Source organism: Mastigoproctus giganteus, chromosome 5, assembly GCF_048544385.1.
Source record: "Mastigoproctus giganteus isolate SK-2022 chromosome 5, ASM4854438v1, whole genome shotgun sequence".
In the NCBI taxonomy this organism is placed as follows: domain Eukaryota; kingdom Metazoa; phylum Arthropoda; class Arachnida; order Uropygi; family Thelyphonidae; genus Mastigoproctus; species Mastigoproctus giganteus.
The window spans coordinates 217148992-218124166 of record NC_143579.1 but is presented as its reverse complement, the minus strand read 5'-3'; the positions used below and the strand labels follow the sequence as shown (position 1 = coordinate 218124166).

The following is a 975175-nucleotide window of genomic DNA, read 5'->3' as shown; positions in this document are numbered from 1 at the left end:
GCATGTGCGCGTTCAGTAACATTTCCACATTAGTTGATAGCAGAAAATTGTATTTTATATTCATAAAAGTGTTAAAGGTAGGAAGATCGTTTTTATATTAATAACAAAACTTGCTCTTAATAGTCGAACTTTAATAATTTGTATAATTTGAGAAAGAAATATTTTCCTGCAGTGATTAGAGGGGTAACAAGTAAAACGAAAACGCTAGTGAGATTTAGATTCATTCCTTTGTTTCTGGGTCACAGCCACACAATCAAAATTCATCAATAGTAATGACAGAAGATTTTATGAACACAATCGGCCTCTAAACATTGCGAATCACAAAAAAGTCTTCGAACCACAAATGATGCAAATTCGCTACTCGGTAAAATCAATCATTTTAAAATGCGATGAAACACAAAACACCGCATTTCAAGAGATACAAAGTCAGCCCAGAACTTTTTAATCACACCTGGTCAAAAGATTTATTTGCACAGAACCAGCATACTATTAAAATATAAATTATTTTTTTAACCTCAACTTATAGAGTACCACAAATGAAGCCAGGCGGATACAATTCTTAGGAACATTAAATATATATAAACTGCTAAACTTCATTTACAAATAACAAGATATTTTCCCAAATAAGAATCGTCCATGAGATTTGCTAAGGCACTTATACTTTAGTCCAATAATCCAGACTTAATCCCCTGGGACGGGCGAGCTGGAAAAGCTATATTTTCGCCTGGGACTTTGGGGACGGGGGGGAAGCCGTTATCTGCCAATCCATAAATTACATGACCATACACTGTAACCAGTGGCGTGTTATTCTAAAGGCAAAAAAAAAAAAAAAAAAAAAAAGACATCTATCCAGGGCCCCGATCAGAGAGGGGCCACAAAATCGCTGTTTCAAACACTCATTGCTGTTTTTAACTAATATTTTTAAGTGATTTTTATCGGAAATTGAACTTTCTACCTGTAAAGGTCAATGAACTTTACCGAAGATTAATTTGAAAATTAGGTTTTTTCAAAAATGGTTTTACCGATTTTGATGAAATTTTATATTTATGTCATGTCATATAATTTGTTTGTTTTGTTGTCACAATAAAATGAAATTGTTCTTTATTAGTTTTTTTTCTTTATATGGGGCCTCCAAATTCCATTTTGCCTTGGTCCTCCATGAAGGTATTATACATCAGACTAACATTTCTTAACCGCTGTATAATTTATAAAATACAATATTAAATGTGTACAAAATAAATTAAGGCTTGGGAATGAGGGTTATCAATTACCTCAATTATCATTTACGGTAGTATAAGAAATTATAATTTGCGGAAATATGGTGTAGAAAGCAAAAGAATTAGAAAAAAAAAATACGCACACACACAAGACATTTATTTACAAAATAAAACAAAATGGCACACTTTTTAATTAATTTAACACATTGAAATCAGACCGAAGCAAACTTATCCATCTTCTGGATAAGTTTGCTTCGGTCTGATTTCACTTAATTGAATAGCGAAATAGTCACCTACGATTTCTGGGTTTGAAAACTGAAAGGATCCGAACTATTTATTTCCTATTTATGAATTAACAATAAATACATGTATGTGTGTATACATACACACACTCCAAAAAAGTAATTCGCCTTTATCAGTAAAAAAAAAAATTCCTTAAGAAAAGGAATTTTTTTAATTTGATTAAATTACTGTAGTAATTTAATCAAATTAAAAAACATTTGATTAAATTACTGTAGTAATTTAATCAAATGTTCCCATTGTATTAGGCAATGGTCAGGCCACAGCTTGAGTGCTGCATATAGGTCTGGAGGCCTCTTTTAGGAAGGGTATAGAACTGCTGCAATGAGTAGAGAGAAGGGCAACGAGATTTTTTGGGGGTTGGGGGAACAAAGGGTTGAACCAAGAAAGGCTTAAATTCTGCAAATTGCAGCGTCTGGAGATGCATCTAAACACCTCAATCTGATTGAGGTGTTTAAGGCTTTGGATGGATTGAGCAAGCTCACTGCTGATGGGATTCTTTCTCTCTTGTTCAGACCGCGCGCGCACATGAGGAAGCACAAATTCAAATCGAGGAAGTACGGTTGCAGAATACATGTGCGGAAGTTTGCTTTTTAACTATTGGGCGACTGATTGCTAAAAAAAACTTCCATTTGTTGTTGTGGAAGTTGATAAGTTTAAATAAATTCAAGGAAGAACTAGACAAATTATTGGAGGGAATGTATAGGTTAAATGGGATGTGCTGGATTTTTTTTGTCTGATGCTGCATAAGCTTGATTTTTGAATCATTTGTCACTGCTAATATTCACAAAAATTAAATACAGAGACCAAAACAAGATCCAATTCATCTTTCAGGCTGTTGAAATATACAAAATTAACTTCTCATCACTTCAGCTTTTAGATCTATACTTGGTTTGTGTATTTTATTATTATTTGTGAACTAAACCTGCAGTATGCTGTGAACCAGCAGAATTTAAAATGCATGCCGATAGTATATTCCATTCCAGCTTTCTTACCATGTTTTAATCCCCTTAATGAAATTAAATCTTCCCCGGTGGGGAAGCTCTCGACAGAGGCCGGATGATAGTACAATTTCTCTGTATTACAAGAATATAATAGCCCCTCTAATCACTAAGTGTCGTCTTCTTTCTTTTCTTCACTAATGCGCTGTGGCACGGTATATGCTATTTAATGTCATTTTTGAATCGAATCTAATCCGTTGTTGCAGGGTAACCGTCACCACAAAAGGCAAGACCCATTTGGTGCAATTAAAGGCCTGACGTAGCCCAGTGGTCAGGAGCGAGAGTGCATAGCACGCGTTCCTTGAGTGGACCGAGGTTCAAGCCCGTGACTGCTAAATACGATAAATATTTGTATTGACGATTTATTGTAAACTCTACTGACTTGGTTGTCGTGCCGGAGTATAAACAGAAAAAATTTATTTAAACGATTGAAATGGCGTTGTAAGTATCGAATATAAACCGAAATTCATTATTTATATTTGTGTTGCTCTTTCAATTAAAGATGAATCCCCCTCAATGCCTTCTTTGTCTTGCCCACCAACTTGAAGGAGAAGATATAGTCCGCCTCTCAGAAGACGCTCGATGTGATTAGCATTGCTCTGGCAACGGACTAGTTCATTACATTAGTACAGTGGTTTTCAACCGGGGTACCACAACATTCTTGGGGCGCCGTGTAATTTCGATTTAAATTACTTAAAGTTATTATTATTTATTTTATTTTTACATTTATTTCATTATAAAAAGGTGTACGGTATCCATTTGTACCGTATCTTTTTAATTTTGTGCCGATCTATAATTGATCTTTATTTAGTAATTCTGTATAAAGAATAAAATTATTATGTATATATTAAAAAGCCGAAAACCACTGTGCTAGATATTTCTTTTGGCCTAGGGGTGCCGTTAAAAAAATTACTGGGACACTAAGGGCACCGTGAACCGAGAAAGTTTGGGAACCTCTGCATTAGTAGATAGTTAAAATTTTCAAGTGTACTGTATTAGGTTCCCACATACACCTCTTCAGGTTTTTTTTTTTTTTTTTTTTTTTTTGCTTTGTACCCACATTTATCTATTCTTTGCTTTTTTAAGGGATGTTTATCTAAAATTTACCATTTACCACAAATGGCCATAGAAACTAACGCGTCTTCAGAACTTGACTGCTAGAATCTAGAATTAAACTTCAAAACATATTCAAACTTACTAGTGTAACAAAGCGGTCCGATGCCAAAGCAACGCTAATTACATCGACGTCTTCTCATGAGTGGACGATTATAGTGGTTGCACGCAATGATCAACCCTAGGTTTGAGCCTATTGCTAATCTATATCAGGTTAGCAATAGGCTCAAATATCTATATCAGTACGCGTGCCATGTTAAAAAAAAAATGACGTAAAATATTATAAAACCGATTTGAAAATCCAGAAATAACAGTTACTCAATCATAGTGCATGGTGGAAGACATGGTGGGTTCCGGAACTTTGCTTTGGAGACTAAACATGGGTTCCATTACTTAAAGCCTTCAATAAGCGAAGTGGTGGTATTGCACCGGTTGATGAGTCATCTGCCATCTAGTATTACCTGGTAACACAGAGGGGTGGTATTCCTCCCTGTGCTGTGGGCCACATCTCGACTCCCTGCTTACGTTGGTTCACACCTGGATGGTTACTTCCAGTGTATTAGGTACCGTATTTCAAGATTTGCACATAGGGCTTATACCCAGAGTCACTAACAGTCCTCCCACCATACCGAAAGTGCAAGCAGAGGATTTGGCTGTCACAGACCGACCGAACTTGGCCGAAATTAGGTCCACTTGACTCAAGTGTCACCTAAATATCAGTTCCATCAGCGTTTTAGACTCCCAGGTAGCAAGCACAGCTTGGCATAATTGAGATTACGTTTGCGACAGCCTCAAGGACTAAAGTCATTGGGTACTCGCATCTAGCATTGCATGATCCTGTAATAGGTAGCTTATTCTAGGTGATGTCACTTAAAAGATCATATTTTGGATGTATAAATTTTCCGAAGCACCAAAGTGAGTCAATTTTTTTTAATATTAATTCTTTTATTACATAGCTAAGAAAGCACACAATTTAGATTTGAATTTTTAAAAAAAGTAGAATAGACTCGTTCAGATGTAAAAACTGTAAAGAATGCGTAAAGGAAATATATAACAAGGGCATATAGAAGATATACAGTACCTCCCAGTTTCCCAAAGATTATTTATTGGGAAGCGGTCAGCAAAAAAAGGGGAGTAAATGATATTTTCGAAAATATCGTGGGAAACAATCTAAAAGTTACCAATTTTTTTTTTTTTTTTTCAAGAATGGAACCACCCATAGTGGTTCGATTCTCACTCTGAGTTATTTTCAGGGAAAAAAAAAAAAAAAATCAACAAACTTCAATAGCTTAGGAAAAAAACGTATGTCGTATTCTTTCCTCATTAAAATTTTTATAAACTCTTCAAACTTAAAGATAGACATTTACTCAAATATTCATAAACTACTAATAAAAAAGTGAAAATAATCGTTGGAGCAATGCCAACGAATTGTGGGAAACCCAATCATAGCATATAGAAATCGTTTAAGTATAATTTGGCTATTGCCCAGGGCAGTGCAAAGGCATTTGGGGATACAAAAGAGGTTAATGGGCCTCGTTTATTTGTGGGAATCCTCGTGCGGAGCATCCAGTGCATCCCATTTGCTGTACCTTGCGCATCCATTGCACCCTGCTTTTGCCGTACTATATAATACGGGAAAAACAAATAATTTCCATGCAAAAAAAAAAAAAAAAAAAAAAATCAATGAAACAATCTCAAACTACCAACAATAATACAAAATTAAAAAATAGCACCGTTGGGATTCGCGGACTCACGATTTTTAGACCAGACGGAATTCTGAAAGATTTCAGGGATTAATTACACCGACCCCTTGAAAAATAAAATCCATATATCTCTTCTTCAGGGGTATTCAGCTGTAAATGAAAGAAGGCTAATCCCTGTTTGATATACTTTTTTTTTTTTTTTCAAATACATTCTCGTGGTGTTTCTTGTTAAAATAAATGTATAATTATAACATTTAGTTTTGTTTCGCTTGATTTATTAAAGGATGCAAGATTCTACTGTTTATTTTCCGTGCAAAATTCATAAATGAGGAAGTGCACGTTTAAATAAATGCATTATTATCAGAGAAAAAGTGTTCGCCTTTAAAGTATGTACACTTGTTTCCTGTTAAAACATATAAGTTTTAACGAAAAATAATTTATTAAGAAATGATTTTTCTACATTTTTAAATGAAAATTAATCCTGCTTTTGTTTTGCAGCGGATAAAGCAGTACGAAAATAGTTTCATGCTTTCTTGATTTTGTGTTGACCACGTGATATACTTAATATCACGAATACTGTACATTCAATTTTAATGTTAAATTTTTTCCTCAGAATTACAGAATTTAATAAATGCATGTAAAGTATGCTTAGTCATTTCACCATCTAAGAAGACAAAAATAACATGTATAATGCTCAAATTTTGAAATAATTATAAAACGTTACTGCTTACATGATGATGATGGGCGCAATTGAGAGGTTATAATTGATTACAGGTGGGGGCCCCAGGGCTGGATTTACATAAAAGCTAAACAAGCTACAGCTTAGGGTCTCGCTCCATCTTAAAAAATCATTTTTTTAATATTGTCACAGGTGAACCATGTTATAGCTTAGGGGGCCACAGCAAGAGGCTAATGTTTAAATCCGGCATTGATTATAGGGAATGATCCGATTACGCCTATCACTATAAGCAATTAAGCAATACTTAGCATTGTTTACATGTTCTGCTGTTTCCTCTATGTAGAGCGTACCTTCGGCGTACTACTGTTTTTCTTTTTTGCCACAATAAACAGGGGTTCGCATCTGGTGAGTATGGGCTTGGCACACTGAGGATCCTGAGCTGGATATGATCATCCTTCTCTTTCTTGGTGGTTCCCTTCTACTTTTGACTCTCTCTCAGGATAACTCAAAAATTTTTTTGGCTGGTGCAGCATAAGCCTCAGGCTTCCTTGCACCATATGGATAATAATAAACAGTAGCAAAGAAAATTAAAAAAAAAAAAAAAAAATGCATACCTCTTTACAGTAACAGGCATCTCAATTTTCCTAAACATATAAAAAAAAAACAAGATTTACTTACCAGTGAAGCTAATCAGCGATTTCTTAAATTCAGCCAAACTTTGCTGGAAATTACACCAGCTGAAAATCTAAAAAAAAAAAAAAAAAAAAGGCCAGAAACACTAAACTATTACTGTACTATATACAGTATTTCTAAGTTAATGTACCTTTGTTGAATTTCCCTCTTTATATAATCATTGGCCAATCCCATGGTCGCGTCATAAATCACCTGTTGCGTATTAAATCTGATTTGCCACTACTTTCTGTCGTACTGTCATGTGACACATGACGTCACAACACGGTTTTTGTTTAATGACTAACTGAATTTTTAATTGGGTGTTTTGGTTAAATACTGTAATGTGCCATTTTGCCTTCTTATTTTTCTTGTTGATATATATATTTGTCTTTTGCTGTACGAGGTTGTTTCAAATAATTTGGAAATCATTATAGGCGTCCAAGAACCAAAGAAAAATAAGAAAACAACGGAACAGACCTGGAAACTGTGTGTCCACCACGTGTTTCATTATTAATTCCATTGCAGTCTTTGATCCTTTGTTTTCCCGCACGCTTGTGTTCGCTCAGGATTAGATTGTCAAATTGGCAATATTATTACAACGCTGGTGTAAATTTTATTGCTAATATTTAATGTTTTTATGAGCGTTTATTTCCTGAGATTTCATGTGCTTAAGAAATGTGGTAATAGAAAAATCAATACTATTACGATTGCAGGGAATTTGAATTTAAAATTTAAATTTAATTTTTCAGAAAAAAAAAAAGTTTTTTTCTTTATCAGAAAAAAAAAAAAAAAATATATATATATATACTGTATTTGCAATTTAGAAAACCATTGATAAGGGTGCCTGTCTCTCAGCTGAACATAAACCCAGTCGGCCCACATTGTCAGTAGGACAAATTTCTCTCCGTGATCGAAATCGAACGCAAGTAATGCAAAAGAAGCTTCACAATCTTTGAGCCTTGTGGCACATCAAACTTATCAAAAATTTTGCTGCAGTCAAAATAGGTATGCAGAGACATTTTTCTTTGTTTATCATAGCCTGTGTTATCAGGCTTTTTAATGACCATATTAGGAGTCCAATTTACTTTAAATTCAGGTATCTCAGTTAATGGATAACATACTATGAATGTATGTTATATAAATTCCATTGTTTCATTTCGCATAATTCTTTCCAAAAAATTAAATGTACACTGAACTTGTGATGTTGGAAACAGCTAATAATTTCATGGGCATAGTGCTGTTGTATACAGTTATTCCCTCGATAAATGCAGAGAAATAATGCCATGCCATCACATAAGTATTACTCCTAAATATCAAAATAGGAATTTTGAATTTGATTTAGCAGCAAGGAGAGTCAGTCTCTCAAGCATCAGCAAATTTTGATTGCAAGTTGCATTCTAAGACCTATTAATAGTTTAAAAGGTCTCAAAAGTTTCTTGCATTATCATTGGGATTTGAGCTTTCCACCCTTTCCAAATGGGTGATAATTGATCAATTCACTCAGCTACAGTTCTTCTCCAGGGAAAGGTTTGAACCATTGCAGTAAATTATGCTGGTGGAAGTTCATACTAAATTTTATAGTTTTCCATTCTGAGTTGAAAGGTTGTTTGTATTAGTTTCATGTTTCCTAATTCCATCTCTACTTAAAAGAACTTCAATACGTTCCTCCCATCAACTTCCTTTCCAAGGTGTAAAACTAAAATTTTCACATTGTGCTGATTCATTGATAACTCCTTTGCCATATCAGTACCAAATTAACCCTCATTCACTTACATGGCATGTGACAAACATTTTTTATCTTTCCTGTTATTTTTCTGAATTTGAGTGAGAGACATTCTTCCATGGACCTTTCCTTACTGGTTTATTTGAAATGACAGTGTACTTTGTTTTTATTTATTACAGGGCAATGAGACATTGTTTAGTTGACATCAAATGGGCACCATGTGAAGGATGTCTATATTTTCTCTAATCTAACTAACTAGTTGGAATGCAAAAAAATTCCTCATCCAGCTACTCTTCAGAATGGGTGTATGGAAGAATAAAAGGAGTATCCCTGTCCCTATGGCACTATAATTCAGCTCATTGTACCTCATGTATACTTTTCTGAAAACTGCATTTCTCAATATGTCCTTGTATTAAAAATTGGAACTGATGGAAATGGAGTATCTATCTCTTACAAACTCTCTCTCCCTTGCCCAATACCCCATTCCCTTTACTACATACCTTTTCTATAGATATTTCCATTACTACTGTCATTCTTAATTGGCATCTATAATTCCATCATTTTCTTCCAAACCAGTGTCTTAACTAATTGAACATCTATAAACTCGCTGAACTTTTTGTATTACCTGAAAATCATAATCTACAGAAATCAAGGAATGAAATGATAATGGAAATATATAAATGGAGTGTAATGACCCATCTCTTATAAACTCTCCTTCTCTTGAATACCTTTTCTATAGCTACTTCCAACAGCACTGCTAATTTTCAATTGGCATCTGTAATTCCACCCTTTTTCTTACAATCCAATTAAAACATGCAGCTCAACTAGTGAACATGTATTCACTGTTCATCTACAAACTCCCCAAACATTTTCTCTGATTCATTTATCCCTTTTACATATATTCTCTAGAACACCAAATCTTCATGCATATTTCCTGAAAATTACAATCTACAGCAATTGGTGATCAAAATGGAAAATTGTATAAAACTGAACGCTCATTAATAATATATCAATTTTTACTAATCAAGTATGCCCATGGCATTAACAATACCCATGACGAACTGGCACAGCATTCCAGTCCCATCCAAGCCCTAATAGAAATTCAAGTCTAGTGTCAACAAGTATCTTGTTTTCACCGTTCCCCCACATTATACTTATCATTAGAATCATACTATAGATTCTAATGATAAGTATAATGAGTAATTGTGCAGAGAAATAGTGGGCCAGTAAATTAGAATCTTATATTGGGGGATTTTAACTTTCCAGATATTAACTGGAACTTGTGGATTTATTAGATGACTGTTTTCTATAGCAACATGTTTGAGGGGCAACCAGAGGGAGTAATACTCTTGATCCAATTATCAGCAGTGATTCTACATGCGTTAAGAATCTGCAGATAAAGGAACCACTAGGCGGCAGTGATCACAGTGTACTGATGCTGGATTTACTTAAAGATGTAACTACCATCAGGGGTTAGGGGAAAGGTTTTTGCTTTCATAAAGATGACTACAGTGGTCTCAGAGAGTTTTTAAATTCTGTACAGTGGGATCAAATGATGTTGTTAACAACAGTAAATTCTAAATGGAAAGCCTTTGGGGGACTTAATCGTGGAGGGTACTAGGCTTTTCATAACAACTAAGAAATACTGTTCAAGGTTTAGGCCTAAATGGATATCAGATGAATTAATGTGGCTGGTGGCAGAGAAGAAAAAAGCATGGGATGCATATAAAATATCAGGCAACACAGAAGCCTATGGCAGATATAAGCTAGTCTGTAATCAAGTCACAAAGGAGGTTAGGCAGATTACAAGAAATCATTGGCAAAAGATGAAAAGACTTCTTTACTTATATAAACTCTAAAACAAAGGGGATGAATCAGATTGGTCCACTTGATATCAACGGTTTAACTGTAGATGATCATTCTTAGATAGCTGCCAAACTAAATGAGTATTTTGCATCTACATTCACATATAAGGAGTTATTCAAGGAGAGGGCCAGATGTTTATCAAACTCTAACAGGGAGCTAAGTGATTTTGTAATATCTGAGAGCAAAGTTGAGGAGAAATTGTTGAAATTAAACATAAGGAAGGCCCTGGGGTGGATGAGATCTATCCAGTTTTATTAAAGGAGGCAGCAAAGGAAGTAAGCAAAACCCTTAGCCATAATTATGAAAGCTTCATTGAACTCAGGGCAGGTCCCATGCACTGGAGAAGTGCAAATGTCCCCAATTCACAAAGGGGATCAAAGTGTGAGATGAGTAATTGCAGACCTGTTAGTCTAACTTCTGTTCCAGGGAAAATAATGGAGCCACTGGTTAAGGGAGGGATGCAGGATCATCTAGACAAGACTGCAGTTATAGTTCAGACACAGCATGGGTTTGTTAAGGAGAAGTCTTGTCTGACAAATTTGATTGGATATTATGATGTGGTCACAAAGGAATGAATGAAAAGAATAATTTTATATCATATACTTGGATTTTAGGAAAGCTTTTGATACTGTGGCATATCCAAGACTACTGTATAAATTGGAGCAGTATGGAACTAAGGGCAATTGCTATGGATAAAAGAATGGTTGAGTGGGAGAAGGCAAAGAGTGGTTATCAATGGACACTACTCTTCATGGGCTAATGTTATTAGAGGAGTCCCCCAGGGTTCAGTGTTGGGCCCATTGTTGTTTTCGGTATTTATAAATGATATTGATGAAGGTATATTAGAGTTAATACAAAGGGTACTAGGAAAGTTTTGCAATATGACGCAATAATGAATCACAGGAAGCTGCTTGTTGCTGCATGTTGAGACATGTTCATACGTGCATAGTAGCCGCCGCGCCAAATCGATGGGCTCAGTTATTCATTAGTAGTGAGAGTGTAAAGTGCTTGCGATGGCATCGTGGTCACGAAATGAGATAAGGACAGTTTTGCGGTATAATTTCATGCGTGGTTTAACCATAGACCAGTGCTTAGAACAAATGACTCTTGCACTAGATGATGATTGTCCACATCGTACAACGATATTCAGGTGGTATAGAGAATTCCAAAGGGGAAATTTCACTCTGGAGGATTCTGAGAGGCCGGGAAGGCCACGAACGTCAGTTACGGAGGAAAACGTTACTGCTGTGAGGAAAATGCTTGACGAAAACAGGCGAGTGACCTACCAACAGATAGAGGATACTTTGGGCCTAAATGCACCAGCAATTCGTTCGATTCTGCAAGATCATTTGCACGTGAAGAAACTTTGTTCTCTCTGGGTGCCGCATCAACTGACTGAAGAGCAGATGACACGACGTGTGACTTGGTGCCGGGAGATGTTAAAAAAGTTTGATAAGGGACAATCTCGGTATGTGAACAACATCGTGACAGGTGACGAGACTTGGCTGTACTATTACGATCTGCCGACCAAGGCTCAAAACAAAGTTTGGGTCTTTGATGATGAGGACACACCCGTAATTGTCAGAAAATCCCGATCTGTAAAGAAGAAAATGATAGCTGTATTTTTCAAATCGAGTGGAATTGTGGAACGTGTCGTTTTGGACACGCAGAAGACAGTCACAGCTAAGTGGTATACTGAACAATGCCTGCCTAAAGTCATTGGATCTATGAAGAACCTGCGGCCAAAGTCAAGAATGGACACCTGGTACCTCCATCACAAAAATGCTCCAGCTTACCGCGCCAAAGCCTGCACCGAATATTTGACCACGACAGGACTGAAACTTCTCGAGCACCCCCCCTACAGTCCAGACCTTGCTCCCTGCGACTTTGCACTGTTCCCGCATGTGAAAATGAAGCTAAAAGGGAGGCGGTTTTCCAGTGGTGAGGGCCTTCTACGGGCTTGGGACAACGAGTTTGCTTTACTCCCTAGTGTAACTTGGCAGAACTGGTTTAAAGATTGGTTTCGGAGGATGGAGAGGTGTATTGAATGTAGAGGAAATTACTTTGAAAAAATTAAATAAACAAAGCTGTATTGCAAAACTTTCCTAGTACCCTTTGTATCTTATGTTTGCAGACAATGCAAAGGTTGGTAGGGTTGTTAATGACAGTAAGGGCAGTACACTACTGCAACAGGATCTAGAAAAGTTGAGCAGATGGGCTGAGAGGTGGCAACTGAAGTTTAACATTGACAAATGTAAAGTACTGTACATGGGTAGCAGTAACCCCAGAGTAACGTATCAACCGGGTTGATACGTTACTATACTCAGGGTAGTGGAAAATGAAAAGGATCTGGGGGGGGGGATAATTGTGCAATTAGATATGAAGTTTTCTGAACAGTGCATAAAGGCTGAAGAGTAGCTCATGGTGTCTTGTCAGTGATATACAAGAAATTTTTCTAGCAGGGATATGGGGTGATTGTCCCCTTGTAGAAGGCAATGGTCAGGTCACACCTTGAGTATTGTATACAGGCCTGGAGGCCTCATTTTAGGAAAGATGTAGAGCTGCTGGAATTAGTACAGAGAAGGGCAACGAGATTGGCGAGTTGAACAAAGGGTTGGTGTTACCAAGAAAGACTTAAGTTCTGCAAATTGCAGCTTCTGCAGACTAGGCACCTGTGAGGTGATCTAATTGAGGTTTACAAGGCCTTGAATGGATTGAGCAAGCTCAATGGTAATGGGATTCTTCTTGTTGCTCAGATTACTCACCTGAGAGGACAGAAATTCAAATTGAAGAAAGACAATTGTAGAATAGATGTGCAGAAATTATCCTTTAGCCAGTGGGTGGTTGATAGCTGGAACAAACTTCCATCTGTTGTAGTGGAGGTCAGCAACTTAGAATAAGTTCAAGGCAGAAGTAGCCAAACATGTGGAGTGAATGGATGGGTGAAATGGGAAGGGTGTTTTTTTTTGGCTGATGCTATATAAGCTTGCTTTCTTGCATCATATGCCTCACTAATGCCTTTCATGTTTGGAAGCACCATGAGAGAAAGAGGGAGAAGGAAGGGGGAAAAATCCTATAATAAAACCAGTGAAATAAAAAAATGCATACAGAACAAGAAGTTTAAAGCAATGTAAAGTTACATGTATGTAAACAACTTTAAGTGGTGGTAAATTATGTGTCTCAAAGTTTACACATCAACAAAAAAAAATTTTATTTTATAATAAAATAAAAACTAACAGAAAAATTGGCAAATAGCTATGTTCCTTTAGGGACATCAGTGGCAGGATTAAAAAAATTGTTAATAAATAAGTTCATATGCAACCATGGAAAATTAAGGCTAATTGAAACCTGTTAATAAAAATGAATTGTAATGGAGAAAAAAAATTGTCTTGACACTTTAAAATAAAGAGTGCCCATCAAGATTAAATATGTTTGGGGGGTGTAATAAATGCCTTCACATCTCTACCAGATGGGACCAAATAACTAGAATTTTCAAGCTAGCTGGAGCTGTGAACATCAAAACCACCAAGGAGGAAAAAATGACTGTTAAACTGCAGAAAGTTGATTTTCAAAGAAAGGAAGCCAAGAAAGGTCCCCAAATAAAGTTAGAGGAATAGAGACAATAAATAAGTTTGACAGAATGGCATGGAGATTTTAAGCCAAAGGAAATCAAAAAGAGAATATTCAGATTACAAGTCTCTGATAAAGAATATCAGAGTGGACATATGCACAAGTGCCACCATTAAAACAGGAATCCTAGAGCAAATAATTAGGACAAATGAAATGGCTGATGGTTAAGGCATCCAACCAATTGAGATTTGGTCAGAAAAAGTGGGGCTTCAGAGAATGTATAGAAGAAAATAGACATAGAAGAGATCAGAACTGATATCATGTAATTTTGAAAAACAACTTAGGAAGCTTTTCTTATTTATTTTCACAGGTGTTTAATTTGCTACTAGTTGTAGATGAAGTTGGGAGGGAGTATGTTATATGAATTGGTGAAACTTTTAATACCCAGCTCCTTAAGATAACAGGGCCTCAGCAGCCCTTCTGCATACACTATATGGACTCTCTCCCTCCAGTCACAACAGAAGGAAGAGAAATAGGGTGGGTAGCAAAATTATATATTAACTTCAGTGTGGTGTCTGTGTGTTAGGTACACAAGCAACTGAAGCCGTGAGGAGTCAGTTTATTGTCTGTAAAGGTATGCATCCTTCAGTTGATGGATTAAAAATTCAAGTTTCTGGAAGATAAAACCATGCAACCCTTGCTCAAGTTCAATCTGATTCTTGTTGAGATAGGATTTGAACCAAAGCCTTCTCCATTTTTTTTTTTTTTTTAATGAAAACCCCAAACAAGAAAGGTATCAAAACCTATAGTACTTAGTACCGTGCATGGGTTGAAGGAGAAGTATGGAGGGGGGGGGGGATGCTGGAAACTTTACTCTAGAGACTAAACATGGGTTTCACCACTTCAAACCTCCAATAAGCAAAGTGGTAGTATTTCATCGGTTGATGAAAGTCATCGACCACCTACTATACAGTGATTGTAACAAAGAGGATATGACAGCTGGGCCAGACACTTCCTAAATTATTACTCAGAGGTTTAGTTTAGTGGACTACCTAGAAGCAGCCTGTGAAACTGTTTTAAAGCTGTACCCTTGAAATGTAAGGAACATCAGATCTTATCTTGATGCTAATTGTAACACCAAAAGAAGTGACTCATGCTGCATAATACAAGAGATGGGAAAACACTGGAGACCAGAAAAGGATTTTAACATTTTCTCTATATTAACGTGGTAGCAAGTGGCATACCCATTCACAACACACATGGCAACATTGGAATTGACAGGCCCACCTATTTTTTATTATTTCTGATAGGAATTGCAATACCTATTAAATGTAATTTTTTTAAATCTTGAGAATGATGGTGCTGGATCAGCAAGGTTCCTCTCAAAAAGAACAAGTGTGCAATAAGTGATATTTGAAGATAACAATCTATGATTTTCTATACTCTTAAATAACTCAGAATTGGAGTGTAATGACCCATGTTTGTTTCTAATTAGTTATTCATAAAACTTTCCCAAGTGTGCCATCAATTTAATCTATCCATGTAATATATTAATTAGCATTAGCAAAGGCACATGATACAAGAAAGCAAGCTTATATAGCATCAGCCAAAAAAAAAAACTCCCTTATTTCACCCATCCACTCTCTCCAAATGTTTGCTAAGTTCTGCCTTGAATCTATTTAAGCTATCAACTTATACAATGATAGATGCAAGTTTGTTCCAGCAATCAACCACCTGTTGGCTAAAGACAAACTTCCGCACATCTATCCTACAACCGTCTTTCCTCAATTTAAATTTATGCCCTCTCAGACGATTATTCTGAGCAGGAGGAAGAGTTCCATCAGCATAGAGCATACTCAAACCATTCAAGGCTTTATACACCTCAATCAGATCACCTTGCAGGTGCCTACTCTCTAGACACTAATTTGTAAAACTTGAGCCTTTCTTCGTAATGACCATTGCCTTATACAAGGGGATAATCACCTCCTTATCCCCGCTAGAAAATTCTTGTACATCATTGACAAGACACCATGAGCTACTCCTGCAGACCGTCTGCACTGCTCAGAAAAATTCATATCTACCTGCACAATTAAGCCCAGGTCCTTTTCATTCTCTACCACTGTCAGTGTAGTATCACAGAAGAGTTGATACGTTATTCTGGGGTTACTGCTTCCCATATGTAGTACTTTACATTTGTCAATGTTAAACTTCATTTGCCACCTCTCAGCCCATCTGCTCAACTTTTCTAGATCCTTTTGCAGCAGCATACTATCATTAACAACCCTGCCAACCTTTGTATCATCTGCAAACTTGGACATTAAGCCTGATCAATATCATTTATAAATACAGAAAATAATGGACCCAACGCTAAACCCTGAGGGACTCCACTAATAACATTAGTCCTCGAAGAGCAGTGTCCACTGATTACCACTCTGTCTTCTCCCACTCAACCATCTCTTTATCCACAGCAGCAATTTGCACATGGAAGACTGCTGCACAAATTGGAGCAGTGTGGCATTGCAGGCAAAAGGCCTTTCTAAGATCCAAATATATGATATCAAAGTTATTCTTTGTATCCAGTTCCTTTGTGACTACATCATAGTATCCAATCAAATTGGTCAGACAAGACTTCCCCTTAACAAACCCATGCTGTGTCCGATCTATAACTGAAGTCTTGTCTAGATGATCCTGCAATGCTTCTTTAACCAGTGCCTCCATTAATTTCCCTGGAACAGAAGTTAAACTAACAGGTCTGTAATTACCTGTCTCCCTTTGATCCTCTTTGTGAAATGGGGTCACATTTGCACATCTCCAGTTCATGGGTACCTCCCCTGAGTCCAGAGAAGCTCTCATAATTATGGCTATGGATAGATCCCATCCACCCCAGGTGCCTTTCTTGTGTTTATCTTCAACAATTTCTCCTCCACTTGACTCTCAGTTATTACAAGATTATCTAGCTTACTGGCAGAGTTGAATACACCTGTGGCATTCCCCTCCCTGAATAACTCCTCATGGGTGAATGTTGATGCAAAATATTCATTTAGTTTGTTAGCTACCTGAACAGTTGAACCATCGATATCAAGTGGACCAATCTGATTCATCCCCTTCCTTCTAGAGTTTACATAAGTAAAGAACTCTTTGCTGTTTTTCTTTCATCCTTTGCTAAAGATTTCTCATAATCTGCCTTTGCCAATGACTCAAATGAGTTATTTTTGAATAATCCATATAAAAGATTCATTATTTTAAAATAATAATGAATACATTAACATCCAAACATGGAAGGCGATATTCAAAGTTTCTTGTTCTTTCATGGCATGCTAAATTAAATAATAGTATCTGATATATTTTTTTAAAACTAAAGCATAAATATGTGTGCACACTCATTTTAAATTTGCATATTGAACAGTTTTTTTTGAACTGGAAAATGGAAGAGCCCAACATTTTTTATATTTAATGCTTGACATATATATTTTTTCTTAATTTAAAAAAAAATAATTTGTTTTAATTAAATGGTCTGAAAGCATATTTTACTTCATGGAACACCAACTACAGGGTTAAATGAATTTTTTTTTTTTTTTTTTTTTTGCACCTGTTATTTTTGAGATAGTAAACCTTTTCTGTTTTAGAGAGAAAAAAATGTTATAAACAAAACTATTAGTCCTTCCACTTTCAAGTTCATAAAACTGTTACGTGCACAAAAATTCTCCTCCACTTTACTCTCAGTTATTACAATCTTGTAATAACGAGCATGTATTACTGTTTTACAAATTTCATTTTATTCTGCATAAATAACACATAACTACACCTTCCAAAACTACTGAAGTAAAACTACATATATTTAGGAAACTAAATAGAGGAACAGCCACTAATATTTAATTAACAGCTAAGGCACAAAATATTTTTCATTTGGGCCTGTAATGCCTTATGATACTGCCTCTGTGTTAAGCAAGAGTGGTGGAGATGATATCGTACCAAGTAATGGGAGTATTTTGTTAATCTTACTACAGAAATGATCCTGTGAAGTATATTCTCTTGTAGTGATAGTAGAGTAATCTACTGTCTAGAGTCACAAAAGGTCTGTGATTGTAGGCAGTAGATGACTCTCCTGTGTACAATACACCTTGACCTGGTCACATCAGCACACACCTGGTAGTTACCTCTAGCATACTAGGCATCGTATTTTTTGATCCTACACTGCATATAGGGGATATATACCAAGAGTTACTATCACTCCCACTAGAGGATTTTCCTACTGTGGAACAACCAGACTTTGCCAAAATTCAAAGCAAACACTTGACTCAAAGTGACAGTATTAGCTATTATCACTGTAAGAATGTCCACAACAAACTTCAGCCCAGATACATTTTGGATTGAACCCAGTTGCATCTGGGCTGAAATTATTCTACAACACTTATGCTCATTTCATCCACTACAGCAGGTAGATACCCCATGTTTAACACTCTAAAACAGGGGTGGGTAACCTATGGCCCACGATAGTTTTGGCCAGCCAGCCATTTCAAAATACATGTGTATATATAATAAAAGGAATATTGCAATTTTTGTTACTGGTATTATTTGAATTTTGTTACTATAATTGTATTTTTGCAATTTTATCTTGAATTAGTATTTAGTTTTAAGTACATATAAAATAAATTATATGTACGTGTATGTATAAATACTACAATAAATAAACCTGCTTATGATGATTTTTTATTATACACTATTTTAATAAAATAAAAAATCGTGGAAAGCTAAAAAAAAATTTGGCTCGTGTGACCTCGCAGATATTTTATTTGGCCAGCCAGCCATTTATAAAGGTTGCCCACCCCTGCTCTAAAAGGTATAATTTGTGCATTAAATGAAAAAAAAAAAAAAACCCGAATATCTGTTAGAAGTAGGTCAGCATGAATTTTGGTATTTTTATAGTATGCTGGAAGAATGCTGAAAAGTATGCCATGTGCTCACTTCTGTACTAACTTTCCTTTGGTTTTGACTTGGATTTTTCTTACTTGTTGAAAATTGTTGGAAGTGAGATAGTTCAAAGATATATATATATACACAGCAGATTCTCGATTTACCGGGATCAGATCAACCGAAACACTTCAAGACTCCAAATTAAAAAAAAAAAAAAAACAACCAGAAATCATAAAATTCAAGTAATAACTAGAATAGGTATAAACAGATGTTTTGCAAGTCATAAATAAACGACAAGAAGCGGCGTTATAAGTCACGATTAGGAGATTATTGTGCCTATTATCTTGCAACTCCGCTGGCTTTTCACACCCATTGCTAAAAAAAAGAGAGACCAAATGTTTTAGTGCGTCGCGTCGATTGTTGCAATCCGTTGCACTGCAAAAGGACAAATTGTTTCGTGATTTGTCAAGAATGTCAATTTTTTTTTTTAATAATAACTATTTTTTTATTTATTTTTTGTTTAGAAATCACGAAAATGGGCAAACGCAAGGTAATTAAACGAAAACTTGAAATTATTCAAAAGTTTGAAAACTGAATCCGTTAAAGCTCTAAAGAACCATTATAATGTTGGTGACCAAACCATGAGTCATTTTAAAAAATAAAGTGAAGCTATTAGGTTTAAAATCTACATTGTAAAAAATAAAGGGAAGCATTGTATTGGACACGCGAGTAGTACATGGTAAGTTTTTTTTCAGTTTTTTTTTTATCTATCGCCATACTTTTTACGTAGGTTGCTGAACATTTTTCGATACAGCAAGTCCCCAACTTAAGTAGCTTTGGACTTGCATTACGTTATTTATAATTTTTTTATATGACTGAAGATTTCAGTGAATGGGACACATTTCACTATAATAACTTAAAAACCCACAAAATTCCAGCTATTGGCATTATTGCAAATGCAGTAAGATTGAGTTTACTACCTGTTTATAATTAATTGCACTAGCAGAAAAGCCCAGAAAGTGCAAATTGTTTTATGGTAGTGACCTCAGAAATATGCTTTAGTAAAATGTGAGCTCGTGTGGAGTGATAATAGTGAGTTTTCACCTTAACCCTGTGAAATTCTTTTCAGAAAATTTCGTTTTGACCGTTATCATGGTGCTGACTAAGAGAATAAGTGACAGCGGTACTAGTAAGTCTATCAAGAAAAGGAAAGCGATCGAATTGGATCAGAAAATTAAAATAATAAGGATGTATGAAAATGGCCACCATGGTATTAACAAATATCACATGGAATTCAGATTTGTCAGTGGCAACAGTGAACACAATAAAGGAGAAAGGCAGAATACAAGAGGTGGTGAAGCAATCGGCCCCAATGAGGTCAACTATAATAACCAAGGCTACGAAATACAAATCAGTTTTACAGTACAATAACATGCATTTTTTTCTTCCTTTTATGTTTTATTTTCTTATGTGCCCCTCTGGCTACTTCACTGTCCCCAGATAAAGTTTTTAATTGAACTAATTAAAAATATATAACTATTTTTCTTCATTCTTCTGAGGATATTGTGGTTTTTGTAATTTTGGCATATCAGGGAGATAGCAGCAATATTTTTTTAGTCATTCCCAAGTTACGTAAAACTCGACTTATGTAAGAAGTCAGAGAACGTATCTCTTATGTATGTCAGGAACTTACTGTATTTTTGGATTAACTGGGAATTTTTTTTTTTACCACCTATCCTGGAAAATCTAGAGGCTACTGTATATATATACTTTGTATATATATTTATTGTTTTGTTATTATTTTTTTTTTTTTTGGATTACAAGACTGCTGTTACTGAAGATATATATATCCTATAGCATCAAAATTAAAAATAAAATTGTAACATGCACCATTTCCAATCCTTGTCTTTCGTCCCACCCCCTCACAAAAAAAAACAAACTGAATGATGTATAAAGTGTATACATCTGCTTTTGAATATATATATTTTTATGTACCTGTAGATGGTTAACAGTTAAGTGGGTTGGTTCCAGACTTTCTCCAGAAAAGGAAGTCTAGAACCACTGGAACCAACTGTAGGAAAATTGTTGGAAACAAATATTAAACAGTAATAAATAACTGTTCAATAACTGCCAAATGTTTTTGCCTTTAGTAGTAACAGTAGTAATAAAAGGATGTCAGATAATCTCATGTCAGTATTGTGGTAAGGCAGGCCTAACTTGGGTGTTCTGTTCAAGTAAGAAAATATATTGCAGCTTGAAATGCCTTCATAATACATAAAAAAAATGCTCATCATCTTCACATTTGCTATGGTTAATAATGGCTTCTCACTCCCAATCCATCTGCTGTAGTCCAGCAACATAGCTTTGTTTATTCAGTCATTTATCAAGATGGCAAGCTGTGAGCTTGAGAGGTTTTGATAGATTACATGGGTAATTAATTTTTAAGCAGTGGAGGCTGTCCCTAGCAATATTTAGCACTTTCACTAATACAGCTGAAGGGGGGGGGGGGAGGGAATTCATTTGGATTTTGGCCTTTTTCAGTTAGGGACTTGGGTTCATTGTACCCACTGCATTTCCCCCAGGGGGGGGGAGCAAGGGCTAGCTCTCGTTGTATGTCTTCATTTACAGATATTTCCATGTGCATTGTTCTTCTGAATAATGCACATGGATCAACTAGCTAATACTGCACCGCAGTTCCATTTTAAAGTGAAACTAACATTTCCATTTATTCTCAAATTTTGTTCCCTGGAATAATTTTCCTCTGTGGAAATTAACATCCTGCAGAAATCTGAATCCAATCTATATATATATATATATATATTCATGGTATTAGAGTCCAAGTTTCAACACCCTCTCTGTTTTAGATCACTAAAAATACAGGGAATCAAAATCACATATGCTGTTCACTGCACAATTTTTCTGCCATAATGTTCTGGTAATAGAAGTGGCATGCCTTCTTAGGTGCGCATCACTATGTAAATTAGCAGCTTTTCGGGAGACTTAGGTGACCCTATATAACATTGAAATAGATCAGGACTAGCTGTGGTTGTAGGATGGCGTATATTGCACTATGTACACTGTGCAATTGAATTCATTGTTATTGCTGGAAATATGCAGTACATTGGCAATTCAGGTAGTATCCTTTGTGGCAGCTTAGTCAGCATGAATTGCCACCTGCCACTCATTTGAAGGGGTCTGGGGTTGATTCCCATCAATGACTCGAGGATTTTCTAAATTATTCTACAATTGAAACTATAGTCAGCAAATCATGGGGTAGGAGGGATGAGTAAGTATAAGGTTTTTCTTGCAAGTTATTCTGTGTTTTTCATGCAAATGCATATCAGCCCATGAATATGGGTTGATATGCATTTGCATGAAGGTATTCACTAGTTGATTTGCATATCGTATGAGATGAAAAACTCAGATAATTCTTGGGGAAAAATCCCTATTCTCTGTCTGAGAATAGTAGATTACGGCTGCAACTGAAGCTTTTAAGAATTTCTCCAGTCTCTGACAGGATATGACACCAGGCCACTCGAAATGAATGGCAAGCAATATAATCTGTATGGTTATTGTCATGTCCTATTGTTAACTGGTGCTGGTGTATTGGCTGCATAAAAAGTAACAAATTCTTTATAGAAGTAATGGACATGGATCATTGAAATAGATCAATGATCAATTTCAATTCATTAAGACATAATCCTTAATGAATAATTCACTATGACCATGCTTGAAAATTAACAGCAATGTTTTGGGAAAAATCAAAAACATCATGTATAATATTAAAAACACTGCTGTAATAACAATTTATTGATCTTAATTTTGGCAAAAACAGAACAAGACATTTTTAAACAAATTAACACATATACATTATCTAAATGTTCTGGTGGATACAAATGAACACCATATGATACATCGAATATCAATCAATAACAAGTTCTTTATAGCAGTGAAGAATCTTTCTGTGATGGAAGAAATGCATTATTTTATACAAATGTATATTGTAAAAACAGCATCTGTATTAACAATAGTGTGCTTATGTAAGCTAAAACTAGTCATCTTCATTATTGCACAGAATAAGTAATCTTTGTGTTATAATACTGCAAAGTTAAAACTACAATGCTACAGACTATATTAAAAATTCCACATGTACAAAAAAGGCATTATTACACTATGTGACCTAACCTATACACTGTACATTGCATTTGATGAACCTTTCTCCCATCTGTATGATAGCCAAATGATAATGCAGGTTTAACATAAAGCACAGTAATGGAAGACTGCCTCTTAATGGCAAAAATATTAATCTCTTTCAAAAATATTGTATATTAAGTTCTTTTAAGTATAATATATTGAGAACAAAATCAGAAACAAATTATTCATATGCTGTAATTATCTATTAAGTGGAATATTCAGTTTTATTTTTTGCCATAAATCAGAACACATAATGAACAACAAAGCTAATCAAGCAGAAACTACATATATATATATTTTTTACTTAACATTTATTTCACGATGCTAGCTTTAGTTCACTGGTCAACATATGCTAAAATTGCATATTCACCATCCAATATATAACTGAATTGTATAGTCTGACTTAATTTCTTCATGATTAAGCTGTCACTTAAAAAAAATAAAGGATGCATTTTTAAAACAGAAAAAAAAAATAATAATAATTATAAATAAAATAATGTAATAAACTACAGTCTTTATAACACTGATGAATCATTAATTTCATAACCAATTACGAATTCATTTCAAGTTTTTACTCAAGAATTGGAACTTAAGATGGAATAAAGCTTTCTGCATTACACGTGATTACAGAATATACACAAATAAAAAAGCAAATTTATTATCATTATAGATAAATTGATTGTAGGTCATGCTCTCTCTATCTTGAAGATAGAGTGAAAATGCAATGAAGAATTTGGAAATAAAACTGAAATTAGAAATTTTACAGTTAAGCAAAATTTCTAATTATTATATTCTACTAATATCATTATAATGTCAAAAAACCCCAAAATAATACAAGGTTGTTGATGACTTTCATTCTTAATTTGATAAATTAAGATTTATTATGGCATTAACAGCTTAAAAATGTCTTTAAGTACAATGTTTTCTTTTATTACTAAAAACAATGAGAATATTCCATTTAGTTTAAATATTTATTTTGACCAAGAGTTGATAACTGCTAATTTTAATAAATAAAAATATAAATATTCTGCCCCGTGAATAGAATACAAACAGTGCATAAAATTACACAACATAAAAATTGACTATTTTTCAATGAAATCTTTCAGCACCATTTCATATTTAAAGAAAAAACATATCTACTCAAGGCTGTCCCATACTTCTTGTAATGGCAAGTTTTTTTTTTTTTTTAATTAATTCATTTTTTTTGGCACTATACAAATGTTAAGTTTTAGGAACCGTGAAAACAACTTTCTTCTGCAATATAAGCAAATAGAGAACAACTTTATGTACTGATATGGGGAGGGAAAAAATAAATAAAAAGCCCACTATAAAAATATATTTTAAGTGTGGGTAAAGAGAGAAAAGGAAGAAAATTATGGCACTATACAGAATTAAGGTGCAGATTTAATAATTATATTATTATATGCATGCATTATAATTAGTTTGTTTTCACAAAATACAGTTATAATTACTGCTCCACACTGGCCAACAGATTACAGGGAAAGGAGCATTTGGAGAAAGGTTCATCATTTGCTCTCAGATGCTACAAGAGATCTCTTTTGTAGCAATATTTTCACTTGTAAATATCTGTTCCTTTGAGTGATACCTAATCTGCCAACCACACAACACTTTGAGCATAAATAATAATAACTAATAAATTTACAGATAGCAGCTGCAAATACTGCCAAGTGCACAACATATAACAGAATTACAATAAAAAATTGATCTTTGGTTACTTCGAAAACCCTCTTTTCCATGACAAATGGCTGTGTCATTACCACAGTTTTATTTGCAAATAACTGCAAATGAACAGATTAAACTATATCAATCAACAATATATATATATATGATGTATATATACACAATGTGCAACAAGCTGCATGTCCTTAAAGCATTTTGTACAGAAATTTAAAGAAGTTATTTAACTATTATTCAAAAGGTTGTTTGAAATCTGACTGAATATCTAAAGTTCCTGAGTATGGTTGTCACAAAAGGTACTTATTTCACATTTAATCCTTGAAATCCATGGGTAAATAGCTGTGCTTGTTCATATACCTTTCTGCCTTCATCACCTGAAAATGTAACAAATGAAAGAATAAGCGTTTAAAGAACTTCAAAAGGCTGTTACAGTCAAATAATCATATTCAATTATAAAATACAGTGAATTAATATAATAACAGTTTGAATACTTAATGATCAATTAATTATCTGCTACAAAGAAGTGAACTGAATAAAACATGGAGGGAGCATGTCTTAATTTGTTTACACATAAAATATCTAGTTCCATATATATATAAAACAAATGCTACTGCATAATTCTAGAAAATGTAAAGCTGAAAACAGCATATTTAAAAAAATATCTAAGTGATTATAAAATTCCAAAAGATGCTCATAAATACAGTTTGCTACTGATCAGGCAAAGCTAGCTGTAAATGTGGTAGCAAAGTTACCAAGGCTGAGAGAGAAAGGCCTCAGAGGTAATGGTATACTTCTAGTTATACTAAAAAAAAGGTAATATGTGATGAATCACACTGTTAGTAATGTTAATGAGATCATCACTGGATCGATCTCTAGCAACCAAAGAAGCACTAATATTTCCCCAGTTCACAAGGAAGACCTTAAAAGTTTGCTTATGATTTTAAAGTTGGGAGGGAAGTTAATAATCAGAACCAGGCTCATTAATTCGCTCAGCAATGGCTTATTATAGCAGCACTCACCTCAAAATCCATGATTAAAATTTGAAATTCATAGGAAGTGAAATGTGAAAATAATTTAAACTATATAAAAAATGAAAAACATGCCCTGAGGAAGAAGTGCATACCTTTTCCCAGGTTGTCATCTATAAAAGAAAATCGGGAACTGGGTATGAAGAACTAAGTGTCCCAATGCAAGACTTGCGATATTGTCATCATCAGTTGATTTACGTGATGAAAGGAGGAGGAGGTAACCGATTTATAGAATCTCAACTCACATTATGCACTACTGTATTACATGCGGGGAACTTACCATGCATTAGGCACCATATTGGTGAAAGGTTTGTTGGTAGTGTAGTGTTTAAAACCTCATACAAAGTATTCTGTTGAAACAACTCTAGAGCTAAGGCTTCATATTGAGGCAGTTTGTAATTGGAATTCAAGCTGATTAAAGTTATTGCAGAATGGGTTGTGATTAAAAGATTGCGCATGCTAACTGAGTTCAGTAATAGACTGGCTGGATTTTAGACTATTATTATTAATAGAGGTATGTAATGCAAGTAAGCAAGCTTATTTAACATTATTTATTTATTATAAATAAGCTTATTTATTATAATATTCATATTTCAAAATGAGGGAACATTAATTTATTTAATATTAATGATTTTACAGGCTGACCATGAGAAATCACTCAGCAATTTCTCATGCTCATTGGTATAATTAAATTAACTTAAAGTTCATTTCCTTCCATAGTATGCATAGACTATATGACTATATGTTTATTGATATAATAGCTTTTGCCAACTGCAAACAAACAACATTGAGATTTTACAAGCTTTAAATAATGGCTTGCATTCCAAGACTATAACTGGTAAACAATTCAATAAGAGTTCACCATTCCAAAAGACTGAAAAAACAGGAATCTGTTCCATTGGGTAGGCTCAGTGTATGAAAGGTAGAGTATCCAGATCATGTTCATGTACTCTTGGAATGGCTAATAATGATGTGTAAAAAAAAAAAAAAAAAAAAAAAAAAAAAAAAAAAACATTCCTATAGATGGAAATCTTTTAAAAACTAAGGCTGAATCGTTTGTGCATCAGATGAATAGCGAAGATTAAGTCTTCAATGGATGGTTCCAGAAATTTAAGGCTCATCATGGGCTGTCTTTCAAAAAAGTGTGGCAAAAGTGCAGTTGTTGACACTGAAGCTATGAAAGAAGGAGAATCATTTAAAATATGTTTTGTTAGCACATAACCAGAATGACATCTTCAGTGTTGAAACAAACTACTTTCTTTTTTTTTTTTTAAGTTGCTATTGATAAAATGCTTACATGAGGTGAGAAATGCATTTGCAGGAAAAAAAAAAAAAAAAAAAACCCCAGCAGATTACCATTCCTGTAGTGGCAAATGTGTCTGTCACAGAAAAGTTTGTTCTTTTTATTGCTGGAAAAACCCTGAAGCCCCGATGGTTTAACGGTTTGAAGACATTGCCAACTATGCATCAAGCAAACCAAAAGGCTTGTATATCATCGAAAATCTACAAAGAATGGATTAGAGACTTAGATCACAAGATTAGTGGAGAGAATAGAAAATTCTCTGTTCGGTGATAACTGTACACCTCTTTGCCATGTGAATGGCCTGTGTACAATTACTGATGAGTAACTGCCACGTAATTTAACACCAATTCTTCAGCAACTTGATCAAGGGATAACTAGTGCTTTCAGGAAACTATCAAAGAATGCTATTAAACAAAACTGTGCTGACTTGAAAGCAAAGGACAATACAAAACTGAATTGTTGCAGTCAAAGTATGTGTGTTTCAGCATGAGATGAGGTTGATGAAAAAGTAATCAGCAACTGCTTCAAATATGCTGGATTTGTTACCTTGAATGAAGCTTACCATGCTTTTCCTCCATTAATCGCAAAGAACAGTCTGATAATAGTGAAGAAATTTGAGGATGTGCTTCATTATCTAAATTTAGCGGGAAATGTGTTTTGAAAACTACGGCGAAGTGGACGCAGTAAAATTTGTAGCGATGGAGAGGACCCTACTGTGATTGAACAAAAAGCCTTGTTGAAGGGTGCTCATCAAGGATTAGAACTTGTACATAATTTTTTTTTCTAAGTGCAGCCTAACGGCAAAAGTAAATTAACCATGTCATACATCTTCATAATTCTCTTTTAAAAATGCTCTGCCACTTGCATAGCATATTTTGACAGATTATTATAAAGTCTGAAACCAATTCTATTTCTATGGTTAGGCCTTGATACATATGTACTATTGTATATAGTAATTACAAATTAATCTTACTCCACTGTACAATAAAAAAAAAAATGTAATCCTCATTTTATTAATACTGCAATACATTTTCTGAATTATAGCATATTGTATTAGTAAAATTACATTAAACATTCAAACTTTCCTTTGTTCTTTTATTGATTTTCTGAAACAATGATATGTCCTTTTGATATAATAACCATTTTTCTCATTCCACTGGGGAGTTGCTATAAAGAGTTGACTATGATAAAAAGGTGATGCATTCCTTGGCCAAATTTTGGACTCAAAATTAATTTAAGGTTTACTTAACTACACATTAAAAACAAAAATTCATAGAAAGATTATCAATAGGAATCACGATGCATAATAAAAAGAATTAGATCAGACATTACAAAGAAACAAATTTTGTATTTAGTAACTTGACTTACCAAACCTAAACAATGCATCTTTGGCCTGACTGCGCACTTTAAGGCTGTCATCTGCATAGGAGAGATAGGCAAGTTGTTCCATATATTGAGATGCCTGAGAAGGAATCATATTTTGTTTTGTTACTTATACCTAAAAACTAATTTGGTATTTAAAACACATCTATAAGTAACACATAACCACAAAATCTACTTATCACAGAGAAATCTTGAAAGGTCGGTCCCTCCCACAAAAAAAAAAAGTCTAACTCTGTTACACTAAGGGCACACAGGTTATTCTGATAGTACAAATCAGTCATGGACTATCAGCCTTCTATTCTCTATGCTATCCCATTTCTATTAGATTTTTAATCCTCTTTTTCTTTTTTTTTTTTTCTTACCATTCTTTTCTGCTTTTAATTTTTTTTGAATCTGTCCTCTCCCATCCCTTTCATGCCTGTACTGCCAGCTTAAGTGAAATGTTTTCTGCTTCACTTACCTTTGACTAGATATTTTTTGGAGCATTCACAAGTTTTTGGAGCACTCCAAGATTTTTGGAGCATTCACAAATGAGTAAAGCACTTACACTTAGAGCTGCCCACATGCAACAACTCTTTCCCACTGGGCAGATTTGTGAAATTTCATATTTAGGTGTTTAAGAGGATATCATTAAAACTGGACTGATAGCAATTCTACAAATTATTAATTTTTTTTATCCTGAAAAAATGTAATGTCCTTCAACACAATTTCTTTTGAATCTCTCCTCTCCCATCTCTTTCAACATACCTGTATTGCCAGCTTAAGTGAAATGTTTTCTGCTTCACTTACCTTTGACTAGATATTTTTTACCAAGATTTTTGGAGCATCACACATGAGTAAAGCACTTATACATCTGTGATGCACTTAGAGCTGTGATGAACATACATGGAAGTATGATTTGGATGTTTGGGTATTATTCAACAAGAAAAAGTCAGACTGACAACAAACTTTCAGCATGTATTCTGTAGTCCCTAGGAAGGTTTAAGGGTCAATTCTAATTTTTCTGTCTGACAAGAATTTCTGTTTCAACTGTCTGTCAAACACAGATTGATTGCTTCAAGGAAGACATTCTTGCATTTATTTCTCTTCAAAAATGTTCATTCAAAGTTTTGTTTATCCTCTCACACTCAGCACTGCTATGAAGAATTGGGCATGACCTGAGATAATTCATAACAGCTACTGGTATGTTCTCACAATGAAATTTAGAAAGCTGATGCCACAAAACACCTATTCATCTTTATCTTTATGTTATTGAGAACTGCTGGAAACCTGTCCACAAAAAATTAAACGCTGCACTGTCAACTGATGAAATCTGTGCAACCACAGCATTTATAAGAACATCATTTTTCAGTAGGAACTTCTGCACCACAGTAGTGACATGCAACAGTAAAGTATACTTCCTCACAGAACAAAAAAAAACAAGACACATCTTGTTTTGCACCCTATGAACTTGGCAATAAGCCAGCCTACAAATAAGTCAGAATCATCTTTCTGATTTAGACTTGGTAATCTACTCCCAAAATGGACGTGGAAGATTTAATAATTGTAATAACAAATTTATACATCACATTCTTCAACATGAAAGAGTAATGACCAGTGCATTTATTGTAGAGCTACATTCAGATTTTACAAGATTAGCATAACATCTAAAAGGAACAAACAAAATACTTTATTCAAGCCAGAAGAGAGGAACATAATATTCACCACATACGTGAGGACAACCTGCCTATAGTTATCTGTACTCTTTGGGATTGCTTGAACAAGATGTTTGTGGTTTAGTTCTTTTCTTTGAAGAAAAAAACTTCTAAACCACATCATCTTTTTCTGATAAATTCATTTGGATCCTGAACTGGATTTGTACATAAGTGCCACTCGCTAGTAATTGCTTATTGTACTTTTCGATTTGGTAATTTTTTTTTTATAAGTGCACATGTGGCTTTTCTTGCCACAGAGCCTTTTCTTTAAATAGACTTATCAGTTTTCTCCGCTCTATTAGTGTACATTTTCTCAGAGACAGTGAAAATGTACACACATACATAAAAGCTTTTTCACTACTGTGACATGCATTAATTGTAACTGTTTCAATTTGTCTTTCTTTATAGCACTTCTTTCTAGAGTGCAGTAAGTGTGTACTAAATATTCATCCATTTTCAGACGAAGGCATTTAGTTCTCTTTTCAGCACATAAATTAATCATCTGGTTGGGGGTATTATGCTGTCCTTTCTTATCAAGTTTTAGGCCTAAAAATAGAAAGCGAGCTTACAGCACCAACAAAAAAAAAAAAAAAAAAACCTACTCATATCATCTGTCTATCCCTTCTAATAATTTAACTAATCCTCCTTTAGCCATATTTAGTGTAAAGAAGCCACAAACTTTTGCTGCACCAACCAAAAATAATAAAATAAATATAATATATCAAAAATTTTTTTTTTTTAATTTTAATATTTTAGAAATTTAAGTACAATCCCTCCCCCTTCAAATCAAGGATTTAGTTTGACTGAGTTAAATTATGAGAATACATTGAAATTCTACATTAGTGAAAAAAAGTGTTTAAGAAATATACCACCATTTCAAAAGTTTTTGCATCTTTCAAATGATGCTTTGAAATAATAATGCATTTTAATAAACATGGTTTTTGTTTATAATTTAAAGATATTCCTTTAAATCTGTAATCAGTAACTAAATAATGTCATTCAGAAACTACATTCAGTGTCAGATCTTAAAATATTTAAAGAACCATCTGAAAATTTGATGTCATTACATTATGATAATATAGAGCAAATGCTCAAACAGAAAATAGGTTAGAAGTGAAAATAAGCAGGATACAGAGCCACTGTCAAAGCTTCATATATTGAAAGACCTGCTGAACAAAGACAAGATACAAAAATTGAAATTCAATCCCAAAATAAAAAATTGACCCATAAATAAGGACAAATGAAATCTGTAATGTGATTAAATAAATAATAATAAAAAAAAAAACATTATTCAACGTAAGACCTTCCTTTTACATAAACAATGATTAAACACTGCCCTATAAAAATTAACTAAGGATTGAAATAAATTAAAATAAAACCAAACATACAAGAGATTTTCTAACTGAAATACAACACATGTTAATCAAAATTAAAAATTTTGACTGGCACATTTTATGCTTAATAAATTGAAGCTTAATTAAAAAACATTGTAAGACCACTAACCTCTACAAAATTTCCTATTAGAAAGAAGGAACTCTAAATTAAAGCCTGTAACTTATCTGCAAAAAGATCTATGTACTTCCTGCTGAACAAAGACAAGGTACAAAAAACACATTGATTGAATCACTTTTTTAATTTATTTATTTAATTAAGTTACAGATTTGATTTGTTCTTATTTGTGGGTCGGTTTTCTATTTTGGGATTGAGTTGAATTTCAAGATGTAATTTTTGTACCTTTGTGTATCTCCCAAACTCTTCCTCATACATTTCACAAATATGTGGTCTTAGTTCTAATCTCAGTGATGTCTATTTCACCTACAGTCTGCCAAACCCCACATACTTTTTTGACAGAATCCTAGTTATCAGTTGATTCAAACACTGCTCATCTCAGATGTCCAAATTATTTGCTGTACGATTCCTTTCAACTCAAAAGGTAATACTTGTGCATACGACCATTCTGATATTTCTGTCAGAGACTTGTTAATTCGTAATTTCCTCTTTTCAATCTTCTCTAGCTTAAAATCTTTCTGTCAAATTCATCTGTTGCCTCTATCGTTCTCCCAACTCCACTAATCACTTATCACTCAATCACTTCGAAACTTGACTTTCTCCAGTCCTACTTTCATAACGGTGAGGTAATTTTCCTTGGTGATTTTAAATGTTCCCAACTCCACCTGGTCGAGATGCTGAGACTTTTGCAATTACTAATGATCTCGAGCATATTGTTCATTTACCTACTGGAATACCAGACAATCCTAACCACGCAGCCAAAACGCTTGATCTTTTTCTCACAAACAACCCTTCTAAGTACATGGTCAAGGTGAGTGGTCCTTTAGGCACCTCAGATCACAACTCGGTGATGGTCTCTTCTCCAATGGAGTCTTTCCCTCATGGCCATTCTCAGCCTTGTGTGTTGTTTGGCTTTACAAGGATACAAAATGGAATTATCTGCGAGACGTCTTTTCCTTGGTCGGATTCCTGTTTAAAATCTTCTGATGTCAATGTTTGCTCATATCATGTCAGTGAAATTATTCTTGTAGGTATGAAATCCTTTATTCTACACTACACCTTAAAATCTCATCCTTTATCTGCACCTTGGTTTTCCAATAAATGTGCTAAGGCTGTTCAAGTTAAGAACACTTCATATTGTAATTGGCTTGTATCTAAATCTCCAGGTTCATTTTCTGCTTATACCTAAGCTTGCAACAATTGTAAAGCAGTCCAAACTAGATTTTGAAAAGGCTGCAAGTAGAAAACTTCCTTCTTGTCCAAATTCATTCTGTAGTTTTCTGTCAAAAGGATGTCAGAAGGATTTTGTAACAATCTTGATGCAAGTTAGCTCCAGGTCCTGATGGTTTTCTCCACTTTCTTATTCCAAAGGTGTTTTCCCATTTGCTTGGAAATTTACTCATATCCAGCCAGTTCCTAAAAAGGGTGACAAATCCCTCTCATCTAATTATCATTCCATTGCATCTACTTTTACTCTTTCTAAAGTAATGGAGAAATCACAATTAATTGCTAACTCTTAAACTATCTAGAAACCTTCCATAAGATCAATGATTGCTGTTCTGTTATGGATTCAGTCAGTGTCAATCCACTGGTGGTATTCTGGCTTATATTACCCATCTACGGACAAATTCAATGGAAATATTTGGTTAAACCCAAGCAGTTGCTCTTGACATTTCAAAGGCTTTTGATCGCATTTGGCATAAAGGTCTCTAAATAAGTTTTCATCTTATGGTTTGCTAACTGTTTTTTGTAATTGGGTATCTTCTTTTCTCCCTGACCGCTCACTGCAGGTGACAGTAGATGGCTCTCTGGTTCCAACTTCTCCACTAATGCTGGTGTTCCTCAAGGTTCAGTTCTTTCATTCATTTCCTCTTGTATATTAATGACCTTCTTCCATTGACTGGAAATCCTATCCATAGTTTTGTTGATGATAGCACACTGCAATCAGTCTACCAGTTTGAGAAACCTTGCTGTGCATAAACAGCTTCAACTTCTCAAATATCCACTGCTAATTCCTTAAATGCTGATATCCAGTGAGGTAAAGATCACTTAGTTGATTTCAATTTTTCTAAAACTCAGTCCTGTCTTATATTTTGCAAAAAAGATTCTTCTGCTCCTATGCTTATCTTTGATGACCCTGATTTCTAAGCAAGATCATATTTTTCTATTGGGCTTAAGCACATTACAAATATTGCTTCCTCTGCATCTAAAACACCGTTTTCTCTTTCGCTCTTGGAGTTACTTTTCTTCTGAATAGTTGTTCACTCTGTCAAATCGCAAATTCACCCTACCATGCTCGTCTCTAACAGAGTCTCTCCACTTGTCTCATAAAAATTCTGTTTCTACTGCATGCCTTTTCTATAGATACTTCCATGGGCACTGTTCTTCTGAATTGGTTTCTATAATTCCTGCTCTCTCCCTTCCAAAGCAGTCTGAACACATGCTGCAGCCAGTCAACATCCATTTACTGTCCAATTTCAAACTCACAGAACCAACTTTTCTTCTTCCTCATTTATTCATTCAACTTTTGATTTCTGGAAAAATCTTACTTCACATGTATTTCCTGAAAATTACAATCTACAGACATTCAAGTCTAATGTCAACAAGCATCTTCTCAACTTTCAACCTATGCACGGTACTAAGTACTACAGGTTCTAATACCTCTTGTGTTTTGGGGGGAAAAAATGTACTGGCCCTTAAATTAGACACTGCACTTTTCAAATACCATCCACAGAGAGCAAATAACTACAACTGTATGGCTGCTTATATACAAGATGGATAATATAAGACATTTATTATAACAACAAGGGAAGGAAAGTAACATCAATTTCAGAATGGGGGGGGGGGGGGGGAAGAAATTTTATGGACATAAAGGTAAAGAATGAAATGGAGAAAAAGAACAGAAATGGCGTTTCTGTTTACCTCAAATTTCTCTAATATCCCAAAACAGAAACCGAGAGAATATTTAATTAGAATATTAAAAAAAGAAATTGTGGAAAACCTGTAAAGTTTATTTTTTACTCAAGATAGCACAGTTTGTAATACTCATCCTCATAGCTGAGCTTCACCAAAACTCTGTTCATAGAAAGACCTTTGTAGCATCGAATCTCATGTAAAATTTGCCGTATCTTGATGCTATGTAAGAATATTAATTTGTGGTTCCCAACTAATCTTGTTCTTTTCTATGTCTTTTAATGATCTACTGTTTGTGTTGAGATTTCCAAACCTGCATGCAATATTTCAAATGTGAACTCTCACGTATGGAATATTCAATTCCTGAATATTTCATCAGGAAAATGTGTTTTTGCATGAATTTTACAATGGTTCCAAAGGCCAAGGATAAGTCATCAAGGATTAACACATTCATCATTTGCTAAACTGACAAAGTTTTATCAATTGGCTAGAAGAATTAATTTAAATCAGAAGTAAAAGCAAACCTGCATTACTGCTAAAGCTGCACATGATCCTTGTCTAGTAAGAGAATTTTCTGATTCCAATCCTTCTAAATAGATGGTTTGGACCTGCAATAAAGAGGAATTAAATTATAAAAATCATTACAGAAATCATCTTGCATATTTAAAATACTCATATTTAAAATATGCAAGATGATTTCTATTAAAAAAAAAAAAGATATTTTCTATAGTGCTGTCTGTTTGATGCCTTCCTTAGTTTTCAATATTAATGTATTATATATATATATTATGCCAATATTATCCCTATTGCTTTTCAAGGGGGGGGGAGAGGGAGAGAGAGAGAGAGAGAGAGAGAATAATGAAAGAATGACTGTAGTGTTTAAAGACAGCTAATTTTTGTTTTGAATATTAAAAATTAATTGCAAAATTTTAGCACCTTTTTATATATAACATACTTAATATTAGTACTGTATTCTTACCTCTTCTCTTCTAGAGCTGTTGGCGGTATCCTGCAGATATAGTTCTAAATATATATAAATAATTTTAAAAAAATAATTACTATATTTCAAGAGACAATATAAGATGAACAATTAAAAATATTGAAAATTTAATGTTAAAGGGAAAATAAATGAATTTTTTAAAATTCCTTAGAATGTAAAAATATAAGGAAGTGAGACTTATACTGCTGCTTTCAGTATTCTCATTTTAATTTAAGGAAAAAAAAAATCATACCATAAAAGACAAATGCTAAAACTTGAGTAAAATTATAAGGAATAAAGTACCTATTATGCTCACTGCATTAATCCATCAGTCCACATGTACTAACTACTCCTACTGGATAAAATTTAATGAAATTTTATATTTGGATCTTTTAGAAAGATTTGTCATGCCATTCTAACTTTCATTAAATATCAGACCAATAGAAATCTGGCAAATTTTTTTTTCTTATAAACACACCAAGCAAGTAGCATATTCTGGATTTCTGAAGGTAATAGTAATGGCAAATGATGCAAGAAAGCAAGCTTATATAGTATCGGCAAAAAAAAAAAAAAAAATACACGGTTCACCCATGTGTACCCTCCAAGAATCTGTCTAGTTCTTCTTTGAATTTATTCAACCAAACCACTTCCACAACAGATGTAAGCCTGCTCCAACAATCAACCACCCACTAGCTGAAGGCACACTTCAGCACATCTATTCTGCAACCATCCTTCAACTTGAATTTATGTCCCCCCTTAAGTGTGTAGTCTCAGCAAGTGAAAGAATGCCATTAACATTCAGCTTACTGAATTCAATCAAAGCTTTAAACACCTCAATCAGATGTCCCCGCAGGTGCCTAGTCTCGAGATGCTGCAATTTGCAGAACTAAAGCCTTTCTAGGTAAGAGCACTCTTTTGTTCCCTTTACCAGTCTGGTTGCCCTTCTCTGCACCCATTCCAGAAGATTTTGATCCTTCCTAAAATGAGGCCTAACCATGGCCATATATAAAGGGGATAATCACCCCCTTATCCCTGCTAGCAAAGTTTCTGTATATCATTGACAAAACACCATGAGCAGCTGTCCTGGCACATGTATGCACTGCTCAGAGAATTTCATGTCCTTGAGAATTACCCCCAGTCTTTTTCATTCTCCACTACCCTGAGTGTAGTACCACACATTGATAAATTATTTTGGGGTTAATGCTATCCATATGCAGTATCTTGCATTTGTCAATGTTAAACTACAACTGCCATTCGCCAGCCCACTGACCCAATTTTCATAGATCTTGTTGCAGTAGCTCAACCTTGCCAACCTTTGTATCATCTGCAAACGTGGACATTAAGCCTGATATACCTTCATCATCATTATCATTGATAAATATCGAAAACAACAATGAGCCCAGCATGGAACACTGGGAAACCCCTCTAATAACATTAGTCCACAAAGAGTTGTGCCCATTTATGACCACTTTGTCTTCTTCCACTTAACCATTCCTTTATCCCACATTGCTACAGTTTGCATCAGCCTTTTATGCAACAGCTTCAAAAGCCTTCCTGAAATCCAAGTATATGATGCCAAAGTTATTTTTTGCATCCAGTTCCTTGGCCACTGCATCATGGTGGTTAGACATATGAGATTTCCTATCAGATTAGTTAGACAAGACTGTCCCTTAACAAATCCAAGCTGTGATTACAGTATAATTGCATGCCGGTCCAGATGGTCCTACATTACTTCTAAACCAGTGATTCCTTTATTTTCCTTGGATCAGATGTTAAGCTACCTGAATCTAAGGATGTTCTCATAATTATGGCTAAGTGTTTGCTTACCTCCTTTGCTGTCTCCCTCAGTATAATTGGATCGATTCCATCCAACCAGGTGCTTTTTTTTTTTACTTTCATCTTCAACAATTTCTCCCTCACTTTCCTTTCAGTTATCACAGTCATTTAGCTCCTCATTAGAGTTTAATAAACTTCTGTATTCCCTTCCTTAAAGAATTCCTTATGTGTGAATTTAGATGCAAAATACCTATTCAATTTGTGTGCAACCTGAGCAGGATCATCGACAGTTAACCCATAGACATCAAGTAGCCCAATGTAATTCAACTACTTTCTTCTACTGCTAATATAAGCATAGAAATCTTTGCTGTTTTTCTTTGCCAGACTTCTCATAATCTGCCCTAGTTGTTTTGTTTTTGTTTGCTGTTTGGTTTTTGGGAGCATTAGCAACTAAGGCCATATTGCTTCGGCAATATGCGGTGGTCATTCCCTGACCTTTCCTTATTTAGTGGGCACTGGCTCGAACCCCAGTCTAATCAAGAAGCGTGTGCTATGCACTGCTGTTCCTGCCCATCTGGCTACGGAGGCACCATCTGCCCTAGCAAGTCTATCTTCCTTTGTGACTTGGTTACAGACTAATTTATATCTACCATAGGCTTCTTTATCACCTGATAATTTATATGCATCCCTTGTACTTTTCTTCTCTGCCATATCACAGATTATGCATTCAGCCTAAGTATTCAGGGATAATTCATTACATTTATCAGAAAGCACAGTAGCTATGATCTGTATAATCTCTACAGAACAACACTTACTATTTTTTTAAATATATGTTCCAATTTTTCAATTCCAATTCACAGTTCCAATATTTTTTAATAAACTGCATAAGCAGAACAATATAATTTTTTCAATCAAATCACCTTACAAACTAAATACATACTACTGTACTGTTAAGTATACTGTGAACTAGTATTGAATGTCTCATAAAATTAATGATTTTATACATTGCGGATGCAGAGTAACAATGACATACAATCTGAGAAATATATAAAATAGAAAGAAACTGGTGCTTGGAAATTATTAATGGAACACAATGCACAAATTTGGTGCCTGTGGTGTTATTTTTTAATTTAATTTATTTATGTATGTATAAAGTCCCATCAACCTACTTTCACTCCGTTTTTGCATGGTTACTAACATCAGAGAAATGTTCAAAAAATTATGGATTTTTGAGGTTCTACTGTATATGTAAATTAGGGGAAGTATGAATAGAGAACAGAATTTGGTTCAATGTTAAATGTGTAAGTTGTCAATCCTATGAGATAAAGCAAAGTAGGAAGAAATAAGAAAAGAGTAGTAAAAGTTAAAATGATTTATACATTTGCAATGAAAATAATTATTAGATAAATTTTATAAGTTTGGGAGTCTTTCCAACTCCAAAACTTATAAAATTGACAATAATTACACCAGTTCAAAACTAAAAAACAAGTTAGATACCCTGTTTAGAAGGCTACGAGCAAATCATGAAATAAACTTACACACCTTACAAAAGATAGGTATCATTATTAAGCTCCATAAACCTGATCACCCTTTACTCCCGATTGTTTCCTATAGCAAATCCACCTTGGCAAATTTATCTTCCTTCCTGGTCAAGATCATTTCGCCCCCTCATGAAGTTTTCCTATCACATTATCCCAGAGTGATTTACTGGCTTCCTTTGATGTGTCCCTATACTAATGTAGACCTCGATTTCACTTTGCAGGCCCTACGCAACCTTTTAACTTTGGACAATACCTTAGCGAATTGGACTTCTCTCAACATTGACAGCATTCTGGAGCTCGTTACTGTACTAATTAAAGCTAGACACTTCTATTTTCAAGATCAAGTATATGACAGATTTTCAAACTCCCTATGGGCCTAGGTATCTCAGCGCCCTTATCTGAAATATACCTCGCCACAGTCGAACATCAGACCCTTCAACCTTTTCCAGTAAATATTAAACTTTACATCCGGTATGCAGACGGCGGTCTAATAATCGGAGACCAAAACACCATTAACAATCTTTTTATCAGTTTTAATTCAGTACACTCAAGATTAAAATACACCTTAGAACTAAAGACTAATAATGCAATCAATTTTATTAATTTAACCATATATAAACAAAATAACAGGCTTAAGATGAAAATCTACAGGAAAAAAGCAAAACAGGCCAATATCTACATTTTCTCTCACATCACCCCCTTAGTGTAAAGAAATCAGTTCTTTTCAACCAAGTTTTTAATGCCTTCAAGTACTGCCAATCACAGGATGATCTATCTTTCAAGCTAAAATATCTCGCTGAAACATTTACAGCTAGAAAATATCCCATCAAACTAATCCAAGAAATTATTTCAACTGTTAAAAGTAAGATTAGTAGTTTAAGTGATTCTAAACCCAGTTATAAAAAATCCAACCCATCCAACATTCATGTTGTTCTCCCTTACCACTGCCACAAATCGCTATGTCTTATCTTAACTAACACTGATATCTCTAATTTTTTCTACCTATAATAAGTTAGGAGCCCCTTTTAATAAATATAAAGAAATCTGCATTTATGACACTAAAGACATTATAACAACATAGTTTATTTAATCAAATGTCAACCCAACTGTAAAGCATGCTACATCAGGAGCACTACTAATAAATTTGGATCATCCACCATTGCAAATACATGTGCTTACTACCACGTCCATAGTTTTCGGACACAGCAAGGAAATACTGAACTGTCTCAACATGTACACAATCATAACCACAACCACTCAGTTGATACCGCAACAACCCTCGTCAAATTATATTCAAATTATCAACTCCTTCTATACGAACCCCTCGTAATAAAATGGTATCGTCTCAACACCGATCTTGACGTCTTAAACACAAAACTTCTGGTTACCTTGTCTACCATTTGGGTACTTAAGATCTATAGCAACCCTTTCGCTCTTCTTTTTATCGCCAACTGAAGATGAACCTATTGAAAGTCCGTCATTCTCGACTATTGGCCTTAATCCTTTTTTAATTTTAATTTCAGATAATTTCAGATAACTAGAGGACTATATGGTGCACCCTTCCTCTTCTAGGCTAAGTTTTTTCAATTACTCTTTATAAACCACGCTTTCCTTACTGTGATTTTTAAACACCATTTTTAGTTTAGCTAATGATTTCTCACACTACTGTTTTATGATCCATATATCCACAACGGATTATTGAGGTGAGTGCCCTCTCTTTATTAAGCTTTGACTAAATGCATATTTCTTGGTAAGTAATTCAAGTAATTACTTTCTTTCAAATTAACTGACCCAATAAATTTTATAAGAATGGTAAATTCCAAACCTTTTCTTTTCTGACAAGTTCATAACACTATTTATAACACCAACCGATGTTATAAATAGTGTTATGTTTATTAAAATAATGTTGTAAATAAAATAAAATAAAATTCCAATAAAACTGATAAAAACTGACTGTACAATATAATATGAATTTAAACTGCAAAGAATTATTTACAATAAAACAATGTAGATGAAACACAGGATGATAAAAGCGCTAAAATACCATAGGTTTCAGAGGCATCCGCCTCCTTTTTCAACAGTGAGGCTTATCGTACAGCACATCTTTAAATATCAGCAGGCTCACGGTTCTCAGTATGTGGTTCCACAGGAGTATGGGCAATGCTCTCCCCATGTGCACTGGAACCGGAAATGGCTCGGGAGCATGCCAGGTGGAACCGCTCATCCTGTCCAAGAACCACTGCCTCGAAGAGAGGACGACTGCGGATTCCCCTGTCTCTATTAATGGTATTGCTCTCAGAGGAACAAATCCGCAAGCTCTCGAGCCACTTGCGGTCCCAAAATCTATGTGCCCGGTCGACGATAACAGCTTCGTCTGGGGAGTTTTGATGGTGCTCCTTCCTGGTGGGTTTGGAACGTCAGGTACACAAGATTATACAAGTTTGGCTAAAGGCTGCTTCCAAAGATGTATATTGGACATTGCATGCAACAGGTTGCCGATTACCTAGGTTTTACGGCCTTCCAAAAACTCATAAGGTGGGGGTTCCGCTTAGGCTGTGTCATTTATAGGCAGTCCTACACGTGCTTTGTCCAGGTTTCTAGCCAGACTGATTTCCCCTATAGTTGGAAGTTCCGATTTCACTCAGGGATAGTGGAGACTTCATGCGATTTATAAGGGATCAGGCTATAGAAGAGGGCGAGGCCATGGTATTGTTCGATGTGATATCCTTATTCACATGTATTCCTATTGACCATGGGGTCCGATGTGCATGCATGGCATTAGAGAAGGATGACACTTTAAATAATAGGACTCCGCTAAGCATGGAGGACATTTGTAGTGGGGTAGAGCTATATCTCTCACAAGCACCACTATGGTGTTTCAAAATACAATGTACGAGCAGGTTCATGGTGCTGCAATGGGTTCCCCTATTAGTGCTATCATAGCAAATTTAGCTATGGAGAAGCTTGAAGCCAGGATTTTTGATGGGTTGGCTTTCCCCATGCATGTATGGAAACGATAAGTCGACGATACGTTCACAATTATTCAGAAGGGGAGAGAAGATGAAGTGTTTAGTTTCCTTAATAGCTCCCCCCCCGTTTATTCAGTTTACCTCGGAGGCGGAAATAGAGGGTACCCTCCCTTTCCTTGACGTGTTGGTGTATAGGGAAGGCCCTAGGCTGGGCCAATATACGCATTATAATACAGCACAAACCAACCATCACAAGAATAGTGTTATCAGGGCATTGTTGGATAGGGCTTGGTCCAACTGCAGCACCTCCGAGGATAGAAAAGAAGAAATCAAACATGTCACAGCGGATCTCAGAAAATGCGGCTACCCCCAGAGGATCATAGACAAATACATCCAAGGTAAGCACGAACGAAGAGAACCATTCACACCAGTGGCCACTGCATACATTCCCTACTATCCGGGCCTAACTGAATGCATAGCTCGTGTATTGCACGATTGCCAGACATGCTGTGTGCAGCTTCCAGGGTGTAGGTTGCACACAGTTGTGTCACAAGTTAAGGACCCTGTACCAAGGGAATTTACAAGTGGGGTCGTGTATGAGATTAGATGCCCGGATTGTGGGGAATGTTATGTTGGTGAAATGAAACGGCGGTTCAAAGATCGTCTGGGGAAGCATATGAACGTGGATTATGGAAGATCTGCTGTGGCAGAACATTTTTGGGAGGAGCACCATCAAATCTCCCCAGACGAAGCTGTTATTGTCGACTGGGCACATAGATTTTGGGACCGCAAGTGGCTCGAGAGCTTGCGGATTTGTTCCTCTGAGAGCAATATCATTAATAGAGATGGGAATCCGCATTCATCCCCTCTTCGAGGCAGTGGTTCTTGGATGGGATCAGCGGTTCCACCTGGCACGCTCCCGAGCCATTTCTGGTTCCAGTGCACATGGGGAGAGTGCTGCCCAAGCTCCTGTGGAACTACGTGCTGAGAACCGTGAGCCTGCTGATATTTAAGGATGTGCTGTATGATAAGCTTCACTGTTGAAAAAGGAGGCAGATGCCTCTGAAAGCTACAGTATTTTAGCACTTTTATCATCCTGTGTTTCATCTACATTGTTTTATTGTAAATAATTCTTTGCAGTTTAAATTCATATTATATTGTACAGTCAGTTTTTATCAGTTTTATTGGAATTTTATTTTATTTACATTATTTTAATAAACATAACACTACAAAGGGTACTAGGAAAGTTTTGCAATATGACGCAACAATGAATCACAGGAAGCTGCTTGTTGCTGCATGTTGAGACATGTTCATACGTGCATAGTAGCCGCCGCGCCAAGTCGATGGGCTCAGTTATTCATTAGTAGTGAGAGTGTAAAGTGCTTGCGATGGCATTGTGGTCACGAAATGAGATAAGGACAGTTTTGCGGTATAATTTCGTGTGTGGTTTAACCATAGACCAGTGCTTAGAAGAAATGACTCTTGCACTAGATGATGATTGTCCACATCGTACAACGATATTCAGGTGGTATAGAGAATTCCAAAGGGGAAATTTCACTCTGGAGGATTCTGAGAGGCCGGGAAGGCCACGAACGTCAGTTACGGAGGAAAACGTTACTGCTGTGAGGAAAATGCTTGACGAAAACAGGCGAGTGACCTACCAACAGATAGAGGATACTTTGGGCCTAAATGCACCAGCAATTCGTTCGATTCTGCAAGATCATTTGCACGTGAAGAAACTTTGTTCTCTCTGGATGCCGCATCAATTGACTGAAGAGCAGATGACACGACGTGTGACTTGGTGCCGGGAGATGTTAAAAAAGTTTGATAATGGACAATCTTGGTATGTGAACAACATCGTGACAGGTGACGAGACTTGGCTGTACTATTACGATCTGCCGACCAAGGCTCAAAACAAAGTTTGGGTCTTTGATGATGACGACACACCCGTAATTGTCAGAAAATCCCGATCTGTAAAGAAGAAAATGATAGCTGTATTTTTCAAATCGAGTGGAATTGTGGAACGTGTCGTTTTGGACATGCAGAAGACTGTCACAGCTAAGTGGTATACTGAACAATGCCTGCCTAAAGTCATTGGATCTATGAAATTCCTGCGGCCAAAGTCAAGAATGGACACCTGGTACCTCCATCACGATAATGCTGCAGCTCACCGCGCCAAAGCCTGCACCGAATATTTGACCACGACAGGACTGAAACTTCTGGAGCACCCTCCCTACAGTCCAGACCTTGCTCCCTGCGACTTTGCACTGTTCCCGCATGTGAAAATGAAGCTAAAAGGGAGGCGGTTTTCCAGTGATGAGGACCTTCTACGGGCTTGGGACAACGAGTGTGCTTTACTCCCTGGTGAAACTTGGCAGAACTGGTTTAAAGATTGGTTTCGGAGGATGGAGAGGTGTATTGAATGTAGAGGAAATTACTTTGAAAAAAATAAATAAACAAAGCTGTATTGCAAAACTTTCCTAGTACCCTTTGTATTTATAAGATCAGTTAGTGTATTGTATAATTATTATGAATACTGTTTAATGACTGTTCTCCTAGAAATATCACAATTCAGAGAAGTCTTTTTCCTCAATTTCCTAATTATTGTCATCCTTTTATTCATCAGTCACCCTCCACGAGCACAAGTACCCACATAGCTTTTATTAGCCTCAGCATTTTTTCTAGTTGTAAAATTTAAATTTTTAGTTTTTTTTTCTTGCATTTGAAATTGTATTTTATTAATTACAATTGACAGTATTCAGTTTCAAAGTACTGGACAAAAATAAACTATAAAATCTAATAATAAGAATTGGCATTTTGTTTCTTAGATGGAGACATGGAGATTTTTAACCTCAAATATTATTTATTATATTTTACAGAGAAAATTTTGCCAATTATAGGATAAAAATAAAAAACAAAAAGAATGTTTTTGTTATTACTTAACTGTTAGAATTTACACCGTTTAGCTTTATAAATTTATTCATTGTTATAACAAATAGTTATGTAAATGAAAAATCTGTGCGATTCTAAAATTTTTCAATAATGAACAGAAATGTTTCTAGATGAGACTGTGTCTGCAATACTTAATCTGATATAGAGGAAGCAAATTATATGTATAGTGAGTGTGGACAAGACACTGTGCAATGCAGCATGCAGAGAAACAGTCATCAACAAGGGTAAAGAAATCAATGCCTCCAAAAACACTGGAAAGGTTATTTCCATGCTGTTTTTCAGTTTACAGATGAAACATAGAGATGAAACAGTGAACTTACAAAATTACTGAACTCTTAGAGTTTTTTTTGCAATATGCCACCAAAAACAAGACACCTAGATGTTTGACTTACAATGTCATTTTGCCAATTTCTAAGTATACATAGTACAACACACTATAGCAACCAACTAGAAACTGCAATGGGAAATGACTGGCCATCCTTCAGCAGCCCTGACTTGTCACCTTGCAATTTTGCTGTTTTTAGAAGAATGAAGAATGATTTGGCTGAATGTAAATTCCATATGAAAGACAAAGTGAAGAAGCCATTAAACAATTGTGCCAACAGCAACCAAAAGTCTTTTATATGTAGGGTATTAAAAATATGGTTTAGATGAGATAGGAGCCTAAATTGTGCTGGTAATTTCAAAAATAAACTACCATTTACTGGTATAAAAAATCATTTATTTGATTCACCCTCAATTTTTTTCACATAATTTTTAATTATGTAAAATTTGTCATGTGTATTGCCTTTTAATCATATAAATAACAAATTTTATGGAGACTATTACAAGTAACAGTGTTGAATATCTTTTATGGGTGATAATATTTCACCTTTTCTTTTTAAAGAACATAGCTGATGTAACATAAGTGTCAAAATGCCACTGGTCCAGAGGGCCTTGGGTCCCACTTATCCAACCATATTTGACTGGGGGGGGGGGAATCAAAGTTTTTCCACAAGTCCTGCTACTCCTAGTTACACTACTGCATGACAGTCCAACTTTGGAAGCTTATATAATGCTGTGATAAACGAACAGTCTTCAAATTTTTTTTTTTTTCTCTGTTCAAACAAATGGATAAAACAGTCTAGATACTGTCAAAATTATTCTTTGACAATCCTATAACTGCTTATGAGATTAGTTGAATATGATTTTCCTTTAACAAACTCACAATGTGTTTCTTATATAATTCCAAAATCAAAATAGCTTCTAGGATTACTTTCTTTTCATAATCTTAGTGATCCTATCCTGTTGCTTCCATTTAATATAATTGAATAAATCCTACCATCTCATATCTTATTCACGTTTCATTGCAATAACTTCTTTCCAGATCATTAATCAGAAAATTATCCAGTTCCCAATAGCTGTGATACAAACCAGTAGTACTCGACAGTAGTACTGCTGAGTCAAAAAAACATACTCAAATGCAAAAAATTTAAGCTCATCAGCTTTTTTAGGGTCTTCGGAAATATTTCTATAGCTATCCCAAATATTTCCCAATGTTTAAAAAGAAAAGGTGAAGATATTCAGATGTTGCATATCGTCATTGGCTTGTTACTTTAGAAAGAGTAGAAGTAATTGCAATGGGACAATAATTGGATGGGAGGGATTTGTCACCCTTTTTTAGGAACTGGCTGGATAAGAGCAAATTTCCAAGCAGGAGGAAAAACACCTTTGGAATAAGAAAGTGAAAAAAGGTGGCAAAGAATTCAGACAGTTCAGGAGCACAGGTTTTGAGAACAAGTGGAGAAATACCATCGGGACCTGGAGTTTTCTTAGCATTAAGATTCGTGAAAATCCTTCTGACATCCTTTTGACAGAAGACCACAGGAGGCATTGAATGGAGCGTGATGGGAATGGTGGGAGGTGTTTTACCAAGATCATTAATATATAAGTTGGAAGAAAAATGGGATGCTAGCAGGTCAGCTTTATCCTTGGCTGAAGTGACAACAGAACCATCTGGTTTGGACAGAGGTGGGAGCAGAGATGGGCAAAAGTTGCGGCCAATAGCTCTGGTCCCTTGCCAAAGCTATTTGGCAAGGGACCAGAGCTACCATGCTCAGCTACCATTAGGGCAAGAAGCAAGTTTTCTACTCTTAGCCTGTTCAAACTCTAGTTTGGACTGATTAATGACTACTTTACAATTGTTACGACCTTTGGTGTAGTTAGAAAATGAAACTGAAGAATTAGAAACAAGCCAATTACGATATGCAACATTCTTCTCTTGAACAGCCTTAGCACATTTATTGGAAAACCAAGGTTTAGATAAAGGACGAGATTTTAAAGTGAAGTGTGGGATAAAGGATTCCATTCCTGCAAGAATAATTTCACTGACACGATCTGAGCAAACGTTGACATCAGAAGTTTTGAAACAGTAATCTGACCAAGGAAAAGAAGAAAACAAATCTCGCAGATCCCAGTTTGCATTCTTTTAATGCCAAACAACACAAGGTTGGGAATAGCCATGAGATAAAGGCTCCATTGGAGAAGAGACGATCACCAAGCTGCGACTTGAAGTGCCTAAAGGACCTCTCACTTCGACCGTGTACTTAGAAGGGTTGTTTGTGAGAAAGAGATAAAGCGTGTTAGCTGTATGATTAGGATTGTCCGGTATTCTTGTAGGTAATTGAACAATCTGTACAAGGTCATTAGTAATTGCAAAAGCCTCAGCATCTCGACCAGCTGGGTCGATGTGACTAGAAAACGGAAGCCAGCTGGAGTTGTGAAAATTTAAAATCATGAAGGAAAATTACCTCACTGTTAGGAAAGTTGGACTGGAGAAAGTCAAGTTGCAAAGAGAGGAAGTCAAAGAGCTCCAAGTGATTAGTGGAGTTGGGAAAACGGTAGAAACAACAGATGAATTTTACACAATGAGGGGGAGAGATTGTAAGCCAGAGAAGATCAAAGAGAGGAGATTCCAAACTGCCAAGTCTCTGACAGGGAATATCAGAACGGACATATGCACAAGTACGACCTTTAAGGCGAAAGGAGTCATACAGCGAATAATTTGGGCATCTGAGATGAGCAGTAGTTGAATCAACCGATAACTGAGATTCTGTCAAAAAAAGTATATGGAGTTTGGCAGACTGCAAGTGGAAATGGACATCGTTAAGATTAGAACTGAGACCACGTATATTTGTGAAATGAATTAGGAAGTGTTTGGGAGGTTTAGATCTTTTCACAGATAACCTTACTCTATTAGTTTGCCAATTCATGGTATATTCACTAGTAAGAAAAAGTGGGTGGGACATGCTGTATGAAGTAATGAAATTTTTGAATATGGCGTACATATGGTAAGAATATACCCAAATCCTTGACATAACGTCCCCTAGACAATGCTCCCCGCATACACACTACTCGGACTCCCTCCAGTCACTATCTGGCAGAGTAGAAGTAGCAAGATTATACACTAGCTGATCTGGAAGCCTCCTAGAGAGTTACCAATAGGTTCGGTCCAGTGAACTAATTAGCGGCCGGCCTGCGAATACTGTTTTAGAGCTGTACCCTCGAAATGTAAAGAATATTGGATCTCGCCACGATGTTCATCATAACCTCAAAAGTTATCAATCATACTTCATGATGGAAGAGATAGGGAAGGGTTGACCGGAACTTAGCTCTAGAGACTAAACATGGGTTCCACCACTTCAAGCCTCCAATAAGCAAAGTACCGGTTGCACCGGTACTTTCCTTATTGGAGTATTGCACCGGTTGATGAGAGTCATCTGCCATCTAGAACTGTCTGGTAACATAGAGGGGCTGCATTGCTCCATGTGGTGTGGGCGCCACACCTCAACCCCTGCTTACGTTGGTTCACATCTGGGTGTTCACCCACCACGTACTTGTGCATGGAGGTTATACCCAGGATTACTAACAGTCCCACCATCGTGAAGGTGCAAGTAGAGGATCTGGCTGTCACAGACTGTCCGGACTTCGCCGAAATTGGGTCCACTTGACTTGAGTGTCACCCGAATATCAGTTCCATCAGCGTTTTAGACTCCCAGGTAGCAAGTGCAGCTTGTCTGGAATATCTGAGAGAATGTCTGTGACAACCTCAAGGACCGGAGTTCAAGTTTGTGCCTTGTCATCTTCTGTAGCAGCAATTAACATCTTGAATGTTTGCCTTAAATGCTGCTATCACACCCTGGTCAAAGGGCTGTAGTAGAGAGGTTGTGTTCGGAGGTAAAAAGATGAATTTGATATTCGGAGAGAGGTCAGAAACAGCCTGAGAATGGCTCGGTGTGTTATGAAGAATTATTAGAATTTTAAAATACAAGTTCTTGCAATAATTTTTGAAAACATCACGGTAAGCTTCAATTGAAATATCAGTGAATATTTGGCCAATCATCCAACCTTTCTCGCCAAACCTATAGTGAATACCAAGGCTGGATTTCACAATTTGTTTTAAAGCTTGTAGATTGGCAGAGTGAAATACCACTAGTGGTTTTAACTTCAAGTCTCTGCTGGCATTGGCGGCAGACATCACAGTTAAGCAATCTTTTGCAGCCTTAAATCCTGAGGCATGTGCTTCTGCCTTAGCGATATAAGTCCTTGAAGGCATGCGTTTCTAATAGAGTCCTGTTTCATCCAGATTGAAAATCTGATCCAATGTGTAGCCTTCTTCAATTATTTTCTGTGCCACAAGTGGAAATGCCTTTGCATCTTCCCCCACCGCACTTCCGGCTTCGCCAGACAGCTTAACATTGTGAAAAGAGTAGCAGTATTTGAAGCCACTAAACTAGCCACTTCTGCAGGATTTGGCGATTTCTTTTTAAGGCCTTCATAGTGCTTTCTCTCGATATTTTTTTGGTTTGGTTGCTAAATGCTGCTAAGCATATGGTTTCAATCCATATGCTTAGCAGCCTTTCCATTTCTTTAGGCCTTGTTCTAATTGACTCTGCATCACTTGAAGTTGTTCCAGCTATACTAGTAGCTTTTATTTTCGGCACATTGTCTCTGATGGTGCATGATGTGAATTCACTTAAGCCTGTTTCTCTCTCTCTCGAGATATTACGTTTTCTCATTTCTTTCAAAACGTTTTATTATTTCAAGTTTCTCTTCTATACTTAATGCTTTCCTTTTGCACTCACTGCGTGGCTTCTTGGAACAAGGATGCTTACACATGTCTGGGATGCTGTATGAATATACTTTTTATAAAGAAAAGTTAACAAACGTGGGAGAACAGTCCAAGACACACACGTGGATGAACTGAGGTAAGAGATACATGAGGTTCGTGTGCGTGATAAACACACTATTATCACCTCATACATTGAGCTCACGTGTAAACATGTCAAATGTGTGAGAGCTATATTTCCCATTTAGTTATATTGGTCGGAGACTATGTATGCTTATGTACATAGCTTAATTAATACTGTAATATATACATACTAATTGATATTTCTGTTCACTGCCTTTTTTTTTTTTTTTTTTTTGGATTGTAAAATTTAAAACAGTAAAAAAAAGATAAGCAATCAATAACGCGATGAACATGGCACACACAAAAGAGAAGATTCTGAAAATTTATGTTTTTTATATGATTGAAGAGGAAGGGGAAACATCTAACCATAATGTAAAAACCCACAGAATTCCAGCTATCAGAATTATTGCAAATGCAATAAGACAGAGTTTACTACCCATTTATAATTAGACTGCTATATTTGTAACAAGATGTTAATAGAAAAGCCCAATAAACCGAGAACTGCAAATTGTTTTTATTGTTTTATGGTAGTGACCTCCAGAAATGTGCTCCTCTGCTCACGCTATCCTACCTCGCACACATTTGACATTTTTCATTTTTTAAGCTTCATAAACTTGTATATATTGTTGTGCAGGTTGCTACGGTCAGCTTGGTGTTGGGTTTTACATTCACCTGGTGTTACTTGCAGACAAAAGCGCATTATAGTTGCATTGTTCCCTAATATATCAATTGTTTAGGAGAAAATTTGTGGTGCGAAAATGTGCATTATAGCAGAAATGACTGTAGTTTTGAACCTAATTCTTATTCACACACTTGCATGTCTTACAATCTAATCATTGCAAGGTGGGTATTTGTATCATTAGTGGGGAAAAAATTATTATGCAGCTGGCTAGTAGGCACTAAAAGTAAAATGCATTCCCCTCAGTAGTTTGAAGTTGGACAGTCCTACCTGACTGATAGGCCAACTTCACTGTATCGCTGTCATTGCAGGCAGATTGAGGACAGTCAGCATGTAATTTTTCAATGTCAATTATATGACATACCAAGGCGAAGGCTTATTAGCTGGCTAGGGGTATCCTTTCCCCATGCGATGCAGAAGCTTTTTGAAAACGAAAGTATATATATAAAGTTTTCATAATGTATCTTCAAAATGTAAATATAATTCGTAGTGCTCAGGGCACTACTTGAACCGATGGGTTCACTTTATTCCCGCATGCTTGTGGATGCTAGCATTGTGTTGCAACTGCTTGTCGTTGCTTATTTAATTGTATAATATGTACATGGTACTTTAGACTTCTAAATTGATGTATAAAAACTTTTCTGGACTTCTAAATTGACAGTTTTCTAGATTGTGGTTTAGATCAAAGCAATATGAATTCTATACACTTACAGCTAAAAGCTGGTGTAAATCTAAAAGGGTAGTAGCGACCTCCTCCACGGGGCTAGGGATGGTAAACTTCCCTGCTGTATGGTGAGTCCTTGCAGCTTGGAAGGCCAAATAGGTTGATGTAAATAGTTAAATTGAGTTGTTGAGCTTTTGCTTGGGAAACGCTTCAATGAGTGTAAATATGATGATGATGTACACATTATACCATTGTAGATATATTTAAGAAGTGATTTTTTTAAATGTTTTCATGAGAAAATGAACATGCTGATCCCAAAACAAACTTCTGTGTATCAACAATGCATAATTAAGAAGCATAAAGGATTTAATAATTAAAAGTAATTTTAAAGTTATTTTGGTACTTACCAGATGGTTTCACTAATGCATTATTTTCTTCAATTAGTAGATGACCTATAGAAAATAAAATTTCGGTGGTAGGCACTGAATTTTTCAAGGCTAATAAGGCTTGTTCAACCAGAACCCCATTCCTACTAGTTAAAGCATCCATCAGTTGAACTGTAAGAAAAAATAAAAATATAAAGAACATAGCTAAGATAAAAATTATATAACTCCATATCATAATTTGCAAATTGGGATGTCTGCTCAAACAAGATGTTTATATATTTAAGCCAATAACATTCTGTAACTGAAACTTAAATTTATGAAGTCCACTATCACTTCATATTTATGAAATCATCTCATGCTGAAATGTTATAAATGAACAGTGAAATACGAATCAAATAAACAAAACAACAAGAGCCATGATGCACTGGAGAGTTCAGTTTACATGTGGTTTTCTGAGAATAAAGTCTTTGTGAATTAGCTTCCAAAGTTTGCAGAAAGTCAGCTGGTGAGCAAACATTAAGCATATCAAAAGAGAGGTTACGCCAGAACCTTTTGATGGCTAAAGGTTCACGTAAACAATAACTTATAATTTGAAAGTAATTTAATTGCAGCCTGTGTTACTCTGACATAACTATACAAAGACAGAGGCAAAACTTAGCATTAATAGTAAGGAAAACAAATTACTATGTTGTTAAAAAGCAATAATTTAATTATCGCTAGCGTTTTCAGAAATAGTTACATATGTCCATTGTCAGAGTGATGGGAGGATATTCAGGGTTACAATCTGGCTTTATATTGTTCACCCAATCTGAGTGGCATTACAATTTCACCTGAGAAACATGCAACAAAGAATACAAAAATTCAATATAAACCAAGTATGTTTTTAGAGACAAAAAAATCACTCTGCTAGAAGGATGGGAGCAAAAGCAGGAAATGTGTTGTGAAATACAATGTGAACAGCAGTCTTGGGAAACACATAATATCCCTTTGGAGGGATAAATCACTAGCAGTTACTACAGAACAAAAAACTTGTGCTAAGGGAAGGAAAAATTATATCAAGCAAACTGTATAAATGTTCATACATTTTTAAATATTTTGTACACTTTTATTAACATGTTATTTTTATTTTATTTATTTATTTTTCTTTAAGTTTAATATCAATTTTGATTAGAATAACTTAATAATTTCATCATTATCATTATTATTGAAATGAAGATTGTAAGAACTGAAGCGGCATTATAAGTCGTGATTGACAGATTAATGTACCTATTATCCTGCAATCCCTGCTGTCTTAACACTCGCTGCAAAAAAAAAAAAAAAAAGAGAGAGAGAGAGAGAGAACAAACGTTTATTTTGTTTTACTGCGTCGGGTGGATTGTTGTGTTCTGCTGCACTGCAAAAAAGAAATTTTGTTTCGTTATTTATGTCAGGGATGTCGAAAATGTTTTTATAGTAAATATATTTTTTTTTTGTTTATAAATTGTGAAAATGGATAAATGCAAAAGAGTTGTGCTTTCAATTGAACAAAAACTTGAAATTATTCAAAAGTTTGAAAACGGTGCATCTGTTAAATCTTTAATAAACCATTATTATTTTTATTATTACTAGACATATAGTGTAAGGAAGCCTGAGGCTTATGATGCACCAGCTAAAAAAAAAAAATTTCCGAGTTACCCTGAGATAATGTTGGTGACCAAACCATTCAACATAATAAATATTATGTTGGTTTATTATGAGACATCATAAAAAATAAAGGGAAGCTATTAGATTTAGAATCAACATCATAAAAAATAAATATCGTATTATCTATTGCCATATTTTTTTACGTTGGTTGCAAACATTTTGATATTTTTGGATTAACTGGGAAATCAATTATCTGGGATTTTTTTTTAAACATCTATCTTGGAAAATCGAGTCTACTGTACTTTTAAAACTTCTTATGAATAAATGATTCTGTTCTTTAAATTCACTACTTTCCAAATATGTTCATATTTAAAAAAATAAATAAATGCTTTATTAACTATAAAAAACTTCGTACTTAAAAAAATATTCAAAACAAAAAATTTACTAAAACGTTAACATTATATTAATTTAATATATCATATTATCATAAAATATTCATAGTACCTTCTGTTGTTAGATCCTTAATAAAGGAAGTTATAGTAGAATTCTGGCTAAAGAACTGTTGAAATTGCAACACAGTTACTACACATTCTGACTCGTACCTGGTAATATCCAAGATATGACAGACTAGCATTTTTGCCACTAAAAAATAAACAAAAAATAAATAATTAAAATTAAAAGTACTTATATACTTCTTTTGTGGTAATATTCAGCAAAGAAAAATTTATTCTAGAAAAGTACGCTTTTTACCAGCGTTAATCTCTCATACTGTGAGACTATTAGATCAAAAACTATTACATCACATATTAGATCAAATTTCTCCATTTTGTTGCTGTTTATGAGAAGTGCAACAAGAGACACAAAATACCATCATCTGGGTGCCACCGCCCAGACAGCTGTTTCAAGAATTATTGTCCTCTCATTGTGGGTAGCTAAGCATTCACCAGTGTAACACTTCACAAGTGTTAATTGAGCACCAATTGAGTTCAGAAATAATTCAATTTAAATATCAGTGAAATAAAAAGGTGTAAATTTGAAGTTTTAACTCAGCTACTGCTGTGCATATGTAGAAGAAAGACCACTGGGTAGGCCCTGATGACATTATGACAGCACAATTAGGTCAGATGACTGGAAGCGGCTCAAGAGTCATTGTAACAACAAAGAAGGGTTTCAAATTGTGGCTTAAGCTAGCATGGACATTCTGCCTTTTGATCTAGTTCTCAAGGCAGGATGTTTTTTTGGTATCCATCTAGACAAAGACATTGGTGGTGTAGCAAGATCATTATGAGAGTCATGTGTTGCCACTGTGGAACTCATGTCGTGTGCTTGTATGGTGTATTTATTTGCTGTTGTGATATGTGTTGTCTGCTGATGAAAAAAGCTTAGGCTCAGAAAGCCCTAGAGCTTTTATTCGCTTATATATGCATTTGTTCCCATTTTATCACTTTTAATATAGTGATTCCTGATTTTATTTTAATGTATTTTTATAGCTTTGAAATTATACAGTTTCTTAAATGAAGTATTATATTAATATGGTCTGTTATTTTTATTATTAAATTACTGACAATGGCATCCAATGTGAAGGAGCCAGAAATACAGACTGTTGTATTATATGGGATATGACTATTGTGTTTTTAAAAGCTCTTAATACCCTAAGACAGAAGTTCCCACACTGTAATCACTTATGGTTTTATTTTGGAGGGTGTGTTGTTTGTATGAAGCAATTTTTTTATTTTAATAAAAAATGGACTGTACTAATAGTATATATCACGGGTGGCCAACGAGTCAATTGCGGCTTTAATTTTAGTTGATCACGATGGATTTTAAATATACAGTTATCCCTCAATTTGTGATGTTCAGGTATACTACCAAAATTTTATATTGTGCAGAGGGTTTCACTACCTGCATGTTATTTATTTATTTTTTTTTTAACAAAGCTTCAAAAATAGGAATGAAGAGCAGATTTTGAAAATTTATTTTTGATTTTTTTTTTGCATGATTGAAGATTTCATTGAAAGAGAAACACATTTCACCATTATAACGTAAAATACCACAGAATTCCAGCTGTAGATATTATTGTAAATGCAATAAGATTGAGTTTACTGCCCATTTATAATTAGAAAATTGTTGAAAATTAGAAAATTGCAAATTGTTTTATGGTCGTGACCTCCAAAAATAGCTTTAGAGAAATATCACAAAAGCATTCAAAACTGATTCTTATAGGGATATAACCAAATAGAGCAATAAATGATGGTGTGTTTGTCCCGTTATTTTGGAAACAACTACCTCATTTGGGAATCCTTTTCATCAATTATCCTATGTTAGCTGTTCAGACAGAATATTTTTCTGGTTTGCACAACTTAGTGTTTTAATCAGTAAGCATTGCTTTTGCTGATTTCATAACTGGACAGTACTTATATGTTAATTTAATACCTTTTGATTTAAAATGCATACTAAGAAAAAGAGTAAAACGTATCATTTTCATCAAGAGTGGGAACTAGAATACTTTATTGTAATGGCGCCTCCGTAGCCAGGTGGGAAGGAGCAGCAGTGCATAGCACACGCTTCTTGATTAGACCGGGGTTCGAGCCCATCACCACCAAATACGGAGTATGCGGAAAGGTCAAGGAATGACCACCGCATATCCCGGAGCAATATGGCCTTAGTTGCTAATGCTCCTAAAAACCAAATAACAAACAAAACAAACAAAACTTTATTGTAATGGTGAAAGAAAAATGTTGCTGTTTGATTTGCAATGCTTCCGTGGCTATACCCAAAAAAGGAAATTTAGAAAGGCACTTCAATGCACTCCATGGTAAATACCAATCGGATTTTCTGCCAAATAGTGATCTTAGAAAAAATAAATTAGAACCTAAATCTAGATTATTCGTGCAACAAAATTTCTTCATGACACCTAATTTACAATCTAAAGTAACTCTAGCATCATTTAAAGTGAGTCATCTTCTTGCAAAAAAAAAAAATGCAAATCATTTTCTGTTGGTCAATTCATCAAAGGTGCATTTTTAGAAATAACAGATTCTCTTTTTGAAAATTTTAAGAACAAAAATGAAATTAAAAGTGCCCTTCAAGATTTGCAATTATCTCGAAATACTGTGATGCAACACATCGAAAAAATGAGTAAAAATGTGAGCAAACAATTGCATGCTGATATCGCTAATTGTGTGTTCTTTTCTTTACAACTGGATGAATCTACAGACGTCAGTGACAGCTCAATTGCTCATTTTTGTTGGTATGTTTTTCGATGATTCTGCCACTAGAGAAGAACTGTTGGGTATGGTTTTGTTAAAAGAAAGAACTAGAGGTCTTAATATCTTTAACTCATTCAAACGTTTTATTGAAAAAATTAAATCTTATGTATAGCTTAGCTTAATTTTCAGCACTCACCTCATAGTAATCCGCTTAGCTGGTGGAGGGTTTTACCACATACATAGTGGTTATAGGATTCTAATACTTCATGGGGATTATGGGTTTAAATTAAGTTATGGGCTAAAAAAATTTTTTAAGAATGGAGGGTGCACCTTCCATGGTTGCCTAATTAAATTAAATTAAATGAAGAGAAAAAAGGAAAGGAAAATATAAGCTAATAAGAAAATATAGAAAATATAAGCCTTTAACTATACATTACACCTCTTCCGCACGCCTATCATTTCCACATTATCCCCAATGCATTCAGATCTGCACGATAGATTAGCTTATATTTTCCTTTCCTTTTTTCTCTTCATTTAATTTAATTTAATTAGGCAACCATGGAAGGTGCACCCTCCATTCTTAAAAAATTTTTTTAGCCCATAACTTAATTTAAACCCATAATCCCCATGAAGTATTAGAATCCTATAACCACTATGTATGTGGTAAAACCCTCCACCAGCTAAGCGGATTACTATGAGGTGAGTGCTGAAAATTAAGCTAAGCTATACATAAGATCTAGTTATTACATTACAGCACATAAAGACTTCTTAAAACAATCAAGAGTGAAAAAATTAAATTAAATTACCACTATTTAAGCTTGTATCAGTAACAACAGATGAAGCTAAAGCAATTTTAATAGATTCTAATAGATTCATAGGGGCATTTTAATAGATTCATCGCATTGTGCCAAAAGGATGATGAATTCCCAGATTTTTTGAGCTACCACTGTATCATCCACCAACAAGTGTTAGCCAGCAAAAGATTAAATACTAAAAGTGTTATGGACATCGCTTTCGAAATTGTGAATCAGAAGACAATCTCTTCAAAGGAGACTTTTCAAAATGCAACTCAATGAAAAAGAACCAGATCTGATATTACACACAGATGTGAGGTGGCTGAGTTGGATTAAGTTTCTACAGAGATTTCGAAATTTGCTGAATGAAATAAAAAAAATTTGTTGATCAAAGGGGAGATGATTATCAGCAGCTACAAGATACGGAGTGGTTGTGTGATCTGGCTTTTTTTGGCATATTTTACCAGTAAATTAAGTGATCTGAATTTGGAATTACAAGTAAAAAATAAAAATGTGGGTGACATGATTAGTAGTATTTCTGCATATAAACATCAATTTTTGGCAATGGCTAAGAATCTCAAATAAAAAAATTCGATCATTTGCAAAAATATCCTGTTTTTGAATTTAATAGTGAGAAATATGTTTCTGAAATTGAGAATGTTGTGGATGATTTTGAAACCAGAATTTTTTTTTTTTTTTTTGTTAGTTGTTGGCGCATCGGCTTCTGTGGCCATAATGCACCTCCCAAGGTTTTTGCAGTACTCTGATCCAAGCCCGAGGCGGGATTCTAACCCGCGGTCTTTGGGTTGCCAGGCAGGAAGGCACTTTACCCACCTGGCTAGCCTGGTCGGCAAACCAGAATCAGTGATTTTAAAACAATTGAAGACATTGTTCAATATATTTCTTATCCATTTATGTCCACTTAGATATGAAACAAATTGCAGGGCAAAAAAAAAAAAAAAAAAAAAAAAAAAAAAAAAACGATGCGATTTTTCATATGGAGAAAATATTACTTGAAATTATTACATTGCGAAACAATATCTTCCTAAAATCCAGATCATCAGAAAAAGAGTTTTGGAAATATGTTTGCCGAGAAAAGTACCCAAATGTAAAAAATGCAGTGAACTTTAAAATTCCTGTTTTGGTTCCACATATTTGGTGAATCAGACTTTTCGTATTTGAAATAAACAAAGACGAAGAATCACTGTGCTCTTACGGACTTGCATACAGAAGATTCTTTACGTTTGGACTTATTACAGTATATCCCACATTTTGAAAGCTTGGCAGATGACACGAAGGCACACTTTGCATAAATTAAAATATTAAATACGCATGAATTTAAAATAAGAATTCTGAATTGTATTGAATTTTAATTTATAAACAACATTTTTCAATATGTGTTGATTAACTTTTTTAATCTTGTGCAATGAAATTTTTGAGATGGTAGATCGTGGCACATTTTGAAGGAAAAAAGTAAATCACATCACAAATTAAGTTGGCCACCCATGGTATATATTAATTTATAAACGTATGCATACTCATAGTTAAATTATTTCAAAACTGTTTATTTACACTTAGCAATAGTAATAACAACAGTCATCATATAGTGCAGGAAAGCCACAGACTTTTTCTGCAATTGACCAACAAAAAAAAAAAAAAAAAAAAAGGAGAGAGAGTAGATAAGAAAATACAAATTATTTGTTTCCCTCCTCACATAGTAACTATCCAGTTGACTTTGAATTTATTCAAACTGTCAACCTCAAACAACCTGCAAAGGCAACCTGTTCCAACAATCAACGACTTGCCAGCTAAAAGAACTTATTCTGTAAGGGTGAGAAATTTATGAAATATTTTAAGGGGATACAAAATATAAAACTTTGGGAGCTTCTGCCTTAAGGGATTATCTCAGCCCTATGTGCTTGGTGGGGAGGGGAATTAATCTGTATCTTCCTCATCTTAAATTATCCAGGGGAGATGCCTAATCAACTTAATTCTTGTATCATACACTAAACTAATAAACTGATTTCTTTTGTTATAGGTAGTCACAAAATACACAATTTTCCTTGTATCTGAAAACTAAGGAACAATATCCTCTGAGCAGTTCGTACAAAGTCACATATTCATGTAACAGTGCATACATTAGCTGTCATAGCAGCCTATCTACAACTGCTAAGAAAATTAAATATCAGTCTACATATATAATTACTCCAAAGTCTTCAATATCAACCACTTTGAGTTCATTACTATCCAAGTAGTACATTAACCTAGGATGATTGCTACCCAAATACACTGTATGAGACCTTACATTTACCACTGTTATATGAACCGTCAATTTTTCCAACAATATGAATAATTTGCCTGTCTTGTTGAAGCAGCACCTAATTCTTGTTGAAAACTACCCTACTTATCTCTGCATCAACAAGAAATTGGACAAACCTGAAATAACTATATCAATGCCATTAATAAATATCAGAAAAAATGTAAAGGATCCTTAAATATCAGAAAACTGAATCTTGTAAGATCTGCTCATGACCCTAGTCCACAAGGGGCAGTGGTCATGTACAACCACTGTTTTTGTACCACTTCACCATTATCCATAGCATTTCCCTCTAATGCTGCACTGCTCCAATTTATAGAGTTGTTCAAAGTGGGAATGGATCAAATTTATTGCTAAAGTCAAAGTAAATAATGTTTTTTTATTTTTTTCCCCACCTGGTATCAAAAAATATGCAGCTTGCTGTTCACAGAGCATTCTTTGTGACTGCCATAACAATGAAGTTATTAATACTCCTCTTGTTACATTGCTGTCCTGACTGTAATTATCAGTGAAAGCCAAATCATGCAAGGAAACTAGATTTTTACTGCATCAGCCAGAAAAAAAAAAAAAAAAAAACATTCACAAAGCCTGTATCCCTTTTATCATATTCTTCCCACTGCTAGAAGTTATTAATCCAGTTGCCTATTAACAACTGAAAGAAAGTTGTGCACGCACACAATTTCAACCAAAATACTAAACAGCAGTTTAGGCTGGGTTTGTAATACTGTATAAGGCCATGATGCACAGAACCAGGGGGGGGGGAGATCAAAAAATCTGTACCATTTTAGATCACAGCAAGTAAATGATGTCATCAACTAGACATACAAATATAGATACTCTACCATGTGAGTGATGAAGGTCATGATCATTGCAACAGTACTGAATGGCTTAAGATGCACAGGAATTGGAATGAAAGTAAAAATGCAACATCACTGAAATAAGATTTGTATGTTATAAACTGAATTATGAAGCAGATAAAGGATTACCAGGATTGCCATCACACAAAGCAAATTTGCTAAAATAAAAATAAAATAACAGTCATATCCAAAGAAGACTGAAATAAACAGCTTAATTACAGAGAGCTTATGAAAATAATTTTTAAATTCATACTTGATTGAGTTTAAAACTAATGACAAATTTAACTATGTGCTGCTTGTTCTCATAAGCTTCCCAAGAAGCAAAGAATTTTGTTAGCTGTGGTCTCTCTCGGAAGAGGTGTATCCTGCAAGCCAATTACTGACATGTAACCATTTGTCAGAATGATTTTGTAAACACTTGGATTCCAGTAACTAAAATGTTCTGCAAAATCAAAATCATTCTGCAGGATTATGTTGTTTGTTATTTGGTTTTTAAGAGCATTAGCAACTAAGGCCATATTGCTCCGGTGATATGCGGCAGTCATTCCCTAACCTTTCCGCATCCTCCGTATTTGGTGGGCATGGGCTCGAACCCCGGTCTAATCAAGAAGCGTGTGCTACGCACTGCTGCTCCTGCCCACCTGGCTACGGAGGTGCCTGCAGGATTATGAAGCATTAGTCAGGACTGTATATAGCAATGGGCAGTCCCTTGTGCTGCACCTGACCCCACAACAATGATAGTAACATATCTAGATAAACTATGCAGAGTTAATACAGTTAAACTGCAATTCAGTAGTTAGTATTCCATTTGCAAAACTCTCATCAGTGATAGAGATGAAAGAGAGCAACAGCACAAAATTACACAGTGAAATATGGACATGTGGAGAAATATACTATAATTGAGCAAATCCCACTTAACATTTTCATGTATTTATTTTATTTTTTTTATTTATTATGATTTTTTTTTAATAGAAAATGGCAAGCAGCAAGTGTTTGATATCACAGCACTGTCTGCCAGTACTAGTCTGTGGTGAATGATGAGTATATACCTACTAGACTAAGCGTGGAAATCTCGCAATATTTAATAATAAAATGAACCCCACCATGCTGAGTTTTTCAAGAGGATGAATATTTGACGGATGACAGTGCTATTATCCATCTTCTCTGCCTTTTGCTGTCAATTATTTCAATCCCATGTAATTTGTGACAGCAAAATGGTCATAGTAAGGAATCTAATAACCATTAATCCTAATGGTCAGGTTCCTTTGGTCATGACCACACAACTGCACTGGTAGCTATAATGTAAAAGGAACTGTCTTTAACAATCTGTAATAAATAGAGGTTACCCAATCTGAAATTTTAAACCTCAGTCTTTCAGTGATTCCAGCAAGGCCTTCAACTGTATTGGTTTTGTAGCGTACTATTATTACATTTCAAATTGGAGATAAATGAAAATATATGAGGTTTTTTAATGCTTCTTAAGTCTTATTTGTGCATCCAGAAAATTTAATAAGCCTTGCTTTTAATGGTCGAACTTTAGATTGTAGTCAGTGACATTAGCCTCTTTGCTTTTGTGATAAGTGTCATCAATAATTGACCACAAGTTGTTTATACTGAAAATCAAATTTTAAATATAAACGTATGAATTTATCTGTAATAATTCTAAGGCCAAAGTGTAAGACAAAGAATTTATGTTTATTGATGTTTATGTCTTGATATTGATGATGGTATATCAAGCTTAATGTCCAAGTTTGCAGATGATACAAAGGTTGGCAGGGTTGTCAAGGACACTACTGACACTATGCTGCTGCAACAGGATCTGGAAAGGTTGAGCAGATGGGCTGAGAGGTGGCAAATGAAGTTTAACATTGACAAATGTAAAGTACTACACATGAGAAAAAGCAACCCCAGAGCAACGTATCAACTCTGTGGTACTACACTGACAGTGGTAGAGAATGAAAGGGACTTGGGGGTGATTGTGCAGGCAGATATGAAGTTCTCTGAGCAGTGCAGACGGGCTGCAAGAGTAGCTCATGGAGTATTGTCAATGATATACAGGAATTTTTCCAGCAGGGATAAGGAGGTGATTATTCCATTGTATAAGGCAATGGTCAGGCCACACCTAGAGTACTGTATACAGGTCTGGAGGCCTCATTTCAAGAAGGATGTAGAGCTGCTGGAACGAGTACAGAGAAGGGCAACAAGATTAGTGAATGGAACAAAGGGGTGCTCTTACGAAGAAAGGCTTAAGTTTTGCAAATTACAGTGTCTGGAGACTAGGCACCAGCGAGGTGATCTGATAGAGGTGTATAAAGCCTTGAATGGTTTAAGCATGCTCAATGCTGATGGGATTCTTCCTCTAGCTCAGAAAAATCACCTGAGAGGGCATAAATTCAAATTGAGGAAAGACAGATGTAGGATAGACGTGCGGAAATTTGCCTTTAGCCAGCGGGTGGTTGGTTGGTGGAACAGACTGCCATCCCTTGTGGTGGAGGTTGATAGCCTAAATAAGTTTAAGGCTCAGCTGGACAGGTATTTTGAACGAACAGAGGGGTGAAGTGGAAGGGGTTTTTTTTTTTTTTTTTTTTTTTTTTTGGCTGATGCTGCATAAGCTTGCTTTCTTGCATCAAATGCCTCAACTAATGCTAATGCTAATGTTTACATTGTTCTCTTTCTATAATTGTGCTAATATATGTCTTATCCATGTTCCTCCCTCACACGGCGATGCCACCCTGCAGTGTATCTTCTCAAACTGTTTAGTAAACTGAAACCTTGAAACCCTGACCATAACTGAGAACTTCCTCCCATCCAATCACTGCGATGATATCTCTGCAGGCATCTAAGGATGAACGTACACAAGTACAAACTGCAAACACTGTCAGGAGAGTATACAATCCAAAATACATCAACACTGGAAAAGTTACTACCCTTTTCCAACTTTACCCATGGAACATACTGGCTGAGCTTAACATAAATGAGGCTGCCTACTGGCTTTCGAGATGGATGGAATTCATTGCAAGGTCTGCAATGTCCAAAACTTGCATCCTTAGTCCCCACTCAAAGCCATGGTGGAATGACCTCTTGACCAAGGCCTTTAGGGAAAAACAGGCAACCCATGCCTCTTACAAGAAGTCGCCTTCACAAGAATCATACGACAAATTTTCCAAAGCAAGGATGGATTTCCAGAAGAGTAAACAATTTGCTATTGACAATTTCATAAACGGCCGGCTATCCAGGGGAAAACATGTCTGGTCCACTAGTCATACTTGCACCCTTCTATCTTTAGACGTCCAGGAATGGTGTGAGCATGTGCTGCGTTTTAAGCGAGATCACTGTGTGTCCGAAGCATATCCTTGGAACGAAGCGTTGAAAGTTTCTTCACCTTCTAGTAATACAGAAATTTCCGAAGAACAGCTAATAAAAATAATAAATTCACTACCTGACAAGTCCACCGTAGGAATTGACGCAATACCTCTTTTTAGTCTAAAAATTGCTTCTTATTTCATCAGCAAAGAGCTCACTCAACTCTACAACAAAGTACTCAAATTTGCACATGTGCCTTCAAGCTGGTTATCATACAGTCATGGCAGTTCCAAAAAAGCCTTGTGCGAAAACACCAGCTGACTTCAGGCCAATATCAATTGCCTCTCCTTTCCTGAAATGCCTCGAGAAGTGCATCTATAATGATGTAGCACTTGCAATCTTTGCGCATGGGCTAGAACATACCCATTATGCCATGACTAATAGATCTACTGTAACCTGCCTATGGTCATTATCACAGAAAATACTTCATGCCTGGAATGACAATGAAGATCTTCACACCATTTTTCTGGACATGAAATCTGCTTTTGACTCAGTCCAAATAACACCCTTTCTTGCCTTACTTGAGAGATTCTACAGGATATCCGGAAATATGCTCGAGATCCTCATTAATTTGCTATCTAGGAGAATACTTCACTTCAAAGGCGATGGCATTACAGTACTAAAAACGTCGAAGTAGGGATCCCACAAGGTGGTTTTCTGTCAGCCTTGTTATTTGCAGCAATATTCGTTCCACTAATGGATCAAATTCCAGCTTTCCTATTGTATGTTGATGATATTGCTTGTTACTTGCCATGCAAACACCACATTGGTGATTCACAAGAAAGACAAACTGCCTCTGAATCTGTAAACAGCTACCTAAATAGATTCTGTAAGTATGCTAAATTTTTTGACCTGTCAGTCAATCCAGAGAAGTCAAACTATCTCATCTTTACGCCAAGTCGAATGACTTCTACTGATACTGCATCTTCTCTACTTCCGGAATTGACAGGAAATGTTCTGACTCCCACAGACAGTGTCAAATTCCTAGGAGTAATTCTTGATGCCAATCTCACCTATAAAAAACAAATCCAAGTTCAGTATTCCAAAGCCCTGAGAGCATTCTGGGGAATGAAAATTGATCTGTGCAAAACGCACAATAAGCAAATAGTCAAGAAATACCTTGCAACTTAATTCTGTAGTGTACTCTCCTATGTTGTGGAAGTTTGGTCGGAGGCACCACCCACTAGCCTCAGGAAACTATGGGGCCTCGAATTCTGGGTGCTGAAGTGGGCCAACTTGTGGTCGCACCAGATCTACAACATCTAAATCTACTCTCTGCTGCAACCTGCAATATACGCCCATAGTCCACAGAGCCCATGTGCTAAAAATAAAATCACTCCTTCAGCTAAGCAGAATCACAGAATGTGCTCAGCTAAGCAGAATCACATCAACATCTGGAACACGGTTGGTTGGCGTTTGCCAGGTAGACACCTTGATAGTACCCCCCTCCTTGTGCTCAAGGCTCCAGCGGTTACAGAATTTCAAGAGACACTTCCCTAATGTGACTCTCAACTCGCTCAACATCGACATCGACCTGTGGACTATAGACAAGGCATATCGCGATGGCATCTTGTCCTATCTTAGTTAACTGATGTCATTTCATGTTCTGCTCAACTTGTAGTCCTTTTTCGCTGTAATCACTACTTCATTTTTACATTTTGATTATCATCTTTGCTTTGATCTATTAATTATTATTTAGTTATGATTATTTTTTTTTTTTTTTAAAAACAAAACCACTTGTATAAAATTGTAAGATTCCTCTGGCTTTCTGTGTAAGGAATCACTATTGTATAAAATTTATACAATAGTGATTCCTTATAAATTATTATTAAATGTTGTCAACTGCTTATTTGACAGACGTTAATCCATCTGCACTCTTCTATTCATGGTGATAAATAGATGAAGAAAGAATATAGTAGTAATGGGGAAGATTAATAGTGGACTATGGATAACTGGTAAAAAGTACCATTAGTCAACAAATTCCAGGTCTTGTACATTAAATGTACATCATTTCATCGCTAATGTATTTGTATGTTGAATCTTATACATTCACGATCAAATTTTTGTTCCGAATGTTTTGCACACTCTCTGTTCACCCCCCGCCACGCCCACTCCAGTTTTATTTACATTTTCTCATATCTTTAATTAAAATAAAAGATTTTCAATGGAATGAATAACCGATGTCCTTTTCAGACTCATTTTTTTGAAAAATAAAGGGAAAAAAAATTAAATATATATATATATATACACACACACAAATTCAATAGATATAGCATGAAAGGGTACCTATCACAACAGATTAAAATTCAAATTTCACTAAATTTGTGTGAAATATTTAGTAATTACTAGAAAGCTAATGTTAAGCTTCTCAAAACTTAATATATTTGCAATGAAATATTCATTAACAGGTAACTAGAAGAGATTTTAAGGTGATATTAATTTATAAAAATTAACTACTTTTGGCAGCAACAGATGGATCTTGACGGTGATCCAGGATAATCATCTGTTCTAAACGAGAGACCATTTGTTCAGCTGTCACACATAAAGGCTCACCCCCTTCAGAAAGTTGTCCCCATAGCTGCTGAAGTTCAAAGTTTTCATCTAAGAGGGAAGAGCCTTAAAGGGAATAAACAAAAATCTAGTTAAGATTTTTTTTATTTTTAATGAATGCCTTTATAATAGTTTTGTCATTTATTCTAAGTGTTCTCTTATTTATGAAAAGGAGCCACAATGCCTTTCAATTTGTTTAAAATATTAAAACCGTTTAATTATTTAACCATTGTTTAATTAATTTTTGTACATAGCAAAAAGAAAAACAGAATAAATACTTTAACTTTTAGATACTTTGTCAGGAAAAACTAGTAATCCAAACAAATTTTTATATTTTGATATTCTTGTTCAATCTAACTTTTTCATGAGCACGTATATAGATCTATGTTTTTACAAGGTCACTTCAAGTACATTTCAAATAATGCATCTGTTTTTGTATGAATTGTCTTCAGATTTGTCTGATACATGCTGCCATCTCTTATCTGTATTTCCAATAGACAGTTTTAATATATGCAGCACTTTTGGTTTACAAAAGCTGAAATTGAAGAAATTCTCAAGAATTGAGATCCAAACCTTAACAAAATTGAGTTAAATGATACATAAATAGATAGAGGATATTACTGCTTAAAAAAAAAAGTAATGAGTTTATTTTTTAACCATTTTTTAAAAAATTCTGGTCTGATTTTTTTTTTATACTTTGATGCTAGAAATAGCATCAAAATAAAAATAAACTAATATTAAAAGCATTTTTTAAAAAAATAAAACTTTCAAATTTCATTAAGAAACTAACTCCATAAAGCCTCCCCATACAGGAAAACAGACTATAGGGAGCGCACACACACACGTTCAGGAAACTCTCTCATGAAAGAGTTAATACATTAAAAATCTTTTCAATGTGCTAACACCACAAAAAAAATAAACATATGGTATATTAAGATTATGCATTCAGATTTGATAGCCTCCATAACATGTTAGTTAGAAAATTAAATTTCTTTTTTGCTACTTCATTCAAAAAAATGAAGGTGAACAATTCCCTTTCATCTTTAGGAATGTGAGCATTTGAATTCTTAAAGATGAAAGGGAGGGGCTTTCAACTGTTCAAGATGATAGCCTTCTGAAGGGTGTGATCAATCTTTCCTGAGTTTAAGAGGTTCCCAATGGTTTTCTTAACCCAGCATTCCAGGGTCTTAGTGGGGTCTGCAGCCAGTTTTTGGTACATGATGCTGCAGTAGACTGGTAAAGTAGGTCTCTTTGTTGAGAATGACACCCTTGCACTTATCAGCTTTGCTAATATGGATGATTTGATAATGCTGTGTGCATGTAGAGGTCTTTATGGTGGATTTCTGAGTCAGAAGTCCTTATAGCTCAGGAGTCCTTATAGCCAACCACCAAATATACCTAAGGAAAGGGTCAGATACAATAATGATACAGAGCCAGAGGTGGGAGACCTTGGACATATTCCAGTCCTATATAAAAAAAAAAAAAAAACCCAAAATATCAGCTTAGCCTTGTAACTGGAAGTGAACACCCTACCTTTCCTTCATGTCCTTGTGAAAAGAACTGACACCTCCTTCAGCACAGCTGTATATATACAGGAAACTAATGGACATTAAATACATAAATGTTGAAAGTATTTTATTTTCATACATTTTACTTTCAAAAGGTGAAATTTTGTAGAGCTTTGAGTTTATCAATCAAATTTATGGTGCCAAAAAGTCTTGTTCATAAGATCAAAAGTTTATAAAACTTTTGAGCTTATGAATAATGTTTGTGAACTGACAGATTACTGTATCATTTTACCAAAACACCAATACTGGAATGTAAAAAATAATTAAAAAACCAACTGGAGCAGTAAATTTTCTTACCAGCAATGTATTTCCTTCCTTCCTTATTAATGTTCACCAATTTCAGTAATGTTCCTAGAGCTGCAGCTTGTTTCCTCAGCTTATCGAGAGAAAAAATTTCTTGGCACTTGAGTGGTCCAAAAGATCCAAGGTGCTTGAGAGAGAGAGATAGAATCTAATATCAAGATTAAGCTCAAAAATAAGTCTACCAATTCTTTAGATAAAACTTCACTTTTGAGTATAGTAACAACAAACAAACTTTTATATTATTATTATCTACTCAAAATTATTTAAACAAAAACTGCCAAGAAATGGAACAATAAACAAAAGGGTTTAAACTATTTTTGGAAATCAGAGAGAATACATTTCTATAATATTTTAGTTATGTTAAGCACCTCTTTTACTCTTAATAGCATTAGTCTAATAAGGGAAATAATGCCATCAGAGTTGTTGAACAATATAAAATAATTCATTTTATGCTTAATTTATTCTAAATAATTCATTTTATGCTTCATTTATTCTAAATGATAGAGTTAAAAAAAAAAAAAACAAAAAAAACTGAATTTAAGTTATCCATAGTCAACTTACCTCAATTAACCTCTGACAGTAAGTCAAATGGGTTATTAATGCTAAGTCTAACTGTTCTGATCCTGTACTTGGGGGTTGTGGACTAGGCCCGAAACTTGGGGTGGAATGACCATCACCACCATCTAGAAGCTGCCTTGCAATTGATGCAATTCCCGAATCTGAAGTTTTTGCAGTCATATCTGGATCAATTTTTTTCTCTTCCTCTTCCATTACCCTAATGTAATAACAGTTTATAAATTTTTGATATTTTATCCATATTAAGAACAATCAACTGATACTAAAAATGACAGATAAAAAAAATTCAACTCAAGAAGGTTGAATAATCATTCATGTTAATTAAGAATTATCTTTTTTCATTAATCAATATTTTTGACAACTAAGTATATTTTTGCATCTACAGCCAAATTAAAAAGTCAGACTGATTTAATCTAAATTGTTTAACTCTATGCTTGTCTCAACTGCAGAAATAAAAAATGTATGCAAAGTGCTCCCTCATTAATCTTAAAAAAGTCGCTCAATTAAATGCAAAAGCATATGTGAAGTACTACTAAGTAAGAAAGTTTAACGAAGACTACTGTTCAATTAGTTTATTGGTAGGAAAAGAACAGTTGATACAATTAGATCTCAAATAGTCCCACTAACTAAATAAAACTGGCTGTTTTGAATTTCAATCCTCCTCCCCATTATGTCTGGGCAGAACTGCAGACATTAACTTTAATCCTAACTCACGTTTTCTCAATACCACCATGTACTTGTTAAGTAACTCCTCAGATCTTTTAATATCATTAGTACCACATGTACAACAATATTACCTTTTGTGCCCTTAAAAGATAACTGCTCTACAATCATCAACTTTAATCACTGGCAGACACATCCTATCCAATCCGCCTATGCTTTTTATACAGCATATTAAGGAAAACTTCTTGGGGGGGGGATATAATCAGGAAAGCAAAATATATGGCATCTGTCAGATATGAAGCAACTAACTAACCTCTCATAACTTGACTAAATCAAAACAAAAAATACAATATCTTCATTTAGAGAATATTAGTGGAAGGGATACATGAAAGGATTGATTTTATTTAAAAAAAAAAAAAAAAAACTACAAATACACAGCATGTTTTTCATAACATGTAGGCCATACTTTCTCTGATTCTGGATGGTTATAGCTGTTTGAATTTGAAAAATTGTATGTGGAGTTTGCAATGTTTAAAAAAAAAAAAAAAAATAATACATTAAAAATAAGCAGAAATATAATTAATAAAATGTTTATTCTTATTCATTTTTTTGTATTATTTTTTATTATGTTTTACCATTGGATACTCCATAACCATTTTTTAAAATTCAAACAGCCAGAACTGGACATGTTTCAGGTGTCAAAAAGCTAAGAAATTGTCAGTGAAATTATTCTTGTAGGAATGAAATCCTTTATCCCACATTCCACTTTAAAATCGCGTCCTTCATCTAAACCTTGGTTTTCCAATAAATGTGCTAAGGCCGTTCAGGAGAAGAATGTTGCATATCGTAATTGGCTTGCTTCCAATTCTTCAGTTTCATTTTCTGCCTACACCAAAGTTCGCAACAATTGTAAAGCAGTTATTAACCAGTCCAAACTAGATTTTGAACAGGCTAAGAGTGGAAAACTTTCTTCTTGCCCTAATGGTAGCCGAACATTCGACCAGAATGCTCGGCTGCAACTTTTGCCCATCTTTACTCGCACTCTATCAAAACTAGATGGTTCTATTGTCACTTCAGCCAAGGATAAAGCTGACCTGCTAGCATCACATTTTTCTTACAACTCACGTATTAATGATCTTGGTAAAACAACTCCCACCATTCGCATCACGCTCCATTCAATGCCTCCTGTGGTCTTCCGTCAAAAGGATGTCAGAAGAATTTTGATGCTAAGAAACCTCCAGGTCCTGATGGTATTTCTCCAACTGTTCTCAAAACTTGTGCTCCTGAACTTACTCCTGTTCTTTGCTGCCTTTTTTCACTTTCTTATTCCAAAGGTGTTTTTCTTTCTGCTTGGAAATTTGCTCATATCCAGCCAGTTCCTAAAAAGGGTGACAAATCCCTCCCATCCAATTATTGTCCCATTGAAATTACTTCTACTTGTCCTAAAGTAATGGAGAAATCAATTAACTGCCAACTCTTAAACTATCTAGAAACCTTCCGCCTGATCAACGATCACTAGTATCGATTCTGTCAGTGTCGATCCACTGGTGATATTCTGGCTTATGTTACCCATCTATGGACAAATTCAATGGAAAAATTCGGCAAAACACAAGCAGTTGCTCTTGACATCTCAAAGGCTTTCGATTGTGTTTGGTATAAAGGTCTTCTAAACAAGCTTTCATCTTATGGTTTGCCAACTGTTTTTAGTAATTGGTTATCCAGTTTTCTCTCTGACCACTCACTGAGGATGATGTTAGATGGCTCTCTGTCTTCTAACTTCTCCACTAATGCCAGTGTACCCCAAAGTTCAGTTCTTTCCCCCACTCTTTTCCTCTTGTATATTAATGACCTTCCATTGACTGGAAATCCTATCTACAGTTTTGCCGATGATAGCTCATTGCATTCCACTTTCCATTTTGAGAAATCTTGCCCTGCTCAATCAGCTTCAACTTCTTGAAAATCTGCTACAAATTCCTCAAATGCAGATCTTCAGATAATACTCCAGTGGGGCAAAGACAACTTAGTTGATTTCAATCCTTCTAAAACTCAGTCTTCTCTTATATCTCACAAAAAGGATTCTTCTGCTCCTATGCTTATCTTTGGTGACACTCCGATTTCTAGGCAAAATGATTTATCTCTTTCGGGGATTACCCTGACTTCTAATCTCTCTTGGCACAAGCACATTACAAATATTGCTTCCTCTGATTCTAAAAAACTTGGTTTTCTCTTATGCTCTTGGTGTTACTTTTCTTCCAAACAGCTGCTCACTCTGTATAAATCGCAAATCCACCCCACCATGGAATATTGTTCCCACATCTGGAGTGGTGCCCCCAAAACCTCTGTCTGGCTTCTTGATTCCATTCAAAAGAGGGCAGTTAGGTTAATTAATAATTCGTCTCTAACAGAGTCTCTCCACTCGCTGTCATTGTTTTTATTTAGTTTTTAGGAGCATTAGCAACTAAGGCCATATTGCTCCAGGGATGTGCGGTGGTCAGTCCCTGACCTTACCGCATCCTCCGTATTTGGTGGTCACGGGCTTGAACCCCGGTCTAATCAAGAAGCATATGCTACGCACTGCTGCTCCTGCCCACCTGGCTACGTAGGCACCCCAATCGCTGTCTCATAGATGTACAGTTTCTGCTGTATGCCTCTTCTACAGATATTTCCATCGGATATTACTGTCCAACTTCAAACTCATGGAACCAACTTTTCATCTTCCTCCTTTATTCATTCAACTGCCGTTTTCTGGAACAACCTTCCTTCATATGTATTTCCTGAAAATTGCAGTCTACAGAAGTTCAAGTCCAATATCAACAAATATCTTCTGTCTTCTCAGCCTCCAACCCAAGCACAGTACTAAGTACTGTGCTTGGGTTGGAGGCACTAATACCTCTCGTGTTTGGGGTATACATTTAAAAAAAAAAAAAAAAAAAGATCCTGAGGGGGGGCATAGATTTAAACTGATGAAAGATAGTTGTAGAATAGATGTGCGAAAGTTTGCCTTTAGTCAGCAGGTAGTAGTTGTTTGCTGGAACAGACTTCCATCTATTGTTGAAGTTGATAGCTTAAATGAATTTAAGGCTGAACTAGACAGACATTTGGAGTTACTGCATGGGTGTGAAATGGAAAGTTTTTTCTGGCTGATGCTCTATAAGCTTGCTTTCTTGCATCATGTTAGCATTAGCTGAGGCATATGATGCAAGAAAGCAAGCTTATATAGAATCAGTGAGAGAAAAAAAAAAAAAACCCTTCCCATTTCACCAATCCAGTGTCACTCCAAATGTTTGTCTAGTTCAGCCATCTCCCACAACAACAGATGGAAGTCTGTTCCAGCAGTCAACTACCTGTTGGCTAAGGCAAACTTCCACACATCTATTCTACAACTGTCTTTCCTCAAATTGAATTGAGGAAAGACAGTTGAATGCTCAAACCATTCAAGGCCTTATATACACCTCAATCAGATCACCTTGCAGGTGTCTAGTCTCCAGATGCTGCAACTGACAGAATTAAGCCTCTCCTGGTAAGAGAACACCTTTGTTCCTCTCACCAACCTTGTTGCCCTTCTCTGTACTCATTCTAGCAACTCTACATCCTTCCTAAAATGAGGCCTCCTGACCTGTATACAGTATACAGTACTCAAGGTGTGGGCTGACCATTGCCTTATACAAATGGATAATCACCTCCTTGTCTCTACTAACAAAATTCCTATATATCATTGACAAAACTCCATGACCTGCTCTGGTAGCCCATCTGCACTGCTCAGAGAACTTCATATCTGACTGCACAATCACACCCAGGTCTTTTTAATTCTCCACCTCCCTGAGTGTAATACCAGAGTTGGTATGTTTCTATTGGGTTACTGCTACCCCTATGCAGTACTTTGCATTTGCTTCAACTAATGCTAATCTCTCCTGCACTACTCTGATATTTTTCAGGCCACAAGATTTTTTTCATAAAAATAATTTTCTTTTTGTGGTGGGATTCAAGCTGAGGTCCGTATGCTTTATGGATAAATGCCCTAACCACTGGGCTAATAATGAGGATATTCATTTACAACACTGAAAATGTGGTATTACAATGTAATTTGAACACTATTTTTAATCAACGATTTTTAATAGTGCTTAATGAACAAAACTATTTTTAATGAACAAATTTTAATTGTGCTTAATCAATAAAATATTTGTTGTATTTTGCCCAACTGAAAATATAAAGTGTGTAATTTTTTTTTAAAGTACTCATGAATCATAAGTAAATATTTTTAATTTCACATTAGTGCTGAATCAACAAATTAAGTGCTTAATGAACAAAATATTTCCTCAACTGAAAATATAAAGCATGTGTTTTTTAAAAGTTTTCATGAATTTTAAGTAAATATTTTTTAATTTCACTAAGAAACAGATTTTAGGGTTGGTGTTCGGGCTGGTTCTGGGGGTCTGGAGGTGCGGGTTGTATGTGGGCTGCTCCTCCAGATATTTGGAATATTTTCTGCTCCCAAAAGCATGAGCTGATGATGGGTATTGGTAAGATTCCTGAAACGTCACATTAGATGTAGAGTGGTTTAGGCTTAATAAACTATGTTATTAATTTCACATGGTATATGAGTGGTATTAATTATAGTAATAATCTTAATGGAAAACAACCATGTAACAACCTTCCCTAACTATATTTCTTTCTTAAATAATTGTCCTTAAATGCAAGAGGATGAGATGTGAATGTTTACTGTTATTAAATTTATGCCTTCATATCTACACTTTTAAATTGAATAATCAATGTATTATTCAATTTAAAAGTGTAGTATATTACAAGAGTGATTACCAGAAATTTATGGTCCGACTAACAGTACATCAGCACATATTCCCATACCCAACATCATTAAGGTATTATGGATTACTGTACCTATCGCTGTGGTATATTGGTATAAAGTGAAAACCTAACGGTACAATAAATAAGAAAAATATTTTGTATTTGGGGTAGAGAGAAAGTAGAAATTTGATACTGAATGTTAAATGTAAATCATTTTATTAATGGTGCGGTGCCTATTTTAGGCAGTGCCTGTGGCAAGTGCCTCACTTGTGTATCCCTAGTGTTGGTCTTGCAATTATATTAGCATTAGTAGAGGCACACGATGCAAGAAAGCAAGCTTATGCAGCATCAGCCAAAAAAAAAAAAAAGTGCTCAGATTTCACCCCTCCATTCGTTCCAAATACCTGTCCAGCTCAGCCTTAAATTTATTTAGGCTATCAACTTCCACAACAAAGGATGGAAGTCAGCTCCACCAATCAACTATCTGCTCGCTAAAGGCAAACTTCTGCACATCTATCCTACAACTGTCTTTCCTCAATTTGAATTTATGCCCTCTCAGGTGATTATTCTGAGCAAGAGGAAGAATTCCATCAGCATTGAGCATGCTCAAACCATTCAAGGCTTTATACACCTAAATCAGATCACCTCGCAGGTGCCTAGTCTCCAACCACTGTAATCTGCAAAACTTAAGCCTTTCTTCGTAAGAGCAACCCTTTGTTCCATTCACTAATTTTGATGTCGTTCTCTGCACTCGTTCCAACAGCTCTACATCCTTCTTAAACTGAGGCCTCCAGATAATAACACTATTCAAGTACTCAAGGTGTGGCCTGACCATCGCCTTATACAAGGGGATAATCATCTCCTTATCCCTGCTAGAAAAATTCCTGTATATCATTGACAAGACACCATGAGCAATTCTTGCAGACAGTCTGCACTGCTCAGGAAACTTCATATCTGCCTGCACAATTACCCCCAGGTCCTTTTCATTCTCTACCACTGTCAGTGTAGAGAGTATAGAGAGAGTGTAGTACCACAGAGTTGATACGTTACTCTGGGGTTACTGCTTCCCATATGTAGTACTTTACATTTGTCAATGTTAAACTTCAATTTCCACCTCTCAGCCCATCTGCTAACTTTTCTAGATCCTGTTACAGCAGCATACTGTCATTAGTGTTATTAACAACTCTGCCAACCATCGTATCGTCATAAAACTTGGACACTGAGGCTGATATACCATCATCAATATCATTAATAAACACAGAAAACAACAATGGACCCAATACGGAACCCTGGGGGACTCATTTAATAATATTTGTCAACGAAGAGCAGTGTCCATTGGTTTCCACTCTCTGTCTTCTCCCACTCAACCATCCCTTTAACCATAGCAGCATTTGCCTACAATGCTGCACTGCTCCAATTTGGGCAGCAGTCTTCCATGTGCAACAGTAACAAAAGCCTTTCTAAGATCAAATATATGATATCAAAGTTATTCTCTGCATCCAGTTGTTTTGTGACCACATCATAGTATCCAATCAAACTGGTCAGACAAGACTTCCCCTTAACAAACCCATGCTGTGTACAAGCTATAACTGAAGTCTTGTCTAGATGATCCTGCAGTGCTTCTTTAACAAGTGCCGCCATTAATTTTCTTGGAGCAGAAGTTAAACTAATAGGTCTATAATTACTTGTGTCACCCTTTGATCCTCCTCTGTGAATCGGGGTCACATCTGCACATCTCCAGTCCATGGGTACCTCCCCTGAGTCCAAAGAAGCTCTCATAATTATGGCTGAGTTTGCTTACTTCCTTTGCTGCCTCCTTTAATATAACTGGACAGATCCCATCCACCCTGGGTGCCTTTTTTATGTTTATCTTCAACAATTTCTCCTCTCAGTTATTACAAAAACATCTAGCTCACTGCCAGAGTTTAATTCCCCTCTGGCATTCCTCTTCCTGAATAACTCCTCATGTGTGACTGTAGATGCAAAATACTCATTTAGTTTGTTAGCCACCTGAGCAGGATCATCAACAGCTGAACCATCAATATCCAGTGGACCAATCTGATTCATCCCTTTCCTTCTAGAGTTTACATAGGTAAAGAACTCTTTGCTGTTTTTCTTTGCATCCTTTGCTAAAGATTTCTCATAATCTGCCTTTGCCTGCCTAATCTCCTTTGTGACTTGGTTACAGACCAGCTTATATCTATCATACGCTTCCATGTCACCCATTAATTTCTATGTATCCCATGCATTTTTCTTCTCTGCCAAATATCACATTGCTTCACATGACATCCATTTAGGCCTAAACTTTGAACAATATTTCCTAGTTGGTATGTAAGGCCTAGTAGCTTCCAAGATTAATTCTTTGAATGCTTCCAATTTTGAATTTGCTGTTGGTAACATCATCAGTTGGTCCCACTGTATAGAATTTAAATACTGTCTCAAACCTCCATAGTTGCCTTCCCTTTACCCTTGATGGTAGTTACCTCTTTGAGTAAATCCCATTTCAGCACTGTGATCACTGTCACATAGTGGTTCCTTTAACTGCAGATTCTTAATGCATGAAGAATCACTACTGATAATCAGATCAAGAGTATTACTCCCTCTAGTTGTCTCCCGAACATGCTGATGTAGAAAACACTCATCCAATAAATCCACAAAAGTCATGCTAGTGTGTGAATGACCAACCCACAAATTCCAGTCAATATCCAGGAAATTAAAATCCCCCATTACAAGACTCTCTGATGTACTGGCCCACTATTTTCCTGTACAGTTTTTTATTATACTCAGAGTCATTAGGCCTATATCCACTCCTATTCTCAATTTTGATTTCCCAATGCGTATGTCACGTCAAAGACTCGAGACTGCACTGTCCAGTGATATCGACTGGCTGTACCTCTTTGGATTTTGTGTGTTTCTTAACTAATAGCATAACCCCTCCTCCCTTCCTATCCTGTCTATCATTCCTGTACACATTGTACTCCCCAAATTCCAGCTCTGCACCCCCCCCTACATCTGTGCGACACCACATCTCTGATATCCCAACAATATCAGCCTTTGATGTGTTGACCAACACCTCAAATTCATCAAATTTATTTACCAAAGTATACATGCACCTGTTCCTATTCTTAGCTACCCTAACACAACCCATTAAGAGAGGCAGCAAAGAAATTAAGTAATCACTTAGCCGTAATAATTATAAGAGCACCCTTAGATTCAGGGGAGATCCCTATGGACTGAAAATGCGAATGTATCTCCAATTCATAAAGGGTATCAAAAGGCAACGTGAGTAATTACAGACCTGTTAGCTTAATGTCTGTTCCATGGAAAATAATGGAATCACTGGTTAAAGGAGTAATGCAGGACCATCTGGACAGGCATGCAATTATACTGCAATCACAGCATGGATTTGTTAAGGCATGGTCTTGTCTAACCAATCCAATAGGTTACTACAATGCAGTGACCAAGGAACTGGATGCAAAAAAATAACTTTGACATAATGTGCTTGGATTCCGGGAAGGCTTTTGATACTGTTGCACATAAAAGACTGCTGTACAAACTGGAGGAATATGGCATTAAGGGCAAGTTACTGCTATGGATAAAGGGATGGTTAATGGAAGAAGAAAAAGGTTATTAATTGGCACTGCTCTTTGTGGCCTAATGTTATTAGCGGAGCTCCCTAGAGTTCAGTGCTAGGCCCATTGCTGTTTTCAATATTTATCAAGGATATTGATGAAGATATGAGGCTTAATGCCTAAATTTGCATTTTATACAAAGGTTGACAGGTGGTACTGCACTTTTAAACAAAGGTTGGTCCAACTGTGTGGTACTACACTCAGGGTAGTGGAGAATGAAAAAGATCTGAGGTAAATTGTGCAGTCAGACAGGATATTCTCTGAGCAGTGCAGACATGCTGCCAGGACAGCTCATGGGGTTTTGTCAATGATATACAGAAACTTTGCTAGCAGGGGATAAGGAGGTGATTATCCCTTTGTATAAGGCTATGGTTAGGCTGCACCTTGAGTACTGTATCCAGAGGCCTCGCTTTAGGCCTTGCTTTCTTGCATGTGATGCAAGAAAGCAGTGTATGAGCTTATGTAGCATCAGCAAAAAAAAAAAAAAAGTTCACTCAACCATTCCCTCCTTGAATTTATATTTAAGCTATCAACTTCCACAATGACAGATGGAAGTTTGTTCCAGCAATTAACCACCCGCTGGCTAAAGGCAAATTTCCACACATCTATTCCAAAGGTATTTCTATATCTCAAACGAGTATACAAATTTAAAAAATCTACCAGTGGATATTTATTAACAGCAATGAATTAATTTCATTAACATGAATAAATTAATGAAGAAAATAAACATTAAAAAATCTTAAGAATCTTTTTTAATAAAAGAATCTATAATTACATATTTTCTGGACTATCATCATCACCATCTATAGCACTATTCAAAAAATCAAAACAGCCAAGTGCACTTTCCACAGAAATGCTGATATTGGACCCTGTAGAGCCTCTCCTTTGCATATTTCTCTGCACAAAAAAAAAAAAAAAAAAGTATAAATACATATCTAGAAAGATTAAATTTAATTACAGAAATCTGTATATAAATTACTGATTAATTCATTAAAAACTGCTGCCTTTCTTTAAACTTCTATATTAAAACTGGTTTCTATCAGTATCAGTTTTCCAATGCAGATACATTGTTAGTTGATTTTATATAGGATGCAAATCAGTTATAATATATACATTGAAAAATAAAAAGAATAGTAAAAAAGAAAGGAAAATAAAAAGGAAGAAAATACAAAAGGATAGAAAGACAAACATTGATGGGTGCAAAGCATTTTCAATAATGTTTCCAGAATATAATACAAATTGAGAAAAATTTTAACAAGTAAAAAAAATATATATATAATATTCAATAAAAGTATTCAATAGTGTCAACCTAGTTTAACTATCGTGTAAAATCTTTCAATGGAAATGACTAAGTTCGGGATATGCTCTTAGGTGTATGCAATTTTTATAACCTTAATCTTGTTAAAGTTGTACTTGCGAGGTGTTACTGTTGCAAGAAGATGCAGAAATATTCTAACAATATTCAATCTCAAAGTTGTGTCAAACAACATCCAACTTACAGATAAAATTCAGGAAAGATATTTTATCAGCCTTCTACAGATATTACTGAAGCAGCCATGTTTGAAACTGCCAATCTCATACGTAAGTTCAATATTAATTAACATCACCATATTTCTTATGAAAAATCCATTAGGTATTTTTAGATAGGTTTATCTTTATATGTTTTAATCCAACAAAGTGTAAGATTACTGTTTCCCAGTGTGCACCTGGGAAACAGTAATCCCAAAAAAAAGTTTATTCACTTGGTGGAGTTCAACTAAACCCAGTACTGGAGGAAAGGGACTTGGGTGTTACGATACGGTCAGGTCATGAAATTCCCTGAGCATTGTAAACAGGTTGCAAGGAAGGCCCATGGTGTCCTAGCAATGATCTATCGAACTTTTGCAAGTAGAGATAGGGACGTGATAATCCCATTATATAAGGCTTTTGTTAGACCACACTTGGAATACTGTGTTCAAGTATGGAGACGGCACCTAAAGAAAGACATCGAGCTTCTTAAAAGGGTGCACAAAGACAGGTAACTCGCCTGGTGAGATCGGCAAAAGGACGTCCTTATGAAGAAAGACTTTGAATATGTGAGTTGTAGAGTTTGGAAACTAGACACCTTAGAGGAGATTTGATTGAGGTGTTTAAGGCTCTGAGAGGCATCAGTAAAATGAATGAGGACAAAATTTTCAAGATTATAAATGATGCTAGAACTAGGGGACATAAATTCAAGTTACGGGGTGGAAATGTTTAGATTGGACTGCAGGAAGATTTATTTTAGCCAGCGAGTTGTAAATTTCTGGAATAAGTTGCCTACATGGGTGGTAGAGGCTGACAGTTTGGGGAAATTCAAAGGTCATCTGGATAGTACCTTTGGGTGAGGGAAGCGCATAGGATGATAGGATTAATATTACCTTTTCTTTTATTAATTGTTATTATTATTATTTTTTTTTATCATTGTTTTATTCAGGTTTTTTTTTTGGCTGGTGCAGCATAGGCCATAGACTTTCTTGCACCATGCAACCATTACAAATACTAATACTAAAATCCGGTCACGTAGAATGTTAAAATAAGAAATTTCAAATGTTTTCAAACCTTAAAAGGAATCTGCACAAAACAGTCTGGCTCAAAACTTGAAATTATGTTTCACCATCAGCTTCTTTCCTTTTTGTTTATTACTGAAACCTATGTCAACAGACAGGCTATTTGCTATTGAAACACATGTAGACAAACTTTCATGACTAATCTGATGCAGTTTCTGAGGGCCATACTGAATCACAAATAAATTTATAAGCTAAAAAGTTTAGTGAAGGTTGCAAAAGTTAAATTTATTCAATTAAAATGTTTACACTGTTAATATTCTTCAACATAATCTGTAATCACACACAGACTTATTCCACCATGCCTGCTAATTCAGCGGGGAAATTTGATTTCCCCACTGAAAATTCCAGAAAGCTGTTAGTTATTGAGTAAACAGGAAAAATACAGAATCAAGCATGAGATGTAATAAGCCTTTTTAGTTTATTTCTGATGTAAGCAAGTGGGAATTTCCCTTGCTAAGGCTCACTTTGGAAAGTGAGCTGTCTCATTTGTTCAGTAAATTATGGCCATAATTGCCAGTGTGTCAATAAACCCACAATGGCAGTTTAATTTACTGGATTATTTAAATGTATGTAGTACAGCAAGCAAACACATGATAGCCATGCTCCCACTTGTTTACAGTGGTAATAGAAAAGAAATAGATTACAACTATTTCTTTGTACACAGAGAAAAAAAAATGAAGTCTGCACTCCTTACAACAATTTTTTTCTTTAAAACAAAATTATTATATATTTTTTCTTTGGTATGTATGTACTGCACCTACTAACAAAATATCAAGGAAATTCATCTATCAATAGCAACATTACAAGCAAACACTGGTGTCAAACAGAATATCACATTGCACAGAGGATTAAAAAAAAAAAAAAGTTCAGGGTACTCACACAGAACTTTTTAGTAAACAATATCACTGAAATACCTTTCCTGGATGTATATATGAAATCTGTGTTACAAACATTCAAAAACCGATGTCAAATTGAAATCTTCAAAATCTTACCTTGCATACAAAAGAAAAAGCATATGTGACTCAAAATGGATTGTTTCTTTCTTTTTTTTTTAATTTGTACTGTTACAAAATCCTTTTTTTATATGTATTTGACTTAATAATAAAATATTAAGGAATTTTTTTTTTTTATCATAAGCTGCATTATAAACTTCCAAAAAAACCAGTATCAAATCAAAACAAACAAAATTGAATAAATCCAATTTTAAAAAAATAATAACTATTTGCGTTATTATTAATAAAAAATTAAGCTCCATATGCATGTCCTAGCATAAAAATCCTTTGGATGACTGACTGCCCAAGGGTTAAAATTAAAATAAAACATCTCAAAAGTCAATGAAATCTATGAAGTCTTGCATGAGAATGGCTGTGATGTATATTTGGGTGTGTCGGAGGAGATTCATTTCTTTTAAAGTGTTTTTGACATCTTTCAGAGGTGTAGTGTAAAAGGAATCATTGAATCAAAAGAGATAGGACATCTTGAGAATTTGTAATAGAAAGAGGATTGGAGAAAGTAACGAAGAGGTTCAACTTGGAGGTTCACTCGGAAATTTTCTGGCCTAAGTGGTACCTTCTACTATGATAGGTTTCAGTCAAATTTGATCCAAATGAAAATTATCACAGCAGAGCCAATGTAACAAAAGAGTTTATTTTGTTCCTAATAATACCAACCGAAGATACAGTTTCAGTCAGCAAGCATGGACTTTAGTCCTGATGGTTCAGAATCTCCAGAGAACAATAGATAGCTGTTGAAACTAATATCCTAAACAAAACCCTCATCATTACAACTTGCAGAACAGATTCTTGAAGAAGCATACATCTTCTGAGTAATAACAGGGAAGTCAAAGTGGCGGGTCACCCCATAACGCCTTTACCATATTAGGTTAGAGAAGAGAAAAATTTAGGAAGGGAGATTCTTCACCTTGAATATTAAACATTAATTTAATCATAATAATACATGTTAAATTACACATTATTTCTTCTTCTCAACAAGGTTTGATAGTTAATTTATAATATGTATTTTATAATTTTGACTGAATTTAGTTTCTCAACTAATTTGTTAATACTTAAGGACACCATATTCTGTAATGTGATGTCAATCTTAATCTTGAAACCAGATAAGGCTTGGCAGTGTCTTCTCATTTCATTTCTGACAGTGGATGGCTGTATCTAGTATATAGCTCGTCTCCACATTCTCTGATGAATATAATGTTATTTTACATATACTGTTCTTTAAAAATAAGTTTTTTTTTTTTTTAAACTGTTTCTATTTCAAATCCACATCAGAAAATGTTTTAGTTTAGTTCTGTATAGTTGTCAAATGTAGTATGGCATCCCCCATCTAGTACAGTAATTTTCCAAACCAATATTGAAATGCATCAAAACTACGATGTAATATATTTTCTTTATTGTATGATATAATTAATTTAAAATTTTTGTTTACAACCAAATTGACTTTTGTCTGATGATTATTGGATCACATAGATGATCCAGAAAAATGTAGTCTCCTTTAACAACTGGATTAGCATATTACTGTACTAATAAATAGTAGAGTAATGGCAAATGATACAAGAAAGCAAGCTTACAGCATTATAACAGCCTTCTATCGAGGTAAATATCTGATGTTTCCTAGACATCAGGAGTGTCAAAAACAAACTAGATGGCCTACTTGATTTGCTTTCCTGTGCAGAGTACGACTTCATCATTCTGATTGAAACCTGGCTCAGAGATGAAATGGAAATTGCTACCTTCACCTCAAATTTTGGCTATCCCACGCTGGCTGCTAATAGAATTGGGAGACGAGGTGGCGGTGTAGCAATCTGTCAAAGGAGTTCACTCCCTTTGTCACCTCCACTTATCCTCCACTGCTTCTATGTCACCTCCACTTATCCAGGAGGTGACATAGAAGCAGTTCTTGGAATCTACAGAATTGCTGGTTTGTCGATCTCTGTGTGTGTGCCGTTTATTTCCCTCCACCGGTTTCTTGAGGATCCTTAATCTGACAGCATGGCTGTCATCATCCACAATCAATCATCAGCAAAAGCTCATCATCCTCGGAGACTTTAACCTTCCACTGCCAGCCACAAAGAAGCTCCTAGATACACTGAACATTTCGGAAATGGGCATTGGTCTTATTCATGTTCCTCCCTCACATGACGATGCCACCCTGCAGCACATCACAAACTGTTCAGTAAAGGAAACCCTGACCACAAGTGAGAACTTCCTCCCATCCAATCACGATCCAATCGCTGCTATGACATCGCTGCAGGCACCTAAGGATGAATGTACGCAAGTACAAATTCCAAACACTATCAGGAGAACATACAATCCAAAATACATCAACACTGGAAAAGTCACTACCCTTTACCAACTTTACCTGTGGAACATATTGGTTGAGCTTACAACATCAATGAGGCTGCCTACTGGCTTTCGAGATGGAGGGAATTCATTGCGAGGTCTGCACTGTCCAAAACTTGCATCCTTAGTCCCCACTCAAAGCCATGGTGGAATGACCTCCTGACTAAGGCCTTTAGGGAAAAACAGGCAGCCCATGCCTCCTACAAGAAGTCGCCTTCAGAAGACTCATATGCCAAATTTACCAAAGCAAGGATGGATTTCCAGAAGAGTAAATAATCAGCTATTGACAATTTCATGAACGGCTGGATATCCAGAGGAAAATGTGTGTGGTCCACAAGTCATACTTGCATCCCTGTGTCTTTAGATGTCCAGGAATGGTGTGAGCATGTGCTGCATTTTAAGTGAGATCACCATGTCTCCAAAGCATATCCTTGGAATGAAGTGCTTAACGTTTCTTCACCTACTAGTAATACAGAAATTTCCGAACAGCTAATAAAAATAATAAATTTACTACCTGACAAGTCCACCACAGGAATTGCCGCAATACCTCTTTTTAATCTAAAAATTGTTTCTTATTTCATCAGCAAAGAGCTCACTCATCTCTACAACAAAGTACTCAAATATGCACAGGTGCCTTCAAGCTGGTTGTCATACAGAGTCATGGAAGTTCCAAAGAAGCCACATGCGAAAACACCGACTGACTTCAGACCAATATCAATTGCCTCAAGATGCATCTATAATGATGTAGCATTTGCAATCTTTAAGCATAAGCTCAAACATACCCATTATGCCATACCTAATAGGTCTACTGTAACCTGCCTACAGTCTTTATCACAGAAAATACTTCATGCCTGGAATGACAATGAAGATCTTCACACCATTTTTCTGGACATGAAATCTGTTTTCGACTCAGTCCAAATAACACCCCTTCTTGCCTTACTTGAGAGATTCTACGGGATATCCGGAAATATGCTCGAGATCCTCAATAATCTGCTATACAGGAGAATGCTTCACTTCACAGGCAATGGCATTACAGTCTATAAAAGTGTCGAGGTAGGGATTCCACAAAGTAGTTCTCTCTCAGCCCTGTTATTTACAGCAACATTCTTTCCACTAATGGATCAAATTCCAGCATTCCTATTGTATGCTGATTATATTGTATGCTACTTGCCATTCAAACATCGTGTTAGTGACTCACAAGAAAGACAAACCTCCTCTGTATCTGTGAACGACTACCCAAATACATTCTGTAAGTATGCCAAATTTTTTGGCCTGTCAGTTAATCCAGAGAAGTCAAACTTTCTCATCTTTACACCAAGTCGGATGACTTCTGCTGATACTGCATCTTCTCTATGTCCGGAATTGGCAGGAAATGTTTTGACTCCCACAGAAAGAGTCAAATTCCTAGGAGTTGTTGTTGTTGTTGTTTGGTTTTTAGGAGCATTAGCAACTAAGGCCATATTGCTCCAGGATATGCGGTGGTCATTCCCTAACCTTTCCGCATCCTCCGTATTTGGTGGTGACGGGCTCGAACCCCGGTCTAATCAAGAAGCGTGTGCTACGCACTGCTGCTCCTTCCCACCTGGCTACGGAGGCGCTTTCCTAGGAGTAATCCTTGATGCCAACCTGTTGTAGCATTAATAAGTGTTTGCCATTTTATTTACCTAATTGTTATTTTATATTGAACTTTATAAGTAGCTATATAGTTCTAGATATGCTGGTTATTTTTATTTTTAATTTAGATAAGTTTTTGTAGATTACTACTTAATATACGTAAAACCGTTGTTTCGTTCGAATCTTGCAGCCATTGTTTTTGTATAGATTGGTAGGGAATTAAAATTTTTAATTGTGGTAACTAGGTAGCTCTAACGTAAAATTATATAGCGTAATTCGCATCCCTGCATTTAGTATTCTATTAGATAGTGTAGTTTTTTTTTTTTTTTTTTTTATGAATACCCCAAACACGAAAGGTATCAAAACCTATAGTACTTAGTACCGTGCACGGATTGAAGGAGAAGTATGGGGGGGGGGGAAGAGATGCTGGAAACTTTGCTCTAGAGACTAAACATGGGTTTCACCACTTCAAGCCTCCAATAAGCAAAGTGGTGGTATTTCACCGGTTGATAGTAGTACTGACAATTAATTATTTAAATTTATTGATCTTATTAATTTAAAATATCATGCCCCAGACTAGAGCAGAAAAGCAACGGGCACAAAGTGGCAGGAGTGTTGTGACTTGGGGGAGAACTGAGTGGGGGCAATTCTCCAACACATCACAGTCTAAAAAAATTTGCAACTTGTGAAATATTTGCCGAACTCTATGGAACGGAACATTATCTAGCCAAGGAGGATGTGTGTGTGTGTGTGTGTGTGTGTGTGTGTGTGTGTGTGTGTGTGTGTGTGTGTGTGTGTGTGTGTGTGTGTGTGTGCCCCAGGTGCAGAGTGTCTAGAAATTAGGTGTCAGCTCAGCGTTCTGATGGGCTTCTATGAGAGCTTGAGGTGTAGGGTAGATGCCCTTGAAGAAATTAATATGAGGGGCCCGTCAAGCTCTCAGCTGCACAACTCAATGCCAGAGCTCACTTCTGGGCATCACGCACCACAGCTGCAACCTCCAAGGCAGAATGCACTGGTCCCACAGGAGTTAATTATCGTCGGTGGCTCTATTGTCAGGGAGACAGGGAATATATTGTGTAAAAAGGATAGATGGAATAGGACCAGGGTATGTCTGCCAGGGACAAAAGTTGATGACGTTGTAAAGCATATATCATCTTTTAAGGGCACAAAGGGTGATATTGTTGTACACATTGGCACCAATGACATTAAGAGTAGAAGATCTGAAGATTTACTTAACAAATACACATCAATATTGCAAAAAAGTCATGATTTAGGGTTAAATTTGAAAGTGTCTGCAATTCTGCCCAGACAAGATAGGAGGGAGTACATGATGAGAGCCTTGTCAATCAATTCGGCCCTGGAGGAAATGTGCAAGGCTCAAGGGGTAAAATTTTTTTCAGCCCGGTCTGTGCTTGTTAACAGAAAAGACTGCTTCTACAGGGATGGGATACACTTAAATAGAAAGAGTGCAAGAATATTTGCTGATGCTATCGAGGCGGTGTTAAGTGGGTCGAAAAACTGCTAGCTTGGGGAGATTTACAGACTAAAAGGTTAAAAGTAGCTGCAGGCAGAGGTGAAGGTGATTCTTGCACTACTTCTATTAGAATAAGCACCGGTGTGAGCAAGGGGTGTTGGGGGGTTTCAGGGACTGATGGCAGTCATCGTGAAACAGGTGGGTATATGGGATGGGTTAGGGTAACTAATAATAAGAATAGGTACATGTATACCAATGCTAGAAGTAGAGTAAATAAATTTGATGAATTTGAAGTGTTGGTCAAGACATCAAAGGCAGATATTGTTGGGATAGCAGTGATGTGGTGTCACACAGATATAGGGAATGCAGAACTGGAATACAGTTATGTAAGTGCTGGTCTCAGCCAATGTCATTTCACGTTCTGCTCAACTTGTAGCCATTTTTGTTTTAATTACTATTTCATTTTTACATTGATTATTATTTTTGTTTTTTTATTTATTTATTATTATTTTATTTTTTCTAATAAAAAAATCACTTGTATAAACAACGTATTGTAAGATTCCTCTGGCTTTCTGTGTAAGGAATCACTATTGTATACAATTTAAGTTATTATTATTAGCCAAAAAAAAAAAAAAAAAAAAAAAAACCCTACACAGTTCTTATCCATACCTTCCAAGCATTTGTTTAGTTCTTCCTTAAATTTATTGAACCCATCCATTCCACAACAACAGATGGAAGCCTGTTCCAGCAATCAACCACCCGCTAGCTGAAGGGAAACTTCCGCAGATCTATCCTGCAACCATCCTTCCTCAACTTGAATTTATGTCCTCTTATGCTCTCAGAAAGTGGAAGAATGTCATTAACATTCAGCTTACTTATTCAAGGCTTTAAAAACCTCAATCAGATGGCCTAGTTTCGAGATGCTGCAATTTGCAAAACTGAAGGTCATTCTAGATAAGAGCACCTTTTTGTTCCCTTCATCAGTCTGGTTGCTCTTCTCTGCACCTGTTCCAGTAGATCTACATCCTTCCTAAAATGAGGCATCAAGACCTGTGTATATATATATATATATATATATATATATATATATATAAGTATGTATCACCTTTCTTCTACTACTATGGACAAGTATAGAAATGCAGTTCCTGATACATGATGAAATACCTGACCATGTATCAATATTTGCTTCAGCTAACATCAGATTCTGTATATTTGCCTTACCTGTAATCGATTTTTATCTAAATATGTATCCCCCATATCTGACAACAGCTTTACCACTTTTTATTTTATTTTACTTGTATTGTACCGTATTATTAATAATTTTACTTTACAGTTCACTCAACTCCTATTGGCTTTGTAATTCAGCCCATAATTTTCTTAATTCATCATAACCTTTAGGATATTAACATTCTTTCACCTTTTACATATCTACTATACTTCTTTTTCTACTATCCTTACCCTTCTAGTCACTGGCACTTTGTGTAATTTTCACCTCCATCTATGCATACTTTATCTAATATATATTCATACATACTTATATATACTTTTGCATCCGTTAATGTTGCTTGGCACTTTTAGGCGCATCTGTCATACCAGACTTATTAATTTTTCATTCACTGAAACTTTTATTTTAAAATTAAATTTAATATATATATATATATATATATTTGTAAAATGATAAGAGAAGTTTACCTCAATATACGTAGAACACTTCCGTATGATACTCTCCAGAAATTAAAACAAAAAAAATCGAAAAACTTACATTCAAGCAACAAATAGTTTAAACAATTAAAACTCAATTTAATGCAATTAAAAATAAGAAAATTAATTAAAAGAATTTAATGAAAAAAATTGCAAAATAATTTTTCTTCCTGAAGCTGACAACGCTTTTTTCGACCGTATGTCTTGATCACAGGAATGAAAATGAGAATGATAATTTTCATTCCTGTGATCACGACATATGGTCGAAAAGCGTTGTCAGTTTCAAGAAGGAAAATTGTTTTGTAATTTTTTTCATTAAATTGATTTTTAATTTTTAAAACTATTTGTTACTCGAATGTAAGTTTTTCAATTTTTTTGTTTTAATTTCTGGAGAGTATCATACGAAAGTGTTCTACATACTATATTGAGGTAAACTTCTCTAATTATTTTACAAATATTGATATCAACATAGAACATATTGAGCATTAATAGCTCTGGTTCATACTATCTAATATATATATATAATACGCAAGATGCTACCTAACCATATCCTTAACGACCCTGCGAACCTTTGTACAATCTGCAAAACTTAAACATTAAGCCTGATATACCTTCATCAGTATCACTGAAAAATATTTGGGGGGGGGGGGAACACAACGGGCCAACCACTGAATCCTGGGAAACTCCACTAATGTTTTTTCAGGAAGACTTTTTGATTTTGAAACTTGAAATGAAATACATCAAAAACATCATATACTTGGATTTCAGAAAGGGTATAAAACCTTCCTGAAATCTAAGTACATAATGTCAAAACTATTTTTTTCATCCGGTTCCTCGGTCACTGTATCACAGTAACCTATCAGATTGGTTAGACAAGACTGCACCATAACAAATCCATGCTATGACTGCAGTATAATTACATGCCTGTCTGGATGGTCCTGCATTACTTGTTTAACCAGTGATTCCATTATTTTTCCTGGAACAGACATTAAGCTAACAGGTCTGTAATTACTCATGCAGCCTTTTGCCCTTTATGAATTGGGGATGCATTTGCACATCTCCAGTCCACAGGAATCTCCCCTTAATCCAAGGATGATCTTATAATTATGGTTAAGGGTTTGCTTACCTCCTTTGCTGCCTCCCTTAATATAATTGGATAGATTACATCCACTCCAGGTGCATTTTTTATGTCCATGTTCAACAATTTCACCTCCACTTTTCTTTCAGTTATCACAAAGTCATTTAGCTCCCTGTTAGAGTGTGATAAACTTCTGGAAACTCTCTCCATAAACAATTCCTCATATGTGAATGTAGATACAAAATACCTATTCAATTTGTCTGAAACCTGAGCAGGGTCATCAACAGTTAATCCATAAACATCAAGTAGCCCAATGTGATTCAACCTCTTCTTTCTACTGTTAATAAAAGCATAGACATCTTCACTGTTTTTCTTTGCATTCTTTGCTAGAGACTTCTCATAATTTGCCTTAGCTTGTCTAACCTCCTTTGTGACTTTATTCGGACTAATTTATATCTACCATAGGCTTTTGTAACACCTGATAATTTATATAAATCACATGCGCTTTTCTTCTCTGCCAGATGTCTCAATAGTTCATCTGACATGCATTTAGGTCTAAGCCTTGAATAATATTTCTTCATTGGTATGAAAAGACTAGTAGCTTCTTTGATTACTTTCCCATTTATAATTTGATGTTGGTAACATCATTAGTTGGTCCTACTGCACAGAATTAAAAAAAACTGTCTGAGACCACTGCAGTCACCTTCATGAAAGCTAAAGCCTTTCCCTATATCCTTTACAGTAGTTAATGTTTTTAATTAAATTCCGCATTAGTACATTGTGATCGCTGCCACCCAGAGGTTCTTTTCCTGGCAGATTTTTAATACATGAAGAATCACTGCTGATAACCAGATCTAGAGTATTACTTCCTCTTGTTACCTCTCTAACATGCTGCTATAGAAAACAGTCATCTAAGAAATCCACATGTCTTACTAGCATGAGTGCCAACTCACAAATTCCAGTCAACATCTGGAAAGTTAAAATCCTCCCATTATGAGATATTCCGATTTGCTGGCCCACTCTATTTCTCTGTACAGCTGTTTGGCATACTCATCACATTCATTAGGCCTATAACACACTCCTACTTTCAATTTTGTTTTTCCAGTGCTTATATCACACCAAACTGACTCAACATTGCACTCTTCATCCATGTCAACTGGATGCACTGCCTTAGATTTAATATGCTTTTTAACTAAGAGCATAACCTTTCCACCTCTTCTGTCCTGTCTGTACACACTGTATTCTCCATATTCAAATTTACCATCACTTATGTCTGAAATATCCCATGTTTTTGCTATTTCCACAATGTCTGCATGCATTTGATGACTTAATCAGTACTTCAAATTCATCAAAATTGAGGGGAACAACTGCACAAAAACGAATTAAACATTTTTAACATGGATTTCTTAGTATATAATGTACTTTTCTCAACACAAAGACTGATGGTTGAGCACGATCTTAAATTTTTAAAATACAAACTACTACAAGTAATAATATCCAATACTGAGAATAAAGAAAATTCTTACTGTTAGTAAACTTTCGAGTTCCTGGGAATGTTGCTGTAAAGTTTCCAGTTCAGGATATTGTCCTTGTATATCTTCAAGAGAAGACATCAAATTATGTATAACCTCCTGAAGATTGTTACTCTCAGCATTAGATCCTTGAGAACTACCCAAGTCCATGCTACAACATTCTGAGCTTTCACCACTTCGAATTCCAGACCATCTTTGGGTATAATTAGTTTCAATTTGCTGAAGACTAGGACCTTCCTCTTCTGCATTCTGACTAGAATGAACTGCAGCTGACACTAATGATGCGTGTGTGGGTACTGCTGAATGAACGGCAGAAAGCACATTTCCTTCACATTTTTCTACAGTTACTGTTTGTCCTTCGCTACATGCTAGCAACATAGCTTCTGCATCTGGACTGGCTACTGCAGAACTTTGTGCTGATGTGCTGGCACTACTACTACCACTACTAAGACCATGACTATATTCCATATCAGGTGAATTCAAACCATGCCAATTTGGATGATGACTCTGCAAATAAAAGAGCTTCATTGAATAAAATTTTTCTTTATATTTAAAAGTGCAATATTACTAGTATTTTAATTATAATATAAAATTATAATGTAAATAATATAAAATTATTATTGTATTACCATAAAATATTATACAACCACTCCCCGACTAATGTAAGGGTTGCGTTCCGCAGAACGTTATGCAAGTCAAATTTTATGCAAGTCGGAATTTCCCTAAACAAGCATTTAGGGAAATTCTGCACTCTTAACTATGCACGCTAAATTTGATTGAAGCAAAAAAGAAATGTTTGACAAACGTGTAAATAGAATTATTCAATTTTTTTTTATCTCATGCACAGGAAAAATTACAGAAGTGTACTACAAATATTATAAAATTACAAAAAGAGAGAGGAGACAGGCATAACGTCAGGAAGTTTTACCTTTCAAGCATTGTTGCCAGAATAACTCTCCAGCTGAAAAATATGCCGCTGCAGAAATTAAGGGGTGTGGAGATTTAGAACGGGTTTTTCCCGAAACATCACAAAATTTTTCAGCAGTTGCAGAATTGTCACTGGCGACTTCACAGCATACTTTAATGTTGTGGAAACCAGTGTGATGCTTGAACCTATTAAATCACCCATTGCTTGCCACGAATTTGGCTTGGGGTTTGCCGTACTTATCGTTATCTTCATAAATACTTCTTGCTTGAATGGCCATTAGATTCAGGGGCACTTGCTTCTGAGTCTGATTTTCCATCCATATTATTAATAGCTTTTCCATCTTCGATATAGCACCTGAATGCCGTTTTGTAATCACTGTTGGGGTGGACTGGCCATAAGACTTACTGGGGAAACCCCATTGGGCCAGAGGACAATGGAGGCCCGTGAGATTTTCAGTAATACACACTGACCTCTGACACATTCCTTTTGTTTTCCCCAGTAGGAATTTTTGCCCCACTCTGCCTCTGCTTAAATACATTCATCCTTTAACATGCTCACTATCCTTTAAAATAGTATTCACTGTTGAAGCAGCAAGACCTAATTCCCATGCAAAAGATGACAAACTTTGTCCTGCTTCATATTTGTTAATCATCTTCATATTCATTTCTAAATCAATTTTATTCCATTTCCTAGCACTGCTACCACATGCACTTTCTGTTTCTAACTTTCCCTTCATCATTGTAATAAGTAGTAGTGGTGGCATGTGATGCAAGAAAGCAATTGTATGAGCTTATGCAGCATCAGCCCAAAAAAAAAAAAAAAAAAAAAAAACATCATTCCCTCCAAATGCCTGTCCAGTTCTTCCTTAAATTTATTTAACCTATCAACTTCCACAATGACAGATGGAAGTTTGTTCCAGCAATTAACCACCTGCTGGCTAAAGACAAATTTCCAAACATCTATTCTACATCTGTCTTTTTCTTAATTTGAATTTATACCCCCTTAGGTTCGTGCTCTGAACAAGTGGAAGGATCCCATCAGAATTCAGCGTGCTCAACCCATTCAAGGCCTTATACACCTCAATCAGATCACCACGCAGGTGCCTAGTCTCCAGCCACTGCAATTTGTAGAACTTAAGCCTCTCTTGGTAAGATGATCCCTTCATTCCCCTCACCAATCTTGTTGCCCTTCTCTGTACATGCTCAAGCAAATCTACATCCTTCCTAAAATGAGGCCTCCATACCTGTACACAGTACTCAAGGCGTGGCCTGACCATTGCCTTATACAGAAGGACAATCACCTCCTTTTCCCTGCTAGCAACAATTGCTATATATCATTGACAAAACTCCATGACCTGCACTGGCAGCCTGTCTGCATTGCTCAAGAAACTGCATATCTGACTGTACAATTACTCCCAGGTCTTTTTCATTTTCTATCATCACCTTAAGTGTAGTACCACACAGTTGGTACGTTTCTCTGGGGTTACTTCTACCCATATTCAGATCTTTGCATTTGTCAGGTTAAACTTCAGTTGCCACTTCTCAGCCCATCTTCCCAAATTTTCTAGATCCTGTTGCAGTAGCACACTGCCATTACTGTGATTAACAACCCTGCCAACCTTTGTATCATCTGCAAACTTCGACACTAAGCCTGATATACCTTCATCAATATCATTGATAAATATACAAAACAACAGAGGACCCAACACCGAACCCTGTGGGACTTCACTAATAACATTAGTCCACGAAGAGCAGCACCCATTAATTATCACCCTCTGTCTTCTCCCACTCACCCATCCTTTTATCCATTGTAGCAACTTACCCTTAATACCATTCTGCTCCAATTTGTACAATAGTCTTCCATGCGCAACAGTGTCAAAAGCTTTCCTGAAATCCAAATATATGATATCAAAATTATTTTTTGCATCCAGTTCCTTTGTAACCGCATCATAATAACCAATCAAATTTGTCAGACAAGGCTTTCCCTTAACAAACTCATGCTGTGTTTGAATTATTGCTGCAGTTTTGTCTAGATGATCCTGCAATGCACCTTTAACCAGTGACTCCATTATTTTACACGAAACAGAAATTAAACTAACTGGTCTGTAATTACTCGTGTCACCCTTCGATCTCCCTTTGTGAATTGGGGATACATTTACACATCTCCAGTTCATGGGGACCTCCGATGAGTCGAAGGATGCTCTCATAATTATGGCTAAGGGTTTGCTTAGTTGCTTTGCCGCCTCCTTTAATATAACTGGATAGATCCCATCTATCCCAGGTGCCTTTCTTATGTTTAACTTCAACAATTTCTCCTCCACTTTGCTCTCAGTTATTACAAAATCATAAGCACCCTGCTACAATTTGATAACCTTCTGCCATTTTCAAATCTTAATAACTCCTCATGTGTGAATGTAGATACAAAATACTCATTCAGTTTGTTTGCTATCTGAGCAGGATCATCAACAGTCAAACTATCGATATCAAGTGGACCAATCATATCAAGTAAATATGAATGAAGAGAAGATTCTGAAAATTTATTTATGTTTCTTGTATGACTGATGATTTCAGTGAAGGGGAAACACGTTTCACCATAATAACGGAAAAACCCACACAATTCTACTTATCGGGATTATCGCAAATGCAATAAGATCGAGTTTACTACCCGTTTATAATTAGATGCACTAACAAAGAAGCTCAATAAACCAGAAAATGCAAATTTCTTTATGGTAGTGATCTGCAGAAATGTGTTTTAGAACAATATTACTAAGGTATTCAAAATTGATTCTTATAACCAAAATTATGATAATGATGAAAGTGTAGTGCAATTTCCATTATAAAAATGACCTTTTAGAGAGATAAATAGCTTAGTTATATAGCGAAAATTTCAACTTCCCAGGTCTTGGAATGAATTATCAAAATAAAACATGTTATTGGGTTCACATTACGATATTTTCACGATACCTCCATTTATTTTTACGGATTCAAAATACGTTTCCACGATTATATTTAAGTTTGCACTGGCCAGCAAAAACTTACGTAAAGTCAAATTTCCGTAAGTCGAGTATCATATAAGTCGGTGAGTGCCTATATTACAAAAACATTTTATGGCAATTTTCTATGCAGAATTATATACACCACATCCTCAATAAATCACAGGCATTCAGCCCTGCATACCACATGCAGTTTTTGTGTTATATGAAAATTTCTGCATTCTATATGCTAAAGCAGTGGTTTGACCTTTTTTTTTAATAACGGCACCCTTAAGTAATTTTATGGCACCCCTGCTCAATTTTCTGCCTGTTAGGTCCGATTCTCTGTGCGTGTGTATATATATATATAAAATATTAAAAAAATATGTTATACAATAATTATTACAATAATATAGCTATAAACAAAATTACAATTCACAATACAAATTTTATATATATATATATAGGGTGATTCACTACCAGTGCGACAAACTTGCAGGAGGTGTAGGGGGCACAGAGACGAATCGGAATCACATAGCATTGCAGGGTCTGAAATGCCTTTGTCATGCGGCAGAGGATATTGAAATGGGAGGTCGCATGAACAGCGATCCCGCTGGAAGTCAGCATTTGCGAACCGGTTCCCGAGGCAGTAGGATGGACGAGTATTCAAACGTTGAACTGGCCGACATGCACCTCGCGTATGGAGCTGCGGACTGTAACGGGCGCGCCGCTCTGCACTTGTACCAGGAACGTTTCCCGCACAGGCGTGTTCCTCATCATACGATTTTCACACATGTGCACAGAAGGTTACATGAGACTGGTTGTTTCACGAGAGGTACCATGAATCGACAGCGAACGACGAGGACGCCAGACAATGAGGAGAATGTCCTACATCTTGTGGAAGGCAATCCGAGTACGAGTACTCGAGCGATAGGCCAATGATTGGGTATTTCCCAATCCACTGTATGGAGGATACTGTCAACAAACCAAATGAGTTCATACCATCTGCAATGCGTCCAATCATTGGAGCCTGCGGATTATCCACTCCAGAGGACTTTTGCTACTTGGTTTCTTCAACAGAAACGGTTCGCAAATGCTGACTTCCAGCAGGATCGCTGTTCACGCGACCTCCCGTTCAACGTCCTCTACTGCATGACGAAGGCATTTCGGACCCTGCAATGCTATGTGATTCCGATTCGTCTTTGTGCCCCCTACATATCCTGCAAGTTTGTCGCACTGGTAGTGAATCACCCTGTATATAATTTTATTCTTTATATAGAGGTACTAAATAAACATCAATTAAAGATCACCACAAAATTAAAAAGATACTATACACCTTTTTATAATGAAATAAATATATAAATTTAAAAAAAAAAATAAGTTTAAGTAACTTAAACCCAATTTACGTGGCACCCCTGGAATGTTGTTGCAGCACCCTGGTTGAAAACCATTGTGCTAAAGCATCTAATATGGCCCTCAAGCTCAATACTCAGATTTAATTTGCAACTGCTCTTTCAAAACTGCAGCAACATTGCTTGAATTTTTTGTTCAGTTCAATGTGGGATATCATCTTTCTTTGCAACATGATATGCAAAAAACAGTCAACTAAAACAGGCCATAGTGCAGTAGGGTTTATAAAAATAGCTTACAATTTACAAACACGTAACAGAATATATAAAAAACAAGTAAAACAATTTTGCAATTTACCAAATGTGGTGTACATTAGTTTCAATTTACTAAATGTGGCATACTTTAGTAGTAGACATGGTATTTTTTAGGCTTAAGCAGAATACTTTTTGCTTCATGCAGAAATGAACACGATGATGACTTTTTTGGGGATCCACTTGGCAAAATACAATTATATTCGCTGTCCATAAGAAAACTCTGGAAAGCTTCCTTTATAATTTAATATGATTAATATTTATACAACCACTTACACAAAACGATTGAAGTTTTTAAATTAATTAATTACAGTATTAGGTAATTTATATTTTCTAAATACATATATGAAGTCTACAACTTCAAAACCTTTCATTAATTCTTCACTTTCTTCTGAAATTGAAGAATTTTTTCTGTCACAGACTAGGGAGGAACAAAGAGCCAACTTCAGCAAAATGTTTACAGCACCAGCACTACCATCAAACGAAAATAGATATTCCTTTCATGTTTAAAACTGGGAGACAGTTGTATACTCTGAAACCTGTTTGATTATATTAGCAGTTCTTAGGATTCATACGTTTAAGGCATAATAACAATGCATTTACAAAATATTTTTGGGTAAGTTAATTGTTTTTCAAAATAATCTGAGGACAACTTCAGATATATTAATCCAAAGTAATTAATCTAATAACATTTTTATATATTAATCTGAAAATTTAAATTAATTTTAACTTGCCATTAAAAACTATAAATTGCTTTTATCAAAACGATAAAATTGCTATATAAAATGAGTGCTACATAGTTTGCCAGAGATATTTTCAAACACTACTGAACTGTAAATCAACAGTGTGCACACACAATAATACAGTTTATTTTTGACATTCATTTTGTGGAAATTAATGTTGTTATTTTGAAGAAAGCTGTGTAAAGTGCCATAGCAAAAGTAGTTATTTAGCTATTTTTTTTAAATAACTAATTTTAGCTATTTTCATACGATAATTAGATTTGCTCCAGCTGAAAATTATCACAGCAAAGCCCATGTAACAAGAGTTTCCCTTGTTCCTAATAGTACAAGGGAATTAAGCATACAGTTCCGGTCAATAAACATTAGTTCTGATGGTCCAGAACCTCCAGAGAACATTAGATGGATACCAAACTCAAATCTTCCACTAAAAACACACCACTACAACTTGAAGAATAGATCCCTGAAGAAACACATTTTCCAAGTAATAACATGGAAGTCAGGGTGGGGAGTACACCTCTCCCATATTTAATTTTAAAATAAAATTTAAATTCAAGTAAATAAATACCAATTAATGTTTTATGTACCAGTTTAAGAATTAAGAGTAAAAACTATGAAATGGAATAGCATAGTTCTACTGATGCCTGCAAGAGCATTGCATTTTTTTTTTTTTCTTTTTCTGTGTGCTACCATGGTGATCTATAAAGAGTCGGCTATGTGGTCCTGCCTAGTCAAGTGTTTCTGAAAATCCATTCTTTTGATTCAATTATTTACTTTCCTTTTCTATAGTATTAAACTTTTTTTTTTGCTATAATTCTTTATCAAGAAGAAATTAACAGTAGCTGAAATTTTTGTGGGGTGAAGAAAAATGGGTAAGCGACTTGTAATTCATCACTTTTCTTGGGCTCAATGAATACTAGTGCCCCAAGTGGCTGCTTCCCCTGCTTATACTTAAATATACCACACTAGTACACAGTCATACAATGGATTAATAATCAGATAGCTCTAACATTATAATAAATCCTACTAAGTTTAGAATAAAACACAAACACCTACAGATTAGATTTAAATTACAATTCTTCTGTTTATTCAACAGGACACTGAATACTGAAAATTGATTTAATGGAATTTTTGTGTATACAGCTAGGTTGCGATTGAGAGTTCAAATAATGCGATATTCGATTTAGTGCGAACTGTATAATGATACCAGGTCGAGTTTAATGTGAACCAAAATTCAGTTAATGCAAGGCTAGCGCAGCTAGCCTCGTATTAGACGATTAGCCTCGCATTAGATGCTGCTGCACTTGTTTATCTTCGCTTGTGCATGTGCTACTGCCTGTCATAATATATGTTAGTTTTCGTGATTTGCTTTAATCGTTTTAAGAAGTACCTTTAACAAAATGGACAAAAGGAAGAGTCCTTCAGATAAAAACACTACAAGCACAAAAAAGAAGAGGCTCATTATTAGATTAGAGCAAAAAATTTATGTGATTGAATGAAATGAACGTGGTCATAGCAAATCTAAAATAGGACGAGATGTCGGAATGCCTGAATCTACAGTAAGGAATATCATAAAATACACAGGGGAAATAAAAGAAAAATGTAAAGTTGCATCAGCTTTTTGTGGTTTGCATCTACAAGGAATAGAAGTATTATTATGATAGAAATGGAGTGTCTTTTAACTGTATGGATTGAAGATTGCAATCAAAAAAGCATTCCCCTTAGCAGAGCATCCATTCAGACAAAAGCTTTAAATTTAAATTTGTTTAAGAGAGTGAAAGAAAAAAAATAATGAAGTAGAAGAAATGTTTAGTGCGAATGCTGGTTGGTTTGATCAATTTAAAAATAGAGTTCAGCTGCATAATATTAAAATTACTGGTGAGGTGGCCTGTGCAGATGAGAATGCGGCATCTAAATATCCTGATGTTTTAAAAAAAATAATCGAAGATGGTAGATACACTGATCAACCAATATTTAAAGTGCATGAAACCAGTTTATTCTGGAAAAGGATGCCTTCCAGAACTTACATTTCTAAGAATGAAAAAACTCAACCTGGATTTAAAGTGTCTAAAGACCACCTAACACTTTTATTGGGAGGCAATGCTCAAGACGATTTTAAATTGAAAGTGATGCTTGTTTATCAGTCTCCAAATCCTCACGCTCTAAAAGGCTACAACTATAGATCACTTTCAGTTATTTGGCGATCAAATAAGAAAGCATGGGTGACCCAAGCTGTATTCACTGACTGGTTTTCAAGCTATTTTTATCCAGCCATTGAAAAATATTGCAAGGAAAGTAACATCGCATTTAAAGTTCTACTAATTTTGGATAATGCTCCAGGTCATCCAGCTACACTCAGTTCATTATGTGAAAATGTAAAAATCATTTTTTTGCCGCCAAACATAACAGCTTTGTTGCAGCCCATGAATCAAGGGACCATCACAACATTTAAGGCCTATTAGATAAGAAAAACATTTGAACAGGCAATTGCTAAAACTACAGGAGAGGATGCAATTTCCTTAAGAGAGTTCTGGAAAAATTATAACATCAGACATGCAATAGAAAATATTCAGCATGCTTGGTAACAAATAACTGCAAACAACATGTGTGGAGTGTGAAAGTGCATTTTCCCTCATTGTGCAAATAGTAGTGGTTTTGAAGAAACTGTTATAGAAGAAATAACAAATATTGGGAGAGAACTTGGATTTGATGAACTAGAAAATGACAATGTTCGGAAACTGTTCAATTCACACCCGGAAGAATTGACTGATGATGATCTCCTACTTTTAGATCAACAAAAGCATGCAAATTCACCGAGATGCGGATAAACACTGCATCTACCAGCATATGTACAAAGATTTAAAGAAGTTTTCATAGTGTAAGCTTACCTTTAGGAATGATATTTAGAATTTTTTTTTTTGTTTTTATTTTGCTTTCTATAATTACAGTACTATATGACTTTGTTAATAATAAATTTAAATGAAGTATATTCTTTTTATCCTTTACTGTAATGAGCTGGAACCAATTACCATATTTTACACATAATTATAATTTCAAATAGTGTGAATTCGAATAATGCGACTACTTCATGGGATTCATTAGTTGCACTAATCATTACCTAGCTGTATATATATATATATATATATTTTTATTTTATTTTTTTTGGAATTGAAGAATGTAATCAATCTTAAGGATGCTAAGTAATTTAATTTTAAATACTGTTACTGAAAGTGCCTCCTCCCAGTAAATAAGAACAAATTAATACTGAATTTTTAACCAAAACTATGCTTTTTATTAAGAGCTAGTTTAGGCTGTAGTAAACTGATTATGAGATTGTTAAAAGTTGAGGATCCAATATTTATCCAGTATTTTGAAAAGGTGGTGTGCACAACGCTGTTATTTTATGTTCCAAATTCCAGCTAGTAAAGACGTTAAGGCTTTGCTATTCCTAATGGCCTCTCAAACTTAATTTATCTACTGGAGTACTAAATAGTCAACCACACACCTAACACTTTGTCTTCTCACCAACATTTTAATGTTTGTTGTTTTTTAGGACAACTAACTCTGACTGTACTTTCTGTTCTCGAATAGAGCCTCTGTCTCATGAGGTATGATAATGCAAGAATGTAAAATGGGGTGATCTCCATGGTTTCCATTTCTCTTTTCCTTCGACCACTACTTGCATAGCCATTTTGAAAGAGCATAAGTTGAAGCACTGTCACTAGAGAGACCACGGTGTCCCCTGACAGTTGATTGCAAAAGTTAATGCAGGAAACATAGCTGTTTCAAATATTGCAATAACCTGTGTTTGAAGTGGTGTCCTTTTTATTGTGTAAATAAATATTTAAATGCATAAGGAAAGATGTGTACATACCATTCTTCCTGAAGAAAGTGATTCTGAAAGTTGTGAATCCTCCTGAATTGGAGGAGGTGGGCCTCTTCGACGGGCAAGAGGTGACCCTAGGGCTGCCAACAGTGGAGGAATGGGTTTAGAAGACGACTCATCTGGATAGACATGCAATGGGCTGGTAAAAAAAAAAAAAGTCCCATTAATGTTAAATCTTGTATGAAAAGCAAAATGTGGGTGGTAAGTAACCTTATAAACTATTAAATTTTAATTTAATAACTCAAAGCAAATTATGTTTTAAGAAATTGAGTCTATACACGTATAATTTCAAATAACAAAGAATCATGTCACAGTGTTAAACCTATGATCTTTAAGATTGTTAGGGGAAGTATCTAAAAGCTGTGGTGATCTATGCTGTGATAAACTAGTGGGATTTCAAATGGTAGCAAATAATCTAATTCAAAACAATACAATTTCAAACTACAGGAATTTATTCTTGATGCTTGAAAAAGATATTATTAGAAAAGAAGAGAAGCTGTTCTGATGAATTAAGCCTGATATGAAATCATCTTCTCAAGACTGATAAAATTAGTTTATTTTGAGGTTACCGAATTCTAATTTATGCTCTCCAGAGAGGTGTATTATTTTGAAGTGAAATAAAACCAGTTCTATTTAACTATAATCAATCTGCTGACTGCCATGAGTTTTAATTTGTTAATACAGTTCAAATCTTCAGATAATAGTTTAATCAGCTTAACTACAATCACCTTTCACTAAAAATGTTTTTGTCAATTTGAACCTGGTGCAAAAATTTATTAGCTATAATTTTTAAATTAATAAACATCATTTGACATTTTCTTGTAAATACCTCTAACTTTCCAGCTGATTTTAATTCTATTTTAATTTTGAACTTATAAAATTCATTGTTCACAGTTCAAAACTGAGTATCATTAAAAGAGGAGTAAGACTAAGTGAGGTTAAGTGGTATTGAAAGAAGAGAAATGAAAGCAGGTGGAATAACTAATATAGTATTGGTATATTAGTACACCAACAGTATATTATATTAGTATTACCAACAGTATATTATATTAGTATTACCAACAGTATAGCATATTAGTATTTTTTTTTTTTTTTTTTTTATGAAAACCCCAAACACAAGAGGTATTAGAACCTATAGTACTTGCTACCATGCATGGGTTGGAGGTTGAGAAGACAAAAGAAGATATTTGTTGACATTAGACCTGAACTCCTGTAGACTGTAATTTTCAAGAAATACGTATGAAGGAAGGTTGTTCCAGAAAATGGCAGTTCAATGAATAAACAAGGTAGATGAAAAGTTGGTTCTGTGAGTTTGAAGTTGGACAGTAAATGGATGTTGGCTGGTGGCGGGACGTGTTCGGACTGTTTTGAAAGAGAAAGCGGGAATTATAGAAGAACAGTGCCCATGGAAGGATCTGTAGAAAAGGCATGCAGCAGAACAGTACATCTATGAGACAGAGAGTGGAGAGACTCTGTTAGAGACAAGTCATCAATTAACCTAACTGCCTGCTTCTGAATCAAATCTAGAAGCCTGAGAAAGATTTTTGGGGGTACTGCACCAGATGTGTGAACAATATTCCATGGTAGGGCAGATTTGCAATTTGTACAGAGTGAAAAGCTGTTTGGAAGAAAAGTAACACCAACAGCGAAAGAGAAAACCAAGTTTTTTAGAAGCAGAGGAAGCAATATTTGTAATGTGCTCGTGCCAAGAAAGATTAGAAGTCAGGGTAATATATCCCCAAAACAGATATGTCATCTTGCCTAGAAATCGGAGTGTCACCAAAGTTAAACATAGGAGCAAGCAGAAGAATCCTTTTTGCGAGATATAAGACAGGACTGAGTTTTAGAAGGATTGAAATCAACTAAGTTGTCTTTACCCCACTGGAGAATTACTTGGAGATTGGTGTTTAAGGAATCAGCAGCAGATATTCGAGAAGTTGAAGCTGATTGAGCAGAGTGAGGTTTCTCAAACTGGAAAGTGCTATCATCAGCAAAACTATGGATAGGATTTTTTCTGGTCAATGCAAGAAGGTCATCAATATACAAAGGGAAAAGGGTGGGGGAAAGAGCTGAATCTTGGAGGACACCAGCATTAGTGTAGAAGTTAGAAGACAAAGAACCATCCACATTCACCCTCAGTGAGCGGTCACAGAAAAAACTGGATAACCAATTACAAAAAACCAGTTGGCAAACCATAAGATGGAAGCTTAGTTTAGAAGACCTTTATGCCAAACATGATTGAAAGCTTTTGAGATGTCAAGAGCAATTGCTTATGCTTCACTGGACTTTTGTATTGAATTTGTCCATAAATGGGTAACATAAGTGATTAATACTGACGGAATTCATACTGGCGATTGTTGATCAGACGGAAGGTTTCTAGATAGTTTAAGAATGGTCGGTTAATTAATTTTTCCATTACTTCTGAAAGAGTAGAAGTAATTGCGATCGGACAATAATTGGATGAGAGGGATTTGTCACCCTTTTTAGGAACTGGCTGGATATGAGCAAATTTCCAAGCAGAAAGAAAAACACCTTTGGAATAAGAAAGTGAAAAAAGGTAGCAAAGAATGGGAGTAAATTCAGGAACCCAGGTTTTGAGAATAACCAGAGAAATATCATCAGGACCTGGAGCTTTCTTAGCATCAAGGTTTGTCAAAATCCTTCTGACATCCTTTTTAAGGAAGACCACAGGAGGCATTAAATGGAGCATGCTGGGAGGGGCTTTAACAAGATCATTAATACGTAAATTGTAAGAAAAATGGGATGCTAGCCGGTCAGCTTTATCCTTGGCTGAAGTGACAATAGAACTATCTAGTTTTAGCATTAGCAGAGGCATATGATGCAAGAAAGCAAGCTTATGCAGCATCAGCCAAAAAAAAAAACAAAAAAAAAACAAAAAAAAAAAAAAAAAACACTTCCACTTCATCCCTCCGTTTGTTCAAAATACCGGTCCAGCTGAGCCTTAAATTTATTTAGGTTATCAACTTCCGTAACAAGGGATGTAAGTCTGTTCCACCAACCAACTACCCGCTGGCTCAAGGCAAATTTCCACACAGCTTTCCCACATCTGTCTTTCCTCGATTTGCATTTATGCCCTCTCAGGTGATTATTCTGAGCAAGAGGAAGAATCCCATCAGCACTGAGCATGCTCAAACCATTCAAGGTTTTATACACCTCTATCAGATCACCTCGCAGGTGCCTAGTCTCCAGACACTGTAATTTGCAAAACTTAAGCCTTTCTTCTTAAGAGCAACCCTTTGTTCCATTCACTAATCTTGTTGCCCTTCTCTGTACTCGTTCCAGCACCTCTATATCCTTCTTGAAATGAGGCCTCCAGACCTATATACAGTACTCAAGGTGTGGCCTGACCATTGCCTTATACAAGAGAATAATCACCTCCTTATTCCTGCTAGAGAAATTCCTGTATATCACTGACAAGATACCATGAGCTACTCTTGCAGCCCGTCTGCACTGCTCAGAGAACTTCATATCTGCCTGCACAATTACCCCCAGGTCCTTTTCATTCTCTACCACTGTCAGTGTAGTACCACAAAGTTGATACGTTGCTCTGGAGTTGCTGTTTCCCATATGTAGCACTTTACATTTGTCAATGTTAAACTTCATTTGCCACCTCTGAGCCCATCTGCTCAACCTATCCAGATGCTGTTGCAGCAGCATAGCGCCACTAGTGTCCTTAACAACCCTGCCAACCTTTGTATCATCTGCAAACTTGGACATTAAGCTTGATATACCTTCATCAATATTATTTATAAATACAGAAAACAATAATGGACCAAACACTGAACCCTGAGGGACTCCACTAATAACATTAGTCCACGATGAGCAGTGTCCATTGATTACTACTCTGTCTTCTCCCCCCTCAACCACCCCTTTATTCATAGGAGCAATTTGCCTCCAATGCCACACACCAATTTGTGCAGCAGTCTTCCATGTGCAACAGTATCAAAAGCCTTTCTAAGATCCAAGTATATAATATCAGTTATTCCCTGCATCCAGTTCTTTTGTGACTGCATCATAGTATCCAATCAAATTGGTCAGGCAAGACTTTCCCTTAACAAACCCATGCTGTGTCCGAGCTATAACTGAAGTCTTGTCTAGATGATCCTGCAGTGCCTCTTTAACCAGTGCCTCCATTAATTTTCCTGGAACAGAAGTTAAACTCACAAGTCTATAATTACTTGTGTCAGTCTTTAATCCTTCTTTGTGAATTGGGGTCACATTTGCACATCTCTAGTCTATGCGTACCTCCCCTGAGTCCAAGGAAGTTCTCATAATTATAGCTAAGGGTTTGCTTACTTCCTTTGCTGTCTCCTTTAATATAACTGGATAGATCCCATCCACCCCAGGTGCCTTCCTTGTTTATCTTCAACAATTTCTCCTCCACTTTATTCTCAGTTATTACAAGATTATCTAGCTTACTGCCAGAGTTGAATACACCTCTGGCATTCCCCTCGCTGAATAACTCCATGAGTGAATGTCGATGCAAAATATTCATTTAGTTTCTTAGCTACCTGAGCAGGTTCATCAACAGTTGAACCATCGATATCAAGTGGACCAATCTGATTCATCCCCTTCCTTCTACAGTTTACATAAGTAAAGAACTCTTTGCTGTTTTTATTTGCATCCTTTGCCAAAGATTTCTCGTAATCTGCCTTCGCCCGCCTAACCTCCTTTGTAACTTGGTTACAGATCAACTTATATCTATCATAGGCCTCTGTGTCATATGTTAATTTATATGTATCCCGTGCATTTTTCTTCTCTGCCATATGTCTCATTAGTTCATCTGACATCCATTTAGGCCTAACCTTGAACAATATTTCTTAGTTAGTATGTAAAGCCTAGTAGCTTCCAAGATAAGTTCTTTGAATGCTTCCCATTTTGAATTTGCTGTTGGTAACATCATCAGTTGGTCTCACTCTATAGAATTTAAATACTGTATTGTAGTTTTAAATGTTTTCAAAATGACGATGCTATCTTTACCAATCGGGTGCATAAGTTCTGGGACCGCAAGTGGCTCGAGAGTTTGCGGATCTGTTCCACAGTGAACATTAACAGAGATAGAGGAACGCGGATCCATCCCCTCTTTGAGGCTACTATCCTCAAAAGGGATGAACGGTTCCATATGACCCACTCTCGAGTCACTTCCGATTCCATAACAAAAGAGAATGGAACACGTGGGAATGAAACACGTGATGAGTACCATGAATGTGCCTGTATTTAAAGACGCACCGCAGAACAAAGAAAATACTGCTGAAGAAGAAGGCAGGAGCCTTCAAAAGCTATGGTTTTATCGCTTTTAAATTAGTATATTTTAATGTATTTTATCGTTCTTAACCTAGTATATTTTAATTGTAAAGTTAAATATAATTTATTGTAAATACAGGCAAATATAATTTATTATAAATACATAGTTATCGAGATTCCAGTTTTCGTTTTCGTTGTGTTTTATTTCTACATAAGGTTGGCGAAAAACATTTAAAACTACAATATGAATATACCCAACCTCAGAGGCCTGTTTGAAGAATTTAAATACTGTCTCAGGCCATCGTAGTCGCCTTTACAAAAGTAAAAACCCTTCCCTTTACCCCTGATGGTAGTTACCTCTTTGAGTAAATCCCACTTCAACACATTGTGATCACTGCCACCTAGTGGTTCCTTTATCTGCAGATTCTTAATGCATGAAGAATCACTACTGATAATCACATCAAGAGTATTACTCCCTCTAGTTGTCTCCCAAGCATGCTGATGTAGAAAACAATCATCCAATAAATCCACAAAAGCCTTGTTAGTGTGTGAGTGACCAACCCACAAATTCCAGTCAATATCTGGGAAATTAGAATCCCCCATTATAAGACTTTCTGATTTACTGGCCCACTCTATTTTCCTGTAGAGTCTCTTATTATATTCATCAGAGTCATTAGGCCTATAGCACACTTCTACTCTCAATTTTTATCTCCCAATGCTTATGTCACACCAAACTGACTCAACAGTGCACTGTCCAACGATGTCGACTGGCTTCACTTCCTTGGATTTTATGTGTTTCTTAACTAATAGCATAACTCCTCCTCCTCCCTTCCTATCCTGTCTATCCTTTCTGTACACATTGTACTCCCCAAATTCCAGTTCTGCATTCCTTATATCTGTGTGACACCACATCTCGGATATTCCAACAATATCCGCATTTGATGCTTTGAGCAATACCTCAAATTCATCAAATTTATTTACCAAACTCCTAGCACTGGTGTACACGCAAGTATACACGCACCTGTTCCTATTCTTAGCTACCCTAACACAACCTATGTGTTTACTTGTACCGCAATAACTCCCAGCAGTCTCTGAAATATGCTGCATCTTGTTTTCCAGGCTTCTGCTCATTCCAATAGAAGCAGTGCAAGAATCACTTTCACCTCTGCCAGTGGCTACTGTTAATCTATTAGTCCTTGTATCCCCCCAAGCTAGCAGTTTTCCAACCCACCTAATACTGCCTCGATAGCATCAGCAAATATTCTTGCACCCTTTCTTTTTAAGTGTATCCCATCCCTGTAGAAGCAGTCTCTCCTGTTAACAAGTACAGACCAGGCTGAAAAAAATTCAACTCCTTGAGCCTTGCACAATCTTTCCAGGTCGAATTGATCGACAAGGCTCTCATCATATACTCCCTCCTATTGTGCCTGGGCAGAATTGCAGAAACTTTCAAATTCAACCCTAATTCAAGGCTTTTTTTCAACAGTGACGTGTACTTGTTAAGTAATTCGGCCGGTCTCCTACTCCCACCTTTTGATGGAGGTGGGAGTAGAAAGGGGCAAAAGTTGCAACCAATAGCTTTGGCAAGAGACCAGAATGCTCAGCTACCATTAGGGCAAGAAGCAAGTTTTCTACTTAGCCTGTTCAAAATCTGGTTTGGACTGATTAATAACTGCTTTACAATTGTTGCGAGCTCTGCTCTAGGCAGAAAACGAAACTGAAAAACTGGAAACAAGCCAATTGCGATATGCAACATTCTTCTCTTGAACAGGCTTAGCACATTTATTGGAAAACCAAAGATTTAAAAAAAAAGGACGAGATTTTAAGGCAGAGTGTGGAATAAAGGATTCCATTCCTACAAGAATAATTTCACTGATACCATCTGAGCAAATGTTGACATCAGAAGTTTTGAAAATAATCCGACCAAGGAAAAGAAATCTTGCAGTTCATCCCAATTTTGCATTCTTGTAATTCTAAACAACATGAGGTTGGGAATAGCCATCAGATAAAGAGCTGGAAAAGGAATTAGAAAATGTGAATTGGAATATCGTCGGTTTGGCTGAAACAAGAAGAAGAAATGAATCACTTATAAGTTTATCAAGTGGAAATCTGCTGTACACCAATGGAAACAGTGAAAGCAGTTGAAGGTGGAGTTGGGTTTCTGGTCCATAAAGATTTTAAAAACAACATTTTGGAATTCAAAAGTACATCACCAAGGATGTCAAGACTAATACTCAAGATTTCTAAGAGGTACAAGGCTAAAGATTATAATGATTTATGCACCAACATCGAGCCATGATGATGAAGAGGTTGAAGAAATGTACACCGAAATTGAGTCTTCTAGATGAGCAGAAAACCCACTACACCATTATTATGGGGGACTTCAATGCTAAGGTTGGAAAAAGACAAAACAGCACAGAAAGGAACTATAGGAAATTTTGGAATTGGTGAAAGAAATGAAAGAGGTGAAAGACTTGTGGAATTTGCAGAATCTCAAGGACTGTCAGTAATTAACACTTTTTTCAAGAAAAGGGTGAACAGAAAGTGGACATGGAAGAGTCCAAATGGATTAACAACTAATGAAATCGACTTTATCCTCACTAACAGAAGATATATTGTGAATGATGTTATCGTCCTGAATAATTTAAATGTTGTAAGTGATCACAGAATGGTAAGATGTACACTTGATATAAATGTAGGAAAGGAAAGAACTGACTCAAGTAAATAATACAAAGGTCTTTGAGATAATTGAAGAGGAGAAAAAGCAGTATGTACTGGAACTTAAGAACAAGTTTGAGCTTCTGCAGACTGCTCAGGACAAAGATATCGACGAGGAATATTACAACTTTCTGAAAGTGGTAAAGCCCAAGAAACCTATAGGGAAAAAGAAATCCAAAGAAGAAAAAATTAGTCAAGAAACACTTGTCATGATGAACCGAAGACGACAAATGAAGAGGAAGAAAAACACTGACAGGGAGAAAATTGAGTATACTGAGTTATGCAAAGCCATTAGAAAGAGACTCAGAGAGGACATAAGAAGATTTAACACAAGAAAAGTAGAAAAAGCATTAAGGGAAAACAAAGGATTTAAATCAGCAGCCATGAGCAGTAATACAGAAAGACAAATGATACTGAAACTGAAGAATAGCGATGGTGTACTTATAAACAGCAGAGAAGGCATAATTCAAGTAGCAGAAGACTACTATAGAGAATTATACAAGGAGCAGGGGAATGATGCCAGCAGTGGGGAAGATGGATTGCAAAGTAGCAACACATACGACAAACCTAATATTGCATTGAAGATGCATTGAAGAAAATGAAGCATCAGAAAGCCCCAGGGGAAGATGAAGTTACTGTAGAGTTGTTAAAATTGGGAGGAAGAGACATAACACAAAAACTGGCAAGGCTCTTCACAAAGTGCATTCGAAAAGGTGTGATGCCTAAGCAGTGGAATAATGCATAGTTTTGCTGCATATGAAAGGAGATAAATCAGAAATTGGAAATTATAGACCAATTAGCTTGTTATCCCACATCTACAAGTTGTTCACAAGGGTCATTACTAACAGATTAGAAAGAATACTTGATGAGAATCAACTGAAAGAGCAAGCTGGCTTTAGGACAGGATTCTCAACTATGAATCACCTTCACGTAATATCACAGCTAATGGAGAAAGCAAATGAATATAAAACACCATTATGCCTGGCATTTATGGATTATGAAAAGGCATTTGACTCCATACAGCATAAGGCAATGTTTAGGGCACTGGAAAGACAAGGCAGAGATACCCCATATATTATGATTTTGAAGAAAATATACGAGAGTGCTACCGCCTTTATTAGACTAGACAAAGACAGTAGGAAATTTAAAATCAAGAAAGGAGTTCGACAAGGAGACACAATATCTCCGAAGCTGTTTATTGCTGCCCTTGAGGAAGCTTTCAGAAGATTAGACTGGTCGCAGAAAGGAGTCAATGTGAACGGAGAGTACCTAAACCATTTACGATTTGCAGATGACATTGTGGTCATAAGCCACGATCCCAAAGAATTAGAGGAAAATCTTAATCAGTTATGCACAGTTAGTAAGGATTTTGGACTAAAGATGAATATGGCTAAAACAAAAGTAATGATGAACAAGTATGCCACAGAAAGGGAAATAATGATTGAAGGAGTAGTAATTGAAAAGGTGGAGTCATATACTTATCTGGGACAAGTTATTAGCTGTAATAATGATAAATGGCTAGAAGTCAAGAGAAGAATAAATTTTGGATGGATAGCATTCAGGAAATATAGTCACATACTGAAGAAAAATATCCCAGTTTGTCTGAAATGTAAAATAATGAACCAATGTATACTCCCCACCGTGACTTATGGAAGTGAAACTTGGGCCCTCACCAAAAGAATGGAAGAGAAGCTGAGAACTACACAGCGAAGAATGGAATGAATTATATTGGGAATCAGACTGTTAGATAAGAAGAGAAACACATGGATTAGGCAGCAAACTCAGTAAAAAAGTAAAGGACATTCTTATCAAAACTAAAGAACTAAAATGGTCTTGGGAAGGACACATAGCTCGAAGACACGATGACAGATGGACTAAGAAAATAACAGAATGGTATCCATGAGGAGCTAGAAGAAAACCTGGAAGACAAAGGCAGAGATGGATAGATGAAATTCATGAGTTTGTGGGTAGTAAATGGACGGCCAGTGCTCAAAACAGAAGGAACTGGAAAGTTGCTGGAGAGGCCTTCATCCTGCAGTGGATTGAAAATGGCTGATGATGATAATCAGATAAAGGCTCCATTGGAGAAGAGACAATCACCAAGTTGTGATCTGAGGTGCCGAAAGGACCACTCGCTTCGAGCATATACTTAGAAGGGCTGTTTGTGAGAAAAAGATCAAGCATGTTAGCTGTATGGTTAGGACTGTCCAGTATTCTGGTAGGTAAATGAACAATCTGTGCGAGGTCATTAGTAATTCAAAAAGCCTCAGCATCTCGACCAGCTGGGTTGGTGTGACTAGAAAATGGAAGCCAGCTGGAGTTATGAACATTGGTCACCAAGGAAAATTACCTCACTGTTAGGAAAGTCAAGTTGCAAAGAGAGGAAGTCAAAAAGTTCCAAGTGATTAGTGGTATTGGGAGAATGGTAGAGACAAAATGAGGTAGAGAAATTTTAAGCCAGAGAAGATTGAAAAGAGGAAATTCCAAATTACCAAGTCTCTGAGAGGGAATATCAGAATGGTTATATGCACATGTACCACCTTTGAGGCAAAAAGAATCATACAGCGAATAATTTGGGCAACTGAGATGAGCAGTGGTTGAATCAACTGATAACTGAGATTCTGTCAGAAAAATTACATGGGGTTTGGCAGACTGTAATTGGAAATGGACATTGAGATTTGAACTGAGACCATGTATATTTGTGAAATGACCTAGGAAGTGTTTGTGAAATGAACTAGGAAGTATACCAATAGTATATTAAAGAACTGAAAGCAGGTGTATTGGTACACACTTGCTTTCATTTCTTTTCTTGAAATTCAGCAATTTTTTTGATGCTTTGTGTAATTAGTACTAAATGATGACTTTATTGGAATTTGTAGGTAAAGATGTGTTAAGTAACAGTCACTAGATGAAAAATCTACAGGAGAGTGAAAACAAGCCTTTGTCTTCAAGCCTTCACTGGATAAGTACTCCGTTTGTTAGTGGTTTGCATAACGTAGGACTGCAGTCTTTCAACCCAGCTCTTTGACAGGTTCAGAAATTATTAAAATGTTATAATAATTTATGTCCCTCAGTTATTTCAGACAAATGTTGGTTCCTTGTGGTTTCTTCTGAGATGGAACCCCAGGAGATGAAATTCTTCTTTATTTCATCACAAACTGTATTCTCATTGCATTATATTATTTATTTTTTGGCTTCTAGTTTGCATATTCAGCAATTTGAAAGCACATGCTGCAAAGGAGACAAGGTCATCTTAACAAGCATTTCATACTATCACAATTTCAAAAATCACTTCTTTCTATTTCATGCAGCAGTGTTATGCAAGTAGACTGTAACTACTACATACTTTTTTCCTTCACCTGCATACTTTTGATTAGATTAAAAGGGTTTCCTGCTCTCAAATGGTCCAAGTTAAGTGAAAAATTACATTCAAAACTAATTTACTGTTTTTCTTATAAACAATGTCAAAGGTAATAAAAAAAAACAAAAAAACTTAGACATGTGCAAAGGAAAAAGAATGCTGCTATACAGACTGACAATTATTATAAAGACAAACCTCACTGTGTATGTGGTAACACTTAGTGATATTTAATGGCCAATAATTAAAAACATACTATAAATAAACAGGACTAATGGGAAGATATGTATACATCTCACTTAATTTAAGATTGGCTAATACTTGGTCAATGCAAAGGGTAATGAAAGTCTCAAGTCATTTCCATAAATTGCTGATAGTTTTGCTAAGCAAATGGTATTAATTAAATTGCCAAAACTGCATCTTATTTTATTTCATTTTTTTGAGTGAAATTTAAATCTTGCAGCTCAATCAATCTGTAATATAATAAGTGGCCACTCCATACAATTTTAAAAAATATATATGAATAGTACTTACTTCCAAGTAATTATGAGGTTTAACTTTAACGATCCACTTGGATTAAGATTTATAGTCATTATCTGGGGATGTGCACTAAAGAGATCTTTGGTTTCACAATACTTGTTTCCAAGCAGGATATTTTTGCCTAACCCTCTAACTTCAACTGCCTGATATACATATATACATAAAAAAAAAAAAAAAAAAAAAAAAAGACACAAATGAATTATACACAAATGGATGATTATAAATACTACACTTCACAAACAAGGTAAAAAACTAATGTCCTATTTACTCTGACACCATATAATATTTCATTTTGAATTACACTATTACAATGCTTATAAAGTTATATAATTTACCTTCATTAAATAAGTGAAATGAATTGGAAAATTAATTTCACTTATTTTTAATTTGCAATTACCAAGGTTAACATGCTGAAACGAATTTTAGGTTATCCTTTATCCATTCAGCAAATGTAATAATTGTATGTGTGTGATGATAAAATCCACTTGCAAAAGGTACAAACACATTTGGATATTACAATGTTATGGAATTCTTTAGGCTTATTTCACCAAAGATGTCAAAGACAAGTCATGATCAATAGTGAGTGTAGAAAGAAAAACCAAAAGATGACGTCTTCTTTCAGTGCAGCATCCTACCCTGGTTCTTCTTCTTCTTCTTCTTCTTCTTCTTCTTGGTCCTTAGCTGGCAGCTGGGGGAGGCGGTTGGCCACGCAACCAGTATGTTGCTGTAGATGCCGCAGGGTTTCGGACTTGCTCTGTGATGTTCTTCCATACTTTACGATCCATGGCGTCAGTCCTGGCCTGGTTAAGGTCGAGACGTCGGCTCTTCAAGTCATTTTCCACTTTCTTGGCCCACGTTTTCCTAGGCGCGGTCCGTTGGATGCTCCATTGGGTGGGTCGTTGTCTCCAAAGGAGTGTGGATGGTATTCTGTTTGTGCCCATTCTACATACGTGGCCAAACCATCTAAGCCTTCGCTTCTGGATTTGGTCGGAAATGTTGGTTGCTGTTGGCATCTGGTGCGGATGGTATCATTAGTGATGCGGTCACGAAGTGAGATGTCCAAAATCTGTCGCAGGCATCGCATTTGGAATACCTCAAGTTTGTTTAAATCTAGCTTGAGACAAATCCATGTTTCTGATCCGTAAAGGAGAATGGGCAGGATCAAAGTCTGGAAGAGTCGGATTTTAGTCTTTGGGGAAATGTTGGTCCTCTTCCACAGACATCATTTGAGCGAGGCAAACGCAGTGGCTGCCTGTCCAATTCTGCTGTGGATTTCCATGGTGGATGCAACTTTCTTCTCCTGGACCAGCGACCCAAGGTATTTAAAGTCCTGCACTTGCTCGATCTGGACGCCTTCGAGATAGATGGTGGCTTGCGACCCATCTGTTGTCAGGGCCTTTGTCTTATCAGCATTGATCTTCAAACCGTATGGCCGGGCAATGTGGGCAATGTCGTAGAGGATGTCCGTGGCTTCAGAGTCGTTACCAGCAAAGATAGCACTATCATCGGCAAACATCAGGTCAGTCACATAGTGATCATTGTCATATTGTATGCCCCATCTGTTTCTGAATGCTTGCCTCATAATGGCGTCGACCACGATGTTGAAAAGCAACGGGGAGGCTACATCCCCTTGGCGGACTCCAGTTTGGATGGTAAATTCCTCAGATAAATCGTTCTGGACGCGCACCTGGCTGGTTAAACCATTGTATGCAGTTTGGAGGAGTGTGATGACTTTTCGAGGTACATGTTCGACCTCTAGTAGTTTCCATAAGGCAGGCCGATGGACACAGTCGAAAGCAGACTTAAAGTCAATGAAAACAATGACGGTTCGTTGTCCACACCGGATCCTCTCCTCCATCAGCTGACGGATGGCAAAGATTTGATCACAGCATCCTCGCCCGGGTCTAAATCCCGCCTGTTCTTCTCGACTGGTTTGCTCGCGATGTTTTTGCAGCTTTGACTGGATGATCTTCATAAAGACCTTTCCGATGATGGAAAGGAGGCTGATGCCACGGTAGTTCATGCAATCCCGGTTATCGCCTTTCTTGTGGATCGGTACGATAATGGCTTTCCTCCATGTTAGCGGAATTTGTTCAGTGCACCAGATGGTTTTGAGGAGTGAGTGTAGTCGGCAAAGCAGTACATCTCCCCCGGCTTTGATCGCTTCTGTGGTGACTTGGTCCACTCCTGGTGCCCTGCCATTCTTTAGGGATTGTATGGCTGCTTTCACTTCTTCTACTGTAGGCTCAACATCGACCATGGAGACTTCAGGGGGATCGATCGATAGTGCGGCTTCTGGCGGTCCCTGAGGTGGGTCGTGATTATACAATGCTTTGAAGAATTCACTCCACCGTTGCAGGCGTTCGGACGGTGATAGCACGAAGGTCCCATCAGCATTCTTGATGTTGTCACTAGTCAATTTGGTCTTTCCACTCAGACATCTGAGGGTGCGGTACTCATTCTTGGATGCCGCCACTTCAAGATCGTCTGCCACTTGGTTCCAGTATGCTTCTCTTTCCGCTGTCATCCTCTGTCGGACTTCTCGGTTTAGCTGCCGGTACCGTTCAAAGTCGACCAGCTTTGCCTGTTTCTGTTTGTTAGTGATGTTAACAGGGGCTGTAAAACAGAGCACTAAATAAATTCACATTAAGCAGAGGAGATTTATACACAGAAAATAATTTTTGGGTGGTGTGACCAACAGGCTGATCTGAAGGCACATTTTTCTATATACAATATTAAATGTAGGAGAAACATTTAAAGTTTTAAATATAACTTTAAATACATAATTATGCAATAAAATATAATTATACAGTATATGTTCCAAGAACATGCAAGAAAGCTTACCTTAAAATTACAGAACCTTATATTACACTGTATTATATTATTTACAATAACAATGTGATACTTTTGATTTTCAAATATCACTAAATGTAGTATAAATCTAGTGCTCACATGAATTCAGTCTTTTTAGAATCAGTCAATTTAGTTTTCAAGAAAACGTTTTTCTGATAGCTTTATTTTCTTCGTATTAATAACAACAACTGATTTGCTTGATCTCTTTTGAGGCTGTTTAAAAAAAAGAGAGAGAGAGAGAGAGAGAGAGAGAGAGAAAAGTTGAAACTACTTATTTGGTAAACTAGAATCAACCACTTGAACAAAAATGCATATAAACAACATGCAAACCAAAATTAAACTGAAAAGAGCATTGCTGAGCAGTGCTGCTGCATTGTGTGCAGCTAAAAGCAACTCCCTGTCATGACACAACAGTTCCTAAAGAGAAGTTTTATAACCAACACATCAATAAATAGCAGCTAATTAGAACCCCCACTCCATTTCCAATACTGCCAGGCATAGAACAGATGTGCAGAAATTTTCCTTTAGCCAGCATGCAGTTGATTGTTGGAACAAACTTCCATCTGTCATTGTGGAAGCTGATAGCTTAAATAGATTCAAGGAAGAACTGGACAAACTTTTGGAGCAAATGAATAGGGGAAATGAGAAGTTTTTTTTTTTGGCTGATGCTGTATAAGCTTGCTTTCTTGCATCATATGCTGCTACTACTACTAATGCTAGTGTATAGAGTACATACTTTTGTAATGCAAGAAATGTTGCTGCAACCATTTCAACCTTTTCCATCTATGGCATTGAATGACTATAGCACTTTATTTATAGCTGTGGACACTGGAAATTCGTGGCATTACAAACAGTTACAGAAAATTAACAGAGATGTAAATTACCTATGGACATTAAAAATAACATTTGGGACAACAATAAACAGACAGCTTTCAAAGTTTCTCCTTGCCATAAACTGCAAATACTTTGCAGCATTTCCAATTTGGCTGGCAGTTCAGCTGTTTACTTGTTAATTACAGTATTGGCTAAATGTCAATTTAAATCAAAGAACACTTGTTTGAAGGCAAGTACTGTGAAATGCAGTTGATTGAAACATTTAACTGAAGAGCATTAGTTTATTATTATTTTTATTTATTTTTTTTTTTTTTGACCGGGCCTTTCAGACACCTAAACAACCAATGCCTCAGACCAAGGCATTCAAGATGAATAACTAGTCTGGGGGAAACAAAGTGCAACTCTAGAGGAGAGTATCAAAAAATACAGAGCACTACAGCAAACAAGTGCACAGAGAGAGTGCTCTCTCTCTCTCTCTCTCTCTCTGCGCTATAACAGGGGATGACTATACTCGTCAACCACAGAATCATTTGCATATCAAGGAGAGGATACCTGCTGGAATTCTATTAATTTAATATGTAATGTGCATTAGATATGTAATACTGAGATAAAATTATATCAAAAAAGTATGGTAAATCCAATTAGACCCAAAAAGTGTATCATAATTTTTAAAAATGGGCATTCTTAATTCTTAGTTTCTTCATCTACGCTAAATACACTTCTATAGACCTAAAACATGCAAATAAAAAAGTACCTTCAAGTTTAGAAAAATAATTTGGAACATTAACATTGAAATAATGTAATTGTTTTGAGAATATATACTGTCAGCAAAAAGGTGTTGGAGGCACTAACTGAATCAACAACCAAACACGGTAATTCTTTGTTTAGGAACATAATGATCTTAAAAGATCCTGAGTACATTTAAATAACTACAGGGTCCCAGAATAAGGACCAGTGAAGTTTTATATATATAATGAAATGTTAAAGAAACAAAAAGTTAACTATTTCTGTGATTAATAACAAGTTTACAGAAAGAACAATTTTATACAAACACGCTTTTCCTAAATGAATCAGTCTTGATATAGACCAAAGGTCACATTGGTCTACAATATAAAGGTTATTGATTAGCCTTATTTCAGAGTTTGATCAGCAATGATCCAATTTCAGCAATCTATCTAGGCATGAATCTAAGGTGAAAATTAGCAAATTTTGGAGATGACCTGGGAACTCCTAATATCATGGAACTTCTGATATATTAAGCAGTCAGATAGCATTGTCTGACTGCTTAATATATATAAGAAATCAAAATTTAAAGGGAAATGAATTTTTAACCAAATAAAAGTTAAGTTGGTAATTAGTTGGACTATGGAATAAATGGGTGTACTTAGACCAATTGGCTTTTCTCTGTATAGGGTACAGATACTGCACTTTCATTCTTGTTAAAATTGATTACTATCAACAAGCAAATGATATATTTTGGTGCAATTGACATTTTTCACTTGGAAAATATCCAGGGTTTCTAACAAATCTACTTCTCAGCAACCCAGGGTGATGGTATCAAAATGTAGATGTTGTAACCGAACCAGATTTTCCCAAAATTCTTCGCATGCACCTTCAGGTCAGAATTACCTACACACAAGTTTCAACTCTCTCTCTCTCTCTCTCTCTCTCTCTCTCTCTCTCTCTGTGTGTGTGTGTGTGTGTGTGTGTGTGTGTGTGGAGAGATTTCTATTTATGAAATTTCATTGCAACATTAACAGTTTTCTACAAGTTGCTAATTTCCATTATGAGTATTATAGATTTGGCAGAATTGTATTTATCTCTGATGAGCAAGACAGCATGACAGTCTGTCATGCTGATATACAGTGGCATACACAGTAATTATAGTTCTCTGTTAGTTTATTGCATATTATAATAATAACAGTATATAAATTGTAACCAAATTATTCCAAACCCTATAAGTATGCATAGAAAATGGCCAGCAAGTGCAAATACATATATACTAGTGCAAAAATTATAGAAAGGCAATCTGTTTAGTGAAATAATTAGAAGTATCAAAAAATAATAAATAAATAACTAGATGTAGAGGGAGCATGTGACAGATGTAAGCTGGGCACTTACATTTGTCACAAACCATTATGATGACAATTCCTACAAATGCTGACAAAAATAATGTACCACAGTATGATACATAACCAAGTGCTGTTAGAATTATTCAAGGAAGAAACCAGATTATGGACAATGGAGAAACTGCTAAAAGTGTGAACTGAAAATCATATATCAAATGCCTGGATGACCATAACTTAAATCCAGAACTGGATACAGTGGAAGTCCAATAATTTAGCATCTGAGTAGGCCAGCCAGCAACATTACAGATAGAATGTTTAATAATCTGGCAGTCACTAAACTGTGGCTGTAGCAAATTACTCTCTCCCCTCCACGAATACTTTTGGTGAAAATTTTAGATAGCACTAAGAATTTTTAAAAATTCTTCCAATGCTACAACCATTTTAAAATAAACACACAGTAACCTGCAATGTTTACAGTGTGAAATTATGTTTATTGCATGAACAAAATTTTTAAACCATGAGGTTCTCTTGCAATCACTGATAACTAGTGATGTAGGAAAGGTTTGCTCCACCATGGACTATAAGGCCATTGTATTAACTAGGCAGTTTAAATTCAGATCACCACAAAAACACACAAAAGAAGACAGTCCTCCACTTCGTATCATTTTAAAAAGGCCAAATAGCATTTGCTATTTTACGATTTTAAGTTATACTTTGTATAGTTAATTAAAAAAAAAAAGTGACTGTAGCTCACAGGGTTATGTATTTTTATTATTTTTACAAAACAATATTAGAAGGCAATAAATCATAAATCAGTGAATTAACACAGAATCAGATACAGTGTACTAGGAGATAAATTAAGATTAAGCCAGTATTTGGGTCAAGGCAATTTACAAATTGCCTTGACCCAAATACTGGCTACGGTAAAGGTGATTGCATAGTGAGGACAACAATGAGGAAACTTTGTGTAACAGGAGATCAATGCAACAGTCCACTGGTGTATAGTAGTCCACTCATACTCTTTATGAGTGGACTACTATACACCAGTAGTCCACTCATACTCTTTATGGCTATTGAGGGAATCAAGCCTCATTGGGAGCACAGGGTTGCACAGTACATCATAGGCAACTCACTATTGTATGAGTAGCAGTACACAGGTAGTTTTGAATATAAATGGTGCTACAGCATTTGAACCTTTGTGTAATCTTTCTGAGGCCACAAGAAACCTCAACCAGATTACACAAAGGTTGGAATACTATAGCACCATTTATATGGAGCTCATGGGAACTCCCCAACAGCAGGTTTTATTGCAAACTCGTAGCAATCACCATCCAGCAAGAATATATAACCCAGCATTTGTATAAGTAGGACTCAAATCTGACCAACTTTACTTTGAGTAGGTTCTAGGGCTTGGCGGTGAGAACCTTCAGCCGCACTGAGCCTAGAAGTCTGGTTTGGAGATAATCCCAACCATCCTTATCAGCTTATTGGCAATATGATGCAAGGATTACAGCACCAGCACACACATGCACAATATGACCAATAACTTGTCTAAAACTTCCCCAAATTTATTTCAACTGTACCCCTGCAATGCTAGGTTGTAGTTTACTGTAATAATTGATTATGCTTTGGCTGACTGCAAATTTCCAAACATCTATTCTACAGCCATCCTTTTGCAATTTACATTTATGTCCCCTTATATGTTTCATCTAAGAAAGAGTAAATATGCCATCAGCATCCAGTTTGCCTAGCCCTTCAAATCATACACTTCAAATTAGCCACCATGCCAATTACAGAACTCCCAAACTTTCTTTGGGGGCCTCCGTAGCCAGGTGGGAAGGAGCAGCAGTGCGTAGCCCACGCTTCTTGATTAGACCGGGGTTCGAGCCCGTCACCACCAAATATGGAAAGATCAGGGAATGACCACCGCATATTCCTGGAGCAATATGGCCTTAGTTGCTAATGCTCCTAAAAAAAAAAAAAAAAACCAATAACAAACTTTCTTTGTAAGAATAATACCTTCAACTAATCTTGTTGCTTGTCTGTGCTCCAACAGATCGACTTCCTTCCTAAAATGAGGTTTCTGAATCTGTATGCCGTATTATAGTAATAGATGCCCTAACTATTGCCTTATACAATGGGCTAATCACTTCTTTGTACCCGCTGGTGAAGTTCCTGTATATCATTGACACACCTCTCCCATTAGAGTTCTTCTGGAGAGAGAGAGAGAGAGAGAGAGAGAGAGAGAGAGAGAGAGAGAGAGAGAGAGAGAGAGAGAGAGAGAGATTCATGTCAAACTGTACAATCAACCCCTAGATCTTTTTCATACTCCACTAATTTGAATTTGGTAAAACTCAAATGGTAGTTATTCTTCTGGGATTACTGGTGCACAAATGCACTACATTTCTTTCATTAATAGTTCGGATATTTTTTGCAACAAAACAATTTTATAATTACAACTGATAAACAAGATGTAAGTGGCATCACAGCACTGAAGTTAATTAAATATGGCACTAGTAGATCCCATTCAGCTAAATATTAAGATAAAGAGAGGTCTTAGCAGAGGGCACAAATGCCGATAATAAGCCTATGTTTCCAGGAACATAATCCCTCTATTTATTCAATTGTTTTAATGAAAAAAATGTTTTAATTTATCTCAATTTTTCATACTTTCTAATAAAAAAATTCCCGTCAAAAATAGAAGACTATCTGTATATTTATTTTTAGCATTAGTAGATGCATATGATGCAAGAAAGCAAGCTTATGCAGCATCAGCTGAAAAAAAAAAAAAAAAACACAACAACACTCCCATTTCATCCCTCTGTTCATTCCAAATACCTGTCCAGCTCAGCATTAAATTTATTTAGGCTGTCAACTTCCACAACAAAGAATGGAAGTCTGTTCCGCCAACCAACTACCCACTGGCTAAAGGCAAACTTCTGCACATCTATCCTACATTCATCTTTCCTCAATTTGAATTTATGCCTTCTCAGGTGATTATTCTGAGCAAGAGGAAGAATCCCACCAGCAAGCTCAAACCATTCAAGGCTTTATACACCACAATCAGATCACCTCGCAGGTGTCTAGTCTCCAGACACTGTAATTTGCAAAACTTAACCCTTTCTTCATAAGAGCAACCCTTTGTTCCATTCACTAATCTTGTTGCCCTTCTCTGTACTCGTTCCAACAGCTCTACTCCAGACCTGTATACAGTACTCAAGGTGTAGTCTGATCATTGCCTTATACAAGTGGATAATCACCTCCTTATCCCTGCTAGAAAAATTCCTGTATATCATTGACAAGACACCATGAGCTACTCTTGTAGACTGCCTGCACTGCTCAGAAAACTTCATATCTGCCTGCACAATTATCCCCAGGTCCTTTTCGTTCTCTACCACTGTCAGTGTAGTAACACAAAGTTGATATGTTACTCTGGAGTTACTGCTTCCCATATGTAGTACTGTGACGCCTCTGTAGCCAGGTGGGCAGGAGCAGCAGTGCGTAGCACACACCTCTTGATTAGACCAGTGCTCGAGCCCGTGACCACCAAATACAGAGGATGCGGAAAGGTCAGGGAATGACCACTGCATATCCCCGGAGCAATATGGCCTTAGTTGCTAATGCTCCTAAAAAACAAATAACAATAACAACATATGCAGTACTTTACATTTGTCAATGTCAGATCAACTTATATCTATCATAGGCTTCTGTGTCATATGTTAATTTATATGTATCCCATGCATTTTTCTTCTCTGCCATATATATCTCATTACTTCATCTGACATCCATTTAGGCCTAAACTTTGAACAATATTTCTTAGTTGATATGTAAAGCCTAGTAGCTTCCAAGATTAATTCTTTGAATGCTTCCAATTTTGAATTTGCTGTTGGTAACCTCATCAGTTGGTCCCACTATATAGAATTTAAATACTCTCTCAGACTGCTGTAGTTGCCTTTATAAAAGCAAAAACCCTTCCCTTTACCCATGATGGTAGTTACCCACTACCATCCCACTTCAGCACACTGTGATCACTGCCACCTAATGGTTCCTTTATCTGCTGATTCTTAATGCATGAAGAATCACTACTGATAATCAGATCAAGGGTATTACTCCATCTAGTTACCTCCCAAACATGCTGATGTAGAAAACAATCATCCAATAAATCCACAAAAGCCTTGCTAGTGTGAGAGTGACTAACCCACAAATTCCAGTCAACATCTGGGAAATTAAAATCCCCCATTATAAGACTCTCTGATTTACTGGCCCACTCTATTTCCCTCTATTTCTTATTATACTCATCAGAGTCATTAGGCCTATAACACACTCCTACTCTCAATTTTGATCTCCCAATGCTTATGTCACACCAAACAGATTCGACACTGCACTGTCCAGCGATGTCGACTGTCTTCACTTCCTTGGATTTTTTGTGTTTCTTAACTAATAGCATAACTCCTCCTCCCTTCCTATCCTGTCTGTCCTTCCTGTACACATTGTGCTCCCCAAATTCCAGTTTTACATCCCTTATATCTGTGTGACATCATGTCTCTGATATGCCAACATCATGTCTCTGATATGCCTTTGGCCTCAAATTAATCAAATTTATTTACCAAATGCCTAGCATTGGTGTACACGCAAGTATACATGCCACCTGTTCCTATTCTTAGCTAACCTAACACAACCCGTGTGTTTACTTGTACCACAATGACTCCCAGCAGTCTCTGAAATACCCTGCATCTTATTTTCCAGGCTGCTGCTCATTCCAATAGAAGCAGTGCAAGAATCACTTTCACCTCTGCCAGTGGCAACTGTTAATCTATTAGTCCTTGTATCTCCCCCAAAGCTTGCAGTTTTCCGACCCATCTAACACTGCTTCCATAGCATCAGCAAATATTCTTGCACCCTTTCTATTTAAGTGTATCCCATCCCTGTAAAAGTAGTCTCTCCTGTGAAAAAGTTTTCTCCCATATATGTGCATAACTAAACTAATATACTTTACCTTAATAAAAAGCGGTTCCCCAAGTAATGCTTTGAATAGAACCTTTTGGTTATCCCATATCTGTTTATCATTCTTGAGAATTCGACCTCTACTCTTCCACTTTTGATCACTATGTTTAAGCGTAATCTCAAATACATCCCCAGGACAGAGTCGTGCAAACCCTTGAATACCTGAACATACAAGAAAAATTATACAAAGTTATGCATTAAAGGTTAAACAATATTTCTTCTGAAGACATTTAAACAAAAAAATAAATAAAATTATCCCAACTCATAAAAACTATAAACTCTATAACATTTCATAATAAAAGATGCATTCAAAAAGTTCTGTTATTTTTATTTTGTTTAAATTTCAGTGCCTATCTATTGTGCCAAATCTGTTTGGAATTTAAGGACAAGGTTACAGATTTATAAATGCCACATTCACTATAAGTGTTATGTATCCTGTTTGATACAGGCGGTAATATTACAAATTGAAACAATTAGGGTTATGAGGAAGGTGAAGAGACTGGTTAGTACTAAGTATTAGCCACAAATGCAAGGAAGCCAGGCTTTTGCTGCACTAGTGGAGGGAGGGAGGGAGCACTACTTTTTGCATTTCCCTCTTCCCATAGCTATAAACTCAGAAGGCTTTGAATTTCTGCAAGCTGTAAGTTTCAACTACTCATGGAGGCAACTTATCACACTCCAGCCTATGATTCTACCAACAGTTTCAATTTATGTGGTTGATCTAGTGACATTTAATAGAATGAAATTTTACCTTGTTTCATTTTACTTCCCAGTCAGAACTTCATAAACATCAATCAGATCCCCTCTAAGGTATCTAGTTACCAAGCTATATAGCCCACTTATTCAAAGTCTTCTTTACATGAGAGCCCTTTTGTCTTTTGACTCTTCAGAAGACAAAATGTATTTTTTTAGATGTGGTTTCCATACCTGAACTTAATATTTTAAGTGCAGTATCAGAACTGCCTAAAACCAGTGAAATTATATAACATGCTTATCTCTACAAGCAACTGTTCAATAAATCATCAATAGAGGTCATCCTTGCCCAGCCACCTGTGGGTTGCTACACTGAGAACTTCATGCCAGACTAAATTGTAAGCTCCAAATGATTTTCCTTATCTAAAAATAATACTCTAAAAATAAGAGTAAAAAGCTACTAGAATTTTGTGCAGATGATATACACTTAGTTATAAATACAGCATTTCAGCATAAAATAGACAAGTTTACATGGAGGGAGAACAGAAATGGGAAAAGCATACGTACAGATGATATATCATTACTTATATCACTAATAACGATATAAGTTTAGGGCTAAAGCCTTAGGTTACATAAATAGTTTAACTAATGTGCAAGTTAGTGCATTTGCATAATTTCTGTACATATCCAACTACATAAGTAATAAATTGGCATCATTAACTATATCTCATATTGTGAATACCTTTACAATGAGTTGCCATGATATTGCACTACCTTGAATAAGTAACACTTCAGGAGAAGACTATTGAGGTGCCGTATGGGTGATGGTACCAGCTGAGAATAAGTAATAATAGTCTTCTCCTATAGTGAAGCATTACTTATTCGAGGTAGTGAAATATCATGGCAACTCATTGTGAAGGCATTCAGAATATGAGATATACTTAATGATGCCAATTAAGTATGTAGCCAACTACTGTATGTAGTTGGCTACGTACAGAAATGATGCAAATGCACTAACTTGTACATTAGTTATATCACTTATATAACTGTACATATACAAGTAATTATCATTATAGAAATGACTAGTTGGATCTGACTATCATGTTGTTTTGAACAAATTCAAAATTGGTAATCAGTAACAAAAATAAGGAGGTATAAAAAAGCACTAAACCAGATAAAAATCAAAAAAGCATTATAATAGAGTGGAGACTGTGTTTTGCACTGAAAATTATAGTATTCCATGGGATGACACAGATTTTTGATTTTCAGAATTAATAGCTATTTGGAGGAAAAGTAAGATCAGCACAGGAAAAAAGTTTAGCTTTTTTGGAAGGATAAGTTGTGTGTTAAGTAAGGTGCTTATATATCAAATAAGGCTAGAAGCTAGGATTAGTTCAACTAAAAAGATGCGTTCTTGTCAAAAGCCTTCAAATTGCTGAAGATAAGCACGAAGAGCAGCAGCTTTTCTTCTTCTTCTTACTGTGAATAGGATTTCCATTCAATGGGGAAATGTCATGGTATACAAGAGAAAAAGAGTAGATAAAAGAACAGATTACTTCAATTTCAGTTGAGATGAGAGAGCCATCTATCACACATAGCAAAAAGTCAGGGTGTGAAACTAGCCATCTAACTGCCAAAATTAGAAGACAGGCCATAAGACAGATGCTTAGAAAGCCTTTATGCAAAACTCAAGCAACGCTGTCTGAAATTGTTAGCATACCTTTTGAATTTTCAATGGTATTGCTTGAAACACAAGTTTCCAACATTCTGTACATATTTTACAAGATATCTTCCAGAGATAGTGAATATAGTAGAGATTTGACATGGATGGAATCCATATTGTCACATGATTAATCAGATGGGAAGTTCAAGGTAGCACAACAATTGTAAGTTAATGGATTTCTCCATGACTTCAAAAAAATTATGATAATGGTGTGCAATAATAATTGGAGGGTAAACAGCTTTACCCTTTTAGGAATTGGCAAGATATAAACAAATTTTCATGAGGAAGTTAAACCACACATGGAATAAGAGATTGTGGAAAGGTGACAAAGCTTCTTCTACAGAAGAATTCTGGAGAACAAGTTTTAAGACCAAATGAAGAAATTCCATCAGCACCTGAAGGCTCTCTATATCAAAAAATAAAAGCAGAACCAAGTGAAATGCATTTGGTATAGTAAGATATTTACCAATATCATCTTTGTAAAAATTAGCAATAAAATAAGATGGTCATAGGCCAGCTGTGTGTTTAGAGATGATGTAAGAGAACCATTCGGATGTCAAAGAAGTGGAAATAATAATGGAACAGAAATTGCAGCCAAGGACCAGATAAATAGCCTGCTATTTGGGAAGAGGCAAGATTCCACTCTCGAATGTTCAAAATTAAGTTTGGTTTTTAATAACTTGTTTATCACTAATGGTTCTAGCTCCTTGATTCTATTCAAAGCAAGGCAACAAAAGTTAATTAATCACCCCATGTTACAAACTTACTCTCTTTCCTATCACTTGTTTGTGTTGCATGCTTTTTCTACAGGTAAATATGAATTATTTACCTGTACAAATAACTTCTGTAAGTATGAATTTCAATAACTGTTTCATGGCATACACGAATGTGTGTGCACGCGCGTGCGCATGTGCACATACATACATACATACATACAAAATTTTGCTGGTAAAGTGAAAATTGTCTGACACTTCATATAACTATCAACTTGACTTTGGCTGCTCCTATTTTATCATTTTGTAAGAACCTTTAAAAAGTAACACTTTTTAAAGTGTTCCTAGAAAATGATAGAATAGGTTGATTAGCCTATTCTATTAATTTTTGGATATAGAGGATGAGATAAGTAAAGTCTTATGTCAAATGAGACCAAAGTTCAGGGTTAGCTCACGTGAACAGATATGTTTTTGTCAAATAAACCTGTGCAGTATTTAAAATAATGCACAGCATTATTTTATCAACAAGTTGGTAGTTAGCATTACAGAAAGAAACAGAAACCACTACATTCTATATTTAATGCTTCTTGATGATTAAGCTTAATTAATTCTTCATAACAAAGTGCTAATAAAATACATGTTATTAATTACTGAAGACAGCACTGGTATTGACTAGAAAACTTTATAGTTTTCTAGTTAATACCAATGTTTAATACCATAAGTTAACATTCAACTTAAGCTTTTTACCTTTAATTAATAAATTGAATGCAAGTAATATTTTTCATTACATACCTTTCATTTGAAACAAGAACGTTCCCATCATTCTCTCTAGCTCTGACTCAATAGTACATAGAGCATCCGTGCATTCTTTGTAACCTGAACGGACACTGTGTAGGGCAGATCCTCTTTCTCTACCAGGTGATAAAACATAGGCATAGGCCATTGTTCGCACCCCTGTGGAATAAGTAAATAAAAAAAATGGGATGGATGAGCATCTATCTCTGTACTGAAAGTACATTATGTAATGGTTTTAATTAAATTCTCTATTCATCTTTAGAAAAAAAAAATTATTGCAAACTGGATTGCACATTTTTAGACTATCAACAAATTTTGGGTCATATCTTATGGGCATGAAAGAATGTTTACTTTACAGATTTTGGGGTGCTAAATGAGGAAATAGTGCTTAAAATGGCTGATTGGCTCTTGTTTTCAAAAAACAGTAGTTTTTTTATACTTATACAAGGTATTTATATATATATATATATATATATGGCAGTAAGATATAGCTACAAACACGGGACATTTCACCTTTCACTTGTGTTCACCTTTGGGAGCATCCCTTTTCACCATCCAACAATAATTGGCTAACACGGTGGCACTCCATTTGCTTTTGTATTTCCATTGATGGATGCGATCACCATGTTTGTCATTGATAGCATCATAGTTTTGCAGGAAGAAATCCAGGTATAAGTGCAAGAAATGCATCTTCAATAACATGTTGCACCCCAGTTTTTCGTAAGAAGTAATGAGATCTTCCACAAGCTGCCTGTAGATTCCAGCTTTAACATTTTCTAGAAAACCAATTGAAACATTTCGAAAGGTTTTCCACACTGATTTCTCCCTATCACTAAGGACACATTCAAACTGTTCATCTTTGAAAAGCTGTGGATCTATGAAAATGCCTGCCTTAACCTTCTCTATACTAAGTCTTGGGAATTTCTCTTGCAAGTATGTGAATGCAGGACCGTTCACTTCTTGATATGGAGGAGCCAACAAATCACATCACAGATTGTTACTTCTGTATCATGCCTCTTATTAGAAAAGGAATGACAATGAAGAAAAAGTGGACAGTGACCTACTCAAATACACCATCTGCAATTCATCCTGGGCCTCACGGTGAAGTACTACCTGTTCTTGAACCACCCGACCATTTTTTGGTATACTCTGATGAAGATGAACACACTGATGAACGTTACTTGATATACACAAAGAAGTACAGTGGCCATCTACATCAAGGGATCTACCCTTTTTATTCATCCACATATTGAGTTTTGATGAACAGATAGTGTAGCATATGTGCGGAGCCCAGTTCTTGTCCTGGTCACCTACTTTACACCCAAAGTACAAGAAATCCCTGGGGGGGGACTCACATCTGGTGAGCATGGGCTTGGCCACACCCAAGGTCCTGAGCCAGATATCATCATTCTCTCTCTCTCTCTCTCTCTCTCTCTCTCTCTCTCTCTCTCTCTCTCTCTCTCTCTCTCTCTCTCTCTCTCTCTCTCTCAGGGTGACTAGGAAATTTTTTTTTAGCTGGTACAGTGTAAGCCTCAGGCTTCCTTGCACTATATGGCGATGATAATAATAATAATAATAATAATAATAATAATAATAATAATAAGTAGGCCTATTTTATGGCTTGAGTTAAGGGACGCTTTCTTGAAGCTAATGTGACTTCTCCAAATACGTAACAGAAGTCATCCGAACTATTCACACAATTACAGAGCTGAGAACAAATCACCCAGTACCTAGCCGTATTCAAAGATTACTGCAAAAGAGTTGACGCATTTCAGGCGACAAAAACTTATCACATGATGTAAAGCGAGGTGACAGTTGCCGATCACACGATAAGAGAGTGGTGGTACTGAAACTGCGGTGTTGCCATGCACTTTGCCAAGAGCCATAGTTGATAACATAGAGTAACTTGCTAATATGAGATCCCAACTGTAATTAGAAAACAAGAGCCAATTGGCAAATTTTAATGTGATTTTTGTTTCAGCAGCATCAAATTAGTCAAGATTGGGTATTTTCACTTTCATAACATTTTATGTGTTGATCAGTGTTATCAAAAAAAACTCCTTATTGGAAGAAAATGCCACCTAGTAGCTTCTATCATCCAGTATACAATTTTTGAAAGCAGTCCTGGAATTCTTCAGCTGCTATAGAATGTATAAGCTGCCACTTGGTGGCAGTGATTACTCTGACTTTACTGCTGAAATACTTAACTCTTAACTGTTATCATTTTTGGGAACAGATAAAAAAAAAATAATAAAATAAATAAATTAAAAAAAATGCAGGATAAGTGTGAATATTGCAAAACCACGAAACCATCATATTTTGCTTTGCAAGTTCCTGCCAAAAGCGCAGAGTCATGTCACAATATCCAAACATGTGTAGCCCACTGTTTAGGGTATTTTTTACACATTGCTACTTGCATTTTATACAAAATTTGCACTTATCATTCCTCACTGACAGCTGCACTGCCTGGAATAAAATCATACCAAATAATTTCTTAATAGTCATAGAACACTTCCAACGTGACTTCCTCATTCATGTCTTAATGCTATGAAAAGAGGTCAGCAAAGAAGCATGTTGACAACTGCTTCTTCATTTAGCATTTCTGAACTTTATGAATACTATGCATGCATACATGCACACAGAATTTGCTGACATATGTGAGGCACTACATGAAAGGTAAAAAAAAAAACTGCCTGGTTAGACAAAAGAAATTTTTAACATTAAGTATGACTTACATGGGATTTAGCAACATCAAGAACCACTTGATGTCATTCAATGGGGACACTTTCTTTACATTTTTTTGTATGTAAAGACTAGAATCTTGCTCCACTCCACTCCACCAGTAAGACTACAGTTCTCTGCTTTAACCAAGCTCTTGTTCAGGCTCTCAATTATTCCAAAACATTCCAAAGGTGTTCAATTAGATGGCAGCTCTAAGTAGTTTCATCACAGTGTTCTCCTCAAATTAACATGCTTTATGACTGAGCATTATCATGCGGATACAAATATGACCCCTTTCAAAGAATTGCCTCAATGCAAGTAAGGCAGAAATACACAGAATGCTACAGTAAACAACTGCAAACCATGCAAAAAAAAAAGTCCATACAATTACATTACTATAACCAAACTTCATTGCTGGGGCAATATAACTTGGGTACTGTTCTCTAGGCATATTCCACACCCAAGTACACCTATGTGATGTATGTACTAGGTAGCATGATTCATCATACCTTCCCCCACTGACACATTCTGCAGTGGCTTCACAGCCATGGTTATCCATTGAATCATGGTTTTTTTTTTTTTTATGGCTATTGGTCCCAATGCTTATCCCAATGCTGTCAACTGTCTCTCGAGTCAGCTCATTAAGGGTGCCTATGCAATTTCCTCTCACACTATCAATTTCAACTGGCAATAAGCTCCGGGATCATTAACAGTAGTCTACCTGTCTTGGGATAAATGGGTGTCACCTAGATTCCACTAACATATGATGTTTACAAAAGTTGACTTTGGATGTTACATTCTTTCTGCTATCTGGGAAAACAGATAAGACCATTATGTTGAAATCTAATATAACACGTCTTGTGAAGGGATCTAGGTTCTTTTCTCATCCTATTTGTTCCATCTACTTGGCAGAGGTGAATTAAACTCTTGCAGTGAGCTAGATGATTTTGTAATAACTGAGAGTAAAGTGGAGGAGAAATTGTTGAATATAAACATAAGAAAGGCACCTGGAGTAGATGGAATCTATCCAGTTATATTAAAGGAGGCAACAAAGGAAGTAAGAAAACCTTTAGCCATAATTATGAGAGCTTCTTTGGACTCAGGAGAGGTACCCATGGACTGGAGATGTGCAAATGTGATCCCAATTCACAAAGGAGGATCAAAGGGTAACCAAGTAATTACAGACCTGTTAGTTTAACTTCTGTTCCAGGAGACACTAGTTAAAGAAGCACTGCAGGATCATCTAGACAAGACTTCAGTTATAGTTCGGACACAGCATGGGTTTGTTAAGGGTAAGTTGTGTCTGATCAATTTGATTGGATACTATGATGTGGTCACAAAGGAACTGGATGCAGGGAATAATTTTGATATCATATATTTGGATCTTAGACAGGCTTTTATACTGTTGCACATGGAAGACTGCTGCACAAATTGGAGCAGTGTGGCATTGGAGGCAAATTGCTGCTATGGATAAAGGGATGGTTGAGTGGGAGAAGACAGAGGGTGGTAATCAATGGACACTGCTCTTCGTGGACCAATGTTATTAGTGGAATCCCCAGGTCCATTGTTGTTTTCTGTATTTATTAATGATATTGATGATGGTATATCAGGCTTAACTTCCAAGTTTGCAGATGATACGAAGGTCAGCAGAGTTGTTAATGACACCGACGACAGTACGCTGATGCAATAGGATCTAGAAAAGATGAGCAGATGGGCTGAGAGGTAGCAACTGAAGTTTAACATTGACAAATGTAAAGTACTGCATATCAGAAGCAGTAACCTCAGAATAATGTATCAACTGTGTGGTACTAAACTGATAGTGGTAGAGAATGAAAAGGACCTGGGGGTAGTGCAGCCAGATATGAAGTTTTCTGAGCAGCATAGGTGGTCTGCAAGAGTAGTTCATGGTGTCTTGTCAATGATATCCAGGAATTTTTCTAGCAGGAATAAGGAGGTGATTATCCCCTTGTACAAGGCAATGGTCAGGCCACACCTTGAGTACTGTATACAGGTCTGAAGAGCTCATTTTAAGAAGGATGTAGAGCTGCTGGAACGAGTACAGAGAAGGGCAACAAGATTAGTGAATGGAACAAAGGGTTGCTCTTATGAAGAAAGGCTTAAGTTTTCCAAATTACAGTGTCTGGAGACTAGGCACCTGTGAAGTGATCTGATTGAGGTGTATAAAGCCGTGAATGGTTTGAGCATGCTCAATGCTGATGGGATTCTTCCTCTTGCTCAGAATAATCGCCTGAGAGGGCATAAATTGAAATTGAGGAAAGGCAGTTGTAGGAAAAAATGTGTGGAAGTTTGCTTTTAGCCAGTGAGTGGTTGATTGCTGGAACAAACTTTCATCTGTCATAGAAGTTGATAGCTTAAATAGATTCAAGGTAGAACTAGACATCCATTTGAATTGATGGATGGGTGAAATGAGAAGGGTTTTTTATTTTTTTTTGGTTGATGCTATATAAGCTTGCTTTCTTGCATCATGTGCCTTTACTAATGCTACTTCGCTCTGTATCCATGTCCATGTGTCCATGTTTTTTAAGTATTAGTAGTGGAAAATGATGCAAAAAAGCAAGCTTACAGCATCAGCCAAAAAAAAAAAAAAAAAAATTTCACCAATAGTATGTCTAGTTCTTCCTTGAATTTATTCAAACTGTCCAATTCCACAATGCTGGAGGCAAACCTCTACTCATCTATTCTGCAACCATCCTTCCTCAATTTTAATTTATATCCCATAATGTGCATAGTTTGAACAAGAGCAAGAATTCACCAGCACTGAGTTTACTCAAGCCATTAAAAGATCACCTCACAGGTGCTACAATTCTATTTAACTGGTTCTACCATCTACTGTCATGTGACCTTTGTAATTAGCCACTACTTTCAGGGGCGAGTTATTCTTATAAATGTTTGAAGATATTGTGTGTGCAAATACATGTTTATATATACATATATGTTTGGAATACAGGAATATTTATCGTCCTAGTCAACTGCTTGCTTGTGATAGAGGTACATACCAAAATTTCTTGATATGATAAACAGATTTTATCAATGTGTAGATGCCAAAGCAATACTGACGTTCCAGCTTCAAGATAAACAGGGTCATCTGAACTCACAGAATGCAGGTTCACACCACAAAGCCAAACAAACACCAGATGAACTACTATAACCTAGTCTGAATAAAACAGAATTGATATAAAATCTGATGAACTGAGATATGACAGTCATGACTTTTGTTTGTTTGTTATTTGGTTTTTAGGAGCATTAGCAACTAAGGCCATGTTGCTCTGGGATATGCGGTGGTCATTCCCTGACCTTTCCGCATCCTCCGTATTTGGTGGTGATGGGCTCGAACCCCGGTCTAATCAAGAAGCGTGTGCTACGCACTGCTGCTCTTTCCCACCTGGCTACGGAGGCGCCAGTCATGACTTTTAGGGCTGGCCTGAATAGTGAAATAATCAAGCACTACTATAACCAAAGACTAGTATAAGATCTATATAGTGCTGAATAATAAATTGACCTGATACATCGTTTTAATAATTGAAGAACCAGGATGTCCCCCCCCCCCTTTTAAATATGATATTAGAGTTGAGAATTATTTATCAGATACAAAATTTAATTACTTTAACTCTTTGAAAAGAGAGAGAGAGTGAGAGAAAGAGAGAGAGAGAGAGTACAGGCAATTATAAGTTTCTGCTGAGGAACTGCTTTGCACAGAATTTGTCAGATATAAATTATTTTAAATTTTGACATTGATACTTAGAATATTCACTCACCATCTCTCATCTTCTGCTGTACATCATAATGCTCTTTTAATTCTTCAAGCTAGGAAGAGAGGGGGGAAAAAAAAAAAAAAAAAAAACACTTTGCTTTATAAAGCCACATACTACAATATAAAATTGATAAATATTTTAACCATGAACTGGATAAGTATTACAATCCATTACAAAAAGATGAAATATTGGGATATTCCAAGCAGAATTAAGTTTTTCCAGAAATTAAAAACATTTTACCTGTCAGGTTCTCTGCCACAGGCACTTTGTGGTACCGACACTGCAAATTTTAAATATCAAATAAATTAGGATTAAATTTGAAAGTGTCTGCAATTCTGCCCAGACATGGCAAGAAGGAGTATATTATGAAAGCTTTTTCAATCAATTTGGTTCTGAAGAGACTGTGCAAGGATCATGGGGTAGAATTTTTCTCGGGATGGTCTGTGATTGTTAATAGCAGAGACTGGATACACTTAAATATAATAGGTGCAAGAGTTTTTTTGACACAATCGAGGCAGTAATAGGTAGGTTGGAAAACTAGCTTTGGGGATGGAGGAAGATATACAGACTAATAGTTTAATAGTAGGTCGGCTCTGGTCATGAAAGAGAACAGTCGATGGATTTTTGGCTGCTGTAAAGGGATAAGTATTTCAATAATTTTACCATATTCTTTGTTAATTGACATACTACATTGTGTTTTACAAAGATATTAAATAGGTTTAGTAGCATTCGTTAGCTTCTTATTTTGAATTTAACTAGTGATTTTTGGAAGGTTACGATGCCCGGTGTTGATGCCAATACTGATAAACTAGCCATCATATTATAATCGATAAGAAATAACGCAACATACACATCTCAAACTGATAGCGTAAGGTATAACGTAAAACTAGCTAACGTAATACGAAGCACTGTATTAGGAATCTGTTAGCTTAGTACAGTCTTAGTTTAGTATAATCAAAAATATTTATTAATGTTGTATAAGCAACTTCCTTCCATCATTTGCTGTACTACTACTAATAAAAATAATAATACAATACAACCAGACAGTAATTGATGATTGGACAATCCAGTGTTGGTATACGTTTGTAATAATAATACAGGATCATCTTGACAGGGATACTGTTATACAGAAATTACATAACAGATTCATTATCGGAAGGTCTCATATGATCAATCTCATTGACTATTACTATTATAATTAGTAATCTCATTGACTATTACTAATTTTGATAATTTATACTTAGATTTCAGCAAAGCTTTTGAAAGCTCCATGTGAAAGACTGCTATATGTATCAGAGCAGTATGTCATTATGGGCAAGTTACCGATATGGATAAAGGAATGGTTGAGTCGAAAAAGGCAAAGTGATTATTACTGAGCACTGCACTTCTTGTACTAATGTTATTAGGAGAGTCCCTTGGGGTTTTGTGCTAGGCACAAACCATGAGCCGACCATGATCAATTCTCTCATAGTAAAGCACAATATTACAGCCAATGAATGCCAGTTAAATATGTCATATTGCAGTTAATAAAAGGCATAAGCATCCACATTCATGTGAAATTTTTCTATAAAGAGCATTATTCCCATAATACTTTTCATAGAATCCTGTTGTCTCGAAACTTTACTAGACGTGTTAGACAACATTTGTGACCGAGACCTGCTAATAGTTTGAAATATTCACAAAATGGGAGCTGTACTCTTTTGCAATAGAACAATTATTCACTGATGCATTTGTCCGACACGTTTTAGTGGCTATGAAATATCAAATAGATATAGTTAGAGACATTGACATTGTATAAAAAGCATTATGGGAATCCTGTTTGATTAGAGGGTCTCCATCACAAAAGTTGTCTGTCCAACATGTCTCGTAAAGTTTCGAGACAACAGGATTATCATAATGCTTTTTATACAATGTCAATGTCTCTAAGTATATCTATTTGATGTTTCACAGCTGCTATGTCGGACAATGCATCAGTGAGTAACTCATTGTTCTATTTCAAAAGCATACAACTCATTATGTGAACATTTCAGCCTATTACATTAGCAGGTCTCGATCACAAAAGTTCTGTCCAACATGCAAACTTTTTCTTTGATCCACATTCATGGTGAATTTTTTCTTTGATCAAGGAATAATGCCTTGTATAAAGAATATCTTGTATATTACTACAGCAACCTTCAAAGTTGCATGATCAATGCATTCTTCAAAATCTTCAAGCAAGATAAAATGTAAATATCAGAAAAACTTTTTCCATAGAAAATGGATCAATCTCCACCCACAGATATTCTGCTTCCTATTAATGTTTCGTGAACATTTTAAATCAGAATATGCTTATAGTAACAAAAAATATTTAATATGCCATATATATGTATTAAAAACAGTAATAACTGATCATTCGAAAATAACTATGCTTTCAATAAGAATGACCAGAGCACTTTAAGATCCTACTGCACATATGTGCAACAGCACCACTGCTCCAGACTATGAAAAACCTAGAGATCTCAAACTTTACATGAATCATATGGGGTACCCTTAGTATGCATTCAAAATTAACATTTCATATTACTTTTTTTATTCCATTAAAAGGGCACCATTATCTTTTTTGACAATTATAATAAAATATGAGTACATAAAATAACTGCTTTCTCTCAAATGAAACTGCTTATATAATTAAGAATAAATAACAGAAATGATAAACTCCAGTGATGTACTGATTGAAAAGTGTCCAAGGGTGCTCTCCCCGAGTATAGCCTTCGAGTATTCTCCATGATAAAAAAAAAAAAAAAAAGAAAACAGGAAAAAATATTCCTAAGAATAAAAATTAAGTGTAGATGAAAATGGGTATCTAAAAGCTCATGTAGCTCAAGAGATAACAGTACAAAATTATATATATACACGGTTGTACCTACTACACCAATTAATTAAGTATTTCATTAAGGCATAAAAAAAATTCAAGTTATATATATGCTTTAATAAAATATAATTAAATACCTTTGACAGCTGAAATTCTAATCTTTTTAAATATCTTTCTGCTGCCTTCAGTTGCTAAAAGAGAGGGAGAGAAAAAAAAATAATAAAAATAAGCATACAAATGTAGGGGAAATTAAGGATGCAGTTTACATATATGTATTATAACTATTATCAAAAAAAATTCCATTTCATACTTTTGGCTAAAAAATATGTTGTTCTGATGTAAACCAGCAAATTAAAAATATGATATGATTACAATCAATGATAGAACTAAAAATACAAGAGGTAAAATAAAAAAAAATAACAGAAAATCAGTAATTTGTTACTGCTAATTTATATTCTGATCAAAGCCAAGAAGAGTGATATTAACTGCATACAGACCCTTTTTATGGGAACATGAAAACTCAAACATGCAGCTTTATAATATTCTGAAAAAAGAATGTGTACATTCTTTAAGAATATTCATTATATTTTCTAATAGATATATTAAAAAATATATTAAATTATTAAAAATTCTGAACAGCACAAATTATATAAATCTACCAAAAAAACTAACACATGCAAGGTCCGAAGAACATATTTACCTAAAGAAGGCAACAACTAAGAAATAAAATGACTCAAAGTGCTGCTGTTTGTTATTTGGTTTTTAGGAGCATTAGCAACTAAGGCCATATTGCTCCAGGGATATGCGGTGGTCATTCCCTGACCTTTCCACATCCTCCATATTTGGTGGTCACGGGCTCGAACCCCAGTCTAATCAAGAAGCATGTGCTACGCACTACTGCTCCTGCCCACCTGGCTACGGAGGCGGCAACTCAAAGTGCAATTTCATGCAAAAACAATGGTTTTATTGACAATCATCCTGCTATTGATCATAATTCTCTCAAATTTTTAATCTCTGGCTTACAGTAAAAAGATGTGCCCTGTTTGTTAATAACAAAGCACAAAACATTTTGTTCAAAAATCCATTAAGAATAGAAAACATCATTATAATGAAATAACTAAGTGGAATATAAAGAATTTTCCTGATAATAATTAATATTACATTACAAAAACACCTATCTGTACAGCTATATTTTACATATATTACTAATAAAAAAATGGATTTTTACAGTAAAATTCAGTTCAAATCAGTTTTGATAACATCTGAATTTCTTCAGAAATTAAAATGCGTTACTATAAGCACGAAAATTCATTATACTGCAAGTTTTATATATTTTAAAACTATATTATTCTTTTGAACCTTTTGTTTTAATTGTATATATCTTTCCAAATATTCTAGGTGTTAGACAATTTAACTGAATTTTAATAAAACCCATTTTATTTAAGGGATCACTAAGCTATTTAAATCAGGGGTACACATCCTTTCTTTTGTGCTGCATTCCTAGAAGTGGCATATTTTTGTTGTGATCCAAAACCGTTATAGTTCAGTCTACTGTCATTATCTAAAGATAATGGAAATTAAAATTGCATTTAAAGACAGCCAATTAGTTAAAAAACACTAGCCAACATGATTTTTACCTCCAGAAACTTAAATGCTGTTTTTAAACAATTTTTATGTGTAGATTTCAAAATTCACCATGATAGTTTCATATCACAGTTATTAAATATAGAGGGAGTTACGTTTTATCAAATTATGCCAATTTTGCATAATCTAATGTAGGACATACTGATTTTAACAGACATAAGCTAATTCTCTTAATTTTAGCAACTGATTCTGGCCTCGATTTTCTTGGGATAAACATAATCAGACTTCTACCTGTGGTTCTTAGGTTCAAATTCCGATACAAAATTTACAGTGTGAAGAGTGCACACTTAGCATTTTTGGTGAGGATTTTTGTAGGCTGTGCCAAGGTCTTGCGAGTATTAACTGATCATAACATGTTCTCACAACTGTAAATCTATCCTCCAAACATAAATAGCCCCTTGAGAGTAGGAGGGTGTGGTCTGCAATCCTTGCAGTAGCACTAAAATAATTTCTGGCTATACCTCCCGATTCACAAATATTTTGATTCATGAAATTTTGATTCATGAAAAATTTCGTGAAGGATAGATAAAGAAGGTAACAAGATTTGCATACTTGAGAAAGTGTGTTTCCTAATTTAACACATGCCAAATTTAAGGAAGGAATTTTCGTAATAGGCCCAAATTAGGAAACTCCCAAAAGACAATGTGTTTTAAATCCAGTTAAAGGAGGTTGAACTGGCATCTAGGTGATCATTTAAGGTGGTAGTATATGGTTTCTGGGTAACATGAAAGAAGAAAACTATGAAATGTTGATGTCTAATTTACTCGCTACAAAAACATGGGCAGTCTAATGTCGCTAAAAATTTATTTTCTTCATTCTCATCTCGAATTTTTCCCCGAAAATCTGGGCGATGTGAGTGATGAACAAGAGGAGTGTTTCAGCAATATATTTCCACAATGGAAAAGCGGTACCAAGGTCGCTGGGATCCTTAATGATGGAGGATTACTGCTGGTTTCTTGTGAGGGAGAGCAAATACAAGAGAAAATCCCTTAGTAGCAAACATTTTTAAAGACAATTACAGGTATGCTAATTATATATTATTGAAATAACTATTTTGCTGAGTTATGATATTTTTTCTGAAATTAAATGAGTTATAGAGAACGCATAATATTTTTTTACACTTGTATTACAAACTTGAATTATACGTATATATCCCTTTATCTTAACATTAAAAATTGGTACATCTTTTAATGTAGATGTCATAGACTTTTTATGGTAATTTTCGGAATAAGCGTGTTTATTTCCTCCAGAATCACATATTTTCATTGCGGATGTATGACAAAAAATATTTTTTGTTGGCTAGTGCTACAGAGAAAACTAATAGAAGTTTATATATTATTAGTAACATACAGACAGATAATTTAGAACTTAATATTAAAACTCAATTTGGTGCAATACACTTTATTATTATTTATTTTTATTTTTTTTGAAATCTCAAATATATTTTTCAATCCACAGTATGCACACCACTGATTTAAATAATGGTTCTGGTAGGCATGCAGAAATTTACAGATGACACTTTTTAAAAAAATTATCAGGATTCATGCACAATATCAAAGTTTTAATTTCATTATTACAATACTTGTGATGTATTTAAAAATGGAAATCTCAAACAATTAACAATTTTTTTTTTTTCTGGTTTTTACCAGTTTAGTATGAATACTTTTTATTGACAAATCAACATTTCAAAAATCAGTATGAAATTTTAATGTTTTAAGAGCAATTTGAACATGCATATATTATGCAGAATTTCAACATGCATATTTTAAAAGCATGCCCATTAGTCAATTTCTGTGCAGTTTAATTCTGTGGAAGAAATCTGCATGTTTATTCGTTCACTCACCTTCTCTAGTTCATAGAGCCTGCCCTGGGACTAAATTGGTAAAAAAGTTGGAAGCTTATGAATAACATAGTTAAGTAAATTACATATTAAATTACTTTTCAATATCAGTAAAAATATAATAATAATACATATAGATTCTACTATTATTGCAATCTGTGTTCAGAAAAAAAAAATTATTGTAGATATTGTGAAATGTTAATTTAGTTTACTGTGAATTTTCAATAACAACAATAGCTTTCAGTATACTGAAAACATTTCACATACAGATTTTCTGCGTAATATGATTAGTTAGCTATCTGTAGCTTGAAACTTTGGCATTTACTTCAAGGAGTGCACTGCTCTGATAAAAGTTAAATAGTGACAATCAATTCCATAGTGGTATAATTTTAAGATAACAGAATGCCAAGTTTTCTATATATATCAGAATCTTAATAACTTTAATACTAAATAAATTAATACATGGAAGGAAGGAAAAATCAGTTTGCTTTTGCAATCAGATCAATTCTTATACTTTATTTTATTTTTTATCACTGCAGTATAGTTTTTAATATTTAAAATAATGCTTCCAAAATTGTTATTGTGAATGGGAATGACTTTTTTATTGCACTGGCATTAATAAATATTTTTCAATGATTATTTTTATATGGTCAAATAATAGTATCTAGTTTTTATCTTCCATTGGGAAATCCTGAAATGTATTTATTTGCAGCCCTAAAAACGGAACACATCTGATCTGCTGGCATCTGTCAGAGTTTTTTATTTATTATAAAAATTAAATTTCCAGCTTTTTTTTGTTGAACTGAAAATTCAACATTTTGAAAACTATTTTATTAATTATGATTTACACAATTTATCTCACTTTAAACCATTTGAAATTTCTCTTGCTGTATGTATTTTTTCACTTATTTTCTATTATATCCCATTCATCCAATTTCCAGAAAAATATGCAAGAGCACAAACAGTCAAATTATAGTATAACTTGGTGAAATACATTACTATAATTCATATTCTCATCCACTCTGAAAAGTGGATGGAGGGGCAAATTATGGTTGCTGTATAAACAGTGTATTATATATTCCAGCTGATGGGGGAAAAGAAACACATTCCATCAAATGGAGTTGTCAGATATATATATATATATAAAATTGTTAACCTCTTGAAACTCTAGTAAATCAAAAATACTGTATCATCATTTAGAGAAAATTGGCAGATAAAAGTATATAGGAGGATATAATTTTATTCCCAAAATTAAAAAAAAAAAAAAAACAATATAATTAAAAATAGTGGTCTATTAGATGCCTATCAATTTGACAAAGAGTTAATACTAAAATATATTCACAGCTATGAATATACTCATGTTTAAAAAATTCACTGAAAGATGCTACCCTTGTCAATGCAATTTCACAGTAATTGATTCAGCTGGGAAGTATGTAAATCCATGTTTCATTTATTTGTTCACATGCTATAGTGAAGCTATTTTATAGTGGCTTTGTATCATGCATTTTTATGTCATCATTTTCATCTTAAAACCAACTTTTATGAGACAGTAGAAACATGGAAGTGATACAACTAACAAAAACTACAAATAATATGGCAAATTAAGAAATTTATGTTTTTTAATAAATTTGTTTCATGTAAATCATGGTCATGGGAATGAAAAGCAAACTAAATTTTTAACATAAAACAAAGAGTTTGAGAGATAATTAAAATAAAAAATAAAACTGAAATCTCAGCAAACAGTTCATCTATTGCAGTATATTCAGATACATGAGAATTTATTGCATCAACAACAAAATCAGCTTAGACTAGCCAAAGCTGCAGATATATACATTGTACAGAAGAATTTTACAATAGATTTTTTTTTTTAAGTTCAAAAACAGAAGCTAATATCAACATACCACTATCAAAAAAGAAAATGCTAACATATTTTTCAGTGGTATTTTGTACGTGGCTTTTTTTTTTTTTTTTTTTCCTGTATGCTTTTTAACAGATTTCTTGAATTTTTAATATATATAAAAAATAACATACTTTCCTGAAAATTATTACAATTTTCAGCTAGGTACGCAGAACTAAGCAGCACAAAAGAACTATGAAAAATACAAGGTAGTCAAAATAACACTTGCTTGGTTTTTTTTTTTAGGAGCATTAGCAACTAAGGCCATATTGCTCCGGGGATATGCAGTGGTCATTCCCTGACCTTTCCGCATCCTCCGTATTTGGTGGGCACGGGCTCGAACCCCAGTCTAATCAAGAAGTGTATGCTACACACTGCTGCTCCTGCCCCATTCTACTCAAAGAGCGTGTGCTACTGCACTCCCGCTCCTGCCCACTCGGCTACAGAGGCTGGTATATACTGCAGTATTAAATATGCAATTTGCTGCTTATACTTAAAATGATAGAACCTGTAACATACAGGGTATGCCATAATTCAATTTGCAAAATTTTAGGGGAAAGTCTCACTTTACAGAAATTTCTAGAACAAATGTATAGAAGTGTTAAGCATAATTTTGCTGATAGCTAAAAAATATATTAGAAAACTAATTTTGCAAAAAAGGATCATTATCTGAACACATCTCATATTGTGAATCCATTTTGCAAATTAGTTTGCTAATTTTTTTTTAGCTAACAGCAAAATTATGCTTAGCACTTCCATATATTTGCTGTACAAATTTCTACAGCTTGAAGCTTTGCCCTAAAATTGCAAGTATTTACACTTAATTGTGCAATCAAAGTTAATGAGCTGTTAGCTTCAAGGGTGCCTACCTGCCAGCAATAATCTCTGGAATGAGATTGTCTCAGTTGAATACTTCTTGGGTGGTGGTGGCGGCAGCGGCACTGAACTGAGAATAACAACAGAATTCTCTACTTGGGAAGGGTAACTCATTTGAAATGCATTAGTAATGGAGCTTGTGGCGTCTGATAACAATGCCTTTTTATGAAGGTTAATTTGCTAATATATTTTTCAGCTACATATAAAATGATGTTTAAAACTTTCATACATATGTTTGCCATACCTGAAGAGCACAATGTCATTTGCTTTAGAGCAACAGTTAACAGGTTGTCTCAAATAACACTTTAAAGTATGTATAAATCATCCAGTAAGTGCTGCCATCTGTTATCTATGTTTCTAAGTAATTGTAGACACAGTTTATTACAGATGGAAGTATAAAAATAGAATCTGAAACCAGAGGAAGAGGAGTTGCACCTGCCAGCCACTGTAATCTGATTTTTGGCTCACAAAAAACAAAATTCTGTGAACTTCAGATCCAGTAGATGAAACTGAATTATGTGATACTTAATTAGATGTATAAGATAATATTACATCAAGTAACAGCAGAGATGGAGGAAACCCCTGGTGCCATTTGACACTAAATGCACTCTACATCAAGTAACAACATTTTTATATATATAAATTTTTGATTTTTTTTTTTTTTTTTCAAATTCTTTGATTCTTTTTTGTATTTGATTTTTGAAATAATTTCATTCTAATATTAGGCAACCTAATATTACATCAAAATAAGATCAAATGAATATTTAGAAACATTTATGCAGTTTCCATAGTTCCAACTGTTAGTGAATAACTTGTGCTAAAATCATCACATCTGGAAGTTGGGACCTTGGACTGGACCTCATCTTGTAATAGATCACACGGTTCACATTCAAATGCAGAACTAAGAAGTTTTCCAATATGTTGAGGTGCATGTAACCAGTTATGGTCACTTCAAAGAAAAAGAACAGTCTACACAGTGTTCTTTTAATAGCACAAACCTTTGGGCTACCATGCATATGTTCAGTGTGGATACTACATGTCCCCCAGTTATTAGGTTACGGCAATTAACCTTGTTTGGCAGGTGAAGAGTCATCAGTGCTGACAAGCCAATTTAGTTTGTTAGCATAAAAGTTACAACACAGGGATTCAACCTAAACTCATTCCAAGATTCCTCCATTGGCCTTTTCTTATGAATACAACCTGTTCCAGCAAATCAAAATTGTCACTTGTAAATGGATTTCCTTGTTGGTTCTTTTAACCTTGTTTTGTATAAAACTTTAAAAAGGACATTGAAATATTAAACAGACTTTGCTGAATGAATTTCTTCACACTGCAATGTGCAACTTCATTTTCTAACATCCATGAACTGTTATTTCCATTGTAAGTAGTAAGTGCAATGCCACAGCGATGACCACAGGGACTAGCTTTGAAATGATAGTAAAACTTTAAATGTTCACTATGTTGCCATTATTTGTTCATTAAAAAAAAAAAAAAAACTGTCCAGAATTATGCTACATGCTATATATCATCACTTTCTAAGCTAACCATACTGCATAGTCGTGCAAAGATACAAACACTCTTTATGGGACACATTTGATATTGACTGGAACTTGTGGCTTAGTCACTCACAGACTGGCAAGATTTTTGTGGATTTACTGGATGACTTTTCTACAACAGCGTGTTAGAGAGACAACAAGAGGGAGTAATACTCTTGATCTAATTATCAGCAGTAATTATTCATGCATTAAAAATCTGCAGATAAAAGAAACAACCAGGTGGCAGTGATCACAGTGTATTGATTTGGAATTTACTTAAAGATGTAACTTACCACCAAGGGAAGGGCTTTTGCTTTTGTAAGGGTGACTACAGTGGGACCAACTGACAATGTTGACATTAGCAAATTCTAAATGGCATTCAAGGAATTAATCATAAAGCTACTATGTTTTTCATACCATCTAGGAAATACACTTCAAAGATTAGGCCTAAATGGATATCAGATGAACTGATGAGACTCATGGCAGTGGAGAAAAATGAATGGATGCACATAAATTATCAGGATCTAGAAAAGTTAGCCAGATGGACTGAGAAATTACAATTAAAGTTTAATATTGACAAATGCAATCCACTGCACATGAGTAGCAGTAACCCCAGAGTAACATACCAATTATGTGATAATACACTCGGGGTAGTGGAAAACGAAAAAGATCTAGAGGTAATTATGCAGTCAGATATGAAGTTCTCTGAGCAATGCAGACACTTCCAGGATATCTTGTGGGGTTTTGTCAATGATACACAGGAATTTTGCTAGCAGGGATAAGGAGGTGATTATTCTATGGTATAAGCAATGGTCGGGATACATTTCGGATACAGCATACAGGTCTGAAGGCCTCATTTTAGCAAGGACATAGAACTGCTGGAACAAGCACAGAGAAGGGCAACACGATTGGTGAGGGGAAAAAAGGGTGCTGTTACCAAGAAAAGTCTTGCTCAGACAAAACACGAGGGGGCACAAATTAAAATTGAGGAAGGTTGATTGCAGAATAGATATGCAGAAGTTTGCCTTTAGCCAGCCAGTGGTTGATTGCTGGAACAAGCTTCCATCTGTTGTTGTGGAGGTTGATAGCTTAAATAAATTCAAGGGAGAACTAGACAAACTATTTGAGGGAATGAATAAGTGAAATGGGAGGCAACTTTTTCTTTTGGCTGATACTGTATAAACTTGCTTTCTTACATCATTTGCCACTACTAATGCTAATTTCCAAAATATAACCACTAAGAATTGCCCCTTTGTTCATAAAGCTGAATATTTATATGCATGCCTACCGCTTCCTTTTGAATTACCAAACTTAATAACATTATAAAAGGTAAATCAAAAGTAGCTTAACAAAACTGGTGCCATGTAACCTTTTGTGCTTACACAGAAAAAACACTGTACTGGAAGAATATTAGTAGAGGCTAAAAGTTGCAGTGGAAGTAACAGTTCATTTTGATAAAACTTCCAGCAGCAATGTAGCACACACATACCAATATTAATCAACTCCTTTTCAGATGAAGTAACGCAATTTTTATTGCAGTAATAGCAATATCAATCACTTCAAGTCATTCATTCACATCAGTTGTGTGTGTGTGGTCTTTTATGTCTGGTCCTTAATGAAACTCTGAAAAAAGTACAATGGTGTTATGACTAGTGAGCAAAGCTAAATACAGATCCATACAGAATTGGACCTGCATGCTTTACCCGTCAAACCTGAAAAAGTGAAGATCCAAATAAACTTGAACATTCTTATTGACATGGGATCAGATGATTTTGCAGCTTGTCTCATTACACGGGACTGGTGAGAGCACTTTCTGTGAAGGTAATACATCTTTCTGCAACTTGCAGCAAAAAAATACATTAACTTTGTGACTGTTTCAGACATTCAAAAGTCATGCTTTTTTTACTCCCTTACACTTTCAACATTATGTGTGACAGGCCTGACATGTCATGTGCACTTTTTGCTAAACTAAAGTCTGCAAAGGATTTTTTCTGATTTGAAAGACCATGTTTACAAAAAATTGGAATATTGAGAAGAATTAGTATCATGCCATCATCAACTGCCTTTTTTTAAAAAGGCACAGCTGGCTATGAAAAATGCTTAACACATTTTTTAAATTAACACAATTAAAAGATAAATGTCCTCAACGTGAAACTATAAAAAATTGGGTTGCCAGCTTCAATACAGATGGCACCTCTGTAGCCAGGTGGGAAGGAGCAGCAGTGCGTAGCACACGCTTCTTGATTAGACCGGGGTTGGAGCCCGTCACCACCAAATACGGAGGATGCGGAAAGGTCAGGGAATGACCACCGCATATCCCGGAGCAATATGGCCTTAGTTGCTAATGCTCCTAAAAACCAAATAACTAACTAACTAACTCAATACAGATAAATTTGAACCTGAAGATAATCCAAGGCAATTTCAGTCAGTATAGCCCAGAAAACACCAATAGGTTCATAAAATGATTCTTCCGAAGAACAGAATGACAATCAAGGAAATAAAAAACTTTGTTGATATCCCACAGGAAACAAATTTTCCACAAGCAATGAAGTTATCACAATTATAAAAAGGCACAGTTTGTGATACACACTTTGAACTTCTATTACAGTGGCCTAAGTTTCTTAGACGATTGATGTAAAGAGGTGCAAATATGTTGAATGAAAACAGATTTGTCTTTCTGATAGCTCTTCTTTACATGACAAACTAAAATCTTTAAACCCTGCCCATGTAAATGCCATCAAGCTAACTTTGTGCGGGGATATACAGAGGCGGATTTAACGGAGGGCGCACACCCTGGGCCCTGACTTCTGAAGGGCCCACGCAAAACCCCAACAAATTAGTTGAACATATTAGTTCAAAACTTTGTGATTATTATTATGCTATTATTAATTATATTATATATATATTATATTCAAATTTTATTGGAAATAAAACTTTAATAGTACATAATATTTTTTATTTATTTAAAAAAATGGTTAACATGTATTTTTATTTTCCCTGTCTCTCTCCTTTTTTTAAGGGGCCCAATATTTTCTTCTGCGCCCAGGGCTTCAACCGACCTTAATCCACTCCTGGGGATATAGTATTGTTTTTACTAGCAAGTGTATAACTGTTCAAGGAAGTTATCTGTATAGCATCTTAAAAACAAATTCCTGTTTTCAATTTTATATAGTGAATCATGTCCAGTTTTATTTTCTGTCTTTTGAATACTTGTATTATAGCTATTCCAAGTGAAGAAACAAAACCAAAAATTAAGTTTAATGATATGTATTCATTATCTATTTATAAAATGAAAAATAACAAGCATTAAATCAAAGTCAATTTTAATGTCATATCATCCTTATAGCAATTCAATGCTATGAGCACTCTACCTTCCACTGCATGGAAAAGGCAAGGGTTTTATTATTATTACTTCTCACTATTTCCTACTGGATTAATCACTCCTTAATGGGACTACATCACTAGAGTAAGCATCTTTAGTGTTAGTGTTGATAATATGGAGAGGGTTAGTCATTCAAAGCTCCCCCTCCTCTATATTTCACACTAACTTTCACTTAAACCACCCTGTTCATTCAGGCGGGGCTATGCTTTCCAAAGGTAATTTTGTGTGCCATATATATTGTTTGTATTGAAAATCTGAGGGATCATTGGGTAGGATGAAATTGTGCAACCAAGCTGACAACACACACACACTTAACCAGCAATATAAAATTTATCTTGGTAAAGGGAGAAGATAATAGAATTGCATTGTTTCCATAAGTAAGTATAATCTTGGCAGTTCAATATAATATACAGTTGTGGCCCCCATATCTGCTGATTCGGTTACCAATGGTTAACCACAGAAAAAAAAACCCAAAAAACTTAACACGTACTACTCGTGTATCCAATACGATGCTTCCCTTTATTTTTTACGATGTTGATTTTAAATTGAATAGCTTCTCTTTATTTTTTACAATGTCGCGTATGGTTTGGTCGCCATACGCGACATAATGATTCTTTAGAAATTTAATGGATGCACTGTTTTCAAACACTTGAATAATTTCAAGTTTTTGTTTAATTTGAAAACGCAACTCTTGCGTTTGCCCATCATTTTTGTGATTTCTAAACACAAAAAAAAAAAAAAAAAATTCAGACATCTCTGACATAAATAACGAAACAAAGTTGGTCCTTTTGTGGTGCAACAGAACACAACAATCGACACGACGCACTGAATCAAACTAAACATTTGGTCGCTTTTTTGTTTTGAGCAGTAGGTATGAAGACAGCGGGGGTTGCAAGATAATAGGTATGCTAATCTCCCAATGACGATGGTTCTTATCGCTTATTGATGACTTGCAAAATATCTGTTTGTACCCATTCTAGTTATTACTTGAATTTTATGATTTCTAGTTGATATTTTTAATTTGGAGCCTTGAAGTGTTCTGGTTAATCCAATCCCGGTAAATCCAGAGTCTGCTGTAACTGTAATATTTATTATTACCTTATTTAATGTTGGCAATGTCTTACTGTGTGTTTAATTTATCAATTAAACTTTATTATATGTATGCATGTACAAGAAAATCACTTTATATATGGGGCCAGCAGGTGTTTGCTTATATCCATGGTTTCAGCCATCCACAGTAGGTCTTGGAACATATCCCCCGCAGATACGGGGGTCTTACTGTATATATTTTTTTTTAATCTTAATAGCTAACCAAAGATTTTTGAATGAGTCAAGAGTTTTCTGTAGATTGAAGGTGTATAATGGAAGCATCTATAAACAATTTGTTATGGCTGCCACATATGTTATTACCAACTGAAAAGTCAATTTTATAAATCAGAAGGAAAATTAATTTCTAAACATTCTGCTCTGCAGAGTTATCAAAATCAGGTGTCAAAAAATTTTCAGTAAATCTGTTTAACAACTTACCTGTGTAGAATTAATAGATATATTATCAAGTGATGACTTCAAGTTGCATATGTCATCTTGAGTAAGAGAAATGCATTCCCTACAGTCAAAGAATAGGGAATTACCAAAAACAATAAAAAAAAATAAAATAACACAGTAAAAGATATTTCAGTACTTTTACATAGACAGATATATATTAATCTATACTCATTTTTACAAGTTTTCAAACCAACTCCTCCTACATTTCTTATCCTATTTTAACAAGTGATATATCTTTCTCAATGTGCAGCTTGAAAATAATTTAAATATACAGAAACACTCCAAAAAAACATAAATAAATAATAATGGCTTGCAGACAGATTATCTAAAAAATAGATTCCACGAGAACAGAGTTCTGTGAAATTTTTAATGAGAGAAAGATGATTTTACAACCTCTGCTTAAAAAAAAAAGGGGGGGGGGGGAGGAAATAACATAGGAACCTGTCCAGAGCAGTGATTTTCAGAATGTGTTTCAAAAATGTCCATTCACTTTTTTATCACTGATTTTTTGGCTTATTTTTCATATAGCAACGATTCAATTCAAAGACGAATCTATGAGATATCAGTTAACATTGAAAAGCAACTAATTTACAAAGTAAAAAAAAAGAAAGAAAATTTTCTATTCAAATTGATGAATCCACAAGGCTCTTCTAATGGCATATATTTGTGATTTCGGTGATTATTGTAAATTGCAAGAGATGTTTGTAAAAGCTATATAAACTAACTGTACTGGAGCATTCATTTTTGCTGCTGTAAAAACATGGTTTGATGGATGAAAAACAAGTACCATTGGAAAATTTGGAATCCTGTGTCACTGATGGTGCTACCTCCATCTAAAGGAAGTATGTCCAGAAGTTCTTGCAATATACTGCATTATGCACCGACATAATCTGGTTGAAAAAAAATATTAGTCCAGTTGTTTATCAATCTCTCAGTATTGTTATTAAAACCGTCAATAAAATAATGGTCACATAGTAAATATGATCGCCTTTTCTGAAAATTTTGTGTTGATAATGAAGAACAGTATGTGAAGCTTCTTTTATATACAGAAGTCAGATGGTTTTCAAAAGGAAACTGTCTAACAAGATTTGTAAATCTTTTTAATATGATAATTAGTTTTTTTGAAAGCGAAGAAGACACAGATTTAGCAAAGGAGATCAGCAAATACAAAAACAACAATCTATATGGCTTTTTTGCTTTTTTTTTTATTTGGTAGTTGTTGGTGCATCGGCTTCTGTGGCCATATTGCACCTCCCAAGGTTTTTGCAGTACTTTGATCCAAGCCCGAGGCGGGAATCGAACCCGCGACCTTTGGGTTGCCGGGCAGGTACTTTACCCACTCGGCTAGCCCGGTCGGCCTATATGGCTTGGATTTTTTGAAAACTTAATGAAGTATCACTTCAACTGCAAGGGAAATTAATTATGGCGACAGACTGCAAACGTGTATTAAAAGCCTTCACTGAAAAATTGGAAATATTTGAAAGCAAATTAATGAAAAAATTTTATGGTATGCAAGAGTTAGTTGAAATCAATGAATCTCTCACCGAGAATGATCTTAGGAATTATTCAGATCATTTTTGTTCTTTAAAAGATGAAATGAAAAATTGATTTTCAGATTTATTTCCTTTTGAAGTGAAGCCATGGATGTTAAATCCAATTGGATACGATGCCAGGTCTGCTAGTGAAGAAATTCAAGAACTCATTGAATTAAAATGTAACAAAGAACAAATATAAATTCAAAAAAGGTGGAATGACTGAGGTTGTGGGGATCAAAAACAACTAAACTTTTATATCCAACAATGTGGTCTGAAATGGCCAAAGCACTTATTTGTTTTCCAGTCTTATATGGTGAAAGTGATTTTAGTTCAGTAAATAAAATATTAAAAGGAAAGAAACAGAATTGATATATGTTCAAGAGGAGACATTAGAATTAAAATTACTAACATCATACCAAACATTGAACTTTTAGCTAAGAAGCATCACGCTCAGGGATCCTATTGAATAAAAAGAGTAAGTATAAAGTATTTTCTTGTTTCTAATTTCATGGGTGGGAGGCAATTAGGAAAAAAAAAAAAAAAGTCTAAAAAAGTGCTTTGGGGCAATAATTAAAAAAAGGTTGAGAAACACTGGTTTAGATGGCTTCCTATCTTTATATTAAACTCTACCAGGTCTACACAGTTGATCAACACATTTTCCAACAGATGCTTATCTTGCCTCATGCATTCTATGGAGGGCTATATAGTAAAATCTGCACCAACAACAAAGAATCATAAAATGCCAAAGATTACCAACAGATATTCATACAATACATTATACTAGATATTCAAAACACTCATCAGGCCGGCAACTGCCACTTACTACCTAGCCATTTATACACAGTAATACACCAAAGATCAACTGTCACAAATCTGCTGGATACAGGTGACCCTCGCTTAACGCTAATAATTCGTTCCATAAAAACAGAGGGCTAAGTGAATCCGTGCTAAGTGAGCGCAGCATTCCCATAAGGTAACATATGTATTTGTGAGTTGCCGTCAGTGCCATAGGATATTTCATAATCAATAATAAACGGTAGTGAAAAGATGCACAGATGTCGGTCAAAATATTTAATATTCAAATATTTGTATATATAAAATATTCTGCATACATACGCATATAATTATGTGGTAACTGCTTAGGTATCAAAATTAAACTTAAAATTCCAATTAAAATCATGAATTTAATTGATGAATTTAATCATGAAAAATGAGCCGATTTTGGGGTTGAACTTTGGCCCTCTTCCAAATAAACTAAAAGGAGTATTAATTTTAAGTCCCCCGCAGTTTAATTACCACCCAAACAATAAAGTCAACCGATTCTTCGCCGCTTTGAAACCTGCCATGTTTTTTTATTCTTTCAATATGAAACTTCTTTAAGGCATTCGTTTCCACAAAAGTCCTGCTTCATCAATGTTAAAAACTTGTTGAGAAGTACAATATAATACATAATATCCCTCTTCAATAATTTTAACAAGTTCTTTTTTGAAAGTTTCGGCTCCTTCTGCACTTGAGGCTTCTCCCTAGATTTTAAATCTTTTCAACCAGCCCTTACTAGTTTTAAATGGTTCCACATTTTTTTTTTTTTTTAGGTGAGTTTTCTTCAGATCATCATATTGGCTAATCTCTTTCTGTTTTTTTTTTTTTTTTTTTATAATATTTAACTTAACTAAATTCTGCATTGGATATTATCTTCAATAAAATTAGTTAGTCTCTCCATTTCAATCCTAATAGCCGGCCTAGCCCTAGTTGCTTGCAGTGGAACAGCTATCTTTCCCGCTGCTAAAATTAATTCTTTATTTATTTTTTTTATAATTGTTCTTGCAGTTAAAGTAGCAAGTCCTAAATTATGGCACACATCATCCGCTTGTCTTTGACTGGGATCGATTCGCTTCAAAACGTCTAATTTAATTTTCAAATTCAGTCTTTTTCTTACATTTATAGTCTTAGTACTGCGCTCAGTCGTTGTTGCTTTTTCATTCTTATCAGCCATTATTAACTCTTCGAAAATGTAACTACGTTGGTTGCACTAATTATGATACAATGTTCAAGTAAACTGTCCATTTCGCACGATGTCTAATACGGTACTGAGTGATGACTAGACTTCGGATAAATGCATATAACGCAAATATTACAAGCAATATACTTGATATTTTTTTTAAATGTTGATCTTCGAACTATGTAACAAGTCGTACTGCAATTAAATTAGCGTGCAAAAAAATTTCACTGAGCGTGAGAAAAGTTTTAATGCTGTTTTGCTATTCAATTTCAAGTTATCGACTCCATCAAATGAAACGATTTCGTTAAATATGCCAAAAATGCAATCTGTAAAAGAGCGTTATAGTGATCTGTGACAGCGTTATAGTCAGATATGGGTTATAATATAAGAACAGCGTTATAGTGAATCAGCGTAAAGCGAACCGCGTTATAACAGGGGCCTGCTGTACTCCGGTTATGATAAAGACAGCTATGAATAAAACATCTCAGATAGAAAAAAACTTTCTACAAGTTCAATCAGCTCTTGACAGCATATCCACTGCAGGTGCTTGTATCCATACTTCAGAATTAACTCCAGGGGCTCATATTTGGTGAGTATGGGCTTGGCACACCCAGGGTCCTGAGCTGGATATCATTCTTCTCTCTCTCTCTCTCTCTCTCTCTCTCTCTCTCTCTCTCTCTCTCTCTCTCTCTCTCTCTCTCTCTCTCTCTCTCAGGGCAATTCGGAAATTTTTTTTTTTTTTTTGGCTGGTGCAGTATAAGCCTCAGGCTTCCTTGCACCATATAGCTAATAATAATAATTAATTCAAGCTATTTGGCATTATGAAATCCAACTCTCATATAAGAAAACTCTACCCGTGGATACCACCTTTTTTTTTAGTGAAGCTATAAAGCTAATCTCGGTGGAGGTTTGGCAATCTTTCAGGGTAGAAGGTTTCTCTCTCTCCCTCTCACCATGGTGCCAGTAATGAAAGCGAAAAATTGCACTTAATAAACTTCACTTTGAAATTAACTACTGTGTTTTGCAAAGTAGTTTATAAAGTAGTCTTGATAGCCATTTTCATGGAAATTACCTTATTAGGATGATAAAATGGAACAGTCTTGTAGTGCCAGTTAGAATAATCTCAAGTACTGCCTTTAGCACTAGTATTGTATGTTGCCTCTCTGGTCTATGGGAAAGCAGAGTTAGAATTCAGCAAGGTATGTCCACAAAGTTTTTTTTTTTTTTCTGCAAACAATTAAAGTGTGAATAGTGAGATTTAGATGTATATCCCTGTCACTTTTTGGAGGGAAAGACAAAATATAACGAGGTGCATATCAAATTTAGAGAAATAAGGATTTAGCTGGTTACTAAATCTTAAGAGAAGCTAACCCCTTCTAGACTTCTCTTAACTAAATTTTTTGAAATTCTGATTATTTTAACTTGCATGTGTGGGATGGGGTATCTATTATCACATAACTACAAATCACGATTTTTTAGTTAGAATGCATTAAAATCCTTTGCATTATTTTCAAGTTAAATACAAACTAAAATTGCACTCTTAAAACAGAAGTTTCAGTTCTTGGTAAATCATTCTTTCATCCTAACTTATTTAGTTTTACTACTAAGCTTGAAGGGCTCCTACAGACTGTCAAAAATGTCATTATAGCAGTGTTTATATATATACACTGGATTCCAGTTATTTGGGCCACCGATTAATCGGGGCAGCTGTTTATTTGGGGCAAATCTTAAAAAACAGAACCCAATTGAGAAAATAGCCAGGGTTTACTTCGCATAATTGGGACAACATGCTGTTTAATCTGGGCAGGAGACTGCAGCACTGGAGATTACCCTACAATTGTCTCCGACCGTATCACGTGGTTCAGTTGGATTTCTGGAGGTCACAACCATAAAACAATAAAAACCAATTAGCAGTCACCTGTTTATTGGGCTTTTCTGTTAGTGCAATCTATCATAAACGGATAGTAAACTCGATCTTATTGAATTTGCGATAATACCGACAGCTGGAATTTTTTTTTTTTTTTTTTCTGTGGGTTATTATGGTGAAATATGTTTACACTTCCACGAAATCTTCAATCATATATTAATTTTCAGAATCTTCTCTTCATTCCTATTTTTAAAGCTTCGTAACTTGTTACTCCATTCTCACTTGTGCTTATCATGTTACTTGCAATTTGTGGCCCTTTGTTATTGATTGCTTATATTTTTACTGTTTTAAATTTTAACCCCCACCCACAAATTTCAGTGAACAGAAATGTCAACTAGTTAGTATGTACATATAACAGTATGTATTAATTATTCTGATTATCACGTATCATTTATTTTTAATTGGTAAGGTAAAGGGTAAATTTATGCTTAATATATCTTTACTTTTATAGCCTGTGGATAATACTCCTATTTTTGCTAATTAGAATCGCTGTTTAATAGAATTAAAATTCAATTCACAAACGTAATCACAATGACTGGTGCTTACTACACATCGTATAGTGAACAGTACTTTACTATGGTGAGTTCATTCTAACGTGATTTGATTATACAGTGAACCAGTAAAGCGGGGATCCATTGTATTTTTAACTATTTACATGAAACTTTGGATAATTGGGGCAGCCGCTTAACCAGGCCAAAATGCACTAGTCCTGATATGTCCCAAATAATTGGAATCAACTGTATATATAAATATATATATTATTATTAGCCTTACGGTGCAAGGAAGCCTGAGGCTTATGCTGCCCAAGCCAAAAAAAAAAAAAAAAATTCTGAATTACTCAGAGAGAGAGCTAGAAGTATAAGTCTAATACAGTATGGACAAGGTAGTCCCTAGTGACTACCTTGTCCATACTGTATTACAATGTGCTAATTTCATTTTCATTGCTTTTTAGCCTTTTACTTTTCTTCTACTACTATGGACAAGTATAGAAACAGTTCCTGATACATGATCAGGTGTAGTCCCCCAGATGAAATACCTGATCATGTATCAATATTTATTTATTTCAGCTGACATCAGAGCAAGCATATTTGCCTTAACTATATTCGACCATTTTCTAAATATGTTTTCCCCCTATATCTGATTACAGCTATAACACTATCATTTTATTTTCATTTTAATTGCATTTTAAAAATAAAATTCAATTAAAATGAAATTATTTTTAAATGTTATTTTGATGTACTAATTTTACTTTGCAGTTCTCACACTTTCTATTGGCTTGGTAATTCAGACCATAATTTCCTTAATTCATCATAACCTTCAGGATATTAATATTCTTTCACCTTTCACAAATCTACTACACTTCTTTTTCTACTTTCCTCACCCTTCTAGTTACTGGCACTTTGTGTAGTTTTCACATCCATTTATGCATATTTTATTCAATATATTAATACAAACTTATATATACTCTTGCATCATTTAATGCTGCTTTGCGCTTTTAGGTGCATCTGTCATACCTCTTTATCATATGTAACTTTTTAAACATTACCTTTAAGGGATTACATATATATATATATATATCCAATATTTTAAATTAAATAAAATAAAACATAAGCCAGTAACATGGCAAAAACTGTAGAGCGAAAATTAACATAAAATTAACCCAAATAAACAAACGAACGAAAAGAAAGAATAGACATAAATAGTAGCCTGGAAACCCTTATATAATTTCGAGTTTTAAATCCAATTAACAAAAACTGTACACGTTTTAGGATAATGCCAATTACATATAAATTTAGCGGTATCCCCCCCCGAGAGGTACCAGTTCCGAAAGACGTGAAATATCACCAAAAGAGGGTTAAAGGCACTACCAAACGATAACAAAATCAAAATAAATTAAAATAAAATAAAATAGACTGACCATTATGCCCCATATCGACAGAGGACCACGAGGCCAATAATGGTCATGGAATCGCTGCATTTCAATCGCCATACAAATCGTCGCCATGGTGAAAAGATCGAGGTACCAATTCACCCTCCCTCCTCCGATCGATCCACCAATGCAGAGGATTTGCACGGCGGTGGTCCTTATGCAGCGAAAAATAAACTATAGAACAGACAGCACTCTAGAGCAGAGCCACACCACTGACATACTGTAAGCTGATTCAGCTTTTATAAAAGAAAAATAGATGGCGACACAAGCGTTGCTAAATTAGCATATCGACCCATTACTATTGAATTATATTAAATGTTGACAAAAGTTAAATTATAATAAAATGAATAAATAATTAATTATTTAATTAAGCATTCATTAGAGGCAGCAACTTGCAATTCCTCCATATGAAGCCGAAATATATATAAATGCAGCGATTCCATGACCATTATTGGCCTCGTGGTCCTCTGTCAATATGGGGCATAATGGTCAGTCTATTTTATTTTATTTTAATTTATTTTGATTTTGTTATCGTTTGGTAGTGCCTTTAACCCTCTTTTGGTGATATTTCACGTCTTTCGGAACTGGTACCTCTCGAGGGGGTACTGCTAAATTTATATGTAATTGGCATTATCCTAAAACTTGTACAGTTTTTGTTAATTGGATTTAAAACTCGAAATTATATAAGGGTTTCCAGGCTACTATTTATGTCTATTCTTTCTTTTCGTTCGTTTGTTTATTTGGGTTAATTTTATGTTAATTTTCGCTCTACAGTTTTTGCCATGTTACTGGCTTATGTTTTATTTTATTTAATTTAAAATATTGGATGTATTTCAGCTTCATATGGAGGAATTGCGTGTCGCTGCCTCTAATGAATGCTTAATTAATTATTTATTTATTCGCTTTATTATAAATTAATTTATGTTAATATTTAATATGATTCAATGATAGTATATATTTCGGCTTCATATGGAGGAATTGCAAGTTGCTGCCTCTAATGAATGCTTAATTAATTAATTATTTATTCATTTTATTATAATTTAACTTTTGTCAACATTTAATATAATTCAATAGTAATGGGTCGATATGCTAATTTAGCAACGCTTGTGTCGCCATCTATTTTTCTTTTATAAAAGCTGAATCAGCTTACAGTATGTCAGTGGTGTGGCTCTGCTCTAGAGTGCTGTCTGTTCTATAGTTTATTTTTCGCTGCATAAGGACCACCGCCGTGCAAATCCTCTGCATTGGTGGATCGATCGGAGGAGGGAGGGTGAATTGGTACCTCGATCTTTTCACCATGGCGACGATTTGTATGGCGATTGAAATGCAGCGATTCCATGACCATTATTGGCCTCGTGGTCCTCTGTCGATATGGGGCATAATGGTCAGTCTATTTTATTTTATTTTAATTTATTTTGATTTTGTTATCGTTTGGTAGTGCCTTTAACCCTCTTTTGGTGATATTTCACGTCTTTCGGAACTGGTACCTCTCGGGGGGGTACCACTAAATTTATATGTAATTGGCATTATCCTAAAACTTGTACAGTTTTTGTTAATTGGATTTAAAACTCGAAATTATATAAGGGTTTCCAGGCTACTATTTATGTCTATTCTTTCTTTTCGTTCGTTTGTTTATTTGGGTTAATTTTATGTTAATTTTCGCTCTACAGTTTTTGCCATGTTACTGGCTTATGTTTTATTTTATTTAAAATATTGGATGTATTTCAGCTTCATATGGAGGAATTGCGTGTTGCTGCCTCTAATGAATGCTTAATTAATTATTTATTTATTCACTTTATTATAAATTAACTTATGTTAATATTTAATATGATTCAATGATATATATATATATATATATATATAATAGGATGTAGTGACAAAACTGAACATCTAAAAAAGAACAAAAAAAATAACGAAAAAAATTAATTAATTAAACTGGATTATGGATCCGGGGCACTACTAGTTATAGCAGAAATACCCAGCAACCATAATGAAATATAGACAAATATATTTGGATCAGTGTTTTGGGTAGGGGTGCTGACCTGTCAATTGTAATTACAACGGAATAAATTAAGAATGCCTCCAAGTCAAAAGCAGATTAAATGAAATTAAATAAAATTAAGATTAACATAAAAATAATAAAAATGATACTTAATGCTGTAGATCCTAAGATTTTAACTATGTCTTCAAAGGGTCAGCAGCCAAAACCGAAGGAACCACAGCAATAAGCAAGGTCTCTGTTTCTGTTATGATGTGTACGTATGAAACATATACATATAAATACATTATTCAGCTATGATGTACAGCAGGCCCTCGTTATAGTGCAGATTGCTTTACACTAATTTGCTATAACGCTGTTCTTATATTATAACCCATATCTGACTATAGCACTGTCATAAATCACTATAATGCTCTTTTACGGATTGCATTTTTGGCATATTTAACGAAATCGTTTCATTTGATGGAGTCGACAGCTTAAAAATGAATAGCAAAACAGCACAAAACGTTTCCCACGACGAGTTTAGAAATTTTCCAACGCACAGTGAAATTTTCTCGCACACTAATTTAATTGCAGTACAGTGACTTGTTACAAAGTTCCGAGATCAACATTTTAAAAAATGATCAAGTATACTGCTTGTAATAGCGTTATATGCATTTATCCAAAGTATAGTCATCACTCAGTACAGTATTAGACATCATGCGTAACGGACAGTTTACTCAAACATTGTATCATAATTAATGCAACCAATGCAGTTATATTTTCGAAGAGTTAATAATGGCAGATAAGAATGAAAAGGCAACAATGTCTGGACGCAGTACAAAGACTATAAATGTAAGAAAAAGACTGAATTTGAAAATTATATTAGACGTTTTGAAGCGAATCGATTCCGGTCAACAACAAGTGGATGTCAACGATACCACATAATTTACGACTGGCAAGTTTAACTGTAAGACAGATTATAAAAAATAAAGAATTCATTTTAGCAGCAGGAAAGACAGCTGTTCCACTGTAAGAAACTAAGGATAGGCCGGCTATCAGGATTGAAATGGAGAGACTAATTTTATTGAAGATAATATCCAATGCAGAATTCAGTCAAGTTAAATATTATACAAAAAAAAAAAAAAAAAAAAAAGAGAGAGAGAGAGAGAGAGATTAGCCTATATGATGATCTGAAGAAAACTCACCTAAAAAGAAAAAAAAAAAAAAAAAAATTTGGAAACATTTAAAACTAGTAAGAGCTGGTTGAATAGATTTAAAATCCAAGGAGAAGCTGCAAGTGCAGATCAAGGAGCTGAAACTTTCAAAAAAGAACTTGTTAAAATTATTGAAGAGAGGTATTATGTGCTATACTTCTCAACAATTTAACATAAATGAAGCAGGACTTTTTTTGGAAACAAATGCCTAAAAGAAGTTTCATATTGAAAGAAGAAAAAAAACATGCCAGGTTTCAAAGCGGCGAAGGATCGGTTGACATTATTGTTGGGTGGTAACAGTGCTGGTTGATTTAAAATTAAAACCCCTTTTAGTTTACCAGGATGATAGCCAAAGTACAACCCAAAATTGACACATTTTTCATGATTAAATTCATCAATTAAATTAAATCAATTAAAATCAATTTAGATCAATTAAATTCATGATTTTAATTGGAATTTAAAGTTTAATTTTGATACATAAGTAGTTACCACATAATTATATACGTACATAAGGCAGAATATTTCCTGCATTAAGGATCGTTAGTAATCCTCGTTATAACCTCCATGCACAAGCACACTACGGGTGACCACCCAAGTGTGGCGCCCAACACCACATGGAAGAATGCCACCCCTCTGTGTTACCAGGCAATACTAGGTGGTAGATGACTCCCATAAACCGGTGCAATACCACCATTTTGCTTATTGGAGGTTTGAAGTGGTGGAAACCATGTTTAGTCTCCAGAGCTAAGTTCTGATCAAGTCTTCCCCATCTCTTCCATAATGCAATATGACTGATGACTTTTGAGATTATGATGAACATCACGGCGAGATCCAAACTTCCTTAAATTTCGAGGGGGGCAGCTCTAAAGCTGTGTTCACAGGCCGGCTGCTAGTTAGTACACCAGACCGAATCTATTGGTAACTCTTTAGGAGGCTTCTGGATCAGCTAGTGTATAATCTTGCTACCTCTACTCTGCCAGATAGTGACTGGAGGGAGTCCGAGTAGTGTGTATGGGGGGGGGGGCATTGTCGAGGCCATGTTATGTCAAGGATCTGGGTATATTCTTACCATGTGTAAGGCATATGCAAAAATTTCATTACCTCATACAGCATGTCCCCCCACTTTTCTTACTATTGAATACACCATGAATTGTCAAACTAATAGAGTAAGCTTATCTGCAAAAATATCAAAACCTTCCAAACACTTCCTAATTCATTTCACAAATATACGTGGTCTCAATTCTAATCTCAACGATGTCCATTTCCACTTGCAGTCTGCCAAACCCCATGTACTTTTTCTGACAGAATCTCAAAATTGCAGTTGCCCAAATTCTTCGCTGTATGATTCCTTTCGCCTCAAAGGTGGTACTTGTGCACATGTCCTTTCCAATATTATCTGTCAGAGACTTGGTAATTTGGAATCTCCTCTTTTCGATCTTCTCTGGTTTAAAATCTCTCTACCTCATTGTGTCAAATTCATCTATTGTCTCTACCGTTCTTTCAACTCCACTAATCACTTGGAGCTCTTCGACTTTCTCTCTTTGCAACTTGACTTTTTCCAGTCCAACTTTCCTAACAGTAAGGTAATTTTCCTTGGTGATTTTAATGTTCACAACTCCAGCTGGCTTCCGTTTTCTAGCCACACCGACCCAGCTGGTCGAGATGCTGAGGCTTTTGCAATTACTAATGACCTTGCACAGATTGTTCATTTACCAACAAGAATACTGGACAGTCCCAACCATACAGCCAACATGCTTGATCTTTTTCTCACAAACAATCCTAAGTACACGGTCAAGGTGAGTGGTCCATTAGAAACCTCAGATCAAAACTTGGTGACTGTCTCTTCTCCAATGGAGCCTTTATATCATGGCTTTCCCAACCTCATGGTGTTGGGCATTACAAGAATGCAAAATGGGATGACCTGAGAGATTTCTTTTCTTCTTTTCCTTAGTCGGATTACTGTTTCAAAACTTTTGATGTTAATGTTTGCTCAAATCGTGTCAGTGAAATTATTTTTGTAGGAATGGAATCCTTTATTTCACACTCCACTTTAAAATCTCGTCCTTCATCTAAACCTTGGTTTTCCAATAAATGTGCTAAGGCTGTTCAAGAGAAGAACGTTGCATATCGTAATTGGCTTGTTTCCAATTCTTCAATTTCATTTTCTGCCTACACCAAATTTTGAAACAATTGTAAAACAGTTATTAATCAGTCCAAACAAGATTTTGAACAGGGTAAGAGTAGAAAACTTGCTTCTTGCCCTAATGGTAGCCGAGCATTCTGGTCTTTTGTCAAAGCCATTGGCTGCAATTTTTGCTCATCTCTGTTCCCACCTCTTAAAAAACCAGATGGTTCTGCTGTCATTTCAGCCAAGGATAGAGCTGACCTGCTAGCATCCCATTTTTCTTACAACTCATATATTAATGATCTTGGTCTTCCGTCAAAAGGATGTCACAACGATTTTGATAAATCTTGATTCTAAGAAAACTTCAAATCCTAATAGTATTTCTCCACTTGTTCTCAAAATATGTGTTACTGAATTACTCCTGTTCTTGCTGCCTTTTTTCACTTTCTTATTCCAAAGATGTTTTTTCTTCTGTTTGGAAATTTGCTCATATCCAGCCAGTTCCTAAAAAGGGTGACAAATACCTCCCATCCAATTATCGTTCAAATTAAATTACTTATACTATTTCTAAAGTAATGGAGAAATCAATTAACCGCCAACTCTTAAACTACCTAGAAAACTTCCGTCTGATCAATAATCACCAGTATGGATTCCGTCAGTGTCGATCCACTGGTGATATTCTGGCTTATGTTACACATTTATGGACTAATTCAATGGAAAGGTTCGGTGAAACACAAGTACAGTCGGTCCTCGTATAACACGTGTTTACATTACACGAATTCGATCATACACGATTTATAAATAGGGGAACGTTATCTTATATAACACGAACCGAATTCACTTATGCACAATTCGCCTTTGTATTTACAAGAAATGGCAGTCAAATGCGAAATCACCCCAACCGAACGCAACATGATAGGAATGAAGAAGATTCTGAAAATGTATTTATGTTTTATATCAGTGAAGGGGAAACACATTTCACCATAATAACGTAAAAACTAACACAATTCCAGCTATCGGTATAATCGCAAATGCAATTAGATGGAGTTTACTACCAGTTTATAACAGATTCCACTAGCAGAAACGCAACTGGAAATTGTTTTTATTGTTTTATGGTAGTAACCCCCAGAAATGTGCTTTAGTAAAATGTGAGGTGTTAATAGCGTATCTCGGCCTTTACCGTGTTGTTTATTCAGTTGCTATACGCGCGCAGCTTTATGTGTATTAAGGGTGCCTCCTCGTTTTGTAATTGTGCTTTATTCCCTAAAAATGAGTAAAATGCTTAAAAGGTGTGAAAAGGAAGCGTCCTGGTGAAGACACTACAGATTCAGAGAGAAAAAGAAAAGCAATATCGATAAACAGAGGTGGACTGGATCAAAAATTCTTACCAGGGAAAATTTATGGTGGCCTCATACTACAATTTATGGCCAAATTCACACCGGGATTTCCCGGGTAAGGCTTATGGCCAGTCCGCCTCTGTCGATAGAGAAAAAAAAATATGAAATTGTGAAACGCTTTGAGCGAAATGAAAGACCATGTGATATTGCACGTGCTACAGACTAAATGAGGCAATGCCGAGAATTACAAAGAATGCGGAGAAAATAAAAACAACTTTCATAGCGGGAACAACTCAAAGTGTAATTAAAATCCATTAGATTAAGACACAAGAATTGGAAGAGATGGAACGGCTGTCATCTGTTTGGATAGAAAATCAAACAAAAAACAAGTTTGCTTACGATAGAAGCAAAAGCAGTAGCAATATTTTATTACGTAATAAAATACGTAAGCATTTTAGTACGACTTACGTATTATAATTTATTACGACTATTTTATTTAATATAATAAATTTTTTACGAATAAAATACGTATTTTATTCGTAAAAAATATTTTATAATATAATAAAAATAAATATTTTTTATTATTTATTGTATAATAAAAATAAAAAAATATTATATTATTTATTGTATAATAAAAATAAAATAATATTATATTATTTTTTATGACGATTAAAATTACCCGATTATTTATTGTATTTGGTAATGTTTTGGTTCCAAATGTGTGTTCAATCTTGGGTGGTCGGCACCTAACCCCACTTTTCCCATAGGGACTGTTGTTTATATTGCATGATTTTGCATTGCACGAGAGTTTCTAGGAACACAACTATCGTGCTATACGAGGACAGACTGTAGTTGCTCTTGACATCTCAAAGGCTATCAATCATGGCATAAAGGTCTTCTAAACAAGCTTCCATCTTATGGTTTGCCAACTGGTTTTTGTAATTGGTTATCCAGTTTTCTCTCTGATTGCTCACTGAGGGTGATGGTAGATGGTTCAGTTCTTTCCCCCACTCTTTTTCTCTTGTACATTAATGACTTTCTTCCACTGACTGGAAATCCTATCCAGAGTTGTCGATGATAGCACATTACATTCTATTTTTCATTTTGAGAAACTTTGTCCTGCTTCAACTTCTCGGATATTTGCTATCGATTCCTTAAATGCCGATCTCCAGATAATTCTGCAGTGGGGCAAAGACAACTCAGTTGATTTCAATCCTTCTAAAACTCAGTTGATTTCAATCCTTATAAAACTCAGTCTTGTCTTATATCTCGCAAAAAGGATTCTTCTGCTCCTATGTTTATCTTTGGTGACACTCTATATTTCTAGGCAAAATGATATATCTCTTCTGGGGATTACCCTGACTTTAATCTCTCTTGCCACAAGCACATTACAAATATTGCTCCCTCTGCATCTAAAAAACTTGGTTTTCTCTTTCGCTCTGTGTTACTTTTCTTCCAAACAGCTGTTCACTCTTTACAAATTGCAAATCCGCCCTACCATGGAATATTGTTCCCACATCTGGGGCGGTGCCCCCAGAACCTCTAGCAGGCTTCTAGATTCTATTCAGAAGAGGGCAGTTAGGTTAATTAATGACTCTTTTGTGGCCATAGTGCACCTCCCAAGGTTTTTTGCAGTACTTTGATCCAAGCCCGAGGCAGGATTCGAACTTATGCCAACCCGCGACCTTTGGGTTGGCAGGCAGGCAGGCGCTTTACCCACCCGGCTAGCCCGGTCGGCAATTAATAAATGACTCCTCTCTAATAGAGTCTCTCCACTCACTGTCTCATAGATGTACTGTTTTTGCATGCCTTTTCTACAGATACTTCCACAGGCACTGTTCTTCTGAATTGGCTTCTATAATTCTCGCTCTCTCATTCAAAACAGTCGGAACAAGTCCCCGCACCAGTCAACATCCATTTACTCTCCAACTTCAAACTCACAGAACCAACTTTTCATTTTCTTCGTTTATTCATTCAACTGCCATTTTCTGGAAAAACCATCCTTCATATGTATTTTCTGAAAATTACAGTCTACAGAAGTTCAAGTCTAATGTCAACAAATATCTTCTTTCGTCTTCTCAACCTCCAACCCAAGCACGGTACTAAGTACTATAAGTTCTAATACCTCTTGTTTGTGGTTTTCATAAAAAAAAGAGAGATATATCATTTTGCCTAGAAATCGGAGTGTCACCAAAGAGCAGCATAGGAGCAGAAGAATCCTTTTTGCGAGATATAAGACAAGACAGTTTTAGAAGGATTGAAATCAACTAAGTTGTCTTTGCCCCACTGGAGAATTACCTGGAGATCGGCATTTAAGGAATTGGTAGTGGATATTCGAGAAGTTGAAGCTGATTGAGCAGGGCAAGGTATCTCAAAATGGAAAGTAGAATGCAATGTGCTATTATCAGCAAAACTATGGATAGGATTTCCAGTCAATTGAAGAAGGTCATTAATATACAAGAGGAAAAGAGTGGGGGAAATAACTGAAACCTGGGGGACACCAGCATTAGTGGAGAAGTTAGAAGACAGAGAGCCATCTACCATCAACCTCAGTGAGCAATCAGAGAAAAATGGATAACCAATTACAAAAAACATTGGCAAACCATTAGATGGAAGCTTAGTTTAGAAGACCTTTATGCCAAACACAATCGAAAACCTTTGAGATGTCAAGAGCAACTGCTTGTGTTTCACCAAACTTTTACATTGAATTTGTCCATAAATGGTTAACATAAGCCAGAATATCAACCACTGGATCGACACTGACGGAATCCATATAGGTGATCATTGATCAGACGGAAGGTTTCTAGGTAGTTTAAGAGTTACTGGTTAATTGATTTCTCCATTACTTTAGAAATAGTAGAAGTAATTGCAATGAGGTGATAATGGGATGGGAAGGATTTGTCACCCTTTTTAGGAACTGGCTGGATATAAGCAAATTTCCAAGCAGAAATAAAAACACATTTGGAATAAGAAAGTGAAAAAAGGCAGCAAAGAACAGGAGTAAGTTCAGGAGCACAGGTTTTGAGAACATGTGAAGAAATACTATCAGACCTGGAGCTTTCTTAGCATCAAGATTCGTCAAAATCTTTGACATCCTTTTGACAGAAGACCACAGGAGGCATTGAATGGGGTGCGTTGGGAATGGTGGGAAATGTTTTGCCAAGATCATTAATACATCAGTTGTAAGAAAAATGGTATGCTAGCAGGTCAGCTCTATCCTTGGCTGAAGTGACAACAGAACTATTTGGTTTTGACAGAGGTGGGAGCAGAGATGGGCAAAAATTGCGGACAATAGCTTTGGCAAGAGACAAGAATGCTTGGCTCAATCCGAACAATCCTAATCATACAGTTGTTTGTGAGAAAAAGATCAAGCGTATTGGCTGTATCATTAGGATTGTCCGGAACCATTAGGGAAAGAAGCAAGTTTCCTGTTCAAAATCTAGTGCTTTACAATTGTTGTGAGCTTTGGTGTACGCAGAAAATGAAACTGAAGAATTGGAAACAAGCTAATTACGATATGCAACATTCTTCTCTTGAACAGCCTTAGCACATTTATTGGAAAACCAAGGTTTAGATAAAGGATGAGATTTTAAAGTTGAGTGTGGAATAAAGGATTCCATTCCTCGAAGAATAATTTCACTGACACGATCTGAGAAGTTTTGAAACAGTAATCCAACCAAAGAAAAGAACAAAATAAATCTCGCAGGTCATCCCATTTTGCATTCTTGTAATGCCAAACATGAGGATGGGAATAGCCATGAGATAAAGGCTCCATTGGAGAAGAGAATCACCAAGTTTTGATCAAAGGTTCCTAATGAACCACTCACTTCGACGTTGTACTTAGGATTGTTTGTGAGAAAAAGATCAAGCGTGTTGGCTGTATGGTTAGGATTGTCTGGTATTCTTATAGGTAAATGAACAATCTGTGTAAGGTCATTAGTAATTGCAAAAGCCTCAGTATCTCGACCAGCTGGATCGGTGCGACTAGAAAACTGAAGCCTGCTGGAGTTGTGAACATTAAAATCACCAAGGAAAATTACCTCACTGTTAGGAAAGTTGGACTGGAGAAAGTCAAGTTGCAAAGAGAGAAAGTCAAAGAGCTCCAAGTGATTAGTGGAGTTGGTTGAACGGCAGAGGCAACAGATGAATTTGACACAATGAGATAGAGTGATTTTAAACCAGAGAAGATCGAAAAAAGGAGATTCCAAATTACCAAGTCTCTGACAGGGAATATCAGAACGGACATATGCACAAGAACCACCTTTGAGGTGAAAGGAATCATACAGCGAAGAATTTGGGCAACTGAGATAAGCAGTAGTTGAATCAACCGATAACCGAGATTCTGTCAGAAAAAAGTACGTGGAGTTGGGCAGACTGCAAGTGGAAATGGACATCTCTGAGATTAGAATTGAGACCATGTACATTTGTGAAATGAAATAGGAAGTGTTTGGGAGGTTTAAATCTTTTTCCAGATAAGCTTACTCTATTAGTTTGACAATTCATGGTGTATTCAATAGTAAGAAAAGTGGGGGGACATGCTGTATGAAGTAATGAAATTTTTGGATAGGGCGTACACATGGTAAGAATATACCCAGATCCTTGACATAACATGGCCTCAACAATGTCCCCCAACATACACAGTACTCGGACTCCCTCCAGTCACTATCTGGCAGAGTAGAGGTAGCAAGATTATACACTAGCTGATCCAGAAGCCTCCTAAAGAGTTACCAATAGGTTCGGTCCAGTTTACTAACTAGCAGCCAGACTGCAAACACTGCTTTAGAGCTGTACCCTTGAAATGTAAGGAAGATTTGATATCATCATGATATTCATCATAACCTCAAAAGTCATCAATCATACTGCATGATGGAAAAGATGGGGAAGGGTTGATGTAGCTCTGGAGACTAAACACGGGTTCCACCACTTCGAGCCTCCAATAAGCAAAGTGGTGGTATTGCAACGGTTGATGGGAGTCATCTACCACCTAGAATTGCCAGATGGGCAGCATTCCTCCATGTAGTGTGGGTGACACCCCTCACCCCTGCTTACGTTGATTCACACTTGGGGTGGTCTCCTGTAGTGTGCTTGTGCATGGAGGTTATAACGAGCATTACTAACAGTCCCACCACCATGAAGCTTCAAGCAGAGAATTTGGTTGTCAGACTGTCCACAGACTTCGCCAAAATTGGGTCCACTCGATCTTAGATAAATCATAAAAACATCTCTTCTATAAACGTGCTGATAAAAAATGATCATTGGAAGTAACAGGTAGGGACTAAAGAAGCTATAGCCCACCCTACGGAGAAAATAATGTGGACTTTTTTTTTTTTTTTTGTACTGTTACATGAGATTAAAGCTTAATGATTCTATGAACACTGCTTGAACCTACCCCCTTAGAAAATCCTTGGGCTGCCACTGTAAATGATATATCAAATCTCAATTTACAAAGCACTCATATCAGCTTTATTCATGTAGGCTATTATTTGAATGCGCAAATAATAATGGATATGAATTTATTTATTTATATATATATATATATATACACACACACAGATAGTTCTTGACTTTACGAGTTAATTCGTTCCTAGCACGTGCTCGTAAAGTGGGAATTTATTTCCTATAGACATAAGGTTAAAAATAGGGGTTACTTTCTCAAAAATGAAATTAGTTAGCAAATTAGTTTATGTTTAAACAATGATTGATTTATCGAAAGAAATGAAAATGTAGCCTGTAAAATCAAGCATATTATAATAATAGAGAAATTATTTACGATTTACAAGTTAAAAAATGTTTATTATTCATCATCATCATCGACTAAATTCACACTCTTTGATCACTCATTACTGGCTCGGCACTCATTGGTTTGTTGCATAAGCTGTCATCTTCTTCAGAAATGTTTCAAGATAATCTTCTCTTTTAATTATAAATTTCATGACTGCATGCATAAGCGTTTTATTTAAGGCACACAGATTGCAACTAACACGATTTGCATGGAGTAACAAGTTTACGAAGCTAAAAAAAAAAAGAAGGAATGAAGAGAAGATTCTGGAAATTTATTGTTTTTATAGGATTGAAGATTTCAGTAAAGGGGAAACACATTTCACCATAATAACGTAAAAAAACCACACAATTCCAGCTATCGGTATTTTCGCAAATGCAAGAAGATCGAGTTTACTACCCATTTATAATTGCTTGAGGTAACAAAAAAGCCCAATAAACCGGAAAGTGCAAATTGTTTTTATTGTTTTTTTGCCGTTTAAAATTGATCAACAAAGCGTTTAAAATTGATTCTTATAACCGAACATATGATAAACGATGAGAGTGTAGTGCATTTTAATGGTTTCAACTGGTAACTAATACAATTTATAAACCATGCTCACGACCTTTTATTATGGCCTTAAGGCAGTGGTTTTCAATGGGGATGTGCAACAACATTCTTGGGGTGCCATGTAATTTGGGTTTAAGTTACTTAAAGTTATTATTTTTTTTTTTTTGAAATTTATATATTTATTTCAATATAAAGGGTACGGTACAATATACATTGTACCATATCTTTTTAATTTCGTGGTGATCTATAATTGATCTTTATTTAGTACCTCTATATAAACAATAAATTATTATATAGGTATATATTAAAAGGCCGAAAACCACTGTGTTTTACTGGGACAGTAAGGGCACTATGAACCGAGAAAGTTTGGGAACCTCTGCTTTAAGGTCACGCTTGTGACCTTAAAAATGACATTTTAGAGAAATAAATAGCTAATTAAAAACTAATAAATTAGTTTTCCAGTGAAAATTTCAACTTCCGAGATCTTGAAATGAATTACCAAAAAACAATGTATTATTGGGTTCACATCACGATATTTTAACGATACAATGGTGTCTCTGGAACTGATTAATATTGTAAATCGGGGTACACTGTATTGTATAGCTATGCATGTGGTTTGGAATTCGGTATTTATGACTGTTTAACATTAATTTTTTTTGCAATTAATGTTCATATTTTCGATTTTGTTGATACTTGGGTAAAAAAAAAAAAAACTTGTAAACCCAGGAACTCGTAAAGTGAGAATTGCCTATTAGCATTAGCATTAGTAGAGGCATTTGATGCAAGAAAGCAAGCTTATGCAGCATCAGCCAAAAAAAAAAAAAAAAAAAAAAACCGACTTCCACTTCACCCCTCTGTTCGTTCAAAATACCTGTCCAGCTGAGCCTTAAACTTATTTAGGCTATCAACCTCCACCACAAGGGATGGAAGTCTGTTCCACCAACCAACCACCCGCTGGCTAAAGGCAAATTTCCGCACGTCTATCCTACATCTGTCTTTCCTCAATTTGAATTTATGCCCTCTCAGGTGATTTTTCTGAGCTAGAGGAAGAATCCCATCAGCATTGAGCATGCTTAAACCATTCAAGGCTTTATACACCTCTATCAGATCACCTCGCTGGTGCCTAGTCTCCAGACACTAATTTGCAAAACTTAAGCCTTTCTTCGTAAGAGCACCCCTTTGTTCCATTCACTAATCTTGTTGCCCTTCTCTGTACTCGTTCCAGCAGCTCTATATCCTTCTTGAAATGAGGCCTCCAGACCTGTATACAGTACTCTAGGTGTGGCCTGACCATCGCCTTATACAATGGAATAATCACCTCCTTATCCCTGCTGGAAAAATTCCTGTATATCATTGACAATACTCCATGAGCTTCTCTTGCAGCCCGTCTGCACTGCTCAGAGAACTTCATATCTGCCTGCACAACCACCCCCAAGTCCCTTTCATTCTCTACCACTGTCAGTGTAGTACCACAGAGTTGATACGTTGCTCTGGGGTTGCTGTTTCCCCATGTGTAGTACTTTACATTTGTCAATGTTAAACTTCATTTGCCACCTCTCAGCCTATCTGCTCAACCTTTCCAGATCCTGTTGCAGCAGCATAGTGTCAGTAGTGTCCTTGACAACCCTGCCAACCTTTGTATCGTCTGCTTGATTTGATTTGGTAGTTGTTGGTGCATTGGCTTCTGTGGCCATATTGCACCTTTCAAGGTTTTTGCAGTACTTTGATCCAAGCCCGGGGCGGGAATCGAACCCGCGACCTTTGGGTTGCCGGGCAGGTACTTTACCCACTCGGCTAGCCCGGTCGGCGTATCGTCTGCAAACTTGGACATTAAGCCCGATATACCATCATATATATATATATATATGGAGCTGTACAGTTTAACATGGATACTAATTAGAAGATAGAGAGAGAGAGAGAGAGAGAGAGAGAGAGAGAGAGAGAGAGAGAGAGAGAGAGAGATACTGTTTACATATGACAGAGTTCTTATACTTCTCTTGGTTGTACTTACAAGTCTGATTCTTACAGTTTGAATTTTTTCATAATAGCTGAAATAGCTAAAGCTATTGATTTGACAGAAACATTAAACAATGTGTTTAGTGAATTCATTTGTTCATAGTGTTACTAAACCATCTAAGTATTATGCAATTTAATTAATTCAGAAAAAAAAATTTTTTTTTAGTACTTCAGTGCTTTACTAATGGCATCAAAAATGGCCTGAGCACGTTCTGGGCGAGGAACTTTAGGTGGCTTTCCACTCCATGTTGCTGAGAGGCCTTGAAGAAGATGGCGGGATGAGTTAGGACTATTAGCTTGACCAAGAACAGAACCTATAAATTTTACAGAAAAGTTAGTTAAAGATAAAAAATGTTTTTCTAAAGTTACAAGAGTTATTCAGATTTTTTTTTTTTTTGAAAATTCACAAAAATCACAATTTAATATTATGTAATAAAACTATAACATAGTATTAAAGGTTACTACCACCAGCATTCATTGATTTAAACATAAAAGTGCTTTCAGATACAGAAATAAGCAAATGAACAAAGGCCTACAATTTTCATCCTGACTCAATTTCTCTATTTTCTCCTGCAACTAGGCCTTCAGGGGCTATTATAAAAGAGGGCACATCACCTCTTTATGCTATCAGAATGTTGCATGATACTGAACTTGCAATTATTCTAAAGAGAGTCAACATCTAAATCAGAAGAAACAGCCCAAAAAACCTAAAATCAGACAATGCCATATTCAAAAGAATTTAACAGGAAGATGATGCTCAACCTATTAGCAGACACTATGATTTTTGATGTCATCAACAAGGACTGAAAAGCTAACATCAGAAGAAAGAAAATTTAAGCCTACCTCAAACAAGACAAAATCAATGCAAACACACTCATGGGATGATACTGTGCAAAAATTCGAAATCATTCCTGCAATGATAAAAACAGGTTTAGGAAAGAGATGCACTTTCAGAGTCCCTTCATACTCTTAGTGACTTAGACCTATCTGAAGGACTTGGTCACAATAAAGAAACTTTATCCAACAAGAGATGTTCTAAGAGAGCTTGCAGAATTATTGGCAAAGTTATAAGAAATTCTTGACCCCTCCCTGATAGTCACTACAGTCTATTAGTCTACCCAGGGGCGGGCAACCTTAGGCTTGCAGGCCAACTCCGGCCCACAAATGTGTGTAATCCGGCCTGTGGTCGTTTTCAAAATATATATAATAAACAGCCTGCCGAAGAATATATATATATATATATAGTGTGAAATTATATTTATTGTAATTTTTATTACATTTGCTGTTATTAAATTGCTTTTAACATTCTGATTGCACAACATCTAACAAATCATTTGAATTTGTGCCCTATATCACAACTCAAGTAAGCACTAGTGTTGCCAAATGTTACTAAGCAAACATAGCAACATTGGAAAGCAGGCATAGACTTTACATGCAGTCAGTAGCGGTTCCCAGACTTTCGGCTCTGCAGAATGTGATTACATTGCATCATGCAATCACATTCTACAAGTGTATCATGCTTTTCAATGGCAAACATCAGTGAATAATCAATGGAAAAAAGTATATAATTTGGAGATTTACCACTCTTTTATGAAGCCATTTATTGAAACCTATCGCAATGCACACATGAAAACCTAAGTTTATTAAGGTTTTAAAAAATCCTTGAAATTATAATAATTTTGATTTAATTTTTTTTATAATTGTAGTTTTAAATTTTATCTTGAATTTGTATTTTGTTTTTTCTTATTAATTAAATTAATTATATGTACGAGTATGTATAAATATTACAACAAATAACATAAAACTGTTTATGACAATTTTTTCATTATACACCATTTTAATAATCTTAAAAATAGTGGAAAGCTAAAAATACAATTTGGCCTCACAGACATTTTATATGGCCAGCCATTTAAAAAGGTTTCCCACCCCTGGTATATCCTATGTGTTTATCGAAAGTGGCAAGATGTCAGAATGGCCAAGACATGCAACGCCAGAACCTTTTTCACAGGTTCCCACAAACCCAAAGAACTTCTGCACCAAAAGCAGTATTCATAAAAGAAAGATGATTTAAAAGTGCCAAAGGTATATAGAGGCATGCAATATAGTCCAACACAGTATCTCAGAAGGTCATTATGATTCCAACAACATGGAAATACTGGATACATAACGATGTATACCACCTTCAAGCATCACTCCTTCCTTCACACAAACACCTTTAGCATTAGCATTAGTAGAGGCATATGATGCAAGAAAGCAAGCTTATTCAGCATCAGCCAAAAAAAAAAAAAACCAACCACTACTCCCATTTCACCCCTCCGTTCGTTCGAAATACCTGTCCAGCTGAGCCTTAAATTTGTTTAGGCTATCAACTTCAACAACAAGCGATGGGAGTCTATTCCACAAACCAACTGCCCGCTGGCTAAAGGCAAATTTCCGCACATCAATCCGACATCCGTCCTTCCTCCTTTAGGAAGTGGATCAAAGAAAATGCAACGATCACGGAGTGATTAATATTATTCAAAACACAACATAAAAAAATCCTCCAATTAAAAACATTCGGCCAAAAAATCCAATGCAATTCTTCCCCACCATGCATATACCTCCCTGCTAACATTTCTCTCACTTCTACCAATACAAAAAAAAAAAAAAAAAGATGGTCGCTAAGCCACCCAGACTAAAAAGATCTGCTAGGTCAGCAAAAAGACAAGGAGAAAGAACAGAATATCACACAACATGTGACCGCCAGTTGAGCAATATAATCTTGTTAGTGCAACTACGTGAAAGTCTAGTGTTAAACGGTTGAAATTAATGGGTGGACTAATGTTATTAGTGGTGTTCCCAAGGTGTCCATGTTGGGCCCATTGTTGTTTTCTGTATATATATATATCAATGATATTGATGAAGGTACATCAGGCTTAATGTCCAAATCTGTAGGTGATACAAAGGTAGGCAGGGTTGGTAATGACACTAATGACAGTATGCTACTGCAACAAATGAAATTTAACATTGACACGTGTAAAGTACTGCATATGGGTAGAGAATGAAAAAGACCAGGGGTAATTGTGCAGTCATATATGAAGTTTTCTGAGCAGTGCAGGCAGTCTGTAAGAATAGCTCATGGTGTGTTGTCAATGATATACAGGAATTTTTCTAGCAGGGATAAGGAGGCAATTATCCCCTTGCATCAGGCCACACCATGAGTACTGTATACAGGTCTGGAGCCGTCATTTTAGGAAGGATGTAGAGCTGCTCGAACAAGTACAGAGAAGGGCAATGAGATTGGTGAATGGAAACAAAGGGTTGCTCTTACAAAGAAAGACTTAAGTTCTGCAAATTGCAGTGTCTGGAGACTAGGCACCTGCAAGGTGATCTGATTGAGGTGTATAATCGTTTGAGCAAGCTCAATGCTGATGGGATTCTCCCTCTTCCCAGATTAGCCATCTGAGGAGACATAAATTCAAATTGAGGAAAGACAGTTGTAGAATAGATGTGCAGAAATTTGCCTTTAGCCAGCAGGTGGTTGATTGCTGGAATAAACTTCCATCTGTTGTAGAAATTTACAGCTTAAATAAATTCAAGGCAGAACTAGACAAACATTTGAAGTTAATGGTTGGGTGAAATGGGAAGGGTTTTTTTTTTGGCTGATGCAATATAAACTTGCTTTCTTGCATCAATTGCCTCTACTAATGTTAAGGAACAGATAGTTTGGAAAATAAACGAATTGGAAAATAACTAGAGAACTGAGAGAAATCAATTCCACTCAACTGTTAGAATAATAAGGGCAGACATTTTAGTATAAGTATTAATAGTTGAAAAGTCAGAAAGCAAGCTTATACAGTATATATCAGCCAAAAAAACCCAGCAACAATACTTTTCATATCACTTGTCCATTCCTTCTAACAGTTTGTCTAGTTCTTCCTTGAATATATCCAAACTATCCACTTCCACAACACCAGATGGAAGCTTGTTCCAACAATCAACCACCTGCTGGTTGAAGGAAAATTTCCACACATCTCTCCTACAACCATCCTTCATCACTCTCAATTTATGCTCCCTCATGTGTGTAGTCTGCACAAGAAGCAAGATGCTGCCAGCATTGAGTTTACTCAATCCATTCAAAGCCTTAAGCACCTCAGTAAGATCCCCTCACAGGTACCTAAGTCTCTAGATGCTGCAATTTGCACAATTAAAGCCTTTCCTGGTAAGAGTACTCTTTTGTTCCTCTCACTAATCTCACTGCTATTTCCATAGCTGTTCCAACAGATCCACATCCTTCCTAAAATGAGGCCTACAGACTAGTATACAGTTCTCAAGATTACATTACACAATGGGATAATCACCTCCTTATCCCTCTATGTCACTTGATAAAACCCCATGAGCTGTCCTAACAGCCAATCTGCACTGCTCAGAAAATTTCAAGGCCAACTGCATGATTACTCCAAGTCTTTTTCATTCTGAACTACCACGAGTGTGCTACCACATAATTGGTACAACACTCTGGGATTGCTGCTACTCATATGCAGTACTTTGCATTTTTGAATATTAAACTTCAATACCACTTCTCAGCTCATCTACCTAATTTACAGAGCTAAAGTAGCATAGAGCATCATACTCTGACTACTGTGATTAACCATCCTGCCAACCTTCATATCGTCTGCAAACTTAGACATTAAACCTGATATGCCTTCATCAATATGATATATAAATACAAAAATAAAAAAAAACAACAACAGGCCCAGAACTGAACCCTGGAACTCTACTATAATAGAAAACCAAAAAGAGATGTGTCCAGTGATAACCACTCTGTCTTCTTTAAGTCAACCATCCTTTTATCCGTAGAAGTAACTTGCCCCTAATACCACACTGTTCCAATTTTTTCCCCAGTTTAAGAAGGAAATATAACAGCTTCGTGTATTAGCTGTTTGATGGTGGTGGTAGGCAGAAACAGCATGTTCTTAAAGTCATTTGACTGCGTAAATTATCCAGGCAAATATGAAGTTTGCTCAGCAGTGCAGACAGGTTGTCAGTGCAGGTCATGGAGTCTTGTCAATGATATATAGGAATTTTGCTAGCAGGGACAGGGAGGTGATTATCCCATTATACAAGGCAATGGTCAGGCCACACCTAGAGTACTGTGTACAGGTCTGGAGGCCTCATTTTAGGAAGGATGTAGAGTTGCTAGAATGAGTACAAAGAAGGGCAACAAGATTGGTGAGGGGAACAAAGGGGTGCTCTTACCAAGAAATGCTTAAGTTCTGCAAATTGCAGCACCTGGAGAGTAGGCACCTGTGAGGTGATCTGATTGAGGTGTATAAGGCCTTGAATGGCTTGAGAAAGCTGAATGATATGGGATTCTTCCTCTTGCTCAGATTAAGAACCTGAGGGGGCACAGATTCAAATTGAGGAAAGACAGTTGTAGAACAGATGTGCGGAAATTTGTCTTTAGTTGGTTGATTGGTGGAACCAGACTTCCATCTTTTCTAATAAATAAATTTAAGGATAGCCTAAATAAATTTAAGGCTGAGCTGGACAGGCATTTGGAACAAATATATGGGAGGGTTTTTTTTTTTTTTTTGGCTGATGCTGCATAAGCTTGCTTTCTTGCATCATATGCCTTATTTAATTATGTTAATAACTCTTATTTGTATACCTATATTTGCAGTCTGGCAAATATATAAATTCTTCCATTTTGGTGTGCAGATTGTTTTCTGCATAGAATGACTGGATGTAGACTGCATTTTACAGGCATCCTGCAGTGTTAACTATTTTAGCTGGAAATATAGGTGGTTCATGTTCCTTCACATATAAGCTGTGTATTAGAGACATACACAAAGCTTCTATAGCAATTTGGCTAGCTTTGTGATGAACTGAATTTCGCTACTGGAGGGCATCATATGGTGGTGTCCTACAATCTGTTCAGGATCAGATAAGTGCTCTGTATATTTTCAAGAGTGTATTGGTCACTTCGCCCAATGATCTGAGAATAATATGTTTAAAATATTATTCCAGTTTTTTTTTTTTTTTTTTTCATTTTTTTTTTATTGTAAACTGATCACCTTCTAGAAGGATCACAGGTAGTTAATTCAACATATTATCCTGTAATTTACTAACATGAAAGAACAATTTTTAAAACACAGAAAAGAGATTGCAATAACAGACATAAATGGCCACTTCCTTACTTAAAGCTGCTCCACGTGATAAATTGCTGCTGTTACTGCTCCCTCCACTGCTGATGCTACTTCCATCTGTATTGCTATGACTAATTGTTGCACTTGCTGAAGCGGTTCTACGGTGAGAAAGAAGTCCGGCAAAAGACCTACTCCTAGATACACCTGAAGGATTCGTATCGGGGGATAGCTTTGACTTTGACTTCTCATAAAGGGACATAATATGATGATCTGAAAGGAACAAAAATAAAAAATATCTGAACAAGAAGAAATGAGTCCAAGTAAAAAAAAATCACTTGGTGAGAAAAAGAACAAAAATAATTTAAAAACTAGTATTCAATAGCACAAATTGAAAAACAATGGAAATATTAGATGTTTTCAATATTTATCAATGATATTGATGAAGGTATATTATCAGGCTTAATGTCTATGTTCGCAGATGATGCAATGGTTGGAAGGGTGGTTAATGACAGTCATCCGGGTGAACTACTGCAACAAGATCTAGGAAAATTGGGTGGATGGGCCAAGAATGGCAGTTGAAGTTTAACATTAACAAAAGCAAGGTACTGCACATGGGTAGCAGTAACCCCAGAGTAACTTATCAACTGTGCAGTACTACACTCAGGGTAGTAGAGAACAAAAAAATAACAGGGGGTAATTGTACAGTCAGACATGAAATTCTCTGTGCAGTGCAGACATACTGCCAGGACAGGGCAGCTCATGGGGTTTTGTCAATGATATACAGAAATTTTGCTAGCTGGGATAAGGAGGTAATTATCCCTTTGCATAAAGCCATGGTTAGGTCACATCTTGAGTACTATATACAGGTCTGGAGGCCTCATTTTAGAAAGGATGTAGATCTGCTGAAACGGGTGCAGAGAAGAGCAAACAGATTGGTGAATGGAACAAAAGGGTGCTCTAACCTAGAAAGGCTTCCGTTCTGCAATTTGCAGTGCCTCGAGACCAGGCACCCATGGGAAGATCTGATTGAGGTGTTTAAAGTGCTGAATGGATTGAGTAAGCTGAATGTTAATGGCATTCTTCCACTTTTTGAGACTACACACATGAGAGGGCATAAATTCAAATTTAGGAAAGATGGTTGCAGGATATGAGTACAGAAGTTTGCCTTCAATCAGTGGGTGGTCAATTGTTGGAACAGGCTTCCATCTGTTGTTGTAGAAGTACAGTAGTTTGGTCGAATAAATTCAAGGAAGAACTAGACAAATTCTTGGAGGGTACGGATGGGTGAACTGTGTTTTTTTTGGGTGATGCTATATAAGCTTGCTTTCTTGCATCATTTAACATTACTACTACTACCACTAACACACTGATCACTTCAAAAATTGACCTCTAATTGAAACTGAAATATAAAATTAATCATCTAGAGCTGGCTGGCTGGCTCCAAGTCCTTGGCATATGAACTGTGCTGATCATTGTGTACCTACCTGTTCATATGGTACCAGGTATGATAAAGTCCATATAAGTATGTATTAATAGATCAATTTACATGTTGGGCTGGCTTAAAAAAATGGTATCGCAGAAAATTACCACTTCAATGATGCTGCATTTTTTTTTGTGTGAAACTACTAAAAATCACTGGGGGTGTCATAAATATCCCAAGTGAACACTCTAGGGTCAAGTTGTTATTGGAAGACTTGTAACAGGTAGAATTTAGTCATTGGTGACTTAAGCAACAGTGATTGTTTTCTGGCTCAAATAATTGATCACAGTGCACCAGTTCTTTATCATGTATGATATTTCTGGAGTCTGTGTGCTCATGGACAATTTGCATATTGTGGAGCTGAAAATATCCAAAATCCATGGAACCCATAGCTTATCTGCTACAATATATTATATTTGATATAATATATCTTCCACTCAATATGTATTGAATAATGCACTAAGGCATTTTAATATGTAGTAAATTCAAGAAGAAAGCAAACAGTTTGAAAATTGCATCATTACTGTACAATCTTACTGTTAGCAAAAAAACTTAGTGCCTTTTTGCAGCTTCATGTCGATAATTCATAGTGAAAAAGCACAGTATAACAAACTTCATAAAGAATAGAGGCTAAAACATTAAAAAAAAAAAAAACCCACATACAAATATTAAAAGCAATTAAAGTACTAAAGGCAATAAAAACAAAATATATACCAAGAAGGTTTTGGAGCAATGTCCTCTTTTATCAACTTATCAACAACTTCAGGATTAAGGACCAATTTTTGATTACTGTGATCAAAACTACAGAACACACTATGAAAGTCAAAATAAAAGTTAAAAATAATGGTATAACACATATGCAAGCATTTGACTTTTATAGTTTGTTCACTAGTACTGATCTCAAAACCTAAAAATTAGTCCTTAAACTATATAAGAAACATGGGCGGGTTATTAACTGTAACATAACATACTGGAATACACTACTTGTTTGTGTATTTTCCATAATTATGTATATGATGGGAGACATTGCTTTACTTACAAGATAAAGGTATGCTCACGGGAAGTCCTGAATTGTGTGTAACAGCTAATTTATACCAATATTTCATGGAAAAAAACATTTCCAGATGAACTATAACTTTTCAGATTCATGGAAAATTTATCATTAACTGTCCACATTTTATCCAAAATTTTAGCAAACTTATATCCAAAAGAACTTATTCTTGAAAAAATTAACACATGTAACCACTGCTAATTACCTGGATTTAAAAACTGAAATTTCCACCACCTCAAGAGATATAAATGTGTATAAAAGAGTACATAAGGTGAGTATAATAAAATAATTTTCTCTAAGGAAATATCCATAGGAAAAACAAAAAGCCTAACAACAGCAAAAGAACCATTCAGATGTAAATGAGAACAAAAAGAATGAAATTTAACTACCTATGAATACAAATAAACAGGAATAACTCATGAAGAAACATTTTATTAAGTTCTTTTAAATCAGAAAACCCTACACTAGTATTTAACCTTTTTCCAACTAGAAGAATCCAAACATCAATCAGGATGCTAAAGTTAAAATATATAAAATGACAGTAAGCCCTATAATAACATATGCAGCTGAGATAAGAGATAAAACAGTAAAAATAAAACAATAAATTAAACCACAGAAATGAAAACAACTAATAAAACACCAAGAGATAAAGTTAAAAATGAGGAAATCAGATAGTGTAAAATACAACCTATTAATGAATGGATATATAACAGGGGAAAAAATGAGAAAAACAAAAATAGGATGGATAATAACAGGTGGGCAAAAATAGTAAAGAACTGGAACCTAATTAGCAAACAATCTCTGTGGACTCAGGGGAGGTACCCATAGACTGGAGACATGCAAATGTGACCCCAATTCACAAAAGAGGATCAAAGGGAGACACAGGTAATTACAGACCTGTTAGTTTAACTTCTTCCAGGGAAATTAATGGAGGCACTGGTTAAAGAAGCATTGCAGGATCATCTAGACAAGACTTCAGTTATAGCTCCGACACAGCATGGGTTTGTTAAGGGGAAGTCTTGTCTGACCAATTTGATTGGATGCTATGATTTGGTCACAAAGGAACTGGATGCAAAGAATAAATTTTGATATCATATACTTGGATTTCAGGAAAGCTTTTGATACTGTTGCACATGGAAGACTGCTGTACAAATCGGAGCAGTGTGGCATTAAGGGCAAGTTGCTGCTATGAATAAAGGGATGGTTGAGTGGAGAAGACAGAGTGGTAATCAATGGACACTTCTCTTCATGGTCTAATGTTATTAGTGGAATCCCCCAGTGTTCAGTGTTAGGTCCATTGTTTTCTGTATTTATTAATGATACTGATGAAGGTATATCAGGCTTAATGTCTAAGTTTGCAGATGATACAAAGGTTGGCAGGGTTGATACACTAATGATACACTACTGCAAAAGGATCTAGGAAAGTTGTGCAGATGGGTTAAGAGGTGGAAACTGAAGTTTAATGTTGACAAATGTAAAGTACTGCATATCGGAAGCAGTAACCTCAGAGTAACATATCAACTGTGTGGTACTAAACTGACAGTGGTAGAGAATGAAAAGGACTTGGGGATAATTGTGCAGGGAGATATAAAGTTTTCTGAGCAGTGCAGATGGTCTGCAAGAGTAGCTCATGGTGTCTTGTCAATGACATACAGGAATTTTTGTAGTAGGGATAAGGAGATGATTATCCCCTTGTATAAGGCAATGGTCAAGCCACCCCTTGAGTGCTGTATACAGGTCTGGAGGCCTCATTTTAGGAAGGATGTAGGGCTGCTGGAATGAGTAAAGAGCAGGGCAACAAGATTAGTGAATGGAACAAAGGGTTCTCTTATGAAGAAAGGCTTAAGGTTTGCAAATTACAGTGTCAGGAGACTAGGCACCTGATCTGATCTGATTGAGGTGTATAAGGCCTTGAATGGTTTGAGCAAGCTCAATGCTGATGGAATTCTTCCTCTTGCCCAGATTACGAACTTCAGGGGACAAATTCAAATTCAGGAAAGACAGTTATAGAACAGATGTGCAGAAAGTTGCCTTTAGCCAGCGGGTGGTTGATTGTTGGAACAAACTTCCATCTGTCGTAGACGTTGACAGCTTAAACAAATTCGAGGCAGAACTAGACAAACGTTTGCAGTGAATGAATGGGGAGGGTTTTTTTTTTTTTTTTTTTTTTTTTTTGACTGATGTTGTATAAGCTTGCTTTCTTGCATCATGTGCCTCTACTAATACTAATGCTAACAAAGCAGAAGAAGGTCAAGAAGATGATGGAAGAATGATCTATCCTAACCCAAAAAGAAGCATGCTTAATGGGAAAAGAAGAAGATAATAAAAAAGATACAGTCAGTTTCAGTGTACTCATATTCAAATAATACTGCACTGACCAATGAACTGTTAAAATAACCGTTAATTGGAAATTCTAAATACGTAATCAAAATATACAACATAATGGTGAGATTATGTAAAAATAAAAGCTTTAAAACTTTGTATAAAGAAAAAAATATAATAAAACTCATAGAAATCAAATAAAATGATAAACTATGGGAAGCTTTCAAGGCATTGTGCCTCTTTCCCAAACTGACTAAGGAACGCGACAACAAGTCAATATATTTTGCAGAAGATCTTACTCAAACACACAAAAATCATCTGGTGTGGTTCGTGGACAGTGAAAAAGCAAAGAACAGAAGAAAGAGGGATAAAAAAAAAGGAGAGATGTTAATCGTCAGACTCCACCAACCTAGTGCATCGTACATTAGCTATGTTATTAGTTCACCATCTCTCGTCGCACTGTAAAATGGTGGCCTCCATAATAGGATGTGTGCGAGTCCCACGACTATAGTTAATGGTGGAACCTGCCACAACTGTATGGAGGGTTTGCAACCACGAGAGATGATGAGAAACTAGCACGTAATCCAAAACTTAAACATTAAGTCGTGGGTTGTAATCAAAATGTTGTTCACTGTAAAAGTGTTCTGCAATGGCTGAGTCAGTGACATCATTGTCATGCATGCACACATGCACTTATATTTATTGGATGTTATTAGTTACTGCCATTTAGGTTTATTCCAAATTTCCTGCCCTTCGATGTGTGCAGAACTGCAAAGGTGAACTGCCCTTTTTGGCATATCCCAAACATTCTCATTTTGATTCAGACCTGGAGAATTAGGTGGCCAGATGTTGGAAATCTTAGGAAATGTTCCTCAGACCATTCAGATACAATTTTTGCATAGCAGATAGTTGCATTGTTGTCTTGAAAGAATTTATCACAATCCAGGTGAAAATGAAGCATTACATGGTAAGGCTGGTCCAATATCACAAAAGATAGCACATACCATGATACTGCCTCTAGCCACTGAGTGGTAGGTATACGACAATCCAAATGCATAGCTTCATTAAGTTCATACCACACTTTCACTTCTACCATTGTGCAAATGTGTAAACTGAGACATCAGATCTCATGATCTTTATCACCTGTTCCACAGCTCAGTCTTGGCATTGGTGGAACCACTCCATTTGAATCTTTCATTTTTTTTTTTTAGAAAGAATGAGGCATTTGTATAGGCACATGACTACTAAATATCAGATTCTTCAACTCTATAAGTTCAGTGGAAAATGGATCTTTCGTTTCCTAAACTGAATTTTTCAATAAGTTGCTGCACACTGGACCTTCTATTCTGATGTACAATTTGCTTTAAATTCATGTAGTCTTGTTCTTGGAGTAATTCCTTCTACATTTCTTCCTTTTATCTTTCACTCATCATATAGAGATGGTTACTTTCGACACACCAGTGATTTCCTTTGTTTTCTTATTTGTGGCTCCTGCTAAACATGCTCCAACAATATCACCTGTTTTCCTCATGAGCAAATCAACTAATAAGCCTAAGGAAAGCATACAGTATTTATCTGATACCAAGGATCTTATGGTCATGTGATATGACAATTTACATTTGCATATTATGCATTTAATTATTTGTTGATGTCAACTGCAAAAGGTGTCTAATTTTTTGGCCAGTGAGTGTATATAAACATATACATTAGGTGCTATTAGCTTAGTTCCATTTAATTAAATTTAGTTCAAATTTCCTGTCCCCCTTTAAAGTGCAAAATTTTGACATTATGCATGTGCACATATTTTTTATAATATATGAGGGGCATTTGAAAGGTTCACAGCCTGAGTGTGAAGGGCTTATTTGAGGAGTCCGGTAACATGTTGCTTTTCAACAGTCCCCTTTGGAGTCAATACACTTTTGCTACTGATGCTGCAATGTGTTGATTCCAGCTGCAAGAAAATTTTCTGTTGGACCTCCAGGAATGCATCCACTACAGCCATGACATCATTTTCGGTGGGGAAAATGGATTCCACCAGGTATTTTTTCAAATTAGGAAATAGGTGAAAGTCTGATGGTGCTAGTTCTGATAAATATGGGTGATGGTCCAAGATTTCAAAGCCACACTCATGCAGTGCAGCCATGGCAATGATAGACTTGTGAGCAAGTGTATTGCATTTCCCTGGTGGAGAAAGACTCCGCAAAGTTTACCCCAGCATTTGTCACTGATGTTTTCACTCAAATGCCTCACAAGGTCTGCATAATATGCCCTTGTGACTGTCTGGTCTTTCTGAAGGTAATCCATTAGCAACACTATCAAGCATCCCAAAAAAATGATGGCATCATCCTTCCAGTAGAAGGAATTCACTTGGCTTTCTTTGGAGGGGGACAACCAGAGAAGAGCCTGTGTTTCTACAGTTTTAGCCATTCCTTTGTCTCTGCCTGAAAGTGATAGATGCTCATTTCATCAATGGTCACAAACTTTACAAGGAAATTTGCTATACATGCTTGAAAATACAAATGTTCACTTGACTTGACAACTATTGTGGGTTTCTGATCTGCTGTCAACTTTGGGACATTGTGTTGACACCTTTTTCATAGCAAAAACCTCCGTTATTATGTGGTACACATGTTCAGATGAGATTACCAAGATGCTTGTAATGTACCAAATTGTCACTAATCACTTATCACCAGACAGGGCTGGATTTACACATAAGCTAAACAAGCTACAGCTTAGGGTGTCATATTACAGGGGGCCTCACTCCACCTTAAAAAAAAATTCTTTTTTAATATTGTCACAATGAACCAGTGAAGGGCCTCATACATGTTATAGCTTAGAGTCACAACAGGTTTAAAGTCGTCTGTCACCAGATCATGCACTGTCAATAATTTCTGGAGTGATGGACTTTGCAGGTGTCCCACAGCATGGGTCATCTTCTGGGATCCCCCCTCCCTCATTTAAATTCTGTCACCCACTTCTTAAGCATGGAATATGAAGGAGCATCCTCCCCAAATGTTGTAACCATATCCTCATGAATTGCCTTTGGCATTAATTCCCCCCCCCTCCATATTGGATGACTGTACGGCAACTGATTTTATCAATCTTTCCTCATTTACCACAACTGTGTTGACTTCGGGACCTGTAATTAAAAAAAAAGACCATTGAAACTGCATGAAACTTGATGGGTTAATAGTCTGAAGTGTTGTACATTTAAGTACAGAAATTTTTAACACTACCATTACCCTTTCACACCAAAGCCACTAACTTTTCAAATGCTCCTTGTATAAGTACAATATTGCTTATAATATTTACCCCTGGGGCTCACATCTGGTGAGTGTGGGCTTGGCACATCCAGGGTCCTGAGCTGGATATTATCATTCTTTTCTTTCTTGGGGATTCTCTTCTATTTCTGACTCCTCCCCCTCCCTCTCCCCCTCTCTTTCTCTCTCAGGGTAACTCAATTTTTTTTCTGGCTGGTGCAGCATAAGTTTAAGGCTTGATTGCACAATATGGCTAATAATAATAATAATAATAACAAAATAGAATTTCTTTTTATCAAAAAAAATATGTTTACAATAAATGAACTTCTCAGCTGCCCACATCAACAACAGAACTTGCACTTGGGCATCACGCAACACAGCGGCAACCCCCAAGGCAGATTGCGCTGGTCCCAAAGGAACTAGTAGTTGTTGGTGACTCTATTGTCAGGGAAACAGGGAAACATCCTTTGTAGAAAGGATAGATGGAACAGGACCAGGGTATGTCTGCCAGGGGCAAAGGTTGATGACGTTGTAGAGCAGATATCATCTTTTAAGGGCACAAAAGGTGATATAGTTGTACACGTCGGCACTAATGATATTAAGAAAAGGAGACCGGCAGAATTACTTAACAAGTACAGGTCACTGATGAAAAAAAGCCGTGAATTAGGGTTGAATTTGAAAGTGTCTGCAATTCTGCTCAGACACGATAGGAGGGAGTATATAATGATAGAGCCTTCAATTCGGCCCTGGAAAGATTGTGCAAGGCTCAAGGGGTAGAATTTTTTTCAGCCTGGACTGTACTTGTTAACAGGAGAGATTGCTTCTACAGGGATGGGATACACTTAAATAGAAAGGGTGCAAGAATATTTGCTGATGCTATCGAGGCAATGTTAGGTGGGTCGGAAAACTGATAGCTTGGGGGATACAAGGACTAATAGTTTAACAGTAGCCGTAGGCAGAGGTGAAGGTGATTCTTGCACAACTTCTTTTAGAATAAGTAGCGACCTGCAGCGAGGGGTGTTGGGGGTTTCAGGGACGGATGTCAGTCATCCGTCGTGAAACAGGTGGGTATATGGGATGTGTTAGAGTGGCTGGGAATAGGAATAGGTGCATGTATACTTGCATGTATACCAATGCTAGAAGTATAGTAAATAAATTTGATGAATTTGAAGTGTTGGTCAAGGCATCAAAGGCAGATATTGTTGGGATATCAGAGACGTGGTGTCACACAGATATAAGGAATGCCGAACTGGAATTTGGGGAGTACAATGTGTACAGAAAGGATAGACAGGATAGGAAGGGAGGAGGTGTTATGCTGTTAATAAAGAAAAATATAAAATCAAAAGAAGTGCATCCGGTTGATATAGATGAACAGTGCACTGTTGAGTCAGTTTGGTGTGACATAAGCACTGTGAAAGCAAAAGTTAGAGTAGGAGTGTGTTATAGGCCTAATGACTCGAATGAGTACAATGAACAACTGAACAGAGAAATAGAGTGGGCTAGTAAATCGGAATGTCTTATAATGGGGGATTTTAACTTCCCAGATATTGACTGGAACTTGTGGGTTGGGCACTCACAAGTCAGACTTTTGTGGATTTATTGGATGATTGTTTTCTGCAGCAGCATATTCGAGAGGCAACCAGAGAAAGTAATACTCTTGATCTGGTTATTAGCAGTGATCATTCATGTATTAGGAATTTGCAGATAAAAGAACCACTAGGTGGCAGTGATCACAGTGTACTGACGTGGGATTTACTTAAAGATTTAATTACCATCAGGGGTAAAGGAAAGGGTTTTTGCTTCCGTAAAGGCGAGTACAGTGGTCTCCGACAGTTTTTAAATTCTGTACAGTGGGATCAACTGACGATGTTACCAACAGTAAATTCTAAGTGAGAAGCATTCAAGGAATTAATCGTGGAAGCTACTAAAAGTTTCATACCTATTAAGAAATATTGTTCAAGGTTTAGGCCTAAATGGTTGTCAAATGAACTAATGAGACTCGTAACAGAGAAGAAAAATGCATGGGGTGCATACAAATTATCAAGCGACTCAGAAGCCTATGGCAGATATAAGTTAATCTGTAATCAGGTCACAAAGGAGGTTCGGCAGGCGAAGGCAGATTACGAGAAATCCTTGGCAAAAGATGCTAAGAAAAACAGCAAGGATTTCTTTACTTATATAAACTCTAAAAGGAAGGGGATGAATCTGATTGGTCCACTTCACATCGATGGTCTGCTCAGATAGCAAACAAACTGAACGAGTATTTTGCATCTACATTCACACGTGAGGAATTATTAAGGTTTGAAAATGGCAGAAGGTTATCAAATTGTAGCAAGATACTTAATGATTTTGTAATAACTGAGAGCAAAGTGGAAGAGAAATTGTTGAAGTTAAACGTAAGAAAAGCACCTGGGGTGGATGGGATCTATCCAGTTATATTAAAGGAGGCGGCAAAGCAACTAAGAAAACCCTTAGCCATAATTATGAGAGCATCCTTGGACTCAGGGGAGGTTCCCACTGACTGGAGATGTGCAAATGTATCCCCAATTCACAAAGGGGGATCGAAGGGTGACACGAGTAATTACAGACCAGTTAGTTTAACTTCTGTTCCGGGTAAAATAATGGAGTCGCTGGTTAAAGATGCATTGCAGGATCATCTAGACAAGACTGCAGCAATAATTCAAACACAGCATGGGTTTGTTAAGGGAAAGTCTTGTCTGACAAATTTGGTAGGATATTATGATGTGGCTACAAAGGAACTGGATGCAAAAAATTTTGATATCATATATTTGGATTTCAGGAAAGCTTTTGACACTGTTGCGCATGGAAGACTATTGTACAAATTGGAGCAGAATGGTATTAAGGGTAAGTTGCTACAATGGATAAAAGGATGGTTAAGTGGGAGAAGACAGAGGGTGGTAATCAATGGGTGCTGCTCTTCTTGGACTAATGTTATTAGTGGGGTCCCACAGGTTCGGTGTTAGGTCCACTGTTGTTTTGTATATTTATCAATGATATTGATGAAGGTATATCAGGCTTAATGTCGAAGTTTGCAGATGATACAAAGGTTGGCAGGGTTGTTAATGACAGTAATGGCAGTGTGCTGTTGCAACAGGATCTAGATAATTTGGGCAGATGGGCTAAGAAGTGGCAACTGAAGTTTAACCTTGACAAATGCAAAGTACTGCATATGGGTAGAAGTAACCCCAGAGAAACGTACCAACTGTGTGGTACTACACTTAAGGTGGTAGAAAATGAAAAAGACCTGGGAGTAATTGTGCAGTCAGATATGAAGTTCTCTGAGCAATGTAGACAGGCTGCCAGGGCAGGTCATGGGGTTTTGTCAATGATATATAGGAATTTTGCTAGCAGGGAAAAGGAGGTGATTATCCCTATGTATAAAGCAATGGTCAGGCCACGCCTTGAGTACTGCGTACAGGTCTGGAGGCCTCATTTTAGGAAGGATGTAGATTTACTTGAGCGTGTACAGAGAAGGGCAACAAGATTGGTGAGGGGAATGAAGGGATCCTCTTACCAAGAGAGGCTTAAGTTCTGCAAATTGCAGTCGCTGGAGACTAGGCACCTGCGCGGTGATCTGATTGAGGTATATAAGGCCTTGAATGGGTTGAGCACGCTGAATTCTGACGGGATCATTCCACTAGTTCAGATTACGAACCTAAGGGGGCATAAATTAAAATTAAGAAAAGACAGATGTAGAATAGATGTGCGGAAATTTGCCTTTAGCTAGCGGGTGGTTAATTGCTGGAACAAACTTCCATCTGTCATTGTGGAAGTTGATAGGATGAATAAATTTAAGGAGGAACTGGACAGGCATTTGGAGGGAATGGTGTGATTTTTTTTTTTTTTTTTTTTGGCTGATGCTGCATAAGCTCATACATTTGCTTTCTTGCATCACATGCCACTACTACTACTACTACTATTGTTAAGAATAAATTTCTTGACAAGTTGTAATTCTCAATAATAATAATAATGTGTGTAAAAATTTTAAAAATACACACACACATTACAATTAATCAATTATTTAATTAAACTAGCTTTAGATAATAAAGTGAAAGCAAGTAAAGTTACAAAAAAGTAAATAAATGAAAAATTACATCAGCTCCTTAATATAAGAATGCATGGATACATATACTGTATATACGTAGAATAGAAAAATCAAGGTATGTCAAGCACTATGAGAGGGGTAAAGAGAGAGAGATAAACCTAATGCATCCCAGGAGTGTAAACTAGGTATGCAAACCTCACGCTCAGTTTGCACCAAGTCCTAATACAGGAACTCCCCGACTTACGTAAGGGTTGCGTTCCGCAGAATGCTACGTAAGTTGGATTTTATGTAAGTCGGGGAATTAACCCCCTGCTTGTGCAGAATTGATTGAATCAAAAAAGAAATGTTCGACAAACGTGTAAATAGAATTATTTATTGTATTTATTCAATTTTTTATCTCATGTGCAAGAAAAATTACAAAAGTGTGCAATTTAAAAAAATTTTAAAATTATAAAATCACAAAAAAAAGAGGAGACAGGCATAACATCATTAAGTTTTACCTCTCGAGCATCGTTGCCAGAATCGACATCTTCAACTGATAAGTACGCACTCAACCTTACGAAAGAACATATTAATGGATGACTGGATGGTGGCTTTTATCATTCACCCCTCTGTTAACTTTTAAGAATTGTTTGCTGTCAGGATCCACCTTCACAAACCTCGCCATTGCCGATGAATTTCATGAAATGCCATTGCCATCTCTCTGGTGATGAAGCATCTTGGCTGCTCATTTGGTTCATCTTGAGCTTCATCAGCATTTTCTTCTTTCACTATCACCGCCTGCAAGTCAATAAGTTCGTTAGATAATTCCTTCTCTTCATTCTCTATTAACTCCTCCATATCTTTGGCATCAACCTCCAACAGAAGTAGCTCTGCAACCTTTACAATCTTATCTGTAACCTCTTCGTATGATTTGTCCTTTTAAAACCTTTCGAAGCCTTTTACATGCTGTGGGCATATTTTCTTCCATGCACCATTTAAACAATTTTAGTAATTTCTGCCCAGGCTTTATTAATGTTTAAGATGGCATGGTAAAAACTGTAAGATTTCCAAAAGTCTCTCAACATAAAATTTTTCTCATCGTCTACTACAGAAAATGCCTCAGCAAATGTTGTGCGTAAAGAGTATGCTTATATATTCGAAATAACACCCTGATCCATAGGTTGAATGAGTGAAGTAGTGTTTGGCAGTAGAAATATTATTATTACTATTATTTTCAATTTATTTCTCTGTTGAAGAGACACCCCTGGGACAGCCATTGACTAGAAGGGTGAGAGTTACATTCTAAGGTGTGAAGCGGACCCACGAGCAAAAGGTTACAAAATTCATGGGACATTCACCCTGAAAGGTCGAATACAGAATTTTGGAATACATGAGTAATTATGATTTTATAATAGAATATTTAAATTTTTGGCATCTTTGAAAACTTAGAATATTTAGAATTTTGACATCTTAGGTTGACATCTAAAATACTGAGAATATAAAGTTAAAAGGAATCAAAATTAAATGCAGTTTTTGAGCCGAGTGGCTGTACACTACAGACAATAGGATTCAGCAAAGACTTGCAATCTGTAGGTTTTTTCATTACAGAGCTTTTCCAGTTCAATTCTTAGTTGATTGAAGAGTTCTATTGTGTTTGCTGGAAAAAAGTGACTTAGGCTGTCCAGGTTTTTTAAGTTGCTTTGAAAAGAATGTCTTATTTCAGCAACCCTGGTGGCTTCTTGACAAGAGTGAAACAAGCCTCTCATGTTCAAATTGAAATCATCTAGATCCGTAGGATGTCCAGGAACATTATCTAATAGAAGCAAAATCGTGAAAGGAATGTTGTTGCCTTTACAATATTTTTCAATCTCAGGAATGAAGCAGCATTTAAACCAATTCTCAAAGAGAGATATTGTTATCCATGTTCTCTGGTTCGATCAAAAATGCACAGGTAGGGTGGCTTTATTGATGCCCTTAAATGCACAAGGATTTCCAGAATGGTAACACCAGCAGTGGTTTTAATCTGCAATCTCCTGCTGCATTAGTCCCAAGAAAGAGTGTGGCCCTATCTTCTGATGCCTTGAAACCTGGCATTGTATTTTTCTCTTTGGCAATGTATGTTCAATCCGACATTTTTTTCCAACACAGAGCAGTCTCATCAACATTAAAAATATGCTGCGTTGAATAGCCGCCTTCATCAATAATTTTTTCCAACACATCAAAAAATTTCTCTGCAGCTGCAGTCAGCACTGGTGCCTTCACCACATACTTTAACGTAGTGGAAACCAGGGTGAACCTATTAAACCACCTGTTGCTTGCCATGAACTTGGGTTGGGGTTCGCTGTACTTATCCTTAATATCTTTATAAATACTTGTTGCTTTTGCTTGAATGGTCATTAGATTCAGGGGCACTTGCTTCTGAATCTGATTTTCCATCCATCTTCGATATAGCAATTGAATGCGGTTTTGTGATCACTATTGATCTTAAGTGCGTTGATCCTTCGACATGTTCTTTTATATGTGCACTGTCCTTTAAAATAGTATTCATTGTTGAAGCAGCGAGACCTAATTCCATTGCAATAGATGACAAATTTTGTCCTGCTTCTTAATTAATCATCTTCATTTCTAAATCGATTTTGTTTCGTTTCCTGGCACTACCACCACTTGCACTTTTCGTCGGTCGCTTTCCCTTCATCATTGTAATACATAAATAGGAATGAAGAAAAGTTTCTGAAAATTTGTTTTTTATATGATTCAAGATTTCAACATTTCACCATAATAGCGTAAAAACCCACACAATTGCAGTTATCATTATTATCGCAAATGCAATAAGATCGAGTTTATTACCTGTTTACAACTAGATGCACTAACATAAAAGCCCAATAAACTGGAAAGTGCAATTTGTTTTTGTTGTTTTATGGTCGTGGCCTCCAGAAACGTGCTTCAGAAAAATATTACAAAGGCGTTCAAAATTGATTCTTATAACGATAAAAGGGCAGTGCAATTTCCATTATAAATATGACCTTTTTTGAGATAAATAGCTTAGTAATATAGCGAAATTTTAACTTCCAAGGACTTGGACGAATTACAAAAAAAAAAAAAAAAAAGTGTTATTGTGCTCACATTACGATATTTTCACGATACTTCCATTTATTCTTACAGGATGCAAAATACGTTTTTACGATTTTTTTTAAGTTTGCACCGGCCGGCAAAAACTTACGTAAAGTCGAATTTCCGTAAGTCGAGGAGTTCCTGTATTTAGAAGTTTGCATCAATAAAGGCCTGTTTTTACGCTTGTTCACATATATAGGGTTTGTTATAAACTTGTTGGGCCAAACCAAATTCCATTAAAATCGAACAAATAAAAAGTCGGCAATTATTTTGTTTCCCTACAATTTAAATACAAAAAAGAAATTCGTAGATTAAATGGAGTTTTAATGCAGTATTGTTAAGCTGTAGACAGTGTGTGTGCATACTTCGTGTGTATTGTAAAATTCTAATTTCAGTAAATAATTGATAAGGAGATAACTATATTTATCTTTTCACTTCTATTCATCAGAAAAATAAAATAAATTCAATTAATTTAAGAAAAAAATCGAAAGCGCCTGAAATGTTACGCATTACGTACATTAACTTGTTTAATAAAAAAAGTTTCGAGAATGGGTACGCAGTACCTGACAGTTGCTTTCAAGCAGTATTGGTCTGTGAAAACAGTAAAATTTTACTTTAGAACACTACTCCACTAAAACTGTCTGTATAGTTTTGAAGGCGGAGAAGGTTGCAGTCATGAATCTGGAATCAACAATTTTTGCACAAAGATTCTCTTCGTAAGGGACCTGTCAAGTCCAGCGCGTCCACAGCTGGATCTAGTAATGGTTTGTTATTTTATGGTGCAAGGGCAGCAGAGTCATAGTAATGGACATTGCATGGGTCCTTTAGAAGTTTCCAAAAAAAAAAAAGCTGAGAGAAATATTTCCCCACGAATCATGGGCAAAGCCCTAAATTTTTTTTAGAAAACTTTTTTCTTCTAAAAACGACGAGCTTTACAACGAGCCTTATAAGATATAGCAGTTTATTTTTATTATTATTATTAATACTCTCTGCAACTTAGGCACTGTCACCTATTATCTAAACATATCTTATCTAATGCATACTTGATTCCCACGGCTATCTGGTTAAAGTTCACATCCAATTTGACTGCAGACAGGAAAGCAAGGTCTGTAAACAAACTCCTTCCTAGAGCTATTATTAATGACATTTTCTCTGCTATTCGCTAGTTTTAGTTCACCGCTTTATAAATATATAAAAAAGGGAATTTCTTTCTACGTATAGAGTAGAAATTAGTCAGCAAGCACAGTCATGGTCGCGTGGAGAAAGTCAAGGATCACTGCAATGAACCGAGTTGTACTTCATTTCCGACTTGGAAAGTTTTAGGTGTGGGATATCAAGGAGGTGGGCTAAGGCAAACCTCAAGGTCATAGCATTAATAAAGGGGGAGGGGCATTATGTGTGTGATGAAAAGATGCATATTATGCATATGAAAAAATATATTTTTGGAAATCTTACCGAATTTACGCTCTTCCTCTTTTTTCTGTTTGAGGGAGTGCTGTAGCACAGATTTTCATTTAATTGCGGGTGGCACACTCACAAAACATGTAGACTGTGCTACATTTATTGGGTTTTACAGAGCTCCACAAAATACAGTGTACTCCCACTAAATGGGCATAATCGGGACTGAATATTAAGCAGCTTACTATCCGATTATTCATATGGAGTTACATTTTAAGCAGGGGTTGAATTAGAAAACCACTAAATGCATCTGTGGCGTCGTAGCCGTTTCAGTCATTTTTTCATTAAGAAATTTTCCTACAATAGCAAGGAATTACAACAAATACAAACATAATTTGGCAGTTATTAATCATATAGAACAATAATTATCAATCGGAGATAGTCTATAGATATGGTTAGAAATGCGATTCAAGTACAGGGTGAGTTAAAAGTCACTTAAACCTTATTCCGATATTCCAAAAAAAAAAAAAAAAAGATGAGAACTGGTTTGCATATCATTTACTAAATGGAAAAAACAAGGTCAAAATTTCAATCAAACTTCATTTTCAAATTAGTGTCTCTAGTAAAATTCCGTAGCAATGAATGATTTCAGATGTCTTAAGATTTAAGGTCATATCTTTTCTTAAAAAAAAAAAAAAAAAAACCTGCACAGATTAAACTGGAGGCCCCTGAAGGCTACTCAAGGGATCTGCGGCGACCTAGTAATTCGTTAGGGAATTTTCCTACAATGGCAGAAGAATATACTCGAGCACCAACTCTCCACATAGTTCGCGGATAGATCATACTCCTGTAACATTGCAAGACAGCTTTCTGAAATGACAGTGCCCTCAAAAAAGGAATGGCCAACCAGTCCTTACGAGCATATTTTCACCCTTCCCCAAACAACAATCCCAAAAGCATATAATTAACCCTCAATATATACATGTGGACACAGAATCGGCAAAAAAAAAAAAAAAAAAAAAAACTACCCCCTCCATTATCTCGTAATAATTTGTCTAATTCTTCCTTAAATTTATTCAAACCACCCACTTCCACAACACTAGATGAATGTCTGTGCCAATAATCAGATCATTCTCTGTGTGAAAGCAAATTTTCGCACATCTATCCTAACATCATCCTTTAATTTATGCACCTTTTTTGTGTCACTTGACAAAGCGCAAGTGATGCCATTAGCATTTAGTTTACTCAATTCATTTAACGCCCGAAATCAGGTCTTCTCCTCGAAGATACCTACTTCAAGCGCTGAAATTTGCAGAATTAAGTCTTTCGTATTAAGAATACCCTTTTGTATCCTTGATCTTATTCTCTGCATCAGTTCCAAATTCTTCTTAAAGTGAGGCTTCCAGACCTGTATGCAGTATTCAAGATTGTGCCTAACCATTGCCTTATACAATGGGATAATTACTTCCATATCACTGCTGGGGAAAAAAAAAAAAAAAAATCCTGTGTATTTCCTGTGAAGCGTTCTGTATTATTGAAAGAACCCCAATCAGTTGTTCTGGCAGCCTGTCTGCACTTGTAAGAGAACTTCAACAATGACAATAAATTAGCACCTGGCTTCATTTCTGCATTACAGATTCGACAGTAATGTGTTTACATTTGTTACAGGTGAAAAAATGGTTGGAAGAACGGTCCATTGCAACTCTTAGCTGGCCAGGAAACAGCCCGGACCTGAATCCTATAGAGAACTGTTCGTGGTTGGAACCACGAACTATCAGTTGATTATCTTCAGAAATTGACTTGTCTTTCTTTGAACACCAGTGTATTTCTAACTATAAAACGACTACTGTATGATTTTATATTGTTTTAACATATTTACACCGATTATACTGCTATTATCAGGATGATCATTTTCTGTAAGATGCATAACTTATAAATTAAAACACTGGTGAGTTGAAGTGAAAAACAATATTTTCCAATACCAGGGGCTCACACATCTGGCGAGTATGGGCTTGGTCCTGAGCTGGATATCACCATTCTTCTCTTTCTTGGTGATTCCTTTCTACTTCTGACTCTACTCTGGGTAATTTTGGATTTTTTTTTTTTTTTTGGCTGGTGTTGCATAAGCCTCAGCTTCTTTGCACCATATGGCTAATAATAATTTACAATATGGTACACAAACTCCTTTAATCTACGGCGTTCGTGTATTCTTTTACGGAGATTTCCATGCGCATTAGGTCTGAGCATTTACACTGAACTGTAACAAGATACTACTTCCCGGTGAGGAAAGGTGGGGCGGGGGATCAGTCTCGAGGTCACTCGCCACAGGCGTGGTATGATTAGAAAAAAATTACACGAAAATGTAATAAACAAACCAGTGATCGACGATATTCCACTGCATTGTACTTATTTTACACTATTATGAACAGTCAGTGAATGCAGGAAAGTCGCCCAAGCCCAACTCTACCCTTAGGGAAACCAATCAACAAATTAAGGTCGAAGAAACACGACAGTTAATAAAATCAAGAAAATTATAAATACTGGTTTCTGAAATCAAGGAAGTCCAAATATTTCCCAATTAAAAATTAAATTTTCTGTTTATACTCCGGCAGGACAACTAAGTCAGTAGAGTTTACAATAAATCGTCAATACAAATATTTATCGTATTTAGTAGTCACGGGCTTGAACCCCGGTCCACTCAAGGAAAGGTTGCTATCCACCCTCGCTCCTGACCACTCGGCTACGTCAGGCCTGATTCTGAATTAACAATCAGAAAGTATGAAAATTCAATCTTTCTGATTATTAAATCAGAAAGTATGAATTTAAATAAGTGCAATGCAGTTCCCCTTCTTCAGAGGACTTCTTCTTACAAAAAGGGCGACAGCGAATACAATTATACCGTTCGAATTACAGTATCAATTTCCTGCTATCTGTTCCTTATTTCCTTTTCTCCGAACTCTTCATTATATACAAAGTACAAATTACACTATGTACTTCACTATGTACCTCACAAAGTAACTATATAGCAAAATTTAAAAGATTCTGTTAGTTTTTTATGAATTTGGGTACTCCGATTACGAATGGAACCCTACTTCAGCATATCCTAGTTCTAAGAATAGCATCAGTGGTTTTCCCAGAAATAAAATGAAAGAAAAGCAAATATGCAATAATTCTAAATCGGTTTAACTGCTGGACAGAACATTATTATTAATGTTTACTATAAATACACATCAAGTTAAAAAAAAATTCACAAATTAACAAGTAGAACCCTTCTCGGACTAATAAAAAAAATATAATTTGAGCGCCTTTGACTTTTGTAGCGATGTGATCATCCCGAACCAAAAACCAGTCGCCCATCATAGCTTCGTTCCACTATCCTTTGTACCTTTTCTCCATTGACTATGTCCTGGTAGAATATCTCGCCATGCGCTTCGTGGGGGGAGATACGCCCTGGTCGTCCTCTCTTATTGTATTTGTAGAGTTTTAGAGGCATCAGCAACTTAGTCCAGATTGAACCGTATATGTGTATAAATTGCGTGTGTTCTGTGGTCGATTTGCTGTTTTGCTAAACGAAAACCAGAGTTTCCGGGAGGGGAAACCATCGCCTGAGACCCACCAACTCAGCCATGTTGTGAAAAAGATACAAAAATTCATCGGGTTATTGAATGGAACTAGAACTCGGATCTTTTCCACCCAGTGTGGGGAGGACGGTGTTATACCAACTGTGCTACCGCGAACTGGTTGTCCTCTAGCTTAGCCTAAAGCCAAATTCCTGTCACATCTAATCTGTAACCTGTTGTGATACAGTGGTAGAAATAAAGTACCCACAAAATATAGTTATAATCAATTTTTTTACATTATTGTTCACCTTTTTCCTTAAACATACGCTTGAAAAATTATCTCCTTCGCAGATTACTTCATTCATTAATTATAATTATATTATTAATAATGTTATTAAGATTATGGTATACAGTTAATCTCCAAAATGCGTTAACCATGGGAGATGAGCCTTGCAGTATACTGGATGTTATTAAGCAGAAAAAGTACAAATATCCGTATTTCTTTTATTATATATACATGTAACTTAAGCACATGCCAGTATACTAATCCCTTTACAGCTACAAACCAGGCTTTTACATTAAAATAAGTGGTTAATGAGCTAACACCGAATCATAATAATTTAGGAGTAAATATAAAATATGGATAAAGAGAACACAAACAAATTAATATGAAAACCTACACTACTTGTCCTTTCCCTATAATAATTTGTCTAATTACCAATTAAAGCACCACAACACTTCTCCAATTACTAGAAAATCCAGTTATCATTTTCAATTAGGGTTATCAATTTAAATGAGAAAACCCTGAACTGTTCGTTCGAAAGTTAGCTAACTTCGTTCAAACGAAGTTAGCTAACTTTCGACTGCGTGTCAATATGTTTTCAATTTTTCAGTGACAACAGTAATTAGGGGCAAAAAAAATCTGACTTGGAAAAAAAAAAAGTGGGAAGTATTTTCTACAAAACAAAACTCCGAAGTTAGATTATGTAACAGGTGTGCCGTTTTCGGAAAGAGAACAAATGAAGGAGAAAACCGGCCACCTGTGAAGACAACTGGTGATGCGCTGGGTACTAGATGACAGATGACTATGTGGCATGTAAATCACATAGCAGATATTATTTAAAGGAACAGCAACACAAATGCTAGCTTTATCAGAGCAGGACACTCCCCATATGCTGGAAGCAAATCCGGGGATAATTTGTGAAACAGATGTAAAATTCTGGAAGATGTTTACAATACTTGTAAACGTTTTTCAGAATTTTTTTTTACTTCACTGAACACTGAGAAATGGGAGGAAGCAGTTTGTAAAAATGATACTGTTAAATAAAATTTGTGAGAGTTTGGAAAGATTGTACATAATCTTTCCAGATTGTACTTTTTCAGAAAGACTACACTTCACACTACGTGTTCCACTTAAACTCACTATTTTCCTATTTAGTCTAGTGGCAAACAAAAATAACCATAAAAGCTGCATTCTCGGACACAATTCTAGTATTTCGTAAAATATCCTAAGTTTGTTTGTCCCAAAGTTGATGGTCCAAAGAAGGTGTTTGGGCATTACAAAAGCTTAAATTGTTTCAACTAAAAAATAGAAACGGAGAGGTTACTTGGCAAAGCGGGGTTTTTTTTTTTTTTTAAACGTTACTTCATTTCTCAAACAGTCTTACGAAGTTCTCGAAAATATATACTGTATTTATATAAACCGCTTCACACAATAAACAAAACATATATATATACAGTGGAACTTCTCTATTACGAACTTCTATTTAACGAATTTCTCTATATTACGAATTTTTTCGCAAAACATTGCACCTTGAAACGAAATTACATGTAAAATTAACCCCATATAGCGAAGTGTTAGTCTCTCTATAACGAATTTTTAAAAATATACGACCTCCTTCCCTCCGAAATTACGCATTAGCATCTGGAATTAATCATTCTTTTAGTGAATACTTGTGATCATTGACGCCCGTAGGAAGGTCTTTGTTTCATATTTGTTACAGTTATAAAACCAAATGGGTTTTCTTAAAAGTGGTCATAAACTTTACAATAAATAGGATAGATTTGTAAATTGATGTTGGCTCAGGGGAAAACGAAATTCGCTGCGGTAAGCCTTTAGCGTGCTGCGGCGGCAATACATAGAATGATGCCATAGTCGATTTTTAGTAACGAACGCCTACTGAGTGACATTCGCTTCTCACCTCAACCGTACCACGTGACCTTCCTGTCAATCATTATGTGATATGTCCGTTCTCATCTAACTGGACTCCTAGTAGATGGTTTTCATGAAAAAAAAAATTTTTTTATTTAGTTCTTTTAGAACAATTTGTCATCAATCACATAGGCTATATGCTCTTGTATTTTTTTTTTTTTTTTTGAAAAGTAACATACAGCATACATTAACCGTAAATTTTATATATGAATGAAAGTCGTATATTTCTTCAAAGTGATTGATAGGAAAAGTCACGTGATACTGTTGAATTGGCAAGCAAACGTCATTGAGTAGGCGGTACCTGTACTAACAATTCACTATATGGCCAGCGCAGCGAAGTTTGCGGTTGTATGTATCGGCAAGAGCTATAGTCCAGTGATTTTTACATTTGGGGAAAAAATGTCGAAGAGAAAATGTTTAAGTATTAATGATAAAGTAAAGATTCTTCATGATATTGACCAGGGTTTTAAGAAAAAAGATATTGCGGAGAAATATGGCATACCTGCAAGCAGCTTATCTACGATTTTAAAAAATCGAGAATCAATTTTAAATGCAATTGAAGGAGCAGCAGACAAGAAGCGAATTAAGTTGTGTATATACGAAGATGTTGATAAAGCTGTTCTAAAATGGGTGCAAATGATACGTGAAAAGAATATACCAATATCGGGTCCAATAATTAAGCAACAAGCTCTGAAATTTGCACAGTCCCTGGGACATACAGAATTTAATGCGAGCACTGGGTGGCTAGATAAATTTAAGAAGCGCCACAGAATTGTGGAAAAGGTTATTTGTGGAGAAAGTGTTAATGTAAGTGAAGAAGACTGCAACAGTTGGAGGAACAATACCTTAAAGAAGATTTTGGAAGAATATGAACCTAAGGATGTTTTTAATGCTGACGAAATGGGTTTATTCTTTAAATGTTTACCGAATAGAACTCTTGCTTTTAAAGATGATAAATGTTTTGGCGGAAAACAAAGCAAAGAAAGAATCACTGTGCTAGTTGGAGCAAATATGACAGGAAGTGAAAAATTAAGACTTTTAGTAATCGGAAAATCAAAAAACCCAAGATGTTTTAGAGGCACAAAATCTTTGGAAGTTGACTACACCTTTAATAAAAAAGCATGGATGACCAGTGATATCTTTGAAGACTGGATATTAAAACTAGACAAGCGTATAACAAAAGAAAAAAGGAAAATCGTGTTGGTAACTGACAACTGTCCAGCACATCCTGCCAGTATTTCTGCCAAACTTAAAAGTGTGAAGTTATTGTTTTTACCACCAAACGTGACGTCAAAACTCCAGCCAATGGACCAAGGCATAATTAAAAATTTTAAATTTCATTATCGAAAGAGAATAATAATGAAGATTGTCAATGCGTTATCAGAAAATAGAAACTTGGAAGTTACAATTAACCTTAGAGATTGCATCTCTGAACTGGCAAAAGTTTGGACAAACGATGTCACTGAATACACTATTCAAAATTGTTTTTCGAAAGCGGGATTTGCATTGAATGCAGAAGTCGAACATCAACTGGATGAACAAGATGAACTGCCCCTTTCACAACTGAAAAACTTTTGGAAAATATTAGAATCGTCCGGAAACATCGAAAATGAAATAACACTGGATAGTTATGTTTATGTAGATCAAGACCTGACTACAACAGAACATCCAAATGAAGATGAAATACTGCTGAACAGTGTTAGACACGACCATGATCACGAAGAAATTAACGATGACGCTGAAGACACATCAGAACAACCCGTAGAAAAGCCAACTCGTGAAGAAATGATTAACGCTTTTAAAACGGTTCGTATGGGTCTACAGTTTTGTGAAAATGTTCCTGATAATGTTTTTAATGCTCTGAACAAATGTGAGGTTTTCTTTGAGAATCAGACATTTTTTAATTGTACTGTGCAAACGAAAATTACGGATTTTTTTTAATTTGTGATACTTACTGGCGAAAATTGTGTAAGCGTAATTTAAATAAGTGTTTTTGAAATAAAATACATTAAAAATAAATGTAGATTCATTTTCATTTTCTAATTAAATAACAATTTCTAATAAAAAAGATATTCTCTGTATAACGAAATTTCTCTATAACGAATTTTTTCGCTGGATTTATAGAATTCGTTATAGGGAAGTTCGACTGTATTTATATTTAATTTAAACCAACGACTTTTATGCGCCAATTGAGAATATTTCGTTTCAGCGCACCCGCCATATTGTATTAACATAATAATGATGTCATTAATAGATTATGAAATAAAAACAAAAAATTAAAAAATGCCACTGAATGGAGTCGAGCTGAAGTTATCAAAACTAAAGCTTAAACAAATTCTTAAACAAACAAATTCTCTCAAATAAAGTTCTACTCGGCTAATCTTTCCCCTCCCCCACTATTTGTCATTAATTAATTTGATACCATGTTCAATACACGGAAAAGGCGGCGATTACTGTACCATCGAAGAGAGTGGACAAATAAAGTTGAAGAGAAAAAATAAAATAAAAAATTGAGGTGGCGTGCTAATGCGCGGATAAATGGCTATACAGTACACTGAATTGTAAAGATCAACCTTCAAAGCTTTAAGTTAACATACAATAAACGATCGCCACATGCACCCAAAAACAACTTCTATGAAGTAAAAAAATATAAATATATAATTTTCAAGTTAGTCTCTATCATCCCTTTACAAAAAATCACGACGGAGAATTATAGCTGTGTTTACTCCTTCATGAAACCATTAAAATAAACGCGATATAAGCGGGAAAGCGTTTTAAGGGAAGCACTATAAACGTTAAAAATAAATAAATAAAAAAAATTCACAGGATGGACCATGAGTACATTTCATTTCATTTGAGTGAGCTGTCATCTCAGTTGCCACCCGGATTTTCATCCATATGCAACCGATTCTCATTTAATAATCAATCTTAACCAAGTTTTAAAGAAAAACTGTTAATATTAAAGACCAAAATTGGTCAACTCAAATCAAAATAAAATACAAATTATTCGACCATTCAGCCTTGTGGTGGGGATGGGCAATCACACCACTCACCACAAGTTACCGTCCCCACCACGAGGAGGTAGGTCTCTACTACCATCCGGGCATTGCCCGACAGCGACCATATGCCAGTTTAACAAAATTCATAAAAGAACAAAAAGTTCCATAACTTTCAAACATAAACTTTAAATTTATTTCAGTGAGAGCGAGCGTCCCTAAGTCCAACCTCACTCTCAAATCCTCATATAAAGGACAATATAACAAGATGTGAAGGCCAGTCTCGGTCTCTCCACACTCGCAAAACTCCGTAAGGGTCAACCCCAAACGCAACAGCCTTGACCTCAGGCCATGCCCAGTGAGGACAGCAGCAGCCGCCAACCCAAACTGGAGCCAGGAACGTCGCTCCCTACTCACAGTATAGACCGAGGGCATAAAGGTGTACAAATGACGACCTTTCTCAGAGTTTGTCCATTGGAATTGCCATATGGTACTCAACTCATCATCGATTCGCCCCCGCTCCACTGTTATACCAGGGGAGACAGCCAACCGCCCCACCGGGCATGACCGGACGCCAAAAATCACTCTGGTAATCCCCTGCTTAAGAGCGTATCGCAATGCGAACTGTGCCACGACCAACTCAGCAGGCATCTTTCCCGCAAGGACACACAAAGCATCCGTGGACACAGTTCTACATGCCCGGGTTATACCTAAGAGAGCAAACCTCTGTGCTGAAGACAAGATTCTACGAACATGTGAGTGTTCTATATACCCTCCCCAAGCCCCAGCAGCGTAAGTCAAAATCGGGGTAAAGATGTTATCATAAAGGAGGTGGAGGGCTCCCCCTTTTATACCCCAATCAACACGTGTCACTCGCTGGAGCTTGGCATATAATCGTTTCACCTTGTCCCGAACATAGGCAGCGTGCGCTACCATAGAAAGTCGCTCTCCCAGGACAACACCCAGGTAACTAGTCTTCTTAACCACTCTAAGCGAAAGATCACCAGAACGACACAAAGGAGGGCGAGTCCCGCTGAGGCATCCCCTCAGAAGAACTGCAACAGATTTCTCTGCAGAGACCTCCAGCTTATGCCGAATTGCCCAGCTCATCAATTGGTTTAGAGAAGCAGCTGTTCGCTCCTCTAACATCCGGCGGGATTCCCCACACACCAAGATAACCAAATCACCAGCATAAGCTATGCTGGTCGTGCCTTCCACACCTTGCATTTGAAGGAACTCATCAAGAACCCAATTCCAGAGAGTCGGCCCCAGAACCGAACCCTGTGGACATCCTCTGTAAACTCTTCTCTCACACTTCATGAAAGGAGTACAGATGAGCACAGATCTCTCTCGGAGATAGTCCTCAAGAAGACGGTATAAATTTCCTGGACAGAGGGATGCCCTAGCCCTGCGCAGGATACTGCCCCACCACAAAGCATCCAACGCCCCCCTAAAGTCCATAAACAAGCCCAGGACATATCGACCAGGCTGTTCATTAACATGATTGATCAAATTATAAATGGCATCCTCCGCAGAGGAGCCTGCCTTAAAACCGTACTGACTGTTGGCCACCAGCCCCTGAGCAGCATAATGAACCATTAGCCGCCCAAGGACCAGCGGCTCCAATAACTTTCCGATAAACGACAATAGAGCTATTGGGCGATATGAACGAGGCTCATCTATGGGCTTCTCAGGACTCTTGAGAATAACCCTCAAGTTAGCCGTCTTCCATATTGCCGGAAATACTCCCTCACAAAGACATGTGTTGAAAAGGTCCAGGTACACATCAGGACTCGCCTGACATGTTTTCCTCACCACAGTAGTTTCAATATTGTCCAGTCCCGGAGCACGACCTTCTCTGGTCTGTTGTAAAGCTAACTCGAGCTCAGCGACCATGAGTACATCATCATCATATTTACACTCATTGAAGCGTTCCCCGAGCAAAAGCTCAACAACGCAAATTAACTATTTACATCGACCTATTTAGCCTTCCAAGCCGCAAGGACTCGCCTTACTGCTAGGAAGTTTACCATCCCTAGCCCCGTGGAGGCAGGTCGCTACTACCCTTATTTGCACCATATTTACAACACTTTAAGTGAGTAGAATTCTGATTTTAAGTGAGTAGAATTTCAATTTTGAGATCAAAAGGACCATGTACATAATATACAATTCAGCAACGACAAGCAGTTGCAATATAAAACTAACATCCGCAAGCATGCGGGAATAAATGAACCTAATAGTTCAAGTAGTGCCCTGAGCACTACGTATGACATTTACATTTTTAAGATACATTATGAAAACTTTATATATACTTTCATTTTCAAAGAGCTTCTGCATCTCATGAGGAGAGGATACCCCTAACTGGCCAAGCAGCCTCTGCCTTGGCACGTCATATAATTGACATTGAAAAATTACATGCTGGCTATCCTCAATCTGCCCGCAACGACAGCGATCACTGTCCGCAAGGCCCAGTTGATGAAGCCGCAACCGAAGTACGTGTCCAGTGACAACCATAGCCTGGAAAACTCCAAGCTTAGGCCACCTGAGTATCTGTTCTAAGCGTGAGATGTCAGGCATCATCTCATACGTCGCTCTGCCCTTAGAGGACGTCGTCCAACGCTCCTGCCAGAGGCGGTGGACTTCCAGCGAAATTATCTTGCTCTCAACCTTCAAGTCGGGTCTGCCGTAAACTCTTCCCGCATCGGGGCAACAACGGACACCCATCAACTCCAAAGGTAAGTTGTTCTTGGTTCGATATCGTAGGAGTTTCTCCAGAATCAGCAAGTCAACTGGCTCCGCACTTGCAAGAATCTGTAGGGCTTCTGTGGAGACAGTGCGGCAAGCTCTGGTCACACTTAACAATGCAAACCGCTGAGCAGCCATCAAGTGGCGCCTCACTAAGCATCTGTCTATGGCCTGTCCCCAGGCTCCACAGGCATAGGTAATTATAGGGACAAAGAGGCACTTGTAAAGCATGTCCAAGTTCCTTCCTTTGATACCCCAGTCAGCTCGGGTGATTCTCCTAAGCTTCCCATACAGCTTCTTAATTTTATCCCTCATGAACTTCGCATGAGGAATAAAGCTCAGTCTCTGATCCAGATTGACTCCCAGATACTTTATCACTGGCACAAAACCCAAGGAAAGCCCACCAAGGCCTACTGTGGGATGTCTATTAGGACTACAGAAAGAGTGAACGTTAAAAGCGGGAGAGTGCTATGGCAGGAGTTTACTATTGTATATCATGTTTGTAAATCGTATATATTATGTAGCCATTCTGTTTGTCAAATGAAAAACCAAGGCCGGTCCATGAGTTTAAGGGGATCAGTTACGAGGAGTTTTTTTCCTAGATTAAAGCCCCCTTCTTTGATTTCTCGTTTGTTGGTATTTCAGGCCTTTTCAGTTTGAGGATGCATTTCAACCGCTACTCCACATATTTCAAAGGACTGCAAAACACCATGAATTTAAGATTGAAAAAAAGAAAAATCTACACAAGGCTAAATCAAAAAAGCGAAGCCAATTTCTTTTTTTATTAAATCAAGAAAGGAAAATATGCAAAAAATTTAATTACTTTTTCACGTAGTATCATTGCGTCTTCAAACATTTATCATGTCCGTAAACTTCTTAATGCTGTCTAAGCCAAAACCGTTTTCGGAACCCAAGCGCACTAAGGGTAATGTATAACACTTTGAGTAAAAAATCCATAAAAAATTTCTGCTTTTCACCGAACTTTGTAGTATCCAAAATGGGAAGGGATATTGTAAATGACGGCCGCCATAGCAGAGTGGTCATGTACAAGGGTACATAAGTACACGTGCTTTGAGTGACCGGGGTTCAAAGCCCGTGACTGCTAAATACGGTGCTGTTTCTTATATTCTCTCAATCTTGTGAACTCCTCTGACCGTGTGGTCATCCCGAGGTATAAACAGAAAATGTATTTATTTAAATAATCCCCTCGCCTCCGGAGGAACACCAATGAACTAAGTAATAGTATCGTTTGAAGTTTAATATCATGCGTAAGGAGAAAATCTGTTTGCAAAATACCGCAATAAAAACCTCTAGCGTAACGAAGTATCGTGCTCAATTTTAATTTACTCACTAAAACTAGAGATAAAAAAAAAAAAAAATGGCCATGCGTGTACACGTGGATAGGACTATCTAAAGTACATCGATCATCTGGCCTTATTACCTTTACTGAAACTTGTAAATTAAACCCTACTAACAATAAAAGTATGTCACCAGGTAAAAAAAATTGTAACTGTGACATAACTAATGTCTAGACTTATTTCTATACGCTTTATTGTAGTATAAGATCAGATTGTGACCTTTAAATACAAATAACAATAGTCCTAAAAAGTAGGCTACCTTACAGGAGGTCAAGGATTTTAAGACAAAAACTATATTAGGACAAAAATGTATTTTGACATTAAGCTTTGAAAATAATCTCGCCTGATTAGTTAATGTTTGAATTATATTTAATTTTTTTTCTCTCTCTCTGGTATTTTAAATTAAGGCCAGGTGTTAATGCAGGGATTACATTAGTACACGCGTTTGAGCTGACCACGTTGCCACTAAATAAGGTATGTTCTCGTGCTATATCATTAACCATACGTGGACAACCGGGAGTATAAACAGGAAACATTTCATTTTAATACTACTGTATTTTGAAAAAAAATGAAAGACAGCACACATCTTGGTGACCCAAAATAAATTTCTTAATATCTCCGACTTAAAAAGGAAATATTTTTAATCAGAGTTTGCTAAAATAACTAACCTGGAATAATAAATAACTAAAATAACTAACAGTGTGTGTGTTATTTATTTATTTATTTTTTTCTGATTATATAATTTTAAATTTTACTGAAAATTATAATCAATTTGGGGAGAGAGAGAGGTCACATTTTGGTCAAAGGTAAACAAAAATCACAGCACACAACATTCAATTCAGCATCTCACAGCAAAACCTCATAATTAATCTTCACACACCCACCATCTACGAGTGAGTTTTATTGATCTTTGTCTAACAGTTGAGACCATTCCAGAGGAAAGAAGACCATATGCATCATTAAAAAAAATGCAATCAGCATCCTCCTTGAAGCCATCATTCAGGATAAAGTGCCACTAAATATTTAGGATTTGTCTGGAATGACCGTCTCTGTATTGAGCACTACCCTGACTCAAAGAAAAAGGCTCTTGCATCCTTATGGAAAGCAGACCAATAATTCTACTGGAGCCAATGATCCCAAACTTGTGAAAAAATACATATTTAGATGCTCTGCACCATCACTCTTTTCGCCTCTCCATCTGATCATCAGCCTCAAATATATATCTGAATGTTGAATATTGGATCCTCAGGTGTCCTACAGAATCCTACGTAAGAATACAGGGATACTGTCACGAAGTATCCTTTACTTGACTGGAAGCCATGAAGAATGAGCATGAAGTTAATTGGCATAATCATATTGTCAAAACTGGATAAGCCAAATAGATGTACCAGACCTTAGATTTTCAGAAATAGATGTGCATTGTAGGAAAACATCGTTTTCCTACAATGCACCAGAGAAAATTGACGAAAAGGGACCCACAAGGTCACTTATAAGTTTTAATCTACACAATCTCGACTGCCTAAGAACGTTCTTTACAAAAACAGATGTGATGGCAGATGGAATACAGCAATCCGAAAGTTTGAACTTTGAACTCTGCACCCCAAAACTCAGCTTTTGCTTTTCGTATTATTAACTTTCATTCTAACTTACTTAAAAAAAAAAAAAAAAAAAAGTGCTTGGTATATCTAGTATTCAAGTTATTCTGAGAAGAATTATACATGACCCTGATTTTACATTATGGCTTACTTGAAAGTGCCCACGCAGGCAACTCTACGTTACACCTTCCATCGCGAATAAAATAAACAGAATCCATTAACTCTTGCAACAACTCGTGCTTGAGGAGAGGCGACAAGTCTGACTTGAAGAGAATTTTCATCAGTGAAAACGAAAGATCTGATCCCAATTTTAAATATTGGCCAGATACTCCTACGGTGTAATGATTTTCAATAATAGATAAAATTTCACTTCAATAAATTTGGTGCATCCTCTCTCCCAGCAATAGACAAGTAAAATTTTATCATTACACTCCACATCAATGATTTACTGAAATCTTTCTATCACGTACACTTCTTTTTGAAAAGTTACATTTATATTTTCATCGATAAAACCATAAAAATGACTGACACATCACGCAATCCTTAGGCCAAAAATATTTCAATCCAAACACAATGGACAAGAAGCAACCATACTGCGCACGAGCAACTACTGGTCAAAAGAACTACTCCTTCCCAGCGCAGTGTGCCAAACTAATCATTTTTGTCTTGTTACTCTCTTGCTTGCTACTCAGAACAATATATTTTCTTGATTCTATTTGATCATCCATCAAAATGGCTTGTATTTCCTTGTAACCATTGTCATAGATATTGTTATATACGTGGAAAAAAAATCCTCCACAATCAGGACCGTACTTACTTCTCGGGGACCGAGGCGATAAGCTCTTTCGGGGCCCCCTTTATGGTAGATGACTTTCATCAACCGGTGAAATACCACCACTTTACTTACTGGAAGCTTGAAGTGGTGAAACCCATGTTTAGTCTCTAGAGCAAAGTTTCCGGCATCCCCCCCCATACTTCTCCTTCAATCCATGCACGGTACTAAGTACTATAGGTTTTGATACCTTTCGTGTTTGGGGTTTTCATAAAAAAATAAATAATAAATAAAATAAGGATACCAGTGGTTCAGAGTCCAAAAAGAAAAAACTCGCATATATAATCAGAAAAAAAATTATTTTTACCGATCTGTTTAAACACAAACGTTGCAATACAAAGATCGCTTTAAAATTCTGAGATTATATAGAGGCCATGCGAGGCCCCCTTCTATGGTGAGGCCGGAGGCCAGCACCTCATGCGTCTGTTTATAAGTACGGCCCTGTCCACAATACAAAGATGAGTAAAAGTACTATTCGTCCGTGTTCGTGTGGAGGAAGATGATGCAAACGAGATGCAATAGCTAATAATAACGGTTAAAGAGAGACACGTCATGCTGATCGATGAGTTCAGTCAGTTCATCTGCTTTCCATTCAGTCAATCGCGATTCATAAAGTACGATTAAAATTATTTTTTTAAATGTTATTTCGTCTGTTCAAGTCCATAAAACTTCTGTTTATATTTCTGAATATCATGTTTTGGGTATACCATCAGCAGAAGCTTAAGTTGTCACATATCTGAGCCAGTTGAATCCAGTATTGCTGGTGTATGTTCAGCGATGTTCCTATTCCTTATGTAATTGACTATTGCTGTCGGTCCTGAGCCACAAACTGTAAACGACCAGCTTTTCCCATATAAGGAATGCTGATCTATTTCATCTTTCGTCAAAGTATACACTGAGTGGTCACTTTATTAGGTACACTTCTTTTCATGAAATGGAACGCAGTATATGTGTTCGTACCATGCGACATAAAGCAGATGGACGGATACGTGATGTGTGCAATGCAGTGCTCGAATGGGCAAAACGAAATATTTCAGTGACTTCGAATGTAGTCGGCGCCAGACGCACCATATCAGTATCTGGGAACTGCAACCCTGAGGGAATTTTCACGTAAATTTGTGTCTCGGATGTATCGAGAGTGGTCCAATAGCAAAATTACATTCGGTTAACGGTAATCCTGTAGTCAGAAACGGTTCGTTTGATGAGAAGGCAACGAGGACTTACATTACTTGTGCAGGGTAACGGAAAGGTTACAGTCATCCAAATAACAACCCAGTACAAGAGTAATAACCAAAAATGCATTTCAGGAAAGGGTCGTACCTTGTTATGGATGAGGTATCGCTGCCGACGACGACCAAACCGGGTTCCACTTCTGTCAGCAAAAAACAAGACCGTACAGTTACAGTGGACTCAAGAACACCTACACTGAAACATTTGAAAAATGTTGCCTGGTCTGACGAATCCCGGGTTTTTGCTGTTTCACGATGATGGGAAACCCAGAATATGGCAAAATCAACAGGAGTTAATGAACCCATCCTGCCAGGTGTCAAAAATTCAGGCTGGCGGTAGCGGTGTAATGATGTGGGGGAAATATTTTCTTGTTACAAATTGGGCCCACTTGATACTCGTGGAGCAATAATTGAATGCCTAAGGTTATCTTTAAATGTTTAGGACCATTCCATCATGGTGCAATGCACCATGCGTTCTTACAACAGGATAATGTGTCATGTCACAGGGACAGAATTGTACCGAATTGATTCCAGGAATATGACAATACATTCGGTTTACTGCGGTGGATTTTCCAATAGACAGATCTCAATCGAATTGAGCACCTGTGGGAACAAGCTCTTCGAAGTAGAGATCCGAGACCATCTAATTTGCAACAGTGGAAAGCAGGCGAGTCCATATCACGACGGATCTATGCTGTTCTGAGAACTAGAGAGATCCTACTTGCCATTAGATATGGTTGGTTGTTGTTGGGTTTTAGGTGCATCGCGACTAAGGCCACGTATATTGTCTGTAAATTGCGTGTTCTGAGATTGATTTTTTTTTTACTGGACAAAAAACCATGCTTCCCCTCACCTGGGACCGACTAACTCAGCTAAGTTGTGAAAACGACCCATAAAAATTCCTCCCGTCATTGACGGGATTCGAACTCAGGTCTTTTCCACCCGGTGTGGGGAGGACGGCGATCCTACCAACTGTGCTACACACGATGGCTCGCTATTAGATAAGTGTAACTAATAGAGTGACCACTCAGTCTAGTAGTACTGTACATGGGTAATTCATTCTTGTAAATAAAACGCTTTCCACAAGGTCCCTTGTTGGCTAACTTTATGAATATCTCTCGTATACTTTAGGGCAGCGGTTTTCAAACTTTTTTTTTTTTTTGTTCCACAATTCCCTCTAAGAAGTTCCTCTAACTTCTTAGAGGGGAAAAGGTATTTCTTTGCTCTTGCAAACCTTTCCCCTTCTTTCCACTGCCAAGACAATAATAAACACTTAAGTTGTATAGCACAATTTTTGTGACAATCATAAGACCAAACTAGACAAACTTGACTGAAGAAATCCACCGCTTGAGCATTCTGCCTTTAGGAAGAAAAATGTTATCTCATGTTTTATATTATTAAAAATAGTAAGAATTATTTTTTCATTAAGTCAACGACAGATGTACATGACCTAAACTTACCTGTGCCCATGTCCATTAAAGGTACAAACAGAGCGACCAATATATGTCTCTCACGCTAACGAACATCGAATCTAACACCCTTCCAAGCGATTTGACAGTAGAGAATGTGGTAAGGAAATGAGTTTACGCACAATCTCTTTAAACACAACCGGCAACGTTGGAACGAGCACATCAAAATATGTTATGGGACAGGTTTTTAAATAAGAAGAGCAATATGTCGATAGCGCATTCATTCAACAATTCCACTGTCACACAGAAAAGCCACCCACACTAACAAGACAGCAGGATTTCGACAACTACACCTCAAGATGTTAACGGCATTTGAAAGAAGTGAAGGTGATAAAGGTTTGTGGGCTCCCGATGTTCCGCTTCGTTGATTCCCTATTGGCAAAGCGTGACGCAGTACGGAAAACCTGTTTGTCCTAATGACAGATTCAATAGACAGACGACTTTCCTGCAAGTTGCACACGAATGGTTTATAATTATAAATAGAATCCTCAACACACGCGCCGCGCCATTGACAAAATAGTCTGTTGCTATCAGTTATGAAGTTTGTGTTCTGTAACGCTCACTGGACAATTGATATTTCGAAATCGATAAAATAATCATGAAAGTAAATTGAATTAACCAAGATAAATAATTACTTTTAAAATAAATCTCATTTTTTAAATTCCACCTAGCTGTTAAACTGAGAATAACAACTACTGTACTACCATGTTCTTAAAATTAGGAATACATGCTAAACAAAAGCCGTATTTTCTAATAGTTTCTACATTGTATTTCTTGCAAGCTGAATGACAATGGATTTCATAATATCGTGGTGACGGAGCACGTTTCACCAATGGATTTAATTACACGCAAGGTTAAAATTTCAACCATTTCCGTAAATTTTTGGTGCCATTGTGGTTGAAGTCGAATTAGTACTAAGTCTCACCTGACTACCTCAGTTAAGTGGTTGTGGCCCTGAAAAGGATAAGTACAATGGTCAGCCAAACAGAAATACCGATGTTGGCTACTTCCATTTAGAAAACTGAATAACCTGACTATATAAATTACCTACAGACGTCAACTTGAATTACGCCAATATATCGACCGGTGTCACCATCTAATTATTATATTTATCATCATGAATAGAAGTTGTATCTGAGTGAGTTGAATTTTTAAGGGTGAATTTAAAAAAAAAAAAAAAAAAAAAAATTATGTTGTGATCTGGACAATTATACGGAAAACATTTTATCCCCCACCTCCATTTTCCAAAGGTGGATTACGAACATAATGTACACTTAACTTCTTGGTAAATCAAAATGTTTATACTGTTCAAAAACGTTTTGAACAGTACTCCTGGGGATAAAATATAAATCCGAGCATGACACTGACTCCTTCTGGATGAAAGAGGAAGTCACTTTACCACACACAATCAGGGGTATCACGAGCCTGTACAGGTCCTAGAGCGAACATCTTCACTAGGTTCAACTCGCCCCCAACGCTTCTCTAACGACAGCTTCCAATATCTGTCCCTCCCCTAAACGCTCAAGAACACACAACCTTCACTAACTTGGTATTTGAACCTTATTTGTTGCAAAAAGTAAATTCTGAATTTCATTATATCAGCGATGTCGAAAAAAATAAGCTGAATTAAAAATAATTTTCGCTACAAAAAAAAAAAAAAAAATTGCAAGTTCATTATTTGTTATTATATATATAAAAAAAATGGTAACAATAATTGAGTTTCTAATGGAGAACACACATGGATAATTAATATAAAGAGCTAATGATTGAGCTATAAGATGATTCTTATCAACCGGTGAAATACCACCACTTTGCTTATTGGAAGCTTGAAGTGGTGGAACCCATGTTTAGTCTCCAGAGCTAAGTTCCGGTCAACCCTTCCCCATCTCTTCCATCATGCAGTATGATGGATGACTTTTCAGGTTATGATGAACATCATGGCGAGATCCAATCTTCCTTACATTTCGAGGGCACAGCTCTAAAACGGTTATTCGCAGGCCGGCCGCTAGTTAGTACACCGAACTGAACCTATTGGTAACTCTTTAGGAGGCTTCCAGATCAGCTAGTGTATAATCTTGCTACCTCTATTTTGCCAGATAGTGACTGGAGGGAGTCCGAGTAGTGTGTATGCGGGGGACATTGTCCAGGCCACGTTATTATTATTATTAGCCATATGGTGCAAGGAAGCCCGAGGCTTATGCTGCACCAGCCAAAAAAAAAAAATTCTGAACTACCGAGAGAGAGAGAGAGAGAGAGAGAGAGAGAGAGAGAGAGAGAGAGAGAGAAGTAGAAGGGAACCACCAAGAAAGAGAAGAATGATGATATCAAGCTCAGGTCGCTGGGTGTGCCACTCAGAGCCTTGCAGACACGCACACATTCGGCCTAACTCGGGCCATTTTTTTTCAGTAGTCCTATATTTATCCAAAAGATGGTCAGGTCATGTACGTTTAATATCGTTAGTCCCTAGATTCTGTCTTTACCTCCCTTAAATTCTGACAATCTGTTGGTAACATCGTCAATTGTTGCTCCTGGCAAACACAATCTGGTTCTGGGCCACCTATCTTTATTACAATATGAAGTTGCAGGGCGTCGGTGGCAAAACTACAGGGTCCAGTCATTATTATTACCATCTACCTTGTATCCACAATATGCGCCTTTCGCAGCATGCACCGCTGCAAGGCGCCGTGGGAGGGACTCTTAAGTCCGTGGACGGTTGCTACGGGTATCTGTGACCCTGCAGTGCACCCCGGAGTTCCTGTAGGTTCCTTGCTGTAGGATCCATCCGTCTGATCAGGTGGTCCCAAAGATTTTCAATTGGGTTAAGATCCGAGGAATTCGGTGACCAAGGGAGTAAGCTTGAAGTATTCGTCGTGCTCCCCCAACCACTCGCGGACAATTCTGGCGACATGGCATGGCGCATTGTCTTGCTGATAGATACCATCGCCCCCGGGGAACACTGTCAATATGTACGGGTGTATCTGAATGGCGACAATCGATTGGTAACCATTTGCGTTCAGGGTGCCGTCCAGAGGTATCAGCGGACCCAGGCCATGCCATGAAAACATTCCCCAGACCATAACGCCACCCCCACCAGCCTGCCTTATGCCAACAATCGTGTCCGAGTGTCTATTCTCGGATGTTTCACGCCTAATACGCCACTGTCCATCCACTGGGTGGAGCAGAAACAGTGGCTCATCGGAGGAGGCCACTCGGCCGGGGTCCAGTGTCGGTATTGCTGTGCAAAATGACGGCATTGTTTGCGATGAACGGCCGTATGCATGGGTGCTGTCACCAAGCGTCTGCTTCGGATACCAATGCGCAACAGAATTCGCTGCCTGTCGTGTTGGAGACTTTTCTGGCCCCACAGTTCATTTGGACTGCCAGTTCAGCAACAGTTGCGCCGATCGGTCCTGACCAACCGTTTCAGCCGACGTTCACCTCTGTGATCAATGGCTCATGGGGCTCCACAATCGGCACGTCGGGTCGTCAAAACTGTTCCATTCATCCAGTCTTGATACACTTTCACCACTGCAGCACTTCACAAAGTCCGCTGTTTCGGAAATGCTGTAACCCCCTGGCCCGACAGCCGCTGATCATGCCTTTTTTTTTTCCCCCAGGTCTGATAGGTCGCGTGCTTTGCCCATGACAGAGGCTGTTACTGTGCTCACGGTTGCCAAACATCAAGCCTTGTATGCTTGCGGTGTGTGATTATAATATTGTGACTGGACTCTATAAATTCGTTCCCCACCAGATTGCCGATCGATCTCACGTGATCTTTAATAACCAAACCAAACCAGCCGTCGGGGAGCGACGGAGGAATATTATTTTAAATTCAATAATAATAATACCGTCCCGATCATCGTGTTAACCATCGGTATGGTGCCAAAGACCTACATAGCAACCTGGCAGCAATAGGTCTCCCAGCGAACACCTACAAGGAACTCCAGAAAGTCTCAATCCTGGACACCTGTAGGATAGTCAGAGAGTTCGCGGACACCATGTGTACTTAATAGCAATACCCGTCACGAGGTGGAACCCACCAATCAGGGAGAAATAATATAAGAGCAACAATAATAATAATAAATCGAAATTTTATTTTGTTTTTAAGCGGTTTAGTAAGATCCCCCCCCCCCCGGTTAACACCTTATGAATAAATGTGAAAGGCTATGGGAAATTTTTCATTTCGCACACATACAAATCGGAATCAACATAAGTAGTCTGGCCCGCTAGACCACAGGTTTTCAAACTAGGTTCTACGAGATTTTTAATTATGTAATATTGGTGTAAATACACCATAGTTAGCCCATAAATTTGAACTATACAAGTAGTATAGAAGGCATCGTTTTAATTGTATCTCATATTGTGGTTGCCTTCACAACGAGATAAGGTATAAGGTATGTTAGTGTCTAACGGCTCCTGGGATTTCTCCCATCTCCGCGGGTGTACATTGTATCGGGGCCAGAGATTTGAAGTGTGTGGGGGTCATGTGCTGTATATTGTGTTGTGCCCTTTGTTCCTCCGGTCTATTAGCCGCCGAGCCCCTAGTGGGACCCGACGTTACCACACCATGCCAAGGGGAGGCTGACCGGGTGTACCACTGTAGCTAGAGTACTCTGGCGGGTCCTGCCACCTACTTTCCTGGGATTTCAGTGGCTAGGACCAGATTTGAGAATGAGATGATCGCTGTTTCTTGAGCAACGGTTGTAATTTTAACAGAGCGTAGGGTTGTTCGCTGATAACTTGTTCTAGGGCCAAATAGGTCGGGCAGTAATTTTGATGTTTTTAGATTTAGACCTGTGGGGAATGCGTGTGTGTGTATATATAAATATATGTATATACACACACACGCACACACACACACACACATATATATATATATATATATATATATATATATATATATATATATATAAACTAAATAAAAAAAAAAAAAAAAGTTGTGCAAGAGAAAAGTAAGGGAGGAAGGCAGAAGACTGGAGGGTAGGAAACAGAAGAAAGGGGCCAATAGGGAAGATGGTCCCTGATGACAGTGTGGCATGCCCAGTGCCTCACCAGAGAGAGGAGTGAAAAAAAATCATTCTGTAAGAGAAAAATAGGAGGGGGGAGTAAAAGAACGGATGGCAGGAAACAGAAGCCGAAAAAAATAAAAAATAAAAAAAATAAAATAAAAAATGAGAGAGAGATATACTCCGCAAGTTCAGGGTAGGTACAGCTAGCACGGCCAGTTAGTTGGAGCCGACAACTTGCTGGAAATCCAGCAGTGTGAGTGCTGCTATGGTGGATGGGTCATGTTCAGTAAGGTCTAGTTCAGGTGCCGTCATTGGAGGAACTCCATTTGGTGAGTCTGTGTCGCATCCAGACTGAAGACTGGTCCAGTAGTCCATCAGAACGAACAGTGGGGGTGGTCAAAACCGGGAGTCCAACATTGATGGTCAAGTCCAGGGGTCGATGCTAGGCCTCTTCTTGATGAGATGTGTCACATCTGGTCGAGAGAAGTTTGTCCAGAAATCAATGATGAGGAATTTGTCAAGGTATGTGCGGACCCTGTCTTTTATTGCACTGCTGGTCAAGTCTAGTGCAAGTTGGTCCAAGGCGTTAGCATCCATGGCTCAATGATGCGTAGCAACAATTGGCAGTCATGGTTGTTATGACCTATTGATTCGGATACTAAGGTGGTGGTAGCGCTTTCTGCCTGGTAAATAAGTCCATTGCAAATTGAGTCAGAGCTCGGTAAGTTTCTTCATTCTGTAGGGTGAGGTGTTCTTGATTTTGGTAGTTGAAGCATAGTTTTGTTATTAGGATCCTCCTGAAGTCCTCGTAGATTTCACAGCTGTGGGCAAGGTGCTCCCACGTCTGATCCTCTCCACAGTGGCAGCGGGGTGAGTCTGAAATTCTGAAGTCATGTAGTTTTTTCTGGAAGGAGCCATGTCCAGTGAGGAGGTAGGTAGCATAGAGTCCTGGTGAAAACCAGACAGGTGTGAGGGGGTAGGAGGCCCTGACATCAGGGAGGAATCTTTTGGTGACAGCGCCTTTAGTTGATGCCTGCCATCTTTCTTGCCAGGTGTCTGTTAGATGTTCATTAAGTCTCTTCTTTTCAGCGTTTCTATTATTTGCTGGATCAGTGGTGAAACCTGCACAAGTAACTGCTCTTCCTTTGGCTATTTGGTAGAGCAACCCATGACGAACAATCTCCAGGTCCAGTGAGGACCTGGAGCGCATGGGTGCTGACAGTGCGACAGGCACGCGAGGACAGAAGGAGAAGAGAGCGCTGGATAGTTCCTAGGCGCGATCTGTTTACTACGGTATTGGACTTCTTGTACCAGACTCCAGAAGCATAGGTGATAACCGGGATGAAAACTGCCTTATAGAAGAGTGACAGCGTTCTCTTCTTTAAGCCCCAGTCCTTCCGGGCAACTCTTGAGACTTGGGCAGCATACTTCCTGATCTTAATCCTGAGTTGGTCTAGATGAGGAGTGAAGGAAAGGTTTTTGTCTAAGATCAAACCTAGATATTTAAGCTCTGTTTTTAGTTTTACTGTAACACCATTGACCTTGATTTGGGGTGGTCTTCTCAAATCAAGGGTGCCTTTTAGTAGGATCGAATTGGTTTTCTCTGGGGAGATCTTTAGGTTGTTATGCTCTGCCCAAGCTTGAAGGGTGGAGATGGCCTGGTTGGCAGTTGCTTCTAGTTGGGTTCTGTTGTTGGCAGAAAAGAGCATGACCAGGTCATCTGCATAGGCCTGGGTTTGTACATTGAGTTTGGTGTTCAGGAAATCATCCAGCACCAGATTCCAGAGGAGAGGCCCCAGGACAGATCCCTGAGGGCATCCCCTGAAGACTGGTCTGGAGACACTGCAGTGGGGAGCAGACACGACAACTCGCCGGTCCTGGAGATACGTCTTGATGCATCTATATAAGTTTTCTGGGACATGCGCTCTTCGGAGCCTGCCCAGGACGCTGGGCCACCAGAGGGAATCGAAGGCACCAGCAAAGTCAAAGGAGATTAGTAGAAAGTATTTGGAGTTGCAGTTGGTAGCAGCTTCAATGATTGTTTCCAGTGCATCAATCGTGGAGCGTCCTTTCCGGAAACCGTACTGCTTAGGTGAGGAGAGACCAGCGTCATTGTAGTGGGCTTCTATTCTATGGGAGATCATCCGTTCGAGAAGTTTGCTGAAGACTGGCAGCAGTGCAATGGGCCGGTAAGATTGTGGCAGATCATGTGGTTTGGTTGCATTCTTCAATTAAGTCTAAGGATTGCAGTCCTCCATTGTGTGGGGAAGAATCCTTGGTGGAGACAGTGGTTTAACAGGTTGAGTATTGTAGTGGGAATAAGTTCAATGGCCTTCTGGACGATTTCTGGATCGAGCATGTCTCTGCCCGGAGCCTTCTTGTTTCTGATTCTAGATGCAGCTAAGTTGAGCTCGGTTGTGGTGAAGGGTCTTCAATTGCAGTTGTGTGATATGTTTCATTTTCCGTGCAGAGCTGTAGCTGTTCCGGTGTGTGTGGGTCAGCAGGCTGCTGGAATGTAGCGTCTAGAATATTATTGATAGTATCTTGCCACGATCTGGTGTACAGCCCGTTCGGTAATTTTGTGGTTGATACGACCTCACCTCTGGGGAGCTTGTTAGTGGTCACTTTGTACACAATCCCCCAGGGATCGGCGTTCCCTTCAGTGCTTACCAGGGCTTCCCATGAGCGCCTTTTGCGCTGTTTTATTGTTGTGGTATACTGGTTCCTGGTCACTCGATATTGCTGCAGTAAAGCCTCTGTTTCTTCTGGAGGCCATGTTCTTCTTGCACGTTGATAGCGTTTTCGTCGGTAAATGACTTCACGTCTAAGAGTCTGGAGTTCAGGTGACCACCAGGGGACAGCACCAGGTGTGAATCTCTTCTTTTTGATAGCCTTGTTTGCAGCATTACTGACAAGCTGTGTAATTGCGCATTGATGCTGGTCTGGGCTGAGGCCGCTAGGATTGAAGCGGCTGGCTGCACTGGTCAATTCCTCCTTAAAAAGGTTCCAGTCAGCCTTATTCAGGGCATATCTTCTTTGTTGAGTTCGGTTGGTTGGTTGAGTGACTAGTGAACGGTGTAGTTGGAAGGTTAGTACCCTGTGGTCAGAGGTGGTCCAGTCCTCACGGACTGTCCAGGAAGCAAGGTGCTGAGCAATGGAGCTTGAGGCTAAGGTGATATCTATTGTAGCTTCCCACAGGGTACTGGAGAAAGTTGGCAGGCAGTTAGGTTTGTTTAGAATGACCAGGTTGCTGTTAGACAAGTAGTCCTCAAGACGTTGGCCATTTCTATTTCCTCTGTGATTTTGAGTTCGGCTGTGCCAGGCTGGGGACCTGCAGTTAACATCAGCCCCTATAATGAGTTTTGCATTTGGCATTTGTAGCTGGATGGTCTGTAGATATCGGGTGGCAGGAAGAATATCTTCCCCCGGTCAACAGTATATCGAAACTAAGTAGAATTGCCCCAGTGGTGAAATTACATGGGCGCACACAGCCCAGCTAGTACACAGATCAGTGATTTTGGTGACAGTCAGTTCGGGATTGCGAACGACGATCGCGGCCCAGGGTGTGTCACCATCAACCTGGACCACTTTAAATCTCAAGGGGTAGCCTTTTACCTCCTTGTTATGAGTGTATGGCTCCTGAAGCAGCAGCACATCTAAGTTCTCTTCGTCTGCCTTTTTGACCAGTTGTGCAGCAACAGCCTTGGCCCTCTGAGCGTTATGTTGTGCTATTTTCACGGTGTGGGTATTTAGGTTTGGTCTGTTACTCCCCATATTCTATTCTTGATTGTTGAGCACTTCTGGCTTTGAGATAAACTGGGCAACTGCTGTCACGGAGCGAATGGTTGGCTGGCACCTTTAGGGCCTTGCAATTGGCACATGTGGGAGGTTGAGACTTTTTGGGACATGTAGCGTATTCATGCCCCATTTCGGCACAGTGGCCACAGGTGGGCAGATTTTGTCTGCACACGTGTGCGTGGTGTGGCCGAAACGGCAGCACCTGAAACATTTGGGGACGGCTACATGCTCCCTAAAGCGGTGGCTGCCCCAGTTGATGTAAATTCTTGTTTGTTGGGAGAGGATCTTCCAGGCCTTGGGTGATAGCTCAAAGACCCAGTTAATGGTGTGCCCAGCTCTGGGTTTTGTTTGGAATTTAGGGATTATGTGAGAAGTTGGTTCTTCATCTGGGAGTTCCTGTTTCAAGTTTCTGTGGAAAATTTCGCTTTGCAATTCCTCTGGAAGGAGATCCTTGTCCACATCTAGTACCAGTATGCAAGGGCCCTTTTGTCTAGGGGGCTCGGCCAGGAGTCCCAGAGATGGTAATTTAGGATTCTTAACAATCAGTTCAGCATTGTGGCTGTTTCTTTAATTACTCCTGTATTTCGCGTTTTGCGAATTGACTTGATTTTAGTGTTCTTTAAGTCATCTGTCAAGGAATCCATGATGGTCTTCTTGACCTCCTCACTGGACATACGACCTTCATTGGTAAGGGGTTTAAGTACCACAAAGTTAGGTCTGGGTGATAGCGTTTTCTTCAGTGTAGTCCGTAGGTTGGCACCTGAATTGTTTGTCTGGTAGCTCAGTTCCTGAGATTCGGGAATAAAGTCCGGTGGTGACTTCCTCAGCGCATGGGCATATGTGGAGTCGCGCTGTCGCATTTGTTTTACTCCACAGTCAGTGTAGGCTTCCAATTTTGCAGTTGCCTTTTCGCTTTCCAGGTGAGTCTGGATAAGCAGCGATTCTAGCTTGTTCCATAGGGTGACGATTTCTGCCCTAAGAAATGTTGTAACTCTGTTAGTTGGCTCTTTGAGCACGTTCTCCAGTGCTACTTTGAGTTGTAGCGATTGTTGGATAACTGTCCCCTCAGGCATGCTGGGGTCAAGGGGGAGGTCAGGTTGTCTCATATCTGTGTACTCGGTTTGGGAGAGGGGGGGTTCCATGGTCCCTCTGTTTTGAGATTTTGACCTGGTTTTTCGATCAAATTTGGTACCGATTGATTTTTTGTTCTTAATGGGGGGTTCAGTTTGAGATCCCTCATGTTCTTCGTGTTGCTCTGCTATTTTAGGGTTGTCGGTCACTGGCAGGGTTGTGTTTACAGCCGATTTCCTCGATTTACCCTCCATTTTGAGCAGATACGAATTGGCGAGTTCACTGCGGATGAGCGAGTGGCGAGACAGTCTTACAGAAGGAGCTCAGAAAATGAGTGCAGATGATACCCACTGCAAGTTAGTAGGTGAATCAACTTAAGAAGTGCTACACAAGAACAGTTACCACCAATAGGATTTACGTGCTGTTGTCACGTGCTATTTGCCCTGGGATGACATCCATATGGTCATTATAATGGTATTAAGTTACACCAGTGCTTGCAATATTATTTATGTCACGAATTCTGCCGAAATCGTGGGGCCAAAATCAGCCGTTCACATCCAGTATCAGCGCCCTAATTTAAATAGCCGACTGGGCTAGGTGAGTAAAGTGCCTGCCTGGCAACCCGAAGGTCGCGGCTCAAATCCCTCCTCGGGCTTGGATCAGAGTACTGCAAAAACCTTGGGAGGTGTATTATAGCCACAGAAGCCGATGCGCCAACAACTAACTAGGGTTAACGAGGCAGTCAGCGATTCCTGAGTTAGGCCTAACAATATTACAAAGGTAATAAACTAATATCAACAGTTTACAAAATCTATTAAAATTTATAGCCAGTTAGAGAAAAACTTACTGACAATTTCTGGACAACAACTGAATTAAATAAAGCACAATGAATACATTAGGATATTAAATGAAGTGCAGCATACTAAAACATCAACCGTACTAACAACGACACTAGCGACACTCTCCTCACAACGAGATAGCGGTATTGCACTACTTAGCCGACCGGGCTAGCCGAGTGGGTAAAGTACCTGCCCGGCAACCCAAAGCTCAGGGGTTCGATTCGCGCCTTGGGCTTGGATCAAAGTACTGCAAAAAACCTTGGGAGGTGCAATATGGCCACAGAAGCCGATGCGCCAACAGCTACCAAATCAAAAAAAAAAAAAAAAAAAAACCGACCGGGCTAGCCGAGTGGGTAAAGTACCTGCCCGGCAACCCAAAGGTCGCGGGTTCGATTCCCGCCTCGGGCTAGGATCAAAGTACTGCAAAAACCTTGGGAGGTGCAATATGGCCACAGAAGCCGCGATGCGCCAACAACTACCAAATCAAAAAAAAAAAAAAATTGCACTACTTCAAATAAATAATGCTTCAGAGGATACCACCACCCAGAGGATCGTTTCGAAGCTATTGTGAATTTAATGTGGAAAAAAAAAAAAAAAAACCCATTGTACCAGATCTATTAAACCAAACAAATGAATTATAAAATCCAAACCTAAATCATGAAAAATCTTAATTCAGACGATCGTTTCAAAGCTATTTGTGAATTAAATGTGAGAAATAACCCATTAGACCAGATCTATTAAACCAAACAAATCAGTTATAAAATTCAAACCTATATCATGGAACTGTTTTGATGAGAGCCTAACAGATCTAGATTTTTATCAAGAAAACTGAATTTTGTAATAAACGAAAAAAAAAAAAACAAAAAAAAACCAGGTGCTTTTTTTTTTTTTTCTTCTTCTTTTTTCCAAATAACTAAAACCAGTATTTTAGATGAACCTCATCTCCAACCAAACTGCACAGAAGAGGTGACTCTCCCCAACTTTTCAGAAACTTATCAGACCCTAAACGCCATTTTTCCAACTGTAAAAACCTTTGCATGGAAGCAGACATTGTTTGTTTGTTTCAAGTCCCAAAGAGATCCCCTAAAGGTCCCAAACCTTTTCCGTTTTCGAAGCCTCCACACACATGATATTTTACCTCTGTAATTAAAAATATCGTGAACATTTTTTTTCTTGCCCAAGGGATGATCGAATTGCAAGTAAATTACCTCCTCCATTGTGAATTGTCTTATCCTCAAAAATCTACAAATTCTCTTCCAAACTTCCTACGCGAATCGACAGTAATAAAATAAATGGTACACTCGTTTCGAAGCTATTGGGCTTCATCATCAGTGGGCGAGCAGGTACCCTGGTAATGCAATATGCCATCACAGTTGTTGCGAAGTTATATCAACAATATGAGAGATGCCAAAGGATGTTGGTAAAAATGTAATTTGAAAATGAAATGCACAAGACATAATTCTTATGGGTTTTGGTATTTAACTATGTAATACTGGTGTAAATACACCATAGTTAACCCATAAATTTGAACTACATAAGTACTATAGAAGGCATCGTTTTAATTACATCTCATATTGTGGTTGCCTTCACAACGCGAAGGCAACCACAATATGAGATACAATTAAAACGTTTATGGGTTAACTATGGTGTAAACTTTATGGATTAACTATGGTGCACGTTCATGTGTTAACTATGGTGTATTTACACCAATATTACATAGTTAAATACCAAAACCCATAAGAATTATGCCTTGTGCATTTCATTTTCAAATGAGATTTTTAATGTAAGATTTAATAGAGATTATCGTTTGTTTGTTATTTGGTTTTTAGGAGCATTAGCAACTAAGGCCATATTGCTCCGGGATATGCGGTGGTCATTCCCTGACCTTTCCGCATCCTCGGTATTTGGTGGGCACAAACCCCGGTTTAATCAAGAAGCGTGTGCTACGCACTTCTGCTCCTGCCCACCTGGCTACGGAGGCGCCTAGAGATTATCGGCCAGCAGAAGCCAACAAGGCGTCAACCAGCTGTTCTGCCGGTGCTTCAGATTTTTAAATGCATACGGGATTTACCTAATCAGTTGATAACACAATTTAAAAAGACAATTAGCAACTTAGACAAAGTCGTGGATAACGGTATTTATTTCTAAGCTGAACATAAACCCAAGCCTCAACTCTTGAGTACTCAGTCTATTGGCAGCAGAATGTCTCCATAATCGAAATATTGGCAGCAGAATGTCTCCATAATCGAAACAGGTAATGTATACGAATTTTTATTTCAAGACAGTGTTGAAATACCCCTACAATTTCTATAGTAGAGCTCTTTCTGCATATGACGTGATGATGATTAAAACAGCAGTTGAAATATTCCAAAATCCCAAACCATGTCCAGGCCATTCTAAAACATTTCAAATTCAAGGATATGTTTTGCACCATTTTGTAACAGTTCTTTTTCATCAAAATGCCTACTTCACAGGCTGTTCGTATTATATCAATTGCAACAACTTCTGTATGTCAAGAAATTTCCTAAATTTAAAGCGTCAAAGGTCAGATATGGTGGAGCTCGCAGTGAATACCATTATCGGTTTTGATGGTCCTTATTGACATTGTATTCTTACTAAAAAAAGAAAAATAATAATAATAATGTTGTAAATTTAAATATTGTAAAATGAATTACGTTGAATTAGAAATAACAAGTTGTAACGTAATGGTAAGATTGAGAAATGTATTTTAAGAAAATTGCAGATGAAAAGTAAATGCTTTCTCACGTAGTTTCAGTGACTGCAAAATACCTGAAGTTGGGGTAAATACAATAGAACTGAAGGAATACATACACTTAACTTGGGAAAAAAGGCAAACGTAGACCGGAAATTAAGCTGACGCGATCAGTGAACACAATAGAAGCGACCGTCACCTGATCGACCCCTACCTAGTTCAGGTATGGTTCTTTTGTCGCGGAGTTGCCAAATTGGACACGGTTGATAGGGGCAAGAAAAATTGAATGAAACAATTTGCGATATATAAGCAGAATGTAAATATACATGTATATGTGCATGAAATGTGCTCTAATGTGTCCCAATACTTTTAGTAGTAAAGTTGTGTTTGCGGGAGGACAGAAAAAAGAAAGATATTAAAAATCGGAAGTCTGTCTTTGTCAGACAATTATGATTGGTAAAGTGCTACAAGCATCGTGGGCAATTCATTTAAAGTGCCATTAAGTACCACCGCCCAAGTACATGTGGCATAGTGCTTAACGTCACTTAAACTTGGCCGTTAAAACTCTAAACTTTCGATTTAACAATAAATATAAAATAACTGAAAATATAAACTACGAGAGTTCTTATGCCGCTTGGCCCAAGCCAAGTGAGATAGGCGTTACGTTCATTGCTAATCTCGCCTATCCCAGTGGACCTGGTTTCCATCCCCTCCACTGGGAGGCGGGCTCTACTATCCAGCTTTGATACGCTCGCTTCTCTTCTTTTAAACACAGCATGTATAAACTCGTTAAAATAACAAAATCTGTACTTCTCAACAAACATGGTCCATAACATACTCTGCTCACAGTTGATACGTTACTCTGGGATTATTGCTTCCCATATGCAGTTCTTTTCATTTGTCAATGTTAAAACTTCAAGGCCACCCAATAATAATTCTAGTTAATTCCAAAGATCAACATCATCGTGGGCAATGTAAAAATGGCGTCCTTTCAAAGCTCCTTCAACTCGCCAAAATCATGACAGTCACATTGTGATACACGTAAATGTAGTGTTCTCAACGCATCCTGTTGTGTGTTATCATGATGCAAGATGATTCTTTTTGTTAGTTAAGGTCGCTTGCGTGTGAATGAGATATAGACGTATCAAAACTTTAGCATGCCGTTACGAGTTCATACTACATTAATGCCTAACCCGATGGTCGGGGGTTAAAAAAAAAAAAAAAGGGAAAAAAAGCGGTTACCATAAATTTTCACGGGAAATCTGGAATCGACAGATTTTCATGGCTGGAGATTGAAGGCGCTTTCACTGCATAACGAAAACCTTAGATTAAAGTTTCTGAGTAGCAATCTTCAACATTCGTTTGTGAATTTTTTTTCCCGTTCTTTCCCTTCAGCAGTTAAAAATTAAATCACTGCGGGCTAATCTGTTTTGTATGCAACGTATATTTAAATACCATAAAAAATAAACCCGCCCCCAACACACAACCAGAGCAAACGAAACGAAACAGTCTTGTTATGAAATGGCATACCAATACATCTGTTTAAGCCAGTATCCCCCACCCAGCCGGTCACATGTAAAACTTATAACTGAACAACCCTCATATTTTCATAAACTACTTCGTTGTGGTCTGTATTTTGAGAGACTTTCAGTGAGTACTATTCTACACATCATCCCGCCTTCTTGGTACCTATTGTTTGTTTGTTATTTAGGAGTATTAGCAACTAAGGCCATATTGCTCCGGGATATGCGGTGGTCATTCCCTGACCTTTCCGCATCCTCCGTATTTGGTGGTGACGGGCTCGAACCCCGGTCTAATCAAGAAGCGTGTGCTACGCACTGCTGCTCCTTCCCACCTGGCTACGGAGGCGCCTTTGGTACCTATTAACATACAAACTAAATTGACTTATAAATTTTCAGAGGTTATTCTCTACCTATTCAACAATTTGAGTTATGCATTTTTACAGTCGTTCCAATCTTATAACTGTCCCGTACATTCAAAAGTCAGCATTCTAGAGGGTATTTTCAAGTGAACAACAAAATGGATGCCTATATACAAATCCTGGAATCAGAAGGGTTTAACAAACTACAATGAAAGAAGTACACATCAAATGACAATGATTTATTATAACAGTGATAGTCAAAGCTGTTTTATCAAGAACATTAAGCAACAATTTTATCTTCTGGTACAGCATATAGAGTTACGGAGAACGTTCCATACCACAAAGTTGTGTAACTGACCTATGCAATAATTTATCAGAAATTCTTTCTGTAATGTAAAGTTCAATTAGCTAGTGGTGGCGGCAGCTTATAATAACATAGGTGCGATTCATTCCCAAAGCAGAACTCGATTATCACATAAATGGCTGATTACGTAATCAGAACAGAACTGCTTTGCTGGGGCGTGATGCGAACTCTTCTCGGATGAAGGGTGTGTTACGCTATATGGGAAGAATTAGTGTCTTACTTCTCCCACAGGATTTTATATTGAGAGGTAAAGGTCTGCAACACTATGAGAAGAAATTTGACATTTCGAAGCATAAATTCCTTGTTAAATCGACAATGTTGGTACTTCGAAACACACTAGTGTAAATCTGTATTATATAAGCTGGTCAATGCAAAACAAAAATGTATAACAAAAATACAAATAACATAAAATTTTATATTATGTATACATATTGTAGGAATACCAATTCTTTTTTTTTTTTTTTTTTCTCAAGCTACTTAAAGTTCAAACTTTCAAGCGTTCAACTTAGGTTAATATTATTGCTAGCTAAACTGTTTTAAATCATTAAATAAAATTTTAACTAATCAAACTTATTTTGCAAAGGGCAGCATTTCAATAACTTCTTACTCGATGGCAGTGTAGTAAATAAATAAATTTTCTGTTTATAGTATCGCTACTTGTCACTCAGTGGGGAAAAGGTTTTCGGTGGTCAAACAAAGTCGGTGACTGATGAAATTTGTTAAAGACCCTTTCATTCTGGCACGCAGTGAGCCAAACTTCACAAAGGTGTAGGGTTCTCTACAGTAAATAATTATTCTTCGGTTTTTCGTCGTAAAAAACATGCAAATCAATCTGAGAACTCATCCTACTTTTGCAGAAATAGCCCACATCAACTACAAGAGGAGCATAAGATTGAGATCTGGATTGGGAGGGTGATTAGCATTAGTAGAGTCACATGATGCAAGAGAGCAAGCTTATACAGCAGCAGCAAAAAAAAAAAAAAAAAAAAAAAAACCCCATTTCACTGATCCATTCATTCCAAATGTTTGTCTAGTTCTGCCTTGAATTTATTTAAGCTATCAACTTCCACAACAACAGATGGAAGTTTGTTCCAGCAATTAACTACCCGCTGGCTAAAGTCAAACTTTCGCACATATACTCTACAACTGTCTTTCCTCGATTTGAATCTATGCCCCCCCCTCAGGTTTGTAATGTGAGCAAGAGGAAGAATCCCATCAGCATTGAGCCTGCTCAATCCATTCAAGGCCTTATACACCTCAATCAGATAGCCTCGCAGATACATAGTCTCCAGAAGATACAATTTGCAGAACTTTAAGTCTCTTTGTAAGAGCAACCCTTTGTTCCATTCACCAATCTCGTTGCCCTTCTCTGTACTTGTTCGAGCAGCTCTACATCCGTCCTAAAATGAGGCTTCCGGACCTGTACGCAGTACTCGAGGTGTGGCCTGACCACTGCCTTATACAAGGAGATAATCACCTCCTTATCCCTGCTCGCAAAATTCCTGTATATTATTGACAATACCGCATGAGCTACTCTGGCAGCCTGTCTGCACTGTTCAGAAACCTTCATATCTGACTGCATAATTACCCACAGGTCTCTTTCATTCTCCACTACCCTGAGTGTAACACCATCCGCATGCAAACTTTGCATTTGTCATGGTTAAACTTCAATTGCCACTTCTCAACCCATATACTCAACTTTTCCAGATCCTGCTGCAGCAGCATACTGTCATTAACAACCCTGCCAACCTTAGTATCATCTACAAACTTTGACATTAAGCTTGATATACCTCCGAGTTCAAGGATAAATATATATATATATATATAAAAAAAAAAAAAAAAATTGGTCCAACACCGAACCCTCAGGGACACCACTAATAACATTAGTCCACGTAGAGAAGTATCCATTGATTACCACTCTCTGCCTTCTCCCACTCAACCACCCTTTAATCCATTGTAGCAACTTTGCCTTAATGCCATACTGCTCCAGTCTTCCACGTGCAACAGTATCAAAAGCTTTCTTGAAATCAAAGTATATGATATCAAAATTATTTTTTGCATCCAGTTCAATACTATGATGTGGTTCCTTCGTAACCACATCATAGTATCCAATCAAATTAGTCAGACAAGACCTCCCCTTGACAAACCCATGCTATGTCTGGAATTACTCTTGTCACCCTTTGTCATGTTATTTGGTTTTTAGGAGCATTAGCAACTAAGGCCATATTGCTCGGGGGATATGCGGTGGTCATCCCCTGACCTTTCCTTGTCCTCCGTATTTGGTAGTCACGAGCTCGAACCCCGGTCTAATCAAGAAGCGTGTGCTACGCACTGCTGCTCCTGCCCACGTGGCTACGGAGGATCCCTTTGATCACCCTTTGATCTCCCCCCTTTGTGAATTCGAGATACATTTGCATATCTCCAGTCCGTGGGGACTTCCCCCGAGTTCAAGGATGCTCTTATAATTATGACTAAGGGTTTGCTTACTTCCTTTAATATAACTGGATAGATCCCACTACCTCAGGTGCCTTTCTTATGTTTAACTTCAATTTCTCCTCCACTTTGCTCTCAGTTATTACAAAATCATTCAACTCCTTGTTAGAATTTGATAAACATCTGGCCCTCTCCTCCGTGAATTCCTCATTGTAAATGTAGATGCAAAATACGCATTTAGTTCGGCAGCTATGTGAGAATGAACATCTACAGTCGAACCATTGATATCAAGTGGACCAATCTGATTCATCCCCTTCCTTTTAGAGTTTATTATAAGTAAAGAAGTCTTTGCTGTTTTTCTTTGCAAACTTTGCCAAAGATTTTTCATAATATGCCTTCGCTTGCCTAACCTCCTTTGTGACTTGATTACAGACTAGTTTGTATCTACCATAGGCTTCTGTGTTGCCTGAAAATTTATGTGCATCCCATGCATTTCTCTTCTCTGCCACGAGTCTCATTAGTTCATCTGACATCCATTTGGAACTAAACTTAGAGCAGTAATTCTTAGTTGGAACAAAAAGCCTAGTAGCTTCCAAAATTACTTTCTTGAATTCTTCCCATTTAGAATTTGCTGTTCGTAACATCATCAGTTAGTCCCACTGTACAGAACCTAAAAAATCTGAGGCCACTGTAGTCGCCTTTACGAAAATAAATTGTAGTTAGATCTTTAAGTAAATCTCACATCAGTACACTGTGATCACTGCCACCTAGTGGTTCCGTTATCCGTAAATTCTTAATGCATGAATAATAACTCTGATAATCAGATCAAGAGTGTTACTCCCTCTTGTTGCCGCTCTAACATGCTGCTGTAGAAAACAATCATCCAATAAATCCACAAAAGCCTTGCTAGTGTGCGATTGACCAACCACAAGTTCCAGTCTATATATGGAAAGTGAAAATCCCCCATTATAAGACACACTGATTTACTGGCCCACTATTTCTCTGTATAATTGTTCATTGTACCCATCAGTCATTAGGGTTATAACAAACTCCTACCCTCATTTTTGCCTTCCAAGTGCTTATGTCACCAAACTGACTCAACATTGCTCTGTCCATCTATGTCAACTGGACGCACTTCCTTAGATTTTATGTGTTTTTAACTAACAGCATAAACCCTCCTCTCTTCCTATTCTTTCTGTGCACACTGTACTCTCCAAATTCCAACTCTGCATCCCTTATATCTGATTGACACCACATCTCTGACATCCCAACAATATCCGCCTTGGATGTCTTTAACCAGCACCTGTTTTTACTTTTAGTTACTCTAACACAGCCCATGTATTTAGCTGTTTCATGACTCCCAGCAGTTTCTGAAATCCCTAGCAACTGGCTTTCCAGGCTGCTGCTCAGATGTATCCCGCCCGCAAATGTCCATTGTTAACTGTGGTACTTAGTCTTCCTAGCCAGGATTATTCGGAGCAACCCTTACAGCTAATTAACAGATTTAATAATAGTATATCGCCCTCCCACTTCCCTAAAAGCTACAATGAAGATACAGCACATTGATACTGCAGCGAAGTATAAAAAATAACTTATATTATTACTTTATATAATAACGTTCAAATGTTCATGAAATTGCCCAGCATTTTTTTTCTCGAGAATTTTTTTTCTAACAACTAATCTATTCCAGGGGTGAACAACCTTTTCCTACTCGCGACCCCTAAATTTAGATGGCGACCCCCGTCTATTTGTTTAGGGAACAATATGAAAAATACATTTATAGATTTTGAATAGTACTGTATTTATTATATGCATACAGTGAAGATGGTACAGTATAAGGAAAAAATAGAAGTGTCATTCACTAAACAGACTAATGCTCCGTTTATGTCGGAACAAGCGGTCTTGGCGTTTTTTTTACCCAACGTGTTGGGAAAAATTCACAAGGGTGTATGATGGAACAAGTGGGCTTGCTCTGAGGTGCGCACAAAATATAAGAAAGGGTGAAAGAATATTTGCTGATGCTATCGAGGCAGTGTTAGGCGAATATAAAAACTGCTATCTTGTAGGGGAATTGGGAGTGGAAATACACAGACTAATAGATTAATAATAGCTGCAGGTAGAGGTGAAAGTGAGTCTTGCACTGTTTGTATGCATGTGCAGCAGCCCGAAAAGTAAAGTGCCGGGGAGTTCAAGGCCTGTGAGTCATCATGAAACGTGGGCTATGTTGAGGTAACTAAAAGTAAGAACAGGTGCATGTATACTTGCATGCACACCAATGGTAGAAGCATAATAAATACATTTGATGAATTTGGAGTGCTGATCAACTCACTGCAGACACTGTTGGGATATCAGACATGTGGTGTTACTCATATGAGGGTTGCAGAATTTGAATATAGGGAGTACATTGTGGACAGAGGATGGGAGGGAGGGGTTATGCTCTTAGTTAAGAAGCACATAAAAATCTAAGACAGTGCATCCAGTGGATATGGGTGGCCAGTTCAATGTTGAGTCAGTTTGGTGTAACACCATCAGCACTAGGAAAACGAAAATGAGTGTGTTATTGACCTAATGACTTTGATGAGTGCCAGTAAATCAGAATGTCTTATAATAGAGGTTTTTAACTTTCCAGATATTGACTGGAAATTTCAGATTATTCACTCACACATTAGCAAGACTGTGGACTTATTGGATAACTGCTTTTTTTTTACAGCAGCATGTTAGACAACAAGAGAGACGATCTGATTATCATCAGCACTGATATTTCATGCATTAAGAATCTGCAGATAAAATAATCAATGATCAGTATACAGATGTGAGATTTACTTAAGGATGTAACTACCATCAAGGGTAAAGGAAGGGATTCTGCTTTTGTAAACGTGACTACAGTGGTCTCAGACAGTTTTAAAATTCTATACAGTGGGACCAACTGATGATGCTGCCACTAGCAAATTCTAAATGGGAAGCATTCAAGAAAATAATCACAGAAACTACCAGGCTTTTCATACCAACTAAGAAATAGCGTTCAGGGCTTAGACCTAAATGGATGTCAAATGAACTAATGGCTCTTCTCTTCATTTTTCTTCTCTGCCAAGATGAGACTCTTGGCAGAGAAGAAAAATGCATGAGATGCACATAAATTATCAGGCGACACAGAAACCTATGGTAGATATAAACTAGTCTCGTACAAAGGAGGTTAGGCAAGCTAAGGCAGATTATGGGAAATATTTGGAGAAGAATGCAAAAAAACAGCAGACACTTCTTTACTTGTGTAAACAATACATGTCGGCCAGCAAACCGGGCCGCAACGCAAACAGTCTTCAAAAATGAAAACAATTTTGGCTGGCACATATCGGCATGACAGACCTGGCTTGTTTTGTTGCGTGTATATTTTAATTTATAAACGCATAGCCTGCGATGTTGGCGATGGTCGGCGCATGCACTACTCGTCCAGTCTGTTGTTAACTGTCCTCGGATCCACTACGTGTTTTGTAATTTTTTTATTCATTAATTGGAATCTGACATGAGGGATATAGGGAAGTTTCGCTCCCCAGGTATAAATGGTTTCCCCCTTTTGGAAATATAAAATAAAAATGACTTTAATAAACCGGAACCTACATCGAGTATTGAGCTAACAAAGCTCACAACTGACGGAGAAATCACTTGTTTAACTTCCACTGGTACCAGATATATTCAAGAAGATGCTCACAGCTCTATTACAGACTTACCCATGCAGGACGCGGTCATCCTTCTTCGAAAAGAATTGGAAGGATACATTTTCAAAGAAGATAATGATATTACCAAGTCAGCTACAAAAATGATTCTGAGATCATGGTGCGGATTAGAGAAATTGGTAAATGCTCTACTGATAGAAAATTAAAGGCTTAAGGTTAAAGTGGATTTACAACAAGCCCGTATTTAAGAATTAAAAGAAACTGACATACATCCGTTTGCTGCCCTCTCTTTTGCATCTGTTCTTAAGAGGCCTGCTCACCTAGACCATATGTGTATGGATATGGTTTTCCCGTCTTAGGAGCAGATCGCTCTTGTCAAACAACGTGATGTTCCTCCCAAAACAACCATCCATAGAAAAAGGAACAAAATTTGCTTATAGTTAGAGCTTCTGATGCCACACAAAGCTTAACTAGCAGGGAAGTAAAATACAAAGTTATTAGTACACCGAAAAAGGACCTAAAGGAGGTAAAAGTACTTCGTATGATTAAAAACAATGGAGTTATCATTGAAATGAGCTCAAAAGATGATTTAAATTCCATTGCTTCCTTATAATCTCTCTCTCTGAGGCTGGACTAAGAGCTGGGCCGCCAAAAAGAACTAAATCCTACAATCCTAATTTTTGATATAGACAACAATTTAAGTAAAGAAGAAATTCTGGATGACATCTTTCATAAAATCTAAAAGACTACTATCACGAGTGAAGAAATAGGAAAAGAAATTAGCTTTCGTTTTAAGACAAAAGCTAGATCAAAAAAATCATCAAACTGGGTGCTGGAGGTATCTCCTCGGATTCATTCCATTGTTACCTCACTAGATCGGATTTATATCGGATGGTGAGCCCATAACGTTAAAAATTTCACTGTCGTGACAAAGTGTTTTTGCTGTCTGATGTTCGGTCACACATCAAACACAAGCAAACAGAATGTGCCTACGTGCGGGCACTGTGCTCGTCAAGGACATATATTTAATGAATATCCTCATAAAGAAGAACCACCCGTCTGCTCAAATTGCAAACGTAAAAATAAGGATCACAAGCACTCCATTCGCGATACTTCTTGCCCAGAATACTTACGAACTTTAGAAACTGTACGCACACGAACCATTCACTCCGAAATGTAAGGAATCACAAAGTGATACGTTACCAGCACCACTTCTTTTGGTATCTAAAGTACGTATACTACAGTTAAATGCTCATTGGACAAGATCGGTTGCCGATGAGGTTTGCCGTTTAGTAGATGAATTGCCTTTTGATCTGATTTGCCTACAGGAGCCATTTCATTCCCGTGGTAAAGTTATGGGGTACCACATGACCTCAGGAATAATTCAACCCAATCATAAGGAACCGAAGTCTGCAATAATTATCTTCAATAAAAACCTTGATATAGTCAGTTTCCAGTCTGTACACAATTTGCAACGTGCATTAATGTTAGTACAGCAACACTTTATATTATTTCCCTGTATTGCCCGGCATCTACAGATATTGCTCCTCATCTTCATTACTTATACGCAGCGCATCACGCTATTAACCCACAGCCTCTGCTAGTTTTAATGGATGCAAATTCTAAATCTTCTCTGTGGCACAGCAAACCCACAGATATAAGAGGACGCCTTTTAGACGACTTCGTTTTATCTCGTCAGCTGAATGTCATTAACCTTCTAGACCAGCCTTATACCTTTTCCAACTCCTTAGGACAACCAAATATAGACTGTAAGATGTAGTTTTTACAAATTAAAATAGAAATTTTTTTTTGCTAAAATAAATCCAGGTAGGGCGATGGAAAAGGAGTATTAAGTTAAAGATAGTAAGTATTAAGATTGGATATTTAGTTTAAATGTAAATAAGGTTAAAGTTTGAAGAAACACTGGATTTGGGGATGGAAAAGTTATAGACATTTATGTTAAATAGCGGCTAAATGAAAACAAGTAATTTCGAGTAATATAAAAGAGAAAACAGGGACAGCAGGACTAGATAGAGGGTGCCACTTGAGAACAGGCGTGGAAGGGTTGTGAGGGCAAGAACAACAGGACCGTGAAACGGGATTTACGAAGCGTCTCTTTTGATCTAAGCCACCGTTAGGAAATATACAGGTAATGAGTGGACGTCAGTGTTCATGTCAAAATAAAATGGCGTCAAGGTGGCTGATATTTTGGCAAGGTGGCCATATTTACCAGAGAAGCTGAACACGAAACTGGGTGTTTTGGTGGTGACCGGCAAACATGAAAAGGTCATACTGCCGGTGGGGGGGAAAAAAAAAAATCTGAAGAAAAGGGTTGGTTTGTGCGCTAGGGAGACGGCTGTGGTCTGAGGTTTTAGCAAATAGGAAGGAATGGAAAATTAATCAGAGTATGGGGATTGGTTGAGTCCTGGGAAGGCGTTCCAAACTTCAGAGAAGAAGGGTTCGAAAGGAAAGTTAAGTGTGGTTGAGAGAGTGGATTGTGGGTTTTTTTTTTTTTTTTTTTTGAGTACACGGGACAGGGTTAGATAGAAGAGCTAGTAATGTAGGTCCTTGTAAATAGCCTGAAGGAAAAGTCGCGAAGGAACTGCTCATGGATTCTAGTTCCGACCGCAGAGAATGAGGAAAGTATGTACACTTGTGAATATATCGTCTACACAAGAAGGTGCGTCATGTCAAGGGTACCCCAGAAGTGAACGCAAGCCTGTCAGCCTTGAAGGAAAGCAGAGTGCCCAAGAAATGGAAGAAAGCCTGTCTGCCAGGAAGGAAGCCTGAACGCAAGGAAATTGGAAGTAGCGGCCAATTTCGGAATTGGCCGCTACTTCCTAAGGTCTGTTTCTTTCTCGAACCTGAACTCAAGGACTCATAACTTAGCTCAAAGGAATTGAGTAATAGTCATTTTAAAAAAAGAACATTCATGTTGTATTAGGCAAGTTAGTTACTAAGGTTGAGATAATTTATGAATGTTAATGATTATGAAATAACGAGAGTGTGGTACAGGGATAAATAAAGGGAAAGTAATAGTATAAAGTAATTAGTAAAGATATTTATAGGGATAGTATTGTAAGGATATGTTAACCTATATCATTAAATTAGGCCGGGTGCCAACAAAAGATAATATACCAATGAGGTGTAAAGAGAAAAGTTTTATTAATAGAGAAACCTCATGAGTAAAGAGGGATGACTAAGATGGTAACTAGACAGTAACTAAGGTAGAATGAGTGATTTATAGTAAACATTACTGAGGTAAGAGGACATCAGTTGCAATACTTCGTGTGTATTGCAAGGTTAGAAAAAAAAATATAAAGAGTAATAAGAGTTGATATGGTTTTACTGATGTAAGTGATAAAAATTGGTGATGGAAGAGAATGATTGAGTAATCATTGATGATTCATATTAAGTAAGATACAACTGATGTTAATAATTTGTAAATTGAGAATAGCTGATGAGAGAGAGAGATAGTGTATTGTACTGTAGTATGGTTAAAATATATGGAAATCGGTATGCTTGCATGTATATATGTAGGGTTTTTTTTTTTTTTTTTTTTTTTTTTATGTAAATGCTGTATATAAATGTTCATTAAAGGTTTGTAAATTTATTGAAAAAAATGTGTCTTTAATGTTCTGCTAACACCTGCTTTACACGCCCTAGAATCTAGAATTTTCTGTGAATTGCAGTCAGATTTGCGTTTGTGGGGTGGGATTGTGACTTCAGTAGGGTTCAAATTCAAATTAATCCCCCTCACAAGACATTACATTGGTAACTAACAACCTACTCACTTATTCATAACTGGGAGGTAAACACTGATCATAGGGTCATCTCTTTCCTATTAGAAAAAAGAGCTAAAGTTTCGAGGCAACCTCCAAGAGACCTAGAGATATTCGCTTCGTAATATTTATTGGAGCAACTTTGAAAAATGAATAATCCAGGATTTTCCTTCCGATGATGTTAAAGCTATTTCTGACTATAATCCTGAAGAATTAGCACTTCTCATTCAAAATACAGTTCTGAAAGTCAGAACTGTCTTTTGATGAATTTAAAGTCACTTCAAGATCAACAAGGAAGAAAGTCTTAACCACCAAAACCACACCTTGGTGGTCACAGGAACTCACTACTAGGACGTAAAGTTCATCGAGCAAGAAACACCCTTTCAAAAAGCCCAAAGAAAAAACAATATCTTACCATCAGAACTCTCAAGACTACACCAAGAATTTAAAAATACAGAGAAACTATATGTCGAAATCATCAAAAAAAAAAAATAAATAAAAAATAAGTTGGAATCCTGGCAAAATTTGGTAAAAACTAATGGTGGCGAGGATCCATGGGGTTTAATCTACAAAATCTGCAGAAACAAAATAAATCCAGGAGATATCCTTAATACAGTTATAACAAATACTGAAGACTCTTTAAACTGGACCAATACTGTCAATAAAATACTAGCCAGGCTGTTCCCGCAGGACGATCCTATCCTTGATTCCCCTGTGCAGACTGAAATCAGAAGTTTAAATGAATCGTATTTCATCCCCACTTCAACGTTGCCTTTCTCATTGGATGAATTTAAATCTGCAGTTAATTCAATGAAAGAGGCAAATGTCTTGGACTAGATCTACTGGAATGTATTTTTCTTAAACGCTTCTATGAGCTATGACTAAATCACATGCTTTTCCTCTTTAACAAATGCTTAGAATTTAGTACCTTTCCTGTTATCTGTTAGTCAGCTTTATTGAAAATCTTACAAAAATCAGGAAAACCTCAGCACGACCCAAAATCTTACAGGCCAATTGCTCTGCTTTCCCACTTAGGAAAACTACTTGAACATTTAATGAGTCTTAGAATTAATTCACTGCTTGTGTAGGCAAACTTAAATTTATCCCTTCAATATGGATTTACACCAGGCTGGGGCTGTGAAGATGCACTGTTTCAAATGAAAAAAACTCATAGATGAATCCACATTTAAATATACTATAATTTTATTTATTGACTTCGAAGGTGCTTTCGATACACTATGGTGGGGAAGTGTCCTTCGTTGTCTTAGAGTTTCAAATTGTTATTATACCTTTTCATAAAGGACTATTTCAGTAATCGCTCTGTCTTGATACAAACTAAACACCAGTCTATACCCAGACATATTACTCGTGGCTGCCTCCAAGGATCTATTCTTGGACCCTAGTGTTGAACTTAGTCCTAAGTGATTGGCTTCTCCTCAATGATGACCTGACTAATATAAATACAATAGCTTACGCCGATGACTTATCCATTCTTGTCCACGGAAATTCCAGAAGGGATCTAGAAACTTCTGCAAATAATATTCTCTCCAGACTATCCGACTTGACCACTCGAAACAAGCTCACCGTTTCAGTGACAAAAACAAAAATTATGATCTTTAAGGGAAGACTAAATTATGGTAGGCCTCCAGTAATAAAATATCAAGGAAATTCATTTCCTCTTGTGTCCACATACAAACGCCTTGATGTTCTCCTAGATGACCGTCTAGCCTTCTCATCAAACTTACAGCATCTCTCTAAAAAGATTAAGAACTTTACATCAATGCTCTTCAGAATTTCTAGGAAAGAATGGGGATTAAAAAACAATACTATCCGTATCTTGTATCGTACCGTCTTTACCCAATTTTATCATATGCCTCCTGTATTTGGTTTCAAAGGGCCAGCCTTCTTACCGTAAAATCTCAACTGGATACTATACAAAGGTCTTTTTCTCTTGGCGCTGCTTCGAATATGTCGTACAATCTCCACACCGGCGCTACAAGCTATTGCAGGCACTTTACCCGCTGACTTTCATGTTATTTATAAAGGTCTCTGCTATTATATTAGGAAACGAATACCTATTAACCTCCTTAATATTACTGTCGATCCAACTGCTGACCCAAAGAAAGAAAAAGAGAAATGCTGGAATCTTCTAGCCAACTGTTGGCAATCCAGGTGGTCCTTGTCCACCAAAAGTATTGTAACCAAGTCGTTTATACCTGACATCTCATTTACCTCTTCCAACACTGTACAGAAATGGTTCTTCCCAAGTCTCTGCACATCATACTTAATAACAGGTCATGGATCATTGAATGCGAAGCTCTTAGTTTAATCTAACCACTACAGATTCTTGCTTATGCATCGAGGCCTGGCAACAAGTAATTTACTCTTGCCCAATTTACCAAGACCTTCGGCAACAGATCTCAACTACATCTCATCACTTTGCTCGTGGAAATGAACAAGATTTAATTACAAATAAGGAAACTCTTTAAATCTTCCAAGAATTTGCAAAAGAAATTTTTAACAGACTTTACCTACTGATTTCTCTAACGACTCGACTATTGCTGATTGCCACCCAATAACTAAGCTACATGACCACTGCTGAATTCATTATTCTTGGCAGTTTTTTTTATTTGCATGTATTTATTGTTTTTTTTAGAACTCTTATTTTTTTAATTTTATTATTTTATATATACTGTATATATATTATTATTTTTTATTTATTTATTATTATATATATAGTAATGAAATAATGTTAAAATGTAGAGTCCTTCCTGTGTGTAAAATGGGGACTAAAAAACAATACTCTTGCCCTTATATAATATCATATAATATCCCTGTTCAATGCTTTAGTAATTATAGCATTAGTAAATATAACATCGCAGTTCCACGCTTTAGTAATTTGATTCTATATATTTATATATATATATATATTTTTTTTTTTTTTTTTTTTTATCTGCTGGTACCACCGGTTTGGGTTTCCAGTGGTACAGGATTTGCTGGCATACATTGGAATTGATTTTTCCTCCAGTGGATGCGGGATTCTTACCTTGTCACTTTCGTTTGACAGTACGCGTACTGTGGTGTGGATGGATACTAGGGAGCAGCCATCCTGGTGATCGCTGCTCCCTAGTACCTAAGTGGCCAGATACAACAAAACAAGACACACACACTTCGCAGACATAGTGTAAAGTGTATTTGGGGTCAAATGGCACCAGGGGTTTCCCCCATCTCCGCGTAGTTTGCATTGTCGTGTGATACAGTACGCTGTAAAGGCCAGAGATTTAAAAGTGTATGGATATTGTAGTGTGTAATGTCATGTACCGTTGTTCTTCTGGCCATTTAGCCAACAGGCCTCTCTGCTGAGGCCTGACGTTGCCCACACTTCACCCCGTGGAGGCAGACCAGGTACACCAATATTTTAAATAAGTACTCTGGCAGGTCCTGCCACCTAGTTTCCTGAGATTTCAGTGGCTAGGAACTAAAAAATAAAAAAAATTTAAAAATGAATAGGAAAAAAAAAATTGAGAAGTGATCGCGTGGCGGTAGCGCTAGCGCTAGAATTGTGAGGCCGAAAATTGTGGGCGAATCTAATTTGGCTGTAATTAAATTTGGATGTGTGGGGCTTGCGTGCAGGTAGAGTGGGAGGGAGACTGAAGGCTGGGGGGCGACAGACAGAAGAATGGAGTCGATAGGGAGGGTGACTCCAAGATTTGGTGGGGCATGCCCCACCAAATCTTGGAGTCACCCTCCTTGGAGATCGCAAATAAGGCTAGTGTGCGGTGGAATGTAATTTCTGGGACATTGTCCCGTCTGAGGTTTCCAGAAGTCCAGTTTATTTTGTAGCCATTCATGGGTTAGGGTCCAGTTCGAGGTTATTTAGTCCAGTCAGTTTGGAATGGCATTTGCGATTTTATTTTGGTCCTTCTGCTATGAAGTCGGATCCCTGCGGGTTTGATTTGTTCTGGTGGTCCTTAGTGGTGTAAAATTGTTTTTCAGATTATGGGCAGCTTTGATGGGTACTTGCATTCTCTTCATTGTGGTGGTTGCGGCTGGGGGAAGGTCCGTCTTCTGCTGAAGAGGTCCTGAGCGAATTTTGTTAGCGCTTTGTAGCTATCTTCTTCTTCCAGGATGAGGTGTTCCTGGTTTTGCAGTGTGAATCGAATTTCAGTGATGAGCCGGCAGCGTAGATCTTCGTACAGGTGACAGTGATACATGGTGTTCCCATGTTTCTGTTTGGCCGCAGTGGCAGAGAGGAGTGTCACTGAGTCGGAAGCCTGATAGCTTGTGTCTGAATGCACTGTGTCCAGTGAGCAGGTATGCGAACAGGAGTCCTGGAGAGAGCCAGTGGGGATATTTTGGATATACTGTCTGAATTGTCGGCACGAATTTCCGGGTGATTTCACCTTTGATTGAATTTTTCCCAGCGGGTTTGCCAGGTCTGCTGGAGATGCAGTGTGAGTCGCTTCTTTTCCATTTTAGGGTCATTGGCTGTCAATCGTGTAGTTCAGCCAGGTAGACGTTTTTCCTTTGGTGAGATTGGTGGAGGATTCCGCGACGAACGATCTACATGGGGTCGCAAAAGGGGTAATCGCCAATTAAGGAATTTTAGAAAGAAATAATACCCAAACATAACTTTTATCATTTAGTTTGACATTTTAATTAAGAAAAAATGTATTATGTTTTTGTACGATTTCTTTTTAAATGTTCCTTAGTTGCTGACCCTTCCTCGCGACCCCTCAAACTTCTTCCACGATCCATTCAAACCTTTTCACTTTTTCCACAAGAGTTAATGAACTGTCCCAAAATTTTCTGCAATCAATTCTTGAATTCAAGTAATACATCAGAAATATAATCGTTGCGTTTATAAAATTGCAAATTAGTGACTAATTAAATCACTTTTTTTATAATTTCAGGACTTTATATTCAGTAACTTTCATATTAACAACTCCAAGTGTTTCCCCTGCTAAACCTTCATGATTACGCTCTTAATCGCATTCTAACGTCACTTTATATAAAGATTTTGGTATATTTTTCAAATTGAACGAAGTTTTTTTTTTTTTTTCCTCCGAACATATTCAAAATTTATTTCATGCAGTGAAACCAAATGTAGGTAAAATATAATTCTACAAGCAGAGCACAGGTTTAGTTTGTGAGAAGCACACTAGGTTTGCTACCAACAGCATCGATATCATATTGTGTAATGCAATACCCAGGAAATTCATGGGAAAGTGCCTCGACAATTTTGGTATATTTTTGGTATTAATTGATCTACCCAGCAGCAAACTTAGTTTCATATGCTGTGTACAAACTGAAGTCGTGTCCTATTTTTATATAATTGTTTTAGAATTCTCGCAGCATGACACCTTTTCAGTAAATTCAATGAGCCATATGTCAGGACTATTAATTCTTTTAAATTCACAAGATACAAAACACAAAATATGCACAATAAAGCAGGAAATTATTGCAACTTACTCGTTTCAATTTATTTTAAATCGCTGCTAATGGGTTAATGAAATGCAGTACAAAAAAAAAATTTTTTTTTTTTTTTTTTCCTGGAACAAAAATGGATGCAGAAAGCAAGCGAAATCCCCCCCCCCCGAAAAAAAAAAATGCTAAATTTACCCGATACCGACTAATTCGGCCGTAAAGTGGGGAAAAAAACAGAAGAAAAAAAGTACATAAGCTCCTAACAAGATTCGAACCAAAGACCTTTTCTACCCATTTTGGGAGGGTATATTTCTGTTAGACCTATTACATCAGCGTTAGTTGCCCTAAACCAGGAGTTTGAGTTTATTTTTGAACTCGGTCATTTTATTGACAACAATCAAAGACATTACTGAACATACAATTTAGACTAGATGTTCTTGTGTTGTTTAGTATTCTAATACATCCTTTGAAGATATTAAAAGACGTTGCCCTAGCATTGGCTTTTCCTTATTTTAAATTATTGCGCTTCCCTGAACATCCTTCCGAATATTAGAGGCCTCTCTGGCTTCTGCATCCCCATAGAAGTAACTCGATGTGCGTTCTTCTATGTATAAGCGTTATTTTGACCCATATTAACAGATAAACGTTATCTGCATTACCTCTGGCCTCCCTAACTAGCAGTGTCCTTGAATCAGACGATCCAGAGTTAAGTCTCCTCAACGGTACTGGCAAATACTCCTGCAGCACCTTTCTTAAAATGCATTGGCTCTACAAAACAGGCTACCTCTAGCCCACAAGACCTTCAGCATAAAGTTTCTCCTATCAAAGCAGCTCTACGTCTGAGTAGAGCTGCAGACACAAATACATTGTGATCTAACTCGCGACATTTCTTCGGCATGATTCTATCTTTATACAGCAAGCCAAATTCGTCTACAATTAACCATTAGTTGCATAATGGCGTTAAATTGCATGCATAATCTTCTCTTTTATCCTCCCATATTAATTGTTAATATTGATGACGTTACCTATTGATACAGTTAATATTAACTACAGGCAGTTATCTGGTGTTAGTTCGCCCATCCTTATGACAAAACATGGTTTTCCCATTTCCTTGAAAATAGTCGCCAATAAAATTGTCCTTTTGAATCACAGCAGTCCGTACTTGACCTGTCTCCATGAGTACTGAATAGGAAATGCATCACCTAGCAGATGCATCATCATCTGACGTGTACCCCCAGGTCTATTCATCATTAGAACATCAAATCCGATTTTCTTCAGTGATTCAATTTCATCTAGCAATGCACCAAGTTTTAGATCGGCAAGCTGCTTGCATATGGCACACAGAAGAGGATCATCAGCTGAACTAGGATTATCTACAACAGCGACGTTGGAATGCATGCAACAGACTGTACAAGCGATGAGCTCATGACTCACACCTGAATCGCCCAAGACTATTCCCGTCTGAGTTGCGATATCATTGGACGAAGAATTCAAAGTGGATCTTGTAATAACCATTAACTTAAAATAATACAGTAATTAAGCAGATAATAAAAATTAGTCTACTACTAACACTTAAGAATCTGAACTTTACAAGATACCAAAAAGAAAACAACTGACAAGAATTAAACTTCAGTTTTTGTCTCTCTCTGTGATTTGGGAAAAAAAAAAAACTCAATTTGAACCCATGTATTAAAAATCGAGACGTACGTACTGAAATTATTTATAGAGTTTTTAATAAAAACTCTAAAAGAAAGGTCTAAAATTTAAATGATCATTTACATTGTCTCATATCTTATCTATCGCTTACATTCTATATCTTATCTGAACTTTACACCTTTCTTTACAAATCCACGTTCTATGTACAGGATGTGGATTTATAAAAATGTAATGCTTATCCGTTTCGTGCTTGATTTATCTTGGAACATATTATACGATCAAGAGATTGGTAAAGGTCTCAAAACGTGCTGCTAAGCCTGGTAAAATGATACACAATAACAAAGTATTTTTAACCAAGATGTTATTATAACGTCTTCCACGACGATCAATGTTCACTGAAGACTGGATTACGTTATCTTAACACGTTTTTCTTATTAATCTACTGAAGTCATGATGCGACGAATCACTTTTTCTTTAACATTTCTTTCAGAACATAGGTTACCATTCGAATTTTACTTATCTTGAAACAATGCTAGAAGACCATTTTTCGTTCTCTCTTGGCTGCATGACGTAAAATACAAAATAAATGTGGAATAGTAAGAAAAAGCCTTGGGGGGGGGGGAGTTACGATTCAGTCAGACATGAAATTTTCCATGGAGTGGAAACAGGTGGACAGGAAGGCATATGGCGTGTTGTCTTTCGTATAGTCTATACGAAAGACAACACACACACAGTACAACGCGAAGGTACTAACAGTATAGAGTCTATACTATAGACCTTCGCGAGTTGGAAAAGGATGTCACTGTCCCTTTATATAAGACGATGGCGAGACCGCATTTAGAATGTTGCGTTCAGGTCTGAAGGACACACTCGAAGGACAGCCAGATACGTAAGAGACTGTAATTGAGTCCATATCAAGAACAGCTTACACGGTGGGAACCACAAAACTTGGCAACTCGACATATTGAGGAGAATCAGCAAAATGAACGAGGGTGATATTCACTCGGAGAAAAAACAGATGGCACACAATATTCTGGTTCTTCTCTGAGTGAATAGCAATCTTCTTTGGTGGGGCATTTGACTCATTCTGGTGGCCTAGTCTCCTAAGGACACTAGTCCACCAGACTGAGTCAAATGGTATAAATACAATATTCTGGTTCTTCTCCGCGTGAATACCACCCTCTTTGCTGGGGAATTTGAGGGTGAGAACCACAAAAATTGGCAACTCGATATCTTGAGGGGTCCTGAGGAGAATCAGCAAAATGAACGAGGGTGGTATTCACTCGGAGAAGAATCATAGGCACAAATACAACATTCTGGACAGTAAAAGGTTGAATCCCATGAAGTTTACTTTTGGACTGCGTATTGTACACCGGAATGAAATGTAAACTTAAAAATGTAAAATATATGTATAAAAATATGAATTGTAATGAAGAACTGCAATGAAGTTTATGCTTTATAAAGCAATGCGTTCTAGCGAAGGATGTTGCTAATAGGCAAGCTAAACTAAAAGTCACGCACTGTACATAAAAGGTATTTCTAATTCTTCTGTTTATTTTCTTTTACTGACATTTGAAAATTTTACTTTGTTGAAAGATATTTGAGAAAATGCGTGCTGGTAAATAATATGGAATTAGTACTATAGTCATACGTTCAGTACGACATTCTAACAAAAATTTGACCTTTTAAAAACAACTGAGCAGTCAGTTGCATGGGTGCATAAGTACACGTGCTTTGAGTGACCGGGGCTCAAGCCAGTAATCGCAAAATACGGTGCTGTTTCTTTCGATCGTGTGATCATCCCGGAGCAGAAACTGAAAACAAACATCAAATCCGTATGCAAGGAGGTACTTTAATCTTACGCATAGGCATTCCGGGTTAGATCAACTAGCAACTCAATAATACGATCATTTAAACCTATTGTAATGAAAAATAAAACTAACAGCTACGTGTATCAATCAATAAATCAGGACACAGAAGGAAAGGGAAAAATAAGAAAATGAAACATTTATTATGAGTTCGAGGACTGCCAAGAATTAATCTTTGCTTGCGTTTGTTCGATTTTTGTTTTGGACATTAACATTCCAAGCCACACGTTGCAAGTAGTAATCAGACTTGCTTTCACTCTCGGGAACGTCTTTGATAGCAATCTGGATAAGAAACAGCCTGGAGCAGGCAATGCAATAGTGTCTGGACTGACATAACATTTCTAACGAGAGATATATTGAAAGAAATACCCTCCCCCCCCCCGCCCCTTAAATTCTTCAGTGGATATATACAAAACAAGATCCACGGACTTCAAACATCTTCTGTTTACTTTTATGCATGTTTCATAATCAATGCGCGTATTAACGTCGGTCGGGTCTGTCCATATATATATATATATGCAGGTGACTATGCCAGCGTCCTTTTCCTAATTTGTTGACAGTCACCACCGACTTCGAATCTGCTAGCTAAGAGGCAAAATAAATTCCAAGATGTCCCCCTTTCTTCTCCAGAGTAAATTCATGATAGATCCGATCACTTCCGCAAACAAAATTACAGTATATCTATTTCCCACTTAACAGAAACCGTGGGTCGACCTCCTTCAGCTAGGCGCTTCTGCATCGTGGGAGGTGCCAAAGTGATTGTTACACACAAGTTCTCCTTTACTTCCGTCGATTTTCAACTACACAACGCCTCCAGCAGGCGTAGCAAATTTGTTTTAAGAAAATTGCTTTCGTATCGCATTTTTAAAACCCACTAGAGTCTATAAATAACGTTTACCCTTTAGAAGCAGAATGCTTTTTTATGTTATAAAGGTGTGTGTAAAGACGTGCATAACATTTCTTAAATTCCATTGTCATATCTTTTTCAGATATGAAGAGTAGGTAAAAAAAAAAAAAAGAATCACTTTTACAATACAGTAACAATAAAATTAAGATTACATATTCAATATGTGTGCTGCAATAAACTAATAAAATTTATTTCGCTGTTCACAATTCGTGATTTTCTTTTTTACTTAAGAAAAAAAAAAAAATCTTCCTGACTATCCAAAGTGGCAATGCTGGACGGAAGAATCAAGATGCTATGCCACATTTCTGAAACACGAGTTGAATATAAATTATAAGTGAGCACTGTCTTGAATGAATTAAACCAGTTCAAAACATTCAGCATGCAAATGCAAAGAATCCCAGGAATTTACTATCCCAAATCCTTTTTGTTTTGTTTAAAAATATTCATTTTCCCCCTTTACATATATCTCTAAACGCTCACACAGATTTTCTGTCTATATCCTGGGGACGGGCATATATTGGAGCAGAGGAATTTTCCCGATATGGCACTCGCCGTTGACAACATTTTGCAGGAGCATGTGGATTCGAATATTCGATGTATTGAACCCCGTATCTGCAAGCTAAGACTACACAATGCTTCAGTTAAGCCATTTTACAGGATTACATTACTTTGGATGTTCGAAGTTGTGGCGTTCCCCTTGTTCGAACCTGCACGAATGATACAAAAATAAGCCAGCCATTGCCAACGGGGCATTACTGTATGGCTGCCATAAAAATAAATAAATACTACAAATAATCCTTTATCGCTGATTTGTTACAATTGCAAGCTCATCACACGGGCGTAGTTACAATTTGCAGGCGCTCCAGACAAAAAAAAAAAAAAAAAAAAAAAATCAATACGTAGAGAACTAGAGGAAATATTCAGATAATAATTAAATACAGTACCTGCTTATACTACGGCACGACTATATAGGTCAGAAGAGTTTAACTGATTATTCCTCACTAGAATATAATCATTAACTATATCTAACAGTCGTGGGGTCGAACGATAGTAAACTCAAAGTAAACAGTTGCACCTAAAGCAACATTTACATGCGCCTAATTTCAAAAGATAATGTAAATAATGCAACAGAAGTGGGCCACCAGCTTTCACAGGCCCGGCCTAATTGCGAGCCCTACCTAGACATTAGCACTGATAAAATTAACCATATCAGTGCTGATGTGCGATCCCAATTTTATGCCTAATTAATTATTATTATCATCATTATTATTATTATTAGGAGCCAGTGATGCTACCGATGTTCGGGGGGGGGAACTGATTTATTCATAGTTATTTTTTAGATTTATAATTAGTGTAAATCTTAACGTTTGTATCCTAAAACTGGGATCGAGGGTATTTCGAATGATGCATTTTAAATACACTATCGATTATAACAGGGAAGTAGGAAATTTTGATCAGAGAAAATAACTGTCCATGTTTCGCTGCACAAAAGATGTCTTTTTTTTTTTTTTTTTTGTCACACATCGAAATGGTTCTTTTTTAATATTTGCGATTAGAAGGGGTTAAAAGCTTTATTGGCTGTGATATACAAGGCTCACGAGATTTTACCCATGCCACCTCCATATAACACCAACTACAATGACGAGCTACATAAAAATAAAATAAGAATGTCAACAAACTGACTACAGGAATTCTTCCCCAACTGCGAATTTATACACCAAAATTTTAAATTTCTATAACTGATTGCGATCCGGATGCTTTTTTTTGGGAGAAAAAAAAAATTAATGAAACATGAATGTTTCATTAATTTCATGAAACATGAAAAATGAAAAAAAAAAACTATTTTGTAAATAGGATACAAAAAAGAAACCTGAAACTATGTCCAGGTGATAGGAGATATCTTCAAGTTTTAATCAGTAGCAGTCAATGTGAGCACCTCAAATTACTCTGCAGATGCCTCACCTATAATAAGATTGCTCTCATATTCGACATACCATATCCCTGTTAAGGCGTTAAGTTCTATAATGGTTCCTGGCATAGGTGGTAAACACACCTGGTCCTTCACGTATCCCCAACTCCCCACAATCTCCTGATCTAAACGAGTTTGATCAGGAGATTGTGGGGAGCCACAAAAATTGGTCCTCCTCTTCCAATCCACTTCCCAGGAAACACAAATATGCGCGAACTTTTGTGATATAAGGAGCTCCGTCATTTTAAAAACTGAAGTCGTCATCGTTGTAACCTGCGGGTGGGCATAAGAAATTCTGTAACACGTCTAGGTAAACGATGCTTGTGACGATAGCTTCTCCAAAGAAGAAAGGACCACAATACGCACTGACATTCTCGGGGATAATAAATTCTGCCATGATTACAATTTTGCGATTATGCTGCCGTCTACCGCAGCGTGCAAATTTTCTGGTTGGTGAATAAAAACATGAAGATATCCTCTATCCCAGTGGTTTTCAACCTTTTTTTAATAACTCCTAAGTAATTTATTTTATTTTGCGGCACCCCTACTTAGTTTTCACTCACTCACTCTCTCTCTCTCTCTATATATATATATATATATATATATATATTATATGATATTTATTACAATAATAAATTATAAAAATTACATTTCATAATACAAATTATATATACAGTATATAATTTTACTGTACACCTTTTATAAGGAAATAAACATTTAAATTAAAAAATAATAACGTGATCACTTGCCCCCGGATGATACGACCGAGAATAAAGAGGGAAGAACCAAGTCTCAAGTGCCAACTGACTCAATTGGACTCTCTGGGGAGATTTTTCCCAGCAAATACTGTGAATTATTTTAATAATTTAAATATAGATGCAGAGAAACTATGTACAGACAAAATGTATAGGACAGAAATCTTTGGTAATGTGTATCGGCAAGTATAAATATAATAAGACTAATTTAATAATTTATATAATAATATTTAGCATTTAACAACCATTTGCAATTAATTAAACCAACTTAACAATTAATTCATTAACCACATATTCTGTGTTTTTGCATATCCAAATTTTGTAAATAAGTTCATGTAAACATGCTTGTAAATACTATAATGTAACCACACCCTCTAGCCACGTGCTGTCTATGGGTGTCTCGTAAGAGAAATAAACAGATATTAATAATAATAATAAGTTTATCTAACTTAAACCCAAATTATGTGGCACCCCTGGAATGTTGTTGTGGCATCCAAGTGCCGCGGCACCCCGGTTGAAGACCACTGCGACTATCTCCTCGGACGCCGTTTCCTTGCTAATTAAAAGTTAAATTACATTAACTGGAAAGGTATTTAAGTAGAATTGTTGATTTAATGTATGCACAAAAGTTACATATTGTACATCGTTGAAACCGCTGAAAATGTGTTGCTTGCTTTTCTATCTTAAGCTTTTAAATATGGTATGGTTAAGGTTAGGTTACCACAAAATAATGACAACTGCAAGTGCGGTGTTTATTAGTATTTTAAATATATTTGAACTGAAAGCATTTGGCATGTGTAAAATTTTTAGAATCTATTTGTATTTATTGTTAACATTTACAAATCATGTTTCGCAGTTTTCTTCTCTCTCTCATTTTTTTTTTTTTTTTTAAGTAACCTAACATTACAGAAGGATTTTCCATTAGTAAAATCAGCTATCAATCAAATTACAAGAAGAGCTTTGACGGCAGCAAGCAAAAGAGGCTAGTCACATTTTCTTCAGGATTATCCTAAATTCTTTAGTATTCTTAATCCATACATAGGCCTACTACGAGATTATAGACGGCAATATTTCATACACTAAATAATTAATGCCCCCCCCCCTCCCAGCGGACGGCTTCACGCCTGTGCTAACCCACACCTCACTACTACTATAACAAAGATGAATATAGTAATAATTTTTTAAAATTAAAGTAATAAAAACTAAAATTTTGGAAGAGTTCATATTGATTTTCAGACATATATAAAAATAAAACAGACCTTAATTTATGCAACAATTCTCTAAAGTTTGCAAAATTCAGACTCTAAAATACAATAAAATCCAAATTATAATCACCAAATAAACTTTAACAAATAAATATCAAAAAATACCAAATTTGTATTTGTAGAAACAGACGACCCCGTTTTACTTAAATATTCACTTAAACGACACACAACTCTGTTTCGTACAACTCTGTCTACAATCATAAATGACGTAATTGTCCCATTCCACCAAGTGCACGGTCAAGTATCGGGCGAGACTAACGGATGATAGCACTTCCGGATAGTCTGCAAAATTCTCAAAAGTACACAAGTAAATAATACTTACTTGATCGCTGGACGCAGAAATCAGACACCAGTTTGGCAAAGAAGTTACAGAAACACCGATCCCCCACTTCCCTTACTCCACTGTCCTCAAAATTTGTAGAAATTTGCATTTGTAACAGATGCAGAAGAAAAACAAGTTCTTCCTATCCAAATTCATAACAGGTCACTAACAATAAGTGCTATGTATAATACGAGAATGATATTATGTTACAACGAATGTTTACAATGACGCACATGTGGTTGTACACTGGTACCAAAGGAAGGCCACCACATAATTACAAATGCTTACATTCCGATGCCCGCACAGGCGTTCCCTGCTTTCCGTACAGAGATTATCGAGGAATAGTGAAGAGCTCGCGATAACGAGATTAGGTAAGCTTCCCACGTAACAGCAGACGACTTCAAATGTATGAGTCATCGGTAAAGATCAGGCAACGGAGCATCTACCTACAGTTACGCAGCATTATTGAATATGGTGCACAAAACATTTCCCAAATAACCGTCGTCGAGGGACACAGCCGAAGAAGAACGGGACGAGTCCTTTATGCAAAACATTGGGTGTTAACGAAGACAGAAGACGCCAATTCAAAACACATAACGCTATTTAAATCGGAATGGCAATTTCAAGTAGCGAGATAAGAGAGTGAATGCGTTAAAGATTAGATTAATTAAATCAGCAAGACTGAAAATTGCCACCACCCAATCTTGTTCATTTTAACTCATTTAATACTGATCTATTAGTGGAGTGAACCGGGACTAAATTAATTCAATCTGAAATGCCTACCGTTATTCTATAATGGATGTAAAAAAAAAAGTTCCGCCTTTCTGTTTTTGCCTAAAAACAAAGTCAGGTAATGTAAGCGTTGAATTTTTCCTTCTGCAAAGTAAATAACCAGTTAACTTTGTACAAATTAATTGCAATTAAAGGATTTTCTTTTTAATTCGATGCATGTACTTCATGCGTTTTGTAACTATGCACTACTCCCTCCTGGATTTTAATAAAAACTGAAATACAACACGATTTCACGGTTCTGTGATTAACAGGATAAAAATGGTAATAATTTATTACTTATATATTTAGTAAATTAATATTTTTTTTATTTTGTGCACAAATCCAGAATTGTCCATTTATTTTTCCAATAGGCGCTTCAGCAATATACAGTATATGCAAAAAATAAATATTGCGACATTTCTATTTTTGCCATTTCAATGAAATTTGGAATGGCTTTAAAAACTTTCTAAATTTATTCATTTTTCCCGCCTTTAAAATTAATCCAAAATATCTTCACAGGAGAAGAAATCGTTCCTCTGTTTGCACATTACCAAACATCTGCTTTGATTATCTTCAAAGATCAAGATGTGAAACTCGTCAAAGGTAATACGAATCAATAACTTGATCCATTCAAGGAGCAAGGACCCCCAAGTGACATTCTTTGTAAAGTGCTAACATGAAGCTTCGTCGACCGATATTCCTTCCTAGCAGCGATTCCAACGTCAGTAGGCGGTTAAAATATGTAAATACTGTAATCATATTTAAAAAAAAAAAAAAAAACTAGCGAAAACAAAAGACATTTTCCTGAAAATTAAAATCAACAGAAACTTGAGTCTAATGTAAACAAGTACCTTCTGTCTTCTAAACCCATGCACGATACCGAGTACTAATAAGTGTTTCTTTTATGAAAACTCCAAACCTTTCGTGTTTGGAGTTTTCATAAAAGAAAAATACAGCCTAGAATTTTTATTTATAGAGAGTAAGCTCTGATTTGGCAACAACTCTGTGGGTAAAAGACCCACTGGGTGGCAACGATCACAGTGTACTAATGTGGAATTTAATTAAAGACAAATACTGTCAAGGGTAAAGGGAAAAGGTTTTTGCTTTTGTAAGGGTGACCACAGTGGTAGTAGTAGCGCATGTGATGCAAGAAAGCTTATGTAGCATGCATCAGTAAAAAAAAAAAAAAAAAAAAAACAATTTCATACATCCATTCCCTCTAAAAGTTTGTCCAGTTCCTCCTTGAATTTATTTAAGCTATCAATTTCCACAACAACAGACGGAAATTTGTTCCAGCAATCAACTATCCGCTGGCTAACGGCAAATTTCCGCACATCTATTCTACAACTGTCTTTCCTCAATCTGAATTTATGTCCCCTCAGGTTTGTAATCTGAACAAGCGGAAGAATCCCTTCAGAATTCAGCGTGCTCAACCCATTCAAGGCCTTATACACCTCAATCAGATCACCTCGCAGGTTCCTAGTCTCCAGCCGCTGCAATTTGCAGAACTTAAGGCCTCTCCTGGTAAGAGAACCCCTTTGTTCCTCTTACCAATCTTGTTGCCCTTCTCTGTACAAGCTCAAGCAACTCTACATCCTTCCTAAAATGAAGCCTCCAGACCTGTACGCAGTACTCAAGGCGTGGACTGACCATTGCCTTATACAAAGGGATAATCACCTCCTTTTAACCCTACTAACCAAATTCCTGTATATCATTGACAATACCCCCTTGACCTGCTCTGGCTGCCTTGCTCAGAAAACTTCATATCTGACTGCACAATTACTCCCAGGTCCTTTTCATTTTCTACCGCTCTGATGTAATACCACACAGTTGGTACGTTTCTCTCGGGTTACTTCTACTCATATGCAGTACTTTGTATTTGTCAATGTTAAACTTCAGTTGCCACTTCTCAGCCCATCTTTTCTAGATCCTGTTGCAGTAGCACACTGCCATTACTGTCATTAACAACCCTGCCAACCTCTGTATCAGATAGTTTTTAAATCCTGCGCAGTGGGACCAACTGATGATGTTACCAGCAGGAAATTCAAAATGGGAAGTATTCAGAGAAGTAATCGTAGAAGCTATGGCTCTTTATACCCACTAAAAAGAAAGACTGTTTAAGGCTCGGACATAAATGGATGTCAGATGCAACTCGGACTTCACTGTGTAGGATTTATTTATTTTTTTTTTTATTTTTATTTATTTATTTTTTTTTTTTTGTTTTTGGCTGATGCTATATAAGCTTGCTTTCTTGCACCATTTGCCATTACTATTACGACTACCCCCAGTTTTGGCACATATCAAAAAGCATTGCAATTACGAAAGTTACTTGGAGGATGACAAGGTCGTCATTAGCAGCAGGTGATACAGAGCTAGCCGATCGATCTAAGGTGTTCCTACAGAATTTGCCAATATTTTGTTTTGATTAGACAAACTTCCACTTTTGAACCTGTAACTTTAAAACTTATGTAATTTTAATCCATTGGAGCGTATGACTGAATAAATAATGGAGGTAGAAAAAAAAAAAAAAAACACTGTAAATCTGCTTAATTACTGACGGCCTCTTTCTGCAATGACTTCCAAAAGGGCTACAGACCAAAGAGTGGTCTTGGTACTGCAGCACTATGAATACGGGTACAGTCAGGACAAGATGAATGTCATCCACTCATCTGGGAATATATACAGTGAACCTGTGTGTATATATATTTATTTATTTATTTTTTTGAAGGGCATTTCACTCTTCTCTATGAAGGGTTGCACTTGTGAGAAAAGAACAGGTAACCTTTACTGTGACACACAAAAGCAATTCACGGAAACGAAGTGTAGTATGAAAAACAGCTACCTGAACCTATGGCTAATTATCAGAAATGTGCCTTTGTTTTCATAAAAATAATTACATTACTATTCATGAAGCGGTACTTTTAACAAAGAAGCTTTTAAAATAATTGATTTAAACAATATAACAATTGTCATATTTAATCAATAAATTCCCTTCCTGGTGGCGTACGTTTTTTAGGAGCGTTCGACTAAAAGTTTGGAATCACAGCGTATAACAACACTTATTTTTATTTTATTTATTATTATTTTTTAAAATTAGCTATGAGAATGTAAGATTTAACATAAAAAAAAAACCGCTAAAGAGTAGTTTAAGTTTTTTTTTATTAAGTACTGAAAAATTTACAGCAAAATATATTGATAATGATTATAATCTTAGTAATTAATTGATAAGGACATAACTATATTTACTTTTCATTTCTATTAATCACAGAAACTGGAAAAAAAAATAAATAAATAATTTAAGAAAAAATCGATCGCGCATAAAATATAAAACAAACCAATTACAGTAGAATGGAAAATGACCCAAGGGTATGAAATTTATTATGAATGGAATATCAACTGCACAAATAAAAATGAAAAGATACGCATACATAAGTTAAAGATCATTTTTAAGTACTATTTCAGAATTTATATATATTTCACTCTGCCTATGGGAAACATTTTTAAACTGAGGATTTCTAATTGCTTAACATTCTGTTCATTAAACTCCTTACCAAGTTGGAAGGTGAGCCCTTTGGAGTTCCAACGTACCAGAAAAGGTCACAATTACAATAAGACAGAGCAACAATCCACTAAGTAATTCAGAACTGGAAAGTTGAACATCAGAACTTAACGACCACTTCACGTGGTCGATACTATCCAATTATGGATATCGATGAAAACAATTGTAATGTCACTTCCATGCGCTGAAAGCCTCAGACCACAGAAAATTCACTAATCGAACAAGTTAGTGCCAAATATCAGCTTAGTTCATAGTAAATCGCCAAAGTAGGTGAAATGCCATCGCTTTTGTGATATCTCATATTGTGAATGCCTCCACAACGAGTAGCCTTGATATTGCACTACCTCGAATAAGCAACGCTTCAACAATGGATTCTCGAATAGGCAACACTTCCGCTAGTGGATACTACCACCCCTGGATGGTGGTATCCGCCGAGAATAAGTAACATTAGTCTTCTCCATTCCAAAGCGCTGCTTATTAGAGATAGTGCAATATCAGGACAACTCGTTGTGAAGGCATTCACAATATGAGATACACGTATATCAAAAACGATGCACGATGCCATTTCACCTACTTCAGTGATTTACTACTAACTAAAATGATACTATGCAATAACTTGTTTGATTACCAAAAGCACCTGGTTTTGGCGCATTATAGCCTTAGTTGCTAATGCGCCAATAAAATCCAACAACCAACCAACCATTACCAAAATGTTCATATTGTTTAATATTTTTCTATATTAAAATTAAAGAATTTGTATATTTAAAAAACGTATTAAGTGGGAAAACGTCATAATAATACACTGTGTATTCTTTATCACGAACTTTTTATGCGGGACAACTTTTTACCCGAGAAAATAACACATTACAATATATAGAGTTGAAATTGGGACTTAAGAAACCAAACCTAACACACGGGAAAACTTCTTATGCGGGAATTTCTTATCTGGGTTCTATTGTAGTTAATGTACGCGCTGTGTACTTTAGTCAACCTGTTTATTTATATCTATCATATCCTCAAAAAAAAAAAAAAAATCAAGGTAGGGATAAAATAATAAATATCTGGAAAGGAAGCACAGGATTGTCAGGACATGGCCAACAGACGCCACTGTAAGGGGAAATTAACACAGCGGCAGGCACCCGCGTGGATACGATGCGTTGGGCACGATCTTGCCATACCATACCATTACTGTTTGTTTGTAAATAAGAACAAAAACTTATACAATAGACTACTCGGCACCAGAACTAGTACTGGATTGAAAAGGGCCTGTAGTCTGGTGAATCCAACTGCATAGTACACTTCCCGCCCATCCTCTTTGGGGTTCATTTACGGACAGCGTTAGGCAGAAAATATTTAGTGTAATTAGGGTTCTACTCAGATTATCACAATCCAATTCAGACAGTTCACCCATCTGTGACCTCTAGAAAAACTAGCACTTAATTTAAACTTTACTGATCGTACTCCTGTTGAAATATTGGAAATTGTAAAATCTAGTCTTCTGTATCGTCATTATGAATACCGTATATCAAAAAAAAAAAAAAAAAAAAAAAAAAAAGAATGGGTACTGTTTCTTGGCATTGTCTATACCAGGGGTGGGCAACTTTTTCCGTCAGCGGGCCGAATGAAATTTTCGTATCATGATGCAGCCCGAATGAAATTTTCGCATCATGATGCAGCCCGAATGAAATTTTCGCATCATGATGCAGCCCGAATGAAATTTTCGCATCATGATGCGGGCCGGAATAGATTGAACGATTTAATAAAAAAAATCAGAACCTAAAAAATGTTATATTACTTGAATTACCAAATTATTAATGTATTTTTAAAAAAAATATATCTGAATGTCCAATTATCATTGAAAATGCGGCATTCGGCATCAATTTTTCTTTTTTTTAATTGGCTCATTTTATGGGCTATAAATTATATTAAATTAAAAATTGTAATAATTAGAAAAGGCATAAAACATCTCGCACCAATATTATTTTTTTCAATAAGAAGTCAAACCCAAAGGAACTTCGTTCGATCGATGCTACAATAATAATTAGGAAATAACTCTTTGACGCTGCATAGAATCACTTGGTTACTGTTGTACTGGCCGCGATTCCCGATTGAACCGAATTAAGCCGAACGTTTACGGCGAGTGTAGTCAGGTATGGATTTTCTATATTTATGCATTTACCGAGGGGGCCGGATTCGACATTCGCGGGCCGGATGTGGCCCGCCCCTGGTCTATACGAAGAAATAAATGCAAAACTCACAAACAACTGGCAAAATAATAATTAAGACCACGAGGGAATAATACGTACTGTTCACCACACTCGGCTGCCTGAGAAGTTAAAACAAAGTTGTGAACGAAGAAAATAAAACAAGCTTACTCCACTGTTAGTAATATTTTCAAGAAATAAAATATCCACGGGGTAGTTATTTATTTTTTTTTTTTTTGATTTGGTAGTTGTTGGCGCATCGGCTTCTGTGGCCATATTGCACCTCCCAAGGTTTTTGCAGTACTTTGATCCAAGCCCGAGGCGGGAATCGAACCCGCGACCTTTGGGTTGCCGGGCAGGTACTTCACCCACTCGGCTAGCCCGGTCGGCCGGGGTAGTTATAAAGTATTTGATCATTTTTAAAACGTAATAACTAAAACATTAAGCCCCATACTTGTGTAATCCGTAATTGAGACTTTTTGAAGAGAAAGAAAGCGGTTACAAATCTAGCCACCAAACAGCATATGTATTCGCAGCAGCGCCTGTTTCTGCAAAACAAAATTACTATAGTAAGGAGAAATATAATAGGCGGCTCAAGATCGTTCCCATTGTGTTATATATACATACTTGTTTATACTCCGGCACGACCACCAGGTCAGTGGAGTTTACAATAAATCAATCAATTCAAATATTTATCGTATTTAGTAGTCACGGGGTTGAACTCCGGTCTACTCAAAGAGGGTATGCTATTGCACTAGCGCTCTTGACCACAGAGAAGATTGACTTGGCGCATTATAGCCTTAGATGCTAATGCGCCATAAAACCCTAAAACAAACAAACCACAGAGAAGAAAGCGAAATTGGGACCCTGAGCAGCCCGTTATTTTTCTCTCTGTTATGGCCAGCCTCTACTATGAAAAGTGTCAATTATGTCCAACTGTTCTGTGTAACTGATATTAGACAACCACCAGAAAATTTTCCAATTCTTGGCCTCCATGTTAGCCTGATAACCCTCCCTGGCAGACGGCGCATTTATAGATATAATTTTTCACTGCGTTCTCTGAAATCTCACATTCAACGCGAAGTTCATGCCATCCCGTCTGACATGCTACGATTGGTGTCAACAACAAGATTCGATTTAATCATTACTTCATTGAACAGTGGTTGTAAAGGAGGGGAGGGAAAGCTACATACAGTATTTATGCTCCAAAAGACACGTAACTTTTTTTTTTTTTTTTTTTTTTGTGTGTGGCACTGTATAAATAACGCAGTAATCTCCACATGCTGAATACCGCATTAAGGAGAAGTGAAAAAAAAAAAAATCTTTTAAATACTGTACTCTAATTAGAAGAAGTCTTAAAATACGACACAGAATTTGAGTGTGTGTGTGTGTGTAGAGAGAGAGCGTATAATTGATTTTGATGTCTAAAATATCTCAGTAATTATTACTAAATTATTCATTCTCATATAAAAACTCCAAAAATGTACACGATGAACATAATCTGGGCCTAGTAAAACACAAAAAACTAGAGATCATGGACGGGGAAGATTACATGGAAGGTGACACGGTCCCACTCCCAAAACCAGATAAACGACAAAAAACACGCGCACGAATCTGTCAGAGTCACCGAAGGTTAAAATTTTATTGCGAAGTAATAAATAAAGACCCCCAAACTAGGAATGTCTGCAGATCACTAGAAAGTGATCCACATGACGGATTAATAACATCAGTCGCATTTCATTCAGATAAAAGTTAATGAAAAATTCCAACAAAATAAAGAACTATATAACCTTACCTGACCAATGATTATGTAATCTTATATTGGGTTAATTACATTAAATGAATTCAGGCTAATTATAATATAGCGCTGTCGAACTGTAGGGTTAAAAACTGGGCCGGTCATTAGCCAAAGCCAATCACATGCTTGCCCTCTGGCATCAGGAGAATGAATGAGTTTTTTTTTTTTTTTTTTTTTGGTACCATACGAATAGAGGATGATTATTCTCACGGTGTTAAACGCAAATATCCTAACAGGCGATTTTCATTTATTAATTTGCCAAAGGAAAATATTAGTAAAGTATAAAAATATTTAATTGATAAAATTTAAAATAATAACTAAACTTGATATCCTGCGGCTCTTACTGCACCTTTGCATAAAATGGACTTCTTGTGCGAAGTTAACAGAACTCTCCATTTTCGCAAATATGAAATCTCGATTTAGATTACCCTTTTTTATTACCCTATTTTTAGGCGCGTTAACATATACAAAGGGTACTAGGAAACTTTTGCAATATGATGCAACAATGAATCACAGGAAGCTGCTTGTTGCTGCATGTTGAGACATGTTCATACGTGCATAGTAGCCGCCGCGCCAAGTCGATGGGCTCAGTTATTCATTAGTAGTGAGAGTGTAAAGTGCTTGCGATGGCATCGTGGACACGAAATGAGATAAGGACAGTTTTGCGGTATAATTTCGTGCGTGGTTTAACCGTAGACCAGTGCTTAGAAGAAATGACTCTTGCACTAGATGATGATTGTCCACATCGTACAACGACATTCAGGTGGTATAGAGAATTCCAAAGGGGAAATTTCACTCTGGAGGATTCTGAGAGGCCGGGAAGGCCACGAACGTCAGTTACGGAGGAAAACGTTACTGCTGTGAGGAAAATGCTTGACGAAAACAGGCGAGTGACCTACCAACAGATAGAGGATACTTTGGGCCTAAATGCACCAGCAATTCGTTCGATTCTGCAAGATCATTTGCACGTGAAGAAACTTTGTTCTCTCTGGGTGCCGCATCAACTGACTGAAGAGCAGATGACATGACATGTGACTTGGTGCCGGGAGATGTTAAAAAAGTTTGATAAGGGACAATCTCGGTATGTGAACAACATCGTGACAGGTGACGAGACTTGGCTGTACTATTACGATCTACCGACCAAGGCTCAAAACAAAGTTTGGGTCTTTGATGATGACGACACACCCGTAATTGTCAGAAAATCCCAATCTGTAAAGAAGAAAATGATAGCTGTATTTTTCAAATCGAGTGGAATTGTGGAACGTGTCGTTTTGGACACGCAGAAGACAGTCACAGCTAAGTGGTATACTGAACAATGCCTGCCTAAAGTCATTGAATCTATGAAGAACCTGCGGCCAAAGTCAAGAATGGACACCTGGTACCTCCATCACGAAAATGCTGCAGCTCACCGCGCCAAAGCCTGCACCGAATATTTGACCACGACAGGACTGAATCTTCTCGAGCACCCTCCCTACAGTCCAGAGCTTGCTCCCTGCGACTTTGCACTGTTCCCGCATGTGAAAATGAAGCTAAAAGGGAGGCGGTTTTCCAGTGATGAGGACCTTCTACAGGCTTGGGACAACGAGTGTGCTTTACTCCCTAGTGAAACTTGGGAGAACTGGTTTAAAGATTGGTTTCGGAGGATGGAGAGGTGTATTGAATGTAGAGGAAATTACTTTGAAAAAATTAAATAAACAAAGCTGTATTGCAAAACTTTCCTAGTACCCTTTGTATATGCACATAATACAGCTATTTTCTTCACCATGTCCGTCCGTCCGTCAGTCCGCATGTAACAATAAGACTCATAGTGGATGGATTTTCATGAAAATTTAGCTATTGGACCTTTTAAAACGATTTGTCGAGCCAATCAAATTTCATGAAATCAGACCAATAGAAATCCGGCATGCTATTCTTGTTTTATTATTTTTTTTTTTTTTTTTTTCGTCCTCATGTAATAACTCTACCTCCAGTGGATGGTTTTTCATGAAATTTTATATTTAGGCCGCTCAGAAAGTTTGGCTACTCGTTTAGACACAGGGCTGCTAATTGAATCTATCTGTTATACCAGGGGTGGGCAACCTCAACAGCCCGCGGTCGTTTTCAAAAAAAAAAAAAAAAAATATATATATATATATATATATATATATATATATATATATAATAAACGGCCTGCCGTTTATTATTTGAATTTCTGACGTAAATTTAGAAAATACTCTGCACATTGCTACCAAAAATATCGATTCGCTGATAAAAATAAACACCATCAAATCTCTCATTAAATATTGCAATTTTTATTACTGGAACTGTATTTGTATTTTGTTACTATAATTTTATCTTGAATTTGTATTTCGTTTTTCTTATTAATAAAATTAATATGTAAGTATGTATGAAAATAACATAAAATTGTTTATGACAATATTTTCATTGTATACCATTTTAATAATCCTAAAAATCGTATTAAGGTATTAAAAAAAAAAAAAAAAAAAAAAAATGGACTGCGTGTACCTCAACCTCGCAGACAGTTCACCTTTATAAATAGCGGGCCGAATACATTGTATTTGGCCCGCTATTTATAAAGGTGGCCAACCCCTGTGTTATACGATGATAGAAGAAAAATGTTTTCGTAACAACAGTGCCTTCGAGTTTTCAATATAACGGATTCACCTGGATGTAATTCGATTAAAAACGATATTAGTAACTTCGGGTGGACGCGTGGATAACGTAGTCGTTTCTAAAGTGGGCATCAGGGTATGTCTGCCAGGAGCAAAAGTTGATGACGTTGTAGGCCAGATATCATCTTGTAAGGGCACAAAAGGTGATATTGTTGTACATGTTGGCACTACTGACCTTAAGAGTAAGAGATCTGCAGATTTACTTAACAAGTACAGGTCTATGCTGGAAAAAAGTTGCGAGTTAGGGTTAAATTTTGGAAGTGTCTGCAATTCTGCCCAGACACGATAGGAGGGAGTATATGATGACAGCCTTGTCAATCGATTCGGCCCTGGAGAGATTGTGCAAGGCTCACGGGGTAGAATTTGTTTTCAGCGTGGTCTGTGCTTGCTAACAGAAGATACTGCTTCTACAGGGATGGGATACACTTAAATAGAAAGTGTACAATAATATTTGCTGATGCTATCCCGGAAGTGCTAGGTGGGTCGGAAACTGTTAGATTGGGGGAGGATTCACAGACTAAAAGATTAACGGTAGCCGCAGGCAGAGGCGAAAGTGATTCTTGCACTGCTTCTATTGTAGTGAGCAGCAGCCTAGAGAGCAAGTTGCTGGGGACTTCAAGAGCTGCTGGAAGTCATATGCAACATGGGCTGTGTTAGGGCAACTGAGAGTAAGAACAAGTGCATGTATACTTGCATGTAGTCGTTTCTAAAATGCTAGAAGCTTAGTAAATAAAATTGATGAATTTGAAGTGCTGATCAAGACATCAAAGGCAGATAGAGAGAGAGAGAGAGAGAGAGAGAGAGAGATAATCTTTAATGCCCTTCACGGCCAAAAAGCCAGAGGTTTACATTTTTACAACCTCCCGAAACTTCCGAGGCATGGTGTCACACAGATATATAAGCAGTGCAGAATTGGAATTTGGGAGTACAATGTGTACAGAAAGGACAGGGTGGGAAGGGAGGAGGGGTTATGATGTTAGTTAAGAATCACATGAAATCTAAAGAAGTGCATCCAAATGACACGGGTGGACACTGCAATGTTGAATCTGTTTGGTGTGACATAAACACTGGGAAAGGAAAAGTGAGAGTAGGAGATTGTTATAGGCCTAATGATTCTAATGAGTACAATGAGCAGTTGTGTAGAGAAATAGAACGGGCCAGTAAATCAGAAGATCTTGTAATGGAGGATTGATTTTAACTTTCCAGGTATTCAATGAAACTTGTGGGTTGGTCATTCGCACGCTAGCAAGACTTGTGGATTTATTGGAAGGTTGATTTCTACAGCAACATATTCGAGGGGTAACCAGAAGGAGTAACACCCTTGATCTGATTATCAGCAGTGATTATTTACGCATTAAGAATTTCCAGATAAAGGAACCACTAGGTGACAGTGATCAGTGTAGTGATGTGGTTTGTTTGTTTATTTGGTTTTTAGGAGCATTAGCAACTAAGGCCATACTGCTCCGGGGATATGCCGTGGTCATTCCCTGACCTTTCCGCATCCTCCGTATTTGGTGGTCACGGGCTCGAACACAGTCGTGAGATTTACTTAAAGATGTAACTACTATCAAGGGTAAAGGGAAGGGTTTTTGTTTTCGTATAGGTGACTACAGTGGTCTCAGACAGTTTTTAAATTCTATAGAGTGGAATCAACTGATGACGTTACCAATGATGAGTTATAAATGGGAAGCCTTCAGGGACTTAATCTTGGAGGCTACTAGGCTTTTCATACCAACTAAGAAATACTGTTCAAAATTCAGGTCTAAATGGATGTCGGATGAATTAATAAGCTCGTGGCAGAAAATAAAAATGCACTGGGATGCATATAAATTATCAGGCGACACAGAAGCCTATGGCAGATATAACTGTAATCAAGTCACAAAGGAGGTTAGGCAGGCAAAGGCAGATTACGAGAAATCTTTGGCAAAGGATGCAAAGAGTTCTTTATTTATGTAAATTCTAGAAGGAAGAGGATGAATCAGATTGGTCCACTTAGATGGTTCGACTATTGTTGATCCTGCTCAAGTAGTTCATAAACTGAATGCGTATTTTGCATCTATATTCACACATGAGAAGTTATTCAAGGAGGGGAATGGCAGAAGTTTATCAAACTAACAGGGAGCTAAGTGATTTTGTAATAACTAAGAGCAAAGTCGAGGAGAAATTGTTGAAGTTAAATATAAAAAGGGCACCTGGGGCAGATGGAATCTATCCAGTTATAATGAAGGAGGCAGCAAGGGAAGTAAGCAAACCATCAGCCATAATTATAATAGCATCCTTAGAGTCAGGGGAGGTCCCCATGGACCGGAGATGTGTAAATGTATTTCCAATTCACAAAGGGGGTTTTTAAAGGGTGACAGAAATAATTATAGACCTGTTAGTTTAACTTTTGTTCCGGGGAAAATAATGGAGTCACTGGTTAAATAGTTGATACAGGATCACCTAGACAAGACAGCAGTAATAGCTCAGACACAGCAAGGGTTTTTTACGGAAAGTCTTGTCTGACCAATTTGATTGGATGTGGTCACAAAGGAACTGTATGCAAAAAATAATTTTATATTATATACAGTACTTGGATTTCAGGAAAGCTTTTGATACTGTTGCACATCGAAGACTGCTGTACAAATTGGAGCGGGAGCATTGGAGGTAAACTGCTGCTATGAGAGTGGTAATCAATGGACACTGCTCTTCGTGGACTAATGTTATTAGTGGAGTCCCCCAAGGTTCGGTGCTGGGCCCATTGTTGTTTTGTGTATTTATTAATGACATCGATGAAGGTATATTAGGCTTAATGTCCAAGTTTTCAGATGATACAAAGGTTGGCAGGGTTGTTAAGGACACTAAAGACAGTATGCTACTGCAACAGGATCTAGTAAAGTTAGGCAGATAGGCTGAGAAGTGGCAACTGAAGTTTAATATTGACAAATGCAAAGTACTTCATATAGGTAGCAGTAACCCAAGAGAAACGTACCAACTGTGTGATACTACACTCAGGGAGTTGGAGAATGAAAACGACCTGGGGGGTAATTGTGCAGTCAGATATGAAGTTCTCTGAGCAGTGCAGATGGGCTGCCAGAGCAGGTCGTGGAATTTTGTCAATGATATATAGGAATTTTGCTAGCAGAGACAAGGAGGTGATTATCCCTTTGTGCAAGGCAATGGTCAGGCCACATCTTGAGTACTGTATACAGGTCTGGAGGCCTCATTTTAGGAAGGATGTTGAGTTGCTAGAACGAGTACAGAGAAGGGCAACAAGGCCGATGAAGGGAACAAAGGAAGGCTTAAGTCTGCAAGTTCCAGCATCTGGAGACTAGGTACCTGCGAGGTAATCTGATCGAGGTGTATAAGGCCTTGAATGGTTTGAACAGGCACAATGCTGACAGGATACTTCCGCTTGCTTAATCCGCAATCGGATTAAGAACCTGGGAGGGCACAGATTCAAATTGAGGAAAGACAGTTGTAGAATAGATGTGCAGAAATTTGCCTTTAGCCAGCGGGTAGTTGATTGCTGGAGCAGACTTCCATCTGTTGTTGTGGGAATTGAGAGCTTAAATAAATTTAAGGCTGAACTAAACAAACAAACAAATGGAGTGACCAGATGGGTGAAATGGGAAGTTTTTTTTTTTTCTTGGCTTATGCTGTATAAGCTTGCTTTCTTGCATCATATGCCTCAACTAATGCTAATAAGCCCAAGCTCGGCCATTTAACGTAAAACATAACGCAGAGTAGTATTATTTCCTTAAAAAAATATTTGAATCGTTTTGTTAAAAAAAAAAATACCTCACGTGACCGCCAAATACATACAGCTACAAAGGAGTTTACAAAACAGAGAATAAAAGAACGTCACTGCATTTAGCGATCACGTGAATTGAGCTACTGCCACGTCAAACGCGTGTACTCTTGTACCCTTGCGCTTATCAATCGGCTGTCAGGACGTTAATTGCGAAACTATGAACTAAATTATTAGCAAGAAGCTAAACAGTAGCATTCTAATAACCAATACCTTTATTACGAAGATAAAATTGCTAAACTTTCAGTACCCGTTTAAAATATCTTCAATGGTAACAGTCATGCCGCTAGTCAAACAGAGAATCACCATATTAGGATTGATCACCCAGTGGTGATCAATCCTAATATGGTGCATGTGGTCTTTTCGGGGCGGGGCTGTACCACCTGCATTCGCAATCTAATTTGCATGCTGCGCGGGCTGAAAAACACGGAAAAACTTACGGGGGAAACCTGTACCTTCTGCCGGAAGTCTGGCCAACTACATCCCCGACTGAAGAAGCCTTAAAGAATTTCTCCAGTCACAAACAGGACTCGAACCCTGACTCTTCCAGAATGGCTGGTGGCGATGTATCGAGCCGACAAGGTGCCAGAGGACAGTGTAGGGGTTAAGGTGGACAAACACAGTAGAGAGGAGGAGGAGGAAGAAGATAAGCCAGAAGTTTCACCGATCATTTAACATTGTCTTTACCAGAGTCGCCAATGTGGGAAAGTTTTCGAACATAGAAGTATGGGCGAAAAGCAACAGCATTTCAGAGATTTATTTTTCTACATTGCGGTACCCTATTGCAGTTCCATCCAACTCTTTGATTATGAAGGTGTGAATTAAAAATACCAAGAATAGGACTCTTTCACGTTCACAACGTGAAAAATAGACAAAATGGAACTATAGTGACAGTAATAAGTTTTTGATACGGGATATGTGGTAATCATTAGAATATCCCTCCAGTTAGTCACACTTCACACTATTCTCGAGAAGTTTCTCGATCCATCCTTATTTGGCTGTATAGAATTACTGTATTACTTCAAAGCTTTTCGGTTCGTGCTAAAACATTGAAATCTAAACGTATGGTGATTACACTGAAAACGGAAATATGGTTACAGCGATGCGTGTACAACACAAAATGTGAAAGAACGAAAATTACCAAATAAGAAAATACAGAAGCGTGGGCACACTAACTAAACAATTTCCAGCACTTCTCTAAGCACAGAAATCCTGCATTCCCAGAATTTGTAAATACCTGATAAACAAAGTCGTGGTTATCTACTTACTTGATTAGGACAATATTTATTAAAATCAAAGTAGAATCAACTTTATATAATCAAACTTCTCAACAAAACAACCAGAAGAAACGCTTTCCACATTATGAACTCCTAAAACACAGCATAAACTTTCTCCACGTACTCTGCTCAAAGTTATTTTCAAATCCAAAGTAAATGAAAAATTGCACTGCACCAAAATATTCTAGATAAACATTCCACGAACGCTTACGCCTACAAAGAGATAAAAATTTTGCCTTATCACTTTGTTACGTCACTACTTTTTTGAGGGAAACCATTACAACTCATCGTCCTATGACATAAGCAGCAGTAACTAAAACAAACAAACAAATAAATAAACACCTCCATGATGTGTTATTCCAAATAAATGATATATTAAAAAAAAAAATGCTGGCATAGGTGCAAAAACGAACATTCTTTATAACTGTAACCGTCGAAAGGCTTTCAAATAACCGAACAAAAACATCGCACACTCAGTACTGATGCTAAAAGTGTCTGTCGCCGATATCCAGATGCACGGTCACTTTTGTGTTATCGCAATCGGCCGTTCCTTCCCACCTGGTGAGCAACGGCCGAATGGTAGCAGGTTTGCGGCATACGGTCCATACCGAGTTACTTGATGGACATGTGCAACGGATGTGATCTGACGGACTTCAAAAAAGGCCCGACTGTCAAGTACCGGTTGAAGGGTGGTAGCATTAAGGAAACTGCGAATCTTGCGGGATGTTTGCAGAGTGCTGTAGTTAAGGTGTGCCAAGAGCAGACGAATAGTGGACATAGCGGCAGGATCAACGGCGGGAGCCCGTGCCTCATCAATGAGGCGTGCGAATGTCGGCTATCCCACCTTGTGCGAGCCGATAGACAAAAACAGTGAAATGGCTGACATGGACTTTTAACAGGGAACGGCCAACAGTGTTTCCAAGGGCAAGGTCCAACAAACCTCCCTCCATCAGAAACATCGTCTAAAGCAGTGGTCTCAAACTGGCGGCCCGCGGGCCGCATCCGCTCCCCCCCCCCCGAAGCAATTTTACAGGGCCCGCAAATACATTTCAATTATGTATTTGTTGTAAATACGGTGCTTATATTCACTCTCATTTTGTTAAAAAATAATTCCGGGCCCGTCAGCTGCTTTCGGATCGTGCATTCGGCCCGCATGCAATTTGAGTTTGAGACCACTGGTCTAAAGTATGGCATCTTAAGGTGCGTCCTTGGAACACTGACGACCAGAAAAAAAAAAATAATAAAAATTGCCTTTCCCAAGGAATCAAGTTTCCTGCTATGACGCATGGGGGGTTACAGCGACAAACTGCGAAGAGAAATCACACTCCGATATCCTGATTAAACAGAAACAGGCAGGTGGCGGCAGTGCTTTGATATGGGGGTGATTTTCGTGGGAACCTTTTGAAGCCCTCAATACCCCTAGTACACCCTTTCATGGTGATTGTCTTTCAGACTGACAAAGGTGTGTTCCAGCAGGATAATGCGCTCTGCAACGTTACTGGTATTGTTCGAGAGTGGTTCGTCGAACACGAAAGTGATTTTCAAGTGCTACCTTGGCTGCCGAACTCGTCGGATATGAATCCCACAGAACATCTCTGGAATTACATGGATCGACAGATCCTCCATCACGGACTATCGTATCTACGGGACGCAATCATGGCGCCATGATACAACGTACCTCTTGGAACGTTCAGGGGCCTTAGAGAATCTATTCCTCGCCGTGTGGTATAAAACTTCCATATACAGTACTTTGAAAGTGTTCACCAAAACTTCGCCACGCAACGTTCATGTGACTGGTAGTCGTGAAGTGGGACTTTTGTGTAGTAGTATCTTTAAGGGAAGAGGGGAGTAAGGAGGAAACAGGATGTTGTTGTTATTTGGTTTTTAAGAGCATTAGCAACTAAGGCCATATTGCTCCGGTGCGGTGGTCATTCCCTGACCTTTCCGCATGCTCCGTATTTGGTGGTGACGGGCTCGAACCCCGGTTCAATCAAGAAGCGTGTGCTACGCACTGCTGCTCCTTCCCACCTGGCTACGGAGGCGCCAAAGAAACAGGATGTATTACTGTGGTTAACCTATGCCCATGAAATCGGAGCTGCTGTTTCAAATTTACGCAATTTTTCTGTAGGGAGAGATCCTGTGAAATCCGAAGTCGGCCAGAAATCTTATAAGAGAAAACACGACATTCTTTTCCTGAATGTTTGCCATTTCGAACATCCAAGAAAGGTTTGGAATTTCTTGCCGCCAAAACTTTCTAAAAGATCCAAATATACAATTACAAGAAATTCCGAAAAACTAAAGTCAAGCTGTTACGTGCGGATAGATCTGGTAAGACAATAAGCATTTTAAGCTCTCTCTCTCTCTCTCTCTGGAACATCAGCGACTAAGGCCACATTGTCCGTATATGCTGTCTGTAAATTGCGTGTTCTGTGGTCCATTTTCTGTTTGCTGGACGAAAAACCCGAGTTTCCGGGAAGAAAAATATCTACGCTACTCTCGCCTGAGACCCGCTAACTCAACCACATTGTGAAAAAGGCCCATAAAAATTTCTCACGTCACCAATGGGACTCGAAACCAGGTCTTTTCCACCTGGTGTGGGGAGGACAGCAATTGTACCAACTGTGCTACCACGAGGCAGTTGCCCTCGCCTAAGGCAGATTAACTCAGACACGTCGTGTAAAAGACCCATGAAAATTCCTGCCATCATTGATGGGATTCGAACTCAGATCTTTCCCATTCGTTGTGTGGGGAGGATGATGTTTATACCAATTATTTTCTTTAAAGTGTTAATCAATCATATGCTTGGTTAATGGTCAGTTCTTATGTCAAAAATGTATTCAGGGGACATATATTTTGTATAAAAAAGTATATAACTGAGGTTAAAATGTTCGACTATAAGGGGTGTCAAAAAAAAAGTTTGAATTCTACTGCCCTAGACCACCTGAACTAATATTCCTACAAGGCATTACTACGAAAGTTGCCACAAAGAAAACAAGCGTGCCCGTTCCAATTTAAAGTGAAGCCCTCTAAATGCATTTCAAAAACCACCACATCTGCATCTTTTTGCAAGTAGTTTCCTTACAATGATTTAGAAACTTCATCATATGCGCAAGAGACCTCACACCAGAGTGCACCAATGGCACCTGAGCTTCCGTACTGAAATAAATCCGGTACGTGGTAATCCCTGTATTACAAGCTTTTCACTTAAAATAAGTAGTTTTTTCCCATAATTTTCGTCACTCGCAGAGTCTGTGTGATCACTTTTTTTTGTTTTAATTGCTAAAAATTAATTTTAGCTTTTTTACTGAATTTAAAACTCTGATATATTATGATTTGCTAACCCCGATTAAAAAAAAAAAAAACTCGGCAAGATTAGACACCTGTCGGTCGATGGAGTGGGAACATAGGTAGACGCTTTTTCTCACTTGGCATCTGTTAAACGCCAAACAATTTTAATGTATATCGAAGGAAACACAGAAAATGCTGCATAACTAGTTAGAGGATACTGGTGCGCAAAGCTATGGGCGAGGATTTGCTTTCATTTAGAAATTTTAAAAAAATAATAATAAAATTAAAAGTGGAGCCTGTCAAGCTTCATGTTAGCAAAGGAATGTTAAAAACCAATGCATGACAAAAACATTAAGGGCTTTTTTAAATCAGCTTGAAAAACTAGAATTACAAAAATTTACGGAACACATATCCCGCTGTTTACCAATGTAAACAAGACTAATATTCCATTGAGTTATACGAAAAGATGAACATTCACCATAGTGGAATACGTCAATACAGTCAAATTGAGGAAATCTAACTTGGTGAAGGCAGTTTTGTTGAAACGTCTTTTTGTAATGACGATAAATATAAAATTATATGCATAACGAACGCTGGTTTAAGCTATTTACAGCACAGTAAACACACAAAAAAAAAAAAAAATTAAAATTAAAAATCCATTTGATAATAATAAATTTGCAAACACCAATATTGAAAAAAGTCAAGTCATCCTTTTTGACAGTATCTGAACCATCAAATATGAAATGACTAAGAGGCTTTTCCTTGTGGTATTTTTATGACTAACCAACCTTATCTCACCATGTTGCGACCTGTTGAAACCTATAAATACTTTAAATATTAACGAAGGTAAAACTTTATGACTATCAAACATGTAATTAATATTCGAGAAACTTAATGAATATATAGCTGCTCTCTAAAAATTTATGACAGCTGCTTCTACTGAAGGTACAGGATGACTAAAAAATTTCTTCTGGATTTTAAGATTATATAATATACGATATACACATACAAAAAAAAAAAAAATTACCGAAATACTGTATATCATAATAAATCTCGTGGAAATGGAAGAACACGAAAGTTATATTTGATAATGCTGATCTGAAAATTAAACAAGCTTTTCGTTTGAAAAGCTTATGTTGTTACTCAAGAATATGGTCAGAATTCGGTGAAACAGCTCTACAGGAATGAAATCCTCGAGAACTGCTACCAGATAATGAATCTATGATGTCCACCTGCTCCTGGATATGACTAGACTGACTGCTTTTTTTTTTTTTTTTTTTTTACTTGCCTATTTGTATATGACAAAGACTGTTTTTGTCTCCATGCAACTGTATATTTAATCCTGTAAATTTCTTGGGTCGAGCACGCATGTATTCTTGTATATGTGTTCCTCGCACCTTAGTCTATAAATATTCACACCCTTCTGGCATAGTGCCGTCCCGGGGTAACCCAAGGTTTCTTGGGGAAATAAACTGATAATGATGATAATAATAATAATAATTATTATTATTATAACAAGTTCGTACTTGTACCGTACTACAAGTACGAACTCCAGGCAGTACTAGAGACCCCAACCCACAAGCTGTACTGGGACCGCGCCATAATAACGGATAGGTCAATCCCGCACAACAGACCGGACATAACCCTTGTGGACAAGAAGGAAAAGGCTACCTATCTGATTGACATAGCGGTACCCAACACTGGCAACCCGCAGAAAACCCACTGGGAAAAAATCAGGAAGTACAACAACCTAAGACAAGAGATCAAAGAGATGTGGCATATGCAACAGTAACGACCATCCAGATCATTGTGTCAACCACAGGTATGGTGCCAAAGACCCTACACACCAGCCTAGCAGCAAAAAGTCTCTCAGCGAACACCTACAGGAACTCCAGAAAGTCGCAATTCTGAACACCTGTAGGATAGTCAGTTCCTCGACCAACAGTAACACCAGACATAACAACAACCACCCTCTGTACTTGGTAGCAATACCCGTCACGAGGTGGAACCCCAAATCAGGGAGAAATAATATAAGGGCAGTAATAATAACAGTCCAAAAGTATTAGGGATACACCTTGGTTTCACATTGACGTCAATGCCACCGACCTCAAAAGAGCGTGTCAGTACCCCGTCGGCCACTACGACCACACTCCAATCCTTCTAAGCCAGCTTTCTACCAACGAACGATAGACTACAGCGGGTATAGCTTTCCATTCCGGCTGCAGAACCCTAACCAGACGTTCCAAATCATCGCACAGGTGTTCCATAAGGTTCATATATTATGAAACATTCTACACTAGCATCAGCGGCATGCCATATTGCATTATTCTGAGTTGAAACAACATGGATGTGTATCAAAGAAGTGCTGTATCATAGGGAGCACAGAATTGACCAAAATGTTAAGGTAGGCGTCAGCGTTCGTAGTTCCCCGCACAGCCACCAAGGTCCTAGTCCATACCATGAGAAACAGCGACGCAACATAACCCGATCTCTTCCGAATATCACTGTTGGCATAATTGCACTGCAGAAACTGACGTTGTCTAGGCATCCTTCATACCTGTCCATCTGATCATAATAGGGCGTGGCGAGAGTCGTCACACCACAGAACCGATTTCCAATTCTCTATAGACCAGCTAGGGCAGTTGTTGAACCAAAAAGGCGAGACCGCTGAACGCAATTGGTGACTTTTGGTTTATGCGCCGCGGCCCTTCCATTAAAATAGAAAATCTGGAATGCGGTAGTAGTACAAGTTTCAATCCCTGTTGACGCCTTAAACTCCTGGTTGATGGTTTTTTTTTTTTTTTTTTTCATGAATGTTTCGGAGTTTTACTACATTTCCAAGTATCCTCTGGCCACGAGGAGTGAGCTTCCTTCCAAGCTCTTCCTGTGCGTTGCTGGACAGCGGAAGTATCATTATTGTTCCATTTCATGATAACATCAGCGAGGGTCGACTGGATGTCGTAGGCGTCAGCAACTGCTGTTGTTAGGTGCATCAGGCGCTATATATATGTCTGTAAATTGCTTGTTCTGTGGTTGAATTGCTGTTTGCTAGAAGAGTGTGCGCGTTAGCACAGTGGTATCGTCACCGCCCTCCCCACACCAGGTGGAAAAGGCCCGGGTTCCAATCCCTTCGAATTTTTTCACTCCGAGGCTGAGTTAATCGGTCTCAGACGTAGATGCAAGGTTTCTCCCCCAGAAACTGGGGGTTTTAGTCGTCCAGTAACACAGACAAATTGACCATAGAACACACGAAATTTACAGACATAACAAACACAGCACAGCAGATGAATTTAATTATTCGTGTGGTCTAAAATAATAGTTTTTTTGTTTGCTAGAAGAAAAACCAGAGTTCCCAGGAAAAAAAAAATCATGCTATCTTCGTCTGAGACCATTAACTCATCCGTGTTGTGAAAAAGAATTATAAAAATTACTCGCGTCTTTGACCAGATTCGAACTCATGTCTTTTCCACTCGGTGCGAGGAGGTTGATTATGTCAGCAATTGCACGCATCGATAAGCCAGCAATATGACAACCTACAATAGCATCCCGTTTGAAATCAGTCAGCTCTGACCTACATGCCACGATGAGAACATGTATAGCCCATACGCCTTCTTTATATATCAGTGAGTCACCTGTTATCTGGTGCTCGAATGTATGGCCGAAACTGTGATTTGGAGAGTTCCTATTTTGTCAGCAGTATAATATAAAGCTTGATTTAATCAAATACTGTTTTTTATTTGTTCCTTAACTGGAAGGGGGGGGGGGGAAGCAAGCAGGCTTCTAGCTCAAACTTTTGGGTCCGAGTGTTGTGGGCAGTGGAATATCAATTGCCCATAAAGCGACCCACAGACACATGATGAACTTCGATAATTAAGTCATTAATTTTTTTTTCTGTTTATATTCCGGCACGACAACCAAGTCAGTAGAGTTTACAATAAATCGTCAATACAAATATTTATCGTATTTAGTAGTCACGGGATCGGACCCCGGTCCACTCAAGGAACGCGTGCTATGCACTCTCGCTCCTGAACGCTTGGCTACGTCAAGCCTAATTAGTTGCAGGCTGTAGAGTCAGAAACATTGACAGTAACTGATCACAGACAACTGTTGTGCAATTCGTTGAAATTTTCGTGGCATGAGTGGCTTGAATGAAAATATCAGCTAGGGATGAAGTTTTCACGAGTTGACTACGGTAAAAGAACAAGTAATAAAATGACGGAAGGTGTGGCCAATGGTTCCCCCCACCCCCAAACCTTGGTAATCATTTTCATAGATTAAATCTCTGAGGTCTTAGGAGGCACACACCCTCAGGGATTTAATCTTCCCATGCTAAATACGTCAACTGGCACTAAATTCTGCAGTGTGTGTCTGGAAAGTACGAGAGGATGCCGGGGGTTCGAGGGTCAAAGATCTCATGAATATGGTGGATGATAAGTCGGAAGCTTAGTTCAGCCAAATTGGCATGTGTTTGATGTGCTGTTTGTGCAGAAGAATTGTCCCCCAAAAACAGCATTCCTCGGGTGAACTTCCCCTGCGTTTGGTCTTCAAATTCCTCCTTCAAGTTTGTTCAAAAAGTGATGAATAATGCTTAGCAGTTATCATTTTAGCCATTTCCAGGTAGTCAATTAACAAAATCCCATTCTTGTTCCAAAAGCCATTCTTCCGTCCAAAGAAAAGTCACATAAGAAAAGTCCAAAAGTCCCACGGTGCCCCAACTCTTTTGACTGTTCTTCGGTTTATGGATCACAAAGAAACAACCATATTTCATCCATGGTTATAATTCGCGCCAAAAATCAACTACTTTGCTTAAAATGGTGAAAATAGCAGTTGAAGACAGGATACGCTGTCGCTTTTGATCAGCATTCAGGCACTCGTAAGTGACCAATTCGGCAAAAAGCTTCCGCATGTCCAAAATATCATGAATAACATATTCAGCCCTTTCTTTGGACATAACTAGAGTCTCATCTAATCCGTTTAGCAGACATTCGTCTCTCCGACAGTATCATAGCGTTGTTGTTATTGTTGAGTTTTAGGAGCATCGCCGACTAAAGCCATCTCGCTCCGTGTACATTAAATTCTGTAAATTGCGTGTTATGAGGTCGATTTTCTGTTTGTTGGCCGAAAAATTCGAGTTCGAAGAAAATACCATGCCACCCCTAGACTGAGCCCGACTAACTCAGTCACAATGTTAAAAAGACCCATAAAAATTCTTCCGGTCATCGACGCGATTCGAACTCAGGTCTTTTCCACTCAATTTGAGGACGGCGATCATGCCAACCACGAGGGCGCCGTATGAATAGCATCAATATTTTCAAGCAGTGTCAGAGAAACTAGTCTTCCTGCCCTCTGCATCCCGAGTGTAAAAAAAAAAAAAAAAAATGTAACCCAGCTTTTGATAGTTGAACAGCGTGGACGCCATGGTCTGTTTAATATAAAAAGATATTGCTCTTTCATTATCTGACAAGCATTTAGAAAAAAAAAAATATATATATATATATCGACATGTATGAATCCCTGCTGTTGATGAGATCACAAATACATCGAAGATGTACGGCGGAAAATTTCAGCGCCCACGACGGCGTCGAGCATTTCTGATCGACCGACAAGGTCACTTAATTGCTGCAGCGGGTGTGTACCTTATGGCACGAAGCTGTTAAGTTTGAAGGTTTGTGCGTGTGTGGAACCTTAATTTTTGCTCTGAACAGTTTCGCCTGTCAATCACTTTGACCTGTGTAATTTTAATGATTGGTACAGCTGCCAATTAAATCAACGTGCTAGCGCTTTCTTCACTTAAGCTATAAAAGCATCTGATTGTAATAATGATGATGTAAATTCAAAATAATTTGTTTCCTCCATCTTGAACTTTTGTCTCCGACAGTATCATAGTGTTGTATTATTGTTGGGTTTTAGGAGCATCGCCGAATCTCGCGAGTGCAGTAGCACACTCTTTGAGTGGACCGGGGTTCAGAACCCTTGACTACTAAATACGATTCACAATTTGTATTGATTGATTTATTATAAGCTCCACTGATATGGTGGTCATGCCGGTGTGTAAACAAGAACATTTTTAAATATTATATTAGGTTAATTCGCAAAAAGATTTTTTATTTTATTTTATTAATTTAAGTAGTAGAGGCATGTGATGCAAGAAAGCAAAGTTATGTAGCATCAGCCAAAAAAAAAAAAAAAAAAAAAAAAAATTTCACATTCATTCTCTCTAAAAGTTTGTCCAGTTCCTCCTTGAATTTATTTAAGCTACCAACTTTCACAACGGCAGACGGAAGTTTGTTCCAGCAATCAACTACCCGCTGGCTAGAGGCAAATTTCCGCACATCTATTCTTCAACTTTCTTTCCTCAATTTGAATTTATGCCCCCTCAGGTTCGAAATCTGAGCAAGAGGAAGAATCCCATCAGAATTGAGCCCACTCAACACATTCAAAGCATTATACACCTCAATCAGATCACCTTGCAGGTACCTAGTCTCCAGACTAGGCAATCTGCAGAACTTTCTTGGTAAGAGGACCCCTTCGTTCCCCTCACCAATCTTGTTGCCCTTCTCTGTACTCGCTGAAGCAACTCTACATCCTTCCTAAAATGAGTGTCATTGTTTAGAATTATTTACAATGATGAGAAATTATTTTTTATTAAATTATTCATTATAACACTGGATTATTCAAAATATGTGTATTCGATTTTATAAATAACAAGTGCCATGTTCTGAAATTCAGATCACAAAATAGAATCACTTGTCAAACTGATTAATACGCAATTGTTTCCACGAATAAGCTTATCAGCCGATAAAATTAGACGTTAAAGTAATCGATTGACGGACGAATCGTTGCAATGAGTGCACAGCAGAAAAGCAGGTCGACGAAAGGGTTTCCATATGTTTTTATAGTGAACTTTTGCACATGAAGCCACCCTTTGCGCTGGAGGAAGTGCGTAGAGAAGTAAACATGTGTCGTGGTAGCACGTAAATGCTACATGTGTTTTCGTTTCATTAAAATATCTTCATCCATTATTAAGAGGGTAAAAAATAGAAGGCATTACTTTTCATCAGCACAATCTCGTATAAAACGTGAGCCACTCACCAGACGTCGCCAGAGATTAAAGATAAGTCACTACAGTACAACAAATTCATTAAGCGGACCATTGTCAGAGGATTATGGACTACATTCGACTGTGGACGCCCATTAAATCCTTTAGTTGTCACGTAAGGAGTCATGAAACGCAGCCACCGAGTATTACAATGTACTAATGCAATAACATAACTGCGTGCTTATCTTCGAGTATACATCTACGGCAATTAGAGCTATCAAGGTGAAAAGAAACACTACATACCACAGTGTGGGAGTATTTCAAATCTCTACGGAAATGACAAAAGATTGCTGACCGCAAGTAACACAAATATATAGCAGTCGTAATAAGCATTTGCATAAAACAAACAAAAAGAAAATTTTTGTTGTATAATTGCTGCGCGTATTTTTCAGACAGCATGATGTTAACAGCAACCATTTCGTAAAATACGTTGCTAGGTGTCTCGTGTATAATAAACGATGAACCTTACTTTATTAATTATTACTTTTTAATTTAACTTTATTATTTAATATTGGTTATTATAAAAAAAATAATGTATGCTGTATATGCATAATTTCAGATCGCCAATTCCCGAGAGGTAAATTCATCAATAATAATAATAACATGAACCTAAGACAGGTGGTCAAAGAGATGTGGCATTATGTAACAAATAACAACCATCCCGATCATCGTGTCAACCACCGGTGTGGTGCCAAAGACCCTGCATAACAGCCTAGCGGGAATAGGACTCTTCAAGGAACTGAGAAAGTCGCAATCCTGAACACCTGTAGGATAGTCAGAGAGTTCCTCGACCTACAGTAACACCAGACATAACCACCCTGCGTACTTGGTGGAACCCCCAATCAGAGTGAATAATAATAATAATAAACACGATCCAACACATCGCTGCGGGATGCTAGGTGATCACCCAGACTGAGTACACTCGTAGACACGACCAAGTAGCCAGGATAATACATCAGAAACTAGCAAGGAAATGCCAGTTGATCAAAGAAAGTGTACCGTATTAAAAGTACGAACCTCAGGCAGTACCAGAAACCCCAACCCACAGGCTGTACTGGGACCGCGCCATTATACAGGACAAGACAATTCCGCACAACAGACCGGACATAACCCTTCGATAAGAAGGAAAAGGCTACCTACCTCATTGAAGTTGTGGTGCCCAACGCTGACAACCTCCAGAAAACTCATGAGGGAAAAATCAGAAAGCACACGAACCTAAGACAGGAGATTAAAGAGATGTGGCATACACATCTCATTGATCATCGTATCAACCACCGGTATGGTGCGAAAGACCCTACATAACAGCCTAGCAGCAATATGTATCCCAGAGGACACCTACAAGGAACTATAGAAAGTCGCAACTTGAACATCTGTAGGATAGTCAGAGTTCCTCGACCAACACTAGACATAACCAACCCGTGCACTCGGTAGCAGTACCCGTCACGGGGTGGAAACCCCATCAGGGAGAAATAGTAATAATTATTAATTATTATTAAATTTAACAGAGTGTATTAGAACACTGCTAAATCTTATGTTTCTGCATGTATGCAATACATGCAGAAACATAAGATTTTAAACATTAATTTATAAAGTTTAAAAGTAGATTATACATTAAAAAATAATACATGTACAGTGATAGTACAGTTTTATCGGAGAATCGGTCCAAGACTAGGGAAAGAATAGTGTTAATCGCTTTCATTTACTACTATATCATGGGAAAAAAAAAAAAAAAAAAAAAAAAAAATCACAAGAAACGTCGCATATAAAGAAACCATCAACCAGATAACCGGCTCCAGATAGCCCTGGGAAACACTTCTCTGTCTAAAAAAAAGATCCAACTGATGCTGGTTTATAAATGCCATAGTTCTTTTAAAGGAGTTCTTGGACAATGTGGAAAGTAATCCTGTCTAGTAGCTGCCGCCAGTGTATGAAAGTTAATACGGCACAGGAGCTCTGGCAGATAAGCTGATCCAGAGAAAGTATGGTATAGCAGCTTGAAGTTCAATTCGCCGCGCTTTCAAAGATTCCGGTTTGAAGTAGGAGCAGAGATTCAGATAGAACACAATAGAGGCTAGAAAGATAGTGGATGAATTTCATTTGCAATAATTCTATTTGCTGTATCCAAGTTTTCATGGCCAGATATGGGACCAAGGATTCCATACATGGGAGGAAACTCCAATATAGGAAGGCCAGTTGATTTAAACAGAACCGGAGAGCCTCAGAGAACTCCCCCCCCCCCATATCTGAAATGCGTTTCATTTGAATTAGGCAACTGTAAAAAGGGAATTGTTCACTAATTTCTAAATTCTCGGTAAAATATTTAGATCTGCACATCTGATTACGAAAATATACATCCATCGACGGTGGATCGCTAAACTATTCGTCTTGTAATTTCAACTGTAATTGGTCTTTAAACAGAGACCACTGGATGCTCTACTGAGTTATAAAACACAAACATTTCTTCGGCTGACAGATGTCAACAGGGGCATTCAAAATCAGGACACAAAATGTGAAACATTAAGTTGAAAAAGTCGTATTTATTCAAGTGTGTATAGGTACAAATAACATATCTATCTTAAAAGGTATATTGTTTGCACAAATCATGTCCAATTTGAACCTATTTCATGCTCTAGCAAAAATGAACTAGAAATTGACCGTAGCAATATAACAACTCAAATCAAATGTGAAAATAACTTCTTTCTCTGTGCTTTTTGTTCAACTTGAACACTAAAAGTAGGGCTATCCAACCCTCGAGTTTCTAAAAACTTTTGGTAGTGCGCAGTTAAAGCGGAAACAAACATATTACAGACGAATAAAATATGATAAAGTAACTGGATGTAGTGGTCAATGCATAAATTGCCAGAACTACTGAAAATATAGGACAGAAGGAAGAATAAGGAGTAGGAAATAAAGAGTTTGAAGCTTTAAATCTGCTCTTAAGTCGTGTAACATTAACTAGTGGCGTAACTAGGGTGAAGCAGGTGGGGCACGGGCCTTGGGCGTTAAATTTGGGGGACGCCTTTTTATGGTTAAAAAATATAAAAATTCCAAAAAAAGTTTTCATCAACCCTAGTTACGCCTCTACATGTAATCCACTTAAGTCTTCAAATTCTTTATACTTCAAATTATTAAGACATTTTAATAATATACATCAAAGCACTAGTATGTGTTTGAAAATAATGTCCTTTAAAAGGTCACCACCACTGCAAACACAATCTTCTACTCGTATTCTCACATTATCCATTGCTCTGTGTAATGTTTCTGGTGTTCTTTAAATTTCATCACGAATGTTTTGTTACAATTGCAAAGTGTCTATGGATGGTTTACAGAGACTTTCGATTTTAAGAAAATCCGTAAAAAGAAACTGCAAACAGATAAATCTGGTGATCGTGGTGGGTAATTTACGTTAGCAAAATGAGACAATGTGATTTGGAAACATTTTCTTTAAAGTATCCGTGTCTCGGTATGTGCCGTAACACAGTCCTGTTGAACCAAACATTCTGTAAGTTGACTCCTTTTTGGTGAATAAGCTCTCTTACAAATTTTGTAGCATGTTTACATATAGGACTGAAGTTATTTGTAAAATAATAAGAGAAATTTACCTCAATACAGTACGTAGAACACTTACGGAAGTGTTCTGCGTACTACATTGATGTAAACTTCTCTTATTATTTAACAAATATTGATATCAACGTAGAACGTATTGAGCATTACAGCTATGGTTCATACTATCTAGGACTGAAGTTATGTAACAATTGAACCATTAGCATTTTCACAAAACTACGGACCGATGATGCCCAAAGCATATACTCCACACCAAACGGTAACTTTTTTGGATGTGAAGCGTTCGTGAAGGTGACGGTGGATTTTCGGCTGCCCAATGTCTAAAATTTTCTTTATTTACATATCCATTCAAACGAAAGTGGGCTGAACCTCGCCACTCATGATTAAGCCTGGATCACTGTTCATCCTCTGTAGAAAATACTGCAGAAATCAAACGTGCATCCAACTCACAAACAACTGTTGAACCATTTGCTTTTTATACGGATGGAACGATATGCAATATACAGAGTACACTTCATTCAGATATATTCAATTCTCTTAACTGAAGACTAACAGATATTCGATTACTGCATTATAACGTTGCTGATTCTTTCGATGTTTTCTGGAGTACATGCTTGTTCTAAATTTGTAAATCCAATGTTATGGTTCTTTCGACCTGGAACTCTACCATTTCTTCCGATGTTGAAGTTGTGTCTAAATTCCTGTTGCGTACTCAACAACAGGGTCATCCGAATTAAAAAAAAAAAAAAAAAAAAAAAATATGTTTCCACAGCAAATGCACGATGTTTATTCGGTAACCACTCCTATTTGCTGAATGACTACTCCAGAACACAAATCGCAACTAACCACTGCAACCTCTGTGAAATGGCGCCACTTTTAAAATAGATGATTGTTGTTGTCCGACTCTGTATAATATATTTTACATTTAATAGATAAAATATAAATTTTGCAATTTAAAAAAAAAAGAAGTTAATTTCAGGGCACTTTGTATAAAATTTCCAATCCGTTACAGATTTTAACCCATGAGCAATGGTCTAATTTAGTATTCACAGGTTAATTCAGAATCACTGTACAGCATGAGTTTTATGTACATACAGAAGGGAGAACTCAAATGTAATTCATAAACATCAAGTAAAGGGACCATTACGAAGGTAGTCTTGGGCAAATCTGATGCGCAATGGTGTTACGCAGTTGCACATTTACAATAGAGGAACTGTGCCTGCTGTGTGGTATAAGGCCGACCTACTTGAATAATATGCCACACTTTTAGGGTTGCAGTAAGTTACCAGTTCCCTCCCCCATATAGTGCAAGTGATGAAGGACTTTCTTCAGAGAGGATAATTACCGAATGCAGTAGCCACAGCTCTCCTAAAATGAATCTGACCGTGTATGAGATGCTGTACGGAGAAAGATTTCGATTATCAACCATCCACCAGAAACTTGCACGATTTTCAAACTGTGCCATTTTATCTCAAATCAGGTGTGCCACCAGGACTGCTGTACACATTAACAGCATGAGATCCCCCGCTTCAACTGTTGCCTAGCCATTAGAGATAATTATGTCCTCTATTAAAGTTTACGGTATCCTCTGTTGCATACTCACTTTCAGATATATAACTTAATTTTCATATTTTGTTTAATGCACTATCATACAAAAATTTCAATTACTTATAACAATTATTTTGCTAATTATTGAGTTTCGGTCATTTATACCATTACTTTGCCTAACGGTTTATATTAAGTGCAAATGTCGAGAGATAGAATAAAAACGCAGTATAGTGGTGTTACTTCACACACATCCTGTTTTTGATAAGGATCTTACACAATTATATATGGCCTACAAGTATGCACCAAGGTACTGTCGTATGAAAAGCACAAATTGCATTCATAGTAACATATACCTGAATTAATTTTTGAAGTCTATAAAAACGAACTAGATATGTAGCCCTAGTTGTTACAATACCATCTTTCAACACCAAAAATAATTTAAGCATTTTTCTGAATTTCTTTCTTGCGAATCATGACTCGCACAAAGCAGACTGTAATATTATAAATCAGACATCTCACTAAATCAGAAAGGAAGTGACAAACAGCTGTAAACAATGGACCTCTCAAAGTATGCAATTTTGTTTTTCATTGCCATTGTTTATCTTATTCGGTACGCAAAGCAACATCATTAACATAACTAGGACTACAAGAGTGTGTTGTTCTCAGGTACAAGCCATTACCTTAATGATTTACTTCCTTCTTACTTCACTCGTCTGTTACTAAATTGGCTACCAACTATTAAAACTTTTTACTCTGTTATATTATGTTACTTGGATTTCTCATTTTGGATGAAACTTTGTCAGCACTAATAAACTTCTCATTTTGGATGAAACTTTGTCAGCACTAATAAACAACAATATTTTTATCCATATCTTTATGCAAAGCAATAATGGACTACAAACAAAAAATAATAATAAAACAATAATAATAAAATAATAATAAAAAATAATAAAAAAAATATAAGCAACAATACAGAATAGCCCAAAAGTCAAGCCTCATATGGATTTTAATAATGTAATATAAAGAATTGTCGGCCTCAAGATGGTGACACCGATTTTAATGAAACTCCCAAAATCGAAAGGTATAAGAACCTAGAGTACTTAGTACCGTGCATTGTTTAAAGGCTGAAAAGACATAAGATCCTCGTTGACATCACATTATGAAGTCCGAATCAACTCCGAGCCCTGGTGCACCTCTCTCCCACTGCACAATGACGATACGCACTTTCTGGGACAGAAAAACAGGTCAGTAATCAACCAAAATTCTATGGGACACTACTACTATCGCTTTTGAGTAGCCCTATACACAGCGATGGACACAATATGTGCCACTAAAACAGCAGAAAAAAGGAGGCTACTCCGCATTGTATCTGTAAAATAACCGTCTGTCTGTCTATTTTGCGGATGACAGACCCAAATTTTAGGGGAGGGGGAGTAGAATTCCCTCCGGGATCCAACTTATTCTGTTACCATGTTAAAAAAAAAAAAAAAAAAAAAACTCAAAAACACGATCACACTTATTCGCTCATCACGAACAGTGACTGATTGATTGTTAGTGTTCTAGAATCTAGGGCCATCAGCAACTTAGACGACGTTGCATGAGTTCTGTGGTCGATTTGCCCGTTTGCTGGACGAAATATTAGAGTTTCCAAGAGGGAAAAAACCAACTGACCAAGCATGAGACCAACTAACTCACTACATTATGAAAAAGGTCCATAAATATTCTCATGTCACTGACGGGTTTCGTAGGGTCACAGACAGTGACCGGTCATTTTTTTCTCACATAGTCCCGATGAATGTCTCTTTCCGCCGTCGAATCAAACTTCTCACCAAGATTCCGAATTTTTAAAGCCAATTTACTATAACGCGTGTTCTGGTACGCGTGAGACTTTTAACTTTGTCATGCAGAATGATTAGCTTCTTTCTCCTAATAAACCAGAAATCTTCCTTCGCATAATTAATCGAGTATGCGGAAGTACTATTAAAAATCCTGAGTTTCATTGTAGGACATATGTCTAACAACAACTAATAACAGCTGTACAGAAAACAGTTGCAATAAGCTTTCCATAAAAAGCTGGAGAAGGGGTTCTGCAGTATGCAAAAATCTGATCCAAAATAAATGAGGACTGCAGGTCTTCATGTGTTTCAAAACCACTCTGTAACTTGGGGAATGTCAGAGTTAAAACTATAAATTCTGTACCCCTCTCCCTCTGGCAAATTGTTGAACGATTCCACGTGTTCTTTAACAACCGTGCCAAACATGATGATATGGTCGTTTTTCCACCGGGTAACAATGATGTCTACCTACGTTGTTCCCATTTCCCTCTCACAGATAACGATTAAACCCAGAAGCTTTCATTATTCATGAGATATACTTTATGATGAGCTGGGTCTTTTTAATAAAAGAAAAAAGACTATCGCACAGAATGAAACACTCAACAACATATGAACTATACTTCCTGGGGACTTTATTAGGACCATCAGCTAATTAGTATGATGAAGCACGTTGGCCCAAATTACTGCTCCCAAACAATATGACCTGAACAACAAGGTGTTGAAAAGTGACATGAGAAAACTGTACCATATGTAACAAAACTGTTCTCGGAGCAATGTAGATAGAAGACTGTGCTGGCAAACATGCCCTTCCAACTTATTGCACAGATGCCCAATGGGATTGGGCTGGGCAGATGCATGAAGTCTTTGTCGTGTTCCTCAACCCACTCTTCCACACATTTGGTATAATGGATGGCTGTAATGTCAGCTTGAAAGTATTCTTCTCCACAAGGGCACTGCTGGGTGTCTGATCTACAGTGATGTCCAAATGTGCATTGATGGTGTCCTCTAGACCAGGGAACCAAGCATATACCATGAAAACACACCCACAGCATTATACCCACAGTTATCTCCAAAAACGTAGATAGACTGTGCTAGTAAACATGCCCTTCCAACTTATTGCACAGATGCCCAATGGGATTGGGCTTGGCAGATGCTTGAAGTCCTATGCTGCCAGTAAATAACAGGATGATTCCAGTATCTAGGACAAATTTTTCCATAAGTGCACTCTACCATCAGTACTGAAAACAAATTCAGACTCATCAGATATGACTTGCCTTGTCTTCTTGAATCCACCCTTTGCATCCCTGGCATCAACACATCCATATTTTTCAGCTGGTGTCTGAGATCAGTGGCTTCTTGAAAGGTCTACTTCCATAGCACATTCTTTGCAGAGTTCCTCACATAGGACGAGTACTGATACCACATGATGATCATCATCAGCCATTTTCAATCCACTGCAGGATGAAGGCCTCTCCAGCAACTTTCTAGTTCCTTCTGTTTTGAGCACTGGCCATCCATTTACTAAACACAAACTCAAGAATTTCATCTATCCATCTCCACTTTTGTCTTCCAGGTTTTCTTCTACCTCCTCTTGGGTACCATTCTGTTATTTTCTTAGTCCATCTGTCATCATGTCTTCGAGCTATGTGTCCTGCCCAAGACCATTTTAGTTCTTTAGTTTTGATAAGAATGTCCTTTACTTGAGTTTGCTGCCTAATCCATGTGTTTCTCTTATCTAACAGTCTGATTCCCAATATAATTTGTTCCATTCTTCGCTGTGTAGTTCTCAGCTTCTCTTCCATTCTTTTGGTGAGGGCCCAAGTTTCACTTCCATAAGTCATGGTGGGGAGTATACATTGGTTCATTATTTTATGTTTCAGACAAACTGGGATATTGCTCCTCACTACGTGACTATATTTCCTGAATGCTATCCATCCAAAATTTATTCTTCTTTTGACTTCCAGCCATTTATCATTATTACAGCTAATAACTTGTCCCAGATAAGTATATGACTCCACCTTTTCAATTACTGCTCCTTCAATCATTATTTCCCTTTCCGTGACATACTTGTTCATCATTACTTTTGTTTTAGCCATATTCATCTTTAGTCCAAAATCCTTACTAACTGTGCATAAATGATTAAGATTTTCCTCTAATTCTTTGGGATCATGGCTTATGACCACAATGTCATCTGCAAATCGTAAATGGTTTAGGTACTCTCCGTTCACATTGACTCCTTTCTGCGACCAGTCTAATCTTCTGAAAGCTTCCTCAAGGGCAGCAATAAACAGCTTCGGAGATATTGTGTCTCCTTGTCGAACTCCTTTCTCGATTTTAAATTTCCTACTGTCTTTGTTTGTTCGTTTGTAGGCTTTACAGTGCAAGGGCAGCAAGGCCATAATGCACCTATCAAATGGAAGAATAACATTAACATTCAGCTTACTCAATCCAGTCAAGGCTTTAGATCTACCATTGAACTTATGGAACCATGGATTGCCAATCACAGCAAAGATTTTACTACTGATAGCAGTACTGTCTTTTGTGTTGTTTGTGAGAAGAATATTCCACAGAAAAATTTTCAATTCAACCAAAACACAAAAACAACATTGCAGCCAAGAAATAAAAAAGCATTGAAAAATTGTTAGAGCAGTCACTTTTAACCAAGAGAAGGGAAAATTTATTTTTTTAAATGACCTAGCTCTCATCTTGATAGGCAGAAATATTCCTTTTTAATAAGCTCAGTAGTCCAATGTCCAAACAATTTTTGGTCAAATATCATATAAATGAAAACATTCAAGATGAACCTACCTTGAGGAAAAAATTATTTGAATGCTATTTATGATGACATTATTTGAAACTTGTTGAGATACCGGAGAAAAGTACATCTGGATGAAATCGCAGATGCTTGTGGTTGTTATCCTAGGTGGAAAATCAGAGGCAGAAAATCAAAAATCAGACGCAGAACCTTCTCATTCAGATCGGCATATTCCAATTTATAAAATAAAAATAGCAATAAAATAAGATTAATATAAGTGTAATATTTAATATATTTCATTTACATTAATTCTGTGTACAATATTTATTCATTGTAGTGCTGCAAAGCACATTGCGATAAATAAATAAATATATTGTGTGTCAAGACCCTATACACATGCATGTGTGTGCATCTGGGATGTTGACAAGGATATTAGAGACAGGTATTGGCTCCCTAATCAAGCATTCTGACAAATGCACACGTGTAGCAAATTATGTGTGTTCAAACTTTCATTTCATGTTCCAGCTCTTTTCTACTCATTATACAAATTATAACACATCAGTGTTTTATAACTGGTATACTGCATTAATCTGGCATGTTGTATTATGCTGCACCTAGCCCATGCCATCATGAGTCAACTCTAGTAGGTGTGCAAAACAGAAAAAAAAAAAAAAAAAAAAATCCAAGAGCAGCCATATGGTTTATACACTATTTGGCTTTTTCAGAATAAAGGGCAAGATATAGCTTAAAACTCTGAATTTGAAAATTTAAAATGTTATTATTTTCTGACTAGCTCGTTTCCCATGCTTGGCAACACAAACCAACAAAACCAGAAGTGGTACCAAAGCTCTATGAAAAATTAACACTGGAGCAGACATTTAGCACTTGTATTAACATGGTACCATATATTTTTTTGTAGTACTTTTCTAATTAAAAAATCATTAATGATGCAGACTGAAAGTGAGCACAACCATAATGGAGAAATACTACAATTCAAAACATAATATATTAAGCCCCCCAACTAGAGGTTTAATGAATAGTAGGCTAAAATTGTATGATCCATTACAGTGTAAACGTTGCCTCACTTTTAATTTCTCCATATCAGGATAGCTTTTATTACTGTTAATTAATGAAATATTAGCTAAAGAAAATCCAAAATTTACCTTTGCCTTGCATTTCTACATCACTAGATATTAAGAACTGAGTCAGAGTTGGAAACTTAAAAATCAAGTCATGTCTGGCTGTTGATATATTTCTGTAAATTAAAAGAGCATGTTAATCATGAAATATCAAAAAAAAAAAAAAAACACCACTAATTAAAATATTTATCTAAGAACCATGCATTGTTTATTTAACAATTTAATAGCCTTGTTTCTAGACTATGTACAAGTATAGTGCAAAAGCATCAATAATACATAGCCAAATCTGAATTAACAGAATGTTAGCAAAACGGCATCGTTTTAAGTTATATCTCATATTGTGAATACCTTCACGAGTTGCCATGATATTGCACTACTTTGAATAAGTAACGCTTCACCTGAGGAGAAGACAAATGTTACTTATTCTCAGATGGATACCACCACCCAGATGGCACCATTTCAGGGCTATTTTGTATTTGTGTGTGATAACAACTCGACTATCCACTTGTCCCTATTAGACTTAGAAAAGCAAAAAGGTAGTGGGAAAGTAATAGTAGGAGTGGAAGAGGAAAAGAAGTGGGTGGAGAAGAAGAGCCAAATAGTCTCTCATATTGTGGAGTTATACTTAACTGTCTTGCCATCGTTGCATCACTCGGGTACCTACCCGCCCACCGAAGTAGGGCCAAATAGCCCTGAAACGGTGCCGTCTGGGTGGTGATATCCATCTGAGAATAAGTAACAGTCTTTTTGGTATTGGTATTGGAGTTTAAGGGCACACGGGCAGCTAAGGCCAAAATGTGCCAGATCCTATATTATTATCCTAAAGTAATATAATGTGTTCCATTTTGGTATTAGAGGAATTCATATATACGTATTTGCTTCAGAAAGGTATAGAGTGTAGCTAGGTTAGCCCTACTGCCAATCATGTGGTTAAGAGATAACGGTTCTTGCAGTTGTGATTGAGAATGGAAAGTACTTCTGAAATGGGAATAGTGAGGACAATCTAAAAGCATATGCTTGACTGTAAGCGGTAGTGTACAATGCGTGCATCGAGGTGGGTCATCCCCCATGAGTAGAAACATATCGGTTAGGTGCGTGTGTCCTATCCTTAGTCTTGCTAGTACAACTTCTTTCTGTCTATTTTGTCTGAAGCTGGAAATCCATAACGCTGATTCTGCTTTGATTTGGGGCAACTTGTTATTACTTTGTGCCTTCCATATTTCTGTCCACTGAAACATACAGACTTTTTTAATATGCTTCAAATAGTCTCTATATGGTACTTGGTAATTTGCTGGTGTTGTACTGTTTGGTTTTTTGGCTGCCTGATCTGCTCTCTAACTGCCTAAGATACCAGAATGCCCTGCAATCCAGCAGAATTTTACTGAATAATTCCTACTTCTAGAGGGTTAAACAGCAAATGATTTGTTTTTTGATTGGTTGTGATATTGAAAATTGATTGCCCAAAGAAGACATTGCACTCAATGAATCAGTGTATATTATACTGCTAGCATTGTGGAGAGTATTAATATTCTGTAAGGCTAGTTTGATTGCATATAACTCAGCAGTATAACTGCTACATTCAACTGGTAGTGATATGGACTTTTCCTAGCTGTAAAAGACGGAAAGACAGCTGCGGCACCAACGGCAGAACCTGTTTTTGAGCCATCTATATATTTGGTAGCTTTGTATATTGTTGAGGGCATGTTCTTTATGTAGTTGTTTGATATTTTCATCTGCCAGGGAGTTCTTTCCCCATTGCTGAAAGTGGGTATCACAGTCAGGGAGATTTATAGACCAGGGTGGATTAGGAATATCGCTCTCTTGAAGTATGTTATCAAAATCAATATTCCAGGTGTGAAGAAAATCTTTTAGTCTAATGCCAGTTGGTCCATTTTCAGTCGGTTTACTGTTATAGAATGCTGTCCACTCAGGATTCAAAAGCAACGGTCGAACGGGATGGTCTGGAAGGCTTTGAATTTTAGCTGCATAATTTAGAAGCAACATTTTCCTTCGAAGGTGAAGTGGAGGTTCGTGTGCCTTTACATACAGATTCTGAACAGGGGATGTTCTAAATGCACCCAGAGCAGTGCGAAGGGCACTGTATTGGATGGTATTAAGTCTGATTAATGCACTTTTCCTAGCTGAATCATATACGATAGCACCGTAGTCTAAACGAGATCTGATAAGTAGCACGATACAAATGTAATAGAGTGTATCTATCAGCTCCCCATGTCACAGCAGAAATGGACCTAAGTATATTAAGTTTCTTTAGACAAACAGTTCGGAGGTATGTGATATGTGAAACAAAGTTCAGTTTGGTGTCCAATATTAAGCCTAAGAAATGAAGATTACTGGTGAGAGGGATCAAATGGTTTTTTAATCTGAGTTCCAGTTCTGGGTGTAGCTTACGTTTTTTGCAAAAGTGAACTGAAATTGTTTTTTGATCTGATAAACGATATCCATTCTGCATTGCCCATGTCTCCAACTTATTTATGGAGAGTTGCAGTTGTCTTTCATTGGTATGAATATTTTGTGAACGGCAAGATATAGTTAGATCATCAGCATACAAATATAGTTCTACAGTGTTTGGGACGTTGTGTGATATGGTGTTCAGTCTAAGGAAAAAAGAGTAGAGCTCAGTACTGATCCTTGTGGGATACCTTCTTCTTGAGTGTAGGACCGAGAAAGTACAGATTGATAGCGGACCTGAAAGGTTCTGTGTTGAAGAAAATTTCTAATGAATTCTGGTAAGTGCCCTCGCAATCCTATGGAATGAAGTTCTCTTAATATGCCATACCTCCAGGTAGTGTCGAAAGCCTTTTCTATATCAAGACTTACCATTACAAGATGTTCATTTCTGACGTAAGCATTGCGGATGTTAGTCTCGGCTTTCACCATTAGATCTAAAGTGGATCTATTTTGTCGGAAACCAAACTGATTGTTGTTCATCAGTGCTTTAGTTTCAAGAATCCAGGTAAGCCGTCTGTGTATCATTCTTTCTAGGATTTTACTTAAGCAGCTAGTTAGAGAAATAGGTCGGTAATTTTCTGGAAGTGAGTGATCTTTTCCTGGTTTAGGAAAGGCTAAAATGATGGAATGATGCCAGGAAGATGGATATGTACCTTCAAGAAATATCCGATTATAGAACATTAATAGTAAATTCAAGGCTGCACTGTTTATATGTTTCAGCATTACATAATATATACCATCAGGTCCAGCTGCACTGTTGGGTGAGCTATTTAATGCTGTTTGCAGTTCAAATAGTTTAAACGGTTGATTATAGGCAATATATTGGATAGTATGGAATTTTATTTTGTACCTTTCAGCCAAAGCTTTGATTTTAAGAAAAGAGTTGCCATATGCTGACGTGGCAGATGTTTGGTAGAAATTCTCTGCAAGGGTGTTAGCTACTTCTTCAGAAGAAGAAATTTCCTGTCCATTTTTGATTAAGATGGGAGAAGGAAGTGGTGGATATTTCCCATTTAATTGCCGAATCTTTTTCCAGATGAGACGACTGCCAGTATCCTTTGTAATAGTGGAGGCAAACTGTATTCATGATTCCTTTTTGGCTTTTCTTCTAATTTATCTAGCTTTTGACTTTAGCCTTTTATATTGAATTAGGTTGTTGGTAGTTGGGAACTTCCGGAACAGGTTCCAAGCTTTATTTTTTTCCTTTTTGGCATTGGTACAAGCTTCATTCCACCAGTGTTTAAGGTTTTTGTGTTTACATGTGGAGGCTTGAGGTATTGCTTCGGAGGCATTGGTCAGTATTTGCTGGTAATATGCTCTGTGACATCATCAATGGGTTGTAGTCTGATCAATTGGCTATCAAAAGAAAGACGGGTTGAAAACTTTTCCCAATCTGCTCTGGAGAATTTCCATTTTGAGCGATTATCAGGATATGATGTTTGAAGCGTTTGGAATCTGCATATTACTGGAAAGTGATCACTATTGTGTGGGTCGTTTAATATTGTCCATTCTATACTGGGATATAATATGGGGGAACAGAGAGTTAAATCAATTGCTGACATTGATCCAGTGGGAAGGTGAGTATAAGTTTTTTCACCAGTGTTCAATAATGTTAGATTCAGTTGGTCTAGTATCGTCTCGATCAAGTGTCCTCTATTGTCCATGTGGTCTGATCCCCACAATGGATGATGCGCATTGAAATCACCAAGGATACAAAAAGGTGGTGGTATTTGTCTTATAAGGTCTTCTAGTTCTTTAGACGTGCACATCTTGTTAGGTGGAAGGTACAGAGATACTAGAGTTAGAATTTGCCCAACTGATACACATACAGCAATAGCTTCTAAGTGGGTTTGGAGCGGAATGTTTCTAGAGGGTATTTTACTGTCAACTAGAATCGCTACGCCTCCACGTGTGGATAATGAGGAGTTTATCTTTTCTGTAAAATGTAAAATTTCTGATTGATGGAGTTACTTGTGGAGTTAGATTAGTTTCTTGTATGCAAACAGCTATAGGACCATATCGGGAGATTAAATCATAGATGTCATCAGTATTGCTGCGTAAACCTCTACAATTCCATTGAACAATGTTCTGCATTATCGAGGTTTGAGGAGGGAAGGCGAGTCTGTGTGTTTCTTGTGAGTGGTTTGCTTTTGACGGTCATATTTCATTTTATCTTTTTTAGGAAAATTGGGACATCCGGGATCTGTACTCTCTTCTGTGTCATCAATTTGATCTGACGAAAATCCAGTCTCCATGTCATCTTCTGCATGAAGATCAAGGACTGTTTCATCGTGTGTAACTATATTTTCAGAGTCCATTCTATTTGAATTTGTCTTTTGTATTTCAGTGACTTGTTGCCTTCGTGATTTATTTGACATTTTATCACATGATTTTATTTTAGGCGGAACTGTGATAGGGGTATTACTTATTTCATCAACTAGAACCGGTTTGGTGGCAGGTTGAGATGTTGATAGCACAGATTGGGCCCATTCTGCAATGGATGTATTGGGCGGAATTGATACCTCAGTTTGGGTTGAAACAGCTTGGCACTTTAGTGTAATGGAAGCGTACGTGGTTTTTGGGACAGTTGACTTTATTTGCTTTCTTGCTTCTTGATATGTGACCTTATTCTCGATCTTGTACTTTTGTATTCTTTTTTCAATTTTCCAGAGTTCGCATGATTTTGAGTATGCTGGATGGTCATTCTTGCAATTTGGACATTCCGGAGCCTTTGCAGTACACTCTGTTTGTGAATGGTTTTTTGACCCGCAGTTAGGACAAGTGGTTTCGCCTTTGCATGTTGTCTGGGAGTGACCAAACTTTTGGCACTTGAAACATCTTAAAGGGTTTGGAATGTATGGGCGGATACGGCAGTTTAGGTAGCCTGCTTTAACTGAGGTCGGCAAATTCGGTGTACGTGTGGGAACAAGTTTGTCATCCTTCTTTATCATAATTCTTATTGCTTGAGTTACTTTCTGTTCTAGTAATTCCATGACTATCTCCTCTTCGGTTACGTTCAACAAATCCCACTCACTTATTACTCCTTTTGAGGAGTTCAAGGTGTTATGTGGTGAGACTTTGATTGGGATTCCGCTTATAGATGACATTTTTAGTAAAAATTCTGAATGCCTTGCTTGAGTGGTCTCAATTAAAAGATCTCCTGATTGGAGCCTTTTCACCATTTTCGGTGTACCTGCTGCATTCTCCAGACATCTCTGGATGACAAAAGGAGAGAGTCTGCTTAGCGGCCGAGTCGATAAAGAATGTATAATCAGAAAAGCTGGTGGTTCTGATTTGTTACAATCCTTTTTCAGTCTTTTTGGAAGATTGGGATCGTCTTCCATTCTGCGGGTCTCAGTATGTTGAGAGCCTGTTGGCTCTAGTTGTGCACATGCGTCACAGTCCATTGTTGCTCCTTTTAGCCCTGGGAGTGAGAGCTTTTCCTGCCAGATTTCCGGCCCCGCCACGTGGAGGCAGGAGTGGTGCCACCTAGTGGCCAAGCGGTTGGAGAGGTTAGTTTGTTAGTGCAAAAATTAATAAATATACTAGGAAAAGAAAGGTAATTTTCTGGGTTCTTACTTAGGATCTGTTAAATACAGAACCACTTATAAAGAAATAAGGATGAGAAAAGCACTGGAAAGAAAATAAAACGAAATCACTGAGAAAGAGCACTATATATCACTTAGGAAAATCGCTTTGACACTATCGCTTGGCACTCGGGGCCAACATTAGTCTTCTCCTCAAGTGAAGCGTTACTTATTCGAAGTAGTGCAATATCATGGCAACTCGTGAAGGTATTCACAATGTGAGATAACTTAAAATGATGCCGTTTTGCTAACAATCTGTTAATTCAGATTTGGCTATGTATTATTGATGCTTTTGCACTATACTTATACATAGTCTAGAGTCTAGACTATGTATAAGTATTAGCTATAGCTATAGAAAAGTCTCAAGCTATAGAAAAGTCTAGACTCTAGACTTTTCTATAGCTTGAGGCTTCAGCCCTAAATGCTCATATAGTGGAGTTATACTTCATAACTGTTTTGCCATCATTGCATCACTCGGGTACCTACCCACCCACCGAACAAGGGCCAAATAACCCTGAAATGGTGCCGTCTGGGTGGTGGTATCCATCTGAGAATAAGTAACATTAGTCTTCTTCTCAGGTGAAGCGTTACTTATTCGAAGTAGTGCAATATCATGGCAACTAGTTGTGAAGGTGTTCACAATATGAGATATAACTTAAAACGATGCTGTTTTGTTAACATTCTGTTAATTCAGATCTGGCCAAACAGCATTGCTTTAAGTTATATCTCATACTGTGATACCTTCACAACGAGTTGCCATGATATTGCACTACTTCGAATAAGTAACGCTTATTCAAAGTAATAATAACGCTCATTACTGCTTTCCATATGCAGTACAGCCACTCCCCGATTAACGTAAGGGTTGCGTTCCTCAGAGCTCTACGTAAGTCAGAATTTCCCCCGTGTTTGTGCAGCACCTCAAGCTATGGAAAAGTCTAGACTTTTCCATAGCTTGAGGCTTCAGCCAGCCCTAAACGCTTTATAGCCTTGTTTCTGTAATGACTTGGGGTGCAGAAAAACAGATCCCACTTCTATACAACAAACCAAAATAATAATTAAAAAAACATATAATATATATATATATTCTTGACTGACTGTATGTCAATTTCAAGCTTTATTATATTAATTACAGATCAGGATTATAATTTATTCATATTATTAGGGTAATAATGGGAAGCAGTATACAGCAGACTATAACCTGCTATAAATAGCAGGCACACTGTGTTGAATGACCTACTTATTATAGTACATGTCTATTTAAAGATGCAGTGATACATACATGATATAATTGTTATGCCTAAGGAACTAATTTACTCAGTACATATAAGTTTACCTGTGTCACAAAATTAACATAAAACTAAAAAAATAAATCATGAACACTTGATTTTTGTTTTTTAAATGTACTTGAAAGTTAATTAGAATTTTTGTTTACTGTATTTTGCAAGAGTTGTGCATATGTGAAACCTGCCAGCTGCAGTAATAATAAATATAAAGGGCCTATTTTAAACAATAATGTATCTCAAATGGCAAACTTGAGTTGGTTAAACTTAAAAAAATATGCAGTCTATGCAACTTAGTTGTACACTTATTTTAATACCATGCAGAATAAACTGAAATATTATTTCAGATTATTCTGCATATAATAATAAACAAAAATACTTCTCCTTGAGATAGAATATTAATTAAATGTCATTAAATACTGAAAAACAAAACAGTTGATCACAGTTAATAGCTTCTACTAAATAGTAGAATTCTAATTATCTGAAATTTTCACTTTATTTTTACTCCTAATTTCACTCAATGAAATTGATGAATTTAATATTTGTGTATAAACCCCAGGGGCTCACATCTGGTGAGTATGGGCTTGGCAAACCCAGGATCCTGAGCTGGATATCATCATTCTTCTCTTTCTTGCTTTCTTGGTGATCCCTTCTACTCTACTCTTTCTAATTTTTTTTTTTTTTTTTTGCTGTTGCAGCATGGGCCTCAGGCTTCCTTGCATCATATGGCAAATAATAATAAGATCCAAACCCCTGGCTTGTAGCCATGAAGGGTGTTGTGTATGGCGTGTGCTTTATGTATACAATAAAGAGCTCTTCTATCACACGAATATAATAAAAATAACAATTTCAATAAAATTGCATTATGAATGAAGCAAAGATCAAAATCGTCATTAAATAAATCACAATTTTTTTAGCTGAATTTTTTATGCATCACATCAGCATGGTTAATGTTATATAAAATTGCATAGATACCAGGGCAGCTTTGGTTTTTTCATGGGCAAAGTTCCAGTTATTTTATGTCTTGCACTTTAAATTATTATTTGAATAATCCCTCAATTTAACTTTCTATTAACAGGAGGTTTCTCTGTACAGCATAAACTGTAATACATTCTTTGGGCATTTTAATGGCAATGCACAAAACTAGAGACAAAGCATGAACTGTGCATTGGCTACAAGTTGTTTTCATAATAATAACAATCCATTCTTAACAATCCAGGTTATCACTCTTTGACAGATTGAGGAAACTGTTTCACCATTAATTATATGAATGAAAAAAAAAAAAAAAAATTGCATGTGAAGGAATAATATAATCAGTACACCATGGAAAGCAACAGCTAGCGAAACATTTATTACCCTTGAGATCACCACCAGATAGGCCAAATCACAAGAAGAATTAAATGCAAACCAAAACTGGTGTGTTTGAAAAAAAAAAAAAAAAAAAAAAAATACAGAATCTCACATTTAAAAACTATGGCAATATTTTAAATTGCAAAAGCATGTACAGTAAATAACATGTATATCATAATTGCAAATTAATTTTCTTTGTTTTTTACCTGCGTACCTTTATACCGTAGACAGAGCATGTTTAAAACCCATTATAAAAAAAAAAAAAAAAGAAAAAAGGAAGAAAAGAAAAAAAAGCAAAGTTGCAGAAAAGCTTAATTTTATAAAATGCACAGTGAAATCATGATCAGTGTAATAGTAATATATACTTTTACTATGGTGGGCTCAAGTATGGCAAACAGCATCTAGGGTGGGTGTTCTACTGCATTCCTCTATTTCACTTCATAAAATTATTTTTTAATGTAAATGTAGAGAAAGAAATATTCAGAATTTTATTTTAAAATGAGTTTTAAACACAGCTACATCAAATAAAGATTTATTTGATAATAAAAACATCACTTTTATTAACTAAATTATAATTATATTTAGCTGAGCATGGGTTTTGTTTTATGTAAAACTGACAAGAAACAAAACACATTTTAAAAAAAACAAAAATAAAATCTAATTTTCAAGCATTGTACCCATCACAGTCAATGTCAGATCAAGTTCATAGCAATTTCGTTTTCAAATAACATCACCAAACAGCCTCTCATCTGTCACTGCAGAACAAAGGTAGATTTTAATAGTTTCAATTGTGAGAAACTTCTTTCAGCACTGGCAACTGTAGTTAATGGTAAGGTCCTTAAAATACATAGTGCTACCCATATATTCAGGAAATTATCACTCATTTGTGTCATGGATGAATTGAAGAGCTTCTCATAGTAAGCCTTTCTCAGTAGGTAGAACAAAATGGGTGATTTTTCAGCTGGTTGAAGAGACCAAATCCATTTAAGTCAGAATGATCACTACTGATGAGGATGGAGATCATTCTGATATAAAAGGAACAGACTTGTAAATCCTTGCAAGTTAAGTCTAGTGGTAGTTTCCCTTGGTTATATAAAAATCCTCATTTTATAATTATCAAGCTGCTGTTTTAACAAAACACGAAAGGTGTCCAACTGTAATGTAGAAACACTCAAATATTTTCGCTGGTTTTTGCTTTATTGATTTATCTTGCCCTCATTATCAAACATTTTTCATCTATACTTTTTTCTAGGTCCCAAAAGGAAGTCTGCATCAAGGGATTCTGCAATCTCTTTTTCAACATTAACAAAACCTTCAAACCCACTATTTCTGTACCAAGACAAATACTCCAAACAACTTTTAAGAAGAGATATTACAGTTGTGATATTTACTGTCAGATTTTGCATAATCTTACTCTCACAATATTTACTTGAAATAAAATGTCATCCCATACAGTAACAGAATTAGAAATTTGAAGTCCATTAACTAATTTGCTATGCACTGCGCTTCATACAGACTTTTTGAATTGACTCAAATACCTTCTTTTGTTTCATGAAGTACAGTTCTTAGACTGCCAGTGTGACTTTCCCATCAGACACCACTTAATATATAAGAAATATATTATGAAATTGATGAAATATGAAATGATGATTATGAAATGTGAAACTGATGTTTGCAGAACACCCAAACATTTAGCCCCTGGGGTAATCACAGGCACTCCCAATCACTTAGCCCCACTCTAAAGCTGGCCCTGCTGAGTCCATATAGAAAATTTATTTTTTCCCATAAAATGCATCACTGGCAATCACAATGCACTGCCACATCTCTTCATTAATCTTCTCCCATAGGTGAATTCAGGGTAGGGCACTAGGGCAAGTGCCCCCCCCTGTCGTTTTTTGAAGATACAGAATTAATACAGAATATACAGATTTAAATTCCCTTTAGATACAAAAAAAAATATTTTTTCATTGTTAACATAGGATTTTATCTATTTTTGCATTGTGGCTCAACTATTTTTTTGAACTGACTAGAGTTGGCAACACTGATGCTGATGTGATGTGATGTGATCACCATTCTAGTTCAAGGCATACACAGTTTGGTCGTACACAATGTTTACTTCAAAGTAATTCAGAGTTTAGCTGTGTGCCTGTGTCAGCCAGTCACATTATGTTTTAGGGTCATATTTGTTTTGTGCCTTGTTTTTATACAAAGAAAAAAAAAAAAAAAAAAAGGTGCCCCTGCAGTCATTTTTTTCTGGATCCGCCATTGATGAGAAGTATTACTGTCATTGATTTACAGTAATGTATCACAATCGCTGAGGAGGCTTCCATCCTGCAGTGGGCTGATAATGGCTGCAGTTTACTTTTTTATCACAATCTTGATTGTTGTTTTGATGGAAGTACTATCTCCTCAGATAAAGGCACCAAATCAGTGCAAAGTTGGCAAAAATGTATGATGAAAGGTTGCAGAATGAAGCGACACTAAGTTAACAGTTCAAAGTGGCATTAAAGAATTAATGGCATTACAGATGGTTTTTTTTTTTTTTTATATATATTAGAATTTTATCTCACATGACTAGCAACAATAAAGTTGGTAATGTATTTATATTTCCATTAAGCACACAGCTTTGAGTGTTTTTATTTTAAAATTGACCATAATTAGTGAAATTTTTAACCAAGATAATGTATTAGCATTAGTAAAGACACATTATGCAAGAAAGAAAGCTTATATAGTACCAGAAAAAAAAAAAAAAAAAAAAAACCTTCTCATTTCACCCATCCACTCGCTCTCCAAATGTTTTTCTAGTTCTGCCTTGAATCTATTTAAGCTATCAACTTCTACAACGACAGATGGAAGTTTGTTCCAGCATTCAATCACCAGCTGGCTAAAGGCAAATTTCCGCACATCTATCCTACAACTGTGTTTCCTCCATTTGAATTTATGCCCTCTCAGGTGATTATTCTGAGCAAGAGGAAGAATCCCATCAGCATTTGGCTTGCTCAAACCATTCAAGGCTTTACACACTTCAATCAGATCACCTCGCAGACCACCCATTCATTCCCCTGACCAATCTTGTTGCCCTTCTCTGTACTCCTCATCAAGCAACTCCTCATCCTTCCTAAATGAGGCCTCTGGACCTGTAATCATTACTCAAGGTGTGGCCTGACCATTGCCTTATTATACAAGGGGATAATCACCTTATCCCTGCTAGAAAAATTCCTGTATATCACTGACATGACACCATGAGCTACCCTTGCAGACCGTCTGCACTGCTCAGAAAATTTCATCTGCCTGCACAATTACCCCCAGGTCCTTTTCACTCTCAGTGTAGTACCACATAGTTGATGTATTACTCTGGGGGTTACTGCTTCCCATATGCAGTACAGCCACTCCCCGATTAACGTAAAGGTTGCGTTCCTCGGAGCTCTACATAAGTCAGAATTTCCCCCGTGTTTGTGCAACACTCGCATGTTTGTGCAGTGCTCACTGAATTGATTGAATCAAAAAAGAAAATGTTCAAAAACATGTAAATAGAATTATTTATTGTATTTATTCTTTTTTTTTTTTTTTTTATCTCATGCACAGGAAAAATTACAAAATCGAGCAATTTAAAAAATTTCGAAATTATAATATTACAAAAGAAGAGAGGACACAGGCATAACGTCAGTAAGTTTTACCTCTCAAGCATCATTGCCAGAATCTGTGTACTTATCAGTTGATAAGTACACTGCTGCGGAGGTTGAGGGCTGTGGAGATTTAGAAGGGATCGGCCACTCAACCTTACGAAAGAACACATTAATGAATGACTGGACAGTTGTGTTTTTCTTTTCATTGTAGATTTCTTTGTAGCAAGCAAGCATATCATTCGTCCCTCTGTTAACTTTTAAGAATCATTCACTGTCAGGATCCATCCTCTCAAACCTCACCATTCCCGATGCTTCAAGAAATGCCATTGCCATCTCTCTCTCTCTCTCTCTCTCTCTCTCTCTGGTGATAAAGCGTGTCGGCTACACATCTGATTCATCTTGAGTTTTGTCAGCATTTTCTTCTTTCATTATCACTGCCTGCAAGTCAATAAGTTCTTCGTTAGATAATTCCTTCTCTTCGTCCTATATTAACTCCTCCTCTTTGGCATCAACCTCCAACTGAAATAGCTCTGCAACATATACAATCTTATCTGTAGCCTCTTCATATGATTTGTCTTTTTTCAAACCCTTCAAAGCCTTTTACGTGCTGTGGGCATATTTTCTTGCATGCGCCATTTAAATAACTTTTAGTAATTTCACCCCAGGCCTTATGTTTAAGATGGCGTGGTAAATATTGTAAGATTTCCAAAAGTCGCTTAACGTAAGATTTTTTTCACTGTCTACTGCAGACAATGCCTGAGCAAATGTTGTGCATATATAGATGCTTTTAAATTCGAAATAACACCATGATCCATAGGTTGGATGAATGAAGTCGTGTTTGGCAGTAGAAATATGACTCTCATGTTCGAATTGAAATCATCTAGATGCATAGGATGTCCAGGAGCATTATCTAATAGAAGCAAAATCGTGAAAGGAACGTCGTTGTCTTTACAATATTTTTCAACCTCGGGAATGAAGCAGCATTTAAACCACTCCCCAAAGAGATATTAATATCCATGCTCTCTGGTTCGATCAGAAATGCACGGGTAGGGTGGCTTTATTGATGCCCTTAAATGCACGAGGATTTCCAGAATGGTACACCAGCAGTGGTTTTAATCTGCAATCTCCTGCTGCATTAGTCCCAAGCAAGAGGGTGGCCCTATCTTTTGAAGCCTTGAAACCTGGCATTGTCTTTTCCTCTTTGGCAATGTATGTTCGATCTGACATTTTTTTCCAATACAGAGCAGTCTCATCAACGTTAAAAATTTGCTGCGTTGAATAGCTGCCCTCATCAATAATTTTTTCCAAACACATCACAAAATTTCTCTGCAGCTGCAGAATCGGCACTGGTGACTTCACCACATACTTTAATGTTTTTAGAACCCAGCGAGATGCTTGAACCTATTAAACCAGCCGTTGCTTGCCATGAACGGGTGGTTTGGGCTTAGGGTTGTTTGCCGTACTTATCCTTAATATCATCATAAATACTTCTTGCTTTTGCTTGAATAGCCATTGAACTCAGGGGCACTTGCTTCTGAATCTGATTTTCCATCCATATTATTAATAGCTGTTCCATCTTCAATATAGCACCCGAACACTGTTGATCTTAAGTGTGTTGATCTTTTGACATGTTCTTTTATACACGCACTGGCCTTTAAAATAGTATACACTGTTGAAGCAGAGAGACCTAATTACCGTGCAACAGATGACAAACTTTCTCCTGATTCATACTTCTTAATCATTTTCATCTTCATTTCTAAGTAAATTTTGTTTCGTTTCCTGGCACTGCTAGCACTTGCTCTTTTCGTGGTTGCTTTCTCTTCATCATTGTAATACGTAAATAGGAATGAAGACAAGTTTCTGAAAATTTATTTTTTATATGATTGATTTCAGCGAAGGGAACACATTTCACCATAATACCGTAACGTAAAACCCCACAGAATTCCAGTTATCGGTATTATCGCAAATGCAATAAGATCGAGTTTACTACCCGTTTATAACAAAAAAGCCCAATAAACTGGAAAATGCAAATTGTTTTTATTGTTTTTTGGTCGTGACGTGCTTTAGAAAAATATCACAAAGGCATTCAAAATTGATCCATATAATGGGAACATATGATAACGATGAAAGTCTAGTCCAATTTCTGTTATAAAAATTTATCTTTTACAGAGATAAATAGCTTAGTAATATGGTGAAATTTTCAACTTCCAAGGCCTTGGAACAAATTACAAAAAAAAAAAAAAAAAAAAAAAAAAAGAAAAGTTATTGGGTTCACATTAAGATACCTCCATTTATCCCAACAGATGCAAAATATGTTGCCATCTGTTTTTTTTAGTTTGCACCAGCCGGCAAAAACTTACGTAAAGTCGAATTTGCGTAAATCAAGTGTTATGTAAGTCGGGGAGTTCCTGTACTGTACTGTACATTTGACAAAATGTTAAACTTCACTTGCCACCTCTCAGCCCATTTGCTCAACTTTTCTAGATCCTGTTGCATCAGCGTACTGTCATCAGTGTCATTAACAACCCTGCCAACATTCGTATCATCTGCAAACTTCAACATTAAGCCTGATATACCATCATCGATATCATTAATAAATACAGAAAACAAGAATGGACCCAACACGGAACCCTGGGAGACTCATTTAAAAATATTAGTCCATGAAGAGCAGTGTCCATTGATTACCACTCTCTGTCTTCTCCAACTCAACTATCCCTTTATCCATAGCAGCAATTTGCCTCCAATGCCACACTGCTCCAATTTGTATAGCAGTCTTCCATGTGCAACAGTATCGAAAGCCTTTCTAAGATCCAAATATATGATATCAGAATTATTCTTTGCATCCAGTTCCTTTGTGACCACATCATAGTATCCAATCAAATTGGTCAGACAAGACTTCCCCTTAACAAACCCATGCTGTAACTGAAGTCTTGTCTAGATGATCCTGCGGTGCTTCTTTAACCAGTGATCCATTAATTTCCCTGGAACAGAAGTTAAACTAACAGGCCTGTAATTACCTGTGTCACCCCCCTTGATTTTCCTTTGCGAATTGGAGTCACATTTGACATCTCCAGTCCATGGGTGCCTCCTCTGAGTAAGGGTTTGCTTACTTCCTCTGCTGCCTCCTTTAATATAACTGGATAGATCCCATCCACCCTAGGTACCTTTATTAAGTTTATCTTCAACAATTCTCCTCCACTTTGCTCTCAGTTATTACAAAATTATCTAGCTCACTGCCAGAGTTTAATTCACCTCTGGCATTCCCCTCCATGAATAACTCCTCATGTGTGAGTGTAGATGCAAAATACTCATTTAGTTTGTTAGCTACCTGAGCAGGATCATCAATAGTTGAACCATTGATATCAAGTGGGCCAATCTGATTCATCCCTTTCCTTCTAGCGTTTACATAAGTAAAGACCTCTTTGCTGTTTTTCTTTGCATCCTTTGCCTGCCTCTAACCTCCTTTGTGACTTGGTTTCAGACCAGCTTATATCTATCATAGGCTTCTGTGTCACCTGTTAATTTATATGTATCCCATGCATTTTTCTTCTCTGCCACATGTCTCATTAGGTCATCTGACCTCCATCAATTTAGGCTTTAACCTTGAACAATATTTCTTAGTTGGTATGAAAAGCCCAGGATTATAGGTTGGTATGAAAAGTTTCCAAGATTAATTGTTTCAATGGTTCTTATTTTGAATTTGCTGTTGGCAACGTTATCCCACTGTACAGAATTTAAATACAGTCTCAGACCACCATAGTCACCTTTACAAAAGCAAAAACCCTTCCCTTTACCCTTGATGGTAGTTACCTCTTTGAGTAAATCCCACTTCAACACACTGTGATCACTGCCATCTAGTGGTTCCTTTATCTGCAGATTCTTAATGCATGAAGAATCACTACTGATAATCAGATCAAGAGTATTATTCCCTCTAGATGCCTCCCAAACATGCTGCTGTACAAAACAATCATCCAATAAATCGACAAAAGCCTTGCTGGTGTGTGTGACCAACCCACAAATTCCAGTCAATATCTAGGAAATTAAAATTTCCCCATTATAAGACACTCTGATTTACTGGCTCACTCTATTTCTCCGTACAGCTGTTTATTATACTTATCAGCGTCATTATGCCTATAATACACGCCAATTCTCAATTTTGCTTTCCCAGTGCTTACGTCACACCAAACTGACTCCACTGTCCAACCATATTGACTGGCTGTACTTTCTTGGATTTTATGTTTCTTAACTAATAGCATAACCCATCCTCCCTCCCTTCCTATCCTGTCTATCCTTCCTGTACACATTGTATTCCCCAAATTCGATTTCTGCATTCCTTATTTCTGTGTGACACCACATCTCTGATATCCCAACAATATCTGCCTTTGATGTTTTGACCAGGACCTCAAATTCATCAAATTTATTTACCAAACTCCTAGCATTGGTGTACACGCAAGTATACATGCACCTGTTCCTATTCTTAGCTACCCTAACACAGCCCATATATTTACTTGTTCCGCATTGATTCCCAGCAGTCTCTGAAATCTCCTGCACCTTATTTTCCAGGCTGCTGCTCATTCCAATAGAAGCAGTGCAAGAATCACTTTCACCTTTGCCAGCGGCTACTGTTAATCTATTATCCCCCCTCCCAAGCCAGCAGTTTTCCGACCCATCTAACACTGCCTCGATATCATCGGCATATATTCTTGCATCCTTTCTATTTAAGTGTATCCCATCCCATCCCTGTAGAAGCAGTCTCTCCTATTAACAAGCAGAGACCAGGCAGAGTAAAATTCTGCCCCTTCAGCCTTGCCCAATCTCTCCAGGGCTGAATTGATTGACAAGGCTCTCATCATATACTCCCTGCTATCGTGTCTGGGCCGAATTGCAGCCACTTTCAAATTCAACTCTAACTCATGGCTTTTTTTCAACACTGACCTGTACTTAAGTAATTTCGCCGGTCTTCTACTCTTAATATCATTGGTGCCAATGTGTACAACAATATCACCTTTTGTGCCTTTAAAAGATATCTGCTCTACAAAGTCATGAACCTTTGCCACTGGCAGACATACCCTGGTCCTGTTCCACCTATCCATTTTGCACAATATGTTCCCGTTTCCCTGACAATAGAGTCACCGACAACAGCTAGTTCCTGTGGGACCAGCACATTCTGCCTTGGGGGTTGCTGCTGTGTTGCGTGATGTTCAAAGTGCAAGCTCTGGCATTGATGTGGGTGGCTGAGAGCTTGATGGGCCCCCTCAATTTAAATCCTTCGAGGGCATCCACCCTGTCCTTCAAGCTCTCATATATGCCCATAACAATGCTGAGTTGGTGCCTGATTTCTTCACACTTCTTATATCGCGCACACACTGAGACATTCCCCTTGGCAAAATCATGTCCCGTTCCTGACTGTTCCATAAACATCAAACAAGCAGTACATTTCAAAAGGCTGTGATTCAGAGGACAACTACCCACCCTCAGTTCTCCTTGAACCACAGCACTCCCCATTAGCTTGAGTCTTTTTTTTTTTTGCTTTGCTGCTCTGGTCTGAGTATCTTAGACTGCCAGTATGACTTTCCCATCAGGCACCACTTAATACATAAGAATTTTATTATGAAATTGATGAAATGTGAAATGATGATTATGAAATGTAAAACTAATGTTTGCAGCACACCCAATCACTTAGCCCCTGGGGTAATACCCGGCACTCCTAATCACTTAAACCACTCTAAAGCTGGCCCTGCTGAGTCCATAGAGAAATTTTTCCCCCCCATAAAATGCATCACTGGCAATCACAATGGATTGCCACTTCTCTTCATTAATCTTCTCTCATGTTATCATCATCTTAGCCTATCACAGCAATGGCTGTGTTGCAACAACAGCAATAACTCTAATCAAAATGAATATGTATGCTACTGTAATGGCATGTTCAAGTAAGTATTTTCAGAAAAATCAACACGTCATTTGAACAGATGGAAGCTGGAGAGTGCAATAAACAGTTCCCTAAGCACATTTGTTAACAGTTACTCATATTACATACACTGGATAAAAATCATAAATGAAAGCACACTTCACTGATGGCCTATAACTTGTAAGGCTGCTTTAATTTTTTTTTTTTTTATGAAAGGAGCATATCTACCAATCACCTGGAGAGAAATTGTGGCTATGCTGCCCAGTTCACAATAGGTTTACAGTTATTCATGTTTTGTGCAGTATACTGCAAAGTAGAGTAATGAAGACTGAAATGGGATGGGATGGGATGGGATGGGATGGGATGGGATGGAATGGAATGGAATGACATAGCACGGCTGTGCTCTGTGTTATATTAAACAACAGGAATAATGTTACATATATAGGAATAATGCCATTTATGGATTCAAGGCTACAAACTGTAAATTAAAATAATTTTGTGCTCTTGGAAAATTTTTCCATATATAAGAATATTTTTTTTTCCCATATATTTTTCCATAAACAGGAATAATGCCATTTATAGATTCAAGGTTACAAACTGTAAATTATAATAATTTTGTGCTCTTGGAAAATTTTTCCATATATAGGAATATATATTTTTTTCATATATTTTTCCATAAACAGGAATAATGTGACATATATAGGAATAATGCCATTTATGGATTCAAGGCTACAAACTGTAAATTACAATAATTTTGTGCTCTTGGAAAATTTTTACATTTTTAAGGAAATCCCACATCAACACAATGATCACTGCCATCTAGTGGTTCTCAACATTAGTTCAATTGTTAAGTAAATCCTCAGATCATCTACTCTTAATATCATTAGTACCAAACATATATGACAGTATCACATTTTGTACCCCTAAAAGATGATATGATGACAGAATTGGCTGGAAAATGTTGGTCTCCAATGTTCAAATTGAATATGAAGAAGAAGAAATGATGATAGCTACTATACAGCATTATCATAGGAGCAACACTATCGTCATCTTTTAAGGGTACAAAAGGTGATACTGTCATATATATATATATATATATATATGGCTGGAAAATGTTGGTCTCCAATGTTCAAATTGAATATGAAGAAGAAATGATGATAGCTACTATACAGCATTATCATAGGAGCAACACTATCGTCATCTTTTAAGGGTACAAAAGGTGATACTGTCATATATATATATATATATATATATATATATATGTTGGTACGAATGATATTATAGGAATCTGAGGATTTACTTAACAAGTGAAGGCCAACGTTTAAACCAGTAGCAGTGATCACAGCATGTTTATGTGGGATTTCCTTAAAGATGTAACTATTGTCATGGGGCAAAGGGAAGGGCTCCTGCTTTTGTAAAGGTGACTATGATGGTCTTAGACAGTTTTTAAAATCTGTTTACTTAAACAAACTAATGACATTATCAACAGTGATTTATACATGCAAAAAATTTAGAGTAGTAACTGTAGAAGCCAGTGGGCTTTTTATACCAACTAAGAAATAACATCTACTTATACTTAAGTAGATGTCTGATGAACTGATGACAATTGTGCCAGAGAAGAAAAATACATGGGATGCTTATAAATTATCAATTGACAGAGAAGAATAAAGTAGATATAAACTAGTAATCAAGTCAAAAACAGGTTAGACAAGCTAAGGCATATTACGAGAAGTCTTTGACAAAGAATGCAAAGAAAAGCAACAAAGACTTCTTTGTTGTTTCTTCAACAACTTGCTCTACTTGATATCGATGGTTAAACAGTTGATGATCCCGCTCAGGTTGCTGACAAACTGAATAGATATTTTGCATCTACATTCTCACATAAGCAACTTTTTAGGGATAGTGATGCCAGAAGTGTATCAAATTCTAAAAGGGAGCTATATGATTTTGTAATAACAGAGGAAAGTGAAAGAGAAATTGTCGCAGTGAGAAGGGCACCTATGGTGGATGGGATCTATCTAAACACATATGTGTGAGAGATATGTGCGTGTGCATGTGTTGTGCCATACAGTGTCTGTTTATGCCCCTGATGTTAATTTAGTTTTAGATAGTTATATTTAACTTTATAGAATGATTCGCCCACCGGTGAATTCCTCTTCCTCTGCTCAAGCCTGATGTGGTATCATCTTCGTAATATGAACAGGTATTTCTAATTTTTAAATATTCCTGCTCACTTTTGAATCCCTCCATTACATTGTATGCATAGCACTTTAGCCTTCATGAACCAGGCAAAAGCCCAATTACCCTAAAGGCATAAGGTGACTATGTGTCAACTTTGACCAAGTCACAAAGCATCGCATTACCAAGATCCCTATGGAGATTCTCCCTCTCTTCAATCTTTTGTGTTAAGTACACCCGTCTCAACCATTTAAACTTTCTTGTGTTCTCACAGTCATCACTGTGGAACGCAAATATAAAAGCTGCAAGCTGAATAGTGCCAGAGGGAAAAAACTAGTAGGAATTAAAGACTAACTCCTAAAAGTGAGCATTGTTTACTGCTTCCAAGTGATTTTAAGACCCGAAATCAGGCATGTCACGAAAACAGAATAACTTGCAACAATCTGTCTGTCTAGCCTGCCACGACGGGAAGGAACCAACCAACTATTCGATGTCATGTATGCAAATTTACCTTTTGTGCCCACTCGGTTAAAACAGACATCACACATCTTTTCAAACAACATCAGAGAAGGTTCGCATGTGACAAATGCCTTGGAGATGTCTCTGAAATGTGCCTCTCTCCCTGACTGAAACTAGCGTTAGCGACCAGACAATCCCTGATCCAAGTCAACATTCTCGGTCAAATACTGGTTTGCCTGAACCTTCACTCATGACCATCGCATGTGATGAAGCAGTGGGCAACGCAACATCACCTGACAGCACTGCCAATCACGTTATATGCAGCACTAACACCCCAATTTTCCATCAGATCATAACAATGATCAAAATTGTGCCTCGAACGCTAACATATTCTCCATCTCAAGCCAGTCACTAGTCACAACAGATACTTCCAAGACAAAGGTAATTCTTCAAGAATTAATGCCGAAATTACAGTGTCGACACCTCCTCTACAGCCAGACAGTGCAGATTTCGTGATCCACCTAATTTACCTATTGAGGTCCCAAATTGTGGATCTCAAGGATGAGGTCTACTCACTGAGAAACCAAAATAAGCATATCACTCATATGCTGTCGGACCTCTGTTCTTTGGTGAGCCAAAATGGCAAGCTACCATTAATACCCAAAAGGACAAAAACTACTCATCCATTAAAGCCTCCACACCCAAATCCACTCAAAACAATCACCAGGAAGATCTGCAGACACTCCGACTGAGCATGCTAGCAGTGACCGATCATGCACTCATCAGAAAGACATACTCACACTCAGTGGCTGGTGAGCAACCACAGCTGCACGCTATTGAAGAAGTATCCCAGCGAGAGAACCAACCAGGAAATAACAAAGACTCCCTACAGGCCCAAGAACTAAACAATAATTTTACTAACACCCATCATGTTCTGCCCACCTCATATGCTGGTGTGCTTACCAACAGCCCTTCTAATGATACCTACGTCCCATCTGGAGATATACAAAATTCACTCATTCCAGCAGCCAACCCAGCCTCAAATTCCTCAGGATGTCGCTGAGCTACCAATATTGATCGCCCTCCACATCATGCTGTTATTTCTAACCAGACCTCTTTATCCCGCCAAGTAACAGCCTCCAAATCTCATCTGACACTGGCCGAGAAATATATCTCCGTCTCCAGATTTGGACCTAGAACCTCTCCTGAATCTATTAGGAGAATGTTTATTAAGGAGCATAACCTCTCAGTTCAGGTTAAACGGCTTAAAAGTTGGCAAACATCCTATGCCTCTTTCCTTATGTTTTCACCAGCTGTCTACCAAAACGTTGCAGATCTGTCTCCTGGCCCCAAGGAATATATATCAGACCCTTTTCTGAGGAAAACAGACCCCATCAACAATCTCAACTAATCCAACCTCCTCAATAGCAATCAAGGCCTCAAGGAGACAAGTATAAATGCTCCACGCTCCAGGTATTGTCTCAAAATGTGCGCAGCATAAGTCGCAATTATACTAGTGGTGAACCACATCAGCATCATCAAACTGATTCCATTAGCCTGCAATCACCAGCGATAGACAGTTCGGGAATGCTCATCCCAAGATGGGCCACGAATCAACAAACTCGAAAACCTGCCTTCAATAAAAACACTAGAGGTACGTGCCTTAAAAAGATCCCCAGGAATTATGCAGCCAGAGTCTTCTACCAGAATGTTAGAAGCCTTCGCAACAAGCTGGATACCACTGACCAAATTCTCCTTGCCAATTATAACCACTGCGTCACCAAGACCTGGCTTGATAAGGACCAAGAATATTTTATATTCTGTGTTCCAGTTGGATATAAATCTGCTTTCACTTCTGGAGTTGGTCAAAGAGGAGGCGGTGTTTCCATTCTCTTTAAGAGCTCACAGGCTTCGCTTAGTCATCAAGTTTCTAGCCAAACATCAGCATATAAAGCTCTTGCTGTTACTCTCAGCTACCTCATAGATGTAGTAGTTATATATATATATATATATATATATATATATATATACCCCCAGCACTTTCTTATGAAGCCATCCATGAAATATCTAACTGGATCATCAACCAGCTTCATCCTTCAGCCTTGCACTTCGTCTGTGGAGACTTTAATCTTCCTCCTCAGCTAGCTAACCTTCAGCAAATGCTCCTATCAAACTTATCTTGCACGGGGTTACAAATGATCAACGATCTACTGACCACAGGTAACAACCAATTAGATCTCATCCTTGCTTCTTTTCCTTGCACACCTGATAACCTGCCAGAGGCTTATTTCAATTCAGCCCACAAGCCAATTGTTGTTCTTTTACACATACCCACTCCAAACTTCAATGTTGTGAATTCAACTAATACCAAAGTAATAGTAAGTCCCAGGTTTTTAAGTATTTCTAAATGTGTCGAGGCTGCCTCTGCCATACCATGAACAGTCTTAGAAAATTGTGATCTCGAAATTGCAGTGAATTTGCTTACTAGTTGGCTTAAGACTATTGCAACTTTGCAGCGTCAAAGAGAATTTACATCATGCCTTGGTCCAGAGTGTGGTGGACTCCCCATCTTAATGAGCTTCAAGTTAAAACAGCATCTGCACAAAATGTGGAAGAAGTCGCATAGTGTCCAAGAAAGGATAGCCTATTCCAGAGCTTGTGCAACATTTAATAAGCAGAAATCTCAAGCAATTAAGCATTACATGGATAGAACCCTTCGCAGCAGAAAATGCCCCTATTCTGAGTGGCCTTCTGATTTCCCCTTAAATCTTCAACCTGACCAGTGGTTTGGCTTCATATCTAGATTTCCCCCAAACACGGAACAATGTCCTGATCTTCATAAACTAGAATCAACTAGAATCCCGCCTGACACTGTCTGCAGTATCAATCTCCAGGGAGCAACTTATTGCTGCCATTAATTCTACATCAGCTTCTGCTACAGCAGGTGCAGATGGAATCCCCCAATTCATTATCAAATGTCTTAACCCATATATTTTCGATCCCCTTCTAACTATATTTAATGCTGTTTTGTCAAGCCATTTTTTCCCCCAGCAGCGGAACACCTACCTTGTGAAGCCTATTCCCAAAATTCAAACTCCTACACTTCTTAAGCATTACCGGTCAATCTCCAATGCCTCAAGTCTTCTAAAGCTCCTTGAGAAGGTACTTCTCCCAGTTCTAACTAAACTTCTTCCACATCAGCCTCCTCAAATCCATTATTTCCCTTCCGCATAGATCCACTGTGACTAATCTCTTAGCCACCACGAGCTCTATCCTCTCTGTGTTTGAATCCAAAGCAGAGCTTGCAGTCACCTATGTAGACCTTGAAGCAGCTTTCGACTCTATAAACGTTCCTGCAATGCTGAAGCTACTTTCAGACCACTATCAGATCAAGGCACTACAGTTCCTCATGTCACTCCTTCAAAATAGAAAAATCTAGCTTACTGTCCATGGGCATATATGTATATATATATATATACACGAGCGAAGTATCTCGCTCATATATATATATATATATGTCCATGGATATCAACCTTAATAAGTTCGCTTCTGACAGGAAATATGGACATCTCATCCTTGAATTGTACTTACCTGTCCCTGATTCTTCTCCTCGAAGCTCATCTTAATGATGAACTAACTACTACTGTTCAGTGCAAAGAACGGCAAGCAGGCGTGCCACAGGGTGGTGTCTTATCTGGGCTCTTGTTTACAGCACTCATCTCCCCACTTGTTGAGTCCAGGCATGATACTTTGTTATGCAGAGGATATGAAGCTCCTCACACCAATTTCTCCATGTGATGATCTTCTCGCGATAACAGCATCAATTAATAATACAATTGTGAAATTTTAAAACAATCTCAACCAGTTCGGATTAAAAATCGGAACCCAGAAAAAGCTAAATTTATGATATTCTACTTAAAGTTTGTTATTTGGTTTTTAGGAGCATTAGCAACTAAGGCCATATTGCTCCGGGAATATGCGGTGGTCATTCCCTTGACCTTTCCGCATCCTCCGTATTTGGTGGTGACGGGCTCAAACCCCGGTCTAATCAAGAAGCATGTGCTACGCACTGCTGCTCCTTCCCACCTGGCTACGGAGGCACCTTTCTACTTAAAGAAACCGCTTTCTCATATTCAGCCAATTCAGTATAATTCTCCTATTCCCATCGTCAATAAGCATACTGATATTGCGGTTGTGTTTGATCCTAAGCTCTGCTTCAGTTACCACATAGACAAGCTGCTCACCCTGGCAGCTCGACTCCGGTGGATTGACAAACAGCATTTATATTATATCAATGAAGTCACAACTACTAGAAAATACATAAAAACCACAGTATACTCTCCACTTTTATATGCTGTAGAGGTGTGGGCATTTGCTGCATTTGGCACAATCAGACCACTTTTTTCTGCTGAGTTTTGGATCTTAAAATGGGCCATAAACAAACAAACTTCCTCTGCAGCTAAGGACAACTGAAATGGCAGTTTGGTTCAAATACACAGGCTTCCCACGTTGATTAGGGTGAAACGTCTTACCACGACTATTAAAATGATGGTTGGTGAGATTTCGGCACCAATCATTCTGGGACCGGTGCTCATGGATTTTTTTTTTTTTTTTTTGGTAGTTGTTGGCGCATTGGCTTCTGTGGCCATAATGCACCTCCCAAGGTTTATGCTCATGGAAAGTCCCTCAACCTTCCCTCAGAGCGACTCCTATTCTATGCCCACATCTCAGCCGTCTCCACCTATCCGATAGGTTCTTGCCTTTTCAGCTACTTTCATGTGCCCAGTCTTTGGATGCTGACCTTAATAAGTTCACTTCTGACAGAAAATATAGACATCTCATCCTTGAATTGTACTTACCTGTCCCTGATTATTCTCCACAAAGCTCGTCTTAATGCTGCAAGCTATCAGTACCACCTGATGTGAAGATGGCATACTAACTTTTCTGTATGACAGTGAGTAATGATGAACTAACTACTTCTGTTCAGTGGAAAGAACATTGTCTATTTATATTATTATTGAATATATGAAATTATTTGTTTCTGCCAATATCTTCTTTATATATTGTAATGTAAATAACTGTATTATACTTGGAGCTTTGAGCTGTACTTTGACTCACGCATTTCCTTGTGTTTGATTATTATTATATTGAATTATTATATTTATTATTATATTGTATTATTACTGCTCTATTTATTATTATATTGTATTATTACTGTTAATACCCCTGGCCTGGTGGCCGTGAAGGGTAACATTGCAATGTATTGAATGGTATTATCATCATTATATTAAGGGAGGCAGCAAAGGAGGTAAGCAAACCCTTAGCCATAATTTAGAGTGCATCCTTAACTTTGGGGGAGGTCCTTATGGACTGGAGATGTGCAAATGTAACATAAATTCATAAAGGGGAATCAAAAGTAAGAGATCTGCACGCTTACTTAACAAGTACAGGTCAACATTTAAAAAAACCTCTCTGGTTGAGAGGCAACCAGAGAGGTTTTTTGATTTGGTTATAAGCAGTGATTATTTATGTATAAAGAATTTGCAAATAAAGGAACCACTAGATGACAGTGATCACAGTGTACTAATGCGGGATGAACTTAAAGATATAATTACCATCAGGGGTAAAGGGAAGGGGTTTTGCTTCCATAAAGGTGACTACAGTGGTGGTCTCAGACAGTTTTTAAATTCTATACAGTGGGACAAACTGATGATGTTACCCAAAGCAAATTCTACGTGGAAAGCATTCAAGGAACTAATCGTGAAAACTATTATTTTTTTTTTTATTATTATTATTAGCCATATGGTGCAAGGAAGCCTGAAGCTTATGCTGCAACAGCAAAAAAAAAAATTCCTGAGTTACTCTGAGAGAGAGAGAGAGAGAGAGAGAGAGAGAGAGAGAGAGAGAGAGAGAGAGAGAGAGAGAGAGAGAGAGAGAGATTAAAAAGTAGAAAGGAATCATAAAGAAAGAGAAGAATGATGATATCCAGCTCAGGACCCTGGGTGTGCCAAGCCCATACTCACCAGATGTGAGCCCCCGGGGTAAACTACTTACTATTGATTCCTCCACTGTTATGTCCTTAGTGAAAATCAGATAAATACATGTTGTTGTTATTGTTTTGGTTTTTAGGAGCATTAGCAACTAAGGCCATAATGCTCCAATAAATACACGTGGGACACTTGTATATTCTCTGACATGACAGATTAGATAAGTCATTTAGTTGATTCAGAATCTAATCTTAATTTTTCACTTTACCAGTCCACAATTTCCAGTCTCTAAAAAGTAAGTTAAAGTCATCTACAAGAGGGTAATTCACATTAGCTGGTCTATTAAAGTGGCCTAAAGAGATTGTTATTATAAACTTTTGTTTGGCTTGTAGCATGCTCCCACTGTAATCTTTTCATCATCACCACACAGACTCTACATCCATGTGCTTTATCAGATCCTGGATACAATCTGGTCACCTTTGGGCAGCTTTTGATAAGATCAATACCCTTCTCTCTGTTTTACTTCTCCCCTCTTTCTCCTGTTCACATACACTGTATTCACCATGATGACATTCTTGAACCCAATCTTAGTTGGTCCTACAATGTTAGCATTAGAATGGCTACTAGGCTTTCCATACTGATTAAGAAATACTGTTCAAGGTTTAGGCCTAAGGATGTCAGATGAACTAATGAGACTCATGGCAGAGAAGAAAAATGCATGGGATGCATATAAATTATCAGGTGACACAGAAGCCTATGGCAGATTACGAGAAATCTTTGGCAAAGGATGCTAAGAAAAACAGCTAGGACTTCTTTACTTATATAAACTCTAGAAGGAAGGGGTTGAATCACATCAGTCCACTTTATATCGCTGGTTCGACGGTTGATGATCCTGCTCAGATAGCTAATAATCTGAATGAGTATTTGGCATCTACAATCACATGTCAGGAGTTATTAAGGGAAGAAAAAGGCAGAAGTTTATCAAACTGTAACAGGGTGCTTAATCATTTTGTAATAACTGAGAGCAAAGTGGAAGGAAAATTGTTGAAGTTAAACATAAGAAAGGTGGCTGGTGCAGATAGAATGTATTCAGTTATATTAAAGGAGGCGGCAAAGGAACTAAGCAAACCCTTAGCCATAATTATGAGAGCATCCTAGGACTCAGGGAAATTCCCCACACACTAGAGATGTGGAAATGTATTCCCAATTCACAAATGGGAAATCTAAGGGTGACAGTAGTAATTACAGACCAGTTAGTTTAACTTCTGTTCAAGGGAAAATAATGGAGTCACTGGTTAAATAAGCACTACAGGATCATCTAGACAAGACTGCAGTTACAGTTCAGCACAGGTATAGAGTCATCTACCAAGAAAGGTGGTAGATGACTCTCAGCAACCGGTGCAATACCACCACTTTGCTTACTGGAGGCTTGAAGTTGTGGAACCCACGTTTAGTCTCCAGAGCAAAGTTACGGTCAACCCTCCCACATCTCTTCCATCATGCAGTATGACTAATGTCTTTTGAGGTTATGATGAACATTATGGCAAGATCCAAACCTCCTTAAATTTCGAGGGTGCAGCTCTAAAGCTGTGTTCACAGGCCAGCCGCTAGTTAGTACACCAGACTAAACCTATTGGTAACTCTCTAGGAGGCTTCCAGATCAACCAGTGTATAATCTTGCTGCCTCTACTCTGCCAGATAGTGACTGGAGGGAATCCGAGTAGTGTGTATATGGGGGCATTGTCGAGGCCACATTATGTCAAGGATCTGGGTATATTCTTACCATGTGTGCGCCATATCCAAAACTTCATTACTTCATACAGCATGCACTCCCACTTTTTCTTACTATTGAATACACCATGAATTGTCAAACTAATAGAGAAAACTTCTTTGCGAAGAGATCTAAACCTCCCAAAAACTTCCCTCCCACTTTTTCTTACTATGAATACACCATGAATTGTCAAACTAATAGAGCAAACTTCTCTGCGAAAAGATCTAAACCTCCCAAACACTTCCTTGTTCATTTCACAAATATACATGGTCTCAGTTCTCATCTCAATGATGTCCATTTCCACTTACAGTCTGCCAAACCACATGTACTTTTTCTGACAGAATTTCAGTTATCGGTTGATTCAACTACTGCTCATCTCAGTTGCCCAAATTATTCTCTGTACGATTCCTTTTGCCTAAAAGGTGGTACTTGAGCATATGTCTGTTCCAACATTCCCTGTCAGAGACTTGGTAATTTGGAATCTCCTCTTTTCTGTTTTTATGTTCACAACTCCAGTTGGCTTCTGTTTTTTAGTCGCACAGACCAAGCTGGTTGAGATGCTAAGACTTTTGCAATTACTAACAACCTAGCTGAGATTGTTCATTTACCTACCAGAATACCAGACAATCCTAACCATACAGCCAACACACTTATAATCTTTTTCTCACAAACAACTCTTCTAAGTATTGAAGTGAGTAGTCCTTCACAGTTGAAGTGAGTAGTGCTTTAGGCACCTCAGATCACAACTTGATTGCTTCTTCTCCAATGGAGCCTTTATCACATGGCTATTCCCAACATCGTGTGGTTTGCATTACAAGAATACTAAATGGGATGACCTGCAAGATTTCTTTTCTTTTCCTTGGTCAGATTACTGTTACAAAACTTCTGATGTAAACATCTGCTCAGGTCGTGTCAGTGAAATTATTCTTGTAGGAATGGAATCCTTTATTCCACACTCCACCTTAAAATCTCATCCTTTATCTAAACCTTTGTTTTCCAATAAATGTACTAAGACTTATTAAAAAGAGAATAATGTTGCAAGTCATAATTGGCTTGTTTCCAATTCTTCAGTTTCATTTTCTGCCTACACCACAGCTTGCAACCATTGCAAAGCAGTTACTAATCAGTCCAAACTAGATTTTGAACAGGCTAACAGTAGAAAACTTGCTTCTTGCCCTAATGGTAGCCGAGCATTCTGGTCTCTCGCCAAAGCTATTGGCTGTAACTTTTGCCCATCTTTGCTCCCACCTCTGTCAAAATCAGATGGTCCTATTGTCACTTCAGCTAAGGATAAAGCTGACCCGCTAGCATCCTATTTTCCTTCCAACTCATGTATTAATGATCTTGGTAAAACACCTCCCACTATTCCTAACACACTCCATTCAATGCCTCCTGTGATCTTCCGTCAAAAGGAAGTCAGAAGGATTTTGACAAATCTTGATGCTAAGAAAGCTCCAGGTCTGGTGGTATTTCTCCACTTGTTCTCAAAACCTGTGCTCCTGAACTTACTCCTGTTCTTTGCTGCCTTTTTTCACTTTCTTATTCCAAAGGTGTTTTTCCTTCTGCTTGGAAATTGTCTCATATCCAGCCAGTTATTAAAAAGGGTGACAAATCACTCCCATCCAATTATTGTCCCATTGCAATTACTTCTACTCTTTCTAAAGTAATGGAGAAATAAATTAATCGCCAACTCAAACTATCTAGAAACATTCCGGCTGATCAACGATCACCAGTATGGATTCCGTCAGTATCGATCCAATGATGAAATTCTGGCTTATGTTACCCATTTATGGACAAATTCAATTGAAAAGTTTGGTGATACACAAGCAGTTGCTCTTGACATCTGAAAGGCTTTCGATCATAAAAAAGAAAGGCTTAAGTTCTGCAAATTGCAATGGTTGGAGACTAGGCACCTGCGAGGTGATCTGATTACGAATGTTGAGTAAAGATAGCCGTTGAGTAAAGATAGATGTGCAGAAATTTGCCTTCAGCCAGCGAGTGGTTAATTGCTGGAACAAATTTCAATCTGTCATTGTGGAAATTGATAGCTTAAATAAATTCAAGGAGGAACTGGACAAACCTTTAGAGGGAATGATGTGTGCAATTGTTTTTTTTTTTTTTTTTTGGCTGATGCTACATAAGCTCAAATACTTGCTTTCTTCCATCACATGCCTCCATTACTACTACTAAAAGTCACAAGTTAGGATTAAATTTGAAGGTGTCTGCAATTCTGCACAAACACAATAGGAGCAAGTATATGATGAGAGCATTGTCAATCAATTCAGCCTTGGAGAGATTGTGCAAGGTTCATGGGGTAGAATTTTTCCGAGTAGTCTGTGCTTGTTAACAGGAGAAACTGTTTCTACAGGAGTGAGATACACTTAAATAGAAAGGGTGCAAGAATATTTGCTGATGCTATTGAGACAAGTGTTAGGTGAATTAGAAAACTGCTAGCTTGAGGGGATTCACAGGATAATAGATTAACAGTAGCCAAAGGAAGATGTGAAAGTGATTCTTGCACTGCTCCTATTGGAAAGAGCAGCAGCCTGGCCTGGAAAGAGAGGTGTTGGGGATTTCAAGGACTGCTGGGAGTGATCATGGAACAAGTAAATACATATGTAACTAAGAGTATAATAAATAAATTTGATGATGTTTGTTGTTGTTGTTTGTTATTTTGTTTTTAGGAGCATTAGCAACTAAGGCCATATTGCTCCGGGGATATGCGGTGGCCATTCCCTGACCTTTCCGCATCCTCTGTATTTGGTAGTCATGGGTTCGAACCCCGGTCTAATCAAGAAGCATGTGCTAAGCACTGCTGCTCCTGCCCACCTGGCTACTGAGGTGTAATAAATTTGATGAATTGGAGATGAAGGTCAAGACATCAAAGACAGATATTGTTGGGATATCAAATATCTGGCATCCCACAGATATAAGGAATGCAAAATTAGAATTTGGGGAGTAAAATGTGTACAAAAAGGATAGACAGGATAGAAAGGGAGGAGGGGTCATTCCGTTAGTTAAGAAACACGAAATCTAAAGAAGTGCATCCAGTTGACATGGGTGGAAAGTGTAGTGTTGAGTCAATTTGGTGTGACGTAAGCACCGGGAAGCAAAATCGAGAGTAAGTATGTTATAGGCCTAATTACTCTGATGAGTACAATGAACAACTGTACCAAGAAATAGTGGGTAAGGAAATCAGAATGTCCTATAATGGGAGATTTTAACTTCCCAGATATAAACTGGAAGTAGTGGATTGGTCACATGCACACTAGCAAGACTTTTGACGATTTATTGGACGATTACTTTCTACAACAGCATGTTCGAGAGGAAACCAGAGGGAGTAATACTCGATCTGATTATATCATCAGCAGTGATTATTCACGCATTAAGAGTCTGCAGATAAAAGAAACACTGGAGGCAGTTATCACAGTTTACTGGCACCTCCGTAGCCAGGTGGGCAGGAGCAGCAGTGCGTAGCACACGCTTCTTGATTAGACCGGGGTTCGAGCCCGTCACCACCAAATACAGAGGATGCGGAAAGGTCAGGGAATGACCACCACATAACTCAGGAGCAATATGGCCTTAGTTGCTAATGCTCCTAAAAACCAAATAACAAACAAACAACAGTGTACTGATGTGGGATTTACTCAAAGATGTAACTATCATCAGGGGTAAGGGGAAGGGTTTTTTGCTTTCATTAAGTTGACTATAGTGGTCTCAGACAGTTTTTAAATTCTATACAGCGGGAAGCATTCAAGGAACTAATTTTGGCAGCTACTAGGCTTTCATACCGATTAAGAAATATTGTTCATAGTTTAGGCCTAAAGGATGTCAGATGAACTAACGAGACTCGTGGCAGAGAAGAAAAATGCATGGGATGCATATGAATTATCGGGCGACACAGAAGCCTATGGCAGATATAAGCTAGTCTGCAATCAAGAGAACACAGAAGGTAGATTACGAGGAATCTTTGGCAAAGAAAAACAGCAAAAATTTCATTACTGATATAAACTCCAGAAGGAAGGGGATGAATCAGGTCGATTCACTTGATATCAATGGTTTGGCTGTTGATGATCTTACTCAGCTAGCTGACAAACTAATTGAGTATTTTGCATCTACAATCACACACGAGGAATTCTGTAGGGAAGTGGAGACCAGAAGTTTATCAAACTCTAACAAGCAGTTAAATAATTTTGTAATAACTAAGAGCAAAGGGGAAGAGAAATTGTTGAAGTTAAACATATAGGCACCTGGGATGGATGGGATCCATCCAGTTATATTAAAGGAGGCAGCAAATGAAGTCAGAAGGCCCTTAGTCATGATTATGAGGGCATCCTTAGACTCGGGGGAGGTCCCCACGGACTGGAGATGTGCAAATATAACTCGAATTCACAAAGGGGGATCAAAGCGTGACATGAGTAATTACAGACCTGTTAGTTTAAGTCCTGTTCCACAAAAATTAATGACAGCAATGCAAGATCATCTAGACAAGACTGCATCTATAGTTCAGACACAACATGGGTTTGTTAAGGGGAAGCCTTGTCTGACCAATTTGAATGGATACTATGATGTGGTCACAAAGGAACTGGATGCAAAAATAATTTTGATATCATATCCTTGGATATCAGGAAAGCTTTTGATACTGTTGCACATGGAAGACTACTGTACAAGTTGGAGAAGTATGGCATTAAAGTCAAGCTGCTGCTAAGGATAAAGGGATGGTTGAGAAGACAGAGTGGTAATAACTGGACACTGCTCTTCATGGATTAATGTTATTACTGGCATCCCCCAAGGGTCTCCATGTTGGGCCCATTGTTGTTTTCTGTATTTATAAATGATACTGATGAAGGTATATCAGGCTTAATGTCAAAGTTTGCAGATGAAACAAAGATTGGCAGGGTTGTTAATGACAGTAATGATAGTATGCTACTGAAACAGGATCTATAAAACTAGAGCAGATGGGCTGATGGGTGTCAACAAAGTGACAAACGCAAAGTGCTGCATATGGGTAAAAGTAACCCCCAAAGTAACATACCAACTGTGCGGTACTACACTCAGAGTAGTGGAGAATGAAAAAGACAGGTGAAATTGTGTATTCAGATATGCAGTTTTCTGAGCAGTGTAGACAGGCTGCAAGAGTAGCTAATGGGGTAATGTCATTGATATATAAGATTTTTGCTTACAGGGATGAGGAGGTGATTATCCCCTTGTATAAGGCAATGGTTAGGCCACACCTTGAATACTGTGTACAGGTCTGGAGGCCTTATTTTAGGAAGGATGAGGTGTTGCTTGAGCGAGTACAGAGAAGGGCAAGAAAATTAGTGAGGGGGAATGAACAGGTGGTTTTACCAAGAAAGGCTTACGTTCTGCAAATTGCAGAGCCTGAAGACTAGGCACCTGCAAGGTGATCTCATTGAGGTGTATAAGGCCTTGAATGGTTTGAGCAAGCCGAATGCTGATGAGATTCTTCCACTTGCTCAGAATCTGCACCTGATGGGGCATAAATTCAAAATGAGGAAAGACAGTTGTAGAATAGATGTGCAGAAATTTACCTTTAGACAGCAGGTGCTTAATTGCTGGAACAAATTTCGATGTGCAGTTGCAGAAGTTGGACAGCTTAAATTCAAGGTTGAACTGGAAAAACTTTTGAAGTGAATGGACTGGTGAAACAGGAACGTTTTTTTTTTTTTTACGGCTGATGTTATATAAGCTTGCTTTCTTGCATCATATGCCTCTATTAATGTTAATGTAAAAAAAGGAGACATGAGTAATTACAGACCTGTTAGTTTAACGTCTGTTCTAGGGAAAATAATAGTCACTAGTTAAAGAAGTAATGCAGGACCATCTAGACAGGAGTGAAGTTATATTCACTCACAGCATGAGCTTGTTAAGTGGATATCATATCCGACCAATTTGATTGGATACTATGATGTAGTAACAAATGAATTGGATGCAAAAATTAATTTTGATATTATACTTAAATTTCAGGAAAGCTTGTGATACTGTTGTACATAAGAGACTGCTGTACAAATTGGAGCAGAGTGGCATTAAGAAACAGATACTACTGTGGATAAAGGGATGGTTGAGTGGGAGAAGACAGAGAGTGGTTATCAATGGACACTGCTCTTTGCAGACTAATGTTACATTCTTAATCTCTAAGTGCTGAGCCCATTGTTGGTTTCTATATTTATTAATGATATTGATGAGTTATATCAGGCTTAATATCTAAGTCTGCAGATCATACAAAGATTGTCAGGGTAGTTAACAACAATAATGAAAGTATACTGCTGTAACAAGATCTTAAAAAATTAGGCAGATGGGCTAAGAAATGGCAACTGAAGTTTAACGTTGACAAATGCAAGGTACTTCATATAGGTGGCAGTAAGAAACACAGTTTCTTACTGCCACCCATATGAAGTTATACTGCAGTCACAACATGTATTTGTTAATAGGCAATCTTGTCTGACCAATCTGATTGGTCACTGTGAACTGGATGCAAAAAAATTATTTTTATCATATACTCTGATTTCACAAAAGCTTTTGATACTGTTCCACAAAAAGACTGCTGTACAAGTTGGAGCAGTGTAGCATTAAGGTCAAGTTACTTCTATGAATAAAGGGATGGTTGAGTGGGAGAAGACAAAAGTGTGGTTATCAATGGACTGCTCTTCTTGGACTATTCTGATTAGTGGAATTTCCAAAGGTTCATTGCTGGTCCAATTGTTGTTTACTATATTTATTAATGATACTGATGATGACATATCAGGCTTAATCTCTAAGTTTGTAGATGATATGATGATGGGCAGGGTGGTTAATGACAGCAATCAGGTATGCCACTACAATAAGTTCTAAAAAAATTAGGCAGATAAGAGCAGCAGTAACTTGCCACACTACTTCAATTTGCACAGCAGTCTGTACGGTGGAACATTCCAAAAGCTTTAATGTAAGGTAAGTACCTGATGTCAAAATTTTTTTTTATCATCCAGTTCCTTTATTGCTGCATCATAGTATCTGATTTGATTGGTCAGCGAAGATCTTTCCTTAACAAATCCATGCTATGATTTCTATATAAGTGCAATTCCTGTAAAGATGATCCTGCAATAGTTCTTTAATCATATTATTTTCCCTGGAACAGAAATTAAGCTTACAGGTATGCGATTACTCACATTGCCCTTTGATCCCTCTTTTTGAACAGAAAAGATATGCACATATCCAATCTATAGATACTTCCCTGAATCTAGGGATACTCTCATGATAATGACCAAAGGTTTGCTTACAGCTTTTACTGCTGCTTTTAATATAATTGGCTAGATTCTATCAGCCCCCATGTGCCTAATATACATTTACCCTCAACAATTTCTCTTCCACTTTCATTTCAGTTACCACAAAATCATTTATCTCCCAGTTATAACTTGATACTGCTTGTGGTATTCCCATTACTAAAATCTACTCATGTGAATGTACATGCAAAATATTTGTTTGTCAGCAATCTGAACAGGATTATCAATAGCTATGTCATTCATATCTAGTAGACTAATGCATTAGCAGACTGTCAAGATATCAGTATTTACCAACTTATGATATCCTCTTATCATCCACTTTAACAGTTATTTCCTTTTCATCCATTTTCAACATCATAACTTTAATTGTATCAAAATTCATTCTCATTTAGCATTAGTAGAGGCATATGATACAAGAAAGCAAACTTATACAGAATCAGCCAAAAAAAAAAAAAAAAAAGTCCTATTACACCCATCCATTTGCTCTAAAAGTTTGTCCAGTTCTTTCTGTTAAATTTATTTAGGCTATCAACTTCCACAATGACAGATGGAAGTTTGTTCCAGCAATCAACTACGTGCTGGCTAGAGGCAAATTTCCGTACATCTATTCTACAACTGTCTTTCCTCAATTTGAATTTATGTCCCCTCAGGTTCGCAATCTGAGCAAGAATCCCACCCATCAGCATTAAGCCTGCTCAAACCATTCAAGGCCTTATACACACCTCAATCAGATCACCTCACTAGTGCCGCAAATTCACAAGTTCTGCAAATTGCAGATGCTGCAATTTGCAGAACTTAAACCTTTCTTGGTAAGAGGACCCCTTCACCTTCATTCCCCTCACCAATCTTGTTGCCTTTCATTGTACTCATTCTAGCAACTACATCCTTCCTAAAATGAGGCCTCCAGGCCTGTACGAAGTACTCAAGGAATGGCCTTGAGTACTGTCTTCTTCCACTCAACCATCCTTTTATCCATTGAGCAAATTGTCCTTAATGCCGTATTGCTCCAATTTGTACAGTAGTCTTCCATGTGCAACAGTATCAAAAGCTTTCCTGAAGTCTAAATATATGATATCAAAATTATTTTTTGCATCCATATTTCATATCCTTCATAATGTAAGTCTTCCCAAAAATGCAGTAGCAATTTGCATTTATTGCTGAACTACAGCTATGAAGGTTTTAGATTAAACTGATGATGGGAAACAACTTTCCCAATGAAAACAAAAGCAGCTGATCAGGAAAAATTTAAATTTATAAATCATGAAATCTCTAAATGGTACACTTAGTACAATTTTATCCTTAAATTGAAAATTTTAAGCCCAAACATGATAAAAAAAAAGGTCACACAACAGATAGCTTAAACCTAAAATTAATTAAGATATACCTCAGTGCCTCTTAACTGAAACATCCTTTACAGTGGTGTAGCTACCATGTAAGCAAGCAAGGCAATTGCCTGAGCTATGCGTCTGAGCTATAACTGAATTCTTGTCTAGATGCTGCGTCTGAGCTATAACTGAATTCTTGTCTAGATGATCCTGCAGTGCCTCTTTAACCAGTGCCTCCATTAATTTTCCTGGAACAGAAGTTAAACTAACAGGTCTACAATTACTTGTGTCAGCCTTTGATCCTCCTTTGTGAATTGGGGTTACATTTGCACATCTCCAGTCTATGGGTACCTCCCCTGAGTCCAAAGAAGCTCTCATAATTATGGCTAGGGGTTTGCTTACTTCCTTTGCTGCCTCCTTTAATATAACTGGATAGATCCCATCCACCCCGGGTGCCTTTTTTATGTTTATCCTCAACAATCTCTCCTCCACTTTCCTCTCAGTTATTACAAAATCATCTAGCTCACTGCCAATGTCTACTTTACCTACGTCATTCTCCTTCCTGAATAACTCCTCATACGTGAATGTAGATGCAAAATACTCGTTTAGATTGTTAGCCACCTGAGCAGGATCCTCAACTGTTGAACCATCAATATCCAGAGGACTAATCTGATTCATCCCTTTTCTTCTTGAGTTTAAATAGGTAAAGAACTCTTTTCTGTTTTTCTTTGCATCCTTTGTCAAAGATTTTTCGTAGTCTGCCTTTGCCTGCCTAATCTCCTTTGTGACTTGGTTACAGACCAACTTATATCTATCATAGGCTTCCATGTCGCCCATTAATTTGTATGTATTCCATGCATTTTTCTTCTCTGCCACATGTCTCATTAGTTCATCTGACAACCATTTAGGCCTAAACCTTGAACAATATTTCTTAGTTGGTATGTAAAGCCTGGTAGCTTCCAAGATTAGTTCCTTGAATGCTTCCCATTTTGAGTTTGCTGTTGGTAACATCATCAGTTGGTCCCACTGTATAGAATTTAAATACTGTCTCAGACCATCATAGTCGCCTTTATGAAAACAAAAACCCTTCCCTTTACCTCTGATGGTAGTTACCTCCTTGAGTAAATCCCACTTCAACACACTGTGATCACTGTCACCTAGTGGTTCATTTATCTGCAGATTCTTAATGCATGAAGAATCACTACTGATAATCAGATCAAGAGTATTGCTCCCTCTTGTTGCCTCACGAACATGCTGATGTAGAAAACAATCATTCAATAAATCCACAAAGGCCTGGCTAGTGTGTGAGTGACCAACCCACAAATTCCAGTCAATATCTGGGAAATTAAAATCCCCCATTATAAGACTCTCTGATTTACTGGCCCACTCCATTTCCCTGTACAATATCTTATTATACTCATCAGAGTCATTAGGCCTATAGCACACTCCTACTCTCAATTTTGATTTCCCTATGCTTATGTCACACCAAACTGACTCGACACTGCCCTGTCCATCGATGTCGACTGGCTTCACTTCCTTGGATTTTATGCGTTTCTTAACTAATAGCATAACCCCTCCTCCCCTCCTGTCCTGTCTATCCTTTCTATACACATTGTATTCCCCAAATTCCAGTTCCGCATTCCTTATATCTGTGTGACACCACGTCTCTGATATCCCAACAATATCTGCCTTTGATGTTTTGAGCAATACCTCAAATTCATCAAATTTATTTACCAAACTCCTAGCATTGGTGTACACGCAAGTATGCATGCACCTGTTTCTATTCTTAGCTACCCTAACACAACCCATGTGTTTACTTGTACCGCAATGACTCCCAGCAGTCTCTGAAATATCCTGCATCTTGTTTTTCAGGCTTCTGCTCATTTCAATAGAAGCAGTGCAAGAATCACTTCCACCTCTGCCAGTGGTTACTGTTAATCTATTAGTCCTTGTATCCCCCCCCCAACTAGCAGTTTTCCGACCCACCTAACACTGCCTCGACAGCATCAGCAAAAATTCTTGCACCCTTTCTATTTAAGTGTATCCCATCCCTGTAGAAGCAGTCTCTCCTGTTAACAAGTACAGACCATGCTGAAAAAAATTCTTCCCCTTGAGCCTTGCACAATTCCTCCAGGGCCGAATTGATCGACAAGGCTCTCATCATATACTCCCTCCTATCGTGTCTGGGCAGTATTGCAGACACTTTCAAATTCAACCCTAATTCACAGCTTTTTTTCAACAGTGACCTGTACTTGCTAAGTAATTCTGCCAGTCTCCTACTCTTAATATCATTAGTGCCAACGTGTACAACTATATCACCTTTTGTGCCCTTAAAAGATGATATCCGCTCTACAACGTCATCAACCTTTGCCCCTGGCAGACATACCCTAGTCCTAGTCCACCTATCCTTTTTACAAAGCATGTTCCCCGTTTCCCTGACAATCGAGTCACCAACAACTACTAGTTCCTGTGGGACCAGCACATTCTGCCTAGGGGGCTGCCTCTGTGTTGCATGATGACCAAGTGCAAGCTCTGGCGTTGTTTTGGGCAGCTGAGAGCTTGATGGGCCCCTCAATTTATTTTCTTCGAGGGCATCCACCCTGTCCTTCAAGCTCTCATAAAGGCCCACAACAAGTTGATAGCTTAAATAAATTTAAGAGGAACTAGACAAACATTTTAGTGACCAGATGGGTGAAATAGGAAGTTTTTTTTTTTTTTGTTTCTTTGGCTGATGCTGTATAAGCTTGCTTTCTTGCATTGTATGCCTCAACTAATGCTAATATTGCTGATACAGCAGCATTTCTTCAATCCAAAGAAATCTTCTCCAAGTCAAATGGTGCTCTTATAATTAATCTAAATGGTTTAATGCACCCTCTCTCACCATCTCCCTGAAAATTACTGGATATATATGCCACTGACCCTAGGGCCCTATAATGACAGGCTCAAAAATTTGTTTATTAGAAAATCTGCAATTTCATACCTTGAACCATAGTCAGTTTCTTTCACATTACTATTTAGCAGTGTGTTTGTAAACTAATAGCTGTTTTTAACTCAGTTTTTATGCTGATTTAAAAAATGTTTTTTTTTTGTTTTTAGCACACAGTTTTTTTCACAAATCACTTGATAACTTACGTTGATGTCATGAGTTGTGTTATTGAATGTATTAAGTCAGGAGTAAATGCTGGAAATTTGTAAACTTAATCTACACACGTTGGCAATAATGCCTTCAGTCATTTGTTTCTTCACCTTGACAGCTCCATTCAGCAGTGTGATCCGAATTTATTTTTGAGGTTATAGTAACAAACGTGTACTGAAAAGTGAGTAAAATATCTTCAAGCAAATGTTTGAACAATCCAAACTCATTTTGTTATATTTTTAGTAGTTATGTCTCCAGCAAAGACAAGCTATTACAGAATTTGTAAAAAATGTGGGTTTTTTTTTTTTTTTTTTTTGAGTGAAACTTTTTGACCAAGATAAACAATGGGCTCCACCAAGTTTGCAAACCTGTGTTGAAGCACTGAGATTGTGGAAAAATGGTAAAAAGAAGGCTGTCATTTGCAATTCCCATGATTTGGTAGGAGCCTACAAACCACTGTGATGACTGTTACTTTTGCTTAGTTAATGTAGAGGCATACAATGCAAAGAGGAATATCAAGATACACAATTCTGCCTTACCATGGAATTGTGTATCCTAATATTCCATTACTATTAGACCAGTCTCACATGGAGATAACCTGCCGATTCTATGCCCTCCACTTATATTGGAGAATGTAGCAGCAGAGAGTGTGAAGGTGAAAATAAAGCCTACACATGCATGGAGACATTGAGTCTAGCCCTCAATTATTTTCACAGCATAAATTCAATGATTTCAGATTTAAATTTATCAAAGGAATCTGCAGAACTCCTTGTAGACTTAAGTCAAAAAATCTTCTAACACATGGGATGTTTTTCTCATGGTACAGACACAGAGAACGAAAACTAGTCCCTTACTTTTCTGAGGATGATTCTATTTTTTTTGCAGTGATAAAAATGACTTAATGAACTATTTAGGAATTAGTTACAATCCTACACAGTGGAGACTTTATTGACTCATCAAAGAGGGGTCTCAGAGGCGTGTTGCTCCACAGTGGAAATATATATGGGTCAATTCCAGTAGCATACTTAAAGATAAAAACAAAAAAAAATTTTTTTAATTAAAATAAAAAAAAAAAAAATCACGTGAGATACTTAAAGAAAGTTGACCAAAATTAACAAACTGTGAATTTGAAAGAAACATGAACAGCAACTTGGCTACACAAAAATCCATTACTTTTTGTATGAGTGGGACAGTCGGGCAAGGAATAAGCACTGAAATGTCAAGGGCTGGCCAAAGGTGGGCAGTTTGTTGCTTGGATCAAAGAACATAGTTCATAAACCATTGATAGTAGACCCAAAAACTGTCCCCCCCCCCTGGACATTAAACTGGGTTTGATGAAATAGTTTTGTCCCTTCAACTACCTTTGTACTAAATTCCCATTGATCACCCAAGAGCAGCAAAAACAAGGTATTTTTGTTGGACCTCAAATTTGCAAACTGATGGGAGGTCAAGATTTTAAGGCAACTATGAATAAACACAAAATAATAAAATAGGAATGGATTAGCTTCACGTCTGTTGTCTGAGAACTTTTTAGGGAACAATGAGAATCAAGACTACAAGAATATAGTCAAAAAGATGTTGGCAAACTTCAAGCTGGGCTGCAACATGAGTGTCAAGGTACATTTCTTACACTCCCACAAACTACTTCCCAGAAAATGTAGGAAATGTTAGTGAAGAACAGGGGGAGAAGTTTCACCAAGACATTAAAGACATGGACATGAGGTACCAGGGGAGGTGGAATGTCAACATGATAGCTAACTACTGCTGGATACTGAAGAGGGACTGTAAAGTAGAAGGATCTGCAAGAAAAATCAAACAAACAAAAATTTGTTCCATTGTAGATCAGTTTTTAAAATGAGTGGCGAATGTTTAGTGGACCTTTTATCACACTGCCCTTTTTAACAGTGTTTTCAATATGTATTTAAAAGCCTGATAAAAGTAGCATTTTGTTATAATTTCAGTGCACAAATTCTGCCAAAATTAACCAAAATTTGTGAAAAATCAAAATTTCTTTTGTGATTTTTGAAGAAACTTGAAGTGACGGAAACAAACAGAAATCATTTCTGAAATCAGCATTAGAAAATTATTCATAAACACCCTTTTCTGAGAAAACATCAGTAATTTTTTTTTCAAAATTCTGAATAGTGTAATCAACAGCTAATTCAAATCCAGAGTAGTATAATCAATTCAAACAGGTGATTGCATCAAAAGGATGTCAGAAGGATTTTGAACGATCTTGATGCTAAGAAAGCTCCAGAAAACTCCTGAAATTACTCCTATTCTGTGTTGTTTTTCACTTTCTTATTCCAAAGGTATTTTCCCTCCTGCATTGAAATTTGCTCATATTCAGCCAGTTCAAAAAGGGCGACAGATCCCTCCAATCCAATTATCATCTCATTGCACTTACCTGTACTCTTTCTAGAGTAATGGAGAAATCAATTAACTGCCAACCTCAAACTATCTAGAAACTTTCCATCTGATCATTGATTGCCAGAATGGATTCAGTCAGTGTTGATCTACTGGCGATATTCTGACTTATGTTACACATCTATGGACAAATAACAGAAAAGTTTGGTGAAACTCAAGCAGTTACTCTTGATATTTTAAAGGCTTCTGATCATGTTTGGCATAAAGGTCTTCTAAATAAGCTTCCATCTTATGATTTGTCAACTGTTTTTTGTAATTGAGTATCCAGTTTTCTCTATGACCGCTCACTGTGGGTGATTCTAGGTGGCACTCTGTCTCCTAACTTCTCCACTAATGCTGGTGTTCTCCAAGGTTCAGTTCTTTCTCCCACTCTTTTCCTCTTGTATATTAGTGACTTTCTTCTATTGACCACAAATCCTATCCATAGTTTTGCTGATGATAGCACATTGCATTGCACCTTCCGATCTGAGAAACAACTTTGCCCTGCACAAACAGCTTCAACTTCTCCAATATCCACTACCAATTCCTTATATGCTGATCTGCAGGTAATTCTCCAGTAGGGCAAAGATAAATTAGTTGATTTCAATCCTTCTAAAACTCAGTCCTGCCTTATACCTTGCAAAAAAGGATTCTTCTGCTCCTATGCTTATCTTCGATGACACTCTGATTTCTAGGCATGATCACATCTCTATTGGGGATTAGCCTGACTTCTAATCTCTCTTCGCATAAGCACATTATAAATATTGCTTCCTCTGCATCAAAAAAATAAGGTTTCCTCTTTACTTTTCTTCCAAACAGCTGTTCACTCTGTACAAATCGCAAATCCACCCTACCATGGAATATTGTTCCAGCATCTGGGACAGTGCCCCCACAACTCTCAGGCTTCTAGATTCCATTCAAAAGAGGGCATAAGTATCTTTTTTCATCTTCTCAACCTTCGGCCCATGCACAGTACTAACACTTCTCATGCTGGGGGTTTCCATTAAAAAAAAAACAAAACTGAATCTGCTATTGATTACAATATTTGAACGTTGCCCACGGAAAATTTCCTTCCATTTATATACATATACACAAAAATAAATAAATATCAAAAATAAATGGGATCATATCCTAAGTAAAACAATGTGCATATGTTTAATTGAATACTATTACAAAAGCATTAACACCACTTATCTACAGCATCAATCTAAAAATTAAGTTTATTCCTTTATTGCTCATGAAACATAAAATAAATAATAAAGTTTACACACACACACACACACACACACACACACACACACACACACACACACACACACACACACACACAGGGGAACTAATTACAAATAATCCATGATAATATGAATATGGCATAGGCCAAGAAAATACTCAATCGATATATATATATTTAACTTCCTCACCACACACACACACACACACACACAGGGGAACTAATTACAAATAATCCATGATAATATGAATATGGCATAGGCCAAGAAAATACTCAATCGATATATATATATTTAACTTCCTCACCACAAAAAACTATACCTCAACACTGTTAAGAAGGGCACGTACATACTAATACAAATCAGTATGTACATGTCTGTATAAATGGCCTCAATCCGCAATTTGTGTTTACATATGGTTTTCACAATGTCCAACTGTTGTCAACAGCAGGGGATGGTTGGTACGCATTATATTTTTGTAATATTTTATGTTATAATTGGTTATTATGTTAAAAGTTATGTCTATTAAATTATAAGAATAAAAGCAAAACATTTTTATTAGTAGTAAATAACATTAAGATTTACCCAAAGCTATTTAGGTGCACTATGGAAAATGTCAGGATGCCTTGGTTTTGAAAAATGTAATGTACCAAGCACAAAATCATAACTGATTTTTAGTAACAGCATAAAGTTAGGAATAAAAAATATATTATTAGTTCTCAGTATGTAAAAATCATGTCCTTGATTTTTACATACTGATCTTTTACAAGGATGTTACTTTTGATCTTTTACTTTTGATTTTTACAAGGATAGTGATAAAAATCACTATCCTTGTTAAATCTAAAAATTTACAGAATTAAGATCACTATCCTGTTACCCTGTAGTGGAAATAGTATGATATTCTGCTTTGTTTCGTTATTTTTTAAAATGTATTTATTCTTTTATTTTTTTGGCTGATGCAGTAAAAGCCCCATTTCCTTGCATCATCTTGCCTTACTAATTCTAATACTAAATGGCAATGAAGTTGTGACGTACGAGTTATCCATGATGCAGATTCAAGCCTATACAATAAAGCCTCACTAATTCAGACTGCTTTTTTATATGTGAATTTTATTTATACAAAATAGTAAATTTTTCCTAAGCAAGAACTTAATGATAAAATTCCAAATTGGTTTTCAGAATGGCATCATAATCCCTTTGTAAAAGTAAAACCATTCAAAAGTAAAATTTAATTGAAAAAAAAAAACATTAAAGAATTGGTGTCCAAACTTTTTAGGCTATGGGCCACAAGACAGCTCTTAACCACTATTACACATCATCTAAATAGGATTTAGTTTTTGTTATCTACATTTGAATTGAATTTTTTATTTTTTTTTTTTACATATCTTTCTTTACATTAAAATAATTTTCCTCTTAGTGATATTTATTCAGCCAATGGGAGAGTTAGTTAGTTATTTGGTTTTTAGGAGCATTAGCAACTAAGGCCATATTGCTCCGGTGATATGCGGTGGTCATTCCCTGACCTCTCCGCATACTCCGTATTTGGTGGTGACGGGCTCGAACCCCGGTCTAATCAAGAAGCGTGTGCTGCGCACTGCTGCTCCTTCCCACCTGGCTACGGAGGCGCCACCAATGGGAGATGAGTGATATGGGTTATGTAACAAATACTACGATACATAAGAGAAGCTTGCTTTACTGTTGTAAAACAAGCTTCTGTTTTGGCGTGATCATGTTAGATAAATCGTGTGCACGAGGTTTGTTTATCTAGAATGACCACGTGGTACAATTCTTGATTTCCATGTAAAATATTTATTATAAAACATCAGTGTAAATACACCATAGTTTGTTCATAAAAATGAACTACATTCGTAGTGTAAAGGCATCAATTTAATTGTATCTCATATTGTGACTACGTTCGCAACGAGTTACCATATATTGCACTACCTTGAATAAGTAATTCTTCACTAATAGAGACGTCTATTGTTACTTATTCTCTGTGGGCACCACCACCCAGACAGCACAGCACGATTTCAAGGCTTGTTGGGCTATCGTCGGTGGGTGGGCAGGTACCCGGTGTTGCAATCATGCCAACTGAGTTGTAAAGTGATTCCATAATATGAGAGATGCCAAAAGGTTTCTGTACACCTTTTGGCATCTCTCATATTGTGGAATCATTTCACAACTTGGTTGGCATGATTGCAATGCCAGGGTACCTGCCCACCCACCGACGACAAGCCAACAAGCCTTGAAACGGTGCAGTCTGGGTGATGGCACCCACAGAGAATAAGTAACAATAGACTTCTCTATTAGTGAAGAGTTACTTATTCGAGGAAGTGCAATACATAGTAACTCATTGTTGAACGTAGTCAAAATATGAGATACAATTAAATCAATGCCTTTACACTACAAATGTAATTCATTTTTATGAACAAATTATGGTGTATTTACACTGATATTTTATAGTTAATTCATGCTCATATTTATTATGCCTCGTGCATTTATATTTTTATTACAGTAATGTATTTATGTATTCTTAGCTGAGGAAGAGAGTGTCGAAAGCTTCTGTAAGTATTTTATTTTATTTTATTAAAAGAAGTGAGCGCAGCAAGCAGGGGGCAAAGCCCCCTAGTAATAATTAAATATGAAAATTCACCAATTATTACATAATACTAATAACATACCTATTTATATGGTTATAATAATATTGGTAAATTCTAAGGAAGATGCATAAAACATGAGAAGGCAATACAGAAAAAAAATCAAATATTACTAAAAACAGATATTTTCAAAAGTCAATGTAAAACTATATTTTGTGACATGTCGGTTTTAAACTCAGGGGATGCATAACATTTGAAGGCTGCCTACATGGCTGCAAGCTGGAATGAAGAAGCACTAAAACAGAGTGGAATGAACGAGGGTAGTCGAGAACAATAGTAAGTGCACAGGAGAAAACTATTAAAAGACATTCTTATTGATTTAGACAAAGATGAAGGTATCAAATCAAACCTAATCAAGAATGAAGGTGTCAAAAATGTGTCGCACAACAGTGGAAAAAAGGATATTAATTTGGGAGATGAAGTTACTATCATTTGGTAATGGAAGAAAGACCAACTACAAGGGGAAAAATCTGTAAAGCATGAAATGAAGAAAAATAAAGTAAAGAAAAAGTTAAATCATGCAAAGGCTTCTACATATGTGGAATTTAATGTTTATTTACTCTTATTAAATTTGCTAATTCCAATGAGGAATTGTCAAAAAAAATTTGTATGTCCTAAAAGAAATGAAGGGCAATGCTATGAAAGGAACTTCATATGAATGTCATGAAGGGCAATGTTATGCAATAGGGGCTTTACTGAACAAAAAAATTCCCAATTTCTTCAAAAAAGACGATTCAATTTGAGAAGGCTATCTATCTATGTATGATTAATTTGGCTATTAATGTCAATTAAAATTTGTTTAAAAAAAAAAATCATATTGTTCCTGTTTCACTTGAACTCTAATCAATTTTATTGGAATATAAACATCTTCATGTGTCTTTTTCTTTTCATCATATTTGTACTGATATTTAAATGAACATGTTGCTCAAATGTGAACAAAGCTGCTTGTTTTCATGAACTATGATTTAGAAATATTTACTCATACATAAAGTTATATTCTACAACACGGAATATCCTTCCCTTTATTATTTCAAGTTACTAAGATTTTATTGTATTATAAGAGTTATTTGGGTTTTTTTTTAGGAGAATTAGCAACTAAGGCCATATTGCTCTGGGATATGCGGTGGTCATTCCCTGGCCTTTCCGCATCCTCCGTATTTGGTGGTGACGGGTTCAAACCCCGGTCTAATCAAGAAGCGTGTGCTACGCACTGCTGCTCCTTCCCACCTGGCTACGGACGCGCCTGTATTTGGTGGTGACGGGCTCGAACCCCGGTCTAATCAAGAAGTGTGTGCTACGCACTGCTGCTCCTTCCCACCTGGCTACGGAGGTACCTCTGTATTATAAGAGCAACCAAGGTATTATTAGGATATAAAGGGCAGCTTTTTTTATATATATATATATATATATATATATATATATATATATATATATAATAGTGATTAATTTTGATGTAACAAAATTGCCAAATAAAAACTGCTGCAAACTGCAACAAATAATGTTATAGAGGTGTTAACTGCAGCATGCACACTATCAGAAGAAAAATAAAATGAAAACTACAGTGTACATCAAAATTAAACACTATTATATATAAAAAAAACATGTATATAAAAAAACCACCCTTTATAAAAAGTTAGTTTGGTGAATCTGAGGTTAAAATGAGAATGGATATTGACTAGCTGATACACATATTTGGACTGGTTTGAAAAAAAAGTTAGAAATACAGATGCCAATTGCAAAGCATCCTAAAGTGTTTCTCAGCAAGAGTATCCTTTTGTATTCCTGAATAATCTTATTGCTCTTCTCTGGATCCATTCCAACTTCCATATCCTTCCAAAAATAAGGCTTCCAGACATCTGTATGCAGTGATCATGGTGCAGCCTATCCACTGCCTTATATAACAGGATAAGCACTTGCTTGACCATGCTGGCAAAATTCCTGTATATCATTAACAGAACTCCATGAACTATTCTAGGAGTCAGTCTGCACTGCTCAAGAATTACATGTGAGACTATAGATTACCGCTGTTTCTTTTTCATTCTCCACCATCTTTGAGTGTGGTACTACACAGCCGGTATGTTATTCTGGGATTATTGCTATCCATATACAGTATACAGAAACTCCCCGACTTACGTAAGGGTTGTGTTCCATGGAATGCTAAGTGTCGGAATTTCCCCCATGCTTCTACAGCACTTGCAACTGTGCTCACCGAATTGATTGAATCAAAAAAGAAATGTTCGACGAACATGTAAATAGAATTATTTATTGTATTTATTCAATTTTTTATCTCATGTGCAGGAAAAATTACAAAAGTGTGCAATTTAAAAAATTTCAAAATTATAAAATTACAAAAAAAAAAGGAGACAGGCATAACGTTGGTAAGTTTTACCTCTCAAGCATCGTTGCCAGAATTGACATCTTCAGCTGGTAAGTACGCTGCTGTGGAGATTTAGAGGGGGTCGGCCACTCAACCTTACGAAAGAACGTATTAATGAATAACTGGACAGTGGCTTTTTTATTTTCATCGTAGAGTTCTTTGTAGCAAGCAAGCATATCATTAACCCCTCTATTAACTTTTAAGAATCGTTCGCTGTCAGGATCCATCTTCTCAAACCTCGGCATTGCTGATGCAATTTCACGAAATGCCATTGCCATCTCTCTGGTGATAAAGCATTTCGGCTACTCATTTGGCTCATCTTGAGCTTCATCAGCATTTTCTTTGCTTGCTATGCTTGGCTGCAAGTCAATAACTTCATCAGATAATTCCTTCTCTTCTTCCCATATTAACTCCTCCACGTCTTTGGCATCAACCTCCAACTGAAGTAGCTCTGCAACCTATACAATCTTATCTGTAACCTCTTCATATGATTCATCTTTTCCAAATCCTTCGAAGCCTTTTACGTGTCGTGGGCATATTTTTTTCCATGCGCCATTTAAACAACTTTTAGTAATTTCCACCAAGGCCTTATTAATGTTTAAGATGGCGTGGTAAATATTGTAAGATTTCCAAAAGTCCCTTAATGTAAAATTTTTCTCACAGTCTACTACAGACAATGCCTGAGCAAATGTTGTGTGTAAATAGTATGTTTTTAAATTTGAAATAACATCCTGATCCATAGGTTGGATGAGTGAAGTCGTGTTTGGTAGAAATAAGACTCTCACTTTTGAATTGAAATCATCTAGAGGCATAGGATGTCCAGGAGCATTATCTTATAGAAGCAAAATCTTGAAAAGAACGTCACTGTCTTTACGATATTTTTCAACCTCGGGAATGAAGCAGCATTTAAACCAATTCTCAAAGAGAGATGTTGTTATCCACGCTCTCTGGTTCGATGGGAAATACACGGGTAGGGTGGCTTTATTGATACCCTTAAATGCACGAGGATTTCCAGAATGGTACACAAGCAGTGTTTTTAATCTGTAATCTCCCGCTGCATTAGCCCCAAGCAAGACCGTGGCCCTACCTTTTGACATCTTGAAACCTGGCATTGTCTTTTCCTCTTTGGCAATGTACATTCAATCCGGCATTTTTTTCCAATACAGAGCAATCAAAGTTAAAAATTTGCTACGTTGAATAGCTGCCTTCATCAATAATTTTTTCCAACATATCACAAAATTTCTCTGCAGCTGAAGAATCAACACTAATGACTTCACCGCATACTTTTATGTTGTGGAAACCAGTGCGATGCTTGAACCTATTAAACCACCCGTTGCTTTCCACGAACTTGGATTGGTGTTCACCGTACTTATCCTTAATAACTTTATAAATACTTGTTGCTTTTGCTTGAATGGTCATTAAACTCAGGGGCACTTGCTTCTGAATCTGATTTTTATCCATATTATTAACAACTGTTCCATCTTCGATACAGCACACGAACACTGTTTTGTGATCACTGCTGATCTTTGTGCGTTGATCCCTTAACAGTGCACGTATAGCGCAATGTCCTTTAAAATAGTATTCACTGTTGAAGCAGCGAAACATAATTCCCTTACAGTAGACGACAAATTTTGTCCTGCTTCTTAATTAATCATCTTCATTTCTAAATCAATTTAGTTTCATTTCCTGGCACTACCACCACTTGCACTTTTCGTTGGTTGCTTTCCCTTCATCATTGTAATACATAAATAGGAATGAAGAGAAGTTTCTGAAAATTTGTTTTTTATATGATTGAAGATTTCAGTGAAGGGGAATACATTTCACCATAATAGCGTAAAAACCCACACAATTGCAGTTATCGGTATAATAAGATCGAGTTTACTACCCATTTATAACTAGATGCACTAACAGAAAGGCCCAATAAACTGGAAAGTGTAAATTGTTTTTGTTGTTTTATGGTCGTGACCTCCAGAAACATGTTTTAGAAAAATATCACAAAGGCGTTCAAAATTGATTCTTATAACGGGAACATATGATAACGATGAAAGGGTAGTGCAATTTCCATTATAAATACGACCTTTTAGAAAGATAAACAGCTTAGTAATATAACAAAATTTTCAACTTCCAAGGATGTGAAATGAATTACAAAAAAAAAGTGTTATTGGGTTCACATTACGATATTTTCACAATACCTCCATTTTTTCCTATGGAATGCAAAATACATTTCCATGGTTTTTTTTTACATTTGCAGTGGCCAGCAAAAACTTATGTAAAGTCAAATTTCCATAAGTCGGGGCGTTCCTGTATTGCATTTATCAACCAAAATAAGATAACGTACGTTAATTAGCAGCTTCAAGTTAGGTACACATAACCCGAAATTACAAATTTTTAAAACTGACCTAAGCAATATACAAGGGCTGGTTCAATAAAGAATGATCATAATTTTCCACGAACAACCTGCAGAATTTAAGACCAAACCATGCTACATCACAAACCAAGCTGCATCACATAGGAACTTTGCAGTTGACTCATAAACACAGTGTGTTGTCTGACGGCACCAGGGGTTTCCTATGAATCGGCTGCAAAGTAACAACATACCAAAGAATTGAGTAAAAGTGTGACCTTGGTGATCGGTCACATTTATGCCCGTTTAGTTTCACCTAGATAACAATGGACATGACATGCGAAGAACAGTATGCGCTGCTCTCAAATTTTGTTTCTCTTGAGAAAACATTAATTGAAGTGTACAAAATGTAAAAAAGGCTTATGGTGAATTTATGCTTCCACATTGCACAGCTGGCTTAGAATGTTTAGAGATGGACATAATTCAGTCACAAAAATCAGTGGTCCTGGAGCTCCAAACACTGATTTTGTAATTGTGAGAGAAGAGATGATCACCATATAACTGTAAGGCAACTGGCAGAGATGTTGAGAATATCAGAAGGAAGCATGCACAGTATTTTCCATGACCATTTTCATGTGACATGTTTGTGTGTGCAGGCTTCCAATACACCACTTGCACCTAAGCAACATCAGGTTTGCATGGAGGTTTGTCAGGAGCAGAATGGATAGTTACTGAAGATGGTGAGGCTGTGCACAAGACGATAACAGCAGATGAGATATGGCTTCATCTTTTTGACCTAGAGAGTAAGCAACAAAGCTCTGTTTGGCGTTGGTGATGATGGAAGTCTACATCATCACGAACACCAAAAAAAGCAAAAGTTGTGGCTTCTGAAGGAAAGGTTATAGTCATCTCTTTTTTTGACATTCAAAGAATAGTTTACCAGCGTGTTGCTCCAATGTCACATGACTGTTATGAGACCTTATTAGAGAATTGAAGCATTGGAGGCAAATTGCTGTTATGGATAAAGGGATGGTTGAGTTGAATGGGAGAAGACAGAGTAGTAATCAATGGACACTGCTCTTTGTGGACTAATGTTATTGGTGGAGTTCCCCAAGGTTCAATTTTTGGTTTGGTCTTTTTTTTTTTTTTTTTTTTAGGAGCATTAGCAACTAAAGCCATATTGCTCCGGGGATATGCGGTGGTCATTCCCTGACCTTTCCGCATCCTCCGCATTTGGTTGTCACAGGCTCGAACCCCAGTCTAATCAAGAAGCGTGTACTAAGCGCTGCTGCTCCTGCCCACCTGGCTACGGAGGTGCCCCAGGGTTCAGTGCTGGGTCCATTGTTGTTTTCTGTATTTTTTTTTTTTTTTTTTTTTTTTAAATTAGTTGTTGGTGCATAGGCTTCTGTGGCCATAATGCACCTCCCAAGGTTTTTGCAGTATTTTGATCCAAGCCCGAGGCGAGATTCGAACCCGCGACCTTTGGGTTGCTAGGCAGGCACTTTACCCACCCGGCTAACCCGGTCGGCCTGTATTTATTAATGATATTGACGATGGTACATCAGGCTTAATGTCTAAGTTTGCAGACGATATGAAGGTTGGCAGGGTGGTTAATGACACTAATGACAGTACACTGCTGTGACAGGATCTAGAAAATTTGAGCAGATGAGCCGAGAGGTGGCAACTGAAGTTTAACATTGACAAATGTAAAGTACTGCATATGGGATGCAGTAACTCCAGAGTAACGTAACAACCGTGGCACTACACTGACAGTGGTAGAGAATGAAAAGGACTTGGGGGTAATTGTGCAGTCAGATATGAAGTTTTCTGAGCAGTGCAGATGATCTGCAAGAGTAGCTCATGGTGTCTTGTCAATGATATACAGGAATTTTTCTAACAGGGATAAGGTAATTATCCCCTTGTATAAGGCAACGGTCAGGCCACAACTTGAGTACTGTGTACAGGTCTGGCAGCCTCATTTTAAGAAGAATGCAGAGCTGTTGGAACGAGTACAGAGAAGGGCAACAAGATTAGTAAATGGAACAAAGGGATGCTCTTACGAAGAAAGGCTGTTGTTATTTAGGAGCATTAGCAACTAAGGCCATATTGCTCTGGGAATTGCGGTGGTCATTCCCTTACCTTTCCACATCCTCCGTATTTGGTGGTGACGGGCTCGAAAACCAGTCTAATCAAGAAGTGTGTGCTATGCACTGCTACTCCTTCTCACCTGGCTATGGAGGCGCACGAAGAAAGGCTTAAGGTTTGCAAATTAGTGTCTGGAGACTACGCACCTGGAAGGTGATCTGATTGTGGTGTATAAGGCCTTGAATGGTTTGAGCATGCTCAATGCTGATAGGATTCTTCCTCTTGCTCAGAATAATTGCCTGAGAGGTCACAAATTCAAATTGAGGAAAGACAGTTGTAGGATAAATGTGTGGAAGTTTGCCTTTAGCCAGCAGGTGGTTGATTGCTGGAACAAATTTCCATCGGTCACTTTTTTTTTTTTTGGCTGATGCTATATAAGCTTGCTTTCTTGCATCATGTGCCAATACTAATGCTAACATTTGGAATGAGTGGATGGATGAAATGAGGGTTTTTTTTTTTTTTTTTTTTTCCCGGCTGATGCTGTATAAGCTTGCTTTCTTTCATCATATGCGTTTCCTAATGCTAACTGTACTGCATTCTTTGCAGGATCATATTCACCAGATACAACCACAACTGCACACAGGTGGACATATGCTGCGCCACAATATGAGACCTCACATTGCTCGTACTGTATGTTTGTTTGTTATTTGGTTTTTAGGAGCATTAGCAACTAAGGCCATATTGCTCTGGGGATATGCGGTGGTCATTCCCTGACCTTTCAACATCCTCCGTATTTGGTGGGCACGGGCTCGAACCCCGGTCTAATCAAGAAGCATGTGCTACAAACTGCTGCTCCTGCCCACTTGGCTACGGAGGCGCCTTCATCGAGTACTCTTCTTCTTCTTCTTCTTTGGTCCTTAGCTGGCAGCTGGGGGAGGCGGTTGGCCATGCAACCAGAATGCTGCTGTAGGTGCTGCAGGGTTTCGGACTTGCTCTGTGATGTTCTTCCATACCTTACGATCAATGGCGTCAGTCCTGGCCTGGTTAAGGTCGAGACGTCGGCTCTTCAAGTCATTTTCCACTTTCTTGGCCCACGTTTTCCTAGGCGCGATCCGTTGGATGCTCCATTGGGTGGGTCGTTGTCTCCAAAGGAGTCTGGATGGTATTCTGTTCGTGCCCATTCTACATACGTGGCCAAACCATCTAAGCCTTCGCTTCTGGATTTGGTTGGCAATGGTTGGTTGCTGTTGGCATCTGGCGCGGATGGTATCATTAGTGATGCGGTCGCGAAGAGAGATGCCCAAGATCTGCCGCAGGCATCGCATTTGGAATACCTCAAGTTTGTTCAAATCTAACTTGAGACAAATCCACGTTTCCGATCCGTAAAGAAGAATGGGCAGGATCAAAGTCCGGAAGAGTCGGATTTTAGTCTTTGTGGAAATGTTGGTCCTCTTCCACAGACACCATTTGAGCGAAGCGAACGCAGTGGCCGCCTGTCCAATTCTGCTGTGGATTTCCATGGTGGATGCAACTTTCTTCTCCTGGACCAAGGTATTTAAAGTCTTGCACTTGCTCGATCTGGACGCCTTCGAGATAGATGGTGGCTTGCGACCCATCTGTTTTCAGGGCCTTTGTCTTACCAGCATTGATCCTCAAACCGTATGGCCGGGCAATGTCATAGAGGATGTCCGTGGCTTCAGCGTCGTTACTGGCAAGGATAGCACTATCATCAGCAAACATCAGGTCAGTCACATAGTGATCCTTGTCATATTGTATGCCCTGTCTATTTCTGAATGCTTGCCTCATAATGGCGTCGACCACGATGTTGAAAAGCAACGGGGAGGCTACATCCCCTTGGCGGACTCCAGTTTGGATGGTAAATTCCTCAGATAAATCGTTCTGGATGCGCACCTGGCTGGTTAAACCGTTGTATGCAGTTTGGAGGAGTGTGATGACTTTTCGAGGTACATCGAGTACTCAGCCAGCATTAATGTCAGATGTATTCCTCATCCACCCTACAACCCTGACCTTGCACCACGCTGCATTTTTTTTAATTTCCAAAGTTAAAGAAGAGGTCACAACAAAAACGTTTCCAGTCATCAGAAGAAACTGTAAAGATATCAGAGGCAATTCTCAAATGCATGTCAAAAAGTGGCTTCTACCACGTTTTTGAAAAATGGCAGAAACATTGCAGTAAGTGCATTTCATCAAATGGGACTACTTTGTAAAGGAAAATCAAATACAGATGATAAATAAGGGTATGTTGTGAAAAAAAATTATGATTCTTCTTTATTGAACAGCCCTCATATTAAGGCAGTAGTTCCCAAACTTTTATTACCCAAGTCACACCGAGTTAAAATATGCTATACTCACCTAAAGAGTGATTACCACTGACATGAAGGAGTTATCCTCATGTGAAATACTTAAAGATCATTACTGACCAAATTGCCAGTGAACACAATTTCAGAGCCTTTATGTTAAAATTACACCATTTCATGGCCAACATAATAATATTAATTTTTGTGTATGAGGTGTCACTATGCACCTATATATCAACATTCTAAACCGGTGTTTCCCAATGTGGGTCCCACGCCCCAATGGGGGAAATTTGATTGTTCAGGGGGGGCAATTCAAAAATTGCTCGTCTAGAGTTTAAAACAACCGCCTACTATGACTTTAACTTGTACAAAAGAAGAATTGTTGGTAAAGTGCAAAAGAAAAATTGTTGGTTAACTTGTACAAAAGAAGAATTGTTGGTATCAGCATTTCTTAAAACAGTTCTGGAAAGAGATGACAAAGACGTGAAAGCTATGCCACTCAATAACAATACTGTTAGCGGAAGAATAGATGAAATGAGTGAAGATATTGAAATACAACTTGTTGGAAAGCTGAAAACAAGAAAATTCTCAGTGCAAATGGATGACTCAACTTTGAGAGACAGTGAAGCCGTACTGATAACTTATGTAAGATATATTGATAAAGGTAATTTTGCTGAAGAAATGTTATTCTGTAAATCATTAGAGAGCACCACTACCTCCAAAGATATATATAATAAGCTAAAAAATTACTTAGATGACAATAATATATCAATGAAAAATATAACATCTTGCACTGCAGATGGTGCTCCTAATATGATGGGCAAGAAAAATAGCTGCCTAAAATGATGAAAGATGAAAATCCAGAAATGCTTCTTGTGCATTGTGTTATTCATAGGGAAAACTTGTCTCTTCAAGCTTTTTTGTGAAGAACAAAATGAAGACCATGTGAGATTTTTACTTCACACTGAAGTAAGGTGGCTCTCGAAAGGGAACTGCTTGAAAAGATTTATGGAACTATTTGATACTATTAGTGACTTTTTAAGTGACAAACCTAAAATGAAGCATCTGTTAACAGTCGATGGTAAAGCATTTGTGAGTTATTTAGCCGATATCTTTGAAAAACTAAATATATTAAATAAACAACTTCAAGGAACAAATAAAATTCTCGTCGATGCAAAAGCAAAGACATTTGGTTTCATTACATTTATTAAATTATGTCAAAAATATATTTTTAAAAAAGTTTGAACAATTTCGTTGTCTGCAAAAATGTGAAGTGACTGATACCGCTGTATTTTGTTATTGTTGATCATCTGAAAATTCTGTCCGATGATTTAAAAGAAAGGTTTTTTGATTTAAAACAAATTGATTTTCCAACCTGGATGATGCAACCAATGTTAGTGGATTTGTCTGATGTATCAATACAGTACCAAGAAGAATTCTCAGATATGCAAAATGATGAATCAGTTAAAACTTTATTCAATATAAAAGAAGCGATGGCATGGCTTTGTGATGAAACAGAAATTAAATACCCAAATTCAACCAACTTTGCAAGAGAGCTATTGTTACTGTTTCCATCTTCATATTTAGCTGAATGTGGATTTAGTTCCATAAATGATTTGTTACTAAAGAAAAGAAATCGACTGGATATCACAATGTCTATTATATGTTTTGAAAATTTACTTCCTATTTTTTTTCTTAATTTTTCCTAATGATTTCTTCCTAAAACCTAAGTCTCGTGTCCTGAACAAGTTGTAATTAGGCTTCATTTAGGGAATAATTCAATTTTTGAATATAAAAAAATATATATATCGGTGTTTCCCAACGTTACATAGGGGGCATCAGAATTTTAGAAAGACTTAGGTGGAGCATGGTAAAAAAAAAGGTTGGGAAACACCGTTCTAAACCAACCAATGAGACATAAAACAATGTGATTCACAGCAAACCAAGCAAATGAACAATGTGGCTATTCTATGTGGAATAGGCTCCGCCAGTTAGTATACAACTTTTTTTTAAAAAAACAGTGACTTCCAAAATCACCCTGTATATGTTAATTTCCTTCACCACTACAGCAAAAAGTTATTTCCTCTACTGTATGCTATTAAAAACGTGTTAATTTTTTTCTTTAATAAGGTACAACCAACATAAGATTAAACTTTATACCACAAATTACTTTACACTAAAGATTCACCATAAGTTTTGAATCACAGTGGAAGGGGAATATTTCCTCTCCCCCCTAGAATGATATACACCAACCAGTGGTTGGTATACATCAGAAATCTCAGGCTACAAATGAACGCTGTATCTCTTTGAGATTGATGAAAATAAAATACTTATTTCCGTCAGTGATTTTCATTTCGTTTGCAGAGCAAAAACAACATTTTGTTTATTATTCAAATCCCGCCGTTTGGAGTAAAATAACCTGTGTAGTAGCATATTTTTGTTGGATTCACCAATTTCGCTGCCAGTCTATAAGTTAATAATCATAAATTTTTGCTCTGTTTTTGCTGTCAAGCTTTTTAAATGACTCAATCACGAAAAAGATACACCTAGACAACTCTGAGGTACATGTTTTTATGACGAAATTGTTTAGGCGACAACCGAAGAAATTAAAATTTACTGCCATTGACGCCTTTCAAATATGATGAAATAAAAATTAATTAAATAACTGTGTTAAATTAAACTTGTGTTAAAAACTGAATAAAAAAATAAACAGAGAAGAGCAGGGCTTCTCCCAGCTCAAAACACTTACCTGACGTAAATAATACTGTCACATAAGATGATTCATAAGTTCACCATTACTAACGGAACAGTGCACAAATTTTACAACAGCAATTTATTTCTTTATTTTTAGAACTGACTTCCTGTTTACAAATGACCCTCCACTCAGCTGCTTAGTGAAAATATAAAATACTCTCAAATTTCACATTTTATTCTTACGGACACTATGTTCAGCACCCTATACAAGCATGTAATGTATCACGCGCCATGTCCATTACCTCTGTTATTAGCAGCATAGAGCCCTCTAGTGATATTGAATGATACTAAATCGCAATGTTACAAACGTGAAAGCTAACGGTTGACTACTTTTACCCTTTTTAGCCAAACGACATATAAAAGTTAACTAAAATAATACTGTATTAACTTTAAGAATTATTAAACAAAGTTATAAATTTCTACTGCTATCAATCAAAATTATTAATGTGAACAGTCACAATACGAAATGTCTTTTTTTTATCACGGGATCGCGATTTAAAAACGCCACGAGGAATGCGTAAGGCTTAAACGCGCAATCGTTAGTCATTCCATCTTTTGCTGAACGGAAAAAAGATCCCGTTAAATCAGGGGTTGACAACCTTTTTGAGTGGAGAGCCATTTTTGATCTAATTAAAAAAAAGAGAGAACCCGAAGAGCCGCACTTCAGCTCAAGCTGGGGGGGGGAGTTTTTTAAGAAATTATTATTATTATTAGCCATATGGTGCAAGGAAGTCTAAGGCTTATGCTGCACCAGCCAAAAAAAAAAAAAAATTCCCGCATTACCCTGAAAGAGAGAGAGAGAGAAGTAGAAGGGAATCTGCAAGAAAGAGAAGAATGGGAAGGTGTTTTATTAAATAAATATATATTTTTTTTGAAATATTATTTATTAATAATATTTCAACTCATCTATCGGCATCCATTTATGTAGAATTGCAAGGACAGACTTTTGCCTCTCCAAATCCTCAATTTCAGTTTTAAGGCATTTTAGTCTTGCACTCCACATGTCCTTGATTTTTAAGTCCTCTAACTCCATTTCAAACTTTGCTTCAAGTGTACTAAAAGTTAAAGAGCCACAGTTACATGCTCAAAGAGCCGCAGGTTGCCGACCCCTGCTTTAAATGAATAAATCTTTTTGTTCTGCCATGATATCCTCATGTGTAGCGCAGTGGTTATAACACCGTCCTCCACACACCCAGTAGAAAAGGCCTATGTTCGAATCCCTTCAATGACACAAGGACCTTTTATGGGCCCTTTTTTCACTCCGTGGATGAATTAGTCAGTCTCGAGCATGAATAGCAAGGACTTTTCTCCTAGAAATTCAGGTTTGTCGTCTAACAAAACAGAAAAGCCAACCAGAGAACACGCGTAGTTTATAACATACAAGGATGGACGAGGATTAAAAAAAAAGAGAGAACCCAAAGAGCCGCACTTCAGCTCAAGCTGGGGGGGGGGAAGTTTTTTAAGAAATTATTATTATTATTAGCCATATGGTGCAAGGAAGTCTGAGGCTTATGCTGCACCAGCCAAAAATAAAAAAAAAAATTCCCGCATTACCCTGAAAGAGAGAGAGAGAGAGAAGTAGAAGGGAATCTGCAAGAAAGAGAAGAATGGGAAGGTGTTTTATTAAATAAATATATATATTTTTCGAAATATTATTTATTAATAATATTTCAACCATCTATCGGCATCCATTTATGTAGAATTGTAAGGACAGACTTTTGCCTCTCCAAATCCTCAATTTCAGTTTTAAGGCATTTTAGTCTTGCACTCCACATGTCCTTGATTTTTAAGTCCTCTAACTCCATTTCAAACTTTGCTTCAAGTGTACTAAAAGTTAAAGAGCCACAGTTACATGCTCAAAAAGCCGCAGGTTGCCGACCCCTGCTTTAAATGAATAAATCTTTTTGTTCTGCCATGATATCCTCATGTGTAGCGCAGTGGTTATAACACCGTCCTCCACACACCCAGTAGAAAAGGCCTATGTTCGAATCCCTTCAATGACACAAGGACCTTTTATGGGCCCTTTTTTCACTCCGTGGATGAATTAGTCAGTCTCGAGCATGAATAGCAAGGACTTTTCTCCTAGAAATTCAGGTTTGTCGTCTAACAAAACAGAAAAGCGAACCAGAGAACACGCGTAGTTTATAACATACAAGGATGGATGAGGTTGTTCTGGGGTATCCCTAATATGATCGTTGACAGTTGTTTTGTGATGATAGTATCTGGAAGTCGAATACCTATTCTTATGTAATCTATGCTGAAGATCGCTTACAATAAAAAAACGTTGAAATCCCTCTAAAATTTCTTGATATTTCTTGATCTTCATGGTTACACATTGATGTATAACCATGTCATGTTAATTTGCAGGCAGTATATGAAATCAACGCGTCTTTTGGGAATGTAATTATTTATCCATTGCATTTATAGAAAGTCAGAAGTAGAAGTGAATCACCAAGAAAAAAGAAGAATGATTATATTCAGCTCAGGACCCTGGGTGTGTCAAGCCTATACTCACCACATGTTAGCCCTTGGGGGTAAGTTCCTAGAAAAATTGTGAAGCTGTTTAGCGGGTAGCAATACTACTCTTACTAGCATTCCAAGTATTCTCCATAGGATTAAAGTATGGAGATTGCACTGGCCATTTCATACGAATAACGATATTTATCTTGAAAAAAGTTGTTAACCATTCAGGCACGATATAGCAGGCGTGGTCACATGGTTATTGGTTTGAGGTTGTATTCCTGTGACGGCCATAATGTTCAAATACATTCAATACGGTTTTACTAAACTTTCTCTTTGTAGCAATAAACCCTGCGCGGGTCAGTGGTATCGTCACCGTCCTCCCCAAACCGGTGGAAAAGGCCCTTCCCGTCGATGACGCGAAGAACATTAATGAGCTTTTTTCACTCCGTTGTTGAGTTAGTCGGTCTCAGGCGTAGAAAGCAAAGTTTTTCCCCTAGAAACTGTGGTTTTTCGTACAGCAAAACAGGCAAATCGACCAGAGAACACACGCAGTTTTCAGACACAATAAATATATGGGCATATTATTAATTTATCGGATGCCCCTAAAGTAATTGTTTGCAGTAATTCAAGGTATATTCAAGGTCATTGCACTAGGTCTACCTGCACCTGGTCTTCTGGTAGCAGTCCTGACTCTTGGACCTGTCTCTAAGGTCTGTGAGAAAACTGCATGGCCACAGTCTTTCTACACCTGTTTGAAATCAATAAGCCTCAAAGCATTTAATCAGTCCCTAATGAAAACATTCAGGCAGGTGATTTCATTCAGATGTTATCACGTGTAAACTCTGATATGACTGATTGGTTCTTTGGTAGCATGAAAAACGAGCTGCGTTTTATAAGAGATTTTTCTCTTTAGTTCCTTATAAAACACAGTTGTTGAACAGGATATATATGATATATATTATGAATAACCATATATGATTGACTACATTAATGTGTAACCATGTTATGTTAATTTGCAGGCAGTATATGAAATCAGCACGTAATTTGGAAATGTATTATTTATCCATTGCATTATTTATTTATTCAAAATATACATTGCTCGACAAAATTAACAGGACACGTAGAAAACGTGGTGTTACTCGTGTACCTTGTGATGAAGGGGAAAAAATTTGTATGGTGGTGTACCATCCATAGATAAAATTTAATCAAGAGACAGTGAGAAACTTCGAAAAATAAGGACATTTATAGGGGTTGTGTAAAAATAATCAAAAGGGTAACATTGCAGAAGTCGATACAGTATGCTGAAAACTATGATCACATGACACGTCAGTACGGCGTATGATCCCTCCAACGACTGAACAGTCCTGACAGCAGTGAACCATGCTCGATATAAGGATGCTATAAGAATCTGTGGCAATAAATCCCATTATTCCACCAGGACAGACTTTAGCTCACCAAGGACCGAGACGTTGGCTGCCCACACATCTTCGATCCGATTTGAGTCTAGTGATCGTGATGGCCACGGTAGTGGTTGGATATCTTCAATTTCAAGATATTCCACCACCACTTGAGCTCTATATGCAGGGGCGTCGTGCATGAAAGGAAAATCCGTGTTAGTTTTTTTCGGCTGATGCTGCTGCTGTGTAATTTGCTTCCTTGTATCATTAGCATTAGTAGAGGCATATGATGCAAAAATAAAAAAAAAAAATGCTCCCACTTCATCCCTCCGTTCGTTCCAAGTACCTGTCCAGCTCAGCCTTAAATTTATTTAGGCTATCAACTTCCACAACAAAGGATGGAAGTCTGTTCCACAAACCAACCACCCGCTGACTAAAGGCAAACTTCCGTACATCTATCCTACATCTGTATTTTCTCAATTTGAATTCATGCCCTCTCAAATGATTATTCTGAGCAAGAGGAAGAATTCCATCAGCATTGAGCATGCTCAAACCATTCAAGGCTTTATACACCTCAATCAGATCATCTCGCAGGTGCCTAGTCTCCAGACACGGTAATTTGCAAAACTTAAGCCTTTCTTCGTAAGAGCAACCCTTTGTTCCATTCACTAATCTTGTTGCTCTTTTCTGTACTCCTTCCAACAGCTCTACATCCTTCTTAAAATGAGGCCTCTAGACCTGTATACAGTACTCAAGGTGTGGCCTGACTATTGCCTTATACAAGGGGATAATCATCTTCTTGTTCCTGTTAGAAAAATTCCTGTATATCATTGACAAGACACTATGAGCTACTCTTGCAGACCGTCTGAACTGCTCAGAAAACTTCATATCTGCCTGCACAATTACACCCAGGTCCTTTTCGTTCTCTACCACTGTCAGTTTAGTACCACAGAGTTGAAGAAGAAACCCCAGAGTGATACGTCACTCTGGGATTGCTTCTTCCCATATGTAGTACTTTACGTTTGTCAATGTTAAACTTCATTTGGCACCTCTCAGCCCATCTGCTCAACTTTTCTAGACCCTGTTGCAGCAGCGTACTGTCATTAGTGTCCTTAACAACCGTGCCAACCTTCGTATCATTTTCAAAATTGGTCACTAAGCTTGATATACCATCATCAATACCATTTATGAATACAAAAAAACAACAATGGACCCAATACTGAATACTGAGGGACTCCACTAATAATATTAGTCCACGATGAGCAGTGTCCATTGATTACCACTCTCTGTCTTCTCCCACTCAACCATCCCTTTATCCATAGCAGCAATTTGCCTCCAATGCCACACTGCTCCAATTTTGCAGCAGAATTCCATATGCAACAGTATCAAAAGCCTTTCTAAGATCCAAATATATGATATCAAAGTCATTCCCTGCATCCAGTTCCTTTGTGACCATATCATAGTATCCAATCAAATTGGTCAGGCAAGACTTTCCCTTAATAAAACCATGCTGTGTCCCGAGCTATAGCTGAAATCTTGTCTAGATGATCCCGCAGTGCTTCTTTAACCAGTGCCTACATTAATTTTCCTGGAACAGAAGTTAAACTAACAGGTCTATAATTACTTGTGTTGACCTTTGTTCTCCTTTGTGAATTGGGGTCACATTTGCACATTTCCAGTTCATGGGTACCTCCCCTGAGTCCAAAGAAGCTCTCGTAATTATGGCTAAGAATTTGCTTACTTCCTTTGCTGCCTCCTTTAATATAACTGGGTAGATCCCGTCCACCCCGGGTGCCTTTTTTATATTTATCTTCAACAATTCCTCCTCCACTTTCCTCTCAGTTATTACAAAATCATCCAGCTCACTGCCAGAGTTTAACTCACCTCTAACATTCCCCTGATTGCCTGAGTCATCTGACTGAGGCGTATAAAGCCTCAATCAGATCACCTCACAGGTGCCTAGTCTAGAGAAGCTACAATTTGCAGAACTTAAGCGTTTCTTGGTAAAAGCAATCTTTTGTTCCACTCACCAGTCTCGTTTCTGTTACCTATGCTCCTTCCAGCAGCAGCTCTACATATTTTCTATAATGAGGCCTCCAGACTTGTATACAGTAATCAAGGTGTGGTCCGATCATTGCCTTATACAAGGGGACAATCACCTCCTTTTCCCTTCTAACAAAATTCTTGTATATCGTTGACAGGACACCATGAGCTACTCTTGCAGCCTGTCTGAACTACTCAGAAATCTTCAAAGCTGACTGCACAATTACACCGAGGTCCTTTTCATTTTCCACCACCCGAGTGTAGTACCACTGAGTTCATATGGGGTTACTGCTACCCATATGCAGTACTTTATATTTGTCAATGTTAAACTTCAGTTGTCACCTCTCAGCCGATCTACTCAAATTTTTCAGATCCTGTTGCAGTAACATACTATCATTATTGTCATTAACAACCCTGCAACCTTCGTATTGTCTGTAAATTTAGACATTAACTCAACATACACCTCAACTAATGCTAATGTGCCACAGTATCAAAAGCTTTCCTAAAGTTCAAGTATATGATATCAAAATTATTTTTTGCATCCAGTTCCTTTGTGACAACATCATAGTATCCAATCAAATTAGTCAGACAAGACTTCCCCTTAACAATCGCATGCTGTGTCTGAATTATAGCTGCAGTCTTGTCTAGATGACCCTGCATTGCTTCCTTAACCAGTGCCTCCATGAATTTCTGCGAAACAGATGTTAAACTAACAAGTCTGTAATTACTCATGTCACCCTTTGATCTCCCTTTCTGAAATGGGGATACATTTGCACATCTCCAGTCCATGGGGACCTCCCCTGAATCTAAGGATGCTCTCATAATTATGGCTAAGGGTTTGCTTACTTCCTATACTGCTTCCTTTAATATAACGGGAGAGATCCCATCCTCCTCAGATGCCTTTCTTATGTTCAATTTCAACAATTTCTCTTCCACTTTGCTCTCAATTATTGCCAGATCATTTAGTTCTCTGCCAGAGTTTGATAAATTTCTGGTATTCACCTTCCTGAATAACTCCTCAAGTGTGAATGTAAATGCAAATCACTCATTCAGTTTTTCAGCTACCTCATCAGGTGCATCAACAACAGAACCGTCGATATCAAGTAGACCAATCTGATTCATCCCCTCCATTTTACAGTTTACATCTGAACTACACCGTTTACCGTAGCTTCCAACACCTTTCTTTACTGAGGCCAAGCTGAATGATCTCTAGTTACTCAATCTTGCCAATCCACAAAGGGGGAGACTCTATCTCTCTTTTGTGGATTGGCAAGGTGTCGACACTTCTCCATTAAAAGGGAAGAGCACTTAGATACAACGATAATTATGAATAACCATATAGTTTGGCACACTCACAACCATTTTTTAATAATTCCTGGTAAATACCTTTAGTCTCTGGGCTTTATTCACAATAATAAGTTGAGTAGTTTCCTGTCTAATATCAATATCATTATTCTATAGTATTCAGGTTCACTAGCACAATATTCTTCCTCCCAAAAGGATTTTCTACTATAACGATCGTTGAAACGCATCTGTGCAGCTTTGCCAGTCACATTGACCAGATTAGCTTGATTTTACCATTGATTTTTCCTTTGTGCAAAAGAAATAGCTGGTTCGCTCTTTCCTCTTCGTATGAATAAAATTCCTTGTTTTCATTCTTGGCTGTCTTGCTTAGTGATTTCTCATTCTGAAACTTTGCCTGCCAAAACCATAGTTTTGTGAAAAATCCTTCTATAATGTGGTATCGTGCTGCCCTCTTTTCTTCAGCTCTTATACTTCAATTTTATCTGTCTTGAAGCTCATGATTCAGCTGAATTTTCTTTCATACTAATTAAATTGAAGCAACTCCTTAATCCACAACAATCTTCTTCCTTAAAATCAAGTCCCTTGCCCTCACGCATGACTGCTGAAATCTCTTTCGTTGTCCAATTTAGGACACTGTGGTCACTCACTGCGCTAATTTTTTTTTTTTTTTTTTTTTGTTGTTTGATCATATTTGTAATATTACTTAAATCATTGGGGCTGACCAAATCAGGTTATCCAATTGGCATTTGAGCTATTTTTTAATCAATTTAAACCTCATGTGAGGTTTAGGATTTTTTTAAATGACGTTGATGAAGGGATATAAGAGAGAATATCAAAATTTGTGGATGAGATGTAGACCGAGAGACTGGTTAAAAGAACAAGTTCAAGCAGTGCTCCATCAGTATGAGTTGAACAGGCTTAAGGGACGGGCAGATAATTGACAACTATATTTTAATGTTTGACACTTGGGAAATGACAACTGCAAAATAAATTGCACTTGGAAGGACAGAACGAAAATCTTTAGAGGAAGAAAGGGATTTGAAGTGTATAATATTGGCTGTCATAAAGTTCTTTTGCAGAAGGGAGTGCTATGGTGCCCTGTTAATGATTTATAAAACAATTGTTTGTAGAAATAGTTATAATTCCACTGTACAGGAAGTTGTGAGAATGCACTTGGAACACTGTCATGCTTTAGGCCACAACTAAAACACGATATCAAACTTCTTAAGAAAGTCCAAAGACGCTGAGTGCCTAGTTAGATTGCCAAAACGACGCCCATACGAGGAGCGACCTCGAATATGTGGGATAGAGAGCTTGGTAACCAGATACCTAGAGGAACTCGAGGTGTATAATGCTCTGGATTTGAGAAGGAACTGCATAATGGATGATCGAGCGTTGAATTTATGTTCTCACCTGGGATTGCTTAATACCATTAAATTTATTTTCACTGTCTTATGCAACACTAGAGCAGGGGAATATAAATTCAAATTACGGGAAGGGAATTATGGGCTGGATTGTAAAAGAGTTTTTGTTTAGCCAGTGTGCTGCTAATCATTGCAATAAGTTGCCATCATAGGTAGTTGTACATGCACTCCCAAAAAGTAGAAATTTTAGATTGGGTGTCCAAATGTGTAGATAAAATGCACTTTCCCGATTTGTGAATTGCCCTGTGATCGTACTGTAAATGGAAGACCATTACCTGAAAGGAAAAAAAATAATAAATAAATAAAAATAATGACGAGGCTTATATATTCAATAGGTAGCAAAGAGATTTTAATCATCATTTGGAATTATTACGTAAAGAATGAAGCATATTCCACTCAACTCTGCGTATGAGGCTTATCTTATAAAATACGCTTGCAATAAACTAACTGCGACAAGAAAAGTATATTGATAGGACCAGCTAAGATTGTCTTGGAGCATCCCATTAGAATAAACACTCTATAATGTGGTTCACCGTTCTAAAAACAAGAATAAAATAATAGTTACTGTTCTCAAGAGCAATACACTACAAAAGAACAAAATAACAGCCTAGTTTAATTTATAAAGATAGAAAAAAAATGAAAGTCAAAATGGATATCACTAATGAACCGGTATAATGTATGAATTTGTCATAAAGAAATGCCTTTCATCACGAAAAATAAGTGAGAAGGGTAAAAATAAAACCCGAAAATGTTATACGTTTAATATAGTGAATATAGCGAAAAAAGTTATGTGTGTATAGTGAATTTTAATGGGCGAATCCAGGTCCTCCATGACAGTATAGTAAAATAGAAAAAGTATGTTGCTATTTATTTGCAATGAGTTCCTTCAACTCCGGTAGGTAATTAGGCACAATTTGTGAAAAACATGACTAGTCAGTTACGAAATATTTCATAATATAATGGATGCTAAATGATATCAGTTTAAAACATGGGCAAATTTAAAGGGGGAAAAAAACTCATTTTAGAGAAAAAATTACCGTACATGGTTTGATAAAAGCTTCACTTGTTAATTTGCTACACAACGCATCGATATGGCCTACCTGATTATCCACATATGAGGTATTATAGCATTGACAAAAATTATGCAATAAAGCATGCAGCAACCACTGTATAAGCTTGCTTTATCCCCCCCCCAAAAAAAACATACCTCTACCCATTTCATTTGCCTTTTCCTTATAATAATTTATCCAATTTCTTTTAAAATTTATTCAAATACCCACTTCCATAATATTAGGTGGAATTTTATTCCACAATTATTCTCTATCTAGGCAAATATCCGTAAAGTATCGATTGTCTTCACTATGTGTGTCCATCTGCCCACATGTAATAACTCGATTCCTAATGGATGAATTTTCATAAAATTTTAAATTTGGCTCTCTTAGAAAGATTTGTGAAATTTTTCCAAATTTCACTAAACTCGGACAAATAGAAACCCCGAAAGTGTTATTTATTTTTTATTTTTTCATCCATCCTCATTTAATAACTCGATTCCCATTTGACGGATTTTCATGAAATTTTATATTTGGAAAGATTTGTGGAGCCACCCTATATTTCATTAAATCGGACCGATACAAACCAAACATTATTATTTCTTTATTTATTTCATACATATCACGTAGGCTAGATGGTTCCAATATACTAGATGGTTCCAGTCTTCTATTTCACCACATGCACATAGTGGCATGGTGTTTAGGGTAAGGCGCCACCTGTACTCTTGTGAAGTATACAGGACTCTGTAAATCCAGAAATGTGTGTATGTGTATAGTATTGTGTTGGATTCTGTTGTTTCTCTGGCTTCTTGGCCGCAGGGCCCCTAATGGGACCCTACGTTGCCCGCCACCACCATCTGGGAGATGAGCCAGGCCGACCATCATATTCTGGCTGGCCTCTGTCAGGAAGCGAAAGTGACCCTGGCAGAGGCCACACAAAAAAAAAAAAAAAAAAAAATTGTTGAAGAGGGTTCACAGGGAATAAGAGAGGAGGAGGTCAGACTGTGGGGAGAAAGAAAGTTGGACTAATAGTGAAGACAGTCCACCATGGATTTAAGCGAAGTATGGGTAAGGAAGGGGATTAAAAGTCGCAAGAGCAAGTGCCCCTGTGTATTGAACTAGCACCCAGTTCAGTGCCATTTAAAGAGGAGAAATGCTGGTTGGTGATAAGTTTTGTCTTTGCGTTTTCATGGTTGAGTGCATTTCCTCTTTTCCTCAGTGTATGGCAATTTGCACCCTTCTTCTCGCGAAGAGGTCCTGGGCGAATTGTGACAATGCTTTATAATCCTCTTCGGTTTCAAGGAGGAGAAATTCTTGTCCTCTTGGAAGATATCTCACTTTTGCAATTAGAATACATCTTAGGTCTTCATATATGGGACAGTCAAACATAAGATGGTTCCAGTCTTCTATTTCTCCACAAGTGCAATGTGGGTAGTCTGTGAGTCTGAAGCGAGCTTTGCATTGAAGGGCTCGGATTGCACAGTAGGTGTTGTCATTGATTCCCATACAACATACATAGTGTGCATAGTATTAGGGTCAGGCGCCACCTGTGGTTTCCCACATCTGGGCCATATGTACGCTGTGAAGAAATACAGTACTATTGTAAATGCCAGAAAAGTGTTATGTGTTGTATATGACATATTGCGTTAGGTTCTGTTGTGTGTCCTGGCATTTGGCTGCAGGGCCCCTGGTGGGACTCCACGTTGCCCGCACACACCACTAGGAGGTAGCCAGGCTGCCCATTACTCTCTGGCTTGTCTCCGCCAGGGTCGCCAGAGCTTCCTGGACGGTCTTGTGAAGAGGGCTTGTGCAAACTTGATAAACTCATAGTAGTAGTTTTCTTCTGTGATGAAGGAGTGTTCATTTCCTTGAGGGTTATCTTGTATACGATAAACAGGATGCGGCGGAGGTCCTCATAGTGTTGACAGGTATATACTAGATGGTTCCAGTCTTCTATTTCACCACACGCACGGTAGGGGTTGTCAATGATTCCCATGGATGTTAGTTTGTGGTTTATTGATCCGTGTCCGGTAATGAGGTAGGTGGTATGAAGACCAAGAGAGAACCAATTGGAGACTTGGGAAATAACGGCATTCACATAAGGTATAAATTCCTTGGTGATTTGGCCCTTGTCGGTAGCTGTCCATCTGTCCTGTCAAGTCTGAAGCAGTAGGATGGCATTTTGTTTCTTTTCCTGACTGATTTCATTCAGGTTATTGATGGAGTGTCCAAGGATAGTTGCTGGTATGTCCCTGGATAGACAGTAGTGGAGGCCCCCTTCGAATAACCTCCAGATCGAGCGGAAGAGCGCCCACAAGAACCTGAAGGGCTGGGTTGCTAACTGTGTAGTATGTCCTTGTAATAGTAAGAAGGATGGTGCGCTGGATGGTTCCCAGTTTACGTTTGTTGTTCTAAAGAGTTCCCCTGCCAAACCAGACCCCCAAATCCGTACGTTATGAAGGGAAGGAAGATTGATTTGTACAGAACCTTAAGGGTACGTCGATTCAATCCCCAATCACAACGACTCACCCGTGCAATGAGAGTAGTGTAGTTTCTCCCTTTCGCGTGGAGGTGTGCAAGATGCGGAGAGAAAGTGAGCTTAGGGTCAAGTACTATTCCCAGTAGTTTTAACATGGAAACTAGCTTGATGGTTTGGCCTTGTAGTTTGATAGTGGGGTTTCTAATACGCTGCAGTGATCCCTTCACAGAATAGATTGTGCCTTTTGGGGTAAGAGTCTTAGCTTGTGTAGAGCTGCCCAGTTCTGAAGGATTTGAAGTGCCTGGTTTCCTCTGGCTTCCAGAGTAGCTCTGCTGTCAGCCTCAATGGAGATGGTGACATCATCAGCAACGGCTTGTATAGCTACAGGACATAGGTCCAGTCCAAGGAGCTCATCCAGGAACATACCATACAAGGTAGCCTGAAGCAGTGGATATTGTGTTTGTTTCCCTACATTCACTGTTGTTGTAGTAGGGTTTTAGGAGCATCGGTGACTAAGGCCATATTGCTCCGTGTATATTCTCTGTAAATCTAATCCACGGTTTAAGTGCAGTGTTGCAAGGTCGATTTTTTGTTTGCTGGACGAAAAAAACCATTCTTTCCTCGCCTGAGACTAACTCAGCCACGTTGTAAAAAAGATCTATAAAAATTTTTTCCGTCATCGACGGGAGCCGAACTCTGATCTTTTTCATCCGTTGTGAAGGAGCGCAATCCTACCAACTGTGCTACCCAAGAGAGATGTGCTCACTGGAGGTATGAATGAGCATTGTAGTGAATGCACAGATGTGAACTGTTCTTGCACAGAAATGAATTATTACTATTTGCTAAACTGGCTGAAATTTAACAGCTTATATTAACTAATTCGTGAAATTTAAATTTATGCCTCCTTCTGTGAGTCACCTGAGAAAGAGTAAAGATTTTATCAGCATTTAGTTTGCTCAACGTTTTTAAGCCTCACGCACTTCAGTTAGATCACCATGCAGATGTCGAGTTCCCAGACGCTGCAATATCTAGAGCCATAGCCTTCCTGGGAATCCCCGTTCCCTTGCTCTTTTCTGCACTCTTACTAACAGATCTATGTCCTTCTTAAAAATAAGGTTTTCAAACCTGTATGTAGTGTTTGCGATGTATTCTAACCATTGCTTCATACAAAGGGATAATCACTTTTTTGTCCCTGCTGTCAAACTTTCTGTATCTAATTCATACGGTAGAACCCGACGAACTGTTTTGGTAGTCTGCCCACACTATTCAGAAAACTTAAGTCGGACTGTAGAAATACTCAACATCAGCAACCTTGATATAGACTATTTCCTATAATTTATTTCATTCACTGGAGTCTGCACCATAAAGACATCTTCTTTATGGTGTAGACTCCAGACTTCTAACAAGATTTATAAAAAAAGAAATGAATTAAAATAAAATTCAGCATGTAGCAGATCTCATGCGAATTTGCAACTCATTTGTTGGTCAATTTGCAATATGTGGATTTTGCAATCAACTTTTCAAGGAAGGTGGCGTGATACGAATGTGTGTAACTGAGTCATCATAACAAGAGAGTTACTAATGACTCATGTCTAGAATATATCGAAAGTTGTTTCAAGTTTATGGTTGGTTTACCATGGAAGAGTATGCTTGCTCTTTGTAATATCCCTATTTAAAAGATTTCAGTGCTAGTTCCCTATGGTTCATCAATTCAAATTAGATTTATTCGGTGCATATGAAGTTTCCGGTGTGTGTGTGTGTGTGTGTGTGTGCGCGCGTTACAGAGCGTAGTGATAGGAAAGCGGGCAGCTATAATGTACAGCGTGTACAATAATAGGCAATATCCTTAGTACTGTACACACTTTCGAAAATATATTTAGAACCAAGAGGGTGACGAAATTTCTGAATAAATATTTTGAATTATTCCGTTCTCTCAGTCAACGGATTGTGGAGGATGACTTTCTCCTTTGTAAATTCAATAAAAAATTAAAATTATACCATAAAATTATTTTTCCTTACTTTATTCTTTTTTATTCATTTATTTTTATTTTTTGGCCATATGTTAAAAGAATATCATACTGTCATGTTTTAACACTCAGAAACTGGAAAGTCAAAAGACAAATTGGTTCTGTTTCGGCAGCGCCAGTGTCACTTATCAGAATGAATGATTGATTATGGAATTCATTGATTTTGCACTAGCGATATGAGTACAGAATCGATTAAAAACTAAAGAGTGTATTTTATGGTGACTAATATGAATATCAATTTCCAAATAAGTAAATAAATGTATGGGCTTGGCACACCCAGAGTCCTGAACTGGATATCACCATTCTTCTCTTTCTTGGTGATTCCCTTCTACTTCTGACTCTCTCTCTCTCTCTTTCAGGTAACTCGGGTTTTTTTTTGGCTGGTGCTGCATAAGCCTCAGGCTTTTTTGCACCATATGGCTAATAATAATAATATATACGACGCAATATGGCTTCTTTTTTTTTTTTTTTTTTAAGGCGGCGTACTCGTCAGGAAATATCACTATAATTAATATCTCTACATTTTATGATCTATTATCTTAACTGCCCAAAGGAAGAAATGTAATTCAATCAAATATCATTGAGTAAACCATATCCACCCTGAATGCTTTGTCATAATTACAGCTTTTCGCACTCAAATAAGCAGAAGGCCTGACAAGTCATTTATAAAAACCGGTTTAACGCTATCTCCTCGGAGTGAACTACGAGTATATCAGCCTAAACGCACCGTGTGGGAAGTAATTTAATTATTATTATTTTTTTTTAATGTCAAAGGTTTTCTTCTGCAGCGTGAAACAGCTACTAAAATTAACAATTATTTTTATTTAGAAGGCCGTTTTTTCTTTCTTTCTTTCTGTTTTTTTTTTAATCGAATCAGTCGAGCATTTTGCAAAGTGCAGTATAACGCACGCTAGTGGGCCGGCAATTGGAAAAAAAAAGTCGATTTGAGACTGTCAATATTGCGTATATTAGTATAATTTCTAATCCACGGTTTAGTAGGCAAGCGAATTTATGTTTAAAAACGATTCCGTATTGCTTTTGTTAATACTGTCAATGACGCGAGCAATTTTAATTAATTCCAGTTAATTAATTTTAATTTTAATTAATTTTAGTTCTTTGTCTTTAACATACACATATAACCTAACAAAAAAAAAAACAAAAAAAAAAACGATTAATATTATTTTTCTTTTTTCTAAAACAGTAAAATCCCGTTACACGAACTTATAAGGGATGCATGAATCATTTTGCTTTATCGAAATTTCATTTTAATGAGTGTAGCTGATAATTATTGCAAAGTTAAATGCCGAGGAAGCTTATTGTGAGGCAATCAGAGCGCCCTCTCTGAGCGTGACTGATTCACAAACAATGCGAATTATACGAATTATAAATAAATTAATATTTATTTTATAATTTCATTGCAGTTAATATTATTCATCTACAAAAAAAAAAAAAAAAAAAAAGAAGGGGAGTCAGTCGTAAAGAGTAGCTGTGGTCTCTTTCTCTCTCTCTAAAACAGTACGTGTAATGTGTTGTTGTTATTGTTCTAAAACTGTTGTGCAAGAACTGGATTACCACAGTGATCGAAATACAGTCTATTGTCACAAACGATGTGATAGAAAACGGAAAATGGATGTACAGGAACGAGAGAAAGGCAGAATAATAATAATAATGGTTCTTCATGACTTAATATACGTTTATTTTGACAAATAATCACATATTACTTGAGTATAGAAAAAAAACTTTTATTTTTCAGAATATGCAAAATACATAAATTATTTGCTAGTCTGCAGCTGTACACTAGCAAATTATTATAAAATCCTTAGAGGAAACTAACTCTGAAGTGATTGAAAAATCATATGAAACAAATAAAGAACACCACTATTTATTAGTAGCCCAGTGCAAAAAATCTCAACAAGAAATCAAACATGACACTGCGGAAATACAACTGTGACTTGTACCTGAGTGACTTGCAATATATCTCGATCAATGAAATCGAGGTATTTAAAAGTTTTAAGAACTTTTAAATACTTTTAAGAACTTTTATATAAAAGTTTTAAGAACTTTTATATAAAAGTTTTAAGAACTTTTAAATTTATTTCGTAGTCTAGTACTTCGATTTCATTAGGAGAACACTTGTGTTTGTTATAAATAAAAACTATTTATGATGAGTATTCGGAAGCTTTTAAATAGAAAGCGACCACTTTCTGCTAGTTTTCACCAATTAGATTCCTACCACGATGGTTAAAAACAAAGAAAAAACAAACAGAAACAAAGAATGGAGAGTTTTTCAAAGTGAGCCTTTTGTATGATCTTAGTATCAGATGGCTTTTCCAACAGAGAGTTAAAAAACTGACACAAGGTATACAAATTAGCGAATAAGTCGAAGAAGAATGGACATACATTTGAGAAATATGAAAACAGGCAGCGTCTGAAAGTTTAGGCAATAAGAAACGATGCCACCGCAGGAAATCTAAGATAATGGGATGAAGAAATACGAGGGTGCGAACCACCTCGGACTCGGGAGTCAGAAAAAGGGACTTTTTCTGACTCCCTTTTTAAGTTAGTCAATATCGGCGGAGACTAAAGACTTTTCTACTAGGAACAGTTTTTTTTTAATCTATCTCTCTCGCTGAACCCATCGAAAAATAACAAACGATCACCAGATTACAGAATATTCATCAATTAGATTCCTACCACGATGGTTGAAAACAAAGAAAAAACAAACAAACTTATTATTACTAACAAGGGCTCCATTACTAAGAAGTTTATACCGGATGTCGGACAAGTTTATCCACTCTCCCTTCCCAGCCTGGTTTTCGCCCGGACTCAAAACCACCTACCTATTGACCGGACATGGCTCATTTAGAAAGAGGCTATATGACTTTGGAATCTCAGCTACTCCGCGGTGCTCCTGTGGACAGGAGGAGTCATGGGAGCACCTGGTCTATGAGTGTGACCACTACGAGGACCTCAGATGTCAACTATACACCAAGATTCACTCGCTTCTTCGAAACCAGGAGGACATCGTTCTGCAAGAGGAAGAGACCTACAAAGCCTTCACACTTTTTGCGCAAAATCTGTTCACAAGACAACGGACCCTCCCCTCCCCTTGGGGAGGTATCCCAAAAGTTCAGAAATCCATGAATAGGACAATATCAATCACGAGACAACAGCCAACCCTCAATGGCCCAGAGTAATGGTAACTCAACTCGGTCAAAGACACCACAGAAGACCAGAAGAACCTCATCTTGCCCTGTTGGGCACCTGGACTAAAGGACATCCAAGGTGGTCATATGACTCAACGTACACTGTTTCTCTCTTGAGCGGTACATTCTTTCCCCTCCTGTGGGGAGAGGGGCTTTGTCCCCCACTCCTCCCCTTCCCCAAATCTCTTCCCTCTGGTGGAGCACGGGCCTGCTCCACTGTAATCGTGGGCCATCCTCTCTATCGGCCCCTTACTTCCTTTTCTTCCCTCCAGTCTTCGTCTTCACATCCCCTTTACTGTTGACTTTCATAGCGTTTTCAGTTCTACGCGTCCAAATTTAACTACATCAAAATTTCTTGCCCGACCCATTTAGGCATATAGAAAATATTATTTCAGCGTATAGCCCCTCGCAAGCTTCTAAATTATTCTAACAAATGCTAATAACTAACCGCGAGCAGCACTTTTTTTTTTTTTTTAGGTGTCAGATGGCTTTTCCAACAGAGAGTTAAAAAAACTGATACTAGATATAGAAACTAGTGAATCAGTCGAAAAAGAATGGACACACATTTGAGAAATATTAAAACAGGCAGCGTCTGAAATTTTAGGCAATAAGAAACGATGCCACCGCAGGAAATCTAAGATAATGGAACGAAGAAATTTCAAAAATTATAGAAGACTAATGAATCCCTTTTAAGAAATACTTATGAACAAAATAAGCTAATGATAAAAGTATATATAACAGGAAAAAAGCCATAGCCAATAAAATATTGGCTATCAGAAAACAAGAGAAAATATAAGAATTAATGTGATAGATAAATTTGCTGCAGTACTTCCAGAAACGTTGGACACATAGTACGAAACAATTAGAAACACCAAAATCAAAAAATAGTTTAGAAGAAGAAATTTTCATACAAGAATTAAATGAAGTATTAACAAGTTTTAAAAACAAAAAAATCACCAGGAGAAGATGGTATCAACATAGAGTTGTTAAAATATGCTGATGTTCAGACTTACGAACCTCCTGAACCGAATATGGCACGGTAAAGCCCATCAGAATCTTGTCAGAAAGCTATATTCATTCCAATATTTAAAAAATCCAACCGCAAAGACTGTGAGAATTACAGTGGAAAAGTCTCCTTATTCTATTGTAATTTCTCAGCCACCATCAGTGCAGTGGCTGCAAAATATTTGCAAAAATAATAAAAAACAAACTAGAGAAATACTATAGTGATAAAAATGGAGAAGAACAAAATGGTTTTAGGAAAGGTAGGTCTTGTGCAAATAGATTTTTTTACTCTGAAATTGCTAATCGAAAAGCACAAGGAGTTTAACAGACAAACACACATAGCATTCATTATGAGAAATCTTTGTGTGGAGAGAAATAAAAACTTTTTTAAATACTAGCTGATGATGAAACTCCAACCAAATAACAGTTGAAATCTGTAATATATATAGACAGAACTCAATCGCAGTTAAATTGGGAACAGAAATATTGAACTGGAAACCAATAAATTGTGGCATCCGACAAGGTTACCAACTATCTCCACTACTTTTCAGCATATACATCAATGCCATTGTCAAACACTGAAGACTAACAATCCATGGAATATTACAAAATGGTAAGGACCTTGATACTTTATTATATATTGATGACCAAGTACTCCTGGCAAAAAACGAAGACGAGCTACAATACTTAATACACCACCTAAATGTTACCGCGAAAAAAAATTTAACATGGAAATATCAGCTACAAAAACAAAAATTATGGCTTTTCGATGAAAGGATCCCATCCGAAGAAAAATTTCGGATGGGATCCGAAAAAGTAAATTGTTTTAAATATCTTGGCTACAGCCTGACTTATGAAAAAGAAAACGATATTAGTAACAAATTTCAACACTATAACAGAGCACTTAGAATAGCCAATCAAGTTTTTAACCCAACAAAAATTCAGAGACATACCAGAATAAAAGTATACAAGCCACTAGCCAGACCAATACTCATACGTAAGTGAAGCCTGGACCATCAAAAACCTGATGAACTCCAAATAACTTCAGCTGAAATGAAATTTTTGAGAAAATCTTCAAGATTTACGTTGTTAGGCCACATAAAAAAACAAGGACACCCTAGCCAGACTATAGACACCCATAACTGAATATAGTCATATTTCCGTTCAGTCTTTATGGAATGATGCTTTTGATAACAAGTACTGTACAATATAAATCTAGGTCAAGACGATGATAGTCCGTTATTTTTGACATGAGCCTGCTTGGTGGCTGCACGGACTTCATCTTCTTCAAGTATTCGGAATTTCATGCTGAAACAACAAAATACTGTATTTTAATTTAATTATCATTCAAACACACGAAATAAAATAAACAACTAACAAAATAAAGTAATTTCTGTATATCGTGTAGAGTTTATATTTTTGGACGTACAGGAAGTGAGTTATTTCCAGACTTAACTAGTTTGTACAAATAAGCGCTCGATATAATCCGTGGGCAGTTCGTGGAAATTACGTCATCGAGCACGATCCGCTAAATAAACCGAAAATAGAAATAGCTTATAATTAACAGTAGCATGTCAGTTTACTTTAAGGATTTTTTTTAATGCCAGCTAGAATTATCTCTTTTTTTATCTTTTATTTATTTTTTTTAATGAAGTAACACTGGAAATTGAAAAAAAAAATCAGATGTATGGACGCTGTAACTACGTATCATACGAGTTACTGGTTGCGTTGAAAAACAAACAAAAATACAGAAGGCAAAAAAATAAAAATAAATAACTGATAAATACACAAGATGGTTGTTACTATATTCGCTATGAATATGCAAACATATACGGTTACCAAAGGAAAGAACTAGTTATTTATGACGTCAGATGTCAAGAAACATGATTGGTTCAGCTGATGTCTGATGGTTGTAAATCTTCACGTGATCTTGTATAGATTTTATTTTCACTTATCTTTTATGTTAAAATAACCAAATAAAAGATCATTATGTTAGAAAAATAAGCAGATTCATAGAGATTTCGAGGCGAAAAAGTGGTAACCTATAAGCAGAACTATAATAGCCTTTTTTTTTTTTTTTTTCTTGTCGCGTGATGTAATCACTATTCTTGCATTATAGCAGAGGTTCCCAAAAGTGTAGGGTGCACTTAGTTCTTTTTAGGGGGCATGTTGTTTTTATGAAGCACTAAATACTGACAAAACATCTCAACTAGGTATGAAGTATATTTTATTTCAATATTTAATATTAAATGTTTTGCAGCACTAATCAATTTATAAAAGTATGCATACCCTAGCTAAATTTTATGTCGGATTTGTTAATTGCACTTGTTCTGGAATGGGATCTTAAAATTATGAATTATTTTAAAGGGAGCACAAGGTTTAGAAGTTTGGGAATCTCTGCACTATAGGGAGAGTTTCCGATCAGATATTGCGGTTGTCGTCCGTTCTACCATTACATCAACAGCTTTTTAATTAAACACATACGTTACTTTGAATTGCAAGGTTTAATATGAGAAACTCTCAAATTTGTACCGGAGGTCTGTTCTGGTTGTTAAATTTAATAAATAAATAAAACAAATATCTTTGGGGACTAAATATGAAACTCTCAAATTGGTACCGGAGGTCTGTTCTGGTTGTTAAATTTAATAAATAAATAAAACAAATATCTTTAGGGACTAATAAGTTGACTCTGTTTCACGAAAGAAATGATCATATTGTAGCACACGACAGACATGACCAAGCTACTGAACCAAGAATCGCTGACCAGAGATGTATTTCGAGAAGCAAGAGCCCCGCCCCATTTTCTCCCCCACTAGAAGGCAACCAAAGAATTCCAACAATATTGGTCAACAAGCGATTATCAAAGACTCACCCTAGTAAACAGACGCTCGCAGAGAAATATGGCATCTCTGTCGCTTTGCCCAGAACCAAGATATTTGTCTCCCGGTTTGGACCCTCAACAAGCCCCGATTCCATAAAGAGAATGTTTCTTGTGGAACACAATGTCCGCATCGAAGTAAAGCAGCTTAAAACTAGGCAAACTGGCTACGCCTCATTTCTAGTAAGATGTTCACCCTCTGCCTACGAAAAAGTTCTGGATCCCGACTTTTGGCCTCCAGGCATACTTATCAGACCTTTCTCTGACGAAAAAAGGCCATCCCCTCAGCAATCCCTGCTTACTCGTCCTCTACAATAGCAATAATCTATTCCAAAAAACCTCCATCCATGCCACACAATCAGGGTCTTCTCGCAAAATGTGCGCAGCATTGTTAACAAATTGGCCCTCTGCAATCTCTCCTCCTGCTCGACGAATATGATTTCATCTGTATCCAGGAAACTTGGCTTAACCATGGAAGACAACTCACCCACTTGGCCACTCCTCACCATTACAAAAATGTTTGCAACGGCAGGGACCACAAACGTGGAGGTGGCGTCTCCATCATTTACAAAGACATCCATCACCTTGTGTGTGCACAACTCAGCGACTCCCCTGCATTTGAAGCCATTTCTGCAATTTTTACAGTCAAAGAAGTGAGAACTCAAGTTGTAGCGGTATATTTACCTCCTGACCATAATCCCGACACAAGGGATGAGCTAACTACCTGGATTATAACCCACCTCAAGCCTCACATGCTCACCTTTGTTTTAGGAGATTTCAACATGCCCTCCCCAAGACACGAAGCTGCTTTGAAGGACGTCGTACGCTCCTTCTCATCTCTAGGCCTTAGACTAACCCATACGCAACCTACAAGACGACATCAAAACCTAGACCTCTTCTTTCATAACCTTGACCATCTTACTCTCACAACGCCGATTTTTAAGTTTGCATCAGATCACCTCCCAATTTCCTTTGATAGTGAATGTCTATGTTCTCCCCGACAACTTGAACAACATGACCATAAAGAATCCCAACTCAAGATCTTCTCATTAAAATATATGCAACCTCAAATCATCCTACAAAGACTAAAAGCTACAGACTGGAAAAAAATTGCTGCTAGCCATCCTGATCAAACGCTTACCAATTTAGCAAATTTGTTAAAAGACATCGCCTGTGAAGGGGCCTCCAAATCTGTACGCCTGTCTCCCAGGACCAAGAACTGGTTTACCAGCGACGCAAAACTCGCCTTCATCATGAAACAGAAACTATACAGGAAATGGCAAAAAACACGGGATCTAGCCGACTACCAACTCAATAAAAAACATCGGGCACGCTTCCTACGCATTCGGAGGAAGGCGCAGAATGACTGGATTGCACACAGAATGAAACTTGGGAAAAGAATCTTCACCAACAAGAATCAACAGTCCCCCATGCCCACTGACACCTTCCTTGCATGGGCTAACTCGCTCGCAACTAAGCCCCTATCTGCCCCAAACCCCTTTATTCGGGTTAATCCACCAGCTAACCAGACATCACTGGATAAAATAGCCATCACAAAGGAACGCCTTACTGAGGTCATCAACAGTCTTCCCAACAAGTCTACCACTGGCCCGGATGGATTCCCTATTTTCATAGTTAAACTGTGCAGTGTATGTATCATTGATCTCTTGCTTGATGCATTCAATTCCGTCCTCGTAACAGGAGTTTACCCTGCTATCTGGAACACATATTATGTTTCTCCAGTTCCAAAAAAGTCTAACCCAAAATTGCCTAATGACTACAGACCAATTTCTGTAGGATGCACTTTTCTCAAAATCTTGGAAAAAGCCATACTTCCTGCTCTCATCCATCACATGTTCGGCCACAAACCTCCATACCTCCATAGTGTACTACCTGGACGTTCCACGATCACCAACCTCTTGGACACACTGTTCAGAATTGAAAGTACCTTAAGCAACAAAGAGCAACTGGATATTGTGTTTCTCGACATTAAGGCGGCCTTTGACAATCTGTCCACCCATGCATTATGTACCATACTGTGCAACTATTTCAAAATCTCTGGCAACATCTTAGTTCTCCTTAGGAAACTCCTTCAGTCCAGGATCCTATGGATCAGAAATCAAAACCATAATCACCACATTCTCTGCTCCAGAGGGCTCCCCCAAGGGGGCGTTCTCTCTGCCGCCCTCTTCGCCGCATCTTTAGAACCCTTCCTATCAAACCGTACTAATTTTACCACCTACGCAGATGATATTAAGTTCTTCGTCATCACAAAATGCCCCCAGTCTCTCCAGTCTATTACTGTGAGCTCCAACCGACAGCTACATGAACTGGTAAACTACCTTCATGCGATTGGGCTCTCCATTAATAAAGAGAAAACTGCACAACTCTCTATCACCAAGAAGAAAAATACCAACGATGTGGACATCAATATTGCGAATTCTCCAGTTAAAAAAGTCACCCAACATAAAGATTTGGGTATCATCTGGGACAAAGACCTCACCTTCTTGCCTCACTTTAATGCCACTCGAACGAAAACATATTCGGCTTTATGGGCAGTAAAACAAGAGATCTCCAACTTCCATAACCCGGACCTTATCATCAAATACATTCTTCGTTGTATTTTCCCAATCCCATTATATGCCTCGACTATATGGTTCTCAGCACCCTCATCATACCAAGCCAGGTTCCTCTCCCTGGAATTCTGGATCTTGAAATGGCTAAATAGGGTTGCCGGGCTAACACCTACAATCTCAAAATCTGTTCTGGTCACCAATCTTAATACGCTTCCTTGGAGGTATCACATCATCTCTAGGAACCTTCTCACCCTCTCTCAGCTTCTATCCGGAAAACTGTCACCCGATATTTGGGATATCATCGCCAGACCGTCCGACAGGAGAAGATGCCAGTCCAACACCTCCCCATACAGATCGAAGCTGCGTAGCATGTCCTCCTTGGACAACATGTTTCCACACAACTCCTTCCAAATATTTAACAGATTAGCCATAGACGCTGAGAAACTTTGCAAGGACAGAACCTACAGATCTTCCATTCTTGCAGACATGTATGCCTTAGTCATGCTCTAGGTGGACTCTCTGTGATACCGCAATACCCACGCTTCGATGTATCCGGATGCACTTTTATTTGTTGTAACTTTATGTTTTTGTACTTGTTGTAACTTTATGTTTTTGTACTTGTTGTAACTTTATGTTTTTGTACTTGTTGTAACTTTATGTTTTTGTATCTTCACCAGTGGCTGTTTAAGGCCGTATATTGTATCTGGCTCTGTATGCAATGCATATGTCCGTATTTTATGTTTTTTCTCTGTATATAACTCATGTCCTCTAGCTGCATAGCTGTAAAAGGACATTTCTTCGGAAATAAATTGATATTAATAATAATAATAAATGGATGGAGGCAGTGGGGCTGGCTATAAAGCGTCATTGAACACACACACACACACACACACACACACACACACACACACACACACACACACACACACAGTAATAACGAATAAATAAAAATAAATACCTTTTTTGTATGGAGTTTATTTATGCATGGGAATTTAGCCGAGAAATATATTTTAGACCTTTTTTGTATGTTTGCAACTATTACTGATTTATATTTATTTATTATTTTTTTAAAAATTTTGTTTATTACCGATTTCTTTTATTTATTTTGTATTTATAACCGATGTTATTAATAACTGAATGCTTTATAATGTGCCGCTTTGAAACTAGCTCTCATGTTATGTATAGCAAATAACCCAAACATGGCATAGCAGCGATTTGGAATGACGAAGACTGGTTAGATTGTACTAGAGCAAGACTGGATCTAACTTCTAGTCTCACGTGCTTTTGTTAGTTATTCACAATAAATAAGATAAGTAATTTATTTAAAAAAAAAACAACAACTATTCGTTTCTGTCATACGATAATAAACGAATAAGCTGCGGCCGATATGGGGATGCAGGAACTAGATATGGCGAGTAGTATGGCTGTAAAAGAAGAGAGATACCACGTTTTGTAGAAAGAAACGTATACACCTCATTCCGATGAACAGTGGTTTCTCACGCACATATGTCTGGCTTTCTTCCTGATCTGCACAAATTTTGACTGAACGTACATGCCTGAATAAATAATTAAGTACACGTATATATGTACCCACTCCCCACTCCTCCTTGGCACCTCTTCCCAACACACACACACACAGCCAGCCGACACCAATCCAGGATTGGTGTTGGCAATGCTGCTCATTCAGAGAACATTTCTTTGAAGTGGGCTATCATTGTGATATATACTCAATTAGAATCAAAATTATATTCAAGAAAGTCAATTAGAACAGTTTACTTTCAGTTGTTTCGCATATTGATGAAGTGCAGCCTGTATGGAACATATGTCTCCTACAGCACCTAGATTTGTTTTTCCATCTTTCAAAACCGTGACCTAAAGACATTCTTGGCAGTAGATCAAGGAAAGGTACAACTTAAATGGGGCACGTTTCTAAAGCGATCGTAACAGTAATAAAAACAGGGTACATGGTGACTAATAACCATTTCTCAGGCTCTGCTATGCCGCCATCAAAGCCAGTGACATTCGATAGTGGTCTCGTGAGTATCATTGACCTCTCAAAATGACTTTCGTGTGCGTATGTTATTAAAAAAAAAAGAAATAAAATAACGCTAATGGCATTCAGAACCAGTGCTTAATCTGCTATATATCAAGATATTGCATTTGAATTTTTTTCGTTGTGGATGATGGGCATTCGGGAGAAGAGCAGATCAACAAATATTTTTACTGAGGAGAAAGTTCACATGCGGGCTGTAAAAGGAAACAAGAATGGTTTTTTCATAAGATGTGAATGGTCTGTAACACCAAGAAAAAAAAGTTTTTATCCATTTGAGCAAGCCAACAACACACCCCTGTCAATGCAATGCTGTGTGAAATTAATACAGAAAAGAGCAGTTGCATTTTAAAAATATTTTATATACTTATTTTAACAAAAACATAATACATTTCACCTACACTCCCCTGCTAAAAGTCTTAGTTATGAACAAAATATATACGTATTCATGCTAGCCAACCTTTAGCCTTGTAATGGATGCTTCAATGCACCATGAAAGATTTTCTACTGAGTTCTGGTAGAAAGCTGGCGGTACTGTACCGCACTCCTTTATTTCTGAGCTCCGCTAACGAACAAGGCCGTTCTGGTCTTGCTTTAATTCTGCATTTCACTTAGCTGTGTTGAGTTCTGGTTGCGTGTTGCCTTACATGGATGCTATTTTCTTCAAACCACACGTTCATATTCCTTTCTTTATGAAGTGGAGTGTTGGAGAAGGTAAGGACGTTTCCATAAAATTGCGACCATGTAGAAAGACACACAGAATTACGTTAATGTAGGACTCTGCATTTGTAGTTCCATGCACTCTGACTAATGGGCCTAGTCTATACCACGGAAAACACCCCCAAGACTACGACTTCAACTTCACAGTTGGAAAAACACACCAGGCAATAAGCGTCCTCCAGGCACCCTTTATCCCCATCAGACTGGAAAAGCGTATAGCGTAAGTCGTCGCTCCACAAGACCAATGTTCATTGATGTTCAGTCCAAGTTCTGAGTTGATTGCGCCATGCCAATCGAGTGTGAATTTATTTTTGTTATTAAAGGCTTGAAGGATGCAGTTCTCTGAAAATTCATCGCATGTTGTGAAAACTCTTAATAGGGTTCCATGTGACCGCTTGAAACTCTAAATTCAGATTCTCTAGAAAACGAAGACAAGATGAGGTAACCAGCCATTTCAAGGAACGTCAGCTCCTGTCAGTCAACATTTTACGTATACCTTATCATCTCTTCGACTCGCTCTGAACTTCCGTTTCCTCAACACAATTCCCATTGTCGAGCTGGGACCGACCAGATAGAATTCACCCTTCACCAGAAACTCTGCTGCTTCTTTCCATGCACTCAGTACCTGTTTGAAAAGGCTGATCACTTTTAGAGCCCAAAATATTTGTATATTACATAGTAATAAATTTCCTGAAATCAGAGGGATGTTCCATGTCTTTTAGTCGAACAACGTACTCGTTTATCTATATAAAACATCTGGATGTGCTTACTTTTCTGAAGATGGCACATCTTACCAGAAGCTAATGATTGCCGTCGCCTATACTCATAAGTCTACGTGCAAGGATTTTTTGTAAGTTTTGAAATTCATGACGATGTGGTAATACTTTTTTCATGGATTTTATAATTTTTCCAAATGAACACAATTAATATTAATTATTTATTTTATTATTATTGAAACCGTCATTTATATAACGATTTCATTTAATGAAATAAATTTATTTTAAACTTATTTTCTAAAATAATAGAATACCTAAATATAGCTCTGTAGTATAGATACAAATTAATTGTCGAAAATCATATCCATACCATGATATTTGGGATACTCACTCTACGATATACCTGTAACATTTGAACTGCACAGTTCGCAAACGTACTCTGTATTAAAGTGGTTTATGAGTCTACAATCGCATTCTTGGCAGAGAGGCATCTCGGTGGTTTGCACAATTCTTCTGGATAATACCATTTTCCACTTCTTTTGGAATTCGACATATGATTTTTCCATTAGTGGCTGCGTGGTAAAGAAACTCCCTCTCGATTCCTGTGCGAGATTGACGCAGTTGTCCAAAGGTGCCACTACTTGAGAACGTAATTCAGGTCGACCTTCTAATTCTCCCTTTCCTGATGATTTAATGGCATCTTTGTAGCGATACACAGAATCTGCATCGAAAGCTGTGGAGATTTAGATTCAAAATTATCAGTCAGCAAAGCGCAGAATAAAAGAAACTTTGTTAGTTTTTTACCAATCTTTTATTGTAAGTTATCAAACTAGAAAATTCAGCAGTGCCTTAACTAGGATTCATGGCGCCTACGGCCAAACGTCAGAAATGGGCCCTTGCGTTTCATTAATATATTTCAGAATTATTATTTAATAATTAAATAAATAAAATTACATTACAACGTTAATTAATAAATAGAGTTTTAATTAATCACAATATTACTTTTAAAAAAATTAAAAATATAAAATAACTACTGTTAAATTTTTAGCCAAACGCCTATAACTTTTATATGAAAACTGTGGACTTTTATTATAATTAATTTAGATAATATTAGTATTGGCGTATAGTGCAAGGAAGCCGCAGACGTTTGACCTCGCTAAACTTCCTACAATTCAGTTTAAACTTCTTTCCCCGTAATTTGAATTTCTATCCCCTTTTCCTAGCCACTGAAATCCCAGGAAAGTAGGTGGCAGGACCCGCCAGAGTACTCTAGCTACAGTGGTACACCCGGTCAGCCTCCCCGTGGCATGGTGTGGTAACGTCGGGTCCCACTAGGGGCTCGGCGGCTAATAGACCGGAGGAACAAAGGGCACAACACAATACACAGCACATGACCCCCACACACTTCAAATCTCTGGCCCCGATACAATGTACACCCGCGGAGATGGGAGAAATCCCAGGAGCCGTTAGACACTAACATACCTTATACCTTATACCTTATCCCCTTTTCCTTTTTACTCTCGGAGTAAAAAAAGACCTCAGTCAGGTTTCCTTTAAGGTGCTTAGTTATCAAGCTCATAATCGAAGTCTTTCCTCACATGGATGCCCTTTTGCTGATCTCAACAGGCGTGCTTCCCATCTTCGTACCCTTTCAAAAAGTTCGGCATCTTTTTTTATTTATTTATTTATTTGCTGTACTTAGAATACTTGGGCCCAGTATTCTAAGTGAAGTCTTAAAAATTTCCTTGTACAGCGGTATTATGAGTTCTCTCTCTCTACAAGCAAATGTTCGATAAATTATCGATAGGACACCATAAGCCCTTCTTACACACTGTACCGAGAAGAACTTCATGTTTGTCGGTACTGTAGTAGCCCCCACATCCCTTTCTTTAACTATTATTATGATTATCAAGCCCTCGTCGGTAGTACAGTAGTTTTAATCACCGTCCTCCAAAACCAGGTGGAAAGACCCGAGTTCGAATCTTTTCCACGACGGAAGAAGTTATGTGGGCTTTATTATTATCATTATTATTAAACACTACTGTATAGCTGCACAGCTTTTCACAATGTAACTGAGTTAATTACAGGTACGGTATACTGATGCCTTAGTTGATTTGACGCTTATCGCACACAACACCATCTACTTTTTATTATCCAACCCTACAAAGTGCATAAGTTATTTTGGGATTGCTGTTCCCTAAGTGTAAAATCTTTCATTTTCCTGTATTAAAGCTGCCAATTCTCTGTTCGTCACTGGAGCCTATGTGATTCATCCTCAAGAAGCGCTGATCATCCTATGTGATTCATCCTCAAGAACATTTGGCGCTGATCATTACCGATCTTGATATCATCTGCAATTTTGACATCATGCCCTATTTCTCTTCATTGACATCATTTAAGAAATTCAGAAACAACAGTAGTCTCAATACCGATTCTTGGGAAGGACCCCAATTCTTACGTTAACCCAATTTAAAGAGTAATCATTAATCACAACCTTCTGCCTCCTCCTGCCCTCTAACCACTCTGTGATCCATCTAAGGACCTCCCTTTGATCCGAATCTTTCCAGGTTATAGAGTAGGCTGCAGGAATGAACCAAATGCTCTTCTAAAATTCAGATAAACAATGTCAAAATGATTTCGTACATCTTGTTCATGAGTAACTCTGTCAAAATAGCAAACCAGGTTGGTTAAACATGATTTTCCGTTTATAAAACCGTGTTCTTTTTCCTTGAGAATTCCATTTCTAATTAAATAACCTTATATTGCACTGTCGACCATTGTCTCCACGAGTTTCCCTACCATCGAAGTCATACTGAACCGTAGGCAGTCACCCACTTTCTTCTTTGAACCGTCTTTATGTATTGATAATACGCTAGCAGTTCTCCAGGCGGAAGGAATCTCTCCAGAGTCCAATGATATCCCCATAATTAATTTTAGTGGTTCAATGAACTCTCTTTCCTACTCCCTCAAAATGATTACCAGATACATGCCATCAATTACAGGAGCCTTGCTTACTTTAGGCTCGAAAGTTTCTAATAACGCATATTTTTGGATACACCATTCCGATTATCAGTATGTCGGATGTCGATCCAAAAATACTACTGATAATCATTTCGTTTTGAACATTGAAGCAATTTAGAATGAAAAGTAACTACTATATCCTATCATTTCATTAAAGAAATGCATATCATTGTATTGCCGATAAAATAGAATTTAATATTATGGAAGGGAAAAAAAGGAGAAATGGTTCCTTTAGATTTATTAAATAAATCTAATATATAATTAAATAACTCTAATATATACATATATTAAATAAATCTATATTAAACAATACATTTGATAAAGGATTTATTCAATTAACACTCTTTTTTATAGATCCCTCAATAATGTTAGTATGTAATAGATGTTTTAATTAATCCATAACTGCACCAATAAATTTATTTTGGGGAAAGCGATAAACATTGATCGCTACTGGGATCAATACGTACCTATAATTCCAGAAGTTGTGTTTGGGCTTAATTTCACAGGTTGATCGTTAAGTATGTGAAGAACAATACCTAGCTTTAGTAAAAGATGTTTCAGGGAATTTTGAACCTGAAAAATAAATGAATCGTTAGATTAAATTCTGCAAATTGAAAAGCGGAAAATTAATGTCCAAGGATAAAGTAGACATAATATTCAATCACCGAGTTCATTTTATATATCATATACTAAAATACACTCTCCAGTCAAAATACTATGACCACCTCCGTGTTTTAGCAATCGGCCGTTCTTTCCACCTGGTGGAACATGTGTTGGGTTTTGTTGTTTGTGCTGGCTTCTTGGCCGCAGGACCCCCTAATGGAATTCCACGATTCCCGCCACCACCACTGGGAGGTGAGTCAGGCTTTCCACAGTACTCTAGCTGCTCTCCATCAGGGGTCGCCTGAGCTTCTCGAAGGAGAACAAAAGAAAAATAAAAAATCTTGTGGGCTGTTCGAGGCATGCTGTAATTAAGATGTTCCAAGAGTGATTTTTTTTTCATCTTAATTACAAAAAAAAAAAAAATGTAATTAAGATGTTCCAAGAGTGTTGAGTATAGTGGATGATAGTGGAAAAAGCAGCAGTCGCAATAGTGAACAGAGCAGCAGTTGCCGGGCCAATGGCAGGCGCATCCACCTCATCGATAGTCGTTGTGAACGTTAGCTGTCTCACCTTGGGCGAGCCGATAGAGGGAAAACGGTAGAATGTCTTACCATAGACTATAACCAGGGGACGATGCTTCCAAGACCACACTCCAACGAACCCTACTCTGTATGGATTTCAGGAGCAGGTGCCCCTGTCAAGGTACCCTTGCTTACGGTTACCCATTGCCAACGACGCTTAAAGGTTTGTATCTGAACTGCGTCATTGGATCATTGACAACTAGAAAAATGTCTTTTCGTGAATCACGTTTCCTGCTATATGGACGGTGGATGGTGGGTACCGCGATAAACTGAGGAGAGGAATCACTCCGATGTCCAGGTCCAAGAGAAAGAGGCAGGTGGGGAAGAGTTTTGGTATGGGGGATGTTTTTCTGGGAATCGCTTGGAACCCTCATACCTCTAAACCACACTTTGAATGCTAAAAACTACCTATCCATTGTGGTTGATCAGGTACACTGCTCCATGGTGACTGTCTTCCCAGATGGCACAGGTGTGTTCCAGCAGAATAATGTACCCTCTCATGTTGCCGGTATTGTTTGAGAGTGGTTCTCCGAATACGAAAGTGACCTAGGCTTCCGAATTCACCTGATATAAATCCAATAGAACATCCCAGACATGTTCTATAGGATTTATCCGACAGATCCGGCGTTTGGATCTTCCACCACGCAGTATCGCAGATGTACGGGACTCAATCCTGACGACATGGTACCACACACCTCCTGCAACGTCCAGAGTCCATTCCTCTCCGTGTGGCGGCGGTACTAATCTAATGGCAATAGGAGGACATACCCACTATAAAGTAGGGAGTCAATGTTTCTACTGGACAATGTATATGAAAAGGGCAATACACTCAAGTTTATACACATATATATTACTCTTATTTGTTGATGGGAAAATCTGTTGTTTAGCCTATTATACGGTAAAACGGGATTGGAAGTTTTAGTTTTAAAAGATATACTGCACTTTACGAAAATTCCGCAACAAACAGATCATGCACCGGGGATCTACTGAGTAAACGCTATTGTCTCTCGAATTAAACCCTGCATATATTTTTTGGATTTTTTGAAAGCTTCCGAATTCACCGGATATAAATCCCATAGAACATCTGTGGGATCCCAGACATGTACGGCTGTGAAACTTAGATCTTAAGATTATCTGAAAAAATTCACTGCTGTGAAGAATCTTCTAAAATTAGCCATTGTTAATGACAAAATATGTCAAGGTAAGCATAAAAGCTTTTGTGTTTGAAGCACAAGAACCAATTTTATAAAGTGTAATAACAAATATTTGTTTTGTTACAATTTTGATCTTGATTTTGTTTTTTAATCAATGATATATAAATCAGTTTTCACCTTTTCTCAGGAATATTGAAGCATGAGTGTTTAAGTGACTTATGACTCCACGATTTACGAGTATGAACAAATTTAAGGTTAAACGAAGCTGTCCTTATCTCTAGCGTGATAAGTGCGGCACACTCACCATTGTATCTGTATCTTTACAAGCACTGCAAGTCAACAGAATTAAAACTTTTGAAACCCCAGGACGAAATGAAAACTCTGCTGAAAATTTTATTGCTTCCAATATATCTGTTTCTGTATTTGTGGATTCAAAAGTGATAGTTTTCATAGCTTCAGGAAGTTCTTTAGCACTGAACAGCATATTTCCTTGAAGAGTGTGCGTAACTGGAGAATCCAATGTATCTCCTCCATAGGTAACAAGGCCATATCGAATTTTGATAAACCCAGCAGTAAGAAACTCTCTCTCGACAAGGCGAGTTATGCTGTCGATGTCCCTAGTGATCGGTTCGTTGCAAGAACGTTTTTCAACCACATAAATGATATCTGTAGACTTCCGAGATGGTTTCAGGAGAATCTTCTTTCCATAAGTGACACTTGTTCCATCCGACAGGTGACATATTACTGCAAGAAATGGGAAATAAAATTAAATTATTACGATTACAGTCAATCATATATTAAGTTTTATGTCTGTTCTGAAGAAAATAAGATTAACATTGCCACAGTATTAGGAAATTTTGATTACAAGACCAAATTTCAAACATGTTTTTCGTTTATTTGCATTTGCTGTAGGGTTTTAGGTGCATCAGCAACTTAGGCCATATTGCGCCGCATATATAATGTCTGTAAACTGCGTGTGTTCTTTGGTCGATTTTCCAGTTTTCTGGATGAAAAACCCGACGTTTTCGGAAAAAAATCTGACCTACTCCTGCCTGAGGCCAAGTAATGCAGCCACGTTGTGAAAAAAGCCCATAAAATCGTCAGACCATCGATGGAATTCGAATTCGGGTCTTTCCCACGCAGTGTGGGTTGGACGACATTATATCAACTGTAAGTACCATTATAACCTACTCACAATTAAAGTCTTAATTTAATAATTTAACACAAATAACACGTTTTTGGTAAAATTAAATAGTTAAAATAATTACAATTCTCAAAATAGTAGTTCCAATCTAAACATATAATTGGGCAGTTTTGTTATAAATTGTTCGTGATATTTTTTTCAGTGAGAGGAATTTGCAATGTTCAAGATGCCACCCTTCTAAAATCAGAAGTAAACAGAACACAGTTTAATTCTGATAACGTTTGTCTTCCACATTTAAGTGCATCTAATGAAAAATTTCATTCCTATAATATTCATTATATTCCTATATAATATTCCTATAATATCCATTCATTACCTACAATAATACTCACAGCAGTTAGGTGGCAGAGGTACGTCCACTCCATTGTGCCTACACTGTAATGAGTAAGCGAACAGCACATCACAGACTGCTTTCTCGATATTAACTGCATGGGATTTCAAGGAAACGTGTTGGATGCACATCTTTAAATAATCATCCGGTCGAATCTATAAAATTGAAATTTGCATTTTTCAGTTAAAAAGATTTAGCTAATTAATTGCAAGAGGATCGAAATCATTTTGTATTTTCACCAAAGCAACTCAGGCCTTGAGACCTATGTGTATCGTAATCTGTTAGGTTAGGCTGGATATGTGTTAAGCTCCAAATAACTAAAAGGTGTCAGCGTATCTATCACTGCATGTATTTTTCGGTCTATTTGCTGGACAAAAAACTCGAGTTTCCGGGAGGAAAAATGCGATCTTACCTAACTTAGCCCCTTGTGAAAAAGCCTAGAAAAATTCCTCACCTCATTGACGGGATTCAAATTCAGGCTATTTCAACCTGGTGTGCGAGAACAGTGAACTTTACTACTCGCTCGGGAATCATTACCTGTAAACTGCATGTTCTAAAGCCAATTTATCCCTATATAGGATATAAAGTTCCTGGAAGGGGTTCGCATCTCCGATTAAAATGAAGTTATTCAACAAATGATTAAATTTACAGGTTTATAGCAAGTTTATAAATTAAAAAAATGACAGTTCAATGACTTCATTTGCAAACATGCTGTAATTGTTTATTTAAATTGGATGATGTTAATCGATGAGGTGTACTTAAGAATTTCAGCGATCTTAGTATAGAACTATTTATTTACCAAGATACGTTTTACAAGGTGATTTCTTATTCACCTGCAATTGAAAATAGCACAATGAATAAAAAATCATGTGGTGCGTTTTGGGAGATTACTGTATTGTATATGTGCCAACTAAGCGGGCGTTTCTCTGATAGTACTAGATGTTTCCTTAATAGACATTGCCATGTAACAATTTAAAGTGCACTATGACGTCACATCCGAGAAATCCGTCGACCAGTGAAGAAAGATTCATCAAACGCCATCACTCGTGTACAGGAGAGATCGCAATCTTGCTGTAATACTGTGTAGCTCTTTCAAAGAACAGTTTCAACGAGATTAACCCATTCTTTGTGATAAAGCGGATGACAGACCTGCACGCAAAAGTCTAGTGCTGCAATATGGATTTGTTTGATTAGTTTGTTATTATTTCAGGACTTTGGTAAGAACATTGTTAAAGTAATACAGCAACTTTTTGTTTTGGTGAGGTAAATGAGATCCAAATTCAAGTAATATAGCTGCAAGAGATTAGTTTTTACTAAATGTAAAGCAGCATCAAATACTGACCACGGTCTATTTGGAAATAGACTACATGGAAAATACTGGATTCACTTCTGATCTCCAGGCTGAAGTTAGAGGTTTTTATTAAGAGGTTGCTATCTAGTAGCAACCTCTCGGACGGAAGTTTAGAGTTTTTATTTCACAGAAAGAGATTTTTCATCCGGAAAACATACCGTACAATACATGCAATTTAGAAACCTGATATACTGACTTATGATTTATAACTTCTTTTCTATTAATTCATCATTTTAGAAAATTATGGACTTCCCTCTTCACGTAGGTAACTGTCCAGTTGGCCTCTGAATTACTTCTAACTGTCAGCCTCAATTACCTGCGGAGGCAACTTGTTCCAGTAATCAACTCTCTGTATAAAAGAAAACTTCCTACAACTTGTCTAAACCTCTTTCCCCTAATTTGAATTCATAGCCCCTAGTTCTGAAATTCTCTATAAGAGTGAAAATTTCAATTTCATTCATTTTACTAACCCCTCTAAGGTGCCTGATTGACAAGCTCTGTAGCACACATAATCGAAGTCTTTCCTCGTACATTCGCCCTTTAGCAGATCTTACCATGCGAGTTGTCATGCATGTATTCTTCCTTCCGCTGCAGTTCGCCCCCAATTAATAGATGCCACGTAGCGCCTTAACTTCCATAGTCCCCTTTTCTGAAATTAAAACCCTTGTCTTTATCTTTAACTACTGCAACATCTTTCTTAATTTTCCAACAAACCACTGCGTGATCACTACCTGCCGATGGTTCCTGTATTTTAAGCCCTCTGATATGGCTCGTGAGACTTATGAGAGATATATTGGCTTATGAATTATGAGACGTATTGACGGATGAGGTGTTATTGGGTTTCAGGAGCATCGGCTACTAAGGCCATGTTGCTGAGAGTATATTGTCTGTAAATTGTGTGTATTTGAGCTAGATTTTCTGTTTGCTGGAAGAAAATCTCGGATTTGCCGGGTGAAAAAACCATGCTACCCTAGCCTGAAACCAATTAACTCAGCGACGTTGTGAAAAAGACCCATAAAAATTCGTCCCGTTATCGATGGGATTCGAACCCAGGTTTTTCCCAGCCGGTGTGGGGAGGACGGCTATCCTACCAAATGTGCTACCCCTTGAGGGCCATGAGTAATTATTAGTATATACAATCATGATTTGTACGATTTTTTGACTCATGAGCCATTATGAGATATCCGGCTATAATTACCTCAGCGCTTACCACAAAATAACACAACCAAATCATAATGTCTAACAGTTATTTGCAGAATGCAATCAATAGATTTTATATGCTATAATAATAAAATTACCTTCATCCATTACGGAAGCATATTAATGTTGATGTCTATTTGGAAGTTCAGTATAAGTTTTTGTTTGTTTTTCTAGATTTGATACTAAATTTTATCCCAAAGTTTTGAATTTTAGAATATGACTATTATTAAATCAATATTTTTAACAATGAAATATGTTGCTATTTTTATAAGCAGCGAATACTTTTTTATATTAAGCCTGTGTATTGAAATTAATTTTATTATAATGCTCATTTTTCTTTCATTTAATTTTTCTTTTTTCCTTTCAGGAAGATCTAAAACAAAAAAAAAAAAAAAAAAAGGAATGAACTTAAAAACATTCAGTTATGCTAAGTTGCTGCACAGTACGGGATTTTGTAGTGTGCAACTGCAGTTGAAAGATAGTGAGAGCAAAAATAGTGAGAATGGAAAAGCACTTTGGAACCAAAGACGATTAATGAGCCACTTATTAATGAGTCGCTTATAATAGTCTCTTCAGCTGAAATAAAACCTTGACCTGGATCTGGACATGTTTGCAAATATAATAGCTTAAAATAAGTCAATCGAGCAAACAGAAGGAGAACGGAATAAATTAACTTGCAGTTAAAGCAGTTTTTCAGGACTTTTTGTAGAACTCCAGTTACTGGTGCCCTCCTGGGTAGTACAGTTGCTATTATCACCATCCTCCCCACACCGAGTGGAAAAGACCGGAGTTTGAATCCCATCAATGACGAGGAATTTTTATGGGTCTGTTTCACAACGTGGCTGAGTTAGTCGGTCTCAGGAGACGGTAGCATGGTTTTTTTCTCTCGGTAACTCGTCCAGCAAACATCAAATTGACCACAGAACACACGCAATTTACAGGCATGTTATATACTGCTCAATAGGACAATATGACTTAAATTGCTGATGCGCCTAAAACCTTACAAGAACAAAGTCATCTGGCACAATCATCTGTTTTCCAGAAGACCGGACCAGATAACTGGAGTTCTACGAACATTTCAATCAGCGGACTGATGACTTTCAGGACATGTGACGTCCTGAAAGTCATTAGTCTGCTGATTGAGATGTTTTAGTTTGAAATCTAGTTTTTGAGATCATCTAGTTTTAAAAGGCTGTGTAGTTTTTAAACAAACATGACTACCATTATTTATCAGGAAATAATACGAAATGGTAGATAAACGTAGCCAGAATCAGCTGAAACTCTCTGTTTGGTGCAGAATGTGCCGAACTCACGCAAATCAAATCATTAGACATCCCATCCTTCTCTAATGGTACTTGGAAATGCTTCAAAATTTGTGCTTACAATAATTCATCAACATAGAAATAACTGGAAGTTTCTGTTGGCAATATTTTTTATCGATTTACCAAAGGAACTTCTGAGGCGTCAGTGGAAAATATCAAATGATTAAAAAATGTTGCGCCAACGTAGGAGTTTGTTGAAAGTTGAAGTTCACAAATTAGAGTGGCAATGAATGGCCCTTGAGAGAAAGTAAAATAGAGGATCGCACTTGCTTGTTGTTGAGACCGATTAATTCAGTTATGTTAAGAAAAAAAGCTCTAACTATCCTCGCGTCATTGACATGATTCGAACTCAGGACTTTTCCACCCAGTATTGGTCGGACATTGATTATACCGCTCCCTACAAGGGCTTGCACTTGCTTCTCCTGAATTTTAGGCAATCTTACATTTTGTACTATAGTGGAGAGAATTTAAATTGGCGGGTCAAGGTCATTCATTAGATATTAGGTCGCTCGTTCACGCTACAATTCTACCACTTCTCACCAACGCTTGCTTACGTAAATAGTCGATCCACAAATGTGAGTGAAAGATAATACGGAATGAGAGAGAGAAAGAGACCAGCGAATGAATGACCTTCAACTGCCTCTGGAATTTTTCTCCTATACTTCCATACCTTTTATTAGACTTTCAAATGGATAAACAATGATTTCATAAGGACATGTTCCTATTCCCTTTCCTTTCACCTCAAAAAATTCTAATGATATTCATGGTCCTGCAAGTTTGTATTTTTGTAAAATAAGAATGTACAAGAACGTTAAAATCACAGTTACATAATTATCCCTTCATATTTTCAATTAAGGATCTTACGTTTGTTTAATTAAGCAGGAAGTCGCTCCATCACCCAGATGCTCATTACAACTCGTTCGTGCTTTTCCGAAGATAAGATAAAGGATCTCTGAAATCTTCGCATACTGCCAGCAGATAACCTCGGATGATGTTATTAATTATTGTAAGATGTGTTAGTTAAATTCAGTCTTCTTCGTAATTTTCATAAGAATTTAAACGGTCCTCAAATCTAAAAGTTTGGCAACCATTCTTATTAGAAAACACATGGGACTGTTAATCCTCTTATTTACAGTTATTCGGGTGATCGACGAGAGTTTTAAAACTGGTGCTATTATTACAATGACAACCTGCTGTAAGAATTAGGGGTTGTCATCATATTGATGACCTCCAATCCTTACAACTATGTGAGAGTTCACTGTTGAACCCTCAAATGGTGTAAGGATTTTCATAACTAGTTTTGTAGCCAACTTATTATGGCTTTTAAAATCTCTATTGTTTTATCTATCTAAATTATCTAAATTTTTTGTCTTCATTGTGAAAGTGAGAACATGAGTGATTGCGATTCTAATTAGATCAGACCGGCTACGCTATTTTTATATACTGTATTATAAAATTAACGCTTCAAGTAGCGAATATCATCTTATTTAGCAACTTCAAAAAAGGTTTCACTATGCAACCATTTTCGAGATTTCTAAAGGACGGCCCAATCTGTTTTCTAAAAAAAATAAACGTTTCACAAAAAAACGTTTTGTGAAAAAGCTAAGCTGGATCTATGGTGTACCAACTGAGCAAATGCAACTTGCGGAACAATACGACAGAATTTTTTAAAATTTTTTGTTGAATTGAAAAGCCAACTAGTATATGCAATGATATTTTCTCAATATGTTGAACTTTGCATATATTAGTTGGCTTTTAAATTCAGCTCAGCCATATTGCATTGAAAATTTGTATAATACATAATTGATCTTCAGTTGAGGAGTTTCATTATATTATTCATTGCAAGGTTTTGTTTTCATTAAAATCATATGACGAATTGAAATTTAATTTACTGACCTGACTGAAGCATGGTTGGAGTTCCGAAGTGCTTTCAACCAAATATTTTGAACATATTCTATACATTTTACTATCCGGAACTATATTGGTGTGTTCAGCAATATCTGTGTGGCAGTTTTGGGTTACCTCCCACTTTGGAGCAAAGCTTTCGAGAGTAGAGATAATGCGTTCTCCGTACTTCATATCGTTATTACTGTTGTAGTCATAAGTGCCTAAAAGACCAGCCATTTTGCCAAAGTACCAGCCAGAGATGGTGATTGAGCAAACATCGTATGTTAAACTGCAGTATACAGTTAAGCCATGTTTCGTATTTAAAACTAAACTTTGTTTGTAACGGAAGGCAGAGATATCATCGACGTTTATAGGAGCTTCAAGAAATCCATCTTCTGTAGAAACCTAATGAAACAGAATAAAAGAATATTGTAAATAAACTAATAACTATATATACTAAATCGGATGAGTTTCCAGTTAAAGAAATGCACACAGATATACACTGCCCTACCATTAATATCCGGACACCTGCCTTTAGACAAAAAAAAAGAGCTTCTATTGTGTCATTTAATATTTTGTGCTGAAACCTTTTGCTTTTATGGCGGCCTTCAATCTTCGCGGCATACTCTCAACCAGCTTTTTATAAATGTCAGGTGATATGTTCCCTCACTCGGCCTTTAACGCAGCCATCAATTCAACATATCAACAACAAGGAACCAACCCAACACCTGCAATGTCTATAGCCTCTTGAAACATATCGCCTGCCATCTATTCTCTTTTTTTTTTTTTTTTTTTTTTATTAGCTGGTACCCCAGTTTGGGCAGCTGTGGATACAGGATTAGCTAACACCCATTGGTATATAGCACTACCTTCAGTGGGTGCGGTTTTCGTTCTTCCTATTATAGGAAAAGACTGCTGTCTTGTGGTTCCTGGGACACAAGTAATACTTCTGATTAATTACGTGATGTGATTTGCTCTGTGAACATGATACATGTTCATCACACCTATAACATTGTAATTAACACGATTATATGTATATATCATTGTATGTATCATTATATATTGTATCATATATATATCATTGTATATATATCTATGCATGTACATAGCGGATTTGCCAGTTTCTGGCTAGGGGCCGCTTGCTGTTCTTTGTTAATAAAGAAATCAATTCGGCCTTGTTCTTTGGGCGATCTCGACGTGCAGTACCCGACGATCCAATACATCCCAAAAATGCTCGATAGGGTTCAGATCAGTATTCTGGGTTGGCCAATCCAACTTTTCCACACCCATGTCCTCAAACCACTCTGTTACGACCCGAGCAGTATGGATGGATGGCGTGTTGTCTTGCTGATACAGGCCTTCCCCGAAGTATTGCCATAATGTTGGAAGTGCGTAATTGTCCAGGTTGTCCTGGTATTGCACAGCATTCATGGTTTTTTCGATAACGACTAATGGGCCCAAGCCAAACCATGAAAGGAGCCCGATACCATGACACTGTCCCCACCAAACTTCATTCTTGGGAGGATACAATCAGGAAGGATCTGTTCCCCTGGCATTCGCCACACCCAGGAACGGCCATCAGACTGGTGGAGCGCAAACCTCGACTCGTCTGTTCATAGGACTGTTTTTCACTGCTCTACAGTCTAGGATTCGCGCTCCTAACATCATGTTAATCGCCGTTTAGCATTTGTTGAGGTAATTCTGTTGAACGTGTCATCTTGCATGCCCACTTTTGCAATTGTCTGTTCGAAGCTGCTCCCTGCTGCTCGATGAAAACACGTACAGGGCACTAACTGTGTATGCACAGGAAATCTTCGCACTGAGGCTAGCCAAAATTGCTGAAATGAGAACAACATTGGATCATGCTGCCCAAGGCCTGAATCAGACTGGCGTGGGTTAGCTCCTTCTCCAATGGAGGACACTGCCTTGACAACTTGCTAATCCTTTAAGGGTAGGAACACTGCTGGTACCATTCTGGTGCGGGACTGCTGGCACTCATCGAGTGCGGGATACTGCTGCAAACCCCTTATAGGGTAGGATCAGCCGGCACCGTTCTGGTGCGGGATTGGTGGCACGCTGGAGAACTTCTGAGTGCGGGATACAGAGTCCATTGGCCTCTGGTGATCATGCAGGGGCACCTGTCCCCTGCTACTTTAACTCCCACTCCCAGACCCCTATTTTCACCTCACAAAGAGCGGACTGCTCCTTAACTTTTCGGTCCGTCCTCCTTTCCCTCTTTCTGTTCCTTCTAACTTGTACTCCTGCTCTGTTTCCCCCCCCCCCCACTTTTTAAAATATTTATTTATTTATTATTTTTTTATTTATTATTATTTTTTTATTTATTATTTTTTAATTTATCATTATTATTTTTTATTATTATTATTTTACTATTTTTTATTATTTATTTTATTTTTTAATTTATTTTTTTATTATTATTTATTTATTTATTTATTATTATTATTTTTTACTATTTTTTATTATTTATTATTTATTTTATTATTTTTTATTTATTTATTATTATTATTTTATTATTATTTTTTATTATTTTTTTACTGTTTTTTATTATTTATTATTTATTTTATTATTTTTATTTATTTATTATTTTTTTTTTTTTCACTTGACCTTTGTCAGGAAGCTCAGGCAACCCTGGCAAAGGCCAGCCAGAATATAATGGGCAGCCTGGCTCACCTCCCAGTGGTGGTGGTGGTGGCGGGCAACGTGGGGTCCCACTAGGGGCTCTGCGGCCAAGCAGCCAGAGACACAACAACAAAACATAACACTACTCTGACAGAAACCAGACATTACACTTTTTCTGGCTTTTACAGAGATTCTGTAATTCTTCACAAAGTACCATGGTGCAGATGTGGGAAACCACAGGTGGCGCCTTTCACAAAACACTATGCCACTATGTCTGTTCGAAGCCCAGTGGGCATATTTATAACAGGTTCTGTGATGTGTTGCATGCATGGGACCTGTTTCCCCATCCATGGAGGAGTGTCCGGATATTATGTATTTTATAGATAGTACTGACTTATATGAAATAAAATACAATCAAATAGAATTAAATACTAAAATTAATATGCATTTTTATAGAATAAAACGTTCATAGACCAAAGTACATATTATCCTTTCAAGAAGCTACCGCATGGTCATGGTTCATGGAAGCAAAGTGTTTAGATGACCAAACATTTCCGTGCATTAGCGAATAGCTATTTAGTGAATGTTAATTTAATATTTTATTTCTATTATATTTTCATAACCTAACGCCTAAAATAGGATTTATTGTATACAGGGTTGTTTTGGTAAGTTTCCGGCCTGACAAGGAAAAAATCTGAATAGATGAAAATCCTTTTAGTATGTTGTTACCCAATGTCCCATAACATGTGCAAAATTTCTTTCATTTCCTGATAGTACTAATTTTTTTTACAGGTCTGAAGTGACCATAGCGATGCAAAGTGTGAGTTTTTCCAAACTTGAGAAGAGAGCCGTCATCAAGTACCTCTTCTCCAAGAAAATGGGAGCCAAAGAAATTTATGACGAATTGAAAAAAAAAAAAAACAGTGGTCAAGGAGTGCCCTTCATACAGCACAGTGAAATCGTCGGTGGCGGATTTCAGGGGGGGGGGAGAACAAGCACAGAAGAGGAGGAAAGACCAGGAAGACCCAGGACTGTAGTAACTGTGGAAATTGTCGATAGTGTCCACGATCTGATCCTTGCAGACAGGAGGACGGATCTGCAACGTGTAGCAGACACCCTGGGCATCAGTTTGGAGCGAGTGCATTACATCGTGCATGAAGAATTGTATGAGAAAACTGTCTGCCAAGTGGGTTCCCACTCTTGACAGCTGATGACAGGAGGAAAAGAAGGGACTGTGCGAAGTCACTTTTTGACCGTTTTTCAAGTAGTGCAAGCAATGTTATTCAATGAAGAGTGACAGTTGATGAAACACCATTGTACGTGTATGATCCTGAGACAAAAAAAATAAATCCATGCAATGGTGCCATGATGGATCACCACGACCCAAGAAATTTCACAGACAGAAATCTGCAGGGAAAGTGATGGGTGTGATATTTTGGGATTGTGAGGGATAATACTCAACGAATACCTGGAAAAAAAGGCACCACCGTGAATGCTGAACGTTATGTGGTCATGTTGGACAAATTGCATGTCTCTTTGAAGGAAAAGAGGGGGGGGGAGTTGTCAAAACGCATCCTTTTCCTCCAAGACAATGCTCCCTGCCACAAGGCTAGAATTGAAATGGAGAAAATTCATGACTTGCAGTATGAAATCATTGAACATCCCCCTTATGCCCTTCCCCCTCGGACTATTATCTGTTCCCCAACCTCAAAATGTGCCTCAAAGGTACTACATTTAGGGACACAAGAGACGTTATATCAGCAGTAGAGGGTGGTTTGCAGACAAAGACATCTATTACTATGGAATAGAATTGCTGCAGGAACGTTGCTCCAAGTGTATCACTCGGGAAGGGAACTATGTTGAATATAATGACATTCGTTTGCCACTGGCGCCATGTTTTCTTTCTGAGGCCGAAAACTTATCAAAACCCCCTCGTATATTGCGTATTGAATCTATGTTAGTGCTCTGTCGTGAAGTAAATGAAACGGGATAGAAGGTAATAATTCAATTTAAACCAAAGCATTTTATTTTTCTTATTTTAAATTATCTCTTAGGAAATATTTATTTATAAAACTGGTTTCTAGTTTATTCTTTCAAGGAAGTTTGTATTACTAAGAACGTTTTGTGAATCCCGTTTACCAATGCGCAAAGTTTCATTCTGCTGCAACATACCATTTTCAGTGTCGGATTTATCTCCATTGTATGACCTTCAGCGATAATGATGATGGATTTGCGGACATTTCCGCTGTCATCGTCCATTCCTGAGCGCTTAATGATGACACTAAAGTTACCATCGACAAAGTCTCGTGCAAGTAAGTAGGTACAGTCACTAACAAAGCTGTAGAAGGTCTTGTCAAAAGTCACGAAATAAGAACCGCCAACCACAAGAGCTAATTCTGTTAAATAAAAAAAAAATAAATAAATAAAACAGCTTTTAGGGATCGAGATATATAATCATGAAAAAGATTTTATCTTTCCAATGCTAAATTATGAGGCATTATAAAATTAAGGAGACTAGTTCCCCTAAAAATATTATCGCAGTAAATATCCATTTCTATATTTATGAATTATGATGTAACATTCCATTATGTGAAATGAAATAAATTCGTACAAAATAAAATGAATGTTTTATTAATAAATAATTTATATTTTTACCTTATTTAACATGTTAAACATATAAATTAATAATAAATATTTCATTATTTCTCTTTATATTTGACAAATTATTCAAACTCACCACTAAATGGAGGAATCCATTTCATATTCATAATCTTCTTAGCATTTTGAGCAGTTTCTATCCATGTGTAATGTTCATTTTCAGATTCAACTGCAAGTTTTACTCCTTCAACTAAATTAACCATTGTGTGAAATTCAATGGGAGTTGTTACCTGTATATGTCCATAGCCATTGTGTATATTAGTAGAAAGCTCTACAGATGGGAGTTGAGGCAATATATTAAAAAGGTAATCAATACCATAATGAAAAATGTCCGATATCTTCTGGAAGTTTAGTGTTTTCAATTCCTTCCACATCTGTGTAAGAGAAAAATAGAAATTTATGCTTTGCAGCAAAAAAATATTTATTAATTATATCGTAGTAAGCGACAAAATTTTGAACTGCTTAATAATGATTTTTAAAGATTGTACTGTATATTATAACCCAGGAATATCCATATATTAAAATTCTTTAATCCTGAGATAGTGATGTTGGATTTGTTTTCGTTAGATAAATGGATTAATACAATGTTGAAAAATGAATTATGGAACCTTGAAAATTGTATAGTTTTTCAGGTGGATATAAAATACAACATTATAACATCGCATGATATAATTCAAAATGTTCTTAGAAATATGTACTCAATCTCCTGCAGACGAGAGAGCATATGTCACGTATTGTTCAATATGCTTATCTGAAAAGAGCATTACCGAACAAAATAGTAAAAGTCTAACGTTAACATCTCGTAGATGTTAACGTTAACATCTCGTAGATCGACCAGATGCCTGAATTACAGCTTGACATGGCTTTTACTATTGGTTGAAAGCTATCTAGGGTAATTTTAAGTCATTGCTGAGGCAATGACTTAAAATCTCTCCACTCACCCCTGGCGTGTTGCCAGGGGTGAGTGGAGAACAAGGAAGGTAATGAAGTCACCATCATATTTAATAAATCACTCATTGACAGTTTAGCAGGATAGATAATTACATTACTATCTCGAAATTGGCCATCTCCTTAAGGATAAAATTAAATTTTAAAATTGAAATATGTGTCGCCTTTTTCTCCCGCTTCAGTGATATCAGTAGACCTAATCCATTCCATGAGAACATTCCTCACACAACTATTTCATCTTCCACAGCTTGTGCATTAGGGCCGACACATGACAATGGAGACATTGCTTCATGAGGTTGCTTGCGCATTCTGGTTCTGCAGTCTGTACAAAAGAATGGAAATTGAGATTCATGAACAAAACAGGAAAATCCTGTTTCCAATCATTTACATTCTATTTGGATCGGAGCAAGCAATATTGGAATCACTGTTTCCGATTTTTGGGCGAAACAGGGCGGTAAAAGGAGCCTTCACCCTTGCCCTCGTGGTAGCACAATTGGTAGGATCTCCGTCTCCCCACACCGGGTGGAAAAGACCTGAGTTCGAATCCCGTCGATGATGAGATGAATTTTTATGGGTCTTTTTCACAACATGGCCGAGTTAGTTTGTCTCAGGCGTGGTTATTTCTCCCGGAAACTGGGGTTTTTGGTCCAGCAAACAGAAAATCGACCACAGAACACACGCAATTTACAGACAATATACACAGAGAAACATGGCCTTATTTGCAGATACTCCTAAAACCCAACAACAACAACCTTCACCCGTATTCATTTTTCGAACAGATATGGGATTTCGTCCTAGATTGAGACTAACTCTCAGACTAGATCGAATATTCGATCTTACAGTTTTATGTAAACTCAGCTATACCTTTCTAGTAGTAGCCTTTTTCTGCTACAGCTCTTCCTTCTGCACGATCTTCCTTCTCCCCCCCCCCAAATCTTTATGCAGAATTTGACGAATCGTCTCTTTATTTATATCCAGCTCATCCGCCATGCTCCTGAGGGTCAAAGAACGATCTCTTGTCACGATTTCCCAAACTTTTACAGTTCTGTTCTCATTTCGAGAGGTTGAGTTGATGGACACTCACTTCTTGGGTCATCCTGAAGTCCGCATTTGAACCTCTTATACCATTCAAACACACTGATACGACTTAACGTTTCATTATCATAAACAGTTTTTAACATTTCTTACGTTTCTGTTGAAGATTTTCCCAGTTTAAAGCAAAATTTGATATTCTCTGTACCACCTCTGAACAATCTCTGTACCACCAACTGTTGGGCAAAGTCTGAACTCAACATACCAGTTCCGTTTATTTTCAACCTCATCGAACATGTTCGCAACAACATTTTATTACTACACCTCGTATATGTATATCCTAATACTATTGCGTGCTTCTGTAAAATACATTAGGTTTTACTTGACACTTCCTACAAAATTACTAAAAAATTAGACATATTATAAAGAAAAAAAAAAAACGAAGAAATAATTTTGGTACTTTTATAGTTTACCATATCTCTTCCACAGTTATTTAAAAAATTTACATGCAATTATTTATAGTTAGTCATACCAATATTTGTTGAAAATCATTTTCCGTGTTTATTTTTTAAACGAATATAGAGCATATATTCAGTTTATTATTATTATTAAAATTATGTTACAGCATAATTGTCGTATTGATTTTTTAAGAGAGACAGTAGAAATTTATAACTAAGGGAATTTTAGTCATGTCTGATTCATTTGCAAAAAGAAGTTTAATTTAGAAAGTAAATGAGCTCAACGTCTGAACCATTAAATTGTTCATGCTATCATTAGCAGAATATATCGAGATTAACAACCATCCGATGTAATTCTAAAAGAACTTTATTTCATTAATAAGGACAAAATGAAATTCTAAAGAAATCAATAGGAGGTCGCTGCAGACCGTCGTCTGCCTTTTCAAGCAGAGATTAATGAGAGAGAACGCTTATTTCGTGTAAGTAATATTTTATTTTTCTTTCTCATTTCCACTGAAAAATAATCTTAGAGAATTCTAAATTATGTTATTTTATAACGTGAACATGATATGATAATGCAATAACATGTAGTTATATTTTACGCCATATAATTGTTATTACTAGTATAATTCTTATTGCGATTCTGGTAAAATATTTACACTTTCTACCATTATATAAAGAACTCCATTATGCTGTATTTTAAAGGTTTGTGCAAAATATTACATAAAAGTATAAAGGATATTTATTATACGTACAAGTTTGTTATGGTAGAAAATGTACTGAATATTAATTTGATTCACTGATTAAAGTTATATTACTGACGTGTTAATATTTGTACCTTAATAAAATAACTGAAAATAATTATGTATAAGTGTGAATAATTAATTGTGTATAAGTGAAATTAAAAAAATAATAATTATTTACTATGATGAGCTCGATACATCTGATCTTGGGGGGGGGGGGGAATGGAAATACAATGGACTCTGTATGGAATTAAATGAGAAAGACAGTGCTCCTGTGCAATTTTTACCTTGTATTAATTAAGCTTCCTCAAATGAAATTCCAAAATTGTAGACTACTATTAGAAATTATTATTTTATTACCATGTTTCTATTTAAAATTTACCTGTGGTTTTATTCCGCAAATTCCTGATTTTATGTTACTTATATATCTAGTTTCCACTATTTTATTCTTCAATTCACGTGTCTTTTGGATTACTGGCATGAGATATTCCATGATTTTATCGGTTCCCCACTGATTCCATCTTTTTAAATCTTGTATGAGTTTCAACTTCCAAATATTCTTTATAAAATGTGCTGCTCTGGTAGCATACGTAGTCGGGGACTGTTGAATACCCGTTCCCTCTGGCTTTCTCCAAACAGGAATGCTATGGGACAGTGCTGCAAAAATAACACTTTCTAATAATCACAGTTATTTCTAAAAATAACACTTAATAATCACAGTTGCATAAAAAAAATAATAACTAAACAAATAGCGCCATTCAAAAGAGGCTTGTACAAAATTTTAATTATTTTTACTAAATTTCGGTAATATTGGAGATAAATCTGCGAGTAAGAAATTATGCATTCACTGGATATACAGGTTTCAAAAAAAAAAAAGAAACAAGTAAAAAAAAGAAAAAAAAAACCCACTCGATTGTGCCCTACATCGTAATTTGGTCTAACACTAATGATCTAATTACAATGATAATGAGCAGACAGTTATTTTGTGTTAGAATACATTTTGGATTTGAATGTAGGGGTGGTGCATTTTCTTTACGCGTCTCCTCAGAGTAGCACCGTATTTAATGTAGTTGTTATTCCTTTCTTCCACATAGTGCGAAAAAGGCGAACTAGCCACGCCGAAAAGGAGCAAAAGGGGTAGGATAGTGTGAAACCGTTTATAATTTTTTTTTCTTTTTCAATTAATAAAATGCTTAATTTTATTGTTTTTCGAACGGTTTAAATTTCACTTCGACAAGTTAGCTTGGCTGACAGTTTTCTCAAATAAAGGAAATAAGTCACTTTTTTGTGACTTATTTCCTTTATTTGTCATTGCTGATAAGTTGTGAAATTTATTTATTTATTTTAGTGAAGACCCGAGCCAAACTTTTTATCAGAAATAATTCTGCTGGTTATTCTGAACCCTTGTACCACTGTTTTTTTTTTTTAAATCGTACAATAAGCGGTTTCGGGCTGTGTTAGGATTACTAAATACTTGTCGACTTATAAGACGCAGAGGCGTGGAAGACGCTCCCTAATTTTGGAACGGTAAATTTAAGAAAAAAAAAAAAACTTTTGAAAAAAAATTGTTAATACAATGGGAATTTAAAATTCAATAAAAATAAAAGCCAATAAATAAAGGTATAGGATTATTACTCTTATTATTTTAGTATTATTAAACTTCAGATTCATTACTGACTTGATCACCTAATCAATACGCCTGCCATTGATTAGGACTTATTTTTAGAGATTAGGGAAGTGGAATTCACTTGTCACTCCAACAACAGTCTGTTAATTGCTGAAAAGTGTACTGATCGCGATGTAAACTATTCGTTAACTACATTTTCTCGGTTTTGCGCATGTGCTGTATTGCCACTTTCGGCTTCCAAAGACGCAGGGAGATTTTTTTAAGGTATTTATAAGGGAAAAAAAGTGCATCTTATAAGCCGACAAATACGGTACTTCAAATTCATAATTTTTTTTACTATACTTCAAACATTAAGTGTACAAGCAATTATACGAGCACCTGTTTTTAGGAGCGTTAGCGTAATTCCATAATGCGCTTGTCTTCACCATGTCCGGCCGTCTGTCTGTCGACTGCCAGTGGACAGATTTTTATGAAATTTTATAATTGGGACTTTTAGAAAGATTTCTCGACCCATCCCAAATTCATTAAAATCGGACTAATATAAATTCGGTTATTATTATAAAAACCTTTTGGGTAAAAGTACCTCTGGAATAGTGTATCTCTCGGCGTGACCAACGAATCACGAAACGAATCACGTGATTGCGTCTCCTGTCATGTAACAAGTCACAGAGAAAAGCCGCCTGACAAACAGAAGGTCACGTACCACACACCCAAACCCACTCCTTTTGCTTGGATCCGTCCAGAATTAGTGGAGTAAATTAACCTATCCTTTTTTTTCCATTACAGTAAAAAACCCACACTTTTGCTTGAATCCCGAAATCGCGTAAAAACCTAACCTTTTTGCACTAAACAAAAATGAAAGTCGATTAAAAATGTCACCCTTCCTAAAGATCATCCACTTTTTCTCCTTTATGAGATTTTTTTTTTTGATGACATCTCTCTATACATTAAAAAAAAAGTTTTCCTCCTAGTGATATTTATTCGAACCAATGGGAGGAGAGAGCGAGGCAATTACGTCACTTAAAAAAGCAATTAATTATTAACAACTGCATCCACATAACGTTCACCAACCTCGTGCTTCACTATCTAACATTTGATGTTCCATTGTAACGTTTTTATATACGTATTAGTGAATATTGTATACAGTATTTGTAAATACAGTAATTTAGTATTTTGCAAATATGTTAAATATTTCAGTTATATTTTAGTCGAGTTCTTTGGGATGCAACAATATTCCCATGCATTATGTAACCCGAAGCAAAAGGCCTTTTCCTAAGTGACCTATGTAAACGCAGGTAATTACATAGCGATTAATTCAATCAATCGCTATGTAAATCAATCGCGGCATTCAATCGCTATGTAAATAATTACATAGCGATTGAATGCCGCGCACTACAAATGCACAGGTAAATAATTACACAGATTATTTCCTGATTAGATATCGATAATAGTGTCTGGAGGCACCGGGAGTCTCCCCCAACTCCGCGTTTTTACTCTGTGTAGAAAACAATACCCTGCATAAGCCCAGAGTGTGTGTTTTGTGAAGTATTAGTGTGGGTTGTATTGTTCCTCTGGCCACTTAGCCAAAAAGGGGAAGAGAACAGTAGTTGAGGCACTCGCCTGATTTGAAAGGGGGGACAGTAAGGGGACTCCCTGGTACAGGACGCCCATCCTGGTCCAGAGGATGGGAGTTGAAAGTGGTTGGTGGGGCAAGCCACCACGCAAAAGGGGATATGGCCACCCAGGGTGGGGAAAGGACACTCAACCATCCCATGTGGTAGGAATAAAAGAACACAGGGAAAGAGATTCTTTCGTGCTTTTTGCAGCTCTGTCCCACACTGGCATGGGAGTTACCCTAATGGCCAGCGTCAGCATCCCAACACCATACTAGCTAGGAAGAGCTACAGCATCAGCATGATGTCAGCTTGTCATAGCCATCAATCTGTCCAGTGAAGAGGCTAAGATAGAACATGCAATTAACTTTCATTCACTCAACATTCACACAATTTTACTTTTTATAGTTTTTTCTTACACTTTCTATTTTCTTTTATATATTAGATATCAATCAGTGCGTTTCGACAGGTGTCTTTTACGTAGAAAAGATTTGACTTACTCCGTCATACCTCTACATATTACGTAGAAAAGCATGCGCGGGTGTTGGCGAGAAAAGCGAGCAAGGGGCGGAGTCCCCCTAGTTCTTATTATTATCCTTCCGCATGATAACTCGAGTGTCACTGGATGGATTTTCATGGAACTTTTTATTTGGACCTTTTAGAAGGATATATTGAGCAACCAAAAATTCCTTAAATGTGAACCAATAGAAATGGGGAAATTATTATTTCTTTGTCCGACGGCACAAAATAACTCAACTGAACTGAACTCCCAGTGGATGAGTTTTCGTGATATTTTATATTCAGATCTTTCAGAAAGATTAGTCGAGCCCTTCCAAATTTCATTAAAATCTGATCAGTAGAAATCTGGTAATGATTGTTTATTTTTTTCGTGCATACACTCTCACCTTAAAGTTTGGAATCACATATAATTTTTTCTTAATTTTCAAAGTTTTTATTAGAATAAGCCCCACTCGACATGTTTACCAATTTTTATTAAAATATTATCTGTTATGTATAAAAACAAAACAAAACAAAACGAATAATATTTAAGAAATCTCAATAATATTCCAGAAAGGTGACAAAGATTTACGAATGTGGTAGAATGTTTTAGATAATTCTAGAATGTGGAAGTATTGCTTCAATATTATAGAAGATTGTAGATGATTCCAGATTGTTTTGTAATAATGTAAATTGAGGAGTAGGAGTTGGAACTTATAAAATCGAACACCCGTCATTCAGGAAGAGTGTGTGGTGTAAGTTTTGTGATAAATATTGCAAGAAATAAAGAACTGAGTGTTGTAAAAAGAAGTGCTATTATAACTCTGTATTCACTGTCTACATCCACTATTAACTTCGTCTTGAACAAGCAGGATTTCGTGGTCGTGTAGTGGTCCGAAAAATCCTTATTAAAACCGGAAAATCGAAAGAAACGGTTGGTTTGGGCTAAGAGCCATCAACGTCGGACAATTCAGGAGTGGAAAAAGTAGTGTGGATGGATGGATGAATTCAAATTTGAAAATTTTGGATCCAAGCGTAGAGTTTATGTGAGACGACCAACTGAAATAAAAATGGTGTCACATTGTTTAGTGCGCCTTCAGTCAAGCACGGTGGTGGTTCCATCATGATCTGGGGTTGTTTCTGTTTTTCTGGAGTGGGTGACATCGTCAGAATTGGGGAATTTTAAGAAAAGAAGACTATAAAAATATTATTTAACATATTACAATATCATCTGGACTTACTTTGTGGAAGAAATTTTATATGTCAACAAGACAATGGCCCAAAACAGTTCTCAGCTGAGCAGCGTCTTACTTTCTAGCAACTAAATAAGAGGAGACTGTATTGCAAATTATGACGTGATCAACCCAATTGTCTGACTTAAACTCAGTAGAGCTTTTATGGAATCATCTAGACCAGGGGCGGCGAACCCATGGCACGCGGATTTCATAGCGACCCAAAAAATTTTCAAACTCCACGCAGTGATTTGTTTGAAGTCGGTGTGGTGAGATCTACCGACGCAATTGTGAAACTAAATTAAGAAAAAATTCGTATATTTCACTCATTTATTCAGAATATAAGTTATTGGTAAAGTTATGTGAGATATATTATCAACATTCAGTATAGTCTCCTTGGTTTGGTTGTCAATTACGGTTTGTACGTGGTGTGGAGATTATCCTTATTAATTCCCATAAATTCTTATAAATATTTTAATTGCTATTTGGCCTTTACAGATTGTTTAGAATATCAGCTCAACCAGCAAAAAAACAAAAACGTTCAAATGAAGAGGAGAGTGACAGAGAATTTCAAGGATCTTGGAGTGAAAGATTTGCGTTGATTAAGAAGAATAATAAACATTATGCATTTTGTGTTTTAGGCACGCGAGGGTAGTTTTTTAAAAGATTAGCCAATTTTGGCACGCATCCTTAAAAAGGTTCGCCACCCCTTAATCTAAATTATCAAGCGACTCAGAAGCCTATGGCAGATATAAGTTAATCTGTAATCAGGTCACAAAGGAGGTTCGGCAGGCGAAGGCAGATTACGAGAAATCCTTGGCAAAAGATGCTAAGGAAAACAGCAAGGATTTCTTTACTTATATAAACTCTAAAAGGAAGGGGATGAATCTGATTGGTCCACTTGACATCGATGGTTCGACTGTTGATGATCCTACTCAGATAGCAAACAAACTGAATGAGTATTTTGCACCTACATTCACACGTGAGGAATTATTAAGATTTGAAAATGGCAGAAGGTTATCAAATTGTAGCAAGATACTTAATGATTTTGTAATAACTGAGAGCAAAGTGGAAGAGAAATTGTTGAAGTTAAACGTAAGAAAAGCACCTGGGGTGGATGGGATCTATCCAGTTATATTAAAGGAGGCGGCAAAGCAACTAAGCAAACCCTTAGCCATAATTATGAGAGCATCCTTGGACTCAGGGGAGGTTCCCACGGACTGGAGATGTGCAAATGTATCCCCAATTCACAAAGGGGGATCGAAGGGTGACACGAGTAAATACAGACCAGTTAGTTTAACTTCTGTTCCGGGTAAAATAATGGAGTCACTGGTTAAAGATGCATTGCAGGATCATCTAGACAAGACTGCAGCAATAATTCAGACACAACATGTGTTTGTTAAGGGAAAATCTTGTCTGACAAATTTGATAGGATATTATGATGTGGTTACAAAGGAACTGGATGCGAAAAATAATTTTGATATCATATATTTGGATTTCAGGAAAGCTTTTGACACTGTTGCGCATGGAAGACTATTGTACAAATTGGAGCAGTGTGGTACTAAGGGTAACAATTTTTGCTACAATTTATAAAAGGATGGTTAAGTGCTAGAAGACAGAGGGTGGTAATCAATGGGTGCTGCTCTTCTTGGACTAATGTTATTAGTGGAGTCCCACAGGGTTCGGTGTTAGGTCCACTGTTGTTTTGTATATTTATCAATGATATTGATGAAGGTATATCAGGTTTAATGTCGAAGTTTGCAGATGATACAAAGGTTGGTAGGGTTGTTAATGACAGTAATGGCAGTGTGCTACTGCAACAGGATCTAGATAATTTGGGCAGATGGGCTAAGAAGTGGCAACTGAAGTTTAACCTCTACAAATGCAAAGTACTGCATATGGGTAGAAGTAACCCCAGAGAAACGTACCAACTGTGTGGTACTACACTTAAGGTGGTAGAAAATGAAAAAGACCTTGGAGTAATTGTGCAGGCAGATATGAAGTTTTCTGAGCAATGCAGACAGGCTGCCCGGGCAGGTCATGGGGTTTTGTCAATGATATATAGGAATTTTTCTAGCAGGGAAAAGGAGGTGATTATCCCTCTGTATAAGGCAATGGTCAGGCCACGGCTTGAGTACTGCGTACAGGTCTGGAGGCCTCATTTTAGGAAGGATGTAGATTTACTTGAGCGTGTACAGAGAAGGGCAACAAGATTGGTGAGGGGAATGAAGGGATCCTCTTACCAAGAGAGGCTTAAGTTCTGCAAATTGCAGTGGCTGGAGACTAGGCACCTGCGCGGTGATCTGATTGAGGTCTATAAGGCCTTGAATGGGTTCAGCACGCTGAATTCTGATGGGATCCTTCCACTTGTTCAGATTACGAACCTAAGGGGGCATAAATTCAAATTAAGAAAGGACAGATGTAGAATAGATGTGCGGAAATTTTCCTTTAGCCAGCGGGTGGTTAATTGCTGGAACAAACTTCCAAATGTCGTTGTGGAAGTTGATAGGTTGAATAAATTTAAGGAGGAACTGGACAGGCATTTAGAGGGAATGGTGTGATTTTTTTTTTTTTTTTTTTTTTTGGCTGATGCTGCATGAGCTCATACATTTGCTTTCTTGCATCACATGCCACTACTACTACTACTACTACTACTAGACCGTGAAGTCCTTCCATGTTCAAAAAAATTATGGGAATCTTTGCAGATCGATTGGAATAATGTTAGCCAAGGCACGTATAAAATTAATTGCCAGAATGCCACGCTGTGTAAGGCAGTGATAAAATCTTGTGGGCGATATTTTGATGAAAAATCAGTAGTTGTTAATATTAAACATTTTAATATTTTTTGCCGCAAATTTTTCAATGCTTAATTAAAGTACTTTGATGTTTAATTAAAGTAATGTTTAATTTTTTAAAGTACTTTGTAGTGTGTTGTTTTTTTTATATTAAACCGTACGTTATCATAGCTAATTTCAAAAAAAAAAAAAAAAGCAAAAGCTGTTGCCATACGCTGTGATTCCAAACTTTTAGGCGGAAGTGTATAACATAATTAACCATATACTGTGTATATTGTAGCTGAAGCACTGGATATCATGTTTGTTGCCGTGCGCTGGTTAGAGGAATACGCGGTGTCCGATACGCAGAAACGACGTTCTCGGTTCGCACATAAAAGTTTTTGCTTGTTTTTGTTATAAATCATGAATTTTACAATTTGCCAATATGCTTGAAATGTAATTCACTGCGTAAATTAACTAACTTGTTACTCTTAGTAAGCCTAATGCAGTCTATGAATTTGCTTATCTCGTACGGAACCCAGCGGGCCTTGTAATCTCAGCCACCTTGCTTTTCGGACTAATAGAACTGCAGGTCCCAATAGAAGCAGCGCAAGAATCGCTTTCACCTCTGCTTATGGCTGCTTTTATTCTGTGTATTTCGCCCTGATGCGCCTACAACATCATCAATCACGGGGGTCTTCCCCTCAAGCTAGCAGTTTTCCTATCTACGTACACTTCCTCGATAAGATGAGAAATATTCTTGCACTCCCTTCTATTTAAACGTATTTCATCCCTGTAAAAACAGTCTCTCCTGTTAACAAGCACAGATCACGCTGAGAAAAATTCTACCCCACGAGTCTTGAACCATCTCCCCAGTGCCGAATTGACGACAAGGCTCTCATCGTGTGTACTCCTCTTGTCGTGTCTGGGCAGAATTCAGACACTTTCAAACGTAATCCTAACTGGTGACTTTTCCTCAACGTTAATATTAAGAATAGGAGATCGAAGGATTTACTTAGCAAATACTGGTACTTGCTAAGTAAATCCTTAGATCTCCTATTCTTAATATTATTAGTACAACGCGTACAACAGTATCACCTTGTTACACCCTTAAAAGATGACAACTTCTTTCCAATATCATTAATTTCAGTACGTTTATCATTATTATTATTTACAGTAATAAATATAGACCTGACGAGACATATATTTATAATTCATTATAAACCTGTTTTATTGAATAATAGTTTTAATTAACTAATCCTACTTTGGTGAATATTACGAGAAACCTAGGCAGTTACTAACCTGAAAGATATTGTGCAGTAGCAGTGTAGGCATTATTTACGTTAGTAGATACAATCTCAATAATTGTTCTAGCGGCTTCCTTTGGTCCATGATGTTTATATGATTGCACTGCAAAGCTGCAGATACTGTTGTCACTGCACATTTTATTTTTCAGTACCTCTCTGGCCGTATCCCACGCCTTCAAATAACTTTTCTTATATTCTCGAGCATAGTGGTTGATTTGATCGCTCACACTTTTCAATAAAGGTAGAATAGCCTGCTTCCACTTTTGAATAACGCCGAGTTCCCTAAATAAATAAATAATGAAAATTAGAGAAAAAAAAAGTTGTTGAAGGAAAGAAAGCTGAATTGCAGACACACCCAAACTGTAGTTTCAATCATCCAGATTAATTTAGCGGGGACCGCTACTAACCTTTTACTTGCTTGACCGAAATTTATTATTAGAATAATCGATTAAATTATCGCTTAAGTGATGGATTAAGTTTAGCTCGGAGTGATGCCATGGCATGACATCGAGATTTTATGCACATTACGCATCCATTTATGCAACAGTTATTGGTTTGCCGCAAATAAAAGGGATTGGAATAAAAACTCGATACCCATGAAAGTCAATGAGAGAACAAAATTAAAGAAATGAAAGATGTTAAAAAATGTTACAAGTAGTAACAGTTCTGTAGAGCAGTGGTCGACAAAGTTTATGTGCATTAAAGGCAAAATGCCTTCTCAAATGAACATGAACGTCTAAAACGCAAGCAAATATAAAAAAATAAGTTTTACGATTTTTCAAAATACAAAATAATTATAATGAAATTACTTATTTGTTTCATGCTGAGATATATATATCAAAATTAGAACAAATTTTTCCCAGTTTATTAATTCTTTATATTTTTTATAAATAATTTATAAAAAATATAAAGAATTCCAGTTTAAATCCTTGATGCTGCGTAGAATTCCTCCATCTCATCCACTAGTTTATCGAAATTGGGAATATGCGAAGACATGGCTGCTGGCAAACAATAGTCTAAATGATTATCAATCATTCATATCCTGTATTTTAATTATTTTCATTGAAGAAAATATTTCACACGTGTTGGGGACAATCCCAAATGCGATTTTATTATCTCACCAATCTTTTTCAGATTTGGATAAATATTCTCGTGCACCTTCCAAAAACTTAAGTTTTTTTCAAACTTCAGAAATTAAATTGTTCTGAAGATTTAAAATTTCCTCTTCTACATCTCGAATTGAAGAAGGCTGAAAATTCATAGACGGTAACTGTTCGGTGACAGTTACTGTTAAATTCGTTATTTAAATTAATAACGAATTTGAATATTTGCGTAATTTGATCATTTGTGTCGGTAGCGCCTACTCAGTGACGAAAGTATCATACAGCGGGGTTTCCACCGTGGGGTTGTCAGACGGCTGGTGTATTATGGGTATTAAAGATCACATGGGAATCAATTGGCAGTCTGGCGCAGGGGCCCAGAATGTACAGTTTCGCCACTGCCCCTACTCGAAGGGGCAATGGCCCTTCGATGCCTCCTTCTAATATGTTTAGTTAAGAATTAAATTAGAATATTTTGTATTTACCAAATTGCGGCGTTCTTTACTCATGCGGACGCGTTGTGCCAAAATGGTGTGCCGTGTTGATGTTGGCATAGGCGATTATGCTTAATATACTTTTTGAGTAGTCTCATACTGTGATACATTTTAAGTGATGATATACTTAGATTTTGTCAAATGTCATGAATCTGTAAATTAAATTAGAGGCTATTCTGATTAAACTAATTTACTATTATAAATATGTAGGAATTTCTATATTTTGGTGAGCTTTACGTGTATACGAATAAAAGAATTCAGAGCAGAAATAGCGTATAAAGTAATCCAAGTACCATGTAGTATAATTTATACAGTTTCCTGAAGCGAGTCTTTTTCCACGTAATATGAAAGTATGACATCATACAAAACGGATATGAAGTTTAATCATAGATTCAGTCATCTTCACAGTACTGTATATTGACACAATGCACTTGTTTATATTTGCATGGTTAAATAACCGACATTTTGTGAAATCCAAAATAATTAAAAGCTGTTTTCTGTAATTTAATTCTTAACTAAAATAGGAATGATCTGGAGAGAAGAGTTGATACTATGAGGTGCGTTTACGTTTCAGCTTGTTGGATTTTTATTTTTTAAATTAATTGAAAATTTTCTTTTTTGTGATTAATCTTTTATGTTCGGCTCTTGATGATTTATTAAAAGTCCAAGGGGAAATGAGTCAAGTATTTAAAAAAAAAATTGAGTGAATATGATGTTGAGGTATGTGCAGTGAAGTGAAAAGAATTATTTTTATATACAGGGTGTCTCAAAAATAGACGGCATAACTTCAGGAATGAGTTCCTCATATGTAGACAATAAAAATATTTTATATCAACATAGTTCCGGAAATGCTTGGTTCCCGAGTTATTAACCGGAATGTCTTATCTCCCGCAGGGATTTCCTTTATCATAAGGTACTGTGTGTGGACATGTGTATATGTAAAGGGCGGCTCCTAGAACGTTTGTTCAACTCCGCCTCGTATCTCTGTGCAGAACAGTAGCACTACAAATGGGCCAGATATGTGTGTGACGTCGGTTTGTGTGTATTATGTGTGTGTGTTTTGTTGTTCTGTTCTGGCCGCTTGGCTACCCAGAAGCATCAGTCACCTGGACAGATGATTCTGGGTACTCGTCCACACCATGGGAAGGTGGGCCAGTCCGTGTAAAGCACGTACTGTCTCAAGAGAGAGACTCTGACCCACCTAATGTTGTCAGAAGGTAAGCCAGGATCCTCTGGGGGACCCATTCCAGAGGGAAAAAACTGACAGAATCTGGTGGTTTTCCATTCCGACCATGTACTCAAATCAGGAGCAAGCGGATATGCACTTTATGTACGGTTTGGCTGACGGCAATGCTTTGGAGGCTCGTAGTTTGTACCATGAAAGGTTCGCAGAACGTAATGTCCAGACAGGAAAACGTTTGAAGGTATCCATGGCCGCCTTTGTGAATATGGGACCTTTACACCTCGTGCACCTGGTTGGTGGATAGGGAGAGGTGGACCAACTGCCTGGCCTCCACGATCAGTTGATTTAAACCCACTAGATTTCTTCTTGTGGAGCCATTTAAAGCCATTGGTGTATTCGACTCCGGTAGCTAATGTGGAAACTCTCCGCAATTGAATTGTGGCAGGTTGTGAGACAATACGAAACATGCCAGGAATTTGGCATCGTCTTCGCAAGTCGATGAGACGTCGATGTGAGCCTGTATTCAGGCAGAAGGTGGACGTTTTGAGCAATTACTATAAGGTGATGTGAACAGTTAAGTGTCATAGACAGACCTTCAAAACTAGGAAACCAAGCATTTCTGGAACTATGTTGATATAAAATATTTTTATTGTCTACTTATGAGGAACTCATTCCCAAAGTTATGCCGTCTATTTTTGAGACACCCTGTATATCATATTAATTAGTAACACTATAATTATTTATTTATTTTTCACTTCTATTAAATTGATTTCAGTATACTTTAAAACGGGTCACATTCCTTTTTAAGAAGCTGATTTGTTTATTATTATTATTTAATTCTGTGATTCTTTAACTTTTTTAAATTTTGAGAATATTTATCAAAAGCACAGTAGTTAAGAATCTTATGGAAATTATTTGTTTCATTAATAAGACAAATACTAAAACAAACTGTAGTGGGACGTTGAGCTAATTGGGGGTTATTTGTCGGGATAAAAATGTGGAGTCATTTTTAAAATTGACTTCACATTTTTATGTTTAAAATTATTAATTTCCATACTTGATATTTGGTAGTCGAACTGGGACCATAACACTTTTCTTCGTAAACATTTTGTAACTCACTGGATGACGCGCCACAACGCAGAGCATTCGGGGAGATTAGAAATCGCAGGAGATTAGAAATAAAGAGGCCTTGCTTAATGTTGGCCCACTTTAAAAAACCGAACAAGAATTAAAAGCATAGCTCTTTTTGTTCATAATATTATTTAAAGTCTAGTTCCCACGAAAGAAAAAAATTTCCATCCTGCACAAAAGTTTCACGCAAAAAGAATTCCACACAGCAGCAAACACTTCCATGAAAAAATAAATTTCAGTAAAAACCAAAACGAATTGTTGTACAGTATTGCACAAACAATTACGATATTGTGCGTAGAGAACAAAACACTTCACATTTGGGATTCATCCTCGATATAGCTAAAGGAGGGTAAGCCCAGCCCTCTTACGTAAGATATATTTGCTTAATGGTTAAAATATTTTAGCACGTGCGAAATAAACTGCTATATGTACAGCTCATGAGTTGCATTGTCTTGTAGTTCGTCAGTTTATTCAGATTAATCGACGTCCCACTAGTTAATTAGTTATGAACATTCTACTTACGGTAGTTTCCTGATTGTATCCAAGGCATTATTTACCGCAAGGAGATCGGTCCTGAGTTCTTGTATCGTTGCAGAACTTTCTCGTGTTGCAGCTGACAACAGAGGCCTTGCTGCTTTCTTGTGAAAAGATGAATATGTTTGATTTATTTCATACAGTAGTTCTTTTTGCATTTCAAGAAATCCAGAATGCTCCAATATGGCGCTCAAAATACTGAAATTCATCTGAAATAAGAAAGAGAGCTGTTTGAGGAAAGTTTAAGCAAATATAAAATTGAAGTGTGAATGAAAACACATTTTCGTGGTCGGATCTGCGATTTATGATTTATTCTGGAATATTTCTCTCGTTACCAGCTTAAATCGCTTTTGATGCTCACACCAAAAACGCGTTTTTGGTGTGAGCATGAAGGGGTAGTACTGTCAGTAAATACTAACACTTCATTTGTAATAAACGATATTTAATGCTGTCGTGTGTATCTTCTACTCTGTGTTCTTAGGTCCCATTGCTTTCATCAGTCCGCCTGTCTGTCTGTCTGTCCGTCCGCCCGCATGTAACAACTCCACTCCCAGATTTACATGAAATTTTATATTTGGGCCTTTTAAAAATATTTATCGAGTCATTCAAAATTTCACTAAACTCGGACAAATGGAAATAGGGAAATTGTTATTTCTTTTTCCATACAATTTGTATTAAAAAAATAAAAATCAGAGATTAAATGTAGTTTTAATTCAGTATTGTTAGTTTTAGATAAGTGCATGTATTGTTATGTAAGACTCGTGAACGCGGTGTCTTACGTTTCTTTTCTCTCTACATATATGTAGAGAGAAAAGAGATGTAAAAAAAGATACATAGATGCTCAAAATACGGGCAGTGGCCAGCTCGTTACAATATTTTATACGGCTCTCGAAAGAATTCTGAAAATTACCACCTTAGGCCATATTCCGCCGTATATAATATGTCTGTAAATTGTTTGTGTTCTTTGATCGATTTGCTGTTTGCTGAGTTTCCGGGAGAAAAATTATGCTACCCTTGCCCTAAGCCCGACAAACTTTGTGAAAAAGGCCCATAAAATTCCTCACATCATCGACGTGATTAGAACTGAAGGCTTTTCCATCTGGTGTGGGTGGGGGGTGACAGCGATTCTCCAACTGTGTTTCCGCTAGCCCAGAGGGAAAATATGCAACTATAGCTTCACAGGCAGTTCAGTTTCAAGGCTGTTCAGATATAAGCATGCACTCCAACGTTTTCGTATAGACATGCAACACAACTGCAGGTGCTTCGAAATTATTTTTACAAGTTTAAATTGTAAAAGTCACTTTTTTTTATTATCTTATTGATATTCACAATGAAATGTAAATTTAACAAATATTTTCTTAATAAGCTTAATGCAGTTTAGTTAAGAGGTTTTTTTTTTTTTGAGGTTATTTCATAATGCGGTTCATCCTGAAATCGTTTGGCTGAAAATGTATGTACAAAAAATAAAAGTTGACTTCCAGTGTCGTGTAGTTAATGATCAGTGAGGGAATAAATATTTGTTTAGAGATCGGCAAGGAAAAGGTTTGTGCTTGATTTGCAAAGCACAGTAACTTAACCCCAAGGGCTCATATCTGGTGAGTATGGGCTTGGCACACCCAGGGTCCTGAGCTGGATATCATCATTCTTCTCTTTCTTGGTGATTCCCTTCTACTTCTGACTCTTATTCTCTCTCAGGGTAATTCAGATATTTTTTTTGGCTGGTGCAGCATAAGCCTCAGGCTCCCTTGCACCATATGGCTAATAATAAAAACTGTGTTAAAGGAGTATAACAAAAACATGCTACGCGTCTTCATTAGCTCTTACGGAGCGAACAGTAGGACCAATCCTTTACTTATATGGCCTGCAGAGTCTCACCAAATTTCAAATATGGCCCTTCATTATAAAATATTGTTCACCACTGCGCTAGATGGCCATGTGAAGCTGTCTTCTTTATACGTCGTACTTCGTAAAATTTCTTTCCCCTTCTAGAGTATAAGTACTGGTCAATTCACCATAGTGTTATTGTAAGAGGTGTTATTTCTGGGATGTATATCTAGTTTAAACCAATGGACGGATCACATTCTTTTCTCCAGTGACGAAACATATCGCAAAGTACAATGAGTGGACAGAAATCATGGGATACCTACCTAGTAACGAGTAGGCCCACCTTTCGCCCGAATAAGGGCAGTCACACGGCGAGGCGTTGAGTCCACTAGTTCACGAAAGAGTTCCACAGGTATTTCCATCCATGCTTGCTGCACCGTGTCCATAATTCTGTCGCATTCCTGGGTGGAGGATCCAAAGTTCGAACGGACCTTTTCACAGCATCCCAAAGATCAAAGATGCTTCACAGGGTTCATGTCCGATGAACGAGGAGGCCATTCCATGGTGCCAAAATCTGCGGAATGATCTTCGAACCATGTTCTAGTCAGCACGGCTCTGTGGGGAGGCGCATTGTCCTGCTGGAAGAGTCCTTTGCCCTGTGGTGCACGATGACCATGAAGGAATGCAGATAGTGTGCAGGGATGAACACGTAACCTGGATCGTTCAGAGATGCGTCTAGACGTACCAGAGGTCCCAACATGTGCCAGTTGAACACGCCCCAAACCATTACCGACCATCCACCTACCTGAACAGTTCCTTGTTGATATGACGGATACATAGCTTCGTGCAGTTTCCGCTAGATACGCACCCTCCCGTTCGCTAGAAATAACTGGAAACAGGGGTCATCGGACCAGAAGACCCATTTCCAATCATCCAAGGTTTTTGTCCAGTTGAGGCGTAGAGTCCTGTGTCGTGGTGTTAACAATGGTGGGTCGGCGGCTCCCATAACTTATTGCGGCTAATGATCGCCTGATGGTCTTGGTGGGGACGTTTCTAGCACCTCCTTCGTTGAAGTCGGCGGTGATTTGTGCCACTGTCGCTCTCTAGTTGGCTGAAACAATGCGAGACAGATGGCTACGTTTATCCACCACCTTTCTCCGCCCACGGCACTGTGTACGATGAGATGTTATTCCGGAAATGGCCTATTGCCGATACACTCTTGATACGCTCAAACGGGGATAGTGCAATTTCTGTAGCACCTCCGCGATAGAGTGACCCATGCGTCGGGCACTCACTATCATCCCTCTTTTAAAGTCGGTTAATTCACGACGCTTATCTATACTGACATCGAATTACCGTCTACGTGAATGCAGTGTACCTATATACGTGCCAAGCGGTGGGTTCATCCACTAGCGAGATGGCGCCTCCGTAGCCAGGTGGGCAGGAGCAGCAGTGCGTAGCACACACTTCTTGATTAGACCGGGGTTTGAGCCCGTGCCCGCCAAATACGGAGGATGCGGAAAGGTCAGGGAATGACCACCGCATATCCCCGGAGCAATATGGCCTTAGTTGCTAATGCTCCTAAAAACCAAATAACAAATACAAAAACAAATACTAGCGAGATTGATGCAGCGTCGCGTTGCCCAGGAACTAGGTATCCTATGAATTCTGTCCTTTTAGTGTACATCGCTGTGGGTGGCTCGAAAAGTCAGGTGGCGTCAACGACCATGATTTGTGTGGGGGAGGCTAAAATTTTTAGTTATGCTTCTGGAACTTCGCAAGCAACGTAGTAGATAGTATCACTTCTCTCTCTTTTTCTTAGTTATGACGCGTGAAAAGATGTGAATTCGATTCCATCGCCCACCGAAGTTGAAAAATACTTCTCATCAGGAGGAAAGGAACTTTTATCGTTTTTTTTTTTCACACTGTGGCCAAGTTAGTCGATCTTGGGCGAGGTTTTTTTTCCCCCATTCCTTCTTCACCAGAAAAATCTGGATTTTTCATTCCAGAAAGCAGGCAAACCAACCATGGAATACAGGAAATTTACAGATAAGACTATATATTGTCAAGGCCGTTCAAGGCCGGACTGGTAGTAACTGACTAGTTCTGACAAATGCTAAAAGACCGATCTACTGAAAGGTCCGTGGGCTGGTCTGCACGACCAGTTTTTTTTTTTTTGTTGTTGTTTAAATTAAATTAATAGTGTCAACTATTAATTTAATTTAACTAACAGTTTATGGTAAACTATTCCTCGAGTGATGAAATAAAAAAAATAAAATGCTTATTTTACAGTTTTTAATTTCTTTTTTCAGAAACTAAAATACTTAGTTTCTTAGAAATTAAAAACTAAAAAGTTTTTAATTTCTTTTTTCAGAAACTAAAAGTACAGTAATATAAAATAGTAAATACTTCTAGAAGTTTACGAAGCAAGTAAAAAAAAAAAAAGTGAGCCATAGATTGCATGCGTTCTCTTGTTGATTTGCCTGCTTTGTTGGACGAAAATCTCCAGTTTTTCCGGGGAAAACCTTGCTATCTACGCCTGAGATCGACTAACTCAGCTACAGAGTGAAAAAAGCCTATGAGAGTTCCTCGCATCATCGACGAGATTCGAACCCGGGTCTTTTCCACCTGGTGTGGGGAGGACGGTGACGATACCACTGTGGTATCTGCGCAGATATGGTCAGTGGTAATGAACCTTAGTTACTTCAGCAGGAATTCTAAAACAGTCCCAACTTATTGGCCATAACTAATCACAGCAAATTTATTAGGACTTCCTCCATTCAAAATGAAGCAGAAATGCAGGATATACGTATAAATAAGAATTATTACTCAAGGGCTGATTTAAAAAGTCAGTTAACTGTTCTTTTTGTGAAACGATATTTATTCGCAGAAGGACGTCCGTCCACTCGAGCCCACATGTGGCTACATATGACCATTCGAGTGCATACGGAATGCATGCTCTGTATGTGACTCGTCTGAAGTATACACAGAAAATTATTTTATGTATTTAAAAGAAAATAAATGAAGGTTTATTAGTTCCCTACTAGCCGACGTAATCATCACATTCAGGCACTTGTCCCATCTTCTTACGAGTGCAGTCTTACATCTATCCTAAAATTCAGACGTTTTCCATTCAACGAGGTTTCAATGTACACTTTAACTTCATTATCATCACCGAATCAGTTCACTGCTAGATGCCTTTTTCGAAGGCCCGAACAGATTAAAGTCAGAAATTGCAGGATTAGGACAGTGTGGTGAATAAATAAGCACCTCAGATCTGTAATATTATAAACTACTGTTTTGAGCAGATGGCAGTATGAAGTGGTGCATTATTGTTCGACCGAGTTTAAATTGATTGCACCAAGAATAGGCATATTTTTTAGAATTAGACCACACACAGATCCCAGATGAAGATGCATTTTTGTTTCTACTTCAGAAAATTCTACTTCATACAAAAATCAGATAATTGCTGGCACTTAATTTGTTCACATTTCAAGTAAGGCAGCCATTTTGGCATAGTCATTAAAGGTGTACGGCGTCATTTTAGCCAAAAGGATCTGTAGTCTGTTAATTGGTTATCTTTTATTTATTTATTATTATATTTTTTTGAAATTATTTCGCCTATCCATCAGAGTGTGGTTTGATGCGTGCTAATGAGTATTGGAAAATTTAAGACAAAAGTACCATTTTTGTCCTAAATTTTCAGATCCTCATTGGTAATTTAGTAATGTAATTATTATGTTAAGAAAAGGATGTTATACTGTTTTTTATAAATAATTTAAATGAAGGAAACAATGATACCAGTTATTAGATTATTTGATGCATATATTCCAGAAAAGTTAACAGATTCCTTCAACATGCAGTGCAATCAGTAAACCAATTAATTATATTTGGAATGCTGTCATCAGGCTAGATTGGGCGGGGGAAGTTGGTTAACACCCAAACATGGTTTTTAAGGATGACGTTGTAACTGTTTGCATACAACAGCTAACCTATTAGTTACTAACCAACAAATACTGTAATCTGTTTGTATACAATATATGCACTAATACTAAATAAATATATTTTTAAAGTGGCACTAGTTGATTTCTTCACTAGCAACTTGTTCACAAAAATAGCAAAACCAGAAAACATAGGCTTACAACAACGATATTTTTACAACTTACGTTTGAATTCCAGCGCACGTAGAGATCAAAGTTCCTCGGGTTACTGTGAGTTAAAATCATTGAAAAATCGGTAATTTTTTGCGCATTGTTGGTTTCAGCTGACAAAGCGACTATTCCTGGGCTGGAAAGATCCAAACAAAGACGATGATCGAATGCAGTCTTTGAGTAACCTGTGAGAAATATATTAAAATGGATTGTTGACTGAAATTGGTCCGTGCTATCTTTAAACCAAACCGTTTAGAGTTTCAATAACTACAAGTTATAATTGTTTAAATACAGCGATCTATCTGTCTCTTTCTCTCTCTCTTACAACCGTGTACAGTGTCTTTTACTATCTCTTTCTTGTATAGTGTTGAACGAATAATAAATCACACCAGTGGGTGTGGTTTGTTCATTTTTTAGACATAACTTACTTTTGCTATAATGGCCAGTTCCCAAAATACATGGTTTTGATGTATCAATTGATAATGCCATGTCTGCTCTGTTGATGTTGTTTACGAAAATGTCCACGTTCACCCTTACTTCTCCGGTCTTTTGAATGGTGTAATTTCCGGATATTTCCACAAAGATCTTCTGATTGCGAAACTGGAACAAAAACCTCAAAGATATGAACATTATTAAATCAAGCTGGACCAATTCATAATTTAATAATTAAGATAACGCACAAATAATTAAAATCACAAATTTACATGCACAAAATAAAGATGATTCTTTTCTCTGGCAGATTTTCGTTTCATCTATTCTATTATTATCAGAAATTTGTTTTCAATATTGTATATTGTTGGGGGCAATTCATCGGGAAAATGAATTTTTTTTTCTAATTAATTAGGGGCTGGCTTCACTGCATAAGTATCGTTTGGATTTTTTTTTTTTTTTTTTTTGCTGCATCTCGAAAAGCCGAAAATTTTTGTAAGGCAGAAACAGCTGTCTTCATTATGGCTGGCCAACGCCACGCCGTACCATCTGAACAGCGAATAGCATGCTTTTCTTTCCTTCTATCCATTCAGTGAGATTTACAGAGCGTGATATATTGTATAGCATACATGCAGCACCCAATTTCCGCCTTGAGAGGGAATAATTATAGCCTGAATGTCAATGAGTGGTTGACTTTGGAATAATTTCCCATCTACCCTTGTTGTGCTTGGAAGTTTATCTAAATTTAAGGAAATATTAGATAGATACTTGAAAGAAATAAGTTTGCTTTATTTTATTTTTTAAATTTAATTTAAATTTGTTTTAAATATTTTATTTATTTTAGCTAGTGCTACAGAAGCATGCTTCCTTGCATCATCTTTGGCTGGTATTACAGACTCATGCTTCCTGCATAATTTTTTGCTGATGCTACAGAAGCATGCTTCCTTGCATCATTTTTCCGACACTAACATTAATCTCCCAAGTAGCTTTGGGAGATTAATGTTAGTGATTAATGTTAGCTTACTTTAATAAAGTTCAGTCGTTTTTATTATAGTTCAATGTTTTGATTTTTGTGTAAACTGCCCACAGACATAATAAAACTTGTCTGATGAATTCACACAGCCACAGTAATGTTGTTTCTCCATACTTATCGGAAGAAAACCATTTTATGTCACTTTATATGAAGAAAAACAGAAAATAAACCACACAGCAGGGCTTAAATGCGCACGGATGAGAACTGACATGGACGAACCTGTTATGATAGTTCTCATAACAGATGAGTCAACCTCAATACTCTGTGTCTGGTTCTTTCAATAAGCGATGCTTATTTTTTATGGTGTTATAAGAATCAGTTATTACTTTTTTCTTCTTTTTTTTCTTTTATTTTTGGTGTTATAAGAATCAGCTATTACTTTTTTTTTCTTTTTTTTAACCTATGATGTTGAGTAAAGTTTGCATCCAGATTCGGAATTAACACAACCGAATTGATTTAAAAGATTATTTTTCTTTTATGTTACCAAAACCTTGTTGACCACTGTTTCACTGTTAATTTTAATAATGAGATTCATTCCTTGTTTGTGAGATACACCGGATATCAGAAAGATATTGAGCCATTGCTAATGTCTTATTTTAACTGAATCGCTCCAGTTCATCTTAAAGCTGTTATGTTGATTAAAGATGCCTTCTAGTTATATTTGTTTAGATTTTTTCTATTCATCATCCATTTTTTATTATTTGTTATCGTCCGTTTATTTCACAAATTAATTAATGATCTTTATTAATTTACTTGAATAAGTTAACGAAGCTCAACCTTAACTTCCCCTGGTTGTATTAGGGATGCATCATTTTTATTTCAATATATATATATAATTTTTTTTGTTTGAATTTTTTAATATATATACACACACACTTCGCTACCATTAATAATCGGACACCACGTTGATAGTTGGTCCTGTCTTACCCCAGTACCACGTATCAGACAACAATAAATATGCTCGTGGGCCTTCGAGGAGACGTAGTACAACTGTGAATGCAATATACTGCGATCGACTGAGTCAAGAGACTTCCAGCGCGGAATGATAATAGAGTGCCACATAAGCAGTCGGTTTGTACGTGACATATCAGTGGCCTTAAAGATTCCTACTTCGACGACTGGTGATTGTGTTCAGCAAATGGAAGCGGACTGGTGCTGAAACTGTTACGAAACGACCCGGAAATCTCTGAAGGTGATAGAAGAGCCCTGCAAAGAATCATCCGCTCGGAACGCAGGTCCACGTTGTCGCAGCACACACACACAGGCTCTCGGCGAGATGATTGGGGCACATGCCCTCACCAGTAAAGTGCGCAGGACGCTGCATAATATAGGTTATCACTGTCGGGCAGCTGTCCAAAAAGGGATCATGGCAATTCGTTGTTCCATTGTTCGGTGCATGACAATTTAGTGTACCAGACAAGTTGGTGAATGACATTTCGCTGTATGTGACAATTTGGTGAAAGACAGTTGGTGGCTACAACAGTTCGGTGTATGGCAAAGCAAGACAGAAAATGCAAATTTTTAACATGCCTTGCTGTAAACGGTGAATTTAGTGATCACGATACCGTTCTTGATATTTTATATTTTTGATGGAGTATACTATCCACCTTTGTTTTTTAATGCACATTCTGATTTTTTAGGAGATCCTATTAAAAAAAGTGCCACAGACAGGATTGGGATACAAGAGAACGTTGTTCGCACTTTACTTTCACTTCTGCAAGTTGCATTTTTTAGGAAATACGTATGGGGAGTTTTTGCAGAGACCAAAAAGTAGAGATCATTTTTGGATGCCAGCCTTGGGTAAGGCGCACCTTCCAAACGTCATTTGTAACTCGTGCTATAGTTTTTATTGAAAGAAGTCAATAGTAGGCTAGCACCGTGGATCGGTTAAGGGTAAGCTTCCCTGGAGATTGTCTTAGGATGCGGCGTGAATCCTTTTGTGCAAAACTGCAGCCATTATCAATCCACAGCAGGATGGCAGCCTCGTCAACAATTCATGTTGAGTGAAATGGACCATAATCTGCCACGCTGGTCCAGTGCGGGTTGGTAGATCGACCATATTTAGCAGTCAGGCGCTTGAACCCCGGTCTTGCACTCCCGCTCCTGACCACTCGTCTACGTAGATGGATAATTTTTTTTTCTTTTTTCTGAATTTCTGCGTTCCTTCTTTCTAAGTCATCAAAACTTCTGTCATTTTCCTAAACCTTAGGTTTAGGAAATGAATGAAAATTATAGGAAATCAGTGACGTAAACTTCATTGATTTTGTTAATTTATGATCTCTGTGTGATATACCAAATTTTGGCGCATGCACCAAATTGTCTTACTCACCGAATTTTTGTAGCCACCAATTGTCGTTCACCAATTTTTCATAGACCAAATTGTTACATATAGCGAAATGTCATTCACCAAATTGTCTCGTATACCGAACTGTCGTACAAGGAATTGACGTGAGCCCGGCCAAAACTACTAATCACCCCGACTAATGCCAGACGCTGTATCGCTTGGTGTAAAGCCCGCCGTCCTTGGACCGCAGATCAATGGAAAGCTGTGATTTGGGTGACGAGTCACGTACATTTTCTTCCAGTCTGATAGTCGTGCCTGGGTGTGGTGGATGCCCGGAGAAAGCTACCTGCCACACGATATCGTCCCGCTATTTTTCATAGTTTGGCCTGGGACCTTTGTTTGTTTGTTTTGGACAAAGCCATGAATGCTGAGGTCTGTTCAGACGTTCTGGACAATAATGCGTTACCTGCGTTGTGGCAGCACGTCGGGAAAAGCCCATACCTGTTTCAGTAGGACAACGCTCCATTGCCATACTGCTCACATTGTGATGGACTGGTTTGATCAGATGAGATGAGCATCGAAAAGTTGGACTGGTCAACCCAGAGCCCTGACATCAATCCCTCAGAGAACCTCTGGGATGAGTTGGATCGTCGGGTGCATGCGAGGAGAGACGTCACAAAAAACACAACCGAACCGGTCGCTACCTCGAAGGCCGACTGGAGGAAAATATCGGAGGACAGGGCTGGTTTTGGGCTGGTAGCCTCCTGCGTGCTAGAGATATTTGGCCGCCCCTACCAATGCGGATCGCGAGTAGATTCATAACATAACCTAACCCAACCCAACCCATTGGAGTCTACTAGTATATTTTTATGGCAGTTCCATATAGTTGACAGGGGTAAAAAAATCCATAAAAATATTTGATATATTTATTTTAATTTTATTCAGATCAAAAATGTAAAAGATATCAAACAGAAGTAACAAAATGTACCCATAAAGTTAGAACTGCAATCTTCTTGCTTTCTTATTTGCCAATTCATCAATAACATCTGATAATTCTAAAATTTCACACAATTCCTTTTCTATATCTAATAGTCCTAAATCATTAAACCTTTCTTGAGTCATTGACTTTCTTAAATATGTTTTTATAAGTTTGAGTTTCGAAAACCTCCTTTCACTTGATGCTACACTAACTGATAATGTGAGAAAAATTCTCCACGTTATACACAGATTAGGAAATGATGACATCAAGTTATTTTTTGCAATATATGTCAAGTTTTTTAATGGGTGTGCAATTCCACTGCTCAAAATTCTATACACTGTGCTGCCACTTTATTAGGTACACCCCTGCTGTGCACACAAATGGTTAGTCCCACAACGTTGCAAGTCACATGACCATAGTTTTGGATATAAATGCAGCATAACAGCCTTTCTACTATCAGTTAAGCTTACAAACCATAGCATGAATGGGGGAAAGAAGTGATCTAACGGACTTCGAACGTGTAATGATAGTAGGTGCAAGACGTGCTGGACAAAGCATCTCTGAAACGGCAGTTGTCCTGAACTTTTCACGCACCACAGTTTCAAGGGTGTATCGAGAATGGTGCAGCGAACAGAAAACGTCCTCTCAACGGCATTCCTGTGGAAGAAAATCACTTGTTGATGAGAGAGGTCAGAGGAGGATGGCTAGAATTGTGCCAGCAAACAGACGGGCCACAATGTCGCACATCACGTCAGAATACAACTTTGGTGTGCAGAACAAAATATTGCAACGGACCACTAGCCGCACTTTGTCGCGAATGGGCTACAACAGCCGACGGCCACATTGCGTACCTTTGTTATCAATGAAGAACAAGAGAGCACGCCTCCTGTGGGCCCATCAACACCAGTGCTGGACTATCGAGGATTGGAAAACAGTTGCTTGGTCTGACGAGTCGAAGTTCTTGGTGCATCATGTTGATGGAAGGCTCAGAATTTAGGGAAAACAACATGAATCCATGGACCCGTCATGTCTGACGACTACTGTGCAAGGTGGTGGGTGGGGGCAGTGTTATGGTGTGGAGAATGTTTTCTTGGCACACGTTGTGTCCATTGATACCGATAGATTCACGTCTGAATGCCACATCGTACCTAAACATCGTTGCTTACGAAGTGCATCCGTTCATGTTGAGTTTATCATCAGTCAGATGGTTACTTCTAGCAGGATAATGCGCCGGTGCACAAAGCCCGATTAACTATGGAATGGTTTCAGGAACATGACAATGACTTTTCTTTGCTGAATTGGCCCGCTCAGTCTGCGGATCTCAATCCTATTTAACTTCTTTGGAATGAGCTGGAAAGGGCTGTTCGCTGCAGGCCTACACCTCCGTCGAATCTCACATGACACACTCATGTCTGCATGACATGAGTGTGTCATGTGTGGAGTATGTGAATGGAGTATGTCTCACATGACATACTCCATTCCTGCACAACGTTTTCAGCATCTTGTTCAATCCATGCCTAGACGAATTCCAGCTGTTTAGCTGTTTAGAAAGGCTAAAGGAGGCTCAACATGCTACTAGTAGGTGTACCTAATGAAGTGGCAGCACAGTGTATGTAATCAGCTCATTGAAGAGCTGAAGGCCATCAATATCCTTAATACTTGTGCTTCCTTTATTAATTTGAAGGGAAACATCTAAATCAAAACAAGGTTTTTTAATTTCCTATTCAGTAATTTCTCCAAATTCACAAAGAAATTTAAATACATTATTACATTCATTTAGATTTTCAAACCTTTCCTGAATGGAATTTAAGGCTGTATCAAAAATTGTTAGATAAAATTGTGTTCTAAACAATGCTTTTTGATTTATGATTTGTTCATTTTCTTTTTGATTTATGATTTGTTCATTGGGATTTTCATAATCTAAATGGCGAACTTTAGTTCTACTCCTTACAACTGGAAATTCTGCCACTACATTTACTTCTGCAGCTAAAACATTTGCATCTCTAATATAATACGATAAATATTTGTATTGACGATTTATTGTAAACTCTACTGACTTGGTTGTCGTGGCGGAGTATAAACAGAAAATTTATTTTTTTTAATTTATTTATTCATTAAATGCCTCATCAGGCATTTAATGAATTTAAATGCCTGATGAGCATTTAAACTTAACAAGTTTAACAAGCTCATTCAAAACATTAAGAGATTCATTTATGTTGGATTGAGTGCACTGGAACATTTTACTTACAACATCAATTTTTGACAGAATATCGTTCCACATAACGACTGAGCAAATGAACTTGAAAGACGCAACCTGATCTAACAAATATTGAGCTGTATGTTTTGTTTTCACGTCTCTGGAATTATCATCTATTATGTCATTTAAACTTTTCAAGCCTTCACTTAATTGCAATCTGAGAGGTCGCACTGTTTTTATTCTACTCTCCCATCTTGTATCACTTACAGATTTAAGTGTTAATCTAGTGATATTGCGAATTAGTATATCCCATCTGTAAGGGGATGCAGGAAAAAACGTGTACAATTCTTGAACAATGTTAAAAAAATTAACTGTTTAAAATGTTACTTTGGCAGCATTATTTACACTAAATTCAGTGAATGAGATGCACAAGGTATAAAAAAAGCTAGGTTTTATATTCATAATTTTGTTCTGCATGCCACTATGCTTATCACGCATATTTGCCCCGTTATCATACCCTTGTCCACGCATATCTTGAGTATCTAATTCATAATCTGTTAAGAATTCACTCAGAAGATAATTGCCTAAACATTCCCCTGTAGTGTCTGATACTGGATAAAACCCAAGAAATAATTCTCGAACTGCAACATCAGAAGTGTCAATATTTACAATTCTTACTACAAATGCTATCTGTTCAGTGTGACTGGCATCTGGCGTGCAGTCGAGAATTACCGAAAAATATTTTTCTTTATTTACAAATTCCTTGATTTTTGATTTTATGCCACTTACTAAAACATATGATTTCATTTTGAAAAGCGTGTTCTGAGTAATGAGGTATATGGCTTTTAGCAGGTTGAGATTGTGTTATATTATTGACATGCTGTGAGATAACGGGGTCAAATTTCGCCAACATTTCTATAGTTTTTAAAAATTTCCATTATTTGTTTCATAAAATTTATCATTTTTACCTCTGAAAGATAAACACTGCCCTGCTAAAAACTGGACAATTGCAATGATTCTGTCAATAATGGCTGGCCATCGTCTTTTTTAATATTCAAAGTACTGTTGTTGTTCTTTGTCAATTGTACAATTCTTGCCAAGGCGGGTTTTTAATTCATACCACATTTTACAATTTTGCATATGTTCTACGCTCGTTTCATGCCGTGATAAATGAGTGGCCAAATGTCGCCAATCGGAAAACCCCTGACAATCTGTTACTTTGCTTTAAAGCAAACAACTTGGAACAAAAGCAAAACACACTATTCGATTTTGTAGAATAGATTAACCAAGTTCTTTGAACTTTTTCACCATTAGATAAAAGTCTCATAAACTGTGACGCAGAAAATGATCTTCCATTGTTATCTTTAGGAAATTTCATACTTTGAGGCGTTACAGGTCCCTTCTGAATTATGAGTTCTAATAACCGATTATTAATAATTAGTGGTCAGCTAAAAAGGATCCCATATATCATATTAGGCCATCAATTCAACACAATTATTATTTTCTAAATTATCCTCAGCACAGGTTGATTCAGGCACTGATATTTCTTGGCACAATTTCAAACGAACTTCAATCAAACTTGTCATTTGATTTTTCACCTTCCATTTTGTCCTTACTGTCTGAAATGAATTCCGAAGCGACTGATGTTGATGCTGTCGGGTCACCCTCGTCCAACTTTACGAATTTCAGCATGGATCCTCGTAATTTTTCCTTTTCCCTTATCTCTTTCATTCTTCCGCTTGCGATAAAAAGAATCAGACTGACGTTTTGTTTTCATATCTGACATACAAATATATGAACCTATAATAATTCTCTGCTTACAGGTCACAAACTATTTTTTCTCTTTTCGAATATATAAAAACTTTGTAATGACCGAAATCTGACCTAAACCTTTCTGTGCGGGTACCGAAGGTTTGCTTACACTAAATTAAAATAAATACTGTAAGCACAAAATGAAACCACGTACTGTACCTGCAAAAGCTCTAATCTCACACGACAGTTTCTTAGGTTACATTATGCACCCGTTGTCCATCCACATACTTCTCACCTCACTGCTCACTCGGTAGTAACTAATTTTTTTGCTGTGAAAATATTGAAAACGGTCGACAAGAGAATTGGTTGTTGGGTGAATATTTAAATTAATAACGTTCGTGCGCATTTCTCTCTTTATTTAAATTTCCGTCAACAATTAAAACAGTGATGTAAGTATCGCTTTAAGATTAACGGTACCGGAATAAAGACTCATTCACAATGAAAATTAAACATAACCTAAGCATAAAACCTTGTACCTATGTTATTTAATGAAACTATTCACAATGAATTACGTAAGTGTAACCTTAAACTTAATCATAAGACGTTAACATGAAAGTTTGCAAACTCCAAGCTTTTATGCTTTTGTTTACCTGGTTTAAAACAAGACACAATCATAGAGGTTATGGAAGTCTCGTTGTTGAATCCTTCTCTGGTTCAACGGATGAACCCACCATCGCCTGTGCTTGCACTTCTAAGTTTTCTGATGCAAAAAACCTAACATGTATGCTTCGGCGTTATTTATAACCATAAACTGCACAGCTATATCATCCGTCATCATGCAAACATAAATTTTTTGAAGTATGAAAGAAGAGCATATTGTGTTTCCATGTTACCAAATATCTTTACGGTCATGTTTATGTTCCCATTGAACGTTGGTATGGCTTCTTAATTTTATGGTAACGTTTGTTACGCTATTTTTATGTTTAATTTTCATTGTGAATGGGCCTTTAGAGAATACAATACAATATTATTTATTAACAATGCCGTTCGCTAGTTTATTGCCGACCACTATATTAAAATAATATTCAATTACCTTTTAATTTTATTCTTTAAAGTGCACTATCGGCCGCCCTAGGGATTTGGCCGCCTGCAAGCATGCACGCACGCACTGCACACCTACCAGAAGCGGCCCTGTCGGAGGATATTTAAAAACAGTGGTAGAGAGTATTACACGGAGACAAGAGGCTGTCTAAATGCTAAAATTTTCAGCACACGTTATTAATTAAAGGTTATTTGTAAGTATGCTAGTGTTCGGATATTAACGGTAGGGAAATGTATAAACTGTGTTGAATAAACCGATTTTATTATTATTAGTCCATGCACATAGAAGAAAATCACAAACACCTACCAAAACGTTGAGAAGTTTGTGCATTGAGTTCTTTTCCATTAGGAAGAAACTTTCTCTCCTCTCTCCGGATGGGGTGGTCCATTTCCATAACCATCCGATGGTGTTCTTTTCATTTGCCATCCCTAGATGGGTTTTTAATGTGGCATCCATTCCATGATGATCTAAAAATATATTTGTAAATAACCATACAATTTATTATAGAAATCATTAGCAATTGATTTTTTCTGAAAAATTTCTGTTAACTTGATTAAAAATGCACATAGAAAGAAAAGTTGAATCACCTATGCCTTTCGATAAAGTATTTCAGAAATGGCAGGTGCTGTCCTATTTCTAATCGATTTTCAGACATATTCCCTCCCCCCTCCGACGTTTGCAGTAGGAATGGTTTTAGGGAAAAATATCTCTACTGTACACTCACTACTGTATTACATACAGTACTACTGTACACTTAAATCGCGCAGCTGGTCAAAAATAATAAGTAAGGTTGCGGGCATAGTACTATTATCGGCATATTTTAGATTTACGAAGGATGATAAAAAATGTAAGGCGCTTTATGCCCATAACAGCATTGCATCAGACATCCATGTAAAATTTACTTATTTTCTCTGATTGCAATAAAGATATTATATTATTCTGCGGATTTTTTATTTCTTTTTGTAGCAACATTGATAATGAATGCTGTAAACAGAAACAGTGCTCAGTTTCCAGCATTCACCAATACTGATTTGGTCATCTCTCTCATAGTTTGCCTCTCATATATTGTTCACTGGCACGCGCTGGAAGGAAACGAGAGTGTGAAACGTATAGCGAAGGTGGAGAAATAAGATCCACCACTTTATTCTCGAAACCAAAAGAATCAATCATGGAAATACATGTGCTCGCCGAATCCCAACAAATTCAGGATTGCATCGGCCGGAAAGATCATAGCATCAGTGTTTTGAGACAGGGAAGGAGTAACTTTCCTGGAGAGACAGGGAAGGAGTAACTTTCCTGGAATTCACGCTACATTTTTTTTTTTTTTTTATGTAAACCCCAAACACGAGAGGTATTAGAACCTATAGTACTTAGTACCGTGCTTGGGTTGGAGGTTAAGAAAACGAAAGAAGATATTTCTTGACATTGTATTTAAAATTCTGTAGACTGTAATTTTCAGGAAATACGTATGAAGGAAGGTTGTTCCAGAAAATGGCAGTTGAATGAATAAACGAGGAAGATGAAATGTTGGTTCTGTGAGTTTGAAGTTGGACAGTAAATGGATGGTGGCTGGTAGCGGCATGTGTTCGGACTGTTTTGAAAGAGAGAGCGGGAATTATAGAAGCCAATTCAAAAGAACACTGCCCATGGAAGTATCTGTAGAAGAGGCATGCAGCAGAAACAGTATGTCTATGAGACAGCGAGTGGAGAGACTCTGTTAGAGATGAATCATTAATTAACTTAACTGCCTTCTTCTGAATGGAATCAAGAAGCCTGAGAGAGGTTTTGGGGGAACCACCCCAGATGTGGGAACAATATTCCATGGCAGGGCGGTTTTGCGATTTATACAGAGTGAGCAGCTGTTTGGAAGAAAAGTAACGCCGAGAGCGAAAGACAAAACCAAGTTGTTTAGATGTACAGGAAGCCATATTTGTAATGTGCTTGTGCCAAGCGAGATTAGAAGTCAGGGTAATCCCCAAAAGAGATATATCATTTAGCCTAGAAATCGGAGTGTCACTAAAGGTAAGCATAGGAGCAGAAGAATCCTTTTTGCGAGATATAAGGCAAGACTGAGTTTTAGAAGAGTTGAAATCAACTAAGTTGTCTTTGCCCCACTGGAGAAATACCTGAAGATCGGCATTTAAGGAATTGGTAGCAGATTTTCGAGAAGTTGAAGCTGATTGAGCTGGGCAAGGTTTCTCAAAATGAAAAGTGGAATGCAATGTGCTATCATCGGCAAAACTATGGATAGGATTTCCAGTCAGTGGAAGAAGGTCATTAATATACAAGAGGAAAAGAACTGAACTTTGGGGACACCGACATTAGTGGAGAAGTTAGAAGACAGAGAGCCATCTACCATCACCCCCAGTGAGCGATCAGAGAGAAAACTGGATAACCAATTACAAAAACCAGTTGGCAAACCATAAGATGGAAGCTTGTTTAGAAGACCTTTATGCCAAACACGATCAAAAGCCTTTGAGATGTCAAGAGCAACGACTTGTGTTTCACCGAACCTTTCCATTGAATTAATCCATAAATGGGTAACATAAGCCAGAATATCACCAGTGGATCGACACTGACGGAATCCATACTGGCGATCGTTGATCAAACGGAAGGTTTCTAGTTTAAGAGTTTGTGGTTAGTTGATTTCTCCATTCCTTTAGAAAGAGTAGAAGTAATTGCAATGGGACGATAATTGGATGGGAGGAATTTGACACCCTTTTTAGGAACTGGCGGGATATGAGCAAATTTCCAAGCAGAAGGAAAAACACCTTTGGAATAAGAAAGTGAAAAAGGTGGCAAAGAATAGGAGTAAGTTCAGGAGCACAGGCTTTGAGAACAAGTGGAGAAATACCATCGGAACCTGGAGCTTTCCTAGCATCAAGATTCATCAAAATCCTTCTGACATCCTTTTGAGGGAAGACCACAGGAGGCATTGAATGGAGCGTATTGGGAATGGTGGGAGGTGTTTTACCAAGATCATTAATACATGAGTTGGAAGAAAAATGGGATGCTAGCAGGTCAGCTTTATCCTTGGCCGAAGTGACAACAGAACCATCTGGTTTGGACAGAGGTGGGAGCAGAAATGGGCAAAAGTTGCGGCCAATAGCTTTGGCATGAGACCAGAATTCTCGGCTACAATTAGGGCAAGAAGCAAGTTTTTTACTCTTAGCCTGGTCAAACTCTAGTTTGGACTGATTAATAACTGCTTTACAATTGTTGGAAGCTTTGGTGTAGGCAGAAAATGACACCGGAGAATTAGAAACAAGCCAATTACGATATGCAACATTCTTCTCTTGAACAGCCTTAGCACATTTATTGGAAAACCAAGGCTTAGATTAAAATCTCGCCCTAAACCTTGGTTTAGGGCGAGATTTTAAAGTGGAGTGTGGGACCATTCCTGCAAGAATAATTTCACTGACACGATCTGAGCAAACGTTGACATCAGAAATTTTGAAACAGTAATCCGACCAAGGAAAAGAAGAAAAGAAATCTCACAGGTCATCCCATTTTGCATTCTTGTAATGCCAAACAACACGAGGTTGGGAATAGCTATGAGATAAAGGCTCAATTTGAGAAGAGACAATCACCAAGTTGTGATCTGAAGTGCCTAATGGACCTCTCTTCGACCATGTACTTAGAAGTATTGTTTATGAGAAAAAGATCAAGCATGTTGGCTGTATGGTAAGGATTGCCCGGTATTCTTGTAGGTAAATGAACAATCTCTGCAAGGTCATTAGTAATTGCAAAAGCCTCAGCATCTCGATCAGCTGGGTCGTTGTGACTAGAAAATGGAAGCCAGCTGGAGTTGTGAACATTGAAATCACCAAGGAAAATTACCGCACTGTTAGGAAAGTTGGACTGGAGAAAGTGAAGTTACAAAGAGAGGAAGTCAAAGAGCTCCAAGTGATTAGTGGAGTTAGGAGAACGGTAGAGACAAAAGATGAATTTGACACAATGAGGTAGAGAGATTTTAGGCCAGAGAAGATCAAAGAAAGGAGATTCCAAATTGCCAAGTCTCTGATAGGGAATATCAAAACAGACATATGCACAAGTACCACCTTTGAGGCGAAAGGAATCATACCGCGAATAATTTGGGCATCTGAGATGAGCAGTAGTTGAATCAACCGATAACTGAGATTCTGTCAGAAAAAGTACATGGGGTTTGGCAGACTGCAAGTGGAAATGGACATCGTTGAGATTAGAATTGAGACCACGTGTATTTGTGAAATGAATTAGGAAATGTTTGGGAGGTTTAGATCTTTTCGCAGATAAGCTTGCTCTATTAGTTTGACAATTCATGGTGTATTCAATAGTAAGAAAATGTGAGTGGGACAAGCTGTATGAAGTAATGAAATTTTTGGATATGGCGTACAAATGGTAAGAATATACCCAGATCCTTGACATAACGTGGCCTCGACAATGCTCCATGCATACACACTACTCGGACTCCCTCCAGTCACTATTTGGCAGAGTAGAGGTAACAAGATTATACACTAGCTGATCCGGAAGCCTCCTAGAGAGTTACCAATAGGTTCGATCCGGTGTACTAACTAGCGGACGGGCTGCGAACACCGTTTTAGAGCTGTACCCTCGAAATATAAGGAATAATGGATCTCGCCACGATGTTCATCATAACCTCAAAAGTTAACAGTCATACTGCATGATGGAAGAGATACGGGAGGGTTGACCGGAACTTAGCTCTAGAGACTAAACCTGGGTTCCACCTCTTCAAGCCTTCAATAAGCAAAGTTGTGGCATTGCACTGGTTGATGAGAGTCATCTACCACCTAGTAGCATAGAGTGGCGGCATTCCTCCATGTGGTGTGGGCGCCGCACCTCGACCCCTGCTTACGTTGGTTCACACCTGGGTGGTCACCCGCCATGTACTTGTGCATGGAGGTTATACCCAGGATTACTAACAGTCCCACCATCGTGAAGGTGCAAGCAGAGGATTTGGCTGTCACAGACCGTCCGGACTTCGCCGAAATTGGGTCCATTTGACTTGAGTGTCACTCGAATATCAGTTCCATCAGCGTTTAGACTCCCAGGTAGCAAGTACAGCTTGTATGCCATATTTGAGAGAATGTTTGTGCCAACCTCAAGGACATGGAAAGAAATTAACCTTTACGTACATCGAAACTTTATAGGGACTGCGGGAGTGTATTCTTCGAATACGACATATAGTATTCTTTGGCACGTCATCGCTCAGATCTTGTTGCATTGATTTTATGGGAAGTTTGTACCTTTCCTCGTTCTCCTCCGACTAACGCTTGTTCGCATTACTGAAGGAACACTTGCGACGTTAAAGATTTCGATAAAATGCTGAAGTAAAGAATGTAGTTCGTTTATGGTTAGATCAACAAGAGTCCGATTTTACAGAAACTTGTTTCATGTCGGTAATGCTTTAGCAGATATGGTCTTACAGAAGAAAATTGTACTGAAACTTATAGTACGCTGTATAGTTGCAAAATGCAGATTCTCATGGAAAAAAATCTGTGGTCCATGGAACCTTACTTTTTGATTACCTCGCTTATATATTGTATAGATATCTTGTTGCAGTAGCTACATACGGAGATAGGCCAGGCTGTACCTTTATAAAAGCATTGATTAATATTTTTATCCTGTGAATGTGCCCGAGCGTAGTACAGTGATTATAATCACCGGCCTCTCCACATCGGGCGGAAAAGGCCCAGTTTCCAATCCCGTTAATGACACTAGGAACTTTTACTGTGTTTTTAAACTCGTGGCTGAGTTAGTCGGTCTCAGGCGTAGATAGCAAGGTTCCCTCTTCTGGAAACTCTGGTTTTTCGTTCAGCAAAATAGGCAAATTGACCAGAGAACAAACGCAATTTATGGATATAATACACATGGGCATATAAGTTAGTTCTTAGGTGACCGTAAAATGACAGTTTTTTTTTTAATCCTATGAAACTTGTTCTTTCAAATTTGCCATACCTTTAAAACGCAAAAAAGTATGAGGAGAACTCAAAACGATCTTGTATTTGGAGGCTGATAAAGTAACGCTGAAGTAAGCTAGATGAGTATGTTGGCTCCGAACTGTTCATAAAGGTATACATCAAAACTATCTAGTGGCAGCTATATACCACCATCATCTGTTGTTGACGACAAGAAGAGACCGGAAACTTTGGGTAGCATATATAACATATATAGTATAACTGTTATCTGTTTGTACATGAATGAAATAAAAAAAGAGAGTCGATATTTTCTCATCCAAATGGAAAATAAATTTCTTTTTAAGGCAACTTTTTGAAGTTGCCTTAGATGCCTCCCGAAAGTAAACTTCATGAGTTCCATCCTTCTGTTACTCTCAAGATTTTACAATTGTAACTGGTGTTGTTTCTCCTACCAGTGAAAATATACCTCCCTCGTTCATTTTACTGATCCCTTCAGGGCCTTATATACCTCAATCAGATACCCCCCCCCCCCCCGCACCTTAAGATGTCTAGTAGTCAAGCTTTGCAGTCCGCACCTTCACGTTTTCCTCATGGAGATCGATTAGCATCTCCTCACCAATCTGGTTTCCATAACCTTTTTCCTTTCTTTCGAAGGTCTTATAAACTGTTGATATAAGATTGTAGTTTATACACATGGCGATCATGTTTTGAGTGTCTGCGAGGAAGAATGGGTCGGCGTCGAGAATTTTCAGCTAACCTCTCCGTTCGACTACCTGGCAGAAATTTCTGCAATGACATGTGAAGGACAGACACTTTTGTACCTGAATAAAACATCTTAGCGTAATTTTAGATGACAGGTTAACCTTCTCCTCTCATAATAATCACGTCGCGTCGAAGATTAAGAAGTTCACTGCAGCAATTATCCGCATTTACAAATCGGATTGGGGAATAAATAGGAAGACTGTCTTATTATATTATACAGCAGTATTCGTACCAATAACACATATGCTTCGGGAGTCTGGTTCCATAGAGCCGTTAATGTTAAACTCCGTTCCAAGCTCATCTCCATTCAACGGATTATGCTGATTGCCAGCCATGATCCGGACCTGCAGGACAATGTCCTCTGCTGCCCTGCAGGTCCTTCCTGGAGTCTTACCACTAAACCTGCATGTCATCTTCAAAGGACTATGCTATCGTCTAAAGCAGAGTTCCTGGCGAGATTCTCGGTATCTCATGCAACCTAACTGCTAACATCAGAGACGAGAAACGGAGAATCCGGAATGAACTTATAAATGTATGGCAATCACGATGGCATTCCAGTACTACTGGTCAAGTCACCCGCTCTTTTGTTCCTGCAGTTACCTTCCCTCTCAACAAGAACGTCCGCCAATGGTTTTTTCCCAGCTTAACAACATCATATACTTACTGGGTCCAGCTCCATCAGCTACAACCTATTTTAATTTGGCATGTCTGACACCAACCTCTGCTTGTGTGGTGCTGAGGAAACCTGGACGTACATTCGACATCGCTGCAACCTGTACCACGACGACAGATCTACGCTACACTACAAACTGCTGTCAGCAACTTTTCTGAAGGAAATGAAGTAGCACTGACTGAAAATTCTCAATCGTTCTCAGCTCTACAACAATTCTCCTCTGCTGTTTTCACCAAAAGAAAGCAACTCTTTCATCGTCTATCATCTCAACAACAAAGAACCAACCCAACACCTGCAATGTCTATCGATATCTCTCTAAAAAGACATACGTATACACATATACGTGGGACAGCCACATGTGGTCGACGCCTGTGGTGAGCGTTGTGCGTCTCTTTTCGTAGCGCAGCAGCGACGCAGCACAATGCACAGCTAACCCCTCGGTACAACAGAGGAACAGCAAGATCAATATCCACATGGACTTCGTGTTTAGTGTTATATGTCCTGCGGTCCCGGGGGTTACCCCTAACTCCGCGTTGTAAATTTATGCCTTAAGAGAAACTCTGTAAAGGTCAGATAGTGTGTGTTAGTATGGGTTTGTATACAGTTAGTGTAGGGTTATGTTGGTATGTTGTTCCTCTGGCTACTTAGCCTTGCAGACCGTGGAACACCGCATTCCCCCTAGTTACTGTCCGTTGCTGCGGGAAGGCGGGTCAGGTCGATAGGTTAACATTAAACTAGCAGCCAGTACCACGCAGTGCGAGTTAAGAAGAGGAATCAGTATGGCGTCAGCTAAAAAAAAAAAAAAGGAGTTTTATGTTTATACTCCGGGACGACCACACAGTTAAAGGAGTTCACAAGATGGAGAGAATACAAAAAAACAGCACCATATTTAGCAGTTACGGGTTTGAACTCCGGTCACTCAATGCACCCTCGCGCTGACCACTCGGCTAGGGATGAGCAGCATGGAGGCCTTCCCCCGTGATGCTCATCTCGATAAATTTGCGCTCCCTACCTGTAAGTCATGTACGGAGGAATTTAGATCAGCTGCACACGGATATTCTCAATACCTTAATCTTTTTATACGTACATAGATATACACATACACCTTTTTTTTTTGTCTATAACATTTATATATTTTGTTTATAGCACTTAAGCAACAATCAAGTATGAGTGAACAAACATACACTGTTTGTCACTCTTTCATAACGCACAAAGACGCTTGAATACCAAACATCACACCATTGAATATATGTACTCGCTCTCACACAAATAAACTAACAGTCCTACATGCACAGGCACTTGTCAATTTATACAGACATGTAAAGGACAGACATATTATACGAACAGAGTCGAGGCCACATTTGCAGGACAGACATATTATACGAACACAGAGTCGAGGCCACATTTGCAGGACTGACATAAATACATTCAGGACATACACACCGCGTCCTGGATATAATCTCATATTTAAAATTTTTTTTTTCTTTTCTTTTAACAGAACACAGGATACTTTTACGCATACACTTAGACACGCAAACAGACATTTACGCTTACAGTTTTACGCACAGAGACACAGGGGAACAATGTTATTCACACAATTTAAGAAGTTGATCTACCATTCGTAAATAGCTTAACACTAATTAATTCATATTTGCCTTTACTCTCTCAACCACATATACACACTCACACGGTTTTATTACATTATCACACATAGGACTTAACACGCAACAGGCGAGTGTTGGATATTTTCCCCCTGCACCAGTGGTACATGTCTAGATTGAATATCCCATTACAGGCCAGGGAACAAGAATTTTATCCACATACAATAGGCCCATAGGCGGCTATGCCTAGGGGCCCACCATGCATGGCCTGATCCATCTCTGGGGCCAGTCCAGTTACTGTGTTCACAATAGGTTTGTTAAATCCAGGTAAGCAGGTCACAGTTGTGTATTAGTCCTGTTAGGGGAAGATCGGCTTGGCATTATGTATCAGGAAGGTGGTTATTATATTTTGCAGCCGTAAATTGTTTTTAGCTAATTAGCTTATATTTACAGGAATGCTCTGTAGAGCCTCTGTATGACTCCTTAGATTCAAAGACGGCTTGTAAATACTGTACGAAGGCCTTATAGTATTTTTCATTGATGAGATGTTCATAGTTTCTGAGATATAAATACACTACGCTGCCACTTTATTCTTTATTAATGAGGAGATGTTCATAGTTTCTGAGAGATAAATACAGTGTGCTGCCACTTTATTAGGTACTTCTACCTAGTAGCGTGTTGAGCCTCCTTTAGCCTTCAAAAAAGCCTGAATTCGTCTAGGCATGGATTGAACAAGATGCTGAAAACGTTGTGCAGACATGAGTGTGTCACGCAGTCCATTGAGATTCGACGGAGGTGTAGGCCTGCAGCGAACAGCCCTTTCTAGCTCATCCCAAAGATTTCGATAGGATTGAGATTCCGTGGACTGAGCCAATTCAGCAAAGAAAAGTCATTGTCATGTTCCTGAAACCATTCCATAGTTAATCGGGCTTTGCGCACCGGCGCATTATCCTGCTAGAAGTAACCATCTGACTGATGATAAACTCAACATGAACGGATGCACTTCGTAAGCAACGATGTTTAGGTACGATATGGCATTCAGACGTGAATCTATGTGTATCAACGGACCCATCGTGTGCCAAGAAAACATTCCCCACACCATAACACTGCCCCCACCCACCACCTTGCACAGTAGTCGTCAGACATGACGGGTCATGGATCCATGTTGTTTGTACGAAATTCTGAGCCTTCCATTAACATGATGCACCAGGAACTTCGCCTCATCAGACCAAGCAACTGTTTTCCAATCCTCGATAGTCCAGTGCTGGTGTTGATGTGCCCACAGGAAGCGTACTCTCTTGTTCTCGAGCCCGTGAGCCACCAAATATGGAGGATGCGGAAAGGTCAGGGAATGACCACTGCATATCCCCGGAGCAATATGTCCTTAGTTGCTAATGCTCCTAAAAACCAAAACAACAACAACAACAACTCTCTTGTTCTTCACTGATAACAAAGGTACGCAATGTGGCCGTCGGCTGTTGTAGCCCATTCGCACACAAAGTGCGACCAGTGGTCCGTTGCGATATTTTGTTCTGCGCACCAAGGTTGTATTCTGACATGATGTGCGACATTGTGGCCCGTCTGTTTTCTTGCACAATTCTAGCCATCCTCCTCTGACCTTTTTCATCACTAAGGACAAACGGCGTAATATGCAGCAGAATAAATGGAGCACCAATACTATCACTGAAACAGCAACGATCTAGGAACCAATGAGAGTGGCTGCAGCCAGGATGTTGTCGCTCCCAGGATGAACCCACAACAGATAGAACCCACACACCTAGAAGAGGACTAAGTCCCACCAACGAGTCAGCATCGGACTGCACTTGCTGGTGGGCATTGCAAATTGCCGATATGGCGAACTGGGCGGGGCTCCCTTGCCCAGCCCACTTTCTTTCCTCATCCCTGGTGGGGTGAGGGGACGGTCTAGCTGCCCCACCACCACCCCCTCCTTTCCCTCTGGTGGGGCATGGGCATGCCTCACTGATATACCTGGGGTAACCGTTCCTTTTGAACCCATATTTCTGTCTTTTCCCCCAGCCTTCCGTCTCTCCCCCCCTACTCTACCTATATCGCCAGCGAAAAGCGAATGCCCCACACAACGAAAAATTTTAAATGCCAAACTCGACACACTTGCAACCTCTTTCGGCCTAACTAGATTCTAGCGTTTATCCCCCCCCCCTTTTTTTTCTCTCAGGAAATTAGGTGGCAGGACCTGCCAGAGTACTTATCTAAAAATACTGGTGTACCTGGTCTGCCTCCACGGGGCCAAGTGTGGGCAACGTTGGGCCTCAGTAGGGGTCCAGCGGCTAAACGGCCAGATGAACAACAGAACACAACACTACACATGTATAATATCCATACACTTTTAAATCTCTGGCCTTACCAGCGAACTGGTACACCCACAATGAAAGCAACGCGGAGATGGGGGAAACCACTGGTGCCGTTAGACATTAAATACACTTTACGCTTTTACTTTTTCTCATCAAGAAGCGATTTTCTTCCACAGGAGTACCGTTGAGAGGATGTTTTCTGTTCATTGCGCCATTCTCGATACACCCTTGAAACTGTGGTACAGTCCGATGCCATTCCCGATACACTCTTGAAACTGTGGTGCATCTCTGAAACGACAGAGATGCACCGTTTCAGAGATGCTTTGTTCAGCACGTCTTGCTGGACAAAGCCCAGCAAGACTTTGTCCTTTTCCCCATTCTTGCTACGGTTTGTACGCTTAAATGATACTAGAAAGGTTGTTCTGATGCATTTATATCCAACTGTGGTCATGTGACTTGCAATGTTGTGGGACAAACCATTTGTGTGCACAGCAGGGATATACCTAATAAAGTGGCAGCTCAGTGTATGTTCCGGTAGTTGTCATAGCAAGGACAATCATAAAGTAGATGTATCCAGTCTTCGTTTGCTCCGTAAATAGAGAGGGAATTATTGGTTAATCCCAGCTTGTGGAGTTTTGCCTGAAGGAACCGTGGCTAGTCATAAAGAAGGTCGTGTACAGGCTAGGGGAATACCAGGGTGGAAGTTTAGGATAGGCTAGTGCAACGTTATTTATACTACTTAAATCCAGTTCAGGGTATAGCAAAACTTTTATGGCAAGATGAATGATCAAGATTTCAATCTATCTGTATTTTATATAATACGTGTAATAACTCACCTGCGCGATGTATGTTGCATTCAACCGAATAATTAAAATATTTGTGACTGTTGCTCTCGAGGATCACAGTGAAGCTTAGCTTGTCATTAGGATTGCTGGAATAATCTAATGAGGTAGTTCCTTGCAAAATCACAGGATACAAACTCGGCTTTGTTTCCAGAGAGTGTGCAATTGTCACTGGCTGAAATTTGCACATGAGAAACCAATTAGAAAATGTAAATGCTAAAATAAAAATATTTAAAGAGTAATTTATATAATACGCTGTATTTGCCTGTCAGACGCGCAATCTTGTTATGAAGCTCTAATGTTGTCAGCTGTTAAATATCCTTCACTCCCCCCCAAAGAATGGATCTACATTGTTTTCTTATGATGCTATCTGATCACTCGGAATCAACAGCATGGATACTTAAAAAACCTCTACGATGCATGAATGAATAGATATTACATGCAATCATCCAATATTTATCATATTTTTCGTTAATTTCGGCAAAATTAATTCTGCAGTGTATTTGAAATGAATATGAAGCTAAGTTATAAGAACTATATCTTATGGTTATTGTAACTTAGGAAGGAAATTCACAACTGATATGTGTCCATATATGTCTTGTTGTTGTTGTTTGTGGTTTTATGGCGCAAAAGTCGCTTTCGGCTGTATTGCGCCTGTTCAAGTTCTAATATGTGTTGCCTTAGAGTTCAGGTTAGATTTGTCCCAAGAACAATTGTGTTTTTTTTTTTTTTTTTTTTTGGTAGTTGTTGGCGCGTAGGCTTCTGTGGCCATAATGCACTTCCCAAGGTTTTTTTTGCAGTATTTTGATCCAAGCCCGAGGCGGGAATCGAAACCGCGACCTTTGGGTTGACAGGCAGGCACTTTACCCACCCGGCTAGCCCGTTCGGCAACAATTGTATGATGAGCGATTAGTTTCAAATGACAAGCCACTGTATATTTATACAATACCCACAATTCAACTGTGTGTATTGTAACTGAAATCTTTATGATGCCTCATAGAATTCAAATAAAATAGAAATAATTCTCTTTTTATCTTCTTAGGCAATTGGGACCTGCATTGAGTTTTGATAACTGCTCACTCCGGCCCGATGACAGGATGTTATATACGACCCAGAAACATCGCCAAATTATAGGTACGTAAGTTTTATTGTGCAGGTGTTAAGATTTATATCGATATATACGCCTTGTTATCTATAACGATTAATTTAACATAATAAAATATACTTAAAATATAATTCGCATGATTAATTAATGTTTCTTTTCCTTTTCACTCTAACCAGATATCGTCAATTGTTTTTTTTTTTTTTTTTTGAATATTAAAAAAAAGCAAAATTATTAAAACATTTTGTAAATGTTTTTTGTGTTGGTTCTAAGATTTAGCAAGATTGGTTTTCAGCATCTACGCATTAACTGGAAATTTTATTTGAGTATAGCATTGGGATTTCTTAAAATTAATGTAACCAATTTTAAAAACCAAGCTGACTCAAAGGGCATCATTATTTTAGTTGTTAATTTGCTATCAAACAGTTAATCAGGTTAAAATGACCACAATCAGTACGATAGTAATGCAAAATACATAATTAAATAAACTGATTAACTGAAAAAGTTCGATATTTAATTTCTTATTTTAGGTAAATTAATGCTCACAAAAAACGCGATTGCAATAAAAACCGCCTGTTGATTAATGACATAAATTGAAACCTAAAAAAAAAAAAAAAGCCATAATATTAGTGGAGAGCACTATCTAAGTATAATGTACTTATCTAAGCATACATTTTTTTTTTTTTTGCTTAAATTTTCGTTTCAAAACGAAAATTACTGTGTTTTCTGAAACGAAAACTATTTTATATTTGTGTTTTCGTTTCAGACCATACTTCATATTTTCATATGAAAAATTTGAAGCGTGATTGAAGTGTACTTATAACAGTGCACTTCAGCAGCATTTTAAATAAAACTCCTCTAAGTACTTTTTACTTTGGTAAACAATTACAGGGTTTGATCAAAAAGTTCGGTGAGTGATCATACAGTATTTCTTGGAAGCTTAGTGGTCGATAAAAGGTTATAAGCGGGCCTACAACGGCAGCTTTTGAGCGTTTGCACATCAAGTTTTAATTTGTTCGCCTGGTGGCAAGCTGTCTTGGGTGAACATTTATTTTTCTTATTTTTGGCATGTACTGAAAAAGGTGAAATTTGAACAGCGTGCAAACATTAAATTTTGATCTGAATTTGGACAGTCAATCATGAAAACACATGAAATGCTTGTTACAGTGCACGGAAGCGATGCTATAACGAAAGGAAATTTCCAAGTGATTTCAAAGGTTTCGTGTGGAAAATGTTTCCTTAGAGACGAAGAAAGTAGCAGTTGCGCTCAGACAAATAGAACAGAGAACACACGCAATTTACAGACATAATATATATGGCGCAAAATGGTGTAAGTCGCTGATGCGCCTATAATAACAAAAATACAGCAACAGGCTATTTTGATTGAGAATTTGGGCTTGAGGCTAGTGAACGCCTAGTTTGTGCTATGCATTCTCAATCACAATCTAGATCAAAGCCATCATCGATTCCATTTCATTTGAGTTGTTTGAGCTGTGTTGGATGCTACATTTTTAATAAAAAGTGTCAGATGACGAGTTATTTGAAGTCATTTTCTTTCTGCCACTTGTTTGACCGACATAGCATTAACATTAGTAGTGGCATATGACGCACGAAAGCAAGCTTATACGGCATTAGCCAAAAAAAAAAAAAAAAAAAAATTCCATATTATCTATCCCTTTCTTCCATCATGTTCTGTGGTCGATTTCTGTTTTACTGGACGAAAAACTCGAGTTCGGGGACAAAAAACCATTTTACCCTCGCCTGAGACCGACTAACTCAGCCACGTTGTGAAAAAGGCAATTCCATAAAAATTCCTCACGTCATCGACAGGACTCGAACTCAGGTCTTTTCCACCCCATGTGGGGAGGACGGCCATCCTATCAACTGTTCTAATAATATTATGGCTTCAAATGAGGGTGATCACTTTAAATATTTTTTGTATAATATAAAAAAGTACAATAAAGGTTGTACTTTTTTAAAACAAATTAAATTACATCAGAGAAGGAAGATTTTTACTTTCCAATTTAATGTTTATTGCTCTCTTTTATTAGAAGTCATCCTCATTTTCCCCGTTTTTCATTTAAATGATGACTTTTTATTATACATTTATTTTCAGACTGGCTGTTTTCAGCTAAGCTCTTAGTTTTATTCGATGTTATTCTAATGTCAATCACTTTCAACCTAGTGACCTGTGCAAGCGAATGAATTAATTCTTTCAGGGTATTTCTTGAAACAGAATGAAAAGTTATCTCAGCTATTTTTTTTTTTAAGTTGTGGGCGAAGTTGCATATGACCGAGGGATTTGAGCTCCTATGTAAAGTATGGGACATACCTTAAATTTGAAAGTGTCTGCAATTCTGCCCAGACACGATAGGAGGGAGTACATGATGAGAGCCTTGTCAATCAATTCAGCCCTGGAGGGAATGTGCAAGGCTCAAGGGGTTGAATTTTTTTCAGCGTGGTCTGTGCTCGTTAACGGGAGAGACTGCTTCTACAGTGATGGGATACACTTAAATAGAAAGGGTGCAAGATTATTTGCTGATGCTATCGAGGCAGTGTTAGGTGGGTCGAAAAACTGCTAACTTGGGGGTATTAGACACAGACTAAAAGGTTAAAAGTAGCCGCAGTCAGAGGTGAAGGTGATTCTTGCACAACTTCTATTAGAACAAGTAGTGACCTGGAGCGAGGGGTGCTGGGGTTTCAGGGACTGATGGCAGTCATCGTGAAACAGGTGGGTATATGGGATGTGTTAGGGTAACTAGGAATAGGTGCATGTATACCAATACTAGAAGTATAGTAAATAAATTTGATGAATTTGAAGTGTTGATCAAGACATCAAAGGCGGATATTGTTGGGATAGCAGAGACGTGGTGTCACACAGATATAAGGAATGCCGAACTGGAATTTGGGGAGTATAATGTGTACAGAAAGGATAGACAGGCTAGGTAGGGAGGAGGTGTCATGCTGTTAAGAAAAACATAAAATCAAAAGAAGTGCATCCAGTTGATATAGATGAACTGCACTGTTGAGTCAGTTTGGTGTGACATAAGCACTGCGAAAGCAAAAATAAGAGTAGGGGTAAAAAATAAGAGTAGGTATAGGCCTAATGACTCGAATGAGTACAATGAACAATTATACAGAGAGAGTGGGCTAGTAAATCAGAATGTCTTATAATGGGGGATTTTAACTTCCCAGATATTGACTGGAACTTGTGGATTGGTCACTCACACACTAGTCAGACTTTTGTGGATTTATTGGATGACTGTTTTATGCAGCAGCATGTTCGAGAGGCAACCAGACAGAGTAATACTCTTGATCTGGTTATCAGCAGTGATCATTCGTGTATTAAGAATTTGCAGATAAAGGAACCACTAGGTGGCAGTGATCACATTGTACTAATGTGGGATTTACTTAAAGATATAATTACCATCAGGGAAGCTACTAAAAGTTTCATACCTATTAAGAAATATTGTTCAAGGTTTAGGCCTTAATGGTTATAAAATGAACTAATGAGACTCGTAACAAAGAAGAAAAATGCATGGGATGCACATAAATTATCAAGCGACTCAGAAGCCTATGGCAGATATAAGTTAATCTGTAATCAGGTCACAAAGGAGGTTAGGCAGGCAAAGGCAGATTACGAGAAATCTTTGGCAAAAGATGCTAAGAAAAACAGCAAGGATTTCTTTACTTATATAAACTCTAAAAGGAAGGGGATGAATCTGATTGGTCCACTTGACATCTATGGTTCGACTGTTGATGATCCTGCTCAGATAGCAAACAAATTGAATGAGTATTTTGCCTCTACATTCGCACATGAGGAGTTATTAAGGTTTGAAAATGGCAGAAGGTTATCAGATTGTAGCAGGGTGCTTAATGATTTTGTAATAACTGAGAGCAAAGTGGAGGAGAAATTGTTGAAGTTAAACATAAGAAAGGCACCTGGGGGTGGATGGGATCTATCCAGTTATATTAAAGGAGCCGGCAAAGCAACTAAGCAAACCCTTAGCCATAATTATGAGAGCAGAGCATCCTTGGACTCAGGGGAGGTCCACACGGACTGGAGATGTGCAAATCCCCAATTCACAAAGAGACGATCGAAGGGTGACACGAGTAATTACAGACCAGTTAGTTTAACTTCTGTTCCGGGTAAAATAATGGAGTCACTGGTTAAAGATGCATTGCAGGATCATCATCTAGACAAGACTGCAGAAATAATTCAGACACAGCATGGGTTTGTTAAGGGAAAGTCTTGTCTGACAAATTTGATAGGATATTATGATGTGGTTACAAAGGAACTGGATGCAAAAAATAATTTTGATATCATATATTTGGATTTCAGGAAAGCTTTTGACACTGTTGCGCATGGAAGACTATTGTACAAATTGGAGCAGAATGGTATTAAGTGTAAGTTGCTACAATGGATAAAAGGATGGTTAAGTGCGAGAAGACAGAGGGTGGTAATTAATGGGTGCTGCTCTTCGTGGACTAATATTATCAGTGGAGTCCCACAGGGTTCGGTGTTGGGTCCACTGTTGTTTTGTATATTTATCAATGTTATTGATGAAGGTATATCAGGCTTAGTATCGAAGTTTGCAGATGATACAAAGGTTGACAGGGTTGTTAATGGCAGTGTGTTATTGCAACAGGATCTAGAAATTTTGTGCAGATGGGCTGAGAAGTGGCAACTGAAGTTTAACATTGAAAAATGCAAAGTACTGCATATGGGTAGAAGTAACCCCAGAGAAACGTGTGGTACTACACTTAATGAGGTAGAAAATGAAAAAGATCTGGGAGTAATTGTGCAATCAGATATGAAGTTTTCTGAGCAATGCAGACAGGCTGCCAGGGCAGGTCATGGGGTGTTGTCAATGATATACAGGAATTTCGTTAGCAGGGAAAAGGAGGTGATTGTCCCTCTGTATAAGGCAATGGTCGGGCCACGCCTTGAGTACTCCGTGCAGGTCTGTAGGCCTCATTTTAGGAAGGATGTAGATTTGCTTGAGCGTGTACAGAGAAGGGCAACAAGATTGGTGAGGGGAATGAAGGGATCCTCTTACCAGGAGAGGCTTAAGTTCTGCAAATTGCAGCAGCTGGAGACTAGGCACCTGCAAGGTGATCTGATTGAGGTGTATAAGGCCTTGAATGGATTGAGCACGCTGAAATCTGATGGGATTCTTCCATTTGTTTAGATTACGAAGCCAAGGGGGTATAAATTGAAATTGAGGAAGGACAGATGTAGAATAGATGTGCGAAAATTTGCCTTTGGCCAGTGGGTGGTTAATTGCTGGAACAACCTTCCATCTGTCGTTGTGGAACTTGATGGGTTAAATAGATTTAAGGAGGAACTGGACAAATATTTAGAGGGGATTGTTTTGTAAATTTTTTTTTTTTTTTTTTGGCTGATGCTGCATAAGCTCATACGCTTGCTTTCTTGCATCACATGCCACTACTACTACATCATCAGTAATGCCCCATTCCTTACATAGGAGCTCAAAAGCATTTATTTTTATCCAGGAATTTTTGCGGTTTCCGCGCCACTCTTCCGATATACATAAATTTGGCAATGTTGACGCTTACAGTAACCTTTCAAAATTAAAGCCTTACTAAACCGCGCCACTCTTAAATAATGAAATGTCATTTTATTTTTACTGAATACTGCTATTGAAGCGATTAATGATGGAATTTATCTTGGAACGAGGAGCAGCGGTCTGCTCTTCGAAGTTAGTATTTGGCGCATTATATATTAACTTCTATTTTTATTTATTGACTTGTATTTATATTGATCACGTACCTGTTCCAGTATCGGATGGCTTACTATAATAACCGAATCGATGCTTTTCTCTCCAGAGTGATCGATAGATTTAAAGACTACTTCCAGCTCCAGTTTGTTATGTGGTCTCCTTTCAGCATCAGTCAAAAACTCTATATAGAGTTCTTTTGTCTCACCGACAACACTCTTATAACCTTTGATCTGTATCTTTCGTGACGGCAATATTATGGAAATACAAAAGTTTTCTGTTTTTACTGTTCTATCCCAGCTAAGTTCGTACCCAAACTTCGCATGAGGAGTATCGACGAGTAACTTGTTTTGGAAGATGTCTTTTTGCCGGTTGATATAATAGAGAAGGGTTCCCTCAGACTCAGGATGTCTACGAAGTAGTACTTTCAGTTCTCTACGGGTTGTGCTGTAGTAATAGCTGTCATCGTTTCGATAATAACCTTCCATGGTTATACAGCTTAGCGGGCTTGTCAATAGGCAAAATGTTATCGTTGGTTCTACTTCGTTTTCTTGGGACACCCATCTTAAATTAACTGATATTGGTGTGAATGGCCCACGAGCATTTGCTACATAGATATGATTTCTGTTAGAATCCATTTTGTAATCTACTTGGAAGGTCATTAGGAGTGAATTCAGATCATGAAGTTCCACTACAGTGGAGTAATCAATTCCTTTCCTTACTACTTGCATTTTTCCAGAGGCAATGGTCGAGGTATTCCTCAGCACACCGACGTCATACTGAATTCGGTGGCTATTTCCTGCGAAACGGATGTAGCCGCCTAATACTGGCATTGAGAGTAAGTCCAGTGTTATGTCTCCGCTGTAACTGTTAAAGTTAGGGTCTTTGATACTAATGTTCAGTGTAGCAGTAACGTCCATCTGCGTCCTGTCGTCGTATTTCACAGAAAGCTGTGCTACTTTCAATGTAGATTGTGATTCGTACTTGCCTTTTACCACCGTTGGGCGCAGAGACGGATGACTCGAGTCGAAATGATATACAGCATTCGTGATGCGGCCGGAATTGTCCCATGCCATCCTGGATGTAACTATTTGTGAATCACAGACCCCTTTGAATTCTATGGAGATATTGCCAGTGCCATAAAGGCAGGTCAGGGAAATTTCTTGGCGGTCACATGGCATTTGTGGGATTGTTATAAAAACACCAAAGTTGATACGATTGAAGGGCATTTCCGACTCGATGAGATAATTCACTTCCACTGAATGGGAATTGGCAGGTGAGGTCATTAGTTGCCCTTCCATCATGAAAGAATTAGAGGTAGAGGAATGATCGGAAATGTAATTTAGTTTTAACTTTTTGTCCTCGATCAATGGATGGGTAGATATTACGGCAACTGTTCCACCCATTTCTTGATACAAAAGTTTCGAAATATGTTTTCCAGTAATTTCTGCCCGAAATTGATTATTGTTGCTATCGTTGTATGCAATCATCGATTTCAAATATCCTCCATTTATTTCGTAAATGCCTTCGAGGGATGTAACCCCATCGTGGGCTTTAATGACGATCCCAATATCATGAGGACCTCGAAAGATGTCTTTATTAAGATTGCTATCGAGCAGAACGTGAATAAGATACAAAAGCCAAACCTCTACTGTTAACTTTAGTTTTTTCTGTTTTTGAACAGGGTGGTCGTTTTTGTTCCTAAATAAAGTCACTTTTCGTGTACGGTTGCGTTGTGCACTCCGGTCGATGTCGATTTGAATAGCATCTTTTTGAGGCTTCTCTTGCGCAAAGCGTTTAGCTTTTCTTTCATTGCCATTCTTTAGTAATGCCTGAGGTGGTCTAGTGGCCTGATCATCATAATCATGCATCATTCGAACACCAAAATAGCACACTAATTTATTTTTGTGTTTTGTGCTGCTCTGAATGTCTAGAAAATCATGATTAATGACGAAAGAAACGCTTTGGATCACCAGACCATCGTAGGCAGTCGAAGATGTTGTGGCTTCCAGGCTAACAGTGGAAGTGGTACGATTGGCAAAGTATCTGTAAACATAGTTTGTTGATGCATTTCTGCCTTTTTGCCACTGGATAAAACTGTTTCCATGAAACTCTCCTAGCGATCGCTCATCCAGTTGGTCACGATATGTAATCTCACCACCGGGATACCTTATAATCGCTCGAGTGACTACTTTCATTGGTCTTCTAATAAAGTGAAAGGTAACAGTTGCTGAGATAATTTTATCGATATCCTGAGTTATCCAGAAATCAACTTGTGCTACCATGTTCTTCGAGGTTTCCAACCTGTAGATGAGAGCAACTTGATGATTTAGGTTCATCAAAGGAATTACGATGAATATTCTATTGTCGCTTTCATAAATCCCGTGATACTCGATAAGATAGGTAATATTAACCAACGGAGATTCTTGGCGACTTAAGACAAATTCTGTCTTTATTTCTTCTATTTTTCTCTCAGTGCTTACCAAAAGGTTCCAGTCGTATTCCTGGACTTCACTTGATTGCGTTTCTGCCGAGAATTTAAATAGAGAATTGGCAACGTCGTCAAGATTTTGAACTTTTGAGGAGAAACGAAAGTTGTGACGTCTCGACTTTCGTCTTTGATAATATAGGTTCAAGTCATATTCTATGTTTTCTTTGCTGTGGTTTAAGAAACAGTGAAGACGAAAGCTCCAGAATGGTAGCATTCCACTGAAATCTGCACTAATTTTTAGTAATTTGGTCCACTTGAAGGCGCTTAGATCCCCTTCTTTAAATATCTGACCTAGCATTAATAAACAAGAATAAAACTAAGTTTTCTGTATATAAATTAATATATTTAAATAAAACTTACTTATTTCACTCAGCAAACTACGCAATGTAAATTCAATATCTAAATATAAAAAATCTATAAAGTATACATTGAGCTGGCCTTGCATTAGCAACACCCCTTCTGTAGATTATGATTGGTCTCTGACGCTGATGAAGGCTCACTTCTGAGCCTGAAAAATGAGTCAAAGATCACACGTGGGACAGCTGCGAGTCCCACATGTGAGCCAAAATGAGCCAAAGATCACATGTGGGAGAGCTACGAGTGGTCTAATTCGTTGTGAGCATGCCGTGTCTCGTCTCGTAACAGAGCAGCGACGCAGCACAGATTCAAATGCAGTTAACCACCAATACAACCTAGGGACAGCAAGACCAATATCCACATGGACTATGCGCTGGACATTAGCTCGTATATGCTATTGCAATCGACATCCGTCATGGATACTTATACGTGCTGCAAGAAGACCCAAGAAAATGCGCCTTGTATAGGCACGTCAGCATCAACACTGGACCACAAACATGTGAAAATCTGTTGTGTGGTCTGATGAATCCCTTTTCCAAATCTGTCATGCTGATGGACTTATTCGCGTTTGGAGAAAGCAACACGAGGCCACTGCACCTGAGTGAAGCGTTGGTTTTCGGTGGTGCTTTGGTTTGGTTTAGGGACTGTTTTCGTTGCATGCTCTGGATCCTCTGACGGTGTATCCAGACAACTGTGGCCTCTGTCGAAGAGAGCGTGCCATTCCACGACATCGTGTAGGTTGCTAATTGGTTCAGGAACATGACAGTGAATTCTCCGGCCTCCTATGGTCGCCCAATTCACCAATCTCAACCCAAATCGAGCATTTTTGGGACCTGCTTGAAAAAGACATTCGATTTTACAGCCGTTTACCTGACAGTGTGCTTGCATTACTGGACACATGAAATGCATGGGTAGCACTGTCACAGCAGTGCTACCCATGTAACAACACCTTGTGGAGTCCGTGCTAAGACGTGCATAGGCTGTATTACGGGGAAAAAGGCGGCGCGACGAGGTATTAGGTAGGTGTTGCTAATGCAAAGCCAACTCTGTGTATATTTTATTCATATTTACTGCTCGTGACCAGAGGTGGACTGAATCAAAAATTCTTACTGCGAAAAACTTGTAGCGGCCTCACTCGTGTTTATGGCCAAAATCACACCGGGCTCCAACCGGTTTCCCCGGTAAGCCTTATGGTGAGTTCGCCTCTGCTCGTGGCACTTATAGAGGTATACCTCTATAAGTGTCGATCTATATTTGTCGATCTTTTTCTAGATGCCATTTCTTGACAAGAGAAAAGTAATTTTGTGGAAAAAGCTGATTAAAGCCTTTTTTCCTTTTACTGAAATCATTCTAATAAATACCATTAAATCATATTTGAAGTGCCAGAGATATTTCAGATGTGATTAAATGATATTTAAAAAGCAGTACCGTCCATTATTTTCTTAAACAAACTGACATAGTACAGTTGAAATTTTAGTGATTTGAGTTTAATAATTATAAAAACTTGCAACTAGATTAATTCTGGAGTCAATAATTTAAATCGGCAAGTCTTTAGTAAAAGGGGCTGACGGCTTTTAAAGAAGGTAGAAAAAGCTCTACAGTACTGTTAGTATTATAGAGCTTCCCCTATATTATAGAGCTTTTGAAATATCCCCTGCGATAAAGTATATTTCAAAAGTATAAGGTATAAGGTATGTTAGTGTCTAACGGCTCCTGGGATTTCTCCCATCTCCGCGGATGTACATTGTATCGGGGCCAGAGATTTGAAGTGTGTGGGGGTCATGTGCTGTATATTGTGTTGTGCCCTTTGTTCCTCCGGTCTATTAGCCGCCGAGCCCCTAGTGGGACCCGACGTTACCACACAATGCCACGGGGAGGCATTTCAACAGTAGCTGGAGAAAAAAAAAAAAAAAAAAAAACACAACTCCTCCGCCTTACTGCATTCGGTTTGGATCATTCTGCTCCTACTGAAGGCCGCAGCCAAGTACAGATATTTAACGCCTAGCCTTCTATTCAACATAGAGACAAATGCCATTATCTGCCGTTGCTAATATATTTTTAAATTGTATAGCATTGCCTGATTCAGTTGTACCTTTAAAATATGGGAACCCTCATGACAGTTGTTTTGAATCTTACAGCAGTCTCATCAGAGACTACCGCCAGATGATTGTGGTTTGTTCTGGATGACTTATTTTTTTATCAGAACCGTATCGTAGGAGCTAAGTAAAACTTAGTTTTTCAGCGTTCAACTAAGGTTCAACTAAGTAAAACTTAGTTGAACCTTAGTAATAACTGCCATCGTATCTATAACCTTCCTGATTATTCAATTTGTGGGGAGGGAAGGGCAATTACCGTTGTGTTTATTTATTGCTCTTTCAGATTAGCAGATAAGTCGTCAATACATGCATTGATGTGAATGGTGCTCCAGTATTAGCGCTATTTAGATATGGTCTATGTCAAATTCTGTGTTGCAGCAGCAACACAGAATTTGACATAGACCATATGTCAAACCAGCGTGTACGCTACGACTCTTGATTGAGTTTTCGGTGCTAGATTTACCCATGTCCTATTGTCGCACTTGGCTGATAACGTCAGCTGTACTGCTCGCTATTAAAATATCCCCACATAGAAAGAATGGGCAGATTTATCTGAAATTTATATTCACTACTGCAACGTAAAGAGTAATCGATTAAGTATCAGATTGGTCGGAGCAGTAGAACTTCCAGTAGTATGCCCGTTACTGCTTTGACTGGGATTCTGAATGTTCTATAAAAATGCGTGTACATATTAGTAAGCAAATAAAATGAAGCGAATGACCAGACCATCTGTGAATATTCCCTGCCAGAGGCGGATTTAACGGCGGGCGCACCGGGCGCGCGCCCTGGGCCCCGACTTCTGAAGGGCCCACGCAAAACCCCAACAAATTAGTTGAACATATTAGTTCAAAACTTTGATTATTATTATGCTATTATTAATTATATTATACATATATTATATTCAAATTTTATTGGAAATAAAACATTAATAGTACATAATATTTATTATTTATTTAAAAAATTGGTTAACATGTATTTTTATTTTCCCTGTCTCTCTCTTTTTTTTAAGGGGCCCAATATTTTTTTCTGCGCCCGGGGCCTCAACCGACCTTAATCCGCTTCTGTTCCCTGCTTTTAACAAGCATAAGACGACGCTAAAGCGTTTAGGCCTTAAGCTATGGGAGAGTCTAGACTATGTATAAATATAGTGCAAACGCATCAGAAATACATAGCTATATCTGAATAAATCAGAATATTAGTAAAACGGCATCGTTTTAAGTTATATCTCATATTGTGAATACCTTCACAACGAGTTGCCGAAGAAGGGCCAAATAGCCCTGAAACGGTGCCGTCTGGGTGGTGGTGTCCATCTGAGAATAAGTAACATAGTCTTCTCCTTAGGTGAAGCGTTACTTATTCGAAGTAGTGCAATATCATGGCAACTCGTTGTGAAGATATTCACAATATGAGATATAACTTAAAACGATGCCGTCTTACTAATATTCTGGTTTATTCAGATATAGCAACGTATTTCTGATGCGCTTGCACTATATTTATACATAGTCTAGACTCTCCCATTGCTTGAGGCTTATGCCCTAAACGCTTTAGAGTCTAAATACATGATATACCATCAGGCATCTCTCATATTGTGGAGTTATACTCATAACTGTTTTGCCATCATTGCATCACTCGGGTACCTCCCCACGTACCTACCTACCCACCCACCCACCGAAGAAGGGCCAAATAGCCCTGAAACGACACCAGGAGGAGCCTGATTATGTCTGGAGTTTCCAAGAATAGGTAACAACAGCCTTCTTCAATGGGGAAGCGTTGCCTATTCGAGGAGTTTACTACGAGTTTTTGAGCGATGTGAGTTGAAGGAGTTACTGTCCCTCCTTTCATTCTTCTACGCCGTTTTTCTTTTCCTCTTCCACTCCTACTATTACTTTCCCTCTACTTTTTTGCTTTTCTAAGTCTAATAGGGACAAGTGGATAGTCGAGTTGTTATCCCACACATATACAAAATAGCCCTGAAATGGCACCAGGGGGAGCCTGATGATGTCCGGAGTTTTCAAGAATAGGTTTACAACAGTCTTCCCCACTGGGGAAGCGTTGCCTATTCGAGGAGTTTACTACTAGTTTTTGAGTGATGTGAGTTGAAGGAGTTACTGTCCCTTTCATTCTTCTACACCGTTTCTTTTCCTCTTCCACTCCTAGTATTACTTTCCATCTACCTTTTTGCCTTTCTAAGTCTAATAGGGACAAGTGGATAGTCGAGTTATTATCCCACAAACACAAAATAGCCCTGAAACGATGCCGTCTGGGTGGTGGTATCCATCTGAGAATAAGTAACATTAGTCTTCTCCTTAGGTGAAGCGTTACTTATTCGAAGTAGTGCAATATCGTGGCAACTCGTTGTGAAGGTATTCACAATATGAGATATAACTTAAAACGATGCCGTTTTACTAATATTCTGATTTATTCAATATAGCTATGCATTTCTGATGCGTTTGCACTATATTTATACATAGCGTAAGACGACGTTATGTATAGCTGACTGACTTTGAAAGTTGGGATCAGACCATTAAGTATAGGAGGGTACTTAGACAAGTCAACAGGGCTCTACTGGCATCGAAAGAATGTCAAAATCAGGGATCACATCTATCGCAATCCGCAAAATTTCAAACGTCATAACGCTGTTCCAACCGCAACTGTGTCGGGGACTCGCGATTAGCAAACTACTGCGAGAGGTGGAATTACATTCTTGTCATCCATTGCTTTGTTTGCCTCTAACGCCATTCTAACGTCAGCATTTTCAGTGGTGTAGAGAGAGAGAGAGAGAGAGCGCGCGCGCGCGCTTGGAGACAAGAATGGAATCGTACCTCTCTAGTGACAAATCAACTTTCCGTTTGGGATCCCATTGACGGCCGTATGCACGGTTGGAGACACGGTCGGTAATAGAAGTGTTCCAGCCTGCATCAGGGAGCAGCATACCGGACTAATACCCGGAACAGTGGTATGAGGAGCCATCAACTACAATAGTCACTCATCCTGCTCATTATTGATGGCAGGTTGACGGCAAGACATTATGTTGAAACTATTCTAAGACCATTGCGTTTGCTCTTTATATGCTCTGCCCCAAACGCTATTTTCAAGGAGTGCCCGTCCAAATACGGCTCTCATATCCTGAATAGTGCCTGCGTGATGTTATCGTGCTTCCTTAGTCTACGTTCACCGATCTGTCTCTCATCGAACACGTTTGGGATATGATGGGACGTTCACTGCCTTCCCCCTCTTTGTACCCTACCACTGTTGCTCAACTTACAACCTAAGTACAAGGAACGTTGATCACTATTCATCAAGATGAAATTCGCTACCTTTTCGATTCCCCCTCGTCCTTTGGCCGCGTCTGTTGATTTCCATGGAGGCCGTATTTCATATTTATATTCACCGCATTTTAATAAGTAAATGCTGCTGAATCATTTCATTTAATAATTTCTGTCTACATTAATTCTAACAATCCACCTGTTTTGCGCTCAAAGCATGCAATCCTTTTAGGTGAGAGAAATTTCAATAACGAGCAGTGTATGTTGTAATTTGTTCAATATGATAACATACAGTAGTTAACACTATTTTTTCCTTCAAATCTTATGAACCAATACTTACCTCTAATGTGTAAGGGATTATCATGTGGCTTATTGCTTTCTAAATCGATAGTGAATTTTTCCTTTGCTCCTTTTGTATGCATCAGAGAGCCTGTTATAATGAGAGGCTTCCCCTGCGACCAAATAATCTGTAATTTTGGTGCGAACATTTTACGATTCCCTCTGGTAGACATCTTTGTCTCAGCAACAATAGCATAATAAGTTGAATTATCCACATTAATTTTTATCTCTCCATTCATTGTACCGTCATTTATGATGTACGATCCTAAGTTAAAGACATTAACATTATGGTTAAAGATTTTTTATGATAAACAGGTTTTGCTAAACACCATAATGCTAATAACAGAATCTTTGTGGGTTAAACAAAACTTTAATAAAGATAGGTAGAATTCGTGAGCTACTTTTTTTTATAAAAATAAGAAATATACATACGAAAAATTGCACCATAATCATATAATCAGATGTATAAATTTATCATGAATAGTTGGATTACTGACTTCTTAAGATTTGGTAAATTTCATTACCAAATCTTAAGAAGACAGCAGTACTGAAAAGTTTTGGGGGAAGAGGAGGAAGAGCAGGAAACTCCTCTAAAGTGGGAAATTTTTTTTTTTTTTTTGGAATGGTGAGTAGTCCAACTACTTCGATCATTTAAGCCATAAAGCCTCATATTTATCCAGAAAAAATTAAGTACTTTCGCATTTTGAGGTGTGGCTAGAAAGTTCCACAAGAATGACTATTAAGTTAAAGTAAACTTACATTTACTTTTTCCCATTTCAAAATGCAGTACAGGGATATTTAGATATAAATGGAATTCTGAAGTCTACACAACGTGGTGTTTTAAGGGAAAAAAATCATGTTTAAGCTGATTACCTGTTTTGCTACGTTACTCATCAGCTGGATGCAGGAAATAATTTCGACATTGTTTATTTGTATTTTAGCAAAGCATTTGACTCAGTTCCTCACGAGAAGTTACTATATATGCTGTATATAGTAACTCCTCATGCGAAACATAACTCCATTATGTTTCGCATGAGTTGGAATCATGGTTAATTTTCAAAGATGCATCGCGGTGTGTTTGCAGGGTAGGAAACGAAGGGTTGTGATTAATAGTCCACTCTTCAGGATGATCTGACATTAGAGAAGACGTACCCCAAGGATCGGTTATAGCACCGCTGTTGTTTATAATTTTCATAAACGACATTAACAACAGGATACAAGGCTTGATGTCAAAACTTGCAGATGATGTGAACTTTAGAGTGGTTAATGATCAGTGCCAAGCGGCTTTCTTTTAGGATGACTTATAAGGCTTAAAGGATGGTCAGAGAAGTGGCAGTTATGTTTTTATGCAGCAAAATGCAAGGTCTTACGCTTATGGAATAGCAGTCATAAAATAACTTTTGCACTTGGTGGGGTTGAATTAGGAAAAATAGAGGAAGATAGGGATTTGAGAGTTATGAAATGGTGGAACATAAAAAGTTCTCCAAGCAGTACCTCGTGGGTAGCCCAGTTGGTATAATCACTATCCTTCTCACACTGGATGGAAAAGACCCGAGTTAGATTTCTGTCAGTGACGAGGAATTTTTATGGATCTTTTTCACAACATGGCTGAGTTTAGTCGGTCTCAGGCGAGGGTAGTGGTTTTTTCTACCAGAAACTCCTGTTTTTTGTCGACAACAGAACGCACGTAATTTAGAGACATGTTATATACTGTACAATGTGGCCTAAATTGTTGATGCGCATAAACCCTGCGACAACCAACCGTCTTCCAGCAGTGTAAACCGGTGGCAAGGAAGACCCATGTACCTATTAATGATTTATCGAACATTTTCTTGTAGAAATAGGGAGGTCATAATTCCACTGTATAAGTAAATTGTAAGACTACACTTCGAATATTATGGACTACAGAGCTTAGCAATGAGGCACCTTAGAGGTGATCTCATTGAGGTCTTTAAGGCTCTGACAGGGGACAGTAAAATGAACGAAGGCGAAATTTTCACTGTTATAAATTATTCCAGAACTAGGAGCCATAAATCCAAATTACGGGGGAGAGATTTAGATTAGACTGTAGGAAGTTCTTTTAACCAGCGAGTTGTTGATTAATGGAATAAGTTACCTCCGCTGTAGTTGAGGCTGACAACTTGGGGAAATTCAAAGATCAGCTGGACGATTACCTACCCAAGGAGGGAAACACATGAGCTGTTTATTTTCTTTTTATTATTTATTTATATATTTATTTTATTTATTTATTTATTTTATTTTTTATTCTTTATTATTGTTGTTATTTTGGACAGTGTAGCAAAAGCCTGTGGCTTCCTTGCACTATAACGATTGAATCTTTGCTGGAAATTCATCATGGCACATCGAGAATATTAAACTCGATATCAGTAAACATATTCCAGAAATACTTCCTATCGTGGAAGAAAAGACTGGCTTACTATAGAGTTGCCAAAGTCAACTACTATACTCTTGAAGGAGACAAAAGCAAATAATTGGCAATTTCAACTTTCACATGAAACTTTCTGGCCGCAATTCCCACTTGTTGCATTCTTACTTGTTTTTTTTTTTTATAGTAGAAAAGATAAAGCTAAATCTTATTATGAAAAGGATAGGATATTGATCTCTTAAACTGCGAGGCCATCACAACTCGTTTACCGTAAGTATAATGCTATCTATTAATGCCGCGCCGCCTAAGATGGCCGTGTCAGTGAATATTGTCTCATTGGCGGAAGACCAAACAGGGCAGTAAATAATAAATAAATTTTCTGTTTATACTCTGGGACGACCAAACGGTCAGAGGAATTCACAAATAGACAGAATACAAGAAACGGCACCGTATTTACCTCTGACCGTTTGGTCGTCCCGGAGTATAAACAGAAAATTTATATATTTATTTAGCATCACGGGCTTGAACCCCGGTCATTCAAGGCACGTGTACTTATGCATCCGCGCACTGGCCACTCGGCTACGGCGACAACGTTTGCGAGATGCCATCGCCAGAAGCACATTGGATATCGGTGCTGCTTTCTCACAGGATTGGATTCCAGTTACCGGCTGATGAGATATTTTCCTTCGGGGACGAAACCTTCTTCCTCCCCCCCCCTCAGATTCATTCATGTAACTTGAAACGACAAGAGATACCAAGATGTGTATGAAGAAAATTTTGACAGTCTGGTCATTACTATTCAGGAAAAACAATGTACTCATACATTTATTATATCTGCACTTTGAAAGTATTCAAAGAAATGTTAGTGTGTGGGACCACATTACTTATAGAGTAAGTAGCATTGTAGTTCTATTTGGGAAATACTTCTGATTTGTAGTGTGGCACTGAGGCAACTCGTTATGACAGATTCGCTATTTGAGGAGCTTACTGTAAGCTTCTTTTATTAAGGCTTTTCATTTTTAATGACTGGCTTTCTTGATCTTGTCTATCACTATCAAAGAGCGCATGCCGGCTTAGTATGTACCGCTCATTTAACTTTATCTACTATTATGCTGTTTTATTCAGCATAGATAAGATCCAGTTTAAAAAGATCCAGACAATTTCTGGATCTTTTTAAACACGGACATGCACAAAAGTCGTAGAACTGTATAGACTTAACTCATTTTTTTTTTCATCAGAATACTTATATAATAGGCTTTTAAAATCAAATTCTATCTTATTATTATTAAGTTAATGTGCATCTTAATACAGTATATCTGTAAGACTGACACATTACAGAGGGCTCCGACCTTTTACCGTGATATGTTTTAAGGAAGATCGTAACTCAACGTCAACAGACCTCTGCTTCTCAGCAGCACCAGTAGCAAGTTCGAATAATAGACGTTTACTATTGCTAGTAGATCCAAGAGTGTCGAAACTGAAACGATAGATAGCATCTTCGGATATCTGAAAAAACAACAAATAACACTGCTAAAAGTGCTCCGACTATAATGATTTCATAGTTATATTTCAGTGTCTAATTCGCAGTAAAGTAAAATCACAGTCATCGTGGTTATTTAACGTACACTGATTTCTCAGTTTTACAAATTTTAATTATTTATTATTTTAATTATTTAATCGTAACGAACGGTGAAGATTTATTTACCTGATCAAATAAATGAGCAAAGATATGATATCCTTTAATAGACTTATCAGTTTTTTTTATGGACATTTGGACGTCGTAAGGTCCGAACATTGGTACAAAGGGAGCCCTACCTAGAACAAGAGACTCGGAAGTTTTAAAATAACTGCAGAACTGTAACCCTATGTCCGAGAGTAAATTAATGCAGCAGTTGAAATTATTAGATGTTGTTTCGATGGGTTCTTCTTCTGCTGTTTCCACAGCTGCCATGATTTTGGATCTGAAATGGCATATGGATTATATTTGATTAATTAACAAAGAATTTCTATTTGGAAATCTTTTAATAAGAAACACAAAATTAATTTTACTGAAAAACGAGCAGGATAAAATATTCGTTAAATATTGAAAATAATCATTAAATATTCACATGAAATTAAAATAACAAAAGTGAAGGGCAATTTTATGTGTATGCCGTTAATTCACACCTTATACCAATAGTGCATGGCTGCATGGCTTGTGAATTTGGAAGGACTGCCTACTTTCTGTATAGTCAATAGGTCACCCAGTGGTGAGATATCACAGGAGAGAGGAAACTGTCCCTTTGGTGGTGGGGGATATCATTCATGACTGAAATGTGATTAATGGTTAGAACATTGAAATTCATAAGGAACGTTGTGATTCTGGTGTAAGGTCGAAAGTTTTAATTTTTTAAGTGAAGTGTCCAGCAAACTGTGACACTACAGTTCCATGCTTTGATTTTAATTCACTCTTACTACCTTATAATTGTTTCCAACGATAATTTGACAAGTTATAAGAATAGAGTTTTAAAATTTCAATTACAGGCTTACAGATTAAGCTATGACATCTCACATAAGTTTTATTATACTGCAGAGGACTTGCGGGCGTACTGTATCTAGCCAATTTAATATTAGTATTACTATTAGTAGTGGAAAATTACGCAAGGAAGCAAGCAGCATCAGCCAAAAAGAAAAAAAATCCTACCCACCTCCTCCGTTCATCCCATCCCTCCTTAATAAACCAAACCATGTAATTCTTCCTTAAATTTATTAAAACCACCCACTTCTGCTACACAATACGGAAATTTGTTCCAACAGTCAGTTACTCTCTGGATGAAAGCAATTTTCACACATCCTACAGTTATCCTTTTTCAGTTTTCATTTATGTCCGTTGTTCTAGAAAGAGTAAGGATGCAATCAGCGTTTAGTTTGCTCTTAATCACTTAAAATCAATTCACTTAAAGCCATAAATACTTTAATCAAGTCTCCTCGCAGATGCTTAACTTCCAATATTTTTTTATATTCTCGACTAATATTATTGCACTTCTCTACACGTTCCTGTAGATGCTCTGTTTTTATTAAAAAGAAGCTTCTTGACCTGTATGCAGTACTCAAGATGCGGCCTAACTATACCTTATATATTGAAATGACCACCTTCTGCTTCTGGCAGAATTCCTAAATACTATCGACAGAATCCTATGAGCTGTCCTAGCAGCTTGTATTCACTGCTTAGATCACTTTATATCGGACTGTACAAAAGAGACCCTTAGGTCTCTTTCGTTCTCCGCATTATTGAGTATGGCGGAGAGCGAAACTAACTGGAATTAGTACTGCCTATGTGCAGTACCTTGCATTTATCAATGTTAAATTTCAATTACTATTTCTCAACCTCTCTACCGAATTTTTTTAGGTTTTGTTGTAATAGTAAGCCTTGATTCCTGTCATTAACCACCCTAACAACCTTTGTATCATTTATAAACTTAAATATTGTAAACAACAATGGGCGCAGCACTGAGCCTTGGGAGGGGGGGTCCACTAATAACATTAACCAAAGAAGAGCAGTGCCCATCGTCATACCTACTCTCTTACTTTTCCTGCTCAACCATCCCTTTACCAATAGCTGTAACTTGCTCCTAATGCCACAATGCTCCAATTTGTACAGCAGAGTTTTTATGTGGAACAGTTTCAAAAGCTTGACTGAAATCTAAGTATATAATTGCCAAAATTATATTTTTTTGCATCCAATTCCTTTACTATTGTACCGTAGTAGCTAATTCAGAACGTTCAGACAAGGCTCCCTTTAATAAATCCGTGCTTGATGTCCATATAATTGTATTCCTGTTAAGCTGATCCTGTAATACTTTATCCACTGGCTCTGTTATTTTTTCTTTAACAGAATTTAAACTTAAAGGTCTGTCATCACTCACTTCGCCCTTTGATCTTCATTTGTGAATAGGAAAGACATTTGAACATCTTCATTCTGTGGACATCTCTCTGAATCCAGGGATGCTGTTATAATTATGGTTAAAAGATTGCTTACCTCTTTTAACGTGATTGGTTGAATTTCGTCAGTCGTTGGTACCTTATTTACTTTTAGCTTCGACGATTTCTCTTCCACTTTCTTCTCAATTATCACATAATTAGGCTCCTCCGTAGCCAGGTGGGAAGGAGCAGCAGTGCGTAGCACACACTTCTTGATTAGACCGGGGTTCGAGCCCGTCACCACCAAATACGGAGGATGCGGAAAGGTCAGGGAATGACCACCGCATATTCCCGGAGCAATATGGCCTTAGTTGCTAATGCTCCTAAAAAACCAAATAATAACAACAACAACAATCACATAATTGCAGTATTCTAACTTTCCAGTTATAACTTGGTATTCTTATGGTTTTCCCATCCATAAAGACTTCTTTACGTATGAATGCAGATGCAAAATATTTATTGAGTTTTTAGAAACCTGAACAGGATCATCAGTAGTAATGCCAGTCATATCCAGTGAGCCAGTGTGTTTCATCTAGAAGTTTGGTAAATAAATTTGAGGTATTGGTCAGAACATCAAAAGGCAGGTATTGTTGGAATATCAGAGACGTGGTGTCACACAGATAATAGGAATGCAGAATTGAAATTTGGGGAGTACAATGTGTACAGGAAAGATAGACATGATAGAAAGGGAGGAGTGGTTATGCTATTAGTTAAGAAACACATAAAATCTATGGAAGTGCAGCCAGTTGACATGGGTGGAAAGTGCGGTGTCAGTTTGGTGTAACATAAGCACTGGGAAAGCAAAATTGAGAGTAGGAGTGTATTATAGGCCTAATGACTCTGATGAGTATAATGAACAACTGAACAGAGAAATAGAGTGGGCCAGTAAATCAGATTGTCTTATAATGGGGGATTTTAATTTCTCAGATATTGATTGGGACTTGTGGGTTAGTCACACACCAGCAAGGCTTTTGTGGATTTATTGGATGATTGTTTTCTACAGCAGCATGTTCGGGAGGCAACTAGAGGGACTAATACTCTTGATCTGATTATCAGTAGTATTTCTTCATGAATTAAGAATCTACAGATAAAGGAACCACTAGGTAGCAGTAATCACAGTGTGCCGATGTGGGATTTACTCAAAGTGGTACCTACCATCAGAAGTAAAGGGAAGGGTTTTTGGTTTCGTAAAGGTGACTACGGAGGCCTGAGACAGTTTTTAAATTCTATACGGTGGGACCAACTGATGATGTTACCAACAGCAAATTCAAAATGGGAAGCATTCAAAGAATTAATCTTGGAAGCTACTGGACTTTTCATACCAACCAAGAAATATTGTTTAAGGTTTAGGCCTAAATGGATGGATGTCAGATGAACTAGCGAGACATGTTTTTTTTTTTTTATTATTAGTTGTTGGCGCATCGGCTTCTGGGGCCATAATGCACCTCACAAGGTTTTTGTATTTTTATTCTGATCCAAGCCCGAGGTGGGATTCGAACCCGCGACATTTGGGTTTGCCAGCCTGGTACTTTACCCACCTGGCTAGCCCGGTCGGAAGTGCATGTGGCAGAGAAGAAAAATCCATGGGATACATATAAATTAACAGGTGACACAGAAGCCTGTGGTAGATATAAGCTGGTCTGTAATCAAGTCGCAAGGGAGGTTAGGTAGGCAAAAGCAGATTACGAGGAATCTTTGGCAAAGGATGCAAAGAAAAACAGCAAAGAGTTCTTTATTTATGTCAACTCTAGAAGAAAAGGGATGAATCAGATTGGTCCACTTGATATCGATGGTTCAACTGTTGATGATCCTGCTCAGATAGTTAACAAACAGAATGATTATGTTGCATCTACATTTACACATGAGGGGGGGGGATGCCAGAGGTGTATTAAACTCTGGCAGTGAGCTAGATGATTTTGTAATAACTAAGAGGAAAGTGGAGGAGAAATTGTTGAGGATAAACATAAAAAAGGCACCTGGGGTGGATGGGATCTATCCAGTTATATTAACGGAGGCAGCAAAGGAAGTAAGCAAACGCTAGCCATAATCATGAGAACTTCCTTGGACTCCGGGGAATGTGCAAATGTGACCCAAATTCTTAAAGGAGTATCAAAGGGTGACACAAATGATTACAGATATGTTAGTTTAACTTCTGTTCCAGGGAAATTAATGGAGACACTGGTTAAAGAAGCACTGTAGGATCGTTTAGACAAAACTTCAGTTATAGTTCAGATACACCATGGGTTTGTTAAGGGGAAGTCTAGTGTGACCAATTTGATTGGATACTATGATGTGATCACAAAGAAACTGGATGCAACGAATAATTTTGATATCATATACTTGGATCTTAGGAAGGCTTTTGATTCTGTTGCACATGGAAGACTGCTGCACAAATTGGAGTAGTGTGGGGTTGGAGGCAAATTACTGTTATGGATAAAGGTATGGTTGAGTGGGAGAAGACAGAGAGTGATAATCAGTGGTCACTGCACTTCGTAGACTAATGTCATTAGTAGAGTCCCCGGGGTTCAGTGTTGGGTTCATTGTTGTTTTCTGTATTTATTAATGATATTGATGATGAAATATCAGGCTTAATGTCTAAATTTGCAGACGACACGAAGGTTGGCAAGGTTGTTAATGACAGTCGCTACTGCAACAGGATCTAGAAAAGTTGCCACCTCTCATCTACATTTACATGTGTAAATGTAGATGAGAGGTGGCAACTGAAGTTTAACATTGACAAATGTAAAGTACTGCATATGGGAAAGCAGTAACCCCAGAGTAACGTATCAACTGTGTGTTACTACACTGAAGGTGATAGAGAATGAAAAGGTCCTGAGGTAATTGTGCAGTCAGATATGAAGTTTCCTGAGCAGTGCAGACGGTCTGCAGGGGTAGCTCATGGTGTCTTGATATATAGGAATGTTTCTACCAGGGAAAAAGATGTGATTATCCCCTTGTCTAAGGCAATGGTCAGGCCACACCTTGAGTACTGTATACAGGTCTGGAGGTCACATTTTAGGAAGGATGTAGAGCTGCTGGAACGATTACAGGGAAGGGCAACAAGATTAGTGAATGGAACAAAGGGTTTCTCTTACGAAGAAAGGCTTAAGTTTTGCAAAGTATAGTATCTGGAGATTAGGCATTGTGAGGTGATCTGATTGAAGTGTATAATGGATTGAGCATGCTCAATACTGATGAGATTGTTCCTCTTGCCCAGAGTAATTGCCTGAGGGGACATAAATTCAAATTGAGAAAAGACAGTTGTAGAATAGATGTGCGGAAATTTGCCTTTAGCCAGTGGGTGGTTGATTGCTGGAACAAACTTCCATCTGTCGTTTAGAAGTTGACAGCTTAAATAAATTCAAGTCAAAACTAGACAAACGTTTGGAGCTAATGGATGGGTGAAATGGGAAGTTTTTTTTTTGGCTGGTGCTCTATAAGCTTGCTTGCGTCACATGCCTCTACTAATGCTAATCCCTTTCCTTCTTGTATTAACATAAGCAAAGAAATCTTTGCTGCTTTTTTTTTTTTTTGCGTTATTAGCGAAAGTTCTCATAATTTGACAGCTTGCCTTTCCCCCTACCTTAGTGACTTAATTTTAGACTTGTTTTTATATACTAGAGTGGATATCGCTTATTATGATCACTTCGGGAACGCAGATCAAGTGATAACGATAACCGATTGATAATAAATGACCTCATAGTGAAACAAGAACTCAGCTGTTTATCGTTTTTTTATTAATGCAGAGCGAAAATATGTACATAAAAAAATGAACATGGATAGATAGAGATCATGAAAGTCAAGCGATATAAAATACTTTAATTTGACTGTCCAAGAAAGCCATTTAAAAATGAAACTCTCTGAATGTTTCTGTAAATACGTACAAAATGCTAAAAATAAATAAAGAGAATATTAAAATCACGAATTAGAAAAGGGTTAATGGTCTATTAAATAGCCAACTCGGTAGAGATACAGATATATTACTTTTTTTCGCTGAGTAACGACAGCAAAAACCATATGAACTGTACAAAACGAAATGTCGTAGTTGAAGAACAGACGGGGTGTCACTTCCACTGCACATGCGGAAACTACGACTAGGCAAAAAAAAAAAAAAAAGAAAAAAAAAGAAAAAAAAAAGCAATAATATAAACCTAAACGCTGACTACCATAAACCACCTTTTTTTTTCTATCTATTAGTATACATCTGATCGGGACTTCACAAAAGTGATAAAATGCTCCGTGATCACAGTCAGTGGCGTGTACTGTATACGTTTTTGTATACTGATAATTTATAAACATTCCCATGCACATTTTTATTCTCTGCCACTAGTCCCTCATGGGTAACAGAGTTGGTAGATGTCCGCTCTCCCCACACCGGGTGGAAAAGGTCTGAGTTCGAGTCTCATTGATGACTTGGGGAATTTTTATGGGTCTGGCATGCAGAAAATATACCAAAGAACACGCACAATTTACTGACAGTATACACTGAGCAATATGGCCCTAGTCGCCGATGCTCCTAAAACTCTACTACAACAACAACTCTGCCACTAATCTCTAATCTTATCAATTTGTCTGACGTCCGTTTAGGTTTAAACCTTTAATAATATCTCTTAATTAGTATAAAAAGCTTAATAGCTGCAATGATTACTTCCCTGAATGCTTCTCATTTATAAATTATTAGAAGAAATGGACAGGTGATGGGGTAAGTGTGTGTTTTTTTTTTTTTTTTTTTTGTTGGCTAATGCTGTATAACATGCCTCCTTACATCATTTTCCACTACTTTCTAAACGATGATGATACCAATTTGCATTTGGTATCATCATCGTTTAGAAGCCTTTAACCCAAAACTGAATATATAAAGTTCACTGGTCAGATGCGACTGGGCTAGCATAGTGTTTAGTATAACTGTTGTTCCACATACTCTGGAAAATTCCTGGTTCAAGTCACTGGTTTGAGAAATTTTTATGGGTTTTTCACACTGTGGCCAAGTTAGTCAGTCTTGGTCCAAATGCACTGCTTTATCTCCCGGAAACTAGGATTTTTCGTCCTGAAAATCGAGAATTGATTGAATACTGACGCCTCAGTCATTAATTTACTTGATACAAAATCAAATAACGGCAACGAGAAATGGTATGTGTAATTTTAGTTGGTGTTATTATGGAATATGGCGAACCAATTTGCTGTACTGATGCCGTTCGTTTTCTGTGGGATAGATCCTTAAAGCCACTGACTGTCAACCGAGAAATGAGTGCAGTACATAAGAAACATGTATGAAGTAGAGGAATATTTACAGAGGTATTACTAAAATTTTAGGTACGATAACATCAAAAAGAGACGAACAAGAGTAACAGACGAAAATTTGTCCGGTCGTCCACGGATATCTCTAACATCAGGAAATATTGAAGGCGTTGATACGCTCATTAAAGGAGATGCTGACTAACAGTTCTTGACATTGCACCACGGGTTAATATTTCGTACAGTGTATAGTTAGTTGTTGCTTATCAAATGGCACCGGGGGTCTTCCTCAGCTCCGCGTAGTATACCCTGTGACGCAGTCAAACTCTGTAAAGATCAGAGATAGTTTAAGCTTTAGTGTAGTATTAATCTGTTGTTCCTCCGGCCATTTAGCTGCAGGACCCGGCGTTGGTCATCCTTTGTCACATGGAGGCATGCCAGGTGTATTAGGGAGTAAAGAAGTTTCTGGCTGGGATGTAGCCTGAGCTTGCCAGAGAAGGCCCCGAGAAAAAAAAGAAAAAAAAAAAAAAGCACACCTGAAACTTATTTGTTGGAAAGGGAGACTGAGATGATAGTTGAAGTATTGGAGAAAAGGCAGTAAACATAAAGGAGATGGATGATAGGAAGACTTTCCACCTAGAAGTAGGAAGTTAAGGTATATTGGGGTACCCCTGTAGAGGGAAAGACTGTCAAGATTAGAAAAAGGTTTGTGGCGGCAGAGTCCACCAGGCGTGGTGTTTGGGTGGGAAGTGGGGTGGGATATATGGGGAAGGAAGGAAATGAAGGGGAGTAAAGCCATAGGGCCAGAATGTCCTATGTGGGAGGGGAGATCGCCGTGTGAATGGACAGCACTTCTCTGTTTGAAATCCCACACCGGCCAGACCAAATGCAGCCAGTGTCAGCAGGTCGTACGCCATGCTTGATAGGAGGGGAGGCACTACCTCAGCATGGCAGGAGAGGTTTTCCTAATAGGTTTCATATAGTGTGGTATATGAAATCATGCACAACACTTGACCCTATGCGAAGGTTGCAGCGTAATGGATCCCGTATTGTCTTCAATCAACAAAGCAATTTGTTTTGTGAAGAATAAAATATCGCGCATGGTATACAGACTGGAAAACTTGTAACAGTACCAATGTGAAAGAGTGAGACTTTTAATTGCTTTCGTCATCAGAAAAGGAATCTTAGGTTTACCATTTCACACCCGAGAGAAAGAAAGCCGCAGAGCAGGGTATGGAAACATGTACACCCTCCTCCGCATAAACTAAGTTCCGAGAAGTTGTATCCATAAGGAAGGTCATGCTCACAACGTCTTGGGAAAATCACGGTGTAATACACATTGATGCACGATCACACACACCACATAAGCTGTTTCCAGCAACCGATTTTCTGAGGCTGGACGTGCTTCTGCATCCTCTATACAGCCCACCCCTCGGTCCCAGCCATTTTTGGTGTAGAGAAGAAGAACCTTGTTTGCTCAGACTGACGAGAAAGTCAAAAATACTGTACTTCACTCTGCACACACAACTTGACAGTTTCTAAGACACTGGAATTCAGAAACTCGTGTCGCGTTGAAACATGTTTGAATTGCTTTGGTGATTATGTATGGTGAAAAGTAGCAAAACGAGTGTTCTTTCATTTGCATGTAATGAAATATTACTGGGAGTTAAATCTTGTGTTACATCACTGGAAAAGACATTTCGATCATCATTTGCTTCATGCTAGATGCCGACTTGGCATATCATCGCCTTAGTCGCTCATGTACCATAAAAACCAAAACTAGTCAATCAACCAATCAATCATGTATGATGTTTTGTGGTTTTTATTTTTACTCCAAAGTAACTAAAGCTATAAAGTACAGTATTACTGTATTCGCTGGTTGGTTTCATGTTTCGCTGGACCAGGCGAATTTTGCATAAATTTTCACGCAGTGAAATATTTGACTAATTCTACAGAAAATATAGCTGTAATGCAAGTAATAAGGACACAACGTGAGAAAAGAAATTAATACTTACTTTAGGATGTAAGTATGAATATTTTCATCAAACATTTTCCAAAGTAGGTGAAATTCATGCCCTTTCTTTACTGCAAAGCTTCCTCCCAGACTAGAAAGAGAATGCAATGTTGTGACTGATTTCAGACCTGCTTCTGGTATGGAGTCGATAGTTAAGAGGGTCTCCAGTTGTACAGTAACACTATTATGGTAAAGAGAAAATATTAAGGTTAATACTGTATGAAATATATAGATATGCTTCAATAGTAATTAACTTCTGAACGATGAATAATAATTATTCTGAATAGATAATGACAAAACCTATAGATACATTTATATAGACTTTATTTAAAAACAGGTTAGATTAAGCAGCAGACATCTGTAATAAAAACTAAATTATTTACACTGGCTTGATTTCTCAAATATTACTTGTTGTGAGGCCACACCAATAACTAGTTATTTCAGTGCTACAACTGCAAATAAAGAGGGTTCTTCAGAGAAACTTGTAATGCTACTTATATGTAATGTTCTTTCTCTTCGCCCCAGAGTAACAATTCACATGTACAAGTAGAAGACGTCTGATTGTTTTTAATTAGCCCAAAGCAGCTCAGGCCTTGAGGAGCCAGCATGCAGTACACAAGTTTGTACCTTTTTTGTGTGTATGCTCAAAGGTTAGTTTTGCTGTTTGAAGACGAAAAATATCGGAGATATTCGGTTGACATTGGGAGAGGTGTAGGTGACAACGTACACGATGAAAGCCACATTGAATACACCGTGAAAACTCTAAGGTTTAATTTTCGTACAAGTGCGCAAGGCTAACATTGCTAACTGTAGAAGGGCCATTTGGGAGAAAATCATTTCAGATTTATCTGTAAAATGGCAGGAACCTTCTTTCTCTCAGTATCAAGAATTCTGAAGACATATGTTTCGTAATAAAATTGAATCAGTCATCGATGTCATGGTTAGAGCTCAGAAACTTCCTAGACGAAATGCTGCATTTTTTGGCGTCTAAATTATCGACTTATCGAAATTACTTAAATCCAGTTACATTAAATATAAGTTTATCACTATATCCGACCCCAAAAAAGTGAAAAGTGAATGGTTGATAAATGAAAAAGAGAATTTTTTCATTAAAAAATCCGCCAAAGTTTAAGTACTCTATATACTTCCCATTTGTACAACAGATTTTTAATATTCTGCTCATATATATATCTGCGATGTATGTTTCGTAATAAAATTGCGTGGATTTATTGGAGAATGTTCAGTCACTTCCCATTGCAATTTCTAGTTTTAAGTTTACCATATTGTATTGCGCTGCGTGAAATTCATATTTTGATGTGTGATCGTGCATTGTCATATAAAATAAAGATATCGTCAGTAAAACTTTCGCGTGCCTTGTTTTTGACGGGACATCTCAGATCTGAGGATTCATAATTTTGTGAGTTTACTGTTTCCTGTAAACATGAATTCTGTAGTTCAAAATATCTGTACCATGTCTTATCCACAATCACTATGCAATCCACGAAATCATTTGCTTCCATTTCATGTCGTGTTAGGTTCTGTATACACAGTCCCAGCTCACTTCGTGCAGACTCTCCTGTACTGCAATGTCATAGATGATTGTACAGACAGGCACATAATATTGAGACGCTTGATCAACTTCCGTACACCGATCTTCCTTAACGATGTTGTCTGACAAGACAACATTTTCTTCTGTGGAAACTGTGAGAGCTGTCCTGAGCGAGGGCCTTCCTTAAGAGTTTTCATTCCTTCACGCTAAAAATTTATTAATTATTTATTCCGTGTCGTGATATACAGTTGTCGCGTATACCTTTTTCTTACACTGGTGAAATTCTGTTAGAGTGACGTCCTCCGTTAAAAGAAATTGAATAACTATGGGTTGGTTAAATGTGCCTGTCACTGTGAAACAGTAGGATCTCAAAGTCGAGTACGTTCTTGTTACCCCGGCATGAGTGAGAATTTGCAGAAGTTTGGGTTCTCCTATAGAAAAATACTGTACCAAGGGAAAACTAAGTAACGCCTATAAACCATGTACACTGAGTGGACAGAAATCATGGGATACCTACCTAATAGCGGATAGGTATCGTTTTGATTTTCTCCCGGTTATTGGCAGTCGCACGGCGAGGCATTGAGTCCACTAGTTCACGAAAGCATTCCACAGGTATTTCCATCCATGCTTGCTGCATCGCTGTCCATAATTCAGTCGCATTCCTGGGTTGAGGATCCAAAGCTCGAACGGACCTTTCCACAGCATCCCAAAGATCAAAGATGCTCCACAGGGTTCATGTCCGGTGAACGAGGAGGCCATTCCATGGTGGTAAAATCTTCGGAATGCTCTTCGAACCATGTTCTAGTCACCAGGGCTCTGCGGGGAGGCGCATTGTCCGGTTGGAAGAGTCTATTGCCCTGTGGGTGAACGATGATCATGAAGGAATGCAGATAGTGTGCAGGGATGGACACGTAACCTGAACCGTTCAGAGATGCGTCTAGACGTACGAGAGGTCCCAACGTGTGCCAGTTGAACACGCCCCAAACCATTACCGACCGTCCACCTGCCTGAACAGTTCCTTGTTGACATGACGAGTGCATAGCTTCGTGCGGTTTTTGCCAGATACGCACCCTCCCATCCGTTCGAAACAGGACTCATTGGACCAAGAGACCCGTCTCCAATCATCCAAGGTCCAGTGCCGATGTTCTTTTGCCCAGTTGAGGCGTAGAGTCCTGTGTCGTGGTGTTAGCAATGGGACTCTGGTGAGTTGGTGGCTCCCATAACTTATTGCGGAACGATCGCCTGATGGTCTTGGTGGAGACGTTTCTAGCACCTCTCTCGTTGAAGTCGGCGGTGATTTGTTCCACTGTTGCTCTCCGGTTGGCTGAAACAATGCGAGACAGACATTAACGGCCAGTTTATCCACCACCTTTCTCCCTCCTCCCACAGCGCTGTCCACGACGAGATGTTATTCCGGAAATGACGTGTTCCCGATACATTCTTGATACTGTCGAACTGGGATAGTGCAATTTCTGTACCACCTCCGCGATAGAGTGACCCATGTGTCGGGCACCCACTATCATTCTTCTTTCAAAGTCGGTTAACTCACGACGTTTATCTATACTGTCATCGAATTACCGTCTACTTGAATGCAGTGATGCAGTGTACCTACCATGCGGTGGGTTTGTCCACTAGCGAGAGGGGTGACGTGTGGCGTTGCCCAGGAACTAGGTATCCCATGAATTCTGTCCTTTCAGTATACATGTGTATATAAACTTTACTTTTATAAAGGGATTGTGCATAAATCTTAAATAAAGTACAGTCAGGACGAATCCATCCTCATATATGTTGCGTAATTGGTTGTTTTTAGGGTAACTGGCAGATTATCGTCCTTGTTAATCCATAAGGTATCTTCTAGTTCATGTACAGAATTCTTATTCGTCTGAAGGAAAAGCTGATACTATGCGTCTGCCATGACGTCGACCATCACCCCTTTCCACTTCCACACACGTTTCTGACTTCCATCATTGATCCTCTAACTCATATACAATATAAATAATAATAATAATTGGTTTTGATATTGACCTTGAAAAGGATAAAAACAAATTTACTAGAAAGTTAAATCTCTTATCAGACATCAGCACTGCTCTTGCATCAGTCTTGTCCAAGCAACACTTTACTTCTTTTCCTTTGGAATACCATTGAATTTGATAAATTTGCATAATAAATCAGTTAATTCTGATAAATGCACAGCTCCATATGGTGTTGCTTAAAGTGGGTAATTTGAATAAATTTAATCAGCAATTAGACAAAATTATTACAGTGGCCGGATAGATGATGTGGAAATTTTTTTTTTTGGCTAATGCAAAAAAAAAAAAAAAGTGTATAAACTTGCTTACTTGCATCATTTGCCACTACTAATACTATAACGCCGACCAGGCTAGCCGGGTAGGTAAAGTGCCTGCCTGGCAACCCAAAGGTCGCGGGTTGGATTCCCGCCTCGGGCTGGATATCACGATGGTGCCGAACCAATTGGATATCCCGGCCACGATACACGAAGGAAGCAAGAAAAAACTGGTTCCTTCGTGTATTGATCACATCATACGAAATAAAAAAAAAAAAAAAATACTATAACGAAAAGTATAATCCGCAAAAATCACGTATTTTCAAGTCGTTTTTTTGTTTGACAAAGTCTCCTGTTCATGATTTATGAAATATTGATAGCTATAGTGTAGTATCATGATTTATGATATAAGAAGAACTCTTTATTATATACAGAAAGCACATTGCTGTATACAACTCCCTTCATGGCTACAAGCCAGGGGTTTACATAAAAGAAATCACACAACATAATAAACACACACACACAAAAAAAGAAAGCATTATGACTCCTGAAAGGTTTGAACACTAGGATGATGGATTCAAGGCAGTGATGAATAGGTCTCCGGGAGCAGGTTCTAATGTCCTCTGACGTGGTCCTGGGAAGGAAGTCGACCGAGTACTTTCTGCCTATATTCCTTGTCGACTGCGAATTTTAGAGGTCACCGTCCAAGGACTGTATGTCTTGCAGCATTTGCACCGTAGGAACCGATCAGTTAGCTTTAACCGGTTTGAAATGGCCTGTAGGATTGGATTAGCCCTAAGGCTTGGGACGGGGATCCTCCATCCGCAGTTAACCCAGAAATGTGGTACTGAAATAATGCCGGCCATCATTTGATGGCAAAGACGAGTCTTCTCTCGTGAATGATGGCAGGAAGACGTCTGATGTTGAGAGCTGCCGCCATCTGGGTGGTCCTTGGTGTAGGGGGAAGCCGAAATTTCCATATGGCCCAATTCAGTAGCCAGAATTCCCCCGCAAAAATCCGTCTAAGATCGGTCGTAGCAGTTGAAGTCCAGATTTCGGCGCCATAGAGTATGACCGGATAAACAAGTCTTAATATATCTGCACCCAACAGCCTGGTCATGGACATGCATTAGTTGTCGTTTAATCATCCACCGGAGTCGACAGAACTTTATTTGCAAGTGGTCTATGTGCGGTAGAAAGGAGAATTTTGATCAAAAATAACGCCCAGATCTGTATGTTGTTGGACGGCAGAAATCGCGCATCCTCTTAAAATGGGTTGTACTATTGTTGGGCTCCGTTTGAGAGAGAAAGTCAACTCTTTTGACTTCTCAGGATTGATTTGAAGTCCGAAACCGGAGAGGAAGGCCTCAAGATTCCGAATTTTCTGAAGGATTAAGGTATTGATGTATTCAGCAGTGTCTCCAGGGTTGATGAGAGTAAACAGTTTTATATCACCGGCAAAGGTGAGGATATCAGTTATACTGATAGCTATCAATTATAACGCTTTGCAAGTAGTCTTTATCGTATTTTAGGAGAAAATGGCTAGACTCTGGTATTTATCACATTCCTCTCTCTCGCACCTTTGAAGGGAATGTCTAGACCCCCGTGGCCATCTCTTCTTTCTCAAATCTTTAATATAATTGAAAATACTCTGGTTATTATCCCGCCTAGTTAAGAATGTCAATCTTTGTTTATATTCATATGTCCAATTCTCCTTACTCAACAATTACCACGCTCTCTTAAACTCCATATACGTTCAGTGGATTGTCACTACCCCCATCTGTAATGGATTATGTCGCATAGCTCGAAGTATAAAAAGCCAAACAGCTTCGTACGCTAGAGCAGTGGTAATTTGCATATGGTTGTGCAAGTCAAAGTGATAAAGTAGCAGTTATGGGAGTAATAAAGATATCACGGAATTGTTTCAAAAGGCCATGATTGTGGGAGCTCGTGCGTCGGGTGCTTGCATGTCGGAAACGGCACGTCTTTTCGGTTGCTCACGGCCCACTGTGGTTAAAGTGTACAAAGAATGGTGTCGAATGGAACAAAACACCTCCCGCCAACAGAAATGTAAAAGGTTACGCAAGGTGGATGTTCATGGTAAGCGAAGGTGCAGCACGTTTTACGAGCTCAACGGCAGGTTACTGTGCGACGGTTGATGTCGAAATACAATATAGGGAATGCAAGAACACTGTTCGAAATGACAATGCGCCACACAGTGAGACGTATCAGGTTCCACAGGAGAGACCCAAGAGATACCCACTCTTCACCGCTAATCATCGTCGACGGCGAATGTAAAGTGTAAAGTTTGTTTAGGTTCTCACGGCACCAGGGGTTTCCTCCCATCCACGTGTAGTTTTCATTGCGAGTGTGAGACTACTCTGTCAAGGCCAGAGGTTTAAAAGAGTGTGGGTTGTGTATATGTGTAGTGTTGTGTACCGTTGTTTTTCTCACAGTAGGGAGGGGAGACTGAAGGCAGACGTATGGGGACGATAGAGAAGGCCACCCTAGATAGTCAGTGAGGCTGGCCCATGCCGGGGAATGCTGTGGTGTCAACAACACGCTGGTTGGACTGTAGGACTGGAAACGAGTGTGCTGGTTGGATTAGTCCAAATATCTGGTGCAACACGCCGACGGACGCCTTTGTGTCTGGCGCAAGCAACACGATTCCATTCCATGGACCCATCGTGCATAATGCCAACCATCTAGACATGTGGCAGTGGTTGCTTAATATGGGGCATGTTTTAATAGTAAGAACTAGGACCCCTGGTGCGTATGGACCAATGTTTCACTGGTGTGATCTACCAGCAGCTCTTAGGATTCCATGTGCACTCTGACGCGTTGCATTTTTTTCTGGACAGACACGGAATCTTCCAAGATGATAATAATGCGCCATGTCATAGGGCCCGCACTGTACACGAGTGGTTCGAGGAACACAGTGAAGTTATCACCCATTTTGATTGGCCTCCAAATTCGCATGACCTAAATTGCATTGAACAACTGTGGGATGCTTTGGAACCGGAAGTGAGACGTATAGACGTCCTACTATCATCGATTCCGACATTTTGAAAAGCCTTGCAGGCAACATGGCTTCAGATCCCTACAGACGTCTTCAGACATCATGGATGACAGCTGACATCTAATGTCAGCTGTCATCCATGCAAACAGAGGACCAACACTTTATTAGGTAGGTGGTCACAATTCATTGATCACCGAGTATATATAAGATGATATACACATTTTTGTTTTCAAAACCAGCATCAGGGGTCGATTACCTCGGGCGGTTAGGCAGCATAGTGTTAGGGCCAAGCGCCACCTGTGGTTTCCCACATCTGCACCATATGTACGCTGTGAAGAAATACAGTACTACTGTAAATGCCAGAAAAGTGTTGTATGCTGTATATGACATATTGCGTTAGGTTCTGTTGTGTGTCCTGGCATTTGGCCGCAGGTTCCCTGGTGGGACCCCACGTTGCCCGCACACACACACACACACACACACTGCTAGGAGGTAGCCAGGCTGCCCTTTATTCTCTGGCTGGTCTCTGCCAGGGTCGTCTGAGTTTCCTGGACGAAGACCAATTAAAAAAAAATGAAGAGAAGGTCTGGGGAACAAGAGAAAGGAGATCCGAATGTGGGGAAAAGCTAAGGTGGACAGATAGAGAAGGCAGTCCACCCGAGTAAGGCGAAATAGGGGTTGGGAGGAGGAGGATCAAAAGTCAAAAGTCTGGGAGTCGGCACTCCAAGGAGTGCCAACCAAGATGATGCCAGCATAGTATCTTAGTACAGTCTTTTGTCTTAATCTTTTATCAGTTGGGAAACTACTATCCGACCTCAATTTGTGTTTGCACTTGAGGGTCGTTGTTCTGAGCAGCTTTAATTTTAGCAAGCTTTGCCCGTCTGATGGTAAAGACAGCTTGCGCGTAACTCGTTAGGGCTTTCTGTGTTGTTTCATTCTGAAGCAGGCATGTTTCCTGGTTGCGAGGGTTTCAATGGGTTTCAGTAAAAAATTTGAGCCTACAATCATCGTAAGCAGGGCACTCATACATGATGTACCCCATGACTCCTCTTCGCCACAGTGGCAGAACGGATTTCTTTCAATTCCCATTGCTGTTAATTTCTACTGAAAGGGTCCATGTCCTATGATCAGGAATGTAACTTGCAGACCAGGCGAAAACCAGGGAGGGGGCTTTGGGAAGGTTATGTCAATGGATGGGAGGAATCTTCTGGTAATTTCTCCTTTTGGCGTGGTTTCCCATGAATGCTGCCAAACGGGAAGTGTTTGAAAATACGTTTTATTTCTTATTTCAGGTCATTGGTTATCTCCAATTGAAGATTTAACAATTGCGTCGGAATTCCCTTCTTTAATCGATGGTAAAGGCCCTTTTTAATCACCTCAAGATAGAGCGGCAAGCATCCAGTGATAATCTGTAGAGGAGGGGTGCTGACAGTGCAGCATGCCCTGCAGATAGACAACAGCATGAATCTCTGTATTTAATCAAGTTTACGCTTTTTGTTTTCCAGGGTGGCTTTTGTACACTAAACTGAGGCTCCATAACAAATAATTGGGAGGAACACCGCTTTATAGATGAGAGACAAAGCTTTATGCTTCAAACCCCAGTCCGCTCTGCTGACTCTTATTATCACGGCCGCATACTTTCGGATTTTCGTGGTTGCTGCCTGGGCCAATAGCGTTTTTAGTGTGTTACCGCTACAAAAAAAAAGAAAAAAAAAATGGACTCAAAATTGTTGAGCGCCACTTGCTGTGCTAGTCCATTAAAACTTCCCCAGAACTGGTTCTGATAACAGCACAGTTTTTGCTCCATGGATTCAATGGGCCACTAATTTGTGATATTTTGACAATGCGTTTTTGTTTGACCTATCTCGTGGATGTGAACTGCCGTATTAACAACTTTCTTTTCAATTGGCCGCCGTCCTCTGCCATAAAATACAAACATGAAAAAGATTAAGGCGAAAAGCGTTACCTCAGGCTTCATTATATTTCGAAAACTACGTATATATCGTTAAGGACTCCTTTTCAATCTTTTCACACGGCTGTGATCCTTAAACTCAGCCAAGGAGTTTCTGCCGATCTGGTAATACACTATTCCTGAGTCCCAAGTAATATGTGGATTTTCTGTAAATGTTATAATAATAAAAGTATCCGTTGTTATGGCTCTTTCACAGACACATCAGCAGCATGCGATTTGCATATTTACTTGGTACAGCGCCAGTTTCATTTTACTCTGATGTCACTTTTTGGAACAATTTCTGTGACTCCTTTATATATATATGCTGTCGATACTGTGTCTTTCAAATTTAAAATTAATTTCATATTTCAAAATTAATGAACAAGCTTCATTTCCATGACAACTTCTCTGTTTGCATAAAGGCTGCATTCGGAGAATTGTCAGCCGAGGAACTGGCGCTGAGCAGTTGAACTTTGCTCTCGAGAATGCTCAATTGGTCTTGATCGATACGTATTATTTATTAAAGAATATTTACTTTGGTTTATTCGATTTAAATTACTAATATACTAAGTATTGTAATTACTAATAACTAAATACCAATGACTACATTGTTCACCTGGTTTTAAGGTATCCACCGATGTCGAAATCTTGTAACTTTTCACGCAGAATATCAAATTTGTTTTTTGTGTCCACCCGCACAGTAGCAGCTCCGTTTGTATGGAATGTGTAAGGCCGTCCTGTTACGCTGGCCGTTGTTATAGTGGATTCCAGAAATACAATATCTTGGGATACACTTGTGTTCTTTTCCCCTCCTGTCTGCATAAATAATAATTTCAAATTAAAAATACAGCACAACGTTACATAAAATATTGAGACAGACTATAGAATGCTAATAAACCTCCTTATACGATAAAAATTACAGAATAATTAGTAGATAGAGGTTTAAAGATATTTTATAGAGAATCAAGTGTTCGATGCAGATAATTTTTATTGTAGTAAATACGAGACGTTCGACCTGTGACAGTTCACAATAGGGCGAGATGAACGACCGTCCGTACTATTAAACAAGTGCATCATCATGCTAGTTCAAGATAAGGTCTCCTACCATTGTTTGGCGCATAATGGCCTTTAGCTGCTGTTGCGCCGTAAAACCACCAAAACAACAAAACAAGTTCCATTCATTTCATTTACTTTTTGTTACGGTTGCGGTTATGTGGGTGCAACTTTTCGTATAGAATTTCAAATAGACGGAGCATCCAAAACGGATTAGCGCGCAGAGATTCATTTAGTTCTTAACTGCTGAAAATCAAGAACTACAAGTAATTTATCCACTTTAAGCATATACATGAACTGCAGAACAGTGTGCTGAACTCAGCCGTGGCCGTATCATTAAAGTAAATTAGCTCTATAATCCTACTATCTGAGAACGTTTGGTGTGCACACCAAACGTTTATCAGTGTAAGAGTGTTCCTAATATTGCGCAAGGATTTTGTGAACCATCATCTTCATTGTGAACCATTATCATTATCATCTTCCCATTGTCGATCCACTGCAGGATGCAGGCCTCCTCAAGTTTCCAGAAACTACAGTCTTGTGCTTTCCGTTGCCGCTGTACGCCAGCAAATTTCATCATTTCACCTCATCTTTGTCTTTTTCTTGGGTGTTTAGAATCAAGCTGTATCCATTCCAAAATTCGTTTGGTCCATCTATTGTCAGTTGTCCTTGATACGTGACCGCCCATTTCCATTTTGAGCACTTTGTTCTTTCAGTAATGTCACAGACCTTGGTTTGTTGCTAAATCCTTGTACATGTGTTTCGCTTTCTTTTGGTTATGTTCAAAATTCGACGCCCAATACTTCTCTTTGTGATCCTCAATCTTTGGAAATCAATGTTCATGTTTCACAACTGTATGTTACGACAGGGGGAATACATTGATCAAAAACTTTTCGTTTGAGACAGAGTGGCAAGTTTGTCTTGAAGACTATATTAAGCTTTCCAAATGCATGCCATCCCAATTTTATGCGCTGTCCAATTTCCATCATGATGTTTCCATCTACTGAAATTTTTTTGTCCAAGGTAAACGTACCTTTCCACTTCTTCTAGTTCTTGTCCATCGGCCATGACAGCGGTCTGTTCTAGTTGAGCGTAGTCCTCGGGCATCCTTGGCCAGCTCATCTTGTAATGGTTCCTGTCTCCTGAAATTGCTTCCATAATGCCGGGATGTCATTGCGTGACACATTAAGCCAAAATAAGGTGCCACCTCCGCCACGGTCCGCGAGCTGTTTGTTAAAGGTCCGTCCGCGAGATTTGTATTTTACCAAAGTACCGGTCCGCGACGGATTGGAAATTAAAGAAACTGGTACTTCACCACAGACAATTTGAGAAGCACTGCTAAAATGACGATAACTTGCCATCCTGAGTATTGGAGATGTGGTTATAAAATAAATAAATAAATTTTCTGTTTATACTCCGGGGCGACCAAATGATCAGAGGAGTTCACAAGAGATAGACAGAATACAAGAAACAGCACCGTATTCAGCAGTCACGGGCTTGAACCTCGGTCACTCAAGGCACGTGTACTTATGCACCCGCGCGCCTGACCACTAGGCTACGGCAGCAAGTCCAAAAACGGGAATGAAGTAATGTGGTCGCAACCCATGTTTTTATAAGCATGAATAATTTGCATAATGTGCAGCTCTGTAATAGTATTAGATCGATTTCTATTGGATACTCTGAATTTGTATGCCAGGATGTCTATTATATCAAATATTCGCCTTCGGCTACACTGTTCACAATAAAATATTCATGAAAATTATTTTGTTCTATTAATTTTGTCGAGTGGTATATTTCTCTATTAGATAGCTGTTGTATTCTGACTAGAAATCAAAACAAATCGGAATGGAGCTTTAGATGCTTTAGATATTTTCCTTAATAATGAAACAAACAAAAACAAAAGGCTTAATAACTACCAATTTATCATTTAAATATTCTGATTGATTTAAAAGTATATATCTAAAATAAAAGCTTCTTAAATGAAACAATAAAACCCATAGTTTTAACTGTAATCATTATTTGAAGGAAACTCACATTTAGCATTTCCAGAATACTAAAATCACTTTTTTCCAATTTTTGCCAAGCAATTTCTGAATCTAAACATCTTAGGTGAATAGTTGCTTCAGGAGCGCAAGAACTATGCATATTGATCTAAACGTAAAAGATAAAAAACAAACGAAAGCATGAAACATTTCAATAGTTATGTGGTAACTTTTATTCACAATTCAAAAAAGCAATTTCGGATTTTACTGTTATGCATTAATTTCCTAGAGACACTGAACGAGTGGATTTCTACAAATGTAATATTTTTGATATATGCTACTCTTTCGCATAATCCCCTCCCGATCTTTACATTTATCAGGCAGTGACTGTATGGCAATAGCCACAAAATCATTTATATGATATTTAATTTATAAATATTTATAATTGATTTACTAAGAAGTGAGAAAGTGACTACTTTGGCCCTTTTCGACTAATTCGGAAAATATGCTTCTTGGCCAGACGGGATCGAAATTAACTTATATATAATCTTTACTGTGTACAAAAGGATGTATACTATTTACCCTTCACGGCAGGAATGCCAGGGGCTTCACATTGGCTGGTGGACAAAGGCCTTGAGGAGGGGGACCACATCGAAGTTCGGGTTCATCCCCCATGGCCAACAGTATAATAAGTTTCAGTTAAATTATTCACAATATTCATAAAAATATTATACAGTATTTTTGACATTATATACAATATTGTACAGACATCCTTTTTAAATTTATTATACTTCCACATTACTGTGCAGTTTGCCTGGTTGAGTTTAGGTTGAGTTAAGCCTTAAGTATCACAGTCATCGTGTTCATTGGCAGGGTTGAAGAGATGTAGCGTCTACCCTTCTACATGGAAATTTGGTCATATTTGTCAGTTCCTAAGAAAGGGATCACAGATCTTTGCATTACGATAACTGGAAAAATTTCCCCGTACTTCCCTTACCTCAGTTATTTCCAAATCAATCAAGACATTCACGAAGAACTAATAACTTCCATAATATGCCTTCGCTGTTAGCATAGCATCTATATTGTATTGCAGTATTGAAGGGCCCTTGGCTCGATCCATGGGAAGATCTTTTATAGGATTTTTTTTTCCCACACTGTGGAAAGAATAGAGTTAGTGCGGGGTTTGCATGATCTGTGACTACTAGAAGCTGGAGTTTTTCTTCTGTAGAATTGTGATATAGGTGTGTGCGCGCGACAGGATTAAAACTCAAGAGCAGCAGAGTGGAATCACCGTACTCCCACAGTGTGGGAGGACGGTGATTCCACTCTGCTACTCTCAAGCGTAAATGATACAGAGCCATTACACGTAGCACAATTATTATAGTAACTGTTCTCCTACACGGAAAATTTCTGAGTTTGAATCCCTTCAATGACCTGAGGAATTTTTATAGGTTTATTCATAACGTGGCTGAGTTACTCGGTTTCGGACGAGGGTTGCGTGGTTTTTAATCCCGAAAACTCACTTTTTATAAGTCAAAACTACTGAAGGATACACCCAATTACAGACGTAATATACTGTTACCTCATGGCTTTACTTGCTCTGGAGTTTAACATACACCTAACCGAACAAGTTAGTGCATAGCATCATGTTATTTGTGGTAAATCACCGAAGTAGGTGAAATGGCATCGAGTGATCACTGAATTTTGACCACCCCTATGAAAACTGAATGCGACCCGTTGACCACGTGAGGTACGAGAGTGCGCAGTTAGTCGACCTAGGTATAGCATAGATAAGGTGTCAGTGGTTCAGTAAGTAGTAAAATTCCGAGCGTGATGCGTAAAAGGAAGGATTTATCGGACTTTGATAAAGGACAAAATTATTATTATTATTAAGGGTTGCCCGTAATTAAATACATTAACCCGTATTTGTGTTAAATTGCGTATGTTCTATTGTCGATTTGCCTGTTTTGCTGGACGAAAAAACCCCAGTTACTGGGGAGAAAAACCTTGCTATCTACGCCTGAGACCGACTAACTCAGCCACGGAGTGAAAAAAAGCCCATTAAAGTTCCTCGCGTTATCGACGGGATTCGAACCCAGGCCTTTTCCACCCGGTGTGGGGAGGACGGTGACGATACCACTGTGCTACCGCGCAGACTTTGATAAAGGACATTATTATTATTATTATTATTATGATGATGATGATGATGATGATGATGATGATGATGTGAGAGAAATCTCTCACATAATTTAAGGAACCCAAAAGCAATTACTTTGCCTCACCCTAGGATACTAAATAGATTTGGAGATAGACACACAATGAATGTAATAAACAACTTGTTGGCTAGCATTGATTTCAGGCTCAGGAGAAGTTATCCCATCTCCAAATTAAAATTCCTAATACTCAATGACACAGTAGATTAGAATTGATATGCAGATAAACTACCTCTGTTTACAGTGTGGAATATACTACGTGTAGTGACTTCATAGTCTTTTCTGTAAGATAACAAATTTGTACAAAATTGTTTTGAAGGAAGAATTACAACTTGTTGTCAAGAAATTTACTTTTCTTAACAAGTTCATTTATTGTAAACGAATTCTCTTGATAAATAAAATTGTATTGTATTGTATTGTATTATTATTATTATTATTATTATTATTATTAAGGTGGCACTAGACTTCCGTCTATCTCCACCTGATAAAGTTGAATTTGTGCAAAACCTCTGCAAAATAGACCTGTATGGAAGGTCTCTTCGCCACCAGGGAGAAGCTGTCACCTGCACAGCCGCTCCCCGGTGGCGAAGAGACCCTAATGGCCGCCCATATTCACTTGGTGCTGGGCCTGGTCTTCTATTTTAAGTGCCTCATGCACAAAAATCCCGCACCAACCGGAAGTAGTACTATACCGGTGGGTGCCAGCAATCTCGCTGCCAGACTGCCCACACCTAAGAGCCAGCAAAAAAAAAATAAAATAATAATAATAAATAAATAAATAATTTGATAAAGGACAGATTGTGGCTCGATTTCCCAAACGGATGAACTGACACATTGTCAGTTCAGCCGTTTGGGAAATCGAGGTGGGATGTTCGAGAGCCGCCGTAGTTAAATTGTACCAGGACTGGCGTCAAAATGGTGAAACAACGACCCGACGGCAAAACTGCAAAGGTCAGCGAAAGGTTGATGTTAGAGGTGAGCTCCGGGTCCGACGATTCGTACAGGCGAACAGGCGCAGCACTGTTGAAGAGTTGACTACCCAATACAACATGGGCCAACCCGGAACAATATCTGGCATGAACATGTGTCGCACGCTTGCACGTATGGGCTATACCAGCAGACGACCCCTACGGCATCCTCCTCCTCTAACCAAGGTTCATCGGCGTAAAAGACTCGCCTGGTGCAAAGAGCATGCAAGTTGGACGTTAGAAGACCGGAAGCAGGTGTGCTGGTCGGATGAGTCACGTTATTTACTCCACACGTGGATGATTGTGTACGGATTTGGCGTCAACAACACGAGGCTCTTGATCCATCATGCATGGTATCAAAAGTGCAGGCCGGTGGAGGCGGTTGTATGGTGTGGGGCATGTTTCACTGGCAGGAACTTGGACCCCTGGTGTATGTGGAACAACGTATCAGTGGTCTCCGCTATCGTCAACTGCTTGCTGACTGTGTACACCCCGCTATGTTACACTTTTTCCCGAATGGCGATGGTGTCTTCCAAGATGACAATGAGCCGAGCCATCGGGCACTTGTTGTGTAGGAATGCTTTGAAGAACACGGTTCTGACTTCCAGCATATGGATTGGCCTCCGAACTCCACCAATATCAATCCCATAGAGCACTTGTGGGACGCTAAGGAAAGGCATATGAGGCGTCTGGATACACCAATCACCTCCATACCCACATTGCTGACTGCATTACACACAGCGTGGTTGGCCATACCTCCCATACGCTCCCGACATCGTGTTGAATCAATGCCACATCGGATAGCTGCTGTACTGAGGGCAAAAGGAGGATCTACGAAGTATTAGGTAGGTGGTCATAATTCAGAGATCACTCAGTGTATATTTCATACGTGAATGCCTTCACAACGAGTTGCACTACTTCGAATAAGCGGAGAAGACTAATGTTACTTATTCTCAGTGGATACTGCCATCCAGACGGCTGTTTCAACAAGTTAGTGCATGATGTTATGCACTAACTTGTTCGATTAGTGAATTTTCCGTAGTTTGAGGCTTTTAGCCCATATACCTAATTTATTTGAAGCGAACAGGTTAGGTGCATGTTACGACAAGAATTAACTTGGCGTTTATTCTAAACAACCCAGTTTTCTCTTACACCGTCTCGAAACCTTTCATCTGAATTAGCGATCGCCAGTATAAATTCCGTTGGTCGATTCATAAGGTGGTCTTAGCTTATTTTTTTCGTGTTTAGACAAATATATACTCCATACTCCTATTCTTTGGTCTAACTTCCTATTCTTGCAATTTCGTAGTTATCTCTCTCTGGTCGCTTACTGTTTGTGATAGTAGATGACATTCTGTCTTATAACTTCTCAAAACATGCTGAAATACCACAGAATTCGATTTTCACATGTTCGCTTTCTTTGTATATCAGTAACCTGCACAGCCACAAGTATTCAAATATCCACTAGTTTCTGGATTGCCTAAGTCTCGGTCATTCTCAACTGCCAGGGAGGAGATGGAAAGGAATTAATTTAACTGCAATATTTCTAAAATCCAGTCCCATCTTATTTTATGTACGCCTCTGCTGTTCCTGTACTTCGAGTCTGCGCGGGTCGCACAGTGGGTATAATTACCGTCCTTCCCACACCGGGTGGAAAAGGTCACTCTCAGGCAAGGAATGCAAGGTCTCCCTTCCTGGAAACTCGGGGGTGTTTCGTCTAGCAACACATGGAAATTGATAAGAGAGCACACGCAATTTATGGACATTACGCATGAACAGATAAGATTGTTCTCGGGTGGCCCTAATATCACAATTTTTTTGTACTTATCTTCAGCAACACCCAGATTTCGGGACGAGATAAACATCTTTCAAAAGTAAATTAGGCTTCTCTGTGATGTTCCATGTTGTTGTTGTTGCTGTAGGGTTTTAGGCCCGTCAGCAATTAGGCCATATTGTGCCATATATAATATGGCTGTAAATTATGTGTGTTCTGTGGTTGATTTGCCTGTTTTCTGGACGAAAAACCCGCGTTTCCGAAACAAAAACCGTGCTATCCTCCCCTGTGACCAACTAATTGAGCCTCTTTGTGAAAAAAGACCCATAAATTTTCTCACGATCTCGACGGGATTGAAACTGAGGTCTTTTCTGTGGGGAAGACTGCGATTCAACCAATATTACCCACGAGGGTGAGGTTTTATAATTAAAGTTTAACAAATAGATATTTATTGTATACCCAGTATAAAATGAAATATAAGTACAATTTCAGTTCAGTAGCTTTCGGAACTCGTGTCCCTTTATCAACTGATAAAATTTTAAATACGCTACAAGCAAAGTGTGGCACGTTACTCATTCGTCATTGTTGTAGCACGGACGTGTGCTGCCTTGCGCCAGTGATCATCCATCAATAAAACGGTTGTCTCCAGGATTGGATGTATACGCATGCCTTTCTGGCGATTTAATGCCTTAGGGTTGTTTATTATGTTTAGTGACTCTAGCCATAGGCGGTGGCGAAAGTGTCGCGCGTGGTCCACTATCTCAAAGTCGCGCTTGGGGTCAAGATCGTGGTTGGTAGCCCAAAAATGTTCTGCAAGCGCGGACTGGTCAGTTTCGGCAAGCCGGATTGCTCTGTCGTGTTCCGTGAGGCGATCCTGGAGACGTCTCGATGTCTCACCTACGTAGCAACTGTTACAGGCCCTACAGGTGATACGGTACACTACATTGCTGCGTAAGACAGGTGTGACAGGGGTCTTCACACTGGAGACAAGTGAACGTAGGTTCCTACCTGGTAATTGCACACATTTGATGTTGTAACTTCTCAGGATCTTCGAGATACGTCCTGACACTCCTGGATAGTACGGAATGTAGGCGGATGATATGCCGACTTGCTTCGGAGGTCTTGGGTTGGAAGTAAGTTCTTGTGCCTGTAACAAGCATCTGTTTAGTACATGGGATGGATAACCGCATCTGGTTAGGTCCGCCTTCACACGGGAGATCTCGTTACGTCTAATTGTGTCGGTGCTGGAATGGCTCCAGGCCCTGGAGAACAGGGTGCGGGCGGTGCTATTGAGATGGCTTGGAGCGTGGCCGGACCCGTAGTTGGTGAATTGACCGCACCACATGGGTTTGCGGTATACTGAGGTCTCTAGATGTGGGCCTACGCGATGCACTAGCACGTCCAGAAACGGGAGCGAACCGTCCACCTCTGATTCTACGGTAAACGTGATGAAATTGGATAGAGAGTTGAGGTATTCTAGTAGTACCGTTTCAGAACCACGTGGTATTATGGTAAAAATATCGTCGACGTATCTACACCACGTTGTAATAGGTGTAGGTGGGTTCTGGTGTATCTGCTTCTCCAGATCTTCCATGGCGATGTTAGCTACTACGGAACTGGCAGGGGCACCCATAGCAGTGCCATGTACTTGTTTGTAGAGTGAGTCTTCAAAGGTGAAGATGCTGCTAGAGAGGCATAGGTTGAGGGCGGTACAGATGTCATCAGTGGATAGTGACGTCCTGGATTGGAGGCTTAAGTCGCTCTCAAGGAGCCTTCTGGCGCAGTGCACGGCCTGTTGGACGGGAATCGAGGTGAATAAAGAAACCACGTCAAATGATGCCATGATAGAGTTATCAGGGATTGAAATGTCCTTAATGGTGTTAATGAATTCACTGCTGTTTTTAACGGTGTGAGATGTATTACCTATAAGAGGCGAGAGGAGGCTCGCGATGTGTTTGGACAGTTCATACGTTGGGGCACTGCAGCAAGACACTATAGGTCTGAGAGGAATACCCGGTTTATGGATCTTTGGTAATCCGTAGAATTGCGGTAGTTGGCAGCCAGTAGCACGCAGAAGATGGTGAGTCGTGGTCGGGATCTTCTTATCTTTAAGCCATGTGTGGACAAGTTTATTAACATTTGCTTCCAGACGTTTCAAGACTTTAACGGGAGGATCAGGTAGAGGTTCATATACGTTAGGATCGAGTAATAGGGCCAAGGCTTTCTCTCGGTAGGCTGATCGGTCCAGCACAACAGTCCGGCGCCCTTTATCCACAGGAAGTACAACGATGGAGTTGTCTTTTCTTATAGATGACAGGGCGGCACGTTGGCGGTGGTTGAGGTTTGAGCACGTTTTTCGAGTGTTGCGGAGGACTGCGGCAGTCTTGAATCGTTTCTCGTTGGCAGTTTCTTCGGGAAGGTTGGTAATACTGGCTTCTATACCCATAGCGATGATACACCAGAACCCACCTACACCTATTACAACGTGGTGTAGATACGTCGACGATATTTTTACCATAATACCACGTGGTTCTGAAACGGTACTACTAGAATACCTCAACTCTCTATCCAATTTCATCAAGTTTACCGTAGAATCAGAGGTGGACGGTTCGCTCCCGTTTCTGGACTTGCTAGTGCATCGCGTAGGCCCACATCTAGAGACCTCAGTATACCGCAAACCCATGTGGTGCGGTCAATTCACCAACTACGGGTCCGGCCACGCTCCAAGCCATCTCAATAGCACCGCCCGCACCCTGTTCTCCAGGGCCTGGAGCCATTCCAGCACCGACACAATTAGACGTAACGAGATCTCCCGTGTGAAGGCGGACCTAACCAGATGCGGTTATCCATCCCATGTACTAAACAGATGCTTGTTACAGGCACAAGAACTTACTTCCAACCCAAGACCTCCGAAGCAAGTCGGCATATCATCCGCCTACATTCCGTACTATCCAGGAGTGTCAGGACGTATCTCGAAGATCCTGAGAAGTTACAACATCAAATGTGTGCAATTACCAGGTAGGAACCTACGTTCACTTGTCTCCAGTGTGAAGACCCCTGTCACACCTGTCTTACGCAGCAATGTAGTGTACCGTATCACCTGTAGGGCCTGTAACAGTTGCTACGTAGGTGAGACATCGAGACGTCTCCAGGATCGCCTCACGGAACACGACAGAGCAATCCGGCTTGCCGAAACTGACCAGTCCGCGCTTGCAGAACATTTTTGGGCTACCAACCACGATCTTGACCCCAAGCGCGACTTTGAGATAGTGGACCACGCGCGACACTTTCGCCACCGCCTATGGCTAGAGTCACTAAACATAATAAACAACCCTAAGGCATTAAATCGCCAGAAAGGCATGCGTATACATCCAATCCTGGAGACAACCGTTTTATTGATGGATGATCACTGGCGCAAGGCAGCACACGTCCGTGCTACAACAATGACGAATGAGTAACGTGCCACACTTTGCTTGTAGCGTATTTAAAATTTTATCAGTTGATAAAGGGACACGAGTTCCGAAAGCTACTGAACTGAAATTGTACTTATATTTCATTTTATACTGGGTATACAATAAATATCTATTTGTTAAACTATGGACCCCAGTACTCCAGGCCCATTTGTCACTATAATTAAAGTTCTTTGTAGCGTTATTTACGTGGTTATTCCATCTAAAGAAATTAATTAGGGTTAATTTTCTGTAACTTTCTCTCTTCGAAGTTGCTAATTCTGAAAATCACAAAATACACCCTATAAGGAATACTGTGGTTTTAAGGTGATTCCGTTCTTTTAAAAAAATTCATACTTTTAAATAAAAAGTAAATCTTTCCTTACCTGTTGATCAAGATAATTAATCCTTGAATAGGAGCTGTTTTTTTGTTTTGATCTAATTTTGTCTGAGTGTTGATTCTCCTTCTTGCTATCAATCTTTTCACCGTATTTACTATGCGCATTTATGAATACTTCTGAAGACGAATGAGAACGAGCACCAGGATGACGAATAAATTCTTCTAAGTAATGGTCGATTCCTTTTTGAGTAAATCCGATCTGTGAAAGAAAAGTGTTAAACACAGTAAATCTTTTATTATTCAGGGTATTTAGTTCTTCGCTGGTATTCAAAATTTAAATAGGAAACACACACACACGATAGAATATTCTAGATTGAAATTTTGAAAATGGAATACGTCAATGATTCATCATGTTTTTATATTCAGGAAGGAATGCAGTTTTATATACAATAAACATACACGTATTTACTTCAAAATTAGTCAATAGTTTAATAACATATGAATGTGAAACAGAATACGAAATCTTGAAAGAAAATTAGTGAATGACACTAATACGATTATGATTAGCTCTCACCGTAATTGACATTCTACGGTTTTAAATGTTGAGAACCAGCTGGTCATTTAATAATGATATCAATAATACCCACTACTGGATATCATCATGAACTATCATACTCATTATAATCCTTATTTCTAGATATTGATTACCATTGTCTTCCACGACGGTATAGTGGTTTTAACACTTTCACTAGTTTGGAGAGGTCTGGGTTCGAATCCCGTTGACATATGAATAAATTTCTCGTCTTATTCAGTCGAGGCTGTAATTAGCCCTTCTCAGGCGGAGGGAGCAGGGTTTTTCCATGTGAGTCATTCCGGGTTTTTCAGCCCATACCACATGAACATCGGCCATGAACACACTATTCTACACACATGCGGATTTGGGTAACGCCTGAGGATCGCTGAAATAATAATAACAATAATTATTATATAATTAAAGAACCGAAAATCCCAGTTACTCTGGGATTTTCGGTTCGCACAGCATGAAAATCGGCCAGTGACCACATACCTCTACAAATACACTATACGAATATGAGTGAAATGCACCGACGCCTTTAAAATGATAATTTGCATTTGTACGGAATATTGGCCACTGTGCCTAGCCATTCTGTTTTTGTGGCAGTCGAATCTCTTTGATGTTTAAATGAAACATGTCTTTATTATGAAAATACTCTCAGAATATTTGAAGTAGCCGTGTGGTTATCGTAGAAGTAAAACAGCATTTGCGTTTGAGTTAACCACGTTTCGAGCTCACATGACTGCTAAATACGGTAATGGTTGTAGTCATTATCAAAATGATTAGTTGTAAACTCTTCTGACATTTGCGCTCGTATTGGCGTATAAACAGGATTTTTTTTTTTTTTTATCCTGTATAGTAAAGATTGTTTATTTATTTGTGCGGTGAGGAATTGCCTTTCTGGAAAATAATGATTGAGACAGAGGTCATGAGTGACAGAAGCACGAGCCTCAGGATGGTATTAACATAATTTAACAAATGAAGTGCTTTCAGTGATAATTCAGATATGAACGGCTGTCGTGGATATTAGCTCTCCGTACCATGATTTCTGCGGAAGGCACAGTATGGCATTACCCAATGGATTGTGAAGGATCCCATCCCCAGCATATCCCAGACGCGAATGCATCAGTCGTAAGCTCCCTAATAGAAACGTGGCTTACCATTCAACACGCTACTCGGCTCTTTTGTAACCACTTCAAACGCTGAATATAGTGATATAGCACTTCATACATCAAAGGGAGGAATGAATGTAGTGCACGCAGCCCAACCTGAATGATGTTTAAATCTGTTGGGATATTCAAAGAAACTTCTTTTTTGACTCAAGAAATTGTATTCCAAGGCAACTTCTTTGAAATCATTTGTGCATCCATTGATTATCTCGTGCTGCTGTTGTATAAGCATTGTTGTCAACACCTTCCTACAGTTTGATTGAACAGAATCAATCTTTTATCCACTTGAACAGTGATTTTTCATGTTCACTCACTTTGAAATAACTAAATAACCTTTGTCATTAAGATTAATAATGATAATAATAAATATTCATTTATTGCAAATACAGCAAGCCCATCATAGCACTAGGCTAGGGGCATAAATTCAGTACAAAGGAGATAAATATAAAAACAAACATGTAGCTGAATTCATGTATACATTAACAATGAATAGGAATTATAATGATCAAAATATATATATGTATATTGAAGAACACCATATTTGGCTCTTGGATGCATTTACTGGGTTGCAGGCAGTTGTTTTTATTTCTCATCATTTGATTGGAAATCTGACTCCTGTAGGCTTCAGAGTTTAGTAACCTCGTGCAATCAATGCTGTGATAATTTATGAGGTGAAGGGATGCATTGCGGAACATTCCATTTGTTTGAGTCTAGAGAGTTTGGATTTGATTTGTTTATTTCTTGAATTTTCTTTGTTGGAGGGGGGGGAGCTATTATATTGGTGAATCGTTTGGTGAATCGCTTGCAGAGGTAATTAGCTTTGCAAGAAACATGACTCCAGTCTCATCTATTTGAGACTGGAGTCATGTTTCTTTGAAATAGATGATCTATTGATCATCTATTTCAAAGGCTTTGTGATCAAGTTTTTATAAAGCTGTTGCCTGGATATTGTATGGAGAAAACGAAGTTTACTATTCAGTCATTTAAGAACCCAATACTGTAGGGCAAGGAATTTCTTGACAATAACTTGAGGAACACCAGACCAGATTTCGGAGGCATAAGACAGAATGGGAAAGATGCATCTCTGAATATGATTTATAACTTTTTTTTTTTTTTGTCTTGAATCGCTGCTGTTTCATGCTTGATGAGCTATTTTGCGTTTTGAATTTTTTAGCAACATATAAATAATGAGAATTAAAGGTATTTGTATGTACCGTCCTTCAAAGTGTGCTAAAGTCCTTGCACTGTCTTAGCCAGAAATGATTGTGACAAACACTAGCTAACAGATACACAAGAGTGTCACGTGGCACCAAATGTTAATGCACAATATATTGAAAAGCTAATTGTTTCTTATTTATATTTGAACAACATTAATAACATACTTTTGGATTTAACAGTGGACTCTTTCTTCTCGTGTAGAAAAAGGTCTGGGTTTGAATTCCGTCAATGACGCGCGAGGGACTTTTATGGGCATTTTCATGTCGTGGCTGAGTTAGTCGGTCTCAGGCAAGGACAGCAAGGTTCCCCCGGAATCCTGAGTTTTTTCGTTCAAGAAAACAGGCAAACCGATCACATGTCACACGCAATTTACACATGAGTAGATGAGTTTGTTCTCTCGAGTAGCTGTAATACGAAATATTTTATTTGTGTACTCCTATGTGGGTCAGTTTCTGCGAAGAGCATTGTACTATCCTTTCCTCCCTCCAAATCGCCACCAGTTGTTTCTACAGGTAGTTGAATGATTATGAGCTAAAAGGCAGGGTTTTATGTAAATGTGTAGATGTTATTAGCAATCACTCTGAATTATTTAATATCGTTAGCCTTTGACCTACCTCAAACAAATTAATGTTCCATCCATAAAGACTCAAGGTTAGGTTTAAAGTTGCAGATGTTGGCAGAAATGAATCTTCTGCATAAACGATATTACTTTCCACCTCAAGACCTGCATTTAATCCATCAGAATACGTTGACCACTCGATGTTTTCAGAGTATTTTCTTATGTCTCTTGGGAACTGCCTCTTTATATTAAGCTCGGAAATAATTGTGCGGAGTTGACGTTTTAGTGGTGACGAGGTTTCTTTCAGATTTTCTAAGTGGCTCCATATAAATGAGGCAACTGCATCGAAATATCTTAATTAGTTGAAATTCATTTATTAATTTAAATGCGCAGAAGAAAAGGTATTTAATAATTAATAAATGTTTAATTTAGGTAATAAATTAATAGCTAATTCAGGTTAATTCAAGAATAAAAAACAGCATCATTAGGATTTCAGCAAGTTAGTACGAGTATTTAGTTTGTGATATTTATACATTAATATTGTTTATATATACATTAATATATAAATATTAAGTAAAAATTAATATACATTAATATAGTACTATATACATTAATATGGTACATTAACGATTAAAATTTTCATTACAAAATTGTTTAAATAAAACAAAGAGAAGTTTCGACAACCGAGAAGCTTCGTAGTTTATAGGAATCGTCTTAAATATAAATAGTATTCAGAGAAGATAAATAAGTAATTTTATTAACGTTTTTACTAGACAGCAAACAGGTAACCATACGAGTAGAATACTTATTTTAGTGTAGTTAAAATGAGAACTGAACTCAGAAATGAATATTCCGAAAATTAATTTATTAAATAAATTCAGTTAATCGGTTGGAACTGAAGCAGTTTTAACGTAAAGCTGCTTCAGTTCTCACCATGGGAAGAAGTTCAGTAGATTTATTATCAGGCGATAGCTATTTGTACAAACTTTCTTCACATCGTAGCTGAGTTAATCCGTCTTAGTCGGTCAAAGGTTATATTCTTTTTAACCTTGGAAACTGTTTTTTTTTCCCCATTTCTTAAGAAAAACCGACAGAACATGGGCTCTTTATTAACTCAAAACGATCCCGAGCAATGCAACTGATCCAAGTCTCAATTATAAACTGCCGTGGCTACAGAGATATTCCCAAACTTTTCTTAGTTCCGGATCAACCAAGAGTTAAGGGACTTAATTTGACTGACCTTAATATCACAATATCATCGTATTTACAGCACTAATAATAATATTAGTGCTGTAAATACACTAATAAAATATTATTCTCCGAAACCAGTTGTTTCAAATACATGGACCGTTCGATAAATCATGGCTGCTCTATGTTATTTTTACTCTACTTACGAATAAAATTAATAGAGAGCAGCCCAAAATACACGAGAGGACAGGATATTCACTCTAACTCCATATAATTTAATAATTTTATTTTATTTTAAAAATTTGATCATTTTATTTATTTATTTTAGTTTTATAAATTAATAATCAAATTAATTTCACAATTAAAAACATTAATATAATGTAACTATAATTTCATTCGTTTAACTATTTATTAAATAAATTCATAATTTTAAATTATTAACCATAATAATTATTATTTAATTCTGTTCCCTACATCCTGAAATACAAAATAGTGCTGTATATGTTTGTTTTCTATATTCTTTATGTTGAAGCCATTTTGTTTCCTGGATTTGAAGGGAGAAAAAATGGTAACTTTAGGCTTAGATCTTATTCAAAAGATTCGAAAACATGTACAGATAAATTTAAGGTACATTTTTGGTTTCCATTTGAAAAATTGCATACATAAAATTATATACATAAAAATATATTTAATATATTAAAAATACAAAAATAAATTACATACATAAAAATTTGGAATTATTATCTAACAAAAAATAGGTATAGTCAAGTAAACCTTAAAAGCAGTTTACATACGCGTGTGTTAAGCCCCAAATCAACTAAGGCTATGGGGTTTGAGTGTACACCGATGAGCCAAAACATTATGACCAGCGAGTTGTTATGCAAATCGAAGCAACTGCAGGTGAACTACGGCGCGTGCGCGGGTCGGGACACTGTATAAAACACACCTGATACTGAGCTCTGTTAATCAGTGTTACTCTTGTTCTTCAGATGGGAAATGCGGCGGACTTAAGCGAGCTTGAGTTACATACGCGTGTGTTAAGCGCCAAATCAACTAAGGCTATGGGGTTTGAGTATACACCGATGAGCCAAAACATTATGACCAGCGAGTTATTATGAAAATCGAAGCAACTGCAGGTGAACTACGGCGCGTGCGCGGGTCGGGACACTGTATAAAACACACCTGATACTGAGCTCTGTTAATCAGTGTTACTCTTGTTCTTCAGATGGGAAATGCAGCGGACTTAAGCGAGCTTGAGTCCAGACGACTAGGTCAGAGCATATCCGAAATGGCACGGCTGATGGGATGTTCACGGTCAGCCGTGGTTAGTACCTACCGAAAGTGGTCCGAGGAGGGAAAACCCACGAACCGCCGGCGAGGTGTTGGACGACCACGACTCATCGATGCTCGAGGTGAGTGAAGGCTCTCCCGGATGATTCGTAGCACCAGAAGGGTGCCACGGACCATCCGGGAGACGGGATGGTCACAACACACAGTACATAGAACACTGCTGAAAATGGGGCTACGTAGTCGCAGACCGCTCAGAGTGCCCATGCTAACCTCGGTTTATCGGCGACAGCGCCTAAAATGGGCACGCGAGCATCGAAACTGGACCTTGAGTGATTGGAAGAAGGTCGTCTGGTCCGATGAATCACGTTTCCCGTTGCACCATGTGGACGGCCGAGTACGTGTGAGTCATTTACCTGGGGAAGGGATGGCACCTAGTTGCACTGTGGGACAAAAAGAGGCCGGTGGCGGCAGTGTCATGCTTTGAGCGATGTTCTACTTGGATACCCTGGGTCCAGTCATCCATGTGCCGGGCACTCTGACGTCTACCACCTACCTAAACATCAAACAGCGGTACACGTCATCACATACCTCAAGATCCATATACTTTTAAATCTCTGGCCTTTACAGTGAATTGTATCACACGGAGATGGGGGAGAACTCCTGGTGCCGTTTGACCGTAAACACACTTTACCTAAACATCACTGACCAATTATGCGCAAGAACTGTTCACCAGACGCAGAACCCTAAACGCAATCTATAGGTAATACTAACTAGAACCTTCTGAGCCAACACCTACGCTTTTGACAGTGACAAAACTAAACGACATAGCCACACCGAGCAGCACATACCACCTACCTGCACCTGAAAGAACAGACCTGGAAGGGCCGAAAACCTATGCTTGAATAAATCCCTGAAGAGACACAGACTAAATGACAGACTCAACCTTGCACTTTGGACGGTCTTGTACTCAAGAGTTGCATTGGATAGAGGCCTACCTGGATTGAATATTTCTCTGATCATGACTGCAGCACTGCTGCCACTTTGCCGGCTGGCAATCTGGACTGGGCACCTTGCCCTGGCCCACTTTCTTTCCCTGTCCTGGCAGGGGGGGGGGAGACGGCCTCCCCGTCTCCTCCCCTCCCCGCTTCCCCCTATTTTTCTTCTTGTGGAGCATGGGTATGCCCCACTGACATACCTGGGGTCTTCTCTTCTATTGACCCCATATTTCTGTCTTTTCCCCCCAGCCTTCAGTCTCTGTCCCCACTACTTCTAAACACCACAGCTTATGCCCCACACAACCAAAATTTAAATTCAAAATTAAACTGCTTAGCCGTGCATCACTCTTTTGGACTCCTAACAGTGACAGTGACAAAACTAAACGACATAGCCACACCGAGCACCTACCACCTACCTGCACCTGAAAGAACAAACCTGGAAGGGTCGACAACCTATGCTTGAATAAATCCCTGAAGATACACAGACGTCTTACCTAAACATCTTTCACAGCGTTTTCAGCCCTACGCGTCCAAATTTAACAACATCAAAGTTTTTTGCTCGACCCATTTAGGCATATAGAAAATATCATTTCAGCGTATAGCCCCTCGCAAGTTTCTTCTAAATTATTCTAACAAACACTAATGACAAACCGCGAGAACTTTTTTTTTTATAGTCCTAATCCACTGAAATCCTATGAAAGTAGGTGGCAGGACCCGCCAGAGTACTGTATATTACAGGTAACACCCGGCCGACCTTCCCGTGGCACGGTATGATAACGTCGGGTCCCATTAGGGGCCCGGCAGCTAACAGGCCGGATGAACAAGGCCACAACATGCTACATACCACATGACCCATATACATTTAAACTCCTTGCTTGTCGGATACAATGTACATACGCGGAGATGGGAGAAATCCCAGGAGCCGTTAGAACCAGATATACCTATACCTAAAGATCATTGCTGACCAGATACCCCCCCTTTTGTGGCAACGGTCTTCCCCTATGGCGATGCCGTCTTTCAGCAGGATAATGCTGCCACACCGCCCGGATTGTTCGAGACTGGTTCGCGGAACATGAGGATGACTTTCAGGTATTGCCCTGGCCTCCAAATTCTCCAGACATCAATCCCATCCCATCGAGCATCTGTGGTTTGTGTTGGAACAGCAACTCCTATCTGCGGCGTCTCAACCACGGACCTTACAGGAGTTAAAGGATCTGCTGGTTACGTGTTGGTACCAGATACCACAAGACACATTTAGAAATATTGTAGCGTTATGCCTCGCCGGGTACGAGCTGTTTTGGCTGCACGTGGAGGACCAACATTATATTAGGTAGGTGGTCGTAATGTTTTGGCTCATCGGTCTATGCTTGTAATTGTTCATATTCCACGGTCAGTTTGTTGGACGAAAACCCTGCGTTTCCGAGAGAAAAACCATGAAACCCTCTCATGAGTCCAAATAACTCGGCCACTTTGTGAAAAAGTCAATAAAAATTCCTCCCGCCATTAATGGGATTCGAACTGAGGTCTTTTCCATTTGGTGTGGGGTAGACGGTCACCGTATCCGATACGGTCACCGTGCTACTGGTAGGACCTAATTTATGGACACTGAGATATGGAATGTTCAATGTGCTATCATCGCAGTCCAGGAAAAAATATCCTACATAGACACTGACTCAAATACACATTACTGGCATGAAGTATTCTGAAGTGTGTTACCTTTCAGAACACTTTAATTGTTGTCTGTCACTTGTTTAGATAAGGTTTTTTTTTTTTTTTTTTTTTTTTTTTTAACGAAATTCTCCAAAAAAGAGACGTAATCGAACTTATAGTACTTAGTGTCGTGCATGGGTTAAAGGTTTAGAAGATGAAAGAAGATACTTGTTGACATTAGACTTGAATTTCTGTAGATTTTTTCAGGAAATACGTGTGAAAGAAGGTTGTTCTAGAAAACGGAAGTTGAATGAATAAATGAGGAGGAAGAAAACTTGGTTCTGTGAGTTTGAAGTTTGACAGAAGGCAACATCATATAGAGTTATATGATCGGCCCTAGAAATCAGAGTGTCATCGAAGATAAGCATAGGAGCAGAAGAATCCTTTTTTGCGAGATATAAAAGAGGACAGAGTTTAAGAAGGATTGAAATTAACTAAGTTACCTTGGTCCCACTGGAGAATTAATTACCTGGAGATCAGAATCTAAGGAATTGATAGTGGATATTCGAGAAGTTTAAGCTGTTTGTGCAGGAAAAGGTTTCTCATCCTGGAAGGTATAATGCAATGTGCTATCATCAGAAAAATTATGGATAGGTTTTTCGGGGAGAACACAAGCATTAGTGAGAAGTTGGAAGACAGAGAGCCATCTACTATCACCCGCAGTGAGCGGTCAGACCAAAATCTGGATACCTTACAAAAAACAGTTGGTAAACCATCACATGGAAACTTATTTAGAAGACCTTTATCCCAAACACGGTCATAAGCCTTTGAAATGTCAAAAGCAACTGCTTGAGTTTTACCAAATTTTTTTCATTTTTCTATTGAATTTGTCCATAGATGGGTGACATAAGCCAGAATATCACCAGTGGATCGACACCAATGGAATCCATACTGTAAATCGTTGATCAGATGGAAGGTTTCTAGATAGTTTGAGGTTGGTGATTAATTGATTTCTCCATTACTCTAGAAACAGTAGAAGTAAGTGCAATGGGATGATAATGGGATGGGAAGCATTTGTCGCAGTAGAAGTAAGTGCAATGGGATGGGAAGGATTTGTCGCCCCTTTTTAGGAACTGGCTGGATATGAGCAAATTTCCAAACAGAAGAGAAAACACCTTTGGAATAAGAAGTGAATAAAAGGCGACACAGAACAGGAGTAAGTTCAGGAGCACAGGTTTTGAGAACAAGTGAAGAAATATCATCAGTACTTGGAGCTTTCTTAGCATCAAGATTGTTCAAAATCCTTCTGACATCTTTTTGACGGAAGACCACAGGAGGCATTGAATGGAGTGTACTGAGAATGGTAAGAGGTGGTTTATCAAGAACATCAATACACGAGTTGGAAGAAAAGTAGGATCTTTGGCTGAAGTGGCATCTAGTTTTGACAGAGGTAGGAACAGAGATAGGCAAAAGTTGCGGACTATAGCTTCGGCAAGAGACCAGAATGTTCAACTACCATTTGGACAAGAAGCAAGTTTTCTGCTCTTAGCCTTTTCGAAATCTAGTTTGTACTGATTAAAGGCTACTTTACAATAATTTCTAGCTTTGGTGTAGGCTGAAAATGAATCTGGAGATTTGTATACCAGCCAATTGCGATTTGGAACATTTTTATCTTGAACAGCCTTAGCACATTTATTGGAAAACCAAGGTTTAGATAAAGGACGAGATTTTAAGGTGTAGTGTTGAATAAAGGATTTAATCCCCACAAGAATAATTTCACTGACACGATCTGAGCAAACGTTGACATCAGAAAATTTGAAACAGTAATCTAACCAATGAAAAGAAGAAAACAAATCTCGGAGATCATCCCATTTTGCATTATTGTAATGCCAAACACCACGAGGTTGAGGATGGCCACGAGAGAAAGGCTCCATTGGAAAAGCAACCATCACCAAGTTGTGATCTGAGGTGCTTAGAGGGCCACTCACCCTGAACGTGTACTTAGAAGGGTTGTTTATGAGAAAAATATGAAGCGAGTTGGCTGCGTGGTTAGGATTGTCTGGTATTCTGGTAGGTAAATGAATAATCTGGGCGAGGTCATTAGTAATTGCAAAAGCTTCAGCATCTTGACCAGCTGGGTCCGTGTGACTTGAAAACGGAAGCCAACTGGAGTTGTGAACATTAAAATCACCAAGGAAAATTTACCTCAATGTTAAGAGGTTGAACTGGAGAAAATCAAGTTTCAAAGAGAGGAAATCAAAGAGTTCCAAGTGATTAGTGGATTTGGAAGAACGATAGAGGGAACAGATACATTTTCCAAAATGTGGCAGAGAGATTTTAACCCAGAGAAAATTGAAAAGAGGAGATTCCAAATTACTAAGTTTCTGGCAGGGAATATCGGAACGGACATATGCACAAGTACCACTTTTGACAGGAATCATACAACGAATAATTCGGACAACTAAGATGAGCAGTGGTTGAATCAACCAATAACTGAGATTCTGTAACAAAAAGTACTTGGGTTTTGGAAACTGTAAGTGGAAATGGACAGCATTGAGATTAGTTGAGACCACGTCTATTTGTGAAATGAATGAGGAAGTGTTTGGGAGGTTTAGATCTTTTCGCAGATAAGTTTGTTCTTTAGTTTGACGATTCATGAGAAAGGGTGGGGAGGATATGCTGTATGAAGTAATGCAATTTTTGGATATGGTTTTAGAATCCCGTCGGAGACTCGAAGAATTCTTAAAATTCTCTTCAACCGGGAATAGTTAGCCGATCTCAGGTAGACGGTGGGGAGTTTCTTTCATAAGTTATACCAGTTTTTTAGCCGCACAACATGCAAATAGGCGCGTGAACTCCCACTTGTACAGACATAATGTAAGGGAATGTGGTTTTAGATGCTAATATGCTATTTAAATAATATTAATAACAAAAACGGCAAATTGAATATATGTTATACCTTGAATATTTCTTTCCTTCTTCAGTTGATCAGCAATAATTCGAGCAGAAATTCCGTCCAAACATGTGGCAGTGGCTAAATAAGCAGCAATTCGAACTTCATTAGCTTCATTTGTATTTAAAAAAAGTCTCAACATCGATGACGTCATCTGAAGACAAACGTAAGTTTAAATGAGAAACAAACTATTATATAGCTTACAGAGGGTGATAATCAAGTACGCTCCTTTGGAAAATGACATATACATCGGCACCTCCATTCCTCAATCATAGACGTGACTTCAGCGAGTATTGCAATATATGGGATGGATGTTGGTGTGGGCATGTTTTATGAAGCACAAATGCCTGTATTCAGTGACCGATTAATTTAACACCAACTTTAGCACTGCACGGAAATTAAAAATATGTATGAGACACTGTGATAGTTATAACTTTTATCATTTTTTCCGAAACGAACTTAACTGTGTGCATTCGAACAACACGAGCTATAAATTTATGCCATTATAGGACGAATATCGTTTTTGAGTAACCAATATTGATCAGAGATTTCCAACTCATATTTACTTTCTGATTAATTTTCCGAAGGAATTTACTTAAAAATTCCCCTCTACATTTTGTTTCTTACACATTTGGTTTATTATAAGACATGAAATTTCATGGATGTAGTATACCTTCTGCTTGCAAGGGACTCGACGGCATGCTTCAATTGCACCCACTCGGATGCGAAGTAATTTGGACATGGAACACTCCGTAAATGCCTGAGAGCTGTAGTTTGCCAGACCTATGTTACCAAAAGCCTTCAGAACTATAATAACCTGTTAAACCAAGAATTTAGTTTAGTGAGATTATATTTGATTTACTTCCGTTGACAAATTATTTGTCAATGGAAAGAATATTATTTGTAATTAATATTATCTGCATTATGGAAATGAATGTTCAGTTAATCAAATTTAATAATGTTTAATAAATTTAATGTTTAATAATACGTATATGGTATACAAGTGTGTTTGTGGACGCAGGTTTGGATACGCCTAAGGATGTGAATATTTTGAGCTCCAGCACAAAATTTTCCCGTTTTTAGGATATTCGGTTTAAATTAACCACTTGCTTCACAGTCGGCGGTTCCCATTCATCATTTTTTGGCTTTCCCAATCGTTTATGCACAATTACTTTGCCCTCGTTTTTCCATCCTTTTATTACATCGGCAACTGGTGACTTGTCCAGGTTCAAGCAAGCAAGTGTTCTTTTATGTAGGGCGGCTCCGGAAAGTGAGTTCAACTTTGCCATAGTGTTCTGTATTTTGGAAAAGTAAACTCTAAAAAAAAAAAACCTAGACACTTAAGTGCAGAAGAGACCAAGAAATCCCGCACTATCAACCAAAATCGAAGAAATGAAGTTTGACAATGTCAGCAATATCCCACCCTGTGAAGAGTGAGGCAAACACCCTCACAACATCCATACAAAGACAGAAGAAAAAAAAGAGAAAAGAATAAAACAGATGACAATAAAAAAATTCAGTTCTTCAACTTCAGAATCTGAATGTGGATGTAGCACGCATTGATGGATTGTTGATATCGTGAGGTATATCCTTTTTGAAACATCTTAAATGTCTTGCCACGACTCATTCTGCTTGTGTATCTCTGCTATTGTCTGCACACTTTAAACTTGCTCAGGCTATTGCATATGCTTCGTTTACACTGCTCACTGTATTGGTTTGGTGTCCTAATACTTTTGCTATTATTATTATCATCTGTTTATTCACCTTAGGTTCATCCCCTAAACAGCCTGTGGGCTAGGAGTGTGTACAAATATTTTTTTATATACAGCATACAATTTTCTACAAATTTTCGATATTTTAAAATAATGATATTAATTAGAAAATTATATTTACGTACTTGATAACAAAAGTACATCACCCTGACAAAAGTACATCACCAAGGGTGTCAAGACTAATACTCAAGATTTATAAGAGGTACAAGCTAAAGATTATAATGATGTATGCACCAACATCGAGCCATGATGATGAAGAGGTTGAAGAAATGTACACTGAAATTGAGAGTCTTCTAGATGAGCAGAAAACCCACTACACTATTATTATGGGGGACTTCAATGCTAAGGTTGGAAAAAGGCAAAACAGCGCAGAAAGAGGAACTATAGGAAATTTTGGAATTGGTGAGGGAAATAAAAGAGGTGAAAGACTTGTGGAATTTGCAGAATCTCAAGGAATGTCAGTAATGAACACTTTTTTCAAGAAAAGGGTGAACAGAAAGTGGACATGGAAGAGTCCAAATGGATTAACAACTAATGAAATCGACTTCATCCTCACTAACAGAAGATATATTGTGACTGATGTTACCGTCCTGAATAAGGTAAATGTTGGAAGTGATCACAGAATGGTAAGATGTACACTTGATATAGATGTAGGAAAGGAAAGGAAAAAACTGACTCGAGTAAACAATACGAAGGTCTTTGAGATAACTGAAGACGAGAAAAAGCAGTATGTACTTGAACTTAAGAACACGTTTGAGCTTCTGCAGACTGCTCAGGACCAAGATATCGAGGAGGAATATTACAACGTTTTGAAAGTGATAAAGCCCAAGAAACCTATAGGGAAACAGAAATCCAAAGAAGAAAAAATTAGTCAAGAAACACTTGTCATGATGAACCAAAGACGACAAATGAAGAGCAAGAAAAACACTGACAGGGAGAAAATTGAGTATACTGAGTTATGCAAAGCCATTAGAAAGAGACTCAGAGAGGACATAAGAAGATTTAACACAAGAAAAGTAGAACAAGCATTAAGGGAAAGCAAAGGATTTAAATCAGCAGTCATGAGCAGTAATACAGAAAGACAAATGATACTGAAACTGAAGAATAGCGATGGTGTACTTATAAACAGCAGAGAAGGCATAATTCAAATAGCAGAAGACTACTATAGAGAATTATACAAGGAGCGAGAGAATGATACCAGCAGTGGGGAAGATGGATTGCAAAGTAGCAACACATACGACATACCCGATATTCTTCCTGATGAGGTAGAACGTGCATTGAAGAAAATGAAGAATCGGAAAGCCTCGGGGGAAGATGAAGTTACTGTAGAGTTGTTAAAATTGGGAGGAAGAGAAATAACACAAAAACTGGCAAGGCTCTTCACAAAGTGCATTAGAAAAGGTGTGATGCCTAAGCAGTGGAATAATGCAATCATAGTTTTGCTGCATAAGAAAGGAGATAAATCAGAAATTGGAAATTATAGACCAATTAGCTTGTTATCCCATATCTACAAGTTGTTCACAAGGGTCATTACTAACAGATTAGAAAGAATACTTGATGAGAATCAACCGAAAGAGCAAGCTGGCTTTAGGACAGGATTCTCAACTATGGATCACCTTCACGTAATATCACAGCTAATGGAGAAAGCAAATGAATATAAAACACCATTACGCCTGGCATTTGTGGATTATGAAAAGGCATTTGACTCCATACAGCATAAGGCAATGTTTCGGGCACTGGAAAGACAAGGCATAGATACCCCATATATTATGATTTTGAAGAAAATATATGAGAGTACTACATCCTTTATTAGACTAGACAAAGACAGTAGCAAATTTAAAATCGAGAAAGGAGTTCGACAAGAAGACACAATATCTCCGAAGCTGTTTACTGCTGTGGTTATACCGGTTATACCTGCCCTTGAGGAAGCTTTCAGAAGATTAGACTGGTCGCAGAAAGGAGTCAATGTGAACGGAGAGTACCTAAACCATTTACGATTTGCAGATGACATTGTGGTCATAAGCCACGATCCCAAAGAATTAGAGGAAAATCTTAATCAGTTATGCACAGTTAGTAAGGATTTTGGACTAAAGATGAATATGGCTAAAACAAAAGTAATGATGAACAAGTATGCCACGGAAAGGGAAATAATGATTGAAGGAGCAGTAATTGAAAAGGTGGAGTCATATACTTATCTGGGACAAGTTATTAGCTATAATAATGATAAATGGCTGGAAGTCAAGAGAAGAATAAATTTTGGATGGATAGCATTCAGGAAATATAGTCACATACTGAAGAGCAATATCCCAGTTTGTCTGAAACGTAAAATAATGAACCAATGTATACTCCCCACCATGACTTATGGAAGTGAAACTTGAGCACTTACCAAAAGAATGGAAGAGAAGCTGAGAACTACACAGCGAAGAATGGAACGAATTATATTGGGAATCAGACTGTTAGATAAGAAGAGAAACACATGGATTAGGCAGCAAACTCAAGTAAAGGACATTCTTATCAAAACTAAAGAACTAAAATGGTCTTGGGTAGGACACATAGCTCGAAGACATGATGACAGATGGACTAAGAAAATAACAGAATGGTACCCAAGAGGAGCTAGAAGAAAACCTGGAAGACAAAGGCGGAGATGGATAGATGAAATTCGTGAGTTTTTGGGTAGTAAATGGATGGCCAGTGCTCAAAACAGAAGGAACTGGAAAGTTGCTGGAGAGGCCTTCATCCTGCAGTGGATTGAAAATGGCTGATGATGATGATGATGACTTGATAACAAGCAACGATTAACTTTAAAATAAAATTGATATTATTTACAGGGTGGCCCGTAATTCGTGGTACAACCGGCAAGAGACTCATTCTCCATGAAAAAATTAGTCGAAATTGCAGAATAAAAGTTTTTCATATGAGGCTTCGTTTTTGAGAAAATCGAGTACGCGTGCACTTGACTAAGACACCGTTGAGCGGATCTCAATACCGACCACTATTTATCTTCTGTTTACAGTGTCCAGTGCGTACTTTAACATAGGATATGGAAATTAAAATGAGACACGATATTTCCTTTTGGTAATTTCCTTTTATTAGTTTTAGAACTGTTTGAAATGTTGCCCATTCTGTTGGGCAATATTTCCGGATTATCTTGAAGCCTTTCCAGTGTGTTTCGAGTTTTTAACGTTTCGAACGCCAGTACAATCCTTTCCTTCAATTGTACAAGACTGATGATGTCTTCGGAATACACATTTGTTTTGATATGACTCCATAAATAAAAGTCTGAAAGTGTCAAGCGATTGTTCCGCCACGACCGATCCAACGTTCGTATCGCTCATTTAAAAAGTTCCTCACTTCTCGAGTAAAATGAGCTGGGGCACCATCATGCTAGAAAATCATAGTTCTTCTAGTATCCAGAGATATATTTTATTAATAATCCTGGTAACTCGTTGCACAAGACATGTAAGTATGATGCATCCGTTAAATTATCTGGAAGGAAATAAAGTCCCGCGATTTCGTTACCGGTTATACCAGTCCAGACGTTCACACTCCACCTTTCTTGAAAATGTGTTTCAACAATAACGTGAGGATTTTCAAGTGCCCACCAATGAGTAATTATGTACGTTGAAAATTCCGTGTCGTGTAAATTTAGACTCATCAGTCCATAAAATTCATGATAAAAATTGTGGATGCATAAGTAACCAATGACAGAAAGCCATTCGTGGAACAAAATCACGAGCTCTTAGTCCTTGCACTCTCTGGACATGAAACGGATGCATACTGTTCTCACGTAGAATGCGAATAATTGTCGACCTGCTAATATTATGCCGAGAAGAAAGGTCTCTCGTACTAAGACGAGGATTATTATTGACATCCGTCATAATTTCTTCTTCTGTATGATTAGGCAGTCGTCGACGACGTCCGCGATTTTGATGCAGAGAATGGAACGAACCACAGTCTGACAGCGTTTGTTCTACTCTTTAAATTACTCGCCTGTCTGGATGACGACGCTTGGGATCTCTCTCTCTCTCTCTCTGTAATAATTTGCTGCAACAGAAGCGTTTCCAGCACATGCTCCTAATGCAAGGCGCATGTGTGTGCATTCGTGATTACTGTACCTTGCCATATCGATGGATTGATAGAAACTGATAGTGAATACTGATAATAAGTAAGATACTAAGACTGATGATAACAAATGATGACATTTTATCATAAACACGCCAAGTTGTAACATTGTATACAAACTGAAGAGTAAATAGTGGTCGGTATCGAGATCCGGTCAACGGTAGTCAAGTGCACGCGTACTCAACTAATATCGATTTTCTCAAAAACTAAGCCTCATGAAAAAATTTTATTCCTCAATTTCGACTTATTTTTTCATGAATAATCAGCCTGTTGCCAGTAGTACCACGAATTACGGAACACCCTGTATACAGGTTATCCTACATATCATTTCTTTTGTAATTGTCGTTACAATTTGTTTAGCTTTTACAATATATTTTATATTAAATTGTTTACATACTAGACATTTCTGATATAAATAAAGCCCAGATTTTATAGTAGTTGTGGTGATTTGGTTCATAATTTGGCTTCTGTATGTTTTATTTTTGCCGAACTTATTTGGATCTATGGAGAAGGTGTTGAAGTGTTGGATCATGTTACGCGCGGGAACATTCCTTTTAAGCAATCGAAGTTAGTGAGCTTCATCCTAAGTGGAGGGTTCTGGCTTTGGTGGTTTTTATTCCCTCCTTTTGGGGGTGAGATAATATCTTCTATCGATGGGGCATTGATCTGACGGGTTAGCAGCTTAGCGAGTGTGGACAGATTTTTTTTGAGAACAGTGAATTTCCAGAGGGTCATGCCTAGATTGACTAGAATAATAGATTTCGAGATGGTGAACGGGTTCTCTCCCAGACGGTTCAACCACCGCAGAATTTAGATTCCATCGTCAGAAATCTGTTAGCTGAGAAGCAGGTGCGGAGGAGCAAATTTCATATAGAAGTATAGGAGTGAGACACCTATCAATGTACTGACAAATCAATTTGATGTTGTGACAGCCTACAAGCTCCTGGCAGATAGACCAGAATGCAGCATAGGTCGTCTTTGTCTTTAGAAAGTGTTCCTTGAAATTCAAGTATTCATCTCACGTTAGCCCTAGGTCAGTATGTGATTAAACTTTTGGAATTGTCTCACCACTAACTATAACTCGAATGTCATTCTTGAACTTCCTCTTCGTAATTTTCATGTAAGCTGACTTGGAATTGTTTAGTTGGGTCCAGCTAGCTGTAAATAATCTATTAATTGTTGAATTTGATTGGAGGTTTAATTATTAATTTCTTGAATCTGTTTGAGGTCTATGGAAATAATGAAAAAATTTAAATCATTGGCGAAGGAGCTGAAATTTGGATGTGCTGCAAGGAATGGTTCAAGCAGAACTGCAAAGAGGGTGGTTGACATCACCCCCCGAGCCACCCCCCCTCGTTCTATAGATAGTTTTCTGGTGAAAAAGTATAGCGTATTTAGTATTTTAGAATCGCTAAAATATTCACAAACAATTCTTTGCGTAGCATTATGCGAAAAATGTGTGGTATTTCGTAATATGATCTGGTTGATGTCACAAGCTTCTTTATTAGTGATTGCATCATTCAGTTATTTTGCATTTAAATTTAAATGAATTTAATTTTTTAACTTCAATAATTTCTCGACAGACAGATGAATGAATGGAGTCTTGAGGGGCCCTCACTCAACAAAAATTAAGCCTCTTTTGCAATCACTAAAAACTTATAATTTGTCTCCATTCTGTATGTATTCCATGTCCTGGTTGCCTGTTGTTGGAGGTAAATCGCTCTACAGATACAACGGCTAACCCCCTTGCTGGTAGTACACTGGTTAAGATCGCAGTCATTTTTTCACGCAATGTAGGAAGGTTCTCTCTCCATTCGAATTTCGTCAAGGTATGAGGAATTTTTATGGATTATTTTCATGCATAGACCAGCTAACGTGGCCACGCGTTAGTTGGTCTCTAGCAAGAGTTACATGGTTCTTTACCTCCCATCCTCCGGAAACTAGGAAAAAAACAGGTAAACTGATCATAGAGTACAATTTGTAGGCACAATGCATTGATGTTTCAAAGTTTAGTTGCTTTAGCGCACAAAGGAAAAGAAGCTTGGATCATTGGCAGGAGCCTTCTGCTACGAGTATTGTGAGGTCGGACCTAGGGAGCATTTCGCAGGCGAGATTAACTAGGCGTTCGATTTTTGTGGCAAGGCAGCTAAGGCCATGAGATGTCAGTGTATTTTCTGTAAATTTCGCTTATTCTATGATCAGTTTTTTGTTTAGTTTTGCTAGATGAAAAACTCGAGTTTCCAGGTGAAAAAACAGAACAGCCCTCGCCAGAAAACGATCAAGTCGATCATGTGTGAAAAAAAAAAATCTCTCATTTGGAAGGTTATCGAACGCAGACCTTTTCTACACTGTGTGGAAGAATAGCGGTTGTGACCTTTGTGCTGTTTCCTAAGGCTCAAGAAATTACAAACTTGTACCACGCTAGATTCGCTGAGATTTATAAAAACTGCATAGTGCATTAAATCGAACTTTTTTTCTCAATACATATTGTTGTAAATTGTGGATAACACCATAAAAATTTCTTGCAATTACTTTATCAGAATGCAAAACGTTTAAGGACAATTCTGGAAGAAAGTTTCACATTTATTGGAATATCTTTGTCACTTCTTTTTCATAGTATAATGTTCTGAAGAGAGAAATAATAAAAAAAAAAAAAAAAAAAATTCTGTACTTTTCATTTCATTATTTCAGGTTAAAAAGCTAGGAGATGCTCGGAATTCCATAGTTAAATTCAAAAACAAATACAGTAAATTGAATTTTAATGTAAAACAATACATATTAGAAATGCTTCTTAAACAGACGTGCATTTCACAAATGTATTGTATTCTTTCTTGTACAGGCAAAGAACCTTTAGTACAGGACTTAAGTCTATTTAGAGAATTAGTGAGGTTCTGAGGGGGGGGGAGGAATAAGGAATAATTTTCGGATATACATGAAAAAGCTTGTGTGTGTGTGTGTGTGTGGCCCGCGCCAATAGTATCAACGATTTGATAAATTATAACGCATGTGTTCTACACCTGTATATGCGTTCACATAGTACACCGATGACTTGCACTGAAACCGTTTCTACAGGGATCTTCTTGCTATAGAGATATTTTTCCTTTACCCTCATAAGCAATTAGCGTAAACGGAATTTGAAGTTATAATTTTCAGGAGAAATTCTAATTTGAATTCCGTTTAAACTAATTGCAGTATAAATAAGTATGCAATAAAGGCAATGAAGGAAAAATAATTCATGGAAAGAAAAGAACATTTTAACAATTTGAAATATGACGAGCGTGTCTCTTGTATAATAAGGATTTTTCACTTTTAATTAATATGAATAATTAATATACAAGTAACTGAAATAATTATTAAAAATAAATCCTTTATTTAGTGTATGTAGCAAAGTAGCCAAATTTTTGTGTTTATTTCCAAATATCTTACCTCGTTCTCTTCTTCCCAATTCTGTGGAGATTTACAGCTATTATATAAAGTCTTTTGGAATACAGAAATAACTTTCTTTACAGCAGTAATCTGCACACAATTTTCTGTCTCCTCGCAAAAATTGTAGATCATTGTCGAAAGTCCGAGTCCAACAAGGCTTATCATGTTTTTCACATTGAGAAGAGGCTTTAAAATTAATTTAATGCACATTAATTAAAATAAAACTGTTCTAAAAGGGGAATTAAGCATGATTATTTGATTACAAATAAGAAAAATGTTTTTATAATTATAAGAAAAAAAAAACATGCATGTAGCATCTTTTTATAATTGCAGAATAAATTCTATAAAATCCCAATCAAACAATTATTAACTACGTAATAACTTACTGTTACAACACTGCAGAATTAGTAATATCGGTTGGACTGAATTACTATAATGATGCCTATACCTGATACGTAAAAACATATTATTGTTAAAATGCAAAACCTGCTTATACGAGTTACTACCCAAAAGTTACCGGAGCTCCCCCCCCTGCAGTGGCAGCACAACTGATCCTGCGGAGTCCTGATGCTGTTAGAGAGCAATACGTATACTTTTGTGAATAGTTAGGCGCTAAATCCAGTGGTTTAGCTTTAGTACATTGCGTGCAGTTTATTGTGATTACTTGTAATGTCACCATTCGTGTAATTTATCAGTTTTAAGAAATCAGTTCGGACGTATACTAATACATAGAAAAAAGCGCCGTTTATTGTAATCAGCGCTTGGTTTAGGTTATCGCCTTTTTTCCTTAGCGCGGTTTACGCATGCGCAGTGGAAGTGATTACGTTTACGTAAACATTCCGATTTGTTCTTGAACCCCGACTCGCAGCATGTTTATTTTCTGCTGTTGTTTCTTACAGTCCGCATGGTTGTCGTGTCGTTACTCCTTGAAAGAAAGTTATGTACTGTATTTGTATTCCTACTAATCTGACTTTTTCACAGTAGAGTGAACCCTTTTCTAATTCTTGATTTTAATATTTTATGTTTGTTTTTAATGGCTTGTATGGATTTCCAGAAACATTATGACAGTTTAATTTTATTAGTGACCTTCTCGAAGAAATAGTGGACAGTATTTTATATTGCTTGATTTTAATGTTTTCTTTCTGTTCGGAACACTTTTCTTAAACTTTCTGTTCAGTCAACGTTGAACAAGCGAATTTTTGTTTCTCGAGTTATTGTTATTAATCGATTATTGTTCTCAGTTTAGCTGACCCGAAGTGATCATATTAAGTGGTATCGAACTGTAATTTTCAAATATTCAGTGTCAGTGAACTTTACGTTTCATTTTCGCGCAGTACTGAAAACTCTAGTGGCAGAATTTAGATTAACTGAATGCACTAAGCAAGGGGCAGTTGTTGGGCAGGATCAATGGAGATTTTACTCATGCATAAATAGATTATGCAGTTTCCCCCCTTTTTTTAAACACACACCTGAAGCTAATATTCTTATACATAAGTAAATGGAAGCAGCCGGTTTGTATAACCAAAATTAAGATCAGGCTTATTTGGCTGCCTTTTAAAATTGTTCTCCTACATCCATCTATGCAGTTTTCTAAACAGAATTAAAAACTTACCAATATTGTTTCAATCATTTCTTTGGTAGGATTAGGCAGAAGCGACAGCAACGAAAACCACATTTTTACCTTAGTGTCTGAGATTGTGCCACTATTTATAAAATAAACTATTTGACGAATTGCTCCATCTGTTCCCACCATAGGCAGAGCATCGAACAATGTTTCCCTGCAAGAACAAAAGCATATGGATTAAATTTTCACATTGCTAGTAGCTATTAATTTTCCCAGTATTAACATGCTAATATTCTCCCCAAATACCCAGATACTCACAATTTTCACCTGAAAACTCCCAATCCTAAATCAGCAGAATGTTTATTACTAAAAAGGTTTATCATCATCCAGAATGCTGATGCAATTCTGTTTCCTGTCTACAAGAATATTACGTCTGTACAATAATCATAATAACTATCCTTCCTCATATGAAAAGGGTTCCGAAATGAATAGTGAGAATATACCGATGTCAGCATGGTGAAGCGCACATCACTTAATGGCAAACAGCCCTCAACAATCTACGTGCGCCTTCAGTACGGCAATACAAATCCTTATAACACTCGTTCTACTCTGGAGATTAGATTTGAAATATTGTCTCACCTTCTGTACTCATTACAGTTAGTCCCTGAATCATTACATTTAGTGATTTTCGCCTTTTCTGAACACAAAAAGAAGAATTCGGAAGGTGTCACTTCTCAACGGATAACGAGATAAAGGGGGTAGTGCATGACTGGCTCCAAGACGAGCCAAATGGTATTCTCCCAAGGAACAAACTATAAATAAAAGGCTTGGGTTCGAATCCCGTCGATGACGCAGGGAACTTTAGTGGGCTTTTTTTACTCCTTATCTGAGTTAGTCGGTCTCAGGCGTAGATAGCAAGGTTCCCTCCCCCCCCCCAGAAACTGGGATTTTTTCGTCCAGCAAACAGGCAAATCGACCAGAGAACACACGCAATTTACAGACAGATAAATGTATGGGTAGATGTAATCATTTACGGGGGATTCTAATTTCATAATTTGGTTGCCCTCTGCCAGATAGAGGGGAGGGAGTCCGAGTAATGTGTATATCCACGATCAATTCCTTAAATTCTGATCTCCAGGTAATTCTCCAATGGGCAAAGATGGCTTAGTTAATTTCAGTACTTCTGCAATTCAGTCTTGTTGAATATCTCACAAAAGGATTCTTCTGCTCCAATGTATATCTTCGACGGCACTCAGATTTCTAGACATGATCACTCGTATCTCTATTAGGGATGATCTTGATTTCTAATCTCTCTTGGCATAAGAAGCATATCACAAATGTTGCTTCCTCTGCATCTAAGGCACTGGGTTTTCTCTTTCGCTCTCTCTGTTATCTTTCTTTTCAACAGCTACTCACTCTGTACAAATCTCAAATACGCTCTACCATGGAACATTGTTCCCACATCTGGGGCGGTACCCCAGGATGGGTGGTATCGTAACCATCCTTACCACACCGGCTGGAAAAGGCTCCGGTTCGAACCCGTCGATAACGCGAGGAACTTTTATGGGCTTTTTTTCACTCCGTGGCCGAGTTAGTCGTTCTCAGGCATAGATAAGGTTTTCCCGGAAAAACTAAGTTTTTCGTCCAATAAAGCAGGCAAATTGATCAGAGAACAAATGCAGTTTCGGACACAGTACATATGAGTAGTTGAAAGTAACTTTTCAGATGACCCTAATATTTTTCCACTATGTGTATCTGCGCGTGTTGCAGTGGTATCGTCACCGTCCTCCTCACACCGGGTGGAAAAGGTCCGTGTTCGAATGCCATCACTGACGAGAGGAACTTTTATGGGCCTTTTACACTTCGTGGCTGAGATAGTCGGTCTCACTCGTAGATATCAAGGTTTTTCTTTCAGAAAAATAGGCAGATCGACCATAGAACACACACAATTTACAATAATACACTATGCAGGGCAGATGAATGAATACTCGCGTGGCCTAAAATGATATTTTTTTACACACTGTGTCTCATAGACGTTCTATTAATGCTGTATGCCTTTTCTACAGATATTTCCACTAGTACTGTTCTTCTGAATTAGTTTCTATAATTCTCCCTATTTCTTCTGAACCAATCCCAATATGTGCTGGAGCCAGTCAGCATTTTTTTATTTCCAACTTTAAACTCACAGAACCACTTTTATTTGTTCCTACGTTGCTTTCAATTTTCCTTCTCACGTATTTCCTGAAAATTACAACCTACAGAAATTGAAGTCCAGTGTTAACAAGTATCTTCTTCAATCTTCTGAATCTTCAGCCTACTCACGGTACTAAGTACTATAGGTTGGAATACCTTTCATGTTTGGGATTTTTATAAAAAAAAAAAAAAAAAAAAAAACTATCTTATCTACTGTCACCAGTTTCCCTCTAAGCGGAGGTGGGGGGGGCAGGTGTTTGCTACTAAAAATTGAAAGTATTAACAATGCCAATGATTCACCGTTGCAATTCTTTTCAGGAATTACATTCTTCCACGGATTCACATAGGAAAGCTCCTTGCCAGACATTCGTAAAAATGTATACAATATGAAATTAAAATCAAAGGACACTTCATACCACGTATGTATACAAATTTTAATGTTTATTGATACTAAATATAGTTGGAAACCAAATTCTCAAATAATGGGTATGATTAGTATCCTCTGTCTACTTGCTATAATGACGATGTTTCTCAGTCCAGTCTGCGGGGATTTTGTTATAGAACTGTTAAGTTCTCTGATAAAACTAAAACAAGTTTTAGTTAGACTGCTAACTAAATTAAAATTGAACTGTTATTTAAACAATATAAACTTATAAATGATAGGTGCGTAAATTGTCTACCTGTCATTTATATGGTTATACTGTATCAAGGATGAAACTTTTTTTAAGTATTTTTATTTCAGTTGTACGTTGCCAAATTTTTTTGTTCGATGGTCATGTTCAGACCAGTTAGTTTAACTTCTGTTCCGGGTAAAATAATGGAGTCGCTGGTTAAAGATGCATTGCAGGATCATCTAGACAAGACTGCAGCGATAACTCAAACACAGCATGGGTTTGTTAAGGGAAAGTCTTGTCTGACAAATTTGATTGGTTATTATGATGTGGTCACAAAGGAACTGGATGCAAAAAATAATTTTGATATCATATACTTGGATTTCAGGAAAGCTTTTGACACTGTTGCGCATGGAAGACTACTGTACAAATTGGAGCAGAATGGTATTAAGGGTAAGTTGCTACAATGGATAAAAGGATGGTTAAGTGGGAGAAGACAGAGGGTGGTAATCAATGGGTGCTGCTCTTCGTGGACTAATGTTATTAGTGGAGTCCCACAGGGTTCGGTGTTGGGTCCACTGTTGTTTTGTGTATTTATCAATGATATTGATGAAGGTATATCAGGCTTAATGTCGAAGTTTGCAGATGACACAAAGGTTGGCAGGGTTGTTAATGACAGTAATGGCAGTGTGCTACTGCAACAGGATCTAGATAATTTGGGCAGATGGGCTAAGAAGTGGCAACTGAAGTTCAACCTTGACAAATGCAAAGTACTGCATATGGGTAGAAATAACCCCAGAGAAACGTACCAACTGTGTGGTACTACACTTAAGGTGGTAGAAAATGAAAAAGACCTGGGAGTAATTGTGCAGTCAGATATGAAGTTTTCTGAGCAGTGCAGACAGGCTGCTAGGGCGGGTCATGGGGTTTTGTCAATGATATATAGGAATTTTGCTAGCAGGGAAAAGGAGGTGATTGTCCCTCTGTATAAGGCAATGGTCAGGCCACGCCTTGAGTACTGCGTACAGGTCTGGAGGCCTCATTTTAGGAAGGATGTAGATTTGCTTGAGCGTGTACAGAGAAGAGCAACACGATTGGTGAGGGGAATGAAGGGATTCTCTTACCAAGAGAGGCTTAAGTTCTGCAAATTGCAGTGGCTGGAGACTAGGCACCTGCGCGGTGATCTGATTGAGGTCTATAAGGCCTTGAATGGGTTGAGCACGCTGAATTCTGATGGGATCCTTCCACTTGTTCAGATTACCAACCTACGGGGACATAAGTTCAAATTAAGAAAGGACAGATGTAGAATAGATGTGCGGAAATTTGCCTTTAGCCAGCGGGTGGTTAATTGCTGGAACAAACTTCCATCTGTCGTTGTAGAAGTTGATAGGTTAAATAAATTTAAGGAGGAACTGGACAGGCATTTGGAGGGAATGGTGTGATTTTTTTTTTTTTTTTTTTTTTTGGCTGATGCTGCATAAGCTCCTACACTTGCTTTCTTGCATCATGTGCCACTACTACTACTACTACTACTACTACGTCTGTTTAGAATTTTACAATCAGTTTGTGCCGAACAATTACCAGTGCCCGCGCATTACTTTAAATCCTGAATAATTCTGATTCTGTGTTAACTGCATAATGAACCGATTTTGCACCTGTAAATGTGTGACTTCAGTGACAAAATAAGTTAACTTATGTCAACTCTGTGAACTGTGCATATTTAACATTGCTCTTTTGTAAAGATTAAATAAAAGAAGAATGAGTACTGTAATAAGAATTCCTTTCTGAGGCGCACTTTTGAGGATAATGGTATTCATTTTCATATGAGGTTTCTTGTTTAGAAATTTATGGCTTGTAGGGTCGTGTTTCTACGACAAAAATAGGCTCCTGGCACTTAGAACCATTGAGTTCCTTTGAAAATGTTGGTTATAGGCAAATATTTTTTAGGCTCTTTTACTATTTGTGTTTCTTGGCAAGTGCAGATGGACCCATTAAAAATGGCGGCCCCATTCGTATGATACTTTCGAAAACATCATAAGTAGGTTGCACCGTACCTTCGCCAGAATACACCAGGACTCCTCTCCCTTCCATACGGATAAATTTGGTTATTTCATAAGCCTGCATTCTTCTTTTGACAAGCAAGCAAAATTGAAAAAAATAAAAGAGCACTAATTAAAAGAAAGGCAGATATCTTTAGGTAAATATCTAACAATGAATAGCATTGCATGCTTAGAACCTTGAAATAAGAGGTAAAACAAAGTATGATTTTTACCCGATTTTAAATATATGCTTAATTAACTAGGAATATCAGCTAAATGAATGATTAGAGATCAGAATATAAAAATGAATTCTATTTCAAAATTTTTCATATATTTGTTACTGTTAATTACAAAGGTAATTAAAAGTAGCTCACTACTTTTATCATTAAGTGAGACTACCAGAATCCTTAAAGGAATACTTACCAGATGCTAGAACAGTTATGGAAGTTTTCCATTTCAATAAGATTAAAGAGCCTTTCCAACGAAGGTAAACCACGCATGGTTATAACTAGTTGATGGAATAATGCAGCAGAATCTTGTTTTCTAGTTAGTAAACAGAGTTTTTTCAGTACATTAATAACATTGGACTCCTTGGTGTGGTGATGTTTCTTGGTAGACGGAACAAACAGAAGGTCTGCTTTCCTAAATTCTGAAATAGGAACTGAATTCCGACCAGAAAACAGCACATAGTTAATATCATTTATAATAATAACTATATTAATACAAGGTACTCTATTTTTATTTAATTTTATTTAGGTACAACATTCTGTACACAACAGCGTTTAGTGTTCAGTATATTTTATGCGGCGACCCCATTAATTCAAGATTATATTTATTTTTAATTTGCCATTTTACAGTAGTATCCATTTAAAACTTCCTTGTTATAGTTTTTGATTTAAAATAGATATTTACTATGATTTTTTCCCCTTTCTACTGTATTTTATTACTAGTTGTTGAAGATTATCGTAATCAGACGAATATTAAATCATTTGTAACAATTAAATTTTCTCTAGATAAGTGATAATATTTCCAGTTTGGTCAAAAAGATCTCTTGTAGATCTATGAAATCCAAACTGTGATTAGAGGTGGAATCTGCTTAGTAATATTTGACGCAGATTGTGATAATTTAATCATCCGTAAAATTTTCATAGTGTTTGAAGTGTACCTTACTAGGACTGTGGAAATCATGATTTACTTCTCTCGTTTCGATCTCTGGGTGCAGCAGCGGTATCTTTTGGGAGGTACTGTGTTATACAGTGAAAAGGAGGAGCACATCGCTCTTTTTTTCGTTTATTAAATAGAAATATACACAATCCTACTAAAACTCATGCGGCACTTTTAGTTACGCAAAGGAAAAAAAGTACGTATTTATTAACACCATGTCGGCCCACCTCTGGCCATAATAATTCACTGAGTGGTAGAAGACTTCCAACAAATTTTCGTAGAAAGCTAGAGTGAATTTTTGTTCCACTCCTGCTATAAAGCATCAAGCATTCTTCAATTTCACTAACGAAGAGGGCTGTTTTAGTTTTGCCTTAATTCTGCGTTCCGTTTTATCGTAAGGATGTTCGATTGAGTTTAGGTCGGAGTTCTGTGTTGGCCACACGCTTGTAATCTTCATATCTGTGTTTCGATGTTATTTTCTTCAAAGTACGCTTTCGCAGTTCTTATTTTTTGATATAGAGCATTGTCATGTTGGAAGGCTAAAAGTGTTAGAATATAGGACACACAGAATTGCCCAGTACAATAGAGAACACAACATTTATGTTACTTACACTGTGACCAGTGGACCTAGCCACCCTTTCCCCATCGAGACCATGACACTCCCTCCTCTTAGGTTAGGGCATAGTGGCATAGTGTTTTGTGGAAGGCGCCACCGGTGGTTTCCCACATCTGCACCATGGTACTTTGTGAAGAATTACAGAATCTCTGTAACAGTCAGAAAAAGTGTGGTGTCTGGTTTGTGACAGAGTAGTGCTTTGTTCTGTCTCTGGCTGCTTAGCCGCAGGGCCCCTAAGGGAACCCCACGTTGCCCGCCACCACCACTGGGAGGTGAGCCAGGCTGCCCATTATACTCTGGCTGGCCTCTGCCAGGGTTGCCTGAGCTTCCTGACGGAGACCAAATAAAAAATAATAATAATAATAAAAAAAAAAATAATAATAATAAAAAATATATATATAAATAAATTTAAAAATAAATAAATAAATAAATAATCATAATAATAAATTTAAAAATAAATAAATAATCATAATAATAAATAAAAATAAATAAATACATAAAGTAACAGATTAAAAAAAAAGAGAGGGGCATAGAAGAAGAGTGGATTGAAGGGGGAATGAATTTGGGTGGGTTGACAGGGTGGAATAAATCCACCCTAGTTTAGGCCAAGTATAGGAAAAGGTGTGGGTTTAAAAGTCACAGGGACAGGTGCCCCTGTGTAATTGCCAATGGCATAGTACCTGTAGATCCCGCACTGTGGTCAGTGCCAGCAATCCCGCACCAGATCGGTGCCAGCAGTATATCCTACCCATTTCGGGTTTGCAATGACTTTTAACTCCCGCACTCCGAGGAGTGCCAGCATCCTGCACCTTGGATGGTGCCTGCAGTAGATCCTATCCTATTAGGGTTAGCATGATCATGTCTGTGTTGTTCTGGGGGGGGGGGTGAGTTATCCCACGCCGGTCCGGTTTAGGTTATGGCAGCAGACATAGGCAGTAAGGCATCCGGGCATCGTCCATACCTAATCACGTCAGTCAGACTGAAAAAGTGTAGCCTGATTCATTGCACCACAAGACCGATTTCCATTGATCCACAGTTCTAGTTCATTGTGTCTCAAACAACGAAAAACTGACGGCGAGCATTTTTTTTTGTTTTGTTTTTATTATCAATCGCTTGCTGGCTTCAGCTCTTTCGTGAAAATTCAAGGGATGCAACTCTCAACCCTAGTCTGCGCAACAGAACACACACATAAAACACACAAACCGACGTCACACACATATCTGGCCCATTTGTAGTGATACTGTTCTTCACAAAGTTACGAGGCGGAGTTGAACAAACGTTCTAGGAGCCGCCCTTTACATATACACATGTCCACAACCCTAGTCTGCGTGTGTAGCACAGTGGTATCGTCACCGTCCTCCCCACATCGGGTGGAAAAGGCCTGGATTCGAATCCCGTCGATGATGCGAGGAACTTTAATGAGCTTTTTTCACTCCGTGACGGAGTTAGTCGGTCTCAGGTAGATAGCAAGGTTCCCCCCCCCAAGTAACTGGGGGTTTTTCGTCCAGAAAAACAGGAAAATCGACCATAGGACACGCAATTTACAGACATAATACACAATGCATGGCAGATGAATTTAAATATTCGGGTGGCCTAATATATAAATAATAATAATAAAAAAAAACCCTCGTGAGTCTACCGTGTAAAGCGAAGCGTAAGGTTGCATGCTTCTGTGCTCCCAGTTTAGTTATGTACTATGTTTTTGTATTTGCTTCACCAAACTGACCCACATTTGGCATCTACACAATCCAGGAAGTGTAAACTGTACGTCAATCCTTTCCATTTCATTACTCAAGTAACAGGTACATGCAATTTTAAGTTTTTAAATTTAATGTTAGACGGTCGATAATGTTTCTGTTGCTTGCCAGAATTCAGGAGCAATAGGCTTCCAAGGTCAAAAGTGGTAGCTCGACTCTGCTGTCGGGATAATCCAATCAATTCCCTTAGGAATTACCCCCATTTAAAATTCCCACTCCGTCCTAGTATAGATAAACCCTACAATTATCCATAGGGCTTGTAAACAATCCATTTGGCCTAACAGCATGAAGAAATCTAAATCCTCTAGCTGCCCACGAAAGGAATGTGGACAATTAAAACGTTTAAGTGACAGCCAACACGTGCCTCCTGGGTTCAGCCAACTAAATTCAGCTCCAGCGTTTCTAGGAATAACTCCCCGCTTACGACCTGCACCACTGGCGCTTTTGGATTTCCGTACAGGAAAGCCACGATAAAGAAAACACTTAGAAAAGCAAAGGATACGCGAAATAACCATAACAATACAATTATTGGACTGCCTGATTCAGGCCGCATGCCTGAACCGAGGAAGCCCGGAGCAGTAGAAGATCGTAACCCACAATCTGTTGCGATCTTTGAACCCAGTACCAAACCCCCCCCCCCAAGAATAAGTGATTTTGAGCCCCCTCTCTAGTTGGGCCCTAGGCAGATGTCTTTTTTGCCTATAGGATAACGCGCCACTAGGTACTCGAACGTCAGATCCTGTCTCTTCCCCGCCTAGTGAGACTGTACCGCAGCAACCTAAGGTGCCGATTAATAATAATAAACCTGCTCTTGAGGTTGCTAGTCCTTTAGAAGAAATGCTAAGGAATTCTGACTACTTAGAATTTATCAAAAAAATCACACAAAGAAAAACTCCAGATTCCTTATTAAGTGGTGACAGACCCTCTCAGCTAAATCGACCGAACCAGACTACACACTAGTTACCAGTTCCACAAGCAGAAATAATGCATCAGAACACAATAAGACCAAATAAAGCGACTGTCAGACGTTCAGAACTGAAATATAAAAAATCCAAACAACCCAAATCAAGCTAACTGCAGCAAACACAGCTGCAGTGAATATACAACAGCATTACTTCCGACCAACATGAACAGTAATGCAACAAATACATCTGATGGTCACCACATGCAGTTTGAAAGTAGTTCCAAGAAGACAGTTGAACCAAGAGCATGGGGGATGAAATCAGCACCTATCAGCAGTAAAGTGCTTTCCAAGCAAGGCAAGACCAGCCTTAGAAAAGAGGCCTTCTTTGCCCAAGCAGATCAGAATCGTGATACAGTTATTGACTCTAACCCTAACACACTAGGTATTAAAACCGTGCAGCGTAGAACAAGGAGGTCAAGGCCCTCCAGCATTTTTATAAGTCGACTGTGCCCTGGAACAAAGTGAAACCTGAAGCAGCTCGACATAGCCGGTACCCCCCCCCCCCATCAGGGTCCACACCAGGCATCCACCCTATGCCTCTTTCCGGATTAAGATCAAAGGTTCCAATATAGAAAGGTATCTAAACACAGCTATTTGGCCCGCAGGTCTATTGGTGATGCCATCGTTTGGTGATCATAATGAGCAACCAGCGGTACAAGCGATCTCGAAACCAGAGATGGGCAGTGTGCCTCTCTCTGCGTAGCTAGGTAGCGAACCAGACTGTCCCTTCCAACTTACGATCATGCAGATCAATGCACAACGCTCTAGATGCGTTGCTGATGAGATCAGGCTCATTGCAGCGGAAAACTTATTTGATATTATATGTATTCAGGAATCTTATGTTTCTAAGCACTTTTATGGACAATCTTCCAAATTATGGGATATCCCACGACCTCACGAATCATTCAGTGTTATGTTCGGGCTTGTGTAATCAAAATTCTACCTGTATTTTAGTCTGTGCATCAACTTTTTTATTCTACTTACTGTCACTGTATTGTCCGCCATCAGCAGATATTAATTTATCACAAAGATATCTAGAACAAGTGTTTGCTACTTTAAACCCCACGTATTTAATAATTACAATTGATTCTAATTCAAAATATTTCTTATGATTCAGCAGTGTCTTGGACAACAGAGGTAGGATTTTCGAGGAATTTTTATTCACCTACAGTTTAAATCTGCACAACTTACCCAACCAACCACATACCTTCTCAAACATCCATGGAGAATCAAACATTGATTTAACCATTTCAACGCCTGCCATTTCCTCGATGATTTCTGATTGGACCATACATACTGACTACACAGTGACCACCGAGCAATCACTTGTAAGGTATCTCTCCTTCCTCTTTCTCCTCCTCCAAAAGATCTTAGAAGATTTTTTTATCAAAACCCCAGATGGCCTTTATTTATGTCTTCAATTCACCAGTATTTTAAGGTTGACACTGGCCGCTCTTTGAACCTGTTCAATGCCTTAGAATATGCATTCTATGTACAGGCTGCCTTACTTCGTGCTACAGAACGTTCCGCTAAGAAGAAAATTAGCAAGCATACTGCAGTTCCATGGTGGATAGATGAACTTTCCACTCTGCGCAAAAAAGTACACAAAAGCACGCAAAGACTTTCAACGAAGAAGGTCCTGGCCTGAACCAGAAGCCGCTAGACTAAAAAAGATCTATAAAGGCCAGCGGAAAGAATATGTAAATACAATTAAAAAACAAAAACTTGCCTCTTGGCAATACTTAGTTCACTCCACAGGAAATTATGATCCCTGGGGTCTATTATATAAAATTAGCAAAAACAAGTTTCACTCCTATGAAGTGTACAACATTGTAGTGAACAATGATACAGAAACCACTAACTGGAATGACTCAGTTAATACTATCCTGGATCGCGTGCTTCCCCTAGATGATCTCACCACAGAAACTCCAAAAAAGTTATCTATTAGGAACAGCAACTCAGCGTACCACTCCTCATATGAAACGGATCTCTTCACTCTTCCCGAGCTAAAGCTGGCCCTAAGCAAAATAAATATCCTAAATGTCCAGGTTTATATCTTGTGGAAAATGCTGTAATTCTCAAATTTGCTTAAATCTCTCCAGAAATACTTCAATGTACAACAAATGTCTTACTGAAGGGATTTTTCCTAATCTCTGGAAGGTAGCTTTGATCAAAATTATTCACAAGCCTGACAAAAATAAATCTGATCCCAAAGCATACACGCCCCTCTCTCTTTTGGTAAACCTTGGCAAACTATTTGAAAGATTGTTAGCACCCAGAGTAGCAGATTTAATTGAAGGTCAAAACTTAATGTCTCCATTCCAATTTGACTTCAAGAAGGGAAAACCCTGTGAAGATGCCTTGGTCTCTTTAGTTAACCACATATCAGCTTCCAGGGCTAAATATGAACTGGCCATATTCATTGACTTCGAGGGAGCTTTCGATTCCCTCTGGTGGGAGAGCGCACCCATTTGTCTTACCAAAGCCAAGTGCTCTCAGAAACTGTTCCAAGTTATTAGAAGCTACTTCCAAAATAGACTCATCCAAGTAATCTCGAAACAGCAGTCTCTCTCAAGGACCATCTCAAGAGGATGCCCGCAGGGATCAGTTCTGGGACCCCCTCTCCTGGAACATGGTTTTGGACAGCTGGATCATGCAAAAACCTGACAATATCTCTGCCTACGCCGATGATTTGGTTCTAATTCCAGGTTGATCGCGTCTTCAACTAGAACAATCAGCCAATATAACTCTTTCTGAGCTAATCAAATGGTTTGGTATAAATGAATAACGAATATCTGCCTTAAAAACAAAATTGATGGTTTTTAAGGGCAAGTTAGATTACAGAAGACCTCCTAATATAAAGATAGACGGTAAGCAAATCCCTTTTGTACCTGAATTAAAACATCTGGCGTAATTTTAGATGACAGGTTAAACTTCTCCTCTCATATTAATCACCTCGCGTCGAAGATTAAGACACTGCACCGCAATTATCCGCATTTCCAAATCGGACTGGAGACTAAATAGGAAAACTCTCTTATTATGTTATACAGCAATATAAAGTAAAAAGTAAAGTGCAGCCATTATCAACCCACTGCAGGATGGAAGCCTCCTCAACAATTCATGCTGAGGGAAATGGACCATAATCTACCACGCTGGTCCAGTGCGGGTTGGCAGATCGACCGTATTCAGCAGGCAGGGGCTTGAACCCCGGTCTACTCAAAGAGCGTGTGCTACGTACCAATAACAACGTCTGGTTCCATAGAGCCGTTAATGTTAAACTCCGTTCCAAACTCATCTCCATTCAAGGATTAAGCTGCTTGCTCATGATCCAGGCCTGCAGGACAGTGTCTTATGCTGCTCTGCAGGTCCTTGTTGGAGTCTTACCACAAGACCTGCATGTCATTTTCAAAGGACTGTGCTATCGTTTAAAGTACGGAGTTCCTGGCGAGATTCTCGGCATCTCATGCAACCCAACTGCTAACATCAAAGACGAGAAACGGAGAATTTGTAATGAACTTATCAGTGTAAAGTGTGTTTAGGGTCGAACGGCACCAGGGGTTTCCCCCATCTCCGGTAGTTTACATTGTGGTGTGATACAGTTCACTGTAAAGGCCAGAGATTTAAAAGTATATGGATCTTGAGGTGTGTGATGTCGTGTACCGTTGTTCTTCTGGCCATTTAGCCGCCAGACCCCTGCTGAGGCCCGACGTTGCCCACACTTCGCCCCGTGGAGGCAGACCAGGTATCCAGTAGTCGTAGTTTACTCTGGCAGGTCCTGCCACCTAGTTTCCTGAGATTTCAGTGGCTAGGACCTAAAAAAAGAAGTTTGCGTGGGTTGATCGCTAGATTGAAAGACCGAAATGTGAGCGAACTTAATTTGGAACTATTAAATTTTGACCGTAGGGTATACGCTTTTTTTTTTTTTTTTTTTTTTGATTTGGTAGTTGTTGGCGCATCGGCTTCTGTGGCCTGTTTTGCAGTACTTTGATCCAAGCCCGAGGCGGGAATCGAACCCGCGACCTTTGGGTTGCCGGGCAGGTACTTTACCCACTCGGCTAGCCCGGTCGGCGGGTATACGCTGGCGAGCAGATAGAGAGGGAGAGGAGACTGAAGACTTGGGGGAGAAAAACAGAAGAAATGGGGTCAATAGAGAAGACGACCCCGTAAAAAGTCAGTGGGGGCATGCCGATGCCCCACCAGGAGAAAATCAGGGTTGGCGAGTAGGGAAGGAGGCAGGAGGGGCAGCCTCCTGCCTCCTCCTCTACTGCCAAGGGAGAGGGAAAGAAAGATGGGTCCAGCAAGAGCGCCGGCACCGATTGTCATTATGGCTGCCATATGCAGAAAGCTCTGCGGTCTCATTGGGCTGGTTGGAATTCAGCTGAGTAGAAAGTCACTCGTGAGGCTGTGACCCGTCCGGAGGAGGTCCATATCTGGTGTGCACTTTCGTGGGTCAGGTCCGGTTCGTGTGATCCTCTTATCATGGGTTTATTTTTATTATTATTATTTATTTTTTCTTTTTTTGCTATCATAGGATTCATTTCATGGTTGTTGCTGTTGCGGTGGTGGATGCGGGAGAGTCCGCCTTCTTGTGAAGAGGTCTTGCGCATATTGAGTGAAGGCACTATAGGTATCCTTTTCAGTTAGTATCAGATATTCCTGGTCTCGTAGCATTATTTGGGTGGTGGTTATAAATCGGCAGCGGAGATCCTCGTACAGTGGGCAGTCGTACATCAAGCGCCCCCATGTCTCGCGTAGACCGCAGTGGCATAGAGGGGGGGGGTCACTCAATCCGAATCCATAGAGTTTTCCTCTTATGGCGCCATGTGTGGCAATCACGAATGGATTTCAGTACTACTGGTCACCCGCTCTTTTCTTCCTGCAGTTACCTTCTCTCTCAACAAGAATGTTCGCCAATGGTTTTCTGCCAGCTTAACAAGATCATACATATATACTTGCCAACCGGGCTAGCCAGGTGGGTAAAGGGCCTGTCTGGCAACCCAAAGGTCGCAGGTTCGAATCCCGCCTCGGGTTTGGATCAAAGTACTGCAAAAACCTTGGGAGGTGCATTATGGCCACTACCAAAAAAAAAAAAAAAAAAAACATATATACTTAGTGGGCACGGCTTCATCAACTCCAAACTATTTCAATTTGGCTTGTCTGACACCAATCTGGGCTTGTGTCGTGCTGAGGAGACCCGGACGCACATTCTTTATCACTACAACCTGTACCACGAAGGCAAATCTACATTATAAACTGCTGTCAGCAACTTTTCTGAAGGAAATGAAGTGGCACTGACTGAAAATACTCAGTTGTTCTTGGGTCTACAACAATTCTCCTCTGCTGTTTTCACCAAAAGAAAGCAACTCTTCTCGAGTCTTATCATCATCTCAATAACAAGGAGCCAACCTACCACCTGCAATGTCTATCGATATATCTAAAAACTGATATCACCTGCCATCTCCTTTTTTTTTAGCTGGGACCCCAGTTTGGGGGGCTGTGGGTATGGGCTAGCTAGCATCCACTGGTATAGCACTACCTCCACTGGGTGTGGTTTTCGTCCTTCCTAGGACAGATAAAGACTGCTGTGTTGCAGTTCCTTCTGCCACAATTTATACTTCTGATTAGTTGCTTGATATGATTTGCTGTGTGGACATGTTACATGTTCATTACACTTATGAGATGTAATTAACATCGCTCTGACTATGTATATCATTGTATATAATTTAATATGTATTTATGTATATAGCGGGTTTGCCAGTTTCTGTCTAGGGGCTTTTTGTTGTTTAGTTAATAAAGTAAAAAAAAAAATTCTCAACTTGTCGTGGAAACACTTATAAGATTTTCCTATGGCCACTTACAGCTCCAAGCTCGGATTCTTTAGGACCTGAGGTGCTTCGGAAATGGAAGTTAGTTCCATTGTGCTTCAGAAATGGAATTTACTTCAATTTCTTCAGTACTTTACCAGTTGTCGATTTGAGGATGCCTCAGTCCCAAGCAATAGCATGCACATTTTCCTCATATCACATCCAATTATTATTCCCATCGAAACTCTCCTCGTTTCTTGTGTTCATCGTTGGGTGTACATGTTTTAAATGATTTCCACGCTTACGTCTGACCACTTTTATACGTCAAAATATTTGCATATTTTGTAGTTGCTCACAATTTCCTGAAATCAGTGGGATGTCTTATGACTTTTAGTACGATAATGTACTTTCTAAATCCCATATTTTGGTTGTATTTTATTTATCTATTGGCACACAGCCAAAAATTTTATTATTTTGCTCTCAGTACGATTTTAATAATTTAAAAGTTATAAAATAATTTATATATGTAAATGATAAATATTTTTCATTCTCATTCCATTTGTTTTATTTAATATAACCGTCACATTTTTACTAGAGTAATTAAGAATTGCAAGCACATATGCAATCATACTAAATATTTACGTCTTGATTAGTTTTATATCCCGCCTTTTTCAATCAAAAATAGCAGAAATTTTTTTATATTAAAATAATAATATAAATATTTCTATTTATTAAAAAATAGAAATATTTTTTTCTATTTCAATAACTTGCCACGTTGTTTTATGTTTTATGTAAAATTACACAAATTACATATATTTATATAATCTTTTTCGAACCTTTTATGTGTTAAATTACATTTTTCTCTGTAGATATAGATCGGCGTTTGTATTACAAAGTTTTTTTTTTTTATTTTAAATAAACTTTTATATAAATATATGTAATTTATATAATTTTACAAAGCAAAATTGATACAATATGATATTTTATTAATATATATTTTTTATAATATAGCAGCGAACACCCTGGCTTTTTAAACCGTTTTTGGGTTGAGGTTCGTACCTTAAATTGATTTAAACAACAACAACAACAACAAAAAAAAAATAATAAGAATAATTTTATCATAACTAAATAGGTTAAATCAAATAATCATCGATAATAATAATATTTCCATTATAGGAAGTTATTATCGAATAATACATCTTTTTTAATAATTTCCTATAATAATAACTTCTTCAATAATTTTCTGTATAATAACTTCATCAGTAATTTTCTAGATATTATAATATCGTCAATAACCTCTTTCAATAATTAATTCCATGAAATAAAAAAAAAAAACCCTTTTATTTACATTTATTGCTCCAGAGGGTGCTTTCGTTTCTTAATAGTGTTAGTTGAAGTTGCCCATCCACTGTGGTGATGTTATCTTGAGACATGTACAACGTAAAGCGGCCTCTCTCACTGCATGTGACTTGTTGAATTACAGAGTCTTGAATAACTTGATCGCATCGAAATTGTTCATCTGTCAGCAGCGGAAAGGTTTGTCTTGCCTGCAAGAAAATTTCTACTTTGCTACACGAGTATTAAATAACTACTGTACATTAGAATGATGTCCTTCAGTAATTCCTCTGTAATACAGGATCTCCGATTTACGTCGTTCAGAATTACGTTGTTTGATATAACGTAATTTTAATTTTAAAAATTTAAATCGTGAATATAAAAACTTTCTTTTCTTCTCTTCTTTTTTCAAGAAGTATTGTAGGGACAGAATCATAACAACAGGCCCTTGCTTGCTTTTGATAACGCGCCTGGCCATCTTGTGATGATACTTGGCCATCCTCTATTACAACGTGCAAGTCATTTTAATGTCGATAAGTATTCTTTGCTGCAACCTATGGACCAAGGGGTGATAGCTATATTCGAAGCCAATTATGTCTGGCGTGCCATGGGGCACCTGATCACCGAGACAGGCGACACGGACCAGCCATCAGTTTGAGAGTTCTGGAGAGGATGCAATATTAAGAAATCCATAGACAACATTGCGGCAACATAGGCGGAAGTCACTCGGTTACGATGAATGGTATGTGTTGAAATTTATGGGCAGAGTGCATCCACGGTGTAAGCCGAACTGCTTTGTACTCTAGAGCAGTGGTAATTTGCATCTGGCTGTCCAAAATTGAGTTAAATATTGTGGAATTGGCAAATGAAATTGCCTTCGACGATGTGGACGTAAGTAACACGGAGAAGACGCTGGAATTGTACAATGCCGAATTGACCAATTAGAATCTGGTTGAGTTGGAATAATAATGGTAAGATTTCAGGAAAAGTTCCATATTTAGGTCATCTGGTTAAAGATGAATCAAACATGGAATGGAGCTGTAAATTCAGTCGAAGATCGAGTGATCTTTTCCGCTTATGTAATACACTATATTAGGATAAGAAGAAACTAAATTTTCTCCTGACTTCTGTCCTTGGCCTTTTTAAAAAATGGATAATTTGGTATGATTAATACAATATGCAAATAATAAATATTTACGTATACAGTGTAATACATATGTGTGAAAGGAGTAGTCAGTAATCTTAAATTAAATTGAGGAGTCCAAAGATTTGATCAAGGGAACGCATCTCACATTTATAACTTATAAATATTAATGGGACACGTAAAAACATGTCCAATTTACGTTATTTTGATATACGTCGCATTTCCGAGGAACACATCCCCGATGTAAATCGGAGACCTGTACTATGTTTCCTTTTTCTTACTTACCGACCAGGAATTGTGGTATTTTTGTCCTTTTATGCTAGTGCTCATTCTTTGCCTTTGACTACAAGATTTAAGGTCTTTTATCTTCTTCATTCTTATAAACTGTTTTGTCTTTTCCACTGTCTTGTAATTTGTAGTGCAGATGCCCATGATGTCAGTCTGTGGGGATTAAAATAAATTTCGTTTCAGAGATAATTTGATTTGTCCCAATAGAGAAAATAATAATTTACCTCTGCTAAGATTAAGTGAATTTAATTTAACTTTTTTTGGATTTAGGGCACTGGGAATTCGAACATCCAAGAAAACTTTAGTTGTGCCATCTGTTGGCAGTTTCATTAAAGATTTCTTTTGTCGACTTCTAGTAATTTTTTTTGGTGGACTTGTAATATAATTTTATGAATAAGTAAAGGTTGAATCGAAATAAAAATAATAACAAGATTTTCTTCTCTATACCCTCCTCGCCAGAAGGCTTAATATGGGATTCAGCAGAACCACAGCAGAACCATAAAGCACACTAACTGTATTAAGTGCAGATTAATGTGCTAACACTTTACTAAACACCTTAAAACATACTCACGTGATGTAACAGTGTCTTCGTTCGTTTTATTTATCTCCTAGTAATAAGCAGTTATGCAAATTAAATTAAAATAAAAATTAATATAAATCGATTATTTCGTTATTATTATAAAACGATTATTTACTCTTAGCGGAGTGATTAATTAAGTGGTACTAATTAGGCGCGTTCGCAAATGAGTCTGTATTCTTCACCTCATACCTGTATGTAGGAACAGAATTCTCTCAACACTCACGTTAGAAAGATTATATGATTATATAATTACAGTATACGAATAAATGTCCCATATTAAATAAAATCAATAACGAAAATTATATTAAAATTATATAGTATTTATATAAGTATTTATTTATATAATTTTAATGTAATTTTCATAACTGATTTTATTTAATATTAAATATGGACATTTATTCGTACACTGTAATTATATAATCACATATTCTTTCTAACGTGAGTGTTGAGAGAATTTTGTTCCTTTTATAGTTTATAATAATAACATTAGTAGGACATATTGAGATTTATCGCTCTTTCGATCTTAATTAGTATTCTTCATCGTATTGGTCCGTCCCTATGTAACCATTCTTCTCCCCGTGGACACATTTTCATGAAATTTTATATTTGGATCTTTCAGAAAGGTTTGTCGAGCCATTTCAAATTTCAGTGGAATTGGACAAATAGAAATCTGGCACAGAACTTATTTTCATATATATCTCGTGTTATCTATATAGAAGGTTACCCAAATTAGACCGGTTCTTGGTTGGATCACTAAGAAATTTCACATAATTTAAAAGTTAAATGAAAGTGCAACGTGCAGCGTGTTGTACAGGCTCAACGCAGGTAACTGTGAGACAGTTTACATCGCAATACAATATTGGGAATGCAAGAACAATATTTTACAGAACTCTGTAAAAGGCTATAAATGTGTGTAATGTTATGTTCGTGCAGTGGGAAGCCTGTGTGTGTGTTGTTTAGTTGTTCTGACCAATCTGTCACCAGGAAGCGATCATCTGGGGAGCCGCCTTCCCAGTGTCCTTCTACAACACGGGGAGGCAGGCTACAACTGAGCATTTACCGTGGCCTAGCTCGACAGTCACGCACAGAATGTCTAAAGAGAGTTTGGGACCATTCAAAAGAACCCCATGCCAGCAAGCTGGCACCCAGACATATGGAGTTGCACAGCAGACGACCCAAGAGACACCCTCTTCTCGCTTCTGATCATCGTAGACAGCGAATTCTGTGATGTCAACGAGTGTTTCCCATCCTGCAGCGGACACTGGAGGATGAGAAACGATTATACTGGGCGGATGATTCCAAATACCTGGTGCAACTCGCCAACTGACAACTTTGTATGTGGCACAAGCAACGCAAGTCCACGGACCCATCGTGTTTTGGTGCCCACTATTCAGGCAGGTGGTGGTTGCTTATTATGGGGCATGTTTTGCTTGCAAGAACTAGGACCCGTAGTGTGTATGGATTAACATTTCACTGGTGAAATGTTAATCCATTTCACCAGTCTACCAGCCTCCTAAGGTCTACCAGCATCCCTTAGGAGACTATGTGCACCTTGTTATGTTGTTTGTTTTCCCGGACAGAAATGGGATATTCCAAGATGATAATACGCCGTATCATCGGGGTGCATAGTTTGAGGAACACAGTGAAGATATCACCCATCGTGACTGGGCTCAAAGTTGGCCTGACTTCATTCTAATTGAACATCTGTGGGCTGTTTTGGAATGGGAAGTGAGGCGTATGGACATGCAACAGTTATCTCTTGCGACAATGTGGAAAGCCTTGCAGTCAGCATGGCTGCAGATTTCTATGGACGTTTTCAGACATCTAGCGGAGTGAATGCGTAGGTGAATAGCAGCTATCATCCGTGCGAACGGTGACCCAACATGGTATTAGGTCGGTGTTCATAATTCAGTGATCACTGAATGTATTCTGAGATAGTTCATATACACTGATAAGCCTAAACATTATGACTAGTTACCTCATATGATGTTGGTCCACGTGCAGCCAAAACAGCTCGTATCCGGCGAGGAATTGATCCATTAACTCCTGTAAGGTCCGTAGTTGAGATGCCGCAGATCGGAGTTGCTGTTCCAACACAAACCACAGATGCTCGATGGGATTGATGTGTGGGGAACTTGGAGGCCAGGGCAATACCTGGAAGTCTTCCTCATGTTCCACGAACCAGTCTCGAACAATCCGGGAGGTGTGGCATGGTTCATTATCCTGCTTAAAGATGGCACTGCCAGAGGGGAAGACCGTTGCCATGAAAGGGTGTACCTGGTCAGCAATGATGCTTAGGTAAGGTGTAAGGTGTATTTAGTGTCAGACGGCACCAGGGGTTCCCCCTTCTCCGCGTAGTTTTCATTGTGGTGTTACCCACTAAAACTACTGGGTTGCTGGTGTGCCTCCACGGGCGTAGGTAGGGCAATGTTGGGCCACAGCCGGGTCCAGTGGCTAAATGAGTAGATGAACAACGGTACAGGATACTACACATATACAATAACAATATCCACACACAACGGTACTACACATATACAATAACAATATCCACACACTTTAAATATCTGGCATTCCCAGCGAACTGGTACACCCACAATGAAAACTACGCAGAGATGGGGGAACCCCTGGTGCCAGCATTTTCCCTAGTAGAGCTTGTAACGCCATTGTTGAAGTTGTTCGCATGCTCTTGACATGGTTAAGAGTGCCAATCTTTGTGCCTGCTCCAGATGTCAACGTTTAGGAAGGTGGTAGACATCAGAGTGCCTGGCACATGGATGACTGGACCCAGGGTATCCCAGCAAAACATTGCACAAAGCATGACACTGCCGCCACCAGCTTTTTTTTGTCTCACAGTGCATCCAGGCGCCATCACTTCCCCAGGTAAACGACGCACATGTACCCGGCCGTCTACATGGTGCAACAGGAAATGTGATTCATCAGACCAGACGACCTTCTTCCAATCACTTGAGGTCCAGTTTCGATACTCGCTTACCCATTGTTGGCGCTGGCGCTGGTGAACCGTGGTTATCATGGGCAATCGGAGCAGCCTGTGGCTATGCAGCCCCATTTTCAGCATGGTTCGATGTACTGTGTGTTGTGAAGGAAGCTGAATTCCTCACTATTCAAACCCGTACCGATACCGACATCAAACAGGAACATAAACGTGTGTGGCTACAATTCATAAACTTATGGCAAACCCGCTGGAATAACTCCACAACTGGTGCAACTACTAAACTTTTCCTTCCTGTGGTAACCTTCATCAACAAGCAACGTTCCACTTGGTTCTTCCCTAACGTCTATGCTTCCTTCCTATTAACTGGCCACGGGTCCTTCAAGAGACGCCTTCTAGAGTTCGGCCTAGTCGAGGATGCCCTCTGTACCTGCGGAGAACCTGAAGACTGGGATCACGTGATGCACTCATGCAATGTATACTTAGATCTAAGAAACCAACTACTCCTAGACCTCCACACTACATCACTTCGGCCAGAAACCAAGTTATTGGAATCTAATGATGCCTTCCGTGCACTGACCAGTTATGCCAACGAGGTCTTTCGTCGTCGCTGGCATCACCTGCAACTCCCGAACACTACTCCTGGATAACCTCCTCTAGACAGCAACTGATACCCAGCACCGGAAACTTCCAGACATGAAACTGCAAATGGCGGACAGCCCTGTACGCCGCTCCGTGATTCTCCATTGTGACGATCCTGGACTCTTTAATTTGAACTTTACCTATTCTCTTCTTCCTACCCACAGTCTTTCTCCAGGACTCCCACAACTGCACCTAGCACTCTTCCTGCTCCGTTTCGCCTGGGAGGATGCCTACGCTCTGTCATCCTCGCTATCTTGTCTGTCTTCCACTTTCCTGTCTCTTCTCCGCTCTTTCCTTGGCCCTGCCCACTCTCGCTCCTGCAAGAGTGTGGACGGCCCGTCAGATGTCTTTTACTCCCTGGTCCGGCTCCTCGTGCCAGTGGACGGATGCTGGGAGGCTCCTTCCTGGTGATCGCGCCTCCCAGTAACGAGGCCAGTCAAACAACACAAACAACACACTACTCACACATAACCCACACTGACTGGCTTTGCTATGTTAACAGAGTATTTAACGCGGATTTGTGGGAAACCACCGGAACCGCATAACAAAAAACACTATGTCCACTATGTGTGTTGTGACCATTACTCCCGTCACCAGCATTCCAATTACCGGCGAGTTGCGCCACATTAAGCCGATATTCCTGGCTTATCGTTTGATACAATTCTGTTCGCACATACCATCCGGGAGAGCCTTCGCTCACCTCGAGCAAGTCTGCGTGGGTAGCATAGTGGTATCGTCACCGTCCTCCCACACCGGGTGGAAAAGGCCCGGGTTCGAATCCCGTCGATGACGCGAGGAACTTTAGTGGGCTTTTTTCACTCCGTGGCTGAGTTAGTCGGTCTCAGGCGTAGATAGCAAGGTTTTTTACCTCAGAAACTGAGGTTTTTTCGTCCAGCAAAACGGGCAAATCGACCAGAGAACACACGCAATTTACAGACACGAATACGGGTTAATGTTTTTTCGTCCAGCAAAACAGGCAAATCGACCAGAGAACACACGCAATTTACAGACACGAATACGGGTTAATGTAATCATTTACGGGTAACCCTAATACAGTAATTTGATTTTTTTTTTCACCTCGAGCAACGATGAGTCGTGGTCGTCCAACACCTCGCCGGCGGTTTGTGGGTTTTCTCTCCTCAGACCACTTTTGGTAGGTACTAACCACGGCTGACCGCGAGCCATTTCAGATATGCTCTGAATCACAATCGATTCAGAGAATAATATTAAAGAAGAAAAACAACGAATATGGTATAAATTAATGGATTTATGGCAGACCAAATGGGAAAGTGGTGATGTTGGAGCTGTGACAAGGAAATATATTCCCCAGGTGAACTGTGCTTTGTCAAAAACCGTGGTATTTTGGTTTGCGCCTTCTATGTATACTTCTTTTTTGTTAACAGGACATGGCTCACTTAGGGTCAAATTATATGAGAGAGGATTGGAGACAGATCCTTTCTGTACATGTGGCCAACAGGAGAGTTGGATGCATATAATTTTTTTACGTTGGGAGTATGAAGACCATAGGCAGACTTTGATGGCACATATATTACTGGCTTATCGTTTGATACAGTACATTTACTTATTGCAAATCGTGACTGTTTTAATTCATTTCACGAGTTTTCAGCTGCTCTTTTTGCAAGTAGAACTGTTCTTTGAGAGGCAAATCTGGTGACTGGATTGTCTTCATGGAGTTTCACTATTGGTTTCTACCTCTGGCTAGCAGCTGGAGTGCTGGACCTGATTCATGGTGTTGGGTCTGGTGCTCTGGTTAGTTGTCTTTTGTGCTGCGATCATGAATACTCCTTTCTGGAGTCTGGTGTGCTGGACCTGATTCATTGCGTCGGGCCTGGTGCTCTAGTGGTTCTATTATCCATAGCGTATAGTTGGAGATTTGCTGGACAGTACCTTTATTAGGTTTGGAAGTTCCTGTGCATGTAGAACAGCAAATGAGGAAATATTCAGCCGAACCGTGATTTTTTGAAGTTTATAGTAGTGCCATCCAGACTATTGAATATTATTGTTGTTTTATTATTATTTTTTTCCTGCTGGCTCCCTGGTATGAGCAACCCGGGGCGTGGGATTGCTGGCACTCACTGGTATTGCATTACCTCCAGTGGGTGCGAGATTTCATGCGCGAATTGCGCAACAGTAAAATCAGACCCAGGTAATTTAAAATACTTTTCCAGGCCTGCTTTCTAAAGACTACATATTTACAAGTTTTCAAGGTAGAGTTGGGCTTATGCCTGGGAGCTACCCTGATTAAAGAACACACTTACACACACACACACGAGTGTTTAATGATATGTACAGAGCATATAATTATATGTAAATATATCTTGTATATAAATCATGTATATACTTTGATGTACATAATCTTGAGACTGCATATTGTGTGTAATTAATAAATGAATGAATGAAAAAAATGCTCTGACCCAGAGACTTGACCTCTGTAAGTGTGGCAAGATGTAATTTGATCCCGGCTGCCTTGCATGGCCGGCATTTTCACTGGCTTCATCACAAGACGTTTACGAGTGGCTAATGGGGGAAACCCTGGGGTCCGCTAATTTTAACATACGAATATATGAATGCTCTTACCCAGTCGTCTGGCCGTTACAATTTGGCCTTTGTCAAACTCGCTTAAGTCCGCTGCCTTTCCCATCTGAAGAACATGATAACACTGATTAACGGAGCTCAGTATCAGGCGTTTTTTATACCGCGTCCCAACACACGCACGCGCCTTAGTTCACCTAGAGTTGCTTCGATTTGCATAACGACTTGCTGGTCGTAATGTTTTGGCTCATCGGTGTATATATATATATATATATATATATATAATCTTTATTGTGTACAAAAGGATGTATACAATGTACACTTCACGGCAGGAATGCCATGGGCTTCACATTGGCTGGTGGACAAAGGCCTTGAGGACGGGGCCCACATCGAAGTTCGGGTTCATCCCCCAGGGCCAACAATGTAATAAGTTTAAGTTAAATTATTCACAATATATTCATAAAGATATTATGAATATATTGAGTATTTTTGACATTATATACAATATTATACAGACATCCTTTTTAAATTTATTATACTGAGATATTACTGTGCAGTTTGCCTGGTTGAGTTTAGGTCATCAAGGATCTCTCTCCGGTATTTGCGATCCTTGGCAAATTTTTAGAGGTCGCCGTTGATTGCTTGGATTGTAGCGAGCATCTGCCTGGGGAGAAAACGTTCGCTAACTGCTAGTCTATTATGGTTGACTATAAGTGTTGGAGCTGACCTCAGCCAAGGTTAAGGGATTCTCCAGCTGCACAGTTCCCATATGTTTGGCTCCGAGATTATTCCAGTGGTCATTTTTGCAGTTAGTGTGAGGCGTCTTTCCATTACAAGGTTTGGCAGTCTGGTAAAGTTCAGTGCGGTTGCCATCGCAGTTGTTCTTTGCTGGGGTGGACGATGATATTTATGTGTGATCCAACGAAGGAGTCAGTATTCGGAGGAGTACACACGCTTGATATTCGTGGGGGCTGCAGATGCCCATATTTCTGAGGCGTATAACACAGCGAAGTATACAGAGGTGTATACGTACCGCCGAGTCACATCCAGATCCTTAACTTGAAGTAGTTGTTGTTTGGTAATCCACCGCATTTTGCAGAATTTTGTTATGAGCTTGTCAATGTGGGGCTTGAAGGTCAGTTTGCAATCGAAAACTACTCCCAAGTCCGTATGTGTATTTACCACTGGAAGGAGAATGCTATCTAGAGAAGCTTGGACTTCAGTGGGTTGGTGCTTCAAAGAAAAGACAATTTGGGCTGATTTTGCAGGATTAATAAGTAGTCCAAATTTATGGAGATAGGATTCTAAGTCGTGTAGCTTTCAATTGATGTTTTCATTAATTTTTGAGATATGTTCGCCCGGGTTAATCTGGGTATGTAGCTTAATATCGTCAGCATAGTAGATTGTCTTCTCTCTCTTGAACAAATGGAATAATGACTGCAGTAAATAATGCTCCGGAGAGGACTCCGCCTTGGGAAACTCCCGCAGTGATTTTTCTTGAGATTATATCTTGATCCGCTGTAAGAACAATGATTCTGTCTGATAGCAGGGTTGCGATAAACCACAACATGCCACCTTTTATGTGGAAGTAATTTTCTAGGAGGTGAACAAGCGAGGGAATGCTGATTGTCGAAGGCAGCTTCCAGGTCGACGTACGTGACGGCAAATTCTGCTTTAGCTTCTAGTGCTCTGAGAATGGTGCTGGTAATGGATGTTAAATTGGTGACTGTGGATCTTCCGGGAAGGAATGGCATAGTGAAATTTTTGGGGGTTTTTGAGGCAAGATTTGATTGGTGATGGTTGAAAGTAATGCCTTCTCCATAAGTTTCAAGAGGATGGAAGAGCGAGAGATTGGCCTGAACTGTTTAATGAGGGATGCAGATTTTTGCATTTAGGATGTGGCCTCACATCATATCTGTTTCAGAGAGGTGGAAAGTAGTGCTGCGTTAAGACACGGTTAAAAATTGAGAGTAGTGGATCGATGATAAACGTGCTGAGACACTTGATCATGAATTGTGGCACAAGGTCAGGGCCTGCGCTTGCGGTGGGTGGCAATCCATTTATAGCAGTTATAAGCTTCTTCCTGGTGATGTTAACGGTGGTGATGTTAACGGTTTGAGGTCTTAAATATTATTTAAGACCTCAAAATTCGGCACAAGGCAGATGTTCAATTTGCCTTGTGACGAATTACAAATACAAATATACCTAAGTTTAAGTTTACTTGGTCATATATATACAGTGAAAATGACCAACCAAACTTTGACCTTCAATGTTTTTGGAACTGGCATCAGAGTGACTCAGCGTGGCCATAGCTTCTGTATTTCACTTCGCACAGTAAACATGGCAACACTCAATAATTGGATATCTGATAACTAAATATGAGGACATTTGTCTCCAAAACGTAGCCATCCGTGATCAAAAAACGTGGATGACTACTTTTTTTAGAGACATATATTTGATACTATTGAGGAAACTACCCAGATTTATGTGTCTTATAGAGATTTGACTCGTGAAAGTGAACGAGCAATGGGAACGGATACGTATAAATTACCTTTGTGAAGGATAACTTCTCTGACTTCAGGTAGTGACCAATCTTCGTTCACTTATTCATAGACGACTGCAACTCCTATCTTAAGTATTAATTCAGAAATATTGTTGAAATAAAACCATTGAACCATCTTAAGAAATACTCTGTATGAGGTGGAATCTCTCTCTGACGAATGCTTTGGAAGACTGAAATCCCTCGCCAAATCGCTAAGCTCACTATGTTTCAAAAGTTGGTGTTTAATAGAATTGTAAGAATGAAAATTGTCATCGTTGTTGCTATCGGAAGCAGATGCAGACGAACTGTCTTATGGCAGACTGAAAATTCGATACGATATGATTCTAGGCTCACGCGAGATTACTGGAATTCCAAAAGGTAACACTTTTTCTTACCTTTTCTTCACTGTTTCATCTCTTCACACGAATGCTTCAAACTTTGTGCAAACACCGTGATTTGTACAGATCCCCAAGTTTATTTCCAAAATGCGCATAATATGCTTTTCTCATGAATTCTTTAACGGTTTAACTTTTTTCTTTATAATAAATATATTCCAGATATAACAGAAAATATCTGGTCTGTTTATAACAACCCCTTGTTGTTATAGTCACAAATAAAGAAAATTGGAAAGAACACATATGCATGGAAAAACAAGTACAATACAGAACATACACATTTCAGCAGCCATTCAAACATTGATAAACATAGCAGTACGTTTTTGATGAGTTTTAGAATGATCTGAAATGGCTCACCGCTAGTTGAGAGCTTCTTTGCTAATTCCATTCCTGAATTCACGTGGCACATCCACTCCCTCTACTGTGCTCCAGTTAGAATTGAGAAAGCCAGTGATCATCGAAAACATTCTTGCGTTGCAATTATCCTAGAGAAATTTATAACCACTGGTTTTCGCCATTTAATGTAAGCATTGCAATGCTATTTCATACTGGCCCTCGTGGGTAGCACAGTTGGTATATTCGCCGTACTTCCCTTCACGCCAGGTGTAAAAGACCTGAGTTCGAATCCCGTCGATGATTCGAGGAATTTTTATGGGTCATTTTCACAACGTGGCTGAGTTAGTCGGTCTCAGGCGAGGGTAACATGGTTTTTCTCCCCGAAACTCGGGTTTTTCTCGTCTAGCAAACAGAAAATCGACCTCAGAACACATGCAATATAGACAATATACACTGAGCAACAAGGCTTTAGTTTTGCCGATGCTCCTAAAATCCAACAACAACAACAACCTGTTTCACTGAACACTAACTCATTTATGTAAAAGTAAACATGACGTTTTGTGAAAAATCTATATATGATGCTGAAAATCGGATACTATTTTCAGCATCGCCATTCAGGAATGGAGAATTAAGACAACGTAAACATAACATAACATATTATTTAAGACCACAAAATCATCACACGCCTGAAATTAAAGACGATCTGAAATATATTGCAATGCTTACATTACTACCTTTGTCATAGACTAAAGCAATTTTAGGGCTAAAAGCCTCAAACTATGAAATATTCAAACTATAATACTGTTTAGTGCAAATGCGCCATTAATGCAAAGGTGAATTTTAAGACAAATTGAAATCGCCGATTTGGTACCTACCTATCCACTGACGAGATCAAATAGCTTCGAAACGGTGCTATCTGAGTGGTGGAACTCAACTGAGAATAAGTAACAGCAGACTTCTGTAATGAAGATGTGTTACTTATCCGAAGTGTAAGAGGGCAACTCGTGAAGGATTTAACATGGAGTTACCTTCCTCTGATGATGTTTAATGCACAAAATTTAGTTTGTTTTAAAATTCCACTATGTAGGAATGTTTGTTTGTTATTTGGTTTTTAGGAGCATTAGCAACTATGTAGAAATGATGCATATGCACTAATCAATGTCATAGCCTAACCTGTTCATAATGATTGACTATTTTTGTTAAGTAATTATTTTAACTAACAAGTTGTTAATAATCAAAATTTATGATGAGTCGGTCTAATTACTTTGAACTAATGCCAACCGTTGATCTAATTTCATTATGTAACCTCTTCTTTCCTTGAATATCCTGTTATCTGGAAATTATTCTATTCCCCTTGATTTTTTATATTGTAACATAAAATTATGATAAAACTTACCTCTCTGACAAATATGTCTGTGTCAGTAGTATCTGCTGTATTCTGAATAGCACTCAAAATGGCCGATTTAGTGTTAATTGCCTGAGCACTTTCTAGGAAATGAAACCAGACTTGTAGAACGTGGCCATTCTTGAAAGTAAACCGAGTTGGGTAGGTCATCAGATCTCCATCAAAACGTAATAAATTATGTTCACTTTCGTCATTAAAGGTGCTTACGTTGAATATCTGAGGAAAATGGAAAACTTTGAATTTACTTCTGTTCAGATTTGATTGTTTGCAGTAATTTAATGTAGCTCTCACTTGATAAAATTAACGAAATGATTTCTTACCTGCATGTATATCTCTTCTCCAACCGTCGCAGTAATCATGACAATAGCACTCATCTTCACCGGTTTAGGGTTTTGGTTGGTGTTGAAAATAATGGAATTCCTGGTCTCATAATGGTACACATATCGTGTTCCAGAAGAAAATGAGATTCTGGCTGATGCTGTAAAAGCATAGAAACAATATACTATTGTAGTCCCTGACAGAGGAGTTTCATTGTAATAACTTCAAAGATGTTTTTGTGTGTTTGTGTGCGTGTGTGTTCATTTTGCAGCTGAATTAGTCGGCCTTGGGTGAGAATTTGCATGGATTTTTCGCCTGGAAACTAGAGTTTTTTCCCCTTGCAAAACAATCAGGTCATCCATAGAATACGTACGAGTTACACGTCTCATACAGCCAAATTTTTCTTGCCGATTGCCAAGAAAAATCTCTGAACAACCAACCAACCTACAAGCTAAAGCCGTTTTAGGCATGTTCGTGGATGCGTAAAGCACCTATTTACTTAGCATTAGCATTAGCATTAGTAGAGGCATTTGATGCAAGAAAGCAAGCTTATGCAGCATCAGCCAAAAAAAAAAAAAAAAAAAACCCACTTCCACTTCACCCCTCTGTTCGTTCAAAATACCTGTCCAGCTGAGCCTTAAACTTATTTAGGCTATCAACCTCCACCACAAGGGATGGAAGTCTGTTCCACCATCAACCTTCATACCCGTTCATCCATAGTTCCTTTGCAGGCACATTATTAGACCTGAAGACGGATTTTAATAGAATTTTGAAATTCGCCAAAATATCTTATATTAACATTTTCATAAACATTTTTATAACATTTTAATAAACAACTTAACTTGGCTGTCACTAGTATTATAACGACTAGAATTTACTTTTTTGAATCAGCCAGGAAAAAAATTCTATCATTCATACCCTTCCATCACCAAATTCGGCCCAATTCTGCTTTGAACTTTACCAAACTATTGTGGGGGTGGGGTTTTATATATATTTATTATATATATTTTTTTGTTTATATTATTACTATAGTATTTATTATTATTTATATTCTTAAAAATCCCCACTTTGCATCTGACTAGTTATCTCACAGAAGAATTCCGGTCCTGTGGGAGTTCCTATATTAGTGCACTCCTCCTTTGGATTTTTGCTGTGTGTTCAGAAATGACCAAACACTATTTGCATTAAGTTAGATACAATTAGTTTATTATACATAATTACAAATAAAAGATCAAGCAATTCATTACACATTATTCACTTCATATATAGGTACATGGCATGGATTACGTTCCTGGTCATTAGGCTCTCTTATCATCATCATCTTAATATTCGGCAACTAACACATTCCTACGATCAGTTTCACCTAACTCTTTCTTAAATACAATTGACATTTTTTTCTTTATTAATCATACTTATCTAGCACAATCCTACATTTTTCTTCATGGTTAACACAATTCTTCTTCTGGAATTTAATGTCCACTTTACACATTATTCTATTCTATTCTCACCCTAACACATTAAAATTACATGTTAATGAAATATACATTGGTTTATTTATTTCTTCATCCTCTCAGGTAAACTTCAGCATTTAGCGACTAATTTCTCTACTTCAGTAATATTATATAAGTAACATACAACTGTACCTGCTTTATAGGTTAACCCATCCAACATTATTAACTCCCTTCCATTAATTAATTAGCAAATAAACCATAACTATAATCAATCCTTCGTTAAACTAATTCTACAATATTTCTTTGCTTATCTATACAATACATGCACTGAGTTAACTGTATGTTTCCCTAAATCTCACTTAATATTTATCTAATCTTCCCTGCAGTCCTTTGCAATTACGTAGGGGTATATACGTTGTTTAATCACTTACTTCTGGAGATTTGAATCCTACCGCTAATACAATGTTTGGCCTGTGACTTTCAGCTCTGCATCGGGGTCCACCATTGGTTTGGAAACGCTCTTCTCCGATTCCGGACTGCTTACTTCTGCCAGGAACACTATTCGCTTTGCCGATCATATCCTTCTTTGCTGTGCCGGGTCATTCAATAGGAGTCGCTTCCCATTACTTTATTTCTTTCTGTAGGCTAGAAGACGGTCCGGTGTTCTTCCATAAGCATTATCTCGCTGTCCTCCTTCTAAAAATATCTCTCGGTGGACGCTTTCGGACTTCTAATTTCCATCTGGAGAAAGTTCCCTTTACAGTAACTTAGCTATACTTTACTAACACTATCAGAACTTAGTCAACTCACCATAACTGGTTCTACTGGTGGATTACTTCCGGGGACTGTTTCCCGAGCCTACCTCCGAAAAAAAACTTTAATCATACGTCCGAAAAAAACTTTCATCACTCCTTCTAAAATATACCTCTCCGAAAAAACTTCATCACCACTTTAACTCGCGCGCTCTTGCCTTTTTATTTCCCAAAATTTCGTAACGCCCCTCCCTTTCTCAACCAATCATTTCTATCTGACCATCATCATCTCCATTCTTATTTGCCTATTCCACATGACAGGACGGTCGAGCTCCTTCCGGTGTAGAAAGAACTTCCGTTTTCCAGAGAATTCTCGATCCTTCTAGAAATGACCAGAAATTTCTGGAGCTCGGAACCCATCCGGAAAACATCTGCGTCCATTTACTTGATTCGTCTCACCTTATTTTAAAATGACCACACCCGCTCTGTTTGCAGTAAACAAAAACGCTTACACCTGGTACCCCTATTGTAATCTCTGGAGCAGTCCGTCCCTTTTGCCATTCCATCAATTAATCCCCCACTGTTCCGTCTCGCTTTCTACACTTGCTGCTTCAGGTAGTGGGCGCTGATCGTATATTTCTTTCTAATGTTTATTTTCACGCTATATTTGCTTGTTCATTAAATTTAACCTTCTCTTAAATTAATTCCATTAGCGTGAGACCCATTATCTTAGACAATATTTGTTATTTTAAGTGTTTTCTTGTAAGGTCTGTAATATCACTCTATCTAGCATTCTTTCTTTAATTATATCGATATTTAATTTTACTTGTAAGACTGTGTCTTACACTATCAACCTCGACACTATTGCAGACAGTTCATTCCACTGATTTATAACACGCTGCTCGAAGCTAAACCTCATGGGATTGAGCCTTCTGTTACTCTCCAAAATTTTGTATGTGAATATCCCATGGTTCTTTTCTCTTTTGCCAGTGGAAACATACCTCCCTCATTCATTTTACTGATTCCCTTCAGAAATCAATAAAATTTATACAGTTCTATGTGGTCCTTCTAAGCCGTCTAGTTGCCAAGCTTTGCGATTTACACTTCCTAAGCTGTTCATATGGGCATCGATTGGCATCCCTTACCAATCTATTGTCCTTCCCTGAGCCCTTTCTAAACGTTGTGTGTCTTTCTCGTATTCCGCTTTCGGCTGTCTTACCTATCAGTAGTTTTGTTACTTATACACTTGTAATACTCATATAAATCAGTATTTCACGATAGTCTGTCACTGTCCTATTCTTTTTTTATTTAGCTCAGTTAACTCTTTAGCCTCTCTGATCGTCCACCTGGGTATCTTTCTTTTGCGAAACTTTCTTCAGCACTGGAACAAATGTGTTGGCTGCATCCTGAATAAATCCCTTAAATACTTCCCATAATGTATCAAGCAATTTTTCGTTCTCTCCAGTTAATTGAGCCCAATAACTACTTTAATAACTAAATCTTTATTTCAATAATAATGATAATGATACAATATTGCAATATTGTTACTCTCCAAAAGGGAATATTGCAATGTACCTTGGTACATTGCAATATTCCCTTCACGGCCACCAGGCCAGGGGTTAACAGTAATAATACAACATAATAATAAATAGAGAACATAAGGAAATACATATGTGGAAGTACAGCTCAAAACTCGAAGTATGGTACAGTTATTTACACTACAATATATAAAGAAGATATTGGTGGACACAAATAATTTCATATAGTAATATAACACAGACAACTTTCTTTCCGCTGAACAGAAGTAGTTAGTTCATTGTTTCTCACTGTCATACTGAAAAGTTACTATGCCATCTTCATATCAGATGATATTTTTGGTTTGCGGAATTGGATCAGGGACAGAGAAGTACAATGCAAGGATGCGACCTCTGTATTCCCTGTCACAAGCAAACTTATTAAGGTCAGCATCCAAGGACTGGGCACATGAAAGTAGCCGAAAAGGCAGGAACCTGTCGAATATGTGGAGACGGCTGAGATATAGTGTGTTCGTGTCTAACGGCACTGGGGGTTCCCCTCATCTCCGTGGAGACGGCTGAGATAGGTATAGGTATGTTCAGGATCAGATGGCTCCAGGGATTTCTCCCATATCCGCGTATGTTCTATGTATCGAGTGACAGTACACTAACATTAGCCACAAGAAACATAGACACTCACATCACAAATTGGACGGTTAGAAACGCCTGGACGACCTCGGGCCATCGTACAATAACCATCTCATTAGAATGGAACCTGACAAGAACAGCTGCCGAAAGGCACATGCTAAATAGATTTGCCCTCAGCAAGGCAAACTGGGACACCTTCCGAGAGACTCTACGCACAGCAGGCCAGCAATACCTGCACACACTGAGGGAGCAGGAATGCGGGAGCAAAAACCCGGAACGACTCCAGAAGGATTTAACAAAAATAATAACAGAAGCAGCAGAGAAAGCCATGAAGAGAAGAATCCCCATTGCAGGGGCCACGCCCTGGTGGACTCCAGAGCTCACACGAATGAGGAAATTAGTACAACACAGAAGGAAACAATTTCAGAGGGCTAGGAGGAATTGGCCGCAACAAGAAGTCACTGAACTCAGGAACCAATATAGAATCGCTAGAAATTGTTATACTGAACAGATAAAGAAAAAGAAAGTACAAGGGTCAGGAAACAGCAACCCCTAGGGGGGGTGGTATACAAAATTACCACTCACAAACTCCCGGGGGGAGGGAGTCGTGACAGCCATCAAAACAGAACAAGGAAATTTAACCATAACCTGGGAGGATCGATTGGGAACATCCCGGACAACATCCTTCAGGAGCTACCAACAACACTAACAGATGAGCAGCAGGCTATCTGCCAAGCAAACAATTGCTATAATAATGACCAAATAGAACCCCCCCTTCACCTTAGAAGAAATTCAGGATGCAGCAAGTTGTGCGAAAAATAAGAAATGCCCTGGACTGGACTTAATTGAAACGGAGATGGCAAAAGAAGCAACGGAACATATACCGGAATTACTGCTAAAACTATTCAATTGCTGCCTGGAAGCAGGTAAATTTCCACTATGTTGGAAAAAGGTAAATTTAAAACTTTTCCAAAAAAAACCAACAAGGCCACCAGAGACACCTAGTTCCTACAGACCCATAGCCCTGCTACCAACCCTCAGTAAAATATTCGAAAGGCTGCTACATACCAGAATCACAAGACATTATAATGAAGTAAATCCTAACATGACAAAGCAATACAGATTTACTCCTGACAAATCCACTATCGAAGCAATACAGAACCTCCTCTCTAGAGTCGCCCATTGTAAAAGGAAATACTTTCTCGTCATCGCAGTGGATTTCGCTGGGGCGTTCGACATCCTCTGGTGCCAAGCGTCTTGCCGAGATTCAGAGCTGCCATCCTTCCATTGAATCTTTATTATTGCATGAAGGATTACCTGTCTGATAGAGCAGTGCAAGTTACCACACCATGTAAATGCCTCAGTCGCCCAGTCCGCATGGGCCGCCCCCAGGGTTCTGTCCTAGGGCACTCCTGTGGAACTTTGTCTTAGATGACTTCTTCGCCATGGATCTGGCTAATGTGGAGGCCCAGGCCTATGCAGATGACTTGGTCTTGACCATCGAGGCGGACAGCAGATCCTCATTAGAAATGCAAGAAAATGATGCCCTGCAAAAGCTGCTAGATTGAACGAAGCTACACTTGCTCAAACTAGCACCCGACAAGACAAAATCGGTGCTGCTAAAAGGTACGCTAGACTTAAGGAGACCTCCCAAATTAAGATTGGGAACAAAACAGTTAAGCTGTGCGAACAGATTAAATACCTAGGAATAATCCTGGACAGAAAATTAAATTTCAAGCCACACCTAGAATACATTAAGCAAAAGATAAGAAGATACGCTGCCCTCGTCGCTAGAGTCACTCGCAGGGACTGGGGACTCAGACGTACTACCCTGTCTCTGTGCTAAAAAGCTCTCTTCATTCCTGCTATCACATATGGCTCCCTTGTCTTGTACGCGAAGGCGGCACTAGAAGTGAATAAACGGATCCTCGAAACCATTCAGAGGACCATCCTCCTTACCATGTCGAGAGCAACTAGAAAGACTAGCACGGCTGCCCTCCAAGTCCTGGTAGGAGTTCTGCCCCTAGATCTCGAAGCTACCCGCTGTGGTCTACTCTACCATCTTGCCGGAAACACATCGGCTACAATGTACGACCTCACTAATGACCACTACTATGAGAAGAGAAGAATCACCGACCACCTCGTCCAGATTTGGCAGAGGAGATGGAGCAACACAGAAAAAGGTGCAGTGACCAGAAGATTCCTCCTCACTGTCACCAAGCTGTACCCTAAGGCGCCAGCATGGTTTCACCCTGGTCGAAATACCACCTTCCTCCTTACAGGACACGGCCCGTTTAAAGCTAAACTTCACCAACTTGGCATCATAAATAACGCGGACTGTCCCTGTGGCAACCCGGAGTCCTGGAGACACTTAATGTTTGAGTGCGATTTGTGTGACGACCTACGACAACGCCTAATAACGGCAATCGAATATATCCCAGACAACTAAGAACCCATACTGTTAGACACCCAAGAGGACGACTACAAGGCACTCAGTCAATATACCCAGGATCTATTTTCTAGAAGGAAAACAATGATAGAAATACACCAAAGGCAACCAGACTAGAAAGAATGCAGGTCAAACAAGTAAAAAAAAAAAAAAAAAACTCACCATACCACAGAAAGACAAGACTTCAGGATGATTTGGATGGCCTACTGTCGACCCAAAACTGCACTCCCTTGTGCGGTTTTTTTTTTGGGGGGGAGGCAATTTGCTCTTCTTCTCTCCTCGCCTCCCCATATTTTCACTGTCGTGGGGCATGGGCATGCCCCACTGAAAATGGGGGGGTCACCTTCGTATCCAACCCCTCTATTCCTATTTCGTCCCCCCGTCTTCACCCTCCCACCCATCACTTTCTTTTGTCCAGCGACTGCCCCACGTCCAAATTTAAATTACATCAAATTTTGCCCGACCTTTTAGGCTCTCTAGAAATAGTTCTTTTAGCGTAAAACCTCACGCAGCGCTTTCTAAATGCAGTTTTACTTAAATCAACAGCGTTAGCTCAAACCTTTATTTTAGGTCCTAGTCACTGAAATCCCAGGAAAGTAAGTGACAGGACCTGCCAGAGTATAATTAGTCTCTTGGTACACCCCCGGCGTCTCCGTCGGTAGGTATGGGAACGCCGGGTCCCACTGGGGACCCGGCGGCCAACAGGCCGGATGAACAATGGGCACAACAAACTACATACCACATGACCCATACATTATTTTTAAACCTCTGGCATAGACAGAGTACTGTCACTAGATACATAGAACATACGCGGAGATGGGAGAAATCCCCAGAGCCGTCAGACCCTCAGTACCTATACCTATACCCTGTCTATGCCATGACCCATACATTATTTAAAAAATAATGTATCGGTCATGTGGTATGTAGTTTGTTGTGCCCATTGTTCATCCGGCCTGTTGGCCGCTGAGCCCCCCCCCTAGTGGGACCTGGCGTTATCTTACCTAGCGACGGGGACACCGACCGGGTGTACCAAGAGACTAATTATACTCTGGCAGGTCCTGCCACTTACTTTCCTGGGATTTCGGTGGCTATGACCTAAAATAAAGGTTGGAGCGATCGCGATTGATTTAGGTAATATTGCATTTAGAAAGCGCTGGGTGGGGTTTTACGCTGAAAGAACTATTTCTAGAGAGCCTAAAAGGTTGGGCAAAATTTGATGTGATTTAAATTTGGACATGTGAGGCAGTCGCTATACAAGAGAAAGTGTTGGGAGGGGAGAGTGAAGATTAGGGGGTGAAATAGGAAAAAGAGGGGTAGGATAGAAAGGTGACCCCCCATTTTCAGTGGGACATACGCATGCCTCACCAGAGTGAAAATATAGGGAGGCAAGGAGGGAAGAAGACAAAAAAAAAACTTTTCCCCCCTTCCCCAGGAAATAGGAAAAACATGTCTGCACAAGACATGTTTTTGGGTCGCCAATAGACCATATCATCTATTGTATCTCTGCTGTAGTCCAAATAGTGGTGTCACCACTGACTCAACGACAAGGTCTAGTCCTGGCAAGCCGGGGTCTGGGGTTCTGTAATTTTTATTATTGGGTCTTTGTTGTGCAGTGAATTGGAGTTTTCATCTGTTCACTTTCAGGAGTGGGAATTCTAGATTGGTGTTCAAACTGGGTATCACACAATGGGTGCTTCAGGATAGCGTCATACATTATGGTAAGTCTTATTTGTGTGTCACGTTCTTGTATTGCTATCATTGTTTTCCTTCTGGAAAATAGATCTTGGGCATATTAACTGAGTGCCTTGTTGTCCTCTTGAGTGTGTAACAGTCTGGGTTCTTGGTTGTCTGGTATACATTGGATTGCCGTTATTAGGCATAGTCGTAGGTCGTCATACAGATCGCAGTTAAACATTAAGTGTCTCCAGGACTCCGGGTTGCCACAGGGACAGTCCGCGTTATCTATGATGCCAAGTTGGTGAAGCTTAGCTTTAAACGGGCCGTGTCCTCTAAGGAGGAAGGTGGTATTCCAACCGGGGTGAAACCATGCTGACGTCTTAGGGTAAAGCGTGGTGACAGTGGAGAGGAATCTTCTAGTCACTGCACCTTTTTCTGTGTTGCTCCATCTCCTCTGCCAAACCTGGACGAGGTGATCGGTGATTCTTCTTTTCTCACACTTGCGGTTATTAGTGACGTCAGTGGTGAGGCCGATGTGTTTCTAGCAAGATGGTAGAGCAAACCGCAGCGGGTAGCCTCGACATCCCGGGGAAGAACACCTGGAGGGCAGCCGTGCCTGTCGTTCTAGTTGCTCTCGTCATGGAAAGGAGGATGGTCCTCTGAATGGTTTCGAGGACCCACCCTCACGTACCAGACAGGGGAGCCATACGTGATGGCAAAGAGGAAGAGAGCGTTGTAGTATAGAGACAGAGTAGTGCAGCTGAGTCCCCATTTCCCTGCGGGTGACTCTAGCGAAGAGGGCCACGTATCTTCTTATCTTTTGTTTAATACATTCTATGTGTGGCTTGAAATTTAATTTTCTGTCAAGGATTATTCCTAGGTATTTGACCTGTTTGCACACTTAACTATTTTGTTCTCAATCTTAATTTGTGGTGGTCTCCTTAAGTCTAGCGTACCTTTTAGTAGCACCGATTTTGTATTGTCGGGAGTTAGTTTGAGCAAATGTAGCTTCGTCCAATGTAGCAGCTTTTGCAGGGCATCATTTGCTTGCATTTCTAGGGAGGATCTGTTGTCAGCCTCTATGGTCAAGACCAAGTCATCTGCATAGGCCTGGCCCTCCACATCAGCCAGATCCATGGCGAGGAAGTCATCTAAGACAAAGTTCCACAGGAGCGGCCCCAGGACAATCCTGGGGGGGCAGACTGTGCGACTGAGGCATTTATATGGTGTGGTAACTTGCACTGCTCTATCAGCCAGGTAATCCTTCATGCAATTGTAAAGATTCAATGGAAGGTTGGCGGCTCTGAGTCTCTCCAAGACGCTCGGCCTCCAGAGGGTGTCGAACGTCCCGGCGAAATCCACTGCGATGACGAGGAAGTATTTCCTTTGACAATGTGGCTCTAGAGAGGAGGTTCTGTATTGTTTCGATAGTGGATTTGTCAGAAGTAAATCCTTATTGCTTTGTCATGTTAGGATTTACTTCATTATAATGTCTTGTGATTCTGGTATGTAGCAGCCTTTCGTATATTTTACTAAGGGTTGGTAGCAGGGTTATGGGTCTGTAGGAACTAGGTATCTCTGGTGGCCTTGTTGGTTTTTTTTGAAAAAGTTTTAAATTTACCTTTTTCCAACATAGTGGAAATTTACCTGCTTCCAGGCAGCAATCGAATAGTTTTTTCGGTATATGTTCCGTTGTTTTTTTTGCCATTTCCGGTTCGATTAAGTCCAGTCCAGGGCATTACTTGTTTTTCGTATGGCTTGCTGCATCCTGAATTTCTTCTAGGGTGAAGGGGGGGGGGTTCTATTTGGTCATTATTATAGCAATTATTTGCTTGGCAGATAGCCTGCTGCTCATCTGTTAGTGTAGTTTATAACTGTGAAGGATGTTGTGTAGGATGTTCCCAATAGACTCCTCCCAGGTTATGGTTAGGTTTCCTTGTGCTGTTTTGGTGGCTGTGAAGACTTCCGCCCCTGGGGAGTTTGTGAGTGATAATTTCGTATACTCCCCCAGGTTGCTGTTTTCTGATCCTTGTACAAGCCTCTCCTATGATTCTCTTTTGTTTTTCTTTATCTGTTCAGTATAATGATTTCTAGCGATTCTATATTGGTTCATGAGTTCAGTGACTTCTTGTTGTATCCAAGTCCTCCTAGCCTTCTGGAATTGTTTCCTTGTATGCTGTACTAATTTGCTCATTCGTGTGAGCTCTGGAGTTGAGTCCACCGTGGCGTGGCCCCTGCAGTGGGTGTTCTTCTCTTCATGGCTTTATCTGCTACTGCAGTTAATATTTTTGTTCTCCTTCTGGAGTCGTTCTGGGTTGGCACTCCCATATGACTCCTTCTTTAGTGTGTGCAGGTATTGCTGGCCTGCTGTGCATAGCCTCTCTCGGAAGGTGTCGCAGTTTGCCTTGCCGACGGCGAATCTATTTAGCGTGTGCCTGTTGCTGGTTGTTCTTGCCAGGTTCCTTTCTAATGTGAAGGTTATTTTACGATGGTCCGAGGTCGTCCAGGCGTTTCTAACCATCCAATTTGTGATGTCTGTGTCTGTGTCTGTGTTTCTTGTCGCTAATGTTATGTCGATCTCTTCTTCCCATAAGGTGTTGCAGAAGGTCGGGAGGCAGAATGGTTGGTTTTTAACAACAAATATGGAGTTGGTCAGGTGCTCCTCAAGCCTTTGGCCATTTGTTGCGCCTCTTCTTTCGGGCGTGGGACTGTGCCAGAGGGGGGGGGGGGGCTGCAGTTGACGTCTGCCACCACTAGTGTCTTGTATCCGCTTAGTGCAGTTTGAAGATTCTCCATGTATGTTATCGCTTAGTCGATTTCTGCCCCTGGCCTGCAGTATGGGAAACATGCTGCAGGGAGTGCAGAATTGTGGGATTTTTGTGACGATGATGTGGAGGTTCTTGATTATCACAGTTGCCCATGGGATTTCATCTGTGTACTGCACAATTTTGTATTTAATAGGATGTCCCTGCACTTGCTTCTGGTGTGTGTACGGTTCCAATACTCTGAGGATGTCGGCGTTTTCCTCGTTAACTTTTAGTCTGACCTGCTCCGCCACTGCCTGGGCACGCTATGCATTGAGCTGTTGGAATGTGAGAACTCTGGAGTTGAATTGTTTATGGTGTGTGGCCATAATCTATTCTCTGTTGGTAGGAACTCTTGATTTTTTGGTATGTCGCACACCCAGTATCGTGGATAGAGTGTGAGTACTCCAGTTTCAGACTCTTACAGTTTGCGCAGGTTGGTGCGTCGGTGCTCACAGCTCAGACGGGTGAGATGTGGGCACAGAGTTGGAATTGATCTGAGGGAAGGCTGTGGGACTCTTCATGAGCACAGCTCCTAGAATGATAGTGCAGAAATCTCGCCAACGACCATTTTGATAGTCGTGGTAAGACTTTTCACCCTAATCAGCATGGAAAGCCTGTGTATTTGAATCAAACTGGCCATTTCAGTTGTCCTTAGCTGCGGAGGAAGTTTGTTTGTTTATGGCCCATTTTAGGAGCCAAAACTCGGCAGAAAAAAGTGGTCTGATTGTGTTAGGGACAGCAGATGCTTATACCTCTGCAGCATATAAAAGCGGCGAGTATACTGTGGTTTTTATATATTTTATAGTAAGTGTGACTTCATTAATATAATGTAAATGCTGTTTGTCAATCCACCGGAGTCGAGCTGCCAGGGTGAGCAGCTTGTCTATGTAGTAATTGAAGCAGAGCTTAGGATGAAACACACCCCGTTATTGATGATGGGAATAGGAGAATTATACTGAATTGGCTGAATATGAGAAAGCGTTTTCTTTAAGGAAAATATCATAAATTTAGATTTTTCTGGGTTTATTTTTCATCCGAACTGGTTGAGATAGTTTTCAAATTACACGAGTGTATTTTATTAATTGACGTTGTTATCACGAGAAGATCATCATGTGGAGAAATTGGTGTGAGGAACTTCATATCCTCTGCATAACATAAAGTATCATGCCTGGACTCGATAAGTGGTGTGAACAAGAGCCCAGATAAGACACCACCCTGTGGCACGCCTGAAGAGATACTTCCCTCATATATATATATGCCCATGGACAGTAAGCCAGATTTTTCATTTTTGAAGGAGTGACGTGAGGAACTGTAGAGTGTCTCCCTTGATCTGTGATAGTGGTCTGAAAGTAGCTTCAGCATTGCAGGAACGTTTATAGAGTCGAAAGCTGCTTCAAGGTCTACATAGGTGACTGCAAGCTATGCTTGAGATTCAAATGTAGAGAGGATAGAGCTGGTAGTGGCTAAGAGGTTAGTCACAGTGGATCTATGCGGAAGGGAGTAATGGTTTTGAGGAGGCTGATGTGGACGAAGTTGTTTAGTTAGAACGGAGAGGAGTACTTTCTCAAGGAATTTTAGAAGACTTGAGGCATTGGAGATTGGCCGGTAATGCTTAAGGAGTGTAGGAGATTGAATTTTGGGTATAGGCTTGACAATGTAGATGTTCCACTGCTGGGGAAAGAAATGGCTTGACAAAACAGCATTAAAAATAGAATGGGATCCAAAATATATGGGCTAAGACATTTGGTAATGAATTAGGGGATTCCATCCGCACCTGATATAGCAGAAGCTGGTGTAGAATTAATGTCAGCAATAAGCTGTTTCTTGGGGATTGATATTGCAGACAGAGTGACAGGTGTGATTCCAGTTGTTGGTTTATGAAGATCAGGACGTTGTTCCGTGTTCAAGGCAAATTTAGATATGAAGTCAAGGCACTGGTCAGGTTCAAGATTTACGGGGAAATCAGAAGGCAGCTTTAGAGTAGGGGCATTTTCCTCTACGAAGGGTTATATCCATATACGGGTAATTCTTCGACTTTACCAGTTAATTCGTTCCTGGCGCGCGCTCGTAAAGCGAGAATTCATTTCCAATAGACATAAGGTTAAAAATAGGGGTTACATTCTCAACAATGAAATTAGTTAGCTAATTAGTTTGTTTAAACAATGATTGATTTTTCGAGAAAAATGAAAACGTATTCTGTAAAATCAAGCAAATTATAATAATAGAGAAATTATTTACGACTTACAAATATTAAAGAAAGTTTATTTTTCATCATCATCGACTAAATGCACACTCGTTCATCACTCATTATTGGCTCGGCACTCGTTGGTTTGTTGCAGAATGAGTTGTCTTCTTCAGAAATGTATCAAGAGGCATTTGTTTCCAAGATAATCTTCTCTTTGAATTATAAATTTCACGATTGCATGCATAAGCATTTTTTAACGGCACACACAAATTGCAACTAACACGACTCTCGTGGAGTAACAAGTTTACGAAGCTTAAAAAAAAGGAATGAAGAGAAGATTCTGAAAATTTATCTATGTTTTTTATACGATTGAAGATTTCAGTAAAGGGGAAACACGTTTCACCATAATAACGTAAAAAAACCATACAATTCCAGCTATCGATATTTTCGCAAATGCAAGAAGATCGAGTTTACTACCCGTTTATAATTGCTTGCACTAACAGAAAAGCCCAATAACAGGGAAAGTGCAAATTGTTTTTATTGTTTTATGGTCGTGAACTCCAGAAATGTGTTTTAGAAAAATATCACAAAGTTGTTCAAAATTGGTTCTTATAACGGAACATATAACGATGAAAGTGTAGTGCATTTTAATGATTTGAATTGGTAACTAATACAATTTACAAACCACGCTCACAACTTTTTATATGGCCATAAGGTCACGCTTGTGATCTTAAAAATGAAATTTTAGAGAGATAAATAGCTTAGTTATACAGCGAAAATTTCAACTTCCGAGATCTTGAAACGAATTACCAAAAAACAATGTATTATTTGGGTTCACATTAAGATATTTTAACGATACGATGGTATCTCTGGAACGGATTAATATCGTAAAGTGATATTACACTGTATTGCAGAGGTTCTCAAAGTGGGTGCCACGGCATCCTAAGGTGCCACTTACTTTTAATAGGAGTGCCGCGACGTCAAATTTAGCATCGGCTTACATCGTGGCCGTCGCTACAAAAGGTCGTTGAATTTCAGGCAACTGTGTAAATTAGAAGTCGTCCTGAAATAATTGCTGACCGCATCGTAGTGTTTATGTTCATACACCTACATATACGGAACAGCCGAGCCGAGCCGTCCGTCGCGTACACTGTATTTGAAACAAACAGCACCACCTTACAAAATATTTTGCATGGATTTAGGGTGCCTTCACATTAAAAAGTTTGAGAATCAACCACTGCTGTATTGTATAGCTACGCACGTTGTTCGGAATGCGGTATTTATGAATGTTTAACATTAATTTTCTGCAATTAATGTTCATATTTTCGATTTTGTTGATACTTGATTCTTGGGGGAAAAAACTCGTAAACCCGGGAACTCGTAAAGCGAAAACTGCCTGTAATGCTTAATTGCTTGAGATTTCTGCTTGTTAAATGTTGCGCGCGTTCTAGAATAAGTTATCCTGTCTTCGGCACTTTGCGACTGTTTCCACATTTTGTGCAGATATTGTTTTATTAACTTGAAGCTCATATTAAGATGGGGAGTCCACCATGCTCTGGACCGAGGCACGATGGAAATTCTCTTTGATTTTGCAAAGGTCGCAGTCGTCTTAAGCCAACTAGTAAGCAGATTCATTGCAATTTCGAGATCACAATTTTCTAAGACTGTCCACGGGATGACAGAGGCAGCCTCAACACATTTAGAAATACTCAAAAGCCTGACTAACTATTACTTTGGTACTAGTCCAATTCACAACGTTAAAGTTTGGAGCAGGTAGGTGTAAAAGAACAACAATTGGCTTGTGGTCCGAATTGAAATAAGTCTCTGGCAGATAATCAGATGTGCAAGGAAAAGAGGCAAGGATGAGATTTAGTTGGTTCTTACCTCTGGTCGGGAGATCATTGATCATTTGTAACCCTGTACAAGTTAAGTTTGATAGGAGCATTTGCTGAAGATTAACTAGCTGGGGAGGAAGATTAAAGTATCCGCAAAGGATGAAGCTGTTTGATGATCCAGTTTGATATTTCATGGATGGCTTCATGAGAAGGTGCTGAGAGTATATATATATATATATAGAATAATTACATCTATGAGGACCCTATGGTAGCTGAGAATAACAGTAAGAGCTTCGTATGCTGATGTGCTGATGTTTGGCTAGAAACTTGATGACCAAGTGAAGCCTGTGAGCTCTTAAAGAGAATGGCAACACCGCCTCCTTACCAACTTTAGAAGTAAATGCAGATTTATAGCCAGCTGAAGCAAAGGATATAAAAATTTCTTGGTCTTTTTCAAGCCAGGTCTCGGTGACACAGAGGATATCGATATCACTGGCGAGGAGAATTTGGTCAACGGTATCCAGTTTGCTGCAAAAGCTGACATTCTGGTACAAGACTTTGATTGTATAATTCCTGGGGATCATTTTAAGGCACATACCTCTAGCATTTTTGTTGAAGGCAAGCTTTCGAGTTTGTCGATTCGTGACCCATGTTGGAATGTGCATTCCCGAACTGTTTATCACTGGTGATTGGAGGCTGATGTGTGTCACCACTAGTATAATTGCAACTTATGCTGCGCACATTTTGAGAAAATACCTGGAGTGTGGAGCATTCATACTTGTCTCCTTGAAGCATTGATTGCTATCGAGGAGGGTGGATTAGTTGAGACTGTTGATGGGGTCTCTTTTCCTCAGAAAAAGGTCTGATATATATTCCTTGGGGCCAGGAGGCAGGATCTACAACCTTTTGGTGGACAGCGGGTGAACACATTATAAAGAAGGAGGAATAGCATGTTTGCCGACTTTTAAGCCGTTTAACCTGAACTGAGAGGTTATGTTCTGCAATAAGAATTCTCCTAAATAGATTACGGACATGATCTTGGTCCAAAACTGGAGGCGAAAATCTTGGCTCTGGTGGGAACTATAGAGATATTATGTTTTTTGGCCAGTATCAGATGAGATTTGGAAGCTGTTACTTGGAAGCGGGATAAGGAGGTCTGGTTACGAATAACAGCGTGATAGGTAGGATGATCAACATTTACCACTGAATTTCCTGTGCCTGCTTTAACAGTATTGTTAACAGTATAGCTCGGAAGCATCTTGAGGAATTTGAGGCGGGGGTTGGCTGTGGAAATGAGGGAATTTTGTATATCTCCAGATGTATTTTGTATATCTCCAGATGTATTTTGTATATCTCCAGATGTAGGTATCGCTAGAAGAGCTGTTGGTAAGCATACGAGGTGGGCAGAACGTGATGGGCCTTAGTTAAATACTGTTTAGTTCTTGGGCCTGTAGAGAGTCTTTGTTATTTCTTGGTCGGTTTTCTCGCTGGGACACTTCTTCAATAGGGCGCAGCCGTGGTTGATCACCAGCCGCTGAGAGTCTGAGTATGTCTTTCTGCTGAGTGCATGACCGGTCCCTGCTAACGTGCTCAGTCGGAGTGTCTACAGATCTGCCTACTAATTGTCTTGAGTGTATTTAAATGTGGGAGCCAGACTCTATAAGGCTAGGAGGTTTTACTAGATGAGTAGTTTTTGTCCGTTTAAGTATTATTGGTCCACCACCTTTCTACGCCCACAGCGCTGTCCACGATGAGATGTTATTCCGGAAATGGACTTGTTCCCGATACACCCTTGATACTGTCGAACGAGTATAGTGAAATTTCTGTACTACCTCCGCGATGGAGTCACTCACGTCGGGCACCCACTATCATCCCTCTTTCAAAGTTTATCCATATTGACATCGAATTACCGTCTATGTCAATGCAGTGTACCTGCCAAGCAGTGGGTTCGTCCACTAGCGAGAGTGACATCGTCATGTTGCCGTGGAACCAGGTATCCCATGAATTCTGTCCTTTCAGTGTACTAGAAAAAAAGGTCGCAACTCGTAGGTGAATTTTCAGTGACAGTCCCGACATCCTATAACGTGTTATGCGTACCTTTTCCAGATGAAACTATTATATAAATAAAAGTAAGATAAATTTTCCCGGCTGTTGCAAATTTTATTAAATCAAACAACTAGAAATCCAACACTTTTTTTTTTTTTTTTTTTTCTATACATATTCGCACTTTCAAACAAAAGTATGTTTCGGATGTTCTGAAAAGAAAAGTTGGACTAGCACCAAATTTTCGGTCTGCTTTTTCTGTCCCTTGGAAAGTTGGGAATATATACTGTGCGTATATATTCCAAATTCATATTGCCTGAAACATATATTCCAAATAAATTCACGTTACCTGAAATATATATTCCAAATTCTACATAGCCTACCTAGACTGTTAATATATGTTGCTTCTTTTCCATTGGTTAACTGTCACATATTTTCAGCAAGTCAGTATGATGTTAAATGCACAGATGAAAAATGTAAGCCCTATACAATACACACAGTTCTGGCAGTTTACGGTAAGTTTGTTGTAAAGGTTATTCCTGTTGCTCGGGAACATTCATCATTTTTCTGTTCCTACTACTGTATATGGTTAATTTGATAATTTTGCATTTAACATCGTACTGCTTTCATAAATAATTTGTTAATTCAGCGTGGAGTAAAACTAGTTTCCAGCGGTGATTTTGAATACAGAATTTGAAATACATCCGAGATGTTGGTAATGTAGAAATCATTCCAAGTGATCAGTATTTAAGGTTTCATCTGTGAATATACGAGTACACTATAATTATTAAATAGCACCATCTATACTTATCCGCTGTCCACATTTACCCCCATTTTGCCATTCATGAGTGACTGAAAGTCATCCTTACTTTTAAAGCAGGCACAGGAAATTCAGTGGTAAATTAATTTTTACATAGTATGACAAAATCCCTCAGATTCGCGAAAGCTTCTTTCTTTAAATATTTTTTGAAAATAGTTTTATGTATAATTTTTTGAAGTAATTTATTTCGTTTCCAGTGAGAAGGTCGAATTTAGGTGAAAATGCATTCTTAATGAGATGTATGATTGGGAGAACCCAAAGTAAAATATGATTATATATTACTATTTTTATTTATTTTTTTAAATTAAGTTTTATTAATCTTCCGAAAAAACTATTGTACTGCATGTGGAGTTCCTCTAGAATTTCAAAATTTTATGTGGAAATTTTATTTATATTTTATAGGATAGTATATTTTAATATTTCTAATTTTTTTTTAGTCGGAATTGAATAAACTAGTTTAATTGGAACTTATCATATGCGAAGTCAGTTTTACATGCCCACCATTAAATAGATAGATAAAAGTTTCATTCTTCTTAGGCACCGAGTCGAAAAGGACCATGTCTTATTATTAATGTTACTATTTGAATCGGCAAATTGTTTTTTTCCATAACTAATTCTTTTTCTGAATTTTTTGAATTAAAATTGTTGTTCTGAAATTGTATTTGTTTATACTAAAAGAAAATTAAAAATTCATATCCAATTACAACTTGAACTGAATTGCTAAGAAAAATGATGTAAAAATACCAAAGAATTTTATCAGTGTGTGTGCGCGTGAGTTAAGTATCAAGGCAGCTAAGGCCACGAAGATCAGTATGCTGTGTCTGTATTTACATGTACTGTATTCTTTGATCGGTTTACCTGTCTGCTGAACAAATAAACCCTAGTTTCCAGAAGAGAAAACCATACGATTTCCCCCCAACACCGACTAACTTCGTTAAAAAAAAAGAGAAAACTATAAAAATTCCTCCAGTCTTAATGGGATTCGATTCCAGACCTTTTCTGTGGACAGCGTGGAAGAACAGCGATCGTAACAACTGTGATATCAAAAACAGCAGTGTAGATTAAAAAACGCTAGAAAAACACATTTATATTTAATATAACCAGTAGAAAGAATGTCTTTGATTTTAATATAGTAAACTCCTTAAAATCAGATATCCTCGGGGATTGAGAGGTGTCGAATTTTAAAATTTTTCGGAATTTCGAGAGGTAAACGTCATAGTTGAGCAGTTTGGAGGAGCACATTTCATTAAATATTATGCACAAAGAACTTAACTCATTTACATTTATGACTATCTTGCCCTTTCATCACCTTTAGACTTGGCGCACAAAAGCCTTAGATGCTGATGCGCCATAAAACTAATAACCAACCAGCCCTGTCATCACGGCTATTAGGATTTAAACTGTATGGTTGGAACATAATGGTCTTAATTTTCGCAACCGAACAAACTTTACTTTGTAATGAGTTTCCGTGGTATTGCGCTGCTCATCAGATAGTTTAGCTATAGTACAGCTTTGAAAACTGATTTTTTATACCACATAGGCAGCTCACGTCAGCCTCTTTATAACTGTTTTACTTGCGTGTTGTCATTAGAGACGACTTGATAGATGAGCTACCAGTTCTTACTTTCTTATACAGACTGTCGTAGCAGTCTCATCTTTTAAATAAATGACCAATTAACCTTTTGGCGAGGCTGTCTATTTGAAAATTGTGCAATATCAGGGAAACTCGTTGCAAAAGTAACTTTGTTCTGTGAGAATTAAGACTATTGCATTGAAGTTTAAATCCTGCTGGGCACAAAAACAGATTAAAGAACAAGATAATCTTGCAAGCATAAAGAGAAAAAAAATATCACCCTTTCTTGCAGATTCTTAAAGACGAATGCGATTGTTGATGTGAGTGCCGAATTGCTTTCTCAACATTTCCCCATTGTATATACATGTGTATATATATATATATATATTTTTTTTTTTTTTTTGTAAAACGTTAAGGTTTGAAATAATTGCGGATCGTAAGTGCAAATTTTCAAGAGTTTATTGTACATTGATATCATCGCTGGTAAACAGTTGTTAATATTCAGTCTTAATACTTAGTAAAAGTTTCATTTAATATTTATGTTCAATATTTTTCGAGTATATTTTAATATTTCTAATTGTCTTTTAGGCGCATAAAGGCGCGCTCAAATATGCGTAAAGGCATATTTTTTTTCACCATGTCCATCTATCCATTCCTTCGTCCGCATGTAATAACTTGACTCCTAGATTTTTATGCACTGTTTTAGAAAGATTTGCCGTGCCGCCTCAAATTTCTCGTGGTCAAATGAAAATCTGACCAGTAGATATAAGGCAATTATTATTTCTTTGTTCGTTTGTCCGCATGTAATAACTCGACTCTCAGTAGACAGATTTTCATGGAATTTTATGTTTGGCTCTTTTAGAACAATTTTTCGAGCCTTCCCAAATTTAGTTAATATCAAACCAATAAAAATTCGAGAATAATATTTCATTTTTGTACGCATCACATGTGCTATCCATAAACCGTATATTGCACTGAAAGCACTGGATATTATGTTAGTTGCCGTGCTCTAATTGAAGGAATGAATGGGCAATAGAGTGGATGCGCCGAAACGAAATTTCTCGGCTTCCGCATAAAAGTCATTGCTCTTTTCTCGTTTTGTCCCCTCTTATAAATCATAAATTATTACTAATTGCTAATGCACCTGAAATATAACGTACTGCGTACGTGAACTAAGTTATATATATATTAGAATAATGAAATAGTTGAAAAAGGTAGTAAAAGAATTGAAAACGGTAGTGTGTGTGTGTGTGTATATATATATATATATATATATATATATATATAAATTAAAAGTACATTGTTTTTTGGTAAAGTTAGTGAAGAGCGCCACCTACCTGATATGACATTTCCTGCCAACAGGAGCACTAGCACAAGTCTCATTTCCATTCTTATGACAGAGACCTACCAGTGGTTACAGTGTATATTAAAATGAAATTAAATGGCCTCTTCTATGTCCGTTGAAATTTGATCACAGTACCTAGAAACATTGAAAGTGCTGATTCTGCACCTCGTGGGATGTTAGTTGATCGATAAGATAACAACTAGGAAATGAAGCTTACAAAAAATGATCTTCTGTTCGTGCTGAGTTTGCTTTATTTTACTTTCTATTAGTGTGCAGTGTGCAGTAGAAGACAAAGTATATTTTTAGCTGTAAGCGAGGAGATAGGAAAATTTGATAATGAAGGTCGCTGAAGGATATCTTTTTTTGGGGGGGGGAGGGGGAACACAGTGCGAGCAATGAGTCAAAACTACGATTTTCTGCGTGCTTTGATTTTTTTTCGGTGAAGGCATGCTGCAACTAAATTCATTTTCCATAGAAACTGATGGTTATTTCTTTCTTTTTTTTTTTTTAATAAATTTAAAAATTTATAGAAATAGGATGATTACTAATTGTTTTGAATTTTCTCCTAGGCAACTAAGGCCATGAGACTTCGGCGTATCTTATTTGGAAATTGTGTGTTTTGTGTTTGCGTTGCCTGTTTTGCTGGATGAAAATTTAGAAAGCTAAATATTTTAAATATGTGCTGATCATGTGTATAGCTGTTCCGGAGTATAAACAGAAAATTTATTTTAAGATATATATATACATTTTTTTCATTATGGTTACTTTTCAGTGCTGGGGCATTTTGAATTGAAAAATCAAAACAACACATGCAATGAAGTGTCAGTGTGTCGTGTCTGTAGATTGCGTGTTAAGGCCGATTGCCCTTCTTAGGGAAGAAAACCAGGTACAATAACTCTGCCTGAAACCGGCAAACTCTGGCCCACTTGAAAAGACATGAATAAATTCCCCGTCCCATCGACAGGATTCGAACTGGACATTTCCGAATAGTTGCCAAGTGACATAAGCAATATTGGCGCGAAATGGCTCATTTTAAATATATATATATATATATTTTTTTTTTTTTTCTCTTTCTTTTGCAGATATGTGCGCTAGTTGTGACTACATGCAGTATGAAGTTTGCTGATTATAATTCCAAATTGTATTTTCAATTGATGCTTTCTCCCTTTGGAAAGGAGAATCAGTACCTAATGAACATTGTTCTCATGTGGTATTATGTTAGATGATAATAATCTACTTTAGCCGAGGGATCTAGATTTTAATCAAGCATTTAAGAATTATTAAATTAAAACAGCTGCTTCCTGAGTAAATTCATTAATTTCGAGTCTAAGTTAAGTTAAATCTTCTCTGCAATTCCTTTCCTTTCGCCTGTGGCGAAACTAGAACAACACGGTGATTACTCTTGATAATGTATATCAAAAGGACAAACATTATCAAAAGTGTTCACTGTTGTGTGGCTCTACTGTTGTCTTTTTAAATCAAGAACTTTCCATAAGTGAAGCTATACTAGAAGGAGTGAAGGACACTTTCACCTTGAACCAAACTCTTGAACTGGCTTACCGCAATCAGACGTCAAGAGAAGTCAAAGTTACGTATTAAGGTCACCGAGTACTTGCTAATGTAGCTGTTCGAGCTATCCATGAGAAGTAAATCACAAGGTCTAGTATTCGCGCATGGGTAGTCTGCATGGTTTTAGTTTTAACGCGCATGGGTAGTCTGCATGGTTTTAGTTTTAACGCGCATGGGTAGTCTGCATGGTTTTAGTTTTAACGCGCTAGTTTGAAATACTGAACTTGAAGGACTACTATTCTTACATAAACATATCCTTGTAATGTGTCACACCGTATTTGAATTCACTTTCAACGTGATCTGTGTTATAATACACCATTTGTTATTCGTATGGCTACCTTCTGTTTCTTCATTTCAGTATTAGTATTTGGACTGATTGCTGCATCATTTCGAACATTGAACTGGGAAGGAGTCATGAAGGATTTCATAGAATTCCTTTGGAGTGCAAATCACGTTGAATATCTCTATGAAAATTATGTGTTATCAGAAAACAGCATTGCTGGGATGCCGTCTTCGGTTAGGTCAGGCACGTGTGTCATGTGAGAGTACAGCCAACCAGAAGTGTAAACAACCTGTTTTCCTGCCAGTTTCTATGCACGAGTATTTATGATATCAGCCAAAAGATGCGAGACGTAATTCTTTATGATTTATAAGGCAATAAATTTAAACATATTGGTATATGATTAACTTAAAAATAATACCGATAAGAGAATGTTTAAAGAAAGTACTTTATATGCTTTCCATTTCCATTTTTACATTGCCATAACCTTTCGTGCCTGATTTGAATATTTCTCTTGAAATAAGGCCTAATTATTAATTCATTCACTCCAGAACGGCTTTTTATTTACTTATTTAAAACGGAATTTATTTTAATCTGTTGAATTAATTATTTGATAACTTTTTATATTCACTTTCTCTTTACCTGATCTCTACAAAATGTCATAAAGAGTTAAATTCGATGACCGCGAGACCATTTGATACGACTACGGTAATCACTACAACGTAATAGGAACTTTTGATCGAAACCTGTCCCATGCCAGTAGCTTATTAGACAGAGATGAAGACGATTTCTTTGAATTTCACTTGTGACATCTGAATTGGAATTATCTAATTTTCAGCATCAAAGCCTGAATATTCCATGGGAATTTTAAGTGCCATAATAAAAATATCTGCAAATGGCTTGATTAATTTCTTCATCAGACCGATGAACCAGATGAACTAAAAACGATCACGGGTAGTCATACTGAGTAAAAAAATTTCCAGTCTCGATCGTTTTTTATTTAAATCGTTTAATAACGGTAAACTTTTAAGTCTAAATTTTTTTAAAATTTGTTTGAACATACAAGGTCTGATGAAAAAGTTCCTGACTGAATTTATTTCAAGAAAACACCATTTCAATAAGGCTCTATGTAGCGGTTCCCAAACTGGGCGCCGCAGGGAACTCGCAGGGGCGCCGCCGGATATTTAAAATTTTCGAGGGAAACACAGCGATACTCGACATCTGTCGGACACCCCGCGAACTATTAGCTCGAGGTAGTTCACAGTTTTAACATTATCACAGTTTCAACATTACTTATTAAGTTGTTTTGACCTAACTACTTAATAAATGTAACTGTTTGGTATTTCTTTTGGCCTAGGGGCGCCGTGAAAAAATTACTGAGACACTAAGGGCGTCGTGAACCGAGAAAGTATGCGAACCTCTGCTCTACGCCTTATTGAAATACCCGGATCTCACCTCGTGGGTTGGGCAGTTACGTCTTGATACCATTACTCTGCATGATTTGATCTTCTCTGTATGTCTGTTGCTATCATATTCTAAATTAATTTTTGTGCCCTATTAATCATAAGAGTACTGTATTCGAGGAGGATCGGGTAGTGTTTCTGTCCTATTTCTTCCCTCACTTCGACTTTTTTAGCCTCGGCTTATTTATTTCCCTCTGTTAGCGCCCACACCTACTCTCATCTTATATATATATATATATATATATATATATTATTATTATTATTATTATTTTTGTATATATTTATTCAGTCTACTATCTGTTGAGCTAGCTGTTATTCTGCCAGTATTCTTATAAATTTTGATAAATTATTACTTTTTTATTATATGTTTCTAACCAGGCCTATTGGCATTTTATTAGGTCCTACTATTACTGGCGGGTAGTAATCAGAAACAACCTTTGCTGATTATTATTTGAATGTACCGAATGGCGCTAGCACTTGATACTGTACCATTCAGTGTATCATTATATGATAATTAGCTATAATAATTTTAAAACAATATTTGTTATTTTATTATTATAATTTTTGACGCTTCACTTTTTTTATAGGACACACGTACCTTTTCTTTCAGTATTAACTAGCCTTTTGTCTACTTTTATTTATAATTTGCACAATTTTATATACATAATTCTCCTTATTCTATATTCTCTAATATCACAGTCTGATGTAATGTTTCATCGTTTGTTCGATAATATTAATCAGTTCTGTTAAGTTTAAATTTACTTTACATATTATGATTCTTCATTTATACTGCCTTTTCTTCATTTCTTGAACTATTGGTTCAACTTTGGAAGTATCTGGAAGTCTTCTTTAGGGATAGACTTTAGCTGTTACGGTGGTATTTTGATGCTTTCTCTACGATCCCAAACTTTCTCTCCTAAAAGAACCCGTTTGAAGAACAGAGCTAGATCTGGTTACCTGCTGATTTTTCTAAATTAAATTCAGCCTGATCGTTTTTGATTATTTGTAAATAATTGCCTCTATCATATTTATGGGCAAAAGTTAAGATATAGATGAGAAAAGTGCATATTTTGCAAATTAATTGATCCGAACAATGAAATTTACTATTAAAGTACATTATAATGTGATATAACAAGATTAAAAGTGCCTTTATGGTTAAAGCATATCATTTCTGAAATATGCCAATTAGCTTAGGTGTATTTGAAATTGAGTGTCCAGCAGAAGGGTAATGAATCATTCCTTTGACAGCAAAGCAGCGCCCGCGCAACGTTCTTGCATGCGGTTCAAGAGTCTTCGTGTACTGAAGGCTACTCTTCCAGGAGAGCTGTTTGTACTTCATGAAAGAGTCTGAGGGAAAGGTGACTCGAACTCGAAATTTACCTTTCTAAGGCATGTCATTCAATGGAATTTTCAACGGTCTGGAGATCTCAGAATTCCACACCATTCAGGAAATATCCTCACACTGAAGAAAGTCCTTTACCAGGTATCTTCTATGCCGGAAGACATTGCCGGCAATATGAAGGAAATGGAGACCTACTGCATTACTAGAAAGTCTGCACTGGACTCTTGAATTCAAAGAAAGTGCATCACCCCTTAAAATTGTAATTGTCGTCCGACGTAAGTGTATGGCAATATTTCTTACAGATTGCATCAGATAAGATTGACACGCGTAGGTGATGACGTAATATTGCATCAGCTGTTACTTTCAACTATATAAGCGCGCTCTGCAAGAGTTGCAGTCATTCCTTGCTTGTGTCAGGATGGCGAGAAGTGTCTTGTAATCAGTCGACAGTGAGTAGATTTTTTTCCAAACTCAAGAATACTGGTTCTGCTGATAGGAACAAAGGACCAGACGCAAACGAGTCTCTACGCAAAAGCAGGACCGTATTTTGAAGCGCTTATGCCTTAAAAACCTTAAAGCTTCTTCGTCTGAGCTGAAAAGAGAATGGAAGAACATACAGGAGTGATAGCAAGTGCAGAAACAGTCAGAAGACGCCTCTTCAAAAATGGACTTGTAGCCCGTCGTCCTAAGAAGAAACCCTTCCTCGCACAAAAATTAAAAAAGGCCCGATTAATTTTGTGTAAGGAGCATGTCAAATGTACCCCCGAGTAGTGGAAGTCAGTTATTTTCTCGGATGAGAAGAAATTCAACCTGCATGGCCCTCTGATGGGAGACAACCGATTCGCCTTAGACGTGGTGAAGAATACCATCCAGACTGTATGGTGTCTACAGTGAAATTCCCTACCAGCCAAATGATATGGGGATGCATTTCCTATCGCGGAGTAGGTCACCTACAGTTTATAAAAGGTTCCGTAAATGCCAATGGATACCCGGCTATATTGGAAGGCAAATTGCTGCCAACCATTAGAGACCATTTCAACCTGCCAAATAACTGCATCTTTCAGGACGACTCTGCTCCTTGTCATCGGGCGAAAAGTGTAAGTAGGCACTTCTGTAGTTACTTTAGCTTCATTTCTGCATTAGAGGTTCGACAGTCATGTGTTTACGTTTGTTGCAGGTAAAAAAAATGGTTGGAAGAACCGTCCATTAAAACTGTTAGCTGGCCAGGAAATAGCCCGGACCTGAATGCTGTAGAGAACTTTTGGCTTCGTATGGAATCTGCAATTGCCAGAAAGAAACTAAAGACCATTCGTGAACTTCAGGAAGCCGTAATTCGCGTTTGGAACCACGAACTATCAGTTGATTATCTTCAGAAATTAATCTTGTCAATGCCTCGACGGTGTGCTGCTGTCATAAGAGCTAGAGGTGGTTCAACTAAATATTGGTTTGCATCTCGTGAACTTTCCATTTTGTTTTCCATTTAAAATGATAAACTGAAGCAAACTGAGGGCTTCTGATAACATTTCAGCCATAATTGTCTTGTTTACCAAACTGTTTTAATAAAGGTTGCAAATGTTCATTTTGGAATATTTTGAGAGCACCTGTCAAATATTACTTAGCTTTGCCTTAACTATTAATAAATATCTTTTGTTTTTATTTCTGTTTGTGATGCTAGTCATTAATGTAACATAAAAAAGGGTTAGAAAAAGGGTTAGAAATGTGAAATTCCTAGGTGATTCACTTTCTTTGAACACCAGTGCATATATCATAGCACTTACAGTTTTTTGTCGAAGAAGTGGAGTTCCGTATATGCGTTCGCGATTATTTCTAGCCAGATCACAAAACGACTTATTTCGTAATCTTATGGTAGCCGTGAACGACACCGACTGTTTGAAAAACCCTACAGGCTTTAAATGGACTAAGGCGTTCTACTCAGGACGACGGTCTACTCAGGACTAGCCGTGCCGGATGTAGCATACAAAGCCATTAATGCAATAAGGAAGAGTAGATGGAAAAGAGCAGAAGTCTTCACCCCATCCCTCGCGAACTTTTTATAGAAATATTTATTGCAATAATAATGATACAAATGGATACATAGAAATGCCGCCCTTCATGGACACAAAGTCAGGGGTTAACAGTAATAGTACAATATGTAAGAAAAAGAAATTAAGAAATTAAACATAAAAAAAAATGCATATATGGACGAATAAAAGTAAATACAGCTGAACATTCAAAGTATAATACAATTATAAACATCACAATGTACAAAGAATATATAGGTGGAAAACTGCAACGTTGGTTGGTAAGCCATCTTCATGTCATATTGCTGGCTTGCGGCATTAAGGCGAGCTTCAAGGAGAAGGATCAGGGACAGGGAAGTACAATTTAAGGATGCGGCGTCTGTACTCCCCATCACAAGAAAACTTATGCATCCAAAGACTGGGCACATGAAAGTAACTGAAATGGAAAAAACCTATCGGATAGGTGGAGACGGCTGAGATGTGGGCACAGAGTTGGAGTCGCTCGGAGGGAAGGCCGAGGGACTCTCCAACAGCACAGGTCCCAGAATGATGGCCAAAATCTTGGCAGTCGCAGGAATCATCAGAAAGCTCAGATAAACCTTTTCAGTTCCACAACTCTGGAGGATTGACTTCATAATGGTGAAAGGGAAAATGTTTGAACGAGAAACAGTACGCACTATAGAACTGAATCATTAAGAATTGAAACTGTACGCACTATGGTATTGAATAATTGCATGCGGTGAATCATGGTGTCATCACTATGACCTGTTGATGTTGCAGGTCCCGGGTAGACTGTAGTTGTTCTGTGAGAGAGAGAGAGAGAGAGAGAGAGAGAGAGAGAGAGAGAGAGAGAGAGAGAGAGAGAGAGAGAGAGAGAGAGAGAGAATCTGTAATGCCCTTCACGGCCAAAAAGCCAGGGGTTTACATTTTTAAGCCATTAGAAGTCCGCGGAGCTTTTCAAAAAAGTTGTTCCGTTTATACGGCGATAAATGTTTATTTGTTTAAAATTTGTTAAGATTTGAAAATTGCAATTTATGTTGGAAACACAATTATGATGATTTCGTTACATAAAATATAGTAAATTGTGTAAACTGCTACTCAAAATTAAAACGTTATATAAAGAATGTAGAAAAGGTCAATGATCTATCATAGACTATTCAACAAAAACAGCTAACAAATATGCACATTTAAATAAACGCAATTCGTTTATTCCCCCTCGAATCCAATTTGGCTAACAACATCCGGGAGGGAGATATGGGATTAGGCAACTGAATACTATTTGATTTGTGGAGCAGTTTCATATCGTGAATGTTTCTTTGTTCCTCTAACAGTTAAAGCTTGATATATTTGCAAAGTTGAATATAAATATTTTCTGTGGTTATAGCATTGGTCTCCAATTTTTGAAATGTCTAATTAATTTTTTGTAGCTTCTCTAGTTGATTATTAAGAGCTGCATGATGGAAATTCAGATTTGTGAGGCAAACTTAAGCTTAGAAAGAAGAACTGCATTAGGTAATACAACAGAAAATCTGTAGTTAAAAAAATTGGAAGGTGCTTCACTTTATGAAACACCAAAGGCAAATGTAACCTTTAGAGTAGCTTCGACAACTAGACCAGAAACGAAAGTAAAGCCTAGTACACAGAATTACTTAAATACTGTATGCATTGTGAACCGTGGGGATGATAATATTGTGGGAGGAGAAGAAAATTCTTACGTATTCCATATAAAAGGGAATTGGATTGAACCTTACCAGTTTCTACTACTTGTGCAATGATTGAAACTGATAAGCTCACAAATTACACCAAATTCAGGGCCATTTCTTGTAAAAAATGAACTCTCTTATTTGTTGAAGAATGCATATTTCAAGTAGCATCTAATATTAGAAGGCATGACATTTCTTGTGAAAAGAAATCAGAAATTACTTACGCTACCAAAAAAATACCTAGACAGTTTCTTTGAATTGTTCTTTAACTATCCCAAATTCTAACAACAGACTGAGTCGAACACATATATTTTATTTGTTTTATTAGTTTTTATTACACTTTTATATTTAAATTACATATATGGTATAACTTCTCAGGTAAATTGAATACTTTGCTTCTGAGTTTCCGAGTTGTTTTCATAATATTTACGTAGCTGTGCGCCTTACCGAGTTTAAATTGTCTCGGGCCCTGCTCGCACATATTTCTAAAGATCGTTTTCTAATTAGTATTAGTGTTAATATTGGAAAAACGATGAAAGGAAGCAAGGTTAGTAGCACTAGCCAAACTATAAATAAAATGAAATTATAAAACAATTAAAGTAACCAATGTTACCTTCCATCCTTTCATTTACCTATTCTAAATATTTACCTAATCTCTCCAGAAGTTTTGATAAACTTCCAACCTTTACAAGAGTTTGAGGAACTTCATTCCAACAGTCAACTACTCTTTGACTATAGGAAAATTTTCGGACATCCAGCCTACCATCATCCTCTCTCAATTTATGTACACTTCCCCTTGTGTATTTCACGTGACTTCAGTAAACGTAAAATTTGGAAAAAGGCCCGAGTTCTAATCCTGTAAATGGGACTAGGAACTTTTACCGATTTTTTTCCCTTTTTCAGTCCGTGATTGAGTTAGTCTGTCTTAGGCGTGGATAGTAAAGTTTCTCCCCCCCACCCGAAACTCGGGATTTTCGTCCAGAAAAATAGGCAAATCGACCAGAGGACACACGCAATTTATAGAAGCAATTTACAGAGGCGGCCCTAACATGACAGTTTTTTTATGAAGGAGCCCAGATGGCAATGATGCCCACTTATCCACAAGAGCAATCTAGGCCTGATAAATTCGGGTCCTTGTGTATACACGGATAACTGATTAAGAGCAAAGACGAATATTTCTACCTGTCAGCAATGACAGTTGTCATTTAACGGAACTAATATCATCTAACGGCCTATAATGTCATCTAACGGCCTAATAGCCTTAGTTACTTTACGCTTAACGCACACACATACACCTAACCTATTCTAACCACCAGGACTGATTTTTTTTTTTTTTTTTTTTTTTGTCATCAAGTGGCAGCTCTACTCGAGTGTTTGTCGGACATTTTTGCTAATCTCTCTCTCATTATAGTGTGAAAGTGGTTTAAAAAACCACCTCAGGGGCTCACATCTGGTGAGTATGGGCTTGGCACACCCAGGGTCCTGAGCTGGATATCATTATGCTTCTCTTTCTTGCTGATTCCCTTCTACTTATCTCTCTCTTATGGTAACTCGGGAATTTTTTTTTGGCTGGTGCAGCATAAGCCTCAGACTTCCTTGCGCCATGTGGCTAAGTAGTAGTAGTAATGTCGCTTCTTCGTGTCTCGTAATTGTACTGCAAGAATAACGAACGGAGTGTGTTTCAATAATGTTGCGAACAAGAAGAAAGAATTAGTGCAATAGAACTTCATCATCCAGTTTCTACTGAAACTGAAGTAATGTTCCGCCAGGGCCGTATTCAGGGGTGGGCAGAGGGGCATATCCCCCAGTTAACAATGCGTATAAGTGTTCCTGGGTCTATCATAAAAAAAAAATATTCAAAAACCTGGTCATCATGCCCACCTTATGATAATACCTGGGTACGGTACTGTGTTCCGCAAACGTTTTTTTAAAAATTGAGTAGGTTTATGGAGCTTTATAGAAAGGTGATATCTGTGTTTTCGAGGGTGCCGAATGGTTCATTTCTAACTGCGCGTCTTCGATCACATTAAATTTCCCATCTACGAACCTCTAGACTCACTCAGGTTGGTTCACTGTGACCGTTTGACAGTCATAATGATAGCGGCATCCTTGAATTTGAACAAGCAGTCTGTTATGTTGATCCTTAGGCCGAAAATCTGAAGATGAGTAAAGAATGTCCCCCATATGGTACCAAGAAATCCTAAGCAAGGTAAGGTTGCTCAGGATTTCTTGTTGAAGAAAATCATCTGTGGAAGAAAATAATCATAACAGATGATCGCTGTGGGTCCAACACGACTCAGAAGAGAAACTAATTTTGGTAATAGAAACCCGTCTCCAAGATCGAAAAATGGAAAAGTCCAGAGTCAGAACTATGTTAATTTTTTTCCCATATTTGTTCTCCCGTTAAAAAAAATGAATCAAATTGTTGTTATAGGGTCGTATATAATACATCTGTAAATTGCGTTTGTTCTGTAGTCGATTCACTGTTTTCTGGACCGAAAATCCGAGTTTCCGGGAGAAAAAACCACACTACCCTCACTCGAGACCGACGAACTCAGCCATGTTGTGAAAAAAGACTCATGAAAATTCCTCGCGTCATTGACGGGGTTCGAACCCAAGTCTTTTTCACCCAATGTGGGGAGGACGATGATTATACCAGCTGTGCTGTCCACGAGGGCAATGAACCAAGTAATTTAAGTAAAAGTGTTGCACGTTTGAGAAAATGTGCTTTTTGTTTGTGCGACTAAAACTGGCAGAAAGTAACCCGAATTTTTAATTATGACAGTGCTCGAGCACATTTTAGCAGAAAAAAAAAATCACTGTAATTGACTGTTCTCCTAATTCATCCAACTTGATTTCTTGATATTTCTAAGAATGAAAACTTTGAAGACTTCAGTGAAGGAATCTTGTTTTGCATTAATAACTGAGATCTAGTTAGTTATGATCAAGAAGCTAAACGATCTTTAAGAAAATGAATTTCAAGATTTAAGCATGGACACAACGTTAGCAGGCGTCTTTATACTCACAGGGAGATGATTTTGAAGGCAGTTAGAAAGCAAAATTGACAAATTTTATATGAATTGGAACTCTGAAACTTTATTGGAATTTATATTGGAACTTTTTTTTTTTAATAATATGTCGGAACTTTATTGTTAGACCTCGTAGCTTGTGACTACAAGCATGCAGTTTCATTTCCAAAAGCTCTGTTAACTGTTTACTTAGTTTATGTTTTTTTTGTACAGATAGTAGTAGTAGTAGTGGCATGTGATGCAAGAAAGCAAGCGTATGAGCTTATGCAGCATCAGCCAAAAAAAAAAAAAAAAAATTACAAAACAGTTCCCTCTAAATATTTGTCCAGTTCCTCCTTAAATTTATTTAACCTACCAACACAATTTAACCTATTCCACAACGACAGATGGAAGTTTGTTCCAGCAATTAACCACCCGCTGGCTAAAGTCAAATTTCCGCATCTGTCCTTCCCCAATTTCAATTTATGTCTCCTTAGGTTCATAATCTGAACAAGTGGAAGAATCCCATCAGAATTCAGCGTGCTCAACCCATTCAAGGCCTTATACACCTCAATCAGATCACCTCGCAGGTGCCTAGTCTCCAGCTGCTGCAATTTGCAGAACTTAAGCCTCTCCTGGTAAGAGGATTCCTTCATTCCCCTCACCAATCTTGTTGCCCTTCTCTGTACACGCTCAAGCAAATCTACATCCTTCCTAAAATGAGGCCTCCAGATCTGCACGCAGTACTCAAGGCATGGCCTGACCATTGCCTTATACAGAGGGACAATCACCTCCTTTTCCCTGCTAACAAAATTTCTGTATATCATTGACAACACACCATGACCTTCCCCGGCAGCCTGTCTGCATTGCTCAGAAAACTTCATATCTGACTGCACAAACACTCCAAGGTCTTTTTCATCTTCTACCACCCTAAGTGTAGTACCACCCAGTTGGTACGTTTCTCTGGGGTTACTTCTACCCATATGCAGTACTTTGCATTTTTCAATGTTAAACTTCAGTTGCCACTTCTCAGCCCATCTGCCCAAATTTTCTAGATCCTGTTGCAGTAACACACTGCCATTACTGTCATTAACAACCCTGCCAACCTTTGTATCATCTGCAAACTTCGATACTAAGCCTGATATACCTTCATCAATATCATTGATAAATATACAAAACAACAGTGGACCCAACACCGAACCTTGTGGGACTCCACTAATAACATCAGTCCACGAAGAGCAGCACCCATTGATTACCGCCTTCTGTCTTCTCCCACTCAACCATCCTTTTATCCATTGTAGCAACTTACCCTTAATACCATTCTGCTCCAATTTGTACAGTAGTCTTCCATGCGCAACAGTGTCAAAAGCTTTCCTGAAATCCAAGTATATATCAAAATTATTTTTGGCATCCAATTCCTTTGTAACCACATCATAATAGCCAATCAAATTTGTCAGACAAGACTTTCCTTTAACAAACCCATGTTGTGCCTGAATTATTGCTGTAGTCCTCTCTAGATGATCCTGCAATGCATCTTTAACCAGTGACTCCATTATTTTACCCGGAACAGAAGTTAAACGAACTGGTCTGTAATTACTCGTGTCACCCTTCGATCCCCCTTTGTGAGTTGGGGACACATTTTCACATCTCCAGTCCGTGGGGATCTCCCCTGAGTCCAAAGATGCTCTCATAATTATGGCTAAGGGTTTGCTTACTTCCTTTGCCGCATTTGTATCATCTGCAAACTTCGATACCAAGCCTGATATACCTTCATCAATATCATTGATAAATATACAAAACAACAATATCATTGATAAATATACAAAACATCCTAGTATTTTCTTTCTTTCTTTCTGAAGAGAAAATTACCCAATGGGAATCAAGCCTAGACTGTATTCCCATCGTCAGCTGAAGTTGAAAGATACTTCCAGTCGAAAAAAGAGAAATGACCATTATTTTTTGGTATCGTTACCGGATTATTGGCCTTGCATTGGAGTAACATGACTTTTCTCCTGAAATTTGGATTATTTATCCCGCATTAATGAACAACTTATAATGACCATTGAACACCTGCAATTTATAATCGAAAAGGACTTTCACGAGAGGTGGTGGTGGCAATTTTAGAAAGTGAACTAGTTATAGTTCGTTTGCAAGACGAGGAGCTTTCGGTGCCATAGCAACTAAATTTAGCTCATTTGGTAAATGGAAAGAGAAAGAAATCCAAAGTTAAGGTGGGAAGTTCACATGGACGACCGCATCGTGAACCAAATTTAGTGACCTGTAGAGCGACTATTATTTCTCGGTAAACACAGTAAATGGAAGTAGAATACTTGAATTTCTTAATATTGTCTTTCTAAGACAAAGGTGTTAACCTGAATATTATGCGCATTTTGTACCTCGTATTACCAGGTCTGTATATCACGTATCTTGCTGGCTTAGTCACGCCTTCAGAACTCTTTTTCTCAGGGAAGCTAAACAGGTATCTTTCTCCCAACCCTCTCCCCACCTTAGCAACAGCCAAATCAATCTTGGTTGTCGCTAAAGGGAAGAGGAAGATTACATTGGATTCAATTAGATTGAATTGTTATAGGCGGTTTATTACTGGCTTTAAAATGAGTGCCGAGACACCTAAGGTCATGACGAATTTGATTACTAGTACAGTGTCCGTATATTGCCTGTATTTTATGGTATGTTTTTATTTTATGGTTTTTATGGTATGTAGAGTATGTTTGTAATCATTCCTGTGAAGATGCTGGATCAAGATGTTTTGTAAAACCACAAATTGTAAATAATGTACAGTTACGCTTCAGCGGCGGATAGGGGGAAACCCTGGAGCCCGCAGAAAATAATAAAATACTTTGAATACTTGTATTTTATGGTTTATCTACGTTGTAGCTTAGTGGCATCGCCATCGTCCTTCCCACACTGGGTGGTAAAGGCCCGGGTTCGATCAAAGTTCCTCGCGTCATTCGGTCAATGACGCGAGGAACTTTTTTATGGGCTTTTTTCACTCCTTGGATGAGTTAATCGCAGTCTCAGGTATAGATAGCATGGTACCATGCTATCCTTGCCTGAGACCGACTAACTCAGCCACGTTGTGAAAGAGACCCATAAAATCCCTCGCATCATTGATGGGATTTGAACTCAGATCTTTTCCACCCGGTGTGGGGAGGACGGTGATTATAAAAACTGTGCTACCCACAAGGGCATATAAGCCATGAAACATCCATCCTGTTCTCTAGGCCACGTGTTTTGAAAAAAAAAAAAAAAAAAAAAAAAACTCGATTGTGAAAAGGCCTAAATTCGATTCTTTTGGGACAAAGATAATCGAATTTAGGCCTTTTTCACATGGTGTGAAAGCATAGCGATCTTAGCTACTGTGTCAGTCGCAAGGGTTCAACAGGAGAAAGAGCAAGAAAGAAAGAATGAGAGGTTGATTCACATGGTAGAAAATGTGTAATAAATAAAGAAGAGGCACTATTATTATTTTTTATGACAAACTTTAATTTATTCCATAGCCTCAATAAATAATCCCTGCACTGGCTTATGGTTGAAAATCCAAATGTAGTTCGCTTACACTAAGGTACAGTTCTACAACAAAAATGGCACGTAGCTATATGAACACGCAGTACATATAATACACGTATTACATGATAAAGTGGAATTTTCAGAAATATTCGGGGTCTTCACTGGTGTAAAGCTGAAATTAAAAAAGAGAAAGCATTAGCTACAATAGATATCAATAAAAAACAGATGAATAAGAAAATTATTTTATCACCTTTATAACTGACATAAAACGGATATAAAACTCAAACTATCTTTTTGAATAGTCATCACTTTTATTCGCAAACTTAAATATTTCATTGCTTGAGAAACTTAAAGGTATTTTGCTTTCTCAAAGTTCAAAGAATACTGTGCGTTCCGAAAAATGCAGTGCAGAACACCTTCCGAATTCAATTTTAAAATGAATTTATGTATTTTATAGTATCTCTAGAATACATGATACTTTAAGTATATAAACTAATTATAACTTTTATTAAACACAGTCGCTCAAATGAAATTTGTAGAATGAGGTTTCAGTCTATTATTCATATATGTTGAAATATTTGACACCTTACTGCACTTATTTTAAAACTTTAGACCAATTTTTTGTGTCACATAAGGATTTTCCAAATATTCGGAAAGAGAAAAGTTTCTCCCCTATGGGTTGTTATTTTTATTTAATTTATCCATATAACAATTTGTGCAATTTTTTATAATAAAATGGATAAAAGTGAATAAAATAGAAATTAACACAAAAGAAGAGGATATTTGTGCACTAGAATTCTTGGAATGAAGTCTAGGTTTTTAGTCCTAAATGAATTTTTGTGGCTTTCCTTTTATGCATTACACCAACCACCTCCTTTTTTAAAAACCAGCAATAATTTGCCAACATGTTTACAATCCACCTTCTCTGATATCTTATTACCATTTCTTTTATATATTGGTTGGCTTGCTCACTCTGTTCCTTGCTGAAGAAACCAAGATTTTCCCGAAAACAAGGGAGAGGGAAAGTCCATGTGAGAGTGCTTTAACATCCTAAATTTAGAAACTTATGGAACCTATTTTCATAATTGGCATATTGTTCCCCAAGAGTCTGTGAATATTTTCGAAACAAATCCATGCTTATTCAACTGTGGCCATTCTTACTTCAAATTGCATTCCTGAAGTGAACTTTATTATTTGTTGTTTTCGTTGAAAACGGCTTCTTTGAATTTTTCATTTTATAAATTTGTAAATTAATTACAAAGATACTTAAATAAATTACCTACCATCTTTCTCTAAAGTCTCTACAAATTGTTTCATTAACCCTAACTTGATGAGAGCTGGAGATAACAGGATTTTCCACCAGTTTGTCCCACCAAACTTTCACCTTCAGTACTTTTTGAATTCTATACAAGACTGTTTCGAAAGCCCATAAAAATTTCTCTTTTTTGGAAGGGATTCAAACACCCCTTTTTCCCACAAGGTTTAGACGAACTGCGATTGTAACCGCTGCGTTTGCCATAGGAACAAGGGACATTATTTATGAGCTTCCCGAAGAACATTTGCACGTAAAATATGTGGCGTAATCACTCCTTTGGGTAATTTTGTGGAGTATCCAAAAAAATTTCCCGAATCCATTCGTCGTAATTATTTCCAGTTTTAAAACAAAATTTAATGTTCGCTCTTTGTTCGGTTACTTAACACAATGTAAATATATTTAACAACAACTCTAACACGACTGCGTGCGAACCACTTACGATACGCAAGTGAACTTGTAGAGGGGGAAGCGTTCACGTAGGTCAGCTGCCAAGTTTAGTTGCATCATGGTCCTACGTATTTTGACATGCGTGGACCCAGAAAAAAAAAAAAAGGTAAACTGCAGCCATTATCAACCCACTGCAGGATGGAAGCCTCCTCAACAATTCATGCTGAGGAAAATGGACCATAATCTGCCACTCTGGTCCTGTGCGTGGTTGGCAGATCGACCGTATTTTGCACTCAGTGGCTTGAACCCCGGTCTACTGAAAGAGCGTGTGCTACTGCACTCCCGCTTTTGACCACTCGGCTACGGAGGCCGTCCCCAGAAGGGGAACTTAATTGTCCAACTTTGTATAATTATGACCGCCAATTCGTGTAGTATACAACGATTTTTAAATAAGACGTATTATCCGATTTCGACTACGAGGTAATAATCGATAATATATTCAAGTGAAACAGTCTCTGTACTTGGGTCCATTTCAAATAACTGTAGAGTGGCACGGAAGCATTTCATATAGCAAGTCCTAGTCCTTTCAAGCAGTTAAACGTTTAGCATTTTCGCAAATTAGTTACTTCCTTCTGTCATTATATATCTGTCTGGGAGAAAAGGCTGTAGAAGATAGGGTTCAGCCTAAGAAAACGAAAGTCTGCATTTGTATCCTTAAAGTTCTTAATCCAGAACTTCTTTCCCAAACAAGAGTGACTTTAAAAAGCGATTTTGAATAATATCTGGAGGCCCAAATATTCAATGCTGTTCAATTACTCTACCCAACATGATTTTTACCTCCAGCAAATCAATGGTTGTTTCTGGTCAAGTTTTATGTATAGAATTTAAAATCAATCATAAAAATTTCCCATCACGTCTCAGGTTTAAGATGTAGATAGATAACTGGATTCTGTACAAAGATATCATTACTGTTTGAAATACAATTTTTAAACTTATTAACTTTTGATTGGTTTTGTTTATTGGGCTAAAAGTTAAGCGAGCACATCATTACTGTCCTTGCAATATTTTGATTTTGATGCACTTTTCCAGACAAGGTCAGTATTTTTATTAATTTTAGTACACCACTCAACTGTTCAATATATAGTGTATGATAAACTACGCTACAAGAATTCACCTTCTCTTCAAATTTACCAATTGCTTTTACTGTTTTAGGTTAACGCATTGTTAAAATGGAGAAGACGAAGCACAGAACTTGCGTCAATCACCCAGACAACTTCTGCTATGTTTGTGGACACTTAACCCAAAAAACTCAGAGGGAGAAAATATATAATGCCACAAAAGTTGCATATTCATTGTACTTCGGCTGCAAGATCGGTGACCAAGAAAAAAATTGGGCTCCACATATCTGTTGTATTACTTGTACAATGAACTTAAGGCTGTGGTTATATGGCAACCTGAGAGCATTACCTTTTGCCTCTGAATGGCGTTTGTTTATTGATGCGTCAAAACTAAGTTTGAAAACAGTATTGCTTCATAATGGAAATACTTTACCATCAATTCCTTTTTTCATGCTGTTGGCCTGAAAGAAACTTACGATAGTATGTCCCAGTTCTTGCTGCTATACGCTAAAATAACTATGGTTGGAATATTCGTGGTGATCTCAAAGTGATTGGACTGCTTGTTGGGCAAGGTGATTTCATTAAATACTGTTGTTTCTTGTGTTTGTGGGATAGTCGTGCAACAGCCAAACACTACGTCGTACAACGCGGATAAGAGAGATGAATATATTCCCGGCAAAAGCAATGTAAAGTATGTTCCATTGGTTGATCCACAAAAGTTTTTCTTCCCTCATTACACATCAAGCTTGGACTGATTAAGAATTTCACTAAGGCACTGGATAAAGAAAGCAGAGGATTGGCATATTTACTGAAAACGTTTCCAAATTTATCTCATGCAAAGCTGAAGGAAGGAAGTTTCATAGGGCCTCAAATAAGAAAGCTCCTAAAAGATGAAGAATTTCAAAGAAACCTGAATGATGCTGAACTGGCTGCATGGAGATCTTTCAAGGCTATGATACACGGATTCCTCGGAAAGAGAAAAGAAGAGAATTATGAGAAACTGGTGACAAACTTGCTAAAATGTTACAAGAACATGGGGTGCCGAATGTCATTGAAAATGCATTTCCTTCATTCCCATCTGGATTTCTTTCCTGAAAACTTAGCAGATGTCAGTGATGAACAAGGAGAGCGTTTCCACTAGGACGTATCTGCAATGGAAAAACGATACCAAGGTCTCTGGGACTCTGCTATGATGGGAGATTACTGTTGGTTCCTTAAACGGGAAAGCAACCTGGAGTATAAAAGGATATCATTGAATGGGAAACATGTCTAAGTTACATATATTGTGTGTAATAATCACAACCAGTATACTGATATTGTATAAAAACAAGGAATTTAAAAAATGCGTATATCTTCTGATGTAGACGTGACAGAAGTAACAGGTTGATATTTTCATAATCAGGACATTAATTTTGTTCAGAATAACCAACTTTCGTTCCAGAGGTATGACGAAAAAAATCTTGTCGGGTAGTGTAATTATTAGAGCAGTTACAGTACGCTGTGCTTCGATGAAGCACGTTATACTTGTCATAAAAAAGTTCCTAACAAAAATTATACGAAATCTGGTGTTTAAATGTGTTTTGTTTACTTATAACACACCAGTACTTTACTCACCCTTACGGGAACTTTTGGTCTTGGGGTAATGCACGGCCTGCAGATAGTTTGAGAAATACCTTCACTGTTTTCCACACACTCACATTCTTGGCATGACTGAGGCGTGATGGTTTTAATGATTCTGCGAGCCAAGATGCTCTTCCAATTTTTGTTTTCAACATATGAGTTATCCGTGATGGGCAGAGTGGTGAAGAAACTGCCATGTACCTCTTGGGCAAGGGTGATACAGACATCTTTAGGAACTGCTACTTGGGAGCGGAGATCCGGCTGACCTTCCAGATCCTTCTGGCTAATATCCTTGCTACGATAAACTGTATCTGCATCTACGGCTATTGTTTAGAAAATAGGTGATTAGTATATAAAAATAAAAATGAAATAATTAAACACATTAATAAAAGTAAATTTAAAAATCAATGGTAATACTGTATATGTATCGTTGTGACGCTGTCATGGGGGCACATTATCGGTCTCCTTGGATCAATCAAATGGGTTATAGTTTATTGATGGCTCGAAAACAGTACTGCCGAAAGGATTATGGTTATCAGAAGCATTCGAGAAGTGCGAATTTGAAAATTTTACAGCTTTATCAGTGAAAAATATAAAAGATTAACATTCTAAAAGATTAAAATATAAAAGATAAATCTCATCGTTTCTTTATGCTCTGCATAACTTGGTAATATTTAGGAATAAATTAAGTTTATGTTTAAAAAGAGTTTTCAATATAAAGTCCTGATTTAGGTGAGATATGTTATACTGCTATATAAAAAGTTGGATGACCCAAATAATTTAGCACTGTAAAAATGATCTCTGATTCGAAATTATTGAAAGTTAAAACAGAAATATGACATTAAAATATATCATTATTTAGCTTACCAAAAATTCCTTTGCTCTTTACAGCACTTCCCTTGATCTCAATGGCACGATCGTTGAGAACATGCAGCAAAATCCCTCTTTCAAGTAGCATCTGCTGAATTACTGAATAGCTCAGCTGAAAATAACAAAGGTAAGAAACTATTATACAAAAGGCATTTAAAAATTTAAATGCAAGGTTTTAATAATGTGTACATACCGGTATATGTTTAATTAATAGACGTGTTTCAAAAATATTGTCTTAAGAGAAGTCTTGTGAAGTGCAATTTCTTAAAAATCTCCTTGAAGCGGAACATATAAAAAGGAGAATACCACGTTGGAAATATAATAAATGGATCTGCATTCGGAGTGAACACTGAAGCCTCAATCCGGGTTTTATTCTTTACCGGAACATTGTATCAGTGGTTTTTCATGAAGTTCAGGAATAGTTTCCTGAACCTTAGTTTCTTAGTGTGCGTTTCCGATTTTAAGTTTAGAGACTAGTCGATTTGACGAGATTATTTCAACAGCATTCATTAATTTATTATTTCATCTGATCTCATAAAATGCTTGAAATATTAAATATATAATATAATTTGCGAGGAATATTTTAGCGAAATCCAGCATTACGATAATGATGATGATTATTTGAATTTTCATCGCTATGTGGTAAACGAAGCTCAGATATTCCGAATCAACATTATAGTCCCACAGCATTTGATTCCGAAAGGTAAATTATATTGCAAAAGTAAATTATATACAGTAAATTATATATAAAAAAAATCTCATTTTATACAGATTTTTGATTTACCAATTATTAAAATGTAATCATTTATAATTTTGATCTTTTCTATCTCAGAGTATTTTAAAAGTGATTGAAAGGTAAGCTTCCTATAAAAAGATTTTTATCTTGTTAATTTGTTAATATTCAGAAGACTGTTTTGCCAATTGTTTGATATCAAACAATTTATTTATTTATTTATTAAAACAATATATTAATGGTTTTTCTTTCGACGTGGTGTATTATCATATACCGATAAAGAACTAGAAATGATAAAAAAAAACTAAAAATAAGAATATAATCAAAATAAATAAATTTTTTTCATGCTATTGTTATTTAAAAGAGTTCTCTTTTTACTGAAAATTATGAACTACTGAAAATTATTTATTTTCAGTTATTCATCAAAGACACCAAAAGTTTTGCCTTTTTGTGGAAGTTAATATCATTTTTATAGTGAAAATTAATAGTAGGTTGTCTTATTGGGAATATTATCAAAACGGTAATTGGAATTAACTTTATTTTCTATTCTTCATCTTTGCATCAATCCTTACTAATAATATTGTTAAGATTATTAGTATCTATTGACGTAGATTATCACTAAAGCAGCAGTAATAATAATTATAATCTAAATGCAGTTTGTTCTGAAGTCCTTTGTTTAGTTCAGTGGCGTAGCTACCAGGGAACAAGAAAAAGGCGAGCAACCGTACCAGGTTCCCAATCTGAACAGGAATCCATACCCTAGGCCAAATAACAGATTCCCTACTGATAATTCATCGGCCGACCGGGCTAGCCGAGTAGGTAAAGTACCTGCCCGGCAACCCAAAGGTCGCGGGTTCGATTCCCGCCTCGGGCTTGGATCAAAGTACTGCAAAAACCTTGGGAGGTGCAATATGGCCACAGAAGCCGATGCGCCAACAACTACCAAATCAAAAAAAAAACAAAAAAAACTGATAATTCATCTTAACGGATGCACAGTTCCAAATCATACCCTGGTCTACTAGCCCGCTTATGCTAAGATTTTGATCTGAGCATAAATACTCGCATGTTTCAGTGTAGATGCCACAAGAAACGAATTTGTGGGCATTGGTATGAGTCCAGATACAAACCTGTGTTTATCTTTCCGCATCACGAAAGTTGTTTTTTTTTTTTTATTCCAAAGGACATTTTTCATGTAAATTCTATCACTTGGAAACCTGTTCCCCTTGTTGCCTTCCATAGTTTGGGCCTGGATGCCAGACATATCTTAGGGTCTGAATTTTATCACTATTATTGCATAAGGTGGGCTACTTTCTATTTCTGTTTAGCCCTGGCTGAATTGATGTGTGTTAAAATTATGATAACTAATGAAAGGTTTAAGAATACGGTATACAGAAAAGCTTAAGAATGAAATGAAGATGGTGCGTACCTCCATATGTTCTTCCTTACAGGCTGAGCAGGTCATCAGAACAATAGTCTTCGACACTCCTGCGCGGAATGGATATTCAGCAGCAAACTGCACAGCACCAAAGGTATCTACCTTTCCGTTGCGGCCATTGTCGAAGGTCATTCTCTCCGTAGCTAAAACAACGTCTGATACCTCAAAGAACAAATTGCCACGAGCAGTGTGGACATGCACCGGACTTTTCCCACCAAAACCGACTACTGCATACCGGTTTCTGTTGAAGTTGTTTCCCGTGAGTTCTCGATCGAGAAGACGAGCGATGCTGTCGATATCTTGAATGAGGGGCCGATTACAAACACGTTCTTCGACAACGAAGATGATATCTGCCGATCGTGGGACATCTTTCTCGATGACTTTCTTGTCTCCATACTCGATGTCTTCGCCACTGGGTGTCTGGCATTTCACTGGGGAAGAAGAAAATATCAAAGACATTGTGATATGAATACGATGCTAGTTCATTTTTAACTTATAAACTTAAGAATTCGTTCCTCCACATTCCCTTAATGGCATTGCTCGCTATGATTTCACACCCTGTGGCTTCATGATGAAGAATGTAGCCCCATATATTTTCTAAATTAATTTGCAAGCTCCATTCTGATATTCAGAATAAAACAACGCAATCAACAGGCAAAAGCAATTTTGAAAAGATGACGCTATATCAAAGATATTTCTATGGTAAATAATAATTACTTTTTTTTTTTCATTTTAAAGGCGGTAGTAAAGTATATATATTGCAAAATATAAATACCTCAAAGCAGTTGATATATAAATCTTAATTATTATAAAATCATTAACTTGCAAGTTAAGTCTCATGCAACCGCAAAGTAAAAAATTATGAAATTAAAGGTTTAGATGTTTTTGTACAACGTTGTTAATATAAGTTCGTTATATACAAACTCACTATAATTCAAGCTGTTCTAGAAGCTATATATTGAACCAGGTAGTTCCACACTGTGGCTGTTTGGTCTAATGACTGGCGGGTGGATATTCGGATACTCATTGTTTTTTAATGTGTTTCTTTTCTGATCTTCAATTTGAGTCATGCAAAATTTTTTGACATGGTATTTGTATTGAAAGCATTAAAACATTATATTTGTATTGAAAATAAAATTTAATTCTATTCATATTAGTAATTCGTTTTTTTTTTTTTTCACTTAAATTTTCCGAATTTAAAGATTTTTTCATATTTACATATAAAACTGTGATTATTAGGTACTATGCTTCAATTTAGCGTAGATGGAAATTTTGCTGATTCCATTTTATAATTTCGAAAACATTCTTTCGGGAACGTACAGAACACATAACGCTCACGTTATATAAATTATTTCTGTATAACTCGGTTTTTAACTAAAGCACCGTTCTTTAAGAACACGCCCGTTGCGTTTATGATTCAAGGCTTGCTATATTATTTGTCTCTTTTGGCGAAAAATACAGTGAACTTAGTGATGGCTCGTGTTTGGCATGGAGGCATGATTAGCCGTAATCCATAATAAATGTCATTATATTCCTCTATTAAATTATATAGATTTCTTTTTTTCTGGATAAATATTAGACAAAAAATGCTTTATATAAGACATTAAAAAAAAGAAAAAGTACCATTCCTATGTTTCAATGTGTGGGAGAAGGAAAGGAAAGAAGGCGTTTAATACGATCGCACTGTTTTAAGCAATAATTAAGATAACAGTATTTTTTTTCTATAGCTTGCTTGCCATTGCCTTTATAACTTTGCACAAAAATAAAAACCAGAGACCTGCATTAATTCAGTTTATTATTTATCTAATGAACTATATACACATGTAATGAGAATTAGTTTTACAGTTTCTTGTTCTTAAATCAGTTTACTTACGGCAACGAGGTGGCATAGAGAACTCCACATCGTTCTTGGAACACACAACGCCATAAGCAGCAGCAACATTGCATAGAGCTTTATCAGGATTTGATCGTCCCAGGTCTGTGGCCATATGACGCACGCACATCTTGAAGTATTCCTGTGGTTCCACCTGGCAAAAAGAAGACCCAGCAATGAAGAAATGAAAAATGCGAGTACAGTAATTTCATTGATGAGAAAATAACATAAAATTAGAGTAAGGGGAAGCCATATTTCTCTATACTTGTGAGCATTTCATGCAGTAAAGGCTAAAACATGAGTTTTAAGAATATAAATATAAGAGCCAACAAGTTCTGTTCCGTTGAAATGTAATTTATTATATGCTAATTTAGAGAGGTGAGATGGTATGTGATGCGTCAAAGCAACTAAGGCTATAAGGCGTCAGTATAGTGTGCATTCTTTGGTCGGTTTGTTTGTTTGCTGAATGAAGAATCCGAGTTTTAGTAAGTGATACCAAAAACCAAACTATTACATTAGGGTCACCCAGTAAGTTATTTCATATACCCATGTGTATTGTGTCTGTAAACTGAAGAATGCTTGATCGATTTGTCTGTTTTGCTGGACAAAAAAACCCCCAGTTTCTGGGGAAAAACAACCTCGCTATCTACTCTTAAAACTCTACCGATTCAGTCACGGAGTGAAAAAGAGTCCGTAAAAGTTCCTCATATCATCGATGGGATTCGAACTCGGGTCTTTTCCACCCGGTGTCAGGAGGACGGTGACAATTCTACTGTGCTACCGCGCAGACAGGAAGATGATACCATGAGACCGAATATCTTCCCCACGTTCGGGACGGAATTCGATCCTCAAGCGCTTTCCGCGATAACCGCTGTGCTAGCTGCGATGGTGTTTCAGAGAGGATAAAAATGGCCAAAATAATAAAGACGAGGCTTGTAAAAAGTATTGTGCAAGTAGTCATTCGATGTAATTGATAAGAGATACAAATAGAAGGGGCAAATAAAATTATTTTCTATCCCTCTCATCTGTTCTCGAGCCAAGGATCAAGAGGAGTGGAATAATGAAGTAATCGAATAAAATGCAATAAAAATACCGTATTAATGTTTTTTTTTTTTTTCCTTAGAAAATTTTTTAAGAGTGTCAGTTTGGTGAAGTGCTTGTCGCAGCTTTTCGTACGTTATTTTGGAAGCCATGGTCTGTCAGGCTCAATTTTTTTTGTATATATTTCATTTGGGAAAAGAGATGTTCACATTTATAGAACTATTAGGGACATTTGATTCCACTCCCAAATTCAGAGAAATTACAGAAAAGGAAAATAATAATAATTAAGAAAAAAAAACAAACTCTAGTCTGTATGACGCTAGCTGAGCCAAGGAAGTCTGAGATAACATTTCTAAGAAAAGTTAACATTTTGTGGCAGAATAGCAAATAAAGGTTTAACACCAATTTTTCCGACATTTTTATTGCTTGCAATATAAATGGGATTGGCGGATATATATTTCGGAAATTTTTATATTGTTAAATTCGCTTCATGTTTTTACTTTCCACCGTTAGATGTCAGCACTATAATCTTAGCTCATCGGTTCTGAAAAGAAAGTTCCATTCAAGATTTTAGAGCGATAAATTTGCTAATGCACAACCATCATAGACTGGTCCACTAAAACACCTTTCGCATTTTACCTTATAATGTGTGTATTCTAGTGGATAAAAACGTTAATCTCAATTATTTTTAGTCATAATACATATTTAGTTATGCTTCGTTTTAATGAAATGAAACAAGATATCCCCACTACCATAAGTCAGTATTTCGCAAACCGTGTGGTTCTAGGAGCTGAAGTGTGCTCAATATTCTGCTCTAGTGATTCTAAATGACTGAACAATTATTATGTAATAATTATAAAAAATTACATTTTATTTTCCAAGATCTCAATGTAGTATAAACACACTTCGTATTTCTCTATATTCTTGGTAGTTTAATTTGGACGGATACAGCTTGTAATTCTTGCTGTTCACAGCATTTTGTCAAGCTGATAACTTTGCTTTATCATACTAAATTTATTTACCATTCAAATAAAATTTTAGTACCAAGTCTAAAATAATAAAATGAGCTTAGAAATGCTACAGGTATTAGCATTAGCAAGGGCACATGATGCAAGAAAGCAAGCTTATATAGTCAGCCAAAAACACACACACACACACACACCCTTCTCATTTCGCCCATCCACTCGCTCCAAATGTTAGCCTTGAATCTATTTAAGGAATTTTTTTTTTTTTGAAAAGATTTCTTTTCCAAAGAAGAAATCTCGCATTTTCATCGGCCCTGTTAATAAATATTTTGATTCCAAAAACATCGAAAGACCTATGCAATTTCATTGTGTTATTCACCAGCAATCGTTATGCAGTACATTTTTGTCTTCGAACTCAATCATGTCGACTATAATTAGTATTGCGAATTTTATACGAAAAAATGGCCTGAACTATCGTCAGTTTAGAATTTTCTTGGAGCAAATCGAAAGCGAATATGGCGATTTGTTGTACCATACGGAGGTACAATGGTTGAGTCGCGGTAATGTGTTAAAAAGATTTTTGCAACTCAGAACCGAAATAGACATATTCATGAAAGAAAAATTAAAACCGGTCCCAGAACTAACAGGCTCTAAATGGTTATGGGAACTTACATTTTTAACAGATATTTCTGAACATTTGAATACATTAAATAAAAAACTCCAAAATCGCGATTGACTTGTATTACAATATTAAAGCATTTCAGACAAAATAAGAATTATTTAAAAATCAAATTGAAGAAAATAATTTTTCCCATTTTTTGTGTTGTGAAAGTTTATATAATAATATACCCAATTGTGATTTTTCTACCGACAATTTTGTCCGAAATCTTTAATTATTGATAATTTCGAATCATTTGTTGATTTCGAAAACAATAGAAACTTATTTACATTATTTCAGAATCCATATGATGTAAATGTTTCACAAATGGGTAAAGATCTACAATTAGAAATCATAGATCTTTAAACTAATGATAACCCGAAAATATTATTGGAAAATGAAACATTAATTAACTTTTATAAAACTTTGACAGAAAATGAATTTCCAGAATTAAAAAAATTAGCAAGAAGAATAATTTCTATTTTTGGTAGCGCTTACCTATGTGAACAAATTATATTCAAAAATGAAATACTGTATATAAAATCCAAGCACCGATCAAAAATGACAGATGAACATTTGCAAGACCTTTTAAGATTGGAAACTTCTATTAAACCTAACATTTCAATTATTGCTAAATCAAAACAACTACAAAATCTCATTGATTTGCTATTTCTGTAATATCAAATGTGATTATAATAATAAAAATTGTGATTTTTGATATTAATATGGCTTTATTTACAATAAATATCCCGTGTTTTTATTTTTTTTTATAAACACGGGATATTTTTTCTATCTTGTACACTCTGTTTGACCTGGTGAAGTCGCTAAAACTGCGTTTTTGGTTTATAGTGCTTTTAGTAGTCAAAATTGCACCGACTCCGGCCCGCCATTTGTTATGAATTTTCTATGTAGCAATCCGATGAAAAAGGTTGGGGACACCTGGTTTTAGTAAAGACATGCTACTATAGTACAGTAGAAAAGTCATGTCTTCTTTTTAAATTAATTTTACTATTTTATATTAATTTATATTATCTCCCTTAACTATGATTCATATGTGTTGTTTTAGGCCACAGATATTAAGTTAAATTATAATTTAATATGTTCCATTGCATTCCGTGTGTAATTTTATCATAGCATATTAGGCAGCTTAGATAGCACGTGGTTCAGGCTGTTTTATATAATTTGAAGAATACGTGGGATTATATTAATGGCAATTTGAATAAATTTTTTTAAAAAGTTTATACCACATAAAAATTGCTTCTTTGCATCATTTTTTAAATCTCAGTATTTATTTTACTTTATATTTGTTTCTTGATAGCCTGCTTGTCTATCAGGACACCAACAAAATGCGTGTTTGGTGCAGTGCTTTCGATTCCACCCATGATTGAAAATAAATACATAATAATATACTTGATTTAACAGTATATCTCACTTAAAATATATCGTAGCTTGAAACATATATCTCATTTAATTGCATTTTCAACCTTGTATTAGTAAACACACTACTCTACCATTAATATATGGACACCAACACATCTACAAATAATCTTTATTTGCAGGAAATCTATTTAAGTGTGCTGAAACCTTTAGCCTGTATGACAGCTTCTAGTCTCTGTGGAACGCTCCACCAGTTTTTTTTTTTTTTTTTTTTGTAAATATCCTCCGATATTTCCGTCATTCGGCATACAAAGTGGTGACCAATTCAGCTCTGTTTCTTGGGCAGTTTCTCCTCACGTTCATCGGATGGTCCAGTTCATCCTAGAGGTACTCTGTAGGATTGAGGTCAAGACTCTGGACTGACCAGTTCAACTTTTCGAAGTTCGTGTCTCAATCCAATCCATCACAACGTGAGCAGTGTGACATGCAGCGTTGCCCTGCTAATACAGGTATGGGTCCTCCCCGACGTGCTGCCACAATGTAGGTAACGCCTTGTTGTCCAGGATGTCTAAATAGAGCTCAGCATTTGGTTTTGTCCAAAACAACTATTGGCCCCAGCCCAAACTATGAAAAATATCCCCAGATCACGACGCTGCCTCTGCCAAACAGCATTGTCGGGACGATACACTCCGGCAGGTAAGTGGCGAAACTGGATAAAGTGATTAAAATCACTTTATCCAGTTTCGCCACTATGGCGTTTTTCTACGTCATGTTTATGCATGACCAGTCGTAGTCTTACTTTAAGGAATTGCACATTTCAAAATGCAAGTCGAACACAAGCCCTCAGTGAGACGACTGTGACATGTGTCAGCGTCAGTACGGTGCGCAGAACGCTGCATAATATGAGTTCCCACGATCGAACAGCCGCCATAAAATGTGCAGTTCCTTAAATGAATTGCACATTTTACGCACATTGTATGTACCCATGTCAATGTGCACATTTGCACATTGACCTGGGTACGTACATCGTAGTGATTCCGATGCTGGAATTTGTTAGTCAACACCGGGCATCCTCCATACCCAGATACGATCGTCAGATTGGTAGACCATGCACCGTGACTCCAAAGATATGCACGTTACTCCAAAGAACAGTTTTCCATTGGTCTACAGCCCAAGAACGGCTGGCCTTACACCATGCTAAGGCTTCTGGCATTATTCGGGGGTGATTAGTAGTTTGTGGCGGCTGCGCGATCGTGAGAACTCATATTACGCAGCGTTCTGCGCACCGTACTGACGTTGACACGTGTCACAGTCGTCTCAGTGAGGGCCTGTGTTCGACTTGCATTTCGAGCGGACGATTCTTTGTGGCGCTCTCTTGTCACGTTCCGTCAGCGTCGGAAGTATTTTGGGTTATTTCGTGATAGCTTAAGCACCAGTCCACTTCCATTTGCACATCAAATAAGAAATCGTCCACTTAGGGTTCTTCAGTGCCGTTGAAATGTCACGTACAGACCGATCGGTTATATGGCACCGTATCATTCCACGCTGGACATCTGTCAACTCCGGCGATCGCTGCATCTGCATTCATAATCATACCATTGTCTTCTCGAAGTCCTACGAGCATATTTATAGTTGTGTGTGACACGTGATACTTGTGTAGGATATGACCAACTATCAAAAGAAAGGTGTCCGGATATTAATGGATATCATTGTTACTTTCGAATTAAAATCACTTTATCCAGTTTCGCCAGTATGGCGTTTTTCTGCGTCATGTTTATGCATGACCTGCCGTAGTCTTACTTTAAGGAATTGCACATTCCAATGATTTAGCTGGGTACGTACATCGTAGTGAGGTGCCTCCGTAGCCAGGTGGACAGGTGCGGCAGTGCGTAGCACACGCTTTTTGATTAGACTGGGACCACCAAATACGGAGGATGCGGAAAGGTCAGGGAATGACCACCGCATATCCTCGGAGCAATATGGCTTTAGTTTCTAATGCTCCTAAAACCAAATAACAACAACAACATCGTAGTGATTCCGATGCTGGAATTTGTTAGTCAATACCTGGCAGAATAGATGGAATTCTACCGATAAAGGAGCTGTTACCAAAAAATTCGTTCCTGACGTAACTGCACCCTCACTGTTTACTTCCTACATATTAACTGGAAATGGTTCGCTCAACGTAAAACTCTACCAATTCCGACTTTTTTATACAGTCTCCTGTCGATGTGGGCTACCGGAAGATTCTCCTCACGTCCTTTTTGAATGCTCCATTTACGAGGACCTAAGATTGGCTCTTAAGGCAATAGTTCCAAACTTGTCTCCTGGATGTGAGAAGATACTCATAGCTATCAATAATTTCCAGGCCCTTCAAACCTTTTGCAATGCTGCTTTTAATCGCAGGAAGAATTTCAACCTCAATGTTAATGTAAGCAAGAAAATACTTCATAAATGAAAATACAACCTGTTGCCTCGTTTGTGGCCCTGATGACATCATGTACAAAATTTTTCTGGTTTTAAAGAACACGCAAGGTTTTAACAGATGCTGCATTTTTCTGGTTCATCCTTTATCAAGACTCTCCACAACTAAATCCTTCCTCTGCACAGTGATACCGTCATCAACCAGTGACTTCTGATACCACTCCAGATTAACACACAGAATTATATCTAGAACCTAGAACTTGTTCCTGCCTTGCTGATCTTGTTTTTGGATGACATTACTATTTCTGTTTGACAGAGTACACCTTTTCTCTTTGTGGACTACTTTGGGCAGCACTGCAAAAGACATGGATAAAGACTTTTTTTTTACTTTATGCTATTTTCTTCTTTATTTCTCCGTCTTCTGCTGTCCTGTCTGCTGGGAATGACTGTGTGTGCGTGTGTGTGTGTGTGTGCGCGCGCGCGTGCTATTGCCGGCTTGCTGGCACGGGGTTCCTTTGAATGGCTCTAAACTCGCTTTGGACATTCACTGCGTAACTGTTGAGGTTGGCCATGGTACATGCGTAGTTGTGGCCTACCTCCCCCGTGGTGTAGACGGACACTAGGCAAGCTTTCCAGGTGATCGCTTGCCTGGTGACAAAACGGCCAGAAACAACTACACACACACACACACACACACACACACACACTGCACAAACATAATATTACACACATTTATGGCTTTTTACAGTGCTCTGTAATCATCACAGTGCACAAATGTGGAGCTAAACTTTCGTTCAGGTGCCGTCCTACATAAGATACTATACATGTTTACGTCTACACATATCGTAGTGATTCCATTGTTGGTCTGCTTCTCCGTTTTATTGGAAGAACTCCAAAATTTGACCTACAGCGAAAACGTACAGTTCAGCATGATGCAAAAAATCGACCTCAAGTCAGGCTCATCTATCCTAAAAATTAGGAACTGTACCTCATTAGGGATTCAGCGCCTTGCTGACAGCCAGCGGATATCGTCGCTGCTACTCACACCGTAAGAGCAGCGGAGTACCGTGCAGAAATGCCTAGGTTTCATTCAATTCGTTACGCATGATTCTCGGAGAATTGCATCGCTGCTGGCACCCCACCGTGGTGTGGGATCACCATCTGAGCGTGGTCAATAACGCTCACATACGGACATCTACTCCTGTAACTTTCCAACCCATTTCCCTCTCTCCTTCTTCGCCTACCATTACTAGGTGGATTCTCTACTCTAATGGCCCTCCTGTACTTTATCCCCGCATTCTGACCCTCCTTGACTATATTCCCCCGTGCTCTTTTCTAATAAAAGCTTTAATTTTTTCCCACTTGGCTTCTGTCAGGAAGCTCAGGCGACTCTGTCAGAGGCTAGCCAGAGAATAATCTTTACTGACCTGGCCGCTTCTACGTTGGCTGTGGACTCCACAACAGAACAACATACCACCACCACACTGCACGACGCAAACCACACACCACTCACACTTCTGGCATCTACAGAGATTGTAATCTTCACAAGAGTACTAACGGTGCAGTTGTGGAAAACCGCCGGTGATACTTTACCCTCAACACTATGTTCACTGTGTCCTCTCGTTACTGAATTTGAGCAATACTTTCTGTCGGCAGAACTTTCTTGGGTGTTTAACACATTCGCGTTAATGGGTCTCTTGTGCGGGTTGCATGTTTTTTCTTTATCCAGTAAACACGGGTTCTTCATTCAGCAAAAGAAGCAGAACCCATAGAATACACGAAATTTACTGACAGTACACTAACTTCTCATGAACTTGTTGTCCTGGCGCAAATTGTAAACAATCCAACCCAATCACAGGCCGAGATGGTTGTTCAGATTTACTCTGCGAGTTATTGATTAAACATACGGGTAGTATGTTCCCTCGGAAACGTGTAGTGTTTTGTAGACTTTCCAGAATTTTATTAGTATTTAGATATGCTAGTTTTAAGTTAGAGTTATGTTTAAACGAGGGAAAAAAAGTCCAGCTATGTAAATAATTAATTTATAGAAATGTATGTAGATAAATTTAAATAACTGCAATAAATATTTAAAAAAATCGAAATTAAATAACTGTTTTTAATTTCGATTTTAAAAAAATCTAAATTAAAAAATTTAAAATAATTAAATATTTTAAATAAATATTTTAAAAAATTGAAATTAAATAATTAGTAATTCAGATTAATTATTAACATATCAATAAGTGGCAAATCAAATATTATTTTGCATTCAAATTAATTTAGAGGTGAGTCCTAGTTCAGTGGGAATGTACGTACTTCTGAGAAGCAGTGCTTCATGGGAGACGACCATTCCTTGAAATGGCTCTTACAGAGTTTGTAAGCTTCACTGTTTTTGTCGACTTCTACCTCACGAGCCAAGTTCTTGGAGCGGCATCCTTTATCAACTTCCCAACTACGAGCGAAATTAGCTGCATTATGAGCTATTTGTCCTTTGGGACGCTGCATGTCGTTGTCCGGTTCATAGTCATAGGTACCAAACAGGCCTGCTGTCTTTCCATAATACCAACCCGATACTGTGGTGGAGCAGACATCATGCTGAAGGTGGCACATCACAGTCACTCCATGACTATCGTCCATGACGATAGTTTCTCCTATTCTCTTCACAGACACAGGACCAAGAACGATCGGCAAGTCAACGACCTGGTCATCTAGCGTCACCTGAAAATGGAAATGGAACCAAAATATAACCAACTACAAAAATATGATATGATAGTCTTAAATTTTATAGTCTCTATTAGACGGAAATCGAAATTAAGTGTTTTGAACTGATTATGTTGATTTAATGTCAACGTGTACAGTTTTCACTATCTTCCAGTCGATATGAAAGGCCTGTTACGCACTAAGAGAAAAACTCGTAACATTACAGTATTTGTAAATGGAACTACAGTGTAATTGAATTTGGAACCATTCCCTTCTTGCATTTATTTATCGCTTTTGTAATTTATAATTATTTATTATTATTGCTGCTTAAAGATAGGATTTTAGGATTTGCAAAATAGAATTTGATATATTTTGTTTAATTTTGGGAAATTCAGAATTTTAATATTTATTAAAATCATAAGCTCAGTCACTTCGATGTATAATCGAATCTTCAGAAACACTGACTAGTAACTATGCAACGTTGTAGAACATCTTATACCTTGTCCGATTTCCTAACTCTTCTTCTTTATCAGGTACGTGATATTTCTATGTGCCATACTAGTAAATTTATGCTACAGAAACTCATAAAGAAAATTCATTTCGATGTTATGTTTTAATAAAATAAAATCTGTGCACTCACCGTTTTTTGATCCGGATTCACCTCTATAGAATGCTCTTTGGTCATGACTATGATCGATTTTTTGAAGGAATTGGCGCCTTCATTGCCTAAGTATTTGACAATTACTGTGAAGTTTCGATCAACGAAGTCTCTTGCTAAAAGATAACTACATTCGCCGGCAAAATCATAGAAAGTTTTATCAAACGTGATGAAGTGTTGGCCACCAACCAAGAGGGCATGTTCTAGGACACAAAACGATAAAATATAACTAACTCCATAATATTTGAGAATTATAATTAACTCCATAATAGTAGTCGTTAGTCGTGGATTAACCTACCTGAAGAAATAAAAGGCACGTCAGGAATCTGAGTGACCTGGCTAGCATCATCGAAGATATTCAAAAGACCAAGTTGATCATCTTCGTCATCCTCATCATCATCATTTCCATATTCTAGCATTAGAAGATCATCTACGGCTTTTCGTAGCATGGAAGTTGTAAATGGCAGACTAAATTTAATCCTCAGATCTCCTTTTTCTGGATCAACTACTATTTCTGTTGGTTCTTTGGCAGAAATTGGTCGAGAAAGGCTTTTTATAAGTGCAGGAAAATCAGACTGGTGCTCTCGAAATTCTTTTTGAATCTAAAATCGGAAAAAAATTTCTGTTTGTGTGTTTCCAGAAAAGATATTTAAACCCATTTTAATTCAAATATGAAATATGCAAGGAAACAGCGCATAAAATTAATTTATTATTTTAATCTTTTCAATGCGTTATTTTATATTAGTGCCTATTTATTATTGGCGTTGTCTTATTATCAACATACTTCCTAATGTGAAAGAGTACATTTCTTACTTACTGCTAAACGAATTTCTCTGATAAATTCAACTAGTGTTCTAACGTCATTATTTCTCAATATCTCTCTGGAGATCTCTTCCATTCTTCTAGAAAGTTTGAAGCGGTACTCTCCTGTCTTATCTGCTATCCATTCTCTAACCCTTCTGATTTCTTCTCTTAAACTCGTAACGAACTTAGAATTTAAGAGGGGCTCAAGTTGACGAGATATGCGTTCACGGATTTTTCTCAGATACTCTTCCGTTTGTTTCATACTGATGCTTCTCACATGCTGGATAAATTCTAAAATATGCAAATAACATGGTATAAGGGCAGTTAATAAGAACAATACTGTATATACAAAGGCAGTTCGAAATGACAATTTATTTTAATAAATTTAAAAAAGTGAATTAAAATTATTCTGTAAAACTTAGACGGCTTCACCTGAGACCACAGAAATCGAATTATCACGTTGCTCAACAACGGTGCAGTCCAAAAGCAGAGCCATGTATCAGCACTAAACCTACTAAACTTACTGCACTCCAGTCATGCTTAAATTTATCTTTATATGCAAGAACACATTCTAGCATGTTATTAGTGATACGCAAATTGCTTTAGCTTTTTGAATTGAATTAATTGTCATATTTCCTTGTGCAAGAAGTATGAGAATTATCTTATTTGTGAAATTATTAAATGCCAAATAATTTGAAGTTAATGTTGAGGAATGCTAGGTACTGCATATGGGTAGCAGTAATCCCAGATTAACGTGCCAAATGTGGAGCACCACACTTAGGGTATTGGGAAATGAAAAAGATCTGGAGGTAATTGTGCAGTCAGATATTCTCTGAGCAGTGCTGACAGGTTAGCTCATGTCAATGATATACTGGAATTTTTCCAGCCGGGATAAGGAGGTTATTATCCCGTTATATAAGGCAATGGTTAGGCAGCATCTTGAGTACTGCATACAGGTCTGGAGGCCTCATTTTAAGAAGGATGTGGAGCTGTTGGAATGGGTGCAGAGAAGAGCAACGAGTTTATGAGCGGGCCAAAAGGCGCTCTTTCCAAGAAAGTCTTCTCTTCTGCAAATTGCAACGTCTGAAGACTAGGCACATGCGAGGTGATCTAATTAAGGTGTTTTAAGGCTTTGAATGGATTGCGTGAGCTCATTGCTGAGGGTATTGCGTGAGCTCACTGCTTCCTCTTGCTCATGGCGCACTATGGCCATAGTTGCCGATGCGCCTAAGAAATCTCTAAATCAACCAACCAACCAATCCTCTTGCTCAGGCTACACACGAGAGGGGTCATAAATTCAAATCGAGGATAGATGGTTGCAGAATAGATGCGCAGAAATTTGTCTTCGGCCAGCGGGTAGTTAACTGATGGAATAAATTTACATCGTGTGTTGCGGAAGTGGGTGGTTACAATACATTCAAGGAAAAACTAGACAAACTATTAGAGGGGATGGACAGGTGATATGGGAAGCGGTTTTTTTTTTTTTTTTTTTTTGGATGATGCTATATAAGCTTACTTTCTTGCACTAATTCCATGGTTATTATGAAATAGTTGACTGCAGAACAAAGATTTTTTGATCATTATAAACTGGTAATAATTCTAAAGATTTATCAGAAATTAAACAAACAGCATATATTTAAATGAAAATATTAAATATACTAAATTTGCAGTTCAGGTCAAAGTTTCTTTACTTTTATGGTTTGTGCACTGCTGCCCAAAATCTGTTATCTATATGAAATGACTATAACTTTTTAAATAACAAAAACTGTACACCACACTTATTTTGTGTTTCTTGGAATTTTTATTTCATATCATTTATGAAATATCAGATCCTTTAATTGTCTGTTATCGTGATCACAAATTTTTGTTCTGGTGATGACATTCTCGATAACGACTAGAAATACTGCACCAAACAGTGGCACTATTGGAATGCATTTGTCAAGCAAAGATTAATCTGGAGTTTTCAATACCATAAAACCTGCAAATCTGCTTGTTAACGTATCCTTGCAAATGAAATGTGCATCGTCACTCACTGTTAACTTCAATTTGAAAAAGAGGCGCCTCCGTAGCCAGGTGGGTAGGAGCAGCAGTGCGTAGCACACGCTTCTTGAGCAGACCGGGGTTCGAGCCCGTGACCACCAAATACGGAGGATGCGGAAAGGTCAGGGAATGACCACCGCATATCCTGGAGCAATATGGCCTTAGTTGCTAATGCTAATAAAACCAAATAAATAATATCAATTTGAAAGATCTATCTTCGGCTACAGTATTCAAGAAAGTACGTGTAAATTCTAGTCAGTCTTCTCGATCCATTAGCTTTAATATTTGCTCTAACTGGATTTTGTTAGGGAAAATTCTTAAATTCTTCTTCAAAATTCTCTACAAAGATGATTTTCAGATATTTAATCAAAATCAGCGTTTTTCAGTCGGTGTTTCAGCATTTTTATTAGCACTTTCCTGTGCTCGCTGAAGATCTGATTGATCGTGGCCATCTACTACTTGGTTCTTCAACTCTACTTCATGAAATCGGGCAACAAGCCTGAGAGTAACTGAACGTGCTGGCTCTTCGCGAGTTGAATTGGGAACGATAAGCTTTTTGAGTCTGTACAATGGGGCAATCGTTTCTAAAGCAAAAGTCGACAACTTTTACTCCTTGCTGAACCGTGTATTTTTTCCATTGTAAATTTTTCAAAGACTACTTTATACCTGAATTTTTTTTCTTTTTTTAAACAAAGAAAAGTTAGAGTCACTTCAAATGGGTAAGGGACTTTTGGGCCATCCCGTGTATTATACTAAGATAAACTAATTATTTTCTGTTGACTTTTTAAAGTTGTACTGACTTTTGGTTGGTGCGCTTGAATTCGTTAATCACCCAAGATGCTCAGAAAAATAAAGATGTTATCAGTGCGCATATCGTATTGCATCGTCCCTTAGGGTGATCTAAGGACGCACTACCTTTCGCTTACAAGTCTTTCATCATGAAAGTTAAAAGTATAGTGACTGGAGCAATGATATTATACTCGAAGTGAGAGAGAGAGAGAGAGAGAGAGAGAGAGAGAGAGAGAGAGAGAGAGAGAGAGAGAGAGAGAGAGAGAGAGAAAGAAAGAGAGAGAGAGAGAGCATATTACATTCATATTTTAGATTTGTAGATCTTTACTAACCTTCTAAAACCTCTGAAATGGCTTTAGTTACTCTATAATAGCCATCTATGATTGCTTCTCGAAGAGCTTTTCGGAATCCTTGAATTCCATCACGTCTGAATCCCTCTCTTACGCTGTGACAGAGGCTGTCCTCAATGCAGTAGCTATCCCAGGCATCGGTCAATGATTCTTTTATCTTCGTAAGCTGTTCCTTTAGATTGTCAGAGGTAATAGAATCCAAAAAGTCTACAAATTCCTGTAATTCTCGTTCTATGATGTTGTCAATTGTTTGCAGCGCATTCGTAATGTCCTTTACGCTCCTGTAATCAAAAGAGAATAAATAATCCTATTAGTTTTAAGATAACTGTAAAGCATCATTTTACTTCGTAGTAAATCACCGAGTAAGTGTAATGGTATCGTTTTTGTTACATCTCATATTGTGAGCGCTTCAAAACGAGTTGCCTGTTATTGCACTACCTAGAATAAGCAACGCAACGCATTCCCCAGAACAGAAGACTAATGTTGCTCATTCTTGGCGGATGTCACCACCACCACCCAGACGGCGCCGTTGCGAAGCGTGTTGGCCTCTCATCGGTGGGCAGGCAGGCACTCGGTGATACAATAAGTGACAACTAAGTTATAAAGTGCAATACAGGTTTACCACTTAACTCAGTCTTGTGAAAACTGCTGTGTCAAATTATTAGGAGAAGACCCAGAAAACACATTCATGATTTGTGCTTTTTACAGGCCACCATCAGATTCAATAAACAGCTTCCTAATAGAATTAGAAAACATTATTTTGCAATAGGACGACATACAAACAGATAAGACCATACTAGTAGGAGATTTTAATATTAATTTACTAACCGATGGAACTGATAATGTGATACCCAGATACTCTGCAATCTTAAACAATTATGGATTTGAACATACCTTATTTGGAATAACTAGGCAACAAAGGATGGAGGGTAATAGAACAATCAGCTCTTGTTTGGACCACCTAATTACAAATATCAAGTTGAAGTATGCTAATTCCTACATACTATTAAATCACCTTTCAGATCACAGAACAAGTATACTAATATGTATTCAAAACAACATCCATATGAAGATATAAAATTAACAAATGCTACGAAGAAAAATTATTTATCAACAGGTAAACTGAAACAGAACATAGAAAACATGTTAATACAAGAGCAAGAATCTTACACAAACAACAAATGTAAATGTTTTTTCAAATAAGATAATGTAATGTTTTTTCAAATAAGATAATGTAATGTTTTTTCAAATAAGATAATGTAATGTTTTTTCAAATAAGAACAGTTCTCTGTTCTCTTGGTAGAGCTAATAGCACAGACGTTAGAGTCGGGAAGCTATCCTACAAATTTACTCTCATTTGAGATAATTTCTATATATAAAAAGGGACCACCTGATGACTTTTGCAATTACAGACCAATAACAATACAGTCAGTTTTAAATAAGATAATAGAAAATTATATATTTTCCCATATAAGCAAATATTTACATCAATATGGACTGTTAAACAACTCTCTATTCTCATATCAGAAGGGCAAGAACATTATTAGAGAACTTAGTAGACTCTCTAAACTTACATTTAAACAACAATAACTTCATATTGATTTTATTTATAGATTTGACCAAAGCATATGACCTAATTGATATCCCGATATTGAAACAAAAATTACTGAAATATGGAATAAGGGGAAGACTCAATCAACTCCTAGCAAATTATTTAACCAAAAGAAAAATAAGAGTAGAAGTAGAAAATACAAAGGGAAAATCTTATAATGTAAAGAGAGGAGTACCTCAGGGCTCATGCTGGGCCAATCGTGTTCAACTTCTATATAAATGACATATTCGAAGTAATCAAGAACTCCTTTATAAAAATTTATGCAGATGATATAATCTTATATACAATAGGAAAGAACCTAAAAAAATGGCGAATGATTTACAACAGGATGCAATACATTTACAAACTTGGTTGCACGATGATAAATTAGCACTCAGCTTTGAAAAAACAAAATTTTTGGTAATAAGATCTCCACATCAAACCTTATACATTCAACCCTCTATCAAATTGCACAAACATGATTGCCTACATGATCAGAATTTCAAGAATTGCAGATGTCTAATTGTGGAAGAAGTTTCAAATCATTGTTACCTTGGGTTATGGATTGACTACAGTCTAAGTTGGGCAGTGCATATAACAAACTTGTACAAAAAAAATGTGATTTTATGTGTACTTTTTCTACTACATTAAGAATAAGTTAAATCTTAGAACAAAAGTTACCTTATATTATGCATTAGTGGACTCCCAACTCAGTTATTTAGTAAATATATGGGCACGAGCAAATAAAACAGAAATAAGGGCAATAAACAACTTAATGAATAGGATTCTGAAACTTTTAACGGGGACAAACTCTTGGAATGACCTGAACAAGAGAAGGCAATTTTTGTTGAAACATAAAATACTGTATCCAGTTCAAAAACTGAAGTTAAATCTATTCTTAAAAAATCTTAACACTATTTTTGAAGAGTCGAATCTGCAAAGAAATGTCTCACAAAATTTAAGGAACCCAAAAGCAATTACTTTGCCTCACCTTAGGATACTAAATAGATTTGGAGATAGGCACACAATGAACATAATAAATAACTTGTTGGCTAGTGTTGATTTCAGGCTCAGGAGAAGTTACCCCATCTCCAAATTAAAATTCCTAATAAGAAAATTCTTGATACTCAATGACACAGTAGATTAGAATTGATATGCAGATAAACTACTACCTCTGTTTACAGTGTGGAATATACTATGTGTAGTGACTTCATAGTCTTTTCTGTAAGATAACAAATTTGTACAAAACTGTTATAAAGGAAGAATTACAACTTGTCAAGAAATTTACTTTTCTTAAAAAGTTCATTTATTGTAAACGAATTCTCTTGATAAATAAAATTGTATTGTATTGTATTATTGTTGCTCTCTTATATTATTTCTCCCTGATTGGGGGTTCCACCTCGTGACGGGTATTGCTATCAAGTACACAGGGTGGTTGTTGTTATGTCTGGTGTTACTGTTGGTCGAGAAACTTTCTGACTATCCTACAGGTGTTCAGGATTGCTACTTTCTGCAGTTCCTTGTAGGTATTCGTTGGGAAACCTATTGCTGCTAGGCTGTTATGTAGGGTCTTTGGCACCATACCTGTGGTTGACACGATGATCGGGATGGTCGTTACTGTTGCATATGCCACATCTCTCTCTGATCTCCTGTCTTAGGTTCTCGTACTTCCTGATTTTTTCCCCATGGGTTTTCTGCGGGTTGCCAGTGTTGGGTACCGCTGTCAATCAGATAGGTAGTCTTTTCTTTCTTGTGCACAAGGGTTATGTCCGGTCTGTTATGCGGGATTGTCCTATCCGTTATTATGGCGCGGTCCCAGTACATCTTGTGGGTTGGGGTCTCTAGTACTGACTGGGGTTCGTACTTGTAGTACGGTACAGTTTCTTCTATCAACTGGTATTTCCTTGCTAGCTTCTGATGTATTACCATGGCTACCTGGTCGTGTCTATGAGTGTACTCAGTCTGATCACCTTGCACCCCGCGGTGATGTGTTGGATCGTTTCTGAGGCCAGGTGGCATCGTTCGACATGTGTCATTTGATATTCCGGGCTCCTTTGCGATTTATTTTATTATTGAGCTTGATTTTACAGCTGGTTGGCTAGAAGGGTGTACATAGAATTATAATTGAAAAATACATATATACATACATTAAAAGAACAATAGATAACATTTAACAATGCGTTTGCCTGGAGTTAATATGTACAGTATACATATTTACAAGAGGGAGAAAACTTACATTTGAACTTACATTTACATATATACAGAGAATTAATTAGGTTTACATAAATTCAATCTATTAAATAACAGCCAAAGTCTAGAACTTCAGAGAATTTATGGGTCTGTCGATGGTATGTGATGGACTGGTAGATGGAGTGATTTGATCGTGCATGTCGAGATTCACTGAAGGTCGGTGCTTCGATGCAAGTCTTCCAGGATATTCTTCCTGTATTTCTTTTCATCCAATAGATCGTTGGGGTTAATTTTCAGATTGTTGAAATGTTCCATAATGTTTGCAGGGAACATATTTCTAAGGCGGACAACGTTGGTAAGAGTCGACCTATACCGTTGTTTATGTCGCTCTCTTGGGTGGGTACTTGCGGCTAAGATGATTTCTTGCACTTTGGGAAGGCGCCTCCGTAGCCAGGTGGGAAGGAGCAGCAGTGCGTAGCATACGCTTCTTGATTAGACCGGGGTTCGAGCCTGTGACCACCAAATACGGAGGATGCGGAAAGGTCAGGGAATGACCACCGCATATCCCGGAGCAATATGGCCTTAGTTGCTAATGCTCCTAAAAAACAAACAACCTGCACGTTGGGAGAATTAATCCTATTAGTTAACAGTTTGGCAAGAGTAATGAGGTTCTTTTCCAGAATTTTGATCTCCCATGGTGTCATGTTCATGTTCGCATGTAGAATAGATCTAGAGACAATGAACGGGTTCCCATGGATCCTGTTCAACCACCTCAGAACATAATATTCAATTGCCAGGTATTTCTTTACAATACTTGATGGGGCTGAAGACCATAACTCAGACGCGTATAAAGCGATGGGAGTGAGACACCTTTCAATGTATTTGCATATTAGGGACGTATTTTGACAACCAAAAAGCTCCTGCCGGATCGCCCAGGAGGCTGCATATATTTTCCTTTTTGCTTTGCACCTCAGTGCAAAGGAAAAATGGAAAAAAGGTAAAATGATGTTTGCACTAAGTTGTTCGTCTAGTAAATTTCCCTAGTCTCAGGCTTTCAGCCCTAAACTCTTTTTAGATAACTGGAAATTAAATTCGCGAAAGAAAATTCATCACCATATATAAATTGTATGCAACTAGCTTATTTATTATTAAGATTGAAATTTGTATAAGATTTTTTGATATAAGAATATAGAATATTATGTTTTTAGCTGCAATTAAATTCCTAACCTAGGTCAATTCCTCGAATCCTAATGAGAAGCATATTTCCGCAGAGTTCGAAACGTTTGCATGAACTTTGTCTAGGCTCCCTATAAGGCCGGCTTCACACGGCTCGTGGTTCGACAAGTCTGGCTCGGCCCTTTGTTGCTTAACTGTTCCAACTGCTTGCTGAGTCTGGAGCCCCGCGCCCTTTGTCTTGGCTTTTCAAGCCTAGTTGAACAGGTCTAACCAGCCTCTCGTCCTCATTTGAAAATGTACAGTCAACGTGAGCTCATCGCTACCTACCTGATATTGAGCGGTGAATATTTGAGGAAAAAGAAACTCAAACGTAAAAGACAGTGTTGGATTTGGTGCTTCAAACACCTCGTTTCTGTTTTTGTGAGGTTGATGTCTGCGGTTTCATATAGCTAGTTCTTCCGCATATAGTTCCAAAAATTCCAACTCCAATTCGTTGGACTCTTCCTATTCATGGTTAAAAACAAAGTGAAGGGCAGACTAACCTGTTGGGAAACGCAGGCGAGCTTGGACGAGCGGAACTTAGCCGAGTGCTCATTTCCTTTGACTCGTGTCACATTTACCGACAAGTGACGGAAGCACAAGCCGCGCCGAGTCTCGAGCGAGCCGTACCGTCGCCACTAATATTATTACGGTGGCGCCGTACCAAGCTTCCCCCTTACAACGGCTCGTGACTTAGCGAGTCACACGCCGTTGGAAGGGGACATTTGAACTAAGGGTTCAAACTTGCGATTGAAATATCAGACCCTGTCTGATATTTCAAAACAGGGTCCTTAAAGAGGAGACGGGGCTCCCAGAGAGTTGGAGAGTCGGTCTAGGGACTGTTAATTGTGTGAAAGGTATTAGTAAGGTATGACTGGGAAATGTTCTGGGTTCGAGCCCGTGTGCCGCATATGCTAAACCGAGAAGCGCCCATTTTTGGAGTAGGATCCTGTGAAAAGTAGAGTGCGTTATATAAGTACAGTAGTTATATCGAAATATATATTGGAGTGTATATATGTAGCCGTGAAGGGTATTGTGTACGGCATGTGCGTGTTGTATGCAATAAAGCGTTCTTCTTCTATAGTGAAAAATTGTCAACTGGAACCTGAATCATGGAATGGCAACTTCGAGAAACTAGAGCCACAGATATCTGACATGAGAAGAAACCGGCCGTAAGTGTAGAATTTCCTGTAAAACTGTAGAACGTGTGAATCCGTTCATACTTTTATCTTTATCTTACACAAACACTCTCCGCGATACCAGCTTGACTGATAATCGTAATGTCTTACGCCAAGACAAGGCGACAGTCATTTCCTCCTTCAACGCACATACAGTCTAATGATGTAAAGAGTGATGTAAAATCACTAATACGGTGTTGGACAGCCACGTGAGTCCAGTGTAGCCTGTATATTTTGTCATAGAGTTACCACTATCTTAAAGCCAGGAGGAGGAATACGACACCGTTCTTCCACAAGAAACGTTATCAATTCCTGCTTGTTCGATGGAGCTGTAAAACGCTGCCTGAGACTTCGTTCCAGAAGTTTCCATAGATTTTGTATCGGGTTTAGATCTGATGAATGAGATGGCCATAGTATGTGAAAAAGTTCATTCTAATGCTTCTCAAACTCTGAGGATTGGAGCACTGTCATTCTGAAAGACAGTTCCTTCATGAAATAAATTGTTGACTATTGGGTGCAGATGATCATTCTAGGCTGTTAAATAGCAATTGGCATCAACCTTGCCTCCTAACGGAAGAGTACGCTCAAATCTTACCACGAGAAAGCACCCCACACTATTACAGAACCGCCAGAACCTTTAAGAGTAGGAAACAAGCAATCAGAGTTGTAATCTTCCTTCGGTTGGCGCCACACGCACTCGTCCATTTGCCTCAAACAAACAAAGTGTAGGAGGATTCGTCGCTGGTTGTTGTATTAGGGTTTTAGGAGCATTAGCGGCTAAGGCCACATTTCTCCGTGTACACTGTAAATTTCGCTTGTTCTTTGATCGATTTTCTGTTTGCTGGACGGAAAACCAGAGTTTCCAGGAGAAAAACCACGCTACCCTCGCCTGAGACCGACTAAGTCAGCCACGTTGTGAAAAAGGCCCATAAAAATTCCTCACTTCATCGATGAGACTCGAACTCTAAGTCTTTTCCACTCGGTGTGGGGAGGACGGCAGTGGATTCGTCAGACCATATTATATTCTTCCACTGCCCAAGAGTGCATTTTTTGTGCTATTTGTACCATTGGACACGACGACGCGTGTTGTCAGGTGTGATGAGTGGCTTGTGAAGTGATATCCAGCTCTATGGAGTTGTCATCGTAATGTTTTTGACGAAAAACTGGCCCCTCGTTTCCTGCGTTGAAATCGTGCACAGCTGATCAGCAGTTGTACGCCAGTTTCGCTTTGCACGTAGCATTAATGCTCGAACGTCACAAATCTGTCCATGTTGCTTTTTGCAGATGATATATGCCTTTAGATTTCCATGCAGCCATGACTTTTGAAACATTTCCTCATGAAACATTAGCGACTCAGCTATTTTAGTGACCAAAGCTCCTGCCAAACGCGCTCCCAAAATCATGCCCTTTTAGAAATTGCTAGTCTTTTCTTGCCGTGGTACCAATAATTACATGCAGTTAGTCCGGCTTGCTTTTATAGAAATGATGTCATTTGCATGTATCATGCCTTCGTCAATGGCATGTAGACGCTGCTGTTTAGCATAAACCTAATGCTTTCCGCAAAACCTTGGTGTTTCAATTTTTTTCCTTTTTTTTTTTTTTTTTTTTTTTTTTTTTTTTGTCCATTATCTGTATATACATATACAGGCCTGACGTAGCCCAGTGGTCAGGAGCGAGAGTGCATAGCACGTGTTCCTTGAGTGGACCGGGGTTCAAGCCCGTGACTACTAAATACGATAAATATTTGTATTGACGATTTATTGTAAACTCTACTGACTTGGTTGTCGTGCCGGAGTATAAAAAAACAGAAATATATGTAGTTAGTTGATGATCACTTCCAATTTCTTTTACTAGTAGTATGGATGATTTCATTAAAAATAATAAAAAAAAAAGATATTAGAGTGTTGACTGTTGATTGTTTACTCGTTTAACTCTACTACCACCCCCCAAGTATAGTTGCAATAGCTAGAGTAACAACAAAATAATAATAATAAATAAATAATAAAAATTGTTTTTTTTATAAATAAATAGCACACATGTCCTGCGGCAGGCATTCACACTAATTGAGTGCCGGAAACGGGACATAGAAACTACAATAATTAACAACAATACAAAATGGATATTCTACAAAGCTTTTTAAAAAAAAAACTACTTACGGCAATGTTTCACTGATCTTTTCGATTGCCTCACGAAGTCCTTCTGTGTCCTTCCTTAATTCGTCTCCTAATTGTCTAGATTCCTGTTGAACAAATTCTTCGACCCTTTTTCCAACCTTATTATAAAATGATTGCCCAATAAGCATTCTTTTGTTCATGATTTCATTTGGAGCATCGAATTTGGTATTCTTCAGTGTATGAGGGATTTGGATGACGTGCATCTACAGAGAAAAAGAACACTGTTAAATCTTGTCTGGAAGCCTAAGGAAACACAAATATATTCTACATATTATTAACTATAGTTTATATAATATATCTTGATATAATAATGTTACTCCTGCTATTTGGCTACGGTTATGAAGGGTGCTCAATTTTAAGCAATCCAATGAGCTCCAGTTCGTAAAATTTAAAAACTTAAAAGAGCAGTTCTTGTCTACACTTGTTTAAGGATAGACTACAGAACTTAAAAACTCGGTATCAGAGATCTAAAAAGTCTTTTACAAAGCATATACTTATTTATACAAAGTAATATACATTTGTTAGTGTATCATGTCTAAGCACATTGCTGTTACAGAGTGAGGCCATGTATTTTAAAGTGAAGGAAATAAATAAATAAAATGAATAACTGACTCGACATTTGCAACTCCATATTTCCACAGTGTGCCGCAAGTACATTTCGCATTTATTAAATTAGGAACCTCCGGTTTTCCTATTATTATGTCTCACGAAGAAGCCTAAGGTAGGAATGGCCAACCATTGGCACGCGCCACTTTTGGCCTGTGGTATTTATTTATTACCACCTGATTGGTATGGTATCTGGGGGGTATGGTATCTGCAACTCCATATTTCCACAGTGTGCCGCAAGTACATTTCGCATTTATAAAATTAGGAACCTCCGGTTTTCCTATTATTATGTCTCACGAAGAAGCCTAAGGTAGGAATGGCCAACCATCGGCACGCGCCACTTTTGGTCTGTGGTATTTATTTATTACCACCTGATTGGTATGGTATCTGGGGGGTATGGTATCTGCAACTCCATATTTCCACAGTGTGCCGCAAGTACATTTCGCATTTATAAAATTAGGAACCTCCGGTTTTCCTATTATGTCTCACGAAGAAGCCTAAGGTAGGAATGGCCAACCATCGGCACGCGCCACTTTTGGTCTGTGGTATTTATTTATTACCACCTGATTGGTATGGTATCTGGGGGGTATGGTATCTGCAACTCCATATTTCCACAGTGTGCCGCAAGTACATTTCGCATTTATAAAATTAGGAACCTCCGGTTTTCCTATTATTATGTCTCACGAAGAAGCCTAAGGTAGGAATGGCCAACCATCGGCACGCGCCACTTTTGGTCTGTGGTATTTATTTATTACCACCTGATTGGTATGGTATCTGGGGGGTATGGTATCTGCAACTCCATATTTCCACAGTGTGCCGCAAGTACATTTCGCATTTATAAAATTAGGAACCTCCGGTTTTCCTATTATTATGTCTCACGAAGAAGCCTAAGGTAGGAATGGCCAACCATCGGCACGCGCCACTTTTGGTCTGTGGTATTTATTTATTACCACCTGATTGGTATGGTATCTGGGGGATTAATTCCCCTGATACCATACCAAAATAATAATGAGTAACCATGATTTAAATGGTTTCACCTATCTTTTTTTAAAAAATCAAGCCATTTATTAATTATAAATAAATTATGTTAATATGCCTTAATGTTTTATTCTCCTTTCACTTTATATGTGCCGATCGGGCTAGCCAGGTGGGTAAAGGGCCTGCGTGGCAACCCAAAGGTCGCGGGTTCGAATCCCTTTAATAATAAGTTAAATAATTTAACTTATTATTAAATTTATGTGGCAAATTTACCACATAAATTTAATAATAAGTTTAAATCATGTTTACTTATTATTAAATTTATGTGGTATCAGGGGAATTAATCTAAATAAATCAATTCTGATAAAAGGATGACAAATCTATATTTGTCATCCTTTTATCAAAATTGATTTATGAGTTCTGCTGGATTTAATCTTAAACATTTTTAAATTAATTTTGACGAGTAAATTTGAAATTAATTTGATAATTGCTTGCTTTGGTGGAAATTTAATTGTGCGATTCGTTACTACCATTGGTACATGCAGCAGCCTGGAAAGCAAGGTGTCTTGAACTTCGGCGCTGCTGTGGTTCATGGAACAAATAAACACATAGGCTGTGTTAGGGGGTAACTAAGAGCAAGGATATGTGCATGTATTCTTGCATATACACTAATTCTAGGAGCGTTGTAAATAGTAGGGTTCGCTCCTGTTTTTTCCAGATTTGTAAATAAATAAATTAGTTAAATTTAGGGAGAATCGTAATCTCTGATTAACAAGTTATTGTTAATGTAAAAATACCCGAATATCGATGGCTATAGTAGCCCAGTGGTCAAGCGCGTGGGCATACAGGCATGTGCGCGGTTGAATGACTACTAAATACGGTGATGTTTCTGTATTCGTGTATCTTGTGAACTCCTCTGATTTTATGCGGTCTCCCCGGACTATAAACAGAAAATGTATTATATTTTTGTAATTCATTCACTATTCGCAAGAAAAATTTATATATTAGTACTACGTACAATGTTAGTACCAATGTACCTTTGTTCATTACGAGTTATATTATTGTAATATAACTTGTAATATTACAAGTTATATTACTGCCTACTTGTACAAAATAGAACGGGTGTTTTTAATGAATTAATTAAACAATTAATGAATTGATAATAAATAAAGAATAAATTAAATAGTCAAATCTTTAAATTAAGGTTTACATCGCGATCATAATGTTATCTCGATACTTTGTGCAGTATTACTTTTTGTGCTTACCATGGCAATGCCGGCAGCTGCGGGGTTCCAGTGGAGGTGCAGATTGAAGAGGTATGGTTGCCACTCGGAGAGTGTTATGGATAAGTCGGTAACTTTATCTCCCGTGGAAAAGTTATCGATGGCAAATGCAAGCACTGGTCGACCAGTGGAATTAGTGCAGTAGTGATAGTGTTTCACGAGAACACCTGGAAGGAAAAAAACAAATAAAAATAAATATCTGCAAGTCAGGTTGAAACATCTCAGGAAAAAATTCATCTGCAGTTTATGCGTAAGTGTAACAGTAATTTTTTGCTAACAGAAAGAAGTCAGAATCATACCTCTCTCATTAAAGACGGACGCATCTCCACAAGTACCCTTCACGTTAGGCTTATCAACTGAAGCCTTCAATTTAGTGTCATGGCCGTTCACCTTCAGATCAGTTTCCGTTTGGTACTTTACTTTGCCGGACTCTTCGACTGTTTTTATTTTGTACAGAAGATCAATAGCTTTTCCCGGGCGACGATACTAAAAGTTAACAGAGTGCACATTAATGTTCATAGAAATTTATTAATTCATATTAGTAGTCACTAAATATTTCCAACGACTTGTAGCCGACGGCAAGTTTTTTACCTTAACTTTAAAACTTTTACGTATTAGGAGAACTTTGCTTCATTCATAATAAACCTTTACTACACTTCAAAGAATATTTAAGCATACGAGTATTTCTTTTAAAATAATACCTACCCAAAAGTTGAGGCCCTCTGGAAAACCTTCCAGCAGAGCATATCTCACCGTCTTCTTTCCGAATCTTGTCATCCATTCCCACAAGTATCCATATGTGATTCTGTTACCATCATTTCCAGAGTGAAGCTTCAGCGACATATCCAAACGTCTGTCTAAATTAAAAAAAAAAGAAAAGAAAAAGTTAAGTAAGTGCTAGTGTTGACGTATTCATAGACACACAAAAAGAAATGTCAGGCATATTCCCATACAATATGCTCGACATCTTTAACCTGTTCCGTGTCGACTGTGAACGGGTATGTTAAGATAAAATATACTGAATGACATTCAGCCTGATATTTAGATTCGGAGGGCAATGACTAGGGATGAGGCTCTAATGTCGTGTTAAAACTCTCTACAGATGTCCTTGCGAGAGCGTGGCTTGTAAGACATTACAGCATAAACTGTATTTATAGAATACAATTATATTACTAGAATAATCTTTCTGTTCATATTAATTAAATTATTATAATTATTGTTAATATTAAGTATTATAAACGGATTGCTTCTTTGCATACTTTGCCGTACCCGTCTTATGATGTATTTTATGTTACAAACGCTCTGGAATACCTGCCATCTCAGAGAGAAGTGTAGACTTCGATTTGATGTTAGCAATTAACAAAATTTCAGTTTAACAGTTCTCGATGTAAATTAAAAAGGGTGATTATAAAGGCCTTCTCCACTTTTAAAAATGTGGGCTACAGAGCTTGGCAACCAGCCACCTCAGAGGCGACCCGATTGAGATTTATAAGCATCTGAGAGGGATTAGTAAAATGAGTGAAGGTGGAATTCTCACTGTTCTAAACATTTCCAAACTAGGGATCATGAATTCAGATTACAGGGCTTGAGGTTTCGATTAGATTGTAGAGGTTTTCTTTTAGCCAGCGAGTCGTTGATTACTGGAACAAGTTGCCCTCGCAGGTAGTTGAGTACCTGTGTGAGAAGTGAAGCATATAATTTGGACTTTCTTATCTACTTGTTTTTTTTTTTTTTTTTTTTTTTTTTGGCAGTGCGGCAAAAGACTGTAGCTTCCTTGCACTATAATAACTCAGGTCAAAATACTTATTTTTCATTGCATTCATTATATGTGGGAGTGTTTTTTAAGCAATAAAATAGTTCCAAATTTGACCACTGATGGCGCGCAGTGATTAATTTAGAAAAATAATCCACAGATAAAATTTTCACCAATGTTTATTGAACATCAACATTTGACGTGCCCACCAATACTTTTAATAAGCATTCAAGATAGGGCATAGTGTTCTCTACACCGCCTTCAGAATTTCATTGGAATGTTCGCTACCACCTGATGAACTGCGTACTTCAAATATGCAAGATTTGTTATTGTTGTACTTCACAAAATCTTTGAATTCTTGTGATGCTGACTACCTCTTAAGATCACTTCTGAAATTAGGAGGTAGGTAGTCTTCTTTAAAATACCTTACAATATTTAATGCGGTTCTTCTTGACCAAGGAGGCTTTGAGACATTTTTCTGTCTTTGATACGCTCTGAGGACTGCAATAACAGTAACCATTCTTGTAATAAAGTTCCATTAAACGTGATTTATCTTTAGGCAACATTTTAAAACGAACTTGACCAAGGCGTCAGATTTCCAATCTACCCATGAGACTGATAAAGGGTAAAAAGAAGGAGTGGGCCAATTAGAAGTAATGCACAAAATGAATGGTTCTTTTAGGTAAAATGAATACATTTTACGGATTTTTTTGCTCGTTCCTTCTAATGATTATTTCCGCCTCCTCGCGAACTCAAACCTCCCTCCTAATTACTGCTGATGTATTTAAAGGTTATTATTTAGGACTTATTTAGTCCTAAAAATTATTATTTAGGTTATTATTTAGGCTGTAGAATAAGAATAAGATCATTAGAACGAAGAATAAGATCATTTTTCTCCGATTGCAGAAGGATTCCTTTTTATAACGAATTCAAAAGTTGATTATTTTTTATTGGAATGAAAAATCGACTAGCCGCCTGGTGGTTAAATATCGAACTAATTTCCTTATTGTAGTAGTAGTATAGAGGCATGTGATGCAAGAAAGCAAGCGCATGAGCTTATATAGCATCAGCCAAGAAAAAAAAAAAATTCACACAACCATTTCCTCTAATAGTTTGTCCAGTTCCTCCTTAAATTTATTTAAGCTATCAACTTCCACAACGACAGATGGAAGTTTATTCCAGCAATTAACCACCGCTGGCTAAAGTCAAATTTCTTCACATCTATTCTACAACTGTCTTTACTCAATTTGAATTTATGCCCCCCTCAGGTTCGTAATCTGAGCAAGCGGAAGAATCCCATCAGAATTCAGCGTGCTCAACCCATTCAAGGCCTTGTACACCTCACTCAGATCACCTCGCAGGTGCCTAGTCTCCAGCCGCTGCAATTTGCAGAACTTACTTTCTTGGTAAGAGAACCCCCTTCGTTCCCCTCACCAATCTTGTTGCTCTTTTCTGTACACGCTCAAGCAACTCTATATCCTTCCTAAAATGAGGGGCCTCCAGATGTGTACGCAGTACTTAAGGCGTGGCCTGACCATTACCTTATACAAAGGGATAACAGCTCCTTTTCCCTACTAGCAAAATTTCTGGCAACCTGTTTGCGTTGCTCAGAAAATTTCCTATTTGACTTCACAATTACTCCCAGATCATTTTCATTTCTACCACCCTAAGTGTAGTACCACACAGTTGGTACGTTTCTCTTCGGTTATTGCTACCCATATGCAGTACTTTGCATTTGTCAATGTTAAACTTCAGTTGCCACTTCTCAGCCCATGTGCCCAAATTTTCTAGATCCTGTTGCAGTAGCACACTGCCATTACAGTCATTAATAATCCTGCCAACCTTTGTATCATCGAAATCAATATCATTGACAAATACATAAAACAACAGTGGGCCCAGGGCCCAACACCGAACCCTGTGGGACTCCACTAATAACATTAGTCCACGAAGAGCAGCGTCCATTGATTACAAACTCTCTGTCTCCTCCCACTCAACCAACCTTTTATCCATTGTAGCAACTTACCCTTAATACCATACCGCTCCGATTTTTACAGTAATCTTCGATGCGCAACAGTGTCAAAAGCTTTCCTGAAATCCAAGTATATGATATCAAAATTATTTTTTGCATCCAGTTCCTTTCTAACCTCATCATAATATCCAATCAAATTTGTCAGACAAGACTTTCCCTGAAGAGACCCATGCTGTATCTGAATTATTGAAGTCTTGTCTAGATGATCCTGCAGTGCATCTTTAATAATTTTATAATAAAATTGTTTTTTAAAAAAACTTCCACTACAGTATACATCGATGAGCCAAAACATAATGACCTAATATAATTTTGGTCCTCCACGTGCAGCGAAAACAGCTCGTTCCGGTGAGGCATGGACGCTACAAGATTTCTAAATGTGTCTTGTGGTATCTGGTACCAACACGTAACCAGCAGATCCTTTAATTCCTGTAAAATCCTTGGTTGAGACGCCGCAGATCGGATTTGCTGTTCCAACCCAAACCACAGATGCTAGATGGGTTTGATGTCTGGGGAATTTGGAGGCCAGGGCAATACCTGGAAGCCTTCCGCATGTTCCGCGAACCAGTCTCGAAAAATCCGGGCGATGTGGCATGGTGCATTATCCTGCTGAAAGACGGCACCGCCAGAGGGGAAGACCGTTGCTATGAAAGGCTGTACCTGGTCAGCAATGATGTTTAGGTAAGTGCAAGTGTATTTAGGGTCAAGCGGCACCAGTGGTTTCCCCCATCTCCGCGTAGTTTACGTTGTGGTGTGTTACAGTATGTTGTAAATGCCAGAGATTTAAAAGTGTGTGGGTCTTGGATCGTTGAGCCGCTGGACCCCAGTTGGGGGCCCCAACGTTGCCCCACATATCCGTGGAGGCAGACCAGGAACCCAGTAGGTTATATATACTCTGGCAGGTCCTGTCACCTAGTTTCTTGAGATTTCGGTGGCTAGGGCCTTTAAAACAAAAAAACAACAACCTGGTATGGATGAGCGCTAGAAAAGACAAATGAGGTTTATGCGGTTTAATTTGGACGAAATGAAGTTTTTGCAGTTTGTGTGGGATATACGCTGGCGTATTAGGCAGAGGCGGGGGGGGAGACTGGGGGAAGAGTCGGGGGATTGAAAACTGGGGGAAAAGACAGAAGTATGGGGACAATAGAGAAGGCGGCCCCAGGATGTTCAGTGAGGCAGGCCCGTGCCCCACCAGGAGAAGGATAAGGGTTGGTGGAGAGGGAAGGAGACAGCACTGATTCCTCCCCCCCCGCCGAGGAAAAGTCTTAGTTATTTATTTATTGGTACTTTGTTGTCTTTTCTCTTGTACGGCGCCATATAATCCCTTATCCGCAGATTTTGGAACTTTTTTTTTCCCCCCACGGGATCCTTCTCCTCATGCCTTGAATAGTTTACTTGTTAATTTTGGTGGCATTCCGCTTATTACTTAGAGCTACAGAGAGCTCTGAATAGGGATACTTAAATTATAGCCACTCTGTACATGCCTCCTCTAGTATTACATAATGTCTGGTATTTGTAGCCTTGACTATGAACTGCATATAACACTGAAGAAGTGAAGGACACGTAACGTTTATGACACTGAAGAAGGGGGATCATACCTAGACATTTTTACCCTCGATATTTCAATGTACAGGTGGTATAGAATTGTGATTCAGTTCATTTCAATAAAAGTATACACTTTTATTAAAACTTAGTAATAAAAGTATGAATTTTAATTTTTTTAAAAACTTTATAATTGTAATATTTGTTTCGCCTGTCAAGGCCTTTTTATATCCAATTAAATTTAAAATACGATTCCTTACCTCCACGGAAAAGGTTGATTGCTAAGGATTTGTTCGTGTTAGCTGCATTGACTTCCCTAGCGATCAGAAGAGTGAGTTTTTCGTTGGGATCATTGGAATATTCAAATTCTCCTTTCAAGGTCAAAGGATTCGTTGATGGAACTTTAGCTTGATCACGGAGTAGTTTCAGTGTTAAATCCTTAAAAGAAAATAAAGGGGTGAGTGTTTAATAAATAACAATATCAGTTCACTTAATCTACCAGATCTAACTTTGTCTATGACAGTTTAATTTAAATGATAGGTAGAGGTAAGAAATGTTAGATTTATAATTCACCTAAACAAACAAGGTAATTTTATAATAAACATAATAATTTAATCTTTATAGGATAGCATTTTATAACTAATCGAACTAGTGACTTTTCTGCGATATCCCTAGCAAAAAGAGAGCTATACAACCTGTCTTATTAACAGCATGCCTTGCCAATGAACGAACGGCACAGCTTATTCAGAAAATAGGCTGTAACGGCAGTTACTTCGTTATTTCTATCAGAATAAATGATAAACTAACAAGATAAAGTTAAAAAGCGAAACTTCTAGATAATAGTGAAATCTCAAAAGCCTCTCAAATAGTTTCCTTCTACGCCAGTCGCTAAATCTTGTTGAAAACCTCTATGCAGATTTCAGGAAATTTGCACAAGATTTGGACAAGAAGTACAGGAAAAGTATATTTTCGCAAATCTGAGAAACGTACGCGCCATCTTTAAATAATTTTCCCAGACTAAGATTAATTTACAAAGGCTCCTGCCAAAATTTTCAACCTGCCGTCTCTGTTGGGAAACTACATAATGCTATTCTGTAGGTGTCAGACCTAAACTTTAAGAGCAAGAATTGCTTTGACGTCTAAGGGTATTCTGAAGTCTGTCTAAAAATAACAAAAGTTTAAAACTTATCTTAATATGTGACAAATGTAACTTCTCTTAATAAAGTATGCTTATAATATTACTGTCACAAGTCCAGATTAATTTAGTAAACTTATAATGTAGTGTACATGCATTTTTAACTGATCAAGCTTATTCCAGTAAATGATAAATAACTCATATCTGCACATTCTAAATTGTTCAGCTGTTGTGCTTCTCATATTTATTGAAAAAATTACGATAAAAAATATTACGAAGAATTTTTTAAAAAGCTTGATAGGCACTCTTCATTATTGAGATATAAAAGTACGAGTACTTTTAACAAATGAGTTGTCCAGATTTTTAGTAGGATTTCTATAGTAATAACCAGCATGTCGAGAGGATTCAGAAATTTTCTGAGATATTCATATTTAATAGGTTTTCATATGTGCCATTTGTTTCATTAGGTATATTAGGTAAATTTACCTTTTGGATTCCATCAAAGATACAAGAAACTTTTATGGGCTTTTTCATTCCTTGACTGGGCTAGTCAGGCTCAGGCGAGAATAGCAAGGGCTCGCCCCCCCGCGCAAGCACGGTTTTTCGTCCAGAAAAATAGGCAACCCGATCAGATGTTTGTTTGTTTGTTATTTGGTTTTTTAGGAGTATTAGCAACTAAGGCCATATTGCTCCGGCCTGATCAGAGAACACGCGCAATTTATGAATATAGTACACATGGGTAGATGAGGTTATTCTCGGGTGGCCCATATTGACAGCTGTTTTTTGTCTCTTTTTTTTTTTTTAATCATTTGGACCAAAAAGATGAAGCTTTAAATGCACTTCAATTACTTAGACCCCTGGAATGGAATTAGTCATAAGGTTAATCTTAGATTCATAATGAGTTAAAAATATTTACAAAAATTTCAATCATTCTTGCTTTGTGGCTGAGTTAGTCATTCATTCATTCGTGGCTGAGTTAATCGGTCTCAGGCGACAGTAGAATGGTTCTTTTCCCCGGGAACTTGGGGTTTTCGTCCAGCAACAGAAAATCGACCTCAGAACACACGCAATTTACAGACAGTATATACGGAGAAATATGGCTTTAGGTTCTAATGCTCCTAAAACCCTAATACTACAACAACAACATTATTTTGTTTGCTAGAAAATGCTGCTTTAGTTTTTACAAGTTAATTAAAATCTTTTAAAATAATATCGCGAGTTACATAAAATAACTACGATGAAATAAGAGGAGTTGTTATTCTGTTCAGTAATCAGGTTAATGTGGCCATATTTTCTTGCATTTTGAAATTGTAAAATTATGTATGACTTTCACAAAATGATTAGGCTAGGTGTGAGAGTTAGGCATTAGTACAACTAAGACTATAAGGCGTCAATATATTTGTGTCTGTAACTGCGTGTATCCTTCGGGTTAGTTTCTTTTGTCTAAGGTAACTAAGTATGAAGTTCGCCGTCGTGCCATCGAAACCACTGATCACACAGCTCGCTATGGGAGTTGAAGCAAGCATTACCAACCTCCCAGAAGAAACTGCTAATGAAATCCGTTTCAGAACAGCCGCCATCCTCCGTAGCACACGGCCCACCTGCTCAAACCTTAACCACCGTCAGCACGCCTCCCTTTCCTCTATAAGAAAGGACAACACCATCGTCGTACTTCCCGCTGACAAGGGACGTCGGACTGTCGTATTAGACCGGTCAACCTACCGAGAGAAAGCCCTGGCCCTCCTACTAGACCCCGGCGTATATGAACCTGTGACAGATCCGCCCATTAAGGTCTTAAAACATCTGGAGTCATGCGTCAATAAACTTGTTCATGCATGGTTTAAAGAAAAGAAAATCTCTGCTCCAACTCGGCGACTTCTTCATGCCACGGGCTGCCAACTGCCACAGTTTTATGGATTACCAAAAATCCACAAGCCAGGTGTTCCTCTCAGACCCATAGTGTCCTGCTGCAATGCACCTACATATGAACTGTCCAAGTGTATTGCACGTCTCCTCTCACCTCTTGTAGGAAATACCACGCACACCGTCAATAACAGCGACGAATTCATTCTCCTTATTAAAGAGCTCTCAATTCCTGACAACGCTACATCATTTGATGTAGTGTCGCTATTTACATCGATCCCTGTCCAACAGGTCGTACACTGCACCAAGAGGCCCCTTGAGAATGACTCAAACCTTCCAAACAGAACATCACTGTCTACTAACGACATCTGTACCGCTCTCAACCTGTGCTTGTCAAGCAGCATCTTTACCTTTGAGGATTCCGTATACCAGCAAGTAAATGGCACTGCTATGGGCGCCCCTGTTAGTTCCGTAGTAGCCAACATCGCCATGGAAGAATTGGAAGAACAGATATTCCTGAACCCACCAGTACCTATTACAACATGGTGCAGATACGTCGATGATACCTTCACCGTCATCCAACGTGGCTCTGAAACAGCATTGCTAGAATATCTCAATTCCCTGTCTGTGTTCATTCAGTTCACTCTAGAGTTAGAGGTTAACGGATCTCTCCCATTCCTGGATGTCCTAGTAAAACGCGTGGGCCCACATCTGGAAACCTCAGTATACCGTAAGCCTATGTGGCGCGGACAGTTCACAAACTACAGATCCGGCCATGCCCCCCCAGTCATCTCAACAGCACTGCCCGCACTCTATTCTCCAGAGCTTGGAGCCATTCCAGCACAGATGACGCTAGGCGCAGCGCGATTTCTCGAGTGAGGACAGACTTAATCAATTGTGGCTACCCAACGCACGTTCTAAACAAGTGCCTATTGTTCACAGTCCACCCGAGACCACCAACATAGGACAATATACATACCGCCTACGTTTCCTACTATCCAGGCGTCTCAGGCTGGATCTCGAAAATACTCAGAGAATACCGCATAAAATGCAAGCAGTTGCCTGGTAGAAGCTTTACGTTGTCTAGTTTCCAGTGTAAAGACCCCTATCACCCCTCTCTTACGCAGCAGTGTAATATACCGCATAACCTGCAAAGACTGTGACAGCTGCTACATAGGAGAGACTTCGAGACGTCTTCAAGACCGCCTTGCAGAACACGACAGAGCAATTCGCCTTGCTGAGACCGACCAGTCCTCAATCGCAGAGCACTTCTGGACTACCCACCACGACCTCAATCCCAAGCGAGACTATGAAATAATAGACCGCTCTCGGCACTTTCGTCACCGCCTCTGGTTAGAGTCACTCAATATATTGAACAATTCGAGAGCCATCAACCGCTGCAAAGGCATGAGACTACACCCCATCTTAGAGACAATCATTTTATGTCTCGGCAAGCGCTGGAGGAAAACTGCACATGTCCGTGCATCAACAATAAACGCCAGTTTAATGATTGAATAACGTGCCTTCACACGCCTCACTGCACGCATAACTGTATCCGTTAAGTTCAAATTCTGTTGAAAAAGAGATTTGTCTCGAAAGCTACAGTATCTATTTGTAATTAAAGATATTTTGTATTTATTTGTAATTAAATTGTTTTACTGGTTAACACTTAATCTTCTTTCACATAACTAAGTATCCTGACTAAAAAAAAAAGAAAAAAAAAAAAAAGTAATTTCCTGGAGAGAAAAAAAAAAAAAAAAAAAAAAACGTATTTTCTGGGAGAGAAAAAAACATGCAATTATCGTCAGAGACTGACTTTGTCTGTAAAGCAGCCACGTTATGTAAAAGGTCTATGACAATTCTTCGCGCGATTCCAGCTCAGACCTTTTCCACCTGATGTGAAGGAACTGGTTTATAACGTTGTGCTGTGCACGAGTGCGTTGATAAAAATGATCAAAGATAAAAACTATTACAGAAATTTACCTTACCTTTTCTAGTATTGGATGACTGATGATAATATCTGTTTCCGCTTTAAATTTCTCGTCTGTGTCTTGGATCTTCCTTACTCCATGTATTAATAATTTCCTGTTAGGATGTCTTTGTTCATCTGCCAGTACCTGGAGATTGAATTCTGTACGCGAATTTGGGGTAGAAAGAATGTTTCCTTTCACACTCATTATTCTTGAGGGAAGGTTGATGGTGAGGCCCGTGCTGGTTCCTTCTCCTCGAGATTCATAGAAAAAGTCGTACCCGAATTTCTCTTTTCTGTTATCGATGAGAAGTTTGCTCTTGATTTCGCCTTCGTCTTCTGTCCGTACGTAGAAGATGGTGACATCCAGACCAGCTTTGTCTTTCACAAAGAGCTTCAGTTGGCGAGTTGTCTTTGAAGAGGATCTATCCACTTCGTAGATACCCTCGGCAGTTACGCAACTCGACGGTTTGTCTGTAAAGCAGATAGTAATTTTGGGGCGAATCCCTTTGTCGGTGCTCACCAAGTTGATCGTCGCTTGCATAGGTCTCACAAATCCTCGCGCCTTAACAGTATATTCTCTCTCCCCTGGGGACTTAATCACATTGTCAATCAGAATAATGAGCAACTCGGATTCTCTGTGTCTAGATTCCAGGTTAATGTTGAATCCTCTTGAAGACCTCTCATACTGAAATTTTTCATAAAGAACATCTTCACAATCTTTTTGCAGTGCTGCTTCGTACTTGATGCTGTTTCGGTCTTTAGATGATTTTATATAGCCTCCGATAGATGGCGTGCGTGATGTGTCAATTGATGCCTGACCTTCAAACTTGCCGGGGCCAAGGTAAGTTACATCGAAGATAACGTCGAACTTTTTCTCTCTGTTCACTTCTAATAGGGACTTGAACGCAGTCTTTGTAGGGCTGAATTCGTAAGCAGTTTCGTACTTGAGCGCGCGCATGGGTTGGAAAGGTGTCCTCATAAGGTACCTCATGCTAACACCATGACCTCTGTTCTCTAAAGATGTCGTTATTTCAAACTTCTTTCCAGTACTTGGAGACACATCTAGATTAAAATTGAATGTATTGGCGTTGTACTCGCCATTTATAGATGCCTGCTCGGATTTCCAAGAAGGATGAGGAGAAGTAATTAAAATGCGTCCTCTGATGCTCCCTGTTCCGTAGTGATGAGTACGAGAGTAATCCAATTTAGCGGTATAGGTTTTTTTATGTTCTGTCTGTAGGCGTCCATCAAAGTTCAATATCCGGGCATTTGGAGTGAACTCGGACGAGTGAGTGTAAGAAAGTTCTTTTTTGTCAAGGTGATGGTAAGTAGACGACATAGTCAGCTTACCTGCGGTTTCGATACGATGTCCTACCCTCTTAAACTTTCCAGTGGCCTGGGCCCTAATCTTTTCTACATTATTGTGCTTGTAGCTTAGCAACGAATTCATCGCTCCATCATTAATATCATAATGAAAAGTTGCCAATACAGGATAATTGTGCTTCCCTTCCACTGACAGTTGAATATCGTGCGGGCCTTCAAAGAAGTTCCAAGAAATTTCACTCTTGTAATCCACTTTTACAGAGTTAGCAAAGTTAACTTTCGTATGAAGAATGCGCTTTGTTGAAAGGAACTGAAGGTCAATAGAAGTTGTTAGTTTACGGGACGGATCTCTGTCAGCATCCCATGACACATCAGCATTGATAGTGTGACGGGTAGTTTCGTGATTTCGATTTACTGTTCCAGTAATATGCCTTGGTTGACTAGTCTTGATGCGGAAATCAAACCTTGTCAAACGACTATGATCAGTTTGCTGTACGTTAACGTTTCCCTCTATAAAAGGAGTATTCAAATTAAGTTCCCCTCCTGAACGTTGAACTTTCAGGTCATAAGAATATATAATTTTCCCTTTATACGAAGTTCGTGAACTCACTTCTAGGTTCTCACTAGTCTGCAAGAACATGAATGACTTCTCAAGAACTGTGAGACCGTCTTGGTTTACTGTGCTTATCTCTAGTTGGTGGTGAATTTTAGCATCATTGATCTTTCTGGTGTAAACATAATTTACGGTACGATGCGATCCTTTCTGCCACTGAAAGAAACTTTGTCCATGAAACTCGCTAGGAGAACGTTGTTCAAACTGGTCCCTGTAAATGATTTGTCGTCCAGGATACTCTAATTTGGAGTCAACGCTCACTTTCATAGGGACAGTAGACTGAATTTGGTAATTTACTTCGGCATCGAGCAGCTGTTTATGGTTATGTTTAACGTCTGTCTTCAAAAGGTATCTAGGATTTTGTTTGAAATCCCATTCAGTGTCTAAGTTCATTGCAAAGTCGATATCTAGAGCTGGAGCAGTCAGAAGAATTTTGTTCTTTGAACTTGCTTGCTCGTTCTCCCAGTATTTACCTCCCAGTTTACTCACTTGGAAGAAATGGATGTAATGTTGTTGGTCGTGTAAATTTTCTCCGTAGCGTAAGGTCATATCATTCTCCAAATGTTCTCCTGGCTTTCTCTGTAAATCCCAACTCAGTTGAAAGTTATATTCTGGATACTGAGACATCTGGACCTCCGTAACTGAGGTAACCTTTATGAGGTGCTGTGTACTAAGATTCTGTACCTTAGAATTGAGTTTGAAGCTATGACGACTATAACCGGGCACCAAGTACTCTATAGAAGTGTCCTTTGAGAAGATTTTGCCGTGTTTTTCAGTGGTGCCACGAATTCTTGCTGTTAATATGGGCATTTTAATTCTGAGATCAGTTTGGACTTTATATTTGGAATCTCGAGTCCACTGAAGAACATCACCCTCTTTGTCTATGGTACCTAATAAAAAAATAAAAGTATAATGTTGTTTAATCTTGCCAAACGAAATTATAATATCACATATTGAATTAGCGTTATGTTGTTTAATGATAAGTTAATTTTTGGACAACACGTAATCTGGCTTTTGCGCTACAACAAATAGTAACAAAGTTCATCAGTTCTGAAGTGTTATGTTATTTCTACCAATCAGTCCTATGAGATGATATAGAGCAGTTTTCGAGAATTACGTCCTGCAGAACTGTATAAATAATATATATTTTATCCATGAGAGTGTTTTTTAGTAGTTTTTTGTTATTATTATTTATTTTAAATAGGTTAGGTTAAGTGTGCGTTAAGCGACAAAGAATCTCAAACTGAGTTGCGATCGCCTGAGGGGCAGTAATTTTTTTAAAGTTTTGCCTCAAGTTTAAATTTGATTGTTTTTATTTAATTCCAATGAAATGGTTTCATTTTATAAAGTTGTAAGATTCTATCATTGTTTTTTGATGTATAAATCGAAATTTATCTGGTACCTTATGAAAAAAGGAAGGTACCCAATGTTAAAGGTAAGTGGTTTATTTACTTCTTGTCCAGCTCTGGGGGTTGCATAGATTTATTTTATCATTTTAAGGGAACGTGGTATTGGAAAGTTTGAAAATCCCTGAACTAAGGGTTACGAACATTAATTATGTTGTGCCTCTAATTGCGTATATTCTTCGTTTGATTTGCTGTTTGTTGGACGAAGAACCCGAGTTTACGGGGGGGGGGTGAAACATATCCTCCTCTTCTGAGTTTGATTTACTCAACCATTTTGTCGAGAAAAAAAAAGAAAAGAAAAAAACATCGTGCCACTGACGAATTCGAACTCCGTTCTTTCTCCGCGGTGAGCACGATAATTATAAGCACCGTATTACTTGCCGGAGCGTTATTTACTGGAAAATCTTATTTGTATCAAGATTGATTAGAGCAAGCACGAACAAGTAATAATAATAAACGATGCACAGGTCGAGACTACATACCAAGTGGTTGGAATGATTCCCGGATATTCAGGTTACCGAACAGCGAATAGCAGACCAGAGAAGGACCATCGTCACGAAGAACCTGATAGCTCCTGCAATCTTGAAAATATCGAGCAGGACGTGAGCGACCAATTACACAGAACAAAGAAAATGGACAACATGGAATCAGAGGAGGAAGAGCAAGAAGAAATACAACCCAGTGGAAAGAGACGAGGTCACGATATCCAGAATAGATGACGAATGGAAGAAGACCCTAACAGAATTCAATGGAATGGATCCCACAAAGACCACCTGATACAGAAGTAGAGACCCAGTAGAATCCTGTGGAGAGTCACAGACCACCTCAGTTGCCAAATAATACCACATTGCCTCGACGAAAACGGTGCAACGCTGGAGGCCATTCACACAGCTGTGTACTGTGTTGCAGCCACTAGAATTAATGTAAGCGAAACGAGAGACCAGTAGCAGATGAACCGAAAAAACAAGAAATCACCAGCTTGGGAAAGAAGATTCAGCAGAAGATAATAGAAGAATTAAGAGTCAAAGTAGACCAACTGACCCAGTATCAACGGGGTAATAGTAGTAAGAAATTGATTGGAAAAGTTTGGTTTGGTTTGGATTTTATTGACGCATTAGCAACTAAGGCTATAATGCGCCAAAACCAGTTCATATATAAAAAAGTTAAGCATTCATTGACCTAATTAGTTAGGCCACCTTGTCAAGATATATAATAACATAGATATAAAAAGTATAAAAGTAAAACATCAACAAAGAAATAACAATAAAAGGTAAATTTTAAATACAAGTAAAAATGTTTACCGATTTTAAGTAGCTAAAGACAGCAGACATATGGTCATTGTCGGATAAAATCTGATTGAGTGTGTAAGGCTCAGCCAGATGACTAAAAGCGGTAAAATAGTGACGCTGAAGATCTACAAAGTCAATCCAACAGTGACAAACTTCCTAGAAGTAGCCATGGCGAAATGGAGTACCACAATCAAGGTCGAGAATATCACAACCGGGAGAGGAATCTTTCAGGGAGATACGCTGAGCCCACTGATTCTGTCTATTACTCAACCCACTGTCTACCATGCTCAACACGTTGAGAAGCGGACCCCAGGGTTTCTCCCGTTATCCACCATGCTGAACAACAGCAAGTATGGATATTAACCTCAAGGAAGCAAAAACTTGTACATCCTCTCCCACCTGATGTACATGAATGACGTCAAACTCTACGCGGTAATCGAATTGAGAAGCAACTCCAGTAACTCCAGTAATTTCCAGGTAAATTAATGGAGGCACTGGTTAAAGAAGCACTGCAGAATCATTTAGACAAGAATTCAGTTATAGCTCAGACGCAGCGTGGTTTTGTTAAGGGCAGGTCTTGCCTGACCAATTTGATTGGATACTATGATGTAGTCACAAAAGAACTGGATGCAGGGAATAACTTTGATATTATATATTTGGATCTTAGAAAGGCTTTTGATACTGTTGCACATGGAAGACTGCTGCACAAATTGGAGCAGTGTGGCATTGGAGGCAAATTGCTGCTATGGATAAAGGGATGGTTGAGTGGCAGAAGACAGAGAGTGGTAATCAATGGACACTGCTCAACGTGGACTAATATTATTAGTGGAGTTCCTCAGGGTTCAGTGTTGGGTCCGTTGTTGTTTTCGGTGTTTATGAATGATATTGATGATGGGATATCAAGTTTAATGTCCAAGTTTGCAGATGATACAAAGGTTGGCAGGGTTGTTAAGGACACTACTGACGCTATGCTGCTGCAACAGGATCTGGAAAGGTTGAACAAATGGGCTGAGAGGTGGCAAATGAAGTTTAACATTGACAAATGTAAAGTACTACATATGGGAAACAGTAACCCCAGAGCAACATATCAACTCTGCGGTACTACACTGACAGTGGTGAGGAATGAAAAGGACCTGGGGGTAATTGTGCAGGCAGATATGAAGTTCTCTGAGCAGTGCAGACGAGTTGCAAGAGTAGCTCATGGTGTCTTGTCAATGATATACAGGAATTTTTCTAGCAGGGATAAGGAGGTGATTATTCCCTTGTATAAGGCAATGGTTAGGCCACACCTAGAGTACTGTATACAGGTCTGGAGGCCTCATTTCAAGAAGGATGTAGAGCTGCTGGAACGGGTACAGAGAAGGGCAACAAGATTAGTGAATGGAACAAAGGGTTGCTCTTACGAAGAAAGGCTTAAGTTTTGCAAATTACAGAGTCTGGAGACTAGGCACCGGCGAGGTAATCTGATAGAGGTGTATAAGGCTTTGAATGGTTTGAGCATGCTTAATGCCAATGGGATTCTTCATCTAGCTCAGAATAATCAGCTCAGAGGGCATAAATTCGAATTGAGGAAGGACGGATGTCGGATAGATGTGCGGAAATTTGCCTTTGGCCAGCGGGTGGTTGGTTGGTGGAACCGACTTCCATCACTTGTTGTTGAAGTTGATAGTCTAAACAAATTTAAGGCTCAACTGGACAGGTATTTCGAGCGAACGGAGGGGTGAAATGGGAGTGGTGTGTTTTTTTTTTTTTTTTTTTTTTTGGCTGATGCTGAATAAGCTTGCTTTCTTGCATCATATGCCTCTACTAATGCTAATGCTAATGCTAACTACAGCAACTACTTCGGATCGCCGAAGAATTCAGCAGTGATATCAGGATGGAATTTGGTCTAGACAAGTGCAAAAACCTACAGATTGTATCAGGAGAAATTAGTTGGCCAAACCTACCAACTAAATACTCGTAAAGAGATGGAATCCATGAGAGGAGGGGAGACCTACAAATACCTAGGGATGGTGCAGGCTCAGAAGGATACAGGTTTAAGGACAGTCTGACCGAAAAATGCTATCAGAGACTAAAACTCTGATCAAATAAAAGCTGAACGGAGGGAACAGTTAAAGTCATAAACACCTATGCAGTCCTAGTGCTAACATACTCCTTTGGGATCATAAAAAATCACCTTTCCCATTTCACCTATCAATCCATCCCCTCCAAGAGTTTTTCCTAATTCTTCTTTAAATTTATTCAGGCTATCCACTTCCATAATATCGGACGGAAGTTTGCTCCAGTATTCAACCATCCGTTGGCTAAAGGCAGACTTCCGCACATCTATTCTGCAACCCTTCTTCTTCAATTTGAATTTGTGCTCCGTCATGTGTGTAGCCTGAGCAAGAGGAAGAATTCCATCAGCATTGAGCTTGATCAATTCATTAAAAGTCTTAAACACCTCAATCAAATCACCTCGCAGGTGACTAGTCTACAGACTCTGCGATTGCAGAACTAAAGCCTCTCTTGGTAAGGGTTAGTCACTTACACACTGGCAAGACTTCTGGGGATTTATTGGATGACTTTTTTCCATAGCACCATGTTAGGGAGGCAATAAGATGAAGCAGTACACTTGATCTGATTATCAGCAGCATTTCTTCATACGTTAAGAATATGCAGGTAAAAGAACCACAGGTTCGTAGTGTGCTGATGTGAGAATTACTTAAAGACTTGGCTACTGTCAAGAGTAAAGGGAACGGCTTTTGCTTTCGTATGGGTGACTACAGTGGTCTCAGACAGTTTTTAAATCCTATACTAATACTGAAATGCTGCGTAAAGATTAGATTTTTTTCCCAGCGCCCAAAATTAGATTCGTGTGGAAGTTTACCTTCTCACTTTAATGCTATTAATACATACCTTAATATAATTTGATCCTCTTTATTTGAGAAAGTCAGTTCTGATTTTTTTTCCTGATTAATGCGTTTACCACCATAAACCTTCTATTTGGGAAAACAGCTCTATCACATCGCCTTTTAAGGAAGTCGCTTCGCTTTGACGATCAGACTGTATTACTAGCTTAAAATCATTGTCATAGAATATATAAAGCTCTAAGTTTATAAGAATCGTTCCAAGGCGGTAGCAAAAACAATGCTGCTGAAAGTCCTCCCCTTGGTGTACTTGCCCTTGATATGAACTCTTATAGGCTTTTTTCACTCCGTGGGTGAGTTTGTCGATCTCAGGCGTGAATAGCAATCCCCCGCCCCCGAAAACTCGGATTTTTCGACCAGAAAAACAAGCAAATCGACCAGAGAACACACGGAATTTATGGACATATTACACGTGGGCAGATGAGTTCATTCTCGGGTGGCTCTAATTGACAGTTTTTTCCCCTCTCTTGATTTGACGGCAATCATTTAAAATTACGGTCAGCTGTATGAGCTTTCTAAAGTTCTCATAGCACTTCCATAGGTTGTCAAGACTGTCGTGTGCTTACTGGATATAGAAAGAACTTGTCTGTCTCTTTCCTGCTATTTAACTGCTCTTTGAATCCTAAAGCTTGTTGCCAGGAAGCTAAATATACTTGATCTAGTTGGTATAATCGTGTCCAGTACATGGCTGATATTGGTTGTAGAATCTTTTCGAAGACTATTAGCAACCCAGAAATTAAAATAGTCCTGTAATTTTTTAAGCGGCTGCTGATTTTTTGTATGAGTCTGAAGTAATAATATTTATTCCAGAAATGAGGCATATCTTCAACTCTAATCTCAAGTTAAAAATATAAGAGTAGTGGTTACACCACCTGGCACTGCTTATTTTTATTATAAAAATAGGGAACCGATCAAGCCGCGTGGTTGATTTATTAGGCAACTTGCTAATCACTCTTATTAACATTTCTCGAGTAATCTCAATATTTTCCGATAAAAATTAGTTATACCAGCGTTATAACTAATTTAGATTCAAAAATACTGAAATATAAAAGTGATAGTCAACAATCCATTACAGTATTTACAGTCGCAAAACTCATTAACCAAACTATTAACATATTTAGTTTAAATACGTACCTGATATTTCAAATGGCCCCTTTTCTGGTGTATTGGCTTGGAGATCAACTTTTATTTGCTCCTTTGGACCTAATTGATGCGTCACTGAACCTTGTAGTCGGAAAGGTTCTCGACCTGGCCACGTTACTTCCACCGTTGGAGTGTATTTTTTATGGGACGCATCGCTTTGTATTTCCATATCTGCACTAAAACTGTATTGCCGGGTTCTGTCGACCGTCAGTGCAACCTTTGCTCTTATGAGATCTGGACGCGAAATAAAATCACCTGGAAAAATGAAAAAAGAAATCGTTATTGCAGCGTTATGCGAAATACTATATTTATCAAATATCAGGTAATAACTTGCTCCAGCAGTTTAAAGCTGCCTGAGCGCAAGCAAATACTTCAAGATTAGCTTATGTTAGTGAATTGAGAGAGGGTATCACTAGCTTAAATTCATCCTTCCATTAAAAATTTCCAATAAACACAGGCCTTGTTTACATATGAGTAAGAAACTTTTTTTTTTTTTATGATTTGGTAGTTGTTGGCGCATCGGCTTCTGTGGCCATATTGCACCTCTCAAGGTTTTTGCAGTACTTTGATCCAAGCCCGAGGCAGGAATCGAACCCGCGACCTTTGGGTTGCCGGGCAGGTACTTTACCCACTCGACTAGCCCGGTCGGCGAGTAAGAAACACTGTATGAATGGTGTTTTTATGAATTCCTTAAAATGATAATAATTCTTATAAAAATAGAAGACGAGGGAAAAAAATTCTAGAATAGAATTCTAGAATATACTTACCACTAGCTTCAATCATCTTCAATGGACATTGATAATTAATCCTGAGGGCTTGTTCATCTTGCCTGTGTGTGGCAATACGCACTTCTATTAAATGTTTCCTATTAATTCTGGATCCCGGTGTGTCAAATAATAATTTATAAACCCTTTCTGGATGTGCCTAAAGGAATTGCATACATTATTGTTAGGAAGAATTAATACTTTATTAATACAGATATTTAAATATAATTAATGAGTAACTATTTTAGGCTAATAATTACTACCGACTTCTCATTCACGTTCTATAGTTTAAGAGAAATTTTGTTATTAGCAATTATTTTTACTATTGATAACGAATAATAAACCTTTAATTATGTAGTACATTGTTAACGTACTTACATACATTATACCTAGTGTATTTTAGTGTATAAACATACACTATAACTAACCATTAACTATCATTTTAATAGTTCATTAAATCAAATTACTAACGATTTATTTAATTTAACTGAAAATGAATTAACTTATTCATTAAATAATTTTATGAATCACATATATAATTACTTAATAATATGAAAATTTTCTCGCACTTTGTGCGTAATGTTTTCGCCTAACATACCCGTGGATTGTCAACTTCGATATAAAGTTCATAGCCTTGTCGGGAAAGATCAGTCTTTTTGGTAGAGATTTCAATATCTAATGGTCCATGAAGAGGAAAGAAGGGAACCTCTTTACTGATCAGTGGTCGTGGAGATTCGAACTTCATACAGAATTCAATGCCTAATGCTTTCGTAAGAGATGTAGTACAGTGATCGAGATTGTGAGTGGGACCTAATGGAACTTTTTTCTCTTCACCACGATGGTCCACATCATACAATTGGCGTCTGTAAGAAGAAGCAGAAATGTGATCATATAAATGAGTCGCAGAATACGAAATTTAATGAAACTTGGTGAATAATTTTTATATTTAATACTGTAAGAGTAAGTAATCAGTCAGATGATTTGATAAATTACTTGCCTTAATTTTTTTTTCATAATTGACAAACCTTAGAAGAAATGTTATACGTTTCAGAAATGATAAAGGTAAATCAAGAATATTTCTTACAGTTGTTCTTCTTTTAGAGAAAATTGAAGCATATTTAAAATGCACAGTCTGAAAAGTTCGTTTTATCGTATATCATTTAAATAAATATAGTTAACGAATAGATATTAGAAATATATAGTTCAGATATATGTAGGATCGAAGTTATTCACATAAAGAACGTAACTGGTAAAATTGACTTACTTAAGGGTGAAGATTTCAGTTTTATCAGTAGGTATACCAAGCCGGGCATTTACAATACTTCCATCTTTGATTTCAAGTTTACCTTCGATGTCGGAGGATGTGTGAAGCGTGGTGATTACTTTGAGACCAGGTGTGGAGTCTGATTTAATGCCTAGAAGGGCACTTAGTTCGATAATAGCACTGCAAAGATATAACGAACAAAATTATTTCTAAGAGCTCCGTTGTTTAGTTAAGCTAATTTCATAATTAATTCAGTTTAATTCGATAATTTATTGAATAAAATTAATTTAAAACATCGATTATCTCAGTTACATAATTTAATTTTTATTAAAAGTTCATTTAATACGTAATTCATCTCGAAATATTTTTACCTTGGTTGAATATGTCCATCAATATCACAGTTGCGCGGAGAAGAGAGTAGTCCTTGTATATCAAACCTGCCATCAATCTTTACTCCCACAGTGGCACTACCGTTTATATTTAACATGTAAGCTCTTCCAGTGACACTAGGTACGAGTATGGTGGTATCCAGGAACATAATACTTCTAGCAAGATCAACTTTATTGTTTCTTGCCAACTAAAACAATAAGTTAATTCAGTGTCTGGCAATAGTAAAAGAAAATTTTAAAATTAACTTTAGTAAATCTCAGTTAATAAACAGTACTCCTTACCTCATTTAAAATGTTTTGACTGTCGAAGTTTTTCCAGAAGCGAAGATCATCCCGATTACGGAATCGGAATGAGCCTAACTCATTGCCAAAAATCTTGAAATAGAGTGAACCCATAGGATTGTTAGGAGTTTTTATGTTTACCTATAAATGAAAAACAATGCGCAGTTAAATTTTATTCACGTATCAACACGTGTATATACAAAGTCACATTAAAATAAAATGTGAAAATACACGGAATATGTCGATTATAAAGACTGCCTATTTATTTTTGGGAAGATGATTGAGATTGATTGCTTCTTGACCTGTCACATGATGTGTACACAAAATAATTACTCAGTAAACTGAGAACTTGCGGGATACAAAATTTCAACTGCCGTAAGTAAATGCTATGATCTTACGATGAGTAAAATAACTTTTGGTTTCCACGAATCACTTCCGAAGCGATTCTTGGAAACTACCAATCACTTCATCGTCAAGTACAATGCGAAGCCTCATACCTGGCAATGCAGAATGTAGTGACTCGTAAACGGTGAACACTTTGAAACAAATAACATTTCTGAACGGTTATTCTGTTATAGTAGGTGTGTCTGCGCGGTAGCACAGTGGTATTGTCACCGTCCTCCCCACACCGGGTGAAAAAGGCCCGTGTTCGAATCCCGTCGATGATGTGAGGAACTTTAATGGGCCCTTTTCACTCTGTGGCTGAGTTAGTCGGTCTGAGGCGTAGATAGCAAGGTTTTTTCCCCAGAAATTGGGGTTTTTCGTCCAGCAAAACAGGCAAATCGACCAGAGAACACACGAAATTTACAGACACAAAACACATGGGTAGATGTAATCAATTACGGGTGACCCTAATAAATAATTCGTTATAGTATATGTTCAGAATGTGAGACACTGCTATGGCAGACCACCACCAAAGTGATGGTCTGCCATAGCAGGTGGATAGCGAGCAGCACCACCAAAGTGATGGTGCTGCTGCTCGCTATCCACTTTGCTACCATTCAAGATTCACGAAAAGTATAAATGCTTTCTGCATTTATACGAGTATACACCGTGAAGTATACTCGTATGTTATCGGAAAGAATTGAATATTTTGCTGTAACATACTCTGTGAGTAATAAATAAATTAACAGAAATAAAAATGTGAAAAGGAATTAGCTGAATGAGAGATCACAATGTTTGTTGATATATAACAGGCAGTGTAAATAACATTGAAAATTTTAATATTTTCAATAATTGAAAGAAAATTCAATTTTCTTACTCTTTCATCTAATAAGTCTAGTTTGGGCTGGTATTGGGCGGATCGCTTTGTTCTCACGCGGTTTGCATCTTCATCAACGTCATCGTAAACTAAATCTGATAGCGAATTTTTTGCAAGGAAGCCGTGTGGCCCGAAGATCCTTTCGAGAGTGTGCTCCAGTCCCTCAACTCTCCCGCCAATCTAGATATAAAGTAGATATATTAATTAATTTAATGTAAATTACTCTGTAAATTTAATGGATACTTAATAATTTCATTACATGCTTCGATTACTGTATTAATATATTAATTATATTGCTGGGTTAAAAGAAGATATAAATATTATTTAATCATTCTAATTAATAGCTAATATTGCTAACGTCGTAAATTTATATTTTTATATTTTATAACGTGGTAAATATATTTTGCCAACATTTTGACATTTCTACTTACCTCAAATAGATTCACCTGGGATCCAAAGAGGTCGAAACTGATATTCATAAATCCTGATCGTGGGAGGAAGGAGCCAGGAGTATAAATTACATTAGCTTCTAAATTGGTACCGGTGTTCGTGGCGTCTTTGTAGCTAGACAAATCTAAATTAGTTGAATACTTCCAGAAATCATTGGGAAACTTCTTCTTCAGTTTAAACTCCCTAACTAGTTTACGGATATGTTGCTTCATTGGCGCTTTCGTTTCCTTTATATTGCTCAAGTGAGCAAAAATAAAAGATCCAACTATAATAACAAAAATAAATAAACAAGAGTAAGACAGGTAAATAACACACAAAGAAATGGAGAACTTTTTTCATCATATATATATATATATATATACATATATACACGAAATATGATCAAAAAGTTCGCAGACTGAATTTATATCTTGAAATTTCTGCGCCGTTGTGAGTTGCGACTTGTCGCAATATGTTTTGCGACTCATCTAGATATAGTAAAATTATCAACTATCCTTTTACTGCAGCCAGTCTGAATTAGCACTCGTAGAACAGAAGGTGTTTTTTTTGTGTTTCGTCTCTCGCTTTCGCGGATGATCTGGTCTTGGTAGTGAATGCTAACACAAGAGCTGGGCTGGAAACCCGTGCAACAGAGCCCTTTCAAAGCTACAGAAGCGGGCAGCTATACATCGGCTGGTCATCTCCGGCGTGAAAACTAAATCAATATTGCTTAAAGGAACACTGCAGCTAACTAGACCACCAGTCATTAAAATAAACAATATTTCAGTTGGGCTCTATCCGGAAGTCAAGTATTTGGGAATACTTATTGATATGAAGTTCACCACTCATTTAAAATACCTGGCTGACAAGATTATGAAGTACTATGTTATGATTACCCGAATTAGTCGAGTGGACTCGGGCATCAAGCATCAGACCTTGATGTTAATTTACAAATCTATTTTCGTCCTCATCGTCTCCTATGGTGCAGCTGTCTGGTGCACCAGGGCTACACTCTTAAAATTTCAGCAAATTAAACTCCATCCAGAGAACAATGCTACCTACAGTTACCAGGGCGTGCTTACAGTTAGCACGCCTGCACTCCAGGTCCTCGCTGGGGTGCCTGCTCCTCCACTTGGAGGTCGTTCGCAGAGGTCTCTTCCAACGCTTGAAGATGGGCATTCCAACGACAATAGCTGATATTATCCTTGACCTCACAAATGATACCGGGCATGAAAAAAGAAAATGACCGAAAAACTTAAAATAGAATCTGGCAACAGAGTTAGGAAAACTCTGACAAGAGTATAATTACCAGGAAATTCATCCCATAAATTGCATTTACTAGTCTGAAATCTCCTCCCTGGTATTCACCAGGCCTACAAGCTACCTTGCTCCTTACGGGACATGATCCTTTCAAGCTCAAACTGACAAGGGGATTGAAAATGACCTTCTATGTACATGTGGAGATGAAGAAAGTTTGGACCATTTTATGAACACTTGTCCTAAATACAAAAACCCCGATTCAGGTTAATCACCGAAATACAGGAAAACCAACAGCATAATGAGCACCTCTTACTGCAGAATGAGCCTTGCTAGTTTGCCTTTACAAAGTTTGCTAAATCACACTTTGAAATTAGACGCGCCAACCGTCAAACAAACCCATAACAGACAGATGATAGGCAGGACAACTAATCCCTCCAATGATCTTCCTGTGGAATTAGTTTTACTGTCATTGGGAACAAGTGAATTTCCCAGTCCAATAGTGTTCAACCCTTCATCATCATTCCTTCCCTGCCTTCATCATCCGGAGGACGCTCTCTTTCCATCTTCCTGCCCGCTTTGACTCTCATTCTTCGACTCGCACCTTTTTTTTTTTTTTTAAATTCGACTTCGTCCAGGAAGTGCAGGCGACCCTGGCCGAATCCATCCAGAGAATAATGGGCAACCTGGCTTATCCTTACCTCCTAGTGGTGGTGGTGGTGGTGGTGGCGGCGGACAACATAGGATTCCACTAGGGGCCCAAATGCCCATCTCCACCTTGAAAACCTGCGACAGCACAAAACCTCTGTGAAACGGCCTGAAAAAAGTGTCAGGCCTCTTCGAACTAGCGAGCAGCCAACACCTGGGCAGCTGCCGCTTAATGCCCGTCGCAAGCTCGAGGAGCCAGGGCCGGGTCCATTATTCACTGTCAGTGCTCAGCGGGTGCGGGATTTTAGTGCACTGGCAGTGAATAGTGGACCCGGACCTAGCTCCTCGAGCTTGGGACGGGCATTAGGCGGCAGCTGCCCACGTGTTGGCTGCTCGCTAGTTCGAAGAGGCCTGACACACTTTTTTTCAGGCTTACACACCTACACACTTTTTGTGTAGGTGTTCAAGGTGGAGATGGGCATTTGCCTAGGTGCCATCCTGACTCAAGAACAAGTAGCCAAGTAGCCAGAGAAACAACAGAACCCAACACAATACTATACACATACAACATGCCACTCACACTTCTGTAATTTACAGAATTCTGTATAATTTGCAAGAGTACGCAGTTGTGGGAGACCACCAGTAGCACCCTACCCTAATACTATGCCACTGTGTGTTTCGTCGCATTTTAAAGATGGCTTCTTATCCTTCTTCGCCGTTTTCATTTATTCAAAAACCAGTTCGATCGCCTGTGTTCGAGATGTGATCAGGGGTGACCGACTTTTAACTATCTGCAAAGTTGCTAGTGAAATTGATATTTCTTATGAGACATTTCAGTGAAATTTAATACAAGATTTGGGAATGCGACGGTTCCAGCGAAGTTTGTGAAGTTTGTGCCTCTCATCTTTACTGATGATCACACAAAACGGCTAGTTCTCGCATGTCACAACCTTCCTTAATGTGCTAGCTCACACTTTGTTTCTTTTATCATTGACTCTGATGGATCGTGGATGTATATGACCGGAAAGAAACAAAGGCACAGTCCTCTCAATCGAATGTGAAAATCATGTTTTTAAGCTCACATGATTAGCGTTAATTATGAATTTGTCAGTGATTTTTGCTTTCCTTTAGTCATCTTTTACCTTGTTTGCCAACCTCTTTCTAATCTGTCCTGCATGGTAAAACAGTGGACCAGGAATACTACAAAACAGTTCTATGATGCTGTTTCGTAGAAATGGACAGAAAGGTATTCTTCAAGGAATTGGTGCTGGCATCATGACAATGCCTCCATCAGTATGATTCCCCATCCGTCATACTTGTCAGATTTAGCTCCCTGTGTTTTTTTATTTGTTTTCCAAGCTTAAAGTCCCCTTGAAAAGGCACGGATTTACGACAATTGAGGAAATTATTCAGAACGCGACACAGAAACTATTAATAATTCCTATTAGGAATGCCTCAACAAGTTGAAAATGATTCAAGAAGAAGCGTTGGAATCGGTGTATACAGTGTCAAGTAGTCTACTTCGAAGAAGATCCTTCCGAAAAGTCAATAAGCTTAATCATTTAATATTTATATATTAAAAAACGTAAATATTAATTCAGTCCCCGAACTTTTTGATCACATCTTGTGCACTGTTTTACAGCATGATATAGTGAAACATTTACGTAACACCATAGATAACTAGCTTGAAGGGTATTGTTAGATTTAATGATTTTTGCTTTCCTTTAGGCATCAATTACCTTGTTTGCTAGTCTCTTTTTCATAGATTTCCACGATCTTTTCGATTGTCTTCCTATCGGCCAATTTCATAATTGCTAGATACGATGCGATTCTTACTTCTGTGTTCTCGTCAGTATTAGCAAGTATTTCCAGGAACTTTGAGACCTCCTAAGATAGAAAGTATTTCTATTAATGCAGTTTATAAAAATCAGTTCTTTTTAACTATATAAGTGAGTAGGAAGAGCTATTGGTTGTAAAGAATGAACTTTAAGAAATTATTGTGCGTGTTTGCTCGCCATCATATAGTTACCTCATCTTCAGATGAAGCTCTACGGAAAGCCTCAATAGCAGATAGTCTAATGGGGATGGAGTTACTAGCGGTAGTAGCACATTCTAAGACACTGGTTAAGGCCTCTCCCATGATTCCCAGGTTACCGAAAGCCTTCAGTGCTAGGATTATCTGTAAGGAAATGAAATGAAATTTAGAAAGTGAGTCTTGGTGTAGTAGTTCCTCTAGTGAAAACAAACTTTGAATTATATATAAAAGTTAAAGGACTTTTGAGTTATAAAAAGGGAAAGAACTATTGAGTTATAAAAAGTGAAAGTACACTGATAAATGAAAACCATTCACTGTTATCGACATAATGAGAAATTTATATATTTTGTTTTCACTTTTATATCATGAAGCTATTAAAGGAGGTGAAGATTCTATATTTTAGTTTCCAGTCTTCAAATTAAATTTTTAGTAAAGCTAAACAATATCTAATTTGTCGAAAAAAATTACTTTCACTAAAGGCACCTTAAACTTAAAAGTAACTATAGCTACTTTTCTTTCTCTTCTCTTAGACGTCGTTTTAAAAATAGAGTTACAAAATCTCAATATTCTCATTATCTTCGCTCAGTAGAAGCTGAACTTACTCAGAATTGCAATTCCAGTCTTTAATGGTGCTATTTCAAACATCTATCGAGATATTCCAGAATTCCTATGTTAACTAATGATTAAAATGTTTCGATCAGCTCTCCTTGTTGCATAGCTAATCTTTGTGCGACCCATTTGTTCTCTCGAACAGCCACGTTGTATCCGCATTTAGTTTTAATTTGACACAAACAACGGCTTTGGTAGATTAGTCCTCACTATCGATAATGTCCAGTCAGCTATTTATCGTCTTAAAAATTTCACTGCCCCCTGTCCTGCTGCCCTCCCTGCTCTTTTCTTCAAGAAAAGTAGTTCTTCTTTAGCACCTATTACTATACTCAACACCGATGCTAAAATTCGACCTATTACTATACCATTACTACACTCAACAAAATTGCTAAAATTTTTGAACTCCTGCTTTTTTAAATATCTTAGTTCCTACCTTCACTATTCTGGAATAATCACAAGCATGCTTTTCTTCTCACAAAATTCACTATTTCAAATTATTTTGGAACATTCCTTGATATTTCACATTCATTTGATTCTGTTCACATCGATTGACTTCTCTTTAGGCCTGCATCTTTTGGTCTACTACCCTTTTACTGGATTTGCTTGCTTCTCTAATTAGCAATCTTTACCTGTCTGTAATAATTGAAGGTACTTCAGCAATTTGGTTTTCTGTTTCACAAGGTGTTTCTCAAGGCTCATCCTTAGGTCCGCTTTTCTTTATCGTTTACATTAATGATCTGTCTACTGTATTTCATTCTGCTTACGCTGAGTGGCAACTTTATGCAAATGATCTTAAACTTTACAAAGTTATTTATTCATCAACTGACAGTGATGAGCTCCAGTCCTATCTTGATTCTCTCACACTTTGGCTCAACAAAAATAACTTGTTTCTTAACCCGTTTAAATGGTAATTATGTCGCTTCCGCTCGAATTGTGCAATTTGGTCCTTAATCCTCAGTGATTATTATATTGTAAATTCTGTGATTGTCATCCGATCTGCTCTTCATCTCTTTTGCGATATCGATTTCATAATATTCCAGACTTCCAAATTTCTGTATTTAATGAAGCGTTCTTCCTCAACTTTTAATAATGATTAAGTTATAATTCTTCTCTACAAGCAGTTTACATTTCCTATTTTGATTATTGTGATATTATTTAGTCCCCACAACAAGAATATCTTTTTCATAGACTTGAGATACACTCATAGACTTTCTCGTTCTCGTCACAGAATTTAATTTTCATTGCTTGTCCCTTGTGCTTAACATTTATTTGCTAATCGCCTCGTTGATTATATGCTTAACCCCATATATAAGAAAATTACTTTTAACTCTCTTTCATTAATCCCAATTTTGTAAAGATTCTCTGTAATGAAGTATACTTTGTAATGCTAAAGTTTCTCACCACAGGGCTCTGCGTGCCCTGTGGGTAAGAAGAATACCGTATAAGTAAATAAATACGAGTATGCGAAAACCTTATCATAAGCTTCATGCAATGTAAGGCAAGGTATTTCCCCATTTTTAAGGGTATGTGACGTACGCTTAGAAATCTGTCACTCCAGTATTACACTTAAATTTCTAAGCATACGCTTAGAAATCTGTCACTCGAGAGCGATGTTCGAAGAATTCTGAAACTGCCACATTGCGACGATATGAGACGTTATAGAGGACGGTAGACGTGTCATGTAGCACTTGTAGAGGCAATGAGTTAACAGCATAGAAGTTGGCATTTAAACCTAGTTATTTGAACTATGCTATCGCATAGAAAGTAAAGTACGTTTCACTGTGGTGGATGCAAACGGTATTCCGAACTTTTTAAGGCAAAATTGGATTTTATGTGAAGCTGGAAAAAAGTATCCAGGAAATGCTGCAGTTTATCCAAGAATTATTGGTATCCGTCGCTAAACTATGTATAACTTTGTATAACTGGGGGGGGACGGAAACAGACCAAGGGGATCCGGACAGGTTTTTTTTTTTTTGGTAGTTGTTGGCGCATAGGCTTCTGTGGCCATAATGCACCTACCAAAGTTTTTTGCTGTACTTTGATCCAAGCCCGAGGCGGGAATCGAACCCGCGACCTTTGGGTTGCCAGGCAGGCACTTTACACACCCGGCAATCCCGGTCGGCACCGGACAGGTAGTTTAAATTGGTTGTTAAAGAGTACGGCGGGCTATTCGTTTCTCTTCCGGGGGCATGGAGGACACCCAGAATTGGTATTTTCTCTACTGATTAGTGTTTAGGTGGCGGAGCAATTTTAAGAAGACAAAATGGTTTTATTCTCAGGAAAAGTTTACAAATCAGTTTTCTTCTTTTTGATGCTAAAGGCGTCATTCTGCAGCTCGGATTGATTGAAACGTAAGCTAAGAGGATGCAAGGTTCGTAGCGATATGGATAAAGACGACCCATTTATCAATATCAATCACCTCTCATGACTGTGCATTGACTGGTAATAATAAAGTTTTAAGTGTCTTTAAAGCGCATTAATATTCAAATAATTAGCCGCATAACGGTAACTGAAAACTGTATAACCTAAAATTCGGAGTTGAGAGGGAGCTGTCTTTATCGACAGGAACAAGTATTCTCAATTTAGAGTTCCTCTGCTATATGTGGTCATTGAAACATAACACTTATGTGCTTCAGTCAGGTCATATAGAATGAAAAGTGGTGAAACAACCATACTGTCACAGAGACAGAGTACGATGATTTCAGATAGATGGCCTTTGTGTAAAATGCAAACACAAGCATGTCAAGTGCACAAGTTTTTAGCGACTACAAAATATAGTATGAAATTCGTTTTTTTTTAAAGCCGTTCCATGTTTCTACAAGTTAAAAATAAATAAATTTCGTTTTCTGAGTTGTGTATTCCCTGTTTTACTCTAATTGGATTCGACGCCATCCATATACTGTATTTTATCGCAGAAATATGCATATAAAATCTTTATTGCATGACAGATTTTATTGTTATCCTTGTACTAGAATATACGACACAATTATCCATTATTACGATTGACGTTCACTGATACTATGCATGGTTCATCGATAGTTAGTACATTCACTAAGTCAGTTAAGGCCTTCGTCAAAACAAATCCCATCGAGATAACGAACTTCCTGACTACGTGACGAATTCAGATAATAATTATTAGGTTAAGAATTCAAATAATAATTATCATGTTAAGATTTTCCAAGCGTAACTTATATGCATGTTATGTCTATAGAAGTGTGTGTTCACGGGCCTATTTATATATTGAGCTGAAAACCCAGAATGATTTATGAAGAAAACCTTACTCCCCCCCCCCCCCCCTGAGATCGGCTAGCTACAGCCTCGAATGACTGGGACTTTAAATTCCTCCATTCGCTGACGAGAATGGAATCAGAGCTTCTCCAAACGAGTAACAAGTGATGAAGACACTGTGCTATCATGTGGTACGATGAATTCACATAAAAAAAATCATATTAGGGCAAAACATGCAAGTTATGTCCGAATGTTTGACACAGGCTTATTAGTCTTCGATAGGCTTGACTTAGCAGGAGTGAGATTGCAGTAGCGCACGCTATTTGAGTAAATCGTAGTTCAAGCTTGCGTGACTGCTACATATTAACGATTACAATTGCGATCCTAGAACGGATCGGAACTGGAATAACTCCTTCCAAATCTTGTGGTGTAAACTGTGCCAGATTACTGATCATCGATACCAACCATCCACCCGCTCCAATCCCTACGGCGTTGTGTTTTTTGAGCGGCAACAACTATTATTTCGCATCTTTTGATAAAAATCCATAGTGTGATTTTGATTCAATATCTTTGCCAAATGTTTTTGAATTGTTCTTGGTCTGCTCTATGATGTTTTCATTTATGTATTTTTTTTTCATTATATTTACCTATTTATTATAATTTTATTTGTATATGCTTTTTTTTGTATAACTTATAATTTCCTATGTAACTTTTCCCAATTTTTAATCAGATGTATCATTTTCTGCCCTTTTTTGTAAAACTCCTGGCCATGTGATGAATATTATTGTTTCTACTACTTGTACAGTACTTAGCAGCAGTAAAGATTGTAAACTCCTCTGACCTGGTGGTTTACCGGAATATAAATAACTTTTTTCCTCTGGGAAATCGTATACTGTTTACTATTTTAGGAATGGAAAACAGTTATTTGACTTTCGTTGTGCGGGTAGTCCAATAGATAGATTCGAAATGAGCCAATCCTGGCTTCCACTACCAGTAAAAGATAACAAAACTCTGCTTCCACACGGCCTTACTACTCTCATGCCAATTCTACATTCGAGCTTAGACAGCATGTTACAACGCTGCCTGCCGCTCTTTTGGAGAGTTATGGTTCGATTCCCGTCGATGCTGGAGGAATTTCTAAAGTCTTCTTCAAGTCAGGTTGTAGTTAGCTGATCTCAGGCGAAGGAAGTAGGCGTTTCCCCGTGAGTTAGGTCGAGTTTTACAATCTGCACAACGTGGAAATCACCCCATGAGCACACGTCCACAGACAGATATTTCTCAGATTGTTGCATTGATGGACATTATATACCTTTCATTCTTACTTATAGATTTTGGTACAGTCGATAAAGATTATTTATTTATATACAAATATGAGCGCCCAGCTCCGGTGCTGTTAATATCATAATTTGCATTTTGATTATTCTCATACCATAGCGCTTCACAAAGTATTTTCCTGTGTATTGCACACTACTTTCAGATAAAACAGAATTATAGTCTGCAATACCTGAGCAATTCGTAATGAAAAAAGTACGACCAGTAGCGTGCCTGGGGTTTCAGGGGGAGAAAATGCTTCCCCTTCAACATTTTTGCCTTAAATGGCGCCTGTGGAAGGGTGCACAATTTCTTGAGAGGGAAATGTACCATATTACAAACAGACAGTAAAAGCGCCCGCCTATTTTGTCACCTTTGCTCCCCCTCAAGGGAAAACCTGGGTACTACACTGAGTACGACCATATGAGAACTTTTGTCTTCTTTTACTCAGTTTAACAGAAGCCATGATTAACTAAAAAAATACATTATTATCTTAATATTTTTGATATTTCCACTTAGGCGAAACTGACATAGCAAATTGACGCTTAGTATACATGGTAACCAAGTGGTTAGTGCTGCAGTACCGTAGCACAACCATTTAAAATGAGTGAGTTGAGCCCACGTGATCATTGAGTATCCTGTGTGTTATCAGACACTCAGCCTAAAACACTGATGGATCCAATATCTCTCTATTACAGAAGATTTAGGAGAAGTCCGGTTGGCCTCCCTCCCTAAAATACACTCATGCACACCTTCTCGATGGTAAGCCCTGTTACGTCACTTAGGTGGCAACGAACGTGTAGAGTGGTTCTCTTCAAGACGCCTAGTCAACGTGAACAGGAAAAGACCAAACCCTCCAGCATATGACAGCACGAGAAAACAAATGGCCCTCAGTCCCTAGCAGCTTTCACTCTCCCTCTTACGGCAGCGAGACGATCAGAGTGGAAGCAGAAGGTGCTAAGAATCTCTGGGTACGACCAGGCTGCCATGCACGGAAACTGAAGTTGGCCTGTTATAACGTAAGATCACTCATCGGTGAAGACAGGATATTAGAGCTGGAAAAGGAATTAGAAAATGTGAATTGGAATATCATCGGTTTGGCTAAAACAAGAAGAAGAAATGAATCACTTATAAGTTTATCAAGTGGAAATCTGCTGTACACCAATGGAAACAGTGAAAGGAGTGAAGGTGGAGTTGGGTTCCTGGTCCATAAAGATTTTAAAAACAACATTTTGAAATTCAAAAGTGCATCACCAAGGGTGTCAAGACTAATACTCAAGATTTCTAAGAGGTACAAGCTAAAGATTATAATGATTTATGCACCAACATCGAGCCATGATAATGAAGAGGTTGAAGAAATGTACACCGAAATTGAGAGTCTTCTAGATGAGCAGAAAACCCACTACACTATTATTATGGGGGACTTCAATGCTAAGGTTGGAAAAAGACAAAACAGCGCAGAAAGGGGAACTATAGGAAATTTTGGAATTGGTGAAAGAAATGAAAGACTTGTGGAATTTGCAGAATCTCAAGGACTGTCAGTAATGAACACTTTTTTCAAGTAAAGGGTGAACAGAAAGTGGACATGGAAGAGCCCAAATGGATTAACTACTAATGAAATCGACTTCATCCTCACTAACAGAAGATATATTGTGAATGATGTTACCGTCCTGAATAAGGTAAATGTTGGAAGTGATCACAGAATGGTAAGATGTACACTTGATATAGATGTAGGAAAGGAAAGGAAAAAACTGACTCGAGTAAATAATACAAAGGTCTTTGAGATAATAGAAGAGGAGAAAAAGCAGTATGTACTGGAACTTAAGAACAAGTTTGAGCTTCTGCAGACTGCTCAGGACAAAGATATCGACGAGGAATATCACAACATTCTGAAAGTGGTAAAGCCCAAGAAACCTATTGGGAAAAAGAAATCCAAAGAAGAAAAAAATTAGTCAAGAAACACTTGTCATGATGAACCGAAGACGACAAATGAAAAGCAAGAAAAACACTGACAGGGAGAAAATTGAGTATACTGAGTTATGCAAAGCCATTAGAAAGAGACTCAGAGAGGACATAAGAAGATTTAACACAAGAAAAGTAGAACAAGCATTAAAGGAAAACAAAGGATTTAAATCAGCAGCCATGAGCAGTAATACAGAAAGACAAATGATACTGAAACTGAAGAGTAGCGATGGTGTACTTATAAACAGCAGGGAAGGCATAATTCAAATAGCAGAAGACTGCTATAGAGAATTATACAAGGAGCAGGGGAATGATGCCAGCAGTGGGGAAGATGGATTGAAACGATATTCTTCCTGATGAGGTAGATCATGCATTGAATAAAATGAAGCATCAGAAAGCCCCGGGGGAAGATGAAGTTACTGTAGAGTTGTTAAAATTGGGAGGAAGAGACATAACACAAAAACTGGCAAGGCTGTTCACCAAGTGCATTAGAAAAGGTGTGACGCCTAAGTAGTGGAATAATGCAATCATAGTTTTGCTGCATAAGAAAGGAGATAAATCAGAAATTGGAAATTATAGACCAATTAGCTTGTTATCCCACATTTACAAGTTGTTCACAAGGGTCATTACTAACAGATTAGAAAGAATACTTGATGAGAATCAACCGAAAGAGCAAGCTGGCTTTAGGACAGGATTCTCAACTCTGGCTCACCTTCACGTAATATCACAGCTAATGGAGACTTATGGAAGTGAAACTTGGGCACTCACCAAAAGAATGGAAGAGAAGCTGAGAACTACACAGCGAAGAATGGAACGAATTATATTGGGCATCAGACTGTTAGATAAGAAGAAAAACACATGGATTAGGCAGCAAACCCAAGTAAAGGACATTCTTATCAAAACTAAAGAACTAAAATGGTCTTGGGCAGGACACATAGCTCGGAGATATGATGACAGAGGGACTAAGAAAATAACAGAATGGTACCCAAGAGGAGCTAGAAGAAAACCTGGAAGACAAAGGCGGAGATGGATAGATGAAATTCATGAGTTTGTGGGTAGTAAATGGATGGCCAGTGCTCAAAACAGAAGGAACTGGAAAGTTGCTGGAGAGGCCTTCATCCTGCAGTGGATTGAAAATGGCTGATGATGATTGAATACCACATTATAATAATATTCTTCTGAAATTGATTAATTTTAAAATCCTCTGATTGTGTTGCCGGAGCATAAAATTTTTTTGTTTGAATTCCGCTAGTCCACTGTTTATTTTAGAAAAAATACCACTCCAACATTGTTCACCTTAATTTTTCATGGGAAATAGCCTTCTTATTAACAAAAAGGAGATTAGTTAGCCAAAATTTAAAATAAACTGTAACTTATAAACACACTCCGATATTATGGACAGATACTTCTTTATGAACAGGATAGATCCTTGAATATTTTCAAAGATCCAATATATTTAGTGAATAAAGCGGCGGGTGCGCGATATCTCGCAACATAAATGTTTTTTAATTATAAATAAAAATGCTATAAATATTTTCAACGTTATTTATATAAAATCTTCGATCGGAACAGCGTGTTATGCACTGCATAATTGGATTCGACAATTGTCATTCTGGATATTTCAGTATGATTTGATTCATAAAATAATTTTAGATTCTCGGAGCCCTGATCATATTCTTGTTATTAATTAATGTTCTAAGTATTTTTGCTCGTTTAAATTTGACAAGCATATGATTCTCCTAGTTACATTGTATTATTAAATATAAAACCAGTTTACCATATGTTATTTATTAGAATATAGATCAGAGGTTTCCAATCTGTTTTATTATTATTATTATTATTATTATATATTTTTTATTAATTCGCAACACATAATTCTAATATTCCGCGAATTAGATTATCTCGACACAAATTTACCTTAATTATCCTTAGGGAATTTTGGCGACACTGTTTTTAAATCTTGCTACTTATTTTTTGTGTTGCTACGTCCTAGTTGGTAACCGCTGGTCTAGATCATGTTTAGGATGGGGTCCAAATTCCAAGGCTTTACGTACGTTTTTACTAAAACAAAGTTTGTTTTGAAATAAATATGCAACAGATTTTACCTGATCTTCTTCCTCGGGACTCGATACCCGGCATTTGTATCCAAGGAGTTTGTGAAAAGAGGAAATGATGGATTTTACAGAGCTGGAATCTCGGCAGTCTGGTTTATCTTTGCAGAAATTATGAACGAGCGAGGATACGCCAAGGAGTGCCTGTTTGGGAACCTTTTCCATCCTCACAAGAGGCTAGTGAACATTAAGAATTAATAAATAAACTTAGAACAATAATTGATTCTAGATAATTAGTTTGAAGTCAGTAAGTGAAAATAAAAAAGAAACTAAAAAAGTTTGGGTATTGAGCTTACAATCACTGCTTCAATCACTCCTTCTTCAAGACGTGGGCGAAAGGCGAGCATTGTCAACCAGATGTTAATTTTCGCTTCGTTGATTTCTTTAGCCTGGATTATGTTCACCATCTGCTGCACAGGACCAGTAGTGCCAGCCATTGGAAGAGCGTCTATGAAGATATCGCTGTGGGAATGAAAACAGCAAAAGTGGTATGGTTAGCAGCCGGAATATTAAAACTGAACGAAATTGAGCTAAACATTCGTAATTCAATAGCCTGAAATTTGTTTCCTTTTTTATTTTAATTTTTAGTTTTTTATCATTATCCCGATTTTCTTAACTGGTTTTCATAATTTAATTTTAATTAAAAAAATGTTTAGATTATGTTAAAACTTGCAATTTAAATAATGAAAATTTGTTTTAAATACGGTAGTTGATTTTATTTTCGCTCTTCTTCAACATAAGTATTAGATTTAACTAAGGTAGTTCGACAATTGCAATTAAATCTTCATTAATTATCCAATTATTAATTCATTTAATTTTCTTTATTCAGTTTTCCTTTGGTTATGTAAAATATTTTTAAACGGAAACTCACAAGGCTTTGGGGGATCTACAAGCCTTTCCTTTCTTCAAAGAATTGTAAATACGCTCGATGCTTGAAGCAGGAACGCCCCGTAATACGTGAACTAATTTACTGTACAAATGGGCAACGTCTTTCTGGATCAAGCCATCGACTTTCGGACAAATGTCACGAAGGACTGCTAACACATCGTTTTCTTTGCTTTGGTAGGTTTCCTTTTCATCATACTGGTACAAAAGGTTCTCCCTGGCTTGTCCCCGAACTGCAACAAATACACTCATTGTATTACAATCGCTAATCTAAATACAGAAAGCCAGTATTTAATAACGAGGAATTCTGAATAAGTAAATGGAATCTTACCTGGTTGCGCTCTGGAATTGCGTTTTACTTCGACTAGTTGCAGTAAAATCTCTCCCTTTGATGTTGCCACATCTCCATGTCTGGAGAAAGGCCTAAATATATTTTGTTCCTTGCATGTTACTTTCTCCACAATTGAATTCTTAATAGTCTGCTGACAGTGGTATTCCTCTTCGGCAAAGACCGGCAGGTTGCGGACACTCTGTAAATGAAAAGTAATCCTGAGATCTCTTGAATACTGACAAGTTCATTTTTGAAATAATTCTTACGAGAGAACTTGTTTTAAAAATAGGGTTCGATTCATCACTGTGGGATGAATCATTTATCATTAGCTTTGAAATACGATCTGATTCGCTTAACTATGTTTAAATAGTTGGATACTATTAAAGTTTTCACTGTATAATTCTGCCAGTGGTTGGAAAGAATTTCAGGAATAAACTGATGTGACCTTGAACAAAAATGTACCAAACATTTCTTCTGAAGTCAGTTATTTAAGCAGTCATGAGCGAACTAACTAGAGAAATCTAGCTTTCTTACCTTGCCAAGAAAGCTTTCAGATTGATTTGTTTGACCTTTTTAGAAGTTGACCAAACGCCATTGAGGGCTTTCTTCCCCTGTACTTTTACTGAAATCTGGTTTATAGTAAACGTTTCTTGTAAACAATTATTTTTCCCAAAGTTACAAAAACTATGGAAGATCTTTTCTGTGTGGTTCTTTCAGAGCTCATGTGTTGAAAATACTTTTCATAATTGAAAAGTCTGATAGCTTCAGTCTTTTTACATTAGAAATTAGTAACAAATTTGAATATCGTTTGTGAACATTTAAACAACCATTCCCCTAAATTAACGCCAGTGCCAAACACTTAACACCTATGCCAAATTAACACCAATTAATTTCTATTTTAATTCTAAACTTTATGAAAAGCAACCATCATTATATTCCTTTTTTGTGTAACCAGCCCTAATAAGTGAAAAATGCTCACCTTAAGTGGAGGGGTGTAACTTTCAGCCTGGATACGCCCAATTCCACTGTGATGATGAGTGCAAGACCTGATATCTTTAGACTTGGCGATTATTACCGAAACAGGGTCATGTTGCTCTACAAGGTACTTTGTATCACATATGCCAACAATATCTGCCTGGATAAATAAATAGAATACAAATAAGTATACACTTATAAGTTATACAGTAGGTATCACCAAATTTTGCTATTCATGAATTCTTTTGTAACGAAGTACTTGATAATAACGTATTTATCAAATACGTTATGGTAATAATGAGTATTTGATAACAAAAGATGCCTACCTCTCTCACGTATGTGTCTGTCCTCAGATTTTTCATGGTGTTTTGTAGAGCAGATAGAATAGCAGATTTAATATGCTTAGCCTCTGATGTTTCATCTTGTGCAGGGCAGATGTGATCAATGCGGCCATCGTCGAAAGAAAATGACAACACATTCTTGGTGAGGTCCGTAATGAAAGGGGAGGAAGTTTGCACCTCATTGCCATTCTGAATGCGGACTTCTGTTAACTAGAAGAGAGAAACAGAAACATTAAACTTGCAAAGTTCATCGCGTTTCAGCAGCCTAAAATATCATGTAGCATTTATCTACACACCTATGTCCATAAGTAATGCCTCTTGGGCGATAATGTTTTGTAATTGAGTTAGCATCTTGAAGTTTTGCTAGTGTAGTTATTAAAACATAAATATGCTAAAATCAAAATTTCTATGTATTATAATAAGTTATGAACAGTCAAAACTGATGCTCCTTTCCGGTCGGTGATAGAGTTCTTTTTCAAGCCAAGAGAAAACTTTGGAACTTCTTGACAAAATTGAGGAGTATGTTAACAAGACACCACTATTGATATAAGCAATGTTCGTAGATGGCTCTTAGCACATTTTAAAAGAGGGGTCACTAACATTTGTGACCACCCAAGGAACGATAGATCAAAGTCCGTGTGCATTGAAGGAAACACTAAGAGTTTTGGATTAAATAATTCGAAAAGACAGTACAGTAACTACAGATGCAAGCGGTGTGTTCAAAGAGAGAAGTGTATTAACCGTTTTAGACACATTAGATTATAGGAAAATATGCTGCAAATGGGTAGCCAAGCTGTTAACAAGAGAAATTAGATTCTTCAGGTAGGAGACCTGCCAAGACCGGTTGCAGAAGTGCAATAACTTTCAGGGAGATTAAAGGTTATTTGTTATTTGGTTTTTAGGAGCATTAGCAACTAAGGCCATATTGCTCCGGGATATGCGGTGGTCATTCCCTGACCTTTCCGCATCTTCCGTATTTGGTGGTGACGGGCTCGAACCCCGGTCTAATCAAGAAGCGTGTGCTACGCACTGCTGCTCCTTCCCACCTGGCTACGGAGGCGCCTGGAGATTAAAGGCATAGTAACAGATGATGAGACCCTTATTCTAAACCCCAATTTAAGGAATCTACATATCCATTATCTCCAGGGAAGGAAAAAACCTCTAATTACCAGATAATCGTGAAAAATGATTGTCACAGTATTCTGGACAGAGATGGCACAATTTTGGTTTTTAGAGCGAGGTCAGATTATAAATAAGGCAAGATATTGCCAAACACTTGATAAGCTTAATAGGGCTATAAAACAGGACACCTCTAACAGGGCACCAAATCACATTGTATCACGAAAATGGCAGACACAATGCTCGTATGACTCAGATGGAAACTGCAGACCCAGAGAGGAGAGATTACCCCATTGTGCATGCAGCTCTGTCATGACTCCATCTAATTTTTTTTCTATTTAGTCAATTATATAAATTTCAAGTTTGTATCTATAATCTTTACTTCAGTTGCCAAACAGGCATTACTTATGGACCAACCCTTGTACGTAAACAAAAAAAAAAAAAAAAAAAAAAAATCGCAAAAATCCATTTATGGGTTATCACGACTATGATAACCCATAAATGGATTACCATTGGTCACGCAGCTGCTCGTAAGCCAAAGCTGTCTTCGAGTAATGCACTTCACTGCCCATCCTAGTGCAGAGAACCGAGGCATAGGACAACGTTACAATAGCTGCGAAACATGATGGGGAGGGATGAATCACACTGCACATCCGGACATCACTTGGATGCACCAAGGGGTGGTGTCTGCCCATTTTCTGTTAAATTTATTCCCTCATATTCGATTCCAGAAAAATAGTACTAATAACCTGTTTAAATTAAACTGACAAATCTCAGTCACCGAATCTTTTGGATCAGGGATATTAAACGTATGGTATACAGTGAGTCATGTTCTCGATGATTCAAACCGGACCGGTTTGAATTTTATATTTATTCTAATTTTATTCTAATTTTTAAGTTTTCTTAAGGTTTCTTAAGTTTATTCTAATTTTTTAAAATTTTGATGAAATCTATAACTTATATTAATTAGTTATAGTTTATTATTTTATTCTAAATTTTATGAAGTTTTATTGAAATCAGACGAATCTTCATAAGTCTTACTTATTGGGAGATAGTGAATTTTTATTCGAGGATTGATGCGTTCATTTTTCTCAATTCCATTTTCATTGTCATTATTTCCATCATTACTTATACAGGTAGACACCTCTGTATGTTGTCCTATCTCTGTTGTCTATAAGGAGTTATAATTTTCCTTTTCTTACTAATGAACCATGATTTTAAATAACACTTCAACACGGTATTAAGGCTTGTTTATTTTTTAGAATTTGTCTAACAGTGGCTTTGAACTAATTGCACACCACTGGTCAATTTGGACTAGGCGCAAAGCGACAAAAATCTCGCATAATCACAGAGAATTCATTCATATTGACATTTTAATTGGTCGTATGATATTAAATATAATTTTTAATTTCGTATAATTCAGACTGTGATTAAGTTCTTATAATTTTTAGACGCTTTATTAGTAATTAGTCAAGTAATTATAATTTCTGTATTCATTTGCTATTAAGCCCTTGTTTAATATGTTAAAATCATTGGTTATCAATATGTTAATCAATTATAGATTTTAATATTGCTAAATCTATAATCTTTTTTTTTGCCGAAATCTTAAATACGTTTGCTAGTGTATTCTGTTATTAATTTGTGATACCTTAAGTTTATTCTATTTTTTTTTAAATTTTGATGAAATCTATAACTTATATTAATTAGTTATAGTTTATTATTTTATTCTAAATTTTATGAAGTTTTATTGAAATCAGACGAATCTTCATAAGTCTTACTTATTGGGAGATAGTGAATTTTTATTCGAGGATTGATGCGTTAATTTTTCTAAATTCCATTTTCATTGTCATTATTTCCATCATTAGGAAACATACAGGTAGACACCACTGTATGTTGTCCTATCTCTGTTGTCTATAAGGAGTTATAAGATATCAAGCCGTTACTGATCTATTATGGGGCAGAATTACCGACACAGGATATTATTTTTTCTAATGTTATTTTATGGGCTATCGTTTACCTAAATGAACTTACCTGAAGTTGCAATTCACATTTACTGGCCACTGTTATTTCCGCTCTTGCTTTGATTACAGAGGGCGAGACAGCTACCGTGTCCTTGATCGACAAGGAGTTAATTCCTTCATAACTGTATACATATTTCGAGCCAACTTCATATCGAAAATTTCCAGATTCTGAAAGAAATCAATAAAATGCCAGTTTATTAATGCATAATATGTATCCAGACAGATATACTCGTATTACTTATTTTAAAGAGTGTTCTTTTTCGCTGAAGCTTCTGGCGCTTTAATCTTCCGTTGCTTTAGCGCAAACATCAGTGTACTGTCTGTAAATTGCGATATTCTATGGTCGGTTTGCCTTCTTTGCAGAATGGAAAAGGGTTAAAAAAAAAAAAAAGAAAAAAAGCCAGTTAACTGGATGGAAAAATTTATGCGTCCTTTGTCCGACACCTACAAACATGGCCACGGTGTGAAAAAGATCCAAATATTCCTTTCGCCTTGACGGAATTCACATCTTGAAAATAAGCAACTGTTGAAGCCAATTGCATTTTGATTTTAAGCCTGTTTATTTGAATTATTTCAAATAAACAAGTACTAAATTGCAGATAGCAATTCTTCCTCGTTCAGATGCTGCGGATAATTAAGATTATGTCGATACAGTCCTCAACATGTATCGGTACTCCTTAGTCATAGGAAGTAATGGTTAATTATAGAGGTCCTGTGCTAGGTAGACATCAGTACCGGTTAAAGTAAAATGTGAAAAGCATGCACACTCAGTAATAAGGCTAAATAATTTAGCCAAAACGGTTCAGGAAATTAAAGACAATGACAACACACATTCAACGACGCTCACTATTATGAATCGTTTTGTAAATTACTATGAAAAAGAGCTTGCTTTGCAGAAAAAAGGAGAGACGACTCCATTTGGACGATTGGACAATTCACACCAGAGCAAAAAGCATTACAGGACAGGGAGATAATTATGGGGGATCTAACTGTGGCTCTAAAATCATGTAAATTACGACGCGTGACGGGACCGGATGGTTTGGGAGTTGAACTTTATAAGAAATTTTGGAACTTGTTAGCGCTTATTCTTGTGGCCGTCTTTAACAATTTTTTTCAGGAAGGGGTTGTACCCGAAGGCTTTTTAAATGCCTATACCACTTTCATTCAAAAGCATGGACAGGATTTAACGAAAATTGGTAACTGGAGACCTATAATGTTGGCTAATTGTGACTACAAAATATTTGCAAAGATTTTGACAGTTAGTTAGAAGCATACAGTGCTACGGTATACCGGGGAGGCGGATAGAATATAGTCTTTGGCTATTAAAAGATATATTAGAAAAGATATATATTAGAAAACGAAAGAGTTACAATTTAGTTGCAATCGACCTATAAAAGGCTTTTGATAGAATCGACCACGACTACCTTTTCTCTACAGTTAAAGATACGAACATAGGATCTCAGTTGTTTACAGTCCTGAGAAATCTAGCTACACGTAGTAGCACACGGCTTTTTATAAATGGAGAAATTTCTAAAAACATTAAAATTGATAGGGGAGTAAAACAAGGATGTCGCTTAGTCCATTGTTATTCACGTTAGCACTAGAACCTACTAGGAACTACTAGAACTACTAGGAAGAATAGACAGAACTGAAGCCATTCAGGGGATACCGTTGCCAAAGCCGGCTGAGCAGTGTAAATGTATAGTGTATGCGGATGATGTTACCGCCATTCTCACTACGAGTTATGCGGTGGAAGAATTTATGTCACTCGTTAGATCTTTTGGTAAGAAGTCGGAGTTAAACATAAATGAAGATAAAATTAGGATCAAATTGTTAGGGGGAATGGGTACATCGGCCTTTACCACAACGAGAAGTGGAGTCTGATAAATCGATTCAAATATTGGAAGTTCCGTTTAGAGAGAGTCTAAAAAGAGTGTTTAAAAATAAAGTTTAAAAGAGTGGGAAGTGGGACAATTTTCTTTTGAGAACAAATCCATTATTGTTAGAACCGTAATTCTTCCTATAATCTTATACACGGTGTTTATAACAGGAATCATAGCTAGGACAATGAGACGATTTTACGTTCCAACATTTCAGTTTCTATGGGGAGGAAAACGGCAAGAGATAGCGCAGAAATTTTTATTTTTACCGTGGGAAGATGGGGGAATAAGTATTCCAAAAATTAATTTGAGGTGTAGCTGTAAGAGACTGCTGGATGTGACTAATATGGTGCAATCTAACCATTTAGTAGCGGTACTGATAAAATATTTTATGGGATATAATACAGCCTGAATTAAAGGCGGCAATTATCTAGGGCCAAAAGCAGAGACAATTCCTATATGTTACAAAAAAATTCGGAATATGTGCACGCAGTTAAGGGATAAAGATATAGATCCTTTTAAGGGTGGTTTAAAACGACTCTACTGAATACTGTTTAACACGGAAAATCCAGAAAAGCCAAATTTAGGAAACCATAATGCGCAGTTGTTTTTTAAAAATATAAAAATTGGCGGAAACTACCCATCGCGTATTGACTTTTCGTGGAGGGTTGATTACGGAAACATACCAGTGAACGATATCACGTATAGATTTAGTCAGACAGGCAACAGATTATGCGAATTTTGTACCGAAATTGAAACAGTGTACCATTTATTTTATTACTGTCGATTCGCGCAGGAAGTTTGGAAGAGAATTTGTAGATTTTTGAGGATAAGACAGTTCACACTGGAGGAGGTAATTTACTTGCAAATCGATCATCCCTTGGGCAAGAAAAAAATGTTCACGATATTTTTAATTACAGAGGCAAAATATCATGTGTGGAAGCTTCGACAACGGAAAAGGTTTGGGACCTTTAGGGGATCTCTTTGGGACTTGAAACAAACAAACAATGTCTGGTTCCATGCGAAGGTTTTTACAGTTGGAAAAATGGCGTTTAGGGTCTGATAAGTTTCTGAAAAGGTGGGGGAGAGCCACCTCTTCTGTGCAGTTTGGTTGGAGATGAGGTTCATCTAAAGTACTGGTTTTAGTTATTTGAAGAAAAAAAAAAAGCACCTGGGTTTTTTTTTCGTTTATTACAAAATTCAGTTTTCTTGATAAAAATCTAGATCTCTTAGGCTCTCATCAAAACCGTTCCATGATATAGGTTTGAATTTTATAACTCATTTGTTTGGTTTAATAGATCTGGTCCAATGGGTTATTTTTCACATTAAATTCACAAATAGCTTTGAAACGATCGTCTGAATTAAGATTTTTCATGATTTAATTTTGGATTTTATAATTAATTTGTTTGCTTTAATAGATCTGGTCCAATGGGTTTGTTTTTTTTTTCACATTAAATTCACAATAGCTTCGAAACGATCGTCTGTGTGGTGGTATCCTCTGAAAATAAATAACAGTAGTCTTCTCTACTAGAGAAGCGTTATTTATTTGAAGTAGTGCAATACCGCTATCTCGTTGTGAAGGCAACCACAATATGAGATACAATTAAAACGATGCCTTCCAAGCTACTTACGTAGTTCAAATTTATGGGTTAACTATGGTGTATTTACACCGATACTATATAGCTAATTACCAAAACCCATAAGAATTGTGCCTTGTGCATTGCATTTTCAAATTATTTATATACATACTGTTTTCTTACAAGACACTCAGGTTCTGAAATTCGTGTAAGAAATTTAAAAAATTACACTGGAATTAATACGATATCACAGACTTAATGAAATAGAATGAAGAGTAATTTCTTATACGTAGATGAGTTATGCATATAATCAGTTTGATGTTTATTTATTATTTGAAGGAAACAGAACAGAAGACTAAAGTAAATAGTAAGTACGAAGAACAGGAAGTGAGAAAAAACTCGATTACGAAACCATTCCTTTTATGTTTCCTTTTATTTAGGAAACAGCGTGCGTATTGAGTTAACCGTCAGAAAATCTTTCATCACTGACCACTTAGGGAACTAGTTTAAGTCAATTAATCTTAGCTCCCCATTTTTGGTCATCAGTCGATAAGGGTTTCGCAAACAAATGTGAACTTTTGGTACTCTTTACTACTACTTTCTTCTGATAAAATTCCCATAGTTACTGAAATATTGACCCACGAACATATACCACTTAACCTTTTTTTACTTCCCAAGACACATTTCTCTGCCCATCTTTGGTTAATAAGAATCTAGTTATTCCCAAGGAACTGCATAGGAAATAAAGTCTGAAGCAGCTAAAATTTTAAACACACGAAAATGCTTCCTTTTATTATCGTTTTAAGAGCCCTTCCGCTCATAGTTATCATAACACCTTTTTCCGAGGTTGATATTTAATTCGAAACATTCATTTTATTCAAAACAACTTTATTACATTCTTTATTTCTTTCTAAGTGGCGGTAACATGTTTTTGCAGTGTTGCATAATACGTTCATAGATATGTCAACTTTTTCATTTTTCTGCAAAGTTTTCTTTACTTTTGGATTTTAGTCAATTTTATTTTCTCAAATGTGTGTATCGACTCGTGTTGACTTCAAAAACCGCCTTTTGTGGATATGCTCAAGTTCAGCGCTGAGAATATCAATCATTTTCTCAGTATATGTTTCAATTTCTCTTTTTTTTCGATAGTAGCGATTTTAGGAGGAAATTTGTTCACTTGTAAATTCTCCTATTTGCTTTAAAAATATCTTTAGAAAATCCTGCTTGCTGGACGATTGGTTTCTTTTCTATGTACGAGGGGTTTCCGAAATGTAAGGTAACACATTTTTTCTCTCGATGATGTTTAATAATATGAAGTTGAAATTACACACCAAGAAATAAGTGAACATGCACTACTTCTCCACAAAGTCTCCAGTTTTATTAATGCATTTGTCCCAACGATGGGTCAGTTTATGTTTATCAATACCAGTACTGAAGAAGTCTGTGCCCACACGCAGTAACCAACATCGCACCGCCTGATGAACTTCCTCATTCGTGGTGAAATGCTTTCCTGAAAGGTGTTTTTTCAGAGGGTCCAACAAATAGAAGTCTGAAGGCGCTAAGTTTGGGCTGTAAGGGAGGGGGGAGGTGTGACAGAGTTTCCCAACGATTACGGCGCAACCACTCACGAGTACGGCGCAACCACTCACGAGTGGTGTGGGCAGTGTGTGTGTGTGGAGTTGCGTTGCCTTGCAACAAAGTCACACTGCTAGTCGGAGTCCTGGTCGTTTGCATCGAATGTTGGCTTTCAGTTTTTCTAACGTTGCACAGTAAAGCTGTGCATTGATTATTCCTCCCTTCGGCAAGAAATCCACCAACTGAGATCGCCTTGGCGATCTCAGAACAATGTGGCCATGACTTTTCGGACACTGGGAACAGTTTTGAATTTTTTGCGCACAGGAGATTGTGGATGTTTCCAGGTCATGGAGTCTTGTTTGCTCTCCGGGGTAAAGTGATGAACCCACGTTTCGTCTGCTGTGACTATGAGAGCGAGAAAATCCTCTCCTTCGTCGCTGTATCGCAAGAGGTTCTCCAGACACATCCCCATGCGTTTTCCTTTGTCCTCCCCTGACAATTGTCGGGGCACCCTGCGGCAGCACACTTTTCGAAAGCCAAGGACATCGTGAACAGTCTACTTACTCACGTTCACTATTCGTGCAATTTCACTCACCTGTTTTCAAGAACGATGCCCTTAATGCGCGAAATGTTGTCTTCTGTCTTGCTCGATGAAGTCCTGCCCGCCTGATGTCAATCTTCAATGTCAACACGGCCCGCTTTAAATTCATTGCACCAAAAACACACCTGCTTCTTTGTCATTACCTTTTCGCCATACACAGCAATAAGTTCACGGTGCCGACCGGGCTAGCCAGGTAGGTAAAGTGCCTGCCTGGCAACCCAAAAATCGCGGGTTCGAATCCCGCCTCGGGCTTGGATCAGAGTAAAATGCAGAAACTTTGGGAGGTGCTTTATGGCCACAGAAGCCGATGCGCCAACAACTAACAAAAAAAAAAAGTTCACGGTGAATGTCACTTGGTAAAGACCCTTTTGCTTGCAAAAAGCGAATAACTTCAGGAACACCTCTTTTGGACGGTAGCCGCCATTTTGCAACTGGAATCTGCTGTGAGGCGACAGTGCACTGGCTATCTTTTTGAACGTTATTAACGGGTCTATCTGTCCACCAGGTTTCATCTCATTCCCTTTCACCATTATTAAGAAAAAAAAAAAAAAGGATATGTTACCTTACTTTTCCAACGCGGACTTCTTTTGGACACCCATCGGATCTGCATAACGGTCTCAAGAGCGGCAACACAAGTCATTGCAGGAGTTCTTCCATTGGACTTCTTAGTAGTTTATAGAGGACTATGCTACAGAATACGGAAGAGGATTCCTGCAGAAATCCTAGACATCCACCTTAACTTAGACACGAACGTGAAAAGAGAGAGGCTGCGCTGCTATAATGAGCTAGTTCATGTATGGCAGACACGATGGGACACAACCAACAAGGAACTAGTCACGAAAAACTTCATACCGGATGCTACCTAGGCAATGGCAAAATCTGTTACGAAATGGTTTACTCTCACGATGAAACCTCCTGTCTAGTCACAGGACATGGGTCCTCAATGAAAAATTGTTTCAATTTAGGCTTGCAGAGTCAGACCTCTGTTTCTGTGTTGACTCTCGAAGGAGAACTGGTCCCACATGCTCTTCGACTATGCAATATATGATGAATCCAGAGAACATCTGAGGAATAACGTCCAGGGATTCTCTCTAACTGCAGTGGAACAAATAATTCAAACGCTAAGTAATCTTACAGCACTTCAGGCCTTTGCAAAAGAAGTTTTTTCTCGGAGGAAGAGAGTGGTTTTGAAGGCGAACCCTGTTCTGCTCCAGATCAATCAAGTCTGAAGATAAAATTGGACAATAAGAAGATTCGTTTTACCAAGAAGACCTGGACAATACTAGAGTTTTAAAAGTCTGTTTAGAGTTCTTGGTAACCACAATTGTTTAAGATATGGACGAGTTGCTAGTGTAAATTTAATATGTTGCTTTTTATTTATTTATCTATTTATTTTAATTAATTTATTTATATATTTTATGTTTTTATAATATTTAATTAATTTATTTATTTTATGAAAGATGTAATGTACTCAGTTGAGAGTTGTTAGGCGAATTTGAACTTACGTTCTGGGTGCCGCCTTTATTTTTAATAAATAAAAAAAAATACCTTACTTTTAACAAACCCCTCGTATATTTTTTCTCTAAATATATTGGCTATCAGACGCTACTTCATGATAACAAAATATCGTTGCATTTTACGCGCGAGAAAATGTATCTGAATTTCATTTATGTGCTTGTGAATGGTCAGGAAAAATTACGATCTTTAAATAATGTTGGGTACCTGTTTGGCGTACGTAATTTAAACTTCAGATAAGATATAAGAGAGTTGTTTAAAAATTTACTATTAATGATTTTGAATGTAAGTTTTAAGCTTTGTATATTCCTTCTTAGGGATAATGGTTTAAGATGATACTTGTTGAGATATGTATAAGATTAATTATTGTAGTTATAAATGCTGTCCTGTCTTAACATGTATTTAATTACTCCAGTTTGTAACTCTTTCTATTTTTTTTCAAGCTGGTTATTTTGTGTTCCAACCCAGAATTTTAATTTATGTGTTTTTTTAAAAAAACAACAGTTATAAGAAAACGCGTTTCTCTCAGTCTTTAATTTGCGTAGCTCGATTTAATAGGATTTGATTTTTAGTATAATTACTGTAATTGTTTTTCCGAGGGTTTTTAAACGTCGTGATAAGACATTTCGCAGTGTGTATCTTTAAATCATTCTTATCCGCTCAAATTTTAAAAATCTGTAGGTGTTTTGAAGAATGTAACATATTATCTTAACATTCCTCCTTGTTATGACAAGAAGTAAATATCTTTGTCTTCGGCATACATTAGGACTCTAACGACCTAAGAAAAAGTCATTTTTGTGATGTTATTGACATATATTAAATAAGATGGATCTAAACGAGGATCATTGGGAAATTCCTGTTAGTGCGAAGCAACAAAAATGTCATTTTTCGGTGAAGCCAACTTTGATAATATTAGTTCTCCGACTAAGGGTCGGAGAACTACACATAGTCTAAATATGTCTATGATAATCCAAAGCTTTGCAGGTAGCATCGTTGCTCTCTCTCATGCAGAAAAACCTTGAGACCAGTTCCCTTCGCCAAGTGAAGTTGAAAAATACTTCCCTTCGGAAACGATGGGGACTTTAATGGGATCTTTCACGCTGTAGCCGAGTTTGTCGGTCTCGGGCGAAGGGTTACATTTATTTTTTCTTTTGGAAGCTCCTCCTTTCTTCATTTTTAAATCCGCGAAACAGGCAAACCTTCCATAGAATACACGGAATTGCAGACATAATATGCCCAGTCCCCTGGCCTTAATTGCTTCTGCACAATCTCAAACAAACAACTTTTTAGGATTATATACGATTGTGTGTAAATTTAAAAATGAGCCATTTTTATTGCTAAAAGTTTATTATCACAAAAGTAAATTTTGTGTCCTTGTAGCTTGACCTGAATGTCGATCAGGCAATCTGCTCATTTAAACTGCCCTAACAATTACCTTTGTTAACAGCATCACTTTCCGAAACTTCTTGCTCCTTTGGCCACATGCACTACTCCTTGTGACCAAGGGACAGACAGAAGTTCCGTAATATGATGCTGTGAACAAAGGTAATAATCGCTGTAAGAGTTTATCAACTGGTAGTTGATTCTTAATGGAAATAACTTGCGTAGGAAACAACTCTTTTAAAGACATATTTTGTAGTATTACCTATAGTTTACTTTCATTTAGCACGAATTCACTAAAAATCAGAATAACAGATTCTATTAAATGCTTTCCAGCTCATGGCGTGCAATTCATCGTCATAATTGTTAAGTCGTCAATCGTATTCAGTGAAGAGTTTTAACTGATAAATGGAACACAATAAATAAATAACTTTTAGAGATAACTCTTTATGTGCGAACACCGTATATATATGAATGAGTTATTGACATTTTTAAAGTATCAAAAATTTTTGAGGAAACCCTGTACATAAAAATAATTCATAGCAGTAATAAATGTTAATAGCGATATGTAAACAACGAGTCTGAAAACGATTCACCTTACATTCAGAATATTATAGCTTAGTCTTCCATACAAAGTACGAGAATTAGTGAGTTAAAAAGTAAAGCGAAATGCACATCTGTACAGCCAATTGCAGGAGATAGGGTTAAAATACGCAAAAAGGTAATGTAAACTAAGTTTTCAACATTAATTGCAATGTTGTTGACCATCATATTTTCCGTTAATATGTATTTTAAATGAAAAACACACAATTCTGTATTTTTGTCACTTTTTCAAAAAATATGAGCTCCATACACGTTGTTAATCAAGACCACACAACTATCTGTTTACAAGTCGTGTCTAGAGTAGGCTTGCTGATAAACTCTAATGCTATCTTCCAACCTTTCCTCCAGATATCTCATCTGGTTCACCATAACAGTTTACCAATGAGTTCATTTCTTGACCTCTGATCTAAATGATGTTTGTCCGGCGAAGCCTATATTTTTCCTAATTTAATCCCTGTTTTTCTGTTATAAAAATCAACGAATCATCAAAATAAAGCTTGAATTATCTTTAAAATTAATTCGAGAAAAATGATTCACATGCGACCTCTGAATTCATTTACAAAAATTACGAACGAAAGACCTTTTATAAACAAATCCTCGTGAAAAAATAATTGCTGTAACTTAAACTTGCATATGAAAATATTATTGAACTTTTAGGTAAAAAAAAAACTTGGAACGTTTACAATATTTTCCATTGTGCTTTGACATCCTTGTGACTGAAACATTATTATTATTATTATTTTTTTTTTTTGCACAAATTGTAGAGGAGGAATTGTTTTTTGAGATGGACTATAGCTTCAATTGAAGTGCACTTTCTAAGGATTCCTCCCTCTCGGACGGGATTGGAGCCTTTAGCACATCTCTCCAAGCGGGTGATAAGTGGCAAATCCACTATATCATCTTCTCTGCCACTAGAATTACCATATAACCTCTTTAAAGAATACATGTACTATTTTGCATAGTTTCTACTTTTGTATTCTAATTTTTAGATAGGTTGAATACTCTTTTTCATTTTTAAATCAAATTAAAGTCGTTAGCTCCCCTGAAAACGGCAAAAAAGAAGCCAACTTTTCCAATCAATGACAGCAGAACCTTTCTTAGAGTTCATAGAACCCAAATGCAAGGATGCACGTGGATATACCTGGCTAAACACTCTTCACTGGCTGAAGGACTGAATGGGGCCGACTTTATTTGGATTTGCATCCTTTTTAATATGGAGCCCCGGTGCGTTGCGCCCGTTGTACTCTTCCCCCCACCCCGAGGATTGGTCCTGAGTGGCGGATGTTATGCCACTTTGGAGAGGAGGGAAAAATAATATAAAGCCGATTATAATAAGTTTTTTACATTCCACATTTACGTTTATGTAAATACAATTATTGCAGTGCAACCTATGGGAGTATCCTCCTACCCTCCCCTAAAATCTGCTACTGTTTCCAAATTCCTAAATTTTATCGAAGGATTTTCCTAGTTCTCAGCAGAAACACGGTGAAGGCACCTTTCTTTGTTTTAATAAATGATAGATGTAAAACTTCCTGCACATTAAAAATTTTGGCAAATCGTTTTGGATCTGCTCTTTCGTCGTTTACACATGTAGTATCTCCATTATCGACGTAGTGATTATACTGTCGCAGTGGACTGGAGGGGACAATTCGATTTCATTTATCTTGACTGGATTCGCTTAACTGATAAGAGCGAACTATTCATACAAGGTTTTCTGTTTTTCACAGAAAACCTTGTATGAATAGTTCGCTTGACACTTATAGAAGAGGTACTCGTTTGTTTTGTGCTGGTATGAAATCTCCAAATGGACCTTTCATCGCTGATGTAGTGGGCACAGTACACTTCTTGGTACACTTCAAGAAGTGGTACAGACCACTTCTTGAAGAAGAAGTGGTCCAAGAAGTGGTACAGACCACTTCTTGGTACTTACACCCTTGCAGCAAGCACAGTGGTTACGATTACCATCCTCTCCACATCGTGTGGGGAAAAGGCCTGGATTCAAGTTTCATCTAGACGAAAGGATATTTTACGGATTTATGAGGTTTTTTTTCCACGCCGTACAATCTCGGACATGGACGACAAGAATTTTTAATTTTCACACAACTGCAGCTCAATTGCTTTGACAGATGTAAAGCAACTCCGTAACAACATATTCCCTTCCCCTTTTCGAAGTTTATCCCGGAAGGGTAAACAGATTTTCATTCCGCAAAGGGTAACTACCGAGTAGCAGACAGATTGAGGTCCTCTTATTTGGACACAGTGGGATTATGGCCTCCTTATCTCTACAGGATATTGTTCTATAAATCATCGTTTGGACACCATGAGGTGTCCTGGCCACTTGTTTATATTGCTTAGAAAACTTCATATCTGACCGTATCGTAACTCCCAAATCCTTTTCTTCCTCTACTATTTTGATTTCAACCCCACCAAGTCTATAAGTTATTTTGGGTTTTCTGTTCCCAAAGTGTAAGATCTAGCATCCTGCATTAAAATATGGCTGTCACTTTTCTGACCATTCTTGAAGCCTGTTCGAATCATCCTAACAGAGCCTGTATGACTCATCTCTAACAGAGTCTCTCCACTCTCTGTGTCATAGACGTTCTGTTTCTGCAGCATGCCTTTTCTACAGATACTTCCATGGGCACTGTTCTTCTGAATTGGCTTCTATAATTCCCACTCTCTCTTTCAAAGCAGTCCGAACACGTGCCGCCACCAGCCAACTATATCCAACTATATCCAAACTCACAGACCTAACTTTTCATCTTCCTCGTTTATTCATTCAACTGCCGTTTTCTGGAACAACCTTCTTTCATACCCATTTCCTGAAAATTACAGTCTACAGAAGTTCAAGTCTCATGTCAACAAATATCTCTTTCGTCTTCTCAACCCATGCACGGTACTAAGTACGATAGGTTCTAATACCTCTCGTGTTTGGAGTTTTCATTAAAAAAAAAAAATCCTGAAGAAGCGAGCTTGGCACTGATCATTAAAGATTCTCCCGATCATCACGTCGTATGCAAATTTTGACATCACGTCCTTTATCCCTTCGTCGACGTCGTTTATGAAAATCAGAAACAACAGAGGTCCAAGACCCGATCTCTTGGGGAACCCCCACTTCTGTTGTTACACCATTTGAAGAATATTCATTGATCAGAACCCTCTGCTTTCTGCCCTGCAGCAACTCTGAAATCCCTCCTAGAATTTTTCCAGTAATCCCAACATGTTCCAGTTCATGAGAGATTATACAGTAACCTCTCGTGTGGAACTGAGTTAAATGCTTTGCTAAAATTCGAATCAACTCTACCAAAATTGTTCCCTACATTGAGCTCGTGAGTAACTGTGTCAAAATAGCTTACCATGTTAAACTGATTTTCCCTTAAAAAACTATGTTGTGTATGCCTTTCATAATGCCATTTTTATGTAAATATCCCCGGATGCACTCCTATTCATTGCCTTGAAGATTTTAGATTTTCTCTATCCCTTTCCCATTATCTGTTAATCCCCCCCCCTCACCCAAGGAAAATCATATCATAAACCCTTCTTTAATTCCGAACATTTCCTATTTTCTTTACATATGTGATATCAAACTGTTAAAAGTTTTAAAGACGTTCAATGGGGTTTTAGGACTGTTTAGTATTAGTATTGCTGAAAAATGATGTAAGAAAGCAAGATTATACAGTATCAGCCTAAAACTAAAACACTAGCTTCGTTTGTCTATACGTTCTAATAATTTGACGAATACTTTGAATTTATTCAAACTACCCACTCACACAACACCAGATGGAAGTTTGTTCCGTTCCAACAATCAAATTATTCCCATTATTCCCTGATTGAAAGCAAAGTTTCGCATACCTTATCTTACAACCATTCTTTTTCAAGTTGATGTCTCTTATGTGTGTTGTCTGAGAAAAAGTAAAGATGCCATCAGCATTCACCTTACTCAATCCATTTAAAGCTTAAACACTTCAATCAGGTCTCCGCGCAGGTGCTTCGTTTTCAGAATCTACAGCTTGCAGAACTCAAGTCTTTTCGGTAAGGGAACCCTTTTGTACCTCGGACTTGTTGCTTTGTAGTTATTCATAGTTCAAGGACTACATGGAGATGACGATGACAGAAGGTACAAGGGTTATGAATAAGTGAAGAATTCAACAGAGCGAACCATGATGGTCACAACTGGCAGGGGTAGATACTTCTGTACTGTATTCATAAAGTTTAGATTCTCCGTAATGCTGTTAAGCACAGAAAATTTCGAAGCGTTTTCATTACTTTGCATCTCTGAAGTAGTTCAAAGAGAAAGGTTTCATCTCGGAGCATAGTATCATATCAAGGGACTTGCATATTGCTTGGATAATCCAATTTAAAAGTAATCCTCTTAAAAAGGTCGTCCTGCTAGGACATTTTAAGTACTCCAGTACTTTTTGTTTTGTACCCTCTATTTCTAGTTGCTTATCTGTCTGTCTGACCTCCTGCGTCTATTTTGCCTTTTGCCCTTGCTACTTATCTGTTTCCGACCTTCGATATCAAAGAATGTTTGCAAGGAGATTCTCTGATTTTACTGAAAAAAGAACATCAGTGCTTTCATTTATACAAAACTAACTTAGAAATGCCTGGATATTAATGTTTTTAATTATATTCTTATAGTGAAGTACTGATTATTAAAAGTTCACACTGAAGTAAATCAGGATTTTTTTTTGATAACTCAAAACAAGATTGGTATTGAAACTTAGAATTATCTAGTACCATGTTATGGTTGAGGGTGGGGAAGCCAGAAGGACCTTGTTAACAAGATCCTTCTGGCTTCTTTAAGGATCTTGTTGAAAAAATCCTTAAATTTCTGTATTTGTTGGTTATTGTGCACTACTGTTACCATTCTTGGATATGTTCTTGTTTATACTCCGGCACGACCACCAGGTCAGTGGAGTTTACAATAAATCAATTAATACAAATGTTAATCGTATTTAGCAGTCACGGGCTTGAACCCCGAGCCACTCAAAAAGCGTGCGCTACTGTATTTGCGCTACTGACCACTCGGCTATGCAGACATATGCTAATCCACGTGCCAACGATGCAAATATCGCATACTACAACTCGTTATTAGAGACGCGCATTTGCGCCCAGCAATACGACGAAAGCTCCTCCATTTGGTGTTTACAGCATCAGTCATCTTTCGCAATAATGCAATGTGTACGTGACTGTGTAAGCGTGACTGCAGTAGTCATGGAGAAATTCTTCAGCATCTTTCCTCCTCTATTCTTCGGATATGAGCCCTTGTGGCATTGATTTGTTCTACAAGGTGAAGGAACCGTTGACCTTTGAATGGCTGAGAGGCCAACGTTTCTGGACAGCACAAGGCATATTGGAAGTAGCAAGTCGTTTTCTCGCAGATTCATGCTTCGGATTGAATGCTACAGAAGGTAGGAGATTACTTTGAGCGAATGTCCCCCTGAAACGCTTGTAAATAAAGCTGAATTTTTAACAGTCATATATTTGTGATTTCCAGAAAATGAAGCAAGTAATAGTAATCATGGCATGTGATGCAAGAAAGCAAGCGTATGAGCTTATGTAGCATCAGCCAAAAAAAAAAAAAAAATTCACACAACCATTCCATCTAAATGTTTGTCCAGTTTCTCATTAAATTTGTTTAACCTATCAACTTCCACAACGACAGATGGAAGTTTATTACAGCAATTAACCACCTGCTGGCTAAAAGCAAATTTCCGCACATTTATTCTACAGCTGTCTTTCCTCAATTTGAATTTATGCTCCCTTAGGTTCGTAATCTGAACAAGTGGAAGAATCCAATCAGAATTCAGCGTGCACAACCCAAGGCCTTATACACCTCAATCAGATCACCTCGCAGGTGCCTAGTCTCCAGCCGCTGCTGCAATTTGCAGAACTTAAGCCTCTCTCTTGGTAAAAGGATCCCTTCATTCCCCTCACCAATCTTGTGAACAAGCTTAGGGGAAAAAAGAAACAAAGAAAGAAAATTACAGAAAGAGCGCTACCTATGGAAATGCCTGCAGAAAAGACATGTATCAGAAACTGGACTGCTTCCCTCCTGTTTGGTGTGGTAGGGGAATGGAGCCAATTTTAAAAGGGAAATCATTGGTTAACCTGATTGGCTCTCTGTCTCTAAAGCTATTTTATAGTAGCTAAAATGTAGCTATTTTAGACCGCTCTACAAATGTGGGAACTGAGTTCCATGACTTCAGTTGCAGAGGAAAGTTTGGATTCATTACGTAAAAGAAAAATAGTGAAAGAGGAAACTAAATGTTTTTGAACGCTGAGAAATTGATAGATGTGATGTATTATGACAGCTGATGACGGTTATTCCAAGTAGTTAAATCTCATTTCTCATCTGGCCCAGAAATCTGGAATCACTGAAGATAAACATATATGAAGCAAATTCTTCTCTGCTAGGAATAAGAATGATTTTAGAAGGATTTAATTGACTAAGTTACTAATCTCCCTTTACACTCTACTTAAGAATAAACTGATGATTAATATTTAAAATGCCAAACATTCAAGATTTCATTGCGCTGTGCAAGGTGTATCAAACAGGACTGTAATGTACCATTATCAGATGTGGATTGAATTTGCACTCGATGGAAAGATGTCATAAGCATCAGTAAAAATATGAAAGTAGCAAGTCACCCCTCCCCTTCTCCATCTACATGCAGTTTTCGAAGAGGAACCCAACTATACGGTGAAAAAAGCAGAAGTGGACCATGGATTAGAAATTTGATTAGAAGATCACAAATAATGAGATACTTTGATCATTTAGAAATTGTTTTATAGATGAGCAATGTAAACCAGAATATCCTCTGTATCGAGAGCGACGGAATCTATATTTTCATACATTAATTAAATGGACGGTACTTTTATAAAAACATTGAAGTAAAGGCTATAGAATGAAAATAATAAAATCACTATGGAGCAGGGATGTTAAGATCAAATTGATATTATTTTTACGAGACCTGAACTTCTTGCTCATATTTGTGTGTAGAAGTGTGTGCGATATTGAAGTTTTTTGCACATATCCGAGTAACATATTTATCATTGTGTTGTGAAGAATGAAAAACTTGAAATAGCTCATTGGGGAAAGAATTCTATTCCCTCCGCTAGAGATCGGCTTCTCTAATGTGCTTGGGAAAATACATTCGGGAAGCCAAAATCTGAGCCACAAAACAAAATCATAAAATATGAATTGAACATGAGGTCAGCAACCCACGCCCCATTCACCCCATCGTACATCTGGCCCTTTCATTAAAAGGACTCCAATTTACATACTTCTGATTAACCCATTATTTAGAGAACTACGAAATTAAAGAAGGTGTTATGAATCTTCCGTTAGGAAACAGATTTACCCTTAACAATAACCTTCAGAAAACTTATCACTTCTTCTCTAGTGTCGTAATGATCAGAGCTATCTCTTGTCAATTTACTTACAGTTAAGTGAAGCAAAACGGCTGTATCAGATTAGCCGATTTATTTGTGCATATCTACTTAAATTTCAACAAATTTCAACATTTAACGAAAATACATTTCTCAATATCCGCAGATTTTTTGTATTAAGTGTCTTTCTAATGATTAATGTTCGTATGTTTCCTCCATAGGAATTACGCACGTCTGTGTAACCCCTTAACAAGGACTTGCGGACCTGTAAATTAAAATCCAAGGCTTTTACTTATCGACAATGCTTAGAATTCTCAGTAGCATTGCGACATTGCATTCAGTGAACTAATATTTGCCTATTTTTCGACATTAAAAAAGTTCATTGTATTAAAAGCCTTATAAAATGTTGCATTAAATCCTTTTAAAGTGATATTTGTATCAGCGTGTCTTGATAACCGATGTGTGTGTGTGTGTGTGTTGAATATATTTATAGTACGTCTTATAATATAGATATTATAATGTTTTATAATATCTACTAGGGGGGGGCTTCGACCCTGCTCGTTGCACTCGCTTCTTTTGATAAAATAAAATACTTACAGAAGCTTTTGACTTTGTGTGTGTGCTCTTCCTCAGCTATGAATACGTTACTATTTCTACGATCGTAGTGTGAACGGCATCATTTCATCTGTATCTCATATTGTGCTCATCCTTCACAACGAGTTACCATATATTGCACTACCTCGAATAAGTAGCATTTAACTAATAGAGAAGCCTATTGCCACTTATTCTCGGTGGGCACACCACCCAGACGGCACCGTTTCAAAGCTAGTTGGCTTTTCATCGGTGGATGCCTTACACACTACGATCATAGTTTTTTTTAAAGAGTTGTCTGTGGTGTGTCTACACCGATATTATATAGATATAGAATCTTAAACTTTTAAAATGTTATGCTTTGCTGCATTTAGTTTATTTAAATAAATACGGATGGATTGAGCAAGATCAATGCTGATGTCATTCTTCCTCTCTTGTTCAGACCTGACAAGAGGGGGGAAACAAACTTCCATCTTGTTATTGTAAAAGTACTCACAATGTAATTATAAGTATGTACTGTTGTTAACCACGCGACATGTGTGGTTGGTTTACGTAGTCTCGGTAATGGAATGTAGAAACATGTCCGATTCATGATGTATCTGTTTTTATTGTTATCTTTTTCAAAGGGAACACCCCCTAAAAAGCCTCTGGCTTATGTGTTCTCCATCCCTTCTGCTGTTATCTCCCAAGAATTGTAACACAAAATAGGGATAAATAAATTATCAAATTATCTGTTGTTATGGAAGTTGACAGTTTAAATAAATTCAAGGAAGAACTAGACAAACTGTTGGAGGGAATGAATAGGTGAAATGAGAGCTGTCTTTTATTCCCCCCCCCCCCCTTTTTGACTGATGCTGTATAAACTTGCTTTCTTGCATCATTTGTTTTAATGTTAATAAAAAAGACAAATCATGGAAAGACGATCAAAATTACGAAAGCTGTACATGATCTTTAGAAATGTAAATCGAATTATGTATATGGCTGATTTCACGTACACAGACAGTTACGTACGTGTACTTTGTTGACTAGCTTTTGGCTGCAGACATCTCAAATGATGCTGTTGCATTAAAAAAAAAAAAAAAAAAAAAAAAAAAATACATTTTATAAGATGTTTTGTATTTTTCCCCACTAATCGTTTCTTCACAGCGAGGATAACATCCAATGCCTTGATTACTAATGCAACCCTATATCATAATATTCGTGGGGGACCTTCACCAGAGTTTCGCACCTCTGGTTTCAAAGATTCCTCAATAAAAAGACGAACACTCAAACCACTATCCGCATATCCAACAGTAATTTAAAATTTATCACTAAATAAAAATATTTATTACTAATAGTCATTAGGTGTTTAGATTTATTCGAAAAAGGCTCCTAATAAGCCCACAAGCTTCTAAATCCATTTCAGTCAGTTGCCTTCGAATTGTTCATAATAGGCTTTTGTTTTGCCACTTGCTATTCTCGATAAACCCCGGTCGATATCACAAATCATATGCGTAATCTGTTTGCAATGGTGTCCTTGGTGTAAAAGTCGTCTTTAAGTAATTAGTTGAACTTAATTACGATGCAAGTAGACTTAAAGAGATTCGTATATGTAGTATAATTTAAGATCTCTGATCAGTTAAAATTTAAGTTTGTTTGTTTGTTTGTTATTTTGGTTTTTTAGGAGCATTAGCAACTAAGGCCATATTGCTCCGGGATATGCGGTGGTCATTCCCTGACCTTTCCGCATCCTCTGTATTTGGTGGTGACGGGTTCGAACCCCGGTCTAATCAAGAAGCGTGTGCGACGCACTGCTGCTCCTTCCCACCTGGCTACAGAGGCGCCAAAATTTAAGTGCACTATGAGTTGAGTTAGGACGGATTATACCTGTTTTTCGGCTTTACCTGTTTTTCGGGATTGAAACCCTGAGTTTCCCAAGGAAAAGCCATTCTACTCTTGTATGAGGTCGGAAAACTCGACCGTGATTTAAAAAAGAAGTTAATTTCGTTAATTAATTTAAGAAATCTTTATTGCAATAATAATGATAATACAATTCGATAGATTGCAATGTTTAATAGAATTATTTCAACTTATTGTTGTTAATTATGCAGCTTGTGCGTATGTGTTTTTTTTTTTTTTTTTTTTTTTGTTAGTTGTTTGCGCATCGGCTTCTGTGGCCATAATGCACCTCTCAAGGTTTTTGCACTACTCTGATTCAAGCTCGAGGCAGGATTCGAACCCGCGACCTTTGGGTCGCCAGGAACTTTACCCACTCGGCTAGCCCGGTCGGGTGTGTGTGTGTGTGTGTGTGTGTGTGTGTGTGTGTGTGTTTGCGCGCGCGCAATTGACGTCAGTAGTTATTGGAACCTAGCTTCCTTTCCAAATAGCTGAGATAAGCTACCTTTGAACTGTCTCTTAGTGTTGCAAGTCTGCTAGATCCAAGGTCTTCCGCTGTGAAGATGATGAAGCGTGTTCTCCCTGAAGGCTAACCTTAATCGTGCGAATTTTGTACAGGTTATTGGAGTCATATTCCCATTCCTTCAGTGCCTGTGTATTCGGGTCTGTAACCGTGTGTGTGTGTGTGTGTGTTCAGGGTAGTTTGCCTGTATGTAGGAAAGGGAAAAGAAACGGATCAAAACCCAGCACCTAGCTTGACATTGGCTGATTTAAACCGAGTGAAGAAGCCGTTGTACTAATGCCCTCGTGAGTAGCACAGTTGGTAGGATCGCAGTCCTCCCTACTACTGGCTGGAAAAGACCTGAGGTCGATGACGGGATAAATTTTTATGGGTCTTTTTCACAACGTGGCTTAGATAGTCGGTCTCAGTCAAGGGCAGCATCGTGTTTTTTTATCTCCCGGAAACTCTGGTTTTTCGTCCAGCAAACAGAAAATCAACCTTAGAACACACGCAAATTGCACGGAGCAACATGGCCTCAGCTGCCGATGATCCTAACATCCAACAACAGCCGTTGTAATTTCATCTAGTTTGAGATGGGACTTAGACCCAGACCTTTCCGAAGAGGTGTCGGTGTCATCAGGGGGTCAGGCTATGTTTCATTATGATCAGGAATGTATGACTGTTGCATGTAAAAAGTAACTGACATAATTTACTTATATTTTAAAAGCTTTTGACACAATCCCGCATAAATGTCTAGTGCATATGTTGCAGAAGTATGACATTTTGAGTTGGCTTCTACAGTGGATAAAGGAATAGTTAACTAGCAGAGGACAAAGTGCGGTTATTATAAATGGACAATGTCCCAAACCCTGGCCCATTCATAACACTGATCCAAATGGACCAATGTTATGAGTGGGTGTCTGTTAGGGCTCCCCTCCTTGTTGTATCTAATTATTATTAATGATATTGATGATCATATTTCAATTTCATGCCAAAGTTTTCTGGTAAGGTTAAGGTGCCACGGCAGTTCACTGTTGGGCACAAAATCCGAAAACAACACGATTCCGCACAAAATGGCAGAATGATTAGGCACTACGGACAAACAATACATGTTCACAATAACCACAGAGTTCTGAATAGTCAGTATTATTTTATTAGTTTTCTGTTGTCAATCTTAAGTTTCGTTCCTATTATTGGCATGCTTATAGAGGTCTATTTTCATTGAATTAATTATTGAAAATGTATTTGCTGGAAACATTCCTCTAATGGTAACGAGGTTTGCAGGGATGAGGGTAAATGACAGTTAATGGAGTTCATTATCAAAATAAATAAAATGCAAAAATTACTCAAAATATATTATAAAATATTATCAAAAATATTAAAAACACATGCATTTATTCATAGCATATAATTTAAATTCTTTAAAACCTATTTGCAACAATATGATAGATTAAAATATTACATAAAATGATATATAGACATAAAAGAAATACACTGGTGTGCACCAGTCAGGTTTTCATCTGTAGCTTCTCATAAGAGTGGCCTGGATATAGGAAAAGCGTTCACCTGTTACAGTACCGCCTCAAAGTATCTGGAATTGTGTACGTACATCCAAGATAATGCCTCCCCAGACGAGAACATCTCGATCGCCATATCGATCCCTTTAGTGATGTTTTCGGGGTGATACCGTGTGCCAACCACTCGCCAGATTAGTTGACGTTCAGAATCGCTGCTGAGACTGAATCTACTCTCATCAGTAAAGAGTACCTTAAGCAAAGATTTTGTGGTTGTAACCTTTAGAAATAGTGTTGGTTCTTAAGTTTTGCACACCAGTGTACATCCTGCCAGGGTATATTCGCTTCTTAATTACATTTTACTACATTTTACTCACTTGGAAGCGAGGTCCCGTTATTTTCATACACAAATCAATTTTTTATTACTGTAATCATCCCATGTTTTGAGGATAAATTCATTTCGACCGACCATAGGTTTCTTTTTTCAAATGTTTCTTTACACTTACAAACTTGAAGTATATTGGGATGGGATGTGGTGTGTAAAACTACTGATTGTAGTGAGAATGGAAGGATTCGCGACCGTTTGTTGTTCTTGCTTTACATGAAGGTTTTTCTGCCGACACTTCGGGAGGATAAAAGGAGTCTTCTGCCACACAGTTGTGCAGAATATAATCAGGTAAAGATATATCTTTTGTCAGAGCAGTGTACTAAACCCGTCACCTAATTAATGAAAAGGTAAAACCACTGAATGAAAAAATATTTCAACCATTGTCCTGTTTCTGTGTTATGACTATAGTAATTCCTGAGGTTTTTGTTCTCCTGCCCAAGGTGGAATCGACAACATGTTCTTGTTTATACTCCGGCACGACCGCCAGGTCAGTGGAGTTTACAATAAATCAATCATAAAAATTGTTAATCGTATTTAGTAGTCAGGGGCTTGAACCCCGGTCCACCCAAAGAGCGTGTACTACTGCACTCGCGGTCCTAACCACTCGGCTACGTCAGGCCTATGCTGTTTGGTATTCTGGAAACACGCTGAATGAGCACTTCTTACTAAGAGTCATTTGGACTTCGAAAGAAGTCCAAATGAATTTTAGTAAGATTCATTTGGTTCATTCATTATTCATTCATTTGGTTCATTCATTAGTAAGATTCACTTTACTAAAATTCATTTGGACTTCGAGAGAAGTCCAAATGACCAGTAAGTTCCACACAAATTTCCTTTAATGTGATCCTTTACTGTAAGCTTCATTGAATCAATTGAAGTTTCCTTCAGTGCAAGCTTCAATTGATTTTGACTGCATGAAACGGGAGCCTACAGGCAAATAAAAACCGTTATCCGTATATGGACAGTGTACGACTTGTGAAAACATTTTGGAGAATAAGAAAACGTGCCACGTGAAAAAATCTGTTGAATTTCTTAAAATTTCCATGTTTTTCATGTACATTGTACGCTTCGGTTACAATGTACATGAAAAAACTTTTCGCCAGTCTGGTACCCAACTGATTTTATGTGCATACAGTTGAGTTAAAGAATCATTTAATTTTTTTTTACTTGCGTCATATATTGTTTTTCTTAGAAGATGAAGGCCGGAATGAACAATATCATGAGGTAAAAATGAGAGGCTTTTCTTCTCATATAGATTTTCCCGTGTTTTCGCTTAAGAACCAAACTGATTTTTTACGGTTTATTAAATTACCGGAGAGAACAGGATGGTTGTGTTCGTTTCGCATGACTATTACACGTTTTTTTTTTTAACTTAACAACAGTAACATTACATTTTCACTTTCTGTCAGTGCACCGAAAAATGAAATTTCCATTTTGTAATGTATTTGTTTCAATAAATTTGAGTTTTCTATCAGAATGCAAAATTTTCTTCTTTCTGTTTCAAACGTGTCGTCAGCTTTAACCTCCATGCTACAATTGTGATAGACTGCCGTCAACGTTCATACAAATGGGAAACAACTTAACTTTGAACATAGAAAGCATTTACTGTAATTTTCTTCGATAACTCGCACAACAATTAAAGACATTGTGATCTTTTTCTCAATGGCACACTCCAACCATTGTACGCTGGTGTGCAAAACTTAAGGACCAACACTATTTCTAAAGGTTACAACCACAAAATCTTTACTTAAGGTACTCTTTACTGACGAGAATAGATTCAAGTCTCAGCAGCGATTCTCGACGTCAGCTAATCTGGCGAGAGGTTGGCACACGGTATTACCCCACAAACATCACTGAAAGGGATCGATATGGCGATCGAGGTGTTCTCGTCTAGGGAGGCGTTATCTTGGATGAACGTACACAACTCCAGATACTGGAAGGCGGTACTGTAACCGGTGCACGCTACTGTACTGAGGTAATCCTTCCCCATGTGCGTCTGTTCCGGGGTGCCATTGGCCCCGAGTTCGTGTTTATGGATGATAACGCCACACCCCATCGCACTGCAGCTGTTGATATGCTTTTGGAAAGTGACATTGTTCGTATGGATTGGCCTACCCATTCCAATGATCTAAATCCCATCGAACACATATGGGACGCTCTGGGGAAACGCCTAGCGGCACGTCCACGCCCACCAGAAAATGTTCACCAGCTGAAGATGACGCTGACAGAGGAATGGACGATGTTACCGCAAGAACTTATCAACAACATTGTTGTAAGTATGGATAGGCGGTGCAATGCTTGCATCGACATTAGAGGTGGCCATATCTCCTACTGAGGACCACCTCTTCCCTTTGTTCCATCTTTGGCAGCGATGCATCTGAATAAAGTCCCTCTGTACCGTTTTATTTCCGTTGTTGTGTCGGCTTTGTTTCCTTCATCATTTCTGTACCTCACAAGGTTCCTTTGGTATGCTTTTCCCATATCCAGGCCACTCCTATGAGAAGCTACAGATGAAAACCTGACTGGTCCTTATATTTTGCACACCAGTGTATGATTAATTGTTATCAAAAAGAATGTATGGCCCAATCGTGTTGCGACCTTGTATTCTGCATAGTGCCCAACGTGATAACGAATTTCTAGGTATTGAAAGGATTTAGTTCCCATCGTGATATACCCAGATAGCAAGGCGGTTAACAAGGATAGCTAGGGATTATTGCTACAACCAATCAGACAAGTTATACAAGTGGTCTAAAGTGGCAATTAACTTTAATACTAGTAAATGTAAAATTTTACATCTCAGTCACAGTAATATCAATTATTGTATTATACAATAATTTTGCCAATAATATATATATATTGCGCTCCCGATCTGAGAGGTTCTTCCAACAGTTTACGAGGATCTTTCAAACTTTTTATACTTTGACTAGTAAGAAATTAAAATATGACTAAATGTTATGTGTAGTTAATGTATATCTTAGGATTACGCAGTGAAAAGTGTGGTTTTGGGTTTCCTAAAAATGCCTTTTTTTTTCAACAGCATTATTTTGAGTTGTTTTAACAAATGGAAATTTTGTAATCGCTGCTTTCCACCTCGAATAAAAGCATGGGTTCATCGGTTTGACCAGGAGATCAAACTCCCAAACAGTTTGCAAACAAGCATCATCATTTCCACCGCCAAGGAAGTTTCATGTTAGACCTGTACAGGCATTCATTCATCGCAACGTTATCTCTAGAGAAGGTCTGCCATCATCTAACTGTAAAACTGTCTCTTTATCACAGGAAAATGGCAGTAACTAAGGATATGAGGGGACAGTCTGTAAATTGCCTGTATTCTGTGGTCAATCTTCCTGTTTCCTGGCGAAACAGGGAAATTTGAGGGGGATTTCAACGCTGGAATTTTCCACCGTGTGGGGAGGACGGTGATTGAAACTGCGAACCGTCACGGTGATTGGTATCTATATACATCAGCAAAATTAATGGTATTCTATGCTGTGCGAGAGGTGGAGGGGAGCAATATATCAGTACTTTTTATATCTGTGTCGTCATTACTTTGGAGTGTTTATCCATTGAGCCACAAAAATTGTCCAACTAGAAATCATCTCTTGTAAGATGCTATACACTTTAACCCATTTTCTGTGTGAGGAGTTCATTCGGCTTTGAGGTAATACATAACTGCACCTGTTTTACTTAGAATTTAGAGAATTTACCTGTCAGACACTACCATTGTCCAAGAGATGAGGCATCGATCTATTATGCCACACAAAGTGAACCGCTCCTTTGCAGAGGGCTCCGATCCTCCATTCGTTTTATTTTGAACGTCGTGCATAATAATTTAGCGTCTAGGCCTTTTTTAAGTTCAACAATTTGGCAAATTTCACGTTTCGTTGCATTTCGAATTTTCTACAGTAGCTTTGCTGAATCGCTAGAGATAATTTAACTACCCGAAATCGCTCTGTCTCCCCCCCCCCCCCCATTTGACCAGCAAGAGCCTTAGGAAGTACAGTATGCCTGTAATTGGTTTGAAGTTTTCATGTCAAATGGCATCGATCATTTGAATTTGAATCTGTCAAGCATTTTTGACAGTTCTTCTGTCACTTCAAAAACGCCTAATATAATGCAATTTACTAATAATACCCATGAGAAATTCTAAAATAAAATTATAACAAAGATTTTACTTACCAGGGGGACAGTAAGAAGCACATTTGCTGCCGTCAAAGGGTATTGGGCCTGTTCACCAGGAAAAAAAAATCATATAAGTAGGTGTAAAAACAAATAATCTTAGAGCATTATTAATATTCGATACCTGGATGAGAACGTTTTAATTTACATGACATTTCATTAAAATGTTTTAATAATTAATATTTAGTTAACTTTTCTATATTACACGGCAGAACATCCAAATATCAACAATATAAAATACATTCCGCTTTAGTAATAATAGTAAATGGTAATAGTATATGTACCTTAACAGATTCATAATATGTTACTTATAGAAGCAATGCTCTTAGAAACAAACAGTAAATCGCACATATATGTAGTGGTGGTATATTTAAGCACCAAAGAAACTAAGATTTTGAGGCATCGCTGTATTGTGTTTTTCGGTCGGTTTGTCTGTTTGTGGATGAAAAATCTTGAATTTCCGGGAGAAAACTGTGCAGTCTTCGCTCAACTAACTCGGACATCTGGAAAAAGTCAATAAAAGTTCCTCTTGGAATGGAATTCGAATCCAGGCCTTTTCCACGCCGTGTGGAAGGATGGTAATCGTAATAAAGATTGAGAAAATGGAGTTCCAAAACTTTCTCTTTGAAAGGCATTTCAATTTCTCTAAAGTTTGGTATGCTTCGATGTTTCATTCATTGTTTATAATTAAATTATAGAGTTAAAAGTATAATGGTAGAATTGCATTTTGAATCTGTTACTTCGATTTTTTCATTCTTTCTTCTAAATTTTCGTGGAGATACGCTAGTGGTATTTCCAGCTCCATGTTTGAGGCTGAGATGAAAGAAACATGCCACACGATTCTGGATGCATTGGATTCTTGTGCGTTATACCATCAATTTTTATAAGTATCTGTCAATCAAACATCAACTCTCCTGCACCAAGCTGTATTTCGTAACATTTTGAAAAGCCTAGAGGTTTGCTGTTCTAACTAAATAATTCTGAAGGAAATTTTTGAAATACAAACGAATATACTGACTGAAATTGGACTCGTTCACTCACGAGTAGGGTTGAGTAAAAATAACAAGGGGCGCTATATTGTGTATGTAAAATTGAGCGTATCCTGTGGTTGTTTTTCCATCTGTTCTGTTGAACAAACCGCGCAATTCTTGCCTGAGAAATATTTTGAAAAAAGTATCCTTTAAAATATTTTAAATAATTGAGATGTACTGACACATTAATATAGTTTAACATTACTTTAACTAATCGTGGAATACCTTTGACTTGTTATAAGAGAGAATACTTAAATTGAAATATGTGATATTGAAACTAAATTAGAATTCGATGAATCGGTCACGTATATGCGATGTAAGAAAGCTAATGCTAGACAACGTTCTCAACTCCTAGTGCAACGAATTCAGGAAAAAAAAATCAAACGTAATACTTCCTAAACTCTTCAAAGGGAAAAAAATCCATGAAGTTACTAACCTGCTAAAGCAGCTCCCAAGGTATAGATGAACACTACTAGTATTCTCAGCTCCATGTTTGAGGCTGAGATGGCAGTTAGATGCCACGGGATTTTGCTTATGTACTAGCTGTTGACCAGGGCACAAGTCCACAATGTTGATCAGAGATTAAGACCTCTGACGGAGAAAAGGCGAAGAACGATCAGATTTTAAAACTGTTGTAGTGGAGTGGCGAATTTGTTGACCTTCTTTTCTAAGGCGATAAGATGAGTAAAAGGAGACCTGTAAACATCACTGATTGAAGAAAACCAAAAGTTATAATGTTACTTCTTGAAAATGCATGAGAGAATGTGTGAAAAGTGGATATAATATTAGCTTTCAGGAATACTAAATTTGATAATGATTATTAACTATCCGGAATTAAAAAATTTAAGGAATCACGAGATTTTATTGCCAATGCTAAGATCAAGTTATCTATAATTGTATATGTTTGAAATGTGATATAGGTTTTACTTGGAAGAAAGTTTGGAGGTTTTACTTGGAAGAAAGTTTGGAGATTTTACTTGGAATAAAACCTTGAAATTTGAACTTTTACTTGGAATAAAACCTTGAAATTTGAACTTTTACTTGGAAGAAAATGGTGGTGGTCCTTAATCCTAATCATTATAGTGAAAATTTCATTGAATTTCTTGCTCATTCATTATTTTTATTTTTGATTTTTGTTACAAGGCAACTAAGGCATTGAGGCTTCGAATAGTGTCTGTAAATTGCATATTCTGTGGTCGGTTTATTTTTTTGGGAAGAAAACTATAAAATCTTTGGCAGAGATTAACTCTTGCCAGTGTGAAGAAAGGTGGGGGAGAGAAAAGTTTCTTCTATTGAGACCGGTTTCTAACCTATGCCTTTTCCGTATGATATGGGAGAAAAGCGATCATGGTCACTGCGCGAGCTGCAAGGATAGTTAGTGTTCTAGGACATTCAAATTCAAATTATTTTATTAGAGTCACCCAGAATTTCTTTTATATATCCATTTATGTAATGTGTCTAAATTTGCTTGTGTTCTCTGGTCGATTTTGCCTGCTTTTCTGGACGAAAAAAACCCAGTTTCTGGGGGGAGGAAACCTTTCTATCTACGCCTGAGACTGAAAACTCGGCCACGGAGTGAAAAACCCCCATTAAAGTTCCTCGGGTCATCGACGGGATGCGAACGTGGGCCTTCGCCAGCTGGTGTGGAGAAGACGGTGGCGATACCACTGTGCTACCGTGCAGACTCTAGATTCTAGCGTCTAGAACATACAGTGTAAAGTAGTCGCCTGAAGTCATATTTTAATTTATGTCATATTATATAATAGCTCTAAATCGTATTTATTTTATTGTCTGCCAACTGAATTTTTTTATCTTGCTGGAAAACGAAACCTCTAATGAAAAAAATCTAATTCATGGTACCAAACGCACAATCTTCTTTAGGAATTCCGAGTTTTTTTTTTTTTTTTTTTTTTAATTTATGGCGAAATGTTTTGGCAACCTCTTTCCACATTACACTATAACATTATGTTGCTACCAGCAAACTTTGATGTAAAAAAAAGTCATATCCATATGATATTGCTAGAAAATATTAATATAATATTGATTTATTGAAAAACTATTGTATTATTTGCGTGATCGCAGTGCCCCTTTATAATAGAAATCAAACGAAACTCCAGAACCTGGATATCAGCGTCGACCCTTCCATTGTGCTTTTACGAAAGTGAAATGCTTCCCTTCCTCACATCTTCTGACTACATAAGGACTTCACCATTTCTTGAATACAGTCCGGGTGAAATTACTCACATTTTTTTGCAGCCCGACGTATTATACACTGAACTCTATTAGACCTCATACTTAGGTCTAATATGGGCCTCAGTGTATTCTGTCCGTAAACTTTATTTATTCTATGGTTTACTATTTTAAAGCCCGAATTTCTAAAGGGACTGACTCGGCTGCGATGAGAAAAAAAGAACGATCCATATAAAAATTACTTTTTTTCTTGTCAAAGCTTAACTTCTGGGAGAACACATTGGCCGCTACTGAATGGGAGTTGCTGCGCTGTAGCACAGTGGTTATAATCATCATCCTCCCCACCCAGGATGGAAAAGGCTCTGGTTCCAGTCCCGTCAATGTCGCGAGGAACTTTTATGGATTTTATTCACTCCGTGGCTGTTAGTCCTTCCCCCTCCAAAACTCAGGTATTTAGTCCAGCTAAACAGGCAAACCGACCAAGATTATCTTTTAAGGTTGATTAAGTACTGTTTTCTATTTGTTCTATTATATGTTTTGTTTTTTGATAAGAAGACAATACGGGTGGGTCCTTATACCAAAATAGGAATTTCCATGGTTGAATATAGTTTTCTCACTAAGTGATGCGATTTTAGACTGTATGAAAAACGTTTGATAAGACCTAAAATCTGATAATATTTTCTAGATACAGTATTGTATTAATATGACTTTGAAATTGCAGTTTGATACGTACGGCGATACGTACACGGAATGTTCATTGATTTTATCGGAGCGTTCGATGCTGTGTTGTGGGGTAGTGTCCTCCGCAGGGTTAGAACTGCCCTCTTTTCTGCAACCACTATATATATATATATATATATATATATATATATATATATATAGTGGTTCTTGAGAATTATTTCTCGGATCGCACGATTATTGTTAGGTTTAGATGGAAGGAGGCGGGTAGAAAGGTGGAATGTGGTTGGTCCGGGGCTCAATCCTCGGGCCTTTCATGTGGGGTATAGTATTAGATGAGTTTTTATAGCATGACATGGGGGATGTTTTGTCCATCACCTACTCTGATGACTTGGTATCGATAGTTCCTGGGGATTTCTAGAAGCAGTTGGAAGAGAGGGCCAGTTGTGCACTTGAGAAACTGTTGACTTGGAGTTCAAATCATAAACTACAAATATATACGGATAAGATGGTAATCATGTTGTTATAAGGTAGCTTGACGAGGCCACCGCTTGTCAGGTGTGGGGATGTCTCACTTAGATATTCCTCGCGTATCAGGTACTTGGGATCTGCCTGGAGGAGCGAATGTTTTTTTTACTGAACACGTAAAATTGTAAAAACAAAAGGTTAAGTTCTCTATGCAAAGCTCCGGCGTGTGGTTAGAGTGAAATGGGGGATAAAGGGTCGTTCCTTGAACATGCTATACGAATGCATTTTTAGAAGAAGAAGAAGAAGAAGAAGAAGAACTCTTTATTGCATAATCACTTAGGCCGCCGGGACTTGGTGTAAGAGGTTATCGAATGTGGTTATTAAGAAACATCTTTTATCAGCCCAGAGGTTCGCTCCTTTCGGCATAACTAAGGCTTGCCGCACTACATCCGTTGATGCACTTCAAGCTTTAGCAGGAAAGATGACTGCGGATTTAGTGGTTGCTTGCGCTGGGCTGATGTGCCCGGTGGGTGGAGGGGTGTTCCAGGACACAGTTGGCAATGGAGAAGAGAAGAATCAATGATGAACTGATAAACATATGGCAAACGAGATGACATAGCTCTGAGAAAGGCAGAGAGAGACGTATAAATTCCTGCCTTCCGTCTCTGCTGTCGACTTTAAGGTGAAGCCGTTGCTACAGTTCAATCTTAATGCCCGTTTTTTACTCATGAGACACGGCTTGTTGTTAAAAAAGAATTTCATTTTATTCTCCACATTTATGTAGATAAAGTTGTTAAATGCAGGAGAAACATAATTCGCGAAATGCTAGATGTTGAAACACATGCGCCTAGCTGCTAGGAATGCCAATCGGAGGCACAAAAAACTTGTTTCCTGTTCCGAAGGACTAAATGCCTGTCAAAATCTGATTTTATTAGATTTTCTGAAGTCATGTTCATGATAAGACCACAAAGGTTTAGAATTTAAAGTTGAAATGTTTTAAAATTAAAGTTTATATATTGTTATTTTATATGGTTGAATATACAGTATATTGAATCAATGCAAAATTCCTATTTAATTATTAGATATGGATTTTAGTGCATATGGACTTATTAGTATCGATAGTTCCTGGGGATTCCCAGAAGCAATTGGAAGAGAGGGCCAGTTGTGTACTTGAGAAACTGTTGACTTGGAGTGAAAATCATAAACTACAAATAACACAGTGGCACTTTTACGGTGGCGCGTTGAACATGACATGTCGTTGACGTATTTAAATTAGTTTAAAATGACAGATTCTAAAGGTTTCCCACATTTTAACCAAAATTAGCAGTAATTCCTTCCGTCTGCGTGTGTAACACAGTGGTATCGTCGTCGTCCTCCCCCCCCCCCCCACAACATGAAAAAAATCCTGGGTTCGAATCTCGTCGATGACCCAAGGAACTTTAATGGGCTTTTTTTACTCCTTGGCTGAATTAGTCAGGCGTAGATAGAAAGGTCCTCCCCCCCCCCCCAGAAACTGGATTTTCTTTTCATCCAGCAAAACAAGCAAATCGACCAGAAAACACGCAATTTTACAGACGTAATATATATATGGGGATATATAATAATAGTTTGAGTTGTTTTTTGTTTTTTTTTTTGAGTAATTTTATCCAGCCCTTCGAGTAGTGTTTGTTAAGACGTTTCAAAGAATCTACTAGATCGCGACGAGTGATTATGATTTTGGGAAATATTTCTGATATACACAGGAATTGTATCCTGAGGGGTGAATCAACTTGAAAAATATTGGTTTTTGTTATCTTTTAAAATTAGTAATACAGTTATTATTTATGTTAATCTGATAAAGTAAGTGAATTTAGTCTTTCTTGGCCTTCGATATTGCTGAAAAATTGCTGAAGAATCGAAGTGAGAAAAAATTCTGTCGCCATTGCTGAGTGATAAACACAAATTTTTTTTTGTGTTATTCCGTAGGAGTGTAATTTGTATTAGAAGTGTTTTTATTAAATCCATAAGTAATAAATTGATATAAATACGAACGCAATTTTTTAATGTAACTTTATAACAAAACTGTACTTGAAGGACAAAAAGTCCGAGTGAGATAAAACCATGCAACTCTCGCCCGAGGCTGACTAACTCAAGCCACATCACAAAGGCCCATAAAACGTTTTCGCGTTATATGGGAACCGGGCCTTTCACCCGGGCCTTTTCTCCCCGGTTTGGGGAGGATAGTGATTATATCCACTTGTTACCCGCGAGAGCTTAGACATAAGGCCAAATTCTGAGTTCTGCATATAGGTGTGAAAGTAGTCTCATTTTAGTAAGGATGTGGATCTGTTGTAACGAGTGCATAGAGCAGCATGAAGTGATCTGATTGAAGTGTTTAAGGCTATGATAATTTGAGTAAACTGAATGCTGATGTCATCCTTCCTTTTTCTCGGACAACACACAGAAAGGGATATAAATTTAAATTGAAAAAAAAAAAAAAAATAATAATAATAATAAATAAATAAAAAAAATAATAATAAATAAATAAATACAATAAATAAATAAATAATAAAATAAAGATGATTGCAGAGTGGATGCACGAATTTTATTGTTGGAACAAACTTCCTTCCCGTGTTGTGAAAGTGGATAGTTTAAAGTGTTAAAAAGGTTTTTTTTTTTTTTTTTTGGCTGATAAGCTTGCTTCCTTGCATCATTTTCCACTACTAATACGAATACTAACAATACTAAACTTCAGCCTTTGTGTGAAAACTTCCATTTGCAGAGAGAGAGCTATTCAATTTTTGTGGAGAGGCATTTCTTCTCTAAGAAAATATTTGACTTTTCATTATTAATTTTAAAAACAGTTAAGAGGTATGACCCCTGGCGCCGTTCAAGAGAAGCTGTCATGTGTTTATTTTGACTTGAGAATGTAATATTACACCGCCTGGCCACTGTATTAGAACTGTGGAAATTTGGGATATATGCAAAAGTTTATTTCTGCTTACATGAAAATATATGTAAATCGAAGAGGTCACATAGTATATGATGTACGAACGAAGGAAAGTGCCATAAAGTATGTGACCCATCAATTGCCGAAGTCAATTCAGTGCAAGGTTCTCGACGTTATAGTGGATTATCAAGTATGATCTTATTTTCAGGGAAAGAATGGATGCATGAGGACTGGGGAAAAGTCATGTGGTCCGATGGATTCCAATTTATGCTTTTAAGCGCCAATGGAAGAGCACTCATGAGGACATTATACGAGGCACTGGAATCTCCTGCAATGTATCGGCACCACTGGAGGGCACCGCAACGGTGTTCAGATAGGCTTTGGCATTTCGCGGTGCTCTCAAGTGAGATTAGGAGATCCAGGATATGCCATGAAAGCAGACGCTACCACCAAAGATGTGAGAAGGATAGTCAGAACAAGAAGGCTTCAAGAATCTGTCTTGACTAACCCAGTCTGAAAATGGCAGTCCCATTGAGCATCAATAATAATAATAATAATAATCTGTGTAATGAACTGGAAAAGCGTATTCATCAGCACACTCTTCTACCCACGTTGTTCCAGTAACTGAATAAATTTTTTGTTATATGAATGATCCAGTATTTCTCGTGTCACTTTTCAACACCTTTTTGACTCCACGCCACTTCGTGTCCGAGGAGCGATTCAGATTAATGGCAGCCTAACTCGCTTTCAGCTCGTAGTCCTAATAAAATGGCCAGGTAATGTATAGTATCTGTTTACTTCAGCAAATAAAAGTATGCTGAAATATCGTATCGAAACTTTATTGAAATATCGGAAGGCACGACAGAGTGTTCCCACAGTATGCTATCAAACTACAAAATACCTTTTTTGTTTGTGTTGATAAGCCCTGCTAGCTGCTAATGTGAACCTTGGTTTCCGTATTCGTTTCGAAGGCACGTGATTTATGATAATAACTATTGTATTGTATTAATTTGTCAACAGTTGCTGTTAGCTTTTACCGTACAAGTAAATAAATATTCTTGGCCACTTTTACTCCGCGTGATAAGCATGCGATAAACTAGCAACTAAAGGAATTCTCTACGTCTAGCACTATTATGCAATACGTAATTAGTAATCCCACCTATCGCAAAAGTGGGTTTACTAATAACGTGGGTACACTGTGAAAAACTATCAAGACTGTTTTGAACCGAAGTCTTTTCCACACCCTGGAACAGGGCAGCGATTATAACCACTTTGCTAAGAACGAGGAAAATCGATTAGATTTATAGTTCAGTTAGTAGTTCTTCCCCATCCACCCGTCTGTTACTAGGTGGTGGAGAAATACGGCATGCATAACTTTACATTATTATCATTCATTGATATCCGTTGCGATGCACAGTGACATTTATTCTAATTTATAATTATTATTTAATACTTTAAATTATGTTTAATATGTTATGAATTTGAACCTTCCAAGTTATTACACGGCACTACCCATTTTCCGGCTATTTTTAGCAAAATGGGCGAATCAAGGAAACCACCCGAGAATCGATAAATTTAATTCATGAGTTGGCTAATCTCGGATCGGAGATGATTTTGCTTGGAAAAAAATTTTTCCTCAGTGCATTAACAGGTTTTCAGCTTCAAGACACATCGGAAATTTGTCAGGTCATGGGATTGTCTTTTGCTATTCTTGAGCAAGACTGACTACTCATTAAAATACTTCATTTTATTTTTTATCATTTAGACTCTGGGAATCACATTGATAAGAATTTAATGTAATGGTCAATACATTGATCATTACCAGTTCTTGAAATTTTTCGAATTTTCCTGTGGTCTTACAATATAAAAAAAATAATAATTTCTATAATGCAAAGCAAAAAATACATGCTGATCCCAAAAAACTGACACCTTACCAGCACTTGGTTGCACCTGTGCCTTTTTTTTTGGGCGGGGGTGGGGAGTGATTGTGCATTGTTTTGATATTTGTTTAGTTTCAGTTCGGGATCATAGTGATGGATCCAAGTTTCATCAATGGTGACTAGCCGTGAAAAAACTCTTTCTTACATTTCCTGGCACATCGATAACATTTCAGTGCACATTGTGCTCCTTCCTTCTGATAAATGGTCAGAAGTCTAGCAGACCCATCTACAGACAATTTACTCATATGCAACTATTGATGGATGATATTGTTTATAGACCCTACAGTAATTTGGAGCTCTGCAGCTATTTCTTTGACGCTAATACGGTGATCTTCCAGGATTAATGCCTCAATTTTTGCAATACTCTCTTCTGTTATAGCAGTTGCTGGGTGTACTGCGATTTCTTTATCAAGCAGTGAGGTTCTCCCACATTGAATTGTTAATACCAATGGCCGACCGGGCTAGCCGGGTGGGTAAAGTGCCTGCCTGGCAACCCAAAGGTAAGGTGTAAGGTGTATTTAGTGTCAGACGGCACCAGGGGTTTCTCCCATCTTCGTGTTGCTTTCATTGTGGGTGTACCAGTTCACTGGGAAATGCCAGAGATTTAAAAGTGTGTGGGCTTTGTATCTGTATGATGTCGTGTACCGTTGTTCATCTGGTCGTTTAGCCGCTGGACCCCTGCTGAGGCCCAACGTTGCCCCACCTTCGCCCCGTGGAGGCAGACCAGGAACCCAGTAATTTTAGTTTCACTCTGGCAGGTCCTGCCACCTAATTTCCTGAGATTTCAGAGGCTAGGACCTAAAAAAAAAAAAAACGCGCGCGCTCTTTTATATGCACGTACGTACAGACAGATACATATATCCATCATCGTCGGTTTGATGATCGTTAGGTGAGGGGGATAATGCTTGCATAATAAAGGCCTAAAGAATGGGCGAACGGGAATTTTGACATAATTACGTTTTTGTGTGTGGGACATTCGCTAGCATAAAGATAGAGTGGGTGGGAGACGGAAGGCTGGGGGGGGGTTAAGGCAGAAATATGGGGATGATAGAGTAGGCAACCCCAGAAGTCAGTGAGGCATGTCCATGCCTCACCAGGAGAAAGTAGGGGGCGCCGGGGGGGACCGTCCCACCACCGCCGCAGGGGAGGGGGTGGAAAGGCACCAGGCAAGGGAGCCCGGTGAGCTGAAGAACAGATGTTCTTTGGTTATAATGGTAGTGGGTTGTGGGCTGCGGCCATTTGGTTTCTCCTCGTCCTCCTCCTCGTGAACAGTGCCTGTGCGTAATCCGAGAAGGCTTGATACTCCTCCTTCGTGTCTAGGAGGTGATGTTCTGGTCCCTGTGGTAAGTAGTGGATTCTGGTGAGTAAAACACCACGTAGGTCTTCATAGAGCCTGCAGTCATACATTAGGTGCTGCCAGCTCTCCAGCCCCCCGCAAGTGCAAGTTGGATCAACCTGAATCCCAAGTAGAGACAGTTTGGCATTAATTGCTCCGTGTCCAGTTAAGAGGTACGTTGCTTGTAGACCTGGGGAAAACCAGTTGGGTGAGGTTGGGTAGTTTTGTTCAATACTGGGTAGAAATTTTGTGATCTCTCCCTTTTGAGAGTTGCACCACCTTTCCTGCCATGCCTGCTGCAAGTGAGTTTGTATCCTCTTCTTTTCCACATTTCTGTTGCTGGTTAGGTCAATAGTGAACCCCAGAAAAGTCTATGGGGTGCCTTTGTCTAAGTAGTATAGTAGGCCGCGTTGTATGATTTCTAAGTCCAGCGGGAGAGTGCCTGCGAGCACTTGCAGGGCGTGGGTGCTCACCGTGCGGAAAGCGCGAGTGATGGTTAGGAGGATGGATCTGTGAATTTGGTCCGTGATACGTCTGTTTACTGCTGTTGTAGTTTTTTGAAACCATGCGCCGGATGCGTAGGTGACGATCGGAGTGAAGATAGCTTTGTAGAACAGTTTGAGGACTCGCTTTTTCAAGCCCCATTCTTTACGCTTGACCCTGGCAACCATGGCTGCGTAGCGTCTTATTTTTTTACGGAGATATTTCAAATGGTCCTGAAATGATAGGTTTTGGTCCAGTATCACGCCTAGGTATTTCAGTTGGTTGTTTCCTGTCCAATTTTTATTTGCGGAGGCCGCCTAAGATCAAGGCATCCCTTTAGTAGGATGGAGTTTGTTTTTGTGGGGGATACTTTGAGTTGATTTCGGTTTGCCCATTCTTGGAGAGTGGTCAGGGCCCGATTTGCGAGGACTTCTAACGCGGCTCTTGAGTTTGCCTGTATCGTCAGAATGAGGTCGTCCGCGAATGCCTGAGATTGTACTTCATTGAGATCGATGTTAAGAAAGGTGTCCAAGACAATATTCCACAATAGTGGGCCAAGGACCGAACCTTGAGGGCAGCCCCGATGGACATGCCTGGAGAGTGTGCCATAGGGGGCGGTGACTTTGATGTGCCTGGCAACCCAAAGGTCGCGGGTTCGATTCCCGCCTCGGGCTTGGATCAAAGTACTGCAAAAACCTTGGGAGGTGCATTATGGCCACAGAAGCCTATGCACCAACAACTACCAAAAAAAAAAAAACAAATTACCAATGTGCGACAGTTGTAACGTGAACAGTCTTCTCCATAAACAGGGACCATTTTTTCATGGATTGTTTTGGGTGTTTTCTCTCGCAGAAAGAGTATCCGAATCACTGATTTGTGTTTCACTTTATTGATAGTGACGCTTCACTTCATTCAGCGCTGAAATAAAAAAATGAATTGTCAGATCTCAAGCAAAAATTTCTGTGGTTGCTATACAGATTTCAAGTTATCAAACAAACAAACAAAAAAAAAAATCATCCTTCAATCGCAACTACTTCTGGATGAGTACAAATCTTTTTGAACCCCCTTGTATGTAAGATATACAGTATGGAAGAGAATATACAATAAATGGAAAAAGTATTATACTGTACAGTAGAGTAAAATTAAAATTAATTATTTCCCCTGCTTAACTATCGAGTTTCTTTGATAATAGACGACAAATAAATACCAGTTTTATGAACCAACACCATCCTCCGGCCAATTGCTTTTCTTTTAGGTAAATACAAATGGATGAAATTTTCTTTTCTATGCTGTTCACAAACACGACAGTCAAAAAGTTGTTCAATATTTAACTAATGTGTTACAACCTAATATCTTAAAAATACTTTATGACGTTTTCGATATACTCTAATTTTAAACCCTGCTTCAAATAATTTTAACTTTTGTAACCTAGAACTAACAGGTTCTGCTTGCTCTTTAGATAAGTTTAAATCAAGAAGAAAGTCAAATGTTCATCCCTTCTTACTTAATTAAGTGCCGTGCTTTGCAATTTACGGTTGGTGGTTCAAATCTGTTGAAGTGGATAGTCCAGCAAAATCTGCAACACAAGTATCCTGGCTATATTCATCAGTGCTTGCTTTTCCCACATTTTGGGAGTTCTGGTATCGGCAGTTCTTCATTATGTGGAACGGGCCTTGTAGATATTTTCGGATATTTGGTGCTGCGAATATGTTAGGATATTTGATTTTTAATTAATACAGCACATATGTGTTGCATTAATTAAAAATCTGACATTTTTGTTGAGGACAACAAAATTGGATAATAATTTTAATCTGGGTCCCTTCTGTGTACGATAGATCCAAGAAAAAGAGAATCACACCATCATAAGAACCGTTTCAAGTGAAATCGTGTTTTGCGGGAAGTTTTACTGTATTCATATTGTACACTACACTTCTAAACATATTAGAACACGAACACCGTTTCAAAATGGATTTTTATTTCAAAATTTCAAATAAATAAATAATTTTTATTGTACAGGTAACGTGTGTCCAATAGTGCCTAACGCGGCAAAAATGCCAGGGGTTACAAAGGTTAGTTACATACGAGGAGAGTATTAGGGACATACATTATCAAGGGCCAATCGGGCTAGCCGGGTAGGTAAAGTGCCTGCCTGGCAACCCAAAGGTCGCGGGTTCGATTCCCGCCTCGGGCTTGGATCAAAATACTGCAAAAACCTTGGGAGGTGCATTATGGCCACAGAAACCTATGCGCCAACAACTACCAAAAAAAAAAAAAAAAAAAAAAACCATTATCAAGGGACAAGGACATAAGTAATTGCATGAAGGCTACGAATTACAATCATTAAACATAGGACACCAGGAATTTATTGTTAGAGAACTAGTCACTGTCCTCAAGCTTCATGCTTTTAAAAGGTTGCATCAGTCAGAGTAGCCGCATATCATTGATACACTTTCAGGAAACATCCGGTTAGGCATCCTTGTGGGTCAAGGGTTAAGCAGGTTGCTTAACCCTTCACCTGCAAGGATGCCTTAAGAATACCGGTTGTCAAGAAAATCTGTAAAAATAATAACGATTATCTGCGATATGATTTTATTGTCGACCATGCGGTGACTGCCATCGGGCTTAAGCTCTTTAGAAATGATTACATTTGTCCACCTAGCCAAAAGTAACTAATGTTACTTTTGGCTAGGTGGACAAATGTTACTAATGTTAATTTTAATCGGCTAACATTACCCATTAGGCGAAACCGGTATCTATTAAAAACTCAAGGTACTGTTCTGACTGGTTTCAGAACTATTTGGTTCCACCATGAGACAGCAAGTAGCTCTAATAGCAAACTTATTCTGTGGCTGTCAGTCGATCTCAAGAGTGGATGGCAAGGTTCTCACCCCGGGGGGACGTAATAACTTACGGGATACATAACAATAATCGACATAATTTACATCACGCAATATATGTTGTATGGTTTTAGGAGCTCAGCAATTAGAACATATTGCGCCATATATATTATGTCTGTAAATTGCGTGTGTTCTATGGTTAATTTGCTGTTTGTTGCATCCAAGTTTCTGGGGAAAACCATACTCACCTGAGACCGACTAAGTCAGCCACGTTGTGAAAAAGACCCATAAATATTTCTCACGTTATCGACTGAGTTCAAACTCAGTTCTTTCACACTGTGGGGAAGATCGTGATTGTACCAACTGTGCAACTGAGGAGGGCGCAGTTTTCGAACATAATACACCTAGGCTTATAAATTCGGTCTTGAGTGGGGTAGCTCTAATATGACAATTTATTAGCAACAATTGTGTGGAGCGGTAATCAGATCTATGGAGCAGCCAAATGGTAGATCTGGAAAAAATTGCCGATTGGAAACGTAACTTACGTCACATGTATATTCAATCCCAATAGTTAAGCTGCGTGAGCTACGGGGCGCTAACTCAAAGCAGGTTAATGCAAAAAAAAAAAAAAAAAAGAAATTAAAAAGTGAAATAGCCTCAGTAACGCGTTATGTTTTTCAGTCGATCGTCAGAGGACGCTATTGTCTCTCCTGCGACTGTGACAGCGTTCACGCAACCTATCTTTGAGGTTGTCGCAGACATTCTCTCCTTGAGGTTGTCACAGACTCTCAGATATGCCAGACAAGCTGTACTTGCTACCTGTGAGTCTAAAACGCTGATGGAACTGATATTCGGGTAACACTCAAGTCAAGTGGACCCAATTTCGGCGAAGTCCGGACGGTCTGTGGCAGCCAAATCCTCTGCTTGCACATTCACGATTGTGGAACTGTTAGTAATCCTGGGTATAACCTCCATGCACAAGTACAGGGTGGGTGACCATCCAGGTGTGAGCCAACGTAAGCAGGGGTCGAGGTGTGGCGCCCATACCACATGGAGGAACGCCGCCCCTCTATGTTACCAGGCAGTACTAGGTGGAAGATGACTCTCATCAACCGATGCAATACCACCACTTTGCTTATTGGAGGCTTGAAGTGGTGGAACCCATGTTTAGTCTCCAGAGCTAAGTTCCGGTCAACCCTTCCCCATCTCTTACATTATGCAGTATGATTGATGACTTTTGATGTTATGATGAACATCGTGGTGAGATCCACTGTTCCTTACATTTCGAGGGTACAGCTCTAAAACGGTGTTCGCAGGCCGGCCTCTAGTTAGTATACCGGACCGAACCTATTGTTAACTCTCTAGGAGGCTTCCGGATCAGCTAGTGTATAATCTTGCTACCTCTACTCTGCCAGATAGTGACTGGAGGGAGTCCGAGTAGTGTGTATGCAGGGAGCATTGTCGAGGCCACGTATGTCAAGGATCTGGGTATATTCTTACCATGTGTACGCCATATCCAAAAATTTCCTTACTTTATACAGCATGTCCCACCCACTTTTTCTTACTGTTGAATACACCATGAATTGTCAAACTAATAGAGCAAGCTTATCTGCGAAAAGATCTAAACCTCCCAAGCACTTCCTAATTCATTTCACAAATATACGTGGTCTCAATTCTAATCTCAACGATGTCCATTTCCACTTGCAGTCTGCCAAACCCCATGTACTTTTTCTGACAGAATCTCAGTTATCGGTTGACTCAACTACTGCTCATCTCAGATGCCCAAATTATTCGCTGTATGATTCTTTTCGCCTCAAAGGTGGTACTTGTGCATATGTCCGTTCTGATATTCCCTGTCAGAGACTTGGCAATTTGGAATCTCCTCTCTTTAATCTTCTCTGGCTTAAAATCTCTCTACCTCATTGTGTCAAATTCATCTGTTGTCTCTACCGTTCTCCCAACTCTACTAATCACTTGAAGCTCTTTGACTTCCTCTCTTTGCAACTTGACTTTCTCCAGTCCTACAAGTCTATTGTCATGTGCCTGTACGAGCAGGAGTCATTTCTACAGAATTGCTATGGTGTAGAATATGAAATTATCTAAAATGTTAATTTAGATTATGGTAGTGAGGATTTTAAATATCTATTTCAGATGTTGGTTAAATGAAACAATTCATTACCTGCAAAATCAAAAAATAACCTGTTTAGAAATTGCACAGAAGCAATTAACAATAAATGATCCCATTTATTTTCGATCCGCGTATCAAGTAAATTGCACTCATTATATGATCAAAATAGAGTTTCCAGGAGAAAATCATGCAGCATTTCATGATTAACTCGTATAACCTCAAGAAAGCACTTAAAAGTTAATTCTGTTACAATGAGAAATAATTAAAACCGGCGCAACTTCGGTCAAAAGTAAAAAGTGTCATATTAGGGCCATCCAGGAATTAACTTATCTGCCCATGTGTAATTATGTCCATAAATTGCTTGTGTTCTCTGGTTGATTTGCCTGTTTCTCCGGGAGGGTGGGGAACCTTAATATCTGCTCCTTAGATAGACCTGCTAATCCACGAGTGAAAAAAGCCCATAAATGTTCCTTGCGTTCATTGACGGGATTCGAACCAGGGCTGGCCATTCCTCCCTGGAGGGCCGAAGGACGGTGAGGGAAGGGCATGAAGAAGATGCAGGAAGTCATTAAAAATTCTAATACCATGTTTGTTGTACAAGATTTTGTAAGATTCAAATCTTTCAGAAAATCATTTAACTGATTTTGTGCGACCTGTTGTGGTTCACATACATCATTAAGCTGAGAGCAGTTACTGTTGCCATGTACATTTTATTCAGAATCTGATAATCATGGTATAAACAAAGGAAAAGTAACCCTCGTGGTAGCACAGTTGGTAGGATCGCCGTCCTCACACCGGGTGGAAAAGACATGAGTTCGAGTCCCGTTGATGACCTGAGGAATTTTATGGGTTTTTTTCACAACGTGGCTGAGTTAGTCGGTCTCAGCCGAGGGTAGCATGGTTTTTTATTTCCAGAAACTCGGGTTTTTCGTCCAGCAAACAGAAAATCGACCTCAGATTACACGCAGTTTACAGGCAGTATACACGGAGCAACATGGCCTTAGTGGCCGATGCGCCTAAAACCCAACAACAATCATGGAAAAAGTATAAATAATATTTCATATCAGGTCAGAATCACCCAAAAAAAAATAACTCATCCGTCTGTGTGTATTATTCGTATATCCATAAATTGCTCGTGTTCTCTGTTTGGTTTGGTTGTTTTGATAGGATTCGCGGGAGAAAACGCGGAATTCCGGGAGGAAAAACGCCATTGTCCGAAACGACATTGTTTCGGACCAAATGTTTCCCTACATGGTGATCATTTATCCAGATGGCACTGGACTCTTTCAATAAGATAACGTCCCATGTCACAAGGCCCGTATTATGCAGGAATGGTTCTACGATCATGTCCAAGCATTTCTTGTGTTCCCCTGGCTTCCAAATTCCCCCGACATCAATTCCATCGAACATAGCGGCCCAAAACATTATTTGGTAGATCATAATGTATTTGCTCACGAATGTAACTAGCCAGGCTCCAAACAAGTGAAATTTATGCAAACATCTTAAATCTCTATGGATTGTTATGTGTCCTTAGTTTATAAACTGAGTACAGCGCTTATCGTAATCTACGTTATGAAATTTATTCATATTACTCCATGGATGGTTTATTGTAACAATGTCCAGGAATTAATGAAATAGCTACATCTGTAGCACGTCCCCGAGCAGTGGAGGCTTTTCATTGATTCATCCGAGGTCAGTGTGAAAGCCGTTTTATTCCATAATGGAAATAAATATCCATCTATGCAAGTGGCACATGCCGTTCGTATGAAGGAACCCTACGAGAACCTACAAGTTCTTTTGCAAAAAATATGCTATCAAGAATACAAATGGAATATCTGTGCCTGCCTAAAATGGTGGCTTTGTTGACTGGGTTGAAAGGTGAATACACTGAATACTGCTGCTTTTTATGCGAGTGGGACAACCGAGCGAAGGATTGCCACTACAGGGTAAAGAAAATGGCCAGACCGTTCAGAAACTACACCAGGCTAGAAAAATGTCGCACATCCTCCTTTGATAAGTCAAAAATCTGTTTGCCTACATTGCACATCAAGCTAGGTTTGAAAAAAAAATTGTGAAAGCGATGGAGAAAAAAGGAGAAGGATTTTCCTGTTTGAGGCAAAAGTTTCCTCGAATAAGTGAGGCCAACATGAAAGAGGGAACTTTTGGGGGTCCTCAAATCAAACTGCTATTCCAAGGTGAGCAATTCACTAAAAAATTAAATGCTACGGAAATAAGAGCATGAAAAGCATTCGAAAACGTTTGCCCGAATTTTTTAGGCAATGAGATTACAAAATTATAGTGAAATTGTGGATGAGCTAGTTTTAGCGTACAGAGAGTTGGGACGCAACACGTTAAAGCTTCATTTCCTACATTCCCATTTAGACTTTTTTCCTGAAAACGTGGGAGCTGTCTCTGATAAACACGTTGAAAGATTTTACCAAAATATTTCTCAAATGGAAAAAGATACCAGGGAAAATGGAGTCCAAATTTGTTGGCTGACTACTGTTGGAATCTCGTACGGGAGACACCAATGGTCGATTAGAAAAGTCAAAAAACAACTAGTGTTTTGTTATCAGATAAACATCTTTGTAAATAGAATAAGGTTAATAGACCCATGTTCAATATTTAGTATTGTATGTAACATTTTCTTAAAATATATGAAATCTTTTTTACTAGAAACTTAGTTTTTAATTTTAATCCCTTCTCCATTAATATTGATGGGTGTCACCGCAGTATGGTCACCATATTTGAATTCGGCTACAAGAATAACCTTGAATTTTAAGAGGGAGCTAAAAAAATACAGTGTAGTTACTTTTTTTCCCCTACCAGTATAATTGATAACCCTCTCTTAAATTACTCAGTCACTTTGATTACATTCTTGTAATATGAAGACCGTACTATATTAACTTATTAACAGACTTCTTAGAACTGTAATCTAATGATTACTTTATCATTGACATTTTTTTTAACCTCTTTCAGTAACATTTAACGAAATGATGGGAAAAATTGATAAGATCATTTTATATGATTACGTCCTTCGTCCTTTCGGGGTGGCCACGTTGGACACCTAAGTTGTTTACAACTAAGTTGATTTTCAAGGTTACCGCATTTTGTGTCGTCACATGGATTCGAATACGGGTTTAGGCGTTTCGCAACTTTCTGAAACTCGCAAAGAGTAACCGACCATAAAATATATGCAGTTTACAGACATAATACTGAAATTCTTGAAATTCTACTGTTGTATTCTTGGCGAGCAGACGTGCCTATTACAGCTCTTCATAGGGACATTAAAGAAGTATAGATAAAAGGGGATTAAAGCAGGATTAGTGAAGTAGAGCAGGATTTCAAAGGTAAATGGATGGCCAGTGCTCAAAACAGAAGGAACTGGAAAGTTGCTGGAGAGGCCTTCATCCTGCAGTGGATTGAAAATGGCTGATGATGATGATGAAAGTTTATTTTAATAAGTTTTTTTTTTTTTTTCCTGTAACAGTTTGGTTTGATTTTTTTTATATTGTAAGTATAATTTTTTGAAAGTTTCTTTTATTAATAATTAGTAAATTTCATAATGGTTATTATAAAATCCATCTTGAACACTTCGTCAGAGGGTACCACGACTCATACGGAAATAGCCGATGGTGATTTCCGGGTGAGTCATGATTTTATCCTTTGCAGAACCTGTGGCATGTATTCCAAGGTCGACATAGTGGTAATTCTAGCTCACGTGGAGATTCTTTTCTTTGTCACCCTTGTAAGGAGTACACCGATCTTAAGTTACAATTTGATGCATTGCCCTCAAGAATAATGTAACTGGGAGCTCGTCAGGGACTGAAGACTAGAAATCTACTAAGTGATGCACTTCCGATTCGGGTCCCAGAACAGAATAACCAAGTGCAAACTGTTCTGGTTCAGGACTTATTTCTGTTAGGAGAGTTCATTGTCAGGGAAACGGGAAATATTTTTTGTAATAAGGATAGGTGGACTAGAACCAGGTTATGTCTGCCGGAAGCAACTATTAATAATGTCACCAACAGACTGTCAGATTTTAAGGGGAGAAAATAGAATATTCAGGTGGGGACTAATGACATTAAGCATACACGACCTGACGATTTGTTAGACAAATACAGGACCATGCCGAAGAAATGTATCCCGTCTCTACAAAACAGATGAGATTCCTTCTCATCTGTTTTGTAGAGACGGGATACATTTAAACAAAGGTGGTGCAACAGTTTTCGCCAGTATTATTGAGGATACCATAAAGGTTCAGAAAAACTGCTAGTTTGGGGGGAAAGGATAATATACAAAGGGTACTAGGAAAGTTTTGCAATACAGCTTTGTTTATTTAATTTTTTCAAAGTAATTTCCTCTACATTCAATACACCTCTCCATCCTCCGAAACCAATCTTTAAACCAGTTCTGCCAAGTTTCACTAGGGCGTAAAGCACACTCGTTGTCCCAAGCCCGTAGACGGTCCTCATCACTGGAAAACCGCCTCCCTTTTAGCTTCATTTTCACATGCGGGAACAGTGCAAAGTCGCAGGGAGCAAGGTCTGGACTGTAGGGAGGGTGCTCGAGAAGTTTCAGTCCTGTCGTGGTCAAATATTCAGTGCAGGCTTTAGCGCGGTGAGCTGGAGCATTTTCGTGATGGAGGTACCAGGTGTCCATTCTTGACTTTGGCCGCAGGTTCTTCATAGATCCAATGACTTTAGGCAGGCATTGTTCAGTATACCACTTAGCTGTGACTGTCTTCTGCGTGTCCAAAACGACACGTTCCACAATTCCACTCGATTTGAAAAATACAGCTATCATTTTCTTCTTTACAGATCGGGATTTTCTGACAATTACGGGTGTGTCGTCATCATCAAAGACCCAAACTTTGTTTTGAGCCTTGGTCGGCAGATCGTAATAGTACAGCCAAGTCTCGTCACCTGTCACGATGTTGTTCACATACCGAGATTGTCCCTTATCAAACTTTTTTAACATCTCCCGGCACCAAGTCACACGTCGTGTCATCTGCTCTTCAGTCAGTTGATGCGGCACCCAGAGAGAACAAAGTTTCTTCACGTGCAAATTATCTTGCAGAATCGAACAAATTGCTGGTGCATTTAGGCCCAAAGTATCCTCTATCTGTTAGTAGGTCACTCGCCTGTTTTCGTCAAGCATTTTCCTCACAGCAGTAACGTTTTCCTCCGTAACTGACGTTCGTGGCCTTCCCGGCCTCTCCGAATCCTCCAGAGTGAAATTTCCCCTTTGGAATTCTCTATACCACCTGAATATCGTTGTACGATGTGGACAATCATCATCTAGTGCAAGATTCATTTCTTCTAAGCACTGGTCTATGGTTAAACCACGCACGAAATTATACCGCAAAACTGACCTTATCTCATTTCGTGACCACGATGCCATCGCAAGCACTTTACACTCTCACTACTAATGAATAACTGAGCCCATCGACTTGGCGCGGCGGCTACTATGCACGTATGAACATGTCTCAACATGCAGCAACAAGCAGCTTCCTGTGATTCATTGTTGCGTCAGATTGCAAAACTTTCCTAGTACCCTTTGTAGATACGAGTTTATCTGATAGTAATGGTCAAATTAACGCTTGCACATACCTCAAGAGTATTTGTTTGTTACTTAAGCCTTAATTGTTTATAAAATAATGTCAGAATTGAGGCCTGACGTAGCCGAGTGGTCAGGAGCGCGACTGCAGTAGCACACGCTCTTTGAGTGTACCGGGTTTAAGCCCGTGACTGCTAAATACGATTAATTATTATTTTTTTATTAATATCATTTTATTTTCACATCAGTGGATACCGCTGGAACAGCCTGGTTCGGCTAGAAGGGTGTACATTAATGCAAATTCCAGTTGAATACATTCATTGGAATTGCAAGAGATCAAAAGAGATTGCAAATACATAACAAGGTAAAAATCAAACAATAAAATAAATAAATAACAAACAATAAAAACACAGTGTTGAATCCAGGAAAGTCTTTGCAGGGAATTCTTTTCACATAGCGCTTATTGTTCGTGTTTATAGAGTTCTTTCACTATGTCCTGTCTATAACGCTTCGAGCTGCAGAAAGATGATCAATTCCCAGAGAGTTATACATTCCGAACGTATTTGCCGGGAACACTGACCTAAGGTATTGCACATTTTGCAGACAAGATTGTAGACTAAATGTTGAACTGCACCGGGTTCTTTGTGAGGTCCGAGAGTTTGCAGAAACATCCCAGATATCAGGCGAATCCATTTGGCCACATAGAAGTTGTGCCAAGGTGTGTAGATTCCTCTCTTTGACTATGGTTTCCCAGGGTTTCATGCCCAGGTTTGTATAGAGCACACGCCTAAAGATGGTGAAAGGGTAGCCCATCTCCCTGTTTAGCCATCTCAGGAGCCAATATTCAACCCCCAGAAATCTCTTCAGTTGAGTAGAGGAAGCTCCTGACCAGAGTACCGAAGCGTAGAGCGGTACGGATATTAAATTTCTTCGGACGTATTCCAGGAGGAACTCTCGAGGCCTAAGGCCGAACAACTCTTGCCGGATTGCCCAGTACGCCGCAAGCGTTTTTAGCTTGGCCATCTTGAGGTGGTCTTTGAAAGTAAGCCCATCATCCCACTTCAACCCCAAATCCGTGTGAGAGTGAACCTTTTTAATGGCGGTTCCATTTATTGTGAGCGTAATTTCATTAATAGTCCTCCTTTTTGTGAAAGTCACCTGATCTGCTTTTTGAGTATTCAGTTTAAGTCCTAGACGTCCTAGATAATCCTGAAGCTCGAACAGTACTATCTGATTTTCATAGACGACTGCCTCGGCTTTTGCTGGATCTTCGGATGTGACCAGCATCTTAAGATCATCAGTGTATGAAATGAAGTTTGGGTGCTTCGCAAGGAAGTGCTGCGGCAAAAAACCATGATGAAAGAACTCCCCCTTATGGGATGCCGACAGAGGTCGTAGTGGTCATCTCCAATCTGTGATCATATTTAATAAATATTTGCCTGTTGATGAGGAGTTGATGTAGGACAGCAAGAAGATTACCTTCGATTCTGAAATAATGCTTCAGAATTTTAACTAGCTGTGTTGTGCTGAGTGTGTCGAAAGCTGTTTGTATGTCTAGGAATAAGATTTCAAGTTGTTTCTTTGAGTTAAGGGCTTTCTGGATTTCCCAGCTGGTCATTAATAGATTTGAAAGCGTAGACCTCCTAGGAATAACAGTGTGAAGATGCTGTGGACGCTCATTGAAGCAGTGATCGACTAAGGTGGACTGTACCGTTTTTTCAAACACTTTTAGTAGTCCACAGGAAATAGAGATTGCTCTGCAGTCTCTGGGATCTTTTGGTTTATTAGTTACTACATTCCATATTGTTGGTGCGATACCAGTCTCGAGGATGTGGTTGAAGAGGTGATGTAACAGGTCAATCGCATAGAAACTGTATTTTGAGAATAAAGAGAGAAAATCCGTGGGGACCAACTGAAGATTTATTGGAAAGGCTGTTTATTGCTTTCAATCATTTCCCTTGATACCTTAACATGCGCAAGCTCGATCCTGGCCTTATCTATGATGGCCGCTACAGAGAGGAGCGGATGTTTTTCCTGGTCAGAGTGGAAGGTGGCCTGTGTCCACAGTTTTATCGTCTCTTCATCCATTTCCACCTGACGACTACGTGTGGAAACGATACGCTTGGAATGCCTAAGTCTTCTCTCTATATATATACGATGTACCTTTTCCCGAACACGCTTAACGTTTGTACTGATTGATTTGTTGTAAACTCCACTGATCTGGTGGTCGTTCCCGGAGTATAAACAAGAACAAGTGTCGTCAATAAAATAAGCGAATTCGAACTGCTGGTTAGGACAAGTAATGGTGACATAATGAGGCTTACAGAAACGTGGTGCCACCCGGAGATAGGGGGTGATGAGTTTCAGACGGTATGTATAATGTATTTAAGAAGGACAGGGAAGATAGAAGGGGTGATGGTGTCATGCTTCTTCTTAAAGGCAGCCTGAGCGCGATGAAAGCTTTTCCGGATTCAGATGTTTCGCATGCTAGTATAGAATCTGTATGGCGTGAGATAGTTGGAAGCAAAGGTATAATGAAAGCGGGAGTAATATACAGGCCAGGTGATTGTGAGGATTAGGATGAGAGCCTCTACATGCAATTGAAAGGGTCCAAAGATGGGTAACTCGCCTGGTGAGATCGGCAAAAGGGCGTCCATATGAGGAAAACTTCGATTATATGGGTTGCAGAGCTTGGAAACTAGGCACCTTAGAGGAGACTTGATTGAGGTGTTTAAGGCTCTGAGAGGCATAAGAAAAATGAATAAGGACAAAATGTTCACGGTTATAAATGATTCTAGAATAATGGGCCATAATTTCAAGTTACGGAGAAATTTGTTTAGACTAGATTGCAGGAAGTTTTATTTTAGCCAGCGAGTTATAAATTACTGGAATAAGTTACTTACATGGGTGGTAGAGGCTGACAGTTTGGGGAAAGGTCAGCTGGATAATTACCTAAGGGAGGAGGGAATTGCATAGGTTGTCTATTTCATTCTATGTTATTAATTATTATTATTTTCTTCTTATTATTTTTTTAATTTTCTTCTTCTTCTTCTTATTATTTTTTTTTCGTTATTTTATGTTATTATTATTATTTATTTATTTTTGGCTGGTACAGCATAAGCTTCCTTGCATTACGTGGCCATTACTAATACTAATACTAATACTGTAATATGCCGACGCATCATTTCTTTGTTATTTCAACAGTTGCAGCAAAATCCACTCCTTGATAATACTAAGGAATCTCATGGCGCATATTGCAACTTTATTCACATGGCTAAAAATTTTGCATTTAGAATTATAAGGTATTTTCAGATCAGTTATTGCTATTGTTGGGTTTTAGGAGCATCGGCAACTAAGGCCATGTTGCTCCCTGTGTTCTGTAAATTGCATATATTCTGAGGTCGATTTTCTGTTTGCTGGACGAAAAACCCGAGTTTCCTGGAAGAAAAAACCATTCTACCCTCGCCTGATACCGACTAACTCAGCCTTTGTGGAAAAGACCCATAAAAATTCCTCCGTCATCGACCGGATTCGGACTCAGGTCTTTTCCATCCGGTGTAGGGAAGACAGCGATCTTACCAACTGTGCTATCCACGAGGGCACAAATCAGGTATTCTAGCTACCTAAGTAAGTGTTGTATTATTAAAGCATAATTAAAGTTAATCATTTGCTCATTATTAATACAAATGTACACCACACGGAAACATTATCATCTTTTAAATGCGATATCCACCAACTTAAACGCCAACCTGCAGACTATTTTCCATTGAGGGTGAAGTAAGGTAAATGCAGTCAGCTTCACTACTTCTAAAGAACCTTTATTATTTCTCACAAAAAGGCATCTGTTTCCCGAGATCATCTTCAGTAATGTCATGGTTTATAGACAACGACAGATTTATTTTTAAAAACTATCCTGTAACTGTAACCTTTCTTGAAATAAATGTATCAGACCTACAACTCTCTTAGCTATAAGCAAAATGTGACCTGAAAAATTCTAAATCCGCCCTATCATAGAATAATCATTCCACACCTGGGGACAGTTCTCCCTATGTTTCTCTTAAATCCATCTCTCTGTTCAAGGAAGTCGATGGGGTAGAAAATGAACATTCTACGTTTTCTACTACTTGCTTCCCTCTATTAATCATATTTCCATGGAGTGTTCTTCAGAAAAAGTTTTAAAAACAGCCAAATACAGCAATTTCATGATGTTGTAGGGTTTTAGGAGCATCAACGACTAAGGCTATATTGCTCCGTATAATACTGTCTATAAATTGCGTGTGTTCTGTGGTCGATTTTTTGTTTGCTGGGGAAAAACCCTGCTTTCTGGGAGAAAAAACCATGCCACCCTCGCCAGAGGCCGACTAACTCAGCCACGTTGTGAAAAAGGCCCATAAAAATTCCTCATGTTGTCGATGGTACTCGAACTCGGGTCTTTTTCTTCCGGTGTGGAGAGGACTGCGATTATACCAACTGTGCTACTCACGAAGACTCAATTTCATAAGTGATGTAACAATTGTGCGCTATTGAGAAGATATAAGTAATCTTGTTTGTGTGTGATGTTTCCACGGAGCGCGTGATATCTTCTGGAAGTGCGTCTCAAATTTAAACCACGCCACTGTGACATCATTGTTTATGCAATTCAGGTTCATTCATCTACTGATTTCAACAGAACTTTGCGAGTGGGAACACACTTACCCATACCAACTACCTCATAACCCACTCATACATTGTGATAAGATGAACACCGTAAGAAAGAAATTTAAAAGACTGCTGTGAACGGTTAAGAAATAATCAGACTAGAGAACGGAGTCATCTTGATCTTTCTGTTCGTAAATAAGGTCTTAGTGTGCTGAACTTTACTGGATAAGATACCACTGAGCAACTTCAGTATATCGCTTTTTAAGCTTTTGTTTAACCAAATTCCACGATAGCCTATTTTTATTAAAAGGAATAACTATCATTGGTGACATTATTTCGTATTAACCTGATTGGAAAATAATCAACCTAAACATTTATTTGCGCAAGATTAAATTAAGACACGAATTTCTTACTAGCTTTACAATTTAGGACATGCAAGCTTCAACATATTTAAAAATAAAGTTTTGTAAACATTATCATAGATAAGAAAAGGTATACATACATAAATATCAGGTCATCCAATAGTGGAGTTTTTTAGAATTACCAAACTTGTCTTATTTATACACATATGTGTGAACATTACGTACACGCAAGAAGGTGGATGTATGAGTTTGGCGATTAATTGTGTTTAACTGGTGTACTCTGGAAAAGTAGAATAACGTTTGGTTATCGTTCTCTATGTAAACTTAAAAAAATTTAAAATTTACAGTAATTTAATCTAGCTCCACATAATTTATTTAAAATAGTCAAATGAGCTTTAATTAGGGTTAGACAGATGTCCCTAGTTTCCAGGAACAGTCTCCGCAGTTTATTTGACAACAGTAAATTTTTTTGTCACTGGAATGTCTCTGATTTTTATGATATGCCCCTGGAAAGGCGACCCACAAGAACTGCAAATCATCACATACTTGAAGCTATTCTCTTTCCAGGTCAATATTCCGGACGTTACATAACGAATTCGCTCAAAAAGGTGAACGGGGACGTAATCCCTTATCATTAATATAGCTGCATTAGTGTGACCATCAGCGTCTTACCTAAACGACAGATGTATCCTCTGTCATAGGCGCCAATTGGAGTTAAAGAAAAGACTCAGAGGAATAACTGAATTTATGATTGGTTTTAAAAATAGTAGTAGTGGTAATAGAGGCATGTGATGCAAGATGTAGCATCTGTAGACTTATGTAGCCCCAGCCAAAAAAAAACAAAAAAAAAAAAAAAAAAAACAACAATTTCACACAACCATTTCCTGTAAACGTTTGTCCAGTTGCTCTTTGAATTAATTTAAGCTATCAACTTCTACAATGACACGTGTGAGTTTGTTCCAGCAATTTACCACCCGCTGGCTAAAGGCAAATTTCCGCATATCTATTCTACAACTGTCTTTCCTCAATTTATTCCCCCTCAGGTTCGTAATCTGAGCAAGCGGAAGAATCCCATCAGAATTCAGCGTGCTCAACCCATTCAAGGCCTTATACACCTCAATCAGATCACCTCGCAGGTGCCTAGTCTTCAGCCGCTGCGATTTGCAGAACTTAAGCCTTTTTTTGGTAACAGTACACCTTCGTTCCCCTCACCAATCTTGTTGTCCTTCTCTGTACACACTCAAACAATTTATATCCTTCCTAAATGAGGCCTCCAGACCGTTACGCAGTACTCAAGGCATGGCCTGACCATTTGCCTTATACAAAGGGATAATCACCTCCTTTTCCCTGCTAGCGAAATTCCTGTATATCATTGACAATATCCCATGACCTGCTCTGGCAGCCTGTCTGCATTGCTCAGAAAACTTCATATCTGACTGCACAAACACTCCAAGGTCTTTTTCATCTTCTACCACCCTAAGTGTAGTACCACCCAGTTGGTACGTTTCTCTGGGGTTACTTCTATTCATATGCAGTGCTTTGCATTTGTCAATGTTAAACTTCAGTTTCCACTTCTCAGCCCATCTGCCCAAATTTTCTAGATCCTGTTGCAGTAGCACGCTGCCATTACTGTCATTGGCAACCCTGCCAACTTTTATATCATCTGCAAACTTCGACACTAAGCCTGATATTCCTTAATCAATATCATTGATAAATACACAAAACAACTGTGTGCCCAACAACGGACCCTGTGGGACTCCACTAATAACGTTAGTCTACGAAGAGCAGTCCATTGATTACCACTCTCTGTCTTCTCCCACTTAACCGTCCTTTTATCCATTGTAGCAATTTTGAATGCGGTACCATACCTCCAACATTAGCATTAGTTGAGGCATATGATGCAAGAAAGCAAGCTAATATCATCAGCTAATACAACATCAGCCAAAAAAAAAAAAAAAAAACCAGCCTTCTCATTTCACCCATCCGGTCACTCCAAATGTTTGTATAGTTCAGTCTTAAATTTATTTAAGCTATCAAGTTCCACAACAACAGATGGAAGTCTATTCCAGCAATCAACTACCCGCTGGCTAAAGGTAAACTTTCGCACACCTATTTTACAACTGTCTTTCCTCAATTTGAATTTACCCCTCAGGTTCTTAATCTGAGCAAGCGGAAATATCCCGTCAGCATTGAGCCTGCTCAAACCATTCAATCAGATCAGATCACCTCGATCAGATCACCTCGCAGGTGCCTAGTCTCCAGATGCTGCAACTTGCAGAACTTAAGCCTTTCTTCGTAAGCGCACCCCTTTGTTCCTCTCACCAAGTAGCCAGGTGGGAAGGAGCAGCAGTGCGTAGCACACGCTTCTTGATTAGACCGGGGTGTGAGCCCGTCACCACCAAATACGGAGGATGCTGATAGGTCCGGGAATGACGTATTCACGGAGCAATATGGCCTTATTTGCTAACGCTCCTAAAAACCAAATAACAAACAATCCTCTCACCAATATTGTTGCCCTTCTTTGTACTCGTTCTAGCATCGTTCTACATCCTTCCTAAAATGAGGCTTCCAGACCTGTATACAGTACTTAAGGTGTGGCCTGACCATTGCCTTATACAAAGGGATAATCACCTCCTTATCTCTGCTAGAAAAATTGCTATATATCATTGACAAAACTCCATGGTCTGCTGTGGCAGCCCGTCTGCACTGCTCAGAGAACTTCTTATCTGACTGCACAAGGTCTCTTTCATTCTCCGTCTCCCTGAGTGTAGTACCACACAGTTGGTATGTTTCTCTTGGGTTACTGCTACCCATATGCAGTACTTTGCGCATTCAACGTTAAACTTCAGTTGCCACTTCTCAGCGATCTGCCTAACTTTTCTAGATCCTGTTGCAATAGCATACTGTCATTAACAACCCTGCCAACCTTTGTATCATTTGCAAACTTGGATATTAAGCCTGATCTATCTTCATCGATATCATTGATAAATACACAGAACAACAATGGGCCCAGAACCGAATCCTGGGGGACTTCGGTAATAACATTAGTCCACGTAGAGCAGTGTCCATTTACTACCACTACCACTCTCTGCCCTCCCACTCAACCATCCCTTTATCCATTGCAGTAACTTGACCATTAATGCCATTCTGCTGCAATTTGTACAGCAGTATTCCATGTGCAACAGTATCAAAAGCTTTGCTGAAATCGAAGCATATGATATCAAAATTATTTTTTGCATCCAGTTCCTTTGTGACCGCATCGTAGTATCCGATCAAATTGGTCAGACAAGACTTCCCTTTCACAAACCCATGCTATGTCTGAGCTATTACTCCTGTCTTGTCTATGTGATCCTGTATTACCTCTTTAACTAGTGACTCCATTATTTTACCAGGAACAGAAGTTAGACTAACAGGCCTATAATTATTTGTATCACCCTCTGAACCTCCTTTGTGATTTGGGGATACAGTTGATATAAAGTTTCTTACCTTAATCCCACCGTCTGCAAACCCAACGGCAATTATGTCTTCAATCACAGAGAACTTGACCGCTCTTTCAACTTACTTGAAGATATTTGGATTAAACCTTAACTCTTCAAAATCTGCAATAATGATGTACTCATTGAAACAGCAACCAACAGTAATTCAACCATCGGTTTTTGGTACTCTCATCTCAGTGGTTACCTGCCATAAAGGCCTCGGTGTCTATTTTGATCCGAAGCTAAAATTTAATGTTCACACAGAATACCTCCGGAAGCGATTTAACACCCTACGCTGGAGAGCGAAGCAACACTTACTTCATCCCAACGATGCCGCAACCACTACCAGATATCTTCAAACCACTGTTTATCCGGTTATTTTATACGCTGCTGAAATTTGGGCATCTGCGTCGCCCTCTCTTCAAAAACCGGTGTTCTCGTGTGAATACTGGACCCTGAAATGGGCCACAAATAAGCATCGCCGACCCCCCCCCCTCACTTGAGAACAACTGACATGGCTGTGCAGCTGAATGTACTCAGGCTCTTCCTAAGTTAATTGACAGCAGTTTAATGACTACAGTAAAAATGTACACAGGAGTGATAAACGCCCACTGACAGAAATCCCTGATGGGATTTCTGTCAGTGGCACAAACCTCTGCGACTCTTGAGGTCAGACCCCACACTAATCCTCAAATACAACCGGTTGAAACTGTGTAATCGTTTCCTACCTGCCCAGGGCACTCCACAAAATTCAGGAACTGCTCCATCTTGAAGTTAACCTGCAGAAAATGGCTACAGACTACAAATACCGTCGCATTGTCCTCGAGTGGATCGCATCTGTTGAACTGGGATAAATTCTTCCAAACTGTGTTAAGATGTTCAGTTTTGTTTCTCTTTATATTTTCCTATTTATTATAATTTCTTTTTTTCATGTTTTAATTTTTGTGTAACTCATTTTTGTGTAATCCATAATTTCCCATGTAATTGTTATTTTTACCAATTTCATCACATGTACCATTCCTTAATGGAAAACTTTTTCTTAGTGTAAAACTTTCCATAATGTAAAACTCCTGGCCACGTCACCGTGATGAGAATTGATCTTTTTAATTTTTTTTTTTTTTTGCATTAACCTCCATTGAGTTAGCGCCCCGTAGCTCACGCAACTTAACTATTGGGATTGAATATACATGTGACGTAAGTTACATTTCCAATCGGCAATTTTTTCCCGATCTACCACTTGGCTGCTCCATACATCTGATTACCGCTCTACACAATTGTTGCTAATAAATTGTCATATTAGAGCTACCCCACTCAAGACCGAATCTATAAGCCTAGATATATTATGTTCAAAAATTGCGCCCTCCTCACAGAGCGAAAGAACTGAGTTTGAACTCAGTCGATAACGTGAGAAATATTTATGGGTCTTTTTCACAACATGGCCGTCTTAGTCGTCTCAGGTGAGAATGGTTTTCCCCAGAAACTTATACAATACAATTGCAGTATAGATTCGGGGTTTAAGGCCCCACTATTTCTTAGTAATATTAAGAATCCTTATATATGTTTGACTTTTTCTTTGAGATACTTGATATGTTGGAGAAAAGAGTCTGCAATCAAAGATTACTCTAAGGTATTTTGTGCTGGTCACGCTTTTAATGGATTGGTCATTGTACCTAACAGTGGGTGGCCTTGCCAATTTCCCCTTGAGGAGCATCTGTACTGACTTGTGTGGGGAGATTAGTAGCTTATGCTGAGTAGTCCAGTCTTGGAGGTCTGTCAAGGTTGTATTGATCTGTTGTTCTATTTGGACTCTGGAGTTTTCCCTCTACGAGCATGATAAGGTCATCTGCGTTACGCCAGGAAGGTGGTGGTTGGGTGTTCTTTTCTCAGCCGGGTTTCAAATACCATTGTCCAACACAGGGCCCCCATGATGAACCCCTGCGGGTAGCCTCTGGTAACAGGCCTATGAACTTCCAGTTGGTTAGATCTGACAAGAAGTGTTCGGTGTTTGTTGCTGTGGAGACTAGAACTGTTATCGCATCTTCTGCAGAGTGCCCTTTAGTGAACCCATACTGGTGAGGGGATGCAAGATATTTGTGGTGGTAATAGGTCAGTACTCTGTGTGCCATCAGTTTTTCAAGAATTTTGGCTAAAATTGGCAGCAGGGCAATGGGTCGATGTGAGTTTGTATCCAGTGCAGGCCTGGTAGCGGTTTTTGATCAGGATTTTGAGTAGTGTCTTCTTCCAGGTCTGAGGGAAGGTTCCCTGCTGTGTAGACATGTGTTTTAGAGATTTTCAAGAACAGAAGGAATCGCCTTCCAAGCTTGTTTGTGGATTTCTACCTCAATTCCATCAATGCCAGGGTATTTTCCAGCCTTGCTTGACATTATGGCCTCTTCAATCTCTTCTCTGGTAAAAGGATCTCCTTCAGTTGTAGCTCTGTGAGTGAGATGGGTGATTCTCATGGTTGTTTGCATTGTTGTCTCCTGGCTGGTGTCATCTTGGCGGACATTGGTATCAAGGATCCTATTCACGAACTCCCTCCAAGAGGTAGTTTCTTCATTTTGTCCATCTTGGATAGAGGAGGAAATTTCCCTAGGATGGCATTTTGTGGTTACCTGCCTGTGCACAAGACCCCAAGGGTCTGTGTTGCCACTTGTTTGTACTAGGGTATCCCATGTATGTCTCTTTTGTTTGTGTATTTCTTGATGATACAGCTGCCTCATATCTTTGTACCGCTCCAGAAGGATTGCTACATCATTTTGGCTCCTAGAGTGATCTCTTCTTGCCCTCTGATAATCTCTCCTGGCTACCCTTGTTTCCTTGGGATAGAGGTTTCAGATGCCTGTATGATTATGTTTTGCACCTCTTCAGCCTGGTAGTGCGCGGGAAGCCTTCTAAGGCATTCTGGGTCCCGTTCATTTATTATATGTTGAATCTGGGATTTAAATGTGTTCCAGGCTGCTTTTGCAATTTTTTACTTCGGCAAACTGTTTATGTCATGTCTATGGCCCAGTGTGGTTCTTTGGATTCTGGTTATGATTGCATTGTGGTCATTTGTATTCCACTGCATATTAACTCTCCATTCTCTTACTTTTCTGCTTAGGTAACTAGTGTCCATGGTGACCCATGGGAGCAACACAGGTGGGTGGATGGCCTGGTCTGTTTAGAATTTGCATATTGTGTGCCAGTATCACCTCTTCAAATAATTCGCCTTTGGGGCATGCACGTGCACTATTCCACATGGTTGAGTTTGCATTCGCATCAACTGCAATGAGGAGATCAGAGCTCCTTAGTTTATTAACAGCATATTCAAATAATTGACATATGGATCTGCAGATTGGAAGTCCTGACTACATTGTGAATAGAGGCTTATCAGATGAAACTGTCCTGTGGGATCCTCAACACATGCACAGGCCAGTTATTTTTGTTACTGTAAACTTATGATCAGTAATGGCTATTGCAGCCCAAACTCGGACAATAGCATTTCCTCCTTATTCAGTTGTAACCACTTCATACTGCATTATTCTGGTTGTAGATGGCAGCCCTTTAACAACCCCTTTGTGAGAGTAGGGCTCCTGTAAGAGTAAGATTGTTGGTTTTTCTTCCTGGATTAATTTTGCTGACTGTCACATTACTATCAGGGACTCTGACAATTAAATTGAACTATTTTTATTGTTGCTCTATTGTAATTACCTCTGTGGGTGTGGTTATTTCATAATCTGTTTTCTGTTTTAATGTTTCCACTGCTCTTATATATTCGTGACGTTCTGCCTGTAAGAATGGTTATGTTGCTTCTTTTTTTGCTTTGCAATTTGGACAGAAGGGAGGTGGTGGCTGTTCCTTATTTGGGCATTCTGTGTGTTTGTGGCCTGTGATGTGATTCCACAGTGTCCACAGGTTGAGTCCTTTTGTCTGCAGTATTTAGCAGAGTGCCCAAAGCACAGACATTTAAAGCATCTGGTAGGAACCAGATAGTCTTTAATGCTATGTGCAGTCCAACCAAGATAAACTCTGTTGTTTTGTGAGAGTAAAGGTCGCCTCATGCTGCCCGAGGTCTCTGATGTCCAGTGGCAGTCCCTTTGGCTGTAGGTTTGGTGGCAAACCTAATCTTAAGGTTTTTGTTCATCTCCTCTTCAGTGATTTCATGGTCTTCTAGATTTTTGTGTAGCAAGCCTTCAAGCAGTTCATCCTTAGTGATGTCTTTTGGCACATCATAAATAGCTAGTGTTGATCCAAGCTTTTTTGGCATAATGACTACCGTGGCCAGCACGATCATCAGACTTAAATCCGATCGAGCATGTGTGCGACGCCCTTGGATGTCGTATTTCACGCCGACAGCCAACTCCTTGGTCACTTAGTGAGCTAAGGTGTGCGCCGGTGGAAGAATGGGATTTATTGTCACAGAATCTTATAGACATCGTTATATTGAGCATAGTTCACCACTATCAGGCCTGTTTACCCGTTGGAGGGGATCATGCGCCGTAGTGATGTCATGTGATCATATTTTCGAGCATCTTGTATCGACTTCTGTAATGTGACCTCTGGTAATTCTTATACAACTCCTATAAATGTCCCTTATACCTGTTCGAAGTTTCTCGCTGTCTTCTCATTTCATCATTATTCTATGGTACACCACCATACCAAATTTGTAAGTGTGTTGTTGTTGTAATAAAAAAGGTTTTGTGAAGTAATTCATTTAAAGCAAATTATTAAGTTTGCGTTTGCATGATTTTTGGTTTTAAGTCGTGAGATTTTTTTATAGCCGAAAACTTTTTTTCCATATTATATAATTTTCTTTTACTGTTCCTCTTTACTGTTAAGGTCATTTTATACACTCATTATAAAATCGTAAACTTGAATTATCATTACTTTGATAATATTCTTGTCTCAAAGCAGATCCGATGTTAAAATAAAACTTCAACTTCTTGAAGTTATCCAACTGATTTGTCTCGATGAATCTGTTGTTGAAGGGAGAACTCACTGGAACTCACGGTTGCGAAATCGAAATTGAACCCGAAACCCTCCGAGGGCTAACAGAACATACGCAAAATATTGATGTTTATATGGCTTTTAGTTGTCGAATAATGTCCGAACATCCAAACATAGATAATCAACTTCTTGAATATCCATTACCAATTCCTTAAATGCTGTTGCCCCACTCTCCATTGGGGCAAAGACAACTTAGTTAATTTCAATCTTTCTAAAACTCAGATCTGTCTTATACTCGCAAAAAGGATTCTTCTGTTCCTATGCTTATGTTCAATAACACTTCGATTTCTAGGGGATTACCCTGATTTCTAATCTCTGTGCATCAAAAGATTTCTAATCTTTTGATGCACAGAAAGCAATATTTGGCATAAGCACATTACAAATATTGCTTTCTGTGCATCTAAAAAACTGGTTTTTCTGTTTCGCTCTCGGCGTTACTTTTCTTCCAAACAGCTGTTCACTCTGTACAAATCATAAATCCACCCTGCCATGGAATATTGTTCCCACATCTCGGTCGGTGCCCCCAAAACCGCTCTAAGGCTTCTAGATTCCACTCAAAAGAGGGCAGTTAGGTTAATTAATGACCCATCTCTAACGGAGTCTCTCCACATTGTCTCATAGACGTTTACTGTCCAACTTTAAACTCACAGAACCAACATTTCTTCTTCCTCATTTATTCATTCAACTTCTGTTTTCTGGAACATCATTCCTTCGTACGTATTTTTTGAAAATTACAATCTACAGAAGTTCAAGTTTAATGTGAACAAATATGTTCTTTCATCTTATCAAACTTCAACCCATGCACAGTACTAAGTACTGTACTATAGATTCTAATACCTCTCGTTTTTCGGGTTTTCATTAAAAAAAAAAAAGAAAAAAAAAATCCAATAGATAATTCGATACATGTATTAAAGAAAATGAATTTATATTAAATCGATTTTAATAAAATTTGAACTATTACTTATTTATTATATTAAGCGGTCCCTGCCAAAGTTTGGCAACACAAATCTTTCTAGAAGAGCCAAATTAGAATTTCATGAAAATCTGCTCAAAGTGGAAGTCGAGTTCTAGAACGACTCCCTCCGATGTATCAGTAAGTTCTTATGAAACATGTAACTTTCCCATTAATCAATATCAATGAATGAATAAGTAAATATATGAATGTTCTGAAGGACAAGCTATAGAGGGATAATTTAATATTCTAAATTTTTAATACGAATCGAGTTTCTAACTTTGAAGAGCGAACCCATCTCTTGAAGACAAATTACTGTAAAAACAGGAAGGGCAAAGATAACTGTGATAAACATCCCCGAAAACTGTCAACACCCCATTTCCTGCAAAGTCCAGTTATCCCAATTCAGTTCGTTTAGCAGAACTACATTTTTGGGCCAAAGTTCACTGATCATAAGAACAAATACTAAGATCCTCATTTTCTTCCTGTTATTTATATGTTTTGCAAAAAGCAGTCACTTTTCACAACATTGTTATTTTTTCATTTAAACCTTTTAGTTATAGCAAATGACGCGTTCGATATATGCAAATTATTTGAAGTTTACATCTTGGAGACCCTTGTTGCCTATGACACCCACTGGTTTTTATTCAAAGTTTTTATTCTGTAATTAATTCTGAAAGGAAACGATCAAGATAATTCCAAAATAAAATGTAAATTATATTATCAAAAATATTAGGGCACCATTTTATGCAAATTGCTGATTATTCAAATATTGTAGAACTCAGTGTAATAACACAAAGGTATAAATGATGCTACAGTACATGTTGTAGTGATGTAATTTATAATGGGCCTGCTACGTCGAAACAGTCTCGTCGAATTTGAATTGAAACGGTGATGAGATCCGTAGGACGGGTTTTAGCGTCCGATATCTCTAAAAGATTTCGGAATATATCGACATTCCAAAGACCTACTTGGTTCTAAAAGGGGCTCGGAATATTCAGGAAATGAGATATGTTAGTCTGTTCTTTTTGTACTCGAGACCAGACGTTTGAGTATTTAAAGTTTTGAAGGCTTAATTAAATTAAATAATGTGGATGTGTTTTCCTTTCATTGGTGGCACAAACTAGAAGACATTCATTCAAATTAAAGAAGGAAAGAACATAGAACAACGATGAAATGAGGAGACAGCAAGAAAGACTGCATGTGAGAAAAATATTCTTTGGCCAAAGGGTTATTAACTGTTGGAAGAAGTTACTACCTAATCTTGTAGAGATAGCTCATGTAAATTATGGAAGAGTTAAAATATAGGATGGAAAACCAGGTGACTTTGCTGAATAAGCCTGGTTTTCATTGCATTGATTTGCCTTTTAAAGGTAAAACTTAACCGGAAATGCCCTTTTGCTTGTAATCTTAATTTTTAAAAGTAATCTCAAAGCTCTCCGGTTGTTAAACTTTCGGAAACGGTTTTCCAAAATATAATCCATTACCGATTAACAGGTTTGAAGATACAGTATTTGTAATTATTTGTGGTTATAATCACCCGCTGGGATAGCACAGCGGCATCCGAATATCATAACTAATAGGAACTACTGTACAGTGCTTGCGTATGTTGGATAAACTTTTGACCAAAAATATTTTTGTTTTTTTATTTCTTCTGCTGGATGAAGAATTGGCTCATGCTGATGAGTCAGCTGTAGTCCCAGCGCTGACTTGGTTCACGGTTCCAAGTTATCTGATGTTTCTGCGTAACGTTTCTGTCTCGAATTACTTCAGGGTGTCGTGTCAGCTGGGGTTTCTCTGCTGGCTTGGCTCATAGGGTCCAGTCAACTTGACTGCTTCAGCTGCGTAGTTCTATGTTAAATTACAATAAAGATCCAAAAATTCTGAGACAATGGTTTATGGGCTACAAGTTCCGAATTTTTGTGTTCCTTGGGTGTTATGGTGCTTCTCCTCCATCATGATCCTATATTTAGTTCCTGCTTCTGGCTCGTTGTGCCATTAGTGCTGCCTCTGTGCTGATTTGGTGCTTTAAGAAAGATCTGTAGAGACTGCTCTTCAGGAAGCTAATAAATCTGTTCCTGTGCTTTTGAGAATCTGTTATTTAATTTGGACTTGAGACCCGATTGTGGCTTCTTCTTCTTCTTCTTTTTTTTTTTTTTTTTTTTTTTGTTAATAGTAAATCTGTAAATTGTAAATATGTATGTATGTGCTTTTGCAAATATGCGGCGGGGTTGCCATGGTTTGGCAGGGATTGTCTAGTATAATAATAATAATAATAATAAAAGTTGCTAAGTATTGGAGTTTTAGTTTATAATTATGTCCAGTTCAAGCACCATTTACAGCTAAATGCAGAGATTTGTTATAGATTAGTTATTGTTTGTTATATATTATTAAATTTGTTATACATTCCTCGACAAAATGAATAGAACACGTATAAAAAGTGGTGTACCTCGTGCAGCTTGGGATGAAGCGGGACAAAAAAATTTAGTATGGTGGTGTAACATAGAAACAACAATGAAATGAGGAGACAGCAAGAAACTTCGAAAAGGTATAAGGACATTTATAGGAATTGTATAAGAATTACCAAAAAGGTCACATTACAGAAGTCGATATTAGATTCTCGAAAATATGTTTACATGACATCATACGGCGTATGATCCCCTCCAATGGCTAAACAGGGCTGACAACGATAAACCATGCTCGATTCTGTGGCAACAAATTCCATTCTTTCACCAGCGCAGACCATAACTCACCAAGTGACTAAGAAGTTTGCTGTCAGCGTGCAATGCTATGCCCAAGGGCATGCTCGATCGGATTTGAGTCTAGTGATCGTGCTGGTCACGGCAGTCGTTGGATATCGTCAGTTTCAAGGTATTCCTCCACCACTTCTCTATGCGCAGTGGCGTTGTCGTGCATGAAAAGAAAATCTGGGCCAGCCGCACCGCTAAAAAGTCGTGAATGAGGATCTGTTCTCGGTACCTCTGCGTAGTTACGGTACCCATATCAAAAACATGAAGAGGTGTTGATCATTATTCCGCGCCACACGAGAACACCGCCTCCAGCGTAAGTGCCCCTTTCTCTGATCTTGGAGGGATGGAATCGCAATCCTGGTTGTGTCCGGATGAAATAACGTCTAGAATCTGTGGGATAAAACGGGACTTATCAGAGAACAGAAATGTACCCCCTTTTGTCAGGGTTCAAAGTCACATGTTCATGGCATCAGTTTCGACGAGCTCTGTGGTGGTTTGGGGTTAACGGGATTTAAACCACTAGCCTCCTTTCGTAGAGTCCACTTGAATTGAGCCTTCTTAACACAGTCCGGCCACAGGTGAAACGTTTTCACCTGTAGCCGGAGCAACTTCAAGAGAAGTTGATGACAGGACATTCTATGGTTCTGTCTTGCTATTAGAGCCAGATAACGGTCTGTTCTGATTGATGTAGCCGTCTGGCGACCTTTCCCTGCTTTTTAAATGATTCCTGTCCCCTGAAACTGCTTTCATAGTGCCGAGAAGACACTGCGTGACACATTAAGCCAATGCGCCACTCTGACTGCGACTTCCCGGCTTCAAGTCGTCCGACGGCCCGCCATCTCAAAGAGTCATCTAAACGACGATGACTTGCATTCTGAGTACTGGAGATGCGGCTGTCCTACTGAGCAAGCCAAAAAATGGGAACGAAGTGATGTGGTCGCAGCCCGTGTTTTTCTTGGCATAATGTGCAGTTCTGTAAGGTGGTAGATTGATTTTTATTGGATGCTCGAAATTTTCATGACAATGTACCTATTATACAGAGTGATTCACTACCAGTGGGACAAACTTGCAGGAGGTGTAGGGGGAACAAAGACGAATCGGAATCACATAGCATTGCAGGGTCCGAAATGCCTTCGTCATGCGGGAGGTCGCGTGAACAAAGAAGCAAAGAAAAAGAATAGAAACAGCAACTCGTTAGTGTAACAGAAATCATTTTAATGACAAGTAAGTTTTACATTGGCAAAAAGCCATGCTACAGAAGGTGTTCGAAAGTTCGACCAGAAGCAGTCACACAGGCTTCACAGCGCCGCCGCATGGAATCCCTAACGTTCTGGAAGATTCCTGGCGTGTCTCGAATCTCCCCGGCAGCTACAGAGATGCGAGCGACGAGGTTTTCAACTGAATCAACTGAGGTCTCGTACACCAATGTCTTCATTTGACCCCAGCAGAAGAAGTCCAGGCATGATAGGTCCAGCGATCTAGCAGGCCAAAGAACCGGACCACCACGAACTATCCAGTGCTGTCCAAATGTAACGTTTAGGTGTTGGTGGACGTCATTGGTGTAATGTGGGGGAGCCCCATCATGCTGGAACCACATTGAACGGCACAACGACTGAGGAACATGTGCTTCTTCAATAAATTCGGGGAGGACTTGCTGTAGAAAGATCAAGTATGCCCTACCGTCCAGACGAGGGGGCAGAAGGTACGGTCCAATGAGGTGGTCTCCAACAATGCCGGCCCAAACATTGACAGAGAAACGGCGTTGAGTTGCACATGTTCGCGTACCATGGGGGTTCTCCAAAGCCCACAAATGGGCGTTATGTTGATTGAAGGTTCCCTCTCTTTTGTAAAACTTGCCTCATCCGTGAACAATACGGACGCAGAAAATGCCCTGTCTGCCGCACTCTGTTGAAGAAACCAAGTAGCAAAAGTCCTCCGGAGTGGATAATCCGCAGGCTCCAATGATTGGACGTGTTGCAGATGGTATGAACTCATTTGGTTTGTTGACAGTATCCTCCATACAGTGGACTGGGAAATACCCAATCGTTGGCCTATCGCTCGAGTACTCGTACTCGGATTGCCTTCTGCAAGACGTAGGACATTCTCCTCATTGTCTGGCGTCCTCGTCGTTCGCTCTCGATTCATGGTACCTCTCGTGAAACAACCAATCTCATGTAACCTTCTGTGCACACGTGCGAAAATCGTATGATAAGGAGCACGCCTGTGTGGGAAACGTTCCTGGTACAAGCGTAGAGCGGCGCGCCCGTTACAGTCCGCAGCTCCATACGCGAGGTGCATCTTGGCCAGTTCAACGTTTGAATACTCGTCCATCCTACTGCCTCGGGAACCGGTTCGCAAATGCTGACTTCCAGCGGGATCGCTGTTCACGCGACCTCCCGTTCAACGTCCATCGCATGACGAAGGCATTTCGGACCCTGCAATGCTATGTGATTCCGATTCGTCTTTGTGACCCCTACACCTCCTGGAAGTTTGTCGCACTGGTAGTGAATCACCCTGTATACACTACTGTATTCGCCTTCGGCGACACTGTTCACAATAAAATATTCATGAAAAACACTGTTTCGTTAATTTTGTCCTGCAGTGTAATTAGTAAATTAGACGAAAATTTGTTATAGATTAATGATAGGAATAAAAATGATAATATATCGTTATCTTAGTTTAGTACTTTATATAAAGAATTTTTTTTTTTTTTTTTTGGCTGGTGCAGCATAAGCCTCAGGCTTCCTTGCATCATATGGCTAATAATAATAATTGGAAGTCGACTCTTCACTAAGCCTTTTAAGTTATTTTTGTTGTGAATTGATGACGGTTTATTTCACTGAAAACAAAAACTTGTCTTCTGTACAGAAACCTTATCAGTTATTCTTATCTCTCAATTCTTTGTTATCGTTCCTCGGTGAACAATAGATGCATTCATTATTCCATTAAGTATTTGTGTCTTTGAAAATGTCTGTGTATTTTACTCTCGTCTCCGAGTTCATGACGATTATAGGAACATCAACTTTCACTGAGTTGCTCTTTGATTTCCCTTGAACTTCACATGTTTTGCTAGCCCTGGCGATAGCACAGTGAATATAGTCACCGTCCTACCAAACGGGCCGGAAAGGCCTGATTTCCTTTTCTTTTTTCTTTTTTTCGCAACTTGGTTGAGTTAGCCAGGGTTTCATGTTTTGCCTCCCGAAAATTCGGGTCGGGTTTTTCGTGCGCGCGCGCACACACACACACACACACACACACACACACACACACACACACACACACACACACACACACACACACACACACACCTCTGTCTTATAACTGCAAAACTGAATTACATCTGAAATAAATACACTGTAATTTATGTAATATTGGCTATTGGCATTACAGTAATTTTCAGTTTATGCTGTGTACAGTCACTGCAGCTGAAGTTGCAACAGTTTTAGTGAAGCTGTTCATCATCAGCCATTTTCAATCCACTGCAGGATGAAGGCCTCTCCAGCAACTTTCCAGATCCTTCTGTTTTGTGCAATGGCCATCCATTTACTACCCACGAACTCTTGAAATTCATTTGCCTATCTCTGTTGTTGTCTTCCAGGTTTTCTTTTTGCTCCTCTTGGTACCATTGTGTTATTTTCTTAGTCCACCTGTCATCATGTCTTCGAGCTATGTGTCCTGCCCAAGTCCATTTCAGTTCTTTAGTTTTGATAAGAATGCCTTTTACTTGTGTTTTCTGCCTAATCTATGTGTTTCTCTTATCGAACAGTCAGATTCTTAATATAATTTGTTCCATTCTTGGCTGTGTAGTTTTCAACTTCTCTTCCATTCATTTGGTGAGTGCCCAAGTTTCACTTCCATAAGTCATGGTGGAGAGCAGGGCGGGCGCTAGACTGGACGTTGCCTGCCTGCAAAACTGAAATGGGTACCCCCAAACATGTGGACATGTGTTTATGTAAGGGGCGGCTCCTAGAACGTCAGTTCAACTCCGCTTCGTATCTCTGTGAAGAACAGTATCACTACAAATGGGCCAGATATGTGTGTGTGACGTCGGTTTGTGTGTATTATGTGTGTGTGTGTTCTGTTGTTATGTTCTGACCGCTTGGCTACCCAGAAGCATCAGTCACCTGGACAGATGATTCTGGGTACTCGTCCACACCACGGGAAGGTGGGCCAGTTCCAGTAGATGGGAACCTATGGTCTCAGAGTATGAGACAAAAAAAAAAAAAAAAAATTTCCCCCTTTTCTGGGGCCCACTCCAGAGGGGGGAAAAAACCCGAAAGGAAGAGAAAGAAATGAATACAAATAATTAACTAAGATAACAAAAAATAATAATAATAAAAAAAAAGATAAAAAAAAGTAAATTAAAAAGTAACCCCCAAACATACCAAACTTCATACTAACACTTCGAAACGGCGCCCACCTTGTAGTGGCGCCCGCCTGCAATGCAGGCTCTGCAGGCCCGCTTCCGCCGGCCCTGGTGTAGAGTGTACATTGGTTCATTATTTTACGTTTCAAATTGGGATATTGCTCCTCGGGATCGTAGGTTATGTAGATGTGTGACAACAAGCTATTGGTCTATAATTTCCCATTTCTGATGTATCTCCTTTCTTATGTGCAGAAAAATCACAATGTCATCTACAAATCGTAAATGGTTTAGGTACTCTCCATTCACATTCACTCCTTTCTGCGACCAGTCCAATCTTCTGAAGCTTCCTCAAGGGTAGCAGTAAACAACTTCGGAGATATTGTGTCTCATTGTCGAACGCCTTTCTCAATTTTAAATTTGCTATCTTTTTCTAGTCTAATAAAGGAGTTAGAGTATGATTTTCTTCAAAGGGATGTCTATGCCTTGTCTTTCCAGTGCCTGAAACATTGTCTTATGCTGTATGGAGTCAAATGCCTTTCCATAATCCACAAATGCCGGGCACAATGGTGTTTTATATTCATTTGCTTTATCCATTAGCTGCGATATTAGATGAAGGTGATCCATAGATGAGAATCCTGTCCTAAAGCCAGCTTGCTCTTTTGGTTGATTCTCATTAAGAATTCTTTCTAATCTGTTCGTAATGACCCTTGTGAACAATTTGTAGATGTGTGACAACAAGCTATTGGTCTATAATTTCCCATTTCTGATGTATCTCCTTTCTTATGTGCAGAAAAATTATGATTTCATTATTCCACTCCTTAGGCGTCACGCCTTTCCTAATGTATTTTGTAAAGAGCCTTGCCAGTTTCTGTGTCATTTCTCTTCTTCCCAATTTTAACGACTCTCATCTTCACCTGGGACTTTTTGATTCTTCATTTCCTTCAATGCATGTTCCATCTCATCAGAAAGGATATCTGGTATGTCGTATGTGTTGCTAATTTGTGATCTATCTTCCCCACTCCTAGCATCATTCCCTAGCTCATTATATAATTCTTTATAGTCGTCTTCCGCTCTTTGAATTATGCCTTCTCTCCTATTTATAAGTACACCATCACTATTCTTCAGTTTCAGTACCATTTGTCTTTCTGTATTACTGCTCATGACTGCTAATTTAAGTTCTCTATTTTCCCTTGCTTGTTCTACTTTTCTTGTGTTAAATCTTTTGTCTTCTCTGAGTCTCTTTCTAATGGCTTTGCATAATTCAGTATACTCAATATTGTCTTTGTCAATATTTATCTTTCTCTTCATTTGTCGTTTTCAGTTCATTTCAGTTTTCAAGTGTTTCTTGACTAATTTTTTGTTCTTTGGATTTCTTTTTACTTATAGGTTCCTTGGGCTTTATCACTTTCAGAAAGTTGTATTCCTCGTCGATGTCTTAATCCTGAAAGGTCTGCAGAAGCTCAAACTTGTTCCTAAGTTCCATTCCAGTACATACTGCTTTTTCTCCTCATCTGTTATCTCAAAGACCTTCGTATTATTTATTCGAGTCAGTTTTTTCCCTTTATTTTCTTACATCTATATTAAGTGTGCAACATTTACCTTGTTCAGGACGGTAACATCGTTCTGTTAGTGAGGATGAAGTGGATTTCATTAGTGGTTAATCCATTCGGGCTCTTCCATGTTCACTTTCTGTTCACACTTTTCTTGAAAAAAAGTGTTAATTACTGACATTCCTCTAGATTCTGAAAATTCCATACCTCGTTCATTTCTTTCACCAACTCCTAAATTTCCTATATACGCAATTTATAGACATAGTAGTGGCATAGTATTTAGGTTCAGGCGCCACCGGTGGTTTTCTACATCTGCGCTACAAGTACTCTGTGATGGAATGCAGAACTACTGCACAGCTAGAAAAGTGTAATGTCTGGTTTATGTAGTATTGTGCTTTTTTCTGTTGTTGTGTCACTGACTGCTTGGCCGCGGGGCCCCTAGTGCCCTCCACAACCACTGGGAGGTGACCCAGGCTGCCCATTATACTCTGGCTGGCCTCTGCCAGGATTGCCTGAGCTTCCTGACAGAGGTCATAAAAATAAAAAGAAATATAATAAAAAAAAAAAAAAAAAAAAGAAAAGAGAAAAAAAAATGTTGAGGCTAGAAAAAAAAAGTTTTTCTCTCTCTTTTTTTGAATAGAGCACATGGGGGAGTAAGAAGAAGAAGAAGAAGAGAAGAAGAAGAAGAAGAAGAAGAGGTCAGAATTTGGAAAACAATAGTTGGAATAGACCAATAGGGAAGGCAGTCCACTCTAAGGTAGGGGATGGAGAAGGGAGTTGAGAGTCACAGGAGCAGGTGCTCCTGTGTGAGCGCTTTGCTCCCTCTCTCTCTCTGAATATCCTGCACTCTGAGGAGTGCTAGCATGACCTATCCTTATCGGGCTAGGATTCCTCTTCACTATGGTAGCAATATGGGTTATTTTCTATTCCCATGGCTGTTAATTTGTGCTGGTTTATTTTTAATGTTTAAGATTTTAGGATACTTCTAAAATCCAATTAGGATTTTAGGAGTATCAGCGACAACTATGCTGTGCCAGCTGTTAAGAGGCAACGAAATGAACACACATTTTCATATTTGGAAGGGAGGGACCACAAAATGAAGACCAGGATTTCTAGTTTGCATTCAGTCGCTTAAAAGCCTTTACATGGGCCTACTTTCCCTTAGGGATAAGTGCTGTTTATTTAAACTCAAAGACCGAGACAACTCTTGGTGACTTGCTTCACAGCATGGGATTACAGCGTCTTGTAGCGAATAGTTTTCTCTTAGCTACATACGTAACGAAGCTTTTACCAACTCACTTGCAGTAAAGTCACATTTACTTCATTTCCTCGTAGAGATTTATTCCAAAAAATTTTTGTTTTGAGATCTGACTCTCTTATTTTGTTTTAATTTTTCCTCTTTAATTCTTCTGTAAAATTAAAACTAGTAGTAGAAAGCGTAATGGTTTCTGCAGGGAAAAAAAGTGGTAACTTCCATGAAGAACGAAGACCGTTGAAAAGACATTTCCTTTTCTCCAGATGAAAAAGGAAATTAAAAGACAGCTTTCCTCAACTCCCACACCGCTGTGGGTAACCTTAGCCTTCCTATTCAGTAGGACTGCCCACTTTGAAAGCTGGTGTTCCTCGGAGAACAGTAGCATGCAAGTTTGGCACAACTAGAGTGAGGGATTTATTTCATATTTCAACAAGTTCATAAAGAATCTCATTAATAAATACTACCTGGGAGGTCGAATACATGTCTCTTTCAAGTGATCCCCTTAACCACCGACAGGGATTAAGTTTCTGATAACACTGGGAGCGAAGTTCGGAACTATTACCAGAATATTAACCTTTGCGTGCTGGTACAGGACTTTGTCGTCCCATAAGGCATATGGAAAGTTCAAGATCACTGTTAAACTCTACTCTATACAGGAAAGTGCGTGTGTGTGTGACAAGAAAAGAAGAGACCAATCAAACTAGTTATATGAATAACTAGTCCAAGTTATTAGTATGTAAATGCATTTTCGTACACAAAAATAACGAATAAATTTCAAATTAAATTTGGTCACGGACGGTATATGGAAAAATATTTACAGCGTTTTTTATATCAAGTATAAGCTTTAAACTGTCCTTAACCTGCTCCATTTTTCCAACAAATGTTTATTTTTTTTCTATCAAACTACTCTTAAAGGAGAGGGCAGCTGAAATTTATTGCATTACAAAGTGAGTTATTTCTTTTTTAGTGTCAATGAAGATCGACTATCTAGTTAACCGACTTTTAAACATAGATTGCAAGCTGATCTGTTTGCCATAAAGCATTTCTTTAAAGTGGCTATCGTGCCTTTTTGTAAGATGAAAAGTTTTTGTTAAATTTATGATGATCGAAATGGAAAAAAGAAAAAGAAAAAATATATTTAGACAACTAAAATGTATATAATAGAGTCAATAAGATATTGCTCTCGCGGGTAGCACAGTTGGTGTAATCACCGTAATCCCCACATCAGTTGTGAAAGAACTCAGTTCGAATTTTTATGGGCGTTTTCCACAACGTGGCTGAGTTAGTTTGTCCCAAGTGAGCGTACATGGTTTTTCGGCCAACAAACAGGCAGAGCGACCACAGAACACTCGCAATTTATATACAGTATCAATAATCTATACGGTGTTGTTGTTGTAGTAGGGTTTTAGGAGCATCATCAACTAATGCCATATTGCTTCATTTATACTGTCTGTAAACTGCGTGTGTTCTGTGGTCGATTTTCTGTTTGCTGGACGAAAAACTCGAGTTTCTGGGAAAAAATATACGGCGCAATATGGTCTGTCACTGATGATCCTAAAGCCCAACGAAAATCAATAAGTATATTACTAAAATTCTATTAAAAATGAGTAGTAGCTTTGAATTTGTACCTCGCCATTCTAGGCACAATTAAACCAGACATTCAGGTTTTATTTACTTACTTATTTGAATACTTGACACGGTACATTCGAAACCTGAAAATGCGTCATAACAGAAGTTCTTGAAAAGGGAAAGCGCGAAAAATGCTGTCTGATTTTTTATCATAGAAGTAACATAAAAGTTTTCAAATGTTTAAAAGTTATCTAAATGCCCAAGATCCGCATTCTAACTTTCGAGCGTTACTTTTGACTTACTACAAAGCAACTAAGGCTACACGGCCTCAGTGTGTAGTGTAAGTAAATTGCATGTATTCAGTGGTCGATTTGCCTGTTTGTTTGATGAAAAAACTGGAGTACTGCGAAGAGAAACTGTACATTTCTCCCTGACTAAGTCGTAGTCCCTGTGAAAAAAGCCCATAATCTCCATCCTTCTAGACGACTTTGTGGGGGTGGTGTAAGTCTTAAGCGCCAAAGGCCAAAGTAACTAAATCGATCAGTGTATTGTGCCTGTAAAAATTGTGTATTCTGTGGTCGATTCGCAGTAATTACTCAAGTTTTTGGGTAAAAAAGCCACACATCTCTCGCCTCAGATCGACTAACTCAGCCACGTTGTGAAAAAGCCCATAATAATTTCTCGCTTCATTGACGGGATTTGAAACAAAGCTTTTTCCACGTGTTGTTGGGTGGATGGTGTTTATATGCACTGTGCTACACGCAAAAACCTTCCATTTGGGATGTAGATTAGTTTTTCAATTTGTAGCCATTTTATGGGAACTGGGACATAAAAGTTTTGATATTTGGCCGCAGGTGTCAAAATGCCTGGTTACACTTCTGTGTGTAGCAATAAGTATTGTAGAAGTAAGCTCTGGCTTCAAAGGGAATATATCAGCCCACATAATAAAATACATAGTTTTGTTGAGTTGCAGTTTATAAGTTAGCAATTAGTTTTCCAATGTTTGTCCCACAAGATATAGGGATAAATTAGTATTCAACCCTCTCCCTTATGCATTTGTTAAAGCTGAACCACTTATTAACCCAAGTTAATAAGTGGGTCGTCATGAGGGCGGAAGGCAGTTGTTTGTTGATGCGTCCCAGGAACACGTTGCAACGCCTTCTGGTGTGATCGTGGTTGTTATTACCTCCCCCTTGGGGAGTTCGTGAAGATTTTATAAACGGTGTCCCAGTGGTCAGCATTCCCCGTGTTAATCACAAGTCGTTCCCATGATTCTTGTTTGTTTTTCCGTATGAGAACAGTGTATGAGTTCCGTGCCTCTCTATAGAGTTCCCTGAGTGTCTCCACTTCCTGTGCGGGCCAAGTCCATCTCGATCTTTGGAAGTTTTTCCTCCTGTTTTGGACTTCTTTCCAGAGTCGTTGTAACTCACCACGGCATAGCGCCAGGTGTTGGTCGTTTTTTCTTTATTGCAGTGTTGGCAGCGTCGGTGATGATATCTGTGATTGTCCTTTGCAATTCGTCTGAGCTTCTGGCGTTTTATAGGTCCATTGTTCTTCTGTTTTTGTTAGCAGTCAGGGTCTTCTTAAATAGATCCCAGTTTGCAATATGGAGAGCTTATCGGTAGACATTCGTCCTGCTGTTGGCTTCCTGTGGAGGTTCCTATTGAGTTGGAAGGTGAGGACTCTGTGGTCTGACGAGGTCCAGGCACCCTGCACTGTCCAATCAGAAATGTTACCCGCTATATTTCGAGTGGCGAGAGAGATATCGATGGTCGCTTCCCATCTCAGATTACAAAATGTTGGCATCTGGTTTGGCCTGTTTAGTACAGCAATGGAAGCGATCGCATTGAACGCCTCCAGTCGCAGTCCATTACTGTTGCCCTGCCTGTCAGGTGTGTGGCTGTACCAGGCTGGGGATCTGCAATTAGCATCAGCTCCGATGATAATTTTTTTCCTTTTTGGAGCATGTTGGTTGCTGTAGTGATGGCTTCTCCAGACCTGCTGTACAGGGAGATTATGTAGAAGGCATCACTTGCGGTTATAACTTGAGCGCAAGCCGCCCAGGCTGTGCATAAATGGGAGACTTTTATGGCTGTTATAACCGAGTTTATTATGAGAATTGCAGCCCATAGAGTTGTTTCCTCTATCTGTATTATTTTGTATTTTAGGGGATATCCACCTGACCAGTTTGGAGTGGGTATATGGTTCCTGTAGGATGGTGATGTCAGCATTTATTTCATCAGCTTTGATCCTGATTTGGTCTGTTACGGCCCTTGCCGTTTGTATGTTGTGTTGGAAGAATTTAACAATCGTGGTGTTGTATTGCTTAGGGTGTGCTGCTATAGTCGATTCTGGACTGGTTCAAACTCTTGATATTTATGTAGATGGGACATTTGTTATCTCTTACTGAGTGCCTGCGTCGAGTTTTTGGCCTTTGCAGTTGGCGCATATTGTTTGTTCATCTTTCTTAGGGCAGTCCTTGTCGTGGTCTTTTTTTCGGCACTGTGGCCACATGTCTGGATTGTTTGGCTGCAAGTATGGGTAGTGTGGCCAAACTTGCAGCAACTATAACATTTGGAGACTACAATGTGTTCCTGAAATATGTGGCTGCTCCAGTTTACAAAGATCCTTGTTTGCTTGGCAAGGACTTGCCATGCTGCGGGGCCAAGTTCCACGACCCAGTTCTTGGAGTTTCCTGTCATGGGTTTAATCGCATATCTCGGTGTGACCAGTTCGTTCATGTTGGTATTTGGGAGGGACCTCTGAAGATTTCTGAAGTATATCTCAGAGGTCAGTTCTTATGGCGTAATGTTGCTATTCAGGTCGTAGATTTTGATAGAGGGTCCTTTTTTCTTCGGTGATTCCGCTTTCAGTCCTTTAGTTGTTATTTTGTGGTTAGTCATAATCTGGGTGGCTTCTTCAATGGTTTCTGTCTCTATGACGATTCCTGGACTCCTCGTTTTTCTAATTTTTTATTCTTGTCGATTTCAGATCATCAGTTTTTGTATAAAGTGGGTCTTTATACTTTCACTGGAGGTGGTGTCATCAGGGGTGAGTGGTCAGCACAACAATATTGGGAATTGGCAGAAGAGTTTTTCTTTTGGTAGGTTGGTTTATGGTTTGTATATTGTCGGGTACATTGGTGGAATTCCGCAGCGTTTCTGCGTTTGTGGATGCACGCTGTTGCATTTGTTTTTCCCCACATTCGATATATGCCTGGAGCTTGGCTATTGCTCTTTCACTCTCAATGTACGTTTCGGATAAGAGTGTGTCTAGCTTGTTCCAGAGGTTGACAATTTGCCCTCTGAGAGCTGTAGTTACCCTGTTGGTCTGTTCCTTGAACATCGCCTTCTCGGGAACGGTGCCCTCCGGCAGGGAGGTTCAGAGGGGCTTCCGGTTATTTTTCATCGCTGGCATCTCTCTGGCTTGGCCGGTTATCTTGGATTACTTTTGGTTCTTTCAGTTCGGTTTGCGACTGCATCTCCCGCTCCAACTTGAGCATTGTCTGCTTTCTATATTTTGTCTTGCCAGTCTGTGGGGCTCCAGTGCGGGGGTGTGCCGCTTCATTCTGATTTTCTTTGATGATGAGGTCATCGTTGGGATTCAGGTATTAGCATTAGCATTAGTACAGGCATATGATCCAAGAAAGCAAGCTTATGCAGCATCAGCCAAAAAAAAAAAAAAAAAAAAAAAAACCTTCCATTTCACCCCTCCATTCGTTTGAAATACCTGTCCAGCTGAGCCTTAAATTTACTTAGGATATATACTTCCACAAGGAATGGAAGTCTGTTCCACCAACCAACTACCTGCTGGCTAAAGGCAAATTTCTGCATATCTATCCTACATCTGTCTTTCCTCAATCTGAATTTATGCCCTCTCAGGTGATTATTCTGAGCAAGAGAAAGAATCTCATCGGCATTGAGCATGTTCAAACCATTCAAGGCTTTATACACCTCTATCAGATCACCTCGCCGGTGCCTAGTCTCCAGACAATGTAATTTGGAAAACTGAAGCCTTTCTTCGTAAGAGCAACCCTTTGTTCCATTCACTAATCTTATTGCCCTTCTCTGTACTCGTTCCAGCAGCTCTACATCCTTCTTGAAATGAGGCCTCCAGACCTATGTACAGTACTCAAGGTGCGGCCTGACCATTGCCTTATACAAGGGAATAATCACCTCCTTATTCCTGCTAGAAAAATTCCTGTATATTATTGACAACACACCATGAGCTACTCTTGCAGCCCATCTGCACTGCTCAGAGAACTTCATATCTACCTGTACAATTACCCCAGGTCCTTTTCATTCTCTACCACTATCAGTGTAGTACCACAGAGTCGATACGTTGCTCTGGGGTTGCTGTTTCCCATATGTAGCACTTTACATTTGTCAATGTTAAACTTCATTTGCCACCTCTCACCCATCTGCTCAACCTTTCCAGATCCAGTTGCAGCAGCATAGCATCAGTAGTGTCGTTAACAACCCTGCCAACCTTTGTATCAACTGCAAACTTGGACATTAAGCTTGATATATACCATCATCAATATCATTTATAAAAACAGAAAACAATAATGGACCCAACACTGAACCCTGAGGGACCCCACTAATAACATTAGTCCACGATGAGAAGTGTCCATTGATTACCACTCTCTGTCTTCTCCCCCCAACCATCCCTTTATCCATAGCAGCAATTTGCCTCCAATGCCACACTGCTCCAATTTGTGCAGCAGTCTTCCATGTGCAACACTATCAAAAGCCTTTTTAAGATCCAAATATATAATATCAAAGTTATTACCTGCATCCAGTTCTTTTGTGACTGCATCATAGTATCCAATCAAATTGGTCAGGCAAGACTTTCCCTTAAACAAACCATGCTGTGTCTGAACTATAACTGAAGTCTTGTCTAGATGATCATGCAGTGCTTCTTTAACCAGTGCCTCCATTAATTTTCCTGGAACAGAAGTTAAACTCACAGGTCTATAATTACTTGTGTCAGCCTTTGATCCTCCTTTGTGAATTGGGGTTACATTTGCACATCTCCAGTCTGTGGTTACCTCCCCTGAGTCCAAGGAAGCTCTCATAATTATGGCTAACGGATTGCTTACTTCCTTTGCTGCCTCCTTTAATATAACTGGATAGATCCCATCCACCCCAGGTGCCTTTCTTGTGTTTATCTTCAACAATTTCTCCTCCACTTTACTCTCAGTTATTACAAGATTATCTAGCTTACTGCTAGAGTTGAATACACCTCTGGCATTCCCCTCGCTGAATAACTCATGTGTGAATGTCGATGCAAAATATTCATTTAGTTTGTTAACTACCTGAGCAGGATCATCAACAGTTGAACCATCAATATCAAGTGGACCAATCTGATTCATCCCCTTCCTTCTAGAGTTTACATAAGTAAAGAACTCTTTGCTGTTTTTCTTTGCATCCTTTGCCAAAGATTTCTTGTAATCTGCCTTTGCCTGCCCAACCTCCTTTGTAACTTGGTTACAGACCAGCTTATATCTATCATAGGTTTCTGTGTCACATGTTAATTTCTATGTATCCCATTCATTTTATTCTCTGCCATATGTCTCATTAGTTCACCTGACATCCATTTAGGCCTAAACCTTGAACAGTATTTCTAAGTTTTAATGTAAAGCCTAGTAGCTTCCAAGATAAGTTCTTTGAATGCTTCCCATTTTGAATTTGCTGTTGGTAATATCATCAGTTGGTCCCACTGTATCGAATTTAATACTGTCTCAGATCGTCGTAGTCACCTTTACGAAAGCAAAAACCCTTCCCTTTATCCTTGATGGTAGTTACCTCTTTGAGTCAATCCCACTTCAGCACACTGTGATCACTGCCACCTAGTTGTTCCTTTATCTGGAGATTCTTAATGCATGAAGAATCACTACTGATAATCAGATCAAGAGTATTACTCCCTCTAGTTGCCTCCCGAACATGCTGATGTAGAAAACAATCATCCAATAAATCCATAAAAGCCTTGCTAGTGTGTGAGTGACCAACTCACAAATTCTAGTCAATATCTGGGAACTTAAAATCGTCCATTATAAGACACACTGATTTACTGGCCCACTCTATTTCTCTGTACAGTTTCTTATTATACTCATCAGAGTCATTAGGCCTATAGCACACTTCTACTCTCAATTTTGATTTCCCAATGCTTATGTCACACCAAACTGACTCGACACTGCACTGTCCAGCGATGTCGACTGGCTTCACTTCCTTGGATTTTATGTTTCTTGACTAATAGCATAACCCCTCCTCCCTTCCTATCCTTTCTGTAAACCCCAAATTCCAGTTCTGCATTCTTTATATCTGTATGACACCACGTCTCTGATATCCCAACAATATCTGCCTTTGATGTTTTAAGCAATACCTCAAATTTATTTACCAAACTCCTAGCATTGGTGTACACGAAAGTATACATGCACCTGTTCCTATTCTTAGCTACCCTAACACAACCCATGTGTTTACTTGTACCGCAATGACTCCCAGCAGTCTCTGAAATATCCTGCATCTTGTTTTCCAGGCTGCTGCTCATTCCAATAGAAGCAGTGCAAGAATCACTTTCACCTCTGCCAGTGGCTACTGTTAATCTATTAGTCCTTGTATCCCCCCAAACTAGCTGTTTTCCAACCCTCCTAACTCTGCCTCGATAGCATCAGCAAATATTCTTGCACCCTTTCTATTTAAGTGTATCCCATCCCTGTAGAAGCAGTCTCTCCTGTTAACAAGTACAGACCAGGCTGAAAAAAATTCTACCCCTTGAGCCTTGCACAATCTTTTCAGGGCCGAATTGATCGACACAGCTCTCATCATATACTTCCTCCTATTGTGTCTGGGCAGAATTGCAGACTTTCAAATTCAATCCCAATTCATGGATTTTTTTCAACAGTGACCTGTACTTGTTAAGTAATTCTGCCGGTCTCCTACTCTTAATATCATTAGTGCCAACGTGGACAACTATATCACATTTTGTGCCCTTAAAAGATGATATCCGCTCTACAACGTCATCAACCTTTGCCTCTTGCAAACATACCCTGTATTGGCCTGGGCTTTCCCTGCATGTTGAGTAAAATCCGGATTTTCGAGGTTTTCTGGATTCCATGTTGTAGAGCCTGTAGTTGGGTGGGGATTGACACCTGTTGTGTATTTCTAAGTGAAAAAAAGAGCTGAGCAGTCCGTCCGCAAACAGCCAACCGTTAAAATTCACCTAGAGGAATGGGACTAATTCCTCATGACGTGTCTAAGTGTGGCAAGAAACGATGGTGACATCTAATATGCTGTATTGCATACTGGGGGAAAGTGTGCATAACATCATGGAGAGTTTATGATGGCGGGGTGGGGGGGGGGAAACAAACATCGTCATTACCTGGCAGTTTTGCGCTTAGATCGGCAAAAAATGGGACTCTGACTTGGTCCAAGGTTACTCACAGTTTGGAAGCACTTCAGTGTGGCAACAAACAAAAAAAAAAAAAAAATCAAATTATTATTTTAGGGTTACCCGTAATTAAATATATTAACCCATATTTGTGTCTGTAAATTGCGTATGTTCTATGGTTGATTTGCCTGTTTTGCTGGACGGAAAAAACCCCAGGTACTGGTGAGAAAAACCTTGCTATCCACACCCGAGACCAACTAACTCAGCCACGGAGTGAAAAAAGCCCATTAAAGTTCCTCGCGTCATCCGAACCCAGGATTTTCCACCCGGGGTGGGGAGGACAGTGACGATACCACTGTGCTACCGCGCAGCAACAGCATTATATCGGTGCACTTCCCTATGTCCTCATGGTGGCTGTGCAGTCTCACAAACAAAGGAAACAGAGAAAAACGCTGAAATCTAGTAAATATCCCAGGAATTTCACAAAACTATGCTCACCACAATGTTCCACATGTTGGTAACTTGCTGTGTGCAGAAAACTTTAGCTGTATAGAACTAAAAATCAGGAGCACGAAATAACATGTCCACACGTAACGGCAGCCATATTGGCAATTGTCACAAAGCCAGGTAGGCGGAGGTGACATGCTGGCTTAATGTGTCACATAATGTCGTCTCAGCACCGGAAGCAGCCATCCTGGTGATTGCGGAGCTAGTAGCTAAGTGGCCAGAAACAACAAAAGACCCATACCTCACTCATATGAGGGTGTATCAAAAAGTTCGTACCCTGACCTAGATAAAACATCAGTCAGGAAGATGTCGTTTTTAATATAAGTTGTCTACATATTCAATAACTAATATGTGAATTCAGTAACTAATACGATCACATATGGGAATTTCATTCCCGTGGGTGATCGCACCCTGGAGGTGGAGCCCGGAATCTGAGGAAGGATGCTATAGTTGACAAAGTGGAGTAGTGATCAAGTTCCTGCATTTGCAGGGCAAGAAAGCTCAGGAAATTGAAATAAGAAATGAAAGCTGTGTATGGGCAGAATTGGCCATCCTATGATGCTGTAAAAAAAGTGGAAATGGGAGTTCCAGTGCAGTCATACATGTGTCTTTGATGAGCCAAGAGAAGGAAAGCCATCAACATCCACAAATAGTGAAACTGTTGCAAAGGTTGAGCAGCTGGTGTTGTGTGACAGATGAGTGGGAATTAGTTATGGGTCTGCTCACAGCATTTTACATGACCAAAACCGACCCAAACCATTATTTTTAGGCCACCCGAGTAATTAAATTCATCTGCCGTGCTGTCTTATGTTTGTTAATTGCCTGTGTTCTATGATCGATTTGTCTGTTTTGCTGGACGAAAAACCTTGCTATATATGCCCAAGACCGACTTACTCACCACGGAGTGAAAAAAGCCCATTAAAGTTCTTCGCGTCATTGACAGAATTCGAATCAAAGAGATTTAATAATAAAGATCCTGTGTGCATTGATTACCATTCATAAAGCTATGGCAAGCTTAGTCATTTTTCTACTCTGCAGCAGACAGTTGAACCAGGATAGAAGTTCATGAGATGAGAAGAGCCTATAACATTTTATATTTATCCTGAGTTACTGATTTTAAGAAGCAATAAGAAATGAACAGAAACACCCTCCCCACCATAATTATTTTCCCTTAAATCTTATGGTTTCAATAAAGCTTCAAGACTTTTATTAAATCATGCTTTGAAAATCATTTTTAATACAAAACACTATTTATCTTGGTGCATATTCTCGAATTTCACCGATTTTCTCCTTGACTTCATTTTATTGCAATGTTATACTTCTTTGTTGCCGTTCAAATTTTATTTTTGGTATTTAGAGACTAGGCATCGGTGAGGTGATCTGATAGAGGTGTATAAGGCTTTGAATGGCTTGAGCATGCTCAATGCCGATGGGATTCTTCCTCTTGCTCAGAATAATCACCTGAGAGGGCATAAATTCAAATTGAGGAAGGACGGATGTCGGATAGATGTGCGGAAATTTGCCTTTAGCCAGCGGGCAGTTGGTTTGTGGAATAGACTTCCATCACTTGTTGTTGAAGTTGATAGCCTAAACAAATTTAAGGCTCAGCTGAACAGGTATTTCGAACGAACGGAGGGGTGAAATGGGAGTAGTGGTCGTGCTTTTTTTTTTTTTTTTTTTTTTTGGCTGATGCTGAATAAGCTTGCTTTCTTGCATCATATGCCTCTACTAATGCTAATGCTATTTGTTTTTCATTAATTCTCACATTAAAGTGAAAGGAGGCTGCACTCAAATTAAAATTCAAGCCAAGCATTTCCCATTTTATGTGCAAACTTGTAAAACCTTCTAAGTATATAAACATGAAACCACAGAAAATGTGCGTCACAGCCAGACCAAAATAATATGAACTGGAAAAAAAAAAAATAAATAATGTTTCCCTGGTTGTCACAGCAAAACAAATTGAAATAAAAGGGAAACATTAAAAATAAGTGGTAAGCACAGAAGTAGGGTATAAAGAAATCAGTTTGTTAGGCTACAGCATATTTCATAACACAGCATGCAGCCTTTATAGCACAGCCATATTTTGAGTGTTATAGGATTTCATACTCAAAATAAACTATTACAGACATGAACTGAAAACTACACTTATTTAATCCCTGAATTATGACCACCCGTCCACAGTGGACTATGCTGCATAGCTCGCAGTATGAAAAACCAAACAGCTTTGTATACTAGAGCAGTGGTAATTTGCATCTGGTCATGCAAGTCAAAATGATAAAGTAGCAGTTATAGGATGTAGTAAAGATATTATGGAGTTTCAAAAGGGCATGACTGTGGGAGCTCGTGCACCAGGTACTTTCGTATTGCAAATGGCATGTCTTGTTCGCTGCTCACAGGCAACTGTGGTTAATGAGTACAAAGAATGGTGTTGACCAGATCAAACCACCTCCCACTGACAACTGTAAAGGATTACTCAAGGTGGATGTATTCGCAGTGAGCAAAGGGTGCACATGTTGTACAGGCTCAATAGCTTACTTGCATATCATGCAACAGTTGACATTACAATACAATATAGGGAATGCAAGAACAATATCTCAAATGATAATGCACTGGTACACGCAGATGTATGAAGTTCCACAGCATGTGACAAAAGAAACATCCTCTCCTCACTGCTGATCAATTTTGATGGTAAATGCTGTGGTGTCAACAATATGCTGGTTGAACACTAGAGGGCTAGAAATGAGTGTGCTGGTTGAATAGTCCAAATATTTGGTGCAACATGCCAATGGACATGACACCTTGGACCCATTGTGAATGGTGCCCACTATCCGGGCAGGTGGTGGTTGCTTAATATGCGGCACGTTGTGCTGGCAAGGACTAGGACTCCTGGAGCATATTGGCCATTGCTTCACTGGTGAGGCCCACTGGCAGCTCTTAGGAGACTGTGCACCCTGCCATGTTGCATTTGTTCCCAGATGACAATGGACTGTCATCGGGTCTGCACTGTGCACGGGGTGGTTCGAGGAACACAATGAGGATATCGCCCATCTTGACTGGCCTATAAATTGCCTGACCTTGATCCAGCTGAACACCTGTGGGATGTTTTAGAACAGGAAGTGAGGCACAGGGACACACAACTGTCATCTGTTCTGACACTTGAAAGCCTTGCAGGTAGCATAGCTGGAGATCCCAATGAATGTCTTTAGACCTCTAGTGAAGTCAATGTTAAGGCAAACAGCACACCACTTTCCTAATGGTGGCTTAACACAATATTAGGTAAGTGGTTATAATTCAGTGATCACTCAGCATATAATGATGTCACCAGATATGGTGCTCCCTGAATTGACTGAGTGAGCACATTTGTGCCATTATTATGCAGACTTATTATTATTAGCCATATGGTGCAAGAAAGCCTGAGGCTTATGCACTGGCCAAAAAAAATTTCTGAATTACCCTGAGAGAGAGAGAGAAGTAGAAGGGAATCACCAAGAAAGAGAAGAATGACGATATCCAGCTCAGGACCCTGGGGGTGCCAAGGCCATACTCACCAGATATGAGCCCCTGGGGTTCTGAAGCACTTCCTTCATTTTTAATAAAATTACAGTATTTATTTATTTATACGTTAAAACAGCAAAAAAGAAAAATAAGACATCTATTTATTAAGGGAAAATTACCTCCACTGCATTTCATTAAACAAAACTCATAGAAATTAAGTGGTAGCACCACTGAAACAGCTGTCAGAGTAGTGACACTCCTTAGAATAAACTATGACAGTGGAAAATGAGACTTTTGTATTAATATATATAAACTTCTTTGTGATAGGGCTGTTTATTTGAATGTAGTATTCAAATTATTATTATGCTCAATTTTTAATTTGAATATCACATATTTATAGCTAATGGTGGACAATTAAAACATAATTGAAACCATGTTAAAATACCTGACTTTTTCACAGAATACCAAGGATACTGAAAAGTAACAGAAAAGTTTCACTGTTCTACAGAAATTTGTATTGTTTATTAGCTTAAAACTCACTTTAACTTATATTTTTTTAAAAATAGTTGCTATTACATATTTAAAAAAAATAAAAATAAAAAATTAAACTGCTGTTGTTGTTATTTGGTTTTTAGGAGTATTAGCAACTAAGGCTATATTGCTCCGGGGATATGCGGTGGTCATTCCGACCTTTCCGCATCCTCTGTATTTGGTGGTCACGGGCTCGAACTCTGGTTTAATCAAGAAGCGTGTGCTACGCACTGCCACTCCTGCCTACAGAGGCACCAAATTAAACTGCATACTGCTATATGTTCTTGTTAAAACTCAACTACATGTAAGGTTGCATGCAACTTACAGATACCCAGTACCCATTTCAGAAGCTTTATAAAAGAATTTAAATCAGTATCTGCTTTTTTTTATTTGAAAAAATGAAATAAACTCAAGATGATCAGCAGATAGAATTACCTAGCTCTATTTTTCCAACACTCTTAATGCAAAATTCTATGAATTTTCACACTAATTTCACAGTTCAATAATGGGTTCCAAGAATGAGTCTTGTATCACTTCATGTTTATTCAGCCAAGAGAAATTCATTTCTCTTCTGCATTACTGCAAGTACAAGAATGCTTTTAATTAACTCTAATCCCTGAGCACAATACCGGCGAGGTGCCTGTATTGTGCTCAGGGATCACAAACTGCAGATATTTACTAAATTCAACCACAACCATATTATAATTTATTTATACATATACCAATGAGCCAAAACATTATGACCACCTACCTAATATGATGTTGGTCCTCCACGTGCAGCCGAAGCAGCTTGCAACAGGCGAGGCATGGATGCTACAAGATTTCTAAATGCCTTGTGCTATCTGGTACTAATGTGTAACCAGCAGATTGGAGTTGGTGTTCACGGAACATGAGGAAGATCTGGAAGTCTTCCTCATGTTCTGTGAACCAGTCTCGAACAATCCGGGTGGTGTGGCATGGCGCATTATCCTGCTGAAAGACAGCACCGCCAGAGGGAAAGACCGTCGCAATGAAAGGGTGTACCTGGTCAGCAATGATGTTTAGGTAGGTGGTAGACGTCACAGTGCCTGGCACATGGATGACTGGACCCAGGATACCCCAGCGGAACATCGCCCAAAGCATGACACTGCTGCCAGCGGCTTGTTTTCATCCCATAGTGCATCCAGGCAGCATCATTCCCCAGGTAAACGATGCACACATACCCAGTTGTCCATATAGAGTGTAACAGGAAACGTGATTCATCGGACCAGATGACCTTCTTCCAATCACTCAAGGTCCAGTTTCGATGCTCGCGTGCCCATTGTGGGCACTTGAAGCATGGGCACGCAGAGTGGCTATGCAGTCCCATTTTCAGTGGGGTTCGATGTATTGTGACACATTATTCCGTCACCAGCATTGTGACACATTACTCCCGTCACCGGCAAGTTGCCACGTACCATCCGGGAGGGCCTTTGCTTACCTTGCGCATTGATGAGCTGTGGTCATCCAACACCTTGCGAACGGTTCATGGGTTTTCCCCTCCCTGGACCATTTTCAGTAGGTACTAACCATGGCTGACTGTGAGAACCCCACCAGCCATGCCGTTTTGGATATGCTCTGACCCAGTCATCTGGCTATTGCAATTTGGCCTTTGTCAAACTTGCTTACATCCGCTGCCTTTCCCAACAAGAGTAATAGTGAATAATGGAGCTCAGTATCAGGTGTTTTTTATACCTTGTCCCGACCGCACCATATTTCAACTGCAGTTGCTTCGATTTGCATAACGACTCGTTGGTCATAATGTTTTAAGGATGAAAATGATTTATGAAAATGCAAATTTGAAATATAAAATAAAATTTTACTCTTTGTGACAAAGTTTGTACCAAGTTTACAACCTTTTTTATATTGATTTTTATGAAATACCCTTCTGGCAAACCCAGGAAATGATAGCCTGCTGCACATTAAAATTGCTTACTATCCAACCAGAAACTTAGATGCAGCTGGCTGTGTGGTGTGGTATTCTGCAGCATTATGATCTAACTAGACTCATTCGTGGAGAATGGCTATCTGTAACTGATCCAGTATGTAACAGTGCTCAGCATTCACAGTGCCACTCTGCTTAAGGAGTCAACAAAAAGCATATCCCTATGGTCCCAAAACACGGTTTTCACAGTCTTCTTTACTGACAGTGTTGCTTTAAATTTCTCTACAGGGGGAAATGATGGGTGTTTCATTGCAGATGATTTTTTCTATTCTGGTGTCACAAAATGCATCCATGTTTCATTCCTTGCAATGATGTGTAACAGGAACTACATTCCCATCCAGAGTTTTGTGATGACCATTTAGAAGTAGCACCCCTGTACCAACAATAATGTTGGTAAAGCCAATTCACAAATCTATTTCTGTTTCTATAACATAATTTCAGTTGTACACATCAACCAATTGGCAATGAATTTTCATTGGTCTGATACTTTTAACATGCAAAAATTGAATCACACTGTATACTTCTGTCTGATCATGTTTCCAATAGTCCTGTCATCTTGAAACTTTGGCATAGCAATATAACTGCAACTACTGAAACTTGTGGTTTTATGAGGAAAAAGACAAATATGCACTTCCCTAACTGGTAAAACATGCTTTTTCATAAGCTGCTGTTACCTTATTTTTTGAAAGTTAATTTTTTCCATGACGCTAATGTCAAATGATATATGATTATTGTGGATATGTAGATAATTATTCAGTTGAGAACATCAGGTAGGCTATTGCTATTATGATCAAGAAAGCTTAATTAATTTGATTGGAATAAGTTTTACATATTGACAACTGTAAAATTTAATTTAATAAAAAAGTAGTAAATTTTAAAAATATTTAATGATAGTATAACTTGTCACATAATTAGTGTTTTAGGGTTAATGTGAACTGAATTTTATAATTCATACTAACTACATAACAAAATTTGAGATATTTTTCTAAAACCATTACATGATTCTGTGAAATTTTTTTCCATATAAGATTTCTAAAAGAAATTGACAGTAAAGAACTTTTTCCCCCCATTGTGTTTTTTCCCTTTTACTATGAAATTTGGGTAATCTCCTCAGTTAACATCATCATGGAAAAAAAATAATGGATTATCCAAAAAAAGGCAGAATAAACATAAACATCAGGATTTTCAAAAACAGTTAATTTCTTTTGATTTTTAACATCTTATAAAAATTTTACAAAAATAAAAAATAGCAAACAACAAAAATTTTAAAACCATTGTTATATTTTTCTGTTATGACATCTCAAAAAATAATAAACCTTAAATGCTTTTATCTCAAATTAAATAAACATTTATTTACAATACAGTGTCAATTATCCGTACCAACATTATGGCAGGACAATTTCAGAAAAATAAAGCGTTTGATTTTTCATAATCAAATGCTATTCGTATTAAAATTATAAATGAACAGCAAAAACTATGTAACAACATATTTTGGTGCTTGTAATTAAACAAACAAGCATGGCAGTATGTATTTTATATAGAATTTCATTAGCAAAAGGTATACAAAGGTTATGCCAAACACTTGCTAAAAAAAAGCAGTGGGGGGATTATTAAAACTGAAATCTAGAGTTTAGTTAAATAATGTTTCTAATAACTTCTATTTATGCTCAGATAATTGACACTTACTGTATTATTTACTCTAGATTCCTTTTGTCTTATAATATCTATGATTCTAATTTTGCTAAAAAGAAAAGGGGAAAAAACCACTTAAAAAGTAAAGTAAGCAAAAATATGTAAAAGGATTTAATGCAAAATTATTTCAGTAAGAAAAATTACAACGAATACAATGACAAGAAATATTTCTTTTCGAAATCATAAACTGTGCAGCCATAAAAAGAAAACTACGGTACCAAAAAGACAGACAATATTACAGTATTTCTTTCACACTAGAGGTATTTTGGCATGGTAACAGTGATAATGAAAATGATCTCTTATATTCGGTTTGTTACGTTATGAATCGGAGTCATATGTCTTTACAGAAAATAAAAAATGTATTCGTGTTTGTGTGTACGTGTGTATATGTATGTGTATATATATATATATATATACACATACATATAATATCCATGTATATGTATATATATATTACATGGAACACTAAATAATTCTACAGAACAACTATGTTGCATATGATGCTTACATAACTATACAGAATGGAGAGAAAAATACTCCAATAACTCAAGCAGTCCAGTAACACTGAGCATTACACTGACAACAGCCCACTTGTTTTTAAATACAAATGCATTAACACTGATGTATATGAACATACAGCACAGCAGTTCTCCACACCACAAAATATGAAAGCTTTAGCCTTCACAACAAGGCAAACTGTTCACTGATCCACTCTGGCATTCAAAAATGGCTTAGGCTGTCGTAGGCCAGTGACCTCAATTACTGCATATTTGGAAATAAAATGTCATGTGTCATATGGAAGGCTTACACATTATCTGACCGATACACTGCGTGGTAGGCATTCCTTAAAAGGGCATATGGAAAACATGATTCTAAAAGGTCCATTGTCAAAAAAGGAGATTCCTGAACAATTAAGTCCAATAGCAGATAAACACTTTCTCTGTTCCTAGTTGCCTCCTTGTCTGTTTCTTGGCCCAACCTCAACAAACTGGAAGATGCAAGCTAAATATATAACAGGAAGAAATGTAATTAATAACCATGCCCATAACTTTCCCATCTCAAATTTACTAAATTATGATGCTTCTATTACTACTTGTATTTTTATATTAGTTATCAAGAGATAGCTCCGAGTTGCAGGGAAAGGAAAAACAGTTATCAGAAAGTTGTCAATTCTAAATAGATTAAAAATTTACCATTAGAAATTTAGAAAATTTGGCTTTATAATTATAGGAATGAATTTGTATGAAAATATTAAAAATTAGCTCTTTGTAATTTTCAATTTGCTATATTACTTTTAGCTGCACTGATAGGGCAGCATGGACCCAGTTTAGTGTTATTAATTTTAACAATTTAAAACTGTTGATATTTACAGTAGTCACTAAGAATAGAAAATTAGAACTGAATAACTTATTATATAAATATAAAAATCCATTGGTAAAAATAAGCACAAGTTGAAAGAGGAAAATAACATTATATTTATTTTCAAATTTCTTGATTATGAAACCACAACTGCTGTCGCTGCCTTAACTCAGGTAAGCAATCAGAGCCCTTTCTGCAGCAGTTACTTCACCAACGAAATAACTTTTAGGTTTTGCTTTGAATAACTAACAATCTACTCGTTTACATTGAAAATTCTATCAGTCAATTATGTTTTTTAACTGTTTCAAACAAAGCATCAACTCTAGTTCTGTTGAATCCTTTTGTTCTAGCCATACACTTATTTTGTATAGACTGGAATTGTCTTTGTGGCAATTGAAAATATATAGTCAGTCTTTTTATATAAACATATATCTCTTTTTCATCATAAATAGGTATTCTGTGAAGAGAGATTGCATGTTTTTTGTGGGACAATTATGAGATGCTGTGCAGACAGCACAGCAAATGATATAACATGCGTGTTCAAGCACCTTGTTAGAAGTAACTGGAGCTTTGTAGCCATTCCTGAGGAGATGAGACAGTGGCCGTCAGCTGTTTTTTTTATTTTGTTTACTATTCATTAGTATCTATTCTAATTATTTTGTAGGTAATTAGTTTAGCCACTTTGCTGTTATCCTTTGGATATTGCTATTAAATTAGATCCTCCCAAGCTGGGTCATGGATCATTTGAATAAATTTTCCCACATTAAGGAGGGCTAGTAGAACCATATAGTTAGTATTTTAGACGTTCCTTAATCTCATTATACGAGTGTAGGTAATTAGCATAGCCAGTTAAACTTATCCTCATCTTTGTCATCATACAGTGTTCTGGTTGGAGTTGAGCTTATTTTAGTTCGAAACTGGGTGTTCTCTGATGGTATAATAAATTTCGGTAGGTTTCAATAGCACAGTAGACTGTTGTTGTTGTTTGGTTTTTAGGAGCATTAGCAACTAAGGCCATATTGCTCCGAGTATATGTGGTAGTCATTCCCCGACCTTTGTGCATCCTCCATATTTGGTGGCTCATGGGCTCGAAAACCCCGGTCTAATCAAGAAGTGTGTGCTACGCACTGCTGCTCCTGCCCACATGGCTATGGAGGCGCCCAGTAAACTGAATAATAACTAACTAACAATGCATGCAGAGAATGTATGTGTGTGTGTGTGTGTGTGTGTGTCAAATAACACAGAAATGGCCAAATCATGGCTTGCATGCAGCTCTTTGAAACTTGAACTGCAGCCAGGGAAATACGGACTGTAAAAAAAAGAAAAAAACCACCCCAAATATCTAATTATTTTAATACCAACTGGCATTTTTCAAAAAAAATATGTGCAGTTTCTAACTATATTCGTACAAAATATATATAAACAACTATGTCTTGAGTTATGAAAATACCACAAATTCCCAGAAAAAGCTTCTTGGGAAAGACAGTTTCACATCCAAAACGTCTGTTAACCTATCTTTTTTAAACAGGCACTAAGATATGAAAATAATCATAATAACCCAAACTAGTTTTTTAACAAGATTTTTCATGTTATTTTATGACGAGTTATGATATATATATATATTGTTTGTTATTTGGTTTTTAGGAGCATTAGCAGCTAAGGCCATATTGCTCCAGGGATATACGGTGGTCATTCCCTGACCTTTCTGCATCCTCCGTATTTGGTGGTCATGGGCTCGAACCCCGGTCTAATCAAGAAGAGTGTGCTATGCACTGCTGCTCCTGCCCACCTGGCTATGGAGGCACTGATATATATAGTATATATAAAATGTAAGGAAGAGACAAGGAAAAAGGGAAAGAGAGGAAAATAAGAAGATAAGAAAATTATTATTTTTAATAATTTAAAAAATTCTTATTTTTTAAACTACTAACTACTATCTTCATTATTATTCCATCCACCTGGATCATTAATAATAACCACAAAATCATTAAAATCTTTAATTCTAATGCCAACATCTTTAGTATCGAAACTTATGACTTTACTAACTTATTTACTTCCTTGCCACATCATTTAATTATCTCTGTGCTTAATCATTTATATCTTAAATACAAGCATGTTCTACCCGTGGATGAGATTGCCTGGAATAATTATATCAACCTATGTATTCTGAACAACTACATTTATGATGGCATTAGTACCTATAGACATTAGTACCTATAGGAGTTCCCATGGGCTCACAAATTTCCAGTATAGTTTCTAACTTATTTCTTCACTACTACGAAGACCTTTATACTCATAATAATCCAAACCTTAACTTCTTTGCATTTAGATATGTTGATGACATCTTGATTTTAAATAATCATTTTGAAAATATTGCAAAATTTATATATCCTACTGAACTTACCTTAAATAAAGAAAATAATGGTAACCAACACACACAAACTTTCTCGATTTAAATATTACTTTATATAATTCCCCTCTTCACCATACCTTGGAGGTATTTGATAAAATAAGTCAATTTAATTTCAACATTATTTATTTAACAAATTGGAATTCTAATATTTCTGTTAGAGTTCATAAAAATATCATTCATACACAAACTTTACGTCTTGCATATCTTAGCAGCAATCAAGCACTTTTTGTCAAAGCTTTAAATGGCCTTTACACAAAATTATGTTTTAATGATATTCCAATTAATTTTATAAATTGTATTATTAAAAATCTTTCTAACTTCATTAAACAAAAATTCGGATTCACTATGTCTCATTTTGATTAGGGTTAACATGATAATTGTACAGTTGTATGGTTGTATATTTAAATGGTGGTATTTCCACCACTCTGAAAGTGATCACATCATATGACTTCTATTCTGAACGATGCTCATGCCTTTTCACTTTCTAAGTTACTTTCATTTTTATTTCTATTTTTATTTCCATTCTTATTTTATTATTTTTAATTATTATTAATCGGACCTTTTCCTCACTTTTAACTATAGAGGGCTTCCATTGTTTTTTCTACTAAGCAACTTCGCCGTCATCATAGCTCTCCCTGTTTGTATTCTATTTATTAATCATGTTTATTATACATTTTACTAATTGATGCTACATAATTTAAAGGTATTTAATTTTATTCTTCTTAAATTTTCTTTTTACTCTTCTTTTCACTTGTCTTTTTACTTGTTTTTTCTACATCAGACATTAACAAAAAATATATCACAGGCTAGCGGTATTAGTTTTCCTCTTCTACTAACACCTTCACAGCCAAGGCCCTCTCTAAGAGGTTGGTTACTTACGCACCTAGCTTGCCTAGTATCTTTTAAAATCTTTTCCTTCTCTTTACATCTTTCTACTCTTTTTTTTTTTCCGTCCATTGAACTATTAGTGCAATATGAGGGCAATTCGGACATTCCTTCTTTTCTTATTCTCGCTATCTTCGCCTCTCTTTTTTTACTACCTTTTCCCTCCCATACCTTGTATTACTTCCCATTTCTATGCTGCTTCCTGTTACACATTTTTTTTTTTTTTTTAACCTTAACTTAATTCAACAGTTTTACTTAAATATACACACTACGTTGGGGCTACCTTACTCATGTTTACCCCCACAATATTATTATTCTTTATTGCTACCTCCATCAACATGGGTTTGTATAGAAACACAGTGTTTTGGTACATGATCAGGTGTAGTCCCCTGATGAAATACCTGATCTATATGCCAATTTATTTTCATTTTCATTTCTTTTTAATCACTATTTTTTAATATTCATTAATTTCCACTTCCTTTCTAGCTTTTGTAAATATGATTTGGCTTGTTAATTCAGCCTGTTGATTCAGCCATTAATTCCACTTAATTTATTAGGTTCTTAACATTCTTTTTCTTTTATCTTCTTCCATTAGGCCTGGCATGTTGCTGTTAATAACTTTCCCATCTTACTACATCTCTTGTTAATTATTTCTATTTCTTACACACACACACACACACACACACACACACACACACACACACACACACACACACACACACACACACACACACACACACACACACACACTTGGTTTACCTTTATCATTGATGAGCATATTAGAGTAGTTAAAAAGAAGCTATTAACCTATTCTGAAATGGATTTATTTAAAAAGTAAATTTTTACTGCCTGTGTGGATTTTATTTATTAAAAGTGATAATAATCTAACAAACTCTGGTGTCTTATTTCTAATATGATAAGGTTGTAATTTTGTTTATTTGGACAAAATCCTCTTTTAAAGTTCACCCCCACCCACCATATTTCTATCATTACTTGATTTCTTTCTAATATGATTAAACTTCATTTTTAAAATTTTATCTATTATCATACCAACTCTTCTATAAACTACTATAAATACAAGGTGTGGCAATAAAATTCTAGACTGACGTAATAAAAACAACACAAACAACTACAAAAATGGTTTTATTTTTATTCAAAGTAATCATCAGTTGACAATGTACTTGTTACACCATTCTAAAGGTTTATGAAAAGTGTCAGTGAAGGCATTCAAAGAGATGGGTTCAATTTGGTGGGTGTGATTTTCTGTCCTCAACACCCAGAAATCTCTCTAAGGGCAGTTTTCACTTTGGGAAAAAAGAAGTCTGCTGATGCTAGATTTGGAGAGTAGGGCGGATGGTTAAGCTGCACAATGCCATGTTTCATAAGAAATAACTTCACGAGTGTGGAATGGGCAGGAGTATTGTGTAACAAGAACCAGCTGCCTTTCTCTTGAAATTGTGGCTTCACCCGTGAAATGTGCTTCAATAGTCTTTGAAGCAACTGTACATAGAATGCAGCATTGCATTCTATGTACAGTTGCTTCCACTACAGGTACAGATTCCTTGTGAATCACACTGTTTATCAAAAAACATGACCAGCATCATTTTGATTCTGTACTTCTGTAAACAAAGCTTTTTGGACCTTAGTGAAGATTTTTAAGTCCACTATATGCTCTGACACTTATTCTCTGGGTCATATCGAAACACCCAAAACTCATCTCCAGTTCAGGAAATTAGGATTGTCTTGACAAGTCTTCATAGGATGATACTCTTCATTGCTTCTGCTCATCTGTGAGACAGAAATTTTGCACATACCTTCCTTTTCCTTAAATCTTCATGCACAATTTGACAAATCATCTCCTTATTCATATCTAACTCATCAGCCATCATTCTGAAGGTCAAACGATGATCTCTTTCTACGATTTCCTGAACTTTTTGAAACTCTGTCGTCATTTCAAAAGTTCTTCTTCCATTGTGAAAATCCTGACATCTGTCTTCAAACTGCTTATATCATACAAACACACTGGTATTACCAAACATTTCATCCCAATAAACAGTTTTTAACATTTCATATGTTTCTGTCCCAATTTGAAGCAAAATTTGATATTTGTTGGTTACTCCATTGCAAAATTGCGACATGGAACTTTAATGCTACTAATGAAACTGGTTGTTACTTGCAACCTGTCAGCCTACTGGACAATTTCTGTACCACCATTTATATAACTATTCTGCCAGAAGTGATAATCTACATTTTCTTAATATAATAATTGTGACATGGAACTTTAATGCTACTAATGAAACTGGTTGTTACTTGCAACCTGTCAGCCTACTGGACAATTTCTGTACCACCATTTATTAGAGGAACTCTGAAATACAACATACCACTTCCATTTATTTTCAAACTCATCAAAAGGATCACAACATCACCAATCTGGGATCTTATTGCCACACCTTGTATGTAGTGTGTATCTAATAAAAAAATTTTTCCTTAATAACAAAAATTTGGTTTCATAATTATTATTCTTGATGATAATTAACAATGACATAATCAGATACTTTTGTATTATTTATGCAAAATCCTATATTTCTGGCACAGATTATGTTGAGCATAACTATTCTGCCAGAAGTGATAATCTACATTTTCTTAATATAATAATTCATTATATTACACTGAAGAAGTGCTTTTTATTGATCTATATATTTTTTATTTTATCAGTTTTACTTACAGCAAGAAATTCCTTCAGCCGGTCTTCTATATCTCCATGTCCGCATATAGTAAATAGTGCCCCAGCAATACCATTTATTGCTTGAGCAAGGCAATGAATATTGTTCACATGGCCTAAAATTAAAACTACATGTAAGTTAATGCACATATAGCACATTTACAAACTAAATCATATATTTTCTTTGTAACTGATATAGAAAACTAAAGGCTATAAAACAGGTTTTATTTAAAACTGATTTAAAATATTTCATGGTAGTGTTTATCAACCTTCCACTTTTTGCTCCCTCTATTTTGAGCAATCGAAAATTTGTACAGGAACTCCTCGACTTATGTAAGAGTTGTGTTCTGCGGAACGCTACGTAAGTCGGAATTTTTCCCCATGCTTGTGCAGCACTCGCAAATCTGCTCACTGATTGATTGAATCAAAAAAAAAAAAAAAAAAAAAATGTTTGACGAAAAAGTAAATAGAATTATTTATTGTATTTATTAAATTTTTTTATCTTGTGCACAGGAAAAAATTACAAAAAAGTGTGCAATTTTTAAAAATTTCAAATTTATTAAAAAAAGAGAGAGGAGACAGGCATAATGTCAGTAAGTTTTACCTCTCAAGCATATTTGCCAGAATTGACGTCTTCAGCTGATAAGTACGCCGCTGCGGAGGTTGAGGGCGTGTGGAGATTTAGAAGGGGTTGGCTGCTCAACCTTACGAAAGAACATATTAATGGATGACCAGACTGTGGCTTTTTTCTTTTCATCATAGATTTCTTTGTAGCAAGCAAGCATATCATTCGCCCCTCTGTTAACTTTTAAGAATCGTTCCTGTCAGGATCCACCTTCTCAAACCTCGCCATTGCCGATGCAATTTCGCGAAATGCCATTGCCATCTCTCTCTGGCGATGAAGCATCTCGGCTCCTCATTTGGTTCATCTTGAGCTTTGTCAGCATTTTCTTCTTTCACTTTCGCTGCCTGCAAGTCAGTAAGTTCTTCGTTAGATAATTCCTTCTCTTCTTCCTCTATTAACTCCTCCACGTCTTTGGCATCAACCTCCAACTGAAGTAGCTCTGCAACCTTTACAATCTTATCTGTAACCTCTTCATATGATTCGTATTTTTCAAATCCTTCAAAGCCTTTTACATGCTGTGGGCATATTTTCTTCCATGCACCATTTAAACAACTTTTAATAATTTCTGTACAGGCTTTATTAATATTTAAGATGGCATGGTAAATATTGTAAGATTTCCAAAAGTCTCTTAACATAAAATTTTTCTCATCATCTACAGCAGACAATGCCTGAGCAAATGTTGCGTGTAAACAGTATGCTTTTAAATTCAAAATAACACCCTGTTCCATAGGTTGGATGAATGAAGTTGTGTTTGGCGGTAGAAATATGACTCTCACATTCAAATTGAAATCATCTACATGCGTAGGATGTCCAGGAGCATTATCTAATATAAGCAAAATCTTGAAAGGCATCGTTGTCTTTACAATATTTTTCAACCTCGGGAATGAAGCAGCATTTAAACCAATCCTCAAAGAGAGATATTGTTATCCATGCTCTCTGGTTCGATCGGAAATGCATGGGTAGGATAGCTTTATTGATGCCTTTAAATGCACGAGGATTTCCAGAATGGTACACAAGCAGTCGTTTTAATCTGTAATCTCCTGCTGCATTAGCCCCAAGCAAGAGCATTGCCCTATCTTTTGACACCTTGAAACCTGGCTTGTATTTCCTCTTTGGCAATGTGTTAGATCCGGCATTTTTTTCCAATACAGAGCAGTCTCGTCAATATTAAAAATTTGCTGCTTTGAACAGTTGTCTTCATCAATAATTTTTTTGAACACATCACAAAATTTCTCTGCAGCTGTAGAATTCGCACTGGCGACTTCACCGCCTACTTTAATGTAGTGAAAACCAGTGCGATGCTTGAACCTATTAAGCCACCCGTTTCTTGCCACGAACTTGGCTTGGGGTCCGCAGTACTTATCCTTAATATCTTCATAAATACTTGTTGCTTTTGCCTGAATGGTCATTAGACTCGGATACTTGCTTCTGAATCTGATTTTCCATCCATATTATTAGCAGCTGTTCTATCTTTGATATAGCACCTGAATGCTGTTTTGTGATCACTGTTCATCTTAAGTGCTTTCAACTGTTGAAGCAGCGAGACCTAATTCCCTTGCAATAGATGACAAACTTTGTTGTTCTGCTTCGTACTTCTTAATCATTTTCATCTTAATTTCTAAATCAATTTTGTTTCGTTTCCTGGCACTACAACCACTTGCCCTTTTCGTTGGTCGCTTTCCCTTCACCATTGTAATGCGTAAATAGGAATGAAAAGAAGTTTTTGAAAATTTGTTTTTTATATGTTTGAGATTTCAGTGAAGGGGAACACATTTCTCCATAATAACATAAAAACCCACACAATTGCAGTTATTGGGATTATTGCAAATGCAAAAAGATTGAGTTTACTCCCCGTTTATAACTGATTGCACTAACAGAAAAGCCAAATAAAGCGGAAAGTGCAAATTGTTTTTGTTTTATGGTTGTGACCTCCAGAAATGAGCTTCAGAAAAATATCACAGACGTTTAAAATTGATTCTTATAACGGGAACATATGATAATGATGAAAGGTTAATGCAATTTCCATTATAAATATGACCTTTTAGAGAGATAAACAGCTTAGTAATATAGCAAAATTTTCAACATTTCAATTTTTGTAATTGGAACGAATTACAAACAATAAAACAATGTGTTATTGCGTTCACATTATGATATTTTGACGATACCTCCATTTATTCCTACGGGATGCAAAATAAGTTTGCACCAGCCGGCAAAACCTTACATAATTATTTCAATCTTACATAAAGTCGAATTTCCATAAGTCAGGGAGTTCCTGTAATCCCTTTACCTCTGTTTTCTTAATTTACTTTGTTTGAACTTGTGATGTTAATGCTTCAAATTCATGAGGGAACCCCACTGAAGTAACTTTGTGTGATTAACTATGTTTCTTTAGCACCCAGCATGCACAAATTTTTCTGCAGTGCAGGCCATGAATGATGCTGTGCACACTATCCAGCTATCTAGTGAAACATTAACTAGCCTGGACCCGACCAAGAATGACTTCTACAACCAGCTCCAACATACGCTGGATTCAATTCCGCAGACAGAAGTGATCATCCTCGCAGGGGACTTTAATGCCCATATTGGCGTGGACAGATCTGGGTGGGAAACAACAATGGGCAAGTTTGGCCATGGGAAGATCAATGACAACGGCTTACGTTTGTTGTCCTTTGCCGCATCTAACAACCTGATCATTGGAAACAGCCATTTCCAGCACCCTCAAAAACATCAACTTACATGGCGAAATCCATCTGGCAAGGACTCAGCAATCCTGGACTACATTTTGATCAATGCCAGATTTCGCTCATCACTCATGGACGTTCGTGCCATGAGGGGACCTGATTGCGGATCTGATCACTACCTCATCCGGGCTAAGGTGCAGCTCAAATTACGGCATGCAAAAAGATCATCTCGGTCAGCCAAGCTGGACTGGAGGCAGCTAATGAATGCTGCCAACAAACAGGCATATCAGATCGCCCTATCCAACCGCTTCGAGATGCTGGCTGTGCCCGAGGATATAAATGAAGAAGAAAAGCAGATCTCTGATGCCATCCTGGAATGTGCCAAGCCCCTATGTCCACCTGCCCGACGTCGAACACAACCATGGATATCAGACGAGTGCCTCGACCTCGTGGACAAACGGAAACAGGCAAAGTTGGTCGACTTTGAACGGTACCGGCAGCTAAACCGAGAAGTCCGACAAAGAATGACAGCAGAAAGAGAAGCATACTGGAACCAAGTGGCAGACGATCTTGAAGTGGCGGCATCCAAAAACGAGTACCGCACTCTCTACCGCACCCTCAGATGTCTGAGTGGAAAGACCAAATTGACTAGTGACAACATCAAGAATGCTGATGGGACCTTCGTGCGATCACCATCCGAACGCCTGCAACGGTGGAGTGAATTCTTCAAAGCTTTTATAATCACGACCCACCTCAGGGACCGCCAGCAACAGCACTCTCGATCGACCCCCCTGAGGTCTCCATGGTCGATGTTGAGCCTACAGTAGAAGAAGTGAAAGCAGCCATACAATCCCTGAAGAATGGCAGGGCACCAGGAGTGGACCAAGTCACCACAGAAGCGATCAAAGCCGGGGGAGATGTACTGCTTCGCCGACTACACTCACTCCTCAAAACCATCTGGTGCACTGAACAAATTCCGTTAACATGGAGGAAAGCCATTATCGTACCGATCCACAAGAAAGGTGATAACCGGGACTGCAAGAACTACCGTGGCATCAGCCTCCTTTCCATCATCGGAAAGGTCTTTATGAAGATCATCCAGTCAAGACTGCAAAAACATCGCGAGCAAACCAGTCGAGAAGAACAGGCAGGATTTAGACCCGGGCGAGGATGCTGTGATCAAATCTTTGCCATTCGTCAGCTGATGGAGGAGAGGATCCGGTGTGGACAGCGAACCGTCATTGTTTTCATTGACTTTAAGTCTGCTTTCGACTGTGTTCACCGGCCTGCCTTATGGAAACTACTAGAGGTTGAACATGTACCTCGAAAAGTCATCACACTCCTCCAAACTGCATACAACGGTTTAACCAGACAGGTGCGCATCCAGAACGATTTATCTGAGGAATTTACCATCCAAACTGGAGTCCGCCAAGGGGATGTAGCCTCCCCGTTGCTTTTCAACATCGTGGTCGACGCCATTATGAGGCAAGCATTCAGAAACATACAGGGCATACAATATGACAAGGATCACTATGTGACTGACCTGATGTTTGCTGATGATAGTGCTATCCTTGCCGGTAACGACGCTGAAGCCACGGACATCCTCTACGACATTGCCCGCATTGCCCGGCCATACGGTTTGAAGATCAATGCTGGTAAGACAAAGGCCCTGACAACAGATGGGTCGCAAGCCACCATCTATCTCGAAGGCGTCCTGATCGAGCAAGTGCAGGACTTTAAATACCTTGGGTCGCTGGTCCAGGAGAAGAAAGTTGCATCCACCATGGAAATCCACAGCAGAATTGGACAGGCGGCCACTGCGTTCGCCTCGCTCAAATGGTGTCTGTGGAAGAGGACCAACATTTCCACAAAGACTAAAATCCGACTCTTCCGGACTTTGATCCTGCCCATTCTTCTTTACGGATCGGAAACATGGATTTGTCTCAAGTTAGATTTGAACAAACTTGAGGTATTCCAAATGCGATGCCTGCGGCAGATCTTGGGCATCTCTCTTCGCGACCGCATCACTAATGATACCATCCGCGCCAGATGCCAACAGCAACCAACCATTGCCGACCAAATCCAGAAGCGAAGGCTCAGATGGTTTGGCCACGTATGTAGAATGGGCACGAACAGAATACCATCCACACTCCTTTGGAGACAACGACCCACCCAATGGAGCATCCAACGGACCGCGCCTAGGAAAACGTGGGCCAAGCAAGTGGAAGATGACTTGAAGAGCCGACATCTCGACCTTAACCAGGCCAGGACTGAAGCCATGGATCGTAAGGTATGGAAGAACATCACAGAGCAAGTCCGAAACCCTGCGGCACCTACAGCAGCATACTGGTTGCGTGGCCAACCGCCTCCCCCAGCTGCCAGCTAAGGACCAAAGAAGAAGAAGAAGAATAGTAATATTACTGTATACCTTATACACATGACAAACATTGTCGTCCATGGTGGATATGCTTGCACTGCTGCTTATCTTGAACAAGTGTCCTACGATTGACAAAGGCAATGGTAGGATGGTATCCCCAGAAATAACACTTAGTTTCTGTCTTTATAGAGACATTTTGTGTTTTATTAATTTATTATGGTATATTGTTCCTTCCTTCCACAATACAGTCAGTCATCATATAGCACAATAGTTGTGTTTCTAGAAACCCTTGTGCAATGCAAAATCGTGCAATATAAACAACAGGCTCTATGGGAAAAATAGGGTTAGGGGCAGAACACCCAAGATTGAACACATTTGTAACCAAACACAATAAACTATTACATAATAAAATATTGCTAATGCTTTTGCTTCTATTGTTGGCAAACTTGTTCATTGTTTGATTTTCAATCCAAACAGATGACAGCCATTCCATCTCTTCCAATTCTTTGTGTCTTGATCTAATGGATTTTAATTACAGTTTGAGTTGTTCCTGTTATGAAAGTTGCTTTTATTTTCTCTGCATTCTTTCTAATCCTCGGCGTTGCCTCATTTAGGCCTGTAGCACGTGCAATATCACATGGTCTTTCATTTCGCTCAAAGCGTTTCACATTTTTTCTCTATCGACAGAGGCGGACTGGCCATAGGCCTTACCAGGGAAACCCTGGTGGGCCGGAGGCCAGTGTGATTTTGGCCATAAACACTCTAGAAATACATGAGGCTGCTACAAATTTTCCCGGGAAAGAATTTTTGACCCAGTCCGCCTCTGTTTATCGATATTGCTTTTCTTTCTCTCTGAATCTGTAGTGTCTTCACCAGGACTCTTCCTCTTCACACCTTTTAAGAATTTTACTCATTTTTAGGGAATGAAGCACAATTACAAAATGAGGAGGCATGCTTGATACACATAAACAAAGTTGCACGTGTAGCAACTGAATAAACAACACTGTAAAGGCAGAGAAACACACTATTAACACCTCATATTTTACTAAAGCACATTTCTGGGGGTTGCTACCATAAAACAATAAAAACAATTTCCAGTTGTATTCCTGCTGGTGGAATCTGTTACAAACGGGTAGTAAACTGGATCTAATTACATTTGCGATAATACCGATAGCTGGAATTGTGTGGTTTTTATATTCTTATGATGAAATGTGTTTCCCCTTCACTGATATAAAAAACAAATACATTTTCAGAATCTTCTCTTCATTCCTATCGTGTTGCATTCAGTTGGGGTGATTCTGCGCTCGACTGCCATTTCTCATAAACACAAAGGCGAATCGTGCATAAGCGAATTCGGTTCGTGTTATATATCGTTCCCCTATTTATATATCGTGTTTGATCGAATTTGTGTAGTGTAAACACGTGTTATACGAGGACTGACTGTACATCCTTTGGGACCCTCTTAAGGGGTTCACTAATTGAGAAACCCTGGTCCATGGGGAACTATTGGACACATCTCCTGTCTAAGCTGTCAGCAGATTTTGTGAGATATCAACTAAATAAGTTTATAAATAGGGGTGTTATGTAAATGTTCTATTTCTAAGTTTTTGTTATTACCATTACCTGTGACAAATAAATCAAAGTAAAAAGCTAGTCAACATCATTCTTTCAATGATTTATACATCAAATGTAGATCTGTTACCCAAATAAAATGTTCATTATTATTTTGTTTATGAATATAAACTCTTCACTCTTTACTGAATATATAAGAACTTTGTAAAAAGAAAATTCTTTTTTTGTTTTTGTTTTTCATAATTTTATACATTTTCATGTTATGATATCGAGGGTTTAGTGTCAAACAATGTTAACTATAAAATTACATTTCTGTTTTGAGACAACTTTAATTTTACTTTGTACAAATAACAATGCATATCATGTCACAGAACTGTATCTCTCTAGTACTTTACAAGTTAGCTTGAGCTATAAGCACATTTCTAGAAAACCAAAAAAATGTCAAATGAAATTTTTTTGGTTAATTATCAAAACTTTTACTACAAAATGATTTTGTAGTTAATGCTGTTTGATACTAAACCCATGATATAGCCTATTTGCAGTTCCCATGTGTTACACTTTGCACATTTTTTCACATGGTTTAATCATAATTCATATAAAATCAATAATGAAACAAGCAACTGCAGCTAATTTATGTGTATATAAATACCGAAGTTATGCAGTGCACACTTGTGAAATTAATAACGGCACTGAAAATGAAGTCTAATCAATATAATTTTTTTGTGTTGAACTAGTGGTCTCATAATTGCATTAATTTTAATTTGTAAACATTGTTCAAGAAAATTAAACTTTCTTTGCTATGCTTTTTAAAATAAAAATGCAAGTGGCATGTTAGTTTTTATAAAGTGGGTGTGGGAAGAAGAGGGTCATGGTTCACTCTAAATTTAATATATCTCAATAAATAAAAAAATAAATAATAAAAAAAAAATAACAACAAATTAAATACATACAGGGTGTACAACAGTTAATTTACTTTTTTATTTGTATTACTTTTTAGATGAAATAATTAATCTGTATAAAAATGTTTGCATTTTATAGCTAAGGCAGAACTTAATCCTATGCGTTTCAGATATACAAGTGACAGACCAACATGGAAAATAAACAATTAAAACTAGATCAGAGAAAAATAATAACATGTGGGAGGAAAAGAGGAATCAAAAATGCCAAAAATGTTCAAGCCAACAGAGATGTCCACAGTTACCTAAAATATCAGCAAGGAAGTGGTCTCAAGAACTGTGCACAATTATTAATGAATAATATAGTTCCTGCAATATTTTTTGAATTATGAAGAGGTTGGGGGTGGAGAGTGCTTCATGCTTACATTTTATACCTGTGTAGAGTTATAAGACTAGAACAATGTCAGATTTACAGGCAAAAGTATAATGAATTAAAAATTGATATGTGTGCAACTGTATGATGAGCTGTTGAGAAATGATACTCTAATACTATTGTAGTGGGGTGAGGTAAAGTTCTGAATGGCTGAAGACTGATACATAACATAGAAAGTAGGAAAGTAAACAGATGATGAGAAAGTAGAAGGTTATGCAGAATTTTGAGCCTGAGAGAAAGAATATGGGAATGAAACAAGTATCAACCCCCAAGAATTTTACTCGAAGAAGGAGTGTGAAAACTAATGTACAATGATGTCTTGGAGTGAGAATATTAGATTATGCAATGGGTTTTAGGCCAGTTGAGGTAAGGGCCAAAGAGTCTGGCATAATTAATGAATTCTGTGGTCAAGGCATTTATAACAGATGTGTTACTGGCATCAAAGGGGTGGAAGATAGGAAAATGAACATAATAACATAATAATATAGGATGCCATGATGTACTTAAATACCATTTAAATTTTTTGGTTTCTTTGCAACCAATTACCACTGATCACAGAGAAATGTGGGTGCGATTACCCATGATCTTAAAGTGTTTTCAAATAGATTTTTCAAGAATTTTAAGCATAATTGTACTGATGGGCAACAGGGCAAAAATCTTTGGTTGCAGCAGTTGTTTAAAGATGGGGCACCACTTCAGTCCCAATAATTGCCAAATCTAGGAAAATATATAACTCAAGGTAAGAATTTGGTTAAACATGTTAGTTTGTCAGACAGGATAACTGATGGGCCAGACACAAAAGATGGAAATTTAGTCAATAAAGGGAGTTGCATAAATGGAAGGGAAAGGGGGAAGAGAAGGTGACTACCAATAATATTTATGAATTCTTTGTTGTTGTTTTGTTTATTTGGTTTTTAGGAGCATTAGCAACTAAGGCCATATTGCTCCAGGATATGCAGTGGTCATTCCCTGACCTTTCCGCATCCTCTGTATTTGGTGGTGACTGGCTTGAACCCCGGTCTAATCAAGAAGCGTGCGCTACGCACTGCTGCTCCTTCCCACCTGGCTACGAAGGCGTCTGAATTCTTTGTGATAAGACTGGCTACCTAAGAGCATCCAAACAAAATGGAGGGGGTGAGATGCCACAGCTGAGAAATGAGCTGTTGTTTGCTTTTTCCCCAAAGCAACCAAGGCTATGAAACATCAATGTATTGTACTCTGTATTTATAGGCTGGTTTTCTTGTTTTGCTTGATGAAAAACCAAGTTTCTTGTGGGTATGCAACTCTCAACCAAATTCAATTAACTTAGCCCATAAAAATTCCTTCCATCTTGATGGGATTGGAACCCAAGCTTTTTGCACATTGTGCAAAAGGAGGCAATCACAACCACTGTGCTACCCACCAGGATCAATAAGCAAATAATGTAATTAATCTAGGAAGGGAGGTCACGGTGGTTGGATATGTTAGCAGAGTCATTAATAGAAAGTATGGAAAACTCTTTGTATGCATCTTGCCTTGAGAAGCCAACAAATAAAGTAGCTGAAAAAGAGATGAAAGCCTCTTTGTGATGTCCAAGCTTCCTTCTGGCGACATTTTAACCCTGTAGAAACTTAACCATTATAATAACAAGATTAAAAAAATTAAGTCATTGTGGGACATATCAGAACTAGCTCTAAGATAAATGGATTGTGCATTCTCTCAAAGGTTACGTATCTTCTTTGATAAACAAGTAACCAGGAGACAGACTTACTTACCTCGCTATGTTAAAGAAGTGATTGCAGCTGATAAATGGAAGACTTCTAAGGAATCCTGCTGTGTTCTATCCTGTCAGAACTAGAATTATGTTGTAGCATAAGCAAAACTTTTATTTCATAATTTGTTTCAAGGCATGGTGTGAAGGTTTTTCAGGAGTTAAAATATCATGTGAACTTTAAGGGTGACTTATAGCACCCACATTAAAAACCTGTTAACTTTGGAAATATATATATATATAAAAAAGGATGGAGTTCTTTTGAAGTGCAGTGGCAGACAAAAAAACTGCATCACCTTAAAAAGAGCAACACGTAACGAAACGTATAAGACATTATTTGATTACAGTCATTTTGTTTGTCACAAAGCAAAGGTATTGTGTCAGATAATGCTTCTATTGCATCAGCCGTTTCTATAAATATGGAAAGGTATACATGCTCATTAGTATCCTGTTTTGTGGAGGTGTAAGCATGGCACCAAGAAAAAAAAATTGTAGCTGTTGCTTTGTCACAGGAAGGGCTTTCTCGCGTGCTAGCACTGATAAAATAGGCTGCCACCAGTCAACAGTATACTGAAATTAAAGCGTGAAACCGGTGATGTGAAGAGAAGACCTGGATCAGGCCGTAAGAGAGTGACTATGCCTTCCCAAGATCGATATTTGAAACAGCTATGCCCTTGTAATTGCCATGCTAGTGCTCCTGATCTAAAACTGGATTTTGAGATGGTCTCTGGTGTTGAAACAAGTGCATGAACTATCCAGATAGCTTTTGGAATTTGGTCTACATGCCTATCAGCCCAAGAAGAAACCTTTGTTAACCCAACAAATGAAGAAGCGACTTACTTTGACTAAAACGCATTTTTCATGGACAAAAGAGCAATGGGACACTGTCATCTTTTCTGACGAATCGAAATTCAACCTGCATGGCTTGGATGGGAAGTGATAGATCAGAAGATGAAAATTGGAGGCATACCATCCTGACTGTAAAGTTCCACGCCAGTCAGATGGTCTGGGGATGCATAACAAGCAAAGGGGTGGGGCGAATTAAGCTTATTAACGGAACGGTGAATGCAGAAACCTACACTGCTATCTTGGAGGAGTGCCTGAAACCCGTTATTAGGGATTACCACAAGACGTCCAAACTGCATTTTTAAACAAGACTCAGCACCTTGCCACACAGCAAAATTGGTAAGTTTTATGCTATTTAGACTTAATGATGAGTTTTTCTTCTTGTCTCACAAGGGTTAAAATATACTTACACCAATGTGTTCCCTAGTTTTTCTCCCTTACGGTGCAGTCATACCTCAGAAATGCTTGCATTACAATGTTGGACTGGCCCGGCAAGTGCAGATTTGAACCCTATTGAAAAGTGTTGGTACATAATGTCGTCTAAAATTGCTCAGAAGAAGCCAACAAGTAAGATTCAGCTGCAGGAGAGCATTGTAAGGGTGTGGTACCAGGAAATTGGGCAACAGTATATCCAGAAGTTAACTAACTCTATGCCAGATCGTGGCAAGGTTGTAATTGTAGCTTGAGGAACAACAATAAAATATTCAGGACTTATTTTGCTGATTTACAGTACATAATACTATTACGTTAACTTGTCATTTCAGTTTGTACACGTGAATGCAATAAAATGTATGTTTGGTTGTCATGATTGCCATTTGCATGATTTCTCATATTTCCATTAATTACGCATTTTACCCTTTGGGAAGATATTTATGGCAATTAGGTATATCAGGTGGAGTGTTTTTATTGGATTTCATTCACAGAGATATATATCTATATATCCCATTTAATAAAAGCATTTCAAAAATTTCTGCAACCCACAATGCAGAGCAAAACACATTCTTTGCAAAATTCATAAGTGATGCAGTTTTTTTGTCCGCCACTGTATGTAACAGAAAATTCAGAGGCTTTCTCAAACAAGAAGTCTATTTATGCTGTTTGTTTGTTATTTGTTTTTTAGGAGCATTAGCAACTAAGGCCATATTGCTCCGGGGATATGCGGTGGTCATTCCCTGACCTTTCCGCACCCTCCATATTTGGTGGTGACGGGCTCGAACCCCGGTCTAATCGAGAAGCATGTGCTACACACTGCTGCTCCTTCCCACCTGGCTATGGAGGCACCTGTCTGTTTATGCAAGGTATAAAAAATTTGTGTATCTAGCACGAATTTCTGTGCCTGTAGGGTGTACTTCGGTGATAAGTTTCATTGTAATAAATTTAAAAGGTTGTTAAATTTTCAATTATAGTAATCCTGCATACCCAAATAAAGGATGTATATATATATATTTTTTAAACTGACAGCCAATATCACAAAAGGACAGACACACTTCTAAGCAATATATGTGCAACGGATACTTTCCCTTTGGCAGAATATTTCAGCTTAAATATTATATAGGGAACTTTTTAGTGAATGAAATTTATTAAGTTTTTCATGATAAGTTTATGATTTGTGGTCTCACAATCTTAAAGCATAGATCTATATGATTTATGATTTTTGTTTGAGGTAATCTGAAAGAAAAAATGTGCTAATGTAACGTTTGCAAAGAAAACAATAAAATAACACCACAGACTACTGCCAAATAGAAAGTATCTGACAAAGCTTCCAAAGAAGGCAGATTTTGCTATATGTACACAAATTCTAATTATTAAAAGTTAGCAATTCAAGCAGTCCATGCTATGCAATTTATAATTAGCATAATTTTTCACCTTCTAGAGCAGCCTTGTAATATGAACCTTCATTCCTTGCAAGTTTAGGTAAGGAAACAGCTACAAATACCATTAGCAAACAAGCTATTTGATATTCATCTTCACCGAGCTCTGCGATATAAGAAAATTTCTTATATTTTAAGATAATTTACATTAAAAAAATGAATAAACAATCTGAATGCTTATTTATCATGCATAAAAACAATGAATGCTTATCAGCTAGAATTATCTTACTTAAATTACTTGAAAAAAGTACATTTTATTGCTCAATCAATCTAGATATTTTTATGAAATCTGTTATTTTTATCTGGGCGTAAAAAAAAATTTAAGTACTCCACGTGGGAGTAATATAATATTGAATTACAATTTTTGGATTTAGCTTTCATCATACTGGAGTCAGTGACATGCACACTCATTCTTCAAAAACTAATAATAATAATAAATAAAAAAAAACTGTGATGACAATAACAGATGAGACATCCATTTCTTTCCATGATAGTAAAATGGTGTTGTCACTCATCTGGAAAGGTACGAGTTCAAGCCCATTAGTAGCGTAGCAATTTTTAATCATAAGTAGTCTATAAGCTAACTCCAATCTATCAAGATTGGAGTTAGCTTATAGGCTACTTAGTATGAATGAGTAAGTGGATCTCTACTTCCTTGGTCTGGTGAATTATTATAATTTTTTTTTAGTCCATACAAAATGAAAATGGGCCCATAAACATACATGTACAGACAAAATACACATTGCTCATATTAGAATTAGTCACTCAACTATGAAGGAGGAAGAGTTCAGTATGACAGCAATCATATTGTTCCCCCTAGGCACAACTGCCACTGTGGGTAAATAATGAAGATGATTATAAATAACTGCTTCCAAAAGACTTCAGCAATAACAGTATTATGGTCCATTGAAATGATACTATTTACTCCAAGAGCTGAAAACAGCCAAAGCATCCAAAAAGCCAAATGTATGTAGGTTGCACTTTCATTTTGGCCAATGAAAATCACTGTAGAAGGACATGTGTGAGTAATTTAGGGTTAATGCTTACCATAATATTATTATTGCTGAAGTATTTTGGAAGCAGTTATTAAAAATCATCTTCATTATTTATCCACAATTGCAGTTGTGCTTAGGAGAAACAATTTGATTACCTTTACTTCACCAATCAATTTTTTTTATGAAGAATAGGCAAGAAATAGTTAAAAAAAAAACAAAAAAAAAAAAAAACAAAAAGAACAGGATTTTATTTTTAATTCAGTGTATTGTATAATATTCAGTATAAAATACAATACACTGTATCAAAAAACAATACACTGTGCATTTAGTGTATTGTTTTTTGATCTTATTATACAATACAGTGTATTGTATAATAAGATCAAAAAACCTCATTAGAAACAACAGCCTTGCTATCCAAGACTGTTGTTTCAAAAAAATAAAAAGAAAAAATTGGACTGTGAATGACAAAAAAAAAAAAAAAAAAATAAAAATAAATAAATAAACTTTCCCCATAGCAGAAGTGATATACATAGGATGTTTCAAAATTATGTATACAAACTTTAAAAACTTATCTTTAATGAATAAAAACAAATTTTTTTTATAACAATAAAACTTTAATTGTTCAAAATGCCCTCCATCAGCATTAATGCATCAGCGGCATCTGTCTTCAACAGATCTTCATACTGAAATGCACAAATCAGGTGAAATGTTTTCTGCTTCTTTTTGAATTTTTTAATTCCTTCATCATTCTAAAAACACTTGTATGGTTTAAACCTAGCTCTTGTGAACACAGTCTTGTTGATTTTCTTGAGGTGCACAAGATTGCATTTCTTACAGCTTCAATGTTTTCATAACTTCTTGATGTCCTCTTCCTGCCACATTCTTAGTTATTAATATTCTGAATGGTTCCATGCTCCTCAAATTTATCCCGCAAACAAGTAATTAAATGTGTGGGTGGTTTTGTTCCATATTGTGATTTCTAAGCATGCTGAACTTCATTGACATTTTCATATTTCCAAGACCATTTTATAATTGCCTTTCTTTCTTCAAAACTTAGTTGGATACTCTCCATTGTTTTAGAGGTATCTATAAAATAAAACAAAAATTAAATTATTGTAAAAAAATTGCCTATTTTTAAGCTACAAAATGAGTTTAAGAAACTTAATTGGCGCATATTGTTCATTAAATATAAAATTTTAAAGTGTATATTCATAATTTTGAAACACCCTATGTATGTATATATATATATATTGGTCGATTTTATTTAATTAAATGGTATTTATCTGTAGGGAATTAGGTGTATATGGACCAAGCTACCAAGTTAGTAAAAGTAAACTAGCTTTAGCCTGGTTGGCCTATATAACTTTATATTAATGAAATGGATATAGGCCACCCAGGCTAAAGCTAGTTTACTTTTACTAACTTGGTAGCTTGGTCCATATACACCTAATTCCCTATGAATAAATATCATTTAATTAAATAAAATCGACCAATATAATTTCACGCACGTATAATGTCTAATTTAATTGCCCTATGTACAATAGCATTAATGTTGCACAACTGACAAATACCTAATACTGTAAACTTTACCAGATATCATTATTATAATCTTTAATAAGAACACAATATATATATATATATTTACAGTTAAACTTTTTCAATTAAGAATTAATTACAAGGATCAAAAGTGCATATTACATTGGAGGAATACAATTCATACTTATGTGATTCTAATAAATATTTAAATTCATAAGCCTTCTTGTTTTTGGTGAATCAAAGAAACTGGCATGCCAACTAATGGTTCCAAGTATTTAGAAGTTTTCATTTCTATAAATGAAAACTCTAAGAAGTCCATACTCATTCAGAAAATTCACTTATGAAAGGATTAATTGCTCATTTACATTTGTATCTTTTCTTGTCACTTATTAATTAAAAATTTCACAACAAAATTAACAAATGATAAGTGTAATAGTATTGTAATTTTTTCATCATTACTGAGTTTAAAATCAGCATGGTAGCACTGTACATTTAAATATTAAATTGAACTAGTTTAGTCATTTTCTTAAATGAAAACAAAATTTGTAATTTTTAGGGTTTTGGGTCGTTCTGGTTATGGGCAGGGCTCAACAAGCACAGTTACCATGGTCTCCATGGCACAGGATATCTGGCTTGCCAAGTAACATTTTACAAGTAAGACTAGCAGCAGCGAGGTTGAATGATAATTCTCTGTTTTAAGTCACTGCAATCCATCTGGAAAATCTTGCAAGGACTGATGAAAATTTCAACAAAAGTACAATACAATGGCATTAGCATGGATGTAAAAACAACAGCATTATTTGAAGAAATGTGGTGAAAAATAAATAGCCCGACGAAATCATATCTGGCTTACGTTAGGATATCAGTAAAATTAACTGGAAAGCATTTTGAAATTAGTTTCTTATATCAAAATTGATGTCTTTTTTGAAGGACATATCACATATATATAAATCATAGCAGAAAAAACTAAATAAATATTCAAAGGTTGTTAATTATTGAAAAATTTAAAATTTAAGTGAAAACATATGTTCTTCATTTTATGTATTTTTCATAAGCCTTCTTGTTTTTGGTGAATCAAAGAAACTGGCATGCCAACTAATGGTTCCAAGTATTTAGAAGTTTTCATTTCTATAAATGAAAACTCTAAGAAGTCCATACTCATTCAGAAAATTCACTTATGAAAGGATTAATTGCTCATTTACATTTGTATCTTTTCTTGTCACTTATTAATTAAAAATTTCACAACAAAATTAACAAATGATAAGTGTAATAGTATTGTAATTTTTTCATCATTACTGAGTTTAAAATCAGCATGGTAGCACTGTACATTTAAATATTAAATTGAACTAGTTTAGTCATTTTCTTAAATGAAAACAAAATTTGTAATTTTTAGGGTTTTGGGTCGTTCTGGTTATGGGCAGGGCTCAACAAGCACAGTTACCATGGTCTCCATGGCACAGGATATCTGGCTTGCCAAGTAACATTTTACAAGTAAGACTAGCAGCAGCGAGGTTGAATGATAATTCTCTGTTTTAAGTCACTGCAATCCATCTGGAAAATCTTGCAAGGACTGATGAAAATTTCAACAAAAGTACAATACAATGGCATTAGCATGGATGTAAAAACAACAGCATTATTTGAAGAAATGTGGTGAAAAATAAATAGCCCGACGAAATCATATCTGGCTTACGTTAGGATATCAGTAAAATTAACTGGAAAGCATTTTGAAATTAGTTTCTTATATCAAAATTGATGTCTTTTTTGAAGGACATATCACATATATATAAATCATAGCAGAAAAAACTAAATAAATATTCAAAGGTTGTTAATTATTGAAAAATTTAAAATTTAAGTGAAAACATATGTTCTTCATTTTATGTATTTTTATTGCAGGCAGAATGGTTCCACATTGGAAAACAAGCCAGTAGCTTACCATTTATAATTATTATTATTTTTTTTTATTTATTTATTTTTAATGAACACACCAAACACGACCGGTACTAGAACCTATTTTATTTGGTACCGTGCAGGAGGGCTGAAGGTTGAGAAGATGAAAGAAGATACTTGTTGACATTAGACTTGAATTTCTATAGATTGTAGTTTTCAGGAAATATGTATGACGGAAGGTTGTTCCAGAAAGTTGAATGAATAAATGAGGAAGAAGAAGAAAAGTTGGTTCTGTGAGTTTGAAGTTGGATAGTAAAAGGATGTTGACTGGTTGTGTCACATGTTTGGACTGCTTTGGAAGAGAGAGCGGGAATTGTAAAAGCCAGTTCAAAAGAACAGTGCTCATGGAAGTATCTACAGAAAAGGCATGCAGCAGAAACAGAACATTTATGAGACAGAGAGCGGAGAGATTCTGTTAGAGGTGAGTCATTAATTAGCCTAAATGCTCTCTTTTGAATGGAATCAAGAAGCCTGAGAGAGGTTTTGGGGGCACCGCCCCAGATGCAGGAACAATATTCCATAGTAGGGCATATTTGCGATTTGTACAGAGCAAACAGCTGTTTGGAAGAAAAGTAACACCGATTGCAAAAGAGAAAACCCAGTTTTTTAGATGTAGAAGAAGCAATATGTAATGTGCTTATGTCAAGAGAGAGATTAGAAGTCAGGGTAATCCCCAGTAGAGATATATGATCTTGCCTAGAAATCAGTGTCATCAAAGATAAGCATAGGAGCAAAGGAATCCTTTTTGCAAGATATAAGACAACTGAGTTTTAGGAGGATTGAAATCAACTAAGTTATCTTTGTCCCATTGGAGAATTACCTGAAGATCACCGTTTAAGGAATTGGTAGTGGATATTTGAGAAGTTGAAGCTGTTTGTGCAGGGCACGATTTCTTAAACTGGAAAGTGGAATGCGATGTGCTATCATCAGAAAAACTATGGATAGGATTTCTAGTCAATGGAAGGTCATTAATATACAAGGGAAAAGAGTGGAAGAAAGAACTGAACCTTGGGGAACATCAGCATTAGTGAGAAGTTATGACAGAAAGCCATCAACCATCACCCACAGTGAGTGGTCAGAGAGAAAACTGGATACCCAATTACAAAAACAGTTGGCAAACCATAAGATGGAACCTTATTTAGAAGACCTTTATGCCAAACATGATCAAAAGCCTTTGAAATGTCAAGAGCAACTGCTTGAGTTTCACCAAACGTTTTCCATTGAATTTGTCCACAGATGAGTAACATAAGCCATAATACCACCACTCGATCAACATTGACAGAATCCACACTGGTGATCATAGATAGTTTAAGAGTTGGCTGTTAACTGATTTCTCCATTACTTCCCTTTTCAGGAATTGTCTGGAGAATTTCCAAGCAGAAAGGGAAAACACATTTGGAATAAGAAAGTGAAAAAAGGTGACACAGAACAACAAGCAGTAAGTTCAGGAGCACAGGTTTTAAGAACTAGTGAAGAAATATTATCAGGACCTAGAGCTTTCTTAGCACTGAGATTGTTTAAAATCCTTCTGACATCCTTTTGAAAGAAGACCACAGGAACCATGGAATGGAGTGTACTGGGAATTGTAGGCGGTGATTTACCAAGATCATTAAAACATGAGTTGAAAGAAAAGTAGGATGCTAGCAGGTCAGCTTTATCTTTGTCTGAGGTGGCAACAGAATCTTACTTAGAAGCTCTTTATGCCAAACACGATCAAAAGCTTTTGAAATGGCTTTGAGGTGGGAATAGAGACTGGAATGCTCGACTACCATTTGGACAAGAAGCAATTTTTCTACTCTTAACCTGTTCGAAATCTAGTTTGGAGTGATTAATAACTGCTTTACAATTGTTGCAAGCTTTGGTGTAGGCAGAAAATGAACTTGGAAATTTGGATACAAGCCAATTGTGATATGCAACACTTATCTTGAACAGCCTTAGCACATTTATTGGAAAACCAAGGTTTGAATAAAGTATGAGATTTTAAGGTGGAGTACGGAAAAAAGGATTTCATCCCTCCAAGAATAATTTCACTGACACGATCTGAGCAAACATTGTTCAGATTTGAAACAATAATCTGACCAAGGAAAAGAAGAAAAGAAATCTTGCAGATCATCCCAATTTGCATTCTTGTAATGCCAAAAAAGACAAGGTTGAGAATGGCCACAAGAGAAAGGCTCCATTGGAGAAGAGTTGTTGCTGTTGTTATTTAGTTTTTAGGAGCATTAGCAACTAAGGCCATATTGTTCCGGGGATATGCGGTGGTTATTCGCTGACCTTTCCGCATCCTCCGTATTTGGTGGTCACAGGCTCGAACCCCAGTCTAATCAAGAAGCATGAGCTATGCACTGCCACTCCTGCCCACCTGGCTACAGAGGCGCCTACTTGGAGAAGAGACCATTACCAAGTTGTGATCTGAGGTGCTTAGAAACCCCCCCCCCCCTCTCTCTCTCTCTCTCTCTCTCTCTCTCTCTCTCTCTCTCTCTCTCTCTCGCTCTCTCTCTCGCTCTCTCTCTGACCGTAAGGGCATTGGCTGCACGGTTAGGATTGTCTAGTGTTCTGGTAGGTAAATGAACACTCTGTATGAGGTCATTAGTAATTGCGAAAGCCTCAGCATTACCAGTTGGGCCTATGGACTAGAAAATGGAAACCAGCTTGAGTTGTGAATGTTAAAATTACCAAAGAAAATTACCTCACTGTTAGGAAAGTTTTACTGAAGAAAGTAAAATTTCAAAGAGAGGAATTCAAAGAGTTTCAAGTGATTAGAGAAGTTGGGAGAATGATAGAGGCAAAAGATGAATTTGAAAGAAATGTGGTAGAGAGATTTAAGCTAGAGAAGATTAAAAAGAGGAGATTCCAAATTACTAAGTCTCTGACAGGGATTATCAGAATTGATATATACACACGTACCACCTTTGAAGCAAAAGGAATCATGTGAATAATTTGGACAACCAGGATGATAACTGGAAATAAACATCGTTGGGATTGGAACTGAGATGACATATTTGCAAAAATAAGAGAAAGTGTTTCGGAGGCTTCGATCTATTCAGAGATAAGTTTGTTCTATTAATTTGACAATTCGTGATGTATTCAGTAGTAAGAAAAGGTGGGGAGGACATGCCTGTATGAAGTAAGGAAATTTTTGAATATGGTGTACACATGGCAAGAATATATAATATTGGTGTAAATACACCAGCTTACCCAAAAATTTAACTACATAAGTAGTGTAACGGCATCGTTTGATTTTATCTCATATTGTGGCTACCTTCACAACAAGATACTAGGTATTGCACTACTTTGAATAAATAACAATCCTCTAGTAGAGGAGACTACTGTTATTATTCTCAGTGGGCACCACCACCCAGATGCATTTTGGAGCTTGTTCACTCACTCATCGGTGGGTGGGCAAGTACCCTGATAACGCAGACGTGCCATCACGGTTGCGAAGTTAATTCCACAATATGAGAGAGATGCCAAATGGTGAAGATAATGATAATATTTTGAAGACTAAATGCACAAGGCATAATATGTTATAGGTGAAATTAACTATATAATATTGGTGTAAATACACCATAGTTTACCCATAAATTTAACTACATAAGTAGTGTAATGGCATCGTTTGATTTTATCTCATATTGTGGCTACCTTCATAACGAGATACCAGGTATTTAGACTGATATTATATAGTTAATTTCACCCATAACATATTATATGCCTTGTGCATTCAGTCTTCAAAATATTATCATTATCTTCACCATTTGGCATCTCATATTGTGGAATTAACTTCGCAACCGTGATGGCATGTCTGCATTATCAGGGTACCTGCCTTCCCACTGATGAGTAAGCCAACAAGCTCCGAAACGCATCTGGGTGATGGTGCCCACTGAGAATAAATAACAGTAGTCTCTACTAGAGAAGCATTATTTATTCGAAGTAGTGCAATACCTGGTATCTCGTGAAAGTAGCTACAATATGACATAAAAATCAAACAATGCAGTTACACTATTTACGTAGTTAAATTCATGGGTAAACTATGGTGTATTTATACCGATATTATATAGTTAATTTCACCCATAACATATTATGCCTTGTGCTTAGGTCTTCAAAACATTGCAAGAATCTACCCCAGCTCCTTGGCCTCGACAATGTCCCTACATACACACTACTTGGACTCCCTCCAGTCTCTATCTAGCAGAGTACAGGCAGCGAGATTACACACTAGCTGACCCAGAAGCCTCCTAGAGAATTACCAATAAGTTTGGTCCGGTGGACTATCTAGCAGCCGGCCTGCAAACACTGTTTTAGAGCTGTACCCTTGAAAGATTAGATCTGGCCAGGATCCATGACAACCTCAAAAGACACCAATACTGCGAGTGGGGGGGGGGGGTTTGCTGGACACTAAACATGGGTTCCACTGCTTCAATCCTCCACTAAGCAAAGTGGTGGTATTGCATTGGTTGACGAGAGTCATCTACCACCTAGTATTGCCTGGTAACAGAAAATTCCTCAATGTGGTGTGGGCATCACACCCCGATCCCTACTTAAGTTTGTGCAAGTATTGAAATATGGCACCTAGCATGCTGGAGGTGACCTCCAGCATGCTAGATACCATATTTCAGCACTTGCACATGGGAGTTATACCCAGTTACTAACAGTCCCACCATCATGAAGGTGCAAGCAAAAGATTTGGCTGTCACACACTGACTGCACTTTGTCGAAATTAGTTAGGTCCACTTGACTTGAATGTTACTAGAATATCAGTTCCATCAGCGTTTTAGACTTCCAGGTAGCAAGCCCAGCTGGCATATCTGAGAGAATGTCTGTAACAGCCTATAAAAACAAAATTAATCATGCAAAAGAATTTAATAGCTTTTAATTTTTATTGAGTTTAAATATGAACAGACCATCTAATATCATAGTGTGAGGCTGACTGATATTGGCTGCTTTGAGAAGTTGGCATTACGTGAATTTAATGCTAATACACATGTATAGACTGTATTTTCCTCTCATCTGGTGATTCAAGTTTACTGCGTAATGGTTGTTTTTTGTACAGCATCTCCTTAGTCCCCCCCCCACCATAGGGAAAATACTTTCTGGCAGTGGCAACCAGATAATGAACAAATTTGTCGAGAGCAGGCTATGGGCAAACATTTTATGTTTAATCTGAATCACTTTAATGCATAAATGTATTTCTACTTAATTCTTTCAAGTGCTTGCTATATAAGTTGTTGCACATCAGATTGCTAATTTTTGTGAGATAACTGAAAGTGATAGAGAAGTTTTCTATTTACCACAGACTACTAATTACTGTTGCCTAGAAAAATAATTATCACAACTTGGACCTTTCCTTTATAAAACTATATAAGTCATTTTAAAGATCATGCCTAACAGAACATTACATTCTAGGCTACTGAATAAAAGTACATACCACTTTTTTGAGACTTTAAAGCAGATACAAGAGCAGGGTCTACTTTGCATGGAAGTCCAGCGGCAGATGCCATCTCACTAACAATCTATACAAAATTTTATTTAATTATTTTCTTCAGCAGTTTAAAAATGTTACATATATGCCACAAATATGAAATCAATGTTTTTATATTAATATACAGATTAAAAAATGAAAAAAAAAATTATAAGTGGATAAAATTTAACTACATGTAATATTAATTGTAGGTACATTATTTTGTCAGAGAAGAAATTACAAAAACAGATCAAGTCTAAATCTATACAATATCTAATGCTTATCTCTGCCTTAAAATTCAGCATTTAGAAATTTTTTAGAAGGTAATTCACTAATTCAAAACCATACACCACAAATTTCATTATCCATTCTGTATATCCATTATAATTCACACTTTGACATATCCACTTGACGTTGCAATTAACTTACATGTAAAGAAACAATTCCTAACATGTTTCTTCTTCTTACTATTATTATCAAATTATTATCCTTTACCAAAGCTCCAACAGACAATTTCTTGTTTTATTTCTAATTAGCTTATCCTTTATAAAATTTCCTTATCCTTTATAAAAACAGATCAAGTCTAAATCTATACAATATCTAATGCTTATCTCTGCCTTAAAATTCAGCATTTAGAAATTTTTTAGAAAGTAATTCACTAATGGTGTCTTGACAAGACACTCATGGTGTCTTGTCAATGATATACAGGAATTTTTCTAGCAGGGATAAGGAGGTGATTATTCCCTTGTATAAGGCAATGGTTAAGCCAAATCTTGAGTACTGTATACAGGTCTGGTGGCCTCATTTCAAGAAGGATGTAGAGCTGCTGGAACGGGTACAGAGAAGGGCAACAAGATTAGTGAATGGAACAAAGGGTTGCTCTTACGAAGAAAGGCTTAAGTTTTGCAAATTACAGAGTCTGGAGACTAGGCACCGGCAAGGTGATCTGATAGAGGTGTATAAGGCTTTGAATGGTTTGAGCATGCTTAATGCCAATGGGATTCTTCATCTTGCTCAGAATAATCAGCTCAGAGGGCATAAATTCAAATTGAGGAAGGACGGATGTCGGATAGATGTGCGGAAATTTGCCTTTGGCCAGTGGGTGGTTGGTTGGTGGAACCCGACTTCCATCACTTGTTGTTGAAGTTGATAGCCTAAACAAATTTAAGGCTCAACTGGACAGGTATTTCGAGCGAACGGAGGGGTGAAATGGGAGTGGTGTGTTTTTTTTTTTTTTTTGGCTGATGCTGAATAAGCTTGCTTTCTTGCATCATATGCCTCTACTAATGCTAATGCTAAAATTTATCAGGATCTATGTGATAATCATTAGTTTGGTTTTGCAATTAATAATCATAACCAGATTTTTTTGGCTTAATAATATTAAGTTACCCTTGACTTTAATCATGAACAAAATCTAATGTGACAAGAAACATGCATTCATATAAAGTTCATATTATAACCTATGTAATAACCTATATATTCTAATGAAAACTTTAGAATATATTAGAATATTTATATTTATAGAATATTTATTTTTTTTTCTATTTTATTCCGACTTCATCTAAAAATCATTTTGTTCACTCAGAAATAATTCATATTGCTTTCTAAGGTAATTTTCTTGCCACAGTTTCTCTACTGAAAATTCAAGAAGTCTCTACTAGATGGGTGGGGTGAAAAAAAAAGCCGCAATACATTCTCCGCACGTTAACTCTTTGCCATGTGAGTTGAGTCGCCTATTGAGTCACTTATTTCAGTCATACAGCTATAATTTCCCATGGAGATACAATATACATTGAAGTAAAATAGGGTGCTTGCCCTAGAAATGAGTGTAAATGAGAGCTAGTCAGGGATCCCAGTATCTTGTGACCAATCAAATGATTCACTCTTGATAAGGGTCCCAGGACAATACGCAAGAGTATACTGCTCTAGTTGAAGATTTAACTTTACTAGGAACTACTGTTAGGGAAATGGTAATAATATTTTTTGTAATAAAGGTAGGTGGACCAGAAAGTGTTTGCTGGGATTTTAAGCGTGGGTAAAGAGAGCATTATTATTAATTTGGAGACTAATGATATTAAATGAACATGGCCCGACAATTTGTTGGATAAACATAGGACCATGCTGAAAAAATGCTGTGAGTTAGGTCAGAATGTGTACGTGTCTGCAATCCTGCCTGGACACGACAGAAGGGATTATATGCTGAAAGTCTTGTGGATTAATTCAAGCCTTGAGGGATTCTGAAAGAAAGACTTCGGGGGGAAATTTTTATCAGAATGGCCCACACTTCTACGTTGAAGAAATCAAGAATTTTTGTTTGTTGATGCAAGAGCTGATGTTGGTAAGATGTTCTAAGACTGGCAACATTTCAAATGAGAGGGAAGATAAAGCTAGGAGAAACAAGTCTAAATAACTTTGAGGGGAATGTCAGGGTAGTGGACTATGGAAGAATACTGGATAGCACAGTTGGTAGGATAGCCCGTTTCCCCACACAGTGGAAAAGATTCGAATCCCACCAATGACGTGAGGAATCTTTGAAGCTGATATAGGCTACTGTGATAGGTGGTAGGTTGGTATGTTCTTGGGTTGTGTGCTCCTGCCTTTTCTTTATTTTTAATAGTTTAACACTTCATCTCTGAGACCACTGCATGTGGAGCAACAACTGTACGTTCTTTTTATATGACCATTTACTCTGAAGTTGATTTATTGACAGCTTACAAAAGAAGCTTTTCTTATTTCTTCAGTGCTGTGTTTAGTGATTCAACTGCCATTTAAGGCTCATCCCCTTTTAGACCATATGTTGTTTAAGAAGTGTTCAAGGTCAGTATCACCCCCTCCCAAGATCAGCTGACTTGCTACACTATGTTGTAGTAGTAGTAGTGGCAAATGATGCATGGAAGCAAGCTTATATAGCATCAGCCACAAAAAAAAAAAAAAAAAACTTGCACAGTTCACCCATCTGCGACCTCCAAGAATTTGTCTATTTCTTCCATCCACTTCCACAACAGATGGAAGTCTGTTTCGACAATCAACCACTGGCTGAAGGCAAACTTCTGCACATATGTCCTGTAACCATCCTTTCTCAAATTTATGCCCCCTCATTAGTGTAGTCTGAGCAAGAGAAACGAATGCTATTAACATTTAGCTTACTCAATCCATTCAATGCTTTAAATACCTCAATTAGCTCTCCTCACAGGTGCCCAGTCTCCAGACACTGCAATTTGCAGAACTGAAGCCATTCTAGGTAAGAGCACCTATTTGTTTCCTTCACCAATCTGGCTGCCCTTCTCTACACCCATCTCAGCAGATCTACATCCTTACTAAAGTGAGACCTCCACACCTGTATACAGTACTCAAGATGCAGCCTAACCACGGCTTTGTACAAGGGGATAATTACCTCCTTATCCTTGATAGCAAAGTTTCTGTATATCAGTGATAAAACCACATGAAGTGCAGCGTGTTTGCACTTCTCAGAGAATTTCATATTTGACTGCACAAACTCCAGGTCTTTTTCCACTACCCTGAGTGTAGTACTGCACAGTTGATATTACTGTGGGATTACTACTACCCATATGCAGTACCTTTGCATTTGACAATGTTAAACTTCAGCTGCCATTTCAACCCATCGACCTAATTTTTCTAGATCTTGTTGCAGTAGCTCATCCTGATTACTGTCGCCAACCTTAATATCATCTGCAAACTTAGACATTAAGCCTGATATACCTTCATCAATATCATTAATAAATACTGAAAACAGTGGGCCAGCACTGAACTCCAGGGGCTCCACTGATAACATTAGTCCACAAAGAGCAGTTGCCCATGGATAACCACTCACTGTCTTCTTCCACTTAACCATCCCTTTATCCATAGCAGTAACTTGACCTTAATGCTACATTGCTCCAGTTTATATAGCAGTCTTTCATGTGTAACAGTAGCAAAAGCTTTCCTGAAATCCAAGTATATGATATCACAATTATTTTTTGCATCCAGTTCCTTGGTCACCGTGTCACAGTAACCTATTGATTGGTTAGACAAGACTATCCCTTAATAAATCTATGCTGTGACTGTAGTATAATTGCATTCCTGTCGAGATGGTCCTGCAATACTTCTTTAATCAGTGACTCCATTATTTTCCTTGAAACAGATGTTAAGCTAACAGGTCTGTAGTTACTCATGTCACCTTTTGATCCCCCTTTATGAATTGGGGATATGTTTGCACATCTCCAATCCATAGGGATCTCTCCTGAATCTAAGGATGCTCTCATAATTATGGCAAGGGGTTTGCTTACCTCCTTTGCTCCTTCCTTTAACATAACTGGATAGATTCCATTCACCTCAGATGCCTTTTTTAAGTTCAGCTTCAACAATTTCTCTTCCACTTTCCTTTCAGTTATCACAAATTAGCTCCCCATTAGAGTTTGATAAACTTCTGGCATCCTCTTCTCAAAATAATTCCTCCTGTGTGAATGTAGATGCAAAATACTTATTCAATTTGTCACCAACTGAACAGGGTCATCAACAGTTAACCCACTGACACCAAGTGGTCTAATTTGATTCAATTCCTTACTTCTACTGTTAATATAAGCATATAAAGTATTTGCAGCTTTTCTTTGCATATTTTGCCAGAGACTTCTCATTATCTGCCTTAGCTTGCGTAATCTCCTTTGACTTCATTGCAGACTAGCTTATATCCACCATAGGCTTCTGTATCATCTGATAATTTATATGCATCCCATGCAGTTTTCTTCTCTGCCATGTGTCTCAATAGTTTATCTGACATCCACTTAGGTCTAAACACTGAATGGTATTTCTTCGTTGGTACAAAAAAGCTTAGTAGTGTCTATGATTGTGTTTCCCCAGGATATATATTGCCTTCTCCCTGTCCCCACATTTGTTTTAGTAAAGCTGACAGACTCTGTTGAATTCCTTTAACTCCCACAGTCTCAATAAGAGTTGAAAATTGTTTTTCAGTCATCAAAAGTGGATTTCTCTAATGCTGCTTGCTCAACATGCTAAATAACCAACCTGCTCCATGTTATCATCATTCTACTCTTCCGTTTAGAACGGGTTGAGTCCCTATTTGGATATCGGACTCCACTGTTGTTAGTCTCTTGAATCTTTCATCATTTGTCGGTAGCTCTGAAAGCCTGTGTTCTCCTTTAGACATTGGGCCATCCTCTTTTGGGTCTTCCTAGTGGTCTCATATCTTCAATTCTTCCTGTCAATACTACATTAGGCAGTCTTGGTTTATTTCATCTGATTCACATGTCCAAACCACCGAAGCTGTTTTTTGTAGATTAGTTCTATTATGCTGCATTCAAAATTTAGATCTTTTCTTATTGTCACGCCCTCTGTACATGTAGAAAATGTTTAAAGGCCTCAAAAGTGGATTTCTCTAATGCTGCTTGCTCAACATGCTAAATAACCAACCATGCTCCATGTTATCATCATTCTACTCTTCCGTTTAGAACGGGTTGAGTCCCTATTTGGATATCGGACTCCACTGTTGTTAGTCTCTTGAATCTTTCATCATTTGTCGGTAGCTCTGAAAGCCTGTGTTCTCCTTTAGACATTGGGCCAGCCTCTTTTGGGTCTTCCTGGTGGTCTCATATCTTCAATTCTTCCTGTCAATACTACATTAGGCAGTCTTGGTTTATTTCATCTGATTCACATGTCCAAACCACCGAAGCTGTTTTTTGTAGATTAGTTCTATTATGCTGCATTCAAAATTTAGATCTTTTCTTATTGTCACGCCCTCTGTACATGTAGAAAATGTTTAAAGGCCTATTGTCTAAAGTGTGTAGGTCAGAAAAACTGCTTCAGTAAGATAAAAGCACGAAACTGGAATTGGCCTAACTGTGCCACAGGTTCTGATAACTCTGACGCATCAGAGATTTTGTCAAATTGTAGTGTCAAGGAATCTCGTGATGTAGCCCTTCTGAACTGCTCCCAAACAAATTTTGGCTAAAACTAATAAGGAGCCAGAGTCCTCCGAAAGCCATAAAGCTCCTGCATTAACTTTCTTTGATCTGGAAAGTTGTTTGCTTGTGCACTCGAAGCTGCTTTCATTTGAAGCTTCCCAGAAAAATATCGAGGGCAGAGTTAAAGTAATTGAAGGCTATCAATCCGCTTGGATGTGCAAATATATATTGTAGACAATTGTGAGGAGATAAAAACACAAGAAGGCAACTTGAATGAACTGAAAAATCCTTACATTTGTAGAAATACTAATGTATAATTATAAAAGCCCAGAAGAGAATATGAGTGAGATGTGTCCTCTGTCATTAAACTATGACTTAAGTGAAAACGTAATGTATTAAAAGAATTCCTACAATCCTTATTAAAAAATCTAACAAAGTCTTTACCAATCTTCAGCAATCAGAGACAAACAATAAGGGAATACGTGGGAAGTCTAAAGAAGTATTAATAAATCTCACCAATGCCACCAATGAACTACATCAACTAGCCTTTGCGGAATCATGATGTGCTGTAAACCTGTTTTTGGATAAATACAGTAAACCCCTGCTATTCGCGGTTTCGCGTATTCGCGATCGCCGATTTAATATAAAATGAAACCTAAAAAAATGTGAATTTTAAAGCGCCGTGAACATTTTCCGCCATAAAAAAACATGGGCATGGCTAAAATTATCTTTCCCGGTCAAAACAGCGCTCAGTGGGTGGGGGGAGAGGGGTGACAAAATCGCGAGCGTGAATGTTTCTCGCTAATCCTTGTTCAGTATGTGTTATGCGTTTGTCATGGAAGGTTTCGTCGTTTGCTTTTAATTTATATGCTTATAAATTGAATAAATTTATCAATTTATAAATTGATATGCTTACAAAAATGATAAATCTACCGTTTTGCAGTGTAAAACAGACTTTTTCAAGTGTGTTAACGGAAGAAAGTGACTTTATTGTGGTCAAGTTCTTTCCAACCCCTACAAAAATATGGCTATGAATAACAAGAGAAATGTGAAAATATCAAAGAAGGTGATGACATTAGCGAATAAAATTCAGTTATTAGACAAAATTTCTAATGGTGAAAGTGTCTCCTCAGTGGCAAAACATTATAAAATCAATGAGTCAACGGTACGATCAATCAAAAAATCGGAAGAAAAAATCCGCCATAGTGTCCGTGAAAACGCGCTAATTGCTTCAAAAATTTGCTCTGTAACTCGTGATGTTAAATTAGAAAAAATGGAAAAAGCTTTAAATCTGTGGATAGAAGACCGAACGCAAAATAAAATTGCGTTAAGTTCACTCATCATTCGCGAAAAGGCAAAACTCCTTTATCAACACTTTAGCGAAACTGGTGATAGCACTGGCGGGATGTTTTTTTTTTTTGCTAGCAAGCAAAGGCGCTGGTTTGAAATTTCTAATAAATATTACATTTAATATTAAATTGTTTCTTATTTTCATTTCGATGCCATATGCTTGCATTTCACTATGGCCTGACCTAGCCCAGTGGTCAGGAGCAAGAGTCCTTGAGTGGACTGGGGTTCAAGCCCGTGACTACTAAATACGATAAATATTTGTTTGATGAGTTATTGTAAACTCTACTGACTTGGTTGTCGTGCCGGAGTATAAACAGAAAATTTATTTATTTATTTATTTATTACATAGTCATATTATGAAGGTACATATAATACATACATAGACAAAATTTTAGACTAGTTTTTCTTACATATTTCATACTTTGGAACGGAACCCCTTTATTACTATGGGAGCCATAACTCAGTATTCGCGTTTTCGGTATTCGCGACATTTCTCAGGAACGTAACCCCTGCGAATAGCGGGGGTTTACTGTACTTCCAAGGCTTTGAGACTGTTGACCTCCTGTGTCAGAGTGATATGGAAGATGATGATCCACCACAGTGTCATGATCTTTCCACCATACCTCAGAGCATTATGAATGATAATTTGCAGATGCCAACAACTGACTATGTTCAGATATCTTCTTCTATTTTCAATCACCCAGAAATTAATGGAAATGCAGCAGTTAATTGCAATGTTAACATTACAGGTAACCCTCATATAACACAGTTATTAGGTTTCTATAAAATGTTGTGTTGTGCCAAAACCGTGTTATACAGGAATACAAAAAAAGTACAAAAAAGGGGGGTTACGGTGCAAAAGCTAACAAAAATACACTTAACAAAAATACACCATTCTAGATTTTGTGTATCTTCTACTCTCTTTAAAAAATCAGTAATCCAGATTTGTTTGCTTTTGCTTGATAAATCTTTGTGAATTTCATCATATGGAACTAAACATTTTTGAAGCTCCCTTTTGAACTTTGGGCTCCTTTTAATCAAGAATCCACATTCAAAAAATAAGATTCCAATTGCTTGGCTAAATTTATGCCTTCCCCTATGCTTTTTAGTATAAAATTTGGAAGTTTAGAATTTTCATCTGCGCTATCATCATCTGAATTGATTTGATTTTACCTCCGATGCCATTTGCACCAAATCCGCTATGCTGGCCTCTTCTTCTACTAGTAATTCTTGAATGTCTTCAGTAATCATATATTTTTTTATTTTTTAGGAGCATTGGTGACTCTGTGTATATTGTCTATAAATTGCGTGTGTCCTGAGGTCGATTTTCTGTTTTGCTCGACGAAAAGCCCGAGATTCCGGGAGAAAAACCATGCTACCCTCACCTGAGCCCGACTAACCTGGCCACATTGTGAAAAAGACCCATAAAAATTCCTCCCTTCATCGGTGGGATTAGAACTCAGGCCTTTTCCAGCCGGAGTCGGGAGGAGGGCAAGTCTATCAACTGTGCTATGCACGAGGGCTTCAGTAGTCATATCATCAAAACTTTCCCCTCCTACCAACCTAGCAAGTTCTACTATCGCACCAATTCCGTTTTATGCCCGTTCGATCATATTTTCTGAATGAACTTACTCTGGCCATACATTTTTCAACACACATTTAACGTTGACAGTTTTACTTCTTTCAGCGATAAAGCTATGATTCTGATACAGACCACAACTGAAAAATGTTTCCATGCCTCCATTACTTCAATAGATTCGGAATCAATTTTTTGCAAAATCCATTGTAACGATTTTCTGATGTAATGAGTTTTAAAGGTGGATATAATGCCTTTATCTGAATGAAAGAAGTTGTATTAATCCAGTACAACTGTGGCGGCAAGAACATAACTTCAAAGTTTGGATGACTTAAATCTTTTGGGTGGCCTGGTGTGCTATCCAATAGTAATAAAACTTTGAAATCTAGATTTTTCCACAAGTTCAATAGCACAGAACATAACCCAGGAATTTCCCAACAAAATAAAATACAGGGATTTCTCAATAATTTTTTTTTTTACTTGCCAGTCAACAGTGGGGATTCAAAAAGAGTGTAAATGTTGAAAAATTACATCCAACATAATAGCAGGGTTTTTCCTGCACAAAATCTCAAAAATACCCTGTTATGCGAAGATTGCCGCAATTTATCAATCGTGTTAGAGCGAAACCGTGTTGTTGAAGTACCATGTTATACGGGGTTTGCCCGTATATCAAAGCAGCAAACAGGACTGAAACAATCAGGTTAATCCAGACAACTGCAAAATACAACAAATAGGTTTCACCAAATACATAATGAACCCCAGGGTGATTGTGCATACCACGAAAGTAAAGAACACAAAGGTGTAGATGACTTGTCTGAAATAGCTCATATTAAAGTTATGTGTACAGGTGTGGAAGTGATGAGACAAAAACAGTACAAAAACATTCGGCTCGTTATTTAGGATAATTATCCACATGGAAGTAAAAGAAGATATCTAGCACAGAGCCACCACAAAGAAGAGCTCATACATGGAACTGCTGTGCAATCTACTGAAACATTTAAAATCAGTACCTGGGAAAGCTGAGGTTTTCATTACAAGGCTCCATCCACATACTAGTTTGGCATCAGTTAAGGAACTAATAGCAATATCTTTCTGATTAGCATGTGGAGTGCACATACTAGTCAGAAAGACGAATATAAGGCATTATTCTGTTATGTTGTTGTTATTTGGTTTTTAGGAGCATTAGTAACTAAGGCCATATTGCTCTGGAAATATGCGGTGGTCATTCCCTGACCTTTCCGCATACTCCGTATTTGGTGGTGACGGGCTCGAACCCCGGTCTAATCAAGAAGCGTGTGCTACGCACTGCTGCTACTTCCCACCTGGCTACGGAGGCGCCACTTATTCTGTTAATTCCATCATCTTCAGAAGATACTTAATCCCTATATTTGGCTTGAAGATGAGGCAATTTCTCCCTAGCAGATTGGATGCACTGAAGTTCTGGTGACCAAAATCACATAAATGTAGATCAAGAACCAATCACATTACTTGCTTTCTTCAGAATGTAAGGAGTATGTCATATAAACTCCAAACCCTACTATTTTATGATGAATTTTCAATCATTTGTCTAACAGAAACCCGGCTCTCATAATGAGGAGACATTGATTTGCTGAACAAATCTACAAACCACCACTTCACAGGCAATAACACAATGCAAAAAAAAAAAAAGGTGGTGGAGTGGCATTCGTCTTTAAAATGTTCAGTACAGATTTGTAGGATTGTGAAGAGTTCAACCTGTAACTTTGAGGCAACCTGTGCAAAATTTAAACTTCAAAACGCTGAGGTCGAGATATGTCTTCTCTACCCACCACTGGATCAAACCCCGATACTATGATGGAGCTCCACAGTGATAACACAGAACTTGCAACCAGCTTCTCCAATTTTCACAATGGGTGATTTTAACATGGCGATTCTGAGGCAAAAAAATGGCAAAGGCTGACCTTGATGGCATTTTCTGCACATTTAGATTAGCACAAGAGTTCTGTAATCCTACAAGGGCAAATCAGTTGTTGGACCTACTTCACCATAACTCCCTAGAACTGAAACAATAATGCCTAATTTTGCCTTTTTTTAACCATACTCGAATTACCTTCAAATGTTCAATGAAGTCTAAAAGTACCCAAACAAATGCTGTGACCTCAAGGAAAATTTTTTCCAAATATATAAATGTCAAAAAGATTTTAAACCTTCTAGGATCCTGTAACTGGGCAAAGACATCTGCAATCTCCCATTTGAGGAAGCAGAGAGCCAACTCTCTGCCAATCGTTCAAGGATTGCTAATCTAGATGCTTCTAAAGTTATCTGTGTTTCTGCCAGAACTAATCACTGGTTTTTTTCTGAGTTGGAAAGTGCCTGCCTGAAAAAGCAAAAACATTCCAAAAATGGGGAAAATAAAAAAAACGGGGGCCAACCAAGGCACATCAGTTTCAAGGAGAGAGACAATTTTCTTAAAATGAAAAGGGCTGCATGTGCACTATAAGTTAGTTTACAACTATCTCAAAGAAAGTAAGTGGATTTATTGTAAGCATGTGTGGAGAAGTGCAATATGAGTCATTCCATGTTTAATGCATGGGCTAAATCAAACTTCAAAAAGCTTGAAGACAGAGGCAGTATCTGCAATTTCAGCATAAAGAAAACAACCACACAATCCAACCGTGCAACTCTTTATGTTAAAGACTCAATAATAAAGCTACAATTGACCCAGATGGATTTCCCTGTTTCATATTGAAAGCTTGCAGTGTTTACATTATTGATATCCTTCACTACATGTTTAATGAAGTATTAAAACTGGCTCCACACCTTAATTGTGGAAATCCTGTTATGTCAAATCAGTTCCAAAATTGAAATCTCTAAAATGTCTTAAGGATTACAGACCAATCTTGATTGGGTGCTTCCTACTGAAAGTTTTCCAAAAAAAAGTGATCCATACAAGAATAGTTGATCACTGTTTTAGCCATAGACTTGCATATTTTCATAATGTCATCAGTAGAAGATCTACCATAACTAACCTGCTCCAAACCCTTTTTGAAATACAAATGGCATTTCACAGTAAAAGTCAACTGGATGTTATCATCCTCGATATAAAGGCTACCTATGATAACTGCTTGGTAAACACTTCCTACACATACTGCAGTTTCAACTGAATATTACTGGAAAGCTCCTTCAGGTCTTGGCTGGAATACTAACCAATAGGATACTACTACCGGTTTACTACACAAATGTGAGCAGTTGATTTCTAAAGTAGAAAGAGGTGTTCCACAAGGTGGAGTTTTATCCTCAATACCATTTTTAACAGCACCGGAACTGTTCTTGTTAGAAAATCCTAATTTTTTTGGTTTATGCTGATGACCTTAAGCTCCTCATTCATTCAAACACTCCTGAATCTGTACAGAAGGTCAACCTTAAGGTCCAAAAACTAATACTTTACCTAAATAGTTATCTTCATTCCACTGGACTTACTGGAGTCTAATGGAATGAATGAAACTAAATAAAGAAAAATCACAACTCATGTTCTCGAAGCATATAGAAAATTGTGTGTCCCTTTGTTGACGTGTGCAAATCCACAAGGTAATTGTGCATAAGGATCTGGGTGTAGCCTGAGACAAGAAACTTAGACTTTATTTATCACTTAAAAATAAATTTTATTCTATTCGCTGGAGTCTTAAGCAAGAATTAATAGAGATCACAAACCAGAAGTTACTAGTCCAATATCTTTTAATGCGTATAAACACCATCATCCTATATTATTATTATTAGCTACATGGTGCAAGGAAGCCTGAGGCTTATGCTATACCAGCCAAAAAAAAAAAAAAAAATTCACGAGTTACCCAGAGAGAGAGAGAGAGAGAGAGAGAGAGAGAGTGTCAAAGGTAGAGGGGAATCACCAAGAAAGAGAAGAATGATGATATGCATCGGTTATCTGGTCATCTGCATCTCCTACAGGCACCTCTGTATCCAGGTGGGCAGGAGCAGCAGTGCGTAGCACACGCTTCTTGATTAGACCAGGGTTCGAGCCCGTGACCCTCAAATACAGAGGATGCGGAAAGGTCAGGGAATGACCACCGCATATCCCTGGAGCAATATGGCCTTAGTTGCTAATGCTCCTAAAATCCAAAACGACAACAGCATCTCCTACATACCAAAAGTGTATATATGCATTGCAGTACTGGATGTTACGCTTGAACTGGTGTTGGAACAAACATATCAAAACCACGATATCAAAATCAGTCTATGCCACACTTGGCATTACACCATGGTAGTATATTGTAGTCTTGAAGAACCTAAATATATTGCAGCCAACTAATTTCCCAACAGATGAATAGATAAGGTAAAATATAGCCATTGATCCATTGCAGGATGGAAGCCTCAACAATTCATGTTGAGGGAAATGGACCATACTCTGCCACATGGTCCAGTGAAGGTTGGCAGATCGACCGTATTTCGCAGTCAGGGGCCTGAACCCTGGTCTACTCAAAGAGCATGTGCTACTGACCACAAGGCTATGGAGGCCAACAGATGGATTGTTTTGTTTGTTTTTGGTTTTTTATTGGCGCATTGGCAGCTGTGGCCATAATGCGCCAGCCAACAGATGGATAGTCCAGCAGTAAACAATATTGTCTTTTGATCCTTCAAGGGGGGAGAGAGGGGGGAATCAGTTTAGAAGCAAACTTTCAAACTTTAGATATTTAAATTTTTATTCCCAAACAACATAGTGGAATATTGTAATTCTCTACAAATTGACCCTGGGAGTTTTTGTTCCAATATAAAATATATTAGGACATTGATGCTACAGAAATGGTACAAATTTCTCCAACTCTAAATAAAATATGAGGAGCATTCAATAGAATTCAGTTAATAAAATGGTTGAATTTGAACTCCTGGATAGGACAACTAATGCTGACATATTAGGGCTAACAGAAATGTGGTACCACCTGGAAATTGGGGATAACAAGTTCCACTATGGTGTGTATAATGTATTTAGGAAAGTAGGGAAGATAGAAGAGGTGGTGGGCTCACGCTTTTTATCAAGGGCAGCTTAAGCGCAAAATGAGCCTTTACTAAGTCAGAAGTTACACCTCTGAGTAAACCACAAAGAGGAATTTCTATTCACATTCTCGACCATACAGATGAAGATCAGCACTCTGGAAAATGTTGTTTTCAGTGATGAAGCGACTTCTCTGTTAATAGACACAATTGTTGTGTACAGGGATCTGAAAATCCCTACCCAGTTCATGAACATGAGCATGATTACGATTCTCCCAAGGTAAATGTGTGGTGCACACTGTTCTTCAGTGTGCACCACACATTGGTGATTGGGCCATTTTTCTTCCATGAAAACACCGTGAACTCCAAAAATTATTTAGATATGCTTGAATTGTATGCTGCACCTCAGCTGGAAGACATGTAGCCACATTTGTATATTCTATGGCCTCCTTGTTCCCCAGATATCACACGTCCGGATTTCTTTGTATGGAGCCTGTAAAAGGACAAAATGTATGTAAAAAAAAAAAAAAAGTTAATGTCATAGAGTTAAAAGACTGGACTGAACAGGCAGTGACTTCCATTTCTCAAGAGATGCTTCAAAACATTTGGAATGAACTCGGCTACCCTCTTGACAATCTACATGCTACCAAAGGTGCCCATGTGGAGGTTTACTGAAGTGCAGTTGTGTGATAAGAAATCCTTTGAACTGCTTTATTAAGTGCAGCAAACTTTTACAATATCTATTATAATAAAACTTTAATTGAGCTTCATAATAATTCATAAGGGTGAATAATTTATAGACACCCTGTAAATCAAACTCATTCTCTTTTATCGTCTTAAATACTTGAAATATTGTTTCAGCTTTTCTCCTAATTTTGCATATACATTTTGTAGAATTGACTGCTGATTTTATTGACCTGAATATAATGGAATTCGAATTCTGATAAATTATTAATTTGAAAAGAATAGATGGCAACAGCATTGTACCTCACCACTGTTGAACTGTATTTATAACAATACAGGGTGTCCATAAATGGTAGGAACACTGTCAATAATTTATTGCACATGGAGTAAGAGATACCATTTACTTACTTATACCATGTGAAAGAGAAAACATGAAAGTTTCCCAGTTGTTATTGCCAAGGTGTGTAGTGCTATCATTCACAGCCAGTTGGCGTTACCTGTCGTACCTCTGTAGGATAGTCCAGTTACACTGTAACTGGGGTTATCCTATCTCGAAATGCTTCAGCAATGATTGATGCCTCAAGTTATGGAGGGATATGGATATATATGGAGGGGCAGTTCAGGAAGATAGTGATGACTTTATTTAGTCATCAGCCCACTTCCAAAACGTTCAGGCCTACCTTAACACCGAGCTACACAAGCGCTGGATCGGACGTGCTGGAGAAAGGGATGAAGGTTTCTTGAAATGGCTGCCGAGATCACTGGACTTAACTCTGTGTGATTGCTTCTTGTGGGGCTACATAAAGGATCATGTTTATGTACTACCTTTGCCACATGATGTCCAGGAACTAAAGCAGAGAATTGAAGCTACCACCACGGTCACACAGGATATGCTGGACAGGGTATGTCCAGAGTTCGATTACCGTGTGGACATTTGGCATGTCACACATGATTACCACATCGAATCGTTGTGATGTGATGTAAAAAAAAACTTTGACATTTTCTCTTTCACAAGGTATGTATATAACACTGATATCTGTCCTAGTCCTTGTGCAATAAATCACTGAAAGTGTTCCCACCATTTATAAACACCCTGTATATAAAAAAAACAGTTAACATTTTTTACATGATTTCATTAATTTTTAATGAAATCATGTTAGCAACCTGTGAGTGCCCAACACCAGAGACAATACTACAGCTATAATTCATGTTTTGTCAAAATAGTTACTACAAAAAAAAAAAAAAAAAAAAAACACAGCCCTTAACACTGCTTCATTAACCAACATATACAGAAGAAAGTTGTTGCAGGCGATTTCTCAGCCACTACTAGAAAAAAAATTTCAGACCAAAAGCTCTAAGTGGCATTGGATGCATCTCTTGTCAGACCATAAGCACCCCCAATTTAGAACTATTCAGTTTATAGTACATGTGACAGGCCCTAAGTATTCTAATGGAGTTATTTTAATCTGACTCTGAAATTTAAATAACTCCTTGTTGCAATTTTGAAAAAAGATGGTTGCCACTCAAATTATAATTACCACCCATGTAGAACTAATGTTTATAGTTGATTTCAAACAAAATTTAAAATATATATGGAGGGGCAGTTCTTAAGGGATATCAAAACTGGGTCGCCATTAGAAATAATGTAATAAATTTGAAATTTTCAGTGTTTTGCATTACATAGTTTAACTATGACTGAATTACGTTATACCAATAAAGTTATGAAGTCAAAAATGTTTACCTGCACACAGTAAATTTCCAAACTTAATTATAGTACTAGATCAGTACATTAATAAGAAATAGACTACATTAGTTTTGATTAGTAAATTTAAACAGGCAGCATGCACATTTACCAACAAAACAAAGACGAAACACAGCAACACAGCAACACATGTAAATGGGGAAAAAAATAGAGAAATTTATGCTGACCTGTAACCTGATATTCTCAAGCTGCAGTAGGCAGGAGAAGGAGGTGAGTGATAAAAAGAAAAGAGAAATATGGTTACTTTTTCATTATAATCCCAAAATGGCAAAAGTTTAACCCATAACCTTTTGTATGATAGAGCAATGCTTCTAAACTGCACTAACAGAATTTTTAAAAACATCTCAGCAGAATTTTAATAAACTTTAAAATATTTTCACCAAATTTAAAAATAAGAATTATTTCTAATCCTGCTTAAATTAATTAAAAATGATACATCAAAGTTAGATCTAAAAAAATTCATATAATAATAAAAAGATAAGTTTTATTTAAAATTTCTGCCAAAAAGAAAGAGAATTGATAATGTTAAAAAAAAAAAAAAACCAGCAGTATTTCAACTTATATGATTATGCACTACTGAAATTACTCTTTATAGTTTAGACAATTACATATAAATTCTAATAAAAATTAAGTGAAATGTAAAACTAGCCATTAACAAACTAGCTCCGAACTTTATAAAATAAATAAATGAGAGCTGGCTGTAGTCAGCATGCAAGGCTACAAGTAAGGAGAGTGAGGGTTCAAGTTATGTGCTAACTCAAGAAATATATGGCCCAGTGTGAATACCACCCCTTAATTTGATATGTATAAAGACAAAGGATTTTCCTGGGAAGAAATTCATCAGGAAGTTGTCAATATGCTGCAAATGCCATGACATTTCAGGTTACTGGAGCTGTGAATTTCTCAATGGTCAGTGGAATCTATCAACATCAAAAACAGAAGCAATGCACAATGTGTTGATATACTTATTCATCTTGATAAATGGTTTAATCTGTGAGAACTATCCATGATGCCACTTTTGGAATCATTCATGAAGTGCTTCAATATTGCAAGGTGTAAGTACAATGAGTGCCGAAGTATCTGAGGATGAGCACAAATCCAAGTGGCTCGAGTGATATCGCTGTACTGACCCAATAAGCTACAAGGGAAGATAATTCCCGAAAAGATTATTAGGTAATGAATCGAGTTTGACTCTGGAGTCAAGGTGAGCATCATTGGAGTAGAGGCATGCAATGTTCTCAGCAACAAAGAAGGCAAGATAACGCCGACTGCAAGCAAGTCCCAATGTGGGGACAAGTGGCTATCACCTGTTTAGCCCACTAAAAAGCATTTCACTGGTCCTTGTCTCCAATCAGCTTTTGAGGTAATGGAAGCAACAGAAGCATGTCTCCAGGAACAGGGCACACAATTTTTCCAAAATGGAATCAATAAATTGTACTAGTGGGTTCAGCGCCTCAATCTACAGGGGAAAAAAAGTAACTTTAATGTGAACTACAATCCTGTAATACGTTGGTTTTTACAGTATGTTGATAATTTTGTGAAAGATTTATGAAAGTATATTTCTGATACTCCACCATATCATCTCAAAATTAAAATATATCTGTTTTGTAAAATTCATGAGCAACACACACACACTGAATTATTCAATGTATTAAAAACAAATTCACCATAATTTCTGTTCACTTAAGGCATCAAAATGAAAAGCTATTCATAAGTATAATAACAATAATTCATTTAATTCATTAAAAGTGGTTTCTTCTTGTTTTCACTTATAATTTTTGCAGTCACAGTAATATGGATGAATAACCACCACCTGCAGTGGAAGTAAAAGCAGAGAAATAATTTATCATTTAATTATCAAGTTTGATTTTATCTGTTAGTTTCTCCTAAAAAAAAATCCCAATTTTAAAAGGAAAAAAGTTTTCAAATTTTGTGAATTATGCACATTAATATGGTTATAAAGCAACTGCCTGCCAAATATATAAATGCAAAGCTCTTGTCATAAGTACATGTATATATGAAGTTGAACTCAGTAAGGTGAACATTGATGAATAAGAATGAATAAGAATAGCTATGAATAAGAGAGAGAGCACTGTCACTGTTCTCTCTCTGCATAAAGTCTATGTAACATCTATAGATATTTTTAAAACGTTAGCCACTGGGTATCAATCAGTTTGTTTACTAGGTTATTATTTGCTACAAAATACCAAAGGAATAATATAATGCCATAAAAGGGATAGCTGGTGTTATGATACAGTTGTTTGCATAGACTGTTAAAGCAGTGAGTATCAGAATTGAACATTTTTCACTTTCACTTTGAAAGAATAAGATGAGAGAGAGAGAGATGGGTTATGTGAGTGAAAATATAGCAGCTAACTGTGGCCTAGGGATAGACAGGCCACACTCCTCTACATATCTGAGGAGAATTCAAAGGTCTCACATGCAAAAAAAAAAAAAAAAAAAAATGCTTCACCAGCATGTGGACAACAAGCAGCACAATATCCTTTTTTTTTTTTTTTTGAGTAAAAAATCTTCACTAATTAAGAACAGTTTAATAAATGATCAGGTCTATACTCACTGCTCTCAGGAAGCTGTTCAGGGTCTTAAAAAGTTGATTATCCTTGTTGCTTAGTGGAAGTCTCCTACGATGGTCTTACATTTTTGTTAAAAGGATATCAGGTGCAAATTCTTACAAAGACATTCCACAGAAGATAGTGAAGCTCCTGAATGAAAGGCTATTGTTCAATATACAATATTGGATATTTCAGCTGGATTCTGCTCCAATTCACATGGTAAAAATCCCAAAATCGATTTAGCAATGGCTCACAAACAACAGTTCTGAGTTCATTAAGGCCTCATATTGGATTTCTGAATGCCTGGATTGTTTGGATTCATTAAATTACAGACTCAGTCTGCGCTCAAGTTTATCTCTTCAATTTAACAATGTTTTAAATACAAATTGAGAATAGAAAAGTGTTTGCCTCATTTGTAAAAGTGTTAAAAAAAGTATTTTTGCCTACAAGGGAGTTTTTTGTTTGTAAAAGAAAAAGTGGCTTTAAGAATTTGTAGTCATTATCATTTATATCATTTATGACTTATGCAACATCTGGGATATAACACAATTGATAGTTCCCCCACCCCCACAGCAATACGTAGCTCATTATCAGTGCTATATGACAATATGTAGTAGCTTTGCTCTTAATGAATTTCACAAGGCTATATAATCAGGCATGGACTGTAGGGGAGACCAAGACAGAGAGCCACTACCAACTCATCTGCCAGGGGAGATCTCATTCAGTTAAGTCATACATGGCTAGTGCAGAGTACGATGGTCTGAAATCACACTGCAACAATACACCACCCATAGTGTCTCTGATGGACAGTGGGGGAGGGGAGTATCAGTCATATTTGTAACTCTGAGGTGGAGACTGTCAAAAAAAAAAATAAATAAATAAAAAAAATAATAAAAAAAAATCATCCTAACAAGTGACTGGTGGTTACACTTGCCCATACTATATGTGGAGATTTATTTTCCAAGTCAATTGATGTCCAGAACATAACATTTTATGGTTGGGAGCCTGGAATACATGGCAGTGATAAAATCATTTATAAATTTATAATTGCTTCACCTGTAATCTACTGATTACAGATGAAGCTAAACAGAATTATGAGTTTAAGAGGAATTACTGATTACATAATATATTTCTATGAATAAGTATAAGTTCATAAATTTTATTTCAGAACAAATTTTGAGTGACCAAATCAACACTTGAGACAAATAACATTTAGGAAATCTTTAGTTATTTTTTTCCAGACAGAGCAGTAGGATATGAGAGGATGATAACTTTAATGGCCAACTCAAATAAACCTTGAAGTATTATTTATAATTCGTCTAATTATTTCTAGTTCTGAGTGTTATTTATGTGGGCTTGCATAGGCAAGTGTACAGATTACAATATATTACACAAATTAAAACTATATTTTGATTTTATATGTATAAAAACTTTATACTTACCATTGAATCTCCATTTGGAACATGATGCTTAAAATCCAAGACTGAACTCAGAAGAAATGGAATTCTATCAGTAAGGACCTGTGATGAATCCAAACCAATCTTCTGTTATTATGCCTTTTACATCAAGTATTAAACAGAGTTTTGTAGGGTTGCTAATCCATTTAAGTGCATAATTAATAAAAGTTTAATGGAAATATTGCATGCATATAATAAATTCAGACTTTTATAATTTAGATCATTAATCAAACCAGTAGAAGCATGCAAAACTGTGCTTTTTCTGATAATTTTAATAATGCTTTATTTATTATTACATAAAGAATGTAGTATTATTATATAAATTACATCATTACAAGTAATTATTACATAAAGCATTATGTATTATTACATTATTATGATAACATATTATTTTATATCATGATGTAGTTTATGTGAAAATTGTAATGAATTAAAATATTTATTTTTTCACAAATCCAAAGTTTTGCAAAAACTTCTGAGGGGTAAAAGATCGTTTTTAAAGATAATAAATTATTTTCAGGAAAATAAAATAAAAACAAAATATGTTAAAAATTAATTAATTTAGTACATACTTCATCATTAGAAGTTTGATTCCCAGAAGCAAACAAATTCACAACTTTGGTGTACTTATTACTATATAGGTATAAAACAAAGCACGTTACCCAAATTTGCAAACAGCCAGAAAACAGCTTGGCTTAGATCAAATGAATTTCTTGGAATTTCAATAATCCTGAATTTTAAATAAGGTTTATCAATTGACCATATTACCTATATTAGATTATAATTTACCCTTCTGCAACCGAATAAATTCGGCACAATTTTATTCATTACCTTTATATTGTGCAAAAAGGATAGGTGGAATAGGACCATGGTATGTCTGCCAGGTGGGAAAAGTTGATGACGTTGTAGAGCAATCATCTTTTAAGGGCACAAAAGGTGATATTGTTGTACACGGCACTAATGACATTAAGAGTAGGAGATTTTAAATTGATGATTATCCATTACATCAGGAATAAATATTTTAAAGCAATCCCAATTATATAATTTTTCATAGTGACAATGTAATGGTACTCCAGTATAGGTGCATCTCAATTTTCCAGTTTTGAGATGCTAATAATCAGTTTGAGTAGTTCTTTAGAGAGAATTTGAAAGGGTTATTTAAAAAAAAAAAAAAAGTGGCAGAGACCATGACAGCATTCCACTGGAAATAAATGCTCATTATTTCATCCAAGTGTAACTTGTTCCCATTTTCTGTCAGATTCCCACAGCAAAAATGGCAGACTGCCACACTGCCCAAATGCTTTGAAGTATAAGAGAATTACAAGAAATATTTTTACTGCATGTACTAGATATTCCATGTGCTGCTTGCTTTTTAACAGTTCTCATGGAAGTGCTTTGAGGTCTTCTGAAACACCTCCATTAAAGCTGCAATCATAAAATCACAAAATATCAAACATATTATTCTATATTAAGTAGTAGATCACAATGAAAAAAAGTAACATTTATCTTAAAAAAGGCTGCTGTATAATGTCATAAACGATGACAAAAATATCTAAAAATAATTGCTTTCTTGCAGTGAACAGATAGTAGACAATGTTTAATGAAACAAAAATAACATTCTCCACATAATATATTAAGAATATGGGTAATAATGTCTATCGATTATTACCTTGTTTACTAAATGCAAACGTGGATTGTAATATCCAAATCAGAAAACCTACTCTATCACTTACCAAGCTATACCAGTCAGTGATATCAATGAAGTTAGCAATGTGTTCAAAGAGTTTCTGATTATTTATGTTTTGACATATTTTCCTTTTTTTGAGTTGATTGTTCAAATGATGGTATATTCACTGCATAATATAATACATTTTATGTAGTGCTTCAACCTTTGCAATTGTTAAAATTAGTATCACTTTTAACTTTAAAACTAATTAAAATGAGTCATTGAAGAACCGGTAGACATTTTAGGATGCCTCAAAGTTTGCTCTAAATCACACTTTCATATTTTTTTTTAAAACCAAAAATATTAAAGCTTTCAAGTCTGGTGAAGGAGATGGTGACATGAAGCTGAGCATCACCAGGCTGAAAAACTTGGACCATAACACATAGTTCACCTTTGATGAACTATGTGTTAAGGACAAATGGCGTGCATTCACAAAAAATATACAACCAGCATACCTAGGCCTAGAAAAATCTTCATCCCATTTATCTAGCTAAATTCTGGCAGTAGTTCAGCACTAACTGGTATAGCGTCCATCTTTTACTTCAACAATGCTATACAGATTAACCGATTGCATGAGTTGCTCGAGATGACTTCACTTTCTTTTCATTCCTTATTTGAATAGAGATTTTCAAGAAGTTTAATTCAGAAAGGCATTTCCTGACTTATTATCCCATCAGAATGTATTTAACTTGCTCAAGAGTGAAACTGAGTTTGCCAACTGTGTATGTGAGCTCATACAAGCTAGTTTTCCACTAGGGGCCCAGATCTGTGAAAGTGGGTTTCATGTAATTTTGAAAATTTATAAAAAACAAAAACTTTGTATACAAATACTTTTAAATATTAATTTGTTTTTATTCTAATTTGACTATCTAACATTAGAGATAGAAATTGTCAAAAATTAGATCAGCATTAAAAAAAATTGAGGATACTTTTTTTTTTTGATGCAGTAATATTTTCTATTTATGCATCACTTCAATTTCATTAACTTCTAGGTCTGAATTTCTGAGACTTTTGGCTTTTTAAGCACAAATTGAACAACAACAACAATGGCCAATATATGCAATCTCCTCTGTCAATTTTTGCAACCATTTTTACAAAACACAGATAAATGATGGGTGCACCTAATGGAAGATTTCAAAACAGTTTTTACATAAATGACCACATGTTGTGAAATTTAGTTAAAAGACTTGAAAGAACATGCACGTGTGTGTGTGTGTGTGTGTGTGTGTGTGTGTGTGTGTGTGTGTGTGTGTGTGTGTGTGTGTGTGTGTGTGTGTGTGTGTGTGTGTGTAGTAGTAGTAGTAGCATGTGATGCAAGAAAGCAAGTGTATGAGCTTATACAGCATCAGCCAAAAAAAAAAAAAAAAAAAAAAAACACCATTCCATCCAAATGCCTGTCCAGTTCCTCCTTAAATTTATTCAACCTATCAACTTCCACAACGACAGATGGAAATTTGTTCCAGCAATTAACCACCCACTGGCTAAAGGCAAATTTCAGCACATCTATTCTTCTACACCTGTCCTTTCTTAATTTGAATTTATGCCCCCTTAAGTTCGTAATCTGAACAAGTGGAAGGATCTCATCAGAATTCAGCGTGCTCAACCCATTCAAGGCCTTATACACCTCGATCAGATCACTGCGCAGGTGCCTAGTCTCCAGCCACTGCAATTTGCAGAACTTCAGCCTCTCTTGGTAAGAGGATCCCTTCATTCCCCTCACTAATCTTGTTGCCCTTCTCTGTACACGCTCAAGTAAATCTACATCCTTCCTAAAATGAGGCCTCCAGACCTGTACGCAGTATTCAAGGCTTGGCCTGACCATTGCCTTATACAGAGGGACAATCACCTTTTCCCTACTAGCAAAATTCCTATATATCATTGACAAAACCCCATGACCTGCCCTGGCAGCCTGTCTGCATTGCTCAGAAAACTTCATATCTGACTGTGTGTGTGTGTGTGTGTGTGTGTGTGTGAAAGAGATCCTGAATGGATTAAAAACAGATTGGTTTAACTCATAATTTTGCATCAAGTCTCCTTCAAAATATTTTCACAATAAGGGCAAGGGAATTTTTCCTTATTGAAAAAGTTTCTGAAACTCTTGAATTCTTTCAAAGTACTATCATGTATCTCCTATGATTTCTGCCAAATCTTTTTCCTTTGAGCTTCAATTTCATTTTTGGAAACAAAAGAAGAGATCTGGTAAGGAGTGGGAGGATACAAGTTCCACCCTGTAATAGACAGCAAGTGAGTTTATCTACCTGTGAATCTTGAAAACTATCTGAACATTTGTGCTTTGGATAAAGCATCTCCAAATTAATACTATTATCAGTAGCACTGTTATATGACTGCTCAAATTCTGAGTAGCCCCACTTTATAATTTATAAAATTCCAACTAATACTGCAAAAGTAATGCATATTTAACATTGATACTTACGTTGCTAAGTGCAGTTTGTGCAAGGGAACGGAAGCACAGGATTACTCCAACTATAGTCATCCTTTGAAGGACATTATCTACATCTAAAAATTAAATTTTAAAATATCATTTACATGTACACACAGAAATATATGTGTGCCCACACAAATGCACATGCATGCAACGACATGCCACAAAACAGCATACATATTTCTAATTAACTGAAAAAATTAATTTGTTCTAAACATAAATTTACTTATTAACTAAAACAAAGACCAAATATGACAGACAAGCAGTGCAAGAAACCACTTTTACATACAAATATAATTTGATAACACACAATACAACAATAACAAAACAAAGAAATATGTATCTGTGTGCTTTTAAACATCATATGAATATCTTATACAAAAATATGTAATGGTTGGATGAAAGAGTTATATTGCAAATAAAATGATTAATACAAAGGGAGTATTGAAAAATTTGTAGCCTCATATAGAAATAGCGACAATAAAATTGTGAACATAATTTTGCTTGGCTATTTGGTACTTTGTATAAACAAATGCAAGCAATTATGGCCTTTGTTTATACACAAATTTTTCAATGGGTTCAAAACTATTACATTCTGCTTTAGCCAGCAGTAGTAGCAGGACACTTCATAGGTGCCCTTCAAAAATAACATTCCTGCATTAATCATTAATCAATGATTAAAATTCTGAAATTTTTTCTACCTTCTTAAATAGAGTCAAACTTTTACTGTAATAATTTTTGAAGTGATTTTCTTATGGTTTTTCATACAGAAATTGGGTGTGAGAGCCTGTAAGGTGCCCTGCCACCATTTCTGCAAATATTTGGATTTTGTATGAAGAATAGCATGGTACTGGACAAGTGTCGATGCTGTGTTTGTATAGTTTCAGGTTACTTGTTTTTACCTCTCTCACTAGGTCAATACACATCTACCATCTTATCCAAGTTGTTTCTGAATGATTTATTATTGTTTTCATAGCATAAAGGTTGACAACACAAAACCTGGTATTCTCTCAATACGGCCACTACTCTGCAGGAAGCAACATACATTGTTTCAAATTTTGCAGTGGCCAAATTTCAAATAAATTTCATTATTCCCTATGATTAATTTTCCCTATGATTTCATTAAGTCTGAAATCATAGGGAAAATAAAAAATAGCAACACTAAAGGTATTTGAATAAAGGTATTTTTCACAGATCATGCTCAATGTGTCCACTACTGTTCCTAATACACAAATCCAGATGAGATACTCAGTCAGCAAGCACACAGGGAATGAAGTCAGGAGTGACGGTATGTGTCAATAATACACTGCTACAAATGTTCAATACTGAATTTTCTCCATGTAGACCAAGTGACCCCAGAGAAAAAAAAAAAAAAATCTAGTGGTGCGAGATCCAGGCTTCTTGGCTGGCCATTCCACATGCCCTTGATTATCTTATTCAATTACCAGGAAAGTGTTGGTGCAGAAACTCTCTTACTTGAATGCTGTAATGTGCAGGAGCACCATGTTGCTGGAACCCAGTCGGAAAATCTCTATCCCCATTCAAAACACTAGGGAATGCTTCCTCATTGAGCATATGTAAGTAGGCATCTGCAGTGACTTCTTGAAAAAAAAAAAAGGGCCTATGATATGGTCTTTTCACATGCCACACCATACCATTACATCAGTAGAACCTTGTTCCCTTGAAGGAGTAAATCAATGAGGGTTGTTCTGAGACTAGTAGCAAGTGTTCCATTGATTTATCTCACCATTTCTATAAAAAAATAGCCTCACCACTAAACAGAATTGTGGACAGGAAATTTGCATTTTGAGCATATTGCTCTCTAGCCCTTGGGAAAATTCCATTCATTAGTCCAGATCATCATCGCTTAATTTCTGCAAGATCTGAAGTTTATATGGATGATATTTGTGAGCTTTAAGGATGCAGTGAATGCTGCTTTTTGACACTCTTGCCTCGGAGGACAATCTTTGAAGAAACTTTTTTGGGACTTTTGAATAAATGGGTGAGGATGGCAGCGGCTGTGTCTTTGTTGGCAGCCTTTCTCAAAGGTCCACTGTATGGTTTATCCTCTATGGATCCTGTTTGCCTAAACTTTGCAACAAGTTTGCTAACACAGCTCTGTGTTAATGGCTTGCAGTATGTTAAATTAGGAGGCAAACTCCCTGACTCCGATTTCCTACAAGAATTATCTGAACTTGTACTTACTTACTCAAAGACATCTTGGGGCTGCAAATATGAAAATATATGAATTAGCTATTTTTCTCTGATTCCACACTTATGGGACAACCCAATAGTATCAAATATATTTAATATTTTTTTTAAAACTTAAAAAAGGTACAAATGATAAGTGCTGCAATCCATTCAAAAAGATGAAATACTATTATTATTCAAGAAGAATAATAACAGTATCACCTGCTTCAAATTGCAGGATCACAATCAACAACTGATGACATTTAAATAATACGCCAGAAGTTTGTCATATGATGAATAAAAAAATGCATGAATTTTTGTAATTAGGTCAAATCAGCTTTTACAACACCAAATGTGGGCTACACAAAACTACATTTGATCTGTGGAAAAATTATAAGAAAAAAAAAAAACCTTGTAAAAACATCATTTATAAGAAATAAATGTCTCACAGGTCACCATTAAAGACTTAAAAATCCACCGGACACAGAAGCTGGTGGGAGGCAGGATAGATTGTAGTTCATAAAAATCCGCAGAAGACACCCAACACTTAATTTGTGTTTTGTTCACTTGGCATTTTCAGCCTTCCATTCCTTTTTTTCCTCCTCTTCGCCACCATGGTCACGGAAGAAGCTTTACATGTATGGTACTCGCGCACAGTAACAGTCGGGTGCCTCTGTAGCCAGGTGGGCAGGAGCAGCGGTGCACAGCACACGCTTCTTGATTAGACCGGGGTTCGAGCCCATGACCACCAAAATACGGAGGGTGCAGAAAGGTCAGAGAATGACCACCACATATCCCCGGAGCAATATAGCCTTAGTTGCTAATGTTCCTAAAAATCAAATGGCGAAGATAAAGAAAGCTTGCACGAGAAGCACGCAAAAGTAAATTTCGATGAAATTTACCGGTAAAAGTACTTTGCCATGATGGCATTTGTATTGTTGCTCACTTAGTAAACATACAGTGAGTGTATGTCAGGAGTAGAAATTGAATCCCACCCAAAGTGGAGGGGGTAACTTGACCTTTTTCTTTAGAATCACTGGTGGACTAGCGGATAAATTGTTTATTAAGTAAAAAAAAAAAAAAAAAAGGCAAAGGAAGCCCACAGGAGAAGCACGGCAAACGTTGAAAAAGTTTACCGGTGAAACTACGTTACGAACATTTTTTACGACGCCAGAACTTCCAATATGACTCTGTTTGTGATTCAATTAGTTAATTCAATTAGTGATTCTAAAGAAAAAAGGCCAGGTTACTCCCCCTCCACTTCAGGAGGGTTTCAAGCTCCTGTGGGATTCAACTTCTACTCCAGACCGATAACACCCACCGTCTGTTTACCGAGCGAGCAACAATACAAATGCCGTTACGGCAAAGTACTTTTACTGGTAAATTTCATTGAACTTTTGCATGCTTCTCGTGCAGGCTTTCTTTACCTTAGCCAACCAAATAACAAACAACAAACAGTAACAGCCACAAGATTAGCAGTAATGTTTGTGATCAAACAGTGTTCAGGATCACTAAATCACCAAAAATGGTCCTTGCAGTGGATGAACAATGGATAACTTCCAAGAAAACATTGAATAATCCATGATATGGTGAGTGAAGACCAGAAATTACACTACATAACAAAAATTCTGAACATTTATATTTAACTATTTCTTGTGGAACAACAGTGGCACTATTGTTATCTGAATAACAACAGTGCCACTTGTTTTTCTCTGTTATCATATTTTGGCAGCAATTGAAGGTTTATGTTTTTGTGACATTTACACATATTACCTATCGAATGATGAATCTGGTGGACAGAATAATTCAGATTACACCTCAGAAGCCTTTTCAAGCAGTCTCACACTCCCATAATCAGCTTGGATTAACTTAGCGAGAGACTTGGGTCTAACCAAATCCAATGCAGAACTCCTGATACTTTGTTTAACATGAGAATGGAATCTACTGGATCCCAGCTTCCACAGGCATAAAAAGGTGTCACTTATGCATATTTTTAAACTTTTGCAGAATCCCTGTGCTATTGTCTTTATTTGAGTGGCCTTTATGAAGGAATTGGTATTAGCCACAATCCAGGAGAGTGGCATCATTTCATAGACAGTTCAAGTAAACGTTTGAAAACTGTGTTGCTTCAGAATGGGAACAGACATCTACTAATTCCTGTTGTGCCAGGGGATGAAATAGAAAATTTTACAAAACAGAATGCTTGTTAATAAAAATATCTATATTATTTATTTTTTCATAATCACGTAAGTACAGTCAGACCTCTATATAACAAAATCGATTATTCCCTTGAAAAAATTTGTTATAAAGAAATTTGACCCTTTCAACAATGATGGGAAAGAATTATGTCTTAAAATATTTGGTTATTTTTTTTGTTGTATACTGGATTCTACTGCACACCGTTCATAAAAATGTTCACATTTGTTTAAACTTTAAACACTCAGATATATTTTCTGTTACATTTTCTTCCCACTGAAAGCCTCGATACAAAGTTTCAAATACTGCCAATATTTGTTTGGAAGGTTTAATATCATCATTCTTCTCTTTCTTGGTAATTCCTTTCTACTTCTCTCTTTCTCTCTCTCAGGGTAGCTTCAGAATTTTTTTTGACTGGTGCAGCATAAGCCTCAGGCTTCCTTGCACCATATGGATAATAAAAATAAATAAATAAATACATCTGACTCATCGTTGATATTGTCACTAGTTCTTTAAATACGCTCCAAAATGTTAGAGTCACTCGGATATTCAGCTACTATAACATCGTTATCAATTCCTAAAAATTTGTCAGGAACAATTTCTCCACTGATCAAATCTAGCTTGGAACTCTTCCCAAGATTGCTCAATGTCTTCTAGTAGTTCATTCCTCTCATCTCTGTTAATTAGCATTTTAGCAAAACCTACTTTTGCAAAACAATTCTTAATTGTTGTTTCCACCACATCTTGACTCCACTCTTTCGCCAACTCTGATATGAATATCCACAAATCTATAACAGAATCTACACAATTTTTTTCAGTATGCACATTCGGTAGTGCATTTTCAAATTCTTGATAATGCCTTGGTCCATTGGCTGCAGTTAAGATGAATTATTCAGAAGGAAGAAAACAAGCTTCACACGTGCAAGTTTTGAAATTATCGATTGAAGGTGGGCAGGGCGGTTGTCAACAATCAAAGCAATTTTTCCATTTCTTTTGTCATCTTTCTATCGAAATTTAAAATCCACTGCTCAAAAATTTCATTTGTCATTCAAGGTTTTTTGTTGTAGTCCAACTGTAATGACTTTATTCCTTTGAAACATTGGGGTTATTTACTTTTGCCTAATACCAAAAAGTTTCAGTTTTTCATTACCAGCCATATTTTCACCAACTAAGAGTGTAATTCTCTCCTTACTATTTTTACCACCTAAACATTTATCACCTTTAAAAGTTAGTGTCTTGTTCGGCAAAAATTTAAAAAATAAAAATGTTTCATCAACGTTGAATATGTCTTTGGACTTGTAGTCCTCCATAATTTTTTTCAAAATTGTTTCTTTCCAATGGGTATAGTCTTTTTCGATTGCAACTCCACTTTCATCAGAAATAACTTTTTTGAGCAAGCCCTAACATTCTTTAAATTTGTCCAGCCAACCAGAACTGGCTTGGAATGTTTTGTGCCCCAGAAAAAATGCATACTCCATAGCCTTTTCTTTTATTAATAGTCCTGATATTGATATCGACATGTTTTGGTCTCAAATCAACTTCACCCACTTAAAAACTTGTTCATCTACATCTTCCCAAAGGCATAATTCCACTCACTTCCGACTGGGTTACGTTTCCTCAACCAGTTTGAGAACTGAAACAGGGTTTTTCAGAATGGTTGACACTACTGGCAGGGACTTCAAATTTTAAAGTGATTTCTTTTTTTTTTTTTTTTTTTAATGCTGCAATCTACACTATTAAGCACTTCCACCTTTTCACACTACACTCAAGGATTTCCTATTAAACACTGTACGGTTACTTGCACAGCAGTTAAAACAAAGCTGAAATTAGGGACCACTTGTAGCTACCATGTAAACAGAGACAAGTGAAATTTAGTGAAAGTGTGGATGACTCATTTCTACGAAACAACAGATGAATTTCCGAGATAAAGGAAAATCATTCTCTCCTAATTCTCTAATAGGATGCTTACGGTAGAAAATAGGTTGGAAAGGGCCAATGCCTGCGTCGGGAATATGCCTCATCTTTGCCAATGGCTACGGACAGCTGACCAGCGGGACTTCTTGGCACAGTAGTGTATAAGTTGTATAGATTTTACTTCTTTTTAGCCATTGCTGACCCACTGCTGAGCAAAGGCCTTTCCCAAACTTTTCCATTTTTTCTTATCCCATGCCATGGTTGGCCAGTTTCCTCCTGCAGGGTTTTACAGACACCATTAAATTGTAAAATGTTTTAGCTCTTAATTCTTGGAATTAAAAGCTAAAGGGATTAATGCTTAATCCTATTAGCTCTTAATTCGTGCTTTCTACAGCATCAGCTTTATTGCCTAAAGGCCAGAGTTGCAAACAATGCGTACCCAGATCTCTGGAAATCAGTTCGTTATATGGAAATTTTCTTTGTTAAACAGAAATTATTTTCCTAAGTAATGGCCAAGGGGAAATCAAAAATTTCGCTATATGGAAGTTTGTTAAAGAGAGGTCTGACTGAATATGATATTACCCATGTGTATGTTCATGATGAACTGAAACAGTGTTCTGGTACACTGCAGTCTATTTTAACCTGGCTCTGTTTATATTAAGAAGACTATCAAAACACAAAGCATATATTAGAGAAGATCAAGAATGACCAGTATAAATGGGATATCTGTGGGGGAACTTCAAGATGCTGGGGTTCCTTCTAGGTTTGCAAGTGGTTTTACTAAATTTCATTGTTTTCTCTGTCTCTGGGACAGTAGGAAAGTAGATCACCACTATAGGAGAAATCTCCCAGAATTGAGTTGCAGCCTGGTGCACAAAATGTAGTAAACAAACCTTTGGTTTCAAGAAACAAAGTCTTGCTTCCACCACTCCATATCAAGCTGAGACTGGTCAAACAATTTGTGGAAGCATTTGATTCTCAAGGTGACACCTTCAAGCATATACAATCTGTTTCCAAAACTATTTGATGCAAAAGTGAAAGGTCACATATTTATTATTGCCCAAGTTAAACAGATGTTACTTTACAAGAACTGGAAGACAGAATGACAGATGCTGACTGAAATGCCTGAGAGCTATTTGTAGCAAATGACTTCCTTGATAACTCTGAGTGAAAATTATAAAGATTAGTCGACAATGCCTGCGTCGGGAATATGCCTTACCTTTGCCAATGGCTGTGGACAGCGGGACTTCTTGGCACAGTAGTGTATAAGTTGTATAGATTTTACTTCTTTTTAGCCATGATGTGTTGATCAACAATTATGTAAAAATAGGATGGTAGAATGTCAATCAAGCTCCATTACTTGCACTCTCATCTGGATTTTTCCAGACCAAATCTGAGTGATGTTAGTGAAGCGCATGGGAAGAGATTCTACCAGGATGTAGAGTCAATGGAGAAAAAAGGCACCAAGGAAGGTGAGATGAAGTTTAGATGGTAAACAATATATGCTTTTTGATTTAGAATAATCACATTAACTAACTACAAAAGACAAAGATGTTCAAATATACATTTTTAAAGAAATTATTTTGATTAACCCGAGAAGGGCTTGACTTTTTTAATTTGTGATTAACTTGTTGTTTACTTGTAGAAAAGGCTAATACTCTATTCTATAAAGAAGTTAAATATTGTTAATAATTCTGATATAATATTATTGCATATTTATTTTACTTTCATTTCTGGGCAAACCATCGATGCTATGAAAAAAAAAAAAAAAAAAAAAAACCACTAAGAAATGCAGATAAACAGAAGCTTTTTGTGTTACAGTGTTATCAGTATTATCAAAGGTCTCTGTACAACAGATCCTGCAGCTTCTGATGCCTGATAAAAAACATGATGCAAAACTTCCTCAAAATTGTAGGTGCATTACATAGATCCAAAAAAAATTTTGGCAAAGATTTTGTAACAAAAGATGAGACATGGGTTGACTACTATCAGCCTAAGTCAAAGCAACAGTCCAACCAATAGAAACATCTGTGTTCATAGCTTCCAAAAAAGGCAAAACCAGTTCCACTGGCTGGAAAGGTAATGACAACAATCTTTTCAGATTCCAAAGGATGGGGACTACATTCCAATCAAACTGTAACATGCAAATACTATGCTAACCTATTATGTCAATTATGAGATGCTATCAAGTCTAAAAGAAAAGGAATGCTGAGAAAAGCTACCTTTTCACCCCAGACTATTTCATTTCACAACATCAGCAACCACAACAGCAAAAACCAATATGCATTAGTGTGGGTACAAATGGCTGCCACATCCTTTATTTACCAGATCTGGCCTCACCAGACTCCCTTTTTTCCCCCCAAACTTAAATTTCACTTGGCTCAGTCCAGCCAAGTGAAATTTAATGCTTCCACTCAGCCATGAAAGCATTTTTTCCCAGGCCTTGAAGAATAATTCTACAAAAGTTGTGGGATTTCAGCTGCATTGCAGGAACAAGTGTGTGTGTGTGTGTGTGGCTTCAAGACTATACTGAAAAATAATACACAATCATGAGTCTGCGACTTAACAGTGAGGCTGCAAACTTTTCAGTACCCTGTGTTATATAAAGATCAGTTTCCATATAATGTTTCCTTTAAAATGCTAATTAAACCTACAATGTTAATTAAATAAAAATTCTAATTCTATACCCTTCCCCCCACACAAACGAATTGCATACACGTATCAACTGGAATTATGCAAACCCTCTGGTAGCATCTATGCATTCATTCCATAAATAAACATCTCCATAATCAAAATAGACTTCTGGCTTCTATTATTAATTATACTTAATTATGTGTCCATATATCTTTGTTTTTCCATATAACATTCACAATTTTTCTTTTTGTAAAAAAAAGCAGCTGTTTAAAAACAGAACTATGCATTTACAAATAGAAAAATTCTGCATTTACAGTTCAGCATTATAGTTTATAATTCATAGTATTCAGTTCAATGTTTATAATTTCTTGCAGTTTATATACATTTTTTACTGTATTCTCACACTAAAATTTTATTCGATTTCATTTATAGTTATGTCCAATTCACTCTTTCTTAAAGAATTTAGTTATTTTGGCTTCTATAAGGTTGCCAAAAAGCTGTTCCAAATTAAACAGTTACAGGAACACTCTGAGGCATGTTTTATGAAGAGGCTCCATGTTTATATTAGGTTGATTAAGTCATTAAGTTATATATACAAGTATATACAGAGACTGCTTTGCCAAAATATACCCCCTTTTCCCAAACGAACTGCATTCATTCCATAAATTCACTCCATTAAAAACACAGCTCACAACCAATATTCCATTTCGCAATGGACAGAACATGTAATATTAGCAAAAATTAAACATTATATTAACATTAAAAGCTGAAGTTTGATAGGCTAGGGCATCTATAACAATAATAACCAGAATCATCAAGCTATTCAAAAGTTTATGAAGAATAAACTCTTGGATGATAGCCAATCACAGGGCTGATGTCTCCACTGGAATCTTGTTTTTCAATTTGGAATGGAAACAAATGGTGTTTAGCTCACAGTTAATGACTAACAAATCTACCAAATATTGATCCTTGGCATGTGGTTCAGAGTGACATGGTTGATAATGGCCCATGATGATGTTACCACAGTGACTGGATGACAGATAAATTTCAGTTTACAATATTACAATATGTTATTCCCTCAAAAATGATGGGACCTACAATGTTGTCTCTATTGTGCAGGCTATCAGAGGCCCAACAATGCTGCAGGAAACTATTATATGTATTGAATGTTTCCTCAGATGTCTAAACAAATTACAAACATATCTGCAGCAATTCATTTGCTACCCTGATTGAGATAACTGCTGCTTCCAGGATAATACACTATACACATATGATGCTCATTCAATGCTTTATTTCTACCTGCTTAATAGTAGTGGTTATCTTGGTCAGGCAGAAATAAAGCAATGAAGGATGCAGATGATCTGTTATTGTTTAAATACTGCAGGAATGTTTAGCCACAAGACCAATTTCTCACAGTGCTAATCCACTACTACACAGATCAAGACAGCAAATTTCAGGATGATTGTCACCATCTATCACAATAAATGTGCATGTTAATAACATTTCAATGATATTAGCCAGAGCAATCCCTCCCCCCGATCTCAACCCCATTAAACATCTATGGGGTGTATGAAGTAACACAGATCTGCTCATTATTAATGAATGAGCTACATGTGCATTATTGCGAGAATAGAGCAATATCATGCTGGTTATCTTCCATATACTTGCTGAAGTCACGAAGAATTCAGGCTATTAACAAAGTTATGGTGCTCTTGCCTAATACTGAGTGGAGTGATTTCTAACATTTTGGCCAAGCAGTGAATGTAAGAACATCATTAGTGAAGTTGCATGCATAACTTTAAGATTACTCTGGGGATTTTATAAAATATACAAATGATGCATTGTCTCTATTTATATACACTCCATTCTCTTGCAGTAAACTAAAGGTAATGTTAAAACAGTGTTAAACGGTAGTGCAAGCAGGCATACAGAGGTGCCAAAAACAGTATCAAAAATATAATAGTCCCCTTACTTTGGGCCATCTTCGGTCCTATATGCATGCAAAGGAAAAGATTAGACAGTAAGAAACTGCACATTATAAAAGCAAAAATAATTATCTACAAAGCAGATATAACTAGAAAATAATATATATTAATTACATGACATTTTGAAATAAGATTTTTATTTTATGATCTGTATCAAATTATAATAATAATCCATTATAATACAATTCATTATATCACAAATTGAGTAAAGTACAAATTAAGTAATTTGTAGTTTACCCAATACTCTCTACAACGAATAATGGTTTCAAGTTTCTTATATTATTTGAAATTCCGTCATAAGTTATTTAGTGTTGGAGACAGAGAGAAAGTAGGTAATGAAACTTCCTTTGGAACACCTATTTCACTTGGTGAAGTAAGCACTCCTAAGAGGACCAGCGAGGTGAGGCTTTTAAAATATCAAAAGTAGAGCAAAGTGTGAAAAATACTTCTTATGCATCATAATTACAGTGACAGTTAATGAAATTAAAACTGCTTTTGAATTTCCTGATTAATACAATCCAGTGAAAAACCATTACTTTCATTACCTGTAAAAGAAAGCACCAACAATATTCACACAATATGTTTAAAAAAATACATGCATAGTTTCGAAAGTAAAAGTACTTTTTATAGCATAAAAAAAATTATTTTCCAAATGTTTTTTCTCCATTTGGACTTACTATTTTAAAAATATTCCAAGTGCCCTGAAATGCCACCAGAAAGAAACAGCTTGTATACTTATTATTATTTTTTTGTAGAGAACATAAGAACTTTTTCTAATAGCATTTTTAAAATGATACTGTTAAGTGAGTGCATCAGTTGTCTGTAATGTGAATGGGTTATGTGGGAAATATCCTACTCATAATAAACAGTTAATTCCTTAAAAAAAAAAAAAAAAAAACCTTTCAGAACCTCCATAACTGTGTGGGGTAATTTCCAACACTTTAAAAATTTGTAATGCAGGCACAACAACAGAAATATCACTGCAGTTTGTTTTTCTGATCCAAAACTACCACGAGAGGGAAAAATAATGATTAATGTTTCCACTTAATCTTTATCACCAAAACAAATTTTTGGCAGATAGGTGAAACCATCAGCTAGCATGTTCATCATCTGACAGTTACTAACAGTGATGTGTTGAAATACTTGTGGTATGTAAGGATAAAGGACAAGAAATTCTCTCAGAACTTTTAGTTTATTTCCTTTCTCCATATTCTTACTGCAACAGTAGTAGGCCATCCCTGGCTTTCCCCCCCTTTGCATTTGGTATCAGTAATCTTTCAGTAACATTCATGAATGAATGTACCTACTTGGTGGATCTTTTTTTGTAGTCCTTTCTTCTCACTGAACAATAATCACAGATTGTGTTATGATATGCGAGTACACAAAATTCCTTTCTCAGGCTGAGATGCCAATTTCAAGAGCAAACAATTAGAATCCCAAGAAGAAGAAAATGACAACTGTCAATCAAGTGTTCACAAGTGGAAAAAGGTTGAGAACTACTGGTTGATTGATTGGTTGAATTTTTATGGTGCATCAGCAGCTTAGGTCATAATATACCAAGTTGTGAGAACTACTGTTTTAGAGGAAAATTGAAAGATCAATACAAAGAATTTCCTAATAAATTAATAATTTTTATGAAGAAAGAATAGTATAAGTCATGACAGCTTCATGATCTTCACGTGAACGGAGCAAAATTTGGCTGTGTGTCCCAATGCAAGATTATACAATTAGTATAACTTTTGCATCTGTTGAGGTGAATTAGGAGTCATAGAAAATTAGATAACATATTGATAATAACAGAATTTATTAAAAGTTTTACATACAATACGAATAAAATTACCAGATATGCTATAATAAGCATCTAAGTATGTGTTGACCACTGTGTGTTCAACCTACTGCATATTCAATTCTTTAAGTAAATGTGATGTGACATTCTGTTTGATGTAATATCAAACAAAATGGCTAATTACTATTGCACATGAGGCCGGAAACCCTAAAGAGTCAATATGTACATATGAAAGCCATATGAGCGAAGATCAAACTAGAGTTTGATTTCTGGACTGTCCTAAGAATGAAATGAAATGACATCTACAGGAAAATCAATTTCGTCTTATTGCAAATACAGTTCAAGCTATCAATAAATGTAACTAGTTATAGAAGTATGATACTAACTTTTTCCAGTCCCATTGAACTCCCATTGAAGGAGACAGTGTTCATAAAAAGAATGAAATTACTTTTATAACACTGTCTTCTTCAGCAAAAATTTCAAAATTTTGGCAACAGGGAGAACATTAATTTGTTCTTTAACATTTCATGTTTTAACTGAACTAAAAATAAGGTAATTTCCTTGCTAGCAACAAAGCTTACTATGGCCATAAGGCATAAGTAAAATTTTTTTTAAAACTGTGTATATCTTATGGACAGTTTACCTGAGTGTGTACAGGATGAAATAACTGAGTTTACAGAAGAGTGACTAAGTCAGCTACCATAAGATTTCTATTATATCAACAGGAAATGTTCACTTCAATCTGAAGAAGGGAACTGAATGGGAATGAACCTTTTCATATGCACAACATCTACATATAACTCCCAAAACAAAAGAAACATATCAATAGCAGTGCCACTGATATGAATCTTACAAATTGCCATTTTGTTGTTTTCAGGTAAAAAATGGAACTTGCACAAATTAAAATGACAGGAAGTGTAATGGCTTTCACAAAAATCAAAAGATAGTGGCAAGCTACACTCAGGAGATATGTAGTATTGGACTCCAAAACAAATTAAGAATTATAATATGAAGTTGATCATCACAAGTTAGCATTAGTAGAGGCATATGATGCAAGGAAGCAAGCTTATACAGCATCAGCCAAAAAAAAACCCCTCCCATTTCATCCTCCATTAATTCCAAATGCCTGTCTAGCTCAGCCTTAAATTTATTTAGGCTATTAGCTTCCACAACAAAATATGGAAGCCTGTTCCACCAATCAACTACCTGCTGGCTAAAGGCAAATTTCTGCACATTTATTCTACAACTATCTTTCCTCAATTTGAAACTGTGCCCCCTCAATTTGCAGAACTTAAGCCTTTCTTGGTAAGAGCACCCCTTTGTTCCCATCACCAATCTTGTTGCCCTTCTTTGTACTCATTCTAGCAACTCTACATTCTTCCTCAATTTGAAACTGTGCCCCTCAGATTCTTAGTCTGAGCAAGACGAAGAATCCCATCAGCATTCAGCTTGCTCAACCTATTCAAGGCCTTATACACCTCAATCAGATCATCTCGCAGGTGCCTACTCTCCAGGTGCTGAAATTTGCAGAACTTAAGCCTTTCTTGGTAAGAGCACTCCTTTGTTCCCCTCATCAACCTTGTTGCCCTTCTTTGTACTCGTTCTAGCAACTCTACATCCCTCCTAAAATGAGGCCTCCAGACCTGTACACCTTGCCTTGTATAACGGGATTATCACCTCCCTGTCCCTGCTAGCAAAATTCCTATGTATCATTGACAAGACTCCATGACCTGCCCTGGAAATTTCTGTCAGCAGTCCAAAAATTTATATGACAAGTTACACAAGACAGAAGAATGAACCAATTACACAGTCTATACTGTCCTGAAAAAAAAAAAAAAACTGCAGCAAAGAGCAGGAAACCTTATTTTGTCCAATAACTGTTTATGGAGGACTGAAATATGAATAATGCATGAAATTTGCTTAGAAAATTTCATGCATTATTCGTTTTTAGGAAAAGAGAATTAATGCTGATCTGTCCCATAACATTCATTGGTCAGAGAAAGTAGTGTGCATGCTGAAGGATTCATAAATTGTCACAACTCCCTTACTGGGAAGATTATGATCCAGAAGTGATAGCAGAAAATATATAATTTATGCCAAGAATCAGGTTTGTTTGGCCTGACCACAACACACTTTTAGCCTGTATTAAGGAACAATGTGAAAGTTGATTGCTATCTGCATCTTGATACATATACAATTTGTGAAAATAGGTTATTTCATAATATCTTAATATGAGCTCATGAAGCTATCATGAAGTTTAATTCTTACACAGATACCTCAGCAATAAACTTTATATCACTTTTTTTATAAATAATGTTAAATTGCTAAATATTCTTTAAAACATAATTCTCAAAGAAAAATAAAGCGGTATGATAATACCAAATTCAGAGATATATATAAAAAAATCAAAGTAGATATATGGAAGAAAACTGATAAGAGAAAATAAACTGAGCACAAAATATACAATACATGAAATCTAACATTGTATTTAATTAACATGATAAAAGAAAATTATGAATGAGAGTACATACGCTGTAACCTTCGAAAAAGTTCCCTCATTTGTTCTGGCTTATCATAATTGGATCTCAAAGCCATAAGTATGTCTTTGTTCATAACAACAAGTTTCTGTCAACACAAAAATAACATTTTAAATAAAGTACACAGCTCAAAGTGCATTTGTTATATATTAAGTTTTGTTTTTTTTTAAAAAAGTAGAATATTCTAATTCATGCTGAGAAATAGTAGGACAGAACATATCAGCAAAGCTTGACTGGCAACTGCTACACAAACAGAAAACAATATTTCATCAATGGAATCACAGACAAAAATTAATGTACTTCATTTCGTTCACATGCACACAAGAAAAACTTGATAGATGCCCAGCTTTGCAATGAATGTACTACAACAGAATGTGAGCAATTGCAAGAATTACATTAAAATCTTTACAATGCCATACTCATGCCATATTTTGATGCTTACACAATCAAAACAACATATAAATATCACTCAAAATGTTTTATTTTCACCTATGCACAAACTTTCAAATAAGCAGGTCATTCATTAATTACAGTGTGAACAATATCCATGGGAAAATTGGTACACTACTTACTTCAGAAACTGTGAGACTTTGATACTGAAGTACTTTTCATGAAACTTTATCTAATGGCTCAAATAAAGATTTAGAGAACAATATGAGGCATCAATGAGTTCAAGAATATAATTTGCGCACCAGTTAAGTATATAGAGTCCACCAAATATTGTTTCATTCAGAGTTTTCTATCTTCTCTAGAATGACTTGTTGGTATAATTTTGCACTTTCTATATACCTTTCCCACTGAAATACATTCAGCAAGACAGTCATAGAAAACTTCCCTCCTCACCATTATTTGCTCTTCGTGATTCACCGGCATTTAAGGGCTGCCATATTTTTTGTGGATTATTTGAGCATTTCCCAAGCAATGTGAGCACTAATTTGTTTGTTGAACTGTTCTTCAACAGTTAAGATTTTTCATCGAAAACAGGTAATATTGTAATGTCTGTTGTAAATGTAAAGTACAGAAGTTTTTACTCAGGGTCTCCAGATTTCTCTCAGGGATGCACTGAGCACATACTCTGCAATAAGCCTTCATCATTAAATTAGATCTAATTTAATTAGTCAATCTTTCCTTTGGCCATTCCTCTTCATTATCAGGGCTAACAGTGGGGAGAGGAAGCATTGATAATTAAAAATGTCAAGATTATCGAAAATTATTTGGATTACCTGGCTTTTTTGATTATCCGTTATCTATAAACATTTTATTGCATGCATCAGTTTTTTTTTTTTTTTTTTTTTTTAACTCTTGATAACACATACTGTTAGTATTAACTTTCCAGCAGATAAAATTAAAAATTAATTTGATTAGATTGGCATTTTGATGCCAGTGTGTTTTTGACTTTTGTTATACATTTACTACTAAATGCTAAATGGAATTCTTAAATTGAATTAGATTTTTATTGTATTGCAATTACTGACCAGCTGACACCTGTTCATGCTGGTTTGTAAGAAAGGTGAAATTACAGATGCTAATTGAGAATAGTGCTCAAAGAAATATCTGTGGAAAAGGTATGCAGCAGAAATCTGTCTGTGTGATAAAAAGTGAGTTTAGAAGAGAGAGAGAGAGAGAGAGAGAGAGAGAGAGAGAGAGAGAGAGAGAGAGAGAGAGAGAGAGAGAGAGAGAGAGAGATCATTAGTTAACCCAAATGCTCTTATTTGAGTAGCTGAGGAACTTTACAGAGGCTTGGGGGGGGGGGTTCACTTCAGATGCAGAAACATTTTTATGTAGGGTGGATCTGTACAAAGCTATCAATTATTTAGAAGAAAAGTAATATTGAAGGCAAAAGACAGATTTTTTTTTTTTTTTTTTTTTTTTATGTGCAAGAAACAACATTTCTGATATACCAAGAAAGAGTAGAAGTTTTGTCTAGAAATCTAAGCACTGTTGAAGACAGAAGTGGTAGGTGCTTTTGTTTTGCAAGAAATAAGATGACGTAGCTGAGTGGTCATGAGAAAGAGTACAGTAGCATCCACTCTTTGAGTGGACTGGGATTCAAGATTTGATTTGATTTGATTTGATTTGATTTTAGATTTTATTGGCGCATTAGCAGCTTTGACTATAATGCGCCAAGACCAGGTCATATATATAAAAAAATTTAAATATTCATTGATCTAACTAGTTAGGTCACCATGTCAAAATATATAATAACAAAGGTATAAAAGATAAATCAATAGAAAAGCACAATAAAATGTAAATTTTATATACCAGTAAAAATGTTTATTGATTTTAAAAAGCTAAAAACAGCAGACACATGGTCATTGTCAGATAAAATCAGACTGAGTGTATAAGGCTCAGCCAGATGACTAAAAACGGTAAAATGTAAATCACGTTCGTGTCTAAAATGTGGACACACGGTTAAAATGTGATGAATTGTTAAAATGGTGCCACAGTTCTCGCACATAGGACAGTGCCCTCAGCAGAAAAGCATGTGTAAGATGGCTGTGTCCTGAAGGGATTCAAGCCTGATTGCTAAATACGATTAATGTTTGTATTGATTATTTATTGTAAACTCCTCTGACCTGGTGGTTGTGCCGGAGTATAAACAAGGACATAGAACTGGGTTGCAGAAAGATTTTGGTAAAGTTTTCTTTTCCCCACTGAAGAAAAACATTTAAAGAACTGGTGATAGCAGATTTGAGAAATTGTAGTTGCTTGTGCAGAGCAAGGTTTTTTCACAGTGAAATGTAGTACATTATCTCCAGCAAAGCTATGTATGCAGTTTTTAACATACAAGAGGAAAAGAGGGAGCAAAGAAACAGAACCCTGAAGAATTCTAGCATGAATGGAAGAGTTAGACAACAGAACTCATCTATCATATACAGTCAGTAACCAGAGAGTCAGATGGTTACCGAACTGAAAAAATTGGAAGGCAGACAATAAGATGGATGCTTGCTTGTTCTTTGTCCCAAAGAAAAATTAAAAGGCTTAAAAAAGTCGAGCAACTGTTCCAGTATCTCCAAATTTATCCAGTGATTTATCCAGTAATATACAGTGATCTTAATTACATATGACATTTTATTGTAAAATTTCATTTTTTTTAACTGTACATAGTCTTTTACTTTAAACAGTGATTTTAATTACTGTACTTAATACAAAGAGTAATTTTATTTTATGCATGGATTTTAGTTAAATTACAGTTGTGGACAGTGTCTTATAGATCCTATAATGTATCATCTACTTTTCTCTCTCTCTCTCTCTCAGGGTAACTCGGGAATTTTTTATTTTTTTTTATTTTGGCTGGTGCAGCATAAGCCTCAGGCTTCCTTGCACCATATAGCTAATAATAATAATAATAATAATAATATTTGCCTGAATATAAGCTGCCCTCTCCCCAAATCAATGCTCAAGATCTGGTGTAGATGCATAGTTCTTTATTTTTACAGGTAAAACATCCAAATCAACAACTTTTGGACCAGGTAATAGTTCCCCCCCGCCCATTTATCTGCTTTCTGGACAACAAATTTCAAGCATGAACTATCAAATAAAACGTTAAAATATGATTACATACAGGTAAAAAGAAAACACTTGGAAACTTGTGCAGTGGGCAGCATGAGTGGATGATTAATTTAATGTTTATTACATGTTGTGACTATGTTGTAGACAGAAAAAAAAATTAATTCCACACAACCAAGATAATATTTCACAACTGTAATCAAACATACATTTTTCTAGCTGTTCTAAAGTGATATCAAATTGGTGTAGTTCATGCAAACATGTTGCTGTTGCAAATTACAGTAAGCTGCTTTAATTTGTAAGGGAAAGCTATACCTTAGTTAAAAGAATGTCATCTTTTTGCATGGATTTTCCCTTTAACATACATGTGCAATTTATACATAATAAACAAATATAATGATTATTTTAAAGTACAGATTGCATACACTGGGTTGTATGATCAGTAAAAAAGTAAAGTAAAGTGCAGCCATTATTAACCCACTGCAGGATGGAAGCCTCCTCAACAATTCATGCTGAGGGAAATGGACCATAATCTGCCACACTGGTCCAGTGCAGGTTGGCAGATCGACCGTATTCAGCAGTCAGGGGCTTGAACCCCAGTCTACTCAAAGAGCGTGTGCTACTGCACTCCCGCTCCTGCCCACTCGGCTACGGAGGCCTTTATGATCAGTAATCACAGAAAAATTGTTATCTTTCTCATACTGACTAAATAATTAACACATTAATTATCTGCTCACAAATGTCTACTACAATAAAACTAAAAGATTCTTAACATTTTTAAATGAGAATTATGAAAATCCAATAATGCTAATAAGAGTATCCAACTAAAAATTCCTGTTTAATACTGAAGTTCTATCTTGTATGGATACTTTGAACCCATTTAAGTCAAAATGGATGCATTTTGAGCCCATGCACCTGTCTATAAGCAGTATTACAATGCTGTAACAGGCAATAATATTCTATCAGTTGCATCACTATGTACAACAATTTTATTCTCGCCTCAGTGATGAGGTGAGAATAAAAATATTCTCCAAAGAATTTTTCATTATTAGTTGTGTATCCATTTCTTTCTTCTTCATTACATAAAAGTTTTTAACTGAAAAAAAAAAAAAAAAAAAAAAATTCCGTAATTTATGCAAACATGTAAGATAAAACACATTCTTGCATGAAGACTATTCTTTAAAAGAAATGTTTCCAAAGTAGTTCACTTTTAGGTAAAATTAATAATGTACAAAAATAAGACTCCAGCTCTATCAGGAAATGTAAAATATGGTTAAGAAAACCCATTTTTGTAAAACTGTCTTCTATTTATAATCAATGTTCTTTGTCATATATTTTCCAAAGAATATAACTAATGATAAGCTCCAGATTTAATGTGCAGATGGCTTTTCAATTTATTTTTTTTTCAGAAAATTGTGAATTTAATAATGTACACGAATTCAGCAATATATATTTCAAAGAGATGAATAGTAAAAAAAATTTAATACCTTTAATTCTGTGACTTGACTGGCAATGTGCCACATTAGACTTTCATTCAAATATTTCATGCCATATGGTCCTATGAGCTCTGCTAAGGCACATAGTTCTGAAATATATACACATATACAGATAAATATTAATACTGCACTATTTAAATAGAATATGAGATAAATAATTTTCCTTCCAATTATTGAATTAATCTAACAATATTTTGATGAAGAGGCATTTGGTAAATTCCTTAATTTATCTTGAAATATAAAATGCAATTAAGATTTTTTTTAATATAAAAACTTAGTTTTTGATGAACATTAACAGCTCACACAACCATCCCCAAAAAAAGTAATTTATGGTAAAAAAAAACCCCTCATTCTGTAAAAATTTCTGAAATCCTAAGAGAAACTGAAATTTAAATGCATCTAAACAGAAGAAACTGAATTATCAAATGTACAGGTAACCCTCGTATAACATGGTAGTTAGGTTCTATAAAATCTCGTGTAGTGAAAAACCCTGTTATACAGGACTAAGAACCAGCACAAAAGGGGGTTTACAATCCAAAGGCTAAGAAAAATATACCATTTTTTTTATAACTATCAGAAACTTAATTTTCACTAAAACTAGTAATAACTGAACAAATTTCTTACCAACTGTGATACATATATGTCAGATAATGTACGGTCATTTAATTTTCTTCCTCTTCATCGCTGCTAAGCACAATCAAACGAGAATGTTTTCTCTGTTGCAGAATATCTTTATCTTCTGCAGCATTTAGATTTTGTGTATCTTCTGTTTGCTTTTTACATGGTACGGAGCTAAGCATGTTTGAAGTTCCCTTTTGAACTTTGTGTTCCTTTCAGTCGAAGGATCTGTATTCAAAAAATAGGATTCTAATTGCTTGGCTAAGTTTGTGCCTTCCCGTATGTTTTTTAGTGTAAAATTTGAAACTTCAGAATTTTCATCTGCGCTATCATCCTCTCAATTGATTTGGTTTACCTCCGATGCCATTTCCACCAAATCTACTTTTCCAGCCTCTTTTTCTACCAGTAATTCTTGAACGTATTCAGTAGTCATACCATGAAAACCTTCCCCTCCTACGGACTTAGCAAGTTCTACTATCACACCAATTCTGTTTTCTGCCAGTTCGATCATATTTCCTGAATGAACTGACTCTGGCCATACATTTTTTCAAAATGTGTTTAATGTTGATGATTTTACTTCTTTGAGCGATAAATATGATTCCAATACAGTCCACAATTGAAAATGTTTCCATGCCTCCATCACTTCAATAGATTCTGAATCAATTTTTTCCAAAATCCATTGTAACAATTTTCTGATGTAATGAGTTTTAAAGGTAGATATAATGCCTCGATCTAATGACTGAATTAAAGAAGTTGTATTAGGTGGTAGGAACATTATTTCAACGTTCGATGACTTAAATCTTTCAGATTGCCTGGCATGTTATCCAATAGTAATAAAACTTTTGAAATCTAGATTTTTCCACTTTAAATAGTTTTCCACAACTGGCACAAAACAATTCAGAAACCATCCTTTAAATAAATCAGCAGTTACTCAAGCTTTTTTATTTGCTTTCCAATATAATGCATTTTTATTTACACCTTTCATTGCACAAGGATTAGAGGAACTATAAACCAACACAGGTTTTATCATGTAATCTCCTGCTGCGTTACTGCACATAAGTAATGGTACACGATCTTTTGATGCCTTAAAACCTGGTACAGTTTTCTCTATTTTGAAATAATTATTCTGTTGGGCATTTTTTTCTCCACCAAAGGCCTATCTCATCAGCATTGAAAACTTGATGTGGTGTGTATCCCATGTTCTTATATAATTTTTTGAAATTCCTTTGCATACTTCTTGGCAGCTTCATTATCAGCCGACACACTTTTCTCTTGAATTTTTATGTTATGTAATGAGAAGCAGTTTTTAAATTGCTCAAACTAATCTTTATTGGCCACAAACTCCAGGTTAACAGAAGATGCTCCATTTTTTTTTAAGTGGTTATAAATTTTTAGTGCCTTTTGTTTAATTACATTGCCGTCTAGTGGGATCTGTTTTTTTGCTGCTATTGTCAATCCAAATATTGAGTGTTTTTTCCATTGTCTCAATTATTGGTGCTTGAGAACAAGCTGTCATATTTGCAGAAATGAAAGATCGTGGAGCAACAGCAGTTCTAATTTTCTGTTCATTTTTCTTTATGGTCCGGATTGTTGCTTCATTTAAATTTAAACCTTCTGCAATGTATGATATCTTTCTCCTTTTTTTAAGACGATCAAAATTTGTATTGTTGATTCTAGAGAAATAAAGTTTATTTTGAGTGGTGTTTTTTACTTTCCTAAGGCATAATTTAGGGCTGGAAATTCACAACGAAGAAATTATTCCGATATGGTTCTTAAGAACAAAGTTTAGTAATACATACCCAGAAAAATTTAGAAACAATAAATAAAAACTAAAATAACCTTACAGAAATCTTAAAAGTCACGAAATTTACACTTTGAAGTCACAATTTTTTATGATTTGAACAAGCCCAAGTTCAATAGCACAGAACCTAATGAGGATTTATGGACAAAATAAAATAAGAGGATGTCCCAATATTTTTTTTTGCATAACAACTAGCAAGTCAACAGTGGGGATTCACAAAAAAAAAAATAAATAAATAAAAGTAACGAAAAATTACATCCAACATAATAGCAGGGTTTTCCTTCACAAAAGCTCAAAAATACCGCGTTATGCAAGGTTTGCCGCAATTCTCTAAGTGTGTTAGAGAAAAAACCGAGTACTGTGTTGTTTGTTATTTGGTTTTTAGGAGCATTAGCAACTAAGGCCATATTGCTCTGGGGATATGCGGTGGTCATTCCCTGACCTTTCCGCATTCTCCATATTTGGTGGTCATAGGCTCGAACCCCAGTCTAATCAAGAAGCGTGTGCTACGCACTGCCGCTCCTACCCACCTGACTACGGAGGCACCTACTGTGTTGTGCGAGAATTGCTGCAATTTATCAATCATGTTAGACCAAAACCGTGTTGTTGAAGTACCATATTATACGGGGGTTGCCTGTACTTATACATGTGTAATAGTTACAAAGAGGTCCAAACTTCTACTTCAAGGGGAAAAAATTTAAACTCTGCATTCTAGTTTAAATTCTGTGCTATGCTGACAGAGATAGTCCTCAGAGCAAGTAACATCAAATGCAAACACAGAGGTTCAGAGACTCACCAAGTAATAAAATTGATTCCCTGTAAAAGTCATTAACTATACAAACAGTGTATAGTAAATGAGTTTTTTATCCACATCTTGTTCCCCATTGAGTGATTGGTAAAACAGTGGGGTAAACTGATATGGCAAAAGGTTTCCTGCTTATAGCAGCTAGTACTATAAAAGAGTAACTAGCCTGCACAGTGCTGTTGCATATAAAATTTAAGTAGCAGAAATTTTTTTTTTTTTAATTTTAAGTGTAAATATTGTTCTTCACCGGAGGAATGGAAATAGTAACGAAATTCCAGGTACAAATAAGGTAGTAACTTTTAATGGAACATAGGTACAAATTAAGGTAAACTAAATGAACAGAATAAATTAAATCAAGTAAAATAAAATAAAATAAAATAAAGTAGCTTTCAAGTTTGAGGGACTCTTCACCAGCTTGAACATAAACATTATTAAGATACAAAGAATGCCCAGGTGTGGTTATGTAAGGCAAACAAAGTGTGACATGAGTGCAAGCAACAATTACTAGTTAGAACTAGATGCTTGTAGCTGCGAATGTAGGGTGTGTGCACATGGGGCACATGCCAACGTTTATCACATTGCAGGATAACTGCCTCCATGATTGGATGTATATGCATGCCTCTTTTGCAGTTAAAAGTATTATGGCAACCAGATATATGGAGTGATTCAAGCCATACACATTGATGGTAATTGTGCGAGTGGTCAAAAATTTCGATATAACGGCATAGGTCAAGATCATGTTGAGAAGACCAATAGTGCTCTGCAACCACGGAGTGCTTGGATTCGGCAGATCAGATGGCTCTCTCACGTTCTGAGATCTGACCATGGAGCCTACTGGAGGATTCCCCGATGTAGCAATTACTGCCCTCACAGCAGGCAATGCGATACATGGAGCCGCTGCATAACAAGGAGGGGACGGGCATTTTTATCCTCGAAGGAAGGGATCACAGTTTTTTACCGGGGAGCTGTAAGCATTTTATCTGGTGAGCCCGTAGAATCTTAGAGAGGCATTGTGAGATGCAGGGTAATAAGGTATAAAGGTGGTCGAAATCGTGTCATCATTGTATTCCCATTCTTCTGGTGAAGAACATTTATACTTACTATGGATCGTGGAGCAAGAGGCCTGTTTAATTTTTTAACTTTATTTTTTTGGCAGTCCCAATCATTAAAAGTTTATGAAGTAATGAACATTAGTAGAGATTCTATATATATATATATAATGAAACTTTTCTTGCTGACACTGGATTTGAACTATAATTTTAAGTGAGCATATATGAAGAGGAAGAATAACCTTCAATTCACCCTTGGGCTAAAGTTGAATAAAAAGTGTAAAAAAATTAAAGTAATCCAATGAGAAATGAGAAAATATAGAATTCTACACCTTTCAGCTTGCTAAAGTGATGGTCAAAATATTCAATTTAACTTCAGGGAAAATCATTTCTGAGGGTTGGCATTCAACAAATAAATGATCATTTGTTCAAATTTTTTATAATATTAAATGTTTTTGATGTATGCTAACTATTGCATCACTTTCCATGCTACACATGGAAGATGTGTAGCATGGAAAGCATTTAAAGCATGGAAGATGTGTAGCATTTAAAGACATACACAACTCACATATAAATTTTGTATATCTGGTAGTAAATAAGACAATACTACAGCTTTTTCAATGGTTATTTGAATTATTCCATGATCAAAGATGGAACTCAATTCCAAAGATCATGAGACGATTGCACCAAGAATTACATTTAGTGGAAATATTAAGAAATAAAACAAGTTAGGAATAACTTTTGAGCAATGTGCCCAACAAATTGATCTGTAATTTTCCTCTCAGAAAAAATGAATTTGGATTAGTTTTATGTGTGCATGTATTGCAATCTACCTTTTTAGGCTAGGAAAAGGCAATTGAAAAAAAAAAAAAAAAAAAAAATTCTGAAGAGTGCCAAAAATTAATATTAAAGAGATGTTTGTACATTTAAATAATCATAAAAAAATCCAAAATTAATTGTGCTGAAACTTGGTGTCTGTACAAAATAACTGTAACAAATCAAAAGTTTAACTTTTGTATATTAAAAATTTCATTAAACTTTAATAAATGCAGTTTGTTTTAAAACTTTTACAATTGGTTTGAGGTAACTATTTTCATCTAAAGCAATGGTGTCCAACCTTTTCCCGTACAGGGGCCACATTCAAAGTTAAATTTGTTTCGTGGGCTACACTGAGTGATTTGAGAAAAACTAGTGTTAATTTTCCATATGTAAAATAAATAAAAAATACAAATTCCCGACACTTTTATGTGCAATAAATCTGTCTGATTTATTTTTTAGATTTTATTAAAATACGACTTACTTTTGTTTTTTTTTTTAAAATACCTTACTTTTGCTTCTAAATGCTCACTTTAGAAAATTTACAACCTGAAAAGATCACTGCTTTTCAATATTAAGGTGAATAAATAAATATAATGATACACCTAAATTTGAAATAATCAATATATAAAAAATTGGCATCACAAAATTTGGTTGAAAATTTGTGATGCCAATTCTCAATACAGAATGAAGATGCTCATCTGTTATTGTTTCTTTTAAAATATTTATTTGATTTGATTTCAGGCGTGAAAAAATTTGCTCGCAAACATGTTGATCCGAACAAAGTAGGTATTTTCGTGGCTGCGTGGGCTGTATAAAAAATTATTCGCGGGTCTGATTTGGCCAGCGGGTCGGACACCACTGATCTAAAGGAAAAAGTTGTGACACCAACCTGAAGTATATTTTGAAAAGGACTACAAGTAGTCCTTTTCAAAATACACTTCAGGTTGGTGTCACATCTGCATTACAATACAAAACAATACACATCTCCATTACAATACAAAATCAATGATGAAGCATTGCAGTGGCAATCTGATAATTTTCGTCTACTTCATATGGCGTGATGTTCTATGGATGGTCATTGTGAATGTTCATGTGCGTACCACAAACACTGATGCAATTTTATGATTTAGGGGCTCGCTTTTTCAACAGAACAATGTCTCTTTTACAAATTTTGCAATGACCTTATTTTGCAAAAACTAGTCAAATTGCCCAGTGAGAGCCATGACATGAGCCCAGTAGATCCAGTATGAAACAAATTGGAAAGGAATATGAAAGAAAGCATATATGTGGTGTGCCAATATCACTTGCCCAATTAAAATATGGTTCTGCTTAAGAAATGGTGAAATATTTTTATTGACATCACAAATTAGTAGAAGATGACGCATGGAGGCTACATGCTATACAGCACACTAAGGGACGCTCTATAGCATATTAAAATCTAATCTATAAACTGCTGTTTTCTTTTCTCTCTGCATTACAATACTTTTTGGCAACATATTACATACAGCTACAGTTTCCAGTGAGCAAATTTTTTTAAGCATAGAATTTATAAATAAACATCATAAAAATTAAGAGGTATTAATGCCCTACCGTTGATATCAGAAAACTCTTCGGCACTGAAAGGCAGTTGACCTTCGGCTGACAAGGTTACAAAAGCTCTCTGGTTATGAGAGAATGATATGTGACCAGTACTAACTCTTCTAAGGAGAACTTCAAGATACCTAATTAATATACATGTAATAAATAAATCATCCCAATAGCATTTTTAACATTACATTTAATTAAACAGAAAATGTATATGAAAGAGCCTATATAGAAGATGCTGTTAATATTATGCAATTTTAATTATTATGCATAATTAAAATACAAAAATAAGAGTATTTAGATATATTTGTGATAATCATTTCATCAAAATAATTCCATTTTTGTTGCGAGATTTGTTAAGCGAGGGATGGTTGATACATGTTTACTCTTCCTAAAGAATGCGTTGTGAAATGAAACATATAATCACATATAATAAGACAGTTAATGAAATGTTATAATAAAAGTGAAACCACCTTAATATATCAATTAAAATTAATGTGCACTGGAAAAGTATTCACCCTTGCCACCAAAGAGATCTGATAAAAAAAATAATAATAATAATTAATCAAAATAATGTTTAAGTAAAAAACTATGTATAAATAGTGACAAATGCAAAGGCATATTATTGTGGTGATGTAATCTGTCATTGGAATTCTACTTAACAATAATTCACAGTAAAAAAAAAAAAAAAAAAAACTATCAACATAGCCTCCATTTTGTTGTTCCCTGTCCATAATCAACCCCCCAAAGGCTGGGGGGGTGATTATGGACACGTTTCAAAAGCGTCTTCTCATCAGTTTTCTGTTCAAACAAATTGGAAGCAACGTGTTAGTTGCATTCGCATTGTTCCTCCGTTAATAGTTGTAGTACAAACTTTTCAGAAACACGCCTCATATTCAAAGTTTTTACTGAAATGGAATGGCACGATCTAGAGGAGATGCAAGTTTCTTCAGTGATTGAACAAATGCTTACTCTGGTTTTTTCATACCAAAATTCACACTTGAGATGCAATTTCATTATCTGCTGAAGTTGAGGACTTCTAGATTGAAGATCACTTTTGACTCCTGATCTGCTTAGAAACAATGGTACTACTCAAATACTTGTGTATAGCCCACTGCAGTCTGCATATGCTATTTTAAGATTGAATAGTTCACTCACTTGCTCAAATGTGCACACACACAGTCAGTTCACTCCAACAATTTCATATACAAGTTGTAAAAAATGCATCGTCATTATCAGCCAACAACAGCAGACTGCCATAAGTGAGTGAAAACTGTGGAGGTAAGAACAAGACATGTCTCAACACAGTACACTTTGTCTTCATTGTTTACCACTGAATAGCTTCAGCAAACACCATACTTTTGAAACTTGTTTTTAAATTTCCTGAGAAATGCTGGGTGTGTGTGTTCAGTTATATTTAATGGAACTGAGTGACGCAGCTTAGTTTAATTTTTTTTATTTATTATGTTTACATTAATTATTCTTTTTTTTGTGCCACATAAATTGCACTTATAAGATGTCAGGAATAATCATCTTATAAGATGATTATCCTAGACAGTCAAGCAGCTCTTACAATGGGCTCCTATTCTGTTCATGAGAGTGCCCATGGGTGCTACTGAAGTGATATTGAATAAAGGGTTCAAATCAAATTGGTTGCCAATCTAAATGTTTCCTACACCATCCCTGTATATGCCCAATTGGATTCTGGTTGGGGTCAATCCATCCGGGAAACATTCTTATAAGAAAATTGTCCGCTAGTTGTACTGTGTGGATGGGGGAGGGGACTTTATCATCTATTAGAAGTAATTGAAGGCCTACTGCATTCCTAAAGTTTAACATGTGGTTCCATAAACACTTAGAAATCAACACTAAAAAAATATAATTAACATTGTGCTGCTAAAAGAACAGCAGTGTGATGAATAAATTTCAACTGTTGTCATTCATAATCATGTGCACAATATCAGATGTCATCCAGTGAGTTGGTTTGTGAACAATTTTGTAGATCTAGTTTAGACCCAGATTAGCATATGACTCAGTATGTGAACAATTTGGCAAATGTAGTTGGCATGTACACATTATATTATTGTATTACACATTTCAAATAGCAATTCCTCCATTTGGGATTAGTTCTAGGCAAAGATTAAAAGCACATTTTAACTGTCCCCATGCTTCAGTTGAGTCAAGCTTGCGACCATATGAAGAAATGTAGAGTTCAATTTAAAAATTTTTGGCTAAAACAAAAAATGTACAAGGACCTTGTCAATGAAATGTTTTTTATTGATTTTAATTGTACTTAACCTTGTTTTTAGATAAGCACACATCCCTAAACAAACTTCCATCTGTCATCGTGGAAGTTGATAACTTAAATAAATTCAAGGAATAACTGGACAAACTTTAGGAGTGAATAGATGGGTGAAATGGGATTTTTTTTTTTTTTTTTGGCTGATGCTGTATAAGCTTGTGTTTTTGCATCATATGCCTCTATCAATGCTAATAATGCCATATACCTCACACCAATCAATCTTCCCACACCTTACTTTCTCTCATGTAGATATCCATATATGCACTACATTATGCACAGGTAGAAAATTGTGGGAATTACAGAAGGCTATATCTTATGTAGCTTAGTTTATTTCAAGCAGTATTGTAGATCACTGTAATGAATTGTCTGCCACAGTGGTTAAGGTAGAAAGTTTGATAAAGTTCAAGAATTGGATAGGCAACCTTTGGTAATGGAAAGGTATGAATGACTTTTTTTTTTTTTCTTCCAGATGCAGAAAAAGTCTGCTCCTTGCATTAATTTAGCCATTATAACATTAATTCTAACTTATCTTGATTGTACAAAGAGAGAGAGAGAGAGAGAGAGAGAGAGAGAGAATTACTTCATGTTTATACCAGGACAGTCATACTACAAGAGAAGTGTTAATTTCACTAATTTTACTGCTACAGCATCTCTACACTGTGCATATTTCAACATTAATAAAATTACCAGTTGTATATTAAATAAGTTTAATCATTTTTTATTCTTCTGTTGTTGATAAAACAACTGAAGAATTAAAACGTCACAGAACAACATAAAAACATAAAATAATAAAATATGTTCTGTTTGTTTGTTATTTGGTTTTTAGGAGCATTAGCAACTAAGGCCATATTGCTCCGAGGATATGCGGTGGTCATTCCCTGACCTTTCCACATCCTCTGTATTTGGTGGTCACGGGCTTGAACCCCTGTCTAATCAAGAAGTGTGTGCTGTGCACTGCTGCTCCTGGCTACGGAGGCGCCAAAATATGTTCTAGGAGATGAAAATTTTTGCATGAGAATATATCTCTTCAGTGAAAGTCATAGAGAAATAGGTTTTGCTTAAAGAAATCTATTTAATGAATAACTTTTCAGGAATGTATTCTTTTCACTAACCAAGGGATATTTGCTACCACAGATGGGGAAAAAAAAATAATAAAAAAATAAAGAATGTGGCATCTCAGAAAATAAATATATTAATGAACTGAGAAATATATAAATGCAAAGACAATCTTTATAAATAAAAATATAAATGACTGTACCAGTTAGTGTAAAGACAGGTTACTGTCTTGTCTCCATGGCTATCCTGAGGTTGTGTTTGCTGAAGCAACACATTGTTGAAGACCCTTGTGATATCTAAATGAACTAGAGAAATTACTTCTATAGTACAATTCTCCAGATTTTAAAGCAAACATAAACTTTCTTTATTATAATACTGTTTAATAGACCCAAGTTGAGTACATAATGATCACAACCAGGAGATTGGCAGATACTTATGTACTCAACAAGAAGAAAGAAAGGTAACAATTCAAGGTAGAAATTAAAAGCTAAAATGATTAATGAAGTTTTCAGAAAGCACAATTCATAATTTTGCATTTATACATTTTCTAATAATATTTTAGGACAGAAAGCCTCAAACTATGTAAAATTTGAACTATAACATTGGTTAGTGTATTCGCATCATTATAGTATTGATTAGCGCATTTGCACCGTTATAGTAACATCTCATATTGTGAAATCCTTCACAAGTTGCCCACCTTGCACTTCAAATAAGTAACACTTCCCCATTAGAGAAGACTACTGTTTTGAAGCTTTCTGCCTTCTCATTAGTGACCAGGTAGGCACCCAGAGGTATAACGGATGACAAGCCAGTTGTGCCTTATTTACACAATATGAGAGATGCCAAAAAGTTTACTTCTTAGACTAATAATATTTTAAGACAGAAAGCCTCGAACTATGTAAAATTCAAACTGTGACATTGGTTAGTGCATTTTCATTATCACTATACAGGCAGTTCTCGCTTTACGAGTTTTTTTTATTATTTTTTTAAAGTATCAAGTAGCAACAAAATCGAAAATATGAACATTAATTGCAAAAAAATGAATGTTAAACATTCATAAATACCACATTTCAAACCATGCACGTAGGTATACAATACAGTGTACCCAGCTTTATGATATTAATCCGTTCCAGAGACACCATCATACAGTAAAAAATATCGAAATGTGAATCCAATAACACATTGTTTTTTGGTAATTTGCCTCGGAAAGTTGAAATTTTTACTATATAACTCTCTAAAAGTTTGTTTTTATAGTGCAAATCGTATTACTTACCAATTCAAATCACTAAAATGCACTACACTTTCATCATCATATGTTCTGTTATAAGAACCAATTTTGAACGCCTTTATGACATTTTTCTAAACCACATTTCTGGAGGTCACGACCATAAAACAATAAAAACAATTTGCACTTTCCGGTTTATTGGGCTTTTCTGTTACTGCAAGCAATTATAAATGGGTAGTAAACTCGATCTTATTGCATTTGCGAAAATACCGATAACTGGAATATGATGAAGAATAAACATTCTTTAATATTTGTAAGTCATAAATAATTTTATTTATTATTATAATTTGCTTGATTTTACAGGCTACGTTTTCATTTCTTTGGAAAAATCAATCATTGTTTAAACATCAACTAATTAGCTAACAAATTTCATTGTGAACATAACCCCTATTTTTAACATTATGTCTATGGGTAATAAATTCCTGCTTTACAAGCGTGCTCAAGGAACGAATTAACTTGTAAAGTTGAGAACTACTTGTATAGTTGAATTTTCAACACAAAAAAATTGAAGTTTGTATTTGGCATTGTTATTGTAACATCTCATATTGTAAAATCCTTCACAACAAGTTTCTTACTTTATAATTCAAATATGTAATGCTTTTCCATTTGAGAAGATACTCTTACTTATTTTCAGTTCAGTAGCACTCACACAGCACTGTGTGAGTGCTACTTGGCTTATCATCAGTGAGTGGATACGCAGCTAAAGGTATAAGGGGTGACAACCAGATGTTTACAATAATGATGCCAATGTACAAACTTTGCCTTGTCTAAAAAATTCAACTATGTAGTAATGATGCAAATGAACTAACCAATGTCACAGTTTGAATTTTACATTGAATTTTGAATTTTTCGACAATAAAATACTATTAGTCCAAGAAGACCTTTTGGCATCTCTCATTATGTAAATGTCACAACTGGGTTGTCATCCCTTACATTTCTGGGAGCCTATCTGCTCAATGATGAGAAGCCAAATTGCTTTGAAACTGCTGTCTGAGTGATGGTACAACTGAAAATAAGTAAAACTAGTCTTCTCTAATTTTTTTTTTTTTTTTTTTTAATGATAACACCAAACACAAGAGGTATTAGAATCTACAGTATTTAGTACCGTGCATGGGCTGAAGGTTGAGAAGATGAAAGAAGGACTTGAACTCTGTAGATTTGTAATTTCCAGGAAATAAGTGTGAAGGAAGGTTGTTCCAGAAAACGGAAGTTGAATGAATAGAAGAGGAAGAAGAAAAGTTGGTTCCATGAGTTTGAAGTTGGACAGTAAAAGGTTGTTGATTGGTTGCCTGTTTGGAATGCTTTGGAAGAGAGAGAGAGAGAGAGAGAGAGAGAGAGAGAGCGGGAATTATAGTAGCCAATTCAGCAGAACGGTTGTTGTTGTTATTTAGTTTTTAGGAGCATTAGCAACTAAGGCCATATTGCTCCGGGATATGCAGTGGTCATTCCCTGACCTTTCCGCATCCTCCGTATTTGGTGGTGACGGGCTTGAACCCCGGTCTAATCAAGAAGCGTGTGCTATGCACTGCTGCTCCTTCCCACCTGGCTACGGAGGCGCCTAGAAGAACGGTACACATGGAAGTATTTATAGAAAAGGTGTGCCACAGAAACAGAATGTCTATGTGAGAGAGAGAGAGAGAGAGAGAGAGAGAGAGAGAGAGAGAGAGAGAGAGAGATTTTGTTAGAGATTAGTTAACCTAACTGCCCTCTTTTGAATGGAAAATCTAGAAGCCTGAGAGAGGTTTTGGGGGCACTGCCCCAGATGTGGGAAAAATATTCCATGGTAGAGTAAATTCACAATTTGTACAGAGTAAATAGCTGTTTGGAAGAAAAGTAATGCTGAGAGCTAAAGAGAAAACTCACTTTTTTAGATGCAGAGGAAGCATTATTTGTAATGTGCTTATGCCAAGAAGACAGGGTAATCCCCAAAAGAGATATATCATCTTGCCTAGAAATCAAGAGTGTCATTGAAGATAAGCATAGAGAAGAATCCTTTTTGTGAGATATAAGACAGGACTGAGTTTTAGAAGGATTGAAATCAACTAAGTTATCTTTGCCCCACTGGAGAATTACCTGGAAATCAGCATTTAAAGAATTGGTAGTGGATATGCATAAAGTTAAAGCTGTTTGTGCAGGGCAAGGTTTCTCAAACTGAAAGGTGGAATGCAATGTGCTATCATCAGCAAAACTATATATAGGATTTCTTGTCAATAGAAGTTCATTAATATACAAGAGGAAAAGAGTGGGAGAAAGAACTGAACCTTGGGGAACAGAAGCAATACAGGAAAAGTTAGACAGCCATCTACCATCATCTGCAGTGAGCAGTCAGAGAGAAAACTGGATACCCAATTACAAAAAACAGTTGACAAACCATAATATGGAAGCTTATTTAGAAGACCTTTATGTCAAACACGATCAAAAGCCTTTAAAATGTCAAGAGCAACTGCTTGAGTTTCACCAGACTTTTCCACTGAATTCCATAGATGGGTAACATAAACTAGAATATCACCAGTGGATCGACACTGACGGAATCAATACTCGTGATCGTTGATCAGATGGAAGGTTTCTAGATAGTTTAAGAGTTGGTGGTTAATTGATTCCTCTATTACTTTAGAAAGATTAAAAGTAATTGCAATGGGACAATAACTGAATGGGAGGGATTTGGCACCCTTTTTACGAACTGGCTGGATATGAGAAAATTTCTTTTTTCCTTTCTTATTCCAAAACACTTTGGAATAAGAAAGGAAAAAAAGGCTACACAGAACAGAGTAAGTTCGGGAGCATAGGTCTTGAGAACAAGTGGAAAAATACCATCAGGACCTGGAGCTTTCTTAACACCAAGCTTGTTCCAAATCATTCTGGCATCCTTTTGACGGAAGACCACAGGAAGCATTGAATGGAGTGTACTGTCAATGGTGGGAGGTGGTTAATCAAGATTACCAACACACAAGTTGGGAGAAAAATAGGATGCTAGCAGGTCAGCTTTATATCTTTGGCTAAAGTGGCAATAGAATCATCTGGTTTTGACATAGGTGGGAAGAGATTAGCAAAGGTTACAGCCAACAACTTTGGCAAGAGACCAGAATGCTTGTCTACCATTTGGACAAGAAGCAAGTTTTCTACTCTTAGCCTGTTAGAAATCTAGTTTGGTGTGATTAATAACTGCTTTATAATTGTTGTGAGCTTTGGCATAGGTAGAAAATGAACCTGGAGATTTGGATACAAGCCAATTATGATATGCAGCATTCTTCTCTTGAACAGCCTTAGCACATTTATTGTAAAACCAAGGTTTAGATAATGGACAATTCTTTTATCAAGGTTATTCATCATTTGTAATGCAGAGTTTGGTGAGTAGTGAACAAATTTTGCCAGTCCATTCAGATTTGAAGTTAATTTGAGTGGGTTCCGGCAACAGGCTAATGGAACTCTAATTCTGGCAAAATCCCAGATGTTAACATGATCCAATTGTTTCACCATGGTTTGGAGAGGGAGGTGGAAAATTGTTTCCACGATCCAGGTTTTAATTTCTATCATGAATACATGCACATGGGGTTAGAGGCAGCAGATGGTATCTAGATGTTGCCAGCAAACATGATTCCAGAAAATATATCAATATTTATGTATTTTAAAAATAATCTTCATATTTTTAATTTTTACAAGATCTAACTTCGCTAGCCAGAAGCTTTTTAATATTCTTTTGCTAAGGTGCTCTATGTGGGTTTTGAAGGTGAATTTCTAGTTTAAAAAGATTCCAAGAAACTTTAATTTTAAAATAGTACAAGAATTATCAAGAGGAGGTATTGATGCTAGTGAGAAGTTGATGCATTGAGTTTTAGCTGAATTCAGTTTTGGGTTAAAGAAGGCAAGATAAGGTGGCAGAAGAAACTTTTAACGCTGTATCTTCAGACAGTACTGATGGAGATTTTCAGTTTGAGGATAAAGGCCAATTAAGGTTAAAGTTATGTGTAAAGAAAATGGTAACAGGTATGCTATCTCAAAAACAGTAGACTGACTGGAACAAACTGCCACTTTTCAGGGCAGATGGGCTGAAAAATGCCAACTGAGGTTTAACACTGGTAAATGCAAGATACAGCATTTGGGTAGCAATAATTCTAGAATAACTTACCATCTGGATAACACCAAATGTGATGGTGGAAATCTTAAGAATGTTTCTCAAACCATTCAGATACCATTTTTGCATGATGGAGAGTTGTATTGTCACCTTGAATGAATCCATCAAAATCCAGTAAAAATGAAGCACTGCAGGATCAGGCTGGTCCAATATAATAATAAAATTCTTTATTCACAAAATTTTTACAAGTACATGATTCCTGTTACAGGCATCCAGAGGAATCTAACAATCTAATTGGAGACATTAATTATATTTACATACAAGCTGATAAAACAGAAAATTGCATAGAAAACTGCAGCCAGTGAGTACAAACAACATCCATATAATACATAGAACAACAATATATTACAAATAACATTCAGAGAATATACGAATCATAGCGAATATATCGCTTCTCCAACATACGATTAGCTTAAATAGCTTTGAGTTGCCAGACATCTTTCACTTGGAGTCAGTTTTAGTTTAAATGACAGTTACAAGAATGGTGACTGCACGTGAATATGGGATTTTCTCTTTTTTTCCCTGTATGCCAAATCACTGGACCACAGATCAAAATCAATGTCAGCTGAGCTCAATGTGCTGATTATGCTGTTGGGAAGGTGCCGCTTGAAGGTTGAGAGCTTCTGCAGGTTTGAACAGAGCACTGGAGGGTTTCGGAGAACCTTCTAATGGTATGAGCAGACCCAGTTCATACCAACAAAACGTAACCCCATACTATGATACCACCTTCAGCACCTTGAGTGGCAGACACAAGACAGCCCGAATGCATGGTTTCATGAGGTTCACACTATACTTTCATCATACCATTTGTGTAGAAAAGTGTAAATTGAGACTTGTAAGACCACATAATATTTTTCCACTGTTTCAGACCAGTCTTGGCACTGGCGGCACCACTCCAGTCGATTTTTTGATTTTTTAATAGAAAGAAGTCATTTTCATACAGGCATACAACTATCAAAGCCCAGATTCTTCAACTGCTACCACATAGTCTGGTTTGAAATGTGGTCTTTCTTTGCCTGAGTTGAACTTTTTAGTCATATGCCGTGCACTGTACACTATTCTCACGTACAATTGCCTTTTAAATTCCTGTGATCTTGTTCTTGGATTACTGCCTTCCTGCTGCATTTCTTCCTTTTAGAGCTGCATTTTCCTTTCATCTTCTGTTCATTTGAGACGGTTGCTTTTGACACATCAATGGTTTCCTTTGATTTCTCAATTGTGGCTCCTGCTAAACAAGCTCCAACAATAACACTTTTCTGAAAATCAGATTTTTCTGATGGGAAAACAATTTTTCCCATGATTGGATCATATAAGAAGCCCTCGGAAAGCATGCAGATTTATCTGATATCATCATGCTTGTGATCATACCCTGTGACAACTTACATTTCCATACTGTATATTTAATTGTCTGTTTACACCAATTGCAAAGGGTTTCCAATTTTTTGGCTGGTGAGTGTTAATAAGGAAATAGGTATAAAAGTAATTGTATAGCCTAATACTGAGTTCTTTGAGTGTGCAGAAGGCTAGAGAAGCTCATGGGGGCTCTGTCAATGGCACACAGGAACTTTTCTTTTTCTAGCAGGGACAAAGAGATGATTATACCATCGTATAAAGAAATCATTCAGCCACCTCTTGACTACTGCTTAAAATGAGGTTTGGAAACCTCATTTTAGGAAGGATGTAGCTCTGTTGGAAGGGTGCAGAGAAAAGCAATAAAATTAGTTGGGGGGCACAAAAGAATATTCTTATCAAGGCTGGGTTCTGTAAATTGCAGTGTCTGTACACTATGCATCTGTATGGTGACCTAACTAAGTGTTTAAAGCTTTAAAAAGAGTCGAGTTAACTAAATTTTGATAGCATTTTTAACCTTCCTTAATTGAAAATGAATGGTTGCCAAACAGATGTCAAAAAATTTTCATCAGCCTGAGAGTAATTGATTGCAAGAATAAATTTATTCTTGCAATCCGGTGTTGTGGATGTGGGAAATTTAAATACCGGAGATTTTTAAAATGATAAATGAAATTAATGCCCGAATCATCACTCCGTCCTCTAATGGAGTGAGGTCTAATTGTGAAATGAAAAACTAGATTTTTTGTATTACCTTGTAAAGAATGCTATAAAGAAATTTGAAAGGTGGCTAAGCAGTTTTCAATCCCACAGTTTTTTTAAGTCATTTCCTAACTCCACTGCGTCAAGCTCCAGCATATTTATCTCATTCATTAACCAATCATATTGCAACATGCTGTGAAGCCTTATATGTGTTATTTATTTTGGGATCACTAGTAAGTTCAACATTTACACATTTTTACATGTATAATTTACATTAAGTTTTCCTATTTCTATTGTTTTCAAAAATGACAGTTTCTGTATTTTCAAACTCACATGGAAGGCTTTTCAATACTCCCTTTTCCCATTACTTTAAGTATTTGCCATTCATGGTTTTTAGATATTGTCAGCACCATGCCAAAACCATGAATGTGCAAATTTGGCACTTTTTACCTAAATGCATTCTTGAGGTTGTTTCTTGGTCAACTACAACCTGCCAAAGACACATATGTGCATTTCAAGGCCAAGTGGTTGAAAATGTTACATGCATTTTCACTTATCTGGGAAAAAAAAAAACTTCTCACAATGCAGATTCACAAATGTGGCACTTTCGTTAGTTTGGCATGGTAAATACTGACAGAGCATTTTGCAAAAGTACCACTTTCATGTTTATGACATGTACAGTGGGGTGGGGGGAGCACTCATGTATGCTGTTACATGTATGGTTTTGTTTGTCTCAGTTTACCAATCAGTATTACTGTTTAGTTTTCCTTTGTAATATCTCATTTTTGCGGTCAAAAGTAATAATGACTACAAGAATGCAAAAAATTCTTGCAACATGTTCTTCACTTAAAATGGAATCTGATTTAGAAGATGAAGATTGTGATCCCTTGAATGACTTTGAAGTTTCAGATGACGATAAAAATTGAGTATCCTCCAATGACAATAGTGATTCATCCCTCATGGCTTCGAAGTGCATATACTTTTTGTTATCCCCAGTTTAAAAACTGTTACAGATTTTTTGAGCCAGACCATTCAGAAATGGAGTGTCTCAATGTAGTCTAAAGTTGAGAGAAAAGCCAAGTATGTACCCGTGTATGTCCCTGAAGGACAGACCCAAATAATTATAGAGGCGCAAGATTAAAACATACACCATTCTGTGTAAATATCATGTGATGCAATGACTTTTGCGATTTTACTTTTCTTGCCAAACAACTTAAATGTGCTGTTTCATGGAGAAAAGTCTGCTGCCTTGAATTCCAAAAAAGGACAGGACAGGCATATCACAATGTTTTACAAACCAACTACAAAGATGAATTTATAACAGTAAACTTAGAGATCTAAAGGAAGATCCAGAAATGAGCAACCTAAACTTCCCAAAGTCTATAATGAGCAACTTCGTACATCTCAAGCAAAGCCTACAGATTTAATGAAAATGTGCCAAGATTTGACAATACCGAAGGCGTATCATAAATTCTATTTAAAATTAAAAGCATCAGTAGAAATAAGGGATATTACCAGCACCATATTTAAGTGAAGAATATGAAGATATTGAAAATTAATTTATACCAACTTGTATATTATTGTAATTAAACCTTATTAGTAAATTAATACGAGGAGTATACCTCAGTATTACAGCTCTGATTCATACTATGTAATTAAACCTGTATTATCAATATATTTTTCATTTATTTATATGTACATATAAATAAATCATAGAAATAAATAAATGATATGTACATTTATTAATAAAAGCTCATTTTATTAATAAATTATTTCTGACCAAGAAAAATGTGTTAAAGCTTTTTTTTTAACCTTTTCAATCAAATTTTCAAACTTCACAATGCCAAAACTGCAAAAGTACTTTTTAAGCCCCTACATAGTGGTGATCTTAAATTATCAATATGGATTAAAAACAGCATCTTTGGAAGGTACTTAAAAAACAACATTTAATTTTAAAATCGTGATTTTTCCAAAGTCCAAGAATCTTTAAATGTGTTTTTCTCAAAACTATCTTTTTGCAGATTTGTGGTTTTGGTGTTGGATTGACAATATAACAGTCTAGTACAGAGAGTCTGGACTAATAAAAGCACTAGCCAGAAGAGATAACCAATCTTTCACATCAACTGAAATTTATTTCAATGACAATTGAATATTTCTTGGTTGGAGCTTAACATGATTGTCCCAACAACACTTGTATTTCTTTTAGCATTAATGAATATTGCATGGAATGTAAGAATAACCACAGTAGGTAATGGTAAGGATAATTTTCTCAAAGGAAGAATAGGCCTTTTGTTTATTCTGGAAGAGACCTGCGAGGAAGCAATTACACCAAAGCTTAGAGAACAGGCAATTTTACATAACTGGACAATGTATAGAAAGCAGCTGATTGTAACTAGCTAGTCTATCAAAGCAGAGCATATTTAATTAGTAACGTTAAGACTTGCCAAGGGTACTTGAACAACAGATCTAAAGTTGATCTAGGACTGTTATATTTAACTGAACAGATTCCTTTTTAGGCCAATAATTTTGTTGTCAAAAAAGTTAAATGTAAGCTTAAAATCAAACCTGATGCTTTGGATTGTGAAAACAATATTGCTACAAACTACCCTTCAATTTTACTGCCAAACATTTCAACAGCATGTTGGTCCTCCTCTAGCTACTATGACACACTCCATCCTGTGCAAGATTTCCACCAACAGCTGATAGACTGTAGTTTCTATCAGTTATTTCTATCTATAACCCTCTATTCCTCCTGAAGAACGGTGACCAGTTGATTTACTGATGTGGGACACATTGGCTTGGCTCTCATCTCATGTTCTACTTCATCCCACAGGTTAAGGAATTTTGTGCAGTCATCCAAATGGCAAGCCTAAAAGATGACTGACAGAGTGGACTAATCTTGATAAACTGTGGAGCATCTCTCTCTCTCTCTCTCTCTCTCTCTCTCTCTCTCTCTCTCTCTCTCTCTCTCTCTCTCTCTCCCTCCCCCTCCCCCCCTCTCAATCTAATGCAATTTTGGCAAAAACCATCCTGAGAATGACTCGTAATGGGCCTGCCATCAGTTTAGCACCATGAATAATGATGTCACGAGTTGAACTATTTATTATTAAGAAAATATGACTTAAGAATGAAAATGTAACTCACCATAATTTTCTATACCTTGTAATACGTTCATATACGCTTTTACACTGGTCAAAAGTTCAGAGGGTTTGGCAATTTCATTATTTTCAGGATTATACATTACCATTCCAACTAAAGCTCTAGAGAGAGGGGGAAAATAAGGCAGAATTGATTGAATTACCTTCTCCATACACAGATACATATATATATATATATACATACATATATATATACATATATATACACAGGGTGTTTCAAAAGTGATGGTCAATAATTTAAAGGTGAACTGTACAGAGTTTGGATCTACCACTGACTTGTTTGTTTAGGTTAGGTTAAGCTCATTCTCTGCCTTTCCCCTTTCTCAATGCTCTGAGACGTAGCAGGCATACTAGTACTTGTCAAAGGGTAAGTCAACGTGGAAAGAGGTTACAGCAATGAAGAGTATGTGGACATGCACTTCATGTATGGTAAAGCCAACGGCACTGCACTCGAGGCTGCATGTTTGTACCAAGAAGCATTACCCAGCCGAAGGCAGCCCAACAGTTGCACATTGATCAGGGTACATCAACGCCTTAGAGAACATGAGCGCTTCGCACATGGAGTACGGGCAGGTAGGCCCAGAAGCATAACATCTGATGTTGAAAAGGTTGTTAGAAAGAATAGAACAAAATCCAGGAATTTCAACAAGGAGGGTTGTTCTGCAGGAGCGTGTACTGAGTCATAGCAGTGTTTGGCTAATTTTACATCACCAATTACTGTACCCCTACCATATCAAGTGTGTAAAAGGTCTCAGCAATACAGACTACCCTCCCAGAATGCTCCCATAGTCAATGGCGGATCTTAACAAAAATTTGTATTATCTCGAAAACAGTTCATTTGGGGCCCGATGTTCACTGTGACTTTTTTGCTTATTTTAGTTTGTACTTTTCACCTTTAAATTATTGACCATCATTTTTGAAACACCCTGTATATAAAATAACAACAAAATTTACCTATTTTTTAATCCAGGGGAATTAAACTACTCTTTTCATAGCAGTATAGTCTTAACCATACTGCTGCTTTTAGCAGCAGTATGGTTAAGACTAAAAATTAAGTTATTGAAAGTTACATCATTACAAAAAATTAACTATGTAATCATACATGTCAAAATATACGAAAATAACATACAAAGCCCTGATATATTTTCACCTAGTGTTGTACATGCATTATGAGAAGTGACCATTATACTTAGTGGCTAAACTTGAGCAGAGTTACCACTATCTTTTTTAAGTGCATGTCATTTAAATTCAATAGGACTATAATTGATAAAAATAACTTCTCTATACAGTCATACCACACTATATGATTCCATTTTATGCATGTATCTTATGTAAGTACTATTTGACTCATGTAATCCAGTCTGAATCAGTCTCACTAAGCAAATCAGAGTTTGTACCACAGACCTTACATATTATGAAACATATACTAAATATTGATAATAATTTAGTGTATCTGTTACCATTAAACATGAACTCTTTGCTTTTCATGTTAATTATCCAGAGTGACATAAAGTATTCATTCTGTTTTGCATAAAGTTCTCAGGAACCTACCTAATGCATAAAATAAGGTATATACGCTATACAGCCAGGCCTCACATAATGTGAGTTCGATTAAAGCGTTTTTCAGTTAGTTACCGCTATTTGAAAAAATTATACCACTTTTCGCTTTACATGATGCAAATTTCCAGTTAACGTAATCTTTTTTTTTTATGTGATAGTTGAAAAAGATTTGAATCACGCGTTAAGCTTACGGCGTGTCAGACGGGCAATAAACAAATGTTTGCCTACTGCCCACCTCGGTGTGTTCCATCAACCATCAGAAGAAGACGTGTTACTTGTTTGTTCCCTCCTAATAAAGTCAATGCAGACTCGCATTTAAAAATTCTAATTTTTAAATGAGCCAGATGAAAATGTTACTGCAAAGGAGATAACGGTAAAAGAACTAGATGAAATCTTTCGTATCGCAGAGAACCTCAAACAAAAGGTTTGAGGTTCTCTGCAATATTTATTTTGCCAGGGCCCAGAGAAGGCTGTTTTCGGCTATCGGAAATTGATCGATGAAAGGAGAAAGCCAACAATGTTCAAATGACTCTGTTCAAATATTTCCATAACAAATTGTTCCTTCACTGTGTATTTTATGTCAGAGGCTCCCAAACTTTCTCGGTTCATGGCGCCCTTAGTGTCTCAGTAATTTTTTTCACAGCGCACCTATACCAAAAGTTCCTAACAGTTATATTTATTAAGTAGTTAGGTCCAAACAACTTAATAAGAAATGTTGAAACTCTGAGCTACCTCAAGCTAGTAGTTCGCACGGTGTCCAACAGATGTAGAGTATCACTGTGTTTCCCTCAAAAATTTAAAATATTCCGCGGTGCACAGTTTGGGAACCACTGTTTTACGTAATAAACATTTAATTCCATAATTATTTTCATTATCTTACATGGTATACAGTTAAAAAAATTTTAAAATTCTTCATGGACATTCCTGAAGATCAAGGACCAATTATAATAATTTTTCCTATTGATTATTATATTCGATTAATGCGTTTCCGTTTTGTGTGATGTGTTCGCGGGATGAATTAATCACGTTAATTGTGGTCGGTCTGTATGTGAAAACTAACATGAGATTGATTAAAAATCAGAAGAAAACTAAATTTATTGGAAAGCCAAAGAAACATGATTATCAGAATTTTCCACTAAATTAGAAGACCTCACAGGTACACTTTTTTTTTTAATATCATGCCATTATCTTTAGGTTATAATTGTGGTCATTAATAGACATTTTTCATATATACATACACATACATAAATAAATAAGCAAGGTATGACAGACGCACCAAAACATGCAAAGGATGCAAAAGTATATATAAGTTTTAAGAATGGATGTCTGATAAAGTTAAGTTTGCACAGATGGAGGTGAAAAGTGCCAAGAAGAGTAAGAATAGTAGAAGGGTAAGAATAGTAGAAAAAAGAAGTATTGTAGGTTTGTAAAATGTGAAATAATCTTAATATCCTAAAAGTAATGATGAATTAAGACAATTATGGGCTAAATGCAAAGCCAATTAGAGGTGAGAGAACTGTAAAGTAAAATGATTAAATAAATAAAATAAAAATATAAAAAAATAGAAAGTGTTAAATCAGATATGGGTGGGCAAATTTAGTAATAGGTCAAAAACAGGGATAACAAAATGCAAAATCTGATGTCAGCTGAAGTAAATGTTGATACATGGTCAGGTATTTCATCAGGGGACTACACGATCATATATCAAGAACTGCGTTTCTATACTTGTCCATAACAGTGGAAGAGAGATGAAATAAAGCCAAAAAAAAAAAAAAAAATTAACACATTCTCTTACAGTATGGACAAGGTAGTCCCAACACAGTGTCAATGATATAAAATAAGGATGAAGCTAAAATGTTTGTTTGTTATTTGGTTTTTAGGGGCATTAGCAACTAAGGCCATACTGCTCCAGAGATATGTGGTAGTCATTCCCTGACCTTTCCACATCCTCCGTATTTGGTGGTCACGGGCTCGAACCAAGGTCTAATCAAGAAGCATGTGCTACGCACTGCTGCTCCTGCCCACCTGGCTACGGAGGCACCTCTGAAGCTAAAATAACATAAAGTGTTTTCAGAGTGGGGAAAAGGTTTTGAATATGTAGATTTTTAAGTAAACTTGGAAAAATATATTAGTGTAGGAATTTAGTAGAAATTAGAAGAATTAAAATTATTTAGAACAAGCATACGGTATGGGGCAAGGTATTAAATTGAGGATGGGAAAGGGATAAAGGGATATTTAACTACTCCTTTATCCATTTTTTTTTTTTTTTTTTTCTTTTTAGTAAAATAATCAAAAGATTAATGCTATAGAAAAAATTAATGTTATACAGTGTTATTTTTAATAACGATATGTTGAATTCATACAAGTGCCTCAAGTCTAACTAAGGATGAGGTCACTGGTCATGGCTGATTATAAGTTTGAGCATGTAATTAATCACAACAACAAAATTTCAGACCCAATGAGAACTGGTTATGTGCATTTATTGAATAAACAAAGGACAAAAAATATGTTCTATCTTGTTTCTGTTGCCAAATATTAGAATTCTAGTGTTATTATTTTTTAAGTTATAACACTGGTTGAATTACACAACTCAACAGTCCACACACTGCTACAACATAAACAATTCACAGACTGGTGTCATCAACTGTTGCAAAATATCTCACTCTAGGTTGTGCATTCTTTTAATGGATAATACTGCACTGCCCTTTTTCTTTCTTTGGAGCTCACTGGCTCAGTTAACAAACAGTTAATAGCTAAGGATAACTGAGATCCTGCTGTATATGGACAGGAAAATACATTTTATTATTAAAATGCAAAACAAACGTGATATAATTTAATTATGAAATCTGGATGTAAATTATAAATTTAAATCTGGTTTTTCTCAAATATTTATATATTTTTTATTTTTATAAGCACTAATGTCTCCTAATACACAAAGGAAATGTTAACAACTTGATGAGCAATTATAGGCCAGTGAGTTTGACTTCAATGGTAAGAAAGATCATGGTGATTTTAGCAATTAAGGATGTGATGTGGGACCATCTAAACAGGAATAGTATCCTAAATGGATCACAACATGGGTTCACGAAGGGTAAGTCTTGCCTGATCAATCTAGTTAATTATTATGATGACGCCATAAAACAACTGGATGCAAAAAAAAAAAAAAAAACACCTCTGAGATTAGGCATTCAATAAAGCTTTTGATACGGTTCCTCATGAAAAGCTATTATATAAATTCAAGCAAATTGGGATTAATGGCAAGATTTTTCATTGGATCAGGGGCTGGCTAAAAGATAGAAGACAGAGTAGTCATAAATAGGCATACTTCAGGTTTCAGTGTTGGGGGCCACTTGTGCTATTTATCTTCCTTAATGACACTGATGAGGAAGTACAGAGAAATGTCAAACTTTGATGATGATTTAAAGGTAGGAAGAGTGGTTTCCAACAGAACCAAGTAATTTTTATTAAAAATTACTTATACCGGTTGCACAAATGGTATGAAAAATAACAACTGAAGTTTAATGTTTCTAAATGTAGTTTTTGCATCTTGGGAACAGAAATTCCAGACATAACTCAAAAGCTAAGGGGAGTGGGGTGAAAAGTTGTCCAGAGCAAAAAAGACTTAAATTTTCCATGCAGTGTAACCAAGCAGGCTAGGAAGGCATGTCTAAGATATACAGACCTCTGTAAGTAAGGAAAAGGAGGTCACTGTCTCTTTATATGAAACAACAGTGCTAAATTTACATGTGTTCACATCTGGAAGCCACACCTGAAAAAAAAAAAAAAAAAAGACAGAGCTTCTAGAAAGGGTTCAAACAAGAGTACCCAGACTGGTGGGGGGGGGTGCTAATTGATGTTCATATGAAGGACAGCTTAGAAAGTGTGCAATGCAAAGCTTGACAACTTGACATTTCGTGGGAAGGGTGGTGGGCCCGAAGGTGAACAGTAAAATGAAAAAGGGAGGTATACTTTTTTTTGCTGGTACGAGAAATAAGATTGTGTTATAGATTGTTAGAATAAATTCCCTGCTAGAGTGGTCAAGGCAGAGAAGTTGGTAAATTTTAAAGCAGAGAAGGATAGTCACTTTTTTGGCAAATGCAGAAAAATCTGCTTCCTTGCATCATTTAGCCATTAATAATGCAAATATTATAAACGAAAACAAAATCATCTTCTCTGAACCTAAAAACTAAAGACCTAATAGCAATTATTTTTTCTATCTTTTCATGTTTAATTTTTAAAGTATATTATTATATGCATCTCTGAATCTCTTGGAAACACTCTGGTCTCTCTATAAATAGACCCTATTTAAAAAATAAATAAGAATAAGCATAAATATATCTAGTAAAACCATTTATCATATTAGGTCTACAACTTATTTTTATTTATTTTTTAAATTTTATTACTTATTTTTTCTATTAAAACCCAAATTTTTAAATTCAAATGGCCATATAGCTCTGTAACATCAGAATTACTTTGTAACTGCATAACTTTTTTTTTTTATTTTGGAGCATAAAATACATTTCAGAATTTTTTGCGCACCCTTTAAGTGCAGAGTTGTGTATTATTATCAAGTTATTTCAGTGCTTTCACCAAAGCACTGAAATAATTTGATAATAATATAACTTGATAATCCAGCAACCATTTATTACTTTGTTGCACAGAGCCAATGTAGACCTGTATTAACAATCAGATATGCACATAATTTTTGTTTACGTGTTTAACCAGAAGTTTTGCTTCTACCACCACTTGCTTGTTCATGTTTACCCAATAAATTATTCACTGTTTGAACATAAGTTTGCTACTAGAGTCATCATCTTGTGTGATCAATAAGTTCTGAAACAGCTGTAATGATTGTGCCTTGAGTTTTAAATGAATAGATTCACCTTTTTGATGATGCTCTTCAACTTAAAATACAGGTAACCCTCATATAACACGGTAGTTAGGTTCCTATAAAAAATCTCATGTAGTGCAAAACAGTGTTATACGGGACTAAGAACAAGGGGGTTACATTCCAAAAGCTAACAAAAATACATGTTTTTTTTTTTTTTATAACTATCGGAAATAATTTTTATTAAAAATGGTAATAACTGAATAAATGTCTTACAAACTGTGATACATATATATCAGATAATGTACGTTCATTTAATTTTTTTCCTGTTCATTGCTGCTAAGCACAATCAAGCGAGAATGTTTTCTCTGTTGCAGAATATCTTCATCTTTTGAAATTTCTTCTGCAGCATCTAGATTTCGTGTATCTTCTGCTCTCTTTAAAAAAATCAATATTCTGGGATTGTTTGCTTTTGCTTGATAGATCTTTGTAAATTGCATGGTATACAGAGCTAAGCATTTTTGAAGCTCCCTTTTGAACTTTGTGTTCCTTTTAGTCAAAGCATCTGCATTCAAAAAATAAGATTCTAATTGCTCAGCTAAGTTTGTCTTCCTGTATGCTTTTTAGTGTAAAATTTGGAACCCAGAATTTTTATTTGGTTTACCTACAATGCCATTTCCACCAAATCCGCTTTGCCAGCTTCTTTTTCTACTAGTACACTGGTGTGCAAAATTAAGGACCATTCAGGTTTTCACGTGCAGCTTCTCATAGGAGTTGCCTGGATATGAGAAAAACATACTAAAGGAACCTCGTGAGGTACAGAAATGATGAAGGAAACAACGCCGACACAACTACGAAAACAAAACTGTACAGAGGGACTTTATTCAAAAATGGCAACACAGCACTGACTACCATCTTTGGCGGTGATACAGATGCATCACTGCCAAAGATGGAACAAAGGGAAGAGGTGGTCCTCAGTAGGAGATATGGCCACCCCTAATGTCGATGCAGGCTTTGCACTGCCTGTCCATACTTAGAACAATGTTGTTAAGTTCTTGCAGTAACATCGTCCATTCCTCAGTCTGCTCACCATCTTCAGCTGGTGAACATTTTCTGGTGGGTGTGGACGTGCTGCTAGGCATCTCCCCAGAACATCCCATACATGTTCAATGGGATTTAGATCGGTGGAACGGGCAAGAAAATCCATACGAACAATGCTTTCACTTTCCAAAAGCATATCAACAGCTGAAGTGTGATGGGGTGTGGTGTTATCATCCATAAACATGAACTAGGGCCAATGGCACCTCGGAACAGACGCACATGGGAAAGGATTAGCTCAGTACACTGGTTACAGTACCGCCTTCCAGTATCTGGAGTTGTGTACATCCATACAAGATAATGCCTCCTCAGACGAGAACACCTTGACTGCCATATCGATCCCTTTCAGTGGTGTTTGCGGGGTGATACCGTGTGCCAACCTCTCTCCAGATTAGCTGATGTCGAGAATCGCTTTTACAGTACTGCCTTCCAGTATCTGGAGTTGCATAATACCTTCTCACATGAGAACACCTCGACCGCCATATCGATCCCTTTCAGTGAAGTTTATGGGGTGATACCATGTGCCAACCTCTCGCCAGATTAGCTGACGTCCAGAATCGCTGTTACAGTACTGCCTTCCAGTATCTGGAGTTGTGTATGTCCATCCAAGATAACGCCTCCTCAGATGAGAACACCTCAACCGCCATATTGATCCCTTTCAGTGATGTTTGCGGGGTAATACCGTGTGCCAACCTCTCACCAGATTAGCTGATGTCCAGAATTGCTGCTGAGACTGAATCTACTCTCATCATTAAAAAGTACCTTAAGTAAAGATTTTGTGGTTGTAACTTTTAGAAATAGTGTTGGTCCTTAAGTTTTGCACACCAGTGTAATTCTTGAACGTCTTCAGTAGTCATATCATTAAAACTTTGCCATTCCACTGACTTAGCAAGTTCTACTATTGCACTGATTCTGTTTTCTGCCGGTTCGACCATATTTCCTGAATGAACTGACTCTGGCAATATATTTTTCGAACACGCACGTCTTGAGGGAGAAATGATTCCATGCCTCCATCACTTCAATAGATTCGGAATAAATTTTTTCAAAATCTATTGTAATGATTTTCTGATGTAATGAGTTTTAAAGGTAGATGTAATGCCTTGATCTAATGGCTGAAGAAAGGAGGTTTTGTTAGGTGGTTCAACATTTTGGATGACTTAGATTCTTTTGGATAGCCTGCCGTGTTATCCAATAGTAATAAAATTTTGAAATCTAGATTTTTCTGCTTTAAATAGTTTTAAAGTTTTCTAACAGCTGGCATAAAACAATTTAGAAACCATTCTTTAAAAGAAATTGGCAGTTACCCAAATTATGCCTAAGTTCCTTAGGCATAATTTAGGGCTGGAATTTAATTCACAATAAAGAAATTATTCCAATAAGATTCTTAAGAACAAAGTTTAGTAATACATACCAGGAAAAATTTATAAATGATCAAATAAAAACCAATATAACCTTACAAAAACCTTAAAAGTCATGAACTGCAGGCTTCGGAGATCTAAATGGATAACACAATTCTTTATGGTCTCAAACAAGCACAAGTTCATTAGTACAGAACCTAACATGGGGATTCCCCAATGTTTTGTTTTTTTGCATAACAGCCAGCGAATCAACAGCAAGGATTTGCAAAAAAAAAAAGAGTGAAAATGTTGAAAAATTACATCCAACATAATAGCAGGGTTTTCTCCGCACAAAAATACCGGGTTATGCGAAGTTTGCCGCAATTCTCTAACCATGTTATACAGAGTGTTTCAAAAGTGATGGTTAAATAATTTAAAGGTGAACTGTACAGACTACAATATGCAAAAAAGCCTAGTAAACATGGGTCCTTAAGTGAATCGTTTTCGAGATATTGCACATTTCTAGTTGGTACCCGCCACTGACAAGGTGAACTGTGCAGAGTTGGGATCCACCACTGACTTGTTTGTTTAGGTTAGGTTATGCTCATTCTCTCCCTTTCCCCTCTCAATATTCTTAGATGTAGCAGGCATACTAGTACTTGTCAAAGGATAGTCAACATGGAAAGAGGTTACAGCAACGAAGAGTATGTGGACATGCACTTCATGTATGGTAAAGCCAAAAGTAGCGCACTCGAGGCTGCATGTTTGTACCAAGAAGCAGTTCCCTGCTAAAGGCAGCCCAACAGGTGCATACTGATCAGGGTACATCAACACCTTAGAGAACGTGGGTGCTTCGCACATTGAGTATGAGCAGGTAGGCCCAGAAACATAACACCTGATTTTGAGGAAAGGATGTTGGAAAGAATAGAACAGAATCAAGGAATTTTGACAAGGAGGGTTGCTCTGCAAGAGTGGCATGTACTGAGTCATAGCAGCATGTGGCGAATTTTACATCACCAATTACTGTACCCCTACCACATCCAGCGTGTACAAGGTCTCAGCATACCCTCCCAGAGTGAACTTCTGCCGGTTGATGCAACAAAAGTGTGTCCTGAACCCCCAAATTTTAAACAACATTTTGTTCACTGACGAAGCTGGGTTTACTCATGGCGGTATTTTTAATTTTCATAACTGTCATGTTTGGTCTGACAAAAATTCTAATGCAATTCACAAATCACGACGTCAGCAACGTTTTTCGTTGAATGCCTGGCCAGGACTACTAGGAGACTGTCTAATTGGACCACACTTTCTGCCAAACAGGCTAACAGGAGAGCTGTACCTTCAGTTCCAGCAGAATGTTCTTCCAGACCTCCTGCGATAATGTTCCACTTCAGCGGTGCCAGAACATGTGGTTTATGCATGATAGTGCACTGGCACATTTTGCTTGAGTTGTGACTCGGTATCTGACTAGAAGGTAAGATCAATGGTGGATAGGTAGAGATGGCCTGTAATGTGGCCTCCCAGATCACCAGACTTAAATCCTATGGATTTTTGTATCTGGAGTCATGTAAAAAGCTTGGTGTACATTTCTGACATTAAAAAAGTTGGGGAATTGCAGCGTTGGGTTGAAGAAGCCTTTCAGCAAATCAGAAATGACCCAGGAATGCCTGAGAGGATTCGCAACTCAATACAGAGAAGACTACAAAGCTGCATGGGGATGCAAGGACAGCATTTTGAACACCTTTTGTACCATCCCGTAACATGTAACATCTGTAAAATCCTGTGGTGTTGAAACCTAAAATTAAAAATGTATTATCTTATGGTTAATAAAACCACCCTTAGCAAAGGATTCACAGCTTTTTTGCTAAACTAGTGTTCCCACAGTCAGTGGTGGATCTTAACAGAAAATGTGCATTATCTCGAAAACAGTTCATTTGCAGCCCAATGTTCACTGGGACTTTTTTTTTGATTATTTTAGTTTGTACTTTTCACCTTTAAATTATTGACCATCATTTGAAACACCCTGTATAAATACTGTGTTGTGTGAGGATTGTTGCAATTTATCAATTAAGTTAGAGAGAAACTGTGTTGCAGAAGTACCATGTTATACAGGAGTTGCCTGTATTAGTAATTCAGATCAATTCAAGAGTAATGGTGTTGTCCCTAAAGTCAGCATATGCCCTGTAGAAATACTGAAGGGACCAAAGTGTCTCTAGGACAAAAACAGGAATGTAGAGATGAGATGCACATTATTATCAGATTATTTCAATGCCTATGTTGAAATATAATCCCACTAAATAAAAAAGAGAGATAAAAAAGATTAAAGATTTCTTTAATAAAATGAAGTACATTAAATGAAGTACATTTTACTTCAATTTATTAAAGAAATTTATTGTTATAACATTGATATAGTGAAACATTAAAAATACATTATCATAATGTTAAAACAATAAATAAAAGTAAATGCTCACTTTATTTTACTCACTTATTAAAACGGCTCTCTAGATGCTGTGTAAGATACTCTCGGGGAGCAAAAGTGTGTTCCCAAACATGAATTGTAGTGCTATAATTGATAGCATAGCACAATTCAGTTAAAGCCATGTGCAATTTATCCATCCTACAGAATAAAAATCAAAATTACTTCTACTGCATATTTTTATTTCTTATATCTGTTATATCATTATAGAGTAAGATAGGTATTATCCTGTCTTACTATTCTAAATATAATCTATACTTGATTATATTTCTGTGCTATTCTAATATCTGCATTATCAAGTAATACATTCTACTGATTATTTACATGACAGATAATAAATGGATAACAATATTTATTAAATTAGTAATAAATATTGTTATCCATTTAAATAAAATAAAAGTAATAATAAAATAAAAATGTAATAAAATTACATTTTTATGTAATTTTATTACATTTTAAAATGTTCTAAAATGTTCTAAATTAAATAATATAAAAACATCAAATACCCATCTTAAATGCAGTATAAAATTATGTACTAGTTACCCCAATCTATGATTTATGGGAAGAGGGAAACCATTATACTGCAATATAAATTGCAGTATAAAGGAGAGGGGAGAAATTACAATTTACAATGTGGAATTTACAAAGCCTTAAAGAAGCATTAACAACAATCACATGCACAGTATATGTCAAAAAATCGCAAAACTTGCATATTTAATCTAACTATCTAACTAAATTTAGACACAGCCACTCTCAAAGTAGTCTCAGCACTAATGCACTTTTTTCCCCACTGGTGGTACTCCTTCTGGTAATGCCAGTTCTGGGATTGGTCTTGTTAGATAGCATGGAAAAAGTCTTGATTTGCATCAATAACCTCTTGTTTGCCACTGAAATGGTAACCTCAGAAATGTTTTATTTTCAGGAAGAGAAAAAAATCACATGGTAAGTAAGAGGTCAGGCAAGCAAGAGAGATGCAATAACACAACAGTATTGTGTTGAGTGAGCTCTTGTTGCATGAGAAATGAACAGTATGAATACATAGTCACATAACTTCAAACTCCTGAATGTGTCCTTATAAACAGTGGCATTTTGGAGAATGAATTTTTGATGCAGTATACCACAATGATTAAAAAAATACTTCTAATATCACTTTCTTTTTTGACCTAACTTGCAGAAATTTTGACTGTGGCGAATGAGGCAATTTCCAAGTTGAAGACTCGTATTTTGTGGATCATAAAGAAAACACTGTCTCTTCCCTGGCAATGACAGACTCTAGGGACAATGGGTTGCTATTAGATACCTTTATGAACCAGTTACAGATTACCATAAGTCCATTCCCTTCTCAGATGTCTTAATCAAAATCAATGAAATAAAAACAAAAAACTCCATAGTACACAGAAAAGCAACACATGAGTGGGATTCTCCAATCATCTTATATCTGCTAACTCTTTTGCTGTTAGCTTTTCCAAAGGCCTCTTTGACCTGGAATTGAAAACCAAGGGATTGAGTTAATCGGATTGGAAAGGGCAGAGGCATTTTTGGGCTTTCTTCTCACTATGATTGAATTAATCAGCCTCCAGTGAAGGTTGCTTGATAAAAAGATCCAGTTTTTCTTCTATCAAATTGGGGAAAAAAAGTTATAAAAGTAAGGTTTCCTCCAAGTGGATTAAAAACTGTATTCTGCATATTTGTGTAAGGAAGCAGTGAACATATTAAAGCTGGCAAAGTTAAGAGCCTGACACCAAGGGCCCTGCACAACCACAACTCTTATGTTTGTTGCTGTTTGGTTTTTAGGAGCATTAGCAACTAAGGCCATATTGCTCTGGGGATATGCGGTGGTCATTCCCTGACCTTTCCGCATCCTCCGTATTCGGTGGTGACGGGCTCGAACCCCGGACTAATCAGGAAGCATGTGCTACGCACTGCTGCTGCTGCTCCTTCCCACCTGGCAACGGAGGCGCCAACAACTCTTATGATCTAAATCCTGAACTAAGCTCAGTACATTCTTTCCATCAGCTACCCTTGCCATTTCACCTAGAAATTCCTGCAGAGAATCACCAGAAACTTCAGTTTTGCCTCTGCACCCAATGGAACTTAACCAGCTCCAATTATTGCACTTCCATACCATCTGGTTTAGATGAAAAATAGATATGGAGCAGATTTTCAGTGTCTATTTCTCAGCCTGATCCCACTCAAAGATACCATATATCAAGTTACATGTGAATGTAAGAAAACATAAAGCCAATCATATTGAAAATTAAAAATGCACCTTCAAGAACATAGCAATCCACCATGCTAAGCAACACAGTTACTAGTGATTTGGCCTTTCATTCTATTGCAAGAGTTCCATTCTATTTCCAATTAAAAAAAAAAAACAAACCCAAAATATTAACTGAAGTATAATAACGATCATTTTCAAAATGCATCAAATTGTTTCAAGATGTATCAATTTCAAAAGCAAAACTCAGTACAGTAAACACTTACGTAGTTAATTCTTCCCGTGTCCTACGATAACTTTCTGTTCCTGGCTTGTCTGGTTCCTGTATTATTTTGTTTTTCTTGTCTCTCCTCTTTTTGTTCACAACTTGGGCAATTTGTGGGGCACAATGCTTTGGGAGTAACTAAATAATCAAAAAATCATTTCACAGGGTATCTTAAAATGTAGTTAGTTATTGGTAAAAATATTTCATGAAATAGAAAAAATAAAAATACTAAATGAAAGTATTGTCAGCCTTTATTTCAAAACAGGTTAATATCGTCAAAGGTATTCAATAAACTATACTTTAATATTCACTGATACAGAATGGCTGCTGAAAACTGAATGAAAAGACTACAAATGACCGTTAACGTATTTGTAGAATTTATAAAATACATAAGTTGTCAGTACATTTGCCAATGTTTGGTGGTTTTTTGAAAGGTTTATGAAGTTTTCTATTAAAGGCTTCATGCATGTGGAAGACCCTATCTCCTCATATTAAAGGCAAATTCATATTAATAAATGGGAAATGGTTTCACATCTATTTCCAATATTTCTTATCTCCACACCAAGCAGCTTCATTGACAAAAATTTATCCAAAGTCAGTGTTGGGAAACAACTTTGTCCCATAAAAAAATCACAAAGACTGAAAAATCTGAAAATCTGAAACTGGAAATCTGTATGTAAACACTGCACCCAATGAAAAACAACTGTATCACAGCCAACAGTATCTCAGTTTGTCACATTTATAGTTTAAGAATCAGATCATTAATAACAGTCTTTTATACAGTTCACATTTGTCTCTGTTCACATTTGTTTATGCAGTTCACATTTGTCTCTGTTTTCTATGAATACATAGTGTATAATTTTTGTTTTTCTTCCTATTTGTGTATATTACTACTGAGGAAGGCTCCAAAAGTGGCTAAAATGTACAGTTCCCTTCTGAATCAACAAATCAATGTTTCAATGTAGTAATGTGATTCAAATACAGGCATACCTCGAATAACGAATAGGATGCGTTCCATGAAATTACTTTGTTAAGCGAAACTTCGTTTTCAGAGGTAAAAATACTATGGCCAGAATAGGGATATGTTCCTACGTAAAGAAAATGAAAAGCTTTTTTTTCGAACAAAGAAAAGTTTTATTAAATAAACAGTCAACTTACATACAAAGTGAAATCACATTTTAAAATATGAGTCTAAAGTTGATTGCTTATGCTTTTTTTCTCTTTCATTTAACAATTGCCTATACGGAGTTATTGCATTTAACACTGATCGCTTAACAATAAAACTTCTTCCTAAATCAGGATCATTTTCACTAAAAAAATTTAAAACGTTTTCAATGTCATTTAAGCACCTTTTTAAATCTTTGATTGCTAACACTTTTTCAGCAGGAACTTCTTTAACTTCGTCTTCATTATCTTTGTCTTCGTTGCTAACAAGGTTTTCTAAATCTTCCACTGAAAAACCATCATCTTCTGCATTCAATAAATTTCTAAAATCCTCTTCATCGATATTTTCGAAACCTATTGATTGAGCCATCTGGATAACTTCATTTCTAATTTCTTGGATGTTATTTTCTTCTTCTAGTACAACTTCTGGCCATATTTTGCGCCAAACTCCATGTAAGCATTTCTTCGTGACTTCTTTCCAAGAACTATCAATGTTTTCAATTGCGTTTTTAATGGTGTAGTTTTTCCAAAAAGTTTTAACTGTCATTTCCTCTTTATCCTCTAGTTCAGTTAAATTGCTTAATGTTCGATGCAGATAATAAGATTTAAATGATGCTATTACTCCCTGATCCAATGGTTGAATCAGGGAAGTTGTGTTTGCTGGAAGAAACACAACTTTGACAGGAATGCATGTGTCCAACGTGTTAAGATCAGTAGGATGTCCCGGAGCATTGTCTAACAACAAAAGAGCTTTTTATTCAAAGTTGTTTTTTTGACAATACCGTTTTACTTCAGGACAAAAGTGGTTAACAAACCAATCAGTACATAACTCCTTGGTAACCCACGCTTTTCTATTTGTTTTCCATATTACAGGTAAATTCATTTTTATGTTACCTTTTAACGCCCTCGGATTTTCTGAATGGTAAACTAATAACAATTTTAATTTATAATCGCCAGAGGCATTTGATCCAAAGAGTAACGTTAAACGGTCTTTGGCTGCTTTGAACCCAGCAGCTGATTTTTCTTCAATAGAAATGAAGCTTTTTGTTGGTAGCCGTTTCCAGAACAAACCGCTTTCGACAACATTGAACACCAAATTTGGTGGAAAATTTTCACGTTCAATTATTTCCTTTAGTTTTTCTGGAAACTTCTCCTGTTAATTTTACACTATGAATCCTGGCCCGTTTTTTAAATTTCTCGAACCAACCACGAGAAGCCCCAAAGGTTTCCGTAATTTCTTCAGCTTGTTTAGATTTCAGGTGATTAAACTGGAATATTTTTTATGTTAAATGGGGCTTGAAATTGCGGACTTCGTTATATCGAAGCTTCATTATCAGAGGTAACGTTAACCGAGGTATGCCTGTATTATGTTATTCTTTATCAGGTATTTTTATTTTTATATAAAAAAAAATTAGAAATTTTAGTTATATTTTAAGTTAACAATTCTGTAGTCTTTGAATCTTTTATATGAGAGGCCAGTCTAACACTAATGCCCCCAATTTTTTCCCCCTCCTCCTGTGATATTACATACAGAATGTAATGTTGTCACATGAAAATTTAAATGCTACTGCCAATATCCTATAAATTTTGACACTGCAAGCCAGAAGACAGGACTGCAGTAGTATGTGTAAATGGAGGGTACCACTGACATACACGTGACACAGTGCTATGTTTTTTGTTTTTTTTTTAAATGAAAACCCCAAACATGAGAGGTATTAGAACATATAGTACTTAGAACCATGCATGGGTTGGAGGTTGAGAAGACGAAAGAAGGTATTTGTTGACATTAGACTTGAACTTCTGTAGACTGTAATTTTCAGGAGTTCAAGTCTAATGTCAACAAATACCTTCTTTCGTCTTCTCAACCTCCAACCCATGAACAAACCGCTGAACAAAACCCAGATCCTGTATGAAGGAAGGTTGTTCCAGAAAATGGCAGTTGAATGAATAAACAAGAAGACGAAAAGTTGGCTCTGTGAGTTTGAAGTTGGACAGTAAATGGATGTTGTCGGCATGTGTTCGGACTGTTTTGAAAGAGAGTGCGAATTATACAGGGTATGTCAAAATTATGTTTTAACGCTTATATGAAAAAAACATTGCCAAAATTATGTTAACACTTATATGGAAAAAACACTTTCCATCAAGTTTGCCACCAGTCTTCTTTCTTCTAGCATTAACCTATCTGCCACAATATCTGAAAAAAAAAATAAATAATAAATAATAATAATAAAATAAAATTCAAATGTTCATTCCATATAAGTGTAAACATAATTTTAACATACCCTGTAGAAGTCAATTCAGAAGAACAGTGCCCATGGAAGTATCTGTAGAAAAGGCATGTAGTAGAAACAGTATGTCTATGAGACAGCGAGTGGAGAGACTGGTAGAGATGAGTCACTAATTAACCTAACTGCCTTCTTCTGTTTGTTTTGGTTTTTAGGAGCATTAGCAACTAAGGCCATATTGTTCCCGGTGGTCAATCCCTGACCTTTCCGCATCCTCCATATTTGGTGGTGACGGGCTCGAACCCCGGTCTAATCAAGAAGCGTGTGCTACGCACTGCTGCTCCTTCCCACCTGGCTACGGAGGCACCTGCCTTCTTCTGAATGGAATCTGGAAGCCTGAGAGAGGTTCTGTGGCACAGCCCTAGGTGTGAGAACAATATTCCATGGTAGGGTGGATTTGCGATTTGTACAGAGTGAACAGCTGTTTGGAAGAAAAGTAAACGCCGAGAGTGAAAGAACAAACCAAGTTTTTTAGATGCAGGGGAAGCAATATTTGTAATGTGCTTGTGCCAAGAGAGATTAGAAGTCAGAGTAATCCCAAATGAGATATATCATCTTGCCTAGAAATCGAAGTGTCACTAAAGATAAGCATAGGAGCAGAAGAATCCTTTTTGTGAGATATAAGACAGGACTGAGTTTTAGAAGGATTGAAATCAACTAAGTTGTCCTGCCCCACTGGAAAATTACCTGGAGATTGGCATTTAAGGAATTGGTGGCGGATATTCGAGAAGTTGAAGCTGATTGAGCAGGGTGAGGTTTCTCAAACTGGAATGCAATGTGCTATCATCAGCAAAACTATGGATAGGATTTCCGGTCAATCGAAGAAGGTCATTAATATACAAGAGAAAAAAAGTGGGGGAAAGAACTGAACCTTGGGGGACACCGGCATTAGTGGAGAAGTTAGAAGACAGAGAGCCATCTACCATCACCCTCAGTAAGCGGTCAGAGAGAAAACTGGATAATCAATTACAAAAAACAGTTGGCAAACCATAAGATGGAAGCTTGTTTAGAAGACCTTTATGCCAAACATGATTGAAAGCCTTTGGGATGTCAAGAGCAACTGCTTGTGTTTCACTTAACTTTTCCATTGAATTTGTCCATAAATGGGTAACAAAAGCCAGAATATCACCAGTGGATCGAAACTGATGGAATCCATACTTGCGATCAAACGGAAGGTTTCTAGATAGTTTAAGAGATGGCGGTTAATTGATTTCTCCATTACTTTAGAAAGAGTAGAAGTAATTGCCATGGAACGATTATTGGATGGGAGGGATTTGTCAACCTTTTTAGGAACTGGCTGGATATGAGCAAATTTCTAAGCAGAAGGAAAAACCCCTTTGGAATAAGAAAGTGAAAAAAGGTGGCAAAGAACAGGAGTAAGTTCAGGAGCACAGGTTTTGAGAACAAGTGGAGAAATATCATCAGGATCTGGAGCTTTCTTAGTGTCAAAATCCTTCTGACATCCTTTTGATGGAAGATCATAGGAGGCATTGAATGGAGAATGTTGGGAGATGCTTTATCAAGATCATTAATACACGAGTTGGAAGAAAAATGGGATGCTAGCAGGTAATCTTTATCCTTGGCTGAAATGACAACAGAACTATCTAGTTTTGACAGAGGGGGGAGCAGAGATGGGCAAAAGTTGCAGCCAATAGCTTTGGCAAGAGACCAGAATATTTCATTAGGGCAAGAAACAAGTTTTCTACTCTTAGCCTGTTCAAAATCTAGTTTGGACTGATCAATAACTGCTTTACAATTGTTGTGAGCTTTGGTGTAGGCAGAAAATGAAACTGAAGAATTGGAAACAAACCAATTATGATGTGCAACATTCTTCTCTTCAACAGCCTTAACACATTTATTGAAAAACCAAGGTTTAGATAAAGGACAAAGATATACCTTCATATTGATGAAGGTATATCAGGCTTAATGTCGAAGTTTGCAGATGATACAAAGGTTGGCAGGGTTGTTAATGACAGTAATGGCAGTGTGCTACTGCAACAGGATCTAGATAATTTGGGCAGATGGGCTAAGAAGTGGCAACTGAAGTTTAACCTTGACAAATGCAAAGTACCAACTGTGTGGTACTACACTTAAGGTGGTAGAAAATGAAAAAGACCTGGGAGTAATTGTGCAGTCAGATATGAAGTTCTCTGAGCAATGCAGACAGGCTGCCAGGGCAGGTCATGGGGTTTTGTCAATGATATATAGGAATTTTGCTAGCAGGTTAAAGGAGGTGATTATCCCTCTGTATAAGGCAATGGTCAGGCCACGCCTTGAGTACTGCGTACAGGGCTGGAGGCCTCATTTTAGGAAGGATGTAGATTTACTTGAGCATGTACAGAGAAGGGCAACAAGATTGGTGAGGGGAATGAAGGGATCCTCTTACCAAGAGAGGGGCTTAAGTTCTGCAAATTGCAGTGGCTGGAGACTAGGCACCTGCGCGGTGATCTGATTGAGGTATATAAGGCCTTGAATGGGTTGAGCACGCTGAATTCTGATGGGATCCTTCCACTTGTTCAGATTACGAACCTCAGGGGGCATAAATTCAAATTAAGAAAAGACAGATGTAGAATAGATGTGCAGAAATTTGCCTTTAGCCAGTGGGTGGTTAATTGCTGGAACAAACTTCCATCTGTCGTTGTGGAAGTTGATAGGTTGAATAAATTTAAGGAGGAACTGGACAGGCATTTGGAGGGAATGGTGTGATTTTTTTTTGGCTGATGCTACATAAGCTCATACATTTGCTTTCTTGCATCACATGCCACTACTACTACTACAAGATTTTACAGTGAAGTGTGGAATGAAGAATTCCATTCCTACAAGAATAATTTCACTGACACTATCTGAGCAAACGTTGACATCACAAGTTTTGAAACAGTAATCCGACCAAGGAAAGGAAAAGAAATCTCGCATCTCATCCCATTTTGCATTCTCGTAATGCCAAACAACACAATGGAACATTAAAATCACAAAAGAAAATTACCTCACTACTTTCATAACAGTGAAAGGAAAAAGTCAGGTTTCATAACTGAAGAAAGTCAAGTTGCAAAGAGAGGAAGTCAAACAGTTCCAAGTGATTAGAGGAGTTGGGATAATGGTAGAGACAACAGATAAATCTGACAGAATGAGGTAGAGAGATTTTAAGCCAGAGAAGATCAAAAAGAGGAGATTGCAAATTATCAGGTCTCTGACAGGGAATATCGGAATGGACATATGCACAAGTACCACCAAAAAAGGAATCATACAGTGAATAATTGGGCAACTGAGATGAGCAGCGGTTGAGTCAACTGATAACTCAGATTCTGTCAGAAAAAGTACATGGGGTCTGGCAGACTGAAAGTGGAAATGGACATCTTTGAGATTAGAACTGAGACCATGTATATTTGTGAAATGAAATAGGAAGTGTTTGGGTGGTTTAGATTTTTTTTGCAGATAAGTTTGCTCTATTAGTCTGACAATTCATGGTGTATTCAATAGTAAGAAAAAGTAGGGAGGGACATGCTGCATGAAGTAATGAAATTTTTGGATATGGCATACACATGGTAAGAATATACCCAGATCCTTAATATAATGTGGCCTCAACAATGCCCACCACATACACACTACTTGGACGCCCCCCAGTCACTATCTGATCTAGAAGCCTCCTAGAGAGTTACTAATAGGTTTGGTCTGGAGTACTAATTAGTGGCTGGCCTGCGAACACTGTTTTAGAGCTGTACCCTTTAAATGCAAGGAAGTTTGGATCTCTTCGTGGTGTTCATCATAACTTCAAAAGACATCAATCATACTGAATGATGGAAGAGATGGGGAAGGGTTGACCGGAACTTAGCCCTGGAGACTAAACATGGATTCCACCACTTTAGGCCTTCAATAAGCAAAGTGGTGGTATTGCACCGGTTGATGAGTCATCTACCACCTAGTATTGCCTAGTAACACAGAGGAGTGGCATTCCTTTGTGTGGTGTGGGTGCCACACCTCGACACCTGCTTATGTTGGTTCACACCTGGGTGGTCATCCAGAGTGTGCTTGCGTATGGGGGTTATACCCAGGATTACTAACAGTCCCACCATCGTAACAGTCCCACCATCGTGCAAGCAGAGGATTTGGCTGTCACAGACCATCCGGACTTCACCAAAACTGAGTCCTCTTGACTTGAGCATCACCCGAATATCAGTTCCATCAGCATTTAGACTCCCAGGCAGCAAGCACAGCTTGTTTGGCATATCTGAGTGAATGTCTTTGACAACCTTAAGGACCATTGAGTTCTTGAATGCAGAACATTGCATCTAACTGAAACTCACTAATGTTTGAAGAATGTTTATGAGGAAATGACAGTCAACGCAAGCATAGTTAGGTGGTGGGGTAGATGTGTCAATGATGGGGGTAGATGTGTCAATGATGGCGGTAGAGGTTTGAAGGACATGCAAAGGTCAGGTCTCCTTACACTACAGTGATGGTTAAAAACAAGGAGTGGATAAACTGATTTATGAAGACCAACATATCAGAATCCAGGAAATATGTGCAAGAGTGGGAAAATGCTTTAATGTATTGAAAAACAGTTCTGGTCAATCTGAAATACAAAACTTTGTGTGCCAGGTGGGTTCCACAAATACTAACGCCATATCATAAGGAGCAGAGAATGCAGGCCTGTGCCAATCTCCTGGGGTGGTATGAGATTGTGGGCAACAATTTTCCTGACAGTACTGTTGTCAAGCCACTGCAAACTGTAATCAAATATATAGCATTCTATGGAATGGCAAATTTCAAAGCTCAGCCATCTGCTGGAAAAATAACGTGCTGTTTTTTTGGAACACGAGATGGGTTATCCATGTGGATTTCCTGGAATGGGCACACAAGGTTAATTTTGCTTACTATGTGGAGACACTGAAGAAAGATGAAGACATTGCAAGAGTGAGGGCCAAAGAAGAAAGGAAAATTTGTCCTTCAGCACAACAATGACAGATACCATACCACGATCCAGATAAGGATGACCATTTTAGAATCTGCTACAACCCCCCAAACAATGCTGACCCTATACCATCAAATTTTCATCTGTTTGGCCTATAAAGATGGCCTTTGTAGGAAACATTTTGCCAATGATGCAGGCTCTGGGTCAGGAGTGAAGAAAATGTATACTAAGTGATGGTGAATGTGTTGAAAATTAAATTGACGTACTTGGGTGCATTAGTTTTGGAGCATCCCTCATAAATACCAAATTCAATCAACTTACTATTATTACCACTGATAGTAATTTAACATTAACAAAATCCCATTTATATTTTTAAAAAAAAGTTATGACTTACTTTATCACTGAGCATACATTGTTCATCACATATAGTGGTAATGATATTTTTTGCTTCTTTGGACATTTCATCTAAAAAGGCATTTACCATTGTTAAACTGCGATCTCCTATGTGGATACGCTGGAAAAATATAATATATAATATTTTTAGCAGTGAATCCTGAAAATTATATCATATACAAAAATAAGTCATCATCATGATCTAAATTTATACCATACTGACCTGTATGCCCACTAAGTGTAACTTAGTGGGCATACAGGTCAGTATGGTATAAATCAGTTCTCTTAGACTATCAACCTTCCATATAAAAAATAATAATAATGAAAATATAGCAGTAAATATGAAATTTAATCATTTGCACTCCAATGTAGTGTCCAGTGTGCCCATCAACAGATTATGGAATTTGCTTTCCAGCCTGGTGCAATTATTGTCCAACCATCTATTTACATTTCACATAAACAATCTTAAAAGTTAATCCATGTTTTACAAGCACATGCAGCATATTTGTTTTTAATTCTCTTTCAGCTGGATGTTGGCAGTCAGAACATCAGCATTTCAGATTACGAAATTTATTTTCCCACTATACTGAATCAATTATTTATACTGCATATAAAGAATCTGTAAAACTAAATCTATGATTATATTTAATTGTTAACAGCAGGCAGTTTCCCCCCTCCCCTCTGTTGTCCTGAAGTTCTAATATTTCAACCAGTGCAACTGTCAACATTTTTGATTATGAAATTTGTCTTCCCGGTGTACTGTCATTTATTTATACTTCTTATAAACAATCTGAAAAATCAAATTTATAAATAAAATAAAATAAATAAATTTTCTGTTTATACTCCGGCACGACAACCAAGTCAGTAGAGTTTGCAATAAATCATCAATACAAATATTTATCATATTTAGTAGTCACAGGCTTGAACCCCGGTCCATTCAAGGAACGCATGCAATGCACTCTCGCTCCTGACCACTGGGCTACGTCAGGCCTGTATGTTCATATTCAATGATTAATGGCAGGCAGTGTTTTTTTCTCCTGTTCTTCTAAAGTCCAATGTGAAAACTGGTGCGAATGTTGCCATTCCCAATTATAAAATCTGTTTTCCCACTGTACTGCCATCTATTTATACTTCACATAAATGATATGAAAAACTAAGCTGATGTTTATATCTGATTGTTAATGGCAGGTGGCATTCTTTTTTTCACTGTAGAAGTCATAAAGTAACATACTCTGTGTTTAGTATTTAGTATAGAGTGAAGTATTTAGACATGTCATTAAGGTGTAGTAAGAGGCCTTTCTGATGGTGAAATTGGGAAACTGTTAAACCTTTCTGAAGAAATTGAGGGAAAAACAGGAAACTTACATAATATAAGATAGTTTCAGACCATTCCATGTGGTGTGACTGGGTTTAGATTTCACTAAATGAACTGAAGGAGATCGTCAATGTGGGACTAAATGAAAAAATTGATATAAAGAAATATTTGTCTGAAGAATTAAATTTTTCAAGACAGACAGAATTAAATTTTTCAAGCATGTATTATTTAGCAGGAAGAGATTTCTGCAGATATTTTAGATGTTACATCTCTGCCCGCTAACAAAAGGACAAACAAGGAATTCAAAGTGGGGCTCTGAAAGTAAAAAACATTGTCAATTATCCAGATAGACGGTTTTGTGAATATTTTCAGTGGCTACAGAACTATAGTTATGTTATGTATGTTATGTAAGCACATGCAGGCAGTAGGCACGAATATTTATGCAAGTAGTGCATTAGTAGCATGTTGGATAGCAAACAGGTCATATTGTGTCATACGAAAAGTAACTCTAACATGTTTAGCTTTTCCAATGAAGAATATCCAGATATGAATTCCATGTATAGGTTTTGCACAATGAAGAATGTCAGCTCAACAAGTGTTTATTAAGGTTTGTCAAGTTTGTTAGAAAATGGTGCATTTCGGAGTGTGATGTTGACAGCCAAAGTCCAATATGACTGTGTGGATGTAAGGAGAAAAACATGGTTAGACTGTGCAAATTGTACAATGCAATCATTTTCCAATTTGATCAGATATTTTTATAAAAATATTGCTATTTTTTTGATCCAATATTTTTATAAAAATATTGGATTGGATCAAAGTGAAAAATGTTTTTTTCACTACCAAACTCTTTCAAGCCCATCTGCATTTCAAATGCCAATAGTTCGGTAACTGGAGAATTGGATCCACACTGATATAATAGTTTTCACTCAGAATGACCTCATTACAAAGTTGTGGGACAACCTGCATATTTGTGAAGAAAATTAGAAAGTTTTGGGATGTTTTGCTCTAATAGCTGGACTATTCATGATCTGCTGACGTAATCAATGTAAGATGGTGGTGGGGAGGGGAAGAAACACACAGTATAGTGTGATAATGTTTCTAGATATTCTGAACACACTGCAAGTTATAACAACTCCTTTACACAGAAAGGCCTTGGTAGTGCCCTTTCTTACTACTACACATTACTTTCACTCTAGTCACACCTGGCAGAGCAGAGACAACAAGTCTATCAACTGATTGATCCAGAAAGTCTCCAGAAGCATTAAAAGTAAGTTTAGTATGGTATACTAAAGCTGGCTTGCAAATATGTTTTACAGTAGTATCCTCAAAATATATAGAGGTTATGATGGTGTTTAACATAACTCAAAATAACCTCTAAAGAATTACTAATATATTTTTTGAATACCACATCAGAGTGAAATGGTGAAAGCTCACAGTTTTATCCTTGAAACTAAATAAGGTTTTATCATTTCAAGTCCTTGATTAAAGGAGGGACTGAAATAGCATAACCATATTTAGACTTAACTTCCAGTATATCCACAACAGGAATGTGGCTATTCTTCTTTGAGACTTGGCTACATCTTGCCCCTGCCCATGGTAACACCTGGTTAATGCTTCTAATGTACTACATTTTTTATATCACCTTAAGGGTCTCACATATAGAGTATATATTCTGAGCACTATTGCTGTTGTGCGATCCATGTTGACACCTGGTTAATGCTTCTAAGGTACTAGTGGCACAGGAATGTGGCACTAGTACATTAGTACTTTAAAGTACTAGTACTTTAATATCTCACATGATATATTCCTAACTCAAACAATTGTACATGCTTGTCAAATATGTTCAAAAAGTTTTAATGAAACCAAATCAGTAACAAAATCCAAAATAAATAAAGACATAAAAAAACAAAAGTGAATTCATCATTTTCAAAATAAACTGCACTAATTTAAAATTTTATAGTCAGACTTTTTTCACCATGTATATTGGAACTGCCTTTATTTTGATATGCCTTTTCTATAAATTAAAATATAATAATTAAAAAAACGAAACAAATTTATTACTGATGAATTTCATTATGTCAGCATGTTGCCTGGTTATTTTTTATATTGTTAAAATAGACTGAAAGTATCCTTCAGACAAAGACTGAAATGCTTGGTATCGTGAAAAATGATAATTACATCATAGGTAAAATAGGCAAGTTTTCAAGTGAGCATTTGACAGGATGGAGATGCATGTGCTGAGGCAGGAGACAATTACTAGTGGATGTCTTAGTTAAATGCTTAGTTTTAAGCATATAAAAGGGTTCCCCTCCCTTCCAGAGTTTAGTTTTAAATGTTTACATAAGGAACTTCTAAAAGCATTTTAACTATAAAGAGGTAGCAATTTTCAGGGATACCCTTATTATATTTGGTATATTAAGTCTAAACTACTGTTACCTCAATTACATCCAGCTAAACTTGATACATCTATTTGATAAGATAACCATATGAAATAACTTGCCCTTCCAAACACAAAAAATTTTTTTTTTTTTTTTGCACTCTATCAATAGTAAATACATGAACAGTGCAACTGAAGTAGCACCACCTCTGATAGTCTCATTCAATTTTTGATTTTTTTTTTTTTTTTTTTTAGTATATTTTCATTAGATAAACAATATACTACCTTTTAAAAAAAATATCTGCTTACCTCTTCAGGACATAACTCATGTGTGCAATTCATAAAGTGGCTGCACATAAGAGGAAATGCAACAATGTACCTTGTCTGTGCTGGAAATTCCAAGCACATATGAAACTGGTCTTCAAATATTTTGCTATAGAAGCTAGAAAATACATTATTATCAATTAAGAATGACTGATATATATATATATATATATATATATATATATATATATATATATATATAACATTCAAATAATGAAATGAAGTGAAATAGGTATAGTAGTTTGGCAAAATAATAATAATATATTTAATATACAGATTATGGGTTAGTGACATTACAACAGCAAAGTGAATGACTATAATGAAATTGATAGTATAACAGAGAAAATATATTTATATGAATTAATGAAGAAAAGTAGAGCATGTCTGAAAGAAATACAAAGGTAAATTTTTTTTGATCAGTAGCTATGGCCTACACATGGTTTCTTTCTTGAGAATGGTATGTATACTCATTACTTTTTGTTTCAAATGTTTTTAATTCTCTGTTGGGTCTATGAAGATTGATATGTATGCATTTTAATATAAATAATTTTTTATTAAATTTATATTACAAAATTATCAGAGAAACAGAAAAATTCCTTATCACTGTTTTATCCTTTCAAATTAAAAGTTGACCACAGACATGTCACTTTGATTGTAGGTCTGCAACGAATTTTGTATATAATTTTAAACTTAATTTTACTTGCATGTACTCCATAGATTTACATTCGCATTTATTTCAGATATGCTCTACTCTTCTTCTTTACTAATTTGTAAACAATATATTCTCTAATATTATACTGTATAATATTAGATATAATATAATATAATATAATATTAATGTATGTGTATATACAGTAAAATCTCAATTAACCAGGCAGGTCGGGGAAATTAATTTCCTTGGATAATTCTCAAAATAATCAGGATTAAGAACAATGTATTTAATATAAAGAAACAAACTGAAAAATATTTATTTAAAAGTAAAGAAATTTGTATTTAATATAAAGAAACAAACTGAAAAATATTTATTTAAAAGTAAAGAAATTTGTTTCTTTGTATCACTGATCTTCCAATGAATGGCAGAACATAAATTATGCAACAATCATCTTGTCAGCAAGAACAATGTCGTCTTCTTGCTCTCCATATTTAAGCAGAGCCTCCACATGAGACAAATCAGTGGCATGCAAGATTTTATTTGTTGGCAACAGATTTTTTTCAGCATCCTCCAAGTCTTTATCTCTGTTTGACTCTTCTTCATTCATAATCCCACGTACTATTTCATTGTCACATAACATTTCATGGCAGATTAAACTTTTATCTAAATTAAACCACTTAAAAACTGCTGCTTCAACTAAAATTTCAAAACCTTCAGTCTGTCATAAATCATAATATGATTTATGAGAATGGTATATATATACCATTAAGTGACGAGATTAATCATAATGTATTATATCACGGGTTCCCAACTTGTGTTCTGCAGAACCTTAGGGTTCCGCAATAAAAATTAGTTTTTGAGCTCTATTAATAGTTTAAAATGTGTATGAAAAATTTATTTAAATAAAGTTTCAAAAATTATTAATATTCCATAGGGAGAAGGGGGATTGTGCACAAACTGTGAGTGGCTCGCATTTGTGGAAAATAAAATCCGGTTAGTCTAATGGTGGATGAATGAATCGAATGCTTGCATGCGATTCTCCCACCACTAGTTGAGTCATATTCCCCGATGAAATCATCTGTAGTGAGGTGGGGGTGCAGCAGTACAGCGTACGAGCAAACATATCAGTCATAAATCAGTGGTGTTTTGCACTGCAATCACATTTTGTGATGTCTTATGTACTTTTCATATAAAAATAAAGTGGCATCGTATTAGTTTATAATATTACAATTGTGTATACTCCAAATTAAAATATCATGGATCGTTATTTGAGAGGAGTTTTAAAAAAAGTGTAGCAAGCAGTTCACATGTTTCTAGTGACAAGGAGACTGGTAAAGCGGATACTGATGAAAATACAGATCAAGGCAATAGCATTACTTGTGTAGCAGATGAATCAAGGAAAAGGAAAGTGTTGTTTGTCAATACTAAAACATCACTAAGTCATAAAAAACATAAATATGACTCGAGTTATTTATTACTCGGATTCACGACCACAGGAAATCCCGATGCCCCTGATGTGTTATGTATATTATGCAATAAGATCTTATCAAACAGTTCATTAGCACCAGCTAAATTATGCAGACATTTTGAAACAAACCATTCAGAACATAAAAATAAAGATGTCAAATTTTTTGAAAGAAAACTTGAGTCTCTTGACAAAACTAAACATTTTATGTCGAAAATGTTGTCGGACAACGAAAGGGCAACAATGGCTTCCTACAAAGTAAGCTACCGTATAGGACTCGCAGGTGAAGCACATATGATTTCTGAAATGCTCATAAAACCATGCATCAAAGATGTTGTTCAATGTATGCTCGATGAGAAATCCTGTCAACAAATTGATAAAATTCCTTCCTCAAATACACTGGTGTGCAAAACTTAAGGACCAGTCAGGTTTTCACCTGTAGCTTCTCATAGGAGTGGCCTGGATATGGGAAAAGCATACCAAAGGAACCTCGTGAGGTACAGAAATGATGAAGGAAACAACACCGACACAATAACGGAAACAAAACGGTACAGAGAGAGTTTAATCAAAAATGGTGACATAGCACTGGCCTCATGGTACAGATGCATCACTGCCAAAGATGGAACATAGGGAAGAGGTGGTCCTCAGTAGATTTGGCCACCCCTAATGTCGAAGCAGCATCTGTCCATACTTAGAACAATGTTGTTGATAAGTTCTTGGGTAACATCGTCTATTCCTCTGTCAGCGCCATTTTCAGCTGATGAACATTTTCCGGTGGGTGTGGATGTGCCGCTAGGCATCTCCCCAGAGCGTCCCATATGTGTTCGATGGGATTTAGATCATTGGAATGGGTAGGCCAATCCATACGAACAATGTCCTCAATTTCCAAAAGCATATCAACAGCTGCAGTGTGATGGGGTGTGGTGTTATCATCCATAAACACAAAACTCGGGGCCAATGGCATCTCAGATCAGATAAACATGAGGAAGGATTACCTCAGTACAGTAGCATGCACCGGTTACATACCGCCTTCCAGTACCTGGAGTTGTGTACGTCCATCTAAGATAACGCCTCCCCAGACGAGAACATCTCGACCGCCATATCGATCCCTTTCAATGATGTTTGCGGGGTGATACTGTGTGCCAACCTCTTGTCAGATTAGCTGATGTCCAGAATCACTGCTAAGACTGAATCTAATCTCATCAGTAGAGTACCTTACCCCATTGCGCTGCTGTCCAGTCCTTGTGTTCGATGCGCCACTGTAAAGTGTCTCCGATGGGCAGGTGTTAAAGGGACACAGCATACTGACTGTTGGGCAAACAGTCCACCTTTGTGGAGTTGCCTGGCCAGAGTAATCTGCGATATCCTGTGTCCTGTTCAGCTGGTCTGCAATGGATCCCACTGTCTGGTGTCGGTCCCTCTTGGTCTGTAGGAGTATATAGCGGTCATCATTGGGCATTATTTTTTGCGGACGACCACCACTGGTCCTTCGAACAGCTGTACCTGTTGTTCTGAAGGCCGATCATGCACGTGAGACGATGCTATGGGTGATACCGAACTCTGCAGCCACACTCCTCGCACTGCAACCTTCCTCGAGCTTCCCCAATTATTCCACCCCAGGTAAAGTCATCCAGATTTCTACTGGCCATTTCGTTGTCTGTAGCACTGTATGAAACCAATCGACTGTCTGTAACAATCATGCTCACCATTCGGTAATTTGCACATACCTGCTGCTTTTATCTGTTTATGCGAGCCTTCTCATCATGATTCAAATTTTTGCATGTGATGTGCACCAGCTTTCTACTGAACAGCCACAGTTATGCAAATTGCCACAGGCTGTTTCGTTTGATTTTGTGGTTGTAACCTTTAGAAATAGTGTTGGTCATTAAGTTTTGCACACCACTGTAATACAGTTTCATGCAGAATTCATGATATGGCTGAGGATATTGAGCAGGAACATATTTTAAGACTTCAGTCATGTGATGAGTACTCTTTACAATTAGATGAGACAATGGACATTGCAGATCTATCAATTTTTATTAGTTTTCATTCGTTATTACTACAATAATGCTATTGAAGAAGACATGTTACTCTGTGAAAATTTACATACCAATACAACAGGAGAAGTGATATTTAAATGTATCGACGATTTTATGAAGACTCGGGGAATAAGTTGGGAGAAATGTGTCAATGTATGTAGCGATGGTGCAAAGTCAATGATAGGACCTGTGAAAGGGGCAGTAACATGAATTAAAAATGTTGCTAAAATGTGTACAAGCAGTCACAGTGTTCTTCATAGACATGCACTGGTTTCTCGAAATATCCCTTCATCTTTAAAATGTATTTTAGATGAAACAGTGAAAATTATTAACTTTGTGAAAACACGACTGTGAAAAACAAGATTGTTCCAAATTATATGTGAAGATATGGGCAGCCAACATACATCTTTGTTGGTACATACTGAAACTATATGCCTGTCATGTAGCAGAGTGTTTTTTTTTTTTTTTTTTTCTGTTTATACTCCGGCACAATAACCAAGTCAGTAGAGTTCTTGTCAGATTGTTCAAATTATGAGAAAAGCTCACCATATAATTACACAATGACAAATTTCTATTAGCAGATCGCTTTAGAAACGTTTCGTGGTTGAGTCAAATTGCTTATCTGGCAGATATATTCACAAAATTGAATGACGTTTCTCTCTCTCCCTTCAAGAAAAAAATGTAAATATTTTCAACACAAAAGATAAATTATGATCATTATTACAAAAGTTCAATACAGGCTGGCCTCGATTAATTCGTCCCGCAAGCGCATCGCGCAAAACGGAAACACGTTAATCGAATATAATAATCAATAGGAAAAATTATAATTGGTCCTTGACCTTCTGGAATGTCCATAAAGAATTTTAAAAATACCCTTTAAATAACTTTTTAACTATATACAATGTAAAAGATAATTAAAATAATTATGGAATTAAATGTTTATTGCATAAAACAACGGTTCCCAAACTGTGCGCCGCAGAATATTTTAAATTTTCGAGGGAAACACAGCGATATTCGACATCTGTCGGACACCGTGCGAACTACTAGCTCGAGGTAGTTCACAGTTTCAACATTTCTTATTAAGTTGTTTGGACCTAACTACTAAACGGAACTGTTAGGTATTTCTTTTGGTCTGGGTGTGCCTTGAAAAAATTACTGAGACACTAAGGGCGCCATGAACCGAGAAAGTTTGGGAACCTCTGACATAAAATACACAATGAAGAAATGACTGTTGCGGAAATATTTGAACAGTGTTGTTCAAATATTTCTGCAATATTGAACAACACTGTTGGTCCTTGACCTTCTGGAATGTCCATAAAGAATTTTGAAAATACCTTTTAAATAACTTTTTAACTGTATACAATGTAAAAGATAATGAAAATAATTATGGAATTAAATGTTTATTGCATAAAACAGCGGAACCCAGCCGACAACAATCTTCTCAAATACGGAGGATGCGGAAAGGTCAGGGAATGACCACCACATATCCCCGGAGCAATATGGCCTTAGTTGCTAATGCTCCTAAAAAAAAAATAAATAAATAAATAACCAAACAATCTTCTCTGGGCCCTGGCAAAATAAATATTGCAGTGAACCTCAAACCTTTTGTTTGAGGTTCTATGCGATACGAAAGATTTCATCTAATTCTTTTACTGTTATGTCCTTCGTGGTAGCATTTTCATCTGACTCATTTAAAAATTTGAATTTTTATGCAAGTGTGCATAAAAAAAAAAAAAGATCGCGTTAACTGGAAATTTGCATCGTGTAAAGTGAAAAGTGGTATAATTTTTCAAATAGGATTAACTGAAAATCGTGTTAGTCGAACTCGCGTTATGCGAGGCCTGGTTGTACTGGACCATGGCTGTTGAAAAAAATAATATGGATTCATTTCCAACTTTAAATGACTTTTTACAGGATTCAAACTGTGAAACTGATGAGGAAATTCAAAAAGAATTATTTCTCATCTAAAATTAGTAACTGTGGCATTAAATGAATATTTCCTCTACTAAAAGATGACAATAACTATTGGGTTTTCAATCCTTTCAATATTAAAGAAAAACCGGAGGAACCATCTAGTTTAGAATATGAAAATCTCATCGACCTGACATCAAATAGCTAAATAAAAGTTAAATTTAATGAAGTTTCATTAAACGAGTTTTGGTGCGACTTAAAAGAAGAATACCCAAATTTATTCAAAAAAGCAATTTGTTGTTTGTTGCCATTTAGTACGACATATTTGTGTGAAAGCAGATTTTTACTCTACACTGTGACAAAAACAAAATACAGAAGTAAGTTGGATGCCACTCCTGATATTAGAATTCAGCTGTCCACAATTAAACCAAATTTTGAAAGAATATTGAAAGAAAAGACGTTTAATCCTTCACATTAATTACCAGTTTGAATTAATAATATTTGCTTTTCCATTATTAATTTGTTTTTTTTTTTAATTTTAAATAAATTATTTTTGATTTTTTGTTTTATTATAATTAGTAAAAATTGTCAGGGTTCCAAAATTTTTTATCAAGGTGAAAAGGATTCCGCGATTAAAATAAGTTGGGAATCGCTGTATTATATTATAATACATTATTATTAGTCTCAACACTAAGAACTTCTTCATCTTTTGCAGGTACACGTAATATTTTCTGAAAAGATTTTTGTAATGTTGCACGTTTGATCGATGGCAATGATATTGAAATTTCATAAATTTCATTAAAATTTTAAATCACCCCCTGGTCCATCAGTTGTATTAATGCTGTCACATTTGGTAGCAATTCTTTTACAAAAAATATTCCCATTATATATTTTTTAAAAACATTTAAATTTAAAAATACATTATTTTTATTGGTAAGTGATTTTTTAAGACATTTAAATCAATTTTTTTTTGTCACTCATTATTCAGCAACCTGGTTAAACTGCCCCCGGATAATCTGGAGTCTACTGTATATATGCACACACAGACATTTATGACATGTCTGAGAACATGGGTAAACATGATGGGGGGGAAATTAAAAACTAGAATATGTTTTGCTTGTGTGAGCTCTGGGAAGCACATTAGTGTATTTATGTTTTCCAAGGTAATTTTATATACAAACTGATTTTAAATCTTCCAGGCCACCTACTATTAGTTGAAAAATATATTTTAAACTAATCTTCCATGTCTACTGTTAGTTGAAAAATAATTCTAATAGATGCAGCACAAAAATAGTGGGGGCACCTCCGTAGCCAGGTGGGCAGGAGCAGCAGTGCATAGCACACACTTCTTGATTAGACCGGGGTTCAAGCCCATGACCACCAAATACGGTGGATGCGGAAAGGTCAAGGAATGACCACTGAATATCCCCGGAGCAATATGGCCTTAGTTACTAATGCTCCTAAAAACCAAATAACAACAACACAAAAATAGTTTTACAAATCAAAAGGAAGGGTTCAAAAGGAAAGAAGCCAAAATATTTTAGAATTCAGATATAGAAACTGGTGAAATTAATTTAAATGATAAGTAAATAGATATATATGATATTATTGTATTAAAAAATATCTGATTTGATTTTTGGTAATAATTTCACTCTTAATGTAATCAGGTCAAAATAAGAACAAATTAATATTTTAGAGAATTTAAAGTAGAAATTTTTAATTTTTACAAATTTTTAAAAATTCCACAAAAAAAATTCACTCCAAAGAACCAGCCAGTAGTGGAAACCTCATAATATTGGGCCCACACATTTGGAAAACTCACTAATGAAAGGGTTAAGAACATCAGTAAAGCTGGAAAGGGAAAAAAAAAACTCAAAAACCATAGAACAAACAAACATTATACAAAAAAAAAGTCAATAAAACAGTACAACACTTTGAAATCATTGACAAATCCTGGAATTATGAAAAAGCAAAAAATAAATTATTTATTTTAAAAAAAGCTTATAATTAACAAAAATAACAGAAAGAAAACTAACAAGTTTCATGAGAACATTTAATAATACATAAATATTTAGACTGCTTGCTCCTTTTTCATAGTTATACTTAGAGATAATCTCATTTCATTACATTGGAATAGGGGGAATGTTCCACACATGATGCTACAGAGTAAATCTTTTGTAATGACATTTACATACATGCCTAATGCATGAAATGTAAAGACGGGCTTAGCTCCAGTATACACCAAAACATCAACTCTACAAATAAGTTAAAATTACACATTCTTGGGGGAGATGGGGGGAAGACTATTTTCAAAAATGTAAATATTTTTCATTGATATCTCAAATAAAAATTGTAATCATTTATTCCTATAATCCCTTTTAACATTATCACCAACTTTGGAGCACTCTTTTATAGGATTCCAGTTTGTTTTGTTTAATGAAGCTTAGAACATTTAGAGTATTTAATTCATAACTAGCAGAAAATGGATAAAATTACCATGTGTGGGCATAGCAAAACTAGACTGATGCCTGCACATAGCAAGTCTGAGTAATCCTACTGATGCAAAACTGAACACTTGATAATCATATGACGTGTGTTTTTTTTATGTTCCAACTTAGTTCTAAAAAATGTGTATGCAGTTTGAAGCATTTTTTTTTTGGAATAAGGTATAATTTGCACACCACTAAAAATTTCTTAAATAAAATCTGTGGCAAGCCAACTTGAAATAATATGCAATATATATTATTTCAAAAAATTCTCAGAAGAATAGTTATGTAAAAATTATGTATTAAAATATGTAAACTAACCATACATTGCATTGGGAGAATATAATTTAGAACACCAATCAACAATTTACATAAGTACAATCTAATATTTCAGAACACTAGTTCCTTCATCAGCAGTTCTACATAAAATTAAAATTTTACATCAGAATTGTAAAATTTGAATTACTTCAATCACTACTTCTGGAAAGTTGAAATTATACCCTTTCCCATAATTTAATATTTAAATTATGGTAGTATAATTTTCTTCTTAACGTAGGAAAAGGGTTAGCATCAAAGAGATATAAGTCTGTAGCATACAGAAGACATGGTGGATATTTTACAATGATGGATGCTAAAATTGACTAACAACGTAACAATTGCACATACTGTATTGATTGGGTCCCTGTTCACCAGTATGGAGATTATACTTTTTTCTGGTAGATATTTTCTCACAGGGTCTTAAGCACAGAACAACTTATAATCATTGATTTGGATTACCATGTATTAAGTAGTTTCAAGGATCTTTAGAAAGCATATTCAGTCATACTTCGTATAAACTGGCTTTCCCAAATTCAAATAAATCTGGTCCTAAGCTGAAAATAAATCAGTTCCCACTTGTAATAATAAAAAACACCCATATATTTGGAGGAGATGTGATAACATTTGGATAAGTACCACATGGTCTTCCCTACACTAATGGTCACAAAATACAACAGCAATTCAAAAATAATATTAAAAGACCTGTGAATTAGTATCACACATGAATGATTGTGAACACCAATTTTTAGATGACAGAGACATGTGCTTAGCCATCAAATCACAAAAGTCCATTTAGGATCAGGTGAGATGTTAGCAATACAAACAGAAGAACAGATATTGTTGTACATGTTGGCACTAATGACCTTAAGAGTAAGAGATCTGCAGATTTACTTAATAAGTACAGGTCAATGCTGGAAAAAAGTCACGAGTTAGGGTTAAATATGAAAGTGTCTACAATTCTGCCCAGACACGATAGGAGGGAGTATATGATAACAGCCTTGTCAATCAATTCGGCCCTGGAGAGATTGTGCAAGGCTCACAGGGTAGAATTTTTTTCGGTGTTGGTCTGTGCTTACTAACAGGAGAGACTGCTTCCACAGGGATGAGATACACTTAAATAGAAAGGGTGCAAGAATATTTGCTGATGCAATCGAGGCAGTGTTAGGTGGGTCGGAAAACTGCTAGATTGGGAGTATTCACAGACTAAAAGATTAACAGTAGAGGCAGGCAGAGGCGAAAGTGATTCTTGCATTGCTTCTATTGTAATGAGCAGCGGCCTAGAAAGCAAGTTGCTGGGGACTTCAAGAGCTGCTGGGAGTCATCAGGGAACAAGTAAATACATGGGCTGTGTTAGGGTAACTAAGAGTAAGAACAAGTGCATGTGTACTTGCATGTACACTAATGCTAGAAGTATATCAATTTTATAGTAAATAAAATTGATGAATTTGAAGTTCTGATCAAGACATCAAAGGCAGGTATTGTTGGGATATCAGAGACACTGTGTCACACAGATATAAGCAGTGCAGAATTGCAATTTGGGGAATACAATGCGTACAGAAAGGACAGACAGGGTAGGAAGGGAGGAGGTTGTTTGTTTGTTATTTGGTTTTTAGGAGCATTAGCAACTAAGGCCATATTGCTCCGGGATATGCGGTGGTCATTCCCTGACCTTTCCGCATCCTCTGTATTTGGTGGTGACAGGCTCAAACCCCGGTCTAATCAAGAAGTGTGTACTACGCACTGCTGCTCCTTCCCACCTGGCTACGGAGGTGCCAAGGGAGGAGGGGTTGTGCTGTTAGTTAAGAAACATAAATCTAAGGAAGTGCATCCAGTTGAAATGGGTGGACAGTGCAATGTTGAGTCTGTTTGGTGTGACATAAACACTGGGAAAGGGAAAATGAGAGAAGAAGTTATAGTCCTAATGACTCTGATGAGTACAATGAACAGTTGTGCAGAGAAATAGAATGGGCCAGTAAATCAGAATATCTTGTAATGTGGGATTTTAACTTTCCAGATATTGACTGGAAATTGTGGATTGGTCACTCGCATGGTAGCAAGACTTTTGTGGATTTATAGGAGGATTGTTTTCTACAGCAACATGTTGAGGGGCAACCAGAGGGAATAATACCCTTGATCTGATTATCAGCAGTGATTATTCATGCATTAAGAATTTGCAGATAAAGGAACCACTAGGTGACAGTGATCACAGTGTACTGATGAGGGATTTACTTGTTTGTTTGTTTGTTATTTGGTTTTTAGGAGCATTAGCAACTAAGGCCATATTGCTCCGGGGATATGCAGTGGTCATTCCCTGACCTTTCCGCATCCTCTGTATTTGGTGGGCACGGGCTCGAACCCTGGTCTAATAAAGAAGCGTGTGCTACGTACTGCTGCTCCTGCCCACCTGGCTACGGAGGCGCCAAGGGATTTACTTAAAGACGTAACTACCATCAAGGGTAAAGGGAAGGGTGTTTGTTTTCGTAAAGGTGACTACAGTGGTCTCAGGCAGTGGGATCAACTGATGATGTTACCAACCTGAATTCTAAATGGGAAGCCTTCAGAGACTTAATCTTGGAGGCTATTAGGCTTTTCATACCGACTAAGAAACACTGTTCAAGGTTCAGGCCTAAATGGATGTCGGAGGAATTAATGAGGCTCATGGCAGAAAAGAAAAATGCATGGGAAGCATATAAATTATCAGGTGACCCAGAAGCATGACAGCAGATATAAGCTAGTCTGTAATCAAGTCACAAAAGAGGTTAGGCAGGTGAAGGCAGATTATGAGAAATCTTTGGCAAAGGATGCAAAGAAAAACAGCAAAGAGTTCTTTACTTATGTAAACTCTAGAAGGAAGGAGATGAAGCAGATTGGTCCACTTAACATAGATGGTTTGACTATTGATGATCCTGCTCAAGTAGCTGATAAACTGAATGAGTATTTTGCATCTACATTCACACATAAGAACTTATTCAGGGAGAGGAATGCCAGAAGTTTATCAAACTCTAACAGGGTGCTAAGTGATTTTGTAATAACTGAGAGCAAAGTGGAGGAGAAATTGTTGAAGTTAAACATAAAAAAGGCACTTTGGGGCAGATGGAATCTATCCAATATAATGAAGGAGGCAGCAAGGGAAATAAGCAAACCCTTAGCTATAATTATGAGAGCATCCTTAGAGTCAGGGGAGGTCCCCATGGACTGGAGATGTGCAAATGTATCCCCAATTCACAAAAGGGGTTCAAAGGGTGACACAAATAATTATAGACCTGTTAGTTTAACTTCTGTTCTGGAGAAAAAAATGGAGTCACTGGTTAAAGAGGTAATACAGGATCACCTAGACAAGACAGCAGTAATAGTTCAGACACAGCAAGGGGAAGTCTAGTCTGACCAATCTGGATACTATGATGTGGTCAAAAAAGAACTGGATGCAAAAAATAATTTTGATATCATATACTTGGATTTCAGGACTGTTTTTGATATTGTTGCACATGGAAGATTGCTGTACAAATTGGAGCATTATGGCCTTAATGGTCAAGTTACTGCAATGGATAAAGGAATGGTTGAGTGGGAGACGAAAGAAAGTGGTAATAAATTGACACTACTCTATGTAGACTAATGTTATTAGCAGAGTCCCCGAGGGTTCGGTGCTTGGCCCATTGTTGTTTTGTGTATTTATCAATGATATCGATGAAGGTATATCAGGCTTAATGTCCAAGTTTGCAGATGATACAAAGGTTAGTGGGGTTGTTGTAACAGTAAAGACAGTATGCTACTGCAACAGGATCTAGAAAAGTTAGGCAGATGAGCTGAGAAGTGGCAACTGAAGTTTAACATTGACAAATGGAAAGTACTGCATATGGGTAGCAGTAAACCAAGAGAATAAGCAAACAAATATAAAACACCATTATGCCTGGTATTTGTGAATTATGAAAAGGCATTGACTCCATGCAGTATAAGGCAATGTTTCGGGCACTGGAAAGACAAGGAATAGATACCCCATATATTATGATTTTGAAGAAAATATATGAGAATGCTACCTCCTTTATTAGGCTAGACAAAGACAGTAGTCTTTTTCTAGTCTAATAAAGAAGACAAATCACAGTACAGTACCATTCACTATATGATATGTAGTAAGGCCCGATCATTGTGATCGCGTTTGTGAACTGATTTTAATTCTATTAAACAGCGATTCTAATTAGCGAAAATAGGAGGAATATTATCCACAGGCTATAAAAGTAAAGATATATTAAGCACAAATTTACACTTTATTACCTTACCAATTAAAAAATTAAATGATAAGTAAAAATCGGAAGAATATTTTCCACAGGTTAGCAAAATAAAAATAAATTTATGCTTATATGCTAGCTTAATTAATGCGTATTGTAATATGTACATACTAACTAGTTGATATTTCTGTTCACTGACATCTGGGATGGGGTTAAAATTTAAACTGGAAAGACAAGGCATAGGTACCCCATATATTATGATTTTGAAGAAAATATATGAGAATGCTACCTCCTTTATTAGACTAGACAAAGACAGTAGTAAATTTAAAATTGAGAAAGGAGTTTGACAAGGAGACACAATATCTCTGAAGTTGTTTACTGCTGCCCTTGAGGAAGCTTTCAGAAGATTAGATTGGTCGCAGAAAGAAGTCAATGTGAATGGAGAGTACCTAAACCACTTACGATTTGCAGATGACATTGTGGTCATAAGCCATGATCCCAAAGAATTAGAGGAAAATCTTAATCAGTTATGCAGAGTTAGTAAGGATTTTGGACTAAAGTTGAATATGGATAAAACAAAAGTAATGATGAACAAGTAGCAGTAGTGGCATGTGATGCAAGAAAACAAGTGTATGAGCTTATGCAGCATCAGCCAAAAAAAAAATAAATAAATAAAATAAATAAATAAAACACACCATTCACTCCAAATGCCGGTCCAGTTCCTCCTTAAATTTATTTAACCTGTCAACTTCCACAACGACAGATGGAAGCTTGTTCCAGCAATTAACCAACCGCTGGCTAAAGGCAAATTTCAGCACATCTATTCTACATCTGTCTTTTCTTAATTTGAATTTATGCCCCCTTAGGTTCGTAATCTAAGTATGCCACAGAAAGGAATATAATGATTGAAGGAGCAGTAATTGAAAAGGTGGAGTCATATACTTATCTGGGACAAATCATTGGCTGTAATAATGATAAATGGCTGGAAGTCAAGAGAAGAATAAATTTTGGATGGATAGCATTCAGGAAATATAGTCACATACTGAAGAGCAATATCCCAGTTTGTCTGAAATGTAAAATAATGAACCAATGTATACTCCCCACCTTGACTTATGGAAGTGAAATTTGAGCACTCATCAAAAGAATGGAAGAGAAGCTGAAAACTACACAGTGAAGAATGGAACGAATTATATTGGGAATCAGACTGTTAGATAAGAAGAGAAACACATGGATTAGGCAGCAAACTCAAGTAAAGGACATTTTTATCAAAACTAAAGAACTAAAATGGTGTTGGGCAGGACACATAGCTCGAAGACATGATGACAGATGGACTAAGAAAATAACAGAATGGTACCCAAGAGAAGCTAAGAGAAAACCTGGAAGACAACAACGGAGATGGACAGATGAAATCATGAGTTTGTGGGTAGTAAATGGATGGCCATTGCACAAAACAGAAGGGACTGGAAAGTTGCTGGAGAGGCCTCCATCCTGCAGTGGATTGAAAATGGTTTGCTGCCTAATCCATGTGTGGTATTACACTCAGGGAGGTGGAGAATGAAAAAGACCTGGGGGTAATTGTGCAGTCAGATTTGAAGTTCTCTGAGCAGTGCAGACGGGCTGCCAAAGCAGGTCATGGAGTTTTGTCAATGATATATACGAATTTTGCTAGCAGAGGCAAGGAGGTGATTATCCCTTTGTATACGGCAATGGTCAGGCCACACCTTGAGTACTGCATACAGGTATGGAGGCTTCATTTTAGAAAGGATGTAGAGTTGCTAGAATGAGTATAGGGAAGGACAACAAGATTGGTGAGAGGAACAAAGCGGTGCACTTACAAAGAGAGGCTTAAGTTCTGCAAGTTGCAACATCTGGAGACTAGGCACCTGCGAGTTGATCTTATTGAGGTGTATAAGGCCTTGAATTGGTTTGAGCAGGCTCAATGCTGACGGGATATTCCGCTTGCTCAGATTAAGAACCTGAGGGGGGGCATAGATTCAAATTGAGAAAAGACAGTTGTAGAATAGATGTGTGGAAGTTTGCTGTTAGCCAGCAGGTAGTTTACTGCTGGAACAGACTCCCATCTGTTGTTGTGGAAGTTGTTAGGTTAAACAAATTTAAGTTTGAACTAGACAAACATTTGGAGTGATTGGATGGGGGGAAATGGGAAGGTTTTTTTTTGGCTGGTGCTGGATAAGCTTGCTTTCTTGCATCATATGCCCAACTAATGCTAGTGCTAAGAATGGAATCTCAAATATATAAAATAGAAACACTGCTCCCTTCAAGATCTCCACTAGTAAGGATAGGTATTATGAGATAAGTGTAACTGAAAAACTCACTATTTCTTCTTTCTAGTCTGTTTACTATTTTACAACTTTCCTTTTCTGCGTTTGGAAATATTAAAGAGTATTTGAGGGTATTTCAGGACAGAAAACACATTCTTACTATCCTCTTTCTTCCCCCGTTTCATTTTTGTCTTCTAAAATACCTATCCAGACTCCCCAGATTTTTCTCAACTTTTATAAGAAGAGAACTTACCAGTCTGTTTCCCTCTCTGCCAATAGTATTAGCCAAAATGCAATCTTAAGTACTGGCATCCTTTACAAGAAGATGTCCAATATGAGGGTTTTAAAAGTTAATGATGAAATTCAGTTCATTAATCTCCTTAAGATATAGTATTAATCTTAGGTGCAAAAAACCTATGTTTCTGCTGAGAGTAAAAAAAAAAAAAAAATCTCTCCACCCATGTACCAACTGATATCCAGTTGCTCCTATTAAATTCCTCCCTAATCATGTGCTTCAACTACCCAAGGAGGCAACTTGGGTAGTTGCAGCACATGATCCAATGATCAACAAAGAAACTTCATAAAATTCAGTCTATAGGTTTTCCCTTCATAGGTCTCCCTTTCATTTTGTGCCACCCTTGCAGAGCCTTATAAACTTCAATCAGGTTTGAAATTATCTAGTTTCCAAGCTCTGTGGCTATGTATTTGAAGGCACTCTTTGTATGGATGCTCTTTTCCAATATTACAGAGCATGCTGCCCAACATTGGACTTTCCAGAATCTGAATGTCTTTTTACTTAAAAAAAAAAAAACTCTCCATAGCTGGTTACAGTTAAGGAGATAAGCACAGTTATTGTCTTCTATCTAATTTTGTTAATAGTGTATAATAAATTTAATCTAACCACAGTACTCAGTCATAAATTAAATACATAACTGATTTCACAATGGGATACTCAACAATTAGGGGGGTGATGCTATTCTCTTTAACTTGTATTTGGATTTAGTTATATTTTTATTTTTTTTGGGATGTGTATTTTAAATTTTTAATTTTCTCCACCTCTCAAAGCAGCCTGAATCCTCTAGCAGCATGCTGGAAAAAAAAAAAAAAAAAGCAAGCAATATCATACGCTGGCCACCAATCAGTTTTTAAAAAAAAAAAGTTTAAAATGGTGCACTTTGAAATTTTATTCTTTATTCTGATACTGACACTTGCTACAAATAGCAATATTTTAGACTAGATTTTATATAAATCAGTTAGAGATTGAATACTAGTGACATCCAAGAATAAATTTAAAAAGAAAAAAAAATTAAATAAATATAATAACATTTAATATTTTATACTTGAATGCAATTTTGGTTTCAATAAACATTTTTTATGTAAACCAAAAATAGGCTTCTGGTTTATTATAACAAAAATGAAACGATAGTAACAGCCTCAATGGAAAAAGAAGAATTTATGATAAAGTCAAACATAGGTGGATTTGCTTAGCAAGTATCGAATGACTCTTTTACAGACTAACATTCCTAATAGTCATATTATGATTATTGCAGCACGTTTTCTATATTTTTATGCAAGAAAAACACTTACCAAAAAATTGATAAGTCTGATGTTTCCACCAATATTTCATCAAGGAAATCAACCATCTTTGTATGAAATACAATAGTATTCATTATAGATGCCAAGTCCCGATGATCATGCAAATTAAGGGGGTATTTGCTAACACTACTATAAGCCTGAAAAGAAAAGTTTGAAACTTAAGACTGCCCATAAATTAAATATCATATCATTTCAGATATGAGGTGCATTCAAGTTATAAGGTCTCCAAATTTATTTCTCATAAAGTACACAGATACAGAGGTGACACTTGCCTCACTTTTCAATATAGTCTCCTAGAACTGCACATATTTTTCACACCTGTTCTTCCAAGCTGTGAAAGCAACAGCAAAGCAGCTGCTTGTTAGCTGGGAAATCTTTTGGCATGGAGAGCATTTTTCATTGTTGGGAACAACCAAAAGCTATTAGGTGCAAGGTCAGGTGGGTCATAATATGGAAGATGTGGGATAACCTCAACGTTGTTTTCTTTAAATTTTTTTTACACATTTCCAGAACAATGGGGGTGAAGCATTGTCCTGATGGAAACAAATGTGATTCATTCTGTGTGGGCATTTTTTCTGAAGTGCTGGGAGGAACTTTTTCTTCAGAACTTCTTCATATGAGTTTCCTGTCACTGTACTCTTGGATAAATTTTTTTTTAATTTATTGTACTAAGCGGTTCCAGCCAGCTTTCCTGCAACCCCCCCCCCACCACTATTTATTTACATGCTGCACAGATAATTAAAATTGCTCCATTATAACATATTGAAGTTCCACACTTCATGTACCCTCTCCATTATAGGGTATTGAAACCCTACAGTTCATCTAACATTGAAGTATCACACAACATGTGCCTGCTCCATTATAGGATATTGAAAGCCTACAGTTCATCTCATGTGAGTTTGAATCTCTGCCAAGAAAATAGCTAGTGAGAGTCCTTGCATTTCAAGTATCTAGTGCAGTGCATGGGAATGCAGGGATCATCTTATTCCAAGTTGCTCTCACACAAGAACACCATTTCATAGGTACACAATGTGTAAAGATTATTTCATCAGTATCCCATAAAATAGCAACCATTATTTTCTCTTCACTTGAAGCAACATGGAACTTTTAGGGCAGCCTTGAATCAGTGTGCTTCCATTCGGCAGACTAACATTTCATTTCTGGATTGAAGGGTTGAACGAATGTCTCAACCATTGTGACAATTCAGGAATTCACTGCAGCATCTCAGGTGACTATTGCTTCACACAAGTTTTCACAACTGTTTTCTCAAAATGTATGTCTTCTTGATGAGTGAAGAACACCATTTTAAATATTATAAACATTGTATACTGTTTAGGGTGCTGCAATCAATGTGATACTACTGCATCTTGCTGCCATCTTCTGAAAACATTCAGAACTAATTGGCAGTTAGACTAAAAGCAGTCCTGTGTGTATACTTCAATTACTTTTTTTTAAGAAATAAATTTGGAGATCTGATAACCTGAAGGCACTTTGTATAACAAACAACCAGAAATAATATAAAATAGCAAAAAAGATACATCTAAAGGTTTTTTTCTGCCACTTTGTATTTAATTTATAAAAATATGTTGAAAAACAGATCAATAATTTAGCAAAACTAGATATGATCATACTAAATTCTCAATAATTTGTTATCCATGAATGAACTGCAGGTAATAAATAATTAATTTCTCAAAGAAAATCACATTGGGCAGTTTTTGTTAAAGCAATTTAAGCAAAATTAATTCATAATCACAAATTGTAAAATATATTTCAATATTAAAAATTAACTATATATTAATTTTAGAATTATCAATCCTCTTCTTAGCTTGATAATCAGAATCTTATCTTCCTATTTACACTTTAGAGATAATCTTATCTAAAATTGGAATATCACCACAGACTGTTTTCTCATATAAAATCTTAGATTCCTCTCTTTAATACACTAGTATATCTGTTGTTCACTTGGTAGAAAATTTCCTTATGTTCACATGTTCTCTCAAAAGGACTCAATGTGTCTTTAACAAAATTTAAAGTTCTAACAATTTAGACATAAAATGAGCATTAAATCTTTGACAAAAGTGTGAGCTAGCTTTCTGAATGAACCAAATCTGACCTTCTGAATGTTTTCACGTCATGTTAAGTGTAGAAAGTAGACTTTGTTAAACATTTATTCTTACTCTGGACATAAGGACTTCACACAATATTTGATAATAAATTTTTGTTTAAAAATTAATCACTCATCTAAAATTAAAAATCACTTGATTTGGTAACCTGAAGGAGATGTTTCTTAGATGAATATTGCGGAAGGTAACTACTATAAGGTTAACTTGGCTGCTGCTTAGCCAACAGACAATTACCTAGTAGCAACAGAAGACAAAAATTTAATGTAATAAAAATTCTCAATATTTTCACTGTTATACATAAAGTGGGTTGTAAATTATGAAAACCACTCAATATACACTGGTGTGCAAAATTTAAGGACCAGTCAGGTTTTCACCTGTAGCTTCTCATAGGAGTGGCCTGGATATGGGAAAAGCATACCAAAGGAACCCCGTGAGGTACAGAAATGATGAAGGAAACAACACCGACACAACAATGGAAACAAAACGGTACAGAGGGACTTTATTCAAAAATGGCAACATAGCGCTGGCTGCCACAATACAGATGCATCACTGCCAAAGATGGAACAAAGGGAAGAGGTTGTCTTCAGTAGAAGATATGACCACTCCTAATGTTGATGCAGCATCTGTCCATACCTATAACAATGTTGTTGATAAGTTCTTGGGGTAATTTCATCCATTCCTCTGTCAATGCCATCTTCAGCTGGTGAACATTTTCTGGTGAGTGTGGACGTGCAGCTAGGCATCTCCTCAGAGAGTCCCATATGTGTTCGATGGGATTTTGATCGGTGGAATGGGCAGGCCAATCCAAACGAACAATGTCACTTTCCAAAAGCATATCAACAGCTGCAGTGCAATGGGGTGTGGCGCTATCATCCATAAACACGAACTCGGGGCCAATGGCACCTCGGAACAGACACACACATGGGGAAAGGATTACCTCAGTACAGTAGTGTGCACCGGTTACAGTACTGCCTTCCAGTATCTGAAGTTGTGTACATCCATCCAAGATACTCCCCAGACGAGAACACCATGACTGCCATATCGATCCCTTTCAGTGATGTTTGCGGGGTGATACTGTGTGCCAACCTCTCACCAGATTAGCTGACGTCCAGAATCGTTGCTAAGACTGAATCTACTCTCATCAGTAAAGAGTACTTTAAGTAAAGATTTTGTGGTTGTCTTATCTTATCTTCCTTCATGGATTAGGCGACCATCTGTTCCGATCTTGAAGAGGTCTGCCCATCTTTTCTTTGGTCTTCCTCTGTCTCTTTTTCCTTTTGCTCTATAAGTGTAAGCTAACTTAGGGAATTTATTATCTTCCATTCTTTCTACATGTTCTTTCCATCTTTGTCTATATGCTATAATTTTTTCATTAATTGAGTAAATCTTTAATTCCTTTCTAATACTTACGTTTTTTATTTTATCTAATTTTTTACTTCCTTTAACATATCTTTAAAATTTCATTTCTGCAGCTTGTATTCTATTAATGTCTCTTTGTTTCGGTATCCATGTTTCAGAAATTTTGTGGTTGTAACCTTTAGAAATAGTGTTGGTCCTTAAGTTTTGCACATCAGTGTATAAGTGAATGTTTCATGACAGTATAGAATAGCCATGTCATCACACAAATGGAAAGATCTTGGTTTGATTCCTAACTGATCAATGGAGCTTAAAAAAATTTTGTGAAGTGCTGTGAGAGTAGTTAGTCTGTGGGGTTGCTAGATTTTTCAAAGTTACTTTCATCCAGCATACAGACCTGGAACACAATTTACAAATAAGACAAGCAATACACTTGAATACAAGAAAACTGTCAACTGGGTTATACTCCTACTTTAATAACGCAATCTTGTATTAAAAAATGTTTTAACTATGCTCTACGTGGAACCACAAGGAAAACAACAAATAATAATGATAAAAAATACTAAGAACTAACCTGTAACCGAAACCAATCCAGCCTTAGTCCTCGGAAATCAAAAATTTCATTATCTTCCACTGAAATAAGAAAATATCTTATTGATGTGTAAATCATAAAACTGACAGAAGTATAAAGAAGAAAAAAAAAAAAAAAAAAAAATTGTCTTAATTGAAAATTACAGAAACATAGCTCTCGGAATAATAGAAATTGTTACTATTTTGCTAATGTTTCAGCAATAAATTAGTACCCATCAGAGAATTTTTCATAATACAGGGTGATTCCAAAGACATATAATCCATTTTATATTTTCAGTTCTATTTCAATTATTATAATAAACATTTTTTTTTTTTTTTTTATGTAAACCCCAAACATGAGAGGTATCAGAACCTATAGTACTTAGTACCGTGCTTGGGTTGGAGATTGAGAAGACGAAAGAAGGTATTTGTTGATATTGGACTTGAACTTCTGTAGACTGTAATTTTCAGGAAATATGTATGAAGGAAGGTTGTTCCAGAAAACGGTAGTTGAATGAATAAACAAGGAAGATGAAAAGTTGGTTCTGTGAGTTTGAAGTTGGACAGTAAATGGATGTTGGCTGGTGGCGGCACGTATTCGGACTGTTTTGAAAGAGAGAGCGGGAATTATAGAAGCCAATTCAGAAGAACAGTGTCCATGGATCTGTAGAAGAGGCATGCAGCAGAAACAGTACATCTATGAGACAGCAAGTGGAGAGATTCTGTTAGAGATAAATCATAAATTAACATAACTGCCCTCTTTTGAATGGAATCAAGAAGCCTGTGAGAGGTTTTGGAGGCATTGCCCCAGATATGGGAACAATTCCACGGTAGGGCAGATTTGCAATTTGTACAGAGTGAACAGCTGTTTGGAAGAAAAGTAAAGGCGAGAGCGAAAGAGAAAACCAAGTTTTTTAGATGCAGAGGCAGCAATATTTGTAATCTGCTTGTGCCAAGAGGAGCAGAAGAATCCTTTTTGTGAGATTTAAGACAAGACTGAGTTTTAGAAGGATTGAAATCAACTAAGTTGTCTTTGCCCCACTGGAGAATTACCTGAAGATCAGCATTTAAGGAATTGATAGCAGATTTTTGAGAAGTTGAAGCTGATTGAGCAGGACAAGGTTTCTCAAAATGGAAAGTGGAATGCAATGTGCTACCATCGGCAAAACTATGGATAGGATTTCCAGTCAATGGAAGAAGAGTGGGGGAAAGAACTGAACCTCGGGGGACACCGGCATTAGTGGAGAAGTTAGAAGACAGAGAGCCATCTACCATCACCCTCAGTGAGCGATCAGAGAGAAAACTGGATAACCAATTACTAAAAACAGTTGGCAAACCATAAGATGGAAGCTTGTTTAGAAGACCTTTATGCCAAACACAATGAAAGCTTTTGAGATGTCAAGAGCAACTACTTGTGTTTCGCCGAATCTTTCCGTTGAATTAGACCATAAATGGGTAACATAAGCCAGAATATCACCAGTGGATCGACACTGACGGAATCCATACTGGCGATTGTTGATCAGACGGAAGTTTCTAGGTAGTTAAGAGTTTGCAGTTAATTGATTTCTCCATTACTTTAGAAAGGGTAGAAGTAATTGCAATGGGACGATAATTGGATGGGAGGGATTTGTCACCCTTTTTAGGAACTGGCTGGATATGAGCAAATTTCGAAGCAGAAAGAAAAACACCTTTGGAATAAGAAAGTGAAAAAAGGCGGCAAAGAATAGGAGTAAGTTCAGGAGCACAGGTTTTGAGAACAAGTGGAGAAATACTATCGGGATCTGGAGCTTTCTTAGCATCGATTCGTCAAAATCCTTCTGACATCCTTTTGACGGAAGACCACAGGAGGCATTCAATGGAGTGTGTTGGGAACGGTGGGAGTTGTTTTACCAAGATCATTAATACATGAGTTGGAAGAAAAATGGGATGCTAGCAGGTCAGCTTTATGCTTGGCTGAAGTGACAACAGAACCATCTGGTTTGTACAGAGGTGGGAGCAGAGATGGGCAAAATTTGCGGCCAATAGCTCTGGCAAGAGACCAGAATGCTCGGCTACCATTAGGGCAAGAAGCAAGTTTTCTACTCTTAGCCTGTTCAAACTCTAGTTTGGACTGATTAATAACTGCTTTACAATTGTTGCGAACTTTGGTGTAGGCAGAAAATAAAACTGAAGAATTAGAAACATGCCAATTACGATATGCAACATCCTTCTCTTGAACAGCCTTAGCACATTTATTGAAAAACCAAGGTTTACATAAAGGACGAGATTTTAAAGTGGAGTGTGGGATAAAGGATTCCATTCCTGCAAGAATAATTTCGCTGACACGATCTGAGCAAACGTTGACATCAGAAGTTTTGAAACAGTAATCCGACCAAGGAAAAAGAGAAAAGAAGTCTCGCAGGTCATCCCATTTTGCATTCTTGTAATGCCAAAAAACAAGAGGTTGGGAATAGCATGAGATAAAGGTTCCATTGGAGAAGAGACAATCAACAAGTTGTGATCTGAAGTGCCTAAAAGACCTCTAACTTCGACCGTGTACTTAGCATTAGTAGAGGCATATGATGCAAGAAAGCAAGCTTATTCAGCATCAGCCAAAAAAAAAAAAAAAAAACACACCACTCCCATTTCACCCCTCCGTTCGCTCGAAATACCTGTCCAGTTGAGCCTTAAATTTGTTTAGGCTATCAACTTCAAGAACAAGTGATGGAAGTCGGTTCCACCAACCAACCACCCGCTGGCCAAAGGCAAATTTCCGCACATCTATCCGACATCCGTCCTTCCTCAATTTGAATTTATGCCCTCTGAGCTGATTATTCTGAGCAAGATGAAGAATCCCATTGGCATTGAGCATGCTCAAACCATTCAAAGCCTTATACACCTCTATCAGATCACCTCGCCGGTGCCTAGTCTCCAGACTCTGTAATTTGCAAAACTTAAGCCTTTCTTCGTAAGAGCAACACTTTGTTCCATTCACTAATCTTGTTGCCCTTCTCTGTACCCGTTCCAGCAGCTCTACATCCTTCTTGAAATGAGGCCTCCAGACCTGTATACAGTACTCAAGATGTGGCCTAACCATTGCCTTATACAAGGGAATAATCACCTCCTTATCCCTGCTAGAAAAATTCCTGTATATCATTGACAAGACACCATGAGCTACTCTTGCAGCTCGTCTGCACTGCTCAGAGAACTTCATATCTGCCTGCACAATTACCCCCAGGTCCTTTTCATTCTCCACCACTGTCAGTGTAGTACCACAGAGTTGATACGTTGCTCTGGGGTTACTGTTTCCCATATGTAGTACCTTACATTTGTCAATGTTAAACTTCATTTGCCACCTCTCAGCCCATCTGTTCAACCTTTCCAGATCCTGTTGCAGCAGCATAGCTTCAGTGGTGTCCTTAACAACCCTGCCAACCTTTGTATCATCTGCAAACTTGGACATTAAACTTGATATCCCATCATCAATATCATTCATAAACACCGAAAACAACAATGGACCCAACACTGAACCCTGAGGAACTCCACTAATAACATTAGTCCACGTTGAGCAGTGTCCATTGATTACCACTCTGTCTTCTGCCACTCAACCATCCCCTTATCCATAGCAGCAATTTGCCTCCAATGCCACACTGCTCCAATTTGTGCAGTAGTCTTCCATGTGCAACAGTATCAAAAGCCTTTCTAAGATCCAAATATATAATATCAAAGTTATTCCCTGCATCCAGTTCTTTTGTGACTACATCATAGTATCCAATCAAACTGGTCAGGCAAGACCTGCCTTTAACAATACCATGCTGCGTCTGAGCTATAACTGAATTCTTGTCTAGATGATCCTGCAGTGCTTCTTTAACCAGTGCCTCCATTAATTTACCTGGAACAGAAGTTAAACTAACAGGTCTATAATTACTTGTGTCAGCCTTTGATCCTCCTTTGTGAATTGGGGTTACATTTGCACATCTCCAGTCTATGGGTACCTCCCCTGAGTCCAAAGAAGCTCTCATAATTATGGCTAGGGGTTTGCTTACTTCCTTTGCTGCCTCCTTTAATATAACTGGATAGATCCCATCCACCCCAGGTGCCTTTTTTATGTTTATCCTCAACAATCTCTCCTCCACTTTCCTCTCAGTTATTACAAAATCATCCAGCTCACTGCCAATGTTTACTTTACCTACATCATTCTCCTTCCTGAATAACTCCTCATGCGTGAATGTAGATGCAAAATACTCGTTTAGATTGTTAGCCACCTGAGCAGGATCCTCAACTGTTGAACCATCAATATCCAGTGGACCAATCTGATTCATCCCTTTCCTTCTTGAGTTTAAATAGGTAAAGAACTCTTTTCTGTTTTTCTTTGCATCCTTTGCCAAGGATTTTTCGTAGTCTGCTTTTGCCTGCCTAATCTCCTTTGTGACTTGGCTACAGACCAACTTATATCTATCATAGGCTTCCATGTCACCCATTAATTTGTATGTATCCCATGCATTTTTCTTCTATGCCATGTGTCTCATTAGTTCATCTGACAACCATTTAGGCCTAAACCTTGAACAATATTTCTTAGTTGGTATGTAAAGCCTGGTAGCCTCCAAGATTAGTTCCTTGAATGCTTCCCATTTTGAGTTTGCTGTTGGTAACATCATCAGTTGGTCCCACTGTATAGAATTTAAATACTGTCTCAGACCATCATAGTCGCCTTTACGAAAACAGAAACCCTTCCCTTTACCTCTGATGGTAGTTACCTCCTTGAGTAAATCCCACTTCAACACACTGTGATCACTGCCACCTAGTGGTTCATTATCTGCAGATTCTTAATGCATGAAGAATCACTACTGATAATCAGATCAAGAGTATTGCTCCCTCTTGTTGCCTCACGAACATGCTGATGTAGAAAACAATCATCCAATAAATCCACAAAAGCCTTGCTAGTGTGCGAGTGACCAACCCCACAAATTCCAGTCAATATCTGGGAAATTAAAATCCCCCATTATAAGACTCTCTGATTTACTGGCCCACTCTATTTCCCTGTACAATATCTCATTATACTCATCAGAGTCATTAGGCCTATAGCACACTCCTACTCTCAATTTTGATTTCCCTATGCTTATTTCTCTATACTTAGAAGGGTTGTTTGTGAGAAAAAGATCAAGCGTATTGGCTGTATGATTAGGATTGTCCGGTATTCTTGTAGGTAAATGAACAATCTGTGCAAGGTCATTAGTAATTGCAAAAGCCTCAGCATCTCGACCAGCTGGGTCAGTGTGATTAGAAAACGGAAGCCAGCTGGAGTTGCGAACATTAAAATCACCAAGGAAAATTACCTCACTGTTAGGAAAGTTGGACTGGAGAAAGTCAAGTTCAAAGAGAGGAAGTCAAAGAGTGCCAAGTGATTAGTGGAGTTGGGAGAACTGTAGAGACAACAGATGAATTTGACACAATGAGGTAGAGAGATTCTAAGCCAGAGAAGATCAAAGAGAGGAGATTCCAAATTGCCAAGTCTCTTACAGGGAATATCAGAATGGACATATGCACAAGTACCACCTTTGAGGTGAAAGGAATCATACAGCGAATAATTTGGGCATTTGAGATGAGCAGTAGTTGAATCAACCGATAACTGAGATTCTGTCAGAAAGAGTACATGGGGTTTGGCAGACTGCAAGTGGAAATGGACATTGTTGAGATTAGAATTGAGACCACGTATATTTGTGAAATGAATTAGGAAGTCCTTGGGAGATTTAGATCTTTTCACAGATAAGTTTGCTCTATTAGTTTGACAATTCATGGTGTATTCAATAGTAAGAAAAAGTGGGTGGGATATGCTGTATGAAGTAATGAAATTTTTGGATATGGCATACACATGGTAAGATTATACCCATATCTTTTTACATAATGTGGTCTTGACAATGCTTCCCGCATACACACTACTCGGACTCCCTCCAGTCACTATCTGGCAGGGTAGAGGTAGCAATATTATACACTAGCTGATCCGGAAGCCTCCTAGAGAGTTACGAATAGGTTCGGTTCGGTGTACCAACTAGCGGCCGGCCTGCGAACACCGTTTTAGAGCTGTACCCTCTAAATGTAAGGAATATTGGATCTCGCCACGATGTTCATCATAACCCCAAAAGTCATCAATCATACTGCATAATGGAAGAGATAGGGAAGGGTTGACCAGAACGTAGCTCTAGAGACTAACAATGGGTTCCACCACTTGAAGCCTCCAATAAGCAAAGTGGTGGTATTGCACTGGTTGATGAAAGTCATCTACCACCTATTACTGCCTGGTAACATAGAGGGGCGGCATTCCTCCATGTGGTGTGGGCGCCACACCTCGACCCCTGCTTACGTTGGTTCATACATGGGTGGTCACCCACCATCTATTTGTGCATGGAGGTTATACCCAGGATTACTAACAGTCCCACCATCATGAAGGTGCAAGCAGAGGATTTGGCTGTCACAGACCGTCTGGACTTCGCCGAAATTGTGTCCACTTGATTTGAGTGTCACCCGAATATCAGTTCCAATAGCGTTTTAGACTCCCAGGTAGCAAGTACAGCTTGTCTGGCATATCTGAGAGAATGTCTGTGACACCCTCAAGGAACATAATTATAAAAGAGATTGCAATAAATATTGAACATGTCCAAAAATATAAGCACAAACTCTTTATACCATGTTTGATGAAATGTGACATAGTATTTGGCAAATTATCATTGAAATTTGGTTCAATATTGACTTTTAATTCTTCCAATACGAATGTTGTAAGTGTAAATGATTATTTTAAGTAGTCTGAAATAAAAAAATAAAAATTTTGGATGTATGAACATGTTTAGTACTAGGAAAAATAGTGTGCTACCTTCATTGTGAACAAGGTTTTACTGGTTAGTGAGTGCAAATTAACATCTAACAACAGATCACTTGTAGCAGTTAGAATCAAATTCTGTCAAGTTGTTAATGGCAAATTAACACTTACAATTTGGGATGTGAGAATTTTGAATAAATTCATAAGGTAAAATTCTTTATGATCATTATCCAAAATTCACACTTGATGAAAAATAACAGTAATTCTACTTATCTATGTTATTTAAGAACTAAAAAGTTCCCCCAACCAAAAAATAAAATAAAATAAAGCTATTTTGCTAACTACTTAAAAAAAAAACTTATTTAAAACACCTAATTAATTCATAGTTAACTTAGTTGATTAATTTTGGATCTAAACCTGCAGATGAAGAAACAAGATGGAGGAAGAACCCCGGCAACTTCATACGAATGTTGTATGTACCAGAGTTAATAAGTTATTTAATCCCTTAAGCTTTATTTCCATGTATAAGGTATCCAACTTAAAGGCTACTGCATATATCCTAATTTTTAGGTTTAGACTTGTCATCTAGGTATTTTTTTTGTCATAACTGCACTGAAATTTTTGAAAAAAAAAAAAAGTAACTAATTATTGTTTTATAATTTTAAATTTAAATTTTGTCTATTTTTTTTGTCAGTGATAAATGCTAAATGCCTTGCCTCCTACACATCATTATGCTTAGTCAAAACCATCTTATGACAGCAACATGTGTCATGTGGTGTGGCAAAACCCTTGTGGAAAGAGATTTTCCTGACTATGTTCAACAAGGACATATACAAAAGGAACAGTGGGAATCAAGATCTGGGGATTCCATCTCTTACAATAAATGTTCACCACTAGTCTTTTTTTTTTACTGAACATGTCATGAACAACAGAGAATCCAATTACAGTGCATACACAACACAACAATAAAACATTAACAGATAATAACAATAAGCTAAGACAAACTATACAGGACTTACTGGGATAAAAAAAGAAAAAGAAAAAACCCATCTGATAGGAGTCTGTTGGCATCAATTAATGATGAGCAACTTAACCATCCTATAAATATTTTTAGAACTCTCTGTGAAGTATCAAAAATGTCTATTCTGAACTCTGTGGCACTAGTCAGGCTATTCATTGGGCTGTATTTTCCAATGTCCATATGGGAAGGCTGGACATGAAATGTAGAGAAATGGTGAATGTTTCTTAGTGGTAAATGGACTATTTCACAAGATTACTCCTTCTTGATAGAATTTTTGCCAGAAATTTGAGGACTGATTGAATTTTTCTGAGACAGAGCAGTCTGAGTTGCAAGAGCACAGAGTGATTCACAAAATGTTGTATGGTAGTAGAGGTGATTTCTGGTTTTGTTCAAGATAATCTCAAAAGCTTGCTTATACCAGTCCTTTTGCCAGTAATGTATAGAGTGTTATATTTGTTGCATACAAAACAGGAGTGTAGTTAGAAATGAATGTTAGACAGAATGAAGTTTCCTGTATGCAACAGATAACAATACCCATGCAGAAATCTGGAAATCAACATGACTGCTACAGTAGTAGGAAATATATGTTGTGCTGAGAAAAGTATCATTACTACCAATATCTTCTAATCTCCTCAGATGAAAGGAGAAATGGTGTTCACAATACTGCAGGAATCTCTTGTCAAGACCAACTGCACTACAGCAAAGATATCAATCAGTTTAATATTTTCCGACACAGATATGGACTAAAGGATTTGTCAAACTTCTAATTTTAAATTTCACCTCAGCTGTATTTTTCATTATAAAACTAAAGGGCAAATAGGTAGAGTTGCTAAAGGTCATAAGCAGTTGTGCAGGGTAAACTGGGTGACAAATTCATGAGGTCTGTTAGTGATTTGGGATACTCTACAGGCAGACAGTTCTTAGAGTAAGGTTACCCACAAAGTTCTCTCTGATGTGAGGTCTAGTCTATTCCATCCTCAAATGAGAGTGGGAGGATAACTGCCTCCAGCGAGTTATGGAGATCCTGATAATGGCATGAGAAAAGTAGGTATTTCCAATCTTTGTCTTGGCTACGCACACAAGACAGTGATTTCATGGGTCCCAAGTCATATAATTTTTTCTTTAAGCTTTAATGCCCAGTGTAAGTGTGTATAAGCTCAGAGCAATTCACAAGTGTATAGGTTGACTCGCAAAATTTACTTGTGGTATGAAGAAATTTCTTAAAACTTTGTTCCTGGATGAGCTGTTTTTGTAAGGCAACCATGTCAACCCTATAGTACCAAGCACTGGTGCCATAATAAGCAGAAAGATGCATCCTTTGGTGCAACTGTCACATCTGTTCTGCCAAAATTTGTAAGTTCCAGTTTAAGTTTTTCTTTCTTGGTCACAAAGTCATGCACAAAGTTTGGAACCTGAAAGGTAAAGTTCTGATCTTGATATATAATTACATCTTTCTTCCCATCATGGCCTGTGATACTGGAGCCTGGTACCATAAGACTTATGAGGTAGCCAGGATGAGCTTGCGAGGCAACCCTTAAAAAAAATCACCACTACCAGGCACAAAGATTTATGTTCCTCTGCATCTCTAGAGCATGTGGAACTGTCTCAATTTGCTCCAGCCCCCTTCAGGTGCTAATTGGAACCATTTGACCTTATTAGATCAGAGAGTGAGGATTCTTTTTTGATGAAACCCAGTCTTCAAAAACTAGGTTCCAGCACAGTGGCACAAGGGCTGACTCTTGAGGACAGCTTAAACCTATGGTCTTAGAGATCCATTAGTACCTAGTTTGGACTATGATGCTGTAATTCAGAAAGTATTTAATGCATTTATAGACTGGATCAGAGAATGCAAAAATTGGATCAGAGAAGTGAGTCTAAACCTATGGTCTTAGAGATCCATTAGTACTTAAGTCTGGGCTATGACACTGTGATTCAGAAAGTATTTAATGCATTTATAGACTGGATCAGAGCAATGAGCCTAATTTTGAAGATTTTGCTTCAAAAGATTTTGAAGATTTTGCAAGGCTGGGCCACCACAAATGAGTAAAGGGTCCCTTAGATGATATTTACCAGCTTAACAATGATATCTGCAATAGGGAGAGAAATACCACTGCAGAATGAAAACATGATAATTCTATCTAGCAACTAAGAATTGGCAGGTTGTTGAATAAATTCTAAGCCAGATAACATTCCCAAGGAAACATCTCTCTCTCTCTCTCTCTCTCTCTCTCTCTCTCTAACTGGTGTTGAGTGATGTTACAAACAATAAAAAACAGGAACAGGCAAATGCACACAGAAACATAATTGCTGAACGTAATGGTAGACTGTTCCAACATTTCCAAGGATTTTCTTCCTTTTCATTAGTGGTGAGTTATAAACTTCCATTACTAATACTGATTACTATAACATTTTTGGTTGCAGTGATTTATAAACACTTAAAGACTATTCCACTAAGTATTTAAAAGTCACTCACCACAGATGAAAAGGAAGATCTTGGCAATGTAGCATACTAGGTTTTTGTCACTAAATACAGTTTTCATTCATTTTTATCTTGCACTGTTGTTTTTCTTCGTATCAGTTCTGCTACTCCACGTTGCTGGCTGCTAATCATCATAAGCACTCCCTCACAAAAATATTATATTCTATGTCACAATTTTTAACCAGGAAAAACATGGTTAAAAATTAAACTCATGTATTTTCACTGAAAAGAGAATTTTCTATTGGATTTACAGCAGTGCTACTCAAAGTATGGTCTACGGACCAGTGCCAGTCTGCGATGAATTGGAAATTGGTCGTGGATGTTACTGCCCCCGACGATTTGTCCATTACCAGTCCACAAGATTTGTATTTTACAAAAGTACTGGTCCGTGACGGATTGGAAATAAAAGAAACTGGTCCTTCACAACAGATAGTTTGAGGAGCACTGGTCTACAGTATATTTATATTGATTTAGTACCTATTATGACATTTATAGAATGCATTAAATTAATGTTTAATTACAAAGTTTATATCTATATTAATTAAACAGACTTGTTGCTGTTCAACAGAAGTTTCATTCATAAAATTTAGCCATTGTTATATACAAATAACTCTTATCAATCAATATTCATTTATTGAGAAAAGTCCAATACAAGGAGTAATCGCAAATAAGCAGCATCACAAAACAAATACAGGAAGGCCTCGCATAACGCGAGTTCGATTAACGCGAATTTCAGTTAACGCTATTTGAAAAATTATACCACTTTTCACTTTACACGATGCAAATTTCCAGTTAACGTGATCTTTTTTTTTTTTATGCGATAGTTGAAAAAGATTTGAATCGCGCATTAAGCTTACCGTGAGTAGTATGGTCAATAAACAAACGTTTGCCTGCTGCCCGCCTCGGTGTGTTTCATCGGAAGAAGACGTGTTACTTGTTTGTCTCCTGCTAATAAAGTCAATGCACACTTGCATAAAAATTCAAATTTTTAAATGAGCCAGATGAAAATGTTACTGCGAAGGAAATAATGGTAAAAAAGAATTAGATGAAATCTTTCATATCGCAAGAACCTCAAACAAAAGGTTTGAGGTTCTCTGTGATATTTATTTCGCCAGGGCCCAGAGAAGATTGTTGTCGGCTATCGGAAATTGATTGATGAAAAGAGAAAGTCAACACTGTTCAAATATTTCCACAACAGTCATTTCTTCATTGTGTATTTTATGTCAGAGGTTCTCAAACTTTCTCGGTTCATGGCGCTCTTAGTGTCTCAGTAATTTTTTCAAGGCGCACTCAGACCAAAAGAAATACCTAACAGTTCCGCTTAGTTGTTAGGTCCAAACAACTTAATAAGAAATGTTGAAACTGTGAACTACCTCGAGCTAGTAGTTCGCGCGGTGTCCGACAGATGTCGAGTATCGCTGTGTTTCCCTCAAAAATTTAAAATATTCCACGGCGCGCAGTTTGGGAACCGCTGTTTTATGCAATAAACATTTAATTCCATAATTATTTCCATTATCTTTTACATTGTATACAGTTAAAAGGTTATTTAAAAGGTATTTTTAAAATTCTTTATGGACATTCCAGAAGGTCAAGGACCAATTATAATTTTTCCTATTGGTTAATTTTTCCTATTATATTCGATTAACGCGTTTCCGTTTTGCGCGCTGCGCTTGCGGGACGAATTAATCGCATTAATCGAGGCCCTCCTGTATTAGGGTTGTTAAAAACTTGCCAAAGCAAATTCATAACCAATGCTTCACATATTTAAAAATATTTTAATATCTATAGGTATCAAACAAGAAATAACATAAAAATCACCTTGTTTTACTGATAAAGCTGAAATTGCATTGCAAACTGATGACAAAATTACAGAATCTTCTTCTGGCATAACGGAAACACTCTATAAATTGGGGTGAAAAAATGAAAATTGCTTTATCCAATATAATGAGAGGGGGAAAAAAATTGTAAAAGCTAATATTACGGTATGGGCATTTTAAAATTAATTGTGAGATCTGATAAATTTTAAGTGAAAATATGAAATAAAGTAGGCAAAGAGCCATATAAATAAATTTATAATGAAAAATACGCTAATACTAATTCTAATTAAAACTTTCCTCTGGCTATGATTATAATTACTACCATGAAAAATAAAATGAAACCAGCTACAAAGAGCTGAATGCCTTTTGTAGCCAGTTTCAAACTGCTTTGTAGCAGTTTTCAAATGAAAACAGTGAAAGTTAAAAGTTGTATGTTGTAAACAACACAGTAAATATGCATGTTAAAGCAGTTCCTATCATGTTTGACATAAAAAAAATTAAAAAAAAAAAAAGGCTGGAACCCCATCTACTCAAGGAGTGTGTGTTAATGCACTTCCACTCCTGAACACTCTGCTACAGAGGTCTATGTTTGACATACTTCCTACCAACACTGCTCTAATGTCTGGATTCCTCAAGAGAAGTTTTGTTTGGCGTTGAAGCTATCCGTGTACTACTCTTTTGACCTCTATATCTAATGAAAAATGAAGCCCTCTTAGTGCATCTTTTTAGTGGCCAAACAAAGGTAATAATTAATGGAGCTAACTATATAACTCTTCACCTATGGAGAAGGCTAATGTTACTTATTCTCGGCAGATATCACCACCCAGACGGCACCGTTTCGAAGCTTACTGGCTTCTCATTGGTGGGTGGGCAGGTACCCTGTTGTTGCAATAGTGCCAACCCAGTTATGAAGTATAACTCCACAACATGAGAGATACCTGATGGTGTTCACAATATGAGATATAATTAAAACGATGCATTAAAACTACCTTGGTAGTAGAAATGATGTGTGTGCATTACCCATGCATAAGTAAACTCCATACTCTTAGACATTTAACCAAGAAATATCTTTTAGATTAAATTAGGCACACCATTCCTGTTGTTACTATTGCAACAACAGAGTACCTGCCCACCCACCGATGAGAAGCCAATAAACTTCAAAATGGTGCTGTCCGGGTGATGGCATCTGCCTAGAATAAGTAACATTAGTCTTCGCCAGAGTTACTTATTTGAGGTAGTGCAATACCATGTCAACTCATTGTGAAGATATTCACAATATGAGATATAATTAAAACTATGCATTAAAACTACCTTGGTAGTAGAAATGATGTGTGTGTGTATTACCCACGCATAAGTAAACTTCAATCAACTGTCTGATTGAATGCTCTTAATATACCATTCTAAAAGTTTTTTAAAAGAATCAGAAGGCATCCAAAGAGAATACGTTCAGTTTGGTGGTTATGTTTTTTATTTATTCTTCAAATCTTTTCTTTCAGGGTAGTTTTCACCTTGGGAAACAGGAAGTAGTCTACGAGAGTTAGATCGGGTGAGTAGGGTGGAGGGTTGATCTGTACAATGCCGTGTTTTGTCAGAAATGTCTTCACACAAGTGGAATAGGCAGTAGCTTTGTCATGTAACAAGAACCAGCTGCCTGCTTTCTTATTGAAATTGCACCCTAACCAGGAGAATGTGCTTTGATAATCTTTGAATAATCTTTTAAATCACACCATGTTTGGAAAAACATATGATTAGCATCATTTTGATCCTGCATTTCTATATAGAAAACTTTTTGGGCTTTGGGGATGGTTTTGAACTCCATTGCATGCTCTGATGTTTTGCTTCTGGACCATACTAAAACACCCAACACTCATTTCCAGTGAAAATACAGTCAAGGAAATTAGGATTGTCTTGACAAGTCTAGATGAAGTCTTTGCATGATGACACTCTTCGTTGCAGTCTGTGAGGCACAAATTTTGCAAAGACCTCCCTCTTTCCTAAATCTTTGTGTAGAATTTTACAACATCTTCTCTCTCTCTCTCTCTCTCTCTCTTCATTTGTATCTAACACATCAGCATCATTCTGAGGATCATATGACGATTTTGTGCCACAGTTACTCCATCTTTTGCAACTCTGTCCTCATTTTGAGAGGTTGATGGATGTCTACTTCTTGGGCTATTGTGAACATCCTCACATCTGTTTTTGAACTGCTTATACAATTCAAACATGCTGGTATGATTTAAAGTCTCATTGCCATAAACAATTTTTAACATTTGCTGGCTTTCCCAGTTTAAAGCAAGCAAAATTTGATATTCATTTGTTGCTCTGTTGCAAAATCGTGGCACAGAACATTAATGCTATTAATTCCTACCATCAGTTGAGGAAGTTTGAACCACAACATACCACTTCCATTTATTTCAACTCACTGAACATGTCTGCAACAACACTGGTCTGGGAACTTTATTGTCACACCTCATATGTGCAAATTTTCTCACAAATTTGAAACCTGCATTCCTGAAGAGGCGTTACCATCCTTGGCACCAGCTAAAACTAACTACTTTTCACACAGCCAAGTGTAATTGGTGGATCTTCATTATTGACCTCTAAAAGGAATATTACATTCTCTGACAGTCATGCACACTTTAATACTATTCTGCATAACCAGGTCTTCAATTTTTTTGGCACGTGTATGGAGCTGTCTCTTCCATTAATCATCCTTTACGGATTCTTGAACTCATTTAAACTATTTAGATCAAAATTTTATCTGGTATTCAAAAAGGGCAAGCACTGCCATACAGTTTTTGTATGTTCACAAATAACTTTCAGCCCATTCCCTTCTACTATCAAAAATCTGATAATGGCCCAGTGATCCAATTTGACACCCACATTTTCCTCTCTTCTGTTCTTTCACATTCACCGTACTGAGCTGGAACTGTGAAAATAAAATATATACATTTATGAGGTATAGGACATAAGATATATACATGTACAATCACACTACAGTTTTTTCAGATATCAAGTATATTTATAGTCAAGACAGATAACTTACTGAATGCTTCATGTATATCTTGTTCTATCTCTTTGTTCTTATTTTTTGTTCTTCTATCTCTTTGTTCTCCCTTTCATATATTTTATTGACATGTTCATTGTGTTTCCCCTAACTCCCCTAATTCCCCTAACTATGAAACCTTAAGTCTTGAAAACTGCAGTTTCACCAAACTCGGTAGTTTTCAGGGTGCTACCTCCCACAGTTGGTAAGGAATTACTGTATTAAGATTTAATTAAAGCTTTTGATATTGTTCCACATGAATGACTGTTGTAGAAATTAAAGCAGCATAGTACTGAGGTCAACTCACTGCTATGGATAAAAGGATAATTGAGTAGCAGAAGACAGAGTAGTTATTAATGGCCACTGAACTTACAGACTAATGTTCTGAGTGGAGTCCTTCAGACTATGGTTTTGAACCTCTTACTGTTTTCAATATTTATTAATGATACCAACATAAGTATGTCAAGTTTAATGTCTAAGTTTGTTGATGATACAAAGGTGAAGAGGGTGGTTAATGACAGTATTCAGGGTATGCTACTACAACAGGACCTGGATAAATTAGGCAGATGGGCTAAAAAAATGGCGATCGAGGTTTACGCTTGATAAATGCAAGGTACTACATTTGAGCAGCAATTATTTCAGAATAATACCATTTTTTGTAATACCAAACTCAAGGTGTGTAGAATAAAAAAGATCTAGGGATGCATGTACAGTCTGACGGTGCAAACAGGTGACTAGGACACCTCATAGGGTTCTTCCAGTAGGAACAAAGAGGTGATTATCCAGTTATATAAGGTAATGATTAGGCTATATCTTGAGTACTGCACAAAGACACTTGGAAGCATCATTTTAGGAAGAATGTAGATCTCTTGGAACAGATATAGAGAAGAGCAAATGGTCACAGGAACGAGAGGGTATTTTTATCAAGAAAGACTGAGCTTTGTAAATTGCAGAAGTATTGGAAACAGGCATCTTCAATAAGATCTAACTGAAATGTGTAGACAAATTTAAATTTAAAAAGGATGGATAAATGTGCGAAAATTTGCTTTCGGCAGAGGGTAATTGACTGCTGGAACAATTCCATCTGATGTTGAGGACATGGGTAGTTTGAATATACAGGGTGTTTCAAAAGTGATGGTCAATAATTTAAAGATGAACTGTACAGACTACAATATACAAAAAAAGCCTAGTAAACATGGGTCCTTAAGTGAATCATTTGAGATATTGCACATATCTAGTTGGGATCCACCAATGACAAGGTGACAATGACTGGTGGATCCCAACTCTGTACAGAGTTGGGACCCACCAGTGACTTGTTTGTTTAGGTTAGGTTATGCTCATTTTCTCCTTTCTCAATGTTCTGAGATGTAACAGGCATACTAGTTCTTGTCAAAGGATAGTCAACATGGAAAGAAGTTCCAGCAATGAAGAGTATGCAGACATGCACTTCATGTATGGTAAAGCCAACAGCAATGCACTTGAGGCTGCACGTTTGTACCAAGAAGCATTTCCCTGCCGAAGACAGCCCAACAGGTGCACATTCATCAGGGTACATCAACGCCTTAGAGAACATGGGTGCTTCGTACATGGAGTACAAGCAGATAGGCCCAGAAGCATAACACCTGATGTTGAAGAAAGGGTGTAAAAAGAATATCCTGTAACATGTAATATCTGTGGTGTTGAAACCAAAAATTAAAAATGTATTATCTTATGTTTAATAAAACCATCTTTAGCAAAAGATTCACAGCCTAAACTAGTGCTCCCATAGTAAGTGGCAGATCTTAACAGAAAATGTGCATTATCTCAAAAACGGTTCATTTGCGGCACGACATTCACTGGGACTTTTTTGCTTATTTTAGTTTGTACTTTTCACCTTTAAATTATTGACCATCATTTTTGAAACACCATGTATATCAGGGACTGGGAAAATTATTGAAAGAAATGGGCAAAGTGGTTGTTTCCCCCACTTCATCCTATGGCTGATGCTGTATGAATTTGCTTCCTTGCATCATTTTGCTACTACCAATAAAATTTCACTATAAAAATTTAACTATTACATAAAATCTTTTATAGCTAGTATTATCTAATACTGACTACGACGTAATTCAAAATACAATAATTAGTTTCCATAAGTGATATTAACTGTCTATGGTAATTTTAGATCACAATCTAATGGTTGAAAATTTGTTTGAATGGATATATATATATATATATATATATATAAAATAAATAAATCTAGACTATAAACAAATGATTTTCTTCTTTTCATATTTACCTGAATCATATGGTTTAATGCAACTGCATCATAGCCAGCAAGGTACTGAACATAGTACCTTTGGATAACTTGATTATACTTTCGAACCAAAGCTTCAAAAGAATAATATTACATTAATAAGATAAATAAAATTCTCTATGTAACAAAAATAATATACAACATTAAAGAAGAAAATTACCAGAAACAATGCTTTTATTTACCCAAATGAAAACTGCTAAAAATACAATTCATACTATATGTTATTGTAACATACAATCGTATTAAATTTAAGGCATGTCAGACTTTTTCTTAAATTAATTGAATTTTTTTATTTCTTGTGATTAACAAAAGCAAAAAGTAAATACTCAATATGATGCTATTGTACTATTTGATAACTTCAGTATTTAAGCTTAACCTTCCAACTTCTGCAACTTTGAGTAATTCTGAAGACTGCTAATTTCTGTGGCATTTACACCGATGAGCTAAAACATTATGACCACCTACCTAATATGATGTTGGTCCTCCACGTGCAGCCAAAACAGCTTGTACCCGGCAACGCATGGATGCTACAAGATTTCTAAATGTGTCTTGTGTTATCTGGTGCCAACATGTAACCAGCAGATCCTTTAACTCTTGAAAGGTCCATGGTCGAGACGCCGCAAATCAGAGTTGCTGTTCCAACACAAACCACAGATGCTCGGTGGGAATGCAGAATTTGGAGGCCAGGACAATACCTGGAAGTCTTCCTCATGTTCCGCGAACCAGTCTCAAACAATCCAGGCAGTGTGGCATGGCACATTATCCTGCTGAAAGACTGCACCACCAGAGGGGAAGATCGTTGCATTGAAAAGGGTGTACCTGGTCAGCAATGATGTTTAGGTAGGTGGTAGACGTCAGAGTACCTGTCATATGGATGACTGGACCCAGGGGTATCCCAGCAGAACATCGTCCAAAGCATGACACAGCTGCCACTGGCTTGTTTTTGTCCCACGGTGCATCCAGGCGCCATCACTTCCTCAGGTAAACGATGCACATGTACCTGGCTGTCCACATGGTGCAACAGGAAATGTGATTCGTCAGACCAAATGACCTTCTTCCAATCACTCAAGGTCCAGTTTCGATGCTCGCATGCCCATTGTAGGTGCTGTCACCGGTGAGCCATTGTCATGGGCACTCGGAGCAGCCTGCAGCTATGCAGCCCCATTTTCAACAGGGTTCAATGTACTGTGTGTTGTGACACATTACTCCCATCACCAGCATTCCAATTATTGGCTAGTTGTGCCACAGTCGCCCTTCTGTTGCCATGTGCCATCCGGGAGAGCCTTCCCTCACCTCGGGCATCGATAAGCCATGGTCATCCTACACTTTGCCAGCGGTTCGTGGGTTTTCCTTCCTCAGATCACTTTCGGTAGGTACTAACCACGGCTGACTATGAGCACCCCACCAGCCGTGCCATTTCGGATATGCTCTAACCCAGTCGTCTGGCTATTACAATTTGGCCTTTGTCAAACCCGCTGCCTTTCCCATCTGAAGAACAAGAGTAACACTGATTAACGGAGCTCAGTATCAGGTGTTTTGATACAGTGTCCTGACCTGTGCACATGCTGTAGTTCACCAGCAGTTGCTTCGATTTGCATAATGTTATCTAGTGTAATCTAGTGGATAAACCACTAGATAACACTAGGTTATCTAGTGGTTTATCCACTAGATAACCTGTCCTTTGTGTGGACCCACTTTGGCCAGCAATATTTAAATAATAAGCCTTAATATTGAAAGACAACTGCACTAATCCATGCCTGTTTAGTGCAATTGCCTTTCTCTATTTCTGCAGTGGCCTTTTCCAATAAATACAGTAATTACTATATGACTTAATACTCACAGATCAGGTGTCCAAAATTTGTCACGCTAAGTCTGTTATCAAATAGTGGCTAAGAGATCTACAGAAAAATAGCCCAATATGAAATATCAGTTTTAAACAAACTGATTTTGGTGCCACTTGTAGAATTTTTTAGTCAGATACCTTTAAAACGACATTCGTAATTTTTTTTTTTTTCCTTTATTATGTAGATATCATTTTCCTTCATACTTGATTATTAAATACTATTTAGCATATAAGTAAATGTTAAACATCACAATTTTTACCTTGCATATCAAAAAGAAATGTTTTGGCTACGGTACTGTTTAAAGGGAACCATTTAGGGACCAGATAACATTCCATGCTCAGTGTTTTTTTGGTTTTTATGTTACATATGCATTTGTTAGTTCATCAAAATTGAAATTAAGTAATTTAATTAAAGTGTTTCATTTTATTTTGTGTTTGATTAGCACACAAATGCAAAATATGTGGACTCCAATAAACCAGAAAAGTCTATAGACCAGAACTAGTATGACCCTAAGGTTTCTGGATTTGGGGCATTCTACTGCATATCATAGTTGAAAGCGTACTACCTAGTCAAATGAGTGAAAATATGGTATGGTAGAAAGTAAAATATAGGCAGATGACCAGTATGTGAGATTTTAGCCCTTCTTCATAAATTAGTTTCACAAAACTTATGACTATATATTTCATTAGTTAGTAAAATGGCAAGAAATTATCATGACCTCCAACAACATAAGGCTAAGATTTATTCTTTATAAAGAACACAAAACATCACAATTTTTCCCTTATGCACACATGCACATACAGTTTTAGCTACATACTATTTAAAGGGCATCATTTAGGGAGTAGATAACATTTCATGTGCAGTGTCCTTATTAGGTAATGGTTTTTACAAATACATCTCATTCCAGACAGCATGCCAAAGTGTAGTAAAATATTTCATTTTTTACTTTAACAAAGCACTTTGCATAACAGAAACTAAAATAAAAGAACACTATTTTTGGTAAAGTATATATTGATCGGACTAACAGTAGAATAATTGACATAGATTTTTAAATGATCTCATTGCAATTAATGATAAAAACATATCTGAATCAAAACTCATTCAAGTCAAAACACATAAAATGGTTTTTTAGCCCATCCAATTGTATGGTTGGATGGGCTAAAAAAAAAGTGATAGAAATAATGAGCATTCAGAAAACAGATTTTTAATAATATCAAATTTGAATCACCATTTCAACTTCTAATAAGTATTTAGAATTATAATCAACCTCTTAGCTCCTCTATGTGAAAAAGTAATTCAGGCAACTGCCTATCCACAAGGTCTTCACCCTGGGTGCGTGTCTTTCCCTGACGAGGTGGAGGATTATCACAGTGATGTAGTAACCAATGGACCTCATCACGAGCAAAGGAAAGCCCCATAAAAACAAATAATGCCTAAAAACAAAGTATTTATATGAGATTAAAGTCATCAATAATGATTTTTAAAGACAGTAAACAAAAGAAAGAAAACTTACAGCTTATTGTTTGTTATTTGGTTTTTAGCAGCATTAGTAACTAAGGCCATATTGCTCCGGGGGGGGGGATATGTGGTGGTCATTCCCTGACCTTTCCCCATCCTCCGTATTTGGTGGGCACGGGCTTGAACCCCGGTCTAATCAAGAAGCGTGTGCTATGCACTGCTGCTCCTGCCCACCTGGCTACGGAGGTGCCCAGCTTATTGTATGAATATATAGAATAAGTTAAAAATCCAAAATAGCTTACTTTTGGTCCTAAAAGTCCTGGTTGGTCGGTTAATATCAAGCCCAGTTCTTTTAGTGCTGTGCGTAGGAACTTTCTCCTTTCTCGGTGAATAAGGCTTCTGCAAACCACAAAATAAATCAAAAGGCAAAAATAAATTTTTTTTTTCCTACTAGTATGAATTCTGAAAATAGTCATATTATTATTATAAATTATATTCAAAGATAGATGATAAGAAAAGCACAAGGATTTTCTCATCCTTTTGAATTTTTTTTTTTTTGACCAGCAGAGTTGGACTGCCTCGTACAGCGTTTCCCCAAACTTTTTTAGTCACAGAACACTTTTCATCTCACAACATATTCATCTCAAAACATATTCACAGAACACTTACGAAACACAAGTTTAGAGGGAGCCAAAGAACTGTTTGCTAATATTTTATTATATACAACACACTTTGCATCAGGAGCATCTTTATTTCCAACACATGTAAAGCCGAAAATCAAATAACTATCATTATACTTTCTTTTTGGTCTTTTATTAGTTGGTTCCTGTTTTCACTTCGGATTTTTGGGGAACAAAAGGCTACGATTGTTCACCCTCACTTTGAAGTGTGATAATATTGTGTTCATTTTCATCAACCACGGTTGCACTACTAGAAGTACTTTGCTTTTCGTTTTAAGTTCTTTTTTTAACAAGCACAAATCCATGGTCACGTATTTTAATAATAATATTTCTAAATACTGATAATTATCAAAAAAAAATTTATACACGTGTACAAGGAAGTGAGTTTAGTTATGATATCGGTTCGCTTCCCCCTCCCCTTCAACCCATGTACTCCAAGCTAAATCGCACACGAATGGCATATTAGGTTCACTACATTGCTACTTTTTCGTAGATTTCATTATCTATACACACACTTCTCTATGCAAAACCTGCCAAAAAAAAGTGTTCCGTGGTCTATTTGATTATTAGTCTATGCCAGCGTATTAATAACTGGGAAAAAAAAAATTAAAAAATTATAATGATACAAAAGTAGCGTATGCTACAAATTTGCAAAATTTATTTTATTTTTTTAAAATTATTAATTATGATTTTTCATGGAACGCTTGTTCATATCTCATGGAACACTAGTGTTCCGTGGAACACAGTTTGGGAAATGCTGGCCTAGTAAATGTAATGGCCTCAGTGCACCCCTCACCCCTCAATAAGAAACTGATTTTATGAACTGACAATTGCAAATTGCAGCTCTGATTAAAGAAGTCTCTAAGAATTACTCCAGTCTCTGACAGGATTTGAAATCAGACTTCTCTAAATGAGTGACAAGACTAAATCAGACTTGGAAGAAGTCTGGGTTCTGTACTATAATCAACCTCTTATTACTTGTTTGAATGACAAGATGCTGCTATGACAGCCCATTTCTGGTCATTTATCAGACATGGCAATTAGTGACAATTCTCTTACAATAGAATAAAAAATTAACTTTTTCAATGTAAGTTGATTGACATGCAGTATGTAAAAATTTAATAAAAAGTACAGGCACTTTCCTGTCCTCTCTCACATTTTTTTGTCTATTAGGGTTGCACGAGTTTCCTTCGGACTGTAATACTTTCAGTATGATGATGTTTTTTTTTTATTTTCTGCAATCTGTCCTCCCATTTTTCAAATACTTTCTATAGAACCATTATGTCCTTCACTTTTCCAGCCAAAGTGGTAATCATCTCAATACGAGTCAAATTTCCTGGAAGATGGAAGAAAGACATCCAACTTGACAGGAAGAATTATATAATACACAATTTGATTTGTAGAGTGACTGAATTAGGGCAGAAATGCTACAGAAAGTCTTCAAAAAAGATATGTTTTCAAAAAAGGACTGACTGAATGGGCACTGGTGAACTTACGCACTGTTATGACACAAAATCAATTCATCATGAACTGCTGGATGCTTCTTATGTATTAATGCACTATAGTCTTTATTCTTGAATCCAATATTGCTATAATCAACCTTAAGAGATAGCATGAAGTATTCCATTACCAACAACAATTCACCCACAAACACTGAACATATACCTTCATAATTTTTCAATAATAAAAAATGATCCTTTATATCCTTATATAAAGGAAAATGTTAATTTACAAAAACATTCTCTTTCAACTTTTTCAAAATTGAAACAATCTATAAAGTTGATTTCCCAATTGGAAATAATATTATCTATATTGCTGTTCAACTTTCAAGTTAGCATCCAATATTTTAAGGAAAGAGAAACAGAGGTGGTGCAGTAAGTGCAAATGTTCAAGAATAACCGACTATGGCATTTTCCATAATACTAATGGTCTTTATTGTCAAATTGAAACATAAAAGGATCAAAATCTTATTGGTTCTGATATATCTATCACCTCCTCCAATTTCTGTAAATAAGAATTTACTTCAAAACCTGCCTCAACTCTTAAAACAATTAAACTTACACTTCTTCCTACAACACAGTTAACTGTAATTGTGACTTTAACTTAATTAAAATTTCTAAGCTAGTTATATTTCAAGACAATATTACTAAATATTTGCTAAATACAAACAGTTACAGTCTAATTCAACAAGCAAAAAGTCCAAGGAAAGAAAATATTTTGGACTTTATTTTTTTTTAACAAAGATATGAATATAAAGGATGGTATTCTTCTGATCTGATAAAGCTGTGATATTTCAGACAATTGCAGATAAGAGCATTAGTAATGCTGGTAAATTCGATGCTAGGAATTTTCATATGGCAGACTGGACTCAATTAAAATAAAAATTGAAAATGGTTAATTAGGATACTGCATGATCGATCTACAGACAATTCAATTATAACTGCTATACAAATATGCAACAAATTATAGTGTTTCTATCCTATTAAAAAACCATAAATAAATATACAGTATTATTCCATAATGAACTGAAGTGCAAACTAAAATAAAAATAAATTAGTTAATGAAGGCTTGTGTTACATCTCGGGTGCATTAGCAAACAGTAATAATTCATGATTTATAATAAAATAAGTCAACCCATCGACATGAAAATTTGTTACAAAGATTCCTTAAATATTCTAAGCACTGAAATTTTGAAATGGATAAGAGTTTCTGTTCCAAATTTATAGTAATATTTTTATATGGGAAACTGGGGAGGGAATGCTATGAAATCAGAACTGAATTTATTTAATATGAAAACATACTTTCATTTAGGCACTTATATATATCCTAAAGTGCCTAATTACTCATAAAATGAAAAATAATGTTTTTCTACATTATGTAAACAAATTAAATAAATGATTAGTTTACAAAAAAAAATTATACTTATTTACTAATACAAAGTTACAAGGTAAGAAAGTAATGCCTCCTATATTTTCCCTCAGAAAATTTAATTCCTACAACTATGCCTTTTACATAAATTAATCCTCAATCATTAATAAACACACAAAATCACCATCGTTTTCTATGTGCTTCCACCATTTCTGAGTCAGATGCTGTATTTCAATCCTGTAAAAGTCCTTACTCTTGCTCCAGAGGGCTCTGCAAACACTGTGCTTGAGCTGGTCATCATCCGCAAAATGGGTTCCACAGAGAGCATCCTTCAAGCAGGCCGAAGAGGTGATAGTCAGAAGGTGCAAGATCCAGGCTATGAGAGGGGTGAGGAAGATCAGTGCACTCCAGTTTTGCAATGGGCTCCATCATGCGCAGACTGGTGGGTTTGTGCATTGTCGTGGAGAACCTCATTAAGGTTTTTGTCCGGTCAAACTCTACGGATGCGCACTTTCAACTTTTTCAATGTTTCCACATATCAATCTGAGTTGATTGTAGTGCCATGCTCCAAGAAGTCCACAAGCAAGGCACCATCTTTGTCGTAAAACACTGTTGCCATGACTTTACCAACAGAAGGCTGTCTGTAAATGTCATAATGGTGGCCCCAGTTTTCATCACCTGTAACTACGCGTGAAATAAAAACGTCTCCTTCACTCTCATAACACTGGAGAAGTTCCGTACGGAAGACTTTCTGGGCTTTGTTCTCACATGTCAGTACTTTCAGGATCCACCGGGTGCAAACCTTGTTGTAGCCTATTTCCATTATGATGGTTATCACAGCCGGTTTTTCCCTATATCTACTGCACAGCACAATTCGTGTGTTGTGATGCAGCAGTCCTCTTTGATCAGTGTGTCGATCCGGCTCTTGTTGTCTGTTGTCACTAATGTTACTGGCTGACCACTTCAGGACTTGTCAACAATGTTACTTTCCCCACTCTTAAAGTGTCTAACTGTACTACTCACATCTACAGTATATTGTCACCATAAACATTTTTGAGACACATATGGATTTTAATAGGATCACTTCTTCCTTGGTAAGAAATTCAATCATTACGTTTTGCTTAATACATATATCTGTAACATCCACCATTTTGAACTATTCATGTGCTGCATTCACAAGACTGATCCCGGCAAGACTCAATATGGTGAAATTAGAGACCTCTAGTGACCACTGAGTGACATGCAAAATGATCTACAGCACCACATTTGAGAGCAAAAAATTTAGGAGACATTACTTTTGTACCAGTCCTCATATATCAAAAGTAAATAATGTGTCCTGTCGTGATTGGGACAAGTTCAGTTAATCAGACATAACAGATCCAAATCCAATCAGACCTGATCGAGATCTAGATCAATGTTAACTTCAGATGTACTATAATAAAGTTAAAACGTAAACTCCTACAAAAATTGTCCAATTATGTTCTGACTATTTTGAGTTAGTCATCCTCTCCACAGTTTCATTACATATAATTCTACCAATTTAGTTGAGCAAAACAACATTATGTCAAATATAATCATTTCTGACTTAGAGTTTGCTATAAAATATCAAAAAAAATTATTACACTAGATTACTCAGAATTTCTGGAAATGCTGTTTTACTCAATTATTAATTCCTTCATTGCACTTTTAATAAATCAGTAAAATAAGGTATTTATTCTAAATGCTCAATAAGATTGTACAAAATACCTTAATTAACCACAAATTCCTGAACAAATTCACTGTTGACCGGACTTACCGGAAAAAAATGACTAGTAGGACTAATCAGCAATGACTGATGTGTACCTTGCATCTGTTCCTGTCTGATTAAGCTGGTGCTCTTATCTCGATGTTAAGTCAGCTCAATCAAACTTAACTCTCACAAGGAGTTCTCTCCTTTGTATCAAAATATGTTTTCATTTGTAAAATTACCTTTTTTTGTAAATAATTGTTAGATTTTCCCGGAAGTTTCGGGAGGCTGTAAAAATGTAAACCCCTGGCTTTTTGGCCGTGAAGGGCATTAAAGACTCTCTCTCTCTCTCTCTCTCTCTCTCTCTCTCTCTCTCTCTCTCTCTCTCTCTCTAAATCAATAGCACATCAAGAATATTAGAAACAATTGTCATCTAAATAATTTAATCCTAAATATATTCATGACCAACTTATTTTTTGTTCTAGCAGATTTATAACCACTAACCTATTAGTGGTTATGAATCAATCTGGAGCTGGGGTTATGTGATTTATACAGTCCTTTACTAAGGAATTCAACACAGTTAATCATTAACTCTTAAAATTAAAACTTGCATTTATGGTATTTGTAAGCCATCCTAGGATTGGATATATGATTATATCACAGATTACACACATCAGATCATTTATAATGCATCCACATCATATGAATTATCTTTTCCCAGAAATGTTCCTAAGGGATCATATCATTGGGGCCTCCTCTTTTCAATATGTATGAAAATGATTTGGCATCCACAGAGACCAGAGTGCAAAATTTTTAACTGTATGCACAAGTTATTAAAGTGTTTAAATCTTATAATTAACTTAATGACTGTATTGAACTTCAGTCCTTTCTTGAAAAGGATAATTCAAGTATGTGTGTACAAACACCTACAAGTACAAAGTGATATTTTATAAAAATCCTCATAAGAAAGATATGCAGTTTGGTTATATAGTCAAGCAACTGGTGTTATCGATTTTTAATATGTGATCTTGGTTTTAATTTTTTAACAATTCTTTCTATTCTTACATATCCAAACCAACACATAGAAGAATTGGATTCATTAAACACTATTCACCATATTTTTGTTGTTGGTATGGGAATTGCTGGTGCAAGAACTACATAGGCTGTATTGCACTTGATTTTTTTTGTAATGTGCAATTAACTGAAATATTATTTATCACCTATTAACTTTATTGTAATTTGCATGTCCCCTTTGGTCTCTGTGAGTATGTTCCTAATGTTACCAAATTAGAAAGCATTCAAATTGGCATAATTATGGAAAGTGCATAACTTATTCTATGCTATTATATCTCTTTTTATACTCTTGTTTTTAAAAACAGAAACAAAAAACTTTTTTTTCTTACCCAAATGTACTGAACTGATCATTTATGGCAAAGTAATTTGATATGCTATTTATTGAAACTTTTACATGAAAGTAATTCTGACCCTTTTAGCCCCTTTAATGTATCTATGCAATTTAAATCCAATCACGAATTATCTGAAGAACTGAACTTTATTCTATTTTATTAAGTTAAATACATAATATGCAAATTTCATATATATATATATATTAATAATTTACTAATTAGTAAAGAAACGTAACATTAAGCTGTATTTTAACAAATCCTTGATTAAATATCTATCATTCTATTATTTGAATAGATTAGGATTTATTTACGCTCTCCAAGTCAACATATAAGTCTTATATAGTAAGTTGTATTATACTATTAAGACAATTGTCATAATAGTATAAAGTGGGTGCATCCTCCTCTTGCTACCAGTACTGTCACCACATGGTGAGGCATGGACTCTAAAAGGCCTCTGCCGACCGGGCTAGCCGGGTGGGTAAAGTGCCTGCCTGGCAACCCAAAGGTCGCGGGTTTGAATCCCGCCTCGGGCTTGGATCAAAGTACTGCAAAAACCTTGGGAGGTGCATTATGGCCACAGAAGCTGATGTGCCAACAACTACCAAAAAAAAAAAAAAAACAAGGCCTCTGAATGTTGCATGAGATACGTTATACCTTATACCATGTAACCAGGACTACATCCTGTAGATCTGCAATAGTCCGTGGTGAAGAATCCAAATGCCAGATCTGTCAATCTTTGTAATCCCAGAGTCACTTTTGTATTCTGTGAACCACTCTCAAACAATACCAGCAACATGGGATGGCCCATTATTCTGCTGGAATACACTACCATCTGGAAAGACAGTCACCATAAAGGGGTATACTTGATCAGCCACAATAGATAGAAAGGCTTTACCATTTAGAGTGTGCTAGGGACTCCAAGAAATTTCCAAGAAAACATCCTCCATCCCAAAACACTGCCCCTCCCACCTGCCTGTTGCTGTACCCTTCAGCTACTGTCCACAAGGCATAGCAGGAAAGTGATTCATTGGTTTGATTTGATTTGATGTCTGTTTTACTGGTGCAAAAGCAACTGAGGCTACACGGTGCCAAGATCATAGCATAAAAAGTATAAAAGAAAAAAGGTTAACCTCTTCGTAACCTTTTAGAAAGGTTATCATGTCAAAAATATATACAAATATAAAATAGAGTAAAAGGTAGTACACATGGACAAAATATAAATGCTCAACATTACACGTATTTGTAAAAATTTAAAAACATCTTACATGTGGTCATTGTTTGATAAAATCTGAGTGTATTTGGCTCAGTCAGATGGGTAAAAATGGTAAAACATATTTTGTGCACCAGTAAAATTGTCATGGTCAATTAAAATATATTTTATAGTCAAAATGGTGTCCCATGACTCGCACAGAGGAGAGTCTTCAGTCCTCAGCAGGAAAGTGTGTTTAAGATGACTGTGTCCTATGTGGAGCTGAGCAAGAACAACTACGATTCCTATGCAGACTAGACTGTCACGTTCCAATTACAGACTTTATGTGATATAATTTATTTGATGTCTGTACATTCCATAATTTTGTATTATTTATAGCCTGTAGCCTGAAAATCCATGATTATTCATGAAAATTGCTAATTTGGCTGCAGTATTGGCCAAATCCTTTCCCCTAGTCCCACTGTGGCTAGGGATCAAGCAGAAGCAGACATCGAATTCACGTTCAGAGGGAAAGTGTGCATCTTCTACTAACCAGGACTGGATGAGAATTTTATCTCAAATTAATAAAGCCTAATAATAAGCTCAAAGAATCAGAATATAAAATAAACTGTTGGTACTGGCAAGTTCTTATGTGATCCAAGGCTAACTCTATAGTGTGCAGCTCTGCAGTGTATATGCCGCATTCAGGAAGAATCTGCTTGAATATAGTAGTATCTGAAAAAACCGCAGCAGCAGAGATTCTACACATGATTCCAACTTCGAGCCCCTTTGATCCCAGCTTCTGGCAAGAAGTCAGAATGTTCAGCTCGGCTGAGCGTTCATATGGTAATATGAACATGAAATTGACTTCAAGATTTAAACTACAAATTACTTCTTGGTAAACTGATATTAGGCCCACCTCATAGCTTCTTGTATCTGGAAGGCAAAACTAGCCATGCTTGAACTCTAGCAACAACACAAGCCACTATTACAGTGAATGAATATTCACTGCTGTGTCATCATCCTCAAGACCAAACTATTAACAAATGCTACAATAATTGTTCTGAATATTATATTCCATCTGCAAGAGTAACCTAGATCTTACAAAGGCATAAGGGATCAAACAAAATTCTCATAAGGCTAATTAACAGCTAAATGAGATCAGGCTACAAATTAAGTTTTAATTCCACAACTGAGGAGATATATCTGTAAATAGCAATTTTGCATTACTGAAAAAAACTAAATTTTATTCTATTTTATTAATTTAAATAACTGATATGCAAATTTTGTATACATTAATAATTTACTAATTTTAACTTCCTTGTCTTTTACACACCAGAGGACTACCTTGTCCTTTAGCATGTTTTAGTAGTATAATTTTCCATTACCCATTTGGTGTTTTTGAAGAATGTTTTTCTTTTGCATTTTTCTTTCTCATACCTAATTTCCATTTGGTAATGCAGTCGCAAGTTTACTTATATAAATATAAATTAAAGTTTATAAAAATAGGAATTAAAATATGAATTAAAGTTTATAAAATAAAATACTTACGCATTTTGTAATGCATAGTTATAACAATCTTTTACTTCAGATACCCTTTTATTATACCTAAATTTAAGGAAATGAAATTATCAGAATCAAAAGCTAGATCAGAAAGAGTGTTTGTATGAGGGGTGATCAAAAAATTTCAGGGACTAACTTTCTATCTTGAAGTTGCAACACCGTCACAAATTGTAACCTATTGTAACATGTTCAGTGACTCATCTTGACTTACTAACTCAAAATTCACTCATTTCTTTGCAGTCAGTTCTAATTAACATGCATTAAATTGAATGTGTTTATGTATTTTGTTACATTTTAAAACAAGTGATTTTAATGAGCAGAAATGCATCAAATTAGGGAAAAGTCTAACAAAACCCATGAAGTGTTAAAAATAGCTTTTGGAGAAGATCCTAAGTCATTCAAGGATTTTTCAGTAGTTCACAAAGTTTAAAGAAGGTCACTTGTCCATCAAATGTAATCCTCACCCTTTGGCTGCCCTTGAACTTCAAAAACCAATTATTCAATCACTTGTTTTTGTGATATGATCAGGAGTGATCAATGTTTAATTATCTGCAATGTTATTAGTGAAAGTGATATTTTTTTATGGGACAAGTCAATCAGTTTTAACAAGATTTGAGAATGTGACATGTTTCAGCCAAATTTTTACCTTGCATATAAGGATCTCTTTTCCATCATGCTGATGCTGACACAAGCTTTGTTTCTTTGTCATTACTAGTGATGAATCGTATGTGTATGGAAAAAATTGAGACTCCATCTTCTCCAAGGCCCAAAAAAAAGTATGAATCTAAATAAAATGTGAAGATCATGCTTATATTTTTGATTCACACTGTACTGTTCATTATGAATCTGTCCTGCTCAGTCAAACAGCACACCAGGAATATAACAAAACAGTTCTATAACAATTGTGTGATGCTTTTCTCACCAGATTTAGCTTTCTCTCTCTCTCTCTCTCTTTTTCCCATTAAGCTTAAAGCCCCCTTGAAAGTTCACATTTGCAATGACAGATTTGAAATTATTAGGAACATGATATAGGAATTATTATCAATTCCAGAATTTGCAAAAGCATCGGAATCAGTATATAAAATGCCAAGGAAACTATTTTGAAGGAAATATATCTGAATAGCTGGGAGGCTTCATTTCCCAAATATAACTTCAGTCACCAAACTTTTTGATCTCACCTCAATTTATACTTTCTTTAGCAAAAGGAAGTGTAAATAAAATTAAACTATTATCATTAAAATTAAATTTATGATTTGATTTTCCATATGTTTGCATTTCAATTATTAAAAATATGAAACTATTACATAATCAAAATCAATTAGTATATACATATGAATACTAAACAAAACCAGAATTTTCACAATAAATGGTTCATAACAGAAATGCAATTTTCATCAATGAACAGATTATTCTATAGTCTTTTATAGTTTCTTTGTACGATTTTCTTCTCACCACATATGAACAAGCTTTTAACTTAGAACTCATTTATTAACTAAGCAGAAAAACAAATACCTGAAACTGAAACTCAACAAATAAACATTCTGGTGGATAAATAAGAATAAAATCACAAGTAAACAGAATTTGAATTAACAACTTCAAGTCCTATTTCTTTCTTTAAAATTTATTAAGAAGTATTTTACTATGTGTAGTTGGTTGGCTGTTGCTGGATTTTTTTTTTGGCACAGAGGCAACGTTGGCCATAGATAGGCACAGCCTATCTATTACAGTATTATGTGACAATGACGTTGACGTTTCTTAATTATGGTTTATATCTGGTTAAAATATCCTATTAGTTTTAAATAAGTAAATATATTTTCAATGTTGTTATCGCCTAGGATTTGTGATAGTCAGGGAATCCTGAATATTTATAGGGAGATGGAAGGCTGATTGTCGCGCCATGTGGTATTGTGGACATTCTATGAGGAAATGTTTTACAGTAAGTTGACAAGAACAGTGAAGACATACTGGAGGATTTGATTTAGTGAGTAAGTACAGGTGTGCTAGATGATTATGTCCAATGCGCAGTCTGGTTAAAATGACTTCTTCATGCTGATTCTTACGAAGACTTGAATTCCATGGCCGAAGTTCATGTTTTATTTGAAACAGTTTATTGTTTGGTTCATTTTGCCACATTTGTGACCACTGAGTGTGGAGAATCTGTTTTATGATAGGTCTGTAATCGGAATGTGGAACTTTGTAAAGCCTTAAGTTTGTATTTGTAGGATTCTTTGCTGCTCGATCAGCACTTTCATTACCTTCAATGCCTGCATGTCCTGGGATCCAACAGAAATTTACTTGCACTCTTTTGTTTTTGAGCTTCACAAGATCTATGTGTAGTATAACTTAAACTTCATAAAACAATTTAGAACAATTCAGTATTAGTAGAGGCAAGTTCATGCAAGAAAGCAAGTTAACAACATCATCAACCCCAAAGAAAACCCACTTACCCCACCTATATATCCCTGAAAACAATCCATCTGATCCTTCCTTAAATTTATTCAAACTACCCTCTTTCTCAAAAACACATAGCATTTATTCCAACACCAATTACTCTCTGGCAGAAAGCAAATTTCTGTGTATCTATCCTGCAACCATCCTTATCTAATTTAAATTTATATCCCCTTGTGTATTAAAATATCTGAAGGAGTCATCCCAGAAGGAGTAAAGATGCCATCTGCATTTAGTTTATCCAATCCATTTCAAGCATTAAACATTTGTGTATCTTTCCGGATGCTGCAATTTACAGAACTGAAGACTTTCGTGGAAAGAATACCACTTTGTGCCATTCTCTGAACTAGTTCTAACAGATCCATACCTGTCCTAAAATGAGGCTTTCAAACCTGTATGGACTACTCAAGACACAGCCTATTATTTTCAAACAATCATTTGCTTTGTCTCTACTGAAATAGTTCTGTATAAAATTAAGAGTCCCATGAGTAGTTGTAGCAGCCTATGCACTGCTCAGAGAACTTCACATTGGTTTGTATAATTACCCCATGTTTTTTTTTTTTTAATTCTCCACTACCTTCAGTGTGGTACAAACTAATTAGTGTTATTTTGTGATTGCTGTTACTCAAATGAAGCACCTTGCATTTATCAATTTCCAACTTTTTAGCATATATCTGCATAATTTATCCAGGTCTTGTTAGAGCAGAATACCCTCATTACTGTCATTAACGTTTCCCTCACTGTCCCCCCACCAACCTTTGTATCATCAGAAAATGTAAATATTAAATCTGTATGCCTTCATCATCATTAATACACTGAAAACAGTAACAGGCCCAACCTAGAATCCTGAGGGATGCTCGGTTTTCTGCCAGTTAACCAACCCTTTATACATAGCAATAACCTGCCCGTAATGCCACAGTGCTCCAATTTCTACAGCAGTCAATCATGTGGAAAAGGAACAAAGCTTCACTGGAATCCAAGTAAATCATGACAAAAAAATATTATGTTTTTACATCCAGTTCCTTTGTGACTATCCCAGAGTAGCTAATCAGACTGGTCAGACACCTCTGCTTCACAAATCTGTGTTGTTGTTGCTATTGCTATATAACAGCATTCCCATCAAGATGTTTCTGCACTACTCCTTTACCCACTTATTCCATTAACTGCCCATTGTAAACAAGTCAAACTTTTTTTTTTTTCAATGAAAACTCCCAAACATGAAAGGTATTAGAACTTACATCGATGAGCCAAAACATTATGACCACCTACCTAATATGATGTTGGTCCTCCACGTGCAGCCAAAACAGTTCATACCCAGCGAGGCATGGACGCTACAAGATTTCTGAAGTGTTTTGTGGTATCTGGTACCACAACACATAACCAGTAGATCCTTTAACTCCTGTAAGGTCTGGGGTCGAGATGCCGCAGATTGGAGTTGCTGTTCCACCACAAACCACAGTTGCTCGATGAGGATTGATGTCTGGGGAATTTGGAGGCCAGGGCAATACCTGGAAGTCTCCCCATGTTCCGTGAAACAGTCTCAAACAATCTGGGTGGTGTGGCATGGCGCATTATCCTGCTGAAAGACAGCACCGCCAGAGGGGAAGGTCGCTGCCATGAAAAGGTGCACCTGGTCAGCAATGATATTTAGGTACATGGTAGATGTCAGAGTGCCCAGCACATGGATGACTGGACCTAGGGTATCCCAGCAGAACATCACCCAAAGAATGACACCACCGCCACTGGCATGTTTTCATCCCACGGTGCATCCAGGCACCATCACTTCCCCAAGTAAACGACGAACATGTACCTGGCCGTCCACATGCAACAGAAAAACAGGAAACGTGATTCATTGGACCAGATGACGTTCTTCCAATCATTCAAGGTCCAGTTTTGATGCTCGCATGTCCATTGTAGGCACTGTCACTGGTGAACCATGGTTAGCATGGGCACTCAGAGCGGCCTACAGCTACGCAACCCCATTTTCAGCGGGTTCAATGTACTGTGTGTTGTGACACATTACTCCTGTGTGCCGACCAGGCTAGCCGAGTGGGTAAAGTACCTGCCCGGCGACCCAAAGGTCGTGGGTTCGATTCCCGCCTCGGGTTGGATCAAAGTACTGCAAAAACCTTGGGAGGTGCAATATGGCCACAGAAGCCGATGTGCCAACAACTACCAAATCAAAAAAAAAAAAAAAAAAAAATTACTCCTGTTACCAGCATTCCAATTACCGAAAAGTTGCGCCACAGTCGCCCTTCTGCTGCCACATACCACCCAAGAGAGCCTTCACTCACCTCGAGCATCGATGAGCCGTGGTCGTCCAACACCTCGCCAGTGGTTCATGGGTTTTCCCTCCTCAGACCACTTTCGATAGATACTAACCACGGCTGACAATGAGCACCCCCACCAGTCGTGCCGTTTTGGATATGCTCTGATCCAATCGTCTGGCCATTACAATTTGGCCTTTGTCAAACTTGCTTAAGTCCGCTGCCCTTCCCATCTGAAGAACACGAGTAACACTGATTAATGGAGCTCAGTATCAGGTGTTTTTTATACTGTGTCCTGACCCGCACATGTGGCCCAGTTCACCTGCAGTTTCTTCGATTTGCATAACGACTTGCTGGACATAATGTTTTGGCCCATCGGTGTATAGTACTTAGTACTGCACATGGGGATGAAGTTTAAGAAGATGAGAGAAGACAGACTTAAATTTCTGTAGATTGTAATTTTCAGGAAATAGGTGTGAAGTGGGGTTATTCCATAAAACTGAAACAATAAATAGAAAGAAAAGCTGGTTCTGATTGCATCTGAAGTTGGACAGTAAAAGGATGCTGACTGGTTATGGCATGTGTTTGGCCTGGTGTGTGTGTGTGTGTGTGTGTGTGTGTGTGAGAGAGAGAGAGAGAGAGAGAGAGAGAGAGAGAGAGAGAGAGAGAGAGAGAGAGAGAGAGAGAGAGAGAGAGAGAGAAGGGGGGGGATATTATAGAAACTAATTTGGAAGAACGCTGCCCATGGAAGTATCTATAAAAAAAGGATGCAGCTTTTTTTATAACATCTATGAGCCAGAGAATGGAAAGACTGTGAAAGAAGTAGATCATTAATTAACCTAACTGCCCTCTTTTAAATGGAATCTAGAAGCCTGAGAGAGGTTATATGGGAACAATATTCCATGGTAGGTCAGGTTTGAGATTTATACAGAGAGTAGCTGTTCAGAAGAAAAGTATTGCTGAGAGCAAAAGAGAAAACCCAGTTTTTAAGTGCAGAGGAAGCAATATTTGTGATATGCATATGCCAAGGGAGATTAGAAATCAGGGTAATCCGTAATAGAGATGTGTGATCTTGTCTATAAATCTGAGTATCATGAGGAGAAGCATAGGAACAGAAGAATGCTTTTTGCAAAGCAGAGGACAGAATTGAGTTTTAGAAGGATTGAAATTAATTAAGTTATCTTTGCCCCACTGGAAAATTATATGGAGAACAGCATTTAAGGAATTGGTAGTGGATATTCAAGAAATTGATGCTGTTTGTGCAGGGCAATGCTTCTCAAACTGGAAAGTAGAATGTGATGTGCTATCATCAGCAAAATTATGGATAGCATTTCTCATCAATGGAAGATCATTAATATATGAGAGGAAAATAGTGAGAGAAGGAACTGAATCTTGGAGAATACCAGCATTAGTGAAGAAGTAAGAAGACAGAGCCATCTACTATCACCCATAGTGAGTGGTCAGAGAGAAAACTGGATACCCAATTACAACAGTTGGCAAACCATAAGATGGAAGCTTATTTAAAAGACATTATGCCAAACATGATCAAAAACCTTTGAAATGTCAAGAGAAAGTACTTGAGTTTCACCAAACTTTTCTATTGAATTTGTCCATAGATGGATAACACAGGCCAGAATATCACTAGTCGATTGACACCGACAGAATCCATACTTGCGATCATTGATCAGATGGAAGGTTTCTAGATAGTTTAAGAGTTGGTGATTAATTGATTTCAACATTAATTCAGAAATGTTGTTATTTGGTTTTTAGGAGCATTAGCAACTAAGGCCATATTGCTCCAGGATATGCGGTGGTCATTTCCTGACCTTTCCACATCCTCCGTATTTGATGGTGACAGGCTCGAACCCCGGTTTAATCAAGAAGCGTGTGCTGCGCACTACTGCTCCTTCCCACCTGGCTATGGAGACGCCTAATTCAGAAAGGGTATAAGTAAATGCAATGGGAAGATAATTAGATGGGAGGGATTTGTCACCCTTTTTAGGAACTGGCTGGATATGAGAAATTTCCAAGCAGAAGGAAAACACTTTTGGAATAAGAAAATGAAAAAAGGTGATGCAGAACAGGAGTAAGTTCAGGAGTGTAGGTTTTGAAAATAAGTGGAGAAATATCATCAGGACCTAGAGCTTTCTTATCATCAAGATTGTCTTATCATCAAAATCCTTCTGATGGAAAACCACAGGAGACACTGAATAGTGTGTACTGGGAATGGTGGGTAGTGGTTTACAAAGATCATCAACACATCAGTTGGAAAAAAAGTAGGATGCTAGTAGGCAAGCTTTATCTTTGGCTGAAGTGGCAATAGAACCATCTTGTCTTCACAGAGGTAGGAATAGAGATGGGCAAAAGTTGCGGACAATAGCTTTGGCGACCAGAATGTTCGACTACCATTTGGACAAGAAGCAAGTTTTCTACTCTTAGCCTGTTTGAAATCTAGTTTGGTGTGATTAATAACTGCTTTACAATTGTTGTGAGCATTGGTGTAGGCAGTAAATGAACCTGGAGATTTGGATACAAGCCAATTACGATATGCAACATTCTTCTCTTGAACAGCCTTAGAACATTTATTGGAAAACCAGGGTTCAGATAAAGGACAAGATTTTAAGATGGAGTGTGGAATAAAAGAGTTCACCCATACAAGAACATTAGTCTTCTCTAATAGCAAAGTATTACTTATTTGAATTACTTATTTGAAGTCTCATGAAAAATTTCACAATATGAGATGTTACAATAATGATGCCAATGTACAAACTTTGTTTGCCTAAGATATTAAACAATGTAATAATAATGCAAATGCACTAACCAATGTCATAGTTTTAATTTTCTTAAAGAATCTTAAGCGCTTTCTTGGCATCAAGGTTTTTCAAAATTCTTCTGACCTCCCTTTGACAGACAACCACAGAGAGAGAGAGAGAGAATCAACAAGATATGGGTTTAAATTACATTGCTTTCAAAATTAAAATTCCAAAGTAGCCATATCGACAATAACCATATATTGATAACACAAGTATAATGTAGCAATTCTGTCTCCTGTGTATTCCATATATGCAAAACATGCACATGCAGAATAGTGGTTACTACATCTGGCTAATGTATATTCTGAATGAAACCTTCATATGCACCACACAGCCCCAATTTGGCTATTATTTTTATTATTATTATTTTTTTATCTTTTTTGCTTTACTATAAACAATAAACTGATGAATTGTTTAATTTCACCATTGCAACTAGCTGTTGGAGCAGTAGTAATACTGAAAAATCTTTTAAGACAGTTTCAAGTAAAATAGACAAATATAAAAATAGAATAATAAACTGACAAATGAAAAATAGCAGAACAAATGGATTTCAGCACTGGAACATTATATGATGGGATAGTCACATCACGAAAACAACTAAATATCAAAAAGTGAAGTTTATTTTAAACAGATTTGCATTCTGAAAGTAACTTAAACAGATCAGCACAGATCAGAAACAGATTTAATTTTCATAACTTTCAGCTAAGCACTTTCAATACTAAAAAAGTATCATAAAATCTAAAACATTTATCATATTGCAAAAACAAAAATTTTATCAATAACATATACCCCTTGAATGTTTCAAAGAACTGCTGTATATAGGAATGTGTCTGCAACACCTCATCACGAAACAAAGTGTGCACCCATCCTCCATGCAACGCTCCCTGGAAGAGTTCTTGGGCCGGAGGTTGGCTCAAATACTGATGAATTAAAGTAAAACCAACTAAGGAGAAAAAGATAAATAATTAAAAAATACTATGCAAACTGAAGAACATTTGACATTACATTTTATAGAAAAAAAAAAACAACTTAAAACTAAATAATTCTACATGCCAGTATTGCCTGTGAGTCTTCTATTATAATAGACAAAACTATCTTTAGTAATATATAATAAAGTATAAGGAGTAAAAACCTGAGCACTCCCCAACATTTCATTCAAAACTAATGTATGCAATAATACTAAATATTGCTATGAAGATTCCTTGTTGTCTTCATGTAAAAATTATTATTTTTAAATCTAATTAATGATTCCCCACATAATTTTTAAATTAAATTTAAAATAATATGATAACAACATAACTCAATATTTAATAACTCAAAATATTTATGTCCACATATATAATTCAAGTATTCATCTATTTTAATCTGTATCTTGTGAATCATATGTCATGAAAAAAATAAATAAAAACAAAAACAAAAACGTTTAATTTGGTTATGTATAGTCTGAGAAATAATACTTTTCATTTTGAATTTTCAATCATATGCCCTTCTTACATATCATTCTTTATTATAGCATGGAAGACACACACACACACACACACACACACACACACACACACACACACACACACACACACACACACACACACACACACACACACACACACACACACACACACACACACACACAGCGTTTCAAAAATGATGGTCAATAATTTAAAGGTGAAGAGTACAAATTAAATAAGCAAAAAAGTCCCAGTGAACATCGGGCCACAAATGAATTGTTTAGGAGATAATGCACATTTTCCATTAAGATCTGCCACTATGGGAGCACTCTAGGAGGGTAGTCTGTATTACTGAGACCTTGTACATGCCGGTAGGGGTACAGTAGTAATAGTAATCATGGCTATAGTAATAGTAATCGTGGCAGTGATGCAATAAAGCAAGCATATGAGCTAATGTAGCATCAACCAAAAAAAAAAAAAAAAATTCACACAACCATTCCCTCTAAATGTATGTCCAGTTCCTCCTTGAATTTATTTAACCTATCAACTTCCATAATGACAGATGGAAGTTTGTTCCAGAAATTAACCACCCGCTGGCTAAAGGCAAATTTCCGCACATCTATTCTACATCTATCTTTCCTCAATTTGAATTTATGCCCCCTTAGGTTCATAATCTGAACAAGTGGAAGAATCCCATCAGAATTCAACATGCTCAACCCATTCAAGGCCTTATACACCTCAACCAGATCACCTCGCAGGTAGCCCACCGGGCTAGCCGGGTGGCTAAAATGCCTGCCTGGCAACCCAAAGGTCGCGGGTTTGAATCCCACCTCAGGCTCGGATCAAAGTACTGCAAAAACCTTGGGAGGTGCATTATGGCCACAGAAGCCGATGCGCCAACAACTACAAAAAAAAAAACCTCACAGGTGCCTAGTCTCCAGCCACTGCAACTTGCAGAACTTAAGCCTCTCTTGGTAAGAGAAGCCCTTCATTCCCCTCACCAATCTTGTTGCCCTTCTCTGTGCACCCTCAAGCAAATCTACATCCTTCCTAAAATGAGACCTCCAGACCTATGACTCAGTACTACACTCTTGCAGAGCAACCCTCCTTGTCGAAATTCCTGGATTTTGTTCTATTCTTTCTAACACCTTTTCCTCAACATCAGGTGTTAGGCTTCTGGGCCTACCTGCTCATACTCCATGTGCAAAGTGCCCATGTTCTCTAAGGCGTTGATGTACCCTGATGAATGTGCACCTGTTGGGTTGACTTCAGTTGGGAAATGCTTCTTGGTACAAACAAGCAGCCTCGAGTGCACTGCCATTGGCTTTACCATACATGAAGTGCATGTCTGCATACTCTTCGTTGCTGTAACCTCTTTCCATGTTGACTATCCTTTGACAAGTACTAGTATGCCAGCACGTCTCTAGCATTGAGAAAGGGGAAAGGAAGAGAATGAGCATAACCTAACCTAAACAAACAAGTCAGTGGTGGATCCCAACTAGAATATGCAATATCTAGAAAACGATTCACTTAAGGACCCATGTTTACTAGGCTTTTTCTGCATATTGCAGTCTGTACAGTTCACCTTTAAATTATTGATCATCACTTTTGAAACACCCTGTATATAGATATACTCAAATTTGGAATGGAAATGACTGACATGAGTAAATAACTAAGGTATCCCATAAGAAACTGACCATGAATTTGCTAATTTCACTAGAAACTTCATGGATAGTTAAATGTTGATTCCTCCTAATCAGAATGGATCATGATTCATTGGTTCATTTAGTTCATTCCTTGCATCATTTAGCTTTTGCTAAATGATGCAAGGAAATATACAAAAAAAACTAACTCCTCCCCTTCGATCCTCCTTATTTCTCTTACAATCACCGTAATGAAAATTTTAATCACCTGTTTCAAAGTAGCACCATGTCAGATATCAACATTTACTGATATTTATGCATTCCAAAAAGAAACTCTCAAACACCAGAACAATCATTGAAAACAAGGATGTCTAGTCTTGCCCCACATAAGTACAATTAGGTTAAAGCAATGCTCTCAAACTCTTGGTGGCATAGTGGATTTAATCTGAAAATTGAAAAAAAACAAAAAAAACAGAGAAGTTTATATGACGTGATCTAGCTGTTCAATGGTTGAATACCAAAAAGGTTACATCATTTAAGAATTACTACGCTTAGCTTTAAATTACTTTATATGGTTTATGATAAGTCAAGGGTGAGTGTAAATTCATTTCCAAACACTTTTATATTTGGACCCTGCTTGTTAAAGCAATAAATCTCAGTATTTCTTAGCTGGTAGACATGATCAGAAGACAAGATCAGAAGTTTTAAAAACAGCTAATGAGAGAGAATGGTTAGCAATTCAAATAAAGTATAGCAAAAATAAATTCTTTGGCAATAATATAAATAAATATGCCTTTATATTAATCCATGTTCTTCATTACTATGCAAGTTAATGAAAGTACATTTTCTTGAAATGAATCTTCACTGAGAAAATAGAATCACCATCTTGAGAGATGTAACTTAAAAGTATTAAGAAAATTTAATGTTTCTATGCCCTTTACAATAAAATAACTCAAAATTAAACTGGTACTTACAAACAATCCACCTTTCCATAACATCAAGAGACAAATATTCACAAGGCATCTGAAAATAAAATTTTCGTATAATTGGCAAGTACATGAAAAAAAAAATAATAATAAATAAATATTCATTTCTGATTTATCACACTAACTTTTATTTTAAAATCACTCTATTTTTAAAATTGTACCATATAGTCACATGCAACAATATTTTTTTACTGAGAGATGGGGGGGGGTATTTTCTTCTTGCTTTAGGCTATACACAGCTTTGGAAACTGAACTGACTTGGCAAGCTAATTCTTATACACAGCTATGGATGTAGTTTGACAAATCAAAATTTTAAAAGAGCCTTTTTTTTTTTTTTTCTAGCAATTTTATATCATTACAAATGACGAAATGAATATGATAGTATGAGCACACAATCATATTTCAAATTCTGTCTTTCTGTAAAACAGGAGCTGCACACATTCTTGAGGTTATCATAACAGGCATTTTCACCACAGAAGCAAAGTGTATAATTATAATTTCATGGTATACTGTGTAAATCGTAAATGTCACTGTCAAAGTACAGTTACTTTGTGATCATAGAAGGCAGCCCTTTTGTGTGCTTTGTGCATAAAAATCATTAAATACAGGAGATGCCATTTAAAACCCATGCTGATGATAATTATTAGGGCATGTGGCAAGTTGAGATTAGGCAGCTGATACAAATTACAAGCTTTCTATAATTGACCCTTTTTCTTAGTATATTAACTTGGTTTTTTATGAAAATCTTACTCCTTAAGTTGCAAAGCATGCAGATGTTAGGTTTACCCAGTTATTTTTACTCTATTCAAATGAAATTTATTGAATTTTTAATAGTGAAATTAGAACAAAAACATTTCTTGAAGGGCACTGAAAGTTACCACTGAATGAACAGAGTGCAAAAACAGTAAAAGTAGTGTGTAAAAATAGTCGTAAAAGAGCTAAGTATTAAATAGTATGTGTGCTTGGAGGTGGGGATTACATATTGTGAAACAAAACCTATCACATTTTCTTATGCTTCCTAAAGTCAAATCACTGTAGACATTTCTTCCAAATCTAATCCTGGTTTGATTTGGAAGAAATGACACCAATACCAGATTGCCAGCAAAGAAATACACACCTTGGATTTAAAATAATGAAACAAGCACATTCCTTTTCTTAAACAAGTGTTTTATGATTTCAGTGATGTTCACTGGTAATTTATCCAAGCAAAGGTGTACATATTTAGCAGAGCCATATAAAAACTTCAAGGCCCATAAAAGCTGTTATTTCCATGGATAAATATGAGCTAAGACAGAGATACCAATCTGCATTTGATCCAAAAAGTCAAACAGGAAATGATTTTTACTATGGGAAATACGTAGAATAATTACTGGACATCTTTTTTGCTGTCTTTCTGATTCTTCTTCACTTTTTGTTTTAAGTTTTTATATAAGAATAAGCTTATATCTCTCAAATTTTTAACTTTGATAAAAGTAAAAATGAAAGTAAAATAAAGCAGTCTTAATCAGGACAGAGATTGAAAAAAAAAAAAAAGAAAAAAAGTTGGTTATTCAAATTAACTTGAAATTTAAAATTTGTTTACTGACAACTGTATGTGATGCTTACCGTTTCTGTTTGTGCAGGATTCAGCATTTGGGAAGGGCTTGCCACTAAACTTAGCATTTGACTTTTCCGCCAGTCATCTACTGTTAAATTGCGCCTTGGAAAAACTTGTTGCAAAGACATCAGGGCTTGAAATAAGAGCTATATATAAACAAATTAACTATTAGTAATACATCCAAACAAATCTATAGTTATTATTCACAAATTGTCATTAGAAAAGAAACTTCTTAAGAATATTCAATGACATTTATAACATTCAGCAGTTTACATTCGGTGCCCACTTTATTAGGTACATCTAGCTATTATGTTCTGTATTACACTCTGGCATAACGACAAAAATCAGGGGATTCTCCTATTACTTATTTGGCAAGAATGCTATCATCAACCATATTTAGTAGTCACATGAACTCAAATGTACATACTACTGCACTCACATTGACCACAGTCACATCAGGCCAAATAACATAAAATCCCCCTTTTGCCAGCAACACAGCAATGAATTGTCTTATGGATTTCAATAACTTCTGGTAACACTCTGGCAGTATGCCAACCTATGCACACCGGCCAGTACTGCAATTTCTGTACAATGGATGCCAATGGTTCACAATGCTAGGCCCTCTTGATGTTATCTTGTTGGACGTTGCAACTCTTGTGTTCACTAAAATTTTCTCCAATTAAAATCAAAGTCTCAACAACTCTGCAGTAAAAACACACTTTAACTCATGGACAGAAAACCCAAGTATCTCTTTTAATTTAAAAACTTAAGAAACAATATCTGTTTAATAATTTTGTCTCACTATGCCTGGTCATTGGTTTCCATCTAATACTAAACACATTCCAGTTACCTGAGTGAACTGTGATTCTACTTTTTATGTAACTAAACAGAAGAAATAAAAAGTCCTGTTTTAGAAAACAAAGTAATGCTTTATTTTGTTTTCTAAAATGTTAAAGTCTTGTTTTAGAAAACAAAGTAATGCTAATGTAATTTCTTCATAAACAATTTGGGGAGATTTAGAATGCATGAATAATTTTACAAAACTGCTTGGAATATAAAGTTCTTAGTAATGTAAAACAGTTTAAAAACTTTTCAACACTGAACTATAAAAGATTTAGTGGCCACTCTGTTTAATTCTAAAGTAAAACAGTAAATTCTAAAGTAATTGTCCTTTAATTAACATGCAATGCTCTTTAGAACCACTATTGATAACATGATGAATGTTTATGGTCACCTTTATATGAATGCTGTCCTTAAGTTCTTTAGACGCCAACATCCTTGACGATATTGGGAAATAATAATAAAACCTTTCCTACCTTGTTCTTGTTTAATATTATGTAAATATTTTTTTAGATCTCCAAAAGACAAACCTGTTACTATAAGGCTGAAAACTTCAAAACTAAAACATTCTGATCCTTTAATGTAGAGCAGCATTTAGGCTTTTTTTACAACTTGAATTCCTGGATCTCTTGTAACATTATAACATATTCCTTCATGTAGAGAACAAACGCATCTATTTTGCTTACAACTGTGAACATTAACTTGGAATTTCTGTAGAATTTCCAAAAACATACATAATGTAAAATTCCAAAATTTTCTCCATTATAATCCCTTACCCTTCTTCTCTAGCACCACTAGTGGTCACACGTGATGAGTGTATTTCAGTTTCAACATTGTGTGGCATTATGCCAAAACTAATGCTTCAAATTGTTGTCACTCAGAGTAATGATGAAAACATTTACAGTGTGTGACTAGAGTTGTGTAACTCTAGTCACACATTGTGACTAGAGTTACAGTGTGTGACTAATGAAAATGTAGCAGCTTTGTTATAAGGCAATAAAAATAACAGGTATATAACAATATATATGAATTGTGAATACAAATCCTTGAAGTTTTCAATTTGGTTCAGTTTGTTTTCAGAAAATAATAAAGAATACTTTCAGGAAAGTTTATTATAATAAATGAGTCTTTAAGAAAAAATATATGCAGCATAATAAAGGTGATGAAAGTTATGATGAGCTATTATTCACAATCTACAATCTCGCACATGCTATATCAAACTGAGAACTGTGGATGGCCAATGAAGAAGAGAGAAACTCCTATAATGTTCCTTCCAACAAGATTTAAGCATGATAATATGGTCCATTATACTGCTGGAAATAATTGTTGTATATGAGAGATAGGCAGCCAACATGATGAGAGGATGAAGGGTTCCTAATCCATAATAATGTTAAAATATGGACTTCCAGAAAAACGTGTTCCAGACCAATATACTTCCTTTATCAGACTATAGTGTTGTATTTATACATGATAGGTCCATTGCTTTATGTTGTTACCATACTCTAACTCTGCTATCAGCAAAATGCAGAGTGAAGCAGGATTTACCAAAAGATCAAACTGATTTTTCCTTAGGGAAATTCAAAGGTATGGTGATGTCCAGCAATGTCATTTACTAGACAGTGCAATGCTTGGCACATCATGATACACTATTTTTTCTAACAGTGTAACATCTGTTGGCCTGTACAATCAAGGATTGTACAGCCAACTTGATAAGGCAATTGTAAGCCTGCAGTTGGAATGCTGAGTCCAAGCAAGGAGACCACTTGAAAAAAGACTGAGCTTTTTGAAAGGGTTCAAAAACAGGTGAGATCTGGTAAAGGGTGCCCATATGAGAAAATATTTCACATATGTGGGCTGCAGAGCTTAGTAAGTAAGCACCATGAGGGGGGGGGGATCGAGATCTATGTGGCTTTGGTGAAAATTTCACTCTTATAAAGGATATACCAGAATAGGGGAAAGAGATTCAGAGTGGATTATAAAAAGTTTTCTTTCAGCCAGTGAATTGTTAATTACTGCAAGCTACCTCTGTAGGTTATTCAGGGTGACAGCAGTCAGCAGTCACAACAATTAAACAATCTGGTGGATCATGAAAACTGAGAGATAATGTCTGGCCCCCAAAAGCATCCCTACAAAACCAAAAAGTGAAGTTCCTGATGTTAAGATGATTATTCACAAACACGGGCACTGTTTTGTTTGATTGATTGATTGATTTAGTTTTTTAAGGTGCATTGGCAGCTAAGGTCATAATGCGCCAAGTCAAGACTGTTTTGTACAGGCAGTATTCACACGCATGGATAATTTGGTTTGCAATGGGAGTAAAGCTGTTCACAAGTTCCCCATAATGCCAACAAAAGCAACATGCAGTGGCCATGGTGCCATACCCATCATTTGTGAAGTATGAGAAGAATTCAACAATGAAAAGAATTCCTATAAAACAACAAGTTTGGGTTTGGAAAATGCTACCAACTACAGTCAAATGAAAAGTTCGGAAGCAGCAGCACTGGTCAAAATGTCACATCACGTATTAATATTTTGGACAACTCTATGCAATATTATAAAATGAGATTTTCCATTTTTTGGCATGTCCAACAAAGCCAAGCTTTTAAGCACCTGGTCTAAGAAAAATCAAAGTTCCTGGCTATCCTGGAGCTCTGATCTGGATTAGACCTATACGACCAACTTTGATTGCTGTGTTGGCAACTGCAATAAAGAAGGAATGGAGCCATATTTCACCAGGAAAACGTTTTCCACACAATCATTTTGACCAAATGTGAGCCAATGTTGTTAATTTTTTTTAATAAACATCCACTTTCTTCTATATTATTAGTGTGTCAGAATACTTTTGGGAGGATAGCATTTTTTTCTAAACCTAAGAGTTCCTGTAGATAACAGATCTCAGATACCTGGGACTAGGGAAATCACAACTGCATTGTACTTTGTACTTTTTTAGGTGTAGTTCTCTCTCTCTCTCTCTCTCGCGCGCACACACACACACACACACACGCGCGCGCGCGCACGCACACACGCACGCACGCACACGCACACACAGTGCCTATTGTTTTCACAATGTCTGTCTGCATGGAACAAAGGGACTTCCAGTGGTTGAGCTAAACCAAATTTCATTAAAATCACAGATAGAAATCCAACAATTATTATTTCTTTTTTTCATACAATCTGTATGGAAAAAAGAAATTCACACATTAAATGGAGTTTTAATCTGCGAATTTCGTCACATTCACGATCACGAGTCTTGCTACGCAAGACTCGTGAATGTGACATTGCTTACGAAGAAATACTTATATACAGAGAGAAAAGAGACTTAAAAATGGGGGGGGGGGGGTAACACAGAAGGCGAGTAATAAATAGTACACAGTTGTAATTAAACTAAATGGCTAATTTTAGGAAACACAAACCTATAGAGTTTTATTAACTATATTTACTTTTCATTTCTATTAATCACAGAAAATGAAAAAATCATTTAATTTAAGAAAAAAAATTTAAAGCACTGTAATTTAATGCACTGTGTATATTAGCTAACTTGTTTCTAATTACAAATACACAGAAATTCCAACAGAAAATAAAAAAAAAACAACCACCATAATTATAGGAACAAGTGATAGCTTTCTCTTGGCATGATTTTTTTTAAGTGTGCGTATATGTGTCTGTTGTGTGTACACTCAAGAATTATTACTAATAACACAAAATCTTGGATACTTGGGATTTGGAAAATCATGAATGTATTGAACTTTTTTCTAATTAAGAATACATAAAAATTTCAACAGACAAAAAAGTAAAATTACTATAATTATATAAACACGATAGTTTTGCCTTGATAATATTTTCAAATAAAATTAGTATTGTAGTTACCTTTGAATGAGGAATAAACTCTTCAGATAATTTTTTAAGTGGAGGATCATAATCTACTATCATTTGTCCAAGACGGGGGAAACTGCTATCACTAGAAAACATGAAATAATGATTTTTTTCAAGTCTGCCTTTTTTCTCTCAAGCATATAATAATAAACTTTTAATATTACTGCTCATATATTTCTCTCCTTATATAATTAAAGCATTTTTCATAGCCTTGACCAGGGATAGGAACTGGAAACCACTAAACTCTAAAAATCAACTGCAGAACACGTTTAAATGAAAAACTATTAACCCAGTGAGTTTTCCAAATGTATGTGGGTTTCAGTGAATTTCCAACAGAAGCAAGTTCTGCATAGTGAGTTTTTTCATGGAATAATGACATTTTTTTTAAAAATTAAAATTTTCTGAAACAATGTGTTTAAATATTAAATTGTTATTTTGACCTTACAGCCCAACAAAACAAAAATAAAATTACTATCAAAAATCTAATAAAAATATTTAAAAAATTAAATTAAAAACTCTTACCTGCTTTTTTTTAATGTAACAGTATTTTTTACATCTATTACATTAATAATATTATTCAGGCCAAATGGTGCAAGGAGATGAATTTATTCTGCATCAGACAAAAAAAAAAAAAAACTTGAGCTAATCACAATTTGTCCATTTGTAAAAATGAACTATTCAATTTTGTCTTGAACTTTGTCAAACTCTGTCGCAACTTCCTTATGAAGAAATTTATTCCAATGATTAACAACACACTTCACAAGGGTGAACTTTGTGAGATCTAACCTCTTGTTCCAGTTTCATCTGCCAAACTGAAAATCCCTCCCTCTAAGGAAGTAAAATGCTTTTAGTGCTCACAACCAATCTAAATGGTCTTCTCTGGACCCCCTCTCTAGAAGTTCTATGTCCCTTTTTAGGTGAGGCATCCAAACCTGAATACAACATTACAAATGAAGTGTCATATTTTGTGAAGGTGAATAGTAACATCCTTCTTCCTGCTGGTAAAGGTTCTTCACTGATAGTACACCCTTGGCCTCTCTTGCTGCCTGCTCCCCTGCAAGGAAAACTTCACATCTGCTCGTATTATAACCACTAAATCTTCCTTGTTCTAAACCACCTTTATTATCATGTCCCCTAGGCTATATTTTACCCTTGTCACCCTAGATTTTTTCCCAAATGCAAACATGCCATTTAGCAGGATTAAGTTTCAGTTGCCATCTTTTGGACAATATGTGTAACTGAACTAAGTCATTCTGAAGTAGCATATACTGGTCATGATTGTTAACCATCCTACCTACCTACCTCCCTTTATATCATCAGCAAACCTCGATGCTTTCCCTAAAATACCCTCGTCAATATTAGTGAGGAAAATCAGAAATAAGAAGGGGGATTCCACTGTAACCTCAGGAACCTCTTCAGAATGACCATGATTACCACTCCTTTTCTCCTTTCAATTAGCCAGTCTTTGATCCACTTTAGGATCTTACCAGAAATCACAAGAAATTTATTTAAAACACCTGTATCACCAGATTTCCTTTTATCAACTTCTGGGTCCAAATTGTGAAAATTTTCTCAATTTTGGCTTTTATAAGCCTAAATTTCACAAGTGAGATCAATAGAGGCAATCTTCTCCTCTTCCTACTCTTCAAAGATATTTTCATGATATCATCTATTATAGCCTGCATATAGAATTAGCTGGAAACATAAATAAGGCAGTAGCACATATAGAGAAAATTTCAAAAGAATTCATATGTCAACAGATACTGTTTGAAGTGACCTTCCAAACACAGACCTACATGACATATTTTACACACATGAAAAATGTAGATTTATGTGTACTCCAGAAAAGGTCAATTACATTACATAACAGTTACATTTAATAATTCTATAATTATAATAAAGGCTTAATTCCATGTTTTTAACAAAACATTTAGGTAAAGGTAACAAAGTAAAATAAGTTACCTGATTACGTAGCTTGGTTGGTTGCTTGTTGAATCATGATGTTAAACAGCGAATTTTTTTAAAAAATACCAATTGCTATATGCACAAAGATCATCTTAAAATGGTAATCTTGAATAATCATAGGCTGCCTTGGAATTTCTCATGACATCATATATGCCTTATGGAGTGGTGAAGCATAAAGTTGAATTTTTTTCATAACTGAAACAGACTTTAAACAATCCCATAGTTGTGTGTGTGCCATTCACTTCAACAAAAAGTTTTGTCCAATTTTCATTAAAAGTACATTTTTAACCATTCAACAGTCCCAACAAATAAGTTATTTGTCCAGTTTTCATTAAAAGTACAATATTTTTGCTACATTAACCATTTAACAGTCTCATATATATATATATATATATATATATATACAGGGTGATTCACTACCAGTGCGACAAACTTGCAGGAGGTGTAGGGGGCACAAAGACGAATCGGAATCACATAGCATTGCAGGGTCCAAAATGCCTTTGTGCAGAAGGGACGTTGAACGGGAGGTCGCGTGAACAGCGATCCTGCTGGAAGTCAGCATTTGCAAACCGGTTCCCCGAGGCAGTAGGATGGACGAGTATTCAAGCGTTGAACTGGCCGACATGCACCTCGCATATGGAGCTGCGGACTGTAATGGGCACGCCACTCTGCGCTTGTACCAGGAACGTTCCCCGCACAGGCGTGCTCCTCATCATACGATTTTGGCACGTGTGCACAGACGGTTACGTGAGACTGGTTGTTTCACGAGAGGTACCATGAATCGAGAGTGAATGACGAGGACGCCAGACAATGAGGAGAATGTCCTACGTCTTGCAGAAGGCAATCCGAGTACGAGTACTTGAGTGATAGGCCAACGATTGGGTATTTCCCAATCCACTGTATGGAGGATACTGTCAACAAATCAAATGAGTTCATACCATCTGCAACGCATCCAATCATTGGAGCCTGCAGATTATCCACTCCGGAGGACTTTTGCTACTTGGTTTCTTCAACAGAAACGGTTCGCAAATGCTGACTTCCAGCAGGATGTTCACGCAACCTCCTGTTCAACGTCCTCTACCGCATGACGAAGGCATTTCGGACCCTGCAATGATATGTGATTCCGATTCGTCTCTGTGCCCCCTACACCTCCTGCAAGTTTGTCGCACTGGTAGTGAAAATATATATATATATTTTTTTTTTTTTTCCCAAGAAAATGTCCATCAACTGTCAGATTTTTTAGTCTACTTTCAAAAACCTGCATGTTTTCCCTCATTTTAATAGCATTTCTGTTTATGGCCTCATTGAAACCAGTTACCCATGCACACTGGGGAGTGAGATATCTTGAGTACTCTGATAGGGATAATTTAATTATCTACCATCCTGAAAATAGCCACCATTCAATATATACACCACCCATTTAGAACTCATGCCAATCCCAATCAAAATTACAACACTCCTTGGGGAAGGGGTGTAAGATTACACCTGACAAGTACACTCTTACTAGACTATACATTATTTTTGTTATACATTTATATGATTACTTCTGTTTAAAATTAATCTAAAAGTAAGTACCCTAGGCATCATATTAGCCCTTTACTTCTAAAACAGACTGCACCTGATGGTGACCTTGAGTTCATTCTCATGGTAGTATGACTACACTTCTGTTCTGAACCACCATATTGAAACAAGAGAGCCACTACTGAAATTATAGGTGCAATCTATTTGAAACCCATCTACAGCCTGATTGAAACAAAATTTACAGGTCTTATGGGTATGGGGACACACTGCTGGTGGTATTTTTATTTTGATATGTCATCTTGAAACAAGATAACAGTCATTACTTACTTGAGCTATCCATGCTTACCGTTTGATCCAGCCAAATTTACTATACTTTTTGGGGGAGAGAGTGGGAGGAACACACCTATCAGGTATACCCTTGTTGGAAAACTATTTAAAATGACCATCTTAAAACAAGATGACCACCACTGGAATTATAGGTACAGTCTACTGGGAACACTTTGGATTACATTCTGATTGAAAGAAAATTTATAGGCCTTATGAGTGGGCATGAGGGTGTTCTGCTGAGATATTTTTATTTTGATCCACCATCTTGAAACAAGATTGCTGCCATTTGATATAAGCACCACTGACAAGTATCATCTTCTTTACTGGTGATATTTTTATAAATTGGAAATGTCTACTGATCGAACCAGATTCACTAAAACAAATTTCTGAAATGCTACTCAGTATCATTTTCATTACAAAAATTATTGATGTAAGAGCAACTATCTTCCCCTATGCATTCACGTGAAAAGTGAATGCATGTGTTTTTGTTATTGAAGTGATGAAAATAGAGACATACAACCATATGTGAATAGCAGCCCAATAATGATTACAGACAAAAATGCACCATTTTACAATCAAATCATATAGTGTAGATGAGTTGCTAAGTAGAAAAGCCATGTATCTAAAGTGGTTATGAGAATGGCAGCTAGTAGTACAGTAAGTGCAGTCAAGCCATGTCTTCTACAGGATTACATTCTTCAGTAATACTGTAATATGTGTGTGTGTGTGTGTGTCTCTTCCCATTATTATTTTATATAAGCCAGTCATATAAATCAAAAAATTTAGATTTTTTTATAAACAAAAAAAATCTAAATATTGTAATGTTTATTTTTATGAATGAGTGAGAACTGTTCACAGATCACACAAAACAGGATTAAGGTAGCATGTGGTACTCATACTTCAGTTTCTCTGTTCCTGACTACACCTCTGTTCTGAACCATCATATTGAAACAAGACGGCCACCACCATACTAAAGAGCAATCATTAAAAAATTTAAATCAAAAATTAAAGCTTGTTTTTTAGGTATTACATATGTTAAATAATGAGTAAATCTAGCTACTCACCTATGACCATGTGTCATTTCATGGGCTGTGTTAAACAATCCTAACACAGCCTTGCGGTCTTCTACTCGGGACAACAAAATCATAAGCGACATGTAGATTGTTATCAGATCCAAATAGTGTTTGGTCAGATCAAAATTTACAGTCTAGACGTGGATGAAATGAAAAATTTGTAATTTAGAGTAGACTATGAAATTTAGAGATGTCAAAAATAATGAAACTAAAAACTTTTGCTTTTTAGATTTCTAAGATTATTAAATTAGAACAGAAAAATTAATAATTAAGAATACACTGTTATCAGATAGCAACACAAAATTAATTTAGCAGGTTGAACTGCATATTAAAATAAAAACATAAACAAAACTAACTGTTCTAAAAATTTTAAACATATATTCTAAAAAAAGGAGTGAAAGTTCTACCAATTTATGACAGTTAATAGTTTAGAATGGTGAAATAAAATTTTCTGGAGTCTCTTCGCTGAGAGGTCTCTCACAAAGAATTCAAAGAAAAATAGCAAAAATTTTCTTTAGTTTTTTTTTTTTTTTTTTTTGTTAGTTGTTGGCACATCGGCTTCTGTGGCCATAATGCACCTCCCAAAAGTTTTTGCATTTTACTCTGATCCAAGCCCGAGGCAGGATTCGAACCCGCAACCTTTGGGTTGCCAGGCAGGCACTTCTTTACTCACCTGGCTAGCCCGGTCGGCCTTTACTTATGTAAACATTATAAAGAAAGGGATGAATCACATTGGTCAACTAGATGTGAATGGTATAACAGTTGATGATTCTGAATAGATATTTTGCATACATGTTCACACACAATTTTTTTCTGGGGATGTGCTTCTGGCATCCCCAGAGATGAGGATGCCAGAAGCATATCACAGATCAAATGCTGGAAGTACATCAAATTACAGGGAGCTAAATGATTTTGTGATAGTGGGGAAGAAAGTGGAAGGAAAATTGTTGAAGCTAAACGTAAATAAGGCATTTTGGGATCTGTCCAATTATACTGTGTGAGAGAGAGAGAGAGAGAGAGAGAGAGAGAGAGAGAGAGAGAGAGAGAGAGAGAGAGAGAGAGAGAGAGAGAGAGAGAGGCAGCAAAAGAGGTTGGAAAACCTTCAGCCACAATTATGAGAGCATCCTTGGATTCAGGAGAGGTCTTTATGAACTGGAAATATGCAAATGTAATTCCAATTCACAAAAGGGAGAGTCAAAGAGTGAAGTGAGTAATTGCAGATCTGTATGCTTGACTTCTGTACCAGGAAAAATAGAGTCAATGGTTAAAGATTCAATGCAGAATCATTCCGACAGGAATGTAGTTATGTAGCAGCCACAGCATGGACTTATCTGATCATTGGATACTATGAAACAACAGTGAAGGAACTGGATGCAAAAAATTATTGACACTGTTGCACATAACACAATGCTGTACAATTGGAGCAGTGTGGCATTAGGGACACATTACTGCTATGGATAAAGGGATGGTTGAGCAGGAGAAGACAGTGTGGTTATCAATGGGCACTGTTTTTTTTTTGGACTAATGTTATTAGTGGAGTCTCCCAGGTTTCAATGCTGGACTCGTTGTTTTTGATATCTGAGAAAAGGCAATTGAAGTTTAACAGTGGCAAATTCAAGGTATTGCATATGGGTAGCAGTAATCCCAGAATAACATACCAACTAGAATTCTTCACCGTTGAAGAGTCCCAGCTGAACAAGTATTTGTTACTGATATTCCATGGTGGCAGAATTGGTGTTATGATTGGCAAACCTGTACATAAAATGTATATCTGAATACTACACATTAGAAAATGTAAAGGAAAGCCTACAGCTACTTCTGTCATGATACAGAATGACCTGGTATCACTTTTAGCTGATGTGCTACTGGTGTGTATGGATACATGAACCACAGATCCATAACTACTGAAAATTGTATCCATAGTGATATAACATTTTTCATTAAGAATGACATCAGAAACCACCTCCAGATGTTATGATAGAAAGTCACAGGACACTTACTGCTCATATAAAGAACTCATCTGGATATATAAAATCTGAGAGAGTTTTTCTTCATTTGGCTAATCACATGATAAGATAAGTATTAAACAATTTGTTCAGCTGCACAATCATTACTTAATCTGGATGTTGGTTCTTATTTCTGTGCATATATAGAATCTTGTCATTTAAAGGGGGAGGCAAGATGATACTTTGCTGGTAAGCATTGCTTATGCATTACTTCCTACCACAAAAAATATGTATGTATAGCAGCTGTATTTGCTGAATTCCAGAGATGACTGTTTGGTATAAGCTAATTCCACAGAGGAAACATTTGTAGGCATATTATAGAAAGAGTTTTCCTAAGGATAGTCTGAAAATGGTGTTTTGATGCTAATCAGGGATATTCTACTTATTAGCCGAATGTAACCAAGTGATTGATGCAGGGTGTAGTAGTTAATGATAACATATTTGCCAAATAAAAACCTATGTCACTGTGCCAGAGCAATGATGAGGAACAAAAGTTGCTTATTAGGAATATTTGCAAACATTAATTAATTTCACTAAATTAATACCTTTTGAAGTGAACTGATAAAATCAAATGAAATAAAATTTCAAAAAGGAATTTTAATAAATCATTGGATAAAACTTCTCAGCCACTAACTTTGATTTAATTTACATGTTACAATTAACAAAATATATATAAATATTTTATACATATATTTTATATAAATACTTTACTTACAATATCTAATTGAAGTTGGCAGGCATCCATTGTTGTTAACAATTCACATACATGATCCTGTTTGACATTAAGGGGCAAAAAGAAAACAAGAACAGGTTTTTTTTAATACTCTTTTATAGATTATAAAGCTACAGTTTGTCATATGGAAAACTTTAATATAAATACAATTTTTGTCACTCTTTCAGGACAACTGCTAAAAACTAATAATTATTCTTATTTAAGTAACTAGTTAAGTTTAGAAGGAGTCACCGTAATATATTTAATTATAGTAATATCTACAGCCAGCAGATATGCTACTTTTTAAAATTGTAAATATTTAATATTTAAATGTTCTTGGTCTGCTGTCAGCCTAATTTTTTTAGTAATATTTTGATAAAAGGCACACAACAAATAGAGTTATCACAAATTCTCCAAAATTTCATCTATCTAGAAGTTTTTAGATTCCTTCAGTAACATTATTTGTTGAAGACTCTTTGCTTTCAACAAAGCATATCAGTTAAAACCTATAGCATATGATTAGCTTAACCACAATATCAAAAATGTTTAAAAGAAAGTGCCATTATGCATCTCTTTATCCTGCTGAAATTTTAAGGACACAAACCTATCAACTGAAATATCATCCTGAACCAAAAGAATCATAAATTCTTTTGGTTCAGGATGGTTTAGTTTGTTTGAAATTATTTTCACAATAAAGGAAACTGCAAGAAGTAGATCCAGTGTTCAGAGCATTGCAACAATGTAATTCTTGTGACCAATTAAACATCATATGAACTTCTCATGAAAAACCATTCTTACATAAAGAAAATATGATAGGAATTTATCCTCTTAAAGTCAAAGTATCTAGAATTGTCTCATTTTGAACATAATTAGAAATAACTTTCCCAAATAATCATCAGCAAAAAAGAAAACGTTTGATTGATGCCACCAGAAACCATATCCAATCCACATATCTCAGCAACATTCAGCTCCTGAGTAAATGTGATATGGGGATTTTTAGTATCGCAATAAACACAAGTGGGATAATTTACCTGCATTAAACCAGAATGCTGCTCCATCAGATCAAAAAATGATTAAGAGAAAACAAGCTAAGGAATATAAAGGTTGCAGGGTCATATTTCAACACAGGCACTGAAATAATTTAAAAACCACGCATATCTCTGTATTCAATTACCTTGGGGATACTTTGGTCCCTCCAGTGACTGTCAACTTTTGTTCAGCAAGGCTTGGACTTCTCACACTGATGATGCTTTTTTGTATAATATGATATTAGCAATTTAAGATGACTCTTGGATAGTAGTACTATGTGAATTATATATACTTCACATAGTACTACACTTAATTCACATTTAATTCACATTAAATATACTATGTATATTTAATGTGAATATGAGTCCAAGCATTACAGCTGAAAATTGACCTGTCAGTTGACCAAAAGATTCCCGAGTTGGAAACTGAACACATACTTGCATACAATTTTTAAACGCTGAGGAATTTCAATGAAAGTCTAAACCCACAAGTTTGATCTTCATTTAGTGATTAGGGATGATACATTCTTTAGCATTCAATGTTAGCTGGTGATTATACAAACATTTTTTACATTTAGTGCAAGTTGGCAATACCGACACTCTTTAGCATTTAGCACAAGCTGGTGATACATACACTCTTTACCATTTAGCATAATGAATCTTACCTATGAGACTTCCTTAGATGGTCTCGAAGAGAATCCACAATGCATTTCCTTTTGGCATAATTTTGGGCATGAACAGATCAGCAACTGTTCCAACAACTTTTTTCACAAAAGAGCAGCAGTGATTCTCCCTTTTGTCAACGGCTGCATGATGTTGTGATGACATCCCATTTATAAGCAGAATTTTTAATTAACAAACTAATAATCTGACTGTTACTAGAAGATATTGAAATTCTGAGTATGATTGGACTCTCCAATGTTGCATAGTAATGTCTCATTTAATGGAATACTCCAACTGCTTACTGAGTATTAAGTAAGAATGAAATAACTTTTTTTTTGTCAGAGATTTGTGTGCCACTTCTTTATTAAAAGGGTGACATACAAATCTCCAACAAAAAAAAATAACTTTTCAAACAGAAGAATGATGACAAAAATTGTCAAATGTCTTTTCAGAGACAAGAAAATCACATGTGCTCAAAAAAACTCCATTTCTTCTCATGGAGCACTGCAGTTTATTTGAACAGTTTCATTAATCTGAAGATAATGCATTACAAATAAAAATATCAACATAACTTCTTAAAAAGCACTGTATTTATTTGAAGTACAGAACTGGGTCGAATTGTGGCAACTTGCAATATGAGACTGATGCATTTTATAGCAAACATAGTTTGCTTACAGCTATGTACAAAAATGAGGATTATTCCAACTCATGTACAATGCAACTCCCATATGTATGCCTGAATTTTTTCTGTAAAGTTACTTGAATTTCTGGGAGAATAATTTTTTTTCCCTTTTTTGCATTTGAATATAAAATGAGTATTGTTTTTGTGCACAACTTTATTAGAGCATATTCTTTGCTGTTTAGGTGCTAACTGCTGTACACCACAAGTGAGCAGATGATCACTCCTGGTGCATGGTACGAATCACTGAATGCTACTGATAGTTTCATTTCAAGCCACTGGTTACACAATGATACAGAAAAAATGTTAGGAAAAAAAAATTATTCTCCCACCAGAAATCATTCCATATCTGACAACCAAAAGGGAGGGAGGGAGGGAGGGATGGAGGGAGGGAGAGAGAGAGAGAGAGAGAGAGAGAGAGAGAGAGAGAGAGAGAGAGAGAGAGAGAGAGAGAGAGAGAGAGAGAGAGAGAGAGAGAGCATAGCAACATACTGTACAGAAGAGCTGCAGACCTGAACTGTTTCAATATTATTCATTTATTGTAAATTGCCACTGCAGTAATACTACTATTGTAAATATACTGTAGTTTTGTTTTATAGGCAGAAATGAATATGTTTCATGAATTCTGAATAAAGAGAGGAAATTATTCAGAGTTCACTCTCAATGTAAACTTTTTTCTTTCATAACAATATACACATGTGAAAGCAATATATTTATTTTTCCCTTACTCAGTTATTTTAAATTGGGACTTACAGAGAGAACACTCACCTGGAAGAAGTTGATTATTCAGCCATCTCTATGGCTCCTTTCTACATCAACTTGTTAGGATGCCAAGGAGATCAATATTCTTGACTTGGCCATTACTAAAGATTCATCTGCCTTCAAAAATCTTCAAGTTAAGGAGCCATTAGTCAGCAGTGACCACAGCACTTTGGTTTGGGAAGTAGCCAAGGAAATAACAGTTATTAAGAATAAAAAAGGGAAAGTTTCATTTTCCGAACTGTGATTGCTATTATGCAGTAATTAAAATTAAATACAGTGGATTCCAGTTATTTGGGACTAGTGCATTTTGGCCCGATTAAGTGGCTGCCCCAATTATGCGAAGTTTCATGTAAATAGTTAAAAATACAGTGGACCCACCCACTTTACGAATGATTTTCTGTACGATCAAATGATGTTACGATGGACTCACCACAGTAAAATACCGTTCACTATATGATATGTAGTAAGGCCCAGTCATTGTGATCACGTTTGTGAATTGAATTTTCATTCTATTAAACAGCAATTCTAATTAGCAAAAATAGGAGGAATATTATCCACAGGCTATAAAAGTAAAGATATATTAAGCGCAAATTTACACTTTATTATCTTACCAATTAAAAAATTAAATGATAAGTAAAAATCGGAAGAATATTTTCCACGGGTTAGCAAAATAAAAATAAATTTATGCTTACATGCATAGCTTAATTAATACGTACTGTAATATGTATATACTAACTAGTTTATATTTCTGTTTACTGACATTTGGGATGGGGTTAAAATTTAAAACAGTAAAAAAGATAAGCAATCAATAACAAAGAACGTGGCATGCACAAATTACAAGTAACACGACACGCGGAAGTGAGAACGGAGTAACAAGTTAGAAAGCTTAAAAATAGGAATGAAGAGAAGATTCTGAAAATTTACTTTTTTATATGATTGAAGATTTCATGGAAGGGGAAACACATTTCACCATAATAATGTAAAAACCCACAGAATTCCAGCTGTTGGTATTATCGCAAATTCAATAAGATCAAGTTTACTATCCGTTTATAATGGATTGCATTAACAGAAAATGCCCAATAAACAGAGGACTGCTAATTGTTATATCTGACCATACCATGTGGTCTGGTCGGAGCCAATCGTAGGGTAATCTCAAGTGCTGCGGTCTCCTACCCCAATTAAATGGCATCCTGTCCCAGTTGAGCTAAGAAAACCCTGGCTATTTTCTCGATTAGGTACTGGTCTTTAAAATTTATCCCGAATACACGGCTGCCCCGATTAACCAGTGGCCCAAACAACTGGAATCCACTGTATATATAAAATATCAAATAATTAAAATAAAATACAACAAAATGACTATGTGCAATTAAAATTCAGAAGTATAAGGGGAAAAAAAGTATAAATAAAACAAGTAAAAACTAAAATAATGTTACAACACAGGTAACTTTTGACAATACATACTGTCTTTCTCGACCACATTTTCTTTTAGCGACAGCCTCTTAAATACAGATATTTATTTAAGATGCTGTCTAAAACAAGACATGTGGGACAGGTTCACAATTGCAAGATACTTGCTGGAGTATCCATGCTATGGGGCATCAGCTATCGCAATGGTATGGCCTCTCCAAATTGCACAAAACAACATACCCTTGTACTTCATCTTATCCTGCATTGGCTCCTGCATATAGAGGCTGACTAAATTCACTGCTGAGGTTATTCCACCAATGGTAGGAAATACAGACTTCCTTAATTCCAATATAATGTTTGTACAATATGCCAGTGGCCTGGACTTTTGTAAAGAAGTGACTATCCTGTCATATAAGGCAATGGTTTGGTCTGCATTTTAAGTACTGCACACAGGTTTGGAAGCCTCATTTTAGAAAGGATGTAAAACTATTGAAATGGGTGCAGAGAATAGCAAACAAGGTTAGTCAAGGGTACAAAAGAGTACTCTTACTAAGAAAGATTTAAGTTCTATAAATTTCAGCATCTGGAAACTAGGTGCCTATGAGAAAACCTGATTGAAGTATTTAATACTTACTTCCACCCATTGTTGTGAATGTGGATAAGTTTGTAAAAAATGTATTGGACAAATGAAGTGGGGTGTGTGTGTGTGTTGTGGGTGAGGAGTAATGCTGTTTAAACTTGGTTTCTTGCTTTATTTTTCCACTACTAATATTAGTTTATTAATGATGTTTTCCTGGTAAATCCCAAAGAACAGAAAGAGATGATTAAGTCATTTGTAAAATAGCCAAATCTGTCCAGTCACATAAAATTTGCTTTCAAAACAATATCACGGGTTCCTACCACTTCTTTGAATGGCTGGTGTATAGGACTCATCTGTAGTTGCTTATCATGGTATATTGAAAACCTATGAGTGCAGGTCAGTTTATCGATTATGCTATTTGTTATGCACTGGCACTACATATATGTTGAAAGCCAAGGTCTAGTCACATTGCAGTGACACAGACAGCAAGAGATAAGTGGGGTGTGTCTGGTGTGTGGTTCCCTAGAAATGGATCCTCGATAAGTACAAGGTTTTTGCAACTCACTGGGTTTCACAGAAAGATTATTTCTGCAATGCTGGTGTAGCTTGCATCTCATTCTATCAAATACTAACAACAGCTAGGGTACTGAAGCAATATAATATTCAATGCAGGCAATTCAATACCTATCAAAAAATTCATCTTATTTTCCCCTCAGTAAAATCCTCCCCTGCAAAGATATACAAGATTAAGGTGTTATATTTCAATACTACTCAACCGAATTTTAATTTGAGTGTTTGGAATGTGATGCAAGTTATATTGGTGAGGTGAAAAGACATCTCAAGAATTATCTGGGGGAACCCTTTGGATGCCATATATAAGGATAATTTTAGTTCAGCAATAGTTGAATGCTTGTGGCAGGAAGTACACCATATAAACTCCCACTCTACTACTATTATCAGTTATGAAAATATCTGCAGTGTCACCACTGAGAAAGTCACATTTGCTTGTGCTGCAACGTGACGTGCATCAATGGAAGGCAAGTACAAGAGGGGGGGGGGCATAAATTATACATTTGCTAATAATGATGGGAACTGCTTTGAACCCTCACCACAAGATAAATAATGTAGCTGCCCCAAATCTTGTTTCTACAGTTCAGATCTAAAAAAATATGGCTGTGAAACTATTTTTTTGCAGCTTTCGACGATATGTATTGTCAAAATCTGTGTCAAGACATGAATTTAGTTTTTATTTCTTTTATTTAATTTATCCTTTTTATTTTTTTGTATACCTCCAGATTTTAATTACAGTCATATTTTATTTGATTTATATGATATGTTATATATTTTTTAACTGCCGCATAGTGACATTGCTCCACAGAATATTTATAAATCATATCTGAATATCCATCCAATGATGAGCACAACATTATTACCTTGTTAATGGACACTGATAGGCAATGAACAGTGCAGCAACTGGCTGATGATGCAGGTTGTGTTCAGCAACAATATGCAAATTTTGAAAGAATAACCCAACATACAGGATGGCATCATTATAGGTTGTTTATGCATGGGTAATGCACTTCCATCATTTCTACTACCCAGGTAGTATGCATGCATCATTTAATTATATCTCATATTGTGAATACCTTCACAATGAGTTGCCGAGGTATTGCACTACTTTGAATAAGTAACGCTTCACCAGTGGAGAAGACTAATGTTGCTTATTCTCGGCAGATACCACCACTACCCAGATGGCACTGTTTAGAAGCTTGTTGGATTACTCATCGGTGGGTGTGCATTCACAATATGAGATATAATTAAACAATGCATGCATGCTACCTGGGTAGTAGAAATGATGGAAGTGCATTATCCATGCATAAACAATCTCTTTCATACTCTTAGACATTTAGTCAAGAAATATTTTTAGATCTTGCATGATAATGCAAGGTGCCATGTGGCTGGTGCTGTGTAGGTGTTACTGCAGTAATACCTTCTTTGAACAAGAACTGTAATCACTAATAATTTGAATCCTTGTAACTTTGATTTGTCTAACAAGATGAAGGAGCTATGCAGAAACCAAGAATTTCAGACAATGCAAGATATACTGCAAGCAGAAGTTGCTCCATCACTCTTCAATGAATTGTATAAGAGTTACTCTGATGGAATGTTCCATGAAATTTTTGAAAATGAAGTTCATTTTTTTAAGCCATGTTCTCTTTTAGCTTTTGATCATCTCTCATAAATAACATCATAGAATACAAAGAGATAACTGAGAAAGGAAGAAAGGAGAATAATTTTATTATGGTCTAAGTATTTCTAAAACAATGTAATACCAAAATTAAGGTATGCTACTTCTATATAATCAATTTAAATGAATGACATAACCTGCTATTAATAAAAGGGAAGCTCACCTTAGATAAGTTTCCAAACAATTTTTAATATGTAGATGTACTATAATTAGGAGCAGCCTTAAAATTAATTTTCATTTAACTTTCATATTACTGCATGCTATGATATTCTAATAATTCTCTTATAAAGTATAATTCCTCCAGATGTTTCTTTCCCTCAAAGCAACCTATTTCCAAAATAAGATTGAATAAATAACTGGCATTTTTATGCTCTGAAATTTATTTTAAGAACAGATGATATTACAGGAAATATTCAGGCCAGACTAAATCGATTCAAAATCTACCAGCATGGCATATTATGATCCATTCCCTCAATGTGGCTTCACAACAAAATAAATGGCCCTCATTCCCCAGAAGCCTACAAGCTACTACCTAAGGTAGCAGGAAGAGCTGCTCAATGGCAGCGGGTGCTAAGAATCACAGGGCTCGATCAGGCTGCCTTTGTACTTTAAACATTGGAACGCTTAACATCTGGCCTATGAGTACACACTCATGCCTAGAAGAACTATTACAAGAGCAGAAAAACATCAATTGGGACATCATCGGTTTATGTGAGGTTTGAAGAAAAGGTGAAGATTTGGTCAAACTAGAAGACGGATGTTGGCTGTACTACAAAGGAACAAATAATGGGCAGCGTGGTGGAATTGGGTTCCTGATCAACAAAAGACTCACAGATCCAACCATAAAAGTATTACTGAAAGAATTGCTTGCTATGCTATTAAGCTAAATATTCGCTATTCTCTTCAAATTATCCAAGCTTATGTAGCCATAGTAACAATGAAGATGAAGAATTTTATGAAGATGTATTGCCCCTTTATAAGCAGGGCAACCACCACTATAAAATTTTAATGGGTGATTTCAATGGGAATTAGTAAGGTCCAAAATGGGGAAAGATCTGTCGGCCCATATGGAACTGGAAAAAGAGATGATAGAAGCAGTCCACTAAATGAATTTGCAGAGGAACAAAATTTGTTCATCATGAACTTATTCTTCAAGAAAAAGTTTGTTGTTTGGTTTTTAGGAGCATTAGCAACTAAAGCCATATTGCTCCGAAGATATGCAGTGGTCATTCCTTGACCTTTCTGCATTCCCTGTATTTGGTGATCACGAGCTCGAACCCCAGTCTAATCAAGAAGTGTGTGCTATGCACTGCTGCTCCTGCCTACCTGGCTATGGAGGCGCCTCAAGAAAAAGGCCCAATGAAAATGGACATGGAGGAGCCCCCTGGGAAATACTAGCAAAATTGACTGTATACTGACAAAACAGTAAAATGATATTCACTGAATTGCTCAGTCCTGAACCACTTTAATGTTGGAAGCGACCATCGGTTATTGAGAGCAAAAATCAAAATTGATTGCAAAAAAGAATGAAAAAATTGGTCAAGTCAATTAAAGTGAAGAAGATCAACACTAACCAACTATGAAAAATTGTCAAAACTTTTAATTTTTTTTTTTTTTTTTTTATGTGAACCCCAAACACGAGAGGTATTAGAACCTATAGTACTTAGTACCGTGCTTGGGTTAAATTAGAACTGGCCAATCATTTTCATGTGCTGCAAGACCCTACTGACACAGATATTTCATTTGACAATGACAAAGTCATTGAGATTATTGTAGATACTGCCTATGCCTTTGCACCTACTGTAAAAAAGAAAAACCAACAGAATATCAAAAGAATCAATTGCAGCATTGAAAAAAGTGACGAAATGAAACAAAATGGTAACAAAAAAACAAGGCACAATATGTAGAAAGGTGCAAGACCAAAAGAAAGCACATAAAAGAAGAAATGCACAAGTTCAATGCTGATCTCGTCAGAAGAACACTAGAAGAAAATCAAGGGCTAAAGAAAACAAAACAAAAATGGTTACAAACAAGAGTCAAATGTTTGCTTTGAAGTTTGAGGATGGCATAACAACAAATACTAAAGCGAGTGGAAGAATTTTATTCAAATCTTTATAAGGATAAAGGACAACAACTGGATTCAACACCAGATGCAAAAGCTGTACCAGAAATTCTGGTAGAAGTAGCCGCTATAAAATCAATGAAAAATGGTAAAGCAGCAGAACTCGATAAATTCACTGTTGAAATGTTGAAAGCTGGAGGCCAGCTGGTACATAAGTTCTAGCCAAACTATTTTCAAAATGCCTTCTATTTAATAAAGTACCTGTAGCATGGAAAAATACAGAAGCAATTCTACTGCATAAAAAAAAAAAGTTGACAAGGCAGATTTAAAATACTAACCAATAAGCCTACTGCCAGTTGTCTGAAAGGTTTTCATAAAGGTACTTTTAAGAAGAATAGGCACAATACTTGATGCAGCACAACCCAAAGAACAAGCAAGTTTTAGAAGCACCTTTAGTTCAATGGATCACATCTAAACAGTGCAGCAAGTCAGAGCGGCACAATGAATAGAACTTTCCATTATGAAGAGCCTTCATCGATTTGAAAAAGCATTCGACTCAGTCACAAAATAAGCAATAATCAATGCAATAACAGGCAGAGCTTATATCAATATTCTCCAATTAATATATGAAGAGGATTTATCATTGTTGACCTACATCAATACAGGTCAACAATGATAAAGTTTAGATCAACATAGAAAAAGGCATCTGCCAGGAGATTGCCTCAATCTCTCCAAAACTATTTTCTCCTTGTTTAGAAGAAACTTTTTTGCGAGCTAAATTGGGATAATAAAGGACTGAAGACAAACAGAGATTACCTAAATCACTTACAATTCGCAGGTGATATCATTCTCTTTGCCAATGATAGGGAAGAATTGCAGCAAAACATTGAAGAACTGCAGCATGAAAACAAGAAGTTCGGTTTGCAGACAAATATCAAGAAAACACAGCTTATGTACAACAAATTTACCAGACCAAAGAAAATCATGGCCAATGGACTAGAACCAGAAGTGGAAAGGTATGTTTACCTTGGATGATAAATTTCAACAGATAGAAATTGAAGTGCATAAAATTGGGATGGCAAGCATTTAGAATGCTTAATGTAGTCTTCAAGACAAACTTGCCACTCAGTCTCGAACAAAAAGTTTTTGATCAATGTATCCTCCCTGCCCAATATATGGTTGTGGAACATGGACATTGAATGCCAAAGCTTTACAAAGACTGAGGGTCACACAAAGTATGGAGTGCAGAATTTTGAACATAACCAAAAGAGACCAAAAAATATGTGTATGGATTCACCAAAAAACCAAGGTCTGTGACATTATTGAAAGAACAAAGCATTTAAAATGGAAATGAGTAGGTCACATATCAAGAAGAATTGACGATAGACAAACCAAATGAATTTTGGAATGATTACTACTTGACTCTAAATGCCCAAGAAAAAGAACAAAGATGAGGTGGATCGATGAAATTGTGAAATTTGTTGATGTATAATGGCAACAGAAAGCACAAGACCACAGTTGCTGGAAATGTGTGAGGAGGCCTTCATCGTGCAGTGGATTGACAATGGCTGAAGATGATGATGATTCAGGCCAAAAATGCAGTGTGTGTGTGTGTGTGCACACGCGCACAAGAGAGCGAGAGAATGTAGAATTTTGACTATTACTAACATTCAGCTGGAACCTACTGATTTGTGGATAAAGTAGTTGATTCTTGTTCCTCTCTCTCTCTCTCTCTCTCTCTCTCTCTCTCTACAGTAAATCATCTGGATGAGAAAAAAAATTTAAAAAACATTATTATTTGAAAGCAAAACTTACTTTAAAATCTAATAAATCCACAAATGTATAATAATATAATGACAATGACTTCATGATTTCTTGGCGAATATTATATACAGGATTAAGCTGACTCTGCAAAAGATAAAAATATAAAAAATATTTATTAAAAACTTCACAGTATTTAAGGAAGGAAAATCAGATAATTTTCTTATTAACACAGTTTAATAATTTATGAATATAACTCAATAGATTTCTTTTAGCCAGCAAGCTGCTGATTGCTGGAACAAGCTGCCTAAGAAAAGGCCAACTGGATAGCTACCTATGTGAGGAAGGAAGCACATAATTTGTATTTTTTTTATTTACTTTACCAGTGCAGCAAAAGCTTGTGGCTTTCTAGCACTATATGGTGAATATTACTATTAGCAATGGAATGAATCATACCAGACCTATGATATAACTAATAAGAACAATGATCAATAGAATCTATAATTATCATTAGCAGTGCAACTTCATCTCTGAGTGAAATTAAATGTACTACATCCAACATGAACAGTATTTTATAGAAAGGTATGATAACTAATTAAATGAAAAATCTAAATAAAGTACACAATTAGCCATTCTTATAAAAGAAAAATATTATCCACTTACACTACTTCCTCGTGTATCAATATTAGGAAACCTGCGTACCACATGTTTGATGGCAGATTCTAGGCTTTTGTCTGACAAGAAAGCTGGTTTTGACTTAGCATCTCCACATGCCTGAAAGCATTTTCAAAAATCACAAAAGGGAAAAAAAGATTAACATTCAAAGAAAATTACCAGATTCACAATCAATTAGGATCACCAAATGATCATAATTGATTCTGAAAACAAACAGAAAAAAAAAAATCTGCCCATATTTCAATATTTTTAATCTTATAATAAAATATAGAAGGTATTATGTACCACTGCATGTCAATTTTACTATCTTCAGATTTAAACTTTTCCCTTATTTGACAGGTTCTATTAAAGTTTGACATTAATGACCTTATGTAAATTAATTTGTCCCAAAATCAAATATATAAACTTTCTTAAAAAAAAAAAAAAAAAAAAAATCAGAAAATTAACGAAGTAAGAAGTGACAAGCTTCATTTAAATTAGCCTGTGAGGGAAATATATGTATGTTAGGGAAAAGACAAAATTACGGCACAAAATAAAATAACAAAACTTAGATCTCAAAGACACCACATAGAAACATCCTTCATAACAAGCCATCAGTTTTCAAGTTGAACAGAATACAGTTTCAAAGTCTAATATATTTTTTCAAGATTTATCTCTTTTTTTTTTTTTATCTCTAAAACCCATTTAATTATGCTTCCTTTTGAGAAACTCAAAATGGCTTACCTCTAATCTTCTAAACAGCAATGACAACTGACAATGGTTGCCAGTTTGGTTTTTTGGTGTTTTTTGTGATGTATAACAGCAAGGTTGCAATCATTGAAGCATACGGGAGAAAACATCTGTGAAATGTATGACTATTACACACTATTACTAATAAACAGATTCTAGGCTATATTCAGGGAAGTGCTTTTTTTTTCAAGTATTTTGAGCTATTAGGATGTCATCATTATCTCACATGATATCTAGCTCCCAAAGATTTAGCTTATGATAGCCATTTCTGTTTAAAAATATATGTAACAGTAAAAGAACAAATTAATCTTATATTTTTTGTTTCAATTATATCATTACAAAAATGCTATTACAGAATTCACAGGATGCATAACCTATAACTTATAATAAGTAGTCTTTTTTTTTGTTGTTTTAATTCAAACTGTGTTTGCAACAAGTGGCTATTGTTATCAACACGATATGTTTACATGAGTCTTCTGATTTTCAGCCTTTTCTTAATTTTTAATTTTTTTTAACTCATTCTAAAAAAAGTAAAATACAAATTAAATATAGAAACTCCCAATATAACAAAGAATGAATATCACATAGAGTATACATTTCCCTGGATTACTGTAACAGCATTCAGGCCTTAATAACATGCTGATTTGCATGTTTTAACTCAGGATGGGAATCTTACTCCCTCCACCTGAGATTGACTAACTACAGCCTTGACTGAAGAGAATGTTAAAATTCCTCTAAATGAGTGGCATATGGCACTGTATTGTGCTAACTATCTGCTAGAGGAGATACACAGTGAAAATAACTAACAAATGTTATAAATGTAATATGTAAAATCAATGGCTTCTGACAACTGCCCCTTGTTTTTTTTTCCCTTTTGTTCAATCAAACTTGTTAGCTCCATCCAATTTGGCATCTTCCTTGTGCAGTATTTTCCCAATAGTACAAATATGTTTATGACTTTCAAGACAAATCAGTTAAAAGTTTCCAACAACTCATTTGTATCCAACCACATACTAACATATGTTCTTCTTCTTCCAGTCACATAGCTCCCTGAGGAGCTGTTGTGGCCACTAACAAATTCCTCCAATTGCATCGATCGTGTGCTATACGAGCGGCATCGCAAAATGTCATGCTCAGAAGTTCACTGATCCCATCTTTCCACCTAGTTGCAGGTCTTCCTCTGCACCTCTTCCCCTCGGTTTTTCCTTCCATTATATTCTTCAACAGAAAGTTTTCCCTTCTTACTATATGACCAAAAAACTCGAGTTTTCTTTTGTTGATGCTATGAAGAATTTTAGGCCTGCCAATTTTATTCAATACCCACTCATTTGTTCTTCGATCCAAGTAAGAAATATGCAGTATTATCCTGTAACACCACATTTCAAATGCCTCAATTTTCTTCCTGTCAATTCTTTTCAGATTCCATCCTTCACATCCATAAGTGGAAACTGGAAAAATTAACGAATCAATGATTCTCAGTTTTGTCTTTAGGGGCAGATCATGATCTCTCCATAATTTTATCAGATCAGTGACCAACATTTTAGCAATCACCTGTTGTCTCTTTACATCATTTGAGCAGTCACTATTTTTATCCTTTTTTCTTACTTGCTTCACATACCCTCCTCTGAGTTTCTTTAAGATGATTCTTAGAATTACAAATTAGCACAGTATCATCTGCATAACGAAGGTTGTTTATCTTCAGACCTCCAATTTTTATGCCAGTCTCTAAATCTTCCAAAGCTTCACGCATGATATTTTCAGCATAAAGATTAAAAAAAAGTGAGGTGACAAAATACAGCCCTGCCTGACACAGTTACCTATTGTGAAAAAGTTCATGTTTCCCATGTTCGTTCTCACATTTTCTTCCTGTTCCTGGTAACAGTAGCTTAATCAGCTGGATTATGTGGAATGAGAAACCCACAATAGTCATCGTTTCCCATGTTGAATACAATCAAATGTTTTTGCATAATTTTTAAAACACAACGACTGGAACATTGAATTTTTTGAATTTTTCAATAATCAGTTGTAGACTTAAGATTTGATCTCTGGTTCCTCTACCCCTTCTGAAATCTGCTTGCTCTTCTGGCATTTCTTCTTCAAGTTTTCTTGAGATTCTGTTTAATATGATTTTAAGAAGAATCTTGCTAGCATGAGAAATTAGGACTAATAGTCCTGTGATTTGAGCAAATTTTCAGATCTCCTTTTTTTGGTAAGGGGATGAAAATTGATTTCTTCCAACCTGATGGCCACTGTCCCGTTTCCCAAATTTTTACAATAATTTTATGAAAAAACTCAGTGTCCATCACACCTGTAGCTTTAATCAATTCCTCTAGAATTTCATCAATTCCAGGTGACTTGCCACATGTTAGTTCTCTGATGGCTTTTTCGACTTCTTCCTTCAGTGGTACTGGTTCATGATCACACTCTTGAAAAGGGGGTGGCAAATCATTAGTGCCAGCAGGTGCTTGGAAGAGCTGCTCACAGTATTCTTTCCACCTTTTTTTGGTTGTGTTCTCCTCTGTTAAAATTTCCCCTTTGGAGTCCTTAATTACATCATACATCTTTTTAGTGTTGTTTCGTTTGTTGTGATATTCAATTTCTTTACACTTTCGATTGATATTAATATAATCCTGTTTGTCCTGGCTTAAACAGTGCTTGATGACTTTGCTTAGTTCCTGATACGCTTTGTTTCCTTGTACACCCTGGGCTTTTGCAGTTCTTCTCTGTTCAATAAGTTCAAAACTGGCTTCTGTAATCCAAGGCCTCCTGATCTTTGACCTTTCTCTGATGTGTCTATTTGCTGAATCCTTAATAATGTTTTTTGTATTTTCTCACATTTCCTCAGGCAGCATATCATCATCTAGTTCTAATAGAACTTGAAAACAATTGCCTGTTTCAAGTATATAATCGTTTGGATTATTTTCTACATCCAATCGTCTAGGGAAAACCTTATTCATGATCTTTTTCAGCTTCAGCACGATGTGGAGTAACTGATGATCACTGCCACGATCTGCTCCAGGAAGTGTTTTTGCTGTGATTACACTGGAACATCACCTTTGCTGCATAAGGATATAATCAATCTGATTCCTTGTTTTATGATCAGGAGATTTCCATGTGTAGAGCCTTCTAGGGTGCTGCTGAAAGCAGGCGTTACACATGACAAGACTGTTCAGATGACAAAATTCAATTAAATTTTCATCCAGCTCATTTCTAGTGCCAAGACCATTCTGGACGTGAAGAAACCGTTTTGCCTAATTCTGCATTAAAATCACCCATGAGTATCAAAACATCCTTTTTTAGGACCATGACTTTCATCAACTGGTGAAATACCACCACTTATTGGAGGCTTGAAGTGGTGAAACCCATGTTTAGTCTCTAGAGCAAAGTTTCCGGCATCCCCCCCCCCATACTCCTCCTTCAACCCATGCACGGTACTAAGTACTATAAGTTTTGATACCTTTCGTGTTTGGGGCTTTCATAAAAAAAAAAAAAAAAAAAGAACTGGCTGGATATTGATGTCAGTGTATATGCAACTAAAACTGTGAGATTTACTGGCTGGCTGGCTCTGAAGTCTAACCATCATCTTCTACTATTAATAGGATTGTATCCAAGAAGAGACCTTGAACATTCCATATTCAAAATTACAGCGACACCATGTTCTTTTACTTGGTCACTTCCAGAAAAAACAACCAAAAACCCATTTCCAGTTCTGAAATGACCTTTTTATACCTATCCATTTCATTGATGACCATATCCATCTTGCCTTCTTTTAAACTTTTTACATTCCATGTGGCCACATTTACCCTCTTCTTTCTTAAATTTAATTTTGCAGGGCACACAGTGGCACCCAGGATCTCATTAACAGCAATTTTTGGAGTTGTTTTTGTTGTGGTCTCTGTGGCATCAGATAATGTGGTGGTATGCCATTGACTACTACAATGTATGTGCTTGTATACAAAGGAGTAGCGGTACATTAGTCTACTGTAATCACCCCTCAATGTTAAATCCATTACCTTTTCCCTTAAATACTAGATCTCCTCGGGCATAACCCATTTCAGGACACTAAGGTCACTTCCTGATAATGTATCCTGTACTGTTTTATTCAGGATGTTGTCCTTAGTGAGAACCAGGTCAGGGTAATCCACCCTTACACTCTTCTAAGATGCTGAAATAGATAACATCATCCAATCAGTTAAAAAAAAACAGTACCCACTGAGTAAGTGGCCAGGTTCTGTTGCATCAGTTGTTTGTCTACTAAAAAGCATTACGTTTCTCACAGTTGTTTTGCCCATAATGACCTTAAGCTAATTTTTCCCCCCCCTGACCACTAGCTTACACCATATTGTGGTCTAGATAAACAAAATGTAGATTTATGGAAAGAAACAAATTAAATAGATAATAATTTAGAAAAATAAAAGGAAGTTTATTAAATAAAGAGCTCAAAAAACAAAGTGAATCAAGACTATGTATAAACATCTTGATATGATGAATCACAGAAAGTTTGAGTAAACATGAATGAAGAAATGTTTCAAATACATTATATACATACACTGAGTGATCACTGAATTATGACCACCTACCTAATACTTCATAGGTCCTCCTTTTGACCTGAGTACAGCAGCTATCTGACGTGGCATTGATTCAACAAAATGTCGGAAGCGTTCGGGAGGTATGGCCAACCAAGCTGTGTGTAATGTGGTCGGCAATGCAGGTATGGAGGTGATTAGTGTATCCAGATGCCTGATATGCCTTTCCATAGTGTCCCACAAGTGCTCTATGGGATTGATATTGGCGGAGTTTGGAGGCCAAGTGATATGTTGGGTGTCAGAACTGTGTTCCTCAAACCATTCCTGCACATCAAATGCCCGATGGCTCGGCCCATTGTCATCTTGGAAGACACCATCATCATTCAGGAAAAAGTGTAACATAGTGGGGTGTACACAGTCAGCAAGCAGTTGACGATAGTGGAGACCAGTGATACGTTGCTCCACATGTACCAGGGGTCCAAGTTCTTGACAGTTACAGTAACATCGTCAGTTACATCAACTGACGATGTTACCAACAGTAAATTCTAAGTGGGAAGAATTCAAGGAATTAATCATGGATGCTACTAAAAGTTTCATACGTATTAAGAAATACTGTTCAAAGTTTAGGCCTAAATGGTTATCTAATGAACTAATGAGACTCGTAACAGAGAAAAAAAATGCATGGGATGCATATAAATTATCAAGCGACTCAGAAGCCTATGGCAGATATAAGCTAGCTGTAATCAGGTCACAAAGGAGGTTAGGCAGGTGAAAGCAGATTACGAGAAATCCTTGGCAAAAGATGCTAAGAAAAACAGCATGGATTTCTTTACTTATATAAACTCTAAAAGGAAGAGGATGAATCTGATTGGTCCACTTGGCATCGATGGTTTGACTGTTGATGATCCTGCTCAGATAGCAAACAAACTGAATGAGTATTTTGCATCTACATTCACGCGAGGAATTATTAAGGTTCGAAAATGGCAGAAGGTTATCAAATTGTAGCAGGATACTTAATGATTTTGTAATAACTGAGAGCAAAGTGGAGGAGAAATTGTTGAAGTTAAACATAAGAAAAGCACCTGGGGTGGATGGGATCTATCCAGTTATATTAAAGGAGGTGGCAAAGCAACTAAGCAAACCTTTAGCCATAATTATAAGAGCATCCTTGGACTCAGGGGAGGTTCCCACGGACTGGAGATGTGCAAATGTATCCCCAATTCACAAAGGGGGGATCGAAGGGTGACACGAGTAATTACAGACCAGTGAGTTTAACTTCTGTTCCGGGTAAAATAATGGAGTCACTGGTTAAAGTTGCATTGCAGGATCATCTAGACAAGACTGCAGCAATAATTCAGACACAGCATAGGTTTGTTAAGGGAAAGTCTTGTCTGGCAAATTTGATAGGATATTATGATGTGGTTACAAAGGAACTGAATGCAAAAAATAATTTTGATATCATATATTTGGATTTCAGGAAAGCTTTTGACACTTTTGCGCATGGAAGACTATTGTACAAATTGGAGCAGAATGGTATTAAGGGTAAGTTGCTACAATGGATAAAAGGATGGTTAAGTGGGAGAAGACAGAGGGTGGTAATCAATGGGTGCTGCTCTTCTTGGACTAATGTTATTAGTGGAGTCCCACAGGGTTTGGTGTTGGGTCCACTGTTGTTTTGTATATTTATCAATGATATTGATGAAGGTATATCAGGCTTAATGTCGAAGTTTGCAGATGATACAAAGGCTGGCAGAGTTGTTAATGACAGTAATGGCAGTGTGCTACTGCAACAGGATATAGATAATTTGGGCAGATGGGCTAAGTGGCAACTGAAGTTTAACAAATGAAAAGTACTGCATATGGGTAGAAGTAACCCCAGAGAAACGTACCAACTGTGTGATAATACACTTAAGGTGGTAGAAAATGAAAGAGACCTGGGAGTAATTGTGCAGTCAGATATGAAGTTTTCTGAGCAATGCAGACAGGCTGCCAGGGCAGGTCATGGGGTTTTGTCAATGATATATAGGAATTTTGCTAGCAGGGAAAAGGAGGTGATTGTCTCTCTGTATAAGGCAATTGTCAATCCACGCCTTGAGTACTGCATACAGGTCTGGAGGCATCATTTTAGGAAGGATGTAGATTTGCTTGAGCATGTACAGAGAAGGACAACAAGATTGGTGAGGGGAATGAAGGGATCCTCTTACCAAGAGAGGCTTAAGTTCTGCAAATTGCAGTGGCTGGAGACTAGGCACCTGCATGGTGATCTGATTGAGGTGTATAAGGCCTTGAATGGGTTGAGCACGCTGAATTCTGATGGGATCCTTCCACTTGTTCAGATTACGAACCTAAGGGGGCATAAATTCAAATTAAGAAAGGACAGATTAGCATTAGCATTAGTAGAGGCATTTGATGCAAGAAAGCAAGCTTATGCAGCATCAGCCAAAAAAAAAAAAAAAAAAAGTAACATAAATAAATAAAAATAACCACTTCCACTTCACCCCTCTGTTCGTTCGAAATACCTGTCCAGCTGAGCCTTAAACTTATTTAGGCTATCAACTTCCACGACAAGGGATGGAAGTCTGTTCCACCCATCAACCACCCGCTGGCTAAAGGCAAATTTCCGCACATCTATCCTACATCTGTCTTTCCTCAATTTGAATTTATGCCCTCTCAGGTGATTTTTCTGAGCTAGAGGAAGAATCCCATCAGCATTGAGCATGCTCAAACCATTCAAGGCTTTGTACACCTCTATCAGATCACCCCGCTGGTGCCTAGTTTCCAGACACTGTAATTTGCAAAACTTAAGCCTTTCTTCGTAAGAGAACCCCTTTGTCCCATTCACCAATCTAGTTGCCCTTCTCTGTACTCGTTCCAGCAGCTCTACATCCTTCCTGAAATGAGGCCTCCAGGCCTGTATACAGTACTCTAGGTGTGGCCTGACCATTGCCTTATACAAGGGAATAATCACCTCCTTATCCCTGCTAGAAAAATTCCTATATATCATTGACAATACACCATGAGCTACTCTTGCAGCTCGTCTGCACTGCTCAGAGAACTTCATATCTGCCTGCACCACCACCCCCAGGTCCCTTTCATTCTCTACCACTGTCAGTGTAGTACCACAGAGTTGATACGTTGCTCTGGGGTTGCTGTTTCCCATATGTAGTACTTTACATTTGTCAATGTTAAACTTCATTTGCCACCTCGAAGCCCATCTGCTCAACCTTTCCAAATCCTGTTGCAGCAGCATAGTGTCAGTAGTGTCCTTGACAACCCTGCCAACCTTCGTATCGTCTGCAAACTTGGACATTAAGCCTGATATACCATCATCAATATCATTTATAAATACAGAAAACAATAAAGGCCCCAATACTGAACCCTGAGGGACTCCACTAATAACATTAGTCCACGATGAGCAGTGTCCATTGATTACCACTCTCTGTCTTCTCCCCCTCAACCACCCCTTTATCCATAGCAGCAACTTGCCTCCAATGCCACACTGCTCCAATTTGTGCAGCAGTCTTCCATGTGCAACAGTATCAAAAGCCTTTCTAAGATCCAAGTATATAATATCAAAGTTATTCCCTGCATCCAGTTCTTTTGTGACTGCATCATAGTATCCAATCAAATTGGTCAGGCAAGACTTCCCCTTAACAAAACCATGCTGTGTCCTAGCTATAACTGAAGTCTTGTCTAGATGATCCTGCAGTGCTTCTTTCACCAGTGCCTCCATTAATTTTCCGGGAACAGAAGTTAAACTCACAGGTCTATAATTACTTGTGTCAGCCTTTGATCCCCCTTTGTGAATTGGGGTCACATTTGCACATCTCCAGTCAATGGGTACCTCCCCTGAGTCCAAGGAAGCTCTCATAATTATGGCTAAGGGTTTGCTTACCTCCTTTGCTGCCTCCTTTAATATAACTGGATAGATCCCATCCACCCCAGGTGCCTTTCTTGTGTTTATCTTCAACAATTTCTCCTCCACTTTGCTCTCAGTTATTACAAGATTCTCTGGCTTACTGCTAGAGTTGAATACACCTCTGGCATTCCCCTCGCTGAATAACTCCTCATGTGTGAATGTCGATGCAAAATATTCATTTAGTTTGTTAGCTACCCGAGCAGGGTCATCAACAGTTGACCCATCGATCTCAAGTGGACCAATCTGATTCATCCCCTTCCTTCTAGAGTTTACATAAGTAAAGAACTCTTTGCTGTTTTTCTTCGCATCCCTTGCCAAGGATCTCTCGTAATCTGCCTTCGCCTGCCTAACCTCCTTTGTAACTTGGTTACAGATCAACTTGTATCTATCATAGGCGTCCGTGTCACGTGTTAATTTGTATGTATCCCATGCATTTTTCTTCTCTGCCATATGCCTCATTAGTTCATCTGACAACCATTTAGGCCTAAACCTTGAACAATATTTCTTAGTTGGTATGTAAAGCCTAGTAGCTTCCACGATAAGTTCTTTGAATGCTTCCCATTTTGAATTTGCTGTTGGCAATATCATCAGTTGATCCCACTGTATAGAATTTAAATACTGTCTCAGTCCATTGTAGTTGCCTTTACGAAAGCAATACCCCTTCCCTTTACCCCTAATGGTAGTTACCTCTTTGAGTAACTCCCACTTCAGCACACTGTGATCACTGCCACCAAGTGGTTCATTTATCTGCAGATTCTTAATGCATGAAGAATCACTACTGATAATCAAATCAAGAGTATTACTCCCTCTAGTTGCCTCCCGAACATGCTGATGTAGAAAACAATCATCCAATAAATCCACAAAAGCCTTGCTACTGTGTGAGTGACCAGCCCCCAAATTCCAGTCAATATCTGGGAAATTAAAATCCCCCATTATAAGACTCTCTGATTTACTGGCCCACTCTATTTCTCCGAACAGTTTCTTATTATACTCATCAGAGTCATTAGGCCTATAGCACACTCCTACTCGATCTATTCTATATCTATTCCAGATATAGAATAGATGTGCGGAAATTTGCCTTTAGCCAGCGGGTGGTTAATTGCTGGAACAAACTTCCATCTGTCGTTGTGGAAGTTGATAGGTTGAATAAATTTAAGGAGGAACTGGACAGGCATTTGGAGGGAATGGTGTGATTTTTTTTTTTTTTTTTGGCTGATGCTGCATAAGCTCATACACTTGCTTTCTTGCATCACATGCCACTACTACTACTACAGTGAAACATACCCCCCCCACACCATACAACCACCTCCAGAGGCCTGCACTTTTGATACCATGCATGATGGATCAAGAGCCTCATCTTGTTGATGCCAAATCCATACACGACCATCCACGGTGTGAAGTAAATAATGTGACACCTCTAACATCAACCTTTCGCTGACCTTTGCAGTTTTGCCGTCGGGTCATTGTTTGATCATTTTGACGGCAGTCCTGGTACAACTTTAACAATGGCAGCTCTCGAACACCCCACTAGTTCAGCCATTTGGGAAATCGAGGCACCAGCTCGTTGAGCTCCCACAATCTGTCCTTTATCAAAGTGATAAATCCTTCCTTTTACCCATGATGCTCAGAATTTTACTACCTACTGAACTGCTGACAGCTTATCTATGCTATGTAGGTTGACTAGCTGTGCACTCTCATACCTCATGTGGTCAACGGGTCGCATTCAGTTTTCATAGGGGTGGTCATAATTCAGTGATCACTCAGTGTAGAAATGGGATACATTACAGAAGTTATGTCAGATATTCAAAAAAATGTCCACTACTTGCACACATGCACGCATGAATGGTATCGTTTCTCAACAGCCTAACACATATTGGTGCATGTTACCTGTAATTTTAACTGTTTTCAGTTGTATCATGATCCACAAATCTTGAGATGTTTGTGGTTTATATCTTTTATCTTTCAAGTATCCCCATGCAAAAAAAAGTCTAAAATATAAGGGAGTGAGATGTGGAAACTTTTGGGTGGGTATTCAAAAGATTTTCCCCATTCTGCCTATCATTTGGGAAATTCACTACCAATCTAGACACAAAAATAGAATGAAACTAACAAGTAACAGTATCACTGAATTATAAGGTCTAATTATCTCATAAGAGGAGAGTTCTATCCACACATTGAGCTCTAGCAGATTAGCATCATTCTGTAAGGTGAGGTGTAGATTGTCACTGGTCCTTTAAGCACAGCTGTGATAATTGAAATCACTGTTTAGTCAAAATGTTGCCTTGTCTGAACATGTGATTACTTCCTGAAGATCACCAGTTTCAATGTTCTTACAACAGCATCACTCACGAAATTGTTCTGGTCAATCTAAATTGTCTTTGTGAATTGTATGCAATGGACAAAGTATAAAAGATTTGAACTTTATGCCCTTTAAGATTCTCATAATATTCAATTGACTCGATGCTTTCTCGCTAGTACTGTCTTATTGACGTTGGTGACTGGTCAGATGCCCTACTATTGGCTTTAATGATTTCAGCATGCCTTGATGTTCTCCTACCACAGCGTTCCACATTAATGATGCAAACAGTTCCATGTCCATCAACCTCACTATGGAAGCAGATTATTGTCAGATATATTGTTTCCTTTATCTGATGTTAATGTGGTCATACAAAATATGGTTATTTAAAGTGTTTACAATATTGACTGACCCTGTATATAAGCAAATTGTGGGATGGAATCTGTAAGGAGGGCTGCAAAAACACTGCCATTAAAAAGATAGTAGAAAAAGTTGAAGTGAAAGTTTAGCCCTAAACTATGTCCAGCTTTTTGGTTATTTTATGTTCTAGAAAGAATTTGAAATTTAGAATTTTTTAACATTTCTCATGCTTCAGATTGGAACAAACTTGCTTGAATGGCATTCATTTAGACTCAAATTTTTTTTTTTAAATTCTATTATCACAAAATGATAACAGATTATAATTTTGTTGTTAATCTGGAACTGTAGTTTATTTTCATTAATTATGATTTACAAAATTTATTGAATTCCACACCTTAAAATTTTTGTATTTTTCTTCTTGTTCTATTACATATTAACTTCTGTCACATTTTTGGATTACATCCAACAAACATGCAGAATGTTTGAGGGATGAAAAATTGCAGAAAACATGCAATAGGTCCAATATTTCACCCATGTGCCTATCAGGAAACATTCACTTAGTATTTATTATACTCCAATGCCTATAAAAAATACAGATGCAAAGGTACAACATGACACCTAGAAAACCTCTTGTGATTGGTGTAAATAAAGAAAATACTGAATCATCATTTGGAAATAACTAGTGGCATAAGGTATATGGGAAGATACATTCTCAAATTCAGAGGTATAATGGGGATGGGTGGGATAGTTCAGTTTCCCAGATTCATGTGGACAAAGGAAAGTTAATTAACTTTATTCCTATGTTCCCAACATTTAGTTGTAAACTTGGAGAATTCCTCTGACCAGGGCACTTCCTCCATGAACCATTCCAGTTCCTGAGCATACCCAATGTGCAAGTTGGCTTATGAACACATCATTTTACAGACATAATAGATAACAAAGATCACATTTAATAGCACATGAATTGGCCATGATAAATGTAGTCATTGTACTAAGGAGCTCCCAAAAAACAACAAACCAGTCCCGAAATCCTGCAAAAATTTTAATAATCTGTTGTTTTTTTTCTTCATCTCCCACATCAATATTGTACTTTTCAAACTATTTATTTGTTTATTTCTACATTTTTCTGCTACTAAAAATCACATGGGGTGTTAGACACCTCATGCCATCAGCAGTACTGACATCATTTATTACAGCAAAACTGCAAAGCATGAAATATGAAAGGAAAATATATTTTAGATAGCTGGATAGCAACATAAGTCAATTCTTAAAAACCTTTTAATTTGGCATAAAAGTCTATAATTAGTATTAGTAATGGCAAATGGTGCAAAAAAGCAACCTTAAAAATCATCAGCAAAAAAAAACTACACTTTACTCATTTATACCCTCTGTAAGAATTTGTCTAGTTCTTCCTTAAATTTATTCAGACCACCCACTTTCAAAACAGATGGAAATTTGTTCCAACAATCAACCACATGTTGACTAAAGGCAGACTTCCACATATCTATCCTGCAACCATCCTTCATCAAATCGAATTTATGCCCACTCGTGTGTATAGGCTCAGAAAGAGGAAGAATTCCATCAAAATCTAGCTTACTTAATCCATACAAGGCCTTAAGCACCTTAATCAGATCTCCCCACAGGTACCTAAGTCTCCAGATTTTGTAGAACTGAAGCTTTTCTTGGTAAGAGTACCCTTTTGTTCCCTTTATCAATCTGGTTTCCCTTCTGTACACCTGTTCCAGAAAATCTACCATGGCCTTGTACAGAGGGATAATCACCTGCTAGTCCCTGCTAGCAAAGTTTCTGTATATCATTAACAAAATCCCATGAGCTGTTCTGGAAGCCTCTCTGCACTACTCAGAGAATTTCATATCTGACTGCATATCTAAAATAACCCCCATATCTTTTTCATTTTCACTTCCTTGAGTGTAGTACCGCATAGTTGGTATGTTAATCTGGGATTACCACTACCCATATGTAGTACCTTTCATTCGTTAATGTTAAATTTCAAATGCCATGTCTCAGCCGTTTACCTAATTTTCCTAGATCTTGTTGCAGTAGCTCACCATGATTACTGTTGTTAACCACCCTGCCAACCTTTATAATATCTGCAAACAGACGTTATGTCTGATATATTTTCATCAATATTGATAACAAATATTGAAAAAAAATAGGCCCAGCACTGAACCATGAGACTCCACTAATAACATTAGACCAAGAAGAGCAATGCCCAATGATAACCAAAATGTCTTATCCCAATCAACCATTGCTTTATCCATAACAGTAACTTGCTCTTTGCCACATTGTCCAGTTCATACAGCAGTCTTTTATGTGCAATACTATCAAAAGCCTTCCTGAAATCCAAGTATATGATATCAAACTTATTTTTGGCATTCAGTTCCTTGGTCACTGTATCATAATATCTAACCAGATTGGCCAAACAAGGCCACCACTTAACAAATCCATGCTGTGACTGCAGTACAATTACATTCCTGTCTAGAAAATCCTGCATTACTTTTTTAACCAGTGATTCCATTATTTCCCCAAGAATATACATCAAGTTAACAGGTTTGTAATTATTCATGTCACCTTTTGATCTCCCTTTGTGAATTGGGGATACATTTGCAAATGTTCAGCCAATAGGATATCCCCCTTGAATCCAAGGATGCTCTCCTAATTATGGCTAAGGGTTTGCTTACCTCCGTTGCTTGCTCCCTTAATATAAATGGATAGATTCCATCTAGTCTAGGTGCCTTTTTTTTTACGTTTAGCTCCAACAATTTCTCTTCCACTTTTCAGTTACCACAAAATCATTTAGCTCCCTGTTAGAGTTTGATAAACTTTTGGCATCCCCTTCCCTAAAGAATTCCTTAAGTGCAAACATAGATGCAAAATACCTATTCAATTTGTCAGCAACCTAAGCAGGGTCATCAACAGTTAACCCATTTACATCAAGTAGGCCAATGTGATTCAACAACTTCCTTCTACTGTTAATATAAGCATAAAAATTTTTGCTGCTGTTCTTTGCGATCTTTGCTAGAAACTTCTCAAAATCTGCCCTACCTTGCCTAATCTCCATTGTAATGTGATTAAAAACAAATTTATATATACCATAGGCTTCTGTATCACCTGATAATTTCGATGTATCTCATGCATTTTTTTTCTTTGCTACCAGTCTCATTAGTTCATCTGCATCCATTTAGGTCTAAGCCAGCATTTCCCAAACTTTTTTGTCCCAGAACACTTTTCATCTCACAACATATTCACGAAACACTTATGAAACATAAGTTTAGTGGGAGCCAAAGAACCGTTTGCTAATATTTTATTATATATGATGCACTGTGCATCGGGAGCATCTTTATTTCCAACACATGTAAAGCTGAAATTCAAATAACTGTCATTAAACTTTCGTTTTGGTCATTTATTAGTTGGTTCCTGTTTTTTCACTTCAGATTTTTGGGGAACAAAACGCTGCGATTGTTCATCCTCACTTTGAAGTGACAATATTGTTCGTTTTCATCAACCACAGTTGCACTACTAGAAGTACTTTGCTTCTCGTTTTAAAGTTCCTTTTTTAAACCACAAATCTATGGTCACATATTTTAATAATAATATTTCGAAATACTAATAATTATCAAAAAAAATTTATACAAGGAAGTGAGAATAGTTATGATATCGGTTCACTTCCTCCTCTCCTTCAACCCATGTAAGCCAGGCTAAATCGCATACGAATGGCATACTAGATCACCACATTGCTACTTTTTCGTAGGTGTCATTACCTCTACACATACTTCTCTATGCAAAGCCTGCCAAAATAAAGTGTTCCGTGGTCTATTTGATAGTCTATGCCAGTATATTAATAACCGAAAAAAAATTATGTTAAACATTATAATGATAGAAAAGTGGTGTATGCTACAAATATGCAAAATTTATTTATTATTAATTTTTTAATTATTAATTATGATTTTTCGCAGAACACTTGTTAACATCTCATGGAACACAGCTTGAGAAATGCTGGTCTAAGCAATGAACAGTATTTCTTAGTTGGTATTAAATGCATAGCAGCGTCTATGATTACTTTCCTGAATGCTTCTAATTTAGAATTTGTTTTTGATAACATCATCAGTTGGTCACACTGCACAGAATTTAAAAATTGTCTGAGACCACTGTAGTCACCCTTATGAAAGCAAAAGCCTCTCCCTCTACTCTTGAGAATAGTAAGGTATTAAATTCCACATTAGTACCCATGATCATTGCCATCCAGTGGGTCTTTTACCAGCAGATTCTTAATGCTTGAAGAATTGCTGTTGATAACCAGATCAAGAATCCTGCTTCCTCTTGTTGCCTCTAACATGCTGCTGTAGAAAACAGCCATCCAAGTCTTAATGTGTGTGTGACCAACCCAGAAATTCCAGTCAACATCAGGGAAGTTAAAATACACCATTATAAGGAGGTATTCTTATTTTCTAGTCTCCTCTATTTCTCTGTATAGCTGTTTGATATATTCATCACAGTCATTAGGCCTATTAGCACTCCTCCTCTCATTTTTGTTTTTCAAGTGTTATGCTGCACAAAAGTGACTCAACGTTGCACTGGTCGCCCATGTCAATTGGTTGCACTGCCTTAAATTTAATATGCCTCTTAACTAAGAGCATAACTCCCCACCCCCTCCTGTCCTTCCTGTATATATTGTACTTCCCATATTCAAATTCAACATCACTTATGTCTGAGTGATACCATGTCTCACTATCCCTACATCTGCATTTGATGACTTAAGCAGTACTTCAATTATTTAAAATGCTCCTTGCTTTCCAGGCTCTGCATATTCCAATAGAAGCAGTGCAAAAATCACTTTTACCTTTGCCTGTAGTGGTAGTTAATCTATTAGTCTGTGTATTCCCCAAGCTAGCAGTTTTCCAACCCACCTATTACTGTCTTGATAGCATCAGCATATATTCTTGCACCCCTTCTATTTAAGTGTATCCCATCCCTATAAAAAGCACTGACCACGCTGAGAAAAATTCTACCCCATGAGCCTTGCACATTCTCTCCAGGGCTGAATCGATTGACAAGGCTTTCAACAAGTACTCCCTCATATTGTGTCTGGGCAGAATTGCAAATGCTTCCAAATTTAATCCTAACTTGCAGCCTTTCCCCAACATTGCCCTGTACTTGTTAAGTAAGTGCTTGGATCTCCTACTCTTAATATCATTAGTGCCAATATCTAATGCCTACCTCTGCTCCTGGCAGACACAACATGGTCCTATTCCACTTATCCATCTTGCATAACATATTTCCAGTTTTCCTGATAATAGAGTCACTGACAATAACTACCTCTTGTGGGATCAGTGCATTCTCCCTTGGGGATTGCTGTGTGTTGTCTGATGCACAAGTGTGAGCTCTGGCACTGAGTTGGGCAACTTAGAGCCTGATGGGCATCCATTTTAATTCCTTCAAGGGCATCCTCCGCTCTCTTCAAGCTCTCATAAATGCCCATCAGAATAATGAGTTGGTGCCTAATTTCTTCACACTCTGAACTGAACACACAAAACCTGTGTGTCCTGTTCAAGAAAGGACTGAAAAAATTGCACAAGTTGCAAATTTTTAGGCAATGATTCATAGGTGAATTTCCTCCTTTGGTTCTCCTCTGAGCCACAGCACTCCCACTACTTTGTGTTCTCTAGTTTGTTGCATAATTTCTGTTTAAATACAATTTAATTGATTAATTGACAATACTACACTAAGCTAACAGATTCCTAAATTCAATAATATGTTATACTATCAAGTTTACATCATAGCTTACACTATACTGTTATGTTTGTAGAGTTTTAAATTAGTTAAATCCTAAGGCGCATTTAGGGCTAGAGCCTCAAGCTGCGAACAAATTTAGACTATGTATATAAAGTGCTTAGCATCATAATACACAGCCATTTCTGAATAAACAGAAAATTTTTAAGGTGGCATCGTTTTAGGTTATATCTCATATTGTGAATGCCTTCACAACGAGTTGCCATGATATTGCACTACTTCGAATAAGTAACGCTTCACCTAAGGAGAAGACTAGTGTTACTTATTCTCAGATAGGTACCACCACCCAGACAGCACTGTTTCAGGGCTATTTGGCCCTTCGTCAGTGAGTGGGTAGGTACCCAAGTGATGCAATGATGGCAAAAACAGTTATGAAGTATAACTCCACAATATGAGAGATGCCTGATGGTGTATGATGTATTTAGACTAAGGCGCATTTAGGGCTAGAGCCTCAAGCTGCGAACAAATTTAGACTATGTATATAAAGTGCTTAGCGTCATAATACACAGCCATTTCTGAATAAACAGAAAATTTTTAAGGTGGCATCGTTTTAGGTTATATCTCATATTGTGAATGCCTTCACAACGAGTTGCCATGATATTGCACTACTTCGAATAAGTAACGCTTCACCTAAGGAGAAGACTAGTGTTACTTATTCTCAGATAGGTACCACCACCCAGACAGCACTGTTTCAGGGCTATTTGGCCCTTCGTCAGTGAGTGGGTAGGTACCCAAGTGATGCAATGATGGCAAAAACAGTTATGAAGTATAACTCCACAATATGAGAGATGCCTGATTGTGTATGATGTATTTAGACTAAGGCGCATTTAGGGCTAGAGCCTCAAGCTGCGAACAAATTTAGACTATGTATATAAAGTGCTTAGCATCATAATACACAGCCATTTCTGAATAAACAGAAAATTTTTAAGGTGGCATCGTTTTAGGTTATATCTCATATTGTGAATGCCTTCACAACGAGTTGCCATGATATTGCACTACTTCGAATAAGTAACGCTTCACCTAAGGAGAAGACTAGTGTTACTTATTCTCAGATAGGTACCACCACCCTATAAAAAAATTTTCTGTTTATTCAGAAATGGCTGTGTATTATGATGCTAAGCACTTTATATACATAGTCTAAATTTGTTCGCAGCTTGAGGCTCTAGCCCTAAATGCGCCTTAGTCTAAATACATCATACACCATCAGGCATCTCTCATATTGTGGAGTTATACTTCATAACTGTTTTTGCCATCATTGCATCACTTGGGTACCTACCCACTCACTGACGAAGGGCCAAATAGCCCTGAAACAGTGCTGTCTGGGTGGTGGTACCTATCTGAGAATAAGTAACACTAGTCTTCTCCTTAGGTGAAGCGTTACTTATTCGAAGTAGTGCAATATCATGGCAACTCGTTGTGAAGGCATTCACAATATGAGATATAACCTAAAACGATGCCACCTTAAAAATTTTCTGTTTATTCAGAAATGGCTGTGTATTATGATGCTAAGCACTTTATATACATTAGTTAAATCCTTACTAAAAGTAAAATTTCTTAGCTAAAAACAAATAAATATATGCCAAACTATGTAATTAGTACCTTCAAGCTACTTATTTATCACAATTTAAAACCTACAATTCCAGTGCACTACTAGTCACGTGCTATGATATTCGCACCAAAACACTGACACAAAAGGTCTGCGAATAATAAGTTGTAACTTATAAAATTTCTAGCTAAATTTAAAAATAAGCTAATAAACGTGCCTAAGACTATTAAAGTATTTTTCAAACCCAATTTAATATGTTAATTAATCAAAAAGATGGCAAAAATTTCCAAAAAACTTATCTGTTCCCACAAGCACAAAATTCTTCATCTGCATACTTTTTAATCTCATACCTAATACATAATTCCTGGGATATTAAGTACCACATGCAGTTATTCCAGGTTTAAGAAAAAATTGAAGGTAGAACAGCTTTCATCAGTTTCCCTCATTAAAGGCAAATAAATGTCTTTTATGAAAGATCCATTCTACCATATGAACTGCATAAGAAAGGATAGATAAGTCTTTGTATCATCCATAAAGAAATAAACAGATGTGTGAATTTTAGGCATTAATTGCCTAAAGCAGTGTTTCTCGATTAGTGGACCATAAAGGAATATTAGGTGGGCTCCAAAAGGTTTAAAAATTATTAAATATATATTGTGATGATTAAAATATACAGTAGAGTTCTCATTAATACAGAGTTCAAGGGAACCTAAATTTTTGGGTATTGTAATAATGAGGTCTGCCATAATATCAACACAACCATTTTCAATGGTACTCTCTCTCTCAGGATAACTGTTTTTTTTTGGCTGGTGCAGCAAAAGCCTCAAGGCCTCCTTGCACCATATGGCTAATTATAATAATAATATCTATTAATATTAACTTAAGCTTTGCCTAATAATAATATTTTTTAGATTTTTTAAAAAATTTATAGTAGAATCTATGAGAAAAGAAACAATATATATTGCCCTACCGTCAATATCCAAACACCCACCATGCAATGATGGTCACCTCCTACCAAGCACCACATTTCACACAACTCAAAATATGCTCGTAGCCCTTCGAAGAGACAGTAGTATGATTGTAAATGCAAGATGCCACGACTGACAGAGTTAGCAGACTTCTAATGCAGAATGATAACAGGGTACCACATATACAATTGGTCTGTATGTGACATTTCAATAGCACTAAAGATACCTAGGTCGACGAATGACAATGTGATCTGCATATGGGAAAGAAATTGGAAAACTTCCAAAGCTCATAGAACATGACAGAAGAGCCCTGCAAATAATCATCTACTCAGAATGCAGGTCAATGCTGTTGAAGCACACACAGGCCCCAAGTGAGATGATTAGAAGGTCTGCACCAGTAAAGTGGTGGGTAGGATGCTGCATGATATGGGTTATCATGGTTGTGCAACTGTTCACAAGCAAATAATCATCCTTACTAATACCACAGACTATCGTCCCAATAATGAAGTATGGCTGAAGAAGTATGATTGTCTCGGGCTCTTTTTCATCTTTTGGCTTGAGACCATTGGTTCTTTTAGACCAGGGGTGGGCAACCTTTATAAATGGTGGGACAAATAAAATGTCAGTGAGGTACATGTAGGCAAAATGTTTTTTAGCTTTCCACGATTTTTAGGGTTATTAAAATGGTGTATAATGAAAATATTGTCATAAACAGTTTTATGTTACTGTAATATTTATACATACATGTACATATAATTAATTTTATTAATAAGAAAAACGAAATACAAATTCAAGATAAAATTACAAAAATACAATTATAGTAACAAAATACAAGTCCAGTAACAAAAATTGCAATATTTTATTTTTATAATATTTAATGAGAGATTTAATACTGTTTATTTTTATCAGTGAATCGTTATCTCGATCAATATTTGTTGTAGCAATGTACAAAGTATTTTCTAAATTTACATCAGAAATTTCACTAATTCAAAAATATATATAATAAATGGCAGGCCGTTTATTGTATATATTTTGAAAACGACTGCAGACCAGATCACAACCGTTTGCCGGCCGGAGTGGGCCTGTGGACCAGAGGTTGCCCACCTGTTTTAGACAAAACCATAAGTCTTCCTGGACAATAATGCATGACAATGACACAGCACAGCAAGAAGGCTCATGCCTATATCACCAGGACAATGCTTCACATTTTACTGCTCAGGTTGTGACAGACTAGTTTCAGGACGTGTCAAAAAGTTGGACTGGACAGTCCAGGGCCCTGACCTGGACTGGCTAGATAACTTCTCAGATGAGTTGGATTGTTCGGTGTATGAAAGTAGAGGATAAGGCCACCCAAAACAGAGAACTGATCTGGCTGCTACTTTGAAGGTACAGTGAAAACATCAGAGGACCTTTACAAAGAACTGGTGGAGAGTGCTCCATGGAGACTAAAGGCTGTCATAAGGGCCAAAGGTTTCAGTACACATTATTAGTTTTCCTGTAAATAAAGGTTATTTATAGATATGGAAGTGTCACGATATTAATGATAGGGAAATATATATAATTTAAATGAAAATATTTATTATCATAAACTAGTAAAAGCAGAATTACAGTATTAATATTAAAGGAAACTTGAAAATCAATTAACTCTTTAATAAATCTAATTTTAAGAAAGAATGAATCCAATTTCGTTTACATGGTTTATCTCTTGCATGCATTTTAATAGACTATAGACATTAATTTCATTGGTGGTAGGCAGCACTTCTACTGTTGCTGATACTACAGCAGTTGCGGTAGTAACAACATCATCCAGCTTAAAAAACTTCCTAAATTCTCTAACAAAATCCACATGCTCCTTCAAATCCCATCCCAGTAAAAAATAAATGTTTTACCACATTTATTTGCTAGACCATGGTTTTCAATATTTTCACCAAAGTCACTCTTTGTGAATTTGCTGTTTATTACACATGATGCAATACCACTGCGAGAAATAACAACATTGTGAATGGCATCCAACACATTCTACGTTGGCTGAATTCCTATTCCTGCAGAACCAATACCTTATCAAGTAGGCTTTATGTGTTCCCTTGAGGTATTGATCCGATTTCTGTATAAAAGTGGGGTAATAGAGGGATTGTTCTCCAGCTTAAGTGTCTCAGCAGAATGTGCTATACAATAATCTGCAATCATCAAAATGTTTCTTTTTTCTGAAGCCATCCTCATGTCCATTTTCGGTGATCAAGATGAAAAATTTTGACTGCAAGTCAAGTGGTTAACTTTATGATTAATCAGTTAATCACATGGAAGTTGGCGAACAATTTTAAAACATATTGGCTTGGAAATCCAAATTACAAGTGGGTGCATTTTTATAGTACCATCTGCTTTGTACCATAACAGAAACAGTAATGCATTCTTCACTTGATTTTCTACCATTGGCAAGAATCTTTGAATAGCAACTGTTTTTTTTTAAATTAATTTAAAATTAAAAATTAATTTAATTTTAGATAAATTAAACTTAAATTGATTAGGATTTATATTGAGCACAATTTATATTTCATGGGATAAAAATGTAGGGGGGTAAAAAACAATTCCTTA

At 37.3% G+C, this 975175-nt stretch overlaps 4 protein-coding genes across 12 annotated transcripts in view; all 4 read right to left on the bottom strand.

Moving 5' to 3' along the window:
• Positions 1-24173: 24173 nt before the first annotated feature.
• On the bottom strand, positions 24174-349047 carry LOC150086112 (rho family-interacting cell polarization regulator 2-like). Of its 5 annotated transcripts, XM_090374381.1 has the most exons (23): positions 348810-349047; positions 290313-290404; positions 178644-178862; positions 172634-172778; positions 150055-150133; positions 140841-140870; positions 137491-137544; positions 134506-134554; positions 128006-128167; positions 124077-124246; positions 113319-113467; positions 101432-101582; positions 91252-91764; positions 78690-78811; positions 68802-69015; positions 68235-68367; positions 66277-66435; positions 53784-53921; positions 51678-51827; positions 35460-35503; positions 35005-35088; positions 28350-28443; positions 24174-25024 (listed from the first exon to the last, which is right to left on the bottom strand). In XM_090374381.1, the coding sequence occupies exons 2-23, from the start codon at positions 290323-290325 to the stop codon at positions 24951-24953; spliced, it is 2946 nt and encodes a 981-aa protein (XP_090230507.1). In that variant the 5' UTR covers positions 290326-290404; positions 348810-349047; the 3' UTR covers positions 24174-24950. The 5 variants fall into 5 exon arrangements, with proteins under 5 accessions (XP_090230507.1, XP_090230503.1, XP_090230504.1 ...); XM_090374377.1 differs by lacking the exons at positions 290313-290404; positions 348810-349047 and adding an exon at positions 252990-253297; XM_090374378.1 differs by lacking the exons at positions 290313-290404; positions 348810-349047 and adding an exon at positions 252990-253297 and having other exon boundaries at positions 35014-35088.
• Positions 349048-357592: 8545 nt separating this feature from the next.
• LOC150086111 (uncharacterized) lies at positions 357593-540393 on the bottom strand. Its single transcript, XM_090374799.1, has 30 exons — positions 540340-540393; positions 540011-540235; positions 511029-511117; positions 510750-510915; positions 509138-509323; positions 500491-500634; positions 488268-488480; positions 479530-479646; positions 477059-477258; positions 467641-467820; positions 458136-458391; positions 457780-457936; positions 454046-454309; positions 445549-448277; positions 438647-438827; positions 424190-424460; positions 423724-423985; positions 417179-417350; positions 416766-416935; positions 410764-410984; positions 406329-406615; positions 397665-397939; positions 394181-394475; positions 393616-393839; positions 388816-389211; positions 383048-383201; positions 381816-382255; positions 379641-379746; positions 376677-376885; positions 357593-357721 (listed from the first exon to the last, which is right to left on the bottom strand). The coding sequence occupies exons 1-30, from the start codon at positions 540391-540393 to the stop codon at positions 357593-357595; spliced, it is 8772 nt and encodes a 2923-aa protein (XP_090230925.1).
• Positions 540394-576414: 36021 nt separating this feature from the next.
• LOC150086110 (apolipophorins-like) lies at positions 576415-680044 on the bottom strand. The gene is made up of 35 exons (XM_090374376.1): positions 679955-680044; positions 678488-678535; positions 652923-653080; positions 649758-649982; positions 649436-649591; positions 648457-648655; positions 648112-648358; positions 647537-647702; positions 647235-647417; positions 638014-638163; positions 637724-637871; positions 634082-634365; positions 633651-633830; positions 632390-632530; positions 632090-632295; positions 631719-631898; positions 631053-631317; positions 630458-630614; positions 629682-629945; positions 621024-623833; positions 616298-616475; positions 611422-611573; positions 611016-611202; positions 610699-610883; positions 607832-608052; positions 599484-599782; positions 596336-596613; positions 595817-596120; positions 595501-595721; positions 594477-594878; positions 585702-585855; positions 583820-584259; positions 581658-581772; positions 580785-581113; positions 576415-576522 (listed from the first exon to the last, which is right to left on the bottom strand). The coding sequence occupies exons 1-35, from the start codon at positions 680007-680009 to the stop codon at positions 576490-576492; spliced, it is 9720 nt and encodes a 3239-aa protein (XP_090230502.1). The 5' UTR covers positions 680010-680044; the 3' UTR covers positions 576415-576489.
• Positions 680045-742035: 61991 nt separating this feature from the next.
• Positions 742036-975175, bottom strand: part of Hem (Nck associated protein 1 Hem) — a 244909-nt gene continuing 11769 nt past the window's right edge. The window contains exons 2-33 of one of the 5 annotated variants that reach the window (XM_090373716.1): positions 952417-952527; positions 951808-951900; positions 940567-940623; positions 937837-937979; positions 932954-933044; positions 928255-928392; positions 926638-926686; positions 923365-923518; positions 915036-915092; positions 905918-906014; positions 905425-905590; positions 902296-902387; positions 896976-897057; positions 884869-884927; positions 880807-880952; positions 863829-863961; positions 859829-859948; positions 851078-851214; positions 848603-848734; positions 837281-837396; positions 826873-826975; positions 823319-823449; positions 816628-816725; positions 811625-811718; positions 807295-807312; positions 796380-796462; positions 792205-792282; positions 788357-788377; positions 771884-771968; positions 761976-762086; positions 748933-749045; positions 742036-742552 (exon numbers count right to left, since the gene is read on the bottom strand). In XM_090373716.1, coding sequence (XP_090229842.1) covers positions 742355-742552; positions 748933-749045; positions 761976-762086; positions 771884-771968; positions 788357-788377; positions 792205-792282; positions 796380-796462; positions 807295-807312; positions 811625-811718; positions 816628-816725; positions 823319-823449; positions 826873-826975; positions 837281-837396; positions 848603-848734; positions 851078-851214; positions 859829-859948; positions 863829-863961; positions 880807-880952; positions 884869-884927; positions 896976-897057; positions 902296-902387; positions 905425-905590; positions 905918-906014; positions 915036-915092; positions 923365-923518; positions 926638-926686; positions 928255-928392; positions 932954-933044; positions 937837-937979; positions 940567-940623; positions 951808-951900; positions 952417-952527 — 3306 coding nt within the window. In that variant the 3' untranslated portion in view covers positions 742036-742354. The remainder of the gene's footprint in view (positions 742553-748932; positions 749046-761975; positions 762087-771883; positions 771969-788356; positions 788378-792204; positions 792283-796379; positions 796463-807294; positions 807313-811624; positions 811719-816627; positions 816726-823318; positions 823450-826872; positions 826976-837280; positions 837397-848602; positions 848735-851077; positions 851215-859828; positions 859949-863828; positions 863962-880806; positions 880953-884868; positions 884928-896975; positions 897058-902295; positions 902388-905424; positions 905591-905917; positions 906015-915035; positions 915093-923364; positions 923519-926637; positions 926687-928254; positions 928393-932953; positions 933045-937836; positions 937980-940566; positions 940624-951807; positions 951901-952416; positions 952528-975175) is intronic. The other 4 variants (XM_090373717.1, XM_090373719.1, XM_090373718.1 and 1 more) reach the window with 4 other exon arrangements.

Excerpts from the sequence above, each read along its gene's own strand:
- LOC150086112 (XM_090374377.1), bottom strand. The coding sequence starts at position 253,098 with ATGCAAATTTCTACAAATTTTGAGGACAGTGGAGTAAGGGAAGTGGGG. Across the intron at positions 150,134-172,633 it reads GCCATTAGTAAAGCACTGAA|GGAATGCATTTCTCTTACTC; the intron begins GTACTAAAAAAA and ends CTTTGACTGTAG. Across the intron at positions 113,468-124,076 it reads GGGAACCGCTTTTTATTAAG|GCAGTTGAAGTTAGAGGGTT; the intron begins GTAAAGTATATT and ends TATGTATATCAG.
- LOC150086111 (XM_090374799.1), bottom strand. The coding sequence starts at position 540,393 with ATGAGTGCTATTGTCATGATTACTGCGACGGTTGGAGAAGAGATATAC. Across the intron at positions 394,476-397,664 it reads TTTGCGGAATAAAACCACAG|ATGTGGAAGGAATTGAAAAC; the intron begins GTAAATTTTAAA and ends TCTCTTACACAG. Across the intron at positions 383,202-388,815 it reads TCCAACCATGCTTCAGTCAG|ATTCGACCGGATGATTATTT; the intron begins GTCAGTAAATTA and ends TCAATTTTATAG.
- LOC150086110 (XM_090374376.1), bottom strand. The coding sequence starts at position 680,009 with ATGGAGCTGAGAATACTAGTAGTGTTCATCTATACCTTGGGAGCTGCT. Across the intron at positions 649,592-649,757 it reads CAGACACATACGTGAGAGAG|GCAGATATTGTTGGCATATG; the intron begins GTAGGCATCTTT and ends TTATTTATCCAG. Across the intron at positions 630,615-631,052 it reads TCGAAGTTGACAATCCACGG|GCACATCCAGAAAGGGTTTA; the intron begins GTATGTTAGGCG and ends CAATTCCTTTAG.